The 1,153,433-nt window shown below is 46.7% G+C and overlaps 4 protein-coding genes and 3 long non-coding RNA genes across 16 annotated transcripts; 4 read left to right on the forward strand and 3 right to left on the reverse strand.

The window, feature by feature from the left end:
• Nucleotides 1–28,660: 28,660 nt before the first annotated feature.
• Nucleotides 28,661–37,893, forward strand: LOC306811155. Of its 4 annotated transcripts, none has more exons than XR_013776613.1 (4): nt 28,661–28,725; nt 29,973–30,111; nt 30,896–31,004; nt 32,654–32,795. It is a non-coding gene; the product is annotated as an uncharacterized lncRNA (long non-coding RNA). The 4 variants fall into 4 exon arrangements; XR_013776614.1 differs by lacking the exons at nt 28,661–28,725; nt 32,654–32,795 and adding exons at nt 28,769–28,902; nt 37,698–37,893; XR_013776615.1 differs by lacking the exon at nt 28,661–28,725 and adding an exon at nt 28,769–28,902.
• A 280,836-nt stretch (nt 37,894–318,729) lies between these two features.
• On the reverse strand, nt 318,730–326,342 carry TLR4 (toll like receptor 4). Its single transcript, XM_079324242.1, has 3 exons — nt 326,116–326,342; nt 325,145–325,311; nt 318,730–323,984 (listed from the first exon to the last, which is right to left on the reverse strand). The coding sequence occupies exons 1-3, from the start codon at nt 326,218–326,220 to the stop codon at nt 321,728–321,730; spliced, it is 2,529 nt and encodes an 842-aa protein (XP_079180368.1). The 5' UTR covers nt 326,221–326,342; the 3' UTR covers nt 318,730–321,727.
• A 7,652-nt stretch (nt 326,343–333,994) lies between these two features.
• Nucleotides 333,995–337,357, forward strand: LOC306811072. Its single transcript, XR_013776598.1, has 3 exons — nt 333,995–334,097; nt 336,325–336,424; nt 337,144–337,357. It is a non-coding gene; the product is annotated as an uncharacterized lncRNA (long non-coding RNA).
• A 75,650-nt stretch (nt 337,358–413,007) lies between these two features.
• Nucleotides 413,008–729,385, forward strand: ASTN2 (astrotactin 2). Its single transcript, XM_079324231.1, has 23 exons — nt 413,008–413,391; nt 465,269–465,456; nt 493,999–494,374; nt 508,252–508,401; nt 517,508–517,615; nt 530,964–531,110; nt 542,552–542,719; nt 551,749–551,833; nt 552,282–552,356; nt 552,789–552,926; nt 581,092–581,242; nt 593,125–593,291; nt 595,269–595,457; nt 611,617–611,741; nt 612,075–612,179; nt 613,590–613,769; nt 635,194–635,459; nt 646,596–646,729; nt 647,852–648,000; nt 698,517–698,658; nt 721,218–721,318; nt 722,529–722,712; nt 728,498–729,385. The coding sequence occupies exons 1-23, from the start codon at nt 413,046–413,048 to the stop codon at nt 728,733–728,735; spliced, it is 3,912 nt and encodes a 1,303-aa protein (XP_079180357.1). The 5' UTR covers nt 413,008–413,045; the 3' UTR covers nt 728,736–729,385.
• On the reverse strand, nt 619,205–626,816 carry TRIM32 (tripartite motif containing 32). 4 transcript variants are annotated; one of them, XM_079324430.1, is made up of 3 exons: nt 626,112–626,347; nt 625,914–626,023; nt 619,205–624,048 (listed from the first exon to the last, which is right to left on the reverse strand). In XM_079324430.1, exons 1-3 carry the CDS (start codon nt 626,172–626,174, stop codon nt 622,038–622,040), a joined length of 2,184 nt encoding a protein of 727 aa, XP_079180556.1. In that variant the 5' UTR covers nt 626,175–626,347; the 3' UTR covers nt 619,205–622,037. The 4 variants fall into 4 exon arrangements, with proteins under 4 accessions (XP_079180556.1, XP_079180558.1, XP_079180557.1 ...); XM_079324432.1 differs by lacking the exons at nt 625,914–626,023; nt 626,112–626,347 and adding an exon at nt 626,780–626,816; XM_079324431.1 differs by lacking the exon at nt 625,914–626,023 and having other exon boundaries at nt 626,074–626,347.
• Nucleotides 729,386–740,393: 11,008 nt separating the features above from the next.
• On the reverse strand, nt 740,394–917,154 carry PAPPA (pappalysin 1). Of its 3 annotated transcripts, XR_013776583.1 has the most exons (23): nt 916,351–917,153; nt 889,819–890,887; nt 865,179–865,324; nt 860,486–860,779; nt 856,399–856,591; nt 850,288–850,409; nt 844,340–844,847; nt 827,302–827,430; nt 825,632–825,723; nt 812,978–813,174; nt 794,980–795,093; nt 794,444–794,579; nt 790,724–790,937; nt 781,377–781,548; nt 774,733–774,916; nt 771,888–772,098; nt 771,120–771,291; nt 767,656–767,803; nt 764,918–765,027; nt 758,305–758,376; nt 753,968–754,066; nt 742,976–743,152; nt 740,394–742,626 (listed from the first exon to the last, which is right to left on the reverse strand). XR_013776583.1 is itself a non-coding variant. In XM_079324225.1 (22 exons), exons 1-22 carry the CDS (start codon nt 916,745–916,747, stop codon nt 743,045–743,047), a joined length of 4,803 nt encoding a protein of 1,600 aa, XP_079180351.1. In that variant the 5' UTR covers nt 916,748–917,154; the 3' UTR covers nt 740,394–743,044. The 3 variants fall into 3 exon arrangements, 2 of the variants coding, with proteins under 2 accessions (XP_079180351.1, XP_079180350.1); XM_079324225.1 differs by having other exon boundaries at nt 740,394–743,152; nt 889,903–890,887; nt 916,351–917,154; XM_079324224.1 differs by having other exon boundaries at nt 740,394–743,152.
• A 136,693-nt stretch (nt 917,155–1,053,847) lies between these two features.
• On the forward strand, nt 1,053,848–1,140,171 carry LOC306811028. 2 transcript variants are annotated; one of them, XR_013776584.1, is made up of 4 exons: nt 1,053,848–1,053,919; nt 1,137,224–1,137,271; nt 1,139,619–1,139,687; nt 1,140,022–1,140,171. It is a non-coding gene; the product is annotated as an uncharacterized lncRNA (long non-coding RNA). The 2 variants fall into 2 exon arrangements; XR_013776585.1 differs by lacking the exon at nt 1,140,022–1,140,171 and having other exon boundaries at nt 1,139,619–1,139,847.
• The last annotated feature ends 13,262 nt before the right edge of the window (nt 1,140,172–1,153,433 follow it).

Genomic DNA, 1,153,433 nt, shown 5'->3' on the forward strand with positions numbered 1-1,153,433 from the left:
TGAGCTACTACAACAGAGATTGTGTCCACTCTTAGCTCTTGGACAAACTGCAAAGCCATATTTCTTGGCTATAGCTTTTTTTCTCATTCTTCTCTGCCCTTTTTCCACAGGAAAAGAAAAATAAGAATAAAACCCCACACATTTTAAAAGACAAAAGCTATTTTCTAAATACTCATTAATTCTAACACCCAGAAAGGATTGATAAAAGATCAACATGCACTTATTGAACAGAAACTCAGGAGAGCAGTGGGAGGTGACTCTCCTGGAGAATGGTGCTGGTCCAAGTGCAGCTCACCTGGCCATCCATTCAGTGCCCACTGAGGGGGAAAGGAGATGAGATATTACTCCATTATAGTCTCGAATGTATAATTCATACAATGCCAATGAAATAATGATAAATGACTGAATTGCTCACAAAGGCCATTCTTCACACTTTAGCCCGTTTAAAAAAATTCTTTTATTCTTCTCTTTTAAACTTTCTGTTAATGACTCCCCTTGCCTTTGCTTCCCTTGCAGCCGCTTGGCAGAGATACTCCAAAGAGGCAGAAAGAGAGTTGTTGGAGAAGACAGAGAATTGGATATGTAGATTTTGGGAACTTTTATTCAGTGAGGGTGCTGACATCACAGGTGCCCAGAGAAGCTGTGGCTGCCCCTGGATCCCTGGAAGTGTCCAAGGCAGGTTGGACACTGGGGCTTGGAGCAGCCTGGGATAGTGGAAATTGTCCCTGCCCGTGTCAGGGGGAGGAGTGAGATGATCTCTGAAGTCCCTTCCAAAGTGTTCTGTGATTCCAAATATCTCTGTCTCCGTGGACATCCCATTCTACACCCAATTATGAAAGTGTGTATGAGCAAGCTCACTTTAGACACACCCCTCTGCCATCTGATCTGCTTCAGACAACCTCTGCCCATGATCAGGAGATGTGTCTGCCTTCCAGTTCCCTCCCCTCTTCTGTGGACAAGGCTAACAGCATATTCCAAATCAATTCTTCATTTGTTTGTTGTTTGCCCTCTGTGAGATGTGACAAACATGAGATTCTTGCACATGCACTGCAAGAGTTTTAAGTCCACCAACCAAACCACAGCACTTAGAATCCTTGAGCTGGATGGGAAAGTTTCCTTGCTCACTCACCTGGCCCTGCCTGGTGTTCTTTATCCCTGGGAAAGGTGAGCCACAGATGAGAAACTGCTGGAAATAGGAGCTGGTAAAGGAATTGCACCTTGGAGAGCCCCAGCTCTGTTGTGAGATGGATTGGGAGAAGTGGATGTATCAGTCATCCCTCGCTCAGAGCTGCTGTGCTCAGGTAATCAAAACCTGGGGAAAAACTTGTAAAGATCGTAGCACACAGATGGATGGACAGATACTGAAATAGATCATGAGAAAAAATAACAGTTTAAAATTGCATTTCTGTGTGTGACCTGGTTTTCCCCAGTCCGGAGTGCTTGGTCCAGTGGCACATGCTGTGGGAGCAGCCCTCTGGGGAATTAGTCCAGAGGCAGTCTCTGCACTTACAGGCCTATTTTTGCAAATTTTTCTTATGTATATTTGAAAAGGTGAGAAAGCACCAACCAAGGATGTTTTCTAAAGGTCGAACCTTTCTTTTTGCAGGAGCTTTCCGACTCTGCTTGCTTTTATTTCCAGGTGCTCCCTAAGGAGGGTTGAAACTCCATAGCTCCGAGCACATTCTTTGTCCTGCTTAATCATTGTTAAGAGCCTAAAAGATGAGATAATGGCGACCCATCCTGGGGACTCCAAGATCCTGATTGTTCAGAAAGGTCATAGAAAAGCCACGTTTCTAATCTTTGCAAAAGAAGAGATTAACAGGCAGCCTTGCTGAGATGTTTGGCGGGGGAAGGAAAAGAAGAAGAAAGGTGATAGAAGGCTCTTTGGGTTTGACTTGGATACAAGGAATAGGAACTGTGAAACAAAGTCTTGAAACCTCAAAGGAAGCAGGGAAAAACATACCTCTGCAAAATACGAAGGCACCATGAGGAACAACTGGGAAAAAGTGTGAAAAGGCACAAACTTTGGGGAAAGAATATTGGGTGTAAGACGAATCAGGGTGTTCTTTATTCCTCCAGCATTCCAGGTTGCTGGCCTTCACCTCTGATCCCTGAGGAGACTGGTACCAGAGCTTCCAGGAGTCCATGGAGGAATTGTCACCCACAACAGGCAATTCCACATATCATGACAGAAGTGACCAGTGAAGAGGGAAGAGATGCTTCAGCTCTAGAGGAGCTCATCTGTCTTTGGTTAAAGAAAAAGAAAATCAAACAAGACAAGTTCAGAAGGGAGACATAATCCCAGCTCTCCTGAGTCAGAAAAATCCCATCCAGGAGCCTCTGAGAAATCTTTTATGGCTGGAGCAGATTCTGGGAGCACAAAGGGTCCCTGCCCCATGCTCTCATCCCATGCTATGTGTTATGGAAGGACTGGAGAATGCAGAAGCAGAGCTAAACATGAAAGGCTGTGTCAGACAGCACATGATCACCTTGTTCAGCTCCATTTTGTCTGTATTTCATCCAAATAATTAAGGAATGTGTTAGGGATTGTGATTCCTCTCCCAGTTTTGAGGACATTCTGGCAGCAGATGAGAGAAGCATTTGGGGCCAAAGACTTAAAAAATTCAGGCCCAGATTTGAAGCTTCTGAGGTTTGAAGTTATTTTATGCTGGAAGTTTGGCTTGGACACATCTTCAGTAGTTGCTAGAATCAGACAGAATCTCCAAAGATTTGGAAGTATTCCTAGTGCAAGAAATTACCAATTTCCATATTTTTGTTGCTCTTGATGTCTTTGACACACAGGAACAAACGATCTTCATTTAAATGAGATGAGAAAAGTATCTCCTGTAAATTATGCCATTTCTTTTCCCCATTATGTTTTTCTGCATCTTCTGGCAGTGCTGTTGCAAAACCAACAGCAAACGGTCAAGTGGAACTGCAAAGACAATAACTTTAATGGAAAGAAATTGGGAACTGGAAGATGACACAGATTGCATTAGGGGAAAAAAAAAGTGAAATAATATTTAATTTCCTTAGTCATAAATAATATGTCCGCCCACATTACAAACACATCAAATATGACAGGAAAAATAGGCAGTGACATGAGAAAATATCATTATTTCTTCATTAAATGTTTTATACATTTATAAGGGGGAGGGGATATTAAAAAAGCACCCTGACAAGCAAAAATATAACAGCTGAAGGGCCATTATGGAAATGAATTAGGACTCTAGAAGTGTGCAGAAGCGGAAACCAAAAGGAAAGAGAAAAAAATATGTCATAGGCAAAACTTTGACTGTTGTTAGAACCCAGTTCCTTTCCAGAAAGGAAGTGGGGCTGTTGCTGGGGTGCTCTGGACATTGGGTAGCCTTTGATGGGACTGAGTGATCCCATTTGGGCTGGTTTTGGGGTAAAAGAAGGGGATCTGCTCTGCCAAGTTGGTTGAGCAAAGAGGATTTGTGCACAACACCTTGCAGAGTGCATCAGGCTGAACACAAAACTAGAGACACTGGAAGTTCGATGTTGATTTTGCAGGAAGCTGCAGGAGATTTGGGAAGGTCACAGAGGTTGAGGGTGTAAATTTACACGTCAGGTTAGGGCCCGTCAGGGGAATGAGAGGAGCCTTGCAGATCCAGCTGAGCTGCTCTATTCGAAAAGGGATTTACATGACATGAGCGTCACTTTATCATCTTCCTGGATTTCAGTTTCTTGTGCACACTATTGCTCACCTCTGGACTCCAAAAATAGCAACAGTGGGTCAGGGAGGGCAAAACAGGCTCCAAATGAAAGATGACCTTTAGGGAAAAGGGGATAAACACTCCTGCATGTTGTTTCTTCACTACACTCATGGCCAGTACCTCTGTAAGAGATCAACACTGAAGCTCTAATTGTTTGTGTCTCTCTAATGATCCATCCTCTCCATCCCTCTCCAGCCTGGGTGACCAGAACACATCCATCCAGAGGAACATTATCCCTGTCAGTTCTGCTCCGAGTCACTCGCCATCGCTCAGCAACGAGAAGTCAAGGTCATGACACCCCCTGAAGCAGCAGGCACAGCCTCATCTCTGCTCTCTGTGCTGCTGAGGAGCTCCCTCCTCACCCCCACACTAATGGCACAGCCCTGCTCCCCTCCAGATTGTTTAACAGATGCTCCTGATAAACACCCGAGCAGCTGAAATTCTGCGGGAAATGGAGCGCGGCTGCCGGGCTGCTGGTGAAGAATGGGAGACACTCACAAGGTCTTTGGGATGGGTCTCACACCAGCAAAGGTGTTTGGCCCTGTCCTGGTTTGGAGGGCAGGTGTCTGCTAAGAAAGGCAGGAGGCTCTCTTTGAAATGGAGAATGTAAACCCCCTCCCTCCAAATTATTATAATTTTGACATTAAGGGGCTCTCAGGCAAAGATATGGGAATTAGGAATAACAGTTCTTTACTAGGAAAATTAAAATAGAAATGCAGCATTATGAAGAACAATCCCAACCCTGCCAGAGTCAGAATCCAAGCTGACACAGTCAGTCAGGGTGTTGGCAGCAGTGCCATTCAATGGTGGCTGCATCCTCCTGCAGGGGCAGATGTGGTTCAGCTGGAGCAGTGCTCCTGGAGAAGGTGCAGTTTCCTCTGAAGGTCCAGGGATCATGTGGAAATATCTGGTTTTCCTCTGGAATCCATTGAAAAAAACAGGCTGATTTGGTATTCCAAATCTCAGTTTTTCTCTGGGTAGGAAATGTTTGGCTCCTCCCCCTGGGTGGAGCATCTCCCAATGGGATGATGTAATTTTATCAGTCATGCACTGGGACTCCATGGCCCATTAACAGAAGATATATTCCAGGAGGAAGGACACGTTGTAGAAAATATAAAGATGACTGCCCCACCTGGTTTTAAGAGCTGGCCCATTAGGAAAGAATACAGAGATAAGGATCACTGCCCCACCTGGTTTCAATAGATGGTGACAGAATACATACTTTTGGTCACATCCTGTATTGCAGCCTAAGACAGGCCCTTTCACCAGAATAGAAGTGTATGGAGTCAGGCAATGGGATGGGCCTGAGTGGCAGGAATTCTATAATATATTATCATCTCATTCTATAATGTATGATCAGGAATTCTATAATATATGTTCATCTCCCAGCTTGCAGGCACAGGTGGGCTCTGTTAGAAGAAATATTCTGGCTTGTGCCAGGTTAGAGGGCTCCAAGCTGCATCTGTGCAAGTAATGAATTCACTGGTAGCCAACAAACAGAATTTAGAGTTTGAATAAATACACACTCTGTGTGTGTGTGTATTTACATGTGTTTACATGTGTTTGTTTATATTTGAGTTCCACTGTTCTCAAATAGCTATCTAATGTATTTGAGAAGACAGAGTGTAAACAATTGATTTGGGGGACAAAGTTTGTTGCAATCCTTTTTAGCCAGAGAGGTTTTCCAGGCGTTGTCTCCAACATTAACAGTCCCAAGTAATGAATGAAGTATTAAGATTTTCCTCTCTCTTTTGACTTGCAAAAGACAACCCTGCAAAATACAATGTCCCTGTGAAATCTATATTTCATCAAGAGAAAGGTTTTGTTTACAATAACACCCTCTCACAAAGCTTCTGCTGTCCCCAGAAACAGCATTCAAGATTCAAAGGGTCGAGCACTGGAACAAAATGTAAACCTGATGTTCCCATAGCCCCATTTTGTCTCTTCCTACGGCATTTGGTTTATATCTACACCTTCAGTATTCCTTTGAAGCACAGGAGATTTTTACTGAGTATAAGGATAGGAAGGAGAAAAGAAGAATGAAGAAGTGCTCAAGACAGAGGGAAGAAGGATGGTGGGTATTTTGAGAAGGAAAAGAATGAGCTGCTGGGGTAGTAGTTGTAGTTAATAAAGTGAACTTCCATTTCTACAGAAAATTTCTCTTCTGGATGGGAAGCAGCAGCCTAAGTTCTCAAACCTTGCCACAGAAGAGAAATCATGTTAAAAGAAAAAATCACAGAGAGACATCAAATTGCCATAATGTGTGGTACTCTACGCCATTAAAAACTATTTAAAATTAATGCCTAATGTAATATATGATCCATACAAATTAGGTTGGAGGAAAATGTGAAAATCAAGTGGTTTTCTGTTCTCAAAACAAAGTTTTTTGTCATTACTAAAATGAAGTCAAAACAATTTAACTATTCTACATCAAACATTTCATTTCAGTTGAGCTGGTTCTGTGAAACCTTGTAAAAAACACCTTTATCTTCCAACAACAAATTATTCAAGTTTTAACAGTAAAAAATGGGGAACAAGTAGTTTTAAGAAACTTCTGGCTATTCAAAGATGAGTAAAAGGTGACAGGCACTACAGTTCTCTTGGTCTGGGCCATTGATAATTGTCTTTGCATCAGAGACTCTAAAAGCCACAGACTGGTGTGTTCTAACCCATGGAAGGAATATCTTTGAATAAGATCCCTGCCTGGAAATTGCTCCTGCTAATCCCTTTCAGCTCAGCCCTGTTCCTCCTGCTCCTGTGAAACCCTGCAGGGGGATTACAAACACAGGCTCAGCACAGCTCTGGGTGGCACAGAGTGATGCCAGGGCATCCAGGGCAGCTCTGGGTGGCACAAAGTGATGCCAAGGCACACAGAGCAACTCTGGGTGGCACAGAGTGATGCCAGGGCACCCAGGGCAGCTCTGGGTGGCACAGAGTGATGCCAGGGCACCCAGGACAGCAGAGCACCTCCCTGCCCCTGGGGATGTCTGTGCAGGGCCCTGCTGAGCCCTTGGCACTGGCACTGCCATGAGAGTGTGGCACGAGTTGCCCCTGCTTTGTTATATTTGCAACCTTTTCTTTGCCTTTTAAACAATCTTTATCTCAACCCATGGGTTATCTTGCTTTTGCCTCCCAATTCTCTCCCATCCTGCCAAGGGAGAGTGAGTGTTTGAGTGAGTGAGTGAGTGAGTGTGTGAGTGAGTGAGTGAGTGAGTGAGTGTGTGAGTGAGTGAGTGTTTGAGTGAGTGAGTGAGTGAGTGAGTGAGTGAGTGAGTGAGTGAGTGAGTGAGTGAGTGTGTGAGTGAGTGAGTGAGTGAGTGAGTGAGTGTTTGAGTGAGTGAGTGTTTGAGTGAGTGAGTGAGTGAGTGTTTGAGTGAGTGAGTGAGTGAGTGAGTGAGTGAGTGAGTGAGTGAGTGAGTGAGTGAGTGTTTGAGTGAGTGAGTGAGTGTTTGAGTGAGTGAGTGAGTGAGTGAGTGAGTGAGTGAGTGAGTGAGTGAGTGAGTGAGGTTGGTTTGCTGGCTGTGGCTAAACCATGGCAGTAACTCATCCTAAAATACTTCATCCTAAACCACACAGAAACACACTCAAGGCTGCAGTCATGTGTCACAATGAGACTTTTGGGTCCATGGACTGCACTCTTCTGGGAATTGGGCCATTAAGTGTGGGTTTAAGTGCTTTGCTTTAGGCACTTACATTTAATTTGGGTTTGTTGCACAATTTCCCAGCTGCCCAGGGGAAGGTGATGTCCCTCAGCCCCTGGTGGCTGCTCTCAGCAGTCACTCTGCACAAACTCCACGCTCATTTCTGCAGCCACTGGAGCTCCTCTACACCCCAAGTCCTTACTTCCCTCTCTTCCCACTTTCCTTTTCCTCTGTGGGCTCTTTCCTGTCCATCCTATGGTGGAGGGTGCAGCTACCAGTGTCCATAGCTGAGATTTCTGCTGCTTGGCCAGGGTCAAGAAGATTTTACTTTTCATTATCCTTTTAGTCCAGCAGGCTCTGCATACAAGGAGCTCCATCAGTAAATCCCAGAGCAGAGCAGGTCACAGATTACCACGACCTATCAAACAGCACAAATGAGAAATGGGCAGCTGAGCACAGGCAATGAGAAGAGTTGTGTTAATACAGTCAAGAAAACAGTGCAAATGCAACAGGGGAAATAATTAACAAAAATACATCTGCAGCTTCCTACTATTGGAGATGCAAGTGGGAGATGGGGGCTTCCCAAGCTGAGAGTGGAATCTTCCACCCAGGGACTGCTGAAATTCTGGGTTGCACCTTCTCAATTTCTGCAGCTGCTTCTTGTACTTCACAGAGCCTCCCACAGAAATCACCAAACTGATTTGCAGAAAATTGTCCCTGAGCACACCACTTTGATGTTTAAAGGCTGAACAGGACTGTGTTCACCCTGAAATCTCATGCCTATGACTGTAGTCTTGGGTGGATTTGTGTCCAGGACATAATCTCCCCTCAGCAGGACCATCTCCATGTTTTGGTTGAAAGCAATAATAGCATACTAATGTGAAGGGAGGCAAAGAAAAATGGGATAAAAGAAAAATGTGTGTCAAATAAAATAGAAAGGAAGATTTTAGTAGAAAAGAGAGAGAGAGGGAGAAGCACTGCAGGCAACAGAAGGAGAGTGAAGGAGAAAAATGGGGAAGTGGGAGGACAGAATGAAATGCTGAGATACAAAAATAAACAAATGTATGAATACAAAGTAGAAAAGCCAGATCCAGGTTTTCCATTCATATGTGCTGGTACAGCTCCATCAATCCCTAGTGAGAGTCCAGTTCCCTGACTTACAATCAAACAAACATTTAGGCTGAAAAAAACTCCTGAGACCATCAAGTCCAACCATTCCTCTAGCACTGCAGGGGCCACACTAAACCATGTCCCCAATACCACATTTTAAATCCCTGCAGGCATGGTGACTCCTCCACAGCCCTGGCCAGCCTGTTCTAGTGCTTGGCAACCCTTTAGGCAATGCATTTTTCCAAATATTTTTTCCTGAAGCTCCTTTTATAGAGATTTATGGATTTCCTAGAGCTGTATGGATTGGCAGCACCTCAGCCTGGCTCAGGCCCTGTGGGCTGCAGTCCCAGCAAGGGTACATCACACACAGCACCATTCCTTCCAGGGGCACAAGCTATTGCTCCCAATTCTCCAGACTCTTTGCTAAATATGATTGACAGGAATTTCTGTCCTTGTCAGCAGGATTCCCATTCCCATCACCTCTCCAGACCATGTGTCAAGGACCATAGCCATGATTTCAGTGTCTGTCCATGCCCACTGAATTCTTTGTCAGACCAATCTAAAGTTACCTTCTCACCTGCTTTGAACATCCCACTCCTACTAACTCTCCCTTACACCCTTTAACCATGGCTGAGTCTTTAAAAACTCACCTCACTTTGATTCTCAGGGAATTTTTTATTTTTCTGAGAAACAGGTGAATAAAACTCTGATAGAACCATTCTAGAAACAAAATTCAGCAGGTCAAATCCTCCTTGTTTTTGTCTGGACCTTAGTCCAGGCTTTCATTTGATCCATGCAATTAATAATTTCTTGGGTTTAGCACTATCAGGCAGCTGTTTTTTCCCTGAGTATTAACCTGAAGAAGTCTCATGGAAGGAGATGCAGCAGGGCATGCAATGGAGAGCCTGTTTTCTGAGGTTTCATTCCTGCACTGTATTTGTTCCTGAGGCCTCATGAATAGCATCTCTCTTCCTTGTGTGTTGTTCCCAAACTTCTGAATTCTGCATGATTCACTGCCTCGAGCAGCAATGATTTGTCTGCCACGTTGCAACTTCTGGGGTATTAACAGAATATTGAGAATCTCATTCTTGATCTCCCTTAAAACTCCTTGGTAAATGGATCCAGCTCAGAGAAAGGATGAAAATAATGTGTGCAATAAAAAGGCCCCCAAAAAAGGAGGAGGAAGAAAAAAAAGGGAGAAATGAAAGAAAAAGATGGGATTTTCAGAGAGTCCTGACTGATCTCCACTTCATTATTGAAAGATTGGACTATTAAAGGGATACAGTAGGCCTGAAGGAATTGTGGGATCATTTGTGCAAATGGTAATTTTAGTATTCAGTCTATCATATCCATAAACATAATGTGGCTGGGACTGACATGAGTGATAGCAAATCCCCTTCCCAGGAGGCTCTGTGGCACTTTGATGCAATGCCTGAGAACACAGAAAGCTGGAAAGAGAGCGAAGCTCCCTCCCTCCTTCCCTCTGTGCTTGCTCTCCATTGAGCTGATGGGTGAAGCCACTCTGATTAGAGCAGATTTGTGGAATTAAATGGAGGAGCCACAGCACTGACAAAGAAACTGTTCCAATTCTGGAAAATCTCCTCTCGCTCTTGTACTTACTCTCTCACACAGCCCAACATGCAAAATCTGCTCAGTAAATAGAGATGTGTTACTCTGGCTCCACACACCACTCTGCTCAAGTGCTAATCCCAAGGGAAATGCCTGCCAAACACTTCCCCCGCTCTACAGATGTGCTGCTTGTGCCCTCACACTCTGCTAGGTGAGGAATCCCCATCCCAGCACTGAGACATGGCTCTGCTGCTCTCTGTGAGCTCAGGCAAGCAGTGCCAGCTGGGATTTGTAACTGTGCCCAGCAAGGATGAGCACCCTAATCCCACTGACCTCAATCTCAATCCTTTTGTAAACACTGAGCATCCCTTCCTTGCTCTGTGCTCTCACAGCCCCTGAGAGAACCTGCTGCATGAAGTTAGGGTGGATAAACTGGGGTTAACCACTCTGGGCACAGGAATGGATGGGCAGAACCAATTCCCTGCTAGGGTCATGTGGAGGCTGGTAAAAAGGAAAAAAGCAGTGTGCATTTTCCCAAAGGAAAACAGAAAGGGAAGAATTAATAACAAAGCTAGCACCTGCTTTTGTGAACAAGAGGAGTGCATGAGAGACATGATGTTTTGGTAAAAGCATGCTCACAAGAGGTTGTAGAAGGTGTTGCCTTCCTTGGACCAATGGGGCTAATTCCATCCTTGGTTCTGCAAACCAGTCTTAAATATGTGTCTACTTCTGCAATAAATTGCTTCTTCTGCTTTCTGGATGAAGCTTGTGCTGCTGTATTCTTCTGCCATTTCCTAACCCTACAGTGACAGGGCCAAGCCATCAAATCTTCCCTGTGCTGTGTCCCCTGACCCTTGCTGGGTGTGTGCCTTGGAAGAAGAACCCTGGAAGGTCCTGGCCCCCACAGACCTGCAGAAATGTGGAATATTTGCCTGTGCTTCCCCATGCAGGACTAAGACATGGCAAAAACCAGATCTGCCCTGGACATTAACACCAAAGCAGTTCTTGCTCATGGGCTGCCAAGGACAAATGTGTTTGGTGGAGCTGAGTGAAATTCCTGGTGGGATTTGCATTTACAGAGTCCAACTGCTACACTGATGCACACTCAGCAGAGAAATAAGATTAACAAGTCTAAAAAAAAGGCAAAATGGAATGCTGTGACACCCAGAGAGGAGAACTGATTGCACACAGACCCCAGCAGCAGCACTGTGGATTCACTTTAATGCACTAGAACACCAGTTACTAAAATCTAGTCCAACATGGGAATAGCCTTGAATTTAGAAAACAATCTTGTTCTCTTTCTGACCCATACAAATGAGACTTTCACACAATTTCTGCATTGAGATAAATAAACACACATTTTCCCATCTTTCTAAAGGCAAAGGGCAAAAATTTGTACTTTATATTCTTTCATTCTGGAAAAAAATACCAAAACAAATTTTTAAATGTCACAAGACAATGCATTTATTCATATATAATCCAATTTTTTGGATTCTTATTTGTGCAGAATTTTTGAGTAATTTCTTTTTGAAGAAGAGGACAACACTGCATCAAATCCTGTGACAGGTTCTGTTTGGTTCATTGGATGAGTCTCATTGAATTGTACAAAAAAGTAAAGAGATCTGGGTTTTTTTGAGATTTTCTTTGAGTAGTGGACCCAAATAATGGTCTTTGCTCACTGATTCATCATAAACTCTTGATTAGATGATGTTCCAGGTTCACATTTCACCTTGGTGTCATATTAACATCATAAAAAGTACCAAAGATATCATCCATTGCTCTGCAAAGGGCTGAACTTCATGATTCTGATTTGATCAGGCAGCATTAACCTTGATTTATCTGTTACCTCAGTTTGGAAATTCACCTTGCAATGCAAAGCAAAAGTGAAAAAAAAAGAAAGGAAACAAACAAGCATTTTCTCTTTCATGAGTTAAGAAACAACAACCAGTTAAAAGGAAACATTTTCTTTGTTCAAGTGAATTTACTGCAGTACCTAAGGGACAGATCTGTGAACAGCCAAAGATGCTCCTCATGTCCCAGGCTCCCACAGCATCAGTGGAGTTGGAGACCTCGTTCCTCTGTACTTCTTTCTCCTTATCTCTTTAGAAAGTTTAGGACTTTCAATGACCTATCTGTGTGTCCTGGGCTGTGATTTAAAATACAAACCCATTAAAAAGTGACAAATGATCTTCATACCTCAGACCTTCCTGCATGTGGTATTTCTAATTCTGGGCTTCTCAGAGCAAGAAAAATAAAATACAATTCTTGCCTCAGACATTCAGAGATAGCCAAAGACACCAAGCCCATGTCTAAACTGATCTATGAATGATAACAATTTGTTGTTTGCTGTAAAAAACAGATTGTGGCTTCACCAGAGAGCAGCTGCTACAGGTGAGCTACAATGGGATTTGGATAGATGACTACTGTAGGGAAAAATCTGAGGAGAAACATTTATTTACATAAAAAGATCAACAGAAAAATCAGCAGTTCTTTTCTACTCCCCTCTTTTCTTGACTCTTCCATCCCCCTCTTCCTTCGTCAGCTTGGTCAGAAAATTACTGTACAACAAAAATCCACAGGCAGCTTCAGCTCCTTCCCCTCTCTTTTGACCTTTTCACAGTTCTAAGGGTTATTTAATGAGCTTAGAAAAATAATGCATCAGTTAATGGCAGAATCCCTGGAAGGGCAGCATTATCAAGATTCCCTTTCCTCCTCCTCCCACTCATTGGAGGCCCCATCACCCTCCAACTTCTACTTGCAGTTTTCTTCCTTGTGTGCTTTAAAATGCCTTCAAATTAACACCACTTTATACAATGGAGAAAGAGATCAGTGAGAGGCCTGGAAAGGAGCATTTTAATGTTTTCCTGTAGAAAACAGTCATATATCTGGTTAGGCTTGAGAGAAGGAAGCCTAATTTCTTTACCATCAGGGGACAGCCACACTATTATATCCCAAAAAAGATGTCACTATCTATTGTGAAATAGAGGGGTGATAGGATCACCCATGGCCAAAAGATTGGTACCACTTCACCCCTGCTAGAAACAGCTCAGCAATCCAGGCAAAATTAAGGAAATTTGTTGTAATAAATCTAGACTCCATTTCTAGAAGTCAATAATTCTGCTCTTTCTCCAACAGAGACAAAACCCATTGCCCACAGGCAGTCTGAACAGCCCATCCTTCCTGCCAAAATTAAACTTCTCATCATTTCTTGTGACACCTGAGCCCATGTTATAATTGAATGCACAATCCAGAGACTCCACACAGTTAAGATAAAGTATCTGTGGCAGGCTAACCCTCCTTTTGAACTGGCTGGGAAGGTACCTCACATGCCATCAGCATGTGTCTGATCTAAACCAGAACTGAGCCTTCAAAATTGTGCATTTGCTTTTGCAGGTAATTTATAATATTGTGCAGACACTTCACATGATGCCCTTAAAATAATTATCCTTTGTCTAAGAATTAATTGGACCTTTCCATTTGCAGAGTCACCCATCATTATTTAAGGATCTGAGGAAGCAGGAGTGGATATGAGCCACCTTAGAGCTCAGGTCAGTGTGAGGAGACACCTGTGAGCTGATTCAGCACACCCAGGATCTGAGCACACCCTGGAGGAGCTCTTCACATTAATTAAAGGGTGTCTTGTAGTGTGACCAGTCCCAAGAGTGAATATCTTAATTTAATGTCTGTAGTTTGGTGGGAAGAATCTCAGTTTTTCTCTGCCCTGGACAGGCTTTGCTCTCTCTCCTGACTTTGCATTGCCTGTTTATATTTTTCAGCTTGTATTTAATTGTGGCTTGTTGACGTTCATTTCTTCTTGTGTCAGTGTTACCCTTGAGCTTAACAAATCAGCTCCTTCTCTGGCATTTTGAATCCTTCTGTTCATCTTTTTCACATACCCCTCAACACTCTCTGTTTAGTAACAGCAGTTGTTTACTTGTTTTAAAAATTCCAGTCTTTGCCTCTCCATCCACTTGATTATCCCATCAGTCCTTCCCTGTGCCCACCCTTTTCTGGATCAGTCTCCATTGGGCAGGGATGTCTGGAGCACTACCTGGCACTACAGATGAATGTGTACCAGGCTCTGATACAAAAATATTTCCATTTCTCTTGCTTTATTAGACACACATTGCCTGAGGCATCTTAGAATTTGCCTTTTCTGCAGTTCCATCACCTCCTGATCCCTCAGCACACCCCTCTAAGCTTGTCTAACATCCCCAGAAATTCCTCAGGCTCATAGACTCTGTTTTCCCTCCACAGAGTTCTCAGGTCACTTGTCCAATTCGTTAGGACTTTAGCACAAACCAATTCCACACAGTTTATGCCAGCTTTTCCCCACACCATTCATCACTGGTAATTTCCATTGTTAATGAAAATGCAGTTGGATCAGACAAGGCTGTTGCTTGAAGAATTTCACTACTAACCACACTCACAGAAACATTTCCCTTCTTGGAGAATCTCTGTAACACTCTTCTGATTAGATTTAACTTCACTTTACCTACCTCTGCCTTAGTGAGAATTTCTCATCCTGCATGTCTTAAATGTTTCTGGCTTATTTGGACACAGATCTAAATGACACCAAATAGATAGAAATTAGTTAACTTCTCAGAGCAAGATACCACGTTGTTCTTCCCTGATCTTTTCTCAGAAAAGGTGGTGGGATCCATCTGACACTGTTTTAATGACTCTGCCATTCCAAGTTGGTTTTGCAAATTACAGAGGTCACACTAATGGACTTGCAAATGCCTTGATATTTTTTTTTTTCTAAAATACATATGCTTACAATCCTTGTATCAAATAATGTCAACCTGCTACTCCACCAACACTCTGTAAAAGAGCTCTTTCAGAAATCAGAAACAAAAGCAGTTTGTTCCTCTCATTATCATTACATCAAGAGGTTTGAATTTTACTTTTACCTCAGCTAGAGCAATTTAAATGTCCATAAACTCCTTCCCATTCACACCCTGCCTTTATGCCACTGTCATTATCAACACCCTCTCTGAATTTGAAAGAAAATTATTCATTTTGTTTTGAGGACAAATGCAGATTGCTTTCTAACTTGGTCCCATTCTTCCTGCTTGGTGTCAGTGCTTCTTGTCTTATAATAAACTCCTCATTACTATGGGTAAGGAATTTCTACTGTTTGTTTTAATTTCCTCTACAAAGGATCTCCTTCGTGAGGAAATTAAAACCTTGACATTTTACAAGTCTCACTTTATCTCCCCAGCTCATCTGAGATGTTGCTCTCATTGCTGATCAGTCCCTTTCTTTATAGATTTACTCATCACCCAAGTGGATATCTGGAAAACTTTGATTTTTCTGTTGCCACAAGACATTTCTCCTTTTGACTTTCTAAATGCACCTTGCTGTCTGATGGTTTTAATCTAGAGAATTGCACAAGAGACTCTGTTTTATCCCAGAATCTCCAGCCATTTCCCTTGTGTCAGTGTAATCAGTTACATTCAGAAATAATAATAGAATGATTTTTAGAGTTAGGAGAATAATGTTATTCCTCAGAAATTTGAGGGGAGAGAAAATAATAATAATTAAAAAAAAAAAAAAAAAAAAGAAGCTATTCACTCTAATCAGAAATTCAGATGCTGCCCAGGGTATTGAGTGCAGCTGGAGGGGTTTCTCCTGTGTACTCAAAGGGTGGACACTAAAACACAGATCAAGTTAATTAAAAAAAAAAAAAATTGAATATCAAAGTCAGATTCACTCCTATAAAGTGAGAGCAAGCAGAAATACATTCATTGATTCATGTATTACATAAGTTTACCCAAAAGAAATTTGCAACAGGTGGAGCAAAGATTTTTTTTCCCAGTGTTCTGTTCAGAGGTGAATCTCACTTTAGTAGATAAAGCCATTTCTTGCTTCTTGGTCTTAAATATACTGTTAAGAACCAGATTTCAAATGTTGTTATTAGTTGGGAAAAAAACCCTGAGATCCACACAAGATTTTAATCCAGACCTTGTAGATCTGAATTGCTGTTTAGTTTTTACACTTTAAACATGGTTTACAGCCAGCCCACTCCCCATAATCTATTTTACTTCACCCTTTAGTTCTTCTTTTGTTTTAGAACACAGATTGGACAGAGCAGCAACTCTACCCCTCATCCCCCCCCCCCTCATTTTTGTGTTTTCTGGGTTTCCCTGTTGAATTCTTGCAGTGGATACTCAGAACATGCCCTGTCACTCATTCTTCACAGTCCCCTCCTATTTTATGTACTGATGCACAACATCTGCTCACACACAGAGCTGTGCCACAAAGGGCACGTTCTGTAAGGACTGGCAGCTGAATTACCTGGGGGTTCCTGCTCCTTGAATGATTCTGCTATGAAATTCTCATCTGCAGTCTGCAAAGGGGAAAAGACAGAGAGAAAAGAAACAGCTTTTCCCTGTCCACACTTTCTGAGGAGTCTGTCGTGCTAAGTACTGGCCTGTCTCCTCTCGTTTGTGTTAACAGTGTCTAAATCACTCTTTCAATTCACTGCCTTCCACAGGAGGAGCTGAGGCAGCAGCACAAATGGATCCTTGAGTACAAGGAGCTGGAGTAAGCTATTTCCATGTGCACTAGGACATCAACACAACAACAACAAAAAAACCCAAACAAACAAATAAAGTACTTTTAGCTTCACATTTCCATATATAATTTCCATTAGTGCAAGCCTAGAAGCCCTCCCAGCCATTTCTTCTTGTGTTTACTGTATCTTAGAAGAGCTTTGAAACTGGTCTCAATCCAAATACCAAAAAAATAATAAAAAAGAAAGAAGCTTTGTTCCACCCACCAGTGACCAGTTGCTGTGTTTTAGCTGCACCTTTTGCAGGTTCCTTGCTCTGATCTCAGAATGAACTGTGTGGAACTTGAAGCAAAAAGGAGGAGACCAAAATCTGAGTTTCTCTAGGGGTCTCCTGGCCCTTCAGGTGTTTGGCTCAGGAACCAGAGCTCAGATGCAGCTGACAGGAGCTGTGGCTGACTCCACCTTCATTCCAATCAGTTAATGAGTGCGAAGAGGAAAAACTGTGTCACCTATGGCTGGAACACCAATGCCCTTCATCTACTTCCCATCAACAAGGGAAAAGGAAGCCATGAATGGCTCAGCACCAGAGATTTGGGGCTTTAATCTGGCCACTAATTCGACCCAGCTCAATAACAGGGCAAATAAAAGGCATTCCTTGGCTCTAGCAGCCTCAGGTGCTGTGTGGGATCTCTCTCCATGTGCCTGTTGCTGCTGGAAGCTCCCACTTTGCAGTGACAGTCACCAAAAAGGAGACCAGGGCTGCCTACAGGTGCTCTTGCTAAAATTGCTTTCATTTAGAACTATTTATCAGCATTTTCACACCATTTTTCAGCCACTCTCCTCAGCAGCTCTGTGCAATGTAAATCCCTGCAAGCCATCACCTGATAAAATATAATGCAAGAGGCAGGGAAATTCAATTACACCAGGCTGGCTGTGCCAGTCCCAGCTTTTTGCTGGGCTTCAAAGGGGGAGGGATAACGGGGAGACAGATTTTTGTAGGCATGTGTGTGCAGTAATTTCTGCTGCTGATCTCTCACAGGCAAAGTGATTGCTAAGTTTGCCCAAGACAGGGAGAATTTAACTCCTGGGATATGACCCATTGCAAAAGCTGAAACTTCATTTCAGTCCCACCTGAGCTCACTTTTGAGGACTTCCATTAGGCAAATTTCACCCTTAAACTCAGCTGAAAGTGTTCAGAGATTAAATTTAAAACAGTTCTTTGATTTGAGGTTGGAAGGGTTTAAAATATCTTTAGTCATAGCACCAGGGCAAGTAGGGAAATGGGCACATCTACCTTATCTGTCATTACACCCAGGTAAGTAAAAGTTGTGAAAGTCACAAGTTCTCACTGCATATGTGAAATTAATCCCAGGAAGTTGAAGATCAGACAGAAGAAATATTCAGTATTATATCAGCAATATGCATTAGCTGGATTGCATCAGCCCTCCAGCCATACACTGAACCCTAACCCTTACAAATTGGCAGGACTCTCACTCCCTTGCCATTGCATGCCAGGTACACTGTAATGAAATTCCAGGGCAGAGCTGTGGTCCTGGAGCAGTCTCCAAAACCTGCAATGCCTCTCTGGTGGTATTTTCCTAATTCATGACCTTCAGTATACAGCAAGATGAAAGCTGTCTCCTAAATGAGATCCCTTTAAAACCCAGTGCAGTCCTGTGGCACACTTCAGACTGTTTTTTCAGAATATATATATATATATATATATATGTGCATACATACAGATTTTTTCCCCCTGTCCTTTCAGTAATTATTTTTGTTCCAGCAAAATCAGAACAAGCAGAGCAGCTACAAATATCTCAGAAGCTTTTAGAGAGCAGGCAGCAGCCCACACACCAAGCTGCTTGAAGAGGAAAAGCTGACATGATGAGGCTGAGATGCCTCTTCCCCACAGAGAGCTGGGTGTGACGAGGCTCTGTGTCCCTGCCATGGATTCCAGCACCCATGGACCTGTGGACACAGCACTGGGCACAGCAGAGCCCACCCCCACCCTGCTGGAGTGGCTCCATGGGGGAAGATAGGGAAGGGCACTAGTGGGAAAACTGCATTTGGATCCCAGTGCATGGAAAGGAGGAGCTGGCAGCATTTGCTGCACAAGGTTCAGGGTAACACAGAGAGCATCCCTTGCTTCTGCTGCCGTGGGACCAGACAGGCAGGAGCCATTGCAGATCCATGTCCAGAGAGGCATCAGCATCATGCTCAAGAAGTTGTTGTATATTAGAGCAATGGACTCTTTGGCACTAATACAGGTGGGAAGAAAGATCTGTTGGAGCAGGTCCAGAGGGGATTGCAGAGATCAGTGGAAGGCTGGAGCACTTCACCTGTGAAGAAAGGCTGGGGAGTGGTGGTTGTTTACCCATGGGAAGAGAGGGCTCTGGAGAGACTTTATAGCAGCTTTCAGTATGACAGACAGCACAAGGAGAGATGGCTTCACACTCAGAGAGAGGGTGGGTGAAGTTTGGATGTTGGGAAGATATTCTTCCCTGGCAGGGTGGGCAGGGCTGGCACAGGGTGCCCAGAGCAGCTGTGGCTGCCCCTGGATCCCTGGCAGTGCCCAAGGCCAGGCTGGACACTGGGGCTGGAGCACCTGGGACAGTGGAAGTGGAATGAGATGAGCTCTAAAATCCCTTCCAACTCAAACTCTGTGCCTCTGCTTTACAGCCAAACAGCAGCCCAGAATCTCTGACTTTTCCACATCTGGAATAACCTCTGGTATCTTCTGCCAGGAGCTCCCCCAGCCGAGCTGCACATGCTGCTGGTTAATTCTAGCTGCACCTCCCTGAAGTGCAGTCTCGTTACAACTATCCATTACCTTGGATAAATTTTGGAAGAGCAGCTCACACAACACCATGCTCTGAGATGCAAACGTGATCAGCCTTGTGTCCTGAATTTTGAGGCAGGAAAATTTCTATTTGAGTCCATGGTGATACAAAAATTAACTCAGCCATTAACTTAACCTACAGAAATTCAAGGACACTGAGATGTTGCTGCATTGCCTACTTGTGACAAGGCTTAAGCACCTGCTTAATTTTAGTCTGGTTCTCAGAATTTGCACAAAAAGCCCTTTTATAAGGGGTGCTTTACTGCCTTGAATGTCAATGCATGAGCAGCTAAATAAAATCAGCATCAGGAACAGAAAAGAATCCTCTGTGGGGAGAAAAATTTTTGGAAAAGCAGATGTAAAGGATCCACTGCCTGATGCTAATATTCCACTTTGGAAAGCCAATTTACTGTATCTACAGAATTGAATATTCTGTTATGGGAAAGCAGTTGTTTGAATAAATGTGTGAGAGGGAAAACACACACACATACAAACTCTCACACATGAGAAATTGATTCAAACTGTATTTATGATTCCTCAGACCTTTAAAAATTGATTTTAGACTATTCTCCCTTTTTCTGTCTCACTCCAGCTGAAAATCAAAGCTCAGTGTAGGATCCCTTAAAGAATTTTTTTCTAATACAGGAAAAAAAACCAAACTTTTTTTTCCCTAAAGTTTGCATGGATAGGAAAAAAGGGCCCCAAATCCTGTGGATTTAGTGTTCAATATTCTGTCAACTGACTTTTCAAAGAAATAGAAAACTTAGAAATGACATTTAAAAATAAACAAGTAAACAAACACAGCTCCAATTCTTTCCTTTTCAAGTAAAGTAGCATTTATTTTCAGTAAGTTCAGACAACTACTTGATTTTGCAATTCTCTTTCTCTCTCACCAAAGTCTTCCCTGGAATTCAGTGTTCTCATTAAGACTTTTTTTTTTTTTTTTTTCCAAGAGACTTACACAAACTAAAAGTTACAAAACAGCCCCTGTGCCAGCCATCTGCACTGGCACATATCTGCCAAGCTGAACACAGCCTGGAATTCAGGCTTTGGACCTAAATAAACAATCCATCTTTATTAGGCAAAGCACTTGAGAGTTTGCTCAACTTCAAGAACAGGTTTCAATAGAAAGACAGCAACTTTGCTGAGCTCTAAGTGTTCTGACAGCACCTGCTTGTGCTTGGAAGGGGTTTGTCCTGCCTGCTGGTGTCCAGGAAAACCTGCATTAATCCCAAGGCACCACTAACTCAGCCTCTAGAGTGACCACAAGACAATATTCCTTGGACATGGAAAGATGTGTCCCATGAGATCAGATTTTCAGGGATGAACCTCTGCCTGCCTCCAGTTCCTCCCATCTTTTTCCTTTTCATCCCCCCCTGTGCTTTCTGCCCAAGCCAGTGTCTTCCCCACCGAGGGGATCCAGTTCATTTCATTCCAAGCACCAAGCACAGCTAATTATAAACCAAACACAAATTAAACCCATCTTCCCATCCTCCCCTCAAAACCCCTAATTGCCCATTACCCTGCATTGTGCTCTGACACAAAAGTAATTCTACTAAGTGGCGAGTTTTGTTGTTGTTTTTTCTTTCATAAAAACTGTTAATTTGCTATTAAATCTCTTGTTGAAAGACTAATAGCTTAATGAATGCATTAAACGTGCAAATTAGGGGGTTTTTTACTGCATTACTTCGTGGAAGATTGAAAGGATCCCATACATCATCGTTGGCTCAGTAGGATTTAATGAGGCATTAGACCATCCTCTGTCTTGGAGGCCAGACTATGAATGATCCCAGAATTGTGCAGGCAACACTTGTCCCAGGTCCCTCTCCTGCTAGGGACATATATTTTCCCTTTGCCTGTTTCTTCTCCTGTCACTGCTGATGTACGTGAAATAAAAATGTAGTTTCCAGATCAGTTTTATAATGAAAAGTAGCCCATTGCTGATGACAAATGTTGTTTACAGTCACTAGAAAAGAGGGTGGAATGGCGAGTGAATATATTAGAGGAGGAGAGGATAGCTTTTATATTCATTATACTGCCATTTTGGGCCTGCAAAGACACATAACCTTTCCCTCTCTCCCTCCATCATGCAGTCACTTTCAGATGTCTACATTAAAAGAAAAAGCTGCAGGCAGTGTGCTTTGCATTACCTGCTATCAATGAAGAAGACATTTTCCACCAGTCAAATAGAGCTCCTTGTGGGAATATTTCCCCCCTAAACACACTTACTCAGGTTTTCCAGATGTTTTCCCTCCTGTGCCAATCTCCAGGCATCTTTGGCACAAAAAAAAAAACCTGCACAGGGCAGCTAGGAAAAGCCAGAGCAAAATCCAGATCCCTCCCAGCTGGAAAAGAGGGTGGCATGGCTTGGAACAGACTCCCCAGAAAGTGGTGGAGTCACCAACACTGGAATTGTTTAGAAAACGAGTAAATGAGGCACTTGGTGATATGGTTAATTGGCAAGAGAGTTTTCAGTCCAAGGCTGGACTTGAGGATCTTTTCCACAGAACAGCAGCAACCATCAGTGCCTACATGAGGAGAGGGCAGCCTGTCCAGTGAGGGTTATTTGGGAATATTTTTAGGGGCACAAGTGGAAGTCACAAGCCTCATCTGCTCAGGAGAGAAATTTGGTACCTTGCACTCTACAAAAAAATCCATTTGAACTGTGGAAAGCCTGATGGGGCCTTGGTGGGACAAAGTTTGTGGAAGAATGAAGGTTTGCAGCATGGGACCAGGAAAACTGCTCTGGAGAGCAAGATTTTGAATGTGGATAGTGAAGATAGGAACAGCTTTGGAGGAGAATCTCTCCTCTGAGGCCTGATAGACTTTTGCTGCTCAGGGAGAAGTAAAGACTAAAGAATGATGAAGTTTGTGGAAGAAAAAACTTTATCTTGGCAACAGCAGAAAAGAAACTTTATTCTGAGAAAAGTTAGAGAAATTAAATTCCAGAAGAGGAAGACACAGTTTTAATACTTGTGGGGTTCTATTAATTAGCAGAGGAAGAGGTCTGTGGAGAGGAGGCTGCAGGACAGCCATGAGCTGAGACATGCTGGAACAAACCCAGAGTCAGACAGGCTGGCACCCATCCCACCCTCTTGTCTTTCCTTGTCACTGCTCTCTGCCACCATCAAAAGGCTGTCAGATACTAATAAAGTCTTAATGCATCATCTCTCATTCACACTGACTCATGTGAGACATCCTGGGCATCCAAGTTTAGTGGGTCAGATTCCTCCTTCTGTAGCCAGCAAAGAAGGATTAACTTGTCCAGATTTGGAAGAGATTAGTCAGGATCCTGGCATGGATTCTTTTTTTTTTTTTTTTTTCTTTCTCTGCTGGTTTTCCAAGGACCTTTATCAGACACCCAAGTCAGATGTCTGAACTTAAGACAGCAGACAGCTTCACAAGTCTCTGGGTTTATTCATACCTGCAAATCCAAATATTTGAAAAGCAGCAGGGCTCCCCTGCTGCAATTAATGGCTTGAGGCATTGTCTAAGGGCCAGGAAGAGCCACAGGACATGGAATTACCATTAAACATGTATGTTCTCACCTGAGCTGGTTCCTTCCACTGGCCTGAAAGGAATCTCATGGAAGAGGAAGGGAACATCAGAATGGAAATGAAGCTCTGTATGAAAGTCTGCGGGAGTGTGGCCACAATATCATCCCTGGTGCTCTCCAGCTGTGTTTATATTATTTATATTACAATATAATATTATTTGTATTATTGCTCTGGTTTGCATTCGAGCCAATGCAGATGAAGGGAACCTGTCAGGTAGTTTCTTTCTCAGGGATATGGCTTCTAGGGGATGGTGCAAGGACTGGAAGAACTGATGTCTGCTCAGGAAACACTCCTGTTCTGCTGAGTACTAAGGATATGCCACATTTACCCCCAGGGCCACTGACACATTCATTAATTTGTTAATTAATTGGAGGAAAGTTTCTGAGCTACATGTAGCCAACTAAAATTTAGGGGTTTAGTCTCAGCAACACCAGAAGGTGAATCCAGAGGGTGACAGGCATCTGTTGCAGACAGATTATTGGTCCCATCTCTCTGGATAGCAGAGCTGGTGTGAGAATAATCCCTGTGAGGTGTAGAGTGCTGTGCACAGCCTTTAGATAGATCCTGAACCACCAGTTCAGACAAGATCCATAACTCCCAGGTGGTTAATGAACACCATGGATCCCATCCAGTGACACTGGAGAACACTTCCATTAATGCTCTCTATTAATTCACAGAGTAGAATAATGCCATCAGAAGTTCAGCTAATCGTTTTGCACCTCAGAAGATAAGAAAATGTTTGACAGGTTCAACAGAACCTACTGCACCCATAATTAAGAAATACTGGGTTTAAAAGCCTGAGTGAATGCAGATTGTTACTCTTTGGAAATACAACTGTTTCTGAGAGGAGAGAAGGCAGTCCAGGTCCCTCACAATAGAGCTGTTGAAAGCACACATGCCATGCACAAAGAACAGTGCAAACTCACAGTTTTTAAATTTTCAGACCTGGGAAATGGGTATTTACAAACAACTCTTATATTCAGGACAGTTAGAGGCATTCATTTAAACCTTGAAACACTGTGAATATTTGTACCTTGTATACAGGTGAACACCAACACATGCTCTGTGGAAGAGGAAGGGTCCCTGCTATTGCAAATAAACATCTCTGTGTTTGCATTGCCCATTGCCATGGCTCCCATTGCTCCCTGCACACAGCACAGCAGCACAGTACAAGGTCAGCAGTAGACTGTGCTCCCATTGTTAGTGTTTGAAGAGGGAACATTTTATCCTTCACAACAAATCTACATACAGGCTATTGAATGAAATACAATAGCCTCACTAAATTACTTCATCCATTAGCTGGATGCCTGTAAGAAAAATAAAACAGCATATTTTTGTACAATCCATTATGGATTGTGTGGTAAACAACGTGTGTTCAGGAAAAAAAAAAAAAAAAAAAAAAAAAAAAGGTATCTGATCCCAAAGCCAGACAATCTTTGGTATGCAGAGGAGGTGGGAAATTTCTTTTATTACTTGGTATTTTTTTAGGGAGCCAAGATGATCTGAAATAGGAGTGCTGTATATACACAAGGAAGAGTCTTGTTCCAAGGGGTCTGTGGTCAGAGTTGGTTGATCCAACCTGCACTTCTCATCTTCTGAGAGAGAACCAGGGTGCAAACAGAGCTGGCACCTGGCAGAGAGCCTGGCACCCATCCCACCACCCCAGCCAGGGAGCAGGACAGTGGTGGGGTCAGGAAGAGCAGCCCAGCACCCCACAGAGCCCTTGGGGCAGGGGCTGGTGGCCCTGGGCTGGGCTGGGGCTCTGGGCTCATGTGCCACGTATGGAATGCAGTCCCTGCATGTAGGGATACAAATCCATACCTAAAACATTTCCCATATCTGGAGGGGAGGTGGTGAGGGGAGCAGTAGCAGGTGAGCAGCACCTCTGCAGTCAGTGCAAAAAACAACCAGTGCATTGCTGATAACTCACTGCCAGGTCCTGAGGGTTGTGTCACAGCTCCTCCACTCCTGTCACCCCAGAACAGGCAGTGATAGCTGTCCTTGATTTTCATTCTGACCCAGTGGCTCCCAGGCACTTCTCCCAACATTTGCTCTTGTGCCCCATCAGGTAAAAGGCAAGAGCCTTGCTGTTGAAGGGAAGAGGTTGGGACTGATATTGCCCTTTTTCTTTTCTTCCCTCCCTCTCAGACTCTGCTGATGAAGCTTCTCTCTTAGTATTCCCAGTCTCCCTCCAAACCCAGGACTCAGCTGCCATTCTCCAAAACATGATGTGCAGGTGACACTTCAAGGATGTAATCAGAAAATGTCATGGGGGATGGAGGAGCAGGAGATGCTGACACAGAGGAACTATTTTAAGCAAACCAAATGCATGAGTTCCAGCTCTCAAATCAGCAGGGCTGCCTACTCTGGAGCCATGAATCCTCCAAGATTTTTCCTCATCCTTTTTTCCCCATCCTTTGCAAAATATATGCTGTATGCTGGAAAGGGTGCAAGGATTTCTCCAGTGGGAGCTGGGGCAGCTGGATGGGCTGGGAGGGTTCAGCTGGAGCAGGAATTGGATCTCAGCATCACTGAGGGATGTCACACATCAGAATGGATTTGCCTGGCAAGTTGAGAACAACTAATGAATCTCTCAAAGATGTCACTGAAGTGACAGTAACTGGCTGAGAGCTCTCACTTCCTCCCAGCATTTAATAATAAATAATTATTAAATTATTTAGTAATTTGGGCACTCTTCATCACTAAGGACTGGGCTCACCTGGAGGAGTGTGTGCTCCATATTTTAGAGCAGACAGCAAATGATTAAAGCTCCATTTACAGGAAGGAAGCCAGATCTTTGCATTATAAACATACGTATAGAGGGGAAAATTTTCCACTATTTCATATGCCCAGAGATGGTATCAAAACTGGGGCCAAGACTGGCAGAGAGGCTCCCTGTGACCTCTCAGTCTTTACCTTGAACTTGAGAGCACCTGATCCTACAGAGACACAATATTTTTTTTTTTTCTCTTTTATTTGGGATTCAGAAAGAATAGCAAGGAGAAGGTGCTTGACCTTCCAAACAATGCACTGAAGAAACTCTTCAGAGTGGAGGGAAGTCAGACCTGGCCCTGGCTGAGCTTGAACTGGAGCTTGCTGGAGGGCAAATTATTTGCTTTACAGCACTCAGGCATTGTGTCAGCAGCTATTACATGTCCCTTCAGGTCCTTGAAAACCACTTTGAATTCCTAGAAAGAACAATAGGGGATGTCCTTTCAGGAAGAATGGGATAGGAAGCAACCTGGGGCACCTATCTGCATTGTCATTATTTGCATGCTCTGGGCAAGGAGACCGAGGTGAGTAAACAAAACCTGAGGGAAGGAAAAACAGAATTATCACAACAAAGCTTGTTTCAAGGCCCCCAGAATGCTTTTCTTATGGGTAGGAGATCAGCTCAAACCAAGCTGTCACCCAGCCTGAGGCAGAATGCTTTGGAACACTGTGCCCCAAATGAGACACAAATTCCTGGGATCAGGCATATCCCATCCTACTGAGACAGTTTTGCTGAGTCTCACGTAGAACACAAAACAAGTGAAATCAGGCAAACTCGTTGTTTGTTTATCAGACATAAAGAACATGCACAGTCCTTGGATTAGAGCTTGGCACTGCCAAGTTTTCTGCTGTAACTGCAGCCTGCTCCAAGAACACACTGCTGGAAAACAATGCCACAGAGCTGGTGGGCAAACACACAGCTAGGGCAGGGGGCAGGGATGCCAGGGGCTGCTCTTGGCTTTGGAGATAAAGGATGTGGTGAATGGAGAGTCAGCAGAGCATGAAATGCACCCCCTCCACCTGCAGCTGCATTCACTCCCTTCTCCTGCCCTGAGCCAAGCAAAGGCTGTTGGATGGTGTTGGACTCCAGAAACCTGGGGATTTTGAGCTTCTGTGCTTTCAGGAGAGCACTGCTTTTGACCTGAGACTTTGGAGATGGCTTCTAAATATGAATGATGAAGCTAAAAACACGAGTGTGTAGTGAAACAGAAGTGTGTGCTTTCACAGGGTGATGGGGTTTAAATTTGAGGTTTTGATAGTATAGTAATGGGTATGGCACAAGATGGAGGATTTGGGGCGTTGTCTCTTTCTTAGTTCATCTTTCTTCTTCTTCCTTCTTCATGGATTTCAGGCAGTAGTTTCTGGTTGGTCAGTCAGTGTCACACTAAGGGTCATGGGAATTAGTTGGATATTAGTTATTGGGTCAAAAGTATAAATAATATAGATAATAATTTTATGTAGGACTGTTTAGCCTTAAATAACCTTGTAGCAGTTTCATCTCAGGCCATTTTTCCTCACTTCTAGCAGGTAGCTGGAAGTGCTGTTGAACACTCTGTAATTTCTGATAAGATTTAATAAACAATCAAGCCCAAACATGAGAAAATCCGTTTCTATCGTGTTTTTGTTAATCCTGGCTCTGAGTGAAGGCAGACAAGACTGAGACAAATCACTAATTAGGTGGTGTAAAACTCCTGCACTGCTGTTACAGCATGGAATCTGGCTTGACTAAACTTGGCTGGCCATGGCCACCTTCATCCCTTCCCTGAGGATCAGGAGCCTGAGCAAAGAGGAACTTCCCTATCAGCAAAATTCTTGCCATTGCAGTCATGCTGACTGAATATTTCACCAAAAATTATACAAAAATCACCACTGGCCAGCCAGCCATTGCAGTCATCCCTCACACACCCAGTTTAGGTTTTGTTAAGAGTTGGCCTTCACTCACCATCTTCCCTCTGAAAGGTTTCCATGTGGGTGTTAGGAAATTCACTAGGAATACACCCCTACCTAAATCCTGGCCTGGATTCCAGTCTTTGTTCCATTTCCTCTCTGTATTAACAGTTTCCTGCATGAATTTACAGTCATGTTTGTGCCTACAGCTTGTTCCACCACCTTCAGCCCCTCTCCAGTTTCCATGAATCAAAGGAACTTCCACAGCATCACTTTCCCAAGAGGCAACTTTCTCCTGAAGCTTTTTCCACTGCCCCAGCATCATCTCCCTCTCTGTCTCTTTGGATCTATATTTTCTGCTGCAAATTCAATTAAAGCCTCTCTGGGAGAGTCTGAGCAAGCCAATACAGTGACCAATGGTAGGATGGGTTACAGTGAGGTTTAGGGTGAGTAGATCCATGAGGGATTGATAGGAAGGCAGGCTTTGATGCTAGGAATGTGGAGAGACACAATCCATCACTCCTCACTTGGGATGTACAATGTGGGATCCTACTTTAAAGTGTCTGTGCTCCCTTGGAGATCCAGCCAGCACCTTCCAGTTGCTGACTGCACTGGAGATCTCTACAGGGACAGCAGGAACTGCCCAGGGAAATCCAAGGGCTGTACATCACACCCCATCCACCTGGGCATGTTATCCTGTCTGTGTGAAATGAGCTCATCCTTATGGTCTGTACAGGCTTCTCTCTCAATTCCCCTGCAGCTGTATCTGTTCCAAAAATAACAGCTAGCTCCTCTGCATTTTGTGACTGTGCCATCCTAATTAAAACAAATTCCAACCTCCAAACAGCAGTCGTAGGAGCCCATCAATTTTGTAGGAAAGAATGGAAAAATACCTTTTCCAAATTATCCTTACTCCAGGTTTCAAATGGGTCCTTGATTCCACTTTGTTGCTGTGGAAACAGTCATGATGTCAGACCTGGGAGCTGTGATGTCACTGAGGAATAATCACATGCTGGAGAAGACAGCAGGAAAAGGGAAGTAAACAAATGTGTTTATCCACAAACCCTCCTACCACGAGGAACTGGAATCTCTGATGGTAATTTACCACACATTGCTAATGTGTTTGCAATAATGTATTTCTTAATTCTTTTTTCCTTTGGTTCTGGCTGGATGGGAAGGTTCATCAGGGCTGGAACAAGCAGGGGAAGCAGATTGAGATGAGCATTACAGATCTGCCGTGCTCTGGTTTATGGTTTGTTCCCAGCGATACACAGTAAGTAAAACAAGCACTGATTGAGTCAGCTGCCTCCTGGGTGCTCATTTGCTGGAGTGTGAGGAATATTAATGCTAAGAACATCCTCATACACCAGGAGAGGCAGGAGGAGGCAAGCAGATTACCCCAGCTTAGGGGTATTATACACGCGTCTGCAACTTCCAAAGACACAGAGAGGAAACGCTTCTGTGGGGTTTTGTCTCTTATCTTCTTACAGTCTTACAGATTTTAGAGATGCATTGCCCTGCAGTTTTAATACTCAGAGTTTTCAGGCGGGATTGTGGTTATTTATTTTTTTTAAAAATCCTCCTTTATACGGGGGGGGGGGAAAAAACGGAAAAAAAAAATGCGAGTGCTGAGTTTCATCAGGATAAAGAAAAAGCAGATTCCAAAAGAAGAAAGAAGAGATGAAAAAGAGAAGTTTGATTAAAATCCCCTCTTGTTCCGTGTGTTTGATGTAAATATCTTCACACCTTTCTCTTTTCCTTTGCAGCCTCAGCAGAGGGTTCAGCCCGTCACCAGGGGATTGAGTTCCCAGCTTTGGGCTTTGTAGTTGCTGCTGCTCTTGCTGCTGTTGTCTAAAGGGATTATAAGCCTTTGTAAAGCTTGTGTTAATACCCTGGAGGGGAAAAATGAGTTTCCAAATAACCTTTGTTGTGCATCTCCTGTCTAAGGTACCCCAGGAAAGGAAAAATCAGGAAGTGTTTTGGCTTTGTGAGCAGGTCATTTAAAGTTCACAAACCAGGTCTGCACCTCTGTGACCCAACTTCTCCAAGTGCAGAGATCTCCTTGCCCTTGTGCTGCTGACACCAGAACCTGCTAAGAATAGCAATGCCCTTCTCTGTTCACCAGGGAACATGTTCAACTTTAAACTGGATTTTTAATAAAATACCTGGAGAAGCTGCATTAGGTGCTTAGCTCCCAGCACATCCTCTGGTAACGTTTGGGCACTTTGTATTCCATACCATCTTCAGAAAATCCCAGCTCAGGATCCAACTCCACAGCTTCAGACTGACTCACTGTATCTTTTCAAACATTTTATTTTTTTTTTCTTCTTTTCCTTGCTGCAGGAGGATTGGTTTTGAGCCACGTCTCCACGTTTCCCTCCAGACACTGTAAAGGTGCAGAGCTGTTTGGTATTCAGGGAGTGCTGGAGGCTGAGGGTCACTCAATATTCCAGTGTGAGGAGTGGGTTGCTCAGTATTCCAGGTGAGTGCCAGCACCAGCAGCAGGGCTGTGCAGCTGTGGATGGCTCAGCATTCCTAAGGTGTGCTCCAGCTGCTGAAAGGCTGTCAGGGCTGCTTGCCAGGGTGACAGTCCCTCAGCATTCACAGCTGTCCCTGGGAAGGGCTGAGGACAGGCAGCCATTCCATTCTCTGCTTGGAGAATCAGAGGGTCAAAGGGAAAATTATAATGGAGAGAAGAGGGAGAGAGAAGTGGGGAAGATGAGAAGGGAGAGTGATGAAAGGGCAGCACTTCAGAAAATGAGACTTCTGAGCCCCTCACCGGGTACTTTGCAGGAGCCACACTTTAGGTTTAAATTAAAAGGGTGAAGGCAATTCATTCCCTCTTTCTAAAGCTGACTTAAAAACCCAGAGCAAAGCTGTCCAGATACACTCATTATCACATTTTTTTGGTGTTGGTCAGTGTTGGGTTCTGTGATCAAAGATTCATCCCCACAAACACAAGGGGTCACAGCAGGAGGGGGGAAAGCCCTAGACAGAGAAATGCAGCCCCCTAAGCTGGCTCCTCATTGGGTGGCACAGCCATCAGCCCCATCCCTTGGGGGAAAACCATGAGGAGGAAATTCTGACACATTGGGCATGAGGAATGCATAATTCCCCCATTAGTGTTTCTTTTTGTCTGAAGTTATGACAGTTTCACAACAAAATTGAAACACAAAATTATGACAATTAACAGATGATTTTTTTTTTTTTATTCACTCAAATATATTTTTCTTACAAATCAGGCAGTAACAATTTTGCCTTCTCAGAATAAAAATCAGATTATGCACAGAGAAAAATTGAATCTCAGCTTTTGGATAGGAGAAAATTTTTCCAACACAGTCCTTTTCATGAGGCCATCTGCTCCTTCTTTACCAGGTATGGGTTTGTAGGTGTTATGTGCCAGCTTCTACAGATGACAAGCCAGCTCTGTGTGCAGGTACTTCTGAGGATGCCTAGCACAAGGCTGAACAAATAGGTTGCCTATGGAAATTGGAGGAAAAGTTGTGTTTTGGAATACCAGAAATGAGACTGGACTCTAATGCTTGCTGTAAGGGATGTAACTCCCCAGAGAGTGGATGTGGCCTGGAGTTAAAATGGGCACCAGTTAAAACTCACCTTGCCATCAGACAGTGCTGATTTTTCTGTTTACATGGACATGTAGTGATAGGACAGGGAAGAATGGCTTTAAACTGAAAGAGGGTGAATTTAGGTCGGATATTAGGAAGAAATTGTTCCCTGGCAGGGTGGGCAGGGCTGGCACAGGGTGCCCAGAGCAGCTGTGGCTGCCCCTGGATCCCTGGCAGTGCCCAAGGCCAGGCTGGACAGGGCTCAGAGCAGCCTGACATGGTGGAAGGTTTCCCTGCACATGGCAGGGGATAGAACTAGATGATCTTTTAGGTCCCTTCCACCCAAAACCACTCCATGATGTCATGAAATCTGCTTTACAGTCTCCTTCCCTTCCCTTCCCTTCCCTTCCCTTCCCTTCCCTTCCCTTCCCTTCCCTTCCCTTCCCTTCCCTTCCCTTCCCTTCCCTTCCCTTCCCTTCCCTTCCCTTCCCTTCCCTTCCCTTCCCTTCCCTTCCCTTCCCTTCCCTTCCCTTCCCTTCCCTTCCCTTCCTTCCCTTCCCTTCCCTCCCCTTCCCTTCCCTTCCCTTCCCTTCCCTTCCCTTCCCTTCCCTTCCCTTCCCTTCCCTTCCCTTCCCTTCCCTTCCCCTTTTTATGTACCTTTTCTTTCTCCATCAACCCTTGACCTTAAAACATGAAATCAGAGGTCTCTGGATCTGCTACACCATGAAATTATTTAGTGAATATAGTGTTTATCCAAGATTCTTGATTCACTCAACCCACTCTCTAAAGGAATCTCTCTCAACATGCCCCCCAGTACTTAGCTATGAAAATTACATTCCCTTCTCCATGACTTAGTCAGTGCAGGGAACATCACAGCCTGCTTCAAAATGCTGCACTGTACTTAATGGTATTTTATGACACATTTTTCAAATCAAATTTAAAAGCATAACTGAGTGGAATTAAATTAATGCTGTCTGGTAATGTCAGCAGCACAGGAGCTGCACATGGTTGGCTTAGCTCCTAAACCTCTGGCAGCTTCCTGGGACTTATCCCTGACTGCAGGGTAAGAAGGAATGCAGTGATGGGAATGGTTTTTTAAGCTTTTGTCTATGGAAGGGAGTGTGTGGGAGTAAATGGCAGCTGAGGTTTGGGTAGAGTTTCCTAAGTTTAGATGGAGTTATGTTCCTGACTGAAGGAGGGAATGGAAATTGAGGACATGTATCCATGTGAGTTTTGGTGTGATGGATGCATGTACAAGAGCCATGAGATTATCCCTGTGTTATCCAGGCTGACCTTACTGGGTCTGGTTTTGGGCTGGTTCCATCTTTCCCTCACACCTGCTCACACAGGTTGATGAAATACATCCCAGCAACCATAGTACTCATTGTGATAATGATTTAAATGGCAGATTGTTGTGTCACTGAGCAGAATGCACAGTTTGTGCCTGTCTGTGTGCAGTCAGGAGAGCCTCCTGAGCAGCTTTGGAGCTGGAAAAGCAAACACAGCAGAATTCAGGCTGAAGGAAGGGTGTGTGCACGTGCTGCTGTGTGCAGGGCCAGGGAGGAGTACAGCCTGCTGCACTTTGTGTCCACAGATGTTGTAGTGCTTATTCTAATAACACAGAGCCAACAAAGATGTGTTGGAGATGGTATCTGCCTCACTTGTGTACATCATTTTCCTTTTTTCACTTTCTGATTTAAAAGAAGCAATTCCAGCTTTTTCCTTTTCTGCATTGTGAGAACATCTCACAGTCATTTTAGCCAAAATAGATCACTCTTGCTCCAGGACTACACAGCACAGGATGTACTTCATTAGTACCCAGAAACATTTTTTTTTGTTCCTCAATGACTTTACATTTCCTCACTCCATTCAAAGCCATGTACTTGAAGACATTGATTGTCTGGGCCTCTTTACCTTCCACACAGGCAACACTCGAAATGTTCCTTTCAGAGAAGAGGGAGAACATTCCTACTGACTGCATTAGAATTTCACAGACCCAGGTGGCATCCAAATCAGCTCTGCTGGAGTGTTCCAACCTCCTCCTCATGGAACACTCAAGTTGCCATTGAATTTGGGTTCACATTGTGGAGGGAGGATGGACTCTGTTTCTCCTGTTTAAATAATGTGGGTGACAACTGCCACTCAGCCCCCAGGACAAAAATGAGCTTGTCTGAAGTAACCCTTTATAAAACATAAATAAATTATTGCCCACAGGCTGCCCCTGGATCTCTGGAAGTGTTCAAGGCCAGGTTGGGCAGGGCTTGGAACAGCCTGGGATAGTGGAAGGTGTCCCAGCCCATGGCAGGGGAAAATGAGATGAGCTTTAAGGTCTCTTCAAACTCAAACCATTCTAGGATTTTCTGCTTCTATGATAAAATGACCACTGGTATCTTCTGGAAACTGAGAACACTTGGAGGGCAGATAATGCATTTGTACTGGTGTATAAAACACCAGAGATATTTAAACTGCTCTATAAATCATAAAGCTCTCTTGGATTTACTTGGAGATGCAGGAGTACAGGAAGAGGGAAGGGTAATAAGTCAAGGAAACAAAAAAAAAAAAAAAAAATCCAAAAAGCCCCCAAAACAACAACAACAACAACAACAACAACAACAACAACAACAAAATTCCAAAGGTCAATGAAAACTCATAGTAAGCCTTCCTAAGTATGACAGGTAATGATGAAGCTGGAGGAATTCTGAGATCTCTGAGATTTACAAAGGGAAGAAGAAAAAAAGACATTTTTAATCTTCATTGCTCATTTTCTGTGCCTTATGCAATTTTATTCCCAAAGATTTTTCTTTTCTTCTGGGTACTTACCTTAAGCCTGGTTTGTGCATGGAATTTCCCAAGCAACTTTTGGGCCTGGGTACACCCCAGAATTTCACCATTTTTTAAAATGTTGAAATAAAATGTCTGCACAAGAATATTTCTCCCCTTTTTTTTTGCTTCTTAGAACCTGACACAAGGTTTGAGCAGAATTTCATGAACTCTTCTTAATGCACAGGGATTTAAACTACTAGAATTCTGTATGCCAGGCAGAGGGAGACTCAATTCCTTAATTTAAGCATCTATGTGTTCAGCATTGGAGGCTGGTGTGGTCACAGCAGGGTGGCTCTGCAGCCAGCAGCCAAAGGCTCCCCTGGAAGATGCCTCATTTGCTCATCTCCCTCTCCAGAACAGGCTCTAATCTGGGTCAGAGGAATCCCCTTGGGAGGCACCCACAGCCCCTCCTGAGGAGAGATTGGGGTGATTATCCCTGCTCCACTTCTGAAGGGAAGGGAGATGAATCCCATCCTCAGCTATTACATCCCTCTGGGTTAAGGTGCTTAAAAAGGTCTCTTTGCCAGCTTGAAAGCCTCCATCTTTCTCACCAAGAGACAATTTCATGCTCTTAAACAAAGTACCAAGGCATGAAAGCACGATCCCAGTCTGCTCTTTCTGTAGGGCTGCTTAAAGAAAAGGGCCATGTGATGTGCATTGGATTGAAGTGAGGAGCTGACATTGGTATCTGGGAAATGTTCCAGTAGTCTGAGCAAGCGGGCTCTGCTCAGTGCCAGCATGAAAAGATACAATTTTCATGGAGATGCATCCATTTACACCTGGGCTGCATTTGGCATGGGGAGAAGAGAAATTGCCCCTTGATCAGGGCATCTTTGACATATTGAGTTATCTGTCTCATGAGTAATGGAGTAAAGATGAGCACACCTTTGATATGTTAGAGTGGCTTCCCATAAATATTAAAGGAAACTTCATAGACTTATGGGATGGAAGCACCTGCAATTCATCTGCACATGCTGAGGCTGAGGTGGCTGCCAGCTGCTGCCTTCCCAGAGGGGTCATTAAGAGCTCTCTCTGGGCTTTTCCTGCTTTTCCAAGGTCTTCATGGATGGAAGGAAAACTTTGCCTTGCAAAGCCTCAATTTTGGAGGTAGCTGAGCTCTCAGAGCTCTCGCTGCTGTGCCTGGGGAGAATGAAAACACCATCACTGGAGGCTTTTAAAAACACACCAGACAAGTTCATGTCTTCAAAAGCATTGATCTTCCTGACCCTACTGGAAAGCAAAAGGGTTGACTAGAGGTCACTCAGGAGCTTTCCCAGTTTTTTTTTACCACATTTGCTCCCACATGGCACAATCTCTGAAGAGCTGATTCTCAGCCTGTGGTCTGCACAACACCTGGACAGGATGCACAAACTGATGGCAAAAAGCAATTGAACTGGGAAGTGAAAATGCACTTCCATGTGCTATCAACAAGCAAAATGGGGAGGAAACAAATTAATGAGGCTCAGAGGTTTGGCCTTATTTCTGTGCAGCTGCACATTGAAATGGTGACGGAACGTTCATATTTTGGTTTTGTTAAGAAAAATAAATAGTAATTCTTCATTTGAAAAGTGAGACAGAGTCCTAAAGGCTATCAAATGGATTAATAGCACAAAGCCTGAGAGGTGCCAAATCCCACAAGAAGCTCAGTGAGTTTCCTGATATTAATCACCAAATCACTGGTGTAACACCAGAAGAGCCTGGTACCTTCCAGCCTCTCCTTTCCATGTTTCTTCTCGAGTCTTATCTGCTTCACTTTGCAGGGTGATGCATCAAATAATCCCAAAGGAGAAAAACTGATCTTGGCAGGGTTTGCTGGTATCCTCTGAAGTTATTTTCCTCCTCTCCCCAACCCATTCTCTTGCTGATTTCTTGCCAGGCTGTTCACACACTAAGGTTTCTGCTGCACCCCTGAAGAGAGGAGCAGTGGATGCTGATCCAGCTGTGAGATGTTCCAGTGAGATCTGGAATTCAGTAAATCACCATCAGATGTTTACAGGAACCCAGTGGTGCTGCCCAGCTCCTCCCTGGAACAAAATAAGGGAGTTTCACACACCAACATGCTCCATTCTTGCTGCACCTCAATAAAATTAAAAGTGTTCTTTCATTACTGCCTTAGGAATTGTCAGACACAAACACCTGCCTGCTGCAGAGACAGCCTGACCATGGCTCCTGCAGCCTTGGCAACAACCAGCTGGAAGTGCATCTCTGCTCAGGCTGGGGGTGCAGCTTGAAAAACCCAATTGTTTCAGAATCACACAGTGGTTTGAGGTGCAAAAGACTTGAAAGATTTCATTGCACCCCCTGCCATGGGCAGGGACACCTTCCACTGTCCCAGGCTGCTCCAAAGCTCATCCAGCCTGGCCTTGGACACTGCCAGGGATGGGGCAGCCACAGCTGCTCTGTGCCAATGCAGTTCCAGTTTTCTCACTATTCTTCCAGATTTTCTCCTGTAAGAGAGAAACCAACTCAGTCTCTTCCCCAGGAGTGTGATTTCAGGTTTTAGTGCAAGACCTGGATGCACTGGGCAGATTCCTGGCTCTTCTAAGGCACTGAGCCAGTTTACATCCAGTTCAGGTGCCTGTGTTTTGTTAAATCAAAATAATTCCTTAGGAAATTAACACTAGGTTTCAACATCTGTAGCAGTGTGTGCTTACATGTCACATCTGCACCTGTGCAAACACCAATTAACCCTTATAATTAGCCACAATTTTTCTCATTACCATTAAGATGAGAATTAAAAGCAAGATTTGCTTCTTCATTTTTCTTTCTTCTTTCTTGCAGCTCATGATCTTTCTGTCACTATGGTGGATCGTGGGATGTGTGTGATTGGCCATGTGAGGCCCATCTTAAGGAAAATAATACACTCAAACTAAACCCTCAGAATCAAATTTCCAAGACCTCAGCACCTGAAATGCTGATTTGATTTTTCAGAAGAGATTATTTCTTATTTAATCATCCAAAAGAAGGTGTAAATTTGTGCCATTTCTACCAGTTTTACCATGATGCAGACTGTTAAGGAGAATCAATGCATAGAAAATGGAACATTTTGGAGAAAATGTGACTCTAAGAGCCTTCAACCCTTCTGAAAATGGTGACAGAATGTGGCTATTTCATCACTGCATGAGGCTTCCCTGTCCTACTTCGTGGTTTGTAATAAATAGATATTATCTGACAAGCAACAATACTCCCCCCCCATTATTTATCATTATTCATTAATCACACCTCAGTAATCATCTACATTATTTATTATTATTCATTACCTTTTGAATAAATAATAACCATGGCAGGGATTACCATTGTGAGGAGCATGGGGAAAGACAGGATATTCATGTGTGAAGTACCAGACTCCCACAGACTTTATTTATGAAGAAATCTGCTGTGGGTAGGAAGAGCAGGAAGAATATTGTAGCCACTATGGTTTAAGTGAGGAAAGGCTTGTGAGAAGTATTCCTTCTTCTTATCCCAAATTATATAATTGAGGGGGGGAAAGAAAAGAGCCAGAAGAGATTTCAGACACTGAACTTTTTTTCAAAATCGAAATGGGAGCAGCAAAATTTTACTTTTGGATGTTATTATTTTATCATTGGACTGACAGGAATGGATTAGCATACATTGGTTGTTAATGCATGTACTTGCAACTCCTCTGAGCACAATTTATTCTTCTTTGAATCTTTTTCAGTATTGTATGGAGCTGCATTGATTCTGGTGGAGCTTCTGGCAGAGAGATTTATCTCCAGGATGGCTTTCTGATCACTTCCAAAGACAGAGATTGTGATCCCAATTGAAGTGGAAGTCACTTCCCAGCTTAAAGAAATGTAAGAGCCCTGATCTAGATGTCCAGCAGCAGGAAGCTTATTAAAGTATTCTTTAAAGCACCCAGTGAAGGATAATTCGTGGCTGTCCTTTCTAGTTGATTTACGAGGTAAAATTTCTTTCTTTAACACAATTCTCCTTCCTGTTGGGAATGAAACCTCAGCCTAACTGTCCTACACCTCAGAACCCACTGAGATTTCCTGCAGCCCATCACCAAGCTGCACTGTGGCCTCTTTCAATCTTTTCTTACTAAGGTTTAGCTACTTCAACTTTTCTCACAGGTTTTGTTTCCTGGAATTTCTCTCCTCCTTGCTGGCATCTCTTTGAATCTCTGCAGCCTGTGCACATCAGGGAATGGGTGCCCCAAGGGAATGGGTGCCCCAGGGGAATGGAATGGGTGCCCTAAGGGAATGGAATGGGAATGGAATGAGTGCCCCAAGGGAATGGAATGGGTGCTCCAAGGAAATGGAATGGGTGCCCCAGGGGAATGGAATGGGTGCCCCAAGGGAATGGAATGGGAATGGAATGGGTGCCCCAAGGGAATGGGTTCCCCAAGGGAATGGAATGGGTGCCCCAGGGGAATGGAATGGGTGCCCCAAGGGAATGGAATGGGTGCCCCAGGGGAATGGAATGGGTGCTCCAAGGAAATGGAATGGGTGCCCCAGGGGAATGGAATGGGTGCTCCAAGGAAATGGAATGGGTGCCCCAAGGGAATGGAATGGGTGCCCCAAGGGAATGCAATGGGTGCCCCAAGGGAATGGAATGGGTGCTCCAAGCCCTCCCTCTGCAGCTGAAGCCTCCCCAGTCCCAGCCAAGCAGGATGAATGACCTGCCTGGTGTTGCCTTCCAGAGGAGACTTTCCTCTCCCCACTGGAAATTCCCTTTCATCCTGGGGAGTATCATAACCCCAGAGCCTTCTCCTCACTGCTCCCATCAGGGCAGTTTATGGTTTCTCCTTCCTGAGGAGTCATTTGCACCATTGTCCTATTGAATTTCATCTTGTTGATTTCCTGCTGCTCCTCTGATGAATCAGAATCATTTTAAATTCCAATCCTGCCTCCCAAACTGCTCGCAGTCCCTTCCAGCAAAGTGTCACTTGCAAATTTTATAGATGTGCATCTCAGTACATCATCCACATGGATAATGAAAATATTGAAGTAGTGTGGGACTCCAATCCTAATGTCCTTCCAGTTTAGAGGAGAACTATTCATGTGTGACTCCTCAGCCAATTGAGGACCCATCGTGATTCAGGACTTCCTCTAGATCATATTTTCCTTGTTTGCTTCTAAGAAAATGCAGTGGGATGATATTAAAATCAAGATACATCACAGCTGCTGCATCCTCCTAAGCCACTATGGCAGCTGGCTTTTATAAAGAAGAAAATTAGATTGATATGACAGAAATTGTTCTTTGCAAGTCCATGTTGACTGCACCTTTTATTTTTATTATCCTCCAGGTGCTTATAAATTAATTAATATTATTTTTCTGGGTTAAAAGGACTGGTCTATAGTTCCCTGGGGCTGCCTCTCCCCTTTCCAAATGTAGGAACTATGTTTGTCCTTCTCTGGTCCTCATACAATTCCCAGCAACCTCTATTCCCTATCAGACATCTAGGAACCAATTTTAATTTGATATGCCATAAAAATTAGGATTTACATAATTAGTTTCTTCAAGTCTGGCAGGTGCATAACTCAACTCTTCCATGTTTTCATCCATCTGGATCTGTTGCTGTATGTGCTGTAGGTTGCCATTCCTTTATGTTAAGTTTCTTAAGAATCACATAAATCATATCAGGTTAAAAAAAACCAAAACAATAACTTTCCAAAAAACACCTCACACTCATCTGGCTGCCCATTCTAGAGTCTCTTTAATTTTTTGCAATTATACAACAGTTACTATGCACAAGAAAATAATAGTAAAAATAAAAGTGGATAATTATAAGTTGACCCTGCTGGAGTCAGGGGGGTTTGCTGGGTTTGTTGCTCTCACACTGCAGGTTTGGGAGCACAGGGAACACCCTTTGATCCTCTGCACACAAAATCCAGAGCCACTTTGAACCACCTCCCCTGGGGCTGGCAAAAAGACCTTTCCCCATCCCATGGCACATGCTGATGCACACCTTTTCTGCCTGGAAGGCAAATGACACTCAAGTAAAACATTTTGAATCTTCCTTACCCCACATTTGGCACTAATGAGCTGATGAGTGAAGTTTGCAGCCAAAGATGAGCTTGCCAAGAGAACCCAGGTTCTCCTTGCTGCCTGTGAATTGTGTCTACCCCAAACAGCCTGTGAGACAGGAAGGGCATCCTCTCCTGAAGCCATAAATCATCCCTTTAATTGGTGATCAGATGCTGTGAGAGAGGCCTGGCAGGTGTCAGTTCATGGCTGTGTGACTGAAGGCAGCTTGCTCTGCTCATCCCTGCCCTGGGTGTGTTGGGGAATCAATGCCAGCCTCAAGTGTGACTTAAACAGCAAAGAGGAGGCAAACAGGAGTTTATCTTCCTGCAGAGCAGTGTGTGGGTGACAGCTGAGGTGCTGAAAGGCACCTCAGCCATATGTTGAGGTGGTTATCACATCAGAGAGGCTCCAGCACTGCTGTCCTTGCTGTCCTGCCAGGGCTGCAAGCAAAGGGGTGATGGAGGAGTTCCACTGCATGGACTGGAAAATGAATGAAAGAAACTCCTGGGACAAGAAGTCTCTTCTCTCTCTTGAGCTAATGTCTGCTTTAGTTCATGTCTGATATCTTCTTTGTTTGTTCTCTTTTTCCTCCTGTCACAAGGGGTGTAGGTGTCCTCTCATGCATAACCCAAGACACAATTTTGGTGTAATCACTGCTGAGAACTAGAAGGAACGTGCTTTCCTTCCAGATCGATATTCGGGCCTGAGATATTTTGGGTTCCTCCTGATATCAGCCATCTAACCCCTATTTAGGTGACTAACTCCTATTTTAATCAGCAAAAGTTAAGTCCTTAAATATCTTTAAAGAGCTAGTCCCCAGTGTCTTCCATCTTCAGATCCAATCACTGCTTCATCAGCCCCTGGATCCAATCAGCAATGATTGATTTAATGATGTCAATATTCCTTTCCACTCCTCCATAATTTCCTGTCCCTGCCCTTTATGACTTACTATAGGAAGCAACCCATTACAATAATTCAGTATTCCTGCTGCAGACAACTCTGCTGAAAATGAAAAGCCAAATTCTCCACAGGCCTGAGAAGCATCAGGAGCTGCAGCAGCAGTGTTCAGGCTGCTATTTATTGAATTGTTTGTCTATAATGCAATGCCACAGTTTAAAAAATTAAATTAGTCTAATTATCCTATTTAAGGCGATAACTCTCCTGTTGCTACCACTCCCATAATTTTCTGCATTTCCATCTCCTAAATTATCCACTTCTAGGCTTTTCTTTTCCTAGCCTGTATATATCTGAAAAAATATCCTTCGAGGTATAATTAACTTTTTCATTCAGAATCCTAATTTCCTCTCTCAGACATTTTCTGCAGTGTTTAAACTATTTATTATGCAAACTTAGAGAAGTCAAAATATGAATTATGTACAAATCTACGTACTGGAGTTCTCAGCTAATCACTGCATCTTTGTGTCTTGTGGTTGAAGGGAACCAACGTGCACAGAGTAGAAACCATCAGAGTCCAGAGCTCAGCATACTGATATTTTTCCTCTTGTAAAAGGTTTTTTAACCCCCAAATTAAATAACTTAATGCCATCCTTTTAATGATTTTATTTTTTATCCTGTTGCCTCCCTAGACATCACACTTCCTTCATCTGCTCTCAGCTCTCTCACTGCAATGGGACATGTGAAGACTTGCAATGACTTCTCAGGCTGGAGAACATCACACACAGTTGGTTTCTGATTCTTCTCCTTTTCCTGATTTTCCTTTTTTTATTTTTTTTTCTTTGCCCTTGCATTTCTTGGTGTTCCAGGTGGGATTTCCCACAGTAATTGTGAGGGTGTCTTGTATTTATCAAAGGCAAAATCCTAAAGGATGCTGATGTTCTTGGTGTGGTGAGCTGCACAGGGCTGCAAGCCTAGACTGAGACCTCAAAGACATCAAAGAAAAAGAGAGATTTTTCAATCCATGACTTCCTTTCTGTTAATTAATAGCACATCAGTGGCCATCTATCTGTCCTGTCAGCAGGAAAATGTTCAAAACTCCCTGTAGCTTTTCAGTGCCATATTTTCCTGTGTGTCTGTTGGAACTAACGTGGAATTGCATTGCATGGAGAAATCTTTTGGCCCCCAATGCATGCAACTTGAAAAAAAAGGAAAGGGTAAAAAAAAAAAGCTTCTATTTATTTTTGCATATGAGATTTTCATGATGCACTAGCACAGAAAATGGACAAGCTCTGTGGGGTTACATCCAAGGAGAGTATTGTGAAATGAATGAATTGGTAGAATTGGATCTTTTGATTGTGAAAGGCTGAGATGCTCCACTGTTCTGGTTAAGAGCTGGAGCTGGATTTGCTGCAATACAAAGAGTTCTCAAAGGGATTTGTCTAAGAAAATAAGACTTCCCCTAAATTTAGCAGCCAAAAGGTCAGGCATTCTGTCTGACCTACCAACCCAAATTCAGTCATCCCTGACTAAACAGTTATTAAAATGGGTGGGATAAAATGTCCTTTTGGACATTTTTCTATGTGTTAAATATATATAAAAGGACACCAGGCTGTATATGAACAGAGACTGGACACCTCTGAGAGCCTTGATTGTCCAAGGCTTGGAAAGGGGAGGGAAATCCTCCCTTTAGAGAGTCCTGAATCACTGAGAAAAATCTCTTCTCTAAGAAAATTATGGGCAAGACTTTAACTTATCAGGCCATCAGTAGCTTTTAAGCAGAGTAAATGAATGTGTTGCTGAAGCTGTGTCCATACTCAAGCCCAAATCAGGGAAGTTTGTGCTTCTGGAATGAAATTTGACCAACAGATAAATACTGCTGAGCATGTGCAGCTGAGAGAGGAAAGCTCCAGGGTGTTTTCTGGAGGGCTCATGCTCAAAGCATGAGCTCAAACCCTGCTGAATGTACATTTTATTCCATGCCTTTGGCCACCAGCCCAGTGGACATATGGAAAAAGCTGGTAGGTGCAATTCATTAGGAAACAGGGGATGGGACTTGTGAACGTGGAAACCAAAATACTGAGGTTCTGTCTGTGAAGTCAGAGTAGATTTCTAGAGACTTTGGGATTTTATTGTGGATGGGGTCGTAGATCTTTCCCCAGATAGATTCCTGTAGAACTGGGAAAGAAATAAAACCTGTCCAGAGTGGTTTTGTGAGGAAGATGGTTCTTATAGTCTCCCAAAAGGGGAGGAAAAAGCATTGTTAAATACTTTTATATCAGCTTCTGTGTTTCCTCCTAATTGGCTTTGTCTCATTACCAAAGGCCCCTGACTGCTCTTTTCACTCAGGCATGTGGGTGTGTGCATCAGGCAGAAGAACTTCTTGGGATTTTTGTTTCCCTCTCCATAATTTTGGAAGTCAGCAGCTCCAGAGGAGAAGGATTTTTGCAGCAGTTTAGCTGTAACCTTGGTGCATCACAAATTTAACTTCTAAGTCAGGCCATGGAACTCCAACCTGCAGTTTCAGAAAACCTGGTGGGAATTACAGATTTTGTGATTTGGTCCCTTACACCATCCCATTAGTCTTGAAAGTTCAAACAAGCCTGCACCAGGGGGAGAAATAATTGCAGAAGAGCTGAGCTGGAACATCAGATGGAGATTGGAAAACAATCAAAATAAGTTAAAAATACCTTCTGCAAAGACAGTTACAGGCTGATGCTTCTGAAAAGCTGAGTTCCTTTCTCATCAGGGATTCTCACCATTATTTTTATTTATTGCTTTTGACACCTGGTCTATCATATCAAGAAATCTTCTGGCTCTGCAGCCTCCTGACAGATGCAGAGTGCAGCAAATGCCTTCCCAATGCAGCTGCCTCTGTCCTAGCAACAGGCTCAGGATGCAACCAAATCCTGCTGTAATCAGGGCTGGACAAGCTGAAGGATGGATAAGATGGATGCAGTGATGGCTGCAGAGAGGATGAGGCTGAAAACTCTGTCTAGGAGACTCAAAGACTGGCTGCAGCAAATAAAACATGCACAGCAAGTGGAACAGATAATGTCAGTTCAAATCTTATTTATCTCATCAGTAGGAGCTCTGCCAGTTTGTTGCTTTCCCTTTTTTTATTTTTTTTTTTTTTTGCTATTTTTTGTTTGGGATGTCTCTCATTAACCTGCTTTTCCCTGGATTTGTTTGTGCCTAACTTTGGCAGCCAGCCAGCAGAAAGCAAGGCTTTAATTTCACAAACTGTAGATTGTGTCCCAGTTATTAAACCATATTTGTTTCTCTCTTCCCAGAGTTTTGTTTTAGGCTTGTTTTTCCTTTTGTTTCCTCCACGTTCCCAGCTCTATTTTTTTTTTTTTTTTTGAGTTTTGTCTGGATTTTAATTTCTGTGTTGTTTTGTTTCTCTCATTCCCACCAAGGGGAAACAGCACAGAGATTTAATTCTTGGGATGCCCCAAACAAAAATGCTATTGCAGGTGGGCCAGGCTCTGGAGAGGGTCCTTGCCAGTGCCAGGGGCTGTGACACAGTGACAGGAGCTGCCTGGGGCTGGGGAGCCTCTGGAGGATTGTGCTGGTGAGCTGTGAGCTGATAGATGCTCTGTGAGAGGCACTTTGACAATGCAGTGCCTTTTGGACACTTTTCAATGAGGTTTAAAGAATCAGGAGGGACATCCACACCCCTTCCACTCTCTAACTGGAGTGGTTTACTTGGTTACTCAGCCTTTACACATGGCCAGTGGGAAAAAAAAAAAAAATAAACAAAACCATTCCAGGAGAACTTTCCAGACACAGATCTGAACCTCCCCTGGCACAAACCCCTCTTTTTCTCAAGTAACACCTCAAAGACAAGTTGTCTAAACTTCAGTGTCGTAAATCTCCTCCTCTCCTAAGCAGGAACCAGTTCTGCATCTTGGAGTTTGAAAGAGAGTTTTAGGCATCTGTGTCCTTATTTTAAATAGCTCTTGTGACTGCTGGAGCATGGACCTGCAGATAGGAGCAGCAGAGCTGAATAATCCACATTCAAATTTGGGCTCAGGCCAAGTTACCACTGTGAAAATTCTGGTTGCACAACTCAGGCAGAACATTTAAACAGTGCATGGGAGAGGGGCTTTCATTTCATGAACTTCAGCAGGACCCAGTGATTCTTCACCCACAGCTTGGAATGGGACAGCTCTGAAACCAAAGGGATGCACATTGAAGGCAAAGAGTTCTGTCTTGCTCATCACAAGATTCTCCTGGACATCTACAGTATCTAGAGATGTGTTTTAAGAGAGATTTTTTTTTTTAAACTATTTTTTTCACTATCATCCACATTTTGTAATTATGCAATATCTGAAAATTCTGGAAAACATTTCTATTCAGCTGCTGGGGTTAAAAAAAAAAGCATCAATCCATTGTATTTCACCCAGTGATGTCTTTTTTTCCCCATGGAGGTGCAAAAATGGCTCATTCAGTCAAGAGATTGCTCAGAGGTTCCCAATCCATCAACCTGGCATAGAGAAGATGGATGGCAGATTCTTTTTAAAGACATGTTAGTGTACACAAGAACTCTGAGAACTGTGTTTCAGATCAACCCATTAAAAAAAAAAAAAAAAAAAAAAAAAGAAAAAAAGGCAGGGATTGTAAGAGACAAAAGTCCCCCTCCAATTTCAATTTTTCCCTATCACGAAGTCTAGCTAACATTTCTAGCACAGCTGCTATCCTAATTAAAGCCTAGGGTGTTTTAAAGCACAGGCAGAAAAATACCATTATATGCTATTTCTGTTCTCAGCTATACAGTCTCCACTGAACCCTTGCCAATCCTATGGGAAAGAAGACACAGAGAGATTTGGGCCCAGACACTGGATGTGCTCAGGCTCTGAAGTCCCCACTGAAATGGTGCTACTGAGGATCCAGGCTGGAGCTACAAAAAACTCATTTCTGAGCCTAAAAAAAGGTTTCTGTCTAAAGCCTGCTCCCACCTCTTACAAATTCCTTCTGTGTTTCAGGACCAGGTTGTGTTTGCTGGCCTTCCCTCCCCATCCATTCTGCAGCCTCTCCTGAGCTGGCACGAGCCAAGCCATGAATTATTGGTGTCCCTTCAGCAGAGCGGATGTGGGCACCAGATGGTGCATTGCTCTGGGGCTGGCAGGGGATGCAAAGTTGAATTTCAATGTCAGTGAGCAGCTAAATGACTGAGGGCTCATGCACACACACTTTAGTCTCTGGGCTGAAGGTATTGAAGCTGGGCTCTCACAAACTGGGCAGTGGTGCTGCTCTCTGAGAGGGAGCTGCACCTCCTGCGCTCACACCTGGAGCACACCTGGGCACTCATACCTGCACCTGCTTTCTAGGCCACATTTCACATTCCCAATTGTCCTCTAAACATCAGGCCAGCCCTTCCTCAAGTATATCTTTTGTTTGATTTGGCTTTTAAAAATTCTTTTCCCTTGCTGATGCTAACATGGTTTTTTTGAAGCATAGAAAATACTACCAGAGAGTCCTCAGCTATTTACTTTTTTCCCTCTTTAAATCCTTTTACCCAAATGACTGGGTTCATAGTGACTTTCATCTTTGTGAAACCAGCTCTGGGTAGGAGTGTATCTGTGGTTTGGATGTTATTCCATTTGCTGTGGCAAGAGTTAAAGTCTATGCCACTTGCATCCAAACAGCTCTCTCACTTTTAATTCTGGGTCTGAATTCTCTTTATCTGTCAAGATGATGAGGTCTAGCACTATCCCCCTTGGATAAAGCACTTTTATCCAACAGTTTGGGAAATTCTCATCTTTGTTTTTGAGAGAAAAAAAAAAAATCTGGCATATTTTAGTTCTTTAGTGAGATCTCCTTGATAGGCCATGCAGATGAAAGTCTTTTTGTTCCTGCCTTTAACAGAGAGGTGTGTAAAGAGCCAGACAAGAAACCAAGAATCTCTCTGGTCTGTGGTGGGTGGCAGAAAGGACCCGATTTGGTTTTTATTTGTAAGAATATTAATGCAGATCACTTGCCTCTGAGATCTCAGAGACTCAGAAACACTAAATGCCTTTTTTGACACAAGAATATTGTCCTCCTACTTTTATTTGCCTGGCTTTGCTTGCTGAAGACATTGTAACCAGTGCTTTTAACATTCCACTCATGCAAATCTTCCCATCAGGCTTCAGCAGCACCAAAGTAGGTCGAATTTGTGCTCATATGTGAGGAATTTCTATTCTTCCCTTCCTACCCAGAATCTTCACATTGGTGTACAGGCAATTAAAGATTTTCTATTCCTCCAACTCTCTTGGTACCTCAATTAATCGGGTTCTCAACATCTTGATTTTGTGCTAAATTAGTGCTCCCTGTCCCTTCTCCTCCTCCTCCCCTCTGCTATGAGTGCTCTGCTCTGCTCAGCCCTTTCCTCACTGCCTCCTCCTCCCCTGCAATGGATTTTCTCCAGGCAGCACAGCTCACTCAGAATGACCAATACCCCACAGTAATCCCAGCTCTTTACCCCAGTCCCACTGCAATTTCACACCCAGAGTGTTTGACCCGAGTGTGTGTCCAGACCTGTGTGTAACAAGTGAGTTATTGATCCTAAAACTCACCAAACACTCTCCAAGTGGCTTCAGCAATGAAGTTTTGCTATTTTGGTTTTTTTTTTTTTTTTTTGTAATGATCAAGTCAGTCTTTCATGGTGGGATTGTTGGGGTGACCTGTGCAGGGTCAGGACTTTTGGATTCCTTTGGGTCCCTTCCAAATCAGAAGACTCTATGATTTCTTGGGGGACAATCTGAGAAAGGATCTCTTTTATTTTCTTTGGATTTTTTTCACCTCCCCCCACCTTTTTTTTTTTTTTTTAATAGATATACACAATTTTCTTTTAATCTATGCTCTGAGTACATCCTCAGTCCCATGCAGATCCCTATTCCATTTTACTAATTGGATCATCAGAGATAATTTCCTACATAACAGCCTAAGAGACTCGAAACAACTGAACATTTCCAGTTAAGTGAAAATTATTCTGTTTTCCTTCTGTTTGGAGCTCTCATTCTCAGGACAGCAGTTATGCATTAGGTCAGCAAATCCTTCTGGTGCTGGTGGTTTCTGAGTGTCCAACTGGGCAATTCTGGTCTCAGCTGTTCTGTGCAGCTCAGGGGATTTTGTGCAATACTGATATCATAGAATGCTGAAAGAGTTTGAGTTGGAAAGGACTTTAAAAATCATCCAGATCCAGCCCTCCTGCTGTGGGTAGGGACATCCCTGCCATCTCAGGTTGCTCCAAGCCCCATCCAACCTGGCTTTGGACAATTCCAGGGGCAGCCACAGCACCTCTGGGTAACCTGTGCCAGAGCCTCTACACCCTCACAGGGAAGAATTTCCATTAAAACTCTAATCCAAGCCTCCCCTCCATCAGTTTGAAGCCATTCCTCCTTGTCCTGTCACTCCAAGCCCTTGTAAAGAATCTCTCTGCATCTTTATTGTGACCTCTTCAAGTACTGGAAGGTCACAACAAGGTCAGCCTGGAGCCTTCTCTTCTCCAGGCTGAACATTTCCAACTCTCCCAGCTTTCCTCCCTACAGAGCTGTTCCATCCCTCTGATCAGCCTGGTGACCTCCTCTGGACCTGCTCCAAGATCTCCATGTCCCTCCTGTGCTGGGGCCCCCAGAGCTGGATGCAGCAGAACATGAGAATTCCATGAGAATTCCACCAGTGGGGATGCAGCAGAATATGAGAATTCCATGAGAATTCCACCAGTGGGGATGCAGCAGAATATGAGAGTTCCATGAGAATTCCACCAGTGGGGATGCAGCAGAATATGAGAATTCCATGAGAATTCCATCAGTGGAGATGCAGCAGAATATGAGTTCCATGAGAATTCCACTAGTGGGGATGCAGCAGAATATGAGAATTCCATGAGAACTCCATGAGTGGTGATGCAGCAGAATATGAGATTCCATGACAATTCCATCAGTGGGGATGCAGCAGAATATGAGAATTCCATGACAATTCCATCAGTGGGGCCTCCACCTTCCACTGTGTAAATGCTGCAGAGATGGGAACAGTTTTGCTGGGCTCTGAGTCATTGTGCTCTCAGGAAATTCGCCCAACCAACTCCAAACTCAGCTCACAAAATTCGCAGTGGTCCCTGGTCCCTCTGCTCTCTTCCAGCATGAGATTTTTGACTCCAGATACTCAGGGGTAAGACCAGTGTTGAATCCCAGCTAAAGGTCCAGTCCCCAGCAAGGTGCTGACTCACCCAAGGGCTGCCAGAGACAGAAGCTTTCCTTAAAAACTCAGTATTTTAAAAGCAGATGAATAATGAACTCGAAGCCACATTTCTGCAGCTCAATGGTGACATCCAGTGCCTGGCTCACTTATTCCCAGGTGTGTGTTTCATAGGGGCAGGCCAGCCCTGCTCCTTGGCTGTGGGGATGGCTCACATGTCTCCTGCAATCACATCATGTGCATGCTGGAAAATACTTTAAAATGAAATCCCTGTTCAGATTTGCATAATCACTTAATTGCAGGGCCTCACATCTCTTTTGTTGCCTCTGAGCAGCTCAGTGCAGTGGCTGTGTCTGCATGCTCTGCTCCAGCCCCAGTGCCTGGAAAAGGGGCTGACTCTGTTATTGAGGCAATTCCAGCCTTTTAGCAGGAATTTCACCAGCAGCAGCTGACTGGTAACTTCCCTGTGATCTGAAATGATCTGAAATATTTTATAAGCAAGGCTGGAAGTTGTTCTTTTGCAGTCACAGCATGGCTGGCCTGAGGATGTGATGTGGGGTTTGTTGGGGCTCTCCTGGGCTGTTTGGGGAGAGAAAAAAACAGGAGGAAAGGCAGAGGAAAGGGGTGAAGTGCTGGAAAGGAGCAGAAAAAACAGGCATGAAATGGAAATTGATGGAATCACAGGGAATAGCAAAGAAAAGAGGAGAAAAGAAAAGGAAAGAAAATATGTGGAGGGGAAGGTATCAAAGAAGCTGAGGAGGAGGAAGAGCTGTCCTGGTCTCAGGCAGAAATGGTGTCATTAAGGGAGCTGGTGCAGCAGTGTGCTGAATAACTCTGTCAGTGCAGCAGCTCCAGTGCACGCTGATAAATGTCACATGTCTTTGCTGACACTTGATAAAGGTTCTGTCTATCAGCAGTGCCAGCCAGCAGGGCCAGCTGGCTCCAGCTTAACCTTCAGCACTGCTCTTTCAAAGAGGAGTCCCAGAATTTTCCTCTGTTTCACCACTCCCTCTTCCCAGCCCATTCACCCTGCTCACCTCAGTGCTTTCTGGCACTCAGCTTAAAAAAGACCAAAAGCAGCAGAAATAAAACTGACTTAGCCAACCAAGGAGAGACAGTCTGGGGCTGGGCTTGTCCAAGGCTCTCAAGTAGGATGGAAAACATGGAAAAATCATGGAAATGTTAAGATAATAAGGTAAAAAAAAAAGAAAATAAATAATCTTGTCCTTTAAACAAGGCTTGTAGCTAGTCAGTCATTGAGCCAGGCAGTTCTTCAGTGTTAAAAAATGGATGCTGATTTACACCACAAGGATTTGGCCCTTGTCCTGATTTAACCCCACCTGGCAACAAAGAACCACAGAGCTGCTGACTCCATCCCCTCCTACCAGGGTGGGATTGGGAGAATTGGAAAAAAATAATAACTCATGGGTTAAGATAAGAACAGTTTAATAACTGAAACAAAGTAAAATATTATAAAAGTACTAATAATACTAATACTGCTACTAATAATACTAATACTGCTACTAATAATAATGAAAAGGGAGGGAGAGGATTAAAACCCAAGGAAAACAACAGCTCAGCACCCCCTGCTCCCCTCCCTGGGAAGTATCAGCCCTTTCCAGCAAATCCCCTCAGTTTCTCTACTGGACAAGAAGCTCTGTGGTGTGGAATGTCCCTCTGGAAAGTTTGGGTCAGCTGTCCTGGCCATTCTCCCTCCCAGCTTCTTGTGCACCTCCCCATTGGCAGAGCATGAAAAATCCTGGATTTAGGGAATCAGCAACCAAACCATCAGTTTGTTATCAAAATTCTTCTCCTATTGTATCCAAAATGCAGCACTGGCCCAGCTACTGAGAAGAAAATGAACTCTGTCCCAACCCATGTCTCATGTGCCCACGAGGAGAGAGGAACATGGTGACAAAGGCACTGAAAGACCAGGTCAATTAAACTGTCATTATATACTTAAATAAACTTTGGATTGGCTCTGAGAGCACTGGGAAGTAACTAGAGTCATAATACTTCTCATGGGGAGGCCCAAACCTCTTTTAAAAAGGCAAACATTCTAAGCCATAATTGGAAAGTGCAGCCTGGCCACATTATTAGCTTTGTTCTGGAGGTGAAACCAAAAAGGGAAGGTTATTTGTCTAAGGTGAAAAATCAGCAAAAAGCCCAAGTGCAAAAATAGTAAAGCAGCTGGTCAGCCTGGAATCAGGAGAGGCAGCAACATCTGAGCTGCACAACAACATGGAGCAACACAAACCACCTGAATTGCAGCTATTCAGGAAGTGAATTATTCAGAGAGGATAAGAATAAATCATACATTAGTACATCAGGTTAATATGGCAGCAAATAACAGGAGAACGGGGTTATTTAGGATATATATAAATTCTTGTCAAGTGAGGTAATTTTTTTTTCTCCCTCTGGGCTCAATGAGACAAACATTCAGTCAGGTCTGAGTATCTCAGCATCAACAATGTATTGACAGCTTGGAGGGAACTCAAAGAACATCTTCAGAGATGATTTAGGGACTGCAGGGATTGATTTACAAGAAAAGATTTTATGCTCTAAGTGGAATAGATTCATCTCTACTATAATTCCATTGATGTCAAAGGGCCAAGTTTTGCACTCAATTAAAACAGTGTAGATGTGGCAAAACTTCACTGGAGTAAAAATGTAAGGTCATGATTAGGGGGAAAAAATGGAAAAGGAATATTTTTAGACTCTGGACGTATCATTGTGGAGAAACAGTAAAAACTCCAGTGCTTGTGATATTAAAAATTAACCAAGATAATAGTATTGAACAATATTGTACAGAGACCTGCAGTGACAAGGGAAATAAAAATACATAAGTGCTATTTCCCCATATTTTTATTACAGTGATGATTACTGTTATATGAAAGCAGGAATCCACTTCTGAAATTAACTGCCTATTGGCCCTTTTAAACCTAACATGTTTTAATATAGACAAAATATACCAGGGGAAAATCCATCTTTGGCAGAGCCAAAGAAAATAAAGATGGTTTTTTAAGTATGTAATGGATAAAGCAAATCCTGACAAAAGTATCAACCTGTTCCAATATACATCAGCCAGAGATGGTAAGGCAGAGATGACAAATGGAAAAAGGGAATTCTATTCAATATCAGTTTGTTAACTGCAACATAGAGAGATGGCTCTGAGGAAAGGTTTTAGAGGATGCCTGAAGTGATGCCAAACCTCCCTGGGCAGACCCTGACACTGCCTGAACACCCTTTTAGTGAGGAAATTCCTCCCAGTGTCCAACCTGAGCCTGCTTTGAGCTTGAGACAATGTCCTCAGTGTCCTGCCACTTGCCATCAGGAAAAGAGACCAATCCTTGCCTGATTCCACCCTCCTCTCAGGGAGATGTAGAGGGTTAGGTCTCTCCTCAGCTCCTTTAGTCCAGGCTAAACAACTCCAACTTTCCTAGCTACTCCTGACAGGATTTACAAGCTGGTGGAGTCCTCTGGAATTCCAGAATTTCCCAATAAGTTGTTTGCTGTAGGAAGGGAGAACTATTATCCCTACTCTTTTATCTCTGAGACAAAAATAACATCTCAAGCAGAAGAAAAAAAAAAAAAAAACCTGATTATTTTTGGAAAAGCTAAAAGGACCTGAGCAGGTTTGAGAGTGTTTCTGTGCCTAGGTTTAGAAATAAATCAAGGCAGCTGATGTGCACAGAGCGTGAGGAGGAAGTGAGGCACAGGAATAGTTGTGTCTATCACAATTGAGATCTGCAAGATGAGGCATCAAAATTCCATCAAAAAGACAAAATTTGCTCTCAAGCAGCTCTGTGCATGAGCATCCCCTCTGACTGCAGGGTAGGACCTCTTCCAGAAGGAAGAATGCACAAGTGTTAAATTCAGTCCTGGAAGTCCAAGAGCTGCTGCTCCTCCCTACCCCACCCAGCTCTCCAGGAATGGAAATCAGGGCTAGGGATGGTCACAGCCCCATTCCCCTGGCAAGGGCCTGATAGCAAGGTTGATAAAGGGATGTTCTAAAATAAAAGTGCACTAACTGGAAAAGAAGGTCTTTCAAGGAAGTGCAGAAAGAAAAAAGGAGAAGGAAGAGAAGATCAGGCTTGCAAGGCATGGAGATCCCCACAGAGAGAGGATGAATCAGCTAAAAGATTTGGCAAACAACCAGGTGAGAAGCTGGTTTTGATGGGACACAACCTTTGAACTGAAAACTGCAAGGAAGGTGAAGAGATCAATTAAGTTCACCAGGAGATGAACAACAACTATTAGAGACCAGTCTGGGTACTTTAAATCCAAATGAAGAGACAGTTTGGAAGCTATCTAACCCATAAATACAAACAAAAGTCATAAATAACATGAGAGTTACAGGTTACAGACAGGGATTGTCTGATAACAATGTGATATTAAAATTAAAACTCACTATATGGGATTACAAGTTACTTTGGATTGCTAATTTATCCTGACATAAATGCAGTGAAAATAATGGAAGAGCTAATAGAGGAACCAATTAATAAAGAATTAAGGGATAGAAATAGAATTAATGACTGTCAACATGATTTTATGGAAAATAGGTTTTATCAAATAAGCCTGATTTAATTATTTGGGGAGATTCCAAGTTGAACTGATAATCACATTGATGGGCTTGGCTTCAGCAAAGCCTCTCTGACTCAGTATCATAAAATGTTTTGATTCTAAAAGTTAGAGCTACACTAATAGAAAATAGACTAAATAGATTAAAAACAGACTTAACTTGGTGAGTTCAGCAAGAACTAATTAATGGGGCTTTACCACAAGCATTTTCTCCTTGGGAAATTTCTATATATACACATAATTGCAGTGGGTACTATGAAATACTTCTAGAAAAGATCCCCAAATTAGTATCAGTGCACACTCCACTCTTGCCAAAATGTGTCAGTGCAGCAAAGTTTGAGGAAATGGCACAAGGGGCACTTCTGGGTGTTCCCAGACTGTGTTGGATTTGTCTGGAAGGTCCATTTAATAAGATACCCAGCCAGGGTGGGGGCTGTGCTGATGTCCACGTACAGAGCTGACCTGGGTGATGAGTGAGGAGATATGAAATGGGGCTTGGACACAAAATCCTGACACTGCAGATCCCCTTTCCTTCTTTTTCCTGGATCCCAATGCAGTGTCCCATGTGCTGCTGGAGACAAGTCTGAATTTGAATTGGCTGGTGCCTGCTCTTATTTTTCCAGTGCCATCTCCTGCTGCCTGTCCTTAGATCCCCATGCCCTCATTAAACCCCTGGCACCTGCTGACAGCCACCTCTTTGCCAATCCTACCCATGGCTGCATTTAACTTTTAACTTTGATATGGGTTATAATAACTCAAAACCTTCTCCCTGATGTTCTTAAAGATCACATCCTGAATAATTCTCCACACTCAAACAGCAGAAGCAGGCCACTCTCTTCTAGAATCCATACAGTCAGAGACTTTCTGGGGGTGTTTTTGTACCCATCCCTTTTGCCCTCCTGGTATATCTCTGTCAGTTTCTGTAATAAACTAACTATCAAGGAAAAAATGAGTACATATATTTCTCCCCCTCCTTTCCAGATCCCCACCCACAAATAAGTGGAATGCTTTTAGTGCACTTAGTGTTCTCAGATTATGTTAAAATATACCAAACATACACTGTTCTAGTCTTTCATGAAAACTTTAAATTGCTATTTCTGGGCTCAATTCAACTCTTGCCTCATTCTGTGATAAAAGGACTTAAAAGCACTGTTCTAGAATAGAATAGGCTTTGGGTGTTTTTTATAGCATCTTTCACGTTCCCAATATCCCAAAGGGCTTTACAAAGCACTGATGTAGAGACTGGAAGTACAGTAAGTGTAGGCAAATGCAGCATCCATTATGTGCTCAGGGATGGCTGGTGCACCCAGCACCCAGCCTTATGTAACAGCAGAGGGGCAGGGAAGGGAGTGGAGCATTATTTGGACACCAAAATCCCTTAAATGGGCCACAGGGATGGCTGGGAGGCTGAAGGAGTGGGTGGAGGGGAGCAGGAGAGGAAGGGAAGTGTGGCTGGGGGGTGGCAGGTGCTGTGTTTGAAGCAGGCAGTGGCACTGATGTGCTGGGGAGGCTGCACCTGGGAGAAATTGGGATATGGGGGCATTTCTGGGCTGGTGGAGGCAATCAGGGTGTGTGAAGATCCTTGCTGGATAAAGTGTTAAGGCAAAGTGTGCCCAGGATGGAGTGGGGAGGGTGGGGACAGCTTGTGTGTGGTCAGGGCTGGGAATGGGGTGTGGGAGAGCCACAACAAGATGGAAATCCTGCATTTGCTGTGTGCCTGTGGAGGGGAAATCAGCAGGAGGGGGATGCACAGTCCCTGTGCCTGAACTGTGGGCAGGATATTTGTGTATCTGGGCAAGAGATGGGGTGAGAGATAATTCCCTCTGCACGGCAGGGGAAGGATTGCTCTGCAGACACACATTGTCCCTGAGGTACATGGAGACAACTTCTCACAGATAAATTAATTCACAGCCAAACCAATGGCCTCAGCTAATGAACAGCAGTGACAGGGAGGAGTTCCAGGTGTGCTGAACATCTGGGGATGGTGTTGCTCCAGGAACAAGAACCACATCCCAAAGCTGCACCCACCCACACAGGGCTGGCCTCTCTGCCCAGGGCACCCAGAAGGTCACAGCTCTTCACCCAAAGGGCAGCTCAGGGATACCCAGGAGGAAAATAATCCTCACCAGGGCTGGGGGGTCTCCACACAACTACCCCAGTGCCCAAGGGTGGCTCCCTCTCCCAGAACTGCTGCTCTGAGGAACATCACAGAGCATAAAAAGGGGCTTGCAGCAAGGTCAGTGGCCACCAGGCCAGGCTCATGGGCACCCATGGTCACAGCCCAGGAAACAGAGGAAAATATAAACCAAGCCAAAGTGCTTCCTGCAGAGCACGTGGCACAGAATAGTGCAGGTCTGTTTGGAGCTGGCTGTGGGACTGCTGGATGTTTGCATCAGACTGACTCAGAAAGAACACAAATCATTTTATTTCCACTCAGTCCTTTGTTCCTTTCAAAGTCTGGCTTTTTAGGGACTTGGCATTAAAAATAAATGAGAATTTCCCGCCAAAGACTCTTTTTTTTTTTTTTTTTTTTTTTTTTTTTTTTTTTTTTTTAGTGCATCACAAGGCATTCATTAAAATATCGAATATTTTTAAAGATGTAAACACCTAATGGGCATAACTACTCTGATAGAAATGGATCTCTGTTTTAATGTCAGGTTTTTCACTAGAAAAGGAGTTTAAATCAAATTGGGGGAAAGAACAGTTCATGAAGCACTTTGTAACCTCTCCTTAAACACAGAAAAAGCAAAAGAATGAATTTTAAACACTCCCTCTTCTGTCTCTTTTCTGAAGAGCTATGGGCCAAGTCATGCTATGAGGTGGTGAGGACTGAGAACTCTTGAGTCAGAAATAGCAAATGATAGCACCCTGATATGGAGGTTAGTGTATAAGTCAGGAGAAACTGGTGCAGGAGGCAGAGACATCATCATGGCTTTTCACAGGGGATAAAAACCTTATTTCAGATGGAAGGCTAGGGGGATTTTATGTTTTAGCTCACTATAACTAAGAGAGGTGGTTAAACTTTCCCATGTGGATCCAGAGATCAGCAATGCACAAATGCTGTGGAAAATATCACACCACATTTCCAACACATCCTTGTGTTGCTCCCTCCCTAACCCCCTGACAGGACTTGGTTTTGAGCAGAACTCTGCAAGAGAAATTTGGGGTTGTGAGGCTTGTAAAGCATGTGCTTGCTCTTGCATGTAAAACCATCCAGATGTTCAGCTGCAGCTCCTCCACGGGGCTCCATGTGGCATTTGCTTCCCTCCAGGGTACCCCATGAATTATGGAGAAGTGTTTGCTGCAGGCCAGAGAGAGCAGGAGTCTGCAGTGCTGCTGGAGCCCTGGCTTCCCATGGGGGCCTGGAGAGGAGCAGCTCAGTCCCTGAGACAGAGAGAACTGGCAGGGAGGATGGCACAGGTCTGAGGGCAGCTTCTGCCAGCACCTTGCAAAGCCAGAGTGTCACAACACTCAGCTGAAGGAGAGCTCAGCAATCCAGGGACACTTCAGCAGAAAGATTTCAGCAAACCATCTTAAACCAAAACATCCTCTATGATCCTACAGGCATCATTGAGTGGCCTGGGTTGGAAGGGACCTTCAAGTCCATCCCATCCCAGCCCTGCCATGGCAGGGACATCTCTCACCATCCAGGGTGATCCAAACCCCAGTGTCCAGCCTGGCCTTGGACATTTCCAGGGATCCAGGAGCAGCCACAGCTGCTCTGGGCACCCTGTGCATGGCTCTCCCCTCCTTCACAAGGAAGGATTTTTCTTAATTTCTAATCCAAAGTCAGTTTGAAGCAAGCCTTGCCCATCCTGCCTTTCCCAGCACAGTTTTCCTTCCCTCCCTGGCTGCATCCCAGCCTTTGCTCAGCCATCAGCAGGTGGGCTGCTCATGGTTTACCTGTGTTTGGGGTGGGTGACAGCAAAGGCAACTTCTGAACAAGAGAAAAAGATTAAAGAGTAGGAAAACAGCAACATTCCTATCTAAAAGGACTGGTGGACAGCAAGTAGATAAGCCATAAAAGCAAGAAAATGTCTCCAGACTAAAGTAAATAGTAAGCTCTAAAAATCTACCTCTAAGAGATTATGTAGGTGGAACTTTACAAAAGAAATCTCTGGGTTTACCCCAGTGTGAGCCATTGCTTTGAATCGTTTGCCAGGCACTCCAAAGTTTAATATCAGCTTTTGATACAGTATTTTTCTAAAGTGATTCTGAAGATTATATAGAGGGAAAAGGTAAAAATAAACCTGAATGGGAGGGTTTTGTTACAAAACCAGTTTTATAGCCTGACAGAAAAGTCATGAATGCCTTGGTTAAGAATGAAGCCCTGGCAGGATTGGATATAATTTCTTACCTTGCAAAGTTTTTAGTGAACTGTCTAAAATACCAATGTGCTGCTGCCGAGATAGGCAGATGGAAAGGAGCTGATAAGTCAGAGACAAAGGAAATATCTTCAAATAACCTTTCAGAGAGACATCATTTAATGAACAAAGCAAAGAGATGGACTTGGAAAAAAAAGTACTGAACCAAAAACCTGCTGGAGAACAACACAAAGGGGCTGTTTCACAAAGAATTTGGAGATGTTGGAATTTGCTGAAATTTCCTTAAAAATTGCCCATAACAGATTGGAAAGGGCAGGAAAAAAAACATGACAAAATTAAGTTCTAACAGTGTCAGTAGCTGATGGAGATCTAATAACCTGGCTTTTCTGGATGAGTGGGCTAGAAAAGATCTTTTCTCCACTTCTAGAACCAAAAAGAACACTTGATAACTGACAGTTTTCAAAACATTCTTGAAATGTATGGACCTTTGCTAAACAGGGATCTTGCTGTGGAGATACTTTTTGCTTTCTGAGTGGTTGAAATCAGTTCCTCCTCATATTTGTGCAAACCCAGCCCTGTAGACTCTGTGTTCAGCAAGAGGGAACTAATACAGGTCCAATGATTTCAGTGCCACTGATTTATGCTGGCTAAAAATCTGGTTTTATTTCTCCACTGTCCTAAGTTTATAGATTTTTCACTCTGCACATTAGATTTTTCCTGCAGTAACAACTGAAAGATGAAACTTAAGCAGAGTTGGACTGAGACATGGGTAAAGCATAAAATTTGTGGGATTTGCAAAGGGCATAAAAGGCCATTTACCCCCAGGTTATGCCATTGAAATGGGCTGCAGTCTCTGGAAAGGGACATTTCTCTTGCAAATATTTTAGTTTGATTGCTCCAGCTAAGGAATACACTTAAATCTGAAGTAAACTCTGGTGGAATAAGCTGTACCAGAACCTGTAATACACACACAGAGGAGAATCTCCATCTCCAAAACCAGGTGCATTTCCCTCCTGTGCCCTCCCTGCCCCTTGTGTGCTTCACCAGCTGCCCCTCAGAATAAAGTAATAAAAATTCAAATGAGTTTTCAGGAAAATATACCTGCAGAGGGGAGACACCTCCTGTCACTTTAATAACACACCAGGTTAATAATACTAAATCACTGGAGGCCAAGGAAATGTCACTGGAAATATTTAAGGCTTCCCACTCAGGAGTGATGAGACTTTAAAGCAGCTGGGAAAGAAGCAGAGCTGGGTTGGAAGGACTGGTGAGGCTGATCCTGGCCAGCAGGGAAAAGCAATTTTGCAGGGCTTGGCTTCTCATTTAAGGGCTATATAATATATTAAGAAAATAAAAGCTTATATAATGCTGGAAGTGAAATGCATGTTGGTGAAAAGGGGCAGGACAGCTCTGCAGGCAGCAGTTCCAAATTTATCCACCAAACCAGCACAAGAAGACAAGAGTGGGGCCAGTTTTAACCTTTTTGCTGTGCCCAGAGATTGTTTCTCAATTAATGTCAGAAGTGAGGATTTTACTGACATGAAAATCATGCCCATACTCTGGCTTGGGTTTGCACCACACCTTGATCCACCTGGGAATTTTATTGAGGGAACCAGTCTTAAAACAAACCCAGCAACCAAAAATACACAAACCTCTCCTAAAGACAGATGGACAGCACAAGTTTAAAGCTGGCTGGGATTGCTAGAATGATACAAAGCTTCTTGGCAGAGCTGTGGGATTTGTGTCACTTAAAAAAAATACTATTTCAATTTTTTTTTATTGATCCACAGATATAACTAGATAGTGTGAAAGTGGCCAGATTCTTAGCTCAGGAAAGAAAAAAAAAAAAAAAGCCTTCCCTGGAGTTGTTCTGATTTATACCAGCTGAAGGTAAAATCCTTTTCCACTGAGGACAATCCACATTTGTTTGGTTCTTGAGTTTGCTGGACAAATGACTCAGAAAGGAGAGGGACTGAAGCAGGATTGTGATTTGAAGGGCTCTTGTATCTCCTGCTGCTCACAGCTCTGCTTCTCCTCCCATCAGAAGGAAGCCTTGAGCACGAGTATTGCTTGTTCAAGCTCCAGGTTGTCAGGAACAACCTTATCCTTAAAAAACCTCTCATGATCCCAACGTGCTCAGACTCCAAAAATGCAACTTGTACATGGTGGAGTGAGAAAGCCCCACATTGGGATTGGAAGGGTTGTACCCAAAACCTAAAAACAGTGATGAAGAGAAAGATTGTGACAAATGGGAGATTTCAAAGCCTAAAATAAAGAGATTCCAGTCCATGCTGATCCTTCCTTGGCTGGCTTCACACAGAGTTGTGCCAGCCACCTCCTGACCTCAGGGAGAGAAATCTCCACACCAGAAGGAAAACTGGAAAATAAAATCCAGCCTGGAAAATAACCAAAAGCAAAGCACTCTCTGGAGCCCAAATCACCAGGTCTGATTGCTGCACCAGGTCAAATTATTAGAAACTAACCAAACAGAATTAGTGAACACATGGGCAGCACATCATTCTTTGGGAAGAGTCAATACAGCAGTTGTAGAGTGAAGTCATCTCTCACAAATCATTCCAGGCTCTTCTAAGTGATTAAGAAATATATCAATAAGGATGATTGAGTCAATGCAGTGTTTAGAAATTAAAAAACAAAGCAAACCTCTCGTGGTGACATCTCAAAGCTCTTAAAGCAGTTCTGAGCTCATGGGATGAGAGAAGTTTTCTTGTTAAATCACCTAAAAAGCCAGGAATAAACATATTTAATGTATTCATAAATGGGCTGGAAAAGAGAGTTCATAGAAAGAAGATGAAGTTTGTGGAAGACACAAAATAACTGATCATAGTCAAATCTGTACCTGACTGTAGAGAATCACAGAACACCCCTGAGATAAGGATTCAGTAATGACAAATGAAATTCAGTGTTTGATAAGTGCTAAGTAATGTATACAGGGAAAATAAGCCAAACTCCACATTTCCAATCAGGAATGGGATCTTGGAGTCATTGCAATTACTTCTATAAAATGCTGCTTTAGTGCTCAGAAATGCTCAGAAAGGCAAATCAAATGCAGGACCTGCTGGAATATCAGAGAAAAAGACACGAGGGGCAATGGTTACACATCCCCTTCTCAACACAGGGACCAAATCCTCTGAGCTCTGCTTCCCAGGAAATATTGCATCTTGCCATGATCCCAGCAACAAAGCAATGCTTGTTTATGCAACCCAAACCTTGAAAAGAGGTTTTGTACCCACTGGTCCTTTTCCTGTGTTGTGTGTCACAGCAGCACCCTGCTGGCATGAGTGCCACCAGCACCAAATGGAAATTTTTATCATAATGGGCCAGATTCTCTGCAGGCAAAATCAATGGCATTCCCTCTGGATCAATAGTGAGGGGCCAGTTTGCAGCACATCAGGTTGCTAAATAAAAGTGATGCTGGACATTTCTTGAAATTAGGAGTTTGCCATTGTATCTGAGGGCTGAAGAACAGGATCAGGTGGGTTTCATGTTCATCAAAACAGGGCAGATAAGGTTTTATTCGATGTAATATAGACATTTCTTTCAGTAAAAGAAAAAAAAATCTACTTGCTTTTGTTTATTTGATGTTTCCCCTCCCTACTCAGCCCCAGAAGAGAAAATAAGCTGATAAAGTCTATAATAGCACTAACACATGTATCAACAATACTGACATGTTTTCAGTTGAATTTTCAGTTCGTTCTATTTTCCATCTCACAATGAAATTCAGTTCAATTGAAAGATTCAATAGTAATGGGAAATAAACTCTGGAAATTGCATAATCTACTTCTCAAAGACCTAAGAATTAACAAACAAACATACAGAACACACAGAAACCTAAAGGACCCACATTCTGTAAAGATGTAATAAGTCAATTAAATTCATGCACAATGTGATTCTTGGCTGATGGGAGAATACAAAGAGAGAGGTCAGATCCTGTTTTCAAAAAGAAGCCTCATGAAAAGGAAAGCAAATGGAAATGTCATTATTGAACATTATGATGAGAGATGAAAGGAGTCTCGTCCAAAAAAAAAAAAAAAGAAAAAAGCTCCAAGGAGGTGAAATGTAAATTGTTCAGATAGGAAGCAAATGAAAGGAGATGTGATAAGGTCAGTGATGAGCAAACATGGGAAAGAGCTGCAACTCAGGTTCAGATGATAACAGTAATAAATAGGAGAGGGCCTGAGTCCAAAGCAGGTAGAAATCAGCACAGTTTCATCTCCTTCAGTGGGGCTGCACAGATTCACACCCACTGAGTCCTGCTCACAGCAGCACTCAGTATCTGGGCAGCTCTTTCATCTATTGCTACTGTGCACAAATTATTGTCTTCACCCACAGAGGGAGAAAGGGGCTGGGCACAAGGGCCTTGGGGATTTTCATTTTTTCTTCTAAATGTAGATGTGCATTTTGGTTGTTACAGAATTTGAGGATGTTGCTGAAAGCCAGAGCCAAGCCATCTCCAGAGAAAACTGAATACCAGGAACCTCTAGAGATAAGATTATTCCCCAAACAGGTGTTGCCCAGATGCCTAAAGGAGTCAGAGGACTTGTCCAAACAGCACAACTCAGGGCCTCAGAGTAGGTTAAGATCCCTCACAGAAATGGTTTAAATATGGATAAAAAAAAGTCCAGTATTAGCCCAGTGGGAATGCCTAAGATCTTTCAAGGACAGGCACTGAAAGGATGTTTCTCCATAAGAAAACCCCATATTTAGAAATGTTGATGCCTAGAAATAGGTTAGATTAAATCAAAATGGTGACTTCTGAGTTATAATTGCCTAATTGTGTGCTGACACACACACCTAAGATACCTGCAGGAATTCCAGACATGGGCACTGCTGAGAGGGGATTCCCAAACTGCATTTCCTGCTGTGTTACAGGACTCCTGGTGGCAGCTGCATGTGAGATAAAATCCCTGCAGAGACGTCATTTTGCTAGACAAGTTAATCATTCCATAAGGGCACTGCTTCCCCTTGCCATGAACTGGAGCACAGCTCCTGAACCCGGCTCTGAACTGGTTGCCACTAATTTGTGAGGAGGAAATCCCTGGGCTTGGCACAGGCTGGTTTGTTTAATATGTGGAGCTCCAAGAGATCCACTGGGATGGAAGATTCTCAGTGGACTCTCATCACCATCAAATATAGGATGATAGTTAATTAGCTGGGATGTCTCTTGGTGCCCGGGAGAGCAGCCATTCAAGCCTGACAGAGATAACTTGTCTGAGGAGAGAGTAATCCTGATAAATGGGACTCCAGAAAAGGACAGGAGAAATTAGAGAGGCAGGAGCAGTATCTCTCCATGTGAGATTAGGAATTTTGATCCCTCTTCTCCCACTGTGTAAGTGAACACTGAGACTCCAGCTGGGCTGAAGAGATATTTGGTGCTTTCATCCTCACTGACTGCACCATCTCTGACCCTCAATATCCCCAGCTAACCCTGCTGGAACAGGGACATCAAAAGTGCTTCTACCCACTATAAAAATAATAAACACGTATTAAAAATTTAAAACATTTTGGAAAAAAAAAAAAGTTTCTTTAATAGAAGTCATCTATAAATGGTCAATACCTGTGACAGTCTGATCCTCTCTGGGGTCCCCAGCACAGGAAGGACCTGGACATGTTGGAGAGAGTCCAGAGGAGGACATGAAGTTTATCAGAGGCATGAAGCAGCTCTGCTGTGAGGAAAGGCTCAGGGAACTGGGATTGTTCATCCTGGAGAGGAGAAGGTTCTGGGATGACCTCACTGTGGTCTTCAGTACCTGAAGAGAACCAGAAGAAAGATGGAGAGAGACTGTTTACAGCTCCTGGAGAGACAGGACAAGGGGAAATGGCTTCAAACTGACTAAGAGCAGGTTTAGATGAGATAATAGGAAACTGTTCTTTGCCATGAGGGTGGTGAGGCCCTGGCACAGGCTGCCCATCCCTGGAACTGCCCAGGGCCAGGCTGGATGGAGCTCTGAGCACTCTGCTCCAGTGGAAGATGTCCCTGGCCATGGCAGGGTTTGGAACCAGAGGAGCTGTAACTCCCTTCACACCCAACCCATTCCATGATTCCCTCAGAGGTCCCTTAGTGCAAATGCCCAGCAATTAAAAATTACATCCCCTGGCTGCTCCATAGCACACACAGAAACAACAGCCCTTTAATTGTGCCAGGAACACTTCAATCAAACACCCTACAGGGATTTGTTTACCACTGATGATGAAACTCTACAAAAAAAACTCTTTAAAACCTGACACATGTATCCCAGCCCAGCCATGAATAAAGATGCTTTACAAATCTGGGCTGCAATTTGTGAAACCTGCTGAGCAGAAAGGTGTTCTGTAAGATATTATTATTAGGAATTTTATAAAACTTTGAAGGTTATTATTGCTCCAGATTAGGTCAAAATGTTTAATTATGAAGAGAGAGAAGGTTTCTGGGCTTTTCAAAGGGTAGGAGCCTTTATTGATTTTATTAGTCAAAGAAGGTGATAATTTTTACCTTAATAACCAGAGAGCAATTTCTCCCTTAAACAGTGATTATAAAATACTAATGGAAATACCACTGGAAAAGTCTGAGGAAGGTCGCTCTTTTTTCTTATTTTTTGTAATCAATTTTAGTCTATCAAAGGCTGCAAAAATAAAGCAATAATCTAAGTGGAATTGTGGACATTTCTGAACTTTGGGCAGATGTGGCAATGCCTTTGCTTCTAATTGAGGCAGGATCAAATGAAAGCCTCTGGTTGGATGAACTGTAATTGCTTGCTCAGGAGCTGCAAACATGGTCAGCTACCTGAGGAGTTTGTTAAATGGCTCCAGGACTTCTGCAAAGGGGTCTGGGGAAGGCTCTGGATGAGGAGGCAGGTGATGCTGGACAGGAATGACTTCAAACCAGCTGAGCAGCCAGGTGGGATTCACCTTTGGGGTTTTTATGGGGTTGCACAGGGGAAGGAAGATGGGATGTGTGCTGGAACTTGTCCCAAGGTTCCTGGGACATGATCCTGCTTTGGGAGCTTGTGCTGCCCCTGAGACCCCCCTGCACAGCTGGAAAGTCAGGAACAGCTGGAAGCAATGCCAAGAATCCCAGTTCCACCGTGCCACGAGGGCTCATCCATAGCTGACTCTGGGTTTGATTTTTATTGTCACCTTCAGACAGGAGCTGCCTCAGTGAAACAGGACAGAGGTTCAGCACCCCCTTCAGCACCCCAGCTTTGCTGTCCTGCCCAAGAAATCCTGTGGAAAACCATCCCAGGACATCCTGAGCACCCAGCACGTCTCTGTCCTCAATTAGCAGCTGCTTTATAAGCCCAAAGCATGACGTCCTCCATCCTTCATGCATTTTTTATTTTCTCTAATAGAATTTGCCATTATTCATATGAATCTCTAATCCTTTTGTGAATCCTCCAAGGCTCTTGGCTTCAATAATGTCTGTGGCATTGAGTGCCACGTGTTAATTATGTGCTGTGTAGGAAAAGTATTTCTTACTATCAGTTTTAAATCATTTGCTTTAAAAAAAATAATTTAATGGTTATACCAAGCATAATGGAATATAGAACTGCATAGATAGGGCATATCTTGCCTTAAAAATTAATTATGGTTTTCTGAACACTGGGAAACTGAGGCATGAAAGGATATAATATAAAATTGGTCATTTGCTGCTAAAGATAGAGCCTAAGAGTTCTGCTCCTTATATTTTTATTTTTTTTTTACAAATAAGGAAAAATTATGGTTTGCCATATAAAAAAGCTGATTTAGATATGCCAAGTTTTCTTGTTCCTTTTAAGGAACAATCCCCTTGTTTTGCACTCAAAAGGAAAAAAAAAAAAAATAGGATTCCTATCTGACAGAGAGACTATGTTAGAAGAAATGTCAGGGATCAGATTCCACCAAATCAAGTTTGCTGAGATCCACAGGGAACCCAAGGTAAACTTCTGGAAAACAAAAGACTAACATTGAAACTACTGGGAATTCTCTGTGCTGGACAGGATTAAAGTCATTCTGCCTCTTCTATTGCCAGTAATCCCTGAGAGGAGATTTGATTCTCACTCACCATAAATAACTTTATATATTTTACTTGCTAATATTACTGGGGTGGCGTGATGAACAAATTTGTGCAAAATGTACCCTATTTACCAATGTGTCAAGAAAAAGCTCAGGGATAAAATAACCACCACCCCCCTCCAAAAACATACCTCATCCACATGTAGAAAATAGCTGAGGACAGGGAATGACTCTCCTGCTGCTTCTTGCTCGTGTGTTGTATATAATGATTTCTGGAAATATTTTTATCATGCAGGGATAAAGGAGATGGAAAATAATCATCCTTACTTATCTAAGTATGGTATTTTGATGACCCTTGTTACCCCTGCATTGACTGCCTCCACACTTTTGGAGTAGTTGTTATACTCTGGAAATCCCATGATGCAAGAGAGTGTTGACAGACCCAAGTTACAGGAAAAAACAGGAGAGAAGAGGTGACTTATTCAAGATTAGAGATCTGTAGCAGTGCAGAAGCCTGAACCCAGGTCACCCAAGATTTAACTCACTGCTCTGTGTGCTTCTGTAGCCTCCCTTATTGACCCAGGCTTATAACCTGTCTCATCTATCTATAAAGCAAGGATTTATTAGGACAGGGAAATGTCTCAGCAAATGCCACACTCTACCCAAGAAACCTTTCCTGTTGGAAGTGATATAAGGTAAGATCATGAAACCAGTCAGTTGTATTCTTCTTTTTCAGCCCCAAATGGGTTGATTTTAATCACAGGAAGAATCACATGGGGTAGGACTACCATCACATCCCAGCTCAGGTGGTCCCAGTCAGATGAGATGTTTGATGGAGAGGATTATTGACAGAGGTTTCTGAAGATTCAGTGGCCACTGAGTATCATCTCCTCTTAGTAGAAAAGAAAGGCTTTGAGAAGAGCTAGAAAATAGAACTGTGGAACTGAAATGTCTCCTGATTTAAAAATGCACATGTCCCAGATGGATATAGGTGCAATATCACTGCATCAAATGTTCTGCAGGGCCTTCTCAATCCTTACTCACACAACATCCTTCCCTTGTTTACAGTTTAATTTAAATTAATGTTTTAATTTTTCAAACGAGCAGTGGCATTGTTTATGAATGCATTACCATTGAATAATCACTCCTGAATATCAATTAACTTCAGCAATTTTAAACTACAAAGCCCTTGCAGTCAAAAGCCTGTGCTTGCAGAAACAGATTTGTTTAAAACCACCAAATTCCATCAAGTTTTCAGCTGTCAACAGCAATGAGGATTTGCAAGGAGCTGTATTCCAGAGGAGGATTCTGATGGGATATAGTCTGCAGTGCAGGAAGTCAGTGCAGAAACAGGAAATGTCTCACACCACCCAAACAGGACCCAATGATAATTACATGTCTTCAGGGTCTGTGGAGAGGTGGGACAGACTGTGGGGGCAGTTACAAGGTGGGGAATGAGAAATTGGAATTAGGAATTGGAATTAATTATATTTTCCAATCAGAAATTGGAAGTAGAATTACAGGAAAATAGCAAGAAATAGGGCCTGACTCCACACTACACAGGATCTGCCTGGAAGGAACCAAAATGAATGTATCATCTTCCCACTGTGCAAGAAAAAATGATCAGGGGTGACAGCTCAAAGCTCATGAGTCCCAGGCTGGGGGTGCAGCAGTGCAGCTGAACTTTAGCTCAGCCTAAGAAAAGGGAGCTGTGAAATTCAGTGAGGCTCCTGGCTGAGGGATCTTGGTAGAGCTGACCCAGTTGAACAGCATGACCTCTGATGGAGCTCGCTGGTGGTTTGGGATTTGGGGAATTTTTTGGTGGTGGTTGTTGGCATTGTGTTTTTTTCCCCACCTAGATGGAAGTCTTGGTTTCCATGGAATTCCTACTGGATAGATCATGCTGCACGTGGAGCTGGGGTGGCTCTGGGGACACATGTGCCACACAGCTCTGAACATGAGGACTCCTTCTTGCTCTCAGCTTCACCTGCAGTTCTGGCAGCAGGAACTGGGACAGTGACCAGCCCTTGGAGAGAGTCTTTCTGTTGCGTTTTGGCTATAGGTGAGTGATGAAAAGGATAATGCAACATAGTTCCTCATGTAATGGAGAAGAAAAAGAGAAGAGAGATCTTTATTTAAAGAAATACTATACTTTTATAGGGTAGTTTGTGCCATACAGAATAGAAAAGGCTCATTGGTCCAAGAAGGCAACACCTCTTTGAAAACATGCTTTGTGCAAAGCATCACATCTCTCACTCACCCTGCAGGTGTTTAATCATTGTTATAATTCCTTGTCCTTGAGCAGCCTGAGAAACCCAAGGCTCCAAGGCTGCTTTTTCCCTGGTTCCCAGCAGCATTTGACATTTTTCCTCTGGTCTCAAGAAACTCCAAGGGGGCCTTTCCTTTGTACTTGCAGCATGCAAACACAACAGAACAATTCCAGCTGCCAGGTGACTCCCCAGAGCACCAAGAGCTCAGCCACAGAAGAGCCTAAGCCAAGGAGACCACAAGTTGCATTTTGTGGCCACCATTTCCACAACCCCAAATTAGTTCAGCTCCTCACATCCTGCTCCTGAGCAAGGCACGAGCTGTGAGTGCCTCAGCCTGCCTCACAGGGGCCCAGCTAACAAATGGAAGCTGCAATATTTCAATCAATAGGGGAAAAGAAAAAGAAGAAACCAAGCAGTCAGAGAAGACAGAGACATTATTGATGCTTCTATTACTGCCTGAAATTGGTCACTGTGGAGATAAACAAGTAGCCACAAAGTGGACTTGGCCTGACCTTTTGCTCCTCAGCAGGCAGCAGATTGGTCATTCTGGTCACTGCCAATGAAAAATGAGGCTGAAATCTTCTTTTAGTGGATGAGGGACCAGTGCTCAGTCCCCACAGCAGGAGCGAATTCACAGGTCAAGGGAGAAGCTGTAACCCTCACTGTGGGCTCCAGAGAGATTCCCACATGACACATTAGGACAGGGATTTGATTTGCTGCTTAACATGAGTGGTGTGTGCTGAAATGTGAGCAGACAGACTCCTTGGACAGGGAGGGGAGTTTGAGAGTGATGGACAAACCAGAACAGGGAAAGCTGAGTGACCTGCAGTGCAGTGAGGCAGGGAAGCATCAAGCCAGGCAAGAAAATGGTGAAGAACAGGAGGGAAGGAAGCACAGAGAGGAATTTTGACTACAAAGTACTGAGATGTGACAAAGTAAACTGAGGCAGGAACCTGTAAAAATTCAACAGGAGGGACAAACTTAGGACTGACCCACATGGCAGAGTCTGGAGCATCAATTCTGTACAAACTCTTCTACCAACTTCCATATGGCCTTGGATGAAGATTTTCTCAGTTTCTAGTAGCTATAAAAATGCTTCCCTTGTCCCCTCAGGGACACTACAGACCCAGAGTGAGCACTTTATACCTTCTGGGCACAGGACAGAAAGTGCAGAGAGATTTTCCATCAGCACCTTGTGTGTGTAAGGCCAGTTGGGATTGGGCAGGCAGCTGCAGGAGCCCCCACCTTGGTGTGGAGGAGAGCTGGGGGAATAAGAATAAACACAGAGTAGGAGAAGCTTTGCCAAGTGGGGAGCTGCTGGCCTGGAGGAAGGGACACCCTCTTCTGCCAGACCAGAGTGGTCCAAGGAGAAAGAGGATGATTTGTGCATCCCAAGGGATGTGATGCCATATGAGAAACTGGCAGAGAATAAACAAACAAACAAAGTATGAATAACAACACTTTACCCTAGAAGAGGGTAAAAACATGAAGTAGCATGTGTAATTTCTTGGTACAGAGACAGAAATCCACATTGAGAAATTTTTTTTCAGATCATGCCTGCACATTCAACAGCCTTAAAGAACACAAAGAGCCATAATTTAGGCCCACCTGGATGGCTCAGCTCCCATGATAAACTTCAAGAAACAGCACTTGCCTTCCCATTACCACTGTGAACTGACTTAGGGGGTGAACTCTGATGAAGAACAGACATCAGAGATGTGCTTTAAAAGAACAAGTCACAAAGATTCATAATAAACCTGTTTGGATGCACTTTGGGGAACATAAATCACTTAAATTATTCAAGTGTCGAGCTGTTGGGACTCTGACAGGTTGAGAGCTGGTGCACTGAAAGCCAAGGAAGCCCAAAGTGAGCAGGACAAGGAAGGAGACAAACACATTTTAAATTCAAGCTGCTCCACATGTGCTGGAGCTTGTAACCATCAGCTGCAGCTGTTTGTCTTTACTTAATGAAGGACAGATGAAAGAGTTTGGGCTGCAAGGTGAAGGAAAAGGAGGAAATAAGGATTGGGCAGTAACAGAAATGACAGAAGACCCAAACCCTGAGTGTGAAGCAGAGGGGATAGATGGAAGATGTGTATGACACAGGGGTGATGTGTAGTTACCTCCTCTAATTTAAATCTCCTGTATGTGTAGGAATGTACTTGAAGAAAGGAGAGTATCTTCTTCATTTTCCTGGAAATGTAGCAAAATGGAGGAAAAATGATAAAATACTTAAATCAATTTATTTTCTTGAGCATCAAAAAGGGATGAGGTTGGATTCAGGTCCACTCCCCTGCCCAGCTTGTGGCTCCTTACCTGCCTGTGCCTGATGGCTAGAATCTAGCTCTTCTGATATTTAAATGCATTCTTCTAATTAATACCTGAATTTATTAAAGGCCTATTTATTATACCCATTTGTTCTTGCAGCATTGTCCTTTTGATTTAATGGCTCTTTTCCTTCCCTGCTGCTACACCCTGATCTCCTTATGTACAACAATCCCTCCTCTCTTTCACCCTTCAATTTTGCTAAGCTCCTTAGTCAGCTCTTATAAGAAAAGATCTTCCTTCCCAGACCATAATTTAGTATTCTATTGTTTGAAAAACACCCGTCAAATGTTCATTATTTCCACCTCCTCTTTCCTTGGCAAAAATTCAGAGTTCTGAGCAAAACCTACTTTTTTTTTCTGTCTCCTGCTCCCAGCAGCAGCACAAAGACTGATTCAAGTAACTGTGAGGAGCAGCACAGGTAAACTGTGCAAGCAATTCAGAATTTGGGGGAGTTTAATTCTTCCAGCCCACCTGAAACCTTTTTAATTTGCTTTTCAAACACATATTTAAGCAGCAAATTCTGCCTGTGGAAAAAAAAATAAAACAGAAACAACCAAAAAAAACCCTGCAGGTAGTATTTGTAAGAAATAGTCTTTATTCATCAAAGTCAATGGAATTTTTTTGGGGTTTATACAGCTCAGGTTCTATTCCTTTACAGCTGGTGCAGTTCCGGGAATATCCAGGCACAGATAAATGCTGGACTTTGTTGATATGATATCTTGTGTGTCTCTGTACTTAAGGGCTTTAGAAATTGATTAACTGGAACCCTTATCAGGAAGGTAACTATTATAATACTCATTTTACTGACGAGGAAAATAGAGCACAAAAAAGCTTAGTGACAGCACAAGGTTACACAGTGAATTAGTGGCAGGAATACTGATTCCATCTCCCTGGCCTGACCATTAGATACACTCCCTTAATCTGAACCTTCCCCCAAGCCCTCTGCCTAATTTTATGTGCTTTATTTAAAAAATAAAATTAGAAAATAATAATAAAAATATAATAATTAAAAAAAAAATGCCCTGCCTTTCTCCAATTTCTAGTCTGATTGGGAGCTATGGGAAAAATCCTTGCCTATAACAAAAAGTTGGGCTCAGCAATATTTTAAGAATGACAAGGAAAAAAAAAAAAAAACCTCCCAGAATGAGGACATTCTCCTAAGATCTTCAGCCTGAATTTGCAGCTTCAGAGAATTGAGCTAAGCCATGGAATAGCTGGCTGCTTTATATGAAGCAAACTTCTTAAGGCTTTGCATTCATGCATTATTAGTAGTTCATTCTATATCTAAGTTACTTATATGGCTCCTAATTACCACAGGATCTTAATGCCTTGCCTTAATGTGTTTATCCTTGATGCAGCCCAGTGGTGCAAGAGCTGTTGAGCCTCCTGCTCCACGGGCTAATTTTGCAGTGCAGAAGACTCCAGAAAATTCAGTCTTTGGGGGATTTATAAGCTGAGTCTTCCTCTACTTTCCCTGCCCAAAGCAGAACTCGTGTTACACGTGGGAATTCCTGCATGGGCTCAGCCTTGTGGGACCTGCAGGCTCTGGGCATGGGGAGATCAGCCAGCCTGGAGTGGAGAGATCCTTGCAACCTGCAAATTAATGATTTCAAGGTGGCTATGGATTTTTTTTTTTTTTTTTTTCTTGAGGCTTTGATGAGTTGCCTAATCTCACTCAAGAAGTGTGTGGCAGAGGGAATTCCATTCACAATCATTAAATTTGGGGAAGACCTCCAAGATCATCGAGTCCAGACTGATCCCCACCTTGTCACCCAGCCCAGAGCACTGAGTGCCACCTCCAGAATGGGGGCTCCATCCTCCCTGGACAGCCTCTCCTAGTATTTCACATCCCCTTATGTGAAGTCCTGCAAGCACTTTCCTAGTTTAGCAACAGTGACAAATCCTGACTGAAATTAGAATGAAATATGAAAGAAAACTCCACCAACAGGATTCCTTTTCAGGGCTGAAATGCAGGAAAACTTAAAAGTTGTAAGACAACAACCTGTGGATTTCATGAGCTTGAGAGAAGTTTCTTCTTGCTCTCATCTCCTAGCTCCAGTTTAATCATTGAAATGGATTTATGAGCAGTAGGTGCTCTGGACTGATCACCTGTACAAGGAGCCCATCTCATTGCAAGTTTAGAGATTGCAGCCCTGTGCCAGGAAATGTTCTGCAGGGCTCTTGGATACCTAAAATGTTGCTGAAATCTTAATCTAGTCCTTTTGCCCAGGAGCAAATTCTACCTGTAATTATTAGGACCAGGAATGCTCACCTAGTCCAGGAGTCTGACTACTTGAACATTTGTCTCCATAAGCTTTACACTTTAATAAATAATTTACCCCCAAAATGCACTTAAATTAGATCTATAATTCTACCATGGGGCTCTGGTGGTGTGAGGAGACCTCCTGACTTTGCTCCAATCATTTATAATGCCACCATAAGTCATCAGTGGAATTGCAGCATTCTTATTTATAGCAGTGCTTATATTGTTCCTTATATCGTTTATTATCCTCATTTGGAATGGCCCCAGCTCGTCGGGAGGAAAAGATGCTGCACAGCCACCAGCTCAGGCCATTTCTTAGCACAGAAATGGGGCCTTCCTGAGGAAGCAGAGATGTTATCAGGGAGAGGATGGATATAAATTGCCAAGACATCCTGTCCTCATTTCTGCCAGTCCTTCCATTCGTTTTGGGGAGGATTAAGGGGATGGCACAGAGCCTGAAGCTTTTGGTGATTTTTTTGCTTCTATTTTCCATCTTGAGGAGGGTACGCTGAACCCCTGACACTTCTCTGACCAGTGAGAAACCTGCACAGGAAAAGGGGACAAGAAATAATCCCATAAAGCCACACCCTCCCCTCCCACTCTCCCACATTATTCATGTTTGAGCCAGAACTCTGCAAGTACAAATCACATCTTCTTTCCTGCTAGAAGCAGGTTAAAATTAATAAATCAGGGATTTAAAAAAAAATAAAAAAGTCAGATTTAAGATCACCCAGGTATCCCCAATGGCTTTTCTTTCCAGATGCATTATGATAATTTTCAATGACATCATCTCACACTATTTTTACCAGAGATTTTTTCTTTTAATGGGTAGGAGATGAGCATGATCTCCAAGGTGGAGGTGGGGGGGAACAGAACCTTGCTTCACTTTATCTCAAACTGTTCATGCAGAATTTAACTTGCAGCAGCTCTTCAGCATGACACACCAGAGTCCAGATAATTAAAAGCACTAAAAGGCAGAGTATTTCAATGGGAAAAGTTGCAAGCACAGCCCCTAAGGAGCTATTGCACCGCCACTGTCCTGCCCTGCTGAGGACAATCCTAAAATGGGGGTAGGACTGGATCATCTTTAACAGTCCCTGCCACCACAAACTCTTCTCTGGTTCTAAAGATGTAGAATAAATTACCTTAAAAGTTTAAAGAAAATTCTGCTTTTCTGGTTATTTTCCTGAATTTGTTCCTGTGCCCACTGGTTTCCTACACCTCAGTCTTGGTGCTGGCCGGTTTTCACTCCCTGATTTAGCCATTTCCAGGGTTTGGTCTGGAAAATTTATTCCCATAAAATACAGGATTGACAGTGATGAGGGCACAGAGCTGCCTCTGCAGACATGCCTGGCTCCCAGGATGTGGATTTTGGAGGATGCTGTGCTGGGACAACCTGCAGAGAGAACAAACTCACTGCCCTGGGGTTCCAAAGGGACCTGTCCCTACCCCTGGTGCTCTCTGACCCACCCACTGCTCCCCATCTTTGCAACCAAACACAAACCAGAGAGGAGCAGAGAGCAAAGCTGAGCAGGATCAGAGCAGCTGGAAGTGGGACTAAAGAAAATGAGGAGGAAGATTTTGTATTCCTGTATTTACCCTTCTGCACAGCCCAGCAAGGCAATGATAATGCAGCACAGAGCTAGTGAATATGTCATGAACATTAGTCTGGATTTTGGGATGCAGCAGAATCCCACCAGGAGAGAGGGTTTAAATCTTGCAGCAGGAACACAGAAAATAAGCCCTTTTATAACACTCTCTCTTCAGAAAACATATCCACATGTTGGAATCAGAAAGCCTTTCCAGGTTAATTTAATTATACTTTTTCTCTGGAGTTTGAGAACATCAGAGTTGAACTCAACAGAGCAACCACCCATCCCCTGAAAGCAGCAGCAGCCAGGCAGAGTTTGGGGATTTCATTCTACTTGCAGAAAAGAAAAAAACCCAGGAAGCAGGGGGATATGTCTGTGCTGCTGTGTGGAATCATTCATTTTACACTGATCCCCAGCAGCCAGCTGCAGCTTTGCTTAAATAAACAGAGATTGAGGCTCTCAGAGGCAGTTCCCACTTGTCTTCCCATGCAGGAGAACCCACTGCAGGACACAGGGAGTGTAGGACAGGCCTGGAATAGGAGAATCAGCCCTCTTGTTTCTCAGGTTCTCTCGTTAATTGGCTCTTTGGGGTTTTTTCTGTGTATTTTTGGAAAATTAGAAGTCAGACAAGGAAGTGAGGTAAGGAACCAAACCTTACAGAGGGACTTTGCATTTGTCTGTGGGGATAACAGTGTCTGAACAGCTGAAAAAATCAATCCAGAGAGAGCTACAAATGGTGAAAGCTTAGGGAGAAGGTTTTTTTTTTTTTGTCTTTTTTTTTCATATCTTGCTGAATATTGCAAATTTGGTGAACTAAGCAAGTGACCATCTGGGATTTTTGTGTGAAGATATACGTCAGTGAAGAGCTATTCAAATCAGCCCCAAAGCTGTCTGTGTCACACTTCTGATGTCTTTTCTTCTATCACTAAAAAGTAGTTATACTAAGCATGAAATATATTGAAAATGTTTAAAAAGAAAGGTAATTTAAGTAGTTAAAAAAAGATCCATTTCAGCCTCAATCAAAGGGTTTGTTTTGGCCACTTAGCTTGTCTTTCTGTCACTGTCATGAGCTGTGTCTGGGTTGGATGTGGCAGACAGAGAGGGATGTGTGAGTTCCACTCAAAGCCATTAAAGCCTGTGAAATTGGACAACTGGCTATGCAGACAGCCCTCAGAAATATTTGGAGCATTTTTGGTTCTTGGCTGATGACTGGAAAGGGGATGGAAGCAAGAAAATATCTCTTGATATATTGGAGATTTGGGAGAAAACAAATGAAAAAAAACACCAAACATTGAATGTGGAACGTGAAAACATGAAACTTCCAGACTCTGCTAAGTCTTTATCCCTCCAGAAATATTTTTTTCCAGGTATGGCTTGCACCACACCCCTCAATACTTAACCAAACTCCTGATGAAATTTCACATTATGCTGGCATCAGGTATATGATTCCTTACACAGAATTACAAAGGTATCCATCCATCCATCCATCCATCCATCCATCCATCCATCCATCCATCCATCCATCCATCCATCCATCATCCATCCATCCATCCATCCATCCATCCATCCATCCATCCATCCATCCATCCATCATCCATCCACCCTTCCTCCAAACAGAGAGAGCTGATTCCACTTTATGAATGATCCCTGTTTAGAAAGACAAGCAAGGAAAAGCAGTTATTACTTTGCTCCACAGCTGTCACTGAACCTTCCATGGATTTCAGTCTTTCCCTCAATGATCCATTGCTCCTCTCATGGTTTCAGCCCAGCCTGGGAAGGGATTGCTTGTGCCATCTGTATCCTCAATATATTAAAAGAATGGACTAAATTCATCAGCCCTTTATGCTTTTACCCCATAGCCTGCTCCCTTCAGTGCTTTTTGGATTATGCTGTAGGTGTTTAGATTATGCCCTTGCTTTGGAGGTGAACTTTGCTGTCAGGTACATAGAAATGATTGAAAAGCTCTGTTTTTTCTCTAGAATTGCAGGCTCTTTTTTTGTCTATTCATCTGCCAATAGGTGCATTTTCTCTCTTGCTAACATGGAATATCCAGACAGGATGACATTTTTTTTCTCTGAAACATTACCCAGCCAAATCCTTCAATAAATAGCTGTATCTTCAGAAGATTTTGAGATACTGATTGTAGGACTCTTGAAAAATCTCTCTGCAAGGAGCAAAGGGTTTGAAATCACGACTGTGATTAAGCAACTGACATCCTGTTCTCTAGTTTGGGGCACAAAAGTGCATGGAAAAAGTGTCATACCTTGTTATAAGAGCTGTTCAGTGATAGACCTCCACAGTCTTTTTTAAATGACCTAAATTTATATTTAAAAAATCATTAAATTTCCCTTACAAGATCAGGCAGTACAGGGATGTGTGAAGCATAGGGGGGGCTACGATGGGCATGGACTCAAATACAGCTGCAGGATGTGCCCATGAAGCCTCCAGGAGGAATTTGGGGCAGAAGACTACAGCCCAGAGCTCTTGGTTTCTGGTGGAATCATGATCAAGGGGCTTGGAAGGTTACCCTGTGAATGTTGAGCCATCTCAGAAGTCCTGACCAGCAACAGAAGCCTGACAACTTCTCTGAAGGGGAAAGGTATTTCCAGCCTCACTTTCTTGTTCTCTAAACCTTGAAAATAGCATTCACCACCTCCTCTCTGCCCAAGTTTTTGTGGTTTCCTATTACAAATCTGCCTAGATTAAAGTGGGGTCTGATTTCACTCAAACTCTTGCTTGTTCTGGAGTGAAATTTGAGGTGACAAGAGGGTACGTTTTCCTTAGAACGTCTGTTACCCTCCAGTCAGCAGGAATGAAATTGTCTGACGATGCCCTCCCCTTGGGAACCTCTCTGAAAATGAGATGTATCTCTCATGAGGACCTCTCAGCAAGCACAATTGAAATATCTTTGTGACTGCAGTAGCTCTGTAATGAATGAATTAATTGATTTCACCCTCAGCTGCTTCTTCATCGACCCCGCTGGCCCCACAGTGGGGAAGGAGCTTTGTTCCAGTTCCAGTTTCCCTCAAAGCCCTGTTCTATTTAAAGATAGATGAAAAGGCTTCAGGGCTCAGAATGGGAATCCCAAAACCTCCCTTCTGGAGAGCAGCCAGATGGGTCATCAAGCTGCACACTGAGTTTGGAGAGAGGGATGGGAACTCCACCTTCCAGCCACTCTCAGGGGCTCTGCCAGAGCTGGAAAGTGGGGCTGAGAAGTCTGATGTCCTCACAGTGCATCTGAGATTGTCCAAGGAGCTTGTGTGGACATCTCTGGGTCTCCAGGCACCCCCAGTTCTTCCCTCTCTTCTTAATCCAAATTATCTTCAGGGAAACATGTCAAGGACTCATGTATCTATCAGACTCCTTTCCATCTATAAAATCTTGGTGTGTCCAGCTCTTCCAATCTCCACGAACAGCAGAATGATCACAGGCACCACACAGATGAGGCAGAACTCAATAACCTGGGAAATGGCAGACTGGGCACAGCCATTTGAGAAATTCTGGTGAAATGATCCACCAGGGACTGAAAAGGGTGGGTCCTGTTCCCATTCCCAGGCAAACAGCTCCCCCAAACTCAGGTCAGTGCCTGAGGGTCTCACCCCCTCACTGGCACAGGCTGCTGGGGCTGGGGGGCAGCCTTGGACAGGACAGACAGACCTGTGTGACTGGGGTCACTGCAGAGCTGCCAAAATCCAGGTTATTCCCACACCCTGGAACCAGGACCCTTCTGAAGGTCCTGTACAGGGCATCACATGCAACAGCTTCTCCTTGGCATGCTCCAGTCAGCAGAGAGCAGCTCCAGAAATGATGTCCTCATGAATTCCAACTGTGCCTCCAAAGTGACTCTATTGTGTCTTTGATAAGTTGTGTGGCTTTTGCCATGCCTCAGTTTTCCTGTTGTGTTCTCCACTTCTGCTCTCTTGGTCCACTGCAAAGTAGGTGATCTCAAATATTATTCTTCTTTTGGAAAGCATTGCTCCTATTATGTTTGTTTTAAATTTAAAAGTGGAATATTTTAATTAGCTTTTCAAAGGAACATCTGAATGTTCAGAATGCTGTTCTTCCACCTTTAACAAAAATTGAAGATTTTTATGTTTTAAAATTAAATATTTTAACAAAAGAACTGAATTTCCTGATTCCAAGTGGGCATGGACATTTTACAGTTTCATCTTTGGCAGAAGTGAAAATATTTATTCTCAATTCTGGACACAGTTGAAGAAACAAGTCCAAACTCCTTTGCTGAGAAAGGAATGGATGAATCTTAGGGAGAACATTGTAAAAAAGCTTCAGATATCTTTGAGTAGTTGCTTTCTGTGTCTCAGGCCTGTCTTCACTCCTGTTTTTCCCTTGTTCCTTTCCTAAGCCACCTGGCCATTGCAAGGCTTGTCCCTAGAGCTGTGGAGAGCTCAGACTTTGTCCCAGTGCCACACAGGAGCTGTGCACACAGTAAATGGGATGTCCTGGTGAGGAGGGAGGGGAAATGCCAGAACTACCAGCAGCCTACCCACATCCATTCTGAGCCCTGGCTCCTGATCCATTTCCAGTTGTGCCATCCCCAGATTCAGCATGCAGAGCTGAGCAGCCAGGCCCAGCTCAGCCCCCAGAGCTGCCCCAAGCAGACATCAGTTCAAAATAGCAAAGAGCTGCTCCTCAGCCTCACTGAAAAACTGCCCAGTCTCTTCTCACTCCTTCTCTTCACTTCTTTTTCTGCTGTGTTTCACTTTGGAGGAAGAGAATTGTTTTGACTGTATCTTCCTTGTAGACATTAAATGCCTTTCAAAGCAAGGTCACAGTCCCTGGAGCTCTGACAGCACGTGAAGATAACAGCTCAGGCTGGGTTTGCTGCCCTTGGTGCAGGCAGGGAGCTGCTTCTCCCTGTCACAGGGAGTGTCTCACAGCTCAGCATCCTCAGCTTCCCCAGGAGGAGCAGAGTCTGGCAGCCCCTTTTCCCTCTACCTGCACACCTGTGCTGCTGGGTGGGTCAGATCTCCCAGGCAATCCATGAGCTGGGTGTCTGCATGGCTCCTTGGGTTTGAAATGCACCCACAGGTTCTTGTTTCCAAGGACCAGGAGGGCTCCTGGCAGCTGGTTCACTTTCCCACGTCACATTGGATGTTGGAAAAGAGGAAAAACACGTGAGTTTATTTCCAGCACCTCTCCCTGTTTGACAGGTGACCTTTTCAGAGCTCTGGAGCTCCCAGGAGAGGCAGCTGGGAAGTGTTCATGTGGTGCTTGACAAATGAAGGTGGTAAAGGTGGGAAGTCGGTCTCACCAGCAAGGGAAATGTTTGCTTTGGCTCATCCCTGTGCTGAGGAGTGCTGGTGGGATTGACAGTGGGGCTGGCTGGGGCAGGGTTCAGGTGGAGCACTGGGAATGGTTTATCCCAGCTGGGAAAGGAGGCCAGGCTGGCAGCTGTCCCTGTCACTGCACACCAAGCACTCAGGAGAGCACAGAGGGGTTTATATTGCTTCATGCCTCCCCCCTGCCAAGTGGGGAACACCTCTTCCCCCACCAGCACCATCCTGCACTCTCCAAATTCCAGCCTCTGATCACCCACACCCACTGCAGGAACAGGTAAGATCCAGGTGCCAGAGCTGCTGCTATCAGACCAGGAACAGTGAATATGGCAACACACACACACATGACTTCTTCCCAAAGCAGCAAGAAGTGGTTTATTGAAAGGCCACCACACTTATATAGGGTAGTTTGTGCCATACAGAATAGAGAAGGCTCATTGGTCCAAGGAGGCAACACCTCTTTGAAAACATGCTTTGTGCAAAACATCTTGAGACACACACACAGCTCTGAGATCAACACCAGGTGTTAATTTATGTTATTCATTCTTCCTTCTCTTGTTTATCTCTGAGAAAGCCTCTAGCCTGGGAAAAATCTGAGTTGGAATTTTCCCTGAGCTTTCAGCAGTGTCCACACCAGAGCTAGCTCCACACTGACATTGGTGTGGGGCTCGTACAGAGCCTGTGGTGACCACCACACCTGCTCTGGAGTCTTCTGTCCCCTTCAGCCACCACTTCAGAAAAGGCCACTAGCCCTGGAATGCTGGAACAGTTCCCCTTCCTGTTAATAAGCCTCAGTTTTGTGCCAGAGCACACAACCCGTGCACTTCAATCCATCTCCACCTCCCTCCGCACCTCCCTTGCCCAGGAGATCCCAGCTGGATCCTTCCAGATCTTCTCTGTTGGCTTCTGCCAGGCTCCAGCCCCATCAGCCAGCATTGTCCCCAGTGCCACAATGTGTGCTGAAATGGGAATCTGGACTAGGAAAGGCTTCCTGGGGCCAGAGATAACTGTGGACTAACTCCACAGGAGAACATCCAGCTCCTGTATCTGCCTCAGCTAATCCACCAGGGAGAGTTTGCAACCTGCCTGAGCGTGGTGGATGCAAGCACAGCTCTGTGCTGGGTGAGCTGGGAGGGCTGGCAGTGATCCCAGCTTGGGTTTACACCCACAGAACTCCATGATCTGCACACAATGACAAAATTGGAATGGTTTTGAGTTTGCAGCTCTCAGCTTCTTCTGCATCACTCGCTTCTGGGAATGGTCAAACAAGATGAGTTTTGGTTGAGCAGCTCATGTTTTCAAAAAGTGTTTTTAACGATGGAAAATGTGATTCATGGGTTGTGGATTTTCTGAGGAGATAAGAAGTTTGCAAACAGATCTGTTCGGCTCAAAATCTCTTCCTGAGTTGCAGTTGTTCTAAAATAAAATCAGTCTATAAAATGTTGAACTCAAATTCAAAGCACTTTTTCAGCAGAACTCCCTCTGCCTCTCCCCTCAAAGACTCTCAATGACATATCTGGGGATTTTAATTTGTTTTTTGTTTTTTTTTCTTTAAACTAAAAAAAGCCACAACCAATTTCTGTGTTGGTTTTCCATGGAAGATGGGAAACCAACGAGTTTTTCTCACTGGCTCTAAATAAGATTCCCCCCAGTTTCCAGCAGTGACCAAGGTGTGTAGCTATCATCCCTTTCCCACACGCCCCATGCTGGATCTCAGCTTGAGAACCCTCAGAACCTTTGCTCAGCACTGAAAAGATGCAGCTGATTCCTTCCTTCTTTCCCTTTCATTGTCTCTTCCTTTTGGGGTGTAGCCAGCACCAGAAGGAGAATGAAATAGAGTGAAAAAAGCTATTTTGTTCCTTGCCAGCTCAGTTGGAAGCAAGAAGCACTGGAAATCTCCCAACTAAGTCCAGCTTTGGAAGACCTCCAGCCCACTTTGTCGGGGCCTGAGGCTCCAGGGGTTCTGCAGAGTGGCTGAACTTCTGGGAAATGCCACACACAACCCAAAGACTTCAGCTGTGTGAGCAAAGCAGGGTTGATGGGAACTGGAAGAGTGTACAGATGACTGGAAAAAAAAATTAGTTCAGAAGATCTGAACTTATATATTATTGTAGGTTCATGCTCAATTTCATTTATGTGAATGCTAATAAACTTGATTAGAAATGATTTTGGGAAAGTTGTGGTTGTCTCTGTTCTGAATTTGTTGGTGAAGAGGAGGAGGAACAGAGAGCAGTTGTACTGACAGGCTGACCTCCACACCAGCCCAGTATATTGGACATTCAGGCACCCTCAGTCTGAATACCCACAGACCTTCAGACATATCTCCAATTAGCTCACAACATGAGGCCACCAAGGCTCTTCTGGACTCCAAGTGTACTCCTGCCATTCCAAAAGGCAAAGCCCTTTGTGTCCCAAAGCTCTCAGGAACCATGGATGCTGTGCTGGTGCCAGGCACAGAGCACACACAGACCCTTGGGAGGGACTGAAGGGCTGCAGGGAGTTTTTACTCCCCCAGCAGGCAGTTTTTATTGCCTGGCACTATTGCTACTTTGGGGAGTTAACAGAAGTTTGGGGTTTTGGCATCTTTAACTGCTGACAGCTCCCACTGGCTTTCTAATCATGGTTTGAATCCTTGCCCAGCCCAGCCAGGAATGCTCTGGAACTGCCTCCAGTGAGCACTGAGACAGAATTTGAGCACACAGGAGCCTGGAGGTGACAAGGAATGGACACCATGGGAATTCTCCATCCTCTTGAGCCTGGCTTTCCTGTCCCCAGGAGGTCAGGTCACTCTTCCACCTCCAGCCCTGCAGCTGAACTGCCCTTTAATGCCAGGATGAGCTGTGGCAGCACTGACTGCACCTGGAATTGCCTCCACATGCAGAGACAGGCCACGTGTGCAGGTCCCTGCAGCCCTGGGAACACCAGGGCAAGGCTGTGCAAGGCTGCCTCAATAGAAATGTGTGCATCCAAGCTCCTGCCCTCCACTCCCATGGGAGACCTGCTCCCAGTCCCTTCCTGTGGCCATGGTAACACACAAAAGTCCTGCTCACCAGGCACTCTCCATCCTATTGATTGCTTGGGAGATTTATGGCAGAGACCTGATCTCAGTGAAGGAGCTAAATCCAATTCACTAAGGAATTACAAGCCTGTCCGATCAATAATCTATTTATCTCCTTCACTTTGCCATCTTTAAACACTCCAGCCCTGTCAAAAGAAATTGAAAGCTTTTTAAAAATAAAATTATTGGACTCTGAGAAGGCTCTGGTAAGGCTTCTGGAAAGGATCCTAAATCCAGGATGGATCCAGTTCAGATCCAGCACTTAGGAGGGATCTGACACAGCTCCAGTGCAACCCAGCAAAGCAGGCAGAGATGGCAGAGGATCCTGGCACTCACCAGGGAAAGAACCCAGCCAAGGAGATCACAGGGGTACAGACACAGAGTGTGCAGGAGGCAATGATGCCCAAGAAAGGATCACACAGACTCTGCTCCACTGGCAGAGCCCAGAAGAGGCTCCTATACCCATGTGAGGAGCTCAGAGTAAAGTATGAAGCATCAGCCCCAGCTGGAAATGCCTGACAAAGACCCCTGGAGCTGCAGGCTGTGTTTGTCCATGGCTTGAACACACCATGAAGTTAAATTTAATCAGCACATGGCTTCAGAGGCAGCCTTGGAGTCTCCCAAGGGCAGAGGTGGGCTCCATCCCAGAAATAATGTTGGTTTCCAGCTCTCATGCAGCCCTTCTAATTAATGGATCATAAAGCAGTTTGCATGGAAGCAAACCCAGGCAGACAGGAGACAGGATGAGCTGGAGCCAATGTCAGAATCAGGAGCAGGACCAGAGCCTCTGAAGAAGAGGAGCTCCCATCCATTTCCAAGCTTCCCAGCTAATTTATCTGACAGGTGCAGGCCCTTACAAACACAGGGGGAAGTGCAGGATCAGCTCCTGCACATGAACTGCCTTCCCAGCATGAGCTCCTTGCCAAAGCAATATTTGTGCACATAATTAAGCCTTTCTTCAGACCAACTCTTAATCAGAATATTATTTACAGTCCCAGTGGGACTGATCCATATATTCTGCTGGCCAAAAGATGGGATTTTCTTTTTGGTAGAGTACCATTGGGGAATCACAAGCACAGTTGCTGGGGAGCAAGCCTGATGTTCACACCTGGAGTCAGAGGTGTTTGGGGAAGGCAGAAGTTCTGCTGACATTAGTGGTGTTGCACTGGTGCCTGTGGGGGATTTTGGTCCTTGTGGGATATCTGCTCCACAGATTGTCCCATTTTAACAGGTTCATGTACCTATATTTCTGAAATGGGACTCCTGTGCTGAGCTGGGAGGGGCTAAAATTCTCCAGAGTGGGAGAGGGACCAGTTCCTCTCACTTCAGAGGTTAATGAATGGAGCCATCAGGATAATTAATGTTTTACTGATGAATTAGTCTCTCTCTGAAGCAGCTCTGCCTTTCCCTGTGCAGAGGCAGGGCTCTCTGGAGCTGTGACACATCCCTTGCTTTGTCCTGACAGTGCCTGCTCCTGGAACAGGCTCCTGTGCATCTGCCTGTGCAGCAGGGGACTCGTGTTCCTGCGGGAGGGAAACCTCCAAGCCAAGAGCAGTGCTGAGCTTCAGAGACTCCAGGCTGCCAGCTGCCAGCATTGAGCTTCCTTCCAAACAGAATTAACACTTCCAGCTCTGACTTGGAGCACCTTGGCCATGCCCACCCTGAGCCAGTTTCACCACCCACCCAGCAGCTCTGCCAAAAGGCCTCACTTTTCCTCTGAAGAACCACCTGTCCTTGTCCTTGAATCCCTTCTCCTTGAGATTTTCCCACCTTCTCCATCCCCCAGTTTTACTCCAGCCCTGACCCTAAGTCTGTTTATTGATCTTAAGCCTGACTTGAATCACACTCCCTTTTTTTTTTTTTTTCTAAAGAGCATGACTGCAGCACTTCACTAAAGAGCAAATGCCCTTGTTGTTCTCTTGTTATTGGAAGTGTGAGAAAGTGTGTGGTGACCATGCCAAGAAAATCAGTAACCTTTTGGTGGCAGTTTGTACAGCACAGTGAAACATTGCAAAAAGCTGCCGTCACACAAAGACTTTCTCCCTTGGCTGCAGGCACATTTGAACTGTGATATCCAGGGGGTGGAAAGCTGAGAGTGATTTCACAACATTGTTCCTGAAATAATCCTGCTAAAGTCAAGAGGGCGCCTCAAGCAGAGTCCCTGGAGTCCTACAGGAGTCACAGCAGCAACATCTCTGAGTGCCACGCAGAGGTTGAGGTGAAGAAAAGGCTCCTCTCCCCTTTGGGGTGAATTTGGCACCTCTCAAGATCACAGACTGTCATCCTGGTTTGGCACAAGGCACGAACCTCATCACTGAGAGTTTTTGGCAGACTGTTTTAGGGAAGGGATTTTGTATCGACACCTTGGGTAGGATGAAGATATCGTGCAAAACTGCATAAGCCTTGGGTTTTCTGGTCAACTCTTGTCAGAAGGAGAAAGAAGAATCGAAAACATGACCTTTTTAGTGAAAAATGAATACTACAACATTTTGCTGTTTCACAGGGGGGAAAAACGTAGAGGTAATTTAGAAATCTTGAAGTGTGGTAAAACAGAGCTGCCATCCCTCAGCCTGTATTCCTGAAAAACCAAGGGATTGGAGATCAGCTTCTCCCCTGACTCACACTGCCAGCATTCTCCTCTGCTCCCATCCTCAAAATCCCCTTTCCCCGTCCTGCCTCGTCTCCTGATGTGTTTCCAGCTGTCCCTCAGACAGTCCCTTCCTCAGCACCCATCCATCTCTGCGTGGTCTTTCAAATGCCACCTGTGACTGATGGCCCAGCAGCTCCCCAGCACAGCCCTGTGCCCTGGCACTGGCACAATGCACACTCCCCTCAGCCACACAGGAAACAAACACTGCTAACTTACGCCTGTTTTTATTTTTTCTTTTGCTTTTTTTTTTTTTTTTTTTTTTAATCCCTGGCATAATTCTGATTTCAATGTTCCATCTACACCACATCAATATCCTTTCACCGCCAGCGAGCGAAAACAAAAAGTAAATATTTCATTTGCCATTCCCTCCCCTCCTAAAAGGTTTTGCCAGAGCTGGCTCACCCGGCATGGCCTGGGGTGAGACAAATGGGAAGCGACTGTGGGCTGCCACAGGGGTGCTTTATGGGGAGAGCAGTGCCCACGAGTGTCAGCTTTCCAGGATAGCTGCTGTCTATTGGTGCATGAACAGAACAAATGCAAACATCTCCTGTATCAGGTTAAATTACTGGCCTGAGCTAATCTCAGGCTCCAATTCATCGCTAATTTATCAGTCTGCTGATGCCATTTGCTGCATGGAGCTCTATTCAGAGAGCACATCAAAGTGCTCCTGGAAAAGAGAATAAAGAAAAAAAAATTAGACAGAGAGAGGAAGAAGGGTAACAAAATGTTATGCAGAAGGTATTAAAAGGCTAAAATAAATCTCTTGGCAGCTGGAGGGATTGGTATGCTGCTGGATCCAGGACGTCTGCCTCGAGTCTTCTCCTGACTGAGGAGCATTGAGACTCTCACAGAGCCTCACCCTGCTCCCCAGGCTGAGACACAAGTGCTGTACTCCTGGGTCCTTTTCACATCTCCCTAAAACTGTGGGTCAGAAACAGCCCACTTCACTTTCCCAGCATTTTTTGGAGAGAGGGTAGAAAGACTGTGATTTTGCTAACATTCCAGCTGAGCCCAGGTCTCCCAGAGTGCTGGAAACACAGAATAACATTCCACCAATCCAGCTGCCCCAGAGTTTTCACTTTTTATTAGTCTGGAAGGAGATTTGAGGTCACTGGACAGACCCTGGACAGAGGAGACCTCTATGCACACACAGCCTGTGAATTATAATACTCCAGCAACTCAAGAATGTCACTGCACTGGGATTATACCATGGCCAGAGACTTCCTGCACCCTGTGTGTGTTACTGAGGTGCTGCAGGGGGGTCACAAACCAGGATAACCCCTGAGCTGAACACAGCAACAGCCAGAACCTCCTCTGGAAATCAGGTTTGTGTTCTAGAGATGCTGGAGATCATTGTTTGCTTTCCTCCAAAAAGTACTGTTGCAAGACAAATACCTCTCTGAGAGCACTGAAGTAGGTCACATCAGGCAGTGCTCTGGAGAGTCTGTCTGACACTTCCCTATCAGCAGCAAACACTGCTCTTTTCTTTCATTTCTTTCCCTTTTCTCCCTCTCTCCCCCATCCCTCCTCTCCTTCCACTGCTCCAGCTCCTCAAAAAGGGGATGCTGTGGAGGGGAAACATCTCAAGGAAAATCCGTGCTCTGCTTTGGCAGCTGGAATAATCAATGCTAACACAGCCCCTGACTGCAGACAGCCACTTGCACTGGCACAGCATCATCAGCCAGGCAAAATCCTGATGGGCTTGAGCAGAGCAAGTCAGAGCTGGGGAGGGAAGGAGCCCTGTGGGCCCCCAGGGAGCAGGGCTGGGGTGTAAGGACTGTAGAATAAGGTCAAACATTATTTAAGTGACAGGCATCAGGCACTGGAGCATCCCCAGGGATTTTATTCTGTTCTCCAGAACAGACATGAAGAGTCCTCTGCTGCCATGCCCAGGGGTGTGACAGGAATATCCCAGTTCCAGCATCACCTCCAGCACTGCTGTCTGCCCCTTCTCCCTCCCAGGGCCAGCTGATGGATGCCTAAGCCAGGACTGCCAGGCTCCTTGTTTGTTCTCCAGCTGGGAGTGCTCAGCACATTCAGCCAGCTCAAGGCTGCAATGCTGCAGGGATGTTACACCCCAGACAGGCAGAGTGAGTGTGAGTTAACTACAGGTACTTGTTTCAATTTATAAATTAGCACCAGGCTCACCCCAACCCACAGGATGGGAAGATAAAGAAAGTTTGTGTGATTAAATGATAAAATCTGAACATCACAGAGTAAGCTGGTCCAGGCATGGAGTTACAATTGGCCAGAAAAAGGCAACAGGATTTTTTTTTTTTTTCTTCTTCTTTGGGCACTCTGCAGAGCTCAGGCAATAAACCCACTCTCCTTTTCCTGTAAAGGCTGTAACACATCAGAGCCCCACTGGCAATCCCTGCATCCAGCATTTCCATGGCATTCCTGATAAACAGAGGTTTAAGTGCTTAGAGCCAGTGTGATCCCAGAGCCAGCAGCTCTCAGTCTCTCCCCTGGGACAGAGAGACAAAAACCTCAGAACCTCCTGCCTGCAAGAAGGACCTAAGCCCAGCAGTGTGTCCTGCTCCCAATAATCATCCAAAATCTGTTTTGGGACTGTCTGATCTGAAACAAGGCTCTGCAGCTCCAGCTCTGGAAAATGCAGGATTATACTAACAAAATGCAAAATGAATTCACTGGCTTGGTGCTGTCTGAATTTTGAAAGAATTTCATTCTGGATGTTTAGGAAGCTTCTGTCTCTTGCAGATGAGCTGCATCGATTGCCAAATGTATGTCCTCTCAGAGGGAAAAATGAGGTTTATTTCTGTTACAAACCTACAGGACTTGTTTCAGTTTTACATATTTCCTTTCTAAATGGGAGCATTTTAGAGGAAAAGAAAATACTTCAAAAATCCTTCCCCAAAAAAGTGATTCTGAAAATGTTTTGATCTGATTGATCCATCAAGCAGTGACTGAGGGAAAGGAAAAGATGACAGCTGCTCCTTTTGTTGCATGCTGTTCTGATTAGCCTCAAACAAGATGCTCCCTCTCACCCCTGGTCCTCCACGTAGGGAATGCACAAAGCTCTGCAGATCCACTGAGGACACCCCCTGTGGGAGCAGATCTCCTTCTGCTGGAAGGAAAAGATTTCTTTTTGCCCAGAACTGCTCAGAAAGCCATAGTTGGATTTAAATTCAGAGTAAAAATAATAAAAATTAAGAGAAAGTTTAAGGGTTTTTTCAAAAGTGTTCAAAGGTAGCTCTGTGCATCTGTTTTCCTGAGGACAGGGGTATCTATTCCATACCAACCCTGGATGGATGGATGGATGATGGATGGATGGATGGATGGATGGATGGATGGATGGATGGATGCATGCATGGAAAGGACTTTGCTTCTTTTCCTTCTTTGTGCCTCCTCTCTCCCCAGCCCCTCTGGTCCCACCCAGGAGCAGAGGGTGATTTCTTTACTGACTGGAATGAAACCCACTTAAGGATAAAGTCCATGGCTAAAGCCTGTGGACATCAGGGCAGCCTTAATGAAATTTCTGTGCCTGAAATACATTAGTAGGCACGAGCTGAGACTGGAAAAAAGATCAGACTGCTGAAGAGCTGGCAGAGCTGGAGCTTTCAGTGTGAAAATCAGCAGAGAGAGCACAGGAGAAAAAGGAGCCAGACACACCAGGGGCTGCTCTGGCTGTGCTAACATCCTGCCTGCCTGAGCCACCAGCCTTCCCCCATGCTCAGCCTGTCCTTTTCCCACATCCTTTCTGATCTCCAGCCCTCCCTGTGGCTGCAGAGCCCTCACATCTCCCTGTGCTGCTGGCCTGCACCCGAGCTGGCAGGCAGGATGGGATCCTGTGATGAGAAAGGCAATAACCTGCTGGTTTGTCAGGCAGAGGAGCCAGGGAGCTCTGCAGAGATCTAGATTCCCCTGAAGGTGAGGCCTGTGTGCTTTTGCTTGATTTCCATTCTGGTTCTGTGCTGGGATTCAGCCCATTTTACACTCGGGCAGCAGAGATGCCCACGGGCTGTGTTGTGTGCAGAGAAGGGAGGTCAGAGGCAGGGAAGCCTGAGGCTGTGCTAATGTCTCCCTGCAGACAGGGAGCTGAGCAGATGGCATCTCAGAGCCCAGCTCTCTGCTCACACCAGCAGCTTGTGACCCTTCAGCTGCTGGCGTCACACAAGTCACCTCCTAGGGGACAGGGCTGGGAGACCCCTGCAGTGCAAGAACAATTTCAGTGTTTGAGAGGAGCTGGCAGCTCCTCCCAGTCACTCAGAGGCTCAGAGCCAAGGCTGTGCCCACGGGAACCAGGGAGGCAGCTGGGGTTTGGAATGGGGCACTTCCCTTCCTGAACACCTCTGCCCAAGTGGCCCCAGAAATGCTTGGGGCAGTCAGACATGGCCCTGGGGGTGAATTCTGGGAGCTGGGCAGGAGAGGACTTCTCTGTCTGGTGCCACACAAGGAGATGTGCCCCCATTGAGCCACCAAGTCCTGCTGGCACAGCTGGCTTTGCCCAAATCACCAGGGACCATGAACTGCTGGGATTTGGCACCAGCACAGTCACCATTAAACCTGAGTGTGGAGTGACAGGAGCAGAGGGAATGGCTCCACACTGACACAGAACAGGGTAAGAGTGGATATTAGGAAGATTAAGGTTGACAGGTTAAGATTGGATATTCCCTGTGAGGGTGGGCAGGGCTGGCACAGGGTGCCCAGAGCAGCTGTGGCTGCCCCTGGATCCCTGGCAGTGCCCAAGGCCAGGCTGGACACTGGGGCTGGAACACCTGGGACAGTGGGAGGGGTCCCTGACATGGCAGGGGTGGAATGGATGAGCTTTGAGGTCCTTTCCAACCCAAACCATTCTGGGATTCTGATTTGCACAATTTGTCTGTGCCTTGAAATGTGGCCATCAATCATAGCATGGAAAAACTCGTTGCCTTCTTTAAAAAGCAATGAATAATTATCACACCATTGCAGGATTGGTCCTTCAGTTGCTCTATTTTTCTTAAATTCCAGCATAATCTGGCTCTGACTGTCTCCCAGAAGACAAATGTTTGACTTTTCTGCTGTACCCTTTCAGATGCATTACAGACCTGTGATCTTGTCTGTGCTCTTAATGGCTTTGTCAAGAGATCATTTCTGCTCAAACCTTGTTAGTCTTAATAAAGATTAAATAAAGCCATAAATACATTTGTGGTTTCCTTTTTGCTGGACTGTAATTTGACTAATGAGTTAAATTAATTTGGAAGCTAATAATTATTTGGTTAGAAGTCAATGGAAAGAAGTTTAAGTTGAAAATGGACTTTTCATGGGAAGAAAAGAGATACCAGTTTTTAGAAATATAAACTGAATGTGGGAAAGGGGATGAGTGACATTTTGAAAATCCTTTCTCATTAACTGGCTTTAGCTTTCAGTATATGTCATTTTTATCCCCATTTGTAAAGCTAATATTTCTTTCTGTCACATCTGTTGGGAAGACAAATCCATGAAGCCAGAAAATGTTGGTGATGGAGTTACAAAAGCAGGGAGATCATAGGAAAGATAACAGTCCATTTCCAAGGCTTGAATCCTAGAATGAGTTACTTTCCCCTGTGATCTCCAAATTCACATCCAGGAAAACAATGTTCATGCTGTGCTGCTACAAACTATTTTGTGATCTAAATGGAGAGAGTGTTTTGGCACTCTGTTTTCATTTGTTAATTGACTCTTCTCTTACTTAAGATAGGAATTGGAGTAGTTTGTGATAAATGGATTACACAGAGCTCTTTGTTCCAGTGCAAAGCCTGTGAGATAAATGCAAATTCCTCCCCACACCACCAGCAGCACTGCAGCAGGTAAATGTGCAGAGGGATCTGGGTGTTCCAGGGACCTGAGAGCCCTTTCCTCTCCATCACTGGTTTTTAACACAATAATTACCTAAAAAAGGGAATAAATAACTCATGGAGCACAGTCCAGAATCCACCACTGCTTTCCCTGTATGATTTACAGTGATCCAGTCTCTGGGAGGGCTCACTGAAATCTCACACAGCCACATGCTTTGCACATCAGCTCTGGCTCCAGCAGGAAGGATGGAGAGTCTCCAGTTTCTGCACAGTGCCTGGGATCCTGCCTAGAAGGGAGAATTTACTGCTGGGACACATCTCCACACACAATCTGGTGAATGGGATTGAAGGTCTCCCTTTTCCCAGGGGAGCACTTCCAGCAGGGAAGAGGTCTCAAAAGCTTTTTCAATAAAAAAAGGGAGCCCTGCACAAAGCTCTGTCCCTCACTGCCAAGTGTGATTCCAAAGAGGCCTTTGGATTCCCTAAACTTGACCAGAAATTCCCATTCTTTGGTCCTGCTCTCAGGTTTCCTGTTTTAGCGCTGGTATTTTAGATCCAAGCTCCAAAACACATAGTTCAGTTGACTTCATGTGCTTAAAAACAAAACAGATCTGTGCCTCTCCCTGTCCTTTACACTGGTTGTGACCCTCAGAAACCAGAAGGTGCTGGCAAACTCCACTGCAGCTCCATATGGTTGTTTTGTGGCTCCCTCTGCTCTTTGGAAGGAAGATGTGTTCTTGCTCCCATCCAGGCTCTGATCCTCCAAATTATCACCCTACAAGGAGACCTTTAACAAGAACTGGCTTGTCCCCTCTGCTGGGTCTCCAGCCAGCATTTTTTCAGTGTCAGAGCTGGAACTCTGCATTTTTCTGCCTCCTCATATAGGATCTTTCTGCTTCTTATTCACTCTTTCCCCTCCCTCCATCACCAACACATTTTCACTGAGGACGAGCTCTCCTATGGTTTTTATTGCCAGCCCATGTTGCCCTGACATGAAAAGCTAATTAAAAAGGAGACAACTTCTTCTCCAGAGGGGATTGAAGATTGCAGCCATATTCTCAGCTTTATGTGGGATCAGAAATTGCCAGAAAAGTATGAATTATAAGAACTAGAGCTGATTTGCAACAGGCAGAAATTACAGTTCCTGGCACAACAGCAACACATTTGAATTTGGCTGGTACTAAATGAGAGCCCTTCTCACTGATCCCTCTAGGCACTGATCACACTGGGGAGTGAGAACCAGTCTTGGAGATGGACTGACAGAAGTGAGTGACAAGAAAAGGGCTGAGGTTGTGTCCCACTTCACCCTACAGCCTCTTCTCAGAGAAGCTATATTCTAAAGATTCAAACATATTCTGCTTTTTCAACTTGATGCTCATTGCTTTAACTCCACCAAAGGCTGAGTTCATGGGAAATGAAATTTCCCCCTTGCTGTGCATATTTCCAACTTCAACTTACTTTCTTCAATAAGTCTTTGTAAAAAACCAACAACAACAAATCCATCTCCAAATAAACTTTGCAGAACAAATAAACAAGGAAAGTCCTTGTTGCTTCCACCAACAACAGCACAGGACTGATGGAGAGATGAGAGTGCTGGAACTCCCTGAGGAATGGCTGATGTGACAGCAGAAGCAAGGCAGAAGGAAGCAGAAGTGGTGTTGAGGAAAAAGAGAAAGGTTTCTGCAGATAGCAGGGGCCTCATGTCAACGCTCAGACTTGCCCTTGCCAACAAAAAGGAGATGCAAGAGCCCTGGAGCTCTGAGCTCACACCAGAGCAAAACTGCTGTGCAACCCCTGAGGACAGAAGGAAGAGACACTTGCCTGCAAACAGCTTCACTGCACCCCTTGGAGCCTGGCTGAAGGTGGGAGAGCTTCAGAAGGTGCCATCTGGCACTTGGGCTGGCACTGAAATTCAGGGGAAACTTGGACAAAGTCTCAGGCACCACCTTCTCCCTGCTCCCACATTTCAGACACCCCACAGCTGAGCCTGGGGAACAAGCCCTGACCCCATTCCCTCCCTGCAGCTGGCCACAGGCACACAGGGAAGGGGTTTGGCCCCTAAATAAATGGTGCCTGTGGGACCCAAAGCTGTAATTTGGCATTCATCACAACTGCTGCTGCAGACACAAAGCCTTGTCCACAGCCTGAGCCTTCTCCCCTTTCCTTCCTCTAGTACCTCAAGTTAAAATAAAAATGGTAGGAACAAACACTGGGGAAAAATACCTCTAGTCAGATCAATGGATTTCATTTTTACAGCAGTCTTAAAAGTTTCCTTTCTCTTTAACAGCATTTGTTTTGATTTTCTTTTGGTTTTCATCATAATAAAGTTACAACCTGAAACAGGGGGATAAAAAACCAACTTTCAAGCAGGGTTTTTCTTGGTTTCTCTTCTCACTTAAAGCTGCCGCAATATTTAGAGTTGCTAAAATGAGGAAAAATTGCCCTTTTATTCTCACAGAAAGCCTGTTTCAAAGAATCAGCATTTTCCAATGAAAAATGGTTTGTTGAAATTTCCCAACATTTGCTTTTCTTGAGAGCACTGAGCTCAGTCCTGCTAATGCTTCCTTTCTGTGTGGAGGGCATGGATCCCCCTCAGCCCTCACAGGAGATATTTGTGGGTATCAGGTCAGATAATCAGGTCAGCTACTTGACATTTGGGGCAGGAATTTTGTATTGGATTTCCCATTTTCCAGAGACTTTTGAAGATGTAACCTATTATTTTTTTTTTTTTTTCCCTTTTTCTTCCTTTCCCAAGCATTGATTTTTACCTCTATCAGGGCCAGCTCCAGCAGTAGAGGCTATGTCCCAAATCCCAGCAGGGATGCTGTGCATTTCTCCTGCAGACACAAGTCATCCTCCTGGGTGTAGGATGGAACAGACACCCCCCCTCTTTCTCCCAGCTCTGACAAGAGCCTAGGCATGGTCAGGTTTTACCAAAACAAAGTGCAGAACTGTCCTTCAGGCCATGGTAGTGTGGGAGCTTCTAACCCAAGATAAAATTCTCCCTTTTGGGGTTTGGATAACCATGCAAGTTTGGAGTGGCCAGAACATAGGATGATCAATACTCCAGTCCATGTTAAAGTGCTGGAGTGTTAAAAAGGATGGGATTGAATCCTTGGAACAGCCTCACTCCCCTGCCCAGACCCTGCTTCTGCCTCCACCAGCAGCTGCTGGCAGAAGATGGAGCCAATCTGCAAAATGAGCATCTCCATGGAGATAAGCTGGGAGCAGGAGAAGGTCAGAGCCAAAGCATCAGAAGCAGCAGAGGAGTTCTTCAAACTTCATTTCCTCCCAGAGAAATCACTTGATGGAGATTTGCTGAACGTGACACCTGGCTGCCTCGCCTTGCTGGCTCGAACGAGGAGACAAAAGAGGGAGCTAATTATTTCCAATGCATTCAGGTTTAATATGGTGAGTTTTTAATTAGGGCTGGAAAGGGGAAGAGAATCAATTACCTCTCACAGGGGCAGACACCACTGGCAGGTGATGCCATGCAGAGAAAAGGAATTGTGGCAGGATGCTGAGGTTCCAGGTGGGGAGAGGCCAGGGTGCTCCCTGGGGAATCCTGAGCACCAGATGCTCTTGGTGGCTCCAGGGAAGCTTGCCACGAAGTGGCACTGTGACACCATCCACAAGGACATGAGCAGGGGGAAATGCTGCTGAGCACCCTGCCCTGGGGGTGCCCTTGTGCCTGGGGAAACTTTAAAATCCCTTATTACTCTCTACAGCTCCCTGAAAGCTGAGCTGTAGTGAGGTGGGGGTCAGACTCTTCTTCCAGGCAACTATGGGGATAATGAGAGGACACAGCCTTAAGCTGCTCTAGGGGAAGTTTGGGTTAGATGTTAGCAGGAAATTCTTCACTGGAAGAGTGATTGTGGGCTGGAACCATCAGGGAGGTGGTGAAGTCACAATCCCTGGATGTGTTTACAAAGACCCTGGACGTGGCACTCAGTGCCAGGGTTTAGTTGATGAGGAGATGTTGGGCCATAGGTTGGACTTGGTGATCTCAAAGGTCTTTTCCACCTATTCTTCCTGGGATTCTGTAATCCTATGGGATCATCTGCTCTGGAGAAAAAGGTAAAGACACTTGGCAGAGAGCTCTGTGAACATCCTTTCCCACAGCTCTGGTGGGATCTGGTCCCCTTCATGACACCCTATTCCTTAATTGAGCAGGACTGGGGTAGCCCATTAACTATTGCATGGTAGAGGCTTGGCCCTGTCCAGGGGGAGAGGGAAACAAAGGCACTTTCATGGTTGGGATGCAGATCTCTGGAGGATTCTGTGGTTGCAGACTCATGCCAGGGATCTGTAATTAAAGGGCCTCCAGTGAACAAACACAGAATCCCAAAGACTCTCAGAGAAGCAAATCCCCATGGCACCCTGTTGAGACAAACACACAGACTGAGCTCTACTGCTGAAATCTTATGCTCAGATTGTTCAGCAGAGTGAAGCTGAGGTCTCCAAGTAGCTCAATTTCATGCCTTTAGTGGGAATTATATTTCCTAAAGGAAGCAGCCAAAGTCCTTCAATTCAGTGTAATATTTTGCAACAGCAGACAGGTCTCAGGATCCTGCATTCTCAGAACCCTCAGACTCAGTCTTTGCCAGCAGAAATCACAGCTCCTCCATGTGCTTCAGCAGGACATTTTGGGAAGGGTTGAATTTATTCTCCTTAATAGTTCTGAGTGACTTCAGCTCCTATTGACATCCACACCACACAGATTTCTCTGCAAGGCTTAAGGGCACCAATTCAGCTGGCTAAAAATAAAATCAGTAGCACCATCTGAGGGACCCTACAGCGTCCTCTACCTGCATGTATCCCTACAGCTATCTGGGGTACTTGATGCTTCAAAAAATGTACTGGACATCTCTTCTTGGCCAGCTGAAAACAGCCAGTGCTTGATGCAAAGAATTTTTTCAGTTGTTATGCAGGACAAGGGCTGTACAATGCTGCAGTTTGAGGACAGAAATTATCTACTAGAATTAATCTGGGATATTTTGATTTTGAATTTAGAGCTACATTAGTATATGGCACTGTAAAGCCAGAAAGAATAAAATATAAACAGTATCTATTATAATAAAATGGTGAGTACAAAGTGGGTGTTAAAGAAATAGATCCAGTGGTAAAATTCAACTTACACATGTAACATTGACCTCAGACCTTCACTGCCAAGAAGAACTGAATTCTTTTTCACTTTGTGTCTTTGTATTTCTTCATATTTTCTCAATGAATCTCTGGAAGATGCTGTTTATGGACAAGCATGCTTCTCGAAAGATTTATTAATCACAACTGCCAAAATCATAATTACTTTCTGGGCACTGAAATTGTTTGGCCTTATCAAATAAATGAGAATAACCACTGATTATTGTTTTTGGAGAAAGGAGTAGCCGGTAATAAGAAAAAAAACAAACAAACAAAAAAACAACATGCACATATGAGAAAGAGAAAGATGATAAAAATGGTCAGAAATGTGTTCATGGAGAAGTTTGAGTGGTCAAATGACTCATCTGTCTGAAAAAAGAAACATAATTTTCATATTATGAGGCACTTGAGCAGTCAGTAGTGCTTTCACTCCAGCACGATGGATGAACTTCATTTGTTTCCCTGATCCTTTTCTGCCACTGCCTTTTTATGGTGCAGAGGTTCCTTTTAGTTCAAAACCAGGAACTTTTGTTCAGCAGAAATTACTGACATTCAATGCCAGCAAGAAACTTGTAAAGATGTTGGGTTTTTAAACGTTTTCCACTTCTGGCCCAGAACAGCCTCACCTGATGCACAGATCCCCTACAAGTTTTTTTAAGGAGTTTTAGGAGTTTTTTACACTGGCCATGAGGTTTTTGAAAGGTATAAAAACATCTCAAACCCTCGCCACACTCTGAAAATCCAGCCAGACGTTCCAGGAAATTTCCACAGATATGAGACACCCAGCCTGGAGTGCAAGAAGTTTCACAGCTTTCAAAAAAGGAAGATGTTTGTGCTCACCTGCTTTGTAAACATGGCAATGGACATCTGTCTTTACTGATGAAAGAGGGACCAGACCCAGGCGCTGTCCCAGGTGCTGCAGCCTCATCCCTGCAGAGTTCCAATGGGGACAGGGTTAAACTCTCAGGCTGCTGACTTGGGGATTCCTCTTTTTTCCATCTCCCAGCTTTTGCAGATTTCCCCCCTCCTCTCTTCCTGTGATGATTTATGGGGGGAAAATACAATTCTAAAATGAATAATTGATATTCTTTCAAAGCTATCTCCTTTACTCTACTTGTTCTCTTAATTTACTCGGTTTATAGCAACTGATGACAGAAGCCTATTGTTTTGCTGAAACATTAACTTCACAAAGTCATTCTGCTCCCATCTGCAGCACTAAAATTAATGATTCCCTCTGCAACATCTGTTTAATTAACTATCGGCACCATAGAAGAGGCATCCAAATACCCCAGCGACTAAATCAGCCTCAAATTAGGGAAATACGATGTTAAATTGTATCAGAGAGAAGCAGAGATTATCCTTTGGAGTACTGACACTCATTAGCCACCAGCCACCCCATGTATCTTCTCCATGAAGAAGTGTCAGCAGCTCTTTGCCATAAAGTTTTCGTTTAAGGGCTGTAGTCACAGGGAGGAGGAGGAGGAGGGGTGCAGGGATGGGAGGCAGCTGAAGCCAGTGCTCCATCACAGTGCTGACAGATCTGTGCTGGGGTGAAAGATAAAGGCAAAGCTGTGCTGCCACTGAGCACTGCCATCCTGCTCTTGGAGACTTGTGCCAGCTTCCCAAACGCTTGACCATTCCCTGCAAGGACAGCAGGAAAAGCTGCCCCTGAGAGCAGGGATGCTGCCGGAGCCTCCAGACTCTTGGCTGCCCAGGAAGAGAGAAGGACAAGAGGGAGGACAAGAGATTTGGATTTCCAGTCTCTGAAGTTCCTGGGGGTAAAAAGGTTCCTGGCAGACCCCACTGCTGATGTAGCCAAATTTGTAGGGGCAAGGCACAAAGTAAGGGGATGATCTAAGAGTTTTTGGGGAGTCTTTTTGACTCTTTTTCCCTACTTATGTTGCCGTGGCAACAAATGCAGTGTGAAATTGCAAGTTTGCAAAACAGACTCAGTCAGCAGCAGAGGAATAGAGGTTCCAGCAAGGTGGGAGATGGGCAGGGAGGGGACCTGGATCCCACCAGTGCCTGAGAGGGAGAGGGAGAGGGAGAGGGAGAGGGAGAGGAGAGGAGAGGGAGAGGGAGAGGGAGAGGGAGAGGGAGAGGGAGAGGGAGAGGAGAGGGAGGAGAGGGAGAGGGAGAGGAGAGAGGAGAGGAGAGGAGAGGAGAGGAGAGGAGAGGAGAGGAGAGGAGAGGAGAGGAGAGGAGGAGGAGAGGAGAGGCGAGGAGAGGAGAGGAGAGGAGCGGAGGGAGAGGAGAGGAGAGGAGAGGAGGAGGGAGAGGAGGAGGAGAGGAGAGGAGAGGAGAGGAGAGGAGAGGAGAGGAGGAGAGGAGAGGAGAGGAGAGGAGAGGAGACGGAGAGGAGAGGAGAGGGCTGGGTGGCTGTGGAGTGACCAGGGGTGGCAGGGGAGGGAGGGTGCAGTGAGAGGGAGGTGTCCTAGCTTAGATTCTGCTCTGTAGTTATTAAAATACACATCTCCACCCACACAGTTGCTGCCTACCCAGAGGTGTTACTCGTGTGAACCCTCTCCAAAAAAGGAACCCTCGGGGATTTTCATCACTTCCCTGCAAACTTGGGAAGTGTTAAGTTGTTCACTTTAAAGAATGAGCCTGAACTCCTGGAAAGCACTGTAATAACTCTGAGGTTTCTCTTATGCATGAGCTCCAGGTCAGGAAGGAAAAGTGCATCCACTGAGTCCTCTGGGGTGAGATTTTTCAAAAGCACACCAAGCCCGAGGCTCAGTGCACACAAGGGCCAGATTTTCATCAGAGCTCAGTTCCCATTTAGGCAGCTAATTAATCTTTGCAAACACCTCGAAGTATCTAAACTGCATCTGCAGCTGTGATGTTGCCCTGAAGAATGGCTGTGGCTAAACTAAAACTTCACAGTTTAAAAATCCATTCACTCCCTCTTTGGAAGAGTGTCTGATGCCTTTCTTGGCAAAATTGAAATTTCTGATGGCTGGTTTTTGGCTTAAAGGATCAATGCACATCACAAATCTGGTCTGAAATCTCACCTTTACATTGTCCTCAAATCAAACATTTATTAAATAGCAGGGAGGAGTTGAGCTCCTTTAAACCCATATGACCAATTCAAAGGCAACATGTTGGCACACTGGGCACATCTATAAATGATGAATAAATTTCAAGGGGAGTAAGGAAAAACAGGATAAATGAGGCAACAAACAGAAATACCACCCTTGAATCAAAAGGAACTGAAGTCAATTATTACTCTTATACAAGATCTGTGTCACCCTCAATTTTCACTCAGAATAAGCAGTTTTAGCCCTTTCCTTCTCATCTTTTCCCAAAGATCTTGGTTGTCTCTGTGTCTTGACATTGTCACTCAGTGCACAACTCCAACCCCACCAGTAATTCAGGGTTTTCAAAAATTCCTTTCCACAGCCCTGCATCATCTTGTTTCCCAGCAAAGATGCAGTCATTGATTTGGCTTAATTTAGGGACAGCCAGGAGTTTTGTGTCTCCATGGAAGACACTCCTGAACATTTCTTTTCATGAACACTCCAAGTGGATTTGTCAAACCTTGTGCAAGTTTAGGACAAGTCTATATAATTCATGGTGAGAATGTTTAAGACTGTTACAAGAAGTTTTGACTTGTTTGCTTTAAAAGTTAATTCAAACAGGCTCAGACATCCTTTTGTAGCCATGTCCTGTGGATGCTTCTGGCTCAGGACAGAATTCCAGATGAGTGACCCAGTTAATAAAACCCTGCCTTGCTGAAAGAGATGCCTGTGTGTCTCCAGCAGGAGGAAGAGTTTAGTCCCATGTGATAAATTTCCCATTTGTGACATCCCCACACTTCAGGGAAGCAGAGCCAGGAGCTGCTTTCCCAGTGCTGAGGTTATTGGCAGAACTCTACTGACAGAGCATGTAGAGAATGTACCAAACCACATTTAAAAGTGTGACATGAAATTCAAAAGCAGCCAGGGGAATTACAATGCTCTGGAGCCGGATAAGATGCTAAAGGAGCATGAAACACATGCTATGCCTAATGTGATTTTTTTTTTTTTTTTAATAAGACTGTTTCTTTTCCAAGCTTGTCAAGGAGTACATGGAGCTGTCAGAGTACAACCTCAGACATGAGCAACCATGGCAGGAGTGGTGAGATGGATCCAGAGGCAGAGCCAGGGCTGTTTATGACTCTCCTAGATAAGGGAGTCAGGTGAGCACAACACACAGAAACCACTCCACACACAGAGAGATGAACAACAGAAGTGTTATTCCATGTGCAGAGGGTCTCCAACCCTGGATATTACTGATAATGCAGTGAGAAGGAAGATAAGGAGGTTGAAGGCTTCAGGTGCTGAGAAATGAGGGATCAATATTTATTTGGCAACATGGAACCTGGCTCTGAAACTCAGTAGATGGGGAATAAGACATTGCTTGGATGATGCCCACAGAAATCAGCAGGGACTGGATTGCCACTGTGATTGGGTCTGCACACACACCCAGCAGAGCAAAGGAACTGCCATGGTGTATTTATAATTTTAAACAGATTGGATGAAATAATAGTGGGAGAAGATTTAAGGGGAAAAGGTGTCCCAGGACTATATAATAGATCAGTGCCAGAGCTGGGAATTGGTTCCTGAGACTCGCAGTCCTCAGCCCATTATAACAAAACCCACTGAACATGAGGAGTCTCTCTCTTTGCTATTATCCTCAAGGTTTGGATTTATGTATTTATTTATTTACCAAACACAGAGGAATGACAAACAGAATGAGAAACACAGAGTGCTCAAAAAAACTCATAAACTCCTTTTCATATCTTTAATCAATCATGACTAGTGTGTCTCCCATCCATTTTTTTCGGTTTAAAATAGAATAAAGATGTCCCCTCACATCATAATCTGTCTCCAGGCAGCTGTGCTTCTTACATCAGCACAATGACCCAAACTGCAGGGCTGTATTAACAGATACCATCTAGGCTTTAATGGAGTTCAGCCACTGGGATTAGCTCCCTGCAATGGAGTTTGGGCTGTCAGGCACTGCACGCAGCTCTGAGCACATTACAAGTTATAGGCATCAATTCTCTCTAAGTGAGAAGCCATTCCAAATTCAAAACACTTCAGACCTAATAACAGGAAATTATCTTGATGGATCCCCTTCAATGGGTAAAAAAAAAAGAGATGAGGAGAGAGGGTCAGGCATCCCATCTAAACAAAATGATATCCATGCTTTTTTTCTCTAGTTCAGAGCAAAGCAGGAGTGTGGATTTAGATGTCAGGGAGGGAACAAATTGTGGAAATGCAGGATGGAATGAGAAAGAAAGTTTGCAAACTACATTTGAAAGGAGAAAGGGAATTTTTGCTTGCCTATTTGGGTCAATGTGTACCAGACACATCAGTCTGACCCAGCAGGAACTTCTCTAAGAATCCTGAAAAGTCCCTTGCAGCTCCTTAGAATGTTATTCCAAATGGAGTCAGGAGTTAGTTATCATAGAATAATAAACTGATTTGTGTTGGAAGGGATCTTAAAGCTCATCTCATCCCACCCTGTGCCATGGTCAGGGACACCTCCCACTCTCCCAGGCTGCCCTGTCCAACCTTGCCTTGGACACTCCAGGGATGGGACAGCCACAGCTGCTCTGGGCACTCTCAGCCAGGACCTCACCACCTTTTTTTTTCCCTTTAAGCCTTCATATTTCAAGAATGCCCAATATGGGCATCATTAACCTGGCTTTTCAGACAAGAGACACTCAGTGCTTCAGAAATGCAGGTCCTTTCTAAAAGTGTCTTTGCTCAAGTACACCCTGGGAGTGCACTCTCCAAAAGTGTCCAGAGTCTGAAAGTATTGTCCATTTGCCCCTTTAATCCCTATCAGTGATCCAGGGCTAGAAAACCCCAGAGGAGAGGAGGAAAAGTCAGAGTTCCAGTGATGAACGCTGACAGGCTGAGTCACTGATGTGCTGTATCCTACAATCCATCATTTTTAAACCTCTCCTGTCCAAGAGATTTCTGTGGTGTCGAGCTGAGTAATTTCTGCCCATGAAAATAGGAGAAGGGAGGAGAACCTTATTTCATCTCCTAGCACTGTAGCCATGCACCAGTCCTGCTGCTGCCCCATTTTCTCTGCATCTGTCCCACTCCTCCCCAGCATGTGCATTGGCCAAGCCATCCTCTGACATCCTTGAGAGAATAAAACTTCCCCAAGCCAGCAAAAGAATCCCCTAAGGACAAGGGGCTGAAAACAAATTGAAAGCAAGACAGACAAACCAAAAGCAGATTTCCCTTTCAGCACAGTTCTGGAAGAAGAGGGGAAGGAAATCCCTTAAGGGCAGAAACCTGCACTGCCATTGGATTTCCAGCTCAAGTCAGATGCCCAGGGAAAAGACAGCTCTTCACCAGCAGTCAGGAGGGACTGCAAACACAACAAAGCATCCTGTAGGCAAACAGCACAGGGAGTCATCAGGGACTGCCTCATTAGTCATACAGCCTTTGCACATGCTGATGGCTGAAGGCAAAGTGTGACCTTAAGTTCCATTACCACACCAAACAAAGTGTGTCAGTGCAAGAGGAGAACAAGGCAGAGCAAGTGTGCTGCATGAGATGTGAAGGACAGGGCTTTGATGTGAAACAATGTCACAGCAGCTGCAGAGGGAGATGTCCTTGGTTCATCTCTAGCAGGGTGATGTCTCAGACCAGGGACTTGCCAGGTACTGGAGAAGGGCACTCTGGAATAAACATGGTCTTCTCTAAAGAGCTTTTCATATCTAAAATCTCCCAGGGGGTGAATATCAACAGATAAGACAGACCAAGGAGGTGATGATGATACTAGAGTTGTTGGATATCCAATTCTTTGTGGAAAAGTCTAAGCAGAAACTATGAGAGACAGTGGAGGGAGGGGAGTGTTTCACAAAGACCAAAGCATCCCGTCCACTGAGAACTGAGAGCTCTCTCACAGTCCCTGAAAATGCTCTCTCCACACCCACTGAAGGTGATATTTGTCTTCCCATAGGGAATGAGCCCTGAGTGCTGTTGTGTTCAGAAAAGGTGACTGAAGTGCTGGGAAAAGCTGGGTGCTGAAACCTTCATAAAGATCAACTTCAAGACAGCTCTGTTGTCTTTTTCTGGTTTCATATATCACCTGGATAAGTCTTTCTTCCAGCACTCAGAAAGAAATGAAAGTGCTAAACATCCTATGGTTTTCCATGAGATGACCTGAACTTGTTTTCTTTTTGCCTGAGGAAAACAAGGGCACTTTTTATATTTGAAAACAGATTTAGAGTAAGATTTCTCAAAGGGACCAAGGTTGCTAGATCAGGTGAGTTTGGGTCTGCTGACCAGATCAGCAGAGCTCTGTTTGAATCTCTGAGGGCTGCAGATGTGAAGTCCTCTAACACACATTCAGCCCCTTCATTTTCTTACTTCAGACTAAATTCATCAACATAATAAAGAGAGAAGTTATAAACAGAGGTTTCATCTCACAGACTGAATCCCAAAGTGCCAAGGATGGATTTGCAAAGGCTTCTCAAAAGTTTTCTCATCAGTAACATTTGCATGTCTCTTCTTCTGGGTCTTGACATATTTTACATCTCTTCTGAGGGCTTGAAACATAGGAAGAACAGATTTAATGGGAAGCAGTGGCCTCCTGCTTCCAGGAAGATATTGTTAGGGTTGGCTCAAATGAAGAAGGATCCTCAGCATGTCCTCAGAGCTTCTTGCTGTGGCACTGAGGAAGATTTAGCACGTTCTGATATCCATTTCCTTCCCAGCTCTAATCTTAACACCCACCTCCTGCATGCTAAATGAACATCCCAGCACTTCATAATGGAGACAGGAAATTAATTCCTCATAAAGGGCTTTTTTTTTTTTTTTTTTTCCTTCATTCTACCCCTCTTATTAAGACTCCTCAGCCCTGTCAACAGCCAACTGAGCTTCCACAAGTCATACAGGTGCATTTCTGCAGTCTCATTTCCTCAAGTCTCCTGCCTGATGGATTATGGCCATTAATAACCTGCACATTGGAAGAGCAGCTGCTGGGATTCACAGGACCTTGTTGGATGGTGCAACCCTGGCCTTCAGCAGGGGCACTCTGGTAAATGCAGACATGGAGCAGGGGGGCTGATATCTGAATCTGCTCTGCTCAGTCCCTATTGGAGGCAGCAGCTGGAGGAAAAAAGAAAACCCTCCCTGGTCTTGCTGACCAAGGATTCCCAATGGGAACCTTCACAACTGAACAACATCAGAAACCAAGTCTTTGATCCTGGAGTCTGATGTAACTTTTATAATTTCCACATCTTTAGCACCCTCTAAGGGCATGCATCCATGTTTTCAGGATACAGGATGTCCAGAACTAGGTTTTAAAAGGAAAAAGTCCATGGAATTGTCTAAAAATAATCTTTCCTTGAAATATAAATTAACCAGGAAGTGTAAAATCCCTATGTTTTTTATCACAATTTTTCTCTCCAACCCATAATCTATTGGGATTTTTTTTTTTTTGAGGATGTGACTAATCTTTAATTATAAAGAATATAATTTGTGATCATTAAATGGACCAAGCTGCATCAAAATGACAGATCTGGTTTAAAATTGTGTTGTTTCACCCAGACTTGAGCTCAGCAGTGTTGGACAAGTGGAGATGATGCTTAGTGAGATGGATGCTAAAATTGCAGGCAAAATTCTTGTGAAATGAAAAATGGATCATCTCCATGTGATATGGATTTGGAATCCAAATAAGGTGAGAATTCAGAGCTGATATCAGAAGTTGGAGGGCAGTGGAAAAGAAACACACAGATTGCAACCCCAATTTTGGTAGGAATGTTAAAAAAATGTAATTCATGGAGCTCTCAAAAATAAAAGCACAAGACCCATTCAATGATCTCAAAACTAGGGAAAATATCCCAGGAACATGATGTTTGGAACTTTCCACGGTTCCCTTCGCAAATTGAGATGTAACATTTAATTTTGATTTTTCACATACCTACACCATGTAAACTGCAGAACAGCAGCATAATGTGACTCTTCACAGAATTTTAAAGCTTTTCTAGCAGGCCTAGATGAAATGTTCTGGAGAAAAGAACAGTTATGCTGTGGTTGCCTAGCAAATGTCTCTGAGAAAGTGTTTCTGTTTAAAGAGAAAAACAAATTAAGTATAAACCGCCTGCAAGGCCATGCTCCCTGGGGACAGTAGATTTCTGTAAGACTCAGAGGGCAAAATTGTCAAAATCTCTTGTTAAAATAGAGGCAGCACATTGCAGCCCTGGACACCAGAGATATTAAAGTGAAAAACCCTGCTAGTTCTGGCTCAAAGTCAGAAATAACTGAGTGCTTCAAGATCTCCTGACCCCAGGGAGTTATTAGTAACATTTTTAAAGTCATCCTTAACATTATGTGTCTTTTGTTTTTAATATATTAAGAAATTACACCCCAAAGGGGAATGGACTCCACAGTTCTGTGCCAGTCCCTGAAATACTAAGTCAGTGCCTCTAACTCAGAGCCAAATCTGTGTGTCCATGGAGGGAAACACACCCTGTGTCTGCCTCCTAATGGTTATTAAACTCTCTTTGGCAAGGGATTAATGGACTGGTTTGGCTTCTCAAGCTCTTTCTTCTTTTGCTGACATATTTCTCTAAAATCATTCAAATTCCCTCCTCCCTTCCAAAATTTTTTCCCACCTATTAATAAAACAGAGCAGTTGGCAATGTGGAGTCTCTGATGTTGTGGCCTCTGCTTTCCATTCAGGGGGATTAGGTGAGGCCACAAAAGTCCACTGGGGCCTGAATTTGTTGAGAGAAACACAAAATGATTTGTAGAAGGATGTCCCAAACATGGGGAGGGAGCTGGAGACAAACACAGGACTCCTGTTAGTGTGGCTTCATTCTGCTCTGGCCCTTCCCCTCCAGCTTTTCTGTGCTTCCATAATGACTAGAAGTGGAGTCCCTAATTAATCAGGGTTAAACCTGGTTACCCACCCAACAGCAATGTGTTCCTTAAACAATGTCACCACGAGTCCAAAAAGAAAGATTTCATGGAGTTCTCAGGGAGAGCCTTTGATCTGTTAACTGCCCACAAAACCCTTCCAGTGCAGATTAAATCCAGGGACTCTTTATCCTTTAGCAGGGGAATCATTTATCCACCTGGGGCCTCAGCTCTGAGCTCAGATCATGAAGGTTTTGTCTGTCAAGGGCTACTGCCCACATTTCTTCGTTCCTGCAGAAGCAGGGGATAATCTGCTTGACCTGGGTTTTTGTAACACTGGGACAAGAGTGAGTATAAATATTCTCCTTCCTTATCATTCCAGGAGAGTTTAAATTTACACATTTTATGTCTGGGAGTCTTTCCAATCCGTATTAAGCTTGCTGAAAGGGAAGAATATCATTTAAGCCAAGGGATCCAGGATGAAACAGCTCTAAAAAAAAAAAAAAAAAAAGACTCTCTGTGTTCCTTCCCCTGTGAGCTGTGAACTGCATTATTAACAAACATTCTGGAGTACCACTTGGGAGAAAAATCCTGAATATGTGGAAGTGGGAGAATGGCATGGGCATCCCACAGGGATGCAGAGGATCTGACTGGTTCCCTACTTGCTGCAGAACAGGTACAAACACAGAGCAGAGGAGAGCAGGAGACTCTGCCCCTCCACTGCAGAATCTCACTGAACAAAGCAGGGCTGGGGGGTCTCTGCAGCCCCTTGACTGGCACTCACAGACCTTTCCTGAACCCAGAGGAGGCAATTCCCAAATGGATCAGCACTGCAGAATGGCCTCACTGGCTGGGTGAACATGCTGGATGCTCCTGGAATGAACAATACCTTGGCAAGCAAATTAATTATCTCATTGTAAATATCTGTTTCCAGCCTGGAAAATGGTTCATCAGTCTGAACTTCTGATCCCAATTCTTCAGCTCTCCTGGCTTGCAGTGGTGACAAGATGGGACATGCAGCACATAGGAAAAGCTGCTCCATGTTTGTGTCCTTCTCAGCTATTTACAGAAGTGTTTAGATGTAGGGGGAGTTTGATTTATGTGCCTTATCTTCCTCAAACCAGAGAGAACTCTTCCCTTCCGTTACAAACACTGCTTAATGGATCTCTAACAGCCCTGCTTTCACTACATCAAATACACCAGAAAATAAGGGGGAGCAGGAGGAACCAAACAAACAACTCTTTATTGTTTCCAGGTGTCCCTGATAATGGGTGGAGGAAGAAGTGGAGAAGAAAGAAGGGAGAGAGATAAGAAAATCATAATTGGGTCCTTGGCACAAGCTCATCATGCATAAACATGGCAGACAAAAAATCCTGAGTGTTAGAAGTTCTTTACTCTTGAAGATCCCAAGAGTTCAAGGATGTTTAGAACAGCCTGGCAGCTCTTTGCCAGGCCTGTTTGCCTTCTCAGGGCTCTGCAGACAAGCAGGTGCTGTTCCCCACAGGGGAGGCTGTGCTCCATCCCCCAGAACAGCCTGGACACAGCACCCAGCAGAGGGTGAGCCAGCTGGGGAAAGTCCCTCCCCTTCAGCCTCAGTAGGACTAAATCACCCAATTTATCTTTTTTGGGGTAACACAGTTGTTCTCCTCTGGTGAGAGAGGCTGCTCATTCCACACATTTTTATTGATCTTTGTGCATTCCTGCACAAAGTTATGCTGTAAACAGGTCCAAAGAGTGTAATTTCCTATCCCCTCTGAACCAGAGTGGGGCACAAACCAACCTCCACACATCCCCCACATACAAAATAGGTTGGCCAAAGTGAGTTGGAAGCATTCATTATATTATAACAAAATCTTCTCCTGTATTTTTTCCTCTGCCTCCTATGCAGTCCCATCCTTGGCTTCTGCCTTTTTAACTTTATAATAGCCTCCATTCTTATTTTTCTTTATGATTTTTTCTTCACTGACTTAAAAAAAAGCCACTCAATTTAACAGCATTCCATTTGGAAAATCAAGGAGTCCACAAATAAGGCTCAAGACATACTCAAATATAGTTGCTAACAGAAATGGCAACTTTTATGAGGCTGGACAGCAACTTTTCAATAACAGATTTTGACAGGCAAATGCCACTGAATGGGATGGGAGTACAGAGAAAGGTATTTTTAAAAATGAAAAGTTCAGGTGGTTTTGGTCAAAAGCATTGCATTTCTCCTGAAATGTAAGGGAGAAGTGGAGAGAGAAAATAGAACAAAATATGAAAAGGTGCAAACAGAGGATTTCATGTGATTTGATCCAGATCCTTTGGTCCATTTCTCTCACACACCAATTTAATTTTGACTTTGCCTGCTACCCTGATCCTGCATAGGAAAAGTAAATGACAAGTCTCATGTTGCAGAGGTGAGAGCAGGGAAGATGAGAAGGCTCCAAAGCAGCTGGAGCACTCCAGGGCCCAGTTCCCTTATAATATTAAATAGAATTAAATGCTTCATTCCTGATGGTGGTGCTTGAAATCCATCTGCAACCAGAGGAGGGAGGGTGGGGATGGGGCTGGGCTCACTGGAGTCTCTGGAACCCAAACTGGGGATTATTGCAGTGGTGCTTTAATGGGCACCCCTAGCTCTGAGCACTCCAGGAAAAGCTATTGCACCAAGAACTCCCTTGTAAAGAGGTTTTTTCCTCTCTTTTCTATGGCTTCTCTGGATCTGAGCTCAGACTCAGCCTCTCCTTCCGTAAATTCCCTCATTTATATAGAGATCTCTTCTTCTCACTTGTTGCTTTTCAGAAATGAATAAAGAAATCAATAGCTTTTAGGATTCCATCTTCCTGTCTTTTTTTTTTTTGTTTTGTGTTGTTTTAAATGGGGTTCTTTCAAACAATAATCAGGGGAAGCACATGGCCAAATGATGCTTTCAAGTAAGTTTCATTTTCTTTGAGAAACAAGCTTTTAAAAGTAGTATTTTTATTTTTTCTTCAAGATAGGAATTAAAATCAGTAGATTTTGCTCATCCTGCCCAAAATCTGTTTTCAGTGAGGAGCTTTGGTTACTCTGTTAGTAAAAGCCAAGGTGTGGTAGGTACGAACTCTCATGTCCACCTGCAGGATTCTCAATCCACACACACAGGAGGATCCACACTCCAATTCACTTGTCCTTGATAGTTTAATTAGTACCTGAGCCGTTCAACACTCACCTCTTCTCTTGTCCTTCTCATTCAAATGAAAATGAAATTCACCTCCCAAACCAGTCTCTCAGAGTGATTTTCAGATTAAGGAATCCTGTTTGTTTGTTTTTTGTTTTTTGTTTTTTTTTGTTTTTTGTTTTTTTTTCGGGTTTAACTACCCATTTAAAATGATGTTTGCCCATCAGAGTCTGGAAGGGGAAGGAGCACTCCTAATCTGAGATAAAAATGGTAAGAGAGAGAGAGGGAACACAGCTGAGGAAGAAAGTGCTTGAATGATGCACAGAGGGAATCCAGTGGAATGTGAGACCTTGGGATCCAGGGAGATTTTCACTAATGGTCTCTGCAAGTCTTATTATTTCATCCATATTCTCATCCCTCTGACAGAGAAATGCATAAATCACTTCCCCTTGTCCCAGGCTGACCCTGTAACCCCTGTGAGATAATGAGGCACTGTACCTGGCATCTCTTAATGCTGCCAAGATCCAGATCAAAGAACATTAATTCTCCCTGATAACATCTCTATTTATTAATGCAAATGCCTTTAATCCTTCCCCAGCCTCTGGTCTGCTCGCCACCTTTACTTTTATTACTGAAATTTCTCTGGAATTAGGTAAATTGGCTTAGTGTCCCCAGAAGGGGGATGTCACTGAGAGCTGAAGTCTCATGTGTCCCCCCTGGCAGTGACACTCACCTCCTGGACAGATTAGCTCCCAGATTCATTACACTGGGCAGGGGCTACATGTTGGGGCTTCCCAGAGGTGCCAGAGTGTTTGGATTCATTCCATAGAGGTCAAGAAATAATTCATAATGATATTTTTTTTATTAATTTCCCCCCCCTTTTTTGCCAACTAGCAGTGAGCAGACTCTGATTTCCCTCTTCCCCCTCCAACCTTCAATATCATGTGCTGCTCAAAGTTATTTTCCAGGGTGTTTTTGGGGAAAACAGGGCAGGCCAGCTCTTCCTGCCTGCTATCACATGTGCTGGGATGTTTACTTTTCTTAGATCAGGGAGCCCTGTGGATTTGTGCTAAATGATAATCTGTTCCAAGCACAGGTTTCCAAAGAAGTAGGAAAAGAACAAGCAGGCCAAACAAGCAGGCCAAAAGAGAAAGAAAGGAAACTCCAGCAGTTTATCAGTGCCCAGTGCAGCAGGGACAAGGTGGGGTCCCAGAATGGAGCTCTCTGCCACACCCCACACACACTTTGGGTGCTGGGACCTGGAACAAAGGATGAGGGGGCTCCTACAATGCCTCAGACACTGGTTTGCTGGGATGAAGCCCATCTCATTCCACCCCTTGCCATGGCAGGGACACCTACCACTATCTCAGACCCTGTCCAGCCTGGCCTTGGGCACTTCCAGGGATCCAGGGGCAGCCACAGCTGCTCTGTGAGGGACTCACAGGGAAGAATTTCTTCCAAATATCCAATCTAAACCTACTGTCTTTCAATCTGAAGCCATTCTCCCATGTCCTTCCACTCCAGGCTCTTGCAAATAATCCCTCCCCACTTTTCCTGTGGGCTCCTCTCAGGTGCCATCCCTTCCTGTTTGAGTGGAGAGCCACTCTGGGGGTAGTGCCTTGTGGTGGGAAGGTGAGAATAACCTTTTACACTGTGGAGAGCTGAGAAAGGAAACACACACCCAGCAGAGCACAGCCTGGGGGGATGCTCAGGACAGGTGAAGGGTTGGCACATGGCTGCTTCAAAGCATGACTGCACCAAGAAGTGGTGAAAGAAATGACCCTGAAACTGCTGGGTCAATTATACCCCCTCTGTCCAGTCAGTGCTGGCTGGCACAGGTAACAGGGATTTAGGCTCTGCTGCTGCCACATGAAAAGCATGGAAAAGGACTTTCCTTCCTTCCCCAGCTCCCTGCCTGTGAGGGAAGTTTATAAAACTTTCCTTCCTCTCCTTTTCCTTTGGCTGTTGTACTTGTCAGGGTCCACACATTCTGCTGTTAAGTTTCTGTACACAGAACAGCCCTGCATGGTTCAGGACTCAAATTTTGTCAGTGAATGTGACATCAATATTACTACCTAATAAGCATTAGACATCAGCCTGTAAGCAGAGAAGAACAAATGCTTCCTTCATGCAAACTGGGATTATTGTCCCATAAGGCACTTACAGACAAAAGTGGAAAATCAATGTAAGAAACTGAATATCTGGACTGAACTCCAATTTGTCCTGAGGTCCAATCTGGCACCTATTCTCCTCTTCCTATTCAAGCCTAAGTCCTGTTGACATCAATGGAAGATTTTTGCAATTATGGAAGGAGGGAAAAACCATAACACACTCTGTAAGGCTGCAGCTCCATCACCTTTTCCTTTCTTGGCCATCAAATGCTGAAAGAGTGACCTTGTTTTCATTAAGAGGAACACCTTGTGAATGAATACAGGATGTCAGGTGGGAGCAGAGGCACACAAGGCAAAGAATTCATTAGAGAAAGTTTCAGTACTGCAGAGTGAGACATTCATTATTTTACAACTGGTCCCTGTGAGTTTTAATTAAAGAGACCAGGAGTTTGTATATAAACTGCCTAATATTGTACCTTAATATCTCACTAAATATGAATTCAAAGTTTTCCTAGTTAAACTTTTTTTTTTTCGGTTGCTGCACAGTACATGGCCAATTCCACCCTGAAAGCTGGGAGACAAAACAGTTTGGAGGGTGCAGGCCCTCAAGAAAAACTGTTCTTGGGAGAATCCTGGCCCAATTTTGCAGCCTCTGGAGATTTACATAATTCAGGACAACACTGGAGATTTCAGTGTATGGATGTGTAGAACTAAATCTGCAGACACCTCAGGATCCCTGGCATTGCACGTTGAGAAAATCACTGTAAAAAGGGATCTCTCTGGAGCACTGAACAGGATTGCAGCCTGCACACTCATCACATGGCTGAATTGAAAAGCTTGGAGTGATCCTGGGGCTCCACATTGTGCAGAATCACTTTTCCCAGAGCCCTTGGCACATCACAGAATGGAATGGGTTGGAAGAACCTTAAATCTCATCTTATTCTACCCCAGCCATGGGCAGGGACCCCTCCCACTGTCCCAGGTGCTGCAGCCCCAGTGTCCAGCCTGGCCTCGGGCACTGCCAGGGATCCAGGGGCAGCCACAGCTGCTCTGGGCACCTCAGAACCCTCCCAGGAAATGATTTCTACCCAATATCCCATCCAACCCTGCCCTCCTTCAGTGTCCAGCCATTCCCCCCTGTCCTGTCACTCCAGGTCTTGTAAACAGTCTCTCTCCACCTTTCCTGTTGGCTCTCTTTGGTTACTGGGAAGCTGCAATTGTCACCCCTAACCCTTCTCCTCTCAGGTGAACAACCCCAGAGCTGCTCCATCCTCTGATCCCCTGGTGCCTCCTCTGGACTCTGCAGCAGCTCCAGCCCCTCCCTGTGCTGGTTCCAGGGCTGGGGCAGCTCTGCAGGTGCTCAGGGTCTCACCTGAGCCCAGGGCACAGGGGCAGAATCCCCCTGTCCTGCTGCCCAGGCTGGGCTCAGCCCAGGACAGGGGGGTTTGGGCTGCTAATCCATTTACATCTGCAGAGACTTTTGGGTTTGCACTGCAAGGGACAGGGATCTGCTCTGTTAAAACAGGCTCAGGCTCAGGCTCAGGCTCAGGCTCATACCCATCTAACCCCACCCAACCTCAGCTATCACAAATCCCTGCTGCCCATGCCAGGCAGTGGGACTGCTGGATAAGTCCTTTACTAAAACCAGCCTCAGGACTTCTGGATTGAACCTGCAACCTGTATTAACTGAGGAAACATTCCATTAATCTCACACACAGGTGACCTATCCACCAGTCACAGCTGCCTGTGGTTAGCCAGGATAATTTTTGTGCTGGTAACTAAAATTCAGAGCCCCTGCAGCCCAGCCCCTTTGGGCAGTGATAACTCCTCGTGGGTGGCTGCTCAGCAAGGAGCCAACACACAGGCAGGGGATTCAGGAACATTTTGTCAAAGAGATGCAAAAAGGAAGGATCATTTTAGGCTGATTCACCTCTCTGTGTGTGGGTGGGTGTCTCTAAATCTGTGTGTGCATATGTGTGTCTGTGTGTTTGCCTTGACTGAGTGAATCACCCTACCTGTTACACTGTAAAACAGCAAACATTAGTAAAACCCATAATAAGCCTAGTGGTGGTGATTCAACCAAAGCTAGCACATCTGTCACTGAGCAGCAGACTGCCAGGCTTTTCATCAGGGGAAATACAATTGAATAATAATGTAGGAAAGGTAAAGCAACTTCAACAGAGCTTTCTGCCAAGTTAAATAGAAGGTGTGCTAAAGAAAAGGGGGAAAAAAAAGCTGCACAAATGTATAACCCTGCTTGAATACAAATCCCTCAGTGCTGGGGACTCTGGTAAGGACACATCACATCTGGAGGCTGAGCAGCTTGTTCAGGGCTGGGGGTGGATGTGGGTGAGCAGTGAGGATGCTGACAAACATCCAACTCTGGGAACACAGAATCTTCCCTGTGCCAGCAGCCAAAGAAGGAATTGCAGGGGAGGAGGAGACTGGCTTTCTGACTAATATTTGGAGGCCTGGTTCTCCAGTGCCATCTGGTCACTTGGCAGTGCTCTTGGCAGTGCAGAGGAGACTTAACCCCATCCAAAGGGTCTCAGGGTTTTCTCTGTGGTGAAAAGTCCTTTCATGGCAAAGGAGTTCTGCAGTGCTTGGAGGAGATGCTAAACCAGAGAGAAAAGACAACACTGCTGGAGGACCTCTCCCCAAACCCTGGCTCTGCCCAGCCTTGATCATCAGAGAAAGCCAAAGGAAAGCAAGGAAGGGATGAAATCCTGGCCAAACACTGCCTTTGAGCCTGCTTGGTGGGTCAGACACAAACAGAGCTGTGGGTGGGGGAAACAAAGTCAGGATCTGTGGAGGCAGAGCAGGATGACCCTTCTCCCACCCACACCCGAGGGCTTGGGCACCTCAAGCTGCTTCAAATCCAGAATTCTCAAGCACTGCCAAGGCTGTTGGAGGCAGCAGCACTGACTGACAGGAGGGAGCCCCTGAAGAGACCTTCCAGACACTTTAGGGGTGTGTTATGGTGGCAGTGCCACCTCTCAAACCAGCCCTCTGTACCCCACATCCTTCTTGTACTGTTGGTGTTGTACAAAGGGCCTTTGGTGGGGTAACACTGTGAGTGACCCTGACTTGTTTCTGCCAGAGTGGAGATAAGGATAGTGGGCCATCAATCAATCAGCTACAAATAAAACATCTCTGTAAAGACAAAAGGAAGAAGAGAGGCTTGTGGTATAGACCCTTTCCTGTCTGCAGAGGCACTCTTTTGGGGCATTTCATTTTAAACATCCATTTTCTTTACATTTTCTCTTTCCCTTGTACACAGAACATTTTCTTCTATTCTGTTTTTGTTCCCACTTGCTTCTTTCTCTTTTAACCAGAGGGGCATTAAAAATCCTAACACCTTTTAAGCACTTGTGTTTACCATTCGCTCAGCTTTGAAAACCACTGCAGGGCTGGAGATAAAACCACACACACAAATATCCAGACCCCTTCTGGCTGGAGCAGGAGGCAGAATAAACCCTTTGGACTATTTCAAGACGAGACAGATTTGCAAAAGCTCTGACACAAAACCCAGGACAATCAGCACAGCCACAGGTCTCCCAGGCTGAAAGGAAGCCCTCCTGGAAATTTCATTGGAAAACGTGCCTTGCAATTGCCTCTCCCCAGCTCATAAACAGCCCTGCCAAGCAGTTCCAGCTGAGTCACTACTGCAGGCCAGCCTGTGCCTCTCCCTCTCCTGCTTCTCCCCCTTCTCCACAGCCTGGCAGCAGAAAGATCAATACACTCTGCCCAGGCTACCAAACACGCTGCAAAAATTCAGGCTAATGAGCAGCGTTAGGGGAAGTAGGAGACAATAAATCCCCCAGTGCTCACACAGAGCAGGGCTGGGCTGGTTTTCTTCATTCCCTTCAGAAGCTGGATGATGATGAGCAGCCACAGAGAGGCACTGAAAAATGACATGGCAATTTCTTTGGGATGGGCAGGATGGTGAAGGACCCCTGGAACAGACCAGTAACAGAGCAAACTCCCAGCAAGGCGAGGAAAAGGACAATAAAAAAGCACCAATATTTCTGACTGAGGAGCTCACCAGGCCTATTTACACTATTGCACCCATATGAACACGAATTGCACCTCACTGTGAAGGGGCTGTGCCACCCCTGCCAGGCCCTGCCTGCCCTCCATGCCCACCTGCAGGCACAGATTTTTGGCTCCACAGTTGTCCCAGTCTGAGGTTTCTCCTTAGACCTGAGATCACCTCAGAAGGACATGCAGTGGTTTAAATCCTGGTTTTCCCCAAAGCAGCCAATGAGAGATTGCTGGAGATGGTTTTCAGAGGCTTCAAGGATTGCTTATTGTTGTTTCTTGTCTCGGGGACTTTTTTGCTTGGCCAGCAGTGGTCTGCTCAGCTGGGCATCCAAGGTGGAATCTTATATAGTCTGAACTATGTGCTACATATTTATAACAGTTTCCCAGTACAATACAATCTTGTTAAATGGTCCAGCTCTGACCCCATCCAATCTAAAATGCCAGCATGTCACCCAGCATGGATGACAGGGAGAAGAAGGAGGAAGAGGTATCCATCCCCCCAAATTCTCCATCTTGGCCACGTGTCCCTTATCACAAACATTCCCAAAAGTCTACTTATCTACATTCTAACAATCTAATTTACACTTTACTAATTTTGGTGGCTTGTTTCCATTCCCTCTATGTTGGTAATTTCCCCCAGGGGTTAGAATTCAGCGCTGAGACACCAGGGTCTCACCCAGGGGTCTTTGAGACCCTTGCCAGGGGGGTTTTGAGACCCCCAAGGAGGTCAGGGGTACACCCTGGGCTCCCACACAGTGTCTGCTCCTAGCACAGCTCCCTGCTGTCCATCTGACAGCAGCAGTCACAAAGGAGAGGCTTTGGAGCAGCTCAGCCCCACTCCTGAGCCAGGAGCAGCCACAGGATCTCCCTGCTCAGGGTGAGCTTGTGGCCATCACTGACACTGGTGGAAAATAAACCTCCAGTGCACTTCAGGCAGTGTGCTCAAACTGGATTTGTCTCAGCTTTTACCCCTGTGAAAATTGCAGCTGGAGGAAGGCAAACCTCAGCAAAGGCACAGCCACTGCCACCTTTCTGAGTCCACACATCAAATGCATCACCCACCTGCAGGAGTCACCAAGGAGCCCAGCAGCAGAATTGGGCACTTTGACCTTTTTTTCCAAAAATTATTTAAGCAACTTTTTCTAAAAAATATTTCCTGGATTTTTGTTGTTGTTGTGGTTTTTTTTGTTTGTTTGTTTGTTTTTTGTTTTGTTTTTATCATTTGAAAAAAATACAGAAGACAAATGTCAATCCTACTGATTTTTATCCTTCCAATTCTTTAGAGTTTGATAATTTTTCAAAGCAATCATCTCAAAATCGAATGGATTATTGAAGAGAAATTAAAGAAAAAAATAAACAACAAAACAAACCTATAAATGTTTTCAGAAGCTTCTGAAATAACTATTTTGTATTTCATACTTGATAAAAAGGAGGAAGAGGGAGAGAAAGGAGACTCAGTTGTGATGTTTTTATTTTCCCTCCTATCCCAAATGACTCTGTTCTCGAGATCTTAGTTGGAAATTATTGTCTGTTTTCATGCCATGCCATCCAGTTCCTTGGCTCCTCTCACTGCAGCCAGGGCTGATGTCCTGTGCATCAGAGAGCTCAGTTCTGCCTTCAAACAGCAGCTCTTGGGGCTGCATCTACCACTGAGAGGATGCTTGGGACCCAAAACCCCAAGTTTTTGCTCTTCTCTGCCAGAAATTACTTTCCATCAAGCAAGAGAGCTGCAACCACCCAACTCACACTACCAAAACTAAAATCACTTTCCAAAATGAGCTCAGTAAAGCCTCCAAGCCTTGGGTTGGATTAGAACCAGATTTCTGAAAGAGAAGGGTAAAAAAAAAAGAAAACAGATGCAGTTCGGAGAAAAATAGAAGCATCTTGTCTCTATTCTAGAGCAAGATGATTTGCCATGAAATATTGCTGCTTTAAGACACATCATTGCATCATTCAGTGGTGCTTTCAGACTATTGGCCTCACCCATTTATTTTCACACAGAGACCAGACTGTAAACCTCTTGGGGTAATGAATAAAGGAAAAAGAGAAGTCATCTGTTTTCCTCTCAATTCTTTCTGATAGATTATACCTCCTTGTATCTCAAAAGCAAAAAAACAAAATCTGCTTGGGCTTTTACTTGTACAAACCAACTTGGGAACATCGAGGTGCAAATGGGAGCAAAAAGTTCTTCTTGTACCATGTTGGGTAATAATCTGGTATTTTTAACCAAAGAATTAAAGGATTTTCTGAGTGTCTCTTGCAAAAATAACAGCACAATTCTAACCCTCCTTGCTTCAGAGTAAGAGGAAGGGGAAAGGTTTAAAAATGCAGCTCCTACATTTACCAAGGCAAGTTGTGCCAAATAAAAGCAATCTTCCATATGCTGATTCTATTTTCTGGTTTTGGTGTTTCTTGGTTTGTTTTTTTTTTAATTCTTTGGTTTTTGGGGTTTTTTTTGTATGTTTCATGATTTGGATGTTTTACATGACAGTTTTTGTGTGCTCAGGGCTGGCAGTGTTGCAGCAGGGAGTGTCACTGTCAGCCCAGACAAGCAGCTTCGTTTTGGGCCCTATTTCATTCCATTCCTGGCTCCTGTGAGATCTAAAATTCTCCATCATTCCCACCCAGAGGTGGCATTGGGCAGGTAGAAGAAATTGGGGAATCTGAGCCCTTCTGCTGCTGTTTCTCCACAGGATTTGGAGCAGCACCAGGGTCCTGCTGCTGCATCTTACATGCCCTTAGTGCATTTTAAATATTAAGCAATAAAAATATGTATAAGTAAAGAGTACATCCATAAATAAAGCAAATGTATAACTCACTGAATTACTTCATTACTAGCAGCCACATTCTCTAGCAGAATAACTAAGAGCAGAATTTCTCCTGACTTAGCTTCTCATTATTAAAATACTACCAGCGATTACTTGCAGGACGTGCATTCCTGAGCTAATCATTTGAGGATTAATTTTATGTATGCATAAATAACTCCTATTTTGACTCAGGGCCTTGAAGCAATGTATTTGACAAAATCCACTTGTGTTGGAATGCCACTGGCTCAGCCAGCACACATATACACAGAATCTGTGCTTTTACACAGCCATGGGAGGATTAATGTAATTTTTCTTTCACCTGAAGAAGCTGTGAAGATGTTCCTGGAAATGTTCAAGGCCAGGTTGGCAAAGCTTAGAGCAACCTGGTCTAGTGGAAGGTGTCCCTGTCCATAGCAATGGGGTCAGAACAAGATGATTTTAAGATCCCTTCCTACCCAAACCACTCTATAATTCTTAGAAACCTTTATATTCCACAGTGTGCTGAAGTTATTCTTTGAAAAAGGCTTGCAACTTTGCTGCCATCCTGCCATAAAAATTCAGAATATTTAAAAGCAGCTTTTGAAATCAACTCACGAACCCTGTTCCATTTAAGTCAGCAGCCTCTAACCACCCATGCAGGAATCACCAAGATACACCATGAGAGCCTGGATGATGTGAGGACAACTTTAGACCAGCTGCAAAGCTGATGAGACATCAGGCTACCAGTGCTCCACACACTGCTGGCACCTAGAAAGTGCAAACTCATGAGCAAACTCATCCCTAGCAGCTGCAATAAATTTATTTTTCAGTGGTAATGTGTTGGCTAAGCCAAAGCTGTCGTGCCTTTAGTGCTGCTGCCTGTGAGAGCAGAGAGTCCTAAAGCCTGTCCCAAACACACCTGCACCTGCTGGGCAGCTCCAGCTTTCCTTTGCCTCATCTCCTGAGATTTTAATCTCTGCAAATTTGGAACATTAAGCACAGAAAAGGTTGAGCATGATGTCAGTCACTGTAAGTGATAATGTATATATCCACTCCCATATTCACATTTACATTTGTGGCCTTACCACTTAACTTTACAGAAGCACAAGTTCCATCAGTTTCCAATCTGTTGAATAAATTATTTCAGAATTGTCAAGTAGGTTATTTCTCACCTCTTTCTCCAAATCAAAATTACTTGGGTGGGAGAATGAATTATACAGAAAATTGTCTGTCTTTTTATATCTGACTCGGGGAAAGAAATTGAATTTTTTTATATTTCTTATTGAATTAAAATTTTAGAGATGATTTGTTGCTTAAAATATTTTACTTCAATTGTGTTGCAACATTACATTTTAATAGGAAAATGGTCCATTTTAGTTACATTGAAGTAGCATAATATATTACAGAACACTGGCCATAGACATTTATATTTATTACAGTGTGAACTGTCACAACAAATGCAGTTGACATTTTTTCATTTTATCAAAACCACAGAGTGGTATCAAAACAAAATCTAAATTATTTGTTTCAACTGTTTCTAACTGGAACTATAATTGAAACAGATTCATTCCAGCAAAATCTTTTGGTTTTGACAAAACAAAAATTTTTGGACCACGTACTATTTTCTCAAGATCCAGAGTGGAAGACATCAAATATATCTTTGATATTGGCCATGATCTGAGCACTGATTAAAAGAAAATGGAGTCAAATTAATTTTTGCAACCCCAAAGCAAGGGGGCTATTGGAAGCCTGAAGCCTGGGAGTTTTGAACTTTCTGTACTTTCTGGCACTGACCCTCAAAGGAACACTGCTTTGACTTGAGGCCTTGGAGAAAGCTTCCAGATTTGAGTGATGGAGTTAAAATCACTGTGCAGTTAGAAGAGAAGTGGGTGCTATAGATAAGAATTAATAAACAACTGAGTCTGAACAGAAAAATCCTTCTCTCGTGCTTCAGTCCTGACTCCAGGCAGAGGAGTTAACAGGGGGTAGCAGCAGTGAGTTCACATTTTGCCTGGACCCACTGGAGTCAGTGGAAGCCCCTACAGCCATTTCCAGCTGCTGCAGGGAGGGAGCCCTGCCTGGTGGGGCTCACACTGCTGCCACCACAAACAACCCTGGCCTTTTAGCTCCAGCCACCACCACAGAACTCCCCTCAGTGCCACTTCTGCACCTTCCCTCTGGAATGCTTCCCTGCCCTTCTCCTCCCTCCTGGCCACTGTTCTGCCCTGCACAAGGCAAGGGATGGGCCATGAGAAACTCTTGTTCTGCAGGACATGGAGCCCCCACATCTCCCAGTGTTCTGAGGGGGCAAAATCAGCACTGTCCTCCACACCAGAGAGGGTCCATGGGGTATTTTATGGCTCTCCTTCATCTCAGAGACGTGGCCTTTTGCCTCAGGCTGTGGCAGCTCCTGGATTTAGACAGAGAGGTCTCTGAGTACAGTCCCCAGCACTGGTGACTCACACGGCGCTGTCACGTTATAAATCCTGCTGAACTTTGCAATGCAGGGCTGTTTGTAAACTGCAGAGCAGCTCAGCCAGCCTCTCACCAGGAGCAGGGACTGGAGAAAGCCCCAGGAACTGGGGATGCACTGCCAGGATGTCTCTGCTGTAGTAATGCCAGTGATGCTTTCCATTCTCTTATTCTGGAATTCCTTCTGCTTTCTTCCTTCTACCTGCACCTTTTCCTTTGCTTCCAAATTGGCTTCCAAAGCCAATTCCTTGTCTTGCTTGCTCCTTACCTGCACCATTGCCCCAAAGGTGCTGCCTGCAACAAATAAGCAAATGGAAGGGTGACACAGGAACTAGGACAGCCAGGACACCCTGGAAGAATGTGTCACATCACAGGCTGAGGCAAAGGAGTGAAAAAAAGGAGGAGAAAGAGAGAAGACTGGAAATGAATGCCTCTCTTGTCTCAGTGCCCCCATGGTGATGTGAAAAGTCATTAAACACCTCTCCAGACTGGCACAGTGGAGTAAACAGGAGCAGCTAATAGGACAAAGGCACTGGCACTTTATCTCTTGCCTCTCTTTGGGTTCAGAGCAATGAAGGTTTCACATTCTCACGGCATCCTCCTGAGTTTTTAATATTCTCCTATCAGCAAGATAAAATGCTCCTCACTCCTTTCCTTGAAAATTTCTTATTGGAAGAAAACATTAAAAAAACCCCACAAAACAACAACAACAAATAAAAACTTGCTCTCACTGCATGGGGAATTTCAAAGTCAGAGCTATTTATTTTCTCCCTGCCCCCCACTTCAAAAAGCCTGGTTGGAAAACAGTTGCACTACATGTCCTTGGCCTGGACTCCCTGCAAAAAGCCAACAGAAGAGCAGCAAGCCTCAACAGGAGAAAAACATCTCTAAAAACCTGCAAAGTGATTCCCTCTGGGGCCTTTGTGAAGAGCAGCAGGCGGACAGGAGCAGAGGAGCTGGAAGTGGGATCAGACAGAAAAAGATTTCATCATGGGATGTCATTGCTGTAAATAATGACAATAATTATATTTTCTTTTTTAGAAGGCAGAAAGAGCAATCACATGTGACTCTCCACTCTGCTATGTCCTGTGCAGAACTTACACAGCTTCTGAATAGAAAAAAAAAAAAACTCTCTTAAAAAAAAATAAACACCCTTGGAAACCTGACAGAAGGGACTTGAGGATCTGCCTGCACCAGCAAAGACTTCAGGGTGTGCACACTCTGTGTGAGACAAAATGGATAGAAAATTTCCTCCAAAACCTTTAGAAAGAGAATCAAATGTCATTTTCCCTGCAGTACTGCACAGAAGCCATACACTCAGGCAAGTTTCCAGTCCACTGTGTCCATCCTTTTTGCTTACAAATATCTCATTTAAGGTACTATTCTTTTTTAATATGGATTTTTAGGCAGTTCTTTCTTGTATTGTCTCTTTTAACCAGTAGAAAGTCACCTCTAGGATTCTTTCTGGTGAATGAACCTCTGAATTACAAGGAGTATCTTTGCTATACTTAGAGCAAATGGTAAAAGTCTGGAACACAGATGGTTGAGAAATTGGGCATCACCTCTCTGCCTTGAAAGGAGGGCTGATGGAAAGGATAAACCCATGAATATCTTACCCCAAAGTGCAGGTGTGACACTCTTCAGCATTCATCTCCTGTCATTGGATACTGCTGGGAACCAGGGAAAAAGCAGCCTTGAAGCCTTGGGCTTCTCAGGCTGCTCAAGGACAAGGAATTATAACAATGATTAAACACCTGCAGGGTGAGTGAGAGAGGTGATGTTTTGCACAAAGCATGTTCTCAAAGAGGTGTTGCCTTCTTGGACCAATGAGCCTGTATGGCACAAACTACTCAATACGACTGTAGTGTTTCTTTAAATAAATCTCTCTTTTGCTTCTCCATTACACGAAGAACTACATTGCATTATCTTTTTGCTGCTCTCCCATAGCTCAAATGCAACAATCTCCCTCCCTGTCCTTGAGCCTGGCAGTGACTGCCCAGCAGGGATGGCTGGGTGGGTGTGGGACAGCAGCCACTGCTCCTGTACCTGTCCTGCAGCACCCCAGCTCTGCCACCCATGAAGTGGATCTTGCAGAGCCCATTCTCTCACACTGCTAGTTTTAATGCTGCCTTTAAAACCATTTTTTTTCCAGCAGGGAAATCATTTTATCTCCAAGGGTGTATATCAGCTGTGCCTTCAGCTGTCCCTCAGCTGCCCGCGGAGCCGACTCCGGGCGGGTTCTGCTTCCATTCCCTACCAAGGACAACGGAGGTTTTGAAGATGCTGATGGTCCTTGACCAGCAGTATTAAGACACTAAATTAGGCTGACATGGCCCATAAATCGCTAAATGAGGGACTCCCAGACAGGGATGTGGCGTGAGCCGAATGACTACGAGGGCTGCCTGCTTCCTGGGACTCCAGCTGAAGAGCTGGCACACGAGGGATGCTCCAAGTGCCCTGCACGCCCCCAGGACACCCTTCAGCCAGGAGGGGAGAAAATATCACCACAGGGCTTGGCCACTGCTGGGGAAGTGTCCCAGCTGGGCAGGACTTAAGAGGTTTGGCTTTATTTTCTTGTTAATGCTGGCTGTTATTTGCATATGTTGGGTAAAGGACAACTCTCTGGGTAGAGACACACAGAGACAGTCTCCACCTCTAAAAATAGATGGAAATTACTGTTTCTAAAGAGGAGGGAAAGCCTTTAATCGCCTTAAGATTGTGCCACCTGCCCACTAGCAGGCAGGAAAATATTATTTGGATATTTCTGTTTTATTTGGATTTATACATAAGTTGATAAAAGACTCAAGGCAGCATGGGAGACTTTTCCCAGAATGAAGAAAATGGGAATATGATCTAATTTCCAGGAGTGTGTCATGAGGGTCTTGAGGGTGAAGATGAGACAAAACCTACCCTTGGCTAAAATCAAAGCAATGCACTTCCAAGCCCCAACAATTACAGTGAGATAAGACACAGCTGTCCTAGCTGGAAATTACTCATAATTTCATTTTTTGGGGCTGTGTGAATAATAAACCACTACCTGTCCTATTGGCCAGATAGGGACTCTGAGCAATCTGGTGGAGTGGAAGGTGTCCTTGCCCATAGCAGGGGGTTGAAAGTGATCTTCAAGGTCTTTTCCAGCCCAAACCAGCCTGGGATTCTATGAATTGACCTTTATGAATTTCCTCCTTAATTGATATCAGCCAAGTAGGAGCTAAATGTAAAGGACAAACAGGCTGTGCCTGCCATAAAAGCACTCTGTGCTCTAACACCGATATGCTCAAGAACATTTTCTCTTCAAGGAAAGAAACTTGTTCTAAAGTTACCATTAAATAAAGGACAGGTGTCTTTCTTGCTTTAAGGAAAATACCAAGGTGTTATGTTTTGATTTAGAATGAGGCAACACAGGGGATTTCTGCTATGCCAGGGGTTCAAGGATCCACAGCTGCCCAAGTTCAGGAGTTTCAGGCATGCTATGGTACTGGGGGAACATAAATCATTATTTACATCAAAACACTCAGGAACATTTCACATGGTGCACAGCACTGCTACTTCTGTCAGCTGAGAAATCAATTTAAACTTTATTGTTTGGATCTCTTATTTGCTGTTTGTCAGAACTGGAGAAAACCCTGGAGAGAAAAGGCAAATTTTGCTATCTATGACCGAATTGTTACAACTTACAATAGCCCCATCTCCCAGGTCCTGCTCAGGATTGAGACTTTTTAAAATACTAAAAACGTACCTATAAAACAGCCCCATTGTCAGGATCTCACAATCAAAGCTAAAATACAAGGAAGGGGGTCGTGAAGACACTGAACCACAAGCAATGATGCTCATTTCCTCCCTGCCAGCCTTTCAGATGATGTTTCTCTGCTCCACCTGCATTTTAGGCTGGTAAATGTTCCTTTGACAGCAAACCTAAGTGTAAAGGGAGAATAGGCAATCTCAATGACAGTGAAGTTATTTCTTCCCACCTAAGCTATGTAAATTCAGATGATCTCTGCAGTTTACTTGGAGAGAATTGTTTTGTTTAGTAGTGTTTAAACTGAAGCAGATAACTACCCATCCCTCTCCCCCCAGCCAGGATTGTAAATGCTATGGGAAAGATGTCCAGAGAGCTGATAGAGTCTGGCATCATTTACTCTGGGTACAGAGTGTGAGGAGGGATGAAAATGCAGACTCAACACTTTCAGAAAAGTACCAGCACAGCAAGAAAGGCAGGCAGACAGATTGCTGGGATAGACTCCTTCTTAGCAACAAGATCTATGGCAGCACAGGTTTTCTGTTTGTTGTATGGTTTTAAGAAGGATGTATTTTTGCTAGGATTAAATAAAAAGGAATATTCTGCTTTCCCTAATTCTCCATTACCCTTCATCCGCAGAGGTTTGTGTTCAGCTTGAGTAGAAGGAGAAAGATTATTTTTATGCTCCAATTTCAGAAAGCTGCTTTCAGTCTGGAAACAGCTGTTAATAACTCCAGGATTGGGTGGAAAGAAGATTTTTGCTGTGGGAGGAAGGAGTTGATCTGGGTCCCAGAAGCTGCTGGTTCCATTCCACCCTGCCATGCCTTCACTGGGAAACTTTGAGCCAGTCCCAGTTTGAGCACTGAGGTTTCCCCACCTGTGAAGCCCAGAGAAGGATCAGATTTGCTGGTTTTTCACTGCCCTTTGCTCATCAGCACACAAACTGCCACTGCATTTCAGGCACTGCCATCCACTCTGGATTCACACTTTTTGGCAGCAATAACCCCCAAACTTCTGAAATGCCAAGAATCTCATCCAGAGCAAAGTGTGCTCAAGGTGGATGAGTCCTGCTGGCTCCCAGGCCAGGTTGAATCCCATGCAGGAATTTAACATTTTATTCTTCAGCTGGTGAAATGCACTGCTGAACCTCCCCTTTATTCATAGGAATATCCAGCTTTGGTCCAAGCACAAACATCCTGTATTTTGACCCAAACACCATCTTCTTCCTTTCCTACCCTTGTGTTGAAGCATTCTAGGGTTCCACATGGAAACATGGACACCAGAACCATCCCATAAATCCTCAGCTTTAAAGACTCTTTACACAGCACTACACACTTCCAGCCCCACTATTAAACCTGCAAAATCCTTATTTGTTCTCCCAAATGCAGTGTGGTCAGCAATTCAGCATTGCCTGCTGATGGGGTGGAAGGAAGGGAAAGGGAATGAATGACATGAAACCATCATCAGTTCTATGTTGGTGTGTGACTGGGTGTGAAGAGGATGGAAAGTCATTTTCCTGACTTGCCAGCAATAATGTCTGCAGTCAATGCATTCAGCTGCCCTTCAGCAGAGCAGAATATTTCATCTTTCAATACCATGGACAACATGCCTGATCTCAAATAGAAACTGTCCTTCCTTTTACACATCCCTCATAATAATCTGATTTATCCCAGACAGCTTTTTCCACAGGATGTATCTCATGCTGACTCTCACATTTGCTTTTGAAGGCAAAAAAGCATATTGCACCTGTTATGAAATATTCCTTTGATCTAAGGGAAATCATGAGCAATTTGTGTGTGACATTTACTAACTAATGTGCTGAGGGAATATTACTCCTAGAAAAACACTATTTTCTGGTAGTTTCAATATCCTGAATAATGCTGTGCCAGTGGTGATTCATCTGGAAAAGGTAACTATTTCAGCATGATGAGCAATATTAATAACAACACATAATACACAGTGCTTCTCAAGCAGACAGATCCTAAAGCCCATTGCAAACCTTTTCTATAAAGACCATTCAGTCATTCATTGAATTGCAGGCACCTGTGAGTAAAGGAGGAACCCCATGCAGCAAAAGGGAAAAGTGGAATTTGGGATGAAATGCTAATTGAAGAAGGAGAAATTAATTTAAAAAATGTTCCAAGATGAAATCTGACATTGAGTAAATGCTCTCATAACCTTAAAAAGGGTGTATTGTGTCATTAATTGTCCAAAATGGTCAGTGGAAATATGAATGTGGAATAAACTTCAATGATCACTTCCTTCTAAGTTGTATACATGGCACAGTGACATTATCACTGCCATCCAAGACTTTTCAGGATCCCTAGAAGCTATGCTCTAATGCCAAAACACCCAATAAATAATCTGCTGCAATTTTAAAACACATGGATGTATTAATGCATTGTGCAAGAGATAAAAATACAGTCCCAATCCTTGCCTACAGGAATGATCTAAAGCTTTGATTCTGCAAAGTGCTTAATCAAGCACTTAACATTCAGACAAGCACCAATGCACTTCCTTTGGGGCTGGAGAAATCCTCCCCCACAGACTTTGCAAAGCCAGCCCTCCTGTGCTCCCATGCTTGTAATCCTCCTGAATCCAGCAGAGGATTTTTAACTAATTGGCTGATCCACCCAGAGGTGGAATCAGCTCATTTTGGAATAAGGTGGTGCAGGCAGCTGAACTCAGGTGAGGATGACAGCACCTGCACAGGTATCCCTCCTTCCCTGGGCCACTGTTACCCCTGTGCTTTATAGCCTGGCCAACATCACCTGTTGCCAGGTTTTCTGAGGGGACACACCCCAAAACAGAGATTTTTTTGCTTTTTTAAGATTTCAGGAGAACACGATGTTCAGCCCCAGATATTCCACACAACATTCTGTCCAGTCAACCCAAAGCCAGGCTTTTTCTCTCAGGCACAGCCTATTTTCCAAAGACTCTTAGCCTGGTTTTGCACCTCGCCTTCAAAGTTCACTGACAAATCTTGTTTGGTTTTGGCTGTCTAAGAGAAAGCCTGAGTTCATTTTCCCATTCTTTTCCCTGCTCACTTTGCATGCTCAGTGCTGTTTCCCTTCCATGGGCTGCTGGGCCCTCTGAGGAGTTGTTAAAGCTGAAAGTGTTGTAGTTCTAGTTTTGTATGTTAATTGATGCACTTTTTAATTTTATTTTTGCATATTATTTGACTTTGTTTCATTGTAAATTAGATTCTAAGGAGCCCCTCTAAACAATTGCTGCTTGCCAGAAGATCTCAGACAAGCACAAGGCTCCTTCAGAGGAAATGCTGATGAAATTCAGTCTAGCTTCTGAATCACTGATGCAAAAATCCCACTTTTAAAAAGGAAGAAGGGAGGGGAGAACCTCCATTAATATAAATGCCTAATTTCCACTGACATTTACAGGGGTTATGATAGCTTCATGAAAGCAAAATATAACCCAAAGGATTATCCTTAAAATATCTCTACAAGCCCACCTGATGTTTTCTAGTGCTCAAACACTTATAAAAGGCAGTTCTCTTAATACTAAAAATTAACTCAGGGAAATAGGGAAATGATTCAAAAAGATTTGTTTTCAAAGTTATTTCCTCAGACTGGTTCATAAAAGAAAGGCTAAAATCCACAGGATTAATTGTCCTATTCACTCTGGTATATAAGAGTGTTCCTGCCAGCATTCATTTCTCCAACTATACATGGAAGAAATTATTTCCTGTGAGAGTGGTGAAGCCCTGGCACAGGTGCCCAGAGCAGCTGTGGCTGTCCCTGGATCCCTGGCAGCATCCAAGGCAGGTTGGACACTGGGGCTTGGAGCAAACTGGGACAGTGGGAGGGGTCCCTGCCCATGGCAGAGGCTTGGAACAAAATTATCTTTAAGCTCCTTTCCAACCCAAACCATTCCAGAATTCTGTGATTCTAAATATTTCAAAGAAATAGTGAAAAAACCCAAAAACCTCAATACAGGATTGGGTGCAAAGAAAATTTTGTTCTGTTAATTGTAACCTCAAAACAAACAAATAAAAACCCCTGTTTGGTCATTCCTATGGAACAGTCTTGGATTGGAGCACATCCTGCCAGGGCAATGGCACAGAGCAGGCTGTGTGCTGGGCTGGAATGCAAAGCCAGGCTTAGGTAGACTAAAGCTGGTGCCTAGGCACAGCTCACCTCTGCTCCAGCTCCTCAGAAATCCAATGCACACACACCTGATATGTGATGGAGTCCCAGCTGGCACTGGGCCCCTTCTGGATGACAGGTTAATTTAATGTAAATTAGGGAATAAGGGAGAAAATTGCTCAGAAAGCTACACAAAGCAGCAAGATTCCCAACTTAGCTTTCCTCTAAGATTCTCAACAATGTCAAACATGTTAAAGGATGAAACTTCCCTCAAAACATGTCCTTCAGCTCCTTAATGGATGCTGAGCACTCTGCAGGGAGCAGGGGAAGGCTCCAGCCAAGGGGGGGCTGCCTTCCAGCAGACCTAGCAAGGGCACTGATTTACTCTGACAAGCACTAACATCAAAACAGGCAAAGAACAAACTTTGTGATTCACAGTTATTCCCTTCCCTTCTCCCCTGTTCTTCCTCTTGCCTTGCTGTACTCAAGCTCTCACACAATGGAGATGGGAAAATCCTCAGAGCTAGTCCTCACCCTTAGTTTTCCACTTAATTTTAAAGTTCAGTAGAAATCAAAGTCAGTGGAGCTTGAAGGAGATGAGATTAAACTAGAAAATATTTTGAGATCCAAGAAACAAGAGCTTGTCTGGGTACCAAAGTGTTTTTTCAGCTCTCCATGAAAGCAGCTGAACTGTATCCCTTGCTTTATTCCAGCTCAAGATCTACTATAGAGGCAGAGGTTTTGGCTCCCATTAAGGCACATGTTTAGAGAGAAACTCTTAAAATACTCTCTATATGTACTGGGCACAGTAAATTAAAGAAAATAACAATTGGCTGGGCAATTATTGAACTCTACTTGTGTCTGAGAGCTGGTTTTCCAATATGTCAGAGGGACTGGCTTGTTTCTCTGCAGAGATCCAGGAAATCTGAGCCTGGGAGAAGCTCTGTGGGGCAGCTCAGGGTGGGGAGAGCCCAGGTCCTGGTGCTGCTGTTTGCCAGGGGAATTAGGCTTTGCTTGTGAGAGCCTGCTAGCAGCTCTCAGTCCTGTAAATCTGGCTCAACTCATTAGCTCCCTGCACTATTTCCAGGTCTTGTTCCCTCTCAGAGGGAAGAGCAACTTGAACCATTTCCAGCCCCTCTATCATTAAGAGATAACTGGTTTTTCCTCAGCTGTTTTCCCTTGATCTCCTTTTGCCTTTACTCCATTTGTAAAACTGTTATGGCTGGGCAGATTTGGGTTTGCAGCATCTCAAAACTGCCTGCAAAGGACAAAATAGTGACTGAAGATCTTATACACTGCAAGACCATGTTTTCCTCTGTATAAATATTGGATTATCAGAGTAAAAAGACTCTCTGGGATTCAGCAGTTGTACTGACTAGAGCTGAGGACAGAAAAAGGGATGACAAAGCAAACAAGAGTGGAAACTCTGCCAGAGCTGTGCTTACTAACCAAATTTCCTTCCCCTCGGAGGCAAAAGAGCCAATAGATGATTTTCTTTGCTCTCCACCTCCAAGATCAATAGGCAGGCTTTAACTAGGTCACAGATGAGATACCCAACAAAGAAAACTGCTTTCTAAGGAATATTTTCTCCTCAGCAAATAATTTGCAATTTTTGCCAATGAACCTATGGAGACAAGAAGCAATGCTGCAGGTGGATCAGTCATTTTGACCACAGAAGAAATGCAAGACCAGCTCAGGATCTCACCTTTTAATTACACTTTTCCCTAAATCCATTAGAGGCAAACCCTAAGTAATTATTTTCATCCAGCTGAACTTCAAATCAGACACATTTCTTCAAGAGAATTAGGGGTTTCTGCAGAAATAGAACCAGCACCTTTTGTCACAGAGAGAGGGAGCTGCAAGCGTGGAGAGACACAAGTTTCTCTCTCCCAGTTAATATTTTCAGTGCTGGTTTTTCCTTCACTTGCTCATGCCCAAATCTGCTATTTGATAAACACTTCCTCTGCCACCACAATGTCCATGGGGTTTTTTAATATCCTCAGTATATCATGAGTCCAATTTTCTCTATGGATGCTATAAATACCCAATTTAAGCCATTATTCTCCTGCCCTGTGTTAATTCTCAAATGTCTCCAGACCAAAGTACTGGAATTGCAGACCCAGGTCCCACTGCAATCTTGTCACTAAAATGAAGTGATGGATAGGATGAGGTAACTTTAAAAAAAAACCTTTTTGCTTTTGTTCTCACACATGGGACCAAGCATGGAGACCCATGTTCCAAACAGCAGAGATGAACCCTGAATCTCCAATCCCTCCTCCATCCTCCAGCCATGCTGGGGTGTAGGATCAGCATGGGGCAGCAAGGAGAAGGCCTTCCATTAATTTTGAATGATGCATTTCTATCTCCAGCTATGAATAAACCAGATCAATGACACCAGCATGTTTTATTGGGCCTCCTGTTCAATGAATTGGGAGTGAGACAGGCAGGGAGATGGAGCAGACATGCAGATGAGATTTGTAAGTGAGGACATATTGATTATTTCCATCTCGGTTCAGGCAGTAATTCCACACAACGCCTCTTCCCCTGTTTCAGCTCATTATTTATGCCATAAAAACACTATCTCAATGATAATAACAGGCTTCATTTACAAGGCAGAGCATAAAGCATCGATGCTTAAGATTTCAGGAAGTGAGTTAAAGGAAGTGAGAGAGATTTAACAAGTCCAGGAGATGCACAAAACTGCTGAGGCTGATCTTGTGGCTTTTTATGCCCTCAGAAAGGAAGATTGAAAGCAGGTGTTAGATTACCAGGTTTTTTATTAATAACTCCAGGCTTGTATGAGGGCTGATTGATGGCCCAGTCAGCACTTTCCCAGCAAATAAAACTCTCCTCACTTTGTGCCATCAGTAGACTGTCCCTTCTCCAAGAGAAAACATCAGGGCTGCTTCTGATCTCTCAGAGGAGATTCCCCAGGAGACTCTTCCCTGGAGAAGATCCTGTGTGATCTTACAGCACAGACAGGATTTATGGCTGTGATTTATCCACAGAGAGGTTTTTCCTTCATTACAACCACCACTATCATAACCAGAAATCATTCATCCAGCAACAGCCTCACCCTGCAGACCACCTGAGGAAATTCCTCCACCAGAATGGGTCCATGATAACACCTGGGCTGCAACATCCATAAGGCAATATCTCTCCAGACATCCACAAATGAAGGGGAAAAAAAAAAAATTAGGAGATACTTCTTTTAATTGTTTTCCCACACCTGTCCTTTGCAGCTGTGTTAAAATAACATCAACCTCAGCTTGCTTCCCAAATAGCCAAAGGGCAGCTGGGATTAACAACCTGCAGGAAAAGCCTCATGCTTGGAGTTCTCTCCCTTAATTGCTAGGAAGTGGCCCTTGAGCATTAAACCACAGCTGGCACTTCTGTGTTTCAGTCTGTGGAGTTATCAGAGGGCACAGAGAGCTGGCTGCCCTGCCAGGCAGCCCCAAATCCCTGCTTTAAACTGTACTTCAGCCTGTGCACATAGCCAAAGGAACAGCAAAAATTCCTCTTAAGGCAGAGAGAGGTTGCTCAAGAGCAGGATGGATGAAAGCACAGGAAGGTGTCCCAAACTCTGCTCAGGCACTGCAGAGTGTGTGAGGGATGCTGTGGTGCAGCACAGGAGCTCTGCAGAGCATGGCTCGGGTCTGCTTCCCTCCCTGCTGCCTCACTCACGAGCCTTTAAGTGCTTAATGAAGCCAGGTAAGAGGAACAGGGCTGAAATATTTATAGCTACAGCACTAAGCTGAGTGCACATGAGTGATTAGAACAGTGCTAGACAACATTATTTGCACAGTTACTGCCCAAGTCCTCCCAAGACAAAGCAGCATCAGCATTTTACAGGACAGTAGGTGCATGGATTCAAATTCTTATTGGATTTCTGCTCCTGATAGGACTTCAGGAATTCTTCTTCCAAAGTACATCAAGGGATGCCCCTTTGACCTGGCTGTAGATAATTAGGAGAGCTAAGAGGGTCCCCAGTTGCTCTAGGAGCTCCAACTTGTCCTTGCACATGACTTCAGGACTAAGATTCTCCTCAGATGTTCTTGGAACTTCACTAATTTCCAGTGAAGTTTCAACCCAGTAGTCCCAGTACATCCAGAAAAGTGCAGCAGGGGAGGAAGAATTTTCTTAAAAAATATTTAGAGCAACATGGGAGAAAAGTATCCCCTCACAGAAGCTGCTGATTTGCTCAGGGCAAACTGTGACAGCAGAGGCCAGGCATTGCTGAAGGGAAAGGGATGACTTTGTCATTTCTCAGGCATGAATGACAACCCTTGAAATGAAGTAAAGATAAAAGCTGTTCCAGAACTTGTCTAGGAACCAGAGATGAGTCCAATCTCAAGTATTCAAGAGGCAAATCTCACATTTCCCCAAAGTCAGGAGAATGGGTAAGAAATACATAATTGATGAAGCCAGGCAGGAACTGCAGCAGGTTATAAATGCAGGTGGTCTTATTTAAAACCTTCCTGAAGATAAGAGATGAGAGCAAGGAAACTGAGAAATTCTAGACTTTATTGTGCCCCTGCTGGTCACCTGGGGGCACAACCTGGCCTCTCCTGAGTCCACAAAGTTAATAGAAAACAAAAGCTCACAGCATCTTTGCCCTTCCCTGGTCTCTAAAACATCTCAGGTCAGCAAGACTCTTCAGGACATGTCACCAGCCACACTGCTGGCCAGGACACTGCAATTATTCAGCCTCTGTGAATTTTTAAATATGAAACCTGTGTGCATGTTATTACAGCACATCAGCTGGAAGCCTGCCATCCCCAAAGGCCAAGCACAGCTCTGAGCTAAATTATGAGACTAAGAGCAAGGAAAGGAACACCTCCCTGTCAGCTCCTTCCCTTACTGCAGGCTTATGCAAATGGGCCAAATACAGCCAGAACTAACCCCAGACACAGAATAAATCCATCTAATAATAGCAAGGAAGGAGGGGGAAGTGGGGGAAGGATCTGGACTAGGGGAATGTGCAGTTATAGAAAAACTTCTGTGGTACAGTGTGCCCTGAGAATCCTCTCTCTGACCACACCAAGCTTTTGTTATTCATTAAATCTCTTAACCTGAAACATGTTTAACTTTTGTGAATGTCACTGCAATCAGTGGCAAGAGGGAAAACATCTCTGGAGAGAGACAGCAGAACTGAGAAAGGTTTTACAGCTCTACCCAAAGATGTTCCCTTCTCCAGGAGAGATGAGACCCTTGAAAGGGAAATGAGAAAAAGAAGGGGGAAATGGGGCCATAACAAAATGGATCTTTATCCTCCTGAGCCATCACTCTGCTCTAGACCATCCTGCTCCTGCCCTGCTGCCCCAGCTCTCTGGTCACCCCCAAGTGAAAGAGCAAAACCTGCTCTGAAATCTTCCCTGCCTGCTGCTCCTGCAGAGAATGGCAGAGGTCACTCAAAAAGGGGCCTGAAGTGGCCTCGGGGATTTTGGTGTGGTTTGTGACATCTTTGCTACCTTTCCGTGGCTGCCAAGGTGCAGCCTCTCCAGTGATTAGCAGAGTCTGATTAGGCTATATTTAACATTTTGCCAAGGACACGGAGGGCTGGGATGGGTGGGTTTGTGTGCTGCAGTTTACAGCTCGTGATTAATACACACCTACTGAACACAGGAGTAACACAAGGACAAGCCAGGGGGCTTTTTTGGCTTCCTCTGTCCCATAATATAAGCCTTACATCACGCTCTAAGTAACAAACTTGTATTGCTCTTTTCACCTTTTTAAGCACTTGTGTAGCAGCAACTTCTTTCTCCTGCTTCTCTCTTCCCTTTTGAAAGCAAAACCGTGAGCTTGTTCTTATACAAGAGCTACAGAAATTAAACTGTTGTGTTTTCCTCTGGCCTCTGATCTCAGCTAAATCACTGAATTAGAGCTAAATACCCCTTTTGCAAAGCAGGTAACCAATCCCCAGCGCTCTTCAATTCTTACAGGGACTCCACGGAGTGACAGTTACCACAATATTTGTCATCTGCTTTGTTGTTACCCACTGGCACATCCAGCCTTAATTAGACAAGTACAAGTCAGCACATTAACTGCAACAGTGCTTCTTTTATTTCCATTCTCTCCTGCCTGTAACCACAGCCCAACACTGCAAACCTCAGATTCCTCCTGCAGCACTCCCACTGGAGCCAGGCAATTTGGGTTTAATTTGGGTTTAATTAACCTGTTTGGAGTCACTGCAACCTCCACAGCATCTGGAGCAAGGGACAGAGGTCACTCAGTAGCAGGCTTTGCTTTTCAAGCAGCAGATGATGAAACTCTTCATTCCCGTGGAATATTTGGTTTGCACAATACTTTAGCAGAGCATTTGGGCCAGCAATCCCCCTCACACAGCTGAGTGGACACACCAATAAAAATAAAGGTCTTGAGCATTCAGGCTGTTTGTCCACAGAAGAATATGAGGTTTTCAAAGACTTTAAAAAGTCCCAGTCCTACTTGCACAAGTCTCAAGGTGTCTCTGGGGTTAACAGCCCTCCAGAAAGTTCAGGCTCATATTCAGCAACACAGAATATTTTGGTAGATGACAGTAAAATTTTACTCCCTTGATGCTTGCCAGTTTCTCTTTTCCACATTAAATACTCCTATCTGTAAATGCTGCTCAGCTCTTATCACCCCAGAAAAGAAAGGCTCCTATCTGCTGCCTGCTGGGCTCTGCTCACCTCCACTCCCAGAGCCCAGCAAATTTCTCTCCAACCTCATTTCTATGCAGTGGTGTCAAAGGGGCTTCTGCTCAGAATGACAAACCCGTCCACAAATCACTTGGGAATCTTCTCCACTCAATTTGCTCCAGCTCTGCCTGGCAAACAAGAGGCAGGAGGCATATATACATTACTACTGATTAGTCTGTGTCACCAGTATCAGCAGCCAGGCACCGGGGCTGACCGGAACTTTAAATATTGATAACCAAACTCATCTATCATGGGCCTGGGAGAGTGACAGTTTCAGTGCATAACAGCAGAGGCTTTCTACAATAATCAAATACTCAATAATTCATGAAAATATATCCCTCCCAAATCAAATTGGAAGCTATTTTGTGTAATATATTATTTAAAATTCAATATCATAATGCACACAACTCCTGCTCCCACCACAGAGGACCGTTTCAAAATGTGATTATGTGCGGACTCTATTTAAAAGTGACAATTTTGCTTTTCATTTGTTTAACAGCTTAAATGGAAGAGCTCAACTGGAACTAAGTCGTCTGACAATGAAACCAAAGCCGACATAAGCAACTTTGCAAACTTCATGACAGCTAAAAAGGACGAATCTTCCTCATTGGTAACACAGATTAGCTCCCCACTCTGATGCTCATCTTTATAACTTTTTCAATGTTTAGTGAAAGGAAATATTCTGAAAAAGTGGCTGACAAATATTTTCAGTTCTGCTGGTCTGTCACCTTGGCAGAAAAAGCAGTAAAAAAAATCTTCTTACACTCTAGGTAACGGAAAACAATTTTGGTTTTGCATCTGTTCCTGTTGGAAAACCCATTTCTGTAAGGGAAGGCTGCCTGGTGCAAATTGCCAAGAGAAGGGGGGTTTTGCCCTTGTAAACTGAATGCACTGGAGCATGAAACACAATCTAGATTTGTGACAAAATCCATGGCATGCAGGCATCACTCCCTGGTGGTGGCAGGGCAGGGTGAGGTGGCACTGTGTATGGAGGGGACCAATATTGTGGTGTGGGCACAGAGGGGAGGTTGGCAGCCAGGAGCCTGGGCTGCTGCCTGCAGTGCACAGGGCAGCTCTGAAGGGTAAAACTGCTTTGGGAAGAGGAGAATCTCAGCCTGGTGATGGATAAAACTGCTTTGGGAAGAGGAGAATCTCAGCCTGGTGATGGATAAAACTACTTTGGGAAGAGGAGAATCTCAGCCTGGTGATGGAGCACTCACAAGGAGAGTCACAAGAGTTTGGAGTCCAGCACCAACTCTTCAGCCAGGTCAATGCCAGTCTGTCCCTGTATGTCTGCTGCAGGTTAAATTTACCTCTTGTTCTCTCAAACAGTGGGGGTTAATGAAAGCAAATTTGAGGGAACACTCAACTTTCTCATTTATTCCTTAAAGGCAAAAGATGAATGAATTTTCTCATCTGTTGCTCTGTAATGACCACTCGCCACTCCATTGGACACTTTGGATATTTGATGTTCTTTTGCCCGTTTTATTTCCTTTGCTCTGAACTCCCAAATCAGAGCTAAATCAAGTGTGAGCCCAAACACTGCTCCTTTCCACTGCAATGGGGGAGCTGAGCAGGGCTGAGCCTCCCTCAGGTGACAAAAGTAAACTTGGCAATGTCCCCTCACTGCTGCTTGGAAAAGGTGGGGTTATAGTTCTAGGATAAAGCTGGTGACCATTAGAAGCAACTGTTCCAGCTGGAAAGTTTTGGTTCAGGCTCTGCTCCCTCCCTCTGCTTTTCAGAATTTTTTAAGTTAACATATCTCACTGAAGGCACTGCTCTCATGCACAGCACAGTGCCAACCAAACTGTGTCCTAAGACCAGTCCTGCCAGTTGCTGCAAATACTTAAGGTGGCTTTTTGCACCAGAAATTCTTATTTCTGCTTCCCTCCCATTATCAGTTTCCTATACCTTCTGTGAGACTGATTAGAAATCAAGAATTTAAAATACTTTGGCTAAGCCTTTTGTTTTCCTGTTCACCTGTCTGGAGGTTCTCAGCCTCAAATCATGATTGCCTGGTGCTTTGCCACTGAGATTCTGCATCAGGTTAGAGCCCAGCACAAATGAAGGCACAGAGAGGTCAAAGTACTCACTTCAAGTCCCCATATCACAAGGTTGCAGACATGGCAACAACATGTCTGCAAACCTCCTGTGCCCAAACAAACTGAAATTACTAGGAAGAGGGAGTAGATTTGGGTACCAACATCCCCCTGGATGATGCAGTCAGTGTGGGTGAGTCTTGTGAAGAGCCTTGTCTCTGAAGGGCTGATCACAAAGACCTCCCCAAACTGAAACAAGCATCTTTGGGGGGAAAAAAACAACCTGGGATCTGCAGCAAAGTCAGCATGTGAGCTGCTGAAATTCTTTGGTGTGATGTGGCTCTATAGATGCAGGCATTCACACATGGCTGCATCTCACTTTTAAATGTCTCTCAAGAGTTGTATATTAAACAGAAGAAGGATTTTTCCAGGAACTAACACAGTTGGCAGCCTTTTGTCTCTATTTTTTTAGAGTAATTTATGAAAGGAGAAAAGTAGCAGAGTCAATTTAAAAAAAGCTGCAGCCTGGACTTTGATAGATGAACAGATCTACCAACAAAACCTCTCCGTTTTCACTGAGCACTCCATCTTCTTATCTGCTAATCCCGGTGAGGAGAGAATAAGGAAAGCAGGCAGCTGGAAAGAGGGAAGACCTGGGTAATGTTTAAACTGGGGATAATAACTGAGGCATCCACCTCCCTGCTTTTTCCCCAGATCCAACCAGCTGAGCATTTCCTGCTCCCCTTTCTGGAGGGGCTGAGATGATGGCAATTCACTCTCCAAGCTGGGGGAAGAGTCCAAGATAAATCCTTACAGAACAGCCTTAGTGCTCCAGGGGAATGCTCCCTCTGATAAGCTGGGACACTGTGCCAGGGAGTGCTAACAGCTCCTGCTAGAATTTCTGGGAGGTGACTGCAAATAACAGCACTTTTCCCAGCTGGTTGTGCAGACCAGCTCTCAGGCAACTCTGGGTTTGCTTCTAAGGGTGCTGCTTGAATAGTGCTACATCTGTGCTGGTTCCTGCAGAAACTGGCTCAGCCATGAGCAACCAAAGCATTGGAATTAATTAGGGGAAAAGCCATTTCCTATCCAGAAACAAAGTGAGGGAGGCTAGGCACTTCCAGGTGAAATTTAGAGGAGCATTTCAGGTGCAAGATAAGATTTCTGGGATGGGCTGGCATCTATTGGGGCACGTGGGAAAGGTACCAGTCCTGTCAGTGTTTAGGTGCCACTCTGGAACTGATGCCCACAGCCCCAGCTCCATCAGCAGTTCTCATCTTTCTGCATCCTCAGCAGAGCTCCTGCCCACCACACAACCAGATATCCTCATGCTGATCTCATGTGATATTTTTAAACATATTTCACATTTCTCTTCTAAGTTTATAATCTAAGTAACTTCCAAGGCTCAGCATTTTTTGTTCAGTCAATGTCTTGATTTGTGACAAGTGCTATAGGAGGAAGCAACACACTTGTGCTTCAAAATCTGTTCCTGTCCCTCAAGTAGAGCCTTTTCCTAAGCTGGAATTTGCAACCCCATAGCCTTTAATGCAGAAAACCCCTGTAGACATTTGAGAGGAAACATAAATCAAGTAAAAAAGAATGATCACATTCTCATGACTTCAAACAGGTTGACTTCAAGTTCTGCTGAAATTCCACCTAAACATTATCATCAACAGAATACACAATAAACAAAATAAACACAAATGCAATTGGAAAAGAATCTGCTTGATGAGAACCTCCTGTATGTCTGTAGCAACAATGAACATTTCCTTGACCAGTCAATCCATGATAGCACCACACCAAGGTGGAAGAATCATATGCAAGACTGGGTGAAAGCAGTTTTAAGAAAAAAAAAAAAAAAAAAAAAAAAGGGAGTAGTTTCTTGAGCAAAACACATAATGAAAGTGAAAACTGAAATTAAAGGAAGCAGTCAGTCAAGTATCAAAGGAGCACAGCTCTGCTCCTGCTGTCACTGTGACTGTGCTTCCTTAACTCACATCTGCAGATCCCATCACTCATCTTTTTCCTAAAGCCCCAGATCCTGGAGTCATTTGGTGACACGAGAGTAACATGTCAAATCAAATGTCACCTTCACAAGGAAAGGAAAAAGCTTGAAAAAAGTCCCAATTATTAAAAAAAAATAAAGACTAGCTTATGAAAAATGAAAATTTTTTGAGCCTCCCTAAAAACCATCACCTCCCTCCTGCTGTGCTTGGTCGAGGCAAGAGAATGCCCAGAGCTGTTGTGCTCCAGCCTTTCAGCATCCAGACCTTGCTCTTTCCCCAGATCCTACCTGGCTCTGGGATCTGCAGCACAGCTTTCCCTCTCCTGGCTCTGCACTGCATCATTCCCCAGGCTCTCTCCCTGCACAGCTCCTCTGCACTGCAGCACTGCCAGGACCCAGCACACCCAGTCCTTTGCCCTGTTTGCTCCTGCCTGGAGCCTGCCCCAGGGCTCAGCTTCTCCCCCTGCCCTCCTGGGCACAGCCCAGCCCTGGAGCATCACAGCTCCTGTTTAACACCAGGCTGCACGCTGCTGGAGCAGCCACAGCTTTTTCTGAACATCTCTGATGCTCTAACTCACACCTATAGTGCTACAAGGATTCCCCTCCTGCCCCAACACACATCCTATAGCCAAATCCTGCCCTCCAGCCCTTAAATACAGCTTTAAAATCTCTGTATTTGTGCAGATGTCCACATTCCCTGCTCAGGGACATCAAGGCACCCTTGGCAAGTACAGACTGTTTAGAGAGTTGTCCTGGATTTACTAATGGGAGGTCATGCCTAACAAACTTGATTAATTTCTTAGAGGAGGTGACAATGACAAGGGACTGGGCAAGGAAATAAAGCATAATTCAATCAGACTTCAAGAGCCCTTTGATACAGTACCACATAAAAGGCTAATTTATAAGGTTAATATGGATGGCATTGATAGCAAAACACTTATCCATGTAAACATCTTTCTTTTAATTACTCTGCAAAGAAAGTAGGAGGCAAAGCAAACAGTGGCTGATCACAAGAACAGGAAAAGGAAATTATCACAGGAACTTCAGCCATTTTTGCTCTCATACCTGTGGCTGGTAGGATTTTTCTTCCAGCACCTTCTAAGATGATTCCCTGGAGATGCCTCTCATCTTGGTGACCAAACAGGCTGCACATGGTGAAGGGGCAAAGTCACATCCTTATTGTGCCTCTCTAGGCACTGTGTCATTAATATCTGCACTAACAGTGCTTTAATACAAGGCACCAGGAGAGGGGAGCTCGTGGTGTTCCAAACACAGAAGGCTGGGCAGGTACACACAGGGTGGTGAACAAAACCAAGAATAAAGACAAAAAACAAGATTTAAAGATCAGAATACAGCCTTAGGCTTCCCAAAGCACTCCTACCTGTCAGTAGCTCCCCAGGGACAGGGTGTGCTGCCATCAGCTCCGTGCTTGTCACAGGGTGAGGGTCACCACAGCAGAGCAGTTCTCTTGCCTTCAACTGCAGCCTGTGTTCTTCTTGGTGGTTAAAAGACCATTTAGCAGAATGAAGTCACTCTTCATTCTCAGTAGCTATAGAAGAGGAAGATATTTTCCCTTTCCTGGTCCAGCAGGAGGTACCAAGGTGCTCTCCATAGAGCCCTGCACAACCCAGCTCCTCCAAAACCTGAGCCTTCGATTCAGCCTGGCCGCTGCTCCCCTCTGCCAGCACAGCCAGCCTTTCCCTCTGTTTTCCCAGAAAAAAAAAGCACATCTGTTTGCTGTAAATGCTGTAAATTAGTTAATGTTTGTAAAGTGCTCTGATCGTGTGAAGTGCTACATAATTACTACGTATTATCAATATAATTTGGCTGGATTGTGCCACAGCCGCCTCCTCTCCTCATTTGCAGCTTGGAGAGAGTTTTCTTAGACATCAGCTCTTGGTGCCACCCATCCCAGAACAGCCCTGACATCCCTTGAAGAGCCCCAGAGAGGAAACAAACCCCAGACCTGAGGAACATCCCTGGGACCCTTCACCTGCCCTCATTCAGGAAGAGGAGGAGGAGCAGCTGCTCTTTGGGAAGGGCTTTAGTTCACAATTTAATGACCCCCAGAACTTGTAACAGCTACTAAAGTTATCCTAAATATCAATATAAATATAAATACTGGCTAGTGCTGGGCTCAGAATGGACTAGAAGTCCCTGGTCTGGCAGTCTTTAATAGGAGTGACCTGTTCAGGCTCTAACAAACCCCTCTGCTCATCTTAATACAGCCCCTAAAATTAACCAAATATCAGCAACCATGGCCTGATTTTCCCAGCTCCCTGCTCCCTAGCACCCTCTTCCAGCAAATCCTGGATTTTTCAGGTCTCAGCAAAACAAAGCCTATATAAAAAGATTCCTAGTTCCAAGCTAAAACCTGATAGAAAAAATAAATTTTAATATGAGAGAAATAAACTGAATAATAGGCAGTCTAACTCTCCTTAAAAGATACAGAAAGAACTCTAAGAAAGTCTTAAAATTCATTGCTTATAGAAAATAGAGCCCTAAAGAAAGTAAATGCTAAAAGCCACTAAAACAAAAAGACCAGCTGGAAAAACCAGCTACTCCCTGCCTCTCTAGAGGTGCTGCTGCCCATCCCACCTGGATTTAAAGGGTTGATTAGCAGAAGTGATGCCAGGTAGGGAAACAATTGGGCAGAAAAAAAAAATCAACAATTTGAATGTACTTTCTAGTTTTATTCCTAACTCCTGGGACAAATAATCTAACTTGAGGGCAACATTCCCCACAGATCTGTCAAATTATTAAAGTGGAATGGTGGGAAAAATATTTAGACTGTGGCAAGATGCATTTAAAATTGCTGGAGTGAGAAAAAGAAAAAAAATGTTAGCAGGATATCTGTTCTTTATAAAAACAAAAACTATCAGACTATGAAAAAGGTGTGATTGGAAAGCCAGAAGTTTTCTGGTGTACATAAAATACATCACAAGGCACTAAATGAGCTGGTTGACCCAACCTTACATCAGTGCTTTGTTACAAGTGTTGCCTGAGAAGGAAATTTTTTCCCAAGTTCTGTATTTCTGTGTGGTAGGAAACTGTCTCAAATGTGGAGTCTTATGAACAGAGGGAGATAATCCTGCCCAGGTAATCATGGACACTGATCTAATCCATCCCATGTTGCCTGGGAAACACATGTTCAGGAGGAAATGTCTGGACTAAGCAGCTCAAAATCATGGAGAAGCAGATTTCCAATTCACAGTTTACATGTTAAGGATTTGTCTCATAAGAGTTTTTTATTTCAGAGGTTTTAATATTTAAACTCTCACTTTCTGAGAGTCTTCCCCCTGTGCTCTGATAGGATAGATGGGAAGACTGGATTTTAAAATGTCAGCATGCAGTAAATCAGACTGACAGCTGATTCTTCTGGTTAAATCTGTAGCTGATAGCAGAGCAATATTTGAAGGTACAGCAAATGTAAATATAGTATTCACATTATTTTAGATAATTTTGAGAATATTCCAGTGTTTGAAGCACGTGCCATGCTATGGTCTGGGAGGTCTGTGCTGCTCTCTGGCATTGCCAAATTCATCAGGGTACCCTGGACCTTGCCAGTTTCTCTCCCTGTTTTTAGAGTCACATGAATGGAGGGGTCTTGGTGTTCTCAAATCTTTCCAAGAGAGTCAAGAAGTCTAAAACACTTCTGGCATGGGTGTGATTATAAAGCAGTAGAGGAGAAAATGGGTCCATAAAACAGTGGTCCAGATCATCTGCAAGTGCAAATGGGTTTGGCTCTGTTGAGATCAGTGGAGCAACGTCAATTTACAGCTTCTGAGCTCCTGCTTAGTCTGCAGAGCTGGGCCAGGAACTGGGGCACAGGAGCTGCAACACCTGGACTGCAAACCCTGAAGGAATAGGTTTCAGAGGAAATTCTTGCTGGCTATGTTGGAGGCAGAAGAAAAGGTATTTTCTTGAGTTTTATATGGTTGGAGAGAGAAAGAGTAGGATTAAGTGTCTGTTTAAAAGGCAGGAGGACTGGGCAGAGACAGACCCTTGGAGGGATTCTGCACCAGACCCCTCTGCTGGTCCCTTCCTTGTTGCCCAGCGTTGCCTATAACTGCTGGTTGAGGCTTTTGCTCTCAAATACATTCCTTGATTCTCATTCTACAAAGTGAGAGAGAGTGTTTTAAGGAAAAAAAATTAAAAAAAAAAAAAGGGGAAAAAAAAAGGAAATCAAGAAGTTCAAGATTATAAATGCATCCTATTAGGGTTTCTTTTTCTTTCCTTCCAGACAAAAGCATTTCTGCTTCCAAGCTTGATAGACCTCCTGACCCTGCTGATGTGGGTGGATGGCTCTGCATGTTCTGAATCATTTGCTTCCTTTTCAAGTGTTACTTTCCCCTTATTTCAATTACCCTTCCTTTATAATTACTGGGGCTGCTCCAGCGAGCAGCAGTGCTGTGGAGCTGACAGCCCGTCTAACAGCAGGGCTGCCCGTGGGATCTGCATCCCAGGGCACAGGCAGAGCAGGCATTTCACAGCACAGCAGGAAGAGCTGGAGGATATTCAGAGCCCAGTGCTTTGCAGAGGGTTCAGTGCCCAGCCTTTCACCTGGGCTGGGTGTGATTGTGTGCCCAGCCCTGCAGGAGTTAGGGAGCAGAGGTACTCATGCCTTGGGTTTTAGCTTTTATATTTTTCAGAATCTCTGCTGTTTAGTGTGTAACCCTGAAACTTCATATTTAGGTGTTAGTAAGGTCTCTTCACAGGGTAGTTAGATAAAACAATCCCTTCCTTTTAAGAGAATCAAGGACAACTGGTACCCAAAAAAGCAGAAACAACAGTGAAGGGGAGCAAATGAGGGGCTGAGACTTCATCACCTGAGGCTGTGGTTGGATAATTGACCCCAATATGTAGATGAACCAAAACTTATAAAAGTGTAAAAACTCATGACCAGGATGCATCTTGGATTTGATTTGGGTGTAGCCCCAGCCAGGCTCTGTCATTGGATTCTGCTGGGAGCCAGGGAAAAAGTAGCCTTGAAGCCTTGGGTTTCTCAGGCTGCTCAAGGACAAGAAATGATAATAATGATTTAACACCTGCATTGTGAATGAGAGATGTGTTGTTTTGCACAAAGCATGTTTTCAAAGAGGTGTTGCCTTCTTGGACCAATGAGCCTTTTCTATTCTGTATGGCATGATCTACCCTATATAAGTGCAGTGTTTCTTCAAATAAAAGCTCTTTTGTGCTTCTCCATTACATGAAGAACTATGTTGCATTATCCTTTTCACTGCTGTCTTGTAGTATCAAATGCCACAGGGCTCTTGCATTGCCCCAAGGTGAATCCTTTCAATAAATTCCTATTTTATTCCTTTTGCTCTGTCTAGATTCTGGTTGGGCTGCTGAGGATGACAGGTAGGGGGGAGAACTGCTGTGAGGCCAGGGATCAACCTTCTTCCAAATCAGTTTTGTTCTATGTAGTTTCTAGAAAACAAACAAAATAACCTCAAACAAATATCTATTAAAAAACCCCAATCAACAACAACAACAACAAAACAAAACAACCAAAAAACAAACAAAAAAAAACCAAACCAAAACAAAGCAAAGCAAAACCAAACCAAACCAAAACCAAACCAAACAAACCAAACAAACCAAACAGAAAAAGAACAACAAAAAAGTCAAACCAAAACCCCACACAAAACAAAACAAACCCAAAAAAACCCTCAAAATGAAAACCAAATACCTAAAAAACCCACAATCATAAACCCTTACAAAGCAAATCAAAAAACACACACCCTAAAAAAACCTTCAAAACCAAAACCAAACTAACAAATCCCCCAAACCAAAGGGGGAAAAAACAGCTACAGAAACCCCATAGTACAAAAAACCCCAACACCTCGACTTTTCAAATTCTGATTTTCATCTCACTTGCTACCAAAATTAAATGGCAGGTTTCATACAGGAATTTTGCAAAGTGGAACATTTTTGTTAAATATCAAGCTTTATTTAAAAGAGAGACAGAGGTTCAGTTTCTGTGCTACAAGTCAAGTTTCCAGAAAAGCTCTGCCCTATCTATTCTAAGAAAATGCTTTATTAGGTAGTTTTCCAAAAGTTAATATTATTTCCAAGGCTTCTTCCTGACTTCTATATGTGTAAAAGCTCCTTTCATTGAATATCCCATCCATACACTCTGCTAATAATGTGATTCCTATTATTAGCAGATGGGGATATTGGAAAAGTTCCTATTCAAAATGTCCTAAAACCTATCCCTAAATAAAGAGGAGCTGCAGCAGTTCAGAAAAGGCCCAACTAACTGGTGTTGATTGCAGAGAATGGGATTTTTTTTTTTAGCCAACTAATTGTACATTTCAAATTTAATCTTATATTGAAATTCTTGGAGCAGCAGCCTGGAGAGAGGGTGTCAAAAGCTTTCCTAGCAACAATTCAGGGTTCTGAAGGGGCTCTGTGCTTGGCACAGGCCCCTGTTGGTTATTCACAAACACAGCATCATCTCTTGCATTATTTTAGCTCTCTATGAAAGACATGAAGCTGCTGGGCTTGAGTGGCTGGGCAATATCAGAGGATAAAAACACAGGGCTAATTTTTCTCTTGACTCCTTTAGGGGATTAAAGATGTAGCAAATAACTTGTGAGTCATTGGGTTGTGCCAAAAGTGATTTTCTTTTCTTCTTCTTTTCCTTCTTTTCCTTCTTTTCCTTCTTTTCCTTCTTTTCCTTCTCCTCCTCCTCCTCCTTCTTCTTCTTCTTCTTCTTCTTCTTCTTCTTCTTCTTCTTCTTCTTCTTCTTCTTCTTCTTCTTCTTCTTCTTTCTTTTCTTTTTTCTTTTTTCTACCTATATGCACAACTTTCTGCTTGGTTCTGCTCTCACTGTGCTCAGGCAGCAGATAAAGGAGAGCCACAGATGTTGGCAGGATGAAATTGTGGGAGCAAAGACAGGAGAGAAAAGGAGCAGGGCAAGTGAGAAGGAAAACAGAACAGCCAGATAAGTTCAGATCTTTTTTTTTTTCTTCTTCTTTTTCCAACACTTAAATATTTCTAAGTAAAATTAGGAGTGGAGAGGAAGATTATTCCACTCTAGAATAGGTAAGATTCATTTTTATTTTACTTTTATTGGAGCTGCCTTAAGGATAAAAAAACAGCATCATCTCAGACATCTGTACACAGCAAATCAAGGGGACAAGGGAAGCCACAGCTTCCCCACCCCAGAGGAAATGCCATAATGTGTTGGGCCTTCGGTGGCAAGGGACCAAGAATTGTTATTTAAGGACTATTTTTGTGTTTCCATATATATTTATTTTTTTTTTTTTTGGTGCAACAACAGAGGCAAGGGACTGCTTGAAGTTTCCTTTGACCTTTCAAAGTGTTCCTGGGAGCTGAAGGTGTGCAGAGGAAAGAAACATTAAATTACAACCATGGCTCTGACCCCTAAAAGGGTCTGGCAGCTGCAGGAAGCAAAGGCAAACAACACCCAGGACTCTCAGAAATGGCCCTGGATCTTCAGACCTTTCTGAAAGCTGAAAAACTTCTTTTAATTCAGTATAAACAGATCAGGTCCAAGCAAGCCCAACACCATGGGCAAATCTGGAAGGAAAAGAAAGACTGATTTGTCTTCAATTGTTGGCCTCTTTCAAACCCTGAAGGTTCATGCATTGGCAGAGTTCTATCTGTGAAGGGTAGATCAGATGAGGGAAAATACCCTCATATTTCCTTTATCAGGGAAACTTTGGATTGTGGCAGGAGTGAAATCTCCTGTAGCACAGGCTCTGTCAAGAATGGACTTCATGGATGCAATGGAAAGTAATTTCCATGATTTTCTGAGATTTTCTCATTTGACACTCACTGGGGAGGCCAGGAGAGGGCACTTGCCTGGGGAAAGGGTCAGAAGTCTGAGTCTGCAGTATTTTGGCTCGTTTCAGGATTTTGGAAAGACCCAACTTGTGAGTGACTGGGACAAAGGCTGAGCAGCTCTCTGTGTCTGCCAGGGGGGAGCTGCTGGTGTCAAAGCACAGCTCTTCTCACCTCGGGCCAGGCAGAGGGTTGGTCCTACAAACACAGAATTATGGAATGATTTAGAGTTGTCTCTGTATCTCAGTTTCTCTCAAAGACTCTGCTGCCACACAGGGTTTTTATTTTTCACAGCAATCCAACCCTGCCCTGACTCAGTCCCATCCTGAGGATTTTCCAGCTTCACCTGACCCTGGCAAACAGCAAATGGCTGCAGGCTTGATGTGGTTGCTCTTTCTGAGCCTTCCCTCATTCCTGCTGCTCTGTTCTGCCCTCCCTTGCCTTCTCTGCCTCCTGCTTTAGCTTCCTCTGGCTTTCACAGTTGTCATTCCTCAAAATCCAAGATGGGATTGAACTAAAACCTTGAGCTAACAGTGGAGTGCCAGGCTGGCATACATTTCTCTCCCAATTAGAATGGATGAAAAGCTCAGGGAGAATATTCAGTGGGTCTGTGTGGCTGGAATTGACACCAGGAAATCTCCGTGCAGGTTCTCACCCCACGAATTGCCTTGGCTTTGCCTCACCTTTGCTCAAACAGCAGAAACTCATGAAATGCAAAGTCAGAGAGCTTTGAATGCTAAGCCACATGGAATATTTGTTCTTCAACCAGGCAAAACTTTTGTATAATCAGGGTTCAGATGCAGGTGTTTGCTAGATTATCCTCTCTTTGCTGTGCACACTGCTCTCTGTTCCTAGGGCAGGCAGATCAGAAAGTTTGCTGGCTGAGCAAATCAGAGAGTGCCTAAAACACATCAGAATGAAGAGACAGTTTGCTTCACTGAGATCCTCCAAACTTCCCCTATAGTGCAATGTCACCACAAAAGCAAAATGGACATGAAGAACATGGTCATCACTACAAAATGCATTCCTTTCTGGAAGCAAGGATGACCCCTGCATGTGGACACACTTGCACCTATTTGTAGATCACCTGCTGTGTGTTTCAGGGCTTCTACTCACTTCTTCCCCAAGTTTGGGTTTTCTAGTAGAATAAGAACCAAATTTACCTTCTGCACCTGAAACATGCAGACTCAGAGATATAGAAAAATAGCCCTGAGAGCTGCCAAATTTTTTTTTTTTCTTTTTACTTTTGGAAGGCTTTGCCCTGGAAAATCAGTTCACTGTGTACCAAAGATAATTAGGGCATCTTATTTAAAACTTATGATCTAATTAGTGGCTTTAATGGTAGTTAATTACACAGAGAGCAACAAAGCAGTTATATTTCCTACCAGGCTTCTTCCAAGTCAAGGTGCAGGTACTTATCTAGGGCCATAAAGGAGAGTGGCTACCACACTTAACATCTAATTATACAAAATTGTCCACAGTAATTATGAGCAATGTGATTTTATTTATCTGGCTTAATTACTGGGGCTATGCACAGTCTCTGACCTGGCACGGTGACAGGGAGGACAGAGAGAGGGAGAAGTGCCATCCCCCATGTGAAAACTGAGCTGGAACTGCAGCCTCCTCCTGCTGAGCACAGACACAGGGCCTGGTCACAGCCCACAGTGCTCCTGGAGGTTTGGGGACCCTCTGACCCCAGGAATTCACAGGAGCCATGGTCACACACAGGATACACACAGGATACACACAGGATACACACAGCATGGAGCCTGAGATGCTCAGGATTTGTTTTCTCTCACCATAAGGAGCCCACTGTTACCAGCAGGGATAAAAGGAACAATTCATCCTCTTATTCAGCAGAAGGGACATTCTATCCCCACCATCCACATTTTAAATCTTTCCCAGATATCATTTGTTGCTAAATACTTTCTAGAAAATTTCAGGGTGCCTCCAAAAACTCAATGTCTGGTATAAAACCCCTTTTCACTCTCAGAGGGAAGCAGAGCAAGTGTTCTGGCTGACTTTAGACTATTCTTGCTCCTCTCCTTAACTTTCAACCTGTGTGTGCATAAACATAAACCCAGGTACAGCTTAACCCTTCCCAGTGAGTGCCATGCATTGGGATCAATCTCCATTATTTACAAATCCCAACAGAATGAGTAACCACAGTGCTGTGACCCTTAAATACAGGAATAGCTTATGACAAGAGTGAGTGAAATGTGATTCCTAGGATTTGTCCTTTTACCCCATTGGATCAGGGGGAAATTTGCTAGTGAGAGATGTGTTAGTGCTGTCCAAAAATCCAGCCAGGCTGTTACACTCCTTGTGACAATAAAAATGAGTGCTTAAACAGGAGGCTGAGAGATCCTTCAGTTTCTATCAGTATCTTCTGTTGCCCAGTCTCTGTCCTCTCATTAATTAATTACCCCTGATGAAAGGGGTACCTTTGAGTTGTAAAGTTTAAAATGATAGATATGATTTACATGCCAGAAAGACAGCTGGCCCTGTGCCCAAAGCCTTGAAAAACAGCATTTTCAAATACTTTCACTTCATAAAATTGCAGGCAGCTGCATGTATAGCTCTGCTTCTCAACTCATCCCCTCAGGACATTTCCATGTTATAGCAAATCACTTGTTCAGTGGCTCACTAAGATTTTGAATTAATAGTAAATACATTTTGACCTTATTTTTCTCCTGATAATTGCTCTATTTATAGACAAGTCACTGGCTGTCATGCTAATTTCTTCCATTTGAGAATTAGATTGGCTCCATCAAAAATAACGTGTGGTACATCCTGTTTTTTAAAAGGGCAAAAAAGGAAGCTGTCTCCTTTAAGAGTGGGTTTGCTCTTGTTCCATTTTTAATGAAAGCTAGAAAAAAGTATTCATTGGTGAAAAAAGCCATGATAACTTTCACTGACAAGTTAGGTCATTCTCTTTCTTTAGATATCAGTTCCCTGTATTTTATGCCTTTGTTTTCCATAAAGTATTTGAACATCAGCTTAGAGAGGAACGGCCTGTCACAGTGAGATGTTTTATAGCCCTCACACAACACATCAAAATATCTGTGGTCAGATTAAAAAAAATAGCCCAACTTTTCAGCATTCAGGGCCAGAGTTCAGAGCTGGACAAGGGCAAGAATTTTTTTCATTATTATTATTATTATTATTATTATTATTATTATTATTATTATTCAGAATGAAAATGTCTACTTTATTTCCTTTACTCCCTCCCGGAGCTCACAGCACAGGAGCATTTTGAGATGCCTGAGCGAGGAATTCCTGGAATTCAGAGGACATCCAGAGATCTCTGCTCTTCTTTTCCATCCCCTGAGCACATCCACAGTGCTCTGCTCTCCTTTTCCACCCCCTGAGCACATCCCCACGCTCAGGGCACCTCTGCCCCATGGCACTGAATCACCCACAGCTTGGTGGCCTCTGGCAGGGAGGTGACAGCCTGGTGGCCTCAGCTTCTGTTTCTATTGACACAGCAGCTGGGCCAGCCATAAATCTGGGTGGGATTTGTGCTGAGAGCCATCAAGTGGCCCCTGGGCTGAAGAGCTGGAGGGACCCTGATGTCCCCAGGGCTGCTGTGACCAGTGTCACAGGGAGGGGATGTGATTCCATGGCAGGAATTAACAGCAGGCAGTGAGTGTGCCAAACCTTTGCTAAAACAGGGGCTGTTTATCAATGTGTCAGCCTGGTGGCAGATTCAAGAAATCTAAATTTACCAGGTGACTGCTTCCCCTGCTCCCAGCTGCAGCTGGTGGATCTGCAGGACATGCTGTCCCAGCTGGGCATCTGGACCCAGCTGAGGAGGAGAGCTGGATGAATGGGACCAGCTCCAGAGTGGAGAGCAGGGGAGGCTGTTTTACACCACAGCTGCCTAATGACTTTTTCAATTGATTTCAGCAGTGCTGCTTTTCGATTACTGATTCCATCCTAGCCACTGGGCAGAAAAATGGGCTTAGGAAAATTATAGACAGGAAAGAGGGATAAAAAAAAAAAAAAAAAAAAAAAAAAAAGCTCAAAATCTCAACAGCTTCCACAATGCAGTGACATTTGTCCAGATATTTTGTGCTGAATTGGGAAAAAAGAGAAATGGCAATTCCTCTTCTCTCTCAGCCAGTGTTGGGAGGAGAGTGCACATGTACTCCTTTGCTTTCAAGCCCCAGTTCATCCATGCTCATTGACCTGCTCCTTGGTTTGGAACCAGCTGCAGAAAGCAGCTGTCATCCCCTGTTACTCTGCCAGCCCTATTCTTAAGGCAGCCATCAAATCCTGGCACTGACTGAAGGCAATTCAATTAGCTGTGACGGTCAAACAGAAACCAAGGGCCAGTTGAAATCCCTTTTTTCCCCCTCCTGACCATCTTCTCTGTATTCTCAAGTCTGGATATGCAGAAGTCCATCCCCATTTTGGAAGTTTTTGAGGGGTGAGGATGGGAGAAGGAGGGTGCTTACACAGGAGACCTTTACCACAGTGATGGGAACAGGAGAAAAGAAGGGGAATACACAGCAGGGGTGGGGTGTATGTTTCCTCAGTCGTGCTCAGCTCTTGTGCTGCCTCATTAAGATGGGAAGAGCTTGGGAAATTGTGCCTTGTTGGATGGCTTGGATGTGTTTTGGCTAAAATGGACAATAAAGATGAAATCTCCCTCAGCTTTGCTGCTGCCAACCACAGCAGCCACTTCAGGCTTTTGTCAGACCTTGGGCTCATTCCCAGCACAGCCAGAGGAAGGAGGGAAGGTGAGAGGAAGAGGAGGAAGATGAGGAGGTAGAAGCAAGAGCTGGGCCATGGCACAGCTGCATTCACAGCCCCTCTCTGGTGTGCAGACAGTGGTAAAACTAAAGGTCAAGCTGATGATCTTGATAAATATTTAATAGTTACTGGTTTCATGTCTCCCTTACTGCTACAGACAATGTCTAACACTGGTGACATCTGGCAGTGAATTCATGAAGAGCCACCTGCACACAGGTAAATCACCATGGCCAGGGCTGGTGGCTGTGGGCTCACTGTGCACCTTCACTCTCTAGAGGTGCAGGGAATATTTGGCTCAGTGGGTTTATCACGGGATTGAAGACGGATTTCTGCCCCAGTGGGTTCCTCTGGACTAATTCCAGGCTGCAGCAAGTTGTAGAGAGATTAAATGAGACTTGTGGTGATATTGTTGACCTCAGAATCCTCTCAGCCAGCCAGGTGGTTATAGCAGAGCAAATGCAAGCTGTGCTTTTAAAGGATTGCTGGCAATTAAGTGAGCTGGACATTTCCTTCTAGTAGCTGGTAAGAAATCATCCATCTTCCCCCAGCAGATGAATACTTAAGATATTGTGGGGATTTTTCAGTTTTCCATGAACTGATTTGTTGTGATCAGTACAAAACTGTGGGTGCCCTGAGAAAGAAGAACATGGTTTACACATTTTTATAGGCAATTTCAACCCAGAGACTGTGCAGCACAAGGCCTTGATATCATTCTCACTTCATGGAGAACCTGTGGGAAGAATCTTGCTGGGCTCTGAAATGGCTGGCAGGAATGGATCTCCATATGGAAGAGATAATGACCTTGAATAAGAAATGAATCCTTATGGCAAAAGGAGGAGAATCCAGCCCCACTGCTCACTTGCATGACCCAAGTGCTTGTGAACAGATGAGAAATGCCAAGGTGGTGGCCTGGCATGCATCACCCCCACTTCAGTGCTGCACTAATCTCTCTGCTCTGGGCATCTGGATCCCTGTTTGAGCAGCCTAAGGACCCTCCAGGATGCTGTTTTTGTCCTGAGTAGAAACTGATCTTAAAACAAATAACTTCCTTATATTCTTTCTGTAGAAACATGAATTGTGCTCACTTATTTTTTGTTCCTTTCAACCTGTGCCTCTACACATTCAGCTACACTCAGAGCTGTGAGTGCCTCCCTCCTCCCCCTGACCCAATCCAATCCAATCCAATCCAATCCAATCCAATCCAATCCAATCCAATCCAATCCAATCCTTGTCTCATTCACATTGCAAGGAACGTGTCATTAACTTTTGACAGTGACTCTTTTCCCTCTCCGTTGCTACATTCAATTTTTTTTTTCTTTTGTTAAAACTTTGCTACCCTGTTTTTCAGGCTACACAATGTGGAAGCTGGCAGAAAACCAGGCTCAGCTGGAATTCAGGACTGACTTTTTGTGTGAATTTAAGAAGTGCCAGCATTGGGGTGGCATGTCATGCTCCCACACAGCCTGACACAAAACAGGGTAAGCCTCAGTGGCAGCTGAGGACTCACTCAAATGTTGTTTAAAGTCCTCAACAAGAAAAATAAAAAAGGAAAGAAAAGGAAGACTGATGGTTTTAACTGCAGCAGGAAATAGTCTTCTGTCAATATTTCAACAGGTTGCTCAGAAGAAACACTGAAAACTTGCATTGCTCCAGACAGGCAGCACATTCCCTGCTCAGCAGCTAATGAACTCCCATGGTGTCAAGGCAGTAACCTCAGGGAGGTGAAGGCAGATGCTGTAGCCACAAAATAGTTCAAAGCAGCAAAACCTAGAAAATCTGGAGCTTATATATGAAATTGTGACTAGTATTGTATTTTCTGAAAGAGAAGGGAGCAGGAACTCTTTGGGGTTGGCCTACAAATGGATATCAGCAATTGAAAAAATTATTCACTGAGCACTTCAGGAGCATGAGACTGAATAGTAACTCCTAGGTCAGCACAGAAATCTCATGTTCCAGCCTGTCTGTGATCATCTCTGCATCCAGCTCTGCCACTCCCAAAAAAGCACCACTGACCATCTCAGTTCTCAGGTGGTTATCTGCTCTGAGCAGATAACCAAATATTTTACAATTAGAACTCTGTCAAATATTAAGACATAATGAAAAGGACAGAAAGAGGGAAAATACCCTTATGCCCATAAAACTTTGCAAGAGCAATCACTGAAGTGCTTGTGGTGCTTTTACTCTCTTGGCATTTACTTGAAACAAAGGCAAAAATTATCACTCAGTGAGTGTTCACAGAGTACCAGTAAAATAGGTCAGAAACACAACTGGAACAAATGTGTTTGAATAAAAGAAAGCCAAGCAAACATCTCAGGTACTGGAACTGTGCAAACACAGCAAATAACATAAAGCTTCCCCTCAGGAGAAGAACAATATGCAGAAATCTTGATGCTTTTGTTCACTTAGTGCAGGGCCCAGCAGAGAGGGGAATGGCTGTGTCCTGCTGTTAAACACTTTTAATTCCTGAGGGATTCAGGGTCTGTGTGTGCACCTGGGAGGGACAAGGGGGAGACACTGAGGACATTTGTGCTGTATGAGCTGGAGAAGCCTCCTGGGTTGGCTGTGATAAGGATTTCTCCAGGAAGCCACAGATATTGGGGATTTTGTGACAGGTGGAGCTATGGTGTCACCACCCATTAAAAACTGAGGAAATCCCATCTGTTATTTCAAGGAATGACTTGTCATGGGTACCTGGCTTGTGTCCCTGACACTGCTTCAGTCCAAAGGCCACATCCCAGGTGTGGCCCTAATGGCATCTCCCACTATGCCCAAACCAGCCTCATGTCCCCAAAAATGTGGGTGCTGATGCAAGATGAGCCCCCAGCTATGGAAGCAGCTGTTGTGTCTGAGCACTTGGGGAAATCTCCCTTCTCCTGGCATTCTGGATTGTTTCTTTTGTTCTGGAAGAGGCATCAACTGCCCTTCTCAGAATCATAGAGGGGTTGAGGCTGGAAGGGACCATAAGAACCATCTCATCCCACCTCTGCCATGGGCAGGGACACTCTCCACATCCCAGGCTTCTCCAAGGCCTGTCCAACCTGGCCAAGGACACTTCCAGATTTGGAGCAGCCACAGCTCCTCTGGCAGCACCTTACAGAGAAGCATTTCTGCCTAATATCCCCTAAATTTATCCCCTTTCAGTCTGGAGCCATTTCCCCTTGTCCTTCCTGTACCACATCCTCACTGCCTGTCCTCTTCAAGGGAAAGCTAAACCATCACACTGATCTTTGTAAGCACCTTACAGTTCTATGTCACATATTAAAAAAAATATAAAATGAATCCAAACTGGACTTTTTTCTCCTTTTGTGCTGCAGTGGCTGGCAGCAGGAGCTGCCTGGGAGGAGCAGAGTGGTCCAGGGGCTCCCACTGGATCCTTGTCCCCAGCTCCCTCCGTGCTCACTGCCTTTCACTTATTGAATTAGAATAAATTGGAACTTTCATAAAGGGTTATACAAATCATTATCTCAAGTTAGCAGATGTGGGCTCACCAGGGTAGAGCTCTGTTAATAACTCCTTCGGATTAGGGCTGATTGGTACAATTTGAAACTTGTTTCTCTCAGCTTGATCAGTCTCGTCGTAACTGTGGCAATTATCCCATTTCACTTTCAATAGCTCAGCACAGAGGAATTGCAGCCTCCAATCCATCCCTCTGTAATGAATCTGGTGTGATATGTTCAGTCCTGTGGACAAACACACCCTTAACTCCCCTCTACTCTGAAATAGACATTAAAAAAAAAATTAATCCTGTGTACAAATGACACATAGGAATGTGACTTTTAGGGAGTGAGATGCTGAGTGTCTATGTAAACATCATTGAGGTATTTGGCCACAAAAAGCTTCTCTTCAGTCTTACAGCATCATTTGCACTTTTGGCAGTCTTCCTGCCTGGGAAATTAGATTAAAAAACAGTGGTTTATCCAAGCATTGAAGCTGCTTGAATAGATTCTGATGAATGTCTTACATGCTGAATTTCTGGGGTTCTGTTAAATAACTCATCTGGTGATTTTTTTATTTTTTCTTTCTCCAGGAGTCATTAATAAATGATTTAATGAGGGAACACAGAATTCTCATAATAATATATTTGACAAGTATTTGCTTTCAGTCCTTTGTTTGACTCCAACAACATGACTGGGTCTCAGTTTAACAGACTCATGAAGAACACACTGAACTTTGACAAGAGCTCCACACTAATTTCTTTTTAGAAAGACACCTGAACAATTGTTTACATTAAGCCCACCTTTAGATCTTACCTGAGATACCTTGCTGGACCACAGGCTTTGGCAGTAAGGGGAACTTTGTGCTTAAATGGTTTTCTTGTGATGGTTTTCTTGAAGTTGCCAGTTCTGCTGTTGCTTCTTTATAATTTTTCCAGGTATATTAGGAGCAAATGATTTCCATGTTTCCTGGGATCAGGAGCTGCATGATTGTCCCTGAACCATCCCCAGCTCACAAGCTTTAAAAGTAATGCCTTTCATTCTAACAATTGTTTGGTCTTTCTGCTCGTAAATTCTTTACGCCAGGACTGTTGCTCACTTCTTGTTCACACAGCACCTCATTCCATGTTTTATGAAGCCAATAAAACACTAGAAATTTAAATACATGGGCTGATTTGTCTCCCACTTCCAGCACCAAAGCTGTGTGTCACTGATGCCCGCAGAACTGTGCCAGTGAAAGCAACAGTGTGATCCCACCCAGCCTGAATTCCTAACTGTGAGAATTAAAGTTTGAATTCAGATCTAGAGCACATCTGCTTCTTGAAATTGCTTGAGGATGCAGCTTAAATAAATGTTGCTGTCCCAAACTCTTGGAGGAGCATCCATTCCCTTCTCCCTGCTCTTGCCAGCTGCCTCCTGCTCAGCTTGCAGTGCTCAGCCTCTTGCAGGGGCTTGGGCAGCTCTGAATCACACTGCTTCCAATATGTTTCTACTAAAAATAATAGTAGTAATTAATGCTTTTCGTTCTAGTGCTGCCATCTGCCTTGGTGCCAGCCACAATGGCTTTTCCCTCTGTATTCCCCCAAGTTGGATTAGGAGGAAAGCAAGGACACAGGCAGCTGCTTGGGCTTTTCCCAGCATCTCTGTTTCAGCTGACAGGGATTCTCCTGACAGGGACAGAGACAAGGGGGCGATTGTCTGGTCACCCCTGCCTGGGGACACTGACTGCAGCAGTAAAAGTAATCCTTACTCCTGGCAGCAAGATTTGGGATAGGGGATGACAAAACTGTGGCAGACAGCAGGGCCCCTTCAGCTCTCCAGTCAGGGGACTTTTCAGAGCTGTACAAGCCTCTTCTCCCTGATCCTTGCTCAGCAGGCTGGGCCTTTTCCTCCCATCAGAGGAGAAGAGCTATCACACGTCAGCAGCCACATCTCTCCTTCACACTGAATGACACTTCAGAAGGCAACCTGTTGATCCCAGTCCTATCTGCCACAAGTGTGCTCTGAAAAGCTTATTTTGACTACAGCAAGGAGAAAACAGCTGTTGAGGGAAAGGAAAAAAAAAAACCCAACATGTAAGGAAGTGCAGCAGCCCAGGTTTTGCACATCTGGCCTAGGAGGGATATTTCTGATAATTTCAAATCTGCACAGCTGCCCCAGGCTCCCAACCCTCCCCAGCCCACAGCACCTGTAACCAAACTCAGTCTCTTCCCTTGCTTGAAGTGACATGGTTTGAAAATTGCAGGGTCTGAGCAGGTTTTGTACATAGGGCTAATATCCCTTGCTTACCTTCTTCCTTGCATCCAACCCCATGTCTTAAATGGGGACACATCTCCTGTCCCCTCCTTCCTCCCCAGATGCTGCTGAAGGGATTTAAGGTGAGAATCTCAGCCCAAAGTCTTTTATTGCATCCCTGCAGCCACCTCCAGCCAGGGTCTTGGGTTACTTATTGAGAAAAACTAATAGATCTGCAGCTCTTTCATCACTTTTCTTCAGTATTTCTTTATTTCTGCATAAAAATCTGGATTAGATAACAATTTTCTGTTTTTTAATGAAAAATAAGAAAAAAAATTGTAAGAAATGTCAATTATGATTAACACTTCAAAGTGGAGAAATGACATTATCACCAGTGTTGTATGGAATTGAACAGACATCACCTGGCATTTGCCATCAGGGCTTGGCAGCTCTCCAGACAGGTTGCTACTTAGCTTTAAAGGTAGGAAAGTTATTCCAGTTTTAAAGTTTTGCCATATTCTTTCCAATTTGAAGAAAAAAAAAAGATAAATTATTGAAGTCAAACTTTGCTGTGAAACAAAATTCCTGACCAAAAAAAAAAGAAGAAAAAAAAAAAAAGAAAAAAAGAAAAAAAGCACATCCTCCAGCTTATTTTTATAAAGAGCAGAAATAATTCTGCTCCATCTCAGCTTCAAATTAGGAATTTTAATTTGTGGATGCCATCCATTTTGGGTTTTAACAAGCTGATGTTGATCCCTCCAATGGCCCTCTGTCTCTGTGCTTAGAAACAAATAATGAATCATCAAATTGTAGAATTCTGGAATGGTTTGGGTTGGAAGGGACCTTCAAGCCCATCCCATCCCACCCCTGCCATGGCAGGGACCCTTCCCACTGTCCCAGGCTGCTCCAGCCCCAATGTCCAGCCTGGCCTTGGGAAGTTTTTCCTCCTAATATCTGATAAATATCTAACATCAATCTAAACCTACTCTCAGTCTGAAGCTGTTCCCCCCTGTTCTGCCCCCTCATACCTGTAAAAGTTCACAGGGATCTTAAACTAGCCCAAAATTCCCTCTCTCCAAACCCAGCTCCATCTCCCCCCTTCCCCTGCCTTGGCCCTGGAACAAGAGAAAGTGTAAACAATCACAACAACCTCTAAAGTATTTCAATAACAAAATAACAAAAGCAATTCTCCGAGGGGCTGGTAAATAGCAGCCAAGCTATCAGGGCCCAGAGGGGGAAAAGTTCAGCCCAAACTAGTTACAAACCCTCCAGATGCGGCGTGACAAACTCCAGCCTGCTCCTGCTCTTGCTCCTGTTGCCATTTTCCTGCAGAATGACAGTTTTCAATTACTGGGCTGTAGCTAAAAGCAAATTGTGCACTTCAGCAGCTGGAGTTCTCTCTCCTGATTTCCAGACGTGGCTGGGTAAAATGTGCAGGGGCAATGGAAATGGCTTTCTGTGCACAGCTAACTGAGCAAGGACATGCCCAGAGAGTGTCAGGAGCAGGAGAAAGTCAAAAGGAGCTTCAGGCAGGGAGGGGGGATTGATCCCAGCCCCTCACCCCCCTCTCCTCCCCCAGCAAGGAGATTCCAGCTGTACATGCTGCAGGAGCCAACCTGTGTCAACCCCGTCTGCCTAAGCTTTAAACGTGATTTAGATTATTTTTTTTTTCCCAAATGACTAATTCTCTAAATAGTCTGAGTTCTGGATCACATTATCTTCATCCTTACAGAGGTAATAAATTTCCTTTTTCCCCTATTAGGGTGTCCCATTAAAGCAGAACCTGGATTTCTAGATCTAAGGATATACTTAAGATAAAATACATCCAGGCAGGAGAAGGAGGCAAACCCAAGTTTAATGGAAGTGTTGCATGGAGGTACTGTTAAAGTGACATGTGGAATAACTTGGGGGAAGTTACCATAACAAAATATTTGATAAAAGTCAGCACTGAGAGACTCACCAGCCTTTTTCTCTCTATTCTGTGCAAGGCAGCTCCACCTGAGCAGACCCGCTGAAGTATGGGGCAGATTTTTTCTTTTGGCTTTGGGACATCTTGACTCTGCAGCCAGCTTCAAATCATAAAATCATTTAGGGAAAAGCCTTAGGATTATTGAAATCATCAAGGAACAAATGGGGCTGTGGGGGACACAGGCTGGCAGCACCCCAAATTTACCAACAGCTGCTTGAGTGCTGTCCACAAAGTGGAATCAGTGAAATCTTTCCTGCTGGGCACCTTGGGTTCATTTGAATATTTGTATTTTAAAATTTACAACAAATGACTGTTTTAACCTGGCTGCATCACTTTTTCCTGCAGAAACCTCTGCCCAGTGAAGACAGTGAATCTCACAGGCTGCTGTGTGTGCCATCACCTTCCTTCAGCTCAGCTGTGCTCAGTGTGAGCGACATGGCTGGGGAAAATCAAATGTTACAAGTGCTCTGCTGCTCCAGGAGAGGCAGTTCTTGGCTGAGCCCTGTGCCTTCCCTCATTAGCATCTTCCCTCGTGCCTCCTGCATGCCTTGGACAGCTGGGGAGCTGCAATTCTCCTGCACCCGGTGAGTCAGGACACAGCTGCTGTCCAAACAACATTAAACTGCTCTGGCAAAGCTGCAGAACCTGCAGGAACCTCCAGTCACACGTGGCATCGTGGAGCTTTGCATCCCTGCCAAAAGGGAAGGAGGAAGGCAGAGGGTAGGGCTGGATGAGCACTCTTAGTGGTGACATGCCATTTTTAGCCATAATTATGTAAATTGCATAATTCATCTCGAAATATTGAGGGTTTTTTTCCTGTATTTACTGCAATTACGTCAATTGACCTATTTATGTTATCTGACGTGCTTATCATTAAAATGGGACAATATATCCCATTAGATCCTCTTACTCCATTGAATGGAATGATGATTAATTATATCATAAAAAGGAGCTGTGCCACGCATCTCTGAGCACGGAATTTCAGGCTTAAAATAAAACAAACTACTCCTGTAATTTCCTGTCCTAAAACTGCACCTTACCCACATGGGAAATGTGCCCAGGGTTCCCAACATGGCATCATTCTGGTCAACATCAATACCAAAGAGATGTTCAGAATGCCAAACATATTTATTTCTTATAGCACCTACTGCTCTATATTATGCAGAGACAACATGTCTAAAGAAAATCCAACAAACCTGGTTCATCTGTGACTTCATTACTCTGAGAATCTCCTTCCAGAGTGGAGGAAAAGGAGTTTTCCCAATTACATTGGTCATAACTTCTTGGAAACCATCTCCTGCTGTTCTCTCAGAGTCTGGGTCTGTCAGGACCTGTTAGTGAAACTGTGGCTCTGGGAATGCAGGGTGACAGGTGAGGAATGCAGTTTTAATTCCTGCCCTAAATATCAATTTGAAAGTGCATGATAGAGCAACATGTTGTTTTTTTTTCCCCTAAATAAGGTTTTTATCTCCATCCTTACTCGAGCCAAGCTCTGCCTATTTCTCTGCATCTAAACTTTGTTCTCCTCCAACCTTTTCCACTTCAGCAATATCTCTTTTCAGCAAGGCTATGAAAGCTTAGATCTGAGCCCAGACAGAAATCCATGTGTGATGTTTTAGGTGTGTGCTGGGACTCAGGGTGACCACTCAAAGGCACCAAAGGTGGCCCCATTCTCCCAGTTTTGGGACACTTACAAAACTCCTTCACTTCTTCATTTTCTGGACAATGGTGCTGGCCCAGATTTTTTAGTTCCTAACATTAAAGTCTCTGTGCAGTGCTTTCATATTCAGAATGAATAATATCCACAGATCCTTGAGGGACTCAAGGCTGTGGGGACAAGTGAAAGATCATTAGAGGGACCCATGGAGCTCGGTGCTGGGTACTGTCTCCTCATAAATTTTTTTGGTACTGTTCCTCCTCCATCCCAAATGATGTGCTGCTCCTTGGAAGGCAGAGGGGATGGGCAGAGAGAGATGATTATTTCAATGTGCCCCCTCTCAGCTGGTCTCACCCTCCCTCAGCAGCCAGCACGTGGTCCCAGAGGGAATGGTTTTAATCCAAAGGAAGGGCTGGAGTGCACCTAAAGAGGGTTTCATCATCGTTTGTTTTACTCAATTAAAAACCTGCAGACACAGATTAGCTCCCTGCTGCTCAGTGTAGGAATTCTTTTAACACTGCAGTGATTTATGATCTACCAGCAGCGCCTAACCAATGTCACCCAGAACCCAGAGCTGCTGCACACGGGGCTGGACACTCGTGTTGATGAAAAATGGATTGGAGGTGACAGCCACTTGCTTTGCTTTGATAAGGGGTGACAGAGTGGGGCTGGAGCCCAGGGAGGCTCTGTAATTAATATTACAGTAGGATCAGGTATGTAACGGAGTGCTTGGCTCGGAATTAAAATCAATACAACAGCTGTAGGGACGTGTCACTGCTGGTCCCTGGGCCCTGAGACATCCTGCCAGACAGAGGAAGGGCTGATGGGAAGGTGATGACACACAGTGAATATCCATCTTGTGCTCACTTCAGGCAGGAAATTATGCTTAGTGGAATGTGTTGGCAGCTTGGGGATGTTATATTGGCTTTTTGTTAGGATTTTCTCCTTTCTTTTCTCTTTTCAGTCAGTGGATGAACAGGAGGGTCTATGGGCCACCTCTCTCTGCTGCTATTGCTAATTTTCTTTTCAAACACGATTTTACACCAGCCAATTGCTGTAGTGTTGTGGTGAGGGAGGTTTTTGGCTTTCCTTTATTTTCTAGTCTTCCTGCAAGTCAGAAAAAATCAAGTCTAGTGCCTATGATGGTCGTGGCTCTTATGAAAATAGAACACAGCTCCGTGTTTCTGACAAAGCACATTGTTCTCCTGCAGCAGCAGAGACATTTCAGTCTATTTTCAGCCTCTTCTACTCCCCTTCTTCCTCATCCACTCCAATGGCCAAGTTCACCTCCAGAGTTGTTCCCATTTTAACAGAAGTTTACTTTGAGGCATCAGAAGGGAGAGAAGTGAGAAGATCAAGTAGCATCTGAATTAGGGTAGCAGAGAAATCATTTGGTATTTCTAGAAAATTCTTCTGAAGAAAAGAGAAATTATAAATTGAAAATTCAACTGTTTAATCACTACCATAAACTAAAAAAACTGCATTGAGTGGGGACATAGGTTATGGATGATCGAGATAGATGATGCTTTGCATTTCTCACCAATGTTGATCTTCATCCCAGTTTGGGGGTTTTGTGCTATAAACTGGAATTTTCAAACAGAAAGTATAAATTCACTTTTGTTCAGATGCCAATGGGAGCAATATGACAATGATGGAAATTTTTCTGCACTTTCACAAATTCAGTTAAATTTAAATGTGCTTATTTAGGAAGCTGGGCTAGTTTTACAACTGGTTTTAGTTGCAACAAAACAAAATCAAGCCCATGGATCACAATAACACTCCAAACCAGCTTCAGAGAGTGTATTTTTGGATATGTACAATAGAGCTGCAATCTGTAAGCATTATGGTTGGGCACTGTAGAACCAAATACCACAGCAGCCAGAAAAGGAGCAGCAATCTCTGTCTATCAGATGGAGGGAAATCCATTATCTCTATGCATTGCCCTGAGGCTGGAGTTCAAAGCTCAAGCCAATCTCAGAACAAAAAGTGACTCAGAAATGATGCCCGAATTCCTGTCAGCCTGACTGTGACAGAAGTGCTTGTTAACATCCAGCCTGAGATCAAGGGGGTGATTGTGCCCCTGCAGCTCAGGGTGCCTGAGCCAGGGCCTCCCCCAAAGGACACCAAAGCCTGTAAAAAAAAGGTCCTGACTGATATCATTAAGTTTTGGAACTCCTCTTAATGAAAAGCCTATCTGCTACTCAATTCATTCAGTTCCTGAATCTCTCACCTTCTCTTCTTCTGCTGCCTGCCAAATAAATATCATGTCCCTCCTGACACCAGGGAACTTTTCAGCTTAGTTTGGGCCTGAATTCCCATGGTGGGGTTCATTTGGGGTGGGCTCATTTGGAGGTTTCTTGCTGTGCAAGTGCACTCAGTATGGTTATTTCTCCCAACAGGCTGAACCTTGAGCCAAAGATTTGTGACTGGGTTAATCCAAGAGCCAAGATCTCCCACTTCATTTGAATGTGCGAATGATCCCTAAGGGAGTTTAAACTTTATCCTAGGTGGTCATGTGTGCATTTTACCAATGCTACAAGCCCCAGAGACACCAGCTGTGATGTGCTGAAGGCTGGCTCAGCAGGGAATCAGCTGGGGATGCTCCTCTGTGGCACCAGATGCAAAGCAGGAGCCATGAAACCTGTGAGTGAGGGGTGAGGAGTGCAGAACATCATTCACAGGTCAGACCTGAGCCATGTGTGCATTTTTATTCACATCCATGGCTTCTCCTGTGGGTTCAGGATTATTACTGCTCTTCTAACTCTTTCTTTTTACTGAAGTGTCTTCATTTTCAGTATGTGCAGACACTGCTATGCCTAAGATGTCTGGACAACTGGCCTGATCATCAGAGTAAAGCTCCCAGCTCCTCAGCCCTGGAAAATGTGGGAATGACATCTGTTCATCCAAACAGCTGCCCTGGTGCTGCACCAGCTCCATCAGGTTGGTTTAGAACTGCAAAGAAAGAAGGAGCATGAGCACAGATCTCTGCCTGCTCACCTCCTAAAGCACACTGACATTTGAGCCATCTTTAAGCAACTCAACAGGATTTTGTTTGAATTCTTGGCTGGATTTAAGAAATGCAGTTGCTTCATTCCATTTTACATGGGCAAGTAAGTGCATGCATGTACTCACACAAAATTCAGACACTTAACCTCTGAATGAGGAGAAGAAAAGCAGTAGAGTCCTTATGAGACACTCCTGACTGTACAGCAGCATAACTTGAGTGGTTACTGAAATAACAATTTATTTTGGAGGGTTTGTATACAAACGAAAAGAATCTGTGCTTAGAATAAATGATTTCCTTTCATGGGTTAAGTCACAGAGTATCTGGAAGCAAAGAGTTGTCAGCTGCAGAAACTGGCAAATAGATCTGAATAACATATGAAATCTGGAGAACTTTGTGATCTCTTCAGACAATATGTGGATATGCATCAGTATGCCATGTTCTTTGAATAAATTATTCCTTTTAAATTATTCACTCAGTTCTAGTGATTGTTAAGATGAGGGGATTTTGACATAAAGTGCTAACTAGTGAGATTAAAAGAGAAAAAAAAAAAAAGCTGTATACTTCTTTTTTTTTTCTTTCTTTCTTTTTTTTAATTTTTCTAGCATTTTCTACCTGCATTAACATCACTTTTTCCTTTTCAGATAACTTTTTCTTTAAACTTGCCTCTCTTCCTCTTCTTTCTGTCCACACCTTTTTTCCTCTTTCTTGGCAACACTGCCTGGAGACAAAACAATTTCTCTGAAGGAGATCCTTTAAGGCTATGAGGGGATTAGGCCTTGGAGCAGAGATCTTGTTTGGATCAGCTGTGGAACTCACAGGAGTCCTGTTAAAGGCCTATTAAAATTCCATGTAATACCTCAGTAAGTAACATGTGAATCCCCAGCTCATCTTTGGGAATTAAGAGTGTGCAGAGCTTCCCTGGCTGCTGGCAGGAAGGTTAGGCAGACCCAGGACTCATTTGTTTGAGGAACAGGACATCAACCTGAGTGTTTCCTCCAGCTCCAAGAAAACCTTGGAGTGAAATATTGCAGAGAGAAATCGTTCTAGGGCTGAGGGACCTGACTGAGGGTTGTGCAAGGCTGGCAGCTGACCACTGCCCACTGCCTTTCCAGGAGCAGGAGACAAGGGCATCTCAAAGGAAGGTTTGGAAGATGAGGTTTAATCCAGATAGCTTTAATCAGAAACTCTCTGTAGTATAAATTCAGCAGAGCATCTCACAAGGAGCTGAAATTGCTCTCAGCAGGTTGATATCTGCCCTGAGATCTCCTAATTCTGCTCAGACAAGAGACATGATAAGAATAGACTTTTTCTCTGCTCTGCAGACATTTCTTTTCTGTTTGGATTTGAGATCTGGAAGTCTTTCATTTTGTTCAGTTTCTTGTTATTTTCAAAGTTAAAAAATTAGGGATAGCTTTCAAAATGTGTCTGGGTAAACACAATATTTATATATTTTTATAATGTTATATTCTGGTGATCACCCAGCACTGCATCAAGCTTTGGGGGTACCCTTATGCTGCCAAAGAAATAATTCACTCAACTGTACAGCAAACTGCCAGAGCCTAAGGGGGCAAAAGAAGGAAAGGTGGGGTGAAATGTGAAATTGGAAAGAAAGAGTCTTTGGTGTCTCAGAAATTAGAAGCAGCAGATCCAAACTCTGTCAGAAGTAGAAGCCCATGATTGGTGCAAGGCTGGCACTTCCAGCTTGGCATCCACTTCCAACTGAGCTCTTTGGATTTCCAAATTCCTCTATTTTCCATGGCGTGGCCAAAGCTGCCTTTCCCTGATGTGCTTCAACACCCAGCCCTGCCAGCACTGCCCTGTCAATGGGGCAGCTTGTACCTCCTGTCACTCACTCATTAGCCTTGGCTTATGCTGAAACCTTTTGTGGACATTTCCTTTTTTAAGAGGATATCAGAGCTTTTACAAATCTTTATTGATTAAGCATCAAAACCTTCATCTGATGTAGATAAGTTTAATGCCATTATCTAGATTTTACGAGGCAGATTTTATTGAAGACAAGGAGAAGGTAACCAGCTTGGTCAAGGTCAGACATCAACGTGTGGTTGGACACAAAACAGAGCTGGGCTTAGATGGAGACACCCTGAACTCTTCACACGTTGTATTTCTAATTGCTTTGCCTTTGGATTATTTCAGGCAATGTTATGGATTTTGCCAGCAGAATGACAAGGGTGATATGACCTCAGGGCACCAGTGCTGTGTCAGCCATGGTCTCCTGCACTTCCTCCAAGGTGGGAGGAATCAAACTGTCAAATAGGTTCTGGAAGAAAATTCAATTTCCTGGGCAGCTGCTCGACAGCCATGCGGAGCTATGGGAGAGCTGGGCTATGATGCTGTGGAAATGTTATGGATACGGGCATCCACCCAGGGGCCTTTTCCCCTCCGGGAAAGCCTCGCCTGGAGGCGCAGCCCCCTTGCCGTGCTGGCAGGAGCAGCGGAGCAGCGGAGCCGTGTCCGTGCGCGGAGCCGCAGCCGCGGATCGCACCCGCCCCCGTGAGCCCAGGGACGGCATCGCCCGGCCCGCGGCATCCCAGACCCGCGGCATCCCGCAGCATTCCGCAGCATCCCATAGCACCCTGCAGCATCCCGCAGCATCCTGCAGCATCCCATAGCATCCTGCAGCATCCCATAGCATCCTGCAGCATCCCATAGCACCCTGCAGCATCCCGCAGCATCCTGCAGCATCCCATAGCATCCTGCAGCATCCCGCAGCATCCTGCAGCATCCCATAGCATCCCATAGCATCCCATAGCATCCTGCAGCATCCCGCAGCATCCTGCAGCATCCCATAGCATCCCGCAGCATCCCATAGCATCCCATAGCACCCTGCAGCATCCCACAGCACCCTGCAGCATCCCACAGCATCCCTCCTTCCTCCCTCTTTCCTCCCACCCTCTGTGCTCTGAAACATGGCCCTGTGTGGCAGAGCTTTAAAGAATTCTCCTTTTTGTCCCACCCTGGCTGTTTTGATGGCCAGCTCTGGGTGCAGCCCTGTTAGGCAGAGGGCAGAATGTTCAGTGTTTTTCATCTCCATCACCCTGTGCATCCTTGCCCTGCTGTGGTTTCCTCACCAGGCCATGCAAAGACAGTGATTTGCCAGTTTTTGATTCTTTCTGCTTTCTCTTGACTGAGCACAGTGCCAAGCACACGACATTGTAATAATATAAATTAAGCTTGTGTTTGGAAAACGTTTTGGGATGCCTTGTAAAAGTGATGGGATAAAATGAGTAATTATTTAGGCAGAGTCTGTAAGAAACTGTGTGGCCCCTGAATGAGCTCCTGTCACCTAAGCCTCATATTGATCACAGAATCATTAAATTTTGGATTAGAAAGGACCTTAAAGCTCATCCCACCCCTGCCATGGGCAGGGGCCCCTCCCACTGTCCCAGGTGCTCCAGCCCCAGTGTCCAGCCTGGCCTTGGGCACTGCCAGGGATCCAGGGGCAGCCACAGCTGCTCTGGGCACCCTGTGCCAGGGTCTCAGAAATATCACAGGAAAAAACTTCCTTCCCAATATTTAATCTAAATCCACCCTTCCTCAGCTGAAAGCCATTCCCCCTTGTCCTTGTCCTTGTCCTGTCACTCCATGCCACTGTAAAAAGTCCCTCTCCAGCCCTTTAGATACTGGAAGGCATCTACCTTGATCTCCTCTGTTTTTCCCATTTCTGTTGAAGCCTGGCCATGTCTCATCCCTGACTCACATTTTTTTCACAAGTTTATTATCCCTCCACTAACTTCCAAGAAAACTTCTGAGCTACTTCCTCCCCTATCCCCACCTAGTCTGGATAGTTAATTTGCTAATGCCTGGATATCAGGGAGACATCCCAGTGAGTGCCAGCTCCCAGGAATTCAGCAGTTGAAGCTTTACTGGGGTTACATCTTTGAGGAAGCAGCCATTGTGCCTGGATTACTGCACACCACGTTGTACATTTTGATGAAGCAAATGATGCAGCATTCTGTCCTGGCAGATCATCTGATCCAGGGAAAAATCTGAATGGGTATGATAAAACCAGTGATTTAATAGGATGTCTGCCCTGCTGTTCTCCAGTTTGGGGGATTCATGTAAGTGAGGAGCAGATGGGATCTCCAGGGGGAAATTCTAGTCTTGCATTACTGAAACCAATGTAAATTTAGTACTGTATTTCTAAAGTGTTGTTGGAAAGCAGCCAGGAGTCTGAAATCTATCCAAGGTTTTCACCTCTCTGATTCTGATATGTATATATTTTTTTATACAGATAACTGTATATAAAGTAAGTTATATATACACACTTACTTATTCATATGCTGTTCATGGGTGGGATAGGAGGTCTCATTCTCATGTGTCTGTGGTTCATCTTGCTTTAAATGATGCCTGATCCTCCATATTACCCTTTTTGAAATTAGAGAGAACATCAAAGTCTTGACCAACTGCAACTATCAAGGAAATGCTTCCACTGCTCCCGAGAACAGGCTCTGGCAATGCTGCTGTAGCAGCCAAATTTGAATTTGTACCAGCCAAGTTTTAACCTTCCAAGTCCCCAGATCCCTCACGTAATCAGAATGGATAGTGACATTTGTCACTGTTTTGTGCTCAGCTGCCCAACGAAGTGCAGCTCCCAGCTACTGGATCATCATCCCTCTTCTGCCCCTTGAAGATGGCTGCTCATAAATAAACCCTTTTCTGCTTATCTGTCCATATTGTGCATTTTATCCAGCTCCTGAAGGAAGGCAGAAGTGCTGTAAACAGAGAATCTTCTCTAGAGCTTGTTAGGGTTGTACCCAGCCTGGGAGACTGTGCTGATTTTCATTAAAACCCTCTCAGGCCATCCTAGATGCAGCAGCTTTCCTCTGGCACACTCTGCATCCTATCCCTCATGCTCCCTTCCCAGCGGTGCACTGAATGATGTGAAAGTACCAGAGCCAAGAGAAATCTTGGCCCCATCCTATCTAATCTGATCAACAGAGCAAGAGTGACAGAAATCCACAAACCCTGCCAGGAAAAAGGTTTTCTTTGGCTGAGGCTGACGTTTGGCATGATATGTATCTGTGATTAAAAAAAAATAATCAACAGCAACGTCCCTTGGAAATCAAAATGAAGACTTGATGATATAAAAACAGGAGCTAACATGAAACAGTCTCCTTTAGCAAGGGGTGTCAGGTCAGCAGACACTCCATGTTGATTTTGGGAAAAGCCCAAGGATGGAAAGACTTTGTGTCACTCTGTGCCACCCCCATTCTTGTAAGGAACCTGCACAGCACCAAAGCACCAGAGAACCACACACCCTCCAGGCAACAGAGACCTTTCCTCCAGCCCTGGCAAACAGGGTTTATAACAGCTCTAGTGCTCTTTTGCTGGCTTTTCCTACAGGTAAGGATCACAGGATGGGCTGGGCTGGAAGGGATCAGAGTGGCTCATCTGGTCCCTGCTCCAGAGGAGCCATCCCAGAGCATGTGGCACAGGAGTGTGTCCAGAGGGTTCTGGAATATCCCCAGAGAGGGAGACCCCACAGCTTCTCTGGACAATCTGTTCCAGTGCTCAGGCACTGCACAAGGAAGAAATTCTTCCTTTTGTTCAGGTGGAACTTGCTGGGCATCAGTTCCTGCCTGTTCCTCTTGTGCCATGGCTGGGCCCCATGGAGCAGAGCCTCAGCCACACTCTTTGCACTCACTTTCAGTATTTACACTCATTAATGAGGTCCCCTCTCAGCTGTCTCTTTTCCAGGCTGAACAGCCCCAGCTCCTTCAGCCTTTCCTCATAAGAGATATTCCAGTCCCTCCATTGTCTTCCTAGCTCTCCATAAGATGAAGCCTTCTGTGTCTTTTTAGCTGAAGTCACTACAGAAGTGTTAAATGTGATGTGATCACAAATTTGACAATGTGCAAGTGAGATGCAATGATCTGGACTGGGAAATGAAAAGTCAGCATTTTTCCAACCCCCTTCAGAACCCTTGTTTAGATGCTATTCTTCAGACTCAGCTTAAAAGACACTAAGGAGTTAATTTTGGCTTCTTGCTTTGTCCCACCTTGCATCTTGTAACTTTTAATGAAAGTCCTCACATTTTTTAAAGAAATCAATGTATCCCTATTAAACATCTTGGTTTCAATAAATCAGCATTTTTCAATAGAAAATCTGTCTGCCTATTCTTATTTTATTTTTGATCAGTGTTATATTTCAGAGAAATGTATATTGCAGGGCAGCCTCAGAAGCAGGTGAATTACTGTGCTGGCTCAGATCCATACTTCGATTAGATTCATATTTTGCATCTGACAGTGCAAAGAGGTCATTCAGAATCCAGCACCAGAACAGGATGGAGTTTCCTTCTCTGGGTGAATTTCCTTCCCAGCCCGTTCTTCTCAGCTGTCGTAAACAGTGATCTCCATCACGTCCCACATTTGCTTCCTTTGGAGAGCCATTCCTACTCCTTAACTTCTCTATTTAAATTTAACTCTCCAAACAACTTCAGAGGAGACATGGATCTACCCCCACGTGTGCCGAGTGCCGTGCATGGACGTGCACCCAATTCCACGGATAACCTTTCCTTCCCTGCTTCCCTGGGACTGCCATGACCTTTCCTTTCCTACAGGGAGGAGACCAAAAGGCAGCTGCCTCCCCTTGGATGGAGCTGCTGGCTCGTTCAGCAGATGTCTGGTTGTGTGCCACTGAGAAAATGTCACTGCCTGCCGCCAGCTCCGAGCAGGTGATTAATGCCAGATTGAGGATTTTTCTCAGCTCCATTCGGGTCCTTCTGTTCACTGCTGCTTGGTGATGTGACAACCTGGCCCTGGTGCCACTGGAGACAGGAGGAAAGCCTGGCACACGGTGGCAGCAGGTCTGACACGGGCAGGGTGAAGGTCTGAGCAGGAGCCTGCTGAGTTGGAGATGAATGGATGGTTCATCCAGGGCAGTTCCTGCAACCATGGCTCCACTGAGGGCTTGTGGACACCACCCTAACTCTGCTTGCTTTGCCTCATCAGCTACAAATTGGTCATTAGAAAAATGGTGCTAATTATCTGTCCTCACCCCCCCTCCCCCCCAGAGCAGGTGTTTGAGCAGGTGCTACAGAGTTCCCAAACCATTTAGGATGGAGATGTTGCAGAATGGCAGTTGCAGAATGCCCACCATGGTGGGTGTGAGAAAGCCTTCGAGGGGAGGGGGACAAAGTGCTCTGTGAGAAGTTTGATTTTTATCCTGTTAGGAGAGAAAAATGGAGAGGGAAAGGTGAGAGATGAGGGAGTAGCAAGCATGAGATAGTGGTGCCCTATTCAACCAAAAGATATCACAGGAAGCCTTTGTGGGATCCTAGGGAAATCTCAGGCTTGTGCAGACCCCCACAATAGGGTGATTGCCTCAAATTTGTCCCTTCAGGGAGTTTCTTTTCAGCCTAAAAGGGTCAAATGTGACAGTGTGATGTCTTCTGGTCGGAGCAAAGATAATATCACATCCCTTTAAAGGCTTAAAAAAACAATGTTTGTTCTAAAATACGTTTTTAAGCAAGCAAACAGAGGAACTCAATCATCCCGAGCACACTCTCAGCTTTTTTTCAAGTGTTGGGGGTGAAATAAGGAAAAAAATCAGCACCTGACTTTTTCTCCTCCCTCTTCCCAGCTCCTCAAGATATTTAGCTTTGCTCCACATCCTCCCCATGCTCAACCTGATTGCCTTCCCTGCACATGCAAGGCTGTTCCTTCAATCTGGCAGCTCCTTTCTGCAAATTGAAAAGTTCCAAGCTTGCTGGTGCTGCTGCTTCCTATATTTTTAAATCTCGTGACTGAAATGAGAGAAAAGAAAATCAAGACTTTGGCCAAGTTCCCAGCCCTGTCACTTTCTGACCTTGAGCCAATCACATGAACTTCTAATGTCAATATTCCCATCTGTTAAGCCTCACAAATGCACTGTAAAGCAAAATTAATAAATTGTATTGGGATATCTACACTTACAGTCAGGAGTGTTTCTTCCACGAGTAATCCCATTGACTTGATTCACATTGAGCAGAGAATTACTCATCAGGAGCAAGGGGCTAAGAGTCCAACCTTTAACATTTGTGAAAATCTTGGGGATTTTTGTGGAAGAAGCTGGAGAAAGAGAAAATCTTTGTGATCCAGGCTGCAAATACGCAGGAATTCTCCCCCCATTAGTGTCAGAAAGAGTAAGAAACACTCCCCTGTTGCTGACTTTCTTGCACACTCTCCTTGCTCAAAGGAGTTTTTAAGATTTTTCCCATGCCAGATTAAAACTCTGGAGGATGTGGAGGGACAGGGAGATGGTGGAATTGGGAAACCCATGGAGAAGATCTGTGCAGCACCACATCTGAGAACTGATTTCTATCTCTGTGGGGCACTGGGGCCTCTGACAGGCTTTAAAAGACCTTAAATCTCAGGGCTGATAGTCAATTCTAAAAGTTCACATCACAAGTGCTCCTTCATGGATACAAATCCCTCAGGACAACATCTCCTGTTAAAGTGGTGTTCTGGAGCACACAGGGGGGATTTGGACCAGAGCCAGGAGGTGGAGAAGTTATTTTGCTTATAGGATTTATATGGGTTATATGGGATTTATGGGTTATATAGACTATAGAGCTTATATAGGCTGTAGAGGTTATTTGGGTTATATGGGCAATAGGGGTTATATGGGTTATTTGTGTTTCAAGGGTTATGTAGACTACAGGGGTTATTTGGGTTATATGGGCTGAAGGGTTATAGGGTTATATGGATTATTTGGGTTATATGGGTTATTTGTGTTATAAGGGTTATGTAGACTAGAGGGGTTATTTGGGTTATATGGGCTGAAGGGTTATAGGGTTATATGGATTATTTGGGTTATATGGGTTATTTGTGTTATAAGGGTTATGTAGACTACAGGGGTTATTTGGTTATGTGGGCTATATGGGCTGAAGGGGTTATAGGGGATATATGGGTTATTTGTGTTAAAAGGGTTATAGAGGCTGTAAGGGTTATTTGGGTTACATGGATTTTATGGGTCTCTGCCCCCTGCATGGACTACAGGTCAATTTTTGGCTCTATTCAGAAGTGCAGCTTAGGGTACTTCATGTCTTTGAATGACCTGGACAATTTCCTTCCCAATTTCCCTGTTGTCCCAAGTCTTCTTACCTGGATGTGTCCCCTCCAAGGAAAGCATTGTCCCATTTCCATGCTGTGGGTCCAGAAGTAACAAAATGAGAAGTGACTTTATGTGCCCACTGTTCCAAGGTTTCAGGTTGTCACTGCTGCCTGTGCTTTCTTCCTCAGAGAAATTTAGGAAACTTTTGTTGTTCTTTGCCTCCAAGCTAACAAGCAGCTGGAAATGGCACAGGTTAGTTATGTTTAAAAAGGAAAATTGTTTTCTTTTATTTACTTTGTTTTCTTCTTAATTTGTTCAAGTGACCTTTTCTCCATTTTATGTTGAAAAGGACAAACAGAGCAGCTGATTGACCTGAATATCTTTATTCCTGAGCTGTTGAACCCAGGTGATCACTCACACACAGTTCAGCTGACTTCTCTGGGATTTCAGCATATTTGCTTTCACATAAACAAAATAAAAAATTTAAAAAAAATCTCAAGCCAACAAACAACAACAACAACAACAAAACCCCAAGCAAAACCAGCAAAAGCATTTTTAAATTCTTTACCTTAACTTTCTTTTGCACTTTCACTGTCTGGATGCCCTCACAAGAGAGTGACATGCTGGTGTTGACATTTTTTCTATGGATGACTAAACCTCTCCCCTTATCTGCAGAAATCCTTTCTTTCCCTTACCTCCTTTGGCCCTTCTCTATTTCTACAACTCTTTCCTTACATTGCTGCTCCCATGTGATGATGTTTCCCAGGGCAAAAACATGCAGCTGCTGTTAGAAAACAAGGCAGGGAATGCAATATCTCTCCAAGCAGCTTTACATTTCATCCAGCCCTTTGATGATCTCTGTGCATTGAACACGTGTCTTATGCTGGGCTCCCCACAGCAGCCAACATCTTCTTTCATCTCAGAGAGGAAACAATTCATTTGGATATGAACAATTCCAATTGCTCTTTCCAGAGCCTCTTGTTGTGTGTGTAATCCTTAGCAGGAGGTGTTTTTTTGTTTGTTTGTTTTTTGGTTTTTTTTTTTTTTGCCACTGTACAACTCACTTGCATCCTTCTCTGAGGTCTCTCTTAAATTAATTTTTTGCTATTTTCCCCAGACCTGAGTGACCTAAAAATAAAATGGGGAAGAGGGGAAATTTTGTTCTTTGAACAAATGTTGCTCTTTTTCTGCTGCATCCTCAGGCTCTTAAAACATCTCTTTAACAATGCTTGTCCTGAGAGCAGCCTCTGGAGCACCTCCCACTATTAACCTCTTTCCATGCTGAGAATTGGACTTTTTATTACAGCTCTTTGATTTTTATGTCATGGTTTGTTTTCAATCCATGAAAGAACTTTTACCTCTTACCTCAAGGTAACCCACTAAGCTTTCCTTAATAGCTCCTTGTGAGGGCTCATCTCAAAAAAAATCTTTTGAATACCTAAATAATTCACCTCAGCTTGTCCAGTGATATCCATTATTTTTGCTAACATTTTGAAATGCATTGAAATTGTCACCATGGTTTACTGTGGCAGCCTCCATGCTGGTTTGTCCCAAGCATCTGGGAACATTGTAACTCTGTCTTCAATGGTTTTCCTCTTATCTTTTCTTCAATTGAAGCCAGGTTTGCCATCCTGTAATTCCTTCACCTCCTTTCCCACCTTTATTTAAGGATGGATACAACACTGGCCACTTTTCAGCCCTCTGGCATGAGTTCTGATTTTAATGAAAAAAGTGACAGGTTTTGTGCTAATAGCTCTACTTCTCTGCTCTCTCATTCCTTCTGAAGCTGTGTCTGGTCCCAGTGACCTATAGAAAATTGATGGTCTCATCCAGGAGCCTTTACATGTGCGAGCAGGTCCATTAACTTCCTCAGCCCCCTCCAGCTTCAGAGAGCCCAGCTGCAGGATGAGCCTCTGATCAGGGCTGCTCCCTCCATCTGTCACACTGAGCACAAGTGTTTCTATGCCATCTTATGCTTCATGAATTGTTGGGTGGGTTTTTTTCCAGTTTTTCTCCCTTTCCCTTGCCATCGTGGGCTGATGTTTGGCCAAGGTCTTTTTTTTTTACTATATTGTCTGTAAAAGAGCATGAACTGTGGGCTTCCAGCACACATCTTTATCCTCCATTATCATCCAAGGAGTGGTATGAAATGGAGACTTTTCATTCCTCCCTATGGAGATATGTATGGTTAAAAAAATATAAAAAATATATATTTTCCAGTTATACCGGTTATGTTTCCTCCTAGGGATTGAGGATGGAGGGAATTCAGTGAACCAGAAAGCAAATGTGATTGCATCCTCAGAGTAAAATAGGAAAGGTATAAAAACACAGGAAAGTGAAAGCTGTTTAGATTAAGCTGCATTAGTAGCACGGTAGTTCCTGGATATAAAATGTCACAGCTGGACCAAACACTAAGAGAGGTATTATGAGAATGAGTGGAGTAACTTTTGGAATAAGGGAAGGGGGACAGGAATCCAGCTCTCTGTAAGGTGGTGTTTGATGTGTTTCAGATCAGGGTTCTCTGTGTGGCTGCCTGACCAAGAGCTGGACTTGACATGACAGATTTCTTTCACCTTTTTGCCCCAATTTTTTTGTGGGAGCTCAGGAAGGATGATGCCCTCAGTGGCAGCTGATTTGGACCGTGGCTGAAGCAGTGCAGCTGGCAGGCAGTGCCATGGACTCTCTGATGTGAGAGTCACCTCTGGGCAATGAAGGGTTCAGCTGGACTGATTAACCAAGGATGATGATCCCCCCAGCTCCCAGTCCAGGGTGGATACAGACAACCCAAAACCTTTGTGTCAAGCCAAGTGCAAGGTTTGCAAGATGGTGGCAGAAAGTCCCTGGAAACAACACCAAGAAAGACAGTGAGAGGAGAGAAAATGAGCAGCTGAAGGATGGCACCAGCAGAGAAGCATGAAAAGCATTTCCCCTCTTGCTGATCCTCTTCCTTTTGTCGTGACAGACTGTCAGGAGCTGCTTTGCTCTCCTCTCCACTCCCTCACATGGCACCTCCACAGGCAGCCCTTGACAAAGACTTTTTGGTGGCCATTTATTAATTTTGCTGTGGCCTTTAGTAATGTCATCTTGGCTCCAAAGCTTTCTTGAAATACAGTGCTGCAGATTTCCCCAAATATCCCTGGCATGTTATATGGCACCGGGGTAATGCGAGCTCTCTTAAAACAGAGATGAAGCAAACAGTGCTAATTTATGCCTTGCTTTTTATTCCCAACATAATTTTGATTTTAATGTCCCATCCTCACCACATCAATATCTTTTCACTACTGGCATGTGGAAACAAAAAGTAAATATTTCATTTTCCTTCCTGTGGCTGAGATGCTCACCCAGAGCTTTTGGGAGTATGCAAATGAGATGTGACTGAGGGATGCTGCTTGGGTGCTTTATGGGACACCAGGGCATGAGGAGATTGCCCACGAGCACCAGTGTGAATGGAAAATTAGCTGCACTGGGAAGTGATGTATGATTTAATATAGCAAAAAATATTTACAGTAAAACAACAGCTCACAGGATACATTGCAGAATCGCAGGCTCTGCCTGAAGGATCAGAAAGGTTTATATATTTAAGATATAAAAATCAAGCTGCCCTTCTGCTTTGCTGTTAAGTATTCTGAGCAGGGCAGTGACCTGTTGCTTTAACTATGATATATTCCTTGTGTCCAGAAAACCCCTGCACACTCCTATCAGAATTTGGGATTTCTCATCATTCCAGCTGCGGGTGATGTCCAGAAATCCCACACAAGTGGCCACTGAACATGAGCAAGGCACATTGCCTGGGAGGAGCACTGAATCTGGCCTGGCTGTGGCTGCACAGCTCCTGTGTGCACCAATTTCTCCATCATCCTTTTGACAGGCTGCAGATCTGTTCTAGTCCCAGAAACTGTGACCAAATGTGTGGGGATTCTGAGAGCCTGTTGAGATTTTTTCCATTATACTATGCCCGTAAGGAGTCTCAAAGTAAAGCTTAGAAACAGACCCAGGACTGGGCTTAGTCACCTGGAAATGACTTCTTGAAAAAACTTGCATCTGTCAGCCAAGATTATTTAGGTCAGAAAGAAAAGCCCACTTTATCTGAAACCTTGTGCCCAAGGGAATCTGAGACACTCACTTTCCAGTGGGACAAAGGCTTATGGAGAAGCTTTGGAGACTGACTCTGAGGCTCAGTTTATCTCCCAAGGAGATGGATTTGGCTTTACTTTGGGGAATCAGTTCTTTTCCATCTATTTATTATCTCAGTATTTGGAAAAATGGGGCTGTGTCCAAGCCCCAGGTCGTGCTGCTTATGGTTTCAAACTCTTCCTGCTGTCACACGACTTGCAGAATGAGGCAGCTAAGCAAATATAACTTTGAGATTTGCATTTTTGAGAAAGAAATTACTTTCAACAGTGGGATATTTTCTATCCCATCCCCATAAACCCACTGAATGCAGTAGTTTGGGTGTGCAGCTACCAGCCAGAGTGCTGGAGAGACTTGGGGGGAGCCAGGACTGGGGCTGGTGGAGGAGATCAGGAGAACTGAAACTCCCTCTCACCCCAGCTTTCCCATCAAGGTCCCTCCTTCCTCTCCCCTCATGCTTTATTCCAGCTTTTAACTCTCACCAGTGATGTGCAGGTGAAATAAAGCCTGGAAGAGCTCAGTACTTGTTCCAGACTGTTTGTGGGGATCCAGCACTCAATTTGTCTCTGTATTTCCTGAGTACAGTGGGTAATTTCATAGCAGCACTCAAATCCTGGGGTGATAGATGCCTTGCAAATACAGCAGGTAGATTAAGTTATTAGGGTAACAGTGAAAAACATTCACAGATGGAGAAGGCACTGAAGCTTTACCCCTCGTGGAGGATGTCAGTGAGTGCTCAGCAACCCCTTAATGCCAATGTCCAGGCTTAGAGCCAACTCCAAAAACCTTTGCACCAATTGTACAACATAAGGGAAGGAGGAGAGCCCATATTTTCCTAAATTTCACCACTTCTGGACTGCCTGTGTCTTATCCCATCTAATATAATAGCATCCCATCCCCAGAGCTGCCATCACCCTCCAGTAACTCCCACAGAGCAACAGGGCCAGCAAAAAAAGAAGCAACTGGAGGGATCTCAGTGTCCCCATGTCTCAGAGGGAGGGCAGTGAGAAACATCTCTCTGTTCAACCACAGTCTTGGGAGTGAAGGAGGAGACGTAGAATAAACCTGGCCCTGGTTTGAAGCTGTGGGGAGGAACTGCCTCCATGCAGCAGCTCTGCTGAGTGAAGTGTGCAGTGCCTGGCTCCCTGCAGAGCTTTTCAGCTCTGTCTGTGCAGCACCAGTGAGACTGAGCATGGGGAGGATGCTGAACCTGCCACTCACTGCAGGGGTGACCCCGCTCAGCAAAGGGGTGGTTTCCATGATCTCACCCAGGGGAAGTGTCAGCTTCTCTCCATGGGAAAAAGGAAGGATGCCAGGGGCTGCCAACAAAGAAATCTGAGCTCTGTGTCAAAGCATCCATCTACTCCAGAGCTTGCACAGTGGGATTTGTGGAGTGTGCTGGAGCCCATTTCAGGCTCTGGGGGCTGAAGGAAGAGGCACACAAAGCATTTGTTGCAAGGGAGAGAAAGCTATGCCCATGGCACAGCATTGCAGTGTCCTTGGGAAGCAGAGAGAGCCCATGGCACAGCATTGCAGTGTCCTTGGCCAAGCTCTGCCCATGGCACAGCATTGCAGTGTCCTTGGGAAGCAGGGCTCTGCCCATGGCACAGCATTACAGTGTCCTTCCATGGCACAGCATTTTTCTGTCCTCTTTTTGGACCCCACAGCAGGAGCTCCTGGTCCCAGGAAGGATCTCATCAGCAGGAGCAGGCTGCAAAGCCTCAGTGCTGATTCTGGAATAAGGCACCACAGGGGAGGGAGGCTCACAGCTCCCCAAGAGTGAGGAGCTGCTTTTTGTCCTTGAATGAATCCCTTTGAACATTGTGGGGAGGGTTGGCTGCTGAAGAGCTTGTGTTCTCTCAAATCTCCATTTCTTATCTGCATCTTACTCACTCACATCTTTAGCACTCAGTTCCATGTGCTTTTGTATAAATGCAAATCATAAAAATTTTAAATTTACCTCTTCTCTGTTTCATTGATGATACTCTTCTGTTCACTGCTAATTCGGAGGCCCTTCTGGTTGGAGTTGAAGCCTAGGAGAACTTTGCTTCTCTTTTAAAATAATAAGTGTTTCCAGGATGTGTTTATATTGGTCTTTTCATTGCTCAAAAGAAAGGAGGAGGCTGCAGGGATGTCAGACAATAATCTCTCTATAGCAGGAAGGCTGAATGGGAAGCTACTTTTCCTGTTTGCATACAATATATGCTGCTCTTTCATGCAGCTCCTTTAATCAGGTTTTGTGATCAAATTCTGCCCTGTTTTGTGTAATTCACAGGGCTGGTTTTACATAAGCTTTGCAAAGAGAAAATGTCAAATGCTTGTACTTGCAAAGCAGCTGTTGGGGATGTGGTGACTGTGAGCAGGGCAGGGGCATCTCAGTGGCCACATCATCACAGGGATGGGGAAAGGGGAGATACTGAGTGGAACAAGAGAGAAAAAGACACCTTCAAAGCTGCCTGTGGAAGAAACTTGGGCTCAGCAGCAGCATCTTGTGGAGCTGCCTGGCAGCTCCTGGCTGCTCCTTTCCTGGTGGGATGGCTCCAGCCCTGTGTGAGCTGAGCACAGGCAGAGCTGCGTGTCTGTCCAAAGGAGAGGCTGCCTGGTGCCTTCACACTCCTGCCGGCTCTGAACGTGCTGAATGTGAGCAAACACACAGATAAACCAGCCTGGGAGGGGCTGTGAGCTGCCAGGTATCAGTGTGAGGTCACAGCCAGGCCAGAGCATGGACTTGGGCAGGGACAAAAGGAGATGTGCACAAACATCATTCAGCAGCTGGCATCAATGGGGGCTCTAAAATTCGGGGGAGCATCAGCTGAAATCACATCATGGCACTGTGATGCCTGTCTCTGGGATAAAGGGTTTTTCCTTGGTATTTTATAAGGATCTTTATGGTGTAATAATTCATCAAGGGACCACACCAAAATGCACACACATGATAGATCACGTACACAATTGTATAGACCTTGCAAATTAGCAGATTTAGCAAAGACGTCCCAATGAGAGGATTGAATGAGTAACATTCCTTCCCCCATCACAGAGTATTCCCCCTAGAGGGGTTTATTCTCAGCTTCTCATTCTCAGATGTGTTTCAGAGGGCTCTCTGGTTTCTCAAGGTAGTGTAAGGCTTCCCACCTTCCAGCTGTGAGGTCTTTAGGATGTCTACTCTGCTTAACAGAACATCAGGGCCATGTTAAGATATCAGATTTAAGGAATTATAAATATGCCTGCTAAGGGTGCTGAGAATACATAAGAGATATAAAAAAGAAAAGGCAAAAAATCATCAAGGCATCAAGTGCCTCCCATGGTGGGGAGATTTGGCAGAGAGCAAAGTGCTCAGAGTGACCCTACAAGAGCCCTCTGCAAGACTGAGCCTCCCAGAATGAAAAAACAAATAAAGAAGGCTGAAATTTGCCATAAACTGATGAGGAAAAACACATGTACTCTGCAAAATGACCATGAGAGCTTTCCAGGCAAATTCCTATAGGTGAACTAAGACTAAGTAAAGGTGAGTATTTAGGGCAGTGCTGTGCATGGCAGGATTTATGAGCAATGTGTATCTATATATTCCTCATATTATCCATATTAGAAGTAAGTGTTTGAGCAGTAATGAGCACGAAGAGGAGAAAAAGGGGGAAAAAGGGAAGAATGGAGGACTCAATTGTGCAGAGGAATGAAGGAAAAATGTATCAGGCTCATCTTCATAAATATGAAGGCAGCTCTTCACATCTCAGGCATCCTGGTCCTGATTCTGATCATTAGTGCATCATTTATACCTGGGTATCCAATTGGAAGTTGAAATAAGCTGAAATCACAATTAGGCCAATGGATGGGGCAAAAAAATCTAATGGTCTGCCTAAATCTCCAACATCCCATAAGGGAATTTCTTTATTTCCCATAGGAGGGACTGAGAGGCTGGAATGAGCTGCCTGGATGGAGTATGGGATGTGTCTTGTAGCACAATCATGAGTGGGTTTGTCAAACACCAGAAGTGACACAATAGTGACTTGTCCCAAAGGAAAGGGACAGCCCAAACCCCAGCAGCCTGTTCCTGCCCTGTGACACTGGGATGTGGAAGAAATGTAGTCAGATTTGTTTGGGTTTTGGAGTTGTTTTACTTGACCAATAATTTCCTGACATTAACTCAAAGTAAAACACCAATAATCCCTCTATAGCAGTAGGAATTTACCAAACTGAGGAATTTGCTTTCAAAAAACCATCCTAAAGAGGGACACTCATTGCAGTTTATGAGGATAGAAAAACCATCCTGGAAGCCAGTGCAGGGAAGCTGCTCCTGTGGCTGATGCCAACTGGGCTGGGAGAGTGCTGGATTTGATTTGTATTGTTCTGCCATACGTGTCTTGTTTGCTTTTGAACAAGCCTGCTTGCACTATGAGCAAAATTCAAGCAGCATTGCTTTCTGGTTTGGATATAATGCCTAAAACCTCTCAGAAGACTGCCAGAGACTCCCATGCTGTAAAATGAGGGTTCATATAAAGAGAAAGATAGAGAAATTCAGATATAAGACTCTGTAAGCATTTTTACATGGAGAAAACCTATTCCTAGCCTGATTGTCTGCCTTCAAACAGATGCTAAGTAAAATGGTTTATTTAGGATGATTGATTATAGGAACCTCACTCATACATCCCAAACATATTCTACAATCACATCTTCTTTTCATTTGCAAGGGCTGAAAAGAATTTTCATATCTCTTCTCCCCCTTGTGATTTATCATTTCTGAGGCTAAGCCTGTTATCAACATGGGTTCAGTGCAGAGCTCCCAGAAGCCACACACATTAGCATGTCTTATTAAACCCAGGCTCTGGTTGGAGCTGCAGGAATAGAAACGCTCTTTGGAAAGAAAAAGAAATAATAAAGGATCGAATTCTGCATTTATTAGCTCTTCTCCTGTCAGAGATCTCTTTGGATGTCAACAGGGCTTTCTGCTGCACTGTCAAGGGCCACGTGGAACAATTTAGGTGGTATTGATCTCATCAGATTTAATCCCTAGAAAAGTTAGAGACTTATTCTGAGACAGTTCCACTCTGTCTGTAGCAAGTGGAGAGGGCTGTGTTTCATCCCACTCTATGCCAGTGTTTAAGATGGATCAGAAGGATTGTCCCAGAAGTGCCTATCCTTGCAGCTGCCTTCACAGGAGTCCAGCTGCTCAGCCTGGCTTTGAGCTGACCAGGTTTTAGACAGCTAATGTCAAATATGATTAAATTCATCCTTAGAGCTTGACTCAGAGCTCACTGGAATAAACAGGAAATTTTCTGTTGACCCAAGTGAGCCCTGGGCCAGGTTTTGATGCCATGAAAATAGATAAATCCAGAACCTTTTCTCTCTCCAGATTAGGGTGTCAAGATGCTTTTCTTCTCTTGTACCTGTTTGTCCATTGCCTTTGAAATGATGACAAAAAGACACAATAACCTGAATGGGAGACTTGTCTGAAGAAAAGCATCAGGACTGGGACCAAAGAGCCTCATTTCTAAATTAACACAAGGTTAAATGACTTCTTGCTCTGAACCCCATCAAAAGCAACAGAAAGGTTCCCAATGGGAGTTAGCTCAGATTTTCTGTCAGGCAACAGTGGTGTTCATTTTACCTTTGCAGATGAATCATGGCTCCTGTGGGTTTGATTTTACAAAATTCCTGCAGAGATCAAAACCAACGTGTCTGAAACGTGTCCTTTGCATGACACCATGTCACTGTGCCCCAGAGGAATGCAGCTTCCTGTTCATTACAGGGGTCCTTCTTCCAATCCATCCCTAAAAAGAGCTTCAAATGCAGTGATGATTAGAGGTGCTCCTGCTGTCACTTGTACCATCAGAATTGAGTGCCAGGTTCCAATTCCCTTGGTGCCATGGGAATGAGCAGGCTCCAAAGTCCTCTGGGAGGTGACACAAACTTACAGGAGCATTGACATCTGTGCTCCCATTGGTGCCTCTTGGATTTTATTTTCATTTTTCTTCCCATGACAGCCAAGATACAAGCTAGCATGGTGTCCTAGCTGCAGGTCCAGGGAAGGAATTGGTACCAGGAGATGCTAAATGTCTGAATATTTGTGGTGACTCCATTAGAATGCTCTGTTGGCCAACAGCACCCAGTTATCTCTTGGGATCATGATGTGTTTGCTGCTGGAAGTCAACTCACTTTAGAAAAGACCAAAGATTTCTAGACAGTGGAAAAAAAGCCAGTCAGATATCTCAGAATCAACCTGATCTGGTAAGCCTTACTTCACCCTAACCAGAAATCCATGGTCTCCAAAGTGACCATGGAACAAAAAGCTGGCTTCCCATTGCTCCATCACTTTTGAAGCTTAGAATGGCTGATGCAGAAAATATTTATCACTGTAATGACAGGGAAGAAAATGAAGGCTGGGATAGAGCCCAGCTTATTCACCTGCCCTTTCCAGAATAGAAAATCCCTCCAGATAAGGGAGCCAGGTGTAAATACAACCTGAGCACTCCCTGGGCTTACCCTGCTCCACCCTGAGCTCTGAGTGTCCTGGTGCCTTGCTGAAGCCCAAGCTCTGCCTGCACAGGGGTGGTGACCCTATTCCAGAGTGACACAGGGATGGGGATGCCAGGATGCTGCTGGCTTCACCACACACACTCCAGATGCTGCAATTCCCTGATTGCCCAAATCCCTGCAGAGCACTCTGAGCAATCCCCCAGCTTCCTGCTCAGCCAGGGAGCACGAGGAGCTTCAAAAGCTGAACCAGGCAGGGCACATCCCAAGGTGAACAAGCCTGGCTGTCACTGGTTTCTCACTCTTTCACTGGCCAAGGGCAGTAAGAGGAGTATTTTTGTAGAGCAGCTCTTCCCCTGTGTAAATGGGAGAGCTCACAGCTGCCAAAGATCCTACAGCTGATCAGAGCTGGGGAGCTGCTGACGCACTTTGTTATTGTAATTTCTTGTTCATTGTTTCCCGTGGAGCACAACCACACTGCCCAATTGCCTGTGGCAGTGAACAGGTGAAATGAGGCATCAAGGTGAGAGAGAACAGAACATCTACCACCACCAAAAAAAAAAAAAAAAAAAAAAAATCCCACCAGCAGAAAACACATTAGTGCTTCTATTTTCCCTCCTTTCCCATCTTCTCTATTCATTCCCATCTTCCCCTCGCTGCTGTCTGGGCATTCTGTAAATGTGATGTGAATAGCAAACAGCCCCACAGGCAGCTCTGCTATTTTGGATATGACTTGTAAGAGGCCTCAGAATATCCTCCACAGCCAAGAGAAACCCCTTCCATGTCAGAAATTCAGGGCCTGTGTTAGAAACCAGGAAAATCTTGGCAACTGAATAATAAGGATTTAAAAGCTGGTCTTCCTATGGACTTGCATCTTGGGTATGACAGCCAGTGTGGAGTCTCTGAAGCCTGCCAAGAGTAGCAATTACTCCTCTCCCTCAGCAACCAAATCTTTTCCTATTCCTCCTCTAATCCAGCTGCTGCTTTGTCACACAACAGCTGGAAATATATGTTTGCTTACTCTGCCCTTTTATTCAAATGGGTGAAATTTGGTGCTGAGGCAAAGAAACAGAGAAATGAGAAGATTAGGACACAGATAATTAATCCTGGATTTCAAAGAATGCACCTCAGCCCTGAATCTGCTTCTGTGCCACAGCACTGTTACATGAATGAAAAATGGTTCTGGTAATATCCAGTTTGCACATGGGAATGTCTGGAGAAAGATCAAGGGAATGCCTGAACCTTGTCCATGTGTCAGGGGAAGGCCAAACTTCCTTGTGACCTTCAGTCCTCTGCTATGACCAGGTGGAATTGCAGGTCTGGGCTGTTTCTGGAGGACTGGGGGTAGTCAGTGAAGGGAATGAAGGTCATCCAAATACTGCGGAGAACAAACCTGCTCCAAGGGAAGTCCTTGAGAGATGTCATTGCCTGAAAGTTCCCTGTCTTCTGCCTCACAACCATTGTCTGAGATACTGGGAGAGGAGGAGAGGGAGGCAGAAGAAGGGGCAGGCACATCAAAAGTTTAATCCTTCACAAAAAGTTCAAATGCAAAATCTAAAGGTGTATCACAAACAAAATACATCTCCCTGAAGCATTTGTTTAATGTTTATCCAGCTCTGGATCCTTTTCTTGGCACACAGTCTGGCTTCCCTGTGAAGTGAAAGGGCTGGCACTGCCTGCCAAGTGTTTGAAGGCTTCAGAAGAGCACATGGGAGATTGTATCATCAGGAAGGATGTGAGACAGGAGCCCATTCCCTGCACCCCGAGTCACAGGTGAGGAATGTTCATGTTCAACTAATGCACAGCAACAGTATCAGGGAACACTTTCATGTGGGTGCATCTTGCATCTGCTCCTTTCTTGAAAGAAAAACAACCTGGCAACTGTCTGGAACATCACTGCTGCTTGCCCCTTGCCATCTGTCTTCACTATTTATTATTATTATTATTATTATTATTATTATTATTATTATTATTATTATTATTATTATTATTATTATTATTATTATTATTTTCTTCTGTGCAAAGTTGCCACTAAAGTGCAGTTCTGAGATTTAAACCCTTGTTTTTTGGATGACAAAGCCGTTGTGGATCTGAGCCAAGAGCTGGCAACAGGGTTTTATCTAATGGATGAAGTTCTTTTGCACTTTTCTAAGCAACAGAGGGGTATTGAGTATTTGGATTTGAGGATATAAATATGTTAAAAACAAATCATGTGCACACCTACATTCTGTAGACATATACACCACTTTAAAATATATATGAAGGGCTGATCTTATGGGTTTTCATATAAATGTAGAGAATATTCTTGGGGTGTTTTTTGGTTTTGTTTGTTTGCTTTGTTTTGTTTTTTAAGAGAGAATAAACTTTTAAAAGGGAGGAGAAAGTGAGTAAAGGAAAACAGCCCTCTCATTTTACTGATGGCTGGTTTGGGAGCAGTTATTAGTGACAATGTCTCAGGGCAGGATCCTTTGCACTTGAATGTTTGAGGGAAAATTAATTTCTGCAAGAAGATGCATCAGGAGAAGGGAACAGAGGAGAAAGGGGACAGGAAGGCCAAACCATGGGGTCAGTTGGAGCTGACTGTTATTTTATCTTTGTCCCCCAGAACAAGCAATATTTCTGGGATCACTGTTCCTCTTTTCAGCCTCATGTCTGTCACTTTTATTTTTTTCCAAGACTGAGAGTCCTGGCCCCAGGCCACCAGTGCTAAAAAGACCCAGACACTGTCACTTGTCCTTGTCCTGCTGGTCTTGGCTCTTCATCCCCCACCCTGGCACTGCCACCCATGACCAAAAGGCACCTGGGACATCACCAAGTGTTGGGGCAGGCAGTGTCATGTTCACATTTCAAGAAGCATTTCCTGCTTCCCTTGGGAGCCTCCTGCCTTCCCTTCTGGTGCAGTCACAAACCTCATCAGCTCTGACACAGGCTGGGAACACTTTGCTCAAAGCCCTCAGGGAGCTCTTCAAACAGACTGAAACCCCCTTAGCAGTGGCAAAGCCCCTCTTCCCTCTCTCCTCCCTCTTCCCCTTTCCAGAGCTCCTAATTAGGTCATTAATTCCTAAATCAGTCCCACCAAAGCTGCTGCCACAGCAGCATGTCCCTGCTCAGCAAGGAGAGGCAGGAGCTGCTCCCTGCCCAGCTGCTCTGAGTGTTGGTGAAACAGCTCTCTGCTGAGGATCCTGCCTGGGGACTGGAAATTGTGTGTTTGCCACTTGTTGAGGAAATTTTTTCTCCACGAGGCACCTGTGTTTAGATGTGGCTGTGTGTGTTTGGTCCTGTTTTCCTCTGCCTTTCCTTCCCTTGCTAACTTGTGTGTGGCAATTATTGCAAGCGAGCCTGCAGAGCTGAGCCTGGGCTCCTGATTGGAGACCTGGAGCTGATAGCCCTCTTCTTGGCACTCAACCATTGCCTTTGACTTCAAAGCAAGAAACAAAAGATGTTTCAAGGACTTCTATGGAAAATCACCATTAGATATGATGAGGCTTAGGGCCGTTTCCATAGCGATGCAGCCTTTTTACATTGTGATCATTGCTGCAAAATGAAAATGTTCTTTTGTCTCTGAAAGTCTGTTCACTTATTTATATATGTATGTGTGCGTGTATGTTTCTTTCAGCAACAAAAAAAAAAAAAAAGAAAAGGAATTATATCTCATGGCAGGTTCCCTAAACTGAGTCGCCTTCTCACACTGTGAGGTTTTTGTTAGTCCTTTAAACTCTTGCATCAAAGAAAAACTTTATCATAAAGGTTTGATTTAGGTGAATATTAGTGTTCAGGCCATCAGATTAACAGCTTTTTAGCAGAGGGTACTAACATCTCGTTCTACCAGGACTGGAGATGTAATGAACAGCAGCTGATCTGGTGACCCAAAAGAGCAAATCAAGCTTCTCCCTCTGACTATTCCTATCACCTTTTCACCCTACTGTACTCAATATTTTCATATCTGTTGCTTCATCTTGTTACTTTGCCACCATTGACCAGAGGTCACCTGAAAAGCAGTGATGCAATCAGAACACCAGGCTCTCCCAAAACTATCTCACTTGCCTGGAAACACTTCTACCTTCACTGGACACAGAGGTGGCTGTTTGGGACTCTAAATTGCAGAGGAAAATATCTGACTTTTCTTTTTCTGCTGACCAAATTATTTTTGGGCAGGGTAAGAGGAGAGCTGGGGGAAGGTGACAAGTACAGGCTGGAGAATAAAGTGTGTGAAATTCCCAATGCTCCCAATGCCTCCAATTTATTTCTGTGATCAGAAATGTCAGGGTCAAATCCCACATCTGGCGCAGCATTTGTGTGCACTGCTCTATCTCATGTGGCCCATTCCAAACCCAGGTTATTCCTGAGAGCTGTGTGATGATGATCCCTGTCATGCCAGGGATCTTTCTGTCCCTCATCCCTGTGCCTGCCTTGCTGTATGGGACCAGGGTGTGGCACAGCTCAGAATGGTGTGACCCAAATCCACCCCAGAGCCTTGGCTCCCTGCAGCATCACTCTTGGCCCTCACCACCCTCAGATGTCCCCATGCCTTCCACTCATGATGGTGACTGAGGGATCTGCCCATAAAAGCTGTGGTTTAGTTCCTGCTGCTTCCCCATTTGTTGTTTCACTCTCATTTCACTGTCAGTTAAATGGAGTTTTCTTCCCCTCTCTCCTCACGCTCCTTTTGCTTGCATAAAACATGATGCTGTATTGTGAACAATGTAGGAATACATTACATAAATTTCCCTTTGATATCCAGCGTGTTTCCTGCTGTAATGGAATTGGAACAGAGCAACCTCTCCTCCCCGACATGTCAGATAACTCTCTATCCACTCTCCATTAGGACAAATGTCTGCAAGCCTTTGAAGAGCTAAAACACCATAAAGCAAAAAGAAAATGTTAAGGGTGCTCCAGTGGGTATCACTGGAAATAATTGGCTTGAATTAAGCGAAGGGAAAATTTAGGCCAACTAACAGGAATAAAAGACCAAAGTCTGTTAGGCTGAAGTTGTCTCTGGAGCTGTTAGCCTGGGGAATAGCGTCAAAGGAAGATGGTGCAAATTTTAAAAAGCAAAATGTATGATTTAGGGAGAGAGTCTATAAAGCCAGCTGGTGAAAAATGTATGGCTCTGAGTCATTCTAAGCTAAGCTGAAATGAAGAACTTCAGATCATAACACAGCAAAGAATGCTTTGTTAGCTGTGTGGGAGATGCTGACCTGCTGAAACTCTCCCACATTGACTTCTTGTGTCTTGAGCCCTCAGGGAATTGTTCCATGTGCTCTTATCCCAGAATCATGAAGTGGTTTGGGTTAAACCTTAAAGATCCTCTTGTTCCAACCCCCTGCCATTGTTCACCTTCCAGTAGAGCAGTGTTCCATCCAGCCTGGCCATGAACACTTCCAGGAATGGGGCATCCAACAACTTCTCTGTGCCTCATCACCCTCACAATAAAGAAATTTCTCCTGATATCCAGGGCAGGGTCTCTGCACACCAGCTGCAGCCCAAGTGTTCCAAAGCAGGCCACAAATCCTGCTTGTAACAGCAGGTGAGCTGGGGGAAATGAGATCCATCACTGTCTCCCTGGAGTGGCTGCTTATTCCCTCCTGGAAAGCACACCCTTGTCAAGTTGTTTGTTTCAGGCAGAAACCTGAAGGCAAAATTCTGCTCTTTGACTTATGTTCCTTTAACGCTCTCTCCCACGCTGCTCTGGGCTGTGGCATAAAACAGCCTGTTAGATGTCACTGAGATGTGCCTGAGCAGGTTGGCATCCCACATGGTTTAATCCACGCAGATTCCATGAGAGACTGGGAGAAAAGCACTCAAATGCCACCCACACTTTCTGATGCTGACTAGCAACCAAGGCTGGAAACGCTACAGACACCTTGAGAGAATGATGGGAGCAAGATGCCTTCTTTCATTTCAAGTCTTCTGCTTTGTTTCTTCTTGCTGCTGCTTTTTGATACAGCAATAGATCATATTTTTATGGGTTTTTTTTTTCCTCATAAGAAATTAGAAAAGTAATTTTTCTCCTTGGATTATTAGACTTCCTGATGTGATCTCCACAAATCCTCATCTCCATCTGGTGAAGTTCCAGTTCACAGTTCTTAACTCCGTGTCTTTGTCCTCCATTGCCAACCTCACCTTATGTTTCCCTTAGATTTCTCATTCTGGAGACAATTCCTCAATCACAGCTGCAGATTGAGGTAGGAAAATGCAAAGCAGGCTGGGGTCGTTCAGGATCGTGCATCACTCCTGACTGGGAGCTGCTTGATGGGATGTAACTCTCAATTCTACATTTCTCTATAAATGTGTGAAGTCTGTGGTTTTAATCCCAGCTATTCATATGTGTGAATTACATCCAAGCTTTTCTTCCTGGGAATCTTGTATCTGGACATTTTGGCCAGTAACTGCATTCATTCATCTCCAGTGTCATGCATCTAAAGCTATTAGTACACATGCTCTTTCAAAACTCTCTTGCTCTGGGACTCCCAGTCCCCTTTGCCATCATCAGCACTCAAAAATTCTTCCAGTTTACTGCTTTCATCCTCCCTCCTGGGCTCGTGCTGATCAGATCTTCTCGATGACATGGTAAGTTGTTTTCCTGACAGTGATGCATTATGCTGGACTCCATCAGCCAGGCAACCTTTGGGACCAGTCCTGGGAGTCAGGCAGCCAGACAGCTCAACTTGTCTCCATCAATCAGTGAGAGAGACTTTATGGGCCAGAATGAGGGCTACAGGTGTAGGCCACTGTCACAGTTTTAAATAAACACGATCAGTTTGCCGAGTGCTAAGCAACTCTTTCTGAGAGCGTGTTGGTAAATGTGTTTATAAAGCATAAGAGTCCAATCCATCAGCCCTCAAAGAGCCTAATCAATATATTCCAATTTGATCTTAGAGAAGTTTCGCCTCTGGTAAGTTTAATTTATTTCAACTCATGGCCATGAAAAAATGAGCAGCCACAGCACTTTGATAAAATAGAAAAAGCGGATGAGGTTGTATCCAGCACCCGTTCCATTTCAATTTTCCATTTTACCTGAACAAATCACCCCTATGACTTGAATGACCATGAAAACTGATCGAGCCATGGAGAGAGACTGCAGGCAGAGGGAAGAGAGGAATAAAATATGGATGGGAAATGTAAATTGCAGGACTTCTAAGATGCTTGGCTGTGCTAGTGGGGTCTGTGCAAGGTATATCTGCAATGAAATACCTGGAACTTTACATGCAAAGTAAATGGATTGGTTTGCACCTGCACAGGGCTGCAAAACTGGTGTCTGACCAGGCTGGTGTGTGGAAGCCTCTTCCTTGCATTTATACAGAACTATTCTTCTATGCTCTTGCAACGTTGCCATTAAAAACCTACTGCCCATTTCTCACAATCCCAACTTCAGGAACCAACTCAAACCCATCCTTTAAATCATCACTACAATGGCCAAACAAAACCATTCTGGAATTCTCCTGAGCCATCCCCAAGTGTTGCCATCAGAGCCAGGAATGAGCATCTGAGGAGCACCTCACCAGAAAACACCTTCCTGAACATTGCATCTGTGAATTCTGGGTTAGCACCTTCCTGTCTGAAAGTTTCCATGTTTTTTTTTATTCCAACTGTCCTTTCAGCAGGACTGGCAGGTGAAGCCTTGCTGAGATGATTGAGGGGTAATTCAGGAAATCCAGTGGTTTTTGGCAGTGGCTCAGCCCTCTTCTGGAGGTTCAGATCACACAGATCAGGTTACATCAAAGTACAAGAGACTTCAAAGTGTATTTAACAAAAATACCATGTAAAACAAATGAAACATTTATTTCACTAACCCTCTAAGGAGTTATGCCAAGATGCTTGACATTTTACAGTGTAGTGGGGTTCTTTTCAATCTTGTTGGTTTCCAGCAGGGATTTTGCTCAGAATGGACCACGAGACTGTGTTATACTGGAATATCCTTGGTTTTCATTAAAGATAAAGGCTGGAGCAGGACAATAGGTGTCTTCCCATTATCAGAGACAATCTTTTTCTTCCTGAGAACCATCGTTGTGTAACCGATTTTTTTTTTGGCCTTGCCCTATGTTACTGGAAAGGATTTTGGGGAGGATTCTCCATTCAATGCTAATTTGTTAAGAATTAAATGTACTGTCCTCAGAAAATGCAAATCAGTTGTTTATACTGATGCCAGAAAATGTAAAATCAGAAATGAGTATGTTGATTTTCTTTCCCCCAACTGCATTTCATCCTAATGTTTCTGCTTTGATGCTTCTTCCCCAATCTTTTTTGATATAGCATCAGACCATCTTTTTTATGTCAAACATTTGCTTCAAAGCTTCTCAGAGCCTGTGCTAGTTGTCAAACGTTGGAGGCAACATGTTTTAAGCATTCAGCAAGCATTCTTCTGAGAAGAAAACCACTATTTCTAATGAGCATTTGAGAGTGTGGTGCATTGCAGAAACTGTTTTTTAAGATCTGTCACAAATGATTTACTTTTATTAGTTTTAATGGCCCTTAGCTACAGGCATGGAATATAAGTGAGAATTAAGATATTTTTTCATGAGGTAAAAATAGATTTCCATCAGAGATGGTGGGTATTTCCCTCCCCTCACTGATCCCCTCTTTAGTTCTGTTTCTGGATGGACAACCCTGCTCCAGAGGAAGCAACTCCATGCTGTTGTGGCAGGCACATATTCCTCTCCAAGCCTGAGAGCTGCTGACTTCAGAGGCTCTTTCCCAGTTATTCCCAGTGCTTCCTATCAACAGCATTTGCATCATTCCCACTAAATGACTCCATAGGCTTTGCTGGGATTTGGCCACGGGACACAACAAAGTGTTTCTGCTCAGAGCCATAGTTTGATTTTCTCCTTTTGAACTCAAGAACTTGTGTGAAACCAATTTATTAATTCCCATTCCTAATTTCACTCTCTCTTTCCCCTCCTCCCAGCTGCTCACACACTCTGTCTCAAATAAAACCACGCTCTTCCTAGTTGTGTTTTGGCCATGTTCTTTCCAGATTTTGTTATTTTTAGGAGGTTTTTTTTTTTTTTTTAGAATGTGCTTTTATTGTGATTTTTATCACCTCATTTTGTTCAGTATTTAGTAGAGAAGGAGTGGTATAGCTGCACTCACATTGTGGGGTCTCTGCCTGGAGACTCCCTGTGTGAGCAAGGCCTTGCCAGGCTTATTCCAAACAGGAGCAAAGCTCCAGAGAGACAATGCTACTGCCAGAGGATCTCTCCCCTCTGTGCCAACCCCTTTGCTTTGTTTCCAGCCACCATACTGTGTGATTCTTATTCAGCAAGAGATTTCTATATCACCTGCAACCCACGAGAGCAAAGCAGCAGACTGTGGTTCCTACTACAACTCCCCTGCATCAAAGGCTTGTGGACTTAACTACAGCTGGAGTTTGTTCTTTGGTTACAATAATAGAGAAATTCACTGCACTTCTTGTAAAAGTTCCAGATCCAAAACTTCCTATAATCCCAAGCATCCTCAGTTTCCACTTTCTTATCTGTAGCAGGTTTAGAGCTCCAGCCTGAATAATGAATCACCACTTGCAGTAAAGAGCTGTGGTAACTGAGCACAGACACCAAAGACACCTGATGCCATGAGCTCTTCTTACACAGCAGTCTTTGATGCAATTTCCAAACCAAACCCATCATTGCTTTTCCCCTTAGGTCCAGTGCAGCATTCTCCATCTGGAATGTGCTCATTGGACTGGGGCTCTCCTGCCTCTTTCATAATCCTCAGTAATTAAGCTTTTACAGCTAGAATATAATTGATAACTTTATTGCTGATTAGAAAGACAGGCTATCTCCATCTCCTTGCCCACAGCTCCATTGGCTGTGTGGTATTAAGAGAACAACCACTTCTTTTCCCTGGGGAAGTGAGCATTTGGGATGAGAACTTGTGGAAGCAGCCAGATTGGGCTCTTGATTACCCCAAAGAACAAGGAGACTAATTTCACCAAGTCAGAGTAATTACTCTGGATTTACATCAACAGGGTTGGGAACATGGTTTGGTCAAGAGAGCAGATCAGTGGAATAAAACTGAGCTAATTTTACAGGATTTCTTCTCTGAGTGCAGCCACAATTTAATGGTCACTTATAATTAGTTAATTCATTTGCCACTACAATAAATGCTCTGCAGCCCTTATAAATGTCCATTAAATGTGTCAAATTCCTTCCTCCTTTCTTCCACACACATGCAATTTCCTTGGCAAGTGAGGGAGCACCACCAAACCAAAAGGTGAAAAGAAGGATGCAATATGAAGAGGGCATGTTTTCCCCTGTCACTCACATTCTTATGCTTGAGTGAGTAACAAGTGCTCTGTAATGATGTTTTAAATGCAACATATTCCACCCTGGAAAAGAAGGAAGCAAGGTCTTATCCCTATTTTTGTGTTTTCAGTGGAACCTTGCATTTTAATCAGATGGAGGACCCAGTCCTGACTTTGACTGGAAATGTCTCTATAGGTAAAGGATGGTGAATTAGTTGAAGGTTAATTGTATCTTTTTAAAGAAAAAGGTTCTGAATTTGATCTACATCTCATATTCAGGATTTACATGATTGTTGACTCCTAGGGCCTGGAGGAACACCTGAAAACACAGGTCAGTTATTCACCTTTCTCTTGTGAACTCTTGCAGCTTCTCCAGCAGCTCTCTCTCCCATTGCACCACGTCTCTCTATTAAAACACTCAAACAGTGACTCTGCCAAACCCACTGTTCACAGATCACTCTGTATTTCTGGAAGGGCTGTGGTGAAACTCAGGTTGAAGCAGTTTTGAAAGCCCATGTTGAATTCTCTCTGCATTCCAACTCTGCTTGGCAAAATCTCAGGAAACACTGGGTCTGCCCACCAGGATCAGCCAGGCAGGGGTGAGCTGGAACAGTTCACAGGCCACTTGTAGCTCACTGAGCAGCTTGGGGGGCACCTCCCTCAGTGCAGTTGGGCACCACAGAAAGCCAAATGTATCTCTCATCTTTATATGACTCATGGAATAGAATAGAATAGAATAGAATAGAATAGAATAGAATAGAATAGAATAGAATAGAATAGAATAGAATAGAATAGAATAGAATAGAATAGAATAGAATAGAATAGAATAGAATAGAATAGAATAGAATAGAATAGAATAGAATAGAATATCCTGAGTTGGAAGGGACCCACAAGGATTAAGAGCCCACCAGGATCATGGAGCCCAACTCCTGGCTCTGCCCAGGACACCCCAACAATCCCATCCTGTCTCTGGGAGTGTTGTACAAACAACCCTTAATCTGTCACTTGTATAAATCTCCTAAATCCTGCCCTAATCCCAACACTAGGCTCAGAGCATGCAGCATCCCTTGCCTTGCTGATTTTTCTCTATTTGAGTCCATGGAATCAGTGGCCACCAGGGAGAATCTCAAGTTATGGGCTGGAGAGTATAACTTCATCTGGCCTTGAAACCCCATATTTAAACATTACAGACATTGCTGCTTATCCACTGGGATTTCCATTCAGGAAAAGGGAGGTCACTTCCTCAGTTCCCACTTTCAGCATCTATTTCCTTCTCCTCTTTTGCTTCACTCCAAGGAAGTCAACAGAGAGATGGCAGGAGAGTAATACAACAAACTACAACACATTGTGTAATTGAAATGGACCATAATCACTAATATTAAAGACAGTGAATCATTCTAATCGAGCCATGCTCAGCAAACAATGAAAAACTATGTGCCAGAAAAGCTAATGCTGGTTTTAAAATGAACAGAAATGAGGCGAAATGGAACCTCACTCTTTATTCATGAAGGTCAATTTAACGTGATTATTTTTTCCCTGGCATCATAGCTTTGTGATTACTGTTGTATACCTCAATGCTATTTTCTAACCTAATAACAGTAAAAAATAACCAGCTGGTGATGATTCTGTTTAAAGCAGAGACTAAATGCTCACAAAAACCTGCCAGTGAACAGTTGCACATGCTAATCAGACACAGCTCAGCCAGATTCCCAGCAGAGTCCATATTTTGCACATTTCAACTGGTTGACTACATTGAGAAATTAGATTACGCCTCGGACATTCCAGCTCAGAGTGATTCGTGTTCATTCATTCCTCCTGGGTCAAATCAAACCCTCCATAGATCAAGCAGACACCTTTAATTCATCCCACTCCACATCATCCCAAAATATTTACCCTGGTGCAGTGCAGCTGCTGTTCCAGGGGCAGGGGCAGCTTCTCCCCAGGTGTTTTTATTTTGGAGAAGAGAAATGGCTCCAACCTGAGAGAAATTCCTGCAGGGCCAGCAAGGGAAGGATGTGACCCCTGGCATGTGTGACATTGGGAGAGGGCTGGGCTTATGGCACTGAGAGGAAAGCTGACATTGTTAATGATTGATAATTACCAGAATTGCCAACAAACACTGTGAATTTCGAGGAGCGGGGCAGGAGGAGGGAGAAAAAAGTTAATAAGAAAAAAAAAAAGCCCAAATGTTTCCCTGCTCAGAGGAAAGTGTTGTTGTTGCTGCTGGAATGAAGCAATGCCTTTTGTTTTTTGCTTATTTCTCAGCTGTCTATAGATCTCAGCAGCAGCAATGTAACTGGCATTCATACTATACAAATATAGATCTATTTAATACATAAAGAAATGCATTTTTTTACACATACCTAATTTTTTTTATTATTCTTTTTAATTTTGCTAAAATCCCAGAGAGACAAATTAGTAAAGAGGCAGAGCTTTGCCAGGGAGCCTTCATCAGCTCAACACTAATAACTTCTTTCAGCAGCCATGGATAGCTTCTGACATCACAGCTCAAGCTTGTCCGAGAGCTAATTATTTTCCCTGTTATAAAACAAAGGTTCTGTATCAAAGGCCCATAATGTGACACGGCACACGCTCCAGATGCACTGATTTGCAAAATAAATCAACTGTGTCAGGGTGGAATTTGGAGAAGAAATTACAACAAATTGCAATTATACTTGCAGTGGTACACTATTTAAATGCATTGTCAGTTTGTTAAATGCAATGTACCATGTGTGTCTTTTACCCAGTTGTTTGTGGGGGAATAGAAGAGGAAAAATTCTCTTCTGTCAAAGGGGAAAACAATCTCCTTCTTTTCCCCTTAAACCCTGTGCAGCTTCTTCCAGCCTACAGATACTGGCAGAGCAGGCTTTATAAAACATTTAATGGTGTCAGAGGAAGGCAGATAGAAGCTGCAGGAGCAAATGTCTGGGGCCATCCCAGCCCAGACAGAACAAATGAAGAGATGTTTAATAACAGACAGCACTCAAATCTTCCTGATCTCCCTACCTTGCTCAGGCTCTTGTGAAACCACATCATCAAGTAACACAGTGGGATATTTGGTTTGCTTTGTTTTCCTCTTCCACATGGAGAGAATTTTCTTCCCTTTCTCCCTTTTTCCTTCCCTGAGTAGTGCCCAAATCATGGCACTGACTGACAGGGCAAAGCCCACGTGTCAGGATGGTGACTGAGGCACAGGCACAGGATTCACCAGCATCCCTCCACACCAGCACAGCTCAGCCTGGGTGGTTGGACAGGAAAAGGACAGTGGAAGAAAAGGGAAAATTTGTTTTGGTACCAAAATTTCCCCAGTACTCTCAAAGCACAGCCAGTCCTTGGAGCACTGACACTGCCAATCTGAATTCCCCCTCTGCCCTTGTAAAGTCAGGCTCCTCCTCTTAATCTGTGACTGTATTTTTCATTTCCTTATATTTTCCCCCTTCCTATTCACTCCCTGGTTTGTTTATTTATTTTATTCTCCTTTTGTCACAGAATCATAGAATCACTGACTGGTTTGGGTTGGAAGGGACCTTCAAGTCCCACCCCTGCCATGGCAGGGACCCCTCCCACTGTCCCAGGTGCTCCAGCCCCAGTGTCCAGCCTGGCCTTGGGCACTGCCAGGGATCCAGGGGCAGCCACAGCTGCTCTGGGCACCCTGTGCCAGCCCTGCCCACCCTGCCAGGCAACAATTCCTAAATTACCTGCTTTTGCCAGTGTATATTCAGCCTCTAATTTTTGCCACATTTCCTATTTGTACTTCTATTGTCCCACCTCCTTTTCCATCATCTGTTTACTCTTTGCAAACACTTTTCCTTTCATTCCCAGCACTTGTTTCCCTTTGATTTGTGTCTCTATGTGTGAATATACACACATACAGATACATACATACATATATATATATGCACACATAAATCCTGCAGCTTTAGCCTTTTGCTTTTCAAAACCAGCTTGTCCCCGGAGTCAGTTTGTTATTCCAGTCTCATTCTCTTTATTGAGTTATTTTCTTTGCTGCTATCAGTCTCTAAATACAATCCAGTAAAGATACAGCAATGATTTTTGACAACCTGACCTTTCTCTGCTTTCTTACACTTGTTTAATTAGGTACCACATGCAGCTGTGGCTTGATCTTTACAGTTTTCCAACCTCCCCCACCTTCTACCTGGAGGTGGGGGCAATAAAAAAAGAGAGAGATGTTGTTGAAAGAAGGTCATTTTTGACAGGTCTGCCAGCAATTTCAGGTGTTGGAAGGCTGTGAGTTCTGCAGGAATGGCAGGCTGTGCTGTCTGTATTTTGCTTAACAAGTTAGAGAAAACGTTTGGCTGGGGGAGGTGGGGAATTAGGTGATTTACTGGTTTGATGAGAGCTTGCAGTGATTTAACCTTCAGGTTTCCAGTTTAAACACGTATCTGACAAACAAGAGAGGGAGCTGGGTAAAGATCTGGCAGGCTTTGCTTTGAAAAGCTGGGCTCTCTGGAGTAGCCAGGCTGTGGGGTTGTGTACAGAGAGGAGGGATTCCCCCTCAGATGCTCAGGCACAGGAGCATCTCATGCCATCCTTAAGGGGTGATGGTAGCCAATCTCTTTAATCAGAGTGAGGGTAAAGTCTGTTAGTTCTGGTAGTGTATGAGTTCATTCATAAATCAGAGAGGTTTTTTCAGTTTCTGGTGGATCAGAGATCATGGAATAGTTTAGGTTGCAAAAGATCTTTAAGATCATTGTATCTGTAAACCCAGCATTGCCAAGCCCTGTCCAGAAGCACCACATCCACACCTTTTGAATTGCTCCAGGGCAAGGATTTTGCTCCAGGATTCAGGCTCTGAGCAGGCACACATCCCATCCCAGCCCCACTGGAGTGTCAGTCAGTGCCCTGGCAGGCTGGTCTGAGCCACGAGAACCAGAAGCCACCATGAGTTATTTGCCCAAGTCGTGTCCTACTGGCAGTTTTTGCCCAGTTTTGGCAGGAAGAGAGAACATATCATACTTTTCCCACATGAACTGTAATTACACACCCAAGCATACATGAAACCCCTGCTAATCTGGCAGAGAAATAGTAGCCAAGGGTGCTGTGGTGTCTGCAGTCTGTGGCCACATCTTCCTGTGAACTTATTGCCAGTTTTATTTATCAGATTTCTCCTGCTTCAGCAGTGCTGGCTGCTGCATTTTCCCATTGTGACATTCTAGCTCAAACAATCTCCTACAGGACCATTCAAAGCCCACCACTGGAGTCCTTCAGCTTTCCTGTGTCCTCCAGAACAGATCCTCCTGTCCTGACACAGGCAGGTCCCCCGCTGATTTCCAGGTGCACACATTACTTGTAGTTTGGTATGGATATTATTTAAGCAAAAGGACATGACAAACTGCCTGGTAATGCTGATTAATGGATGCCCCTGGGGAATAGTGAGGCATGAGATGAAGTTAAATAACTCCAGTGTGCATTACTCACCACTGCTACACCACCTGAAGTGTCTCATTGTGCCTAAAAAATGGATTCCCTTTTAAAAGGGAACATTTTTAATGTTTCACATTAATTTTCTCCAAAGTCCTTACACTGTGAAAGATATTCCCTGTGGAAAGCCCTCTCCCCACCTCCACCATCACCACTTCCCACCAAGCCTTGCCCTGCAGGTGCCAAATGTGTATTTGACAAGGTGAAACAGCTCAGGGCAAGCACTGGTAACCTCATGCCTACCTTGATTTATCCTGCATGCTCAGGTGGTGTCTCTCTGCAAACCAATCGATTCCTAATGGGATGCAAAGCTGACTTCAATGTTTTTTCACTGGGCAGAGCATCCTAAGAGTGGTCCTGAGGCCTTGGACTCCTTCCACAACCACCCCAAAACACCTCAGATACACCAACTGTGGGATCATAAATGTTGGGAAAGCCCTCTGTGATCAGGGAGCCAACTCAGTGCTCAGCACTACCCCATGTCCCCAAGAGCCACATCCACAGGTCCTTAAATCCCTCCAGGGATGGGGCTCCGTGGGCAGCCTCTTCCAACACCTGACCAACACTTTGGTGAAGAATTTCTTCCTATTACCCAGTTTAAACCTCCCCTGGTGTAACTGGGGCCATTTCCTCTTACCTGGGAGAAGAGCCTGACCCCACCTTGCCACAGCCTCCTGTAGAGAGCTGTAGAGAGCCAGAAGGTTCCCCCTGAACCCAGCATCCCCTCATTAACTATTAATTATTAACTAACACCTGCACAAGCTCTGAGCATCCAGAATTCTCTTCTGGTGCTAACACCACCACTTGTTTGCTAATCCCCTCCTTATGGGCACATAATCTGTCCTGAATTCTGTGTGATGGTGCAAAAAGAAATGGGCAGCTCCCAATGCCCTTGGGTTTCATAGGAGTTCATAGAGGAAGGAATTTGTGAGTTTTTCCAATCTCTTGCAATGTGATGACTCCAAAGTTTTGTTATACTTGTGCTTTTCCCAGATCTAGCAGAGAATCAAAGTCTTTGTGCTAAAAAAAAAAAAAAAAAAAAAAAAAAAATTAAATCTTTGGATGATTAGTTAAACAAATCATGTACTCATAGTAAGCTGTGGTTAATTTCCTTTTGTTTTTGATTTTGTTTTTTTGTTTTTTTTTTTTTTTTTTTTTTTAATTTATGGTTACTAAAGATCAGAGATTTAGCACAAGGATATAAACCAGCATTCTCTGATTGCATTCACAACAGATCCTGCTATCACACATTTCACTCTTCCAACAAAAAATCCATGCACAGAGAAGAACCACTTGGTCATTTATCACACTCTGGAATTCAACAGACCACATGGATAAGTACAGAAAACAACATTTTCCAGAAGAAAAAAAATTACTCCTTTGAAATTGATTCACCTAAAATATTAGTGTGCACTATATAATATAGAGTAATATTGTATGAACTTAAAAAAAAAAAAAAATGGTGTTGAGTTAAAGTAACACTGGCAGCATTCTCTTCCTGTAGGAGGAAGCACTTGAAACAGGAGGGTTTGATACCTAAGGCTAAATTTAGGGAAGGGTGATAATTGCTTCCTTGAGCCTCAGAAATGTGTCAAATCAGGTCTTTTAGACCACTGGAAGTCAATATTTATCCCACCAAAATTTGTGGTTTAACTTGCTACCAGAAAAGAATGGAGCCCCATTTGTTTCCAGCAACTCACTTTTAACCTCTGTCAGTTTATTAAGGAAAAAAAATGAGTATTTAAATAACAATCATTCAGCTGCAGAGTCCCCAGTGCAGGTGTGAATTCTGCACCCCCAAAATGAGCCTTAAAAGGTGAAATTGCCCTTTTCAAGAAATGCCCCTGGGCAGGCTGCAAATGGCTGAGAGCAACCACGTCCCCAGCCTCATCCTACAGCTATCTTGTGTGAGGAATTTCAAAACAGAGCAAATTTCATCAGTCCTGTGATGGGAAAGTGGAATTTGCACGTTCTGGTGCAGGTGTGAGGGTGCTGTCACCTGGCCAGGCACTGGGAACAGAGCTGGGTTTCACAGTGACTTCTCAGCAGGTTGGAGATGTGACAGCTGTGTTCCCTCAAGCCCAGAATCATGAGTAGGGCACTGCTCCCCTGGTGTCATGGAAACAATTGGATTTACAGAATCCTCACATTTCTCTATTTTATTCTGAGGCAGGAAGCTACAGAAAAAGCTGTGTTTGTGGTGTCATGTTCTACTTCACTTGTGCTGCAGAGCTGAGGGCTCACCTGCAGCAGTGAGGATGCTCCACTGGGATCTGACTGGTTTTCATCTTGGAGATGGGGCAAAATCACCCTCGAGTCTTGCTCTTATTTGCAAGTGCTGTGGATCCTCAGCTGAGCTCAGCCTTGTTAAAAACTAATGCAGGAATACAAACTAGAGGGGGCCTGTGCCCATCAAGACACACTGCAGAACTGACACACTCAAGAATTCTGGGAGCTAGGCTGCTGGGTTTTAAACATCTCCTGGAGTGTTTGAATTAATCATTTATCAGCACAGAGGCAGAAGTTTTTCATAACTGGCCTGAGGAGCAGCCCTCAAACAGGGGGAAGTGCAGGTATGAGTCCTCTGCTCATCTTTCTCCAAGCCCAGGCTCAGACAAACCCTCCACAATCTTTCTGAAGTTTTGGGACATTGGTGAGGTGTGTGCAAGTCTGTGAAGAGCTGGGTTGGTAATAGAGCAGTAAAAAGTGCTGTCTTGCCTGTCAAATGCTCTGAGAAGTTCTTCAAGGTCTGCAGACACTGAAACCACATATCTGAAAATGATTGAGTTACTCAAGTAATTATTAAATTGGGCAGCACTCAAATCTGCTCTGCTCTTTATTGTACACAGTGATTCACCATTTATAGGGCCATAAATCCATTTGGAAGAAGCACAGCATCCCAGGCTGGGCACCTGCTGGAGAGCAAATCTGGAGCCCCCAGGCTGGTTCCTCTCCCACTGGAGCCCCTGGTGTGGAACCACTCCAGCAGCATCTCAGCACCTCCCCAGCCACCCTGGCCTGCCAGAGAAGGCTGAAAGGGCATGAAAAACACGTGCACAGTGAAAGAAAGGCTTTGCCCCTCTGCCAGAGGTCTCTCTGTTCTTTTTCCTGTTGTTCTCTTTCCCACTCTCTCAGCCATCCTCCCTGACCACCCTCCACCAAGCTAATTTTCCATCTGGCAATACTTTTTCTTGTCTTAAAACAGTTCTCTACCAAGGATTCACCTGTTTACTCATTTTCCTTTCTGTGAAATGGTTTAAACTACCACACTTTGATCACCAATTTCCCCTCCCCACACATACAGACAAGAAAAATTATTAAAAAAAAAAAAACAGTGAAAACAAGGTCTATTTTGCAAACAACCTAATTTGGGGCGGGGGAATAGGTGGGGAAAAAATGCTTAATCACAAATATTTTGGACATCCTCTTGTTTTCTCCAGCTCTTGTTCCCCTGGCAGCTGGCAGAAGCAGATTTTAGAAAATTACCATCCAGAACTCAAAGGCACTGCTGGGCTTTGTTAGACTCCTGAGTTTCACCAGGCAGACACTGCCCAGGGAAAACATCTTGCTGTGGTAGTGAATTTGAACTAAAATATTTGCCTCCACAGATACCTTCTGCTGTTCTTGTACAAGGCTTAATGAAAAACTTTGCTTTTTTTTTTTTGAGGCCTGGATCTGTCAGGTGCCAGTCGAGGTAACAGAAAGGAAATTTCCACCATTTCTCTTGTAGCTTTACATCCACTCAATTGCTTAGTAAAACAATCTGGCTGTTCTCTCTGGGTTCAACTTTATCAACCTGCTCAAAGGATTCCCATATTTTTAAGACCTTGTTGGAAGGAAGATAATAAAGGATATTTTCTCTGCTGCTCTGACTAAGAAAGTAGAAGAAAAACCTCACCCAAATCCCATGAATTATGTTATCCTGCTAATTGCAAAAGTCTTTGTTTTTCCATCTGTTAGGGACAAGGACTCAGTTTTGTAAAACTGTTGAGGGAAAGAAAAGAATTGAGAGTTCTTTGCCAATGTGAATGTAGAAAGCATTAGTGAGTCTGAAGACTTGGATGAAATTCAGTTACATTTTGCACTGTGAACTCAAAAACCTCAGTTTGGCTGAGAAAATATGTTAGAAAGTGAAAAAGCAGATGCGGCTTTCCAGGTCTGTCATTCACTTTTTAAATGCATTGCTCAATAATCACTAAAACACAGCTTTCTCAGGTGTTAAAACATCTGGGAGTCGACATCTCTCTTAACCCAGATCACTGGAAATTCTGAATTGATTCACCAAGTTTCACAGAACAGAGAAAATACCTGGGCTGAATTTAATCCCATTAGCTGGATGTCCACATTTCAGCATCTCAGCTCCTAGATCTGAGCTGTCAGCAATCATCTCCTCTGCGTGCACAGTTTTTTTTTTTTTTTGCAGGAAAAACACCACACAACAGCTGGAAAATCCAAACAAACTGTGCTTCCACTCTGCACTGCAGGGGTGGAAACGTGGGCAACCAACTTGGCACTCAGAGTAGTCACAGAAGTCAGTCAGCTCTGCCTGAGAGCCAGAGCAAAGCTGGGTGAGCTCTGAGCCATGGCAATGTGTCCCCCAGGCACAGGTATGCTCTGACATTGTGTCAGGAAGATTAATCCACAAACACCAGAGGTTTATGTCCAAAAAGGAAACAGAGGAGTCCTTTTGGCTTTATTCTAATAAAGGGAGAGGCCATGGGGCATTGCCCTGGGATCTCTCAAATTTTTGGCGGATGCAGCCTCCTTTTATCCCAATTTCCCTCTCTCTTTCCCCATTGGCTGAGGTACTTGAGAGGCTCAGACTGCCCAAACACCTGATACCTGAGATTCCCCTCTAATGTACAACCCTCCTTTTAAAATTTTAATTCTTACAGAATTCATAGTTTTCCCCCATTGCTTCTTTCATCTTCCAATATCCAATTTCATTTATCAGCAAACCTACAATTTGCTTGTAAAGGCAAATATCTTTTTCCATTCATCAGTCAGTGGAATCCATCCCATTGTTTCTTTTATCTCCAAATGCTGTTTTTATCTACCAGCAGCCCCACAGTTTGTTTGCAAAGACAAATCCAACATTGTTGTCCATTGGGACTGGGGCTTTCCCAGAGCTCTGGGCTGGTTCCAGGCTGCTCCACAAACCAAAGCAGGACTCCAAGGCATTGCAGCAAGCACCAGCCCTGAATGCAGAAAGAAAGACCTTGGCCACCTCTTCCACCTCCTCCCCACCCTTCAACTTAAAATATTCCCAGTGGTGCTGCAGCTCAGAAAAAGGGAGGCAGGAATGCTGTGCAAAACGTGGCTTTTGAAAACAAGTAATTTGCTGGTTGCTGATTGTGTGTTAATTGGTATAGTTGTGTCCCTCCTCTAAGAAAAATGATCCACAGGTGGCTTCAGCCTGAGAAAAAAATGCACTTTTGTTCTAGCAATCCTGTTTGTTTCCTGCCACCACCCCTCCAGCTACCTTCTAATTGAACAAAGTGGACTTAATTTGAATTAAACTGTCAAAAGTCTTCCACTTAAATTGATTTATCAGCCTTCCTGGCTGAAATGGATTCATTTCTGCACAATATATATGAAGTGTGTGTTGATGGATTGCATTTCACAGAATGGAAACATTTTTTATGCATCTTCATTAGATTCAGCTCAGGTATGGAAAGGAAAGGGGGGGAAAAAGGGAGGAGGGTGGGAGAAGGAAGAGTAAGTGTGCAACAGCACAAGGTGGGGGGAACACAAGACAGAGAACTCCAACCTGAGAGTAAGAAAATCATCTTTTCACTGACTTTGAGTGTGCAGAGTTCATGTTCACACACAGGAGACCACAGTGGAGTTTGAGACCCCCTGGGACAAACCAAACCAGTGAGACACCTTTCAAAAAGAGGCTTCTATGGAACCAGCATTGGAGACAGGAATTCCAAAGCTTCAGCCAGCTCCACTAACAGCCTTTCAACTGTAAAAATAAAAATTGTATTGTTTTTATTTCCACTTTTTCCCCTGACCTAGAGTGTGTTTAATGCAGTAGGAACCATTCGAGAAACTCAATTAATTTCCACTTAGAACAAGGTATTTAATCTGAGGAGTTTTAGATTAAGTGGGCCAGGTGCAGTTGGACTCTCTGATTGATTGAATTAAACTTCTATTCATTTCCTGCCATGCCAGACCCAAACATTTTTCAACTGTTTGAGGCTTCTGCTCCTTCTGCCTGGCACATTTTCTTTCTGTCCTTCTGGACACAAGAATGGTGGATGGGATTCAAAAGGGGCAGCAATTCCTGAATATGGTTGAAGGAAATGTCAGAGGCAGGGAATGCTGGAGATGGCCAATGTGGAGAAAGCAAATTAATTTCAGTGTTTGTGGGCAAGGAAGGCAGGGAGGGGGAGAGGTTGTTTATTGAAAGTTACCTGGAGAGGCTGGATGGTCAGGAGAGTGAAGGATTTGCATCCAGCCAACCAGAGCTGGAAGGGATTTTTCTGAAGGATTGATCATGTGGAGTGCTGATCACCCAGCTCTGTTCCAGGTAACAAAACCCCAGAGAAGAAGATCTGAGGTTTCACTGAAAATCACTCTCCACCTGCCTCACACAAGAGTGATCAAAGCCATCAGGAATGTTCCCTGGTGTTTCAGGGGGCTTTGGAAAGGTCTGAAGTCAGCAGATGTACAATTCCTGCTTGTGAAGCCTCCTGCAGAAAATCAGAGAGCTCTGCCACCAGTGAGTGCACAGCACCATCCCAGCCCTCACCAGAACCCAGCTTCTGATGAAGGTTGTCACAAGGAGATGCCAAAAGTCTGCTCCCCTTACACCCCCTCCCTCCTGCTCTTTCCCCAGCAAGAATATGAATCAAGCCCTGAAGAGAGCTGTCAGTGAGGGATGATTTTCCTGTGATTATTGCCTGGGTGAGAGATTATGCCTTGTTTTTTTGCAAACTGCCTTATTTGCAGAGCAGAACACATTGGGCTCATGTCCAATTGATACATTCCTCTTCAAACAGCAGATCCAACTACAGAGTGAGATGCAAATTTAATTATTCCACATGTAGGAAACAGAAACGGAATCTCATTGTTAAATTTGTTCTCCTACGTCTGAAAGATAAAAAACAAAAAAAGATGCTGAAGTGGCCTGTGTGAGCTGAATACATTTCACTCCCCAGAGCTGGAGAGAAATGAACTCTCTTCCTGCTGCACAAGCCTCTCTGGATAGAATTCTCTTTTCCTTTTTTCTTTTTTTTTTTTTTTTTTTTCCCTTTTTCTTTTCTTCTCCCTATTCAGATTTATGATGTGCTGCTGAAACTTCTTCCTCATTTGCATGTGTATGTGCAATTCATGCTCCTTTTGCTGGGAGTGTTTTGGGACTACACCACTTCCCTTTGAAAGGGTCTCCCAGGATGAGAACCAAGCCAGTTGGACCTCAGACACTGGGACATCTAGAGCAGCCCTGACACAGATTTTCCTTGAGGATTTGTTCCCCTTGTCAGAGGTCAGTGCAAGCTGCTTAGGGGACCCCTGTGTCATCTGTTCCCTGCTGTGCTTTACAAGAGGGTGGCACACCTCTCCCATGGTCCCATTTCTCTGCTGTGCCTGCAGTTCTGAGAGGCAAAGGGATCTTTCTGGAATGTTTCACTCTCTCCCTCTCTCTCTGCTAATTGCTGCAGCTTTCTTCATGCCCTGTTTAGCTCTTGCACCAGTGGAGCACAGATGAGCTGTGGGCTTTACCAGTGAGAGGAGATTCAGGGGGTGAGCACCACCTTCTTTGGCACTGGTTTATTTATTATTTGAGTATTTGTGCAGGACAAGGATCAGAACTTTGAGAATGAGATGATCATCCATCAATCCATCTCAACAGCACCTGGCTCCAGGGACTGGTGCCCCAGTGAGAGGAGAACCCAGAAGGTTCCTACAATCATCTGCTGCAAGAAATGATGGGATTTGAGAGCAGCCTGAGCTCAGAGTTTGGTCTGTTTACCAAAAATGTCATCTTGTGCAAGGCTGTGCTCCAGCTCTGTCCCACTGAACCTGTAATACAGGGATGACAGATTTGTCTCAAGGACGATTTGCCAGATCTTTGGATGGCACCAGGAACCCCATCCACAGCCTCAACATGACTGATGAGATCTGTTCTAGAGCCTGGAGCTCCCCTGCCTTAGGCAATGCCACAGTGCTCAGGGTCAGCCCTGCTGGACCTGCTCAGCACAGCTCTTACCAGGAGATCAGGAACAGGTCCTGTACTCTGTCCCCCTGGGGAAAACTCCAGCTTTTATCTCCCTCATAGCCATCAGCTGTTGAGTTGCATTAACATTTTACAGGGATGGGGAAAGCAGCCATGGAAGCAGCCTGCGTAATAGATAACAAATCACCCCAGAGAGCAGAGGCATTCCTGGGGCACTCACCTCCTGCTGCTCCTTTGCAGATGCCCCCAGGATCATCTTTTGCCATGAGCTGCCTGTAACTCATGTCTGCACACAAACACACCAAGATCTGCTTTGTCTGAGCAAATTTCCCTTTCAGGAGCAGGAGGAGAGGTGAGCAGGACTCCAGGCCAGTCAGGGTGTGGTTGGTTTACATCCATGCTCTGCATTGGCAGATCCCTCTCCTGGAATGACTGAGCAGGATGTGAGGGGCAGGTGTTTGTGGGTTTTAAACACAGATCATTTCTGTGATGTGATTTGCAGCACAACCCCCTGACAGAGGCACAGGTGAGGGGGTGAAAAGCTGCAACACAAGGGCAGCCAGAGGCAAGGATTTTTTAATTAGTTTTTGCACTGGAAAAAGAGTTTGTGTGGCTACACTTGTAGCTCAGGGGAATCCTTAACTCAGCCTTGCATAGCCTGAGCCTGCTTACCACGAAAAGGAATAGGAATTAGCCAAACAGAGCAGATAAACATTGAGATGCAGCTAAAAGAACATAATTTTCTCCCAAATTCTTTCTATGTTTACCATATTAAATGATCAAAACATTTGCACTGGATCAGACTGTACAGATGGAGCATTAAAAGGTCAGCTGTTAACCTGCAGAAGCAGAGAGACTCCACATCTCCCTTTAAGATGATTCTCCATCCTGAATGGGTCCCCATGGAACTCCTATAACCACATTAATGCTCCAAGTGGCTGTGCAGCAGCTCTCATTTGCTCTGCCTGGAACCTCTTCATTAAGAACCAAACTCCCACTCCAAGGATGGCTCCTGGCTTTCTGATGGCACTTGGACAACTGGAAACTGAGACACAAGGAGATTAAATTCTTTCAATTAAAAAAAAAAAAAAAAAAAAAAATTAAAAAAAAGAGATCAGTCTCAAATTCCTAATTCTCAGCCTCTTCTTCCAGGCTTCAGGTTTCCACACTGTAGAGTTTGTTGTATAAAGTATTCAAAAAATCATGGAACTGGGAAATTATATAGATTGCAGGCCTCTTCTGACTGAATTGTTCAGCTGTATGGTCAGTAATTCTAAAAGAATTTAAATGAAAATATCTTTGATTCTTGAAGGAATAGGAAAATCAGAGGCAATGAAGAGCAAAGTGTTTCTCATGCTTATATTCTCAGAATCCAGGCTGGTCTGCCCTTAGGGCCAGCTTACAAACTAAAATCTGTGTTATTACTTAGCCCCTTTGGGATAGATAAGAACTCTGTGCCAGGCTTGATCCTTAGAGCCTGGCAGGGTCATGGATTTGTTTACATTTGGGTTCAGGAGAGGATTTAAGTCCCTGTTTATCTTACAGGCTCCTGGCAGATGCACAAACTCCCAGGTATTTTTCATTGAAGAAGGAGCCCCTCAGTGAAACAAAGGCTGGTTACATCCCCACAGCAGATGGGAGAGGTGAAAGCCTGGCCCCACCTTCCCAACTTGCTAATGGAGCAGCTCAGCTGGAATACAGATGTTGCCATGCTTGCCTCTATTTCAGAAGGAGTGGAAGGTTTGAGATTTAGAGCATATCTGTACTCACAGGACTATGCAAATCATTTATTACTCTGGCTTCAAGCCTGAGCTTGGAGGTACAATATAGGTTAATTAAAGACACAGGAGAGTGTGGGGAAGATGCACAGATTGGACCAAGCAAAAGTGATTGGCCAAGGCTGAGCAAAGAAGTCCCAGGTTGATTCCTGGAAAGAAAATCAACACCACAAACCAGCTTTGCCTTTTTTTCTTTTTTTTTTTTTTTTTTTTTTTCTTTTCTTCTCTCTGAGGGGAAAAGCACAGCTGCAGAAGTGGAATGGTCACTGTTGGTGGTGGTTATCCCCATGACTTCAACAACATGGGGAAACTGGGATAAACTCCTGTGCTGGGTCACTCCCAGCCTGGCCATGCTGTGGATCTGTGATTCCATGTGTCCCTGTTCAGCCTGTTAATGAGTCCCAGAGAGCAGAGGAAGCAGGTTTGCCACTCTTCTGACAGTGAAATCAGGAAGGCATGGGATGAGCTTCTGGAAGACAGGCTGCAGTCACACACCTTCTGCTCCTTGGCTCAGAACAGGGGCAATCACTGGAAATTTGGTGAGGGATCCTAGGAAGGAGTCAGGCTGAATGACCCATTATCTTGTCCAAATCTCAAACAGTGGTCTTTGCATGCCAGGACTGTTTTGCCTCTTACCCACATGTTCGAGGCTCAGCAAAGGAATTAGTATGAAATTGTTGTTCCCACCATTTCTACAAGCACTAAATCTTGCTTTGCTTTTCCTATTTTCTTTTCTTCATTTTTTCTTTAATAGCCATCCAGGCTCCTTTACTGAAGCTGTAAAAAACACAGATTATGGAAAGCAAAAGGGAGAGGCTGTTTGCAGGCAGAGGAACGTGTCTCTGGATGTGTTTGTGGACTGAGCAGCACAAGAGGGGACCCCATCCTCAATATGTTTGTAGGATGCATCACACCACAGAGACCTGAATGAGCCCTCCAGGCACAACCATAATGTAAATATTAATTAACATTAATGATCTGTGGCCTTGCCTGTCAGCTGGAAACCAGCAAGGCTGTGTGTGGCTGAGGATATTAATTTGGTTTTGGAGCCTGGGAAGCAGAGGGACTGTTGGTACAATGAGCAGAGTGGCTTCACTCCCACTTGCCCACCCCACTGTGCCTCTGGGTCGTCTGCAGGGAGGGAAATCACTGGGATGGGATGGTGGGGCTGCTGCAGAGAGCACTGGAGGCACAGGTGTGAGATGGGCTCCTAGCTGAGCTCTGTGCCCTGCTGTGTGCTCCTCGTGCTGCCAGCTCCAGGCACGGTGCCACAGACCCTGCGTGCTGGGAGCACTGTCTGCCAGGGGAGCTCACCCTCACAGAGCATCTCTCCCTCCCTGGGCAGCTCTGTCCTGGCTGTTCTCAGTCCCCCTGCAGCCAGGCACACTGCAATCCTCCAGCTGGAACACCTCAACTTCCACTGCTCCCCCAGCGTGGGCCCAATTCTCAGCATCCACACCTCGCCTGCTCTGCCTCCCTCCCTCCCTCCCTCTCTCTGCAAGCACCTCCAATGAATTATTAATTGCAGCTCATCCAATTAAAGGGCTCCTTCATGTTAATAATTCATGGCTGTGGTTGGCTGGCAGGCTGTGTAGCACGAGGGCTGGGGCTTGGGTGAACAGAGAGGAGTGAAGTGCAATAAAGAAGGGAAGAAATCAATAGTGGAGCACAGGCTGTACACATCCAGGAGACTCTTTATTATATCTGAGAATTGCTTTCTGTGATTGCTACCATCATTACTTCTGTATTTATTTTTTAAAGACTCGTCCATCATGAAGCCCAAATATATAACAAAAAAAATGCCAATTGCACTAAACTAGTTAAATTCTTTTAATGCCTGGCACTAGGTGAAAGCAATAATGAGCTCATTTTGTCCCTACTCACACTTAGGTGGATAGTCCCTCATCCAGGAGCCAGCTTCATTGCTCTCTCTGTAGGTAAGGACAGATCCACTGCTTTTCCCTCTGGAAATGAACCCATCAATGATGTTCATGGCAGCAACTTGCAGCTCAGCAGCTCTGCTATGAGTACATCAGGCAGTTCCCAGGACAAGGGAATGCCAGCAGAGTATTCACAAGTATTAATGTGATGCTACTGCAAAACCAACATTTATCACGGCAAGGAAGAAAGGAAACAGGACTGGAAACCTGTCCCAAGATTTGAGATGAGCTGGCATTAGGGAGAGGGTTGACAACATAGTCTGGGATGAGGGCCATGGAAGCTGTGCATGTTAGAGGGGATACAGCCTCCTACAGGGCACATCTGAAATGTGAAGGAAGGGATAGATTTTGTAGATTTTGGTATGGGAGCACAGGGATTAATGCAGACTGGCAGATGCCCAGCCTTCCTGCTGTTCAGAAACAGGCACACACAGAATGCAGGGTTGGGGCAGAAAGCCAGAGGAAATCAAAGTAGAAATAAGATTCACCTGGGGTTTTTTTGGGTTTTTTTGGGGTTTTTTTGCCAGTGATGGCAGCCCACTGGAAAGAAATGCTCAGTGAGCTTTCAACAAGGGTGTGTGGAGATGGAAATCACACTGAGACTCAGAGGCAGCTGAAAGGTGTGTCTCAAACACAGGGAGATGGTTTACAGGCAATAAACAACCCAGTAAACTGCTGAGGACTCCATTGAGCAGGAATTCAGCTCAAATCAAACCCCAATGCCCACAAAAGTTTTTTGTCTTTGTTTCACAGGGGTCATACCCTCCTTGTATAAGCTTGGGGACTATGAAGAGGAGGCCAGACAGCTCCTGGGAACTCTTTTTGTAGCTTCACCTGGTGGGGATATTTTCCTTTAAACCACACTTGAAGGAAGCCATAAGACACCCATTGTTAGTGTCAGGTACAACCAGTGGTGCCTGTGGGCTGGGAGGTGATTTTAAAACAAATCCTGACTTTGTCAGCAGCTGCTACAAGACTTCAAACCATGGCTTTCCACCACTCTGCAAATGCATAATACTGATGAAACATCACTGCTGCATGGGAGTGGGATGTGACTGAATCCCACATCCTAAAATATCTAAGAACTTGCAAAATAATAGTTTTTGTTTTGTTTTGTTTTTTTTTTAAATGCAAGTGATTTTAGTGCTGATTTGAGAACACTGAGGGGAATGTGGAGTTCAGTCTTCATGCCCCATTCAGTCTTTGGTCTCTCAGCTGCAATTTCCAATTAGTGCTAATTTAATTGTGGTTTCTGTGGTGTGCACCACGTGGTTCAAACCCAGCTGATCTGGCTCTGCAGCTTGGTGGATCTTCCCCAATGGACAGCAGAGAAGTTGAATCTGCCCCCAGCCCTGTCTAAATGTTTTTCTCAGCCCCAGTTCCTGGTCAGGCTGGCTCTGAAGGGGTTCATCTATTCACTCATCACTTCTGTTTCCCAAAGTCACATCCTAATTCCTGGCTCCATATACTAAATTTGCACTCTGTGTGTGCCAGATATCACCAACATAAGGTTACAAAACTATAAATTGGCACAAAAGGAGGGGATAAATCCCATGAAACAGCCAGGGTTATTTAGTGGGGAGCTCTGGGTGGCTGAGGAGGCACCTCTGGTCCAACTCCTTGCATGAATGGCTCAGTAATCAGATGCTCAATATATTCAAGAGAAAGAACAATTCTGAGGGTTATTTTAATATCTCAGGAAGAAGAGAGGACAAGGGGGACCTGGGCATTGCCATCCTAAGCACAGGAACCAGCTCCTCAGGTTTGGGGACAGGACCTGGCACGTGGCACACACTGTCAGCTTCCCAAGCCACAGCTGCATCCCCTCACACCTTACTCCTTTAAAAAGAAAAAGGAACTTTGAACATGATTTTTCCAGGTTTTTGCAGTATCTCAATTTGTTCTCAAAGATCAATTCCACAGAATTAAACCAAAGTGAAGTTGTAACATCACTGTGCTTGTAAACATGAACCAATTCAACAGAAAATAGCAGAGGACCAAAATTCTGCTTTGTTTTTTTGGTTGTTTGGGGCTTTTTTTACCTTTAGTGATATTTTCATCGGGGAAAATAGATCTTGCCTCAATTCTGGAGTTGAATTCTTGGAAAATCCTTGCTTTCAGCTTGCAATGAAAAGATGGAGAGCTGGGCAGAGATGATGCCCCACTTCCAAACCCCTCTCTGGAAGCTCCACTGCAAATCCAGTTCCCTTCCAGCACTGCTTTGTACAGTTTGATTTTCAACCTGATTCTCTCTCTGCTGTTTGCTTTATGTGTCTGTTAATACATAAGTCAGTTCTTTTTTATCTTGCTTGTATTTTTTTTGTATTTTTTTCCCTTTTCCCTGCTTAGCACTAAACTGCAGCACACACATTGTGCTTTCAGCTGCCTGTGATCTGTCAGCAGGCCCAGGAGCTTAGTCTGAGCAGGCTATGTAAATATTGTCTCAAAATTACAAATATTCAGAGTGGCAGTAATATATGGGGCTTTTTGTTAAAGCATCTTGTTTCATGGGCTTAAGCACAGGCTGGGAAGCAGGGAGATGTTGATGTGTTATTTGTACAAGGGACACACACTCACTTGTACACAAATGCACAACATCGTACCAATAGCAGTTCAGGCCATAAATATCTTGGCAGAATTGCTCCCAAATCAAAACAAGCCCCAAAAGAGACATGATGGAAATGAAGTCAGACTGCATTGCTTTCAGGGCACACGCCCTGCTTGGTTGGTTTTTTTTTTTTTTAACCCCTCTGAAAACGGCTGGAAAACTCCCTGTGCTGAGGAGTCTATTCTGAATCAACACATTTAGTAACAAAATGTACCTTTGTATCTAAAAATCCGAGTGTCATGAATATTTAACGTGGGAGGAAAGAATGATTTTGTCAGTGTGTAAAGCAGTCCCAGAGAGGCTCGAATTCTGCCTGGTTTCTATTAACTCTCCTTCTCTGTAAACACACTGAGTCATTTGCTGCAGGAGAGGTGTGTGAGCACTGGGAGCAAAAGGAACATGGGTGTGAAGAAAAATCCCCACTGCCATGCAGAGGGAGAGAAATGGATTGGCTGGGCAAAGTGCTGCCTCCAGCCTCAGTCCTGGCTCTGCACAGCCAAGCTGAGCTGTAGGTTTGAGCCCAACAGCAGTGCAGGTCTGCACTGATAAAAAAAAAATATATATAGAGCCTGACTGTACACATTGACAAGGGTAAATCAGAGCCCCAGAGCCACCCAAGGGGAGCTTCACATTGAAAATGTAAATGAAAATATCTTTTCTCTGCTCATCTTCAGTTGTTTCACACCAAAATTGGTCCCTGTGGAAAGACACAGATGCTATTAGGGTGTGATGGGTCTTGTGAGCCACGTAAACGTCATGAAATCTCCAAGCTACAAAGAGAAGGGGAGGCAGGACCTGTCTCTGATTTTGGGACCCTGATGTGGGGAAGCCTCTGAACTCAGGCATATCAGCACATGTTGAAGGCAGTAAACCTCTAAGTTAAACATATATCAAGAATCTGGCTGTGCATCAGGGCACCAGCAGCTTCAGCTTGTTGTTCTCCACTCTGATTTTCTCTGTATTTGCTGAGATCTCTCTGCATTTCAGATATCTTTGGACAGCAGCAGGGCTGGGGAGGTGCAAATTTAAACCTCCCTGAGCTGAGAATGGGATAACTTTTGGGCAATGTGGAAAGGAGATTAACCTGGGGAGAGGAGGGTGCTGCTGCCTTCCCTTCCCCACTCTGCACCAGCACATCCCAGGGTACAACAGCCTTAACAGGATTTGCTCCTTCCATCTCTCCATTACTCCAGGTTTCATGTGACAAGGGACACAGTGCTCATATATTCTGCTCCTTGCAAAAGGAGCTGGCTTGGCATCAGCCAGCAGCTGAGAATTTTATCCTAAGTTGCTTTTTCCCTCCTGTCTGCCATGCAGGTGCCTGGAGCAGCCTTAGAGATGGGCTGCTGGTACCAGGCTGCCATCCAGAGGGGAAAGACACAGAGCTGGGAGCACCAGGCACTCACTGGGTGAGGCACTAAAGGGACAGCTCTGTCAGGAAATCACAACCAGGTTTACAGCTGGGGCAAGGATGGCCTGTGAGAAGGCTCAGGTGTTTAAAGTCATTCTCAAGATCCTTCTGGCTTGAAGGAAACACTTGCTCCAGAATTCATTCTGATGAAAATCAAAATCATGAACAACAGCAAAATTTGCAAATGTAAGAAATAACAATAATTGTTGCACATGGCACTTGTCACTGCAAGATTTCAAGCACTCTGGATCTTTACAGCTCTGTTCTCTTTGCTTTGGGGGTAACAACTCATTCTCTAGCCACAAACCTGAGCCTCTCCCTATGCAGGATACCAGACCTAACCCTGGCCTGAGTCACTCTAGTCTTTCCAGCAGAGGTGGCCAAAACTGTGACCAGAGCAGCTGTTCCCTGCAGTTTGAGCAGGGCTGGTGGGTGTCTGCTCCCCAAACCCCCAGACCATGTCCCTCAGCTGCCATCAGTGAGTAAGATGGACACACTGCACCAGGACAGACAAACCCATACATTCCACACCTATCAGCTTTTCCACCCATGGGCTCTGTGTGTGTGTGTTCATACCTACAGCTGGACACATCTGTGCACACATTGAGGACCTGGGAAATGTGTGCATTTGAATATATGCCAGTGTCCCTTTTACATAGAAACACAGAGCCAGCCTCTTGCTCTCTCCATAAATGCAGTGTGATCAATAACATTTCTAGTGCAGGGGGTGAGCAAAGTGCCTTGTTAAACTAATAATTGCACAGGAACCAAATCCTTTCCAATAAAATCTTTTAAAACCTTTCTAAAATTTCTACTCCAAGGCTGCTTTTCCTGTGAGAGCTGTAATTATTGAGAGTGGAAAGAAAGCAGCATAACTGGCCTCTCTTAGCAGCTGCCCAGTGGATACAAAAATGGGGCTGCACTAAGAAATTGTCCCCTGTGGAGTCTCCTGATTGAGACACAAACCTGTGGCTTGTGCTGTCCATCTCCTCACAGGGTTTACAATTAAAGCTGTATTGCTGTTTATATTCCAGCAGCACCTGAAAGCCCCAATGCAAAAGGTGCTGTGCAAACAGAGGCAGCAGCCTGTCTGCAAAGGATTGACAGCCCTGAGAGAGAAAGTGTGCAGGGGGAGGGCTGTGCACAGGGGTGAGGAAGAGGAAGGACAGCGAGTCCTTCAAGGTTGTGTGTTAACAGAAGAAAAAGTCAGGGGCCAAGCAGCTGCCACTCAGCTCTCAGATTTAATCTCCAAAAAACACACGTGCAGCTTGACCCAGGCATATGCACGTTATATTTGTGTGTGTGATCACCTCATCTGCACCTGAGGTTTTTGGTACTTCTCAGATGTTATCTGACTGCAGGATCTCCCTAAGTGAAGCATATTTGGAGCAGTGAAAACATCATTTCCCTGAGCACAATTCCAAGGAGGCTTCCCTGGAGTTGGGGAAGGGCAGATCAGCTGCTCTGTGCTGCAGTTGCATGACATGCAGGTCCTGCTCCTGTTCCTGTCCCTGGTTGCACAGCAAGGAGACTCTGGGAGGTCTGTGCTGTGGCTGACAGAAGCAGAGGATGCTGACAGGGAGTGCTGGAGAGAAGGAACCCCCAAGCTGAGGGTGGTGTTGTGCATCTCCCCCAGCAAATCCCACTGCAGCAGGTGCAGTGAAAATCCACCTGTGAACGAGGCACAATCTTCTCTGGCCATTGTTTCTGTGAGGCTTTTCATTAGCTGGGGAGCCATTCATCCCCAGCTGCAGGCAAGGCAGGCAGGAATCAGGAAAGTTAGTGAGTCGTGGGCTGTGTTTGGTTAAACAGTGTCTTCAGGCTTCAAAACTAATGCATATGGAAGGGGGTGTGATGTGGGGACACTCAGCTTCCTTCCTCCGAGTTAATTAACCTCCCTCACCTCCGTGCTGTTACAGACACAGGCACTTCTGCTGCATATGTCAAGGGCATAATTAGCACAGGCTGAGCAAACCACACACGGGATGGAAACGTGCCTGCAAGATGGACACGAGTGACAGCCAGGGCTGGGCACAGCGACCCAGCATGGCAGGAGTAAATCTGCTCTGGATGGGAAGATAAGGGCTGCCCCCTCTCCCTTTCCTTCATCTGCTGACTGCTGGGAGGCTGCAGCCACCAAAGGAGAGCAGATTCAATGCTGGGGGGATGACAAGGGTTAGGAGCAGCTCAGTGATGGAGAAAAGTCTTCCTCTGTTTCTATTTATCTCAGACCCTCAGTATTCCCAGTGTCTTGGTGCCCAGAGGGCACAGCCCTCCTCCCCCATTCAGATCCTCAGGGAGCCCTTCTTGTCGCTCAGGAGAAAGTCTGCACCTTCCTTCCCTGCCCAGCCCTCAGCTCCCAGCACCCCCAGGAGCCAAGCTCCATATTCCCATCCCTTGGCACGCTGACATCTCTGGGAAGGCTGAGCAGACCTGATGGAGGGAGCAGCTCTGGGGGCAGCTCTGCAGGGATGGATCTATCCTGGGGAGGTGCCCAGCACTGCTCACACTGCTCACTTCATGGCACCACTCAGTGTCAGTGCATCCTTCCATGCCTGTTGATCAATTCCATCCATGCTGGCTCCTGTACATTTATTGTTTATCTGATTCACATCTCCCATGGATTTCAAGCATTCTGGGGTGACCCTGCTCCACAACTAAGATCCCCAGGGTCCCTGTCATGCAGATCCTGTGAGTGGAAGATGTGAGAGGAACAGAAAGCTGATGATTCCCTGCAAGGCCTCCCCTCTTCTGCAGCTCCAACTCCTGGCATTGCCTCCTCCCTTCTGCCCAGAACCACAAAACACACAAGCAAAACATCCCCAATTCTTAAACGTTGCTGTTTTAGAGAAACTCAGTGCTTGTTCCAGCTGCAGGCACTAAATCATCCCTGTGCCCTGGACGTGTGCTGAGGAAGGAGGCTGGTGATGAATGGGGCTGTCCGTGTTTACACTGGGAGCAGCACAGCTGTGTGAATCTCACTGTGCAGCCAGCACTCTCTGCAAACTCGCCATCCCCCCTGCTTCCTCCCCTCCCAGAGACAGTGACTGATTGTCCACTTTTGCAGAGCACTGCCCAGCACCAGCCATGGCTCCCAGCACCTCCAGAAAGTGAGGAGGAGGGGGAACCCAACCCTCGAGTCATCAGAGTTCCTGCATTTCCTTGGCAAACCATAATTCCTGGGGTGACTTTGCAAACAGACATAAAACAGAAGTGCTGGAGAATTGGAAGTGAGAGGGAGGAGGAGAAAGAGTAGCCTGGATTTTTCTTGCAAGGAAATGCAGCCAAGATGTTGAGCACCTGTAACACTTCTCACCCTTCAGACAAATTCTCAAGGTAAATATTGATGCCATAGTGGAGTGGGATGAGACTGCAGTTCTCTGCATAGAGCTCTTGGACTGGGGATTTAAGAGAGTCTAAATTATTGGCAAGGCTTAAGCAATGTATGGACAACCCACAGAGGCTCCCCACACCTTTTCCTACTGTTTCTGATGAGACAAGCTGTGATTGCCCCATCCCTGGCAGTGTCCAAGGCCAGCTGGATGGGGTTTGGAGATCCTGAGGTAGTGGAAGGTGTCCCTGCCCATGGCAGGGGGTGGAATGAGATAATTTTTAAGGTCCCTTCCAACCCAAACCATTGTAGGATTCTGAGATTCTGTGTTTCATGCCTGCTTTGATATACATGGCTGCTGTCTTCACTTGGTGGTCCAATCTCAGCCCTAAGGAGACAGAAATATGTAGTTTTTCCAGAAGATCTGGATGCAATCCTGCCACTGAACTTCCCTCTCTCCTAGCAGATTCCAACAATTATGGACATTCCCTTTTTCTTCATAACCTGTGTGCTTGTAAACGATCAGGAAAGTTTCCAGAGATGATCCTGGGGCTCTGTTGCAATTACCACATCTCAACAGAATGCTTTGTTTTCCCCAAATCACCATGTTCTGAGAGGAAAAATAGGATCAGAACATTTCTGATCATCTCCCCATTCTCCTCCTTAGCTGATAGAGATGTGCTATGCACCAGCAACAGAATGATGGAAAAGAGAATGAACTGTAGGGCTCACCCCACATGCCTGGAAAGGAAACAAGGGGCTAAGGAAGGAAAGAAGTTGAGATATGAGCTTCATCCAGAACTTTACATAGAAAGATTTCACTTAGAGCAGAGGATGAGTGGCTACTCTGCAAGAGGAGTCCTGGGAATGTGTCTGAAGAAAAGCACTTGGCCCTATGCTTTGGAGAGGTGACAGCATGGGAGGCTCTAAGCAGACCCAGAGGAAGAGGAGAAGGTGAATAACCCATTTGTACAGGCAGCTCCTGGAGCAGACCAGGGGAAGGGTCACCTCGAGACCCCAAACTTGGCACGGGTCCCCTCGAGGCAGGGCTAGGCCCACAGGTGCCATCCACACCTGGAGCATCCAATCCAAAGAGTGCAAGCTGGGCTAAAATCCAGGACTCTCCAGCTAGAGCCACAACCCCTCCCCACCACCATGGGCTGAGTGGCTCAGTGAAGGGGGAAAGGAAAGGGCTGCAAATGGAAAATGGCATTTTCAATATGCTGGAGTGTCTGGGGAGGGGAACGAAGGCAGACTCGGGGAAAGGCAGTGAGAAGAATGGCAGGGAGCTGGGAATGGCTCCTTGCCTTATTCCTATGCTGCTCCACTCCACACTCAGATAAAGTGGTCCCTTCTCTCCAGCCTTCTCCTTTCTAGTCACACACTCTGTTGGTTAATTCTCTCCTCGTCGAGATCAGAGATTAGATAGAGCCTGGATTTATAGCTAGTGAAAATAAAAAGAGCTGCTCCTATCAAGGATTCAAATGATTAAATATCCCACCATAGAAATACTTTTAACTTCACTTACAGTACAATTTCACTTACACGCTGATGCAGTTGACAGCCCTAACAAAAGCTGCTTGAGTAATATGGGGCCTGAAAAGAGAGAGGAAGAAGCTGGAGGGATGAGAACAGGGGATAGAGACAGAAATGGAGGGAGAAAGAAAGAAATGGGATTAGATAATGAGATGTAAAGAGAGGAAAGGAAAGGAAGGAAAAGAGAAGGAAAGAGGAGGTTGGCCCTCTCTGCCTGCAGCATTAAAAGTACAAGAGCTAAACCAATTAAACAATGAAAGGAAAGCAAAGGATTAAATGAAGGGCTATGTAAAACAGCTCCTCTAATCCAGCTCATTTACTGCTCTTTAGTCTCTATTTCCCTCTCCTGTTGATCCTCAGATTCAACAGCAGCAGAGTTGCTGTGCCTCACCCCAGGGTCCTGCTGTGCCTCCTCTTCCTCCCCTGCCCCTGCCAGGGCCACCAGCCTGGGGACAGCAGAGCTCAGTGGCCACACAATGGCCTGGGGATGCTCCATGGCAGAGGGAGCCTGTCCCAAGGACAGGGACAGGGACAACCTCAGCAAAGTCCTGAGAGCCTTTCTGGAAGCAGAACTGCCCTCCCCATCCCTGCCAACAGGGACTGCTCCACCCTGGGTGCTGCTGCTCCATTTTGGACCAAGACCCTGAGGTGCTGCTGGGATCCAAAGGACAGGGAGGAATTTTCAAGGCAGTTTCTGCTCCTGCCTTCTCTGTGGCTCCTCTTTTCCTTCAGTCCTTCCTGTTCACAGGAGCTGTGAGATTGGGAGCAGACACAGCCCCAGTCCCACGGGATTTCTGCACCTCTGCCCAGCCTGGCACAGGCTCCAGCATGGGCAGGAGCATTTCCAGTGCCTGTGTCCCAGCTCCTCTGTGCCCTGCTGTGCTGGGATCCACCACAGCTCCCCTCTGTGCTGCAGAAATCACAGCACCTCTGGGGAAGGAGACTGCTGGCCAAAATGCAGCAAACAGGACATGGATGGGGACACATCACTCACCCACCTTCTCCTTTCCCCTCTCTTTCTCCACCTGTCTGATGGCCAAGGATGATTGTTTCTTTTCTGGTTACTTCCCACAGCTCTGATCTCGGCCTCAGGGAGAGCAAAGGGAGTGCAGAGCAGTTTGGGGAGGGATGCTGGGCAAGTGTGGCTCCCTGGAGGAGGTTATCTGTGCCTGGCCACTGTCTGCAGGGATGCAGGTCTGGTTGCAAATTACTTTTTTCCCCCTTCAGCACTCCAGAGCTACAGATCATTTGAATTCACCCTCTCCTTTCCTTTCAGGAGACAGAAAGGCCCCAGCCGTACTTGAAATGAGACAGATGCTTATGGAATTGTGGTTTTAAAAGCATTTTTCAGTTCAGTTCTCTCCTTTTCTACACACAGCAGTCCAATGTGAGCTGACTAATAAATGCATTATCTTTTTTTTCCCCTTTCCTAGGAGGGTTTGATATGGCAGCTCCATAGATCAGCTTGGTCTCTGGGGATATTTCTGCCCTAAACAAAATGGAAATTGTCTGCCCCCTCACAAGCCCTCAGTGACTCATACAATAAAGAGAACCCATAAATACTTGGGTAATTACAGTCCGTTCACCTAAATTCCATAAGAGCAGAGCACTTTCTGGCTGGGCCCTTAAATGCCTGTTGTGTGCTGCTGTTCCCAGCCCTGCCTTGCCATGAGCACCTGCATGGCCAAGCTCCAAAGGTCTCTTCCCAGGCAGCCACCAAAGGTTGGCAATGTTGCACAGCAAAAGGGTGAAAACTTGGGGAATGAATAATGAGTTAGATCATGGAATCACAGCTTGGGTTGGGAGGGACCTCAAAGCCCTTCCCATCCCACCCCTGCCATGGGAACACCTCCCACTGTCCCAGGTGCTCCAGCCCCAGTGTCCAGCCTGGCCTTGGGCACTGCCAGGGATCCAGGGGCAGCCACAGCTGCTCTGGGCACCCTGTGCCAGGGAACAATTCCTGCCCAATATCCCATCCCAACCCTTTAAAATCTTTCCCCCTTGTCCTGTCACTCCATCCCTTTCACATTCACATTTCCTCGCCATGTGGGCTCCCTTGCAGGAGATGCAATATTGCTTTATTTATTTTACATGCAGTTCACAGAGAGGAGCTGCCTTTTGTCTCATGGCCCATCATGAGTGACCAGGACCCCTGTGCAGTCATCTCCTGAGCTGGAGATCAGAGCATCCCTGCCCTGGAGCCAGGCTTGGCTGGAACCTGCTGGAGCCAGGCCCTGCAGTGCAGTGACAGCCCTGGAGATAAATGCATCTTATAATGATATTATTACTGCGTTGGTGTTAATATTTTACTGCTTGTTGTCACCACTCTACGAGGCAGATCCAGCTGCGCATATATCTGATCTGGATGGTCTGCAGCCTTTTCTCCCTTGCCCAGAATGGTTATATCAGGCTCATGCTACAGCTGTTTGCTAAAAATTACCAGAGAGGCCAAAATGGGGAATAAGTGTTCCAAAAAGAAGGGTTCAGTGAAGGTTTGGGCTGTTTTATTTCCTCCCCTCCCTCCCTGCCTCCTCAGGGAGGATTACAGGATGTGCAAGAAACCTTTTTAAAAACTGTCCCTGAAATCAGGATGTCTGGAGCTGCCCTGGCTGCCCTCTGCCCCTTCCCCAGGGCTCATCTCTACTCTTTGATGACCTCTTGCAGCCCAGCCACAGTGACAGGATGGGCACAGGTTCCCCTTGCCCAACCCATGGCAGTCAGAGAGACACTGTGGGTTTTCATAAAGTGTTTTACCTCCTTGACTTTCCGTGATCCTCCAAAGAGCAGCTCCTCTGAGACACCAGCAGGGCCCTGGGACCATCTGGGAGGCAGCAGAGCCACTGCTCCAGCAGAGGGAGAGATGGGAGGGCTGCAGGGATGGTTTGGGCTGGCTGGAGGGGAGCTGAAGGGGAGCTGGAGACTGGCAATGCCAGGATGCAATGAAAAGCTGCTCAGCACTCTCCCCATCATGGGCAGCCTCCTGTCTCCAGGGGTAACCATCCCAGCTCCTCCAGAGAAGCCTGGTATCAAACCTCATCACTCACAGACTTTTTATACCAACCTATTTTATCAAATGCTTCATTTTCTCTTTTTTTCTTCCCCACTTTTCTTTTCCTCCTGCTGCTTGGGATTTTTTTTTTCTTTCCTTGCTATGGGTGATGGTGTTTCTAATCAGCACTTTCCATGTCTAATTGCCTCATTGTGAGCTTCTCCCTGAACCTGTCAGACACCAGCTCACACTTCTTGCCTTACTTGTCACAAGAAAAATTGTTCTTTTAAATGTGTCTGGGAGAGACACAAGGACATGGAATGCTCCAGGGAGAGAGGAGGATGGAGGAGTGACTAACTGCAGTTACTCTGTGCATGATTTCTGAAAGCTGCCCCTCCCCAGCTTACCTGGAGATACACAAACACAGCAAAAAGAGCAATTCTCTGTCTCAAAGACATCACAGTCCAAAGTCTGTTGACACTGAAAAGTCCCTGTGGAAGTTGTGCCTGTTGTGATTATAGCACAGGATGAGTGGATTACTCAGTGAAACAAACCATCCATGGCAGGAAGGATTATTTTGCATGTTAGAGGAAGATCTGGGGACTTTAAATACTAATACTCCATTAATGATTAATATATCTCTTGCATATCAACCAGCTTGATGACCTATTCCCTCCCTGCCTCAATCACAAGTAGAGAAAGAAGTTTGTTTATTTTTGCTGCATCAGGTTTGCATTCATCTGAGAAATTCCTGTCCTGTTCACAGGGCTCTGAGATCCACCTCCCACATTCAAGCCCTCTGTTATCCACCTAAATTAGATTATTTGTGAGGCAGGTTGATGCTCACCCCTGGTGATAGCAGAGCAGCCTTTCAGGCCGAGGTATTTGTGGTTGTCATCTCCTGATAAGAAGATAACAGTGTTCTTCCGCTGACACATGAGCTTCAGTGCTGCCAGAGCTGCCTCTCAAGAGGGAGAGACAGAGAGGGGCTTCTGTGTTTGTGCAGCTCAGCCCACAGCTCCCTTGCCAAGATAAATGCTGACCTTGGTCTCACCTCCACCTGCTCTGTCTCAGATTAAGCAGGTGACAAAGCTGATGTCACATCTCCAGGTTTTGCCTGAAGTAATCTGGATGGTTCCACTTCATGGCAGTTATATGATAATGGTGACACATTGGTCTTGTCCTTTACATTTGCTCCCACAAGATTTTCTCTGTGAGCCACTTCTGCCCATGGCCCTTCTCACCTCCTCAAGAATTAGTCAGGGGTGGAGGTTTTATTCCCAGTAAATAACATCTTTGTGTGCATCCATGCCTTGTTTATAAGTGAAAAAAATCACAGCAGTTTCCTTTTCCAGCTTTCTTTGTGTTGTGGAGGATTTTTGGGGTGGGGCTCTGAGAGCCCCCATGGCAGTGGCATTTTCAGAGCCTGCTCTTGCCACCACTGGAGCTCTCAGTGGCCATTGCTCTGTTCTTGCTGTCTCTCTCCTGGGACAGATTTGAAGAAGTTTCCCCAAGTTCTCCTCTACCTGCTCAGGATTTTGTGACTTTTTGACCCACTGCAGAGCTGGAGAGCTGGTTGCTGATAGGTGAGGCGGTTACAGAGCAGCTCTGACCTCCTGGGGAGGCACAAGAACAGAGATATTTAGCAGGGCACAATCAGAGAGCAAAGTAAAGAGGGGGAGAGATTGACTGGGGGCCATGGGAACTGACACACCTGTCAAAAACTGACTGGGACCTGCACATTTAGGTGTAAAAATATTCCTTCAATCAAGACAAGATCTGTGACTCCCAAGGACAAAGCTAAGGGAACATCTTCTCCTTGTCTCAGAAAATTAATTTGGAATAAAAAGTGTGGAGAATTCCAGAGAAGGAAGGAAGGAAGGAAGGAAGGAAGGAAGGAAGGAAGGAAGGAAGGAAGGAAGGAAGGAAGGAAGGAAGGAAGGAAGGAAGGAAGGAAGGAAGGAAGGAAGGAGGAAGGAAGGAAGGAAGGAAGGAAGGAAGGAAGGAAGGAAGGAAGGAAGGAAGGAAGGAAGGAAGGAAGGAAGGAAGGAAGGAAGGAAGGAAGGAAGGAAGGAAGGAAGGAAGGAAGGAAGGAAGGAAGGAAGGAAGGAAGGAAGGAAGGAAGGAAGGAAGGAAGGAAGGAAGGAAGGATAGGAAGGAAGGAAGGAAGGAGGAAGGAAGGAAAGGAAGGAAGGAAGGAAGGAAGGAAGGAAGGAAGGAAGGAAGGAAGGAAGGAAGGAAGGAAGGAAAGCAAGGAAGGAAGGAAGGAAGGAAGGAAGGAAGGAAGGAAGGAAGGAAGGAAGGAAGGAAGGAAGGAAGGAAGGAAGGAAGGAAGGAAGGAAGGAAGGAAGGAGGAAGGAAGGAAGGAAGGAAGGAAGGAAGGAAGAAGGAAGGAAGGAAGGAAGGAAGGATGAAGGAAGGAAAAGGAAGGAAGGAAGGAAGGAAGGAAGGAAGAAGGAAGGAAGGAAGGAAGAAGGAAGGAAGGAAGGAGGAAGGAAGGAAGGAAGGAAGGAAGGAAGGAGAGGAAGGAAGGAAGGAAGGAAGGAAGGAAGGAAGGAAGGAAGGAAGGAAGGAAGGAAGGAAGGAAGGAAAGGAAGAAGGAAGGAAGAAGGAAGGAAAAGGAAGGAAGGAGGAAGGAAGGAAGGAAGGAAGAAGGAAGGAAGGAAGGAAGGAAGGAAAGGAAGGAAGGAAGGAAAAAGGAAGGAGGAAGGAAGGAAGGAAGAAGGAGGAAGGAAGGAAGGAAGGAAAAGGAAGGAAAGGAGGAAAGGAAGGAAGGAAGGAAGGAAGGAAAGGAAGGAAGGAAGAAGGAAAGGAAGGAAGGAAGGAAGGAAGGGAAGGAAGAGGAAGGGAAGGAAGGAAGGAAGGAAGGAAGGGGAAGGAAGGAAGGAAGGAAGGAAGGAAGGAGGACGGAAGGAAGGAAGGAGGAAGGAATGAGGAAGGAAGGAAGGAAGGAAGGAAGGAAGGAAGGAAGGAAGGAAGGAAGGAAGGAAGGAAGGAAGGAAGGAAGGAAGGAAGGAAGGAAGGAAGGACAGCCTCCAGCCCCATCCTCAGCCACACAGCTCCTGGGAGGATTCAGGGTCACCCCAGGGTGACACCTCTGCCATGTCCCACCAGAGCCACGTGAAACAAAACTGAGCTGAGCTGGGCTTTTCTTCTGATTAGGCCAATAATTCTTTTGCTGCACTTTTCAAATCCCTCGCTGCCTGTGTGTGGGATACAAATGACTCCACCTATGCATCTCATGGCATTTGTGAATCATTAGGCCTCACTTAAGAGGGTTTACATCACTCCACGCTCATCTTTCTCCTCCTAGCCTAATTCTGGGCTTTGGCCAAATAGCATTCAGGCTTCACTTCCATCCCTTTACCTTCTTTATGTATTATTGAATTATTCAGGCACTTTCCATGGGGATGAATTGGAAATACACAATGGAAAATGCAGTTTCTCAGAGGAAAAATTTGCATTTGCTGGAGTTGGTTTGTTTATTTGGAAAAATCAACGTGCAATATAACTTGCAGACAGAAAAAAAAAAAAAGACTGATTAAAAATAGAACCATGGCTCAAATGTTTTAGTTTTCTAAATGCTTTGCTTGAAAGCAGTCAAACAAAATAATGAACCTATTTTAGTTAAGACACACTAAACACTACCACATAAAAAATTGGGAACTGGACACCTCCAGCTAAGATCTCTGGAGAGGAATTCCTCTTCTATTTGTGATTCACAGTGTATCAGGCTCATTGCAGCACTCCAGGGTATTTTTTAGATATTCTTTGGAATTCTGCTTTTGCAGCAAGCTGGGATTCTACATTTCCAGCAAGGAATGTATCACTGTAGAAAAAAAAGATATTTAATACTGTACTGTACTGAAACATTTAAGGGACATTCAGGAAATCAAACCGAAATATTTCATTTCCTTTAGTGCTGTTTGGTTTGTTTTTATTTTTTTTTTCCTTTAATTTTTCAAAAGTGGAAGTAGTTGCAATGGAAATATTAAAATTTCAGTGTTTTTTCACTTTGTAGATTTTTTTTAGATTTCCTCATCTATAATAAATGTCTAATTAAAATTTTTATTGCAAGCTAGGAAAAAAAAAAACTGGGCTAGAAATTCCAAATGGAGCTCTGTGCTGCCTTTTATGATGACAGAAAATGAAGAGCCAGCAAAAAGAAGAATTGGTGTGAGACTCTTTTCCCACATGTTGATCATGGTGGGCTCACAATAATGAATTTAGGAGGAATTTCGGGCAGGTACAAAGCAGGGATCATCACTGTTCAGTCTGAGAACAGAAACATCACAAGGACAGTCCTGCCTAGGGAAGAGCAATGTGAAACTTCAGCTCTGCCAGCTCCATCTTCACTGAGGTTTTGGCATTTCCATCACAAGTCCATGGTGCTGGGATAAAATCCTGGCCCACTCCAGGGATCCCTGGGGACAGCTGAATGTTTAAGAAATGCAAAATGCACCTCATGACCCCAGGGAACCCTGGACATCCCAACCATCCTCATCTCTGTATCCCACATATCCCTCTTCCCACCCTGGGGCTGCTAAGTGCAGAAGGTTCTGTGCCCTTGCACCTTTTGGGGGATTTTATCACCAGGATTCATATTGATTTTGAACTGGCCTCATTTGCCTGAACCCTGGAGCTGGCAGACTCTGGACATCATTTCAATCTGCTCAGCACTCCCGGGGGTAGGGTGCCCTCTTTTTATTTTTAAGGCATGTAATAAAGAACAAAATTAATTCCATGTCTGATTTATGCCCAAAGCCACCATTCTTTGTTCTTCCAGCTGAGATTTGATTGGATTTCATTAGTTTCTTTCCCATAGAGGCAGATAATTTTCTTCAGGTTTAAGTTGGAGTGTTTCTGGGTTGGTTTGGGGTTGTTTTGTTATTATTGTTAAATAGCTGAGAAACAAATTCTAATATTTGTTTGTATAAAGCCATTCAACCAAAAATAAAGAACACACCTTTTCAAAGTCAAAAGCACAAAAGTTTTGCATAGGTGAATCTGTCCCATAAGTCTTTTATTTTGCTATTTACTGACTTTCCTAGGTCATTAAAAGGTATTGTCATGAGATGCTTTTGGCACATTTATAACAGACCCAGCTAATGATTTACACTGTCTTGCAGAGCTGCATTTTCTAACAACTCCAGCTTAGCAGCTTTCATCTAAAAAAAAAAAAAAATTATAAAACCAGGGTACACATGCCTAGATGAGCTGGCAAATATCCTTCCTACCTGATGTTTCCAGAAAGAAATAAAATATTCCTCCCTGATCTGTTGATCCCACCTTTGAGAACAGATTGGCTTAAGGAGATGGCTGGGGTTGGCAAGGCCAGGCTCTGGCAAGAGAGATAACAGGGACTGTAACAACACACACCAGGTTATCAGAGCTGAGCCTGAACACAGCCTGCACTCCAATCTGATTCCAGAGTCAGTCCTCACTACTCCTGACTGCTTAAAAGGAGTCTGAGTGTGACCCTGGTGAGACAGAATAGAGGAAAAGGGAGAAGAGAAGAGAAGAGAAGAGAAGAGAAGAGAAGAGAAGAGAAGAGAAGAGAAGAGAAGAGAAGAGAAGAGAAGAGAAGAGAAGAGAAGAGAAGAGAAGAGAAGAGAAGAGAAGAGAAGAGAAGAGAAGAGAAGAGAAGAGAAGAGAAGAGAAGAGAAGAGAAGAGAAGAGAAGAGAAGAGAAGAGAAGAGAATCGTAAGGTGCTAACAGAACTGAGTTGAACTCAGACTTAAATACTCCTCTACATGACAAGACCACCTCATCCTTGATATTTCTATGGACTCCAGCAGCCATAGAAAAGGTTTTTATCCTGCTTTAAGGAGCCCAAGGCAGTGTGTGCCCAGCTGGTACATCTCAGCCTGCAAGCTGCCAGAGCTCAGCCCAGCTTCCACCTTGCCAGTGCAGGAAGGAATTTCATAGAAATCCACCATTTCTTAAAGTTCTGAGACCACAGCTTGTGACTAATTATAGAAATAAATAACTGGTGACTGGATCCATCTGTTCTCTATTTGGCAGTGCCTTTCTTCTTCAGGAAATCAGCACACCTGCAGCCTCTGTGTCTTCCTGAGGATGGGTCACTCTGCCCTCTAAGCCACAGACAAATTGCTGGAGCACAGGCAGCCCTCTGGAGATGGTGCTGCTCATTCTCCTTCTCCTCACCCCAGGGGAAAATAATTAATATGCTCAGTGGGTTTCATTAGTTACTCGGGCTGAGGGGGAGCAGGGATGAGGAGGTGCAGTAGTAAATAGATATTTATCACCACACTTTGAACCTGATTAGCAGTGCAGAGCTGGGAGGGATTGGCTCCCCAGGCAGGTGCATCCTCCTGGCAGAGCAGGAGTCAGAAGATGTGGGATAGACAAACATCACCCAAATACAGACAATTTCACACCAGGTTTCCCAAGTCTCCAGAGGAGGTTAAATCAGGGCATAATGTGGGAAATTCTATTTTCTCTCACTTTTTCCTCCCTGCTCTCGTTTAATCTTTGGCATTGAGGTGTTCTGTACAGCTATGATCATGGGAATGAATTTTAAAAGGATTATTAATTTTCCTTTTTTTTTTTTTTTTCTGGGTTTGACTTTTAGCTTAAGTCAAAAATATTTCAGGTCTTTAGAGACATAATTAGACATATTGTCCTTAACCAAATGCCAGATAATTTGTACGCACTTGAGGTAAATCTTTTGCTGGAAAAGTAGGCAAATATTGAAATATGTAATGAAAATGAAAGGAAGCATGAATCAAAAAAAAACACCAAAACTATTTAAAATCTTTTAAATTACTTTCTCTTCTCCCTCTCATTAGTAAATATTTTAGTTGTTCTTGCCCTGAACAAATCCTCCTTTCAGGATTTCTGTATGTCTTTTTCTCTCATTAGCATTCTTTCTTTTTCTTTTTTTTTTTTTTTTTAATAAGTCATAAAGACCTGGTTATTTTTAAAGTTCACATCTGATGCAGATGCAGGGACCAGAGAGAGAGAGAGGCAGCAGAGTTGTTAATTCATTTCAGGAAAGGATTTTTTTTCTTCCTACCTTCAGATGAGAAAGAGTTTGCTTTTGGCTGAAAACATTCAAAGTAAGTGCAGCACTTTGGGAAATAACACATAAAGGGACATTAGAGGGAGGGAGGAATGAAAAGGATGGAAAAGTCGAACAGTGACAGAGGTAGTCAGAGAATTTACAAATTATTTTCTCTGACAGTGTAGACAGCTCCAGGAGGCTGCCTTCTCTTTCAGGATAAAGTCACTTGTCATTCTGTTAGGGAAAGACAAGGGATGTGTCAGGAGCTATTTGAAATGTAAAGTATTGTTTTTAGCTTATTTCTTGCTCATTATTGTAGTAGCAAAGTGCTCTCTCTGTGCTGGTGGAGAGGCTGAGGTTGCAGCAGGGACAGAGGGCTGCAGGACCAAGGGGGCTCAGAAATTCCAAAGGTTGGGATAGACTATGGAGAAAAAAGGATTTAGGCACCCACAGGATTGAAGATAAGGGGCAAAGGAGCAGGTTTGTACCAGGAATGAGGGGAAATGGGGATTGTGGGTACTGTGTAATACTGAGGAGCTGTGGGGAAGGGGGACAGCCCAGCACTGGGACCCCTAAGGACAGGGGTGCACAGACAGGACACCAGGAGATGCTCAAATGAAGGGAGCACTGTCTATTTGTCTGTCACAGGGCTCTCTTGTGTCCAAGTCCCCTCTGCCTCCATCCCCAGGCAGGGCTCATTTAGTGCTCTGCCTGTGCCAAACAGGAATATTCTTCCCAGGAAACCCCTGGGTGAGCTTTCTCCTCTCTGCACCAGTCCTGCTTGGAAGCATCACACGAATGCAAAGTGCATCACAGACACAGAGCAGAATTGCTCTGTACTGCAGGATCTTTCTTCCCACATTCCCTAACCATTTCAGATTAATCCAGCTATCCACATGAAAAATCCCCACATTCCTTCTCTGGGCACTTCAGATACTCCACCTTTTCATTTACAACCCTGCTCCCACTGCAAAGGAAGTTTCAAACCAACTTTCTATTCAGTGCTGTAAACCCTGGCACTGAGGGACTCTGGAGCAATGGTACAAGAAACTCCATGCCCTGGAAAAGCTGGTTAGTGGAGAGCACACTCCCTGCTCATCCCTGGAGTGCTCTGATGTTCCCAGCTATCCTGGTTTTCCCTCTTTAGCCTCTCCCTGTAAGGGCTGCAGTAGCAGGAGCACACCGGTGGCAGATAAGCATCTGGTAACCCGTGGCAACCAAGTTCCTTTAGAAAATGGTCTTCAGATAATTCCCTAAATGAACAGGCCTTTTTTGTCTTGTTGGAAATGGGGAGAAAAGAGGATAAGAGCATAGAGAAGGGCATCAGGTGTGTTTGTGTGGACAGGTGCCACAGGCATCCCTGGGTGATGCAGGATCAGACTATTTGCTCACCTGTGGGCAATTTCCTCTTTCCAGCCCTCAAAAGACATGGGGGTTTGGATATCCCACCACCAATTTCTTCCAAATCTCCCCATACCAGGCTAACAGTGACAGGCAGAGAGGGACAGATGAGCTCAGGCAAAGGCACAGACAGGGCAGCAGACGGAGCCAGGCGTTTGTGCAAGTCACTGGTACAGGATGAGGCTGATTATATTCCATTCTGGATTTGATTAGATTGCATAAGTAGACAGAGCAGCAGAAATGAGCTGCCTGGGAGAGCAGGACATTTAACTAAAGGTCAGACAAAATTGCCCTGGAAACTGGTAGGTAGAGAGAAGAGTGGAGATGGAGGTGGAGCTGTGAGGGCTGGCTCCCAGAGGAGACATAGGAACAGAGCTTAATTGCTGGAGTTTCTGAGAGTTTTGTGCAAGGTGTCCTATATAAACCCACCTGCACTGCAGCCCTCACACTGCAGTGCTCCCCTTGCACTGGGGGCACCCCAAACCCCTGGGCACAGCCACCAGCATTGCCCACTCTCCCTGCATGGCCACCAGCATCCTCTGATGACCATCCCTTCTTCTACCAGCTGACTTGACCACAGAAGAAGGAAAACACAATATTCCACTGTGCCTTCCACTGCTGGGATGGCAAATCCAGTTAACAGCCTCACCAAAGGGAAATTTTACCCTGTTAACAAAACCAAAACTGCACGGGAAGTGACACTCAGACTGTGTTGACAGCATCTGTATTCTTTTTAATATATATTTTTCCCCATTCTAAATTAACTTTTCCTTTAAATATATTTTTCCAGCAGGCCAAATAATTGGATTTTTCCTTGATAAAAGAAGGGAACATAAATTACTCCTGTTGGGTGCAGATTAGGTTATGGGATTTCTTTTCTTCTGTCACTGTCAATGCCCCAATGTCAGAGAGCTTTAATATTTAATGCATTCCTAATTAGTCTCCATTGGCCCAGGGCACTTAACAAAACCTGACACCAACCATCGAGTCAAGTTCATTTAGAGAGCACAATTACCCAACCATCATTTCTGTGGTGAGGCTGGATTAGCCATGAAATCCCCTTCCCAACCCCCAGCCTTGCTCCCACCTTCCCACAGTTGCAAGTTAATTACAGGGGGGAAAAAATAAAATTAAAAAAAAAAAATTTAAAAAAGGAAAGAGGATTTGATTCCAGTGACAGAAGATACAAATTATCTCATTTGGTCAGGGCAATGACATTTCCAAGATTCCTTTAATCTCCAGGAAGCTCTGCTGCGTTGAGCGGCATTTACCGACGGATGTTGCTGCTCGTGGTGCTCCTGTTGCTTTGCATGCTCCAAAGATTTGGATTTCATTGGAGTTCATATTTTCACAATGCTGATCACCTGGGAAAGGAGGGGGGAAAAAAATTCTGGAAATCTATATAACTTTAAATAATATTTCTTTGCCCTTTGGATTGTGTTGAGAGACTCAACAGGGTGGGAGAGCTGGGGGGAGAGATGGTGATGGCAGAGGCAGCAAAAATAAACCAGGCATGGAGGGAGAGCCCAGCAAAACACAGGGTGTCCAGGCTCTCCAGCTCCTGGACCTGCCCCTGGTGTCACCCAGGTGCAGCTCCTGAGAAATCTGAGCAGGACAAGCTCTCAGGCACTCTCTGGAATTCTGGAATCTCCGACCTTTGCTGCTGCCTCAGGGGACTCAGCAATGCAAAGTTCAGCTGCATGAATTCCCATCTCCAGAAAGGCTTTGGCAAAAGAGCCCTGAGCATAACTGAGCTGGGAAAAAAAAAAAAAAAAAAAAAAAAAAAAGTCCCAGGATTTCACCACTCTGGAGCATAATAATAGCCCAAATTCCTCCGGTGCCAACTCTTGCTGTCACCAGAAATGACTCTATGTGGCAGGCTTGGGCCAATAATTAGCATTATAATTATCATTTAAGTGACAAAATGTTATTGACTGACCCTTTTCAGGATGTCAGTAACACTGAAACCAAACTGCTTTGTGGGGATGTTTTGGCTTGACCTTAATTTTCAAAGGATAACCACAGGAGCTTCTCACAGACAATAGCAACCATTTCAGAAATAGATAATATCTGTAAAATCTGTCACCCTCATGACTAATTTCTGTAACAGTGAAAAATGCAAAATGTATGTTGCATGCTGGAGAATAATTTAATTGAACACCTTAAAAATGGTCAGTTAAATTATATTAATTAATTAGTAGTCAATACCAGTTTTTTCCTCATACTTTTCATACCAATCATTGATGATAAAATTTACCAAAACTGCTTTCTTAAATAAACAGGCACAGGTTTCACGCTGCCAAACTTTTAATTTCTCAGTCAATTGCAACCAATTTGCAACCAAGCCTAAATTACCAAATCACACAATGCTGCTGCTCTTTATATGTTGGGGCTCTGAAATTGCAGTTGATGCAATTGGAAATGTTTGATCCAAACTCATCTATTTAAATGGGAATTTCTTCTCACCAATACCATGAAAATACTTCTTTTTCCTAAGAAGAATCACACAGCTCTATCTGTCTATATCTGTTCCATATTCAGGGAATAAATCCCTCCACAGATTCTAAAACTTTTTAATCTGAGCACCAAGGAAGTTCCAGGAAATGATAATATTTCTCTTCAGTGAGGGAGAAATAACCACTTGTTGATTCTGTGAACTCATCTTCATCCTCCTCGTGCAAAGAGGCAGTAACTGCAGGGTTAACCTGGAATATTAACTTGTTAGATTGTTGATCTGCCCTGGGGCCATCAGGAGCTTAAATAGCCAACAGTTAATTAAAAATAAACTGACACTTTACTTTAAGGATAGTTTTAATAACCATTTATAAATGTTACATTAAAAATTCATGCACTGTTATCAACTCCTGCTAAGGATTTACAGCACAATGGAGGTGTCATGAATGTTTTATAACTTCTGTGGAAAACCTCTTCCTGAACAGACATTTTCAGGGGTCTGTGTGTCTTTCCAGGGCTGCAGCACACACCCAACACAACAGCAGCATGGAAAATACAAGGAGATTCTCAAGATGCCAGGGCATGAGTTTAGACTTTACATGACCAACACATCAGAGCATCAGATACCTCAAGGGAGTGTTGAAAAACTCCTGATTTGTGCTCTGAAGCAGCCCATCCATCCATGGGCTTTAGGGGCAGGCACACAGAGCTTCCCAGCAGCAGTTCTGTCAGTCAGAACCCCCAGGAGGGTCCCCATGAACAATCAGGGGCTCCAAAAGTGTGGAAAATCTGATTACAATCTAGAGTAGGGAAAATAACCTAATTCTCCAAGGTAATCTCCTTCATCAGCCTCTCCAAACTCTCTGTCACACACACAAGCAAACATCCTCCCAAACAAACACCTCCTCCATGGGTGTGGAATTTCAGGCTGTAGGTGAGTGGCTAAAAGGATAACACAACATAGTTCCTAGTGGAATGGAGGAGCAGAAAGAGAGAAAGCTTTATTTAAAGAAATACTGCACTTTATATGGGGTAGGACGTGAAAAACAGAATAGAAAAGACTCATTGGTCCAAGAGGGCAACACCTCTTTGAAAACACGCTTTGTGCAAAATATCACGAGGCACTTACATGGCTCTCACACACCCTGCAGGTGCATAATCATTGTTATAAGTTCTTGTCCTTGTGAAGGCCTGAGAAACTCAAGGCTGCTTTTTCCTGGTTCCCAGCAGCACCCAACAACACCTGGGCATGGCTATAAGCTGATCTCAGGCACATTTTTTTTTTCTCCTGTTAGCAGCTGAGGAGAGGCAGCAAAACTGTTGTGCTTGGAATAAGTGATTTTTGACCTGGAGAGCACTGAGAGATCCTGTGGAGTCAAGACTCCTGGGTCTTCCCTTCCTGTGGCTGCAGTGTGTGATGTCTCCTTCCCATCTGCCAGGAGAGTGAGATCCCTCCCAGCCACGGTGGGCTTGGACAGATAAACCCATTAATGAGGGGGAGGTGGCACAACAGCACAATGATAGCTGCTCCTGAAATTAGCATGGATAAACTGATCTTGCTGTCATAATTAGCTGTCTCAAAATGAGCTTGCTTTGACAGCTGCCCCTTTTGTTTCAAAACCACACCCATTATTGAAGCTGGCTGTCCACACGCTTCTGCAGAGCAAATGGAAGCCCATGGTTACCTGTCTGCCTGTGCTGCTTCTCTCTCACCTCCCAGTGCTGTGAGATGGGGAAGGAGGAGATGTGGCACCCAGGCACAGAAGTGATTAAATCCACAAGGTGAGGCTCTGAGCACCTCCCTTGTGCTTAACAGCAGCCATGCAAACACAGGTCCTTGCTGTGCTGATGGAGAACAACCTTCAGCCTCCTCAGCCAGCCACCAATCAAACTGGCATTAACCTTGCTTGCTTTTGCCTTGCTTCTTTATTTTTTATCCTGTTTTTCTGTGTTTTGGGGGAGAGCTTCTCTGAGTGTTGGTTTCTCTGGCATGAAAAAGGTTAAAAATTAATGAAAAATACTTGGTGTCAAGGAAGTGCCAAGCTCTAATTAGGGTAATTGATAATACAATGTTCGAAGGTAGCAGAAGCCCTCAGGCTGCCATGCAAACACCCCTGAGGAGCAGATAAAGATGAAGCAGGCATTTGTCCAGGTTCATTTCATCAAATTTGCACCCTTAAAGGCAGCCAAAGCAAGGCTGGATTTTATCCTCCTGTCTACAGCTGAGGTTGGCTCCTGCCAGGGTCTTCCAGGCTTCTCCCTCTCCAGAATTAGGGAGGGTGAGAGCAGCATGCTCAGAGACCAAAGTTACACAAATGGAAAAGCTCTTGGGACTGCAGCCTGTCCCCTGTGGCAGCATCTGGGTGTGCTGGGTGTGCTGGCCCTCTGTCCAGCTGCCCTGTCCCTCTGTCCAGCTGCTCTGTCCCTCTGTCCAGCTGCTCTGTCCCTCTGTCCAGCTGCCCTGGCACTGCCAGCCCAGGTGCCCAGTGCTCCCCAGGCTCCACTGACAGAGCCAAGGAGGTGAGAACGTGCTCTGCTTTTAGTGGGTGGCAGGCACAGATATTCTTTAAAATGCTATCCTCTCCATCCAGCATTCCCACTCCCTCTTGCTTTGTGCTGGTTGTTGGATTATTTTCATTCAGGGCAACTTCTCCTCTTTTCCCCCCAGTGACGACAGTTTTGTTCTGATGGAGTCGTGAGGTTCACTAAATATAGTGAAGGGCTGTTTCTGCAAGGACTTCAAAAAGCTTGTTTCATTTGCTTGGTCCCTTTCATCCTTTGTTGTCCCTGGTTGTGTTGGGCTCCCAACTGCTCCCCAGCCTTATCTGCTCAGATTTCTGCTCAGGACTCAGAGGCAGCACAGTCAAAATCCACATGAGATGCCCAATCTGAAAACTGCTGCTCCCCAGCTCACACAAATGAACAAAGGCTCAAAGGGGCTTCATGAGACACACAGGGACACAGGGGGACACAGAGAGACACAGGGGGACACACAGAGACAGCAGAGACACACAGGGACACAGGGGGACACAGAGACACACAGAGACACACAGAGACACACAGAGACACACAGGGACACAGGGGGACACATAGAGACACACAGAGACAGCAGAGACACACAGGGACACAAGGGGACACACAGAGACAGCAGAGACACACAGGGACACAGAGAGACACAAAGGGAAACAGAGGGACATAGAGGGACACACAGAGAGACACACAGAGAGACACACAGAGACACCAGAGACACCAGAGACACCAGAGACACAGAGGGAAACAGGGACACACAGGGACACAGAAGGAAACAGGGACACACAGGGACACACACAGGGACACAAGATGCCACCACCACCCACTCCTAAAGAGTTCCACCTGCTGCCACAGGAGGATGATGTATCTGTGGATATTCAGAGGATGTACATCCAACTTCCACACTGCTTGTGGCCACACTGACTAACCCTCTGAGAAGGTTTTTGGGGGATAAAGAGCACAAAATATCTGTCTCTGCACCCCCTCCACCCTGCTACAGGCACCTGCTGGCTGCAGGTCCCAGTTCCAGCCTGCCTGCATGGGAGTTGTGGCTTTTGGCACTGCCCATCCTTGCAGAGTCCACATCACACCCATGCACTCACTGCTGTGCACATCTCCCACACACCCACCCTCCATTTCTTCAGGACACCAGAAGAAAAAAGTTTTAAAAGGAAAAAAAAAAGGTTTTGGGCTGAAACTGGACATCCCATCCCATCCCATCCCATCCCATCCCATCCCATCCCATCCCATCCCATCCCATCCCATCCCATCCCATCCCATCCCATCCCATCCCATCCCATCCCATCCCATCCCATCCCATCCCATCCCATCCCATCCATCATCTCTCCCCAGGGTTATTTCACACAGTGCCAGCAGCTCCTGGCAATTTCCACAGCAGCCCATTCTTGCTCTGACAGCTGCTGTGAGCCAGGAAAAAGGAATGTTTTCTGGATCCAATCTGTAATTTCACACCAGATCCTGAGAAACTTGATGCCTGCATTTCTGCCATCAAACCAGGACTTGGGATAAGCCTCTACCCAAGCAGGGATTCAAGAATTTCCCACCCAGGTAAACACACACAACATTCCCAGCCCCTACCTGGGCCAATTTCCTCCTTGTATTATTGCCATGTGCTCACTCACCTAAATCTCCCTGCAGCATTTTTAATCTAATCCTCTCTGTAACTGCAAGGCAAGGGTCATTTAGAGCTATTTTTCTTAAAAACAGTATCTCAGCCCAAATAATAACAATAATGCAGAAGGGAAAAAAAAACGAAATAGAACCAGAGAAGTTGTTGGAGAGGAGGAAACAGGCCTGGATTAAGCTCAGAGACTTGTCTCCCTCTACTGGCTCCCAGACAAGGCAGACAGGAGTCAAACTCCTTTTACAGGAGAAAAACAGCACTAAACACACTGTCACACCATCTTTATTTATTTATTTTTATTTTTCTATTTTTTGTCACTTTATTAATGCACACACCTCTGAAAGAAACAAGGGCAATCTGAAGAGGTTTTATGCAATGTGTCTCCAGTTCATTATTGGAAGTTAGGAATCAGCACTGGAATATTCCTACCTGTGTTCTCCTGCTCTTTTTTTTTTTTGCCAAGGTAAGATTGCATCCTGCTGATTATTTTCCTAGTAATCCTCCTGATCTCATTTTCAAAGCTCCATCTCTAGGTTTCCCTCTGATGTAATTAATCTGCCCTTGCCCCACAGCTTTCCTGCAGATCTACTCCAGCACAGCATCACTGCTGTGCTCCCCTCCAAATCCCTGACCCTGCCTCACAGGGAAAGGGATTTTCCTGCCCAGGAACTACAGGAAGGCTCTGCCCAGATTTCCTGCAGGACTTTTGGAGTGGGAGGAAGGGCAGGAGAGGCAAAGAAAAGCCACATGCATGGATTTGATATCAGGATGAAGCCTTGGAGGCATTGGCACCACCTTTCCCTGTAATGTATCATTCCCAAATGAATTCTCTGCCTTGTACCTTGAGCATGTGGAAGGGGGTGAGGGAAGAATCAAAATCTATTAAAAAAAAAAAAAAACCCTAAAAAAATTTGTGAGATAAGTTTAAAACTCTGGACTTGGCCACGGTATGCAGCAGGGTATGAGAAAACCTGTAATTATTATCCCTGTCTTTGTGACTTTTTTGGGGGGTTATTTTCCATAAAAAATTATATTTTGGTCCAAATAATAATCATGCAGAAGAAAAATAAAATTAAAAGAAAATGAAAGGGAAAGGGAAAGGGAAAGGGAAAGGGGAGAAAAAAAGAAAAAAAAAAGAAAACAAAGCCCAGAGAACTTGTTAGAGAGGAGAAAACATGCTAAGGCTGCAATATATTGCTAATATTTGTATATACAGAGCAACCACAGGTTTGGGGTTCTTTGGTACAAAACTTAGCTAAACTATCTGGATGTTCAAGATTTTCTAAGTTTCTTTCTGCTTGATAATCTTCCTCTTGAAATCTGTAAGAAAGGGTGTCTATAATGATATGAAACCTCTTAAGAATGTTCCTTGAGTCCTGTGATCATCTGTATTGCAAACAATTAGGCTCTTTCAGTGGCTTGACTCCCCAGAAATTACTCTTCCTACTTCTTTCTTTTTGGTTGAAATGTTAAAGGAAATCAATGCTGTTAAGAAAAAGACATCATAATTTGCAGGGGGAAGGGCAAGCACGGTCATTTTTAGCCATCATGAAAACAAAAATTGCTATCCCCAGCTTGAGTAATACTGTGATGAAGTTATTTTTCCAATCAAAGCCCCATTTGTGCTGGACTGTTCACAAAGATCCTGGTTTGCCTGCAGGTAAGAGCTCATTGGCATTTTTACTAATGTGCCGGGAGGGAAGCAGGACAGTATAATTCTGAAGAAAAAATAGCTGAGAGTTTTGCCATTTGTGTTGTTTTTGCTGTTCAGACGTTGTCCTGTTCATGCAGCATCCAAAAGGCACCAAAACTATTCTAGAAAGTTTTTAGCCATTACATGGAAATGTGAAAAAAAAAAGAAAAAAATGTGAGAAAAAGCATTTTTGACAGCTATATTATTGTAGAATCATAGAATTATTAAAGGTTGGAAAATCCTCCAAGATCATCAGGTCCAATTTGTGCTCAATCCCCACCTTGTTTCCAGCTCAGAGCACTTAGTGCCAGGTCCAGGCATTCCTTGGACACCTCCAGGGATGGAGATTCCAAACCTCCCTGGGCAGCCCCTGCCAAGGCCTGAGCACCCTTTCCATGAGGAAATTCCACAGCACAGAGTGGAGGAAAGAAAAAAACCAAAAAAATAAAATCATACCCATCTGCAATTGTGAAGGGCAGACTGAGGAGAAGACATTAAAGAGCCAAAATGGAAAATAAGAGTGACACCTCAGTGAGGAGGTAGAAGAGAATGAATGGACAACACACTCTAATAGAGAGTGAGTCCTGTGTTTAATACCAGGAAATTTCAGCCTGGATTGCAGATGCTGGGGCATCCACACCTTTCTCTAGGAGATCTGAGGAAGCCAGCAGAGGAAAGTGAGCCAAGTGCAGGGGCTTATTTTAGACTTCCACCTGCAGCAGGCAAAGCCTTAGGGGCTTCAAAGGCAGAGGATGGAAAGGAGTGTTGTGTCCCCGGGCAGGTGAGCCAGAGCCCACCAGCACCAGCAGGTGGGGTTAGTCCAGCACAGATCCACAGACAGGCACAGGTAGGGAGTGACAATTGCAGATCCCCTTCCTTCAGCTCCTTCTCCAGCGAGGTTTGGGGCTCACCCAGCCCAGTTTAGTTGTGATGTGATGAAATCAGTGCCGCAGGGCTGCTGGCAGTGGCTGCAGGCTATTAAAGCTCAATGCCATCCTTAACTGCTGCTGGGGGCTCTTCTTTATTCATGACGTGACAGCCAGAGGATGAGGTGTCAGGAGTAACACTAACATTTCCTGGCACCCACTGGTTTGAATTGCTCACAAAAGTTTGCCTTATTTAGGAGCCGATTTGTGTATTTATAATTAATATGGATTAGCTGTTATTATCTATGCAATATGGCAGGCAGGCGGTGGAGAGAGGCTCACAGCTGTTCAGCCATGCAAATGATGCCCACAGAAAGTACAGTTTAGTACTGGGATATTATTACCAGCACACAGAAAAAGTTCAGGAGCAGAGGTGGAGAATATAAATAACCATGACTTGGAAACTTTCCCAAGATTTCCCTGGACATAGAGCTGAGGTGCAGGGCACAGACCCAAGCATTGGTTGCTCCTGTATTCTCCAATGGTTCTCACTGTTTGCAGCAGTTATGAATGAATGAGGAGGGGGGGAAAAACACAGCTGGCTTCAAAACAACCATCTAAGCCTTCTGTGCTTGCTCCCAGCCAAAAAAATTCCCAGTGATTTGTTTGCACCTGGAGTTTTTGAAGAGAGGCTTGGATTTGACAAGCATTTAGTTGGGAAGGTTGATCTGTTCTAAAATAATCCTCAGGGAAGGATCTGGCTGCGTGGTCCATTCCCTAATATTCTTTTTAGTGGAAGAAGTGCTACATCTCTGATGTGTCTGGGGTCAGCCAGAAACCCCAAAGTGCTCAGCAGCCCCTCCCAGGCAGTGCAGGTGAATGGGACCTGGATTGATGAGCTTATCTCTGTGCATGGGCTGTAAATCCAAGATACTCTGGACAGACTGCCCTCCCTTTCTATGAATCTCACCCAGCACAGCACATATTTCCCTCTAGGAAATACTGGATGAAAATTTCTCTCTCCAGTCACAGATGCTTCTGCTTTTAGACACTGAGTTCTGCCAGGAAGATGCCCTAAGGAGAGGCTTCTCCCCAGATTTCAGGCTCAGCAATACCTTCAAAGCCATTGCTCCTATGCCATGCCTGGCTCAGAGACTCCTTGTTGGCAGCACTGTTAAAAGTTCCAAAACCTCCAGCTGGAACTTATACCTTATTAGAAATCAAAACCAGTCTGTGTCCCAGAAACCAGGACTCAGTGGTTCTATCTTCAGGATTCCTTATCCCACCAGGGATAAACACCAGGATCTTGTTCAGGAAAAACAAGATTTTTCTCCCTTCTTTTTTTTTTTTTTTTTTTTTTTTTTTTTTTTTTTTTTTTTTTTGCATGGGACTATGCAGAAAACCAGCTCCTGCCCTACCAGCCCCTATCTGACTAGAACTTCTTTGGTAAAGGACTGGGAGAAGATGATTTCCAGGCCTGCATCTGGGAAGTCTCAATAGAGGTAAAAATGAGGCAGAAAAGCACCACACTCCATTTGGGTGATGAGAGCAGTAGGGCTTGGCACCAGCACTCACACAGTGAGCCCTCTTGGGCTTGTCAAGTCTGCTTAACTGTATCAGATATACAGACAGGAGTCCTGTGAACAGCAAATGCAAATCAAGTCCTCTGCCAATATCCCAGCAAAGGGGAAAGGAGTGAGACAGAAGTGGGACACCACAGAAAGGCTTTGATGTTGCACTGCCTTGCACAAAGAGGGCTCTGTGGGATATTGAGATGGGGTGAAAGGGAAGAGGGGAGTAGGAGATATAACAAAGTGGATAGAAATTGCACCTGTCTTCAGGTAAATCTGCACAGGACACACATTTATCTTCATGAGTCAGAAGCTCAGCCTTTGCCTATTTCCTTCACTGAATCCTACTGCAAGGGGCTTTAGCTCAGCTGTGGTACCCAGTGACACCCACTCAGGTGCCAGACAAAATCCACAGGTCTGTTGTCCATCCCAGCTTGCAGTTCAGCCTGTCCTGACAATGTGCAGCACAGAGAACAGAGTGGCATTTGCCCAGTGCTGTAAATAAGGCTGTGCTTGCTGACAGCACAGACCAGGATGACTATTGCAATGGTTGATCTGCTGGGTGGGCAATTTATTAAAACAGATATCTAGGCTTTAATCACTTTGCCAGGCTGCCATCTGCTTCCCTCAAGCTCCATCCTGGCTCAGGCCAGGTCTCCATGTAGGAGAGGAGAGCTGGTGAGATCACTTTGGGGTCTGTCTCATCATTCACTGTGTGCACACAGACTGTGCTGTTTAGGGCTGTGGATCCTCCCACACATGAGGAACCCCAGTGATCCTTCCTGAGCAATTAGAGAGGGGCTGGAAGAGCACAGGGGGTCCCAAGGTTTGGTTTGGCCTCTGGGCTTAAGCTGTGAGCAGAAGTGATGGGGGAGCTGGTTCCCCTAACCTCACTGCCATGTCAGCAGGGCTCGTGGAAAACATCTGGCAATATTTACAGAGATGTTATTCACAGATATGAAGTCAATTCATCTCATCCACTTCCTTGCTGAGATTCTCAGTGGCAATAGTGTTCTCCAAAACCTGAGCTCTCTCTGTCCTGTGCACAACCTTAGAAACCACATTGCCATCCTCCAGGTGGCTTCTGCTAACAGCTGAAAAACAGGATTTCAGAGTGCTCCTGAGGGGGTCTGGACTCAGTTTGACCTTGTCTTCCTCACATCACCCATCTGGACCAGACTGACAGGACCCATATGTGGCTTGGCTGTGAGGCCTCCTGTTAGTGCAAACCCTTTTCCTCCTCAGAACATCCCCAGCCAGCAAGTCAAGAAGGAAACATCCATCATGGGCTCTCACTCACCTGGTGGAGAGCACTGTGCTACATGGAGGATAAGGTCTCTGACTCAGAAATCCCAAATGTTATTGAGGTTTGAGAGCACTCCCCAAATGAGTTATCTACACCACTGGCTGTGGATTGTGCAGTCCAGGAGACAAAATCCTTTCAGCCCCTGAGGATGGGGATTCACTGCAAGAGTTGTTTCAGAGCGTCCTGCAGTGCCGAGTGGTTTGTGCCACTGACAGCCAGGCTGAGCTGCACTAAGTGACTCAGAGTCCTCACTGCTGTCCCCTGGGGGAACTGTGGGTCCCCAACAGGCAGCAGAGTGGTCCCAGAGCATCTTCCTGCATCTTTCTTCCAGCCACTTATGATGGAACCCAGACACAGACCAACACTACAGGTGTTCAATAAATTCAGATTCCCCTCAAAAGACTGGAGAGGGCTCCCAGAACCATATGCCAGAGGAATGGAAAATATAAATATATCATAATGAGATAGGCACTGGAGTCTCAGGGAGATTAAGAGAGAAATGCAGGGAAAGGAGCACAGTCTGCAGTGGGACAGACGTGGAACAGGAAATATTTCTGCCATAAAGACTAAAGGATCCCATGGGTGACAAATTAAATGGGTTGTTATTCCTGGGCAGGATTTTTTTGATAGTGAAGGCTCCCAGTTTTCCACAGACATTTTCCAATAGCTAGTCCCCATGGGGAGCAGCTATGGCTGGGCTGAACCTCAGAAGGAGAGGATCCTCAGGTGGCTTTGTGCCCACTGGGCAGGAGATTTGGGGAGACTTAACTGAAAACTGACAGATGGTCCTGGAGTCTTATAGAGCTGAGAACAGGGATTAGCTAGAATCCCCTTCACTTCCCCAAAGATAAATTTGAGTTTATGGAGATGAACATGAATCATGGGATGAGACAGGGGGCACATCACTTAAAGCATCACTGGATGGAGATCTCTTGTCATTGTGCAAAAGGCAGTGCAATACTGGGGCAGGGCACAGGAGTCTGCCTTTGCTTAAATGAGATGATTAAAGCTAGTTAAAAACAGCCTTGGGGTTTTAGTTCCATGACAGCTGGTCCCCACCTGGTGTCAGGGACCAGGGGCACTTGGAGAGCTGCCACCTCCCTGCTCCCAGACCTCCTCCTGACAGCAAACTCATCCCCCCAACCTCCCTGAGGAAACTCCACAGACACCAGGATTAAGGAAATATTTAGCCAGGCAGGAACACTGTCCCAGTGAGAAGTCCATCTTATCCAGTCGGGGTTCAAAACTAATTTGTCCATTTGATTTCCCAGAAGTTGATGCCTTCAGTGCAGTAAATGAGTCTCGTAAATGGAGGTCACAGCAGGGCCTGATGTTTGCTTTTGCTCCTGTCAGGAGCCAGGCAGAAGGGCTTTCACATGCCACTCTGCATTTCAAACCAGCAAGGGCAGCCTGGGAGCATTTAAGTGAGCCCTAATTAGCGCTGATAGATTTCAGGGTGCTCTGAGCTGGCTGAGCAGCCTCTGCAGAGCTGGGAGCAGTCTCCTTCACTGCCTGAATGACAAACAGGTTCGCTGGGACCTGGGTTTGAAACAGCTCAATAAAAGCAGTTATGACATGGCCACAGGCCTTGAATTAACAGCTGATCCAACAAAGAAAAGAGGTGAAACAGCAAACAATTAATGCTTTTGCTTGTGCCATTTCCTGAAGACAAACTCCCAGAGAGCTGCAGGTTTGGATTTCAGCTGCTTACCCGTGTTTCCTCCAGCCCTTTGGATCTGCAAAGCTGGGGATGGCTCATATTTAAAAAGAAAAAAAAAAACAAACTGTGCCAAGTCATACATTTCTGTCACTTTTAAAACTCTGTGTGCTTGTTTGATACTTTATGAACTGTTGCAGAATTATTCTGGTTAGGTTAAGTGTCTGTAGCTTGTTTTAAGCTTTGCATGTCTCCAGTTGTGACAAGGACATGTGGGTCAAAAGGATGTGACCTGCATATCTTCTACTCACAGGGTTGTAATTCTGCATGGGGTTTTTCAGGGGGATGGAGGTATTAAGTAAGTAAAAAAAAAAAAAACAAAACAAAAAAACCCAAAAAACCCACAAATCATTCTATAAGTACTAATAAATCCATATATTTGTGTCACCATTTAAGCCCAAACATTTTCCCCTCAGAGACATAGTGCCAGAGGCATTTTTTGCCTTAATCACCCCCATTTTATAATTAGTTCTGTCATTCCTCCACCCACAGTAGCTCTTTCCTGTGAGCTGAGTGCTTTCTGTGGAAGCTGGGATGTTATTTTATTCCACCTGAGCATAAGGAGCACCTTTCCTGTGCTGGCTGCCCATGGAGGGTGTGGAGCCTCCCCCACTGGAGACACCCCAGAGCATTCCTGTGCTCTGGGATGAGCCAGCTGGAGCAGTGAGTTTGGGCCAGGTGGCTCCACTGTGCTTCCTTCCAACCTGACCCCTCCTGTGATTCTGGGACATCTTTGCTTTTCTTTGCTGTCTTTACCCAGATGTTTTTGGTCTGTCTTTCATGCATGCATTCCCAGTGAGTGGATTCATGAGTTACCATCCATCAGTGTGGCTGCAGAACTGCTCCAGCCCAGTGGCCACAGTCACTCCAAGCCCTTGGACCACTCACCTGCTGACTCAGCACAGCACCTTCTGCATCCCCAGCTGGACATCCACTGTGGCACAGGGTAGATATTCTGATGTCTGCACAAGTTCAAAGAGGGAACACTGACTTTCCAGTGTGAAATAAACTGGAATCCCGTGTTTCTGTCTGCTCACTGCAGTGATATTAAACAACAACAACAACACCAGCAAAAAAAAAAAAAAAAAAAAAAAAAAGTGTGTTGTATTTGGAAAGTTAGAGTAGAAGGGCAAAGGGCTTTATCTAGAAATGCAAGGTGTGCAGGAGGAAAAGAGGAGAACAAAAGCCTCAAACTTACACAGCTTAGGGGAAAAAAAAGGCAGTTAAGAAGGGATTTAATTGATAATGGTTTAGATAATGTCAAGTGAAGTTTCTATTCTCAGCCCAAGTGCAGATGATGAGGCAAAAGGACTAAATGTAGAAAATAAACATGCATTCAAAGCTAACTGAGAAACCTTTTGTCACATAGAGAATCATAAGTGTGTGAAAAGTCCCAGCAGGAGAGGTTCTCAAGGCAAAATAACACTGGGGGCATTCAGGAAATAATTAGCTGACTTCCTGGAGGGAGCAAGTGAGAAAAGAGTGAGAGGAGAGGAGAGGACTGGAATGAGAAAATTCCACTAGAAAGAGGGGATGAGGAATGTGGGGCCTTTAACTCATTCCTCAAAGTGGGGAGAAAAGTAAGCAAGGAAGCAAAGGAAGCAGCAGCTCAGTTGTGGATTTAATGAGCTCCTCTGGAGTGGCAGCCTCCATCAGAGGTGTGGAAGAGGCTCCTGTGAGTCAGAGCTGAGCCAGCCCCAGCTCCCAGCACCTCCTCTCCAGGTGGGCAATGAGCAAACCAGTGACCCACAGGCTGCTCCTGGTCCCTGCAGCCAGAGCAGGAGAGTTTGTGGGGTCTGCTCTTGTTTGAGCCATCCCCAGCTAGAGCCCCAAGGGTTCCTTGATCCACAACCTGCCTTGCTCCTGCTTTGATCCCCAGTTCACTCAGCTGTGTTTGCCAACAATATTGTCACTGCTGACAGTGTTGGAAATCAAGGGGCTTCTGCAGGAGCTCCTTCCAGCCTGGCGGGAGGAACCAGCCATCCCATCTGGCTCAGACACCAGGTGTTGATCCAGAGTTGTCTTCCAAACACACCTGTCTCTCTCAGCTGCCTCCAAATCACTATCACACTGCCAGGGCCTGACTTTTGGGTGCTCCAAACTGAGAGAGGCAAATGTTCAAGCTCAAGCAAAGCTTCAAGGCCTTGGGTTTCTGCCTGGAATTTCTTTTGAGTGCTTTCATGTCATTACCTTTTTGCAAATAACTTTTGATTATTCTTCTGCAGGAAATTTCTGCCACAATTGCTGTAATCTCACTGGTTTCTCATTTTTTTCCTATAAAAGTGATAAATGATGATGCTTTTAAAATTAATTTCCATTCTAGCAGATCATGACAGCCCCTTTGTCTGTGTTACTCAGGACAAAGCAAAAACATTAAGAAAGGGATTTCATGGGTTTTATCCTCAGTGCTAACACGCAAGGAAATCTAAAACAGAAAGGAAAAGCTAAGCACAGCCAAAAGGTGAAAGAACCACAAAAAGATGTTTTTCTGTATCAAATGCACCATTTGATTTTCTCCCTCACTACCATGCCCAAACCAAAGGATGATTTTTTTTAAGGGAATATGTGGAAGGTTTCTGAGCTCTAGCCCTGAAGTTCCTACATCTTCTCCAAGCAGGACAGCAAACATTTACCCTGACTGCCTGTCAAGCCTTAATTGGAACACTCAGCTTTAAGGAAGAGTGTTCACTGGCTGGGGCTATTCCACAAGTGGCTTTTCAGCAGTCCCTGCTAACCAGGACAGCAGAGAGCTCTGAATGTGTTCCTGGCTTTTGCCAGATAAGTGGAGGAACCAAAGGGATCCGGATTCAGGATCTGACCTGAACATTCAGCTCAGGCCACTGGGGGCCAGAGGCTGCTGGTCACTGTACCTGGACACTGTCACCTGACCACTGTCACCTTCACCTGGCCACTGTCACCTCTTACCATCTCTGCTGGATCTGAACCAGTGGCTGGGACAGCCAGGTGTGCTCATGTCCCCAGACTGTCTGCAAGGCACAATCTGTGCCAGTCTCAGCCCTTGCTTGTGTGCAGTGCTCTTGTTTCCATTCCTTCCTCTCACAGCCTGCCAGTGCAAAGAGCAAAAGCACAGCCTAGCACCAGTCCCAGCTAGGAAAAGGTCACTGGAGCCAAATTCACACTCTGGCCATGCCTAAGAGGAAGGGGAATAGGGCACTGTTGCTGCAGGCTACAGATGAAGTGGGAGAGAACAGTAGGAGAAAAGCCACAATCTTCCCCTGAGACCCCTGACAAGAGGCAAATTAATGGGGAGATAGAGAGACTGGAGATAAACATCTGGGCTCAGTGAAGGACAGGAGGTGGCAGGAGGTCTGGCAGGGGACAAGAGAGAGTGCACCAACCCTTTAATCTGCCAGGAAGTGGCTGTAGGGGGAAGCATGCTCCAAACCTGCTCCATGACACTGTAGATCATGTTAGCCTTTGTGCTGGTTTAATTGGAGCTTTGCAGTGGCCCTTGGTCACTGCTAATTGCCTTAATTGGGATGGCGTGAGAGTGCACAAGTGGGAATACGAGTCTCTGTGGGTTTCAGAGGAAAAGCCATCCCCAGCCTTCCCAGCCACTGTCCCATGACTTGGGCTGAATTATGTGATTGCATCAGCTGCCTGCTGTGCTTTAGAAAAGCTGGGTGGATTTATTGCAAGCTTATAAAGACCTGGCTCTAGCCTGCACTGGTGGCACTTGATTACTTAAGGGAAAAGGAGAATAGAAAGAGAATGAAGCAGTTGCTTGGTTTTGTTACATTCACCCTGCTGAAATGGGATCTGCACCTGCAGCCCCTCACTACACTCAGCCTGCCTTCTCCAGGTTTGTGTGCACCACCCTGGATTAGACCAGGAGACCTCATTCCTGGTCTGGATTTTCTCCATGCTGAAAAAGATGAAATGGGGTAGAACTGGGAGCCTTCAAAGCATCATGGTGTGTTTAGTGCAGGAGGAGACAGCAGCTTATCCATCCTTTCTATGTCTTGTGACCTCATCAGGAAACTGAACACACAGCTCACCTCTGCACCCAGACTAAGTGGGAAATCTGGAAATTGGCCTCAGCACAGTGCAGGTGCCCTGACACGTGTCCCTTGCCACACCAAGTGCCTTCACTGTAACCAACTGTCCATACTGGTGTGCATCCCAGCAGGAAGCAGAATCCAGCACTCCACCACCTCACTAAGGCTCTCATCTCTAAGCAGTCACCTGAAATCTGTGACCTGAATCAAAGGAGTTCCAGACTTTGTGACAAATCCAAGCAAAGGGCAGGATTTGAGAAACCCCCCTGTGCATGACATTCCCATGGTGGCAGCTGATTGCCTGGGGTCATCCAGGGTTGTCTGTTGTCCCTGATTTCACAGCAGATGAGGTGCAGAGCTCAGGGCCCTGGTCTCAGCTGTGGCAGTGACCCAGAGCTGGCTGCTGTGACACCAGGACTGCACCCTTCTGTCATATCTGTGTCTAAGGCTCTCCAGCACTGTGAGGGCCTGTGAGTTTGCACAGATTTTGGCAGAAGGAAGATTTGGCATCCCACAAAGATGCATCACTTTGAGTTAATTTATAAGAACTTGGACAGGGAGAGAGTTCATTTAATTGAAAGATGTAATTATCAGGTGTTGGAGGCAAAGGGGCTCATTAATTTCTGAGACATGCTGTTGACTGAGCTGTCTTCATTTTCATTTTTCACTCCATATCAAGGCTGGATCCGTGTGTCAGAGAGGCTGGGAAACACCAGATCACTGTTATCATCCACAGGGAAGAGGTTTCTCTTCTCCCAGCAGGAGCCCCAGGTGTGCAGTCCTGTCCTGCACTGCTGACACCAAGGGCTGCTCTGGGGATGTTGGCATTATCTCACCATGGCCTGGACTCCCAAACCTCTGGTAACAGCATAGTCTGGGCTCAGCTGGAACTCATGGATTACCCAGGCCACCTCCAGTGATGGAAGGATTCAGTGAACTCCCTTGTCACATCTTCTTCTGTCTTTAAGGATCCAAACCCTGGCAGTGTCCAAGGCCAGGCTGGATGGGGCTTGGGGCAATCTGCTCAGGTGGGAGGTGTCCTGTCCATGGCAGGGGGTAGGAGCCCGATGAGCTTCCAGCCCAAACCATTCTGTGATTCTGTGGTTCTGCCCTGCAATGAAGAGAGCCATGGTGTTTAGAGGCTCCCGCAGGAGGGAATTCCATTGGGGACCAGTGAGAGGTGATGGCTATAGGCTGGTCGTGTCCTTTGGCAAAAAAAAATCCCAATCACAAACCTCTCCATCAGGATTTTTACACCCATCCCACCATCACTCCCTCCTCACCCCTGCCCCTCACAGAAACCACAATTACCCTGCTGCCACCCTCCTCATATTGGTATTCCCTCGAGCTCACCAGTCTGCACTTAGATTTATGATTTATTTAGAATTGGATTACACCAAGGCTCAAGGCCAGCACTCCCTAATCCGTCACCGTCCCTGCCACGGTCAAACACAAACATTTGTTTTAGCTGCATCAGCATCCCTGGCTCCTGGAGGACGCATTGTTAATTGCTATAGCAACCATGGCTCAAGGTTTGGGCTCTTTTCCTAATTTTTTCATCCTCCTTCCCCTGCTGAAAAACACTGGCATTGTCAAGTGATAGGTATTTATAACTTCATATAACAGTGGCATGTCTAAGTTATGCTGTGGAAATGCATCACAGCCAGAGTGGTTCTGTTATTTGTTTTTGTGCTGAATAGCAGCAAGAGCTTTAAGTTATTGTTCTTGCACATCCATAAAAAGGGAAGAGAAGGGATGGATAACTGTTGCTCATATTTATAGTGATGGGATGGAGAGTGCTGGATGCAGGAAAGGCTGCTCCCAGCAATGTCACTCAAGATGATCTTGAGGAGCATGTTCCCTTCAAAGCCACTGATGGTGGATGTCTATTTGAATTGAGAAATGAAGGTTTGGGGCTTGGATGAATGAACTGATTATGCCAGGGATATTTTTGGCCCCAGCTGGCTAAAGTTTGATGAGCTAAGATACGAGCACGCTGGAAAATGTGGAACCAACACAAAAATAATGAGTAAGCCCTTTGAAATTACTGAGCAGAAGCACGAACCAGGAAACAATCCATCTTTAATGCACCATGAGGCACATGCAAAGACTTTGCACTCAGCCTTTCCTTGCACTTTTCTAGTCAAGGCCTTGTGGAGATTCATTCTTCACCAGGCTCAGTGTTCTGAACACACACCCCCAACCTGCTGGGACATTCTGGAGAGTGTAGGACAGGAAATCAGCAGGCTGTGGTCTCTCCTTATGGATTCTGCAGCTTATAGAAGTCCACAAAAAATGCCCTGCTGCAGGGACTGGAGGAAAGGCAGGAAAGCCAGAGCATGAGAAACAATCTGTGGCAAAACAAAGCTGAAGGCAACATGGATCAGGGGGTAGGGGAGGCTTAGAAGAGGAGCCTCCTAACAAGAAATGCAACACTCTGTTTCACCCCTCTGTGTCCTGGGTCAGCTATTCATGCCTCATCTTCCCAGGATCCCAAAGTCTGGATTCCATGACAGTGGGGCAGGGGAGTCCTTCCAGACCAACTTGTGTCTGTGGGGAGATGAGGAGGGTAAGGAGAGCTGGGATGATGGACACAGGCCATGGTGTGATGGCAGGGAATAACATGAGGACCTGCCTCAATAAAAATGAGAGACAATCCTCCCATTTTGGGAGGAAACCCATTTGCTCCTCTCAACACTGCACACCCTTGGAGGAAACCTGAGGTAGACATGTTCATCTCTTCCAGAGCGCATTTATCCTTGTACTCACTGAGTATTTTATTGCTCATCTTTATCCACTCAGTCTTCTCCCATTTGTTGTGGTTTTGGGTAGTTTTGGGCAGATCAGGTCACCACCCTTATGCTGAAAGGGAAATTATTCCAGCTCACGAGGCACCTGCTGCTATTTCCCTATAGCTGCAGGGTGGACTGGGGACTGTACAAGAGAGGGCAAATGGATTTGGGATGAAACAAGGCAGGGTATTTTCTCAAACAGCTTTAAAACCCATCAGTGATTTGATTTGATTTGCTTCCTGAGAATGGTTTAGCTCAACAAACAATTGCAAGCTACACAGTGGCAAGGTAAAATTGAAAGCCCATGGGCATTAATTATATATATAGATATTAAAAAAGAAGCTACTGCTTAATTATTGTTTGCAAATCTCGGTATTTAAATTGACTTATTTGCAAATGTCTGTTTAGAAATTGACTTTGTAATTATAAAGTCGGTGCAGGCATATCACAGGCCCTGGAGGGGTCTCTAACGAGGAATGATAATGTACCAGGCAAAGTGAACTATCCTGAGCTGCATTTTAATAACCAAGAGGTGCTTGGAAGGGGGAGAGGAGGGTCCATGAGAAATCCCAGTGCCAACAAAAGAAGAAGGAAGAGGCAGAGGGGAGAGATCTGGCTCCACAGAGCAGAGGGCCAGCGTGTTTGAGAAGGGGCTTTAGGGAGGCACAGCTCCTCCTGCAGCCCCTGCAAGAGGGGTGAGCTGGCAGCAGGCTGGGTTTCAGCTCTGGAATGTGAATGAGGCTGGCTGCTGGCAGGGAGCAGCTCCTTTCCTGAGGAAAACACTGCCCAGCACAGACCCAGCATCCCTTCTCCACCTGCACTCCCTGCAGCTGATGGGGAGCATTCAGGGTGATGGGCACAGGACTCACACTGCCTGTTCATTAAGATATTCACAATAAGGTGATTCCCAAAACTCACACAGCTTTTCTGGACTTGAGGCTGTGTTCACCAAACTCTGTGGCTGAGGGTTGTCTACATGAGGGTGTGGAGAGTACAAATGGCTGTACTCTGTACGTGGAGCTGGAGATCTCTAATGAGGCACAAGTTTTTTTTTGGGTCAAGAGTGGCATATTTTGCAAGACCACAAATCCTTGTCCATCCCAAAGAAATAACTCTTATGATTTAACTTCAGCACATGTCCAAGAAGTGTGGTTACACCAAGACTGTTCTACCTTCTTCTCTCCATCATCTTTGACAATAGCACTGCTTGGTCTCTAGATCCATTGGTCTGGGGCATTTCTGCTTCATGGACCACTCACTATTAACTTTAAAACCAGCCACTGGCCAGTGATTTCTTGCCACAGTCCATTAACTAAGAGGGAACAAAACTTGGCTGCTAAGTGGCACATTAGCAAGATCAACAGCTGGCAGGGTGCAAAAATAATAACAAAAAAAATTATCATAGGCAAAAGCTCCAGGTTTCTGACTCATCTGCTATGCACAGTCATGTTATCCCTTATTCGTGAGCATTCAGATGGCACCAGTATATTCATGAAAATGTGGCAGCTTAAGACAAGGTCTGAAAGTTAAATAGGATCCAGCATCCTACTGGAGCAGAATAATATTAGTCTTTTGAGTGAAATTATGAGTGAAAGTGTGGTCCTTGAGAAATCAAAGGCAAACACCCAGACACTATTTTTTTTTTTTTTTCACACCACTGTGAAGGCAAAGGAACTCTGTGAATTAAGCCAGACTGCTTCCCTAGCCAGCAGAGCTGTGACAGTGTCAAAGCACAGCTCTGATGGACTCAACACCCTCCTGATGTGTCTCTCTAAATGCTGAAGAGCTGCTCAGTGTTTGCTGTCTGTTCTGCTGTGCAGCTTGTGCCTGTTAAATACAGCACCAATTCTGCTTGGAATGGCACTATCTGCCTTGCTTGGGAAAGATAAAAAACCCCACCCATTAAAACCAGTGACATGGAAGATCCAAAGTTCTTTCTGTCTGCTTGAACTGGCCAGAAAGAAGATATCTCCCATCTGGGAGCCAGGTAGTTGCATTAGGAGAGCTGCAAACACAAAATCCCCTTGGAAGGATCTGATCTGTTCATTGGCACGAGACCCTGCACAGTTGGATCAGCCTGTGTGGGAGCAGCAGCCTGGCAAGGACAGCAGGATTTTCTGCTTGTCCTGCTCACTACTCCAATGCATTTGTAATTAAGTCAGTGAGGAAGGAAAGGAAAAGAGGAAGATGGGAAGACTGATGAAAAGAAAGAAAAGAAGAGGAAGAGGAGAGGGAGATGACAGAGTAGGAGGGGAGAAGCAGCTTGCATTGAATCAAAAAGAGAAAATAATCTCTCCAAGCAGATTGATTAGATTTGAAATCAAAGCATAAGCTGTCTGTCTCATTAGTTTAAAAAAATGTGCATTTCATCTCAATATCATCTTGTCTGTTGTCCTCAGAAGATCTTTGTGCTGGGATGAGGTATGTGCAGCCACAGCAGCTTTTCCAGGCACGAGATCCAGGCTGTGGGATCAGGGCAGCACCGTGTGAGCCTACCCAGACTCACAAGTTCCTTCTCAGGCTGGTTCTGCTCACAGATCTGTAGCATCTCATTTACTTTTATTTTCCCCATAATCCTTTAATTCAAGGGTTGTGTTAGGACAATAATTGTTCAAAGAAGAAGCGTATTACATCTCATATTCCTGCATTAATTAAAAGCATCCAAAGTCTCACAAAGTTTGTCACTGATTCAGAGCAAATGGGACCTGCAGATAATTAATGACTCTCAATAACAGTTCTTAAAAAAAAAATTGGTTTCTGGCAGCAGTCAGCACATACTAGATGGATTTCTATTTTATAAACCTGTTCAGTTCTTAAAGACAAAAGAAATAGTGAAAGCATGCTGTTCTTTTCAATATTAATGAGACCATCATTTATTTGGAAAAGAGGTTTTTTGTGTCAGATATTTTCATATCAGCTGAGAATTCCACCCTCAAGCCACTTAATAGTTCATTAAGAGACATTTGTGATGGCTAATTATTTATTACAAATTCAGAATCTGTTTACTAGATAGTTTTAGTGCTGTTAATTAATCAGATTACATTTTAGATCCCAAACTCGTGATGCACTGGCCCTTTCATGAAACACATTTGTGAAACGTGCTGCTTTGTGCATTCTCCTTTTTGGGTGTTTTAAGTCCTGCCTAAGGAATATGAGTGTTCTGTGCCTCACTGTGGACATATCACTGAGCCCCATTACAGCTAACAGCTCCTAATAACAAACACTAATGAAGGGCTTGATTTTACCTTGAGGAGCAATGGAGCTGCAGGCTGGCTGTGCCCTGGCACAGATTGACACTAGCAGCTCAAATCAGTGGTGACAATTGTGACACAGCATGGCCATAGCCTGAGTCAGCCAGGTGGTGAGATAAGGCAGACTGGAGCTCAGCTCAGGCATCTCCTGGAGTTCAAGTTCACCTGACAGAGCTGAATGAAGGCTGAGCCAGGGGCCTGATGGTTCCTTTGGTCCCTTGATTAAAGGAAGAATATTTTTTTCCTAGGAATTTATTCACAAGTGGTAGTGGAGGGGCAGGCACAGGATGGGGACAGGAGCCAGGGAATGGCTGGGGCTGGGCCAGAGCAGCTCAGGCTGGAGCTCAGGGCAAGGCTCTTCCCTCCCCCAGAGGTGCTGGCACTGCCCAGGCTCCCCAGGGAATGGGCACGGCCCCGAGGCTGCCAGAGCTCCAGGAGCGTTTGGACACCAGGGATGGACAGGCTGGGGGTCTGGCCAGGGACAGGCTGAGATTGTTGGGGGATCTGGGCAGGGACAGGCTGGGATTGTTGGGGGGTCTGGGCAGGAACAGGGGCTAAGCTCAATGATCACTTGATGCCTTCTATGATTCCATGAAATCCCAACCCTTCCCCCTCCACACAGCCATCTCCCACACATTTAAAACCTATTTTAAACTGCTACATCCAGGCTCAGTGCCTTGCCCTGCTGTCCCAGCTCCTCTGGAGCAGCTGGAGTCTCTGCCCCCAGAACCCCCAGACTCTGCAGCCTCCATCCCCTCCAGAGGCTGACCTTGTGGAGAGGCACCTTGGACTCCCTGTGTGGAGACAGCACCACGTCTAATGAAAATCCATACTGAGAGGGTATGCAAAGATCAGACTTGATTAATTCTTTCCAGAGGTACCTTCACAATGTCAACATTGATCTGCTTCCTAGACGCACAGTGTTCTCTTGGCTGACAACCATATGCCAGTCAGAGCTCTGCTGTACTGTAAATTTAAACAGATATGGAGATAGGATCATTAAAATACCCTGAGAATACACAGCAAGTCATTGTTTTGAAAAAAAAAAATCTCACAGTAGCACTGAAGAAATAAATGCTCTGGGCCACTCTTATGGCAAGGAAGTTAATCCGAGAATGAAATTGGATGAAATGCCTGAGGAAAGGAAGCAGGACGTGGGTGTCTTGTGCTGTCTATGCTAAAAAGTTGCTGCTTTAGAAAGGACAGATGCATTTTATTTCCAGCCATAGCCAGGCTGGTCTCTACAAGTGGTCCCTCCCTCCCTGAGTGCCTGCATTTCAGGCTGCCCTCGGATGTTTTTCCATTAGAGATAGTTTAGGGATAAATCATTTCATCTTGCCAGAAGGCAGCAGGCTCCACTACCATCTGTCTTCCTACATATGCAACAGGACCTTTCAGATTCACACTGTATTTCCACAAGTCTGGAGTCCTGTAGATACACTGGCTTTTGATTCATGCAACTGAGACATTCAGATTGAGTTCTGGAAGACTTCAGCAAATCAAGGGAGGGGTTTAGCCCCAGATCCCATCAGCTGTTAATGTTCTAATTGAATTCAGGTGCAGCCAATCTTTGCTAATGGGCAGGTGATCTTTCATTATGGATACAGAACACTGCACTCTGTAGTGAGGTCATGTTGGCCTCTCCAAGTAATGATGAGCTGGTTTTTATCAATTTTATTAATTTATCTTATTAACAATATGTCTAGTATTATTGATGCTATTATTAATACTAACAACTGTTATTAATAAAGAGCTATGTCATTTTTATGTCCTTTTTAAGGCCATTTTCACCATTATTTAGATGTCTTCCTGTTTCTTTTTGTTCATCTTCTGTTTGGTTTAAATTTAAGTCAAATTAAACTATGAAATGTAAAAATAAAAAATAAAAATTAGAGACTTCTTAAAAATAATATTTAGAGAAAGAAAAACATAAAATAAATACATAAAATCTTTTTTTTTTCCTGGGGCCTAAACTTCGAAATCAAGCTTGTAAATAATTACCACCTGACAAGGACAATACATGCACTGAAGATGCATTGATGGCTCTGCTGTCCTAAAGGTCACAAGAACACATGAAAGATCTCCTTGCCAGGGTGAGCAGTGCCCAAGAAAAATGCTTTGAGAATTACTCACCTTTCAAAGAAGTTGCAGACAAATGAGAACGGCCTTTCAAAGGGGCAGCATGATTGGAACCAGATGCCTTCCCTAAAACGCCTCTAAAAGGCAAATTAAACCAGCAGCTCAGCAGCATCTTTGCCACCCATCATGCTGGCATTTCCAGAGAGAGGGAGGCTGAAAACAATCCATAAGGAGCTGTCTGTGCAGAACTCAGAGCCATTCCCATGTGCTCAGCTATTCCATGCCCTCCTCGTGCCTCACCTGTGCTGTGCCTCCTGCATTAAACAACACCTGCACGTCCCTGAGCCTTCTGCTCCAGCCTGAAAACTGCACTGCCTCCCACAAACACCCGGCCAAGAAACCATCACAAAAGTACCTAACCTCATCTTGAGAGCAGGAGAGGAAGAGTTATGAGAACAAGTTTAAAGGAAAAGAAAGAGAGAGAGAGAGACAGAGAGATTTTATTGCTCAAGGGAAAAAAAAAAAAAAAAAAGAGATTATAATTGAACTGCAGAAAATTCTCCACATCACGGGTAATGATGCCTGGGTTACCTCTCTTTATCTGTGCAATAGAGATTAGCAGACGGGGTCATAAAGGGAAATTAAAGTCAAATAAATTCTGGGCCAGCACTTGGTAAGTACTGATTTCCTACCATTTAGAAAAAGGAACATCAAATGAAGTGGCACAGCATAAGGCAGCAGGCAGTGGAGAGAGGCACGCTGCCATAAACACGGGGCTGAGAGAGGCCAGCCCTCTCCCCTGCCCTGGGCAGGGCTGGGGGAGGCTCCCCCAGCAGCAGGGATGCTCCAGGGGGATGCTGCCACCCTCGAGCCCTGAACCCTTCAGAAACTGGGCTCACAAGGCAGGCACCAGGAGCAGCTCTGGAGGCTGACAGATTATCTCCCCACGGGTTTGTAATGCCCCTGCCCTGCTGGTTCCCACTTTTCCCTGGAAAATGGAGACTGTAAAACATCCATGTGCTGTGACAACTTCCACGAGGAACTGGAGATTTCAGCCCAGTCCCTCTCCCTGCCCAGACCCCACACACCCCCCTTCCCCTGGCAGCTTGCACTGAGCCCCCAGAGCAGGCACTGAGCCCCTGTCCCCCTCGCCATGGCTGCAGGGTGAGGGGAGGGGACACTCCAGGTGAGCTGGCAGGCACCTCCACCTGTGCTTGACAAACCCTTTGGGACCACAAGTGCTGCCCTGGCTCTGTGCTTCACCTTTGCAGTGGGGTGTGTTGGGTGTCTGCAGCCAGCACTGGCAGAAAGGAGAAGAGGTTTGGAGGATATTATCCTAAGATTTCCCAATCTGAAACCTCTTCAAGAGGCTGATTCTCTAAAATTGCTGGGAAAAAAAAAAACATCTCTGAGCATTAGGTTTCTGTAGGTATCTCAGAAAAAGAGTAAATAAAACACTTGGGTGAAAAAAACATCAAGATAACAATCCAAAGCAGGCATTACTACAAATCACTTTGGATCTATTGAAAGCTCTTTCCTGCTCCTTTTAGGAGTGACTGTTGCTTGTTACAACTACTTTTTCTTTGGTTTTCTTAAGTAACATTTACTGACCTTCACAAAAATATTGCAGCATTGCTGGCCAGTAAAATATTCAGAGAACATTCTGGAGGAAAGGCAATGTCTGCATTGAGGTATCTTTATTCTTTTCTTGAAGTGTCAAATTAAATCAGCGTTCACCTTCCCCTCGCCAGGTTGGGCAGCACATGAAGAAGAGGAAGAGGCTTTTGGCTGTCAGGAGCTGTCAGCTGGTGAGAGAGCTGGACAGCCCAGCCCAGCCTGTTCAGTGCCTGTTATTTGATGGTGAGCTGGACCTTACCTCTCCCCAGCAGGGCTGGGGGCAGTTGAGCACAGAGCTGGCTTGGCAGCTGATAGCCAAGGAATATTTGCAGCCTCATGCTTATTCCTCACAGCTGGGACAGTCGTGTTCCTTGGGGAGTTCAGACTTTCTCTGCAGTGAAAAGAACCTTGTTAGGTTCAAGTGGGGCAAGGAGATTGGTGTTGAAATAGAGGACTGGGACAACTGGAGGAAAAAAAAAAAAACAACAGGGAGTGGGTAGCAAAGATGGACAGAGATGAGGGAGAGAAAGAAACCCATCTGCACTCATCACCACTCACCCCTGTCCAAAGAATGCTCCCAGCCATTCATCCCTTCACTCCCTCCCTCTCCCCTTCTCCCTGTTCTCCCTGTGCTGTTTGAAATCAAGCACTTGGTTTACCCTTCTGGAGCAGAGCTGATCTCTCCCAGCAGGACTCTGCTGCAGCGGGAGGCGCCGCGGGGCGCTGGCTATGGAAACCTGGCATTAGTATCACTTCCAGATGACAGCAGATCAGAGAGCTGGACCTAGGAGCGAATTAATATAGGGCTAGGATTCACTTGGAGGGTTTGCTGCTGTCATACTCCTCTCAAGATGTGAGAGAGAATTAATGTGAGGGGCTGGGATTGCCTCGTGTGCTGCAGTGGCTGCCTGACATCCTCAGGGAGCTGTGGGACCAGAGTGAACACAGGGGATGGCTTTGCTCCAGGTACCCCAGAGAGCAGCAGGGAGGGTCACTTAGCAAGGTCACAGGTCACTGATGACCTCTCTGATCCCAAATCCACCAGTGCAGGTGCCTGAGGGTTGGTTTATAACCTTAAATAAACAAGCAGTGGGCAGGGGTCCTCTTGCTCTGGCATTTTCCTGAGGGATTCACGCTCTTTACTGGGGACAGATGCAAAAGGGGTCTGGTGGAACACCATAGCAATGTTCCAGATGTACCATTAACCTGTCAGCCATGGGACAAGGCCCCCTCAGATACACTTTAAAATGTGGGACTGAGGAGATTTCTCCAAGGAGGCAGGATTGCAACTAAACTCCCAGCTCTGCTACCAGAAATTGGCTTCATGTGCAGGAGCTGCTGATTATCTAACAGCAGAGTTTTATCCACAGAAGCCTCACCCCTGACAATCAAAAACAAAAACAAAAACAAAAAAAACAAAAAAAAAAAAAAAAGCAAAAAACAAAAACCACAAAACAATCACAGTGGAATCACACCTGGATATTTCCTGGGTTTGTTTTCTGTGGTCCACAAAACACCTCCTCTCTCTGGGGAACTTTTTTGCCCAACAGCAAGTTGGGTACATTCTCAAGGATTCATGCACTGGTGCTTTTGTAGCCAATAGAAAAGGGTGCAGAAAAGATGGAGAGAGTGATTTGTCATTGCAATAGAAAGTGACCCACAATTTGGGGAGGTTAATGGTTATTTTGAACAATACATCCCTGAACCAGTGGCTCTGCAGGGCAGGAGGCAAAGGGAGGATTTGCTCCCTCTTTTCAGTGGGAGAAAAAGGTTTGGAGCCTGGAGCATAAACACAGCTGAGAATTCTGAAAATATACAATATTCTTCAAATGCAGCCTAGGGATGGGATCAAATCCCTGCATACACCAATTTCTCTGGAAGAGAAAACCACCCAGACCAAACCAGAGAGCAAGTAGGGCCTTGTAAGCCAAATAAAACAGAACAATGGGGAAGTGATCACTGGAGGAAAGAGCTCCAGATAATTACATTGTGCAAGCACCACGCTGGGGAGCAGCATATGCTGGAGGAGCCCTTGCTGGGGACACAGGATGAACAGGCAGGAGGGTGGCCAGGCAAAATCCAGCCCCTTCAAAGCAGCACACTGAGCCAGGCCAGGCTCAGAGCAGCTCCAGCTCCACTGAGCTCAGCACAGCCGTGCCAGGGATGAAAATATCCCTGTGCTGGGAACAAAATCCCTTCCTGCAGCACCTGGCAATACCAGCAGGAGAGGGGCTAATATTGTAACAGATATTTGGGTCAGCAGTGTGGCTTGGCAAAGGTGGGTGAGCATCACTCGGTGCCCCTGCCAGGGGCAGGGAGGGGGCTCAGCTCTGCACAGGCTCTGGGAGCTGGGAAATGGCACTGAGCTGCTGAGCTGGGAGCAGAGTCTGTGCACAGGGGCTCTGCCCCTCGGGCTGGAGGTGTCCAGGCTGGCACTTCCCAAGGAAACAGGTGGGAAGTCAGGAGTCAGACACTGGAAGCAGTTTGTTGAGGCTGTGCTAGCAGTGGGCTCGGTTTGGGGAGCAGGACTGGGTCAGGCAAATGCTCTGATGGTGGCCAGGTTTGTGTTGCTGCCTGGAGCAAACACTTTTGTTCCTTTTTGTCTGACAACTCTGCACAATTTATATTTAAGTTTTTAATTTAAACAAAATTTTCAACTATATTTTTAATGGAAACATCTTGACATTGATCTCTAAAGATAATTATGCATGTTTGTTTGGGTTTTTTTTTTTGAGAAATTCCATCCTCTGTCCTGAAAATTCCACTTACATTTCAGTTTCCTTTGTGGAGGAAGTTATATACAGACAGGAACCATAGATTTGTAGCTTTGAGGTTCAAATTCTGCTAAGCTGTGGAACCAGCACTGTGAAACCTCCCTGGAAATGCCCATGAGAAGCAGGACTTGGGTGAATAAGAGCTGCCCTCACCCCAAGAAATTCCTGCTCTCCCCTGCCTGTGCAGGGGCTGGCATAGGAAAGGGATGTTCCTATAAATCTGTCACCCCATGGATTTCCACCTGGAGTTTGCCAATCTTTGGAGGCCCTGCATTATTTTGTTGATGGATCCATGAGTGGTAACTACAGAAATCAAGTCTGTTGTGCCAGAGCAGAGGGTCTGTGCCTCCCTTGGGGGAAGAATTAGGGACCCAACCAGGTGCAGGATGTACAAACCATTGCTGCAGGTGGGCTGGGTGTCTTCACCCTTTGTGCAATATAAATGTAATGAACCTAAACAGGCACAAATGCACCTGTGTTTACTAACTCAGCTCAAAACACCCAATTTATCTACAGAGATTTACCTGCCCTGGCTGCCTGTGACAGCTCTCAAGAAGCACAGAAAGCAGCAAGTCCCACTAGAGGGCTTGAAAAGTGCTCTGAGAAATACTCCATTAGCAGCAGAAGCTGTCTCCAGAAATACATTAGTGATCCATGAGGCAGAGCATTGAGTTTGGACATTTTGTCAGGTTTTCTGAGAGGGCAAATGCCTTCACCTGTTTCTCCCCAGCCTCCCCCCACCCTGACTCATCCCCAAAATGAGGAAAATGCCATTTGTGCAGGACACTTCAGTGACTCTGCTATCAATCCCTGGCAGTTTCATTTCAATATTGACCAGCTCTGTGATGATAATTGATGAGAGCTGCAAGTGATGGAAGAATGAAGAGAGCAATGCTGAGCAGATCTTCCAGCCCAGATGGCAGGAAGCCCCTTGCTGTGTCTCATCCCCATCCCATTTGCTGTTTCAGAAGGGGAAAAAAAAAAAAACAAAAAACAAAAAACAAAAACAAACAACAACAAAATTTTTATTTCCTTTGGGTTTTTTGGTTTGGTTTGGCTTGGTTTTGTTTTGTTTTTTCCCCCTAGGAAAAAGCCACTACAATTTTCCAGATTCCAGTTTGCAATCAACATATTCTGAGTATTTGATTTGAAAAGCCTTTCCCTGAGATGGAGTAAAACAAAACAAGGAAGGGCAGAAGGAACAAGGTGGGATGAGCACACCATTGACAATACAAAACCTGAACAGATGAGCTTAAAGCTTGGAGGGATTTTGTCTATTCTAAAATACAAATCTCTCCACCAGACACCCTGCTGGTGAGGGCAATCTGGAAAGCACAAAGAGACAATAGGTCAAGAGTTAAACTCCCCTGCTCAAACAGCAACAGGGTGCACGATCCAAAGGTTGCACTGAGACATCCAGGAGGATTCACTCCCCTGAAAAGCCACCTTGATTAAGAGAAATAAAACAGAGACTGCAACAACACAGCCACTGCTTCCAGCACTGACTCTCCCCACTCCATTTTAATACCCCAGCCAGAGGTCACATGCTGGTTTACATTCCTGGCACTGCTCCCCTCCAGCTGCTCAGGATGGACTTTTAATGTCCCATCCCAAGACACTCTGCACCCAGCTGCTTGTTCATGGTGTCATCCACACTGAGGGAGAAAACTTGGCAGCACCTGGTGGTGTTTCCCCCTCGGAGAAACAAGGTGACATTTGGAGAAGTGCCCTGCCAGGTGTTGTGGGCAATTCTTCTCTCAGTCCTGGGGGCTGCTGCTCTGCTGCTCAGGGCTGCTGAGGCCACTGAGAGGTGACCCTCATCAATGAGGGATCTTAAACCCAAACTCCAACGTGAGCTCCCTTGATGCTGCTTTTGGGGATACCCATAAGCAGAGGCCAGACAAAATCAAGGGAATAAAAAGCAGTTCTATTTATTATTATCCAGGTACATTTTGGGCACATGAAGTCCCTCAGGGGCTACACCCAAAATGGACAATGGGTCATGGGTTTTCACACTTTTATAAGTTTGGTCTATTTGCACACTGGGGTGAATCTTCCAATTACAGCTCCAGGTAATTAAGACATTTACCCCAAGTTTGCTCCCCCCAATTCACTTTTCTTTCCATCTCTGGGGCCCTGAGGTGTCCTTGATTCCCAGCCTGCAGAGGAATTGTTGTGTCTCCCCAAACTGGGAAAGCAGCAGCTCACACTATACATGGAATTTAGAGTTCTACACAGAAGAACTGCAGGATTACAAATATATGAAAAATATAGAAGCTAAAATCCTAAGGAATCATCCCTCAGAACTAAAAGTCACTCTAGATGTGGGTGAACAAGCAAATGGTGAGTTTTTATGTCATTACTCTCACATGTACACCTTGAGCTCCTGGAGGCTGTCTCAGAAATGGCTCTGAAATGTCTCATGAACAGGAGCAGAGTAATTGCAATGTATATTCTAATAACTGCAGCTGTAATAACACCCCCTCCTCCCCACTTTCCTCTTTAGGGGTGATCTGCCAGAATGAGGAACAAAATTACTGTGTCTGTTCAGCAAATTCTTACTGACAAAATCTTTAAGAGTTGACAAGAGTAATACACTGAAAATTAGTTTACAAGTGTTTCAAGTTTCAAAAAATCAATCAAAATCAAATTAAGTTCTGAAGACGCTGTCTGTAGAGTTTAAGGAAAGCAGAGATCAGCTGCAGTAACGTGAGATGAGGGGCACAGTAAGGAGCAGGAGACCTGGATCTGCTCTGCCCCTCTTCTGGCTTAGGGCAGAGCCACAACAGTCTCAAGGGTTTGCTGCTGCTCTGGATAATCTCATGTGTGGGTACTAGCAAGAGACCCAGCCTAAGTAATCCACAACAGAGTCTTCAGAGTGGCAGTTCCCCATCCTAAATCTGTGTCTTAACCAGTGAGCCATAAATCAAGAGTTACAGATAGATGATTTTCTCTCCTGCTTCCTGATCGTTCCTTACATTCTTGCATTTCTTACATATATTCCCAATGACAGATAGAGAAAAAAAATAAATTAAAGCTCAGAAAAAATTGTCATCAAAGAGGAAAATCAGTTTATGAAACAGATCTGTTGCAGAAGCTGGCAGAACCAAGCCTGGGCTAACCCAAAGCAGGTGCAAGGGCAGAGTTCAAGCCCATTTAGCATTGAAACCTCTTCATGTTTCCTTCTTGGCTGTGTGATCTCAACTAGCTGAAGCCTGTGATGGCCCTGGTGTCAGTGAAGAAGCCTGGGACTCAAAGTCTTCTTGAGAATATGTGAAAAAAGATGGTGTGAGCGTTTGTGGTGTTTCTGAGTGAGCAGAGCCTTTCTGGGGAAGCAGGAGTGGGGCTTGCAAGGAGGTGTTGTCTCTCTTGCCCTTCATCCATATGGTCCCCTGACCCCATCCTGGCCCAGCAGATCCAAGAGCTGGTGACCTGCAAATCCTCAGCCATCTGCTTTGCAAATTCAGCCTCCTCCCAGCTCTCCTGCCTTGCTGTTTCAGCACTCACTCAGACTGAATGGGCTTGCTTTAGTTTCCAATTATGTCTTACTTAATTATATTCCTCCTTGGGGTCCTAGAGGCCCTGGAAATTTTCCCCCACTCTGTCTTTTCCCATAACTGTGAGTCAACAGTTCAATTATAGTCTCTTTATACAGGCATAAGAATTTGTTTCTTGGGCAAAGTTCCTTGATAAGATGATATGCTACATAAATGTCTCTAGCAAAACACATTTCACAGTGAATTTATCTCTGCACAACTTCCCCGCCTTATAGCACCTTATCATTCCAAGACGTCTCAAGGCACTTTCCAAAAGGTGTGCAATAATAATACTTCACAGTTAGACACAGCCTTTCATGGGAATATCTCAGGGCTGTGTGCAGGGAAGCACTCAGCTCCATGAAAACTAAGGCCAGGGAGGTGGGAGAGAGCTGCCCAAAGGAATAATGGACATGCAGGGCTTGTGCTGGAGTGCAGGACACCAGGAAGCCTCTCCTTTGCCCCTAAAGTTCTGACAAGTTCCAGCAGTGTTGTGGAGAGGAAATGCATCCTTGTTCTGTACCCTGGGATGGGCACTCAGCTCCCTGTGTGCCTCATTTATCCTACACCCAACATGAGAGTATTATGCAAGGAATAAAATCCTCCAAAGCTGCAAGTGGCAGCAGGTTTGTGATATGCTTTGTGTCTATGCCTGAAATGAGGATAGTTGTGCCAAGGATCCTGGCCTGGAGCAGAGCTGGTACAGACCCTGTTTTCTCTGGGGGATGGGGCTCAGAGCACTGCTGGGATTTCCCAAGAGGGGAATCCAGCTCCAGTTCCCTTCCCCACCACACATCCCTCACCTTGTGCTGAGCTGTCTCCCATCATCCCAGTGTCCTTGGCTCCAGCCCTGCCTGTCACCTTCCTCCCCATTCCATCACGTTTAGCAGCCTCTCCTGTCCCTCCTCCCTCCCAGCCCAGCTTGTATCATCAAAAAATCACTTTAGCACCTTCACTGTCAGCAAGAGGCTGTTTATCTGCTATATCATTGAAAAGATCACCAAAGCCAGGCTTGGAAAACAGCCCTTTTTTTATTTGATGCAGGATCATCTGAAAGGAGGATGAGAAGCAGTGAGAATATGTTTTCCTTGTACAGATCAATATGAGTTTAACCTTCCCCCACCACAGTAGGGCCTGCCTACCTCCTTAGCTCACATATTTCTCCCTCCTTCCTTCTTTTCTTCTTCTTCCCCCTTCCCAGTGTTTCCAGCACTCCTGGAACTTGGACCTGTTGGTCCTGTGTGCATCAGGACAACATTTGGTCCTTTGGGTACAGGGAAGGGTTTCCTTATCAGCCAACTCACAAATTCAGTCACCCCACAGATTTCAAATCCTTTTGGTTTTCTCCTGGCTCCACTTCCTTACAGCTCCCACGCTGTACCCTACACAGAACTCCTCTTCCAGCTGTTGGGATTCACTACATGAATTTCCTTCTCTTCCCTTCTTCTCCCTCTCTGGGGAAGAAAACAATCGTGTCCTTCTCTCGTGCCCCCTTCACCTCTGCTAGTGGCAGATTTACTCCTGCTTGGCTTCCTGGCAGCTGCTGCAGCTGCAGCCCTGAGCAGGGGATTCAGCATCTTCCTGTCCCATTGGCACTGTGCTGCATTCCCAGGGGATCAGGAGTGGGGAGGGGAGTGGTTTGGGTCCTGTGGTGCAGCTCTGAAAGCCCAAGGGTAATTTAAGAGCTACCTTGATAACAGATCAGTGTTATTTTATACAGAAGGAAGCTGAGGGATGTTTTGGTGGGAGGACACACCACGGTGGCACCAGCAGGAGGTCACTTCCCCCTGGCTCACACATCACAGATGGCTTTGCTAACAAGGGAGAAAGTCTGGGGCAGGGTGAACACGAGGGTGCTGCTCTCACCTGGCAGGTACAGACCAGGCACCACTCACCAGGCTCAGCCAGCCACAGCAGCCACTGCCAAATTCATTTTTAAAGGGAAAAGGGAAGCCTGAGTTCTTTCTCTACTCAAAATCCAGCAGCAAACCCCATCCTGCTATTCATACCCAGAGACAGAGAAGCACTTCTCTCTTCTCAGGAGGTGGGAGGGGAGCAGACAGGTTGTTACTATAATAGCAGGAAGGACGCCCACCACTGTGCTAAATGATATATTTATATGTACCACGTAAGGAGAGACTGTTTCTGTTCCCAAAACACTGACAGCCTGAGGGAGAAGTGCCAGTGCCTTCTCCAAGGTCACAGGGATGAATCCTGGCTTCAGACAGCACAGGGAAAGATGCACTCCCTATTCCTCTCCACCTCCTTCTTCAGAAGGAATGTGCTTATCTAGGCTCTGAACCCTAGTTACCTTGTCCAGACTTGGGGGATGACATTTATTCAGACAGGGAGAGTGACAAATCCATGATCCTGGCCCTCTTCCTGCAAGAAAGGAACTGAGAAAGCATCCTTGGAAAGCTAACAAAGGAGCAAGAGGGATCTCAAGAGCCAATGGGCAGTTTAAAGTCTCACACACACAAAAAATAAATTAAAAATACAAAGATTAGAGCTGATGTGTTCTGTCCACATCCAACCAAACCCAGGTGCTGTCAGAAATTAGATGTTTTTGCAGATAAAGGCAGGTAATACTTGTTTAAAATCCCATCTTTACATCTAGAGGCTCAGAAAAGGCCCAGCCTGTCATTGCTTTGCAAACCCTGCCTCCCCAGGCCAGGAAAGGACAGGGACCCTTGGCTGCTCCCAAGGGATTACCTTATTTCACTTTCCTACCACTTCACACAGTCTGGTGTTTTTATGTTCCAAAATCTGCTGCTGTAACTGTGTTTCATACTGGAGGTTCTGTTTTTCTGCTGTATCTTGGTACCACTTTTTGAGAAGCACTGGTAAAGGGTTTGCTTTCCTATACATATGTAGATACCAACTACATAGATATAAAAACCTGGATGTTTTCAGCATCCAAGAACACTCATCCCAACCACCCACCTGCCCGAGTTCAAGGATCCCCATGTGAACTCTGAGTAAAAATGGGTGAGAGGTGAAGAAAGGAAGAGCAAATCTGCAGCATCATCCTCCCTGCAGAGCTCTGCTGAGCTCCCAGTGCTGTGGGCTAATCCAGAGCTCTGCTCACTCTGCCTTGCCTGGCCCAGGTCTGTGAGAAATGGGCTCTGAGCCCCCCTGAAAGTGATTTATCAGCTCATTGGCTGGAGTTAATTGTTCTTGGGAGGGAAAGGGGCAAGTTCAGGTTGTTTATTCTCTCTCTTTCAAGTCCCTGCCATCAGGAACTCAGCTGCACCCCACAAGCAGGGTAATAAACCCTGGGCCTTCAGCCCAAGGGAATGGCCCTAAGGGAGACAACTCCTTCATCCCTCTGACTGCTGGCTCCTCTTGACAGCTATCACTTAATTCACCTCAATTTTTGTCCTGCAACAGATTTCCTTTAAATCCCCATTGAAAGGATTCAGCAGTGAGCTTAAACTGCTGGTGATGGGATTGAAAAACTTCAGTGAGATGCAGAGATTCTGCCTTGGATTCTGTGGGAGCTGAGGGTGCCCAGCACATTGTGCTGCTTCCCCTGTATGAAGCAGGATAATTCTGTGAGCCCTGACTCTGCATTGCCCCCCAGCATTCCCCCTGCACACAGCCAGCACTGCTGGGGAGTGTGGTTTGTCCCTAATAGAGAAACATCCTCCTCCTCCAATGATTTATCTTGTGTTTGAGCAGCCTGATTATTCCCAAATCTGCTATTCCTTCTCACAAATGTGGAGTCCTCCTCACTTACCAGCCTTCTTGTTAACAACTTAATATTAGGGGCTCTGAGGAAGATATTGAAAACCTGGGAATGTCCTTAAAACCTGGATTCTCCCAGCAAGCTGTACACTGTGCTGGCAGCCTCAGTGAAGAAAATTTTCAGAGGAGGCTTAAAACACTGTCCTGGTCATTCCTGGCAAATTAATCTTCATTTGAGGTTTTTGAGAAGCTGGTCCTGATGTCTGTGCCCCAGTAGAGTTTCTAAGTTTCTTTACAGAAAGTTCTAAGTACAGAAGTTTCTAAGTTTCATTATTTGGTGGCAAGGAGAGCCCAGTAATTTTAATCTAAAGGGTGCTTTGCACAAATTGTTATTTGCCTGATACTTAATCCCCACCATGGCCTGGAAGTGATAGCCCTCAGATGAGCTTGGGCATGACATAAAATGGAAAATTATCCCTGCACCTGTCCCAGAGGACTCAGAGATTTCCAGGGGCAAGGAGAGGGGAGGGATGTGGTCACTAGCAGAATAAATGACAAAATCTATAGATCAATGAATTGAGTAGAGCTGCAGTGACAAATGTGTCCATGGGCTCCTGCCACAGCCCCAGCCCTGCAGTGGGAGTGAGAGGGCAGCAGGTTTTGGTGTGAGTGTGACCCCAGAGCACCCCCACAGTGACCCTGCCTTGTCCCTCCCTTCAGCACTCAAATCCAGGGCTCTGCAGCTGTGTTCAGACACAGCTTCTCCTCTTCCCTGCTCACCCCTTCTCCTGCCCTGGGGAAACCCACACCTCTTGGTAACCCAGGGCCTTGCTCTATAGCTGGAGTTTGACAAAAATGGAGGAGGAGAGGGAAAAGTGTTCAAGGATAATCACTAACCATCTCAAACCCACCAAGTGTCAGCATCATTCCAGCTCCACCTGAGCCCATACACAGCTGGAGCCAGGGGCCCATTTCCAAATTCCTTCCCTGTTCTCATGCTCACAGACACTTCTCTCTAGCTGGGAAAGACAGAGGCCATGGGCTCGTGCAGCATTTGACAGGAGACCCAGGTTATTGATTCACAGCTCTACCTCCCTGAACTTTTCTGGAGGAAAACAGGGCTGCTTTGCATAAGGCAGGCATATGCTGCAGCTTTGGCACGAGGAGAGAAGCTTGGCATTTCCTTGCCAGACTTTTCCCACCCTCCTCTGATGCCATCTGCCTCCTGAAACACTGAAACTCCCATCTGTCAATTTTCCTGTAAACACACAATTATCCAGGCTGCTGGGGGGGAAAGTGGCACAGCCAAATCTTGGCCTGTCACAGAGAGGGACAAGTTGGGAGAAGTGCTCCTCTCACTGTCCCAGCAGGAGCTTGCTGCAGGGAGCCATGCCTTTCATTTTTCTCCTTCCTTCTCCCAGTGGCACACAAGCTGTGGGTGCCACCAATCCTCTGCCCATGCCCTGAGCCTCTCAGACAGGGCATCAAACTCACAGCTCAGGCAGGGGCTGGTGGGCAACTCCATCTATTCCAGGTCATGTTTTAGCCTTGCTTCCCTGTCTGCCATTCATGGCAATGAGGACAAACCTGCACATGGGCACCCATGCCCAGATCCCTGCAGACATCCCAGAGACAGCATCCACCCGAGAGCAAGGTCAGCACCAGGGAACAGCCTTCCCTTGCCAGCTCATGTCAGCAGCATCTCTGAACCTGTCTCCCACCTCTGGGCTTCACTGCAGCAATGCCCAGATCCAGCAAGCTCAGATGACCAGAGCTGCAAGGGGATTTTTCTGGTGTTTTTCCTGGAAATCTCCCTCCTCTGTCTCAGGGCAGCTTCTCTGAACCACAGCAGACAGCAAAACGCTGACAGCAGCCTGTGGTGTGAGCTGAGCCCCTGTAGCCCAGCTATCAGCAGTCAAAGATCTCCTCATCTGTGCTCTGAGATGCTCTCACCCTTGCAGGGCAGTAAAGCCAGAATTTCCCAAGCTGAGTCAATCTGCAGAATGAACAAAGGCTGACATTGGGGGGAAGAGAGGAGGCTGCAGACAACCATGGGCTGGGGGATGGTTTGGGGGTGGGAGGTGATTATGCTCTGTTTTATTAAATTTGGCCCCTGTGTGGTGTCTGCAGCCCAGGCAGCAGCTCCAGCACCTGTTTCATTTATCTGGCAGAGGGAGGGGGCTGAGGGGGGCAGGGGAGCTGCAGATGGCAGCTTGTTCCCAGAGATAACACCAGGCCAGTTCAGAGGTCACTAATTGGGTTTCTGCTTGCCTTTCATATTCCACACAGATCCAAATGAGAACATGTGGTTCAACACACACAGAGCATCCTCCTCTCCCAAGCCCTCTGCCCATCCCCAGCACATCCTCTCCCACACACCTGGATCCCCAGGTGTTCTCCATCCATTCACCAGCCAGAGCCACAGAGCAGGGAGACAGCAGGGAGCTTGGAGCACAGGCAATTAATGAACTCAGCAGCACCCAGCCCCTCTGTAAACACAAGGTGCACAGAATGCCACACCACAGCTAAGGGAGGTGGCAGCAAGGCCACCTCAAAGATTAAAGTGTGTGCAGGAGGACAAATGGGTGGGTTCTGGCTTCAGGCAGAGCCAGAGGAGGCACACACAAAGTGCCCCACACCTCCCTTTGGTGGCCTCATCTTACACTGCCAGGGAAAAGGCTGTAAGGGCAAACATTTAGGGATGATGGCAGAGCTGCAGGGTGGAATCCAAGCACAGCACAGCTGGGCAAAGCTCACAGAACACAGAGTGCTGCAAGGGGTTGGGCTGGAAGGGACCTTCAAGATGATCCAGTCCAACCCTCTGCCAAGGGTAGGGACACTTTCCACTAGACCAGCTTGTTTAAATGACCCTGTCCTTTCCAGTGTCCATCCCCAATCTTCACCTCTGGCACAGGGCTTGAGGAAAACAAACTCAAAATCTTCAAAATGTGTCCTGAGACTTGCTTGAACCTTTGTCTACAGAGGAAGGCTGACACCCAAGAGCACAGCTGTTACCCCAGCAGAGGTTTGGGGAGCACATTACTTTTGGGGAGTCCTTTTTCAGCAGCCCCTCTCTCCTTGGGGTGTCTCATGCACATTTTGTGCTGAGGCATCTCCCAGGCAGAGGCAGGGAGAGATATTCAGGGATAGAAAGCAGGAAGTGTGCACAAAATCTTGGAAAGGGGAGGAGGATGGAAGTTAAGCGAGAAAAACACAACACTCTTTGAAAAGGAAAAGTAAGGAAAAAAAACAAAACCACAAAACCCCAACTCTTTTCCAAAGCATTTTGCAAATATTGCTTTTCCTCCCCTCCCTCATTTTCTGACAAGCTGCAATCAGCATTCAATATTGTCACTCAGTGCCCAATTTCAGAGGGGATAGGTATCCACGGAGCTCTTTAAATGAAATAAATAAATACATCTGGCCACGTATGGCAGGGGCTTAGCTGGGAGCTCAGCTCTTCTGAAAATCTGGTCAATCACGGTGACATTGATTCAGGACAATTACTCCTGATTTACACGGGTGTAAATGAATAGAATGGCATTAAACTGCTGACTGGGGAGTCCATACTCAGGCAGAGCTCATCAGAAAGCTGAGTTCCCATTCTGTAAAAGATTGAGATCAGCTTCCCCATCCAAATCAGGACAAAAATGGTCTATTTTTCTTAAAATGGAACAGAAAGAGGGGGAAAAAACCTCGCTTGGGTTCAATAAAAACTTTGGGTTTGAATGCCTGGCATTTGTCATTTTGACTCTTAAAAAAGTTATTCATATCTAACAAAAGTAGGGAAGGCAACTTTTCCTGGTATCATAATGCAATTCTTTGAGTTTTGGTATCATAATGCACTTCTTTGAGACAGGCTTTGAGTTTTCCTTTTGCCCAGCTGAGAATTAATTTGGACTAGGGAGGACAGAAATCAAGGGCTTTTTACCAAACAATCTAAGCTGTCCTCCACCTCTTTTCCCCTCCTGCATTTCCCACTGTCACACTGTCAGTGAGATTTCCAGGCTCATTTCCACACCAGCCAGGTGCAATCCCTGCCCTGCACCACCACCCTGGCACAGCTTTGAAAATGCACCCTGGGCTGTGTGAGGAGAGGGAGAAATGTCAGGAACATTTAAAAGTCATTTTTTCAGGGATAAGGGGTCTTCTCAATGTGGGAGCTGCAGGCAGAGGAGCAGGGAGGAGTAGTGAAGGATCCCTGTCCCAGTGGCACCATGGCATATTTTAAACCAGGATTAGTTTGTGGGAAAGGAGAGGAGGGGAGGAGGCTAAAGCTCTTAGAGATCCTCCCCTGCAAGTTTTGAAAGTACTTTGTGCCTGGATATGTGCTCCAGACATAAATCACTGTAGCTCAGGATGAATGGGAGCCCGTGAGTGCCACGAACACTAATGACAACATTCATCACAGCCTGAGCTGCTCCATATTGCACCAGTCTCTGGGATGCCTGTGGGCAGATGGACCCAGCTCGCTCCAGCAGCCCCACTCCCCCTGCTCCCTGCACTCCTGGCAGCAGGCACCAGCCTCAGCCTGCCCACAGCTCCCAGCAAAGCAGGACAGGCAGACAGGCAGCCCTGTGCTGTCTCCTCAAAAATTAAAAAATACAGGGATAGCTCCCCGTGCAGCCCCATCTCTCATCTTTGCCATCCCAGTGGTTTTGAGCCAGCAGCACTCCAAGTTCCTAAAAAAACAGGTCTTAACTACAATCAACAACAAAAAAAATAATAATAATAATAAACAACCTTCCATCAACACAGGGAATATTCCCTGGAGCAATCAAGACTCCATGGAAAGTCACTCCCTGGAATCCTGCAAAGTGCATCAGCTTCACTGACAAAGCCAGAGCTGCTCCACAGCAGCACCAGGCTGATCCCAATGGGAATTGAATCCCAAATTTATCCTCTCAGTGCTTAAGGGCCTCCCATGGGACAGGGCAATCCAACAAAATGGGTTTTATAATCTGTAGCAGCACTGGGGCACTGAGGGGACATGGGGAGCATTTTAGATCCAATCAGGACAAAAGTGGTGAGAAAAGAAAGAGCAAAAAAGGGCAAAGGTATAGGGAGAGGGAAACTCTTGAATGGGGAGAGGGAAATCTCAGCATGGGGAGTGGGAAACTCTTGCAGGTGAGAAGGAAATTCTTGCAAGTCTGAAGGAAAAGGAAAAGTGAAGTTCCTGGGCCCAACATTTCATGGCACAGCCTCAATCATCAAATAGGTCAGCCTGTAATTAATTCTATTTATTGAGAGATGTATTAAACTGAAATTTCTCTGCAGGTGTGTGTCAGGTTCAAGAATAAATGTTCTCAGAGGGGAATTGCTGCTCAAATCTCAGAAGGAGCAGAAGCCTTTTAGGATAAGGGAAGCCAGGTGATATCCAATGCATGATTCACAGCAGGAAGCCAAACTGAGTCTCATTCATACCCCTGACTGAGCTGATTTCTTGCTAGACCAAACTCTCTCCCTCTAAAAAATCTGAAGGAACAAGTTCTTATTTCAGCCCATGATTTAAAAAAAAAAAAAAAAAAAAAGTAAAAAAGAGCAGTGTAGCTTTCTCATTTCCTGGCTTTGAGCTTTAAGGACAAGGTGAGCAAGTGATTTCCTCCATTCCCTAATTTAGTTAAGTATGTTGCACAAGTTGGGTTCAATTTAAACTCCATCCACAAATGACTTGATTTCCACTAGAAAAGAGGGAGAAAAGTGCAACTGGAGTAGTGGCCTGAGGAAGGAGTTTTTGTAAGTCTGCAGCATCACTGGGGCTCTGAGGGAACATGGGGAGCCCTGTAGGTCCAATCAGAATAACCACAGAAGTGGTGAGCTGAGAAAAGAAAGGGCAAAAAGGAGTTGTCTGCAAAGGCAAAAGGGAATTTGTTTGCTTGCTCACTTGTTTTCTTAAAACCTCTCAGAAAGTTGATTTTGTGGCTAAGTTAAAGCAATTGTCTCTGGAGATGTTGGTCATAGTCCTCTCTGCTTTTCCATGGTCATGGAGGGGGGAATATCAGCACAGGCTGAGGGGGAATGTGGCATTAGTTTCAGACAGCGCTCTGAATCCCTCAGAATATTCATGAACAGCAACATTCACTCAAATAGAAATAAAAAAGTTTATTGAAATATGAAACTGCAAATAGAAATGGCTGTTTGGGGCCCTTTGCAGCAATTATGGAGGAGACATTCATTTTCTAGCTTTTATGTGCAACTCAAATGATGTTTTAATGTAATTTTATAATTTATTTACTCAGGGAAATCCCAGCTTAGTTGTAGCATCTGTTTTCCTTTTCCTCCTCCCTCCAAACCCCAGTGCAGACCATTATGATTCCATACCCAATGTTAAGCTGGAGGAAAGGCAGATGATGCTCCTGAGAATGGTGGGAGCTAAAATCACCAATGAACTTGCAAGATCTCCACTGCCAAGGTGATTTTAATGTCATCTCTTCATAGATTTTGTCTTTAGAGTGGTCAGACCTAGGAAGAGGATGGTGAGGGGGACCAGAGGCTGTTTTTGAGGAAGGCAGGGTGGAGTGGGGCACTCCACTGGGAGCCAGTGAGGTAAGGGGAAGCAAAAAAGAGGAATAAAAATGTGTCCTGGTGGGATAAAATTAGGAATGAAAAGCCACCTTTGTAGGTGTTGGGCAGAAATCACACCTGCCTAGGGGGATTCAGCTCACACAGGCAGGGAGGAGCAAGAGGAAACAGAGGCTTGAGGACATCCCAAGGCTGGTCCCGGGGGATGCACATCACTGGCAGACCCTGAAAAATGGCCCAGAAATCCCAGGGCAGCAGCAGCTGCAGCTCCCAGTGGGTGTTTCATGGTCAGGGGCTGTAGCTCCCAGTACTACCCAGGGACTAGACACCAAAATCCTGAGAGAAGTGCTGGTGGCAGCAGCTTCCTGCTGCTTTGCCAAGCCAGAGATCTGGGGTTAGGAAAAGAGATTTTCTTTTGAATACATTTCTTCTTCCATCAGAACTTCTGCACAGGGAGGAGTTAGAGAAGTCAGAGATGCAACATAAGGGTTCTCCAAGTTTGAGCCCAGCTGCACCGCACAGATAGTTTTAAAATATATATATCTATAGGTGCCTACCATCTTCTTAGACTGAGCCAAGTCAAGCTGAGCTCTCAAGACAGTTAATTTCATAATTCTCTCATTTCATGGGTGAATTTCATGCGTAGAAATGCAAAGAATTAGTGGTATGAGTCTGCTTTGCAGGTATAAGACCAAATGAAATCTGGATGGAAGACATTTTCTTCCATGAAAAATGTCAAGTTATTTTTAGAATTCTAGGGAGAAAAGAAACTTCACCCTGGAAGGTCAAAAATTTTATTAAAAAGTCAGGAAAATAAATTCTTAGAGAATGAAAGTTTCCCTGTTTCTACTTCAGGAGAAGTTTAATAACTTTTTAGCACTTTCTTCTATTGCTCCTATGAGTCACATGTCCAGGGGAGTCTGTGTTCCCAGAAGGACAATCCCTCCAAAGGGGCTGGGTTTGCTATTTGCTCAGTCCCACAGACATATCCAAGGTGACTCTGAAGTTTAAGAAAAGTAAACATTGCAGAGATTAAGGTACAGATAGTTGCAGTCTCTTTCCCTCAGTGCAGGAATCCTGCTCCTTGTCACTCCCCTCCACCTCCAGCCTTCCCAAACTGAGACACTTGTGGTGTGAAGTGGCTGCCAGGATGCAAAACACGAAATAAAACAAAAATCCAGCTACCTACACTCAGTGCAAATCCCAGACCAGCAGCCTTTCAAACCCAAGAACATTTCCAGGGCCATTAATCACACACAGCTCACTGCTACAGCAGGTGACCACAGGTTAATAAAAAGGAGCTGGAAATCAAACCCAAAGGTGAAGTGTGATGGGAAGAAAACTCTCTTCCTCATCCTTGGGTGGCAGGAGCTGAGCAGGTTCTGTTTTTTGGGGGCAGTATAGGGTTTTTATTCCTCAAGGCTGTGCCTTGCTGACCACCAAAGAGTTTCTGTCCCCTGCTGCCAAGCTGGGCAGGGCTGCCACTGCTCCCTGGGCACCCTGTGCTCCTGGTCTGATTCCAAACCTTCCAAAGGAGGTGTCTGCCCAGCACGGAGGCTTCCTCTCTTGTCCTGTAGGTGTTTCAATCTGGTTTATGTTCCCCTGCTTTACCACTCCATTCAGGAGTTCTCCCCCAGTGCTCACAACCCTCAAGCCCCACAGACTGCACCCAGCTGGGTGGGATGTCCTCTCCTCTTTCACATGGGCCTGGAGTGACAGGACAAGGGGGAATGGCTTCAGAAGGACAGAGGGCAGGGCTGGATGGGATATTGGGAAGGAATTGTTCCCTGGCAGGGTGGGCAGGGCTGGCACAGGGTGCCCAGAGCAGCTGTGGCTGCCCCTGGATCCCTGGCAGTGCCCAAGGCCAGGCTGGACACTGGGGCTGGAGCACCTGGGACAGTGGGAGGGGTCCCTGCCATGGCAGGGGGGTGAAACAGAATAATCTGGAAAGGTATTTTCCGACCAAAATCCTTCTGTGATTCTGAGAATCACTCTGCCTCTCCATCCACAAACCTGCCAGCTGCCATGTTTGCATATTTACTGCACTGCAAGCATCTCTTCATCTCATTTCCCATTCATACAGAAAGGTTCATCAGGGGAGGGTCAGAGATTCTCCTTGGGGAGCAAGAGCTGAGTGGAGCCATCCCTGTCCCCCACCAGTGCTGTGTGGGGAAGAACCAGGGGAGATGTGACAAAAAGGGACAGGGGAGGTGACACCATGTGTGTGTGTGAGATCACATTTGTTTCACTGAGAACTGAGGGAGAGAGCAATTGAGATGAAGGGAAGAATCCATCAGTGGGGAAAAAAACACACAGATAATAAAAAAAAAAAGTGCAAGTGACTGAGAGAGCACAAGGCACTTGTGAGCAGCACGGGCTCTAATCTGGTTACTGCCTTCAGCTCAGGAGGCTGATGCACCCCTGAGGACAGGTTGGCATTTTGATGCCCCTCATTAGGGAAAACACAAAGTGGGAGAAGCTGCATTAACAAGGAGATCAATCTGTGGTTGGCTGGCACCTGCATGAGCCCAGCAGCTCCTGGTGATGGATGGACAGGGGAGCTCTGGCAAAGATCCCTCTCCTCCTACCCCAGGGCGTGGTGGCAAGGGAGAGGGAAGCTCGTGGGGTTTCTGTGGGGCTGAAAAAACCCATCTAAAGGTGAGAAATGAGGGTGTTTTTCACAGTGCCCCACTGCTGACCCAGCACCCAACCAGCCCAAGCCCAGTGCCACACACCCAGCAGGGAAGTGCTGTTGTCACTGAGAGAGGACATCTCTGATTTACAGCAAAAGTTAAAAAATAAAAAGAAATTTTAAAAACCAAACTGATTTCAGCCTAGCATGGGAATAAAAATAAAAATCTCCCAGTATCTGCATGAGGATGATGCCTGGAGGAGCATCCCAGGAGATGGGAAGGATGGATTCCTGAAAAACCTTGGGAAATCACTTAGGCCCTTCTTGGCATCATTTCCCAGGCTCAGAAGGGCTGAGAGGGGTTTGGGGACTTTGGGACCTCTCAGGGGAGGGCATCATTCCAAGGGAATCAGTGGTCACGAGGGAGACCAGCAGAGATTTGTAAACCCTTGTTTTTTCTGCTGAGGTGAGCTGCTGTCTCCAGAAAAATAAAACTTCAGAAGGTCTCACATCTTTACACTGCAAATAGGAAAAATAAAATAAAAAAAAAAAAAAAAAAAAAAAAAACAGAAAGCTGTGAAACTTGGACTTTCTCCACACCCCCTCCAGCAAAGGAAACCTCTGGCTCTGAAAGCTTCCTCCAAGGCACCTTGTGCAGAACAAGGATGTCAATCACAGGGTTTTGTCTTGCTCTTTCAGGATCCAGATCAAAACTCACCGAAGACAAAATCCTTTCACAGACATCCGCGGCGGGTTTTTCATGGCGCTGTTATTTTCCATTTAGGAACCTGATTGAATTAAACCTTCCAACCCCTCCACAAGGGAGAAAGAGAGGAACAGCGAGTACTGAACAGTCTCCTGGAGGCTTCAGGGAGAGACTGGCAGCAATTTAGCACTAACCATTAGTGCAGAGGGGAGTGTGGGCTCAGATTCCCTTCCCACCTGCACTGATGTTAATAGGGTGTAACTGCAGCCCCATGGGCCAAGGGCACAGTCAGGCCACTCCATCCTTTCTACCTCCTAAATACCCTGTTTTCCAACCAAGCTAAAGTGGGAATTTATAGGAATAATAATGATGATTAATCATGATTTGCACTTTTCCAGCATTTTTCTTCTTGGGAACTCGAAGCTCTTCTGAAAGTGAAATTAATTATGCTTTATAACCCCTCTCTGGAGTAGGTCAAGGACAGTCAGGGGCCGTTTCCACCTCCCAGGGAAGCAAAGGGAATGTGTGAGCAGCTCCAGCACAGGCTGGGAGCAAGGACCTGGCACAGAGCAGAGACCACAAGGGGCTCAGGGGAGCAGCAAAGCACCAGGAGCAGAGGCTGGGATGACCCTGGCATTCCCAATTCTCCTCCAGCAAAACCAGCCTTGGCTGTAGCTGCAAGTGAATTGTTTCTCTTGTGAGGGATGAATGAAGTAATGATATTAATAATAATATTATTATTTATTTGCTTCCATGGTGGAATATAATGAGACCTTTTTAATTTTCTCATAACACTTAAGGGAGAGTTGTCTGTGCTACTGATCCATGTGCTGGTGATAAAGAGGGATAACTGAGGTGGGAAAGATTCAGATTCATTTCTCCTCTTCTTCTAATTAAGACCAAGGATTCACAGCAGGTTCTCTGGTGTACCAGGTGAACATCTCCCTCCAGAGCTTCTCAGATGTTCTGCTCCCACTCTCCTTCTTCTTTAACAGAATTTTGACCAAAAAATATAAGAAACCTTTTCCAATAAAGAGCCATCAAATCAGGCAGAGTCCCCCCAAGCTGTGGACCCCAGAGCCTGCATTTCACAACAGAAACACTGAGCCTCTCTCAGCCATTTCTCCTAATCAGGCCCCATGTTCCTTATCCTGCTGGAGCTGAAAATACACTTACAAGCCAGTAGCTTATTTCACAAGTGCTCAATTAATTCACAGGAAGCCTAAAACCAGCAGAAACCTCAAATTTCACAGGTCCTGATGGCTGTGAAGGAGTTTAGGAAATGCACAGCACTATGAAACCAAGGCATGCAAGCCAAAAAGTTATCACAGGCTGAGTCACCACAGGAGCTCAGCAAACCCCAACCTCCCTTCTCAGCCCAGATTTCATCTCCTCCCTCCCCATCCTGCCTCCTCATTTCCAGCTCACCACGAAATGAATCCTTGGCAGTTTTAGTCAGTTTGAGTTCAGTTTCCCCACGCACCAGGAGCTCAGGAAATGGGTGAGGGGCTGGATTCCAGTTTCTCAGTATCAAAGCCCCAGTGAGTTCAGCTGGGTCACAGTGATTCTGAGCAGGAGAAGTGTGGGAGAATGAGGAGCAGAGGAATGAGGAGACAGGAGGGAAGAATTTCAGTCCCTGCAAGTCCCTGTGCAGTTGTGGGGCTGCTGCAGGTGGTGGCACTGAGGTCCCCAAGGAGCAGCATCCCTGGGAATCAACAGCATTTAGTGAAATCAAGAGCATTTAGTGAAAAAGGGAGCTCTGCTGCTCACACAGATTGGGGTGTTTGTGGGGACACCCCCTGGCATCACAAACATGCTGAAGTTCCTTTACCGACAGCTCCACACACCCAGCCAGGGGCGGGGGTTTAAATCAGGCAAATCAAGAATAAACACAAGCCCAGGATGATTAAACCTGAATCACAGGGAGCAGTGTCCTCCCATTCCAAGGGACAGGGATGTGCTCAGCCAAACCCTACAAGAGCTGCACCATGGAGATAAATTCTCTTTTTCACACACAAGTGCACCCCAGCTTCCATGGATCTGGCTCCACCAGCACACCCTGGGGTGGTGTGTGTGTTTTGGGATGTTTTTTGGTTTTGGGGGTTTTTTGGTTTTGGGTTGTGATGGGAAGGATGCAGTGAGATGGGTGACAGAGCTGGGAGCAGGACAGGAGGTTTTTATTAACCTGTGGCCACCTCAGGCCACCTTCCCCTGGGCCTTCCCACCCTGCAGGGAGTGGCTGTTGCTGTGCCCAGGCTTGACAAACCTCCTCAATAAAATTAAGCTTGCATATATGAGGGGACAGGCCCTCACTTGGTTGATTTTCAAGGTTCTTCATGTATGTCACCTGCAGCATCTCAAAGCTTCTTCAAAGCCCTGCTCCTTGGGAAGGACTAAGGACCATGGAATAACTGCAGGCTACCCCCAGACATCACACCTGTTAAATTTTAACTCAGCAGCTGAGAAAAAAATCTATAAACACACACATATTTATGCACAAATATTTATGTATGAGTATACCTTTATTTAAAAGCAGTATTATAAATTACAATTCACCTGGACCTGAAAATTACTTATGCCTACTGCTCTTGCCATGGTAAATGAAAATCTAAACAGAGCTGGGTCAAAAGTTGCTCCACCAAAGGTTTTCTCAGGCAGTGGATGCTATTCCATGAATGCAAAGTGACCTGCAGGAGTAGGACAATTCCACTTATATTTTATTATTTTGATACACTTCTACTTTACCATTTATTTTGGCTTTCTTTGGACTCTTGCCACCTTATCACAAGTCAAGATGGAAGTGTCAGAATGAGCTGTCAATTACCAAAAGCCCAAACAGTTCAATGCTGATGCTAATTGCTCTAAATACAAGTTTTTTATCTTCAGTTTATTCTGTTCTTACAGAGAGAAAAAATAAAAGAAAAAAAAAAGTTTTATTCTACTTAGAAATTAGATAAACCCTGGGAATTTCACAGGACATAAAATCTGTATTCAGTTCTATTCTACTTGCTAACTCCTCTCATGCTGATGCAAACTTTCCCTCCACATTTCAAAACACCAGCCCCAAGTGCCATCCACTTCTATTCATGGGAATATTCTACTCCACACAGAGCCAGCACTGTGAGGAAAACACTGAGACTCCTGCCAAAATGCACCCAAGCCTGTATTTCATCCAAAATTTCATTTCTATATTTAGTTTTAGTGCAATTCCTGCTGCAGTGGTTCTGGCAATGTCCCCACAGCTTTTCTGAAGTTGGAAATTGAACAGTGTTTAAAAGCAGCAGAAAAATAATAATAAAATGGAAGATGTGAAAGCACAGCATGGTTTGGATGTTCCAGGCCCTCTGCCTGCAAATCCTGCAGAGTCAGGATGGAAACACAGACAGTCACAGTGGGGCTGGGTGTCTGTGTGAGATGGTGACACTCCCAGAGAATTCAGTACTATTTTAGGAGGGTTCCTTATTTTAGCAGTGGGATGCTTGCTCAAGGCAGGACTGATGATTTTCCTGAGTACTGACAGATTTCCAAGGGCATGTAGGGATAGGACTGGGGGGAATGGATTTAAATTGACAGAGGTCAGGGTTAGATTGGCTCCTAGGGAGAAATTCCTTATGGTGAGGGTGGTGAGGCCCTGGCTGCCCAGAGAGGCTGTGGCTGCCCTATCCCTGGATGTGCTCAGGACCAGGCTGCAGCAACCTGGTCTAGTGGAAAGTGTTCTTACCCATGACAAGGTGTGGAGTTTAGATCATCTTCAATGTCCCTTCCCACCCAGACTATTCTGTGATTCTCTGATTTAGCTGAAATAACCCCAAACAGATTTACCTGGGATCAACAGCCTCCACACAGAAACATCCACAAGGACCACAAAGGAGAAGAGGCCAAAAAAAACCCCAGCACTTCCACGGGGCAAACTCAGGGAAGCACAAGAAACTCTGTGCTGGCAGAGGCTGAGCCCCTTCCCCTCCTCCCCACCCATGAGTGTCTCTGCACATTCCCAAGCCTGATCCCTGCATCCCTGAGCCACATCCCAGCACCCTGAACCAAATCCCAGCACCCTGAACCACATCCCTGAGCCACATCCTGCATCCCTGAGCCACATCCCTGAGCCACATCATGCACCCCTGAGCCACATCCCCACATCCCTGAGCCACATCCCTGATCCATATCCTGCATCCCTGAGCTACATCCTGCATCCCTGAGCCACATCCCAGCACCCTGAACCAAATCCTTGAGCCACATCCTGCATCCCTGAGCCACATCCTGCATCCCTGAGCCACATCCTGCATCCCTGAGCTACATCCTGCATCCCTGAGCCACATCCCAGCACCCTGAACCAAATCCCTGAGCCACATCCTGCATCCCTGAGCCACATCCTGCATACCTGAGCCACATCCCTGATCCATATCCTGCATCCCTGATCCACATCCCGCATCCCTGAGCCACATCCCTGAGCCACATCCTGCACCCCTGAGCCACATCCCCACATCCCTGAGCCATGTCCTGTATCCCTGAGCCACATCCCTGAGCCACATCCCTGAGCCACGTCCCTGTATCCCTGAGCCACATCCTGCATCCCTGAGCCACATCCCGCATCCCTGAGCCACATCCCTGAGCCACATCCTGCACCCCTGAGCCACATCCCTGAGCCACATCCCTGAGCCACGTCCCTGTACCTGAGCCACATCCCTGTATCCCTGAGCCACATCCTGCATCCCTGAGCCACATCCTGTATCCCTGATCCACATCCTACATCCCTGAGCCGCATCCCTGAGCCACGTCCCTGTATCCCTGAGCCACATCCTGCATCCCTGATCCACATCCTGCATCCCTGAGCCACATCCCTGCATCCCCGCATCCCTGAGCCGCATCCCGCATCCCCGCGCCTCTCCCCGCAGCCGCCCTTCTCCCGTGGAGCAGCGACGCCACCTGCCGCGCACGGGGCTCGCCGGAACACTGCTCCCAAGGCCACCAAAGTCCGGCCAGGAAACGCCCAAGTCAACCTCGAGCCCGATTTCAGGCAGTGCCCGGAGGGGACTGTGGGGCTGCAGGAGTGGGATGCAGCCAGCCTGCTCCTGGGACAACCAGAAAACATGATTTTATATACATATTTTTATTTTTATATCTATATGTATCTATCTCTCAATCTATCTGTCTCTCCATCTCTGTGTGTATCTATATGTGTATATATGTACATATGTTTATATATATGTGTGTGTATATATGTAAAAACATGTGCATACTTGCATATCATCTATATCTATATCTATATCTATATCTATATCTATATCTATATCTATATCTATATCTATGTCTATATCTATATATCTATATCTATATCATCTGTATCTATAATTTTTGATGGATCTGAAGGATTTCCTTTAAATCCTCATGGAAATCCACCACAGGAAGAGCAGATGGAGATAGGAGGGAGAGCTGATCCTAATTCAATATGTCCCTAAAGGCAACGAGGTTGAGCCTTCCCTGAGGTGTGGGAAAACCCCCTTTGTGCAGTGCTGTCTCCCTTTCTGCTCACAGAGTGACACCACACAGTGACAATGCCCTCTGCCCTTTGTGGGGCCATCCCTGCATCCCCACTGGAGCTGGGGAGCCCTGCCGGGAGAACCAGAGGAATGGTGTCCATGAAGATGTTTTACTTCACATGGAAAAATAATATTTTTTTCATCAAGGTGTCTTTCCCTGTGATCCCTGTGTATTTTCTAAACCAGTTTGGCTCACACACTTCTCTAAACTTCACTGCATCCCATCACTGTCCTCTGTGCCCACACTGAAAATGAGACACCCAGAGCCTGGCAAGGGAAAACCAGGGAAGCAGGATATGTGTCTTGCCCACTTTATCCATTTTACTGTTACATAGGATATCACAGGTTCCCACCTGGGAAATGCCAGCCAGCCTGAGTCCCCTTTGCCCCATGCACAGCAGATGTGGGCAGCAGGGCTGCAGGGTGCCAAAGGGAATTGATTTTTAAGCAAAATCCCAGGGATACCCAGGCTGGAGGCAGGAGCTGCTCAGCCTGGCCAGCAGAGTCACAGCTGCAGGGGCCACAGTTAAACGGAGAGGGCAAGTTTGGAACAGGCTCCCTGAGCTTTCACAGCCACCAAGGGTCCCTCTGAAAGGCACTGATTGAAGTGGTTTGAGGTCAGCATGTTGGAGGAGTGCTGCTGTTCAGGGAGGAATTGCTTTCTGGGACTGGCAGAGAACAGCAAAACAGGGAATTTTCATCAGGCCAGGGCTTGTGCTGGGCAGGCACAGCAGAGTCCTGATCATGGATACCAAGGAATTCCATGGGGATGCTCAGGGAATGAGGGATTTTCACCACCATCAGTGGGAGACATTTTGCAGGGTCAGGTCTTCAGGTCCACACTGAAATGCTGGGCATCCTGGCAATGCTGGAGAAGGAAAAGCCTGGAATGTGTGGACTGTTTCACTTCATGGTGTCTGGAAGTTATTTAGTTCTCCTGTTTGATGCAGCATTGACAGCTCTGAGAGCCTGAGACCTCTGAACACAGAAGGCATCTGCTCTTGGGGTGCTGGTGCTGTCAAGGGAGTTAGAAGAGCTGACTTAGTTTGCATGGAAAAAGTGATTTCAATCCCAAAGTTTGCTGGCAATTTCCTTAGGGAACAATGAGGAAAAAAAAAAAAATCCCACTGCCTCCAGAACAACGTGGTGGAAATATTTCTTTTGATATGTCAAGCCATTCTATGCTTCATGATTAGTTTTGAAGGGGAAAACAACCTTAACCCAACCCACAGAGCAACCTGCCCAGCTTCCTGCACAACCTCTGCAAAACAGCATCATAAACACTTCTTTATCCAGTGGGCATGTTAGTGAGGCTTCATTAACTCCAAACCTCAATTAAAGTCTCTAAAAGGCTTTGAGCTGCTTGACCGAAAGGCTCTATGAAAATTAATTTAGTGTTTTTGTATCTGCTCAGCACCAGGACTGTAAAGAGATGCTCTGTTCCTCCAAAATGGGTACAGAGAGGTGATGGTGAGGGAGGGGATGCAGCAGGTGGCTTTTCTGAGGGCACATGGTAGCCAGAGGGCACGGGCTGGGTGCAGGGAGGAGGGGGGATCTCTGATTTTTAAACACTGGGTATCTGCCTTGCAGCTGGAGGCTGAACACAGCATGCTCATCTCTTCCCAGCTGCAGCATTTGCCCAGCCTGGGAGCCTGATGAGACAGTTTGGAGTAGGAAGGGGGGGTTAATTGCACATTTTATGGCTGCTAAGAGTCCCCCTGAGCCACAGAGCTGCCTGCTGCACGGGCAGAGAGTCACGTCCAGGCTGAGCAGCACACAGAGAATCCCCAGCTCGCAGGGGACACTCAGATAAATGCCACCCCCGTGCCTCAGTGGCAGATTTACCAGGCTGCTTGCATCTCAGTGTAAATCCAGAGATAAACTCAGTCCATGCAAGGAATTGTTTCAGCAAAGCAGGGCCTGCCAGGAGCAGGGTTATGCTGAGAGTGTGGCAGTCCCTGCTGTGCCAACCTTGGCATGCCCAGGCTGGGGTATTATTACAGAGCCCTCTGTGAGGAGCAGGGCTCATCCAGCACGTGGCACTCCCAGAGACCTGGAATTAGTGGGAAATAGGGAGAGCAGCAGCATCCTCTGGGGCTTTCCCACATAGACAGGAGGGGCAAAGAGTATCTGGAGCCTCAGAAATCCTCAGTGTGGTCATTTCCTCAGTTTCCCCATCTAGAGCTCAGCCTCAGAGTCCATGCAGAAGGTGTAGGGTCTGATACCTTAGTGTTCAAGCAGAGTTTAGCAAAGAAGCAAAGTGGAGGAAAATGAGGGAAAGCACTGAGAAAAGTGAAAAGGAAGAAGATGGGCCCTGGTGAGATGCTCTGCTCTGAATGCACACAGAGCCTCATCTCTTCTCTCCTGCTCCCTGACAGTTCTGTCTGCAGGTTTGCATTCAGCACAGGCTCCTCAGCAACAAATACCGAGAGTTTTATGCAACAGAATAATTGTTTAGTGTTGAATAATTCTCTCCATTTGTACCCTTCAAGCCTCAGACACGGAGCAGAGCTGACACTCGGCTCAGTCAAAAAGGAGAACAGCTCTCAGGTGTGGGGAGAGCTGGGGGCAGCAGCAGGACCCCTCCCTGCCCACCCTGCCCCAGGTGCCCAGGTTGTCTGGCTTTGCCACAGGGGCACTTGGGCTGCTCGGGTCATCCTGGTGTCAGCAGGACCCTCATGTCCTTCTCTGCCCGGGCTGATTCCTCCTCAGGGAAAGGTTTATTCCTCTCCTGTGTAGCTTTCTGGGATTCCTGCTGGCCTGTTCCTCCAGGTCCCACAGGCTGGTGCCACCACCATCCAGTCCATCAAACATTCCAAACAGCTTCTCATCTCCTGCATGCTCAGGGTGGTCTCTGTGCCATCCTCCTGCTCTGTGAAACAACTCTGACCCCAGGGCTGGCCTCTGTGTCCTCTCCATCACCTGTGAGCTCACAGATCCCACCCCTATCCCCTCACAGCCATGGTCCCACCTGGCCAATTTGCTGGAGGCTCTCCAGAGGTAGTTTTTTATTCTCCCCATCACAGAGATAGTAGAGACTGGGACCAAAACCTTCTGAAGAAGTGACTCATAACAAATAAGCAGGGGAGTTCCCACTGGGGTTGGAGTGGCTGTCTCAGAGAAGCAGGAGTGGACAAAGCTTGACACTAAATATCCCTCCTGGCATAAATTTCTGCACTTTCCCAGAGGCCAGCAGCATATTAGTTTCACAGGCAAGAAGTTTCTGCTGCAGCTCACAGCTTAAAAGAGCAGGCAGAGACAGCAGCTCTGGAGACTTCAGCACTGTCTTAATAGAAGACACTGCAGTAAGGGAAATGTTATATTAAATCTCTATACTTATACGTGTAACAAAGTGGTATCAGCAAAATCCTCCAGCATCAAAGCAAATCACTTACCTATTTTAGCTGTGTGATTTAGTCACACACTCTGAGGAAATAAGGTCAGGTTCTTTGCAATGTCTCCCTTTCTCCCTGTCTCCTGCTATTTTTCCCTGTCCTTATTAAAATTCTCCAGGCTGCAGCAGAGCTGTGTGAGACGGAGCCTTGGTGGAGCTGTCACCATCTGCAGGGTCACAATGTGGCCCTGGCCCAGCAGGACCTGCCCTGCTGTCACCCTGGCTGGGCAGGATTTGCATCCCAGCATCTCCAACCTGCTGCTCCCCAGGCAGGGCCCTGGCACTGAAAGGGTGTCACTGGGAAATGTCACCCTGATGCCACCAGGGAGCTGTGACACTGCTCTGCCTGCAGCTCTCAGTCCCCAACTGCTCAGTGCCTCAGTTTCCCCAGCCCAGAGAATTGCTTCAGTCTCCTCCAAAAACTGGCACTTCCCAGCTAAGTAAGAAGAGAAAATTAAGTTTGGACTCCTTTTAAATGTCATTAGAAGAGCAATTCCAAAGAATCAAATAATAGTGAAACAATTCTATTTATTTGAATACTTTATTTCACAAGACCTTTTTCCTAGAAATTCTTCTGGCAGATTTTTTTTTTGTTTGTTTGGTTGGGTTTTTTTGGTTTTTTTTTTTTTTTTCTAGTTTTAAAAAATATTTTTTTTTTGTTTGGTTGGGGTTTTTTTGTATTTAAAAGAGTATTGGCAAAACTCCCATAAAGGAAACACTGTTTTCTGCCCATTTCCTCAACTTTATTAGGAGTAACAGGCAAGTAATGGAAGTTAATTTAAGAAATTAAATTTTTTTAATTTAATAAATTTAAATTGTATTTATTTATTTATTTTCAATTACATTTTATTAATTCTGTTTTGATTTTCACTGCTACCAAGAGGTCTACTCAAGGGAGCAATAGTTCATTAATTTCATGATGCAGCTGAACTTTGAACTACTTGGTCCAGCACACAAAAACCTTTGTTTTTTTTTTCCAGTTTGAGAATTCATTTTTATTTCTAAGTGCTATACTAACTGCTGTCTAACACACTTTGATATTTTACCTGTTGAGAACTGACCAGGATTTATGGTCTTACTGTCCTGTGAGAACAGCTCCTGACCCCCAAAAATTCCATTCTGCTTTGTAAGTTGCAGTAATACACATAAAACATTAAAATTGGCTCAGACTTGTTTTCCGGATCATGTAAAATCAAATTTGTTAATACGAAGATATAGAAATAGTAATAAAATCAGTTTTTCTGTCAGTCTGAAGCCAACTGAAAATTTCTTCCCTTTAATAATCTACAATTAAGAACAATTTTAGGAAAAAAAAAACTATATTTGTTTTAAAATCTGAGGCTGTAAAATAGAGAACCCTACAAAATAAATTATTTCAGTTCCTCTAATCAAAATGATGCCACAGTTGCAAAGATAATAGAGCCAACTAAATAAATAATAACAAATAAGATATTTTCATTGGACATACTAATATTACCAACAATCTCTTAGGAAAGAAGAGGCTCATATTGTTTCTAATTTAGATGTGGGCTATAGTCCCTAGCCCTTAAAACGAGTTATTTTACAGCTCTCTATTGATATTTGCTCAAAACTTGCTGCTGTTTTTCTGTGTTCATTATTTACCACTGGGAGAATGTTATTTGGGTGGTTGTAAATGATGTTGTTTTGGGTACAGCTGCAGAGTTAAGGTTATTGTTTGAAACTTTAATCAATACCTCTGATGCTTTTTGCCTCTGTGTTTTTTGACCTGCTGCTGCTGTATTTGTTTTAAATCTTGCCATTGAATAACAACAAAAGAAATCCAACTATTTCCATGAATAACTGCAAGGTACTAATTATGTTCTGTAAATTAATGGTCTATTTACTGCCTTAACCTATCTTAACAAAGATTTTGTTTGGGGATATATTACTAATGAAAAAGCCTTGACATCTTAATACTCTCCTGGGCAAATCGTTAGAATAGATCCCAAATGCAATTAAAGAAGGACTTTTTTTAAACCACTGTATTAGGAGATAAATAGGCACAGTCTCCTCTCTGAGTGCTTGTTTGTAAATCTACAGAATTGCCATTAATCCTCTGCCTCCAAACTGGGCTGCTGCAGGTGGAGCAGGAGAAATGGCTGGGACAGGAGTCAGGGTTTGGTTTCTTTTTATTTGTGGTATTTGTAGTGAAAAATTGAAATTAGGGAAATGCCCAGAGATGGAAGCAAAAGGGGAAATGCTGGAAGTAGAAATCATGCCCTGGGGTGGGAATCTCCTTTGTTTGAGGGTTATTTTGCTCAGCCATCCACAAGACTTTCTCCAAGCATCCACAGGGGTGGAATAGCCTCCCACTCAAATTTCCAAAACATCTTTTCCAAGATCGTTGCCAGCTCTGAAGATCTTTTGATAATCTTGTGATTAGGGGAGAAAAGGGGGATTTTCCTGCAGTTTCTGACCCCTCACACCGAGCCATTTCTCTGTGGTTCTTGTGAAGCAGGAACTTTATAACCTTTGGAGTCTCCAAGAGAAGTTTTAGAAAACCTGAAATTACAACTGTTTGAGAGAAACCATGGGTTATGATTGAATTGATCTTAAAAATTTTCCAGCAGAAACACGGCTTTGGGAGCACATGACCCTTGAATTTGAAATGAAGGGAAATTATTGGTTTATTTTTTTTTCTTTTGAGGAGTCCAAACCCTTTCCTGACAATTTTCAAACCTGCAGCCCTCAAAAATTTAGCTTTTCTCTTTCTTTATTTCACTGTGTTGATGGAGACAGGAATTATTTTGAGGGAGAAGGGGGCAAAAGGGAGGGGAATGGATGAGCATAGTCCATGACCCTGCTGAGATGGACAGACATGGCAGAAAACAGAGGGCAGACAAGCTCCTGCACATCCCCACAGCCTGAAACACCAAGGAGAGGTTTCTGAGCACACAGGGGAAAGCCTTGGGACCAAAGCCATTTCTTCTCTTGGTTTTTGAGCCCTTTCCCCTTTTGTTGTCAGGAGCGAGGCCAAAAAAAGAGCATTCAAACTCTTCCAGGCTAGGGGGGGGAAGGAGGAGGTTGCTGCTGCCTCTCTGTCACACATTGCCATTCAAGCAGCTGAATTAATCCATAGTTTCATGCTTGCTGGTCCCCCTGATTGGGCTTTTATAATTAGAACAATCTTGTTCCCCAGCGTTTATGAAAGGACTCCAGTGCTGGCTCCCAGGTTTTCATTACAGCTGAATTTAAGGGCATTTATTTAGCTTATTGCTACCACTCCCCAACCTTATTTGCTAACAAGGGTTTTGTTCCCTGCTGGGGATTTCAGGGGGGCAGAGGATTAGGACTGCCCCTCCTCTCTCTGTCCCAGATCTGTCTCCCTAGCACACGGTGCTGTTCTGCATCCCTCCTTCCAGAGAGTGAATTGATTTACCCCTCTCACTTCCCCCACCTTCCTCCCCAAGAACAAACAGCATCAGATATGCCAGAGCTCCTCATGTCACTGCTCAGGGACTGGGCTTTGGGAAACAAAAGCCTGGCTGGAAAGTCAGAGTGACAAACCAGAGGGTAAAACTGTCAGGGGAGGAAAGAGGGACACACGATTTACAAGGGAAAGCTTTGTGCCTTGGGAAGAACCAGAGCAACACCCAGCACACCCCACCCTCACACCCAGGGCTGGGAAATGTGGAGCCACTTTTTCCTGCATGTTTTGAAGGTAAATGTCCAATCCCCATCCCATTTTCCAGCTGTTTTGTCTCCTCAGACTTCCAGAGTTGTAGCTGGGCTGTGTCCATGGTCCTTAAGCACAGAGCCCGGATCCTGCCTGACACAGCTGCCTCACCACAGCTTTGTGCAAATGTCTGCAGCTCCAGCCCTCTGTGGATTGGGGCAGGAGTGAAAGTTGTATTTTCTTTAAAAGGACAGTTTCAGCCTTGAAGAAAGCATTAGGAATCTCCATTTGTAGCCGCTCACTTTCTTCTCGCTTAAGTTTTGTTTTTTGTAGATTTATTCCCCCCTGGTGATTTTCCTGGAATTTAAATATGTGCCAGCAGTTTACAAGCCTTTCCCGAGGCTGCCCTAGGCAGTACTGTGTGTTTTCACCTTCCCTGCCTTCAAGATTTAGCTCAAGGGTCCAGCCCCTATGGTAAAATACCTGGCCCTTAAAATTCCAGCCTGCTGCCATCGATCGCAACAAATCGTCTTGGGTTTACTGCTCAAACTGAACAAAACCGAGTCTTTAGCACACCAAATGCCAAAGCCATAAATACAAGAGCTGGGACGGACAGGGAGGGGATGGAGAGGGAGAGGGAATTGGAGGGAAGAGCTCTGGCCACGTGCAGGGCCCCAAATTAGGGGAATGTGCCCTCACCAGGCACCCCCAGCCTGGCACACTGTGCTCACCCCACACCAGAGTTCCAGAGAGCTATTTCCAGCAGGTAGGTCATAAATCTCTTGTTTATTGCCTTTTATTATGTTGTTTCAACAGCTCTTAAAGCTGGAACAGTGACCGATTGATAGCTGCTTTAAATCTCTTTCATTTTCTACACATATTTCTTTATATTTCAGAGAGGGGGGCATCCATCTTTTTCACACCTCTCCAGCATCTCTTTCCCTTCAGGAGTCAAATGCCAGCTCTTTCTCTTTACAGCTGTGTTTTATAGATCCCCCTCCATGCTGCTGGTGGCTGGGAAAGGGCAGCACCCCTGGAAGGGAACACAGTGTTCATGTTTTGCTAGGAAATGCATTGAGTTTGGATTCAGACCAAGAGGGACAAAGTGGAGACAGAAAAGGAGAAGAGACAGCCTGGAAGAGAAGAATTGATTGTCATAGAATGAGGAGGAGAGAGCCACAATTAAAATACTGTATTTTATAGTAGACTGTTATAGCCTGGATCAGTTTTCAGATGTGCATTTGCAATTGCATTCCCTCCTCTTGAGCGAGTGTCCTACAGGTACAGGACAGCACGTGCAGCCTCAGAGATGGTGTCTGATGAGGCCAGAAGATCTTTATGGACATGCCAGAGGAGAATTATGGATGAAATCCCATTATCCCTATGGTGCTAAGGGGAAATCCCACCTGGATCATAGCTGGGATGCTCAGCACAGGAGGGACATCTACCTGTTGGAGAAAGTCCAGAGGGGGCCACAAAAATTACCAGAGGGATGGAGCAGCTCTGCTGGGAGGAAAGGCTGGGAGAACTGGAATTGCACCCTTCTCCAGGGAGACCTTCTTGCACCTCCCAGTATGTAAATGGGACTTATAAGAAAGATGGGGACAAAATCTTCAGCAGGGCCTGTTGTGATAGGACAAGGAGTGAACTGAAAGAGGGTCCATTTGGATTAGACAGAAGGAAATATTTTACAATGAGGGTGGGCAGGGCTGGCACAGGGTGCCCAGAGCAGCTGTGGCTGCCCCTGGATCCCTGGCAGTGCCCAAGGCCAGGCTGGACACTGGGGCTGGAGCACCTGGGACAGTGGGAGGGGTCCCTGTCGTGGCAGGGGTGGCACTGAATGATTTTTAAGATCCCTTCCAACCCAAACCATTCTGGATTCTGGGATTTCAAGCAGCCTCTGTGCAACCCCTCTCACAACCCCCAAACTTAAGGGTCACCAGGCACCTCTGAGTGACAGAAGTCACACCAGCAGCACCAGCAGTGCCAGAGCTTCCTCCAGTGAGCCTGGAGCAGGGGTGTGATTGATGGCAGCACTGAGGAACCTCTGGCATCACTCTCCCAAAGCCTCTATTTTTCCAAGAGCTGATCAAAATCTTATTACATTGGTCAGGGTAGCTATCTACTGGAAAAATAGAGTTTTCCCATGAAAACATTTCATAAGGATATGTCCACAGCACTGAAATTTATAGTGGGTGGGGGGGGGGGGATAAAAAGGGTGAATTATTTCATCAGTGTTTGCTCCAGTTCTCATTTTGATTACCTTCATTTTGACAGGTATTTTAATATATTCATATTTTCATGCTTTGACCTTATCAGGACGAAACGTTTCATTCCATCTAAATGAAGGGATTACAAATGGGCTGGATGAAACTCTTGGCTGTTCTGAATCTGAAAAATGTGACAACTTCTGTTCCATACAAAAGTTCCAAATTTCCACACCTCATCCGCATTCAAAGCAAATTCCTTGAAGAGTGAAAAGGTCTTGCATGAACACCAATTAAAAGTCTGGGACCACTCACCACACAGTGGCCCTTTTAGGCAGGTTTCCAGCTTTCATTGGGACTTCTAAACTCACAACTAATTTTCATGCTGGATTCAGAATGGTTTCATCTGAGAACTGGCTTTAATGGTGTTTTTTAAGCACCTGAAAATCCAGTCCCAGGTTCTCCAGGCACATATGACTCCACAGCCCTCAGCAAATCTCTCAAATTTGCTTTTCTGGCTGGAGGTGAGGGCTTTTAGCAGCCCCTTTGCAGAGATTTAATAAAAAATATAAATACCAAAAAAAAAAAAAACCCCTGTGCTTAAGGGGTTAAAACCCAAAGGAGTCTCAACAATGAGCCGGATTCACAGTCAGAGTGTCCCAGGGCTGTGGCTTGTGCTGTGCAAGAAGCCAGCCCAGCCAGCAGGATCCCTCCTGCACCATCTGGGAGGGCAGAAAATACATCCTCAGGCATCAGTGATTATCTATTTCCACCAATAATTCCCAGAGGCCAAGTGTGAAATAACTTAATCATGGGCACATGCCAAAATAACTAAACCATGTTCCATGGGGAGGGGTGAGGGGGAGCAAAATCTGCAGTCACTCCTTCCCATCCAAAATGGGAATTAACTGCCTCATTTTCACTTTAAATTGACATGAGGGCACAAACCCCAGCATTTCCCAGTGTGCAGCTCCTCGTTTTACAAGAAATACCGACAGGTCCCACATCTTGACTGGCCCCACCTCTTCTGATTTATGTGACAATTTTCTCCTGGGAACTGTGACAAAACCTCAGCATTGCTGATGGATGGGATGTCACCAGTGAGCAAATTCTCACCTGGGAGCTCTGGAAGCCAGGGCACACCTATGATCCAACATCTTCATTTCAACACTCCATTACTGCAGTTTTAAAGTGTTCTCATATAAAGGCCAAGTGGACATGTAAATGTTTGGCCAGTGTGAGCTGTATCAGTTAAAAAGGTGAATAGCTTTTTTTAATTATTTCATTTTTTTATGACTCAGATGTGCCAATAAAACTCTTGGCCAGTTTTCCACAGCTTTGCTGAACTGAGAGCAAATTAAACTGACAAAGCAATTTTATTTTTTTTCCCAGAGGTGGAAGAGCTGCTTTCGAGAATGGCAATCCAGGCAAACTCTTACACTTAACCCAGAGGTAGAGCTGGAATTTTTAAACTGCTTTTCTTGCTTTCAGAGACATCAACTGAGATTCTGTCTTTCACACCATGTGAAGTAATTCCTTCCTGAAAAGCCCCATCCCAAGGAATTCACCAGATGATGCAAACAAGTAAACACAGACATATATTCAAGAAAAGATGGGATCTAATCTAAGATAAATCTGCATCCAAACAGGAGTAAGGTGGCACAGAACAACCAGAAGGTTCAGGGCTGAAACCATCCATGTCTTAAGTGAACATGGATTAAAATTCAGAATAAAAGGTAGATTCTACCCTGCCTTCCCATCAGACCCCCTAACTATCAAATTACTGCCCCCAGCCTGAGAAATCTCGCTGGGATCTGCTTGTGCTGAGCTGAACAAGGATGTTTCTAATCATGGCTGGCTCAGCAGGGCTTTTTTAAGGCACAAGGAACAGAGTGCTGTCCTCACCCCACCTGCAGCCTCATTTACACTTGACAAGAGCTGTGCTGATGGGGCAAAGTAGGGCAACTCCAGGGCCAGCCAGCACCTGGCTGTGGACACCTGCATCCCAACCCAACCCCAAAACACAGCCACACATTCCAGCCAGGGCAATAACAAACACGTGCTTCAAAGGTTTTTGGTCTTTTTTTCAGTACCATCAGCAGCAGAAAAACACTTTGGAAATGCTTGTATAAGGGAAAAAAACCCCACAAGTCAGGTTAGAAGGTGTCTCAGTCAGGGATGGCACATTTACAGATATACCTGTCCTAGGCACTGCCTGAGCAACCTGGCATCACAGATTGAACCCCTGTGCCTCAGTTTCCTCCTTTGGGGGTGCAAGCAGCAATATTCCCCCCACAGAATCCTCTCTGCCTTTGGAAGGTGACACAGAGGCCACTGGTACCAGAAACCTTGCAAAACTCAGACTTGGGGATCCAGGGCACTGCTGCTTTGCATTACTCAACTATTTATTAATCACCACTGGCACAGCAATCAAATATTGTCCACAGCAGCTTCTGTGGTTCTCCACAAGCAAGAACAAGCCCTGACAAAACTTCTGTCTAAATCCAAGTGCCAGACTGCCTGCACTGGTGACTCAGTTCCTTACTATTTCTGCCTTTAATAGCAGCAGCTCTGATAAGATTGCTCGGAGTAGCCCATGTTCAGCAGTTTAATGGGTACCAGCCCAGACAGACTAATGGATCTGGAGACCAGGAAAGAGCAGGAAGGTGAGCTGAGTGGAGAATATTGAGGCTTTTAAGGCAGAAAAGTAGCAGCTAGACATGGGGTAGCTGACTCACAGAGCCTTGGTGGAGACAGATATCCTGGCTGGGCGTCCCCAGCCATCCATCACCCCCGACAGCCCCATGAGCACAGGGCATTTCTTGAAACAATTTGCAAAATGCAAAGCAGAGCTGGGAAGGGATCCTGGGGCGCCGGGCCAGACACACAGCCAGGTGAATTATTGTCAAGTCTGAGCTCACAGGTTTTTCCCCTCCCAGAGAAGTGCATTTCCATTCCTGTTGCCTCATATAACCACCAAGGCAATGCCAGTGCCTCAGAGGAACCAAATGTTCCATCCAGCACATTCATTTCTCTACCCCTGAGGGGTCCAGATGAGAAAATCCTGCTCCTCCTCCTCATAACTCTCAGACTCTAATAAACAAGTTCTGCCAGGGAGTGGGAGGTGTTGAATTCACCCCTGTGCAGGGACTGGCCCAAAAAGGTGTTTTACCTGCATATTGTCACTGTTGGGTGACTTTTCAGAGTCTGAGCCACAGAGAATGAACTTCAGTCTACTTCAAGATGCATTTCCAGACAGTGGGATCTGTGAAAACAAAACAAAACAAAACAAAAATAAACCAAAACCAAGCCAAAACATTTAAGGCATCTGCCATATCAGAAACTGAGTAAATAGAGAAGGACTGGACGAAAAAATTGTTCTCATGCTCCTTCAGTGAAACCTTTAGATTTTTGTTTCTCTTTTTGTCATGACTACATACAAGAGGAAGAAGACAGAAATCAGGGCCACTACATTTCCTTCTGCAAAAATATTTGTAGGATGATATTTATTGTTCCCAAACTGCCTGTGCAGAGAGGACCCTTTTCTCTCTCCTCTCAGCTGTTAATGTTCTGAGCAATGAAGAAGGGCTTGCACCAGCAGGAAGGTGAAGTGAGAACATCCAGAAATCATTTGAGTTGCCAGCAGAGAATGAAATACCTCCTGGCCTCGTCCAGGAGGGGCAAGGGACTGAGAGAGAAAAGGAGTGATCCCATAATTAAACAAAAGGCGTTTTCTAAAGCCCCCGTGATGGATGTGCTCCTGCAGGCTGGGAAACAGCTGGTGTGGCTCAGTCTTGTTGCACCAGCCATAAATAAGAGCTCTCCTGGGACGTGTGGGGAGGTAAAAATGGCATTTGGCAGAAAAATTGTGACAGGGACAAGGATGCAATGGAGACCTGAGTAAGGGATGGAAAAGAGAAGGCAGAGATGAAGTGCTGATTTATCCTGACCTAGCCTGGAGGGGTCTCTCCCCCTTCCCCAAATCCATGGAGTGAGAGAGGCAGGAATCAGCAGCAGGAAACAAAGCCTGATGGGGAAAGCAGCTTTTTCATCCCTGGGAGGGAAGAGAGTGGCATCCAGCATCACAAGGAATGCCACTAATGTCTTATGGGGCTACCTGAAAACAGGGGCCAGACAAAATCAAGGGAATAAAAAGCACTGTATTTATATTTATTGAAGGGCCTTAAGGTACATTTAGGGCAGACAAAGCCCCCAAGGGTTACACCCAAAATGGACAATGGGTCATGGGTTTTCACACTTTTATGAGTTTGGTCCATTTGCACATTGGGGTGAATCTTCCAATTACAGCTTTAGGTAATGAAGTAATTTACCCCAAGTTTGCTCCTCCCTAATTCACTTTTGTTTCCATCTCTCAGGGCCTGAGGCAGTGAGGTGTCCTTGATTCCCAGCTTGGAGAGGAATTGTTGTGTCTGATCAAAATGGGAAAGCAGCAGCTCACACTGTGTGTGGAGTTCAGAGTTATACACTAAAGAACTGCAGGACTACAAATACACACACACACATATATATATATATTCCTGAAATAAAGCAGGAATTGTTTAAATCATGAACTGGGCTTGAAATCTTTATCTCAACTCAGAGGGAAAAACTTAATGGACACACACACACACCCTACAAGACACCCAGGAGCAGATCACAGATGCTGGGGGTTCTGTGGGACCTTGCTGCCACTCTGCTGTTTGGGGAGGTGGCTTCCCAGGAAACCTGTGTTTTGGGGTTGGAATTCTGGGGTCATACCTGCAAACCTGAACTCAGCCTTGCTGATTGCACTCTCCTGCATTTCTGAGCAGGTTCTTTGGACAGAGAGGTGCTCCTTCTCCTGCAGACCTGAACCTCTCAGCTAAGGCTCTACAACCACGTTGTGCATCTTTCCACTTTAGTTACTTAAACTAAATTGCATCTCATCCCTGGCAAATTCAAAAGGCAGGCAGCAAACCCTCCACAGAAGAGCCATGATGGAATTCAATTTGCATGGACTCTGGGCTGGCAGGGGTTTACAGCCAAGCTGGATCCAGCACAATGCCCTTTATTCTTTTTATAGAGCAGCCTGAATGCAATGGTGGAGCATTGAGGGGAGCCTAAAGAACAGGAAGATATTTTATAGGCTCAATAAGATTTATGAAGAAAGACATTTCTCTGGAGCAGGAAGCAAGGGATTTTCCAAAAGCAGCAGAACACCTCTGCTCTTCTCCAGATGCCTTTAATGGTGAGAGGAGTCCATCGTGTCCTTGAGGGTTTTTATCATCAAACAGAAAGGAACACAAAGTTCTGTTCCAGTGACTCAATGGCACAGGGGGTGCCCAGGCACCCTCAGTGCCCCAGTTCTCCACACCACACACTCTGCTTTCATGGGCTACAATTGTTTGCTGACTTCAGGGATGGTGAGGGGAAAGACTTTAGGTCTAGAAGGATATGGCTGAACTGAGGAGAACATGCAATGCAAACCCTGCTCCCATTACTGTCCTGTCAGAAGAGCAGTGCCTTGGGTTGTGGGAAGTTATTAACTCTCAATGACCCACCAGAGAGCCTGCTGCTCATCTCAGCTGTGAACATGAGTTAGCAGAAGAGGAAAATGTCAGCTCAGTGTCCTCCCTAGCAGGGCATCCTGACACAGCTGAGGCTGCTTTGCATCCAGCTCCTAAATCTCTGTTTTAACTGCACTGAAATCTTCACTGGGCTGCAGACAAAGCCTGAGCAAAGTCTGGGATGTCACTCAGTTTCCTGTACAGTCAAGATGCTGATATTTACCTATGAAATCCGTAAAGCACTTGGAGAGTCTCAGCTGTAAAGAGATGTGGGGGAATGGATCTCTGCTAAGAGCTCTGAGAGCTCTCCCCTCCAACAGGCAGAGAAGCCTTTAAGACCCCAATCACCATGGGGCAGCAGAATATCCACACCACCACAGCTGCTTCAAAGTGCATCCTGGAAATCATGGAACTCCCAACAATAAAGTGTCATCTCCTAAATACTCCTGAGATCCTGAGACCCACCATGGGAGCTGGCACAGCCCCTTGGGGTGTCCCAGTGGCAGAAAACAGGACCCTGCAGTCCTTTACTTGTGGCCACCCCCCTTCCCAGCTCTGGCTCCACTGCTCCAGCCACAGTTAATTGGAACATCTCCCACTGATTCCTGATTAGCTCCTTTTGATTAGGGTTTAATGACTTCACTGGCCCCTAATTCACAGGGATGAGCTTGGAAATGCCTGAGAACATCTCAAACACAATCACATTTTCTCTCACCTTGGAGCCATTGCTTAAGCTCTGTACACATGAGCCCTGCTCCTCTGACCATGCAGGACCTGCCATCCCCAGCCCTGCTCCTCCTCCCTGTGCTGTTCAGGCAAACCACAGCCAGGGTTGCCAAACTCTGCCTTCTGATGGTGGAGGATAGAGCTGGAGTGAAAAATGGATATTTCAAAGACACCTTGGCACTCAGATCATGTCTAAAATTCAGGGCTTTGTGTGTGGTTTATTCACAGAGTTAAAGCATGCCTGGAAAAGTCAGGCTGGAGTCAGGATCATGGCCCCATGGGTGACTATCCTAATGTGTAATGGGACATTCAGGGATAGCCAAGAGAGACCTGTATTGGAGTTTGGACCTCCAAGGTGTGATTAGGTGGAGAACAGCAGTTGCTGGTCCCAGATTTAGGGCCAATGGAAGTCTCACAGTGCTGAATCCTGGGGAGGATAGCCTTGCTCCCTCTCTCTGACTCTATATCTTCTCTCTCTTTCCTCCTCTATCTCCAAACTTTCATTCAATGCCTGGGGACAGAGAGCAGGCAGAGGGAGGGGGTTTGCCCTGGCAGGAATAGAGACAAACCCATATTCTGTGTGGCTACTGGGAGCACTGGTACCAGTACTGCTCCCAGGGACCAGGATCTGCATTTCAGTTCGACCTTGGAAGGTAAACTGAAGGTCATGTCACTCTGCCTGCCTTGTCTCCAGCCAAGGAGGTTGTAAACACTGGTTTCAGAGGCTGCCTTGCCTTTTGAAGATCTGAAAGTGCATTTATCTTCCTGAGACATGCATTAATCTACTAACTACCAGTGAAGATAAGGGGATGAAAAGAGGCTTGGTTCGGGAGGAAAAAAAAAAATGAAATAAACCAAAATAAAGTAAAGTAATCAAATAAAATAAATAAAATGGAAGAAAGTAAAAGACTCATTTTCATCAGTATGAAGAGGTCCATGGACTCTCTCAGTGCCTTAGGCACTGATGTCCCATCACACAGCTGCCTTATCACAGCTCTCCTCTGCACCAGACTCACCCTGGCAGTGTGAGGTGACAGCTTACAAAGTGTCTGAGTCCCCTCACTGTGCCCCAAGCTCCACAGTTGATCTCTTTAATCACCACATCTCAGTGACAAGGCAGTGAAGCAACTCAACTCCCAGCAAGAGAAACCCAGAGCAGGTTGTTTATTTTCTCTCCAGGCAGCTCCCACTCTGTGCCAGGGCAGGGCCAGAGCCTGGAACCTTGGAGGAATAAGTCCTTGGTTCTCTGCAGCTGGACCCCAGCTCCTGCTGGGGGAGTCAAAGGTATTAAAAAAAAAAAAAATAAATCAGGGTTGGTGTAATTGGATACTGCTGGGAACCAGGGAAAAGTAGCCTTGAAGCCTTGGGTTTCTCAGGCTGCTCAAGGACAAGGAATTATAACAATGATTAAACACCTGCAGTGTGTGTGGCCTATGTGCTGTTTTGCACAAAGCATGTTTTCAAAGAGGTGTTGCCTTCTTGGACCAATGAGCCTTTTCTATTCTGTTTTGCACGATCTACCCTATATAAGTGCAGTGTTTAAATAAAGCTCTCTCTCTCTCTCTTTTGCTTCTCCATTGCATGAAGAACTATGTTGCATTATCCTTTTCTCAGCTCTTATAGCCAAAATGCAATAGGTCGTAATCCCAGCTACACAGAGCAGAGCATCTCCTTGCTCCCAGCCTCAAAATCAACACTGGACTCCCATGAGATGGAAGTTGGAGATCAAGGACCTATTGGGCATTGTTTTGAATAATTCTCTGTGTTTGACTCCTCTGAACCTCCCCTGAGTCCTTCAGCTCTTTGTGGCAGAAGCCTTGTGGGTTCAGGCACTGAGGGCTTGCTGGCAAAGAGGGAGAAAAAACCAACAGCCCTAATTAATTTTGGAGTCAGTCACTACAGATGACAGGATGGGAAGAGGCACCCAGCTGCCCCCAAAACCTGTGGGACACAGCACCTCAAACAGGGAAAGGGAGGGAAAGGTGGATGCACCATGAAGTGCAGGGGTGATTTCCTCAGCAGCAGGACCAGAGAGGTTTCAGGGCAGAGAAATTTCAGGGCAAAGAGGTTTCAAGGCAAAGAGGTTTCAGGGCAGGAGGTTTCAGGGCAAAGAGGTTTCAGGGCTGCCTTTTCCCTCAGCTACATCCTGAGGGACTCAGGGGATGTCACCACCTTTACAGCCCAGATCAGGTCTCCAGGCAAGCCTGGCCCAGAGCCCTGGGTTGTTTGTCTGCAGAGCAGATGAAGGAGGTGGAATTGGAGAAAGAGCTGGAGGTGGGGGAAGTGCTGCAGAACTAATAAAGAGCTTTGAAGGGGATGGGGAATTGAGTCAGGTTCACATTAAAGGGCAAGGAAATGAATGCTGAGATGAAGGCGCCTGCAAGTTCAAATGCAGCAAGCTGATAAATAAATAAAGTTAAAAGAATGACTTTTAATTACATTTGAAAGAGAAAAATAGGGAGAGCTGGGGGGAATGATAGAAAAAAAAACTCCTCCAAACCCAGACACTCTGGAGCTCTGGCCTTTTTTGGGGGACACTCCCAATGAGCCAAGGGCAGCCACCAGCAGGGCTGGGGGGACAGCAACATCTACTGGACTTGGGCTTAATGCCTCCATTAAGGTTCATTCCGATCAGCTTTAAAAAGCAATTTAGCCCCACTAAGCTGCACCAGGTCAGGAGCAGGGATAGATGGCAAGTTTCATTTGGAAGCCAAAAACATATTCCCATCATTAACAGTCCCATCCCATTAATGACAATAATATTGTTGGCTTTAAATTTTGCTTTCATTGAATAACTGGAGAAGAATGAAATGCTTTCCTCCAGTTTTTGGACTGGTGCCAGGAGCTGCCTGTAAAATCCAGATAGGAGTTCTCAGCACAAAGTTCTGATAAGGGAATTAGCAGGTAAACTTTAAACTTTTGGGGAAGAAGAGGTGAGGAGGGGATGGAAAGCATTTGTGTTCTCTTCAGTGGTGTCAGCTTGCCAGGCTGAATCTCACCAGACCCTGATGCCACATTCCCTGAATCCTCATCCCTATTATCTCTCTGTACTGGGAAATTACCTGTTTCCATAGCTGAGGCCAAGGCCTCATTCCCTTAAGAATCTGCTTTTTTCCTCTCCTTTCTATTTTCTCACCCTCCCCAGAGACATCCTCTATCCTATTCCTAGCACTTCTCTTCAGTTGAAGCTAATTCCCTGTCAAACCTTTTGGGGTTCTTTTTAAAAGATGGTTCTTCCCATCTTAAAAAAAAAAAAAAAAAAAAAAAAAAAAAAAAAAAAAAAACTTCACCTGGATTATCCACATACTCAACCAGAGCTGAAAATGAATGCATTGACTCTGGATAAATCTGCCTCTTGCAGATACTGAGTACAAGAACATCTCTCATGGTCAGGATGAAACACCTCAATGAAATCCCTTAGCAGAAAGAGTATTTCACCCTATTTGTCCACTTTGCCAAGGCTCAAGTTCGTGAAATCTAAATCCTGGAACATCTGGAACTTGGAAGTGATTATAATACAGAAATTACTGTGCTCCTGCTATCAGTTCAATTTCCACATCCACTTGGTTCAGGAGTGATAAAATCTTTGGTCACCATTTAGATGGACAGGTTAACTCCAGGGGTATTTTGAATTCTCTTTCCACTCCTGGAGAACCTATATCCAAAGGGGATTAAATGAGCAGCTTGTGATTGTGGAACAAATTCTGGCTAGAAGAGCAAAGATTAGGGCATCAAGCCATCTCTCTGTCTATCTCTGAATCTTGGAGTGGCTCCTAGCCAAGCTGTATTTTTATTTTTTTTTCTATGAAATGGTGATGCAATCAGCTGGGAGGTTAAAAAAAAAAAAATTCTATGACCCTCCTAACACTGAATTTATGATTTTGCTTTTCCATTTCCATTACCCTCTGCTGTTGGGAAGGTGGGTAAGGCACAGGAGAAGGATGGCTCCTTACAGAAGCACCAAAATTTAGCAAGTTGCTCCTCCCTGCTGTCCCATCCTGGCCCTTCTCTTCAGCAGCTGCTGCCTGAGCCAAACAATTGCTGTGGAGGCAAGGCCAAACCCCAGCCAGCCCAAAGAGAAACCACAGAGCTTTTCAGAAGCTAGAAGGAATTTGTTCATTTGCCCACATTTTCTGGGTTTGGGCTTTTATATCCTGAGAGGGAACACCAAAATAACACCTCAAGGGCCATTCATGATGAATTTCCTGCTTGCACCTGAACAGGCAAGCTGGGAATCCCAGGGCTTGATCAACAGCTTCAACACACCTATCCCTTGGTTTTGGGATTGATTAAGACCTCCAGGATCTCAGAGTTTGGAAAGGCTGAAATCCTTGTCACCCCTGGTTCCTTAAGTTTTCCATTCTGCATTCTGAACCCTACTTGTCCCAAAACTTCTGTTGTCTGCACTGCCTTCATCAGCATCAGTATCCCAAGAAACTCACTATTTCTGGAACAGCAAGGAATGTCTTGTTAAGGTATCTCTTGCATTTTGGAAAAGGCAGGTTCACCTCAGTTGAAATATTTGGAAGAAGGAGACCCAGTTTGATGAATTTTGTCTGCTGGGGAATAAAAAATTTAAAAAAAAAAAAGAGACTAAGACAACTTGTTTTAACTTTTTATTCAAAGTCATTTTGTTTTGAAACTTAAGCTGATTACAATGAAAATATATTTTAAAAAGGAAAAGCAGGTCATGCATGAAACACTTTGATGTCATCAAAATGAAGTATTGCAGACTATTTTTTTATTATTATTATTTTTTGTCACAGCTCACAAAAGTCTCAGTTATTTTGACTTTTTTCATGCCAGGACAAGAAATTTTAAGCTGCTATATTTCTTTCTGGGATAAGCAATCGTTTATAGTCATGTAGTTTTTCTCAGAGAAAAACAGAACCAGCCTTTCAGTTTCTAGCTCTGCTTTGAACTGAGACTGAGAGTTAACTAGAGTGATCCAAAGTTGTTAAAAACCAAGAGAAAAGCTTTCATATTTCAGACTTCTATCTTCCTCTGCTCCCAGCGGCCAAAGAAAATGCCATTAGCCCTGGAGGTACTTTTGGTAAATAAAGAAAAGGGGAAAAGAAAGAAGGAAAAAAAAAATAGACAAGAGAATAGTCTTTATCTTTTATTTTTCTGTTGTAAATATATTATAAACCATTTTCTCCAAGGCATGAATTTTTTTCACTTCAGCCCTGCAGAGCCGAGGGAGCCTGAGCTCTCCAAGGCGCCTTTGGAAAGGGCTGGGTGTGTTTCAGAGCCGCCCTCGAACGGCGTTTATTGAGAGGGGAGGGTGGGGATGGTCCCGCAGAGATGCCGGGATTCTGAGAGGATGAGGAGAAGAGCTCAGCCCAGCGCTCCGTGCACATCAATCCCCAGAAGGAGGGGACAAAGCCTCGCTTATCTCATCTCCCAGGCTTTACTCCTTGCTGCTCACCATTTATTTCTTTGGCAGTATTTACCGGGGAGATGCAGGCAGGGAGCAGGTCCCAGGGCCAGCACTGGCTGAAGGGATCAGGGATTTGAGGGGCTCACTGCTGACTTTTGCTTTTCTAAAGCCATTTCTATAGCCATTGCTATTGCTGACAGCTTTGCTGCCCACACCACGCTGCAGGACAGCTCTGTGCTGCTGGATGGAAGCTCGTTTAGAAAAATGATATTTTGGAAGTTTGGTTTATGAGGAGCCCCCATCTGGGTCTCAGTTTGTTGTGGGCAGGTGAATCAGTGCACACAGAAAAATCTGATCCATCCCTCTGCCCCTCAGGACGGGGCCAGTTAGGCTCTTCCAGAGATTTTAACCTTTTATACTTTTAAAATTAGGTTGAAATTTTTGTCAATTGTGCTATCCATCTATTTGATGTGTAGTGAAATGGAGCTCCATGAGGGATGGGAATATGTTTGAGACCTAAAGAAAAAGAAAGAAATTAATGATAAGTACAGGAAAATAAAAAAAAAAAAAAGGGGGAAGGGAAGGGAAGGGAAGGGAAGGGAAGGGAAGGGAAGGGAAGGGAAGGGAAGGGAAGGGAAGGGAAGGGAAGGGAAGGGAAGGGAAGGGAAGGGAAGGGAAGGGAAGGGAAGGGAAGGGAAGGGAAGGGGTCTTCTATCTACTGACAAATCCATCCTCTGAGTAATTATGAAGTGTGGCAAGTTTTACACTAAAATAAATTTGTTTCCCAGGTTGCAAAAAAATGGAGATACTATTTCCTCCTATTCACTGCTATTCTTTAAGAGATTCACTCTTAATAAAGAAGATCCTGTAACAAGTGTCCTGGTGTCTTGCAGTCCTGGTAGACACAGCAGTTTTTCCTAAACCACAGGCTGGCTCATACTTCCCCAAGAGCCTGTCCAGGATCCCTCTCCTGGAGGGATGGACACATTCAAAATTACTTGAGACAGCAGTGATTTGGGAACAAGTGTTCTGTTGGAAAGTGCTTGCTACAAGGATGCTGCATTCCCAGTCCAGGAGAATCCCTCCTCTGCATGTCAGGAGAAGGTCACAGACCCCCAACTTTGTGCTGTGATGCAGGACAGGGAGGGGGGGAGCCTGTGGAGCATCACCCCAGGTAAAACATAACTGAATAGTCTGAATGCTTTACAAGGAGCTGCTCCCAGAGTGATGCCAACAGCACTGCATTCAGATTTGAGCTCGGGGGCAGTTTTGTGACCCAGCTGAGTGGAGCCTGGGATTTCCCCCTTCCTGAGCAAGCCTTTGCTGCAGGCAGTCATTGCAGAGGGAACCCACAGCCTGCCCTTGCTCAGGGACACAGAACCAGCTCATGGCTTGGCTGCTGTGCTGCACACACCCTGGATTCCCCTTCAGTGAGCTGCCTGCAGGCAGCCAGCACTGACACTGCCACCAGAACACATTCTGGGTGGAAGAAGCAGCACAACTATGTTTCCTCCAGAAAAAGAATCTTGTGAAGGGCAGGATGATGCTACCTTTATTGGCCAAAAAAAGACACTGTTAAGTTTATTATTCCCATTATGATAAAAGTTCCATTAAAAACCAGGTGTGAGGGCTGTTCACATTACAGAAGACATTCTCACATTGCAAAGACTCATAGACATGCAACTCCAAACCAATCCAGTAAGGTGACCATGGACACTTGGGAGAGCAGTGGCAGAGACAGGGTGGTTCCATCCCACTCCAGCCATGCCCTGATTGCTTTGGCTTTATTGGTTTCCTCAGCTAAAAGGGGGCATGGCTTCAAACTGACAGAAAGGAGGTGTGGATTCAACATTAGAAAGAAATTGTTCCCTAGCAGGGTGGGCAGGGCTGGCACAGGGTGCCCAGAGCAGCTGTGGCTGCCCCTGGATCCCTGGCAGTGCCCAAGGCCAGGCTGGACACTGGGGCTGGAGCACCTGGGACACTGGGAGGGGTCCCTGCCATGGCAGGGGTGGAACCAGATGAGCTTTAAAGTCCCTTCCAACCCCAACCACTCTGTGACATGCAGTGCAGCCTTTGCTAATGGAGCTGCAGCATAGCTCTGCTGATCCTGGAGCCTCAGGGAGCCCCAGCCCCTCCCTGACTGCAGAGCTGAGCAGGAGCCAGGCAGAGCTGGTGGCAGTGCTGCTCCTGCAGTGCCAGGGTGGCATTTCTGCACATATTTACAGCTGCACCCACAGGGAGCCTAATATCCCATCTGGAAACATCAGAGCTCAGAGGGGGCTGGGAATGGCTGTGGCAGTTCCAAGCAGCAGGAGGTGGATGGATGGGGCTCCATAAAAGTCATTGCAAGGATGTGACACAGGCAGCCCTCACCTGCCCTTGCTCCAGGAACAGGGAGAGGAACACAGTGGCTCCTAGTCTGGAAAATGCCTGGAGGTCTTCTTTGCACCAGGCTTGTTCAGCTTTAGGAATTCCAGGGATGCAGGGCACGAGGAGCACCCCTGGGTTGTCTGCCTGCTGCTGGTGCCAGGAGCAGTGAGGAGTGGGCTCCCTGAGGGCTTTGGGAGGGATGGAAACACCACAACTACTCCTCATCTCCTCTCTGGGGTCACATTGCCCCAGCCTGAGCTGCTCAGGCTCAGGGTGACTCTTGCTGCATTGATTGAGGTTTTCACATTCCTGACAAGCAGAAAGTTCCCTGTCAGCAGCTCCCCCATGATCTCCTGGAGCACCTGCATAAACAGGCAGCTTTCCATCCTTGCTCTGCACAAGTGGACACCTGTCAGCACGCTGAAGGGACAGTCTCTGGTTAACCCCACCTGTCCACTTCCACCTCCTGATCCTTCCCACCACACCTGGAGCACATCTGGGAGCCATTTCTGCAGAGCACAAGCCCAGCTTCTTTCCACCAAGCCAGCTGCATCTCACCCTGCTTGTGCCCATCCAGGTCTGACTTCCAGCCACCCTCTGAGGGGTCAGCATGGTCAGCACATCCCATTTGCAAGGTTTTGCTGGGTGGGAAAAGGGAAAGCAAAGTCATTATAGAATGAGAGATGCCTCCAGGTGCAGGTTTTATCATCACAGTTGTGGCTGTGGTGGCTCTGTCAGTGCTCCCTGGCACCAAGGGATGCAGGAACTTTGGGATTGTCCCCCAGGGCTGGTCATGGTCACTTGCAACTCTTCAGTGGAACAGTTTTAAGTTTTCAATGGTTTAGGAGTGCCACATGAGAGGTTTGAGCTGAACATTTCTACCAGCAGCTCATGGCTTTGGTTGGTTTTGCAATCAGTTCCACCCATGTTCCAATCAATATTTATGATTAATGAAATGAAAGGAGATGAAGGAGACCTTTGCCTTTCACCAAGTGTGTGCAGACTGGTGCCAGCTGGGGAGGAAAAAGTTCTGCTTCCCCCCGAGGAATGGCAAGTGTTTGTTTGGGTAAGGCAACCAAGAAAAGCACTGCCTAACAAACTGCAAGTGGCCAGAGATCCCTTCTGCTCCCCCAGGAATTCTGCTCCTTTTGGGGTCATTGTGCTCTGATTTCACACAGAGCAGGGGTAGCTGCTGCCAGCTGGGGACCAGGGCTCTGCCTCCCATCCCTTCCATGGTGCTTCAGTTTCCTCATCCTCTTGGTGCCAGACAAGGAGTTGGTGAAAATAAGCATGCTATCAGTAGAGAAGGGTTCACAGATCCTTGGAGTGAAGAGCTGAGGACAAATACAATCTAAATAAAATACTTTTTAAAAATGTGAAGCACAGAAAGAGGAACTTTGCAAGCCAAGTAAAACAGGCTGTGCTATTCTTATCCCACCCCTTCCACTACCCCAGGCTGCTCCAAGCCCCATCCAACCCCTTGGACACTTCCAGGCATGGCTTTCTCCTTCCCAACACCAGTTTTATTCCCCAGGCTGGGCCAGAAGCAAAAAAGAGGCAACCCCACAGGAAAAGCCACAGCCCCATACTGCCATCAGTGAGCCTAGAGATCCCTTGGGACTTTTGTTGTTTCTTGATGCAAAATAAAATTAAGAAAGGAATAAAAAAAAATTGTCAGCAAATTGGAGGGGCTCCAGCAAAAGGAGATAAAGATGATTAAGGGTTTAGAAGGATTGACCTATGAAGAAAGATTAAAAGAACTAATTATGTACAGCTCAGATAAAGGATGAGTAAAGAGGTGATTTAATAATGCCCTGCAAATACTCAGGAAGGTGTCAACAGGCAGGCAGGGGGAGGAATTATTTAGAGTCCTTCACCAAGGAACAACACAAGTGATGCAATAAAAGGGGAAGGTGACATGGGACATTGGCACAACACAGACAAAACCTGAGATTTCTTTTGGGAGCAGCAAGTGAGTTAGGAGCAAAACCCTCTGGAAACACTCTGCCCTTCAATCTCTAAATGATCAAAGCAGCATTTTCAAAGGTGTTTAGGTGCTTAAAGGTGGAGGCAAGTGCTCTAATAGGATTTTCAAGTGCATCTAAGCAGGTTTCAATGGGAATTAAGCACTTAAATAACTTCAACAGTTCCACCAGTTGCTTACTCATACCCTTGCAGGAAACAACTGGAAAGTCTGGCTGCAGGACTCAGCAGAAATCCCCTGTGGGAGAAGATCAGACCTAAATCCCCTTGGATTCCCAAGGAAATTCAGGATCAGACCTGAATCCCAAGCTGCTGGAGCAGAGTGAGGGTGGGTGGCTGGTGTGCAGGAGGGCATTCTGTAGGGAACCATCCTGCCTTGTCAGGACATTGTGCATTGATCTGCATAGTCAATTTGAAAGTCAATGAGATTTAGACTCCCAGCCCCATTAAAATAATTTTTTTTTAAATGCCTTTGGCACTTCAGCACCTTGGTGAGTTGGGCAGGTCCTTGTGCAGGTTGTCAGTGAACAGAGCCAGGGTGACAGAGCTGTCCCAAAACAGCGTGGTAACCTTGTGCTCCCCTGGAATGTGTCATCAGCACTTCAGGGAAGCATGTTCCATTTTTTTCTGTGCTCCAATTAAGCCATCCATGTTTTCTAGGGGACAGGAGGGTATTTTTGCCCTGTAAAAATAATCCCTGGGTGGTTGAGGGCTGGGAAGGCACTAAAGGAGATGCAGGATGATGAAAGAAATTGAGACTCAAGAGAGTCCCAGGATGAAAATCCCACAGGTGTTTGCAGCCAAAGCCACTTTGAAAATATAGGGAGGGAATTTCAAGTGTGGACTTAGAAGAGAATTATTGATCTCAAAGCTTTCTTCAAGACCAATTCTTCTCCTCCCCAAGGATCTCAGCCAGCAATGCCTCCTTGGAGGGGCTCTCTGGTGTCAGGCATGGAGATTCCCTAAGGATTCCACTTGCCTGGCTGCTCTGCTGGACAGCAAAGTCCCAGAGAAAGTGTCTGCATTCCCACCAAAACCCCTCCAGATCCTTGGGACAACTCCATCAGTGCACTGTAAATAGTCACAATGAACTCACATCTCTGCCCCAAGCCCAGAAGAACAGAATTTGTGAAGTGTTGCTGCCTTCTATCTGCTCCCAAATACACACACAAGTACTTCAAAAAAGGAAAAAGACAAATAAACAAACAAAAAAAAAGAAGATTAAACCCTCCCCAAATTGCCAAATCCTGAGCTCAGCCAATCCACAGCTCACACAGCTGCAAGTTTAGATTCCAGAGGAGCATTTTGAACACAGTCATAACACAAGGGAAGGTGAGAGGAAAGAGGTGGTGACTCATTCTGGTTATTACCCTGAGGGCTTTTTCGGGGCAAATATTCCAATGACACTTTTCATTAAACCACAAACTTGTCAATTTAGCCTGGTGTATATATAAATATACATATATATATGTGTATTTTCAAGTAATTGCTTGAAAACAGGATGGTGTAAGAAAGACTGGTTTAACCCTTTTGCAGCACTTGAGTCCACTTGAAATTATATGATAGAGGAAAGTTAAATATGAAGATAAATGCATAAATGGCCAGAGTTGCTATGGAAATGGAAGAGGATAGAAATTGAAAGTCAATAGAGGACTAACTTACTGTTCAATTTTAAAAATAGTCTTTCTATACAGAAAGGGAACATTTTTCAAATCTCTGTTGGCCTGTATTATACAAAATGGGAAGTGGTTTTGTGGCTGGGTACATCAATTTAATGCTGCATGTTCCACCTGCAGCCTGTCTGGTCCATGGTACATCCTGAGTGGGACTTTTCCTCAGGTTTGTGCCAATCTCCATCCCAGCTCCAGAACCCTGGTGCTAAATATCAGCATGAAAAGTGCAGATATGTGGGTCAAACTCTGTGTGATGTAATGACAAATAATTTGTAGGGATTTCAGGTCAGTTCTGTTGATTTTTAACATAATTCCCTATGGAAAGAAAGTTTACCAGACTGGGCTTGTTGCTCCATGGGCACTGCACAGTAGCTTTGCAAACCTGCTGGCCTGCAATCAGATTTGATGGAAGAAGAGGCATCTCTGAGGAATGAAGTCCAAATAAGCTTTATGGAGGAGGGTAATCTCAAAGGAGCACTTTCTGCCATTGCCCTTCCATTTTCCATCCTCTCCCAGAGTGTGATGTGAGCTCAGCCAGAGAATCCACAGGGGACATGGCCATGGAAAACCAGCCTGCCTCTGTTCCACTGCTTCCAAAGCCCCTTGTTTTATTAAGATAAATGTAATACACTTCCCTGGTTCCATTCAGAGAGGCAGAGCAAATTATGTTTGAACAGCATCAAACCCCATCCATGAGCAGCATACCAAGAGGAAAGTGGGGCTTTTCTTCCACCAGCCCACACTTCACTCTCCCTCTCCATCCCCAGACACTTCTGAGGCTTCTTGGTACATTTATTCACCTCCAAAATGCAGCTGAATAAACCCTTTTGGCACTGACAGCCCAGAAATCACAGCTCATCACATCCCACACCCCAAGGACTTGATCCTTTCAGCCTCTTGGTCTTCTCTGCCTGTTGGCTTCCCCCACCTCTTATTCTGTGGTGCCCAGAAGCTGCAGGCAGCCCCTTCCCACATCCCTGGGTGAGAGCACAGCAGCCCTGGGACACATTCCTGCCCACAATTCCCATGCCAGGGACCCTGTGCCCCTCTGTCCAAAGCACTCAGGTCTCTCTCAACAAATTTCTGACAGCTGCAGGTGTCTCATTACTCAGGTACAGCAAACCTGGAAAAAAAAAAAAAAATTAAAAAAAAAATCACAAAAACTCAACAGACCCAGAAAATTCTGAAATTCAGCTTTGCAAGGCAATGAGCTGGCACAAGCTTCAGACTTGGCAAGAAGATTCTGCCTCTTCCTTTCTCTGAGTCACGTTCCCCAAGTCTAGCTCCATGCCCTTCTGCAAAGGGGTTTGAAAGAATTCCACAGTACCAGCAGGATTCTCACCATCCCCATTTCCCAGTCTGTTGGAAAAAGGCCTTTAAAAATAGTTCTGTGCTGCTGGGTGGGATTTTCTTCAGCAGGTGCTGTGCAACAGAGAGGGAGATGAGATTCTAATCATAGCTCCTTGGCAGAGGGAGGGTTCAGAGTTGAGCCGTGCAGCAGCAGCCTCATTTTCCCAGCAATATCACTTTGTTCCCTGGGTGTCAGGGGGACACATATTGCTGTCATTTCCCTGTGCCATGTTTGTGTAATGGATGCAAAGAGCAGCCACAAAACATGGAGCTACCACTGCTCCATTGCATCAGGCATGGAGAGCAGCCTGGCTGGTGCCTGATGTTTCTGAGCCCCCAGAGAGTTCATCCCACAGGGAAAAGGGTCCCTGGGCTGCTGGGTGCTGTCCCCTCCAGCTGCAGGGGAAAGGACTTCCCACCCAAGCAGGGAAATTGGAGTTCAAGGCTGCATTTCCCCACTGCATGACATGGCTCTGCACTGAGCACTGGCTCTTCCCCACCACAGCCCCAGCCTGCCCCACTAAAAATTCCTAAGTCATAAAACAAGCAGTTTTACCAGAAATAAGTCAAGCTGCCACATTTCTCTCCCAGCAAGTTGCCACCACCCTGTTTAGGGTGTGGGACCTGCTTGACTCATTTCCTTTCACTCCAGAGCCTCCTGCTGACCCTGAGCACTTTCTGCCAGGTCCCTTCACTCCCAGCTGTCAGTCCCCAGGAGCACAAGGTCCCTGCCACAGCCTCAGCACCTGGATCTCTGCAGAGGAACAGACTGGAGACACCAGGGGATTTCTGACAAAGTCCAGTGAGCGTGAAGCTCCATCTGCTGCAGTTCAGGTGGCTGCAGTGCACGTGGGGAATTGCAGCACCAGCACACCCCACAGCCAGCAGCACCTTCTCCTTTCCTTTTGCTCTTTACCTGGCACCATCTCTGCTGAGCTGTGTCCACTGCCCTCTGCCAGCTCTCACCATCAGGTGCAGCTGCCCTGTGGCAGTGCTGCCTCACCCACTGATCCTTTGCTGTTTGAATTCAGGCACTTACAACTTCCTGGAGGCATCACCAGCTTATTTGTAGCTGAAGAGTGTTTTCTAAATGGAAACCCAAGCCAAAACACCACTTCAAGGACCTTCCCTGACATGAACAAATCCTGGGACAGCTTGAGAAGGGATGGCCCAGCATTCATCTTCTCTGGATGTTTTTCTTGCTGTTCTTTCCTCTCCAAGTAGAGCTCCTTGCTAAGCCCCAGGTTTTCTAAGGCTATTTGCTACAACAATAAAGTCTGTGTTGCTTTGAGGACATGGAATCAGCCTGAGTGCACACAAACCAACAACTTGGCATGATTCAGGAGCTCTTGGGGATGCCTGCCTTGAGCTGGATAGGTGGGTGCCAAACCTAGAGCACCAATGCAGCTTGCAGCTGCCTTGGTGTCCTGTCAAACCCACCCAGGTCCTGCCTGTTCCCTGCAGGATCTACAGAAGAGTCTGATGGAGCCACGATGAGAAATACCCATCAGCTGGGCTGGAGCAGCCTGGGGGGGAACGTTATCCAGAGCAGAGGTTATTGCTGCATAATGACACCTTCATGTCACCACACCAGGAAACCATGGGTGACAATCACCCCAGTGTGACCACACTCCCATGGCATCTCCTCACTGCACATCCACATATGTTTTGTCAGTCCTGGCACACCCTGTCTCAGAGCTGTGCTGTCCTTACCAGCAGCAAAGCCATTAAGCCCCCTTTGCAGCCCCATATGCATTCTCTTCATGCCTTTAATCCTGACAGCCCAAGTAAATTCCTTCTGAAAAGAAAACCCTTGTCCCCCCTCCCCGAGCTGCTGCTTCTTGCTAAATGTCATTAAAAGCAGAACCCATGGTAACATCAGTCCTTGTTGAAGGTTGAAACCACCTTGACTGTAATCTTGGTTTGGCACTGGATGGAAAAAAAAAAAAAAAAAAAAGGGAAAAAAAAATCCAGATACTTCTTCCACTTCTCTGTCAGCTCCACTTTGCATCAAAATCTCCTTTGTATGTCACAGAGCTATTAAAGTTGTGGATTGTGGCTGGGCTCTGTGTGTGTGGACGTGTGTGTGTCTGTGGCTGTGTCTCAGAAACTGGGTCACCCAGAGAGCGCTCCATGAGAACGCTGCCCTGACAAATCCAGGCTGGCAAGACTCAAAGATACCCCTTATAATGTTTTTCTGCCTCCCATCATGCTTTGAAATGAGCAAATAATACTACTTTCTGCTGCATTTTTGTATCTTTTATTCAGGAGCTTCCTGAGGTAAATAACCTCAGGCAGGCAAATCCGAGGGGATGCTCCTATCGCTCTGGCTGCCTGCTCACACTGAAATCATGATATACTTTGCTTTCATGATGCTCTTTATAAAACATTCATATTTTTCCAGGAGAAATGGCTATCAAGGAGGGCAAGAAACTTCACACATTTGGCTCAGGTTTCATTCCCAGCATTTTGTCATGCTTGTCTCCCTGTCACTGCCCCAGAGCTAACAGGGAGGCACCTCCAGAGCCCAAAGCACCTCTCCATCACACAGGGGACCCCTGTGGCATCACCCTGGCCAGAGCAGAGCGTGGCTGCTCAGCCAGGACCCTTCTAGCAGGCAGGCATCCTGTAATTCCCATCAGGGCTCTGAATAAAACAGCTCAGGAAGTTCTGGCTGAGGCTGAATCCTGTGGGGCACTGAGAGGTGGGCAACCAGCAGAGTAGAGAGTGGGACTGGCCCAGCTCAGCACCAGGCACAATCCAAGCTGCTGGAGGGGTCAAGAGGTGGAGAACTGAAAGTTGCTGACTCCATGAAGGACAGAAATATGTGGGCCACAATCTCAGGAGGAGCTGAGAGGGGGAAACCTGTGGGTTTTCTGGTTGGCAGCTTATTTTTATACTTACAACATAAGAGAAGAGATGGCAGGAAGAAATAACTGGACAGGGAAGGCAAACAGGGTGTTGGGGGCCCAATACTGCTCTTCTTTTTGTGCTACTCTCAGTTCACTTATTTCCCTTAAAGAAAGCAAAACTTAAGTGACCACAAATAGAACCAGTGACAGGAAATGGGATGGAAGGATCTGGCTTCAGACAGACTCTACTGGCCTGGGGGAGAGCTGTAGAAGAGGATTTCAAAATCCCAGGATGGGGGAAATGGAGTTGAGGAACAGAAAGTGCATTTTCATGGGCTCTGACCTAGACTCTGTCTGTCTCTTAGTGCTCCACTCTGGTAAATCACAGTGTGCAGGTTGTGAACCCCATTTTACCAACAGGGAAAGCAAAGCAGGGCAGAGATAACAGGCAGCATTCATCATCTAGAGAGGCTTGGCAGCATCCAGAGGCAGCAGAGGTGGCACTTCCAGCAGATTGCACTGCTTGGGAATGAAACAGAGGATTGCAGCAGGGGAGGGGACACAGGCTCCCACCAGATCCATGGGAAGGAGAGTGAGTGCCAGGCATTGCCTTGTGAACTTCACAGTGCTGAACAGCCCAGAGCATCCCACATCGGGCAAATTTGGGGTTGTTTTGGGTCGCTAAGGGGTGGAAGTGCTGATCCAGGAGCCCCTGGTGGATGGGTGGGTGTGCTCAGCTGGACCAGCAGCTGCAGGGAGGGGCACAGGGATATCTCTCCCCCAAAGCCTGCTCCGTGTCCTCTGGTTAATGTATTCAGCGGTGAGTTTAGGGGATCTCGGGAGAATGAATTGTCAGAGCGTCAGAAGCAAGAGATGGCAGGGGAATTACTGCTAATCCTTTCTTGTGGGACACAACACTCCAAAGGATTTAAAGGCTGTTCAAAAATGTAGAAAAAGGAGAAGCGACAAGGGCACCCCTTCCTCTTTCTTACGTTTTAAGTTGGCCACTTGCTGCTGGTTGGGAAAGACAGAGAAGAGGAACTTCCAGGAGAGGGAAGGGAACAGAGGGAGAGAAGGAAAGATGAAGAATGAAGATTAGATCTGGAGAAAAGCCGATCTTACCCTCTCAGGGAGTGTAGGCTGCAATTAAATCTCTTTTGCCTAACAATACGCTATTGTTGTTTGCAGTAGTACTCAAGATGTGGCGATAAGGGAGGAAGGAGCTGCAGGCAGGGGAGGCTGCAGTTGCTATCCTTGGAAATCCTTGGAAATCCTCTGGCTGGAGGGCCCTGGGCTCCAGTCCTATGGAGTGACCATTTACCTCAGCTGGGGATCTCCCCATCACCAATAATAAATGTAGTTTGAACAGCTCTGGTGGAAGGATTCTGGAAGTGTGAGGTGTGAATATCCTCTCCTTGCTGTTTGATTTGCACACGTGGCCAAGGATTTGCTCACACAAAAAGTGAGACCAAAGGGCAGGCACAAAGGTGGGGCAGGCTTGGGCTTCTTTTGCCCTCCAGAGATGCTGAAGTTCTTTCATCTCACTCACCTGTCCTTGCTGGACCCCAAGGGCTGCCAGTCTCCACCCTGTCCCCTTCCAAACATGCCTGGTACCCATTCAATGTTCATTCCCATCCCTCTGATTATCATCGTGCAAAAATGGAGCACTTGGAGACTCACCACAAACTTTCTGCCATGCAGGTGCTTTGGTCAGTGCTGGAAACCCTGGGCATCATCTGGGATCCACCCAGCTAAACTGTGCCTTTCCCACCCTGACACCCTGCACTGAGACCTTCCCTATTCATTTTCTTCCTTTTTCTTGCTTTTCAGGTGAGCAGTCCTCAATTACACGATGTTTCTGTGTGTGCTCAGGGCAGCACAGCCAGGTCCAGGCTGGTGCATTATCGACTGTGCCCTCTGGGTGACCTTGAGGCTGAGCAAGGTGAGAGCTCCTGGCAGATGGGCTCCTCTCTGCAAATCGTGCCTTGCTGTCATTTGTCCCAATTCCCAGCCTGAGCTGGTGATGGCAAAGAACAACTTATTAAGGAATTGCTTCTTTCCCCTCCTGTTCAGCTGCTCTCAGGCAGTTCCTATCGATCCACTGCACCTACTCAAGATGTTTTGCAAGAGGCACTTAGTGAAATTCATTCCAGGGGTTTGTCAGTGTTTTTTGTTGCCTGAACCACACATGGGGGCAGGTGAAGGTCTCACTCTGAGAGGGTCACAGTAAGAGCTGTCATACAAGAGGAATTTCCATTTTGCCAAACATACCTTTCAGCATGTTACCCCCCCACCCCCCCCAAAAAAAAAAAAAAAAAAAAAAAAAAAAAAAAAAAAAAAAAAACCAAAAAAATCACACAAAACTAAATCCAGGGTTTTTATTTTGGGTGTGTGGGAAACATTGTTAAGTCTTGGTGTTGTTTTGTGAAGCTAGTCAGATTGTGTAAAAAAAAACAAATTATAAAATGAAAATGTACTCTGAAAAACAATAGCATAAGCCTAAGAAGACATTTTTTAAAATTACATTGTGGAGCAATTCAACTTTTATTAGAAATCCCTTTTTCAGCCCCTCCAAAGTAATTTTTTTAAATCACTGTTTCCATGAAAAATATCTGTTCCAAAATCACATGCAACAGTAAACTAGCAACTCTGCTGTGACAATTCCCATTCCATATACCCACCATGCTACCTCATTAAATTGCATAAGCCACATACAGAATAGCATTTCCCAAGGGACAAATGCTCCCCCTGAGAAGTTCCAGCCTGTTCCTGTCAAGTACCAGTCGGTGCAGGGAAAGCAGCTGCTGCTCCTCGTTCTGCTGGGTTTTTCAGTGACACTGGAAACCTGGGTTGCTGCTCAACACATCGTTCTCACAGGGCTGCACATGGCTCTGGTTTGCAGATTTACAGCTGCTGCAGGGTGGGGAGCACAGAGGCAATCACACTAATGAGGGCACGCTCTGCTCAGAGCCCTCAGCTTGGTGACAGTGACAGTGCCAGCACACCTGGATGTGCTGCCCCTGGGACAGCACCTTCCTCAAGGCAAGGAAGGGCAGAGCTGCATCTGTCCTGGCATTTTGCATGGGTCAGACAAAGCTCAGACTGAAATCAGGGCACATCCCAGTGCAAATGGAGTAGCTTGGATGCAACAGCCCTTTGGAGCTTTGTCTCCATCTGTTTTTGTGACCTGGGCAAAAGAGATGCTTTAGTGACTGGAATATTTTCAGATATTTACATGGGAGATAAATGCAGACCTGCACGGGTGTTTGCATGGCTGCTCATTTTTTTCCCCCACTGAGTAAATCCTATCAAAGGCACTTGCTGCAGAGTGGCCAGTTTCAAACAGTGCATGCCAGCAGCTTTGGAAACATGAGAACACTGAATTTTCCTTTGGACATTTGTTTCCTACAATGAAGGCAAATGAATATGTGTGTTTCTGTGAGAACCACAATATTCTCCCATTTATATTATTAGGAAAAGTTGTTTTAAGTTAAAAAAAATAAAAAAGAAAATACTGTTTCTCTGCTGGGTAAATGGTGAAAATGCAAACATTGCCACAGTCCTGTCCATCTTGGACCCAAATACTGCCTGGACAGGTCAGAGAGTTGCAGAGTGGGTCAGGCTGGAAGGGACCACAGCTGAAGTTATGATGGCTTTTGTGGCTTTTTCTTGGACAATAAGGAAGCCAGGGGCAACTCACATAGTCATGTCTGCTGTGGAGACTCTGAATAGAAAGAGAAAAACAAGTGACCATTTTCTTTTAAAATTGTACTGGTGGGAGTCTCGTCTCAGCATCACTCCAGCTCTCCTGAAGTTGCTTTGATATTCAAAAAAACACTGACTTTTTAAACAATACTGTCCTAAATCCCTTTTATAAATGCCCAGAACCACTCACAGGCTTTCTGAAACTCATTGTTATAATTACAATCAAGAATCATAGGACTCTGCTTTGTGCCAGAAATACACATCCACTGAATTGTTTGCAGAGGAGCCACAGAGAGAAAGAGTGAAGGAGAAATGTGGCTTCAGTGCTGCTCAATTCAGGAGCAGGAACTCCCACTCTATTTAATTTTTTTCTCTTTTGTTTCCCAATTTAACTTGGAGCTGCTGAAATTCAAGCTAATTTTCCTTTGTCCTCTGTGCTCTCCTTTGGCCTCAGTCCAGGGATCCTCGAGCTGTGTCCTGGTTCACTGTCCCCCACCATCTCCAGCAGCCTCTGTCCCTGGAGGAGGAGGAAGGTGAGGGTGGAAGGGTGAGGAGAAAGGTCTGCAGGACCCATTAACCCCATCAGAGGTGAGGAGAACTTCATTTTGGGAATGGCTGGAATAGTATTTAGCAGATGCAGAACAAACTCTCTGGGAAAGGGAATGCAGCATCAAGCTTAGTTTTATTAAATCTCCATCTCCTGGGTCACAAAAAAAAAAAAGTTTTTGGAGGGTTTTGGTAGTGTTGTCTGACACACACACAGGGAGGGAGATGTGATTCAACTTTTGCCAGCACAGAGCCTGGAGCTGGCTCTCCCTCTCTACCCAATGTCTGATGCTGATCCCTGATCCCGCTTCCATGGAAATGTCCCTGCCTGGTGCTCAGAAAAGCAGGTGGATAAATATCAGATCTGATTCACCACTCAGTTACTTCTGTTTTACCTCTGCAGAACATCACTGATTATAGAAGGATTTGCAAGATTAAAACCAGAGTAATTCAGTGATGAACCCCAGCCAAGACTTTGGTAAAAGCAGAGCAATACTTCTGCCCCTTCCAATATCCCACACATTGTGTGAGTGCTGTGAGATGATTCCATGGCATTTAAACTTTCCTTCCCTTGATTCAGAACAGAGCAGGGGCACACTTAGTTCAGCTAACCCAGACTTTTCCCCTCTATCTCTTCTCCCTGCAAAATGCCAGGCATGTTCTCAGTGAAACAAAAGCAGAACTCCCCACCCAGTCCTGTTCCAGGTGGCCCCTGGGGAAGGCTGAGCAGACAGGCAGATCTGAACTCCATTTCAAACCCTGGAGGCTCTTGCAGAACCTTCCAGCAGTGAACTAACACTGGTCCAGAGAGTGAAAAAGCTTAATCTAGAACTGGATGGCTGTAAACATCAAAACCCTTCATTTACACTCAATTTTGCTTGCTTAGGGCAGTCCCAAAGCATACCCACAAATACTGGATGAGGAGGAGCAGTGGAAGCAAAGAAATATTTCAGTTTGAAGGTGTTACACATTTGTCCCCACAAAAAAAAAACTCCAAAATGCCCTCTCAAATGCTATATAACCTGGATATAAGTAAGATTTTCAGGTGGTGGTTTCAATACTTGGTCTTGGTCTAAAGAATACTGAAAGAAACATGTTGGGCAAATTTCCTAACCACAGAAACCTCCCTCCCTGATGAAAAAACTGCTCATGTTCCCTGAGCAGCTGCCAGATGGGATGTAGGATACCCCATGGCTCTCTCTTTGTCCCCTGTGTCATGGTGCCCACAGAGGCAGGTACAAGACTTTTGGAATACAAACCTCATTTCTGTTCCACAAAGTTTTTACAGACAAAGATCCTGGGTCTTTACTGTGCCTCTGAGATTCTGGGGTCCACTCAAAGCAACTGACTGTGAAGTTCCTCTGGATAAATGGTCTCAGGACCCAAATCCAGTTTCAGAAGCAGCCAGATGACAATGAGAGCATTGTTCTGATCCTGCACTCACCACACCTGAGATATTGCTGGGCCAGCTGTGGGTGAGAGCCATGGGCACACACAGAGCTCAGGCAGCCCTTGTCATTCCTTAACTTGCAAATTTCCTTGAGAAAAGGTGGAATTTCTGTAGTGCTTTGGCAGTACCTCCATCCATGAGAAGAACCAGCTTCTGAGCACCACCCAGCATCCCAGCCAGGATGGCAGACAGGGGAGGAAGAACCCTTCTTTCTCTTCACATGAGTTTTACCTCCTCATGGTTCCAGTTTTTGCCCTTCAGCAGCACTCCTGTCAACTGTCTCCAGAAAATGTGCTTGTTGATTTCCTTGTCTTTCCACTCCAGGTAGGTGTTCCTCCTCAGGTACCGAGACAGCCCCAGCCTCTGCCTCAGCAGGGCCTTGTTCACATCTTCCAGCACAATCATGATGATCCCAGTCTTTCCCTCCACCAGCTGCCAGGACTGGGCAATGTCAAACTCAAAGCTGCACCACTTGCTCTCCAGGAAGTCAGCAGAGATGACTGCAATGACGTTCCTGCTGCTGAGAAAACCCTCCTGGATGATGTTGGTGACAATGGGCACCCCTGGCAGGAAGTCCCTGTAGTACAGACACAGGTGGAAGGGAGGTGCTCCTCCTTCCAAGGGCTCCACCAGCTCCTTTGTCACCCATTCCTGGTCTTTGCTGGAGTGGATGACAAAGGCGTCGTAGGTGTCACCTCTTTCTGCTGAGTGTTTGCACCCACTGAGCAGCACCACAGAGTAGTAGAGCTGGAAGTAGTACTTGTAAACCAGGAGGAGGAGCACCACTACACACAGCAACACAACCACTGAGGAGGCAACTTGGGTTGTATTGATGTGGCAGGAGGACAGGTCAAAGCTGGGCAGGCTCACGTTGGCCACGTACGAGGGAGTGTGGCACAGCATCAGCTCCTTGTTCTGCAGCAGCTCCTGCCTCTCCTTGATCCATTCCAGGAAGTCCAGGTACACACAGGAGCAATCAAACAGGTTTTGGGAGATATCCAACAGGACCAGGCTGTCAGGCAGGATTTCCCGGGCTGAACCCAACAGAACAGTCAGCTGGTTCCTGCTGAAATCCAGGACTCTGAGAGCTTGGAGTGGCTGGTAGATTCCAGGGCTGAAGGTCAGGAGCTTATTGTTGCTGATGTACAGCTCTTTTAGCTCAGAGAGGGCATCAAAAGTACTTTGATCCACGTGTTCCAATTTGCAGCTTGAAATATCCAGGATGTGGAGGTGACTTAGGTTTTTGAAGTTGTTTGCCAGTTTATTGTTCTCAAAGGAGTTTCCTGCCATCTTGAGCACTTGCAAAGAGTTCAAGCCACAAAATGTACACTGGGATTTAACTTCGGTTTTAGTATGGGAAATATCAAGGTAAATCAGTCTCTGAAGGGACAGAAAGATAGGGTAGGAGCCAGGGCCAAATAAAGTTGTGTGCTGAAGGTCCAAATATAATAAGTTCTTCACATTAGTGAAATCTCCAGTCAATCTGATTTCAGAATTGAAGCTTAAGTTCAAGTGTTTCAAATTTGGACAATTTAGGAACTGAGGGGAACAACATCTGCTGAAGGTGAGCCTGTTCTCACTCAAATCTATGACCTCCAGGTTACTGAGATCCTCAAACTTCTGCTCGAAGTTTTTGAGTACGTGGTTCTGGGTGATACGAAGCACTCTCAGCTCCTTGAAAAGCGACAACTTCTGGGCAGGCACATCCTCAAAACTGCATTTCTTGCATTCCAGCTGTTTCACTTTGGACCAGGCAGGAACCTGTGGTATCTCCTCAATTTCCAGGTCCACCAAGCGAATAGTGGAGACGTTGCCTGCACAATGAAAGAGATTGTCTGTGTCATCCTCAGCCCCACTGGAGCAGATTAGCACAAACTCCTCCATCTGTACCTGGCACAGCCCATCCAAGATCCCCCTCTCAAAGTCCTGCAGTCTCTCACTGTCATCAAACTCCCCGAGGATGAGCCTGCTGACCTGCAAACCAGCCAGGCCCTGCAGACAAGTCTGCATCATGTAGTTCTCAAAAGCAGACCTGAGAGCCAGCTCAGCAAGCTGAACCCCTGCAAAGGCCCCTGGCTCTATGGATTTTATATTGTTCAAGGAAAGCACCAGAGTCAGATTGAGCCTATTCCCTTTCCTCAGGGCATCAAGGTCTCCTCTGGAGATAGATGTGATCTTGTTAGAGAAGAAGCTCAGGTGCCTGAGGGAGGTCATGTTGGTGAAATACTCAGGAAGCTTCAATGAAGTAATGCTGTTGTGGCCTAAATTCAGCTCCTGCAGAGTATGCAAGTGGCCAATGGGCAGTTCAGACAGAGAGGTTCTGTTGGTTTCCACCAGAACCAGTTTCTTCAGAGATGTTAAGCCATAGAAAGCTGCTTTCCCCAGGTGCTGCAGGGAATTGGCAGTTAGAATCAAGGTGGAAAGTCTGTGGAGATCCATAAAGGAATTATCTTCTATTGTATGGAGGTGGCACCTGTTGGGTGTGAAAAGAAAATATTAGTGCAAGAAACACTGTCCTTTCCTTGTTCACTGAGTGCTGCTGGTCTGACTTTGCTGTGCTGGGCAGAGCAAGCACCCCTGGATGTGCAAAGGGATCTCCTACAGCAGGAGACTTCCTCTACCTCCTCCTCCCCTCACTCTCCAAACTTCAGTTCAAAGCAAGAGACCTGGAGACCTGGTGAAGGTCAAAATTTCGTGCAGGCAGCAGGAAAGAAGAATACTAGTTTTAAGTTTGGCCAAAGTGACATTGTGATGGCCATCACAGATGGAAAACCAGCTAGGGCCACCTCAGGAACATCTGGGCAGCCCCACTGCCCCCAGAGCAGTGCAGCTGGGGCAGAGCTCACAGCTCTGACAGCACTGGTACCTGGTGATGGCTCAGAGGGAGCAGACCCCAGGCTGTGCCGGCTCTGAAGGAGAAAAGGAAAACGAGGGTGACCCCCTAAGGTTTGTTTGATGTGGGAAGATCCAGAATTTGAGACCCAAATCCATTCTGCAGCGAATCCCAGCAGAATTTGTTTAATAATCCAGCCAGTGCTTCCCAGCAAACGTGCTCTGCCACTCAGCCACTTTGGAGCTGTGACAGGACTGAGTGACATTTCTCAGTGAAACAATTTACCCAGAGAAACTGCTGTCTGAAGTCAATGGAAATTATGCATCAATTTAAATTTGCTAATAGGCCTCCCCCATTTCCTCCCCCAGATATGTGAGGTAAAGGGAAAAGAGAATATGTTGATATTTTAAAACAGCCTTTTAGAAAATGAATGTACCTTCATGTTATTTTTTTTTAAACTGTGATTAGAAAAATGGCTCACCCAAGGTGTTCCACTTCAGAGTTTTTGTAACAATGAAAAGTCTGACATTTTTCTTGTTCATAGACAAGTGAAGCATCCTTCTCACATCCCAACCTACAAGATCAGACTGACAGACCCAGCTCTGAGTGGAAGGTGTGCACTCAGTGACTGGACTAAAAGCCGCATGTCACTTCACCATGGGGATGTGGAAAATGACAGACAACAGGGGAAAAGTCACAAGAATAAAACAACAAACAGCCAAGACCAGCAAAATAAACCACCATTGTAACCCAGCTGGTGAAGAAAAATTAACCAATATTCACATAATAGATCCCATTACCTTGAAAGATCCAGAAGTTGCAGCTCAGGAACTGATGCAAAATAATTTGATCCCAGTGATTTCAGATTGCTGAAACTGAGGTCCAGGATCTGGGTGGTGTTTGGGACTCCATCAGGAACTCCAGAAATGTTCAGTCCAGTGCATCTGAAAGTTGTGTTAGGGGTGACCTGGAACAGAGGCAGTTCCCATCATGGTCAACATCTGCTCCTCATGCAGTGCCAGAAAATGTCACTGTCAGGAAAGCAGGAGCACAATGACTCCCCTGGCAGTTCATTTCTAAAGGAGCTGCCCTGAGCTTTAGAAAATAATCTTACACACCCTAAGCATTTTTCTCACTTCTAATAGAACCAGTCCTACTCCCCAGGAAGAACTGTATTTCTTGTTGATTGAAGCTGGGACAAAACTACAGGACAGCATTCCTTGAGGTTACAGATGAACCAGCAGCAACCTTTGAGAGAGCCAGCAGGACAAACACTGATGGATCTGCATGTCCAGGAGCAGCCCTCAGCTCTCTCCCCTGCACATAACCAGGCAGCTTGAACCAAAGTTGTTCTGAAAACAAATAATTGTCAGCAAAACTTCGCAAAAGGCAGTGTCAGGTACATGGTGAAATCATTCTACTGCACAAACCTGGCAAAAATCTGTGTTTTGTAGAAATTAGATAAAGTTTGGATCATTTCCAAGGGAAATATAATCTATATTACAACATTACAATATAACTGCACTGCAGCACCCTCAGAGGTACAGAAAGCCAAAGAGAATAAAAGGTTCTTGCTGCTGGTTCTGGTTCTCAAATGTTTTTGAGATCAGAATTTACTTCAAATACTTCAATCACCTTGATAACAACCTTGAGGAAAAAAAATGGGCTTTCCTAAGAGAACTGCAAGGCTTGAGGCACAAATCCCCCAAGCAAAGGGAAAAGTTGCACCAGAGAAACAGAAGGATTTTGTGCTCACTTGGAGCTCACATACCTCCAAACAGGGATCAAGGAGGCAGCCTGCCAGAGGGGATGGGACAAATGCCAGCTGCAGCAGCACCAGGAGTGTCCCCACAGGAAGGGCTCCTCTCCTGGGCATCTTCAGGAGACCAGGAGAGCAGGAGAAAGGAGCATGGAGAGAGAAACCTAGAGACAGAAACCTCCTGCAGTGCCAGGAGTTGTTTCACCACTCCTGCTTCTTGCTGCACATCTCTGAGAGCTGCAGAGAATGAGAAGGGAAGTGAAACTTGGTCACTGCCTTGTTTCTACACACATTCTGTCTGAACTTGAAATTATTTTAAAAATATGTTAAAAAAAAAAAAAAAGAGGTAATGGCAGATATAATTTGGGCTAGAAATTAAAGAGGAATATGGGTTTCATCAGTGTCACTCGAATGCTTCGGATTAGCTCAGGTCAAATTGCAAAAAAGAAAAAAAAAAAAAAAAGAAAAACAAAAGCAACAGAATATTTTGTGCAGTTCTGAGCCCAGTTACATGCTCCACATCCTGTCATCCTGTAATTCAAATGTACTGGTTGGAGAAGGTGATTCTGCCTTTGCACTCCTGCCACTCACAGCTTCACCCTGGCAAGTACTGGAGAAGAGCTGAGCTTTGGCAGAGGTTTACTTAAGCCAGGTAAGCACAGGTTTATCTCTGGCCAAGCTCTTGGGAACAAACATCCAGGTTTTATCCATCTAGTTGGACCTTAATTGCAATTATTGCAGGAATATGGCCAGGCACAAGGAGATGATCAGAGTGATCAGAGTTGTGCTAACAAAAATTCTACCCCATGGGAGAAGTGCTGGGGGCAGCAAAAAGGAGAGGCACAAACACCCTGAGCTGGCTCAGAGCTGCTCCCTGCCCTGGCCATGCCTGAATCTGTGTTTGTGCTTGCCTACAGAACATCTCAAAGCTGAATTCCCAGTGCAGACTATTGTTTCAGGAAAAAAGCTTTGCAAAACCTCACAGTGGGCAATATTAATTTAAGTCAACTATGAGCCTTCTAATAAAGCTCCCTGCCTTCATTGACTCTGATAAATGGTCGTGCATTCATGTTTCTCCTCCTGTCTTCCTGGAGATAACTAAGAAATGTTCCTGGGGATCCAGCCATAGGGTTGCTGGGTATTATCAACACCACGTAGATAGAGAAGTGGCAAAAATATGAGACAAGGATGGAATATTGGTCCAGAGGAAGATGGAATAAAGTGTGACGACTCATGAAAGTCTGTGAAAATTGATATTAAATATCAGATGTGATATCAGCCCAGCGAGAAATCCACTTATAAAGAAAAGTTTAAAATATTTCAGAGGTGGGGGTTAGACTTTTTTTGACAGGTTAGTAGAGAGCCTAGGAGAGATGGGGAAATCCTAAAATAACTGATGATCTCTGCAATAAAAAACACATGGCAGCACAATGGGAGCTAAAACCGACACCCTGATGTGCAGCCAGATAGTGCCCATTAAGCCAGCAGACAAAAAGTTTGTTGAAATTGGACAAGTTCTACAAAATCCCTGCTCTGAAAAGCCTCTGGTGATTGCAGGTATTTCCTTTTATAGATGGAATCAAAAGTGAATGGAAACAATTGCTGACTGCTTCTGTGCCTGGATTAAGGAAATTGGCAGAGCATCGTGTGTCTGCAGAGAGAACAAATGAGTGCATCCCTTAGTATTCAATATGCAGAATGAGGCAATCCACATTTAATTTTTATCTAAAGCTGAGATGAGCCTGAAGTATGCTCTAGAAATTACCATTTCAATGGAGACTTGCTGAAGATGCTGAAGAGTTTGGGAGCATCACAAAATCCCTCCCACAGCCACGCTCAGAGGTCAAGTGGGAAGTGCAGCTTGAATCAAGGGCATTGAAAGAAGGTGAATGCTGCTGTCAAAAGGGGCAGCTTCACAACACACATCATAATCTGCTCAAGGACAAATCCTACAGACACTGCAAGGGACGGGGCACTAGCAGAAAACATGCAAGTTAGCAGATCAAACCCAGCCACCAGTTTAGAAAGTCAGTGCTGGTTAACTTCACATTGCTCTGCTGGCACACGGCAATGTGGATAAAGCCATAATGTTTATGTGATTGTTCACAAAACCCAAAAGAATTATGTGGAATCCCCCTAAAGCGACAAGAATAACCTCCAAAATCAAACATGATTTACTACTCTGGCAATTTACTGGTGGGATCATTAAAGATCTCTTAGCAAGGAGGTGTAACAGAAAATCTGTGTTTGCAAAAACACATCTGAGTCATCTTTGTGCTCCTGAACATTATTATAATATAAGTAACACAATGCAGACAGTGCATATGCAGCCTCTGTGATCTCAAGCAAGGTATTACAGAGCATAAGACAGCCACAATGTAGCTGGACTGACAAAACATCTTGTACTTGCTTATTTTAAAAGAAAATTATTTGTGAGCTCCAGCCAAAAAGCAAAGTTAGCTAAACTCTTGAGCAAGACAAGTGGTGAGAGCCATAAAACCAGTATTGTCTGTACCTAGGGTGGCTTCAAGGTCACAGTTAACCCAGTACCACATGGAGATGAGCAGCTCTTACCCTGGAGAGAGGCTCTGTTTGCCTCAGGAGTCATCTCAAGCAGTTTCCCCAAGTCTGTCTGCAAACAGAGGCTGAGGAACAACACAAATTATTTCAAGATTAAACAAAACCAGGTCTTATTTTATGTGCTAGAACCATCTATAGCAACTATTTGGTTATGAGCTATGGATTAGAGGGGAGAGATTGGTGGATCAGAGTGGGGAGTGTTCCTGAGGTGCTGGCACTTTCACAGCACAGGACTTGTGAGCTGACTATGAGGAGCATCACAAGAGGTTCCAAAAGTCCTTGAGAAGCTCAGGACACACCAGGTGAGCCAGCATTGCTCTCAGCTGGGCTGGCACGTGTCCCTTCCTGACTATCACAGTGCCAGCCTTGCAGTCACCTGTGGTGAATTAGGCTGAAATCAGCCACTTTGCAGGAGGGATCCAGGCTCAGGGGGTACAGGCAGTACCAATCCTTGGGGTTCACCTGACAGTCTTTTACACAGCAAGTTAGTCACCTGTCCAGGTCTGAAAAGTTCTCTGAGTGGAAAGGAAGAGTGACAGGAAATGTGGCATAAATCTAACAGCAAGTTGAATTTCCCCAGCCATTCTGCTGGGGAAAAAAAAATATATATATACATATATATATATAAATTACAAGGAAAAATGGTGGAAAGAATAATCTGAAAACATGTTTAAGATCTTTTTGCTGCACATTCCACAAATACATTGCTTCCTGAAACTGGTGAGTCACTGCCTTGCCCAGTAACCCCTGCCTGACCAGGCAGCCAGAGGCCAGAGGCTGTGCAGGGCACACAGAGCCTGCAGCAAGTTTGGGGAGGGACTGAGACACTGATTTCATCAGAACAGGTCCTAGAGAGCCTGCCTGCCTGTAACTCTCACTTGTGGTGCTTCCCCATGTGAAGTAGGTCTAATAATGGAATCACAGACTGGTTTGCATTGGAAGGGACCTTAAAGTTCATCTTGTTCCAGCCACTGCTTTGCTCAGAGCTCCAGCCAACCTGGCTTTGCATCCTTCCAGGGATGGGGAAACCACACTTGATGGAAGAACAGCCTGGAAGATCTCCTGCCTCTGCTTCTGGATCTCCTAGCCTTGAAAAAGAGAGCAACACTCAGACTGAGAAACTCCCCACTCAGTTTGGGCTGCCAGCCCCAAAGAAGACCCAGCATCACTTCTCTCTGTCTGAGCACTGAGTGACTCCAGCTGCAGGTCCAGAGCAAGGAACATCTGTAATGCAAGTTGCTTGTGTTCCTCCAGGTGTCCAGGAAGGCAGGGAGGTGGAATCACAGTCCCTTCATGCTGCACAGCCCATTGCCACTGGTGGCACCTCACAGAGCTCAGCATGGCTGAGGAGGTTCCCATTACAGAGAAGGACTGAGAAGGTGTACACAGAAGTTAGAAAAAACAACCCAAAAGCCAGAGTCCAGGTTGGTTTGATGAAAATCAGCCAAGCCTACATTAGAGTAGGTAATGTGTGCCATCAAAGGGGCTATTCCCCAAAGCCAGGATCATCTGAACACCCCAGAACTATTCCAAAGCTATTAGGGAAGAACTATGTCAAGTAACCAGGGACAAATACACTACTAGAAGAAGTGATTAATCAGTGTCAAGATAGTCACTATCTGTGGCAGCTGCTCCATATGGATTATGTCAGGTCATTAGGAGCCCTACATTTTACTGTTTAATCTAAATGGCTGGAAGGATTTCACAGATGGTGGAGGCATCCAGCCTCGCCTGCCAAGCATCCATGGGCAGGCAGTGAGTGACAGTGGAGCTCCCTGGACCCCTGGAGAGAGGCAGACTGGCTCCAGACAGCCCAGCAGCACCTTGTCCTTGTGCCTGGGATGAGCCATGGTCACCCCTGGGCTGGCCAGAGCCAGGGGCTCAGTGTCCCCATGGAGGGGAGGGTGCCCACAGTGCCTTGGCATGGAGCACTCTGTGCTCACAGGGAGTAAATTCCTCCCACAGCCTGGGAAAGGTGGATTGGCCACCTCAGACTGATGCTGGCTTTTCTCCTGAAGCAACAATAGGACTTATTTTCTTCTTTCTGCCTCCATTACATCCTTATTATGGTGTCTCATAGTCTGATTTACATATGTTTTGTATTACTGTGGCTTTGATTTATCCTACTTATTCTACCTCCTCTCCCCTACTTCTCTTAATAATGACTCTACTGCAGGGCAAGGATTTATTCAGACTATCAAACATGAAAGGTGTGTAGGGCATGGAGCACTCAGAGCTCAGACTTGTTAAACTGGACACAAGGAAGGCTGATCTGGGGACTCAGTGCCCAGCTGAGGCATGATTAAATACTGAGCCCCCACAGCACTGCTGTGACACTGGGAATGCTTGAAACAAGGGGCAGCTCTAATCATGGTCTGCAGAGATTACAGGTCCCTTTTTTGAAGGAAAACCAGAATATAAGAGCAAAAAGCCATGCAGCAGACCTGGGAATACTGAGAGCACTGACCAGTGCCAGGACTCCTGAGCCCCGTGGTTTGTGGTTTCACTGCTGTGACTTGACACCACATGACAGGAAAATGTTGCAATGGCTCCTGCAAACTGTGGCAAAGTTCTTGTGTACACATTACCCAGAAAGAAAGTGCAAACCCTCCCTGGGGTTAGTTCATGGCATGCTGTAGACATCAGCTCTCAGACATTAACACTTTTATGGCACTGCCAGGAGAAGAACATGGAATATTAATTGTCTGCACTGCTGAGAGCCCACTTCCATTACTTGCAAAGCAATAAATCCCAAAAGAGTGGTTGGAGTCAGATCCAGATGCAGGTTTGCCTTCACTTGGAGTGCTGTATATTGGAATCTACAAAACCTGGGTGGCTGTCCTGTGCTTTTTGGAGAGCAAAGGCTTATTTGTGTACAAAATAAAACCTGAAGCAGTGTTCCTGATAAAGAGGAATTTATTCAATTCTCTCACTGCTGTTAAGCATTTCTTTGGCCTTGAGTTGCCTGCACCAACAGGACAAAACCACTCATGTTCCAACAGAGGAGGAACCAGGCAGCCACAAGCAGCAGGAGTGTAAGAAGGGCATTAACCCTTTGTAGGTCACCAAACAGGGTGTTATGGAAAGCTGTCGGGCAGCAGAGCTGAGATACCAGAAGGGAAGTTACCCAGGAAAAGGAGTGACACAAAGAGCACAGGAAGAGCCCTGACAGCCTGACCACAGTGAAGGGGAGGAAATGTGAGGAGAAGCAGAAGTTTCACCTCCCATAGCAGCTATGTGGGTGCTGCACTGCTGTCCCCCAGCCAGAGGCACAGCCTGATCTAAACCAAACCAGCCCCACTTTTGGGGTTTGCCCACTTCCAGCTCTGCAGGAGGAGTCTTCCTCCCAAGGAACACCCCAGCTAAGAGGCTGCAGCAAGGTGGTTGCACATCAGCAAATCCATCACTGTAGGTCCTTTCTGCTGGTAGAGGCAGCATTTTGGAGAGGGAGCAACTGAGGAAAACCCATGAAGGTGAAAGGCCAGGAATAAATCAGTGACAATGGGAGTAAAGAAAGGGAAACATAACATGAATATAACATAGCTGGAAGAAAAGCAGAAGAGTGTGAGGTGATGTGGCTCCAGAATTGGAATGTGGACAGGAGCCAGCACATGTAAGTGGTGGTTTAAGGTGGCTTCTTAAATGTGGAAGGTCTTCACCACACAAAGACTTGGCAGGGTGGCTCCATGCTTAAAACAAGCTGAAATGCTTTGATAGGAGGTCTAGGAAAACAATAATAATAAAAAAAGAAGGGTCATGAAGCCACAGGAAGACCTCAGAGGAAATACTTTCACCTGTCCTCACCCAAAATCCCCCTCCCATATGACTGTGTCAACTCATTGAAACCTTGAAGTGCATTTGTTTTCAAATAGAACAATAGAAAAATATTTCTTGCCTCCTGCAGGCAGTCATGTTTCCTAATAATTAGCAAATCACTGAAATCTCTGAGTGTTCAACCTGGCCCTTTTCCAAAGGGATGAGTATGACTTTACCTCATTGCAATTTGTTTGGGAAACAATCTGAAATCCCATGGCAGATATGACACCCACACTCCCTCCCCTTCTCAGGGACCAGGGATGGGCTCAGCATCTCATTTTGGTGCTTTTCCCAATGAACTGACGAGGGTGGCTGCTTACAAAACAGGAAGGGGTTGCCCAAGGACTGTGCAACATCCCATTCTGCAGTCAGCAATGGAAGCCAGGGGCCAGCAAAGTGCTCTGAATCTCAGGGTTTCATCTCCCACCCCACACAGGGCAGGACAAATGTGACCTGCTCAAACCTGTAGGTTCCCCTATGGAAAACACCTTAGATGGAAGGGGAGGCATTTACTATCTCTTTTTTGCCATGAGTGACCCATATTGCAATAATGGCTTGGTGCAGTTTTGTCCTGGTTTCCAGGGTAACTAAAGATTCAGCATTGACCTCTAGGCACATATGGAGGGTTTCAGTCCAAAGCAATGATTCCCGTGGTAGCAGATCTCTGAGAAGGGGAAAGAGCAAGCATCTGCTCAGGATTTCAAACTCATGCTTTTACAATATTGACACCAGCAACACCCTTGCAGCTGGGACCAGCAGCTTCTTCCACACTCAGTACATAAAAAAAAAAAAAAAAAAAAGTTAATAAAACAGGACAGGTGCATGGACAGCACCTCCAAAACTCAAACAAGGAGCATCCCATGGAAATGTGGTCAGAAAATGAGGGCTTGTGAACACAGAGCCCCTGTGTTGATAAAACACAGAGCTCCATGGGAATAAAAAAGCTTTGGAAGAAACCACAACAATTTTTAACAAATCCTGAACAAAATCAGCACAGTTTTTAATAAATCCTGTATGAAATTAGCACGGTTTTTGACAAATCCACATCCACAACAGGGCCTGTACAAGCTCTCTGCACCTCCCTCTTTGCTGTGTGCCTGTGTGTGTGTCCCTGCTGGCAGCTCTTGTGTGACACCTCCCTTTTAATCCCCACATTAAATTCCTGTCCCTGCCCCAAGTGCTGCATAACCAGCTCCTGCTCATGCACAGCCAACACGGCCAAATGCAAACTCAAACACTGCCCTGAGAGCCGTGGGACTGAACAGTGCAGCCAGCACACTCCTGAACACGTCCCTGCTCCCCCAGCACTGCACATTCCTGGATTCACCTGCATTACCCAATTGGCACTGCTTAGCAGGGAAATGTGCTTTTTGTACAGCCTTGCTGTTACTGGATATGGGGTTACAGAGCAGCAAAAAGACACAGTAACATTTGGAGATCCCACCGAGATCAACATTTGGAGATCCCACCGAGATCAACGCTTTGCTTCACCAGCAGACTTGCCATCAAAGCTCAAGCCAGCCAAGAATGGCTGTGTGACCTTGGACAAGGTTATTTTACCACGCCAGGCCTTCGAGATTCTGCTGCATTTGTTGCAGGTTATCAACATCCTCGTAGTGCCTGGCAGGCTCAAAGTTAATTAAAGATTACACAGCACCGCCACAAAGATCGTCAGCACCAAAGACAAAGTATCATTAGATCCATTAATGAAATAATCCTCCATCATGCAGTGAGGGGGAAAGCTGTGCTCCAGAAGCAGTGGGTGTAACAGCCAGCTCCAGGCCAGAGAGCTGGGAGAACAGAGTGTTTTAAGGAATGCCAAACAAAATTCCTCTCATTTTACACTAACTAATTATCAGTAATGGTCTTCAGACAGGGAAAGCACAGGAACACGTGTGAGAGGGCTCATACAGCACAGCTGCTCATCAGCAGAGAACCAGGTTATCTGAGGTCTGGAACCACGGACAGAAATACAACTCTGAAAAGGGATTTGATTGCAGAGTGGTGGTGGGGCAGACTGGAATGAGAATTTCACTGCAGTACAGTGATGGGGGTAGGGGGAAAAGCTTTTCTTCCCTGGTAGGAGCAGTGTTTTATATCTGATCCTTCCTCTGTCTGTGCACGTTTGGGGGACACTTATTCATCCTCCCATTGTTTGTCCACAAGAGGAGAGAGCGGCTGGATTCCAGTTCCATTTCTAATTTCATTTATTCATTCATTTGATGACAGAGCTCATGACAGCCATGACAAAGCTTTGCTGATCAGCTGGACAGTGCATCTTCTGATTGCCCTTCAGGGGACATTTTCCTCACTGTCAGCATCCCACATCCTGCTGGCCTGTTGGCTCACTTGGAACGGTATCCAGATCCCAGAGGGCAAAACTTACTGAATTTAACACCATTTCTTTCCCTGTTTTTCTGCACACAAACCTCATCAGCAATCACTGAGACATGGATTCATTCAACATTCATTTCTCTCCCTGCTTTTCTGCATGCTCTGGCCCATTAGGACAATAAACAAGAACCCAACCTCCCTGCCAGGCAGGTCTCACCAATACCCTGAGCCCAAGAAGCAGGCTCAGGAGCAGAAAGGATGCTCAGGATCAGTGCAGCTCCTCCCACCTCCTACACAGGGCCCTTGGTCCTGACCATCCAGGAAGCACTGGAGGCACAGAACTGCTTGCCAGGATCTCTTTCCCCTCACCAACATGGGAAAGGAGCCTGCAATTGCTGCTTTGACTGCCAAGCACTGAAGTCCAGTGATCAGCCCTGCTAAGCCATGGAGTTTGTAGTGTTTAGGTGTCTGAGTTTGACTGACAGCTTTAATTACACAGTGACAGCATCACAGCTCAAAGAGACAATTGCTGGTTCAGGCTGGTGAAAAGCAGGAACAATATTCTGCTCTCTTAGAGGGAGGGTGCAGAAAGTGAGAGCTCAGCTTCCCCATCTGATGGTGATCATCTAATTACCCTCAATGAGCTTGATACAAATCCCAGCTTAGCAAGGGAAGCACACTGTGCTGCTCTCAATCCACCTATACCCTGGCATGGAAAAAGATCTTTGGAAATCTAATTAATCCATCCAAACAAATCCTACTGCTCACTACCACCCTCTGGGACTCAGGGCTGGCAGCTGCTGTTCCCCCTGGTCATGCTGAGGAGTTCCAGTGATCCCCCAGGGGTTGGCTTTAAAGGGGAAGCCCTGAGAGCCTGGTGTACTTTGGAAGGCAGAGTGTTTTCCTGTCTGGATGGATGAAATATCAGATATTAGGGGAAAGATATGGGGAGTGTTTCCCAGAAATACCTGAGAGAGAGCAAGCTGATCTCTGCTGGCCTCAGACCTACTGCAGGCGTGGGAGTGGAGTCGGGGGTGCCCTTCACAGGCTGCTCCTTTTGCTTAAAAATGCAAGAAAAGGCTTCTCTTGGAATTTTTCCTCCAGACACTCACACTGCACTCTCCCTTATAAACATGGCTTCCCCTTTTTCCTGCATTGCCAAAATTTGCAGTAAAAAAACAGATGTGAATCTTTCACTTGTAGCTCCACACTGGGAGAACTTCAGGTCTGAGCAGTAATTTTGTAGTTGCAGCTTCCCATTGCTCTGATCTGTCCCTGCAGTTAGGGCCAGCCTGGCACAATGAGGAGTTTCTGGCTGTTTGCTGCTGCTGGGCTTTCCCTCAGGACAAGCTGCAGCCCAGGAGGAGAGAAGGTACAAGGAGTCTCATCATCAAATACAGCAACCACAAAGAATTAATTTAAGGCACTTAAGTGAAGGAAAGAGAAAAGGCCAAAGCATTTAGAATATTCTCTTTTCTTTGTATTCTGAAGACATGATCATCTAAAACCAGTCCTGCACCAGGAATGGAACTGCTCATCCAGGGGCTGGAGGAGGAGGAGGTCAGGAATTTTGAGACCTTTTCTCAAAAAGGTATTTCTCAAAGCCTGGCTTTCACCAACACCTCCTTGCCTTGAGCAAAACAGTCCCAAATATTTATATTTGCATATATGGAAATGCAGCCTGGTTGCCAAAGGGCTTCATTTGCCTATTTCAAGCCTCTTAGGATTCTTTCCACAGAGGCTTTTTCTTTTTCTGCATGTTTTTTTTTTTTCTCCCATTTTAATTAAAGTATTTGTCTCCACAGCAGGAAATGTAAACTGTGCAGCAGGAAATCTTGATATATATTTTAAAAGAGAAAAAAAAATGTTTAGCTAAGTTATTATCTTCAGCTATGCACAGAGGCACTCTAGCCCTTTTTCTAGAAGCCAGAAAAATTAAAGACAAAAGGAAAAAGAGGGAGGCTGATCCTTTAAAAATAGGGGAAAAGTGATAGACTTTTTATTCTGAAGTTTTTATTTAGAAGTTTTTATTCTGTGTCTTGAAATGAAGGGTCAGATTTTTTTCTCTGCCAAAAGAATTTCCTCTTAGCAAAACACAGGATCTTTTCTCTAAGAAACCCCAAGAGCTGGGGAGTAGCTGAATTATTTGAAAACCTGCTGCTCATGGTCTGGCTGTTAAGCAGTGGTGAAAATCTCATTTTGTTTGAGTTTAATTGAGAGATGGCAGTGCTGAAGTGGGTGCTTTGTGTGTGTTGACAACACCCTAGATTTGAAAATCAGTCCTGTTCCTGATTCTCTTCTTGGTGGCAGGTGATCTGAAGGATAAAAGACTGATTTACTACTGATTTGCTCCTCTGTGCCTCAGTTTCCCCATTTGAAAAATGGAAATTATCACATCTCAGGCTACAAACCTGGAGTCATTGGCAAAGAGCAGCTACAAGTCCCTACAATAGACCAAGAATAACACAGAAATGTTACAAAAGATGCATCACTCTCCATTCTTCAGACAGCAATGCATGAGTTCAGCTACTCTGTCCCTTTTGTCTATCAGAGATTGCAAATTTGGAAATAAAATGCTTAGAAAATGTGAGTGCATTCTTGCTGATTATCTTTCCTTTTGCTCATACCCCTCCCAGCCTCTGTCTCTCTTACTCCAGAAAAAAATAAAAATAAAAATCAGGTTCTCTAAATATTGTTTCTCTCACATCAGCCCAGCAGGAGAGGCAGAAATCAAATTATAACCACTGAAATAACCATCAGCGCTTAGTGCCAGAAGGGTGGGTGGAGACACGGGAACATTTTGCTTCAGGCTTCCAAATAAAATAAATCTATCTTTATTAAAATAAACAAGTGCAAAAGAAGAAACAGAAAGAAAATCAATCAGCTGCATTTACAACAGGGAGATCTGGAGTAGAGAGTGCTCCATCCAGCGAGAGGGACAAGAGCTGCAGGAATCAAACCCCTTCTCTCTTGGAATAGGGTTTTTCCTGTCCTCTCCTGATTCTGAGTGTATTTTCTCCTGGATATATTTCTTCTCTCTTATGGAAAAGTCCTGGTGAGAACTTTTTTTCCTGTGGGGACAAGGAAGAGAAAAAGCAGAGCCATTCCACCTTGTGCCCACCAGATAATTCCAGACAATCTCCATGAAGGGGATCACACTGTTTTCCATCTGACAATAATTTGGGCAGAACTCGCTGTGTTTATACATCTCAAAATCCTTGTAGATAAGAACAGATAAATACCAGGATTGTCATTTCCAGATATTCTAAGAGAGTTTCTCTCCTGCAGGGATTATTTCTGGAAAAAAGCCTGTTCTGTATGGAAATGCTGTTACAACTTTTCTCTTCATCCCCACGGTGCTCCCTGGTTTTTGGCTGGAGGATCTGCACCTTCAGGAAGAAGCAAAATAACGAATTCCTCTTTCTCTGTGTTTTTTTTTCCCCAAAACCCAGCTGGCAGCCGAGCGTGTTATCATCATGCAGGACCTGCACCAGGGTTTCATTGCGAGCCTTCGCTGTGCCTGGGGGAGCTCAGGAGGGGAAAGCAGAGATTTGGCAGCCGCGGGGGCTGAGCGATCAACCCAGGGCATCCTTCCGGGGGCTGCTGCCCCAATGATCCTGTGCTAATAGCCCTGGCTGGGAGCAGCCGCTGCCTTTGGGGCCGGAGGGAAGGGCTCGGGTGCGGGAGGCAGGAGCTGTGCATCCCGGAGGATGCTGGCCCAAAGTCACGGTCGGCCCCGCTGCAGCTCGGGCTCCTCTGCTCCCCGGGAGCATCCCAGCTGCAGAAAGCTTTGTCCTGATGGGGAACAGCAGAGCTTTGGGTGCGGCACCCTCAGTCTCCGTGCCCGCTGTACCCCGGGTCAGCCACAGCAGCAGCAGGGGCTGCGCGGAGCGGGAGAAGGGAGCCGAGAGGAGCGGAGCGTTCTGCGCTCCTGCAGTGCCATCGTGTGCTGTAGGAGCACATTGCACGGGCTGCACTGCTGCCACAGCCTGCACTGCTGCACAGCCTGCACTGCTGCACGGGCTGCACTGCTGCCACAGCCTGCACTGCTGCACAGCCTGCACTGCTGCACGGGCTGCACTGCTGCCTCTGCACTGCTGCCACAGCCTGCACTGCTGCACGGACTGCACTGCTGCCACAGCCTGCACTGCTGCCTCGGACTGCACTGCTGCCTCTGACTGCACTGCTGCCACAGCCTGCACTGCTGCACAGCCTACACTGCTGCCTCGGACTGCACTGCTGCACAGTCTGCACTGCTGCACGGCCTGCACTGCTGCACAGCCTGCACTGCTGCACGGACTGCACTGCTGCCACAGCCTGCACTGCTGCCCCTGACTGCACTGCTGCCACAGCCTGCACTGCTGCCTCTGACTGCACTGCTGCACAGTCTGCACTGCTGCCACTGACTGCACTGCTGCACAGCCTGCACTGCTGCCTCTGACTGCACTGCTGCCACAGCCTGCACTGCTGCACAGGCTGCACTGCTGCCACAGCCTGCACTGCTGCCTCGGACTGCACTGCTGCACAGTCTGCACTGCTGCACGGCCTGCACTGCTGCACAGCCTGCACTGCTGCACGGACTGCACTGCTGCCACAGCCTGCACTGCTGCCTCTGACTGCACTGCTGCACAGCCTGCACTGCTGCCACTGACTGCACTGCTGCACAGCCTGCACTGCTGCCTCTGACTGCACTGCTGCCACAGCCTGCACTGCTGCACAGGCTGCACTGCTGCCACAGCCTGCACTGCTGCCTCTGACTGCACTGCTGCACAGCCTGCACTGCTGCCTCTGACTGCACTGCTGCCACAGCCTGCACTGCTGCCTCGGACTGCACTGCTGCACAGCCTGCACTGCTGCACGGACTGCACTGCTGCCACAGCCTGCACTGCTGCCTCTGACTGCACTGCTGCACAGCCTGCACTGCTGCCACTGACTGCACTGCTGCACAGCCTGCACTGCTGCCTCTGACTGCACTGTTGCCACAGCCTGCACTGCTGCACAGGCTGCACTGCTGCCACAGCCTGCACTGCTGCCTCTGACTGCACTGCTGCACAGCCTGCACTGCTGCCTCTGACTGCACTGCTGCCACAGCCTGCACTGCTGCCACTGACTGCACTGCTGCCTCGGACTGCACTGCTGCCTCTGACTGCACTGCTGCCACAGCCTGCACTGCTGCACTGCTGCCTCTGACTGCACTGCTGCCACAGCCTGCACTGCTGCACGGGCTGCACTGCTGCCACAGCCTGCACTGCTGCCACTGACTGCACTGCTGCCTCGGACTGCACTGCTGCCTCTGACTGCACTGCTGCCACAGCCTGCACTGCTGCACAGCCTGCACTGCTGCCTCGGACTGCACTGCTGCACAGTCTGCACTGCTGCACGGCCTGCACTGCTGCACAGCCTGCACTGCTGCACGGACTGCACTGCTGCCACAGCCTGCACTGCTGCCTCTGACTGCACTGCTGCCACAGCCTGCACTGCTGCCTCTGACTGCACTGCTGCACAGCCTGCACTGCTGCCACTGACTGCACTGCTGCACAGCCTGCACTGCTGCCTCTGACTGCACTGCTGCCACAGCCTGCACTGCTGCACAGGCTGCACTGCTGCCACAGCCTGCACTGCTGCCTCTGACTGCACTGCTGCACAGCCTGCACTGCTGCCTCGGACTGCACTGCTGCCACAGCCTGCACTGCTGCCTCGGACTGCACTGCTGCACAGCCTGCACTGCTGCACGGACTGCACTGCTGCCACAGCCTGCACTGCTGCCTCTGACTGCACTGCTGCACAGCCTGCACTGCTGCCACTGACTGCACTGCTGCACAGCCTGCACTGCTGCCTCTGACTGCACTGCTGCCACAGCCTGCACTGCTGCACAGGCTGCACTGCTGCCACAGCCTGCACTGCTGCCTCTGACTGCACTGCTGCACAGCCTGCACTGCTGCCTCTGACTGCACTGCTGCCACAGCCTGCACTGCTGCACGGGCTGCACTGCTGCCACAGCCTGCACTGCTGCCACTGACTGCACTGCTGCCTCGGACTGCACTGCTGCACGGACTGCACTGCTGCCACAGCCTGCACTGCTGCACTGCTGCCTCTGACTGCACTGCTGCCACAGCCTGCACTGCTGCACGGGCTGCACTGCTGCCACAGCCTGCACTGCTGCCACTGACTGCACTGCTGCCTCGGACTGCACTGCTGCCTCTGACTGCACTGCTGCCACAGCCTGCACTGCTGCACTGCTGCCTCTGACTGCACTGCTGCCACAGCCTGCACTGCTGCACGGGCTGCACTGCTGCCTCTGACTGCAGTGCTGCCACTGACTGCACTGCTGCCTCTGACTGCACTGCTGCCACAGCCTGCACTGCTGCACGGACTGCACTGCTGCCACTGACTGCACTGCTGCCTCTGACTGCACTGCTGACACAGCCTGCACTGCTGCCACAGCCTGCACTGCTGCATGGACTGCACTGCTGCCACTGACTGCACTGCTACCATAGCCTGCACTCCTGCACGGACTGCACTGCTGCACCACCTGCACTGCTGTCACATCCTGCACTGCTGCACCACCTGCACTGCTGCACGGACTGCACTGCTGTCACAGCCTGCACTGCTGCACCACCTGCACTGCTGTCACAGCCTGCACTGCTGCACCACCTGCACTGCTGCACCACCTGCACTGCTGTCACAGCCTGCACTGCTGCACAGCCTGCACTGCTGTACGGACTGCACTGCTGCCACTGACTGCACTGCTGCCACAGCCTGCACTGCTGTACAGATTGCACTGCTGCCACCTCCTGCACTGCTGCCACAGTCTGCACTGCTGCACGGACTGCACTGCTGCACCGCCTGCAGCACCTGCTGTCCCTGCTGCTGGCACTGCCACCCAGCACGTGCGGGTGGCACAGCAGCTCTGGTGACAGAATGTCTCAGCAATCGATGTCACTTGGCACAGGGCTGAGTCAGCCTGTCCCCAACAGGGCTGTTGAAGCTATGGAGATGAGAGAGGAATCAATAAGGATCCCTCAGCAAAAGGGCCATGGAGTGGGAAATGGGGGGTTTGCCCCCTATTTCACCTGGAATATTCCTTAGCCTGGGGATTTCCTAGCAGACCCTTCTTGCTGTTTGGTGAAAGTTGCTGCAGCCATGGCAGGTCCCCGCTTCTGTCATAGAATCACAGAATCTTGGAATCATAAACAAGAGAATCACAGAACATGCTGAGTTGGGAGGACCCACCAGGACCAGAGCCCAGCCCCTGGTCCTGCGCAGACCCCCCAACAATCCCAGCCTGTCCCTGGCCAGACCCCCCAACAATCCCAGCCTGTCCATCCCTGATGTCCAAACGCTCCTGGAGCTCTGGCAGCCTCGGGGCCGTGCCCATTCCCTGGGGAGCCTGGGCAGTGCCAGCACCTCTGGGGGAGGGAAGAGCCTTGCCCTGAGCTCCAGCCTGAGCCTGCCCTGGCCCAGCCCCAGCCAATCCCTGCCTCATGTCCCTGACTACAGGAGGGAAGAGATCAGTGCCTGCCCATCTGCTGCCTCTCCTGAGGATGCTGAGGACCACAGTTAGCTCTCCCCCTCCCCTCAGCCTCCACATCTCCAGGATGAACAAATCAAGTCAAATCAGTCAGTCCTCACATGGCTTCCCTCCAGACACTTCCCCATCCTTGTGTCCCTCTTTTGGATGCTCTCCAATGGATTAATGTCTTTTTTATATTGTTGTGCCATGGCTTGGCCTGTTGCCTCTTCCTGTTCCCCAAGTCCCCTCCAAGGCACAATTCCAAGTGAAAGCCTCCTTCCATCTCCTGTTTTCTCCAACTGCTTTGACACCAGCTTTCCAACCCAGAGCTCTGTCAATCCCTCCTGCCCTCCTGCAGTTCCAGCCTGCCTTCCCCTTGAACCTCAGACAGGCAGCAAGGATTCAAGCAAGCCCTGGAGCCTAGAAAATTCTGCAAGGAAAAAATGAGCCATTGCAGGGGAAACATGGGCTCATGCAAGAAAACCCCAAACATTCAGGGCACGCTGCCTGGGCTGGGGGGATGAAATCCCAGGAGCTAATAACACTGACCCACCAAAGCAAGGGGCTGAGGGGGTTGTTTTGATGAGAAGCTGCTTTTCCAGGCTTGCTGCTTCATCCCCAGCCAGGTTTTATAGGAAGGAGCAGGCAGAGGGGGAAATGGTCACTATCCCACATATCCAGGGTGAAGTGGGCTGGCATGGACAATGTTCTCCTGAAGAAACTCAGCCAAAACCCTTCCTCTATCAAAGTCTTTGTCAGAAAATCTGACCTTTTTAATCCAAATAATGGGAGCCAGACTATTTAGGCTGAAAGTGTTATAATTAGTTTTGGTGATGCCCCCACCTCAGCACCTAAAATATTCCTGTTTTTTTCTCACACCACAGCTCTGCCTTCACTGCAACACGTGGCTATGGCTCACCACCTTCTGTTATCACTTTTTAATGAAAAAATAAAATTATATTTCAGTTCTTTGCAATCAAATAATAAACTGAATGATCTGCCCCAATCACATTCTGACAAGAATTTCGACTCAGAGTAAATGTATTCCAGCATAAGTAGATGAAAAGAGTTATTAGAGAGGAATCCCAATATTTTACTCATTTTTAATCAATATTTTATTCATTTTATAGCAGTCCAAATGACAGCAAAACCACACAATTAGGGGTGCTCATACATTCACATTTCCTTCCTATTTGCATTTCCACACCTTTCCTATCCTGCTCCATCTGGAGGAAGGTTTCCAGCCAGGCATGGCTGGCAAGGAGTCAAGGGCAGAGGCACAGAGCATTGTCCAGAGCTGATTCTGGGTAGCAAGAGAGAATCTCTTTAAGCTCATGCTCTTTGTTAAAACTTTCTGGGAAAGGCCAGTGGTGAAGAGAACTCTGGCACTGCCCATCCCACAAACACCCCCCATGTGCCTTCACTGTGAGCCAAAAACTTCCCACAGGCAACTCTTCCCTCAGTCCCTTCTCTGCTCCAGCACGTGTTCAACCACGCTGACATGGGTGGGATGCAGCTGGTTCTGCTGAGATGCTGTCCTGATGTGGGTGTCTAGCTGCTGATCAGCCCTATCCCTTTGCCTTCCCCCACTTTGAGTCACACTTCCCAGGTTTTTTTGCTGGCAGTGGGATCTATTTTAATAGATGGGAAAGTGATGCCTCTCCAGACTCCCTGTGCTTCAGCTTAGAACTGCTGGATTGCTGCTGTCCAGTCTCCCCTTCCATACCTCCAAAACCTGCAGTTGGTGGGATGAGGTGGGTTTTCAGGTTTTTCTCATGCCTGGAAAGGCAGCAGGCAGCTCCAGTGCTCAGCATCCACCACTCCCACTAGGGCCAAACCTGTTGTGATGTTTTGGCCCAGAGGCAGAGAAAACCCAGCTTTGATTAGAGATAAGCAGGATGTTTTTCATTCAGAACTTCCAAAGACACATTAGGCAGGATCAGTGGAGCAAACTTCTCTTAAAACACCAGCTGCAGAAGACAGAGACTCAGAGTTAACAAGGAAAAGAGCTTCCTGACACCAAAGTCCTTTGATTTCATCTTAGTCCTGAGCCAAAGCACAATGGAAACACTCCTCTGTGTCTGAGAATTTGTACAGGGGCTGGGGGAGCAGACCCACACCAGCAGGGAGGGGTCACTTTGCTACCACTAACTTCCATTAACCCCTCTGGAAAGCAGGTCAAGCCCTTTCTGTACAACTTTTGGTTTGTGTATTTACACAGGGGGGCTAAACCAAATCACCAGAGCAGACAGAGCTGGCGGGCTCAGCCAGGGATGTCCTGGTAGATGGAGCTGAGATGCTGCATGACCCTGGTGTAGGCTGCATGCTGAACTCTGCTGCAGCCCTGGATCCCCACAGGCTGCCAGGAGAGGCAGGGGAGGAAGCAGGAAGGCTGTGCCTGAGAGCTGCCAGCCAGCCACCCACGGTGTAGGTTTGGTCACGTCACTGCTCCCCGTCATGAGACCGGCTTAAAAATAATAAATGGTGCTAAGTGACAAATGTTCCCTTCCTCTTCATTTCCCCAGGGTTCAGGAGGCTTTCACAAGCCATTAAAGGTGGTTTACAGTTTGGTTTTTTTTTTTTTCTGTGATGGATGAAAGTTTGTGTTTGCTTTAGTGAGAACTTATGGTTCTGTTGTAATTACAAGGTCCCAATAATAGTATTTAGAAGTTAATAAAACAAAATAAAATCTAGCAAATATCACAATATTTGCAGTACATGATTCAGTTTGGTCAGGAAGTTTTCTTGTTTGTATTTACAGGATTCCTTGAGGTGACTCTCACCAGAATTACCTTATGCACTTCCAAAAAATCTGTGATACAGGTGAGGACTCTGGCTCCCCTCCAAGCTCACAGCTGTAGGAAAGGGAGGCAGAAGGAATCCACAGGCACACAAAAGCTGACATCCTCTGGAATCAGATGGTCTAGTGCACATTCCCAATCCTGGTCTCCATTAACCCAGGCCTCTCTCTTCCCCTCCCTGTTTTGTGAGCCAAACATGTTCAAGGGATGGGAGGTGAAGAGAGAATGATTTTTCACTGTCTCTTTAATGCAGAAACTGGGAATATCAAGTTAAATTAGTAGGAGATATGCTGAAAACAAAGTAAGATATTCAGCTTCACATAAGAGAACTATGGGACTATTTGAGGGAAGATTTTTGTAGATGCCCAAAGTTTGCATAACTTTAAAAGATGAATAAGCAAGCTCGAGGAAGAAAATTCCAGCTGGAGCTAGAAACCACAAAGATCTCCTTGAGCTGCAGATTGCTGGAGGCTGTAAGAGAAACAGCACTTTATGACTGAACTATGCCTAGAAACATCCCAAAACATGAACTGTGGGTCACTGCTGGAGCTGGAATACCTGGCTGGATGTACCTGTACTCCGACCTAGCCTGATCATCCTTTTTTCTTACTTATCCCAGTGCACAGCACTGCAGGAGGTGAAATCTGTGCCATTGAGAAGCTGTTTGCCTGTTTTCTAAAAGAAAAAAATAAAAATAAAAATAAAAAAATTCCCCCTCTGAAGGCTGAGTTTGATCAGGAGTAAGTGTTGGGACATTAGGATGGTAAATCAAGGGTCCAGTGTCTGAGTAGGAAAATCCCCACGACAGCCAGCAGGGTTTTATGAATAAACAGCACTGTCAGGTAGCTGGGGTGGAAAAACACATTCCTGCTATCAGCTCCAAAGGCTCAGCCTGGCAAAGAGTGTGACTGCAGATTGTGAGTGTCTGTTTCCTTTTCTTTGTTTCCTTGTTGTCTTTTTTAAACAATCTGCCAATTCATCATTAAGAAATTAAATATTTTATAGCTGCTCTGATGCTGATGACAGGTGCCAGATTGATTGGTTCTGGCAAAGGGAGTTTGCTGCTCATTTCTTCCCTTTGCAGCAAGAAGTTGTGTGCACAGGGGTAGAGAGAGGGAAGAGCTGAAGTCTCCAAGCTGTCCAGATCTGACCCAATAAAGAGTTTAAAAATAGGTACAATCTGGAAACATATTGGTGCCAAGAACCACGACAACAAAAGCCCAGCTCGAGTGGCTGCATTTGCTGGTCCTGCACAGGGTGGTGGCAGGGGAGGCTCCCTGGCACAGCTTGCAGGGATGTCAAGGTTGTCCTGACTTACAGGACCCCCAGAACAGTGCTGCTTCCAGCCAGGCACAGAGCTCCAAAAGGAGCAGTCATGTCATGAGAGCCAGAGACCTGCAGCCCCACACAGCCCTGGGTAGCTCCTGGGCAAGAATATTCCTCTGTTTTTGTGGCTGTTTCAGTTTCTGATAAGGAATGAGCTCCTCTGACCATCCCTATCAGATCACTGGTGTGACCCAGATGCCTGGCCTTGTCCCCACACAGCTCACCTGTGCCCTGGGAGGGTTTGGGGATATGGGAAGCTCTGATTTCCTCCACCCCTCCTTCCCCACAGCTTTTCCACAAGCCAAGTTCCCCTGGGGCAGCCTGGCTTGTGCAGCACTCTGAGAGGAGACAGACGAGCCACGTTCCCAGGGATGACACTAACAAGATTTAGGACGTGACTGAGGCTTGCAATCGGTGGTGATAACTAGAGAATTACCCTGATAAATATTTGATATGATTTGGAGAGTAATAATAGATTTTTCTTGCCCACGATTTCCATCAGGAAGAGGCAAGGGGAAAGAGCTGCTGAAAAGGGGAATGTAATTGTGGCATCCATCTTTCTGTCTGAGGCTACCTGTCCTTTGCAATAGATCAGTGGGGAATAGGGCAGGGGGGATGTGGAGGGGCAGGAGGTGACAGGGCATCCCTCAGCCCCACTGCATTTGAGATCTGCTGGCAGGCCTGGGGCTCTGAGAGGATTGAGTGTGTGATTCCATGTGGGTGTGACAAACCAAACTGAAAAATGGAGGGGGGAAAAGAAGTAAAGCCAGAGAAAGAAAATAGGATGGAAAAATCCAAGGTAACAATGGAAAAAGGTCTGGGCTGGTTGGGAAAGCTGGGATGCAGAGCTGTGGGATTTCTCTGTGTTGTTTGATATACCACCAAATCCCAATAGGATTTCCACTTCTCAGAGCCAAGATATTTTGCTGGCATGTAGGTGAGAGCAGCAGACACCTCTGTTGAGGTCAGTGACACACAGCAAGGCCTCAAAGAGTGGGAAAGCAAACCCCTCCCTTCTCCCACTGCCATGGGGTGGTCCCAGAGACCCCTGAGCTTTTGCTGTCATTGGGTATCAGGGCAGGATGGCAGCTCTGTCCTGGGCTCACAGGCTCCAGCACACCTCAGCAAAAGCCACTAACCCACATAAAGGTTTGGTCCCACCTTGCTGGGTCCTCCACAAAACCATGTTTAGGACCATAGGTAAGTTTTCATTTCTGAGGATTCATACTGACAACAGCACAGCCCTGCCAGCACTCTCCAGCTGAGAATCTGGGACCCCCAGCACCCAGAGCTGCTTTCCTGGTAGTGCCACCCACCTGCTGTGACTCACAAAGTCACTTCATCCCTCATGCCTCCATTCTCTTCCCAGTGCTTCCTCTGCTGATGCAGCTGTCCCTGTTGGAGCAGAGGTTTGGCAGTGCAGTGGTGCCTGGATCTTCAGTTTCCACAGGATATAAACCAGGGTGTCCTGATTTCCAGAGGGTCTGTCACTGGTGGAAGCAGCACAAGCTATCTGCCTCTGAAACCGTGGGCCCCCTTTCACTTTGGTGCCAAATTTGAGGCCTCTGACAGTAAGTGTTCACCTCATTCTTTATTCCTGTCCTTATTTTGCACTCAAGTCATTACTCAGGCTGCATTCAGTGGCATCACTAAAGGAGATTTTCAGATAATGCAGGCAAAGCAAGTGAGAACAAAGATCACAGCAAGGAAAGTGGTTCATTGGCATGTTCACATAACAGCTACTCCATCAGGTAGAACATGACAGTTATTGTAGGAATCTCTTCATAAACCCTAATACACACTCAATTATATACTCTTAAAATTCCCTTTTTGTTCTGTATCACTCATGTAGAGAAGTGTCAGATGGAGAAAGGCAATAATCCACAGAGACACCAATTCATTTCATCGACATGCTCAGGGATAGTTATTAATAGCAGAGCTGCTGGCTAATTGCACATGTCCTGTTACAGGAGATCAATCACACACAGAAGAGCTTGAAAACAACTTGGTGTCATTTCACACAGAACTGTTTAGTCAGGGCTACACTCCTGTCCTTGCTGCACTTGTGCAACCTCTGTGAGGGTTTGGGTTTGCTGTGGTTGAGCTGTCCTGCTTCCCTCCCTGGGGGCACAGCTCCAGCTGCAAATCCAGGTTATCCTTTTGGGATCTAGTGATGGCACAATCTGAGGGTCCAGGGCTTGCAATACTGATAGGCACAGCCTTCATGTCCTCTTTATTAAAAGATAATAGGAAGAATAATTCCAAGGGTTTTTTTATCTGCAAGAGGCTGTGGACAACATGGTTGTGTCTTCTCCAAGCCAGCAGCAGAAGGAAAGGGAGTGCTCAGCATGTGACAAACTAAACTCACCACTCTGCTATTCATAAATCACCCTGCTCTTACATAGGACATAAAGTTCCCAGACAGGGATAGGAATCTTATTGCATGAGATGCTGAGGACACATACAAATAATACAAATGAGACTTAGGCTCTTCCAAATATATAAATATAAATATAAATATAAATATAAATATAAATATAAATAAATATATATATATATATATATATATATATAATTATTTTTAATACCTAAATAATAATCCTGCAATGAAATCATCTTGAGGAGCCCCATCAAAGACAAACTCCATTCCCACCTCTCCTCTGTGGTGCCAAATCCCAGTTCAGTTTCCATCACTTCCAGCTCCCAGCAATCTTCAGGGGCTCTTGAAATGAACAACAATTTCCATCATCACGTTGTAAAGGTTAATCTCCCCTTCAAGCAATCATCTTTGTAAGAATGACGAGTTTAATTTAAGGATAGTTTCTAGACAATAAAGCTACAACTTACACGGCTGGGCTGCAGGGACAATCAGACAAACAAGGCACTGTCTCCAATGATGGATTCTTTTAGACCTGGAGAGCTGGAGTTGAAAGAAAAATTCAATAAAACCTCCTTGGTTTTTTGGGTTTTTTTGGGTTTTTTTTTTGCTTTCCTGTCCATTAAGATGTCATGAGATGCTTTAATTAGCTTGTTATTAACAAGAATGTAACACACAAATTAAACATACTCCATGTTTCATCTCATTTGGGTAGGAAGGTTATTTTACCCAAGTGGGTTCTCTAGAGAGCTTTGTATACTCTCCTTGCTCTGGAGTAGCTCTGGGTCTGGGTCCCAATTCTCCTGTGAATCTGAGCATCTCTAAATCTGTGGGATGGAGACCAGTGTTTCACTGAGACTTCACAAAGACTGCAAAGACCTCTTGTCTCACCCAGAAACCAAGACATCCAAAAGTAACATGGAAAATACAGCTACTAGGATCCTGAGCTAGACAATTTTGGTGTTTTTTTTTTTTTTTTTAAGCCATACACCTGCAGCCTGTTTTTGCAGTACTGATACAGGGGGAAGATAATTCTTATCCTGACATAGAGTGAGATGATGATGGGCTCTGAAAAGCAAATATAATTTTGATTTTGCTTTCATGTCACAGAAATATGAAAGGCATCTTTTCGAGAAGGGCAGTACTGTGCATCACCTGCAAGCTCAAGTTCTGATCTCTTTTCATGCTCCTCAGCAGTGTCTCATGCAGGACACTTGGCAGCAGGCAGTAAACCTGTCCCCTCTGCTCTACAGCCTTGGGTCCAGGTCAGGATGGACAGTAAGACTGGATGGCTGAGATGGAGAGGTTAGAAATGGATCCATGTCTTACATCTCCTGTGTGGGGGTAGGACTGTCCATGCACCAGGGAGAGGAAAGTCAGACCTTTGGAGTGTGATTACAGAATGAGTTAAGTGGAGAGCGTGGAGGAGTCACTGTGATAAAATCATAGGATATCCTGAGCTGGAGGGACCCCCCAGGATCAGCCAGTGCAGCCCCTGTTCCTGCCCAGACCCCCCAACAATCCCAGCCTGTCCATCCCTGGTGTCCAAACGCTCCTGGAGCTCTGGCAGCCTCGGGGCCGTGCCCATTCCCTGGGGAGCCTGGGCAGTGCCAGCACCTCTGGGGGAGGGAAGAGCCTTGCCCTGAGCTCCAGCCTGAGCCTGGGCAGGGGTGGTCCTTTGGCTGCCAGGGCACTGCTGACTCATTCCAGGCAGAATCAGAGAAGGGCTGAGCACTGCTTCAAACACTACAGCCCCCCTGAAAGCAGCTGTGAGCAGCTGTCCATACATCCTGCCACAGGAGCAGACTCCTGCAAAGGCTGCCAGCTGCCCTCCTGCCCTGGCCTTTCTCTGCAGAGCCACTGCCATCTGCCTGAGCTTTGGGAAGGTCCTGGTGCCATGGCCCTCAAGTGCTGGGCATTGACCTTTTCTGGAGGGGGCAAATACTGACACTCAGAGTTTCACCACCCATCTGCCAGCACAGGGATCCCACAGGAAAAGGAGGAGGGCTTCCTGCTCTGGTAGCTCCACACAGGTAGGGAGACAAAGCCTAGCACTCTACACGAGCATCTGAAAGAGCATTTGGGCAGGAGCAGAGCTGTGTTCCCCACCCAAACCTGTTCCAGGGAGAGCTGGGGCAAGGAGAAGGTCAGGGGCAGGAGGAGGTGACACAGAAGCCACCAGGCACACCAGGACACCTCTGATGGAGTGGGGGAAGGATGCTCCTGTCACATGGGAATTGGATCATCTAATGTTGATTCAAGCACCAACTGCTAAAACTCCAGAGTACTTTTTATGTTTGCAAACACTGCTTTTGGTCCACTTTCACTGCCTGTGCCTAGGTTTCCTGCTCTGAAAAACACAGATGATGGTGTTTTTTAGGAAGTTTGGCAAGTGTGGATCCAGGACCAAGTGCAAGCCACTCTGTGGACACAGAATTGCCACCAGCAGGGACAACTGGCCCAGCATGAGAACACAGTATGGGTGTGAAGGTACCCCTTGCTGCCCTCACTGCCTGTCCCCAGCCCCTCTGAAGCTGAGACCCCAATCCCAGTCCTGCCCACCAACCCCTCCACCGTGCTGTGCATGAAAAGAATGTGGATTACAGAAACCGGGAGCTGCAGAATCTCTAAACCTCAGCTCCTGCCTCTTCCTTCCTCAGGGCCCACCAGGCTCCCTGTGCCTGGCACCTGTTAATGTAATCATCCCAGCAGGGGGAAAAACTTTGCAAGAATTTCCCTAAAACAGCTTTCTCCCCAGGACACCAGCATCTACATGTAATTACAGCATATGTGCTGCTGGCCCAAAGCTGGGAAGGAAAACCTGCAGGCTCACCAAAGCCTTTCCCTCTCTCCCTCCCAGCCCCATCCAGGGATGTATCACCTTGATTACTCAAATCTGACTGTTTCCCAATCTCCTCTCATCTCACATTGACCTCCCAGCATGGCAGGAAGCAATAATCAAAGCTGTGACACGTGTGATAGCCCTGTGCCAGACGAGGCATTAGCAGTTCCTTTAGATTTAAGCCCAGTTCATACTCACCCAGTAAATAGCCTTCCCAGCGAGCTCCTCAAATCCACAGTCAGTTCATCAGCAAGCACTTGTCCCAGTTTCACAAAAGGCCTGAAAATGAGGCAAATAGAAAGGCAAAGAAAAGAGCTTGTTCCAGTTAAAATTACTCTAATACAGAAGCAACAGGCAGGAGAGGAAAACAAGCACTGTGCAAATGTTATCAGCACGCTGGGCTCCAAATGCCAGTTTACTGCTTTAGACAGCAAAATACAGAGGGGGCTGTCCTGTGTTGATGTAAAGCAGGGAGAAAGTGGCAGGAGATGCTAACAGGGAGCAGTGAAAGGGGATAGCACAGGACAGCAGGCAGATCACCAGGAGCCTGGACAGGCAGTTTGTGTTCTCACACCCAGCTAACTCCTCTCCTGACCCGTTTTTCTTGGTTTTCTCACCTGTTCTGGCTACATTAGACTTGAGATTTTCTTATGTGTGCTGCAATCATCACTTCAGTTTCCCACGCAGATGTTCTGAGTCTCTGTCAGGAGCCCGGAGGGATTCTCAGGAGCATCAGGAATGAGAAAGCTTCAGTGTACTGGGAAAAACTCCAGGGGCAGAGCCCTGCCTGGGAAACTGGGAATGTCAAGGACATTCTGGCTAGCAAGGGCAATGACACTCCTTGTCATTGCAGGTGTGAAAGGAAAAGCTCAGACCTCAAAACCTTCTCTTCTGTCTTTGTATCTTCTACCAGCAGGCAGGGAACTTTTTCCCCTGATGTGTTCTCACTGTGTTCATGCCACAGCTGCTCCAGGAGCTGTATCCCAACTGCTTATGCAGCCATTTTACCTCTCTGGAACTTTTCCCATTGTCAGCCTGTCTTTTACCAACTTAAACATGCTGTTCCTGACTCTTCTGACCTCCTGCAAATGTTCTGTTTTCCATCTTCCAGCCCTCCTCTGCATTCAGGCAAGGTTAAGCTTATCCACCCTGACCTGAAGAAGCCAGACATGGTCAGTTACTCCATTTTTTGTCTAAATTTTCTGAAGTACCCCTCCTGATACATCCAAGGATATCATTTGCCTTTCTTTGCCTGACATCTCAGTCAGGCTGCAGTCACTCAGACCAGAGTCCTCGACCATTTGCTGCTCATCCTCTCCTATATTATATCTCAGACTATCACAAGTCCTCTCATTCCTGACATGTCATCTCAAACTTTCTGTTTGCACTCTCATTTCAATTATTCTCATTCTCAAGGTCACTTAGTTCTTTCAGACTTCTATTCCCATTCTTTGCATTGTCAAAACTTCCAGTTCTATGTCCTGGGTGATTTTAGCCTCAGGATCTTGCTTGCATTGCCAAGATCATCCACAAGAAGAAAAGATCAGTTCTCAAACTGTTCTGTGAGAAAGTCTTTTGGTAAATTCTCTCCAGAGACTTGAACCTCACCTTACAGTTTACTAATCCTCCTTTCCTTCAGCTTCACTAATAATTTCCCACATGGCACCTATCAGATACCTGACTGAAGCCTAGATAAAGGAGATCAGCAGCATTTCCTTTGTCTAGAAAATCAGGTATCTTATCAAAACAAAGCTATCATGTTCGTCTGACACAATCTACATTTCGTAAACTCATGTTGCATCTTATCTCATTTCCCCTTTATCTCTGCGTGTTTAATTGTTCTTGCCTTCAAAATTCACTTTGAAATCTCCAGTCAAGGTTAGACTAAGTGGCTTGGAGTTAACTGGGTAACTTTTTCTCTGCATGTTGCCACTTCTACTGTTCTCTGATCAAGTGGCATTTGGAGACAAGACTTATTAATGACCTTTTCTGCTGGACCTGCACTTTAATGATGATTCCTGATTTGAGCTGAGGTGCAGCCCAGTGTTTGTAACACAAAGCAATGCCAACATAATCCCAGAGGTCTGGGAGAAGCACTGAGGGACCAAGCTCTGCTGGGATCCACTGTAAAAGGGAATGGGGAGAGGCTGGCTCTGTGCAAGCAGGGGATTAACGAGGTGAGGCTGGGCTGGTTTGTTTGTGAGCAGCTTTAAAAATGTGAAACTTGCAGTGATGGTTGTCAAAGTGCTGCTTGCAAAGTTCCCCACAAGCATCACAAGCGACTGCCAGAGCTTTAATGTTAATTGGACAGATTGTCTCTGGTTTTGAAGGGAAAGCTGTGATTAATGAAACAACTGTTAACGAGGCTGGAGCAAAGCAGACCCTTCACCTTCCTTCTTTTGAGAGGAGGTAAACAGCAACTGGCTTTGGCTGCCCTTAAGAAGCAGCTGAGAGCTTTCCTTAAAAGCACTGCCAAAATCAAGCTGCAGAGATGAATTCAAGGAATGGAGAGGCATGAAAGTGCTTCATACCTCCAGGAGGAGGCAGGAAATCCACAGCCTCTTCTGTGCTTTAATTCCTGGACAAGTTTTCCTCCGTTTGGACATTGAGAACTGACTAGAAATCACAGTCCTGGAGCTTAGGGGGCTTTGGGCCCACATTTGGGCCTACATGGTCTTTTGCAGTGATCTAATATGGGGGCATTTTTCTCTCCTAATTCAGAAGTGGCTTTAATGTTTATACTGGCTGCTGAGTTCCATATTTACACTCACAGAATTCACCAAAGAATAGGTATACATCCTCCTTGGATCTAAAACCTAATGGAATAAGTGGGGTTTTTTTCTTACTCTTTCTTTATCATTGTTTTTCCCTATTCATGGGCCCTTGATCTTTGCCTTCATGCCCTCTGCTTCTGCCACCATCCCTGAATTCCAGATCTGCTTCCTAAAGGTTCCTGCAGATGTTTATCAGAACACAGAGCTTAAAGCAGACAGGACCTTCACCCTTTTCCTCCCTCTCCAGGAACACAGCATTTTAGCACACACAGGCTAAAATATTCCCTATTGTTTTCAAAGTGAAAGCACATGATTGTACTCAGGAGTACCCAGCTCTCCTTTGACTTTTTTTCTTCAATTTGTCTTCTGCTGAAGAAGATTGGAGCATTTGGTGCCTGAGCCCTATGGAGTCTTCCTCCTTTCTGAGTGAATTCACTGGGGCATCTCCATGGAGCCACCCAGCCCCATTATTAATGCCTGGATCTTAATCTGCCCCTCACTGCAGTCAGCAGCACACCAGGCTGAACTGAAGGGGACACAGAGCAGGCCTCCAGAGTCTGCCTTGAGCAGTGAACTGAGAGTTCTCCCCCCTCTCACCATGTGCTGCACTCCGAGGTCTCTGGTCATTACTCTCCTTGCTGCCTCATTACCAGAATGTGCCATTAAAGTTTTGCTCACTTGAAAATGATCTCTTATTATCTCTCCATGGAAATTGCCCTGGCAACAAGCTTCCTTCAATATCTATCCAGCCAAAGAAAGCCATTAGGGGAATTAGAGAGAGCTGCATGGATGCTCCTCCCTGGCAGGTGGATCCCCGGCTCTCCAGGGCTCTGGCTCCATCCTCAGGCCACTGCAAGAGCAGCCAAGTGTCCTTGGCAAGGTCCCTGTGAGGCTGGGGTGGAGGAGACATGGAGCCCAAACGTGGCACCCTTAGAGGATCCCCCCAAAAAGGTGAACTGTTGCTCTGTGCCAGCAGCACGAGTGGCAGCAGCTAAAGGAGAGGGGAATGGCACAAACTACCCATGCAGTGTTCCCAAATAATCCCTCCTGCTTGCCTTCTTTTGGAGTGTCTCATGAAGAGCCCTGAAAGTCTCCTCCCTTCACTCTGGATGTCCCCAGTGCTGTTTGTCTGGCTCCATTACACCAGGCTGCCTTTTCCAGGCCAGGGATGCAGGAGGCATCTCAAGGGCATGATTCATACACCTGCTTTGGACACCAGCACAGGATAGATTGCACCCCAGAGGTATCAGTTTCTCTCCTCTGCCTTCAAAAGAAGAGCAAATAACTCACTGCTGAGGGGTCTGTGTTGCCTGATGAAGCAGATTCTCAGAGTGTCATTTCTGGGGGTGCTAAAGCATTTGGATTAAGGACCTTGGGGAAAAAAAAGTAGCACCAGCTGTTTAACCATTTCCAAAATACAGCCCAAACCTATGCAGAGGAAGGACTTGGTCTCTTGATATCCAAGAGCTTGACAGGGAACTATCAGACTTCATCAGACTACCTGGGGCTGTATTTGATATTTAAGATGTTACAAAACCCTCTGGATTCACACAGGGTGGCAGCAGATGAGGTCTCAGGTCCTTCTTTATCCTGTACTGTCTCTCGTGACTCTGAGTCACACTGTTGGCACATGGTTATTATTTTTTATTTTCTTTTTATATTTTTATTTTTATTTCTCTCCCTCAGCAGAATAACAGCACTGCCCTGTCTGCCACCTTTGTCAACAGTGAAAGTCTAAAACACTCAAGGCATTTTGAAACAAACAAACTTGAAATAAACTGTGGGAGGCAGGGCCCTGCTCTGCCCTTTCCACCACCAAACTCTGCAGGTTACATTTTCACATTTGTGAAGAGGATTTGCTCCTTGCAGCCCTGAAAATGGGAAAGGGAGAAAAGAAGAGGGACTTGTCTTCATTGCCAAAGGGAGAAAAGAATAGGGGTGTGTCTTCATTTCGAGTCAGGGGTCTGCATTCAGGGGGATTTTTAGAGTGGGCTCAGCTCACCTGGAGCTGACACACAGAGGGAGGTGGCACAGGGTTATGTCCCAGCTGGTGACAGCAGTGACCTTTGTGCTGGGGGTGTACACTGATCCCCAGGGGTGCTGCATGTTGGATATCTGCTTTCCTGACCCTCTGCTCTGGGTTTTCTGTGCCATGCAGCTCCCTGCTGCAGGCACATTCTCCTGCCTCTCCTATCACACAGCCTGTGCCTCCCCTCCTTGTCCCTTTTGTCACCACCTCAGGCAATATCAGGCCACAGGGCTCTGCTCTAAGCAAGGACTGGCACGTGTTTGTCAGAGCAAGCAGCTCCAAGGAGATCTTTGCTTCCTGCCTGCTGTTTTTCTGGATTTTATCCTGGTTATTTTCATCTGTGTAGGACATTCACTCTGGTCCCCACAGCCTCCCCCTGGACTGGAATAGCTGCTCTGCTCAGTGGTGGATCCCAGGATTCAACCCAGGTCTCCAAGGGCTGTAATGATGCCATTAAAAAATAACAACCCAAATTCCATGACTGCCCATTCCATTTGTACAGCCACCTTGCCAAACAGCAGAGTGGAGCTGTGGCTCAGCCCAGGAGAGGGGGGAAAAAAGAGACTGAAGGAGAAAACCAAAATTTATAAGCAAAGTAATGCCAGTACTGAGAAGCAAATGGGAGATATGGGCAGAGAAAAGAAAACCATGGGCATGTATCATGTTCTGGTGGGATCAGCAGTTTCCTGCTAGAGCTTTTCAGAGCCTGCCTGGTGTACAGGTCTCTCCTGGTGACCTGGAGCTGGTTTGGGAGGTGTATGCAGGGGGAGTGTTGGAAAAACATTTGCATTATCCACACAGAAGTCTCACAGCCCCTGCAAATCTCTTCTTGGTTCCCTTATGAATGCCACTGAGATGAGTCCATTAAAAAAATAGAAAAAAGAAAATAAAGATAATAAAGGGAAAAAAAACCCCTAATCTCATGCAAGAAGGGACACATTTTGCTAAGCACACAGCAGAAATAGGGTCTCAGGAGGCTCAAGCAGTGTTTGTAGGACTTAGTTTGGACTTCACAGCCTGTTCACCTGCAGCTAAGGGATGTAGCCCAAGATTTTTGTTAGCTAACTTGGTCATAAAGCAGCCAATTAAGTCTGGAACTCCCAGGGGAGGATTTAATTTCTTTCAGGTTGGTTCCACGTGTGCTCTCTCTCTGCAGCTCTGCCAGAGCAGCTCTGGTGTTCCCTGTACCTGGAGAGACTTTCAAGCACTCCATGGGTTCCCACTGACACTCCACAATGGAACTGCAAGCTGGGACTCCTGGGTTCCTCCCCTGCCTCCATCTCTGCCTTGAGGTACAACTTCAAATAAATCATTTCCTTCCCTGTGCCTGCCAGCTGTGAAATGTGGCTAATGACACTCTCAGATTGCTTTGAGCATCCCTGCAATCACAGGGCAGTGTTATTGTAGGATAGGACTGTATTGCCCAGCTCAAAAATGCTTTTAGGAGACCTGATTGTGCTGCAGGAGGGGTTTGCTGACTGAGGCAGAGTGGTCAGAGGGTAAAAGATCAACAGACAGGACAGGAGAGGTCTGAGATCAGCAAAGATCAGAGCATCCAGGGAGCAGGAGGATGAGCAAAAGGCAAGATCCACCTTGGTTAATATTATCAGGAATAATCTTTCCAATGTGTTATTCACGAGCAAGAGGATGGGGTCACTTTCTGCTTTTTGAAATCTTTTGGGAATTCTGGGTTTGATACTCCAAAGTGGGGAAACATCCAGGGTAGTACTGGGCTTTTGTAAAGTTAGTCCAGAATATATTCTACTCAGAGTAAGCATTTATTGATTGAATCACATTAAATTATCAAAATTATGACAGCAAAGGGGCTTTCAAGGGAGGATCAGGGGACAGTCACAGGACAGCTCTGCTACTACAGGGAACAGAAAGAAATTTGATCTTTGGGAAATTTGAATTTCCCACGTGGGGTAAAGAGCCTGTGCCCATGGCTCCCAGGTGTTCAAGGAAATATTTGGCCAAATCTAGCCTGGATATACTCAGATTCTAAAACAGAGTGTTTTGGGTCATTTCCCACTGGGTAAGATGTCAATGTTTAATTGAGATTGAAAAGTTGAAATGAAACAAAAGTAACAGAAGACCTAAACAGGGTTTGTCTGTGGCCACCCCATGTGGAAGGAAATCTCAGAGGGTATTTTGCCTGGGGAGGAATGTTAATGGCAGGAGTATTTCAGAATTATGAGAGTCTTAGTGAAAAGGAATTTATTGCTCTTCTTGCCTTGGAATCATAATATGGAAACTGTGATCTTATTCAATTAGATTAATGGTTAGGCAAATTTAATACAGGTCAAAAAAAAAAAAAAAAAAAAAAACACCACCAGAGCTGATGTACTGTGTAGTCAGTTCATGTAATTCACTGCTGCAGGAGGTCAGAGAGTGATGTGCTGGAGCTGGAGTTAAGAAAGAGCTCTGTAATTTTACAGCCATTAAGAGCATGTTATTATACCTGTGAATGGGAGAATGGAAATCTCAAAACTGAGAATGCACAGGAAAAATAGCCTTAGGAAAGAAATTTCCCCATCTTCTCCCATCACCTCTCACAGGCCTGGGAGCTGTGTCAGGCTGGCTTATTGCCATTACCCCTGGCAGCCCTCAGAGTGTGTGCAGGTGCTCAGGGGAGCAGTGGGGCAGGCCAGGAACACAACTCCTTCAGTTTGCTGCACAACACTGCCTTTCCTTGCAGGCTCCCAGGGCCTCCTGCTTCATTGGTTTAAGGGAATCCTCACTGCCTGCACCCTGGAATTCAACAGCCACAGAATTCCCCACTCCTCCAGCTCCACTGGGACTGGCCACAGCAGACAAGGACAAGGGCAGTGCTGTTTTGGTGGCCTCCAACTAGAAATCCCCTTTGCTATAGAGGATTTTTGCAGCTGACATCTCACAGTCTGGGCCTCGTGGTTTGAATGAGAGCAGAGGGTGTTCAGCAGGGCACTGCCCCCACAGGGAGCCAGGTCCACAGAAGGCAATCCTTCCTAAAAGCAAGGAGGGAACTCTATTCCTACAGAGCCAAGAGCACCAGGAGCAGCCTGACACCTCTGTGCAAGTCACTTCACCCTCCAGATTTTCACAGATCCATGAGAGATGAGCTGGGAAATCTGGAGCTCCTGTCACAGTTTGCTTTTCCCAGGGAGAGCCATGGCATTTCATTCCCAGTGTCATGCCCCTGCTGTCTGCACAGAAACTCCTCATGTTTAGGTGAGGAAGGTGATGACAAGAGGGCATATTGAATCCAGGGAAGATGTCATGGCTGTGGCATGCACACTGAGCAACTGGGACACTTTACTGGGTATCTCCACCTCCTTTGGTTTATGGTTCATCTGCACCCCTTCTCCCCAGCAGCTAAATGGAGACATTCCTAAGAATGTCAGTTGTAAAAATTAGACACGTGTGGGAATTTAGTGTGTTTTCCACCTGCCTTTACATTCAAAAATTGAATTAATCTGCATTTAAACAGGCATTGTGTTGTGTGAGGAACTGGGGAATAGATTCATGTTTTACTCTGGTTCTAATTTGGGGGAGAATTAAGGTCTCATAAATAAGGCACAGTATTTAATCAGCATGTTGTTGAAGATATCCATCCTTATCTCCAACACAATCCCTTTTCATTTTCACAAACAACACAGTGAAATGTAAACCATTTTGTATGCCACGAGCACACAGAACTCGTGGCCCAAGTGCTCAGCTGGTGCAAACTGGCACAGATGAGTGGCTGGCAATGCAAAAGCCTCCTCTGATGCTGCACAAAGAGGTGTCAGAGCTGACCTTGCTCTGCTGTCACATCTCCCTAACATTGCTCCCAACCTGTGCAATCACACCTGCATCTCCCTACAGCTTCTCCATCCCTTGTGGAAGCCTTTTCCAGCATGTGGGATGTGGGCAAGGGGCTCCCAGAGTGAATCCAATCCTGCTCTGCATGGCTGAAAACTTGCTGTGCCACTGCCTGTGCTAATGGGGAAACAGGGATGGATGCCACAGGTGAAAAATGTGCTGGAGAACATTTCCCAGGTGGGAGATTACCCTTCAAGCCACCCAAAAGGCCTTAGGCAGGAGCAGCCAGCTCAGGACCTGTAGTAAAACATCCTTTACCCATCCCCATGGCTTGAATGTCCCTTTGTGCTTCCATGGATTTTCTGGCTGCACTGGGACTCCCAGAGGAGCACACACCTCTCAGCTCCATGTGCTCCTGCTGCTGGATGTTGGCCTCTCCCTCCAGCATCCCAGGGCCCAAATGGCCTTTCTGCAGCTCAGCTAATCTGTCACTGCTGAATCTGTCAACTGGCACATGATGGATGTGCTCCAGCTCCGGGTGGGCAGGGAGGGATGGCACAGCCCCAGGATTTGCAATGCAAGTCTCAGGGAAGGGGGTAAAAGCTGCAAATGTGATGCTTTTCCCTCCCCACTTCCAGCAGGCTTCCAGTACATGTCAAAGGGAATAGCCCACAGGAGGCTGGTGGTTTTTTAGAGGATCTGCTGATGCTGAACTAATCCCAAATTTTCACTGTTTCCATGCAAAGTTTCCCTGCCCTCTGTGCAACCCCCATGGCTGACAGCTGCCAGAAAGGAGAAGCAGGGTGTTTGGGGCAGAGCCAGCTTGCCAGGAGTGCATGTCCCCCTCTCCTGGGTGGCTTTGGATGTCACTTGCTGCCAGCTCCCAGCGCTGCTGCGGGTGGGAGGATCTGCAGGGTGCCCGTGTCAGACTGGGGGAGTGCTGTGAGCCCACAGGCTGTGCTCCTGTGCTCCAGAGTCCCCAGCCCCTCTGCACAGCAGAGAGGAGCTGCAGGCTGGACCCTGCATGGCAGGAGCCCAAGTTGGCACTGGTTCAGCTGGAGACCTTCCACCAGTGACAGCCCATGCTAGAGCTGTGTTTCACAGCTTGTGAGTCCCTGTCAGTGCCTGGGTGACTCTGGACTCTGCACAGCAACCAATACCCTGCTCACACCTCCAGCCTCTGGTTAAATAAAGCTCCTCATAATTAATCATCTCCAAAAGTCCTGCCCCTGCACACACAGGCCACTGGCCCCTCAGTACAGAGCAAGCTGTGCATTTCAAAGGCATGGGTCAGGCACCAGGCAGGACTTCCAGCAAAACATATTCCAAGTGATGCTGTGGCAAGTAATTATGGTGATCCCTGACTCAGGGATCAGCCATGGCACTCACAGTGCAGTAAAGCTCTTTGTATCTGTGGCAGGAGGAACCTGAACTCCTGCACAAACATCCAGTTACCTGAGGCACAGAACTACAGACGGGTCTGGATTGGAAGGGACCTGAAAAATCATCTTGTTCCAGCCCCTGCCACGGGCAGGGACACCTTCCACCAGACCAGGGTGCTCCATCCTAGCCCTGATCAGCTCCATATCAAGATAAATGCACTCACCCAGACTCCTGGAAGACCCAGGAGCTTTGCTGGCTGTGTCCAAGTGGCAGAGCCTCAGTGCAAACACCACATCCCCCTGTCAGGTACAACAACTGCACAGGGTTGTGACAGCTCTTGTGGCACCACCTGAGTTACTCTGTCAGCTGCTCACCTGTCACCAAGAAAATAATAAATGCTTGAAAGGAGGCTACAGCAGTGCTCTGGTGGCCTTCAAAACATGCTCAGTTACCTCACCAAAGTAGCAGGTGAAGCCAGGGAGGCAGAATCCCCCTGCATGCTCCTGGGGACAAAAAATAATTATTTACCACCCACACTGCTCTTCATGTCCTTGCTTGGGATGTGACATTACCTCCCTGAGACTGACAGAAGTAGGGAATTGCTCCATGGCAGCCTGGTTAAACCTGATTTGAGGACCTTCTTCCTTCTGTGGTGGCCCCAAAAGCTGTCACCCTTAGAGTTTGGACTGGAGGCCAGGCAGCTTTGCTGACCTACACCTGCAGATTCAGTGGAGATTTGAACATTGTAATTACATGTTTTCCTGTCCTTGGCACTGAGCTTCCCCAAGCACCTGTTCTCTCTCCAGTTCCAGCTCTTTGGAGCAGGTTGTATATTTTCTGCAGGATTGTTTCCACACTGGGTCACATTCCCAGTGGGTGTAGGGAGAACTGACCCATCACCTTCTCACCGTGCTGCTCCCTCATGGGATTCCTCCCCTCCAACTTCAGCTGGCCAGAAATCAAACACATAATCTAAACCAACCATCTGGTCTTTTCCTGAGATCACAGGAGAAAGGTTGGCATTTCCCAAATTATTGCCCTCACCCAGTGGGTGTCAGGGAAGGCAGGGTTCAGTTATCACTTCATTAGGGCTACAAAAAGCCCTAGGAACATGAAACGTGCTTGATTTTCGAGATAAACCCGATCTGCCCCTGGGGTGAGTTAGTAAAGCTCCTCTAAACCATGCCAACAGCACATTTGGATTGATCAATAGCCTGGCTCAGCTATCCTTGCTAGCAGTAGTGCTCATCTACAGCAATTACCTAAAAGCCTGGGAAGGGGAGGAGATCAAGCAATTTAGCAAGGGGACAGGGCCTTTGCATTGATTAAAAAATGTAATGGGAGCTTCGTGATGGTTTCATAATTGCCCCTGAGGTACCTGATGAGGCAGAGGCAGGAGGCACAGCAGGGCTGGGCTTTGCCTTGCTCTGCAGCCCGGCTAACCAGGGTCCCAGGGACAGCTGAGGTATCAGCTGAGGTATCATCTGAGGTGCTCCAGGGATGCTCCAGAGCCGGGTCACACACGGAGCATCCCAACCCGGACCCAGAGATGCGCTGAGATTAGAGCCGGGATGGGAGGAGGGGCAGCGCCCGCGGCTCAATCGATGGAACAATCAGGCGAGAGCTAAAGCAATTTCGAGATTAGGCCTCCTTTATGGAAAGCAGTGATCTCTTTGTGATGAAAAGCCATCCCAGCCTATTGCTGTAATCTTACCTCTGCTCAGGCAGGTTCCCTGTCTGTGCCTGACCCACTTCCTTCAGCTCCTGCGCTTGCTTCCTTCAAGTGCAGTTTTAGCTCCACGTAAACACCTTGTTTAAATTGCTTTAATCTCCAAGTGCTCTTCCTATTGATTCGAAACAGTTAAGCTGTCAATCAGCCCTTTCTCTTCGCACTGCAGACGGGGAGGAAGATTAAAATAACAAACAAACAAGAGGTGGATGAGCAGGGAAGTTAGTTTGAGTTTCGCAGGGGCTGCCAGCTTGTGGAGTCTGGAAACAGGTGGAAAGAAGGTCCTTCCAGGTGGGAACGAGGACATTTCAGGTGGAAACGAGGACATTTCAGGTGGAAGTGAAGTTCTTGCAGGTGCTGAACTCTACAGAAAAGGCCCTGTTCAGGAGGGAGGGCAGTGTGAGATGCCCTGCAGTGCCCTGTTCTTGCAGCCTGTGCAGTCACTCACACAGCTGTGGTATCTTTTCCAGCTGAGTGTTATGCAAATATTTCCAGGAGACAACCTCAGTCTTAATGAAGTTTGCAGTCAGAGCTAATAAGACAAACACACACAGAAGATAACACAGGTAAACAGATGCACAGAGACAAAAAAGTACTTTTCCCAAGGGCAGTGTGTGAATCCAGAGTCTCCTGATGAGGATCCAGCAGCTCACCAAAAAAAAAAGTAATAAATAAACACAACAAGCACATTCAATAAACCCATTCAGAGTGATTTTCTGTGGGGTGCTGAGGGATGGAATGGACCTGCACTCTCCCATGGCTTCTGGAAGCCTGTCATCTCTGTCCCTGAGGGCTGTGCACAAGTGCCACTGAGGAAGGACATTTGAGCTGGAGTGCAGAAGCTGTGGATGCTCCTGCAGGCAGTGATGCATCCCCTGGCACTTCCCTGGCTTGGAGAGCACACCAGGCCATCTGCACTCGGGACCATCCTGATGGCAGGCTGGAGGCAGGAGCTATTATTTCATCATTACAGCAAGGATAATGACAGGGCCAGAGAGGCTGATTGCTGCTGGAGAGGTCAGTGGTCAAGGAACTGAGCAGGAGAATAAAGATGAGGAATGGCACGCGTGGCTTTGAAGGGAACGTGTGGCCAGCTTAGCCTTGCTCCAGTCAGAGTATTGATTACTAAAATTAAGCTGGGGGTCTCTAGTTAGAGCTTTCAAAGTGGAAATACACTGAAGTCCAGTGCAGTGCTAGTCACACACTCTGAAAATCCATCAATTAATCACATTATGCAAAGCCAATATTAGACACAGCAATGCTCAGATTGCTCTGCTGTCATGGGCTGAAAAGCCCCTCTGCTGTTCCTGCTTGTTTCTGCCCCTTCCCACAAAAGGGTTTTTACAGCCCCATGAGTGTTATAGGGATTCATACTGCACTCTGCCCTGATGAGAAGGAAAATTTCCCAGGACTCTTCCCTTGGTATCCAGTGCAGAGGGATTTTCAAGGAAATACATTTGTGTGCTAAAATTCTCTGAGTGCTGTGGCCTGGGAGGGACAGGAGACTGAGGAAATGACAACTCCAGAGGGGCTGGAGGGACATGGGGGGTGAGAAGTGGGGCTTCAGCCGTGCTCTGAATAATCCAAGGCAGAGCTGCCAGTCCTGCAGCTGGAGCTCTCAGCGATTCCTGGCGAGGGCTCACAGAACAAAGAGGCCTGGAATCGATTGGGTCATTCATTTGAATGTTTAAAATAATAATAATAACTCTCTTTGAATGGCTTTCTTTCCCCTCAAGCAATTTAAGCAGCTGCTCAATTTCCATTTGGCCTCGAGATCCCTTTATTGATAGGCTGTGGAAATTTGCATGTGGAGGAATGGCTGCTGGGGAGTTTGGGGAGGGAGGGTGACACCTTTGGATCTGCAGGGGCTGTGGGGTTTTCACTTTCTTCTGCTGAATTCTGAAAGCAGGAGCAGGAATAAAAGTTGGAGCAAAGGGGTCACAGAGGAGCCAGCATGGATCAAAAGAGAAAATATCACTGTCTGCACAAAATGAAACAACTGCCCTACAATACAGTCTCCTCTGCTGCCAGCCCAGTCTCAAAAAATTCCAGTGTTAGACACAGGATAAGGTGAAACTCCTAGGGAGAAAATATTCAGTGATTGAAAGAATAAAAATGGAATAATGATTTTAAATACAGGATAGATTTAAGGTTAGATGGACAGCTGGACTTCCACTTCTGCCTATACAGCACCTTCCTTTTAAAACTAATATTCTATATTTTCCTAATATAATAATATTCTATATTTTACAAATATTGTAGTATTTTTTATATATTAGTAATATTATTTGGTCAACTAGAAGAAGAAGAGGAAGGAAGGCATCAGAAGGAATAATGATTTTTTTGCATGATAGGCAAGGATGGGGTGTAAGGTGAAAGTTGTTTCTGCAGGGGGGAACTTCAGAATATCCTGACGGCTCTGAGAAAACCTTCTGGAGGCTGGTGAAGGACAATTTACACAGGGAACAGTGTAATATGGATAAGAAAAAATACATGTCAGCAATCCCTTTCTGATGATAGAACAAAGTGTCATTCCAGGAAAACAAGTAAATTTGAAAAGGGAAAAGAGAGAGGCTATAAAACAAGTAGATTTTTTTTTTTCTCTTTATGCACAAAACAGAGACTGGATTGATTTCATGATTTTAGAGGGCTTCAGTCCTATGAATAAAGATGCCTTTCCCCAGTTGTTCACAGCTGGCTGGCAGCCACTGGACACAGCAGTGAGGCCAGAGCACAGAAAAAAGCAGCCAGGACTGAGTGGTGGATGAGGATTTTGGACAGGCAGGGGCCTGGGCAGAGGTGTCAGCTAAAACAGGACAGGACAGCAGCAGCAGGGTCACAGCACAAAGACTTAATCTGTGGGCTTGTTCTCCTCTGTAGGGGTGGGCTGATGTGACACCCACGCACTGAGCAACAGCTGCCAACATCTGCCACAGCTCCTCCTCTTCTTCAGCTTTCAAACACTTGCTGTCCTCATCAGTTCTTCTGATTTCTCCTCCCCTTGCACTTCCTGACTGCTGCAGTTTGCTTTTTTTTAATGAAGTCCCTCACTGGGGCTTCAAAGGGGAGGTGCACAGAAGTCAGGAAGAGGAGGGAGTGGTGCCTTTCTTTCTTCCAGGTGAAAATTGCAAACACACGCATATGCATACACAGCAGCAAAGAAAAACAAGGAGGGAAATCGATAGCCCTGGTCAAAACTCATTTTCAAATCTGAATTAAGTTTGTGATTAGTAGAGCCCTGCAGATTCCACTGTTTCAGTCTTGATCTGGTCCTCAGATGTCAGCCTTGCAGAGCCACAGGATCTGGGGGGAACAGGACTAATCCATCCCCTGAAAAACAGCCCCATTCACAGGAGATTCTCCAGCAGGGAGAAATGGTAGGTCCTTTTCATGGTGTGGTGCTGTGTTTGGACTACAGACATGCAATGGGCAGAACTTGCTTTCTTTATTGAGTTTACCCTACCCCTGACGCCCAGCATGTCCCAGGATCTCCCAGATGGGTGGGGAAGATCCAAAACTCAGATTTTCATCATCATCAGCTCTGCCAGTATGTTTTAGCATCTTCCCCATTGGGTTCAGAATGGGTGGAGGGAGTTGGGATGGATCATCAAGCATGGAGGAGAAAGAAATTCAGACTATTCTAATCTCCTCTCTAAAATTTGTGATTTTTAATTTTAATTTATATTTCATCAAATGACCACAGGAGGACAAACAGTGGGGAGGGAGGGTGGAGGACCAGGCAGGGGTAGGTGAGGATGTGAGAATGTGAGAGAGGAAATGAGGAAAATAAACTTTGGCCACCTGAGCTTGTTTCTGGAGCTGGACATAAGCGGTGATTAGCAAAATCCGACAGAATCACAATTACCTCCTGCCTGGCTGGGATGTAAATGTCAAGAGTCCTGCAGCTGGGGGAGGACCACGAATGTCTGCAGCACAGCCAGGGGGGTGAGGAACCTCCAAATGAGCCTGACATTTGCTTAACCTGAAGCAAAGGGAGGGAGGGTGCCCATGCCAGCCACTGAGGGCTGTAGATGAAGAGCAGCACCTCCCTTAAACACAGGCTCCTGTGGCTGTGGAGCTGTGACAGAGGGTGAGCTGGGGGAGTTTGCACTGGGAGGGGGTGCCAGCAGGGTGGGTGGAGGAGCAGATGTGTTCACACTCCCTCTTGGCAAAGGGAATAATAACATTTGCCTCCTCTAAAGGGAAGGCTGATGAACAGTTAGTAAGCCTGGGCTGGGCTGCTTTCCATAGGCTCTGTCTTCTCTGAGGGCTTTTCATACAGGAGGATTTGAGAAGCAGGACCTCTAAGCTAAATAAAGAAAAGCTACACAGCAGGGATGGTTCCCTTTCTTGCAAAACATGAAATTCAAAGAATTTGTGTTCTTCAAGGCAAAAATGAGATCTCAAAATTTTATGGGCTGAACTGAGGGGGGAAGCACAAAGAGCAGATTCCTTCAGATGAGTCAATGTATTTGTGATGAGCAGAGTCATCTAAGACAAGATAAATGTAGGTTCAGGTCTGCCTCCACCTGCTGCAGAGCAGGGCGGGTGTCAATCACACCTCAGTGTGATTTGGTGACACTCCTGTGTCCCACCTCAAATCAGTTCTGCATCCCTGCCCATCAGGCTTGTCCTGCTCCAGTTATGAATTCATCTAAGCTGGTTCATGCCCCCGTAGAAAGAGCTGATGTCCACCCACCAGCATTTTCCAGTCATTTTCCAATGAAATCCATTTCAAGGAAATGAAGTCACAATAAAGGATCTGTGGTGCTGTGTCAGACCAAAGGTTCTTTGGCCCCTTCCTCACAGAACAAAGCTTCAGAGAAGGCCTAAGATCAGGATAAATAAGGAATGGCCCTTTAGGTGAAGCAGTTTCCAAGATAATTTCGAACTACAGCTGGTTTGTTCCACTGGAAGGACGCTTGGGTTCAAGGCAGCCCAATCCTTAGAGTCTCCTGGAACTTTCCTTGAACCAACACACAGCCATCCCATCACTTCTGCTGCACACAAGAACGTGCATGGGTTTGAAAAAGCTGCTTATTCCAGTTCAGTGGAGGAGGATAGACCATATTTTATCACAGATCTGTTTGTAAGGTTCATTATTGATTTTAATGTACCTGTGCCAAGAGGCAACGACGGGCACAGTTTTTTAAAGAGAAGGAAGGAAGATTAAATATACTCAATCCTTGTCACCTTAGCAAACATTTATCCATCCGGTTGCGTGTGATGAGAAGTCTCTATTCCAAAGGAGGAATTAAATTTTAATAATTTTAAACATGTTTCTGGGGCTGTCATGGCCCAGGATTGGAGCAGACTCTAGCACTGAAGGGGAACACCAGAGACTGCTGACAGAAGGAGACCAGAAGGTGATAACTCATGCCTGAATGCCTGCTAGTGGGGAAGCAGGTGAGGCAGGACAGGACTGATGTGGAGTGTCCTAGCCAGTGATAGCAGAGAAATTCTGCTCAGCAAGGAGGCAGAGAACCCCCAGCATTGCTATAGCTCACAAATGTGGTGCCAAAGTCAGGAGGAAAACCAGCAAACCCCAGTAGAGACCAGAAGGCTCCTCAGTGGTGCAGTTCCCCAGCAGCAGCACTCAGCCTGCAGGCTGTGTCCACAATCCAGCTCCTTCCCTGCTCTGTAGGTGGGCCCTGCTGCAGCTGGGGAATGTGCAATCCTTCCAGGTAGTGCTAATGAGGGGGTTAATTCCTTCAGCAGGGAAAGGCTGGCACAGCAGGTGAAGCCTTGGCTGGGCTCTGCAGGGCCAGACTGCAGCATGTGGCACAATGTGCTGTGATGAACTGGGCCAGTGGAGGCTGGGAATGGTTTGGGCAACTCCTGTACCATACTGGGTACCACAGGGTGGGCACAGCAGAGCTCTCCCACCAAGGTTCCCTCCACACTCCACCCATGACCTCACTTTACCTCCTGCCCTTTAGTGGCCTTCACAGATTCTTACTTCCAGTCATTACCAGCCCCTGTCTGGATTTAATGAGGCCAGAGTTCGCCAGATGAAATAAATGCAGGTTCCTGAACCCTCTAAACCAAAGCTAATGAAAAATATATGCTCCCTCACTCCTGCTCTCATTTTCACATCCTGCAAATTATCTGTGCTAATGCACGCAAGGCGCTGCTCCTCCGCGGCTTCAGATGCTGAACTTTGAGTCTTTGTCACATCAGCCAGCACCAAGTAATTCCGTACAGAAGTCTGACATTTCCAGTTGAAAAAAATAAATTGATTAAAATTCAACAGGCATGTAGTGTTCAGTTTTTAAAGGTCGGCAAATCTAAGGAACTATCAACTGTAAAATAATTCAGCGTTTAGAGGGGAGGGGCAGCTGGGGGGGAGTCCTGGGAAGAGGGAAGGAGCGTGGAATGTTAGGATCATTTACTGCCTGCATTTCAGCCTCGAGAACATAATTACAGGCAATTTAATTATTGTATAATGGAAAGGGTCCATCTTGCTGAGCAGCACAGTCAGATCCTCCTTTGCCTCCTGGGCTGGGTGGGTGCAGAGGTGGGGAGCTCTGACTGTGCCCTGTGCTCCTGTGGAGGAGTGCCTGCTCAAGGACCTTGGAGGATGAAGAGGGAGACTGGCTGAGGCTCAGCTGAGGGGCACTTTCTATTGTCCTTGATTCTATGTAGAATGACAGAACCATTTGGATGGAAGATCACCCAGTCCAACCCCCCTGGCAAGGCAGGGTCACCTGGAGCAGGTGACACAGCAATGTGTCCAGGTGAGTTTGGAATGAATTTTTAGTGAGCTTTTAGTATCCAGAGTGAGAGACTCCACAACCTCCCTGGGCAGCTGTTCCACAGCTCTGCCACCCTCCATGGAAGGAAATCCTTCCTCAGGTTGAGGTGGAACATCTTATATTGTAGTTAATGTCCATTACTCCTTGTCCTGCCACTGAAAAAAAAGGATCAGGCAGTTTGGAGCAATAACCCCACCCCTGGGAGTGTTCAAGGCCAGGTTGGATGGGGCTTGGAGCAACTGGGATAGTGGAAGGTGTCCCTGCCCAGGGCAGAACAAGATGATATTTCAAGTCCCTTCCAACACCAAACCATTCTGTAATTACAGAATTACTAATTACTAAGAAACCCAGAGGCAGAAGTCTTCAGTCTGAGCCTTCTTTAGCAGGTTGCAACTTCTAATTAGGACACGCTCTCTTCCCTGAATTGCACTGTACATGGATAAATCATGTTATCTAATGCATGGCTTTTTTCTTTTCCCTTATCGCACACTCTTGTTAAGCTCTTTCTTCTTCAAACCCTTTTGTGCATGAACTTGAGACCAATTCCTTCCAGCCTGGAACGTGTTTGGTTTCACTGTTCTGTAAACTCAAGAAATATATCCCATGGGAAACCTATCCTAGAGCTTATAGGCACAGAGAGCAGAGAAGGGTCTGGAGAGAGGAATATTCTGTTTTTATCACCCAGGACCCCTGAATATCAGGGGACAGTCAATATGCTTGTGATTTATTATTCCTTGTAATATCAAATTCTCCCTTCACACCAGTGTCAGGCCATTGATTTTACTGGGGACAGGAACATTGTGACTGAAGGGAAGAACGTGGCCCATGAAGCTACTGTTGGATTGTGGTATGCAGGCCAAAGACCACCAGAAGGACTCAGCTCCAGGGAGAAAAAAATCCACATCAAAGGAGAGCAAGATGACTCCTGCTGCAGGGGGACTGTAGGAAGTGTCTCCAGGGGAAACTGTGACTCAGCAGCAGCCCAAACCAGCCTTTAAAAGCAGAAAGAAGGGGGAAAAAGGAGAAAGAAGGGCCAGCAGGCACATTGCTGTTGCTCTGTCTATTGCCCAAGTGCTGCTGTAGTCGGTACAAAGAAGAGGCAGAGGAAAGGGAACATAGGGTTGTCTTCATTGAAAATGCTCCCAGCATAGTCTTTGCTAACTCAGCTCCATCCTGGGCTCTGTCTTGCCTTGTCTCAACAGGAATCCACTACAATCCAGTACATCACTGCAAGCTCCTTGTCAGCTTCTGACCTCTCTTATTCCACTGGAAAATCCCCTCACCCAGGCTAGTGAGCCCCTTTGGGACTGGGACACCCACCCATGAGACCAGCTAGTGCAGAGATTCAGCTCTTCCAGCATCACACACAAGACCTGCACCTTCCCTTCTGCAGGACCACAGGCACACAGCTCCAACGTGCTGGGTACTTGCTCTGGGTTCATCAAGCATCCCTCAAGTCCCAGCACACCACCAGGCTGCAGGGGCATCTCCCCAGCTGGTGAAGACTCTCCAGATCCTTCCCCTATGGGTTGAAAACTGTTCCAGGGAAAGAGGAGGAGCCCCTGTGGAGCTTGCACAGAGAGGGTCTGGGGCAGTTAGGGCATCCCAGCTCCCCAATGGGCAGGTCCTGCTGATGGCAGCACAAGGGCTCCTTCATGAACCAGCCTCAGCCAGGCTCTGCACTGCCTCCCTTCCCCTCCCACCGGTACCCAGCAGCCAAAAAGCACCATGTTGATTATTCAAGAGTGGGCTCTTAACAGCTCTAATCAGCTGGTAATCCAATAACACACTCAGCTGAGCTGCACTCTCAGCTCCCAGGTCCCTGCCGCTGAGAGAACATTTACAGCAGCCTCGTGTTGATAAAAACTGCCCAGTTGGCAGGAAGGGAGAACAGCAAGAATCACTCTCTCTGCTTCCTCCTGCTCCTCTTCCTCCCCACCCAGCCTTCCCCAGAGCCCCTCTCTGCTCCCAAATTTTGGCACAGCTGGATGCTGGTGGGGTCCTGCCCTTTCCATGTGTGCAGCTGCCACAGTCCAGCTCCTGGGACCTTCAGGAAAGTGAGCTGCCTGTTCTCTAGAGCTATGCCCCTGGCAAAACTGCTTTAAATGTAATAAATAAAAGGGGAAGCATCAAATCCACATTTTGAAGGCATTTGAAATGCAAGATGCCAGAGACCAGCCAGCACAGCCTCAGGCCCTTTCAGTTCTCCAACACTTCAGCACAAACTGTGAGTGTTCAGCCTGGGTGGCCTGGAGCCAGGCAGGGAAAGACATTAAATGCAAAAATATCTCTTCCTCTGCATCACCCCAGCTTTCCATCCCAGCCCCATCCTGAGGCAGGCAGAAAACCATTCACACCTGCTTCTCACTCTTTTCACAGCTTGATTTCTCAGATAGAGTCTGGCTGAGCCTCCTGGCAAAGTCCTCTCTCCTTGTCTCACCTTCCATTTTGCAGAGCTCCTCTTGTCCACCCAGGTCCCTCCCCAGGGCTTTGTCCCATGATGGGCTCATGCTCAGCCCCTCCTGCCCCACACAGCAGCTACCTGACCCCATCTCATTAATCAATTCCCCTCATTAGCCATGTAATTACAGGCAGCTGCTTAATTCCTCCAGGTGTATGACAGGGCTGCACTAGAAAAAGGTGTGGAAAGCCAGTTCTGGGCCGAAGTACAGATATTCCATTAAGAAATGAACCCAATTTCCCCAAGCACTGAAATGAGTGGTTGTGTCTGTGTGTGCAGGAGTTTGTGCATTCAGAGCATATCACCCTTTATTTCCTGAAACACTTTAGCTGGCAGATTTACTACTCAGACAAAAGGGTGTGAAGAAATCTGTATCTCCTCTGTAGCCCTTTCTTGTACCAGAAGAATGACAGTAAAATAGAATAACCCAGAGCAGGGTGTTTCTTCCTCAGAGCACAGTTCTCTCCAAATGGTGATTTCTCCATGTGTGCCTCTCTGAAGCAGAGAAGTGATTGGTTTGGAGTCATATTGAGATGTTCAAGTGTGATGGAAGCTAAACTGGGGTGGTTGTAGTCTGTCTCCTCTGTGCCAAGCTGCCAGTCCTGGGTGAACTTGTCTACAGCTGCACTTGATGATCTTAATCACCTTTTAAACCTTAACGATCCTGTTGTCCCCAAAAATCAGATTTGCTACCCAGTGTGCAACAAGCCAGTATTCCATGATTCTATAATATCAGCAGTGTTCAGGGATGGGACATGCACATCCTGATGCAATCAGAATTCAGGGACCAAAAGAAAAGCCCATTAAAATCCAGAGCCCAAACCTCCTTGCTGCTCCCACAGCATGCTCAGCAGAGTTAGTTCAGTTCTTCCCCTTGTGCTGCTTATTTTGGGTAGAGAGCAGCTCTGAACAGCTTCAGTGGGGCTTCTCTGCTCTGCTGTGTGTGTAATCCCCTCTCTTAAAACAGCCCTGATTATATGCTTAGTGAAGAGGCTGCAAAAGCCCAAGGGACACCAAGATTCTCTGCAGAAGAATCTGGGAAGAGCTGGGGTTTTGGAACTGAAAACAAAGTGAAGAAGTATCGCTGCCTCGCTTCTCCCTCGCTGTGCAAAAATCCTCACAGCAGTAATGATGTGCTGGGGGAGCTGGGGCCACTGCAGACACATCTGGGAGGGGACAGGACAGTGGGAAGGAGGGGAGCAGCTGCAGCACATCTCCAGGGCAGCTCTGTCCTGGTGGGGGCTCTTGAGGGCTGCAAAATGCCCCCAGGGCTTCATCTGCAGGAGTGAGCTGGGGCCACATGTGACCATCCTGGGCTCTCCAGGTCCTGGCTGTTCACTGCTCTCCAGTCCTTCCCAATTTCACATTGACTGGGCCGGTGCACAGCAATTTAGAATGATCCCACCAGGCCATGGAAGGTCCACGTGGCTCTTGACCAGCCTCATTTCACACTCCAGGCACAGGGATATGATGAGCTGCCTCCTCTCGCACTTTCAGATCCTTCTGGCTCCATAAGGACCTGAGGGAGTGGAAAAGACCAGCTGTGCATCAAGGTGATCCCCTGCCCAGGTGCTTTTCTGTACCAGAGCCTTTGAATCCTTTTTCTGTTTTTTGGGCAGTGGGAGGGTACATGGACAGAACAAGGGATCTACACAACCCGATAGGCTCGAGGGAGCCAAGCAACAGAGCACTGAAACATGTCCAGGCCTTCCTCAGGCTCTTCTCCACATTTGGCCCTTGATCTCTGGGGTACATCACTCCCCAGCCTTGACAAGAAGGTTCCTAATTAGCAGGAACAGCTTTCCAGTGGAGAGCACTGGGCTGGGACTCCCAGCTCATTCCTGGAGTCACTGGCCCTGCCAAGCTACACCCCAGCCATCCCAAACACCACCCTCTGTGCCCTCTCTGCTGGCAAACACTGATGGTGCACAGTGGTTTCTCCAGGGGCTCTGCAGAGACCTCCACCCACACAGGATTTTCCAGTCTGATGAGGAATAAAATCCATCTCTTCTTGGTGGTCATTTCTACTGAGCACTCTTTGGGGTATAATTGGTTTGGGTCTGATGATCAGGTGTACCCCACTCCTGGGCAGGCAGCAGCTCTTCCTGAGAAGAGTTTGTGCTGAGACAGTAAAAGTTGTGCAGGGACCTCCCCAGGATCAGCGTGCTCACCAGAGCTGGGGCTGGGAAGGGCAGCACTGGCCACTTTGGGGCAGGAAGCACAGAGAGAGGGAGCACCTGCAGTCACAGGCCTGGCAGCAGTGTGGAGCTTTTGGGTAGCACCCAAATATTTGGTACCTGGCTCAGTGGGGACCTGAGCACCCTCCAGGAGGCTTCAGCCCTGTGACAGGAGTGTCCCTGCTGCCACCCCAGCACTGGCTGCAGCCAGCAGCCCTGCAGGGACCCCCTGGATGTCACTTGGATGTCCCCACGGCTGGGCTGGGGTTTGGCACAGGCTGGCCATGCTGTGCTCTGCTCTGCTCCACCACGGAGCACCCAGAGCTCCCAAACAGAGCTCCCCTCCCTGCTCTGCCCCCTCCTTCCTGTCATTCGGTGACATAATGGAATCAAATTAAAGCCCCATTTACCAGTTTTATTGCCTATTATTTATAATACTCCAGCTCCAAAGTGCTGTTTTATAGAGTGCTTAAGCTGCCATTGCTGGATAGAGTTTGCCATAAATGTCTCCGCATGCACAGAACATAATGTCCTTGTGTCGTGCAGGAAAAGGGAAGAGATTATTCTCAATTATTTCATATAGTCTGTTTTATTGTCTTATTGTAATAAACTGTCATACCCTACAACACTTTAAAATCAATAGTTTGCATTAAAAGTAATGAAAAGTAGTTATTAATCCCGCTTAGTGCTTCCGCTCACCGCGAGGCCCTGGAACGGGAGCGGGTGATAATTACTCATTGCCGATCAATAGAACATTCCCCAGCGCTCCTCTGTGGCTCTCTGCTCCTGCAGTCTGCGAGATAACAGCGCCGGAGGGCAGGGCTGCAGCCTGGGGATTGGCTGTGCCTCAGTTTCCCCCATCCCCCGTGGCTGGAGGGTTTTGTTTGGGAGACAATCCTGGTTTTAAATCAGGCCAGGGGGATTGTTTGGTTTTGTTTTGTCTCCCCCAGAGCTGGCAGGTTTATGGCACACGAGGGATACTTTCGAGCACAGATCAGATCTGTTGGCTCCTGACAGGTTTTTGCTCATCCCTGGGTTAACTCAGTTAGCACCAGGCTCTTCTCCTTGACCAGGCTGTGCATCCAGACCTTCCTCCAGCTGTGACTGAGCCATGGCCAAGCATTGCACCCAGCAGTGACATCTCACAGGGCCCAGTTTGGGGGGATGTGCCCCAAAACAGAGTCCAGTGGCATTGGGTTTGTGCTGGTGTCAATCCATTTGCTGTCTGCACTCTCAGCATGATACCAAAGGCTTTGTAGAGATTTAGGGGGATCCTGGAGCTCTCACCCCTGTGGGAATATAGAACTGCCAGCTGAAGCACACCCAACCTCTTGCCAGCACTGAGAAGCATCCAAACAGCCACCACCAGCTGTGTCCAAACCAAGGCTTTAGGTCTCTTCAGCACCTAGTAATCCTCAAAATCTTGGATTTATACAGAGCTCTGAGGGATAGAATTTATGTTCTTCAGGAACAATCCACCATCCACATCCTCCATCCATGATGTTCCCTTCTCCTATTGCTCTGCGACATGCAGCAGCCAGGCAAGGCAGAGTTAGGCAGACACACATGATTCTGCTGGTACTTGTGGACAAAATATGGTGATTTTTTAGGAAAAAATTGATCTGTTTCAGGTTTCTTTGGGATCCTGCAGTGAGCCATGCAAATCTCATACTAACTGGGCCAGATGAGGTCTGACCTTATTCACATCCCTCTCTTTGCTGTGTGGGACATGGGAATTGTCCATGGATTGTTGGTGTTGCCAAAAAGTGACATGGAAACCACACTGCAGATTGGTACTTTGGAAAAGCACAGTGGCCTTTTCCTAAGGACATGATTTTGGGGTCACAGCTCACTGCAGACGTGGTACAGCGCAGCAAAATAACAATTATTTGCATTTTCTAAAGCTTGAATTTTGTCAGACTGAGGTGATGAGGTTATGATCACCTTCCCCAGGGCAGTGTCCTGCTCCAGGCTGGGGCTGTGCTGGTACACCTGGCACAGGTGGAAACAGCTGCTGATTTCAGCTGGGGAAGGATGGAGAAGGCAAACAAAGGGTGAAGAAGCATCACCTTTATATTCACTATTTTTAATCATATTTCAAAATAATAACATTTTTAATATTTTTCTTTTTCAGTGGAAAGGCCCAGTCGGTTGTTTGGTTTGACTCTGTCTGGGATTCAATACAGTTGTAATAAAAGGAGTGCAGTAGCACATTAATTGTCATGATAAACATCAAAATCACCCCTCCACCTGCACACACAGGATTGTTATATTGATATCAGAGCAGCATTTCTTCACTGCTGCCACCTGTGATAGCTGAGAAACTGAACAAAATACTAGCAAAGCCCAGGAAGAGTTATCAGTGCCTGATCAGATCTCCAGAGATTTTCTTTTTATTTTTAATAAAGTCTCTCTTCCCTCTTGTTTGTCAGAAGCACTTGGCTTTAAATGTTGCATGAGCAGAAGCAGGAATTACGTGTCTGCATTCACTCAGGGAAGAAGTTATAAACAGCCACGTCCACTCCTTCCAGACAAAGATCTCAAAGCAGCTAAAAAACATCCTTAGCCCAGCCAAAAGGCTCCACTTTTGCAGGACTCAAAGCTGCAAACCTGGAGAGCCACAGGTAGCAGGAGCAGGAGTTGGAGCAGCTCCAGGAGCTCAGCAGAGCTGACTCTGACCCAGCGTGCACAAGGGAGAGGCTGAGGGAGGAATAACATTAAACCACCAAAGAATGACTTCCCAGAAAGGTAAAACACCCTCTGTGCACACTGCTGCTCATTAGCTGTCAAGAACAGAGAGAGGTGTCTAATTTAGGGGTCTTTTTCACCTGATGATGCCATTCTAAGTGTTCCTAATTTCTGTATGTCTCCAGCAGAGCCAGGAATAAACCTCTGAAACCAATAACCCTTTCTCACTCTGCAGGCACCTCTGGGAGGGCACTGGGGAGCAGCCAGGCACAATGGGGAGCTCGACAAATGCAGTTTTCTCTTTGTTCTTTAGTGGTTGACCCAGTCATTCCTCAGCTCCCATTGCTTTTCTCACACTCTCATGCACTGGAACCTGATTTTCTCAGTGTCCATGGCTGGCACTACATCTCTGCCTCCCAGATTCCTTTCCTTATCCTTAGGTAAAGCACCTTGACACTACAGGCATCATTTATGGGGGTCAGGGGGTTCTGCTGTCCAGGGACAGGGTCTGGAGGAGATGGAGAAGGGAGTCCAACATCCCCCACAGGAGCCTTCATGGCATGTCCTGACCCCAGAGTGTTTGAAGGGAGGGAGGGAGGATGGCAGGCCCTGTCCTGGCAGCTCAGGGAGGTAGGTGAGGGGGAAGGATGTGGCTCTTTTCCTACCTAGACGATAGGGTTTTAATCTGGCTTTGACATTATCTGAAATTAAAATCAAACCTGACACACGGACAGTGGCAGAAATGAATTACACCTCTCCTGCTGGTAGATAATCCCCTTCTAATTCCCCCACTTTATTCAGATGGGAGATGGTTTAAGGAAGGAGCAGGTAAGAAATAGTTTCCCTCTCTGCCTTTGCAGATGGCAGCTTGTCCAAAGCCTCTCCCTGGCACAGCCCTCCCAGGACACATCAGTCAGCTGCCAAAACCACACCAGCACACCAGATCACCCTGCAAACTTCTGTCCCTGTGAGCAGGATCCTCATCTCTCTAACCTGAGACACCACAGCAGAGCAACTGAGCGGGCAGTGTGGGAGAGGGCAATGCCCAGTGCAAAAGGGAACAAAGACACAAAAACCTGAATGCTGGAACAAAGAATTACAGAATGAGGATGGCAGTGTTAACACACAACAGCTCTATGTCATCTCACCTGCCTTTCCCCACCCCTCAGCTGTGGCTTTTTCCTGCACAGCAGCATCTCATAATTTTTTCATTTTCTGAATTGCTGTGGCTGTGCTGGCAGGGTGTTTCTCTCCCTCTCATCCCTCCCTTCCTCATAATTTCTGAACCTGAATTCCAGTGTCAACCAATTTAAGAGGAGCTAATGCAAAGCTATCACATTCCTACAGGTTGCATAAGAAATAGGTGCCCAACTGGAGGAAAGAGATAGGAGCCTTATCAGACATTGGGGAGGCCACAATCAACAGCACCACAGGAAACCTGGGATCTTCTCTCCTGCTGCCTGTGCAGTGAATTTTTCACACTCCCCTTCCCCCTGCACCCCTTGGCTGGGGATGCTGTCACCCTTTGGCCCATCCCTGGCTCCAGAAGGACATCAGGGTGTGTGGGTGAGCAGAGATGAGCTTGATGAGCTGTTTGCTGGGTTCAGCCCACCTCAGAGCAGCCCTGAGTGAAAGCAGAGCTTTGAGTGGCTGAGCAGCACCTCTGCCTTCCTCAGACTGTCTGTGGTGAGCAAATACCCCTTGAGCCCCTCCACCACAAGTGACCACTAGTCAGAGAAGATCTGACTGAGGGCACTGAGACATCCTCACTGCCCCCAAATACCAGTTCTTGGTGAACACATCGACTCAGCTTGGCTTGATGGGTGTAGAGTAATTTTTCATATGGTTCTTTGTGTGTCTGATGAAAGATTCTGCATGGGAAGAAATTACTCACAGAGTTCTCCTTTCCAGCTGGATCCCCTCCTCCATCCACACGTTCCTCTTCCCCAGGTCCAATGCAATCCCTGCCCGTGAGCAAGTGTGGTAAAATCAGCGAGGAATCTACAGCACAATTCAATTTCAGAGCCATTCTGGCCAATAATAGCTCTAAACAAAATGTAATATGTAATTCACATCTAATATTACCTTAATTACATTTTTTTGAACAGTCTTTTCTCTCTTGGTCTCTCCACCCTCCAGCCCCAATAAGCATATCTAAAACTAGAGAAAGAAAGCTATCCATCTCTTAAAGCATCACAAGGGATGGGAGGGAAATTGCAGGAAGAAGAGATTAGAATTGCAGGGAATTTTGCTCTTTTTGTGGAGCAGTGTTCTCATCGTCACCTTCATGTGCTGGGTAATTGATTTTCCATGGAACTCTTAGAGGTGCTTTTTTTCTTTTTTTCCTCCAATTTACTTTTTGAATTTTAAATTAATTTCACACCAGTCAGCTGGACCTGCACATTGAATTCTCCTGTGTCATCCTCAGAATAAGTATGGAAAAGAGACAGCAGGGCTGATTCTTAATCTTCCTGTCCAACAGCTCTTCCTGAATCCCAGAGGAGAAGCTGTGTAATCACTGGAGATTATTGATTCTAGGGGATCTGGTCCTGGAAATGGTAGCTGCCCTACACAGCTCTTTGATGTGTTCTTCTCATGGAAACATAGATCCTAATGCCAAAGGGATGACCTGGTTTGACCTCTGGTGTAAGAAGCCATGGGATTTTCCTGCAGTTTTCCTTGAGTATAAACACTCCGGGGGGCGGGGGGGGGGGGGGGGGGGGGGTTATGGAAATCCAGTCTTGATGGATGAGGATGGAAAAATCAAGGATGAGAGAGTGTGAAGTCTTCTGCACCATGGGAAGGAGTCACAGTTTGCAGCAGATATCTCACATGGCTGTGTCATGACAGCTCCCTCAGCAGATCCTGAGCTGCGAGCCCAGGCTCAGGGATGAATTCCAGAGGCAAAACTGCAGCTCTGCATGGAGCTCCAGTGGATTGCACCAGAGCCTCCAGCACCTGGGATAAAAGATGCAGCCCTTAGCAAAACCTGCCTCGGGTTCAGCAGCTCTGTGTGACCCTGGCAGCCCAGCAAGGGGGATGGATTACAAGTGCACCTTCTGTTGGAACAGCTGATCCACCCGTGGAGGCAGGAAAGCAGCTCCTCACACCTGTTGAGGGAGTGCTGGAAGGAGCAGGGTCTGACAGCAGCTGCTGCACACAGGCTATTTTCCTAACACGGACACAAGTCGTAATGTTGAGTGAGATTCCCAGCAAGAGGCTAACTGGGAGCCTACAGCTAGCAAAGCTCACAGCTGTGACTTGCCAAGGAGGAGCTGAGCCAAGAGCAAGAAGCCATTAGAAGGTAATAGTGTGAAAACACTAATGGCCTTCAGCCAGATTTGAATTAACAGTCCAAGTCCAGAGAAGCCTATCAACATTTCTTTGTTTTCCCCTTGGTTTCTTACAGGGCTGCAGTGCTGTCAGAAATCTGGGAGGCAAAGGTGGCTCATCCTGTCAGGGATGCTGCCCCCAGCACTGCAGTGCATTAACCCCTGCTCAGAAGATCCTCTGCTCAGCAGTCTCCCAGGCTGGGAGGGGAATGAAGAGAGGCACTGAACAGTGGATCTGGAAATGAAAGACCATTAGGGCTTGCCATATGAATTTACAGATGACTTTAAAGTGTGTCCCTTTTCCTTTCCAACCCCTACAGACATTTCAGCCCATCTTTACCATCTGTTCTTAGACACAGGGCCATCTCCCACTTTCCACAGGGCAGGCAGGATGGGAGATCCCTAAGCTGAGAACCTTAGTGCTCTGGCTGTAGAAACAAAGCACAGTCAGCACCCCCTGTCCTTTCCCAACCCCTGGCACCATCAGCCTGTCCCTGCTGTCTCCTCACATCCTGAGCCATGTGCTTCCCACAGCTGCTCTCAGCATCCCTGTTGCACACTCTCACAGATGCCAGGTGCTTTTAGCTCAGCCCCCTCTGGATGTGACCATCCAAGGTCACATCCTGTTAGACAGTAATTACAGGTATAGAAATTTGTTCAAAATCACAACCTGCCAACGTTTGTGATCTCTGTCGTGCCTTGATAATGAGCTGTGCAAACATTTCATGTTCAGTAACAATTGTCTTTGCCATTTGATGGGGTAAAAAAAATCCATTCAATGGTAATAAAGGGTTGGCCATGCTAGGATCCCATTTGAACAGCAATGTGGCTGTCATGAAGGATTTAAAAGAATTAGTAAAAATGGAAGATCAGGCACCCATCAAGAGGCTTGCCTATGGGTAATAGACCACAGATGGTCTCTCCCCCTCCCCTGGCTCCCCTCCCCACAATAAATAAGAGGTGTCTCTGTGATTCCTCGCTCTGGTGTGACCGGCAGCGCTGGGGTGAAACTGCTCAGCACAGATGGCAAATTATCCTGCCCAGCTGCTCCTCTGTGATTCAGACCTTCTCTGGCTTCATCACTCTTCAGCCCTGGGCTCCTGCTCCTCCAGCTGCCAGTGGCCTGGCTGGGCTGGATTCCAGCCCTGCTGGGTCTCAGTAACTCCCAGTGATCTCCTTGGGGGCTGCACTCAGGCTAAAAGGACAAGATCCCACCACAAGCTCACTTTGGGCAGGAAGAAAGGGAGTTTCCATCCTCTAGCCTGTGTTTTCATCTCTTAGTTTTCATCTCTTCTCAGAAGTTCAACTTTTTTCTTGGATGCACAGAGTTCAGAGGGATTGTCAGGGTGGACTACAGTCTTGTAAATACATGTGTGACACCTTGTGTCTCTTCTTTGAAAAATCCTTTTTTTCCCCCATCAAAACAAGTCAGTAAAACACAGAAAACATCTTCCAGAGGTGCCCTCAGGGCCCCCTTATTCTGCCTACTCTGAACATTTCATCTCCTGCTGACACCTTGTCTGCCTTTCTCTGTTCTCCATCTACACTCAGTCATTCTTCAGCTGTGGTCCCAGCAGAGCAGCACTTTCTGAGAAGATACAACATGGCCTCAAGTGGTTTTACTCATAGTTAAAACAGTCTTCCTCTTTCCACCCTGGCAATGATCCTCTTGTCATCGTTCTACTTGGGCAAGGTGACAAGGTCTCAAGATGAAGGACTGGTGAGAGGACAGATCCTGTGCCTCATGAAAGGCTGTGAGAGAATTGGGATTGTTCAGCCTGGAGAAAAGGAGTTTTGGACTGACCTAATTGTGGCCCTCTAGGACCCAAAGGGAGCCTGCAAAAAAAAACATGGAGAGAGACTATTTGCAAGAGTCTGGCTTCAAACTGACAGAGGGTAGGTTTAAATTGGATATTATGAAAATAATCTTCCCTGTGAGTCTGGGCAGGCCCTGGCACAGGGTGCCCAGAGCAGCTGTTGCTGCCCCCTGGATCCCTGGAATTGTCCAGGGCCAGGTTGGATGGGGCTTGGAGCAGCCTGGAACAGTAGGAGGTGTCCTTGCCCATATCAGTGACATCAGAATAAAATTATATTTAAGATCCCTTCTCACCCAAACTATTCTATGAGTCTTTGATTCCACGAAGGAATTAAACCATTTTGAAGCCCACCAGTTCAAAAACCCCAGGAAGGCAGACTGGCAGTGCAGGTGCAGAGAGATAAACTCTTGTAAACCAAAAGTGGGGTCTGTACACCCCTGCTGAGGAGCCTGCCATGGAGGAGCACCCTGAAACTGGCCTGTATCCATGAACTGATGCTCCATAGCTCTGCTTTCTGTTCACATGGCCTAGGGGCACCCCAAAGAATGTATCACCCACATTCAGCTCTGGCTTTTCTTTCTTTTCCCAGTGCTGGATGCATTCCAGAGCCCAGGTCTGTGCTGGCTCCTCGTGAACCCACACGTAACCTCTGCAGCACAGAGTGCTGATGGCTCCCTGGTGTGTGCTTGTGCCAAGCATGAGCCACACTGCCCTTTGCTCACATCTGCAGCCTCCCAGATGGAGACAACCTCTTGAATGCCCTTGAAAGTCGGCTTCAAGTAACTTTACAACGTGTGTGCCATTCCTCTAGGGAGACCCTGCCTCCCATCCTTGTATGCTGTGGGTCAAAGTTCCAGTCCACATTTGCTCAGATAAAAGCAAATCTTGGGAAAACAATCAAGAAATGCCATTCATTATTGAGTAGGAACTGGGGAATAGGTGGAAATTACTGGCAAAATGCCTTGAAAACCCTCCCGTTTTCTGAACATTTCTCTTTGGTTTCTTGCAGATTTGAAAGGTCGCTAGGAGCTAATGAACCTCAGATAGCAAAGCTGTCTCTTGTTTGTTTGTCATTTTGAGTTTTTCTGGTTGATTAAGATCCATGCTGGCAGTAATGTATAAAATAGCAAATTTCTGTGAGTACAGCGAGGTCACGTTTCTTACTCTCAAAAACTGCTGAACTTACCAGGAAAAACAGTAATTCCCAAGGACTAAAAAGCCAGCTCTCAGCAGAGAAAGCTTCTCAGTGGTTCTGTTGCCATATTTATTTTAGTTTTTCCTGGCTGCATAGGTGTTCAACAGCATCTCCCAACACAGATAATCTGCACCCTAAGTCAGGCTCATACAGAGCTACCACAGAATCCCAGGATGGTTTGGGTTGGAAGTAACCTTAAAGATCAGCTGGTTCCAACCCCTCCACCATGAGCAGGGACACTTTCTGCTAAACCAGGTTGCTCAGAGACCCATCTGGCCTTTTTCTATGAATGGAATATCTACATTATCTCTGGCCAACCTGCATTGTGTGTTTGAGAATGGTAAAAGGTATCTTCTTTCTACATGTTACAACTTGATCTGAGGTGAGTTTGTGGACTTATTTTTCAGTGTCCATTCACTTGGATTAACAACAACAGAATTCCCGATGCACAGATGACTTCCACAGCAGAGATGAGGGAGTCCTGCACATCTGGACACATCAGCCCTTTCACATCTGCCCTGCCCAGATCCCTGGTGAAGGCACTGTGCCCATTGCATCCATCTATCCACAGACCCATTGGAAATGACTGCCAAGCTGAAAAAGATGGAAAATGATCAGAAAATGCCCATGACTGTGATGCAACAAGCTGTGCCAAAGAAGTCCTGCCTGGAGAACCAGCTGTGTACAGGATATCTTCTGAGGATGAGCATGAAATGTACCCTTGCAGAAGTTCTGAATTCTATGTTCTGGTAACTCCCCAGAGCACAGGAGGCTGGATGACTGGATTTGTCAGATTCATTCTACTTTACATTCGTGCTGGCAAATGTTAGCCAAAAAAGTGTGTGAATACCCCCAGCACCACCGTGACTGATGACTCATGTTAGTCCCAGCCCACTGGAGAGCCCTTGAAGGCTGATTCTCCTGCTTTTATCAGTAGAATCATGTCTCTCCTCTTACAGCTGCAGCTCTGGACCCAAGTGATGTGGTAAAAATGGAAGAAAAAAAAATACAATTTCCATTTACCTTCTCCTGTTCCTGCTCCTGCTCCTGCTCCTGCTCCTGCTCCTGCTCCTGCTCCTGACCAACTCAGAGCTGAAGGGCAAGCACATCACTGTGCTCCTTCCTTTCCCCTGCCTGTTTGGGAGAGCTGGAGGCTCACAGCACTGAGCGACACCTGATGTTTTTGCTGAAACACTGGAGGAGCTGAAGGAGCCTCAGCGTTTGCTGAACATCAGACCCCTCCCAAGAGCTGTTGACTGAAGTGGGAACTTGCTGTTTCCACTCATACCACAAGTGAAATTACTCCAGAGAAGGAAATCTGTCTTGATAGAAGCTTTTCTACCTTCTTTTGCTCCAAATGCACCCGTTTTTGTAGGCACTTCAGGGGACCCTTCAGACAGAGCTGTGGGCGTTCGTTGCTTTGTCTGTGTCTGAGCCAGTGCCCACTGCAGAGCTAAGAGAAGCCTAAAGCAGGTGCAAAGTGACTTTACACACTCAACTCAAAATGTTTTGAGGGTTCAGAGCAGTTTCCACTGAAGAACTGAGCTGCAGAGTTTGATATGGACCACATTTCAGAACTATTTCCATCCCCCACCACAAGGCCCTGTGCTGGTTTCCCTATGTACCTGCACCTGTTCTGTGTTGGATTGATGTGGCCAGCAATGTGGATTCTGTCCCCATCTGTTGGAGCCAGGTGGGGCAGTGACCCTGATCTCCTGGCATATATGCTCTGCTAATGGGCCATCTTTAAACCAGCTGGGCAATCATCTTTATCTTCACACAGCCCATCCTCCCTCCAGGAGATATCTCCTGTTCATGGCCATTGAGTCCCAGTGCATGGCTGATAAAATTCCATCATCCCACTGGGAGATGCTCCAGCCAGGGCAGGAGCCAAGCCTTTCCTACCCAGAGAAAAATTGAGATTTAGAACACCAAGGCCCCTTCTTTCCACTGGATTCCAGAGGAAAGCCAGACCTTTCCACATCATCCCTGGAGCTTCAGAGGAAACTGCACCTTCTTCAGGAGCACTGCTCCAGCTGAACCACATCTGCCACTGCAGGAGGATGCAGCACCATTAAATGGGACTGTGCCACCACCCTGACTGACTGACGGGTGTCAGCTTGGATTCTGACTCTGGCAGGGCTGGGATTGTTCTTTGTAATACTGTATTTCTATTTTAATTTTCCTAGTAAAGAACTGTTATTCCTAATTCCCATATTTTTGCCTGAGAGCCCCTTAATTTCAAAATTATAATAATAATTTGGAGGAAGGGAGTTTACATTCTCCATTTCAAAGAGAAGCTTCTGCCTTTATTGGCAGACACCTGTCCTTCAAACCAGGACATGTTCCCATGGATTTCCATGCACTCACAGAGTTATAGAGCTCACCAGTGAAACACAGGGATGGTTTAGAGCACAGCCCAGATCTGGGCCAGCACACCACAGCCAGCTCTGCTATATCAACACAAAACTGCAAATGTGATGGGCAGGGATGGTCAGCTTGAAGAGAAAACCCATGGGAGTGTGAGTCCTCTGTTAACATCAGCATCAGCCCAACACATCCTGGGAAGCCACCACCATCATGAGGCTCTGTCATCTTCCCAGGGAGTATCCACCAGCCTGAGAGTGTTTGTTCTCCTGTCCAGGCACAGCAGAGCCTGGTAAGGAGCCAAACATTGGTCACACAAAATCTGGAGCTTCTTATGGACTCCTTGCTCAGCCCAACACAACTGTGAGCATGATGGAAAAGCAAATCCCTTCCCAACCACCCCATCCACTATGGCCTCAGCAGTGCTGCCTTTCCCTGCTGTGGGCAGAGCTCTGTTGGGTGCAGCAGCCCTGACCCACCACTGAAACCCATCCCCTCTCCCACAGGGCTGGGCCAGCAGATGTTCAATCACACAAGGCCATTGAGGGAAGGGATATTCCACACTCCAGTGAAGCTGCAGGATGGATTTGGGTGGACAGAATGCAATTAGCCAAATCATTATTTACTCTATGACATAAATCTTTTGAAACAGTAACGGCATCTAGTGCATATGAAGCATTATACATGTTCAAAGCACAAATGTTAACATTTATGCCAAAAATATTTGAACTTGAACTTAATTAATAACAACCAGAGAAACTGTGTAGTTGAGAGGTGTTTCTCCAGCTTTAATTCATAGAAGCAGTTTGTGTTTTTTGTGGTTTTTGGGGTTTTTTTTAGCCAGGAAGAATTTGCACAGACTTTTCCGTGTCTTCTGCAGATCCCAGCTTTCCTCCCAAGCTGAGTCAAGAAATAATAATAAGAAAGCCTCTCATTCTGTAAAAAAAGACTGCTGAGTCTCAGAAAAAGCAAGGAAAATGAGAAGAAGATGTGATTCTATAAGTGAACCACTTTTTAAAACTGCTATACACAAATTAGTCACATATATAGCCAGACATACATTTTTAATATGCATGTAAATATATGTATATGTGTAAAAAGCTACTCAAAACTCACACTTTGGATATGAACCTTTGGTCCAGCTGAATTCAGATAATGGTACCTAGCTTGTGGTGTTTTTTCCTGTTTCCCAAGGTGTGGGATCCAAAAAGGAACAGCATTCATCCCCCCATAACTTAAAAAAAAAAAACAAACCAAAACAACAACCAATCAAACAAAAACAAAAACAAAAAACAAAAACAAACAAACAAACAAAAACAACAGAAAAAAACACCACATGGAGAAGGTTATATAAATATATAATATTTATATAATATATAAAAGGGTTCGTAATCTTCTCCTCTGCCTCCTGATGCTACCTCTACTTCCAGAAAAGCAATGGAGTAATTTGAGAAGCCCATGTGGGATCAAGCCTTATTCCCGTGGTGAGTGGGAGAGCCTCAGCCCCCCATCAAAGGCTTAGAATGGGCACATTCCTCGAATTTTAATGTGTCCATTCACTGCTCCTCTACCAATTCACACACCCCACATGCAGAATCTGATAAACAGAACTTGCCTGCCAAAAAACCTGCTCTGCATCCAAAGGCACATGAGGAGCCTGGTGTTCTGAGCCTGACTGGGATGGGGCTCAAGTTCCCCACTGGAGCAGCTGGAGGAGGCTGGGATGGATTTTCAGGAGAACAGTAGGTATTGTGTCAGGGAAAAAAAGCAAAGAAACCATGTCTCTGGACAACTCTTGGAGCCAGAATTCGTTTCTCTTCTTCTGATCTCCTAAAGCATCAACAATGCCCAATGTTTGGAGCAGTGGTGGCTCATTGGCAAACTCACCAGAGCTCCAGGGCCTCTTTCTCATTTGTGTATTTACATAAATTTCCATATGGCATGGAAAACCAATAAATAGAGGCAGAACGTAATTTTGTAATTTTCCATGGATTTGGGTTTTTTCTCCTGCAAGTGGCCGAGTGCTCACTGCCCAATTCAGCACGAGGGCCTGAGGTTTAAATTAAGGATGAGCTGAGGTTCCTGGGGCTGCAGGGCTGAGCCTCCTGTGGCTGCTCAGGATGACAGCACGAGCACAGGCATTTTTTAACAGCTGGATACATCTTCTTAGAGATGCTACAGGGATAGGAACCTTGGAAACAGGCTGGGATGGAGAGGGAAAGTGCTGGGGGAGTAGCCAGGACCATGGTCTTGTTGAAATGCAGTTGGTGCCTGGTGCTGGATGTGCTCAGCAAGGAGCTGCAGCCTGGCCTTGGTCTGGCAGCACAGAGAGCACAGAGAGCACAGACACACAGCACTGCTCCAGGCTGGCTCCCTGGACCACCCTCAGCATGTTCTTATTAACAGGGAAGCTCAAAGGGAAGCCTGCAGTACCCCAAACCCACATTCCAGATTGGGAAACACGTTGGTCCTCATCTCCCCCAGCCATGCAGGAGAAGGAAAGGAAACATGAGGCTTTTGGATGTGGGAAGAGAGATGGAGTGGGTGTCCTGAAACTATTTTTTAAATTATAATCCAGGTAAACAAACAAAACTTCCACATTGCCAAGGCACCATCAGAACTTCAGCTTTATACTTTTTCTGGGTGCAATTAAACAGAGCAGAGTGCTTGAACCTTCCCTGCAGCAGGGTCCCAGTGGGGTTAAGGCTTTCTGAACTCTCCCTGCCCAACTTTCTCCCTCTCTCCTGCTCAGAGCTGGAGGGGAGACTGACTCATTTGGTTAAAAATAAAAACACTGCTATCTAAACTTTAATGGCTTTGTTTCTGATTGCTGCAGGCAGTGGTTCATATGCATTCCAAACAGCTCTTTGACTGCAAATGTAGCATTTTGGAAGCTATTCCACCTGAAAAACAATATCTTCCATCTCTCTGCCTTGCTCTGTTGGGGGCTGGGAGCACACCCGTCCTGGCTGCAGGTTCAGCAAGGTGCTGGTATGGAAAAGAGAGAAGCTGGCTCTGCTGCAAGGATGCTGCTGGAGAAAGTGAGGGCTGGGGTGGAGAACAGGAGTGCTGATGAGGAGGGCTTCAACCTCTGCTGGCAGAGAAAATGCTTGAAATGCTGGGGCTGGGGATGATGCCAAACCCTGCCACATCCAGGACTTACAAGGGGACACACCAGCACTCTCTGGCCCCTGCAGAACTCCCACCACAGATTTCACTGCCCAGAGGCTCCCCTATGCACCCAGAGCAAAGTTGGAATGGTGCATGCCCTGATTTGCACAGTGGAAACTCCCTCACCAGGGGATGGCAAAGAAGATGGGACAGATGGAGCTGGGGTGGCTCTGCTGCCCAGCACTCACACCATGCCAGCACCAGCTGCCCTGGTGGCCCTGTTGGAGCCTCTTCCATGACACAGAATCCTAGAATCTGGACTGGTGTGGGTTGGAAGGGGCCTCTAGAGGCTGCCTAGTCCAACCCACTTCAACATCTTCAACCAGAGCTTGGTCAGAGCCACACTCAAGCTGGCCTTAAGTCTCCACTGCTGCTTCTGTGTCCAGGAGAGCTGTGACAGGCCAAGTGTGTCAGGCCATGTGTGCCATCCCCTGTCCAAATGCACACATATTCCCCTTGGCTGCACAAATCCCACCCAGACCACAGCTATCCCTGTGTTTATGGAAGGGAATGGCCACGGTGAGGCCTGGGGTGGGTGATTTGTCCAGCCACCATCACTCCAGCTCTGTGCTCTCAGCAGCAGCATGGCTTGGCTGCTGGCCCCACTTCTAATGTTGAGTTGCTCCATTTGTTCAGGTCTTTTTGTCCAGCATTTGAGTGGCAGCTCCCTGCATCTCTCCTGCTCCCATGGAAGTCAGGAATGAGCCTCTCACCTGGCTTACATCTGGTTGAAAAGGGACAAAGGGATCTGAGCTGGGGGTCACAATGGGATGGCCAGATAACCTGTCCTCAAAGGGGTAAGGTATTCATCTCATGCCTGTCATGACTTTGTGGGGTTGCCCTGGCAACCAACGCTCGGAGATGATGCAATCAAATTTGGGATGGATGTGATTAGAAATTACAGGCAAAGGGAAACAAAGGGAAGCAAAGTTGCTGTGGCAGCTGGGATGCAGCGCTCGGTGCGCAATGCACGGGTCGGGCTGAGACATTATTCCGAGCAATTACACCAAAGATCATATTCTATTTGCCAGCTAATTACAGAATATCACTCAGTGCCTGCTGTCCAGCCTGTCCCTGCTCTCCCCACTTGGGGAGGCCTGGGAATGGCACTCTCATTAACCTGCCTGTGTTTGATCTGCTCTTACATTTTCGACTGGCACCTGCCCAGCACAAACTGCCATTTGCTTCTTCTGCTTCTTTGCATATTCCCTGTCCTACCTCACAGTCTCCTTTCATCCAGGGGGTGCTGCTCTTCCTTGGCACCTGCCCATCCCTGTCTTTGGCCACCTCCAAGGAAGAAGTGCTGGTGAGCATCACAAAGGGGAGTGCTTTGCTTTGGGCAGCACGTGCCTGGCTGCAAGTGCTCAGCCACATTTTAACCCCAGGTGGGACAGCCCCAGAAGGTCTGTGCACCATCTGAGGACTCACAATCCAGAATATAAACCCTGAATATAATTTAGAAGTGTGGTGCTTGAGCACACCCAGATGTTCTGCCAGCTTCACAGCCCCACATGATTTGGTGCAGGATTTGCTAAGCCACAAGCAGCTTCCCTGCACAGCTGAGGGGACACCTTGCCACCCTCCAAGGGACACCCTGTTTGCTGTCACCCCCTTGTCTGGAGCAGGTGGCAAGACCAGGGGTGCAAGACGTCCAAGAGCTCTGTCAGACACTTCAGGCTTGGTTTATTTACCTAGCATGAGGCTCTGCTGTGTGTTCCTGGAAATAATTGCCCTGGAAAGGAGAAAGAATCAAGTGGAAATATAGGGAATAGGGATTTGCACTGTAAATATTACTGGTGATTCATAATCCCTTTTTCTCAGAATTTCAGCTTTCTTAACTATTATCCCTCTCTCAGGAAGCCCCGACTGTTCTTTTGACAGTTTTATGTGACCCAGCAGGCACTTTTCATTCATTTTCACTGAAAAAACAAGAAGCTCAATTCCCTGTGGCAGGGTACCTGGTGGTGTCATTAGCCCAGTGCCAAGGATGAGGAGGGAGCAATGGGAAGAGAGAAGAATCACTTTTGCTCTGATGTGACACCTCTTTACAGCCATCCACGCTGTCCTCAGCCATCAGACATATCTGACAGCAGCCAAGTGTCACCTCCAGGGTGCTGGAACCAAATGTTTTCAAAGAAGCACTGAGAAGGACACAAACCTGATGCCATTTCTCTCCCAGGCCCTCCAGCCTTGTCTCTGCTGCCAGAAAAGACAGGGTGGTTTGAAATAAGCCTAACCTGACACATCCTAAGATCCCCGTGGTGACAGGGTACCATGAACCTTGATGCTGTCTCCTGGTAGCACATGTTTTCAGGAGAGAGCAGGCAGTGCCTAAATGGGAGCCAGCCACTGGGTAAATATGAGAAAGGTGTATTTCCCATCTCCCCTGCCCCCCAGTGTAGCTCCCCTTGGTTTTGGCATCCCAAAAGAATCCCTCCCTCCACTAAATAACTTCCCCCCAGGTGGGAGCTGAGGACAGAGGGAAGAGAAGGAGGTTCTGATTCACCTTATTCCATATATTTTTGATCTCTAAAGTCCCACCTCCTATCACCCTGTGAGGGCAGTGACCTTGTGCTGGCAGGGAGAACAAACAGACTCAGCATAACCTGCCACATTCCCCAAACCTCCTTTCCTTCTCTCTTAATCCTGGTGATAACATCATCAGGGAGTGAGAGGTGGGGGGCCAAGGTTTGGGCTTCAGCTCCCACCCCAGGGTCACTCTGGTCCCATCCCTACATCTTCCTTGTTATCCCCAAGGTACCCAGCCCAGCTCTCCTGGGCTGATGCTCTCTACAAATACCTGACAGGAGATTGTGGCCAAATCAGGGTCAGTCTTCTCTCCCAAGTACCAAGCAATAGATGAAATCTCCTCAAGTTGCACAAGGGAAGGTTTAGATTAGATTGAAGAAAATATTTCTTCACTGAAAATATTGTCAAGCACTGGCACAGGTTGCCTGGGGCACTGGTGGAGTCAGCATCTTTGGAGAGATTTAAAAGCTGTGTTGATGTGGCACTTGGGGACATAGATGATGGTGGCTTTGGCAGTGCTGGGTTAATGGCTGGACTCAGAGATCTTTGAGGGCTCTTCCAGTCTAAACAATTACATGATTCTGTGTCTTGGGTTCCATTCCTTGCAGCACATCAATGGGGAACCACAGCACCTCCTTTCTGCTCCTGTAAAGCAGCACTTAAACACCAACCTGTTCTCCCCAGCCCTCTCCTGGGCATCCCCATCCTGCATCCAGGAGCAAACTGTTGGAATGCCTGGGGATGGGATACCCCTGAGCCCTGGCAGTGGCTGTGAGCACCCAGGGACTCCAAAATCCAGGCAGATCCAGCCATGGGATGAGAGGGAGGGAGAGCAGCTGAGGAGGCAGCAAACCCAAACAGGGGAGCTGCTCTTGCCAGATGGGGCACAGGGAGCAGAACTTCATTTGAATTGCTCGCAGGCTTAGCAGCCAGGCAGAAAGAAATCATCACAAATCCATCTAATGCAAACTAATGCTGGTCATTAGGAGGCAGAGTGCTGCCTGATCAGGAGAAAGACATTAGGAAAAAAGTTCCTGAGCCAGAATAGATCACCTCTGAACAATTTACTCTTCATTTACTCTTGTTCTCCAACTTGGGGAAGGGAGGGTTGATATTTCTAATCGTTTTTCCTACAAAGAGAAGCACTCCAGGATGATCTCATGTCTGAGATATTGAGACAGGTTTTCAGCATTCACAGAACCAGAGAATCAGGGAATGGTTTGGGTTGGAAGGGAGCTGAAAAATCACCTAGTTCCACCCCCACTGCCATGGGCACAGGCACCTGCCATCCCAACTGGCCTGTTGGGAGGAGGACAGTCCTTGTGACTGTCAGCAGGAGGCCAAGTCACTCTACATCAGTTAAAAGCAGAGCAACCTTTCCTTCCACATGTGGATCAGGGGTAATATCTGAAGCAGTTCTGGAATGGAAAACAGAACAGTCCTGTCTGTGCCTGACCACAGCCTCCACCCCACAAGCATGGCACAAACAAGAAACAAATGCTTTTGATGACTGTTTGTAAGAAATAAATCAATAATTCCCTCCCAGCTGCAGACACCGGATGAGTTCTCCCAACTTCCCATCCAAGGCGCACTCCACTATTAAAAAATGATCTCACAGAAATAACCCATCTTTCCCCAAAACAGCCCTTTGAATTATTCAAAGTGACTTCAGTTCCAAGGCTCCTTCCTTCCAGCAAGCAGCACTGAGCCCAGCAGGCTCCAAACCCTCCCCTGCACCCCAGGGCACCCTGAGCAGGCTCTCGGCAGGGAAGGAGTTAATAGCTTGCCTTGAACAAGCCCGATTGAAGCCAGGCTGGGCTCAGCTGGAGAGAATCACTTTATCAGGAGAGGTTATGAGGAAAAGAAATTCTTAAAAGAGTCTGGAGCAGAGTGTGGAGCTGGGGGAGTTGTGCTGTTTGGAGCTGGGAGTGGGTGCCTGGTGGGAAGGGCTCTGCTGCTCTCTGGAGGGGCAGATCTGGGGCTCCCTGCTCCCCATTAGAGCTGGGGACTGGAGGTGCTGGCAGGTGGGGGCACTGTGCAGCCAGGCACAACTTTTGATGTTGTTCTGGTGGGGAACTGCTGAAAACCTCCTTCTCCTTCACAAAACTACTTCCCTAATCAAAGGCAGGTTTTACTCTTTTTTTTTTTTTTTTTTTTTTTTTTTTTTTTTTTTTTTTTTTGTTACTTGGTAAAATATAAAGCCTTTTTTTTTTTTTTCAAAGACTCAATGAAACGCTTGTGTTTTGGGTCACTCAGAAGGTTTAGTTTCAAATCAACAAAATAAAGGGAACAACTGGGATCATGTAAATAATGTTTTATTTCTTCGATTTTCTGGTGTGATATGCATGAGCAACAGCTCTGCTAAGCAGAGGATTCTCTAATTTAGAAAACATTAAATGTTTAAACATACATTAAAAAACTGCTTGGAATTGAGAGGAAAAAATCACATTGAGTCAGCCTTTATCAGGAACTGCAATGACAGGACAGAAGCAAATGTCTTCAAACTGACAGAGTGCAGATTTAGATCAGACATTGGGCAGGAATTATTCCCTGGCAGGGTGGGCAGGGCTGGCACAGGGTGCCCAGAGCAGCTGTGGCTGCCCCTGGATCCCTGGCAGTGCCCAAGGCCAGGCTGGACACTGGGGCTGGAGCACCTGGGACAGTGGGAGGGGTCCCTGCCATGGCAGGGGATGGAATGAGATTAAATTTAAGATCCCTTCCAACCCAAACCACTCTGGGATTCTGTGATAACATGGTGATCCCAGCATTTGAAGGCTGTCACCAATCCTCAGCTTCAGACCTCACCCTTTATGTGTAAGATCAGGCTCACAGGCACTAGGATTTTGGCTGGGTTTTGGTTTAATTTAATGACTGTTAGTTCCTGGCTGTTCTGCCACTGCTATTCACTCCCCCTCCTCCTTTTCCCTGACATGCCAAAAAAAAAAAAAAAAAAAAAAACCAAACCCAAAAAAAAAAAAAAAAAAAAAAAACCCGAAAAAAAAAAAATATAAAACAAATTTTGCGGTTAAACCACTTTTTTTTTTCATGTCTGCTGGTTCCCACTGGGCTGAAAAGCAATAAAAAGTCAGGAAGAAGTATGGGCTCCCCTCTCAGCTTTGTCATGTGGATGAATAGCACAGTAAAAAGCACTGAATGCTATCGGTTAAAACGAACTCACTGCTCTTCCAAGTACATTTTGCAGCGCTCTGATGCAAAGGGGTGGGGAACTGGATGGTGAAAAACCTCTCCCAGAGACGGAGCTTTTGTTATGCTAGAGGTTTTTGCATTAAAAAAGAAATTCTTTTTATAATCACTTCACCCGCAGCAACATTTTTAGTCTTCCCCTGCTCTGCCTTCACCTCCCTCACTTTTCCATGGCACAGGAATAAATCTCAGGGAACTGTGACCTGCAGCCAGGCTATCTGTGAGCATCTTGGAGGCTCTGTCAATAAGAGGCCAGGCAAGCACACAGGAGTGCAAAGATCTTCTTATTATCTCCCTTCACAGCTTTTCCTGGGCATTTCTCTCCCTTGTGTTCCTCATCAGGTTCCCTGATGATGTTGATAAGGGGGGGAAAGAAAAAAAAAAATATGGGGGGCTTTGATAGCAAAATGGGATGAGGAGACCTTGTACTGTTTATACCTGGAAAATATTCCAGTCTGCAATGTTAATGTGTAATTGCAGATAAAAGTAGATGAGCCGTTCTGGAGACTTTCCCATTAAGATATTCAGATACTTAAAAATCTCTTCTTATTTGGGTTTTGACCTCCTATTGTTGAGAAAGCTGAAAAACCTCACTTCAGGGGAAAGTAGCTCTGTTGTCTAAGATCCTTTCCCAGCAGTGACAGCCTAGTGGAATTTTCAATAAAACAGGTTTTTCATTTGTCTTTTACTTTCTCCTACTCCCCTCCCCTTTCTATTAGAGTAAAGCCGGTTCTCAATCCCCAAACCTTCTCAAAGCACTTCTCCATCCTGGTAAGATGGTTTAGCCTGGCCAGATGTGGTTAAACCAAAAAGGAGAGATGGAGCAGGAGCCTCAACCACTGCTGGAGGAGGGAAACTGGACAGAAAATGCTCCACTGCAAAACCAGAGACTGAAGGAACCTCTGAAGGGTCCAAGTCCTGCCCAAGGCAGGTCTAACTTAGACAGGCTGCTCAGGCCTGGCCCATTTGAGCTAAGAGCATTTCCAAAGCTGGAGCTTTATCCAAGCTCTATTCAACCACCTGTAGAATCCTAGAATAGTTTGGGTTGGAAGGGACCTGGAAGATCATCTAATTCCAAACCCTGCCATGGGCAGGGACACCTCCCACTGGAGCAGGCTGTCCAAAACTGCATCCATCCTGATCTTGAACACTTCCAGGGCTGGAACTTCATCCAAACTCCATTCAACCACCCTTGGAAAAGCTTTTCCTCATATCTAGTCAAAATTCTCTTATGGCTACTTGTGCCTGATGCCACCCATCCTGTGCTGCTGGCTCTGATTACACAGAAATTTGGGTGTGAGGAGGAGTCTGCCTTGTGGAACTTGATGCTACAAAAACCCCACGGAGGCCAAGGGCTCCAGAGTGATGGACAGATAATGGACATCCATAGATAAGAGGATAAAATGTTTACAAGGGATATAATCCCTTCTGTTCCTGGTGATAAGCCAGCTGCTGACTGACAGGGGCAAGGAGGAAAACCTCCCTGGGAAGATTATTCCCAACCTGGTGAATTTAAACCACAGATACTTGCAGAACTGGTTATGGCAATATCAGAGTCATGAGTGATTTCCCCTGCATGCACCAGAAGACTGAAGAGAGAAAAAAAAAGCCAAACTTTTATAAAGTATTGGGAAATGGGGAATTATAGACCCACCAATTTATCTTCAGTTCATGGAAAGATACAAATGCATTATTCACAGTTATCTGGAAGGTGCCAAGGAGGAGAATCTTGGAGACCATGGATTTGTCAAGGACACCCTTCTTTAACCAGCTCTGTGACAAACTGGAGAAATGGACTGAAAAAATAAGAGGTTAGGATTCAGCTGGGTCAGGCAGAAAGTAATATGCTCTGGGCTGATGGAGTGCACAGGTGATCTTAGGCTGCACTTGAGCAGAAAAAGAACAAAGGGGTTTTTTTTGTTCCACTAAGTGAAAAACTCAGTGATACTGCACTGGTACAAAAATGACAAACATCATCCCAGCATGTGTAAGAGGGCAGATGATGCAGGAGACAATGCCAGGGACTGGGGATGCCACAGCAGAGCTCCATGGCTGCAGGAGTTACCACGTGGGAAGGAAGAGGTGGGAGAATGGCACAGAAATCAGGAATGATGAGATTTGGAAGAAATTATTCACAGGGGAAAAAAAAGCAATCTGGAAAGGAAGGAAAGTAGAAAAGGCTTGTTTATAGAGCAAGTTTTGGAGGGAGAAGTTCACAGCAATTTCTTTTATGACTGGAGTTTGGATTGGACTAAGATTTTAGCCAAAGATGGGGTTGGGAAGGGCAGCTTGGGGAGACCTGAGAGAAGAGCCTGAAGACTTCTGTGAGGATGGGTGGGTGGGTGTAAATAAAGCTTAGGATGTAGCCAGGCTCTGCATCACTGGAAACTGCCCTGTGTGGCCCCAGCATCCACTGCTGCACTGCAAACAGGCTGGGGAAATGTTTAATTTAATGATTTCCTTGGCTTAAATGGCTCCTGCAGCTTTTGCAGGCCTGGCAGGAGGAGGAAGTGCCAGAGCCATGGTCACCTGGGAGGTGACAGAGTGACAACCTTCTGTGGTGGGGTGAGTCCTCACCCCTGCCAGCATCCCAGCTGCTGCTGGCAGCTCTGCAGCACCAGAGGGAGATTTGAGCAGAGGACAAAAAACCTTTGGTTCCTCTGCTGGTTTTAGGAATCTTGTTTTTTTTATTTTTAAGGAAAGACATCCTCCAGCACCTGGTTTTCTGGGTCAGGAGGTGCAGAGGTACAGAAGGTGTTCAGCAGCCTGGCAGCAAGCCTGGAGCAGCATCTCCAGCAGAGAGCAGCAGACAGCAGGGAAAAGTCCTGTTGGCCATCCCAAATGGACCCCAGAGCCTGAGCAGAGAACCTTGGGGTGCCAGTGTCCTGCACTGGGCTGGTGCAGCCCAGAGAGCCTCTGATGTGTGCCTGCAGGAATATCTGTGATTTCCTTTGCAGAATCACTGTTCTGTGAACAGGAGCACACAGTAAGTACTGGAGATGGGCAGAAGCCAAGAGGGCTGAGCCTCCCCTGCTCCTCAGCCCCGTGTCAGGAGCAGAGCCAGGCAGCCCAGAGCTGCTTCCAGGATGCAGGCAGAGAGCACTGCGTGCCAGGGGAGTGTCAAATGGTGTGCAGGCAGCCAGCCTCCCTCTGCCTGTGTCCTTGGGAGGCTGCCAGGCCCTGCTGCCATGGCCAGGGCACGAAGGAGCCCAGCTTGGCTAAGATCTGCTCTGCCCAGGCCACAGCAGAGCAGCAGCTCCAGGACAGCGAGTGTAGGGGACTGTAGGATGTGACAGTGGTCAGGAGAGTTGTGGCAGATGGAGAGATCTCTATAAGGCAGGTGTTGAATAGGTGGTTATTGCATAGGGCTGGGTAAAAAGGGCCCTGCTGGAGCTGCCAGCCACAGCTGGAGCAGGGCAGAGAGAGAGAGAGGGATAGTGAGAGTTCTGAGAGGGAAGAGAGGGAAGGAAGAGAGAGATTTTCCCATTTACAATACAATAAATCTTCTTCTATGTTGAATATTCTAATTTCCACTAACCAATCTAATACAAGATACAAATCCTATAGCATTTACATACAGCCTATAAGAATCATTACATTACCACAATGTGTTGTACTTTAAACCTCAAAAACGACTCTTTGGAGCCTGGCAGGCTCTTCTCTGACCTTTGGAGCTGCTCTCCAGCAGAAGGCATTGTTCTGTCCAGAGGGTTTTACTTTCCTGGCCATCCTATTGTCTTCTGGTTATTTAGTACCTAAGGTTTGGTATCTCAAAGATGGCTGTCATTTCAATCTCGCTCATGGTTTCCATATTCTCAAAATCATCTGTTAGGCAATCATATTTATAAGGTTTTCCTGATTCATCCTTCCCAACACTGTCCTCCTTCCCTCCTCCCACCCGGGGCTGGGCTGGGGGTGCCATCTCTGCTGCTCCTGGGAAACAGCTCCTGGTGGCACTTGGCCACCCCCAGTCACCAGCAGATTGCTCTGCCCTCAAATCCTGGTCCCAGCTGCTGGCACTCGGTCACCAAACCTACAGTGGGTGTGAAATCCACTCTGGGGTGGGGCATGGGGCTTTGTGGCTGTGGGGACCTGCTGCTCTGTCACCTCAAGGTGACCTTGGTCACAGCTGGGGAAACGATGGGGACTGGGGGAAATCTCAGACGTGGCCCAGAGCCCCTGTAAGGAATGAGAAGAGCATGGGGGCTCCTCCAGTAAGTGAGGGGATGATTTCTGCACTGATGAAGGAAATGCCTTGCAGCACTGTTAATGTATGCCATGCTAACATATGCTAAGTCATCAAAAACATGCCATTTTAAAAATATCCGGGATGCTCGCCGTGAATATCAACCCAGCTTTGCCAGAGAAGACTTTCAGCCTCATTTATGGAAATCCAGGAAAGATTCTGCCTTCTGTCACCCAAGGGCAACCTCAGAATCAAAAGAGATAACATTTGTGGCTAGAAAACTCTCTGAATATTTATCCAGGCCTATAGGCCATTTTTCTAACTTCAATCTTGATTTACTTTTCAATACTCTTATATTTTTTTGGTCATATTTTAAAAAATATACGAAGTTTGGTTATTGGAACATGCATCTTCGTGCAAAATATTTAATTGAAGCTCTTAATTGCAAGCTGTAAATGTAGCACTGACGACAGATTGTAAAGCCAGAAACCATTTGGTCAATGCATAACAACTAACAAGAGGGAAAAAAACCAAAAAACAACAAAAAAAGTCTTGGCATGTAGGACAGTAATTTAGAAGAGATATGAGGCGGGGGGGGGGGAATCTTAAAAAAAATTAGGAAAATGTTTTATCAGATCCATATGATAACAAAAAATCAGACTTTTTTTTTTTTTTTTTCAGTAAGGGAAAAACATATCCTTAAATTCAGTCAAAATAATAAGACATATATTATTCTTACTGAAAGTAATTTTGCCTATAAACACATTCAAGACTTCAAAGCCAGCCAAGGCAAGGACAGGAAATCAGGCTGTGGAAAGTGTTTGTTACTCCTGTTCTGCTCGTGTTCCCTCTTGTTGCTGTGAAGCTTGGGTGATTCTTTAAATGTTTGAAATGACAAGTGCTGTGAGACATCCCTGTGAGAGATTCCAGCACCTCCTCCCCCTGCACTGGGTTTGTGGCTGGGGAGATGCTCCAGGTATGACACAGCAAGGTCAGGTGCTGCTGCAGCCAGGCACTGTTATGAAAAGAAGGTTTATGTTAATTGGGGAATTAGCCCTCTGTCAAGAGGCACCTTGGAAAACGTTGTTAAGAAAAAAAAAAAAAAAAAAGACAATAACTTCTTTAATGTCTGCTCAAGTTTCAAGGCGCTCTTTAAGAACGAGCTAAATTAAAATCTGTTTGGAGAGCTGGAAGATTTCTATACATGAAAGGGAGGTTGTCTGGGGTGATTGGAAACAGAATTTCTGTCACTATTAAACTCTGGTGAAACTGGAAGAATTACTCAGAAAATTGACTGAATACATTACAAACACTTAAAGTGCTCTGAGAACTTCTCAGAGAAGCTGTGGCTGCCCCTGAATCCCTGGAAGTGTCTGAGACCAGGTTGGACAGGGCTTGGAGCAGCCAGGGACAGTGGAAGCTGTCCCTGCCCATGGCAGGGGGTTGGAATTAGAGATATTTCAGACCCCCTCCAACCATAAACATTCCACATTTCAGTTTTAAGGGGTTATCAGATGCTTTTACAACTCATAATACTGAGAGTTTATCCAGGAAACACCAAATTTGTTACAAATTTTTTTCTTGCAATTGAGAGACTGCCCAAACTTCAGTCACAGGGCAAGACTGTGATTTCACTCAGATATAAGCATTGCTATTTTCTTTCATGTGTCTTTCTTAAGTGCATCCTGTTATAGTTTCCTTTGAATAAGTGACTTAAGTATTTGCACTGGATTCACAGGCTTTACTTAAGATTATTCATGTTTCTGATTATCAACTATTTAGATTATCCTTAAAATACTAAAATAGGATTTACAAATTTCCCCCTCCTTACAAATAGACAAGCCATGTTCGTGCCTTGTTTTTCATCTACCATTAAAACAAGATTATAACTCATTTTAGGAAAGATGTACTTAGCTCCCCTCCAAGGGTAAATCCACTCTTACCATATATAATCTCTGTTACAAAGTGTCCTCAGAGAGAAGTGCAGTGGAGACTGTAACTGGAATAATGATCATTTATTGTTTATGATTTCCTCTGGTTCAGAGTTTGCTTTTGCTTTCTTTGGCAATAAAAAAGCCACAAATCATCCACTAAAACTGTTGTGTTTGCTTTTTATTGTCTTTATTTTAAAGACAGCTGTTGGGGATGAGGTGAATAGTAACATCACAACTTTGTACTGCCATGAAAGGCAAATTCAGAGACGATGCCCTCCCTGTGCATCTTGTTTTCAGCTTTTAGCAGTGTCTAAGGCAAAGCCCAGCAAGTGGAGGCATCACCTCTAGTCCCAGCTGAAAGGTCCCCTCACCCTGCTCCTGGGTGAAGGGGATGTTCAGCACCTACAGCTAAAAAACCTTCCCCTGCCTGGAGGGAATGTCAGGGAGTGATGTCACTTATCACATTATCACTTATCACATGGGACCCCCAAATGCAGAGGGCAGTGCTGCCCAGAGCCCCAGCACTCTGCAAAGCCACAGCTGACCCTTCCAAAGCCTGGCCATGCTGTGTTGGGAGAACAATCCTTGGGAATGACTGATCTTCCTCAGTAGGGATGGAATCACAGCACCATTGCATCTGCCAGTGCTGCGTGTGTTCTCTCCAGGGTGACAGGGCAGGGACAGTCAATGGCACTCACAGCCTGACCAGCCCCACCCCAGCTACCATCACAGGTGATATTTAACCCCAGACTGAGCACTGGAACCTCCCTGGGGCTGTCCCTGCACTTTCCATGGCCGTGTTGCTGCTCTGTGTCCCCCCCAGAGCCTTGTGGATGGATGGTGGATCTGCCTGTCCCTACAAACCCTCCAGGGCTGTGTGTTCCCAGCTGCTGGCCCTGCTCAGGTGTGCTGGGATGGGCTGGAAATGCCAGCAGCTCCTCACTCCTGGCCCTGAGGGAGCAACAACCTGGATTTTGGGGCCAGAAGTGACATTTGCATCAATGTTTATTGACCAAGGCAGCTCAGCAGGGTTGGGTGGGCAGGAAAAGCAGAAGCAGCAGTTCTGTGACCCATGAGTGGGGCTGAGCCAGGCAGGGGTCCCCAGGTGGGCTCCTTGTCCCAGGCTGAGCGCACACTGGACTGAGCCTCCAGGTGCCCTTCTCATGCCCGCCTTCTCCAAGGAAGGCTGTGCCCTTCAGGATGTGCCATGGTGACCTCTGGAAGCCTTGAGCTGCTTTATTCCAAGGAATGGTCACAGCCCCAAGCCTGATAGAGCTCCTGGAGGGTTTCGGCAGTGCTTGGGCACAGGGTGGGATTGTTGGGGTGTCCTGTGCAGGACCAGGAGTTGGATGTGATGATTCTTGTGGCTCCCTTCCAAATCAGGATATTCCATGATTCTGGGGCCACAAGTTCTCCCTAAACTGTTTATCCAGGCTCCTCCTGCTGTGCTCCTTCTCTGCCAGGAGGCACCAGCCTTGCTTTGGGGGTTGTGGGGCCAGGGAAGGCTCCATCACAGCAGAGCAGTTTCCCAACCTGCTGTCCTGTGTGGCAGCAGCAAGAGCCAGGAGAGAGGCAAGCTACATATTTGTTTTTTGGGGTTTTTGTTTGTTTGTGGTTTTTTGTGTGTGTGTACTTTTGTGTTGTGCTGTTGTTGTTTTGTTGTTTGTTTGTTTGTTTTTTGTTTGGTTTGGTTTGGCGTTTTTTGTTTTTGTTTTTGGGTTTTTTTTTCTTTTTCTTTGTGGTTTTGTGGGTTTGTTTGTTTGTTTGTTTTTAATACATGTGATTCAAGGGCTTGAGAGGGGAAATGATCTTCTGCAAACTCAGTTTCTGCATGCTGCAATCCCCTGCTTGTGCCTCAGTGCCTTCCTCCCCCCTGGAGCTCCCTTGGCCCCTGTGCAGCTCGGGCAGCCCCTGCCCTGGCCAGCAGGGCTGGGTGTGCAGATATTGCCTCTGAGCCCAGGCAGGGGCTGCTGCCCTTTGCTGTGTGCCCACACATCAGCCCAGCCCCGAGGGCACAGCCCAAGCACCGGGAAGATCGCAGGGATGGGAGCTGCCAGCCTGTGCAGGATCATGTTTCTGAAAGGTGCCAACAGAGGGCATTCTCTGCCAGGCACAGCCTGAAAATTCCTGCTGCATCCCTGCTCCTGGATCCAGATAAAGAGCATCTTAAGGTTGTTGTTTGTCTGGCTTTTTAACCCTCTCTCACTCAATCTCAGGTTCAGCTTTGTCAGAGGATTTTAAGGGGCTTGTTCAGTGTGTGCTTTCATTTTCCTTTGGGGAAAGGAGACAATAATCCACAGCTGCAGTCCCTTGGTCAAGGCAGAGCTTTGATAATTAGTGACTAAGGGCTCCCCACAGCCAGGTTCAAAGTGAAGGTTGGTGCTCTGTTGTCCTGTGCAGCTGTAAACAAAATCAGAAGCACTGCTGTGCTGGTGTTGGAGAAGAGCAGATTTCATAATGAATAGTCTGGTTTTGGTGGATTTAAGTAGTCAGTTTTATTTCTAGGTGCTTATTCCTGGTGTTTAATCTCCTTGTTTCATGTCTCTGTGGACAGCCAAAAAGAAATTGAACTTCTGAAGCCTGCTGCTCCCTCTGGTAAACACATATTGGTGCTTGGGGCAGCTCACCCTGGGCACATTATCACTCTTATTTTGTGAAGACCTCACACCCAAACATCTGAGGTGTCCAAAGGCCAGGGAGCCTGTCTGGTGGCAAGATCATGAATCCAGTTTTTAGTGGGATAGCAAAGGTCGTTGGGGGAGGACTGGTGTGAGGGTTGGAGGGAGCCCCACACGTATCCAGCAGAGGAATGGTGGGCACAGGAGCTGGGAATTCTGCCTCTAAGAGGGGTAGAAGCAAAGGGCAGTCTGAGCTGGGTGAGGGCTTAATCTGAAGGGATGATTCCAAGTGACAGTTTTTACCGAAAATAAAGTAAGTTTAGTTGTGTATTTCTTGTGCATCAGCCCAGATGAAGCAGGTCCTTTTTGGGATCCAGCTAGGAAGGGAAGGGATGCTGATTGCTGGGCTCCCAGTATGTTCTGTTTCAGGGTTTCCAGCTGTGTGCACACAAAATGGGGCAAAACCCTTAAGAATCAGAATGGTTTGAAGGCCTGCCTAGGATAGTCATCAGTGCTTGGAAAAGACCTGTCTGGCTCATGAAACTCAAGCTAACCCAAGCTGGGCTATCCAGTAGCTGTTCTGTGTCTGATTTAACTCTTGGGGTGGGAATATACACATTTTCATATTCATTTCCAATAGTGAAGCTTGAAATACATAAGCATGCTCCTTATAGAAAAGGTGTTTACTTGCTTTATTCATTTAACCAGAGTTTCCCAGCTGACCACAAAAAAGAAAAGCAAAAAACAACAACAAAAAACCCACCCTGCCCTGTATGTACAGGTCATTCTAGTTCCTATTATACATTGAGAAAGGGCCAGTAGCATCCAGCAGAATTTGATTTATGGACTGCCATAGAGATTTAAGAAATTTATGATTTGATTAATCCATCCCATATATCTTTTTCCTTATTACCGGTAATTCATGCCATACATCAAAATCTCCTGAGCAGGAATTTGGCACAGATCAGGCAGGCAGTGTTTCCAAAGGGTTAAATTCTATGGTGAACCAACCAGACTACTGGTGGCTAAAGATTTAATCAGCAATCCTGAGGTCTGGTTTACCCAGTGAGTATTTATAGGATAGGTAGGGTGTGCACAACAGCATTACTGGGGAATTAGGGTGGAGAAAATATTGTCAAAATTCTAATATGCCAGGGTGGTTATGGTAGTAAATGAACAGGCACCTGCACTGCTCCTAAAAATATACATTGAGCCAAAAATGGCTGGAATGACCAATGGATGGAAAAATCTTCTGAGGGCTGGCTGTTGATCTGGGCCCTGCTGACAATCCCTGTTTTCCCTCAGAGGGAGGTGGGGGCTTGGCACAGGGCATGGAAAGCAAATCAACTAATTAACTCAATGAGGGAATATGGAATAGCATGCCTTGGATTGGATGAAGATGTGACCTGAGACTGTAGATGCTTCTGCTGCTGGTAAACAAGTTTTCTGTTTTTCCTGTAACACTATTGACATTTTAAAATGATCAGAATATTTCAGAGCACATTTAACCAGACACACTACTGGATTTCAATACCGTCAACTCCGGAAAGCAAAAGGTGGGTCCTAAATTACCTTCAAAAACATAACAATTTAAAAAGTGGAATAATTTCTCATCTGCCTTGTGTTTTTTCCCAGCTGCTCCAGGTCACCCAGCTGGCCTCCTTGGAGAAGGAGGAGGCAGAGGGGTGATTGCTGCAGGGGGGAGCAGCACACACACACCTGAGAGCCCTGGAGCACATTCCCTGTGCAGCAGCTGTGCTCAGGTGTGTCAGCTCCCCCTGCCTGGCCCTGCCCTGGGGGCCCCAGGGTCCCTCTCCCCAGCCCCTGCAGCCCTTGATCTCTGCTGATGGGGAGTGGGGATGCCACTTAGCAGGAGCCCCTGTTGCATTTTGCAACCAGGACTCCTGTTTGGGATCAGGGAGAGTCGAGTGTGGTTTTACCCAGCAGCCTTTAATAATGTCTCAGCTCTGTTAAGCTGCCCACAATTTCATCCAGCCATCTCTTCCAGAAAAGCCCTGCATCTTCATTACCTTCCCCTCGAGCCATCTGGTCTCCCAACCTGACCTTTTTAAGAAAGATTGGTCAAAAAAAGCTGGAGCAGTCCCTGAACAGAAGACCTTGTGTGTCATGTTTAAGCCCAGAGCAAATTTTTACGTCCAAGCTGTGAAACCTTGAAAATAAAGATTTATAATTGAGATTCTGGCTGAAGCAGAGTGAACAGAAATGGTCTAATTAAATTCTATGGTGGGTATAATTAACAGATTTATTCATTTATTACGCTTTATGGAGCTAGTGCAGACCTAAGCATTGCCATTTGTTTACGGGGAATGTGTTACCTGCCCAGGCTGTGTCAGGTCCATGGTGATGCTCTGGAGGGGCTGATGGTTCAGTGCAAGCAGGTCTGAACTGATGGATTCCTTTTCAGAAGCCAACATAGCTCCTGAATGAGTCAGGTGGGAAGGAGCAGGGTGAAAAGCAAAGTCTCAGGGTTCTGCTTTGGACTCTTTTGCAGAGCTGCCAGGGGACTTCGATCAAATGTGATGGTTTCAGAGAAAAAGGAGGTTTGGTTTTGTTTGTTTTAAAGAGCAGAGTGGCTCTCTGGTGTCAAACACACCTGGTACTGTGGCACTGAATCCCTGCTGTGCACGAGGGAGGGCTGCAGGAATATCCACACTGGTGTGTGTGGATTTCTGCCTTTCCTCCTTCAGAGCTCAGCGTGGAAATGGCACTTCCAAAGGCATAACACAGATAACTACTCACACATCCTTTGGGAGAGCCTCATCTGACTAAAAGCCTGTCTGGCTTTTCCAGAACAGAACTGTTTCTTTTCACCCAAGACTCATTTCACTTCACTTTCTTGAAGTCATCATGAGACAAAAAAAACCAAAAAAACAAAAAAACAATGAATCAACCAGAGATTATTTTTCATGAAAGTTTAATCAGGCACTGTCCCCTTCCTATGCCTGTGTGAGCAAACCTTGATGAGCATGTAGAGCCTGAACATGGAGCAAAAACCATCTGCTTGAGAGGCAAGAAGAGCAGGGAATGCCTTTGTTGGCTGGCACCTCTCTGCCTGGGCAGGCTGTCCTGCTGCAGATGTGCTGCCTGCAGCTCAGCCCCTGGCTCCCTCAGCCCATCCATCTCTCAGGCAGTGAAAGCCAATACCACCCCCTCCTTCCCCTCCCTGTGCTGCTCCTTAATATTTCATGCATCAAAGAAGTTTCAGTTGTAATGCAAAAACTGATTAATTAAGTAGAGTGCAAGAGTTACATGCATTGAAGGTTTCTTTCATCTTGGCAAGGAGAGGAGCCACACTGGAGGCTGTTGCTGCTCATGAAGTTGTGTCAGAGGGCAGGCAGTGATGGAGTGGCTGTGGGGTTCTGAAGGAGGGGATGGGAAAGTCTCATTCCTTGGACTTTGGCTCAAGCAACAGGCTGCTTTCCATTTTTCCTTGGGTTTTCCCTTCCTCTCCAAGTGTTGCTGACAGCCAGGCTGGACCATGCCTGGCAGTGGGGCTGTTTGGGAGGGGGATTGTAGCAAGTACCTGCCTGACTCCAGCCTCAGGGTGTGCAAGGTCCCTTTCCAGTGTGGATTTGGTCCTGGATGTGCCTAAAACCCTGCTGCCACCACACACAAGAAATGTCAGGCTGAAACCCCGGTGAGCCCCAGGGGAGCTATAAAGAGACAAGCAGGTGCAGAATGTCAGAGGAGACAGCTAGAAAATGCCATGGCCATGGGCACCTGAGCACAGGTGAGCAAGGCTGTTGGTTGGAACACAGCTGTTCAGTCTGTAGCTCAGCCCAAAATGCTGAGCAGCCTTTCCTTGCTGCACAGATGATGCAGCTCCCTGTTCCCACTCCAGCCCAGGGGCTGTTTCCCAGCGCACAGCTGGTGCTTCACAGCTCTCCTGTAAAAGGTAGGAACCAGCCACTTGTACCTGAGGAGGGAGGAGACAATTCAGCCTCTCCTGGCTGCCAAAGCAGGGAGGCTAAAGCTGGCAGAGTGTCCCCTCAGGGCACTTCTCTGGAAGTGGTCAGGAAGCTCCCGTTTTGATGCAGTGTCAGAAAGGAGCATCTCCTGCAGCTTTGAGCACAGCGAGGGGCCCGCTGCCTCACTGCTAACACAGAAGCAAAAACGAATTGCACAGGGCACTTTATGCACCCCCTCCTCTCTCAGGAGGTATTTCTTGGAATTGCTGACCCAGCCTGTTTCCTGTGTTGCTTGTGAGAGCTGGCAAAAGCACAGCTTGAGCCCTGTGGTCACTGTCAGGTACCATGTGCCTGGGGACCAGCATTTGTACATGCAGCTTGGGAACAAAATTAATTTTGTGCCATTTACTTCACAATGAAAAAAAAATAAAAAAAGATCTTTCTTATTCCTTCAGCAGAGTTATTGATGCTGATGTGACCCTGGCAGGGTGAAATATAAACCACTGATTACATCAGAGCTCTACCAGTGAGTTTCTCCTCTGATTGCAAGCAGCAGGATTTGCGACATACAGACATTACAAACACAAATTGCTCTCTGTATTGTAAATACATAGTGCATTTTAATGATCCCTGCTGTATGTGCATCCCTTTAGTAATAGGGCCAATTGAAAATCACTTCAGAAAGCTGCTATTGGTATCTTTGCAATAACCTCCTCATCTATGCCAGCCAATAAAAGGTGCATTAGTTTTGGGTGTCCAGAAATACAGCTCACGGGATTGAAAGTCAAAGAATGCTTCATCTGTGACCCTTTAAATGACAATTACTTTTTTTCCCCCTTCACTATCCATTATAAATTTAGATCATAGAGATATTTTAAGCACTTTCCAGCAAAATGTCTTCACAAAGCTCTCCACAGAGGCACAAAATCCTGCATTTGCCTCAATCCCACTTGGGGTATTGTCATGAAGAAGGAAATAACCCTGGGGCTGAACTGCTCTGCTTGGGACTAAGAAATAAATTGAATGTCTCCAAGCTCCTGCTAAACTATCCACTCAGGTGAAAATCAGGCCTGAATGTGGGCAGATAGAGGCATAAGGCACAGAGAGGCACAGCCAAGGTTCCTGGGTTGCATGACACACAGCATATGCTCAGTGTTCTCCTAGAGGCTGCTCCACCCGGGAACAGCCCACTGCTGCCTCAGTCGTGGAGGAGCTCCCAGCTCCTTCTGAGAACGTTTCTGCTTTCTGTGTGGAAACCCCCACGCTTGGGACCAGTACAGAAATAATTCCCACAGCCCTCAGTATCTCTTTTTATCCGTTATGGAAGCAACTAATTATTTTCCTTGCATTCCTGTATGCGAGAGAGGATTTAAAAAACACAAAACAGCAACAGCAAAAAAAAAAAAAAAAAAAAAAAACAAAAAACAAAACAAAAAAAAAAAAACCAAAAAAAACCAAACAAAAAAAAAAAAAAAAAAAAAAACAGAGTGGGGAAAAAAGAAGGGATTTGCCCCCAAGCTGCACACTCAGCAGCTGAGCTGAGAATGGAGCTGGTGCTTCCTGACAACCCGTCAGGTCCCCCATCTCACCCCGCCCAGATGGGTCTTGTCAGTGCAATGCATTTTCACTCACACAACCATTTCCATTTCCATGCAGTGTTTTTTGCTGGGAACGGCAGTTTTTGCTGGATTCTTGGCCCCAGTGCTATCGAAATTGATGGTCAGGCAGGTGCTGGTGTCCCCAAGGAAAGGCTGGATCCATGAAGCATAAGAAAAAGATATTAAAAATAGGCCTCGTTTAGAAATAGCAATCTGGGTTATGGGCTATGCAATTGGCTTGAAAATCCACAGTTCGTTCAGATTTAAAGTATCATCAAATTAGCAAGTCAGACAAACTTCTGTGAGTGTTCCTGGAATATCTTTTCAGCAAGTGAAACTCTCAGAACCCTGTTCATGCCATTTACTTTTGTGCTGTAAAAGGGGGTGGGGGGGGAATAATAGAAACCTGTTACCTCAGTTGCAAAGCAGGATTAACATGTTCCCCTTTGCAAATATTATTGATGGTTTTCAAACAGTGAAGTCCTGCCTTTAGCTCAATTCTTTAGAAGGAAAAAGCAGGTGGAATCCTTTTCTCCCCAAAATGAGAATGGAGATTTGCATTTACACAGGGAAGGATCCAGACTAAATGGAAGCTGAATGTGCCCATTTCAGGCACATTTTCAGGTTTTCAGAACCTTCCCCTTGATCATCCTGTCTGTGCTTGTACAGGAGGACTCGAGAAAATCTGAGTGTGCTGATCAGCAGAGAGTTGTTAGCAGAACTTTGTGAATCTAGAAATTAAAGCAAAATAGGACCAAATGATGTATGCAGAGCTGCTGGACCTCTGTTTTCTCATCTCTCAGGAATTGCCTGGATCCAGACAGTCCATAGCAGAGCAGGTGTCTCATCCTGTGTCTCCCAACCTTTGCTTTCCAGCTCTAAGCTTGAAACATTCACCTTGTTGCTCGATGACATATGCTAGGTCAGGGAAAATCTGCATGCCCCTAAAACATGTCCTGCCCACCAATTCAGCAAACTGAGAGGAGAAACCACATTGCTCAGAGCTGTGGCAGCAGCAGTGGGGATCTCCAGATCCCCTTCCTAGCCCAAGGACAGCCCCTCACCAAAATCTCCTGGTCCTTGGCAGCAGAAAGTCTCTACTTATGACAAATGGATGCAGTTGAGCAGCAAGTGGCTACACGGGGATAGAAGTAACAGGGATGGGCCTTAAAGAGAAAAATGTTTTTCTTTTTCAGGATTTGCTGTCCTAAAACAGTATTTAAAATTTACTTCTTTTGTATCCATATTCACTTTTTATATTGATGCTGCATTGGCTCTTTGCACTCTTTGACTAGAAGAAATTTTAAAAATATGAAAAAGAAAGGAGCACATGTACCAATAACAACAAGGGAAGGGAAGGGAAGGGAAGGGAAGGGAAGGGAAGGGAAGGGAAGGGAAGGGAAGGGAAGGGAAGGGAAGGGAAGGGAAGGGAAGGGAAGGGAAGGGAAGGGAAGGGAAGGGAAGGGAAGGGAAGGGAAGGGAAGGGAAGGGAAGGAAGGGAAGGGAAGGGAAGGGAAGGAAGGGAAGGGAAGGGAAGGGAAGGGAAGGGAAGGGAAGGGAAGGGAAGGGAAGGGAAGGGAAGGGAAGGGAAGGGAAGGGAAGGGAAGGGAAGGGAAAACATTTTTTCTAGTATTACTCTTTTCTCATCAAACAGCTGCATTTTTGTCTGATTATTTTTTTTCCAGCATGCCTAAAAACGACACCCCACCAACTTAGAGCTGGGATCCCACATGTAATGTTTTGCAACAAGTTGCCTCTTTTGCTGGTGAGCGTTTTTTGCTTTCTCTCTGTTCCTGTAGCTGGAAACAGTCACTGCTCTCACACTCCAGCGGGGCTGCAGCTTGTTAAGGCTGGAAGCTGGAGCTGGGAATGGCTCCTGGGAATGGGGCTGGAGCTGTTTGTTTGCTGGATTTCATATTCATTGCCATTCTGCCCTTGTTGTGGTTTTAACATTTGATGACCTAGGTATCTCGGAAGGCTGTTTTGCCTCAATAGGCATGTGATGAATTGCTCTTAATTAGCTTGTGGAAATAATATAAGCCTGAGCATTAAGCGTGCTTTGTTAGGGTTTTGACATCTTCTTTTATATGTACATCTACAAATAAAATCAGGTAGATTAGCAGTCACTAGGAAATTGTTGTTGTGAGTCACTGACTCACAGCTCCTGTAGGCTGTCTCTCCTTGTCTTTGTTAGTCATGCCCGACTGTGGGCAGGAGTTCAGAGGCTCTGGAGCTGGGGTCAAATGTGTCTCTTTTGTCTGTAGGGACAGGGTTTGCCTTCAAATTCACCCCCATCATTCCAGTTGCAAGAGCCAGGTGGCTCCACCGCAGTTCAAAGCAGAATGTGAGCAAAACCACGGCGCTGGAGCTTCAAGCACCAACTCCAGCCTTCAGGTGGCACCGAGGCATCCATGTGATGGAGGGATAGAGGAATCTGAGATCAGATTCAGGGTCTTTTATCCTTCTGGCCCCATTTAAAAGCTGGCTGGTAAACACCAAATCTGCAATCTTTTGCTCTAGGTCACAAGCTTGTCTCCTCCGGGTTTGTCGTTGCAAGCCATCCCTGTGTGCCCTGGATGCTGGAGGTGCCTATTCACTTGAGAGAGGATAATAAGTAGTAAAAGCTCTCAGGAAACTCATTTCTGTGCTCTTGCACCCTGGCAGTTCCTGAAAGGAAGGAACAGACTGACCAAAGAGTGGCAATGAGTTGGATGGGGGGAGAGACAGCAGAATTTTCATAAAACCATGGAATTCTAGAATGATTTGGATTGGAAGAGACCTTAAAGATCATCATGGGCAGAGTCTTCAACTATCCCAGGCTGCTCCAAGCCCCATCCAACCTGGCCTTGGACACTTCCAGGGATGGGACATCCACAGCTCCTCTGGGCCACCTGTGCCAGTGACCCACTCTCTTCACACAGAAGGAAAGTCTCCCTAATATCCCATTTAGCCCTTCCCTCTGCCACTTCCAAGGCATCCCATGTCCTTGCCAGAGCCCCTCTCCTCCAGCCCTGCCGGCGGTGCGGCTCAGGAGCGATGCAGCAGCAGCAGCACACAACCGGGCCGGGGGAGCAGCGGGGCCGGTACCGGTACCGAGAGCATCTCCCGGAGCCGGGAGCGGCGTTGCGGGCGCGGGGCGGGCGGAGGGTCGGCGGGGAGGGGGCCGGGCCGGTGCCGGTACCGAGCGCATCTCCCGGAGCCGGGAGCGGCGTTGCGGGCGCGGGGCGGGCGGAGGGTCGGCGGGGAGGGGGCCGGGCCGGTACCGAGCGCATCTCCCGGAGCCGGGAGCGGCGTTGCGGGCGCGGGGCGGGCGGAGGGTCGGCGGGGAGGGGGCCGGGCCGGTACCGAGAGCATCTCCCGGAGCCGGGAGCGGCGTTGCGGGCTCGGGGCGGGCGGAGGGTCGGCGGGGTGCGGGGCCGGGCCGGTGCCGGTACCGAGCGCATCTCCCGGAGCCGGGAGCGGCGTTGCGGGCGCGGGGCGGGCGGAGGGTCGGCGGGGAGGGGGCCGGGCCGGTACCGAGCGCATCTCCCGGAGCCGGGAGCGGCGTTGCGGGCGCGGGGCGGGCGGAGGGTCGGCGGGGCCGGGGCGGGGCGGGGGGCGGGCCCGGGCGGTGGCGGCGGCGGCGGCGGGGCTGGGGCGGCTCAGAGCGCCCGGCTCCGCTCGCCTCCCGCTCCTGCGCCTGGCTCCGGCCGGCATGGCCGCTCCGCCGCGCCGCGGGGCCGCCGCTCCTCCTCCGCTGCCGCCGGTGCTGCCGCCGGTGCCGCTGCTGCTGCTGCTGCTGCTGCCGCCGCCCGCCGTGCTGCTCGGCGGCGGGCCCGGCGCGGCGGCGTCGCGGGAGCCCCCCGGCCCCTGCCGCGTGAAGACGGTGACGGTGTCCACGCTGCCCGTGCTCCGCGAGAACGACATCAGCTGGAGCGGCGCCCCGCCGCCCGCCGCCGCCGCCGAGTCCCGCCTGCTGCTCTTCGTCCGCAGCGAGCTGCCCGGCCGCGTCGCCGTGCAGGACGATCTGGACAACACCGAGCTGCCCTTCTTCACCCTCGGTAGGAGCCCGCGCCGCTTCCCGCCCCGTCCCGTCCCGCATCCCGCATCCCGCCCCGCCATCCCGGAGCATCCCCGAAGCATCTGTCACCCGCCGTGCCGGCTCCGTGTCCGCCCTCCCCGCTCCGCGGGCAGCTCGATGTGTTTTGGGGCTTTCTAACCCTGCCCCTTGTGATGCATCCTGGTTTTTGGGTTTTGGTTTTTTTTGGGTTTTTTTTTTTTTTTTTTTTGCCTTTCCTGCCGGGGAGGGATTTTTTAGCAGGGCCTGAGGCTGCCGCCGCTGCCAGCCCCGGGAGAAGAAGAGCATTCCCCGGGAGGAGGAGAGCATCCCCGCGCAGGCTGCAAGTGATGGGGCTGCCTCGCGTGCTCCAAGTTGAGCTCTGAGCCCCGAGGAGGTGCCGCCGAGCCCGGCAGAGCGGGAGGGGATATTTTTCTAACCAGAGCCTGGTTTTATAAATGCTTCGTGTTAATTCTCGAAGCTCTCTCTCGCTTCACGCACAACTCCAGCGCCCGGGTCTGTGGGAACGCTGCAGACTTTCCTCCGCTCTCAGCTTCGTGGGGAGGGGGATGGGAATACAAATAATTCCGTGGTCCTACTTCGGTCTTGATGCCGGATCCCGTTGTCTCGGATGGGGTGCCCGAGCTGCCTCTTGTCACTTTTACCCATTGCTGTGCCGTTATCAGCCAGTCCTCCAAGAGAACTGTTCCGAATGTCACCTGGGCAGTGCAGTGTTTACTCTGCCAGGTCACCGAAGGGTTTTTGTTGATGTCTGATTTATCTATTAGCTGTCCTGTTTTTCGTCATCCAGACCTAGGATAATTTGACTACCTGCTTAACTCAGGTCTCAGGTATCTCTTGTCGCATGGGATTGTGTATTCCAGCACATCTCTCGGTGTGCCTCAGGTGTGTCGAGGTGTGCCCATGTCCAGGTTCCCTGGGGACAGCTGACCCCATGTCCCTTCCCGTACTTCGGGGAGTGATTGCCTTTCACTGGGTGCAATGAACAGGGCTAGAGAAATGCCTGTGTGTGTCCCCCCCAGTCCTGTCATTTCACCTTGTGTGAAGCTTTGCTGTAGCAAACGCCGTAATAAATAAGTTGGTGGTACTTCCTGAGCCTCTCTGGCTCCGGCTTTGCAGTTTCCTTAGACTGCAAAAATCCGAAACAAACCAGATACTCTGTTTCCACTAACAAAAGTGACAAATCAAATGTTTGATGCAGTAGGAATGACGTTACCATACCGTGGTTAAAAGTAACAAGAAGTTTCATGGTTCACTGAGTTAATTTTCAGATTAGAGTACAGTTTCTTCAGGGAATGGGTGTGAATTGCGCACTGATCTAAATATATCAGATAGCAAAGAAACCCCTCTGTGTGAGCTTAGATAATAGCTCAAGTTCGAGGAGAGAAATTTGTCTTGATAGATCAGAGGCACGATCTTGTATAGCAAATCCTATTTCTGTGAGTGCCTGCCAGTAAAGAGACCATGTCTTCATCTAAAATTTTCCTTTACTTGCCTGGCATATTGGTTATGTGTGTACTCATGAATATGAAGCACATCTTGTGCAAATCTGTGGGGGTTTTCCTGCCTCTTCATGAACAGAAGACCCCAAAACATCCCCTCCTGTTCCCCTGGACTCACAGGCATCAGGCAGATTGGAAGATAAACGGAGGCTGTGCCCATGGTGGGATGGCTTCATCATGGTCCTGGAATTAATCAGTCTGTTACCTCCAGAGAAGGTAAAACACTTGTCCTTCCCCAAGGTCTAGCTCATGATTTGCTCTGGTTGTTCTGATATTTCTGAAATTTGTTGCATTTCTCCCGTCTCCTGGTGTGGCAACTGTCTCACTCACAGTTAACTCTTCTCTGGGTGAGGGCTGTGGAGGATTTCTGCTGGCTAGTTTTCCCAGTGCAGGAATTAAAGCTGTAGTTTTCTGTGGTGGTTTTTTTTTTCTTTTTTTTCCCTCTCCATCCTTTTCTAACTTCATTGATGGTTGGGAACCAGAGAGCAGCTGCTGCCTTGTAATGGGCTCTTGGAGGTGAAAATCACATTACATGTGGGAGAGCTTGGGAGTGACGTGGGGGCAGAGATTTCTCTTTGGCAGAATCTTTGCAGGTCCTTATCTTTAGCTGGTTTCTGATGATTGTGTCTCTTTATGTGTGTTGCTGGACATGTTTAGTGGCTGTCTGGGCATGAGCTCAGGAGGACACGTAAGAGCTGACGTCCTGCTGCAAATGTGTTGAGGACTCCTGAATGTCCTGGAGTGCAGGATCTTGCTGTGAGCAGAGATCACTTTCTGGCCACAGCGGGGTAAGGATGGGGCAGGATGACCTCCTAAAGCACACAGCTCAGGGCAGCCATCCTGACTGGCATTCTGGAGGGGTTTTTGAAAGAAATAAAAATATATTAAAAAAAAAAAAATGAAGCATAAAGCTGGCAGGGCTGAGGCATGGTGCTGATGCTACTGACTCTGAAGTGAAATAAGTTGAGAAAAAATTGAGGCCACTCTGTTCTGCAGGGCTCAAAAGTCTCTCCAGGCCATGAGGCAGGAAAAAAAAAGGTTGCTTTGCTTGGTGGCAATGAATTTAAGCAGCCAGGGCTGTAGCCTGGGTCTGCTCAGCAGCTCCCAGCTCAGTAAATCTCCCAGTGCTGCAGTGGTTCCTGTGGTTCCTGTGCTGCTCCTCACTCCTTGGCATTTAAAGGAGGGTGGGTGATCTGTAGCTAAAGGCTGGCACGTGCTAGCCTGACAGTTTCTGCAATGGTGTGAAACTAAAAGTCATGGAATCATGTGGGTTGGGAAAGATCTTTAAGATCATCAAGTCCAACACTAAACCACGTCCCAAAGTGCCACATCCTCCAGGTAGATGCTCTGAATGGGTGGCTGGTACAAAGCACATGGAGTGCTGTGTGTCCCTTTTCTTTAAAGGATTCCTTCTAGGGAGGAAACAACTTTATCTATTCCCTGACAATGTGAGATTTTATTCTCTTAAGTGCATAAAGGGAGAGCTTCCAGTGTAGCATCCCTGCCTGCAGGGCTGCCTGGTCTTAGACAGAGGAGAAATCAGCACTAGGAAACATCCACACAGCCGGGCCTGGGCCCATGGCACGCTGGCAACATCAGGAGCAGCAGCAGCTGCAGCCACTTGTGGAAGGCAGGAGCCCACTAGGGGGTGGTGGGTACCCGGGGATGCTCCACAGCTGTTCCTGCTTCCTGTGCCCAGGAGGTACCAGGAATGCTGCACAGGAGGGTACCAGGGATGCTGGACAGGAGGGTACCAGGGATGCTGGACAAGAGGGTACCAGGGATGCTGGCAGGAGGGTACCAGGGATGCTCCATACCCTCCCTGGGCACTCTGAGATGCTGGACAGCAGCTCCAGCTCTTTGTGCCTCAGTGGGCACCCAGCACCTGCAGGAAGGTGGGGAGCCCAGGGTGGAGATGGCTTCATCCTCTCCCAGCAAAGACAGAGAACTTTGATTCTCTGTGCATTCCTCCTGGACTGCACAAACACCCACTGGCAGCTCCCTGTGCTCGGTGTCCCTCCTCCAGTGGGGTGTCACAGTTTCTGTGTTTCCTACGCCTTGGTTTATTTTTTCCCTCTTGCGTTGGAGACAAGAAGGATGCTTCTCCCACTACCCCCAGTTACGTTACTATAAAATTACTCAGCAAAGCCCAGTGGTGGCAGGAAATGACAAATGCAAGTGCCACCAGTGCATTACAAATTGCTGTGCCTCCCTTTTCCTGAAAAAGCATCCTGCCCTTTGCTTAACCTTGGATACTACTGGTGCTTTGTGGCTTTTTTTTCCCCCTCTAATTCAGCTAGAGTTACTCTGGCAAACGGTGCAGCAGCCTATCATTGACTTTATCCCTGCACAGTGAGGTCTCTCCAAGGTAGGATCTTGACTCAGTCAGCAGCCATGTGTTCCCTACAGAAACTGCTCCACACAGAGTGCAATCCAGGGAATGAGGCAGTTGGCTCCCGAGCTAATTTACATGAGCTCTGTCTATGTGTGAGCAGGTTTATATAGAGGAGAGAGAAGGGAAGAGGCAGACCAATTTTCACCACTGCTCTTACCCTGTAGTGGCTTACATAACAACAGTTTACTACACACTTCTCATAAATGGCTTTAATGGATGCTGTTTGATGGTGTCTGCAGTGCTTCAAGGGGCTTTGTTTTGGTGGTTGTCACTAAACAGGCTCGTGTGTCTGCATTCCTGGTGTCCCCCTGTGGCCCTTGTGTGTGGCTGATTGATGATTGTCCCCTGCTTTTCCAGCTCCTCAGCAGTTCAGTGCCACTTCCTTCATCTTCTTTCTTAACTTCCCAAAGTCATCTTGTAACTTGGACTTCTCCCCTTTAGGGTAGGAGTGTTGAGTCTGGAATACCTGGATGTGGCACTCCAGGCTTTGGGCTGGGTGACAACGTGGTCACAGATTGGACTCAATGATGTTGGAGGCTTTTTCCAACCTTAATCATTCTGAGTTTCTATTAATACATTAAAATAAGGGAAGACACTTGGCTCCCTATGGGCTGATTGTATTTATTGCTGTTCCTAGAAATGCTTGAGCAGGATTTTGCCACCCTCACCCAATTCCTGTTTGTGCAGAGCAGGTGGGGAGGCAGAAGGGTCACCTGCAACTTACTGATGCTGCTGTTCAGAAGTGCCCTTCTCTTCTTTGATGTGGCCTGTGGGGTCTGGAGCAGCACTGTGTGGATGCAGAGAGTGTGCCCAGTGTGCACAGGGCTTGGCATCCAAAATTGGGGTCATCTCTGTGAAAAGCTGATGAGCAAAGTCTGGTTTCTGCACCCCCTTTTTGCATTAACTGTCCCTGCTAGGCTTGAGATGCCTGGAGTATCAGCCCAGAGGTTTGGTTAATCAAGTGTTTGGTTGTTTTTTTTATTATTATTATTTTTTCTGTATATATAGTTTCTGTTCCCCAGCTAATCCAATTGGTAAAGAGACATATCTTCCAGCCCAAAAGCCTCTGTGAGAGGGTGTGGTGAGGATGAGACAGCTTGGTGGGCTCCATGGGACAGGGACACATGTAGACCTGACAGTGGGGCTGCTTCCCTGCCCCTTCATTCCCATCCACAGCTCTGTGTGGTCTGGGGTCTGGGCCAGGTCCCTGATGGTGGCAGCTGCCTGGGGAGGTTGTAGGGAAGAGGAAAACCTAGCAGCAATTTCTTCCCCTCCTTGTATTATTATGTGATTGCTCCAGCTTTCCAAGATGCTGGATTTTAGAGTTGGGAAGAGGAGGGAGATCCCAGCTTGGGATGGGGTAATACTGGTGATATGGGTGCTGAGCTGCAGGTCTGCAAGCACTATAACCCCTAGAAGGGCTGCAGGCAAAAAATGCCCAGGAGAATGGGTCAGTGCTGAGACCATCCTTTTCTTCCCCAAAGGTGAATTTGAACATGGCTTGTCCAGCACAGTGGGGTGTGGGCTTGACAGAGATTTTACTTCATCTTGAGTGTTTTCTGAGCTGAATATCCCAGTTAAAGCTGGGAATGTTAAAGCACCAACTTAGCTGAGTGCAGGCAGTGCTCGGGGAGCTGCTGCTTTCCAAGAGTACCCACATTGACCAGCTAGTGGCAACAGAAGATTAACTATGGAGGAGAGAGGAGCTGGCTGCTGCAGCTGAGCTGCCACGGGAGGAGGCTGCTGGCTGGGGATCCCCCCTGCTCCCCCTGCCTCCCAGCTGATTTTCCATCATGCCTGTGTGCCAAAAGCTTTTGTTGCTCTTTTTTCAGGAAGAAATAATGAGCTTTTATTCAGAATTATGCAGAGAGCTTGCAGTCCTCTCTGGGGAATGGGGTGACCTCCGAGTGCCACCATGTAGATGGATGTTACCTCCAAAACCTATTGCCTGTTCCCTCCTAAGCCCTAAAAGTGAGAACCTCAGCTGTGTGATGGGCCAGCCTTTGTGCTGCCTCGGTGACACAGTGCTGATGTGTGGTGTTGGCTGGCTGTGAAACAGGGCTGAGCCCTTGGGCTTTGCTGGTGTGACAGGAGCTCAGGCACTCAGGGACTGCCTGGGACAGCGGGAGAACAGATTGATGCCATGTGTGGGAATGATGAGGTATTGATCTTCTGCTTCTTTGACATAGGTTTGCAGGTGCAGGTGGCTTGAGAAATGCCTGCCATCACACCAAAGTGCCATGGAGAGCGTGGGGCAGGCTGGGGTTGGAGCTGAAAGGAAAGAAGGTGCCTCGATTGATGCCTTTCATCATCTGAAATGTCCACAGTGCAGCCTGTGCCTAAGTGTCCTCCTCCTGCAGCAGCCATTTGAAATGGGGAATGAAGAACCTTGGCCTGTGTTCCCATGCTGCTCCCAAATCCTGCCCTGTCACTACCTGTGGGGTGTGTGATGGCATTGAGCAGAGATGGTTCTTGTGCATAACCAGCTTAAGAAATGGGGCCACTTAAAAGAATTGAATGTTTGTGCTGCTGCTCGGGTCTCAGCTAATGCAGTTAAAGTTTCCAGTGGCCAGACAGTATGGAGACACTTAATGATATTGAAGAAGCAGAATGGCATGCAGAGGGGACAAGCAGTGATCTGGGCTGCCTGCATCTGCACTAATTTCTGGTGTCTCCTGGGAAGGGGGAAAGTGGGGAAAAACATGGTAGAGTGAATGCTTTGGCCCATTGTTCCCTTTGGGTGCTTTCCCCATTGGCCCTACAAGAAGCAATGCTCTTGAATGCTTCCAGTGTCCTGCTGCAGGCCAGGGGGAAAAAGAGAGTCCTTGCAGGGGGAGGTTGGGCTGTGGCTGCCTGTGAGAAGATGGGGCAGACAAGATTTGGAGCCAGGGCTGTGCCAGTGAGTGCAGGTGACTGGTGGGGAGGGGGCAGAAGCATCAGTTCCCTCTATTTCACATTATCTGTCCCCCACCACTCCTGCACTCCTTTCTCTGTGCTTTCACCTCTCCTGTCTTAGTGCAAGACAAAGTCTGTAGGAAACCTCGACTGGCTTTGAAAGCAGCAGCAAAAGGGGAGAAATTTTCCATTAGCAGCATCAGCAGTAAAAGAGATTTTTTCCCAGTCACCTGGTAACTGCTGTATTTAGGAAGATTACCGAGCTGATGGTGCTGCTCCCAGGCATATGCATGGGAGTGATCCTGTTAGGAGAGGGAGGCAGGGATGGGCACACACTGGGACATGGGCTGCTAAAGGTCAGCTGGGCTGGGAGAGAGGGCCCTGCTGTGCTCCATCCTGTGCTTCCATCTGCTCCTCCTGAGCAGGGAATGGCACGGGGGGGGCACTGCCAGCTGCACTAGGGGCTGCAGAGGGGACAGAGAGCAGGGGATGGCACAGGGATGGCACTGCCAGCTGCACTAGGGGCTGCAGAGGGGACAGAGAGCAGGGGATGGCACAGGGATGGCACTGCCAGCTGCACTAGGGGCTCAGAGGGGACAGAGAGCAGGGGATGGCACAGGGATGGCACTGCCAGCTGCACTAGGGGCTGCAGAGGGGACAGAGAGCAGGGGATGGCACAGGGATGGCACTGCCAGCTGCACTAGGGGCTCAGAGGGGACAGAGAGCAGGGGATGGCATAGGGATGGCACTGCCAGCTGCACTAGGGGCTCAGAGGGGACAGAGAACAGGACTCCCCAGGGCTGGGCACTGCACATCCTCGAGTGGAAGAGGGACTGTCTGCTCCAGACTGATTTGGGGTCAGGCTGGGGGTTTTGGTGCATGGTGCTTTTCTTTCTGTGGATGGGATGTGCCTGCAGAGGGGCACTGCCCTGCCTCTGCTGTGGACTCACTGCAGAGGAGAGCCCACTGTCCCACAGCTCCAGGTCTGTATAGCTGGGGTGCAGGTCCTGGGGACCCCAGCTTTGCTCCCAGCCATGACCATGCTCACAAGAGCTCAGCTGTGCTGGTGCCTTTGATGCTTTTTCCCATTTTCCCCCTCCCTTTTCTCTCTCTAGGGCAGGGGGTGGCCTCGCCTGTGGCTGGATCCCTGCCCTGGCTGTGCTGTGTGAGCTGGGCTCAGCCCCAGGGCTCCTGGCTGCCCAGGCTCTTCCCTAACAGGAGCTGGCATTCCCGAGCCTGCCTGGGGCTGTCCCAAGGCCATTCACCGCCCTGATCCTTCCCTTGCTGCTCTCTATGGCTCTCGAGCAATCGTCATTCCAGGGAGCACAGCACATCCCGAAACTGTGGGATCAAGTGACAGAATATCCAGAATATCAGAGCTGGCAACAGCATAGGAATGTTTTTGTTGCCTCAAGCCAACTGCTCAGTAACATCAGCTCCCTGCTGCAGTGCTCTGGTCCGGGATGGGGAGCAGGGGGTGGGGAACAGGGTGGTCTGTGTGTGTGAGCAGGGAGGGGAGGCTGGAGCACAGTGTGCTCCCTGCAGCCCCGACCAGGATCTGCTGCTCCTCCACCCTGGCCAGAAAGGCCTCTCCCTCAGCTCATTCTTGCTGTGGATGTTGTCTTTGCTACCAGGGGGTGAAGTAAAGGTTGGTGCCACTGACCTGATGAATTCCTGGTGCAGGTGCCCCCAGAACAAGGGGGCAGTTCCCACTTCCAGGCAGTTTCCCACTCAGATGAACTTCCTGGGGTGATGGGGCTCCCACAGCAGCTGCCAATTGTTCCCACCTCAGTTACTCAGCCCTGCCTTGCCCAGGCTGCTCCGTGGGGTGAAGGGTGATGGAAACCCTTTACCTTGGCTTGCTGGATCTCAGCAGTCACTGTGTGGTGAATTCAGCTTGGGAGGGGGCCTTGGAGAACTTTAGGGGCTATTGGGACATCCTGATGTCTCTTTTCCTTCTATCCCCATCACACTTCTTCCATGTCCTTTGAACCTTCCATCTGTTTAAATTAGAAGGGTTAAACTCTTTTCTCCTGCCCTGCCCAGGGTATTCCTCCCAACTTCTTGTTGCAATCACACTTCTTGTTCCTCTACCTGTAATATCCTGGGAAATCTGGCCAGAGAAAAGTGTCCAGCTTGAGCAATGTATTGGCCAGGTAACCCAAAAGGATCTTTATTACTCATCCTCCCTTCCATGCCATCCAAACTGGGCAGCCCATGGTGAAGCTGTGTCCACAACAAACATCTGCCATTATCTCCATTATTCAAGGGGATACCAGTGCTGGGTACCACTTAATTAAGATTTGCTCTACTGATGGAGCTCTTGGCCCTTATTGGGGGTGGCTTGGGACAGGAGGCTGTGAAGAAGGTCCAGCACAAAAGGAGGGATGCTGTAGAGGAGCCAACAGCAGTTTTTGGGGAGCTGACAGGTGTATTAAGGAGTCAGACATGTTTCAGGCTGGAAGCACATCCAGCAGAGGTGATGCTGGCCTTATCTGTGCAGGCAGGTCCTCACCCCTGCTGCTGGCAGGGCAAGGCTGCTCCCATCAGGGGCTTTGGCATTTTTCCTCCCCCAGGATGGGAGGGAGGGCTGCAGGGCTGCATTCATCACCCGGAGAGCCCCCAGGCTTCGGCTGAACTTTGTGTTCCAGCAATAAAACCGTGCGAGGAAATGTGTGCTGTAACAAAGCCCATGGATAGAATACATCCGTATCATACTGTACCTTTCATCTTGAAGGATTCCCAAGGAGCTTTACAAACTCGGTGTGCTGCAGCCTGCCAGGGTGACTGAATGTTATCAGGAGCTGCGGCAGTCTAATCTCTGTGGTAGTATTTCCCCCCCTTGCAGGGGGAACTTTATGAAGTCTGGTCTCAGAGTAGCGCTGCGATGGTGTTTTCCTCTAAGCCTGAGTTTCTCAGGAGAAACAGGCAAACCGTGTAGCTGTTTGTTATGCAAAACCACCAAAGAAATATTTTTTCCTGGGGCAGTAGGAGTGGGTGGGAATTACTTTCACACAGCTTCAACAGCTTTTCTTCTTGACAGAAGAGGCATTCGCAGGGGAATGTGCCCTCCGTGCAGCCCCGGAGAGGGGATGATAAAGTTTAAGCGCTTGAGGAATTGCTTCTGGGCATTAGGGTGGTAGAGTTCAGCTGGCTGGGCAGTTCTTGGGAGGGAAACTCTACATGTCTGCCTGAAATTCTTGCTGTGTGAGCCTTTTGTCACCTAATGCTCCTTTCTGTGTCTGCAGTCAGTCAGTCCCCGAGCCAGCTGGTGGCTCAGCTCCACATCCTGCAGCCTTTGGTGACATCTGGGCAGTCGCTATCTGTGGGGTGGGAGCAGGGAAAGGTGCTGGTCTCCACTTCCATCTGGGTGTGTTTTCACTGCTCTTGACTTAACCTGGAGCTGTGGGAGGCATCTGAAGGTGCTGCCAATGGTGACAGAGCCTAAAAATCAAAACTGAGTGTGGGACCAGGGGCACCAAGCAAAGCTGTTGTCAGAGGCATATGCTTGAAGCACGGCGGGTAGCTGGAATCTATTTTGGTTTGGAGTGGTACATATTTAGCCTGTTTTGTTTAGCAGTTTGTTTATGGGATGCATTTTCCCATTCTGTGTAGCTCCCCAAATGTGTGCTATAAACAAATTGTAAAATCAAAAGCAGCCTCTACGTGTTCCCATCAAATGCATCACAGGAGAGGCAGGGTGCGTGGTGCCTGCCAGCCTCAGGTCCCCTCTTCAGGAGCAGAAAACACAAAACATACAGGGAGGGAGCTTATTCTATCAGGTTTGAGTACAGGAATTGCTGTGGGTGCTGCTGGAAGGGAGCAGGGATATCTCAGGATCACACCAGCCCTTTTGTCCATTTGCTCTTGTTCCAAACCTTCCCAAGCTCATCCAGGAGTGCTCTTTTCCTGCTGCTCCTTTACTTTGCTTCCCTGAGCCCCACTGAAGTGGTTCCTCAGGCCACAAGGAAAGGGATGTGCTGTTGCCAGCATCATTCACAGATCCTGGGCATTAAGAACCTTCAAAACTGATCAAACTTCAAACAGGCATTAGAGGTTGGTGGCTCTTCTTACTGCAGCCATTGCAGTCACTTGCCTTGTACTGAATCAACAACTGTGCATTTCTTGCTTTAATTTTCCTGAGCATGATCAGAAGGGCTGGGAGTGCATTTAATAAAAGAATTAATAAAAGCCTTGTCTTTTAACACAATTCAAGAAGCCAGATCTGTTTGGAGACACAAACTCCATTACATTGCTTTACATCTTTTAGCCCTTGCCATTTCCCCTGCTTGTGTTTGCCACTGTCAGACTTGTCCTCACCGTGTTCCTGGTTCTGCTGGGGGAGGAAATCCATTATGTGGGGGCATGGCAGGTGGGAGGGAGGTGGGGGATGCTGCCTGTAGGGGCTGCTCTCAGCCAGCTCGGGGTCTTGCTGGAGCAGCACTTTGCACGGCAGACACGCTGCTCCCCCTTGTACTCGATTTTATTCTGCCTTTGTAGCAGCTGCCTTTGCTGCCTGGCTGACAAGCTGTTCCTTAATGTGCTGTGGCCCAGTGCTGTGTGGGGACAGGAGCTGGGATTTGGGCAGGATGGATGCTCCATGAGCTGGAGCTGGGGGGATGCTGCCAGCCTCAGGGATTCTGCCAAGCTCAGATTCTGCTCCCCTGAAATCCTGTGTGCTGCCCAAAACTCTGTGTTGCAGGAAGTATCCTCTGCTGCCTGGGCTTGCTTTTTAAAGACTGTTGTAAAACCTTTTCCCTCCTCGGTGATGAAGGGGTTTACAGTGTGTTGCAATGAGCCACTTAAAAGCAAAACAGGAGGAAAAAATCCTGTTTGCAACACTCCTCCTGCCTGGGTTGCCGTGGTGTGGGATATAGGGTGGTTGTAGGGGATGCTGCACGAAAGCTGAGCCTTGTGAGAGCCTGTTCTTTGCTAAATAATCCATTGGTGTTTTGCCTGTGGCATCTGCTAGCTGCATTTCCTCCCCAAAATCATGTTTCCCACTGCTCAAAAGCTTCTCTGGTTTGAGGTGTGCTTTAAGTCATGTAAAGCCAAATTTTAGTAGGCTGCAGTCTCCAAAGCTTTTCTCCAGCAGAAATGGTGCAAATTTATCCATGGATACCTTGGCCACAGCTGAAACAGGTCTGTGGTCACCTCCTGGGAAGGGCATCCCAAACCACCCCTTGTCCTGCAGCCCAGCTCTCCAGGGCCCTGCTGTGGGACAGCCCTGGCAAGCAGAGGGCTTTGGGCTGGGAAGGAAGGTGACATTTTTGCTGTGGCTCCAAAGGCAAAGGCATTGCTGTGGATTTGGGGCCCTGGGTTTTAATCGCTGCTTGTTTTGCTCATTTCTCTACTAAACTGCTCTGGATGTGCCTGAGGGCAAACAAGCAGGTGTTAATGTTGATATTCAGTGTTGATATTCTGCTCCTTTTGCTGTTGCTGGGTGGGGGAAAGAATTTAGATGGTAGGAAAGCTGTTGGTTGGAAAGGTGCAGGGCAGGTGAGCCCTGGCAGAGGAGAGCAGGGCTGGACCTGGCTGGGAAGGTCTGCAGCCTTTAATTTTCTGCTGCTGGCTCTGCAGCTTCCCCACTCTTCTCCATGCTGTCTTCTTCCAATTCTGCAAATATTTGCAGCAGTTAGGAGACTGCTCAGGGACATTTTTATTCAGCATGAGCTGAATTAGAGGGAATTAGTGGGCTGGGGGAATGGTCTCACAATGGGCAGCAAGATCTGCCTTGCCCAGCAGTCTCTGCTGAGGTGGCAGAAGGTGAGGAATGGGGCACAGGTTCCTGGAACATCCCTGGAGCTGTTCCTCAACAGGCTGTGTCCCCAGGAGCTGGGATCTGGGCAGGAGGGAGGCTCCATGAGCTGGAGGTGCTGCCAGCCTCAGGGATGCTGCTGGCCTTTGGTTGCTCCTGCATTCCTGCTGCAATAATGCCTGTCCTGACTGAGCTGAAAGGGTCCCACAGCAGCTCTTGCATCTCCCCCCTGGACCTTCCTGGCATTGGCCTCTCTGGGAAATCCCTCTGATCCCTGGGATGCTGCACTGTGCCCCCACACACAGGATCAGGGAGAGAAGAGGAAGGTTTTTCTTTGAGGTCTGAGGGATGAGCTGAGTGCTGACCAGGGGCTGGCACAGAGGGAAGGATGCTTCTGTTAATTAGCGCGAGATGAAAGGAAAACTTGTCTTTATTCAAAGAGCAGCTTGTTCCAGTTTCATCGCAGTCCCTCAGTTCTGAGCTTTAAAGTTTGGTGAATGTGTGAACAATAAGTTTGGGAAGATGTTTTGAAGCCAGAATGGCAGCATTGTTATGAAAATGCTGAAGGGGAGTTGTGACACTGTTTTGAAGATGAAAGTATTTTTACAATCTTAAACTGACACATTTTTAAAAGAAAAAGAAAAGAAAAAGAAAGTTTTCATGAAAGACAGCTCTCAACAAGACTTTCCCTTGCCACAATCAAACTGTCCCTGAAGGCACTTTGAGGTGCTGCTGGCTGTGGCTGTCACATTGGTGACCCTGTGTCCAGCATGGTGGGCTGGTTTTTGCTGGTTACTGGTGTGTGTTGGGCAGGGTGGGACCTGCAGAGTCCTGATGGAGGGAACAGTGAGTATGTCCTGTCCAACAGAGCAGCAGCAGGAGGGCACAAGGATGAGGAGATGTGGATGAAGCATGGACACAAACCAGTCCCACCCTTGCTGCTCCAACCATGCCCTCTGACCCCACAGCACTCACTGCACTTTGAGCTGGTCTGTGAAAACAGATTTTCCACATATTTAGCAGGCATCTGTTAATGGCTTAGCCAAACATCACCCTGTCAGTGCAGAGTGGAGGGGAGGCTGGAGCTGCCCACGCCTGGCAGCAGCTCTGGGCTGCTTCTGCCCTCAGCTGTGCCACAGCACTTGCCAAATTCCTGCTATTCTAGCTCACCCAGTGGCACTGCAGAAGCTGGGCTGGGGTGGAGGCTGGTGTCACACACTGCTGGCACGAGGGAATGGCTTGGGGTGTCTGGGGACATGCAGCAGCCTGGACTCCATCCAGTGACTGGCTCCCCATCTCAGTGTTGCATCTTGCCAGCTGGAGCTGCAGTCCCAGCCTAACCCAGTCTCTCTCTCACTGTTGCCTGAGCTGAGCAACCTCTTGGAATCACAGAATGGCCTGAGTTGGAAGGGACCCTAAGGATCATCTCTTTCTAATGCCCCTGCCCATGGAGGTGGCACAGCAGGTGCCCAGGGTGTCTGTTCTGTGCCCACCTCCCTCCCCTTTGCCAGCTGCCTGCAGTTCCCCTTGTCAGGGCTAGCAAATGGCAATATTGGTCACACACTGACCACTTTTTCTTGGCATTTTCTCTTCCATGAGCACCTGAATGCACCAGCTTGTTGTGATGGGCTTTTTTTTTATTCCCATAAAGCTCTAGTTTCCATTCCAGTCCCTTTTCCACCCAGGGGCTCTGAGTGGGTGCCCTGTAATTAAAAGCAATCTATTGCTGTGTCTGTGGGGGCTGTGTGAGCTACGGGGCCATGAGCCGTGGTCTCCTGCAGCAGAGCTGTCAGGCAGTTCCTTCCTTAGAAAAGAGACACCAAAAATTCCTCTTCCGCCCCCAACTTTGTCTTCCTGCCAGCCCTGGATTCCAGGTTTATTTCAGGGTCTTTTCTTTTGGGCTTGGGTAAGTGCAGAGCATGTATTTTTTGCCATGTGAGTCTGACAAGCCCTTGGGGAGGATGAGTGGGTGTCTTGAAGTGTAAGGGAGAAACTTGGCAAGTGTCTCAGCTTCAGGATCTCTTTGCATTTTTGGCTGCATCTCCTTTTAATCCTGCTGCTCTTAAACTTTTCTGAACCAGCAAAGTCAGCCCCAGCAGCTCTGCCATCCAGGAATACCTTGAAGGTCAGGTCAGAGACACTGTCTGGGTTGGGGCTTCTCCCAAGGGTGCCATCCTGGACTGTCCCTGCCCAGCACTCCCAGATCTGTGGATGGGGATGGTCTTTCCTCTCCTACATCGTGGAGAGGGGTCCTCTGCTCTTGCAGGGGGGCAGGAAGGTGCTTGGACTGGCTGCCTGTACATTGGATGTGTGCTCCATACTCGGGTGATTCCCAAAATATGTTCTTCTGAGCCTCTTGGGGTGATGTCTTTCTTGTGTATTCTTCTGTGATCCCAGCATGGCTCCTGGCCTTGTGGGGGTTTGGGATCTGGTTTTCAGGAGGTGAAAGCAATCACTTAACTGTGCTGGAGACTGGGGAAAAAAGGTTCCCTCCAAGGTCTTTGCTGAGCTGCAGTTAAAGGAAGCATCCAGGAGTGTGTGGATTAATCTGGTGGAAAATCCAGCACTTCTGGGTCCTTCTGGGATTCTCCTCTTGGCTTTGCTGTTTCCTCATGAAATGACTTTGACTGAGTGAGCACAGTTCCTGTGCCTCTTTCTTACCCACTGTTTGCAGGAGCCTGGAGGGGCTCCTGTTAACTGAGATGGTGCGAAATTCCCTTGTGGAGGTGGGAGGGAGGGAGGGAGGGACAGACCCTCTTGGCTCCCTTTCTGCCACACTGCCTGCAGGCTGGTGGTGCAGAGAGGGCTGAGGAGAGGAGATCAGGGCAAGTGCAGGGCCAGAAGTGAAAAAAAATGGGCTCAACAGACCAGGATCTGCTGCTTCTCTGAGCTGTGCCCATGCACTTCTCCATCCAGCAGCTCTTCCCACAGCTCAGCAGGCAGCTGAGCAGTGGGACAGTGGCATGTGGCTGTCTCTGCCCATGGCTGTGACACATTGTCCCGTGAGGAGATGAGGTTTTCTCTCTGCTTTAATGAGCTAAAAATCATCTGTGAGTTGGAAAGCTCCCCCACGTGCACCCGCATCTCCTGATCTCTGCAAGACAGTGACAGCTCCTCTAATTAGGCACGGAGCAGGTAACCTTAGCAACTTCACACTGCTGCTGGGGACCAGCTCAGATACCCCTGGAGATGGTGTGTGTGCTGTTCAAACAGGACAGGAGAGCTGGGGGTGCCTGCATGCTGTCCCTCCTCAGGAGCTGGGGGTGCCTGCCATGGACAGCAAGAGCTGGCACAGGAGGCACTGATGTCCCTTCACTGCTTGCTCTGCTCTTGTTGTGCCCAGGCTGGGCATTCTACCTGCCACAGCTCTGGGGAGAGGTACTGGTGCAGTACTGGGAGGGAACTGGTGCACAAGAAGGTGCTGAGCCTACTGGTGCACTGTTGTAACCTGTGCTGCAGGGACTGGGGTCTTGGAGCTGCATCAGGAGCAGCTCTGGTCCTGCAGGAGAGCAGGAACCTGCCCAGTGTGGGGCATGCTCTTGGCTAGTCCCTGCCCTTTGTTTGCAGGGGGAGGGAGCTGATGGCCTGGCATCAGAGCAGTGCTGGGCTGGGAGGGTGGCTGTGAGTGTCCTGTGCCCTGGGAGCTGAGAGCAAGGTCCTGCCAGAGCCTCCCTGTCCCTCTGCAGCATCCCCATCCCTCATCCTCCTCCCCATCCCTCTTCCTCCCCATTTCTCCTGCCTGCAGCTGCAGCACCAAGCACTCCCTTAAAGCCTGAGCACACCTCCTGCCCCGTGGGCTCTGGAAGGGGCCTTGGCCACTCAAAACAGTGCTCAGAAATACCTTTTTATAGCAGCTGGGAGTGAGCCAGGGCAAAAAATGAGCTGAGGCCGCTGAAGGGAGATAAGCTGAGACGTAAACTGTGATTTTCTGCCCTGTGAGCCCTATGCATGGATTTCATCTTTTAATGGAAGTGCAGTAAATAAAAGCCATTTTCACAATAAGCCGAGCAACAGGTCATAAGCGTGTGAGCCACTGAAATTGATAGAAGCGAGCTAAGCGTAACAAATCTCCCAAAATTGCACAGACTCCACTTGTATCTAGTCCCTTCCTGCATCTCACCAATTACTGCAAACGGCAATTATTTCTGAGCCAGAGCTTTCTCTGAATAAAACCTCAGTCCAACTGCAGATGCTTTATCTTCTTTTCAAATAGATTTGTACCGGAGGAAAAAGCCCCAGTGGGGAGAAATCCCATTTGAAGGGGTTTTCCCTCGCAGTGGGGGCTGGATGTGCATGTGGGTGTGCATTGACCATCCACAGTCTGCTGCCTCTGGCTGACAGGGGGGCTTGGGGATATGCCAGTTCCCTTTGGGTTGTGTCTCTGTTAGGATGAAGTGTGGGCTGGGGGTGTGCTGCCAGCAGGGGTGCAGCTCGCTCCTGGGGTGCTCCTGTGCATGGAGCCCCTGTGGGGCAGTGATGTTTTCTCCCCCTTCCACTTAGATCCAGTGACTGTGCCTACCCAATCTCCATCCCAAGACTCTGTGCTGGTGCCCAGCAATGCCTCTGGGGTGTAAAGCAGAGTCTGAGTCCCCACTTAGAGTAAATGAAATCCATTTATAAGGACTTTTGTCCCTTATAACCTCTGTGCTGTTTTTAGAAGCATCTCTGCTGCAGAGCCTTGGGGATGCACCTGCAGCAAGGAGAGTGCAGGGGGGGGAATTTCCTTGTCTCTGCACCAGTTTGTCCCACTTGAAGGGGTTACTTAGGAAGTTATTTGTCTTTATTTGCAAGTACTTATAAAGAGATATTACACATAGAGATGTGGCAGTGCTGGCTTTGCCTGCTCAGTCTCCACTGCACAGTTAAAAGCCTGAACTTTTTGGCTCTGGGTGTTTGAGCAGGACATCCCTGGTGCTGTACAGACCCAGGGGGCACCTGGGAGTTGTGGAGGTGGCCCTTGATGTGTGTTTGGTCACTCCTTGACCAAATGGCAGTGCTGGGGCACCAGACATCTCAGGCCCCATGTTTTTCTGTAGGTAGGATGGAAATACCTTGCTAGGGATTTGCTGGAAATGAGTTCCTGCTGTCAAATGCTGCCAGAGATGCTGATGAAGAAATGCCACAGGGCAGTGGGTGTATGAAGCTCAACTGACTTTCTAATTCATGTCATTAGTACTCCCTACTGAAAACCCCCTGGGAAGCTGGACATGTTCTGTCTCTGGATTTCTACAGAAGTTGCAGCTGAGCAGCTTCTCCATAGGTGAGCAGAGGCTGCTAATGTGGCACCCTCCTGGGTGCCTGGAAAAATGGCAAGGTCTGAAATTGCCCAAGGACTGATTTGTGTCTTGTGGTGTCAGTGAAGTGCCTCAGGTGTTTTGCAGTGCCTGGGAGCCTGTGGGATGGGACAGGGAGGTGCATTTCCTGCATGGCCCTAGAGCCACCTCTCAGGATGTCTTTCACCAGCAGGGAGTGATGAGTTTTGCTCAATGGTGCATCTTCCCCTGTCATAGGGGAGCAGGATTTGATTGATTCACTCTGTGTTAGCTCCTTGTGAGCAAAACTGCTGGTTATGTTTTTATAATTTTTACCTGAGACTTGGGAATTACATTCCCCATCTCCCTTGGAGGGTTGTTAATGAAAAGCATTGAACCAGCTTGTCTTCAGTTTAATTTGTCTGAGCTGGCAGCACCCTCCAAACAGCTCCCAAAATATGTAATGGAACCCCAGAATGGTTTGGGTTGGAGAAGACCATAAAGATCATTTTGTTCCACCCCTGCCACGGGCAGAGACCCATCCCACTGTCCCAGGCTGCTCCAGCCCCAGTGTCCAGCCTGGCCTTGGGCACTGCCAGGGATCCAGGGACAGCCACAGCTGCTCTGTGCCAACACCTCACTGCCCTCACAGGGAAGAATTTCTTCCTAATATCCAATCTAACTTTGTCCTGTGTCAGTTTGAAGCCATTCCCTCTTGTCCAGGCCTCTTGATACATCCCACCACAGGGATGCAACCTCATCATCCACCTCCAGAGCCGCCTTTATTGGCAGTATGGGAGGTAAATCAGATAAAGCACAGGCTCAGCATGGTTGTTCAGTACATCCCCTTCCCCTGGTGCGTGGTTCTGCAGGCAGAACATGTTCATTTATTCTCCTAAGCAGAATTTGATCGTGCACCTCCCGTGGTGTGCAATGGATCCAGCCGGAGACGCTCGGCCCCCGTGGCCACAGCAAACCAAACTCCTCCAGGTCTGCACAAACTCTGACCTGCTCTCTGCATCTTGCAGCCTTCCCATAAGGCAGTTGTCCCCCACAAACCTCTTTGCAATTTGGGAAGTGCTGTCTTTGTTTCCTTTTGCCTTACCAGCTGTAATCCCTGCCTGCTGCTGCCCCTTCCTGGGGAGCTGTTTATTTTCCTTAATCTTTTATGAAGTACTTTTATCATAAGCTCTCTGAAAATCCGCTGAAATGAGACCCTCCAAATCACCTTCATTTATTTTAAAGGCTTGTTTTTTGCTGATAATACTGCCAGGTTGCTTAGCACACCTCTTTTCCACCTTTCCTTAAGGCAATTGTCTTGACCTTGCTCAGATTCCACTTTGCTGCCTTCTACACTGGCTGACCCCTAATTAGACTCTGAGTGAAGTTCTTGGGCTCCTGCAGTTTGGTATTTAGTTCTTTGGTCCTGGAGCCATGGCCTGCTGCTTTTTAAAAACAAAATAACAATAATAAAAAGAAATAATGCTGCAGCTGTTTCACTATTTACCCAGCTTTTAGGAAAAGCATCCAGGGTTTGGCAGATATTGCAGAAACTGTATTAGAGTTTCATACAACTCTGTACCTGAGCTAAGAAGCCTTTTCAGATGTGTAAGAGTGAAATTAGCTTGGCAGCCAGGATGCACAAGTTTGGCTAAGTACATATAATCCTACAAGGGTTTGAGATGGAAGGGACTTAAAGCTTTAAAGCTTACCTCATTTCAGCCCTGTGCCATGAACACTGTCCCAGAGTGCTCCAAACCTGGTGCAGTCTTGCCTGGAGTCCACAACACCTCTGCTGTAGCACTTTGGTAGTTCCTGCCTCATTTGACCTGGAATAATTTTTATTTTTTTTTTTTTTTCCCACGAGATGCTGACCCCTGAGGATAGGGAGAGCTGTGAATGAGCTGTTTACCTACAGATAGCCTTAGGTCAGTCCTCCTGTGCACAGGGAGGCTGCAGCATAGCCCAGCACTGCTGTAGGGAATTCCTATTTTTTTTCTGGGTGGTAAAAGTAGCCCATTCTCAAAGCCCATGGCTGTGGCCTTTTCCCTGGTGTGAAAGCTTGGGGGAAAATCACACTGAGCAGCTTTCTGCATTTGGGAAAATCAGGCTGTTCAGAGCAAAGCCCCCACTTTGCAGGCTCAGGCAGAGGACCCAGCTATTGGGAGCTGGAATTAGATAAATTCAGGCAGAAAATGAAGCTCCAATCCCCACATGAAATGAGGAGGCCACAGTGGGGCAGGAGTTTTGTGTTGTGGGATTGCTGTGATCCATCCTGGGTTTGGGAGCTGCTGGATCCTGGAAGTGCTGCTCAGGTGGCAGCTCCTTCTCAGGCTCAAAATGCTGGGAGTCTTCAACAGACTGGGATATTGCTCTTTTTTTGTGCTTTCTACAAATTAAACAAGGCTCTTCCTGGACTTCTTAGGAAGGGTGGGATGTGGGAGGGATGTCTCTGAATGGAAACATCCACCCTCCCCTGCATCCCTCCTCCTTCTCCCCCATCCTCTCACTCCTCTTTTGAGGTTAAATGCCACAGCAGAGAAGGAAATTGAGTTTCAGCGTCTGTGCTCCCAAGGGCTGCTCTCAGCTAGGGAAATGCTTCATCCTCTGGGCTCTCCTGCTAATCCCTCCTGGGATTGCTTGGTGCCTGGGAGGCAATGGCACACACCCTGGGGCTGCAGCTGCTGCTCCTGCTGCCCTCAGGTCAATGGGATACTGGGCCCATTATGCACTTGTAATGGAGAGGATATCTCTAAAAGCAAGGATTTATTCACTGTGTCTGGCCTGGCAGGGGCAATTTGGGATTGCAAGGAGTAAGTAATCAGATTTCCATTTTCTGAGGGCAATGCCAAGTGAAAATGTATGTCTATTTCCTTTTTTTTATTATTGTTTAGAAATAACAAAACCTTGTGCCCTGCACATGGGGTGGGCTCTACATTAAAAATTGAGGTTAAAGACCCAGAGCAGAGCTACAGAATCCTTGTAAGAAATAATCCAGGACATTTTGCTTGGGAATCCCAAGGTGGAAGAGCTACTGATCCCAAGATGAGCTCACAGAGAAGGGAAAATCATGCTCCCACTTCCAGTCTCCATTCCTGTGGGACTCAGGGAATTTTTCTGCTCTGATCATACAGGGTGCCATCAGCTGATGGGGGAATTTTGTCTCCTGCATCCATTTGGCAGCCTGTGGTACTTCAAAGAAAGATGCTTCATAGGTCTCAGTTTTCAGAAAGTAGAGGGAAATTGAGCCCATACTGCCCATCAGTGTGTGTGTATATGTACACATATATATGTGTGTGTATATAAAAAAAGCATATTTGGGCATGTTGGCTGATACATTAAAAATAATCGTTATTGGTTCCACAAATTACTGGCAATATTGCTGTGGCTGCGTTACAGCCTCAATTTTCACTTGATTGCCACCACATAATTTTTAAGCAAATAACCAAAGCATTCTAACTTAAATATTGTCACAGTATCCTTTTAATAGGCAAATGAGGTAATTATAATCTCCTTGGATAATAGGATAGCTTCTACCTACCAACATGCATGTAATGCATTCTGCTGATTTTAGGACAATTGGGAGAGCTGAATTTTCTTTAGTGGTAGTTCTGCAAAGCTAGAAAAACCTTTCAGCTGGGTGAACAAGGAGGACCTTAGAATCATACAATATTCTGAGTTGGAAGGGACCTACAAGGCTCAGTCCTGGTCCTACACAGACACCCCAGCAATCCCACCCTGAGCCTCAGAGCATTGTCCAAACACTCCTGCAGCTCTGGCAGCCTTTGTGCTGTGCCCATTCCCTGGGGAGCCTGGGCAGTGCCAGCACCTCTGGGGGAAGAACCTTTTCCTAACTCCACTCTGAACCCCCCTGACACAGTTCCAGCTGTGTCCCCACAGAGCTCAGGGCTCCTGTGACATCTCCTGGCTTGATCCAGCTCTCTGCCCTTTGCAGTGCCCAGTGCAGCTGGATGTGCCCTGGTGCTGAAGCTAACAGGAGTTGCTTTTGTCTGGGAATTGTTTTCCATGGCCAGGGGATAAGCTCTGAAATAATGTGCACAGTGGTGGCTGGGTTTTGGGATTAGTGGCTGAGTGGAGCTTGTGGCAAAGCAAGAGTTTCTGGCATGGTGCTGCCTTCTTAAAGGGAACTCCAATCTCTTGCAGCCCCAACACCTGAAACATTCTCAGAGTGTCTTCCCAGCTCTGCATGTTGAATTTTGGGCTTGAGCAGCAGTGTTCAGTTCCAGCTGCTGGTGCTGCTGGGGGCTGGGGTCTGCAGGGAGCTGGTGCTGGGCACAGGCAGAGGTGTCACTGTCACTGGCTTTGGTGCCTACTAGCTGGCTGCACCTGCTTTGTCACCTTCCCCTGGAATGCTGCTGTGAATATTCACTCTCCCTGTGAGGAGTGAAGGGCAGGGGTCAGGGGGAGGCTTGTTTCTCACTTGTCTGTGCAAAAGTTTTATTGGACTGATCTGAGGTTTGCAGCAAGGTGGTAGAAATTGTTTTTGGCACTTGGATCTGGACTTGGTGGAGGGAAAGCTGGCAGCTCTGAGACCATTCCTTCTGATTTCCAAGTGAAAGGATGGGTGCTGGGCTTGGAGCTGTTTCCAGTGGTCTGCAGAGGGAGGGGAGGCTGGGCTGGAATTTTGCCCATTACTGCATCCAGGGACAGGAGCTGGGATGCAGAAGGTGCCTGTGAGCAGGATGACCAGCTTCCTCCACTCTGGCAGACCAGGGGGATGTGGTGCACACAGGGGAGCTCACAGGAACCAGTGGTCACTAAAGATTCACCCCAAATTCATCCCCTTCACCATCCCCTACTCCTCCAGTCACGGTTTGGTGACTCCCTGGCCATCCAGTGCTCACCAGAGCAGCATTTCATGAACCAGCATCTCCTCTGTCCCCACTGTGTCCCTGGTGCTGCTCGATGGAGCTGATGGGAGGGAAACCACAGCTGCCAATGACCCTGGCTGCTGCACCTAAGCCATCACCTAAGCGATCCTTTCCTGCTTTCTCCACCCTGCCTCCGGTGATTGTAGCCGGGAGAATGCCTTGATTGCCGACAGCTTCTCAGGAGTTGCGGCACAATTGAATCAGTTCCTTTTCAGTGCATAGAAGCCCTTCAAATTGTAATCACAGGCCATTCTGCATTTCTGCATTGTGTTCAGCAGCCAGCTGCGAGCCAGCCTCTCCTCCTCCTCCTCCTCCTCCTCTTCCCTGAGCCCCCTGGGCTGCGCTGGCACCGATCCCCTCGCTCTCACCCCTCTCAGGGTGCGGGAGCTTGCATAGTCTCTGCAGATAAGGCTTGTGATGGAGCGGGCTGGGATGGCATGGAAAAGCCTGTGGGAGCAGGAGAGGTGACCTCTGGGGACAGCCAGTGCCATGGGGACAGAGGCTGCAGGCTGGGGATGCTGTGCCTGTGTACCTGCATCCCTCTGGAATGTGGAAAGGGGAAAGTCCCGGCAGGAGGCAAAGTGAGGATGCTGCCAGGCTCCTGCCCTGCCTGCTGTGCCCCTCAGGCTAATGGACACTCAGAGCTGAGATCCTGGCTCTGAGCTGGACCCTCTCCTAGGAGAAATCCGCTTTTTGGGGGGAAACTCCGGCCGTGAACAGGGGGCAACCACATCCCTCTGCCCAGCCTGAGGGGCTGAGTAGAAGCCAGAAGAGAAGGCAGAAACGAGCCCCGGCTGGCTTTGGAGCAAAACCGTCTGTACCTGCCCCTGCTGCTCTGTGGGGTGTCCAGGGAAAACGTGCCCAGAGCCATGCAGGGCTGAGCTGGTGGCTCCTGGGGCCAGGAGTGTCCCCGAGGCGAGGCTGTGGCAGTGCTGGTGCCTCCCTGCTGGTGCCATGCGGCTCTTTTATCACCCATTTATCAAACACTGCGCTTCCTACGTCATCGGCTACATTTCTGCTGCTCTTGCTCTTCTTTCTCTTCCCTTGACCCTTCACTTTCTTTGTGCTGCATCATTTTTTATTTCCTTGGCTTTCCTTTTGTTCCCCATCTCCCCCTCGGTGTCTTTCTGCTCCCTTCAGAAGCGTCCCAGGCGTTTCTGTCCCGCAGGGCTGTGTCCGTGTGTCCAGCAGGGCAGGAGGTGCCTGGCTGCCCCTCTGTCCCCATTCCATGTGGGCAGGTGAGGGAATGCTGCCTGCTGCCTGCCCAGAGCCAGCAAACGCAGCAGAGGGTCAATGGAAAATTGAGTGCAGAGAGAATTAGGGCAGCAAGGCAGAATAATAAAACCTATTGCCATTGAAACCGTGCCAGGAGAAGCTATAAAGGGAGGGCTCGGTGCCAGCTCTAGGGAAAAAGATATGATGCAGTGTGACCCAGAGCTCATCTGTCTGGAAATTAGGATGGGGCTGGGATGAGCTGCTGGGCATGGGGACAGCAGGGAGGTGACACTGGCTGTGGCACAGCCCAGAGACCACCTCCCTTTGAGACCCTCACTCCTCTCCCCACAGTCTCCAGTGTTCACTGGTGGGGTTTGCTGGTCTGGATTTAGTCTGGCTGCTGTCAGGTGTTGCTCTGTTCCTTCCCTGAAAGGTAAATAAAATTTAGTGGGAAAGAAGAGCCTGAGTGAGGGGGACAGATTTTGTCATTCTCATTCTTCTCACATCTCATACTTTCTGCAAGAGGAAAATCTAAAACTTGCTAAACTCAAAAGGCCTGAAGTCCCCAGATGTGGTGTGGTGGGGGGATGGCTGTCCTGCCCTGTGGTGGTGTGAATTTGCTTGTCCTGACTCAGGAGCACAGCCCAGGCACGTTCTCAGCTTTCAGCACCACCTTGCTGAGGCTTCAGGTCGATGCTCTGCTGAAACAGATCTGACAGACTCGTTTGCTTTGTTTGGATTTTTCTTTTTTTTTCTTTTTTTTTTTTTTTTTTGTGTGTGTGTGTGTGTGTGTTGGGAAGAGGAACTCTCTCAAGGTGGCAGTCAATTAAAAATAACAAAACTCCAAATCTGGCTGCTGTGATCTGTCACTCTCTCTTCACCGAGCCCCGCCGGTTCCCTCTGAACCAGAAGCGATGTTAGCAATGTTAACAGCACCGTCTGTAAGGCAGCCTGCTTTGTCTCCGAGGCTTTCAAACTTTCTTTTGTCCCAAGAAGTCAAAGGAAATTGTGTGTGTCCCTGGGGGATCCTTTCCCTGGCAGATAAGCAGGGAGCTTGTTCCTTAGTGAGGTTTCTGGCATTCCTGAGCGCTCTGATCGTGCCACTGTCACCATTATGTGCTGCTTAAGGGCACGGTGGGATGTGCTGGGAAGGGACCAGGGCAGCAGAGGCATCCCTGGTGCACCCCACAACATCCTTGCTTGACATCCCATGGCATCTCCAGGCTCCGTGGGAGCATCCAATCCCCTGGGGACCCTTTGCCACAGGACCTTTAGTTTTATCCATGGCAGGATGGCCAAACCTTGGTTTACCCTGTCCTGGAGCTGGGGAAATGACCAACTTCCTTCCCATGCCAAAGCTGGGAAACAAATGGCCCTGGCTCCAGCTTATAGATTGCGTCCTGCCATCAGCTGGGGCACAGCAGCTCGTACATTCTCGTTTCCCTAAATGAAGGATGCACTCAAGCAATCGAAAACAACTTCTGGGACAATCTGGTTCCATTATGTCTAATGGCAGCGGGTGCACGTGGTGCGTGCTGATATCTTAGAGAAACAAAGAGGGATTTTCCCATTATTCAGAGAATGGATGAGACGTGAAATGAACTCCTCAGAGGCGTTTCAGTTTGTCACAATAGAGCAAAGTGAGTCACGTTTGGAGGATTCAGGAACAAAATGTGTGCGGTTTCTTGTATTCCCGTTTGTGTGCTCCCTCCCTCTTCTGTCCCACTCCTCCCTTCTCCTGCTAAAATTCGGCAGCACAAACCCAAACTCCAGGCACACTTGCTACACTTGTTGAGTCATCAGTGAAAGTGAGATTCTAACATTCTCCTGGAATGGGGCTACAGGAGCTGATCTTACCAGCCCAGGCATCAGCAGATGCTCCTGAAATGGGAAATTTGTCATTTTGTTTGTAAGCCCAGAACATCACCTTGTGTCTTAAAAGCTGTGACCATGAGGAGCAGCTAATTAAAGTTAGAGCATCTCAGCTCTTCTGGATGTTGTACTTGGAGCACTAAAAAAAGACCAAACATCCCGTGAACTGGAATAATTAATCTCATATTGATAAGTAAGCTAATGGATTCAATGGGCTGTGGGAGGTTGTATTTGCAGCCCTGGGGCTTCTTGATGTTACACAGCCAGAGAGGATCCTCCAAAACTTTTCTCACAGCTTTCCCTTCAGAAAATAAAATGTCACTGGGAAAAGGGAGGGAACATGGGGGAACACTTAATTTGCACCCTCCAGTTGGCTGAATTAGAATGAAAACTGCCATTTGGCTTTGACATATTGTTTTTCATGGCTGAATTGCAGGAGGTTTAGGATTCTGCTGGGCAGCTATCCTTCTTCCATTTCTGCTCTATCATAAAAGAGGGATGGGGAGGCAGGTTTGCCATCAGCAGGGAAGGTGAGTAGCACTTGTTCAGGAGCAATGCTGCCTAAACCCCGTTGCTTTTGTGGCACTGGGAGGTTCCCAAGGGCAAATGGTGCCTCCCAAAGGTCTGTGCCAGCACAGGCAGGGTGGGTGCCAGGGAGCTTGTGCCAGCCCAGCAGTGCTGCCAGGACAATGAGCTGCCTTACCTAGACAAGCACTTGCTGGACATCCCTGATTTTGGGTTATTCATGCTTTTCAAGTGGAGTTTTTTTTTCCAAAGCAAGGCAGGGAGCTGGTGATGCAGAGGCGGGTGTGGGCAGCAGCTCTCCTTGGTCAGATCTCACATGTTTTGGAAGGGCAGCACAAAATGCTGCAGTTTGTTTCTCTTAAGCAGAGTGTCATTTACTTCTCTCCTGTGGAAATGCTATCCAGAAATAAATTTTAAGGGTGAAACTTAATTAGAAAGCCTTCTAATTAATCAAATCTCTTTGTGGCCCCCTATCCCACCCTGGCCACAGAGATCCCTGAAAAGGAGGAGGGGAGAGCTCCTCTTGCCACAGTTTTCCCCTGAAGTGCTTTCTGCCTCTTGTTGAGCTCCTCTTTGCTGCACCTGGGTTGCTGATTAGAGAATTGCCTTGAAAGGCATCTTGAAACTCTTAAAGGACTGTTTCCCGACTTAACAAATCAATGCATTAAAATCTATAAATATTTAATCACTGTTTGCCCTCCAGTGAGGCTGGCATGGTGCCTCTTCCCCTCCCAGCTCTCCCCTCCACCGTTAAGACCCTTCCCTGCAATGCCCAAATAATCCATTTATTAATGACCACTGCATGACCACTCCCATTATTCTCTGGCAGCACAAGGTCTGTGGAAGAAACAGCCCAGAAGTGCCTGGGAAAACCCTGGCCTGCCCTACTATCCACCCCTTTCTTTGTAAGCCATGGTCCTGAACTGCAAAACAAAAACCAATCCCCCAGCAAACTCTAAAATTATTTAGAAAAGAGACACAAATAATGTGGTTTATGAAATGGGTTCTTTATCATTCTGAACATTTTTTAATTTCGTTTTTTTTTCCTCCACTGCAATTAAATTCAAGGTCTTGTATCATCTGCTGTCATCATTCCCAGGGAAAAAGCTCTGGATGTGACAGCAGAGTGTGTTGGGAGGAGGGGATCAGGCTGCACCTTGAGATGGGGAGCAGCCTGTGCTGGGGGCTGTGCCTGGACCCCAAAGCTGCACTGGGGCTCTGGGCTGAGCTGGGATACACAGGAAAAATAAACCAAAAAAGACCCACCCAACAAAAAAAAAAAAAAACCCCAAAAAAACAACAAACAAAAAAAAAAAAACCCCAAAAAACAAACCAACCAAAAACAACCACAAACCGACCAACTAACCAAAAAAAAAAAAAAAAAACAAAAAAAACCAAACCAAAACAAAGAAACCTACAGAAATACACCATTCAGAGAAAAGCTGCTGTCAGGTTCAGCAGCAGAGGAGCAGAACCTCACCCTGAGCTGCAGCTCTGCCTCTCCAGCTCTCCAGCCCCATGGCTCTGTGCCACGCTGCTGCTGTGCCTGCAGCATTTCTGTTTTCCCTGTGACTCGTTGGGGATATTTCTGGGGCTGTTGGCCTGAGGGATGGGAGCAGGAGCAGCTGTGCTGGGGCTCTTCCCGGCCAGTCTCCGGGTTCTCAGTGCTTAGCGGGTCATTAGCCTCTGCCCAGTTCCCGAGGTTTGGCTGTCTTTCCCTCTTCTCCTGAAAATGTGCTGTTTGAGGGGCTCGAAGATGACAAAATGAATGTTTAAAAAGGGCAGGAATGAGTGGCTTGGTGCTGATCCTTCTCCAAGCTCTTCCCTGAAGGTACTTCCCAGCCTGTGGGTTAGTGCAGGGAGGGTCCTGTGGGTGCCAGGGGGGGGATGTTGCTGGCTCTGTGCTTGTCTGCTGGAATTTTGAGGGGTCCCAGAGATGTGGGTTGGCTTTTCTGCATGTTTGGGGAAGGTGTGTGTCCCAAGGTTTAGTGCTGGGTCCAGCAAGAGGCTGGAGGATGCCTTTCCCTGCAGGAACCTCTACAGGTTGCCCCTTTGTCCTGGACTGTGAGTGTTTCCATCTGCAATCTGCTTTATTTTTACTTCTGAAAGTGAAAATGAGAGAGAACCAAGTTTGTGAGGCTGAATGATTTAATTTTGGAGGAGCCCTCCAGCCTGCAAGGAGCCTGGGGAAGCTGGAAGCAGTGTCAGGAGCCATCCCATTCTGGAAACAATGATTTCTCCCTCCTCCCTCTCTTGGAACAGGAGGGAAATTCAAAAAAAATCTCATTGTGACAACTCTGACAGTTCTGTTTCCATTTGTTCAAAAATTACCTTTCAAATATAGTTCAGTTCTCTCCAGCAGACCTGTCAGAGGAGCTCTTCAGGACAGCTGAAGAAGAGAGAAAATACTGAAGCAGCATCAGTCCCTGTATCTCTAAGGGAACTAAACGTGGCACATTTCAGCTCTGGGTGCCTGTGCTCTGCTCTCTCCTTCTGCAGCACCAATCCCAAAGGGAGACAGTGTTCTGAGAATTATAATTTGATGATAATAATTCAGCATTTACAGAATCTTCTATCTCTGAATAACAAAGCATGTCAGGGAAAAAAATTGTTATCCCTGGTGACAGGTGGGAGGGTGAGAGGTGAGGTTGAGGGAGTTGAGCTGAAGATCTGGAGGGAAAACCTGGGAATTCTGGCTTGTGACCTGGGGATTTTCCATTCCTGATGCTCTTGCTGTGTTGCAGGGAAGGTCACCAGAGGATGTTGATGGATGTGTGCAGGGATTGCTGAATTTGCAGCCCATCTTCCTGGTGGGTTCTGCAGCTGTGAGAGAAGGGTGTCCCAGGGATTTGGAAACAATGAACACTTTTTTATTTTGTTTGAAAAACAAATGAATTGAAGCTTCAAGGAAGGACCCTGGTGCTGTTCCCAACACAGAAGGAATGGCAGAGCTTGAGCAGGGGTGGCTTTGCAGTGCTGCCCTTGGAGTAGTGTCAGGAATTGGTATGAAAGCCATGTCGGAACGATCATTAGCCCTAATTGTTCAAACTCCTCCTTGGCTGCATGATTTCACTTCTGAAATGACCCAATGAGAGGATGGGGGGAGAAGAGAAGGGGGGTCTGCGGCAGTGAGTCAAAACCAGGGATTAGAACAGAAATTGTCTTATAATTAAAGTTATGGAGCTGCTACCGCTGCAGAGTAATTACTAATGGGGATCAGTGAGGCTCAGATGAGGAAATGTGGAGATACCTGGCTGTGGTGAGCCTGGGAGCAGGGCTGAGCAGGCAACAGCTGGGGGTGGATTCAGGGGATGGCAGGAAGGGACAAGGGAGAGATCCTGTGCTGCTGCAGCTCCAGAGGTGTTTCAGGCTGGATGCAGGCAGGGGACACTCTCTGAGCTGCTTTGTGTGTGCCCTCAGGGACACTGAAGCACCTTGCAGCCCCTGCTGCTGCATGCGTTTTCCTCCAAGAGCAGCCAACCTGTTGTTTGTGTGGAAAGAACATTGTATTTGGTGTGTGTTGGCCTCTGCTGCTTCATTTCATGCTCAGTGCTCTGAGATCAAGGGCTGTTCCTTTCCCAGACCTTTATTAAATGCTTCTGGGTTACTGGAACTGGTTGGTTAGCCCAGGGAGGTGTATTTTTCCCAGTCCAATGCTTGCGGCTGTTTTCTTGCATTCCTCTGCCCCTTCCAAGCACATGCTGCTGAGTTTTTATTTATTAATATTGGCCAAATATTTTTCTGGGGAGGGTTCTTGCTGGTGACACAATTAGAGCTGCATGTCCATGAGCACTCAGGAATGAGCAGTTATCCATGTCTGCTCCCAGCAGAGGCCATGGCATTTCTGGCCACCAAAATGAGCTTCAGTGACCCCAGTTTGGCTCTGGTGCTCCAGGGTCAAAAGGAGTTATTTTCATTTTTGCCTCCTGCACAGCCAATTCCATCCCTTCTCATTTGGATGCTCTTCCTGCTGGTCTCTCTGCCCAATCCCAGCTGGATGTGACCTGGTATCCAGAGGTACCAAGGGGCTCCTGCCTAGGGTGGGAGTGTGGGATGTGCTGTTCCACAGACAGGCATTAAACTGGTGACTGTCTGTTATGTTGTACTTCCTAAAACCACAGGATCACAGAATGGTTTGTCTTGGAAAGGACCCTAAAAATCATCTTGTAACACACCTGCCATTGGCAGGGGACCTCCCACTGTCCCAGGTGCTCCAGCCCCAGTGTCCAGCCTGGCCTTGGGCACTGCCAGGGATCCAGGGGCAGCCACAGCTGCTCTGGGCACCCTATGCAGGGTCTCACTGCCCTCACAGAGCAGAATTTCTTCCTGGTATCTCATCTGCCAATGTGAAGCCATTCACCCTTGTCTTCATGCCCTTGCAAAAGCCCCATGCCATCTTTTTTGTCACTTCTCTTCAGGTGCTGGTGTGTCCTCTGCATGGATGGGAGTGGAGAGGGTGGCAGGGATGGGGGAGTGCCAGGCTGCAGGGACTGGTGCTAATGCACATCCCTGCAATATGCAAAATGCTTACAGGAGCACTGGGAATTTCTGCCTGACCTCAGCTGGTGTGATCAACTGATGCCCTGAAGCATGAAAATAAATAGCTCTGACTCATAAGAACAAGTGGTGCAATTACTTTAGCTAGGATAAAATATTTGTAAGTATCTAATCCTTCTCTGCACCATGTGCAGGAGTGAGTCCTTATCTCCATGCTGCTCCCTCTCCCTCCAGCAGCACAGATCCCTGTGAACCAGGAGCTCTCCAGCTCCAGGAGCCCTGCTACATCCCTGCAGCACCAAGCTGGGCAGCAGGAGGGATGCACAGCCCCAGGGCTTGCTGGTAGGAGAAGTCACATCTCTTCATTCAGGATTATTTTGTTATTTTCTGTTAAAAAAACAAGACAGCAGAGAGTGCCTGGGGAGCTGTGAGCAAAAGGGAAGCTCAGAAGGAGCAGGAGCAGTGAGGTGAACCTGGGGAGGGTTCCCTGCTCCTGGCTGGCTGTGCAGGCTGCTGAAACAGCAGCTTTCTCCTGTGGTCACTGGTGTGTGGAGAAGGGGCTGATTCTGGCTCAGAGCAGGGAGTTTGGCCCAGCCAAGGGGCTGGCAGCAGCAGGTTAATTTGGGATGTGTTTAATTTGGATTGCTGATCAGTGCATCTCAGAGGAGCCCTCTGTGTCAGCAGGAACTGTGGACCAGTGGTAAACCCAATCCTTGGATGTGTGGACATGGAAAATCCTCCCTGGGCAGGTTGCTGCCCCAAATCCCTGCTGGTATGTGGGCAGAGGAGCACTGCAGGGTGGGAGCTGTGCTCAGGGAAGGGCCAGGGCAGGGCCATTCCTTCCTTCCACTGGCCCAGCTTGGATGAGTTTCCATCCTTCTTTCCTTTCTGGTGTCCAGGGGTTGTTCCCACTGGGCTGATCCCACAGCAGAGCTGAGATATTTTTCTGACTCAAGCATTTTTATTTTTTTTTTAATAGGTTTGGCCCAAGAGTGATTTAATGATCTGTTTCTGAAATTTAGGGTTTTTTTGGCTTGGTTTCAGACATTCAGTATTTCAGAACTAATTGTCAAATGAAACATCGAGGTCACAGCAAAACATTTGATGTTTTATTTTTTCCTTAGTGCTTTCAACAGCCAAAAAAATGACTAAATCTCAAGGCTGAGCACTGTGCCTTTGGTACTGCTGTAACTGGACAAGTGTACATGGCAATACATTTCTCCTTTTTTTTTTTTTTTTTTTAACGCCAATTTCACAGTCAGCAGGAAAATAGTTCTGACTTCAGCTGTACTCTTACAGCATTAGCATCTTGCAAGGACTGACCCGAGCAGCTGGAGGTGTCAGGTCACTGCTGCAGGCTGCTGGTGCCTGCATCTCCCTGTGTTTCCAGGGTTCCCTGCGAGGCCAGGGCAAGGGGCAGCTGTGGGAGGAAAGCTCTGTAGCCACAGTGTTTAAACCTCTCCAAGGTGATATGGGTTTAGCTTGGAGCAGAACTGAAGCTGAGGTTGAGCAGCGTGGACAGCATGAGTTGAGGGAGGGGATTCTGCTCTGCTCAGGTGAGACCCCACCTGCAGAGCTGCCCCAGCCCTGGAACCAGCACAGGACAGACCTGGAGCTGCTGGAGAGTCCAGAGGAGGCACCAGAGCTGCTCTAAAGGCTGGAGCCAGGCTCTGGGAAGGCTCTTAGAGTCCCTTCCTGTACCTAAAGGGGCCCCAGGAGAGCTGGAAAGAGACTTGAGACAAGGGATGGAGGGACAGGACACAGGGAAAGGCTTCCCACTGCCAGAGGGCAGGGATGGCTGGGACATAACAGGACATGAGGGTGCTGAGGCCCTGGCACAGGGTGCCCAGAGCAGCTGTGGCTGCCCCTGGATCCTGGAAATGTCCAATGCCAGGTTGGACACTGGGGCTCTGAGCAAACCTGGGATAGTGAAAGGTGCCCCTGCCTAGGGCAGGGTGTGGAACAAGATGAGCTTTGAGGCCCCTTCCAACCCAAACCATTCTGTGATCCTGTGATCTGGTGGTGCAGCAATGCCTCACTGGTGTTCCTCATCCTCCCCTGAGTCCAGGTGCCACTGGGGGCTGTGGCTTTGCCCTGTCCCCAGTGCCCCAGGCTCTTGTGAGCATGGGGAGGTGGTGCTGGCACCTCAGACATGATGAGCTCTGCCTGGGAAGAGAAACATCATCTCACGGGACTGGGGGAGCAGGATGAATCACTCCCCCAGTAATAGGATTTGTGTTTTTTTAAAGAGACTAAAATATTTCTCATGCTGTTCCTCTCTGGAAGCTGCTTGTTCATGGGGGGAAAAAACAAAACCAACTGTAGCAATTGATTGTTGGGACAAAGCCAATTTTGGGGAGCTTGAGGCCAGCATTGTACAGGCTCAGCACCCACCATCAGCTCTAGGTCTGTGGAGGGCGAGTGCTCCTGCCTGCTTCCCTGCAAGGCAGAATGCCTCCAGAGCACACAAACTAATTACTGTCCCCAGCCCCGAGAGTGCGTGTGAGGAGAGCTGCAAGCCGCTATCTTGATTGTTCCCGGGGAAAAAAACAAAGCCAGGCTTGTACCCGAGCTCCCTGAGGAGTTGGGGAGATGTGTGGCTCAGTGATGATTGCGTTTCTCCGTCTGCCACGCGATATTAAAACCATCTCATAAACACTCCTGCGCCCGCCGAGCTTTGGGAGCTCGAGTTCACTGCAGGAGTTGTTTCTGTTTTTGCCTCCAGCATCATCTGCTCCTGGCCATGAGGTTGGGTCACCATTTCCCAAGGGAGTATTTCCTGGACTTTAGTGCTCAAGCTGATCAGGAGATGTGGCTGTCCCATGGCAAACCTCCAGGCTTCGGTGTTTCCAAACCCTTGGGACATGTATGGATATATTTTGTATTTTCTTTTCAGAATGGGGTTGTGTTGATCTGCCTGCATCACAAAGGTTGTGTTTTGCAGTTTATTTGGATTCTTTTTTCTGCTCTCTTTCTGATCAGAAGTGACAAAAGCCTCCCGGTGGCACCTTCCCACTGAAATGCAAACACACTGGGAAGGTTTTGGCTGGAGGAAAGCATGCCCTTCTGATGGAAACCCATTAGCTGCTGCTTTGTCTTTCCTCCCTTCTCTTTCCCTTTGCTAGAATAAAGTGGTTTGCATCATTTTTTCCCTTGTTTCAGCCAACAAACATGTTTGTTTCTCCTTAATTACCTGGGTGTCAATGGGGTGCTTCATCATTGTCTTTCCTCAGCTGGTTCCTTTTCCTTTCAATATGCAGAAGATAATCAAAAGCCTCAAATGCAAATCCTGCAAAACTCTTCAAATCTGAAACTATAAAATAACCCAAAAATGACCTTGAGATGACTTTCCATGTCCGTGGAAATGAAAATTAACTGGACTCATTCGACTGGCCTGAGGGGAAGAAGGTATTTTAAAAAAAATAAATAAATAAACCTGACAAATGAGCCAGGAAAGTTTCGAGTGTCTCAGGTGAACAGGAACATTAGAATATGTATTAGTTATAAATGCTCTGGCGCAGGGTGCCTGAAATTGTTAGAGGGAAATAATCTGTGTGTATGCATGAGGAATGCATGTGAGATGTGCTGAGGAATGTGACCCTGGGAGCTGGGAGAGAGCAGGAGCTGGGTGAGCTGGAGCTGCCTGGGAGCTGGGGTGAGCTGTTAGCTCTTGCTCAGCTCTGCTGTCTCAATGAAGATTCATTTTGGTGGCACTGGCAGCTCTGCCCAAGCCTGACCCTCACTTCTGCTGTGTTTTGCACAAACACAGAGCTGCAGGGGCTGAGCAAAGCACAGGGATGTGTCCTGCAGGTGTCTGTGCTCAGTGAGGCACAAAACAGCTCTGCAAGGTCCTGCAGGATGGATCTCATAGGACCATGGAGTCAGAGAATAGCTTGGCTTGGAAGGGACCTTAAGGATGATCTCATTCCACCCACCAGGTCACACTTCAGTCCCCTGAGCTGCCACAGCTGTACCTCACCTGTGAGGCACACACACCTCCCACGTGCACAAACCAGCTGATGAACATGGGATGGAAGGGGGCTGAAGATGTGCATGGGGCTGATCCTCCAGGCATTTCCCAGGCTCTGTGTCTTTTTCCCAAGGGGTCTGTGCTGAGGTCCTGGAGTTGCCTTTTGGAGGCTTGTCCCAGTCTGAAGCTGCTGGAGGAGAGATCCCCTTGTGCAGCAGCAGGAAGGGTCTGTGCTCTGTGCAGTCTGGGAAGGTCCAGCCCATTGTTTGGTCACCACTGCTTCGTGTTTGCTGATGGACTCTCTTGTCATCTGTGAGCATGGCTAGTAGAATTATCTTGACAAGAGAGAGAGAGATTTAGAGCTCTGTAATCCACGCTTGTCCATCCTAATTATTTCCCTTATCAGCCTTCAGGAGAGTAACTTCACAGTGGTAATTAGTCTCTGCAATCCCACCCTATCTTAATAATTAACACAGAGTTAGAATAGGAGGGGACAATCTGTTTTGGGCTGAAAAGGTCCTTCTGGGGCAAGAGTGGCACAGATTTCTTAAGCAGTCAAGTGCAGCCTGGAGAGGACAGCAGTGGGGATGGCACCGTATGCTGAGAACACGTGGGACAATGGCAACAAGTGTCAAGGAATGTGTGCCAGAGTTGTGTTTGTACAGTGAGAGTTTGGATGTTTTATTAAAGGAAGTGCTTGGCAGGAGCTGTGGTACTGGAGCAGTGAGCATCTGTGGTTTGCTGGGCTTCACCTGGAGCTGCGAGCATCCAGCTCTGTGGAAAATGAGCCCATTCATCATCTCCAGTGCTGGAGACACAGCACAAAAAGGGCAGTTTGACCTAATACTGCCCTATAGGAGCTGCAATTACTGGAGTATAATTCATTCCAAATAGATCCAGAGACTTCCTTCCCTTAATATCCAGAGTGAAAAAAAGAGCAAGCAGGCAGGATTTGTGAGCCAAGCAGGGATCAGATCGATCACCAACACAGGCAGGGGATGAGCTGGGGATCTTGTGGAGGTGAAGGGCAGGGTTGGAATGAGCAGAGCTCTGGTGTGCACCTCTGAAGGCACAATGCTCTTAATTCCTGGGGTTTAAATGAGGATCTTAACCCTGAGTGCAGGTAGAACTATAGTGTGTGATATGATGGTCATTGTTGGCCATAGTGGCAAATCTCTTGCAGGAAAAGTTGATCCTCAGCTTTTTTCAAGCAGAATTCAGTTGATATAACTCACATCTTTGGAGTAGCATGTTCATTTTGGTTATGGCCTCTTTCAGAAGGAGGCTCACAGAAGAAATTTATAGAAGAGGGTAAAGTGTGGCCCTGGAAACTCCTCCATTCTGATCAGTCCTGGGACATGATTGTGGAACAGGGCACACAGAAACTGTGGCGTTGCTTCAGGCATTCAGTGCTGCCTCAACTGGAAGATCTGGCTGTGTGTGGTGAATTCAGTGTTTCTTTGAAATGGTTTAAGACTCAGTTTGGTGTTTTACACATTTTTTGGAGTGCAGCCATTACCCAGCAAGGTGGATTTGGGAGCAGGACATGGTTTGCATGCTGCTCCCATGCTGGAATGAAGGCAGCTGTGGCTCCCCTGCTCCAGCCCTGACCTTGTCCCTGAGGAGCCTGAGAGTAAATGCACGCAAAGGGATGGCTGGAATTGACACATTTTTTCAGGCTGTTCCTTTAATTTCCAGACATCTATCTAACCTGGGAAAAATACATCTTGGTTTTATTGCAAGCCCCAGAGGCTCATGCTAACAGGCTGTTTTAGAGCTGCCAATAATACCTTCCAGAAAGTGTCTGTGAAATTGTCTGGAGGCCGGATTCTGTCACCACTTTCTCAGGATCTCTCTCCTCACTGGCTTTTTCCATCCCTACCCCCAGTCTATTTCTTTGTGCTGAAACTCCAAGGAACCTGATTCTGACCTGACCAGATTCTGCCAGGTCAGCCAGTCCAGGTTATCCACCAGGCATGGCCAGGAGGGTCTCAAGCCCTGGGTTTTCAACTGGGGAGTAGGATTATGAGCAGGGTGGGAAGTTTCCCTCCCTTCCCAGTGGAAGGTGTGTTTCCCATGGCTTCCTCCAAGATGGATTTGATCCCTGCTGTGCCAGGCAGGTGTCAGGCTCTGATGGATGGGCAGAGACACTTAGTGGCTGGGTAAGGATCCCCTTGGACATGGCCCTTGGCTCCCTGCCCTGCTCCCATGCCAGGGACACAGCCCCTCTGCAGCCCACATTTCCCTTCCATCATCATCATCCTAACCTGCAGAGACAGCTCCATTCAATAATTCATAACCTCACAGGCTCTTGTTAATAGCTAAAGGAGGAGGAGGATAAAAAATACCCTGTGGGTTGTCCTTCCTGCAGGCTGAAGGTTCAGTGGTGAAGGCTGCTGGGTTTTTTGGGCAATGCTGTTTGATGGATGCAGTGATGGATACAAACCCTTCCTTGCAGACCTTCAGCCCTCTGAGGATGTGAACATCATGCTGGGTGAGCAAGGCTTTGCAAAAGACCATGCAAGGGCCAGAGAGAGAGCTCCAGCTAAGAATTTACTTTTTTGTTCAGTTTTGAGCGTGTCTAAATGATTGTCTTGCTCAAGTCTGGCTTTCAAAGGGGATTTGATCATTCAAAAACCAAGATGTTTCTGAAAACCAACTAAACTGGCTCTTAAGGAATTTTGCAATGAATTTTGAATTGTTTTCTTGTCCCTCATGGAACTTATCCTCATGAAATGACTGCATAAGCCAGTTCCGCTTCCTCTGGCTCTAAGGTGAGGTGTGGGTTTATCTCCTATCCCTACCCAGCCTCATTCTCACTCTTGTACAGACTTTTCTGGAATTCAAGTAGAGGGTGTTGTGCTATTTGATTGTTTAGATGTCACTGGAGTATCTCATGTTCACTATTTTAACAATTGGAGAGAGGCTTTTATTTTCTCCAGAATCATAAACACAATCTTCAATGTGTTTTTTGGAAACAATAAAGCTAAATTCTAATAACCACACATTTTCCTTGCTTTATGTGCACACATCCTTGGGGAACAGGGCCTCAAGGACTCTGCTTTTAGCGGGGTTTTAACTTGCTCAGGTTGGAAATTGCTGGAGAGCTGAATTATGAATTTGCTTTGGTACCTAAAGGAATTTTTTTTTGCCTTTGAAAATGCTCAAGGTGAGCAAAAAAAGCACCTCTGGAAGAAAAAGCCAGTGACGTAGCATGAAGATTTTAGCACCACCATCTGAAAATCGTGCTTCATTTAAATGTTGTATTTTGCAAACTCCTCTGTATGAGGACTAATTAACTCTCTCCCATCTCTTTCCCATCCTGTGAATAATATTGTTTTCTTTTAGACGAGATCAGAGGCTCTCAGAGGCAATTTATAAAGGTGGATACTCTGCTACAGCCAGAAAACCACAGCAGGGAGATGAAGGGACACAGTTCCTAAAGTGTTTAGCCACCTAATGGCTTTTTATTTTTTGAGTGCAGAAGTAGGTTAGAGCCCGAGCTCCATCTGTGGTAGTGATTTTTTGATGGAGAACTTGCTTAACGAGGTAGTTTTCATCCAGAAGTGTTGAGAAATCCAAAATTCCATAAGATGCTCCAGTTTTGAAGATGTTTTTGGGGGAGGTGGGGGGAGAAAATCACACCTGCTCAGTGTGAGAGAGATGGACACTGTATAGCATCTCTAGGCTGCACTTACACAATCACAGAATTATAGAATGCTTTGTCTTTGAAAGGACCTTAAATCTCATCCAGTGCCACCCCTGCCATGGCAGGGACCCCTCCCACTGTCCCAGCTGCTCCAGCCCCAGTGTCCAGCCTGGCCTTGGGCACTGCCAGGGATCCAGGGGCAGCCACAACTGCTCTGGGCACCCTGTGCCAGGGCCTCACCTCCCTCACAACAAAGAATTCCTAATATTTAGTCTAAATCTAAACCTATGGATAAATTCTTGTGATCCTCACGTGCCTGGGGAAGAAACCCCAGTGTGTGGGACAAATTGCATGTGTAGATCCTGAACACTCATCACCAAAGGGCTGAAGTGCACAAATGACCTTGTGAGGTGGAGAGCTGGCAGGGAGCAAAGAAGAGAGGATGGAAAGCATTGCTGCTGCTGCTTCCAGAGAGAGGAGCGTGTAAATGCAGGCAAGTGCCTCTCTTTTTGGGAAGGAAAGCTTTGATCCAGCAAAGATGGACAAGCTGTGGGCTCTGCTCACCATCCTGGGCAGCAGGAGTTAATTACCAGGGCTCTGTCACAGCAGGGACATTTGCCACCATCATCTTTTCCAGCTAACACGGAGTTTGCACGTCCCAAGCCCTTTGATGCTTGTCTGAGAGCGTCAGGGCTCTCTGCTTTCCAAAAGGAGAAGAGTGATAAATGTGCTTAATTTTTGCAGAGCTTGTAGCCTGGTTTTATCCCAGGATCCGTCTCTGGAGGTTTTATTAGCTGATGGTGTCTGTAGGAAAAAGTCAAAGCGACTAGACAGGAACAGCCGTGGAATTGATGTAGGAAGCGAGAGCGTGTTTTGCAGATAATGTTTCTCATTCTTGCCGAGTTTGGGCACTGCATTTCCAGTCCTGCTGGAGTTTTACAGCTGCTGCCTGCCAGAAACCCCTCTGGATTCCTCCCACTGGGGCAGGCTGTGAGCAGAGATGGGTGCCCTGCTCTCGAGTGTGGGGACCGGTGGCAGGTGACAAACATCCTTCTCCCTGCTGTGCCTCTGAACCTGGCACAGAGGGAGCTCAGCTGGGTGTGCTGAGGAGGCTCCAGGTGTCAGGAGGGGCCCAGGAGCGCTGGTGTGGGGAGATGATCACCCTTCCTTTGAGCCTGGCACTGAGACAATTTGCAAACATGTGTTGATGCGTTCTCGGAGGAAGCCAGGCACTAAATCATCACCTTGCATCTTGCATGCAGATTCGTCCAGGGAACCTATTTAATTAGGGGATAAATTTAGAAATCAATTATTTGCAGAAACAGTTTCTTTCCCTCTAATGAGGCTGCAGGATTCATCCCCCTCTGCCACTTTCCCATGACCTTTGTGTATGCAGATCAAGGGGAAAAATGCTCCATGTCTCCTCTGTCTCATTGTAGGTGTCCCTTTTTGGGCAGCTCCTGTACAGCTTTCACCAAGGCTCTTGTTAAAACAGCAAATGAGAACATGCTGCTGTTGGATCTAATGGTGTGGTACTGGTGGGGGAACCAGATAATGACATGGATTAGCCTTTCCTGCTGGGGAAAGAGACGGGAAGCTGTAGGAAAAAGGCTGGAATGGGGTGGCTGTGGGTGGCTGTGTGTGGTGTCTGCTTGTCATGGTGTGACTTGGGTTTGCCAATTTTAATATATTTAATTTCTTTTAGAGACAGGACCCAGGACTAGAGACAAGGCATGCTCACAACTTAAAAAGTACAAGAAGAAATATTAATAATACAAAAAGAATTCAGAATAAGATTCCTAGATTATTCCCTCCTCCCTTCATTCCACATTTCTTACCAACAACATACAGACAACACTTCAGCCAGTTATCCACCCAAATAATCACTTCAGTTCACTTAAGAGAGCAAAGTTCCTTTTTTAGTTATGGCTTAGGGGGTGTCTTCATCTTGACAGTCTGCATCCGTCGGGGACCTACAGAACTATGAATTTTCCTCTCATTTCCACAGTCCTTCCAGAGCCGTGTTATGGGTTGCAATGCATACATGGGGTACCACTTTTAAAGATAGGCTCCTGAAAAACAAAATCCTCTTCATCTCCTTCTCTATCAAATGTCTCTGTTTATATTCCAGTCCCAAAACAGAGAGCTTGATTTCCTGAGTCAAAAAAGTCTTAATCTCAAGCACCCATCCCCCCCAAGTGTATTTCACAGTTTAAAGGAATTTTAGTGAAGCCACAATCCCTTCATAGCCCCACAAAAAAAACAAAAAAAAAAAAGGTTTGCAGCTACTTATCAGTTGCATCTTTTCAATCTCTTCCCATCAGGAAGTTTATCTTCATTCCACCGACTGCTGTGGACTCCATGCTTTATTCCTTCACATTCAGGGGATCTCAGGAGATCTAGAATCTTATCCAGGCATTAGAAGTTAAAGTTGTATCCACATTGTGAAGAAGCCATGCGGTCAGCTGGAGGCCTCTCCTGGCATGTGGAGAGCCAAGCTGAGCCGAGCTGGGCTGGGCTGAGCTGAGCCGAGCCGGGCTGGGCTGGGCTAAGGGTCCCCCCAGGAGCCAGAGCCGGGTCAGGGCCCCAGCCAGACGTCCCCTCTCCTCCGCAGGCCGGAAGCCAAAAGAGCCCCCAGCACTTGATCCACTGTGATTTGTGAAAGCGAAATGACTTTTCATTGGTTTCCCGAGCTGTCCATCACCAAATCAGCTCTCTGATTGGTGCCAGCAGCTCACAGGGGAAGCCCTGGAGATGGGACAGCCCCCTCCATTCCCCGCCACGTGGAGCTTTCCCTGAGGGGAAGGCACCCATCCACCCAAACACGTAAAACCAACACGCTGCTTCAGGCTCTGCTCTCTGTCACTTCATTGCTTCCAATCTCTGACAAATTGCTCTCTTCTCTTATGCCTTACTCACTTTTAAATGGGGAAAAATTATTTTACTCCCAGGCTCTGAGAAGCCTTAATAAATTTGGTTGCTTTTATTATTTTGGATTTTTAAAGTCTGCTCATCTTATGGTGCTGCTTTCTGAGCCCTGCAGCTACTTTGTTGTGCTCTTACATCAGCTCTTTGGAGTCCAGTCCCCTGCACTGGGAGTCAGCCCAGACAGAGGTGAGGATTTTCATAGCTAATCTCAGTAAACCTTTCTGTTCTGGCAGCCTGAGAGTTTGCAGACTCCAAGGGTCCCTTGGCACCAGTGGGGTCTGGCACCTTGCATGGCATCTTTGGGAGCAGCAGTTGCTCTCCCACAGCTTCTTTCCTGCAGAACTCGCTGGTGCTTGGCCAGTGGGAGGATATCAGTATCTGGGCTGGGACACTCTGGGGCATTCCTGGCAGAGTGTCCTGGGAGCCTCAGGTGCTGGGGTAGATAAATGTGCAAAACTGCTTCTGGGTTAAGGTGTCATAGTCTTAGAGAGAAAACAAATTTTCTGTGAGGTTGCAAGGACTCATTTGTGTAATAAAGAGCTGGATATGGGGTTTGTTGAGTAGCCCAGACAAAACCTGGGTACTTGAGTGGTACCTCAGGTACCTGACAGACTCTGGGAGCTTTTCCTGGAGCAGATGAAAGATTCTTAATCCTTTGGCAACCAGTGTGAATGTGTGCCTTGACAGCAGAGAAGGGACCCTGTGAGTAAAGGAGCTCCCATCACAATCCAGGGGGAGGAGCAGCAACTGGCCATTCCTGGTTACTGAGATTTTTTGCCTTTTTGGGCAAGGGTATATCCATAATTTTCAGGCTATTTGGCTTTTGATGCCCCCACCTGGTGCTCCAGGTGACATAGAGGCAGAAGATCCCAAGTAAACCACTAGCTGTTTTATTCTCTGCCCTGAAAATACCCCACCAGTTCCTTCTCCTTGGAAAAGAACATCCATCTCTCAGCAGGTAAAATTGTCTCAGTGTTTGTAGAAGGTGAGCAGACCTCCTCTCTCCTCCTCTCTCCTGTTTTCTTCTCCACCTCTGCCTGTTCCACCTCCCCTTTGGGAGGGCAGGTCCATGGAGGAACCACTGTAGAAAAACTCACAGTGTGAGAGAGGAGCCCTGAGCTATCAAACTGCCTTATCATTTTAAGAGGTCTGTTCCCAAAGAGAGGTTTAAAAATGCAGAGGACTTATAAAGCTGGTGGCTGGTGCTAATGGAGCTCAGAGCTGTGCTCACCCCTCGAGGCTGGTGCTTGCTCCTTGGCAGCTGTAAAGCAAATGCACCTCTCTGCTTTGTCCTGCAGCCTGCCTGCCTTTGCCACACTATTCAGGTGATCTGAAGAGGTCATGTTGCCCTTCTGCTCCTGTCACAGCTTGCAGGGAAGACAAGCACATTCCCTCTCTGTCCCTTTGTGACAGTCCTGCTCTGCCCTGATGCCCACCCTGCTGTGCCAGGCTGCCCTTGCCCTGCTCCCAGCACTCAGCTCCTGCAGAAACTCACAGACAAAGGGAAAATTGCTGTTGCTGCTGTTACCTGCACAAGGGAAAGGCCAGAGAAGTGGCTTTCCAAATATTTTCCCTCTTCACAAGCCATATCTAGTGACATCCTGATACCCAGGGCTGCTCTGCTGCCATGGTGTCTGTGTTGGAGGCTGTCCTGGGAAAAGACATCCCCAGCCCAGCCCTACAGGTGCCCAGGAGAAGGGAGCAGGAGCAATGCAGGCAGGTGGGGCTGGCTGGGCTCCTTCCATCTCCTTCTCTGGGATCTGGGTTATGATATCAGCAGAACCCATCTGGCCCTGATTCCACGTGCCAGCACTCCCTGTGCTCCTGGGAACTGTGTGCTGCCACTGCAGGTGATGCACAGTGTCCTCCCTGTGCCCTTCCCTTTGCCCTCCTGTGCCCTTCCCTGCCTTTTCCCTGTGCTCTCCCTGTGCTCTCCCTTTGCCCTCCTGTGTCCTTCCCTGTGCCCTCCCTGTCTTCTCCCTGTGCCCTCCCTGTGCCCACCCTGTGCCTTGCCCTGTGGTCCCTTGGCTGCAGTGAAAATTCAGGCTGGTCTCCCCATGTTTGTGTCATTGGACACTTCAGATCCATTCAGGCTCCAACAAAGCTCTGGTGTCACCACAGAGGCACCATGAAATGGCTGAGTTCTGCCAGTCTGCCAGGGCTTGGGGATTTAATAGGATTTTTTTCTTTTCCAGGTGCCTTGTGGAGGCTTTCAAAGGCCATTTCTCTGGATGTGTGGTGGCAATAGATGCTCTAAGGCTTGTAGTGGCCTTGCAGGAGCCAGGCTGGGTTCTCAGACAGGCTGGAGTCCCACACAGGGCTGGGACAGTGACAGAGAGGTGTCCTGTGTGGCACCTGCAGTGGGGCAGGCCAGGCCCATGCAGGGCTCAGGCTGGGCAGCACTGCCTGTGCTGATGCAGCAGATCTACTCATTCCCTGCCCATCACTGAGCTTTCTGAGCCAGGAAATCCCCACAGTCTGCACGAAAACCTGTCTCACTTAATCCACCCTGAGCACAGAGCTGGACCAGCACTGTGTGCTCGTTACCTTCAGAAAAGCTTCACAATCAAAAACCAGATTTAACAGAGATTGATCATTGAACCATCACAAAATGATGCTTGTGCCTTTCAGGTAGAGTTTTTTCTCCCCGTTTGTTGGGTCTGTCTGTTGTTGGATTTGAAGATCTGGAGTAACTGGGAACAGAGAGCTGTCCCAGCTTTCCCCAAGCACTGCCACAACAGCAGCTTCCATGGACCAAAGCTCTTTCTCTTATGAGCTCTTTCCTCTTCCTTGTGCCTTCAAGTGCTGCTTCAAAAGTAAATCCTGCGCTTTTCTTGGGTGAGCCAGGAGACTCCAGAGAAGTGGCAAAGCTTGAGCTTTTCACTAAAACCCTAAAGAAAACTCCCATGCCTTAACAGAGGGGTGGGGATTGGAAAGGAGAGAGAGGAGAGTGAAATCTATCCATCAAGGCACCTCCTTCACATCCATCTCCCTGACACTTTGCCCTTCACCTCTGCAGAATACACAATAGGGGGGCTCTGATGCTTGAAGTTATATTCCCTCACCTGCTTTTTCCTCATGGCAGCATCACAGAATCCCAGAATCATTAAGAATCATGGGATGAACTAGGTTGGAAACATCATCTTTGAGACCATCTAGTCCAACCTATGGCCCAACACCTCCTCAAGAACTAAACCCTGGCACTGAGTGCCACGTCCAGGCTTTCTGTAAACCCCTCTAGGGATGGTGACTGCACACCTCCCTGGGCAGAGGATTCCAGTGCCCAGTCACACCATGTGTTTGTGTTTGGGCATCCCTGGTGCTGCTCCAAGCCTGGGTGTCTCATCTCACCCAGGAGTTCTCTCCCCCTTGCCCTCTCATTCCAGTGGTCATGGCTCATCCATGTGCCAGCAGTTCATGCAGGATCAGATTCCAGCATTGCCTCCCTCTCGTCTTTGGCTCCCACCACTGGCCAGGGGGAGCCTCTGCTGACAGGTAAAGAATTGAATGGAAGGGAATTGAAAGTCAAAGGGCCCTGTAATAATTTCAGAGTGCCTGAGGCAGCATGGAAACCCTGGCATTATAAATAAGGGTAATGTGCTGTATCCTGAATTGCAATCAAAGAAGCTGCAGGAGCACAAAGTGTTCTGAGCTTCTCTGGGGTGTGTGGAATCAGACTGAGATCTGTGGGCAGCACAGGCAAATCAATATCTGATCCCTGGGGTGTTTAGAGACCCTAAAGCTGGGATTAGAAAGGCCAGAGGGATGTGGGGATGGTGCAGAAGGCTCCAGAGCCAAGACCAAGAGAGCTGAGTTGGAGCAGCCTAGCCCTCGATGGTCTGAAGTGCTTCCAGGGGCTGAGGTCTGGAAGGGGCTGACTCTGTCCTCCCTGCTCACCCAGGAGGTTTATTTTATTTTTTTTTTTTGGGCTCCTGTTGAGCTTGGGATCTGCCCTCACCTTCAGTCACACTGCTCTGGTTGTCCTGAACCCTGTGGTGGCAGCTCAGTTCCTCCCACACCTCTGTGTCTTTGAGGTGACAGGTCCCAGGAGCCTGAACCTGGCTGCTTGTTCTCCTTCCAGCAGAGCCTGCAAACAGCCAAACCCCCTTTACAGCAAATCCCATTTTGCCTCTCCAAGGTCAGGTGTGTGATGCTGCTGGCAATGAGGTGCAGAGAGTGCTCTGGGCTGCACTTGGTGCCAATGGGATCCCCCTTGCACCACCCCAAGACCAGGCTGCCTCTAGTCCTCCTCCATCCAACATCATGCCTTGGATTTGGCACTGCTGGTTTATAACAGCTGGACTTGATGACCTCAGAGAGATTTTCTAACTCAAACCATGCCATGATTCTGTGTCCATGCAGACCTGCCAGTGCCAGAGACACCCCTGAAATGCCCTGCAGGTGCAGCTCTGTGTTCTCACAGCCAGGGGCTTTGAAAGGAGATGATCAGAGGGAGCTTGTCATCTCTCTTTTTTTTCCCCTTTCTTAAATTTCTGAGCTTCTCTATTACTTTTTATGATCTGCAGCTGCATTTGTGTGCTGCCCCAGGGAGTACTGTGAGGGGAGAGCAGGGGAGGAGGTGTGTAAGGGAAGGAGCAGGAGTGGAGGGGAAGGGAAGAAAAAAACCTGAGCTAATGATTTGGATAAAAAACTCCACCACATTGCCACCAAAAGACCCAAACTCTTAGAACTCTTAGGGCCTGTTTGACTGCAGAATAGCCCCCCTGGGAGCATGGGGGAAGCCCCATTTCTGGAGTAATTCTGGAGCTAGTCTGCACAGAGTGTGATAATCTATTCCACAGGGAGCAATCCTGCGCTGGCAAGGGCACTGGGGAGAGCTCTCTGTTTATGACTTTCTGCATAAATTTGCTTTATTAGCATAAGTGGTAGCTAGCACCGAAGAGTCTCTAAACTAACACTTTATTGGAGGTTGGTGCCTCTGGAGAATGTTAACTCAGGAGAGCCCCTGGAACAGCAGCAGATGGAAAGGGGTGGCAGGATGAGGGGTGTGGAAGAAGGGGGCACAAGCTGGAATTGTGTCTCTATAAAAGGAATTACAGCCACTAACAAGATCTCCAGCTTTTCCCGTGCCAGATTCAGATGCTGAGTTGTGCAGGTGGGATGAGGAAGCCTGGCTGCAGGGTGCAGGTCCTGCTGGGATGGAGCAGGTGGGGAGGAAAAAGGCTGGAAGAGCCTGGATCTGTGCACTGGAAATTACTCAGTGGCTCCTCAGCCATCAGCCCAAGCCCTTGGTGGTGACAGGAAAGGTGCCCAGCAGGTCTGAGCAGTGCTGGGAGGAAGCACAGGGAGGGTTTGGTGATCTGGGGGCGGGGAACCTGGTGGGGATGAGCTGCTCTAAGCAAAAGGGCTTATTTTAATAATGGCCTTCAAGAATGGAATAAAAATACAATAATCATGGTAGATTAGCAAGAACAAGCCAATTAAATACAACACAGGCTTTGTAAAACGCCATGACAGATAAGGCAGGGCTGCAGCCTCCCCAGCAAAGTGGTGAATGCTGAGACATTGCATAAGGTTGGGGGTGGGGGCTGGGGGTTGTTTCAAGCCTGGTGGGCTGCTTGGAGAAGGCAGAGGTGAAAAGGCTGTCCCTGGCTTCAGTGAGACCAAGGGGAGAGGAGGGAGGGGTGGGTAGGGCAGCCAGGAGCCTGAAGGCACAGAGTAACAATCCTGCAACTTTAATATCAGCTGTTTCATTTTGTATTCATCATGTCAGCATAATCTGCTTTTATGGGAATCGTCTTGGTTCCCAACCAAATGCATTTAGGCCCCTTTGCTTTTAAGTTTGATTGTAATACAAGCTGAAGATTTCAATGAAATGTTTATATGGAAGGGTTGTAGCAACAGCAAAGGGGAAAAGGGGATTAGAGAGTTGGTTGGAAGGGGTTTGCTGTGGTCACTGCTGTCCCCTGCCTTATCCTGGACCTGCTGATGGGAACGAGGCCAGGTCAGAGGCTGAACCCTGGGAAGAGTTTGGTTTGGATTCCTTGTTTGATTTCCAAGGAAAATGATGAATACTGTAAGCTGTACAAGGCACAGAGCTTGAGGAAGAGCAGGAAAGACAGAATCCTCTGTGTGCCTTTTTCTTCATTTCAGACAATCATCAGGTGATACCAAAGGCTGGTGGGTGCTGTGTGGTGGGACATGATGGCAGTTGTGAAGGTTTGGGGGGCACCGGGGGGGGCTGCAAGGGGAGATACACCTGCTGGTGCTGGGGAGTTATATCTGCTGGTGTTGGGGAGATCTATCTGCTGCTGCTGGGGAGATCTGTCTGCTGGTGTTTGGGACATCTATCTGCTGGTGTTTGGGACATCTATCTGCTGGTGTTTGGGAGATCTATCTGCTGGTGTTTGGGAGATCTATCTGCTGGTGCTGGGGGGATCTATCTGCTGGTGTTGGGGAGATCTGTCTGCTGGTGTTTGGGACATCTATCTGCTGGTGTTTGGGAGATCTATCTGCTGGTGTTTGGGAGATCTATCTGCTGGTGTTTGGGAGATCTATCTGCTGGTGTTGGGGAGATCTATCTGCTGATGTTTGGGAGATCTATCTGCTGGTGTTGGGGGGATCTATCTGCTGGTGTTTGGGAGATCTATCTGCTGGTGTTTGGGAGATCTATCTGCTGGTGTTTGGGAGATCTATCTGCTGGTGTTGGGGAGATCTATCTGTTGGTGTTGAGAACATCTATCTGCTGCTGCTGGGGAGATCTATCTGCTGGTGCTGGGGAGATCCATCTGCTGGTGCTGGTGGGATCTATCTGCTGATGTTGGGGAGATCTATCTGCTGGTGTTGAGAACATCTATCTGCTGCTGCTGGGGAGATCTATCTGCTGGTGTTTGGGAGATCTATCTGCTGGTGCTGGTGGGATCTATCTGCTGATGTTTGAGAGGTCTATCTGCTGGTGCTGGGGAGAACAGGCTCCTCAGATCCTCTGCTCTGGGATGGAGGTGGTGCCTGCCTGGGGTCTTTGAGCAGGGAGAAGGGGAGAGGTCTGGCTGCCTGCTGTGGGGAAGGAGCATCCTCCTTGTTTCTCTGTTGTCTCCTCTCTGCTGAGCACAGTGAGCAGGTAGGAAGGTGGTGTGGCAGATGCTTGATGATGTGTTTGGCTGTTTTACTTGGTGTTTTACCCACAAAGGGGTGTTTGAACCCCATCTGATAGCTCCCCATCTGCTGGATACTGAGATTTTTAACAGCTATAGACCACAAGTGCTTTTCCATTGCTGTGCATTTAAAACCTTAACAGTATCTCATTCTGTTTGGGTGCAGGAATGCCCTTAATTTGTTCCAAAAGCATTTGAAAGCTCTGATAGCAGGCAATCTTGCTGCAGACTATTACATTCTGTCTGATGGACGGGCTCTCACTGCTGTAACTACAGCAGATAGTGGAGTGACAGTGTGTGTCCAGTGAAACACAGGCAGTGTAATATTAGTGTCAAGTATATGAGGCCAAGAAACTTCCCTGTGTTTGTAGATTGAGGGATTCTGCAGCTTCAGGGCGTGAAAAAAAAAGCTTTTTCAAAAATTATTTTTATTGTGAGTGGTGAATTTCATTGGAGGCTCGTGATGTCCTGGGGGTGCTGGGGTAGTAACCCTGAAATGAAAGCTTGAGCACACAAGTGTTTATAAGTGTGTGGGAATGGGTAGCCAAGCTTGGCAAGTCCCTGTTTGTCACAAATTGCCTGGCTGCTGGGTTTGCTTAAAATTGTGAAATGAATGTTAAATTGAAGTTTCTACTTTTGGAAGAGACCTTTTGAAAATGAAACAGGCTTATCTTCAGTCTAGGCTAAAATCCAAAAAATTGCCTATATTTCAGAACTCCTGAGAAATGTTCTCTGTGATCCTTTTAAACATCCCATGCAAAAATGTGTGCGTAAGGGAAAAAATTTGGAGAAAGGTTGACCCTGGAGGTTTTTTTCCCTTGCTTCCCTAATGTGATGTAGCCTTTGGAACTGTAGCAGTGGGTCCTGGTGGCATCCACATGGTCTGAGCCGTGGGCTGGGTGATATAACCTCCCTCCTGAGCTCCTTAGAAAAGGTCTGCTGCAGGATATGTGTGTGGTGAGTGTCTGATACTGCAAATCATCCCCTCCTGTGGGTCACTGTCCCTCTGGACAGAATTAAGATTATGGTTTTGCATAACAGAGTCTCTGCCTTGATGCTTCCATACCCTCCCATGGCCTGTTTGCCTCTGTGGATGATCTTGGATTTCTGCTGCAAAGCTGAGTGAGTGCTTTTGCTCCTCAAAGTAGCATTTGTTTTGATTTTAATTAGACAAGGAGATGCTTTTCAGTACAGACCTTTGAAGTATTGCTGGGAAGATGACTGCAATTAAGCAGCCTTGATATTTCTCTCATTTTGTTCTTATTTTTACTGCTATAAGAAACCTCCTGCTTAAGCCTTGTTTGGAGGGGAGAGACACAGGATTCATTCCATGAGGCTCCCAGGTCTTGAAGGAGCTGCAGGGCTGCTGTGATTTACATTTCCAGAGTACAAGCAACACCCTCTTGCTGCTGATATCTCCAGCAAAAAGCATTTTATGTCAAAGGAGAGAAGGGTCAGTAGCAGGATGCCAGGGCAGTGACAGGGATGTGACAGGGAGCTCGTGCATCCCCTCCCAAGCACAAGTGTGGGCTCTTGGTGGATCCATGTGTGCTCAGGAGCTGTTTGGTTTTTCTCTGTTGAGTGCTCAGGTGTGCACAGGGGTTGGGGATAAGGAAGGTGCAGTGCTGGGGGGGCAGAGGCAATGAGCAAACCCCTCTGGTGAGATTGAGGCATCACAATGGTGGCTCAGGGGTGTCACAGTGAGGTGCTGAATCAGGGATCTGGCAGTAATGGGGTGGCCTTGTCCCTGCTCTCAGCCCTGCAGGACCTGTGGTGGGATGGACTCTTCTCCATGAGCAGCTTGGCTGGCTCTTTTCTGATCCATGTTGGGAAGACAGGAGCATCCTTAAGGAAAGTGTATTGATTTCAGGGGTGAGAAAAACTGTTCCTGGAGGACTGAGAGGTTTTTTTTTGGTTGGGCTGGGACATGGGTTTGTAGAAATGCAAGTGCCTGGTCTTGTAGGCTGAGTGCCTGCTCACCACTCACATGTACTGTTAAAGCATTGTGTCCTGTAAGGTGTGGGTGGCTCCTCAGGACAGCCTCAGCTGGGCTTGTTCCTTCCTTCCTCTGCACTGGGAGCTGGCTCTGGATGTGCTTTGCCCAGCTGGGCTCAGGGTAATGAAATGCAAAGTGCCACCAGCATTCCCTGGCTGCTTTGCCTACAGGGGAACAAGCACTGACCCTCTGCAGCTGAGGAGGAGGAGGAGGAGAACCTTGTCTGTTCCCCCTGTGGTGCCAGAAATCCCTGAGTAGTGCTCCTGACTGTTCTGGGCAGACACACCTGCAGACAGTGGATCAGGAGCTGTCAGCCCTGGTCTCTTCCCAAATAGGAGGGAATTGAATTTGGGTCTTCCTCAAAGCAGGTGTCTGCTGAAGCTGTGGACACAGTGGCTAAGAATACCTGTCTTGCTTCACACTGCTTATATTGGAAATGAAAAAATAAACACAAAAAAAGATGTGCTGGAAGGAGAAATATTTTGGCTCGTCTTGTACTAGTATTTTTCTATTTTTTTAAATTCAGTTTTGATTCAGCTGCCAAACAGCCAAGCCCATCCTCTGCAGAGATCTGTGTGCAATGTGCTGGGCAGCTGTGGAGCTGTCAGGGCTCCTGGCCCACACAGGAGCTGCAGCTGAGGCTGGGACCTGCTGCCTCCACAGGGTCTGCAGGTCTGGGGGTGCCCTTTGGGCTCTCCAAAGCCCCAGTTCAGTGCAGTGCCGTGCCCTAGGGCAGGGGAAGCTGGCTGTGTGTGCTGGGATCTGGTGTGTGCTCTAATCCTGGCTAACAGGCTGCCTGTGCTGTAAATCAGGATTGGGTGGGATGTAAAACCAACAGAAGCTGCAGAAGGTGACTGACAGATGCAGCTCCAATGTCAATAGATATTTGTCAAGCCTGCTGCTTTTCCCTTGCTGCTGGAGCTCACAGTCTGTGCTGAGAGCATCCCTATTAAATACAGCTGTGCTGCTGCCTCACAGCTGGAAGAAAGTTTCCATTGTAAATGCCAGCAAAGCGTGTACTGGTGTCTGCACCCTGCCTTGTCTGGCACAGAGTGGCCTCCTGAGCCATGAAACTGCCTTGGGCTTGGCTGCAGCTCCCTGGGAGCTTCTTCCAGCCTGATTCCTGGGACAGCCATGGAGATTTAGGGCATGCTGTGTGATTTACTGTTCTTGCTCTCCTATTCTAGAAATCCCAAGGCACTCTTTAGCCCCTTGATTTTATTAAGGAAGACACCTATTTCTGTGTATATATATATGGAAAGTAGCAGGTAGAGGTAAAACTAAACAGAAGCAGTTCTGGGGATAAGACTCAAAAGTCCCAATTTCCTGGATCACTTGGAATAACAGCTCTGGGCATTCTGGAGCAAACTGACCCTGAGCTGTGTGTTGTGTCCTGCAGAGATGTCGGGGACGGTGTCGGACATTTCGCTGGTGCACTGGAAGCAGCAGTGGCTGGAGAATGGCACCCTGTACTTCCACGTGTCCATGAGCAGTGCTGAGCAGCTCTCCAGGGCCACCCCTCCCAGCCTGCAGGAGCCCTCAGAGATCGTGGAGGAGCAGATGCACATTCTTCACATCTCAGTCATGGTGAGTCGCAGCTCTGATGGCATGGGAGGGGATGAGAAGCAGGGTGGTGAGTCTGGCTTGCAGATGTTTGGGTCTCCAGAAAGGGTGAGATGTGTTTGAATGAGCCAGGAAAAGAAAAAAAATAAAAGAAAAATAGAGTGCTTGGTCTTCTGAGAAAATAAAACAAAATAAAGCAAAAGAGTGTGAGGAAGAAGCTGTTGGGAGGGTATGAAGGATCCTTGTAATTCCTCCTGTCCATGCTGGAAAGTGGTGAGGTGCCAGTGGAGTATTTCTGCTTTTGAGGTGCCAGTGGAGCATTTCTGCTTTATGTTTGGGCACTGTGCAAAGGCAAGATTTTGGGCTTGGCCATTTCAATCTGAAGCTGAAGTTTATCTTTGAAGTGAGTAAGAGCTGCAGCATTTCTTGCAAAGGACAAGTCCGACCTAAAGTGAAAAGATGATCCAGTGCTTTGAATGTCTCCATCTGGGGTGTTTGTGACCTTTCATTAATGCACTGTTTATGTGCTGTGCTGCCTTTTAAAGTTTCAGTTTCATATGAGGTGGTTGCCTACGTGTTTGGATCTGGTCCATGGTTCCTCTGTGTTTTAGAGCTCCATCTGTAAAATGGGATTCAGTGTATTGTCCCTTCAATCCCTCTGGGATAAGATATAGACAAAAAGAAGTTAGGTTGGTATAACCAGTGTGTATGTATGCCATTCATTTGCCAAAGCAAGTCCTTCATGTCCCCTCAGCAGCCCTCTGCAAAAGGTGAATCTGTTCATCTTAGAATGTGAGCCATCTCCACAGCTTCTGTCTTTAGTTTTGGAAGGAGGAACAGAGACATGGCTGCATTTAATTTTTTTATTTTTTATTTTTATTTTAACAAGCAGCTATTTGGCTTTCACAACTTAAATCTGGGCTTTTTTTGTGTGTCTCATCAGCAGGGCTTTAGATTTGGCACTGAATGCATGTGAGAAGGGAGAGGGGCTTTGCATTAAGGCTCTTGGGCAAGATAAGATGCAGGATGGCAGAAAAGAAAGGAGTTGGGGGCTGCATCTTACTGGATTGGGTAGGGAATGGTTTTATGTCCTGCTGAAATTGTCAGTGTGATGTGGTGCTGGAGAGAGAACTGTGTACTTGGAAAATGAGCCTGAAAATATAAGTGAGAGACAGAACAAAGAAAGAAAACATCACAACATGAGTGGGTGTGAAAAGCTCCATCCCTGGCAGGAGGTTTGAGTATGGGATTGCTTGGATGTTTTGGGCAAACCTGAGCCCTGGAGAATTGCCCTGTGTCTGTGGGGTGACACCTTCTCTGCAGCATGGTGATTCCTGCTTGAAATGCAGATTTTCTGTAGCAGGGAGAGGTTCAGCCCTGGTCCCCAGCCCTTGCTGAAGATGGTCTCTAGAACACAGCAGGTCATTGTAATGCTTGGGTGCTTTGAGAAGCTCCTGGCCAGAGCCTTCCCTTGCTGCACCTCAGATTGCAGGAGCAGCAGTGCTGGGGGGGGTGGAGCTGGCAGCATTGCTGGACAGGTCACAGGAATGTCTCAGGAATGGGTTTGGCCTCTAATCCCAGGTCAGCCAGGGAAGATGTGCTTTGCCAGTGGTGTGGGAGCACCCATGGCTTTGTTGTGAGAGTTAATTCCTGCCCTGTACCTCTCTTCCCTTCTGCAAAAACAACAGGACAGGAGAGAAGGAGTTCTTCCTGCCACACACAGTCAGCTGTAATTCCACTTCTTTATAAATCCTGGCATTCCCTGCAGCAGGAGCTGAGGTTCTGTGCATGGATCTGGGGCTGGGATGGGGTCTGGGCTGCACTTGTGTCCCTGGAGAGGCAGGAACCCTGCAGATCCCTTTCCTGGGTCAGGATTGCAGCACAGGCTTGAAACTTTGCCCAGATTTTTCAGAAGGTTCATTAACTTTTTGAGTAAACCTGAGATAAGTTTTGAGTTACCAGCAAAGATGATACTGTTTTGTTGGTTTGTTGTTACTTTTTTTTTTTTTCCCTTCCTTGATGCCTCATGAACTTCTGTAGAGGAAATAAAATGGGCACAGCCATTTGTTTCTTGGGTGGGATATTTCACCCAGGTGCCTGGGCTGATTTCCCTCTCCTTTATTTCCCTTCTTGACCCCAGCTGGAGCACATCCCAGAGGGCCCCATCACTTGAGCTCTCCTACCCCAGCAGTGGGGGCTGTGCTGTGCTTGGCACAGGGGGTCCCTGGGTGCCCCTCCTGTCCCCACACCCTCTGTGTCCATGTTCCTTTTGACTCGGGATACAACCTGTGTGCTCATTCCCAGCTTCCCAAATACTTTTCCTTCCTGCCATGAAGCCCAGTGTCTCCTGTGTGGTTTGTATAAACTAAACCTCACTGCTATGGACCAGCACCCCAGTGCTGTCTGTGTGCCCTGCCCATCATCAGCCCAGGGGACAGAGGGGACATGGCAAAGTCCTTCCTTCATCTCCTAACACTTGCTTTTACCTCTCTCCTCCTGCTCCAGGTGCTTTATAGGAACTGGGGGAGGTTTGCTTGGGGATCTGGTTAATCCCTTTCTTGGGTATTTGGCACAGTTTTTGGGCAGTGAGACATCTCCAGGCCAGGAGCTGGTTGGATTCCTGTGGGTGTTTATGGCCTGACCTGGAGCTCCTGCTCTGCTTCTAAAGCCAAGGCCCCCTCTCTGCTGCCTGGGGGCTCCAGGGAGGTGCAAATCCTGGGTTTACTCCTCCTCAAGTGGTTGTGGCTGTGTCCCCGTGACCACCATCTACCCCTGAAAACACTGACTGACTGTGACCCTGTCCACACCTCCCTTCCCAAGCTCAAGGGCATCTTTGACAGCAAGATAATACTTAATTTTTATTTTCTTTTTCCTTTCCTAACTGTTTTTTCTTAATCTCTCCCCAATGAGACATAACATTAATTACTGCAGTTAAAGGGAATTCAGTCTCCATTACTCTCTGCCACCCATTTCCTCTTGGCTTGAGCGCCTGAAATTTGTCTCCCAAATGAAAAGAAGGGATAAAGAGAAAAGAAAAACAAATATGCAAATACAAGATTTTATTTATTTACCTTTTTCTTTTTTTTTTCTTTTTTTTTTTAACCACAGTGTCAAATAGAAAGGAATCAATATTTTTGTCATTATGCCTGTTGTGTTTTTTCACCATAATCTCAGCTGTCATTTGGGTTTAATTGTGTTGTTTCCTGTTGTGTGGAAGTAAATCTTATCTGTTTTGGATTAAAATTCAATGAAGGTCACAGCAGCTCGAAAACTTACCAGGCTGCAGCAATTAATGTTCATTTGGCTTTGATAAATTGGAATGTTCCCCACAATGGGACTGGAGTGGATTTCAGAAGCAATAATTCTTCCATTAACTCAATGATTCCCTGTGTGATGGAGCGTCTTGTCACTGCTCTGTTTGTCATCTGTCACTTCAAGGATCTGGGCATATGCCTGATATGATTTATCATGATTATTGGGGCTGCTTGTGTCAAAACATTTTAAACCACTAATTATTCCAGCCTTGTAAATTGCTGAATTTAACAAAACATAAGAGAGATTTATTTTTTTGTTGTTCCCCACCGCCTCCTGTCCCAGTTTAATTATTGCTTTGCCTGGTGCTAAATGCAGCCCTGGGGCCGTGTCCTGAGGCTTTGGCCAACGAGGGAGGTTCCTTGTCAGGCTCTGAGGGGTGGAGGGTGGATCTGGGTGGGACAGGAAGGTTTTATCTTTGCACTGACCCTTTGATGAAGCACCCTGTGCGTGCTGGGATGCAGGTTTGGGAAGAGGCTGCAAAGCCCCATCCTGTCCTGCTGGTGGAGGGATGGGATTTTCTCTCCTGTGGGTCATGTCAGTAAAAGCCCTGGCTGTGGGATACCAGGACCATCCCTGCATGCTGGGAGGTTTAGAAATGTGCTCTGCAGTGCCTCTGCTCCAGCAGAAATAAGCTGGGTGTTTTGGAGAGGGGTCATGAGGAAAAGCCTTGTTGCATCTCATGCCATCACCTTCCAAGGGACTATTAAAGTGTCTGGAGTAAAAGGTGACCAGACATCATCAGGCTGCTTTTTAAAAAAAATGACTATTTTTTATTTCTAATGCCTGCTTTCTGCTGCCTGTACTGGCAGCAGACAAGTTATCTGCTGGCTTCCAGGTCTCCCAGAGGATTTTCTTTAACTTGTATTTGTGGAATTTCCTTTTTCCTTCTTGTTCCCATACATCCTGATGTTTCCCTAATGATCAGCTACTGGTCCTGTTCTTCATCAGCCTCTGAGCTGGGTGTAAATGTGGTCTTAAACTCTTTCCTCTGCTTTCACATCCTCCTCTGAAGTGGGAAGGAATCCTGTGGCCCAGCACACCCTGTGTGTGTCCTGGGGCTGCCTCAGGCTGGGGCAGTTCTCCAGTTCCTTAAGGAATCTCCAAGACCAAGTAGATTTTTAGAAGCTGTGATCACCTTTAGGGAAAAAAAAAATTAAAAAATCTTCCCTGTGAGGATTCTGAGGCCTTGGCACAGGGTGCTCAGAGCAGCTGTGGCTGCCCCTGGATCCCTGGCAGTGCCCAAGGTCAGGCTGGACACTGGGGCTGGGACAGTGGGAGGGGTCCTTGCCCATGGCAGGGGGTGGCACTGGATGGGCTTTAAGGTCCCTCCCTGTTGCATTTTGACTATAGCAGTTGTGGAAAGGATAATGCAACAAAGTCCTTCATGTAATGGAGAAGCAAAAGAGCTTTTATTTAAAGAAACACTGAACTTATATAGGATAGTTCATGCAAACACAATAGAAAAGGCTCATTGGCCCAAGAAGGCAACACCTCTTTGAAAACATGCTTTGTGCAAAACAACACATAGGCCACACACACTGCAGGTGTTTAATCATTGTTCTAATTTCTTGTCCTTGAGCAGCCTGAGAAACCCAAGGCTTCAAGGCTGCTTTTTCCCTGGTTTCCAGCAGAATCCAATGACACCTTCCAACCCAGGCCATTCCATGATTTTATAAATGCTCTCCTTCCCACAGGTGGATATAACATCATCATACCAGTGCAACTGGGCTTATCCCAGCTTGAATAGGAGGGGAGAGGAAGCTGAAACCCTTTTCAGAGCTGAGCTGATTCCCACTGTCCCCAGCAAATAGCTCTGTGAGGGATCACTCCAGATCCTGTGGGCTTTGGGCACATCCACACTCAGGATCCTTCATCCCCAGCATTCCCTCAGATTGGCCATTCTTTGTGGGGTGCCTCATTACCATGCTCAGCAGTATTTTGTCCTCCTTGGTGCAAAACTTCCCAGTGGATTCCATTCTCTCCCTCCCCTGTGCTTTCATGGTGCTGTGTCCTGTGGGATTGCAGGCAGCACCAATGGACCTGGCTTCTCCAGAGATGCAAAACATTGCTCCAGCCTTCCTCTGGCTCCTTGCAGCTTGTCTTGCTGATGGCAGCACTGGTGCTCCTGTCAGCCAGCTCAATGGGAGAAAAAAGCCCTGGTGTGACATGAGTAATGAGGTAGTGAAGAAGGCACAACATCTGTGTCATCATTTCTGCACCAGGAGGTCAACCAGATTCATCAAACATGCACTTCCAGCTTGTGATGTGTTTAGAAATTAATTAAGATAGGGAGAGAATTGCTGCTGCAGCACATTTTCTTATCTGAAAGGTATTAAAAAGCTAAATTGATCTCCAATGAGCTGTTTTTATTTAAAAAAAAAAAAAAAAAAAACAAAACCGAAAAGAAAAGCTCTAAAACCCCTGGGTTCAGCACACAGTCCCTGTATGAGAATTGTGGGGAGAGGACAAGGAGCTGCTCACCCTGATTGGAGATGGACCAAGCATCCCCAAATCCCTGGGATGGGGTTGGGAGCTGCAGGCTCCGTGCTGATGGCAAACCAAGCAATCCTCAGACCATCACCAGCCCTCCCCACGCTGCTGAAGGTGACCCTCAGCTCTTTCCTGAGCTTCTTCAGGGTGGCCAGAGGGACAGGTGGGGTCTGTGCAGGGTCAGGTGCTCAGGGCAGAGGGGCTGAGTGCCTGCAGCTCCCTGGGCCAGGGGACTGGAGCTCAGCCCAGCTGGAGGCTGAACTCACCTCTCACCACTGGAACTGCTACACAGAGGAGTCATTGCTGGTCCATGCTGGAAGAAAGTCTCACTCCTCTCCCCCTGACACTGTTGTGGCATCTGCTCTTTGCCAGGATGGGACATTTTTTGGCTTCTAGTTCCATTTCCATTTTAATGTGCCATTAACCAACTTCTTGCTGTCTGGGAGAAAAAGCATCTTTCATCCACCTTCCCCCTCCCCTTCACTCTCCTTTGCAGAGTCAGTATAAAACACTGACTAAATGTAGTTAATGATGTGCTCTGATATTTAGGGAAATCATTTTGGAGGGATTTGTCTTCAAATTGTCACTTTTGTGACAATGACACCTGTTACATTAATAATTTTTCACCGATCTCTCTCAGTTTTCCACCTCAGCTCCAGTGAATACATTAGACCCTTTATGGCTTTCTCTATATCAGACTTTTTCCACCCCACTGTGTTAAAATATGTTAACTGGAGTATTTGATTTGCATCTCTGATAAAGGAAGGCTGAATAAATGCTCTCAGTTCATCTGAACTGAGCAGCAAACTTAATTTTCCCTTCTCATCCCCAGAGCAATTGTAGTTGGTACTGGGGGGAAAAGCAGCCATGGGAAGCACTGGGAAGGGGTTTGGTTTTTGCAGATGGCATCAAAGGCGTGGGAGGGATCTGCAGCCTCAGAAAATTTCCCCAGCCTTGATGTGCCAAGAATCGAGGAGGGAAGGGAAAACGTAAAAACTCCTGTTGGAAAAGTGGCCAGTGTGGCCAGGGGGTGTGAGAGCTGGAAAGGGGGATGCTGAAGTCGTGAGGAGAGGAAGGAAAAAAATGCCAGAGGGAAGGTTTAGGGGGTGGGGTGAGGAGCATCAGAGCAGTGTGAGCTTGTGCACAGGGTGGGACATGCTCTGTGCCTGCCCTCGCCTCCGGGCTGGATCCCTCTGCCTGCCAGTGGCACTGAGAGTGTATTTTTACCCATTTGCTGATCTCAGAGGCTTGTCATGAACTTGTTCCCTTCCTTCCTCCTCCTCACTCTTCCCCTTCCCACCATCTGTCTGGGAGAAATACTCACATCCCCAGTGCTGCAGGGTGTAGCTGGTGGCCTGACCTTTTGGTGTTGGTTCTTTTTTTCCTCAGTGTGGGACAAGCAGATGGAAATCCAGGTTTCAGTGGGGTGGCTCTGCCTCAGCTCTTGGTTTCCATCCCTCTCCTGCACAGGCTGGTTCTCACTGAGCTGCTGGGCTCCAGGAGAGAGCAATTCCACGTGGGAGCCCCGTGCTAATCCTGTGTGTGAAGTGCTGCGAGTACTGCATTGGTACCTTTGAAACATTGACGTAAACACAGAAATGCTTTGCAGCTCCCAGCCTGGATCTAATTGCTTTAAACTGCCAGGCTCCAAGGTACATATGGCATTAAAATTGTCAGGAAATGTTATTCCAGAAAAGCTCCTGTGGATGCTGCCTTCTCCAGGGATGGCTGGGTGTGGGTGGCCCTGGCTCTGAGGTGCCTCACGATGGAGATGCAGACCTGGGAATGCTGGCAGGGTGGAGGGTGATGTCTCCTCACTAGTGAGGCTGTGCCTGGCACTCTTTAGTCCCAACAGGAATGTTATAAATCCCCATCTTTCTGTTGGTACAATATGGGCTCTGACCCAGGGCCAGGAGCCTCACTCACTCTCACATCCCCATGGGCTTGAAAGCTGGGCTGGTCTTCAGACAAGCAGCAAAATACCTTTTTATTTTCTTTTTATTTTCTTTCAAACCTTGTGTTATCTGCAGTTCTCGCTGCTCTCAGTTGTTACTCGTGTTTGAATGTGAGCTGGAAATGTTTGCATCTGTTCAAGTGCTGTTGGTGTCAGGTGCTGGCTCGTGTGGAGCTGAACTGTGCTCAGCCTCCTGCAGAACAGCTTCAAGGTGGTTGGGAAAGATGTGACATTACAGCACCACAAGAAGCTGAATTCTCATTAGATTGGTGAATCCTGAAGATGGGAGTAAAGTGTTAATGACAGGATGAAATGCAATATCATATTTGTCCCCAGAAATATATTTGCTCTCAGTTTAGACTTTCCCTTTTTTTCCCATTTAAAAATAAATTGGACTTGGTTTCACAAGGCACTGTGATGCCGTGAAAAGGCAGAGCGCTTTTTGTTCAGGGAAGTGTCAGAATGAAATGTTTCTACTCTTCAACACTTTCTATATCCTCCCCAAAACCACTTACACTTTAGTTTCAGCTGATGTGAAACTGTCTGAGCAGATAAACCGTTCCTGAAAAAAAAAAACAAACCTAAAACCTTTGCAGGCTCTGTGTGGAGTAGCAGTGCCTGGAGCAGGGGAGATGTGGTGCTGTGGGTCTGATCATCCCCCTCTGAGTGCCTGCAGCCTCTGCAGCAGAAACAAGCTCTGACCAGCCCTGCAGTGCCTGGCCCCAGGGCAGGGCACACTCACATCCCACCAGGCAGGAAATGGGGAAGAAGAAGCTCATGTATCCATGATTTTCTCTGGCCATCCTTACAGCAGAGCACTTTTTGTGTGTGTCTGGGTCATGCTGCTTTGGAAATTGGGCAAAATTCCCACTGGCTTAATTGGGAGCAACATCAGGCCAAGTATGGTTATTTTTACCTGTCACTGCTCCCACTGCACCTCCCTCCTCCATCCCCACAGGTGAGGGTGAGTTCTGCTTCAGCTTTCAAAGGTCTCTGCCAGCTCCGAGCAGGAGCCTCGTCATGAAGTCTCACGTTGTGCAGCAAAGGAAAAGGGGAGAGAGAAAAAGATGGAATTGTGCTTTTTGTCAAAATCCAATTATATAAAACTGTAGGTAAATAACTGCTTATGAAGGGAGCTGGTTGACTGGCTTGGCTTTGCCTCAGGTGGGTGTTTCTGGGGCTGGATTTGTGACAGTGGCTGGAGAGGGAGTGAGTGGGAACACCAGCCTCAGCCCTGCTGGGATGAACTTGGATTTCAGGACTTGGATTTTTTTTTTTTTTTCATTGTGTTTCCATTTATCCAACAGGAAAACTGGTGATTTTCCTTTCTAGCTGCCTCCTTTTTAGCTCCTCAGGGGACAGGAGACCACTTTACTTTTTATTCAGATGGAAGGTGAGGAACCCACCTGCTGGTGGATGACAGCAAAAAGCAAAACCACTGATGCTTTAGCAGTGTCAGGTCAGTGTAATTTCCCTTCTCAGAGTTGGAAGCAGCTCCTCACCAGCCATTCCTTGGGCTTCCCTGCTGCCCTTGCTGTGGTTTTACTCCAAATTTAGGCTCAAGGTGAAACCAGTCTGGTAGGAGCAGCAATTATTGGGGGAGCAGACAATAGTCCCAGTGTTGAATCTCACTGTTTATTTGGCAACTTTAGAGCATCATTTTGGGGTGGGGTGGGTAATGCAGCAGTAAAGGGACAGGCAGCCCCATGTGCTGGAGCAGGAAATTGCAGTGGGGGCCCCAAAGTGTCCCTCACCATGATTAAGCTGCAGGTTTGGCATTTCCAAGAGATCCATCATTATTCAGGCCCCCACTGAGCCTGCCAGCCTTCCTCTGCCTCAGAAATGAATGGTTGAAACTCCAGCTCTGTTGCTGGGATGCAGCTTTGCCAGGCAGGTGGAGGCTGGCTTGGGTACCAAGGATCTGATCCCACCCTGCACCCTTGGGGTGTCTGGGACCTCAGGATGGCTCAGAGCAGCTTCTTCTCCCACTGCTCTTCCTCATGATGGGCATTTGGGGTGTGTGGCTCTTGCACACTGTCCCCCACACCCTCCCAGGTGGGTTCAGACACATCTTTGTCCCCTTTGGCATTATTCCTTCATCCCCTCACAGAGCTGGGATGTGCTAAGGAATGAATATTGGGGTGCTGGTTTGGGAGGGTGGGGTGAGGATGGAGTGCTGGCTGCCAGCCATCCATGATGCAGGAGTAGGCAAGGAAGATGCTTGTTTCCAAGCTGCAAACAAAAGCAGTGATTGCTGCAAGTCATGGAAACACACAGGAATGAGACAGCAGCTCCAGGTACAGCCTGAATCAGTGCTGAGGATTGCCTGTGCCTGCAGCACCCAGAGGACAAGCTGTGAGATGTCTCTGGGCTGTGCTGAGGGTTTGGTTATCAAGTCAGGCTTGTGCCTTAGGCTGAGGGTGAGGAAAGGACGAGGATGTGGATGATGTGGATGATGTGGATGTGGATATGGATAGGGTTGTGGCCATGCTGTCCCTGGCTGGGAATGATACAAATTACCATGAAAACTTTTCTGCCCTTACATGAACTGCAAGGAATGGCTGGTGCTGTCACTGCCTGCAGCTCCCAGCAGTGCCACAGCCAGCTGTTGTTCTTTTTTTATTTTTTCTTTAAATTTTTTTTTACCTTTCATCCTGTTTTGTATCAAACACCTCGAGAATCAGTTGCCTGGTCATGTTGGGACTGGTCATGCTGGTTGGACTCACAGATTTTAGCTTCCCCTTTGAGGGCTTCTTTGACCTTGCCTTGATGCATCCTTGGGACAGGTTTGGGACCATCCTTTCCCAGATCCACCTGGGACACTGGTGGCTTGTGCTGGGATTCTCCTCCTCCTCTCTGTGTGCTTGAACTGCCTCTGCCACAGAGCCCAGCTCTTTCTCTGGCTGCCTGGGGCCAAGGGGAGGAGGAGGAGTCTGAGGTGTTGTTCTGGTGGCTGCTGCTGAGTGCTGGGAGCTGGGGAATAGCCTTGTCAAACCAGAATGTGAAATGACCTGGTTCTTCTCCCCCCTGTCCTGTGTGCTGGGAAAGGAGGGATGAGCAGGGCTGTTCAATGGCTTGTGTTTGTGCTGTCCCCCATGACAGGGACAGAGGGGTTCACATGAGCATCTCAGCAGCCTCAGCGTGCTCTGCAGGGAGGGTTTAGTGACACAGAGAGATTTTTCAGCCAAGCTGCTCCTGCCTTGGGATCCTGACTGCTTTGGATTGGGCTGCTTCTATCCATGTATACCCCACCTGGACCTAGGACCTCGTGGGGTGCAGGTGAGCTGGCTGTGCTCCCAGGGCTGTCTGGAGCATCCCAGGTGTTACAGGGACAGCTGAGCCTGCAGAGTATCTGGTGCCCAGCTTGCTGATGTGATGCAAAACGAGTGGCTCAATGACAGTCATGTGCTGTGTGTCTGCCAAAACGATCACATTTCACCTGAAATCAGCCTTTGCTGATATCTGTGCCTCTGCTGGCATCCACTCTCCCTCCTTTCCATGCTGGAGTGTGTTCCCATCTCCTGTTCTGCTGCAGTGACTGGGTGGGGGCTGCACACCCCTCCTCAGGAGAGTCCCCCCTTGCTCAGCTGCCACCCTGGCTGTGAGTGCTGCTGTTCTTGGGTTGGATAATTATGGTTGTCCCCATGCTCTTGTGATTGGTCTCCTTCCTTCTCTTCTCCTTTGAAAAAAGAAGGTTAATTAAATGTTGGACCCATCCTGTCATTCCCTGAGATGCTGCAGCTCTCCAGCAGCAGGTTTTTCACCCTTGGTGTCTTCTGGGTGCTGGTGAGCTCCTTCCTGCACAGCATCCTCAGCAAAGGAGCCACCTCTGTGGGGTCTGCATGTGCTGGGGAGGAGAGGCTCCCCACCACCCTGCCTTTTTTGGCCATGGCATTTTGTGGCAAAATCCCTGTTTCACCCCCATACAGTCAGTCCTACTAGCACACATCTGCACCCAGCAGCATTTATCTCTGTGGGATTGCTGAGTGCAAGGTGCTGCTTTTGGGGGCTCCCTTCAGTAGTGTGGGGTGCAGGGAGGATGTGCAAAAGTGCCCCTTCCTGTCTTGCTTTCCCTGTGCTGGCAGGGGGATGTGAGGAGGGTGATGTCTTTGTCCTGGCCACTGAACAAAGCAATGGCCCCAGGTTATGTCCACTCACAGCTTGGACATAGCAAAACACGTACTGTGGGTTTATTTTATTTTATTTTTTCTTTTTAAAACTTTTTTCCCCCCCAAGCCCTTCCTCCTTGGCACACAGGTCAACTTCAGCCAAGTTCTCCATCACATGTCCCTTGTTTTTTGTGTGTTATTTTTTCCCCGCTGCTGCCCTTGCCAAGAGAAGGACATTGTAGAGCCGCTGGGGCTGGCAGGGGCTGTAGCACTGCCTGCCAATAGCCTCGGTGCCTGAAAAGACTTAGGAAATGCAAGCTCTAAATTAGCTCCCAAATCATCTTCTTGCCTGTCTCCGGCTGAGAGCCCCTCAGAGGCAGCCCTGGCTCCCGTCTGTCGCGGGCTCTGCAGGGAGCAGCTGGCTCTGCTGTGGGGCTGGAGAGGCTTGGCCTGGAGAGCACAGCACCCCCATGTGTTCCCATATCCCATGGGGATAGCAGGAAGAGCCTCAAGGCAAGCTGGAGCACTCCAGGGACAAATCTCAGGTGTCCCTCCTCCCAGCATTGCCAGGCTGCCCCCCTGCCCAGCTCCCTCCTGGTATAACCATTTGGGAAGTGTGCTGGGGCTCCTGGCGGTGCTGCTGGAGGGCAGGAGGGGAAGCACAGAGTTAATGGACATCTGCTGAAAGCCTCCCAGGGGAGGCAGGAGCCCCATCCTGTGCTTGCCCCAAGGATGCTGCTGAGAGCAGCCAAGGTCAGGGCACTGCTGTCAGCACACACGGCAGGGACATCTGGGGCAGCAGAGTCTGGAGGAGGGGAGCAGGAGGCGTGCTGGCTGTGTGTCTGCTGGGGAATGGGACAACCTGGCCAGCTGTTCCCCTCATTTCTGCCCTTGCCAGGTCAGTGGGTGAAGGCAGCAGCTGCTGTGAGATGGGAGAGGAGCAGCTCTGTGTCCCTGTGCCCTGCCTGGGCACGATACCTGCAGGGCAGAGCTTCTCCCAGGCTTTGGAGAGAGCTGGATCTGGAGCAGCTGAGCCTGGGGAGCAGCTTTGCTCTCACTGCTGCTGTTTTGGCATGGCTGTGTCTCAGAACTCTGTCTTTGCTTCTGTTGTCACCTCTCAAGAGAGAAATGGGAAGGGCTCAGCTTTTCTGCGTCTCCTGGAAATTCAGGCTTCAGCTCTGCAAATGCCCTGAGGTTCTGCATCCCCCCTGGCACTCCAGCTTTCACACTGAATGTAAATTGCTCTTTAAATGTCTCTGTAGGTGGATTTCAGCGCTCAGGTGCTCTGGGCAAAGCACAGGCATCACAACTGATCAGCTCTGCTAACCCCAAACCATCCCAGAAAGGGCTCTGTGCCATGGGGCTCCTCACATCCCAGCTGGATGTGGTGGGTGAGGATGATGATGGATCCCTGGAGGGTTGGGCAAGGCCAGGATGTGTTGCTGTGTGGCTGTGTTGCTGCCAGCATCCTTCCCCAGGCCCTTGGAGGCAGCACATGTGTGGGACAGGGAGCACAGCTCTGCAGAGCTGCCTCGGGCTCTGAAGTCTGTCCCTTCATCCTAACAGCAGGCACCTTGGGAACCAGCAGAGGAAAATTCCACTTCTACAGCAGTGGAACTTGGGTTTTGTATTAGGTTTTGTATTTTTTTTTTTTTTTTAAGGCTCTGTTAGGCTCCTGCTCTCTCCCCCTCCCGGTGCTGCGCAGCCAGCTCTGAAGCAGAAGTGATATTTTCTGCCAATGCAATGATTAGCCTTTCTGCTAATGACCCACGAACAGTGTCCAAAATAAATGAGCCCAACCTGCTCATCTTATTAGCCAAATGATTGCATAGAAAGAGGAAATATCTGCAGAAACAGCTTAGGCAGCTGTAATTTGGAAGCGTGGAGGAGTCACTGCTCAAAGTATGGAGAAGAGCCATATGTCTTTAAAAAGCTGGGAGAGCTCTTGTGTTACTGGGGTGCTTCTACTCATCCCCTGCTCCCCCTTTTGTGAAATAACTGTGCAGGGCTGGAGCTGTGTCTGTCCTCAAATCCTGGGGCTGGAAAGCTGAAACAGGTAGATATTTCTCCTCTTGTCTTCCTTGTCTGGATTTTGTCTTCCCACATTCTGTAGGTGACAGGCAGAGGCTGTGGGATGTTGGTCAGGAGAGCAGCTGATGCAGTAGCCACAGGACTAAGCTGTTCTTCAGGAACTGTTCTTGTGTCCTTCAAGCTTCTCCCAAAGCACTTGGCAAGGTTGTGAAACATCCTTGTTTGGCATGGAGAGGGATGAGGAGCAGAAAACAAGGAGGTGAAGGCAAGGGGGGTTTCTGCAGAGAAAGGAGGAGAAGGAGGTCTTGTGATCCTCCTCACAGATCATGGTGATACTGAAGTAAAACAAGAGTTTGCTTTGGTAGGGATTTCAGGCTCTGTGTAAAGACAAGAGAGAAATGGGGCTGGGTGCAGGAGAAGAGCAGAGCATGAGGATGGGGGAAGATGTGGAGAAACTGGAGGGCTGAGTGTGAAACCCCTCCTGATTTTGGGAGCAGCTCGACCTTCTCTGGGAGGTGTACTCAGCTAGAAAGGTGGGCTGTCTTCCCAGTTGCTGCTTGTGAGTCTCAATTGGTCTCTTGCCTGCAAAAAGGGCTGTCCCTGAGGGAGGTGACAGCAGTGTGGCTGTCCTGGAGAGGGGATCTGGAGCTGAGACCAGCCCTAGAAGGTTGACCCTTGAAGCTTTTTCATATCAGAGGATGTGTACAAGCTCGTGTCTTGTATAATAGCAGAGAAAAACACACTTGATCCTCTTGTCCCCTGGAGGGAGGGCAGCTGGAGACCTGGCTGATGATCCACCAGCCCTAAAAATTGCTGAGGATGTGAGGTCATCTTCTCCCAGCACCCTGTGCAGGCTATGTGCTTCCCTGCCTTTCTCTGTGGCACAGCTGATGTGAGTTCCACATGCCTGTTCCTTGTTCACATCTCAGCTCGTGGGGTCCCCTCAGTCCCCTGGTCCCACCAGGACTCTTCAGCAGCTGACAGGACCAGAGCCCTGCTTGATATTCCATGTCTCTGTTGACATGTGTGCATCTATATTCATGAAATAGAAACTCCATATAGCTGTGTGTATATTTATTTTTTACCGAGCTGGGATCTGAAGGGTGTCATACACAGAAATAAGAACTTTAATTTTCAGTTTAACTACATTCATATTTAGCTACTTCACTGCTCCTTTCTATTTAATGCAGACGAATTCTGGACTTCTTTCTTCCTTTCCTAATTAATGGGGGAATTGCAAATTGTGCATTTTTTTCTCCTAAGAAGTTTTGCGTTTAAATGATTATCTGTGTTTGGAAAACATCCTGACAGTGCAAATATTGAAAACTGGAGCATTGAGTGGATGAGCTGATGACCCTGGCTCTCCTTGCACCTCTCAATGTCTTTCACTGAGTTCAGGAATGCTGCCCTCGGCCCTGGGGCTGAGGAGGAGTGTGGGTGTGGATGGAAGGTTCACCTGCACGCCCCAGGCTGCATGAGGAGTGTATTCGGTAACTTTTCATCGTTCTCCTCTTAAACAAGTTTTTCAGGTTAATGCTGAAGTGGTGTGGCTGTGGAAGATGTGGCTGCAGGGTTTTGTTTCTTTGTTTTTTGTTTTTTCCATTTTTTGATTGTTTGGTTTTGGCTTGTTTGTTTTTTATAAGTGGGGAGTTACTTCTTCAGTGTCCCCACCCTTGCACACCTGGGACACTCAAAAGAGCACTTCCTTCCCAAGGGATTTGCAGGATGAAGATTTGCTTTTCCATAGGATCTGTGAGCAGAAGGGGTTTGGAGTGGTCATTGAATCCACCTCTCTGCCCTCGGGCAGGATCAATAATCCTTTGTCACTGGTGATGGATGTTTCTCTGTCCTGTTCTGCAGGAATTCCTGGTCCCTGTGGGCAGCAGTTCCAGCCTGCCCAGTCTGACACAGATCAGGGTCCAGCAGCCCCACAGTGCTCTGCCTCCAGCCCAGCTTTGTGGCAGCCAAGGGTTTCAGATAACTCCTGCACCATTTGGACAGATCTAAAAAAGCAGGAGGTTTGAAGTGATGGATGGAAACCCTTTTCCTGTAAATGTTTTGCTCTGAGGATTTTGCTGCAATCTCTGGCTCCTGGCAGCATGCTGGCATCCCCCAGGGCTACAGGGGTCGAGGGTGACCAGTTCATGTTTTTCTTTTCAAGCTGCCCTCTGAACACTGGGTTCCACCCGTGCTCTGTGATGGCAGGTCCATTCCTCTCTGTCCAGCAGCTTGTCCCTGCAGGGATGGGCACAGGGAGATTTGGTGCCTGAGGTAGGAACCTGGATTGCTGAGGCTCTGAGTTCTGGGATTTCATTTCCTAAATTTTCATTCTCCTGTTTGGTCTGTACAAGACACATTCAGCCTCTGATTTTAAAACTCACACTCCTATCCAGCTTGTGTGAGGGCACCTGGTCTTAGACCAGTAACTGTGGTGTTCTGTGATTCCCAGCACACTCTACTGCATTTGCCCTTGGATTTATGTATTTATCCTAGTCCCACTCCCATGAAACACAGGTGGGGCTGCTCCCTGAGGGAGCTTTTCCACAGCCCTGGACCAGAAAGGCTGAACCACCAAGTTTCCAGTGCTCTGTCTGCAGCAATAAGTAGAGACTCCATTCTTTTTTGGGCTTCCTTTATTCTGTGGGAAATTACTCTGGAGTGATGAAAGCCTGAAAGAAGGTCAGATGCTGAGCACAACAGCTGAGTCCCTGGGGAGTAAGAGGCTTTTTCTGTGGAGCAAGGTTTAAAAGGTGGAGGAGCTTGTGCAGGACAGTGCTGCTATCTCCACCCCAGAGCTCCCTCCTCTCCTTGCCACCCAGGTGAGCCTCTCTGGGAACACACACGGCTGGATATTCATCTCCCAGTCATTCTTTCCCTCAGGCCAAGATGTTTCTTTTGCAGGAATCTTCTGAAGATGGGAGCATTGAATAAACTGGGCTTAATTTAGATTAGATGTGGACTCAGGCCAGCTGAAGGATAGGCACCACATGGAGGAGATGGAGCTGATGGAAGTTGTTTTCCTGCCTCCTACAAGATAAAAACAAACTGCTGGGGGATGCCTGTGTGTGGTGGGGGGAGTGAGCAAACTACAGCTCAATACTCAACAAACAAGGAGTGGAGAGAAGCTTTGTTTTTAAGCTGCATCAAGGGGAATATAGGTTGGAAATTTCAGAAAGGGTGATAAAGTATTGGAATGGTTTGCCTATGGAGGTGGTGGAGTCACCAGCCCTGGATGTGTTTAAAAAAAGACTGTATGTGACACTCAGTGCCATGGTCTAATTGGGCTGGGTTGGACTGGATGATCTTGGAGGTCTCTTTCAACCCTGTGATTCTGTGTGATTTGTGAGCCCAAAGGTGTGGGCAGAAGGACTTTATTAGCTTCATTTAAAACATTTTCTCTCTGTTCCTGTTTAGCTGTGGGATCTAACTTCATTTTGGTATTACATTTAAATTTTCAAAACAGGCCTGTCAAATTACTGAAAGGAAATTTGATTAGAAAATGGCAGCAGGATTGAGGTCTTTGTTTTTCTCTGTTCACAATTTGGCTCAGCATTTGCTCTTAACCAAAAATATATCGTTGGAAAAGTGGATTTTAGCTACTCAACACTTCCCAGTTGTGAGGAAAAAGACTGGGGAGCAGAGATGGAAAATTCCTACCACCAGCTCCTCAGGTGTTGCCCTTGTCTGGCACCTGGAGAGTCAGGTTGTGCCACCAGGGCTGAGGTGGCATTAATGGTGATGTGGGGACTGGAGGGAGTGAGGGTCCCAGAACAGTGGGATGGTTTTGTGCCTTTCCTTGCTCTCTCCTGCTGGCTGCTATCCCCATGTCTGGGTTCAGCTGCTTGAGCTCCCTGAGGACAGCAGGGGCTGAGCCTTGGAGCAGCTTCAGCAGCCTGGGTTGCTGGAGGATGCTTCACTTGGGGTGCTGGGCTGGTTTGGGGTGAGGTGCAGAGCTCTGTCCTTTAATCTCAGCACTTGCTGTTCCTGCTGTCTGTCCCAGGCTGTGCTGGGTGGGAGCACATTCCAGAGGGAGAAGGATAAGGAAGGCAGATGAAGTAGAGTTAAACACTGGCTATAACAGCCAGGGGAAGGGATAGGGCTGGAGAGCTGGAAACTGCCATCCCAGTGCTCAGGAGAGCTTCCAGGGGCATGAAGGAGCTTTTGGGGTTGGAGGAGCAGCTTCCCTTGCCCAGAGCTCTCCTGGGAGCAGTAAAGGGGTCTCAGACTGGCTCTGAGGTGGCCATCCTGCCCTGGTCCCTTCCTGCTGCCAGGGATGGAGCTGGGATCTGCTGCACAGGTATTCACAGATGCTGCAATTAGGCTGGAGATAGTGTCAAAAACCTGTGGCAGACACCTGACAGCAGCCCTGGTGTGTGCATGGGGAGGGGGTTATTAGCCTGTTATTATCCATTTACCCAGATAGCCCAGCTAATCAGCTTTCAGATGGGGAGAATTAATTGGTTTCGATTGGAGCACCAGGCACCTTTAATTGAAATTAATCCTTTCCCCTTTCCAAACAGGCACTTTCTCAGCTGCTGCTGGCTGGGGAGGGGGGTGCAGCCTTTCCACTATGACCCTTACGGTGTAGTGCAGCTGAGCTGGGTGAGGCAGCTCTGCAATACTCCCCCCATCTGTGAAGGAGCTCTTGCTTTGCCATCCATGAATCCCACTCAGATGCACTCTGGTTTGGAGGACAGGTGTCTGCCAATAAAGGCAGAAGCTTCTCTTTGAAATGGAGAATGTAAAATCCCTCCCTCCAAATTATTATAATTTTGAAATTAAGGGACTCTCACGCAAAGATATGGGAATTAGGAATAGCAGTTCTTTACAAGGAAAATTAAAATAGAAATACAGTATTAAAAAAGAACAATCCCAACCCTGCCAGAGTCAGAATCCAAGCTGACACAGTCAGTCAGTCAGGGTGGTGGCACAGTCCCATTCAATGGTGGCTGCATCCTCCTGCAGGGGCAGATGTGGTTCAGCTGGAGCAGTGCTCCTGGAGAAGGTGCAGTTTCCTCTGAAGGTCCAGGGATGATGTGGAAAGGTCTGGCTTTCCTCTGGAATCCAGTGGAAAAAAGGCTGATTTGGGGTTCAAAATCTCAGTTTTTATCTAGGTAGGAAATGTTTGGCTCCTTCCCTGGCTGGAGCATCTCCCAGTGGGATGATGTAATTTTATCAGTCACACAGTGGGACTCAATGGCCATGAACAGCAGATGATATCTCCTGGAGGGAGGATGGGCTGTGGAAAGATAAAGATGATTGCCCCAGCTGGTTTAAAGATGGCCCATTAGCAGAGGATATCTCCCACAGAGATAAGGGTCACTGCCCCACCCGGCTTCAACAGAGGGTGACAGAATATACATTGCTGGTCACATCCTGTATTGCAGCCCAAGACACACTCCAAACCCTCTGCTCCCTGCTGGGATGGAGAGTGTGAGTCTCAGATTGTCTCAGCCCATGGTAGCATAGCAGGAAGCTTGGCAGGTGGCACTGCCATGCTGCCACCTCTGCTTTCCTCCTGTTGGCTTTGATGTCCTGCACCCACACAGGAAAAAAAAAAAAAACAAAATAAAAAAAGGACTTGAATTTCAGGAGGTTGGGAATGGGGCCTGTCCTCAGGATATGCAGAGCTCTGAAGAGCTGGGGGTTCAAAAGGCCCTTTGGGAGGTGCAAATTCATCTTTTCCCTTCCCAGCCCAGTGGCAGGGTGCCCTGTCTCCCCTTCCCCCAGGAAAGAGTTTGCACCCTTCAAATAACAAAAAAAACCCAACAAAATCTGGTGCATTCCCATAGTTTTATATTCCAAACTGACACAACAAGAGGTCTGGGTGAAAACGGAGCAGTTCCATTAAGATGTGCTGCAGAACAAAAATGTTTCTGTGGATTTGTGTGTGAGCAATGAGTGTGGGAGCTGTACTGAAGGAAAACCCATCCCCACGAGTTTGTTTCTCCACTGAGCTGAGCCCCGAGGTGGTTTGGAGGCATCACATGCAGAGCTGGGTGAGGGAGCTCTCAATTCTTGTCAGGGAGATGAAAAAGCCCTGGGAGATGAAAAAGCCCTGAAACACAGGATAAATTTTATCTGTGTGCAAGGTTCCAGTGACATTAATGGGAGTTAAGTGTGTGGTTAAGTGCTGTATTTAACTGGGCTCTTAAAAGCCTGCTGGGAATAGCTGTGGTGTTTTGGGAGAGGAGGATTCTGGTGTTCCTGAGGTCTTGGATCTTTTCTTTAAATCAAAGTCTTGGATCTCCCTGCTCTGTGCTACATGGGGGCCAGCACCATTTTCAAATTTCTTCTCAAATCATAAATGAATATTGATAAAAATTAAGATTTGGTTTGTTTTTTTCCCTTTGGTGTGTGATGCCCAAGGTACCAGTGGAGGCTTTTCTCAGGATATGGAGGCTGTGGTGTGTAATTCCTGTAGTGTGACTTAGGATGCCAGAATTCCAAGGTACCCTTAGATGCCAAATTCCATGTGGGCACATGCACAGAGGATTTATCCCTGATATTCTGATATTGTGTTTGAATACCCTTCCTTTCCTTCTGGAAAGCTGTGGTTTGTGTTCATTCAGCTGTTGATACTCATTATGCTGTAATTTTTGCACTTTAAATATGGTAAGGCAGAGTTTGTTTTTTGTGGGTTGGTTTTGTTTTTCATTTTTACACAATAGGCTGGATTGTTCCCAAAAAACCAAAAACTAAAAAAAACCCATAGCCAAACTCTTTTCCTTCATGTCTGAAGTACAATAGCACCTTTCCATCATCTCCTTGCTCCAAAAATTGTTTGAGAAGTCCGTAGATAAATGCTAAACCTCTTTTTTCTCCCTTCAACACTGCAGATAGAGCAGCAGCACAACCAGTGCAGCGGAGACCTGGTCTGTCAACGGGTTGGAGGAATTTGGCTCTCTAAGAACTCCCCATACTTGTGGTGAATTTTTGTGGTGAATTTTTGCACCTCTGCCACATTTTCTGGCCAAGTGGCCAGGGTCTGGCAGCCCCAAAAGCAGGCTGGCTAATTGAGCAGAACGGGTGTTGTACTGTGTGCCTCTCTGGGGCTCGGGAGCTGGAGGCACGGTGTGAATCCTGCTCGTGTTCCCTCACCCGGAGATGTGCATCTCTTATTAGATTAATCTTTCTTCTAATATATGCAGAATATACAGTGGGAACAGCATTAATTCGCACTAATGGTTGTGAGATCCATTGAGAATTAACTGCATTTTTTGCAAATTAGTGAGGAAGCGGATAAACACAATTATTAAAAAAACAAGCAAAGGTACTTTTGTAACAGCAGTACGTGTTTGTCATTTATCTGACAAGTGTTCTTTACTTTTAATTATATTTCATTACTTGCTAGCAAATGCTGTGCTGGCGGATATTGTAACAATCCTAATTTGAGACCTTGCTTGAGCATTTAACTTTGTTGGGAAAGGGTTGGGTAGGTCAGGGATGCTGCAGTGGTTGTGACTTTGGGAAGTCCCCTGGCAAGTGCATTCCATCCCTGGAGCTGTTACTGGTGAATCTGGTTAAACCAGGCTTAAACTGAACCTTGGAGGACTTCATTGCTTTTCCCTCTCAGCTGGGAAGGTATTAGGGCTGCACACAGTCGGTTTAGGTGGATTCCCCTTTGCCCTTTCCTTGGCAGAAAGTGCCTTTACTGAGATGTGACTGTGACATGGGGCTGCTCCTCAGCTCCCCTGGACAATCAGGGTTTGGACTCTGTGCTGAGGATGGTGCAGGGACATTGTGTCAGGAGTGGCACTGAGAGATTTTCCTGTAGCCTTTTAGGTGCTTTTTGTGTTGCTACAGCCCTGGGCACTCTCAGCCTGCAGCATGTGGTTGTTCTGACTGGTGGAACCTCACCTGCACTGCTTACTGGGGATGAGGCAGCCTCTTTTATTTAAAATCCAGGTTGTTTTTCCTTAATTCAAATGAATTTCCCCTCCTGTTTGGGAAATGGGTGACACACAGTTCAGGCATGGTGTGGAAATGGAGTGGGATGAGATTTGCAGGGGTCTCTTGTTGGCTTGGCGTGGAGCAGGGATAACTCTGTAACTCAGACTCCTCAGGGGGAAGGAAAAGCTTTTGTTTTAGTCTCAGCTTTGTGCTCCCAGGCTGCCCACATTAGGAAAGCATGAGCACAAGCACAGGAGACCTTATGAATTTTAAAATCTTCCCTCTCTGAGGGCAGGCTCTGGGTTAGCAGGTCAGCCCATTTAGGTGAACCGTTTAGCACACATTAAAATCACAATTTATGCAATCTGCGCCCCAGCTTTAAAAAGAGCCAGCAATCAGGTGCTTAATAAAATCACCTCCAGCCCTCCTCTTTCAGCTCGCTGCAAATAAATGCCTTTTTTTTACATAATAAAAATGGATTAGGAGTCATTTTGAATTGTTATCCTAGCGAGATGTGCAGTTCGGGGCACGCAGGCATGTTGGCTGTGATTGAGGGTTGTGTGTTTTGGTGCTTGCACACAGCCGGTGCCTGGGAGACCTTTCAAATAAACATTTACTGGAACATCACATTGCATGTCTGAGCAGCACAGAAAGGCTGATTGGCAGGTTCACTCCTTCTTTTGTTTCCCTTCTTGGATGGAATAGCAAAACAAAACTGAGCGTGGCTTAAAAAAAAAAAAAAAAAAAAAAAAAAAAGAAAATGTGACTTGTGTTACTTGTTCTTTGTTATTTATTTTTTTTTTTTTAACATGGAAAAGTCAGAGATTTTAAAGTTATGGTTCCCACAGCAATTGTAACTCTCATTGCTTGTGTGTGTGTTGTACTTTGCAGGAGTGTATATACAATAAAATTTATGCCCTGTGTGTGGATGTACAGCGTGGTAGGAGGATCTGCACGGTCTGGATGGAGCCATCCTGTGGGAACCTTCCTCTCAAACCCCTGGGCCACATCCTGTGCTCCTTGCACTCATTCAGAGGTGCTGTCACCTCTGACAGGGTCAGCTGTGATAACAACACCCCCAAAAGACAGTGCCCCAGTCACACCTGCAGCTCAGTGAGGTGGTGAGCTTAGAAGAAGGGAAAAAAGAGATGTAATACAGTTCTCTTTGGGCTGCAGTTCAAGGAGCTGTCCCTGCTCAGCAAAGCACTGAGGCGTGTGCTGCAGGCTCATGGGCTGTAATTGGAATTAAACACATTTTTAAAGTTGAGTGTGTGGTTAGGCACCTTGGTGAAGCTGCGCTTGAATGGGGATTTGAAATGTACAGGGAGAAAATGTATTTTTAGGAGATTTGCCCTGTGTATCATCATTGTCTCCTATAGAGAGAGGTGGGCCTGGGTGGTCTGGAGATCAGGACTGGATCCAGATCTCTTTGGAACACATATATTTATATATTTTAATCCTGTTGTTTCTCTTCCTCTCTAGCCTTCATGCTGGCTTGCTGTCTGTCCTTGGTCCCACTCCCATGCTCTGCCTCAGTTTCCCTGCCTGGTGCTCACTCATGGGCTCATCACTGGCCCCCAGAGTGGGGCTTTGGGCTGTGGTTTGTGGATGGGGTGGGCTCTGCCTGACCTGTCTTTGATCCAAGGTCTGGTGCTGCTTTGTGTGTCTGGGTTGCATGGGAGGGGATGAAGTGCCCCAGATGAGAGATAAGATGCTGTGGTGCTGAATTGTGGGAAAGCCAAAACTGGGGGGAATGGAATTCAAGAAAGGACCATGGGATCATCTGCTGTGTCCTCAGAGCTGCACAGGGTGCAAGAATGCCTTGAAGCCCCTATTGCTCATTTGATATAAAGTATAACTTTTCAAAAAGCATCCAGGCTTGATTTGAAGAAAAAAAAAAAAAAAAAAAATGACAGTGATGGATAATCCACTGCACTCCTTGGTAAATTGTCCTAGTGTTTAATTACCTTTACAGCCAAAAAGGAAAGAAAGGAAAAGTACACAGTGTGAGGAGCCCTGAGGGTTGTGTGGTTATTGCTGATACCTGATTGCTCACCTCAGTTCACCTGCTGGGATGATGCAGGGGGTGTGATGCTCCAGCACTGGGGGCTGTTCAGCCCAGGAAGTGACAGGACATCCTTGAGCTGTCCTTGGAGCAGTGTCTGGGGCTGTGAGAGCCCTGCTGCCTCCAATAGCAGCTCAGTAGCCATGGGGCTGGTTGCCAGCAAAATGATGGACAATAAAGGGCCTCAAGTTAGGAAAGAAAGAGGGATATTCTTGCCTCAGGACAAAAACTTTCATTTGTGTTGGGAGGAGGGGGCCCTGGTCAGCACAGATTTGAGTTCTGTGCTGTTTAGCACTGGGATTGCTTTGACCTATACAGGGGATGCTGTGGTGTAAGAGGCCTGCCCAGCCCAAACTATCCCCTCCAGCCTGGGATATTCTTCTGAGATTTCAGCCCTTTTGGTGTGGTGGCTGGAAGACTGTCAGGGCTTGGTTTCTGAGCAGCTGGGCTCTGACAGTGTGACTGCAAGGCTGCAGGGATGGAGGATTCCTGCAAGGCATCATACCACATCCCACCACTCTGAAGAGCAGAGTTGGAAAGGTCAGAGACTGTTGCAAGAAAGTTTGTCTGAACTCTGAAGATCAGTGGGACCCCCTTGTCTCTCACTGGCTTTGCAGGGCAGGGTGGGGGTTATGTTCAAAGCTGTGATGTGTCCTCTTGCTGTTCAGAAATTGTTTAGCATCTACAGAGTGATGGTCCTGCAATCCAACAGCTTGGCAGCCTTCATAATTCATGTGAGGGTCCCATCTCTTGGGCTGCAGGTGGCCTCTCCCACTGATTTTCCTTCTGAGCTTCAAACAAGTCCGAGCCTTGAGGCTCTCCAGCTTCAGCTGAGCTTCACTCTGGTGCCACAAGCCCTGCAGTTCCTTCCATGTGTGGGTTGTTCCCACCATCCCTCTTCTCCCCCATCTCCCTTATCCCATTCCTTCTCCTCTCCTGTGGCTCTTGGCAATGCTCTGGTGCTGGTGGCTGTTGCTTGGCCAGCCCAGGGCAGCAGGAGTGTGGCAGGAAGGACATTACGTGGGAGAATATGCATGTTCACAGCTCAGAGGATTAAAGGCCCGTGTTCTTATCACTGCAGAACAGAGTATTATAAATCCAGCCTTAGAATACCAAATCCCCGTGCGGCTCGGCCATTGTTTGGGAATATTAAAAAGCTCAGAGACAGAAATAATCAGTTTCCGAATGACACGTTGTCAAATAAAACATTTCTCATATTATCCCTTCTTTCCCCTTTCTCTCTCCTGCTCCCTCAGTTGGATAATTTAACACGAAAAATAGATTAAAATGAGGCTGGCTTGAACGCCTCCTAAGTTTGACTCTATTTTTTTTCCCCTTTTCCCAGGAAGCTCTCCCGGCGTGTGTGGTGTGGTTAAACAAGCAGCTGCTGGCACGGGGTCAGGGACGAGAGGAGCACGCTGGAATTGAGCTGCCTGTGATGAGCCCATGGTGCTGGCACAGGCACCCCCAGCCTTTTCCAGGCAGAGAGGGGCTGTTGTCCCAGTGACTGGCAGAGCAGAGATCTCTGGCTCATCCCCAAGGGATGTGTGAGCTGTAGCTGGGCTGGGAGCCTTTGGCTTCCTTGAGCCAGCCCTGTCGTTCTGGAGTCAGAGGGGCAATGGTACACTAGTAACTTCTGTGCCTTTATGCATTCTTGTAGGTTCTCCCAAGCACAGAGATCTTTATTTAATATGCCAACAGGTTTATTTTCTCCAGAACATTTCCCAGGGGCAGATATAAGGTATTTCTCAGGGGCAGATATGACCCAGCCAGGAAGATTCATACTCCCAGACCTGCCATGGGTGCTTGAACCCCTTCCTTGGGTCCAGCAGGCACAGCTGTTCCTCCTGCAAGGCTTTTTCTGAGCATCTGGGATGTCTCTGGTTTTGCTTTTCCATGGAGAGTGAGTGCCTGTGTGCCCACGGGTGCAGAGTGCTGTGCCCTGCAGCCCCTTTCCAATGGCAGAGTGCACGAAGATGTGAGTGTTATCCAGCTGGGCAGCTCAGGGATTTCCTAGTGAAAGCCTTGGAGAAGATTTCTCCCAGCAATCACATTCATAGTGTTGTTCTGAAGCTCTTCTGGACCATGAGAACCCTCTCTTTACTGTAAGGATGTTGGCACATGAGCCAGATCAGGTTTTGCAGTGGGGTTTGAACTTTGTGGCCCTGCTGTGTCCTTGTCACCTGGGCTGGCCCTTCTGGTGTGCCATGGTTTCTCTTCTGCAAACTGGATTTCTGAGGCATGCCAGTGGGTGTGGGTAGCTCAGGCCAGGGAGCTCCTGTGATCTCTGAGGTCTCCATGTATCAAGCACTGTGTAAATCCAAGGAAACTCACATCTGCTCTCCCAGGCTGAGGTGTCCATGCTGGTTCTTGTTTCTGAGCTTGGAAGGCCATGATGGGTCTTTCTGCCTGTCTTAGGTTGCAATACAGGATGTAAACAGAAATGTGTATTCTATCACCATCTCTTGAAGCCAGGTAGGGTAGTGATTTCTTTATCTCCTGGCACATACTATCTGCTAATGGGCCATCTTTAAACCAGCTGGAACAATCATCTTTATCTTCCCACAGACCATCCTCCCTCCAGGAGATATCTCCTGTTCATGGCCATTGAGTCCCAGGGCATGACTGATAAAATTCCATCATCCCACTGGGAGATGCTCCAGCCAGGGCAGGAGCCAAACATTTCCTACCCAGATAAAAACTGGGATTTTGGACACCAAAGTACCTTCTTTCCACTGGATTCCAGAGGAAAGCCAGACCTTTCCACATCATCCCTGGACCTTCAGAGGATACTGCACCTTCTCCAGGAGCACTGCTCCAGCTGAACCACATCTGCCCCTACAGGAGGATGCAGCCACCATGGAATGGAACTGCTGCCAACACCCTGACTAAAGGGGTGTCAGGCTGGATTCTGATTCTGTCAGTGTTTTAAGATTGTTCTTTGTAATACTACATTTCTATTTTAATTTTCTAGTAAAGAACTGTTTTTCCTAATACCTTTATCTTTGCCTGAGAGTCCCTTAATTTCAAAATTATGATATGGAGAAAGAGAGTTTACATTCTCCATTTCAAAGAGAAGCTCCTGTCTTTATTGGCAGACACCTGTCCTCCAAACCAGGACACTGCCTGTGGGCCTTGAAGTGCCCTGGTACTGCAGGGCATAGACCAAGCCCTGCCCCTCTGCCATGCCTGAGCATCTCCTGGGCAGTGAAACACTTTTCCTGATGGTGCACATCACACAAACCGGGGTGCTCAAGCTGAGCAGTGTGCTGAACCCCTGAGTCCTGCATCTGTCAGGAACATTTTGAGGGAGAGGAGGGGATCCTGGTGTGGGAGATGCTGGGCTGTGGCAGATTGTGGTGCAGGAACCTCTCTCCTCCACCCCAGCTAACCCAGGTCTCTCCTAAGGTAATTCATCCCATGCCACCTCCTTACAGCTGCTGCTGTTTAGGAGTCAGAGCCGTGCTCGGGGTGCAGCCTGGTGCTCTCTAAGGAATGCAGAGGGAATATTTTCACGCCTCTGCTTTGCTGTAGAGCTCAGTGCAGCTCTGGGCTGAGCCATCCCAGGTGCCCAAGGAATGCCTGCCCTGCCTTGCCTGTTCCTGTCATGCTGCAAAGCCCTGGTCGCTCGTGCTGCTCCTGATTTACATGCCCTGCCTTGCTTGTCTGCCACGGGATAAAATTGCTCTGATGCTGCAGAGATTAAGAGGCTGGGAGCTGGAACAGGCACAGCTCTTGTGTGTGTAGGGATAGATTTAACTTCCAGAGCAGCCAGAAGCAGGGCTGACTCCCTTTGGTACTTCCTAGCCAGGCTCCCTTGAGAGGATGTGCTACTTCCATGTACATATAGATATGTGGAAGTTGGTTTGGGGTTTTTTTGTTTTTTTTGGTTTTTTTAAGATTTTTATTCCTAATGTTAATATTGTTGAGAGCTGCATTGAATAAAATATGGAGGAGGGGAAAACAAGAGCTTAGTGGAGAAGGTCTGGGTCTGGAATATGTTGTGCTATGCCCCAGCTCTGCAGTTGATCTTGAAACCACAGGGAAATCAGACCAGAAATGTTGGAGCTGGGGTAACCATGCCATGGGAGCATTGCCTGTGAGGGGCCATTTGTTGCACCATATTTCTTGGGGAATGTGTGTCTCTGCTAAGACTTCAGTGCTCCTGGGTGATGGTTGAGTTGTTTTAATGAGGGTTTTTTCTCTTAAGTGGTGGGGTGTGATTGTTCTCATTCCCCTTCTCCCCATGTATAGGGTGCCTGGGGATCCCAGGGAGTGAGGTGGAAAGAGCAAAGTCCCTGGGGGAATGGTCAGAGTTGAGCTGGGGGTGTCACTGTGCTATTCCCAGCTGAAGGCCATCACTGGCATCCTCATCTACCTGTCCATGACCTCACACCTGAAGTGCCTGTTCCATTAATCCACCTGTGTGTGCTTCAGGGGGTGTTGATGGAAGATGAAGATGGAAGTTGATGGGAGAAACTCTAGGGGTTTACTCAGAGGGTGGTGAAGCACTGGAACAGATTATCCAGTTGTGGAAGTTTTGGATGCAGTGTTTGAGTTTGGATGGGGTGTGAAACAACCTTGCTTGAGTGGAAGGTGTCCATGCCCATGGCAGGGGGTGGGCTGAGATGGGTTTTAGGGTCTCAAACACCCACCATTCTGTGATGCTAAGGACCCTGCCCCCTGACAGTGCCTTTGCTCTCCCGCAGGGCGGGCTGATCGCGCTGCTGCTGCTGCTGCTGGTGTTCATGGTGGCCCTGTACGCCCAGCGCCGCTGGCACAAGCGCCGCCGCATCCCGCAGAAGAGCGCCAGCACCGAGGCCACCCACGAGATCCACTACATCCCCTCGGTGCTGCTGGGGCCCCAGGCCCGCGAGAGCTTCCGCAGCTCGCGCCTGCAGGCGCACAACTCGGTCATCGGGGTGCCCATCCGCGAGACCCCCATCCTGGACGACTACGAGGACGAGGAGGAGGAGGAGACCCCGCGGCGGGCAGAGCCCAGCGCCAGGGAGGACGAGTTTGGCAGCCAGGTGACCAGGACGCTGGAGAGCCTGGGCCAGGAGAAGCCCGACTACGAGAAGAAAGGTTTGTGGCTCTTGTCTGTCTGCTCCTGCTGGGCTGGGGAGCAGCAGTCCCCAGGGTATTGCGGCTAATGCACACTTGATTGCTCGCGTTTCTAAAGTCTGTCTCCCAGAAGCTGCTACACCCACCTCTGCTTATTGAAATGTTATTATGAGCCATTTAATATTGTTCACCTGCAATGCACAGGAAAGTGCATTTGAATAAACAAAAGCAAAGCACGTTAGTGCTGTGAGTGACTCCAGCAGGAGCAAGGAAGGCGTGTGCTGGCTTGCTCTGTGCAGGGAAGGGATCTTGGGGTACTGCTGAACCATCTTGTCTTTCTTGTGTCGGCTTCCCAGACAGTGGCAAGGATGGGGATAGGGACCCTATCTGGCTCCACAGGTGATTCACAATGTCTGGAAAGCAGCTCCATGCCTGTGTGATGGTCATAAGAGGTGGCTGAGGTTGTTTTTTCCTTCCACCCTTAAAATGCTCTTCAGTCTTTCCCCTTTTAAAAAAAGGCTGTGGTGATGGTGATGGGTATTGTTGCTCAAACAGATTTGGAGGTGCCCAGGGGTCAATCTGCCACCCTTGAGTGCTGCTCTGAGCATCCCTGTTGGCATTCCTTGGTGTGTCTGGCTGGTACCAGCCCATGGGGTTAAGAGATATTTCCTCAACCCTCTGCTCAATGAGAATGAACAAATGAAAGCCTTCATACATCGTAACCGAGCCACCTTCTTTCTTCTTTCATATTCTCTTCTTTGTTTTGCTTTTCTATAAATTATTTAGAGTTGTGTGAGTGGGGAAGACAGCAGTAACTGCATTTCAGTGCTCTTCAAAACAAAATAGCAAACAAGATCTAGAGCAGAATATTAAACTATCCAAGGGCTTCAGGAGCTGGCAGTAATGAACTCACACAGACTGAGCCCCCTCCCCAAGCTGGAAGCTGCCTGTAGGATACCTGGGCTGGGAGAGATGTTCCCAAATGCTCCCACCAGCTCTGCTTGTGATGCTGTCAGGCTTTGTGTCTTGCATCGAGGCAGGTTTGTGCCTTGCCTAGTCTGATCCTTCCAGACTGTGCCAATTCACTGTGTTTCCTCCCAGATGGGCACTTTTCCCTCTTGGATGAGGCTCTGCTCAAGGAGCCAAGCTATGGCTTGTGCTACTTACTCCTCTCTGCTGAATCTACTTAGAACCTGGACTGCCTAGGATGAGGTGGCTGCCATTCAAATCTAGAGTTTCTAGACTGCAGATATAAATATATGTGCTGTGGGCTTTCCATCCTGACCTGGTGGTACACGCAGGGGAAACGAGGTGACTCAGACATGCTGCTCACAGGTGCTTGGGCTTGCAGAGGAGCAGCAATCACAGCCAGATTCCTGTGGGGATGGGGCATGTGGGCTGCAGCAGCTGGTGTGAGCAGACACCAGGTACCTGGAGATCCCCAGGGACTGCAGCCAGTTCTGCTCAGGCATGGCTTTGCAGCTGGATTGGAGGTGGGACACTCAGCTGGAGTGTGGCTGCAGTGCCACAAGGAGATCAGCCTTTCCCTGGTGCCCAGCTGGCACTGCCAGGTTCCATTGTGGTCACAGGGGATGGGCATGGAGCTGTGCCTGCATCCCACGGAATCCACCAGCTCCCCTGGGAAAAGCTCTCCTCGCTGCTCTTGCTGTGCTGTCTGTGATAAGATATCACTGGGACCTGTCAGCAGGCTCCAAAGAGTATTGTCACAGGGGCTGTCAGCAGAGGCTCTTTCAAGTGTCACTTCCCAGCTTTAATTACCAGGGATGGCAATTCCAATGGAGATGGAGCAGTTCTGCTCACCTTCCCCCTGTGCTGGGCACTGGTTGATCTGCAGGTGCTGGGTTGTGCACTCCCATCACTGGGGATTTGCTCACCCCACGCTTGGTGTCTGGTCAATTTTTCTTTCCATGAGGAAAACTGTTGTTTTTTTTTTTATTCATGACTTCTGGATGTATCTGGTCAGGGAATTGCACTGGATGGCTCTGCTCCATCTAGTCCCTGCCCAGGAGGATCAAGCAGCACAAATGTTTTGCACATCACGGCTCAGCAAGCCAAACTTTCCTCCCCAGCTCAGGCAGCCATGTGGATGGGAGGGATGCTCCCATGTGGTGCCAGAGCATCTGAAGTGAATCCCAGCACAAACAAAACACAGGAGTGATGTGCTGAATAATGACATCTAGCAACAAGCGTGTCTGAGTGATAAAGTTAATGAAATTACAGGTTCTGACCTGATACCAGGCTCTGCTGTGGGGAGATAAACAGCAGGGCAAAGATGAGATGTTTATTTCTCCCTAGCTGCAGTTGTAATCTGGATGCACTGTGCAGGGCCATTAACGTTATTACTGTTATGCAAAATCATTTTTGACTTGGGGGGAAAAAAAAGTAGCAAAGAAAGAAAAATCTCCCAACTGCCTAGAAAATGTAAAGCTGACAAAATTAGAATTGCAGCAGGAGCACAAGCTGACCTGGTGACATTGTACAGAGCCCAGATGAATTTAGACAGAAGAAAAATCCAAGGCAGTTTAGGAAGAAAAGTAGAAAAGTAGTCCTTTTTTTTTTTTTTTAATAATAAAATGGAAATGGAGAGATGCAGGAGGTGACAGCCAGGCTGTCCTAATTATCCAGAAGGATCCCTTGAGCTGGGATGGAGAGGGGGCTGCTTTGTCACCTCATGGGTTTGGATCCTCTGGTAATTAAAAGGTCTCTAGGGCTTTGTGCTCAGTGAGTGTGCATGGTGCCAAGTGGGGTTTCCTGGGGTGGGGTGCAGTTCTGGGGTCTTGCTCTTTGCTGGGGAGACCCTCCTTCTCTGAACTCAGCCCCAGTGTGTACAGGGGCTCAGTGATTATGGGAATTTGGGTAGATTTGTGCAGGTGTTGTCACTTCCTCACCACCTCTGTCCTCACTTCCCTCTGGAGTTTCCAGTCCATGCTCCTCATGAGTTCTGCTCTCCTGCTTTTCCCAAGCAGATGGCCTCAAGCTCCATCCCTTTGGGAATTCCTCACTTGCATTTCTCTTTGAGTATAAATATATTTACAGCTCTCATCCTTGCTGACACAGCTTCATCCTGGAGCAGCTGGAGCCCTTTGCTTTTGCCCACCAAGTCCTGTCTGGGGACTTTGGCCCCAGTCCATTGCAGGTGGCACTGCTGCATCCCTGTCTGGGATGCACTGGATACACTGTGATGGAGCTGGTAAATGAAGGTAAAGTCCAGCAACCTCAGTATGGGATTACCCATGAGTTCCTCAGAGAAATTTTGCCAAACTAAGTCTCCTAAGGATCAGTGAGAAATAGAACTTCTGCTAGGTGAAAACTGAGGAGAAATCAGACTTGAAAATTGACTATCTGCAATTCCTCTCCTGCAACAAAAGACCCATCTTTATTTCTCAGTTTCTTTCATGTTCAAAAAAAGAACATTTCAATCAGGCCTTTGTGTTGGCTTCACAGGCTCTGCAGTCTGGGTATGGCCTCCAAGTCTAGACAGGAGACAGGACTTATTACTGATGGTTCCAATGATTAATACCATGGGCATATCAAAGGTGTGGTTCTGCACTCATCTTGAATTCCTCTCCTGGACTTACTTCTCCCCTGCTGTGTTGGCTCAGGTAAACCTCTGAAGTTTCTCTTACTTAATCCATGGATGCTTTTCTCAGTAGTGGTAGTGAGATGCTTTTTGAGCATTCCTGAAAGATGGTCTGGCTCCTAGAGTGCACCTGGAGATGTGGATCCAGCTCCACTCTGCCACTGGCTGCTCTGGTAGCCCTGGTCATGTCATTGGAGGGTCCAGCTCTCATCTGGGGGTTGGAGAGGGAGCCAAGCCAGACAGCAAGCAGGGCAGCATAAGGAAATATTGAGAACTGCTGATGTCAGGGCTTGTGGTCCCCTCAGCCTCCCAGCCAAGCTGCTCTGGGTGCTGCAGCCCAGGAGAACTGCAGGAGGAGGGAATTAGGCAGAGCAGACAAATGGCTTTGAGGTAACAGCAAAGAGCAGGGGAAGGATCCTGGTGATGGCAAGAGTTTCCTATGCCCCCCACCAGCACTGGAGTAACTGTTCTGGTGGCTGCATCTCAATATTCATTTTCCTTCCAGGGGAGACTCCTCCAGGAAGAGCTAAGGCAGTGCTCTTTCTGGAGGGAGCCTGCTGGGGCTGTGGAAAGGGACATTTTGGGGGCTGAGCTGTGCAAGAGGAGGAGAGGTAGTTAAGCTGTTCCCTAGAGTTGCCATTCATTGCAAATACCTGAGCTCTGCAGTGCCTTGAGATGAGATTTAGAGATGGGTGTGAGCTGGGGGTGACACCCTCACAGTGGACAGGTGATAGTGCAGCTCTCCACGCTGGAGAAGGGAGAACATTCAGGCAACAGGAACTCGATGTCTGGCCTGATAATGATGTCCCTGAGGTGGCAGCCTGGTGTCCCTGAGGGGGGGACACTGGTGCCTGGCTGGGCTCATGGCTGTGCCATCCCTGGTGCCCATGCTGGGGTTGTGCCATCCCTGGCTCAGGGACTCAGATGCAGTTCTTCCCTGATTCCCAGCATTAACCAGAGGCTTTCTGAGCCTTTAATAAATAAAGTGATGGCTTAATGTTTGCTGGGGCTGGAGGCTAAAGTGGGACAGCACGTCAGGCCAGCATCTGATGTGTCTTGGGGCTTTTCTTTCCTGTGACCTGATGGGATCGTGACCCTCTTTGTACGTGATAAGCTTTTCCCAGCTCTAATCCCAGCCAACTCCTTCTGTAATTTATAGGGACCTTTGAAAACGTATATTCTCATAGCCTGCCAGTGAAAAGTGGTTTTTTACAGTGCTCTAGTCCTGCCTGAAAAAAAAAAAAAAAAGGAAAAAAAAAAAAAAAAAAAAAAAAAAAAAGAGAGAGAAAAGAAAGAAAAAGAAAATGAAACAGCTTCAACTTTCAGTTTTACAGAAATGAAAAGAAAAAGGTGGGGGCTCAAGAGGGTAGGAATTGGCTCCTAATTCAGGGCAGCACTTCCAGACATGCTTAGATAGTGTCTGTAGTTAATGGAGACATTTAAGCTGTTTTCAAGTCCAGCATGTTCAATTGTAGCTGAATTGAATGCATTAATGAAGGGAATGAGGGTCCCAGTTACAGAGGTTACACCGACATGCCTGTGTGTCTTTGGTTCTCTGGTCATGCCAACTCAGGCTTCAGTGTGGATTCAAAAATGTCCTGACCTGCCAGGGAAAAGCTGTGCTTTGCAGAGATAAGCATGGTCATAATTAATATATTAATATTAACTGCCTTTAGAGATCTCAATGGAGAAGTGCCAGGCTGGAGGTTTTTTTGTTTGTTTTGATCATCCCATTGAAATGGTTACCTCCCCCCTAAATCTAGGTTGTCCTGCTCAGTGTGGGGGAGAGAATGGTGGTGCTGTGGGACATGCTCCCCCTCCCTTACACCCCCAAGCAGCTGGATCAAAGCAGCATGGCAGATGTGTGGGAGCACACTCAGGTCATCTCCCCCACAAGAGCCATATCCACATTCTCCTGCCTCTGAGAATGGCTCACAAGGGACAGGGAAGCTCCTGGGGTTTGGGGGTTTCCTCTGGTCCTGCAGCCCCAAGCTCATGGGTTTTGTGGCCCATGCTTAAAGATTAATTAAGGTTTAAACACCTGGGGTCAGCCAGGGCTCTTCCTGGCCCATGGCAACTGTTTGCTGTGAGGTGGGCTCCTGATAAGTTTTATTGTTTTCCTCCCATCTCTTTGCTACAACTGCTCATTAATTTCATGAGACAGAGGAGGGAAGAAATAGTTGAATAAGTGGCCTTGAATGGTGCCATAGGGACTGGAAGAGAAACAGTTTATTATGTTTTTTGTGGTTTATTATGCCAGCATAATAATATGCCAGAAGAGATGCTGGATTTGTGAAGTCCTGCTGCTTTACAAAGCTTAGATTGGTCTCCCCCTGACACTCCACAACATCCCAAGTGGAAGAAGTACCCTTGGTTGCCCCCTCTTCCAGCCACAGCTGAGTAACTTCTGGCTCCTCAAGTCAGCAGCAGCTCTTGAATGAGAATTTTTGTGGAGTTTTGTGGGGCTGCAGATGCCCAGTGGGGATGTCATGGCAGTTTCATGTGCAGTAGTCCTGATTCCCTAGGTGTCCAAAGTGTTTTCCATCCAGGCAAAGATACAAGCTCACAGAAGATAAGCTGTGAAGTGTTGGCTGTCCAAGGAAAACAAGCCATCAGGAACTATATTTATAAAAATGCCAGGCACACATTGTTCATCAGTTTGTGCATCACTATGAATGTTTGATAAAGCACTACATTATTTAAAGGTGTAGCTGGGCTGTGGGACAGTTGTTGACCAGGATTAGCTTCAAGATGACTTTTTTTCCCTCTTTTTTTTTTCTTCCCCTGATGGAAAATCTAAAATAATAATATGATGGTTGTTTACTTGCCTTGGGGGATCTCAGGTGCCCTTGCCTCTCCTGAGTTTCTTAGCTGTGTTGCATCTTGTGTGCAATGCAGGGAACCTGGGAGAGCTTCAGCTCTGACCAGGGCCATCACAAAATCCTGGAATGGTTTGTGTTAAAAGGAACCTAAAACACCATCTGGTTCCAGCCCCTTGCCATGGGCAGGGAAATCTTCCACTAGGTCAGGTTGCTCCTGGGCTGGTGATACTTCCAGGGGTGGTGCTTCCATGGTATCAGCAGGGAGTGAAAACCTGCCACTGGTTTCTGAAGTCAGACTGATCAGAAGAGGATGTGGGAGGAAGGAGAACAATCCCACAATATTCCCCATTTCTACTGGAAGTATAAAGGTGCTGGTTAGGACTCAGCCCTTGGGATATGGTGCTCAGAGCTGAGGCTGCTCTGCATCCTGACCTGAGCAAGTGATGGGTTTGCCTTAGACCACAACACTCAGCCCTTTTCTCCTTGGCTTTTCGTGGCATTGTGGCTCCACCAGTCGGCATGTGGAGATTTTTCCCCATCATTCCATCCCAGACTTGTGGATTTTATGGGGAAGGGAGCAGGGAGGGCAGCTGCAACAGCAACTCTTCCCTCTGTTTGCGTGTCCTCTTCCCATCAGTTGTTTTACCTGGCTACGGCAGTGAGACGGTTCTGTCAGCTGGCTCCTAAGGAAGATGGATTGAGGCTGGGCACCTGTGCTGATACTGGGTCTGCAGGCACCTTCCAGCCCCATTTATCATTAGGCACTGACCTCCCTGAAGGACCAGTGGGAGAGGAAACTTATTAACAAGGTGCTTCAAATCAATCCTTTCTGACGGCCCTGCTGAGTTACGGCGTTTGCTGCGACTCTCCCACTGGGTCCTGTGAGTGTGGCACTGCTTAGCCTCACTTCCTTACCTGTGTGGCTTGGAATAGCTTTGGTTTTGATATCCTGGGTGTTCCCAGGTCTTCTCCAGAGCCAACAAATCAGCTCTCAGCTCATTCTCTCCTGCCTGCTGCTCTACCCATGTGCTGCCCAGTGTGGGAGGTCGCTGTTCCTTGTGGTGCTGCTTTCGGAGCTGAAGCTCCTGGCCACATTGAGAGATTTTGGTAGTTTGTCCTTCTCCTCTGTGTTGGCATCACTCCCTCATTCATCCTGGCACATGGCACAGCATTGTCAGTACTGCAAAATTGTCACCTTGTCCACTGGGCAGAGGAAATGTATTTTCTAACTCAAAAGTTCATTCTGCACCACATTGCTGAGCACAGAGGTGGGTAGTGGTGGAGACTGCAGAGGGGCCACTGTGCCACATTTCCCACCCATATTTGCCAGCTGTGGCTCTTCCTCAGCCCTGTCCTGCCCATGCCCACCCTTTGGGGTGCTGGCACTTGCTCACACTCGACAGATGCCAAAGTGCTGCTGCCTCCACTCCATCCTGCAGCAGTGGCTGCTCAGACCGATGGGGATGGGACTTTTCCCTGCCCTCAGTGCTCCATGGAGCAGTGTCTCCTCTGGCTCTGTGGAGCTGCAGGAGCTGTGTGGTAAGAGGGGGAGCTGGAGGTCAGTGCTGTGCTCTGAGCCAGTGTCTCTCCTCCACGCAACATTAGCCCAGACTGTTCGCGTGCCCATTAGCACCAAATCGGGAAGCTTCCTCCAGAGTGTTCTTATTTAACTTTTCAATTATTTGATAACTTGAGGAGCATTAGCTGATACCAAGGGTCTGCCCATCTTCCCTCATCCTCTCTGCTTGCTGCCTAAGCAAAAAAGTTATGATGTCTCATAAAATCCCCTAAGTTAAGGGTTTTATTAGAGCCAAGAAAATGGGAAATGGATTCTCTGTTGGACTGGACCTCCTCAGTGCTGGGGCAGGAGGAGATGGGACAGCATCCCCCACCAAAAGTTTTTCTTTGCAGGACAAATGAGATAAAGAAATAAATGCCCTGTACATGTTATGGAAGGGATATGCTGGAAATCCTTTGCCCTGTGGGAGAGCTGAGGGTTTCCTGGCCAGAAACAGCTCCTGGGAAGGAGCAGCTGGAGCAGCCCCAGGAGTGCAGGGACCCATCAACTTTTGGGAGGTGCTCTCAAGGCAGAGAAGTGAGGCAGAGGCGGGACTGTCAGACCACAGCTCTTCAGCGTTTGATCTTTCCTAATATGTTTATAATTACATTACATTATCTTAATTACCAACAGGAGAAGTGGGGGGAGTGGGAGGGAGGGAAAGGAGGGAGCTGGAGAGGCAGGGAAGGTGCAGGGTGATGAGTAACTCACAGCCTCCATCCACGGGGCCACGACTGCGGTCGGAGTTGGAAATTACACTATTAATACAATGCTTATTCATTTCCCATCATAAAAAAAATGGAAGCGCATTCCGAATGAAATTAACATTCCGTGACATTTTCCGGTAAACGGTGAGTTTGCACACATGAGTGGAGGCAATTAGCTGGGAAGTGACTGAGCGCCGTGACTGGAGAGAGGATGAAGGGCTGGGGCAGGTGGGTGCTGCCCTGGGCTCCTGCTCTGCCCACCCTTCCCCTGCCATGGGGGTCCTGCCATTCCTGCCCACCCAGCTGCAGCGGGCATGGGAGCTGCAGATGTTCCCTCCTGCTCTCTGCAGATGGGGGAAATGGCAAAGCTTGGTAATAAAGTGAAAAGGCAAAGAGTGGGTGCATGTCCTGAAGGGTTTTGGGGTGCCCTGGAATCCCCAGTGCAGGATGCTGTTCTCCATCCCCCTCCCACACCAGCACACCAGCCTTTCCCGGCATCCCCTTCCCCGTCACGCTCCTAAAGCTTTATTAGAACCCAATGGAGACTTTTCCCAGATTTGTTAAACTACTGAAAACTTCTGATCCTATCAGGACTTTTTTTCCCTGCCTCGTACCAGATAAGGGCTGTGCTGGCTCCAAGCCCAGAGCTGAGGGTGGTGGAGAACGGGGTAGGGAAGCAGTCATCTCATGAATATATGAAGGAGGAAAGTACATTTGTTCAGTTTCCTTCAAAGGAGACATCTTGAATAAAACTTTATCTCTTCTTCTTCTTCCCTCCCCCTCCAATTTGCAATTGAAATCAGACTTCTGCGTATAAAGATCTATTTTTATAGCGACAGATTTATTAATGTATATAATAATCTATTAATGTATTAATAGCTGTGTATTAATAGGTATGTATTAATAGCTGTGCTAAAAAAAAAATGTATACAGCCTCTATTTTAAAACTCAACAAAAAAGGGCCAGGAGAGAGAAGAAAGAAGAAGTTGACACAGAATACAAGGCTGTTTTCAAAATGCTCCTGGGCTCTTCTCTCCCTCTGTTGCTATGTGTGAGAACCCCACTTTGTAAAGAGCTTTTTGGAGATCCTCCTTCTTCCTTGCTTTTGATGTTTTTTGTATATATTCATATATATATATACAGATATGCATTTAAATTAAGTATATATCTGGAGATATATTTATATATATGCATTTAAATAAAGAAGATATATATGTCCTGAGTTGGTTGTGTAATGCAACCAGCAGCAGCTTCTTGTGTTTCTTGGACACAGTGGCTGCATGTGGCACTTGACATGGACTGGGGACTAAAGGGGACAGGCTCTCCTGCTCTAGAGAGGTTTGGTGGCTGGAGAGGTGAAGTTCTCAGTTCTTCTCCTGCTTTGCCATATTCCCTGCTCTGTGGCAGGATGTCTCTGTCCAGATGTGTTTTCCTCTGAGTACGTGTGAAGCTGTTGTACAAATCTCTCCCACTGCCATCACATCAGCATCAGTGTAATTACCTAATTTTATGCTACTAAAGCTCTGTGCTTTGTGGAGCTCGGTACCTTCAGGGTGGCACTGTTGAAAATCAGTCCACATCCCAGTCTCAGAACAAACACTGTTAGTTATTTCATGCTTCGAAAAGCAACAAACACCCATTATTTAGAGCTGGTGAGAAATCAGGGTTTTCACCATGTGGAAAACTTCCAGTATTGTGAAATTTATGCTTGTTCCAAAATAGGATCGGAAAGTCAATTTCTTGAAATACTTTGTAGAACAGAAATTTCTAAAATATTGATCCAGAGGCATCAAAATGAGCTTGCTAAATATCAAGGGGTTGATTTGGAAGAAACAATTATAACATTATTAAACTGGCACATTCCTGGTGTTCCTTTGGCAAGTTAGGGACGTGATGATGTATTAGACCTTTGGAGCCCACGTCAGTGGTTCCCAGGAGAGTCCCCTGCCCTGTGCCTACAAAAATCAGATTATTAGAAAAATACTGAAGTAGTCAGTGAAAAGGCCTTTGAGAAGATCCAGTGTCTGAAGTGAGGGGGCTGTGACCATGCAGGTCAGCAGGTAAAATCCCCACTGACCTTTGTTTCTAATTGCGCCCAAACTTTTTCCATTTATTCTTTGACTGAGTTTGTCTTGTTGCAAAATACTCAGTCAAGCAGCTCTTGAGATGCTCTGGAGTTATCCCTCTCCCTGAAACTCTGGGAGCACTGTGGCCACTGTTAATATTGCAGGATCGATAACTTGCTTTCTGACAGCCAGAAATCAAAGAGAGGAATGGGAAAACCAGATGGTTAAAAAACCGTATTTTATAAAAATATGTTTTAGTCCATACCTTGTGTGGGAAGCTCTGATAGAAGCTGCTGTTGCCTTGCCAGTTGTCCTGCAGCTGTGGGAGTGCAGGTGTTGTGTGAGGAGAGCAAGGATGGTTGTGGCCCCAGGAAAAGAACCTTTAAGCCAGACACCAAAGGCATTGAGGCTCGGGTCTGCTCACCTTTGCAGACTTTAAATCTTGCTGTTCTGTTTTAATAAGATGCAAAACCCAAGCTGTAGGACTATCCAGCTCTCCCACCACCCAATGGCACCATGAGGTTTGAGCCTGGATTGGGGAGAAGCTGCTGCATTGGGATCCTTAAGGCCATGTCTGAAGACTAAATCACCTCAGCAAATCTGAGAGCTTTTTTTCTGAGATCTGTGGGGTATTTCCATCACTGCCTGGCTTTGCTGGCTGGGAACAGGTTGCACAGTCAGAGGGGTTTTGTAGTGCCTCGAGAATGTCTTGGAATAGTGGAGACAACACCCAAGTGCAACTGGTGGGGGCTCACAAATAGTTAATCTCTCAAGTAGGGTTTGTGGTGGTTACACTGATCCAAGCCTGGGACCCTGAGATGGGGAATCCCTCCTGGGATGGTGAGATCCTACTTGTGTCATGTCCCCAGAACAGCCCCCCATGCCCACCCTGTGTGTCTGGGAGGGTGCAGCTCTCCTGGCTGTGCTGGAATGAATGCTGCTGCTTCCCATCTCCATTGCAATGTATTTTTACCCAAACATTGCTCATATTGTTCAGCTGATGACTACTTTTTTGTTGTTGTTGCTGTTGTAATTTTTAAGCCAAACAACATATTTTCCCACTCCAATTTGTGCCAGCAGAAAGGAAGGAGGAGAGAATGGCTCTGGGTAGGAATTGTTTTGTGGGAGACGTGCAAACGAATAGGGGAACCATAAGGAGAGCAAATCACTTTTCAAATAGAATATGGGGGTGGACAGGAGGGAGGTGTTCATCAGGAATGTGTGCTGTGCTTTGCAAAGGTAGGGTGACCTTCAGCTCTGTCCTTAAAGCACTGCCAGAGAGGGAAGCTGGTTTTGTGGGGGCTGGAGAGCCTGGTGACTGCCCTGCTCCAGCCTGCTCCTGTGGGGAGATGGGGATCACAGCCCTGTGCCAAAGCTCGGGGTGGATCTCACCAGCTCTGCCAGGCTGGAGGATCTCTCAGCACCGTGACGAAGATGTGAGCTCAGCAGCCTGGGTGGGTTTGTGCTGGGAACTGGGGAGGGGCAGAAGGCGTTTGGCAAGCCCTGCTGGAGGAGGACAGTGCTGTGGTGTTGGGCTGGGAGGAGCTGGTGCTGGGCACTGCTGACGTGCTGTGTCGTGCTGGGGAGCAGCGTGTGGGTGCTGGGGAGGTGCCAGAGCTGCTGGCTGAGCCTGTGTTGGCACAGGCAGCCCAGGAGGACTTCCAGGGTCGTGTAGAGTAGAGTAGCTCAGTTGGAAGTGATCTACAAGGATCATCTAATCCAACTGCCTGACCAATTCAGGGCTGGTCTGTAGTTAAAGCAAATTATTAATGCCACTGTCTACCCCACAGCAGTGCTTCTTCCCGTCCTTTTCTTCCTGTCCCTGTCAGCTGGAGCCTGCTGTGGGGAGGCCCAGGGCAGTTTGGTTTTCAGTGGGCTGTCTCTCTCGTGGGTGTGATACAGCCCCAGTGAGTGCTGGCTTGTGCTGTTATGGTGCACTGGTCTCTTCTCTCTCCTTGTGGCACTGCTGGCAGTGCATGAAGGGCTCTCCCTTCATCCTTCACCCCTCCTGCTCACACAGTTGAGGCTCTGCTGTCTTTCATTTGTCACTGAGGTTTTTTTCCTATGCTGCCCACCCATGCCAAACTCTGCCTGCTGCAATCATGTCATCAAGGGTCTTTTCTCATTTCTCATTTTTCTTCCTGCAGTATTTGTAGCATCATCCCAAAGAGCAGTGGCTGAGGGCCCCCCTTCCTCCCCACTCCCCCCCTTGGTGTTTGCTCCCCTGACAGGTGTGGGAGCAGCTGCCTGAGCATGGCTGTGCCAGCGTGGTGGCCAGATGGGTACAGCCACCATCAGCCCAGCAGGGGCCATGAGCCTGCTGTGCCCTTGCTGCTCACTGAAGGCATGGTCCCCTCCTCCCCCTATGTTTTCCCCCTGGCCTGCTTTTGGTAAATAAGCCTCAGCTGTGCAAGCCACTCCAGAGCTCCCTGCTGCACCTCCACCAATCCTGTGTCACACAGCCCCAAGGTCTGGATAACTCTCCATCTGTTCAGGGGAGGCCCTGCCACACGTTCCCCTGGCCAAGGGGGCTGCAGGGTCGGACTCCCCCCGTGATGGTGGCAGTGGGAGGCTGAGCCACCCCAGTGCTGCCCCAGTATCCCTCCCTGGCCCCTCAGGTGGGATGTGTGCTGTGGGGATGGGTCTGGATGCTCTTTGGAGACCTGTCCCTGCTCTGGATGTATTTTTTCCTGATGTGATGCTGCCTGCTGGGGCATCTGACACTGCAGGATTCAGCTTTGCCTGCTGTAAACATCGGGGGCTTTGGGGAGCTCTGTCTTTGATCTGTGGTTCCTGGGGGAGCCTGGTACTGGAAAATTCAGACGTAACACAGCTGGTCCCTTAGCTCCCTCTCCTTCTGGAGCTTTCCTGAAATGGTTCCCACTGCTGGCACTTAACTCAGGCAGAGAGTTTGATCCCTGTTTCTCTGTTGCCTGATGTGTAAACTCACAATTTTATAGTATGGGTGGCTTTGGTAAGATCTGAAAAGTGCAGGACGGGTCCCTGTGGGTGAAGTCAGAACATCTTGGCAGAGCCCCTGCCCCAGGACCCGACTCCAGCTTACACAGGGAAAGCTTTTTACGTGCAGCGGGGACACGGTGGCCCAGCTATTTTCTAACCACAGCCCCTCTGGTGGTGTTGCAGCTCCCGAGGTGACGCAGGAGACGGTGGAGTCGCTGATGCAGAAGTTCAAGGAGAGTTTCCGCACCAACACGCCCATCGAGATCGGGCAGCTGCAGCCGGCGCTGCGCAGCACCTCCGCGGGCAGACGCAAGCGCCGCAGCCGGCCCCGAGGTACGCACAGCATCCCACATTCCTGCCGCTCACAGCGCTCCTGGGAGCGAGCAGATTGATAAAAACTTGTGAATATCAGCGCTTAGCGGAAGATTTTCAAACCGTCAGTGAAATAGGAATGATAGCGGTTTTCGATTGTGGGGCTGAGAGCAGCCATGTGAAGGTTTCAAGTCTCTTTGTTTAGGTGATGCCAAATGCCACAAATACCAAAGAGCCAGCAGGCATCCTGTTCCAAGTGTGGCAGGAAATGTTTAGAGATAAGGTTTATAGATAAGAAAGGCATAAAACATGGTAATATAGTGATTCCTATAGGTTGCACGCAAATATTAGGAAATTAGTATTTTGTAGTAGATTGGTTAGTGGAAATTAGAATATTCAACATAGAAGAACATTTATTGTACTGTAAATGGGAAATCACTCTCTTATCCTCTTCACTCTCTGTGTTCTATTCTCTCTTATTCTCCCTGTTTCTCTCTCTTATTCTCTCTTGCTCTCTCTCCCTCTCATACTTCTCTCTCTGTCCTGCCCTGAGTTGTGGCTGGCAGCCCTTAGCAGGACCCTATACCCACACCCTAAGAATAACCAGAATATAGAGAGCTTCTGAGTCTGTCCTGATGACCGTCCACCCAACAAAATCTCCCACACTGTACTGCTTGGTGTATAACTCTAAACTCCATACTGAGTGTCAGCCACTGCTTTCCCATTCAGAATAATTCCTCTAAGCCTGAAATTCAAGGACACCCTACTGCTTTAGGTCCCAAAAAGTATAAATGAAAGTGAATTGGTGAGGGAGCAAACTGGAGGTAAATGACATCATTACCTGAAGCTGTAATTGGAGGATTAACCCCTGGTATGCAGATGGACCAAATTTATAATTGTGTGAAAAACTTGTGGCCATCATCCATCTTGGGTGTAGCTTTTTGGAGGCTTTAGCTGCTCAAGGTGTAGTTATTGAAAGCCTTTAATAAATACCTTTATTCTTTATTCTCTTAATCTGGTCTAGCCTCTGTTCTAGGAAGCCACTCCAAGGCATCAGCCATGGCCAGAGGAGCTTGGCTGGGGAGGAAGGTGGGAGCCTCCTCACCCTCATTGCTGAGCATGGGGACACCAGAGCTGCTCTGTGGTGGGGTGAGAGAGGGACAAACCCCACACATCATCCTCTGGGTGGGCTCATGGAGGGTGCCTCTGACTTGTGCCCCCTCCACTGCAAGCCCAGAGTCTCTGACAGCTGCCCCAGTCAAAGCACACTGAAACACAGGTTTTTGTCAAGCTTTAGTTTCATGAAGGGGTGAAATTCACTTTGGCTGTCACTCACATCATTAGGACATCTTTCTGCTTTCCCAGTGCTTAGGGGCTGTAGGATCTACACAGAGAGGGGGAGAACAGCATTCATGGATCTAAAGGCTGTACCACACAAAAGGCTGTGCCAAAGGTTGGGGTCCAGATTTCCATCTCTGGAAGAGGAGGAGATACCAGATCCCTTCAGGGATGATGGGCATGAAAGTCCCTTGGCTATGATCTGCCCAGTGCACTGAGAGTCTTTGTGTCAGCTCTGGGAGCTGGGAGGGAAATACTTTTCTTTCTGTTTACTGTTGGTTTTGTTTTTCATTTATTTATGAGCCTGAAATGTGATCTTTTATTCCTGATACATTTTCCTGTGATACAGGCCTGGAGAGGGCTTTTTTTTTTATTATAGCTCTGCCCATAAATTATTTACTTAGTGTGAAGAAAATGTTCTGACTCTTTAACTGCTTTAAATTATTTGGTTTGTTTTCTAGTAGTTATTCAAATATGTGTCTCTGGATTTTAGTGTGGGTGGGTGCTCTGGGGTCCATGGGGACTGTCAGGGAAAGTTTCCCTGATTCCTTGCTCCAGCCTCTTTTTTTATTTTTTTTTCTGGTGTTTTTTTATTTTATTTTTGAACTGCCTGAAGGTAAGAGGCTTTTTGGTCACTAATGGAACAAGTCAGTTAATCCTTGCAGCTGAGCTGAGGAGGAGGCACAATGCCCAGCTGCAGGCAGAGCCTCTGAATGTGTGGGAGCAGAGTGCCAGCCTGGCTCCTCCCCAGCCTCTGGATTCACCTCTCATCCCATTTCCCACCTCCCCAGGGTCCCTCTGCCTGTTAGTGACCACAGGAACAGTCAGTGGTTACAGGACAAGAGCACCCTTGGTCTCTCCATCTCTCCACACTGGTTTTCTCAGTATGAGAAAATGAGATTGCTTTGTGCCCAGTGTCTGTGAGGGATGAGGAGCCTGAGGCAGAATGAACCCACGGGCTTCAGAAGGGGACTCTGACTCTCCCAATGTTCCCAGCCACGGGGATCCCTCACCAGCACACCCTAAAAAAGAGATTTTAAGCTCTCAGTCATCAGAAGTCCCCAAAAAGCCAGGTAGTCCTAATATCTCCAGTGGAGATTTCTCTCTGCACAGCCCCATCCCATCCATCCTCTTTTCCTCTTAAATTAAATATCTTTTTGCTTGTAGACGTGGTGGCTGTGTGCTGTGGCTGAGCTGATCCATACCTTTCCCTGCTCATTCCCTGGCTTCTTCTGTGCTAGAGGTTTTGTTTTTACAGCCTGTGGTTACCTGTGCCTCCAGCAGATGAGTGCTGGAGTGCAAACAACCCTTCAGGGTAAAGGACAATGCCACGACTCGGGATGTTTACATTTTCCATCCAGTTGCAAACATAAACTCTTTGCCTCATTAATCCATTGCTATCCATGAGACTTTTTTTTTCCTCTCCCTAAATGAAATTGTCCATTTGGGATACATTCATTTCCTCCTAACGGCCTCGTGACAGTTCTGCTGATGGAGTTTGCATCCAACTTTGTTTCTGGGTAGTGACAAGTCAGCCTGATGGATGCATGTGTGTAATTATTTTCTTGTGGTTTGATTTAATTAATGTTTAACCTCATCAAAGCCCTACAGCTGGAGCGCTCTCCCTGCAGGAACTGCACATGGCAGAAGGATTTCCTCCTCTATGGAAAGGCTCTGAAAGGGTTTCTGAGTGCTGCTCCTTCAGAAGGATGGGACAAACCATCCAAAGCAGAGAACAACCTGAGCCCCAGCCCAAGGGAAACAAATCTGGGATAAACTTTGCCTTGTTTTGCTTCCCTGCTCTGTGTGTGTAAGCTGCTGCCCATTGCTCCTCATTAAAGATGATTTTGCCCTGAGTGTTTGCAGCAGCTCTGGGGAAGGTGCTGTTTTCCCAAGTAGATTGACTTTTAAAATAACACCAAACCACACCACCCTCTCTATTTACAGTGCCATATAACTTTATTTTGTCTAATGCCTCTTTCATACAACCCTTCTCCCTAAACACATCTATGGAGTGAAGCACATTCAGAGCTTATAAATAATTGAGGAAGAGTGAGGATGGAGAGAGCTCAGGGTGGGAGGGGTGGGCTGGAAGGAAAAAAGTCTGTGCAGGGGGCTGTCAGAGCTGGAGGGAAGGATGCTGCATTCCAGAGAGGTTATTCACTCTGAAATGCAGTCCCAGAGCATCCCAGCCTGGCTGCCCCAGAACAGGGAAGTGATGCCCTGGGGAGAGGCAGGGGCAGGATCTGGTGTGGGTTTGGCTGGTGGAGCAGGCTGTGCTCAGGGTCTGGTGTGGGTTTGGCTGATGGAGCAGGCTGTGCTCAGGGTCTGGTGTGGGTTTGGCTGGTGGAACAGGCTGTGTTTATGGTCTGGTGTGGGTTTGGCTGTGGAACAGGCTGTGCTCAGGGTCTGGTGTGGGTTTGGCTGGTGGAGCAGGCTGTGCTCAGGGTCTGGTGTGGGTTTGGCTGGTGGAACAGGCTGTGCTCAGGGTCTGGTGTGGGTTTGGCTCATGGAGCAGGCTGTGCTCAGGGTCTGGTGTGGGTTTGGCTGGTGGAACAGGCTGTGCTCAGGGTCTGGTGTGGGTTTGGCTGGTGGAGCAGGCTGTGCTCAGGGTCTGGTGTGGGTTTGGCTCATGGAGCAGGCTGTGCTCAGGGTCTGGTGTGGGTTTGGCAGATGGAGCAGGCTGTGCTCAGGGTCTGGTGTGGGTTTGGCTGGTGGAACAGGCTGTGCTCAGGGTCTGCTGTGGGTTTGGCTGGTGGAACAGGCTGTGTTTATGGTCTGGTGTGGGTTTGGCTGGTGGAACAGGCTGTGCTCAGGGTCTGGTGTGGGTTGCCTGATGGAACAGGCTGTGCTCAGGGTCTGGTGTGGGTTTGGCTGGTGGAACAGGCTGTGTTTATGGTCTGGTGTGGGTTTGGCTGGTGGAACAGGCTGTGTTTATGGTCTGGTGTGGGTTTGGCTGTGGAACAGGCTGTGCTCAGGGTCTGGTGTGGGTTTGGCTGGTGGAACGGGCTGTGCTCAGGGTCTGGTGTGGGTTTGGCTGGTGGAACAGGCTGTGCTCAGGGTCTGGTGTGGGTTTGGCTGGTGGAACAGGCTGTGCTCAGGGTCTGGTGTGGGTTTGGCTGGTGGAGCAGGCTGTGCTCAGGGTCTGGTGTGGGTTTGGCTTGTGGAGCAGGCTGTGCTCAGGGTCTGGTGTGGGTTTGGCTGGTGGAGCAGGCTGTGCTCAGGGTCTGGTGTGGGTTTGGCTGGTGGAACAGGCTGTGTTTATGGTCTGGTGTGGGTTTGGCTGTGGAACAGGCTGTGTTTATGGTCTGGTGTGGGTTTGGCTGATGGAACAGGCTGTGCTCAGGGTCTGGTGTGGGTTTGGCTGGTGGAACAGGCTGTGCTCAGGGTCTGGTGTGGGTTTGGCTGATGGAACAGGCTGTGCTCAGGGTCTGGTGTGGGTTTGGCTGGTGGAGCAGGCTGTGCTCAGGGTCTGGTGTGGGTTTGGCTGATGGAACAGGCTGTGCTCAGGGTCTGGTGTGGGTTTGGCTGATGGAACAGGCTGTGCTCAGGGTCTGGTGTGGGTTTGGCTGGTGGAACGGGCTGTGCTCAGCCCCGGGGCTGGAGGTGCCCTTGGTGGGGGCTGCTGTGTGCAGAGAGAGGGTCTGGTGCCCTCTCCTGGGGCAGGGCTTTAAAAACACTCTGGGTTTGGGAAGAATTAACCCATAATGGTCCTTCTGAGGCAGGATGTGCTGTTCCTTGGGATGTGCTGCTCACTGGGGCTGCAGATCTTGGCTGTGCCCTGAGTTACCCAAAGCTCCCTGAGCAAACAGAGCTGAGGCTCAGCTGGGCTCATCCATGGTCCTTGTTTTGCCAGGACACCTCTGCTTCCACCCTGCTCTGTCTGACTGTCCTGTGGTGCCTGTGGAGCATCACTTTTTGCTGGTGAGGATTTTCTGGAGTTCACCTGGGAGCTTTCACCTCACCTGAGTCATCATATCATGCCCAGCTCTTTGAGTTGGTCCTTGGTGAAAATAAAACCCTTCAGGCTGTGCAAGGGCTGCTGTCTGGGTTCTGCATGATCCCAGTTCTTCCCAGTGGAAGCCCATGGTGCTGTCAGCTGCACCTCCTGCACTGCTGGGGTGTTCTGGGCAGAGACAGAAGGAAGAGGGAAGGTCCATGAGGAGGAAGAATTTTCTTTAGCTGTGTGTGAAGTCAGTGTGTGTGAGCATACCCCTGCCACAGGCTGCTTTGCTTTAAAGGGCTTTTTTTCTTTATACTTTTATGGTTTTGGGGTTGACTGGATAAGTTTGAAAATAAAATGTGTTGTTTTTTTTTTTTTTCTCCTTAAATCTGCATCTAATTTACCTTTCTCTTACCACATTAGGGATTTTTTTTCTTTTTTTTTCAGTTGTCTGGTGCTCTTTTCAGGGTTAAATTAATTAAACTGAAAATTTCCACTTAGCTAATTGCATTGCACTGCCAGCTCTCAGTGCATGGACTTTGTTACTGTGCTGGGGAGGGCATTCCTCACCCAGCTTTTACTGGGAAGCCTGGGAAAATAGGGCCTTCTTCAACACCCAGAAGGCAAAGTTGCATGGGGTGGGTGAGATGGAGAGGGGTGAACCCAACATGGTCGATGAGGGAAGTTGTGGGTCTTGAATTCTGTAGTATGTACAAGGATTTTTCATTTTTCTAGAGGAAAAGGATGCAGATAATCATTTTTCCATTGATAGTGGCTGCAGGGCAGAGGGATCACAAAGATGTCCCCCAAGGTGGCACCTCTGGGGACAAAACCAAGTTCCACTTTTATTATAACATCCAGCTACTCAGGATTAAGTAGCTGAGGTCAGCTTGGCCTCGGATAGGAGTTATCCCAACAGCTGCTGTTAGTTATTTCTTTATTTTAACTCAGTTTTGATTCCTTTTACATCTGTAGCTTTTCCCTGACATGTTCTGCGACCTCCTGGCTTCAGGGAAAGGATTAAAAATGTCATGTTTGTTTTTTATTTCCTCTTTAATGACAAAACCCTCCCTTAAAAAAAATATACACACGGCTTCAGCTAACAAAAAGTCTTTGGGGATAACTCTGGTTCCTGAATTTTGTTTCCTTATCCCCACTCAGCATTAACGGGACCATCTTTAATTGCATCGTAACGAGGTGTTTACCTTGGCACCCCGCCCTGCTCCCCACTAAATTAATGCTGAACTCAGAACAAGCCCTGCCCCGGTGCCTGGCTGAGCTGAGATCTATTTGAAGGGATTAACGAGTTTGTAAATCTGCAAACAGGATTAGAAACAAGACCATCTTCCTTGAGCTCCCCTTCCCCCCCTGCCTCCTGCCCCACTGCCTGGTGAACAAGCTGGGCAGGAGATGAGGAGTTGGGTGAGAAAGGGGAGCTTTGTTTTTTTCTCCAGTCTCAAAAGCAAGAGTAAACTGGCTGTAAAGAGGGTGTATCTCCCTGTGAGAGCTGCTGGAAAGAGTTGCCAGTGCATTACTGATACCCAGCACTTCAAAATTGCCATTTCTCTGTTCTCTGTCTTTCAAGCATCTTATTCCAGTTTGTAAGCATTGCAGTGATTAGGATCTTTTTGTTTTCTGATACCTGGTGGTTTTCTCTGTATTTTGGAAGGAAAGGGAATGCTGACCAGGCAGGACTGCTTGGCTTTACCGGGATGCTGTCTCATTCATCAGTAATTGCTTGTGGGTGCTCTCTGCTGTGAGCATCCTTGGCCCCATCATGATTATCCTCAGCCCGTGCCCTGGTTAGCAGCCTGTGACCAAGGCTGGTAATGGACCTGGAAGAGGAGGCATTGCCCAGTTGTAAATGTCTCAGTGGGCTAATTGGTCAGATTTTGGGGCCAGTTAAACATGAAATCTGGTTCATGGCAGAAATACTTGAGGATTATTGTCCCTGTGTCCTCAGGATTGCCTCAGCTGTGTTCTGAGATCCTCAGAACCACCACCAAGATGTGCTCCAGCATCCTGGATGGCACGAAGGTGTAAAAGCAGATCCCTGGCAGGCTGTGTGTGCCCCAGGCTGGTGTTGCCAGGCTGACCTCTGGCACTGCATGTTGGGTCAGAGGAGACGTTTCCGCTGCGGGCTGGGGACCCGCGCCGGGTCTCCCAGCTCCTGTATTTATACATCCTGCTCAGTGCTGGCTAATCAGAAAATGCAATATCGCTGTCACCAGCTCTCCAAAGACATCCAGCCTGAGTAATTTAACATGTCAGCTCCATCCATCACGGCACGCAGCCGGCACACAAACGCGGAGTGGCCGGAGGGGGCTGGGCCGTGGCTGGCAGAGCCTGTGCCAGCTGCCTGGTCACCTCAGCGGGGTGTGACAGCACAGAGAGCAGCACAAGGCTGCCTCTGCCCAGCCCAGCCATCTGCCTGGGCTAAGGGGGCCAGCTCTGGTGCACGGGAAGGTGACAGAGGGATGTGCCATGTCCTATCTGCACAGCCAGTAGTCCCTCTCCCAGGAGTGGGGGGACTCTCCATAGCTGGTGTCTGTCCCCAGCCCTGGCCACTGCAGCAGCCCCTGCTCAGTGAGAAGGAGATGTGCAGCATGGCTGCAGCCCTGGCTGCTTGCCCAAGGGCCTGTGTTAGAAGCCCAGGTTAATTAAGATTTTCCTCACTCTTGCAAATAAGCCTTATTGGTTTTACTGCTCTGCTGTGCCTTTCAAACGCCTTGGTGTGGGTGTGCCATGGCACTGGGTGTTTTTTGTGGTGTTTGTGGCTGAAGAGGGGTTGATGAGGTCACGATTTGGGATCTTTAAACCCCCCAGCCCCTGTCCAGGCTCTGCAGCATGCAGGCACTGACCCTTCCTGCTGCTTCCAGGAGGAAAGGAGCCAGCAGAGCCTCTTCCTGCCCTGCTGCTGAGGCTGCCCTGGAGGGCACTGCTCGGCCAGGGCAGGGCATGGCCAGGGCAGGAGCCACGTGCTGAGCTCCTGGCGTCCCTCTGGCTCCTGCCAGCCACCTCTCATCGCTGTGATTAAGGATTTCAGAGGGCAGAAGGCACCGCTCATTTTCTGTCCTCCTGCCAAGAAATGGGGAAATTGTGCTGCTGCCTAGAATAAAAGATTTTTTAAAAACAGTAAAATATTTTAATGGCAGTTTAAAGGGCCACTGTCAACCCCCAGAGGCCTCTTTGCTTTAAGCTCTGCAAAGATTGAAGGATTTCTGCCAATTAGAGTCTGTGGTGCTTTTTAAGCATCCATTGCTTCTTGGTGGGTCTGGGGATGAAGCCAGCTGGGCTCCTGCTGCATCCCACACTAATATCTGGAGAGGAGGAGGTCGGGTGAGCAATGGGCCAGCCCTGCTCCTGTCGGTCCTAACTGGTGCTGTCACAGCAAACAGATGGGCCAAACTGGATGCTGAGGAGCAGCAAAGACCCTCAGGGGGGTCCTGGGTGCCCCCCAAATGTTGAATTTCCCTTGTACCATTTGTCCTTGCTGGATTTGCTAAATTCACTGCATTTCACAATGCAGGTGTCTTTGGGGAGAGCATCTGGCACACTCAGGGGTTTTCTTTGTAAGTCCCTTGAAATACATTTGTGCTTTTATTTCTGAGGGTAGAAAGTGTCTTTGTGCATTCACATCACTATAGGCACTGTGGGGTCTTGATTTTTGATGAAATCATGAATGATCAAAGCTCCTGATCACTACTGGTGACCCCAAGCAAAGAACCTTAGCAAGGGGTGGGAGTTGCTGGCCAAATCCTCAGCTCTGCTGAGGAACTCCCAGCTCCAGCTGCTCCTGAGCATCTCAGCTGCCAGGGCTGACTTTTTCCTCTCTCCTGCCTGCAGGTGGGATCGGGTTTGGACGTGCCAAAGGCAACTCTGGCTCAGAGGCAGACGATGAAACGCAGCTCACCTTCTACACGGAGCAGTATCGGAGCCGGAGGCGAAGCAAAGGTACAGAAGGACACTGGGATTGCACACTGGTGTCAGGGGAAAAGGAATGGCTGGGCAGCTTGGCTGTCCCCATGGGTGATGGGGTCTGGCACTGAGTCTAAAGGACAGCCACACCAGTCTGTGGTGGGAAGGACATCCTGAGATGTGCTGTCTGTGTGATGCAGCACCATGCAGGATCCATGAATCCCATTTCCCAGTGATGCTGGTGAGGTTCTGGGTTTCTTTGATGGTTTCTAATATCAGTTACCCTCCACATGCCCTGGCACTTCCCCAGACAGCACCAGCAGGGACTGGTTGTGTCTGTCCTCATCCTGGCACCAGTGCAGCTGTCAAGGATGGTTACCTTGGCAATTCCTTGCTCAAAACTCCTGTTTTCTGCCCTTTATTTCCCATGCAAAAGCATCCGTTGGATGAAAATTTCCTAGCCTTCCACTTGGCACAAAGGCAATTAAAAAGAGCAACTTCAAAATGAGGATTGGGGCAGGGATTTGTAGACCCAAGTCCCTTCAGGCTCTTTTGTGAGCTAGAGAAGCCAAGAAACTGAAATATCATCTGGAGTTTGAAATGAGTGTCCGCATTTCCTCTCGTCACATCACGGATCAGTTTTGTTCAGGTCTCTCAGCCCGAGCTGTTGGGTGGAGGAGAGGCTGAGTTTCGCTGCTGCGACTGGGTTTGAAAAATCACTGTCGGGAAATAACTCCGTTGGGAAGCAATTTAAAAATTGCACAGTGGGTCTGCTCCCTCCATTTGTTTTGTGCACAGAGCTGGGTCTCAGCAGAGCACAGCAGCCAGATAGATGTCGGTGCCCACCGCAGCAGCACGAGGCCCCATTTGTTTCCATGATGAGCCATTCCCATAAATGCTTCCAGTGTGTTTATTTGAATGTGAAATTACCTCAACACCTCTGATCCGCTCGATGGTTGCACACGGGAGTAAGCTCATGCATGCACGGGGGTGTGCTGCAGTTGTTCCTTCAGTTTTATAGGTTTTGGGGGGTTGGTTTTGTTTTTTTTCTTTTTCTTTTCCATGTGCTTGAAATCCAGAGGAAATCCATCACCATGTTTAAAACAAGCTCTTGATGAAAAGGATGAGAGGATTCATGAGTTACTTACCTGTTACAAACACAGCTGTGTTCAGGGGAAAATGATAGAATCAGAATCCCCGAATGGTTTGGGCTGGAAGGGACTTTAAAATCACCTTGTCCCATCCCTGCCATGGGCAGGGACACCTTCCACTATCCCAGGCTGCTCCAAGCCCCATCCAACTTGGCCTGGAACACTGCCAGGGATGCAATGGCAGCCACAGCTTCTTTAGGTACCCTGTGCCACCACATCCCCACCCTCATAGTCAAGAAATTTCTCCCACTAAGCTTAAGCTTAAACTTCCTTCTAACCCTGCCCCCTGTCAGTTTGAAGCCATTTCCCCTAGTCCTGTCATTCCATGTCCTTCTCCAGAGTCTGTCTCCAGCTCCCTTCACCTACTGGAAGGCTGCAGTTCTTCACCCCTAAGCCTTCTCCTCTCCAGGCTGAACAATCCCAAGCCTCTCAGCTTTTCCTCATGGGAAAGGTGTTCCATCCCTCTGATCATCTTCGTGCCTGTGTGACAGGAGGAAGGAATTGATTGTGTTGCAAACAGGGACAAAAGAAACTGTTCCAAAACAGTGCTGATAAAGAGATCAAATTTCCCAAGTGCTGGAGTGGCTTTTTCAATGACTTACTCAGGAATACTGGGCAGGCTGTGGCAGCCCTCGGACTTTGGAAAAGTCACTGAAATCTGGGATTATTCCAGTTTCCAATGGAGAAAGGAGTGATAGGGCACAGGGAAGGTATGGAAAACTGTGTTTTAATGAGAGGAAGAAAAATCTTTGCAAGGCTGCCTTGATGCCATTCCCCTTGAGGTCAACTGCTCTGTCAGTCTCTTGAAAAACGCTCATACTGGATGCCAGGTACAAAGATATTTTTATTGATTTCTGTGTTGGTTTTTGGTTGTTGGTTTTAGCTTCCTTGTAGGGCAAATATAAAGGAACAGATGAATGGGAAGAATTCCTTTCTTTGCCTGTGAATAAGCTGTTGTTCACCTGGGCAGCTTTGATGGCTGGGTTTGAAGGGAATTCAGGAGGCAGAGCTGCCTCGCGCCGCCGCACAGAGCTGGCTGTTAGATCTGCCTTAGTGTTTGAGCAGTGCTGGGAGAACCTGGTTTGTTCATGTTCACTGGGGGCTAACCGAGGGAATTGTCTTGCATAAAGTCCCCATTGTACTTCCCCTCCTGTCTAGATACATTTGGCCATTGCTGCATCCTTGAAAGGAATTTTCCATTATCCTTTCATTGACTATCCTCTCCCTCATGGAAGCAAAGCAATAGCGTGGTGGGAAGTCGTAGTACCAAACTCATAATTACAAGTTCAGCCAAGATCCATAATTGGACAGGATTGTAACTCTAATAGAGAAGGATGCATGGTCAGATACAGTTAATTCTTACAATGATGTTCCCCTATTGATTCTGCCAGGCTTGCGTGTCGTTGCAGGTGCCTTTGGATAGTTATCAGCTCCAAGGAGAGGGATTCCTTGGGGTTTCTCTCCTCGGATAAGATTTTGTAGGATTGAGCCTAATTACTTGTACTGTCAAGGCATTGATCCCAGATGATGCGATGGGAAGTTTCCACTTAGGAGGTGTGCAGGTTTGCTTTTATTTGAGCCTGGTTAAGTGGCCTCCTGTGTCTCCTGGAGAAGGACAGCAGGTTCTGTAGTGCAGATTAGAGAGACATTCCCACAGGAAAATATTCAGCAAGGGAGTGTTTGTCTGGTAGCTCAGGAGCATCAGACCCACTGGTACCTGGTTTTCAGGGCAGGAATACATGCAGAAGTAAGAGGCAGCACCTTCTATGGTCACAGCATGCTGCACCACTCACCTTCCCAGCTTCTAGGTCTGTGGGATGCTCTTACAGGATGCTACGGTGTCTTTGGAAAGTCTCCAGAGAAATTATAAGGGAGGAGGAGAGTGGAAGGAACAAAGTAGAGGAGATCTTCCCGCGGAGTCTTGGTCTTTGCTGTTGGGCTCAGCCCCATCTCTGGGATTTGAGCTGGGAGAGGCACTGCTGGCTTATGTCAAGAAGTGCTCTGTTCATACCCCAATTTTCAGTGAAACATCCCTTCTCTTCACCACAGTCCCCTGCCTATGCCCACACCAGCTCCCCCCTCTCCCCTTCTCTGATGGATCAGTGTGAGCTCTGCTCTAGTGGCATGCAGTCTCAAGGGAGCTGGAATTTGGATTGTTTTTCCAAGTGGAACAAGTCCTGAGAGAGGCTGTCAGGCTTTGCACAGCTCTGCTCAGAGGCTGAAGTGACTCTCAGCTGAGGCCAGGCATGGCTGGTTTGCTCCTTCCTGCTCACCCTCACCACTGACTCCTCGAGGATTTCCAGAAATCAGATTTTCTTGCAACCTATTTGCAACAGGTTTGTGCACTGCAAGGCTCTGCTTGCTGTGGAGGCTGGCTCTCTCCTTTCCCACTCCCCTGGGAGTACCAGGAAATGTGGGAACTTCTTTGCATTCTGGCTGTGGTGCACAGATGGCTCTTGTCTCCAGAGCTGTCGGTCATTGCACCTTCCAGGGCTGAAGTCTCTGCGAGACAGAACCTGACAGTGTTGTAAAGATGTGAATCCACATCCCCCGCTGGCCAGCAGGGTGATATCAAAGCTTTGATGCTTCAGGGTGGGATGTGTTCAGTCAGGTACCACTCTGAGTTAGAGAGGAAAATATTAGTAGCAAAAATCACCCTAAACCAAGGAGGCAGAGCCCTGTGTAAAAACTCCACTCCTGCTCCATCCCTCTTGCTCTGGGGTGGGGTTTGCCTTGTGCCCAGCAAAATATATTCAGCCCCAGGTCTGACTGTGCAGCCCTGAGTGATGGTGAAATCAAATAGGGAAAGATGTGAGGAAAGCAGCAGCACTGTAACTCCAGGGCTGTATCAGGCTCCCTGCCCAGCTCATTAAGGATTCTGTGGGTGTAATGAGCCCCTCCTTGCTGGAGGGGAGGCACAGACGAGGCTCCTGCTCCTCCCTCTGCTTTCTCAGCTGCTCTGTAGCACAGAAATGTGCAGCAGATGTTGTTCAGCTTCTTGGGTTGGGGGAAACTGAGGCAGGGAAAATGATGATGTCATATGGAGACCCTTCAAGGGGCTGAGCCATCCCAAGCCCATCTGGCGTCTTGGAGACTCACAGACTCTCTGCCCTCCCTTTCACTGCAGTCTGAGCCCCTGTGACCTGCTGGGAGCCCCACTTCTGAGCCCCTGGGACCTGCCAGGAGGTTCCCACAACTGCTGACCAACCCTGAGTCTGGGCTGATGTCATTCCCCATCCAGCAGAGACCAGGAACAGAGCTGCTGGAAACCTGGACACAAAGCGTGGGATGAAAAGGCAAAGGGATGCTTTAGCTCCTGTGATGGTTGAGATATGCTGGAGGGCACCCAGCACAGTGTCCACCCACCTGGGCTGTCTCAAGGAATGTCCTCAGCTGGCTGCTGCTCCTCAAGCTGCCTCTGGTATCTGCTGGAGTTCAATGCACCACCCTGAGCCTGCTCCCCCATGCTTGGGTCCGGGATTGCTTCACCCCTCCTGGGTGAAGAGAAAGGGGGAAAACATCCCACTCTGATTTCATTCACAGCTCTTGTTCCAGCTCCCCAGCACCCCAGGGAAGGGAGGGCATGGTTTTGGGATGCTTCTCAGCTGAAGTCTCTGTGAACAAGGCACCTGGCTGTTTCCATAGCGTGTGCTGATGGTTCTGACAAATTAGCAGAGTTCAATTATGTACCTTGGATTGGTGTCAGCCCCGTGTGTGTGTGTGCTGGGCTGGCTGGCGGAGCCTTCTGAGGCCTGTTAGAGAAATGAGAAGCTGAGCTTTGATCTGCCTCTGTATTTGGTGTTTAAAACAAGGCTTTTTATAAGGGAATATTAGGTATTCGGAATCTACTACATATGAGGAAGCTTTGCTTTGATCCTCTCCCATCTCCAGAGGCAGCAGGCACTTATTATTTCATGGGGAACTAAACGAAGTGCAGAATGAAATGTGGGTACTGCTCTCTTTGCTGGTGCCTCTGGCCTCGCTGGAGCTGAGAGAATGCTGCAGTCAGGACATCACCCCACTCTTCCATACTGCTCAGGGAATTGCCTCCCTGCTCTGCCTCAGGCTTAACTTGCCTTCAAACTGGGGATGCTGTTGGCAATCAAGTGGGAGGCAAAAGGTGATAAAGCAAACATGTCAATTTGGGCTGCTTCCAGTGTCATGAGGGAAGAAGGGGTCTGTCTGTGTCTGGTGATGTCTGTCTGTACCTGGGGATGCTTCTCCCATCCTGACACTGTGTTCATCCCCTCCTCATGTGATCAGCCCATGGCACTGACAGGTTAGGGTTCCTCAGGAAGGGACACAGAGCCTTTAGGGTTCCTCAGGAAGGGACACTGAGCCTTTAGGGTTCCTCAGGAAGGGACACACAGCTGCTCCCTGCAGGAACAGACAGACAGGTCAGTCTGGGTGCTGCACACCCAGCTGGTTCATAGCACATGGAGCTGTGCTGCTCTTCGTGAGGCCAGAAAGAGCACTCCAGAGTGGACACTGCAGCTCCCCAGTATGTGACCTGTGGATTCCCCAGACCTCAGGAATGAGGTGCCTTTATGATACTAATCTTGTCTTGATGCCCCAGGGCACCAAGGTTCCTCCCTCCAGGCTGCACCCCAGCACCACAGCCATGCTCACCCTGATATCCAGGGCAGAATGGGGATGCTGCTTATCCCCAACCATTCTCTGCTCTCTGTCATGAATGCTGCTTTTCCAGCTAGTGGTGCTTTTGCATGATAGCTTATTTTGCCCGCAGAGCAATGAGGCACTGCAACAGCCCATAAACCCCATTCTGAAACCTCTCCATTCCTGCTGGACTCTGGCTGTGCAGGGAAGCTGGGCTGGGGCTGCTCCAGCTGCCTCTTTCCTCCCTAAATCTGCAGTTGTGGGGATTTACTCATGCTTCTGCCCGTGCCAGGGGTGCTGAGCTGCTGGAAGCTGGAGCTGGGCAGCACAAGGATGTGCAGGTAAAGTGCAGGTGGAGCTGCAGTGGCTGCAGGCACTTTAACTTCCCTGGACTGCGCTGGAGATAAAGCCTTTTACATCTGTTCCTGGAGGCAGTGCGGGTCTTCCTACTTATTTATTTATTTTCCGATTGTATCTGATACAGCCTCAGCGAGTAATTGAGTGTTTGAGAGTGAAAAATTATCTCTCCGGCTTGGCCCTTATCTTGACAGCAAAGCAGCACTTTTAATTTAATTTTGTTCAGAGCATGTGGGTAACAAATTTCACTAATCGCTGTGCTGTCGCCCTCCGCATGGTAACGAGCCTCTTGTTTCCCAGGAAGCAGAACATAAACACGGAGCTGGCTGCGGGCGGGGCGAGGGCGAGGGCTGCTGCCGCTCGGAAAATGCAGAAATCCTTGTGGATTCCCGCGGCACGATGGGTTTGTCTCCTGGCTGCAGCAGGGAAGGGAGCAGGGGGTGGCAGATGTCATGTTTGTTCCTGTGTGATGCTTGGCTGTAGGGGAAACTGAGGCACGGAGGGGTGTGTCCCAGCCCTGGGGAGCTGTGCAGAGCACAGGTTTGAATTCTCATCATGTTCTGTCGGTTTGCATCTATTCAAAAAATAACGGATGGAGGGGAAAAAAATGGTTTGGGACTTTCTTATTTTGGGGACTGCAGCCCAATTCCCCAATCCCAGCTCTGCCTGCAGGGTGGCAGTGGGACAGTAGGGAGTGTGGGGAGGGTCCAGCCAGGGTGGACAACTTGAGTGCTTGGACATCTCTTGCCACCAGCCCCTGGGACATCTGCCAGCTCCTGAGCCCTCCCTGTCACCCTGGCCTCCATCTCCTCCTGATTTCTAAAATCAATTCATCTTCCGACCAGCCCTTCACTCACTGAGTACAATCCTCCCTGGGCTGTGACTCAACACAAACTATTTCATAGATAATGATTACTTTTTTTTTTTTTTTTTCCCTCCTTTTTCCTGTAGGAATAATGTTTTTGCTACTCTGTATTGAAAATTGCTTTCCCTACTCCTTAAAATGAAACCTTCAACTCAGATTTGCCTTTGTGCTTGTATATTGTAAAATTGGGACTCATTTGGAGTGTAAAACAAAAAAAAAGATCAGGCCTTAATTCCAGGAGAAGTGCTTTCATTGATTTTCACGAAAGAAAATTCCAGTGCAGGAAATATCTACCTTTAAATATGTAGCTGTTTCTTTAATGTGATTTTATCTCAACCAATTCAGCACTGAGAACATGAAAGCAAAACTGACTTCATTGATTTTAATTGTCCCTGCCCAGAGAAATGCAAAAAAATACAACAGTGCCAGAAGAGCAAATTGAGTTTGCACAAATTCTTCCTCTCTCTGCTGTGCCAGGAGATCTAAGATATGTGGGGAAGAGAATCTGCCTGTGGTGACCCTGGTGCTGATGGCTGGTGGATCAGCATCTCAACCTGTGCCACTTTGCTCATCTCTATTTCCCCCCTCTCCTCAGCTGCTCATTTCTTGCCCAGCCTTCAAGGCTTTGCCTTTGCCCCCTTCCTCCTCTTGGTTGGAATTTGCTGGCAGAGTCTCCCTGCCAGCTGCAGGCACAATGCCTTAGAGCAAAGGGGGAGCACCACCAACAGCTGTATAATTAGGAAGCAAATACATTTATTCAGTGCATAAGGCTTTATAACCTCAGGAGCACCTTAAGAGCCACAGCTCAGGCTGCTGGAGGAGCACAGGAGCTCGCTGGGACACACAGGAGCTTGGTCAATGAGCCCTTGACCTTGCTGTGGGGTCCAGCAGCCCAAACCCCCCTCCCCAGAGTGCCCAAGCCACCCCTTGGCATCCTCCTCCTTGCCTTTTCTGCAGCTCCCTGTGCTGTACTGGAGGACGTCTTGGCTAATTGCTAGAGGATAATTCATAAATGTTAATAGTATTAATCTGATTCAGCATGTGCTCAGCAAGATCTAATCCTCTATAAATCCTGAAGCGACTGATCTCACCCTTCTGCTGCACAACATGCCTGCCTTTCCTCCTTCCCCAATCCCTTCCTCTGTGTACCCTCTGCCTCCTTGGAGGGTCTCCTCGGGGGTGTCCCCCAACACAGGGGAAGCAAAGCTGCCACTTCAGGGCTGATCCACATCCTGCTGACTCTGGGATGAGGCTGGACACTGCCCAGTGCCCAAGCTCTGACCCACATCTGGGCTGTAGCTGTGGGCACCTTCATTGAACACCTTCATCTGGGATTTGTCCAGGACTGAAGTGGAAAAGATGCCTCAGGAATAGGCTGGGACCAGATGTGGTGCAGATGGTGTGTGATGAAACACCCACCTGTGCTCTCACTCCCTGCCTGGGGGCTGATTGCATCCCCATCCATCCCCTTCAGAAGGAAGGGCCTCTGGGGCTGGGTAGTGCAGGAAGGCTTGGTGGGGTCATGGTGCAGGAGAGCTGTGTCTGACTGGAGAGAGTATCTGCCATTCCCATCCCATCCCATCCCATCGCATCCCATCCCATCCCATCGCATCCCATCCCATCGCATCCCATCCCATCGCATCCCATCCCATCCCATCCCATCCCATCCCATCCCATCCCATCCCATCCCATCCCATCCCATCCCATCCCATCCCATCCCATCCCATCCCATCCCATCCCATCCCATCCCATCCCATCCCATCCCATCCCATCCCATCCCATCCCAATCTCACCCTGCAGTGGAAGGGAAGGCTGCAGGGCCAGGAGGGGATTCAGGCAGTGCTGCTCCCTCCTGTGCAGGGGTGCTCCACGTCCAGAGCCTCCTGCCAGCACCACTGCTCATCTTAATTGGCACTAGATTTGATTGGACATGATCTGGCCCTCGTGAAGCACCTCGGGATGTGCTGCTGTGTGAGGCTGTCCTGGAAACGCCTCTCTATCCTATTAACGAGCCTCTGCTGGAACATAACGATGGATCATTAGGAGCCGGGTTCCTCGGGCACGGCGGGCAGCAGCACCGGAGTGTGAGCATCCTGGGACTGGGAGCTGGGCTGGGGTCAGCTGCCTGATCCCCCAGTGGTGCTGGCTGTCCCCAGGGATGGTGCTATCCCCCCCAGGGGTGCTGCTGTCCCCAGTGGTGCTGGCTGTCCCCAGGGATGGTGCTATCCCCCCCAGGGGTGCTGCTGTCCCCAGGGGTGCTGCTGTCCCCAGGGATGGTGCTATCCCCAGGGATGGTGCTATCCCCCCCAGGGGTGCTGACTGTCTCCAGGGATGCTGCTGTTCCCTCGGAGGTGCTGACTGTCCCCAGGAGTGTTGGCTGTCCCCAGAGGTGCTACTGTCCCCCCAAGGGTGCTGCTGTCCCCAGGGGTGCTGCTGTCCCCCCAGAGGTGCTGCTGTCCCCAGGGATGGTGCTATCCCCCCCAGGGGTGCTGACTGTCTCCAGGGATGGTGCTATCCCCCCCAGGGGTGCTGACTGTCTCCAGGGATGGTGCTATCCCCCCCAGGGGTGCTGCTGTCCCCAGAGGTGCTGCTGTCCCCGAGCTGGATGCTCTGCATGCAGCACAGCCCGGCAGAGGCTTCCAGCCCTCTCTATTCCCCCGCTCTCCTTCCCAGCCCCGTCTTCCCGAGTGCTGGAATTGCATTTCCACATCCCAGTGGCCACGGGCCGTTCTGTGATGCTATTATCTCCCGGGGGGGCGGGGAAGATTGCAAAGCACTTGGCGTTTAACACCCACATATGGTTAACACCACGGGCTCTGTGTGCTGATAAAGAGGGGGTAATTAAAGTTTATTTTTTTTTTATAGACTAATCTCCCAAGCATGTATTTATGAGCCTGATTTAGAAACAGCATATTACCGAGAACACGGGATATTTGTGTTGCTTGTAAATTCATACGTGTTCTGAACACCTTTTTCTTTCCCCCTCCCCTCTAAATTTAGGCAGTGCTGCCAATATTAAGAAGAATTGAGCTCAGAGTTTTGTTGGATTTTCCCCCCCTCCTTGTTTTTTGGGCGGGCAAAGGAAAGTGTACAAAGCAGTGAGTAATTAAATGCACGAGGAAATGATATTTCAAAGGAGCCACGGTGCGTTTGGAGGGGCTGTTTGCTGAGTGTTTACACCAGTGGCTTTGAATTTATCTTCATCTTGCAGCAGGTGCAGAATCTTCAGGAGAATGTGGTGCTGTGCAAGCTGTTTCTGAGCTGTCTGCACAGGGACCTACACCCTCACCAGGATAACTTGCACTGGGGTTTGAGGGCAGACAAAAATATCCTGGGTGGGGAAGGTGGTGGTGGCCAGAGGCCTTCTGACCACAGTGCTGGACACTCCTCTTGTTTCCCAGTCTAATGAAGCCACCCTTGGATCACTGGCAGGGAGCATGTCAGATGTGACTATGCCCCGAAATGGAGCACTTGGCCTTTCCTTTCTGCTTCTCTCTCCTTGGATTTTGTGAGCTGTGGGGAGAAGTTATCTCTCTGGATAGAAATAATTTATTCTTATTTTTCATCCTGATGGTGTTTCCTGCCCACTCCTTGGGTGCAGACTCCCTGTGCATCCTCAAGACCCACATTTTTCCCTTCAAAAGTTCCTGGGTGAGCACTTGGGCATCCACCTACTTTGTTGCAACCTCTAAAAACACTACATAAATATTTTTGATTAAAGATATTGAGATCACCTTAACGTATGAAACATTTATTAGGAGAGAGAGATCTGGGGAGTGAGTTTGGTCTCAGCCATACCTGGTCACCATCTTCCTCCTACGTTTTTTGGACCCCACAGGACCCAAACCAAGATTTCTGTTGTGTGCTGGGGCTCTCAATCATCTATAAAGGTCTTGTATTCCCCACCCAGCTTCCTCCTCCTGGTAAAGGATATTGATACCAGCTTGTTTGGTGCACCTGGAGTTTCAAATGTGCTCTTCAAACACTTCTCTGAAATTTTGGAAGTAACAAGGAGAGGAGATAAAGCACAGGCTTAGCCAGGTCAAGCTCTCATTGGTGGCATTGGGCTTATTTGGGGCTGCCTGAGCTACTGAGCTGGGTTTGGGTCCCCTCCCTGGGATGAAGAAGGAAGGGATCAGTTTGTCTCACCTCTGGACCAGGGTGAAGCCCTGGAGAACCTTCTGAGGTGGGTTTGGTTGGTAGGGCCTTGCTGAAAATGCATTTGCTTGTGGTTTTAAAGGCTTGGAGTGAAGCTGATTATCTCCAGATAGGTGTTTAAATGCAACACAGCAGTGCCAGAGCATCAGTGGTCTGCAGAGCAGGGAAGGAGATGGAAAAACAAAAGCCCTGTGCCTCTGTTTAAATGCTCTTCCAGCAGCCTCCCTTCAAACCTGGCAGCAGACTGGTTGTGAGCAATAAAGAGCTGAGCTGGAAACCCAATTTCTGCTCAAGCAGAAGCCTCCTTGTTTTGGTTCAGTTGGTCAAAACCCAACATCAGACACTTCTGGAGGTCAGTGATTAGCAGGAATGGAAATGAATGAGTGCAGGAGGAAGGGAGTTACAGGAGACCTGGAGCAATTGTCCCTTTCCTTGAGCAGCCAAGCTCAAGCTCATGGAACAGTGAAAGGCTTTGTGCTGTTTTGAGCCCCTTTGCTGCTCTCCTGAGTCATGGGGAGAGGAGAAGCCACATGGACCGATGGGGATGTGAAATCCTTATTCATTCCTCCAGCTCCACTCTGGCTGCAGTGTGGTGAAAGCTGCCATCATACCTGGGATTTGGGCTCTTTGTGAAAAGGGGATAATACTTGTCTCACTCATAAGGGATTTATGATTTAATGTTTGCAAAGCACTTTAAGACCCTGGATTGAAAGGTGATTTATAAGGGTGAAATCCAGCGTTGTCTGGTCCATTGTATATTTGATTTCGTCCACTTATCCTCATGGGGGCTTTTTTCCTTGTCTTTTTTTTTGTTTTTTCTTTTCTTTTTTTCCCCCCTCTTTTTTCTTTTTGCATTCATGTCATAACTTCAAGCCAAGCAGGGGTTGTGGCAGGCACAGTATGCCCAGCAAGAGGAGGATTTTGCCTCCCATGGAGGTGCTAACTTATGCTGATGATATGAATAAAGATGGGAAAAGAAAAAAGAGGATTGCAAGGTGAGGGGCACAGGGGATTGGTGATAGAGCTGTGAAATAGGAGTGGGAAGGCTGTTTAGATGATCCATGCATAAGGGAAGGAGAAAATGCTTCATAAATAATCAATTTACTTGCTCCTGTTGGTTTCAGTGATGGGGGTATTTTCCAGCAGATCAGCCACTTCTCCTGTCCTATAAATCCTGACTGGAGCATCCCCTGTGCAGGCTATGACCTGGGGAAGCTGTGGTGGGGCTTGGTGCCTCTCTGAAAAGCACAGGTTGTGCTGAGCATGAGGTCCCTGCCCTGGCACCAGCACCTTCAGGAGCAGCTTTAGGCACCTCACAGGGTGTGCAAATGCTAACTTGGACCCATTTCCCATTCAGGTTTCAAACTGGTGCTTTTTAAACCTTGCATTGCTGATGAGGTGGTGAGGGCTGGGGTGCAAGTGGGGAGAGGCTGCACTGGCTTCCAAAAATCAAGAGGCTGTGCCCTCTCCTTGCCATGGACACATCTGCAAGTGGTGCATCCCAAATCCTGCAGGAGGAACCAGCTGCCTTGTGAGGTGTCTGTCATTATCTTGGAGCAAAGCAGGGGCTGGCACAAGGTGTTGGGTGAGGGGGCAGTGGGAGATGCAGGGCAGTCAGGGGGATCAGCAGTGTCTTAAGGATGCAGGCTCCAAAGTTTGGGCAGTGGAGACCTGTCAGTGGGGTTGCAGTGGCCTGGGACAGTTTTTGGTCACCTCCATCAGCAGAGGGGATCTCATGTGAACACCTGATATTCCCAGTCTGCATCCAGTAAGAGCAGCTGAATCTTCTGGGGCAGCCAGGTCTCTCTGGATGGCTCTGTGTTGCACAGCTTCACCACATTCCCAATGAAACTTGGGGATTCTGTCCCACCCAGCTGCCCTCGGTGGTGATTCAGCCATCCAAACACTGTCCTGCTCCACCAGGGTTTCACAGTGGCTTGCCAAGCCAAAAGTGCTGACAAGAAGTGATGGTGCTTTCAGCAGGGGAGCACAGCAGGTGTGATGAGTGATTCCAGGGAGAAGTTCCCAGAGGGAGGGTTTATACAGGGCTTTGAGCAGGTTTTCTCCCTCTCTAGCAAAACAAAGCCCAACAAGGTGCGATGGGAGTCCTGGGCTGTGCTGCCATCCTTATTTTCAATGCTGCCTTCCCGAGCTGGGGCTCCCTGCCTCTGCTGAGGAACCCCTGGGTGCAGCTTAACCTTGTGGCCACCCACCCACTGCTCTGTGTGCCTTCCAGGTTCCACGAAGAGCCCGGTGAACAAGACGGCGCTGACGCTGATCGCGGTCAGCTCCTGCGTGCTGGCCGTGGTGTGCGGCTCGCAGCTCTCCTGCCCGCTGACCGTCAAGGTGACGCTGCACGTCCCCGAGCACTTCATTGCTGATGGTAAGCCCCTCCTGCTGCCCCTCTGGGTGTGTCTGGGACACAGAGACCCCTCTCTTTGGGAGTGCCCCAGCTATCTTTGCAGGGATCTCCCATTCCATAAGCTCGTCTGTGAGCCTGAGGCCAAAATCTCAGTGGCGTCAATTAGTATTATCGGTGTTATCATTGCTGCTAATTGTGTCTGATGGATATTTCTGTACTCCAAACTCGTGCAGGAGCCCTGGGAGCTGCACAGACAGGCCTCCTGCTGTCCTGCAGCAGCAGAGCTGCTCATCCCAGCCCTTGCAGCAGCACAGAGGGAAATTGCTGGGGTTTGAGCAAAGGCAGAGATGCTTTGATAAATTAGACGAGTGCTGCTGTCACTATTTATTGCTTTCTCCAACTGGGCTCCTTGCATTTGTTGTGTTTCACTGACCTTTTCTTTATAATGTGCAGTGAGCGTCGAGTGCAAGTTTTCAGTAACATGAGGGCAAATTTCATTTTCTTCCAGCAGACAGGAGCCATTATTCAGTCGGTTCCAATTCCTCAGCTCCTGCACTCGTCTCACTGCTTGGGGCATGCAGAGGGGGCACTTTCTCTCTGCCAGAAACGTGCTGCATGCAGCCAGTGCATCACAGCTGCTGGGATGTCCTGGTGCAGATCTGGGACAGCCCCCTGCTTTGGAAGCTTTGGAGTGGAGGGCAGCTCTTGGGGGGTTAATATTTTGGGGACAGGGAGATGGTTAAAGAGACACAGCAGGAGCTGCAGGGTGGAGAGGGTGGAAATCATCACCCTGTGGCAGAATGGAAGTCACCAGTGTGTTTGAAGTGGATTAGCCCTGCTAAGAGTGGTCTCTGGGTAGCTGGGATATCCCAATGGTCACAGCTTGGCCCTTGTAGGAAAGAGGAGGAGAGCATCTACTTTGTGTTCACACACTGGAGGAACTGAATATCAGTGAAGTGGAGACATGAAGATAACATCAAGTGGGATGCCACATCCCTGGAAGTGTCCAAGGCCAGTTTGGATGGAGCTCTGAGCAACCTGGTCTGGTGGGAGGTGTTCCTGCCCAGGACAGGGAGTTGGAACAAGAGGATGTTTAAGGTCCCTTCCAGTGTAAACCATTCTGTGATTTAAGGATTTGAAACGAGGGACTGGTCTACACCTTGACCTGTTCCTTAAAAGTTTTAATGATTGTCTAAGCCACACATGAATACTTGAAATCTTCACAGATGGTTCCAAGTAGCTGGAGAACAGAAACTCTTGCATTTGGGGCATGAGGCTGCTCCAGTGCTAACTTGTGTTCCCTTGGGATGGGCACTGGTCAGTTCAGAACTTGGACTGGGAGCTCACACTGGTTCTGGTACTTGCTGAAAGTCAGCCAGGAAGGCAATGATGGAGACATGACCTCAGCAGCCTGCTCCCAGCTTGTGGTTCTGGCCCAAGGAATACAGTGTGTCCTGAAAGAGAAAATAAACAAAATGCAATGAGGGTCCATAGAATGGAAGTGAAAAGCTGAGCCTGTGCTTGTCACCAGGAAAGGGGTGGCAATGCAAATTATGCAAATGCAGGGAACACTCGAATGAAAATGACAATGAAATACCAATAAAACAGATTAATATCCTTGAAACTGGGAGAAATGGGATGATTTCCAGTCCCGACTTAATGACTTTTCTGAAGAGAAAGTGGCAAGAGGACTGGTAACAACGGTTTGGAGAAGAATTAAAATGAGCTTTGTAATGAAACTGTAAAATATAATTACAAACTGAGAAAACTTTTTAAATATTTTTTTATGAGAAACAGTCAAATTCTTTGCACAGAAGCAGCCAAGACATTTTGCAGTGGCTATCACTTTCCCTGAAATCTCATCATTTTATGTGATGACAGTCCCTTGCCTGGGAAGAGAAAAACCTCTTAAAGTTGTCCCTTCTTTCTGAATAACAACAAATCCCAAGGCGCCACCCAACTGACAGCAAAATATTACAAAGCATTTAAAGACGTCGCAGAACTGAGCTGGGTTGGGAAATTTCAATGATACCCAGGAAAAGTGTGGCTGGATGTGTTCAGCAAGGCTCAGCACCTGGAGTTTGATGCTGATGGAGAAGAGGGGACCTGCACCACCCTGGAGATGTCCCGTGGGGGATTAAATCTGCTTTTTACAGAGTGCTGAAGGGGGTTGGCACCAGCATCCCTGTGGCATTGAGGTGACAACAGAAGTGACGTGTTTGGCCTGGCAGAGTCTGGGAGCTTTGATCAGTCTTGAAGCAGCTTCTGGTGTGGCACCCGAGGGTGGCACCGCGTCTCGCAAGTGTCGCCGAGCGCTGAAATCGTCTGGTCCCCGAAGCTGCTCCCTTTGGTGCTGCACAGGATGATAAGGCAGGGATGGTGCATTCACAGGAGATGTTCCCATGGAGGGAGCAGTGCCCTCTCCTTCCCTTTTGGAATGTGGAATTTCAATAGGCACCAAGGAACATCTGAAAGCGGAGCTGCTACCGGCGCCTCTGCGGGAGAAGCCAAACAAAGGCAGAGGCTGAAAGAAATCGTTCTCCTAGACGATGAGAACTCAGCTTTGAAGGAAACTTTAAATAGATGCCAGCTAGTTCTGGTGTGCCAGCAGCCAGAGCCAAGAAAAGAAAGAGGGGGGAAGCCCCCCCAAATGTCTCCAGCTTTGGAGCAGAGCAGCTTTCCCTGCTGCAGCAAGAATGGCGTTAGAGAAAGCAGCTCCAGAGCCTGCTGGAGTGGCAGGGTGGGAAAGGGGAGGGGAGGAACTGGCACCAGAAGCCAACTGGCAGCCAGGCTGGGAGGATATATTCCAAGCAGCAGTTCTGTAATAACCAGCCTGTCTCTATTGCCCTTATTTCTCCCTTGGTTTGTTTTCTTCCTTTTGTTCATTTGATGGGGTGCCCCTGCCTCGCTCCCCGCTGAGCAGTTATTGCCTGGTGTGTACAGCTGCTGCCTTCACTTCACGGAGCAGCTGGATCAAGGAGAGCCTGGCAGGAGCTGCTGTGGAGGGCTGGGACCTCCTGCTTCCCAGAAATGAGTTGGTGCCTCTAAATCCTGCCTTCCAAAGCAGTGGTTGGAGCATCCTCTCCTCCCTTCTGCTGCTCCAGAGCTTTGTGTGTCGATGCAGCCCCTGCTTGTGCTGACCAGAAGGAATTGTTCTCATTTCAGAGGTGGCTCAGATTTATGGAAAGAGCCATAGTGGCTTTTATGAGGATATGGAAATGCAAGGCATTATTTAGAGGACCCTTTAGCCATGTCAAAGGGAGGAAGAAAGGGAAGAGAGTCCCTCCATCTGAGTAATAAAACCTCTTATGAATATGCGAGCCACTCAGCTCTACATTCAATAGTTGTTTTTTGGTTTTGTTTTTTTCTTGTAAGTAATAATTCAAAAAGTAGAGCTGGAGCAGTGGGAATGGCTTGCAGGGAAGGCAGGGTGGAGAAAGATACTCTGGAGGGCTCAGCCTGGAGTACGTCCTTGCTGCACAACAGTATGAAATATAGTATCAATTAAAGCTTCCCATTTTTACAGCCTGTGAGAGGTTATATATGGTGTGGGTGGATGTTTGTACTTTAGTGGGAGAGGTGGGTGAGATCCTCCAGTGGTGCAGAGGGAAGCAAGAGCTGCATTTAGTGAGGGGCTTGTAGGGCTTTGTTTTATAAGTGGAAATAAAGCAAAGGGCATAAAGCAGGTTTCTGTCAGAGACATCTCGGGCATTTACAGCCTTCTTCCCTCCTCTTCTGAGATGTGAGCCAGGCAAGTTGTGGTGATCCCTCTGCACCTCCCTGGGCTGTGGGATGGGTGTAGGGTGGTGCACAGAGCTCAGTGTGGGTAAGGAGAGTCCTGCTGTGGGATCAGAGCTCAGTGTGGGCAGGCAGGGCTCTCACTGTGGGCAGTGTCCCTACCCTGATGAGCTGTCTGTGTGTTGGCTCTGTCCCTCCTGCAAGTGTGGATGAACTCTCCCAGGATGAACTCTGCCCTGAGGCAAACCCTTGCAAAGCCAAGAGGCCAGCAGGAGTGGAACAGGAGTGGAATTTCTCCTTGAGATTGTGTTTTGGGTTGGAGCATCTGACAAGACAGCAGAGGTGCAGGGAGCTTCTTTTTTTTCTTTTTTTTTTTTTTCTTTTAATCTCCGTGCATCTGTGTCTGCCTGCCTGAACGATGCTGGGCTGTCCTTGCCACGCAGCTGATCAGTAATTGTTTCATCTGCAGATTATTTCCTACCTTCCCCCACCACTGTTTCCTCCAAGATGCTGGTGAATTGGATGGTGCTATTAGCAGACTGTGTTAATTTTCCCTGAAGATTGCTATGCATACTGCAGTTGTTGGGACTCACAACTTCTCATTTTGGTTTTAATTAAAAGTGTTGCTTTAAATTGTTTGGTTTTGACATTTGCTGCTCAATCTTCTGCAGCTCTTAGAGGTGACCAGGCATTACCTCATTCCCTCAGGGCAGTCAGGATGTGCTGCACATGTGGCCACACTGAGATGAGCCACGGGAGGTGAGGGACTGGCTGTGTCCCCATCCAGTGTGGCAGCAAGGAGAAGCTGGAGAAACTCCCTGATTTACAGGTGAAGCTCCCCAGGTTTGTACCAGAAGGATGGAGGAAGAGATTCTGATCTCAGAGCTATCTCAGGGCAGACTGGATGGAGCTCTGGGCAATCTGATCCAGTGGAGGGTGTCCCTGCAGAGGGGTGTAACAAAATGATTTTTAAGGTTCCTTCCAACCCAAAGCATCCTGTGATGCTGTGATCTTTTCAGGCTTTCAGAAAAATTCTGAAATTGAGGTCTCCCATGTTCACCAGCTGTTCCCAGATCCATAAGTCCCCTTTGAAATCAGCACAAGGAATTTCTTGAAAATAAGTTTTTTCTTGAGCTGTTTTCTTCTCCCAGGGTTTTTGCTGCATGGAGACCTGGGTCAGGGCTCTGACAGAAGCAACACTTTGTTGTTGCAGACTCAGTGTCACATCTAGCTGCTCCAGGCCCCGTGTGTTTCATGTAAGGTGGCCGTGTTTGGGGGCAGCTTTACAAATTGCATTTTATTTCACCAGCTCGTAATCAGCAGGGTCACCTCCACGCCTGTGGTACAGCTCACTCTGCTCCCCTGTCTGCTTGCCTGGCAAGAAAATGTGAGCAAATGGCTGCAGTGTAACCAGACATGAACTCTAAATATTAACATCAATTTATGAACTGTATCAGCGTGGATCAAAGGGATTCCAAGACGGTTTTACGGCGTGAACGCTCCTTGCATGAAGAATAAGATTCTGGAGGCTGAAGTACATCATGTTTTTATCGTGGCTTTGACAGGCTTGTGAACCTGCTCAGCTGCTCCCCAGCCCTGTGCCAGCCAGAGGCATTCCCAGCTCCTGGGGCAGCTCCATTTGCAAGGGAAGCCAAATGCTTCTTCCTCCTGCTTTGCAGGATGCAGGAGCAAAGCCAGCAGGACTGGTGTTGGTGTTTGGATGGTGACAGCAGGAGCTGCCTCAGAGCTGGGACAGATTGCATCCTGAGAGAGGCAGGAGGTGCTCACCCCTGTGGGGAGGCACCAGCTGAGCTTTACCAGCACCATTCACCCTCTGAATGGGGAGGGATGGCACATCTTTGACCAGCTAACCTGCTCTCCCTCCCATAGATGGAGACATGCAAACATCACCTTCTGAATTCATACAGGCTTATCACAGCTCCTCTGTGCTTTGTGATGTGATTGGATTTAGACTGGATTTCCCTGAACTCTTTTTTGATATCTGGAGAGCATCACTGTCAGAGAGCCCTGGGCTGCAGCATGGGAGTTGGGAGATATGGAGCATTAAGGAGAAGGTTTTGTTGTTTTTTTTTTTTTTTTCAGGAGTCTCATTTCTGTCTCAGCCACTGCTGGCCCAGATGCCTTCTGAGGACAGAGAGGTGTTTTTACCAACACCTCCACAACTGCATTGTCTAAAGCTGCCATGAGAGGTCTTGTTGCAGCATGAGCTTGACCACAAGGCAGGGTGGGCAGATTCCTCCTTGCTTAAGTTTAGGAAAAGTTGGCTGAGCCATCACCTGCCTTATAAATATGTGTGCTGTTTGTCAAGAGCTCAGCCCTGGAGAAATCAAAACTGACTGACAAGAAAACCCAATGAAAGAGTCTGTCAGAATGATCAAGGAAGTGCAATTTAACACTTTAATTGTAACCCTGCTCCTCCCACAGGAAAGGTGGTGCCAGTTTGAGCTGTAATTACACACAGACATGTACTGCTAATTGACTTCTGCTTTGCCAGGGTGGAAAAGCTCTGGCAGGGTTGGGTTGGTGGTGTTTCAAGGGGATGGGGGTCTCCAGGTTTGGTCATTGTTGGGTTGGGGGGCGAGAGCCCATGGGTGCAGTTCATGTGCTGAAAATGCACCCTGGAGTGAGGTATTGTGAGATATATAAACTGTGAGTGCTTCAGCTGAGGGAGGACTGAATGAAAGATGTGTCTATTGGCTTGTGCTGCTTTCTAATCTTTCTATCATAACTCTCTGTTTAAGCATTTACCTTGTTCAAAGAGGTAAATAATTAAAAAAAAAAAAATAGAGGGTTTGCTTGGATTTTAAGCTGGTGTGATGCTGTCTCTGGATTCAAACTAGACTATAGAACTTAAAGTTTTACTTACAACTATTTAAATTATTCCCAAATCACCTGTTTTTGTGCTGGCAGGAGAGGGATGGTAAAGCTGAGCACTGTGTTAGCTTGTGGGTGCAATCCTGCCCAAAGACCCATTTCCTTGCTAAAGTCAGTACATGTGTGTCCTGGGCATTCAAAATCTGTCTGGTTCTTTGGCATTTTCTGGCAGAAATTTAAGAAGCTGAAGTTTTCATGCCCTGGGCCAAGGACAGGAGAGGGAGAACTGATCAAGGGGAAGAGCTGATAGGGGAGGAGTTGTCTCTTAGGGTAATGTTCTTTCAAGTTTAACAAGGGAAAAAAAAGAGTCTCTAAAGAAATCAAATAGGGTTATTCTTTGTACCTATAGAATGAAGCAAGAGGGATCATCTTTCCTCCAGTGTTTATAAAAACTATCTGTAACAGGATTAGAACTGTGTGATAGCATAGGGCTGGATACATTAATAGCAACCTATAGTATGACCTCCCATTGCTTCCCAACACTAAATACTAATTTTAGATGAAAAGGAGTTTTGCTGGCCAAGAAACAGTGAATGGACCAAAGATGACAAAAAGAGCAGAGGGAGGAAGAAATAGATGTTCTTCAAAAAAAAAATTATGTTTTGATCTTTTCCCTTGAAAAGAAAGAGAAAGGAAAAGCCAAACCCTTTTGGCTGCCTTTTGGGTGCTTTGTTCTTTTCCCTTGTTAGATATCTCTTCTGAGCTGCTTTATCCTGTTGTGTTCTTGAAAATGATTTTTGAAATGTCAAAACTTCAAGCCTCTTTTGTCAGGGCTTAAGCAATTCCAGTGAACTTTGAAGGAGACCCCAGCATGAGAGACATGAACTTCTGACGCTGCCTTAACTCACCCGCCTTTGATCAGTGCTGGGGAAGGAATGGGGGGAGAGGAAAACACACACACACACAAACCCAAACAAATCAATCCCCTGGGAGGCTGCTGGGCCCCTGGGAGGGGGTTGTAGCTGTGTCCTGGTGCTCTCCATGCTGCTCTATGGCATTGGCTGGCTCTTAAAACCAACAGCATTCGAGGGACATGTCCTGGAATGGGGTTCCTGGGGTGTGGTGCTGGGTGCAGGGTTGTCATTTTGTCCTGTGTTCACTTGTTTGGTTGATGGTTGCTTTATCCTGAGACCTAAACACCTCCATTCAAGGGAGATTTCAGCAAGGCTCTGAGTGGAAAGTTTGAAATTTGTGTATAGGACACATGGAAGGTTGGCAGCAGGGGACAGCAAGGTGGATGGTCAGTCCTCTCAGTGCCTGTGCTGGGAGCTGCTGTGTCACTGCAGGCAGCACTCAGTGGGCTCCAGACTGTGTGTGGGGCTGATTTAGTAGGGTCTGAGATCCTTGAGGAAGGTTTAGGAGGGTGGTTTGAGTGGGGTTCTACCCCCTCAAGTCCCCCATCACTCCCCTTCCCTCCATCCAGAGGCTGCAGTTGTTGGAAACAAATCCAGCTGATGTACCCAGCAAGATGAAGGTGTTTGAAACAACTCTTGCTTAGAAAATGTTTGTTCTTGATAGTTTTGAAAAGGATTTGTTCCTCAACCTGCCTTTTCTGAGCTTTTCAAGGTGGTTTTGATATGTACACGATGGTGACTTGTGGAAACTGTTTTCTCCGTGTGGATTCTTTGAAACTGAAGAGAAAAAATTTGTGAAAAGGCTTTGAAATAATCAGAATTTAGCTTTCAAAATATTTGTAGAATGCCTTTTCCTGTTATTTATTCCCCAGGCATGCTATAAAGGGATCAAGGTTGGGGTGTTTGCTTTGTTTGTTTGTGTTTTCAGTGGGAGCGAAGATGATGAGGGTGTCTGAGAACATTTCTCAAAATCTTGCCACACACTCAGCTTCAGAAATGTGAGAAGTTTCCTTGCTGGAAATTATCCCCTCCTTCCTCTGAGAAAGGAAAGGGAAAGGGAAAGGGAAAGGGAAAGGGAAAGGGAAAGGGAAAGGGAAAGGGAAAGGGAAAGGGAAAGGGAAAGGGAAAGGGAAAGGGAAAGGGAAGAAAGGGAAAGGGAAAGGGAAAGGGAAAGGGAAAGGGAAAGGGAAAGGGAAAGGGAAAGGAAAGGAAAGGACCTTTAATTTTCAGGTTTAGGGTTTTTTTTAGACTGAGGTAGAAAAATCTCCATTTTACACTGAGCCTGAATTCAGGAGCTTTGGATTAAAATGTTTTCACTGCTGCTTTACAAACAAACAAACAAATAAACACAGAAACATAAACCCCCTGAGAAACCTGATAATGAGGATGACTTCCCAATCAGACTTACTAAAACCAAAATAAGTTATTAATATTCAAAATGCCTAGAGCTGGGGAAGGGGCTGGAGCACAAGTCTGATGAGGAGCAGCTGAGGGAGCTGGAGGAAAGGAGGCTGGGGAGAACATTCTCTAAAACTCCCTGACAGGAGGGTGGAACCAGGTGGGCTTGGCCTGTTCTCCCAATTAACAAGCAATAGGAGAGGAAGAAATGGCCTCAAGTTCCACTAGGGGACATTTAGGTTGTATATGAAGAAAAATTTCTTCAGAGAAAGGGTTGCCCAGCCCTGGCACAGCTGCCCAGGCCAGTGAAGGAGTCCCCATTCCTGGAGGATTTAAAAGGAGTGTGGATGACGCACGTGGGGACATGGCCTGGTTGCCTCGGTAGTGCTGGGGGAACAGTTGGAGTTGATGATCTGAGAGGTCTTTTCCACCTAAATGATTCCATGTTGGGGAGCTCCAGAGGTCACCCTTCCATCACTCACCTGAGCAGGGGCTCTTCCTGCCATGCAGCAGGTCCTGGGCAAAGATCCTGTCCAGCTCCAGCCACCTTCATCTCTCTGAATATAAACAACATGTCTGCTTTGTGTCAGGTTTGCTTCTGTTACTTCCAAGCTGTATTTTAACCAGAAGTGGGGTTCATTAAGTAGGGATTTAATCAAGAGCTGCTGGTTTTGCTCTTCAGTCCTTGGGTGCAGAGGGAGTTGTCTGTAGCAGAGTCTCAAAACAACTCTACGTGCTTCCCAAGCCTTGCTCTTTGTTAGGGAGCTGTGGAAATCAGGAGGAAAACACAATTGACAGGTTACTACATAGACACCTACATGTAAATAGTAAACACTCCCCAAGGGTGCACGATGCATTTCTGTTTGGGAAAAGAGAACTGCAATTGTTGTTAATGGTATGTAGGGCTGTCTTTAAAAATTCATTGAAAGGAATAATTTGAGATAAAACTGTGTGGCTCGAAGAAACTTCTTTGTGCTCAGTGTTTCTCTGCTTTGCAGTGGTGCTGGGGGCTTTACCCAGGGATTTGCTGCTGCCTTGTGTGTGATTGAGATGTATCCTGCAGCCCTGGTGGGGCAGCTCCTGCCTTGCTGCTGGATTCTGATGTCTAATTCTCATTTGCTTGAGCAGTCAGGAGCTTGGCAGCCTCCACAGGCTTTGAGTGTAGAGATGAGGCTGTGAATATGTGTATGGTATATAAACACTCTGAGTGTCAAAGACCTGAGTTTATGGGAAATTAGGGCTTGGATTTGGATGGTGCTGAGATCATGGGATGCCTGAAAATGAGGTCACTCTCTGGGATGCTTGACTTGAGGCTCTGCTGGTTTTATCCTTTGTATGGATGATGTGGCTCAGGATGAGGGTGAGAAGGACTCCCTCTTGCTAAACATCAGGGATCCTCTTCAAAAGGAGATCCCCAGTTTGTATTCAGGCAGGTTCATGTGGGGTAGCTGCTGCTGCAGGTTTATTGTCCTGCTCTTTTAATCTCTTGGCTTTCATCAAAGTAACTTGGTGCTTAAAAGAATGGTGTCCTAGTCCTTTGCTAAGGGTCATAAGCCTTAAAGTTTCATTACAACAGGCCCTGGATCTGTAGACTTGCTATCCCTGGATAATCTCTGAGAAGGATTTCAATCTTCAGACAGTGGTTGCAAATTTTACTCAGACTGCAAGTCCTCAGACTTAGTGGAAAGGTGGCTGTGGGTTCCTGGGCTACCTAGTTCTGCTTGTCCACTCCTCCTTGCATGTTTCTTCTCCCCTCTTTTTAGAGGCTTTAACCCTAGTAAGTTTTGCAAAACACCACTTAATGGCAGAGGTTTTTTGGCTCCTCTCTGATCTGTGCAGCACTGTTATGGAGGCAGTCTTATAATCAATGTAATTGAAGATCAGAGTTAATGAGGACCTCTGTGCCTGCAAAATCCCCCAAGCGATGCTGGGCCTCAGATGTTAGATAAGGAAATGATTGGGCTGAACTGAAAATCTATTTGGCTAATTAGATGATGCATATTCCCAGATGCCAGTGGGGAAAAAATACATTTCGCAAAATAAAGAAGCATAAGATTTTGTAAGAAAATATTTTTGGCAGGAATTCACTTTTAACTCACAGGAGGGAGAGGGTGGGGGAGTGTCTGGTACGAGACAACTCACAAAAGAAGTTGTGTGTTGGGCCAATCCACTTCAACAAAAGGTGAACAGCTGCTGCTGCCCATCTGTGCCCTGAGCTCCAGGTGCCTTGGGGACAGCACCTCCCCAGCTGGGCCAGTGATGCTCTGATTGCAGATCACAATAATTACACTGGTCCACCCTTCTGCAGAGAGCTGGGAATCAAACCCTGGTAGTGTAAGGGTAGGGAAGTGTCTGGGCAGAGGAGCTGGTGGATCATTTGCTGGAGAGGAATGGTCAAATGAAGTTCTTTGGGACCAAGTGTTGGTGAACTCATTATTATTTTGCACATACTGTCATCACAGCAGCTCTGAAGTGTTCTTCAACACAGTGTTCTGCTGTTGGGCCCAAATGCACCTTTGGGGTTTTTCTTTTGGATTTCCACACTCACTTAACACACTTTTTCCCCACTTCCCCCAGGCAGCAGCTTCGTTGTGAGTGAGGGGAGCTACCTGGACATCTCTGACTGGCTTAACCCAGCCAAGCTGTCCCTGTACTATCAGATCAATGCCACGTCCCCCTGGGTGAGAGACCTCTGTGGACAGAGGACCACTGATGCCTGTGAGCAGCTGTGTGACCAGGACACAGGTAAGGGAAGCCAGGGGAGAGGGAAGACCTTGGAAAGCTTGGAGATGTGAGGGAAAAGGTCTGTCACTGGGTATTTTGATGCCTTCACAGCTCACCTCTGCTCTAACTTGTGGTAGGCATGGGAGACTGAGAGGAACTAGCAGGGTCACAAAGTGGTGATCCTGTTCAGCAAAATGTGAAGGAAATGGGGATTTAAATGGTTCCTTGGTGTGGCAGCTGCAGGCACGTGGAGTTTATCTGCTTCTAATTTGGGTTTTCTGCTGTCCAGCCTGGAAAACCTGTTTGTGAGTTTATCCCATCTCCATCCCTTTTCTTTTCTGGCCATTTTCACTGCAGAGCACCATGATTCCCATTAGTGCATGCTCCTGCCTGGTGCTTACCTAGGCTGGATGTATCCTCCAACCCTTGCTGGTGGAATTGTGAACTCTGCCATCCTTCCTCATCCCTAAGTCAGTGTTGTGCTGAGTGTGCTCTGCTGGTGTGCAGTCCCTGCCTGGGGAGCAGCAGCCAGGGACTCAGGTGTGGGGCTGGGCAAAGGACAAGTGCCACCTTCCCTTCTGGCTTTATTGGATGACACATGGGAGTCCTGGAGTCTGAAGGGAGCCAAGAAAGAATAGGCAAACAACACAGGGTGACAGGAACTTGCATAGGAAGGTGACTTGGGGACTGTGCTGGGCTATGCTGTGGCTCACCAGCCTTCTTGGTGGTGTGGAGACAAGTGTTCCTGGTGCTCCTGGCTTGCTGAGTGTCTGAAGAGCACCCAAACCCCTGTCTGCTTGCAGAGAGGAGCCATCCCAGCCTAGTCCCAGCTTTCCATATGAGCTGCTTCCCCCTGAGCAATGAGTGTCATCACCTCATATGTGTATGGGATTCATGGCTGCAGGTAAGGATGCTGATGTCTGGTTCTGCCAGAGGATTTAAAGGATGCCCCCTGTGGAGAAGGCTGTCCCTAGGCCTCCCAAAGCCCCTGACTGTTATTAATACATGGATTAGAATAAGAAATCCTTCAGAGTCATGAGCACATCATGAGGTAGTGGGGGAGACCATGTTCTCATCCCTCCCTGCTCAGCTGAGATGCAAATACTGAACTTGGTCTTACAAACTCATTTTCCTGGTCAAGACAATCTTCTCTTCTCAATATTCCTGTTCCTCAAGGCTTGTCTGCATGAAGGCACTGGCAGGCTGGCTGCAGCAGAGCACTGACACTGAATTCCCTGTGCACACAGCCCTGAGCATCACCTAAAGTCCCAAGGAGGGCTGGGAGGTGCCAGCAGCCACACTGACAGATGGAGATGGTGCAGGAGGAGGCTCTTCTCATCCAGATGTCGCAGAGCAGAAGGATTTTTGTTTCAGGCATTGGCAAAATGCAGCCACCTCAGTGGGAGAGGGGAGATGCAATCAGCTCTCCCCTGGTTCAGAGGAGTAGAGAAACAGCTCTGCCTCCAGCAGAAACCTCAGGGAGACCATGTGGAGCCAGAGCACAGCTGGAAAAGCCCTGTGCTCCCCTGCCAGCCCATCTTTGGCAGTGAGTAGGGCTGGCTGCATCCTGATGGCATTGGTTGTGAGGAGTGGCAGCTCCCTATGCCCAGCTCCTGCTGTGAGCCCAGCTCCCAGGGCATCCTGCTGTGAGCCCAGCTCCCAGGGCATCCTGTCACTGCTGTGAGCCCAGCTCCCAGGGCATCCTGCTGCTGTGAGCCCAGCTCCCAGGGCATCCTGTCACTGCTGTGAGCCCAGCTCCCAGGGCATCCTGCTGCTGTGAGCCCAGCTCCCAGGGCATCCTGTCAGTGCTGTGAGCCCAGCTCCCAGGGCATCCTGTCACTGCTGTGAGCCCAGCTCCCAGGGCATCCTGCTGCTCCTGCTGTGAGCCCAGCTCCCAGGGCATCCTGTCAGTGCTGTGAGCCCAGCTTCCAGTGCAGCCTGTCACTGCTGTGAGCTCAGCTCCTGCTGTGAGCCCAGCTCCCAGGGCAGCCTGTGGCTCCTGCTGGGTGCCCCATGCTGGAGCAGGATGTGCCATGTCCCGTTGCAGGGAGGGAGTGATGCTGGCTGTCCCAGGGCAGCTCTGCCCAGCCCTGTGCTGGAGCTCAGCTGCTCTGCTCCTCCCAGCCCAGCTGCCCGTACCCCTGCCTGCCCCTGCTGAGGCAGAGCAGCCTGCATCTCAGCCTTCAGCCTCCTGAAATCTGTCCATGGGCTTCCTCCCCCTCTCTCCAGCTTGGGAATGTGCACATGAATAAATAGGATTTTTCTCCTGTTTCTGCCAGTTGGATCCACGTGGATTGAGCAGGACTGGCTGATGGGCTGCTGACCTTCATAGCCTAAGTCAAGACTCTCTCAAGAGGTCCAAGTTCCACAAGAACTGAAATTAGGCCTTTGGAAGTACCTGCTTGACCCTGTTCCTCAGGGCATAGCCCTGTGCTCCATGTGTGTTCATCACCATTCACCAGTCTTTAACTGGTGAGAAGTTTCCCCACCAGGCTAAGGCAGACTGTAACCCCATGATACATTGCATGTACTTTTAGATTTATTTTTATTAATGTCATTCTATTTTTAAGGGTGATTTATTTTTATTACCATGAGAGAGGAAGGCCTGTGGTTTTACTGCAGCACATAAATCCTGTCTGGATTTCAACCTTTTCGGGTCAAGAATTTTATCCTCTCTGAGCATCCCAAGTGATGGGTGCCAGGGATTCCGCTGTCCTCTGCCTTCTCAGGCTGGACAGAGCATCCATGAGGATGATGGACTGAAGTTTGAAGATTTTCACCCTGCAGAGAGGACAAAGTTTCCCCTGTGAAGAGCAGCAGAGCCAGCATTGAGGTCCTCCAGCATATTTATGGCTAATCTGACTTTAGCCTTAGCCTTGGAGCCACTCCATGGCAGTGTGGATCCAGCCTTGTCCCAAACTTTTTTGTTCCAAGGTGTAGGCAGACCTCTGTGAGCAGGACCTCTCCTTGGTGCCAGTGCCTTTGGACAAAGATCCCCAGGTCACATGTGCACTCTGATGGCACTCAAGCTCTTGCCTCTCCCAGCACACCCTTTAGGTTGGAATTTTGGATGGGATTTGTCTGTACAATGCATTGACTTGTGACTCTGGACACCCAGTACTCCTTCAAAATGAAGAGTAATTCCCAGTGAGAACAGAGCTCTGAAACTCTAGGAAATGTCAAAATCCACTTTGTTGCCTGACCTTAATTTGCCTTCCCTCATGTCTCTGTCGTGTGACTCACTCTTTAATTAACTGATTGCTGCCCCCCTGACAAATTTGAAACCTGTGTTGCAAAGCCCCAGCTCATCAGAGCGTTTCAGAGGGAGCGCTGACATCTGCACACGAGCAAAATGTCATGTCCCTCATCCCTCCTGCCTTGGAAACGGCCAAGCTGGTGAGTCTGACTGCAAATCCAGAGACAAATGGAGGCTGCTGAGGGCTCCTCCCTGCAGATGTGACACAGTGCCCATGCCCAGCTGCCACATCAGGTGGGACAGGCACCTCCCAGGCAGGATGTGCTCCTTGGCTGGAGATGCTCAGCCAAAATCCCCCATCCTCCTGGCAGGTGCTGCCTGTGCTGCTTGAGACGAGAGCAGGGAAGGTTTGTTGTCTTGTGGGACTGGCTGTCAGCTCCCCTCACTCTCCACATTTTGAAGAGATGTGGGAGCAGTGCCAGTGCTGCTGCTCGTGCCACGCTCTGGGATACCCCTGGGTAAAATCCAGGAGTGCTTGCTGCCTCGCTGGCCTCCCTCACCAGCCTCCAGGAGAGCATCCCTTTCCAGCAGCATATGCAAATCCTGATTTGTGAGCACAATTACCTGCTTTGTATGCACAAAACTGATCCACTTGCACATTCTGTGGGCATTGCTGAAGAGACCTGCTGGAGAATCAGTCCCTCAGGGCCCAGTGCTGGAAGAAACAGCCTCTGATTTTGTGCTGTCAGGCTTGCTGGAGCAGTGGCATAAATGAGATGGATAGCTACCTTGATTAGCAGGTGCAAATATGTTGAATTTTTTTTTTTCCCCCATCTATAAATCAGGTGTTTCTTCATCAAAATTCTCTCATTGCAGCCACAATTGGTAGCCTCCCCTCAACCCCCTCCCCCATGCAGTAAGCACGAGCTTGAAAGAACCAGATGAAATGTAGTTGAAAAAAAAAAAAAAAGGTTTCAATCATCATCCAAATGGGCCAGTTTGTCACCAGAGCCACAGATGGTACTGCTGTCTGGGCAGGACAGGGGTGTGTTGTGGGCAGGAGGCAGATGAAAGTCATTTTACACAGAGCGATTTTTTTAAAGGCAACCTGTTAAGGGGATTTGGAGGTTGCAGAGCTGGGCATGTAAATCAGGAGATCACCAACCTTGGCATGTATTTGTGTTTATGAAAACAGCCTTTCCTTCCTATGGTTCAGGTTAATACCATGCAGATTCTGTGCACATCAGATGATATTTGTTTGTTCTTGTGCACTTCTGCTATTTTTGCCGTTGGAGGATCGCGGTGCCTTTATTGACTTAGACTTTTATAGGATGAGGTTCTGTCTCTCTAAGGTATGGAGTTTAATAACTTGGTCAAAACCCATGTAATATCCCATTCCTTTTCCTGTGGTGGCACAGCATGCCTCGTGCACAGGCAGGGCAGGAGGCAGTTAACTCCCAAGCTAATTTAGCTCCAGGCTGAAGTGTTATACATAAACAGCAATCAAAACTCGTGCCTGCGAGGGGCCGAGTTAAGGTTATCTGTGCTGTCTTTGCACTCTCATTTTCTGCCATTAGAGTGTTTAATCCTGCAGCTGCTAATGTTCTTGTAATGGCATTTTCTGTGCTTGTCTAAAGAGCTCAGGGAGGAGGGGAGAGGGATGGGTTTTGCTGTATGGAGCTGCTCCTGAGCCCCTCCCCCAGACTGGGCCCTCCAGCCAGTGATGCAGGGGCTTCTCACCCTGGCAGTGCCCAGCCCAGAAGGTGACAGCTGTGACACACAGCCACCTCTCTGCTTCCTTGCATCAACTCATGTGTTCCTTGGAGGTGCGGTGTAGGAGCTGAGCGGATGATAATGAGAATTAAATCTGTGCAGAGCTTAAACTCAGGCACAATCCTTGGAGGTTAAGCTTGCACTTAAGTGCTGTGATGGATGAGGGTGAGGAGGGTGAGTTGCAGCAGGGGTAGAGGAGGGATAACTGTCAAATTCACTCCAGGTTTTCCCTCCATGCTCTGTGCCAGGTCGGTAGGGCAGGAGTCACTTTCTTTGTCCTGTTCCTTGAGTGCTAAACTGCTACTAGAAAAGTTGCTACTAGAAAAATTTCTGATCAGGATGAAGCAGAGGCTCAGGTTTGGAAAGTGCCATCCCTGAACAGCAGGCACCAGGAGTAGAGGAGGAACTTTTCAGAGAGCTTCACTGGGAGACTGGGAATGCAGTGCTGCAGCTTTGAGGCTCAGTGGCACTGAGAATGCTCTGCTGGGACTGTTCCTGCAGGGGATGAGTGTGTCCAGAGAGGAGTGGACACAAAAACTGTGGCTGAGCTCTGTATCCCTTTGGATGGGGTAGGAAGCCCTGAAATAGATGTGACTGTGTTTGTGCAGGGCTCACACAGCTGGAAAGGCGTGTGTGTTATAGCCCCACAGCCTTTGGGATCAGGCTGCCACCCCAGCTGGGCTCTGGATTTGTCCCCAGGATGTACCTGTGCAGCTGGGGCACAGCCTGGCACAGCAGGGCATTCCTCCAGGACAAGGCAGAGTGCCAGTCTTGGAGGTGCTGCCACAGAGGAGGGAATCTCTGACACCAGCAGTGCCAAGAGAAGGCTGACAAGCAACAGCTTTGCCCCACCACTGCCAAAGCTCCTCCAGCTCCCTAAATAAAAGCACCAGTGACAGCACAGAGCAGCTTCCCTGGGAGCACAGGGACTGTGGGAGCCTCCATGTCCTGCTGTGCACTGGGAGGGTGGATTAGGGGGATTCTTGCAGCATTATCACCATGGATCAGCTCTCTCCATAATGAGGCTAACAGGCTTATCCTGGTGTGCTGATGGTTCAGCCTGCAGCCCTGTTTTGCTGCTCCCAGGCACTGTGGAGACAGGCAGGGACGGTGTGGGTGCAGTGTAAGACCCCATTCCCCATTTCAGCAGAAACAGCAGCACAGCATGGAGAATGTAATGAAGGATTAATTCAGCAACTTCCAGCTTTTTCTATAAAAAAAGAGAGCTAAAGCCTCCACCTGTTTAATAACACACTGAAAATATGTTGGACCTCCAGAGCTGAGCACTGGGACCTGCCCTCATTTATACTGAGTGAGCAGTGATCCTGCCTTTGGCTGCAAGAGCTGAAAAATTGCCATGGATTATCCAGCCTGGTTTGTGGCTTCTGAATCCAAAGGCAGAGGAAGGACTGTGCATGCCTGTGCCACAGGCAGGGTGTGGGTGGTGGCAGTGGGAGCAGGATCCTTGTCCTGGGGGTTGGTAGATCCTGATTCATTTGTGCTCCCACAGCAGCTGAAGGCTGCACAGAGGCGTGTGCAGGACCTGTGGAAATTGCATCCAGCTCCAGGTGCAGTTATTTGTCAAACTTGGTTACTTTGGTTGACTTTGGCTTTAAGCTTGGCTTGAATCCTAACTTACCTGCAGCAGGGTTGAGTGGATAACTGTGTCCATCTCAGATGCAGTTGCTTTGAACAAAGACACTTTAGTGTTTGGCCTTTTGGTGGTTTGATTTCTTTTAGCAGGATGTTGAAAAATACACTCTAAAGAGGGCTTAGAGGTATGGGAACCCTGTTTCTGCCACTCCAGACACTTTATCAGGTGTTTCTTATTCCATAGGGGTTAGACAGGGTCAGCATCCTTCCTGGCTTAGCTTTGTCTCTGGGAAGGATGGGGACAGACTGAAAATAACAGAGTGGTTCAGGGGCCAAAAAAAGGAAGGTGGATGCTGTTGGGCAGAAGGCTAAAGATCCTGAGAACCTGTAAGAGCACAGCAGGTTCTGCTGGATTTTTTTGGAAGCTCCACTAATTGTCAGTTCATGGTTCTTGATAGAGAAGTAGATCCTAAACCATCTGACCCGAGGCAATGGGGTCCTCACTCTTCCAGCAGACTGCAGCACTCAGCTGATCCTGTGCTGGGAGCTTTCCTATCCAGTTTCTAAAACTCTGCCAAAAGGGTGTACATCTCCCTGGGAAACCTGTGGAAAGCTGAGCCCCACTCTCTCCTGCCCTGGATCTCCTCCCCAGCTGGTGCCACCACTTGCCCTCTCACTTACTGAAATAAACCTCCCAATAAACCTCCCAATAAAGTCTTGAGCACTGGCTGTAGCTGCTGAAACTCCAGGATTGGAGTCAATAAAATCAATATTTCTCCTGGTTGATAGAGTTCCTCCTTCTGATGCCAAACTGATGGAGCAGTAAACAAGCCAGCAGGCAGAATAAACCCTCCTGCACTGTGGGAAGGGGGTTCACCACCCAGCACCCCCAGCACTGACATGGGGGAGGCATTTGGGCCATGGGATCCTGACCTCTGTAGGTGGTTTTTTCTTTACTTGCTCTAATTTCTGTGGCAGGAGCCGAGTGTGAGCCAATGCCCCAAGACTCCCAGCTCTGCTTTGCAAGCACTTTGAGATGTCTCTCATTTGCAGAGCATATATTTGTTATGTAATAAGCGCCAGGAATTAATGATCCACAGCACGGCTGGGGAAACTTGCGTACTAAGCACCCAAGGAAAAAATAACTTTTCTTTTTTTAAAATCACTGATGGAGCCATTAGGACCTGTGTTTTCTTGCACTGAGCCCGCCCCAGCCCCCAGGCACGGCAGGGCCAAGCGCTGCCATCTCTCTCCCAACTCTTTCCCTTTGGAGCAGCAATGTTCCTGCCGCTCCTGTTATGAATCATGAGGTTAGCAGCTTTTGACAGATCATAAATCAGTGCTTCGAAGTCGCTAGGACAAATCCCAGGACATTTAATCTTTAATATTAGACGCGTTTGAGGCAGTGAATATTTCATGAAGGTGCTGTTGCATTTTAGCACATCATTAGCCGTCTCTTTTTTCCCCCCACTCTTTCCTTTTTTTGCTGCCTCTCCCTTCCCAGGCGTCTCTTCCTCAAAAATCTCAGCAGTTGAATCCCCAACTCACTCCCTCCTGACAATAAAGCTCTTTACTATAATCCTTGTGAGGCATTTTAAGGACTTACTTAGGATCCCGAGGAGCATGCAGGTAGCTGCCAGTCTGCATTGCCACTGCCAGGGGGGTACCCACCTCCCCAGCATCCTCCCCAGCTCAGCAGTGTTTACAGCTCAGCTTTGCTGCACTGTCAGCCACGGTGGGGAGAGGAGGGGAGGGTGGGGGGAAACATTGGCAGCAGCTTGTAGCAGAAACTCCGTGTGCAAATCCAATTAATCTTTTGATTTTGCTGTTTCTCGCTCCGGGTTATGTATTTCTACCAAGCACTGAATCAATTTGGGCCAAGTGTGGTTGTGTTTCTGGTGTGGGAAATGTCTTCTCCTGCTGTCAGAGGAGAGGAGCAGGGTGAGGCAAAGCCAGAGAGCAGAGGGGAGCAGGGATGGGAGCCCCTTCACTGTGGGATGGGGACACAGCACAGGAACTGTCTGTGGAGGGTGGGACTTGGGGGGTTCTGCATCTTTCACTGGGAGTTTGGGCTGCAGGAGACTGCCCTCTGGTCCTGGTGCTGGATGGCAGAGCAGAGGTGGGAAGGGGATGTGGGATGGGTTTGTGGTGTCCACCTTGGGGATTGCACAGGGTGGACACTGCTCTGCTCAAGAGAGGTCAAGATCCCTGCTGAGGAGTGAAGCCCTGGCTGCAGGACTGCACAGGAACACCTTCTGCATCATGAAAGCCCATCCCCAGCCACTGTGGGTGCTACATCATGTAATCCCCTCCCTGAGAATAACTGCAGGTTTATTACAGCTTTCCACATCTCCTTCTCCACACCCCCAGAGGCACAGGAAGGACCAGAGTGGCTGTGACAAAGGGCTGGAGGAGGGCCTGTTTCTGCAGAGTCTCTGGGCCAGAGACATCCCCTCATCCCCCCTCATCCTCCCCTGCTCTGTTCTAGGAGAGTGCAGCTGCCATGAAGGGTACGCCCCAGACCCCGTCCATCGGCACCTGTGCGTGCGCAGCGACTGGGGACACAGCGAGGGGTGAGTGGGGACACAGAGAGGGGACACAGAGAGGGGACACAGCCAGGGGACACAGCCAGGGGACACAGCCAGGGGACACAGAGAGGGGACACAGGGAGGGGACACAGCGAGGGGTGAGTGGGACACAGCGAGGGGTGAGTGGGGACACAGAGAGGGGACACAGCCAGGGGACACAGAGAGGGGACACAGGGAGGGGACACAGCGAGGGGTGAGTGGGACACAGCGAGGGGAGAGTGGGGACACAGAGAGGGGACACAGCCAGGGGAGAGTGGGGAAAGCGAGGGGAGAGTGGGGACACAGGGAAGGGGAGAGTGGGGACACAGTGCTGGGATGGATCTGCCCCAGCTGTCCTGGTGGTGAGGATTCCAGTTCTTCTCCCCCAGTGATCACTGTGCCTCATGTCCAGCCCAGGGATGTGCTCAGCTGCTTCTGCCCTCTCTCCTCCCAGGCCCTGGCCCTACACAACGCTGGAGCGGGGATATGACTTGGTCACAGGGGAGCAGGCACCAGAGAAGATCCTCAGGTGAGTCAGAGGAGGGTGCAGCTGGGGCATTGGGAAAGGAGAGCCACAAGGACATCTCAGTGGATGCAACCTTTTGGTCAATCCCTGCTCATTCTTGTGCTGGTGAGAGGACAAGTGCCATTTTGTCTGTGACAGACTTGAAAGATTTGTCCATACTTGTCAGGCAGAGAAGGGTTCCCCTCTTGTCCCTTCAGCAAACATGAGGACACCATGCACAGAAACTCCTCCTGGAATAAAAAGAAGAGTTTTCCCATTCTCATATTCTCCTGTCACATCTCAAGTCATTTCTCTCCCATTTGGCTTTCAGGACAAGACCAAATCTCTGACATATCTCATGGTGCCACCACTGCTCTGACTTCCAAGGAGGCAGTGGAGGGCCACCATTCCCTGCAGGCACTCTGTTCCTGTGTGACATGTTTGTCCTTTTCCCAGGTCCACCTACAGTTTGGGTCAAGGGCTGTGGCTGCCAGTCAGTAAGAGCTTTGTGGTGCCCCCCGTGGAGCTTTCCATCAATCCCCTTGCCAGCTGCAAGACAGATGTTCTGGTGACAGAAGATCCAGCAGATGTCAGGTAGGAAGCAGATTTCTCGTTTTCTTCATGCTTGAGTGCCTACACTGCTCTTTAAATTGTTATTGAGGATGCAGTAATTTCTGTGATGATAGGTTTGATTAATTTCCTTCCAATAAGAAATCTGATGTGATTGCTCTCCAGGCTCTTTGGGCTGATGGGTCCAGGCCAGGCCTGAGTGTGTAAGTCTGAAATGTGCCAGTACAGACAGGTGAATTGGTAGGAACCTGTGGTAAGGCAATTTGAGAGTGGCTTAAATGTAATGTTAGATTGCAGTGCTTAAATGGATGCATTTACTGGATGGAGGGGCTGTCATCTTTCTGAAACTCAGACCTATATCACACCCACCTGGCCGCTGATATCTGCTGGGATGCTCATTAAGGGTGAAAGGCCATGTTGCTCATCCAATAATTACACAATTAGAGGGTTTTTATTTCCTTGTGGGAGTCAGTGAATGCCTAGGCATTTCTCTGATCACCTTGGTGGTGGTTATCCTCTCTGGTCTGGTTTACAAGGGTTTGATGTACATTATAAGGGTGTAATTCTCAAGGTATTTAGTGTGTATTCCCCTCTCTTCCATTAAATTGAGCATGTGACTGTTGGGTGCCAGGGTGACTCCATGTTCCCTCCCTACCTCCTTCCCTCCCTTCCTTCTTGCTGCTTTCTCCTGTTGACTCCCAACACAATTCCCTGACTTGAAAATCCCTGGTTGTGCTATGAATCATCGTCCTGGGCACCCTTGTGTCCCCCATCCTCCTCTCTCTTGTCTTTTCCCCAAGTGATGAGTAATGGGTTTCCATTCTTCTGCCCCATCATCTGGCAGGGCTGCAGTTAAAACAAGTGCCTACAAAAGCTATGGCAGAGCTAGGGCTGGCATCCAAGCTGTCCTCACTTCCAAGTGTGTGTGGTTTTGTTGCTAATTAATGCTTGCTCCCTTTCCTGTGAAAAGAGACCAGGGGTACATATCTATCACACTTTGGCTCTTTTAGGACTGTTGTTTTTCTTGCCTGCAACAACTTCTGCTTTTCATTTGAGAAAGGGAAGGGCTGCCTTGGTTTATGCTAACATTTTCCAAGCCAAAGTGCCAAGAGAACATTATTTATTTCTTTCCTCCTCACATCTTCATTAAAAGTGCCTCAGTGAAGGTGGAGGCTCAGAAGCTTGTTTTCTGCTCCAGTGCAGTAATTGTCTCTGGGCACTGCTCCTTGTGGAAAAGTCTCTGTTGGGATGGATGAATGCCAGGCAGGAGGAGGGGAGCTTTTGGCACAAGGCTGTTGCCTGCTCCCCTCATAAATGGAGCCTGAACTGAGAATTCCAGGTATAAATATTGGAGTGGCTCAGGTAGCATAAGGGAGGTGTGAGTTCACGGTGCTTGTATCTTACACACAGGAGTTGCTGAATTATTTAAACTTTAATAAACGCAATAATAAATATTTGATGTTGAATTATGGAAGGTTTCACAGATACAGTGAGAAGTGCAAAGCAATCTATTATTTCTACATTAGAACTGGAACACTTCTCAAACGAGGAGCTGCAAGCTCAGGATCCCCAGCACCCTGGGTTGGGTGGAACCCTCTTCTGAGGTTCTTGGGTGCTCTCATGCAATGAGAAAGGTGCTTTCAGAGCTGCTTATCCTCCAGCCTCTTTGCTTTATCTCTGGATTGGCACAAGCAGCTTCTCAGAGGGGCAGTTTTGGTGGTTCAGATATTCAGGTGGTGATCATCAGACCAGCATCAGAGATGTGCATGTGCTGTCCATGGTGTAGGTGTTCAAATGTTCAAACACAGCCTTGCCTCCCTCTGCCTGGAGGGCTCCTGTTTCCTGGCTTTGGGACTGTGGCAGCATTGCTGTCCTTCCATTCTGGGAGCTCCTGCAGGTGAACCACAGAAGCATTTGGGTTCAAGGATTGAATCCAACCTGTGACCACTCCCCACTGTGTCACCCAGACCAGTGCACTGAGTGCCAGCTTCAGGTACTTTTTGAATATTTCCAGGAAAAGGAATTCCACCTCCCTGGGCAGCCCCTTCCAATGCTTGACAACCCTTTTCCAGTAAAGAAATTCTTCCTGAACCTGCAGTGCTTGGGCTTTAATCCAGCCCCTTCTCCATGCCACAGGGCAGAGCTGGGCTGTGTTACAGCAGTGACAGCACAGCTGTGCCTCAGTGCCCAGCGTGCCCTGTGTGCTGCCCTGTGACACTGGGATGGTGGCTGATGCTGTGTTTCCTCTGTGCCTGTAATAAGGAGCGTGCTGCATTCCTGCAGACCTTTCATTAGTCTGACACCTTTGCCTCTGGGGTTACTTGTCTTGAAGAGCTTAATGGAGGGAAATGGCAGAAAGCCTGCCTTGGAGAAAACAAGTGATGAAGTCTTTTACAACTCAGAGGGTTAAAGGTTCAAATGTGGTCTTGTGTTTTTATGAAGATGCTTGAGATGCAGAGGGACAGGTGGGGCTTGGCCTTTCAGCAGCTCTCTGGGGAAATGCTGACTCCAATGCTGCTCTCTGTGTGTTTCACTGCTGGCAGTGCAGCAAGCTGCACTTTGGAGGATGGGAATGAAGGGTCCAAACCTTCCCCTGCTGCAGCCAAGTCATTGGAGAAACTTCCAGCAAACAGGAGCCAACAGGCTTCGTGCAAACATCCCCCTCAGGATGCTCCAGGGCCTTCAGGGGACAGGACAAGGAGTGTGCAGAACTCGGTGCTGGAGGTTTTAGGGCTATGGGTCATAAATTAGGAATGAGAGTGCTTAGAGTTAATGAAACTTGCATATATAATTTATCAGTGACCATATTGAGCATCCCTTCCTCGACCCCAGAGTCTGTTCCTCTGCACAATGATCTCATCAGTCACAGCCTGGCATTGTGACATGCTCACAGTGATGTCTTTGTTCAGATGAGCTTGGCCAGACTGTGCAGGGCTCTCCCCACAGCCTGGGCTCCCAGGCTGGGCAGACTCTCCTTGCAGCACATCCCCTGCCAGGACAAAAAATACATCCCACTCCCACCTTGGCTGTTTTTAAGACTCCTCTTTGTTTCCCTTCCCATCTCTCTTACATGTTTTCTCCCATAACCTGGTGTTAAACACAGTAGTCTATAAATTTTTGTTAAATAAAATACTGTTAGGTGTTCAGTCCTTCTGCTGGCCTTCCCTGGACACCTTGCCATCTCAGTTTGAGCCTTTGGAAGGTACAGCTTGTCCTGTGGGTCAGGAATTGCTGTAATTGTGGCAGTGTATGGGAAGGACTCACAGCCACAGCCCCCAGGTCCTACTGCCCCAGCATCGAGCACCCCTGCTGGGATAATAAAAAACATCCCTGCAAGGGATAATAGAAATATCCCTGTAGGGGATAATAAAAGCATCCCTGCAGGGGATAATAAATAAAAGCATCCCTTGTGGCACACAAGCTGTGGGGGACCAAGAGCAGAGCTGGCCCTGGGGCAGAGCAGGCACTGGCAGACACCCAGTGGTCACGGTTCACTGTGCCACCCGCTCTGCAGAAAAGTTGATAATTTCTGTTGAGCAGCTATAAATCAGAGGCAGGAGCCTCAGCTGCTGCCTGACATGACATATAGCTCTATCGTTATGGCAACCATAGAAACAAATAAAAGCCTTGCCTTCACTTGACAAGCCTTTGAGATGTCCTGATGGAGAGACAAGTGTTCAGCAGCAGAATGAATCCTCTTGAACTCGCTGTCGATTCATCTTCGTTTTGCTCCCAAGTGTGCCCCTTTGCTCTCTGAATTCTTTGCCAAAGTACAATCAACTGGATTTTTTATTTCTACTTTTTCTTTATTTGTTTGTTATTTTTGTTTTCAGTTCTCTCAGAGGCAGAATGCTCTGCTCCCCCTCTCTGAGCCCCATCATGAGTCCCATCTTCTGTCAAGGATGGGAGCAAGTCTTCTCTCCCTGCCCATGGCATTCACTAGCTCAGCCATGCTGTGCTCTTGCAGTCTCACTGCTTCCCCAGTCTTACAGGGGTTTTGAGTGGTATTTTGAAGGGGTTTTGCAGTGATTTGGGCACTTGGATTTTGTAAGTCAGTAGTGATCACTGTGGTGTGAGGCACTCTTGGAGTGGAGGAGGATGAAAAATGAAGTGGATGAGAAAGGCAAAGGGAATCTGAGCCAGAGAAGTGTGGGAATGGCTTTGCTGTCCCTACTGTTGCAGCAGCAAAACTCACCTGTCTGTGCCTTAACCTCCCTCCTGATCTGCAGGAGCACAGCTGAATGGGTGCAGCTGCAGGTGAGCATCCCTCAGGGTCAGGAGGTCCATGTGAGATGGGATGTGGCATGCAGGCAGAGACACCCTGCCAGCTCTTCTTGCCATTTGTGCAGGGGATGTCATGGGAACCTGATCTTTTTTCCCTTCTTTTCTTTCTGCTGCCTCCCTGGGCAGAGCAGGCTGTGATTTCTGGGTGCTCAGTGCCATGGGGGACCCTCAGCCAGGAGGCTGGGGGAGAGGAGAAGCCCTTTTTTCAGGCTGTTCCTGTGGCTCTCCTGCAGAGCCTCCTGCTCCATTGGGGCCAATAAAAAGGTGTGAGTGGCTGCAGTCGATGGCCATGATGAATGGACAGCTTTGCATGATGGAGCAAATTGATCATTGCATCAGCAGGCACAACTTACTCATTTCTGCAGGGAGGGCAATTCATTACTGTGCACATCACAGAGACACCTCATCTCCACAGATAACGTCCCTGTGCTCTGGCCTGGGCTTCTTATCACCCCCAGATGCTGCTGTCTCTCAGAATGTGGTGGAGAAGCATCTTTTGGTGCTTGGCACTGGGATAGAAGCAGCCTTTGGCCTCATCCTCTGGAGAGCAGGGACAGAGAGGCAGCCACCAGCTGTCCACTGAGCTTTGTCCTGGCTGCTTACCAGGATTTTTCCTCCTCCCTGCCTCCCACTGTGATTTATGAGAGCAGGTTAGAAAAGTCAGGTCCATCTCACTTTGCCATGGGGTGACTAAATGGAGATGTAATCTTACTGCAGCCAGAAGGGCGTGAGCAGCAAAGTAAGAGAATTAGGGGAGCAGTGTGATGGGGAAAGAGGGGAACCTCCCCCCAAAAAACTGGAACTGAAATCACTCAGGAAGGATCTTGGGTAGGTCAGAATTGAAATGTGGATCACCCAGCAGCTGTGGGGCAGTGCAGGGATTTTACTGCCCTCAGCCTGTCTCTTGCTGGTCCATCAGCAGCCATGGCATCCTTCATGCCCACAATCCAGGGAACGTTTCAGCCTTCCTTCATCCCAGGCTTTCAGTAACTCCTGCAATAATGCTGAGCTTTACTCTCTGTGCTCTGCTCTGTGAGCTCACTGCATTTCTGAGGTCTTAATGCTCTGCTGTAAAACTGCACAGAAAATGATCAAACCTCTTAGGGACAGGGGATGTAAATTTGGGGCTGGCTCATAGGCAAATCCATCGCAGGGAGCACCAGCACCAGCTACAAGTTTGGCAGCTGAGCAATTGCACCTCCTCTTGTCCATGGTGCTGCAGAGCCCAGAAGCAAAAAAAAGAAAAACAAAAAAAAACCAGTGAGTGAACAGATTTTGTTTATATGTTTATTGAGACAATTAAAAATACCCCACACTTGCCAAATCTGCAAAGGCTGTCTCACACCCAGGATGATTCCTTTTGATGTCTCTGGGATCCCCCACCACAGAGCAGGGTTTGGCTCTGCAGCTTCCCCACATTCTCCATATGGATGTGCTGCTGGGGCTGTGTGTCCATCCAGCTCCCTGTGGGGTGTGTGCAGGGCAGGGCTGAGACAAGCAGTGGTGCTGAGGGTTTGCAGGGGGAGGTAGGGCTCAACACACTGTGAATGCTCAGCAGAAAGGGTGAGACAAGGTAGCAAAATGGGATCTTAGGTTGCTGTGTTGAAAGGTGTTTTTTCCCCTCCTGTTTGATGCTGTTATTTGTTTTTGTGTGGCTGCCTTTGCTCTCTGTTAACCAGTGGCTGGAGTGTGCTTTGTAGCTGCCTGTTCAAAGCACAGCCCCCTGGCCTCTCTGTTTGTACAGCCTCTCTGTACTATTTTTCCTGAATTACAATTTTTTACCCCTATTTGAGTTTTATTACCTTTGCTTTTGTGTGTGTTTCTTGCCTGAGAAAGAGACTAGAAGGTTTGCAGGAGGAAGGACCATGCAGCTCATACCCTGGCCCAGGCAGGGTGTTGAGATGATGCCTGGGTGGGGCAGTGACACTGGGAAGTGCCTTTTCTTCAATTATTTATTAACACAACTCAGTGGAAAAAAAAAAAAAAAAAAAAAAAAAAAAGGCATTATTAAAAAGACCGTTCTGATAAGATTTCAGCTAAACTTGCCTGATGTGGATGGGACCTACTCTTCCTTTCCTGTTTTTATTTCCTGTAACTATTGCTGGATCATTTCAGCCAAAGGACAAAACTAATAAAATTCAGTGGAGCCAAAATGTTCCTGGGAATGTGCCAGGAACCTGCGACAGGCTCCACAGCCAGGGAGGAAAAAACACCTTTTCTTGGAGACAACAGGAATGGAGATGGACAGAAACAGGGCAGCTTTGTCCTCCTGCTTTTAGGGCACTGTGAGAAGATACTGTCCCTTGCAGGCTTGAAAAGGGCTCTTGGAAAGGGAATCTCACTGTGGGCTCAGGGACAGTCCCAGATTCCCTTTTTCCTGGTAAACCCAGGATATGCTGCACCATGGAAGAGAGACCTCTAGGTAATTTTTATAGGGATTTATTAATTTCTAAAGGCAAAGAGGGGATGCAGATGCTGCTGCAGAGGAACAGGGTCTCAGTGTGGAGGGATGAGGGATGGCAGCTCAGGCCAAGGGGCAAAGCTCCTGTTTGATTTTCACCCCAGGGCAGCCAGGGCTGGGCACAGCCACTGACCCAGGACAGCTGTGCTCCATGAAGACAAGGGAAGTTAATTAAGTTTGAGTTCCTGCTCCTCAGCAGCAGAGCCAGGGTGATGTTTCCACTCCTCAGAGCAGTGCCCTGCTGCTCTGGCTGTGCCCTCCAGGGACTTTTGTCCACTCCAGGATGTCACCCTGGCTCTTGGGATGATTTATTAGGAAAAAATGTCCTTTGTGCCTTTAGTGCACCACTCTCCAGGCAGCTCAGAGTAACTTTGCTCATGCAGTGCTGCTCCTTATCATTCCACAGTTTCCAGATGCAGGACAGATGCTCTTCAGACCCTCCCTGGCCCCCTCACCTCCAGGCAAAGGAGCAAAATCAGCTCAAAATGAATTTATCAGCACCAAAAATTCAGTGGAGGGTTTAGAGGCAATGCCAGGAGCAGGAATGGTGTGTCCTGTGTGGCCTTGCCCACTGGCTAACAAAACCTTTCCATGCTTTGTCAAGGCTGGATCAGACTGAAAATCCACTGCCCTTTGCCTCCACTCCACACAGATTTTGTCTCATTCCTCTTTTGGTCTGTCTATCTGGTCTCTTTTTCTGATTTAGATATTTTGAGTTCTTGTCAGGGCTTTGACTAATCTCCCCAAAGGGGGTTGCTGACTACAGAGCCAAAAGCAAAATCTTCCTTGACTTTTTTTCTGCTACACGTTTCAGTCCATGCAATCTGGGTGGTGGTGATGCTTTCCTGGGCACTTTGCTGGGAAACTTAACTGTGTTAAACAAAATATTGTTTTCAGGGACTAAATCAAAGAGCAATGCAAAGATGGAGAGGTTTTGAAGGAGGGCTGGGGAGTGAGGGGGGGAAAATAACATCAAGAAAATTAGGTGAAGCCTTGCAAAAAAATAATCCCGTCTTGGGAATTGCCCTGCTTTCACTGCCTGAAGAATTACTGTGCCATAATCAATTCAGCTCTTGATGTTTCCTGCAGTGTTTGTGATATTATGAGATGCTATTGACTGCAACCAAGTGCCTTTTATCAAAAGTTAGCTGGGTGCAGTTGGGGACCCACTGCTGCAGGCTGTGCTACACTCAGGGCTGGACTCAGCAGTGGGATGTGAGTGCAGGCTGGGATGGCAGTGCTGGGAAGGAGGGATGGACCATGGTCTGTGTAATCTACCCAGTGCCTGTTTCACCTGCAGCAGAGGGAACAGAAGTGGTTTGTATGGAGCAGAGTGGAGAGATCTGCAGTGGGTGAGGAGCCCTGGTTGCACTGGGCACGTTCAGGAGTGTTGGCTCAGCAGCTGGATGAGTTTTGGAGGAACCTGCTGCTGTCTCCTGCAAACAGCAGATGCCACATGCCACAGCAGATCCCAGATGCCACAGGGCTGGGTAGCTCCATGCAGACTGGTGTTTCACTTTAAGTGTAGGGCAGAGCTGTCCCCTGTCTGTCCAGGCTGGGGGAGTGTCCCCTGCTGCTGCTCTCCCTCCTGGCTGGTGGCTGTCCCCTGTCACTGCCTCCCACACCCATCCCAGCCCTGCACAGGGCTCTCTCCCAGCAGCAGCTCGTGGGGAGCCGTGCAGAACCCAGCAGCACACAATTAAACCCCAGCTAATACTTCCCTGCTTCTGCTGAGGGCTTAAAGTGACACAAATGAAGCAGCTGAGCATTAAGGCAGGATGCTGTGTAAATATGCACTGAGCTTTTGCAGGGAGAAGTCTCTTCATTCTCTCCAGGACACGTCTCCTTCATTTTCTTTTTTTTTTTTTTTTTTTTTTTCAGACAGGGCAGAGCTGGAGGTATTAGTTCTGACTTTGGGTGCCTTGGGTTTTTACTGTGGGTTCTCATAGTTGAGGAGTTTTAAAAGGGTTGTGGTAAAGTTGTGATTGGATAAATGAATGGCTCATCAACTGATGGAATTATAGAAGCACAGAGTGGTTTGGGTTGGAAGGAACCTCGAGGATCATTTTGCCAAGCCCCCTGCCCACAGTGGCTCTCACTCCCCATTCCTGCTGGTGTGGCTCCAGTTACCATCCTGCACCTCCCTGGGAAGGGGGAGCTTTGAGGGCAGGGATGGCCCTGCTTACCTGAGCCAAGGATTCAGCACTGGCTGTGTTGGGAGAACCTGGCTGCTTCTCTTCTTTACAGGAACTTCTCAAGGCAGGAGCAGATCATTCCTACCTGTGTGACCATAGCAAATCCAGGCCAGCCCCTCCCACGCTCCTGCCTGGGTGCTGGGAGCTGGGTCCAAGGGGAAGGAGCACTCCTGGGTTTGTGTTGATTTTCCTCAGTGCCAGACCAGGAGGATGAAATGGCTTTTTTGGAGGGTAAAAGGCATAATTTTTATCTGATACATGATACTGATAGAGGAATAGCATTGGCAATGCTATTGGCCTGAAGGGCTTTTCATGGCATCTCACTCAGGGAGGGTTATAGGATCCCTTTTCCCTGGTAAAATTGGGATATGCTGCATCACAGGCAATTCATTATAAATGGAAACCTCCTCTTTTTACAGAATCATAGAATACCAACTTGGAAGTGGACCTCAAGGAATTATTGAAGCCTACTTTATAGAAAGGGAAAAAAAAAAGGGGCTTTTAGTATGGAGAACTTCACAGCAGTAAAAATATCACCTGGCTTGCTTAAAAAGCACAAGTGGGCAGCAGATGGATGTGGAAGCAGCAGGGGTAGCTGGGTGAGGGGACACCACCTGTAATTGGGGAGCAGCCATGCAAATCTGCTGCTTTCCAGAGTGAGAAAAAACCCACAGAAAATCCTTCCTGTGAATGGGAGGGATGGGAGGCTGTTCCTGTGGAGGCTGGACATTGTCCTCCATCTGTCCCTGTCTCTTGTATCATTCCAGCTGTGCAGCTGTGGGTGACAGGGCATGCAGAGAGTTGGGAGCATTCCCAGGATACCAAACCACCTTTCCTACACACACACACAGCAGGTCAGGCAGGGTATTCCCATAACAGCCCCAAACAATCTCATTTTTGGGGAGGGTGTGTGTTTGGCTGTGCAAAGCCCAGCTGGAGTATCTGGAGTGATGTCCCTGAGCTGTGGCCTCTCAGCATCAGCTGTGGCAGCATGACCTGTGGCAGCATGTCACCTCCTGTGAGTTTTGCAAGGCTCTTCCAGCCTGTCCTGGCTTTCCCAGTGGGAGCAGGGCTGGGAGAGGTTTGGGCAGGGAAGGTTGGAGCAGTTCAGAGGGAGCTGAGCTGGTTTGCAGGGCCAGCACAGTGTCTGCATTCAGCATCAGTCCTGCAGGTCTCTGGGTCGAGCACTCACACAGGCACTTCCTCAGAGCAAAGCCACAGAAATAAACCCAACAGCAAGTGCTGGGAGACCTATTTAGGAAATCCAGGGCTCTGCCTGGAGTTGATGCTGCACCTGATGGTGGCAAAGCCAGCCCCACATTTCTCAGGTGGATGAGCTCGGGGGTGATGTGGCCACCAAAGGCAGAGGAGGCCAGGCCAGGCTCTGCCAGGCTCTGTGCTGCTCATCCTTGCTTTGGATGCAGCAGCAGGACACATGTGGCATGTTCCAATGGCACAAATGTGCCAAGGAACTCAGGGAATTGCAGATCCCTGCCCACCCAGGGGGATGGAATTAATGGGACAGCCAGAACATCAGTCACAGACACGTACAGCTCTCACTCAGTCTGTTATCCTGGGACAAAATCTTGTTTGGTGGGATTCCCTCTGGCTTGGTCAGTAGGGAGATGGCTTTGGCACTGAGGGTGGCACTGGGGATGCCCCTCCTGTTCTTGCTCTCTGAGCTGGGCAGTGGGAGCCTGGTGGGGGAAAGCATTCCTGTCACTTTGACACAGATAGACTTTGCTGCCAAACTCCTCCATTCTCCAGTGAGAACATTAGTGTGAAAATCAAATAGGATCAGGGCCCAAAGGACTTGAGAAATGGTATAAAAAGCTCCCTGTCACATCTCCCAGCACAACTCAAAGGCTGTTTTTGTACAGTCCTCGTGGTTTCATGTTGATCCTTATCCATGGCTGCTTCACTCATAACTTCCTTGCATCTCTCTATCCAGTTATCTGCTGAAGTCCAGACAGATCAGGTATTTCCTTTTCCTTTTAAAAAAAATATGTATAAAAAAGGTACAAGTAGTCTTATCACAGAAAGATAAGGAGTGAATTTGATATTCTTCAAACTCAAGAAGTAGACAGGGAGGGAGGGGACAGGGAGCAGCGTGTCTGGCAGGAAGTGTCACCCTCTGTCACTGTCCTGCCTAGGTGGATTGGATGGGATTGATCCCTGTGGGAATGTGCCAACCCCTCACTGGGTCCATGAGCTGCACAAGCTGCCATTGGCACATCCAAGAGCTTCAAGCCCTCCTGCCTCACCCCATCCCTCAGTGTCCCCTCCCAGTGCAGATCCCCCCTGCTCTCCCTGGAGCCCCCAAGTAGGAGGAGTTCCTACCTTTTCCTGGTGACAAAATCGATACCAATGGCTCCCATTAATATTCTAGGAATGGCAGAGAAGATTGACTGCCTCATTAGCAGGCATCGTGTGAAACTCTGACAATAATTAACAACTCAACGGTCTTATTTGCTGGCCTATCACAGAAGTATTCAATCAAAAATGTAATTTGCTCGACGCTCCCATTTACCATAAAGAGAATATTCCTTCAAAGTTTTAAATAGACTAATTAAGAGGGAAGAAATACAGGGGAAAAAATTATTAACAGTATAGTTTTAATGGGAAATTACTGGAGCGTATTAATAATGCAATAACCATTTTTAACAGCTGTCTGTCAGTTTGTGGGCCGGGGTAATTAAATTAGTCACTAAAGGGTCACTCAAATGAGGTGTCAGAGAGTGGCACCAGGGCTAAGGAAGGCAGATCAGGAGAGATGCTCTGGCACAAGGAGTAGGGTGAGGTGCTGATGGACCCTGCAGAGATGGGGATCCCTGGCCACACAAGCAGCAGCATCTCCTTGGTTTAGGAGTGCCAGGAGATGGGATGAGAGGGCAGAGCTCTGTGCTCTGCCTGGTTCTGTCAGGAAAGGAATGAGGAGGAAGAGTGTTCTGTGAGCATGAGCATGGCCTGGGGTGGCCTCTGTGACGTCTGCTTCAGCCTGATGCTGCTCAGGTTTTTAATCTCTTCTCCAGAGCCAGAAGGCAGCCAGGCAGGGGATTTTTGGCAGTTTCTTTCAAGGCTTTTATATTCTGCGGGTTTCAGGCTTGTGTTCCCCCTTCCTCCACCCCTTCGCCCCTTCTGAAATGAATTGCAGTTAATTTTGGATGTTGTTGAGCCTGGAAACACATCTTTCTTGCTGCCAGCCCATTAAAAAAATATATTTACAGTTCCATAAAGCAAAGCCAGCTGCCAAGGTAACGTCCTGCTGGCTCCCTTGTGTTCCAGGCACAGAATAAGGATTTGAAGAGGTTGGAATTGGATTTGCTTCTGTGAACAAGGAAGGTTCTAAGCCTGACAGAGAGGTTTCTACCTGAGGAAATCATTCTGTCCTGGGGAGAATTCCTACCTGGGGAGGTCTTTGAGAGAAGCAGGGTGCCTAAGGGACCTGGGGTGCTTGGGTTCAGGGCCACGGGATGCTGCTGAAATCCCCTTTCCTTCTCCCCTCCATCAGTCAGGATGTGGATGTCTCTGAGTGGGAAGGGATTACACCTTCCAGTGTGTTTTGTTTGTTTTCTTTTTTCTTTCTATTTTTTTAGATTTCATCCATTTTCTCAATTTTGTATTGAAGTAGGACCTTTTCCATAATATGAATGTGTGCAAAAACAATTGACCACAAAGCAGTAATGAAATCCTAGAGGAAAACCTTCATCCATCAAGAGGTACCAAGCAAAGTGGTGGCTGGAGTGTTTGGAGGGCATAGAGGTCTCTGAAACCACGACCCACATCATGCAGAGCAAGGACATAAATTTCCATACATTGGCTGTACCTTTGGGCTTTTTTGGGCAACTTTCCCACTCTGATTTTACATTTTCTCACTCTCAGGACCTGTAGGTGACAGAGGGGATGGCAAAGCCTGTGTGCTCCCCTGAGAGGTTTCAATTTTCATGAATCAACAGAAGGGTTTTTCCATAATTCTTTCTCACATCATCCTCATTTTAAATTTAACTGCAGAGATGCCCTGATCTCTCTGAAGTGGCTGGGCCTTTCTGCTGCTCTTTTTCTGTCATTAAGTCATGTATACAGCTAGAAGTTGCTGTAAGTGGGTGACATGGGCAGAAAATGTGCTCCACATGGCACATGGGAGTTAAACACTACCCAGTGGAAGCAGCTCTGGTTCAGCTGTTGGCTTCTCAAAGCACTTCAAGAGGAGCACGAGGAACATCCCAGGTGAAGGGGAATAATAAAACCCATCAAAACCCACCAAAATATCTCAACAACAGAAAGAACCCCAAACCATTTCCTGCAGCCTGGGTGGGCACTGGGGCAGAGGCAGGCCCTCCTCTGTCTCCACATGAGGGGGAATTACAAGCCATATAGATTATTTTAATGGCTGTATTACTTCCAACTGTGCCTCCACCATCTGTTCTTCCCCAATTACAGATGCACAAACCCAGCGTGTTTCCCCATTTGGGCTGTAGAGGATGAAATACAAGCCTTGTAAAGGGTGTATATTCTCCCAATAATGCAGTTGGCACCTGGGAAGTTTTCCTGGTGCTTCTGCCATGCTCAGCCTGGTCCCTCTGCTCTGCATCCCAGGTCCATGGTGGCAGAGAGAGCTGTTAATAAAAGGAAGAAGCTGTCTGGCTACAAGATTTGTCTAAGCTGTGTGGGGCAGCTGAATTATTAACACTGACCAAGCGTCTCAAGTGCTACAAAACTCGACAAGAACCTCTTACCTCTGGCACAGTGATAAACAGGATTGAGGCACGGTGGGAGGGAGGGAATTAAGATAGGACATCAAAGACTGGATTCCATCAAGTAAATCATGCCATTGCTCCAGTAAAAGAGCCCCTAAATGTTTTATTAGGGATTTTCAACAACTACCAAAATTAAGATGGAAGGGATGAATTATTAAAAAATAGATTAACTAAACCAGCCGCTGAATTAAACATGAAAGGTGCCTGTCAGGAGGAGCACAGCCACTGTGTGCTGCTGGCATCTCAGTCCTTCAGCCAGGCATGCTGGAAGGGTCTGGAGAGGGGGAATGGCAGTGGTGAGGGATGGAGAGCCACTAGCTGCTCTGCCAGGTCAGGACTGCAGTGCCAGGGCATGGACAGACTGGCTGCAGGGTCAGGAAAGCAGAATGCCAGGTGCTGCAGAGGCATCAAAGGAGGGGGTTCTACCTCAGGGATTCAGGCTGAAGATGTGCAAAGGGCAGCCAAGGAAATAATGCTGGTCCTCTGTTAAATAATGCAGGAAACATAGGTGGAAAAAGGAGACTTGCCTGAAGTACTTGAACCAGCACCTGAACTCAAAACCACCTGTGGCTGGACAGGGACTGAGAATGGGACTGGGACAGGGGGTTGGCTCAGGGTTGTGATGGGCACTGGGCAGCTGCTCCTCCAGGTGTGATGCTTATGGCATTGGATAAGAGTAAACCAGGGTTTGCAGGGGCTAGAGACCCCCCAGGGTGAGGGGATGAGTGAGGAGGGCTCCTGTGGCCCCTCTCTCCAGTGCCCCTGGGAGGACAGCACATGATTTGGGTGGTGCCAACATCTGGGAACAGCTGCAACAAGGGGTCTGTCCATGTCCCTGCATAATTAGGCCACGTTGCTCTGCCCCTGCTTTGCTTCTTGTGCTAAACCTCTCCCACATGTTAAAAATAGAGACAGTCTCTCAAACTCTTCCTAAAGCAGCCATGTGATGCCAGTTTGGTGTGTCTGTGCCTCCACAGTACGACCTGTTCTGACATTCCCCATGCCAGGATTTGGCAGCCTGTGCAGGAGAGAGCAGGAGGTGAAGAGATGCTGTTGTCTGTGCTTTGTTGTTTTTCCAGCCCCCAGGAGGGTGGGAGCATTGTGGGAGCATCATCTCCAAGTGAGAAGCACAAAACGAGGTGGAAATTTCTGTTTGTTCCCTCTCACTTTCTTCTTCCCCAACATGTTCAAAGCTTTTGCTTGGAAGTCTACAGTCAAACCCCTGTGAGTACCAGAAGTAGTAGAACTGCTGGGAGCAATTCACAAAGTCTGCAGCAGCACTGCTCTAAGGGGCACTGATGGAATGAGCAGAGGCTTCATTCATAATAATAACAAACCGCTATTTTGTGGTTTTACGCCGCTTTTAATCTTCACAACTCAAAGGAACATTAATTAACTGTGTGGCACAGTGGGAGGCAGGTAGCTGCTGTTGTCCCTGTTTTACAGATGAGGAGGCTGGAGCACTGGCACATCCTGCAGCCTGCCCACAGTCACAGTATTTCACCCTCTGAGTCTGCAGGCGATCCCAAAAATGCCAGCTGCTGCTCGGAGCTTTGTTCCTGGGAATGCTCTCCTGTGGCAGGGCAGGCCTGCAGGAGATTTGATGTCATTTGCATTTCTTTACACCCAGTTTGGTTTTGGATGGATGGAAGTGAATATTGCTGAAGTCAAATAAGAATCTTCTAATATGAATTAGTCCAAATGCCAAAAGCAAGTCCTTGCCCTCGGGCCAGTGTTCCAGCTCTGCAGTGCTCCTTCCACTGGGAGAAAAACTTGGAGAAACATGTAAAGCTCAGGCTTTGCTATGATCCCAACTTTCACTAATATGTCTGGAGAAGACTGTTTGGATGAAACAGTAAAAATGCAACCACTGGCTGTTCTGCTCAGAAATCCCCAGGTTTGCCTCTCCAGTGAGCTCTGCTTCCAAAAAACTCTTTGTCCAAGAGTCACATTTGCAGAGGTTTGCTTCTGCTGCTGCTTATATCTGGAAAATGGATGTTTTGGCCCTTGTGTGTGTGTAATCAAGGGCAGTCTTGGCTTGCATTTTGGGTGAGACTCTGGGTAATCCTCACCTCTCCTCAGGCACAGCACTGGGCTGGCATCACTCTTCAGTCACTGTGAAGTGAGTCAGGCTGAGGGATCCTCTCCATGAGGAGTGGGGTTCATCCTGCCATGGATACTGGGGAGGGGATCAGCTCTCACTCCGAGAGCCCTCCTGATGCTCACAGCTCCCCTCTCTACCTGGAGGCTGCCCTGGACTCTGGGGAATGCTCCATTGCTCCCCAGTGGTTTGCAGGGTTTGTGGTGGGACCATGGAAGGCCATGTGTCTGTGTGCTTGTTTCTAATGTCTTTTAAAGAAAGCAAATTACATTTTGGGCATCCTCCTCAGCCCCTCGAGGCAGCCCTTGGATTAGCACAGAGGCTTTTCCATTTCCATCTTAATTAAGACAGACACTGAAATAAAGGTGGTGTGTGAAGTGTGATGCAGGAGAAGGAGGGTGATCCTGCAGTGTGCAAATGCTGCTCTTGTCTTTCTTTTTACCCTGTGGTTTTTTTTTTTGTTTTTTTTTTTTTTTTTTTTTTTTAATCTCCTGTCATCAATCTCCTGTTGCTAAATGTGCAGCTGGAGAGAGGGTTCCTAGGCAAAGCTCCTGCTGATGGATTCTGACAGATCTAATCAGGCAGGAATGGTGACGACCACGTCCCACACTGCTGTGAATTGTGGTTCAAACCCAATATCCCTCTCCATGGCACACTGTGGCAACTGAAAGGAGCCTGATGGCTGAGCTCTGGCTGGCCTGAGGGGAGGAATGTTCCCATCACATGCACACCTGCCTGTAGCTCCATCACTGCCTGTGGGGCTGGGTCCCTGATGCATTCCCTGCAACCTCTGCCAATGTGCAGCTCTATGCAGGCCTTTAATGTCTCTCCCAAGTGCTGTTTACTGTCTAGTGCAGTGGGTGATCTCAAGGCCTTACTCCTCCTCAGGAAGGTCATCTCTAGCATCTATTACAAGCAGTTCCAGGGGCTGTAGGCTGAGACTGATTTGATTGTGCTCAGGAGTAGCTTAGAGCACCTCTAGGTCTGTACCTAAGCTAATCCTCAAGGCTGCTTTCTCTAACCCTTGGAGGTCTGGTCTGTGGGGCTCAGGGCATGGATCAGCTCTTTTTCACTGCCTTAGGGCAGGGGGATCCTCCACAAATGAGCCAATTTCTCCCTGTGAGTTTGGAGGAGCCCCAAGCAAGCAGTCCTGTGTGTATCTGTGGATCCCAAGCTTGGCTCTCAGGTCTGGGGCAGGGCTGGTCTGGCCACTCCAGGACCAGCAGCAGTCAGGTCTCAGCCCTGCACAGGCTGTGCACCCACCCTGGACAGTGCCCCTGGCACCAGCAGGGGCCCCTTTGCAGAAATGCAATCCCCTGTCACCTCATCTCAGCATTTGGGTCTGGGATCATCTGTTTTAAACATCAGTCCCATGGCACAGGTGCAAGCTGGCAGAGCCAGCACAACTCCTGCCTGCAGTGCTGAGCTCCCAAGTGGAACACCCTTACATGAGATACAGCCATGCCCTGCTTCAGCCTCTCTGCCTTTAACCCTCTGTCCTCCTCAGGCAGATGATGATGTTCCCTGTTCCACGTCCAACTCCCCACTCAATTTATCTTGTTTATTGACCCAAGCAGAAAGTCAATGTTTTCTTCATCTGCCATTTGCTTCGATGGCAGCCAATTTGGTTCATCTGAAAAAAAAAACCAGGTCAACACAGTTTAGCATCAGACTTTTCTCTTTTTTCTTTTTTCTTTTTTTTCCCTTCTTTTATTCCTTTTTTTAGATGCTGATTATTCCTTTTTCCTGAACACACCTGGCCCTGGACACTTTGGCAGCCTTTGCTGTACGATATGGCTGCAGGCAAGGCTAAAAATGTGCAGCAATTACCCCAGGAGCTGCAGAGCCAGGAGGGAGCCTGGGGGTCAGCTCATTACAGGCAGGTGATGCTGCAGTGCCCTTGCCCCCCTGGTGGGAGCTGTTTGGGAAACATTGGCCTCTGGGGCTTTTATTGCATTCAGAGCTTTGTCTCTTCCTCAGAAGTCCAAAGGTGATGCTTTGCAGGCATTGCCTCATCAGAGCCTCCCAGGCTGTGGGGTCAGTGTTTGTGCTGGGGTGGGATGTGGGATGTGCCTCTGGGATATTCATGGCACTGCACATCAGGAAAGGCTCGTTGAAGAGAACTGAATGGGTGCCACAAGTGCAGGGCTGAACACAGCCCTAAGTTTGCAAGGTGGGATCAGTGTGTGGCTGCTTTGAGGTCTGTCCAGGCAGTGCCCACAGCCAGAGTGGCACAGCTTAGCAGGGGAGGTAGAAGAAGAGCCCTCCTGGAATTGTGGGTGCAATTTTAAGTAAGAACCAAAGTGATTTTATGAGATGTGCCTGCTGCACAGGGTGGTCCAGACCTTCCCCAGCCACTGATCCCCATCACCTCCCCCTGTGCCAGCAGTGGTGTGTCTCTGTGATCCTGGGCTGAGCTTGCTCAGGGATCCAAACCAGCACAAACCCCTCTTTTTCTGCAGGGTAGGAAATTCTTGACATCTCCCAGCAAGGGTGGGATTGGTGCCACCAAAGGCAGCAGCAGATCAGGTTGCTCCTCACCTCTGGAGACCAGACCCATGGAGGTGGTGTCCTCAGAAGGGCTCAGTGGCTTCCAAAACAGAGAGCTGTGACAAATCCACCTGTGCTCCATGGAGCTGCTGCTGGATGCTGGGCACCTTGGAAAACACAGTCTGCTTTGGGTGCCTAGATAAGAGCCAAGCCCTTCTGAAAAACCTGCCCAGACGGATGGAAAACCCAATGCAAATCTCACCCCAGGTATAAAATTAATTGGATTCGAACTTCAAAGAGTACTTCTGGAAATGAGCTGTAAATAATCTGGTTGTGCCTCAGTTCCTCTGTCTGTGGACATTCATCTGGCCTTTTTTTTGAGCCAGTGAGTGTTGCTGATGGAAGGTGCTATATATAGCAGCAAAGCTATGCATATATAGATGCATATGCATAAATGTATCCCTAGTAACTGGCCCAGGTGTGTGATGTTTTCTATAATACAGCTGACAGGTCTGTTTCCCAAAAAAACCTCCAATTTTGCTTTCTGTGTGCTCTCTTTGTGCAGTGCTCTGGCATGGGCTGCTTGCTTACCCCTTGCCATGACTGGAAGCACAAAAGCTGGGATGTGGTGACCCCTGGGATGGTGAAGGTCACCCAGGTGTGTGGGGCTCACCTGGATGGAGCTTTATGGCAGAGCTTGGTGCTGCTCCTGGAGCTGCACAAGGCTGTTAGCTGTGCTCAGAGCTGGCTCCTCCACATTCCACAGGGATCTGTATTCCCAAAACACCCATCCCTGCCTGTGTGGGAATGGCTGGGCTCTGGCACTCAGTTTCTGAGGAGCTCAGCCCTGCCTGTTCCCAGCAGATCGATAGGAACATCTGTGGAAAATCAGGACATGGATATCTGATCCAGCAGCCCTGGCTGTTTCCTGTTTATCTAATCTAATTCTATCAGCAGTACAGAAGAGCTTATCAGCACCACATCTTTATTGTGTATTGGAACCCCCCCCCCAGTCGCTGGGCAATGAGAGGGGCTGAGTCTGGGCTGTGACCCCTCCCTCTCCCAGCTTCCCTGCAAAATCCAACTTTTCCTCATGACCCTCGTGAATTGCTGCAGAATCAGATGCAGAAGAGCCCACTAGGACAAAAAAAAAAAAAAAAAAAACCTTATCCAAAACATCCTGGAAGGATGTCAAAGGGAAGGAAAATCCCAGTGAGTCATTCATGCCTAGGCAGAGGCAGAAGTGTGAGTCTCAGGCTGACATTTTGCAGTTTGCCATTGCAAAATGCTTGGGATGACCAAAGCCCCCATAGTGGATCTGCCCCATGGGGCAGTGTAGGACATCTGTGCTTCTGTGGGGCTGGGGGACTGTGCAGCCATGGGCCCCAGGGCCAGGGCATGGATCCTGTACATGGGCTGGGCTCTTCCACCCCCTCTCTTTTCTTTCTGGACTCATCAGCAAGAAAATTCCCAACTTCTTGGCCTGGGAAGCAGGGTGAAGACATGGAAACTGGCACAGCCAAGCTCCTGTTTGGGCCAGAATATATACCTGGTTTAAATGGGAAATCCTTTAGATCATGCCTTGGGAATGCTGAACAAGCTGGGACTTGAAATTTTGTTTTTTTGATGGCTGGGAAGGGCAAAGACACGGGGAGGGTGGCTGGATGCTCCTGTTCTCTCCAGCATGTGACCTCCCAAGCTGGGAGTGGATACAGGTGAGGAGAGGAGATGCCCAGAGCTCCTCCCAGCACTGGGTTTAATGGCAATTTTGCCATTAATGACATTTTTTTGCCATGTAATGTGGAATCCATGTGAATCTATGTGGTATTTGAACCAGCCTAGGCAAGGCTGCAATCACTGCCTGGTACTGGGGTGGCCTGACCCATCTCATGATTTAGGGTGAGAGATCTCAGGCTTCTGTATCAGCTTTTGCTTGATTGCTTGTTTTCCTAAGATTTCTGTTTCTGCCCCTCAAGCAACACAGTTGCAGAGGATTGAGGCAGGCATTTTGTGCAGATTCCCTTTTTTAGAGGAGGAGAACTGCCTTAATTTGTCCAGCTCAAAAGTGCTTTTGAAAAAAAACTGGAATTGCTGCACACAGCGTGAAGCCTTGCTTGGTTTTATCCAGGAGAGCCAGCAGCAATCCTGGAGCACAGAGACAGCAGCTGGCCAAAAACACTGAGCTTGGGCTGGTGGGGAAGGGGAGCTGGGAAATGCTGGGACAAGCAGTGAGAGGGCAGGGAGCAGTCCAGGAGGTGATTTTGTCCCAGGGACAGCTCTGCCCACCAAAGGTGGAGTGATGCTGCATCCTGCAGCTGCTGCTGGAAAATGTCTCATTTTTCCAGGCTGAACACCTTCCTCCCTGCCCAAATAAAACCCCCAACAGCTCCTCTTTAACAAATGTTATCAAGTTTGCAGAACTCCAGAGCTGGAAGTGCCAGGGTCGGTTTGCTGTGCAGCCCCTCTGTGCATATGCATTATGGAATCATCTTTAATGGCATGATCATATCCTAGTTTTTCACCTTTGCCTCGCTCAGCACAGCTGATGAACCTGCTCTGGGAATGATCTGCATTAATGTGAAGCTGTAAAAACTTCAACTGAAGTCAATGAGAGCTGTACTTTGAGCAGGGAAAGTGTCATTTAATGCTAAGCACTCTGAAAAATCACATCTAAATGTCTCAGATTTGGTGCACACAACAGAGTGGATGTTTTTTTACATCACTGTGCCTGTGCCTTGGCTCCCTGTCTGTAAAATGGGGATGATAACAGGGAGATTGGGAACTTAATCACTTTATTTGTTGTGAAATATTGCTGCTTCTAGGTGTTGAGTAAAGCATAAGCAAACCACAAGGAGCTAAATAATTGTGATGCAGAACAGTGCCTTGATAGAGTACAATAAAGTAGGAGCTATGTGTCCTCCAAGGAAGAGAAAACAAGATAGTGAGAAGCTGCAGAGGAAGTCATTTGCAGGGGGCTGAGGAGCTGTGGATGTTCCTGAGTACCCAGGATGGGTTTGGGGTGCCTAAACTGAGCTCTGGACTGTTTCAGGGGTCCCAGGACTCCTGGCTGCAGCCTGGCACCAACACCTTTGGCATTTGGGGAGAGATAGGTCTTTAGGATAACCCTCCTGATGTAGGTCTTGGAGTCAACACCCCCATCAAAGGGAAAATTACTGGAGGCTGCATTAAGGTTGGCCTGGCAACCTTAATTCTTAATTTCCTTAAGTTTTGGGTATGTGGCCTCACAGCCTTTTATAATTTCATGCATTTCACTTTTTCTGAGTGCACAGGCCACTGTGGTGCCTCTGTCCTTGCCATGCCTATGGACCTTGGTGTCTCCCTGGCAGTGCCCATCACATCTGCTGGGGTGGTTGGGGGGACATGATGCTTGGCAGTGCTGGGTTTCCTCCTGGCTGGTGTTCCCAGGTGCTTGCTGTGGGATTTCTGTCCCACTGAGAGCACCTGCTGCACTCCAAGCCTCTGTCCCATCCCATCCCATCCCATCCCATCCCATCCCACCCCACATTTTGCTGCTGAGGTTCTTGACACACAGGAGCATCCAGCACACTGGAAATGCATCCTGCTGAATTTGGGATGGATTACAGACTGCAGCAGGTACCAGCACATGTAATTCCCAGCACACTTCCTGCCCCTGCTTTGCCATCCCTCTTAAGGCTCATGTGCCTTTTCTTAACCCTCCCAGCACTGACGTTGCCTGGGAGACTGAGCCAGCACCTCCTGCATTTCCTTTGGCTTGTGCAGGGTTGAAACTGCAGCCACAACCTTTCCTGAAACAAGAAAAATACTCAGAATTAAATCTATCTAGTTTAATTCATCTGTGATAGCCTGAGCCTTCATATGGCAGAGCTGTGCTGGCTCCCAGGGGGCTGCAGTGTCCTTGTGAACCCCAACATCCCTTGGGATGTGCTTTCCTAGCTCACTTTTATCCCAGTGTGTTTGGTTTTGCTTTGCTTTGCTGTAATTAAATTCCTGGCCCTTCTGCTTGCAGAAGTGAGCTTCAAAAAACGCTCCGGCGGAGGGGTGGTTTTATTGAATCTCCAGCAAATTATTGATGCTTGGTGGGGAATTTTTCACACTTTCAACCTCAAGGTTTTTGGGAGAGCGTTTTTGCAAGTGTTTATTATAGTATTGCCACAAGAAGCGAGACTACCCAGAAAATTTATAGCAAGCAGCTCATCAGCTGTGGAATGTCAGCACAGCACCGTTGAAATGCCTTCTCCAGTGTCACTCAAGTGAGGATGATTTCTCCCAGTTGAGGACCTGGATAGTGGTTTTTCTTCAAACCTTCCAGCACTATTACAGTGGCTGAAAAGTGCTTGTCGGTGTACTGGGCAGAAAATCACTTTTTTTCCCCGCTGGAATAATAAATCTGATGCAGACACAGCACTGGGACACCTGGTTAAAGGCAGGAGCTTCAGTGTGCCAAAGTTTCAGGCTGTGAAGTCCCCAGGTGAGAAGCTCATGAGCTCCTTCAATGCTGGAGAGGGACATTAACTTTTCCAGAGCATTCCAGCTTGGTCAGTGTGTGAATGGACTTGCTTGGCTCATGGTTCAGTGCTGGAGGAGATGGTTTCTGCATTCTCTACAGACACAGGTATCAGGAATAAATCCTTCCCTGGGAGGGTGGGCAGCCCTGGCACAGGGCACAGAGCCCTGGATCCCTGGCAGTGCCCAAGACCAGGCTGGACACTGGGGCTGGAGCACCTGGGACAGTGGGAAGTGTCCCTGCCATGGGAGGGTTGGGAATGAGGTGAGCTTTAAAGTTCCTTCCAACCCAAACCATTCTGTGATCCATGACTGAATGTTGTAGGGATGCAGGAAAGGGCTGTAGAGAGAATGGTCTCTTGCTGCAGGCAGAATAAAAATCTAAAGGGTTGAAATCTCAGGGGGAAAAAAACATATTCAGTTGCATTTAAATTGGAAATCACTTTTCTCAGGTGATCATTTATTACAGGTTCATTATAATTTGGGTTTTTAACTGGATGGTTCTGAGCACAGAGCAGCCGAGCCTGTAGTGCAGCAGACCCAGCTGGAATTGTAGTGTGAATGTGGGAAGTGCTAAAAGTACTAAAAATAACTTGGAAAGCATCTTCAGTTGGCCATCCAGCAGTGGTGAGCACTTTGCATCCCCTCCTCTTGTTGCCTTGGCTGCCTGTCTGAAATGTGAAGAAAATCATCACCCCCAGTGTACAGAAGTTGAGAGCAAAAATGAATGTTTGTGACACACAGGGGGTCCTGGGAGGGGACTCCCCTGGGGAAGGGCTGGCTCTGCCCTTGCTGAGGGCAGGAATGCCATGTGCTGAGTGTGGTGCTGGGGCTGCAGGTGGTGGCACCAGGGGGTCCCAAAGGCTCTGCTTGCAGCCAAGGTCCCAGTCCCATGTGCTGATCAATTCTTTCTGGATTTGGGCTTTGCAGCTGCAGCTTGGGGTTTTATTGGTTATATGCAATTATAAAAAATGTGATTATGAATTTTGCAGTACACCCTCAGCTGGGATCCGTGTGTTGCTCACTCTCTGTGCCCATTTCTGTGATGAATTTTCCAGGGCACTGTGGGAGAGCTGCTCAGAATTGCTCAGGCAAGCAGCAGCTGGGCTGAAAAATGCAGAATCTGGGTGTAAATTGCTCTGTCCTGGTTTGCAAGTGCAGCAGCTCTGAAGTTCCCTGTTCAACAGAGCAGGAAGCAGCACAAGGTGCTGGGCATGAGCCCTTCCTGGCTGGGCTGTGCTGGGCAGCTCTGGGTGAAGCTGCAGGTGACACAGATCACACCCTGTGCTGCACTGGGCCCTGCCTCTAGGAACTCCTGAACCTCAAGTTCCCACCCTGATCCCTCTCCAAACCCAGCTCAGGGAGCAGATGGCACTGGCTTAGTCTCCAGATTTCTTTTCTTTATTTTTCTCATTGATGGTGAACTTTGTAAGGCACTGAAGTCTTTAACCATTAGCAGGCAATAAAAAGGGGCAGCAGAGTTGGATAACACCCACTAATCCCCTTCAGGATGAGCTGGAGAGAAGAGCCACTGCAAAGCTCTGGAGCTTATTCTGGGATGAGTGCTTTGAGAATTGCTTGGTGTTGGTATTTCATGAATAAATAACCCCCAGCAGTATTTGTCAGTGAATCTGCTTCATTAATGAGACCTGGAACAAAGGGGGAGGGTGGAGAAAAGTGTTTCTGAGGGAATCCAGGGAGTGCAGGTGGTGGGAGGATGGGTGCCATGGTCTGCACCATGGGAGCAGAGTCAGGAGGGGAGCCCTGCTCTGCTGCACCACACTGGACACTTGTGCCATGAGATATTGATAGAAAATTGGGTTTTACTGATGCTGGGTGTGTTCAGAGGTTCCTGGCAGGGAGGGGAGTGTGTTTCATTTATAACTATATCATTTGAGTGTCAGCAAGTGTCTTTGGGAGGGCTGGAGAGTTAAAGTGTGTGTGTTCATAGATGTTCAGTGGAGTGGATCTGGCACCAGAAATTAGGTCACTCTCTCCAAAATACCCTTTTTGGCACACCTGGCTTTGATCAGTGATGGATTGCCCCATCCTCCCAGTGCACCAGGTGCTGAGCCCTGCCTGCTCCCTGGGCTTTTGGCACCTGGGTCCAGCCAGGGCCACCAGCAGCTCCCCTGGGCTGTCTGATGTACTCAGGACACAGAGCCTGTCCTTCTCCATCCTGCCCTGTCAGAACAGATCTGGGGCTCAGTCACTGAAATCCACCACGGAGAGATGGAGAACAAGAGCTGCTCTTTTGCAGGCAGCTTCTTACTGCAGGGAAAGTGATTCATCTGTCAGGGCTGGTCTAATCTGGCACTGATGGTGGGGATGGCTGTCCCCAGTGGGCTCCCTGCAGTGGTGGCCAGATGCTGCCTTTGCTTCTCAAGTGTCCCTGTGCTCTCTGCAGGGCTGGCTCTGGAATGTGAGAGCAGGAGCCCCAGACAGTGGGCAGGGAAGGACAGGCAGGGTCATGGGCAGAGCTGTGAGGGTGGAAACCAGAGCTGTGTGTCTGCTCTGTGTCACTGCAGAAGGTGGGTAATTAATGACTGCTCTTCACTCCCCAAATTCAGTCAGCTGAGCTGGCAGTGCCAGGGGCTCCTGCAGCCCCTCCAGAGGCAGATGGAAGTGGAGTTTGCTCCCAGCTGGCTCTGAGCAGCACTCCAGCCTCTCGTGAGCTGCTGTGCCCTGTCAGGGCTCTGTGCTGAAGGGAAGCTCCTCTGCTGGAACGATGGCCAACACAGAACTGATCCTGCTGAGTGTCAGCCCTCACCCTGCTCCTCTCACAGGTGACACTTGAGCACTTCCCTGCAGCTCTGCTGCCCAGCCTCCCACCCAGGTTAATATTTTAATACACTTAATGGCTCATTCCAGCTCACCAGCCCTTCCTGGGCTTTGCCAGGGGTCATCCATTATGCCAGGCTTTGGAGAGAGAGTTTTCCATTCCCATCTTCAGCCCTCCCGAGGGCAGGAGGTGGGGGTGTGCCTCCAAGTTTTAATTAAAGCATGACAAGCTGCCCTTGCCAGCCCCAGCCTGGTGCCATGTGGGATGAGCTGATGTCTCCTGCCAGAGTTCCCTCTCCCTGGAGCAATCCCATGTAAGGAGCCTGCCCCAGAATCTCCTTTCCACCACCCAAAGCAGCTGTAGCTCCTCACCTTCTCCTTCCAGGGATGTGGGTTGTTTGGTGGCTCAGTGGAAAAGCCAGGAGGGAGGATGGGATCATGGTTCTCCTTGCTGTCCACCCACCATGAGAAACCCCCTGGAAGGACCAGATGGGGCTGAGCTTTTGGGGTGGGTGGTAGAGGAGCTGTCACGGTTTGTTGGGTTTGGCTTTTTAAAAATAATTCTCCCTGTGTTAATAAACAGTGGTTTTAGTTAGTAAATAATATCCCCTTCCTACCCCCCTCCACCTCTCCAGCAGGAATATGTGCCCTGATCTAATATATCCTGCCTTTCTCACTGCCTCATTTCAGAGGAGCTGCAGACCCTGGTGGGAACAGAGTGCTGATAGAAAACGGCCTCTAAAGATATTTGAAACATGACCAAGAAAGGACAGAGGGAGATTCATATCCAAATATGCTGGAAAATCTAGGAGGTGGGCCAAGAAAGGGAGAATATCAGAAGCTTGATTGCTACAAGTGCAAAGTTAATTGGGAAGCATTAATTGGGGTGAGAGAGGGCAGCACAGACATGAATTTGCTATGTGGGGCACCACAGTGATCACAGAGCTGCCCCAGCCCATGGGGATGTGCCATAGAAATAGATTTACTATTTCTCACTGCTTTTAATGGTGTTTTCATTGTTTAAAGTCCCAACTTTTGGAATCCTGTAATTCCCTTGAAATCCAGAATCTAAAAAATCACGATGTCAGTACTGAAAAAGGCTTTATTTGGGGTTGGTCTCAGGAGTTTCCAGCCCTTGAGTTTGCAGGGAAAAAGCTTGGTTATACACTAAAGCAAATTCAGGGGAGGAAAATATTTGGAAAAAAAAAAACAAAAAAAACCAAAAAACCAAAAAAACACACACACAAAAAACAACCAACCAAAACCCAAAACAACACAGCAATTGATTTATTTTTAAAATCTCCTCATTTTGGTGCCAGTTGCATTCTATTCTTTTTTAATGCCTGACTCATGGTTTCCTCGAGCGCTCGGTGTTGGCAGGGCTGTGTGTGACAGTGTGTGAGCTCAGGGGCCCTCTGCTGATAGAGAATGCAGGGCTGCTTCCAGGCAGCACTGCCCTGCCCTCCAGGGCTGCTGAATATTCCTGTACTGCTGTTTCATTGCCACCAGGCTGGTTTCACTTTAAACTTCCCAAAAAGGAGCACTAACGCTGGGTCATGGTGCTGGTGAGAGGCTCAAGGAGAATAAACCATGCTGTGACTCCCAGCACTGGGAGGTCAGAGGGTTCAGGGTTAAATTGCAGCCTCCTGTGTGTAAAGATCTAATAAACAACCTATGGAGGTCATGTCTGTCACTATCAGTGACTTGTTCTGTGGCCTTTCTCTCTCTGATCACTTTGTCTCTCTCCTGCCAGTAAGAGGGTGATGGGTTCTGTTGCCCAGGATGGGTTGTGGGTATTGGTTAGCGTATAAACTGTATTTTGAAGATAAAAAAAAATATCTTGGAGATGCTTAAGACTCTTGACAAGCATCTGTGTTCCTTTTGCAGGAACCCAGCAGAAGGCAAAGTGCCTGAATGCTTTGTCACGGGCAAAATCTGCTGCGTGTGCAGCTCTGAGAGGCAGGGCTGGGAGCTTCCCTTGGCTTCACATGGCCTTGGGATTACTCCTGGGTGCTTGTGCTTCTTGCTTGAGGGGTGTCACAGCACAGCAATGCCTGGGGCTTTGCCCATCATGGGCTGGAGCAGAGCAGCAGAGCTGTGCCTGCACCCATCCCTGCATTACCTGCTCCACATCCACATCCCAGCAAGCATGAAGCCAAGTTTATGTGTCCTTCCAGCTCTGGCAGTGTCCCCAGGGTGGATGTGGGTGATGGTGATGGATGGGATGTGGATGCTTGGAGAGGCTTGGCCCCACTGTGAAACATTCAGGAAGAGTTTTATGGCTTTGGATTTGCTGTGGTCTAGTGCTAGGTTAGATTCACACCCAGCTCCAGGCTACTGATAAAGCATCTCCTAGTTGCTAATTTGCATAAAACTGGTGGATAGCATCTTTGAAACCCCATGAGTGGTTGATTCTGTGAAGGATGCCAGAGTTATGCAGCAAATTCATTGTATGCCATAATCACAAACCCCTCATTTCCTTGAGAAGCTTCCTTTGGCTCAGGATCGCTAATCAGGATGTAGCAGTTTTACCAGAGCACTCTCTGTGGATTCCCATGCCCTGCCATGCTCTGCCAGCTCCCTGCCAGCCCTAACAGTGCCTTTTCTCTCCAAGGGAAGAAGCGATGCTGTCCACCTACTTCGAAACCATCAATGACTTGCTGTCGTCCTTCGGGCCGGTGCGGGACTGCTCCCGCAACAACGGCGGCTGCAGCCGCAACTTCAAGTGTGTTTCGGACCGCAGGGTGGACTCCACGGGCTGTGTGGTGAGTGCTGGGGCTCTGGGGTGGCTGCTGGGGCTCTGGGGTCAGTGCTGGGGTTCTGGGGTCAGTGCTGGAGCTGTAGGATATGTGCTGGAGCTGTGGGGTAGGTGCTGGAGCTGTAGGGTAGGTACTGGGGCTGTAGGGTATGTGCTGGGGCTGTGGGGTATGTGCTGTAACTGTGGGGTGAGTGCTGGGGCTGTGGGATGAGTGCTGGGGCTTTAGGGTATGTGCTGGAGCTGTGGGGTCTCTGGTTTGGGGACAAGCCAGAGGGAGTTGTGACCTGTTCCTGCATCCTATGGCCAAGGGCTTGTGTGTACTGAAGCTGGACTTCCCCCAGTCCTGGGGACTTCACAGCAAATCACAAATGCCTTAAGGACTCCAGGAAAGCAGCCCTAGTGCTCAGATGAGCAAAAGAAACAAAGTGCTTGAGGCTGGTGGTCATTTTCCTGCTTGTCAGGAAGCAGGGTGGAAAGCTGCCTCACCTTTTCTCCTGCTTTGTGAGAAGAAAGATGAAGCATCCCCCAGCCTATCCACCTCTGGGCATCTCTGACACCCTCAGCCTTGATTTGTTTCTGAGCGTGCTGATGCCTTGCCAAACAATCTGCTGAGTCCCAGCTTTTGCAGAGTCCAGATCTAGACCCTAGAGCATTGGTTTTGGGCAGAGGCTCTGAATCATGGAATCCTAGAAGGGTTATAGGTGCTCCTGTCCTGACCCCCTGGTGGGCAGGGTCCCCAGAGCTGTCCAGCCCGGTTCCATGGAGCTGTTCCCAGGCACTGATGCCCTGAGGGGTTTTGCTGTGCTTCCAGATGGGAGCAGCAGAGCTCAGACCTCGCCCAGCTCTAACCCATCTCACCTTGACATCAAAGTCATCCCTCCCCTGCGTGAGGAGCCTGTGTGAATCCAGAATTATGTGCAGAGACACAGGGCAGAGCCTTGGGAAGTGAGGCAAACCTGGAGCATCCCTTCTTGTCTGTTGTTGAAGCCCCTGCCTGGACCAAGGGGGTCCAGAGCTGTCATCCCCTCAGCCCCCCATTCCCTGCTCTAAACCCCTGCACCCCCTCATCCCACTGCAGGCACGGCCCCTGCCACACCCCTCCATCTCAGCAGAGACAGGAGATAAGTGTCTCTTTATTTATTGAAGATGTTTGTACACGGCAGCTGGGAAAGGTCAGGCTGGAGCCGTGCTGTCCCGAGGGGGAGGCGTTTTCATTATCCTCCTCTCAGGTTGCTTGTTAAGGCCATTTAGAATGACAGTCTGATGTGTCACAGCAACGCCTGGTGCCACCTCCCCCTCGCTGCTCCTCTCCCCTTCCTCCTCTCTATTCCCATTGCCGTTCTTTTCTGTCCCCTTTTCCAGGGAGCACTGTCTTTCTAGTCTTTTTAGGGTGTTTTCCCCCTTTTTTATTTATTTTGCTCTGAATGCCAACGTGCTTGCCAGGCACTGTCAGAAGCAATCAGGGCTCTTATCACCTCATGCCTCTGGGAAGCGATGCCTCTTTTTAAAGTCAGGATATATTAAGATAGAAATTGTCAATAAAGTACAGACCTAGTGCTGGCATGTGGAAAGGCAGAAAAGGAAAACCGTGTCACTTGGGGTAAAGCTTCTGTAAAGCCTGACTGAGGCTGTGTGTAAAGAGAATGTAAGGTGAGGGGAGAAGGGAGGAGCAGCAGGAGCATTCTCCTGGAGGGCATCCCTTCCTGAGAGCTTTGGGGACCACAGGAACCCCCACCCTACACATCACACCAGGCTCCTGGGGCCCTGCATCCCATGGTGACACTTGGGGACCACAGGAACCCCCATCCTACACATCACACCAGGCTCCTGGGGCCCTGCATCCCATGGGAACAGGAGACAGTCTCTCCCCACTCTGCTCTTCACCCCTTTTTCTCCCCACTGCAGGAGCATGAGGCTGCTCTGTCCCTCTCTACAGCTCCCAGTCTTGGGGTGAAGCTCCCCAGTCCCAGCCTGAGGACAGCAGAGCTGAGCTGCCCAGGGGGAGTGTGGGGACATCCCAGCCCAGCCCTTGTCTCCCTGCTGGCCTTTGGGCTGACACCAGCCCATGCTGCTCCCCAGCTCTCCCAGCCTGTGCAATGTTTTATTCTCCAACCTGTTGTTGGCAAAGGAGGGGTATGAGAAGTGGAAGGAACTGTCCCCGTGTTTCTGCCCCTGCTCCATGGCCTTTGTGCAGGGAAATCCTGATGGATGGGCTGGCAACAACCCCCAGCCCTGGCTGCTGCTCATGGTGCTGAGTGGGGGCAGAGGGGCTGGGGGGAATCTCACAGCTCACACAGGCTGGGCTTGAGACATTCTGGTGCTTTCTTTGCCCCTCCTCATTCCACTCCTGCTCATGGAGCCTGCTGGGTGTGAACTGGGCTTCCAGGGGAAGAAGGGATGGGGTCATGTGCTGCAGATTTTCAGGGATGTCAGTTAGTTTTGAAGCTGAACTGCTGTGAACTCAATTTGCCAATTTGGTAAGTGCTATGGGCAATATCGGGATGTAATTTAATTAAGCTATCCCCTTTTTATAGAGTTCAGGGAGCATTTGCCTACTAATTTTAGCACTAGGTTTGCTCCAGCTTTACTCTGGACACAGATTCACAAATCATGACATGTTGTTAATCTCTACCAGTCAACAGTTTATTAATTTGCTGAGGACCACAGAAGTATATAATCAGTGGTTCATCAATCAAGGCTAAATCCAACAAATGTTCCAGGCAGGTACTGAGCATAAAATATACATGTAGGCTTGTAAGCAATTAATACACCACAGAGCTGGAGCCGAGCAGCTCAACCAGGGAGCAGCACAAATCTCAGAGATTTCTTATTCCTTTTATATATAATCATCATCTGTTACCAGTTCCTCATACCCTTAATACGGCTTCCAGTAATTCTGCAAGGACTGGGATGCATTTATCTCCGGGTTTTTAGCACTGTAGGCTCTGCCATTACCTAATTGTTTGGCCTTAAAAGGTTTTGGCTAAAAAGGTGAGGGTGGAGTCCTTGCAGCTGGTGCTGGAGTGTGGCTGAGTCTCCTTGGGCTGATAATGGAGAAGAAAGGTGTTGCTTTGCTCAGTTAAAATCCTCTTTTTAGGCATCACCTGAAGACCCTAAAGCCTCTCCAGCAGGGTTCCCACCTGCCTTGTGGGGAAGGTGGGAACTTCCACTTCCCATGGGATCCCTTTCCCCCCCTCATCTTGTGGTTTTCTGTTAGTTTTATGTGCACCCAGCAGATGGCATGAGTGCATAAAGGGTTTCTGTAGTTCTTTTCTTATCGGAGGCCTTTTTTTAATTCAAGTAATTTTAAGAATTATCAGCTGCAACCTTGCCAAGACCTTGGTATTGCTAACTAGAGCCTTGTGTTTGAGCCCTGACATAACCCAAGAGCCCCCAAGCTCTAAAAAACATCCTTGCATGCTGCTTTTTCTTGTTGCACTCTAAAACTGCTGATGGACCTGGTCAAGCTGTGGGAATTTCCCAAGAAAACAAAATCCCAGGGAATTTCTCTGAATCTGGTGACTCTGCACATTGAGTCCAATGTGTGTTTTGTACCATCTTGCAGGGATCACAGCAAACCAGGAGAAAGGGTGCTAGAGGAATAATTCAGACTACATCCTATAGAGGAAATATTGCTGATTTTTTTTTTTTTTTTTATACTAGCACTGTGGTAGCTGCACAGCCTGGAGGGAGGATGCTGAAGGAGGGAAAATGCTTAACCCTCATGTGTTGGTAATTTATAATTTGAGATGAAAACCTGTGAATTGGCCCTGAGAGACTGAAGGAAACACCTGCATCATGGCTTAAATTCAGGTTTCCCCAGCTGTCTCTTAGATTAGCTTCACTCCCTGGTGCCAGTCCTCACCTGAGGAGAAGGGATTGGTTCTTCCATGTACTGCCCCATGACCAGGTGCATTTTCGAGCACAGAAAAGCAGAATTGCAACATTATTGAAAAATAAGAGGGATTTTTTTTTTTTTTCCCAGAGGAATGGGAGCCTTGGTCTTAGCACATGAGCTGGGCAAGGGGATGCTCTGTTCTCTTCCAGTGCAAGTTAAACATCCTCAGCATCACTGCAGGAGGAGGCAGCAGCAGGTGCAGGTGTCTGAGCCCCATGGTTCCTCCCAGGATGGGGTCTCCTTGCTGTGAGGAACACCTGGAGGAGCAGAGGCATGAGCTGCCTGGCTGGGGTGAGGAGGGCAGCTCCAGCTCCTGGGCCAGGGAGGATCAGAATTAGCCCCTGGTTTGTTTAAGGTGTGAGATGTCTGACTGCTGGTGTGGTTCTGCAGATCTGTGTGCCTGCAGGTGTTGGTGAGTCAGTTTTTTGGGGCACACTGGAGTGCTGCAGAGCCAAGGATGTTGCAGGTGGATGTGGAAGGAGCCATCCCCCCTTGGGAGAGGTGTTGGCAAGAGCTGGGACAGGCTGCCCAGCCTGTTCTGTACAGACCTGAAATCCTGCTCACCCTCACTGGCTCAGGTCCCTCTGGCAGAGATTTATTTCTGGTCTGAGCAAGATTAAAGTGCAGTTTGCCTACAAGGATGATCTGAGCTGTTCCTCCCTGTGGCGTGGGGTCAGCCCATCACAAAGGAGGGAATTTGTCTGGCTCAGCAGGATGCAGGAGGGGGATCATCTACCAGGCAGTCACTTAATGAAGCTGTGGCCTGTGGTGACATTGGTATGGTGCTGGTCCCAGCCTCTTTAGGCACAGAAGGAAGAGAAATTTGGCATGGTGCACACAGGCATATAAACCTTAGCACAGCTTGTTTGGGGCTAATCCTTCCCTTGCTCTCTCCTACCTCAGAATGATGGGCTGTTCCTCAGTGCTGCAGAGTGTGGCAGAGAAATGGCTTAATTTAGGAGTGTAACCATTTTGGGGAGAAATGGGATTAGAAATGGAGGAGCAGGGCAGTGGCCACTGCTTCCTTCTCCTCCTTCCAGCACAAGTCATCAGAGGTAGCTTAGAGACCATGAAGAAATGCTTTGAAATTATGAGGGTGATGCTGAGAACTTTTTTTTTTTTTTTTCCTGGGGGGAAGTGGGGTGTTTGGGAGCTTCAGCTCAAGCCAAAATGCTGAGCAGAAATGCCTTGCATACATGAAAATTCCAAAATACTTCAAAACATTTCCTTTCAAGGAGAAGGAAATGTTTCATTCCACCATTATCATCTGGAGCTTTGTTTTATATTGCATTATCCCAGTGTACAGCCTGAAATAAAAACAAAATTAGGTGATGGAAACCAAAACATTTCAACCTTGTCAAAATTAAATGCTCTCCTAATTTCCCAATGAGTTTTGAGATGTAATTGATGGAATCCCACAAAGCACTTAAGCTTCATCAAATCTGCATTTTTCTGACAGTCAATTGTTCATTGAAAAATAAAAACTTACCCATCCCTGCCTTGAGAGGCACCTAGCTAATTATGGGAGAGATGCACACACCCAGGGAGGGAGATGAGGAAACCAGTCTCTCCTAACCCCTTTAAATCTTGCTGGCTCCCTGGAGCAGGAGCTGACTCCTTTTGCACATTGAGGTTTGGAGCAGAAGCCCCCCTCCAAGGAACCTGTGAGTTTGGATTTTATCTCATTAAACCTGTGCTGAAAATGGGGTTTGAGAAGGAAAGGGTGGTAAAGGCTGTTTGGTCAGTGTTGGTGGTGGGTGGGAGTGAACACCCACCTGTCTTTGCTTTCAGAGGGGGTTTGCACCTCGTGGGCAAAGGGCAGCTGGTTTAAAAGCAACTGGAATAGCTCAGGAAGCACCAAGGTGAGCTGGAGGTCTCTGCCTGCACAGGGAAGGAGTGCTTTGGATGATAAAAGCTCTGTTTTCTCCATTAGTGGCTTTTTCAGAGCTGTTCCTTGAGGGCTTGGCTGGTGCCCCTCTGCTCCTCACCAGACTGGGATGCTTGCTGTGCTGTGGTCACAGCTGGCTCAGGGCTTTGGGATTGATTTGGGATACAGGATTTGCTGTGTGTTGTTGTGGCTGGGCTGCACCCTGACAGGTGACTCAGGTGGGGCAGGGGCTGAATTTCTGTTTTCCCAAAGGTTTTTGGAGGTGCCAGCTTGTGCTGTGACTGAAAATGCCCTGACAGGCAGGAGATACCACTCCCCAAAATGGGCTGCTGGTGACTTCAGGAAGGGAAGCAGATTTCCTTGCTCCAGCAACACTTCTTTCTGTGTGCAAGGCATCCCATGAGCTGCTTGAAACAAATCCAGCCTCTTGGAACTGAGGTGCAGATGTGCACAGAGTGTCTTGCCTGAGAGGGCTCACTGGAGTGGTGGCCAGAGGGGAGGAGATGCTGCCTCATCTCCTCCATGGATCCCCCATCCCACTTTCACAGAGGGACCAGGCTGAGAAGCACAAGCAGCATGTTCTCAGAAGCCTGCAAGACAGATGGGTTTGATTTTCTAGGGCTAAAATAATGATTGATGATCTTTAAAGGGAAAAGGAAGCAGGAGAATAGGAGGGACGGGGGGGAAGAGTGGGAAGATAATGACTGTTATTTCAGAAAACAGTTGTAATGTTCCCCTCTGGGAGGGATGTTCCCCCCTCAGCAGGGTGTCAGGAAGGGCTCTGCCACAGCTGGGGTTGGTGAGCACATCCCTGCCCTGAGGAGGCTCTGGGGAGCCCTTTAACAACCAGCATTTTGGCCCTCTTTTCCCAAAATATTGGGAGAGGAAGGATAAATCTCACATGCAGAGACTGAGCTGCATACAGCCAGACTCTGTCCTGCTGCTGCTGAGGAATTTTGCTCACCAGGGGCCGTTTGGGTCACGAAAACAAAGGCAGAATAAACTAGAATTGTCCAAATATATATATATATGGACACAGAGGGGTTTACTGCATTTGTATCATTTCTGAGCTCCAAGAAGCAAATAAATACATGCCAGTGTATGGATGGGAGCTCATTAGAATGCTGGCACTTGCTTGTACCTCAGCAGTGCCTCAGATTAATGTTTTTGTCTCATGCTGAGGAGGTTCCTTGGTGAGGAGAGAGGATGCCTGGGCACAATGGGGGGTCATTAGGGCCTTTGGAAATGCTCCTCAGTGCTCTGTGTCACTGAGCCACCAGCTGATAGTGCTGCCTCAGACCAGCAGTGCCAGGGATGCAGCCTGGGGTCCTGGCTCTCACTTCTGGAGGCATCCACGCATGGGAATGGTACCTGAGCAGCTCTGGGAGCAGGGTGTGGTGGCAGCTTCCCTCTGTGGTTTTAGGAGCTGGGGGATTCAGACTCGTCTGTAGCCACAGCATCACCTCCAGACACAGAAATCTCTGACTAGAAGGCTGCTGTTGTTGAGAAAACAGAGTGGAATAACAAAAAGGGCAGTTTACTCTCCACAGAAACACTTTATTAAGTATTCTGCTTTTTTTTTTTTTAACTTAATAACGGAGGAGAGGAGCTGAGCTGAGCAGCTCAGGCAGCTCAGATGGAGAGAGTGGATGTGCTCCCATCTGGGGGTTCCGTGTCAGGAATGATTTGCCTTCCAGTGACCCCTCACCCATCTTGCTGCTAATGAGCTTTGCAAACAAGAAAGTGAGCAAAGGCTCCTTTTTTACTTTACATGAGCAGGGACTTGTCCAGGTATTTATCTTCCTAAGGCACAGCCTCTCACAGGTTCTGTTGTGTGCTTGTGTTCTTTCCCTTGAAGGTGATCCAGGAAAACTCCTCCCATTGTGGTCACTCTGGATGTGCTGGGGATGCTGCTGGTGGTGATGGGCAGAGGAGCCCAGCCCTGGTGGCAGGGGGCCACAGGTGCCACACACAGTGCTGGGGTGAGAGCAGTGGCACAGGCATCCCACTTTGTCCCAAACCACAGCCCCTGTGGATCAGTGAGGCTGGATCTGGTGTATTCCCAGGGGTGGCTGTGGCCATGGGGCAGCAGGCTCTGCCAAATCTGCCACTCCATGTCACCTTGGGGATGTCATTTAAAAGCAAAAAATAAAGCCTGTTTCACAAAACAACAGATAAAAATAGCACTTCCTATTCAGCACATCCATTCCCTGTGTGTACTCAAAATTCAGCTGCTGACTGCAATCACAGAAATAAGGACCTGTGTGCTCTGGGATCAGAGGGGATGGGCTGGTGTCCAACTGTGCCAGCAGCCAAACCGTGTGGAGCTGCTGGTGGTTTCTTCTCCTCAGAGCCCTGGGCAGCAGCAGGGTCAGAGCTTGGAGCTGAGGGTCATGTTTAGCCTTCAGGACCTGTGTTATCAGTGCTAACACACAACAAGAAAAGAAAGTTTTCTTTTCCAGTGCCAAGGGCAATTTTCAGGCTTGTCTGTCGGCACAGAGAAATCAGTTCACTTCTGCATAGATGGAGTGGATTTGCAAGAGCATGGAATTATATTTGTATGGTAACAGCTTCTCCTTGGATTCTGAGCAGAACACGAGCTGGAGTCTCCCCCTACGTCTCCTTTTCCTCTCCAGAGCATGGATTAAGCTCCAGATCCTTTTCCATGCTCTGAGCTGTATCTCCTGGTCAGATCCATGGATAAAGGATGGGAATTGGAAGTGAGTGTATGCAATGTGAGTCTAACGTGGTGAACCACAAACAGCTTTTCATTTTGAATTGCTGGGTACCAGTGTGTGGGATCCCTTTGCTTCCATGGTAAATAAATCCATGCCTTGTGTGGATGAGGGGTGTGCAGAGGTGTTTGACCAGGACCTGCTGGGGCACCAGCTTTCCTCCCTCCAGGGTGGGACGTGCCACCCCTGCTCACCCAGACAGAGTTATTGACCGAGCTGCTTATTGATTTTGTAATCATTTTCCAACAGAGCCCCCCATCCTGTGTCACTGCCAAGGCAGATCACAAATTGAACTGCACCTGAATTGATGGGACATTGATTAAAACTCACCGTAATTATTGGTTCTCTGCTGCCCAAGCCAGGCAAATCAATGTCAGCGAGAACAAATCTGCTCCTTTATGAAAGTCCAGTGAACACAGAGTGAGAGCTGGCTTTCCAAGCCCATCCAGAAGCCCAAGGTGATCCATCAGGGGGTCAGGATTAGCACCAAATGGCTTTTTCCATGGTCATTTTTGACTCCTGTGGGCAAGAACACAGTTGCACTCAAATGGACTTCAGTTTTCCCCTCACTCTGATTTGGTGGGACATCCCAATGGGAAATCCTCTGTTGCAGGGGCAGGGAGGTGTGTTACAAAGATTTATAAGCCCAGAGAAGCTGTGGCTGCTCCAGGAACTATCCAAGGCCAGGTTGGACAGGGGAGCCTGGGGAGGCATCCCTGTCCATGTCAGGGGAGTTGAGCTGATTTTTAAGGTCTGCTCCAATCCAAATCATACTGTGATTTGTTGTGCTCAGTAATTGCTTCATCCACCTATTCATTCCTGCAGAATCCTCCATGAGGAGGCTGGTGTTGCCTGGCCAGTGCTAATTGCCAAGTTTGCTGATTCCCCTGGCTCTCCTGAGCAGGGACACATCCTGTGTTTTCATGTTGGCTCCTAAATTTTTCAGTCTGTGCTGCAGCAGAGCAGCTGACTGGAGAGCCAGCTCTGCTCTGAGCAGGGAATGGATGTGGAGAGACAGGAGTGCTTTCTATTGCAAGTGCTGTGCTGAGCTATTTGCCTGCTCTAATTAATGAGTATTAGGATGCATAATTATGAACTGAAAGGAAGCACGTTTTGTGGTGGTTAAGAGCCAAAACTGGAGGAATATCCCAAGGGTGGCCTCAAGCAGAGGAGGATGAAGGGAGGGAGGGCTTTGCTGACCCACTAACCCAGTCACTGGGAAAGAACCATCCTCTTCCTCTGAGGGCTGGAGAAGGTGCTGAGCTCAGCACATGGATCTGTGACAAGGCAAGAATTCCAAGTGACAGCACCAAAAAGCCGTGGCTGATCCTGTGGTCCTGTAGCTCCTGCTGCCTTCAGCACCCTGGAGATCCCTCAGGATCTCTAGAGGGACCATGAGCAGAGCCCTGTCCCCTGTCCCTGTGGGTGCAGCAGAGGCAGGTGCTGTGAAGGAGATGCTGTTTGCAGCCAGCCCTCCCCTGTCCTCCAGGGAGATCCTCTCTGCCAATTTGCACAGCTCTGCTCCTGCAGCAGGGCTGGCAGGCAAGGAGGACAGCACGGCAGATAAGAGCTCTATCTGCAGATTCACACTCTCATCCTGCTGCTGTTTCCCAGGCAGCTCCAGGGTGGTGAAAAGCACAGATTGTTCTCAGTGTCCTGTCCTCCTTCATTATTCTGTATATGCATCTGGAAAACCTCCTGCTCCCAAGTCTGCTGCTGCTTCCTGCTGCTAATTCCAGAGCTGTGTCTTTGGGATCCTGCCTACTCTGCAAGGATGGACAGCATCCCATTCCAGAGCCCTTTGCTGCCAAGACCCTTTGGATGGAAAAACCTTGTGCCTTCCCTTCTCTCCTTACCCAGTGTCCCCAAGCATGGTGGTGAGATTTGCAGCCTTCAGAGCTGAGGGCACAGGAGCCAGTGAGGGATCTGAGGGACAACTGGCTCAGAGATCACACATCCCAGTTGCTGCAGGCAGGGCAGAAACAGTTTTGATGCTGCTGCTGTAGGGAAGTGGCACAGGGTTTCTAGGAAGTGGAGAGAGAGGTTTAGATTACATGTTAGAATGAATTTTTTCCATTTGAGGGTGGGAAGGCCCTGGAACAGAGCAGCTCTGGCTGTCCTTGAATTCCTGGCAGTGCCCAAGGCCAGGCTGGACACTGGGGCTGGAGCACCTGGGACAGTGGAAGGTGTCCCTGCCATGGCAGGGGGTGGCACTGGCTGGGCTTTAAGGTCCCTTCCAACCCAAACATTCTAGGATTCTGTGATGGCTCAGGGTGGACCAGGACCCCCTAAAGCCCTTTTCTGCTGTCCCTGTTTGCTTTGTAAGTAACCAAGCATGAGCAAGGCTCAGCAGCCCATCTCCCAGTAGGACCCTGCCCGTGCCAGTGAGTGCCAGGTCCAGGGTCTCCTGAACTTTTATTAATATGTACAGCATTTTGCTCACATGGAAAATTGATTTTCTTTTTGAAGCACGAAGTATAGTGGTTTTATAACCTTTCTTCTGCTTGACAGAGGCCGTTTATAACCTGCCTTCATCACTACCTGCGCTGTCTCCCGTCTAACTCATCTTCAGGAAATTCCATAATGCATTTTTAATTGGGAGCTGCTCCCAGACAAGATTTATTTATTTTTTCAAGGACTGGCCTTTTTGTTGTCATTTGTGTGCGTGTCTGTTTGGTGAAAAGGGATAAATAACAAAAGTGGAAGTGTGCTTTAATCTAGGTGACAATCTATTGATGGCATTTGCTGCCTGCTGGCTTTTGTCTTTTGGGGCAAGGAAAACAGGCTGGGGAGCTGGAATTAGAAATTAGAGCCATGGTTCCTTCAGCTGTGGAAAACTGATGAGCCTGAGCTGCCATCCTGGCTGGCCCAGTCCTGCTTCTGCCATGGGCTGGTTCTGCTCACTGATCCTTTTGGAGATGATGTCAAGGCCGTGCTTGCTGACCTGACTGGCATCATGGGTTGAGATGGGTTTCTAGGTCATTCCCAAGCACTGAGATGGTTCTCTGGGCTGGTCCCAGGTACAGTTTATTTCTGGGCTGCACTGGATTTTTCTGCATTTTGGAGGAACAAGAAGCAAACACAGAAGGTTGTGACATTTTTGCCTCACGCTGGCTTGAGGCTTTATTTTTGTGTAGTTTTTCTGCCCCAAGGATTTCAGCATCTTGCAGAGGGAGGGAGAAGGAGGAGACCAAATCCTTGTACCAGGCCCTTGCCCCTTCCCCAAGGGTGTGAGGTGAAGCAGGACTCCCCCACCCATCACTCAGGACAAACTCCTCTCCTTCAGATGGACAAGGAATTCAGCAGCATGGGATGGGATGGGATGGGAGGGCACAGAGGTGACATTTCCACGTGTCCTCTCCCTGCAGTGCCCCGAGGACCTGAGGCCCATGAAGGATGGCACTGGCTGCTACGACTTCTCCAAAGGCATCGACTGCTCCGACGGCTTCAACGGCGGCTGTGAGCAGCTGTGCCTGCAGCAGAGCCTCCCCCTGCCCCACGACCCCTCCTCCAGCACCATCTTCATGTTCTGTGGGTGAGTCCCCTCTAGTCAGGCCCCCCAAAGGCTCCTCAACGAGCAACCCCTTCCTCATCTCCATCCCTGTCACCTCCAGTGCCACCCATCCCGACCCAGCCTGCAGCTGAGTGTCCAAGGAAAAGGCTGTGGATGGAGCTGAGCTCCAGCAGGGAATAGAAGCACCTGGTTTTCCTCAGGAAAGTGTGAGGAGCAGTGTGAGCAGATGCACCTTCCTTCTCTCCCCCACTGTGTGACAGTACAGTTTGATCTGTGACTCACTGTGAAGGGACCCAAAAATTGTACATTGTGTGTTGGAGGGGAAGGTGTAGGATTTGTTTAAAAAATACTGCTTTTAAAATTTACTTTTTTTTTTTCCCCTCCCCTGTGCCTCCCTTAAAAATAGAGTCTCATCCCTGATTTTGGCCAGTATCTTATAATCCTACACAATTTAGCATTTTCTCTCAGGAAAATCTCCCTGGTTGCAGTGTGCTCTAAAAGGAGCTCAGTGATTATCTGGCTTTATGCTGCACAGCTGCAGCCATCCATTGCCTGCCCCAGCCCCATGGCTGCTTCACACTCCCAGGCACACACAGGACCCTCCTCCACATCCCAGTGTGACAGATTAGGATGGAGAAGAACAATAAAAGCCCTTTTGGAAAGAAAATGCCCACAAGCAAGAAGGGGAGTGAGTTCCTAGCAGTAACTCCGAGGAGCATCCATCAAGTCCCAATCCCTGCAGGTGCAGCAAGGACCTCACACAGCTCTAGTGCTGCTGCTTCCTGGGAAGAGCAGCCCAGGGAGCTCTGATTGTGCCAGCTTCTCCTATATTTATCTCATTTTTTTTCTTGTTTGTTGTTTGGCTTTTTTTCCCCACTACCCTTTTTTATTATTGTTAAGAGCTCCAAGTGACTGAGTCACAAAAACAGAGCACGTTTTCTGCTCTGTGTAGAAATTCATATGGGCACCAGCATCCTTTGTGGGGAGGCTCTAGAAAATCTTGGGACATTCCATGGTCTCCACACACACCCACATGAATTTGCATCATTTCAGCCTTGCTTGCCTAAGGACAGAGACTCTTTCCTTTTCTTTTTTTTTTTTTCCTTTTTTTTTTTTTTTTTTTTTTTTTTTTTTTTCATAATCTCTTTTCAAGGCCAAGCTGTGCTTTGGGAACAGGCAAGGAAAAGTGTGACAGACAGGTGGGAGTTGTGCTTGCAGTAAAATGCAGTAGAGGAAGGTGAGAGGGAAGCAAGCCTGGGTTGAGGTGGGGTTGGTGTTACAACACTGGGGCAATGGGGAGGAAGGAGAAAGGAGGGAACAGAGGTTTCCCAGTAAGGTTGGAGCTGAGGAAATAACTGGTGGAAGAAGAGGAGAGGCAGGATGGCACATTTACAAAAGATCCCACTGAGGTCTCCAGTGTCTGTAGTTAAATCACATCCCTGCTGCTGCCTCAGTTTCCCTTCCTATCAGTTGAAGATGAACATGTGAATCTTACCCAGAATAGCCTGGGAAGTGGGATCAAGGAGCAGAGGAGCAGCCAGGCTGGAGCTGTTTCCTCACAGGAGGGCATTTCTAGCTGGAAGAAGGGGCAGGAGCTTGATTTTGCTTTGCTGTGGGCTGGGGAATGTTTGTACCTGAGCAGCACAGTGGGCTCAGCTCTGCTCCCCAGCACAGGGGCAGCTCCAGGCAAGACAGCATGGAATGATGGAATGGTTTAGGTTGGAAGGGACCTGAAAGCTCCTTATTCCACCCCTGCCATGGACAAGGACACCATCCCTCAGGCCAGGGTGCCTCATGCCCCACCCAACCTCACTGCTACAGGAGGGAGGGCAGCTGGGAGCCAAGCCCCACTCACTGGTCACCCAGCCAGCCAGGGCAGAGGATTTGGGCTCTGTGACCCTTCAGGTGTCCAAACAGGTGCTGGTGGTGCCCAGCAGAGGCTCGTGGGGTGGGCTGCTCTGTGCCTGGCTCATCTCACCTGGCTGTGGTGCCCCACAGGTGTGTGGAGGAGTACAAGCTGGCCCCAGATGGGAAGTCCTGCCTGATGCTGTCTGACATCTGTGAGGGCCCCAAGTGCCTGAAGTCAGAGGCCAAGTTCAATGACACCCTTTTTGGGGAGATGCTGCACGGCTATAACAACAGGAGCCAGCACGTCAACCAGGGGCAGGTGTTCCAGATGACTTTCAGGTATGGCCTGGTTCTGCTCCTGCTTTTGGGAATACCAGGGTGGTGAGATGGGAGCAAGGTCCAGTGGGACAGGGCCAGCATTTCTGATTTGCTCCTGAGGGGAAGAGAGCAAGAGGACAAAAAGCATCCATGGCTTTGCTACCTGCTCATCCTTCCTCTGGCAGCAGCTCAGGACCCTCGTGTGTCTTGTCAGATGAGACACATCCATCTGAGCTCCCTGGGCCTTTCTCAGAAATGTTGCCTTATCTCTTTCTGAACACTGATGTCTTCCATCTCCATGATACCCTGCAACAAGTAATTTGGTAGTGTGTCATAAGAAAGAGCATTTCCTTTGCTGTGTTTTCAGCCTGTGCCAGCTGGTTTTATTCAGTGCCCCCATTACAGCACTGGGAGGAGCTGTGGATATAGAATAATAAATAATGTAAATGAGCTGAAGGTAAATGCCTTCACCTTGCAGGGCTCACAGAGGAGAGCTTGCTGAATTCAGGGCTGGCAAGTGAGTTATTTTGTACTTTTTTTCAGGTATTCTGAGTGCAGCTGTGTTTTATCAGGTGTAAGCCAAGGTGGCTCTGTGAGTTTTGAAGTAGCAGCACTAATGAGAGTCAGGAGTGGATCCAGCCCACATCCCACCCAGGCACAGCTCCTCCCTGCCCAGCACCTGTTTCTTTCCTGTTCAGGCACCCAAGACCCCATTGCTGCCTTTGATTTTAGCTGGAGCTAAAATGATGAGTGGGTCCTCATCCCTGCTGCCCACAGAGTTTTCCAGGTGTTTTTGCCCAGCTGATACAAACTTCCCTGGCTCTGGATTCAAGCTGAGCTCTGGCTTTCTGTCTCTTGATGACAGAGGCAATACAAGCTCCATCAGCACAGAGGTGCTGGGAAAGCCACAGCCAGCAGAGTGCTTGGAGCCAGCAGAGCTACAGCTTTTGCTGGAAGTGAGAATTGACAGGACACAAAGGCAATTTTCCCAGTAGACTCCTCTTTGCTTTCTCTCCCTCATGTTATATTGTCAGTGGGTCCATCAGAGCAGAGCCAGGGCTGCAGAGATGAAGTTTTCCACGAGCTGCTGCAGCTAAGGGATGCTTTGTTGATTCCAGGTAGCAAATGTATCCCCTGTTCTCAGGGCTGAATTCCATCTGAAAAGCACACAGGGATTGTCTGTGGGACTGGTTTATCCTGGGGCACGTGGCTTGTTCAAGTCTTCCCCTCTGAGGGCACCCTGAGGATGGCAGGTTTGGGCAGTTCTGAGCTGGACCTGGACCAGTTCCTACCAGGGTTGCCCTTGGAATAAAACACCTGAGGTGTTGGGATGGCATCTTCCAGGGGCCAAAAATCACTCCCTGGGGCTCTGCCTGACAGGTTTTGTGGTTAAAAAAGGGCTGTTAGTCCTTCTCAAGGCTGACACCACTCCTGCCATTCTGGCTGGGTGTGCAGTGGGAGAAGCTTTTCCCAGTGAGGATCTGTGACAGCCAAGTTCTTTGTACAGCCTGCTGTCACACACAGGGGTTTCAGTCTCTTTAGTCCCAGGTGTGCCAGCAGTGAGGGCAGGAGAAACAAGGTCTGAAGCAGGAGCTGCCTGCAGAAAGCTGCCCACGTGGTTCAGGCTGCAGAGCTGGCAGCCTGGAGGGAGGCAGCACATCCTGCTCCAGAAATGCTCCCAGCAGCCTGCCAGGTCAGCACAGCTGCCCTTTTCCCATCTGAGTGTAGGCTCCAAAAGCAGCAGGCAGTGATGAGAAGGGCTCAGTTCCTGTGTCCTCCCCCGTGGCCAGGCTGCCAGGGGTGTCACGGGTTGTGGTGCACAAGCACCATTGCATCATCTCTTAACAAGGGGAGAGAAGGAGGTTAATGGAGAAGAAATTATTAACTAAAAGATGTAATTTGCCTCTGATTTTCATAGATATTCAAGAACCTCTCTGAGCATTAAGACACCAGCTGTTAGAGAAGCCCTTAATTTGGTGCATTTGAAACATAGCAGGAAACTGCCTAATACTAGGGATTAAAAGCCTGTTTCTGCGAAGCAGGAGCAAGAACCTGCTATCAGAACAAGGGGCTGAGTATTTTAGAGGGATTTATGACTGCTGGGATCCTTTAGCTATGCAGATGTGACAATCTTTTGAATGGTGTCTGCTTCCCATGTCGCCACATCTTCAGTGTCTTTAATAAATAGGATATTCTCAATCTGCCAGGCATGTCAGCATGGGGCTGGGAGGGAGCCTTTGTGCTGGGAAAAGCTGCCTCACACACCCTGGCCTGAGCAACACTTATCAGTTACTGCAGAATCTCCATCCCCCGGGGGTCAGGGGGGTCTCTTTGCCACCTATGGGGCTGCAGCACTGATTAATTTGAGTTTCTGCTCTTCTGGTGGCTGCAGAATAGGCCAGGTTAGAAGAAACCACTTTGGGTCATCTGGTCCAATTGGAGCACATGGCACAGAATTGCATCCAGACAGTTCTTGAATAATCCAGTGAGGCAGACTCCACACTGTCTCTGGGCAATCTGTTCCAGTGCTTGGTCACTGGACAGTGAGAAGTTCTTTCTCAGGTTCAGATGGAACTTCCTGGGCAGCAGTTTCTGCCCATTGCCTCTTTCTGGTCCCATTGCTGGGCATCATTGAGTAGAGCCTGGTTTATCCTCTTGGCACCCCCCTGGCCATGCTCAGCACATCAGTGGGAGGTGTCAGGTGTAGCAATGATGGCTTTATGGTATCTGACCAGCTGGAAAGGCTGGGGATGGACCATGGGTACCTCCAGGATGCAGAGCACAGATGGGTGTGGAGATGCAGCACAGCCTGGGAGATCTCAGACCAGTGGTTGCAGTCAGTGCTGCTTCAGATTTTGTGTTTGCCCTTTAATGTATGCCATTTTATCCAAGGGGCTCAGGCATTTATCCAAAGATAAAACAGCTGTGTGACTGAGATGGTAACACCCAGGGCATGGGTGGAGGAAGCAGATACTGGGTGCTGAGGCCAGTGAGCACTACAGCATCCCTGCAGCTCTGCTCCAGCCACCACGAGTAAGGAGCTCTGTGGGCAGCTTCTGTCCAGAGGTGGCTTAATAAGCACTAATGCCTTCTGTGGAGGTTGGGGGGCTGCACTGCTCTGTTGGACAGGCCAGCATCAATGCTGCTGCTCAGAGTGCACCATGGCATCACTGCTGCATTACTGCAAGGATTTAAATCAAAACACTCCTCCACTGCTTGTCCTGTGCAATCCCTCATGGGCACTTTGGGAGGGGGGTGAAGAGGGATGTTCCATCACTCACCAGAAGCCTCTCTTGGTCATTCCACTGCTGAGCCAAAAGCACATTCAGAGCTGGGTTCTTCTGGGCACCCCTCTCCTTTCCTTAAAAAAGGTTGTTCCCGTTGGCAAAATGAGGTTAACAAGTAGATGGGATTGGAGCTGATCTATTCCAGTCACACCTCCTGGTCTAGCTGGGAGGCTCAGCAATGGATGCAGCTCACTAAAGACTGGATTAGAGTGATTTTCCCCCTGTTGCCTCACGGTGGGGCAGAGCCTGAACTCTGTGCCGTTCCCAAATCACTGAGGAATTATTTTCCAAATGGGTTGTTTGTTCATTCTTTATCTGTTTTTTGTGCTGTCTCTTTGCCATGAGGGAATAGATATTTTTGTTTAAAAGCTGTTTGCAGTTTCAGACTGTTGCTTTTATGCCATTAATATGGAGAAATCCCAAAATACTGCCCGTGGAGCCAGCTTTATTTGCTGGATTATTGCTGCATGGCAAACAGGATGTCAGGGCAATGCATGGGATCAGCTGTGTGCCCTTACCAGGGTCCCTTCCCATCCCTACCTCTGCCTCTCATCCTGGCTCTTGCTCCAGGACACAGGAACACCCACACAGCCCCTATTTGATTCCTCCCAGCAGAGATGCAGTGAGTCCAGGGAGTTTCAAGGTCTTGAGGGCAGATAAGGAGCCAGAATGGTTTGGTTTGGAGGCAGGGACAGCATTTATGTTGGTGCACCCTCCCTGCCAAGCACCAGGTGGTTTCCCTTCTCCACAGCCAAGCAGGATGGCTTTGGAGGATCCAGGGCTGCCAGGCTGTGCTGAGCACCTTCCTGCAAATTGGCATCACCCTGCCCTCTGCCACTCACTCCCTGGAGGAAGCTTTGCCACTTATGAAACAGGGCTGCTGCTTCTTTCAGCCTTGGGAAGGGAAGGGAGCAGGTTGGAGGTGGTGCTGAGGTGCCTGAGGTGTCAGGGGTGCTGCAGAGAGGGATGGGCACTGCTCCAACTGCTTCCAGCAGGCTCTGCCTCCACACAGCTCCCTTCATGCTGTCAGATCACTGACTTGATGCGTGGAATTGTCATAATATTGATGGAGAGTTTGGACAGTTAATTTTAAATCTGTCTCTTCTTCCCCTCGATGCTTCTCATCCCTTAATAAGCCAGCACAGTGGTAGCAGGGTGAGCTGGCAGCTCGGTGCCATCCCTGGCAGGGCTGTTTTGGAAACATCTCCAACCCCCCATTGTTCACCTGGTGCCCTCCCAGCCGTGGTGCTGCCAGAGACTGGGATGGGGGCTCAGCTGGGTGCAGCATCACATCTGGCTTTGCTCCCTGACCTGGAGCTCACAGGCCAGCCCTGGCAGGGACATCCTGCTTCCCCCTCAGCAACATGGCTGTAGTGGTTAAATTAACACCATTCCCCCCTATTTTTCTGCCTCTCTTTGAAACCTCCAAGCACAGGAGTTATAATTGTGCTGTTTATTATTCCTGTGCTGGTGAGCCCAGCATCAGCCCCTGCACCAGTGCCTTGTTTACCTATTACCCTTCAGGCCAGGATAATGGATGGATCTCTTTTCCAGTGGCTGCCTTCCATTTCATTCATCTTTTTATTGTTTGTTGCTGCAGTTCTATTACCTGTTCACAACTTTGAAGCCTCAGACACACTAGTTGGAAGCAATGATGTCTTTCCAAGCCAGGCTAACATCTCATGCCATGGTCCTGAGCAGCTAAGGTGTTTTTAGGAACTCTGTAGAGATGGGATGTATGGGGTATTTCAGAGCCCACAGACACACACTGTATTTTGAGCACATCTTCACTGGCCAGGTTCAGCAGTGAGGTTTATTCCAATCCAGTGTATAAATGACTAATGCAGTTAGCACAGAATTCCATCAGTTAGGTCACTGTTGCATTCCATTCCATTTCCAAGTTCTCATTCCACCAAAAAGGGTGACATTATGTGGCTTTGAGCTGGTGTTGCCCAGTCTGCAGCCATGTGCTTCTGCATGAGGTTGGGACCTTTTTTCATTCTACAAAAGCAAAAGCAGGTGTAGTGTCAGACAATGCAGGGTCCAGGGTGGAAGAGATGCTTTGTAACAGAGATTGTTCAAGTACTAGAGGTTCTCAGAGTGGCTCTTCACCAGGTGCAGGTAGGATTTAGGAAATGGGCCACCACATCCTTGGTGAACATAGACATGGCCATCACAGCCACCTCCTGCTGCTGCTGCCCCATCCCAGCTCTGGATGCAACTCTGAGCTGCCCCATTTCATTCCTGTGTGTGCAGGTACAGGATAACCTCACAGAGTCAGTCTCTGCTGTTTGGTCATTGCCTGTGAGAACCCCACTGCTCCCAGCATGTGCCTCAGCCCAGGGAGGAGCAGGAAGAGGGATGGCCACAGTGGAAGCTGCCCCTGCAGCAAGAGCCCAAAACCAATTGTACATCCATGATTGTGAGCTATAGATGAGGAGGAAGTTACTCAATTGGGGGGTGAGCAGGGCTGGCACAGGGTGCCCAGAGAAGCTGTGGTTGTCCCTGGATCCCTGGAAGTGTCCAAGACCAGGCTGGACAGGGCTTGGAACAGCCTGGGATAGTGAAAGGTGTCCCTGCCATGGCAGGGGGTGAAGGCACCTATAGACACCAGCAAGGCACTGCTGTCAGAGACCAGTGGAGCTGGTGGAATGTCATCCCTGAGCTTTTCCTGGCTCAGGGACCAGAACTTTCCTTTCTCTGGCAGTGGAGCAGCTGCCCCTGCAGTGAGGGAAGCCAGGGATCTGTTCCTCCCCCCACACCCCTGCTCCCCACTCCCCCAGCCCCAGCCTGCACAGATGTTTGTGTTCTCTGCAGCTGATGAAAATATTCATTATCTTGTTAGCGGCTGCTGCGGCGGGGGAAGCGCAGATTTGCATTCCCACAGCTGATCCCTCAGCACACACAGAGCAGCACTGCTGGGGCTGTGCCAGCCAGGAGCTGTGTCCTGCCTGCTGCCAGGCCCACGAGCATGGGCAGCAGTGCCAGGGTGTGCAGCTGCAGCACAGAGGACAGGAGGGAGATGGGAGAGTGCCTTGGGGCTTGGTCTGTGTGTTTGCTGGGTTGGGAGGCAGTGAGGAGCAGTGCTGGTCCCTGGGCAGGGGGATCTGAGTTTGGGAATGCTGCTGAGCTCTGTGTGTGTATGGCTCTGGAAGCTCCATGTGGGATGGGAGGTGCAGGGTCTGGGGGAATGCTCATCTTTGGGAAGGTGGGACGTGGGTTCTTCCTGCAAGGAGCCTGCCATGCTCAGTCCACTCAGTCCCACCCAGTTGTCAGGGGATTCCCTGAGGTCTTCTGAGCCCACCTTGTGAAAAGTTGATGGTGACAGCCATAAGGATTTGGGAGAGAGGCCAGCAGTGTGCCCAGGTGACCCACAAGTGGCATCTTGGCTTGTAGCAGCAATAGTGTGGTCAGCAGGACCAGGGCAGTGATTGTCCTCTGTACTGGTGAAGGACACCTCAAATCCTGAGGTCAATTCTGAGCCCCTCACAAAAAGAAGAACATTGAGGTGCTGAAGTGTGTCCAGAGAAGGGAATGGAACTGGGGAAGGCTCTGGAGCACAGCACATGAGGAGCAGCTGAGGAAGCTGGGGGTGTTTAGCTGCAGAAAAGCAGGTTCAAGAGGACACATGGAGAGGTTGGTCTCCTCTCCAGGATGACGAGCAATAGGACAAAATGGAAAAGCCTTAGGCTGCCCCAGGTGGTGTTTATACTGGATATTTGAAAAATTTCTTCTAAAAGTGGTGTCAAACCCTGGCACAGACTGCTCAGGTCAGTGGTGAAATTATCCTTGGAGGGATTCAAAAAGTGGTGGATGTTACACCTGGGGACATGGTTTAGTGGTGGCCTTGGTAGTGCTGCATTAATGGTTTGACTCAGTTGTCTTAAAGATCTTCTCCAACCTAAATAATCCATGATTGTATGGACAGGAGAGGAGGGATGAGAGCTTGGCACTGGGTACTTGCAGAAGCAAGAGCTGGGCTCTGCTCCCCTCCTGGGTTTGGTGGTCCATGTGCCACCCCTGCTTGTCACTGCTCCCTTCATGGTGCCCAGCACTGCAAAGCCTGCCTTTACTGTCCCAGCTCCTGTGGCACCCAGGAATATTCCCCTTTCCCTGTGGTGTGAGGAGCAGTCCATGGGATGGCCTCACTGGCCTGCTGGCCTTTCCCATCTCTGACTTTTATGATATTAATTATAATGGTGTTACTGCACAGTAAATCTGCATTATTAAGAGATGTGGTGGAGATTGGTTTTATAATAACAGCTCAGATTTATGGAGTACCTTTCATCCCAGGGGGCCCTTATTGGCTTTATAGCCTTGCAGAGAGGAATTGCTGCTTCTTCATTCCTCATCTCACAAGAGCTGCAGCTGCTCCTGGGCCGTGGGAGCTCTGTACCCACTCAGGACACATGAAAATACAGGTTATGTTCAGCTGAAAGCAAGGGGAGAGTGAGACAGGAGGGTTGGAGCCAGTAAATTGTGACCACACGACTTTAGGATGTGTCAGCAGCATTTCTCCATGGCCCTATGGGTGCTGTGCTGTCCCCATTAGCTGGGTGTGGGTTTGTGCTGCTCACACCATGGGGCCCCTTCAGTGTCCCCTCCAGGGACAAGGCTGACATTCAGCAGCCCTTCCTGCTCTTCCTTGCTAGTGCAAGCACTGGTTGATGGAGATTCCCCATCCAGGGACTAAATCAGCTTGACATTGACTTAGCACTGCAAATCCTTGCTGCAGGCAATGCAGTCAGGAGCAGTCACCAGCGTGGGGACATCTGAGCACTCCACAGCTATGCCAGCTGTCAAGCCATACCTGCTTCTGAGGCAGCAGCAGGGCTTGGATGCAGTCCTCAGTGAAGAGAAAATCTTGTCCTCCTTTTTCCCATCCCAGGTGTCCTCTCCAGAGGTGAAGGATTTGCTGTTCTGCCCGTTGCAGTGTAGTTTGTGACTGCACAAACCTGAGAGCAAGTGCTGGGTTTGGGCTTGGGCCCCATCAGTTGGGCCCAGTGTCCCAAACCTGGTGGAGAAGCTCTGCTGGGACCCCTCCTGTCCCCTGTGCCATAATCCTGATCCCCTAAATCTTCCTCTGCCCCTGGTTCCTGGGCAGATTCACCTGGTTTGGATGCTGGTGGCTCTGTAGAGGAAAGCTGGAGCAGGTGCTGGACAGGCTCCATCTCTCTCCCTCCTCCCTGTGCCCCAGTGATGCTCTTTGCTGTGCTCTGCCCCTGCCTGGGCTGCAGGAGGAGTGGCCCAAACCTTGAGATGTTTGTTATTTGGTTCATTTCTCCCCCAGCACGGGCTGCAGGAGCCCAGCACAGGCAGAGCAGCCTCTATTCCTGGTCCCAGCTTTCCAGGGAATGCTGTCATTCACCATCTGTGCCCATGGGCAACAGGCAAACATCTGGAAGGGGTGGCAGCACTGCCACTTGTCATCAGGCAACCAGGGTGAGATGGCTGCAGAGCTGGGAGGAGGGAAGGGGCGTGGGGAGTGCTCCAGGCACCTGGCTGAGCCCAGGAATGGGGCTTGGCTCCTGGCACCACAGCTCCCTGGGATGGCAGGGGTGAGGTCACTGCAGGTGCTGTCACCTCACCCTGTGCATAGTTTTGTGGTTCTGTAATTAACTTCACACACAGAAGCACAGCTCTGCAGCTGCAGTGACAAATCCCAGCTAATTCTCCATATGCTCTGGCTGCCTGACAGTGCTGCTGCTCATGAGGTGTCCCTGCCTGGGCACTGCCTGTCCCTGTCCCTTGGGGAGACCAGGCTGGTGATGGTCTGTGCTGGTAGAGCCATGGGCTGGCCAAACAGCCTCCCTGCATGGGCACCTTGGGCAGGCACTGGAGTCACCCTGGGCTGGGATGGTGGCACAGGGATGCTGGCACAGCTGGAGCCCACACTGGAGCACAGGAGGTCTGGTGTGGAGGGGAAATGGGAGCAATAACTGTGCTGAAATGACATTGTCAGAGTGCCAGCATATGAAATGTGTGGTGGTATTGCAGCCCTGCCATTGCCTGTGGCTGTTTTCCTTCTGCTTCTAATGACTAATAGAGAGAAGACAAAACAATTTCTATTAGTTTCTCCCACGCCGCAGTGGGTTTCTTATTTTCCAAACCTCATTAGAGTTTGTAATACCATGGTGGTAGTCAAGAGCAGTCCGAGTCACCCTGGGGGGAGAGAAGAACTGAAGAGATATGATGTGCAGCCCAGTATTAACACTGCTCCTGGCTCATTTCCAAGGTCCCTCCTGATTCCTTTCCAAACCTTTACGCCTTATCTTCATCTTAAAGGTTAACAATGAAGCTTAGGAGAGGGGGGGAAAAAGAAGAAATGTTTAAGATCTCAAATTGTTAAAGTGAATAGATGTGTGTGCTGAGAGGAGAGCTGAGTCTGAATTTACATTGGAAAGGCAAATATTAATATTAAAAGGCTGTGCTTGTGTTTCCCAGGGCACCACAGCTGGGGTGTGGGTTTCCCTGGAAAACTGGGGCTGCACAGAGAAGCCATTGGCTGCAGGAGGCTGTGCCCAAATCCCAGAGGAGCTGGATGCAAGTCAGGCAGTCCTGGCTCCCCTGGAGTCAGTGGGAATTTGGCATTTGTCACCTCCTTCCAAACCATGCCAAGGGCAGTGCCAGGTGTGGAACTGCTGGAGCAGCACTTGGGAAAGGATGCAAACAGCACCCAAACAACCTGTGTGAGAGGATCCACAGCCTTGGCTCAGCTCAGAGCTGCAATCAGCACCCACAGCACGTGGCTCCAGCTCCCTCAGCTTGGACAAATCATTCCCAGAGGGACTCTGTGCCCAGGTCACCCAGCAGTGGCCCCAGCCTGGTGGGCAGGAGCTCTGTGAGCTGCTCCAGGTCTGGCTGTTGTCCTCTCCATCCAATTGTGAAAGAGCTGGAAGCTGCTGAACTTATGGGAGCTGACAAGGTCACAGCCTTTGGCTGTCAGTGATGACAAAGCTAATGGAGAGAGACACCTTGAAGAGCAGATAGAGGGAGCAAGACATGGATCCTCCTGGCAGACTCTGAGCAGCTCCAGCCCCTTGCAGATGGGCAGATTTCCCTCCATCCACAGGTGCTGGGCATTCCCCAAACCTTGCACTCAAGGAGGGATGGCACAGCCCAGATGTGCCATGGTGACCCTGCTACCATGTTCTAGGCTCAGAACAAGGCTGCTCAAACACTGTGATGTGCTGAGGCCCTGGCACAGGGTGCCCAGTGGCTGCCCCTGGATCCCTGGCAGTGCCCAAGGCCAGGCTGGACACTGGGGCTGGAGCACCTGGGACAGTGGGAGGTGTCCCTGCCATGGAAGGGGTAGAACAAGATGAGCTTTAAAGTCCATTCCAAACCTGTTTGAATCACAAATCTGTGATCCTATGATTATTTTGCTTTTCTCCAGCCACGAGTGTTTCTGATTGTTGCTCACAGCTTCTCCATCTCTCCTCTCAGAGTGAATTCCTTTGTGTTTCCTTTAGAAATGGCTTCAGGGGAGGATGCACTTCTCCTCCATGATGGAAATTCATGAACTGCATGTTCACTGTCAGTGCCACAGTGCTGGGCACTGCTGGCTCAGTTTCCCTCAGTGCTCAGTGGTTGCTGGGCCTGTGTGGCCACAAGGAGGGCTGTAGTATTTGGGATGTTTGGAGATGCTCTGTGGGAAGATCAGTGTTGGCACAGTGCTGATGGGAATGGGTGCAAGAGCTCCCAGCCCATGGAGGGTTTTGGGGCTCAGCCTGGGGGTGAGGTGGATGGTGAGCAGCAGCCATGCAGACACCTCACTCCAGCCCAGCAGCACCAGCCTGGTGCCCCAGCCTGGTGTGATTTACCTTCTGAAACACCTCAATTTAAATGTTAATTCTTCCCTGCAGCTTGGTCCAACCACACTTCAGTGCAAACAGTGGTTAAGGCTGAGAGCTGGGGAACTGAAGGGACTCCAGAACCTGGCAAAACCTGGCTGGTCCCTCCTCTTTTATCCTGCCTTGTTCTACAGGAGTGGGGCCTTACTGAAATTAATGCTCAGTAAATTTGGAGTAACTGCTGCTTCACAGGGTTTGCATTAAACCTTTATAATTCATCACTGCCTGAGGTCATGGAGACATGCTGGGGGAGATTTACAGTGTGCTTACCTTCTCCTAAGTGCCTGTGGCAACAGGACACCCTCTTTTCTGTTTCCCAGTGACTCCAGATAATATTTTTTTTTTTTTTTTGGTGATGACAAGCTAAAAGGAAGCTATTTCTCAATGTCCCCGTGTCAGGCTGGGCTCTGCTGATCTTGCAGCCACCCCAGCAGGCAGCTTCTCCAAGGGAAATTTGGGTGAAAAGCTGGCACTAAATAACCTCAAATCCATCGTGTTCTCCCTGAACCATTGTGGGACAGAAAGAAGTAAGATTAATAACTAATTCTTTGCCATTTTCTCAGGCTTGCATAGCAGGAAGGGCAGCCCTGGAGTAGTCACTTTGCTGAACATAAGCTTGCTGGATGATAATGTGATTAACATTTGTAGCTGTGCTGGCTCAGATAAGGGTAATTAAATCTCACGCTTCAGGGCATAAGCTAATCACTCGTGGGGTCATTTTATATATAATATATAATAATATAAATAAATATATATAATATTTATATATTTACCCCACCATGAATAGACTTGCCCAGGTGCTGTGGTGCAGGGTGTGCCTCCACTGTCAGTGTTGGGTGGAAGCTCCATGTCAGATGATGCTTGGAATGTGCAGTGGGAGTTTTGCAGCTGCAAGGAAGGGTTGGTTTGCAGAGTCCATCCTCAAGCCATGTCCTGTGGGAGCAGAGTGCCAGGGGAGGAAGTCACAGCTGACTGGGCTGAGGAGGAGAAGCTGCTCCTTCACCCAGCAGTGTTGCTAACAGGAAAATGAAATGCATGTCAGCCACCAGCTGATCTTTCCCTGCTGCAGGCCAAAATCCCACTGCCAGCTTGGCTCTGGCTTTGAGCATCTCAGCAAGGAGACATGGTGTCCCAGGGCCAGCAGAATTGTGCATGGAGCAGAATCTGCAGTCACAGCCCAATCCTGGGAGACCACAGCACTCCAGCTCCTCCCCAGGGCCTGCACTGGGATCTGCTCCCCCAAACCCCATTTTTCCCTGGGATATTGGTTCTTTCTGGATGTTTCCCGTGGGCTGTGTGAGCTGCTGCCAGCACTGCAGAGCACAGCACTGCAGCCCAGCACTGCACCACAGCTCTGCTGCATGACCTTGGCTGGGTTATTAAAGGTCACAGTCCCCAAAAGCAGGGCTGGTTTGTGTGTCTGGGTTCAGGAGGACAGGAGAACAGTGGCACAGCAGGCTCTTGCTGCCTGAGCCCTGCTCCTGGTATCTGAGCAGCTGCTAATTGCTGCCACCCCACCAGCACCCTGAGATGGGGGAGCTGCTGTCAGTTGTCTGAGTCACCCCAGGCAATGGGTGAATTGTAGGACTCAGCTGAGGATACACCAAGTGTCCATCAAAGCCAGGATTTTGAACTCAGTTTAATCCAGGCAGCTGCCTTCCTCCTCAGCCCACCCTGCCAGTATCAGAGCTTGCTAAAGCCTTTGGCCATTTGACCTTTCCCAGCATCAGGGTCATTTATAATCAGTTCCCTCCAAGGCAGGCATGTGCTCTGGTTGGATGCAGCTGGGAGAAACTGCATTTCCTCGTGTAATGACTCAGTATCTGCAAAATGCCTTGGGAGATGCTCAGATCCCAGCAGGAGAGCGCTGTGCCAGGGAGTGGATTCCATGTGCTCCAGTGAGCAGCTGTTCCACTGGGGAGATGCCAGGGGCACAGCAAGAGGCACAGGAGGATTTTGTGGGGCTGGCAGGTTTGTTTGCATCCCAGCATCCAGTTATCCCACTGGAATAACCCTGTGCACTCTGGCCCTGCACCCCTGCAGAGTGCCCCAGCTGGAGACACGTGTGACAGCACGTGCACAGGGATGCTGTCACATCCCTCCCCCATCCCTATCCCTGCCCCTTGCACAGAGCCCCATGGCTTTGATCACAGCTTCTAGAGAGCCAAAAGCTCTGGCAGGAGCTCTTTCTGTGCCTCCACAGTGAGCAGTGTGCAAGCCTTAGGGTTATTAAGAAGGGCCTGTGGAAGAGGAGCTGCAGCCCTCTGCCAGTCCATGGGATGCACAGCCCAGCAGCAGCCTGCCCTGCCTGGCGTGTCCCCATCACCATCCTGCCCTGCAGGCAGGGACCACCCTGCAGAGGGGCTGTGTGTGCCCACACCTTCTGCCTAGAGGGTGCTCCCCCTGCATGGCTTTGGCTCATCCCTGCCTTGGGATGGCAGGGAGCAGGGGCCTGGAGGTAGGGAGAGCTGGAAGAGATGCAGGAAGGGTTTGGCAGCAAGAATGCATTGTGGAAGTCCTGCCTTGCACTGCTGCTCCCTCCCATGATGGAAGCACATTGTGGGCACTGTCCTAATCCTTGGCTCCCACTTGCCCCTGGTTTTCTCTTGGCCTTTTGAGTGTGGCAAAATTGAACAAATGGATAAGAGTGGTCCTGCAGAACGTGGCTGTTCAGTAAATACCTTCTCATAGAGGCAGCAGCTCTGAGCAGAAGTTGTGGTGTGCAGGTCCCCTCATGCCTCAGCTTTCCCTCCTGAGCTGCCCAGGCATGGAGCACCAGCCCTTCTGGCTGTCCTGCTCCTGGATGAGCTGGGATGTGCCCAACAGCTGCTTTACAGGCTCATGGCATGGCTGGTGGTGCTGAGATGGGTGGGGGCAGGAGGAGATGCTGCCTCTTTCTGTCTCCTCTGCCCCATGTTAGGGTGCAGGGTGCTGGATGAACATGAGCTCCTGGCACCTGCCATGCCATCTCTTTGTGTCCCTTGGGGCATACCTGGTCTGTTCCCTCATGTGGGACAGCACTTGGGAAGGTTCCATCAGCCTCCTCCTGGGAATCTCCTCCTGCTCTTCTCAGAGGTGGGACAGGGGGCTGGGCAGGCAGGGACCCTCCTGGCCCCTGTGCTGATGCTGGTGCTGCTCAGGATGAGCTGCCCTGTCAGGAAAGGGACAGTCCCCACACTCCAGACAGGCAGGAATGCTCAGTGCAGCTCCATCCCCCTTTCCCAGAGCAGCACCACAATTCTCCATGGCTTTGGGATTTGGCAGTGCTGATGTTTTCCCTTTCCTGCTAAAGCAGAGCAGCAGAGACACCAACATGCTTCTTGCCCTGTTCCCTACCGACTTGCCTTATTTCCAGCCCTGTTTCCCACCACCCACACAGCTCCCAGCTCTGGCAGCAATTGCAGTTCCCCATTTGGAACTGCTGTGACAGCAAAGGGCTCAGAGCAGCAGAACAATCCACCACGGGGATCCTGTGCCCAGCAGGGTCAATCGGAGATTTGTGAGCATGCTGTGAGGGAGAGGCTTTTCCCCTCAGAAAAATAAAGCACTTTTTCTTTTTTTCACTGAGGCAGTGTAGAAAGTGAGACTCCTGAGATGCAGGCAGGTCCTGGTGGCTCTGAAATGGGGGTGTAGCATGAGGAAGGCTGCCTGTGCAGCCAGGGACTCATGGAATGGTTTGGGCTGGAAGGGACCTTAAAGATCATCATGTTTCAGCCTTCCTGCCATGGGCAGGGACACCTTCCACTAGACCAGATTGCTTAAAGAGCCATCCAGTCTGGCCTTGAACACTTCTTGTGCCCCACTCATGTGTCCCTACCTTCAGATGCTCCTCCCCGTGCTCCTCTCCTGCCTTGGGGCTGGGAACATCCCCAGGCTGGTTGCACAGGGCTATGGCTTCCTGCTCACCTCTGGTGCAGGTTGCAGTGGCCACATCTTGGCCCCAGAGCAATGGGAGGATCCCAAGGAAGTGTTCCCTGAAGTCAGCATCTCGCTGTGCTGGGACCCATGGAGGTCTCAGGTGTCCCCAGTTGTGAGATGACCACAGGATGATGGATCAGCTCCCCCCAGGGACAGGCTACAGAGGGTAAATCCAGGGAAGGTGAGTGAAATCAGCAGCTGTCTAAAGGAAAATACATTACAAAAATGCAGCTGGGGCAGGTGGTGCCAGTCTGAACCTCCCCCAAGCTCCTGGGGCTGACCTGATTTTGCAGGAACCTCCCTTTCTTCTGCTCTGCTGCCCTTTTGTCTCCACACCCAGAGGATATGAAGCCTCCTGGCCTATATTTTGGCTCTAAGATCAATATTTAAAATCCCCCCTCCTGTTTCCCCGGCGCAGGCGTGAGGCATTTCTCTTTCTGGGGGAGGCTGGTCTCCCAGAGCCCTGGCTGTTCACCATTTCAAATCATTTCCTGGTACCGTTGTTCTAGAAACAATTCATTAGGGGCCTATTATACAATGTTATACCTGCCAAGGTTAGAAAAGATCCTGCACATGTGGTAAAATTGCACTGTGAGCTGTACACGAGAGTGTGGTTTTTTTCTTATGTCTGCCTGTAAAAATTACTTTTTCTGCCTTTTAGAGGGCGAGTCACTGGTGGGGGTGAAAACTGTGGGGGTGATGATGCTGCCTGGGGAGCCCCAGCAGAGCTTGGTCACTGTTCCCATGAAGATGCTGCAGGTGCAAAGGGGCAGTTTGGGGGTGTAGCAGCCATTCCTTGTTCCTTGCCCCCTCTCCAGGGGCTCACTTTGAAAATCTGGGCCAAACCCAGTGGCCGGGTCCCCAGGCTGAGAGCAGTTCTGTATTTCTGGAGCACTAATGGAGCTGCAGTCCTTGGGGAGCTCATTAGGCATCACCTCAGAGGGCTGCACGGGGCTGGCTGGTGGGGAGGCTGCAAACCCCATGCCCTGGCAGGAGATCCCTGCTCCAGGAGATGTCCCCTCCTTCCTGAGCTGCCTGTCCCCGTGGCACCAGGGCAGCCCAGCCCTGCTGCCCGGCCGTGCCCTGCATCGTTGCTTTGCAGTTGTCTTTTTCTCTCTGCAGGGAGAATAACTTCATCAAGGACTTCCCCCAGCTGGCTGATGGCCTCCTGGTGATCCCTCTGCCCGTGGAGGAGCAGTGCCGTGGTGTCCTCTCAGAGCCCCTTCCTGATCTCCAGCTCCTCACTGGTACGAGCTGCCCTGGGCTCAGTGTCCCAGGAGGAACAACCTCTTCTCCCACCCTGCATCCCAGTGTGGCTCCTGAGGGGCATCATCACCCCCTTTGTGCCATCCTTCCCATGGCCCTGGGGCAGAAATTCCCTGAGGGATGAGTGACTCCATGCCAGCAGCATCTCCATCCCTGTGAGCTCCTGGCAGTCACAGTCAGCCCAACGCTGGGATCCCCATGGCATCACCACTGAGGTTTCCACCCCATTTCTCTCCCCTGCAGCACACAGCAAGGTGCATTAAGCATTCCCCAGAGCATGGACAGCAGTGTCACCCACCTGCTTTTCCTTGCAGGGGACATCAAGTACGACGAGGCCATGGGGTACCCCATGGTGCAGCACTGGCGAGTCAGGAGCAACCTCTACAGGGTGAAGCTCAGCTCCATCACACTCTCTGCAGGTGAGGGATTCCAGGGACAGGGAAACATCTCTCTGTGGGGGTGGGGGGTGGTTTTCTGCCCCAAGCATCCCACTGATATTTCCCACTTGCATGCTCTGTTCCCAGCACTGCTGCAGAGACAGGCTGGAAAATTCCCCTCCTTTTTGACAGGGGGAAACTGAGGCAGGGAGTTTGTGCAGCAAGAGATGAGGTTCAAGCCAGGAGGAAGCCAGTAAGCAGCTAGCAGGAAGATTTGTTTTGGTGTGGCTGTGTATATATGTACAGAAACCAGTCAGTGCCTTAAAATGGTGGTTTCAAAAGGATCCAAAGCACTTGGAAAAGCAGGTCATATAAAGCAGGGAGTCACAGATGAAGAAGGGGTGGGTGGGAGGATCCTGCAAATGTCAAAACATTTCACTGCCACGTTTTTATAGCTACACATTTTGTTTCAGAAATGCTGAAACATTTTGTTGCAACGTGAAATGTTTTGCCTTTTCATTTCAAAATAGCATTTTTTATTTAAAAATCAAGGAGTTTTTAAATGGAGAGGAGAAAAAAAAAAAAAAAAAAAGATTTAGTGCAAGCAGGCTGTGCAGCCCCAAAATGAAATAACCTGCTCAGAGCTGAAAAAAAAAATACGTGGGTTCAGCTCAAAATGAATTATTCTGGCTTTTTTATTAAAACAGCCTTCTCTTTCAATAAACCAACCAACCAACCAGCCAGATAACCTCATTTTGGTGACAGTTATGACGTATTTTCTTGCAGTATGTTTTCCATTCCACCACTGAACCAAAATGGTGCTTTCAGCCAGCTCCAAGTGATGCTGAAGTGCTGTGAAGTCACCAGTGTCTCCAGGATATTTCATCTCCATGGAGCAGCAAGGGTCCCTGTCCTTGTCCCATGCCAGGGGTCCCTGCTGTCTGCACAGATCTTGCTCAAGTGATGCCTTGACCTTTGCACACCCACGGAGCTGCCACCAGCCCAGCCCTGTATGTCCCTCTGGGCTGTCTCCAACTTCCCTAAAAATAGTTACCAGTTGTGCTGGGTGTTTGCAGTAGGGATGGAACATCTCTGGTTATGGACACAGCCAAGCAAAGGCCAGGCACATCCTCTGGGGAGAGGGTCACTGATGTGCCAGCAGCCTGAAGAACAGACAAGCTGGCAAGGACAGACTGTGTGTATGTGTGCACATGTGTTCCCATGCACATCCCTGTAAAATTATCTGAGAAATCTCTTAGGGAGAGGAATCATAGAAGGAAGTCAGAGCCGCATCCTGGGGTTATAACAGGTTGTGGATTCTAAAGGTTCAGGTGGAGACAAAAGAGGAGGAACTGCACCCGTGTGGGGCTGTGTATGACCTGAGCAGGGAACATCTGGGGCTCCTTCCAGCCCTGCCTGGCTGACCTGCCCAGCCCTGCCTCCCTCCCACAGGCTTTGCAAACATCCTGAAGATCCTGAACAAGGACAGCAGCCGGGAGGAGCTGCTCTCCTTCATCCAGCAGTTTGGCTCCCACTACATTGCAGAGGCGCTGTACGGCTCCGAGTTCAGCTGCACCATCCACTTCCCCAGCAAGAAGGTCCAGCAGCAGCTCTGGCTCCAGTACCAGAAAGGTGAGGAGGGTGATGGGAATGGGCAGGGGCACAAACATCAAGTGTCACGTGCTGGTTTCCATCCATCACCCCCTTTCCCATACTCCATCACCGTGCTGGCTGGCGGGCTCAGGCAGGAGGCTTGTCCCAAACTGAGTGCCCAGAGTCAGGTGGCACATGTCATTGGCACCATCCCTGAGCCACCCTGCCTGCTCCTGCCCTTCAGCTTCCACTCTCTGGCTCCATCCTTGCCCAGGGTGACCCCTTCCCCACAGTGACCATCACGTGCCTGGGGTCAGCTGATGGAGATGTGACAAAAATGAGCTGTCTCAGAATGGCTTTGTTTTATTGCTTGTGACAATGACAGTCTTTAAGGAAGTGCATTAAATCAATAGCAGACTCATTGTGCTACACCATAAATAACGAGACACATCATTAAACAGGGCAATAAACTTCAGGACTTTGAAGTAATACAATTAGGTTATGTTTATAAAAACTCCCTTATCGCTGTAGCCTTCCATTTGCCAATTCATCTCTCTCCTCCAGGGAATTGGGGATATTCCCTGGCTCTGATATTTTTCTATTCAAAAAACATCTGTAGTGTATCACTGAGCCACCTTAGGGCTGATGGTGACAGAGGTCATCAGGGCACTTGCATCCTGCTCTGGTGGCACTGCCACACTCCCTGGAACCCAGCAGAGAGAGGTGCTCTCCCACACTGCCTCCCTTGCTCTTGGCTCATTTTCTTTTTCATTTTCCCAGTGTAACTCGTCTTGTAAGCATATTTATAACACCCCGTGCTCGTTTGTTTGGGTTTTAAATAGTGATAAATGAAGTTTGCCATAGCAATGCCCCTGTTTAGCAGGAGGAGGCACGTGGAGGTGGGTTGTTTATGTACTCACCATGTTATTAGTCACTCAGGAGCACTCCCTGCAATCCAGGGGCAAATGTGTTGGTGGGGAGCAGACCCCGAGTGCCCCATGGTCCCAGCACCATCACCTGGGACCAAACCAAACCTAGACAAGGGTTTCTCAGGAGAATGAGAGGTGGGAATGAGAGGCAGCTGCTGCAGTCCAGGCCTGGCACAAGCACTGCTGCTGTTCCACAGTGCTGGGGCCAGAGGGGACATGAACAGCACTTGATCTGGTGGTGAAATATCTCCCATTCCTTCACTCCCACCTCCCCATGTCAGGGCAGTGGTGGCTCAGGGCTCAGCCACAAGGCCCTGCAGAGGCACAGGAGTTTTGCTACTGAAGCAGTGCCTCAGTGACAGAATAATTTCCTTTTTAGTCCATGGTATGCAGAGAGGTGGATCCTTCACTCCCCACCCAGGTCCTACCCCCACTCCTGGAGCTATGCCTGGCTGCCCTGGCATTTATGGGGCATCCAGAGCATCCTTTCCCAGGAATTGTGAAGCACCAAAGCACTCATGGTACTCCAGGGATCCCCTGAGGCATTGCATTCATGCCTGGACATAAACCTTTCACTGCTGATTGTGCAGCATTTGGGCACTGAGTGCTGCCCCCCTTGTGTTTTGTGCATGGCTCCTTCTGTGCCTTTGGGGGCTGGTGAGGTTGAACTTTTGGGCTGTGGGCAATGCAGAGGTGACCAGTGTTGTATTCAGCTCTTTGATGGTCAGAAAATGCTCTTGGAAGGACATTAAGGATGTTCAGTGCTCTTGGACAGATCAGCTTGTGGACAGAGAAAATGCCCTAGGAAACCCAGGGCTCTGTCCCAGGGAAATCCCAGTTAGCCAAGAGAAAGAGCTTGCTGTTCATGGTAGATGGATTTTATTCCCAACTTCTCTCCTGATTGCCCCTCATTTTGCCAGTGACATAAGGCAGATCAGAATAAATAGCTCCAGCTAGACAGTTCTGGATGCCTTCTCCTCTCAGAGCAGCTCTGGCCTGCCAGGCTCCCCACTGCTCACCAGCCCGTTCTGAACTGCTCACTGAGCACACATATGCATCAGCTCTAATAAATATAAAAGTAGGGCCAGAATAACTGTAATTTGGTAGTGGACAGAACAGGTCACAAGAGGAGGGAGAGAGAAGAGTCTCAAGCTAATTTGAACAGCACCAACTCTGAGAAAAATGCACATTATGGGGTGTTTGCAGCACCACACAAAATTATTTTAATATTGTAATCAACTTCATAAATCAATCTCCAGGTCTCAGGAGGAGGCCTCCAACAATAAAGGCACAATCTGCACGTTGAGCCCTAATTGGAAACAAGGCTTTGAAGAGGAGCTCACACTGGTGGTGCCAGGGCAGGTGCTGGGACGTGGGTCAGGATCTGCAGATCTGTCCCTTCTGCCAAGGGCAGGGACAGGGATCTGCCTCCAGCAGGGACAGCACACAGCTGCCCTGCCTGCAGCAGGGACAAGGGACACTTCTTCCTGCAGGTGGATGAGGAGCATGGGGAAAATGAGGTGGCAGAGCAGCCTGCCCTTGTTCCTAAGGATTTGCAGGAGTGAATCCTGTAAGAGAGAGCCAGCCAGGCATGGTGGCACAGCTGTGGCACACCAAGCTCCTTCATGGGAGAATCCCCCAACTTTACTTCATGCAGAGTGATTAAAAGCCCATTTTTTGGGCTGCTTGCTCTGGCTCTGTGCAGCCAAGCAATGCTTTAACACATTGAGTGGCCTCCAAGCAGAGACCTTGAGATCACCCCAGCCATTGATCTGTGCCATGGGAGCCCACATGGGTTTTTTTCCCTGGTGGAGCCAGCATTTGACACTGACAGTGCCTCATTAAGTTGGTAGCAGTTGTGTGAGGACCTTCATTTGGCAGCTGGGACAAACGTGATGTCCCCAGCCAGCTCCTGCTGTGTATGAGAATGTGCTGGGTGTGGTGGGGCGCAGGGAACCAGCTTTGTCACAGTGGAGAAACCAGTGTGGGTAACACCCCAGAGTGCTGGCTGCTGCTGAGCAGTGCTTCCACGGCATCCACACTTCCTCTTTTTCTCTGTTCTGTCCCCACAGTCACGAGGCTGGGGTGGATGAGGTGTTGGGAGATGACACAGCCAGGACAGCTGACCCACACTGGGCTATTCCTCACCACACAGTGCCATGATAATAAACCTGGAGGTGGAGGCTGGGTGTCACCCCACCTCAGAGATTCAGAAATTGTACATCAGGGAAGAGAGTGATCCCTCCATCCAGCAAATCTCCCTGCTGGGAGCCACTTCATTCACTGATAAAAGCTCATCAGAGAGTTGGTTGCCCTGTGGTTCCTCGTTCTGGCTGGTGAGGAGGAGGAGAGCTTGCTTAGGAAGGGGGAAGAGCTGCTCTGAGTGCAGAATCTGGCAGACCTGGTGAGATTTCTGCAAGAGCTGTTCCAGTTTGCTTATTCCCACTGGAGAAGCCCAGCTGGGAAGCAGGAAGGGACGCTGATGGGCTCAGGATGTGTGTGCCTGGGTGGGGGAGATCAGAGGGTTTCACTGCCCAGCTGGGAGGTTATTTTAGGTCTGCAGTGAGGGAAATGTTTGTTTTCCTTGAATTTCCTATGATCTCTAGATAGAGTTTCCTTGGCTGAGGTTCCCTGGCCACGTTGAGTGTTCAGCCAGCTCAGCTTGTGGCTGCTGCAGATGGAAAGATGTTCATGTTCCCCTCAGCAATCAATCCTACATGGGAATAGTGCATGGAGGGGCTGTGTTCTGGCAGCTCCTGTAACATCCCTAAGCCTTCCTGCTCCCTGCCCTCCCTCGTACTTCTCTCAGACCACCTCCATGAACTGCACTTACCTGTAAGAGGTGACAGCTTTCATGCTTTCTTGTGAACTCAGCAGTTTTGACAGAAGATCTTCATAAATATCTTCATAAAATTAAGGCCAGAGCCTGGAGCTCTGATAAAATAGCAATCCCTATTCCTCTGAGTGAGGCCTGTGGCTCCCTCCTGTCCTTTCAAGGCTCTGTTTGTCTCCCTTCAGGTCTGATACTGCCATTAACACAATTAAGACTGAACTAGTCTGCAGGAGCCTTTAGTTTTCCTAGATACAATCAGGTGCATTAAGAAAGCTGTAAAGCCACTTTTTCAGCTGTTAAAGGACATAATGGTTTTCCCTTATATGTGCTTGGTCAGAAGTAGAACAGAGAATTTCCTTGTTTTTGAGATCTGTCCCTATGTTCAACCACTCTATTACCTTTTTAACACTCTTTTAACACTATTAATTGCTTGGTTTATGTCATTATTTCAAACCCTCCAATTTCAACATTTTGTTCGGAGGAGGTAAAAACAATCTTGCTGGTTGCCATGAAATTTAGTTTAGACTAAAACATGTGCTGTGAGTAAGTCTGCTAAATGACCTTATGCACTGCTCATTGTAATCCAGAATTGCCAGGCAAGTCGAGTAATTAGTTGTGCAAAATGAAATAACTTCAAATCCTCACATTGAGTAATGACCCAGAAAAATCACTTAAGCTATACAATAGGAACAACTCAAAGCATCTGGCTTTATTTTTACTTCTGTAGCTCTACCCCCTTTGATGAGGAACAGACTCTCCTCCTCATCCCTTCATTCCCTGGCTCCTGCTTTTGCCAGGAACAATGTCCATGGCTCAGCTGTTCTACCCTAAGAAATCAAAACTTGTGATAAAGCTACAGGGTAGGTTTAACAGCACCACACAGCAGCTGTTCTGCAAGGGCTGAATGTTTGATAATCCAGAAATTCATACCATTTCAAGAGCTGAGATGAGCCCAAGTAATAAAATCCTTCACCCCCATCAAGTGGCTGGACAAAGGGAGAACCTGCATGAGCTGTGGATGTTCCTACTGAGGAAATGTCCCTGCTGGCCACCCAGGAGCCCCTCTGGTAGCCCCACTGCCACCACCCGAGCTGGGGACAAAGCACCTTCACAGCTGCACCCCCCACACTCAGTCACACCAGGTTTCCCACCAGCTCAGCTCCCATGGCAGTTTTGATCTAAAAACTATTTAGTCATGGTGCAACATCAGAACAACCAAAGCTGGTGCCTCCAAGGAGAGGAACTACAAGCAGAGGGAACCCAGGTGTTTTATACCCCCAAAGGGAAACTGCACCACAGTCTGAGGTGTTCTAGGTGAGCCCATGGCTCCTGATGTGTCACCTGGCTGCACCAGTCCCCACTGGCAGACCATGGATGGGCCAGGGACACAGGGGACGGAGTTTTCAGTGAGCTCCCAGAGACAGTGAACTCAAATCAGACTTGTGAAACATCAGGTGAAAAGGAAGATACTGCCCTTGAGGCAATGTGAGTTAAGGTACAAAACCACAGCACTTGTTTATAAGGTGGGCAGGGAAGTGTCAGGAAAAGTTCCATGAGCCTGCCAAGATCAGATTTATCCTTGGTAACCTGACACATAAAAAGGGTCTTGTAGTCACTGTGTTCCCAGCTAATCCCCACTGGCTGTAAAATCCAATCTGCCACAGAGGGGAAAAGATTAAGTGTTTTAATAAGAAAATGAGCCGTTTGCAATGCACTTTTAATTGGATCAATTTTTCCTTTATTACACAATCTTTAAAAACCAACACATACGTATGATCAGACAAGCTTTTCCTCCAGGTACAGAGCAGGAGCCAAACTATTTCAACATAATCCTTAATTACTCCATTTCACCTCGTTTGGCAGATGATCATGACACTGTGTGGGAGCACCACAGCAAGAAGAGCTCTGTAAAATCATCTCACAGTCGAGTTTTGTCAGGGGATGTGCAGACCCTGGGTGAGGGACAGCAGGTGTTCCTTTGTCTCCCTGAAACCCCCAGGAAGAGCTGCAGGCAAGACAGAGCCCCAGGTGCTGACTGCAGTGTCCTGGCCCACCAGTGCCTCACAGGGTGGTGTTAGTTCTAATTCTCTGAGTGAGAAACATGACAGATGCTTTGTTTGAACTCTGTAACCAGGAACAGGCTGGAGTAACCAACTGCTCAGTTTACTGGACCAGCTTTTAATTTTTTATTTTTTTTCAAGCGCTCCAGGAAATGTTATTGCTAGTAGTTGTGCTGTTTATTGAAAAAAAATAAATCCATGGGAACAGAAAATTACAGAGGTACATATTATCATAGATAATATTGCTTTAATTATTCAGGTCCACGGTAGCCTCCTGTGTGGAGCAGTTCTTGGAAGCAGGAGAGATGTTTAAAAGAAACCAGAAGGAGAGGAACTGCCATTGTCATAAAATTGGAAGAAAGCTTTCAGTTACAATGTCATGAACTGCAGCTCAGCCTAGTAATCATCATCACCTCCCCAAACCACACATTCAAGAGGAGAAAGGCTCCTCAAATTGCTGTCACATGCCTTGGGCAACTGCCCCCTCCCAGCCAAGAAGGAGAAGCAGAGAATGTGAGCAGGGATGTTAAAGCTGGTAGCCTTGGCAAGCACATGGAGCAGCTCAGGAGGGAAGGGCAGCTGAGTCCCCTGGGCTGCCTCAGCACCATCAACCCCCTCGTGCCTTAGCCCCCTTCTCCACAAGCTTTTTCCAGCACATTACAGCAGGAGAAATTGGAAGCTGCCCTGATGGAAGCTCCATCACACAGCTGTGTTTGCGTGCTCGCTCCTTCAGCACTGGCTGAGCACAACAAAGAGAGGGAAAAAAAAAAACCCAAATCCCACCAAAATCTGTTTTCAGCACTTTTTCTGCAATCCCTTTAACTGCCAAACATCCAGCTGGAGCAGCAGCAGCTCACCAACCTGTTTCTCTTTGCTGTTTCAACAGGGAAAAGTATATGGGCTTAAAAAAAAAAAAAAAAGAAAATCACCTGTTGCAAACATGTTGTAGGACAAGTAGCAAACAATTTGCTGGAGCATGGCAGCCACCATAAAATCAGCTTTTATATTGTCTGTCGTGGCCCCAAATTTGCAACTACATTGTTGATGGCAACAAATAAATGCACTGCAGTGTAACTATTATCTGTGGCAGATTAACATGCTACCACTGTGCCCTATTTAAATGCATCTTTCCTTCAATAAACTATTCTGGGCGAGCAGCACCACACTGAGGTACACATTTATCAGCCAGGAGAGCAGCACTGTGGGGGCCTTGCTTCACACAGCTGCAGTTTTGTGCTTCATTTGGCCCAAAGCCTTGATGAGCAGCAACTCTGGAGTCTGCTGGTGTTGTAGAAAAAAAAAAAAAACTACCAAAAAAAAAATCTGAGGAATGTAGTGTTTTTCTGTGCAAGGGAAAAAAAAAGGGCTGTGCACCAATAGGTGTGCTTCCAAGTAATAAAAAAGTAGAAGTGAAATAGTCCCCCCTGCCCATCCCTATCTCAGAAGTGAGTAACTTGCACAGAGGAGGTGCAGATGAGTGAAACCTATTGCTAAATGCAGTGGTCTGGAATGCAGAGTAGTGAAGTGCAGGTGAACATACAACACGTTGCATTTAATCTCATTTCCTACAATCTCCCAGTCTTATTTCCCCAGCTCTTTCCCTCTTCCCCAAGAAGTTTTAGGTATCAGATAAACCTTCCAAAAAACAGTTTCCAGGATACATTTAATAATAAAACAACAGTAAATAGCAACCCTAGGATTCCCCTTTTTTTTTTTCTCCAGCCCCCTCCCTTTTGATCCCTTTCTATCTAGCAGAACTCTGATTAGTAATAAAACCCCTGTCTTCTTACAACTCAGGAATAAAGAGGGCAATTTTGTGGCTCAGCTCGGTCTCCCACGATTGCACAGTACTCACTTCACACAGAACAGACACAATTCACAAATGGCACAACGGGGCAATCTCCTGAACACCAGAAAAATGGGAGAGACAACCCTGCCTAGTCAGGGTGGAAGCAAAGCTTCATTTCTGCGTGGTTGAAGAGGCCATTTCGTTTTATGCAGTGCTGCAAGCACAAATTGCTCTCTCTAGGAGTTGCCCAGACAACTGCTACCCAGTTCCTTGCAAGTACCACAGGATTGCCTCTGCTAGTTCTCTAAGGGAAGGTGATTTAGAGCAGTCAGTCAGTGTTTATGGCACAAAGAAAGACACAATGGTTGAAGCTGGAAGTGTAGGAGTTGTGGCATAAGGAGGTGAAGAGATTTATGCTGTCACAAGAACCAAGACTGCGAAGGATGGATCCTTTCCATCGCGCTTGTTCTTATTTGTATGGATTTTATATGAAAAAAGGACAAGAGAAAGCAGACCACCACCACCACCACCACAAAAACTATTTTGTTTCTAAACACAGAACATGATGACCTCTATGCCAGATCTCCTTCAGTTATGGCACAATCTTCTTGAAGGCTTGACACTGGTTCCCGTTGGATTGCGAGGAGGCTGCAAGAATCTCCACTGCCAAGACAGGCTTTGCTTGCAACCAAGCCCTTAAGGGGTGGAGTATCTTCTCAGGTGGTAACTGTAGATCTTAATGCAGTGATCCCAACAGTCCAGCACCAGCAGCTGCCCTTTGGGAGTAACAGCAATACCCACCGGGCAGGTGAGTCCCTCCCGGATCAAGATGTTATAGCCGCCTCCTTTAGGAAAATGCAGAATTTCCTTACGACTGCTGTCAGCAACGATCAGGTCTCCCCTGGAATCCACGCACATGCCAGCAATGCACCTGAAATCCTCATTCTCGGAGAAGAAATGGCTGATCTGGCGTCCCAGCTGCCCATCCGGGCCCACGGAGCCGATGGAGAAGCCTCCCTCCAAGTGGTGCTCGTACTGCCGGTTCTCCAGGTTGAGCCCCAGCCCCTGAGTGAAGTAAATGGTCCCTTCGGCGTCGCAGGTGACAAACTTGGGGCGCACAGCGCTGCACAGGCAGCTGTACTTCACCACCCCCACGCCACGGTCCACAGTGAAGCACCAGAGCTTCCCCCCTTCCACGTCGGTGACCACGAACTGGCCCGAGGGCAGCGCGGCGATGCCCCAGGGCTTGCTCAGCTGGCTGCGGTGACATGCCACGCAGTGCCCATCCATGGTGTACACCTTGACAGAGTTGTCGTAGCTGTCTGTCACACCGATCAGCCCGTGGCAGTTCATGGTGACAGAAAGGGGGGTCAGGTTGGGCAGGTCTGCCCCAAGGAAGCTCAGCACAAAGCTGTCGATGCCGCTGGGGCTCCGGCGGATCTCCTTCAGGAAGCCCTTGCGGGTAAAAACCTGGATTCGGAAGTTGCCCCTGTCTGCCACGAGCACCTCGCCTTGGCTGGTGACGTGCAGGCTGACGGGGAGGTTGAACATCCCTGGCAGGCTGCCCTTGGAGCCCATCTTCTTGATGAAGGAACACTGCTGGATGCTCGTGGCTGCTTCAGGCATCCTTGGCTTGGCTGGCGAGGAATGGGGGGTGCAGCTGGGCTCCTCCTGCACCAAGTCAGGCTCCCGAAACGGTACAAAGGAGGGTGCTGCATGTTCCAGGAGAGATTCCTCCACGTTAACGGTCCGGGGTTTCTTCACCACCTGCCCAATCTGCAGGGGTCCCACATGGCTCACCTTAAGGAGTTCCACCTCTTGGAGAGTCAGCTCCCTCGGGAGACTGTTTGTCAGTTCTGGTTCTTCCTCATCTGCTGCCTCCTCCAGGAGAGCTATATCCCCCTGCTTTATTTTGGCAAGGAAATAGTCACAGCGAGACATTATCTGCACTTCTGCTAAGTTCAGCAGGTAAGCTTGCTCCTCCATCACCTGGTTATTTATCTTCTCCACTTCAGACAAAGAGGTGGTGAAGAACTTGCGTGACCTGGCCAGTTCTTCCTGGATCTTGCGCTCCTCTTTGCTGTACTCCTGCAGAACCGCTTTGTATCGGGATTGCAGATCTCTTGAAACATCCTCCAGAGCAGCTTTCCTCTTCTGAAGATCACCCATGAGCTCCCGAAGCCTGGCAAGCCTCATCCCAAATTCCCTCCTACGCTCCTCAGCAGCCTCTTTGACGGCAATGACTCTGTGTCCTGGGGGCATGTGCGAAGCCTCCTTGCAGGGCTCACATAAAACCAAGCTACAGCTCTTGCAAAAGTGTCTTGGCAGCCTCTTCCCGCAGACCTTGCACATGAGAAGTCCCACCACTTCCCCCAGGCCGGCCGTGTCGATGATCTTCAGCACGGTGAGGTTGTCAGTGAGCTGAGCCAAGCTGGTGATCCGCGTGATCTTGCTGCAGAAGGGGCACCGGATGCCGTTGATGCTGTTGGCCAGGAGCTTCTCCAGGCACTGCTTGCAGATGGTGTGGCCACAGTGCAGGAGTTTGGGCCTCAGGTGCTCCTCGGTGAAGGACTCCATGCAGATGGGGCACTCCAGCACCTCTCGCAGCGCGTCCGAGTTGAGATAAGGGGCGGCAGCCATGGTGCTCCAAGGCAGCTTTACCCAGCACAGTGCCTCGTGCTCACATCTATTCCAAGGTGTTCCGATTCTGTCCAGGAAGAAAAAAGGGAAATGTGATTTATGTCACCACCAGCAGTTAGGTATACATGCAATTTATTTCTGACTTATCGCCTAACCCTGCAGAAAAAGAAACCCAGCTAGCTTTTCCATGTTGGGAGGATGGATTAGTCATAGCTAATCTCAGGGTGGGCAAATTTCAAAACTAACTTGCAGCTCCCAGTGCGATGAATTATTCACATGCAAAATTTGTAAAGTAGCACTGAATGAAGTGTAATGGCACCAATATTGAAGCCCAGTAGATACTGATGACTGAATCATCTCCTCATGGTGCCCATCTCCTGCTGCCAAGCCTCTGAGTTTACATAATTTACTGAAACCCAGGGAGATTAAACTAGACATTTAAAATGTTGTGCATCAAAGGAGGAAGCAGATGGTGTGATGCTTTAGGACATTAATAGATCACCTCTGGAGACCTGCATTCAGATGTGACATCAGATACCAACAGAATAGATGTGCTTGGTTCACTCTGCTTTGCCAGAGAGTCAAAACACATTTTCAAGGCTTCATACATTTGCCAGGAAGTGAAAGTAGCAGGAATGCTCAGTCAGCTTCCACTCATTCTGGGGGTGACTGTGCATGCTGAAAACACACAGAGAAGGTTTGATGGCAGTGCAGCTCAGTAACCTCTGCCATGCTGCACCATGCTTCATGCCAATTAAACACAGCTCAGGCAGTATTAGCAATAATGGAGTTAACAGACAACTCCAAACATCCCAGCTCCAAACATACTCCCAGTGTTCACTATTAGCTCCTGAACTCAGCTTAACTGCATTTAATTTCCCCTCGTTTCACAATCTCGCAGTGTTGACCTCGTTCTTGTCCCCTGGTTCAGTTTTACACCACTCTGGTTGCTGTTCAGCTTCAATCCAGGTTTCTCCACCCTCACATCCCTCCCAGCAGGGAGCAGATCCCAGCAGCTCTCCTGCCAAAGCAGCCATCCATTCAAAAGGAACAGAACAGGGCTCACATCATTAAGTTATTATTCACTAGACTGGGTTTCAAATCCTTTGTTATTGTACTGCTTAGCCACCAAAAAATAGGGAAGAAAACCTTTTTTTCTAGGGAAGAGGAGGAGGAGAAGGAAGTAGTTAGTCTTTGAAATGAAGAGACAGTGGCAGAGGGATGTGAATACACAACTCTCTCTGAGAAATGGCTGCATGCACACAGCATTCTCACTTCCCTACTGCTCCCTCCTCTCCAGCAAAGATGCTGTGTATTTCACTTTGCTGTGTGCTCATGTGCAGAAAAACAACAGCAAGGAAGAAAAGTTCTTTATGCTCATACAGAAAAGAAAAAAAGTCCCCTAATTTTAATTTGTCAGCTGCAGTTCAGAGTCCTTTAAAGCCTGTATTTCAGGAAGGGATTCAGTGGCGTGGCAGAATCTCCAGGCACCATGCTAGGATCAGCTCTATGGTGGCAGGTTGAGTATCACAGCCCTGGCCCTGGGGAAGCAGAAACCTGGGCACTACCATGGAGAACAGAAACCTTCCTCTGAGGGAGGAAAAAATCTGTGATTTAAAATAATTTTTAAACATGAAACACAGGATACCAGGTTCATTAGTCTTACTTTCCTTGGAAACACGTCAAAAGACTTGCTTAGGGAAAGACAAGGGAGCAAGCAGCACAGGCACCAAGTACTGAGAGTTACATTAAAAGCTACCTTTAAAACAAGTATGTTCATTAAAGAACAAGGGTGGATGGGATTTTAAGGCAGGTTGGGCTTTTAGAGAGCTGATTTGTATGACATTCTTTTCATATATAACCCCCTTTATCAGAATGTCAGCATGCCCTCAGTAATGGGACATTATTTTTTTCTTTTTATCTCTCTCTCACACTCGGCTGTGGCTCCATGCAAGTTTCCTTAACAGCGAGTTGTTCTTGCGTGTCGGTCCCTCCCGGGGCAGTTCCTCTGACGCAGAGCAGGGTATTACAGAAAGCCTCAGCTGAGGATCAAGCCATAAAACCGTGAATTATGCGAGTTTGGTTTCCTTACATTCGAAAGAAATTTCCTGCCATGGTTTCTCTTGTCACCTGGTAGTTTTTAGTGAGTGTCTGCGGTGAGAGCACCGGCTTCACTTGTAGTGCATTGCTCATGTCACTAACGAGGGAAAATAGCGGGGTAATGCTGCAGAATAAGCACCGTTGACAGGAGTTGTCACAACAACAAAACCGGCAGGACAACCCTTGTGTTTGAGGGCACTGCACTGAAAAATCCAAGGGTTTGGGTTGGAAGGACCTTAACCATGACCTAACTCCACCCCTTACCATGGGCAGGGACCTCGCTGCACCAGCCCAGGCTGCTCTGAGCCCCGTCCAGCCCGGCCTTGGGCCCCGCAGGGATGGGGCAGCCGTGGAGTGACCCGTGCGGTGTGTGCCCGCACAAAGCACGGCTCCGGCCGGCCGCAGCCTGCCCTCAATGGCAGCGGGGCGGGCGGGGCCGGTATCAGCCCCTCAGCCGCGGCCGCCGCGCTGCTGCCGGGGGGAGAGGCGAGGCGGACCCCTCGCTCCTAGCGCGGCGGGGAGCGCCCACCCCCCGGGGCGCGGCCCGGTGGCCCCTTTCCATTCCCTCCATCCCATCCCATCCCACCCCATCCCATTCCATCCCCGTCCAGCCCGGCGCGTCCATCCCGTCCCCTCACGGCTCCCGCCCCGCCCTGCAGGGGGCGCCGCCGCCGCGGCCCCGCGCGCGCGCTCCTCACCTGCCGCCGCTCCGGGCCGCGCCGCTCCCGGCGTGCGCCGCGCGCCGCGCGTCACGTGAGCGCGCCCGCGGGTCCTGCCGGGAGATGTAGTCCGGGCGCGCCGCGGCTGGCGGCGAGGGGAGGGGTCGCGGATGGGCCTGGGTCTGCCGGGCTGGCGCTGCGGCTCCTTGTGAAAGGTTAAAGCTAACAAAGGGAAAGCAGGAACGGTGTATTTTTTTGTTGTTGTTGTTGTTGTTGTTGGGTTTTCTGTTTGTTTGTTTGTTTGTTTGTTTTTAATCGGGTGGTTATGTGTCATTTCGGCCCACGCGGGTTGTTCACTGCCCTTTCCCTGACCAGACAGTGCTGCTGAGGCATCATGCCCTTTTCCTTCCCTTCTCTTTCACCTTCCCCTTCTCTTTCACCTTCTCTTTCACCTTCTCTTTCACCTTCCCTTCCCTTCCCTTCCCTTCCCTTCCCTTCCCTTCCCTTCCCTTCCCTTCCCTTCCCTTCTCCTTTCTCTACTCTTTCCCTTCCCCTTCCTTTTTCATTTCCCTTGCCTTGCATTTCCCTTTTCCATTCCACTTCAACCCCCTTTTCCCTTTTTCTCTCCCCTTCCCTTCCCCCAGCAGGTTCCTGAGTGTTTGATGGGTTTTTTGCATCACCAAATGTGTGTTTCTCATTTCATTGCATTGGAGCATCCTGTGCACTCCAGGACAAAAAGGACTATTTTTGGGTACAGCTGCAGCTGTGAGCAGATTTTGCAGGCTGGCAGGGGTAGCCAGAGGCAGGGATTTGGCCACTGGCCTATGGCTGGGCTTTACCCTGTGTTTCCTGAAGCCATCAGTGACCCCACTGCAGCCCCGTTTTTGCTTGGATGGCATGAACCTGCTTTAGAGATGGCAGAGAGACTCCTCTGCAGAGCAGCACAGGGATGCCAGGGCTGGGGGTTTCCTCTGGGAAGCCAAGGGAGCCGTGTCCTTCACACACCACAGGCAGCATCTCGTGCTCAGCCCAGGGCTGACCTGCAGCTGGAGCTCTGGAAGCTCAGGCTTGAAGGAATTCACTGCCTGGGGAAGAGGCAAGTCCTCAGTTTAACCATTTCCCAAGATGTGACCTCTCTGCCTGCAGCACTTTTCCACTGCTCACCTGCTCCAGCCACCACTGACCTTGCACTTGCATAATGCAGCAAGTCTTGCCACCTTCTGTTCTTGATGGTTTTTCCACTTTGTTTAGAAAAAAATAGTTCATTTTTAACTACAATCCACATCCCTGGAGCAGCAGGGATCAGCAGTGTGGGCAGTGGATGCACTCAGAGGCAGCAAGAAAAGATGTAAAGCCTGACCAAGGTTGCAGAAAAAAACGAGTGAGATTTACAGTCCCTGTTTCAAGCCCCAGTGGCTCCCTGGGGGAGTTTTGTGCCCAGGGAGGGGACACAGGGTTCACTCCCAGTTCCTGGCCTCACCAGGGAAATGCTCTTTCAGCCCCTGATATATGGGGAAGAAAAATTGATGTAAACATTGAACCCAGGGTGGTCTGGCAGATCTTGTGAGGCCACCCACACCTGAAAATGAACAGTGTGAGGAAAAAACAATGTAGAAATAGGAAATAATCTTTCAATGCATCCTGGGGAGAAAACAAAGGACTCTCTGGATTTAATTAGAGGTGACAATGATGAGCTGATGATGTCACCCATCATGTACATGACAAGGAAGGATGGGAAGGTCCAGCCTGGGACCCTGGTCACTCTGACCCATGGACAAGGTGGCGTGTCCCAAGGGGCTGCCCCGTGCTGGTAGCAGGACACCCAGCTGGGGTTGGGAAGGGATGTGTGTTGGAGCAGAGAGGGAGCCAGCTGCCATGGAGGAGGGATTTGGGAGATGGTGGAGCCACCCTTGTGAGGAGAAAGTGTTTTGGAGGCAGGGGAACAAGCCCAGAGATGGTGCCAGGGGTTGGATGAGCAGGGCAGGGCTCTGGGTGCTCTTGCTGGGACCCAGTGCAGGCACTGGGGGTGTGCAGGGTCTGCAGAGCCAGTTCCTTTGCCAAAGCTACAGGGGATACTTTCAAAATCCTCTTTTATAGATAGTAAGAGCTCTTTTTTTCTTAATACCTCAGGCTGGTAAGTCTGCAAATGTCTCATCTGAAGCTGAGGTGAGATCCTGCCTGTCCAAGCTGCAGGCAGCAGGGATGTTCTGCCCCCAGCTTCTCTGTGCTGGTGCATTTGGGATCATCCCCGGGGCAGGGGGCTGTGGCAGTCACAGGCACCGTTCACACCTTGGTGTTGGATGGCAGGATTGTGTTTAATTGAGTTTGGTTAATCAGCTGGGAGCAGCAGGCACAGTGTTATCAGGGGGAGGAGGGTGTGAAAAGAGGCAGTGTGGACATAAAGATACTCTTCACCAGAACTGTGGTGACAGGACAACGAGTTATGGGTACAAATTGAAACAGGGAAATTTAGATTAGATATTGAAAAGATGTCCCCGTGCCCGGATGGTGTCCCCGTGCCCGGATGGTGTCCCCGTACCGGGATGGTGTCCCCATACCGGGATGGTGTCCCCGTGCCCGGATGGTGTCCCCGTGTCGGGATGGTATCCCCGTGCCCTGGTGCTGTCCCCGTGTCGGGATGGTGTCCCCGTGCCGGGATGGTGTCCCCGTGCCCTGGTGCTGTCCCCGTGTCGGGATGGTGTCCCCGTGTCGGGATGGTGTCCCCGTGTCGGGACGGTGTCCCCGTGCCCTGGTGCTGTCCCCGTGTCGGGATGGTGTCCCCGTGTCGGGACGGTGTCCCCGTGCCCGGGTGGTGTCCGCACGCCGGGATGAGCCCAGCGCTGTCCTGCCGCGGTGCCACGAGAGGGCAGCAGGGCCCCACGGACCGGCCCGGCCACAACTGCCCCGGGACCCGAGCGGGGAGGGTCCGGCGGGCGGCTCCGCGCCACCCCAGTGCCCATCCTGAGCCCTGTGCCATCTCTGCAGTGCCCATCCTGAGCTGTGTGCCACCCCAGTGCCCATCCTGAGCTCTGTGCCTCCCCCAGTGCCCATCCTGAGCCCTGTGCCACCCCCAATGCCCATCCTGAGCTCTGTGCCTCCCCCAGTGCCCATCCTGATCCCCGTGCCACCCCAGTGCCCATCCTGAGCTCTGTGCCACCTCCAGTGCCCATCCTGAGCCCTGTGCCACCCCAGTGCCCATCCTGAGCTCTGTGCCTCCCCCAGTTCCCATCCTGAGCCCTGTGCCACCCCAGTGCCCATCCTGATCCCTGTGCCACCCCAGTGCCCATCCTGAGCTCTGTGCCTCCCCCAGTGCCCATCCTGATCCCTGTGCCACCCTAGTGTCCATCCTGAGCTCTGTGCCACCCCAGTGCCCATCCTGAGCTGTGTGCCACCCCAGTGCCCATCCTGAGCTCTGTGCCTCCCCCAGTTCCCATCCTGAGCCCTGTGCCACCCCAGTGCCCATCCTGAGCTCTGTGCCTCCCCCAGTGCCCATCCTGAGCCCTGTGCCATCTCTGCAGTGCCCATCCTGAGCTCTGTGCCACCCCAGTGCCCATCCTGATCCCTGTGCCACCCCCAGTGCCCATCCTGAGCTCTGTGGCATCCCTCATTGTCCATCCTGAGCTCCATACCAGCTCCGCAGTGTCCATCCTGAGCTCCACCCTGCAGTACCCATGCTGAGCTCTGTGCCACCCCCAGTGCCCATCCTGAGCCCTGTGCTACCCCCAGTGCCCATCCTGAGCCCTGTGCCACCCCAGTGCCCATCCTGAGCTCTGTGCCACCTTCCATTGCCCATCCTGAGCCCTGTGACACCCCCAGTGTCCATCCTGAGCTCCATCCTGCAGTGCCCATCCTGAGCTCCACTCCATTCCCCCAGTCCCCATTCTGAGCTCTGTGCCATCCCTGCAGTGCCCATCCTGAGCCCATCCTGAGCTCTACTCCACTCCCCCAGTGCCCATCCTGAGCCCCATGCTGGCATCCTGCAGCCCCCCGGGCACATTGGGCACATGCCTTTGCCCAGGGACTGACATTCCCACGTGTGATTCATGCCATGTGTCCCAGAAGTCACCTAGCAGTTCCTTGGGAGTCATCCCTTGCCCAGCCCAGGCTGAACTCTGGACTGGGCTGTTGGTGGTTGTTTGGTGGTTTGGCTCGGGTGGTGTTTTCCCTTCAGCCAGGGCTGGAATCACAGAATGGTTTGGGTTGGAAGGGACCTTAAAGATCATTTTATTCCACTCTCTGCCATGGCAGGGACCCCTCCCACTGTCCCAGGTGCTCCAGCCTCAGTGTCCAGCCTGGCCTTGGGCACTGCCAGGGATCCAGGGGCAGCCACAGCTGCTCTGGGCACCCTGTGCCAGCCCTGCCCGCCCTCCCAGGGAACAATTACTTCCTGTTATGTTCCCATCTACCCCTGCCAGCCATTCCCTCCCATCCTGCCCTGTCCTTCCTGCACACATGGATGGATTTGCCAGATTGACTCCCCTGGACACTGTCCCACACCTTCCCCCAGCCCCAGCAGTGTTTGCCCATCACTAAGAGTGGGCAGGATTAAATCTGTCCAAGCTCTTCACAGACCTGGTGACAATATCTCAGTGCAGGAGAAATTCCCAAGCAAACACATCTAATGATTTCCTTTCTACCTCCTTTTAGATAGATTTGTCAGCAAAAATTCCACCAGGTGATAAACAGGCAACCTATGTCAGTGGATGTGTCCTGGCCACAAGTCCCCACTGTCCTGCCTGTGATGGCACTAGGTCTGTCCAGTGAAAGGTGGTGTGGGGAAGGTGGGTCAGAATCCCCTTTTCCTTGCATAAAATGCAAATCCCAGGTCCTACATCAATCCCAGCTGAGCAGCCTGTTGGTGTTGGTGGGGTTAACCTGCTGAGCCTGTAGGAATCCCTGCCTGGGTCTGTTCCCACTATTCCCTCTACAACTCCAGCTGGAGAGCCTTCTCCTGTCCTTGTTCCAAACACTTCTGCTCTTCAGGAGATATCACACCCTACCCCTGATATGGCTGCATTCTTGTGGCAAGTGGAATGGTTCCCAGTTTTGGGATGACTTGGGGATCTTTTGTTAGAGGTGTTGTATGAAATGCTGGGCCACTGGGAAACCCACCTTCTCCTGGGAGCTCTCAGGACAGGACAGCACTCCAGTACACATCAGGCATGATGCTGTTTTTGTTGGAGTAGTGGTGTTACCCTGCTCCCTCATGTCCAGGCACCAGGAGGTGCTGCTGGTAATGCTGGAAGCATTTTCCCACATCAGCAGCTGCTGCATCCTGAGCAGGGACCCCTTTGTGCAGGCACACACCTCGTGCTGTGGGATTGTAAAGTCCTGGTGGAGCCCAGAAACGGAGCCAGGCACCCACCAGGCACAGGTACCTCTGCACACCCTGTGCTGCTCATTCTCCTTTTCTTACACAGGGCCTGATGCCTGGCACAAGGTTGTTATTTTATTTGTTTTGTGGTGGTGTTGTAATTTTTTGTTTGTTTGTTTAAATACATATTTCAGACAAAAAAAACTAGTAACTCCCACAATTTGCCATGATGTGTCCAACTGCATCTGAGGCTCTGTGCTCCTGAACAGATGTTGGATGTTGCCAGGGTTCAGCAGTGTTAGTGACAGCATGTTCAGATTCAGAGGCTGATAAGGGATCCCTGTATCCTTGCTGCTGCAGCTGAGTCTCCTCCTCTTCCCAGAAAGAACCTTGGGAGCATCCTGGCAGCAGCCACTTGCAAAACCCTTCCCCAGGAGTGAAGCAGAGGCTTTGCAGGAGTATCCTGAGAGGTTATGCTGTTCTATATAGGTAATAAAAGCCAGACTGAGCCTACAATAACTTGTGTTTCTCCAATTCACTGCTGAGCCCTCTCCTGGCATGCAGGGAGCTGAAGAGATAACCAAAACTCATGGCAGTGTAGGGCAGGGGGAAATTGAGGGATCCCAATCCCATCTTCCCAGGCTAGAGTTGCAATGGCAGGTGCAGGAATATGTTTTGGAGGGAAAATATTTCTCAGATCTGAAAACATCCTCTGTGAGATGTCCTGAGTGGTGGATGGGGGATGTGGGTGGGATGAGAGGGAAGTACTGTGTCCAGCAAGGAAACCTCCAGCTTTCTAGGGATGAGGAGCCTGAGCAAGCAGATGAGGAGCAGCTCCTCCTCACTGCTTCTCTCTGGCTCTGGAGGAGCTGGCTCACAAGCAGGGTGTGCTGGGTGCTCCCAGTTAGGTTCCCATAGCAGAAATGGGGAATTGTCTTGTTAGGGCTGTATGCAAGCACCCCAAACCCATCCCACAAAAGCTACCAGGAATTGCTATCCAGTGCTGATGACACCCAAGTGTTTGTCTGGATGAGAGCTGGCAATTTGACAATGAAGCCAGTTTCCCTCTGCTAAACCACATCCCACTGCATTTTCCTCCTTTGGAGTTGTACCCAGAACCCTCACACAAGGGAACACCATGGATCTTTGTCAGTCTGCAAAGGAATCCTTTTGCCCAGTGCAGCTGGGATCTGTTCTAAGCAGGATTAACTGCAGACAGCCAATTCCACCTCAGCCATGGTCTGCTCTGCTCACAGGTCTGCCATGAATCACCTGGCTTTGAGGTTAATCTGTCACTGAGCCCATGGCTGCTGGGGAAGGGGAGCTGTTCTGCTTGCAGTTTTCTACCTTACCTCATTTTCAGAGCTCTGGGCCTTCCCCTGTGCAGCTCCACCTGAGCACTGCTGCTCCTGAAATGGCTTTGCTCTGCTGAATTATGGTGATCTATAATTCTTAGCTATAAAGCAAATAATTCAGAAGGAAGGTTTGATATCCTGTTGCCAGTCATGAGATAACTGATTACACTGTCTTCCCAGCCCTGTTCATATCCTCCCTTAAGTCATGGCTCCAAAACTTCCTTCTCCATGAAGGATCTCTAATGCTGCTTCAGCTGTGATGAAGAAGCTTTGCAGCCCAGAAATGCAATTATCTCTTTTCTCTTCTACATGTACTTTAGTAGTGATGTTAGAAGATGATACTCTTATTTACAAGTGACAAGAGCCTCATAGTATTCCCCTATAAATTTCTTTTTTTCTCTGCCACCCTGTTTTTCAAGGATTCATGGCTTTCCCTCATGAGACTTGAAGTTGCCTGGAGCTGATCTTCTAGAAAATAATTTCTCCAAGAAGCATCTCCAATTCCTGTTTCCCATGTCTGTGTACAGCAGTGTCTCCCTAGATGTTGAAACATCTCCCTACAGCTTTGTTGTAATTTATCTTAGCAACTGCTCCCCTTCTATTCCACTAAAACATGGTTTGGTTGGAATTTGCTCGTTCTGCCTGTGACAGTTTTGATCCTGAGCACAGAAGCATTCCCTGACAGCCAGACAGCAGGGCAGGGCTGTCCCTACCCTCCAGGGCTCTGGGAGTCATGAATGAATTCTGTTTACTTGTATTTCCACATGGCTTGTGCCTTGCCAGATCAGCTGCATGTCACTGCAAGCCCAGTGTGTTGAGACAGCCCTTGCTCCTCTTCCACTCCTCCTCAGGACTGGGAATTTGTTGCTAGAGGCAACAGCCATAAGATGGAGAAAGCCTTTTCTTCTGTAGGTCTGTCACCAGGTTATTAAAAGTTGGGCCTTCCTGGGTCAACCCAGTTATAGACAAATAATTTAAATGGAAGTGTATAGGACAGACATTGGAGTCGAGTCTCATGCTCAGTTGTGATACTTCCCTTGGCCTTAGCAAGTGTTTGGATGAACACAGAACAAAATAAAGGTTCTCTGCATTTATTGCCTTGTGCTCAAGACCACCAGGTGGTTTCCCAGTGGGTTTCAAAGGCCTGAATGTTTCCTGAAAAGTAGTGTTGGCAGTTTGGTTTTGGTAATGCCTCTGTCTATTCTCCATGCAGTGAGTTTATTCTCATAGTTGCTTTTCCCCGCTGCCAAGGGTCTCCATCCCTCCATGTATTCCTTTTGCAGCGTCTTTGGATCCATTTCAGTGCCATGGACACATTAGTGTCACCCACAAGAGTGACCTGAGGGGGCTGGTGTTAGGGTGGGGATAAAGGGCATTCAGCTCCTTGGCCTGGTCCTTTGATCCCCAAAGGATTCTCCTTCTCTTTGGTTTCTCTTTGGCAGGGAAGATATGCTGAGGTGATTTTGTCTCATTCTGGAGCACAGAGAGTGGATATGCAAGTTAGAAACAAGAAAAACAGTTAGAAAGTAGAAGTTAGAAAAGAGAAGAACAATCAGTTCTGTCAGTTTAGACACGCTTGTCTGGAAAAGCTCACACTTCCAAGCAGTGACCTGGAAGTCCTGTTTTTCTCCTTCTCTCCTTGACCTTTCTTTTTTCCTGCTCCCACCAAGCCTACACCTTCAGCAGCTGCATTTATCCTGGCTGCAGCACAGTTTGGCTTTGGGAAGAGCCCTGTGCTGTGATTTCTTTAATACTATTTGTTTTCTTCCCTCTCCCTAACCCAGAAACGACTGAGCTTGGGAACAAGAAGGAGCTGAAATCCATGCCCTTCATCACGTACCTGTCAGGGCTGCTGACAGCTCAGATGCTGTCAGACGAGCACCTCATCTCGGGCGTGGAGATCCACTGCGAGGAGAAAGGGCGCTGCCCCTCCACCTGCCACCTGTGCCGGCGGCCCGGCAAGGAGCAGCTCAGCCCCACCCCCGTGCTGCTGGAGATCGGCAGGGTGGTGCCTCTCTACGCTCTCATCCAGGATAACGACACCAGGGAGGTGAGTGAGAGCCTGCCACGGCCGGCCCCACCCCGCACAGTGCCCTCTGCAGGGTCCCTGCAGCGAGGGAGTGGTTTTGTGTGTGTTTGCAGGGCGGTGCTGTGGGGAGGAAGAAATAGGAATGTCCTATAGGTTGCCTGGCAAAAGATGCTAAGGATATAGAAACTGTAGGTGAGATTGAAATGGAAGCAGTGGTCCACTGAGTGGCTGGAGAACAGCAAAATAAATGCCTGAAGGTCTTCTCCCTTTTTTAAGATAATGCCAGTTGTTGCAAATATACCAAAGAACCAGCAGAAACCCCCTCCTGGCATGACAGGAAGGGTCCAAGATAAGGTTTAGAGATAAGAAAGTAGTAAAACATGGTAACGTAGTGATTCCTATAGGTTGTACGTAAATGTTAGAGAATATGTATCTTGTACTAGATTGGTTAGTGAAAGAGTGGAATATCCAACACAGAAGGAGATTTAAGACTGTGAAAGGAGACCACGCTCTCTTGCTCTTACACCCTTGGACACCCTCTCACTTCATTGCTTCTGTCCCTGCACCCTTGCTTTTACCCCCTTTGTTAACTTACTCCTCTGGTCCTGCTTTGAGCTGTGTCTGGCACCTCCCAGCTCAGCCCTTCTCACCCACACCCAAAGCAATAAACTGCAAAATTCAAGACCAGAATACAGACAGCTCCTGAGTTTGTCCTGACCACTGTCCACCACCAGCTCCTACAGTCAGGTCCTGCTGCCCACCACCCACAGCCCTCTCAGACCTGCATCTCCCTGCTTTCAGTAGGTGAGGGCAGTGCCATAAGCAGCCAAGGCCACAGTCATTCCCAGCGTCCATGCTGGTGTGCAGGATGTGTCCTGTGGAGAGGTCTCAGGAGCCAAGCACCAGCTCAGTCCTTCCTTTCTGCTGCAAGATCTCAGCCATACCTGTTTGAAAGGCTTCCAGGGCTCCAGCCTGGCTTTGCAAAGGTGCAGAGGGAGGAAAGAGCCATGCCCTTGGGACAGTCCCACAGCCACAGGAGGCTCCTGTTACTCCAGGAGGGACCTACCAGGCTGGAGGTCACCAGTCCCTGGGGCTGGAGCTGCAAGAGCTTCAGTGTTAATCCTGTGCAGATTGAGTTCCCACTTTCTCGGTTCACTGCCACTCACACCCCCCTCTGCAGCCCTCTGACCACAATCTTGAGTCCAGAAATGACAGATCTGCTTAAAGTCATTTATTAGCACTGAGCCTGTACTCGATCAGGATGTCTGGAGTGAGCCAGCATGCAGCAGCTGTGGGTGGGATGCAAAGGGCTGCAGGTCAGGAAACAATCCTGGCACATGGAGGTGTGACCATCAGGAATGGTGCTTCACCCCCTTCCCACAGCCATGTGAGAACAGTCCTCATGCTTCCCCCAGTACCCAAGTTTCTGAGGACTGTCTCTGGGGACTGTCACCCCTTGCCTTCCTCTTGATCTGGTTCCTGCTTTCCTATCCATCAACCCTCTTGGTCCTTGCATGAAGCCATGCCTGACTTCCACACCTCAGTTCACCTCTCCTTCCAGATCTGTTCCTCAAACTCCCTTTCTCCCACTATGTTGTTTGTTCTATTTTTTTTCCCCCCTGCATTCTTTCCCCACCCATACCTGCTCTTACCACTGGGCAGTACTTATGTAGAGGTTAACCTGCTGTTACCAATGTGTCCAGAGCAGTGCTGGGATGAGGAATTACAGGTACAGGCAAAGCAGTGGGAGAGCTGGTTTCCTTCAGGTAAGAAAGACATGCTTCCCAGCAGCAATCTGCACAGGGACATTCTTTTAGGGATACAAGAGGTAGGTTAGCCAGTGAGAAGTAGGTAACAGAAGGATCTCCAAGGTCCCTGCTCACCCCCAGGTCCTCTGCATTGCCCAATGCCACCCTGCCTCTCTGGGCTTGGCTGCAAACTCCCCCCTTCTTCCTCCTCCTCCTCCTCACCTTGTCCCCCCAGTCCTGGCAGCACTGCTGGGCTCGCTTGGGGCTCCTCCTTGTCCTGGGGAGCTGTAGTCTGCTCCACCAGCAGCCTCCCTTCCTCCCTCCTTCCCTCCCTCCCCTGCTCCCCTGGCTCCAGCCAGGGCTGGCCCCATCAGCTGCAGCTGGAGCTCAGCCCGCATTGTGCTTTCTGCTGAGGCTGGGAAAACCAGCAAACAAACACAACCCCAACAGAGCAACCAAACCATAGACACCCCACCAGCATTCCCTGGGGCTGTGCTCCCTGCATCTCTCCTCCTCCTCCTCTTCAACCTGCTCACCCAGGAGTGGAGGGGCATCCCCTGGGAGCGTGTCCCTGTGTGAGGGTGCTGTGTGAGCCTGCTGCCCCTCACCCCAGGGAGCTGTCCGTGGGCAGGGCTGGGATAACAGGTGACAGGGTGAGGGATCTGGGCAGCAGCAGGGTGGGGATGCTGCCAGAGCAGGCACTGAGGAGCTGGCAGTGAGCAGCACATGCCAGGACAGGTCACTTTGTGCCATCCACAGTGCCAAATCCTGGGGTGGGCAGCAGGTGGGATCATGTCTTGTCTTACCACCCCCTCCTTAGCTGGGTCTGGTCTCTCATCCCCTTCCTCCCTACAACCCATCCAAGCCCATCCCCATCTTTGCCCCTGCAGCCACAGGGAGTGTTTTCTGCCTTCTCTAGCCCTACTTCTCTTTCCTAGTCATTCCCATTCTCTCAGCATGAATCCCTTGGGTTGCATCAGCTCTACCACTTTCCCCTTCTTGCTCACTTCTGATGGGCTGTCCTGCTCCCTCCATCCCTTCACCCCAGCTTGTTTCTCCCCCTTCTCTCCACCAGCCTCTCTTCTGCAGGATTTTTATTCTCTCCCTCTCCTTCTCTTGCTCTCCTTGGCACCACAAGCAGGGACAAACCCTGGTTCCTGAAGGCTGAAATCCACCACTGCTGAAGAGCTTGCTCCCACCTTGGCACAAGCCTTGGTTCTCTGCACTGGAGGATTTTTCCAGGCAGCCTGGGCTGGGCAGAGCTGTAGCTGCCTCTCTGGAGGAAGTGCAGCTCATTGGAGCCATGACCCTGTCCTGGAGAGGATGGTTTGGTGTGGAGTTGCTGCTGCCTGTGTGAAAAGGTGTCCCCATCCTCTTGTGGCATCATGAGCTTGAACATGATGGATGCTCAGGAAGGGCAGGGGCATCTTCTTTCCTTCACCTTCCCCTGTGAGCAGGGAGGGTTACCATGGAAGAGAAAGGGATTTGGGGGTGGTAAGGAGCTGCCACCACCACAGGGACATCAGCCTGTCAACCAAGACCCTGCAGAGAGCCAGAGCACTACCAAGTTTAAACTGTGACCATGTTCTGTGCACTGAGAGGCTCCCACAGGGTTATGTACCACCAGGAGCATTTCATGTATCATCTGGATGTTGAAACACCCATTTTCAGCACCCAACAGAAGGCTAGGGGTGTCTCAGGCTCTGCACAGTGGTGTTGTCCTGTGCCATAAACAGGATTTTCACTTCCCTGGGCTGAACCAAGTCCAGCATCTCCAATCCTGAGTGTTCCATTGCCTGCTTTTCTCCCTTCATGTTGATGATTCTCAATCAATACAGCAAGTGCTGACCTTAGAGGACCTGCAGGCACATCCCAGTTCTCCTGTAGTGTTAAAAAAAACAATAATTGTAAACACAGTTCTCTTTGCATGTGCCCACAAAGACAGTGCTGTACAGACAGATAACAAGGTCATTTACAAGGTGGATATTGACTTCTGTAAACTCAGCTCAAAGTTTTCCTGTATAAGCTGAGCAGCAAAGATGAAGTCAAACACAGGTAAAGACATTTTACCCTCTTCAGCATGTGTATTTTTTTAATAGGTTTGTCTTTTCATCTGCCTCAGTGCAGTGAGTTATGCACATTTTAAAATTTACAGCTACAGCCCTGCCCAAGGCCGTGCTCTCAGCTGCTGATGACCTTGCCAGACTCTTAAATGCTGGGGTTTCAGTTTCCATGCTGGGTGTCTGCTGTGGGCTGATTTGTGATATTTCTTTGTGTGCATGTTTGATTTCAGCTAAAACTGACCATTTCCAAGGAGGAGATGAGGTGAAAATATATTACTTTGCCCACGTGAAATGAGTTAGAAAACTCTTTATTTCCATGTCAGTGGGAATTGCTGTTTTCTTCTTGCTTTGAAGCAAGGACCTGAAATGTAAAGAGCTCCAGGAATTTTGCCTTTTTCTGTCTAGGGAGCATTTGTCCAGAGGAAATGTCCTCAAGGAAACTCTCAGTTCTGTGATCTGTTCTCCCAGCCCAGCTCCAGCATGACTCCTGCTCCCAGCAGTGGGGAGAAACAATCTCAGTATCAGCAAAAGTATCAGCCCCCTCTTTTCCTTCTTGTATTTCTTGGCTTTCCCCTGTGGTTTAATAGAATAGGTCAAAGAATTTGCACCATTAAGGTCACTGCAGCCTGACTGGGGACTGTGGCAGTGCTGAGCTTGCCATGGTAAAGGTGCTTTGGGGGTTCAAGCAGTTTTGGAAGGGCTTTGTTGAATGTCTGGAGTTCCCTCTGCAGCAGTCCCAGTCACCTGGTGGGATCCAGCTAATCCAGGTATTTCCTGGGATTGTTGCTGTTGCAGCTCCAGTGCTCCTCAGCCTGAGTGCTCACACTGGGAGTTCAAAGGTGTACAGAGACAGAGAAGCTGTGACCTTGGCTGTCACCTTTCAGGGACTTCTCTGGAGTTCTGTGGGTCCTGCTGCATCAGTTTTGATTGATTCCAACACTTCTCTTCTGGTTCCTTTGTGCTCTGCAGAGGTGCAGACACCACTGTGGTCCCTCCACATGAAGCTGCTGAGATTCTCCACTGCAGGGCTGTGGAGAAAACCTCCACCAGATCAGTGGCTGGCCAGGCCCAGCAGCAAAGAGCTTCTGTCTGTGCTGGGGCTTTCTGCTGGCAAAATGCTCCCAGCACCTCAAGGGCTGGTTGCTGTTCAGTGCATGTGGTGGGAGAGAAAGATGTGGTGACCCCAGGTGCTTTTCCTTTAGGGAACATCCTGGAGTCAAAGAGAAGAGCTGCTCCTCACCCCAATTTGGGTCCCCCCAGGTTATGGTGGCTTTTCTCCTCCACCTTAACCATACTTCTGGCAGCCCTCTCCCCATGGGGGGAGCACCATCTTTTAGTGCCCAGCACAGCCCTGGAGTGCACCCAGAGGCACAGACTGAGAGTGAGAGCACAGATCTGCATGATCTGCATGAGCAGCAAACATCCTTGTCCCTTACAGGAAGGCAGGGAATGTCCTGCTTCCCCCTTCCCCTCCCAGGAGCATCCTTGACAGAGATGCACGTGTGCATGTCCAGAGCCACAGGGCAGCTGTGGCCAGTGCAGGGGACAAAAGGCAATGTATGCTGGGCAGTGTGGTCCCTCCTGTTCATGGTCTGTTCATTTTCTCCCCAAAAATCCCTGAAACAAGCTTCTGTGGAGCAGCTGCAGAAATGCTTAGAGGGTGGTGTGCTGAGGGGGGTGTGGAGAAGGGAGGCAGGAGAGATCAATCTCACTCCTACTGGGAAATGGACTCAAACTCCTGCTGTGTGTATTTAAGGAGACAAATGGATGTGGAGCCTGGATTTTTAGGAGACCCCTAGGACCTTGCTTTAATTCGAAAATTGAGTAATCTCAGCATTTGCTGCAGCCATGGCCTCCTCACAGCACACATGGCCCAGCCCAGGGTGTGGGGGCTTGCTGGGGGGCACATCCTGGGCTGCTGGTCCCACTGGCCTCAGCAGGAGCCCAGAGAGTGGCTGGGACCCTGGCAGGGCTCTTGAGGACAGCTGGGCATCACCAGCTCAGGTGACAGCTGAGGCTGGAGCAAAGTTCCTCATCTTGTCTCCCCACTCCTTGCCAAGGAACCATCTCCTGCAGAGCAGAGCACGGCCACCACTGCTGTGCAGTGTCCCCAGGGTGTTTGTAGCCAGGGTAGAAGGTGTTCCCAAGGCCATGGCAGAGCTGATGGAGGACAACAGCAGACACACAGCTTCCCCAGAGCAGCCCTGAAGGCTTGGGGAGACAGAGCAGGGATTTTTTTTTTTTTTTTTTTTTTTTTTTTTTTTTTTTTTTTTTTTTTTTCCCACTGTCAAAGCTGACAGGGAGCCTGGGCCAATGGGGACAGTGTTTTTGTGGTTGAGGTGAGTTTTTTGTTTGGTTTGGGGCGTGTTTCTTTTTATTTGTTGTTGCTTTGTTTTAATACCTGCTAATTAGCCCTTGTCCTCCTCCTCTGGGCCTGGATCATTGTGGGAGCATCCCATAACTAACAGAAACCAGGGTGCTGCCCACCCTGGGTCCTCTCAGCACCCTGACCTTTCCAGCACACCACTGATGTCCCTCTGCAGGATGAAGTGCAGGTGATGCTGCTCTGGGGGGAGGCAGCCACAGGCAGGGAGGGTGTGAACACCACAGGGTGAGATCACTGCCAACAGCAAAACTGCATCCTCCTTTGCTGAGAACCTGGAGCAGCCTTTTGGACACGAGCTGCATCATCCTGGAAAGGGTCTCTGGCCTGGGAAATCCTTAGCTTTCCTCCCCTTTTTTGTTTTTCTTCCCTCATTCCAGAGATGTCTAGACTGAGGAGTGACATCTCCTGTGAGCAGCATTGAACCTTGCTGGAAGGGCATGGAAGGCTCTTCCTCCAGCTACCCTACCATCAAGGTAGTATCCTGTTCAGGCTGTGAAAACCCTTCTTGAGCCTTCATTCTCCTCCAGTGGCCCCTGCCTGTGCCTGATGGAAGGTGTGCATGCCCCATCTCCATCCTGCACACAGGAAGGGACAGGATGTGTCTGTTTGCTGCTGTGTCCCTGGACATGGGATGGAGCCTGTCTGCTGGCATGGCTCAGCCTGAGCCACACTTCCTTCTCTCCTTCTGCACTGAGAAGAACAGAAGAGCAAACAGAGACTGGGAAATCAGTACAAAATCCAAAATGAACCTAAGTTCCAGCTTCCAGATCATGTCCTTTATCTCTGTCCAGCCTACGTGTTCACCTGTGGTTGGTTTTGTATCTCCCTATAATTCCTTTTTGATTTTTCCAGAAACAGAGATGTGCATCCTAGACTCAGTGAGCCATTTTCCATATCACTGTCAGCCATGGAGAAGACCAGGCATTCACAGATAAGCACCCAAGCTCTTTCCAGTATCCCATCTGCAAACACCAGCCCTGTGCTGTGTGCTGAGTCCTGCAAATGTTGATCTGGAAGGTTCCTTCATGTCCTCTCACTTTCCTCTCCTGGGATATCAACAGAAAACCCACAATCAGGAATAACTTAATGCTTCTCCCTCCATCAGCCAGGTCTAACAGAGGACAAAGGAAGTGTTCTTCTCTATTCTGTTACAGAATGTCTCAGCTATAAAATGGGGCCAAATGGCCTCCCCCTGAGCACAAATAACAACAGGAGAAAGATCCATATGCAATCGAGTGTAGGATAAATGTGCTTAGCTGATCGTTTGTTTCCCTAATATTTTTTTTATGAATAGGCTTAGCTTATGGTAAGATGGGACTTTATGGCCCTGTAAGTCTTGCTTGTGTCAAAACAAATGAACTAGCCATCCTAGGGGGGAACTATCAATCCAATATATGTGTGTGCATGGGTGTGGGGAATCAGACCTATTATACCTTTAAGAGCAAATTAGATGCTGTTCCTATGATTCATAAAGCTATATATCTAATGGCATGACTCGTCATCTAGAAAATAAACGTTTCGAGCCAGTTTCTCATCTCATAAATTTCCCCTCTGGCACCGAAGGACATAAACTAAATGGGCTGACTCACAGGGAAACAATACAATTTGGATACTTTTAAATAAGAGATAAAATTGCCTTAGGGCACAGAGGGGTGCTGGGGTCCTGGGGAGTGCAGGGCAGTGCACTGGGGGCCACTGCCATTCCCAGCAGATCAATCCCCCCTGGGAAGCCCTTCATGATTCCAGACCCTTGTGAAAACATGACCACCATGGTGAAGCATCCAGAATGGAAGTGGTCATGTTTGACATGGACTTGTGTAGGTGCTGTCTCCTGGCAGGGAGGAGAGCACTCACTGCAGGTTCCTGAGCACGGCAGGGGAGAACAGGAGATGTGAGAGCCCAGCCCAGGGCAGGAGGGGAAAGTGGTTCTCAGCCACCAGAGATCAGGAAGGTCCCTGTGCATTCATTCCCACCTGAAGCTCTGCCAAAGGCTGCAGCTTCCCATGGGATGGATCTCAGCACCTTCCCTGCATCCTTGTCCATCACTCTTGGTCCTTCTGGTGCCACTGGGCTCCTTGTTTGGGTGGCAGCTGCCACTCCCTTCTTCTGTGTGATCTCACCTATTCCTGCTCCCCATCAACTTGCTCTTGATGGTTCCCCACCCCTCAACACACATTTCTCAGCACCAATGGGAAAATCCCAGAAGTCACTGGCTCAAAACTCCACTGGAAAGCAAGAGAAGTCATAGAATCATTTAGGTTGCAAAAGATGTCCAATACTGAGTCCAACCTTTAACAATCTGCCCCTTGTCACACCATAGCACTAGTGCCTCATTCAGTTGTTTCTTCAACACCTCCAGGGATGGAGACTCCACCACCTACCTGAGCAGCCCCTTCCAATGCCTGACCACCCTTTCCATGCAGAAATTCCTGGGGCTGTCCACCCTGCCCTCCCTTGGCCCAGCCTGAGGCCATTCCCTCTCCTCCTGTCCCTGTTCCCTGGAGCAGAGCCCGACCCCCCCAGCTGTCCCCTCCTGTCAGGGAGTTGTGCAGAGCCACAAGGGCCCCCTGAGCCTCCTTTTCTCCAGCTGAGCCCCTTTCAGCTCCTCACCCTCTCCTCACATGACTCACTCTCCAGCTCCTCAATTCCCTTCTCTGGACACACTCCAGCCCCTCAATGTCTTTCCTGTCCTGAGTGGCCCAAAACTGGACACAGCACCCAAGGTGTAGCCTCACCAGTGCCCAGCACAGAGGGACAAGCCAGGGACAAGCTCTGGCTGCCTGGCTCTCCCAGCCTGGCCTGGCATGAGTCAGGACAGAGGCAGGAGCAGCACGGGCAGATGTGCCCCTGGTAACCTGGTGAGGGGGTGGAGGTGTGCTCACCCTAATGAGCACAGCATCCATCCCATAACCTCGTTTGTGTGAAGGGTGACACAAGGCAGATGGCAGCTGGGTACCTGAAGGATCTAATTAAAACTTATGTGAGGCTGGGCAGGCAGAGCACAGGGGATTGCTCATCCTGCTAGTGCTTAACAGCAGGAAACAGGAAAAGAAGGAATTGACTACTGGATTTACTAAAGGGCATGGATGGGGCAGGTGAGGTTTCTTCCCTAAGTGGGGGATGTGCAGGGAGGAGCTGGGTTAGGGGATGGGGAGGGGGTGTGGAGTGACAGGGGTTGGGCTGGGGGACAGTGGAGCAGTGGCATCAGTGTGACAGTGCAGCCCTTCCAGAATCACCCACATCTGTCTTGCCTGCAGCACCTGTCTGTGCACACAGGTACCCTCAGCAGAGGGCATTTATCTTGCTGCCTGGGGAGAGCACATGCTTCCCCATCCATCTGCACTCATCCTTTGCTGCTCCTTCCCTGCATGGACCCACTGCTCTCTGTCTGCAGATGTGTGTCTGCATCCATTTATCTGGGTGTCAGATAAACTCCTCTCTTCATCCCTCTCTCCAATTACTTTGGATGCCCTTTCCAGCCTAGCACTTCAATTACTTTCTAAAGAACAGAGTAAAATAATGTCACATTTTCTTTCCTTCACGTGTTCATTCCTTCCTTGGGTTTTTTGTTTTTTGTTTTTTCTTTCCCATTTTTTCCATCTGGAACAGTCCCATTTTGTAAATGCCTGGAAGCAGAAAATTCTGCAGATGTAAGAGCCTTGAAGTGCCTCGTTGAAGGTGCTGGGGAGTTTGAGAAGAGCAACAAAACCCTGGACAATGGGAGCCCTGACGTCAGGCTCTATTTATACCTCCTTTCAGCAACCTCCCTGGGATGGTGCTTTTCCTAGAGTGTTCTGCTCAAAGCTGCAGCCTGAGCTGTACCTGTCCTCCTCAAAGGACACAGTTTTATTTCTAGGCATACCCTTGCAGCACAGGCCATATCACCAGGGCCAGGCTTCCACAGGCAGCTTTTCATGGCAGGAACAGTGCTGCCTCAAGTAAGGCTGCTCCATGTGGATGAGGACCTGTGGAGGTGTTTCAGCTCCCAAATGTGCCTCTTGAAAAGTCAAAAGCTGGTGTTTTGGTGTTCTGATTATTCTAGATGGGCGTTGTGGCTTTGCAGGGTTGGGTTGGATGTTGTCTCTGTGTGTGAAGGAGAGATGTTTATGAAGCTGGAAGTTTAATTGCTGGTGAAGGGTAATAGGAGAAGCCACCATGAATCCATGTGGTCCAAACCAGAGCAAGGTATGGAGTGAGGGAAGCCCCATCCTGTGGTGTGGGGACCAACATTGAGCACCCTGAGCTGAAGGATGAGCACAGCAGGAACACTGAGGGGTTAGACCTGGAGGGATTTGCCAATTCTAACCACAGCTGTTATTCCAGAGATTCTTTGGTACTATTAGGAGCAGTCAGGGTGGCTCCTGGGGACATCCTGCAAGTATTTTCCAGGTTTTATTTTTTCCTTCCTGATACTGCTGTTTTGCTTGGGAGTGTTCCTTAGACAAGTGAATAAAGCAGCAGTTTGCTTGCAGGAGGGCACTTTGTGTGAGTAACAAACCTGTGAGAAGGATGGAAGGGGCCTGTGTTGTTGGGAATGTAGGCATTACTTTATTCTCAGGAGGATAAAAGCAGCTGGGCAGAAGGGCACAGGGAGGAGTGGAAGAGTTTCATTGAGCACAGCAGCAGTGTGCAGGTACCGTGTACATTCTGTTCACTGTCACTGAGGGATTTAGGCTGGTGCTCCTTCAAGCAGCTCAGTCCTCCCCCACAGGAGATCCCCATCCCCACTTCAAAAGCACTCAGGGATGAACCAGCATCACTCAATACATGGGAGATAAACTCAGGGAGGTGAAGGGCCATGGCCAGGGCCATGCAGAGGCCATGGCAAGGCTGGGGAGGACACACTCCCCCAGCCCATCCTGGATTTCCTGATCCCAGAGCTCTTCCCCAGTGCTCAGCCTCTGGCCAGGTTTCACTGAGTCTTTAGCACACGTGTTCACGCTTTTTGTTCTCACATCAGGCCTTCAAGGGAGCCCTGATGAGCTCATACTGGTGCTCTGGGAAAGGTGATGTTATCGAAGACTGGTGCAGGTGTGACCTCAATGCCTTCGATGAGAACGGACTCCCGAACTGCAGCCCTCTCCCTCCGCCTGTGTACGTATCCCTGTGAGCCCCCTGCTCACCACCAGCCCCTTCCCGTGGGTCACAGCCCCCAGGACCACTCCATCCCCAGGGTCTCAGCCCGTGGGCACCCTTGGGCCTGGGGGCTGCAGTTCAGCCCTCCTCACCGTGTGACTGATGCCTTTAGGATATCCTGGCTCTGGTTCTGACCCTGGAAGGTTTCCTTATAGATTTTCATCACCTGATTAGCAGGGCTTGTATAATGGGATTTCAAATGTTGAAAGAAATGGAATTACAGTGCAATTCATTGTGGCTTGTCAGAGCGAGAGCAAATCAGGAGCAAACTGATGGGGAATTAGCTGAGAAAGCAGGAAGACTGGCTCCAGCGAGCCACAAGGAGCAGAACACCTTCTCAGTGAGCCAATATCCTCAGAGGGGATTCATTTCCCATCCCCAGTCCAGCAAACATGCTGTGTGTTTGGAGCCAGACTCTCCGTGGCCCTGTGCTTGGTGTTGTCATCTACCCCGGAGCAGAGGGAGTGGACGCCTCTGCATGAGCACAGCCAGGAGCACAGAGCTCCTCTGCCTTCATCCCAGCCCACGTTGTTGTGCTCTGGGCAGGAGCTCCTGCACAGCTGCCCCGCTCTGGCTCTCCCCACACCCCTCTGAGGTTTGCAGCTGGGTGAATTCACGCTGCCTCTCCCCCTCTCTCCCTCCCTCACCTTTGCTTGCTGGCGATGCAGACCTGACCCTCCCCTCCTGTGGACTCAGCCCTGCTGGCTTTCAAGAACCTGGATCCATTCCTGTTTTGCTCCTGGGGTGTTGGTCCTTGCTTACCTTGCTGAAGTTCAGCAGCTCTCCCAGACAGTGAAGAGACAATTATATCTCTCCCTTTAGATGAGATATTTGGGGTTGCATGAGCTTGTCTTCTCCAGGGGGAGGCTGCCAATACGTTGGGCTGGACTCAAGTGAACTTCAGCTGGAAGTTCTCTGATGCTCAGGAGCCTGTTCTTCTCCTGTGACCTCTGTCCTTGGGGCTTTGTGGGCACACCCACATGTGTGAATGTGGGCCTTTCTAGGGGCCCTGCTGCTTGGAGAAGTGGGTTCCTGCCCAGAAAAGGAGCTGATTCTTGCTTTCTCGCTGTCTCTGCCCAGGCTGCGGCTGTCCCCCAGCGTGGAGCCCTCCAGCACCGTGGTGTCCCTGGAGTGGCTGGATGTGCAGCCTGCCATCGGCACCAAGGTGTCAGACTACGTCCTGCAGCACAAGAAGGTGGATGAGTACACAGACACAGACCTTTACACAGGTGGGTGTGAAGGAAGGCAACCTCCTCGTGGTGCACAGGGCTCCTGGTGGTGTTTCTTGTGCCCTACCTGGCTGGGAGCAGCTGCTTTGGTGGAGAATGGTACACACAGCCAAGGTGTTGCATGAGGTATCAAACCCACTCCATTTAGGAGAGGTTTCTGGAATCTTCTGCAGACATGGCTATTTGAGGGGAAGGGGAATTACCAAAACACAGTGAGGAAGAAGGAAATTATTGGTCCTTTTTTGGACAGGAGAGCTGTGAGTTGGACTTTCTGGAGTGAGTGTTGATCTGATCAGTCTGAAATGCCAGAGGATGGTGGTTGTAGGGGGAAAGTCATCCCTCAACAGCACAAGGGCTTTAATGGCTTGTTTCAGTGAGTGACAAGTGACCCACCTTTGAAAGGACATTTTCAGTTGTCTTGCACACAAAGGGACGCAAAATCTGCAGTATTTAGGGAGATCATTCAAAGAGCACAACATTTCTCCAGGAGAACCTGAAACTTCCCTGAGTTGGAGATTAGTTCTCAGGCTTGTACTGAGTGTTCTACACCTTAAAAAGGCTTTGTCAGCAGCTCAATCCATGCTCCAGGAGCTGCTGGACAAGGCAGAGGGCTGTGAAGGATGGGACTTAATTTGGGTGAATCAATGACTGATTTCCGAAAATAGGACTTGAGACCCTGACTGATGGCAATGCTTCAGGGAAAGCCAGGCAGAACCTACTGCTTTTTGCTTGAGGATTTTGGATGTAGTTTTTTGAAGAAGCTCACAAGAGTTGTCAGGGGCAGCTGGCTGTTGACCAAAGCAGAGATTTACCTGGGACAGGGCTGGTGCTGGAGTGCAGAGCCTCACAGTCCACATGCAGACTTGCATGGGCTCCCAGCGCACCCTGGCAAGGTGCTCAGCTGTGTTTCCCTGTTGGGAGGACAGGCTCAGGAAGATCACTTAGACCTCACAGCCACAGGGAAGTTTCCACCTTCTCTGTTCACCTCAAGCCCATTTATTCTGCTTCTGCAGTATAGATCCACCATATCCAAAAACTGTGTGCTGCAAGAGCTGGCCTGTCTCTGCTGAGAGAGCAGATCCCCACTGCTGGGGGGTCCAGCTGTTTGTGGAGATCCCTGACAGAAGAAGCAGAGGTCTCCACAAACGAGATCTGCAGGAGGTCCCTGGATCATACACCTGTCCCATCCCACGGGACCTTTCTCCTACATCTTGCCAGCATCCCCTCCCAAAGCTGCCCAGTGTGGCCATGGACCCTGGGTTATGTCTCTGGGTTCACAGCATGGAAGAAGGTTTGTTCTTTATCTTGGAGGGGCACCTTGCAGTAATGGAGAAGGAAAACAAGCCACCAAAGGAGGGGCATTGTTTTGGATGGGGATTCCAGATTGCTCACACATCAGTCAGGTGAGGCCAGACCAGGGAAACATGGGGTTTCTCCTCTGAAGTGGCTGGATCTTTGCCTGGCAGCCAGAGTAGGAAATACAGATTATTATTATTATTATTATTTTCCTTTTATGACTGCCATGTGTTTGACAGGCAGTTGAATTCATTGTGGGGAGCTTCCCTCCCCTCTGCCTGCTCTGGGGGACTGTTTGGGACAGAATGACCCTATTAACAATTAAAGAGAAAACCCAATCCTAAATCTCTCTTTTTTTTTTTTCTTTATTTTTTTTTTCCCTGTGCTGTTTATAACCAAACAACATTCCTGCCTTCATTCCTTTCTTACCCTACAGACCCCTAATGCCAGATGACTTGATTCCTGCAATTACCTTGTGTAGGTTTGCAGAGGTGCTGACTGCAACAGCTTTCTACAGCCAAAATCCTGCCCTGGATATCTCCTGACCACCATAACCCACCCACCCCACTGCACCCCAGCTTCTCCCATCTGAGCAGCATCCACAAAAACAATAACTCAGCCTCAGAGGGGGAATCTTTGGAAGGGGAGTGTGGGATATGAAATTTGGATGGCTTTTGATGGATATGGGCAGATTTCTCTTCCCCATCAGTCTCCCAGCTGCTGGCAGGGAGGAACAGGTTGTTCCCATTGCTGAGAGGCACATCACAGGTATTTGAAGAGCAGGCCAGCTCTGGGCTGGGAGGATCTGGCAAGGTTGTAGGGCTCTTGAGGATGCTGCCACTCATCCCTTGCAACTCTTGAGTTTCAATGAGTTATTTGTACTTGGGCAGTGGTTTTGTTTGCTCCATTGCCAATTGTAGCCCTTTCTTATTGGGATTCCTAGGACTGACAGGGGTTAGAACTCTGCCAACCTGTTCTTCATTCCTGTGGCAAACTAGGTGGTACCTGGTTCCAGCCTCACCTGCCTTCTGCCTTCCTCCTAGCCCTCAAAACCCTCCAGTCTCTCCTTGTCCTCTGCCTTGTTCTGCAAGTGGAAGATGTAACCATTCCCTCGAGCCAGAAAACATTTGTAGAGCAGAGTCAGGAGGAGTTTTGAGGCTGGTCTAACGTGGGTCCCCTGCTCCCTGCAGGGTTCCAGTGAGACAGGGCTGCTGCAGCACAGGGCCAAGGGAGCCAGGAGCCTGCATGGCTGGGTTGCCCTGGGCTGAATGAGGTTTTTTTAAGAGGCTTGTTAGTGGTGCTTAGAAAAACACAGCCCTTGGCCCATGTGAGGCAGAGAGGAGGTGAGCTGGTGTGTGAAACGAGCCACGCTTTCAGCAGCAACACATGGGGAGCCAGCCCAGAGGACAGGGAGCAATTACATCCCAAACTGTTTATTAAAACTTGTGGAAATTAGTCATAACTCCATGTGTGCGAGGGCTTTGTAGTTGAGTGATGCTCTTTGTTTGAACATGGGCTCTGAGAGGGTGTGTGTGTGTGTGTGTGTGTGTGTGTGTGCATGGCCCAGCCCGCCAGCACATTATGTCATGGACCAAGCAGGCTGCACTTGAGAGAGGGAGAGGGAGAAATGTGTTTTACAGGGTGAGGTACAAACTGAAATGGCTGTGAACATCTGGAACTGATATTAGGCTTGGAAAATGTTTTCTGTCACTCCAACACTCCTCTGGAGGAAGGTTTGTGAAGTTAAGAAGCTCCAAAGGGGATGAGGGGGAGGGATGAGGGGGATAACATGGCTGTGGTGCAAAGTGCTTTTCATGTCTCCATTCTCTAAGCAGGGCTGTGTCCCTGCATCTGCCACACATGGCACCTGGGCTGTCACCACCTCCATTGCTGTGGCTTTGGCTTAGGAGGTCCCCTGGACCAGCTGAGCCCCCCCTGCCTGAGCCAGCCCTGCATGGGGAGTGCAGCATCTTCTAACCTGTGCTGGGAGACAGAAGGATCCTTGCCCTGGTTTTAGGATTGGGAGCTGGGGAGCTAAGCTGGGAGCCCTTGCCTGAAAGCTGAAGGGTGAAATGCTCAGGAGGGAGCAGGCAGACCTATGTTTGGTTTAACACCACCTGGACCTTCTCTGGGGCCCACCTGGGAGGTCAGACCCACCTGCATTTGGGCAGGCTGCTGTGAGTTTGTGTAAGCAAGGTTTAGAAGTAAAAAAAGCACTTTGAATGTGTTTTTAGAACATTTTAGGGGATGGCTAGGGGAGGAGGAAGGGCTGGGCTTGGCTGTGTGATGGATTGGGGTTCGTGGGTTGGACTGTGTTGCTCCTGGGGTGGTGTCTGTGTTGTGGCTGTGATGTTCTCAGTCCCTTTCTCAAAATTCTCTCCCTGGTGCAGTTTTCTTCCCCTTGTGCCCACTTCTCTGTTGCTGCTGGGTCTCTGAACACTCATTTTTTGGGGCTTGGGGGAGCTGCCGTGTGCTTGCACCAGGCACAGTGAGGAGGCTGGGGAGGGGGTGGTTTGAAGAAATCTCAAAGGACTTTGCTGTCCATCTAAGTCAGACCTTGCACACTCTGATGTAGGAGTGGACTCTCTCTTAATCTGCAAATGGAGGGGACAAAACAAGACAAAGATAGAATTCCTTCCCTGAGGTCACAAGAGCTGTGAATAATCTCAGTATGAGAGCCTGAGCATGGGGCAATACTCACCTGTGGGGGCAGAGACAGGTGCAGGTCCTGCATCCCCCAGCTTGTGCCCTGTCCTGTGGTCACTGCTCCATCAGGAACCCTCAGGCTGACCACTGAGCCAGTCTGCTCCTCCCAGCCTTTTGCCACTGGGGTGAGCAGTGCTAGACCTGAGCACAGCACCTGCAAGAGCTGTGTCCTTGAGCATGAACCCACCTCTTCCTGCCTGTGCTTCAGTAGCAAAGTGGGTAGAACTGGGGGGATGCAGAGAAACAAAGCATCACTTGCTGTCCCTGTGGTTGAGGGTGGCAGTGAGTGTGAATGAGGTGTTGTCCCAATGCACTGCTGGCTCTGTGCTGCTGATGGCAAATCACAGAAGGATTAGGAGGCTCCCCCCTCTCCCAACCCTTCATCCTCTGTCCTGCTCTGTGTTGGCTCTCACACTGTGGTTTTGCACCTTTGCTGTGGTACTTCACAGCTCTGTGTGCACTGACAGCTGAATGGGGTAGCTGGGGACAATGTGGGGTATTGGCTGAACAAAGTGTTCAACAAACAGTGAACAGCTCACCTGCTTCTGTACAGCACTCAGATTGGGATGCCATGTCCAACCAGGACAGGTGAGATCTCAGCAGAGACTGCCAGGCTTTAACTCTGATATCAAGGGATGCTGGCTGCTCTGGAATCTTTTTGACCATGTTAATAAGAAGTAGCCCTCATCCAGAACAGCTTGTAATCCTCAAAGAGAGAACAGGAGCACAGCCTGCTGAGTGAGCCTGTTGGAGAGCTCAGAGCAGGAGAATGCAGAGTCTGGCAGCTAGCTCAGAGCCTTCTGCTGCACTGGGACCCTCCATACACAGGGCTGTGGTGTGGGGCAGAACCAGCAGGTAACTTGGGAGTGAGTCTGGACAACAGGCAGGGCAGGAAGATGGGCAGCAGTGGAGAGTGGGCTCTATAAAACCTGTGCACATCACCATGCCAGCATTACAGACTGCTCTGGAGCAGAGCTGCTCTGCACGGGAGCCTGTGCACAGCATCATTTCTATAAAAGAAAGCAAAAGAGGTCAACTCAGAAGGCTGAGTGTTTTGTACACTCACAAGTTGTGCTCTGAATTGAGGCTTGGGAGTGTCTTATTTATAACTTCACAGTTGTGATATGTCTGGATGGCTGGGGATGTATGGAAATAGCTATGGCAACCAGCTCCTTCAGACACCCTGTTGTGTGCAAGCTGTGCTGCTGCTGCCCTGTGAAAAACTGGGGTGGGAGAGGAGAGGAGAGGAGAGGAGAGGAGAGGAGAGGAGAGGAGAGGAGAGGAGAGGAGAGGAGAGGAGAGGAGAGGAGAGGAGAGGAGAGGAGAGGAGAGGAGAGGAGAGGAGAGGAGAGGAGAGGAGAGGAGAGGAGAGGAGAGGAGAGGAGAGGAGAGGAGAGGAGAGGAGAGGAGAGGAGAGGAGAGGAGAGGAGAGGCGAGGAGGGAGAGGAGAGGAGAGGAGAGGAAGGAGATGGAGAGGAGAGGAGAGGAGAGGAGAGGAGAGGAGAGGAGGAGGAGAGGAGGGAGAGGAGGAGAGGAGAGGAGAGGAGAGGAGAGGAGAGGAGAGGCTAGGAGAGTGAGGAGGAGAGGAGAGGAGAGGAGAGGAGAGGAGAGGAGAGGAGAGGAGAGGAGAGGAGAGGAGAGGAGAGGAGAGGAGAGGAGAGGAGAGAGAGAAGAGAAGAGAAGGAGAAGAGAGAAGAGAAGAGAAGAGAAGAGAAGAGAAGAGAAGAGAAGAGAAGAGAAGAGAAGAGAAGAGCAGAGAAGAGAAGAGAAGAGAGAGAAGAGAAGAGAAGAGAAGAGAAGAGAAGAGAAGAGAAGAGAGAAGAGAGAAGGAGAGGCAAATACTGTTCCTGTCATAAAGGAGTCAGTGCAATCTTCATGCAACCACACTCCCATTATAAGCCTTAAAATCACCTTTCAGAGTGCTGACTGACAAACTGGCCAGCACAGAGAGCAGCAGGAGGAGTGGACACTGCCCTTAGGAAGCTGTAGGAGCTTGGGCTCCAGCCAGGAGCTGGGTAATGTGTGAACATTGGCCCTGCCTCTTCTGCAGCTAACACATGGGTTAAGATGTTTTCAACACCCAGAGTGCCCTTCTTGAGTGCTGAATCCACTTCACTTGTTAGCAGAAGGAAAGATGATTCAAAAAGAAGCCTTTGAAGTGAAGGTCAGGTTTTTGGAAGCTGCTTCCTGGGATGTGTTGTGTAATAGCACCAAGCAAGTGCTTAATTTTGGCCATTGCCCTCCCTGTGAAGCTCTGATTTCTCTCTCCCTGGGACAGCTGTAGTTATTTCCACCTACCAGTGTCATTTTTGTATCCTGGAAAGCAGAAGGGAGGTGGAGGGTTCTCAACTCTCAATTAGGGTTGAGTCAGTTGCTGAAAAATTTCATTAATTCACATTTCCATATGGTTGTTCCAGGGTTTTTTATTTTTATCTGCCCAGATACCTTTTGGCCAGAACTGGGCATTATCTTTGCTTTCTCCCAAATCACTTTATAGGTGGAGACCTGGGACTGTCTGCCCTTTTCCTGCTGTCTGCAGAGGATGGAGCAGCCTGGCTGGTGCCACCAGTGTGTCATGCATTTCAGGAGCACTGTGTTTGCCAAGGGCTTTGTGCTGTCTGCTCAGAGCTGCCTCTCCCTCAAGGACAGCTGTAGATGCTGCCTTGTAGCTAAGAAGCCCCTGAACTTCTTACATGGCAGTTAATGAGGCCAGTCGTGGAGTTTTTTTACTAGTCTGTAATTTTATCCTCTAGGATTAAGTTTCTCCTGATCTGGAAAAGTCAAGGCCACAAATCCATCTTGTCAGAAAGCATCAAAAGCCAAGGCTGCTAACACAGCCAGATGGATCACGGCATGTGAGTGCACAGCAGTGGAACTTTTTCATAGGAGCCTTTATTGACTAGACAGGCTTTTTTAATCAATAAATTGTGGCTGGAATTTGGAGGGAAGCTCAGTCTGTGTTTGCAAAGCTGGTGCTTGGCAATGCAGCCCTAAGCTGTGTGGAAAATACAGGCTCTGGGGCATCTGTGGATGCAACACAACCTGCTCTGGGAGGAAACTTGGGCATTCTCACTGAGTAAAAATCTGGGTCTTCCTTTGGATGGGCTCTGAATGATGCCCAGACTGAGATCCTCTGCCAGGGTAGGATCTTCCTGGAGATTTTGCATATTGCTGTCATTCTAGCCAAAGCCTGGGATGGTATCCTGAATGAGATGGGGAATCTGCTTTCCAGTCCTCTGGCTGCAGTTGAGGTTTCCCAAGCATTCAGGGTTGTCAGGTGGCTGAAACACACAATCCAAAATGTTAGCCAGGGTCCCTCCACACTTCTTTGGAAGGAAATAAAGATAGAAAGGAGCCCCAAAGAGGCACAAGACTGCTTTGGGACAGTCTGTCCTGTTTGAAACCTCTCAACCCCAGCACAGAAGGTGCTCTGGGGATGTTGCAGTTGTCCTGGGCTGTGACTGTGTCTGGTGCCTCCTCTGTGCCAGCATCAGCTCTGCCCTAACCCTCACCATTCCCCAGGCACATCCCTGTTCAGTGGCACATGGTGGCACCAGCCCTTCCCCTCTGCCTCTCCCAGGCTGGGCTGGGTGCACTGTGTGCCCTGAGAACCATTGCTCTCTGCTCACCAAAATGATGGGGCCTCCTTGTTGGGCAGTGTCTCAAGGTGGGGCCTGTCATCTATTCCCCATGTTGCTCCAGTGTGAGGGAAGTTCAGCAAAAATGGAGAGGGATTAAACCTGAGTCAGGGGATTTACCAATTAAAATATCTGCTCCTCCTGCAGGTTTCATATGATACAAGAGAGACCCTCCCCATCTCCCCCATGACCCCTTCCCAGTTTGTTCAGCTTGCCAGGGATTCAGGTCTGGCTCTTAGAAGTGAGGAGGCAGCTGGGTCTAGGTTACATTTCATGCTGTTTGGATAGGATAAGCCTTTCCTCCCAGTAATTGGGTGATTGGACTTGTGAGGTTTCCCAGATATTAATCTGGAGACCCTAGAGGGGGTCAGATTAGGTTATGGAGACATAATAGGAAATACTGCTCTGGCTAGTTTGGGTTATGGGGGATAGGGTGGATACTCTGCAGCATTCCCCTGCTGGGTTCTCACTGATGGGGCCTGCATGGTGAGGTCAAGGAACAGCCTTATCTCAGCATCAGGTTGACTTGGGCTTTGCTGGGAGTGACTCTGTGAACTCTTTCCACCCCTGTAATCCTGCTCTTCCAGAGGACAGGACCATGACCTCTCCTCTGGAGAAGGTAGGGGTGGATGGTGCTGACCTGCTGCTGCTGCTGGGGCTCATTCACAGGAGAGAGGGTTTTTTGATTTTTTTTAATGGCTTTCATGTCCCCAGGATCATTGGGATAGAAAAACCTTTGTATTCTGAAGTGCTGTTTGGGCAAGTAAAGATCTTCCTCCTTTCTTCCCCATGTAGTGCCAGAAGTGGGGAAGGGGCTGATGCACCCCAGAGGGATCATTTAGTGAGCACTGAAGTGCATGTGTCCCTCTGTGCCATGTGAGAGATGTATTTGAGGGAGGGTGTCATGCTGACCTAGTCAGAGCCAGTGAGATGAGCTAGTCTCTGTGGCCAAGTCAGTGTTTTAGGACTGTACTGGTGAGGAACCCTGCAATGAAGTGCATCCTGAGGTGTCCTGGAGAAGTGAGACCCACCTGGGAAGTGAGAAGTGAATATTTCTGCTGCAGAGCTGTTGGTTCTGTGGGTAAAACCCTCTCCTGTTCCTGCTCTCTTCTCCTGTTTGGGATCAGATCTGCAAAGTTGCTGGACACAAACTCTGCTCAAACAAGCCTGGCTCCAGGCACTAGTCTGCAACACTCCTTCCAGCCCTCTTTTCTTTTTATTAACAGTGAGATGACAGATAGAGGATGGTCATTAATTTAATAAAGGATGTTTCTGATCACGACTGCAGAAGCAAGATCCTGAGGTTTTCCATGGTGGTCTGATGACTCACCCTGATGAAACAGGGTGAGGCTGGGATAGGAAAAACCTCACTGGAGCTTGGAGCATGGCACTGGCTCTTCCCACAGAGCAGCCAGGCTCCTACAACCATTCTGCCATCCTTGGCTGGGCTGCCCTAGCACCTTCCCAGTATGATGGTTCCCACACTGGGAAGAGCTGGATTTCAGCTCCAGAGATACCCATGGGCCCAGGGCAGCTGGGTGAGGATCCCTTCCTGAACACCTGCCTGGGGGGAAGGTGGAGTCAGGGAATGTTGAGGTGTGGCTGGGGACACATTCCCCACCACCCCCTTTGTGGCACACTCAGGAGGGCAGTGCAGGCTGTGCTGTGAGAGGAGAGCTTGTACAGTGTCACAGATAATGCCTGGCTTTCCTTTATCCTGTTCTGTCACCTGTGCAATAAATCTCACCAACTCCATTGTTCAGATTAGGAAATTGAGGACAAAATCATGTGTGGACTCTAAATGCTGAAGAGCCAGTGAAGAGCAAGGGCTCACAATTCATGTACAATTAACAGTTACTGTGCTGGCTGCTCTCAAGCCCCAGAAATTCACACTTTTGGCTGCAGATTTTTTCAGACCTCAGTTGACAGTTCCTGTAGAAAGCCTTGGAGTTGCCATGGCAGATGGAGAGTGTCAAACACAGGGGGCTGTGTCCATCCTGCTGGGACACAGAGAGCAGGAGTGATAGCTACCCCCAGGCACCAGAGAAACCATGGTGTCTGCCCCACCCTGGTGCTGAGCTTTCATGAAAGGGACATGGCCACCCCATCTCCTGCTGTGGGTGTGCCAGGCCCTCAGGGACAGAGTGCACTGGCTGCAGGGACTGTTCCCCCTCAGCATCCTGACTTGATTGTGGGTCTTCCCACAGCCTTGTAGCTGATGGATCTCCCTCTGTTGGATACCCCAGGATGGGGATGGGGTCTGTAAGCACACCCTCATCTCAGCACCCTCCCCTCTGGGGATAAAGGCATGAGACCACTGTCTGCTTTTTGAAGTTAAGGGACTTTCTTTGATATCTCCCAGATCTTCTGCAGTTCTTACAGATGAGCCCAGAGGAGCAGCAGTAGATGCTTGAAATTGGGTGCTGCAGCCTTCAGACCTCAAGAGTAGCTTTGCTACTTCCTAGGGAATCCAGGAGGACTTTTGGTGCTGGTTCTGCCTGGCTCCAGCTCCCAGCCTCCCTGCTCCCTCCTGTTCCAGGGCTGGCAAGGCATGTCAGGGTTCCCTGGGACCTGGAGAGAGCAGTGTGTGAGCCAGAGAGGTGATCTGTGATGGGGGGACATTGGAAAGCCACTAGTTTGCTGGGATGGTGCCAGGGGTGGGTGGCTGCACAGGCACTCCAGCTGTGTGAGGGTCAGCTGCTCAGCATCTGCTCTGTCCTCCAGCTGCAAACAGCTGGAATGTCCTGAGAACACTGCACGAGGACCAGCCCCCTCTGGGTCAGCCAGCTGCCCTTGACTCCCAGCCCTGGGCTCATCCTGCACCCTGAGTGCTGCAGGGAGGGTGCTCTGCCCTGGGGCTCCCCACAGACCTGGGATCTGAAAATAATCTGCAGCCAAAAGTGGGAACTTCTGGGGCTTGAGAGCAGCCAGCACAGTAACTGTTAACTGTGCAAGAATTTAGAGCCCTTGCTCTTCACTGGCTCTTCTGGATTTAGAGTCCACATGTGATTTTTGGCCATTACTGCTGACTGCCTCAGTTTCCCAACCTGAACAGTGGAGTTGGTGAAATTTGTCAGTTTTCCTTCTCTGAATGGTCAGTGGTGGGCACACACTGCAGTGGGTGCAGAAGCTGGGCAGCAGGGCTAGGATGGGAAATACCTTCTTCCCTGTGCTCATCCTCAAGCACATGATAGGTTCCTTTTATCTGCTAATAAATATCAGTCATAAAACAATCCAGATCTATCCATAATCCTGTTAGAGCCTTTGACTCTTGCTCCTGTGACTCCCAGCAGCTCTAATTACAGATACTCACGCTGATGATTAATGACTTGGTTCATCCTCAGTGGCACCAATTTTACATGTGCAGCATGATTCCCCCCCAACGATTTGTGAGAGGGGGAAACAATCCCTGTTAAAATCCAACAGCACAGAAATGTGGTGTTGGCATTGTGCCTCCATCTGGCCCTTGTGCATCCTGTCCATCCCTTCACTCATCTCCCCACAGCCTTTCATCTCCAGGAGAACCACCCTAATTGCCACACACTCTAATTTTGCTGCACTGTATCCCATAAATCACTCGGACACACAGAGCATTTTCCAGCTCCTTAACAAAAGGAGTGGGATTTTCTCCTCTGCTGCATGTTTTACAGGTGACTAATTGCATCAAGGCACCTTTGAAGCAATGACTTCATCAATTGCTCATCCTGCAGACACATTGCTGGTTTTGTATGCCTGATCAGGATCCTGCATTTATTAGGATTAATTTATTCTCCAATCATTTTTCATCCACCACAAGGACAGGAAAGTTGAGTGATGTTACTTGCTCAGCTACGTAAGCACGATTTCTTGCCTCATTACTGAGCCTGAGATATTTTTGCTATGCACTGAAATTTCTCCAAATGAAAGTGACTAATGTTATGTCTCAGAGAGAAGTGCTCCCAGAACAGTAGAGAAATCAAGTTATCTCAGGGTGCCTACAAATTGGCTTTGGGTCTTCATCATCTTCCTTTCTAATTTTGCCCCCCACATTTATCATGGGGCATGTCTGTGTGAGCAGTAACATGTCTTGGGCTTCAGAGTGAGCCAGGGGTGGGTAAGAGGATGTTTCTCCCAACTAGATACCATCCAAAATGAGAGGTTCTTGCTGTCCTGTGGAAACAGGCTTAGACAGCTTGTTCAGCCTGGAGTAGAGAAAGTTCCAGGGATCTTCCTGTACCTAAAGGGGCTGCAAGAGAGTTGGACAGCTGGACATGGGTTGGAAATAACAGGACATGGGGGAATGGCTTCAAACTGGCATAGGTCAAGGTTAGAAGGAATATTGGGAAGAAATTCTTCCCTCTGAGGTGGGCAGGGCTGGCACAGGGTGCCCAGAGCAGCTGTGGCTGCCCCTGGATCCCTGGCAGTGCCCAAGGCCAGGCTGGGCACTGGGGCTGGAGCAGCTGGGACAGTGGGAGGGGTCCCTGCCATGGCAGAGGGTTGGAACAAGATGGTTTTTAAGGTCCTGTCCAACACACACCATTCCATGATTCTACAATTCTGTAGGTTAGCAATTCCTTAGGAGGCTGCAGGGAACTCTGTGTGTATGGCTGAGTGCAGGGTGTGGCAGTATGGAAAGGGATGCAGTGAACACAGGCTGAGCATCTCCGAGGAGGAGGATCTGTAACTGCAGGGGACACAGAGCAGTAAACACGGGCAAATTCACACTTTTCTAAAGGCTGTGGTCAAGTTTTTGTGGGAGTAGTGGCTGATAATGACTGCCAGAAGACCTTGACTCAGCAGCTAACCTCCCACCCCCACAAAAGCTCCTCATTTGGGAAGAAAATAGCTTGTTTATATCCAGGCAGGATTTTTGCCTCTGCTACTTCCATTCTGGTGCTCATGAGTTCTGGAGGGTGGATTTTGCAGCATAGGTTATGGACCAAATGGGGTTGTTTTGAAGCAAAGCTGGGTTTAGGACTGTTTTGGGGCAGGTGTGGCAGTGCTGTGGAACCTCACCTGGGTGATGAGCTGAGATGAGATGAGGAGGTGCAGGAGAGAGAAGAACCAGAGGCAGCTGACCCTTCTGTTGTACTGGGAAGAAGTGCACCATGGCACCAAGGGTCTGGGAAAGAGCTTGTGCAGTGCTGAGGAACTGGGTTTGGCAAGAGACCAGGGAAAGATAGGTGATGGCTTTGGGGAGCCTGGACCTGGGAAACACCCCAAAGCCTGGTGCTGCACAGGGACATGCTTATTTTATTTTGCCACAGCAAGCTGGCATGATATCAGCTGTTGTGATGGCCAGTCTGCTGTCCTGTGGGATGTCCTGTGATGTCCTGTGATGTGTGCTTCACTCCAGGTGTAATGGGACTGGCCACAGAGCCCTGATCCCCAGCTGGCACCGAGCTCTGCAGCCCCTCTCTCCCTCTGGCCCCGTGCTGGGGCTGGGGTTGGGGTGGATGAAGAGGGGTCTGGAGGACAAAGAGGGGGTGACAAACGTGTCAGGGAGCAGAATGAGCTAGCTGGTAGCTGTGGGGCTTTGCCTACAGAGGGGGCTCCTGCACTGCCCAAGGCCATGCGGGCTGGGAAGGCAGGAGAGGGGATGCAGAGGCTGCCAGCTGACCTTTCTCAAACAGTTCATGGGTTTCCAGAGCAGCCGAGGTGTCAGCGGTGTAGAGCAGTCACAGCTTCCCAGTCGCTGGAGGAGGAAGGCAGGGGGCACTCGAAAGGGGAGGAAAAGGCTGGGTCCTGGAAGGGTGGAAACCTCCCAGCCCATTAACTGTTTCTCCACGGAGAGCCATGGAAAACAAGCAAGGGGCTGCTTTTCTCCTGCACCAGTCACTCACTCCCATCCTTTCTGCTCTCCTCTCTTCTGCCCTTGCCTGGCTTCCCCTGCAGATAGTGAGGGTTTGGGTGGAGGATCAGCTCAAGCCCAGCAGCCTTGCCCAGAGCAGCAAATTCTGCCTTGGCACCCAGAGCCCCAGCGTTGTGTATGTGTGCAGAGCCCTCTGCTTTGACAAACTCTCTGCAATCAACCTTAATTAGTAGGCAGGGACCCACAGAAAAGCCTCTCCCAGCCCTTTCTGAGCAGCGTGTAGCGGGGTGCTCTGTGCTGTCAGATCCAGCTGAAAGCACATTTGTCTCAAGCCAGAGCTGTTCCATGACAGCCTAAAACTGAGACTCTTTCCCTCACAGATGACAAAGCTCAGGAGTAAATTAGCAGGCAGAGTCTGTGAAAGGAAATGTTTCCTTAAACGTTTCCATAAAAGCTAATTGGCCTGTAAGAGCAGCATACCTGTGGGTCGCTGCCTCCCGGGGTTCAGGGCTTGGGGAATCTATTCCTGGCTTGACTAATAATTTTCTGTGTGACTTTGAGCAGGTCATTTCAGTTCTTTGTGCCTTGGTTTCCCTCTCTCTGAAATGAGGAGAATACTCCCTTCCAGAGCACTGATAAGGTTTAAGTACTAAAATTTTATTGCTCCATTGAAGATCCTTGGCAAAGGGGTATTATGCAGATAGAAGGTTAATGATGATGATAGGGAGAGAATAAAAGAAGAAATTGCTGTTTTATTTTTATTTTGTTCTTTAAATGATGTTTAATAGCCAGTTTTCGATTGAGGAATAAAACCTAGTCCCCTGTGACCACCAAATTATCTTGCAAATGCTGTTTTTTGCATGCTCCTAAAGCTTGCAGAGAGAATGAGGAGCCATGCCCCTTCTCTCTGCTGTTAGGAGCAATCAGCAAGAGATTGCCTTTTCCCAATTAGGGAGCTTGCCTAGATTCCTGGATAATTGAGGGAGCTTCCCAAGAGTCCTCCATGCAGTGCCAGGGGTCTGTTAGGGGCTGGTGGTCCCTGCTGAGACCAAGCATGGTGTGTGATGGGGCAGCTCCTTTCCTATGGCCTGAGTGACTGGAGACATCCATCTGAGGTTATTGAGTAGGTCAAGAAGGCCAGGAAAAAAGGACTTCACCTCTCCTGGAGGGAATTAAAGGCTGGAGTGAGCCATTACCCAACAAATTCACCCCACACCTTTCCAGAAGGGTTTCTGGGCAAGCACATCCCACCACTGTGATGACCCACGGAGCCAAGGCAAAGCCTGTGAGTGTTTGCAGTGATGCTGTGGGATGGATCCCTGCAGGGTGGGTGCCCACCCATCCTTCAGGGACCCCAGAGCCCTGCCCAGCCTGGCAGCAGCACTGGCCACCCCAGTTTGTGTCATGCTCACCACAGCCACTGCTGGCTGTAGATGTCAACCACAGCTGAGCCCAGCTCTGTCTGCACTGGGCCTTTGCTTATTGATTCCTGTTTTCATTTGCTGCTTTCACAAACGTCAGCTATGTCAACAGTGGCATGTTTCACCCCAGACTGTTACAAAACATAAGGTCAAATTTATGGTATAATTGTGGCTGGGGAAAAGGACAGTATAGATGTGTTGGTCCCTGCTGGGTGAAGTGTGGGGCTGGAGGATGCTGTCTCCTATTTTCTTTTCTTCTGGACGTGGATGAGGGTTTCCTGTTCCTGTCCAGCCATGGGGTGGAAGCTGCAGCTGTGAAGATGCACTCATGGTGCCTGTGCTGACTTTTTTCCTGCTGAGTTCCATTCTGGGGAAATGCTCAGTGAGATGGGGTTTGTTAGGGAAGGTTATAGCTGTGTTTGGCCAGGTGTTCTATGGGGGGAAAAGGACCAGGTTTGGAACACAGTCCTCTGTTAGTCAGCAGCTAATTCCAAACACCATTCCCCCACCCTCCTCATGCTCCAGTGGCTCATTTGGGAGGTGTGAGACTTCTGCCCACTTTGCCTGTCTCCTCACACAGGATCAGACCACTGTGGCTGCCCACATAACCCAGTGCTGTCCCCCCATGGAGGCTCTCACTGTCAGCTCTGGTGCCTGTTCACCATCTGTCCATTCCCAGAGCACAGGAATTGAGGACAGGGGAGCTTGGGGCTTTGTACTGGCACTTTTCTGGGGGAAGAATCCCACCCCAGAGCCTGTATTAGGATGATTAGTTTGAGTTGTAGAGGACCTTCACAGGCCATGTAGCCCAATTCCCCTGAAGTGAGCAGGGACATCTTCAACTTCACCAGGCTGATCAGAGCTCCATCACTTACCCCTACAGTGTTAGTTCATCTCTTCTTTTCTTTGTTATTGACCTCTTTAATATCCCTGAGTTTCTTTTCAACACTTCCAAATTATTCACCTCCACAACAGGCTCCTCTGCAGGGATCCTCTCACTGTCCCCATCTCCTCATCATGTTCTCTCAAAGCTTTCTCCCACAGTTTCCATGTGTACACAAAGCCATCCTTTTGCCCTTCTCCCTCATTCCTCCATCTCTTTCTGGATTCTCCAGGCTGTGACTGGGAGGGATTCAGCTCAAGGTGCCATGTTCCCCTTAACCCTCCCACCTCAATAAATACCATTGTGATAAATTTGTTGAAGACATGGGTTGATTTGGGTGAGGTTTTTTTTTTGCCATCTGTGTCTGAACTGTGGTGGTGACAGTATTTCACAGAGTATTTCAGGTTGGAAGGGGCCCATAAGGATCACTGTGTCCAATTCCCTGAGGCAGGAGTTGCCTGCTCATATGTATGCATATAAAACCTCTCCCAACAAGACCCTGACCTCTCTTGGGCCCTGCAGGATGAAACAATCAATACCATTGCCCAGGAAAAGGTCACTTTGCATCAGTAAAACTCCTCTTTGTAAAGAACAGGAGCTTGCTGTGTCTCTCTGTTCAAGAGCCAGGTTGTTGCCAGAGGAGTTGTTTGGGTGCTTGGTTTGTGTCATGGATGATGGGGAAAGGCTGGAGGGAAGGTCCCACAAAGTGTGGGTTTGCCTTCTGCCCCCTGCAGCCTCCCTGCCCTGCTCTGGCTCCCATGCTTATTCATATCAGTGATAAACCCAGCCCTTTTGTGACCTTAAGTGATGTTTTAGGATTTCATTTATTTGTGGATCTTGCCTTGGCCTTCTGTCACTATTTGTCTCTCCAAAAAAAGGATTCTGCTCTTTCAATTTCTGTGTCTAATTTGGAGGGAGGGGATATTACCAATGGGGGTCAGTAAATAGCTCATCTCACTTCATAACACTTAGCATTTAGATAGTGCTTTCCACTGCCAGAGCCCTCTGCAAACTCCCAGTAATCCTCCCTGCACCCCTCCAGTTAGGTAAGTATAACTAATCTCAAACAAATAGCTTCAGTGTGGAACTAATGTAGAGAATGCATGAGAGTAATTTAAGGTTTAAGAGAAAACTAGTGGATAATCTCACAGCAAAGTTAGAAAAAAGGGCAGAGAGAAGGAAAAAAATGAGTTATTGAATGTGAAAGTTAAATCAGACTGGAATATGTTGTTAATTTGCATTTCAAGTAGCCATGAGAAGCTGTAGATATTACAACTACTTAGTGTAGACTGTTTGAAAGTATGAAATACATCAAACCTTCATAATATGTAAAATAATAAAATGTAAAATACCCTCAGGTTTAGCCTTTTTGTGCCTGTTGGATCTTTTCAGGTTTTTTCATATATGTATATATACACACACACACACACATATATATATATATATATATATTTTTTTTTTTTTTTTAATCCTGCAAGCATTACTGAATTCCATATTTTCTATGTGTTTATATCCAATAAACTGTAGACTTCAGATTCCAGGAAGTGCTCAAGGCCAGGCTGGATGGGGCTCTGAGTAACCTGGTCTGGTAGAAGGTGTTCCTGCCCATGGCAGGGGTTTGAACAAGATGATCTCTAAGGTCTCTTACATTCCATTATTCTATTTACTTACTAGAATCCAGATTTCCTTCTCTTCCTGCCCTTCATCTCTGATGACTGGGAACTCCAGAGGCTCACACACCACCATTAGTAATTTCATCAAAGGCTTGGAATTTGTGTTTCTTGCTTCACATTTTTCCAGGTTCCATTGAACAGCTGCATTTGGTGCCATCAGAACTGATCAATTCATGTTCCATTTGGGATACATTTCTGAAAGGGTTGAGAATCAGACTTCCTTTGGAAACTGAGTACCTGACCTTGGCTCTCCATAGTGACCTGCCTTCTTGTGCTTGCTGCCCTACGTGAAGGAAATCACATCTGAAGGGCTTGTGGGGAATCACAGAATGGTTTGGGCTGGAAGAGACCTTAGAGATCACATTTTCCAAGCCCCAGCCATGGGCAGGGACACCTTCCACTAGACCAGGTTGCTCAGAGTGCCAGCTGCAGTTGGAGGCTGAGATTTCCAGGCTGATGGCTCAACAGGTCACTTCCCATCTGCTTTCCAGTGTCAGCCTGGTGCTGGACCACACCCAGGGCTCCAGACCAAGTCTCCTGTGAAAATGCATTTGCTTGTATAGTATTTGCCCACCAGGAAATTTCCTGGCAGACTAAGGAATGTGGAGGCAGTAGTTTCCCTGTGTGTATTCTCTGAATGGACTTCAAAAGATCATCTCTGTGTAAAGGCACATTTTAGGATTTCTTGTACCCAGACCCTGTGCTGTGTCACACAACCCATCAGGGTTTTGCAGAACCATTTAGCTGCAGATGCTGTTGCAGGTGCAAAGACATCTGTTAGTTCAGATGCAAACCCAAGGAGCCCTCAAAGAGATCCAGAACATCATAAGGACTTTCTGCAGCATGTTTTTTGTCCCAAGCATTGCCCTTATCCAGGTCCCTGCCACAGTGGGCACTCACAACACTGGTGTGTGCCAAAGCCACATGTCCTTACTGAGGAGGGTGGCTAGATTAGATCTTTGGAAAAGTTCTTCCCTGTGAGGGTGGTAAGGACCTGGCACAAGCTACCCAGGGATGTTGTGGATGCCCATCCCTGGTAGTACCCAAGGCCAGGTTGGACAGGGCTTGGAGGAACCTGGGACAGTGGAAGTTGTCCCAAGAAGGGGGTGGGAACGAGTGGAGCTTTAAGGTCCCTTCCAACCCAAACCATTCTGTGATTCTTTGATGTGATGCTGATCTGTGACCCTGGATAAGTGCTGATGAGGTCCTGCAGGGCAGGACCAAGGTGTGCTGGGGGGGTCCTGGCATGGGAGAGGGCAGCAGAGGGGTGTGCTGGGGCTGGGATTCCCAACTGGGGCATCTCAGAAGTGCAGACTAAGGGTGAGACAAGCTGTGGTCCACACCAAGCTAAGCTCTAACACTAGAACTGCAGTGGATTCAGGGGCTTTTATTCTTTATATTCACCCAAATCCAAAATCTGCTGCCTCCTGCCCCAGGTATTTCCAAGCAATGAGATATTTAACCCAGACTTCTCTTCCCCTTCATACCCAGCCACATGTTTTGAAAGGAGACTAATGAATCATGCTTGAAGAGGATCAAGCATGACCATTTACTGCAGAGATCAGGTTCAGGAGAGGCAAGAGAGAGCCCACCCCTCCCTCGTGTCCCCCACCCTCCTCTCTGCCCACTGTACCCCTCTGCTCTGAACATCTCAAGAAGAAAGAAAAATAAAGGTTTGGCAGGTCTATTCACACAGTGTAAAATTGAATTAGTGGAGGTATGTGAGGAACATGGCTCAATTTCCATGGGGATGAGGAGATTTTTATCACCACCCCCCCCCCAGGATTATCCTGTACAGCACAAAGCTGCTTTTGGTGCTGCAGGTGGGCATCCCCCCTGTGAGCCTCCTTGGGGTAAAATCAAGGTGATGTTGGAGTCAGGCTGGCCTTTCTGGGCTGGGGCCTTAGCCAGGGTGCAGAACTGAACAGAGAGAACAGAGCTCAAGAGAAGCTGGGATGAATGTCTGCAAAGGTGAAGGCTTGAGACCAGGTGAGCAAAAGAAGCTGGGAATTCCTAGTTGCTTTCTACCCCCTCTCCTATGACCAGGTTCAGCTCTGTAGGGTTTGAAAAAGTCCTGAGCCATGGCCAAGGTAGGAGGGATTCTGCCAAGGGCAGGCAATTGAGGGGATTGAATCCTAATCCCAAAAATAACAGGACTGCTTTCCCTACCCACTGCTGATGAGCTCCACCCCCTTGTACATTCAGTGTCAGCCAAGAAAATATCCTGGACCCAACCTGTAGAGGTTCTAGCCCTGTTGCACAGGGTTTATCATCTGTACCAGAAAGGTCCCTACAACCCATCCTGGGCTTGTCCAGCCCAGCACATGCCCATCAAACCTCAGTGAAGGGCTGAGGCTTCTGCCTGAGTGTGGGTGGCAGTGCCACAGGACAGACATGACAATGTGAATGACAGGGGAGCAGTGGGAAAGCAACCCCAGCTTTCTGGGCTGATGGGCTCCACATTCACTGCCCTGGACAGTGAAGTGCAAAATGGAAAGGAGAGGGAGAGGGAAGAGCACTGTGTGCACACCCACCCCAGCACAGGCAAGCCAAGCCTGGGGCCAGCCAGAGCAGCAGCTTCTGCAGCTCCTCCCTCCCCACCCTGCAGGGACGTGGCTGGGTGGAGATCTGGCCAGAGTCCTGTCCTCCCTCTCGCCAGCACAGCTGGACTGGGGCAACTGGTGTCCAGCCCCAGCGTGCTTCCATCACTGGCAGCAGGGAGAGGAGCTGTGCATCCCTAGAGTGCACAAGGAAAACTCCTTGAGTGGGGTTTGAGAGTGTGTGGGATGGGTGCTGTGGCTTTGGGGTGTGAAGGGCAGGGTTTGAAGCAGAGTTTCACTGTGCCAGGTAGGGAGTTATCTCCTCACTCCATGAAGTGAGGGCCAAGGAGCTGCTCAGGGCACAAGGGCACTCAGAAATAGCAGTGAAACCATGCAGAATTCCCCAGGAGAACAAACCCATAGAGAGGGTGGGCAGCAGGGAGGTCCAGCATAGCTCCAGATGGAATGGGAAGGCTGGAGAAGCTGCCCAGCCCTTTGGTCCTTCCCCTCCATCAGCTGGATCTGCCACCTCAGGCTGTTTTTTTTCTTCACTTCATGCAGAAGGGCAGCAACCCAGTTCTCATGAACAGCCCTGTCAGATGTGCTCAGTGGCATCTGCCCACCCCAGGCTGGGAAAATTGGGCCCAAAATAACATGGGATGAGCAAATATTTCCCATGGGCTGCTGCCCACCCTGGGTGTCCCAGGCTCCATCAGCACAGTTCCATGTACTGCACACTGACAAGCCTCATCTTTGTAATTTGGAAAAGGCTGTTTCATTTAGATGTGACCTTTCATCATCTTAAAACTTAAATATCCTATTTCTCAGAGACTTAGGCACAATTTCTATGGCTGGGACAGTTCCTGACTCAGCATAGCCCCTTAGGGCCTCATTCACACCTCTCTCCTCCCCCAGAATGGCAACCAAGGGCTCTGAACACTGATGCTTTATTTTTCCAATGAAAAGCTGCTGATAATCCTACACTTCTTCTGTACAGAACCTGTGTGCAAGGATCTTGCAAACCCTGACATGCAAGCATTCTCCAAAATGAGTGGGAAGTCTGCAAGGGGCATTTGGGGAGCTGCTGCAGGACTTCACCCATGGAGCTGCTTCAGCAGAGTTACAGCAATTCAGTTTGTCCTTGCACACTGGGGCAAGGCAGAGCAGTTTTTCACCCTGCTCACTGTTTTTTGTCACTGTGGCTGTGTCAGCAGCAGGGTCAGGCAGGAACAAAACCCATCCCTGCCTTTGGGTACCACTGGCTGCTCCTCTTCCCATCCATGGCAGCTGTCCCTGTATCCCACAGCCTCACAGGACTCTTTCTGATGCCAACACACTGGCTCGGGTGGTGAAATGTTCAGTTCCCAGACTAGCAAAGGCTTAAAAGCCACTGTGTTTGTGGGCACAGTGCTGCTGCCCAGGGGCCCCTGGGTGCTGAACCAGCCACAGGGCTGCCCAGCTGCAGTGCCAGCTCAAGCCCTTGGCATTTGCCACCACCCACCTTCCCTTGTCTGCAGGCAGTAAAGCTCCAGACCCTTTGGCTTGCTTGATTTTATCCTGTAACCAGTCTGTTTATTGTTCTGAAAAGGTTAAATTGGTCAGGAAAAAAAAAAAAAAAAAAAAAAAAAAAAAGAAAAAAAGGGATAGATTTTTTTTTTTTTCTTCCCCTTTCTAATGAGAGTCTGGGGACCTTTTCCCTGCTGACGTCAGAGTCATATCCAATAGCCTTTGCAGTGAGGCCTGATTTGCAAAGGACACCCTGGGGAAAAGCAAAAATCTTGGTGAAACCTTTAAAAAGAAAAAGCACCCTTTGAGACAATTTTCTGCTTCTTTTATGTCCTGATTTCACCTTCTAATTACTAATTCCTTATTCCTTTCCCCCCCCAAGCTGCGGGAATGTGGAGGGCAGGGCGTTTGCAGCCCCCCGTGCACGCACACGCTCCCGTCTCTCCCCGTGCTTGGCTCTCCCCCCCAGCTGCCATGCAAGGGGAAGCCAAGCCCGAGCAGCTGGGCTGCTCCCTCCTGCCTTGGCCGGGAAGCCGAGGGGGCCCCGTCTGGGTCGCTCTGCACTCAGACAGCCCCAGCCCTGCCATTCACCGTGTGCTCCTTGCCTTGCCTTGCCTTACTGTTCCCTGTCCTGTCCTGCCTTGCCTTGCCTTGCCTTACTGTTCCCTGTCCTGCCCTGCCTTTCCCTGTCCTGCCTTGCCTTTCCCTGTCCTGCCTTGTCTTTCCCTATCCTGCTTTGTCTTTCCCTGTCCGGCCTTGCCTTTCCCTGTCTGCTTTGCCTTGCCTTTTCCTGTCCTGTCTTGTTGTGCCTTTCTCTGCCCTGCCTTGCCTTACTGTTCCCTGTCCTGCCTTGCTTGCTTTGCCTTTCCCTGTGCTGCCTTGCTTGCCTTGCCTTTCCCTGTCCTGCTTTACCTTTCACTATCCTGCCTTGCCTTTCCCTGTCCTGCTTTGCCTTTCTCAGTCCTGCCTTGCTATTCCTTGCCTTTCTTTTTCCTGTCTTGCCTTGCCTTGCCTTTCCCTGTCCTGGCATTCCCAGGGATGTGTGGCACCTTCATTCCCTCCCTCCCTCTCTCCCTCCCTCCCTCCCTCCCTCCCTCCCTCCCTAGGCAGGTGGGCAGGAGCAGGCAGGGCTGAGGTGGAGTTGCAGCTCTGCCTGTGTTCCTGCCCATCCAGGCTTTCCAAGCAAGACTAGCATCTCTGGAATCATGTCCAAGCTGTGCCCTGCAGACAAACCTCCCCACAGCTGTGCCCTGTCCCTGCAGCAGGATCAGAGAGGGAGTCAGGAGTGGTGACATCGTTTTATCTCACCAAGTGTCCCTCTGGGGAAAGATTCTGGAATGTCCCATCTGGAGGCTGATGTCCTGTGTGTACAGTGAGGCTGTGGGAGATGCCCACACTAATGGGGAGTCAAGGGAAGCTCCTGGCTGAAGGAGGCATTTCTGAGATCCTGCTGTGGTCACTATGGCTCCCTCATAGCCACAGCCCATGGGTGCCTGTGGTTGTGGTCAGGAATTTGACTCAATGCTCTTAATTGCACCCAGCACAAGTGGTGCCCAGGATCCCCAGGGGTGAGGGACTCCTTGGAACAGCTGAGTCATTCAATACCCTTTGAGCAAAGATTCCACATCTACATCTAAATGTTTTGCATTTGCCATGAAATGTTCAGCTGCCTCTTCCCCATGCCTGTGCTGCCCAGGGATAGAGGATCCCTGCTGTTGAGAGGTGGCCTTGGAGTGCTCCTCTGCCTCCTGCCTGACTCAGCAACCTGGGATGTGCAGGCATACCCTGCCTCCCAGATATTCTTCACTGGTGGCTTTCTGAGTAGCTTGTTTGCTGGTTTTGAGGATGTTCAGGGGAAGATGTGTTTCATCCTGGTTATATCTGACCTTGGTGGAGTTTGGTGGGCTCAGAGGTTCCTTGTTCACAGAATTCAAAGTACTGCTGGCCACAGGGTGAGGGCATTTGGTTACTGTTCCGTGTCCTGAGCATGAAGTGTGTTGGAGTGTTTGCAATTTGGGTGGGCTGCAGTGTGAGTATGGAGATCCCACCTGCCATCAGCAATGGGTACTTCCTCATAGGATGGGTGCCAACAAACCCCCAGCAGTATAAACTCAGTAGAAGTTTAGTTTTGGGTCCAATCTTCATGGCCATTCTCTTCCTAAGGAGCAGAATCTTTTCCTAGTTGAGTACATCTAAGCTTTGAGTGAACTCAACTCCTGGTCTGACTCTTAAGCCAAGCTTTGCAGATTCAATCTCTCCTTTCTCCTACTTTGCTCTGGACTTATTTCAACACTAAGCAGGAGATGTGTGTCCAATATCCATGCTGTTCTCATCCTCCCCAAAGCTTTTCCTGTCTGGAAGCAGTGGAACCACTTGAGTTTTTTGTGCTGAACCTGGTATAACTTCTTTACAGAACCACAGAGTGGGTCACATTAGAAGGGACCACATTGTATCATCTGGTCCCACCTCCCTGCTCACACAGGGCCTTCCCAGACCACATGGCACAGGATTGTGTGCTCTGGAATATCTCCAGTGAGGGACACTCCACAGCCTCAACCTTTACTCTACTCTGGTGTGCAGGGTCCTGGACACACCAGGGGGAGTGGACAAGTGTCTGGGTGTCCTCACAGGCACTTGCACCTCACTTAAGCAATTAGCAGGACTTGCTATTAACTTGCCTAATTAATATCTTACTGCTTCCTGAGTGCTGGCTGTGGCCATGCACCCTACTGGCTACAAACATCCTTGGTTGGCCAGACCTGCTTGTTCCTCTGCTGAGTGCCTCCAGTAAAGAAATCCTGCTGGTAAAAGGAGTCTTCTGAAAAAATAAGTCTCTCTGTGCTCTGTTACCAGGACTGCCTGTATATGGGGGCTCTGAATGTGGTGCTCAGGTGATATCCAGGACTCTTTATACAGCAGATACTTCTGCAATGAAGCAGGTTCCCATGGGGGTGGCAAGAGGCTTCACAAGAACAGAGGACAGAGCTTTGGTAAAAAGCTCAGCATCTCACATGTCTATTTTAGGGCAAAATTTATGTCATCATGTTTGTGTCAGAACATCATTCTTTGGGGTGAATGAAACAAGTGGGGAGCAGCATCTGCCTCCAAGAAAAACACCCTGGGTGCTGAGGTCAGGCAAGAGGCTGGTGTCACACAGGTGGTGAGAGCTCCTGGTGATAGCCCCTCCAACCCCACTGTCCTCTCACTGCAAGTGCTGCAAAGCTGCTGCCTAGCCATGTTTGTCCTGTACAGCCACAATACACTAGGAAGGTTGGAAGCACCCTCTGTCTGCCCCTCCTCCTTGTTTTCCCTCATCTCTCGTCTTCTTCCTCCCCCTGCACCCCACCATCCTTTCTGCCACTGCTCCTCACTGTGTTACCTTCAGCAAACCCCGCTGCCTCCTGCCTGAGCCAGCACAAAAGCAGCTCCAGCCCCGTGGCCAAGTGCAGGCTTAGAGGCAGAGCACAGACACAGCTCCATTAAGCCAGGCTGAGCCTTACGGGAATCATTCCTGGCCAGGGCTCGAAAAACAAATATAGCACGTTGGTTTGCTTTGGCTGCGCCAGGAGGGTCAGGCAGGGACGCAGGTTTTCTGTTCGGATGGGAGGCAAGGTCCAGAGAGCAGCGTCATAGGCTGGAGAGCCCTGGAAATGGGATGTCATTATTTACATGTCAGGGATGCAGCCAGCAGCCAGGGCGGAGGGTGTGCTCGCGCCCGTGCTCGTGCTCCTCACGTGCAGGGAGTCGTGGAGGCTGCAGGGCTCTCAAACACGTGTCCAGCCAGAGCAGAACTGTAGGGCAGGGTGGGTGGCAGCCAGGCCCATCCTGGGAAAGGAGGGCACTGTCCCATCTTTTGGCACTCGCTCTGTGCCTCTACACCCGCCTGGGTGTCCCAAAGCTTCGCTGCAAGGCAAAGCACCCAAAGGTTTCCTGGGTTTAGCAAAGGTTTGTCCACCATGAACGTGTCCCATGGATCCAGCAAGGGCAGATTGGAGGTGCTGGGAGAGATGATTCAGTCCTGGAGGACAAGAGTTCCAGTCCTGGAGGACAAGAGTTCCAGTGCTGGAGGACAGGAGTTCCAGTCTTCAAGGTTTTCTTTGAGCACAGAATTTGCTCTGCCCCCATCCACACAACCTGGGCACTGCGACTTTTCTCCCAGTTTTGCTACATCTAAACTGTTTAAATTGCCAGTTCTTTGGGGTAGGAATTATTCATCCATAAAGCATCCAGCATGTGTTGGTTATTATTTGGATATGTTATTATGAGTCAAATAGGCAGCAATAATTTATGCTGGAGCTGGAGCTGACCTTTGTACACCAGGGAAACCAACCTGAAGAGGGAAAACAGTGACGACATCCACTGTGTTTACTGACATTTTGGCTTTTTACTGGCATGTTTTCAAGCACCAAAAAAAGCCACTAAGTGAATTCACTATAAGTACAGTTAGATGTAGTGCATAAACATGATGTATAAGCATAGGGTTTGGTTCTATATCTTTTTTGTGTGTGTGAATACATATTTATATATACATAAAAATGCAGGCGTCAGATTTGCAATATTAATATCTAAATGATTTTCTGTTTGCGTTTTTTCTGTTTATGACCAAAACATGACTTCTTTTTCTTTCATAACCCCGCATTTAACTGAAAAACAACACAACCCCCCCCCCCCCATAAATCTAGATTATACATAAAACATACTCATATCATCTTAGAGAAGACTAAGAGGAAAAAAAAATACCTTAAAGTTAATTTACCATTTTTATTGCCATGCTTTGGGGAGAGGGGAGAAGGAATATGGAGTAGCACCAGGTTGATGTTCTTTCTTTTCTTTGCACCTCCTGTGGGTGATTCCAGAGGTGGTTGCTGGAGGTGGGCATGGACGTGCCTGTGGGCACGCACACATGCACAGCCCATCTCTCTCCTCTCTTCCACGCTCACATCCAGCCCGGCCCATGTTCAGCTGTTCAGTCATCACCTTATAAATAGCTTTTCCTCCACACACTTGGCCAAGTGCATAAAGCACTGAGTGATACCCAGAGCTCCTTGGATTCTGCTTGCAGGTTTGCTGCTGAGCCTTTTGAGGGGGTTTAAGCTGTTGCTTTGCTCCTTAGATCCTAATTCCTCCTTTGGTTTGTTCTTTTGGGATCAGTAACTGTCCAGGATGGCAATTGTGCCCAGCACAACCAGGTATTAATTAAACCTGGGGAGGGCCTGGATGTTGAGTCTGGAAAGAGGTGTTTATGGATAAATACATGTGTATATATGCACAACATGCATGTATTTAATTATGACCAAAAGGAACAGTTCCCCTTCTTGCCTTCTAAAATAACTCAAAATATTCCATTAAATAAAATCTGCCCTTTACAGCCCCTACCTCCTATCCTTGCCCACTCATAAAACCCACTTAGGGCTAATTTAGAGGTTTTGTTGGGCAAAAGTGAAAAGTTTTTTTTTTCTCTTCCTGACCTTTTAAAAACCTAGTATTTTTAACCATTGGTGATTGTCTTTAAAAAAGTCATTTTTCAAGCTAGAACAGCATTGTTCCATTCCAAAAATGTCACAATGGGGCAATTTCAATGCTACCAGAGGGATTGCCTCACTTTCTTTCCCCCAGCCCAAGATTTCTTTGACCTGTATGTCTGTTTCTAAACCTATTACTTTTAATAGAAGGACTTTTTTGCTGCACAGCTGGTTTTGACCTCAAATTCCTAACTAGTCCTTCTCATAACTGTTTCCTGGTCTCTTGGGAGAGCCTGGAGTTCTTTGGGGATGATGCTGGAGGTGGGATATCAGTTTTGGGATTGTTTGAGTTCCCCACCAAAGCTGCAGAGCAGGGGAGGCTCTTGGGCTTGGACCACATCCCTGCCAGGTGCCACCACCCATCATCCCAGGTACTCAGAAATGCCCTGAGCTGAGCTCTGCCAGCCTGACTCAAACTGGGAGCCCCCACACTGTGCCAGGATGAGCACTGGTGTGCAGGTACATGCCTGGAGCCTCAGTTTATTGTCATGTGCTGTAACCACCTCCCCTGGCTCAGCCAGGGATGTGTCCTCCTCCTGTGCCACAGCTCCCTGTTGGTTCCCCTCACATGAGGAATTTCATTTGTGCTCCTGTGGTGTCTCCAGACAAAAGGTTTCTCCAAGAGATGTTTTTGTGTTCTTTTGCTGTAATTATTTTTGTTGTTTGGCATCATCTTTGCAAGGTGAGCTGCTCCATGCCTTCAGGCTTCTCCTCCTGCCCATTCCTCATGTGGACCCCCTGCCATCCCTCCCTGGGTGACTGTGAGCCCCAGCAGCCCCTCTGGGCTGCCCCCAGCCCCATGTTGTGAACGTGCTCAGAAATAGCTCCAGCAGCACCTTTCTTAAATCATGTGCATTACATCCAGCCTGGATGTTCGCTGGGAGGCCACTGGAATGGCTGGGAGGGATTTACCAGGTCCAAATTCACTTGACAGAAAAACAAAATTCCAGCGTAATTTTAACCAGCTGTGGTGGGAGAGTGAAAAAGAGAGAGAGAGAGGGAAGGGGAAGGAGAGCTGGGAGTGGGGGGAGAGCAGGAAGGGTGCTTGGTGGTGCTCTGGAGGAGCCCTGGTGTGGGCTGGTGGCAGTGGGGACTCCCTGTCCCTTCCCCATGGTGGCCTCTTTGCTGTCACAGGGGGTGGCTTTGTGCAGCTGAGCCATCCCAGCCGTTCTCCTGCAGGGGTGATGGGCTTCCCCCTCTGGACAGAGCACATCCACACCATGCTCATGTCATCTTCACTACCACACTGGAGAGTGTGCATATGCTGTTAAAAAGGTTGTCTAAAAGTCCAGCTGGTGTTTAAAAAGTGAGATTTTTTTTTTCCTAAAAGAGAAAAGAGAGCTCCATGAGTTCAATATTTAGCTTTATTTTTATATTCTTTGGTAGTACAGCATGAGGATGGCATGTCCCCTAAATATACATGGCAAAAAAAAAAAATGCATTTAGTTTCAGTATGACTTTAATTTTAAATTTAATTTAAATTACATAAAGGTATATTTTTACAATGAAATAATGTATTTTATGCATGTAAATGTCACGTGTATTTTGTAGGTGCAATTGGAACAATGCAAATTTAAATTAAATATCAGCTACTTCTCAGTCTAGCTTTGTGAGAATACATGTTCATTATTTTAAAAGTTAGGAAACTTACAAAGAGAGATTATTTTCAATAACCTGAAATGTTTATAGACATTTTTATTACATTTTATTATGTTTCCCATCCCGTTTCCATTTTACACTGCATGTACCAAGCAAGTCAAACATCTGATGGATCTGGGGACTCCTGTTTGAACCCTATTGCTCTGTAATAATTTTTCCAGATCCATAAAACATAAGCACAGCCTCTTCAGCAAGCTGCTGCTGAAAAGCTCATTGGAACCAGGAAGATCTCAGGCATACACAAAGCTGTGCCCGTGTTGAGAATTTGCAGGATGAGGCTGATGTGTTATGATGCATAAATGTTGGTAAAAATGAGTTCTTGTAGGACATAAATTAAGGAGAATGTTCACACAATTTACAAGGGAAAGCTGCACTGTTCACGCTGGTAAAAGTACCCAACTGAATGCTGTCCTGTGGGGAGGGACATCCTGCTCAATTGAGGTGAAATCCATTGGAGATAAATGAGCTGAGCATCCTGAGATGCCTGCTGATAATTTCCATGGAAGTGTAACAAGCATTCTTGTTTTATTTTTTTTTTCCTTTTCAAAGAGGAGCAGCACAGCATCGTGTCACCACGTTTGGCTTGGTGAGGGCTCCTGTGAGCAGCAGGTTTGATGGAGGCAAGAAATGGGGTGTGGTGGGGCTGGGCTGGAGCAGGAGGGCAGAAGTGAAATCTGCTTATTCTGTGCTGCACTAGAGGCTGTTGCTGGGGCAGCTGTCCAGGGTGAACTGCAGCATGTGGAGGTGGCTGAGTCCTTGTTCTCCTGTCTCCCCACAGCTGTGTTCTCCTGTTTCCCCTGTGCTGCTTGGGAGATGTGGTTTGAGACTGGTCCATGTACCCATCCCTAAGTGTGGCAGTTGTGTCTGGAACCTTCTGAAAACCCCAGCAGACACTGTTTGTCCCATGGACTGTGCCTCATAGAGCTCTGGACTGTGTGCTTGCCCTTCTTAGTCTCTCATTTCTCTTTCCCATGCATCACATGGTTCCTGTCAGACCAAATGGCCCAAACAGGCTTCAGGCAATCATTTTTTACCCCAACATACATGACTGACTTTGTTTCTGTCTGCTTCATGTCTGGAGAAGACATGAGGGAACCTGGGGAGGTCAGCTCTGTTGTACACAGGGCTGTTTCACCTACAGCAATATCTCCTCAACACAGTTCTGTTCAGCACCCAACAGGTCAGGAGCAGGGAGACTGAGACAGGGTAGCAAATGAGTTGGGATGCAAGTTTCCCATGGATTTCTGAGGTGCCCCTTTCCTCCAGCTGTCCTGGGGATGTTGACATCACCGCTTCTGGACATGCTGCTGTCTTAAGTATGATTTAATGGGAAAAAAAACTGAGCTTAGATGTAATGTGTTTAAAAGGATCTGCCTTCCCCTGGGAGCACAGAGGTGTTGACTCTCTCTGATCACTCAGTCCTGGGCTCTCACCCACGGATAGTTCTGTTCTTCCACGTATGATGCACAAGGCCAAGTTCTGCTGGAGCAGGAGGATGTGCAGGTGGGCAGTGGTCAGCTCTTCACCTCGTGCTTTGAACAGCTGCTGCTGCAGCCACTTTCTATCTAGGGAGGGCCAGAGAAGGGAAAAGAAAACCTTGATGTAACCATCCCTCTTTTCCCCGTTCAGTAGCAGCAGTGAAATTCATGATCCATTCCTGTTGGCGCTGAGCTACCCTTGATAGCTTCTCACAGGAGCACTCAGGACTTTGGCTCAGCCCAAGGGGTGACACAAAGCAAACACTTTGTACCTCAGCTCACAGCAATCCCTGGACTTGGAGCCGGGCTGCTGTGGTGACCACCTCCCTGGAGATGCTTAAATCAGCTAGGCAGGGACACATCATCTCTGGTCTCTCGACTTTTTCCCAGTTGCCCTCCCCCATCCCATCTCACTGCATGTTCTGTGCGGATACCTACCACTCCCAGCCGGTAATGACTTCCACATGGGGCTGGACCTTGTGGACAAATCCCCCGTAACAATAGGAAATGTTCCTTGGTCTCTCATTGTGTCTGTCTTTGGGAAGGAGGAGAAGGCGTTGACGACAAGCCCAAGAGCTCTGATATTCCTCCCGGACAGCTGATTAATTCCATCCTCTGCATCCGCTCTGGACCATCCCGCCCCGCCCCGCGCCTTCTGCTTTTTATTGTTCTCTCCACCTGGCTCCCTCTGGCAAGGGAGCGATGGGAGTTTGTGCCACGTGGAGCTCCAAGTGGAAAAGCCGAGCTGCAGGAGCCTCTGCTCCCCCCGCACAGCAGGCCAGTGGCTCTTGCTGGAGGAGGAGAGCTGCACCTTCCTCACAGCCAAGTCGGAGCACTGGAACGGAGACGCAGCATTCCTCCTCAGCACGTCTGCTCCCGCCTGGGAGAGACCAGACCCTGCCTTTTCCCACTCCTTCCCCCACCATCAGGGCAGCTCCTCTCTTTGTGGATAGCTACAGACTCACTCTCGCCCTCAGACCTTCTTCCTACATGTGTGGGCACATTCCTCCTTAGAAATGTCCAGGATCCTGCCAGGGTATGCCCACCTTGCTGGCTGAAGAGCCCCTGTGCTCATTCCTTCTCCTGCTCCTGTCATTTGCTCTCTCAGAGGTGACACAGCCAGTGCTGTGGTGGCTCACAGGGGTTTGCACACTCCCTCGCCACAGCTGGGCTTCACCTCCAGTCCTTGCCATTCCCTCCCACCAGACTCCTGCTCCAGCCTCGCTGCTCAGCTGTGATCCATGGAAGAGGAGGGAAAAAAGAGAGACAAGGGCATTTTGATTATGGAGTTGATTTATTAGAATCATTTTAAAACACAAAGCCATCTGTGTGCCTCTTCCCATCCAAGATTTATAAAAGACGAAACCATCCATCTGACCCCCAGCTCTCCCTCCCTTCCTCTTCCCCCGCCTCATCCTCGCCTTCCATTCTCCTTTGTGGCTCTCTTGCCAAAACACTTGCCCATACTAAATTCTCCTCCCAGAGAGACAATGCTTTGCATTCTTGCATTGGAAGCCAAAAATAAAAGACAATTCTATTCTGTCTCTGCTCTGCTGAGTTACTTTCCCAAGAGTCTGTGTTAAAAAAAAAAAAAGGAAAAAGATAAAGGAAAAGACAAGTTGGTGCTGAAAGGTGCTGGAACATTGTTATGTGGGGGTAACTTTTCCATTCACTCCACATATCAAACAGCCACTGGCAGGCCGTCCCCAGGCGGGGCGTGTGGGACTGCAGCCTCTTCCAAAGGGCTCACCTTTAGGGCGGAAAGACACTTTTGGATTCTGTCTTCCATCCTTCCTTTGCTCCCCTTTGAGGGCCTTGGCCCAAGCCCCAGCTTTCAGGGCTTGAGGTGTGCTGACAGATGCTCCAAGTCGGAGGAGCAGTGGCTGAAGTCCAGAGCAGGAGGAGAGCTGAGGTCTGAGTTTCCTGGACTCGCCTTGTGACAAGCAGGAAGAGGCTCAGCCCTCCTCTTCCTCAGTGCTCTGCTTGATGTCAGTCCAGCTCCCTGGGGCACTGACGTCAGAGGAGCTGTGTTGAGACCCCTCTTGTCCACCATGACCAAGTCTTTTCACCTCTCCATGCCTCCATGTGTTCCAGATCTCCAGTGCTTCAGGCATTTCTGTGGTCAACCATCATTGTCTGCTGGCAATTGAGGACTTTTATGTCATCCTTCTCACAAGGTTGGAAGGTTGGGAGCAGATCTAGAGCTCTGAAGCTCCTGGAGCTAAAGGGAGTATTAGCATGCAGTTCAAGGAAGTTTGAAATTACCTAATACATGTTCAGCCTTTTCTTATTTACACATCAGGGAAGCATTTTCCTCAGTTTCAGCAAATTAATTTGTAGCCAATGTCCAGCATTCAAAGTCGCAGTGATGGTGGGAAAAGGTCACGGGTGATGGTGATCTCAATTCTGAACAGCACTGTTTTGACTTTGATTTTATTTGTGTGTGCTTGGGTACAAACAAAACCTTTCTGGGGTTTGTAACTATTCTTTTGAACTTCATTTTTCCATATAAATCTCATTTTTATGTTGTTAGTGATTCCCATATGAGATCTGACATTTGTTATTTGATACTGGCAGAGGAGAATGAAACCTATTAGTGGAGGCTCGTGGGTTCAACAGGATCCTAGGGAATAAGAGCAGGGCTTGCAAAAAGACCTGAGGATTTAGTGTCACTGTCATCTGCTCGAGCTTTTGAATCTCTTTCCTGACCCCTTTCTACCCACAGAATTGTCTGTCTTCAGTTTCCTGGTTCCAGGTGTATAATAATTGAAGCTGATGACTTACCCACTTTGTTGGACACTAAATCACCCAAGTGCTGAGCATCCTCCAGGACCTCTTCACAATTCCCTTATGCCTGTGGAGAAAAAATAGGCATAACCTCATGTATTTCTTTTGGAAAGAGGCAAAAAAGGAGTTTTACTAAGAACATAAAACTGCTGTGGTTTGTGTGGCACCTCTTTGCACCAAGGTTCCTCTCAGTCCTCTTCAGGAAAGATACTTTGTAGAGGAAAGGCATTATTCAGCTGGGCCTACAGTCTATCAGGAATGCTAGGAAAGAGCTGGAAGTCACAGTCTTTCAGGCCTGGAGCCAAATAACCCTGCTTAGACCAGCCATGACAAGGGTCCAACCAGCAGCTTTCCCAGAGCATCCACACCTACATTAAAATTCCTGGACATGAGGAGGCCTTACAGGTGATTCCCCCATTTATAGATCCCAAAACAAGTGAGGTCATGAATCTTATTCCAGGATCAGAGTGCAGAGAGCCCTGGTTATTCCATGAATGCAGACAGAAGAAAGGGAATTTCCAGGCTGTATTCCCGACTTGTCCCCTTTGATATCTCCTGAATATCTCTGTTCATCTTCTCTCCAGCATTGCTGTCTCATGGATTAAGCAGCTGCCACGTCCCACCCTCGAGGCAGCTGTGCCTCAGGAGCACAGGGCTCTGTGCCCTGATGCTGATCCCACTGTTCCAGCAGCATGCTGGCCTGCCATGGGCGCAGGTCTGGCTGGAGGGATGGGGCAGGACCGTGCCAGGCCATCCCCTGGACATCCTTCACACTTTACAGTCTGGTACAGAGACTCCTTTTCTCCTCATTTTTGTCCTTTCTTTTTTTTTTTTTTTTCTTTATTTTTCTCTCTTTTTCCCCCTTTTTTTTTTTTTTTCTTTTCTTTTGTTGTTTGGATTAAGGGGCCTTAAAGGGGCCAGACATTTTTTGTATTCTCTCATACCCTATAAATAACCGGCACCTCTCCAGTGCTCCAACTCCACCCTCCAGTTGCAGATTCCACTGTCTAGCTGCCACCGCTCCACATGGCCTTTCACACTCTTCCTTTTTATTTAATATGGAAATATTAGTAAAAAAAAATCATCTTGCTGTCACCAATCCTCCAAGAGGAGGAGGGGGGAACGGGAGAGAGAGATGGGAGCTGGGAGGAAAAGACACAACCAGCCAAAAAGAGTATCTGAAGGAATGTTCTTCTCCCTCCCAGGTTTACAGCAATGCCTTTCCATCCAGAGTCATCTGTTTTGTTTTCCTTCTCCCTCAGCCTGAGAGTGCTGCTGCATTATCATGTAATGTTGCTTAATGGGACGGAAGGAAGGCTTGGAGGACCGCAAGCATAGCCCAAATTCCAGCCAGCAATGCCTTGATGCCTGTGGTGTCTCATGAAAGCAGAGGACTTGCAGCCCTCTGTCTGCCCCATGAATGGTCGGTTGGGGTTTTGTTTTTTCCTTTTTTCTTTTTTTTCCTTTTCTTATTTTTTTTTTTTTTTTTAATTTTTATTTTCTCCCCAGGGGCATGCCGCCACCCTATCCGGGCAGGGATTTTGTAACTGCCAGCATATCTGGGAGGTATGCCTGGAATCTTCCAAGTGCTTGGTCAGTCCTCTGTGGTTTCCTTTGAGCAACTGCCCACCCTGCCAGCTCCCACCACCCCTTCCCAAGCCCCCTGACATGCAACCGGTTGCGCCACTCGTGCCAGAGTTTCACATGACAGATGTCTCCTCTGGATTTCTCTCTGCTCCTTCCTCCTGGCACGTTTCCTGATGCTGGTGAAGGAGCAGAGGGTAGGAGCCCTGAAGACTGAAGCTGTCTTGAAGACCACAGAGCAGACTCAAAGAAAGAGCAAGCTCTTACTTACCAAGTGTCCCAATTTAGGGGGTGAGGTTTATGCCCCACTCGGTTCTAGGTGGCACCGAGAATTTGAGTGAGGGAAGTGGGATACTCCAGCAGGTGAATTTCTGACTTCTTGCTCTGAGGTGCTATTCCATCAGTATTTAATCTCTTGTGATTCTTTATTTTTCTGAGCATCCATCTCTGGTACAGGGAACTCTTGTTCAAATGCCACATCCATGCTTTGAACACTGTGATTTCATAACAAAAGGTCTAAGTCGGTTTTAGTTTTAGTTTTTCACCTTTTTATTTTTTTATTTTTTTTTTAACATGAAGAAAATGATATTTTTTCCCAGCTGCCTTACTGGAACTGGCTGAACTACTTTTAATCGGAAACTTTGCCAAAAAATTCAGCCAGAGGCAGGTACCCAGTGTGGAAAAATTTCAACCCAAGCAGTTGAAGTTTGGGAGTGTTGTGGGAGCTGAGCATAAGGAAAGTCCTCAGGCAGTGGGCTGAGGCCAGGCTACCTGCTCAGCTCAGGGGGTGTCCTTGTGGGGATCCCCACCCCAGAGAGCTGAGCATGGATCTGGCCTCATGCAGAGGTGCACTAAGGGAAGGAAACACCTATATGGGGTTATGAGAGGCTGAAGTGGGAATTTCATGACTGGATCCTGCTGGATCACCCTACAGAGGTGCTGCAGTGAGATGAGCCAGGTGGGCTGGATCACACCTGGCTGCCTTTGGGGCAGGATGGGTGACTGGGATGAGGAGAGGAGCTCTCTCTGGCTGGTGACATTAACCCATCACAGCTCACATCCCACATGTCTGCTCACATCCCAGTGGTACCCAAATGTGTCTGCTGTGCTGGAAAGAAGTTTCCAGCATGGGCACCAGCCCACCCAGAAGGGAGCAGTTGTTTTATGCTCCCCCCGTGACATCAGCATCAAACAGAGCCCTGATTTTGTCCTGGTACTTGAGCAGGATGAGCACTGCTGAGTGTCAAGGGGTCCAGCTTCTCTGCCAGCTCGTCCCAAAATCCTGTCAGCCCCAAGACTCCCTTCTGAACCCAAGAGCAAAAATAGAATTAGAGGAGTCTGTGAGCCTAGGGTTGGGAGTTCTGTTGTTGCTGTGCTTTTAATGAAGCCTGCAACTTTTTTGAGAGAATGGCTAATCATGTTCAGAGCCTGTTTGGGTTTCTCAGTGGGGCAGAATGCATTTATTTTCCCCAGGTTGTGAGGCAGGAAGAGGGATCTGCTCTCCTCTCTGCCTTCTCTCTCAATGCCCCTGTCTCAAAACACCCAGCCCAGAGCAGTGTTCAGCTTTTCCCTCCCACCACATCCTGGTGCAGATGCTGTCCCCATCACCTCCCTGGGAGCCACAGCTTCCCTGTCACCCATCCCTGCAAGCTGCACAGGGACAGCCACATGCACAGGGTGATGTGCTGCCACCAGACAGCCTGAGAGATGACTTCTGCTAGTTAATCTGACTTTCCTCCCCTCCTTCTCTTCTGTTTCCATCCCCAAAGCATGGCAGAAAGCACCAGTTGCTGTCAGATGGTTTGCATAGGCAGGGTGACATCAGCTCCTTTTCTTTGGGTAGTGCTTTACAGCCACGTTTTTAGGGCCTGTTTTTATTAAAAGTAGTTTTTGAAAATGGTTAAGTAATAATTAGCTAAATCAGGCCCTGAGGTGTTCAGTTTAACAAATTGTTATTTATTTTTTATAAGGAAAACATGCAAAGGGAATGGAAAATGGCCAGGTTGGAGCAGGCTGTTAATTCCAGTTCAGTGTCACCACCATCTTTGTGGTCATGGTTTAGTCATGTCCTCCTTTGCATATTAATTAAACTGATGGGTCAGTAAGTGTTTTAAGTACAGACTTGGATACTGTTTGTTTTTTTTTGCTTCTGCAGTGTTGCTTTTGCAACATTTGTTTAGTTTTCATTCAATGCATAAAATATGGAGGGAACAAAAAGCTCATGCACATTGTATCATGTAATTAGACGAGTAACCAGATGTTAATTAATATATGAATATCGTTTTTATTTCCAATGGTCTGGCTGTGGTTTGAGCAAACCTATGTCCCCCAGCTGTTGCTACACGAGACACAGGCAGAGCAAAAACAGAGCTTGAGTTCAGCTGCTGTGTTCCCAGAGCACAGAGCATTACCCCAGCTGAAAGGGGAGATGCTTTGGGGATGTGCTGTCCCCAGACATGACACAGCACTGTGACATTCTCCTGCTATCCAGTGGAGGGCAACAGGGGACACGCTCCCAGCTGCCTCCTCCTGCCAGTTTGGGGACCCTGCACTTTCCTCCTGGGCACCACAGTCCAGCAGGATTTCAGCTCCTCAGGAGTGGTGCTTTAAACACCAGCTATGGAGATCATGGATGAGGCCCCAGAACTTTCCAAAATTCAGCCCTAAGCCCTGTCTCCACCTTTGGTCCTGCTTTGAAGAGGTTGGACTGGAGACTCTGTGATTTTCTACCAAGGCAGGTATGGGCCACCACATTCAGCCTTTTGCTGTCAAAGGATTTGATTCTTCCCAATTTCACCTGGAAGATGTTTTTAAAGAGATCAAGAACTTCCTTTCCTTTTCTCCAGTTCCCATGTGCTTTTGCTGAGAGCAGCCAGTTCATCCAGATATTCCTCCTTCTCCTCCTTTGTTTCTGTCTGGAGAAGTTCCTGCTAACAAAAGAACAATTTTATGACCATCTTTAACCTAATTTGCATTTTTAAACATTAAAATTCATTCTGTTTCATTGCTATAGCCCTCAAGTTATTTTAATTTCTTTTGACTGATCCTCTGGTGCTTTAATAATGCACCACTTCATTGGTGCTAAAACCACTGCTGTATTTCCAGTGAGAAATAAGATTGATTACAAGGCTGATCATCGAGGAGCTCTGGTAGTGATAACTCAGTTCCCATCACTCTCTTCTCAGCATTGCCTGTTTTTATCTGTCCATCCTCAGTCCCTTACCTGCTGTATAATTATGCTAATTCCTATCTTTTCAAGCTTACCTAATAATTACCTGTGTCGCATCACAGTGCCTCTGGATACCCAGATAAATTAGATTGTAGCACAGTTCTCCTGTCTAGGGAATGAACTGTCTCACTGAAGAAATGCATTAGGCTCATCTTACACAATTTACTAAACCTGGGGTTGCAGTTTATTCTCCTTGTCTTCATCTCATTAAAAGAAGGAAAAAAGAAAAAAAAAGACAAAAAGAAGAGGGCTCTATAATGACATAAATTTCTCTCTCAAAGCTACAGCTGTGCCTTGAATATCAGCAAGGAAGGCTGAGCTATCCAGCCTCTTTGCCCATCATGTGTCCATGGAAGCATTGACTTTCTCCAGGCATCTCATCTCCTGCTAAGCCATGATGAAAGCCTGTGACTCTCTCAAAATTGTCTGCAAACTCCCTGACACTTTCACTTTTCTGCTTTTCCTTCCCTCCTCCCTCCCAGTAGCTGGCACAAGGAGAGTAACAGTGGAATCACCCACATTGCTGTGGTCTGAGCAGGTTTCTCTCATATTATGTCTAAATAAATATTAATAAGAAAAATTGAATAAGAACTCATTGACAAATTTGGCAAATATTTGCCTCTGCCTTCCCTTTCCAGCCATCTGGCTCCTGCAGGAAAGTCTTGTCCTTTCTCAGACCAGTGCATTCAGGAAATAAACACCTGGTTTATTTTCTTGGGGGAAAGGAGGAGGAAAATGAAAATAGTATTATGGGTCCTGAAGTCCACCCCTCACATTTTGGGTGGGTGGAAACAACTGCTCCCTTGAGCCATGGCCAGTGATAAGTCACCACAGAAGTGGCCAGGATGGCCTTGAATGATACCCATGAGCCCACCTTGATGAGCTGGGATGCTTTTCCACACTCATGGAGGAACTGTGTGTGTGAAAAGCTCCCAGAATTAAGAGACTGAGTCTTCAAGATGATCTCACTGCACTTGAAAAATTGAAACAGCAGCAATGTGCAGCAGAATGAAGAGAAGGAAAACCAAGGATGTGACTGTGCCTGCTCAGTGGCACTCAGCTGGCAAAGTGGGGATTGGTCAAAGCTTGGATTCAATGATTTTGGAAATCTTTTCCAATCCTAATGGTTCCATGATGCCTGTCACCTGGCCAAGGCCACATCCCAGCTCCCTGCAGCTCCTCCAGCCCAGCCATGGCTTTCACCCCAGGTGATTGCTGGGCAGAGGCTGGGAAGGAATTGCTCCTGGGATACTGTGTGCTGGCAAAATCAGTCCTCCAAGGATGGAGCTCTGCATCCCACTCTTCTAACAAGACTCTCTTAACTGACTAATCATTTATTACAAAGGAGGTTGCAGGAATCTAGGGTGGAAATAATTTCCCTAACTCACCTAACTCACACCTCAGCATCCCAGGCTGTTTCCAAGGCACAGCACATGCTGGAGAGATCAGACCTGCTGCTCTTCCCACCCAGCCTGGTTTATCCATGTGTGTCAGTGGTTCTGTGTGTATATATATGTATGTGTATAAAAAGTGCATGTGTGTCTGTGTGTGTGTGTATTTTACTATGTTAAGCCATAAACTGTATGGGTTAGGTATGAATTAGAACCTTATAAAATGTGTTTACTCATTCTGTGTAACTCAAAGCAGGGATTAAACAGTAGGAAAAACTGACTGGGAGAATTTTCCAAGCAGAAAAAGTTTTACAGCTCTCATTGTGGAGTGCAGAGTGAGGACTTTTTTTTTTTTTTTGGGGGGGGGGGGTTTAGATTTTTTTCAGGATAAGTATTTTCTGTTTGAATTTTTATCGTTATTAGATAGAAGGAAGGCGAGGAGGGCAGCTGAAGAGGAAGGAGGAATGTAGGAACAGCAGGAGAGCAGGCAGAATTCACCCCAGGCACCTGAGCCCCCTATTCTCCTCTCCATCTCTTGTGATAATGTGCTTTCTATGCCAGTGGCATCCAGGAGGGCCTCCCCATGGCATGCTGTGCTCCTAAATAGGCCCTGCTTTTCTCATCTCCTTGAAGGCATCTTTTATAGGGAAAACAGAGTCACATAATGCTGCTGAATTTCAAGGGAATGGGTGTGGGAAGGGAAGCAGAAGCAACAGGGAAATGAAGCTCTCAGTGAGGGAGCATCTCAGAAAGGGGGAGAAGAGAGAGAGGAGCAGGAAATGGGGATGGATTGAAGTCTTAGGAACCTCAGGGTCTTCTTCTCATAAAGAAAGTCTGGACAAAGCACACAGAATAATCTCACCATTATCCAGTGAGTCATCCTAGGTCAATTGAGTAATGTTTGATAAAGAGCAAGATGTCTTGAAACATGGAACCATTTAATTTATTACTTCCTTCTCCTCTTTGACACAACTTTGGTTCTGCACCCTCTGTTTGGTCTCTTCTACCTTGTAGTTCTTGCTGCCTTGGTGAATCATTCCTGTCTGCAGAACTGGTGATCCTTGCATAGTTAACAGAGCCTGACTCATTCTCCTCTACATGTTATTTCCACAGAAGGTTGGGTTTGGGTTGTTGGGGTGTGAGTTAGGTTTTCTTTTTTTTTTTTTTTTTCCACTTCACTTTATGAACATTTTCCAGGGTACTGGGGAAAGGGAGGAGAGAAGAGAGACCTGAGAGGGTTCATTGTTTGGGTAATTTTCCCTACTGCTAAATGTCAACATCCTATGCTTGATGCTTTGGATATGGAGTAGCAGGGCTTCTATTTCAGGATTTGCAAGGGATGGGAGAGACTCATCTTATCTCTCTAACATGGCCCAAGTGATGTTTGGGTTCTATTTAGGGATTTGAAGAAAAGAGGGAAGTGATAACCTCACTGAATGAGCTCTGGGTTGGGTACCTGGCCCTGGCTTCCCTCGTCAGCACAGATCCTGGAACAGCCCTGGAATCCATTTACCACTTGGCTTAATCCTGCTCTGCTCACTCTGCAAATCTGTCTTTTGTCATCTGAGTGGTCAGATGTTGCACAGTTGCTGGTGATGACACGTCTCCAATGAACCATCCTGGAGGGATCAGTGGTCCTGGGGGTGGGAAGGGTGCCCAGATACCTCACTTTGCCAAGGACATTTAGGAGTCAGAGGGCTGTTCCCACCACAGTCCTTTGGTGAGATGGGTTCCCAGGGCACATCATCCATCAGATTTGACTGCTAACATCTCCCCTTCCCTGTGGAAAACATTGATTTGCTGTGGTTTCTAGGATGCTTTAAAATTGGGAGCAGCAGGCATTGCCATGCCAACATCCTGCTGTGTGCCAGTGGCAGGTGTCCTCCGTGCCTGGAGTCTGCACACTTGTGAAAAAGCAGTAATAGTCCTTTAGGGATGAAAATCTGCTGTTAGTGGTGAGAGAGCTGGACTGAGCCTCTGGTTAGAGCCTCAGATTTGCTTTTTCCTGCTGTAGTGGAGAAGCAATTTCTCTGCACTCCTGCTCCTTTACCTGTGGTCTGTCCCAATATTACAGCCACTGTGACACAGGTGTCACAACAGAGCTCATGTCATGGCTGAGGGCTGTAAATGACACTGTCAGAGGTATTAGTGGGCCACATGGAGTCTCCACATGTCAGACACCTCATTGGCATGAGTTTAGTTCACCTCAATTTCGGAAATTGTGGATTATATTCTGTCCCTGCAAGCAGAGGGTCAATGCAGTGGGACAGATCCTGCCTTGCTGTCCTAGTGGAAAAGATGGAGGGATTGCTGAGATGATGATGATGATGGGTGCTGAGGTAGACTCCTCAGGGATTCCCAGCTCTTTCCTTCTTTCTTGAGCCTTCTAATGGATGAAGAAAACTGTTAACTCCATTACTGGAAAATCAGTAAGTCAATGATTCATGATCTGTGTTAAGAAAGCTGCTGTGAAGGTACTTCACTAATTCAGGTAATTCCTTCTTTGAGAACTGTTGTCAGCTCTTACATGTGTTAGTCCTGACCAAGTGGGTCTTTCCTAGCTTCCAAGCTGGGTCAGATAATTGCTTATTTTTTCAGTTTTATCTTGGTATCATCTTTGGCTTCTCTTGAGATGCCTACTTGGATGAAAGGAGAGTTATGGGAAGAAGCACAGCCAAATGAGAGACTTTCTCCTCTGAGTCTGAGGTAACAACGTCTCCACAAAAATATTTAGAACTCGCTGTGTTTGCACAAGTTTTAACCTCAGTTCTGCAGGCATGTACATTAGTTTATCTGGCACACGAGTGTAATGGAACAACTCACATGAGTAAAGCTAAACATGTGTAAATGTTTGCAAGACACGGGTCAATAATTCTTTGGAAATCATAGCAAACCAAGCCTCTATTTTCTTACACAGTGCTCTAGTCTGCCTCAGACAAGTGATCAAGAATATCTGTAATAATCATTATGGTGTCACTGTTCCAAAGAGCTCACAGCCAGGATGCAGAAACTCAACAAGTGTAAATTGTTATTGTTCCATTGACTTCAAGGGAGCTACAGGGGATTTTATGAGCTGAGGATCTGCCCCCCATTCTCAAATGTCCAAAACTGCAGAGTAGGGCCAAACAAGAGGTCTGCTTCCATGCAGGCTCCTCCATAAGGACCAATTTTTTAAGTCTTGGTTGGAGAGCAGCCTGCAGGTTTGGCTGCAGTTGGGTTTGCTGAGTGCTTCAGAATGTGCTGGTCCAAAGTCTTATCACTAATTCATCAGCATCTCTGTACATGACCTCTATTTAGAATAAACGTGGCCAAAAATATTTAAATATTTTTTAAATTTTAATATTTTAAAAATATTTAAAGAAGATTTTCTTTAAATTAGTTGCCATTACAGGCAACTTTCCAGGACCAGGCTGTGAATTGTAAGAAGGGAACAGGGTCAGGCAACAGTGGCAATATAAAAGCCCCAAAATTCTACTTTCCCAATAAGTGCAAGGAGATATGAAGCATAGACCAGTTGATGACTTTTCACCATAGGTTTACATGAATTTGATTTGACAAATTACCCAACATAATTATGGTTTTAGCAATTAATTGCACACTGAGTTTCACTCTAGGAGTTGTTCCTTTCCCTCCTGCTGGTCTGGTATTTCAATATTTCTGGCCTTTCTTTAGGAAGCTTCTCAGGATTTGTCCTCAGACATAGCTCACATTGAAAGCTGTTCCCCTTCAAATTTAGGCATCTGAATCCCAGCAGAAGATGGGACCTCTCAACCCCCTGGACTGGTGGAGCTCAGGTCCTTGGTCATTCCCCCAGAAACTATAGGAGTGCCCTGGTGCAAATAAGGAGAGTGAGGTCATGATTCAGGTTTTGTTTCATCTCTGCAGTGTCTGACACACCAGTTTGTGCTGGAGAAGAGTGGCTCTGGGGCTGGAGCAGGGCTAGTGGGATTCCTGGTGAATGTCAGGCTCCGTGCAATCCTTGCATCTGCCACAGGCTGCCAGCTGTGGGCCTTGGGGACCACAAGTGGTCTGGACCATTGGTCCATTGCTAGAAATCTCTCATTTAAAAGAAGCTAAATATGCAAAGAAAGCAAGAATGAGGGTGGGAATGAGATCTGTGGTGATGGACAAAATCTTCTGCCAGACCAGAAGGACCAGAGGACAAAGCTTTGCTTCGTGCCTGCACAACTCCCAGTACAAACGGGTTCCCACTTTGCCTTGAAATCAAGCAACACTTTTAACATGCTGCAGAGCCTGAGACAAACCCCAGGGAGCAGAGACATTCACTTGGACTCTGCACTGTGCTAATGTGAGTACGTGGCTCTGAGATTGGAGCTGGCTCATGCCTGGATGTCTCTGAGAGCAGCAGAGTCAGCTCGTGTCTGGCTGGGGCTGACCCTTAGCAACCTAGTGAACCTTGAGAAATCCTGGAGGGCTCACAGCACAGAATGAAATGCTTTAATTCTCCCTCTCCTCCAGCAGCACACTGCCTTAAGGATGTGTTTTTTACATGAGTAGAAGCATTATTTCTGAGGTCTTAGATATTGACTGTGGAGGACCTGTGATAAGCAGTGTGTGAAGAGCTCAGATGAAGGAGCAGGGAGTCCTATTGATGACCCTGAGAGAAGAATACACTCATTATTAACTTTGTGCATCTTAGAACATTGCAGCTTATTCACATTAAGACCTTTTCCCTCTTTTTGACTGGCTCTCTTGATGAAAGCAGCTCATCTTCCAGTTCCACATGGTGACTCCATGCAAGTTCCAGCCCTGAAGAGCACCAGTGAAGGGATTTAAGTGACATCTGTGACACTGGAATGCAACTTTTGCTCTTAGCTCAACTAAAGCCTTGCTCCTTAAATTTAGTTATTTACAAATGCTGTCTTCCATCAGCAGAGGACATAGTGATGGAAACCAAGAGGAGATGAAGGCTCAGAGGAGATGGAGGTCCAGAGGAAAACTCTTCATTGTTATTAATATGTCTGGTAGCATGAACACACAGGAAGCAAATTCCCCCCCAAATTCATAACTTCAAAAAGGAGAAGCTGTTCAGGGAACTACAATTTGCTCCTTTGTGCAGGTTGGGAAGCTGTGCCCAAAGCTGCAGCATAATCACTGTGTTTTCTGCCTCAGCCTAGACAACCTGTGCCCAGCCAGAGAGATTCCTAATGGATGTGTCTTTGAGAAAAGCCATGACAAAGAAATAATTTCTGAGGCTACAGGGTTTGGGGGCTTTAGGCTCCCATCTAACATGAGAGGCTGGCGTGCATGGATGCTCCCAGAATGTGGGCAGAAAATTTTTAGTAATAACTGGGCCTTTTTATTTCTTTTATAATCTGGCAAACCATGTAGGGAAGGAGGTTTTGACATGATTCCACTAGGATCAGTAGGGATGGTTTGCTTTTAATGATCTAGGCAGCGAGACAGACCATCTGCTGATGTAAATCGGAACAGCTCCGTCGCCTGAAGTTATGTTACACTAATTTAAATCAGCCCATCATTTCCAAGACAAACCAACCACCTTTCACTGCCTTCCCCCACTGAGTGCCAGATCCAAAGCACGTTAAACCCAGGTACAACCTCATGGTGGAGGAACCACCCTGCAAACCTGTGCTCCACATCTATTCATCCAAAAACCTGGTGCAAGCCTTCTGCTCACAGCCTTCCTCTGGCCCTCACCTCCTTGGAGGGAGAGCCCCAGGAGAAGAGGAGAGTAAGGCAAGGACCCCCAAAAGGTGACAGACTTGGAGGGCCAAGCATGCCATTTGTTTCCTCATTTCAGGAACCAAAACCTGGCAAGGGGAAGTGGAGTAAGGTCTCTTTTTCCATCTGCTGCGCTGGCATTGCTCTGGAGGTCACTGCTGGGGACAGAGGTCCTCGCTGGGCCCCATCTGCCTTCTCTTGGCTCCCTCATTTATGCCCACTTGGGCCTCTGACATTCTACTCTGTTTTTCTTTCCTTGAGAATGGATGGGGAATTGGGAGCCGCTGCGCAGGAACGCGCCTGTTCCCCATTACAGCTCCACCGGGGCTGTAACACGATCGTGCCTGCTCCATACCCACACAGATATTTATTTATCCATACAGCCTTTCTCCTTGTTTTCATTAAGTTAGGCAGAAAAGGTTAATCTTTCTTCTGCTAAAGCTTCAAAACCAACCAAACTAAATAAAATACGATTTCTTTCATTTCTTTTTTAAAGGACACTCTCTCTCTTTTTTCCTTTTTTTCCCCCTTAAGTACCAGAATGAGGTCACAGTCAGAGATGCCACAAGAGTAAATTAAAAACAGGTTGAAAAAAAGCAAAGGGGAGAAAGACAGAGAGAGAAAACCACAATCAGGGGAAAGCGCCTGGTAACGTTGCAGTGTTGGTTTCATCCAACCCAGTAAAGAAGCTGTCAAGACAGAGACATTGGTGCCTTCCTACTTTCCCCTTTGTGCTCTTTCTAGGAATCTTGAAGGTGAATGGCAGCAGGGAGGTCTCCTCTCATCTTAATTTCCACTTTGGTTTGCAGCTCCTGGGTTTCCTCCATGCTGCTTTTGGCACGGGGACGTGGGCTGAAGGTGTGGGAACGCCTGCAAGGGTCCCAGGGCTTCCTTTTGCTCCTCGAGCCTCCTGGAGGCTCCTGGCCTGGCTCTCTTGTTTAGTCTGGTTGAGCTCAGCTCGCCTTGTCCTCGCTGGGATGGTTGATGGGTGATTCATCCAGCCTGCTGTCCGCAACTGCCGGGCGCTGGCACGGCCGCCGTGGAAGGACTGAGGCAGGCTCAGGCTGTTGGATGCTGTGTGCGAGCTCTCTGAGCCTGCTCCCAGCCATCTTCATTCCTCAGCCCCCCTTCCTGCCCATCTCAGCCTCCTGCCATCAGAAATGTGCTCTCTGGAGAGCACATTGCCAGCTCAGCCTTGTAGCTGAGCTGGGGATATCCTCCTCCTCCTCCTCTCCTCCTCCTCCTCCTCCTCCTCCAGAGATGGACTTGAGTTCCTGGGTGGTTATCCCAGAGTGCCACCAGTGGGATGACCCCTGGCTGTGCCTGCTGTGGCCAGGAGAAGTCTGCAAAGCTTCCCAGGATGGGAACCCCTCTGCAAGCTCCAAGTTTGCTGTTATTTTCCTCTGTTTTAAGGAGAGCCACACCACCAGTCAGTGTAAAATATGCTTAGAAAAGCAAAAAGAGGAGATTTGCCAAACTCCACAGCCATGCCTGTAGATGAGGACGAAGCAGTAGCAAGGGGTTGCACTGGGGAGAGAAGGGAAATGCCACCTGAAGGGAGCTACACTTTCCTGACATTTATTAGTAGAGAAGAGATGGATTTTCAAAAGCTGCCTGGGGAAGTTTGGGGCAGATCAGCCTTGGGAAGGCATGGAAATGAGGGAGAAGAAGTCTTGCAAGGATATTAACTCCTTGCATTTAGGAGTGTCAGCATCCCATTGCTGAGCACAACTGCCCCATAATTTGTAATCAGTGAGCAGCAAATTACATCTTTTGCTCTGTGTACAGCATTTTCCATAGTGATATTGAGCTCTGCTCTGGGTTTTTTACCACTGAGAAGTGAACACAGGTGAGGCATTCTCAGAGGAGCCAGTTATTTGTCCTTGATATCTGTAACAGCTTATTGCTTTATTTAGTGTGACATCAATTATTTATTACTATTAATGAAGGACACAGATGTCTGTCTGGTCAATAAAATATCTCCTACTCCACAGAGATGATCTACTTAGCTATCATTTACTCTGCCGAGAACCTTTGGATTCTTTCTGAAATTTAATAACACGAGCAAAGATACTCAGGCAATCTAGAAGGTTTGTGCTTCAGGGCTGCTTTGGGAGGCTGAAATCCTTCTTTATATTTGCTGGCACGGTGTGTGAGAGCACAAGTCCAGATGGAAAAAAAAAAGCCCCTTTGCTTTCCATCACGAGCTACTTATCCATGTAATCCCTTTTATAAAGTGATCAAACTCCTTCCTAAAAGATGGTTGGGTTATTTGCCCTTTGCAGGAGTAGACCAGCCATTTATCCATGTCCAATTTACTTCCTCTTGCCATTACTGCCCATTAACCTGACTATTCCTTTTCCATCTGAGTGCCTACCTTGTTGATGTGTTCACAGCTGTGTGTCTCTATTTGGCTTTTTTCCCTGTTTTTATTGGTAGATTTGGGCTTTTTGTTCTTTCCCTGTGAAATCTTCTCCTGCTTTTCCTGTGCCTTGGTCTTGAGCATGGCTGAGGAATGCTGTGCACTCAGTTCTCACATGGCCTCATGCAGCTGGGTCAGTGTCCTGCTGCTGCTACATGATCACAGGATCACTTTTTCTTGGTAGGGCAGGATTATTGGTCAATCAACTGGCCCAGGTGTCCAAAGATTGGACAGGGCTTGGAGAAACCTGGTCTAGTGGAAGGTCCCTGCCTGTGGTTGGGGTGAGGTGAAAGGAGATGACCTTCCTTGTCCCTTCCAATCCAAACTATTCTCTGGTTTATGGTCATTCTCTCACCATTCCACCAAAAGCAGCTGTTGCTCTGTTCCACTGACAAGGTCCCAGTCTAAATCTAGGGAATAACTTGTTTTTTGCTCCTAAAGAAGGCTTAGGAAATTTCATTCCAGCTGCTCTCAGAGCACTGAGGACTGAACAGTCTCTGCCTTCTCTTTTGTGAGATGAACAAATGCAGTCTCTGTGTGCTCTGCTTTGCCCAGGGGAGAGCATGGAGTGGCAGCTCCCTGTGCTGGCTGCAGACTGACAGCTCTGGGTAGCTGGCTTGTCCCCAGGGTGTCCCTTCCCTGTCTTTGCTCTATGGTCTGTGCAGTCTGGCTCCACCAGTGATCTCACTACTCTTTTAACAGGAACAGAAAAACTCCCAGCCATGGGACTGAGGTTCCAGCATCTTTGTTAGCATCTCTTTTGCTGTTTTCATAATAACCTCTTTGCTTTGTAGAGTCAACATGAGAGGAGAGTTCCCGAGATATTCAGGATTGAACAAAAAGCACCCTCTTGCTTTGTGGATTTTACTGCAAGGGTTTTGGCTCAATCCAAGTGGAGACTGGCAGACCCTGCAATCTTCATTTCCCCCCATGTATGGGGACAGCAATGCACTGCACTGCCTGGACAGGTCTGATCCATGGCAAACCACACCATTGCATGTCAGGGCAGTGCTCCCTGCCAGCTGTTCCCTCAGAACTACCCAGAAGGACCATGGAAGATGAGCTTTCAGACATTAGTGCATGTCCTAGAGAAAGTTAACTGTGCGATTTTAATTGTAGAATGGTCTGTGTTGGAAAGATCATCTCCTTCCACTGCCCTGCCATGGGCCTGTCCTGCCCTTCCACTAGACCAGGCTGCTCCAAGCATTGTCCAGCCTGGCCTTAGTGCATTCTTTGATTCAGTGGTTGCACATGACATTTTCCTCTAAGTCTGGTTCCATCCTCTCCCTGTCTCAGCCCACCCCATTTCTTGTGTTCCCTGGCAAAGATGTCCTGGTACTCCTGGAACTGGCCTCACCCAGCTCTCTGCCCAGTTGTTTTTCTTCCTAGCCCTCATCACCTCCTGAGAGGAAGGTGTGAGATCCCACAGCATTCATCCATGGGATGATCTGTCCCCCCATTCTTCGTGGTCAGAAGGGAAGTTGCTTGAGGCTGAAAGAGCCTTAAAGCCCCTTGCTCTACTTCAACAACACATTCTGGTCCTGCTTCTTTATTGGTGATTCATCAGGTTTGTAAGTCACGGCAGAGTCTGTTCTCAATGACTCCTGGTGACAGGGAGTTCTCCAATCCAGCCCAACATCATAGGAAAAGGGATGGAAATGAAAATTGGAATTGAGTAATAGGGGCTTGTTTGTTTGCTTAAACCATAAACCCAGAGCTGAGGGACTTGTTGAAGGCTGGGCAGCGCTCGTGACTTCCAGGCAGGGATTTTCCTGCTGCCAACCCAACCTGCCTGTTGAGTTGTCTTGGGATTTGGGACAGACCTGCGTCCAGGAGCGGGGTTGAAATACAGAGGCTGGTGACAGAGCTGCCTGGAAAAGTTTGGAAAGAACAAGTCGTGCTGGGAGCATTAAAATGAATAATTAAGGCTTGGATTCCTTCAGGGAGGAAAAGAATTTATTGCTGCTCTTTTCTCTAGCCAAGGGGGACATTTGTTACTGAGTTGTGTATTTTGAGACAAGACGCAAATGCAGTTTAGGGGGCTGGGGATGAGGGGATTTTTTTCTTCTACCTGGGTAATTCAGCTTCACAGTGGGATGTTCTGGGCTAGTTATACCACTGGCTTGTTCCTTAGAGTATGTACCAAGAACTGGACTGGTGCTTCCTTTCAGTACTCCTCAATCACTTTTGCCTTTAGAAAAACAAAGCGCTGAGGAGGGAAATCTCCTCCTCCCTCTGCTGTGATGTATTGACATTTCCACATGCACAAGGTACCCAGCACAGCAATCTGGGCCCAGGTTGGCTTACACCAGCATAACTATCACCTACAGCAGCCCTTGCTCCAGTTCCCATTGCTGGGAATAGGGCACAGCCTGGGCAGCTGCTCTGTCTTATTTTCCTCCATGGTACCTCAGGCTTTCAGTTACACCAGTGTGAAATGGGAATTAAATGCAATGAGCTCTAACCAATGGACAGGCTGCCCACTGCGAGGAGACAGGTTGCACAGCAGTGGACAGTCATGCCCAAAAACCTTAATAAATGGAGCGTTTTCAGTTTCAGCTGGGTCATGATCTAAGTGTTTAACAGACTTTATAAAACAGAAGACCAGAAATAAAGGTTTTTCAGTATTTTTAATTAGTGGGTTTTTTTCTTCGAATGCTTATAAAAAAAGCAAGTGTTCTTCAGCATGACTGAAGGAGCTCCAGTCAGAGCTCCAGGAGCTGGCAGAGTGCAGATGAAAGGGAATGCAAAGCTACTGGCTGTCACTGAATTAGGGGGAAAAAAAAAAATCCATCACATTGAGAGCAATTCCACCCAAGCACAAAAAATGTCTTCTTTGCTGTTAGTCAAACATAGCAGAAGCACCTTTTCCTGTGGCAGGTAACTTTTGGAAAAGGCCATGCCCTTTTTAAGAGCTGGACATGCCGCAAGGGCAGGAGATCCCTGTTTAGCCAGGCTTGCAGATCTTCTGGATCAATCCCTGGATGGTGGCTGTGCCTGCAGTGCCTGCAGTGAGGCCACACATCCCCTCTGTGCTGTGATTGCAGCTGGCCAAGCAGTGACTGAGCCCTGCTCCCCATTCCTGCAAAGGTTCCTGGTAGCCCAGGTGTGTTTCCTCCTTGCTTTGTCCATAGGTGACATTCTCCATACACACCTGGAACATGCCACAGCCAGCTGCCGTTTGTTGATTGTGTGTCCTTTGTAGAGATGTTCTACAGTGATCTTTGGGTGATCAGCAGTAATCCCACACCTGTATTGATGGTCTCTCTCCTCTCTTTGCTCTGCAGGAGAATCCTTGAGCTTTGCAGATGATTTGCTCTCTGGCCTCGCAACCTCCTGTGTGGCAGCGGGTCGGAGCCACGGGGACGTGCCTGAAACCAGCCTCTATTCAGTCATTTTCAAGTGCCTGGAACCAGATGGTCTGTACAAGTAAGGAGAGACACATGGGCAGCTGCTGGGGGCAAGGAGGGATCTCCAATGCTGCTGTTGAATTGTTATTGACCTTTCTGGTCAGCACTGTGTTACACCAGACACGGGGAAAAGGGTCAGACTCTTCCTGTTGCTTTGGGTGTTACTCACAGCTGGTGAAATGGAAAACCAGTGTCTGCCAGTACAGTGCTGGAGGCTGGGAGTCAGTGGGACACTCTACTTCCAGTATTCTGTGTTTCCAGGTCTCTGTGTGGTGGACAGCCTTGTCTCTTATGGATGAACTAAGCTGATGTGGTCAGGTTGGAGCAAGTTGCCAAGTTTCATCCTGGTGGGATGAAATAGATGTCAAAAGTGTGACAAGTGTTTATAAATTGCTGTTTCTCTTAGTAGGACATACTGCAGATGAAAGAGACACCAAATCCTTCTGCCCACCACCCACGTATTGTGGACACTTCACTCTTCTTTTTGGGGTTTGAATTTTCTGTTTTAATCTTGTGGATTATTTAGTTTCCAGAACAAAGGGATAATGTCAAGATCCGAATTTTAACTTCTCCTTTTATATCATTTGGACAGGGTCTGGTCTTTCCAACCTGGCTCATTAGCCAGGGCATCCTCTGTCTTGAGAGGGATATCAGGAGTCAGATCAGTAAGAGAGGAAAAATAGAGCAAAGAGGCAAGGAGACAGAGGAGAGACAGAGTGAGCAAGAGAGAAACACCCAGGGCTTAATGTCAGAGTGACTGCAATAATTAAAACACATTTTGTAGTGAGTAATGAAACTTTTTATGGGACCACAAAAGCATTTAAAGTGAGAGCTGGCAAACAGTCTGTCAGCGAGAACTTTTTAAGACCTTGATTAATACTTTCCCTCCACCACCCCCCAGTTAAGCATGTTGACAGCCTCCAAAGCCTTTATTGCACATCCCTGGAGCAGGGCTGCCTCCAGGAGTGGCCTCCAAGTGATACCTCTTGCCATTTAATAGTATCAGACATTTTCTTGTTCAATATCTATAATGCATAAATATAATTATTTATATCTCTGGGAACTGGGCTGCTCTGAAAAGGTGCCAGGGAGAGGCTGGAGCAACCACAGAGCTTGCTAAGAACCCAACCCCATAAAACTGGCCCGTTGTGAGCTCAGCTCCCAGCTGCCAGGGGCACTGGGAGAGGGGAGAGCCACTGGTTTTGATGGAGGCTGCTGCCTTGGTGAGCACATGGAGCTGGGAGCCAGCAGGTCTGGCTCTTGGGCAGCCTGAGCTGCCAAGCCATCTTCCCCATCTGCCAGGCAGGGGTAATTGCACTCACCCATTGCTGCAGGGGCTCTGTGATCTAATTCCTGCTGTCTGCAAAGGGCTGGGAGAGCCTTGGGTGGGAGGCACAGGGCTTTGCCCAGGGTTTTGTCATCCCTGTGGTCAAAGCCAGGCTTCTGCTTCCCAGCCCCAAGGCACATTGCCATGGAGGTGCTCAGCAGAGCTGGCAATGCCCTGTGTCCTGGGGATGGCTCCTGCTCTGTGGATGCCCCTGGGCAAGAGACAGCAGCTTTTGTGGGGAGCCAGGGCTGCAGGCAGCCAGCAGGCAGCAGTTCCCTGGCACCAGAGAGCTCTGGAGCATGTCCTGTGTGGGGACAGGTCCCAGGGTGATGCACAGCCCTGGCTCTGTCCCACAGCTAATGCTCAGCAGGGCTTGGCTCTCCACTCCCAGGGCAGTGCACACAGAGCACATGGACAGGCACATGTTGCTGTAGGCATCTCTGGGGCACAGACCCATGTTCCTGGGCATCCCAAAAATGTGCATGTGTGCACACCACTCCTGGCTGGCTGCTGCTGCCTGGCCCAGCATGTGGCATGGACTGAGAACCCCTGCTCCACACTGGCATGAGCTGCTGTGGGTCCTGTCTGCCCAGCACACACCCATCCTGGGCTTGCTCCATCCTGGGCCCTACCCAGCCTGTTTACTGGGCATTCTCAGATACACAGGCACCCCCATTAAATATTCCTCTGCTCAGATGTCCACAGGGTTGCAACACAGCGTGAAGAAAGCCAGAGCAGTGAAATGTGAGGCTAATGCTGCTCTGCGCCCGCACAGACAGAACAACAACACAAGCACGGGCACGGGGTCATTTCTTAAATTGAATTTCTTCTGCTTGTTTCATTTGTTTCTGTGGAAAAATAGCTATCTGTAATAGCTCTGGGCTGGGTATAATCCTGATTATAGCCACTTGCAGGGCCCTGTGCTGTTCTCTAGGCTGGGACGTAACACACAGTCTGCAGCATCAGAACTCTTCAAAAACAAATTATTTGCTCCTGCAGTAGTCTGAGGGTATCACATAACTCTAGCAAGGGGAGTGGAAGATCATGGAAGTCTCTTCTGCCCTATAAATGTGTCAAACATCCTGTCCCTTTTCTTCTGTAGTACCTACAGCAATTACGCTCTGCTGTGCACCATTCATTTGGAGTACTACCAGCCTGAGATCAAAGCTGGGCTGGAGTATGAAAACAAGCCCAAAAAATGTTCTACAAGCAAACAAATAAACAAAGTCTGATTGATTCCTTTGCTTTTGAGACTTCTGCAATTCCAAAACATAAATGAACAAAAGGAGAACTAATTTCTTTGTCCTTTGCAGTTTCAGTCTGACAAAAAATATGTTGCCTGTCAGCCTTTTCTTCCCCTTGCCTTTAACACATTGGGGTTTAAGATGCCAGTCCCTGCATAGAGGATTTTCCAGGGAAAGTAGATCATGTGAACAAAGACACATGCCCAAAGGCTTGTGTGCATGTGTGGACACCCCTGCCAGTGCCACTCATGGAGATCCATGGAGATGGGAATGTGCTTCCATGGACCTACACAGGCATGCTGAGGATGGTCCTTGAAGACTGTTGAGTTTTGTTGTAGTTTTTAAAAAGCAGAAATCTTGTATTTTTGTGAAATGGAGAAGAGATTGCTCTCCCCCAAGGTCAGATAGACCAGAGCTGTCTGTCAAGCTTCCTCCCAGGTGGATCTGGAAGAAGATGAGGTGAGGAGGGCAGAGGGAGAGATGTTGATGTGTCTGTGAAGTGCTCACCTTGCATGGACCAGCCAGCCTGGACAGCAGCCAGTGCCACTCAGGCGGATGGTTTGGGAGCCTTGGGAGCACCAGACTTTGACAGGCAGCTTGTGATGAACCAAAACCAAAACAACAGTGAGGAGAAAGGGCTCTGGCTTGTCTCAGAGATCAAACTCAGCTTGGAGGACTGAGCACCCCACAGACCCATCCAATCTCTTTCCCTGGGCACCCCAGAGCCTACCTGAGCCTTCAGCCCAGCTCATCCATCTCAGCTCTCACCCCATTGCTCAGGGAGTGCCTGGGGATGCCTCATGGCTGAGCTGTACCTACTTGGCTACCAGAAGGAAGCTTTGCCAGCCCAGCACGTTTGCTTCAGATGCTTGGGGAGACACCAAGCATCCCTCAGCCAAAAAGGGAAATTCTGGGAAGGGAAATGAAAACCCCCTCCAGCTCCTCAATGGAGCTGCAGTGCAAATACACCAACTTCTTCCCTGCGCCACAGATACTATAATTATAGATTAGATTAAATCCCAATGTTTCACTTTATTTACATTCCTGACCTAGCCTATTCATTTCCAGTGTTTGTGCCAAGAATCAGCACAAAATTTACTGGAAATAATATGGAAGTCATCAGGATTCCTTCCAGAGCCTTTCCTTGGAGTGTGTTCATATGCTGTGAAGCAGCCTTGACTTTACATTCCCTTTGCTGGCTCAAATGGGGCTTCCCCAGGGTGAGCATGAAGCAGCCCAAAGGCTCTGGGAGAGCACGTTTCAGGGGTGTTGGAAACCTCTTCCTAGGGGCTGAAGATTCAGGACTGCTGCAGGAGGGAAGGGGACTCAGTCAGAGCTCAGAATGACAACATGAGGCTCCCATCTGCAGCCAGGACCCATCAAGTCCTGCCCAGACAGTGCCACCCTCTGTAGGGTCTGCAAGCCATTGACGCACCTTGGGATAACATGGAACATCCCTTTTCTGGTGAACTTAAGGAAAAAGGCAGAGGTGTGGAGCAGGGAGAACCATCAGAGCATGGAGAGGCAGTGGCTGAGATCCCACAGGCTGAACGTGCTGAAGGAGCTGGCCCAGAGCAAGGCTGATGAATGCAGAGTGACCTCTGCCGTGTGCATAGCTGGGATAAAGAGTGGAACAGAAAACCCTTGGTGCTCAGGAGTGTGTTAATGCTGGCAGCAGTCCCCTGCTCCTTATATGATGCTAATTGTTGTTGTTGGTCTTTCGTCAGGAAGACACGTGAATGCAATTGGAGACAGATCCCAAACAGCCCAGTGGCATGGGTTAAAACACATCTGTTACAGCCCTTGGCTGGGTCCCCTGTGTGCACAGGAGCTGTGCTGCTTCCTTGAATCCCCCTCTCCCATTCCACGTGCTCTCCAGCTTCCCAGAGCTGAGTGTAGCTTCTCCTCAGGCATTCCTGGCTTGCGGAAGCTCAGACAAGGCAAGTCAGGAGCTAAGCAAGTGCTGGCTAAACCCTGGGCCTGCACTCCAAATGCAGCTCATTCTTTCTCAGCACTTTGGGGCTGTGCAGAACCAGGCTGCCCAAAGGCTGGCTCAGGTGTGTGGTTGTTTTTGCTGAAGTGAGTCCAGCACGGAGCCCTCTGGGCTCACCTGGGCTGTGTGTAGGTCACTGGATTTCAGGGGATTGGCCCCATGAAGGATGGTGTGTACAGGGTGGTCAGGGGTTCAGAAGGAGGATATCATGTCTCTGCATTGATTTTCATCTAGTCCCATTTATGGAGGTTCCAGCATCAGGAGGATACACATCTAAAAACCACAGAGAAAACATTCATGGTTTTTCATGGCCAGTCAAATCTGGGGGCTCTTCCCAGCTTCACCATTTACTCTGCTGAGGGATTTAAGGAGATAATTTTGTCTCGCTTCCATCATCACCTGTTTACCTGTCCCCTTTAAAAACTCAAGTTTTAATCTTGTGCTGTCTTTGTGTGCAGCCTGGCCAGGGTGCCTCAGACCAAGGCCTCCAGGTGCTGCTGCAGTGTTGCTACACTGACTATTTGCCATCACCCCTCTAAAAGTTGTGTTTGTACCTGGATCTTCCTTCTGATCTGTCTCTGCCACCAATACTCAACCACCTGGGACAGATCTGGAGTCAGGAGATGCCTTTCACCTCAGTAGAACCTTCTTCTTTAGAATCTTCCAATCTTATGGGTATCCCACATCTTTTTCTGAAAGATCTGATTTTCTTTCCCAAATTCTCTGTTTTTGCCCATACCTGCCACAGAGAGCAATAGAACACTTCTGATATCTCCTATGGCCATCTCCTCTCTGCCCCTTCCTCAGGACAGTCAGATTGAAACAACATCACTGGTTTTGTCCCCAAAATCTGCCAGCATCTAAATCCCAAACCTATCTGGGTCCAGACCCATTCATGTCTCTCTGGAGGTGGCTGGAGGAAGGCTGGCAGTGGTGTAGTGAGGAAAAGGAAGGAGGAAGATGCATGGAGGGGTTATTTTGTGGGGTATTGCAGCTGGGGGAGTGTGCCCATATGGGATTATTCCTGGGAATGGCAATGAGGTGGAGAGGAAGATTTTGGCCTCTTTGCCTATTGGTAGACAAAAGGATCTTTACAGTTCCACCTTTTTCCCATCAGCAATCCCATATCACCACCCCCTTTTAGTCACAGACTTGGAGAGGATCCTTATTCCTGACTGTAGGACGCTGCTCCACGTCCAAGTCTTATCTCATGGACTAATGGGAGAGGGAGTGCAAGAGCTGTGATATAAATATCAACACGGGCGTTGCTGGCTTTGATTTGCTCCAAGCCAGCCAAACCTGCATTGTGCTACTGCCTTGGAGCCATTTGTTTTGTTCATTTGGTCTTCATGGTGCAGAGCACCCTCATCCTGAAGGCTGGAAAGCTGAGGGACACGTTGGTTTGATTCTTACAGCACAGTTTGAGCTCCAGGACACAAGGAACACAGGACACACCCTGGTTTTGGTTTTGGTTTTTTTTTTCATTCTTTAATCATGTAGAGAAGTGGGAATGAGGAGAAGGACAAACGTCCTTGTTTTCTAGCAAGAGGAACTGGAAAGGAGAGGTGTGACATGCCTGTAGCTCCTCAGTGATCCAGAGCTGAGCAGAGGGGAGGGATGGCTGTGCTCACATTTCACTAAGCCCTATTTTAGGAGAACACTTAGGAGAATTGCTTTTTTGGTCAAGTGATTAAGAGATGCTCCCTGCAAAAGATTGTATTCTCTTCCTGATTTTCTTGTGCACTCTGGGACCCAGGTACCTGAGAGTGGGAAGTCTGGCAGCTGCCCTATACCCACAGCAGCTCAACCTGATATTTCCAGATAACTCAAGATTTGGGCTTATTCAAGCTTTAAAGAGTGGCCAAAAGCAGCACAGTTCTGTCCACAAACATGCCCAAGGAGGAGTGTGACCAGCTCCTGTGGTGCCCAGGTGTTCAGTCACTGCTGAACCCACAGGTCTTACCTGAGCCCAGAACCAACCCAGTCAGTCAGTCAGCTCAGACAGACTCTGCATGGGACCCCAGGTCCCCAAAGGTGCAGATATTTGGCAGTGATCCCTGAATAAAAGGATAAGTCACAAATTAATACCACTTGTCCATCTTTTTGTCCACTCTCAAAAGCAAAGTTTGGATGCCATGAGCTACAAGTTCTGTCCCAGGTCAGCCCAGCAGTGTGCATTTCTCTCACATGTGGCTGCAAGTCCATAAAACTAGTCTAAACTTTTTTTTTTTTGTTGTTTCATTTTTCCAAAGGACACCTGAAGTACATCCCAGCCCATCCTTTTCTTGTAACAACAGCGAAGAGAGTCCTTCACCAGCCTTATCTCCCAGAGAACACTTAATTATTTTAATTTTCCTTTTGTGTGTGTATTATTATTGTGTGCAGAGCATGACATCAGTAAGCACCCACCTCCTGATCATGCCAAACTGGAGTTTATCAGCACAAAGTGACCTCACCAGCTCTGCCACCCCTTCACCCCTCAGGGCCATGGCTCTTTTCCAGAGGAACTGGAAGTATCTGCAGGGAGTTTGTCACAGGAGAGCTGTGGGCAATGGGGTCCAGATCTCAAATGGCCTTTAATTTATTCCTTAGGCTTTGGGTTGTTTCCCCCTTGCCTGTGGTTGTAAAAGTATCCAGTACATTGAGATGTCTCCATTTTGGGAGCATCATCTTCAAGGCTTCACCATCAGAGCCACAGCTGCCCTTGGCTTCAGCTGAATTTGTGACACTGTAAAACAGTCATCAAAAAAGTTACCTCAAAGTAGCTGCTTCTTGCTGAGTTTTCCCACCTGTAAAACAGATATATCAAAACTGAACCCCACCCTTTGCTGGGCTTCCAGTACAGGGAGGGGATCCACAGTAAAATGGGGGAATAATGTGAGGAACAGCTGCTGGCTGCAGAGATGGCACCTGTGGTGAGGTGGGGCTTGCTGTGGGTGATGCTCTGTGCTGAGCTCTGGCCCTTTGGTCTCTGCTTGGCCACCCCCATGTGATGCCACTCCCAAGGATATTTCCTTGGAGTACCTTCAGAGCAATTGCTCCCACCACATGTGCCCTCATTGCTCCTGCTCACCTCACACACACATTTGCTTCCCTCATCAGGAATGAGATCAATTTGATTATACAGCAATATGGTTTCTGTTATGAGAAGGGGGAAAAAATTACCCTGGCTTTCACAAAAAACCCTCGGAGCCAAAGCTTATGTCATGGTGTAAAAGTTTCTAAGAAAAAAAAAAGAAGTAGGGTCTGTGGGATGCTGGCTGTTCAAGGGGTGATGGATGGAGGGGCCAGTGGGGTCCTGTTTGCACTGGATGGTTAGGTGTGGAGACTCCCCTGGCAGGATGGGTGTGAAGGGAGCTCAAAGCTGGGTCACAGGGACGTGCTGTCCAAACACCTGGGCAGTGAGCTGGCTGTCACACCCCTGGATCAGCGTCTGCTGCTTCTCTGCCATCTCTTCTCCTCTTGATTTCTGCCAGGCAAACTGTAAGGCAGCCCATGGCAGCAGCAACCTGAGCTAGGTCTGCAGCATGCCAGTTTTGTCCTTCCCTCAGAGCATCTCCCACTGCCCTGCAGCTACAGGAGTGGCTTTCCCTCCTAATCTCATTGCACAACCCCAAACACAAGGCCCTGGGACACTTTCATGTTTTCCTTTCCTCTGGTTTGCATCGTTGCAACATCCCAATATTCAGCCTTTCTGGGCAGGTCTGTGGGGTTGTGTCCTGCACACAGGAGGTTTTGCACACCCCAGCTTCTCACATGGGGCAGGGGATGCTGGGAGGGGCTGGTTGGTCTCCAGGAGACCCACCCCAGGCTGCTGGGGGAACTCTCAGACAAAGCAACTGAAACCAAAATACTTCTTCAGTGTTTTGACACATCACTGCTGATGTAAGGGGAAGGACTTCAAGCCATTTCAGCTGCCACAGGTTGTACTCTTGGCCCTACATTGCAGAGTGGTCTTTGCCCCTTGTGCCCCTCCCCTCTGGGTCTGGGGGCTTTGTTAGGTTGGTGGATGTTTTGTGGTGTTGCGTCCCCATGGGTGCTGCCCTCCTGAGGGCACAGAGATGGATGGATGGATGAGGACCAGGGTGCATTTCTGTCCCAGCTCTCTATAGCTTTGGCCCTGGGGCTGGAGCATCTCCCTTTGCTGAGGGTCTGTCCCATACATCAGCAGGCACCTTGGTGCTACCCAACAGCCCCATAAACACACCAGATATCCCAAAAGCTTGCTCCATAACCCACAGGTAAAGTCATGGCCAGATCCTGGGGTAAGTAGCTCCTGGGTGTGCAGGGGAATTTGAAGGTGTTTGGAGGAGCAATGTGGGATTGTGTGGCTGCTTAGACCCACACTGGCAGGTGAAGCAAGCTGATAAATTCTGGGATTTCCACACTATTTCAACCGAGAGCACGCAGAGAACAGGATGTCCCAAACACTGCTGAGCCCAGCAGAGTGCTGCACCTGGAGCCCCCCTTGGCAATGCCCTTGTACCTCCCTCCCCAGGCTTGCAGTGACCCCTGTGGCTTTTCTATCAGCTGTCCAAACCCTCCTGGTCACTGTTCCAGCACCACCCCAGTGAAAAGAGCTCCAGAAGAGCCACCCCACCCCACAGCATGAAACCCACCCATAGAATGAAGCCCACCCCATAGAATGAAACTCATGGAATGTAGCCCACCCCACAGCATGAAGCCCACCCATAGAATGAAACTCATGGAATGAAGCCCACCCCATAGAATGAAGTCCATGGAATGAAGCTCACCCCATAGAATGAAATCCACAGAATGAAGCCCACCCACAGAATGAAGCCCACCCCATAGAATGTAGCCCACCCCATAGAATAAAGCCCATGGAAGGAAGCCCACCCCATAGAATGAAACTCATGGAATGTAGCCCACCCCATAGAATGAATCCCATGGAATGAAGTCCACCCCACAGCATGAAGCCCATGGAAGGAAGCCCACCCCATAGAATGAAGCCCATGGAATGTAGCCCACCCCATAGAATGAAACTCATGGAATGTAGCCCATCCCATAGAATGAAGCCCATGGAAGGAAGCCCACCCCACAGAATGAAACCCACCCCATAGAATGAAGCCCATGGAATGAAGCCCACCTCACAGCATGCAGCCCACCTGCATCACCCCACACACACCTCCCAAGCTCTTCCAGGCCACCTCCAGCCTTTGGCTCTGTCCCTGCCTCGTACCTGCTGCCCTGCCACAAGCTAAATTGTTTTCCAAGTGGAAACACGAGTTGAAGGATTAACTCCACAAGGGCCTTCCCGTGCAATGCACGGGGATTAAATATTTATGTTGGCAAAAAGCATGTAATGGGCAGCTCCAGATCAGAGATAATGAAATTGAGGTGTGTGGAAAAAGCAGGGGGAGGCAGGGGGCTTGCAGGAGCAGACGGGAGAGGGACCCAAGTGGGTTGTAGTATGTGTGCCTGGGCAATCACTTTTGGTTTTATTAATACCCCACCTGTTTGTGGGGGGACCCCAGCCCCATTGTTGGGAACTCTGCAGTGCACAAGGGGGTGCAGGAATCAGCCTTTCCCATTCCTTGTGTGCACACCAGGAATTGTCACCCAGGTGGCTTTCACTTAGAGCCACCTGAACTGAAGGGGGGCAGGCTGGGTGGGGAGTAGGGATGAGACCCTCTCCGTGTCATCTGCAAATGATGCACAATCCTAAATCATTAATAGCACTGATATAGGATCCCTGACTCTTCCAGAGCACTGCAGTCAAGGTTATTTACTGGTGACTTATCCTATCAGGCAGCAATGTGGTTTGGATTTTAGAAAGGGCTCCTGATCAGGTCAGGAAGGCTCATGGCAGCAACCACAGCATGAGCAGGAAGCAAATGAGAGATTCCATGGTGGATGTTGGGATGGGCACAGGGGAGCACAAGGAGCGTGGCCAAGGAGAGGTGATGCAGGAAGGAAGACCTTCCTCTGCTGCAGGAGGAAAACAAGGAGTGCATGCAATGCCAAAAGCTGCTGCTCTTTCTCAACTCATTATTTTTATGAGACAACAACATCTCCCTCTTTCCACCCAACAGCAAACATCGCAGAAGGCGGCACAGGGGGGGTGGGAGTCCTGTGCAGGGCCGTGGGACCCTGGCCAGCCCCGGGGCCTCCAGGGAGGGATGAAACGAGGCATGAATGGAGTGTTAGGAGAGAATGGAAATGCACTGGCTCCCAGGCCGGCTCTCCTGCGGGGGGTCCCTTGCTCACGATGACAGCGCTGCCTCTCACAAACACGCATTTCCTCATCCCCATTTGTTCCTCTCTCTTGTGCAATCTCTTGTACCAGACGGGAATGGGAGTGAGTCCCACTGGTACGTGAATGTGTTACAAAAAACCTTCCCACCCTGCCACCAACGAAGTACTGAGAAAGAACAACAGGGTTTACAAGGGGGAAAAAAAATAGAGAAAGAAAAGAAAGAAGGGGCAGCTGGATGGATTTGCTACTGGCCATGACTTATTGTTCTGAGTGTAAACTCAAGGGCATGGCTGTGCTGGTAGTTTGCAGCATCAACCAGCACTCAGGAGCCCCACTGCACTTGGTGCTCTGCATCACTCTGGGAAATGGATGCTTCTTCACCAAATAATTTTCCTGGGTGGAAAACTTGTGACAAAAATAGAGGCAAAGTAACTTGACTGAGATCGCATAGTGCTGAAATCAACAGATATCCCAGCTTCAGCCTGCCCAGCACCCTTCCTCGTGCTGGGTTGTTTCACTTGGGGTGTGTGCTGCTGCCAGTCCCTGGGCATGGACCAGGCTGCCCTTCCCAATCCACACTGCTGGGACAAAGCACAGCTGGGCTGAGGTGGGACACTAAGGTGTGGGAACAAGCCCCACCATCAAACACATCTCCTGGACTGCTGGTGGAGGTTAGAATGTCTCCTGGACCTGGGCTGCTAGAGCAGGGATGGAGGATCAGCTGTAGCTGCAGAGCAAGAAAAGCTGCAGGGATTTGCAATCCTTTCCTGCAGAGAGAAAAACAAGGGAAGAAACCTGCAGGGAGTGATGCCTCTGGAGCAGCATTTGCAGGAGAGCAGGGCTGGCTCCACACCTCTGGAAGCTCCCCAGTACATCCACTGCAATGACAAGGGGCTCTCCCATAGTGCAGGACAGCAGTCTCCAGTCCTGGCTTCTGGGGTAGCAGGGCTTTGGCTCTGGGCTGGTTGGCTGTATAGCCACCATTTCAATAAAGAAATGATTAAAAGAGGGTGGGGAGGGGGGAAAGAAAACCCCAAAACATCTGTTTTACTTCAAATCAGGGAAGATTCCTTTGCTTGCAAGGAATGTGTAAATCACGGCGGGCTGGGAGATGTGCATAACCCTGCCTGAAAGCTCCTCTGCACTTCAAACGAATTCTAACATGCTTACTGGGATTTTGTTTTTATTATTTGTTTCTGGCCCCCCTACCCCCCCATCCTGCCCTCCACCCTCCCTGTCTGACTGCTGGAACTGTGGGAATCTCCTGCCCACTGCCACTTCCTTGCCCTGTGCCCCTGGATTTGGGGGCCCTGGGGCACAGGGACAGCGGGCGCTGCAGATCTGGCTGGCATCCTTCTGGCTGGCACAGAGCATCCCTGCCTGCCACCATCTCCTTGCCAACAGTGAGGCCGTTGCAGGGCCCTGTTGGCTGCCCTTGAGCTCCCAGAGCCCAGCTGGGGTTTGTCTTTTTGGGATGCTCAGAGGGTCCCTCTCTCCATTACTGCTGGGCTTTGTTTTGCCCTGTTGCCTGTGGAAGGTGAACCCAAGGCTGGTCAGCGGTGCTGGGGACAAACCCAACAGAGACAGATGCAGAGCTCTGCCTCAGGGGTGCACAGCTCCCTGTGCCAGCTCACTAAGGTGGCTGCCCCTAAGGCTCTGCTCCCTGCAGTCAGAGCAGCCCTTGCTTTTCTTCTGGAAGCAGGGGCCCTACTGCGGTGGCTTTTATAAGAACAGTCAGCCATCGACTGGCTTGTCATGGACCACCCACTGCTCCTCAGATGACACTGCCTTTTGAAGTCACTACCAGCTCGGGCTGGATTTCAACCAGCAGTCCAGATGAAGCCAAGCCCCCAGGAGAATGAGAACAAGCCCTTCCAAGGGGATCTCCAGGGGTAGCAAGCTGTGGAGTGTCTGGTTCTTGTTTAGAGGGACTATGAAGTTGGGAGGGGCAAAGATTTCCCAATTTGCCAGGGGTCACAACCTTCCTCTAGCCCATGTCCCCAGGGCCTGTGATGGCCAAGCTCTGCAGAGTGTTGGTAGGGTGAGCAGCAGGGATGGTTAGCTGTGAACATTCCCATTGTGGAGCTCCCTGCAGGGGTCCAGGGCTTTGCTTGTCTCTCCTTTCTCCTTGGCACATCTGGAGGAAGAGTATTCATTCTCTCTCTACTTCTGAATATTTATTCCCTCTCTCCTGCTCATCCCCTGCAGCCACAGCCACTCTGAGCACTGCTGTCTCTTCGTGGAGGAGGATGGCAGCCATCCCATGAGTGGCCCAAGGAAGGTACTAAAGGGATGTGTCACTCTTGGGATAACACACCTGGCACACAGGACTAAAGCTGTGAGATGAGGCTGAAAGCACCCACCCACACATCAGTGCAAAGACAAGTGAAACCTCACCTAAAAGCAAAACTTACCCTCCAAGTCCAACCTCAACAGAGCTGGGTCTGGGGGCTGTGGAGTGTCTGTGGCTGGGGGAACAGGTTTGGGGTGCTCCAAACTAATGGGGACAGCAGCAGGTGTTGCACAGGAGGAAGAGAGGATGTAGGTGCTGCCAGGGCATGCCCTGCTCTGAGGAGCTGGAGGGATTGATGTGAGTTGCAGTGGCCTTGCAAAGGGCAGGGCCTCGGGGACATGTGGGATGCAGAGCCTGAGGAAAACCCTCCCTGGCTGTGCCAAGGACAGCTCATCTGTCACCATGTCACTGATGCTCTGGAGCCGGAGCAGCACCAGCCCCTCAGCTGGCAGCCTTGGGCACAACCCCAGCTGTGGCACAGTAGGAATTGTTCCAGCAGCACAGGGAGTCAGAGGCAACTCATCTGACCTCTGTCCAAGGGCTGTGCTGGGCATCCCAGCAGAACAGGCACTCTGGCACTTCACAGACTGTAATGAGCTGCTGTTGCTTCACTGGAGACAAAAGCACCAGCCTGCAGTGGCTTATTATCACCTCCTTCTGGTTCTTCACTCCACCAAGGGATGTTACAATTCACATTCTGGCTAACGTGGGACCTTCTGTGACCTTTCCAGGCAGTGGGGGGGAACACCTTGCCTCAAGCCCTGAGACAGACAGGGAAGATTGTGAATAGCTGGGCCAGTTCTTCCTGCATTGCTTTTAGAAGCACATCTGCAAATCTTCATCCTCACAGCCAGCAGGACAAAAGCAAGGACATGATGACTGCCAAGAAATGTGGACCTCAAACACCCTCTATCCATCCTCTCCTATGCTGGCAATTCCATAGTGATCCTGCTTTTTCTGCCATGGTCCTGCCTTCACAGCTGGGAGCCATTGCTGTGGGACACTGAAGAGTTCTGCTGTTCTCCAAGCCAATTAAATCCCCCTTGCTCCTTGGAGAGTGCAAACATGAGCTGTGGTAGTGTTATCTCGAGTCAAGGTGGTTGTTTTGAATGTGCTGTCCTGCTGCCATGCTAAGGAGCTGCTCCCTCATCCACAGCCCATCTCCATCAGGAGCTCCAAGCTCCAGAGAATGCTTTGCTCTTCCTTATTCAGTGGGGTAAAGCTGCTCCTGAAAGGATGTACTCTGAGAGGGAGGGATCAGGGAGTCATTATCTCCTGCTGGCAGCAGCTGGCAAGGATCAGAGGGCACCAAGGAGGGAATCACACAGCAGAGAAAAAGGCAAGGAGGGACAGTGGCACTGCTGGAGCTCCCAGCCTTGGGGTGGTGATGAACACACTCTGGGGATGCAGCAGCCAGGAGGGTGGCAGTGACCTTCCTGCACCTTCTGGATGAAGCCATGGCCTGGCTGGCATCTCCCCCTCATTTCCAGTGGAACATGTTTTCCCCTAAGGCAGTCTTGGCACTGCTGCTCACAAGGTGTCCGGCTGGCAGAGGGACTGGGGGAATCTTGGCCTTCCAACACAGGCATCATTCAGGAGCAGGGCTCCTGGAACAGAAGGTGGCCTGTGTGTCAAGGCCTCCTTTCACAGCCATGCCAGTAATGGCAATCACTAGTCTGGTGGGTTATTGAGAGGGTTTTGAGGGAAATCTTGGGAAATCGAGATGCCACATTTGAGGCTGAGAAGGTGAATTCCTTGTCAGGGAAACAATAGATCCAGGCAGTAGCAAGGAGTGCTCAGGATTTTTAATTTTTCTTCCTTCCTCCTTCCTTCCTTCCTTCCTTCCTTCCTTCCTTCCTTCCTTCCTTCCTTCCTTCCTTCCTTCCTTCCTTCCTTCCTTCCTTCCTTCCTTCCTTCCTTCCTTCCTTCCTTCCTTCCTTCCTTCCTTCCTTCCTTCCTTCCTTCCTCCTTCCTTCCTTCCTTCCTTCCTTCCTTCCTTCCTTCCTTCCTTCCTTCCTTCCTTCCTTCTCCTTCCTTCCTTCCTTCCTTCCTTCCTTCCTTCCTTCCTTCCTTCCTTCCTTCCTTCCTTCCTTCCTTCCTTCCTTCCTTCCTTCCTTCCTTCCTTCCTCCTTCCTTCCTTCCTTCCTTCCTTCCTTCCTTCCTTCCTTCCTTCCTTCCTTCCTTCCTTCCTTCCTTCCTTCCTTCCTTCCTTCCTTCCTTCCTTCCTTCCTTCCTTCCTTCCTTCCTTCCTTCCTTCCTTCCTTCCTTCCTTCCTTCCTTCCTTCCTTCCTGACCTTCCTTCCTTCCTTCCTTCCTTCCTTCCTTCCTTCCTTCCTTCCTTCCTTCCTTCCTTCCTCTTCCTTCCTTTCCTTCCTTCCTTCCTTCCTCCTTCCTTCCTTCCTTCCTTCCTTCCTTCCTTCCTTCCTTCCTTCCTTCCTTCCTTCCTTCCCTTCCTTCCTTCCTTCCTTCCTCGATCCTTCCTTCTTCCTTCCTCCTCCTTCCTTCCTTCCTTCCTTCCTTCCTATCTTCCTTCCTTCCTTCCTTCCTTCCTTCCTTCCCTTCCTTCCTTCCTTCTCTTCCTTCCTTCCGTCCTTCCTCCTTCCTTCCTTCCTTCCTCCTTCCTCCTTCCTTCCTCCTTCCTTCCTCCTATCCTTCCTTCCTTCCTTTCCTTCCGTCCTTCCTTCCTTCTTCCTTCCTTCCTCTTCCTTCCGTCCTTTATCCTTTTGTCCTTCCTCTCCTTCCTTCCTTCCTTCCTTCCTTCCTTCCTTCCTTCCTTCCTTCCTTCCTTCCTTCCTTCCTGGGCACTGTTTTTTCCACTTTCAAAAGGTATCAGACACCTGAGGCATGTCCTGCCAGGTACATCTGACAGCTGTGGTCTGGTTTTGTTGGGAGGCACCTGTTGAAGGATGACCTAGGAAGAAAAAAAAAAAAAAAAAAAAAGAAGTGTGAATTGTGAGAACAGTTTACTGACAGCCCCAGGTATTGGTGTAATGGCAAGGTTTTGATACTCCAGCATGGCACCAGTTGCTGCTAACCTGTTCCTCCATCATGCTGATAGCAGCAGGTCAGTTGCCACAGATGGTTAAAAGCAGATATGAAAAAAGCAGTTATGAAAGGTGCTTTTCTTGGTTGGTAGAACAATGAGGAGAACTCTAAAAGATGGGAATTTTTTCAAGATTGCACTGTCCACTGTTTCCTTACCATGGAAAAGAGGAGCTGGAACCAAAGAAAATGAACAACAGAAGACCCTTGTGGCAGTTACAGCCCCAGGGAGATGGCACAGGGGTGACCACTGCCCTGTAAAGCTTTGCCCAAATCCCAAGCCTCCAGCAGGGCCTTTGGCAGGGATGCAGTGTGGTCAGGACACCAGCCCTCCCCTGGCACCATGGACATGGGCATGGAATGAGCAAGCCCAACAAATAGACCAAGAAATCCTCTCCATGCCAAAACCACCCCCTGCTAATTGTCTGCTCAGCATTTGCTGCAGAGACTGGGAGGGTTGGTCTCATTTACCTCTCTTAATTTTCACAAATCACAGAGTCGTCAATAAGCTCAGCTACATTCCTGTGGCTTGTGTGGACTGGCTGCTTTTTATTTGATTTAATTTCTTTTTAAATTATAATGGTTTCTGAATTGGGAATGCTTGCACTAAACACACACACCCCTTTCCATGCCTGCCCAGCCTGCTGCTGGAAGGCAAGCCTGACTCCTGTTCCTCAATGGAAGTGGCTGGGAGGCTCTGCAGGGGATGTACCAGCCCAAGACAGGGAGGCAGGAGTGGGTGGGTGTCTCCTGGAGCATGCACAGAGCCCATGGCAGGGAGGCAGGAGTGGGTGGGTGTCTCCTGGACCATGCACAGCCCGTGGCATGTGGCTGGGGGTGAAACATCCACAGCTCTGCTCCACTCTGCAGCAACCCTGGGCTCCCACTCTGCTCAAGAACAGTCTTTTAGGGAAATTGTGTGGGTTATTTATGGATGCTTTTAGCTCCAGGAGATGCTGGGATGATGGTCTAATGCTGCTCAGATACCTGTGGGTATCAGGACAAGGAAACACACTCATCCCTCCAAACCTCCCTGCCTACCCTCACCTTGGTGTCTGGGGGCTGAGGACACTCCCAGACTACAAGAACAGCAGAGAAGAGTTAGTTTGGGTGCCGTGAGCACAGGGGATTGCACAGTGCAGGGTCTGATGGTTGGAATGGCAGCTCCATTCTGCACACCCTGGCCCCCAGTCTCCGTGCTGAGATCACTGGGCAGCAGGCAGGCACAGAATGCCACGAGCTGCTCCACTGAGGGCTTTAAAAGGGAGGCCTGGGCATTGTTTTTCAGCTGGAGCAGGCAGCCAGGAGGGCTGGCAGGGCAGGGTGTGATGTGTGAGTGTCAGCAGGCTGCAGCGGCGTGGGGCCGGTGCGTGCGAGCCCCGCCAGCCTGGGCTGGGCAGGAGGCACGGACAGGCTGTGACCAGGCAGGCAGTGAGGGCAGGACGTGCATGCAGCACCTCAGCCAAGCCAGGATTTGTGTGTTCAGCCTCAGCGGGACGGGTGGTGTAGCCACGCTGCCAGGGGAGGGAGAATCCATCGTGCTGTGCGTGGGATGCCAGCCAGGATCGCCCTTGCCGAGCTGCTGGAGTTAACAGCAAGAGTCCCGTGCTGCAGGAGCACGGCACCCAGCCCAGGCAGATCAGCCAGGCTCAAGCCAAGCCCCACTGGCAAGAGCATCTCGTGGTTGCACCACTTTGGAAAGCCTGAGGCCGTGTTTTTTGCGTGGCTCTGGAGCAGCATCCCTGCCCTGTCCTTCATTCACATGGGCTCCTCTCAGAGCCTGGGCTGGCCACACAGCCACTGCTGCTGCATGCAGCCAGCTCCCAGCAGACACATGCTTAATTAGCACGGGGGTTTGGCATCTGCTCGAGTGCTAATTGAGCTCCTTATCAGAGCCTTTCTCTGCAGCCCGTTGTGGTGCAGCACCTCGTGGTACAGCACCTCACAGAGCAGCTGCAGCAGCCCAAAGGCTCAGCAAGAGCAGACAAGGCAGACCAGAAATGCCTGTGGTATCTCTGTAGGATACAAGGAAATCAGCAGCTAAGGAAGGTCAGACTTAGAAGTCCTTATCTCTCTTCCCGCAAATAAGGATCATGAGTAAAGCACTCAAACATCATGAGCATCATGAGAGGCAGTTCAAAAACATGCTGTCTATAAATAAGTAACATGTTTTGAGCTTTTGTTCTTAGTCTTTAGAGCTTTGTGCCTTTATAAATTTGTATTTTGGGTTATTTTCTCTGCATTGAGAAAGGATAGAAACATTCTTTTCTGAGTTTTAAATCTCTTAAAATGCAATGGACAATCTCAATGGTCATTGGATTCCAGGAACTGAAGCATTAACATCCCCCTCTTGCTTTCTCTTCTTACCCCAAAAAGCATCTTTAGCCTAGTGATAAAACTCAGCTTTCAGCCAACATTGACTGGAGAATCTACAAGGAAGGTATCGAGATTTCATGAGGCCAAATGTTTATTGGTTTCTATCTCTCCCTGAAAGTTCCTTCAGGTCCCAATAGGTTTGAATTTAGAAGTAAATATTAAACCAGCATTACTTTATAGGACTTTGTATGCTGTGATTTGCTGCAGAGGTGGCAGCATTTCCATGCATGGAGAGCTGATCCCTGCCAAGGGCCCAATATGTGTTTGGGCCTCTTTGAAACCTTTTCAGGTAAATAGATATTCTAGTATTTTTAGAATATATATATGTAGGATCTTACTGAAGGTTTGGGTGAAAAAGAGGATCAGCTGTGAGACAGTAACAGGGAGCCTGGAGCTCCTTTGGAAAGCACAGGGAGAAGATGAGGAAATGTTGTGAGGAAAGTTTATCACTCAAGAAAATACCTCCAGGTTATAGAGGAGCTTCTGCCAGATCCTATCTACCATATGGCATTCCAGGTTGTCTGATGTGGTTTTGTGCAATGACTGTAGGTCTGAGACCTTTTTGTTTCTGGCTTTGACTTCCCCCCAGAGATCTCTGCCTTGGGCAGAGTGCTCAGAGCTGCTCTTTGGCCTCATTTGTATACAAATCATCAGGGCTGGCCTATCCAAGTGCAGCTCTATCTTCATCAGTGGGGATGATGCCTGGTTTGGTCCTGGTCCCACAGCACTGGTCCCCACTGTAAGTGGGGCAGCAGGATCTCCATGGAGGGCTGCAAAATCCCACCTTGTCCTCAGCTTAGCTCCCTCTCAGCGTGATCGCTTCGATTTTCCGCTGGTTTGTCATGTAGGTGCAGGATCATGGAGTGGTTTGGGTTAGAAGGGATCTAAAGCTCATCTCCTTCCAACCCTCTGCCATGGGCAGGGACACCTTCCACCATCCCAGGCTGCTCCAAGCCTTGTCCAACCTAGTCTTGAACACTCCCAGGCATGTGGAGTCCACAACCACTTTTGGTAACCTCACCGCCCTTATTGTAATGAATTTCTTCCTAAAACCTTATCCAAACCTACCCTCCTTCAGCTTAAAGCCACATCCCCATCCCTCCCATGCAGTGATGGTCTCTCCTGCCACTGGCCACACTGTTGATGTACCTTTGGGTCCTAGGCTGCTCCTTGCCTGCATCTGCTGAAGGTTTCCAGCAAGATGTGAATTCTGGGTTTGCACAGAGAACAGACACAGGTCTTTGCTCTCCCTTCTCTTAATTGTCTGTTTCCGGGAATCAAAGAACTAAACTAAACCCCAGCACTCTGCACAGTGCCATTAACTGGCCATAAAAGTGTTTTGCTTCAGAGGCTGGGTGGTCAAGTGGTTTGAGAACAAGAGTGGAAACCATCATCTCCCGAGTTCCCAAACTGTTCATGTCACTGAGCCTCTCCGGGGCACGATGCTTCACCCCATATGTCTCTGTTTACTGTCGATAAAACAGAGCTATTCATACTGCTGTGCTTCAGGGTGATCTTTTGGACTGTAATTAATGTTAAAACCTTCTGAGGTCACTGGCTGGAAGGAGCTGGAGAGGTGCAGAGGCTGTTGCTGCTGAGTTGCCAGCCTCCACCACGGCTGGGGTGATTGGTGCTGAGTCCAAAACATCTCATTCACAAGGAATGGAGATGAAAGAGTTTCCTCTAAGGTTCTTGAAAGAGGACTGGCTCCAGGTGAGGTAAAGCAATTGGGTTTGTTCTCAAAAAATTAAATTTTTTACAAGATCAAAATCACTTTGATTCTGATGTCCTTTCCATTTACATTGTGGGTTTTTTGTTTTGTTTCCTTACATCATCCAAAAAAAAAAAAAAAAAGAAATGAGGGCTTGTTTTTTTTTGACATCTATTTTTTAACCCAGGCCTGACCAGGAGAGATGCTCTTGGTCTTGGTAGCTGAGTGACTTTGTTCCTGTGTGAGCTGGGCAGAGGGGAGAAGTGCAGTCAAAAGGCTCAGGCAGGTCTTCAGCATCACCCAAAGGGGTGGATGTGCTTCAACACCCAACCAATCCTCCTGACCCCACTGGCTATGGAATAGGTGAAATGGGTACTAATTGCTGAATATTACAATTATGTTTTGATAAAAGTCTTCTGTTTTCCAAGGAAAGTGCTCTGGCACTGATTGCCTCAGAGCTAATGGACCAGCCTGAGCTGCTGCAGGCAGAGCAGAGGTTACACATTAGCTCTGCTCACCCTCTTCCCAAAACAAACACAGCAGCACAGCCACTGTGGCTCGGCAGGTGACCCCAAGATGGGGATGGGGAGCAGCTCTCAGCAGTACCCTTATATTAAACCCTCTTCCTGCTTGTTCTGCTTCTGCTGATGGACAAGAAGAGCCCTGCAGAGGGTGGGCAGCAGGACCACTGGGGTCCCTGCCTTGTTCTTCTGCTGCAGCATCTCATCTCCTGGGGCTGGAGCCCCCCTGGCCAACACTGGGTGCCCCTGAGACACAAAGCTTCTGCCCCCAGCAGGAGACTCCTCACTCCCCTTGAGCCTCCTGTCTGCTGAAGGGAGAGCAAGGACTGGTGGCACCTTCAGGATGGGATGCAAAGCCCTGCAGTCGCACTCCTGCTTGGAATTCTTGTTGTCTATTGCTCTGTGTGTCCCTCAGTGAGAACAGCTTGTGTGTGGTACTTGTGAAGTGTGGATGTCCCTCCTGAGATGCTCCCACTCTGAGCAATGCTCCTGGTAAATGAGGGAAAATGATGCCATGCCAAAAGGATGAAACAGCATCTCCTTGGGTGAGCCCAGCATGTGCATCCCCTGCATGCCCCAGCTTTGTGCAAATGGGAGTTGTCCCTGCACACCAGTGAGTTCCTTGGCAGCCTGCTGGCATCCTTTCAGACAGCAAGTATTGTTAGGGAGTAATGCTAATTGCTTGGAGGGAATATGTCCTGTGCTGGGAATTGCTACCGTGCAAATGTCAGCTCTTATCAGCCACATGTGGGATGTGCAGAGCCTGCAGGGAGGAGAGAGGGGGCTGGCAGTGTTCGTGTGTGGGATGAGGAAGAGGGAGGCATTGCTTCTGTCACCCCCAAGGATGCTAAGGACTTAGGACCATTCCTTAAATAAACATACCTCAGGGTCTCAATCCCATTTAAGCTTCAGCTGCTTTTATGATACTCCTTGCACTCACTTGCAAGAGCTGGTCAGTATTACCTTAGGCTAAGGAGGGGTGGTGTGTTATTTCTCAGGCTGGGTACCCACCACCAGGCATCTCAGACTTCTGAGGGCTTCAAACCAGCCCCTGCACTTTGTCAAAGCCAGCTTGAGTTGCCATGCCCAGCTCAGAGTGAATAAATAGGAACCGATGCCCTTTGGGGGAGTGGACAGAAGATTGTCACCCCTTCTGTGAAGAAATATTCTCATCCTGGAGCTTTGATGCCCTGAGCAGGACTCTGAGCTCAGCATCCCGGGATGTTCCACACAGCCACAGCCTGTTTATTCAATGCTCCATCGGGCACAAAAACCATATTTTACTGTCAGATGCTCTCCATTAGCTTCAAGTGTGAAATTATCGTTCCCACCCTTTTGCCAGCCCCACCCTTGTGAGGAAATGAGGGAGCAAACAACTCAAGGGCCGTTCACAGGACGAGGACGAGCTGTCACTTGTCAGCACAGAGCCCACTTATGGCAAGAATTAGTGCCCTGCTCCCAGAAGGGCCAGAGAGGAGCCTGGCTCACAAACACCACCGTGTTATAATGCTCACATCAGTGCATGGCAGAGCAACCCTGAGGTGTTTGCATCCCTCTGCAGTCAGGAGGATTCAGGGTGCAGCCCCACAATGGTCCCTGGGGTGAAGGGAGAGGAAATGGAGCCCCTCAGATTTCAGAAAGGGGTGAAGTGGCCTGTCTCCCCAGCCCTGGTTCCTATCCCTGGGTTCTCCTCTTTCCAGGAAATCACCTCACATCTCCTTGAGATGCCAAAACTGACCAGTAGTGCCTGGACCACATTTTTCCTTTATCTTCTGAAAGCCAGTTCCCTTAACAACCTGGTGGTGTGGGACTGAGGGATCAAGACATTGTTTTCCTTTGCTTCCTGCCTTCCAGATTCACCCTGTATGCAGTGGATACACGGGGCAGACACTCAGAGCTGAGCACAGTCACCCTGAGGACAGCATGCCCGCTGGTAGACGACAGCAAGGCAGAAGGTCAGTGCTCAGGTGCCTCCTGTTCCACACCAGGAGATATTTCCTGCTGATTCTGATTTTCCCCTCTTCACTGTGCTCCCACAAACCTGTCCAGGCCCTTCTGTCCCAGTGAGAAGGCTCTTTTAAATTCATCCATGGGCACAGGGATGTTCATGTGGGGAGGGGTGACAAATTGCAGGAGTGTCCAGGGGCAAAGTCTCCTTAGCTGGGAGCTGGTGGCTCTGTGATGCCACACAGGCATCCTTGCCATGCATGGCTGTGGGAGCTGATGTCTGTGTGTCTGACACAAGCCTCCTGGAAAAAGAACAATCCCTTCTCTCAGCCTGAGAGAAGCAGCCCCTGGCTGGGCCATGCAGGGCAGCTTTTGCTCTGGGTGTTTGAAGGGATGCTGGGGACAGCTGGGTCAGTTTGGGAACAGAAATGGTGATAAAAGCCCAGCTACTTTTGCACATTTGCATTGTTCAGTTTTGAAACTGATCCCACTTGTCCTTACACCCAAACCAAAGTACCTGGCTGCTTTCAGATTTAAAAGGATTCCTCTGTGTGACCATCATGTTACCTTTCTCTTTCTGGCTTGCTTTCCATTGGGAATATCACACAGAAACAAATTTTGGTTAGTACTTAGCTCCATGTTCAATAAGAAAAGCATTGCCATGGAAAAGCAGCAAACAGGAGATTAAGGAGAAAGAAGGAGATGCAGTTTTGTGTATTTCTCATCTCCAAAAGGAGATTTTTCCTAGAGCAGAGAGTTAACACTCTTGTTTAACACATCTGAGCTGCTTCATCAGATGCCCACAATGATGAGGTGCTGTATTTCTGGCTGAAGGGCCATCCTGGGATCAAGTGTTGCTTTGTTCCCACTCTTCAGCACCATAGCTGTGAATGGCTCTTAGTTTTTTGAATTTGGGAAGAGCTTGCCTGTCCTTCTTGGGAGGACAAGGCTGTCTGCCTGCCCTGGCAGCTTTTTGCCTCTCCTCCTTCATGGAGTATTGCTGAACTCTTTGGGACAGCTTTGCTCGTGCAGGGCACCCACTGCAGGATCAGCCTGAGGAATTGCTGAATGCTCTGCAGCCACTGAGCCCTGCTGCAGGTCCAAGGGACTGGCAGCCACCCCAACTGCCTGGCCCTGCCCTGCCAAGGGCTCTGCTCCTGCTCTTCCCATGTTAATACCTTCAGCTGGTCATTAATCCCATGCCTTGCTTCTTTCCAGAGATAGCTGACAAAATCTACAACCTCTACAATGGCTACACGAGTGGGAAGGAGCAGCAGACAGCCTACAACACCCTCATGGAGGTCTCTGCTTCCATGCTCTTCCGAGTCCAGCACCACTACAACTCCCACTACGAGAAGTTTGGAGACTTTGTCTGGCGCAGTGAGGATGAGCTGGGGCCCAGGTACCTGTCCTTTCCCTGTGTCCTGCCCTGCCCATGCCCACAGCACCCCTCTGCTTGGCCACTGGGGGTGTGGCCCCCCTGCCTTCTCCTTTTAGCTAAGAGAAATCCCATTTTGGTATTCCCCAGGCTGTCCTGCAATTCCTTGGGCCACCATGCTCTTGGATGAATGCTGGTGGGACACCTGGCAGCTGGGTGGTCTTGGCATGAATGTTTGTATCAGCCTGGACCACATGGGTTATGCTTTGGATGAGCTGGGGGCTTGGAAACACTGAGGAGTGGGGGACAAAGGGTGTCATATAAGCCTGGGAATGTTTTTCTTTCTCCCCTTTGTTCCTATCTGCTTGTTGGATGTGGCTGAGGATCTCTCCATAGTACCAGGATGACAGCTCTCAACTGTTTACACCCTTCCTGGACATAGATCCAAGCTGGTCTGGGGCTTGTCCTCCTCCAGAGATGACCTTGCTCATAGTTTCTTTGGCAGTTCACTGGTCTCTGGAGCAGAGCAATTCTCATTCTTCTCCCTGCTTTCCCCCTGATGACACTAAAGGCTTGTTTGTCCTTTGCAATTGTTCTTTTTTTCTCTGAATCCCTGGGAGCCATCAGCTTCTTCTTACATCTTTATTTCCCTTGTTACTTGAGATCCAACCCACTGAAGGATGCTGTCTAACCCAATACCTACATCAAGCTGTGGGACAGCAGGGTGACATTCAAGCTGCCAGTTCCAGCACCCAGCTACATCTGGAGCCTGTGGTAAATTTGGCTGCTGCCTGTTGTCCTCACTGAGCCAGGGGAGCTCCTCACAGCACTCCTCTGCCCTGTTCTGTGCTTGAGAAATGCATGACTTGCAGCCAAGGGGATGGGTCTGTAAAAGCCAAGGCAGCCAGTGCCAGGCTCGTGACAAGAACGAAGCTCTGCCATCCAGCCTGGCAGCTCAGGGAGCTTGGACAGCAGCAGAGCCACTGACAGCAGCAGAGAACAAGGATTTTTTTTTTTTTTTTTTTTTTTTTTTTTTTTTTTTTTTTTTTTTTTTTTTTTGCCAAGGGAGGCCATCTCGTAACAGGATTTAAATTGACAGGCTGTTCTCCTTCCCAGGGGGACATGCATTTTTGTACCTTGAAATGTTTATCAGATGAGCCTCAGCTTCAGAGTGAATGTTGGCTCATAAAACAGAGCGACAAGAGGGGAGTTGATTGCCTCTGTGTAATAAATACATCACACTGAGCTCCTCGTGAGCCCAGTTTCCATGAAAGCCACAGGTTACTGCAAACAGCTGCTGGCAAGAAGACACACTGACAGCCAGATGTCCCAACCAGACCGTTTACATTAAGGAGACATTAAAAACTTAGCTCATAGGTGGCCCTAAACCAGGACTTTCCGTAGTCAGCAGCATCTCAACACCTGGCTTGCCTCATCCTGCTCATCTCCTCTAGCAACAGCAGCCCCTTTCCTGCTCCCCCCTTCCTCTCATGGACACTGAGTCAATCTCACACAGTTAATTTGTTCCAACAAGACAGAAGAATCTGTCTAAATCAGTGAACTTTATTGCTACTGTGCATCTAGACCTCTGGATCCCTGCAGCCAGCATGATTCCCAGCACAGCCACGGGGAGATTTCACTACTATTTTCTCTTACTCTGTTTTCAGGATGATTCTTATGACCACTGCAAGCAGGGTATGGCTTTTAGGAGGAGTTAGAACAAATAATTAAGTCAAAATCTTCTTTCCATGTCCCTATTTGTAGCTATCACCAACACTGGGGTCAGTACATGGCATCAGCCCAGGGCTCACAACCTGTCCCCTGCTCCAACAAGTCACCCAGGCAGGCAGCTGGGCTGGCCAAGGGACATGAAATGCATCTCCAGAGCAGCTGACTTCTGGTACAAGGGGAATGCAATGTTCTGATGGGAGGCTGTGATAAGAGGCCATCGAGTCCTGGACTCACTGTCCTTGCACACGAGGGTCTGAAAGACCCAGGTCAGTTCTCAGTAGAGTGGAAAATCTGAATTTATGACAAAACCACCTCATACAGGAACACAGGCAGCCAGGCAGCCACCCTCTCCTTGCAGTCTCAGGAATCTCATCCTTCCTTCCAGCCCAGGTATAATTTTTTAATGTTTCCTTCATGCTGCTTCTCCCTCTTTTAGTACCTCCCTCTGAGGTAAGGCAGGGCAGGGTTTGGCTGGCTCTGGATATATTTTCATCCCATATCAGACCTCAAGGTGAGTGTTGGCTGTCCCCTGTGCAGCTGGAGGGACCAGGAGCACCCCTGGCACTGGGCAGAGCAGGAAGCTCCTACTCTCAGGCACATCCTTGCAGAGCTGGGGCTGGCAGCAGGGACCTCAGTGTCCTGGCCCCTGTGCAATGGGAACACAGGTTCATGCAGGAGCCTTTGGAAAGTGCCCTGGCAGCAGACACCCATCCCCTCCCTTTTCCTGTCCCCCACCATGCCACGAGGCACTGCAGAGGGAAGTGGCTGCTTAGGGCTGTCACTATTTTAAATCCCCCTCTTCATTATTTGTGACTGTGCTGTGACCTCCTAAACCCACCACCTCAGTGCAGTCCAGAATCATTCCCTGGCTCATGTGGTGGGAGAGAGGGCACTGCTGGCCCACACCAACATGAGGGCATTCCCACCTAGGCTATGGGGTGAGGGGAAAGGGAGTCCCTTCATCTTTTTGGGAACTTAGAGCTTGGGGTCTGGCCACAGGGAGCCAGGAAAGTGAGCCCCTCTCACTCCCCTGCTGTCCCCTCCCAATTTCTGCCCTTTAATAAAGCAATAAATTGCCATTTCTGGCAGAGATGAGGTTGGTCAGCATTTAGGAAGATTTCATTTCCAGTATTTGAAAAGGTGGTCGTTCTGACCCGACAACCCTCCGTAGGGAGCACTTGGGTAATACCCGGGGCTTGATTTATGGTGCTAAATTGGCAACCCAAGAACTGCTCCCGTAATTTATTACCCAGTCTTCACCAGAAAGCCTCTCTCTTTCTCACCCCTCCCCTCACCCACTCTGTCTCTCTTCCTCATTTTTTTTTAAGAGGGAACAGCTGACAGCCGAAAGCTAAAATCTAACATTTACACATGACTTCATTACCCTGCTAAAATAAATGACTCAAAGCAGTGAAACCCATCAAAACTGGAGCTTTGGCACTGGACATCAAAAGTGAGGGGCCAGATTCCCTCTCCCCTGTCACCCTGTGACCACAGTTCAGTGTGTTTTCAGCATCTCACAGGGCCAGCCCATCATGTGCCACATCCCATCCTTAAACATAGGTTTTTCCTGGGATTGACTGCACAGAGTGAGCTGTGGATGCAGCAGGTGTGTGGGGACAGTTCCAGGAAAATCACAGCCTCTGGATCAGCAGGCACCAGCAGGTTGGGGTGGTTGGAACCCTGAATTTCTTCCTTGAGGTGCTTCTCACACCTTGGAGTATTTGCCTGGATAAGAGGCCCGAGTATATATCAGGAATCAAGGATAACGTGGTGAGTTCTAGCAATATCCAGGAGATATTAAAGTGTAGTGGAGCAAGTAATGAAAATGGGAAGGTAGAGAAGGCCAAGGGAAATGGAGGCAAGGGCAGGTTGTGGGGGAGAAAAGTGAGAGATAGGTAAGAGTAGGATAGGGGAAGAGTGAGAAGGGAATAGAGGAAGGACAGAGCTTGGCTAGCAGACAGACACCGACCAGCCAAGACACCCACTCCTTGTGCTGTTGTTGGTTACCCACCATGGGGGTTTGCTCAAGGGCTGGTCATGGCCACTCCTCATTGCTCCACTCTTGCTGTGGCTGGGAGAGGCCATGTGGTGAGCTGGAGCAGCAACCAGTTTGGGGGAAAATCCAATGATTGCTTGTTTGGCATTTGAATAAACAACTTCCCCATGCTGCCACAGTGTTTAGATCCATGGACACCAGCACAAGCACAAGCTACAGGGCTGGAGGGGATCAGTACCCCATTTTCAGAAAAGCAGAGATTTTTTTGAAAGTAGAGCTGCTTTGCAATAAATTAGGGTGTTCATGGAGTTGTGGCCTTAGAGAGATGAGAGTTCTCCTCTGTGAGGGTGTTCTGGCTGAGTGATCTCCTCCTGAGCATGGTCAGCTGACATAAAAGTCCATCCCATGAGGTGATGTGGGTCCTGCAGTTGTTCAGCCTTCCCTGAAAGGGAGAACCAGTGCAGATGTTAAGAAACAATCTCCCAGCATGAGGATGGGGAGCACTGGAAGGATCACCAGCTACTAACTCTAGGAACAGGTCAGAAGAAATTCATCCAGGCAGGTTGATCCCAGCAGGAAGTGGCACAGGTGATGGCTTTTGGTCCCTTCCAGCTGCAGTGTCTGTGATTTGTTGAAGTTTGGCAACTGCAGTGACAATCACTGCAGAGTTTGGTTTGCAGCTGAGCTGAGCTTGAATCAATCAGTCTTCATCAAAAGCACCTAATGCCATCATGGAATTTGTAACTCCAAGAGGCACACATCAGCAGCCCAGGCCCTGTTCCTGGCAGTGTGTCAGGTCTTGGTGTGTGGTGGGAGCCCCAGATGCTGCAGAAGGTCAGGTGGCTGTCATGGAGAGTAACGTGAGTTTAGGTGTTGTGTCAGAGCTGGGCACAGCTCAGCCCATGACATCATTATTTTAGATGTGTGTGTAGCTAACAAGGCTCAAATTGCCCAGTCTGGCTTGTGTCTTTGTGGATTAAATCCATAAATAGATACCATGGAATGTTGTCCAAGAAGGGCCAACTATCCTTTGTTCTTCCTTTGCCCTCAAAGCTGACCCAGAGCACATCACCCTGGGGAGCAGTGGTTTCCTCCAGCCTTTCATGCAGAGTTCCCATGCACAGGGAGAGGTCTGGGCTGGCTGGGGTGCCAGGATGCCCTCTCACCTCCTGCTGCTGTCCCTGCCCTCTGCTCTGCACTGGGTGACCCTGGCCAGCCCTTCCCTGGCGCCCCATCCCCGGACATCAGGCTCCCGACTCTCCCCCTGGGCTGGGAGCTCACAGCCCGAGCTGCAACACCACTCAGCTTTCATAATCAAATAATCCCCATGTTTATGCCTTGCTGACTGACAGTGCTGCCCCTGACATATCATTATCGGGAATTTACATTCCTGCAGGAGCTGCGAAATCCCCGACTCCCGAATCCAGAGCTTTCCTGTGGCACCAGAGGGAGAGGAAATAATCTGTGATCTTGAAACTTTCAGACCACTGAAGTAAACCCTCTTCCCTCCCTTTGTTTGATTTAGCACTTTGCAGACTCCCACAAGGGGATTCTTGGTTTCTTACGAGTTTATTTTGTTTTGTCTTAATGTGTTGTGCTTTTATTCCTCACTCTTCTAGTGTCAATCCTTTTGGGCTGTTTACCTCCTGCAGGAAATCAGGGAAGGGAGGGCTGTGCTCATCAGTCAGGGGCAGGAAGGTGCTGGGGGTCTCATCACGGTGCCAGGTGGGGCTAGCACATGTGCTGGAGCTGGCCTGGATCATATAGTGGTGGTGACAATCTAGCTGGGTCAGTCTGTCCCCAAGGCACACAAGCTGCTCCAGTGGGTCAGACCTGAGGTCTTGGTGCTGTGAAATGGTAGGGACACCCAGAACTTTGGGGAAAACAGAGCTTCTCTCCAATTGGAACAGGAGACACAATGTCTTAGGCTTTGTCCATTCTTGCCACAAGGCAGGGCTGGTGGCAGTCCTGACTCCTGGTCTCCCCTGTGCCTTGCCTGCACTGCTCTGTTCCCATCTCTGGGAACAAGATGAAAGCCAGGGGCTAAAAAGCCATGAGAATCTGGTTTCTTCCCCCCAGGAAGGCTCACCTGATCCTGAGGAGGCTGGAGAAGGTCAGCAGCCACTGCTCCACGCTGCTGCGCAGTGCCTACATCCAGAGCCGCAGCGAGACCATGCCCTACCTGCTGTGCCGCAGCGAGGAGGTGCGGCCGCCCGGCGTGGTCTGGTACAGCATCCTAAAGGACACCAAAGTCACCTGCGAGGAGAAGATGGTCTCCATGCTGCGCAACACCTACGGGGAGTCCAAAGGGCGGTGAGGGAAGGAGCGGGCCTGGAGCTGTGGGAGGCGGAGGGACTCCCAGGAGTCGAGGACTGGTGATATGCTGAGTGGCTGGTGGGGTTTGGGGTCGGGTGATGTTCAGAGGGGGTGGAAGGGGACAGCGAGGCCAAACAGGACTTTCTCACACAGACGGCAGAGAAACAAGAAATGAGCAAGTTGGACTTTAATTTCTTTTCCTTTTTTTTTTTTTTTAATTTTTCAAGAGTGAAAAAAAAAAGAAGAAAAAAAAAAAAGAAATTACCTAATTTGACTCAGCATAAAAGCCTCTCCTTTTTAATCTTTTCTTACTGAATTTCCTGGACTACACGCTCCAAAAACCCTGGGAGGAGGAGATACCCACCAAAGGCAGAGGGGAGTTGCCGTGCGCAGGGTGATGCCCTCCCTGCCTGCCCTGCCCTGCCAGCGGGCAGCAGCGCTGGGGCCGCGGTGGCCGAGGGCGCCGGGCCAGCAGGAGGTGGCGCGGGTGGGGACACCAGCGAGGGCCCGGGGCAGGGGCCGGGCGGTGCCCGGGACGCTGCAGGCGAGCGGGGCTTTTGCACCGCTCCGAGTGGACGGGGCGGCTCCGAGTGCAGCCTTGGTTCGCAAGGCTCCCGGCAGCTTGTTCTGTGCATTAAAGATTCATATTAAGTCCATCTTCGCTGCTTCTCTGGTGTTTCTTCCTGACGCGGTCTCACCTCTGCTGGGGTTTCGGTTCTGGGTGTGGCACGCCCGGGATGTGACTGAGATGAGGGAGATGATGGATGCAAACGTGCAACCCTTCCCAAGGGTTCTCCCCTCCTCGACACCCAGCATAGCCACTGGTCCCAGTGGGAGCTGGAAGTGTGTGGGAAAGCCCAAGAAGAAAGCCAGGGGCTAAAAAGACATGGAGAATCTGGTTTCTTTTACTGTCAGATGTGGGTTAGGCTGGCCCAAGCTCCCTGTGGGTAATGGATTTCTCAGCCTGGTAGCCAAACCAAGAAGTGCAGGAGGGTGAGAGGGAAAAAAAAAACAAAAATCAGATAGCTCAAAGCTATTGCTTTTTCCTTCTTAAAGCAGAAAAGCAAACCTGGAGAGGGAAGAGAGAAGAGTGTGGGTTGAATGAATCAGTTTAATCAGCCCAAAGCAAATAGTTTTGTTTTGTTGTTCAGGTTAGTTAACCCTTTAACATCGAATCAAACAAACAGGAGGTGAGTTTCAAAGAAAAATGTTTTGAAAATAAATAACGGTGTAGAATTTGATATGGAAATGGTCCAGCCAGAGACCTTTTCCTTCTTGAGCTAAATGCATTTGCCTAATTTGCACCCACTCAAAGGATTCTGATTGTTTCCTCTGAACTGCTCTTTTTATCCCCTCTTTGGTTATGTCTCTTCATTTGAGCCACATTCATGTGCTTTGGGAAGGAAGGACTCCAGCACCTGGTCAAAGTCCTGCTGAAGTTCACAGAAAACTTTGCTATGACACTGCAGCCTGTAAGACAAGCTCCAAAGTGTTGCAGTTTTCTGAGGTCTTTATTTTAAGATGAATCCCTTTTCCTGATGGAGAGAAAGAAAAGGATGACACTAAGAGCTCTGGGCCATTCCTGTGTGACACTGAGGATAATACCACACACTGAAAACAAAGACCAAGGGGGACCATGACACCACCATGTGTTAAAATGAGTCCCCAGCACTGCTGCTGCCTCATCACCATCCCTTTGCCCTTTGGGGGTGACTGGTGGCCTTGGAGATGGTTGTGGGGATGAAGGAGATGGCCACGATTTGTTGCAGTCAAATGAAGACTTTGCATTTGCCTGGTTGGAGCTGCAACAATACTCAGCAACAGTCTTGAAATGCCAATGTGGTGGTGCCTGGCCAGTGCCCAGACTGGTGTCAGAGCTGCCCATTTCATTGTGTGTGCACTTTGAGGGGGGTGAAAACCCCCAAATCTCTCTTTGGAGCCACTGATGCAGATTGACTGGGACTGAGTACCATGGTACAAGAATGATCCAAAGCCACTGGAGAATGTCCAAAGCAGGGGCACAAAGTTGGTGAAGTTCAGAAGCCATATGAGGAGAGGCTGAGATCACTTTGTTCAACCTAGAGAAGAGGAGACTGAAGGGAAATGATATCACATTTTGCAGCTTCCTCACTAGGGCCAATGGAGGTGCAGGCTCTGATCTTTCCTCTCAGGTGCTGCCAGAGCTCCAGGAGCGTTTGGACACCAGGGATGGACAGGCTGGGATTGTTGGGGGGTCTGGGCAGGGACAGGAGCTGGGCTCTGGTTCTTTTGGGTCCCTTAGCCTATTCCCTGGTTCTGTGACTCTATGATCATCCCCTCCTGGCACCTGCAGAGCAGGCAGTGCCTCTGCTGCCTGTAGGACAGGTCCCAGTGGCAGCCGCAGGGAGCTGGGCTGGCCCGGCCCGGCCCTGCTGCTCCAGGTGCTTTGAAGCTGTCTTGTTTTCTCAAGGCTCTGGCCCACAGCTGTGCCGTTCCCTGTACTTTATAAACACAGGGGTTTATTTTGTTTTTGTTTGCTTGGCTCGGGGATGATTCATTTCTCTTGGAAGCCCCGTGCAGCACACGGCGATGGGAGCAGCTCTGTGGTCTCGCTGCAGGCAAGAGCCAGTGTTGACCAACCTGAGGGACAAATTGCCTGTGTTTTCTGTGACTGGACTGGAGGTGTGACAGGGATAATGCTGCCCCTGGGACTCCTGTCCATTGTGAGTGTGGTGCAAGGTGTTAGGAACAGGAGATGCCAGCCAAAATACAAGGCAGCTGGCTGGCTGGCTGCCCCTCAGCATGTTTTTCTCCACTCTGACACTGCAGCTCCCCCATAGTGGTGTTTTTTGCACCTGGGGTGCCCCTCCTTCACAGAGCTCTGGGGAAAGGACAGAGCTGCAGTATGGGGATGTTTTGTTACAGATGGTGATGGAGAGGAGACCTTCAGCTCTGGTAGCCCTGACTGGGAACACAGCAGGAGCAGCACAGGGACAGGCTGGCTGTCCCCTGGATCCACACTGCAGCTGTGTCCATGGCAGAGGCTTAGTTTGCTTACTTTGGAAAGCTGCTGAGGAGCTTTGCTTTGCATCCGTGGTGAGACTGTCTGCTTGTATGGGTACATGCACAGAGTGAGTTGTGTGTGAGCCTGTGTTAATATGTACAGAGCAGGTGGAAGAGTCTAGACTCTGGGCTGCAGAGTTTGAAGGCCATTAACCTGTCGTGAAGCACACCTAGCTCCCAGATCAAAGCCAGGAGAGCCCCTGGCCAGTGATGCTACCTGGCACAGAGCACCCAAGCCAAACAAAACGGAGGAATTCGTCGAGGTTACACATCCTCCAGCACACAGCTGAAAGGAAGGGTCTGTATTTTCTCCCTGGAAACTTTGGAGAATGTAACCTTCTGGCTTTCAAGATAAACACTTGTAGTCATAGCCCAGCAATGCTGGCAGATGGACCTGTGCCCTGTAGTGTACACAAACACACACACACACACACACAGAGACCCCTGCCACTCCTTCGGGGAAAAGGCATCCCAGCTCCAAAACATATTGCTGCTGCTCCAGGAGCTGATTCCTTTTGCCAGCCAATATCCTGACTTTGCTGTGCTAGGGCTTTGGCAAACCAGGGATGATGTTGTCCTGGGTGGGAGAGCACCAAAGGGTGGATGAAACATGAAAATCTAGTGAGGAGAGTGGCAAAAAGATGTCATCCTCCATGTTTAATAGATAAATTACCCACATCCATTTGAAAAGCTGAAATTATTTCCCTAATGACATTGCTAGGAATGGTAATTTTGCTTCAGTGTCTCCTGGATGGATGCTTTAGGATAAGTTAAGTCAAAATGAGAAACTTTCTCCGTGTGTCTTTGCAATGAGTGTATGAGCAGGTAACAGCATTGATAGAGGTGCCATGGGTGCACCCTGCACAGCCTGGCCCTACTTCCCCCATCCATTCACCCCAGCACCCCACAAACTCCAGCTCAGCATGGCCAGAGGATTTCCCTGCAGAGAAGCCTTTAACAAGCATTCACTGCCTCTTCCAGCATCCTGTGAGAGTCCCACTGGGCACACCCCTTCTTGAGGACACCCCAAATCTGCCACTTGTCTGGCAGCCCAGAGCTGGTGCCAGCTGCGGGTCCCCTCCCAGGGCTGTTCCCTCCGGAGGACCCTGAACAATACCATTGTCCCCATGGCCATTGTTCCCCGCCCTGGTCCCGGCCGGGCTGCAGCTGGCTCGGCACACACAGGGGCCGATTGTTTGGGTTTTTGTGCTGCTGATGACAACCACCGCTTTGGGGACAGCGTCCTTCCCGTGGCAGAGACCTAGGGAGTCAAGTTCTGTGCTTGCTCCTTTATTTATTTGGTTGGTTGCTGCCTTTCCTTTCCTTTCCTTTCCTTTCCTTTCCTTTCCTTTCCTTTCCTTTCCTTTCCTTTCCTTTCCTTCCTTTCCTTTCCTTTCCTTTCCTTTCCTATTCCTTTCCTTTTGCCTTTCTTTCCTTTCCTTTCCTTTCTTTCCTTTCCTTTCCTTTCCTTTCCTTTCCTTCCTTTCCTTTTCCTTTCCTTTCCTTTCCTTTCCTTTCCTTTCCTTTCCTTTCCTTTCCTTTCCTTTCCTTTCCTTTCCTTTCCTTCCTTTCCTTTCCTTTCCTTTCCTTTCCTTTCCTTCCTTCCTTTCCCTTCCCTTCCCTTCCCCTTCCCCTTCCCCTTCCCCTTCCCCTTCCCCCTCCCCCTTCCCCCTTCCCCTTCCCCTTCCCCTCCCCCCCTCCCCCCTCCCCTTCCCCTCTCCCCCTCCCCATCCCCATTCCCATTTCCCCATCCCCATTCCCATTCCCATTCCCCTTCCCTTCCCCTTCCCCTTCCCCTTCCCCTTCCCCTTCCCCTTCCCCTTCCCCTTCCCTTCCCCTTCCCCTTCCCTTCCCCTTCCCCTTCCCCTTCCCCTTCCTTTTTTTTTTTTTTTTAATTTAAAAGTTTTTCCTTGGTTGGATGGGACTTTGCTGAGGCTGGGGAAGAAACCAAGGGAGTGCCAGTGGCTGTGCTGTGTGGGCAGCCCAGGTCCTCACCACAGGGGGGGTTCTGGGGTGACAAATCCTTGCAGTGGCACTAATGCTTAGCCATGGCAGTGCCCTGTGCTGCCACAGATGAGTCAGTAGCCTGCAAACCTACACCTTGTTGCCCTGGGAGGATGCAAACCACACATTGTACCTGCTGGGCCAGGGGCAGGATTAGCTGTCCAGACTCTGAGAATCATGACATGAATTGATGTATGCACTGTGAGACACAAAGGAAAAGGTTTCTGTTTTATTTTCCTAAGCACACATGGCCTGACCAACTCCCTGGGTGTTGGTGGCCATGGTGTTAAGCCAGGTCCATGGCTCACAGTGCCACCATGCCCTGGGCAGCTCTGGTCCTGCCAGTGCCCCTCACAGCACTGGGCTGAGGCTGGGAGCACAGAAATCTGCCAACAGACTCTTGGTCCTGGGCACCAGGAGCTGCCAGGGCTTCCAGCATTGGTTTGAACCACTATGATGTGCTTCAGCTTGGGCATCTATTGTGCTGTGGGGGTCAGGAGGCTTTAGGTGCTTGGGTGGAAAGTTTGAGCATTGCAGTAGCAATTAAGTGTGCAATAAAAAGAATTCCCTTTCCCTTCCCTGCATCTGCCCACCCTCCATGTGTCCAAGCCTGTTTAGCAGGTACTGTGGCATGGGGCCTTATGGAAACACAGCAGTACCAGGGTTTGGGAAAATCCATGTTATTAGGGTGATGTTTGGAAAAAAGCAGGTCTGTTACAAGGTGAGTGCCCAAAGGTAGAGGTGAGTTTTGTAATTCAGCCAGAACCATCCCTATTTATCAACTCTTCCATCAAAAATGTCAACAGACTTGAAGTATAAGTTGTTTCATCCCTGTGGGCTGGATGAGGATAAAAGGGAGCAGCAGTGATCTTAGGTATAGGGCTCTTAGGTTTCATTAGAAAAAACCTGAGGACTGAGGAAGTGATTTATAAATTAAAAAAAACCAAAAAACAAACTGGCAGATAATATCTTAAAAGCAGGGCAATGAGGGTGGCTACAAGGGATGATGTTGCTCTTTGGATAAGTTCTTCGTTCATCATAAGCAAAATGATCAAAAAGTTATGAATAACCTTTTATCTGAAAAAAAAAAAAATAAATAAACCCAAACAAACAAACATGGAAATTGTTTTTAACCATTAACCATCCTCCCCAGGCCCAAGAGAAGTCAGCCAAAAGATTGTCGAGACCTTTAAAACTATTTTGACACAGTATTGCTTCACTTGTACTTTATAAAATGAAGACCCTGGCCCTTTGGCTGCATTTTATTGGAGAACTTAGGCCAGTTGTTGACTTGAAGGATGTAGGCAGCTGTTATTCCAATTCAGGGCAGAGGGAAAAATGTGGGGCCATCACAGAGTTGTGGTATTTAATGAGCAGCAAAAAGCAGAATTCTGGCCTCAGAACCACTCGCTTTTCTTTACCTTCCAGGTATGTGTGCCTTAGAAACTGAAAAACTGGGGAGGTGAAATGAACAAGTCCAGGAAAAGGTAGTGCTGGACCAGAAAGGGTTTGCTGGAACTGTGTGTCTACATGTGCGAGCAGCTGAACCATGGGCACACATCTGCCAGCCTGAACATTCATTTGATTTTCAGATGTCCCTGTTTACATGGAAAGGAGTTTTTTTTTTTTCATACTTGTGAGTGGTTTTCTTTATAGCCCAGTTCTCCTGTGGAAGTTTTTTAAGCCTCTGTGTCTTTTTGACATGAAATTTTGCTAGCTGCTACCTAGTTTAATTTTCCCATTACAGGATGGTTTTTAAGGTCCCTTCCAACCCAAGCCATTCTGTGATTCTGTGATTGCCACAGTCACCAATGCCATGCCTGTCTGAGAAGCTTTGAGCCAGCAGAGGATTTTTGCCATATGAATTCAGAGCAATTTCCCCAGCTTTTCTTTAGTGATTGATCTCCAGATAAGACACGTAAGCTGGACATAGAAACTGTTGTTCTGACTGTGCATTCCAATTGATCCTGGGGTGGCTGAGCACGTGCAGGAGGAGTGGAGCTGAGCAGAGCCCAGCAGGGGCGAGCTGCCTGCTGCGAGCTGCCTTCGTGGCTGCTCCCACCCCCAGGTCTTTATTAATCCCTAATTGATAGTTCAACACACAGCCAATTGATTTGTGCATTGCTATAGACACAACCCCTTTAATCCCTCATTCCTGGGCCTTTTTATCTACTGCATGTGCTATTGATAGGGCTGTGTGTGATGCACTCATACTCCATTAATAATGCATTGACCAAAGACAAGGATGGTATAGAAAACACAATGCATTCTTGCTCATGAAATTTCTCTCTCCCTGCTCAATAATGTGCAGTGGTTTTTCACAGGTAAAATGCAAAACATTTTTGTACTGACTTATACATGCCAGAGTAAAAACAATAAAAAAAATATTCTCATCTCTCAATATAATGCCCCTGGAGCACACCTCACAACAAGACCTTGGTCTGGTGGGGAGACTGCAGCTCTGGCTCTCTCTAGACCACTGGAGACTGATCTATCTTTATCTGTCTGTTTTCTCATGTGTCCAAAGGCTCTGTGCATGGGGATGTTCAGCTCTCTGGCTGCACATAGTTTGTTTTCAGCCTTGTTCCCTCCTGAGCCAAGGCAGGCTCCCACTGGGACTGGTTTTCTGGACATGTTCTGCATGTGATGAAGAAGGTAACCAGAATATGGACAACTTGATTTTCAAGCTCTCTCACACCAAAACCTCCAGCAGCCTATTTGGAGAGAATCAGGACCTGAATCCCCTTGGCAGAACCAAACCCTCTGGAGGTGAAATGAGCTCACAGGGCCATGGCTAGCACAGCCTCCCTCCACCCACCGCAGCCCCCTGGCAAAACACGGCGCTTTTCAACCCCCCTGCCCCAAAAGCAGAGATGCACAAAATTCTGTGCAGCTGTGCAGCCAGATGTGGAACCCCACAGCCACTCACTGACCACGCTGGGTACCCCCATGGGTGTTGCTCAGGACTGGCTCGACCGAAAGCAGAGACGTGGCAAGAGCGAGGGGTCCAGTTCAGAACTCTTTAATACAAGCTTATATTGTTTGTGTTTCTGATTCTCTGTTCTCCCAACATCTGGGGACATTAACCCTCATATGTGTGTGAGCATGTGTATGAAGATATATACAAAATCACACAGTTAAATATTTAAGCATACAAGGTATTATATATTTATATAATATAGAACTTTAGGGTATAGGAATCAACAATGGCAAAATATTTCTGATGAATCTGACATAACTTTTTTTTTTTTTGAGTGAAACATGACCTGTTTTTGAAAGACCAGAGGAAGTTGTTGCTTATTCAAAGAAAGAGAAAAAGCTGTATAAAGAAATTCTGTGAAAATGATTTAAAAAACATCATGAACCAAAAAAGGACAACTGTTAAAAACTGTATTGAAAAAAAAAATAAATTAGATGAACAATTGTGTAAATATAAATTAAAAAAGATGACAATCTTAATAAATAAGCTTTACTATTTACATCTTTATATATTGCTTGGAGACTTAAATTAGATCCGTTAAAAACAAACGAACGCAAAATAAAACCCAAAATTGGAGCAGCAAACGTACAGGCGTGAGGTACAGAATTAAGGGTTGAACTGTATTTTGCTTGTTTCTTTTTTTTTTTTTTTTCTTTTCTCTTTTATACAGTAGACCAGTAGAATTCTTGTGAAAATAGATCCTCAGCACTTCATTGGAGTATTGGTTGACGTGGCTTCCAAAAGGTGCCAAGAAAGATTCCATAATAATAATAATAATAACAATAATAATAATAATAACCATAATAATCATAATAATTATAATAAAAAGATACAATATGATACATAAATATGGAAGAGCAGTTGGTAATATGAATACATTTTTCTCTAGACGAGATCACAGTTTTATTTGTAAATATTACACTGATATATATATAACATTACACATATAATATTATATATATATCATATATATATTTTTATATATATTTATATATATAGTATGGCTCAATCCTGCTCCCAATGAAGTCAACAACAACAAAAACCTGTGTTGACTTGGTGGGAGCAAAATTCAGCCTCTCATCTGCAGACAGGTACGTAATTACAGAGGCCGTACAATGCAAACTCCACAATGGTTCCAATTCCCTCTTGAATTGCTGGTGAAATGTTTCGTTAAAGCCCTGGTTCTTTGCACTCAGAAGATGGAAACTGGTGGTTGAATGTGGCCTCACCAAAAGAAGGAAAAACCAAAAGACTAAAAACTAAGCCAGAATGGGAACTAAAGACAAATTGGACTCGTTAGCTCCGCATCTCGACCCAATAGGACTAAAACCACCAACAAGTAGCACCAAGACTCCTCATCAAACACCTGAAGCCAACCCAAGCTCTTGAGTGTGGCCTCAGAGGAAGTGATTCTCATTCTTAATGAATCTTGGATGTGTAGATCCGGTGAAAAGGGGAAAACTCAGTTTGCCAAACGAAGACAGAAACATAACATTTAGTCCCACTTTGCTCCTGCTAAAAGGAACAAGGGGGTTTGAACCCCCCAGGTGGGCAGAAACAGCCCAACACCAAATCCCTACTGCCCAAATTGACCATAGCTCCAAGGAAATACATCTTGGGACACCTGGACCTGCTCCTGCTGATGTTCTGCTCATGCTCCCACTGAACTCAGTGGTCAAGGTCCTCCAGGGGAATGGGACTGTTCCCAGGGCTTCAGTATGCCCAGCATGGAAGGTCACCTGGAGGCAGGAGTGCTGCTGCACCCTCAGCAGGGAGATGGCCTTCCCCAGAGGATGAGATAACACAGGAAAAACATAAAACAGATCAGCTAAGCTGCACCACTGAGACCAAAATGGGACCCACAACCATAAAGCTATCTGGAGACATCCAGAGTGTATCTCTGCCAGGCATGTGGTCCTCTCCCAGTGATAGGAACATGCCCATCAACTCTCACTGGGCTTCCAGGGACTGGGCAGGGGAGGGTAAGATGCTGCTGAAAGGCTGAGAATTTCCACAGCATCCAAAATAGTTCAAAGGCCAGACTTCCAGCTCTGTAAGCCCTTTGGGCATCCCAGCCTTGGCTGACTTCACCCCATCCCCTCTTGTCTTCTAGCTCAGCCTCGAATGGGCACAATGGGCTGGAGTGTGGGAAGGGGTTGTCAGAACCCCTCTCCCCCAAAATGGAGATCACCTGTCTGCTCAGGTAGCAGCTTTCTCCTTCCCCCTTCACTCCCCATCTCCCACAGCTCTCTGGGATTCAGACTGTGCAGTGCTTCTGAGTGCAGTAATTAGAGCACAGTGAAATACTGGTTAAATGAGTATGTACAGTTGGATAACGTAAAAATAAGCAAAAATACACACTTAAAAAAATAATCTGGAAAAGAAACCGAACAAAAACAAGCTCCACCCCCTCCCTCCCCCCACAAACAACAATATACCAGGGGATAACCCCTTAGCCTTAGTTCCTGGACTTATCACAACACGAGGAAAACAAAACCAGACAATGTTATAAAACCTCACGGTACTTCTAGGGAAATCTACACTTAGTATCTAGCTCTCTACTCAGCTGGCAGAATTGGTGTTTTCCTTTCAAACACCCAAAAATAGGCTTTGCTCTTCTTGGATTTGGATTATGTGGGTTTTCTTTTCTTTTTCTTTCCTCCATTTTTATGGATTTTTGTTGTTTTCATTTTTTCTTTCCTATTCCTCTCTGTAAAGCCTCACTTGTTATTTTTTATTTCCCCACTTGAATCACTTGCAGCAAGAAACTTTAGTTTGCTATGGGGCTTTCTTTTTTCCCCCTCTTTTTCCCCCATCTTTTTTTTTTTAATTTTTTTTTTTTTTTTCTTAGACACAGGTATAACCTAGAACAAACCGACAGTTACAACCAAGTGAAACTGAAACTGGAAGGGAGGTAGCTGGAACCCGATTCCAAGAATCCTCTGGTGCCATCCTCCTTTCTCAGCCTGGGGGGGACAGAGGAAGATGCAAGAAAAGCAGGAGGACACCAGCTCAGCCTGTCTGCAAGAGGGTGGGGAGGGAGAAGGGTAGCAGCTGATTGGAGTTTCCCACCCCACCATTCACTGCTTTCTGCTCCAGCTTTCCCTCCTGCTGGCCATGGACAGCCTGGTGGCTCCACATAAGGTGCAGCCCTGGCTCACTGTCTGTGACAGAGATCTTGGCACTAATGTGAACTGGACTCTATGAGCAGCTGAATTTCACCAGCATGAGCACTCTCTTCTCTTCCCCCAAACTTCTGGTTTGATGTTGTCCTATGCCGCTGGCTCAGTGGGTGGAGGTAGTGGCTGATGTCCCTCTCACCTTCCACCCACTGGCCACCACTTCCTAGGACTCCACTGGGCTTTTGAGGCCCATACAGTGGTAGGTGATGTGAGGAACCAGTTGGCCTTGCCCAAGGTTGGGAGCACAGGAGACAAGACCTGAGCAGGTGTCCATACCCCACTGCTCCCATCTCAGCATCTCTCTGGGTGCTTGATCCAGCACCTGAAAATGCAGAGGGGATTTGTCACAATGGGAAAAAAAAAAAAAACAAAACCCCAAAACATTGGATTAAGAATGACTCCAAGAAGAACTTTTTTTCTCTCCTGATCCCATCAGCCATGGTAGTTAAAAAAAAAATAAAATTAAATAGCAGCATGGAAAGCCTGCCAGTGGGAAAGGGAGTTGGGGCACACCAGGACTGCAGGAGGGAAGCTGAGGAGTGAGGCTGTGCTGGTGAGAAGCCACTGTTTCCCTTGAGCTGAGGTCTTCTGCTCAACAAGCAGGGGCTGGCCCTGGCTGGCCAGAGGGGCTCAGCTGGCCTTGAGCTCCTGTAAGCCCACAGTAGCAAGTGGCAATAATGTCTGTACAGACCTGTCTCTCCTGGGCACTGTCCACGTTGGAAAAGCAGATGGGAAATCTCCTCCAGGCTGAGCTCTGCACTGGGAAGGACATTTTCAGGATGCACTCAGGAGCTGAACCGAGGCTCCCTGATGGGATGAAACCCAGGTGGGATGGAGAGGGGAAATCATGCCAAGATGCCTCAGGCATTGTGGACATGAAGTGTTGTCAGTCTGAAAAGTTTTTGAGGGTGTGAGCTCTTCTGACAGGCTGGGTAGCACAAGAACAAACTGACAGCAAAACCAGGGAGGGCAAAGTGACCAGAAGGAAGCAGCAACCTTTGCACAGTTATATACTTCCCATATTAGAAGGTGAGAAAGTGAGGGATGTTCATTCTAACTCCATGGCAGGAATCCTGATCCCAGTGCACCTCCCTTTCCAGGACACCCCTGCACAGAGGGGGCAGAGCTGTCTGCACAGCTCCCATGGCCACTCCTTCTCTAGGAATATCTGGAGCTTCACAACAGAGAGCTCCTCACCTTCTTAATGACAGTCACCTCTCCAGGTCTCTACTTCAGTTCTTGAGATTCTTCTCTGGTTCATTCCAATAGAAACAACCCCAACACTGGGTAACAAGAACCCATCTCCTTGCACCTATTATTCTATAATTTTTTTCCATTTCTAGTTCTCCAAATCATTTTTACATCCATCTCTATGAGCTAAATGACCTCTCCCCTTACCCTTCTGCCTTGCTCCAGTGCCTAAAGCAGGAGTTAGAAAAAATCTTTTTCTCTTTACCCAGTAGACTGTGCAAGTCATGACAGTCCCAAGGAACAAACAAACCTAACACTGGGAAGGATGAACTTTTGGATGTGTGCTCTTCCTAGCAGGAGCTTGGAGCAGCAGACACATGTCCAAGCCACCTTGGAATGATCTCTGGGATTTCCCTGGGATGGGCTGTAGCAGCAGCAGCGTTGGATGCCCTGGGTATTTCAGTAACACAATGTAATGAACCCTGTGAAGAAAGGAATCACCAAGGGTCTGGCACATGTTCCCCTCTGGGCTGAAGCAGGATGATGGCAGGGAAGTGTGAGGTCTGCTGCAGCTAATGCCCTTCTTTCTGGAAGATTGCAAACAGCTAGGCTCCTGGTCTATCCCAAGTGTCAACTGGCCTGGCTGTTTAATACTGACAAATATGGCCAAAATTCTAATACTGTCTCCTACGGGCCTTTCCTCACTGCAGGTGTCTCCTCCTCCTCTTCCCCTCTCCTGTAAAAACAGGAGCACAAAGCAATTGTCAGAATCAGTTCACCATAAGAGTGGGGTGGAGGAGGCCTGGAGAACCACTTGGCAGGGTGGAGACCAGAAAGCAGATTCCTTTGGCTGGCTGGTGTCCTGTTTTCTTGCCCCAATGCTGAGGAAGAGACCAGAGGGTTTGAAAGGCAGGTTGTAGGTAAGCTTTAAGGCAGACTGTTTGGTTGCATGGGGTTGTTTTTCACCCTGTCCTGACACAGTAAGGAAACTATTTGTATGGGACATAGCAGCAGGAGTAGCAGCAGCAGACATGCTCAAATGACAAGTGTGGGCGCGAGTTCCTCTCTGTGCTCCTCAGAAGCAATCATCCATGCTCTCAATGCCAGTCCTTAGGCTCCACACTCCCTCTCTCCACCAGGGGACCACTGCCCAGCTCCTCACAGAAACGCCCCAGAGCCCTGCAGGCTACAAGGGGGCTTTTTGTTGGCTCTTTGAGGGCAGGGGAAGAAGGAGGAGCTGTACAGAAAGGCCACTGCAGTCTGCTGAGCTGCCGGGCTGGAAGTAGCATTCCTGTGAGGAGCAGATGCATCCCACACCTCGAGCTGGCCAGGAGCCTGGCAAATCACTTGCCCAGAGCCCCAGCCCTGTGGAGATCCCTCCCCAAGCACAGTGCCCCGAGCATGAGATACCTTGGCATTCAGCATCAGAAAAGGCTCAGCTCTGAGTCCTCCAAGAGCTCAGCCTCCTGCACAAACGGTCTGAGTTGTGAGTGCTGAGGAGGTGAAAGTGTTTTTGCGTTGATCATAATCTCTCACTCTGTCTCTTTCTCTACTTATTTCTATAAATATGTGTACATAAATAGTTTGTTTCTCGCCTTGAATCTAGATATGAACTGTTCAAATTAGGTGGGCATAACATGCTGTTTTGATACATGAAAGTCATCTTGACTTGACTCTTGGTTGTTTTTTTTTTCTCATCATTACTATTTAAGATATAATTAATACATAAACCCCAACTTTGAGTTCTCCTTGGACAAAAATTAAAGGCAGACTGGTTGAATTCTAAGGGTCCCTGGTGCAGAAATGCCATCCAGTTGAGCAGCTAAATGTTAAAAACGATACCAAAAGGGATGTGGTGTCTCTCCTAGCCTGCCTTGAGCAGTGTGGTCCTCCTTTCCATGTCACTTGGCTTTACCCAAGACTGAAGCCACGGAGATCTTTCTGGTTGTGCTCTTGGGCGTTGGGGTCACGGCAAGCACACTCTCCTTGTAGGTCACAGGACATAGGAAACGGTGTCACCTGGGAAAGAAGTCAAAAACACAAAGGCATGAAGGAAGGAACACACCTACAGCAGCCTGGAGAACAAAAAAGATCTTTGGGGTGAAATCTTCAGAGATCAGCTGCAATCTTCACTGTTATTTTTTACAGTGATTTATGTTAGTGCTGAGCTGGTGCAGCACTGAGGTTCCTAAGGGCTTATGGTTTGGGTGCTGCTGCTTTAATAAAGTCCATTTGTTCACTTGACTGTGGGTGTTCTTGGGTTCAATTCCTCAGGATCTGAACCATGCAGTGTCTCACAGATCAGTGAGGTTGGAACCCACCAGAGACCTCTCTGAACACCTCTTGTGTTTGAGGTCAGGAGATGCAGCTAATGGGCACTGAGACACAGCAGAGGAATGCAGTGGGAGACTGCTGCATTCACCATCTGTCATCTCTCTGTGACCCCTCTGGAGAACAGTGGGAAGGGGCTCAAACAATAGCCTGGCCACTGAAAGCTGATTTGGGCCTATTGCATCATTGTATTTACCTGCAGAAAAGGCAGTGGGACAAGTGTCTCACTTGCCCTGAAGTGAATTCCCAAGAATTTCTCCCATCTGCACAGACTGAACAAATGACCTCATTCCCCTCCTTTACACTCCTTCCAAGGCAGTGCCACAACCTGTTCCAATGTTCCCAGCAAGGGCTGCACAGGATGTCTGCTCCCCCAGGTCTGCTGCCACACGTTCACTCTCCCTTTCACAAACACTTTTCTCCAGGCTAGGACTCTGCCTGCTCCCTGTGCATCACCCACAGCCCATCTAGGAATGCAGACCCAGCATTGTGCTGTCATCTCCATCTAGACCTTCCACACGAGTCCCTGCCTGTCCCTCTCCAGGATGCCTTTCTCCTGACGCACACAATTTGGGAAGGAGGGGTGTGGGGCTTTATTTCACAACTGGGGAGCCTAAGGCAGGGACATGCTGACAGAGACACTAAATAGCCAACTTTCATCACCAAATCAGGACTCAGAGAGCCTCCTCCCCTTGCTTTTGACTCCATTCACAGAAGAACTGACTCTCCAGGTGGAAAAGGGTGATGACTCGTCATCAAGCCATGACCTCGGTGACCTATGAACTAAATAATCAGCCAATAATCTGAATCTACATCTGTGCAAATATGGAGATTGCAAAGTGAAGAAAGAGTCCAAAACATTAGAAGTAAATGAATACAAATAACTGGAAACTGAATAAGTTTATAAACTGCAGAAAACAATAGGAGCTTATGGGTCACTTGATCCAACAGAAGCCAGCCCAAGCAAGACTGTCTCCTATCACAGTGTTATGAATATTCTTAGATAGGAAAACAGAGAAGTCTGCAAACAATGGGGTTTGGGGAGGAGGCTGAAGAGGGATTGTTTTATGACTGAGTTAAAATACTGTAAAGGAAAAAGATACATGCAAAATAAAAATTGAGTTTTTCTGTTCAGTGTAGAAGGAAACATTTTGGTTTAGATTATCTGCTACATTTCAGGTTTGACCTTTCCCTTCAAGACAAACAAATAAAAAAGACTATTTCACTGTAAAAGTTTTGTCTTGAATTAAAAACTTGTTTCACTTAGAAAATGCTCAAACAAAACATTTAAGTATGCCTGGAGTTTCCCCTTTTTTTTTTTATTTTTTTATTCTGAATCATTCAGTTCAATCTAGATTTGGCAATGATTTTGACTTAAAAAATCCTCCCTGATGTACAATGAAGCTACTGGTTGGAGGCGAGACCTGGGAACCTGATTCTTTCATTTGTCTTGATCAAGCTTTTCCCTCTCCCTGGCCTGGATTCCCCGTGTTTGCCTGTAACAACCTGACAAAGGCGATTAAGTGGCCCCTTCGTTCAGAGGAGACACAGGGAAGATGGATCCACACTTGCATTGAACACAGGTGAACCACACATCCAATTCAGGCAGCTCAGTAAAGTGTCTGAAATTAGTGGTGACAGCCTACTGCACTTTGTCTCTGCTGCTGTCCAGGCTTGAGCAAAATGTGCTGCAGGCATGAAGATCCCAAACATGCTCCCATTTCACCTGCAGGAACATCAGAGCCAGGAGAGAAAGCTCTGCATGGCTCTGTCTCCTAACCACCAGCTCACATTCCCCTCACCTACTCTCTGCTGAAACAGCAGCCTTGCACACCCAAACTGGCATGAGTTTGATGTTGCCTTAAGTGCTCTTCTTCATTCCCTCTCCTTCCATTCCTCCTTGTGAATCCCTTGTTTTCCTCTTTGCTTTCTCACAGGCTGTGTTCAGCCCTGGAGCAGCCTGGAAAGGTGCATGTATGACACTGGATTGCTGCTGCATTACAGCCAATTCCTGGGGAGATGGAGCAACTAGAGAAGAAATGTCTGGCTGTTTATTGTCTCCCAACAGTGGTCATGGATAGAAGAGCAGAAGCTTTCTCTGAGGCAGAGCTGTGGCCCCCAGAGCAGACAGCTTCGTGGCTCAGCAGCAGTTCCCAGCAGTGGGTAGCTTGATGGAGAAGGGTTTCTTCCTGATCAGATCAGTCTTATTCACTTTATGTCCCTTATGGAGGCTTTTTATGCAATTCGATTTTTACAGTGCTATTGTCCAGATAGATGAATTGTTTTGTCTTATGGCAGCGAGCTCCAGAGATCAGTTTTCTATTATGTGAAAAGGCAGAGATTTCTATGGGTAATAAACACAGCCACAGTCATATTAGGCATGACAAAATTCTCAAAAAAACTTAGCAGTAATACAGGGTTTTCCACTTTAAACAACATTTACATTTTACATTTAAACAACAAATACACATTTGAGTTCCCAAAGGATCTGATTTCCATAGGTATTTAGGGAATTTAACCCACACACAAAATCTGCTGGGACTGTGTAAAGTACCCAGCTCGGGGAAACTGTAAAACCCTTTAGAAGAAGGCCTGTCTGTTGCCTTGGGCTTACACAATGACAGCCTCTGGAGTGCATAGCCATGAAATAGAGCTGCTGGATGTGCTAGAAATAATAAATGCTGAGCCTTTCACTGAATGATAGCCCATTTAGGTGTGGAGCCTAGATATACATACTCCAAGATTAACTACCTGTTTTCTTTTTAAATAGGTCTGTGAAAGCCCAACTCATTACCAGGATACACGACCTGCATTGAAATTTCCAGATAGACCCATTGTTGAGCCAGGAGTAAGGAGTCAGCTCCTCTTCCTTTAAAACACCAAGCCCTGCATTTCACCTACATCCATCTCCTTATGTAGAAAACACAGAAAATGTCTAGGAGGGTGAGAAGAAAAAGCTAAAAATTAAGCTTAGGGCCTGTCTTGGACATTTGATAAAGTAATGCAAGATACTGCATCCTCAGACCAGCTAAAATAGATTGAAAAAGACATAAGTGAGGAACAGAGCTCTGCACACCTACACACACAGCTCTTGGAGAGGATCCAGAACAGTCATGGCACTGGATCAACAACGCTCAGGGGAATGTGAGTCATGCCAGAACCACACTGGACCACAGACTATCCATCATCAAGAGAAAAGAGACACAACCTCCATCATTCCTGTCACTTGGAGCGTGCAGGACATGACACATCCTGCTCTGAACCTAAAGCAGCAGCTGTGGGCTCAGAGGATGGGCAGGAGGCTGGCACAGACACCCAGGTGTAACTCACAGGGGATCCAAAACACCTCAACCACCTCATCACCAATGCTGCACAGTGTCTGACCTCAGACCTCCTTCTCCACCAAGGCATGGGAGCCCTAAGCATCTTCTCCCACACTGAGTGATGAGACCTTGGATAAAACTCAAGCTGCCTCTTAGAAACTGGACTAGATCTGTCCTGGATGCCATGCTCCCAACTGTGGGAACAAAGACAAAAATGTGACAGAGCAATGCAGAACTGGGATGCAGGTCATGGAATGAGGGAGAGGTCATAGCTCCTCGCTACATGCACCTATCTGAAGAGGCTGGTGACATCCCAAGGCAGATCCCTGCTGAGAAAGGCCAGTCTGTAGGGAACTGGTGGGGATGTTGACAGGAGAAATCCCAGATAGGTACAGGGAGGGATGGAAAACAGCTCTGTAAAGGCTGTAAGCTTGTCCCTCACAGAGCCTGGTATCAGGCTGACCTGGCTGTGCCTTCTGCCTGTGCCTGGGGTTGGCTCACAGCAGCACCAGGGCAGGCAGGATCGGGCCCAGGGAGGGGGAAGCAGGGGAGGAGGGCTGCAAAGTGTTGGGAAACAGGCTGTTGTTAGATTTCAGCCCTGAAGTGTTTGCGAAATCTCCCAGACAGGCCTCACTGGGGCTGTGGAGGCCCTGCTGCAGGCAGAGCCTTGGCGGGCAGTGTAGCCCTGGAGATAAGTGTGGCAGCCTGTGCTGAGTGTCACAGCCCTGTGCCTCCCCAGAGCCTCCCAGCTCAAACACCAGCGACTGTTCTGTTCCCTGACAAGGCCCTTGTGGGATAAAAAAGCATCTTGGAAGGGTCTTCCCAGTGTTTTTCAGCATTGAGGTCACCAGTTTGAGATAACAGAGCAAGAGCGAGCCCCCTTTTAGCTCTGAGCGCTGGTATGTGGGTTCACACCTAGGGCACTGCTCCAGGGGGCCTGGGAAGACAAAGCTGGCAGGAAACCTCCTCTCCATGCAGAAAATGCAGCTCTAAAAGGTTGAGATTTGCTAACTACCCCACCACAAACCGAACTTTCCGTCAGTGAAACCAGCAAGTGTGGTGTATTGAGACGCAGCTCAGCTGAACCCAACAGATGCTCTGCTCCCTCTGTCGTGTGCAAACTGGGAGCAGCCTCACCAGAAGTAGTGGGAGCAGGATGGCCCAGAGCCAGCAGGGATTCCCGGGAAAGCCCAGCCCGCATGGATCCCGCATCCCCTGCCCGCGGAGCAGAGCGAGGGAGAGCGTTTGCCAAACCACACGGAGCTCAGTCGCTCAGCAATCAGCTGCGCTTCCTACTCTCGTGCTACTGATTGTGCAAACATGAATGTAATTAGTCTAAATAATCACCAAAGATTTAATAGGAGCCAGACCACCCAGAGGCCAAATAGCTGGCGGTGGAGCAGGGAAGGTTTGTTCGCTGTTTTTTGTAACACTTGCTAATGAAGTGAGGTCGGATAGCAAAGCAAACACCCTCCACCAGCACATCCCCTGGGAATGCTGTATGTTGTGGGAAGCCCCATGTCCCTTGAAGCCAAGAACAGTTCTCTCAGGATAGGCAACATGTGCTACTACCATCACTGCTTTTAATTTATTGATGCCTGGAAAGCCTCCCTGAAGGATTATGAAACCAAGCTCTGAGCCCCAAAATAAGCTCCCATCCCAAGCAGCCCTGACTGTAAACGCTCCTCTCACATGGCAAACAGCTCCAGCGCTGAGCCTGTGACCGAGGGCTGCTGGGGAAGTGAGTTCACCCACGCGCTGGGAGAGCCGCGTGCTTGGAGCGCGCAAACGCTGCCAGCGGCGTGAAGCAACACTCAGAATTGTGTCCTGCCTTCCTCCCTGCTCACCCACCATTCATTGTGTCTCCCTGGCTAATTATAGAGCTGATGAACACACCCAGCTCTGGGGACAGGCCAGTAGTTAGGAGCAGCGTCGTGGCAGGAGCATCAGTTCTTCTGGATAAACAGGATTTCCTCAGCTGGGGTGGTCAGTTAAGTTTCTAATGGCGCCAAATGCCTCAAAACCATGTTGTGGCAATGGAGGAAGATCTGAGATTGCCTAAGACAGGTCTGTGTTGAAGTCAAAGAGCTCAGAGAAGGTGCTTATTTCTCCAAAATATACTGCAAAGTGGTTATTTCTGTTGGCTTAGGGCTAGGAGTGCAGACTCATCCCCCCTCTTCCTAGGGAGACAGGGACAGCCTTTGGAAATCCCTGATGGAGCCAGCATCAGCCCCTCAGTTCAAAGCTCCTTTCTTTAGGCCTTGAATTTTCGGCCATAAAGTCTCTGAAGAGGTTTTGATAAGTGGCCTATCTTTTAGATAAGCAAAGCTTTGGATGAATCCCACACGGCCCTCTATCTACCACAAGTCCTCATTTGTTTTCCGCCAAGGCACTTGCTGGTTTTCCTCTCCAAGGTGTTGGACAGAAATGTCAAGAGGCTGAAGGGACGGGACAGTTTTTCTCTTTTTTTACCAAGTGCTATGGGGCAAAGCAGTTGAAGGAAAACCTGAGTGATAACTAAATGAGGCAGGTTTTTCTCATGGGAGCTGTAGATTTATCCCTTCTGCGACAAAAAGGAAAGGCAGAAAGGAAAGACAGATGAAAGTTCACCCTTACACAAATGGTTGAAGTTGAATTTTGAAGGGAATTTTAAAACAGCGAATTCAGTGTATTTAAATCTACAGGGACCAGACTGCAGGACCTTCAACCAGGCAAGTCTGCGATCCTAGTCTGGAACAAAGTACGTAAGCAGAGCCTAAAGAAAGAATTTCTGATTTCTGTGAGGCCTTTCTAGACAGTCTTTTCTAGGGAAAACTTATAAAAGAGAAGGGAAGAAAAGAAGTGGAGGAGACAGTTACTGGAGAGAAGATTTCCTGAAATGAAGCAGAGGAAACAGCCAGACCCTCTCCCAGCAGTGCTGCACACCCCATGAGCTCCTCACAGGCGGCCAAGAGCCCAGAGACAGCCAGTTATGCCCAGGTTATTTATTTCCCTCACTCTGGCAGTGTCACGTATGTAATGTTTTAGAAAATAGTGTCTTCTTTTATCTGAGGCAGGATACAAAGCAAGAAGCAGCTTCCTAGAGCAGCCAGGCAGAAGGGAGCTGGCAACCTGTGCTGGGTCAGGAGGGGAGGAAGATTAAAAGGAGATGGGATTTTGCTTTGTCCTTCACGGAAGACTTTATCCCCTCCAGATACACAACAGAAGCTTTCTCTCCCTTGGAGGTTGGCGGCAATGGCCTTCCTGTCTCTCAGAGCTGCTCCTGGGTCACGCACAGGGCAAGCTGTGAGCAGCACGGCCCCGGCCCCTGCCCCAGCAGCAGATCTGCCATCAGCCCCCTGCTCCCCACACTGCCTGCCCGTGTCCCTGCTTCCTTGGGTGGCACTCGTCCCTGTGCCAGCCTTGGCTTCTCGCCCACTGCCGGGCGACGCTCATCAATTAGCGCACAACAAATAATTAAGCTGATGAATGTCTCTTTTTCCTGCTTTCTGACTGCACTTGCCTCGAATTTATGCCCAGATTATGACTGAATTTATTTGTTGCCATTTGCAGCATTCAAAAGAGGTCTTTAATGATTTCTTTTAAGCTCTCCAGCCTGATTGTGAACAGTGCAGGGCAAATACTCATTATTTCCTATCTAAGCAGCAGTGCTGATTAGTCGGTGCTTGGTCAGATAAGTCACACTGCTCCGTTCCCTGCTTGCTGACAGAATCCACAAGGTCATTCCCTGCTAATGCTCAAATGCAAAGGGAAAACATGGGATAAGCATGGAAGTCCCTTGTGCATTTTCAGGGCAACAAAACAGGAGCGTGCAAAACCTCACATTAAGTAAGAGGGCTCAGATTTAAAGTAAACTTGGGTTGAAGAATTTTTGCTTTCAGACAGCCTGTTCACAGCACTGTGTGCAGCCCAAAGTGTGTTTGGGAGGGCAGTGGGACTGCAGTGAAACTTAAGTCTTGACAGTTTGCGGACACTAAAGATCTGAAACCAGCTCTTACTCGACTGTTAACTCCTGAATCTTCACATGGTGCAATGTTAATCTTCAGCCCTTTCCCAAAATAATGTGTGGAGTTGCTATGTTCTCTTAAATGTGAACCATGTGTCACCTCAGCAATGGCTGCTGAGGGGAAAAGATGATAAATCTAAAGCTTTTAAAATGCCCTGTGACATTTTGGGAGAAAAACAGGTGTTGCATAAATGTTGGACATTTATGGGCAAACTTGCAGGGGCTTTAAAAGACTGACACATCTGCCACATAGTATGTAACCCTGAAAGAAAAGGAGCAAAGCAGTCCCTTTCATGTGTCTCACTCTCTCTACAACCGTATGAAAATACATCCTCATCTGGTATTGGAATTAACAGAGCTGGACTCGCCCCTCCCTATGTCTCCTCCAGGTTTTTGGCTTTTACACCCAATGTGTATTTTAAAACTGTGCCTTTTTAAGTAGGTGGCAAACTGTGCTGGAAGGATTTGGTATGCGGAGTATTTTTATTCAGCTCCCTTTCCTCTCACCTTTCATTGTTTTTCCCTTTGGAATATCTCCTGTAATGCTCCACTCATAAACCTCTTCAAAGGGAGGGCTGTATTTGAACAGCCTGGCCTGAAATCTGGTCTCAGTCAAAGGCCTCAGATGGGAAAATAACTGGGAGAGCCAAGCCCCACGGCCCCACGGCTGCTGCCGCAGGTGTCGGCAGCCGCTCTGCAGGAGCGAGGTTCTCCTGCTGCCTCCTTGACTCTGACCCCACAGCCCTCCTGGCTGGGTTATTATTCCCCCTTTTACCCTATAAATGTAATAAACTGGGGCTTTGCATCTTGCTCTAAGTGTGGAAGATCCATGGAGAAGGTGGTTTTCCTCACTTCTCCCAGGTGTCTCGTTCAGCTCCTGGGATGTTGTTGGTGTTTTGGGAGGGAGGAGGAGATTTTGGAAGCTGAGTGAGTGCCAGGGATGTCATGGACTCCACAGCTTAGCCCTCCAACTGTGTGATCTCAAGGATGGGGGATTCTAAATTGCCAGCTAGGAAAAATCTAATTCCCTAGTCACAATGGTCCAGCTCCCAGGGAAGTCTGTGAAAGCAGACTTATCACCAAAAAGCTACAAAACCTCCCCCTCCATGGGAAAAAAATCCATCAAAGGTGTGACCAGCTGCCAGCCTTTGACCATTTGCCCTTTGCATCATTTTAGCACAGAAAACAGTAAGCCACTGGGCTACAAAGTGCTTCCCCTCCTTGGGAGGTCACTTGGTTTCTGGGAGGCAGGGAAGCAGCAGATATTTCGAGCGTGAGTCGCCTGGCTGGTAAGTGTTCACAACTCTGTGCAGACCCCACTTGGTCTCAACTCCCTGCCCAGCAATAAATTCTGCTCCCAAACCTTAATCCTATCCCTCCCCCGCTCCTCAAATCAGCTCTCACATCCCTTGTGTTTCAATTGTGCCCTTAGCTCCTGTCCTGATGGGGCTGGTTTGGGTCGGTCCCCTCCCAGGCACCTCGCTTTCGTTCTTCTGCCACTGCTTGGGATTTTTCATCGCCTGCTCTCCAGCCTGCAGGCAGTGAGATAAAGTTTCCCAGGCAGGCTGTTTTGGGAGGAGAAGACCTACACCATGCTGAGCTACCGGGCACTTCCAGCTCTGCCCTCCCGGCTGGTGGGAGGTCAGTGAGCAAGCTGTGCTGCTGTTGGGCTGCTCCTCCCAAAACCAGCCAGAGAAAGGAATCTCCTCTTGGAGACAACTGAGGATGAGCCACTGTCTGTCATCCTGCTCATCTCTTCAGTGGCTGTTTCACCAGGAAACCCCTTCTGGGATCTCCATGCCCTACTCCACCCCTGGAGAACAGAGGAGCTCCCCTGCCTAGGCTTCCCTGCACATGGCTCCCAAGACATTTTCTAAAGGAACACCAGGATAGATGGGAATATTTCCCTAGCACAGCTAGGGAAACAACCTTTTCCCCTGCATTTTCTCCAGAGGAGAAATTAACTCCTTCCACTTGCCAGGGCATGGGTATCTCCCTTCCCTGGTGTTCCCAGATGGACCAGAGACAGCCCACAATGCTGAACCAAGGAAGTCTCCAGCCAAAGCTGGCTCCCTGCAGGGAGGAGCTCCTTCCTCAGCTGGGTGACATGGATGGTGTCATATGCTGAGCCCAAGCTCCTTCAGGTTTTATTATTTATTAATATGTATCAGATAATTAACGCAGATGGATTTTTCATTTTGTTCTGCACACAAATCTAGAAGATAAGGTACAATATTCACCTGGTAAGGGATAAAATTTGCTTTATTTTTTGGGACAAACCTAACTCCAAATCCCTCCTGGTTAGAAACCTCTGAAATGTTGTACTGCTCCAAGCCACATGCTCTATCATTCCAGTCTCTAACAGGGCTCAGAAATGTGTGTTAAAGAAGCAGGAAAAAGGTGGAAGTGTGTGGAGGGACTCTTCCCCAGGCTCAAGCAGCCAAGGGTTCAAATACTCCCCAGCCAGAAACTGCATCCACATCACAGTGTTTAACAGCCACTGATGGAGCAAAGCTCCACAAATGGACCTGCTCTTTTTTTGATTTAAAATAAATTTTTTTCTTAATAATATTCTGTGGCACTGCATCCTCTTATTCAAACACACACTGTGCCAATAAGGATGTTCTTTGGTCTGTTTGGATCCTGCTTCCAGGAAATTACCACTTCACCCCCTCACTGCTGAGTGATAAAAAGCAGTGGATTTTACTTTCCTAAGCATCCTCCCTACCTTAAATAATGATTTTATGGATCTGTGTCACTAGCTTGTCTCTTTTTGCAATGCTTTTGTCTATGTGGTCTCTGTACAGAAAATATTTGACATCTCCACCCTGCCCTGCTCCACATTCTTCTCTGTCCCACTCTGGGATGGGACAGTCAGCAGCAAGCCAGGCATGTGTGGGTCCCCATGGATCAAAGAACAGATCCACAATTATGCTTTCCTTTTACTCTCCCCTATTTTCCTAATACCTTCTAACCTCTGGTTTCCCTTTGGAGCCTTGAGGATGGATGATAAATGAACCAGCAAGAACTCAGTGCCTATTGTGAACTGCTTCCGGGGCTGAAGGTCCTTCTGAGACCTTGGACCTACCTTTCTTGAGTAAAAATATTTTTTTTTCGAGGCACACAGCAACACTCAAGAAAAATTCCCCTTAAAAGAGGAAGGGGAATCCCTACCTTTTTGGTCTTGACTGTTGAGGCACAGCAGTCCCCACCATCATAGTTGCAGAAGGCTCTGTTGTTGATGGAGTCACAGTAGTTGTCCCCCATGAAAGGCTGAAAAAGGAAAAAGCAGGAAAAGGCTGAGAGTGTGGACATGGATCAAATGAGCCCCTTCCTTATGGCCTTATGGAGATGGGATGAAAAAGTTGTGGCTGAAGAGGAGAAGGTTGTGTGGAGATCTCACAGTCCCTTCCAGTGTCTGAAGGGAGCTGGAATGGGACTGTTTATCAGGAATGGGAGTGACAGGACAAGAGGAAATGGCTTCAAATTGAAAGAAGGGAAATTTAGGTTAGATGTCCAGAAAAAATCCTTCTCTGTGAGGGTGGTGAGACCCTGGCACAGAGGAGCTGTGGCTGCCCCTGGATCCTGGGCAGTGCCCAAGGCCAGGCTGGACACTGGGACTTGGAACAACCTGGGACAGTGGGAAGTGTCCCTGCCATGGCAGGGAATGGAAATGGATGATCTTAAGGCCCCTTCAACCCAAACCATTCTATGATTCTATAATCCTGAAACCTGTAAAAATATTTTAGAATAAAAAGACAAAGATTTGAAGGAACTACACAGTTTGTAACGTACCAGCTGCCCTGAAAAGCAAGAGATAATTATTCTCCTTGCCTTTCAAAACAGACAGAAAAAAAGGACAGTAGATGGGAGGGAAATGAGCCCTTGTTGGCTCTTCACATCCCACATAAGAGGATGCTCCAGGAATATTAATTTGACTAGGCCCAGAAACAGCATCCAGGCATCTAAAATTGTGGCACCTTTGATAATTTTAAGCTAACCTTTCTAAACTGTGTGGGATAAGAAGAAGGTTGTGTATTGCACCAAAATGGGCTTGCTTTTAATAGCTGAGCTTTTCACCACAGTTCTCCTGACTAGGCAACACGTGTCAGCAATGAGGGCACGAAACAAATCACCAAGAGGAATGGAAGAGGTCTGAGCTCAGCACAGGGACTGTGCTCTCCTGTTCTCTGAGCATCTGTGACTGTGTGGGACCCTGGCCATGGCACCTGATCTTCCTCCACTCCACAGCTCAGAGCTGCCATAATGGCAATTATTCAGAGGGATGTTGTGGAGAGCTGTTAAGTAAAATTCATAAATCACCTTGCAAAAGAAAATGTGGTCATTAGGCTGGGCAATGTGATCACTAGTCCGTGTGCTGCACAGGGCCTGAATAATAACCATGATTCCAAAGGAAAGGCCTAAAGTCTTTCATTACACATTGGAGCCTTCTCGGTCTGCAGGTACAAAAGTATTCCTTGGAAGTCTAAGCTGTACCTGATGGTAAAAAAGGCCCATGCCAGGTATGAGAATCCCAGGCAGCAATGAAAGCTCAGAAAAATGGATGATCAGCAGAGAGCACAGTCATATCTGTAACTCTCCTCACAGACTCGAGAGGCTATTCCTGTTTTTTCTGCTCATTGGAAAATTCACTTATTCTGCACTGAGATAAACACACCAGGGACTCTCCTGCATGAAGACATCATTGCAGAGCAAGCAGGATGGCTTGACGAGGTTTCCTGGGAGGATTTTGCAGCAATTGCAGACCCAGAGTGTCCCAAAAGATGGATACCTGAGGAAGCAGCCATGAGAGCTTTCTGTGCTCTCCCCTGAGCTCGCCATGGCCACACTCATCAGAACTGAAATGAACTCAATGGAGTGGGGCAAATGCACGCTTTTACTGCTGATGTGCTGCAAATTTAAATATTTTTATCAGGTAGAGGAAACCCAGGCAATGATGGCAATATCAGACCACAGCAGGACTACCAGGAGGGGACAAACTCATTGAATGTCACTTCTTTAATTATGTGCAGATACTGCAAATGTCGACAAGGAAATCAGAGTTACAGTGTGAGGCTCCTGTCCCACTAAACTGTCTTAACTCCACTGATTTCCATAGATATTGATTTATTTATACAGGCAAAGACTTTGACTTGCAAGCTCCATTCCAATTTAATTAATATTCTAAGATTTAAAAGGGAATGATTTATAAATAGATAAAGAGATGTTTTGAGGCCAACCTGGCAATATTTAAAACCGTGAACTTTGCTCAACCTCACAGGAAATTCTGCAGGCTTCTCCATGTTTCTCTTGTGTTGCCTGGCTGTGCCTGCTTGATGGGAAATCTTGACTTTAAATTTCCATCCCTATGCTTGTATCTTACACCTATGAATGCTGTAAAATCCATAAAGAAACTCGTGGAAGAATTTGCTCTGGCACAGAGTAGACAAGCCAGCCCTTTGGAGAAGAAGGGGATAAAAAGCATCTATTCTGATTTGGGACCAAAATCCTTGCTTGGGAGACCCTGGAGGCCTGGCTGTGGAGGGTGAGGTCTCTGTTGCTCATCATGCATGTCTTAATGCTCTGATATTTTTTGGAGGACAATGCAGGTAATCCAGAGGGGTCCATTTGCTACTGAAACACCCAGGTTAGGTGCAGAAAAGTACGGGGCTGACTCATAAGCCTCTGTTCCTGCCACTAGGGAGCGACAAAAAATCACATTGCAGCAGCTGCTGGGGTTCCCACTGCGATCACCAAGAGCAAAATAATGCCCCACTTACAGCCTCCGGCTCGGGGAAGCCTCCCTAATGCTGAGGATGTCCATACATTAGGGGTTGTATCAGCTTAATGGCCCAGCATTATTGACCTACTGGCTTATTAGTCTCTGTTTCCACAGTCATGGGGGGGGAAACAAAAAAAAAAAAAAAAAAAAAAGGCTTGGTGAAGATGGCATTTCTTCTGAAATCTTAATGCCAAGCTCTGGCCCATCTGTGGATCCTGGAAGCATCATGCTCTGCAAATGATGCTAGAGGCCATTATCAATTGTCTGGGCAAAGCCTTCCCAGATGATGGATTACGATGCAGTGACACTGCTGAATAAATGTTGAAAAGAAGAAAGTTCCTGTTGATGCAGAGGGATCTGGCAATTAGCAGTGATGGAAGGGAAGAAAATGCTGAGAAGAAGCATGTCAGTAATAATGGCTTCTGGTAAATTATTACATCATTGCAAAGTTTGTCTCAGTAACAACTATCCTTAAACAGCAGGAGGATGGATACCCAGTGGTGCATCAGCACCTGAATGGCATTTTTTAATGGTGGCTGGATGTTATTTCAGCTCTCTTTGGAGAATGGGGGCACCCAGCCAGCCTGCATGAATGCGATGCGTGAGACAGCTTATGACATTCAGGGCACTGACAGCAGAATGCTTTTCATTTAGGGAACAGCTAGACAGAAACTATTACATTGTTGGAGAGTTATTACCCTCTTGGGCCCAACTTTTGTATGCGAAGGAAACCTGTCTTTCACTTCAAGACAAATCACATCCCACAGCAGTGTGGTCTGGAGCTTTGTGTCAAATTCAGGAATTCAGCCCCATGTTCTGACACTTTGGGCAAATAACTTCAGCGTGCTCGGGTTACTGGGTGCTGAGAGCCTGGTCAGTGTGGCAGAAAGTCAAGAAGGAGGAGGGAAGACACAGCTCTGCCACTGCCCATGGCCTGTGAGCCAGCTCATTCTAACATGGCATGGAGCTGCCCAACCTTCCAGAGGGTTGATGTCCTGATGTGGGTGAGATATCAAGGGCTGGCATGATGGAAGCCACACGAGTGCCATGACCCAGACAGAGGTGCTCCAGCCCTGTTTAACCGCCAGAAGCATCTTCAGTCTTCTCAGACACTTCAAAAATTGCTGCTGGCAGAAACAACATCCTTCAAAATAATTGCTTTTTTTTTCAAATAAATTACAAGGCTCTAAAAGAGTATCACAGCTGAAATGTAACTGCATGTTTCTGATTATTCCTTTCTGGTTTAGACAGAGGTGGCCAGTGGAGGGAGGTGTGATTTGCTCACTGTCCAGCTGTGCTGTCCACCCAGTCGTATCATCTCTGGCTTTCCTAAACTTTCTCTGCCCACACCAATGCCCAAAGCTTAGCTGGCCTTGGAAAGAATTGTCCCTTAAATAAGTCAAGATCAAGGAAAAACAAGAGAAGGCTTTTGCAACTTCCCAGAAACTCCCAGATTCTGGGAAATTCTTTTGGTGAACCAGTGTTTTTGAGCTACTTGATCATTTAACTCCTGTGAGAATCACCAAACATCATCTCTGGGAAAACCACCAATTTCTCTACTGAGTGTCAGAACCGATGCAGGCAATCAGTCTCTGTGTTAGGGTGGTCAGGGCAAAATCCTGCTTGCCCCACTTGAAAACCAGGATTTACAGCCCACCTGCCTGCAGTGATTGTTTCTGTAAAATTTAGGAGACCCACCATGGACCACCTGAGCTAAAGCCAAACTCACCTCACAGCCTTTAACACAATGAATCAGGGAGGGGTGAGGGTACCACTTGAGTCCTGCTGTGCAGACAACACTCTGGAGGGAAGAAATAAAAAAAAAAAAAAAAAAAAAAAAAAAAAAAAAAAAAAAAAAAGAAAGGAAAAAAAAAGCAACAGGTTAAAACAAAGAAATCAGTGTACAGAAAGTCAGTGTGCTGGCTCCTATGGCTCTCCAGTACTTAACCAATGAAGTTCAGTTCCTAACACCTCTTGTGTTCTCAGAACCTGGCTGTCCTCCAGGTATTTACAAGAAGTGTTGGACTTGACACTTGCAATAACAGAGCATTTGAGATTAAAATAATATTTGAGGTTCTCCTAAAATGTCATGCCCAATATTTCACTCATGGTGGGGCAACGTGGCAGGGAAAGGCAGGGGCACAGGTCCTCTTTTACTCTTGGGTAGGGGGGAGGCATTCTAGGAATTAATTTAGGGATTTCTTTGGTGCTGCCAAGCATTGCTTTCTTTCTCTGCCCATCATACCTTTAATTCTTGAAGATAGAAGCAGCTAAAGGTGGATTTTCAGATACATTTTAGCACCATCTTAAATAAAAACACCTCCCACCACACACCTTCAGACAGGACAACATCCTCTGCTACGTTTTATGAGCTTTATAATAATTTTTTTACCAACTCTGTCTATTGAAAAAATTTGCACGCTTGGTTTTGGGCAAAAATGATGACCAACATCCTAGACAACAACACAGTCAGGGCAGCCACAACCATGGACATCTAGATTTAAAGAGTGAATGAAAACTTTGGCTGGTCAGTGGAGATGGTGGTTCCACACCATGGGTGTCCCATCCATACAGCAGGACATGAGGCACAATGTTCCTTTGGGGTTATTGCCCATGGATGAAGCACTGCAGAGTCCATTTGAGCAAGATGAACACACAGGCACTCACCTGAAGTGTGGGGTTGGGGTTGGATGGAGGCCTGGGGAAGGAAGGGATTAACATTTGGGAAGACCCAATGCATAAGCCATCCCTTCCCCTGTTCATCTGAGGGCTAATTTAATCCATCTGCAGGGGAACCTCAGCTTGTTTTTACAGTTTCTGTCATTTGAGGCTTACCTGGCGTGTGCTAGAAAAAAGGACTTTTATACTATCTGGCTCAGGCTGTTTATCTTTCCGATGCTCTTGGATTTTCCACTATTAGTCAAGCCCAGCTTGCCCCACCTGCCTGGCAAGAGGGGCTGTCTGTGTGAGCAGGGCAGGGGCTGGGCAGGGGATGTTGTTGTCCCCTGGGAGGGAGGCGGGTGGGCTGCAAGGTGCGGGGCCCCCCCGTGTCACACTCTGCTCCTGACAGACAGCTGGAGATTTCCAGGCTGCTGCCTGCCACAAATGGGGAGGGTTTTGCTTTCCCCCCACACCCCCCTCTTCTGTTTATTGCACTTCAGAGGGGAAAGAGAGGAAACTTTTCTAGGTTTGAAAATAAACAAGGCCAGTCAACAGAGCGGGAGCGGGGAGAGTAAAGGAAGCAGTTCAAGAGTGTTTGAACCCAAACATTAGAACAAAGTGGAAGAACTCAGAAATTTGTCACCTGTATCCAAGGCCAGCAGACAATAAGTGGAAGAAGTGCACTTCCAAAGAGCACCTCACATTGCCCTGGTAAGAAGCATCAATGTTTACAAAACCTCACGCTCTGTGTGAGTGTGTGAGCATGCGGAGTGAACAAAAGAAATCAAATAGCCCCGAACCAGACTCTTCAGAAAGGAAATTTCCACGTGAGAGCAATCCCTCACAGAAGATGCACTGACTGTTCTCCTGACCCTCCAAGTATTAAAATGCCAGCACCTCCTTTAAAGGAGTGGATGGGAGGTGAAGTCTCTGCTGAGACAGTGCTGAGTGCTCACTCAAGGTCACTCTCAATCCCATCCTGATGGGCTGAGCATCCTCTAGGAAAGGGGGATGCAGCCCCAGGCTGCTCTCCACAGCACAGGAAAGCCAGGTGCCAGGTTAATCACTGGATCAATGGGACATTCCCATTCCTCTGGAGTGGCACCTGCCAACAGCCTCACACCAGTTACTTTGTCCTCCCCTTGGATTATCCTTTGCAACTGGAGACCACTAGAGCTGAATTCAATCCTGCTAGCATTCCTGGAGCTGGAAGCAGAGGGAAGTACCCTAGGCCATAGTCCTGACTCCTTTTTTCCTACCCCCCAGCCTGTTTGTACCCTCAGGCTGCTGCTGTGCTCTGTGTGATGCACTGGGAGAGAAATGTGAGTAGAGGGAGAGACGGCTGGAAAACCAAGAAATTGGGAATGATTTGGATTTTTAGGCACCATGTCTGCCTCCTGCAGTGCAAACAGGCATACAGGTGCCACAGGGTGCTGCATGGGCACCTGAGATAAATGTATAGAGAGCAGGCAGGGTGGGTAAAGGTGGCACATGAGCATGGTCTGATGGAGTGCACACAGACAGGTACACTCAGAATGCCAGCCAAGGATGTGGAAAGAGGGGCATGGAAGCACCACATCACCACATGCCAGGTGGTACCTGAGGGAATAAAGCTCATCTGGCCACTGTCCCTGAGAGCTCTGTCCCTTCCCTGTCCCTTCCCCATGCTCCAGGCCCCCATGGTGACACCTGCTGCCCTCCTGGAACAACTCCCCTCGTGCCTGGGCTCCTGCCACACACCTGTGAGCCAGGCAGGTGACTCCACTCCTGTCCCCACCCTGCCACATCTGCTGGCACTCCATCTGCTGGGAAGGGACAGGGAGCCAGGCTGTGCTCCCACAGCAGGTAACAAAGAGCCAAGAAGCAAATTGAGCTGTCATTTTCTCCTGGTGAAGAAGACCCGGCGCTTCCCTCCCGTGGTGGGACTAACACAATGATGTCAGCCCTTCTGATTCTGCAGAGGGGATTGGGTTTCCCCCAGAGAGGCTGGTGGAGAGCTTTCCTCCACCTTAGATGGGTCAAGTGTCCCCCCGGGCTGGAGCCCAGGGACTGGCACCTCCTGCTCTCAGCTAACTCACTCCTCAGGCACTAAAGGAATAAGACAATTAACCGGGGGCTTTATGAGTGAGGGGATCAGTGGCTGCTGCCAGGAAAGGGGACCTGGGGGCTGCCTCCTCCTGTGCCTACAGATGGAATGGGATCTCCTGCCTTCCCAGGAGGGGAGCTGCTGCACCACAGGAAGTCAAATCACTGTTCCGTGACTCAGTTTCCCTGCTGCAAAATGACCCTGAAAGTCTCAAAAAAACCCCCAAACCAAATCAAACCAAACCAAACCAAACCAAACCAAAAAACGACCAAAAAATCAAAAAAGAAAAGAAATTAAAAGAAAACAAACAAACAACAATAATAACAACAAACAAAAAAACCCAAAAAAAACCCCAAAAAACCACCAAAGGAAACAAACAAAAAAAAATCCCCACACAAACAAAATACCCAACCAAACCAAAACAAACAAAATAAAAAAGAAAAGGAAAGAAAAGAAAAAAAGAAAAAATTGGACAGGGGATGGAAGGAGGAAAAGTGCAAAACTTAAATGATACGGGGAGTATTTAAGGAGCATTCCCAGTAATGAGTTCTGGACATTTTGAATCCCAGGGCTTGCAGTCTGCATGGGGAGAGGGGCCATGCAGACCTTTGAAGGCTCTCCCAGGCATGCACATTCCTGCACACTGCTTAGCCTGTCCCTGCTCAGCACTAAGGCAAGAACCCAAGTCCAGACAACCTAAGAAATGAGGTGTCTGCTCTGTTTCTCTGCAGTCAATGGGAAAGAGCTGTCAAGCTGTCTCTCGGAGATATTTCCCTTTTTTCTCCCCACTGCCTGCACAGTCAGTCTTGGCAGCTCTATCCATCGGTGTCTTCAGCAGCTCCGTGTGCCACACACAGTGAAGGGAAAATCTGGGGACAGCACTGGCTGCTCTGAACACATCCCACAGCAGAGGAGAGGCACAGAACATTTTAGGTGATTTTTTTTTTTTCTTTCCTTGCTGAAAATACTGATTTGGAAGACACCGTGAGCTTATTCCGAATTCAGCAAATTGTTTCAGACCCAACAAAGTACCTCAACCTCAACTAATTCTGAAAAATACAGAAATATTTAGACCTTTTGTGAAAGGAAATATCTGTTCTCATTTAGTGTTTGAGAGGACATTTAATTTCTATGTTTTTGTTGTGTTTTTAGTTTTTATTTCGTTTTCACTAAACAAAAAGTTTACAAAATCTCCCTGGAAATTAAAAGCTACGTTATGTTCAAACCAACATGTTTTTTCTTCCAATTTTTTGGTTCACCAAAAATCACAATAACAGAAGAGTCACTTTGATTAGAGATTTTTTTTAATTTAAGAGAACTTTGAGTGAACCGAAAAATCAAGTGATTTGCACAGCTCTGCTCTAAACAACCCTCAGAGAAAGGATAGTTCCTTCTTTCCATTTTGCTGCCATAACAGATGTTGCTTGAGCTGCTACAGACAAATTATTTATTTTTCTTGTCAGCTCTCCCTGTGTTTTCTCTGTCCCCATCCCCTCAAAGGTAAGCATCACAGATCAGCCCTGCCTTTATCTTCTTCCCATCCTACCCTCATTTGTACTTTACTTTTGCCTGAAATCAAAGCAACAAAAAGTGTTTCCTTTGCGTCACTCAAGTACTCTGAGATGCACAAAGACTCGCCGTGTAAATGCAACCAGCTGCTCCCTGTGCTCATATGGCACAACAGCAAAGCTGTCACTGGCCATAAACAGAGACACGGGTTATTAATGATATATAACACATTGCCATGGGGACCTTCCCCCAAGGCATCCCAGTCCCATCTCTCCAGGGTGTCCCCACTCCCACCAGAAGAAATGTTTCTCATGGTGGCACCCCAAGAGGCGCTGCCCCCTGTGAGTGATGTCCCCTTATCTGCAGAGTTGGATATGATGGATGCTTTACAGCTACCAATTTGTTAATTAAGGATTTTTTTAAAAATCCCTTCTAGCATGTCTTCCCTCCCAACACAAGCTTTCCAGCCCACATCTCACCCTCTAGTTACAAAACATTTGTAGGGTGGAACTTGTATCTGCTCAGGGCCTAAAGCTCATGCAAGGTCTTCACCATCAGGAAAAAAAAAAAGGGCTTATTTACTGCTGTGCTCATGGAAACCATGATTTCTCCTCCATCCCTCACTCCCCTTGTCTCCCCCTTTACTACTCTATGTTTTCCCTGCTGCCTAATGAGCCCTCCAGAGACCTGCAGGTATAAAACTCGTTACAGCTCCCTCCACGTACCCGCATCAATAAGTGAAGGAGTGCAGAGAGAACGGGAGGGAAGCTGTCACTTTATTTCCCCATGAATTACAAACCACTTTAAAGTCTGGCACTCAGGATAGGGCCAGTGAGAAATTGCCCCTCATACAGAGATAGGGGTTTTCTTCATGTTTCGTGCCAGAAACTTGGCAAAGGCAGTTGCAGAACCTCAGTGTCTGCAGCGAATGGGAAACTGGGAAGGATATTATGAGCTGGTCATATTCTCTGGACTTAGGTTTCCCACTCCTTTTCCAGATTTATTCTCTTGCTCTGTGTGAAACAGTGAAGTTCAAAGTGGTGGAGAGTTCTGGAGTCACTTGCTACCCACGGCCAAGGCCAGATTTCAAAAATCCCAAACCCAGGGCACACATTTAGGGATGTAGAGAAGCAAATAGACTGTCAAAGCTGCTCAGGACATGCTGGGGCTGTGTTGGCTGCTTGTTCTCCTTCTTAATGGAATTCAGGTGTGTAAAACAGACTCCTGCAAAGCCAAGACCAAGTATGTAAAAGCCAGAGGTGTTTGCTCAAACACCACCAGTAACTTGCACCCTGGTGACACCTGATGTGCCACCGTCTTCCACCACATGCTCCAGCATGTCCAGCTAGACTTCCACACCTGCAGAAATACCATAAAGCCACAAACACCTGGTTTGTTTGTAGGAACGTGAAGGTTTCCAGGAAGAGTTAGGTGAGTGTGGGGCTGAGTGTGTGCGTGCATGGGGTGTGCATGTGCCCATCAGGGCACGCTGCCACGGTGTGTGCTGGAGGACGCTCAGGACGGGGAGCTGTGAGCAGTTAATGCTGGCTGTGCGTTTGCAGCAGGCAGGAGGGAGATGTGGTGACCTCTGGAAGGGGCTGTGCTGAGCAGGCAGCTCTCACATGCGGGCAGAGGGGCGGGGGGAGCACTCAGCCAGCTCCGCGGGGTCGGGAAATGAAAAACCCTCTGTATCAGCTTCTTTTGTCATCCAGAAGCGGCACAGAAAAATCCAGCTCTGCCACCCGAAGAATGCAAAATACAGAACAGGAGGAAGAAGATAAAGCCTGTCCAGTGCCCTTTCTCTGGCTGTCTGTCACATCTTCCTGTGGCATGAATCCCATTTCCAGATCAAACCCCACTGATGTGAGGCCTTTACCTTGAACTGACTTTCACTTGGAAAACACAGAGAGAAAGTCACTTGGAGAAAAAAGCCACTTGGAGAGAAATCCACCATGTTACTGGAACAGACACAAGAAAAATCAGGAATTCTTTCCTAAAGGTCCAAATTCCCCCTTTTCCACAGGTAACATTGGCCACTCATAAACATGCAACAAGGATGTGGTTTGTGCAGTCGCCAGGCACTGACCTTCACTCTCTGTGGGTTCATCCAGTGCTGGATGTCTTGCACGGTCTCGTTCACACGCAGGAGGATGGGCTCGTGACTGTGATCCAGACAGGAGGTGGTACACTCTGTGCCTGCTCAAAACACAAAGGGGATAAAGCTACAGGATAGAGCTTCTGACCCTTCCAGCATCCTTCCAGCTGAAGGACAGGATTACGGCTCGTTTTTCCTAAATTGCAATTAGCAGTCAACCATAACTATCACATATCTCCTAGCCACACGTGAAGTGCTGAGTACAGCCCTGTACTAAGCAGGAGGGTGTGGGGGTGGCAGGTATTCCAGGGCCTTTGAACAAGCTGCAAATCTAAGTATTTCTCTGGCTATTAACTCCAAGAAGAGGGTCAGGCTTTGGGCTTTGAGATCATCAAGACAATGTGAAGGTTTTTCCATTCCAACTGCTCTTTCAAGGACTGGGGCTGATTAGGGAGAGGCTATCAAACTCATCTCACCTGTGACATGGCAGAAACCTATTGTTTGATCTGTGAAATTTACAAACATCCAATAATGATCTTCCAAAGGGTGACCATGCCTAACAGTATTGGAGACCAGCTATCACCCAAGTCTCACATCGATAAGAAGTACGCAGAAAGGTAATGATGGCTTTGTTCACACATAAACCTGCTTTTTCTCTGATTAACTGTCATGCCCAGTGGGAATCCTGTCCTTTCTTTATTAAAACATGCTGCGATACTCTGCAGCAATATCCCAGAGCCCTGTGGTGACACAACCATAAGCCCTTGTGTGTTGGACCATTACCATTTCCCCCCTGGAAAATCACTCTTGAATGGCACAGCTGCTGCAAACATGTCATTAGGATTTCTGCACTCCAATCAGCGCTGGGGGAGGAATTAATCTCTGCACTGGTTTGGAGAGCTGAATTTTGGCTGAACACACGCCTCAGCCTGGAAGGGCAGATTAGGTGTCTGAGGAATTACCGAAGGTGTGTGGGATTCATAGTGACCACGACTGGTTGCTATTATTTTTCCCACCTGCTTCTGCCTTCTCACATTCTCCACTTGGAGGAGTCAGTGGGAGCAGCCAGACCTAGGCTGGAAAGATGGGGCGTGCTTGGGGTTTGTTTTGCTTTCCCAGAACACCTGGAACTGGTTCCAAGGACCTACTGCATGAAGCCTATTGCCACCACCCCCATAGTGAATGACTGGCTCCTCTCCATGAGCGTGGTGGATGCTTTTTCGAAAGGACATCATTCAGGCTTTCAAAAATGCAAAGAAGAGAGGAAAATCCCAACATCCGATCCCAAAAGTTGGTGCTGGGTGAGCCTACAAAGTGTGTGATATGTCTCCATCTGCTGAGAATGAGAGCCAGCGGCCACTGTGCCCTCTCTGAGCTCTAAATCCCTCTCCAGAGAGAGCCACACTCTTGTGGGGGGTCTGCCCCATGCACCCCTCACCTCTGTGAGGCTGTGTGGTCTCATCCTGGGGTCAGGCCCACCAGTCCCTGGGATCGACACCTGCCAATCTCACTGCAACAGGAGCGAGAGCTGGCAGGCACCCAGCACTGACATGCACCCCTCCAAACCAGGAACTGGGGTTTCTCTCCTTGCAAAAACCTGTCTGGCCCTGGAGGTAACCTCGTCTCAAGGGTAAAACGCCTCTCCACATTAAGAGTCGCCGCAGGCTCCTCGCCGCTCGCTCTCCCGCGCTCCACCACGCTCATGGAGAGGAGCGGGTCGGAATTGTTTTGATATATGATCTGTAATTGGCATCATTACAGAGCGGTGATCTCATCCAGGTCGTGTTCTCCTCCCCGGGGAGGGAACACAAGGAGGCTCGTAGTCCTCTGCATGGCTGCGATATAATGAGGGAGCCGCGCAAGGAGGAAATTTCTCCAAGTTCAAAGGGACAGGCGGAGGCAGGAGGGGGGTGGCAGGGGCTGGGAGGGGGATGCAGGAAGGGGCCTCACAAACCTGTGTGGGCTGCAGGCAGTGCAGCTCCTGTTGCAGCCCTTAGAGCAGGGAGACCCCCAAAATGAGGGCTGAAAATACAATATAGTGTGTACAGCTGAGAGTGTCTGTCCCTCCCTGTGCCTGGGTGACACAAAGCCAAGCTGAGCACAGGGGTCATCACCCCTTGCACAGGGAACAGGTACCCCAGAAAGAAGGAGGAAAACCCTTTAAAACTCTTTAAACATCTCCTTTAAACAGAACCTTTAGAACAGCTCCTAAACAACTGTCATACCAAAGGGAATGCTCAGCTGGTCTCATATTCTTTCTGTGGAGACCTGAATTATCCTGGTCCTGCATTCTCCTCTCACCTCCCTGCCTTTCAGCTTCTGGAGCACAGGTTTGTGCACATGGCTGAAGGAGTGGGGCATTATGAAATATGTAAGAGCAGGTACAACCCCTCCCTGTATTTTGCAGACTGGATGTGCCTCTGGCACAGCCTGGCATGCTGCTGCCCCTGAAAACCAGCTGGCCAAGAAGGGACACCATGAAACTGGAAGCCCTGCAAGGAGCCTGCAGTCAGAGCATGTTACATGATGCTTGGCCTCTCAGAGCTTCACATTTCCTAAAGCACTTCCCTGAAAAGCCTCCCATGGCAGGTTCTCACTCAGGCAAGCAGGTCCTGAGAAGGTGATTTGAAGGACTGCAGGCTCCTTCCTCCTACCCTGCCATTCCCATCCTCTTGCTCTCTCCTGCTGCCTGCTCCCACCTGGGGACAGGTGTCGGGGTGCTCACCCACCTATGCCGTAGCCGCCGGCGCACTGCAGCTTCAGGTGGCTGTTGAGCTGGGTGGGCAGAGCACACTGCCCCTGCATCTCCCTGCACAGGTGGAAAGAGCCACTCCAGGTGCCATCCTTCCTGCAGTGGATCACGTTGCTCCCACGGCCCTGGGAATGAGGGAAGGAGATAATGAGGATTGACACAAAAATAACAAGGAGAGGCTGAGAGGTGAGCAGAGCTGAGCTGGGAGCAAAGTTCTGTTGGAGCTGGAAAAGCACCTGGTTGGGATTACCAGCCCTGGGCAGGGCAAGAAGGAGTTTTCTTCCAAAGAATAAAGAAAAGGAAAGCTGCAGTGTTCACACACACACACACACACACACACATACACACCTCTTCTGTGCAACTCAAGTTTTTTACAAGCCCCTTGCAAGGTCTACACCTTACAACAGCCCCACTCCTGTTGCAATAAAGGAGCCTTCACCCCGTTTGCCTTCCTTCTTGCTACAGAGAGGTTGGTGTGGAATGCAGACAACCTTTTTCCTCTTTGCATTTTCTAACCAGTTACATCATCTGTCTTGAAAAAGAAAGAATCCCCAATGGCCATCTGAAGGAGGAAGGGAGAGCAGGACAAGAGCTTAGCAGGGCAGAACGTGCTCTTTAGAGCTTGGCTGCCTTGAGTGACAGCAGGCGAAGGGGCTGAGATGGACACGCACAGAGGCAGGTGGGAAGGACAAAAAGAATCCTCTGGTGTGGGAATGGGCATGGAATAGAATATGACATTTTTCTTATAGAAGAGATTCTCTGTATGATACTGAAGAATGAATACCAAAGTCCGAGGGGAAATATCATGCCCTTTAAAAACAACAAAGGAGCGCACAGGCAATCTTTTGTCAGATCTATCCTCATGGCAATGGGGATTTCTGTGCAAACAAGCTGTTCTGTGGGATCTGTGAGCCCGACTGCCATGGGGCAGTGTGGGACATTCAACAGGAGGATGTCTGCTGTGGTTGGGCTCCAAAACTCCTTTGGGGGCCTTACTGGGTGGGAGAATCATGTAGGATCTCTGCTTCTCTTCACCCGTTTTTCATGCCAGACATGATGTCTGCAATCTACCCACCCTGCTTTTGGACACTGTGCTGGATATCTTTGGGGATCCTTTAATGTGCTGTCCTTGTTGGGATCCCTGCAGGATGGCTGAACTTTTTGGAGGAGCTCTGCCCCACAGCTCACACCCATTGTTGCACAGGGACCTGCACAAGCCCCTGGTATTGGCATGGAAGAGGGCTCTGCCTTCAGTGGTAATCTCATCCTTAATATCCTAATGCTTCCCTTATTTTGTTCAGCTTTGTTGATGAACACAATGTTTAGTGAGATGCAAAGTGGTATTAGCAGCAGACTATGGTGTGGGACCTGCTTCCCCTTCTCTAGACATCTGGCCATTGCCAGAAGTAATAAGGAAATCATATGAAAGGAATAATGGAGCAGATGGACTCAGGGTGAGATCCAGCTTGGTGATTCTCACCTAAGGGCCAGTTTGGCAGACATTGATTAATTTAGATCTGACTGTTGATAAGATTTGTGTACAATATGCAGAAATGCAAGACTCTTGCTCTGGTGCCAGGGGAGGTGACTGCTTAAATGACCATTAGCTTCCTGGTGATTAAGAGATGCTGTATGTGCAGCCAAGTAATGATCTTTCAGCATGGTGACAAAGTCAGGAATAAATTACAATTTAGCACAATTTGCTGTTTTAGCAAGTGTGGTGCACTTCCCTTGCAATTTCCATGCCAGGGTTCAAACATGATTCTCAAAGATGAGCCAGGAAACCTGATTTATGTTCCTGGAGCTGGCCGTGCTTGAGGGTACTCTTGTATAGTTTCAGCAACATACTCAGAGATCCCAGGATATCCATTGCTATAGTAACATACTGTCCATCATTCCCTGACCTGCAAAATCTCTTGTGAAAATCCCTGCTGGGTTTCTTGCTTGGATGCAACGTGTATTATCACCTTATATAGCTGAGAGAGACTTAGTGGGGTTTAATCCTTAAATAATTAACACCTCTCAAGTGGTTCTGGCTTGCGACAGGAGTCCTTGCTCTTCTTCTGCAGCCTATTTTCTGGGATATCTGAAAATATTTTTCACTGTAAATCCTCTTCTCAAGATTTTATCTGCTCCTTTGCCCAAGGTGCTTTCGCAGCTGAGCAATCACTCCTCTCCTTCCCAGTGAATTGTATATCTCCCTTTCCAGTGCTCATTTCATTACTGCTGTAACCCTGACTCCACTGCTTGCTCCTCTTCGTGTTCACTTCATTTAGAAGCAAGAACAAGCCCGTTCCACCAGCTGTCATTGTCCTGGCAGTCCCAGTTTCCTGCACTGGCAGTGCTGGAACACAGCACAGGCCACGCTGCCCCTCTGAGCAAGTGGTGGATGCACAAAGCCACAGCTGCTGTGTCCCAGAGCTCCCACACCCCCTGCACCCATGCCTGCAACTTCTCATTTCACACTCCTCATAACCTCACTCCACGTCTTAAACAAGTAAAACTTTTCCAGGTGCCCTGATGTGGAACACTGGTGCTCTGCCTGTTGTGGAGAAGGCAGGCCAGAGGACAGGAACAGGGGCTTTTAACATGTGGAAGAGGTACCAGAGGTGTCTTTCACATAGCTGTCCCTAGGGCAGGGTTGGTACTTTTTAAAGGTCTTCAGATTCTGGAATGATATTGAACAACCCTAGTCAGATCACTCCCTGCTCTAAGCAGTGCCTGCAGTAGCTGCAGCTTCCACATCCCCACTTTCTCTCAAGCAGGGAGCAGCTTCTGGGAGAAGTTACTTATCTCACAAACTATAATTACCTCTAGTGAGGAAAACTAGGCATTTCAAATAAGATAATAGAGGCCAGACCTTCTCATATCAGTGAACACAGCTCCCAGGAAGCCAAAGGCAGCACCCTGATTTGTGCCAGATGAGGATCTGACCTCTGATGCCAAATGACACCTTCACAGCCAGAGAAACATGAAAGTTTAGAGAGAATTTGCCTGAATAGTTGTATGTCCTATGGTGTTAAATTATCACACGACACACAGACATACAAAGGTATGAAGTGGAGAAAAAAGCATGGTAAAACAGAATGAATAAATAGGATAAGTGTAGATCACTCATATTCTACTTACTTTAATTTGTTGCTCCTTATTTTCTAGCCAGATCATAAAGCCACTGTGGCAGATTTTTCTTCCACTTACTGTCCAGAAACAGTAAGTCAGTCACTTCTAGTGCTCTACAGGTAATAGTTAATACTACTACTACTGTCATAAAAATATTATTTCCAGGCTCTCCCTCAACTTTAATTATGTTTTTCCCTTTGCATTTCCCTGGTTTTGGAAGAGCTCAATGTCCCCCGGCTTCTCCAAGATCAGTGCCCTTAGGGAAGACATGACAAATCCAGACTTGTATGGGCTAAAGAAATTTGGGTAAGGGACACTCACCGACTGACTGTCATCATCCTCACACTTGATTCGGCACTCGCTGTTGAACTGGAACCCATTGGAGCACTGGTAGAGCCCGTGGAATTTGGAAGGTGGAGGGTCACAGGTGACGGGCACGCAGGCGCCCGGCAGCCACGTGCCATCCTGTGTGCACTGGATCTTAAAGGCTCGCCTTTTTGTGCAGAAAAAAAACGACATTTAGTGAGTGGCTGAGTCAGCTGGGAGCTTCTAAAGCCTCTGAGCTCTGCTAGCAGGTTGCAGGAGATGGGTGTGCATGAGCTTTTAACACTTGGGGAACAAGTTGAGAATCTGCGTCATGAGGTCTCTGAGCAAAAATAACGATTATTTGCAAAACCAACATTGAGCTGCCCAGCCTGAACTCCTCTTTTGGCCTTGGACACATCTCCCAAGAACTCAGCTTCCCAGGCTTGTGGGCTGTGGTTGGTTTGAAGTGGGTTTGTGCAGAGTCAGAAGTATACGACAGCACTAACCCTTTTCTGCAGGGTTTCAAAGGGGACTCCCCAGGCTGCATATCAAAGGGGTATTTCTAAGGTAAAATCTGTTTTCTGAGCACTGGTCAGGATTTTCAAAGAAGCCTAAGTGAGCTGGGTGCCTAAACTGACACTGCACAGCTATCTGCATGAAGGAATTGCTCCATGCTATTCCCTATGGCACACGGAGTCTGTAACAAACAACCCTTTCCCAAAATCATTTTAACTCATGGCTTTCTGAACCAGCCTGATGGCATCGTTTTAGTGTTTCACGTACTTTCTTGATTTTCTGGAGGATCCAGGGACGTGGTAACCTGGTTTGCATTTGTACTTGCAGAACGAGCCCACTTTGTGCTTGTCTTCTCGGCAGCGAGAGGTCTGGAGATCCGCGTTGGGGACAACGGAGGGTGCTCGACACATCAGCTCACACAGGGCCTCAGGAAAGGACCACAGCCCGTCCTCCATGCAGGTCAAGTTGCTGTTGTTTCCTGGGAAGAACGGTGAGCAAAGTTAGCAACATTCAGCAGGACTATTTTCTCTTGAAATGTCATTACACCCGTAAGATACCAAAAAACCCCTCGGCCGATTTGACAAATTCAACTGCATTGAGCATTTGTACGTCCTGTGCGTTCTCTGGCTCTAGATGATGTCATTAAATCATTAAGGACTCTGCTTTCAGGTGACAGGCAGGCAGTGCTTATTTCAGGAAAGGCTACAGCATAGGGGAAGCCACACGAGCTTTGTCATCTTTTGTATTTCTCTTCCTTATTTTGTTCCTCTCTGAAAGGAAACTTGTTTCATACACCAACCCCCTCCTCTCCAAAGCCATGGCTTTAACAGAGGGTTTGGTGCCATCACATTCTTCATTCTGCTTCTGTGTTATATCTTTTGCCTGAATCTGTCCCTTTTATTTCAATTTGGAACCTTTTGGAGCAGCATCTGTTAGTATTAGAGTCACTACTCCAACACAATGAGGAGCCATTCTCAGCTGGGGACTCTCAGTCCTTGGGGACTACTGTGATAAATATGATTCATAATACTCATTAGAGACTCATTTTCCTCAGGAAGCTTTCTTGGCCAACACCTCAAAGGTAAAAGGTACAATAGATCTATTTGCCTCTGCTATGACCTACTTGACTTCAGAAGGTTAAGCTAAAAGTAGCCCAGTCTCAGTATATTTTACATTCTTTGTTATTTTATACCATATGTTGAAAAGGAATAAGCTTTTCCTAAGAAACAAAGCACAGCTATGAGCCACTAACCCTTCAAAAATCCCTAATATTCCATTGAAATCCCCGAGCATTGCTGCAGGAACTCTTCTCAACCCACAAGGCATATTTTCAACAGTGAGCCAACTTCGGAGTTATCCGAAATAATACTGACAAACTGCTAACCCCGGAGCAATGCCATGTCTCTGCAAGGGGAGGAAGAGAGCCGGGGCATGAGGCTGGAATTCAAAGAAGAAGAAAACAAAAGGCTCTGGAGGGCTCAGGAAGGTATGTGGAGGAGCCCTCCTGCCCTGCCCTCAAAGATAAGAGAAGCTGCATTAAATCAGCCCCGGATTTTTCTCTCCCCTCCCCAACTGCAGATGATTGCAGAGGTATTTTGTGCAGAAGGGAGCTCTTTTCTGGAGCACCAGCGTGTTCCTCTGCTCTGACTCATGCAGCAGCTCCCAGCCCAGCCGTGGTGATATCATACTTGCCACTGCAAAGCGATAAGCTGTGACTTTACCAACAGTGCCTGTCATGACGTCAGTGATTGAATTAGGCATGAGTCATTGCAACGCTGTTCTCCAGAAGCTCAGTGGCAACATTTATTAGTCATCAGTGATGGCTCTACACCAAACGGTGCCTTTACCTCCCAGCTCAGTGTTTCTGGACAAAGGTCAAGTGATGCCACACACCAAAGCTGCAGCCCTGACCTGGGCTTGGTTGACATCCTCCAGCTACCCCTGCCTGACTCATCACATCTTGTTGGTCATGATGAGTATAATTATTTTCACTGCCTGCTCAAAAAAATTGAAAGCACTTAAAATGTAAAAAATATCTTTTGTTGAAGATGGCCCTGAGAGTGTATAAACAGAAAATGGGAGGTTCTTGTTAAAAAGAAGTCTTAATTTTCTCTACTTAACTATCTCTTGAGTAGTCATAACTTTGACTGTGTGTTGGCTGTTTTTGGTTATCTCCCATCAGAATTAAAAAGAATTAAGGAATTTGCTTATATATGAAAAAACCAACATAGCCTTTCCCTGAAATTAATACTTCCCATGCCTTCATTTTTGAGGTTTGCAGCAAGTCCCAGCATTAAAGAAGATACCATAGGTCCAGAAAAATCTTACACAGTGTTTGTACCTGAGTTGACAACAGCAATTAAGTTTTTTCCACTATAAGATAGACAAGTTTCTTCAAATTAACAATTTTCTTGTTTCCTAATCACTAGATCAAAAAGGGAAATGTGCCAGTGAGCAGAAGAGTTGATGGTTCTGAGAAGAGGATGGGGATGTCAGCAGAAAAGTAGCAGGAAAAGATAGAGGAGGAAAGGACAGAGGGTGGCAAGCTATGTTATTTCTAGGGGAAAAAAAAAAAAAAAAAAAAAAAAAGAAAGAAAGGAAAACATAGAGAGTGCCAAACAAGAAGAGGACAGGAAGGTCAGAGTAGAGCAAAATGAGTATGGAAAAGGAGAAGGGTGATGGTGGATTAGAAAAAACAGTGATGGGAGTCTGTGCCACTGGAACATGGGGCTTTTCAGTCTTATCTTTCTTTTCCAAATACATGGAGGAGGCATAGAAGGGAGACAGACAGTGGAAATAGACGAAGCATGGGAAAGAAGATGAGAGAGTTCAATCTGATTTATCCCCATGACTTTTCTATGTTTTGGTTGTATGGAAGCAATATTCCCTGCCATTACTGCCTGGCCAGCCACGATCAAGGAAAGGTCAAAGCAAGGTAATAGAGAGATGCAAAGGAACTTAACTTCTAATATAAATAAACCTTCCATAGAGTCCCATAATTCTTCCTACTTAAAATATCATGAATAACTCTAAACCAACAGCAAGAGTAAATGTATTCCTAGGAGCAGTCTGTGTTAGCTGTGTCTCAGGTCACTGCAGACACCCCCAGTACCTTTCAGAAGAGCAGGAGGTCGGCAAGTGAAGGAGCATTTCTTGCCAAAGGTGGTGCCCTCGCTGCAGTTGAAGGTGGCTGGGTAGACATGGTACTGGTCTGGGACACCACAGTCCACGGGCTCACACGTCACCTGCTTGTTCCACTTCCCATCCATGCAAGTCATGGTGACGCTGGACTCCGTCTGGAAAAAGACACATGGCTACAGCCACCACAGCCAGCAAGGGAGAGATTAAAACCAGTTCAAGCCTAATAGTCATCATTTTGGCTCACAAGTTAAGCACAGACATGTCTGGTCCCTACTATTATCATCTGGACAGCAGCTACCAAACCCACCAAAGCACATAAGAAACCAGAAAAAGGATTTTCTGCCACCTCTGGAACGAGACACCAAAGTGTTTCCATAGAAAGAATGGAGCTCTACAAATAATCCAAATTCTTGTCTGGCCTCCTGAGATGTGCAGGGACGCTGCTGCTCTGTCCTGCCATCAGGAAGGAGCACAAGCCTGAGCTGCTTGGAGCTGACAGCTGACCCCCGTCCCTGTCACCTTTGCGGTGACACAGCCACTCCAAGGGGATCCCCCTGTGCTTTCAAGTAGTTAAACTCATTCCTGAGTTTGAAGTAAAAGCCAAGCTGACATGAAGCCATTTGGGACTCTCATCTGAGGCCCTCCTGAGAGGTGTCAGTCACCCTTGGATGGGGATCCCAGGGGAAGTGCCTCAGGCCACGTTGACATTGTGTGCAGATCCTGACAGCTGCTGCTGTGGCTTCCCTGGCAGAGCGACCCAAGGCTCCTCACAGCCAGGGCCCTGCTGTCCTGACACCATGGACACAAATGCCTGAGGGACAGAGCTTTTCCAGGAGGAATTTGCCATGGGCAGACCCTAGAGTGTTCTTCTCAAAACTGGCACCTGGAACTTCAGAGGATGCACACAGAGTCAGTGCCTGTGCTCTGACTTTCCCAAAGTCACTCTACCATCACAGCTGCACAGAAAATACACTTCTATGGATCTGGGGAAAAATCCAAACTGCACACTGGAATCCTGGAGTGTTAGGGGCAAAGAAGAAAAATGGGGGGAAGTAAAGGAGCCACCCATGTAAAGTTCTAAGATGAATTTACTGGGTGACTGAAGGACAAACAGATGTTGGCAAAGAGAACTGAGTAAACAACATATCCACTTTCTAATTAAAAATGGAAAATTATTAGAAGCTAGACGTGAAGAATCTAACTCTTCCCTCCACATCAGAATAAAGAGAGGGACAGAGGTTAAGAAATGTGAGAAACCCAAACATGAGTAGGGGAAGACACTGGTGAGCAATCTGACCAAGCCATACAGCAGCACTCCTCTGCCTCCAGGGAATATTTTATTCAGGGCTGGTATGCTCACAGGAGATTTGCACCGCCGGCCATTGATCTGGGTTTATAAAAGGAAAGGGAATTTTTCTAGCACACATCAAAGGGACCTGGATTCCCTTTTTGCAAAAACACCCTAATGGTTTCAACAGAAGTTCAGACCTGTCTCTCTTTGATATATGGTTGCATTCAGAATGGAAAAAGCAGTCCCTGAGTTGAGAAACTGGACACTTCCCAAGTGGGCACAAAACCCCTTTTCTAGACTGTGGAGTTTATTTAAACAGGGAGCACTGCTGATGGAAAAAAATGTCTTTTCTACAAACTCAGAGTAGCACATTCTAGGATACTCAAAGCCATCAGGTGAAGGGATACTGTGTGTTTTTTCCCAGTTATTTCACTCCCCAGTGGCTGTTAATCCTGCCTTTGTTGCTTATTAGAATCTTTGTACCATTTAAAAGTGTATATAAACTGTAGGCAGCTGATGTCCTGAAGATTCCAGGGTGTTGCAGTGTGATGGCCACAGGAGAAGGGATAATACAGCATATTCCATGTCTTGTAAACCATCAGCACTCCCAGGATGAGCTGCTCCAGCATCCAGCAAAGCCTTCATTTCCCTTTAACAGATGCTATCATCAAATAACACAGCAGCACCATGGCTGCTGGAACTTAAACATAAACCCAAGCTATTGATGTCAATAAACTCAAGTAATGATGTCAGGGGCTATCCAAATGTTATGGAAAAGACATAGGTCTTGCATAGTTTCATGCTGGATACTGGATCCATGCTGAACATAGGGAAGCTGTATCAATGAGAAGAGATTTAGCTCCAGGAATAAAGTTGCTGGTGTTGCTGTGATCTAATTTAGGAATAAATTAGTGTTCCTACTAGCTACTACTGGCTGCTGAGACACAGTGTGGTGCACCAGGAAGTTTCTCTAATAACAGGGTTGCACATCGGATGTACCTCTGCAGAGCACCAAAGAAACACAGAATATAACTCTGCAAACTCAGAAACCAGAATATAACAGAAACATTTAAACAGAACCAATATCTGTGCATGACAGTCACACCTTGCAAAGGAATGTTTTGCCCAAACTGCACTTGTGAGAGTATTTCAACCTTTGTTAGCAGAAAGCAGCAGGATGCCAGAGCCTGCTGGAAATGCCAAGGGCCTGGAATCCCCTCTCTTTGGAAGGAATCCCTCTCCACAGTCATGCTCCCACTGTCCTTTGTCTGTACCCCTGTTCTAGACCTTGATATCAAAATGTTAGCAAGTGTGTCTCCACATTTTCATCTCTAGGTTTTTCCCCATGGTATTTCCCCACAAATCCCCTAACCTAATGTGTCAGAGTCCTCTCAGACCCCAATGCCTTTTCTGGTACACTGGGAAGGCTGTTCCCAAGCAGAGAAGCTGTGCCCATGGGGGTAAGACCCTGGCCACTCAGCTTTTCCCAGTAATTTGTTCCACATTTGGTATGATGGAAGATGAGATTTCCAAGGTCAGACATAATCATGACACATTTTAGAGGATGTCTATCACGTCATCACTTGAAGCACATGCAATTCTGCAGCAGGACACAGCAGAGAGCATTCCCTGCAATGGGGACAATGACCAGTGTCTCTGACTGGAAGCACAGAGGACAAAACTACCACAGAAATTATTGCTGATGGCACCCACCAGCTTTTGACTCTCCCCTCTTTCAGTGTCCCAGCTGAGGGTGGGATCACTGCAGTGCCCAGGGGCAGCATCCCTGGCATCTGAGCAGGATCCTGTCCCTCCCCAGCCTCATGCCACACCCTGGAGGTATTTGTGATAGACTCAGCCCTTGGATCTGGCTCTGGTCTCAGTGGCAGCATCTGCCTGTGCCTTTGCAGCTCTCCCACCCGGAGCTGAGCAGGCACGTGCCTGTTTCGCCTGTCTGATCTGACAAGGTCACCCAGCTCACAGCAGCCCACACGAAGCACTTGGCTTTCTCATCTGGTTTATTAGCTGTCACTTTGGGCACTTTGTGCTGCTTTGACTGGCATCACAGCAACTGCTTCCCTTCATGTCCTGCCTTCCAAAAGAGGCTTCAGCAAGGAGGGAGGGTGGGCAAGGAGGAAAGAGGGGGGAGAGAAAGGGGCCTCCAAAGATACAGCGTGCAGTACAGTGAAGAGGATGCAAACTTAAACAAATCTGGTGCCAGAAAGATTTGTTTCTCGGGACTTTTAACAGCCTGGGAGAATTCATGTCTCCTTCCTGCTGCCCAAGATCCCAGCCGGCTCCTTCTTCAAGCGATGCTTCACGTGTGAAGTTTCCTCTCCTTAAAAATGAACAGCTGTGCCCTCCCCTCTAAGTATTCTTCCACTTCTGCCCACTACTGTGCCTCTAATTGAACCCACATGAGCCGTGCTTTCTTTTCCTGGCATGATTGATGATGCCTTTGCACAACATTAGGGAGCTGCTGGGTTTTAAATAACACCTCTTGACCAGAGCAGCAGTGGTGGTAGCTTCAAGGAGAGATGACAACAAGTAACTGAATGAGCAGGGCTTTCAGTGAAGGACAAGGGGGAGGAAAAGCAGTGAAAGACAAAGGGGGGAAAGAGGAAGAAGACAAGAAAGAGTGATGGAGTTGTCAAGGGGGGGTGGGAAGAAATCAGGGTGGGAGAATGAAAACATCCTCAAGATCTTCTTTGTGAGAAAGATACATGAAGGATTTTGCTCCATCACTATGCAAACCCCTTTGTTGTTGTTGTTAAAGTCTCTAAATGAGGATGAGAGAGAGCCCAAGAGTCTGTAAACAGCTCAGCTTTCTTTTTCTTTTCAAGCAGCAAACAGTTTCTGCTGCTCAGAGTGCTGACGAGTTTTAGGGTTTGGTGATTTTACAGGGTTTTAACAGAATTTGGGAATGGGAGCTTCTCAGAGAGGGAATGAATGAATGTTTTGCCCTAAAACTGATTAAAATGGTGGCTTCAGAAGACACAGAGTCTAGAAAGTGCAGAAACTGCTAAGAAGATTTTCAAAGACCCTTTACATGTAAGAGATTGATTTGAAATGTGACTTGTGCCCCCTCCATCACTGAGGTGCTTTTGAAAATGTCACTTTTAATTCTCTCTTTGCCCTTTTTTTCTGTCTTTCAATGAAATAGGGAAGACAAATTTGGTACAGATGCTAAACAAAGGTGTTTCCACTGGTCTGTGGATCACCTTCACCAGCATGCAGTGGTTGTGGGCCACTGATGGTCAACCTGCTCTTTGAGATATTGCACTCAACCCAGCCTCCTTCCTACCAAGCACTGCAAAACACCAACATTTGCCAAGTTATTTCCTTCCTCCTCTTCCTCAGTCAGCCACACACACTGAGGGTTAAATGAGAAAAAAAAGTATGTCTAGACCTTCAAATCAGTCAGGCAAATGAAATAACCAATTAAATGACAAAAATGGAACAAGGAACAGCTTCGTGCAAGGTTCCCCAGCCATAACAGAAAGTCCTTGTGGCCATGGACAATAACCCACGTGCCCTTTCTCACCCCCAAATGCTTGAAGAGGAGCTGAAGCTGGGAAGCAAATATGGAAGAAGCACAATGCCTTTTGATATGAGAAATCCAGACCATGGATTCTGGACTTTTTCAGATAATTAATTTCTTGCCTACATGTTCCACAAGTTCTAGTTTGAAGCACCTGACACGAAGAAATAAAACAAGATTACAGTGAAAGAAACTGTCTGTTCCTATCCAGCAGATCTCTGAAGCACACTAATAAAACTTTAAAAGTACGTGCTTAATGTGCTTAGCTGGTCATGGGTATCTTTAAGATGCTCCACTCCTTCTCTGATTTGAACAGTGAATGCACAGCACTGAGCAAAACAAAGCCACTGGCCTCAGGGGGTTTTATTGGTGGAAAAAGACAACCAAGTGCAATAGCAGAGCAGGGTGAGAGGAAGTGTGTTGTAATAGGCAGTGAATCACGTTAGTGAGGGGTGCTAAAATCCTCTGCTCCTGTCATATGAGTCTGATCAAGGCTCTGAAACCAAACTTCTCCCAGCAAACCATGCCCAGCTGGCCGAGCCTCCCCAAAAGGTAATGCTTGCATTTGAATAACGCAGGGCTGGTGGAGCATGCTCAGGCTGTTTTATTTGGTTTGTGATCCCTGCCTGCTCCATGCACCCCATGTACAGATCCCTTCCAACAATTTCCTGGTTCAGCCATGCAGGCTCGTTTTGAGAACTGGTTTTCTGCTCTGTAAAAATGCTCAGCTGGAGCTGGGGTTCTGGTGCTGATGCCAATTAGGATGGAAGAGGCCCAGCTCGCGGGGTCCTGTATTTGTTTTGTAATTGAGTTGAAAGGGCTGACTCATTCCCCTCCACTCTGTCTCCCCCCTCTTCGAGCTCATGAAGAACACAGTATTTCACAAGTACAGACAGGCTGCTGAGTGTGGCTGCCCCAGCCCAGATGTGAGGGCTGCCCCAGATGTGAGTGCTGCCCCCACAAGCAGGCAGAGAAGGTGCTGAGGGGGGAAACCACCCCCATGTCTCACTCAGAGGATGTGGCATGTTAGACATGAGGGCACAAAGTGGGGTGTCAGCCCTGCATCCCCCTGTCCCCAGCATCCTTCTCCCTGCTGCATGTACACCTCATCCATCTCCCCCAGCACAAAACACCTGCTTTTTTTTTTTTTTTTAATGTTTAAACAATTTTCTAGTTTTCCTCAATACCCCCCTCACTGCATGAAGATGTGCTGCTTTTGTAGGACTGGATTATTAATGCACAGATTAGAGAGCATGGGGAGCATTTCCTGCCCTGCTTGGGAGGATTTTGGTGATTTGACTGGAAGCAAAAAGGTTTGGGTGCTTCTTCTGTGCCCTCCATGCTGTACATGTCAGGGTGTGACTGGGAGCAGCTGGACTGAAACTCTGCAAAGGAGTTAATACATTGTTAGCCTCCATCCAAGGACTCAATACCTCAATTAGGTATTTTGCCCAGAAACTGGTTGTGCAAAAACACAAGCACCCTATTCCCAAAACACCAAACCCACTTTTAACTGAGTAGAACCAGTGAGATCAAAGAGGGACTCAACACAAACTTTTTGGTTTGAAAATTTCTAAATTTGGGGAACATCTGAGCTTTGCTCATTGCCAGTAACTCTTCCTACAGAGTCAAAGGGCTCCTGTTCTTATGACAAGCATTCAGACAAGACCTTGTCCCAAGACTGGGCTGAAATTTTAGGGTCTAGCCTGAGTTGTTTCCCAATTTCTCCACAGCTGTGCTCATCCTGATCTTGTGCTAAAAAGAAAGCCCCAGCAGGCCAAACCTGGCTCTTGAGGAGATCATCATCTCTGTGGATGTGCAGGATGTGTCCAGTCCTGCAGGTGACATTGCACTGGGCGCCGTTGTCCCAGCCGGTGCCGCCGCTGCAGTTCAGCACCGCGTTCTCGATCTCCAGCCTCTGGCAGTCACTGGCCTCACAGGAGTAGTGCACACAGCTGGGAGGGAGACAAGGAGTGCTGGTGTTATTTGTTATTCGATTGTTTCAGTCCGTTCCACCAGAGCAGTGTCTGACTGACAGACTTTGGTCAGAGAGTTCTGAGCCCGGCTCAGGAAAGGGTTCCACAGCCTCTTGGTGTGTGTCCTGAAGGACAGAGGCAGTGGGCACAGTGGTGACAATGGCAGCAAATTACAGGTTTTGTAGCAAAAAGAGAGAGCCTGCCAATTCTGCAGAAGTACCTTCTGTTCTGCAATATGCAACTGCACTATGACCTCCCTACTCCTGTATTAATGTCCATTTATCCATTCATCCATCCATCCATCATCCATCCATCCATCCATCCATCCATCCATCCATCCATCCATCCATCCATCCATCCATCCATTCCTCCCTCCCTCCAGTGAAAGCATCCTCCCTCCAAGAGCAGTCCTCATCCAATTTTAAATCTGCTGAATTCAGTAGTGCTGATATTGGCAGTGATAAGTGTGCACATGGGAGGAGGTTTCTGCGATAGACACTCTTATCTTTGAGAAGCTCGATTGAAATCATCACATTCATTTTATTCCACTTTACAAGGAACACCAAACATCAGCTGTGTAGCTGTGTTGATAAGCTCTTATCAAGCTCAGCAGCATGCTGTCATTTCAGATTTCTCCAGTTGCTCTCCTGTCATCCATAAAATCTTTCCCTTATGGAAACTGTCTGTTCTCCCTCTGGAAAATCATTGTAACTTTAAGCACAACTTGCAAAAAGAGATTTTTGTTTAATTTTTGTATAAACAGAGATGTCTGATTGACACAAAATCTTTCACCATCTCTAATGACCAGGAGTCAAACATTACAGCACATATTCAAATGTCAGTATGGGGTAGTCCCTCAACAAAACAGCAATGAAAATGTTGAGGGTCATGAGGGGAGATTTAGACTAGAGAGAGAAGAAGAAATATTTTTACAATGAGGCTGGTAAAACACTGACACAGGTTGTCCAGAGCAGCTGTGGATGCTCCATCAATGAAAAAATTCATGACCAGGTTGGACAGGGCTCTGAGCAACCAGATCTAGTTAAAGATGCCCCTGTTTAGTGCAGATAACCTTTAAAGGTCCCTTTAAAACCATTCCATGATTCTATGTGCAAATAATTTCTGGATTAGATATGAAATTTCTGAGATAAGGACAACTACAATGTGATATGTCTCTGCTGAAATTGAAATTTAGTTCTGAGGAGGGAAAACATTGAATTATTTCACCATCTCCTTGGGTAGTGAAGAACTTGAAGGACAAAATTCTAAAAAGCAGGGAAAGCAATGTATGAATACACATATTTTGAAATAGATTACAGGCAGTTGTTCCTGTCTCCTAGAAAAAAGGGTTAACAGCCACCAAAGCCCTGTTCAGCTTAGTAAGCCCTGACTTAGCATGTACATGGTGTTTTGCTGTGCTCAAAGCACCATGCAGACATTATCTAATTAATTTTCGTGACACCCCTGTGAGGCACCTGGGCTGGAATTGTTATCCCCATGTTACTGATAGAGAAGCACATCTGTACATGTCTCCACTGAGCTCTAGATCAGATTAAATGACAGTATTTATGTATCTGCACAACTCATTTCTCTGTCCCAGACTAGTGCTAATATGGGAAGTGCCCACTGCTTGTAATTTAAAGTTGCTTGTTCAGTGTTGGCTCTTCCCTGGAGTGTGATGATCCATAAACAATTCCTACATTCAGAAATACTTTATTTCCTCATTGTGCACAAAGCATTGCTGCAGACAGAGCTGAGGAAGGAGAATTCCACCTCTGTGTTGGCCAACTCCATACCCTTGAATGCAACAAACCACTGGGTATCAACACAACTTTGGTGCTCATCACTTCTGCAGAATGGATGATCCTCTGCCAGAGAATGCCAGTGGATCCTCTGCCAATGGATGATCCTCTGCCTGGCCTATCCAGGGTGATCTTGCTTTCGGGAGGATCCCACTGACCAAGGATTTCACGTTTTCAGTCACTGCATCTCCCAGCCTGGCATGCAGATTTAAACTGCCATGGATTTCACTCAGTAAGGATCTATAATGCTGTGGATGGAGCAGCAGCAGAACGAGGGAGCAGCACATCCTTGTGCCCAGGTGGCCATCACCAAAGAGAAATGAGGTGAGAAGAACAGCTAAGTGTTAATGCCTTGCAAATGCCCAACGTGAATCAGCCAGGGGTGTGAGCCACAGGCTTTACATTCTCCTTTACACACCACGAGCTTCACACCCTGCAGGTCCCCAAGCACAGCAGCACCTCACCAACCTCTTCCTAACCCTACCGAGGTCATGGTACTGCTGTTTGAGTAGGTCCTCAGCTGACATCAGCAAGAATATCTGAAGCTGGGTGTTGAGTGAGAGTGTAAATGATGAATGGTGCTCTGTGGAACCCTCCCTGTTACACGTCCCATGAGGGCCAGCTCTCACTTTGCTCCCCTCTATTTCTCAGATGGTGAGGCTGCAGCATGAGTGTCTCCTGTGCCAGGGCTGCAGTGCTGAGAAAGTTGATTCACTGGGGAAAAAAAAGAGAGCCCTAATGCCAAGTCACTCTCAGAAGCACATATTGCAAACCTCGAGTACCCATTGCAAAACTGCCTCAGAATCTGAAAATCTTCTTCCATCAAAGTCGGAAAAATAAAATAATAGCAGACTTATTTAATCTAATACTTCTGTGAATTAGTGCAGCACTGAATTCAGCCTTGAATGGCTTCAGAGGGAAGGGTGAGCCCAAGAAGAGCCTTGTAATTTGCACAGAGGGAAATCTGAAGCAACGTCACCGCAGTCAGTGGCATCGCTTTTCATTTCCATCAATGTAAAGGAGAAAAAGAATCTGGTTTCTGGAGTTCAGATCAGGACACCAGATGAGCAAGCCTGGGCTTAGAAGTCCTACAGAAACACCACAGACAAAGGCATTAAGAAACACTTATTGTGATGTTCTTCTTTCTGTTTACAAGTCCCCTTGTGGTCTTCTGAAATGGCCAGGGAACATTTTTAGCCACCCCCTCCAGGCTCCAGATTATGCCTTGGTTAGCAGATCATCTGGGCAGCTCTCTCTGTCTGTAACTCTATATGAATGACTTCAGTGACAAACAATACAACCATTCACTTTTTGCAAAAAAACAACCACTGCCACCAAATGTTTCTAATTTAAATATTTCTGGTTCTCTAGCTACTGGTTCCAATTTGGTATCAGCTACTGTCAGCCATAAATCCCAATGAATTTTGAAGTCATGATCCTGAATTGAGCTCTGCAAATGCAGAATTAGGAAGGAGAAATTAATATCTCCAAGTAGGAAGTTCAGACAAAGAACCCATCACATTCATTTGTGGATTACAGAAGCTCTTGCATGGGTACTGCCATTTAGCAGTGGTCAATCATCACATGTTCCAGAAAATGTGCATTCCTCAGGAAAGAAACAATATAAGAGCATCTGAGAATGAAATCACTTTGGCTTTAACTCATGTTGACTCCTGGCATAAGACAGTTTATCCCATTTTTTTTCTGTCAAAACTGTGTGACTTCATCAAAAATGCCTATTTCAAATCAACCCTGGTCTATCCTAATTCCCAAAAATCCTCACCAAAGTACAAAGTAGTCTGGAGCAAAGGTCCCAAGGACCACTCTAACAATCCACTTGAGCAAGTGTTGGTGCCTGGGACATTCCCTGACAAGTGTTTATTTCTCCTTTAGGATTCACTTGTTCCACTTCTTGCCCTGGCAGTGTACAGTTTCCTAAAACATCTTCACACTGAGGTGAGTGGATTTCTTGCACACATTCCATTGCATGTTCAAAACAGATCAAGACAGACTGTTTCAATGATGTAAAAAGCCCTGGACTGAGTTAGCTTCTCATGTAGGCTGAAGTTCTGAGCCAGTTCTTACTTTATTCAAATCCACTCTGCCCATCCCAAATCTAAATGAGCTCAGTCATTAGACTCTAAATCTTTATTTCTCTGTGCCAATATTGGCCTCAATTCAGCAAGGCACTTAAATATGTGCTTAACTTCAAAAGCACAGTTAAGTCCCACTGATAGATTTGACTACAGGGGGATGTAAGCAAATAGCTCAGGGCTTTGCTAAATTAGGGCCTTAGTGGCACAATCCTAGAAACATTTGTATTTTAACATGTTTATAGAAAATTATAACAATTAAGTGGAGCTCTTCCTTCCTCACATAAAAACAATCCAGGATTTCCTCTTTCGAAAAGCTTACAGCAGCCAAACTTTCTTTTCCTAACCCCGAGGTCAAACTCTTTTCCAAGAACTCATCTTAACATGGTGCCTTAATTATTTGTTTCCTTTGTGATGGTTCTGACACGTATCTAAGCTCAGGTGAGCCTAAAAGCTTATGGTGGGCACAACATTATCTCTTGGACACAGCAAAAAAACTCCCCTTTCCACAGCCTGGGCTGCAGATCTGAAATGCAATTTGGTTTTGTCCTACGCCCCCATCCACACAACTCGCACACATGTAGCCCTCTGAGGGATTTTTCTAACATATTTATCCTTACAATAGGTTTGTGTTCTCCTCTCTAGAGGTTACTCTAAAGGCAAGAGGAAGTTCTCTCTAATCCAAACATATATGCAGAGGCTGCTAGACGTATTTCTGTAGAAATTTAAAAAAAACCCAAAAAAACCCAAAAAAAACCCCAATGACTTTGTCTTCTTCAGTCTTCAGCTAAAGCACATTATCTCCTTGTATTAACACAAAATCTTGACTATCTACCCAAATACACGGGGCTGGATGAGGACTGATGAACCAGTGCTGACTGGAAGAAGGACTAAGTCCTTTCTTAAAAAGGTGTTTGCCTTGAAATCTGATCCATGAGAGTCACACCATGAGTGGTGTCACCTATGGTCCCTTCAGTAATGTCACCTCACTACTGCTGGGTTTGACTCTGGCAGTGATCCCTACAAACCCCTATTTCAAATGGAAAGGGTCAAAATTAAGCTAAAACCAGAGATTTACAAAAAACCCTTGCTCCAAGGTGAGCCCCAGGAAAGGAGAGGCACGAGCCAGCATGTCCCCCTCACTGTCCCCATCACTGTCAGGGCAAGTTCTCCTAGGGGATGGGCTGTGCCTCCAGCCTGCCTGCTCCCTGTGGTGTGAGCTGCTCCTGCCAGGGGGGTCCATATTGAACTGATAAAGCTCTCAAAGCCCCATCACCCTGCCAGCTTGGAAGTGGGACCGTGTCCCTAGGCGTCAGCAGCCCCACAGGTTCTCTCCCTGCCAGAGTCTGTCCAGGCAAACAAAGAAAATGCATTGCCTTCCACTTTAATAAAAGCCAAATGATGCCGTTTGCCAATTACCAAAACGGGGTGAAGGTTAAAAACCCATTGAATTATAACACATGTCACGGACCAAAGCTTCTATGATTAACAGTTCTGTGAGAAATTCATTAATTTCACCCGAAGCAAGCTGACAGAGATTGTGCTTAATGACAGAATGCAGGGCAGGGGAAAGGCGGCCGAACCAGGAAAGAGAAAGCTGCATTAATTCACAACAAAAAGAGACCAGGAAACCCTTTTTTCCCCCCTTATAAAAAGGAAAAAAAAAAAAATAATAACCAGAGTTGTAAAGAGCAGTTGCATTTGTTCTGCTGCTGAAGATTTATCTTCATCATTTCTTGTTGAGGAAGCTGACAGCAGGCGAGACAAGACAAAGAGTTGGAGTGGGCAACAAATCCCTGGGGCTTGTTTGGGTGCAGCTCAAAGGAAACCTCTCCACAGAGGCCAGAGCAGGTGATGGTGTGGTGGCCAGGGGTGGGTGTTGGTCAACACTGTCAAACACCCAGACATGCACACTTACTAGAGAGAAAAACCCAAAATCTGCCCTGCAGAAGCAATTTTGGAGACGTAGCAGTGAGGCTGTGCCAAGGTTTAACCAAGGAAAGCAAAGGAAAATCTTTTTGCTGCACTCATTATAAAGCATAAGGTGGTGACAATGTGAGGCAGGAAGACTGGAGAGCTGTGGGCAGCCAGGGGGACTTGACTTCAGTATGAACACAGAGTTAATGGTGGATTAGGAAGAGGGAAGCTCCTGAAATGTCCAGTTTGGTCAGCTGAATTGGGTGAACTGGGCTTTCCTGCCTGCAGTTTGCAGGAGAGGAACAGTGGCACAGGAGGGGTGGTGGAGGGGACGGGTCTGGTGACCATGGCAGTGAAGTGCCACCAAGGAAAAGCAGCACTTCCAAAGAACTGCTTTGCCAGGGATGGGTGACCCACAGCTGCTGTTTCCTACACAGTGAAAAAACTGATTTTTGAGGAACAACTCTCAAAGGCAGCCACAGCACTCCAGGCCTTCTTGCTGCTTGAGTGACTGCAGGGTGGGAAATTATCCCTCTGCTTCTGCACACCCAATTTCACCGTCCACTGCATGAGGCTACACAGGAAATAGTAAAAGTATAATAATTCGAGCTATAAAGCACAAGAGAAGAACTAACCAGGCCATTATATCTGGTCTAAGGATGCAATGTGAAAATAAAGAGTGTCATTTTTACAGCCCATCTCCAGCAGTGAGGTAAACTTCTGCTGAAGAAAAAAAAAAAAAAAAAAAAAAAGCCTGTACTCACCGACAGCAGAAAAAACAACAACTGGAAGAATAAAACTGGAAAGGACAGAGTAGGAATTTTCTAACTATAAATGTCTTCAGGAGGATAGAATGGATTTTAAAAACAACTAATTATGACTGAGGACAGCTACCTATAAAGTTCAACTGAACTTTTATATTTAAGCCCATTTTTCTCTAAAATATTAACTATAGCACATATTTTAAGAAAGAAGAGTAAGTGCATGTTTTATATTTGGTTATTAAGTTGTCACTAACCCATGGGAGGGATCCGTTCACCTTCAAAATAAAAACTGTGTTAACTTTTAACGGACAATATATTTCTCTTCCCTCACAATTTTAAAATCTTCAGCCTTGCCTAGAAATATCTGTATCTGGCTATAAATCCTCTCCAAGCAAAATAATTCTCTCTGAAAGAGAGAAATAATACCTCTTGTAGAGAGAAGCAAAAAAGCAGGCAAAAATATCCATGCTGACCTAAGGAAAAGGAAAGTGGTAAAATTGATGATCACACATAGGAAGGCAAGTTCCTTTAAAAGTTCAATAAATACCTTGAAAATCATATTAGGCAAATTCAACCAGTGGGAAAAGGAGAGAAGGGAAAGATGGGCAGGGTAGAACTGGAACCCCAAGGGAATCTGATAAGCAGACTGAGCAGGGGAGACAGAAAAGCTGTGTCCATCCTCTGAGCTGGTTGAAAAGATATTTTTAAAATCTATTTTTCTCTATTCTTCCTGGGTTGAGTAAAATAACCAAGGAAAAAGACAGCAGGTGATAGCAAAGGTGTCACATATCTCCTGGCTGCACAGCTTAATTCACAACTACATCTTGGGTACCTGAACTGTTTGGAGATTTTTGTAAAGAAGAAATCAGATCTGCTCCCCTCAAATGATCCCACCACAAGGCAAACTGGGGGCTGACTCTCCAGTGAAGCACTGTCATCAGTGGAAATAATTCCACTGGTTTCTATTGCCTTTGGAACAGGACTTTACTTTTGAGAGCTTCTAGTTCCCTGACAGACACAGGAAACTTTATGACCAATCCAGAGCTGGAACCTGCAAGACCTAAAACATTACTTTGAACCAGTGAGGCTCAATGGGAGTCTGTGAGAGCAGGGGCTGAGAGGGTTCAGTGCATCCCAAAAAACAAAATGAAAATCAAGAAGAAAAGTAAGAGACAAAAGGCTGGTGATTCTTCCTCAGGGGATTTCTAAAGGTTGTGTTGCTGGGCTGCAGAGGCTCACTGAAGCTTTGCCTAAGGGAGATGCAGTTTTTATTAAGGAAATAACTTTCTAAACACAGAGCACTTCTAGTTCCATAAGTGAACAAATGGTTCAATTCCGACTGAAAACTTGAGAGGACAGTGGAATGTGGCCCTGTGTCTCAGTCCTCCTGAGCTCCCTGTTGCTTCTCATCAGCTCCTTCCACTGGGGCTTTCTTGCCCTTTTTCTGTCCTGCTTCAGCGCTGGGATTTGGCCACACTTCCACCACCAGACTTCTCATCTGAAACTTGATCCTGCTGTCTTTGGGCCTCTGAATTTATACAACCTATTGCACAGAATGATCAGACGCTTTGAATCTAGGTCAGAACACACTGACTGGATTGATTTAGCTATAGATATACTCCTTTTTTTTTTATTTTATTTTCCCCTCCCTCTCCCCCTCTCACCCTCCCGCCTTTCCTGGAATAAAAGCAGGTCCTAAAAACAAGCCAGAACACTATCAAAAAACCTGACAGCTTGCTTAGGAGGCTGAGCAGAGGTTTGCTGGGATATGCAACTTGTTTTACTATTGCTGCTGCTATGGTATGACAACAGCTCACAACTTTGAATTCACAAAGGAAGAAAAAAAATATTCTTTCAGGGGTTTTGCTAAATTCACTCCTTTTCACTGCCTCGCTGAAAGGATCCATGAAGCTGCTGCACCAGAGGCCATGAAAGGTCACGATCTCTGTGGGATGCTGTAAAGCAGAGACTGAGAGGGGTTGGTGGTGATCTATTGATGTGTCTGTAATAACAACAAGAATAAAACGGTAGCCATAAACCTTTCATCCTGGGGGGTCCCACAGAGCTTTTCAGAATGGGGGCCGGATCCAGAGAGGTGCTGAGGGTCTCACCCAGCCATAAAAGCACGGCAGATGCTGATGGTCACAGACCTGCAGCCCAGGGCTGAGCACCTGGCAGGATCCAGCCCCTCCAGGGCACAGGGACACTCTGTGTCCACGCTGTCCCTTCCGTGGGAGGTCCCTGTGGCACTCTGGCAGCACGGAGCAGCTCAGATTGAACTGGTGTGTGAGTGGCCAACGCCACACCACGCTGGGGAATGTGTGCTGAGTGAACTGGCCCCCATTCCAGGCTTGGCATAAAGGAGGGAGGAGAAAGGAAGAGGAAATAATTCACTAACAGCATCCCATGGGGGTTAAATGTCCCATCCATCCTGATCAATGAGAACACTGCCGGTTTTCTAGCCGTGACACAAAGGGGTCAGCAGGGTTCAGCTGCTTGCCCCTGGTGCCCCTCCCCAGCCCTGACTGGCTCTGGGCTGGTGCTGGGAGGCAGGGGGAAGCAGGGCTGACACGCTCACCTCTGCTCCGCAGGGCTGTAGGTCTGTCCTTGCTGGCAGCTGCTGATGGTGATGGGGTCGAAGTTGTGGAAGGAACGCAGGGCCACCCCGGAGATGGCCACAAACTGGGAGCTGAAGCTAATGAGGACAGCCTGGGTGTGATAAAAAGGGTGACTGAGGTCATGGATGACGGGGATAATCAGGGGATTGTTCCTGCAGCTCAGGACGTGGACACCTGCCAGAGGAGAGACAAGATCAGAGGAAGGGTCAGGCTTAACACAATTGCTCCCCGAAGCCGTGGGCACTTCAGAGGCATTTCACCCAGAGGAATGGCCCTATAGAGCTGAAAAGTTATGGTAAGCTGCCTGGAGGGGCTTCCCAAATCGCTGTGGAGAGCTTAGCCAGAAGCAGATCCCTCCAGACAGCTGAAGAAAGGCTGCCATTCTCCCCAGGCCCTCGGAGCCGCTCCTTTAGACCACAGCTACGTTTCTATTGTGCTCTGCTAAATCAGGAGCAACCAGCACGGGGGAAGCAGAGTCACACTATTGTAAAAACGGGTCCTGGAGGACACTTGGAGCCTTTATATGCAGGATCAAACAGCGCCGGCAGGCTGGGGGGCTTGTGCACCAGGGCTGGGGCACCAGCAGCTCTTTGGAGCTGTGCATGTCATTAGCACTCAGGGTAAAACTTTTTTTTTTTTTTTTTTTTTTTTTTTTTTTTTTTCATGAGCTTTCCACTAGATTTGTCCAGATTTGATTTTTTCTTCAACACTTTTGAGCCTTAGCGTATCTTGCTCTTTGCAAGAAAAGGCAGATTTGGTCCTGGAGACAGAAATGAGGGTGATGGAGGCACTGAGGATTTTATAGGTGATCTCACTCTGGAAGAAAAAAAATCATGTCTTGGAGAAATAAAAGTATCTCAAGGTTGTGGTGCGCAAAAGCACAGAGAGGTGGCAAAGAGACATCTGAATCCCTTTTTTCCAGTGACAGCTGGGAAGAAATTCCCACCTTCAGGTAAAAGCAACCTGAATTCAAAAGGGCCAAACCCATCTCAGGGGGAAGGCAGAGGACAGACAGCTGTCGGCTGCCCTCAAAATCCATTAATTGAGATTCATGGCCTGCTGGCTGCCTGCAAGGCTCTGCCTCCACAGCTCCATGGCATCACTCCGAGGAGCAGCTTGGCTCCAGATCCATTTGCATCACTGGAGCTCACCCAGCAATGGCTTTGGCCCAGACCCCTTGGCTACCCTGATACACTTACAAATTTGAAAATAAAATAAATTCTATTTGCATGTTTAACTGGCTCGGGGATTTCTGTTATTATTTTTTTTTCCCCCAGTTCGGATTTCTTGACTCAAAGGGGAAGGAATAAAGAGGCTTTCATTTTTCTCCTTAGAAAGTGATTTCCTGTGAATTAAGACACGCTCTTTAAACATCTATCTCCCACCCTCTACTTTTAAAAAAAATAAAAATCTTCTTGTAATAAAAAAAAAAAAAAAAGAAATAAAAAAGCAAGCCTCTTTTTGTTTTGGTCTTCACCTGACCCTGAAATAACCTCCCTGTCTACTTGCCTCCCACAGGTCTTTTGATATCAGCTCCTTGTGGAACAGTGCACGTTTCTCACTTACAAACAGGTGCAGTTAATACTCAAAATCCTGGTTCCCAAATTCCTTGGAAGTTTCTGCCTCCTCTGATGGAAAGCCAAGAAAGACCTTATGGTATGAGGCTGTTTATTCACTTCTATTTCATTCCTTGTGCTCAGGTGGTGTCCACAACAGAACAGACCTTCAGAGCTGTGCTGGTTACTTCTGACCCTGACCAGGAAAACAGTGTCTGGACAGGTCAGGGGTTTTTCACTCCCCTGCCATAACCCATGAAGATGGTGCAGGTGCCCATGGGGGCACTCAGAGCTGTCTCAGGATCACCCCTGTTTCTGTGGCTCTGCACCCATTCTTCAGCTCAGCAGCTGAACCCTGGTGTCTACGATGGCCCTGAACCAGCAGCACTGAGGTGTTTGGCATCCCAGCCTCTCCATCTCCTACCAGGACTTAGAAGAAGCTTCAAGTCATTTTCTTGGAGTCCACTTGCTCTGATCAAGGCAGGAAAGTGCATGTCTGGATAGGCTGTGCTTTGCTCATGGCAGTGTCTTTAGCACACTGAGGACTGATGGAGATTTAAATTATTGCTGCTTCCTTTTGGATGTACTTTTAGTTTGCCACGAATTTCTGCTTAAGGCTCATTGAGTGTCTCAGTCAGTCCTGCTCCTGGTTCATGCCAACATTTGCATCTCAGCTGCACTTTCCAGCTTGCCACGGTGATAATTCAAACACATGAAATACAATATCCAGGAAAAGGACTTCACGTCACTTCAGTGTCAGAACTCAGGCAGAACAGCAATGGGGAGTGAGAGCTGTTGGGTAGCCCACCTACACCTCTCCTCTGCTCCAGGCAGCCTCTTCTGAAAGGTCAAAGGGGCTTTTCCATGATGAAAGCAGCATTTCAGCTGGGAGGACATCCAGACATCAGGCTGAGCCATGCCAAACTCATGTTGCAACTTCATTGAAGATTTCAAAACCTAACCCTCAGTTTCCTCTTTGCTCCTCTTTCTTGTTCTCTTTCTCTCCCTGTCTGCCTGTCTGTCCCTATAAAATGTCACATTAAGTACTGCTGGCATGCTCGTGTCTCCATCATTTATTTCTCAGAGGGGTAGAGCTATGTGCCACTGTTTTGCAAAAGGAGGGTAAGATTAATCTGAGGGCTCTGGCAAACTGTGAGCCATCCTGACTCAACCTGCACAACTTGCTACAAATTTCAGTTTGTTCTTGGACAACAGACACCACACGTATTTCCTTTGTTTCCCTCCACACCCCACCAAATTCTGTATTATCCTGGATGCTCACCCAACACCTGCCACTCTGTGTCCCTTCTCCTTATCACTGGTGGGAAGCTCATCTAAGTTTCAGCTTGTTAAAACTGAAATGCTATGATAAAACAAAAAGCTGGGGGATGGGACTTATGCTTCCTTAAAAACTGCTCTCAAGGTGACCTGGCCAGCTTTCTCCTCAGTGAAAAAAAAAAAGGCAGAGAACATCTGGAAAGGGATTATGCAAGTCCTACCCTGACACAGAGCTGGGAGCTAGGGAGAGCTCCTGGGTTCTGGAGCTTAAATGCAGCCTGGATCAATTCACCAGACACAACTTCCCCAGTTCAGGGCCCTGTGCCAAGGGTAGAGACAAAACCTGTCTGTGCTGAACAGGTCCTACCTCTGCTTGAGGCCACACCAGGAGCCTGGATTTCACCACCTGAAATACTTCACCTGGGGAATGTTGGCCATTAAATGGCTCTGGAGATCTCTCTGCAAGCAGGACTAGAGATCACCCAGCACTCCCTGTGAAACACTCCCTTTGCTGCAGGTCCCTCCCTCCCTGCTCCCAGGTTCATCTGTAGCACCATCAGTGTCTGTCCAGGGCAGTGCTGGGTGTGAAGCATTGAGATAATCCTGATTGTAGTGATTGAAGAGGAGCTAATCACCTCTTAACAGATAGTGAACAGCTATGGAGAAATGTCTGTATAAAATAACACATCATTGTCAACAAACCATGAGTGAGACTCAGGGCTGGGAGCATTGAGCAAGCATCTTTTTTGTCTAATTCTGAAAAAAACTGAGCAGGAGTACTGTTGAATGAGAGCACGACCAGATTAAGCAAGCAGTAAGAGGGAGTTTAATACAACACAGTCTTACCAAGATCGTGGCTTTGCTCTTTGGTGTCAAACAGCTGCACACCGATGGTCTCCTGCTTCTGGTCCAGGTAGTAGGTCCCATCAGTGACCAAGTGAACAAGGACTGCTGCAGCCACCATAGGCTGGGAAAAATAAGCCTGGGAAAACACAAACCCCACAAAGCCTGAGGTGGAGAACTGTGGTGGGCTTTAAAAAATCCCTAGGAGTCTGTCCAGAACTTTTAAAAGAAGAATTTCCATCCCAGGTCACACAGAAATCTTTGCTTCCAATCTCCTACACAAACTGGATAAACTCAAGTCAAACAGCCCTGAAGCTGAACCCTCTCAGAAATTCAATAGCCTTGTCACACATGAGGGGACTTCACTATGGACTCTCCAGACAGTGCTTAAAGGCATTGTTTTGCTGTTTTGCTCTAAACATACTTCAGAAAGAAGCAGCTTGGCCCTGGGAAGGCTGGCCCATGATATTTTGCCAGCTGGAGAATCTTTGTAGAGACAGGCAAAGAGGAAACTTCTGAAAGATGTGTGCACTTCCTACCTTCAGCCAGAAAATGGTCTGTGTCATGTGGGAGTACTGGAAGTTGGCTGTGCAGGGGTACCAGGCATACTGGGAGACACCATCATTCAAATCGATCACCTTGGTTCGACACATCTGCAGCAGGAAAAAACAAACAAAAAAACTGACACAGAGGACAGTGAGGAAGGATTCTGACTGCTTGAAGTGGGGAAACAAAGTCCAGGTGCACCCCAAGATAAAGTAATGCACAATAACTGTGCTTCTAAATGCCATGAAATTATTCAAAATTAAGTTTCCAGGTGTTCCACCCCAGTAAGAAAAACTGAAAGAGGAACAGGAGTTAAAGACTCACAGCAGCTGGATGGCAGCCAACAGTCTCTGAATTTGGTAGCAGGTCTTTGACAGCATTTAGAACAACTTTGTTCCCACCCAAATGGATCAGAACTCTCCCCACTGGAGTCCAAGTGAGGATCACTTCTGAACACCCCAGCTCCCAGCACAGACAGTGTGGAGGTGCTCCAGCACTGCCCTATTTAAACCTGATATTACTGGTATCCCAGAGGAGCCACACATGGCCGTGTAAACGTGGAACCAGGTGTAGCCAGGAAAGTCCTGCCTCTAGAACCCATTTTAAGCAAATTGGTTTCCTCTTTTGCCAACCAGTTCTGCAAGTGGAATCACCTTATTCCTACACCTGCAACCTTTCCATGGCAGGCAGCAGTGAGATTGGAGGCAAACTGCTCTTTTCAGTAAAGTACATGATTCCCAAGTTCTGTCAAGGATAAAAAGCAAAAAAAAAAAAAAAAAAAAAAAAAAAAAAAAAAAAAAAAAAAAAAAAAAAAAAAAAAGACAGAATCTAAGTAGCAGAGAGCCTCGCAGTGCCATCAGCATGTCATATGTGAAAATGAAGCTGCAAGATATGGTCAGCTTTACCCTGAAAGCACACTGCTTTGTGAAGCTGCTTCAAAAAAGATGCATGAATGACCACAGCCTTCACCTCCACAGCAAACAGAAAAAAGGGAATGTCCACCATGGAAAAAGTTACTACTTCATTAGAGGGATACTTATAGCTGAGGCTCCTGGAGCATCTGAGAGGTACCTGTTGGGTTCACAACCCTGTGGTGAGCTCACTGACTGTCATTACCATAGGAATAGACAGAATTCTTTGTGCTGATGTTCTGTCAGTAAAGCTGTTCCCATCAGCAATTTGATTATTAAACCAAAAAGAGAATCCTGAAGTGAAATAAGAGAATTAACAGCCATCCAAAATTCTATGTCCACTCCATAATTCTGCATAGAAATGCCCTCCTGCATAGAAATGCAGGCAAAGTCTGGGCACTGCAAAGACAGTCTGGGATGCCTGGGAATGAGAAACGAGATTGGTTAAAAGTGAGGTAATCCCCTTTAAAATCTGAGTCTCTCAAGATCCAGCACAGAGGAATCTTACAGGCAAAACATAAATCAGCTTTAATGGGCTGGAAGAAGATTTTTAGTTTATTTATTTTTTGAAACAACTGGGACCAAGCTTCATTGAGGCTAGCCAGTGGATAGTGTTACATTTTACAGCAGAGCAAGGCTTTACATAAACTATCTTTGGCATTTGAAATCCAGGCCAGCAATTCAACATGTACCATTTCGCAACTCTCCCTTCTTGTACTTTCAGCAGCCTGTGTCTTGTTGGGAGCACGGTTTTTATTTTAATACCTCTCCAGCTAGGGAATTTATCTTACCCACATCTGCAATATATATGGTCAGGGAGCTCTTTGACATGAACAAAGGTCTCATTACTTTTATATGATTTTGTTCTTATTCTTACTTCTCCTCCTGCTCTATTAGTCCAAAAAGGTGGCTGAAAGAAACGCAAGCACTGACTTTCAGGGTTTTTTAAGTGCCACTTAATGGATGAGTGAAAACTTGTATTAAGAAATCACCCAGACCTTCACCAAAAGTTTGATTCTAACCCAAAATAAACCCCTGCTGAGGTGGGCTGGAAATCTCTGATAACTTTTAAATGCCTTGTTTGATTTGTGTGCGTGTGTGAACCCTAGCACTTTCTGCTTCTGCTGGAGAACGTTAGCAAAAATCTGAGCATTGCATAAAGAACCTGTGTTCAGGCCACGTGGGCTGTCAGCCTGGCCTGCTTTGAGCAGGTTAGATAAGCTTCCCCCTGCTGAGGCTGATCCATCACTACCCAGACAAGTGTTTCAAAGTGGTCCTGGGGTAAAAGGTTCCTTTAGAACAGTCTAATTGAGAAGTGTGGGAAAAGTCTAACAGAGATGAATGGCTACAAGAGCCTCTTCTCCACTCGCTGCTGGCCAGTAAATTTAGCCATTGGCAAAAAAAAAGTTCTTTAACTTTCTCTGTAGATAACTGGATTGGATAAACAGCTCCTGTCATCTACAGACTCTGCCATCTCACCAGGCTCCAACACACCCAGTAAATCGATCCCACTGAATGTCACATCACACCTGCCAAGCGTGAGAGCATCTGCTGGAAGAGTCTTTCACACCTCTGCTTTTAAGGCACCCCCAGAAAGTGGCAGCAGCCCGAAGGCCCCTATTAATTCAGTTAATGGTTGGACTCAATGATCTTAGAGATCTTCTCTAAGCTAAATGATTCAGTGATTACTGCAGTACTAACACGTTCAGGACTGCAAGTTCCAATGGCCTGGAAGACAGAGTATCATCTCTTATCATTGCTATTCACAGGAATTCACACTTTTGAGAAACAGATTATATCCTCAGGTCCTCCAGTTCGCTGCAGTGATGCAAACCAGCAGCTCAAGCACCTGACAGCTGCGGAGGGAAGAACGCATAGAGAGACTTCTCATTTCAGGGTGTTACCAAACACTGAAATATTTGCTTTGAAGAATGACAGCATCACACAGTGCTCCAAACTTCACTCACTGGGGCTTATCCAGATTCTCAGACCCACACAGCAACTGGGATATCCACAGGAGCTTAGTATGTGCTCCAAAGTATGCGGCGACTATTTGTGTCTAGTTACTGGAAGCCCGTGTCATCCCCCTCCCGAGGAAGCTGCTTTCAATTAGAAGAGCTGATGTCTGTTCCTCTCGGAGGTTCAAATCCAGCTCGTCTCCCACCCACACATTTTGTACACAAACATCGGCAGACAGAACGATCAAGGCCAGGGAGCACTGTGGGATCTTCCCACAAGAGGGAATGCCTGGAGGATTCCCTTTGACTGATTTATACAACCTCTTGTCAATCAAAGGCACAACATGTTCTTCAAACCGCCTCTCCTGTTTTCCTTCTCTACTCAGGGGGACCGAGGAATGTGTCAGCAGAAAGGGAAAAGTGATATATTGGGAGCACTTAGCTTTTTGCCACATCAAAAACACATTTACTATTGCAATCAACTCCATTTCCTTCAAAGTAATATGGGAAAATTTGCTGAAGAGCAAATTTTGGAAGGCGCCCTTGTGAATGATTCCCAGCCATGCCGTGACTGCAGGCAATGTGAATTTGTGTTGATGGGTTCCTGTTGCAGCTGAACTACAGGTTAAGGATCACAAATCCCTTGGACTGGGTGCTGGACTAAAACTCAGCCCAACTGTGGCAGAGCACAGTCCCAGTACATCCTCCTGGGCAGCACTTGGCTTCTCCAGGCTGAGCTCCCTGTCTGGAAGATGAAGATGATGCTCCCCCACACCACACAGGTGTGCTGAGGATAAAAGCTACGAGCCACAGAAAGATGCTCAGATGTCACTGAGGGCACACACAGGTGTGAGGATAAAGCTCCCCACAGGAGTGGGCTAAACACAGACCCTATCCCACTCTGACCTTCCCACCGAGCAAGCACAGTCAGACACCACAGGCTTTGCACACACTGGTGGTTCTCAGCATTGTAACATCAAAATAATTCTAAATGCAGACAGAAAGCTTCTCTTTAAGCTGGGCTGCTGCCCTAGTCAGCTCTGGCACCGTGGCTGGAGCGGACGTGCCTGTCTGCATGCCCGGGGCGGCTGGAAACAGAGCAAACCTCCCGTGCCCAGATCTGTCTGCTCCCAAAATCCCATCTGGAGAACCATGGCAGGCCTTCCTCCAGACCGTGTCCTCCAGCTCAGTCTGGCTGTGAGGGGCATCGTGGGCACTTGCTCAGGCAGTGGCGAGCATCCTCCCTCTGGAGAGGGGAATGGGAGTGAAGACTGTGCTCCAAAATCTTTCTCTCCCCACTCTTTTCTACAGGGGACTGTGCTGCTGACACTTCTGCACCCAGACAGACATCTCAGGCTGTTTCTGAGTTGAATGGGCTGTACCCTGTCCTGCTGGCAAAACTGCAACCATGGAGCAGGCAGGAAGAAGATCTCTTGGTAAAACCCACAGTACCAGCTATTTACTGAGCACAAAACATCCTCAGTGATGCTGCAGAAGTGCACAGAAAAACTCACAGACTGATACAAAACCCATGGAGGCACAAACAGAACATCTTCTCATCTTTGAAGGTCCAGCTAAAGAACAGATTTCAGCCGTAATACTGAAACCTAATTAATCTACAATATTTATCTGTTTGCACTGTAGAATGTTATTTGTGTTTAACTCAACACATGCCAGAGGATCCCAGCCATGACATAAGCATCATTTTAACATATCCCTTACAGTTGAAAATTTTCTCCCTCCCTTGCCAGACCAGGGTGCTGGCAAGCACCCAACCCTTTTATTCTTAAATATGTTATTGTTCTTGCTGACCTAAGGTTAATCTTACCCACGGATGAGAAACTATGGTGCAGTTGCTAAATATCAGAAAGGTTCCTGCTTGTTTATTGCCCAATATTGTAAGGCAGCTTGGCTGTCACATGGACACCACCCAGTTTGCAGACTGCAGCACAGACCTCCAATCTGTTCTCAAAGCTGTTGCTCTGCTTTTCTCATTTAGGCTGGGAATTGGGTTGGAGTTAGGGAAAAATGAAGTTGCCCACATGAGTGAGCACCGAACCATTAGAAAGGCCCCCATTTGGGCTCCAACAAACACCTCAAACCCCAGCCAATTTCTCTGACCATTTCAAACCTCAGGAGCCCACAGAGCTCAAACAGAAATTTTACACACAGCAACACAAGGAATTTTGCTCTGTGTTTTCTTCTAGATGAGAAGTGCATTTGCACAAGTGTCTTTATCAGATGTCTTTGTCAATGGACTTATCTCATCAGAAATCTGAGTCCAGAGTTGCCTACCTAATTATGAATGTCAATCTTGGGTCATTCCAGGTTGGCCACTAAAACTTAAAGAAAGCATTCAAACCTACTTTTCCCAAACTGGTACACATATTTAATTGTGTGTGCACTAAAAATGGGTTTCTGTTGGAGAAAATAAAATAAAAAAATAAAACCAAATCTGAGATTCAGCAGCAGAAAATCTAAGTATAAAATGAGGGAAGAAACCTGAGTCTCTCTTTTTTCACACCTTACTTTCCAGTCTACTGCTACTTCCACAGTAGCAACTTCCCCTCATCTCTGATGCTCATCAACTGCAGCTTCTCCCCCAAAACTCTCCTTGACCTCTGTTTCTGATAACACAGTTTTACTGTTTTATGCTCTTTGTCTGCTTTTGCCAGTTTTCATTGAGGTGCCTAAAGGTCTGATGGCAAAAGATGAAAAACGGCAGCGTGTCCTGCTCCAGGACAAAGGCATGTGGGCAGGTGATCCACAGAAAAGCTTTATCAACTGGAAGCTGATGAAACTCCTGGGGTAACACACTGATGCTATATTGCTCCCAGATTCAGTTGGCTCAGAAGTCAGGAAATCTCATCTGTCAATTTTCCCTGAGTAATGAAGAACAGGATTTGGCTGTGGGATTGGGAAGCAGCTTACATCTCCTGCAGGATGAAATAAAGCCCTGCTGCCAGTCCCTATGTCCAGTCTCAGCACAGCCACTTTGAACCTGGAGTAGCTGATGCATCTGGACCTTGCAGACTCACTATTCCATTAGCATGATATTTCAGCTTCCTTAGCACAGAGCCATGATTTTCAGCTGAAGATTTGGCTGGATTTTTTAGTAATTGGAAAATGACCTTCCTGTGAAAACACCACGGACAGGGCACCAATAGTTTGCCTGCAATGTGACATGATGATAAATTTCTCTACTTTACAACAATAGTGTTCATCTCCAAAGGGAAATTTCCTCAGAGTTTTGGATGTAACACAGGGTTGGGATTCAGAAAGGAGTGGGAGATGCAAGGGCTATTTCATTTTGTCATCTAGGTTGGTTTAGTTCTAGGCAAGCGAAAAGGAGCTACAGGGATTTCCATTAGATGATGGCCCAGATTGCATGTGTATTCAAGGTGTGTTATTAACTTTAGCTTTCTCAAAAATGCAGTTATTTCACTTCCAAAGAGCTGCTATGAACAATATATTTCCATTTTTAAATCGTGCAGACCTGCATTCTTTGAGCTTCCCTTTGAATTTCTGTTATCTCCAGATTCAAAGCAAACTTCATTTAAAACCAGTGAGTTCAAATCAAAATCACATCAAACCATAAACCTCACATGGCATATCTGAAAAAACTGTAAATCAGTTCTGACTGGCCCTATCCCAAACTCACATGGGCTTTGACAGCCAGCCAGGTGTAATCAAATATCTAGGATGCTTGCTGGACTCAGGGAAAAAAAAAAAAAAACAAAAAACCAACAATATGGAGTTTTGATTTTCCAGCAAAACCCTAACCAGATGATTTTTGCACGGTTCAAAGGATCACCACGAGGACGTTGGTTAAGCCAAGGGCAGAAACTACAGAAAAATAGATTGAGAAAAAGAAGAAATAATTGCACTAATGGAATTTAAAAATCAACTCCTCTTTTACGGCAGCTCACAAGCAAACCCCAGCATCTGGAGCTGCTGGGTGCAACTTGCACTTGCTCCTGCTTCTTTTGCCTTTCAGAGATGCAAATTGAAGGCATGCAGAATCAAGAGATAGTTCTGAGTGAACAACACAGTCTCCTGTGCAGCACATGAAAGTTCAATCCAGCAATTTGACATGTGCTCCTGTTTATTCCTGTCAGACCTCTGCTATTTCTTCAACTCCACAGTAGGGCATAAAGATGCTGCTCTCAAATATCAGCATTTTCCACACCAGCACTGCCAGGATCTCACTTCAGAGCAATAATTCCTAGAGTGAGCCCTGAACTGCATTCTGTTATCATGCTCAAATTCACAAATACACCCAGCAGTAACAACAGCACCCCATGCAATGGGCTAGACAGACAGGATCAAGCAGCAGCACCCAAACAAGGACTTATGCCTTCAGTTCTGCAAGTATCAGCCTCATTAAAGCTAAAAGACATTCTCAAGCTGCAGCACAAGCTCCTGTCTACAACTTCCACATTACTGCTCACAGAAGTGTGAAGGCATTATAGACTGATAAGTGCTTTAGCAGACTGTATATCCATCCACTGGAGAGCGAGGTTAAACAAATACAGGAGCCAGAACATTATTGTTGGCTGAGCGCTCGGGTTCCCGAGCTGCCCGTCTCTCACTTGAAGCAGCCAGGTCCACTGCAGCACAGCTTTGTGGAGCTGCAGGCCAAGGCTGGCTGTGGGGTGCTGCAGCAAAGCAAAACAATCCCATCCCATCAGCTTTCATCACCGAGGAGCAGAGCAAAAGCGAATTTTTTTGTTTTTCTTTTGACTGGAGCGTTTCATTCGGGAGCAGCTGGCACCAGAAAACCAAACTGTTAAAGGCAGAATGTGTGCCACACTTTAGGAGGATCTTAAATATATTTTTGTTATTACATTCATGGTTCTGGCTCACTAGATTCATTGTACTTTTGCAGCTCCTGTACTTGGTAACATCCCCTCCTTCCTTCCCAGAGCTGATCCCATACATCTGTTTGGAGGAAGAAAACACACAGCTAGGTGGAGAAAACACAAAAGCAACAACAACTAATCCCTTAAGAACTTGAGTTCTCCATCAAGATAACACACTGGCTGAATTGGACAGAGATGCTTAGAAGAACATGGACAATGACACTGATAAAAAGAGAGATACATAAGAAAAAGAAATTAAGCCACAGATTTTTCAGCTTTCAAGCAAGGAAAAAACCCACGTTGCTTTTGGTTCCAATACAGTAGGAGCAAACTCCAAATATTGCCATACCACACCCCAACGCACTGCACCACCCTGAGTGCTCAGGGGCACCCTGAGCCACTTCCCAGGGATGAGAGCCAAGGCAGGTGCCACCTGAGCCACTTCCCAGGGATGGGAGACAATGCAGGTGCCACCCTGAGCCACTTCATGGAGATGGGAGCCAATGCAGGTGCCACTTTGAGACACTTCCCAGGGATATGAGACAATGCAGGTGCCACCCTGAGCCACTTCACAGAGATGGGAGACAATGCAGGTGCCACCCTGGGCCACTTCCCAGAGGTGGGAGCCAAGGCAGGTGCCACCTGAGCCACTTCCCAGGGATGGGAGCCAAGGCAGGTGCCACCCTGAGCCTCTTCCCAGGGATGGGAGCCAAGGCAGGTGCCACCTGAGCCACTTCCCAGAGCGTGAACCAGGGCAGGTGCCACCTGAGCCACTTCCCAGGGATGGAAGCCAAGGCAGGTGCCACCCTGAGCCTCTTCCCAGGGATGGAAGCCAAGGCAGGTGCCACCTGAGCCACTTCCCAGAGGTGGGAGCCAGGGCAGGTGCCACCTGAGCCACTTCCCAGAGATGTGAGCCAGGGCAGGTGCCACCCTGAGCCACTTCCCAGGGATGGGAGCCAGGGCAGGTGCCACCCTGAGCCACTTCCCAGAGATGTGAGCCAGGGCAGGTGCCACCCTGAGCCACTTCCCAGGGATGGGAGCCAGGGCAGGTGCCACCCTGAGCCACTTCCCAGGGATGGGAGCCAGGGCAGGTGCCACCTGAGCCCTGCAGAGCCCTGGCCAAGTTTTGCCTGTGCCTGCAGCAAACAGCCGTGCAGTGGTTAATGTCAGCCCCGACCACATGATCACACTCGGAAAAGGTCAAAAGAGTGATTTTTCATTTAAAAACATCTGTGTGTTTAAAGAACAAAACTTTCTCATGTGCAGAAAAGCAGGGGTTTCCAGTACTTTTATTTCCAGTGAAAAGCTGTGCTTTTCAGCTTTGTTTAGGGTTATGGCCCGTGTAAACACGCTGTGTAACCACACACAACACTCAGCACACAGCATTTCCACAGGCAGGGATAACTGGGGTGCAAATCTCCCTCTCCCTGGCTCCTTTTCCCTCTGCAGGCTGCTCAGCTTTCCCTGCTGTGCTCCCAGTGAGCCAGCCAGACACCCTGCTGTTGTCCTTCCCTATATGAAGACATACACATGCCTCTAATCCTAAGGGTGTAAGCCTGCTCTGGGCTGTCAACAGGCCTTAATTGGATACATCCAGGGAGATGATACATTGGGAAGAGGCCCTGGATTTAATAGGAAAAGGAAAGACTGCAGAGAGGCACCAGGGGAATGTGCAAGGGGCTCGGAGGAGCTGCCCTGTGCTCCAGAGAGCAGTCACACCTCAGCTGGCAAAACCTTTCAGTTTCCATCCAACTACCAGCCCTACAACAATGGGTATCAATTGAGGTTAAACCCTCTAGCTTGTTTTTCAGTACCTGAAGACATGGCTTGCAGTACAAAAATCAAAAGGCTCTCCCTTGCTTCACTGGGCTTTTCCCACAAAACTGCAGAGTAACCAAATCACCATCCTGAAAATAAATTCCTCTAAATGAGCTTGACCATCCAGGCAGAGCCCACAGAGCAGCTGCTGCCTCCAGCCCATGCACATCTCCACCCACAAAAAGGTCTTGTCTGGGGAAACTGGTAAGTCCCCTCTGACCTTGGAACAACTCTGATAAACCCCAAACTCCAACAAATTAAGCCGAAGTACTTGGAGCATTTAGTCCTCTATGTCCCAGGTTTGTTGAGGATTTCACAGGAACTCTTAGCTGCTCCCAGAAGTCACTGGAGGAATTAAAGTGTTGTGTGGAAGAGGAAGCTCACAGATCCTTCAGCCTCACTGCCTTCCAGGAGCAGGCTCTAAGATGGACTGGGAGCAGAGGGGATGGAGGAATATCCAGCTGCAAGGCTCAGCCTTTCTCACCAGGAACAGCCACTGGGAAACAGGTACATTTCCACAGAGTGAGGCTTTCCCTCTCCAGCTGCTCCAGCCCACAGTGACAGAGCAGCTCTACTGGAAGGACAAAGGTTTCAAAGGAATTTGGATGGATAAAGGTGGGAAGAAGGTAATCTCTACCCTCTGCTTCACTTTCCCCTCTCTGCTGAGTGACTTGCCCCTCTGAGCGTGATGATGCAAGGGTTAATTGCCAAAAAATGGAAAAATAACATTCATGGCCAGCAGTGCTAAGTGTAGGGATTTTGGCCCAGTGACCAAAATGGCTGAGCAGAACTTGATGTTCTTCTGAACTGAGGGCTTCTCCCAGAGAGGAGGTACATGTGGGGACAGATAATAGCACTGATCCTGCAAATAACCATTTCCTGGCACGTGTGAGAGCTTGGAGCCAGACCCCAAGACAACAGTGGAAACCCAGTCCCCAGGAGACTCCTGCTGATAGCACAGGGGAGCTGGGCCACTTACCAGATGTGAATTTGAATTACCAGGGTGAATCATGTCTTCTTATCAGATTCCCCACTGAAATGACCTCAGAGGAAAGAACAGTCCTCCAGCTTTGCAGACAGCACTTCCAAAAGTGAGCACAGATGTGGGGTTCCTCCACAGCTACAGGTCCAACTAAGGCAGCACAGTTCAGGAGCAGCTCAACAGTGTATCCAAATGGTCCCCACTTTGTTGTTTGGTTGCTTTTTGTATTTTTTCTTTCTAATCTGTTTTTTTTGTATTTTTTTTTTAATTATTATTATTAAAGCTGATTCTTATTTCCAGGTGGGGACTGAGGGATTGACTCAAGATGCCTTCAGAAAAGTACTGGGCAAACTCCATCCTCCAAAACCATGCCTTTTAGAGACATCTAAGATGAACACCCTGAAATTCACTGGCATTCGAAATACGAGGTGTCTTATGACAATGTGGGCTAAAATGCCTATGGTACTCCAAACAAGTGGTGCAGACAATCCTTCATTTACAAGAAAAAAATAAATTCTTTGCTCCTGGCATGAGAAAGTTTACTTTCAGCTTAAAGAAATGACCGTGTGGTTTTGGGGATGGCATTCCGTTCTGTTGGAGAGCAGCACCCTGCCTGCCTGTACATCCGTGGTTTTGTAGCTACATTACAACCCTGGAGAGCTCTGTTTACATATTTGACATGTTTCCTTGTGCAGAACATGAAACCAAATTACAGAGTAAAAGCCATTATGGCTTTGCTCTTGCACCCTTTTCCATCTCTTCTCCCATTGCTTGGTTTAGATCTATCTGAGCATTTTTAACTGTGCCGGCTCGCCTGGCACTGCTTAAGCAGGTTTATTTACTGTTGCACAGGGAAATCATGGAAAAGCTGGTGAAGCCACATGCCAGGGAGCAGGGAGAGGATGGCCAGGCGGGGGTGGGATGAGAAATGCCGAGAACCCTCCGTGCATGAACAAAGCAGACGTGTCGATGCATTTATGCAAAACCATTCTGCTCTGAATGGAGAGGGACCCAAGACAAACAACCCGGATGGGATGCAGGGGAGCTATCCCACGCTCACTGCTGGACATGCTCTGCATCCCAAGGCTTGTGAGCAGCAGCAGCAGACGGGGAGAGTGGCAGGTTGAGGGGCAAGGGCCGAGGAGGGGGGTCTCCTTTCAGAGAAGTGCATGTTAATGAGCAGTGCCTCTGTTGGGGGGTCTGGCTGCCTGGCTTGCTGATGCCAGGGGGGTCCAAGCTGTTCTCTATTGATGCCTCTAATCTGGGTGGGTGGCTGGGTGTACAACAGATATGATCATAAAATGGTAATTTGCTTCCTAAAGAAGCACATAATCCCTATTGCTGCCCAAGACAATATTCCTTTCTTGCCTTTCTTCTTGCTTCTAGAAACAACAAATGGCATGGAATTCTGCTCTCGTTTCATTAGTGGGAAATGTCTCTTGGTTCTAGGAAGATGGGACCAATTTCCGGCACCTGAGGATTTTTGGTTTGACCTTCATCTCTGAAAAAGTCGGATTGAACCTCTCTGAGAGTACGGTTGGCTGCTTTGCTCTCTGCATCATTCTTTGTTTCTTTTATCTATTTTCTCTACAGTACACAAAGGGAACACAGTGTACCAGCCCCTGGTACTCACTGTTCTGTTTCCCTTAAGATGACTTGCATATGTGCTCTTGAAAAATTATTCTAAAAACCAAGGGGGGGAAGGGAGTGGAAAGAAAGAAAAAAAAAATCCCTTGAGTGTTTGTCAAAATTGCTTGGAATCTCCTCTGACATCTCATTGTGTTCTCTCTGTCCTCCCCTTACACAAATCAGCCAGAGGCTACGACATCAGCCATGGGGTCTGAGCTTTACTCCAGCCAGGAGCAGAGGAGCACTGGAAGCCAGGGGGATGGAGGAGATCCCTGTCTGTCCTGGCTGGGAGCAGGCAGCCAGGTGAGGGGCAGCATCCTCCAGCCAGCTCTGAACTGGCTTTGAGGGTAACACTCTTCCTCAACCAACTCTCTGCAAATGAGCCTTCTCCAAGCCAGACTACCTAGAAATCCCATTTCTCATTTCATTTAGCTCCCCAGAACACTGAGATCATTCCTGAGTCACAGCACTGATGTCAGATGACACATCCTTGTAGCATCCCTCACCTTGGACCCTTCTCATGGAGCACCTCCTCCAGTGAGGCAGAGCAGCAAAGCAAATAAGGACCAGCGGAGTTCCTTTAGTTGCAGAATCCAGATTTCCCAGCAAGTCAGGTGGGAAGCAACATTTCCAGCCATTAAAGCAAGGAGATGGTGGGGACAGTTATTGTACTGGGAATGAAACTGTGCTAGGATCAAGAGTGATTAATTCATAAACAGGACAATGTGAGGGGGCTGACAGAGCTGAAATGCAGATTTAATGACCTCAAACCCCTCCAGGGCTCTGCTCCCAGGCTGCAACTCTCAGCAAGCCCTGAACAGTTTTCTTTTTATCCGAGATAGGAACATTTCCCTTTTAAGAAATCCTCAACTTCCTAGTCCTTGGGAGGTTTAGGCTCAGTAATGCCCAGTGCTTGCAATGTCTCTGAAGAATTTTGAGGTCTAAACCTCAAACAGTAGTTTTACCTTTCCATGCTCCCATTTCCACCTCTATTAAATGGAACAGAAGCCAAGCAATGTGCCTGTGATAAGGTTGAATTAATCACTGTACATTAAAAAAAAAAAAAAAGAAAAAAAAAAAATCATCATTTAATCCAAGGAAGGAGCATTCCAGCCTGAATTTGCCTGACAGTCAGGGCCAGGCTTGTGACGCAGCTCTCCAGCCTCAGGCAAAAGACCAAATTGGCTGGTCTGTAGTTTCCAAGGGAAATGAAGACAAAATTTTGGACCCCTGGAACTAACTTTAGAGTTGGAGACTGTGTAACCTAAGCTGAAGCCCTCTGGTAGATCAGCCAGTACTGGAAATGAGCTCAGCCATGCACAGCAAACCTACATTCCTCCTGTGACAGCCTGTGCACAGTGTCCAGTTCATCTTTTTCCAGAACTGGTCTCTGATCACTCATGGTTCCTCCATTAATGGTTTTTCTTAGTGGGATTCTGCCCTCATCCTCCAGAGCTTAGTGGTTCAAAGTCTGGCTCGGCTATAAATAACAAAGACATTTGCAAAGCAAATCATCTTATTAAAATTGGGGATTTTTTTATCCCTCCAACCACAACAAAACTCTTACCGTTGAAGAGCAACAGGACTTGGCTGTGAATTGGGAAGTTCAAAAAGGGCCACTTGCAGAGCCGACAGACAGACACCCTCCCTCTTCTCAGCAAGATCACCCCAAAGGAAAGGAATGGCTTCTCCATTAAAAGTTGCAGGTTTCCTCTCTTTCCACTCCTGTTCAGGATTACTCTATTTGCTGGCTCTGCTGGATCTTTGGGGAATTATCTTCGGCATTATATTTATTAGACAGAATAAAACTGCATGGCAGAGAACTTCATCATATTTCTCTTCAATTTTCTTATGGTATTTTCTTACCACTCTTGGAGCCCTTGCTCTGCCATGTTATTTCTTTTAGTAGTCAGGATATTTTGTGCTCCTGTCTTCCCCTTTTGTGGGCTATTCCAGACATACTGCAATTCTAGACATTTTGCTGCTTGTGGAAGGTTTGCTGCAGCAAGTCTGGATGAGTGCAATTGTGGGAACAGTAATGGGGCAGGAGGGGGCCTCTGTTTGTGGGAAAGATGTAACAAGAATCCTCTTCCACAACTTCTTACTCCATAGAAGCCCCTGTGGGGTACCCAGAGGAGAACAGGGTGTGTTCTTTAGTCCGGGAATGAAAACGAATCCCAGGATCTGTCTGTGCCCAGCAGCCTTGGGAAAGAGTCCCTGTTCTGTTAACTGTGCCTGAGCTGTGTGGCTTTTTCCATGCACTGGAAAACCAAACTCAAACAATGGCATAGGGATAAAAAAAAAGTTACTTTTATGTATATATATATATATATATATATGGTTACTTGGTCTAAACAACTTCTACACAGCTAGGAGGAAATGCAACAAAAGTTCCTGGGGGACTGTCCCTCTAAATCAGCAACCCACACCAACAGCCAAGTTTTGAGCACACATTGCTGTGACAGGAGTGACAAGGTCAGGAATCAGCCACCTAAAGACCCATTAGTCCCTTCCTATAATTCTCTGTTGAAAAGGCCCCGAGGGAAGCTGCAGGTGAATCAGTTCTCCAAAAGCAGGAGTGCCACCAACAAGAGGAAGGAGAAATGGCATCTCCAGTGTCCTATGATCAGCCTGCACTCACCTGTCTGTGCTCTGCTCATCCCAGCTGGAGCATCCACCCTGGAACAGGCTTCTTCCATAGGCCTTAGCAAAATATCCAAATCCTCCCTGCTCAGTACAACTGGCTCCAGCAAAAGAGACTAACAGGGGCTAATGCACTTACCCAGTATAAACTGTGGCAAAAGAAAACTGATGTGCAAGGAGAAGCTGTTTGCAAACTCACAACAGAAGTAGTATGAAAAAAAAACAAAACAAAAAACCAACCAGCTCAAGAGTGAGCAAAGCCTTTATTGCTGAATTCTTCCTGCAGCTGACAACAGGTAACTGAGCAGAATCTGCTTCCATGTCTTTGGAGGACACAAGATTAGAAATTAAACTGCAAAACTACCCTGCACTGGTGTTTGCATTTCTGTGCTGGTGCAGTGTTGCTGACTGGTCCTCTTTGGCTCAGAATATGATGCTGTCAGTACTGAGAATATTTCTTAATCAGCACTGAAGGGTGGCTGCCAGAAAAGTAGAAGTGGCTGTCTCTCAGTCTTGCTTCTGCAGAAAGGGTGATTGTTTAAAGGGGGGGGCTGTTTGACCTTTCCATTTTTCAAATCTGTATCTCTTCGCCAAGACTGTGTCATTCTTTGTAAGCATTTTATTGTTCAAAACAAATCTTATACTGCAAACTTTCTTTTTTATCTCCCTTACTATGTTGCCATTCGGCAGCCTCACACTAACAAGTGATGCAAGAGCCATCTCAAACTAATAACTAACTGAGGAAAAGCCAGCTGCAGACATGGGCAATGCCTGCAGTGAACTGAGCAAAGAGGTCACAGAAACAGCCCTACAATAACAGGAAAGTGCTCTCCAGCTTGTGCTTATCAACAATCCCCAGCAGTAAACAAGGCACACGGGCAGATATTGCTGAGATACCACAATGACCAACCAACCTGGGATGCAAACTCCTCAGAAAATGCCTTGACAGAACTATGACAGTCATGCAGAGAACCTGGTGTTGAGATATCTAAGGATGAGAAGCATTTTAAGTCAGGACATGCTTAAAATGTTTTAAAGTGCCTTGAGAACGCCAGGGCAATGATGAGAGGCGGGGATGGCTGACAAACAGACAGCTTATGTATTCTGTATATTGCTGGGCACTGCACTCAAACATATCTTTCATGGCATTCCTGATGAGAAGCCAACACAAATACCACTCTGATTAATCAGGAAGCTACCCAGCAACAACACGAAAAGTTTGCCCAAGACCAACAAGCACACAACCTCCACTGCAAGGTATCTGGGTGAGGAAAGGTGCTCTTTTCATCAATACAGAAAACCCCTAAGGCTCAGTGCTTGTGCAGATAATGAAGCCAAACATGTTTACACACTAGTGATCATTACATGCAGTGATTAGAGGAGATCTTAGGTTAATTTTCATCTCCACAAGCTAACAGACTGATGACCTGCTGCCCCTCCTAACCTCTCTAGAGTAGCAACTCAGGTGCTTTCCCAAGCCAACTGTCTTGTTCCTGGGGGAAACAAAACCTTTCCCAACATCTATATGATTAAAAAGGTCAATGAACCCCATGCACTCAAACTGGTGCAATAGGACCAGCCGAGCTAAAGCAAAAATTCTTTTTGCTGGAAGTAAATAGCACACTGTTATCTCCCCAGGGGCCAGGCAATAACAGGAGGCATGTTCCCATTCATTCTGCCAGTGTGTGATATGCCACTGCTCTGCCTATAAATACAACAGCTTTTTTTGCCTTTTTTTTTTTTTAACAAGACTGTGACAACTTCATCTCATCTGGGTACAACAAACACGCCTGAGTTGTGGCTACACAGCAGGGATTTCTGTTGTGTGTGTGCATGGTGGTGGTTTTTCCACCACAGGACCATATGTTACCTACTGTGTGGTGTGGCTGAGCTCCTACCAGTGCCTCAGAGAAAATCAGGGCAGCACTGGAGCAGCTGCAGGAGAACAGAATGCCTGGGGACATGCCCAAAAAGCAGCACCTGAACTGGAGACATTGGTCTTTGGTCTGCACAGGGAGCTTGAATGGGAAAGAAGTTGTGAAGGCACAAGCAAGGGTCCAGAGGAAAGTTCCTTTTACAGTGTGAAATAATAAATGAGACCATGACAAAAAGTCAATACTGGGCTCAGGATTCTGTCTTGATACTCTGCCAGCTAACCACACTTTGTGCATTTAGAACTGACCTGGTCATTAATTTGTTACAGACTTGTGCAATGTGAGCAAGGCCAAGTCTCTTGCATAAAGATGTTTTCTCTTGCAAGCCAACTGGAAATGCTTAACATTTACTACTCACAGAGAGATCTGCTTGTCATATCTGTGACACGGCACTCCTCTCTGCACTGCCCACTCAAGACACCTCCTGGATAATGAAATTCTTAGAAAAACTTTCCTGCATCCAACCAGAAGTCAGCCAAAGTTGATTAGAGTGATAAGGTCTCTATCTCTAGTAAGGCACAACTGTGGGGGCTGAAGGAGGAATATACAAAGCAGCTCTTATGTATGAAGATCCTTTCCCTCTAAAAATCATCAACGAGCAATATGGGCTGTCCCAAACCAGGCTGCATCTGAACTGCTACATCTGCATCATGCACAGATTTGTTTTCCAGACATTTATCTAATGTTTTTTTGAACTCATTTGGATCTAATTCTCTCAAAGAAACAAAAGGTAAAGTTATGGTAACTGGAGCTATTTATGTTACAAAGGAGACATAGGAGAAGGGGGTTAAAGCTAATGAATGGCCTTGGGAATGGACAGGACCTTTCTCAGAATAGAACAATAGGCTGCTTTTATGGAACTGGGAGGCAGAAAACACAAAACTATTAAAAAAAGAAAGAACACTCTTTTGTATTATTCAGCATTAGCCTTCAGAACTCATTGCCACAAGCTCGTCCCCTGTGCTTGCTGTCTGTCTCTGAGGTGATGATGGTTGGGAGAGGTGACTCCTGCACAGCTCATTGAATCAACCCAGCCACAACTTCAGCCAGTTTGAGTTGGGTGACTGGGACTGAATTTCAACTCATCACTACTAATCAGGCTCAGAAAGAGTGAAACTGCTGCCAGGGCCATCCTTGGTGAAGCAACAAGTGAGCAGGCAGGGATAAGAGCTGAACACTGACCACTGAGCTCCACCTGAGAACATTGCTCCTTGCTGGACTTCCAGGAGAGGAAGAGAAATGTGCTGTCCTTACCTGGCTTGCTGCAGGCTGACCAATGACCACCCACCCTGGGCACTGCTGGTCACTGTGGTGTGAGACAGAGACGTTGGAAGCCCACTGATCCAGGAAGCCTTTGGGAGTGTAAACGCCACAGTCTTTGATGCTGGTCATTTGCTCAAATTCCTCACAGACTCCATCACCATCGTGGAAATAGCACCTGCTGGGCTCATCTGCAGGGGAAACAGAGAAAAGAAACCACACTTGTCTGCAGGATAGTTCCAAGGACCTGATAGCATCAGTGGTCACGTGCCTGCTGTGTCAGGTCACTGGGAGGTGGAAGCATTGGTCACTTCTAGGTCATATCAAGGTGATTTAAATAAAGCCAAGCAACAAGAGCCAACTTTTGTATTGGGCAATTCCCTGAAGATATTTCCTAATGTTAGGGGGTTTCTGCTTATTTTCATCTATCTCCTTTTAAAAGGAGATAGAAGAAAGCAGAGATAGAAAATACATGGAGAGGCAAATGTGGGTGTTGGCATAATTCCACCAGCTGGGATGGAAAAATGCCAGTGGAGGGTTTGGTCTAAAATGTTGGGGGTTTTTTTATTTATTTTTTTTTTTTTAAGATATCTGCAAATCAACAACAGCAACAGCAACTGTGGCTGTAGAGATGGGGAAAACTGCCAAGGTCACAGTTGTAGTGACCAAAGGACCAAAGAGATCTGTTTATCCAAGGCAGATACAGTATACACAGTGTGAGGGTGAGTTTGCCACATAAACACACGGCTTCAACCAACATGACTCAGATTTGACCTGAAAGGATCAAAAGCAGCAGGAGACTTTATTATCCTTGCCCATTTATTCTGTGGCTTCTCTAATGAGACTGCCAACAAAGATGCCAAATTTTTGAGGTTGTTTCTGTAACACTGGCCCATTAAAAACTGAACTGAGATCCATCTACTCTTTTCAAACAGACTGCATAGCAATAATGACTTTCAGTCATTAGAGTACTCTGTGAAATGGAAACCTTTGACCTGTTGGTATCCTATTTTGTATTGTATTATCATTGCCAGTCCCCAGAGGTATCCAGTTCTGACAGCCTGTTGTATTTTTGTCTGGCAAATAAGCCTGTTGAAAAACAGTAGGAAATTAGCCAGAGCTGCTAGCTGGACTGATGGAAAGGATCCCTAAGGAGAATCCTGTTGGTAGCATTGAACTATCATGAGCTAGGTGTCAAAAATCCAAGGACTGCTCAATTTTGAGCTATTTCCAATCTACTAAATCCCCTGTTTATTTTTTCTCCTGGTTTACACAGTGAAATTCCATCATGAGCCAGAAAAATCAGTTTATTGCTATTCAATTTTTTTAATGACTTTCACTCCTTTTCCTCCTGTGCAATATTCCAGGTCTTTAAGAGAAAGTGGCTTTGAAAGAATGGATAAGTCTATCAGGAAAAACATCATTATGGTTTGATTCTATCACAACCTCTGTGGACAACTTGTGTATGTGGATAAACGTAGGGAACTGTGCATTTATCAGGCCAGAGCTCTGAGCTGGTGAAAAGGAGCACAAGTCTGGAAGTGTTTCAGCTGTATGAGGGCAGTCCTAAATGAAAATTCCCAGTGTGGCCAAATTTCTTGTCCTTACATGTCACATCTGAACATCTTTCTTTGTCTGGGAGCCACCAAACATATACCCCACCCCTCAAAGAGCTGGGAGGAAGGCGTGGGGGAGTGTTTCTCAGACAAGAGATGACAGTGGCTCCTGGGGTGTCTGGATGGATGTGCTGATGGGCCCTAAGGCAACCCAGCAGTGCAAGCCCCATGGGGCTCATTCATCCCTGGGAGAGCCATGCCCTGTGTCTGGCCAGCTCAAGGAATGGGTGGAATGAGAATGTCACTGTGATGGCCATGGAGACAAACCCTTGGTTCCCTCACCTCATCCTTCTGCATCTCTCGTTCTGCTCCTCTCCCATATCAAGGCATAAGTCAGGTCTCAGTACAGTAGAATAAAAGTAATTGTTTTGCCCACTATGTCCCAGTTTGAGTGAGAGGCCCAACAGAAATCTCTGAGAAATATTCAGCCCTAGAAAGACTGAAGTCAGCAACCAAAAATCCTCAATAACAAATGCCAAACAGATGAAAAGATGCATTTTTGGCGAAAAAAAAAAAAAAAAAAAAGTGTTTCTTTGTAATTTTATGAAAAGAGTCTTATTTCTGTAAAAAGCGGTGGGGGGGGGGGGGGAAGGGGGGAAGAAAGGAAGATACCTCCCATATTAAAAAGATCTGACCTTCAGCCTATAAACATATGCACAGTCAGATCTGCACAGGTACAGTGACACATCACAGCCCTGCTGCACACCCACACTGACACAAACACTGACACACAAACGCACGGGCGCTCCCTTTACACATCCCCGACTCAGCCACCCCCCCATGCAAACACATACCCACAAACTCAGCCTAATTTTAGCCACAAGCATTTAGACAGTGTTCCCCGGCCTTCCCAAAGCTCTGACTTCTTTTCACGACAGGCACTGAGGTAAGCACAACATTTATAGAGCAACAAACTCCTGCACTGGCTCCAAATGCTCCCTCCTAATGTGATGATGAACGTAATGGGCTTCTGATAAGATCATGTGTTTGGGATAAAAGAATAGTCAAGGTCTACTTCAGCCAGATGACTTAATTCATACTCACGTGGAGGGGAAAGCAGCCTTTGAATAGCTGTGATCCAGGACAGTGTGTGATCCTAACAGAGGCTAATTTGTTCCTGATTAAGCCGAAGACCCCAATAAATCTGTCTGCTTAGAGCCTGCAAAACCCGAGGGAGGAACCGAACAGAGAGCCTGAGATGTCTGAATTAAATGGGGGCTGCCAAAATGATTAACCAAGTCCTGTCATGATCCCTGGGGATGTGCTGGCCCTGGAGAGCCAGCACATCTATGGGACAACACTCTGCACAGAAGCTGAGAGATGAGGCACCCACTTGCCTTCGTGTGCTTTGAAAAATGATGAGGGAAACTGGCTTCACAACCCTGGTTACTTTTAAGGAAGATCTGTCAGCCTCAGTATTGACTCATCACACAGTGTGTAGTGCTCTGCAGTGAGGGGAGTGCTGGGGAGAGGTGGGAGAGACCTTTCCTGCCCATGAGCTTCCCAATTCTGAGTGATGGCAAACAGGGGATGGTCATTAAATCCTTCCCAGGCACGGATGAGAGCACCAATCTTCAGCAGCCAAATGTGGTGCATCACTGTGTGGGCTGCCAAAAGTTAGCAGAGATTCTTCCTTCAGGTGTTAAACACCAGCTCTGACTCCAGATTCTTCTGGTGGTCTTGGATGAATGGCAGGTTATATGTTGAGCTTTACATTTTCATGGGCAAAGCAAAGAACAACCAGATTGTTTCTTCCTGCAACTGCCCTCACAAAACTAGAACTAGCAGGCTTTTCCCTTTCTTCAGTGGTGGGAACAGAGCTCAGTTATATCCATAAAATCCTGAGGCTCAGAGCCAGAGAGGACAGTGTCAGGAGTGGCGTATTTCTAGGAATAAATAGCTAATGGCTTCCTCTAATGATGCGAAATGTTTTTTCTCTTCTTAACTACTGTGACACTAAATGCATCTGTGGCCTTGGCAACATGAGGTAATTTTTGTCTCCACAGAGGTCCAGAGGCTCCCAAGACCTGGTGATGAGGACCTGCACCACAGACTGTGCTCATCAACACCATGGACTTCACACTCCAAAGATGAATCTGATTTGAAGGAGATATGGAGGAAGGGAACATAAGGGATATTTGATATGTCTTCAAGGAAAAAATACTTCAAAAAATTAAAAAGCAGTTGCCTGGAAATCCAGCTTAAATCTAGAACAGCAAAATGTTTGCAGGCATAGCACCTGGCAGCAGGAGAGAGCATCTCTGGGGGATTGACAACAGATGCTGGAGGATGCTGAGCTGAACTTGGGAAACACATTTTCATTCAGACAGCCCAAGCTCCTTTCCCCTTAGAAAGTTCTTACTGAAGGCAGAAAAACATTAGGGCCAAACCAAAGTTCTTGTCTTGCCCTTGTTTTAGGAAAAGGCTGCCTCCAGTTCAGCAAAATTTCTGTGACATCTGGGGAAGCCTGAAGGAGACTCTGTGGCAGCATCAACCTGGAGAAGTGTGACTTAAGGAAACAAATTGGCAAGACCTGTTTTGCTAACTCCTGAAACCAGGCTTTAAGATCCAAAATAGTCTTGGGGCTCTTGTGCATTGCACCAGAAAATTATGCAAATTCCATCTCTCCTTGCTTCCTAAGCTGCCTGAGCACAGTGCAAGAGGCAGCTGTTTGTACTGAAATACAGATTCCTCCTCTTGGGTTCAGAAATTTAAGGATTCCCAAGATAACAGAGATGCTTTAGTGAGCACTGGGAAGTACCTACCACAGCAGGTCTAAATAAGCAGGTAACTCCCCATCACCTTTAGTTTGAGGAGAAGTTGGAAAATCAACAGCACAACGAGTGAAGCCTGATAGAGGCCAGCAAGCAGACATGCAGGATATACACTTATCTGTGATAGGCAGCCTTCAACCTCATGAAATAAAGAAGAAAGAGAGGCAAAGAAATCCAAGTCATAGCACAGGGCACATTCCCAAATGAGGCTTTGAATGTCCAAGCAGGGTTGACAAAGTGCTAGGGACAGACACTGGGGGCAGCTTCCTGTTTTCAGCCAGGATGCAGTGATTGGCATCAGTATAGTCTCCTTTTGTGCAGTAACTACCATTTTTTTTAAAGGCCAGACAAAAAAAAAAGGAGCATTTTTAAGCTTAGCTATTTACTTAGGGATGTTTCCAACTATAACAAGCCTCATGCCACATAACTATTTGTCCAGAAAAAAAAAAGTTAAAATTAAAAAAAAAGGGGGACAAAAATGCAGAAGCATTGTCTCAGAGTAACGAATTCTTGGAACAGAACAAGATTTGCATTTTAACCCCTGAAAGGTCTGTCCAGAGGTGTGCAGGCCTTCAGACACAGCAAAGGTCAAACCCCAAGCTCACCAAAGTCAGCAGCTTCTGCAGAAGCAGGGTTTTACCACCACGTCACTTAATCGGCATCTCCAGCACTGGTGTTTATGTTCACACAGAGGAGAAGAAATGTATCCAGAGGTTTCTATCACAAAAGGGGAAATAATTCCACTGTAGATCACATGAACTTGGCGGCTGAGTGACCGCAGAACCTGCTCCATTTATTTCTATGGGAGTTTCACCTTTGGCTTCAGTGGGAAGAGAGTGAATAACATGGCCTGCTTCCAGGATATCTGCTAATCTCTTCTTTAATATTGAAGAAGGCAGAGACAGAGATATTTCCTGCTACAGTAAAATATTCAAGAGTTACTTTCCTTCCTGGATGTTCTGATTGAAAGGAGGAAAACCATTACACGGAGCTTGGGCAGACCTTTCTGAATAAAGTTGCATATCAATAAACGGTGACGTCTTCCTTCAATGAAATAAAACAGACACCTTGGAAATGAAGGCAGCGTGGGTGTTTCAATCTTCTGCAGAACATCCAGGGGCCTCGCAGGAGGCTTTTTTTCCGTGGAATATGACAATCATGTCTGAGCATCTCCTGAGCAGAGCAGGCAGGGATAATGCCTTTGGAGTGTGGCTCACTGGTAATTCAGCTGCCTCGTGGAAATGCATTCCTGGGTGTGACTGGATTTCTTTGTGTGTCGGGACTCAGCTCCTCGCTATGATATAGCAGTCGGAGCACCAGAATTATGCAATTGATCTGCCTGGTGCAGACAGATACAATTACAATTCCCTCACAGAGCCCGGCACTGAAATTTGATATTTCACCTCCAAGAATATGAGTCTTTGTCACTTAAGAGAAAGCATATTTCCCATGGCTGGCAGTGGTAGCAAGACCTTGTCTGAGCTATCACTGCCAAACTGGTCATCCCCAACCTGACAACCAGGCATGACCAATAGGACCTAACACAGCCATCCTTAACCTTGGCAACCAGGCATGGCCAACAGGAGCCAACACAGCTATTCCCATCCTCCTAGTAACCAGGCATGGCCAACAGGAGCCAACACAGCTATTCCCATCCTCCTAGTAACCAGGCATGGCCAACAGGAGCCAACACAGCCATCCCCAACTGTGGTAACCAGGCATGGACAACAGGAGCCAACACAGCCATCCCCAACCCTGGCAACCAGGCATGGACAACAGACCTAACATAGCCATCCCAATTGTGGTAACCAGGCATGGACAACAGACCTAACACAGCCATCTCCACCCTGGCAACCAGATATTGTTGTAAGAGCACTTACACGTATGTTCTCTTCCCACCTCACCCTGTTTCCCTCCTTGGATGGTTGGATAAAACAGTGCCAAGGAGATTTTGACATTACGCAGATTTATCAGCTTAACTTGGAAACTGTTCAACTGAAAGTCTGGAGGCTTCTGTCTACACAAGGGAGTAACCATTATGACCATGAGAAAGGTGGCCAGCATGGCCCTTTGAGACACCTGGCACACTTGTTTGGGAGGAGGAGCACAAGAGTAAAAACTCAGAGGTGCCAATCCCCAGGGAAAACAAAGTGCTTGTTTGTGCATGTGGTTGGATGTTACTGCAAAGGAAGGTCTTGTGCTCTGCCTCATCCTCTGAGCACAGTTGCTATTGAGTCACAGAGGATGCTCTGAGGATGGCAGCATGTGGATCCACAGAGAGTAATGTGTGAGGGATGCAACAAGCAGAGGAGTAATTCTGCTGGACTCTCGTTGTAGCTGTGTCCTAAAAACTAAAGCTGGATTGAGCTGGGTTGGAGTCACTGGCCTAGGGAAAAATGCAGCCAAATACCACTCCAGCCCACATTCTCCCCCACAAAAAAGCATCTGTCCTTTGTATTTTGCTGCCCGAGATGTCTGCTCTCTCTGCTCTGTGGCTCAGCTGGCCTTCCTAGGATTGCACTATTAATGATGACAGTCTGAAAATCACTTTAAGAGACTTTACGAGGATGCTGTGATTACTAACTTGCCAAATGAGTGCTTAGACATTTCAGAACATGCAGCCACACTCCCGCGAGCTGCAGGAAACAGTCAGCTTCAAAGTATTTGCCTTAAGCTGAAGGAGTCACACAAATATCATCTGAATAATCCTGGCCAGTAAATTCATGACTATTTGCCATAAAATTCTGCTATAGAACTTCAGCTGCTTTAACAACAGCAACACTCTTTCCCAAGCTCCTTGGTCAATGCTTTCACCTTATTGATGCCCTGGGAGATGCTGGGTTTCTCTTGCAAGGTGGCTCTGTTTCTCCCATGCTGTTGTTCTACTGAAAGCCCCTGGCAGGGTCAGCCAAGACCTATTTAATGCTGGTGAAAGAAGGCAAAATCACCATTAGCTGCTGCATGGGGCCACGGTTTGGGCAGGCAAAGCTGTGTTCCTGTGCAGTAGTATGAGGAAGGGAGGGGGAGAGGATGGGAGCGCTCTCAAAGCATGCCCACAATGAATATGGATGGTCATCCATCAATTTATTTTAAGCACATTACTTCTCTGTCAGAAAGGGAAAAAAGGAAAAAGAAAGAAAGGAAAGAAAAGACATATAAAATTAGGTTTGTGTCACTCATTTAACACTGCAATTTCCCCAGAGGATTATGCACCAAACAGAGATAGCAAGCTCATGAATATTAATCATTTCCCTGAATGCAATGCAGCCCGCCAAACAATAAGATTAGGGGAAAGTGCTATGCTTAATTTATGGATAATGGGAGAGGTAAAGGATAGAGCTCCCACAAAGGTAAGGCTCACAGCTGGAGAGAGAGGCCTCTGAGGAGGAGGAAGACAGATCCAGATTTGTAAGGTAGCAGAAAAACATTTGGGGCCAAGCAGGAGCAAAAGAAAAGGTGTTTAAGGATCATTGTCAAATTAAAATCATATTTCTCCCTGAACAACCACTGGTGACTAATGTTTCAAGCATGCCAGAAATTGGTGGTAAATTCAAGAGCTAGATATATTTATTTTCTCTTTGCTTTTGCTCTGTCTTTTCTTTGTATTTTATATCCCTGAGGCCCTTATCCCACACACCACTGAGATGTGTGTCTAACCTGAAACATTCCCGTTCTTCAGGGTGACCACTCCCATCTGGAAGTCAGTGGAAGCGCTGCCCTGTTTTGCTGTAAAAAGGCTTTAGTCAAGAGTCCCTTATAAGCAAAGGAGATAAAGTATTGCAATAATAACACCAATAAGATGTGACTGAAAACCCCATAAATTACCTGGCAAACTTAAGGGGAGATAGAAGTTCTGGAGCTACTTCCCAGCTGTGTTTCAATGTGTCTATCAGTCTTAACTCATCTCTTTTCATATTACTTTCTCTCCCCCTCCCTTCCTTTTTATTGATCTCTGCATCTTTTTTATTATATCCTTCTCTTTCTTCAGCACTGGTGAGCTAAATCAATGCATAATGCACATCCCACTCCACAAAAGGAATGCAAATGAAAGCCGGGCTCTTTTTCAATGTCCCACATATATCTGAGTGTGCAGTGTTGGTGTGTGGGAGAGTGCATGCCAAGGACAAGGTGCTCAGCTGGGCCTCAGACACCCATTTCTCAACACTCCACTGGGAATGGATCAAGTGCTAAGCCCCGGGTTCCCACCACTGCGAATCATAACTCTTACAAATGGGGTCTGTTTTACACAGGACACGTCGGGTTGAACTTGGCTGAGATCCGCGGTAACCGCAAAAATCAGTTATCCTGGGAGTAATCAGGAGCAAGGTGAAAGGAAAGCAGCCCAGAGGTAGGAGAGGGGTTCATCAGTCACACGGACATGGCTTTGAATCACCTGTCTCATACAAATCAAAAGGCAAAGTGAAACTTTCCCTGTGGGACGAAATTCTGCGTGGAAGAGATAAAAATACGCAAAATGCACTACATGAAGGGGCTGTGTGGGGAGGGGGGAAAGGTAGAGATGATAAATTTCACGATGGGGAAGGACGAGACTGCTGCAGAACTTAAAAAAACGGAGCACTGCCAGATGCTTCCATTAATTAATTAATTAATCTCACTGTCGCTCTTCAGCATGTTGCAGGAAGAAAACGCTATTAATCTTTTCTGTTTTCTGTTACTCGGCTTTGTGCTCGGAGAAGGCCAGGACAGCCTGACAGTGAGACCACACAGTTTTCTTCCCTGCCTCCCTCCTTCCTTCCCCCCTGCCCCTCCTCCCTGGCAGAGCAGATTGATCCACTGTTATCTGATTAGAGAGGAAAGAAGGAGGAAAAACAAAAGCAGGGCAAAAAATAAAAAGAAGTTTAATTTTATTACAGGCACTAGCGCAAAGTGTCTTGAGAGCCTTGTGCCATTTAGCCAAAGGAAAGTTGGACCAATTAAAAAAACCCCATAAATGCCATGATCCTAAAAGGCAAAGGGAGTGAGAGAGGCAAAGGGACACCTGCAAACAGGCTGCCTCCATCCCTGGAAATATCCAGAACGCAGCTGAACATGACCCTGAGCAACATGCTCCAACTTTGAAGCTGGCTCTAACTTTGAAGTTGGCCCTCCTTGGGCCAGAGACCTCCAGAGACTCCTCTGAACCTAAATTATTCTGTGATTCATGGCTCTGAATCTAAAGCCTGGTGGTGCTTGCGGGCTCTGTTGTATTTCTCTCCTACCAAGCGAGGTGACTTGCGTGGTCTCTGCTTTAGGAAGGAGGCAGGAGCCCATTTGGGCTTTGCTATCAAACCTCCTCCTCTGGAACCCGCCCACGATGCCCCTTCAGCCCCGTCTTTAGCAAACAAAATGTTTAGCGGTTCTTTCCAGCCACGTGGGACCCAATCCTGCAGACAATTTGTGACAAGCATTGCATTCACTGTTGTGGTTAGATTTGCTGAAGTCTAAAGAATGCCTTGTGGTAGTTCAGAAACATGCCTGGAAGAAAGCATTTGCAAGATCAAACCCCGAGGCCCCCGATTCAGCAAAGCCTCTGAACATGTGTTTGAGGCTCACTGAATTCTTTGGTGAAGGGGAGTGATTCCCGGGGCTCTAAAGAGCTACATAATACAACAAAAACATCACTGAAAAAATAACACTCTCTGAAATAACTGCTTGTTGTTCTACAGGATTATAACGTGTTAGCCTTGTAAACATGGAAATAAATTGCACTTATTTTTCTGTGCTACTCAAATGAGGACCCAAGAATTCTGTATTTTCCATGAAAACGCCTCACCAATATCAAAGAAGATTTTTGTTCAGCTTAAGGCAGAGGATTAGGTCTGATATTGTTAGATTGTGGAGAATGCTGAATTTCTATTCTTTTTTACTATTATTTATTATGTAATATGTACAGCCACTCACTTCCCCAACATCTTTATATTTTCTGGTGAGATTTTAATGCTTGATATACCAAGCAGAGTATAAATCAGCACTGCTCATTTGTCTGAAAGACAAACTAACAGTGTCTCCTAAGCTCTTGGGGTCATAATTCATGATGGTCCAGCTACCACAAGAGCCAACAGGATGTGTTTCACAGGTATTAGCTCCTCTGAAGTTGGCCTGGAGACCTGAAGGCAGTGTTTGCATGAAAACAGCAGTGGGGCTCCCCTCACAGACCCTGCACAAGCACTGAGCTCATCACCACCACTGCAGTCACACCGGCACAACTGTAAAGTCACACAACCAAACATTTGTAAGGTCTCTGTTCCCACACCTTCCCTTTGATTCAGCTAATTTGATTCATCTGAGTCCCTATATTCAATATTTCACAAGCAACTTGATATCATTTGTTTTGTAATCCAGGATCTGTGCAAACCACAACCTTCCAAAGCCCATGACAAACAAACAACTTTTTTGCCCCCGGAATTCCCCTCTCCTTTCCAACACAAGCAAATCTGAAAACCCACTTCCTCTGTCATGGAGTAGAAAATTCTGTATGTTTTAGTTGCTTCATTTTCTAGTCAGACTGCTGTCAGCTTTGTCCCACACTCTTAGGAAGCCCTGTTGCTGCTCCTGGAGTTGAATGGGGGATGAATGGTTGGATGATGGTGGGTGGATGATACAACTGGACTCCACGATCCTAAAGGTTTTTCCAACATAACCAATTCCATGATTTTATGTACAAAGGCATAAAGCAGACTCTTGCACACCCCTGGAAGGACACCAATGTGTAGTCCAAGGCTTGGGACACTCCACTTTTACTCCTGACCTTGGACTTATTTGGAGCATTTTGCAGCTCCCACCAAGATCACATACCTGGTTTCGTGAAAACCGATGGACACAGGGGAGGACTTGGGTCATGTGCTAATGTAATGCTGGGATGTGGTCAAAGCACAGACCTGGACCAAGGAATTCAGCCCTGCTCTTGAGCAGGGTGACACAGATACAACCATCCAGCACCAGCCCAAACCCTTGCTGGAACCGGCCTCACACCATGCCTGATGTCTGGGGAACCCAAAACATTTGCGTAAGTGTTTATCCCACTTTCAAAATATTATGACTAAAATCTTTCAGTGCTTGAGGCTCTAAGGCAGCAAGAAACACAAATGTAACTTCAAGACCACCGCTTGTCACAATTAGTCTCAACCATAAATATGCTTGATTTCAATGGAACTATTTACATATGTAAATAAGTACATTACCAAATCAGGCTTCAAGTCTCACAGTGTGGGATGCTGAAGTAAAAATGTAGTTGTTCTGATGAGCCAAGCAATCCCCAGTTTACCACCCAAGGCAAACATGGTGCCTGTGAGGTCCATTCCACATTGTTCCAGGCACAAGAGATAATGGTCAAATTGCCAAAAGGAGCAAATTTCAGACTTGCCAACATTACATTATCTGCTGAGGATTGATGCCCTAAGCTGAAGGCATGGGATCACTACATGGGACAGAGTGTTTGCTTGGGCAGTCCAGATAAGGAATCTCATAAAATGTCTTGAGAAAAATCCGATGCTTTACAAACATTAACTTTGGTTCCTGAAGCTTTGCATGTTTTGTTCTTTCCCAGACCTCACAGACCCCTGGGTGGAAGAAGCAACTCCACAACATGGAGCTACTCCACCAAAGGTGCAGTGCAAATTGGTCTCCATTTCCCTTCTCTGTCCCCAGCATTCCTAGAGAGTTTAATAAATATGTAAAGCTTGCAACTGCAGCCCCGATAGCTCGAGCATCTTCCGGCCTTTGTGCTTACAGGTTTTGCTAATCAGAGCAAACCAGGCTTGCAAATGAAATCTGATTAAGTAGTTTTCACCTCTGAAAAAGGGGATTAGCCAGACCTTTGATCCTCAGATATTGATTTGCAACTCAAAGGAGGTGTGACCTCAGCTGGACTTGCTTCTGGTCTCAGTCCCTTCCCCTTTCACTCCTCCTCCTGTTTACCAGAAAAAATCAGTTCATGTCTTCTCACGTAGTCAGATCTAAAGCCTATTGAAGCCAGTGGAAAACCACCCACTGACTTCAATGGGCTTTGGATCAGTCCCACAATGGCTGACTTAGCCCTAAGTCCTGGGCTGTTTCAAAGCCAGCAGAACCAATTTCCCATCAAAATGACCAGAAGCTGGGAAGATATGTTCACCTTTCAAACCTACAAATTCCACCTTTTTTCTCTCTCCCATGACAACTCTTCAGCTGGAAATGCTGAAAGTACTGCTGTTTTTTCCCTTGCACTCTGCACAGAGCTGCTGCCCACCGTGGGTCGAAGGGCTGTGAGCCAGACTTACCGATGCAATTAAAGGACAACTCCTGCAGGCAGAACAGGGAACAGCCATCGCCGTTTATCTTGTTCATATCATCGCATTCTTCCCCCAGTTCTCTGCAGGCAGGGCACACACATGCAAAAAACAGTCAGCTGGCAAAGTAGCATCAACTTGATGGTCTGTGCAGCCCCTCCAAACAACCCCAAACCCATGATATCTGGTACAGTGGCTTTGTGTGCCCACCCCTGAAATACCTCTCCCTTCCTCCTTAAGAGAGGACTTTCATCATTCCTGGTTCACAGGCTCGCCTGGCCAGTTCCCTCCTACACATGTGGATACCACTTGCTGTTCTCTGATGAGGATATGAGCAACTTCCTTCATGGCTGGTGTGGCTGTAGCTCAGCAGGTGGGGAAAAAGAGAACAGGAATCTCTGGAACTCTTTGTATTAAATCTGGAAGGGTCAGACTATGACTCCATCATGGGAATAAAAAGGCATAAAGCCTGGAGCTGGTCTATTCCAGGTGGCAGCACTTGGAGGAGAGCAATCAATAGGGATCAGGGGTTTTGGGGACAGGGTCCTGTCTTGTCCCAACCCACATGGATGTGGTAGCATGTGGGGAGGAGAGTGGGAACCAGATGAGAAAGGGGCTGCCACAGCTGTGAGTGGGGCCACAACCAACCAAGCTGTGACACAGTCTGGTTCCTGCTCGCTTCTGAGGCAGCTCAGCTATTGTTTGACACTTGCTGCAAAGCCACAAGTGATGTTTGAGGAATGCGCAAACATAACAGTAGCAGAAAAGTTATGTAAAGCAAAATTAATCTGTCTTTCTCCACCTCTCTTTCCAGGATTGCCCTGGATTCATGTGTTGTTTCATTGTTTTCTTTGCTTTTTTTGATTGTTGGGCCCCTTCATGCAAATATTTGCTGCCAGGTATATAATCTGACAAAGTTGTGCTGTGTGATTGCTGATCATCATTATTTCAAGCAAATAATACTGACTGGATTCAGCACTTGCTTGTTGTTACTTCCATAGTTTAAATAATTAAATTACCTAATGCCAGGAAGCTTTGAAGCAGCAGCCTTAAGGGCCAACATAGTAAAAGAATAAACTCTAACATAGTTGTAAAGGATTGTTTTACATTTTCAGTGGCCTGAGGACTGGTGAGAGAGGGGAGCTGATTGAGAACATGCAATTCCCAGCACTCTCCCTCAGAGACCAAATCTACCACCTCCAAATGCATCCCAGCTCTGCTGGTCAGTCAAACAAGGGGTTGCACCAGGAACTTGGCCCCAACACGTGGCAGGGTTTTACCCAGTGGCCACACTGTCTAAGGACAGCAGTGATGGCTGTGTGCATTTTCCCAGGTCTGTGTAGGAAATGTCATATACATGTATAAAGATATGGATACATGGGCAAACAGCACAAACAGCACGGAGAGTCCTTGCCTATCGATCCTGCTGTCTGGACTCCATTATCTGTATCTCTGTCTGCATCTCCTGGTGCCAGGAGAGAAGGGCCTACGCTACAATTAAATGTCATCATCCCGGTAATCATCAAGCACGTGAGTCATTATCTCCAGATAAGAGCCAGCCCAACCTAAGGAGACATCAGAGGTCATCAATTCCTCCTTAGTCTCAGATTCTGGCTGGGGAGACGTGCCCCCATTTATCATTTTGCTCTCTGCAGACTTACATTTGGATGATGCCGTCCCCGCAGTACCCGCTGCCGGCGATGTACACGAGCGCGGGGGAAGGCTCGCTCTGCTCCGTCCCGGACACAACCACCACCTGGTATCTGTACGGGCTCCTGTCGCTCAGCTCCCTGCCAGACAAAAGGAAACTCAGTGGTTCACACAACACAGGCAGCAGCGGCGGCAAAGGGCAGGGAAAGAGGGACTGGAGCAGGGTTTGGCTGCCAGAAAAGCAAGGTGTAGTTCAGGCAGCTCCTCCCAGCCTTTCTACCTTGTTTTGATGGGATTCATTTTTGGTTGGTTGTCTTTTTTGTTGTTTTTGTGTGAGAACAATCAGCACTACCTTTGTCTATGTTTGATTTATGCATGACTCTGAAATAGGTGCAGCTCTTGACCACCTGACAGCTAAACCATGTCCTGATGAAAATCATGCATTTTGGTGAGCTACTGCTCGCATCTCCACCTGCTGCAGAGATGGCAGTGCACAGACACTGTGGTACTGCCAACCCTCACCATGAGCAGTGGAAAACACTGAGAGCATCACCAACAGCACAGCCAGCAGTACCTCAACACCTGAGGAACCAGCCCTGTGCCTCACTGTGTTCAGCCTTGGACATTTCAGCTCCACACCAGGGACATCACCACCAGCAAATCTGTGCCACAGTTCTTTTAAGGAATTCAAAATATCCTGTTATTCATTATTATTATAAATACTCATTATTTCCTGAGCAGCCCTGAGCTTAATCCAACCGCACCTAGAGGCAGTGGGAATGTAATGATTAGTGTAAGCTGAGGATATTTCAGTGATGGACAAATAAGTAATCCACTTCACATATGGGCATTAAAACAGTAGAGTTAAAAAGATGGTTTCCTCCAGAGCAAAAAATAGGATTCACACCACAGCACAGGATCAGGGTATTAGCATCGAAATATTCACAGAAAGAATTAGTAAACTGTTACATATTTATGCATCCATAATTACCTAAAACTTGTGCATCTGTAAATGAGGAATAATATTTTTCATATGCAATATGGGAATAATATAATCCTTATAAAATATTTAGCTCTTTCACAATGTCTTTTACACTAGCAAGATTCAAAACCTTTCTCACAGAAACTCATTGCAGTTGTCCTCATTGTGCCAATTTGTAAAGCCATGGAGTGGCCAAGGCAAAATTATTTGCTCAAAGTCATCAATCAGGTTAATTGCAGAGCAGGAAAGGCAACACAGCTCTTCCCTCACTCTGCCAGTCCTCTGCTCACATTGCCCAAATTACTGACAGCAATATACATGGCTTTTTGTCACAGGAACTTGGTCAAAAAGCATCTACTAATGAAGTGTGTACTATGAGGAGATAAATCTACTACTCAGAGTAGCAAAGCCATTCAAGTGGATATCAATGAGTTACTGAAATCTTCAGGTTCGTGAAATAAGTATCTCTTTACAACATTCATTAAAATAACAAGCATGACTTAAACTCCAATATCCCACATTATATTTTACAACAAAGCTGTTTCTCATGGATACTGTGCCTGCAAAATAACTGGCATGGAATTAATTGCACACCAACAGCACTGGGATATGACTCTTTGTTACTGCACATGGCAGGGGAATGGGAGTGAAATTCAGTGGAAGGAAAACAGAACTGGCTTTCTCATTCCTTCTGTACCTGATTCCTGTCAGCAACAGCCCGTGGCTCCTATGAGCTAAATTTGAGAGTTCATGTAGCACAAACAGTATGTTAATTCACCTACAGGTTGGGGAGATGCCTACACAGATATTGGTAAGACTGTTTATTCAATCAAAGTGAAAAGTTTCAAACTTCTGCCTCTTGGGACTTGTTTAAAGCAGCTGGTTTTCTGGAGGGAAAAAAAAAAATATAGGAAGTAACTGAAGTGGCAAACACTCACTGTAGTAAAATAATGAGGGTTTTCCTCTAGATTTTACTCCCAGATAAATCCACTTACTAAGATGGGAGTTACTCATATATACTGATGAAATCAAAGCAGAGCCAAGCTTTGATTATTAAAGAGCAGTTATTTCTCAAGTTCTGTCTCAAAACCATCTCAAAACCATTTGTACAATATTTACGATTAACAAGTACACTTGCAGAAATGTGAACTTTGTCACTGGGGATCTGCTAACCACAAAAAAAAAAAAATTCAATATTTTGAAAATAGTAATGAATGAACAATTGGGGCAGCTACAAAATAAATAAAGCCACTCTGCTTTCTGATGCATTGAGATCATGGTCCTGAGTGCAAAATAGGAGTTTGCAGATTCTGATTTTTGGTGTGATTTCCACCAATACCTCCAGGTGATGGGGCAGGCTATGTGCAGTGAGTGTGCCTTGCACAAGGGTTTTACTAGAGGAAAGTATTGGTGTGCACATGTAAGCAAAGGGACAACAGGAAAAGCTTGCATTTGTTGGGAAGTTTGCAGAATTCAATGAAGGAAAACCTTGAACCAAATCAAACAGGAGAGAGAATGTAGTGGTTATGAATTACAAGGTGGTTGGAGATGAATATGTACGTGGGTGAATAAGACAGAAAATTAGAAATGAAAGTTACTTGGTGGGGAGAATTCTGGCCTATTTAATTGTATGGATTAAGAATGGAAAACTTTGTGTGGATAAAGAGTACATTGGCTGCTGGCTTTGTGGGACTGTGCTCTAACCCTGTCACCTGCTGCACATCGTGGAGGGGAGATATCCAGCTACAACCTGCTCAAAGATGGAAAGCTCTTGGATCTTTGTGTTGTGACAGGCAAATGATCCTTCAAATTTAGTGACACAAAAGAACTCCTAAGCATTTATTCTCTGAAAAGAAGGTGAAATCTCTGGTTCCTTATACATTATTTGCAGCCTGGCTCCCCTTACTCCTCTGCAGTTTGGGTAGAAAATAAGAGCTATTAATTTATTTATGCTTGTGATACCCCAATATCCTTGTCTTAGGTTAAAATAAAAAGAAAGGGAGACAAATGCCTGGAGACATGTGGTCCCTCTAGAGCAATGGCAGGGATTAGGTCTCCAGTGGGGCCAATCTTTCCCATCCTCATCCCAAATCCCCTTCTGAGCAACCTGAAGCTTCACAGTCTTCCCTACACTAGGGGCCAGCAGGGGAGCCCCAGGGTGTGACATCCAGGGCAACATCAACAAACCAGCTGTGCCCAGAGGAGCTCAGAAATGGGATGTCTGCTCCAGAGGGGCTCTTCAGCATCACACAGGTAGAGCTGGAGATGAGGCTGGACTGGAACATCAAAGAAAAAAAAACCCCAAAAATCTTAGAAACTCAAAACTGAAGCCATCATGCTTTCAGCTAACCCTGGCCTCACACAACGAGTGACAAAAAGCTGACTGAGATGCATGTGGCATTTCACGATTCAACAGCTGGAACGTGAGATACTTATATCCTCCTGAACTGTAAATGTGTCATATTGGCAAAAACTGAGAGTTTTAGCATTCCTTCACAGTGCCCACATTTTGGTGAAATATGGATGCTAAAAGGATGATATGTGCAGCAATCCAGTCCCATAGAGAGGGAAGGAGGAAGGAATGCAAGAACAGGGAAGGGAAGAGTTTATTTCCTCTTTACAGTTATAGGATATCAAGGTCAATAGTACAGACTATCTGGAGATGCCAGCAAGGCAAGTTGTGCTCCAAGTGGTGATTAAAGTGTGATTTTTGACCATTTATTTCCTCTTCCACCTCCTCTGGGAGCTGGTGGCACAGTGACAGCAACAAGGGACACTTTCCACTCCGCTGCAGGACCCAGCACACGGCAGCTCCGTAAGATGCTACTTAAGGAAGTGAGAGAGAAGAACATCTTTAACATCAAGGATGTGAACAAACACTCTTCAAATGTATATCTATGGTCTTTTAATGACCTTTTCTAGAACTGAGTAAGCCACATTGATCGCTGCAGCTTCTGCCTGTGGGGAGGCAGCCTTATTAAAAAGCAATGACTCAAACCCTCTGCTTAGAGGGGGAATTAGGACGTGCTGTGTGAAATACCACGAGGGCAACTTCCCTGTCTGTTGTGGCAAGTGACAGATCCAGGGTCGGGGAGACAGAACCCTCTAATTCTTTTCCTGTTTTTACTGGGGAGGCTGGGCAGTTGAGTTAATCTTGCTCTCTCTCTCCCCTAGGCGAGGGACCTCTGCCCTCATTTTGGGTGCTCCTGGAAAACTTAACAGGAAAAGTTATACCTGTGGGAAGTTGTTTTTTACTCAGATCAAGGTGGGTTTAAAGGATCATTGAATTTACTGAAGAAACACTCATGCCTTTGAGTTCCAGCAGACCTGCAAGGGCTGACACTGCCCCAACCACATCTGCTTTGTGCATGCTGTAGGGTTTCAGCATCTGAGGACACACTCGAGATGCAGTGAAAGCATTGAGGGAAAGCAAACATCCCATGCCTCTTCACCTACTACCATGGCATAAATGTTTTCCCTACTACAAATAACAACAGGAGGGTTTCTTATACAGCAAAGGCTTGTTTCCAACAGAATTGAAAATATCCTTAAGGGTGAGCCCAGCTTCTGCCCTATCAGAAGACAAATGGTCAGACAGCAATGAAAGGAGATAATTCTCCTTTTATTTAAGAACAAGATGACACAGGCTTAAGCATCCTCACTTAAATTATGGTTGTCACAGCCACTGCCATGTAAAAAAGGCAAATTCTACATCTGGAGTGTCCTCATGAAGCACCCATCTGTCTTTGACCTTAAACAGACACCAAAGACTTGAGACAAAAGATGACATTTCCTTGCTGTCTCTGCAGCCCAGAACGAGCCCTGCTCTGCCTGTGACACCTCTAACTGGGTTTCCCAGTTTCCCTCTAACACTGCCACCTTTGCTCTTGTTCTCTAGCAAGGAAGCCGTGCAGAGCAAAACAGGAAATCTGCTGGCAGCAAACAGCATCAACCCCACATCTTCCCTCGTTGCAATGCCTTAGATCAGCTGCCAGGGTGGAGTGAATTACAACCACAAACAGAAGAGCTGAAGGTCTGCACCGTCCCCTGTGCTGTCAGACGCAGCCTGGAGCTGTCCAGTCTGTCCCCACATGCTGCTCACAGCCTCTGAAAGTTTCAATTCCAGAGGTCCTGAATTACCTCAAATACCCACTAACACCATGGTGTTTACAAGGTTTTGCTGTCCTCAGGTGCTCCAAAAGCAACTAATGGAGAGAGTAAGCCAGAGGGATGAGGACACTTTAGGACAACACAAACAGATCTGCTCCCCAACTTCAATTCTTTTCCTTTCATTGCCACTGACTGCAAAAACACAACTGTTTTCTTCTTCTTTTTTCCTCTCACACATCCTCCCCCTTGCTCTGCCTTTTTTTAATAAAAATGGCATGAGAAGCACGGCAGAAGATAATGAAGAGAATTCCTGCCTGGCTCTGCAGTCGGGAGAGAGGAGGGGTGGGATGCTGTAAACAGAAGAAGGACGTCAAAAATCCCGAGCTCTTGCACCAGGCTGTTATTTCAGCTGTGGTCCGAGCTCTCCCTGTTTGGATAAGCCCAGCAACATGGCAGGTGCAAAGACCTCAAAACAACTCTCTCAGAAGACACAAATGCCAAGGAAACAGACTTGGAGAGGCTTCTCTCTCTCTCTCTCTCTTTCTCTCTCTCTCTTTCTCTGAGGGGAGAGGTACCAACAGGGGCCACAGCTTTGCTCTGTGCCCTCCAGCTTTTTGCAGATTTGTTTACAAGCACAGGAAGACAGGGTAGTTGGAGTACTAAATGAACACCAGGGGCTGGATGGGAGACTTGGGACTGTATGGTCCCAAATTCAACTTTAACCTGAACTGAGTGTTTCCAAGGAAGAATGATGGAGCAGCCAATGGCCTGAACAGATAATCTCAGCTGAACACTTGGTACATTCTGTACCAGCTCTGTGCTTTCTGTACCAGACTCTGTGCTTTCTGAAGCCCAGACTCAACTTTTGCTTTTGGCTGTGTCAGAAAGTTTAGCTAACACCTAAACCAGCCACCTTACCCACTCATGCAATAACCCACGGGTTTGGGACTGAAGTCAGAGTTAAAGGATCCAATGTATTAGAAAAGGAAAATATCCTTTAATGCTTGGAATATTTCTAGGAACCAAAGCCACCATCAACTCTCATAATCACCACAAATCCAAACCAGGCAATTAGTCTGCAGCTCTGCTCTTGCTTCTATTGGTGTAAATCTCAAGTAACTCAGCAAAACACTGAAGGTTTAAACTTGCAATTTAAACTGCAATTTAAATTTTATTTATACTGTAATAAAATTTAGTTTTTATTAAAACTGCAATTCAGCTGCTCATCTATCCCTCTGAGGTGCATTTGCTGCTCAGAGCAGCTCCATGTCTGCACAAGATGCCCTGGGGAAGGATTACATGTCTGCCCGTAGCACCTCTGCTCTGAAACCCAGGTCCTGTTTAGGACCTTAAACACATTTGATTTTTTTTACACATACTGCTCTCTGTCTTTCATGCAAGGACTGTTCTACAAGTAGTAAACCTATAGATACATATGCAATTATTAACTCCTGCAGACTTTGATATAATCCTCCAAGCATTTGCCCTACTACCAGTTGAAAACAGTAACATATTTAGCAAAAACCAAAGCTTGCAGCCAAGGCCTTAAAGATAATTCTTAAAAAAAAAAAACCCAAAAAACAATGTCAAGAGACGATTTTCTCCTCTCATGTTTAACAACAACAAAAATATGAATTTTAAAGGTGGCTGGTATAAATGGACAATCTCACTGAGATTAGGTTACAAATCCTGGGATAAAGAAAATCCTGGAGGCCCTGGGCCTCACATGGGTGTTTGCACTAGACAGGCAATTTCACGGCAGAACACAGGTTAAGTGTCAGAGCACCTGGTTGCTATTAGAAGCAGGGAAGGAAGGAAAAAAATCTGTTGTGTTTTCTTCTTCACTGCTGCACTCAGACCATGAGTGAGGTGGGAGCACTTCTCAGCGTGAGGCTCAGATGTGGCCACTGCAGGAGGGGAGGCTGGTGTGCTTTAGCTGAGGAAAGAAAGACTGGGGATATGAAATGCAGAAAAGCTATTTCCAGCTGGAGGAAGGCAGCAGTTCTTCATTGATTTCAAGGGAATGAAATCATTCCCTGAGGAGAGTGCTCCCAGTGCAGCAGGAGAAAACAGTAACACAGGCAGCAGGCAGGCTGGGACAGGAGGGCTCTGCCAAGGCCACCACTGTCCCTGAAGAAGCTCTGCCTGTTGCATGGTGCCTGTCTGTGAGCACTGCCTGGTTCTGACACCCTGAGCCAGGTCCCAGTTGTGACACCATGCCTCCATGCATGAATGCCAGCATCCCCCTGCTTACACCCCGGTGCAGGAGCAGTGCCTGATGCACACCCTGGCAGCCAACAGCCACCCCTCAACTTTTGGATCATCACTGGGGCTGGGAGCACTTCAGCCCTGTGCCAGTCCATTGAGTTTGGCCACAAGTCTCTTCCCAGTTTAGGGTGGTTTGCCTGGCAGAATAATCTTCATCACCTTCTCCGAATCCAGACCTGACTTCTTGGATTTTTTTCAACAGGCCTGAGCCAAGACCTGATTTTCAGAACTCAATACCCTCTTGTTTCCCTGTAATCCCACCAAAATGGTGAACAGAGCCATGGGAGCAAACACTCACAGTGTCTGATCTGAGGGCTCCTGGAGCCAGTGGAAATTATTTTGTGCATTTTCAGTAGAGCTCAGATTGGGCCCCAAGTGAACACAGATGTTTGCAGTGTTCTCTGGTTTCACATCCACCATTCCAACTCACCAAAACCTATTTTGGGGGGTCCAGGCAGGAGGAGGGAGGGATAACAGACAGGGATGTGCTGTCACACCAAGAGCAGAGCAGAGCACAGACAGGGTGAGGAGATGAGGCAACTCTTGCAGAGGAACATTCTGTCATTTCCCTCCTCAGGGGTTCTGTGTTTTGCCGTAAGCCGCTGCAGATTATGAGAATTCCTACTGGCTGGTCTCCAGTGGGATCTCTAATGGTTTAATAACTGAACATTACTGAACATACTTCCACTAGCCTCTTCCTAAAATCCCATCATGAGCTAATTTCCTCTATTGTCATTACATCTGCAACTGGCCTTACATTTTAAAAAAAATCCTGTGCCACTGTGAATAAATGATCTGGTTTACTGCACTGGGCTTTCAGGGACTGATAATTTGGGGTATCAAATTCCAGGCACTGTCTCTGAGGTACAATTTGAAAAGAAGAAGGAGCTTTCTTTCCACCTTGTTCTTCCTATCACAGAAGCACCAGGAAAATCTGTGACTGAGATATCAGCACAGAGATGCCCAAGGTCATCATTCATTTAAAGGGATCCTGACCACAAAGACTGAGGGAAGTTTGGGTGAAACAATCTCAAGATGGGTATCTTGGGTCTACAGCAGGATCAGCAGGTCGTACACCATGCAGTGCTACATCTAAAATCATGGAATTCCAGAATGATTCTGGCTAGAAGGGACATTAAAACTCATCTCATTTCGACCCTTCCACTAGACCAGATTGCTCAGGGCCCTGTCCAACATAGCCTGGACACACTTTTGTCTTTTCTGTCACAAGATATAAAGAACAACACAGGTATTTCAGTCTCACTGCAGTGTTCTTTCCAAATCCTTGCCTGCTTCAGTGTAGAGTCAAATTTAACAGAGACTTGGAATGCATTTCCTAGGAAAATATATTAAAATAAAATGCCCAGGAAATGATCAGGCCAATAGTTCAGCAAAAGTAGCTGAGAAAAGCTGTATTGGCTGACTGATAAAAAGGTAGGTAACACATTTCTGCTACTTCTGCGGTATTTGAGGTTCACTCCAAGTTTTACAAGGGAGTTATTTTTAAATTCTTGCATAACACATGTCTGTCCAATATTTCTTTCCTCAATCAAGCAAAGAAAATGCATTTGTTATTCCTGGGAGATTTCTGGTGCTTCTTATCTTATTTAGAGCCCAAAATAAAGATGCACACAAGAAGGCAAACATCAGAGAGAAGTTATTATCCATGAGATAATGCACAACTTAATTTACCACATATCTGAGACGGTTTCACCCACAATAAATTATTTTGCCCAGCAGGAAAAGTCCTGTTTGACCTTTTTTTTTTTTTTTTTTTTTTTTTTTCCCTCATGCAGCTGAAAACTCTGCTACTACTTCTAGGTCATGAGTTCAAATTCCACCCTGGCTGGGAGTGATTAAATATATCAGTTTCTAATAGTATCTATTTGGATAATAATAGGACAGCTGTTAATGTTCACTTTTTTAGAGATACTTGCACATGGCTAAGTTGTAATGTACAGGTTGATCTCTCTACAGCCTCAGTTTATTGCCAAAGTGGTACTTTGGACTTGGGAATCCAATGTAGCAGCAGTCCTTAGGGAGTCCCTGTCTGGAGCAGAGCTGATCCCAAAGGCAAGTGTCACTTCCCAGCTGGGGCAGTCCCTCTTTCCTGAAATAATTTATTTAGGACATTAAGGATTGGTGGGGCATTCAGAGAAATCCCATCCTTCAAAGATAGACCCAGGCTGAAAAATTCCTCTGGGCTGCCTTGTGTTGGGATGACAAACCCATAAAGATATCAACCCGCCCTTACTACCTTTATTCTTGCATCATGTGCAGCCGAGCCAGAACAGGAGCTACGGATTCTGTCAAGTGCCTGCTTTAGTTACAGCGTTACATAAGAAACCGCAACGGCGAGGAACCACAAATCTATCACTACAGCTGGCACCAAACGGCCTCTCTGCACAGGCTTAGAGGAAAAGCTGCCTCCTGAATGGGCAAAGAGTGTCAAATTGTTCTTTCTCCTCTCCAGGGCACGGTTAAGGCAATTTGGCAGAGGGTGGTAAGGGAAAAAATTGCTCTGTGTGTGAGGTCAGGAAGCAGGTTTTCTTCTTTCGCAAAGATAACCTGGCACCTTTAATGAAGAAAGCAGGGAAGAAGGAAAGCCATCAGAATGTGGCTTCCAGCTGTCAAATCACATCAGCCAAGTGAAGATGCATCACCCCTGAGAGCAGCAGCACCATTGGCCCCCAACACTTCACTGGGAGCTCTTTGGATGAAGGCACTCTGTGTATTTCCTCTGTGAAACACCCAGCACTCTACTGGCAGCTATAAATAATAACAACCACTACCTTGGGATTTAACAGCACGGCATGTGAAGGAGAGGGGCAGGAACAGGAGATGGAATAGAAGCAGTTTCCATCTTTTTCCTCTTGCTGGCTCACTCAGTGCAGAGCAGGGCTGTGCGCTCCTACCTGGCACAGGGAGCAGCATCAGTCACCCCTGTGCTCCCTGCCCAGGCCCGTCCAAGCCACAGGTGAGGCCCCACTGCTGGGAAAGGAAAGAATTTCCCCAGGGGGTGTTGGCAGTGGAGCTGTTACCGGGTGGAGGAGTCTCTTCCCACAGCATGTCACCTCTGCTGGGGTCAGGTGAACCTATGACCAGTTTCCCGCTGCTGGGAGGGAAGGCGTGGGACAGGCAATTGTCCCATACTGTTCTGTTCTTTCATCATGGGGGATTTCCAGGTTCATTAAGCAGGAACAGGGCAGTCTATACTCTATACTGGCTGCATGAGGAAAGAGCTGATGACACAGCCAAGCCAGGCATGGCCTCAGAGCAGCACGGGGACAATGCCAGCCCATGCCGAGCTCCAGGATTGCTACGCTGTCCTACACCAGCTGCATAGCAAACATCACAACTTCGCCAAAACTGACCACAGGCAGCTCCAACACACTCAAAACTCTTCACTGACAAAGCTTCCGTACAGTGACAGCATGGCCACTATTCCTGCTGGGAAAGTAGGATCTGCAAGGGAAAAATTATTTATTCCTTAACAAAAGGACTTGGATGAAGAACTAGGCAAGTTCTTGAACCTGAAACTGGAAATTACAGGGGTAAGAGAAACCTGGTGGGATAGAGAAGTGTTTGCTTATTGGGAAAGCTCAAAGTAGCTTTGTCCATGGAAAGAAAACATGGAAAACTAATGATAGGGAAGCTCTTAGAGATTAGCAAGTAAGTGTGAATAAGAGTTAATCTGTTCCTGCTAAAGCTTGGTAAAAGTGTTTCTACTGGAGAGAAGCTGTAAAATGCCATATGGATATAGTCAGGTATCTCTAACCTATTATTAAAGAAAAAATAATATAGAGAATTGTACAATTATGGGACAGAAATCTCCTAGTTGGAAATTAGTGAAAAATAACGACAGTTCCCTGGTAGCATGTGATGTGAGAGTGGGCATTAAATACTCAGTGGCTCAACATAGACACACCATTTTGCATTTACATCTGGTAGCAGTAATAGGTGGGAAAGAAAGAGAAATTTAAATGAAAATGGAAATTCTTTTTCATTCAGTTACCACTTTGAGCCTGACTAACAAACATTTCCTGAAGGGGAAAAAAAAAAAAAAAAAAAAAAAAAAAGGTCAGAAATCCAAAAGTTCAAGTATCCAGAGACATACAGAAGTGGTAAACAGGCTCAGTTAATGCAGAGAAAGATGGAGTTATTATGCAGAAATTAATAACTTACAGGTTTGGATGTCTTGAAATGGTCCATATGTTGGTATAAAACAATATAATACATTTTAGGATCAGGAAAGTCAGAATAAAATGGGAATTTTTTATTACAAGTAAGAGGGAAAGAGAGCAGTTAATTGAAAAGTGGGGCTGGATGAAGCTCTGAGATTGATCTAGTGAAAGGTGTTGCTGCCCATGGCAAGGGGCTGGAATGAGATGGTCTTCAAGGCCCCTTCAACACAAACCATTCCATGTTTCTATGATTTATTCAATTGCAAGGCAGCTATGAACCATCAGGGGGTTGAAAAAAGCCTAGGAGGTCCTTGCACACACCAAGGCAAGGCCTTTCTGGGTAGTTGGGTAAGTGTTGGTGCACAAGGACAGCTGGAATGCCACCTACAGCTCTAAAGCCAGCTGGGAATCTAGATGTGCAGCACACCTGTATGTCATGGACAACCTTGCAGATAAATTTGGGCATGCAAAGTGTTTTCTTAATATTTCATTCCTATCTTAGATACTCCCCAGTATTTCCTGGCATATTGAGAGAGGTTTGGCATAGTTACTGTGGAGGAGGGATGAGCAGAAGATGGGTGATAATGTGGGCTTCAGCTTTTGGTGTTGGGAGAAAAACCACCCAGTGATCTGTATCTTGTTTGGGTAGAAATATGGTGTTAATTATCTTCATGACAGATAGATTTGGCAATTCATTTCAGCTGCTTTAGATCATACATTCTTCTGGCTGGTAGACCTCCAGAAAACAGAGAAATGGATCATTGAGGTGAGGGAAGGAATGATATAATAAGGACAGATGTCACAATGAAGTTTTAGTGTTGCATTCTGCAGGGACTTGGGTTTAGATATCATCAGTGTGATATTTATAATTTCCAATCTGCTCAGCTGGGGCTGGGTAAGGTAAATGCACTCTTCTTCTTGAGTTTGGGGGCTAAAAGGTACACAAATAAGGGAGGAGTTCTTGCTTATTATGAACAGCTACTGCTGATTGTCCAGCCTCTCTGCTTGTTCATATTTGTAGGAGCCTTCAGACTAAAGAGTCACTTTCCATTTCCAACTTCTCCTCACCTGGGATTTCTGACGAGTCACTGACCATGCCCCTTCCAACTGGGGACCAGTAATAAATGGTACATGCATCAATAAGGTAAATTTGGAAACAAATTATTGTGTTGGATAAAGTAGAGGGCTAAAGCATGTGAACTGCTAAGGATCCATGAGCAATGAAACACAAGCAGTGCCACAGGAGCCCTCCAGCCAGCCACCTGCTATCCTGGGAGTGGTAATTCCTCTGTCATTCTGCAAGCACTCCAAGGAGCCAGAGTGAGATCTTAGTCCACCACCTTGAGGTGTTGAAACAGAGTTTAAATCAAGAAATGACAGAGTTTAGAGTTTACAAGTTCAGCACTGAATGAAAGTCCTGTTTCTAACAACATATTTTAAAATATTGTACTTACTTGAACAAGAACTGCTGTTTACACAGATGATGATCAGTCCCCTCCAACTATTATCAAGCAACAGAAAAGTTTCAGCCATAGAATATCAGTGCAAGATAGCCAAAATTGAGAAGAAAAACCTATTTCCTGTACAAGAAAATGCAATATCTTCTCTCTCAGTGTTTCATTTTTGAAGTCAGAATGCAGGATCTCTATGTGTCAGCTTGGTACCAAAGCTCTGGTAGGAACAGCTCAGAATAAGATATCACAGGACTGCAAACTTGCTTCTCAGTGAAGCCTCAACTCTGCAAACCCAAACCTTGTACCAGGGCTTCATGCTGAGATTCTTTCTCAGGTTATTTCAGTCAAAGCCTTTGTCTTGAAAAAACTCTACTGGTTAACACCACAAAGACAACCTGATCCAGTGCTGTCCACCACACTTTGAGGATCCTTATGAAGTCTGTGGCAGAAAACTTGGCAAAATTTCCAGCTCTTTGAAACTTTTTCAGTTAATCTGACAACTTTCCCAAACTATCCTCAGTGTCTCTTGGCTTGGTCTGCCAGAGGGGAGCGAGTAGGTCGTGTAAGTGCACTCAGCTCATCACTGCTCACAGACTGGGATCCTGGGAGTGCCATGGGGAACACGGGCTGCTCACCCCAGACTGGCACCTAACTGTGCCTCTGAGAGCTCTGGGCACTGACTGCTCACTGAGCTCTTCAAAACCAGCAACTATCACTCTCCAACACAACAACATGATCATGAAATACCTCCAGTAATGGCGAAAAGCCACCTCCTCAATTGCCATTGTCACCATGTCACAGAGTTTTTCTGGAGAACAGCCTCTGAGCATGTGCACAGCCCACACTTTGGATTAAATTGTGAGCTGAGACTTTGAGACTTGCAGATGAGGCTCCTTCCTTATCAGTTGCTGTGGTGTGAAGACTCAGCAGTTCTATGCTGCACCTGGCCTGACCTCTTTTTTCCCCCCTGACTTATTTAGCTTTCTGCTCTCCTCCTAGGCTCTGACTCTCATTTTGTATCCCAGATACCAGCAATTCAGGCTGATCACAGTGGAATTGAGTGTATCTTTCCTGGTTTCTGTAAGGTCCAAGGATATGGTCCTGGATAAGGTCCTGTCCCTCAGAAATTAATGTTTAAGCCTCAACTTGAGCCAAGAGTTGAGATTAAAATTCAGCTTGAGAACAGAAGGTCTGGCATTATTTTGCATTTCTTAATAAAATGTTTCCACTGTTGTAGTTATTTACTCTCCTCTGTGGAGCACCCAGTGCTGACTAGGCAAGAGCCATCCATTAAGGGCTGTTTCTCCTCTCAGCTTAAAAGGAAGTTTCCTCTCTTTGACAGGAAGAAGGTAGGAGAAATTAATTTTGCTGTCAGCATCGCCACACCTGGGGAAAGGATCTTGCTCACAGATAACAGTGCAAGCAAATATTTTCTTTGGGAGAAAAAGAGAAAGTGAAGATCAAGGTCAAAGGAGGCAAGAGTAAAGATATGTCACTGCCTTCAAAATAGCCTTCTACAGAACATGTGGGGGTGTTGTTTTATTTAATATGGAAAACATGCAAGGGCACCAAGGAGGGGCAACTGGCTTGGGGCTCACAGGGAGATAGAGGCTGCAAAGTCTGGCTGCACAAATATGCTGAATTTCAGTGGTGCAGAACGAGGTAAACAGGCAGATGTGAACAGGATTTACCTTTACACATGTTTAAAGTAGGAGCATGGCCCAATGCCTCTGCCCCTGAATTCCCTGGGCCTTTCCTTCCTATTTAAGGAGTGCAAAGGCTCTGGAGAGTCTCTGCACTTTGCACAGGGTTCCAATGGAAAATTCATATTGCTTTTGCCTCTACCAGAAAACCACAACCCCATGCAGAGTTTCAGGGAGTTTGTTGTGTTTCAAGGCATGGCCCAGCAGCTGCCTCTGAATCTTTCCCATTACCAGGGGATACAGAGCAGTGCTGTGCCCAGATGACACAATAAAAAATGCATCTCACTTCTCAAGAGTTCAAACACATGCAGAAGTCTTGAATCACACGATCAAAGAATGGTTTGGGTTGGAAAGGATCTTAAAGGCCTTAAAGACTCCAAACACCCCTGCCATGGGTAGGAACCCTTCCCACTGTCCCAGGTGCTCCAGCCCCAGTGTCCAGCCTGGCCTTGGCCACTGCCAGGGATCCAGGGGCAGCCACAGCTGCTCTGGGCACCCTGTGCCTGCCCACCTCATTGTAAATCAACCAAAACAATCTAAAAGCCAGCTATAAGTGCTTGAGAATCTGCATGTCTCCTCACCCAGTGACTAAAACTTCACTTCCCAAGTGTCCTGTCAGAGCTCACTGGCAGGATTTTCCCTGTGGTCCCTGGTAAGACACAGAGTAAGTGAGCCCAGCTAGCCTGGAGGGTTTGGATGGGATTTGGTTGTGAAGTTGGCCATGCCAGCTCCCATTTCTGTCCACTGGTCACAGGTAGAGCCCAGAAAAGACTACATTAAATGTTCTTTCTGATTTTTAACTACCTGAGACATACAGGGACAGTGCTGTCACCCAATGTGATTTAATCAATGTCCTTCAGGAAAACTGTCATTAATTCCTGGTTACTGACTAAATTTTAAGAGCACTCCTCCACTTGAGACAGCTGTAAGCTAGAAGTGACCCACAAAATCATGAAAAAAGGCGAAGAAATACAATTCAGAATGCAAGTTATGTTCTGGGCTTCTCTTTTTTTCTTGCACATTGTGTTATGAAGTCAAAACTGGACCTGTTTCTGTGGGAACTTGTGCTAAGGTATGCAAATATTTCAAACCAAACCAGTCCCATTTTCCAATGAGAGTGGGCTAGGTTTCAGGCAAAGATGCTTTCACAGCAAAATCTTGGGAAAATTCACCACTTTCCACTTTTCCAATATGCCAATATCATCTCATGCTAAGTGCCAGCAATTGTTTGAACAAGGCTACAACCCAAGAAAGCACTTAAGCACATGCTTAACTTTCAGCACATGAGTGATCTTAGTGATGTCCTGGGTTTTGTCCTTAGATTCACTATTGTCAGTTACCTTAATTTTTTAAATCTGTGGGGACAATTTGCATCTTCTGAGATGCATAATTGGGCCATGAAAAGGGGTGGCAGCTCGTGATTACTGAATTGTTAATTAATCATTTTTATTCTATTTAAATAGGCTTTAGAAGAGCATAATGATGTATGCTTCCTTGATATTAGCTGTACTAATTAGATCATATTTTCTAAATTAGAGTGCAGTTTTCTTAGCAGGTTTCCTTTTATCTGGTGTTCATTTTTCAAAAACCTTCATGTTGCTCCCACAGATGAGTGAATCATTTCCAGGGAATCATGTTATGTAAAAGATGTTTTTCTTCCCATTGAATGCTTACAGGTAGACCACGGATCTCCTAGAAATCAGTAAATATTTTGAAGCTGGACTTTCCTCAACAGTAATGCATCCCTTTACTAGGTGACTGTAACTCTATCTGCGATGAAACTAATTTTCTACAAGAAACTAAAGCATTTGCCATGTTTCCCATTTCAGAACAATCTCACACCAACACAACTTGGTTTAGTGACCATTAAAGCAGAAAATGGAAGTGGGTGAAACACATTTATATACCTGAGCATGCATGTGTATTTCTTTGCACACTTTCTTTTGCAGTTAATTGGTGCTCCAGCACTGAAAACCCTGCTCTGTCCTTCTCCACAAAAACATTACTTTCAAAAGATTTCCAAGGAAATAATGACCATGTTATTCCAGAGGTCCTCATTTCAGTTAGCTTAAACATTTAATTTATCATATCTTAGGTAGATTGCATTATCCTTTCTAATTAAAGAAATCCTGAATGACACATCTCTGTACAACTATCCATGAAATCTCAGGCTATCTCATTTGGGTTTAATGCTGCTGGTTTCACAGACACACACTGGGGACATCTTGCCTTGGTATATCTGTCTAGTTCAACACCTTAACAATCACTTGTAGTGCTGAACATTAGAAGGATGAGAAGAACAGGACATTGTTTTGATCTATGCAGCTCTCTGGAAAGCAGCTACTTACGTGTCAACAAATCTCCTGCTGAGGTTTGAGATGACCACAGGAGCCCCAGACTGGAAAGGGGGGTCCCGGACCACTTTGTACTGGATGGGTTTGCAGCCTGAGCACAGGCTGCTGTGGGGCACAGAGCTCAGCATGGCAGCGTCGATTTCCAGGTGCTCATCCAAGGTATAGATCTGGATCCCATAGACCTCCTCTCCCACTTGTCCCACATCCAGCTTTATGGTCAGTGGGATGTCACAGAAGACATTCTGTGGCCCCAGTGAGATGTTCTTCCCGCTGACGGTGAGCAGCTTGATGTCATTCACTGCCCCACTGGAGTCCCAGTCTGGGGAAACGAACGTCACCCAGACTGTGAGTGACTCTGGGGTCAGGGGATAGCGAAATTCCAGCTGCAGGTAGCAGCCCTGGGGCTCGGGGCAGGCTGGGGGCACCGTGTGCTGGTTGACGGCCGAATTGGGACTCCATGTCCTGACACTGGATTTACAGGGCTGCTCAACGTCAGGGTGCCCTGGAAAGGAAGAAGGAAGCAAAGAGAGGGCACAGAATAAGTTATAGAATGTGAGTTTCCACTGGCATCAGTTTAAAAGGCAGACTAGTGGCAGGAGAACATACCTGTCCAGGAAATCAATTATTTACTTCATCAGAAGTAAATGGCCAGCATGGTGAGGAGGAACAGAACACCAGTGTCTCCTGGCCAGGTGAGAGACACAAACCCAGTTTGGGCTGGACACTACACAACACACTCTGTGCCAGTGCAGCTGGGCTTGCGTTTCTTATTTCTAGTGCTTTTCCCTGTGCCAAACAATGGGATTTTCTGCCCCTTCCACTTGGTAATTTACCTGATAAACAGAGTCACTATGCCTCCAGTTAAACTCCTACTTATTCCCTTGCCTCTTACTCGAAAATACAATATTTTTGCCTTTAACAAAGACAAGAAAAGAGCCTTTGTTTGCTCCAAGAATTTGTTGTGCTGTTCAGGGGCAACTCCTGTGGCATTTACAGGTTGATCTAGCATGTTGTGCAAGGCCCCTTTTTTGGAGGCACACAGAGCACAGGTCTGAGCTGCCTCTTTGCTCTCGTTGTGATGAAACAACAGGCACTTGTGCTTTTACTTTTCTCACCGTTGGCTGTGTTCAACTACATGGGAGGTAGTACTAAAAAATAATGAAAGCCACAATGCTTGCTGGGTTCCCAAATACTATGGTAACATTACAATTTGGCGTGGAGTCATGGACTGCAAGATCCAGAGGGGTCAGATGGGTGGAACAGTTGGTAACAGAATCCAGTGAGAGCTATAAATTCCCTTTTCCTTCCCAAATAATCACACAAAAAGAGAGGCAAGCATGACAGGGAGAAGGCAAAGTACAAAAAAGAAGATTAAAAAAAGGTAATGAGAGGAGAGAAATGCAGAAGGCAGAGGGGAAAAAAAAAAGGGGCAGCACAGCTGTTTGCAACTGAGGAAAAAAGCAAGATAAACTACTGGGCATACATGGACAAACAGGACATCACTACTAATTTAAAGAGAAAAGGGCAACGTGCGAAGGTTATTCTGATTGTCTGTGATTCAATGAAGTGTTAGAAATGTGTCTCTTTTGTCAAGGATAAACAGCTCAGGGAATTCTCCTGTTCATACCAAATGAACCCAGATGCAGAATAGATTTCCTGGCAACCTTCCTGCGATTCAACACTATTGTCCTGCAGATGCCCAACTTTTCATGCTTCTCCCTCACCTCCCATATCCCAGAGCCCTTCTCTCCTCCCCACAATGCACAGAGCAGCAGGAATGCCACTAAGATCAGCATCTGGAGAGACCACAGCAGTGGTACATGTTGAAGAAAGCCAGAGGTCCATTTAACACGCTCGAGTTTCCCGCCTGGCAAGTGTGTGAGCCCTGTGGATAATCACTGTGAGCAGCAATACCCCATTCAGCTCACATTATCTCACCCTCACTGTTGGCTGGGTGTGCTTGGCTGAGCCCTGTGACGACTTTCTCAGACCCACAGCAAGCTCCTGACTGAAGCCCTAAGGTCTTTTTTAACTCCAGTATCTCAGAGGGCTTTGGAAAGACGTGTGAATTTTACCACTGCCCTCTCGAAGAAAGGAAAATGGAGCTAATGGCTCACAGCCCAGCATGTCCCCACCTGGGATCCTGCAGTTCACCTCTGTCAGTTCAAGGCCTCAGTAAGACTTAGATTCCAAACAAATCTACACATTTGGGTAGATCAGTGTGTGATCCCTGGAGATGCATGAATTGGACTTAGCCTTTAGGGAGCTTAGCACACAGAGCATTACCCCAAAACAGGTGGCTCATTCATAAACTAAAAACCTCAATGAAGCTGAGATAAAAAGATTCTTCTTAAATAATATCCTACACCTAGACTTGGGTAAGAAATATTATTTTAACTGCAGAAGAGGACGAAAACCTTATTTCGCATTACTGGATTTCTAGAGATAGATAAGTACTCTAAAATTTTCAAATATTTGTATGTATAAAGAAATGGTGTAGAAGTTATTCTTCCCCTCTGCACTCAGGTTCTGAAAATCTTCTGCTTATGAGACAGATCAGACACAGAACAGTCACATCTTGCCTAGCACAAAACAGGAATGTGAGGTTTGTGAGGACGAGTCAAACTCATGTCCTGGTTGGAGAGCAGGAATGGCAGGTTAGGAGGGTGTCTCTTTCCCTAAAATGCTGTCCACAACTACAGTCTGGTGTGTCCATCCTTGATGGTGCAGTTAAATGCAGTGCCTTGGATGAATTCCCTGGCACAGGGACAGAGCCTCAGAGGCCACCTGGCATCAGGAGTCTCTCAGGATATCACCCCTGCTACAACTGCAACTCACCTGCCACATTTCTCAGGTGGTCAGGATAAAGGAACCACCCAGTGGAACTCCAGTGTCCAGCAGGGACAATTAAGATACAGAAAGAATTGCTCTCAAGGGAAATATTAAGCCCAGGAAAAGGCTGAGCTCTAGAGCAGCAACATTATTTATGATATTCTCACACTTCTCTCAGTCAGCAGTGAACCAGGCAGGAGGAACTGACTGATATATGCATATATTGCACAGCAAGCAAAGGTACTCACTGGGCTTGAGCCAAAATCACCTTTCTTACATAAAACCCCCCTTTGACAGAGTTGTGGAGGTGCTGTAAGGTTTGTTGATCTAGCTGGTGTTGCTGGTGAGAATCCAGGTAGGTTAGAGCTTTCTGGCTCTATGGTGAAGATAAAGAGTAAATCAGAACTGCCTGATCTCATGAGCCTTCCCACAACCCCTGCCAAGGAACAAACAGCCCCTCGTGCAGGGGCCACAGCTGGCTGAGAAAGAACCACGAGATGCCTCAGCCTGGGGGTCAGATCCCACCATGCTCAGGAATAAGCAGGGAATTAGGAAGGACAGCAGGGTTTTGCAATGGGAACAGCACCCACATAGCCCAGACCATTGCTGGTACAGCTGCCTGGGGCAGGAGACCTCAGGAAAATGAGACCAGACCAAGCAGAGCTGCTTCAGAGACACGTGAGGAGTGTGGTTTTCTGCTCAGAAGCCGGATGAGCCCTACAGAACATTTTCCATGTCATCTCAGATTATAACACACAAGTTCATTTTGGCTGTGCTTGTGCCTCTTTTGTCTTCATTTTCCATGGACATTCAAGCAGTGGATATTTACACCCATGAACCCCTGCAGAAAGTGAATTTAAAACTTGACGGCTTGAGTACTCACAGATAGACAATTAAAGAACCCAGACAATGATCTAACTGCTGTTTGTAACTCAAACCAAGTGCAAATAGGCAGAGGGCCTGAATGTCAGGGAGTGTGGCAGTGGAGACAGAAAATCATGGAGCAACAAACACCATACACTTGGTATATTTTCTGCCCTAAAGTGGCAACAACTCGTTAATCATGAGAGCATGATTACCAAACTTCTGTTCCATAGCAGTGGCACAAGAGCAGCTCACTGAGACAGATAAGGATCAGACTGCACTCTTCATAGTTAAGAACATGCAGGCACACACAGCAAGAAGAGGAAATTAAATGCAAAATGCTGCTGAGTAATAAATCTTAGAGTAGCTTAGTTTCTCTAGGAATGATGCCTCTGGCAAGATGTGTGAGATCTAGAAGTTTTCAAATCAAGTGAAGAAATTTTGATGGAACTGCATATTTCAATGGAATATGCAGTCCTTTCAAAATGAAAACACTTTACAAAATTGGGTGTATTTGGCCACATTTTATCCTGGAAGAGAAAATGGCAAGAAATTTCTAACACTATTGGAACATTGTGTTTTGACATTTTTGTGAGAAACCTTTTCACTTTTGCACCTTGAAACGCTTTCCATTTTGATATTCAAAGTTGCTTTTGCCCTAGATTCTATACTAAAAGGGTATATTTTCAAATACACAATTTAACCAAAGTTCATGAGGAATTACATGAGCTGAACAAAACATTTTGGCCAGCCTCAAACACTTTTTGTTTTTAATTTTCCTTCATGGAGAATTTCAGAAGTTTCAAGTTTTGTTCCAAATGAAAACAGGTTTCAAAGGCTTGTAATCCTTGGCTAAGTGGAAATTCCACCTTCTACTCTGAACTAGTACTGCAAGTGATCCAACCTCTGCTAATGCTGTTTACTGGGTGATCCAGTCACCCTCATACCCAGAGTTCTGCTTCCCAGGATGGAGCTTCCACCCAAGGGCCAGGTGTGTTCTGAGCTCTGCCCAGCAGCTTTGGATGTCATAAAATCATGGAATTGTTTGCACTGGAAGGGACCTTTAAACTTCACCCCTGCAATGGACAGGACACCTTCCACTATCCCAGGTTGCTCCAAGTCCCATCCAACCTGGCCTTGGACACTGCCAGGGGTGGGGAACCACAGCTGCTCTGGGCACCCTTTTCTAAATTTAGGGGTGAATCAGAGTGAAACACAAGCTCTGCTGGGCCCCCACCCTGGGACAGGGGTGTGTGGACACTGACCACTGTCCCATCAAGCAGCAGGAGCACAGCTCCTTGCACGTGCTGACCTTAGGACAAGGGAGAGCTCCTGGGTGCCAGCCCAAATAATATTCCTTGCAGAATAACTCCCATGTGCTTTAGCTGCAGAACAAATAAACCCTTAGCATGAGGAGGTATTTGTATAATGAATTTTCAAAACCCAGGATTGTCCTTGGGGCTTGGTGAGCTCAGCCATGGGCTCAGGATGAAGTGTGTGCCTGCAGTGTGAGCTCCGGAAGGAAGCTCGTGAGGGACAGGCTGAAATAATGCTCTGCTCTTTCCAACCCGTGATTTGGGATGCCTGACCTTTGCCTGGGACAATGTTAAATATGCTCCACCACATCCACCCAGGGACGTAACGGAAGGAGAGTGGAGGAGAGTTAATGATGGAGATCTAATGGCACTGCACAACCAGCCCTGCAGACCATTCTCCCTCCAACAGGCTCCAAGAGAACTTGCAAAACATCCTGAACAAGAGGGCTTGACGTGGTCACCTGCATTCCTGCTGCAGGGCAACCTCCTTCCAGCCTGGCTGCTGCTGCTGCAGCCCACTGCTATTCACCACAAGTGAAGGCAGCACAAATCAGGCCCAAATAAATAACAACTCCTCACTTTTGGAGTTGGAGTAGAGGGAGTAAACAGCTCCCCTGAGGAATTCATCTGGCAGATGTGAACGGTCAGCATTTCTTGGCACTCTGCTGCTTTGTGAAATTCATGTTCAGCTCCTGGAATTCACTTAATTCATGGGCAGGGGCAGGACTCAGGGGCCAAAACACAGGTATTTAGCCAGTGGCATTCCTTCAGGGCACAGTGCTCCTCTGCCCGCTATTTCTGTCCATGTTACATGCAGCTATAATCAACCACTCCCAGATTTCCCTACCAGATTTTTGTGTCTCTCCCTTTGCCTTGTCCCACCTTCTCCCCCACCATGTGTTTGTGTTTGTCCCCATCCCTGTGACTCACCTTCTGCCTCCCGTGGGCTCCAGTGCCCCGAGGGGTCGCAGGGCATGGGAGAAGAGGCGCTGAAGGCGTATTGCACCAGGACTCTTCCTTCTGCACACAGATCACATGCTGATCCCACTTCTCTAGGAGGCCAGGAAAACAGGAAAACACACCAACTTAGTAACAGCTGAATGAGCTGCTTATTCAACTATATTAAAAGCGATAAGACTTAGAATTCAGGTCCACTTAACCCTCTTTTCTCAAGGCACTGACAAAAGTGTTTTCTGATGTTGACCTTCTGTAGATTTAAGTCAAGAGCCTTTGTAGAAAGCATTTTTGAGCCCTTGATCCAAAAGAAAATGATAGCAACCTGGGAAGTCACATTCACCTATGCTTTTTTCCTCCCTTGAACTGGACCAAACCAGACAAAAGAAAGCACATATTGCTTAGGGGTTAGAGCAGAGAAATTTGCATCAGGAGTTTTCAGATCTATTTCTGCTCCCACCATGGAGTTATTTACTGCTTGAACTTGTAGTATCTTCAGGATTGTCCTGTCAGCAAGATTGGCTGACCAGGGGAAACCTAGTCAAACACCAATTCACAAATAACAAATTGGTTTGGGTTGGAAAATACTTAAAAGCTCATCTCATTCCACCTCCTGCCGTGGCAGGGACATCTTCTACTGCCCCAGGCTGTTCCAAGCCCCAGTGCCCAACCTGGCCTTGGACACTGCCAGGGATCCAGGGACAGCCACAGTTGCTCTGGGCACCCTGTGCCAGGGTCTCACCACTCTCACAGGGAGTAATTTTTTCCTAATATCTAATCCAAAACTACTCTCAATCAGTTTAAATAGTTTTGTTAATCCATTCACAAGATCAGGGTTCAAGCTGATGTAGACTGGAGTAACTCTAACATCCTCCATAAGGTTAAGCTGATTTATATCAGCTGAGGATACAATCCACATAGTTCAGCCCTATGTTCCTTGGGGGTCAAAAATTTGGAACCTTGTATGACCCCAAGTACATGGGTGTTTACACCAGTATGCTGCTCACTATTCAGAATTAATTATTCTGCTTTAAGGAACATTTTCTGCTGAAATGGAAAGTTAAAAATTAATTATCCTAATGATCAAATGCACCTAGGAAACAACAAAAGTTTTAGGCAAACAATTTGTGTGTAACACAGTGTACTCTCTACACTACTCTAGTAAGAATGGATTGAGTCAATTATTAAATAATTTATATCAACGATTATAATAAGCTATGCAAATTTTAACCATCATAACCACCACTGGATGATTTATTTCAGCACTGGTTTGAAAAGAGGACTGGAATCCTCAGTGGCTGAGCCACTCTGACAGAGACAGTAACTGGCAGAACTTGTGCAGTGCAGGAAGGGATGCACCTGCTGAAAACACCTGAAAAATACAACATGACAATGGGATAGAATAAAGAAGAGGAGACAAAGGTGGCCTCCTCTTCCTTACACAGTCTGTAACACTGGTAATGAAAAAATGTGGGCATGTTGTGAGTAACTTCTCCCCATGTCTCACTTCACCCACCTGCACCACTGGCACAATACTGCCTCCCTATTTCATTTCTCAGCTGCCTGTTTAACAGAGGTTTAGGTGTTTGACTCAGATTGCCTGAATAATACATGCAAAACCAAAATTAAAAAAAAAAAATCAAGAAACCTGAATAAATGGTCCTGAGAAATCAAAATGTAGAATTATTGTTGGACAGTTGTGCTTCAGACACTTCCATGAACAGTCAGGATAGAAGTCCCTGCAATAATAATCTTTCAGTTTCTCTACAAAGAGGCTCCTGCATTAGCACTTGGTCCTGGATGAGGAGAGGGCTCTGGAAGCCAAGTTTCCACAATTAGGACTGCTTTTTACTCAAATTAGCAGCTATACAATTTCATCACAGGCTGCCATGGTGGAAAAAAACTGTAGGCTTATGGACAAACATTTCCTTTTACCAGTGAGGACTTGGAGGTAAGAAAGAAATCACAAGGAGCATCATGTGGGAAAGGCTATGAGCAAACTTTCTCTTTTTACTTTTCCAGTTTGGGAGCCAAACTCAACCCTGATGTAACTCCACTGGCTGAAAGGACTTACACAGGGGATGACTCCTGGGTTAGAGTTTTTGGTCTGCAGACTCTTGCACACAAATCCTATAAAGAGCCATGAATGCCAAACCTAATTATGGAATCACATTTACATGCTTATGAAAACCTAAGGTCCTAATACCTTATGAAGCCATGGACAACAAGAAAAAAAAAATTTAAAAAAAAAGACATAAATTGGTTCAAAAACATTATTAATTAAGAATTATATCCATATCTGTCACCTTATAGAGTGGCACATGACTGCCCAAAGTGCAGGGTAATGGAAAATCTAGACTTCTCTGTTTTCTAATAAGCCAAGTACTGGGGAAATTCCAGCTTATGAAGTTCAGAGCACAGGAGGAATTCATTCCTACAGCATGATATTTCAGTGAAGTGGGTTCAAAAAATCTAAAGATTACTAGTGAAAAACAGACCATTTCCTTCAGGGCCAGCACCAGTTCAGTAGGCAACTCAAAACCACTAAAAATCTGTCATTCCTTTGGGTAAAGAGTGCCTGTTTACAGACTAAATTTGAGCTGCTGTGTTTGAAATTCAGGATTGGTCCTCTCCCCTCTAAGGCACTGAAACTTTCCAGCAAGGTTTAACAGAGTGATTATCAAGCTCAGCCATCTCTGGGACACCACACTGACCAAAATATTTGCTTGCTAAGAATGAGATAGAATCAGATTCATGGAAATTAATGCTGTCACCTCAATGAAAACTTGGAGAAGCAGATGTATTCAAAGATTTCTGCCCAAATTTGTTTCAGAGCCCCATGACAATAAATGTTCACATCTGCCCACGCATCTCAGACAGGAGGTGCATGAATGGATGCTCAGAGAGAGCAGATGAACACCTCCAATGGATGCAGTCAGGAAATGAAGAGACTTCTCTTTTTCTTGCTTGTTTTCACTTGTTTCGTTTGCTTTATTGTTATTTTATTATTACATGTTATTGTGTGTGCACTTTTTCATGCTTTTTTGAAAGGGAGGATGGAGAATGGGAAGGATTCCAATCCTTTGGGCAGGGGCTACAAGAAGAAATGCTGGGTCTTGATATATTTGATTATTAGGGATGTCTGGGAGCTCAACCAGCTGCTGGAACTTTGGGTCAAGGGATCTTGACAAATTTACATGCAGGTAAGTGACTTTCTAGAGTGAGAGAGCAAATATCAATTGAACACTCTGAAGAAGCCAGGAGAATGAGAAAGATTTTACTGCTGTGCACAACTCTTGTGTCTACTTTTGCCAAATTGTGAGAACACAGGAGAGCCACCCCAAAATTTACAGGAGCTAGGAGTTAACATTGCTTTCTGCCTCTAAATCCACATAAATAATCACATAATTTGAAGACCCCCTGAGAAAGCATCTAATGCATCTATGGCAGAGTTGCATCTAAGCAGGGTTAGGGTAAAGACACACAGCCTTTACTTCCATGCTTCATCTCCCTTCAACCTGCCAGGACCTCCCACAGATACAACCAGCCCAGTGCTACGTTTTTAAACAGAAGGCTAAATTTTCCCTCCCTGACTTTCATTAAGCAGAGGTCACTGCCTGTGCACAGCTCTGGAGAATAAAAGAGACATGAAAGGAACTTGAGTTACGCCGAGCACGCCCACAGCAGCATTGTAATTGGGATCAGGAGTGAAATTTCTCCTCTTCCAGCGCTGGAACAGTCCTGGAGCAGGGATGTTGGACCCAGTTTTGCCAGGAAGCAGAGTGGAGGTGTGCTGCAGGACCACACCTGATGTGGTGCTGGTACCCCCAAGCCCCCCCAGTGTTGACGTCAGGTCTTCATTAACAACTGTTTTGCGCTGGAGATCTGCTTCTATTGGGCCACAACACTTGCTAATGTAGCCAGAGCCATTCATCCTTTGAAGGCCCTTTTACACTGTCAAAACAGCAAGGAAGGGGCCTCTGTGCATTAGAAACCAGGCCCAAGGCACTCAGCAGCTGAGTATCAGTCTTCTGTTTTTTACATGAATAGTCCCATTGAAGTGAATGAGTTTATTCATTCAAGTGAGGCAAGTAAAATTTGGGCCAATGGTGTGCACTTTGTGTAAAAATATCTGCAAAGATTTACAGTATTCCCACACACAGATAAGATTATACTTGGCCAATTTTACCTCCTACTTGTCTTGCACAGTGACCCAATTTCACAAATTGATACAGGCATGAGTCTCTGACCGAGCAGCGCCGGACACGGCGGTTCTGGAAGTTCAGCACGTGGGCTTTTCCAGGATTACTCACTAGAATAATACTATCATCCTTGTTTTGATTAGCAGATCAAAAATTTGGGCATGTTTTAGACAGGATCATTTATATGTTTCAGTGACATTTTTAAATGGTCACGGCAACATTTCTGTATCTGTTAGCAGTGGGAATCTCATTTTAACAAGGAATTGGACTCAAAGTATTTGAGGCTGTCTCTTTAAATCTCTTCAGTAATACTGAGCACACAGATTTGAAAACCCAAAGGACTTTTTTTTCCTGGAAAATCACTCTTTATTTAACATATGATAACTCTGTTATGAAATTTTAGATTTAGCAGGCTATCCACTGTGTGTTATTTAAGAAGCAAGTAACTAGAGATTATTAAGAACATATTGATTGAGTTATAAGAAATATGTAATAAAGTCATATTTGGTTACATGACAATTAACTCTGCATCAATGCGTTTTTTAGAGGCAGATGGCATTTATTTAACACACAATAAGCATCTTCTGAAATCTAAATTAAATTGGAGAAACTTAATTTACCTAAAAATGATTATGGGCTGAAAAATTCTGAATTAATTTTCAAAACTACGAGTCCTTTTCACAGGTAGGGAATAAAAGGATTTGGTTACAAAATTGTAATTAAAGCAAACACTGTTCAGAGCACAAGACCTCTCTTTATCAATTCCTAACAGGATTTGATTTCTCTCCCCATATTAATCTGCAATAAGGGTGGAAAATCTCATCTGAACAGAAAATAACAGCTCTCTGCCTGGTGGGATGAAGTGCAAGCTGGCCACTGAAATGGCCACGGTGTCCTGGCAGTGCTGGAAGGAGTTTCATCCCTGATGGAAGCAATGGTTTCAAGGTGCTCTCCCAGCACAAAGCAGCAGTGCTGAGGCAGCTTTTTGGGTGCTAATACACTTGTAAATTTGGCCTCCTGTGCTCTGAACTGCTGTGCTCCTGAAGGACACTCCAAGTTTGCTCTCAATAAAACAACAAAGCAAGAGGTGGAGAAGAAATGCAAGCGGGGATGTGAGTTAATGGTAATGCGAGAAGGTCAGCGATTTGGGAAGTTCTCTGCCAGGGCTCCCATAGCTCCTGCAGCTCATCCAAGAGCTGCATAAGAGCATTTAGATGAACTAGCCAGTTATTCAGGTCATACTGGGGCAGAATGGCTCTGAATGTGGGCTGCAATGAGGTGCAGCTCCTGCCCAGAGCCCTACATTTTCCATTATTGATATTACATGGCTGCTTGCCTGCCAGACAGGAATACACACCCCTAGGCTGCCCTACAGGACAACATCCACATCATAGCCAGGGGTCTGGGACCTTGGCTCTGCCTTGCTCATCTCACATCTACAGCTCAGGGGAGGACAGGGCATTTGTTCCTGTCCCCAGTGCAGCCACCTCCTTGCCCAGGGGGTCTGTGCTGCAGAAACAAGATCCACTTTGTCCTTGCAAAGGGAATGTGCAGGGGGAGGAGGGGGGAACGTGCAGGCACAGTCGAAGCCCACAGGTATTCGTGAGCAGCAATAACAGCAGGAATCACAGGGCCAGAATCTTTGATTGAAAATTCCTCCCCTAACATATGGAGAAAGATTTGCCCTTTACATGGCAAATCAATGGCCTTCAACTGAGTGCTAGAGGCTGAGAAAGGAAGAGCAGACAACAGATCAATAACCTCCTCAGTATGAACCAATTTAGGAAAGAGCCTTAACCCAGGCTGAGCACAGCACATGACCAAGCTGCACTCTCTGGTTCTCCCCATTTTTCCAGCACGAGAGTACAGAGCAGAGCATGATCACCTTTCAAAGAAGTGGCCGTCGATGGGTGGAAACCACTCCAGGGTGACAGAGGAGGAGCTGCGAGCCACAATCTGGGGGGCAATTGCCACAGGAGCCGGTTTCTTGGTGGGCTGCCAGCTCTGGTAGACCAGGTCCAGGTAACAGTGCATCCTGGCCACCTGGTTGGGCGTGAAGGAGTCGGTGCAGTCGTCATCTGCAATTCAAACAGAAGCCACATCAGCCACCTGGGAGAGGAGGTGGGAGCAGGGGAGGAATTATGAGCTGGTGAATGGCAGCTCCTTGGAAGGGCCAGGCTGGGGTCCCACAGCACTCCAGAGTTAATGGTGTGTGAAGGAATTAGCATAGCCATCACTTGTGGAGGCAGGTGAAAGGAAACAATGGTTAAAAAGGAAGGAAATAAATCAATAAATGTTCCCTCCCCCTGACCTGGGATACACCTGAAGCACCCAGGGATCATCCCTAAATGAGGCAGAGACACAGAGGGGAAGAAACAGAAAGTTTCAGTGCAGCACCTTGTGATCAGGATTTGGGCTGCCAGTGGAGCTGTGGGTTTAAAAGAATTCCACATTTAAAAGAACATCTCTGAGAAAGGATGAAGGGTAAGGAAAACTCACTGACTGGGATTCATGCAAACTATGGGCAACAGACTGTCAGATCTCTAAGATTAAAACACCACAGAATTTTAAAATACATAACTTTTAAAGTTCTTATATTTTCTAATGAACAAACAAAAATGTTCTAAAAGATCAATTCAGAATATCATTCCAAATACTGATAAAAACGTAAAATTTTTGTGCAAAAAATAACTTTAGTTCTATAAAAAATCTCCCCCATTACCACTATGATTCTAACTCCTTTCTGAACTTCTCACAAACATTTCTTTATATTTCATATTTCTTTTTCATTCAAAATGGAGAAATAACTACACTGGATGATTTCCCATAAATATCCATTTCTCATTTCATCTTGTTTTCCTCAAACATGATTTGGCAACAAGAACATATCCAGTGCCCTCTGAACACCATACAACTTTACAACTACAATGCCCCAGAGAAGCAGAAAATTACTGTTTTTCTATTGTGCAGATCCCAGAGGGAATAAATCTGTTGTGCAAAGTCACCCAGCAAAGCTATGCTGAGGAACTCGATGCTAAGCACTTCAACCATTTTTCTGGTGTTCTTCCCATCAGATGAAAAGCTCTTGAAAACACAGTGTTTCTTCACATGTGCCTGCAGATTCCCAGCCCAGCAGAGCTCGGTCCCAGCTGGGATGCAAACAACAATGACAGTTGTGCACAGGTCAAGTGCTGCACTTCTCTGGGAAGATGCAGGTCACCAGAGGCTGCTCGGGGCGTCCTGTGCAAGTTCAATATTGTCACAACGTTAGGAGGTGCTCTGATATTTGCAAGTCTGTGCCCTGTGGTACTCTAGAGGAGTGAGAAAATATGAATTCCTTCAAAAGACAAATAAGTATTTGCTGGTTAATTTAAAACCTGGCCACATCTTCCCAGAGATGCAGGCAAAAGGAGACGGCTCCGGTCAGGATCCAGCCCTCCCACAGCAGGGACACACCAGCTCACGTGTTTTCCTGTGTCTCTCCCTATTCCACTGAGCAGTGACCCTCCTCTGATCAAACATGCACAGCAGATAGACAGACATCACCCACTTGATAATATCTGCAAATCCCTGTGGGTATGCAAAAAGCTGCTTTAATGTGACATCTCTGGATTTCCTCAATAATTATCGATGGCCTACCCCTGAGCACGCTGTAAAAGCCATAAATATTCTTCACAGAAGCACAGAAGGAGACAAAGGCCCTTAATAGCCATCATAAAAGAACAATAAAATAAATATAGGACAAAGCAGTGGGACAATGGCACAGGAGAAAGATGACCTGCATTCCAAATCTGTTTAAACATCAGCACAGGCTGTGTCTGGAGGAGGGAAAGGGAGGACAGGTGAGGGGGAAAGATGCTGCACTCAATATCAAGACAGGTTCCAGATCCTCAGATAAAGTAATAATTAGAGAAATTCTATACTTTGCTGGAATGATTACTCCAAAGGAATTCAGAGAAAGAATTCATAATGATTTCTTGAAAAGTCAACTAAAAGAGTAACTTAACTTTTATTTGGGGACACCACAGCTATTTGGACTTGTAAGAATAATTTACAAGTCCTATTTCTCACACTACCTAATATTTTGGCCATTGCAACTAGTTATTCCAGGAAAAAGAAATATTATCAGTCAAAGTCAGTGCTTTGCTCAGGGCTGGAGGTAATTGGACAGGTGGATGGGACAGGAACAGACAGACAAATACAATATGATCAAGCTGTACATGAGCAGCAAAACAGAAATGAAAGAAGGCAATTCCTAGAACTGCATGACCTCAACCTACACGTTTCAAAGATATTTTGACAGCAATTTGATATCCTGATATATTTTACTCCACTGGCAAAAACAGAAAAGCAAACAGATTCATGCTTGAGCTCTAGAGATATCTATCATGCCGCTTCACCTAATTTTTCAAGCAAAAAAAAGAGAGGTTTCAGCTCAGAACACCAGCACACATGTAGCTCCCAGGAGCAGATGGGAATCTCTGTGCTCTGCCTCAGCTCCCGAGTCAGCTGGCAAGGCAAGTTCTCTTTGGAAGAAAAGAGCTCAGAGTTTTGAAACAAGCACACTCCACCCCTCGCCACATCCACACAAGCAGATTTGATGGGGGGGATTTTGTCATCTGGAGTGGCCCTGTGTTATCTGAGGGATGTTGCCATGAGGCTGGAGGGATTTTGTCATCTGGAGTGGCCCTGTGTTATCTGAGGGATGTTGCCATGAGTGGACTGGGTGCTCAGGCTCCCTGCCTGGCCACAGGCACCACAGCAGAGCACATGGAGGAGCTGACTCGGTGTGTTTGTCCCTGAAAACACCCTCTAAACAAACAGAAAAAATAGAGAGAAAACTCAGCACTGCTTTTAGCTAGTGCCACAAAGGGCATAAAAGCATTTTGGTTATAAATCATTTCAATCCATGCCCCAGATGACATTAAACACTTTGCTTCTCTACAGTTTTATTACAGAATAAGCACTCCTATGACCTTTTGAATGGGAAATCTGTGTTTTTGCCTGGAGTATAAAGGTGCCCTTCAGTGCCTGTAAGTATACTGGTTGCCTTTAAAATGTTGTTGATGCTGTCAGCTCACTGTCATAGATTGTCACTGCAGAGAGACCCTGCAGTCCAAAATAAGGGCAAATACAAGTCAAGGTATCTCCTGAGAAATAACAGAGGAGCTTTCAGCTCCCTTTGAGCTTCCAGAGGTGCATCAAAGACCCCACTCCAGCCTCATGTAATGGGACAGGGCCCATTGCAAATGGCCTCTGGGATAAGCTCTGTTGGGAGGAATGCTAGGACCTGGCAGAGCTGTGGTTGTAACCACATAAGCTTTTGCTTTGAAGGGTGGTTTTACCACACTGATATAGAGCCTCTATTGTTGCACTCCCAGTACAAACCAGCACAGCACATTGGTAGCCCTTGACCAGGCAGAATCCCACTATTCACATTTTAAAGATGGAACTGGGATGTGAGTGATTCCAAATCAAACCTAAAGGTTTGATTTGTTTCAACAGACACCCGGAGGCACGAGCAGTGCCTCATTAGTTGTCCACTTGTCACAGGGTTATCCGACAGCCTTGATGGTATCAATATTCATCTGACATTCTATATCTCCTCAGGAGAGTATAAACAATCTCTGAATTTGAGTTTTTCAAAGACCTCATGGATCAGGCATCCAGATCTCGGAGAAACAGGGTGTCAGGTTTGCTGTAGAGCCTTTAGAAGCTGTTTTCTTGATGCTTATCTCATTTCTTCCATCCCCCCAACCTTCTGCCTGGTCTTTGCACGAAACTGAATTTGGGGAAAACTGGGGATAGAAGGAAAGGAGAACTAGAAGGGATTCCTGAGGCTATCAAGTCTGATCCCTCATCAAGCTCAGTCCTAGACCTTTATCAGCATAAAACCCCACAAGATATGGACTGAGCAATCAGGAGTAATACTGCAATTCTTTGTTCCTGCCTCCCCGAGCAAAGCCCAGTACCTGCGTAGCTCATGAAGTTACTGAAGGGCGTGTTCAGGAAACTGTGGAACCCACAGGTGTCATTGCCAGGCCCAGGGTCCCCACACAGCTTGTGCTTGGGGGCAGGGTTGGTGTCCCTGCACAGGTCCCCAGTCTCAAAGGAGGGCTCTGTTTCCATGCACGGGTCACTGCAGGACAGGATCTCAGAGATGCCCCGGAAGACGTGGTAGAGCCCCAGGCTGTGCCCAATTTCATGGATCATGGTGTGTGTGTGGCCAGGGATTCCATAGAAGGAGGGATTCAGCACGATGCCACCTGCAAGGGGAAAGAGAACAGATTCTATGTTTGCCTTGTGTTCCTCAGGACAGCAGGAGAAAGGGGAAAGAGCATCTTCCTAAGGGCAGGTCCTCTGCAGTTCCTCTGTAGCACCAGACACATTTCCTGCCCAGTGAAGTTTCATCTCTCTCTTAGAGCTCTTAATCTTGGAGTCTAGGAAGGAGGAACTGTGGAACAAAGCTCAGCATCCCACACCAAAATCACTGCAACTGTCTTTCAAGTGAATAAACTCAATTAAGGTTTTTTGTTAACTTAGAGGAAAATCCTGCATGAAATTGCTTCCTACTATGCAATTTTAGATAATTCCATGTGCTTAAAGAGTGTGACTCTGCCCAGATAGGTGTAAGCAACATATTTGACACTAAGAGTCAAACAAAACACACCTGGAGCACTCTATGTATAATATTCCACAGGGTAAAGGATGTGAGAAAAGCCTATTAACTTCTGAAACACCCTGAGAATTGCAGAAGACTCCACCAATACTTGCAAATTAAGATCTGGGCAGAACAAAGTGAGCACACCCAAGGCTGGAGCAGTTTTTTTCAGGGTCGTGGAGGCAGCTTTGGAATGACTGTCAGAAAGACACTGTTCATGTACTCAGACCAGCCTGGCTTGATGTGAACTGCACAGTCCACTAATGAATATGCATTAAGTTTAAAGTGTCAAAAAATATGAAATCCTGACATGTGATAACCCTAAAAGAACTATGTGGTTATTAAATGTTTGCAAAGAAAACTAACAGTGTTTTCTGTTGTATGAACTAAGGGATGTGCAAATAAGCAAGTTGCAACTTAATGAGGATTTGCAGTACATTGAAATAATAACATGAATTACATTTTTAGCTCAGTCAGATTACTTTTATATTTAAGATATGTTTGATATTTTCATTATTTAGCTTATTGATCTCAACTTTTACAAACCTTTCATTTAAAACTCTTTTTGTGACCTGCCTATCATGAGAAGAGGAGACTGCTTTGTAAAAGTTATAGTGGGAATATAAATCTTGGACATGGTACTCAAATAATTTAGTGACAATGAGGAGAGAAAAGGTTTTGGCAGGAGGAACTTTATCAGTGACTCTAGCACAGGGAAGATGAGATCACCGGGTTCTGATGCATCATAGACCCTTCATCCTCATCTGCCTGGAGACTTGGTTGTAAAAACCATGAAATTAGAGGAAAATGAGACCATGAAGTTCTTAAGAAGTCCTCTAAATTCCACTGTCAAACAAAACAGAACCAATGAGGTCTATACCATCCCTCACACACTCTGGCCTGCTGCCTCTTCACAACCCCTGATGACATGACTGCCCCAGCAATCAATGTCAGCACTCAGCATCCCTACAGCTGCAAGGATTTAACTCACATCTAATCTGAATTGATTTTTTGGCAATTTAAGTTCATGACTTCGAGTCCTTCCTTGCACGGATATGAAGAACAGAAGATTCTCCTCCCCTTTCATCAGCTTTTATGAGATTGTCATCATCCCCACTTCAGGCTCTTTCCTTTCACTCTGAATCACTGTAATCCCTTCAGCCTTCCCTTGGAGCTCAACCCTTTTCCTAGACCTCCCTGACTGTGGTTCTGCTTTGATTTTCCCCATTACCTCACGTTTTCCTCTAAGAACAATGTCCAAAACACAACATGCAGCACTTCAGTTGAAACTGTGTCAGTGCTGAAGGGAGAGGAAGGAGCACTTTGGATGTCCTGAAGGGACACATGAACAAAATAGAGAAAGAAAAAAGATCTTCTTCCTCTGAGCAGGGGCACATGTGACAATGTGCACAGGGTGGAGAGGAGTTCCATGGGCATGTACAAATACATTAAAACTATCTAAAAAATAAGAGAACAGAAAATTTAAATTTTTACACAAAAAAGTGAATAAAATCTACTGTGCTGCAGCATCTTGTGCACTCTGCCACACATGCCAAATGCAGCTCTTTTGCACAGCACTGACCTGCTCCTCACACCAGTTCTCCACATTCCCAGTTAATTATACACAGCCCTACCAGCACAAAGCTCCACAATAAATCCATGATTCCTCTCTCTTCCCCTCTATACAACACAAACTCTGATTCCTCTGTCTCCACCCAGGTGAAACCATTTATTCCCAGAGAGTGCCCTGACATACTTTTTGGGGTTTTCTATCCCAAAAAGAATTGCAGAGTTTGTTTCCCAGTGGCAGGAATATGGGTGAAATTCCTCAGCAGGATATGCCTCCAGTAAAGGCTGGTTAAATTGTTCTGGCATTGGAGAACTCTGAGGCAGCTGGAGAGGGAGATTTTATTTTTGCCTTTGTTGAAAATTTATATTTTTTATAGCTGTCAAGAATCTAAATCAATTGCAGTTTTACAGAAAAGATAAACTCCCTCACCCAGACAATCTCTATCCCAGCTTTTAGATCTGCACCACAGGACATATTTCATATTTTTTATTAAGTACATATTGGATTTATAGAAGAGAGTAAAAAAAGATTAAAGATGAATTCTTACCAACCAAGCACAGGTCTGGGAGGGCTATTATGACAGGAAATTATGAGCATTATTTATTTATTTTTTACTTTTTTATTTTTTTTCCCCCCTCTCTGGCAAGTCAAATTTAATCTGTTGTCCAATGTCTATTTTTTTTCTTTCGAGACCTTTTTTTGGTCAATGAACTCTGTCAATGCTCTGTAGGAGCTGAATTTAAATTGTTTTGCTCAGGCATGATGCTGACAATTAGCTTAACGAAGTGACACAAGAGCTCATCAGGCCTTTGGGCGAGCCCCAGCCCTCTGCAGAAGGTTCTTCTTGGCACTCTGGAGCTCTCCCCTTGTTCTCTGCTCCCTCCCATGGCAACACCAAGGGAAGCTGTGAAAATCCTCGTTTAGGGAAGGAGCAGCTGCATGGCAGCTCCTTGGGCAGTGCCACTAATTTCACAGAATCACTGAACCTGCTGGGGTGGGAAGGAACACACAAAAAAACATCGAGTCCAGCTCCTCAGCAAATGACCCACACAGGGATCAAACCCACAACCAGCATCCCACGTTGGTTATCATCCCAAAAATCCATCACTGTGGGTGCTGGTCAAGGCTAGGGCTAAGATCTTTGTTTTTGCCAGATGCTGTCCTGGGGAATGGTCACTGGTGAGAATTTCCAGCCTGCAGAGATGAGGCTGCAGGCAAACCAGAGTGGAATGGTTTCAGTTCCAGCTGAGCTCAGCAGGAGTGTCAGTGCTGGTCCTTGGGAAGGGGAGTTTGCTCACACTTCTTCCAGAGCAGCTGCAGAGCTGGATGTTGTAATAAAACATTTACTAAACTGAAGGAGGGCAGCCAGTTCCAACTGCTTGGTCTGACCATGGAGCCCCTCTCTGCTGTGAAGACAGGTGACCATAAAGACATGGTAACATCTCATTTTTTGACCTTAGAAAACCCCCTGACTGATGTCTGTTCCATATAGATCAACAATTTTATGATTTAGGACAATAAATGCTGCTTGTTCTCCTCATTTAGGTTTATAGTCGCCATATCTTTTTTATTTAGCCCCAACATGGGGTTGGGCATGACCAATCCATTACAAAGATTTAATTTTGCTGTAACTGGACTTGACTTCCAGCCTAGTAAGATCTGGATGAGCTGGAGAAATATCTGGAAAACCTATGAGAACTCCTGCTCAGAGGAGGTGACCAGACCAGGTTGGCAGCTCAAGGGAGGTTTGTGAAGTTAGGAGAAGCTCACACTGACTCAGGCAATGCCTTCTGAAGCTTTGGAGTTCCTCTGACATTTTGTAGGGAGCACAGGTCCAGTGGCACTGCAGGTGGCAGTGAGTCATTTGGGAGGCTGCAGAGCTTTGGATCCCCAGGTTCCAGCAGCAACCTGGTTATGAAACACGCCAGGCAATCTGCAGGGTAGTGAACTCCTTCCAGTTCCACTCAAATGAACATTAGAAACACAATCCCTCAGCTGTTTGCTCTTTTGCACATTCTTAGAGGAAAACAGCAGCAGATTTTAGCTACAGTCTGTGAGCTAATTGAATACTTGCTAATGAACTAAGGATCAGAATGTAACAGGCTAAGGTTAAAGATTCACCTCTGTCTCATCCCCACACCTATGGGGAGCAAACTGCTCCCATGGAGTGAATGCCCTGTAAAGTAGCTTCACTGAAAAGGTGAAATACTTTCAGCTTGACATCATCTACAAATACCATAATATGCTTTGGGTTTATAACCTAATATTTTCCTGGTCGTGAGCCAGTATCTGGGAATCGTGAAATACTTTTTTTCCCCTGACTATATATTAGAGGAATGATAAGAAATCAGAACAGAGCTTAGTGCATATTTGTCTTTCCTTCTTAGTGCCTCAAAAGAATGCTTTGCAAAGAAGAAACATCTTTATCACTCACCTAGATGCATCAAGGCTTCTTTGTCCCAGGGCCAAGTTGCCACTCCAGCCAGCTCTTCCTCAGAGGAATTGGCAAAAAAGATGTTGAGGTGTGTGGATCCATCCAGTTTGAGTATGTTCTTAAGTTCATTGACATCCAAGTATGCCCTGTAGAAAAAGAAGAGTTTTTTTTTCCTAAAGGTGACACAAAAGCAATCCAAGCAAAGGTCTTATAATACCCTGCAGATCAATCACCTGAAATGTTTAATAACCCACTCCCAAACTTTGATTACTTTGCATTCATGTAGTGAATCTCATCTAAAACCCCAGGCCATTGATTAACTAAGGCCACAAAATCCAAGGTAAATACATAAAGCTGTCCACATTCTCAGGATAAGTATAGGAATCTATTTATTATGAATGTAATTAACCGAGCATTATGGTCAGTAAATCTTTTCACACCAGCAGTTACCTTGCACATTTCCTCTAAGCTGTTTGTTGTTGTTACCTCTAATTTTCTTTCACAATAACAAGTTTCACATCCTCAGGCTGGCACCATGACTAACACCAGCTCACAGAGTCACTCCTTTAGCACCAGTGGCAGTCACTTGTCCTGAAACCCACGTGGCCTGACCCTGACATCCCACAGCTGGTTGAGAATTGCTGTTTCCAACAGGCAAAACTGTGTCAAGAGGTTTCCTTGCAAGAGGAGTGGTACCAGACCATAGCATAAATTCCTTAGGTGAGCAGAATTTCTCCTTAGCTTTTGGGATGCCTGGAAATGACAGAGCAATCTGTTTGCAGGCAAGCTAAGCCAAACTCTAAAGCTTTATGGCTGTTGAAGGTATTGAAGGTACTTTTTGCTCCTTTAAAGGAGTAGATTTTCTAATACTGGAATACAGGAGCTGCTTGCCAGAGCACAAACCGTGATGCCACATTGCTTGCACTGCTGCAACTCACAGTAAAGCTGGAGAAAACAAAATGTAAGATTAAACCCATTTGTTCTCTGTTTCCAGCTCACACTGGCTTTTGGTATGAAGTGTTGTGATAAGAGAAAGGTCAGAAGGGGGATATGTTGTAGTGTCTTCATTTGGCAGGTGGAGACCCCAGAGAGAGGGATCACACTGAGCCAAGCAGGGCTCAAAGGCTGTAAGGAAGGAACAGACAGCACCATGGTCCTGAGCAGGTTGGTTCCTGCTTCCTGGAGTCCCCCTCTGCGAGTGTGCATGGATGTGTGTAATTCAAATAACTCTCCCAAACCACACACCCCCAAAGCTCTGAGAAGGGTTCCCTGTATACTTTGCAAGGCTTTTGCTCCCAGAAGGGTGAAGAAAAAATGGGGGAGCTGGCTCAGCATCAAGATCTTTTTGTCCTTCCCCGGAGGACTCCCAAATGGAAAACACATTCATATTTCCACAATAGCTTCCCCTGCCACTTGCTGAAGTCATTGCCTCCAAAATAGATCATGGCTGGGTGTCCCCAGGCCCTGGCTGACTCATGGAGGAAGATGTGCTCTTTGGGGACACCAGTGGAAGGGGATGTTTCCGTTCCATACAGTGTTTATCTCCCAGTCAAATGGGGATGACATCCTGAAGGACAGGTCAGCACTGTGACCCTTTACACATTTCTCATCTCTCCAGTGTTCTCAACATGGAAAATACACAGACCTTCCTCTTAGCTCCTCAAGCTTGTCCTGCCTGGATCTGCACCACGCTCTGAAGCTCTGCTCAATCTACTCCCAGGACCTTCTTTGTGCCTTAGAAAACATATTTTCCAAGCATGGGCTCCAACTTAGACCACATCCATGAGCAATAGTCTGAAATAACATGTGAGAACTGATGTGCATTTCCAAATGTCCCCAGTGTGAGAGGATTGGGGTAATGTGTGACAGGGGGTGTGACCACGGGGAGGGGACAGTGTGCCTGCACCTATGGCAGCATCACTGGCAGTGAGCAGAAGTGTAAGAGAGAATGTGGGAGTGATGTGATGCTTTGTGCAAGAGAGAGGGGCAGAAACAGAAGCACCCAGGCTGATTTGATCCATGTTTGTGTGTTTGTGTCACAGCAGGAGGGAAGGTCCTGCTGCCTGGGCTGACTGTGGCTCTTGACTCAGGGTGCAGATGCTTTATGCACATGCAAATCCCTGTAGGAGTAACCATAATCCAACTCCCCTCCTGAGATTACCATTTTTATCCTTCCTCTTCTCTCATGGTTTCAAATAATCTAAACTAATATTTCTTTATTCTCAGCTGTCTCTGGTTATCGTTTACACAATCCAATCCTCATTTATCTCCTCAGTGCACAGCCACAGTCTCTCTTTCTCTTCAATGCAGCCCATGTGCTCCAACATCCAGGGCTACATGGATTATTACAGCAAAAAACATCCAAAGCAGACAGCATTTAACTAATTGGCCAGTGATGGCAATGCTCCACTAAGATTGGACTCGTGCCTCATGTAAATCCATCCTGCTAAATCCTTTGGACATGGATTTCTGATATTTCTCTGACCACTTTTCTCTGCTAGCCAGGGGAAGGCTGTGAGTGAGCAGAATGTATTCAGTGGTGGAAGAACAGAATGCCAAGAGGATTTTAAGCAAAGGATCTAGGGTGTAGGTGTAAGTAGATCATGCTTGGAAGGCAGCAAATGCAAACTCCTTCATGGAAGCAGCCAGCAACCCCCAGCATGTAAACATGCCCAAGCCCTGAGCTCAGGCAGAGCCCTGGGAAGAGTGTGAGTATGTGCCTGTGTGAGCGTGCAGGAGCAGAGGTGTGAGTGTGCAGGGAGGGCTTGGACACTGCACACACGTGAGGCAGCCAGGAGGATGCGAGGAGCCAGTGTGTGCGTGTGTAAGAGATAAAAACACGAGCTGGAATTCCTTCCTCTCCTTCCTCCCCATGTTTCTAATAACCTCCCATCCCTATCCATCATCGCCACATTCCTACACTCAAGGAGGCATAAATTAACTACTTTTGCAGTTCATGTCCAACTCCGTAGCCGCAGGCAGCAGACCCAACATTTACCAGGTCAAAACAGCTTTCAGTTATTGCTTTGGACTAGGCTGACTCCCCCCTGCTTCGTTATCAGCCCAGACTATCTGACCCAGCCCAATCTGTGAGCACTGCTTACACTTTTCAAGGTTATGTGGGTCCCCTGACAGAGGACATTATGTCTGTCACATGGGCTGGTGCCAGAGAGAGCCAAAGAGCCCAGCCTTTCCAGCACTGCCAAACTCGCATTTCAAAGACATGAGTGCAGTCTTGGAAAAGGATCAAAGCCTTTCCAACTGTCATTAGAATATTTCCTTTATGCATCTCTCTGTGAGTGCCAGCAACATATTTCATAAAATTCATTGGCTCGAGATGGTACCTCCAATATAAACCTGAATGGGGGAACTGTCAGGGCAAGCCTATGTGGAAAACAAAACAAAACCCAAAGCACAACAAAACACATGTAATTCCTGTAATGGAAAAAACATACGATGCTGTGAGCGTGCCTTGCTGGAGAAAGCCTAATGAGCCTATTAGTGCATCATAAAAGGTCTCCTTTGCTGGAATCTGTTTTAGACATAGAAATTCTATGGGCTGTTTAAGGCCATTTGGGACACCAAATCGTATTAGGCAATGCTCACATTCCCACCCAGATCTTTTCATCGACTTATTTGTTCAATGCACAGTTTTTGTTTTCTTTTTCCCTCTGCTGCAGTGCTAAGAGACCTCTGAGAGTGTTGTGTGCAGCAGCTCACCCCTATCCAGGGAGCCCCAGCCCTCAGTCAGGGATATGGATCCCATGCAGTGCTCCAGTTTCAGTCTAATGGAGTTCTTAGCTCACCCAGCAGTACCCATCACACAGCCCACCCCATCAGTCACCCAGCCATTATCCCCGTGCCTGTCCCATCTGTCAAACCCATTTCCTGTCCATTTGGGCTGTGATTTGTCCCCAGGCAATGAGGTGAAGCCCTTGGCCACCAGCCCCACCTGCCTGTGGGAGCCACTGTGAGGAGCTCCCTTTGCTGGAGCTCAGCTCCACATCCAAACCCAGCCACAAATCCCTGTGCTGAGCCACAACACATTTGGCAATGGCTCTTAAACTCAGCTGATATCAGGTTTAATCATATTAAATATAGTTTTGGTGACTAGAGTTGAGCAGTTTTGTTGGGGGCTGACAATCCATCCTTTTTTGTCTTCCAGGTGAAAGAATTGTTTCCCCAAGTTTCCTTGATGTGGCTGGGCTGCAGCCTCTTCCACTCCTGGCTGTTTTTACAAGGAACACAGAGTCCCAGACCTTATTGTTAGGAAATTTCCTACTGTTTGCTCCCAGTTGTTCTCTACTTGCCTTTGTTTTGTTTTGGTTTGTTGTTTTTTTTTTGGTTTTTTTGTTTGTTTGTTTGTTTTTCTTCAAAGACAAATGTCACTTTACAGCAAGAAAGCAAACAGGGTACTTTAAGAGATTATTTGCAAGATCCCACCCAAACAGAGAGTAGGAACTTTGCTGTCTGCTCACTGTGGAGCATGGTCTGCAACTGCCTGGTGAGTTTGTTAGGAACAGAGGCAATGCATTTCATCCTAAAAGAAATCCAACCAACAACAACCAAAACCAACAGCACCTCCTGAATTGGGAAGACAGACTTAAATATCTCAATTTTCAATTGACATACAGTGTGCTATCCTTCACCTGCTGGGTTCAGCACATGGCAGGACAGGTAAATCTGCTGGAATCACAGGGACCCAGTGAATCACTCTTCTCCCCAAGATTCCTCCTTTCCACTCCCAGAAGTGTCAGCCCAGCCTAAACCACAGTGCATGGTTTAGACAAAGAGAAAGTGTGGTTTTTTTTTTGTTGTTGTTTTTTTTTTTTTTGTCTTGGACAGCCCTGGAACACTCCCCACCAGCCTGTGACAGATCCAGGTGTGATTCCAACATGGTGTTGTCCCTGCAGGTCCCATCCTGGCCCCAGGACTGAGTGAGCAGCAATGACCCAGCAGTCAGTGTGTGGACAGGCACCCACCACGTCTGTCCTGGCTGTCCAACCCACACAGAGTGCCCAAGGCTTCAGGGTGCAGTGTACACTCAATATCTGCAGTGAAAAGCAAGAAGAGTTTGGAGATAAAGGATGTTCTTCTTGAAGATAATGGCAAAAGCCACGACTGAAAGCTGACCTTGAAATGGGGCCATTTGGCAGATGTGCACAGCTGTAATTTATCTTTTCCTCCTGTGATTTCTCAGTCCTGGGTGGTTAGACAGCCAACTGTCCTTTTGGACAGGCAGTGTTGATGCCAGTGTCAGAGCTGCCTTTTGCCCTCTGTCATAGAGTCACAGAAAATTGAGTCTGGAAAGGGTGTCCAGAGACCAGGGCAGCCAGCCCTTCACCTCAAAGCTGGGGCATATTCATGTGTCACCAAGCAAGTTTTATTTAGCTCACTTAAAACCACACATGACAGGGACTATGTCACTGTCCCAGTAACCCACAGCCCTTGTAGCAATTTCTTTATGGTCAGAAAGTGTTTTTTTTTTTTTTTTTCCCAAAAGTCTACCTAAATCTTTTTTTGCTCTATTAGAGGAATATTTGTGCCATTCAACCACTGACAGGGAGATTGAATTCCCTTCTACTTTACCAAACCTATTACTTATTTGAAAGCCTATTATATCTCCTGTGCACCATTTCATTTTTAGGCTGAAACCATCTTATTTCCTCACCCTTTTTCACTGCTTTTAAGAAACTCTGCTTGTTTCTGATGCTCTTATCTTCACTCTCCACATCTTTCCCAAAGGCAGGTCATCAAAAGGGGACACAGCCCTCAAGCTGAGAGTTTATCAGTTCCATGTAACTGCTACGTTTGTCCCGTCTGTCACCTCCAACCTGACACAAAGACACACTAGAGATTTCAGACCTCCAAATATATATATATATATATATTTTTTTTTTTTAAAGCCTAAAGTGTTACAGGTCTATAAAAAAACCTGTATAAAATAAGACAATCTACAAACTCTTTTTAGCAGTGGATGTGCAATCAAATTTGTGTCTGACCTGATGTTAAAGATTTGTCTTTGCTGGCAAATCCAATTTTGCTCCTCATTTCGGACGGATAGCCATAAATCACGTGCAGCAGGAAGCGTGCCTCATCTACTCTGAGTTTAGTGTTAATTTAAGACACTGGTGTAAGTGTAGTAAAAGTCATGATAATTTATTGATAAAGGTATAAATCTTTCAGTGATTGGGACAGAGCCTGAAACAGAGCAGAACCAGAGTAGTACAAGTGAGAGGCTTCAGGTTTAGATCCAGATCACTGCTTGTGCTCACACTGAAATCCAAGTGTGTAACCCTAATTCCAGCCACATCCAACTCAGGCAATTGCTAGGTCATGTCCACAAGCATAAATTGCAAGCACTGTCAGCACATGCAGGCTTGGCAGCTCTGAAAGAATTTTGGTTTATCTGCTGTAGCAAAATGTCCTCTCCAGGCCCTGAATCTGATCTCTTGTTACAGGAGAGGAGAAATGTTTTGGCAAAATAATATAATGACTATAAGGATCCAAGAAAAGCCACTTAGGGTAATTGTTCAAATGTAAATCCAGCTCCTTGGGTAGGTTTGTAGCCCCTTCTGAACTCTGTGACACTGTTTATGCATCCAGGTGAGCCTGTTAAACCTGGACCAGGGGTTTTACATCACTGACTGGTTTTACAGTTAAAACTGACCCCTAAGCAAAAAATAATGCAAAATAAAAAGCCAAGGTGGCTATAAAACTCTGGGTGTTCATTGATCCCAGGTTTCCATTTTCCAAATTGAATTAATTTACCACTAGAATAGTGACTCAGGCTTTACTCACCCAATTAAACAAATAAGTAAAAAATACATAGAGAAGGAAAATAAGAGCATTACTGTATAAAATAGGGGAATCCTTTGGCTCTGGGGTTTCTTTATCCTGCAACAGAGAGCACCTCCTTGCTTGAAAGCAGAGAATTTTTACAATTGTCAGCTTATCAATTTCATTCTATTTGCTTTGAAACCCAGGTTTTCCAGCAGGACAGTCCTAGAAATACACAAATTTCTACTGTAACAATTAATCTACAGGACTGAGAGGAAAAAAAAAAAAACAAAAAACAAAAAACAAAAAAAAAAAAACCCAACACCCAGTACATAAAGGGAATTATTCTAAAATCAGTATTTTCATCTTAGACTCCTAAGGGTGCATCTCTGCTCAGCCCTCTCTGACCTCAGAAAATACTTTCAATAAATGATAGAGCTTTATTTCATGCATTTACTCCTGGAGATTGTTAATGCAGGATCTACTGAACAGGCTGAGCCACAGCAACAGGTTGGAATAATTTTGATGCCTGGACTACTCCAGACTTTGTGCTGGGTCCTCTCTTGGTTTGCTCATGTGAGCCTGCACTTGGAGCCAGCCTCTGCTCTCCCTGGGCTGCACACAAATATCAGCACTGACTGTGATGTACTTGCTCCAGTGTAAATCTACACTTAGAGCAAAATTTGATTCTCAAAGTGCAGTTTCAGGTTGAAATCCAAAAATCTCAAAGGAAACATCGGTTGAAGCAACCAATTTTTGCCCAATTTCTGGCCAAGGCAACTTGCATTTTAAAGGAGGGAGGCGGGTTTCCTCAGATCTCCACACGGATTCTCTCAAAGGTTTGTAAATCCTTGCCAAATCCTTCACAAACCTGGGCTCACATTCAGAAATACAGTGAAAACAGATTTTTTTTTTTCTTTTTTTTTCCCCCCGGCACTTTTGCTGCTGGTTCTGGCCAGGCTAAGAAAGAGCAGAGGCTCAGTGAAAAAAGATGATGCAAAAATTTTCAAATGTCTGACATGTTCTGTCTGAGCTCTGGGCAAAAATTTGGGATGGCTGTTCATGCATACAACATTATTTGTTCCTTTTTTCTCTTTATCCTTCCAGGCTTTGCTACCCAGTTCTTACAACCTACCTCTAGATAACCTTTATGTGGATTATACAGACCATAAATATCTGATCACTGAACCTTCTGCTTCTGCAGGGTCTACATCCAAGAATGGAGCAACTTTTGAGTTCCCTCAAGCAGCAAGAACTGAAAAGCTCCTTTTCCTTGCATGACCATAACAAATTATTGAGCTATACAGAACTCCATAATGTACTACAGAAAATAACCAACTGCACAGAACTAGGAAAAGATACACTGGCTGGCCAACTCGCAGAGAGGAAAAAAAAGAGAAAACAAAGGGAAAGCCTTGGCAGAGAGAATTGTGATTTTGCTGTACAATTAACTTCTGAGACAGTGAGTAGGATTAAAGGATGGAACATTTCATTTAAAACAGCAAAGCATTATGAAGCATATATGCACATTTCACAGGCCTTTGAAATCAGCAACACTGGCAGGTTTATTTGTTTTGATTGTCTCTTTTTCTTTCTTTTACTACTTTGTTTTTTTTTTTCTTCTCCTTTCAAGACTAGAGCCAAATGACCCATGAGAAATGTTCTGTAATTTGCCTCTTATCTATCCCTCATCTCCATCTGATATTCCCTCTGCCCTGGTTACCCTGATGTTTTTCCAGACTCTCCAGCCTGAACCATTGTAACAAGGAGAAAAGTCAAACCATAAAGAGAGAAGTGGTGTAAGGATATTTTCAGGAACCTGTTCTGTTAAAACAGATTTCCTTTGCACTTCATGAAAACCTCTTTTGGCTGCAGCCAACCTCATTCACGTACACGGGAGAATTTACACCCACAGAGGAAGATGTATAAATTTCAGGCTATTTTAACTCTCAGTTGTGCTGCTTGGCACTTGCACACTGCTTCCCCTCTGGGCCTCAGAGAGCTTCCTAAACATGGAGAGAGGAATTCCATTCTGGTCAAAGCCCTGACACCAGCCCTGCACTGCTCCAAACCCCATCCACCCCCTGAAGTGATGCTGAAGCAGGACAAAACCCCTTGTGCTGGGCCTCCCCTCTAGAAATTTTACTGTGAGTGAAGAAGTCATGAAATAGGCGAACAGAATATTTTTCCTTGTCTTCTGAATGGGAAAACTGACAGCAAGGATTAGCTCCTCTATCCCTTGAGCCTGCATTCTCTGATAATATGGATCATCTTTCTTTTAAATAAGTGGTGTCCTGTGTTGCAGATACTTGAAGTTTTCTGCTGGTGGCCACTAATCATATTTTACGAGCCTTCACTCATATTTTACAATCCTTGGCTTGTATTTTACAATCTCCTAAAAAGTCCTGAAGGTCTGGTGCTCCACAGATGGAACATCAGTGCTCCCTACAATGAGCTTGTCTATCCTGGATCCCTCAATTTCACCATTCCTGAAGACAAGGCAGCACATTAACATATTCATAAACAGATTCTGCTTAGGTTTCTGTTAGGGAGCAGCCACTGATCTAATATTTGGCATCTACCCACTCTCAACCCAAAGCTTTCACAAAGAACCAACAGATATGGGCACAACAAGCTCAAGTAAGGGACATTTTGGTTTTAATCAACCTGATTTATTTATGAAAGCACCAGAGATTGGGAATGCAGCTTGTCATAACTCCCTTGAACAGGGGCAAGAGTTAGGTAGAGTCTCTGTATATTAGAGATCTGAAGGAAACTTGTGACTTTCAGACAGAATTTTCTCTAAGTATGATTAAATTATCTAACTACTATGATCTATGATCTATGATCTATGATCTAGATTTATGATCTAACTTACTCAGAGCAACTTCTATATTAAAATTTTGTAAAAATTTCTAATACTAACACTCAATTCCAGCCTGTCTTCCTCATCTCCATCCTGGCTCAGGCTTGAGATCACATTTGCAGCCTCCCTAATCTCCCTTGCTGTTGAGACCCATTGAAACCACAGTTTATGTGGCCATGGACTTTGGTTTGGCACTTCTGGAACAATGGGAAAAGCTTTGTGTGCCTTCTGTAGAGTCCAGGAAAACATGGAATTACCTCATGGTCACAGCCCTGTCCTGTGCCCTCTGCCCTTGCAACAGCAACATTTTGTGGGAGGGGGGTGGGTCAGGATGCTGGGTGGGCTCCGTGGGTCACATGTGGGAATATTTGGGATTTTTTAGGAAGCAGCACACAGGTCTGGGTTGGGAGCACTGTGGCTATGGGGTGGTCACAGTGCAATTACTGCTCCTGCAGGAAGGGGACACATGACACTGTCCCTGCCAGGGCTGCTGGCACTTTAATGGGCTGCTCCTTCAGCATCTTCCCTAATTACCACACAGCAAAAAATGTGGGGTGAAAAAAAAGAACAAGATCAAATTCTTTGCTCCTTTCATCCCATTTTTTGACACTAATCCTCCCTGCATATAAACCCCGTGCCACAAAGGGAGATATACATTGAGATTGGAATGAAGAGCGACTTGGAATCAGGCCGACATCAACAAAAAAAAAAAAAAAAAATAAAATCACATAAAATCACAAAGGACCTAGCATGTTTATTGCAGATCCTTCTGGAGTTGATGGGCCAAAATAACCACTCCAAATATGCAGCTTGCAAAACATCCCTTTTGCTTTGGAGATACTGATTCTTTTCTGTTTTCCTTTTTACAACTCATGGACTTCCAAATCTGCTTTCTTAACCTCCTGGCAGGGTTGTGCATGAAGTGGGTCCTGCTGCAGGGGGAAGATCATCAATGGTTAGGATAATCTCAATCTTCCTCTTTTCTGAGAAAGAAATGAGAGAAATTTCCTCTTACTTCAATTTATGAAGAAAAGTGTAGGAAACACCCAAGTGAGATCACAAAGAACATGGTCTGGGGATGGAGACTTCAGTTCAAGGAAACCAAGTGTCCTGGCAACTGAAGCCTCACATTTTCAGGTTCAGAAGATTTTTTTTCCTCTCTGTCAAAACAAAAGAATGATATTTCTCTGTATTTGGTTTCTAGGGAGTTTTTTTTTCAGGGAATATTGATGGATCATAACAATAAATCTTTATCTTCAGCTGTGAAGCCTTGAAAACACTTTTTAAGGAAAAGAAAAATTGAATAGTCAGATGGAAAGGACTACTAAATATTATGAGATTTACAAAAGCTTGTTACTCTTGTTTTTTCCCAGCCATGATGAGATTACAAGGAAATATAAAATGTCAGTCATTGAAACAGAACTTTTACATGAGAACATTTAGCTTTGAAGTTCCCAGAATCCAGAGTCAATTGCCAGGTGATCTGGCAGAAACAACAACACACCTGCAGTGAAAATAGTTCAGAGTTGCAAAAAGAAAATATTGTGGACAGTGTACTTCCTAAAGCCAACTTTTTTTTTTTTTTTTAAATAAATTTCTACTCTTGCTCTCTAGGAAAACAGAAATAAATGAATGAAAAGCAGGAGAGAGAGATGTAGTAGATCACACCTTTGTCAAGGAGACTGCTGGGAAGCAAAGCATGCCAACAGAGTCTGTAACAAACATAATGAACTCCTTGACATGGAATTCCTGCTCCTCATTTCTCTCTGCTGAGTGCAAGACAAGACACAGGAGGAAAGATGTAAATGTGCCTTTTCCAAACACTCAAGAACTTTCAGAATTTCTGTTTTTTTAACACTGTGCAGGACCCACAGCTCCTGCACAGATCCTTATTGCACATTTGTGCTTCCCAGAGTGGACAGTTCCTGAACTGGAGGATGCAGCCAGCAGAGAATGAGCAGTGGGCAGCAGCCTCAGCCAGTGCCCAGGTTGGAGCTGGGTGGAAGGACGTTTGGATTTCCTCACATATGGATCTGCTAACAACACGTGTACCAGAAAACAGGCACTATCAGCCCAAAACATAAGGCTGATTGTAAGCATTCCCTGGGGGACACATTTCCCAAGACCCTGCTAAATTGGACTGGCAGCTTATGAAACGCACAGCTCTGATCCAGCATGTAACTGTAAACTATAGGAAATCATACCCATATATTTGGCCTTCAGACACAAGTGCAGAAATTGCCTGTTTTGGCACCACAAGCCTGTGGATCCATGTGAATCAAACCCAGACCTCTCACAGAGGGCTGTGAGAATGAAAAGATCTGTTCTCCACTGTCAAATTTTAGCACAAGAGGGGGAAAACTCTAATTTTCCTTTATGGCAAATTTCTTAACCAACATTTACCCTGAGCATGACTGCTATGGACAGGCCAAGCACTTTAATTTCCCCATAAATTTGCATTCTCTGTCGCTGTATTTGTTCATCTCAGCCACACATCAGTTTTGCTCTGGCTTGTTACTGTAATTTATTGGTGATGTGTCACTGACCACTTCTACAGCACTTAAGATCTCGATGGCTACAAAACCAACTCTGCAAAGGGTCCAGCAAAAACTGCAGGTTGTCATTTTTGTCCCTGCTTATAGACCCTGAATTACACAAACCCATACTTATAAAACCTTTGTTAGTGTGAGATGTCCAAAATCTCCCTGTCATAGGCAGAGGGGGCTGTTATGAATTCCCTCACTTCAATAACTCTGTGCCAGCTCAAGCACATTGCAAAATCTGACATCCTGCTTTATTCAGCTATGGGGGAAGAGAGAGCATCCTGCAAGAACTATTGGATCAAAACCTAAAAATTATTCAGGTATTGTTCCCAGGAGGATATAAAAAGAAATTTGTGTCTGATCAAGATGAGAATAGTTAAAGGTTTCAGCCTGAATTAAGAAATAATCACAGAGTCAATTAAGTTGAAAAAGATCTCTGAGATCTTTAAGTCCAACCTATGACCAAACACCACCTTGTCAACTACACCATGGCCCTAAATTCCACCTCCAGACTTTCCTTAGACACCTTCAGGCACAGTGACTTCACCACCTCCCTGGGCAGCTCATTCCAGTGTCTAATCACCCTTTATAAATAGACATTTTATAGCACAAACACGAGAATAAATTTATCCCCAAAAGTAAATCTGTCAGAAGGATTCTGAGTGTATGAGGAGGGAGCCAGGAACTTGCAGCCCTTTTCTGAATCAAATTGGATGCAGGGAGGGAAATCAAACAGCACAGATTTCTCCAGGCAAACTGGGAGAAACACTCTGATGTGTCTGACGGAAGCATTTCACTCTGTGTTTGGAGGTTTATCATGACCGATCAATTCTGGAGGAATTAGTGAGTGTGTTCTGGGTTTTGGCACTGACACAGTCGTGGTAAAAATGCTGGAGGCAAGAGGGAAGTGATTTTTATAATGCTGTGAACTGTTGCCATCAATCTTTACCCAGAACATTTCTCCTGCTCACTCCAGTGCAGTTCTGCTCTGTAGGAGCTTTCCTCTGAGCTATTGCTCTTCATCTCAGGAAGGCTCCCGGCCTCTCTTGTGCTCTGGATGGGGAGATTGAAGCCAAAGACCAAGGTCTTTGGGAGTTCAATCTTTCTGTGGACTTCAAAGAGCTTGGGATATGCAGCTTAGTCCAGGCAGAAAGCAGAACACCCATTTGGAACAACATTATGTACTTAAAAATAGGAAATGTTGAATGATTGATAAGGAACACAGCATGATAGGGGAGCCTGATGCGAACTGTCAATGAATTTAGATTCCTGTTTCCAGACTCTAAAGTTGGTGCTCTAAATCCTAGTGGAAGGATCTACCTTTTCCCAGCAACTATAAAGACTTTAAGGTTTAATTCTCTCAATCATGTCTATACCTGCAGTGAACAGATGGCAGGAACTGTTCCCTAAGGAACTGAGAAACAACTACAAATAGCCAATGCTCATCCTCAGCTCCCAGTGCAGTAACAGTGACACCTCACATTTCGGGAGGAATCAGCACCAAGGCAAAATAAAACCCCTTAATCAGAAATGCCAAGCCCAAACATATTCAGGTGTTTTGAATAATAAAAGTTTATGCAATTATGACTATTCCTCAGGCATGCCTGTGTTTGCCTCCAGATCCATTTTCAGGGATTGAGGACAGGAACAGAGCATCATCAAGCTCATGGAAAACAGGAGATCACAGAAAAATGTTGTTTTGTAATTGTTCTCAGCCAGTTGTGCAAACCTAAGCACTTCAGATAGTTTGGAAATATTTCCATTCTCTCTCACACTCACGTGAACCAAACTAAGCTCTGGCTTTTCTGATGTCTACCCACATTCTCTAAATGAGTGCAGCACTCTTTATTTACTTCAAGTTTGTCACCAGTTAACGTCTCCCTGTCTCTTTTTCAATTAAAAAAACTGAACTAAGTAATTAAGGAAACACAAAGCAACTTAAAGTTTTTCAAAGTGTAAAGGGGATTTTGATACCCACATTCTCCCAGTAGTGGATCTTTTCTTGGCCTGGGAATATTGCTCCCCACTGTGCCTTTGAAAGGTGCACAAAAAATGTGCAGATGATTACAGTGATGGGTCTATTAATTGATATCATCTGGATTTTACGATATTTAATCAATGTCTGAGCTCTGACTTCAAAAGCAGTTTTAATTGTCTCACTCCTTTCTGCTCAATGCTCCCAAACCTGCCATCCTCAATACACGAATATAATTTGTGGTCTGGCAGGGCCACCAGTCTCATTACATTGTGTCATGGAAATTAGAAATGAATCAATAAACAGAGAGGCAAACTCCTGATCAGCTCCTTCCATCCACACAATGTGGAATTCTTCACATTTTACCCCTAATCCCACATCTGATCAAAATGAAATGTCTCTAGGGTCAGGAATGCCTCCGCTTGCTTTTGGTATTTAATCACATCTCTGAAAAGCTGGAATTTCATGTCTATGTGTCTTATCTTCATCCTCTGCACACTTTGTGCTGTTTAATGCTGAAGAAATAATTCAGCAACAGTTTCATGTGATGGGGCAGATCCTAAATGGAGGAGAAATGCTGGCATAGCCCAAAGTTACAGATTAAATCCCCTTCTTGGCATATTCATTTTTACTGCATCTCCCAGCGTAATTTCAACATGGAATTTTCCTGACATAAATCCCACAGGTTTCCCTCTTTCCCTCCACACCACACTGCGTAGCTCCGTGTTTTGGTAAATCTCATCTATTAATAGTTGCCCTCTGTGGCTATAAAAAAATACCTCAGTAGTCAAAAGGCAGCCCTTGCTAGGGAGCAGCTGTGGATGCCTGAACACACGCAGGACCCAGCATCACAGAGCAAAGCCCTTTCTTGGCTCCGTGTCAGAGCAAACCGATTAAATATGGCCATGGAAAGCTAATGGAAAAGGAGCCCCTTCCCTGCAAGAGGGAGAGAGAGGCTGGCTCCAGCACTGGGCTGGAGAGCATCAGGGTATTTCCATTTTCTCACTGACATTTTATTTTTCCTTTTTTAACTCAGCAAACCCCCTCCCGTGTCTTCCTCACTTCACCCTTCTGCCAAGTCCCAATAAAATCCTGCACTTAAAGAAATAGGACAAAGACGTCATCGCAGAAAGTAGCAAAGGTTGCAGGGTAAATTTTAAGGTCTAGACTACCTTTCTTTTTGTTTGATTGATTTAACTGATTAAAGCATTTCTGCTCTTCCTGTGCTTTCAGCAGCATCCTGGGTAACTCAGGGGAAATTCAAACCAACCAGCTGTGATCTGTATTACAAAGTCGAGGTTGGAAATACAACACAAGGATGTTGATGGGGCCATACTGGAGAGGGTGAAAGAAGAGGAATATCATCTCCTGCTGAAGTGACAAAGTGCTTTTAGGTGTTGGAATGAGAAATACTCAGCTTAGCAAAGGATGCAGGGAAATGCTCCTCCTCTCTGGTGCTGATACTGGTCCCAGCATGGAGCTGCTGGTGGGTGATAAAGGACCTGACTCCCTGTAGCAGGACTCGTCCCCAGATTTTAACTTGAATTTTCATTTGCATGAAGGAAAGTTCTTGAGCATCCTCATTTCTGAATTTCAGTGTTATCCAGGCAAAATTTACATTGTCAGGGAAGGGAAGGGAAGGGAAGGGAAGGGAAGGGAAGGGAAGGGAAGGGAAGGGAAGGGAAGGGAAGGAAGGGAAGGGAAGGGAAGGGAAGGGAAGGGAAGGGAAGGGAAGGGAAGGGAAGGGAAGGGAAGGGAAGGGAAGGGAAGGGAAGGGAAGGGAAGGGAAGGGAAGGGAAGGGAAGGGAAGGGAAGGGAAGGGAAGGGAAGGGAAGGGAAGGGAAGGGAAGGGAAGGGAAGGGAAGGGAAGGGGAAGGGAAGGGAAGGGAAGGGAAGGGAAGGGAAGGGAAGGGAAGGGAAGGGAAGGGAAGGGAAGGGAAGGGAAGGGAAGGGAAGCCAGGCTGGGGCTCTCCACACTCCCAGTATACCCATTCTGAGGCCAAAGGAACTCATAAGCCTAATGCCACATAACTTCAATCTTTTGCCAATTTCCCTGTAGACATTTTGCTACAATAAATTCTCCTTGCAAAGCTGATGGGAGTGATTTGAAAAACAAAGAGAGTCTTGAGCTGGGAAGACTGACTGCTACAGCTTCTCAGTGAAGCCCGCAATTTATTGCCACAACAAGGTTATAGCATGAGAAGCAAAATTATTCTGTATTATCTACTGGTAATGTAGCTCCAAAGATGCATTTTGAGGCAGCAGAAAGAATTTTATTCTCCAAAGCCTTGTAACTCAAGCCTGCTGAAGCTGCCCTCACACAAATCAGTGATGACACATCTTTTCAACATCTAGGGCCAAAATTATTTTTAAAAGCATTGCAGGTAATTGCCACTGCTCTCATTCCAAACCACTGCTGTTTCCACTCTTTTACCATCACTGATGTAACCCAACAAGTGTCAACAGCAAACATGGGTTGCTTCTGCAGACTGAATTAATGGAAATAGTACATTTCACAACAAGCAGCTCACCCCTATCAATGGCCATGGCCAAATCTTTAACTGCAATTTATAGGAGATGTTCCATATTTCCAAGGTTTGTTATACTACTCAAACATCTGGGTACCTTCTAAAATAATTGGTCTGCAGGGTGTGGATTTTATTGATCTTTTTCAGTGGGGTGGACAAGACAAGACAAGACAAGAGTCTTTAAAACAAAGGTAAAAAAAAAAAAAAAAAAAAAATTGAAGCTGGTTCTCCTGAAGGGTTTCAGAAAGATCCAATTAGGCCAAACCCTCTAATTTTGGTTTCAGTGGGGTCCCTTTTTAGTAGGGGTACTTCTAGCAGGGTCCCTCCTTTAAAGAGAAAGGAAATTAAAAATGAAAAACAGCACTGGGGAGAAGTTAAGCACGTACTTCAAACTCACACATGCCAGGAAATTTAGAGTTAAAGGTGAAACTCCACCCTAAAGAGTTCCATACTGAAGATATTTCAGTGAACAAACATAACATGTTCTGAAATACAAAAACCCAGTAGGGTGCACTAGGTATGGAGTTTCAGCCTTCACTCCAAATTTCCTGGTTTTTCGGAGGTTTATTAGAGTTTCATATCCCAAGCATTTAAGTACTCCAAGAAGTTTACTCAGTGCAGCTCACCCTGATCCTTTTGGAAGCTGAGAGCAAGCACTCTGATGGTGTAGCCACCCATCCATTATTAATGAACCTGAAAACAACTTCTTGCAAATTTATGGTAATTTAGAGTGCTGAAATTACATGCAAACTAGGTAGTCTCAGTTGAGTTACCCTGAGAAACTTCAAAATTGCAAATCTGCTCTGAACCAAACAGAAGGACAGGATTTCATTGACCCCAGCAGAGCACATGCTCCTAATCTTCCTCCACAGTATGTGGGTCCTGGAGCTCACAATTGCTTCTGACAGCAGTGGTTTGTATTCCTGGTCTAAACACTGCCCTGTTATGGAGTGGGGATATATCCATCCTGCTTCTCAATGAATCTGGCTCAAAGGAGGAAACATCACTGTGGCTATCAGCATCACACTTTCTTACAGCACAGCTTTCATGAGCATGGTGCAAATATTGAAGTTCTTCCAGCATATCTCATTCAATATCAAATATTGAAGTGCTTCCTGCATATCCCAGTAGTCCTGACAGGTCTGTTTGAGGTTCTGTACCACTGCATCTCCTCAGAGCTCTACAGAAATTATCATCAGCATCTCTCTGAAGCTCCTCTGTCTTTCTCAAATCACCCACAAACAAAGTTTTGGGAGAAAATGATGATTCCAGTAGGTGTCTTGACCTACATCTAATGGAGAAGATATCACATATTGTGTGAAATTGGCCTCACCAGTGGCTCAGCACAAGCATGTCTTTGTGGTGGACAGGTACAAAAGTGATGGGACAGCTCCACACTGTCCTGATCCCAGGGTATTTGATGGATAATTAATTAACTTCATTAAGAGAAGGTAAACCAAGACATCCACTCAGTTTCCCCAGCCCCTTGCAATTAAAAAAAAAAAAAAAAAAAACCCCACTTAAGCACTCTTTGCCCAAGTCCAGCAATGCATGAGAGAGACAAAGGCAAATGTGCCCTGTTTGTGGATGCTGTAAATGGAACACAGTGGGGGTGGCTGCTCTGCATTTCCACAAGTGGTAGCTATTGCTTGCAAGAATTGGGCTTAAATCAGTAAAGACACCTGAGGGATAGAATGGGAATTGCAAATGTAAGTGTTGCACCTGGTTGAGCTTGCCACAGAACTGTACTATGCATCTTTTTCAGTGTGAAGGGTGCATCCTCCTGAATTTACACAGGAGGTTCAGCTGCCGTTAATTAAAAACACAAAGGTCACCCCATAGCCAGAGCTGAAGAGAGGTTGTACACAAATGGCTATGGGAGAAAACCAGGGTGATTAATGCAAGGCCCTACAGCATTGAAAGAGCCCTGTTGGACATGATCAAACTGTGGGTCTTTGTGAGAGATGTTACAATTTGAATTGATCAGCAACGGGAATAAGCCAGCTCATACAAATGGCCACATTGCAGACTGGGGAAATGGATGAGCTCCACCTCATTTGCTTGACCAGAGGCTGGTTAGGTGTTGCTGGAAAGCATCCATGGGGCAGCTGATCCTAGAGGATGTGGTATTTCAGCAAGGGGCAAATTCAATCCCTGTCAAATCTGCAGACTCTGCACTTGCAAATCTTCCACATGAGGTTTCAGAGACAAATGGGTCTGCATCAGCACTGGGGGTATAATAATACCTTAATCTGTTTTCTCCCACAAGGATTCTTAATGATCTCTGATAGTTTACTCCATAGATTTTATAGGCCCCCCTTCATCCCAAGCAGTTTGACCAGACAGTGATTTTTTTCCTTAATGGATAACATCCATGAAAGAAACCATGAGTTCTATGAGTCTTGGGGAAAAAATGTTCCTTGAAAAAAGCTGTTGGAAAAGTTGACTGTGGGTCAAGCTAAATTCAGCAAACTCCTACTGTTTCTAGGATGTGCAATTGTATAGAAAAAGTTTCTTTAGCACTGCAGTCCTGTCTGTATCAGAATTCAATAGTAGACTTATAAATGTCAGTTGCTAGCATGGGAACAGATGCAACTCCTCCCAGCTGATTAACATCCCTGACATCTGGAACAGAGGACAGAATAAACAGAGAGAACAGAGGATTTCCTGTTGGGACTTGGCTTTTGGGTGACAACTACCAAGATACAGCAGCTCTGTCCTTGACAGCGTTACTCTTCGCCTTCTAAACAGCCCTGGAGCTGCTAATTAAAGAACTGGACATTTAACACTGAATCCCTAGACAAAAACTCAGGTATTTGCTATATGTCTGTCTGATACCTATGTGAATGCAGGAATCCTTGATGTCAAGAGCTGCACAATGGTCTCCTCGAGGCAGGGGATTAAGTTCTCAAGCTCCCGGAACTGAAGAGCTTTGAAGAATTTCTTCTGTTCTTTTTAGTGTTTAGGATTAAGTGGAAATTAGTGCTTTATTGGGAATCAAGGAGTGTTTCTTACAACTCTAGCTCCTGGAAAAGGGCATTCAGTGTGCCTCCCTCCTCCAGAGTAAGCTGGCCATAATTTTCAAGTATGTCTCATGAAGAGATTTCCAGCAGAAGAGGAGGAAAAGAGGTTGATTGATACTCCATGGAAGAGGTCTGAAGTGCAGCTCAGTCACCTGGGCTATGGAATAGCCACCACCTCCTCCTCCTGATGCTACTGCTTTGGCCCACATGCCCTAGCCCAGTGTGCTCATACACAGCTCTGTCACACCCACTGCTGCTCAAAACCACTAAGGAAATTCCTACAAATGGTTCAGGCATGTATTTTAAGTCTAATTTACATATGCCTGGAATGTGCCAGTGCCCATAACCCTGAGTGAGCTGGTGTGACACAATATGAACAGACAGAGCTGCTGTCCCATACTGTTGGAACCCTGGAAACTGGGAATTTTGGGCTTTCTGTGCTGTCAGCCACTGACCCCCAGGAAAACACTGCTTTTGACCTGAGGCCATGGAAAACGCCTCCAAAATTGGATGATAGAACTAAGATCATGGGTGTGTAGTTTGAATAGAAGTGTGTAATATCACATGATAGAAAACTTAGAATGTAAGGTTTTAGAATATAGTAACAGGTATAAGGCAAGATGGAGGTTTTAGGGCAGAGGTTTATTTCTTCTTCATCTTATTCATGGCTCTAGGGGGTACTTTTGTAATTGGATAGAAAATTCTGCATTGTGGGCCACGGGTGATTAGTTATTGGGTTAAAAGTAAAAAAAAAAAAAAAAAATTAGATGGCTGTTCTTAATTGCTAGAAAAGGATGGAGGAGGGTGGGATCAGCAGGGCACTGGGCTCCAGCTCTCAGGGAGGGTTGGAACTTGATGATCATTAAGGTTCCTTCCAACCCAAAATCATTCTGTGATTCTATGATTCCTTGTTTTGGTGCCAACTTGAGTTTGCTGCAAACTGACCAGAGCTTGTACAACTCATCCTGCCCCTTGTTCAGGCAAAAATGAAGGGCTGTGAGCCTTTGGGGCCCACATGTGGATGTTGACAGTCTGTCCCAAGGACAGTTATTCTGGGGGGATTTCCAGCAAGTATTTGGTAGGCCATATGGATTGAAGGAGTTTGAAGAGATTCCAGTACTTTTACTGCTTCAGGAATTTCATCAGCATTTTCCTAAGAAGGCACCAAGGGGAATGCTTCCTTATCTGTCCATGAAATCCTGTGGTGAAGCCTGATGTGCAAGCCCAATATTACATAAAAGGAACGTCTCAGTTAACCATAGGATGGTGCAAGAACTCACCACATCAAATGGCATTTACCAAGCATGGTTTCCTATGATCCCTTGCTGCTTCTTTCAAGTCCTTTGAAAAGCAGCCATGGTAGGTGTCATGAGCTCAAAGTCTTCCCTGTTTTGTAACCAGCAATATACCAAATAACACAAAGAATGAGTCTTTTTGGCAAGAGTGTTTATTCTTTCTCCTTCTCTTTGTATTGGGCCAGACTGTATGATCTTAGCATGTTCTAATTTCCCGGAATTGCAGAAAAGCAGAACAATATTTGTAAACCTTCTGCTGGGACAAAATACATTTTGTCCCACTCTCATGAAATTAATAAAAAGAAGTGAGGCAGATATTCTTGGATAAAGCCTGCTGTGTGGCTAATGATAACCAGTCCTTTGTTTTTTCCCTGCAGGCTATTAAAAAAGAGCAGAGATGATCTAGTTGGTACCACAATGTTTACAGCTTTTCTGCTGAGCAGCTCTGAGAGCAGAGTCCCCACTCTTACTGTTGTCCCTCTGACAAACTTAAATGTCCTTAAATCTCTGCCACCTCACTATGGCACAGAACATCACTTTTTGCAGTTAAATATTTCTGGAGAGGTGCCACAAAGGCAGGAGACAGAAAAGAAACCAACCAGCTGTGCTGCTCTGAACCACAGTTGCACCAGCACAGTGACTGAATGACACCATCAAAGTACCTGAGCCCTTTGTCCAAAGTGCCCAAAAGGATCACAAGAAAATGGTAACACAGATCAGAGGTGTCTTGGAATTGTTCCAGAGGTATCACTTAGTCACAAAGCACCCACAGTGTTTTTTGTATCAAGGCTCAGTGCAACTCTGTCCCAGGATGAAGCTTCACGGACTGGGACTCAATCAGAAGAAGGAAAGTGGCTGGAAACAGATATATTATTTTTGGGGGATAAAGAGGCACTGAGGAGGGTTCCTGTTTATTACAGCATTAATCAAGCATTAGCACTTTTTGGTGGGTTCCAGAGGACAGAAGTATTTAATGAATAAGCTCTGCTTAGTGAACAGCTGGCTGCAACTGCTGACACTGAGGGTGTGGAAGGAGCAAAGCAGTACCAAGGAAGACTCTGAAAAGTCTTTATAAATAAAGTTCAGGAAAATTTTATTGGTACCATTTCATCTTTCTTTCTTCCCTCCCTTTCCTCACCAGGCTGAATGATCCTTCCCCTTTCTTCTGCTATTGTTGGGCTGAACTTTGGCAGAAGAAATACCTGAAATGAGATGTGAGCTCGCCATGGCTGCAATGTCTTCACTGCTGTGGTGCAAGGTCTGCACTAGTGGGGACTGAGGACTCTTGGCCAAAGGAAGTGATGACAAGAGGGGCTGGGAATGCAAAATGGGTCCAGATGGTGCCAACTAGATTTTGCCACTAATTGACAAAAATTGACATGGAAATCTCTCTCAAGGGACGATGCTGACAGCAATACCAAAGCCAAACTCAGGGTTTGAATCTTCACCCCTGTATTCAGTTGCTGCCAAAATCACTGTCCTAAACCTGTATTTGTTAACCTAAATACCCAAAGCAGTGTAAGTCAGGCTTACAAACTCCAGTGATATGTTCACAGACCTAACTACTCTATTTTGCCTTCCTGAGTACAAGCATCCATCATAGCAGGGAGTTTGAGATCAGCCAAAGCACATCAGCCACCAAATAAAGGCTCCAGAAACATGGAATTTCTCCTACTGCCCTCTGTTCTTTTATTGCCCATGATCAATGCTGCATTACAATGTCTGTGCAAAGAGAAATAAATTAATCTTTCTGCTAAAAAAAAAAAAATAATAAAAAAAAAAATTAAAACAAAGTCTTTGGATCATCTCTGGATGTTCTGAGGCTCTCAGCTGTGGAAGAATTTTCAGGTCTTCCTCACTATTTCAGGTCAAGAGGAGGTTTTCAAAATGAACCTGAAGATCTGCGAGCTCAAGGTCATGAGATCTAAGTCCTCCAGACTAGCTCAGCCAGGTGGTTGTCTCCAAAATGAACACAAAATTGTGCATGAAAAGCAACTACATGGTGCTAAGGTAACTTCAAATTTTGCAACTCAATGTCTTGCTTGGACTCCTGCAAGCACATTCTGTGCAGCAAATTTAATTTGAAATAGAAACATTTCTGTGCCTCAGAATAACATCATGACATGGCCTTAAATCTGTGAACTATCATTTACAATGTTTTTTCTTGTTTCATTTTATATGGGCATTATGCTGGTCACAGAACAAGTGATAAAAGGGTACTATCAGACCAAAAATAATGTATTTTTTTCCTAAAAATGGTACTAGTTGCTATAACTAACGCAAGTTTTCAGAACTACAGTGTTAAAGCAATCTAATTTGCATTGTGCCTTTGATGATATTTGCTTAGTTGAGCTCATCTCCATTTGAACAGTATTAAAAATTGGTATTTTTCCTTTCAGTGTTTTCAAGCATAAATATTTAAAGTATTTCTTCATTTGAGCTTTGTTCACTGGTAAGTGACTGAAGTCAAACTGAGCTAGGAGGATTTTTTAAACAACAACCTTGCTGGAGTACAAAAAAAAGCTTTTCTTTCCAACTTAATTATGTGTATTTAAAGCTCCAGTAGAGCTGATAATGTTGTTTAAAAACTTCTCTCTCTTAAGGAAGCTATAAATATAGCCTGAATTGCTGCAATGGAAGGGACTCCTGAAGAACTCATATTTTTCTTCTTAACCTGAACTTTAGTGCTGGGTGTCCTGACCATTTAGAAGTTTCCCCCTATGGCTCCATGAATTACCCTAAAAAGGCTGTAATGTGGAGTGCAGATGACAGAATTTCAGCTTCAATCTTCATCTTTTCTGTGCTTGTTCTTCTGACTCATTCACAAGAAACATCTTATTACTTAAACATACAAAATTGTCTGAATTTGGAGTAATTTTGGGTACATGGTACCCACCTGGTGCAGTTGTTTAATGATGCCACTCCTCAAACTGCAGCCTAAAGATGGCTTAGCTGAGGAGATGAGGATTTTATGAGCTCACTTGCATCCCCAGAAAGCTGCCCTGCAATGAAGTGCCATTAACCCTGTTTTCATTTATATGCAGAAGGGGCACAGAACGGTTTCATCACCCACCCAGAGTGTGCAACAGAAACCTGGTACCCACTTCCCTCCTCACAACCCCCAGGCTCAGCTGCCCCTCCACAGCAGTGCCCACAGAGAGCTGTACACAGCAGTAAGAGTATGGAATTACCTACCTACCTTCAAAGAAGTGCCACAGAATTAAGTCTACCTAGGAGTATTCATGTTCTGTTTCATGCCTGAGGGCCTTTTCCCTCTCCAAATACACACGAGCTTTCTGTGACATCCAATCCCCTCTCCTCAGAGTCTGGAGTTAAAATAAACTGTGCACTGCTACAATATGCTGCTCATAGCCAACAACTCAAAATTAGCTGCTTCAGTCTTTAGCATGGATTTTCCTTAGCCGGGTTGGAGAATACCAACTAAGACACTGCTGAAACCATTACTGAGACTGCATTTGGAGAATTGCAATGTGAGCCAAATACTGAGAAAAAAAAATTCATTAAATGCCAAAGCCCATAATAACAACGATGAAAGGGTTCAACGGCCAGCAGGATGATCGATACCTAGACAGCTATTCATCAATATGATCATAAAAAGAAATTGCCTACCTGTAAGGAGAATATGGGTCAAAGCAGGTCTTGGTGACTTCTGTTATCTCCGGGTTGCAGCACTCCCCCCCATCGAAGTTGTACCTCTCGTAATTACAATCCATGTCACACACCCCATTCTGCTTCTTCTTGTTGGAGAAGGTGTGGCGGACGTGGCGGCAGTCCCCGCCGTCGTACCCCGTCAGGGTGTGGTTGCACTCGGGGTCACAGTTCTCGTCCCCAATCTTGCTGATGTCGCAGTTGGCCAGGATGAGCCGGTGGCGAAGGGAAGAGTTCTTCACCTCCAGCACCTCCAGCTCCCAGGTGATGTTGTAGCGGCTGAAAGCCTCGTTCAGGTGCTGGTGCTGGAACTCGATCTGCTGCTGGCTGACGGTGGGGTTCTGGTGTTTGTCGTCGTACAGGTTCACCACTCGGTAGCGCACGGTTTTGTTGCGGCGGAACCTGGGCAGTTTGTTGTAGCTGGCGATGACGTCCGTGTTGTCACACACTGTCTGTCCGCACAGAGGAGGGTCCAGGCTGGTGTCCAGCAAATAGCCGTGGTGGTAGCTGAACTTGGTCTGAGGGCTGCTGCCATCCTTCATGGGAGACCAGCTGCTTTTCACATTCAGTAAACTGTCTTGAAGAACGAGCTGAGGTAGGGGCGTGTCGTGCCTGTGAATCGCCTGCTCCATGTCCAACAAGATCTCCTTTTGAGACCGAGCTGTCCTCCAGAGGCTGAAGTGCTCCACGTAACCCCGATAATTCTGGTTCAGGGCGTTTCCTCCCAGCATGAGCACCTTGCACTTCAAGGTCAGCAGGCTGAAGACGCTGCCCACTTGCTCTCCACTCGTGGCCACCTGGGCGCCGTTCACGTAGAGTCTCATCAGGCGCCCGTCGTAGGTGGCAGCCAGGTGCACCCACTGGTTGGGGAGGTAGCTGCGGTGTGCTGCGATGGTGGTGACTTTGCGAGCACGGTCCGTCTTCAGCGAGAAGAAATAGCGGGGGTCTCTGTTCCCCTGGTCACTGACGGTGTTAATCCCCAGGACCCAGCCTCGGTCACGGGAGGTGTAAGAACATTTGTCATACAGTCCTATGTGCCCCCAAAAGAGAAATACGAATAAATAAGGATGACAGAATGAAGGCGTTAGCCTTTAAATTGTGTAAATATATCTCTCTAAATGTATATACACACACTCACCTACATCTGTTAGATAGTTAGTGCACAAGGAAGACTTTAAATCATCTAGTGCACCATTGTGGGAGGTCATGTTAAGACATCCTATTAAAGGTAAAGATTTGCCAGTGGTGTGTACAAATGGGATTCCCTTTTCCTGACAAAAGCCCAAATTCTTTCTGCAAATTCCTATCAGCAAAACGTTGGACTATGCATTTGGTTCTTCCCTTCCCTCAAGCCATTCATCAGTGGTTGAAAACAAAAACCTTGAGAACCAATCCATGTTGATGTCACTCATCCCTCATACCCTGAACCCTGTGTCTAATAAGGTTCAGAAGGGAAATAAATACAAAATCTAAATTTTGCACACTATGAGAAACACTGAGCAGCTGCAGTCTTCTTGATAAGTTCAAGCAAGCAAATCCCACAGAGAGTGAATGGGATGTGTTCGGGCTGCCTTCAAAGTCATACCCAACAAAAACCAGTAAGCACATGGCATTCACTGGGAACACCACATTGGGAAAGGTCAAGAAATATGCACAGATGGACATCCACATAAAAATGGACATTCAGACAGATTTCTACCTCCTCACTGGCACACTTCATAACAACCATGGAAAGATTGTTGTCCCAAAATGTAGCTCCATTCTTAGCGCTCTCTCCCCCAGCTCTCAGACAGCTCCAAGCAGTGGACAGAGCCCACTCCTCCCCAGTTTGGGACACAGGGCTCGGAGAGTTAAAGACAGACATTTCCATCCTTCAGTTCTCAAAGGCCAAGGTCTGCAGGGACACCTCTCACCAAAAACAAAATCATTGGACCTTTCAGCACCAAATGGCCTTTCTACTATCAGCACATAGAAAACAATCCTTCCCCAGAGCCTCCACTTCCAAAAGCCTAAAGGAAAATCATAAATCTCTGACAGTTTCAGTCCTCGTGAAAAGACTAAATATCCCCTTACCTCACCCCTGCACCCTCACCCTCCCCTCACTACAACCAAATAACATCTTATGCTTCTGACTAAGTTGCTCAAGAGCCATCTGTTAACAATCACTCATTAACAGTGCAGTCTTGTCTAGTATCAACAGAGCAAAGGTTACAGGAGCATTCACTGTATTTTTCCTCCCCTCTCCCAGCACCCACCTTCCCCCCTTCTCCTCACACCCTGCCCCTCTCCACCTCCTCCCCCTGTAAAAAAAACTCTTCTGATGGGAAAGTTAAAAACATTTAAACGGGCCTTTTTTTCTGCACGCTGGTATTTTGCTAGGGATTCTGAGCTCCCCCTTTTCCTGTTTCCTTTGGAAGAGAGATCCCAGGGTTCGGAAGGTAATGTGTTTATTCATCTGTAGGGTGCACTCAGTTCAAAACCTTTTCAAGACCAGCTTCTGGTTTATACTGCTACTTCTGATCACGAGAAAGGAGAGGAGCAGAACCAGGCAAGGAAAAAAAACAAATGTGCTAAAAAAAAAAAAAAAGACATTTGCTGGGATGGATATTTATCCGAGGAACTTGTGATACGAGAGCCAAAGCAACCAATAACCTTCTGGAGTCTGTTTTTGAAGCGTTTTTAAGTTTTTCTTTATGAAATAAATCCTTTTACAAAGCATTCATTTTCAGATGGATGAGAGCCCATAAAAGTCTGTATTTTTATGCATCTCAAATGAAGGTATTGTCCAACGATAGTGGGTGGATAATACTGCAATGAATAAGAAGACAGCTGGCAAGACAAGTCCCTCTCCCAAATAAGTCATAAAAATCTCAGCTTATTGTAATAAGACCATTAGAGCTGATCAGGCATTTTGTAAGAGAGTTTTTGCCTGCCAGGAAACGCCAGCATGGTGAGAGAAGAAAAAGTGATGCAGAAATGGGATTGTCCCAACAAATCCTTCTGAGAATCTGCATGTCTTCAACATGGCCAGGGGAACCCCAGGGACTCCCGGGGCTGTTTTGACTGAGGCACAGAAGGACAGCTCACCCCTGCCACAATCCCCACCATCTCCAGTCTCCTCTGCCATGCAGTGACCAAATCCTCCAGGTCTGTGGATCACAAAACTGCACACACATAAGCTGCTCTACCTGTGTCTTCAAGATGCTCACAGTTGGATGGACAGCTGGAAGTCCTGTAACAGGTCTCCAGTTCCAGGGAAGCCCACCATACACTCTTTAAGGGTCAAGAATTTTTGCTGTTTACACTGACCAGGGCTAGAAATATTCACCCAAAGAACTGATAAGTTATTGTGGGATGCAAATCCAGTTTCCCAGGCAGCATTTAAAGAACATATTCGTCTCTCTGAAGTGCTGCATGATGCTGGTGATTGACCTCTGCTGAGCACAAGGAGCTGCTGGAGGAATACTACAGAATAGTAGCAATCCTCCTTTGCCTTTGAGCCTTTAAACCCTGATGTGATGCAATGTGCCTTGAGCTGGGCTCAAAGAGCTGCCATCAATTCAAGATTTACAGGGAGCCAAAGGAGGACAGGAAAAGAAAAAATCCAGTGACAATAGGGATACCACTGAACACACCAGTATGAAAGCTGATGAACTAAAACACTCTACTATTCCAGTTCCTTGCATTTTCTAGTTTAGGGCAAAGGTCATTACTGCCACGTACAGTATTCTTTTCTCAAACTTTTACTATTGCAGACATCCAACTCTTGATGAAAAGATGGATTGAGCACAAGCCTTTCAGCAGCAAGAGTTGTTTTATTCTTAAGAGAAAGGAAAAATTGTAAAAAAAGGGAGAAGAAATCCACACTCTCTTGTGCTGGGATAAGAAACCCAACTCCCTTGCAAGTTGTATCAGTTCCCTATGACCCTCTTTTGCTTGAATGCTTCACCTATTTTCCTTCACTTTGCTTTTGGCTTTGGAGTGAGGATCCTCCGGCTAAGGGAGTGTCACTTTTCCGTTTTGTCCCCAGCACAATGAAACTAATTTCAGCTGGGACACTGGATGTCATAATAAAAGAATTTATTACTTCTTCTATGACAACTAATAAGGGCAAAGCCATTGGAAGAGGGACATGTGAAATAATTGCCAGAACTTCTGAAAACTGAATAATTTGATGTTTTCACAATTTATTTCAATTTAGTAAAAGGTTCCATAGCCGTGAGTTATTTCTCAGACATAATTAAGAACATTTTAAACAAGAAGAGGCCTCTTTTACCCCAACAAGGCTGGTTTTGAGCAAAATCACCCCACATAATGGTTGACACTCCAAATTTCAAGTCAGCTGTGACCACAACCAACATTTACATGAAAAATGTACAGAGTTTAAATTCTCATTTACACTGAGAATTCTTTACAATAATGTGGTAAAGGACATTTTTAGCTACTTAATATCTCTTTACCAACCAAAGAGGCCTCATGGTAAATGAGACACAGCCAATGACTGAAAAACCACAATTTGGCGAATGTGCCTGAAGTTTCTGAGCCAAGAAATGGTGTGAAATAAAACTGATGTTTGTTTTCCCCACAGCAATTAGATTAAAAAAATATGTACAAGTTTCATACAGCAGCAAACAGTTTTCTTCACTTCTGCTTGCCCTGAGTTGCTAGAAAGGGATAGAGCTCCAGCTGAGGGGAACACTGACAGCCCTTCTTGCTCCTTAGTCTGAATGATTTTTTCCTTCTAAAGCTCTTGTTCCTGATGCCCAAGGGATTGAAATGGAATTTTATATTTAATTAAATAAAAAAAAAAAAAAAAGAGGTGCTAGTTCAGCTTTCCAGCAAGAGGCACTGGAAGCCTCTCTTCCCCACAAAGGAGTGAGTCACTTCTCAGAGGACTCTGGAGAAGTGCATGAACAGGGGAAGATGCCACATTCCTTATGCTTGGCCAGAGACAGACTTCAATGGCCCACAAAGCTTCTTCCAGTCCTATGATGTTTGTCCCTTATAGGAAAAGTAAATTCCTAGGCATCAAAAAGTGGGGAAAGCTGGATAATTCAACTCCAGCAGCTCAAAGCCAAAAGCCAAACATGGAAAATCAGAAAGACAGTCTTCCTCTATTCTTTTACAAGCAAAATCTCAGTTCTTTGTCTACTGACCCACGATAGCTGCACCATCACTGTCCATCTGACCTCCTCCTGGACCCCCAAACCAATGCCAGTATTTATGATCCACTTTGTTTTCAGGACTTTTCTGGGCACTTAAATAGAGGCACATCCTTGCGTGGGCTCTCTGCACTGGGCAGGCTTTGGCAGCATGAGCACAGCACAGAACATCAGCTGCTGAGCTTGGGGGAGACAGCCCTGGGTGAGGACAGGAGGCATTGCTATGTCTGGGATGGGAGCAGAGGAACAGCAACTCACAGCTGGAGGCTGCTGGAGCCAGAAGCAGCCCTCTGTGGGCAGAGCTTGACAGAACAGAGGCTGGAGTAGCCCATACAAGCTGCTGCAATGTTATAAATAACATCCTCCAGGGTCTCCTTCCCTCACTTCAGTGCCATTTCTTACGTCTGGGTACCTGCAATCTTTGCAGCAATCAATCCAGCCATAGAATGAACTAAGAATTTCATTCTTCATGCAGGAAAAGTTTCCTCACTTTGCTGAGAAATGGGAAGTAGGGGGAGAGGGAGACGGGGGAAGGCAAAAGTAAAAGTTAAAAAAAAAAAAACAACCTTGTTATGGTTTCATTTCCAGAAGGGGAGGTGGGGGAAGGGGAAGAGGGAAGTTTGGCTTTGAACACATCAGGTGCTGCAGAGCCGTCAGAGACACGCAGGGCAGAATGGAAAACAGTGCCCTGGACTTCTGAAAGTTGGCCGTGCCTGTTTTGCTGGGAGACTCCAACCAGAGGTGACAGGACTCAGTTATGAAAGGGGAATTTAGGTCAACAATCAAAGCTGCAGTCAGGGGGCCCAAGAACAGGGAGCTAAAGGTTGGGGCTGTTTTTTTCTTTAGCATGCTTTAATCGTTTAGTATCAAAGCGCAGAAGAACGCTTGAAAGAGCAAATATTCTACAGGAACCTATAGAAAGCTTTTATCTGTCCACAGGAAAATAATTAAAACCGACAGATTTGGGTTAAGTATCCCCATGTTCCATGCAATTGGATAAGTCAGTGAAGATCCACTGGAGCAGTTCTTGAGTTCTGCACTGGATATTTCATGGTATGATGTTCAACCCAATATAGTTGTACAAAGGGGAGAAATAATCTCTCCTTTCCTTTGCTGTGCTTCCCCCAGCCCCACTTCCTTCCACAATAGTTAAATAATTCAAAGTCTAGAGTACTTAAGGCAACATCTCTGTCTATACCATTTCCAACACAGCTAAAAGGCCTCCTGAGGTCACCCCCTGAGACAAGGAGTGGTTCAAGAAATCACCTAAGGCTTGCTCAGGTGGCAATGTACTACTTAAAGAGCAAAAAGGGGATGTTTGCTGCTGCTATCAATCTAGCTGAATTCACACCAGATTTTATCCTTTACAAGCTATGCCAGAGGATTCAGACCTGAGAGAGAAGGATGGAGATCTTTTTGTTCTGCCGTGAAAGACAAGAACTTCATAGTGTAGAAATACAGAGTCTAATAAAGCCATGCCTAATTAACATTGAGAATTTAGCCCAAGGCTCTTTAAAATCAAAATCTTTATATCAGTGTAATTTAGCATCAAATTAAGCATACATTGTGTACTGTTTCTCAAATTCCCAGTCAGTCATTTGCTCAATGAGATACCTTAAAGTCTGAACAACAGCAAGACATGAATTTATAGTGGCTGGTTAGTTATGAACATTACATAAATCCTTCCCTGTTGATAACAAAATCATGTGGGCTGCAAGAGAGCAGCCACTGGCATGGACAATCATATTAGTGACACTCCAGTGAGCCCATTGTGGGAATACACCCGCTCACAGTATAGAAAAGCTTACTGCAAATACATCTGGTAGGCTGGGCTTAGTGAGAAATTACAGATTGTGAGGGTTTTGAGGTGTAAGTGAACACACAGCACTGTAACCACAGGGCAGAGAAGGAGCTGAGTCTTTGCAATGTTATAACAGAGCCAGCTCAGGGCTGGGTATGGCTTTTCCAAGGGCTCCTGCATCAACAGCCTCAGTGTAAACAAAAGGTAGTGGGAAGGTTTAGTCCTTATCTAGATCTCCTCAAGCATTTCACAATAAAGCTGCAGGACCAGTGGAGACTGGTGCTTGGTGAATAAACTGTTTCTGATCTAATAACCAGCTTTAGGCAGCCTTTTGGATGGACAGAAAAATGCACATCCTTCACAAGGGTCAAACTTCAGTCCCTGCTAGGAAGTCTTGGATCACAGGAACATTCCAGACAAGGATAAGGATATTGTAATACTGCAAAACTATTTATTTCTCCTGCCTTGTTCTGAGAAACAACTGAATATTTTTGGATGAAGCTTGGAAAACCAGTATATGTCCATGTTATTAGAGATTATTTTAACACACACAGGTATAGGAATAGTGAAGATAGTAGAGACAGGCTTCTCTTGGATCCTGCTTAAAGGCAAACTCTGATGTTCCATCAGGGAAGCATTGCTGTATGTTACAAATATGAGAGACTTTGCATCCAGCTTGATTCAGAACAAGAACTCAGGTTTTTGGCTGCCAATTTTAGACACTCTAGTGTAGCCTTATTAAAAAGTTTAGTTTGGTGTTTATGAAAACCCAGATAACCTTCAAATATCAGGAATGGATAGCGGTCAGTAAGTTTGTTGGTTTGGCTGAAAGGGATCATCACACACCTCTGAACTCCCAAGCTTATCTCTGCTCATTGCCCAGCAGAACCAGATTACAAATTAACCTTCCCATTGTACCTGAGGCAGCTGATTCACCTCCAGAGAAATCCAGCATTAACACCATTCCCACTTGAAAAGCAGGTGTTGCAAAACACCCGGATACACATCAGGAGGAAGGCATGGAAACCATCCATCTTTCACAGACACATGCACAGCACACACAAACCTGACAAAAAGGACATTAAGATAAAGGCACAGCAGCACAAGAGTCACTGGGCTCACACAGATGAAGGTACCCAGCAATGTTTGGTGGAACACAAGTCACCTCTGCTTCCACATCTCCTCTTCCTCCCTGTGCTGTTTGCCAAACACTGATTAGCTGTCAAAGCTCTACAAAGAAATTTACTCTTGCCCACACTGACATAAAGTGGCTTTCCTCCCCTTTGTAAGAGTTAATGCTTGAGAGCAACCACAGAGTATCTTCTGTGGAAAGAACAGACACGTAATACCATAACTTCCAGGCAATCTAAATGATAAAGAGATATTTCTGGGCTCCTTTTAGATAACAGCAGAGAGAATTGATCATAAACTGGGTCAAGATAGGTCAGCATACCTCGGAGCAGATCAGATGGCCAGAGCATCCCAGGAGGAAATATTCTCCTGGAAGGATTATTAGGGGCACATCTGTGCCATCAGATGACCGTGCACAATACCCATCAGCTCACGGGGAGTTCAATATGGCATTTCCTTTCAAAATGTGCTTTGTGTCTGACAGGCAGTGCAAGTCCATCAGCTGCGGCAGCGCCCGAGCGCGGAGCGGGGCTGGAGGAGCGCCCGGCCCTGCCGGCCGCAGACACGGGGCAGCTCTGCACACCAGTGCCTTGTGGTGCTGATCAAAACACACAGCCAGCATTAAAGGGGGGACAACAACACAGCTTGTTTTGCTTTTTAGAATTCCCTCGTCTCTGACCTTTACAGCAGCTTTAGGGCAGCGCTGGAACCAGCTGAGCAGTTACTACTCCCAGCTGCAGCCAGGAGAGCTTTTACACCATTGCACAATGTGTGTGGGTTTGCAGGGGGGAGGTTAGGGCTGGAGAACAAAGGAGGAAATCTAGTGGCACCTAAATCAAACATTATGATCAATGAGGGAGTGGGAAGAGAACCTGGGGAGCAGGGACAACCTTACAACCTTTCCAGGATCAGACAGATGGCCAACATCCACATTATTACAGAAACAAAACAAAAACAAAAAATTCCATGAATGCAAACTAGGGCACCCTGCGAGGAGACTGTAAAAATCACATCATGATAGCTTAGACTTGTCTTTGTAATTGAGGGGCATTTCCACATGAAACAGTTCTAGTTATTTAATTGGATTTTGAGAACATTCTTGGGCAGACACTTTGTGAGTGCAAAACTGAGTGGTTCCAGTGCATTTACGCAGATTTATACCCTGCGAGGGCTTTGCCTTGTGAAAATTAAATATCTTATTGTAAAAATATCTTCGATCTTATCCAGACTCAAATATCTTATTGCATCTGGCTTCCCCATATGACTGCATCTTTCCTGTACTAATAGAAACAACTGAGGCATTTATCAACCTTCAAAGAACTGACTCCAAAACAATCCACAGAGAGGAGGCTGCAATAGCAGTGGGGAGAAGGGAGCTGATCATGCCTGTTTTCTGCTGCTCTTATGAAAGGGATCCGGGCCTTCACTAATCCTGACTATTTCATGCCTCAAATTCCCTGCTCCATACTTGCACACAAGTTCCAAACCCATACACAAACCACAGAGATATTTCTGCTTTCTAGGAAACGTCCTGCTGAAAAAAAAAACCTGCCTCTCTAACATGATATAACTATTATAGTATGCATTCCAGATAGGCTGGAGTCACCACATACTAACCTAAGTATATAATTTTAGAGCTTTATTATTCTGCTCGGTTTGAATCCAATTTCATTTGTTTTGGTATGATTTTCCTCCTGGAAATACCTGAGCCTGTATTTCTGCTCTACAAATACCAGTGATCACTTGATCTGTGAGCACAAATAAATAGACATCTAAAAGCAAATTCTCACACAGATACTCATGATGCCTTAGAAGTGCAGAGGAACAAATTCACACCTATTAAACCAAAGACTGTAGCTGTGAAAATTCAGCCTTTAGTTCTTAAAGGACAAGATGGGACAGTGATGGGCAAACCTCCAAAAGGTCATAATTCTGCTTCGCTTTCCATAAGTGTTGCCAAAGCCAAATCCTTCTCGAAAGTAATTGACCTTCTCAAGTCTGCAGAACTGGGAGAAAAATGTAAAAGAAACAAGCTACCTTGGAAGATTTTTGGCAATTCTTGTATTTAGCTGAGCAGCAGGAAATATCATATGTCCAACCTTTCTTATGTTATTTCAGCCCTTCTACTTCTGGTTAAATTTGGAAGCAGAGCAATGAAGACTAACAAAATACCATGTACAGGCACGAATTTCTCTGTGCAGGGGCCTATGTACACATGTGCACATGGCTTGGAGGGAGCAGACTGGGGCATTTGAGGCTTAAATTTGAGTTTTGAGGAACACTCTCCAGGTGGGGATGTCTCAAATGAAATGAAATCCTGTCTCAGAACACTAATTGCCTTCGACAGGGTTTTGGTCAATGTTTGCAACTCAAGACACAGGGATAGGTCATTCCAGTATCCTACATCCCCTGGACTGGTGTTCTGCCCTGAGACTGAGGCAGACCACCCAGCAAGAGGGTGGCAAGCTGAAGTCACCCCTGGCTTATTCTCTGCTTTCTCATCCACTTTGTTTTTAAGGGTCTGCTATGTTTGCTTCACATTCCTGGCATTGTCAAAGGTCCTGCTTCCAGAAGGAAACCTTAATTTTTGCTCCCCCAAGTCTTTTCTGGAGGTAAACTCTCAGCATCATTGAGGTCGACTATAAAGCTCTTACTACCTTCAATGAGAAAATATTTCAGTCTTGTTTTTCAGGTGGTTTTTCAGACTGTGCACTGGACTGTTTCAAAGGGGAGAGGTCAAGTCACACATCATTCTGAAAAAGTTGACAATATCTAAACAGGATTAAAAATATCATATGAGAAAGAGCCTTACAATTCAACTGCAGTGATAGTGAGGAAACCCTACAACGAGCTGGAAATATTGTGGTGATCAGAAATCCTATCAATGTCAAGGGGAGCCCATGGAAGTTAAAAAGAGAGAAATTAAAAGATCTATAATTAGCATCTTAGTGCTGCTTGTGCTTTACTGCTAGCTTCAACTATTTTTCCAGTAATAGCAAAAAAACCCAGAATACTCTGACATTAGAAGTTCTTAGACACAATATGGGTGACCACTGAATTAATTCCTCTTTAAAGACCTTGCAGTTTGGAAAAACGATTAGTTCTATATTGAAAGCTATGGTGACAGATATTCCACCACTCTACTCAGAAAGGTTTTTCAATTACTGACTACTCTCAAGGCTAAAATGCTGCTAAAATACTCTGTTCTAAAGTTGCTTAATCTCCACTGCATCCATTGGATTTACTCATATCCTCTAGCATTCATTTCTAACCCACAATTATCAGTTTAATATTCCCAAAACATTCCTTTCTAGATCATGGTGATCAAGTCACCTCCTAATCTTCTTGAGTACAACACTTCAAGATTTGTCACAAATCATATAATTATTGCCACCTCTGATTGTTTTCTCTCTAAATCCTCTTCCAACATCCTTTTTAAACTGAAGACACCAAAATGGGACAAAGTGCTTTGGCAGCAGCTACTCCAGTGTCATTACAGGGGTAACACAACCTCCCCAGTCCTGCTCAATATCTCCTTGTTTACCCAGCCAACAATGACTCCAAACCTTTGGCCACAGTCTCACATTGGCAGCTCACATTTACATGCTTTATCTATTCCAACAGGCAGTAACTGCTCCACATTCAGCTTCCAGGTGAAAGATCCTTTCCCCCATCCATCCTTTGTGTGTGACCTGCCTCCCCTCTCTATATATGAATGACTTCACGTTTGGCTTTGCTCTAATGCATAGTTTGCATGTTCTCAGCTTTTGAAAACACCCAACTGAGAGTGCTGTTTTGGTCATTGTTTACCACTCCCTGCACTCTGCAACATCTGCAAATTTTATCAGCACTGATTCTGTTTTCTTGCAGGTTGTTGACAGAAAATATTAACTAGTAAAGAGCCAAGATTGCATTGTGCTGAATAGGAGGGAATGTGGCCAGAGTCACACTGTTCAGGCAATGGCTCTGTTTTTCAGTGGGGGAAAATAAATACCTGTGATACTCATGAATACGAGCTTACACAAGTCAAGAGAGAAAAGATGGGACAAATAGATTAGGAGATTGGCAAGATGTGCCCCCTGTCTTTCTGTCTCTTTGGCATTCTACAATCTCAGTCTTCCCTTTACAGCAGCACAGGAACCCAGCACAACCCTAGCCAACAGGGCTTCTTGGCTGAGCATTCCAACTTGTTGGTGCAAAGGAGTGGCATTTGTCATTCACAACTTCACTCATGAAGCACTGCACTAATGACATTTCCTCATCCTCACAAACAGCATCTCTCTGCAGGCTGCTGAGAGTCATTATCCCACCTTTGGAGATGGAAAAGACAGAGCTGGAGGCAGCTCACAGCAATTGCAGAGCAACAACTAAAACCCCAAAGCAACCTGTGCACTTCCACTCTGCCACAGAAGCAGAAGCTGGAATTAGCAGGAGAGGGAGTCTGCTTCTCTCACACAGGAGTTGCATCACTGCTGAAACAAACACCCTTTCTTTCTCCCCAAGCATCTAATTTATCGCTGAAGGAAATCTCTGTTCTCTTTCCGAAAGCACCAGCCAAAAAGAAACCTCTACCCTTTGCAACAGCCTCTGTTTTCTCCTCTGCCAACTGGTCTCTGTCTCTCCCTTCCTCATAGAACATCTTGTTGCAAAGCCCTTCTAGAATAATGTTCACATAAACCCGTGTGCCTGTTCCAGCTTGAGCTGCCACCAGTGTGTGACAAGTGTCAGAGTAACCCATAAAAGCCAGGCTGCTGGCTCGACAGGGCAAAGGACACCATGTGTTGAACACATTGACAGTTCTCAATAAATAACAGCCCTGCTGAACAGCTGGTTAGGTTGCTGGGGTTTGGAAGAATGTTGGCCACATTGCCTACTTGCGTGCGTCCTCCTCAGCGAGGCACAGACAATCCTGTGCATGGGGAGAGGAAATACTTCACTTCCAGAATAGACCAAAGAGGAATTTAAAAAAGAAAGTATCTGAACACTAGTTAAAATCTTGAACTCAAGTTTTATGGCCAACTTTGGACATAAAGAAGTGCAATAAATTGTTATGTTGATGTAGGTGCAAAAGATGTTCCTCCTGAGGGACTGGAGAGATGGGCGGTGGTGGGAAGAACTGTCCTAATCTCATTTCCTTCTTCCCTCTCTCTCATGGAATACATAAGTCCCATTTCATTCAGTCTGAGAGCATAGAAACTGTTCATGGAACAGTTTGCCTTCACAGTGTGAGGCAAAACACAAGGTTTTGGCAAAAAGACTTTTGCTTCTCTGCCTCTACCATCAGCGTTTGAGGCTCAGAGAAGAGTTTGGACCAACATTCGGCCTCCTCCTGCTGCAAGGTCTCTTCCTCCAGGAGTGCAAGTGCTCCCAGCCCACCTTTGCTGCCAAATCCCAGCCCTGCAGAAACCTCTGGAGAAGAAACACGGCCCCCTTGCTGTCTCATTTTGCCTCTGTGAGACACAGCTGCTGTTGCTTCCCTCTCTGGCCTGCTCCATAGAGCCTGCAGGTGTTTGCAGATGGCCATTTCCCAGTAAAACTGGTGGTATGTCGATGTTTAAAACACAAAATAAACCCCCAGTGCTACAGTGTCCAGTTGAAGACCACTGCTGTTTGAGCATTGCCTCTGCTGAGGCACAGAATGTAAACAGGCTGTTTGATTAAACCATCCCTAGCAAGAGGACTGCGGGGAATTCCAGCCTTTCCCAGCAGAAGATCCTCTGCTCTTCAATAATTCAGAACTCTTCAAAGGGTAAGAATGAGCTCAACTTCCCTGAGAGGAGAAGCTGTTGATAGTTATGCTGGAATTCTTGGAGGAAGCTCACCAATATAAACCAGGTCCATTTCCACCGCCTCCACCCTGCTCCTTTATTTAACCTGCTTGCAGGCAAAGGGATTGTGCAACAACTGATAAACTCTGTCCATGCTGCAATGCAAAATGCTCACTTCTGATTATCTTCCCCCCATTGGGATGGGAGGTGTAGAGACCACACTGGAGCAGCCTTACAGATAAGACTTGACAGAAGATATTTGTTCACTAAGAGAAACTGCTCTTTCAACAAAAAGCAATAGATAAGACTATTTTAAATCATCCCATTTTAAGGTATGGAGATTCTGCCAGCACTGGACACCTTTTGTAGTACATTTCTAAAACTTCTATGCTCTTAGAACTACAAGTGGAACCACAAGAGTTCCAAATCTATTTTATCTGTAAAAGCTCTCTTAGCCCCAGTTCCAAACACACTCCTTGTGGAAGAGAGAGAGAGCCTGGAACAGTGGCATGAGCAGTGCATTGACACCCCACCTCTGCCCAAGTGAGGAACCACAGCCCTGGCCAGGCTGCCTCCCTTATTGCCAGAGCTTTTCTATATCCGATGATCCTTCTGTGCATTTTGAGTGGCCAGAAAGATTTATGAAAGGATCCAATTGTCTCATGGAAGGAAACACACCTAATCCACTCACCTTATACCTGAGACTAAGGTGCAGTGCTAAAGAAAAGAACCAGGACCAGCCACAAGAAAATGGACTGTTTATTCTGTGCTGTCAGAGATTTGTGGGACCTCTGGAAGAAGTCAGAAAACATTCAGTGTTTTCCTGCTGCCAGCACCATTACCATGCTTTGCTCATGCCCACGGTGACCACAGTCCTGTGTTACCCACTCCCCTGGGTCCTGCTCACTCCTGCCTCCTGAAGGGGTGGTTCTGTGAGAATGGTGTGCAACACCAGATGTACCATCAGCCCTGTGCTCAGACTATAGTGGACAATTATCCTCTGGGCTATTTTAGTTCTTTTACAGCCTTTGCGCAACTCAAGAGCAACAGTTTTGCCAGGAGCCAGAATCTAGATTTTGATGTTAAAAGAACAACAACAACAACGAAACAGACAAAATCAGTGGATTTACCAAGAAGAAAATCTACAGGATTACTGAAGTCAGCCTCCCTGCTCGGGGTTCCTGAATGCTGTCCGTGCTGATTTCAAAGCAAATTAAGACCACAACTCTTCCCCATTTCTTTTATATTTTCCACGATGATGGGAAAAGATGAGGAAGACACAGAGTTAGAGAGACAGGCAAACATCTCATCAAAGAAACTCCTACAAGCAGATGGAGTGTAGGAAACATCCAGCAACCCTGCTGGCTCCAACCCACAGCCCGGGCCTGGGTGCGTGGTTGATTTTCACTAACTAACTTTTCTTCCCGTGAACTTCCTCTGAGAGTGTTTGTTTATAAACAGAGGAGGGAATATTATTGCTGGAGATGGGACAGTACGGGCGGGGGTGAAGGAGTTTAGGCCACAAGCCTGGAGAGCAGAGTTCAGGAGTGTTTGTTGCCGGAAACACAAAGGGCTCACTGTAACACTGGTACATGGCCCAGTTCCACAGTCTGGAGGGATTACGATATAGGTACATGCAGAAAATACTTCAAAAGGCAAAAACAACCCCAAGCTGTGCAAATGTTTCCCACTGCATCACCATAACCATTACACACCCAAATAAAACCACTGACGGTGGTTGGAGGTTCTCCTCCACAGCATCCACCTCTCAGCTTGGTCACTTTCCCCATTGCATGCCCTCTGTCTCTGCCCCAAATTCTACACATCCACAGGTCTGGAGCAGCCCCCTCCCTGGTTTCCTCTCCAAAGGAGTTACTCTAGGTTTACATTGGTGTGTTCAACAGAATCTGGCTTGTATTGCTTGCCCTTCCCTCTGCCAAGTATGTTTCAAAACTGTGTGTGTAATGCATTTAGTTAACATTTGCTTTTTCTCCCAGTACTCCTTTTCTCCCTGAACATCTCCATTCACGAGCTACAGCACAGGAGGCTTCCAATTCTTGTCTAGTTTACACTGAAAATGATTCTCATTAAATTATCATTGGTGAAAGGTGCTGTTTTGACCTCCAAGAGGCTGCTCAGTTTATCCACAAGACAGATGACATGGAAGACAGTAGTAATGCAAGCTCCAGATTTCAACTTTAGCACCTCAGACTTCACAAGCACAGATGCTGCTGCATTCAGAACAAGCTCCTGTGGATTGGATGTACAGCCTCCCCGCTGATGCTCCCAACAGAAACAGTGGTTACTGAGCCATGAGGGTGTGCACTGGGTTGTGATCCCTTCCCAAAAATCCTCTGGGGGCTCTTCTGCAACCTCTCACCTGGTCTGGATTTAACTACGGGGTAAGCAAGTTGTTTTTGTCTTTAATTTAATAATCTGAGATATACAGAGGCAGATTTTCAGCATTTCCTGAGAAGATAAGCAGTTACAACTTCCACGTTTTACAAGCTATTTCAGCAAGTCAATACAATAATCAATGTGCAGACAGATAAAAAAATATCAAAGTATTCCAATTTAAATAGGAGTACTCTGAACTAAGGGGCTTTGCTGACATTTGTTTTTCTCTCCCATTGTGGGCTGCACAGACTGCTCCATATGAGAAACACAATAATTTGTGTGAATTCAACCATCACCAGCATGTCTGGCTCAGAGATACGAATTCCAAACCATCTGATTTTCTGCCATCTCCAAAGAGCTCATGTCACAAATGCCAAGTGCCTTCTTCCCTCAGCTCCTGTCTTGTCACCAGCAGGATGTCACCTGGCAGGTGACAGACTCCACCACTGGCTCAATACTGCCATTATCCACTGAGGAACAGCTACAAGGAAACATCCTACAGGGATTAGGGCATGAAGAAACAATTTCAACTGAGGAATAACCATCATCATCCCTAAAAGACAATAATAAAAAGTAACAAATGGCTTGATTGCTGACTTTGTCACCAGCACACTGCCACATCCAGGACAAACCACAGCATCCCTCCACTCCTCAATTTCCCTAATTTTAAGGGATGTATTCTCTCACACCTGAGATTTATCACCTCCAGCAGCAGAAAGTTTTGTGACAAGTTCAAGGCTATAAAACCATAGTCTTGCTCCAATGATAAAGAAAAATAATAGCACTAGAATACATTAGTACAGGAGGGAAAAAAACTCCATTCAAAACTAAGTAACAGTGGTAACAGCAAATGCCTTTCCTTTCCATTTATTTCCCTGTCTTAAATAAAACAAACAAAATAATGGTGATAAAATCTAGTTCCTCAATCCAGTGGATGATCTTTGTGAATATGTTTCCAACACTAACAGCAGAGAACAGGCAAGGAAGAAAACGAAGGAGCAAAAGAGCCTGCAGCTGATGCTTGGTGTCGGGAGCAGCGCTGCTCTTCTCCCAATTCCATGACGACAGAAGACTCCTGGGAATCAGATGAGGGAGGGGAAGATGGGTCAGAAGAGAGAAATCCATATGGGAAAGTGATTTAAAGCAAACAGAGAGACAATAAATTAGATAAGGAAAAGGAGGAAAAACACGACAGAGGGGAGGAAGGAGAAGAGATAAAAAAGCCCTAAATATCACCCAAAAGGAAGACTCGAGAGCCCACCAGGCCCCAGGAGGTGCCCAGAACAGAACAGAGTGGTTTGTTTCTCTAACACAGCAATTCTTTTTCTTTCATGAGCTGGTATCATATCTCTCAGCTGCTGCTTCACCAGGCCAACTCCAGATGCTTCTCAGTTTCACTTCCCCCTCGCTCCCTCTCTGCGCGAGCGAGCGCTCGCTCCTTGTTTGTGCACGGCGAGGATGGATATTAAACAGAACAATATCAATAATTCCCGGAAAATAGGCGAGCCCACGAGGCTGGCTGAGCACAGCAGCACTCTGCCTGCTTACCCTGTGTTCCCACAGTGATTCCAACGCCAGCTGGCCGCAGCCACCAACCTGTGGCCACCCTGGGAGGGGACACCACCCTCCCGAGGCACAGGCGACGGGAGAGGAGCAGGGAAGCAGCGACTGTGCAGAGCAGGAAGGAGGGAAAGCAGGGGAATCAAGGACACCAGATAGTAAGGGAAAATCTGAGGCTAGGATGGTGATAAGTGAGGGTGGAGGGATTGGATGGGAAAGTCACTTACATCACCCTGCAGAACAGAGAATGGGAGAGTGGGTTTGGAATAAGGGAGATATTAACATTAAAAAAAAAAAAAAAAAAAAAAAGGGAAAAAAAGAGTGGGAAAAAAAAAAGGAAGAAAGGTTGAAAGAGACAGAGGCCAATTTGGAGATTTAGAGTATAAAAAACACAAATAAACATGTTCCCTTCATCTGATTTAGGGTTTCACAGTTTTTCTTCTCTCATGTCCAAAGCAAAAACATTCTGTGAAATAAAGGATAGTGAAGCAAGGGCCAAAGACAGGTCCAAGCTGTAGAGAAGAGGTGCAGAAAACCCTCTGAAACCACAGCCTTTGCCAGATTCAGCCCAGCTCAATGGGCTGATCATTTTTCATGATCTTGACTAGGTTTAGGATCAAGTCCATGCTTCCTGTGTAGCCATGAATCAAGGTCAATTCTGACTCGTGTTCATATTTGTTCACTTCTAACTATGATACACAATGTACCCTCACTTAATGCTGCAAACTTACAGATGCTCAACAGCCCTCAACTTGTTCTGATCACTGTCAGCAAGGATAGCAGAAAGCAAATTTCTGTGGCAAGATACTCACTCCTGTTCTCTTTTTATTTTGCCTTTTTGAGTTCTGCTCTGCTCCTGCTCTGAGTAAGAATACTTTAACTTCATGGATGGCTTTGGGGAGAGCAAACTTTATAATAGGCACTAACATCAAATCAAAGCAGTTTACAAGATGTGCCACTTGTGTCAGAATATGTGGGGAAATAAACAAGCTGCTCCTCCTTGATCATTGGAGTTTAAATGCTCTATTGATCTGGGAAGAAAATCAAAGGTGCTTTGGAAATGGTGTGTGTGTGCATGCATGCTCACAGCAGAGAAAATGAAGAGAAATGTGGAGAGACAGAGAAAACAGCACAACAATCAAGTATTCCTTCTCCTCTGAAAGGTGAAATAAAACCAAGAATCATATCCAGATGTCAGCAATCCCCAGGTGGGGAAATGGGCACAGAGCAATTGAAGGGTGAAGTCAGGGAAAAGGTACATCTTCAGAAACCTCTTTTTGGGAAAACAAAGAAACAAAACACACAGCACAACACCTGTGCCCAGAACAATGCATGAAACCAATGCCCAGAACCCAGGAAGTAGAAGAGTCCAATATATTTTGCATATATGAAATAGGATGATTAATGTTTACTGCCCATGTAAACAGTAGTGGCTGAAAGATTGGTAGCATTGAGAGAGGAGGGTAAATGAAGAGAAAGATTATATTAGACTTGCTGATACACATGGCAGAAAAAGCATAGAGGATTTAGATCAAACAAGTATTTTCTGATGCATTTTCTAAACCATCTGGAATATAAGATGTGAAGAAGCAAAAATGCAATCAAACATTCATTTCTGCTTAAAAGGGATGTAGGAACTGCCACACAGGCTAAGACCAGAGAAGGGTGGGAAATGTTTGATAAAATATTTTTCTCAGGAAAAGGGGAAATTAATCAAAACAGACTATCTGTGGGAAAGGATCAGTTTTGGCAAATAGTCCAACTTAAAATTTCAATAGAAGTTTCATAACTGTCAAAACACCTGATTCATTTTAACTCTCTGAAAATATGAAAGCTGATACCTTTTACCAGCCAATGTTTTCTTTTCTCATACTTAACAGTTTTCTAAACCAATGTTTTGGATTTTAGGTACTTAAGATGTTGTCGATCTGTCCTTCTCTTTTCCTGTCTTACATTAAAACGGTGACTCTCAGACTTAGCCAAAGAGCTTTGGTTTACAGTAGAGCACTGGGAAATCTTCTGTGGCCTGGGCTATATCAGAACCTACAAAGTGGATTTTCTGTGAATGTTTGGACTAATTATCTGCTGTTATATCCCTGACACTGCAGGGGACTGAATTTGGCAGCCCAGGTGGTCCCTTCTCTGCTTCTGCTCCTGTAATTTCTATCAGAGAAAATAAGAGCTGAAAAAGCAACAGATAAAATTAGAAGCAAAACTATTATATGGGAGCATTTCAGCTGACCCCAGTCATGGAAGGGTTTATTTTTGTTTTTTTAGCTTTCTTTTCAATATGTCTTTTTGAAAAAAAAACACTATAGTTTGGCTCTTTTTTTTTTTTTTTTCCTGGCTCAAGCCAACATGAAAGTCCAATGGGAACACACTTGGTTAATCCTGTGGCCTTGAGAGCACCTAAACCCTGTTGGTCCTGCAATATTTTTCATAGAATAGTTTAGGCTGGAAGGGATCTTTAAAAATCATTTCATCCCACCCCTGCCATGGCAGGGACCCCTCCCACTGTCCCAGGTGCTCCAGCCCCAGTGTCCAGCCTGGCCTTGGGCACTGCCAGGGATCCAGGGGCAGCCACAGCTGCTCTGGGCACCCTGTGCCAGCCCTGCCCACCCTGCCAGGGAACAATTCCTGCCCAATATCTGATCCAAACCTATTTTCTTTCAGTGTGAAGCCATTCCCTCTTGTCCTGGCACTCCAGGCCATTGTCAGAAGTCCCTGTCCAGCTCTTCTGTAGAACCTTTTCAGGCCTTGCAAGGCCACACTAAGGTCACCTTTAACCCTTCTTTTCTCCAGCGGAACAATCTCAGAGCTGCTCCATCCTCTGATCCCCTGGTGCCTCCTCTGGACTCTGCAGCAGCTCCAGCCCCTCCCTGTGCTGGTTCCAGGGCTGGGGCAGCTCTGCAGGTGCTCAGGGTCTCACCTGAGCCCAGGGCACAGGGGCAGAATCCCCCTGCCCTGCTGCCCAGACTCCTCCTGACACACCCCAGGACACAGTTGGCTTTCTGGGCTGCCAGGGCACAAAACACTTCTGAGTGAAAGGTGCTCCTGCATGCACTGTGGCTTCACCTCTCTTATGACAGACCCATGTCCTGACAGAGCCAGACCCAGGCCCCAAAGAAGGCATTTCTCCACCAAACTCCCTGCTCCCCTCAGCCTGTAAGCTGAGTCAGGCCCCAGTGACCAGCGAGGTGTCCACTGGCATTTGGATCTCTGCTGTTCAATGTGCTCAGCCAAGGATCTCTCCCACCCTTGGCACCTGGGTCAGCTGTGCAAGCACAGATCTGTCCTGTTGAGCACTGGAAAGAGGCACCTGCCCAGGTTGGGGCTCCCAGGGAGCCAGCATCAGTGAGACCCTCTGGGATTTGGGATTCCAGCTCATCCCTTTCCCATGCCACATGTGGTGGGGCTGACAGGGACATCTGTGCTCAATGCAGCCACAGCCTCAGCACCCCTTGGCCACCTACAGCCCCTCCTGGCACAGCTGGGGTGGGAGTGGGGAAGGGAGAGCAGCTCCAGCCGGATCTCCGGGATGCTCCAACCCCGCCCAGGGCTGTTTTTGGCCATGGCTTTGCGTGAGAAGGCTCTCCAAGGGCTTCCCCTCGCCCTCAGCAGCCAGCCCGCCCCACACAGCCCTGCTCTGCCTCCTCCAGACATCTCCACGAGTCCCTGAGGACAGCCCTGCTCCTGCTCTCTCTCCAAACACCATCCTCGCCGCCTGCTCTCTGCCTCACGCGAGTTGTTCTAACTGAAACAGGCTGGATTGAAATAAATCAGGCTGAAATGAAGCTTGCAGAGGCAAACTCGGCCTGGGACACAACTCTGTGCCTACAGGAGACAGCTATACTTCATTTAGGAATCTGAATTTGCCATCCTTCACACACATAGAGTCAAATTGCCCTCACTGTTTTATTATAATTTAATTAATTAAATTAATTAATTAAAACACATAAGTGTTTTAAGGGGGGAAAAAAAAACCAAACCCAACTTTCTTCTAATGGTGCTGTTCTGACTCTAGAGTGTAGCTGGTCAAAAGAATGAGACCAGATTAAATTGGAAATGTTATGGAAAGAAAAATCAGCTTCTGATTCTTGTCCCAGCTTCCACAGGCTGAAGGAAATGTGCTGTTCAAATGCAAATATTTAGTAAATGACAAGCTGTGAGGGTATTTTGTTCACTGACCTATGAGTCAAGCCATGTCCAGATCCATAGTCATGAAGTGGATAATCATTTGAACCCATCCACAGGGAAGCCAAACCCACACAGCTTCCCCCACCCTTCAGCAACGGTGCTTTAGAGACTTGTCACCTTGCAGGAACATCTGGGCAGCTGTTCCAGCTCCTGTCACTCCACTCTGCCCACCATGGCCAGCACCCTGGGACCTTGCACATGCCAGCACTAATTAAACAACAGAACTACAAGTTTTATATTTGACTTACTCCTTCATTGTAGTTCTTCATTACAGAACACAACTAGAAAATTCATGCAATTGAAAGACAACAGGCTGTTGAAAATGCCACGTTATCTACCTGCCTATTGTTTTAATGCTGGTGAAATTCTGAGAAAACTCTCTATTGAAAACATCCTCAAGTTCCCAGCACACCCAGCACAAGGATCAGCTCTGGAGATAGGACCCAGCTCACCAATTCTATCTGAAGTGCATTAAACCAATATCAGACTCCAAAATTTCAGAAGGAAACAACTCCCCAAAGTAAACATACATTCTCTAACTCCATAGAGGAACTAGACCTTTGCAGTGTCAATTACATATCTTTATAGGTACCCAGTTATTGGACCCTGACATGGATGTTTCTCTCCTACATGCAAAAGCTGTGGCTTTAAGTGAGCTCCCTTGTGCTGATTTTGGCTTTTCTCTCCCTTTGGATTCTGCTGCTGTTTTATGTTCATCAAGAACTGAAGTTGGGAAAACATAGGCACTCCCTTACATATGAAGCTTTATTAAGCTGGGATCATGCTCCCTGTTGGCAGGCTGAGGAATAGAGAGACAGAGGGGAATGAAACCAAGAAGTGGGAAAAAAAATAAAAAACAAAACAAAACAAAACAAATAACTTTCACTCTTCAGAGCAGGCACGCCTTCTTACTCCAGCTGCCGATCATTCATCCCGCTCCTCTCAGCCCCCAGCCAGCAAAGAGTCAACATCCCTCTCCTGTGAAAACAGAGCCACCCCACACCCCAGAAAACACCCAGGCAGGGACTCGGCAGGATCCTGCTTCTTAGGATGGGGTTGCGTTTTCACAGTGGAACCGAAATACCTTTGATTACACCAGCAGCAAGGTCAGCAGCGCTTTGAAGCCCTCTTTTCCCTGGTGTGAGTGCATTACCTAACCCAGCGCAGCCCCACCTTAACCCTTTCCTGCACCGGCATGCCCAGGAGGTGCCGGGTTGATTCCATGAGCACATGTGCGTGTTTACAATGGGATGTGCTGCGCTGCGGGCGAGGTGCGCGCGTCCCAGCAGGGCTTGTCCGAGAACTCTGCGGCCCGGGGAGGGAGGGAGGGAGGGATGGAAGGAGGGATGGATGAAGGAGGGAGGGATGGAAGGAGGGATGGAAGAGGGAGGGCGAGTGCGCAGGAACCGGGAGCTGCTCCGGGAGCCGCACGGCAGGAGCCGCTCCGAGGAGCGCAGCCCAGCCCCGACAGGGCTCCTGAGCTTTTGCGTAACGCAGATCAATGGGTCAGACTTCCAGTTTCCCAACAGCTTTCCCTCTGACAAATGCCAGAGCAGATATCGCTGGAGTCAAACAGGGCGGCAATAACATCGCTGCCAAGCAGCGTGAAAATTGGCAGAGCCTGGCACCAGGACTGCCTCTCATCAGAGACAGGGCATGGCCCGGCACAATGACGAACCCACTTAACAGCGCTGTAAAATTAGCCATTTATGAAAACAAATTGAATACTGCAGCAGAGGGTGACGTAAGGAGAGTTGGCTCCAGACAGAAACTCCTGTAGCCTGGATTAGCAGAAGAACTCCGTTATGTCAGGGCTCAGGCGCAGAAGCTGATAACAACTTGGGTCCTACACCAGATTTTTAACAGACACAACAGGTTTCCCCTACAGGCACACATGGGGCTGCTCTGTACGACTTGCAGTAATTTTTTATGTGCCAGCAGGGAGGGGTGCAAGGGGAGCAGTCGTCACGGGCAGAAAGTGGGGAGCAGAAAGTAGGTGAAGACACAAGAGCAACTCTGAAAAGGAGGTGTATTCCAGTCCCACCCCTTCCCTCAGATCTGTACAGCTTCACACTTTGCAACTGGGATGAAAGTTGGGGAGAAACTAATTTCTGGCACTGCCAGCAAATGTGCCCCCAATCCCTTCCCTCCCGAACACCCAGGTGGGCTCTTGATTTCAGTGGGGTCCTACAGATGCAAATTCAACAGCAGAACTGAGCTCCTCAGTCTGTCACATCCCAGAAGAGTGGAAATGTGAAAGCCAAGAGTTTTGGCAGACAGAACCCTTGATTTCCTCATTGAGGGAAGCGTAATCTCTCCCTAAGCTTGCTGCAGGTCTGGGAGGCTGTGGTGTGCAGAGGATACTCCAAGTGAGTTCCTCTTGGACCTCTTCCAGGTGTTTACACACAGAGCCAAACCTGGCTCCTCTTCAAGAGTGCATGTGAGGGGGGCAGGGGGAGCTTAAAAATAAAATAAAAATTACAAAGTCCTCCCGAGCTGAGCTGAAGCTCTATGGTGCAAAACTGGGGCATTTCTCTTCATTTTTCACAGTGGAATGTTATTTCCATGTATAAAATGGGTCAAGTGTTTTATACAGGCAACAACCCAACCTCCCCCATCCAATTAAAGTATTTTACTACAAATGATCTTTGTGTGTGTTTGTCTAGGTTCCCTGTTGTGAGAATTAGAGATACTTTGCACCAAAGACAGACATGGGGTCCTAGGTGTTGGATTAAACACATTAAAAAATACACTGACCCTGTTTTGGTACTGCTGAGATCTGTGTAAACCCCAAGTCTGCCTTTCCTAACTTGAAAGGGAAGCACTTTGAGCCCTGGGGTTTAAGTCAGGGCTGGGAACCAGAAAAGCAGAGTGTGAGAAAGCCGGGGGGAATAAAGCAAGGAATAATGCGGTTCACCTATGAAATCACTGCTCTGAAGGCACACGGGACCAGCCCATGCCCGGCACCTCCTGCGCACCCCGGCAGCCCCGCACAAAGCGCGGCTCCCTCCCCACAGGCGAGCGGAGCAGCCGGGATCAGCGAAAGTTGAGCAGAAGCACGGCTGAGCTCATCTCAGTTTTTGTTTTCTTTAGGACAAAGCAACTTTCTTGCGAGACAGCAGCCCGGCGGTCGGGGAGGGGGCAGAGGGAGGTGGCAGGAGGGAGGGAGGGTGGCAGGGACAGGGAGGGAGGGTGGCAGGGACAGCGAGCGGGGCAGCGCCACCGGCACAGGCAGCGCTGCCTCCTGCCAGGAGCGACTGCACTCAAAGGGAACGGGGAAATCCTCCCTGTCTCTTTAAGGCATCCTAGGACATGGAAACCTTGTGCTTTCAGGGAATCTCCTTGCCAAAAGAACTGTAAAACATGTCTTTCCCCCCGCCCCCTAATACCCGCTTCTCTTTCTGACTTATTTCCCTTTTTTTTTTTTTTTTTTTTTTTTTAAGGGCATTTCCATTTTCTGTGACTTCCTTCAGAGCAAAGATGGATGTGGCGACATTTGTAAGGGTTTGTAACCCTCCGAAAAGTATCCGATTTCACGACAACTTCGCTGCACTTTATCACTAAAGCGGGGAAAGGGCGGGAGGTGGAGGGAGGGAGGGAAGGGAGGGAGGGGGAGAGGGAGCGAACGCGAGGAGAGGGACCCAAATTCAGGATGGGCTCATAAAATTTAAATAAGAAAAGTGCAATGCTCCTTGTTATTGTCCAGCTCAGACAGCTTAGACTGGTAGCTGCTTTGAGTACTAAATGATTTTATAGGGCTGTTTGACCTTAGAATCATTGATGTTACACTTGCCATTTCTAAGGGGAGACAAAAATACTCCACACATCCTCTAGCTGCAGTGCGAGTCCCAGCCGTAGCTGAGTGTCGAGGGGTTGGGAACTTTATAAACTCATTTGATTCATTTGAGGTTTCACAATAGCCAAAAAGTTCCTTTATAGCTTTTTGGAAACCACATGCTAACACTGCATCTAAAGAGCGAACAGTGGAGTACACTAAAAAGCCAATAAAACCAAGGAAATCGTAGGGGGACCTTAGATAGGCGTTTCTTTGCAGCCACACACCAGTCACATACATTTCTTTCCATACATACAAACAAGCCACTTTCAAACGCTCTACTTACAGTTTTCCAACCCGAAAATTAGACAAAACCCCACCGTAAGTGCTGCCTCTTCTACCTGCACCTCAACCCGCACACCCAGAAAAGACAAGAAACCACCCAGGGGCACTGCCATTCCCCCTCTGCAAAAAGTTTACATAACTTTTCCCGCGAGCCCGCACTTCCAGGCGGTGCGCAGAGCCCCGGGATGTGTCGGGGCGAGGGCGAGCCCGGCGTGTTGGCAGAGGCGCTGCGGTGCCCCGGGCGCTGCGGGCGCTCCCGCGGGGCTGGGTGCGCGCACCCCGCGCCCGGACACACGCACGCCCCCGGCGCCCGGCTGCCGAGCGGGGATGCTGCAGCCACCGCACGGCCGGACCTACCTGCAATGACAGCCGGAGATCTCTGCCCGCCTTCGGCTTTCAGCCACACTTGCAAAGTGAAGGCGTCTCGGGGCAGCTCAACGTCTGCCTTCAGCCGCAGCTGATCACCTTGGCCACTGAAATAGAGCGCCCTGCTCGGGGTAAGGGACTCCTCTTCGTCCTTTACCTCCCGCTGTTGCCTCCTGCGGGGGACATGCCCAGGCTCCAGCCCAGCAGTGGAGCGCCTTCCTCGGGCTAACCTGGTGGCACAGGTGCCCGGGGCAGTGTGGAGGAGCTGGCGGCTGTGCCTGGTGTCCCTTCGTGCCCTGCGGGAGCGCTCGTCCATCCCACATTCGGGTCCACTGGCTAGGGCTGTACAGAGAAGCGCAAGAGGCAGCAGCAAACTCCAGAGCTGCATTTCCAATCTTCCCCCCCCTTCTCCCCTGCAAATCCTCCCGATCTGCCAGCTTTGGGCTCCTCCTTGCCTTGACTTTCTTCTCTTGTTCACCCTTCTTGGTATTTGCTCTTTTTATAACCCTTCTCAGTTGCTTTTTCTTTTCTTTTTTTCTTTTTCTTTCTTTCTTTTTCCTGCTTATAGATTTTTTTTTTTCCTCCTTAAAACAAATAAAAATCAAATAAATCAAAACTCCTTCTTGGTTGAAATGTATTTCTCTGTTCTTCCTTCTCTATCTGTCTTCTTCTCCTCTATTCCTCCACAGCTGGAACTCCTCTCTCTCTTCTTTTCTCTGCTGAATTTTCTTCCCTTTATTTTTTTCTTCTTAAAAAAAACACACACACACACTCTCACACACACACAAAACAAAACAAAAAAACCAAAACAACCCCCCAGCTTTCTCCAAGACTCAGACCCACTGATTTCCCTCCCCCCAAAAGATGCTCTAATCTATTTATTTTTTTGGCCTCCTTTATAACATAAGCCACAACCCCCTCCTTTCCCCCAACCTCCCCCCCTCCCTTCTTCTCCACAAAATGAAAGAAAAGAGAAAAAGCCCCTCAGAAGATGAGTAAACAAGAATATGCTAATCTACTCTAGGGTGCTCCACCTTCCCAATTGAATGATTCCCATTAAAACTGCAGGGATCATGACTAATCAATCAGCTTGAAGGAGCAGATAGCTCCAGAGGTTCAAACACTTTTGCTGTTTTCCTTTTCCCCCTTCTTTTCCTCTCTTCCTCTTTCCCTCTATCACTTCCCCCCCTTATTTATTTTTTAAAGCAATCAGGATGAATGGATCAATGTGACAAAAATGCTGCACCCCCCTTTTTGCAATCTCCCCAGCTTTCTTTCTCAGTCCAGTCCAAAACACACATTCCTATTTTTTTTTTTCTTGGCAAAAGAGAAAGCTATTTCTCCTCTCAGACTCCCCGTTGCACTTTGCTGGTAAACCTTATGCTCCTCTGCAGCACATAAAGAGTCTTGAAACTTGAGTCTCAGATATTTTTTTTTAATTGCTCTCTTTCTTTCTCTCTTTTCCACTCTCTCTCTCTCTCTCTTTCTAATTCCTTCTTTTCCTCTTATTATTTTCTCAAAGTTATGCAATCAGCCAGGCTCCCCCTTTTGTGGTCCCCCTCAGTGCAGTTGTGTGCAGCTAATCCAAATGTTGCATCAAAGGTCCCCATCGAATCATCAGGAGCTAAAAGGAGAGAAGCTTTTTGAAGAGCATTTGCCTTCCAGAAGCTGTAGCAACAGAGTAGGATCTGGCTTTTGAGTGCTCCAAAGACTCCTGGGTTATTTTTTGGAAATAATAATTTATAAAAAAAAAAAAAAAACAATTATTAATTTTATTGGCAGATTGAGTCAAAAATTCCTCTCTCCATATTGTTAATTTTTCAGCTTAAGGAATTCAGCTCCCCTGGTTTCCTTGGCTTGGTTGTAGCCACAGGTAAGCTCCTGGCTGCTTGCTGGTTTGTAGATCTCTGTTTCTGAGCTGGGACGTTTCTTTTTTTTTTCTCCTTTCTTTTTTTTTTTCTTCTTTTTTTTTTTCTTTTCTTTTTCTTTTTTTTTTTCTTCACTCTTGAAAGATCTCAAAAGCTCCCCCTGATGGCAACAAAAAGGATTTTTCTAAGTCCTTAATCAGTGGAAATGACTTGGCAGTGGCGCTCACGGAGCGTCCGGGCCACTGCTCCCCTCTGGAGAAATCCAGGAAAACCAAGTTAAATCACACCAAACTCAGTCACAAAGCACTCACACCATCCTCTTCTTCCATCTCTCTATTGATGACTGTCACATCTTACTTTCCCATAAATTTTCAATAGGAATCATGCACAAGAGTTTTCCTGGGACTGGCATCTTTCTGCTTCTGCAGACTCCCCTGTTAGCATTGATTAGTTCTGACAACTCCCTCTTAAAATACACATTATAACAGTAGTGAAAATAGTTTTTTTCCAATGAGGAAGCACTGTTGCACGCTCACAAGTCTACTAAATTATGCAATTTTTAAATTTCTTACTAATTTCAACATTCCACAATACACAATTGGCATTTTCAGTGGTGCTGAGTTTATCCACAAAGTCCCACCAGAAGTCAACCAGAACCACAGCCTTAGAGTCCCTCTCTATTCTCCAGCCCATCCTTCCACCACAGCTCTTATTATAAGAAAGACAAAATACTGGTAGCACCTACAAAGTTTTTAATGCAAGATCTCCAAGCCATGAAGCCTCTCAACAACTGAGAGGAAATATTTAACTGGGAAATAAATGGTACAAACTCCCATAAATGTCCCAATGAGCTCGCAGGGATGTGAAAAAGACACTTCTGTGTCTGTGCCTGCTTGGCAGAAATAATTTAAGATCAGAGCTAAATGCTGCACTGTTGTAACTTAGCTCGCAGAGGATACTGCAAATCAACCAAAAAAAATCCAAAAAAGTTTATAGTGAACCTGTTCAACTTCATCAAGAGCTAAACCAGGAGGAGTCCTGCTGCCAGGGCACTCCTGTCTCCACATGACAACTTCTCTGAGGTCCCTGGGAACTTTGCATATGTCAAGGCTGGAAGAGCAGGCTCTTAAAATAATGCTGCTTCCAGTTTTTACAGGAGAAAAAGCTAATGCTGTGAAATTGTGGTTTGTCTTAGGGACATCATGATTTGGCTGAAATCATCAAGGAAAATTACTGAAACACTTCCATTTGATATCACTGCATCATTTAATTTTGGACATACTTGACCTTCTATATCTTACAAAAGGGTTTCACTGTGACCAAATCACACTTCAATGCACCAGCCTGCAGCTCCAGTAACAAATTCTGGGATGTTCTTGCTGCAGAGGAAAAGCCCAGAGCTCTGCTTTGTGTACTTATGGAAGACAGAAGTATGGAAAGATGGGATTTAGTCCTAGCCCACAAATTGCATCTTCAATCAGTTTTATTCTGAAGACATAGTGAAAGCATAGAGAAAATGTAATGTATAAACTCTAGATGTGATAGAAAATGAAGTGGAAGAGAATTGATTTTAGGAATAGTGAGTAAACCTTGGATTCCTTAAGTCTGTGGGTCACATCTAACTTCCCTGACCAGATGAATTCTCCCCTGCACAGATGGACATTTATACTTTGCTTAAGCCAGTACTTAAATGATGTACAGACCTGGCAGAGAGGAGAATAATCCTACTTGTGCACTTGAGAGGAATATTCTCCTCAGGAAAGGGAGCAGGAGAATCTTGCATCTAGAGGTATTTTTCACAAGAAAAAAGGAAAAAAAAAATCTAACCCTAGTTACACATATAGAAAAAAGAATTAAAATAGATATTTATGACACTATGCCAAAAAATAGCATTGAGCTAAATGCTGTATGCAGTCATTATAAGGAGAAATACTCAGCAGGAATCTTAGCTGAAGCTGCCAATAACTCCCAGGTTCAAGACTGGAGCTGAGTGAATAAATCATAACAAATAATGGTTTTGTCAAATTTCGACTTTTTCCCCTCCTATTTGCAAGCAGACTGCGAAACCTCTCAAATATGTTTGAAATTACATGCCCATTTCTTCCTTGTCGTTAGTATTTCTCCAAGGCCAATTAGCACACAATTTGCTGTAATGTACACATTTTCACATTTGTTCTGTGTTAATTGGGCAAGGAAGTCACACAGCATTATTTTTGGCTCCCTGGTGGTCAGGTTTAATCACTCATGATACAGTAAAATTGCTAATTTTACATAGGATGGGAGTTTCCATGCTTGAAACTCTCCTTGCGAAAAGCGGCGCTGGCTCTTCAAATTACTCACACGAAGGTCAATTAAAAACAATATTTCTTGAAAGTTGAGCTGAAAAGTCTGCCAGATACAGCTGAATTGAGGCCCTACTATTCTGGGTAAGTATTTGTGCATATTTGTCCTCTCTGTGCACAACTCCATCAATCACAGCAGAGGTTTCATGGTCTTTACCCCTCACCGATATCCCAATCAAGTCTCTCCCAACTTGGCTTGGGTTGAGGATGGCTGGAACACAATCCAACAGCTACTCTGCTCAGAATCAGACAGGACCCAGACACCAGATTTTAACACAACGTGTTGGATTCAGGGCATATTTTATGCAATCAGCAATGGTATGATTGGAATCACGCTGCCTCCACAGAGCAGCACGGAATGAAACCCAAAGAGCTGAGAATAGCTTCAAAGAAAAGGGGATTTGGGTTGTGAATCCCATGAAGTCCAGCATCTTTTAGGAGAAACAGAGCCCCTTGCTTGGTGACACAATGGTGGTACAGGGGTTGCATTGGGTGGAATGTGGCCACAGCTCCTCGCGAGCCTGAGGAAACACTAATGAATGAAATGCTAAGAACTGAAAAAAAAACAACAGTGCAAACATGTGAAGCATGTTCTGTCTTGGAAAAGACTTAACAGAAGACCTAACATGGACTCAGTGTAAATCCACCAGATTTTTCAATGTTTTCTCTATCTGTCATTCCTCCTCTTGTTTTAAACAGAGTGATTAAAAGTCCATGTTCTGCCTCCACTGTCACACTCTGGGCTGATAACAATGCTGATTTTAAGGATTTATAACTATTGCCTGCACACTCATCATCCCACATGACTCCACTCACTCGAAATCACAACACCAGCTCTGTGCTGCCTTTATTAGTGGATCAGAGACTCTTCTGCTGCTGGTCCCTCAGCTGCCCCTTATGTAAAATACTCTGTTAATTTACATCCATAAAACAGCCTCGTGTCAATTTGAAACACACTCTTTAATCCAGAAAAGTTTACTGAACAATTAAGAAGTGCAATAAATGACAATCAAGACTAAATGTATAACTGATGACTTTATGAAGGTTTCAGTAATTTTATAAGGTAATTTGCAGTCAGTGGCTATAAATTCCTATTTAACCTGGCATACCACTCTTTTTTGCCCTGCAGAGAGCTGTATTTCCTAACAATACTGATGCCTGTTAGCCTGGAATTTGGTTACTTTATCCTTCAAATTTCCCTCATGAAATACTGTGTTTCCAGAAAAAGTTACATATTCTTTGTTTTTTTTTGGCACCACATTCTTGAAATACATTCTGGGGGGTGGGGCAAAAACCTCTGTTCTACATTGTGGTGAGAGTGATAAGCCACTGCAGATGATGTAAGCAAAGGGGCACAATCTTCAATTACACCATAAATTGCTGATTAAATTAGTGGGCACATTTTGATTTGGACTTAGTAGTCTCATTCTGGGTACTCAGGATGGGTTGTCCAAGTGAAATCCTGGCATTTAAATCCTGTCCTGGTTAAAATCCTTGCTCAGGCATGAAGAGAGAACAACTGTGACCTCACCTGCATGGTGTCATTCCAAGGCCACATCCCTGTGACCCCAAACACGCACATGGGGATGCACCAGGTTTATGGGACCAACCCCAGAGGGTCTCACAGGGTGAGTTTTGGACCAGACCCTTCACACCCCACTTCTCCAGGGTCACATTTTGATGTGGGAGAGCACCAGGCAGGTTCAAAACCAGCAGACTGTTGGGGGCAGCAAAATCACAGCCTAAAGCAAAAGGTGCTGAGAGGAGGAAGGACCTCGTGGGTCTCACAAGTGCCCACAGCTCCCTGCCCAGCCAGCCCCCCACCCCCCAGCCCTGGGCATCCCTGTGTGCCCTTGGCAGGGACAAGCTCTCAGCACCTCCCCAGGCCTCCCTGGCAGTGCCCCTCCATCAAAAGCCCTGCTTGGAGCCACCTGCCCCTCTCACACAAGTTTAAAACCCCAACAAGAACACGAAAACCTCTTTGCCTCGCTTTCCCCTCTCAGTTAAGAAACCTAAAATTACACCTAATCTAAAAGTCTGCTCACCCAGAGATTTAAGATTCCTGGATGAAATCATGACGGTAACAGCCAGAATGGCAGAATACTGTGTTTATCTCTTCTGCACTGTTTGCCCCATGAGAAATTCTGAGGAAGCCATGAAAAAACAGGGAAAACCCTGTGGAGTGCATGAGGAGATCCCCTGGTTTTCCATAATGCAAGACATGCTATGTGGTTCCCAAACCATCTCTCCTAAAAGCCATACATCATCCAGCATTTCTGGGATTGGATCAAAAGATTGAGGAGAATAGGATCTGGTTGGGAAGGAACAGGGAACAAAACAAGCAGTCAACTCCTTAGGAAGGAAAAAAACCTGGTGATTTCCATCTCCTGATGATTGCAAACACTGGTAGCTAGTTTATGGCTGGCAGGAGAGGGACAGAGCCATTGCTTTATTGGTCCCTGAGCACTGTCACTGTGTTTGGGCTCCCCTGAGAGAGCTGTCCATGACAGGAGCCACAAACCCACCCTGACATCTGCAGGGCCACCTCAAATCCACCTCTGGAATGCACAGGAGTATCCAGCTCCCACAGCAGCCAAGACCAAATCGTGAGGGTTTGTCAGAGAAAAGACTATTTCACTGAGCCAAAGATGCGTCTGACAGCACCAGACACCCAAGTAACTCTGCAACTGAAAAAACGTGGTTTTGCTTTTCACCCAGGGGTCCATGGCTTTGTGAACACTGAGTGCATCAGCAGATGTTCCACCCGTGTACCCACACACAACCCACACCACCGCAGGCACTGCAATTAGTCACCTCCCCACAGCAAGTCTCAGCCCAGAGGTCAAGGACTGGCTGAGCTCTGGAGCCTAAACTCTTCTCCTGGACTCCTAATGCCTTCCCCACAAGATAAACTGCTTGCAGGGGTGCAGAGAGAGGAGGGGGCTGCCTTGGGAAGGCACAGGGGGCCTCTGCTGCCTGGGTACCTGTTCAGAAGATACATGGGAGGTCATCACTCTTCCAGGGCTTTGCTTTGACATCCTCAAGCCATACATCACTATAAAAAGATTAGTGAGAGCAAGGTCAGCAGCAGCTCTGCTGGAGGAGGAAGGCAGGAGAAGCAATGCCCCCATTGCTCTCCAGCCCCCCACATCAGGGTGGGCTCCTTTGGGCATCACTGGGGGAGAGGTGGGTCTGGGAGATGGGGATGGAGAAAAGGGTTCTGCTTGTGCTCTTCTCTCTGTCTATCTGATCTGAAAAACAGAAGGAAAGTTTGGTGCTGGCATGAACATACACACAGGGAGAGACAAGGAGCAGAACCCAAACAGATGAAAATGCTAGGCTCAGGAATAATCTAGAAAATTCAAATACATCAGGCCATGCATGATTTGGTATTCACAGGCAGCATCTTCAAGAAAGTTTAACATAGCCAAATGTTTTTTCCTAAACCAGATTTCTACTCCAAAGCCAGTACTAACAGGATTAACAAAAGAGACCTGCCATGTCTTGCTATTGGAGATGATAATCAAGCAAACTATAAACAAATTGATCAAGAGGAAGACACCATGTGTCAGTCTGCAGCAAGGAAGCCAAAAGACAGAATTCAGAGGAAAAGCTGCTCGGCATTTGAGAGCTATTCCCAGTAAAATGGGATTTCCCCTCTCTGCTTTCATTTGAATGGCATTTGAAAAACACAGCTGCAGAGTCCCATGCACACCAGGGATGGAGCCAAGAGGGGAACCCTCCCAGCCCTCAGCAGCAGATCTGCAGGGAGCAGTTTGTCCTGAATTCACAGCACCCAGAGCACAAGCCAAGGCCTTCCCTGAAACCTTCCCAGACCTTCCCAGGCACCTGATCCAGCAACACCTTGAGACCCCCATCAGACAGCACAGGGCAGCCCAGTTGCTGCCCCAGGCTGGCACAGGAGGCTCCTCAGACCAAAGATCCCTCCTGGCATCGGAACCAACCTCTGCCAGCTGTGGATCATCCCTCAGGCCAGAGCTCAGAGCAAGGCAGGATCTGGCACTGCTCAGTGAGGTGCTTGCCTGCCTGCCTGGAAGGTAGAGCCAGTCTCTGCAGTCATGTGCTCAGCTCCAGAATTCAAAAAATCTCATAACTTTCTGTGTCATCCCCTTGCACCTGAAGCAGCCTCTCCCCAGTCCTCCCTTCCTGATCCCAGCCAAGCTTCCCCAGACTCATTCCAGCCTTGCACCCCAGCTGCTTCATCTTCCTGTGCCCCCCAATGCTCTGCCCCCAGAACCCACAGATATTAATTGATTCGTCAAAAGAGAGTTTGGGCAAGGATGTATTAAATCTGAGCATTCCACTCATACCTCCTGGGCTTCCCAGTGCAACTGAGATTCCTCAAACACGGTAAAAAAAAACAAAACAAGACAAAACAAAACGGAGGAGGGAACAACAGAAAGAGTGGAAATAGAAACCAGACAGATGAAAAGCAGAAGGAAAAAGAAAACCAACAGCAAAACACAAATAGATTGGAGGACAGCCCTCACTAGAAGCTGCAGGTTGGTTTTTTTTTGGCTACAGGCTTGGCATCCGTGGCCTCCTGTGATATGTCAGGGGATGAAATAAATACAATATAGCAAGTTTTATAGGAAAGAATTGCCATATGTGAGGGAGGTGGCAGCCTGTGCTTTCCCCAGCACCCCCTATTGCTTTCGTCTGCACTAAACTGAGTTTAAACAAGTGAAGTCCATCTCTATCTGTCTTGATGTATAAATACATTTCCAGCCAAGACCCACCACTGGCTGCAGTTGTATGGCAACTCTCAGTCAACATGTCTAAGTAGGGTTTTGACTTTATCCCCAGCTCATTGCTGATGCATTTAACACATTTTCAAAACCTCCCTCTGCTCAGAGGTGATACCCGGGTCTCCAGTGAGATGTCGCAGATCCCTCTGATGCAGCACAGCTCAGCAGTGTCAGCCCCTGTTTGCCCATGAGCATAGAAAACCAGAAAACATCACATGGACAGCTACAAAAGCTGCAGAGAACTGGATCTGAGAGAGCTACAACCTTGTTTGTGCTGGAGGAGATCTCCTGTATCCTCCTTTCAATGCTGATGGTTATTGCACGAGCACATCTGTGTGCAGAACTGGACACGCTGCACAGGCTGTGCTGCTGAAAAGGCAGCTCAGCTCTGCTGCTCAGGCAGGTAATTAAACCCATCAGTGAGTGAATGACCTGGTTAAGAATCTCAAGAAAATAGAAAATTCCTCAGGAGGCAAAAACTGGAATTGAAATATCAAAATTTATCCTGGAGCAAAAAATAGCCTCCTTTCATTCCTTTGCCACCAATGCTTTAAAAAAGGCTGAGGAAAATGAAAAGTGCACCAAATAATACATGAAAACATTCTCCCCAACTAAATAGGCATAGAAGCACAAAGCCCTGTATATATTCAGTACTATTTTTAGAAAACATTTAAACCTACAGACTTCAAAATTAATTCTCCAAAGTACATTTCTATAGTGCAATACAAATCTCATTAAATTCCATAGTTCATAATATTTATACAAGAAGGTACCCTTTATTATTAAATGCTATAGGACCTGCCCAGAAAGGTTAGTGACTCTTTCTAGGATATCAAAACCTTTTCAGATCAGTTCATCTCTAAAAAAAGCTGGGGCTGATTTTAATTTGATCAGCCTTGAGTTGTTGTCAGAATAGTTTACTGAGCAGTTCCTATGAAAAACAGTGAGGCTTTTTATTGACAAATGAAATCAATTTTGTTAGGAGTATTCACAATATTTCAGCCTTTAAAATGTCATGTGCTCCAATTCAGTGCAAGCTTTGTGGCAAGGAGTGCATTGCCAGCTTTTAATAGGAAAAGCTGCCTGTGGAGTTCACAGCAATGACTTCATGGGGAATGTGGGGAACTTTCTTGCTAAAGGTGATTGGGGTGATGAGTCCTGCTGCACAGGTTGGGACAAATCAACCAAAATCAAAGTATGCTGGTGCCTATTTTTCCAGGTATGTTGGTGGAAGAGAAGAATTGAAATGGGAGGTGGCAATTATATATTCCATGCTAATTTTCTACCAGGTCACAGTGAGAGCTGGCCTTTGCTAACCATGGCTACACTTGACAAGGGGATGGAGCTGAGATCTAGAATCCATCTGAACAGTGGAAGGAGCTGGAGCTGCTGCAGAGTCCAGAGGAGGCACCAGGGGATCAGAGGATGGAGCAGCTCTGCTGGAGGAAAGGCTGGGACAGCTGGGATTGTTCACTGGAGAGGAGAAGCTTTGGGGTGAGCTCAGTGTGGCCTTTTGACAAAGGCCTGGAGTGACAGGATAAGGGGGAATGGCTTCACTTAGACAGAGAATAGGGTTAGATCAGATATTAGGAAGAAACAGTTTATTTAGAGAGTAGTGAAGCCCTGGCACAGGTTGTCCAGAGAAGCTGTGGCTGCCCCTGGATCCCTGGAAGTGCCCAAGAATAGGTTGGATGGAGCTTGGAGCAACTTGGGATAGTGGGAGGTGTCCCTGCCCATGGCAGAGGAGTTGGGATAATCTTTAAGGTATCTTCCAAACCATTTTGTGATTCAGAGGGACCAGGGCAGAGATGCAGCAGACAAAATCCTGTGCTGACACTGATGACACAATCTCAAGCCTCCATCCTATATGTAGCATCTTCTGCCAACACAAAATTTACCAGTGCTGCCATCAGAGAAATGCAATTGAAAACTGAGAAAGATTAGCAGGCTCAAGAACCAGTTCTTCAAACCGCATCCTATATTGGGGTTTTGTTTCCTCATTCCACCAGCTTACTTTTGCTAAGGCTGATTGTAAGAACAGCATGAAATTAGGAGAGGGAGAGGGGAAAAAAGGGGGGAAAAAGGAAGAAAAAGCACTCTGTCTGTTTAGATTGGGTCACATTGTGAATTTAGGTTTCATTTTTCTCTTAATTTTTTGCAAAGATTGGTCTTAAGAAGAAACACATTTCTGGAATTGGGAACCTACAGCATGGTACAGCTTTCAAGACACCATGCCAAAGTGTCTCTTTAATTATTTTTTAGATGAATTTTCCTTGTTCTGAGCTAATGGGTAACAGACCATGTCACAAAAATATTCCACATCCCTATTTATTCAGCAGAGGAGAGTTTTTTCTAAGAGTTTTCAAGGGGACTAAAAAATAAAGGCAGAGACTCCTTGGAATAAATGACTATAGGCTGTAGGCATCTATTCAGGTTCACTGGAGCCCCATTCAGCCCAGGACTTCTCATTTCAGCTACAATTTAAGATTAAGCTCAGGATGCTCATGAGGCAACACCCCTGTTTGTTTTCCTGTTCCCAGAGTAAAACCCTAAGAGAGCTCCCAGAAACCACAGGTACAGCTTCAACAACCCTTTAAAGTGTACAAAATAAACCTGCTTGAGCTATTAAGATGTTTTTGATGTTCAAGATCACTGAGTGCATGAAAGTTAACAGATAGCCCTGAGTTGTGCTCAGCCAGAACAGCCACAAGAAACCCTGGAGCAAGGCATTTTTGGATTTCAGAGGCGCCAGGGTCCATGGCAGGAGGGACTGTGGGAAGCTGGCTGAGAAAACTGGCTCTGAGAAGCTCCTGCAGGATCAGCCCTGACCTTCAGGAAGCACTGTCAGAGCACCCTGCTGGTTTGGGACACCCCACACAAGAGGGATGCCCCAAACTGGCGTTGGATGGTGGTGCTGGGCAGAGGGAGCCCCAGCCAGCCCCGCTCTGAGGGACAGGGAGGGATCCTTTTCCACAGGAAATACAACTTTTCTCTAAAAGAAGCCTTTCCCAAAAGGGCTGCAGAAGCCAGCCTTGCTTTTTGTTCTCAGTAATCACTTTACCAATATTTCAAAGGCATTATGTAACTGAAACAGTGTAAAGTTATTGCTACCGACACTGTCAATAAATCATTAACATTTCTTAACAGGAACAGCACGACTGTTCATGTCATGGCTGTCTCATTCACTTTCAAATCAAAGCTTTCAAATTAAATATTCATTTAATATTAAAATATTAATGCAGTCCCACTGTTTCTGTAATATTAATTTCTTATGGCATTTCCAGGCAAATGCATATATTATGAACTCCATCTCCCACAGGAGGTCCCTCAGCTTTCCCTTTCCTTCTTTCAGCATTATCCTGATCCTGGGCCAGGAAGGGACTTGGAGAGAAGGAGGGGCTGCCTGATGAAGGGGAAGCAAGGTGGATAATTTAACTTAAAGTATCCCACTCCTCCCCTCCCACACAAGCTCCCCACCCTTAGATCAGGATATCGAAGGCTGCCATTATATCTCCCGCCTCCAGAATGACTCATTCATACATTCAGCAATTCCTGTTGGAAAAACAGTGAATGCCTCTGTCACCAGAGCCCATTACAGAAATTAAACTTTGCAAATCATCAGGGAGGGGCAAGATTTGAGGCATTTCAAGGCACACTCCTGGCCTCCCCAGGCTCGGCAGGAGCAGAATTGATTTGACAATAACATTATACAGCCTTAATGCCTATGGTAGCAGGAGGCACACACCCAGGTGGGAAGCAGGTCAGAGGAAAACACTGCTGCTCTCCTGGATAGTTTTTGTTTTTTGTTTTTTGGGTTTTTTTTGGTTGTTTGTTGTTTGGTATTTTTTGTTTTGTTTTTTTTTGGTTTTTTTTTTTTTTTGTTTGTTTGGTTTTTTTGGTTATTTTTGGCGTGTGTTTTTTTGTTTCTGTTTTTTGGAGGTTTTGTTTTTGGTTTTGTTTTTAGGGTTTTTTTTTTAAAGTGTTTTGTTTTGTTTCTTTGTGCTTTTTGGTTGTTTTTGCAGGTTTTTTATTTGTTTTTTGTGTTGGTGGCAGGTTGGTTGTTTTTTTGTTTTGATTTGGGTTTTTTTTTGTTTTGTTTGTTGTTTGGTTGGTTGCTTGCTTGCTTGTTTTTTGTTTTGTTTTTTGGTGGTCTTGTTTGGTTGGTTGGTTGGTTGGTTTTTGCTTTGGTTTGTTTTTTGGTGTTGGTTGGTTGTTTTTTGTTTTGGTTGTTTTTTTGGTGTTGTTGTTGTTGGTTTGTTGATTGTTTTTTGGTTTTGGTTCATTTTTTATTCTTTAATTTTCATTCCCAGTGGTTCATCTCAACAAAACGACACTGAATGGAAATGCAGAGAGGCACCTCCATGGCTGTGCCACAGCTCACCCCTGTCCATCTGGCTGCTGCTGGGTGTGCCTGGGTGAGCATCCCCAGAGGCAGCAGCTGGCAGAGAATCTGTGGCACCCCAAGGAAAGCTTGGGGCTGTCAAGAGTTTCACTCTGTAGTAAATAATTCTGCTTGGGAGGGTCCAAAGGAAAAGATAAGGATATTCACTGACAATTTGTCAAAACAAAACCCCTCTCAGAACAGCTGATTTTCTCCACAGTTATGCTGGTTTGGGCTGGAGGAGGAGTTAATTTTCATCATAGTTTCTGGTATGGGGCTGTGCTTTGGATTTATGCTGCAAACAGTGTCAATAACTCAGGGAAAACATTTTTATTTGTTATCCCTAGCAGCAACTACCCATCAAGGCCTTTTTACACTTTCACTCTTCCCCACAGAGGCCCTTTCTGCCTCTCACTCATCAGTGCAAAGGCTGGGGGTGCCCAGGGAGTTGGGGACACACCAAGGGACATCCCCAGCACAGGGCAGCAGGCTCAGCACACAAAGCTGGGGCAGAAAGAAGAGGGGAGCACTCAGAGCCATGGAGTTTGTCTCTACTTTATACACACCACACTGTTGTCCTGGGAACACCTGAACCCCTGCTGGGATGGGAACAAATTCTTCTGTTTGCTGTGCTTGTCTGCATGGCTTTTGCTTCAGCTGTTAACTGTAAAATCTCAACACACGAGTTCCTCTCCAGGCCAGGACACCTCACTGCCTCAGGCCCCAAGAGATGGAAACAAAAGTGAGTTTTGGGGAGCAAACTTGGGGTAAATGACTTCATTACCTGAAGCTGTAATTGGAAGATTCACCCCCAATGTGCAAATGGACCAAACTTATAAAAGGGTGAAAACCTGTGACCCACTGTACATTTTGGGTGCAGCCCCTGGGGTGTTTCATCTGCCCAAAATGTACCTGAAGAATCTTCAATAAATAGAACTGCTCTTTATTCCCTTGATTTTGTCTAGGCTCTGTTGTTAGGTAGCCCCAAAAGGCATCACTCTCACTTTTCCTCTTCCCATTCTCCCCCCATCCCCACAGGGGGCTGGGAAGGAGGGGCTGTGTGGGGCTGAGTTGCTGGCTGGGGTTAAACCACAACAGTTTACTATAATTACTTCTGCTGCCTGGAGCTCCCTTATCCCTCCTCCTGAGACCATTAAACCTATGCTGCTCTTCTTCAGAGCAGGGAAGAAAAGCTCTTCAGCCTTTAGTCTCTTTCTCACTCTTTACTTCCTCACTCATGAGACATCCTGGGGTTTGTTTGGGGTTTTGGGTTGGTTGGTTGAGGGCCTTGTGTTGCTCTTTTAAACTTAAAATCTGCATGAATTTCATTCACTTGCATTCTACAGGGGAAGGGAAATTATTTCTTGTCTCAGTTGTCCAACGGCTCCAGACCTCCCTATCTCTACACCATTTCAGGGGTCTCCAAGACAGGGGCAGCATTATCAGGGCTCCACAGCAGCTCCTAACAGGACTGGACACAGGTTGCAACTGAAATACTCTGGTGCTGGATTGTAGATTAGTTGCTGATGGCTGACTTTAAAATGATGGGAAATTCACAGAATTCTAAAATGGTTTGGGTTGGAAAGGACCTTAAAGACCATGTAATTCCTACCCCCTTGCCATGGGAAGGAACCTTCCACTGTCCCAGCTGCTCCAGCCCCAGTGTCCAGCCTGGCCTTGGGCACTGCCAGGGATCCAGGGGCAGCCACAGCTGCTCTGGGCACCCCCCCAGGGAAGAAAAAAAAATTTATCCAATAAAAAGAGCAGGAGGTCCCAAGATGGAAGTACCACATCTCTGTGTCTTTCTAATCCTGCTACATGCCAAGACACTGTGTTTGGATATTCCTGGCCTGAGCGCTCAGTGGGATTACAAGAGCCACTTTCTCATTTATTCTGGATACAAGAAAATTTGTTTGCTCAAAAGTGTTCTTGCCTTTCTTTGAGGTTTGTCATCACAAGGCCTGTTGCAGAAGATATTTCATCACTTAGGATTAAACCCACAAAGGACTATTTTTGAGAGTGATAAATTTTGGTATTCTAATCTCTGAGAGAAGTCTGGAAGCTTGGTCTACCTGAGGGTTCTTCTGCTAATCCATCTCTCTTTCCATGGAAATCCCATATAGAGATCATCTCTGGAAACTGCATTCTTGGTACAGAAACTAGTGGCATAACCAATAAACTTAATATTGGAATGTGTATTCTTAAATTCCCATGAATCACATACCAGGGTACAGCCATCACCTCAGCAGAAGCTGAGAAACTCACCATTTCTGTCAGGAAAATCCTTCTCCCAACCTTCTCTCACTTACCCCATCCTTCTACACTCCTGCCAAAAATTCTTCTTTCACATCCAACCCCAAATCTAACATTCACCTCTCCTCTTCTTTCCCATTCTCTAATTGCATCCTTTAACTCTTGTATTGTCCAACTCCTCCACATTAATTTTCCTTCTTCCATTACTCTCACTTTCCATTCTGCCTCCCTCATCCTTCCCACTTGTAAATGCTATCTGTCCTTCTTCAGATACCACTTTGCCCTTTCTCCCTCCAAATCAACATCCAGCCTCTGGAAGCACTCCCTGCCTATTTTACCTTCTCCCTTTAAAAATTTTTCCTACTTTTTTTCCTTCTTTTTTATTTTTTAATATTTTTTAAGGATGCTCCATAAAAATAAACTATCTTCTTTTTCTAAAAATCCCTGTGACCATTAAACTACCACACTCAGCAGTGAGTTTTTACAGCTCCTCATAAAGCCTCCTGCAGTCCCATTATAGTTGACTGAGGGAATAAAACACGGTTCAAAAATAATCCCAACTGTCTCCCATTACTGATTTCCTCCTGTGCTTCTTAACCGGGTTAAAAAAAATTTTTAAAAAAATCAACATATAAGAAGCATTCTGTCCCAAAATTTCAGAGCAAAGGGGAGAGGGGAAGGAAGAGCAGAGCTTTCAGGGAAACTCCTGAACCCATCATGATGGTTACCAGTCCTTGCCCAAAACAGGGAGCAGACAAAACACTCCCAACTGCTCCCCTTGTCCTGCACCACAGAGGTGTCTGGTCAAACCTCTGCCTCCCACCAGGACACCCTGGAGTGGCACTGACTGAGTGGCTTTGGCCAGAGGACATGGAGGGGAAGGGACTCAAAACACTGAAAAAGAAATAAAGGAAGCAGAGGAGCAGCTTCAGGCACAGAGGCCAGTGCTGGAACAGACCCCAGGCTTCAGGAGCAGGTGGCCAAAGGCAGAACCCCATGGATGTGTTTTGGGATGGGTGAGCAGCGGGAAGTGACACAAACACCAAGGGTGAGTCACAGCCACACCTCACAGGGGGCTGTCCCCACTGCTGTGCACAAAGCTCTGGCCTCAGCAGGAGTTTTCTGGGCTGTGGCCAGCCAAGGGATTGCTGTGAAGGGTATTAGGTGTAACAGGATGTTTTCCCAGAAAGGGATAAAGGCACAAGTTAGGTCATTGCTTTGACTTCCTTTCTTCCACACCTTCAAGAATCCCAAGGTGGGAAAAAACTTTGAATATGTAGTCAGCAACTGACTCTCCCTTTTTCTGAACAAGTTATTAAGAAGTACTAATAATTGCATTAGGGATGAGCACATTCTCCAGCTCTCTCTCCCTCCCTAATGCTGATGTTCCAAATAGACTGGAAATATATCTGGTAATATAATCAAATAATCTGGTAATATACCAGATTAAAAGGATGTCACAGGCAGCTTTGATTGTAAATACAGGTGATTGTATTAACTGAAGAAACCCTCTTTAAAATAATAATGTTTATAACATTATTCTCTGCAGCTGTGGCAGAGAGCAGGAGGGTGATAGACCCATAGCAGAAGGTGGGTGACGTCAGCCCAAAGTTTCTCTTAGAATCATTAAGGTTGGAAAAGACTTCCAAGATCAAGTCCAACCTTTGGCCAAACACTGCCTTGCCCATATCCCAAAGTGACACATCCACTCATTTTTTGAACACCTCTGAAGATGGTGACCCCACCACTTCCCTGGACAGCTTTTTCCAATGTTTAACCATTCTCAGTGAAGAAAATTTTCCTAATACCTAACCTGAATCTCCCTGGTGCAACTTGAGGCCACTTCCCTTTGTCCTGTCACTAGTTACCTGGGAAAAGATTGATTAATGGTAAGAAAAAGTATAATCTTCAATCAATTTGTCACTTCTCAGCAATTGCTCTGCAAAGATAAAATGTAGCCCCTTCTGCAGAGTGTATTTTAATGGCAATTATGATGGGCAGACATCATTTGGTGCAGGAACATTCTTCCAAGTCACCTGGGAGTGAGGGGCTGCTCCCTACCTTTGTTCTCTAGATTTCTCTAGTTTGCTTATTCTTATATGAGAAGAAGGACATTTTCCTTAGATTATTTACAACCCCCAAGGAGTTCAGAATTTTGTTTGAAGGACCATCCCAAACATTCAGATATTTTGATGCCTCTGATACAGGGTCTCCACAATTCTTCAAAATTAAAAGGAGGGCAGGAAACTTTTCCTAGGATTTATGTCTTGCCCCTGGTTAACTCTGACATCATCCAAACAGCTCCTGATGTTTTGACATTCCTGATGCTGAGAAAGCCAGGAATTGCATTGGTTTATGGAAGCTGAAGCTTTCTGCAAAGGTAACAGGAATCTCCTCTAAAACACAAGGTAAATTAAAGCAAAGATTTGGGAGGAAAGTTGAATTTCCTTTCTCCAAACTTGCACCACTTATCCTTAGCTGGCAGCCTGCAAGAAAGACAAGTTTTGCTTCCTCCTGTGCTCTGTCAGCTCAGTGTAGGTTAAGGATGATGATGATCCACACGAAACTGCCATGGCAGAGCTGTAAGAGTTATTGCAGCAATGAGTGGCTACTACCTAAGAGAAAACAGTGAACTCTGAGCTATCAACAAATATCAGCAGAGATTTTTACAATAGTGCTTAAGAATATTGTGTCTTATAGCCAGGTAATGCCAAATGTATATTTACATCAGAGCCTGACACTTCCCACAGTGCATAATGTTACAGTCCCCAAGATTCTCCATTTTTCTTTCCTCTTTCAGTTTTTTGCCTCATCATGGTTTAAAAGCCCAGCCATCTGTTGCAATTACAGCACTGAATTACACCACCACAGATGGGAGAAAATTCATAAGGCTGCAGAGTCAAGATTTCAGTGATTAGGAAATCTGTGAATTATGCTCCACCAAAATTTGTTCCCCACTCTGCAACGACATCACCAACTCTACAACCACGTGCTCTGTTATCACATTGTCCTTAGGACTGCCCCACTCCCTGCTCAGATCCCTCATCCAGCAGTGGACTGCACAGCAAACAAAGCTGGTTTTGGCACATGAACATGGACAGGAGGCTCTTCCTCTGCCATGCACTGATAACTCAGGGGCAGGGGCTCCAAAACCAGGCACCAAGGCACAGTTGGAGGATTAGCTGCAGATTTAGGATGAGAGAAATGCACGTCACAAGAGTGAGGCCCCACATCCTATCAACAAATGTCAAGCATTTTTTGTGTGCATGTTTGAGTTTCACATTCAAACAGCTGTGAGTTTGTTTGGGCTTTTATTTTTTTTATTTTTTTTTTTTAATGGGTAATAAAAAATAATTTCCTCTCAATTTGTTCCTGGAAAGAGAAGATGACTTTGGCTCAAATGTTTAAAGAGATGAACCAGAAGGAAAAATTTCAGCCTGCATGAGTAACTGAAAAAAAAGTCATAGTTTTATATTGACAGCACTGGAAAATCATAACTTTGGCCATTGTCCTGCACCTGGCCTGTGCTCAGAAGCAGCTACACCTGAGGGTATTTGTTTTAATAGGTTTGGGGTTTTGCTTTGGTTTTGTTGGGAGTTTTAAGCTGCAAGTGGAATTCTGGACCGTTCACAATTCCTCTTGAAGCTATATAATATTAAATGAATAGTTCTGGCCAAAAGAGATGAGAATTAAGAAAAAACAAAAGCTTTTGAAAGAGACCAAATATTTCAGTTCCAACTTTTCACAGTGAAGGGAATCAGTTTTTCACTCCATGTGAAGTTTGGAGACAAATTTACCTCCATTTATGTTTATAGCACTGAACAGCTATATTCAATGTTTTATTTGTAGTTATGCAAAAATTGTCATCTAGCTGGATGCCCTCCATATCTTGAGGGAGAGGCACTTCACAGGGTGGCAAGGACAAGATCTTGGCCATTGCATCAAATATCAGCTGAACTCTTCTGCAGGCTGCAATCTTTTCAAGATCTGCAGGAGCCTCTTTCCAGGAGTTTTTGCATACATCTTAGGGAGAGAGAAATATTTCCAAGACTCTGGTTATCTGAGGCTCTGCTTTCCCTCTTTGGGTGTGGTTTGGAAGATGCTTTCCAGAGGCATTCTCCCCAATCCTGCAGGCACTGCTGTCTGCATTAACACCTCCATATTTGGCTGAATTGCTGGTCCAAGGTACTTTCTGGAAGTTAATTTTCCACTCCTGACTTCCACAGTGGAAGGAGTCTCTGCCCACGGCAGGGGCTGGAATGAGATGATTTTTCAGGTCCTTTCCAACCCAAACCATTCCATGACTTGCAGCACTGACTGTTCTCTGCAAGGGCATTTTGGCTCATCTCTGGGAAGTTTCCAGGAGACTGGGGAAAAGATGTTCATTAAAAACAAAAATGTGGTGTTTGGCCTGTCCTTGGAGCAGCCCAGAAATCTTTTATTTCAGGGGTAGTTTCTTGTCTTCCAAAAGCTACATCAGAAGTTATTTTGGTTTTTTTCTCTCTGGGAGGGTAGAAATTTCCCAAATTCATTGAATATCTCTATCATCCTGATTCTAATTTGAGCAACCCATTAACAAAGGCATCTGTCACCTTGCAGGAGAGAGCTCAGCCCCAGACTGAGGGAGGATGCTCCTTCCCTTTGCCATGCAGGAAGCACTGGTCAGATTGTGCTCCACTATCAATGCACTCAGTCTCTTCTTCAGGACAAACTATAAACTTTTCCAGCAAGTGCACTTATTACAAGTTTGTTTGCCAAGTGTAGTGGTGTTGCCTCCCTACTGGATTATGGTGATATAAGTGTTTTTGTTTCAAATGAGAAAAAACAAATGAAATAGATTCTCTGGCCTTCCAACCCTTGCAGACACCTTTGGTAGGAGGTTTATCACTCAGCAAGGGTGAGGGGGAGGAAATAACTTTTTTGGATGTCCCTTGTTATGCTATAGACAGCTGATCATGCTACAAGGTAATCCACAATGAATTATTTCTGACAATGTTTTACAGAAGTGACACAATGGTATGCAAGTCAGAAAAGAGCTCTAGGCCAAACCCTAGAAAACATAAATTGATTTATATTGGAGAAAATGCCCCTTTGTCTGTAGCTCACAGAGTTATTCACGTCAAATCGTTTCATGGAGAAGTTTGGGCTTTTTTTCACGTTGCTGGACATGTTGCTTTGGGATAGTTTTGCTGGTTCCTCATGATCAGAGCCAGTCTGCACCCCATATCCAGCTGTGCCCAGCACAGGGACCAGAAGGTTCATCCACATGACAGAGCGACAGGTGAGAGCTAAGGTAAACCAAAAACGAGACAATACCTGCAACACAGTGTGGCTTTTGGGGTGGCAGCCCCCAGGGAACTTTCCTCCACCAACTTTCCTTCACCAGTCATGCATCCATTCCTGTTTGTCACCTTCTGCTAGATGCATGCCCAAAATGTCTGTGTGTGCACCCATGGAATGCCATGGGTCCTCACTTCTGGGAGCTTAGATGAACAACCATATTTCACTGGCACAGTTAAAAGAAACCATTCCCTCCTTCTCTCATCTGAGACTGTCAGGAACATTCAGAGTGGGATTTCTTATCTCCCAAACATTCCGAGGCCTGGCCTGAAGGACACGGGCCCCGTCTCCTTGAAATAGCACACAGCGTATTACATCAGGCTCGCGCCTGTCCCAGGCTGAACTGCAGAGTAACTGGAGAATGGAAAAACTCTGCCAGCACCCAAGTTGCCTGTTGCCACCTCCCACTGTAAGCTCCTTATCTGGGAAATGCCTCGTGAATTGCATGGCAGAGTTACAACTGATGAGCCCCTGCCCCTTCTCGTGCCCACCCTGCCCAAAACTGCCCCCCAGGGCAGCAGAGCTGACCCCAGGCAGGACAGCGCTGACCCCACAACCCCACAAGAGGAGGGTCAGGTGAAAGGACAGCTCTGTGGAGGAGGATTGCCCTTTCTGGGCTTTCGTAGCTTTACGTGTAGCGCACCAGCATTCTGATAAGGAGGGAGGGGGAATGGCTATTTTGCCATCAGATGGAATAAAATTAGCTTAGGTGAGTAAGGGTGTCTGGCTGGCAGGCAGCCTATTTCAAATACAGCCCAGTGAGCTCAGCTCCACGGCCAAGAAAACAGAGGGATTTGTATTTTAAAGTGCTTCGTTAGATCAAGTGCTCGTAGCCAAAGCCGAGAGAAGTCGGAGGGGGAGGAATGGGGTGGTGGCAGCTGGGAGTCTGGCAGCTGTGTGATCTCTGGGGGCTACAAATGAACATGTAAATTTCTATATTAAGCAGCAAAAGCATCTATTAGAGTAAAATTGCTCCAGCTTAATTGTTAGATAGGCATGTTTGTTAAAATACAATTTAGGCAAGATCGTATCATTCTTCCTCACTCAGGAGCATATTCTCGATAACGCCGTTTGTCAGCAACTGCCTATTATGTTAAATAGCTGAGGAATTGCTGGATAACTTTCTGCTTAGATAATAACATTAAAGTTTCTCGAAGCATTTTAGAAGTCTGACTAATCTCGCTGTCTCTCTATTTTATTTTTCTAAAGTGAATTTAGTGCTGGTGAAAGGTTCCAGATTGACAGCCCTGGAGACAGGAGCTGATTGCTTATCCACATAATAGGTACGGTCCAGACAGCTGCAGTGCATGCATGGCTCCCTCCCAGCCACAGGCTCTGGTTCCTGCACCTTGCCGAGTCATCTTGAACACTGCAGAGTGGCTTCAAGGCACTGCTGGAGGGGTGAAGGTGATGGGTGCTCACACAGGGCATCCATGGTTTTGTCAGGTTAATCTCCTTGGGTTTCCTTTACAGACAGATATTTATATATATATATGTGTGTCTGTGTATATATTTATTTATATAATTATTTACTCTTCAGAAAAGACAAGGAGCCTAACTTTGTCTTATCCATCTCCTTTTGACCACTGAGTTTTGGGACTTCAGGCTCACAAAGCTGAAGCCATCTATGTGGCTCACTCAGATGCACAGGGATTCTCTGTGGCTCTCTGACCATCTGGGGACTGACAACTTTTGTGCCTTTCACCACTTGCAAGCAAACAGCCACGACCTCAAACAAGTCTTGGAGCCCAGGCCTGCAGAAACACCTGCAGCTGAGAATGGGCAAAGGCATGGAAAACAGTCTTTGGTCAAAACTGTCTAAAAGTCGGAAAGGAGTCTTTGGTTAAAGCTGTCTAAAAGTGCAACAACCGCAGCCAGACAAATGACAGGGGATTTGTTTGCTTCTGACACATCAGAGCTGAAACCACCTGGGTGCCTGGACAATCATCTGCTGGACACAACATTCAGACACCAACAACCCAAGATGCCTTTGAATGACAAACTGGTTACAGGAAAATTAATGGCATTTGCTCCTAAAGCTGTCCAACACAACTGTGGACTGTGTCCAAGTTGACTCACAACCTCGCTCCCCATTCAGCTCTCATTCCTGGGCATTCCCACATACTGAAAGATGGATGCATTCATGAGAACAATATCACCCTGCAGGAAACACAACAGCTTGTAGGAATGCACTTGGTTAAGGGTGAAAGGTAGAAAAGGCATTTCTGGAAAATGCATTCAGCTGGAAAAGTTCTCTTTACAAATTGTACTGACACATTTTCTCCTGCTGGCAGGACTGGAAGGTGTGCTTTGGCAAATCCTATTCTATCACACAATCAGTTAGGTTGAATCCATGCAGAGCAGGCAGCAAACAAGCTAAAAAAGCATCTAAGCAATTTGGGTAGATCTGGATGTTATTCCAACTAAATGAGGGAGATATTTCATTTTGCTGTCATTCTTGTTCTCATTTGTAGAAATGTTTTCTGTCTTTGGATAGTGACATGGCAAGCAAAGAGGTGATGAACCAGACTATGGCTTCTTCACATAGGACATGGCCTTTCCTCTCTCCAACCAGCTGCCTCCAAGCATCCACATCCAAGCTCAGTGTTAGCAAGTCATTTCTGCAATGAATTAGAGCAGTTTCCGGCATCAAATCCTGTGACAGCCAGGGTGAAAAGCAATCCTAGGGAAAGCCGTGCTAGATAAATGACCTTTACTCAACAATTCTTAGGTTGCTCTTGAGAAACTGTAATTGTTGGAGGAGGGAGGAGGATAAACCACAAGCCTCAACAAGGAGAAAGGGTTTACGCAACAGTTCCTTGTTTTCCAAAATTCCCCCAAACAAACATCACAGTGGCAAAGTCTATACTTTCATTTCACACTCTTTTGGCTCTCAGAGGGGGAATATCTACATCCCCAGTCTTGTAAAGGTGTATGTACATTCTTAATACGTACCTTATGATTGCTGCTTCTTGCAGCTACTCCCAGGGTGCAGAGCTTTGTTTACACACAAAAGCCTTTACAGAATTGGGGGTTTGTGTTCTTCTGTGCTTATTCAAATGCAATCAGACATTATCAGTTTCATTTCCTACCACTGGAACATTACAATTGCAAATAATTTCTCTTTCATCCCAAATATTGACAATTTCAAGGCACAGAGTGAAATTGCAAACACTGGAGTTATAACTCTAAAGAGCACACACAGCATAAGAGCAATGAGCTGAGCTCAATCCAGTCCCAAAATTGATTTGGCCTCCACACTTTTGCAAATTAAGTTACGTATTTCCATGCTCAAGTGAAAAAACCAACATGTAACTTTAATGCATAATATTTAAACAAAGTGCTCAATGTTTACACACTAAGCTCTTTTTTTTCCTAAATTTAAGCATTTGCCTAAGTTAGACAGAAAATAGTAAGAGGTGAACCTCAAACCATTGGAAGGTTGGGTCCAATTCAGAAGCTTATCCAAACGCCTTCTGTGTTTGAAAAACATTGGCTTGAAAACTTGCAAGAACATGAGTCATCTGGATGTCACTCTGACTTATTATAGACCATCAAACTTTGAGAGATGGTCCTCAAGTTCTTTCTGATCACCAGTTTGGCCATTGCTTTCAAGTTTAATGATGCTGAGTCACACCAATGATAAAATCTTCTAGAAAACCACTTTTGTCTGTCGGCAGAGCCACAGCCAAATGAGGTCTGTCTAAGCCATGCCCCGGGTTGCTCCCATCTCAGCCTATTCCAGTCCACCCTGGAACATTCCCCAAGGCTGTGCCTGATGCAGAGGTGATACAAAATTAATAGATCTGCATTGGACTCCCCAGTCCTGCTGTCACCAGGGGTATTCCAAAAAGGCCCTAAGATTTCACCTGCAGCACCTCTCTGTCAGTTCAGCTTATGTTAAGAGCCACAGAAAAAAAATATCAAACCAAACCTTGTGGCTGATGCAAGATGTAGAGGTGAGAGAGTTACGTAAAATGGTGAACAACTACATTCACCCCAACTACATCCCAGGGCTGGGCAGTGCACCATGAGAAGAACAGTTTTTCTCCAAATGAAATGTGCATCCACTCTGAGGAGGAACCTTCATGGTCTTATCTCTAGAGACTGTCCAAAAACATCACATGGATCTCTTGTTCTGTTAAAACTCACCAGTAACCCACCAAGTTGAAGCTCCCATCTCCCTTTATCTGTTTATTGTAGGATGATGTGATCCACCATGAAAATCACAGCAGCCCTCATAGACCAATAAACAATTGAAATATTCTTAGCTCAACAGTCCAGGAATAATAATCATTCTTATCACTGAGAGATAAAGGGAGACAAGAAAAGATAATAAGAGGATAACCAGTGTTTCTGGAGCCTAAGCAAAGCTTGATATCATTCAGAGTTGCAGTTAAGTCATGTTCTTTTCTGCTTTAGTCTAAGCGAAAATAAACCTGAGTGCCACTGACTTAATAAAAACCAAAACCATCGGCACAGAGGATGTTTTGCAGAGAACAGTAAAGCCTGATTCTTAAAGAAAAAACAACCAAAACAACAAAAAAATCCTGTTTATGCTCCTTAAAAACTGCATTCAAGTCCATCGATGTTAACAGAACCTTCACTGATTTTATCATCCTTTCCTTGAAAATTGCTTTTCCTTCATGGAATACCCAATTGGCACCCAGGCCAGCCTCATCTCCTGCTGTTGTTCATTTTAGGGCAGAAAATTCTTTCCACTGGCAGACCATTGGGTTGCTTTGACATGGGGAATGAGCTGGGGATGAAGACCACCAGGGTGGGAATTTACCTTTAAGCATTTCTGCTTGCAGTTATATCATTCCAAACAGAGACAGAAAAGACCCACAGAGACAGACAGAATGAAAAATAATAAATAAATAAATGCCTTTAAGTAATGGCAGTAACTTAAACCAAAATTATCCATCACCTGTGATGCTCCTCCAGGAATTTCTGGACTCATTCCTCTAACAACTTCGGAGAAGAAACCCAGACTATGAAAGGACCAAAGCTGTGTCCTCTGATGGCGACATCACAGAGATCAAACCCAATTAAGGGAACCCAAAAAACCTCCTATTTTTTTTTCCTGAAACCTCTGGTAAATTTTATTTCTGTGTCTTGAGGTGATTATTTTTCCATTTTGATACCATTTTCAGTGCATGCCCTTCATCTCCCCTGTGGAGCCAGCCCAAATGTCACTGAGACTATTAATGGTGTGTACTTAACACACATACTTACAGTATGTTCATTCTCTGGGAGACTAAACATTATTGAAAGGTTACAGCATTTATTTTGATGTGTGTCTGTTTAACCAATTCTAGCAAATGTTACACAAACACAAAACGGGTTTTCCTTCTCTGTTCCTCACTAGCCACCCTGAACCAGAGGTTTTCAAACAGAAGCCCTCCTTCAAATCAATTAGGAATTAGAAAAACTCTAGTGCCATGCTATGGCACATGGAGATATTTTGAATATGCAGCAGAGATATGTAAAGGAGAAAGAAATATTTCATCCTTGTTCCCTGGAGATTTACTAAAGCCCCTTTCCAGCTTCAAATCCACCAGTTTCTTATCAACATCTGGCTGATTTCAGGGACCACCTCTCCAGCAGCAATGTGATATTAGGAAGAATCAGTAGGTTTGTTCCTCATTATCTTGATTCTCATTTAATGGAGGAGATTTGGGTGGATTTCTTGTGATTCCTCAAGATTTTCTGTTTTCATTGGAACTGGACACAACAGTTTGTAAGTACAGCCCTTTGTACAAAACCATGGAGAGAACACCAAAAACACTGCAATGCACTGGTGAGAATTTGAGTTTTTGATTATCTCAGCTGCAGCTTAGAGAGGATCCAGCAATGCACCCATCCTTATCAATTGCCACTGCTCTGCAAAAGTGGGATTAATAATCCCCACTGCAGCTGCTAACAGCTCTATTGACTCTTATGTGTTATTTCAAGAGAGACCTTTAGAAAGAAAAACCAAAAAACCACAAGCAAACCCAACCAAGCAGTTTCCCCCTTCTTACCTCAAACTCTGTATAAGACACAAAGATTTAGTGCAAAGGAAACCCCACCTCACACCTCATCTGACTGCAGAGAGGCGAGGGCATGTGAGGCCAGGGCAGAGTCAGGTGTTTGTGTTTACCATGTGCTTGTTCCACCTTGTTTCACTGCACCTCAGGGGCTGCTCCTGGGGAATACATCCAATGCCATCAAAGCAGAGAGCTCACATAAACACTGCTCACACGAAACCAGAATCAGAGAGCAGCAGCACCTAATAGTCAGAATATTAGGAGAGCTAATGAATAGGTTCCCTCAGTGTACAGCCCCAGCCCAAAAATGCAACTTTCCACTGCCAGTCATCAATTAAATTCAGCGTCTTTTCTTTATGCTGGAACAAATTGGACTGACTGGATTCTTCAACCAAAAGGTCAAATGTGAAAATAAACTAAGGGAAACCAGGCTGTCCTTTCCTCAAGCATCCCACTGCTCTGACACCTTCTTCCTGGACTCTAAACTGTTCTTTTTCTCAGCAACTCTTCTCCCCACAACCCTGTGCTCACCCCCTGGTTCTTACCTTCCTTCCAGCTGCCAGCCAGCACAGACAGCTGCCCAGGACTCCCAGACCTGGAGAAGCTGGAGCAGCAAGGAGATTTGCTGCTGCAGGCAATTGGGAAGGGTGTCAGAGACCTCAGGGCTGCCTCTAACTTCTCCCTTCTGTGCCTTCTCCAAAGGGATCACAGCTGTGTCCTGGGTGATGTTACAGGGTAAAGGAGGAGCCTGGAGTAGAAGTAGTATGAAAGAGCAGCTGGTTCTCCATCCCAGCCACTCTCTCAGCTCCTCTGAGTGTCCTTTAGTTCATGCCATCATGTGCCAGCTCGATCAGTAAGCCAAACTGGGAAGCTCTCAGTGCACTGCCTGCAGCCAAGCAGCCTTGGAGGAGAAACAGAAGAGACTGTCCTCACCTAACACAGCAATCCTTGGTCCTCGGGAGATGGCCTTGATAGAAATGTCCTTCCCAGGGCAGACAGCCCAGAGATGCTCTGGAAGGGAGCTCAGCAGCTCCTGCACAAGCAGCCACTGGCATTTTCCTATCACCAGGGCTGCAGCCTGACAAATAAGTGAATAAAATAGAAACCTGAACTGGCCATATCTCCATTTCTTGGCCAGTCCTCAGAGTAACAGAGAAGGTTCCATACTGTAGGAGAGGGTCACTGGGGCAGCAGTTTCCAGATGTTTTGCCATTGGCTTCACTTCCACCTGGAATCATCATTTCATGTGAACTTGTCTCAGATTTTTGAGTACCCATTGTGCCAGATCTACTGAGAACACACCAACCTCCCCTGGGACCATTGCACAGGGAGTTCACAGTGATCCTTTCTTATCATGGCATTCCATTCCCTGTTCATGAAGGACATGGGGGTCTGGACTTGTGGGGACACCCCAAGCATAAAGAAATGCCCTTCTCTCACCTCGAAAGAGAAATGAACCAGAAAAGCACAAAAAACCTCAGCCCAGTTGGGATAAACCAGGAACTATTCCCAAACACAACACCAAAGCTCCCACTGAAAGTTTAAAAGCAAATATTTTCAGAATTCATTTTTCAATTTCATGCCACCTCTCCACTAATTCCTTGTGGCCAGGATCCTGCCTGCCAAGACGTTATAAAACTCTACCAACCAATGCTAAGAGAGAAATCTTTGGGGGAATTCTCACACAGCAGCCCCACAGCCCCAAGGAACAGTGGAGACAAAGACACTGAAAAAGCCACCCAGACCACTCTGTGGACACCTCTCCAAAGCAGGTCCCCAGCCCCTGGAGTGCCCTCCCTGTCCTGTCCCCCTGTTTGCAGCAGGATGGGCCCTGGCAGAGGCTGTGCTGCACGGTCTGTAGGGCCCTTGGGGTGTCAGAGCTGCTCAGGCAGAGGAATCAAACAGCTGCAGAGTTTCTGACCATCTCAGCATAACAACCCCAAGTCAATGTGCAGGGAGGAATGCAGAGACCTCGACGGTGCCTCTCGACACCCATCTGTTTTTTAGAGTCAACTGGCCTGAACTCCTCTGCAAGCTATTAGCTCTGAATGTCCAGTCGAGGGCTGTGTTCTCTGGGTGTGCTTTAATTCCAAAGTAAACTCTTTTGCCTCGAGAAACATGCAACACAATAAACTAATTTGTGTTGAGCTTAGTGTAATCTTTCTGGGCTTTTTGTTGTTTTGATCTGATCCCAGAAGTGGAAGTCTGGTTTAGGTATCGTGGTTTTGTTTTGTTTTGGGGTTGAGGGGTTTGGGTTTTTTTCACTCTTTCTGGGATCTGCTCTCCACAAGCCAGATTCCTGGATTTGACAAGTTCTGTTTTATTCTACTTACACTGCCACCTGCACAGCAGAGAGATTTAAAAGACTGACTTCTCTGTTGGTAAAAGCAACAACAAGCAAACAGAGGGCTGTGTTCACAGCAGACTGAAAGGAATTCTAGCTTCCTTTTTCCATATTTATTTACAATTTGTCCTTGCCCATTTTCTTACACCATATCCTTGTACCTGGTTACTTTTCCTCCATACAGTGCACTTCAGTTGTTCTCTTCACACATGAAATTTGTTCAATAATCCTTGGTTTTTTGCACTTAGTAGTCTTGCCACTGCCTGCAGATGATATTACAAGGAGCACACAGGTACACAGGCTGCCTCAGGGCCACTGCTGTGCTGAGCAGTGTCACCTCCATCCTCCCACCAGGCCAGGAAGACCCAGAGACTGCAGCAATCCCATCGAGAGCCCAGTGATGTCATCCCATGTAATTTGCCCGATATTCAGAGAAAATGAGGCCAAACTTTGCCGATGGTGAAGTGACTCACGTTGTACAGAGAGTCCTGCACAGGGTCAAAGGGAGGTTCAGGAGCCCTGATTCAGGATCTCTTGTGTGGCTGACCAGACCACAGCTCAAACAGGAAGGGTGGGGAGCAGAAGCGACAGAGCAGAGAAGAAGCAGTTTCACTGCAGCCCAGACCCAGCAGCACCAGCCTGGGTTTTTAGGTGATAAGCCCAAGGTACACACTTCTGCTGCAAATTTTAATTTTGGAAACCCAAAGGTCAAGGGATTGGAAGTTTTACTCGGCTCTGCTGAGGTCTGCCAAGCTGCTGTAACAACGCTGCTTTCTGAGTATGTTGCAGGCACGGTAACGCAAAAGGGAAACCAATATTAATAAAACAGAAACAAGGAATCCCTTCATATAAAAATAACAGCAAATAATGCACTGTAGAAGCTATTTGGCGAGGTGAGAGCTGATGTTATAACTCAGTGGGATCTTCCAGCCCAGTGTAAAACTCACAAAACTTCTTAGGAAAAACAGGGTTTTCCTGGATTTTTCATCATTTCATAATTGTATCACTATTTAAAATAAGTCCATGAAGTAAGAACCTAAAAAAGTAAAGTCCAACTATTTCTAAACATAAGCAGGTCTTTCCCTTCAATCTGTGTACCCTTCCCATTCCCTCCAGGTTCCCTCCCTCCCTGTTCAGATAAACCAAAGTGAATAAGCACACCAGGATGCAAAAGCAGAACAAAATGACTAAGACTGATGTGTAATAATATGTCTGTACTGTAACTAGACATAAACCTTTTAAAAATTCAAAATAGGTGACTCAAAGTTATGGATAATTTTCCAAACACCAGACGGAACAAAGAACCCCACATTAAGATATTTTCAGTTAAGGCAATTACATTTAAATAAAGCTGCTTATTACTGTAATTGCAGAAAAGCTCTACAATGCAGCTTGGCTTTGATAGAGGCTCTGCCTGAGAAGCATCCAGGGCACACTGCCTTGATTTGTCATCTGTCTTGCTCCCAGTCACTCATCTTCCCTCACTGGAGAACAGAATCATAAAATGGTTTGGGTTGGAAGGGATCTTAAAGATCACACAGTGCCACCCCTGCCATGGCAGGGACCCCTCCCAGTGTCCCAGCTGCTCCAGCCCCAGTGTCCAGCCTGGCCTTGGGCACTGCCAGGGATCCAGGGGCAGCCACAGCTGCTCTGGGCACCCTGTGCCAGCCCTGCCCACCCTGCCAGGGAACAATTCCTTCCCAATATCTAACATCAATTTCCCCTCTTCCAGTTTGAATGCATTACTCTTTGTCCTGTCACTGCAATTCCTGGTGCAGAATCCCTCTCCAGCTTCCCTGTAGCCCTTTTGGAATAAGAACAAGACTGCTATTTCAAGCAACTGCAAATTAGATGCTGTTGCAAAAGAGTTTTGATTCTGGACATAAATCACACCTCCTTGTGAATATTTTAATGCCCTTTGGTCTGCAGAGAAGAAGACAGTGCCAGCAGGTAGGAGGGGATAAGGGTATTGTTGTGCTGCTGACACTGACTAAACTAGGGACTAAAAGCTTGACTAGGTAGTCTAAGCTCAGTGCAGGACTGAGGCTCAGAATTTAAGTGCCAGACATGAGCAGAATGCTTGTACTATATACACACCAAATCCCTCAGCAAGGCAGCTTCAGAAACCAAATTCTTCTACCATTATCAGCTTTCAGCTAAAGAACTCATAGGATGACCCAAATCTACAAACTGCAGGGCGGAGAATAACTGTATTCAGTATCAGTTGATCAGATAGGCCCTAAAATACCTTTTAAAAAAAGGAGTAGTGTAATTGAATATTCAATCTACAGTTGACAAAAGATAACTCCACATCAAGGTACTCCTGGAACACAAGAATGCCAAATATTTTGCTCCAGGCCTAATCCTGATTAGGTGCCTTGGGCTAAAAGGAAATACTTTTTATTTCTGTTACAAAACATGTATAAACAGAAGGGCTGGGTAATGCAATGTGAAAACCCCTGAGCAGGGATTCCAAGATTTACCCCATTAATCATAAATTACTAAGAAAAACAAAATATAGAATAGCTCGCTTTGTTCCCTTTGGTTTCTGAAAGAATCAGCAGCCACAAACACGTAGGTAGATGATAAACCCGCGGTGATGGTGTAGAAATCCCATCCAGAGTGCGCAGGGCTGATTGTTCCCGGGGGTGGCTCATTTCCGAAGGGGAGGGCCAGGTTGTGCAATGTCTCCTTTGCCAGGGGAGAATTCCCAGCAAAGCTGTGTCCCCTTGGCAGGGCAGGGAGACGCCCAACAGGAGCGTGGGGAGCTCTGGGTCTGCCCCAGCGGGGCCTCAGCTCCCCTCCTGCAGCTGGACATGCATCCAGCTCCTTCCCTGCCAGAGCAGGTTTGTCTTCAAGGACGTTTTCTAGGATTTTGTCCAGCTGCTCTGAAGAAGTCCTAAACAATGGGATTCCACCCCTGGCTTCATAGCCCAACACCCTTTGTTTGTAAACATTTCCCAATAACCAAAATTGTGTTTCTCCCCTACTTTGCTCCTTTATTGACTGTCCCTCTCTGGCAAGGGCATGGCACAGAATGCAAGTCCTTCAGGAGGCACCTGGTTGGGATGGCAGCATTTTATCCTGTGGTGACAAAGTTTCATTTTTTAAGGAATATATAAAATATGTACAGGATTTTGGTCCAGGAAAGCAGATGTCCGCTGAACCTTTATGATCTTAGGAGAGCTTGGTCATCAGCTCAACAGGTCTGGAAAAAGTTGCTGCAATTGCGATTTTTAGTTCTACTTGACACCTTGCCTCCTTGATTTTTAGAACAGTTGGGAGTTTTTCCTTCTCTTCTCTATATATCCATATCCCACAGGGACATCACACTCTCACCTTACACTTCTCACTGTCTTTACTTTGCAAAGCCTCCTTTGACCATATCATTCCCAAACTATTTTTTTTTTTTTTTTTTTTATATTTTGCTCTGGATTTTGAATTCACAGCCAAAAGGCCAGTGCATACAGTTTACCTTCTTTGGGCACTTGATCAAGCAGTTCTCACCACAAGGCTGTATGAATCCTCAAACTCTGACTGATAAATAATGCATTCCAGCAAAATATAAATCCATTTCCTCCTATTAGCTACAATTACAGCCTAAAATAGTAATGGAGGGATCAGGTTACTTAAGCAGCCACGCTTTCATTAAGAGCATTCACCATTCACATCTCACTTGGAGCCCAAATAGGATAATTTCACATTCACCTTTCCTTTGGTCATCGTCTCCCTCCACTTATTGGCACTGAGAGGTTTTACCCGGTTTTCTCCTGCACTGTTTCCAGATCCTTGTGGGGGCTAATGACTGAATCAAGCCTTCCTTTGCCTGGGTTATTTAATCCCACCTGGGCATAATAAATGGGAAATCCCCAGCTCTCTTTACAATATTTGTAGCACTGGGACGCTTTTACGACATTATTACAACTGGAGCATTGTTGTACCTTGAGTTTTTTAGAGAGGTCTCACTACAAGGAATTTTCTCTTGATATTTGGCCTGAGTTTTACTTATTTTCCTTCCGCTGCCTACAGATTTGCTTCTGTTGGCTCAAATGAGACATTTCTGTTTCTCTCTAGTATTTATGTGTTTGAAGATAGTTATCATATATCTACTTAGTCATTTTAAACCAAATTTAACAATATTTAACTCTTTTTAATCTTCTACTCATAAATCATCCCTCCCTGGTCTCCTTTGCCAATGTCAGGAATGTTTTCCTACAGTTCCAGGAGAGAAATATGCCCCTGTTACAAAACAGCTTATATCTGATTGCAGCAAGAAGAAAAAAAATCAATTCAGAAATTACAAGAAAAGGAAAGCCGAATATCCTCTGGCAGGTAAAATTCCCAGGAGCCCAGAGCCTCATGCCTTATGTTCCCTACTTCAAAATCCTTAAAGAACCTCAGAACTAAGCACCGGCGTCTCAAAATACCCAATAAGGCACCTAATCATTCATGTCACTTCTGACCCTTGCCACTTGAGATCAGGGCACTTCCTTCCTTGCACTTTGTTAAATGTGTTTTTAATCTGCTTAAATTGCATGAAAACATGGCACAGTGTGAATGGGCGCCCAGCCCAGGGGATTTTTTAAGGCCCTTGTTACAAAGGTGGCTCTTTCCCTCTGGGTCAGTGAGATGGATTGGGCCACATCTTGCCTCAACCTTGTTTAGGTTCTGAGCGAGGGAAGGAAAGCAAAGTCCTCAAATCCTTTGTTCACGTTGCTGACCATGTGCTGCCTCCACCTAGACTGGGATTTGCTGTAGGATCTGGCTCTGCCCTGCCCTGGAGCACAGCCAGTGCTGCCCCAGCTGCTGGGGCTGCTGCTGTCCCTTTCACAGTGTCCACACCACGTCTGGGAGGCAGAAATGATTTTGTGTCCCTCTGCCCAGCCCCAGCCCACTTGTCCCACTACTGCTTGGGTCCCTTCCTACCTTTCATCCTCACTTCTTTCCTGGGATAGCAGGTAGGGAGCTAAGTTCACAGAGTAATTATTCAGTAAAACAAACCATTCTGTCTTTCCTTTTCACCCTACCCCCTTTCTTTTAAAGAGTTAATTCACTGGATTTCCGTCTGCCATCAGCCAAACATTGCAGTACAACTCTAAAGACAAAACAAGGGGTTTTTTCTTAGTACATTTCTCCCACTGTTCACTTGTTTATGGGATTCAGTCATTCTCATACAGCCAAACCTGGCACGACTAACTCTGATCCCACGTTCAACAAAATCTCTGCTGTGTTTATATATCCAGGGGGACTTTTCAGAGGGGGAGAAAAGCACCTCTAGTATGTTAATTCCCAAGGACTCAACGATTAATGAACTAATCTTATTACACGTGCCGGGGGCGGAATCCTGGTAGATGAAACCTGAGCTAATGAATTAAAGCCCAAAAACTCCTTTGGCTGCATAAACGTGCTTTTAATTTCAGCTAACCTTTCAATAATAATCCTTCAGGATTTTTTTCCATGATGCTTATACTTTCTGAAGATATGTGACTCCTCTTGGATACAAGCTCCTTTGTTATTTTATTTCTTGGAAATATTTAGCAACATCCCAATAACTTTCTTGTTAAAAGTGTATTTGCCTTTCCTGTCCTGAAGGTTGTAGCTGAGTTTTCCTCTCTCTGTGGAAGGCCCTTGGCTTTTTACTGAATTTTTACTGCTGGGAGTAAACACAGAATAGGAGAAATGTTTGCCATATGTTGATATAATGGTCACATTGTGGGAGGGGAGCAGAGAGGAAGGCTGGGCCCCTGACATCATGGTAGAAGTGCCCTTTTTTCACAGTTAAAAGTAGGTAAATAAATTATGGTAAATAAAAACCAACCTGAACTTTCACTGAGGACTTCAAAGGAAACCTAAATACCATGTGATTACAGAGGTTGAAAAAAGCTCAGTTAACATTCCACAAGTTTAGAGACATTGGTCAGAAAGACACTCACATTTGGAGCAACTTATGTTCACACAAGGACACCTAAAAAAAGTCACTTTTTCCTACGAATACCTTAGATGTCATATTGGACAGCAGCAGAGGAAACACAGAGGGAGAGATCTTCAAATATCATTCCCATCTGTCTGTTTCTGTTCAGTGTAGATCCTTAGTGATCTCCTTTGATTCACTGCCTGATTGTTGTCCCTCAGAAAGCACACAGTAGTCTCTTAACCCTTCTGTATATTCCCATCATAAATCACGGTTGATCTAAGGACCTGTACCAGAATATATTGGTTAACCTTCTGCCTTGGTCTCTATTTGGCACAGTTTGAAACTTTGCTCAGGGAGCATCTAAGAAATTTTAGTTTCTTACTGCACATCACAAGAGGTCAATGAATAATAAACAAGAACAACCCTCTGCCTCAACTTCATCCATCAGACTGCTGGAGGATTGGCAATTTTACCATGATTTTACCTTCCTGTGCTATTTTACACCAAGACATCAGTTCCCATTGATGAGCCAGAAGCCAAAGCTCTGCTGCCTGTCTGGGGTAGGGCAGTGGTGGGGAGGTTCTGCACCCCTGAACCCAGCAAACCCCACAACAGAGCAGCACAACCATGCCAGGCCCAGCAGCTCCAGCATCACTGAGGAAACCCCCTCATATGACATTATCTATGCTGCCACACACACATTTCTTTTTCCAGACACACCACTACAAAACATCACTTCTAAAGATATACCTCTGCTACAGAAGGTTACAAATCATTCTTTCAGTGGGAAAGTGGCCACCCCAAGCTCTTCTCAAAAGCACTGTGTGAGCAAACAATGGTTTCTGTTGGTAGCCCCAAGGTCTGAACCCCTCATGTTGGGAGGAGGATGGAGGGGGAAGTCAAAAGCCAGTGCAGGCTTTGGCAGGCTTGTGGCAACTGACCTTCCTCCCAAGACCTACACACATATGGGTTTATTCCACATGCTGCCATTGGCTATTTTGGCTATTTTCCCCCTCTGGACTGCCTCTCTGTCACCTCCATAAAGTAATACATGAGTATGCGATACCTCAGAATTTGGATGGGAAGATTGCAAGGCAGAAAGAAACCCATATTTTGAATTCTGTGGAAAAACAGCTTATAGATTCAATGTTTAAATAAAGGTTAGAACAATAAAACGTCCGGGTTTTTCCACAGTAACTCTCACCTCAGACAGCAAATGCTGAGTAACCACTCAGCCCTCCTGGTTTGCTCCCTCCCGCGCCCCGACCGTGGGGCTCCGGCTTCCCCCGTGTTTACTGAACGTCTGCAGCGATGGCAGGGCAAAGCCACAAGGCCGTTCTCTCTTGGAGCCCGTTCCACTTTGTCACCATGTCAGAAAAAACACAAAAAGGGGGAGGGAGGCAGGAGCAGCCAGCCAGAGCTGGCCCATCCACACGCCTCCAGCCGCGATGGGGCACGGCGGCACTGCCAGCCAGGAGCGCGGCAAAAAGATCCCTGTGGACACAAGGGGGGCACTGCCTATTTTTAGGCAGCTGGAGTTTCCACGAGGATTCCTAAATCTCTAGTTTCATTAGGGTGTGTGGGGCTTTTTTAAGAACAGGTCGTTTAAAGTTGTGGTTGCGCCGTTCTACTTCTTTCCCTTCCACGGCGCAAGGCTCGGAATAGAAATAACAAACGGATGAAATCAACGTGTGAGCCCAGTGTAGAATAGGGATAAGGCCTGGCCTAAAGGCTGAAACCAGGCTGAAGAATGAGAGTGACAGTGGAGTATGGCCTGGCACAGAGACAGGGTGGCAGTGGCTGATGATGAGTGGCATGTGCAGTCCCTGGCCATTGAATTGGTTCAGTGATGGACTTTCCCTTTTCCTGCTCTGGCCTGTTTTTCCCAGGCCACAACAAATTCAGATTTGCCCACTCAAGCCACTCACTATGCAAACCTAACTGTTTCCCATATGCACACAATTTCTGTACACTTTGAGATAAACAATGTGCATCAGGCCCAAGCTCTCACGCCAAGAACTGCAACATTCTCACTGGGATCTCCCAGTTTTAAGGCTCACACAGCACTTACAACTGTGCAGTGATTTGGCTTGTCAACTCACTGGCATAGCCACTTGTGCACATTACCCTCCCGACCCCAAAATAACAATTCCCCCCCTTTTATTCCTCATTCCCCCCTTCCTTGATGAGGCTGAACTGTCTACTTACCGTTCCCCACACAGCAGCAGCAGCTGGGAGCATCTGGCATGGGACATATGGAATTTAATTTCCCGATATTTACATAGATTGAAACAATTCCGACTCCAGACTTCAGAAGGCCCATTGCAGCAGACCTCAAGGCAAAAGCTTTCAGTTCATTTCATTTTCCTCTTCTTCTTTTGGCAAATGAGCTGGGAATACCAGTTTAAAGTCTGCACGGGCCTTAGGATGTTGAAAGATACTCAAGTCCTTGATCTATAAGGCTTACAGGGTAAATGCTGTTTTTTTACTTCTGTGGAATCCAAAAGGACTTTTAAGAGCCCTAGCCACTTTAAAAATATCTTTTTTCAGTGACCTTGAGTAGATTTGAAACAGTCCATTTGAGAGTTTTGCACATGTGGCTACAGATAAAAGTTTCTTTGGGAAAAATAAAGTAACTGAAGGGAAATACTCGGTCATACAAAGGAGAATGAAAAGGGACACATCTAGTACTGAGTGCAGGGCCAGCGCTGCTGCTCTGCTACTGTTGAGCAGAGAGTTAAATGAGGACTTGCTCCTGAACAAGACAGATGTTGTATGAGAATGGCAAAGCAAAAATGTGGCTGAAGCACCACACTTCTCCAAAACAGTTGGTTGTCTTTATTTTGTCTGTCAGTTGCCATCCATGACATTTCCAATAATTGCAGAAACAGAGACTTTAGAGGTGGCGGAGTCCATTATCAACAAAGAATTGCCAGAGATGGCAGCACACCAGTCCAGCTTTGCAAAATCCCTCTAAAATCCCTCTTGTAACAACATTTGAAGAGAATGGTTTAAAACTCCCGCCTTATTTTAAGGACGTCCACAACAGATTCAATGGCTAGAAAAGCTGAGAAGATGGCTCATCTTCTTGATGGCTACAAGCAACCAAATTCTTCAGATGCAGTGGTGCAAATACAAATACCAGCAGTATCAGTTATGGAGCTCCTCCAACATGCAGCATCTGAGGACCTCACACATTGAGTCATAATTTGTCAGTAAAATCCCAGTGGCTGAGCTAGGAAGATACTATGGTTTCCTGGGAGAGTTCATCCAACAGAAAATATGTCTTGCTGTATACACATTTTTTAAGACCATGGTAATTTTTTTAGTGCATCAGGACAAGGCCAAAATAGGACTTGGATCTTCAGATTTAGATTCTGAATTTGGAGTCCTATGCACAAAACATTTCTGCCAATCCTAAAGGCACCTTACTTGGTTCCTTTGAACTCCCCAAGCTCTTTTTTGGTTTTGCTTCTTTACTTACTCAGCTGTGCCATGGAAAATGCTTTAACAACCTTGGAGTTACAGCTGGAACTCAGGTCTCCTGTCATTGGCAAAGACACTCTTACAAAGCCTCAGGTTTTGATTTTTCCCCCTCTTTTTTTATACGACTCCTGCATTCTGATTCAGAGACCAGTAAAACCCACTGCCATACTGGAAAACACACCCAGTGCAGAGAAAACAGGTCTCTGGTCAAAGATCTTTCTAGAAGGGAGACTTAGGTCTGAATCCTCTCAGGCAGAAGAGAAAGCTGAATAGGGGTCTCCAACATCCTGGGTAAGCACTCAGACACAAGGGTGGCATGGAAAGAAGGATCAATTTGGGGAATCTGACCCACCATGAGAGTCAGGCCTTTTATTTTTTTCTAAAAATACCAATCTCTGGTTACTGTTCAGGTACAGCCATCATCAGTGAGAGCTTGCAAAACACAAGGCAGATTTCCACTTGTGCTGAATTAGAGCAACTGAGACTGGAAAGGAGTTTTAAATCCCCACTCCTAATTGCTTATTTAACTTGCTTGTTAAATTTGATTTTGTACTTGTGTGCCAAAGGATCTCCTTGTTATGGACTTCTAAAAAAAAAATCTAATAATATATAGGGTTTTAATACTGTGTTTGTTCAACTTTTGTTGCTCTATTTAGAAGACCTTATTATACTTTTATTGCCATTAAAGAACTGTATACTCCTTATGATTATTTTACAGGGCTCAAGACAGTTGATCTGGATGCTGTCTTATTAACTGTACCAGGTGGTAGAAATACCATTTAATCCTCTTTAATATCAGTAATTCAGACTACATGGCAAGGCTGACCTCAGCATCTCTCATGCCCCAGGAGGAACTACATTATATCACTGCATAAGGGGTCAGAGATGAGAGTGCTTTTGGCAAGGGACTTTCACTTTGTAGATGAAACATCCTGATTAAAAATGATGCTTCCTGCATAACACTGCTGTTCTCAGCTCACAGTTTCCAAACCCACAAAGGCTGCTTTCTAAAGATGGGTAAAACGATCCCTCTATGGTTTATGTAATATATTTGCTGTGTAGTTTTAGGGTTTCCAGGATGAAAGTTACTGGAGTGCAGTCAGCCTTTTTGGACAGGTCATTTAGCACCCAAAACTAGTTGGCACTGAGGAGGAATAAAAAGCTGGAGATACCCCATGGCTGCTCCAAAGTGGATGCATGGGATTTACACTCTCTATTAGCTTAGTTCCCAAACACCATTTATAGCATTAATGCATTTTTAGTTCCCAAACACCATTTATAGCATTAATGCATTTGTCCTCACAAATCCACTGGAGGCAAGAATTTTAGAAGGCAAACAACCAACCCAAGAAGTCAGAACAAACCAACTGAGGAGGCAACTCTCCTCTCCTCATTTGGGAGATATATTAAAGATCAGGCGTAGGTCTCAAAACCAAATCCTTTCAGAGCATCTTGTTTTTAGGACTCAAAAGCTGCATCTCTTCCTTTTGGCCCTCAAACAAAATTTGAGCAGCCTGAAACAGCCAGCCAAAGACCCTGCAGGTCGTTGTGGCAGAGAGGGGAAGGAAATCCCTGCCACAGCATCCCGTGGGATGCCAAGCCAGCCCCGCCACTCGCCCCGCGTGGCGTCACGCCGGTGGAAACCCCACGGCAGAACCAACCCCGAGGTATCCCCAAACATTCCTGTTTGTCCAAGAACAAGAAATTTGAGGCCAGTTTTCTGCGAGCCTTGAGCCCCAGAGTAGACGTGAAATGTAGACTCTATTTTCACAAGTGTTCGGCACGCAATCTGTGGAGCTCTTCTGAAAATCTGGACTTTATTTAGACGAGTAAATGAGAGCCAAGCTCTTTTTTAAAAAGAGGGTTTAATAGAAATGTCTGCCGCCTCCTATTCTTAGGCCCCTAAGTAAGTGGTGCTGGCTGTGGTGGGAGCTGCTGGTGCATGACTGGTGACTGGCTTTGTCATCCCAGGAGTTCTCCTGGGTTGCTAAAACGTTCATGAAAAAAAAAATCAACAAAAATGTGCACGAATGGAGCAGACAGGGGGAAAAAAATCAGCTTCACGCTACAGCAAATGCTCAGGGAAAATGTTTGCACAGGTCTAATGAGAACTGGTTAAAAGTCAAACCCAAGTACTGCTCTCCTGGCAGCTGAACATGGATTACAAAATCCCATTGCCTCAGTTCACTTCAGAATTGTCTCAGCTACTCATTCCTGTATCAGTGGGAAATTTGGAAGTGACTTTGGATTTGCAGTTTCCTTTTGATAAATGTATTAAAAATACCAATATAACAGCTTTTTATATCATAATAAAAATACATGGAGTATTAAATCCTGCCTAACTCTTGCTGACTTGGAAGCAAGTTTGCATGCTTTCCTCACATCCAGATTCGATTACACTAACTCTTAATGCACAGCTTTGCCAGAAATGTTTTTATTAGAAGAAATTGCACTTGGTCCAGAATGTGGCAGCAGGAATGATCTCTGGCATGCATGGTAACAGGCTTTTTTCACCAATCTGAAATCTCTACATGGGTTTCTAATTTCACTCAGAATTGAGCTGAAAAATTGACTTTTGGATCAGCAAGAGATTGGACATGATTATAGGTAATGCTGGACTTTGGAAGTCTTGGACAAAAAAACTTTTGGCCAATAGGCTTTTTGCATTATATTCCTCAGCTCTCTGCCAGAGTGTACTCACATTCACTCTGGACTTGCCTCCTCTAGTTACTAGTGTGTATTTTATTCCTTAAAACATCTTTTTTTAAACCCTTTCTTTCCTGAAATAATTTAGTTGGATCTGGAATTGTGCTATCTATCCCTAACAGTTCTTAGAAATATTGATAACTTTGCAAAGGGCTTTGAAGTAGCAGCTGTGAAAGATATTGCAGAGATGAAAAGTGATTGTATGATGGACTGTCTTGGCTTTTTTTTTTTTTTTTCATTGGCCCACTTTGTCCTTAATTACTCAATCAACCAGACATCTTTCCATCAGGTTTTTTGTCCATACACCTCTGGCATGCTACACAGACAATATAAAGTGACCCAATGATGGATTTGAATATGGAGTGATGATTATTGCATTCATCTTTCCATCAGATGTATTAAATAAAAAAGTACTAGAATCATTCCCATTGCATTGCTGGAAGTGACAGCCAAGGGAATGCATCTCCATGCATTTGGCACAGTGATTCTTCAAATCTCCCTTGGACAGCAGTCTACTACTACTAAAATGAGGCAGTTGCAATGCAAGACTGGAGTAGCACAGAGCAGACTGAACTCCATCTAAATCTAACTAAATTCTGCGTGGTTGTAGACTCTGAGGAGGCTGCAAGACCAGCAAGAATCACTTTGGGAGTTAAGATTAAAATGAAGGACAGATTGAGGTTTCTGTAGCCAGACAAGGAAGCCTAGGTCTCAATCTTGCTGGATTCCTGAGGTGGGCAGAAGACACTTTAATTACATGATCAATACAGTTTCAAAGTAAGCACAGAAGCCACAATGACTCTGAGGGCACAAACATTATTTGAAGGGTAAAGTGAAATCCCATTGAAGGAAAATGAGAGATCTCTGCCTCACAGAAACCAATCAATGCCTTCTCAGTCTCCTATGTGTTAAGTTTAGAAACATTTGAAGACATCTGAAATGGAAGTGCTAAGCCAATTCTGCCAAAGCTCAGCAGTTTCCCAGATCCCTGAGAGCAGTGGAACAGTCGATCAACAGCAATGAATTCATCTTCTTGAGGAAAAGCAGGTGCCTGAAACAGCATTGCATGTTGAAAAATCATGGGACTCCTCTCATGCAGAGCAAGGCTTGAGAGTGGCTTGTCCCCTTCTGCACAGGCTATTGGAAAAATTAATAAAGATTTTCTTTTTCACTGAGAAAACTCTGGAGCCAATATCCCAAGAGAGAAATTAGACTGAGATGCTGCAAAAGTGAATTCATAACCTATCCTGTCTGTACCAATTAAGCTGATATTACATAATTCCATCATCTACAGCAGAGAAGATAAAGGAAGAATATCAATGATTCCTGTTGATATTTATTTATTTATTAGAGAAAATCTTGATTTCTTGAAATAAACATTATAGTGATAAATTTCAGCTACACTATTGTTTTAAAAGAAGATCAAGATGGAATTCATAAATCTGTTCCAGAATGCCCTCTAACATGATTAAGGTACCCACCTAGATTTGACTCAAGGCCCAGACAAAGAAGACTCTGAATTTGAGTCATCTCAATCCAAGCCACTGGACAGTGATGGTTTTGGATGGATGTAATTGGATCCTTCCATCTCCCCCAACCTGTAAAATGTTGAAAGATTTAAATCTGAGAAAAAATGAAAACAAACATTAGAAAGTCAAAAAATGTTTTCTGTTGAACTGAGTTCTCATTTTCGGGCCAACTGTAACAAAAACATTGTAGAAGTACATGAGCAAAGCCCAGACTTTCCAGGCTGGAACACAGCACTGGTCCATCAAATCCAGGCCATCAGGGTCCAGTCCTCCTGTGACATTTGCATCATTTGCTCACCTGCAGAAATCTATCCTTCTCCAAACAACAGCCACTGGGAGTTTCAGCAGTTAAGGGATGCCATCACAGTGAAATGCAGAGCAGAAGTGTCAGAAGGAATGACTGCAAAGTTAATACAAGCTCAAGAATTAGAGAAATTTAGTTGATAAGGTTAAAAAACCAAAAAACAAAAGGCAAGCTGATAAATAGCTTTTTTTTAAAAATGCAAAACCATCTGACTTTACATTTCCTCTTTTGGGTTCTGCCTACTTGGGAAATAAAGTCTTTGTGGCAGGGGCAGTATCAGACCAAATATCTGGAGCAAACAGCTCCATCCAACTTAACACTCCGTGTCAGTCCCAAAAAGTCTTTATATGCCCAAAAAGATATGCACACATCCTTGGTCATGCCTCATGAGGTTTTGCTGACAGAGACAGTGGAACTTCCCCTAAAATTCAATAGGATCCAAGTCCCAACTTCTTTAGGCTTCTCAAAATACCCCCTGTAAATATAAAAAAGTCAATGTACTTTTTTTTTTCACAGTTAATTTCTCTTACCCAAAACGAGTCCAGAGTTAAATTTTATGGACTACAGGTTGAAGGGCAAAAACATCAACAGAATGATAAAACATGTCCCTCCCAAGGTGTCCCTAATTCCCTGCGATTACAGAATGAGGACACTGCAGGTTTTTATTGCTGATGCACTCCAAGAGCAAGAAATTTTCTCTGTACTTATTGAGAATGATAAAGATGCAAGAGTGATTATTAACGTGCATCTCATGCATTTGCAATTATGCAAATACACATGCAAATGAAACGCAACCTTTGGGCTCCTGTCATGTTGCCAATGCTTCCCTCTGTGGCGCAAATTTTGGATACACTCCTTGCTTTAATATCAGGTTTTACACACAGGGCTCAGATGCCATAGCATTCTGAGCATCATTAATGGCACAGGGCTCCCTGTGACTTCACCAGGTGCTCAAAGCTTTTCATACCACGCCCAAGTCTCAAAATTTCTCTTGGGTGGGTTAGGAAGATGCAGAAGTCCCCACTTGCAGAGGGATCTGTGAGGTAAATCACTGCTCTGTGAAGAAAAGCAGAGAGCAGTGCCCCAGTTTGCTGACTCTGACATCATTCAGATTAGTTAATGCTATGGCTCCCAGTGAAGCTGGAGCGTATGCCCACCTTTCTGTTTAATTAAGGCACAAAATGTAATTGGCAATTTATTTGGGGGTTCTCCTGGGATGCTGAAGAGCAGAGCTACTAAGGAAGCCAAGCTTTGCAGTGCTGAGGTGAAGCTCATCAGAATGCACCTCACAGCCAACTGCCCTGGGTGTGCAGGAGCAGCTCTCCTGCTTTCCCCCAGCCCAGGAACTGCTGAGGCAAGATTAACCCACCTCCTAGAGGAATAAATGGGTTGGGTTTATTCCTCTCCAGCCACACACACATAGGAAATCTTGATAAAAGAGCATGTTGTTGCAAACTTCCTGCAAGAACTGCTGCCTGTACATCGAAGTTAGTGTGCTTACATCACCCTGGGTGGGGAGAACCTTTTTTGGGACAGACCATGATCCTCTACATTCAAAAGCCAGGAGAGGCTGGAAGCATGTCCCAAACAGGTCTCTCTGAAGGTGAAGGGCTGATTAAGGGACTTGGGTTGACCCTGAAGAGACACAATGTCCTCTCTTCCATTCTTCAACCAAAGCACTAGTGGACTTGACACACAAATCCCAAGCCAATATTTATTCCAGATTTTGTGCAAAGCACAAGAAAGCAGAAGCAAAAGGCTTCTTGTTTCACCAAAGCAAGAACTCCTCTGACTTTTAGTCACTGCTCTGGTTCAGTGATGCTACTCCTGAACAGGGGCAGATGGAGGTTGGTACTTTGACTCAAGGAGCAGTAAAAGCAAAGTGAGGAACAAGGAGTGAGTAGGCACATGATGTGCTGGGATTTTTCCCTGCAATGCAGTCAGTGCTGTGCCTTCCCTCTCTTCAGGAGGTGTTGAAATCCAACCTGATTTGATTTCCATCAAGAAGTGCTAAATAGAACTCCCAGATCACAAATGTGCACAGAGAAAAGCACGGCCTGTGAGTACTTGCAAGGTGACAATTGCTGAGGCAGTCTCTGTACAAGTCTCCTACACATCCAATGCCTAAGGATTATCCTCCAGAAGGGAAAATTTTCTTAAGAGACAAAGCAAATCAATAATCCAAACAGGGGTTAAATACCAAAAGGCCTAAATAAATTAACTGAGAAAACATTTGGCAGAATATTTTAAAACTTTCTTTGGTGACTCTGGGACTGCAAGTGTGGGTGGAGGTGGAGAACAAGCCCTAAAGAAATCCTTTCCCAGCCAGTTATCTGCGAGGCAATGTCAGTGCACAAAGTTTTCTACTGTGCTCAAGACAGCAAGGGACTTCAAGTCCTAAGCCAGGGCCAGGAAGGATTGTGCAAGAGTCCTCTGGACCGTGCTCACTTTGTCCCTCTCATCACAGCACTGGTGGACCAGCCCCTTATTCTTTGGGTGAGAAATATGCTGTAAGTTTCTTTTTAAAGTGACCTGGATCTGGGAAGAGCTCTGCTCTCATAATATCCCCCACAATTATGCCTGGTTCCCAATTCCTGCATGTCTGGAAATCTTCCCTTGCTTCCTTAAAGCCCATAACACCATTGTTTTCCCTCACAGTTCAGGGGTGACCAAGAAGGCTTCCACACTCACCTCATCCCATCAGCTCAGGTAAAAATAGACCAATAAAATCAGTGACAAACTGAATAAAGTAATCCACATCCTTTTCAGAACTTTCCCAATCATTCACCTTTTAATACTATTAACAGTGAGGGCTGTTTGACCACAACTCCTTTCTCTTGCTTTCCCCTGGGACTGCCACAGTGCTTCTTGCTCCTCCAATAGTGTCATCACAAGTGACTGCCCGGGCCATCGTCCATCAGCAATGCACAAACACATGGGGGAAGGAGGAAAAAAATACAGAAAAACAAGCCAGGAGCCAAGAAAGCCTTCTCACACAAAGACCAGACACACTGCTGCCAACTGCACTAATTCAGGATGGTGTCTTCCTCAGCTATGCAAAACAGCTGAAAGGAGAACACCATGCACCAGCCAAAATTCTTCATGTAACAGGATGTCATCAGTAAGGCCAGAGCCATCAGAAATGTGCCAGATGACACCAGAATCTGAGCTCTGAAGTGCTGGCACACACCCCTCAAGACAGTCCCTTGGATCAACGTAGCTCAGAGTGTGGTGATAAAATTGTCATAGGTTGAAATTCAGAAGAAACTGGCTCTGTCTGCTGATATCCTTTGTTGAGTCTACACTTCACAAAATATGCAGTGGCACCATTCAAAGCACGAGCAGAAGAATTCATCATTAGTGTATGCTTGAGTAAAAGAGATGGTTTTGCCCTCACAAACCCAGGTGCAGCAGTGGCACATGCTTGCTTAAAACTGTCAGAAATGTACTGCCTGCTATAAATCAGGGCTTGAAATTCTACATAGAAAAACATCTTACTTTTACACTGAGCATCTAAGAACCTCTGTCTATAAAACTTCTGTTTTGTCTGTGTCCCTTAAAAATATACCAAGATCAGAGGAGAAAAAAGCAAGGCAGAAACCATGATTTTCAAAGCTCTTCCAGGTCTAATTTCAAGGAGTTATAACTCATTATTTGCATTTTTCAAAGGATCTCAGAAACAGAAGCAACCAGACACATTTTTTTTGCTCCCATGCAACCAAATCCATTAGTCAATCATTCCTCTTGTCCCAGCAAATGGTGTAGAGTGCTGAAACCATGAAAATGCATGGATGGTTTCAGAACATAGGGTTGGGATACGCCAAACTTATTTTCATCAAAGCAGTTGAACTTTTATAATTTTCCCTTTAAAAAAAAAAAAAAGAATTAATCAGAACTTTAAACTGAACCCCCCCCAATCTTCCTTCCCTTTCAGAAGAGTTTGATCTGCTCCAAATCATCCGGCTCAGCTCCTACCACCTCCTGTTGAGACAAGACCTCACGTTCATAAAGAGCCTCAAACATGCAATGCCACACGGACTTTGCTGGAAAAAAAGTAAAACTTCAGGAACCAGAACAATGCCAACTTCAGCCTTGCAGCTCTTTCAGGTTCACTTTCAAAAAGGAAAAGTAACAAGCCTGGGAAGCTGCATTACCGCAGGCACGGGTCCCTCAATATGCATGTGAACTCAAGTAACCTCCTATTCATCCAGGCCCTAAAATAGGAAGGCACAGTTCTGGACAAGCATATTGATCTGGATTCCTGTAACTATCCCTTTGAAACACAAATAAACTATTGTTAAAAAACCCCAACAGATCTCAGTGTGTGCTCTGGTTCCTTTGCAATGTGTACTATCTGACTACAATCCATCTTGGCAGTGGAGCAGCTACGCAGACGTTCTTCTGAGCCAGCTCTAATGTAAAGGGATGCCAAGTATGTCTTCCTTTTGTATTTACAGTAATAGTCTCAGCTTTCCCCACCGCTGGGAGTGCTGTTGGGGATCAGCTGGCAAAAGTACACTGATCTGAAAGGACCACTGTAATTCCACTTGAAGCTGAGCTGTTTTGCAGGGGTTGTCGGCAAAGACCTTCTCCCACATTAATCTACAACAAGTAACATCATGGTGCTGTCACTGGCATGGAGCTGACAGCAAATCCTATTCCTGCCTCCTCCCAAGCTGGACTATCTGTTGACAGACCCCTGGCCTCAGTCTGGCTCTCTTACACTGGTCTATATTTGGAGTGAGGCTCTCTGGCATGTCTGAACTGTGCTGTCTGCTCTGGAAATGGAAAAACAAGGGTGATCTATCACAGAAACGGGTGCTTCAGAGAGGCAGGTACACAAATGTTGGAATCAAAGAGTGCTAGAAAGCAGCTGGGGTTTTCTGGAACCATCAAGGAGCGGGGAGTGATGCAGGATATGCACCCCATCACTGAAAAGTCTGCAAATAGTGCTGGTTTGTGGTAGGAAAATTCACCATCTTTAGGGCTACTTCACACTGCAAAGCCTCAAGCAGACCTCCAGCTGTCCTGACAATACAACTGGAAGGTCACCTTGAGCAGTCAGGGCTGGCAGTGCCAGCAGCACTGACAGACAGACAGACAGGCCACTGATTCATACAGGGGTTTAGAGTATCTGAGCATAGGAGAAAGGTTTGCTGCTGATCACAGAACCCCAGGATGGGTCAGTGTGCAAGGGACTGTAATGGGTCATCTGGCCCAAATACCCCACTCAGACAGGAGGTTATACCCAGGAAGGACACAGGGCACAGGGGTAAATCCAGACTGTTCTGGAGTATTTCCAGTGAGGGAGACTCCACACCCTGTCTGGGCAGCCTGTTCATGGCTTGGGCACTGCTCAGGGAAGAAGTTCTGCCTCTTGTTCAGGTGGAATTTCCTGGGCATCACTTCTTGCCTATTGCCTCTTGTCCTACTGAGCAGAGCCTGGTCCAGCCTCTGACACCCTCAAAGAACCAGAAACTGAACCCAGAAACCTCAAATGGTGGAAGGAGCTATGAGGAGTAGGGCAGGTAGCTTTTAATAATTATAACAATTGCCATAATTACATGAGATGGTGGCATATGCTTTAAACTTCCTGGATATCCAACTTGGATGCAGTCCAGTGCCCTGGTGCTCCGGGATGACCCTGCCTGAGTGGGGTGTTTGTTCAAGTTCCCCCTGAACAAGAGGAAGAACTCTTCCCTGGGCAGTGCCTGAACCCTGAACAGGCTGCCCAGACAGGGTGTGGAGTCTCCCTCACTGGAGATATCCCAGAACAGTTTGCCTGCAATCCTGAGCCCTGTGCACTTCCTGGGTGTAATTTCCTGCTGGTTCCTCTTGTCCTACTGCTGGTCCCACAGAGCAGAGCCTGGTCCCTGCTCTGAGCCCTCCCTGCAGACACTGACAGACACTGATGAGGTCCCCTCTCAGTCATCTCTTCTGATCATCTCCTTTAAGACTTTAGCACTAAAAACAAGAGCTGGAGACCATTTTTCCTTGAACTATGGATGAGCCCACAGGTGTCAGCACTGCCCCAAGCAAAGCATGTGACAGACTGTGGGTTTGCCTGCAGGAAAATGAGCTGCTGGTGAGGGCTCAGATTTGGCAGATTGTGGGACAGGATTAGGATTGTCATTTTTCATAAAACATAGATGAGCAAATCTGCTCTAGATCTTTGGGGACATGCTGCAGCTCTCCTGCACATCTCTGTCACATCTGCCCAGATGAGAATTGCATTCTCTCCTCATAAAACAAATGGAAGATTACTCTGCATAGAAGCCTGAAGGAGGGAGAATTTATTTTATGCTTCCAGGATATATTCCTGGGTGTCAAAGCTCTGCCCAAGGCACTGTTGAACACTGTGGAAAAGGATTGCAAGAAGTAATTTCCCACTGCTAACGGCAAACTCAGAGAAGTTTGGAGTACAGGAATTCTGAAATCACCTTGGAATCACAAAATGGTTTGGGCTGGAGGGGACCTTAGAGGTCATCTCAGCCCACCCCTGCCATGGGCAGGGACACCTTCCACTATCCCAGGCTGCTCCAAGCCCTGTCCAGCCTGGCCTTGGACATTTCAGGGATCCAGGGACAGCCAAAGCTTCTCTGAAAACCCTGTGCCAGGGCCTGCCCAGCCTCACAGGGAAGGATTTCCTCCTAATATCCAATGTACACCTGCCCTCTGTCAATTTGAAGCCATTCCTCCTTGTTCCATCACTCCATGTCCTTGTTAAACATCCTTGTCAGGCTCTTCTGCAGCCCTTTGAAGTACTGAAAAGTGCTCCAAGGTATAAGAAACCAACCCCTAACCTCTTCCTTAAAACAGGGCACAACCTCTATGAGACTGCCCTGTCTTCTCAGTACTGTAGAATAATGAACAGTTTTTGCCACAAAGCTAAAACTCCCACCAGGATTTCAGAAGGACTTTGTTTTTTTAAGGTGATAATTCATGTAAATAAACCACCCCTCATGACCATTTAACATTTAACTTATTATACCATTATCCTAATTTATATTTTGTTAAGCCTTAGGGGATTTAGCTGAGAGCACAGATCCATTGCAGCAAGTGCTATAAAGACACAGTAGAAAGCAGTCCTTGCTTCAATGAATTTACAGTCTGAATAGACAAAAGGCAGGAGAAAAGCAAAATTATTCTCCAGGCCCCACCAAAACAGCCAATAAACTTACCCTCACTTCCTGCTGACTTGTGCTCCAGAATGTCAGCTTTCATTAAAAAAAGCAACAACAACAAAAGCCATTTCTGGCTCCTGTGGTTGTAAAAAGACTCATGAAGACACATTAAATCAGTGCAATCTCATTCACCCAACTATGCAAATGACTTCAGAGAGAGACACAGCCATTCATCTCTGACAGGGAGCAAATAATTACACATTTCTGCAGCCCCAGAATTCTCCACTGCAATCCAGCAACTCTTAATCCAACTCTCCCTGTCTTACTTCATCCAACCTGAAGTGGTGACTTACTCCCCAGTCTTCCCACCCCTAATCCACAGGAATATGCATATTTTCATCACTATTGCATGCAGTCAGGGACTAAAAGCTCTGTTTGTCACAGCTGGTGTCCTTCTTACCTTCTGTAGTAGAAGCACAGCACAGTTAGAAGAGGAGTCAGAAGTGAACTGGAGCCAAGGCCCAGGGGAATAGGCCAGTGGGAATGTGCAGAGAGGGAAAAAAAACCAGGGAAAACCTCCACCTTCTACAGCAATATCCCCTCCTGAGAGCATGAGTCCATGAAACTTCCAGTTTTGGGGACAAAGGGAATTACATGGGAAGGAAACAAAGCAGCCATTGCCATGTTCATAGAATCACAGAATGGTTTGGGTTGAAAGGAACCTTAAAGATCATCTGGTTCCAACTCCTGTCATGAGCAGGGACAGCTTCCACTATCCCAGGCTGCTCTGGGCAAACATGCCAGGGCCTCATCAATCCTATTTCCTCCTGATATCCCATCTAACCCTGCCCTCCTCCAGCTGAAGGCCATTCTCCCTTGTGCTGTCACTCCATGTCCTGGTGAATGGGACACTGGTCATGTTTGTACCACACAACATGGAAAGCACCTTCGAGCTTCCCCACAAGCAGAGAGAGGTCGTCTGAATTCAAAGTCAGCTCTTGTGCCAAAAGTTGATCTTCCTGAGTGAAACCAGTGGTGTCCCACTACCTCACCCCCTTTCCCACTAGCACATGTTGTGCATTAACAAACTTCCCTACCCATGCAAGTACTGAGAGCACAGACAGGTCTTCAAACAAAACCAAACCCCAGCCCTGTCTTCTCATCTTGAAAGGATGTGGCCAATCAAGGTGGTGTTGAGAACACTGAACATTTGGGAGCAGACCAGTGCTTCCCCCACCTGCTGGCATGCTCCAGGCAGATCCAGCTCTGAAAACTTCACCTCCCCTGCCAGCAGGAAATAAATCTTGTGGTTTTAGAGTTGGAGAGTGAATCCATATTCAGTTAGGAATTTATGGTGACTTTATGGATCCCACAAATGCTTCACTACCACCATTTTCTGGAAACTGTACAATTCCTGCAGTTCATTCACTCTGTTCAATTGCCTTTTTTTTTAAAAGGAAGCATTTCTAATTGCTTTTTTACAGATATGGGTTTCTGTAAAGAATAGAACATGCTCATAGTGCATAAAATGTTACCATTGCCTTTTCAACTATATATAGATTTAATAGCCAGTTTTAATTTCCTCAGAATATTCAGACTGAAGGGTCAAATCTGTCCCTCCTGTGACTCAACAGATGAACACCAAAGTGTATTTGACACAATAATCCTGTTGCTAAAATTCAAACAAAAAATTTCCCATACAATTCCTACCATCTCACAAGGGTCCTTTCCCTTCAGCTGCAGTGAAATGTAGCACTAAGCACAAATACCTGTGCAGCCTGCTCTGATTTATAGCCATGCAAACAACTGTTACCAGCCCCTGCATCCCCATGGCTGTTTGTTTGTTGTTGGGTGGGTTTTTTTTGGCTTTAATATTGCATCAGATTGTTTCACTCTTTCCCTGGGAAGCATTTGTAGACGTTTCTGCACCACAAACACTGCAAAGCCAGTATCAATTTTCTCCCTTTCTATTAGCCCCTCTGGTACCTTTACATTAACCCAGAATGAATCACTGGCCTCCCAGTCATTTCTTGTTACATCCAGCATTTGACAAATGGTGTAACTCACATTTTGGAGCAGGCCTGGTTCCTGCAGATGGGTGTGATGGCTCACACTTCCTCTGAGGACTCAGCCCCTTCACACAGCCCCTGGCAGCTCCTTCCCTTTTTCTCCCAGCTCTGCACCCAGTGTGCTGCCAAAAAATCTCCACTGCAACCAGTGCCACGCACACAGGGGATGGAGAGGTGACTCCAGTCCTCCCAGCAGCATTATTTGTTTCCACCAAACAGGGGTAGTTTGGAGTGTCAGCTTCCAGAGCCAGCTTGGTGTCCTCTATCCAAATTGCTCATCCTTTTCATCAGTCCACTCTGTCACCCTGTACAAAGAGAGACACGTGTACCCTGTGATGGGGACAAATCCAGACAAAAGGCTTAGCACACACAAGCTGAGCCAATGTTTAACGAGCTGTCCATCCATGGAAAACTCTGGGCAAGCTAATAACAAAAAAGAGCCCTTAAATATCTGTATTAGAGCAGCAATGTGTGAGTTTTGTTTAGATTGTAACACACTCAATGCCTCCTTCCCAGTGGTGGAAGGAATGTGGGAATACACAGGATGTATCAGTGACCTGAGCATTCAGATTCTGCTTGGTCCTGTCCTTCCTGGCCACCAGAAAAGAAAAACCCAGCAGTGTCTGCTCTTCTCACCAGGGACCCAGAGCAGACAAAAATCCTTGAGAGTACAGACTGAATATTTATTGTCTTCCTCTGCATCACCACCAGGTATCTGCAGAAAGATGCATACTGTTAAATTCAGCATCTCCTCTTGGCCCTAGAAATGTCACCCTCAACCCCAACAAACATTGTCCCAGGTGACTTTTTCCTTCATTATGGGAATAGTAGCATCAACACAGAGAACCACTAAACAACCCACACAAAGCTGGAGGTTGTCAAATAGGTGTGTGCCCTTGCATACCAGAACACAACTGAAAGGAAATTCAGTCACTATTTCAGGAGCAATGAAAACAGCAAAAGGGAACAAATTCATTTAAACAAAATAACAGGGCCTAGGAGAGAAAATACAATTTTTTCCATCTTCCTGGGCAGAAGTCTTCTTATTTCATCGTTCTTACTCACTCCACTCTCAGAAATGTTGCTATCCCCACTTAACTCGTGAGAAACTGGGGCGTAATGCAAGTGAGTTGTTTTTGAAAGGCCATGCAAGGTTTGTATGGCAGAGCAAGAATAAAATATTTACGGTGTTAAACACCCAAGTCTTTTTTCCTTCAGGCACTGGTGGGCTGAGGTATTGACTTCTACAGCAAATCAGCCCTGACAACTCCAGTAAATCTGTCTCATGACAAGGGTATTAGGATCAGCCCACTACAAAACATGGCATAAATCTGTCCCATACAGTCTGAGAAGGTGTGGATCTGGGTATTAAAACCATTGAAATCTCCCATTAGAGACCCCCAAGCCTCATGAAACACATCTGTTCCTCTCAGGGCCTGACTTTCAGATCGCTGAGGTCCACACAAAACTTAATTTGAGTTAATAAATTTGGAAAATACAAGACTGAGATTCAAGAAATGGAGCTTTGGTCCACAGTTTTGGCATGAATGTTGTGTTGCTTTTGGCCAAGCCAGCCCCCTCTCCTTCCAGGCAGGAATAGCTGCTGTCTTGTCTCCTTAGCTCCTAAGTTCTTCATGGAGAGGCTCATCCCTACAGGAACACACAGGCACCAAAGCTCAAGCCCTGAACAGGATGATCTGGGAGTCAGGTCACTTAAAATACAGCTTGAAATGACCTCAGATACATTCTGATATCCCACAGAATTCCAGTGTTAGCTAAGGTTTGGATCAGGGGTTTTTTTTGGTGAAAATTCTGGCTGGAGTCTTATGGAAAATGCCTGAGGGCTCCCCACGATGAGGAGTCAGAGTGAAGTGAAAAAGACATCATCACTGAGCCCACACTGATGCTTCAGCCCCTCCAAAGGCACTGAGCTGGTGTCTCCCTGAGCCCTCTCACCTGCACAACACACCTGGAAAGGGCTTTTGTCAGCATCTTTCCAGGGCTCCAAGGAAACTACCCAGCACTTTTCAGGTGAATGTGCTGCCAGGAATGTAAACTGCATTACAGAGCCTGTGTGAGCACTCCAGTGCCAACACACTGCTCACATTTGTCACACAACACAAATCCATTCGAGTGGATTCCTTGTGGCTTTTTATTTATGAGGGGAAAGTCTCTCCCATTCTCTGGGCTGATAAGAGCTTCTGCTTTCCCTTCTAATCTTGACTGCCTATTATTAGCAACCCCATTTATGGAATACCCCTTTGCCTTATATATCCCAAATACCCCAGTTTTCCATGGGCACGTGGCAGAGGAAGACACAGAGCACTCAATTAGTGGCATTTCAATGTGCCTTTTGCAGCACACTCCTACACTTGGGATAATCTAATTACACAGGGCAGAAACCTCACACAACCATATATTTTCCTTAGACCCTGTTGCCATCAGCTACTTTTACTTCTCATTGAAACAGAGTCCCCCTCTTTTTTTTTTTTTTTTTTTTTTTTATTTCTTCCTCCTTTTTTTTTTTCCTGCATCATTAAAAATTTATTATTTAGACTGTTGATGACATCATCTGGAAAGGGACCCAGGCTGTGGTCATCAGGGCCCTTTTCTGCATTACAGAGAAGCAGTTTCTCCTCTCTCCCTTGCAGATCATTAATTTTTAAAGTAGAGATTTGCTTTAAATATACACAGCTCATTTTGCTTTCAGCTGATGAGTCACAGGAGCTGTCTTTCAACTTTCAACCAGGTCAGGTGCCCCCTGTGCCACGGTTCCTGCCCAAACCAGCACACACAGACCCCACTGAAGCTCTGGCTTCAGGGCCCTGCAAGGAACAGGAGGGAGTTTCTGTGTAAATAAACAAATAATTGTATTTACAGGCTGCCCAGCTTTGCTCTGCCATTCATGCTGAGGTGCCTTGGAGAGCACAAGCCTGGCCCTGCAGATGCTCCTCAGGGATGGGATCTCATCAGCTCTGCCTGCAGATATTTTGTTTAAGGGAGGACTGAAATATGGCTCTTCCACGAGGAGTGTGAGCAGGTTTCAGCCCAGTGTGGGTGTGTTTCACCACACCACGTTGAGTTTTTTGGGGACTCTCCCATGAATCCATGAATGAAACACTGCTGTTTTCAGCACTGTGGTTTCCCTTCCCCTGCAGGCACCAAGTGAGGTCTCTGCATTATCTGGAGGATTACACCAGGAGCTGACAAAGTGAATGTTAATTGTGGGATGCACTGCTGGCATCCTAAACCACATCCCTTCCAAGCAGATGGAGCAGGCAGACGTGCACAGGAGCACCTCTGCTCTGCAGGCTGGCTGAGGCAGCAGACAGAACCCTCCAGGAGAGGATGACATAATCTGAGATGGGCACCACACAGAGGGATCTAGCATGGGGCAGATGGAGCCTGGAAATGGAGAAGCTGCAGAGAGACATTGGATTTATCTTGAAATTTTTTTTCAAGCAAAATGATTCTGTGAGCTGTGTGTCTGTAGTGTCCTTGTTTGCAGGGAAACACCTCTGTCCCTGCAGAGCCCATCATGCAATTCCTGGCTTGATGGAAGCAGGAGCTCTGGGAAGACAACTGCATTCATCCACCTAAACTTTAATTCAGTCCTAAATCTGCAAGTACTGGTTGTTCCTTGTATTACCTGGGGGGAATCCACAATTTTTCTCAACTGCAACTATTTCTTCACTTTTTATACACACAAATCCTTGCAAGCATTTCTCTATTTAAGGCAGTATTTTCCTGCTCCTTCAGATAAAATAGGTTTTATCACCCCCATGCACATGCAGGTATTCACAGAAGCACACAGAATCAGGATGGATGTGCAGCCACCTTGGAAACACTTTAACAAGACACAGCAATTGAGGAGGAAGGGACAAGATGTATCTTAACTGAATGAGGATGCAGGACACACTTAGAGAATTAAGTGTAAACACCACTTACATTTAGTACCTACCTTAGCCTCTATTGTGAGACTCTTGTACACTTAGTGATCAGAAAAAGAAAACAAACTTCCAGGAGGGAAGTAAGAAAAGAATCTTAATTTAGATGCACTCTCCCTTCATTGACTCAATGGAGAAAGAATGTGATGGAGAGAGCCTCCTAAATAAGGTGTTATAAATAGCTGCCATCAACACATAGGAGAGACTCACTTGAGTTTGTGTCTGACCAGGGCAAGGTTTGCTCATCCAGCACAGTGAAAGCAGCCACGAGTCCTCTAATGAGTGCAAGTGGCTTCAGCTTTGGTTTTAGGTTTACTCCAAGCACAACACCAGTCCTCAAACTGTGCTGGTGCATGGGCTCAGGACAGGTCCATGAAGAACAGTGCTCCCCATTCAATCGCGTCCAGCTATTACCTTCTTTAACGCCTTGTTTTTCACTGAATTTTCCACGTCTAGAACAGGCCCATCCCTTAACTTGTGGGCACTCAGAAGCATCTGAAACTCTAGCACAGAATGCATGGGTTCAGGTTTAAGAAAAAGAATTTGATAGTGCTTTATTACGTTATTGTGTTATTTTCCATAACTCTCCAGTAGACAAGGAAGGCTGTCAGAGCACATACATAGAAACCAGTGTCACACTTCTCTTCTGAGAAGCAAATGAAAAGGTCAGAAGTATGAACTGGCTGTTACACTGACATGTGTTGTAATATTTTCTTGGCCTCAGTGATCCAGTAACACAGTTCAACAAACTCTGTCAGAACAATCCACAATGCATTCTTGGTTATTGCTCGCTCTCCAAATCCTGCTTTCCCCTCCAGCATCTCCACCTGACTGCTTGCAGGTCCTCAGCTCCCTCCCCACCCTCTGAGCTTCCCAGGGATGAGCTACAGAGCGTGCAATAACCCTTCCTTTTGGGCTGAAACAAAACAACACAGATGGGAGGTGGAGATGAAACAAAGAACAAAAGGAGACAGCGCAGTCAAATGCGTTTACTGCACTTAAAAACTACATGAAGTATTCTCCCAACACAATTTCTCCAGGGAAGAGCAAGGGCAGCAAAGGAAGGGTAAAATGCCATATGGGAAGGAGCTAGCTCTATCAGGGGAGAGGTAGGCTCTATACTTATGGACATTTTTAAGGAACAAAAAAAAATATCTAAGTCAGATGATAGCAGTGCACACCTTTCAAAGCCTAGCATTTTACCTACACCTCCTGGCTCTGATTTTTCTATTGACTCCTCAAGCTTTGAGTCCCTCTTTCTTAGATGTCCTGCTGTCCTGCTCAGACCTCTGCCACCTCTACCACCACCCTTCTGCCCTGGCCCAGGGCCTTCTTTTCCAACCCTCTCAGCCTCACTGTGCAGGAACCTTCCCATTATCTGCCATGAGCCTGTGAATTGGGTCCTAATTGTGCTGCTGGAGGAGAAAGGAAGGTTTTATACGCAGAAAAAAGAAGTTAAAATGAATTAGATTATGGTTGTATTAATTCAGGGCACCCACCCAATCCTTTCATTAGCTTGATTCTCCTGCTGCTGTAGCAATCTATAAATGTTACAAGCTTTAAATGCTCTATGTACTTTAAGCTTTATAGGAGACTACTACTATTAACAGTTCCACAAGTTGGGAGGAAAAGGAGATGCTGCTCTGGGTTATATACGAGCCTGTCAAAGCCATGAATGTACTATCTTATGCTAAATGTTCCCAGAACTTGGGATGAGGCTTCCAGATACTTTATCTCAAACACCTCCCAAGGTGACATCTAAGGCAACATTTCCAAGAGTTTCAGGTTCCATCAGCAGTGTGTGACACTTTTTACTTTTTGGCCACTCCTTGCCTGGAATGAAGATGTCACATGAGTGTGAGCAGGTCCCAAGCACCGAGCGATTCAGCTGAACTGTTCCCCCTGCAGCCCAGACAACCACAAGAGTGTGGTTTTCAGGAGAGGCTCTTGAACTTCTGAACTCTACTTTTTTTTCTTTTAGGGGGGGAATTAAGTGGACTTAGTCACACAGAGCTTCAGTCAGGGGTCTTTGAAGAGAGGAGCTGGCAGTGATAAAACTCCATGTGGATGTGTGGGGAGGCATTTTTTCCTCTTAGTCCTTAATACCACATTCAGCTTCTCAATGAGAAGTAAAACAGGGATGAGGGCAGCAGCCTTCCCATGGAGATGAAATCACTTCTTCCTAATCACCGTTGGAGCCTCAGCAGCAGGAGACCATCGGGTCACCACCTAATACCTTTTCCAGTCATAAATTTCTAGATATCTCTATTAATAGGATATCTCAGTTTACTGGAGCTGGGCTTTTGTGTGTTAGTTTTTCTCAGAACAGTCTTATGGAAAAACAACTTGATCACAGTCAGCACCAAGAATTTAGTGGAGCTTTATCTCAGCCACTGACCAACCATAAATTCTGTATTTACACCTATGGCTAGATGGGTAAACAAGTAAGTACAGTCATTTGAAAAGTCAAATCTACATTAAGTTTTCTGTAATTGAAGATGAGATGGAAGCACATCAGCATCAAGTCCCAGCATGCTTTCCAGGAACATAACTTTGCTGGCTTTTGTTACCTTCCATACACAAATCAGGACAAAAATTAATCAGCAATAATTTCTTTCCCATTGTATAAATGAAGAGTATTTCTCCAAGCCAGTATTTTCTGTCATTACTGCATTATAATCAGATGCCCATTCCAAAACTTCCACCTCAACAGGAGAAAGTCTCAAAACACCCATTTCAGGGTAGGGTACGTTTCATAACCAAAACACACAACTGCAGTAGGGGAAAAAAAACAGAAGCACTTGCTCACAGTAATAACTATTTTCCTTTCCTCTTAAAGCAACACAATGAAGCAATTACTGTACTCTGGGCTTCCAAGGGCTCCTGCAGCCAAAGTAATTGGCTGGGAGGCTCGGAGGGGGCTGGAGCTGTGGCACAAGGAAAAGAAACAACTCCTACCAGATATGATTCACTGACAACAAAAACATCCCCATGGTACCTCTTGCTTTTCATGGGATGAGGGCAGGTTTTCCACCAGCGGGGTTTTTCAGATTAGAGGAATTTTTCTGTAATGGGAGTGATGACATAGGTGTCGGTATGAAAATAGGAAGGACCTCAAAGGTTACAGCTAAGCTGGGAGTCTCCTTGTACCTGAACCATCACAGATCCTCAGAAAACTCCTTGTGGTCCCAGGAGGACGCCCTGCATGGGAAACCCTTTAATTTACTTGAGAAAGGAGAATACGTTCATGGGTAATTATCTCTGTGGAATTACGGAGAACGTAACAGAGAATATATGAATAAACACAGACTGGTGCTGCTTGGAGTCTATTGCTGGACACTCAGCACAGGGAACCAACCCATTAGACCAAGGAACATCATATAAATTAGAAATAGATTAAAGAACACCGTGTAAATGTATTCTGTCTCCAGGCAACAAATTATGTGACTCATCAGACCCACTTTATATGTATATATTCTAAAACATGTCTTCAGTTCCGATGGCCTTTGGCACACAGCTTTGCTATGAGTGTGCCTCTAAATCTGTATTTGTTTTAAAAGTATTAAAAAGGCAGAATTGGCAGCAACTTCTCCATTTAGCTTGCTTGGCACTTTCTTTTATAAAAGGTTCATTAAGTCTTTTTTTGGGAAACTTCGAAAAATTATGAGACAACCGCTATAAAATTAAATTGAAGGACAGGCAGGTGGGAGAGAAATACTATTACCATTTTTCTCCATGTCAGCAGGCACTAATAGTTCAGTGTTTTATATTATAACACATGAGCTTTTGTAATTGTCTCCCAGAGATGAAAGTCTGATGAGACAGAGCCGAGTCTGGGGGTGTTTGAGGTTTCTGCCTGTCATCCTGTGGAAGTTTTCTTAATCCAGGTTGTTGTATCTCAGTGGGGAGTCTGATACTGCAACACTGGATGCAGCTAAAGGTTGTGTTGGTCTGACAAATGATTCAATTATTGTATAATACATTTGAAGCAGGATTTCAACATGAGGTTACGTGTTTTTGTGACTTTGACTCACACATGGTGCTCCCAGCTCACGATGAGTTCAACCAGAGATGTGAGTGGCTGGTGTGTCTTGGAGCTAGACTTTTTTAAACCATCACTCAGTGGGTGAGTGAACAACAGCAGATCATTTCTTCTACCCCCCCAGTCATGCCAACACAATAAGTGGAATGGTCATTTTATACCCAAAATGTGCTTTGGAGGAGTAAACAAAGAGAAGCCTGAAACTAAGATACAAAATGTTAATATTGCCTGACTTTTATTATTTTTTTTTAATAGACAACGGAACAATGTCAAAAAGCATAAACATTAATTTAGCTGTCCTTTCAAATTAATGAATTAATAAAAAAGAGTAGGTTTAGATTAGGTAATGGAAAAGAATATTCCCTATGAGGGTGGGCAGGCCCTGGTACAGGGTCTGGATCCCTGGCAGTGCCCAAGGCCAGGCTGGACACTGGGGCTGGAGCAACTGGGACAGTGGGAGGGGTCCTTGCCCATGGCAGAGATGGAGACAAGATGATATTTATTGTCCCTTCCAACCCAAACCACTCTAGGAGTCTGTGTTTCTATGAACCTGCCATGGAAGAAAGATCTATTAACCCCAAATTTCTAGTACTGGATAAAACCAGACCTAGACAGAACAATTCATTAAAGACAAACCCATGGCATTGGCAGAAATAGTACAGTCTGTTGGAAAAGGGCAGGAAAATGCATAAAACTGCTGCAATAACATAGATTATAAAGACTGTTATCTTGTAAAAATATGAGGGAATATAAGAAATTACAACAGCTTACAAAAGTTGAAGCTAAAAAATGTCATTGCACGCCAACATTTTCCATCCCATCTGACACTGCTCACAAATTTTGTACACTGAGAAGTGGGAAAGCAGAGAAAATGGGAACATGTTTTCTTACCTTTTTCTTTTCTGAAGATCCCATAATTTTGATAGTATTTAGAAGAATGAGAAATTTCTGTCACCTCAGCTCATCAGCTAAACAAGAGTCAGTGTAGCCTAAACTTGACATTTTTCATATGTGAATGTTTCCCCCTCCTAAAACAAATGTGAAGGACCTAAAACATTCTTATGCAAATGGATATGTCTTTCTTTTATAAATTTATTTTTGAAAATGGTACCTTAATTCAACAGCAAGAATCCCATCTGCCTGTCACCAACATGTCACCTGCTAATGCCAGATTGAAGTGGAGCAACACACAGAACTGCCCTAAAAGATCTGCTGATTCGTTAATGCTTGTGCTTTCCCTTCAAAAGCAAATATATTCTTTTGTCTCAAATAAACACATGGAAATAAAGCCACCCTTAATGTTAATAAATTACATTTTGTGTACTTCATTCTCATGCCAATGGGAAAGATGTTGTGAGAAGAGTAGTTTGAGAATGGTCAAAGAGAATTGCAATTAATCTGCCAGAAAGAGTTATGGTAAATATTATTATTATGGTTATTAATGATTTGTAAAGCACTGTAAATCTCCATGACAGTAATTATGATGTTCTGTATATATAAATTTGGCATTCTGCATATACAAGCACTTGGGCTTGAACTCTTCCTAGATCATTAGGAAATTAGAGGTCATATCATCGGTCACTTGAAAAGCAATTTCCTGCACATTTTCAGGCCATTCTCAGATTTATCCTTGCTGTAAAAAGGTACCAATGATTTCTTCCCAGGTGAAGGAGCTCACACAGAGGCTGTAGGAAAAACCCTTTTCAGTGCAGCCACCCAGCCCAGCACAGGACCCAGGGCTCTGCATCCCCTCTGTGCCAGCCACAAGGAAAAACAGGGTGGGAAGGGCCTGCCAGGGATGAAGAGGTGGCAGGCTGAGGGCCCATATTCATGTTGGTAGAGTTTCCCAAAATAAACTGACTTGTGGAGAGCATTAATTTCCAGGGGCCTGCTCTAGGCTGGTGTCACTTGATGCATTGAGAGGAGCAGTGGGATTGCAATAATCTGCTGTTCTCATGCCAATCCTCCATGTGAGAAAATTCTCCAAAAGAGAGTTCTGCTGCTTCCCAGATCCAATTCTCAAGGTTTGGACTCAGATCTCTGGAAATCTGTGATTCCAGATCAGGAATTCCCATGAAGCATGCCTTGCTGTTCAAAGGGGTGCCCAGAGCAGCTGTGGCTGCCCCTGGGTTTCTGACAGTGTCCAAGGCCAGGTTGGACACGGGGCTTGGGGCAGCCTGGGGTAGTGAAAGGTGTCCCTGATCATGGCAGGGTGGGATGAGATGAGCTTTAAGATCCTTTCCAACTCAAACCATTCTGGGATTCTATGAAAGAGGCAGCTTACTCTCTCCTGCAGGGAATCAATAACCTTTCTGCTGGCAGTGGTTCAGCTGAGTTTGGTGCTCTGCCCTCTTTTTCAGTAGATTCTTCCTCTGGTGATAAGTAAAAAGGACATTACAAGTCAATTCCATTGCAGATTAAACCCAATCACCCTCAGCTCAGCTAAATCAGCAGTTTCTGCAGTCTAAATGCCAGCCAGAAACAATTCCTCTATTCCATCTTATCCACTAGAACATCCTACTTTTCATCCCAGCCAGAAGCTCTGCTCCCTGCACTCCAGGGACAGCCATGGGATGTGCAGGGGGAAAGAGAGGTTGCAAACACTCAACAAAATACAGCTTCTATCAAGGAACATTCACTTGGAGGTTCAACCCCAGGCAGTGACTTAGAAGCCAAGCAATAATTCTGATGTTGTATCTCACTATTCAATGGCAGGGAGTGCCCGAGCAAGCTGCGATCTGACATGACATTATTTGTCTATCAAAAAATAAAAATATAATAAAATCAAAACCACTGGGAGCACTTTACCCACTCTATTATGACCGAGTTCAATAGCTGTGTGATTCCAAGCTCTGGAGTGATGGCTTTATGAGGACATCAAAAGCTCTGAGCCTGACCAAGCCTCCTGGATACACACACGCTTCTCCTAGAAGGAGCTGCAGGCAGTGTCCACTGGGAGCTTCCCAAAAGAGAGCCCTTCCTGAGTTATGAGGGCCCACACACACACACACACACTCTCAACTTCACAGCCCATTGCTTTCCCAGGAGCAGAGTCTGTGCTGTCTGCACCAAGGCAATATATCTCTTTATGGCCTGCCAGTGACTTTACAGAGAGATAAACAAAGCTTTTAAATCAAAAGGAGACGGAGCAGAAGAAAAAGTTTGGCACCTCAGGACATAACACTGCTGTTTGTGCTTTAACCCTTCAGGAAAAACAGGGAAAAGTGTTTCTTAAGCAGGATGTGCCAAGGGAATAATCACAGGAGAAAGGAGAAACTCAAGGCTGGAAATTCAAGGGATTCTCCTAAATGTTTACAATTATGTTAATATTTGTGTTCAGTGAAGGAAAGGACCTGCATTCATTTCAAATACTCTGAGAAGTGGATATGACAACTAAGTGAGGTGTAGGATGTGGCAATGGTTTGAGCTGTAGGATAAATGGCCTTACAGCAGAACAGACAGAATTTTCTATTAACCAAGGACATGTAATAAAATTACCTTACCTGTATTACTGTAAGTTTGGTGGGGGCAAGTAGGAACATCAACTTCATGTGCACAGCGTCAAGAATGAGACTGCCATCAAGATAAAATCTGTGGGGGTTCTGTGAAGTAAATAACACCAAAATAATGCCAAATCACCACTCTCCTGATCTGCCTTTCAACTCTGGAGCCTTTTGGATGGCCAATGCCACATAGTTCCTCCAGTAGCTCCATCAATGACTGAATTTAATCATTTCAGAATTGAATGGAAAGTTGATCTTTTTTAAGGAATAGAAATCCAGAGGTACTACAAGGAAAGAATCAGGAAGACCCAAAATATTCTAGTGGCTCATTTCTTTAAAACCTTCTTAATTTCCAGGCCACACAACCCATTTCATGGATCTGGGCCATAATGTGTACATTTGGTGCTTGGAGAAGGTTTAAATACATTAAAAACATCTCTCCCTCTTCATCCATAGTATCTGAAAATTTCTTCACCATTTCACTGAAAAGTGAATGTGCTTGAGATTTCCTTTCATTCCCACCTAGAAAATGCCAGTCTGTAAGGACAAAAAATTCTCCTTTGTATCCCAAGAGGAGCTAGTCCAAATATTGCTCAGCAGCTTCTGCTGTTGAAAAGAAAGTTTGTGTGGACAGATTTCACAGGACCAGTTCGTTCAATTTCAGGAAAAAAAAAAAAAAAAAAAAAAAAGAAAGAAAATAAAAAAAAAAAAAAGGGTGGGAGTTTGTCACTCGTATAAGCCAGGGTCTACTTTTTGGTTCTGACTAGATCATGTCAGATACTTTGAGAGGTGTACACAAAGTGTGTGAAAAGCCACCAACCTGGGCATTAAAAATGTTATTTATGCTGTTATTTCTTCACCTTCAGGCCCTGTTAGCAGGCAAAAAGCCTTGCATGTACAAGAGAGTATTTTCTAAGAAGGCAGGTGCTTTCACTAAAATTCTAACCTTTGTGAACCTATCCTACATTCACCATCCCAAATCCCAGCCCAGGCCATGCTGCTGCACTAAAAATCTTGTTTCAGACCATGTTACTGCATAATATGATTTGCAAAATTCAGAACTAGAATAGGAATGAAGCTGCAAATCCTTCCCCACCTGCTGGGATGCTCAGAGATTTCCCTCACTCCAACTGCAGAGCAGCTGAACCCCACCAGCTTCAGTGGGGACAGATCCTGATTCTACCTAGGTAAAATTCCAAGACCAGAAACCTAAAATCAGACCAAGGTACAACAGACTTTCCCTTCTGGCTCTGACCACAAATCTCTCCAGATCAATCTCAGCACCTCAGCACAAAAAGATGATTTTCAGTATTTCTACCTGTTTTCACAAGTGTTTCCATCCCAAACTTGAAACATAAAAGCAATTCCATATTCTTCTGTCTTTTGAGGGTTTTTTTTGTTGTTGTTGTTTTTTAAATTGTTATTTGTAGAATTTTGGGGTGGTTTCTTTCTCTGTGATCACAGCTGAACTTCCTACTGGCCCAGGGGGACTAGAGAGCAATAACTTTAAATGGCCTCATAGATGCAGCCATGGCCTCAAGCCAGCACTAATTTCCACTCTTGTTATGCTAAAGAAAGAGGGTGAAGGTAAAAGAAAATAAATAAATTTTTAAAAAAACAAAAAAGAAAGGAGAAAAGGCAAAGAGTAAGAATCCAAACCAGAAAAACCAGAAATACCCCATAATGTTAGTGAGAATTGGAAAGTCCACTCAGTGGTTTCAGTGACAGGTTTAAGTTTCTACTGAAAAAAAAAAAAAAAAAAAAGCAGAAGAATTTGGACTGTTTAAAATGAAAGTGAATATTTTTCCTCAGACACAGAACATCCTTGTGACATTCAGGTCTTTGCGTACTGCAGGCAGGATGGAATTTTACTGACCAAATACAGCATCGTCACTACATGAGTACAACAAACATTTGTGAAAACACATTAAACATGTCATAAATTAACTGAATTCAGGAGCTGTAAACACTCACTTGAACTTACAGCTCTTTGATTTCACCAGCATATCCAGATATGTGGATACCTAAATTCACTCCTTAACTTAGAAAAGAGGTGAATTTAGCTTTTTAACTCCTTTTGCATTTTCTGAACTCCACTGGGACCATTTAGTCTGCTCCCCAACCCCTTCCCTGCCAATGGATGAAAATTAAACACATTGGGAATTAAGAAATATTCTGCAAGACCTTCCCAAAACCTCCCACTGTCCAAACTCAGGCTTTTACAACAGTGGGGAAAAAAACAGATTTTCAGCAAGTGCTATTTAAGACTAAGTAAAACTTTCTATCACACGAGGAGCAGACACAAATCAAAACAAAACTCCAAGAGGAATTTAGCAAGGAAGTGTGGAGTTACCCACATGGTTATTTGGCCAAGAAAATGGAGATATTGTTGCAAAGAGCAGTGTGATCACAGTGCTGGGCCAGCAGCACCATGGGCTGAGCTCTTCTGTGCCAGAGGAGATGGGAGTCTGGAGCTCAAGATGTGGGTTATGGACAGGAGGAGCAACATTTCCCTCCCAACAGGTCTCTGCCACACCCAGGAGGTGGGAGAATGGCTGACTCATAGCACAGGACTAGAAGATGTTGGATCTTCCCATTTGTTTTTCCCCATTGTTGCCTCCCCTCCACCTGCAGTGCACATCCAACCTCCCCATCCAGCACCACAGCCCAGGAGGAGCCAGCACTGCTCAGCTTCTGGATTTCTGTGCATGGATGGAGTCATGGAATCCCAGAACCACTGAGGTTGGAAAAGACCTCCAGGACCATTGAGTCCAACCTGTGACTGATCCCCACCTTGTACCCAGCCCAGAGCACTCAGTGTCACCTTGGCCTTCCTTGGACACTCCAAACATGTCTGGGCAGAGTTTCAATGCTTAACAGTGAAAAAAATAGACAGGGCTGAAGCAAAACAAAAGTTAGAGTTCAGCTTAATGCTACAAACACAACACAGAGTTAAATCTAAACTGAGGAGGTCTGGCAGGTAATTCAGATTTGGCCCAAAGGGAACTAAACAAAGAAGCATAATATGCCCAAAGGTGTGGGGAAATGCAGAGTATAAAAATTAACAACTCTTTCTGTAGTATCAAATAAGGGGCAAGGAAAAGAGAACCCCTGTTCTTGAACTTTGCTTTCTTTCTGTCCTGCCTTCAAGCTTTCCAAATTCCTAGAGAGGGACTCTGACAATAAATGATGTTTTGGTTTGAGGTTGCATGTCTTGCATCCCCTGGAAGAGACAGCAAGCCACATTTTCTCCTTTTAATCTCAACAATTAGTCTTCCAGGCCTTTTATTGCCTTAGGTGACTCAAGGCTGAGTCTAGATTCCTAAATCAGGGACATCAGATCCAAAGTTTAACTGCAGATGAAACAACCCATGTTAGATCCCCCAAAGGCTGCCACTAAAGTCAAGGAAATTACTGCTACTGTTTTTAGTTCAAAGTCTTCCTGTCTGCCTTGGACAACCCTGGTGAGGACTAGAAGGAGACCCAGAACAGCACAGCAGTAAAATGTGGTCAGAAACAGCCACACCAAGAGCTCCCTGGAACAGAGCTGTGGGGCTGATGGGACAGTTAATGCTGGGTGACAAAATGATTCTGCATTGTCAATGGCACAGGAGCCACTTCCAGCCCTCAATATGAGAGCAATTTCCAGCCATTTCACCCTTATTGATTTCTCACTGATTTGAATTGGAATGAGAGCTGTCAAAGAGTCCCTTAAGCTTCAAGTGCACAAGGAACATTTAAAACATGGGGACAGAAAAATCTCAGGTGCCCAGTTCCCTGCCCAAACTGCATTTTGCTCCATGCTTTCTTTCTTCTTGACTTTTTTGACATAGAATAACAACTAAAATCTGTGTCAGGGTGCCTCAACCTCCCCAAAGACCCCACTTTGCACACAGAGACCCAACCCCACATGCAGGAGGACAGTGCAAGGCAGCATTTCTCTTCCATGGCAGGAACGTGGCCCTAGGACCAGATGTTGCCTCCTAATGTGCACATGCATCTTTTCCCTCCAAATGCCGATTGCTCCTGTTGGTCTGATGCCAAAACCCCCCTCAGGAGACACACACACACCCCTCCTCTGCTTTTCACCTCCCTGCACTGGGCTAAGCTGGGAGTAATTTTTTAAACATCATAATTGCCTGGGTACAACTGCAAGTAAATCCAGCTTGGTATGCCAAAATGAACTGCAGGTTTAGGAAAATGTATATAAATAAATAAAATCAAAACACCCAAACAACAAAAATAGTCATAATTTCTCAGCATTTTATATCAGCTGTGGGCCCATGCAGCAACTAAGGCAATTTGGTCAAAAAACCAGATGTTAACTGAGGAGACGCATCCTGCACTGCAGGTCCTTGGCAGTAATGAACAAGCTGTGCTAAGAGTCTTGTGCATCTAAATTGCCTTTAGAGGAAAATTATCCCTGAGAGTGAAGACTGGAAGATATTTGGGGCAGGGACTGACTCAATTGCTCTTTGTATGAGGATGCTGATGTCCAGGCTTTAATTCCTAATTGCAAACAAACAAACAAACAAGCAAACAAACTGGTGTCAGAAAAAAATCCCATTGTAGAGACATTCTGTTAGGGAGGGTTGGGGTTTTGGAGGTGCCATTCCCAGTCCTGCCAGGCACCCTTTAAAAAAATCACTTGGACACTGAACAGGATGCTTGTGTGCAGTCTCATCAGATGGCCTCACTTCACTGGAAATCCTGGGAGATTTTTGCTCCCAATGTGCTTTGAGATCCCCAAATAAGGGTGCTCAGTGTGCACAAACAAACCAGAGGATAAATTACTGCTCACCAGCTTTAACTTTCTGCTTGTAAACCATCCCTGAGGAGCACAGGAGATGCTGCCATGTGAGTGAGAGTGAGCAGAGGCACATCCACCACAAAGCCCTGCTCACCCAGGAGCTCACCTGAGAGCAGTGATGTTGCTGGGGGAGACACCTCCACCTCTCTGATTTTTTGGAAAGTGCCTTCCCAAATCCTTACTTTGCCAGGCTGATCTGAGGCCAGTGAGGAACATGGTAATTGTTCCTTTTATTTTTCATCTCTCCCATACATCTCCTCCCTAACAACCTTGGCTGCAGCCACATTCTATTTTTTCCCCTTACAATTGTTTCAATAGATTCTTTATGGTTTATGGGCTGGTTTTTGGTGTTGCTTCCCCCCCTCCCTTTAAACTGAAGCTTGAAATATGCTCTGAATTAAGAAAAAGCTCCATGTCACTGGGGATTGGACTGCTGCTGAACTGTTCCGTGTGTGAGTGTGTGTGTGCACAACCTCCCGGCCAAAAATGCCTCAGGGGCTCTCCCTAACTGTTGGGGTCCTAAAAAGGGTCCATTTCTCCCGATTGGCCACCCCCTGAACCGGCTGGAGGGGGGCAGAGCTCCCTCCACCCCCACTAGCACCACGCTCCCTCTCTAGCACATCTGTCCAAGCTTGCTCACTGCTGGCCCTTCCCTTCCCCATGTGCTACAGGCGTTTTTGGCCTGGCTGAATCCTCAGTGCATTAAGCAGGAGGCCCCTGGTTCAAGAAATCTCCCCCACTTACAATGTAGAGTGCAGCAGAAGTGATGTGTGCAGCAGCAGGGTGAGGAGGGATCAGCAGGGAGGAAAGAAAAAAAAAAAAAAAAAAAGGTGTATGTGGGGAGGGAGAACATCTCGCCTGTTATCTTTACCCAAAAAGCAGTAAATCACTGCAGGAAAGTAACACACAGCTTTGGCTTTTAACCTCTTGTGTTCCCCAGGCAAAGCTTGAAGGCAGGATTCTTATAGAGAGTCTTGGAGCTTGGGAGCACCAACCCAGGGATCCAGAGATCCTCTGTCCACAGTCTCCAGTTAGGACAGTTTATTCTGGGATGGTGCAGCTGTGCAGCAAAACACACATGAACACTCACTGCTAGCCCCCCAAACCAGGAGCCTTCTGGATATTGCTGGTCCCAGGTTTGAAGCTGGAATTTGGGAACTGGTCAGCACAGCTGGAAAAGGTCCCTCCTGGACAGTGCTGGTCCAGCCCTAGTGAGGGTCATGCTGGGGCAGCCAGAAATGCTGCACCACCTCACCCCAAGCCACCATCAGGTACCTAAGGCTGCAGCCCAGCTCCCCATATACAAAAATCAGCAATCCCAAGGCTAAACACACACATCAGGGCTGAGCACTCAGCTCTTGTTCCTCAGACAAAGGCTTCCTGTTGCTCAACACAGGGTGCTGGGAAGGTAGAGGAGCTGCAAACCTCTGCTGCCTCTCCCTAATTGTCATTAGGGTGATCTCTTTAACAAAAAAACCTTAACTCCAACATCCACATATCCAGCACCCTCCCAGTGCTGTGCCAACACAATCACAGGCATTTTGTGGGGATGGAAGCCTTGCTGTGTCTCAGCTTCCCATAATTGCACAGGTTCTGCTCCACAGAGCCATGAGATCCCTGGGGAAAGGCAATTTGGAGTGGGATTACAGAGCCAGCCTGCCAGCCCTCCTCAGCTCCACCTCACCTGGAGAGCACAGACCTGAGGAAACATCACAGAAACATCTCATGTTGAAAGGGCACAAATGTGTTTTCTTTCTTGTTTTGTCAACAGCATCATGGAATTTCAAATGCTGATGGTTTTAGGCATCTGACCTTTCTAGAGGCTGCTCCCATGGTTTGACTCAAAACCATGCACAACAACTGCTCACATTACCTTTGTGCCAGTTTTAGACTTCTGGGGCATGAAAAACAAATCCCACCCCATAACATACATATTCTAGTCACAGTTCTACAGTTCCAAAACACAACTACATCCTAAATTATCCTCCTTTCAGCAATGAGCTGTTCATCCATCTCAGGAAGTTGTAGCTCTCTGTTTATGGATCTCTGCACCCCTTCCACACTCCACAGTTATCTCACAGTCAGCTTTAAATAACAAATTAAGCTATTTAAAAACATAAGCGTGTTAATTACCAATCACAGCAACATGAAGAAGTAAAACAAAGGTAGAGAAGCACATGGAAACTACAACTGCCAAGGAAGACTATGAATGTAAGGAGCAACTATTCCCAATTATCTACTGTCCAAATAACCAGAGATGAAGAGCAGAGCTCTTCTCCCAAACCTGAGGATATTTAGACCAAAAGGCACATGGCTGGGTTACACAAAGCAGTGAGATGATATAATACAGATTAACCTTGATGAAACCACTTACTCTACCTTGTTCCTCACCTGCTGTGAGAAGAGGAGAATTCCCCTTGCACAGGTGTTGCTTGAATAAAACCTTTCATGATTGTATGAACTCAGCTACAACAACAGCATCATATCCCTGGAAAGCAGAGTGGACAAACAATCAACCCTCCAGCAACCTGTCAGCTGCTATTATTATATTCAGTCTGATCTTTAAATGCATTTACAAACTAAAATATACAAACCAGCAGATAGCCAAAGCTGCAGCCTGTTCCCTTACACAGAGGGCAACACAAAATCCTCCCAGGCCATCCCTGACAGAGGAGTAACTTGTTTTTAAAGACCTCCAAGGAAGCAGCTCCAGTAACCTTCTCACACAGCTTATTTTAGTGCTGAAATGGCCTTGAAGCTGGGAAGCTTTTTTCTAAAATCTAAACTAAATCCTTTCTGCTGAAAATTATGTGAATTCTCTCCTCATTGCTGCTCTGAAGAACAATTCATCACCATTCTCTTTCTAGCAATGTTTTACATATTGGAGGAATGTTCTCACATCCTGTCAGTCTTCCCTTCTCTAGACTAAACAAATCCAATTCCTTCAATCTTTCCTCATAGGTTGCGTTTTCCAAACCTCTTATCATTCCTGGGCTCTCCTTTAGTCCCTCTCCAATTTGTCAAGATTTTTCTTGAACTGCACAACCAAAGGAGAGCAGAGCCAAGGCTGTACGAAGGTTGCCTGAAAAGTAAAATTTACCCCTTTTCTTTTACCTGCAAGCCCCACTCAAACTGTCTGCTGCATTAATTGTCATTTCTGAAGCAGTTTTATGATGTTATATACAGTTTAGCATTTCCCATCACTCTGGACTGTCTTCATTGTTAAATACTGCTTCTCTTGCGAAGTATTTGCTGGTTTGCATTCTATTCTGCACTTGCATTTGTTTCACTAACTGCTACAATTTGGTTTGATCCCATTTCAGGTTGCAAATTTCATACAACCAGGTATAAAAATTATTCACAGCTCTGCTTCTCTTTTCCAAAATGCTGAAATGCCACCCAGCATGACCTGAGGTGGTTTTATTAATGTGCACTTTGTAATGTCACACAAGACAGACTAAAATCCTGAGCTCTTCCCAGCCCAGGGCAGAGTCCCTTTGTTGTGCCCTCCCACCTTGACAAGAAACCAGCTACAGCTACTTTTTGAGCCTTAATTTATACCTGGCTGTGCTCTCAGTCTAAAACAGAGTATGTACCTCTGCTTAGACTATGAGGATGCCATGAGTTCAAACTCTTACTAAAATGCCAACAAACATCATATCCACCTCTTGGTTTTTATTTACCAGTTCATCTCCCCTGCACAGAAATTGTACTGGTTTGACGTGATTTGCTCTTGACAAATCTGTATTTGCTGTTTCTTATTAACTTCTAATTCTCTGAGTGCTTGTAACAGCTAATTCTAGAAACTTTTTGGGTATTGAAGTCAGTTTTACTGTTCCATAATCCCCCTGGTTCTCATTTTCCCCCTATTTAAAAATAGACCTTGTGATTACCCTTCTCTGGGCCTCTGGCTCTACCTTGGTCATCTTGAACTCTGAAAGATAATCTCTAATCACTCTGGGATTGTTGCAGCTAGAGCCTGAAGTACTCCAGGGTCGATTTCATCAGGTCCTGCTGAATTGCAGAACATCTAAATTACCCAAATTTTAGCCAGCATAGTTTTTAGCTATTTCAGATGACCCCCTTGTTAAAACTTAATGCATTAGTACACAGCCACAATCAACTTTTTTTTTTTTTTTAAATATTTTTGGGAGAAATAACCAAAAATGGCACTGAATACTTCATCCTCTGCATTTGTTCACTGAGTACTTAATCCTCTGCATTTGTTATTTCCTCTCTTTCCTTTTTAAGTCACGGGCTAACTTTCTTAACTCTCCTTGTTTTTATATTTGCATTTATGTTTTTAAGGGGTTTTGACTTAGAGATGGATTTATGGGGGGTAATGTAATGTGAGACCAGGATGTATTATCTTGAAACTCAGATGCTGTGGGCAGATGAGTTTATGCTCATCTCATTTTTTTGGCTTCAAAATTAACACAGAGCCATTAAAAAAAAAAAAAAAAAAAAAAAAAAAAAAGACATTTTCTTAGAAATTAACAGAAGTCTAATATAAATACAAAACCAAAAGTTTTTGCTGTTCTTTAAGAAAGTTTATCATGCTGTTTTAACCAGTGTACACAAGCCCATGTGTGTGTTTGAATCTCTGTATGAGCTGATGACCCAAAGCATTTGGAAACCCTAATTCACACGCTAATGTACTCAATATATAATTTCTCATCTAACTGACCAAATCATCTCCAAACACATTTTGTCCACAGATGTCACAGAAAGCAAAGGAAGATGAGGACAAAAGTACACAGTGCACTTGGAAAGCAAAATAACTCAAAGTACTTTTCTTCCAAGTGTGGCTATTAGCAAGAGATCCTTGGAAACCTTGAGGGTTTTATGAGGTTTGATGAGCTCTTAATTAGAAATGGCTGAAATTTGAACTGAGGACTTCTGAACACTGCATCTGGCTGGAAACAGAAGGTTTGTTTCTGCCTGATTTCCTACTTTAAACAGGCTTGTGTGCAAATGTGAATAAGCCTGGCTAAGAAGGATGATGGTGAAGTGCTCTGGTAGCACAGGGCCACGTGTTTCTGATACAGACTGACTAAAAATAATTTCTTCCCAAACTCAGACTGAAATATTGTTTGATCAGGAAAACAGGTAAATGGTTCAAGAAGCAGGTTAGAGGCACCAAGAAAGGAAAGAAAGATAAAGCTGGGTCAGAGGAGGCCAGGGGGGGGAAACGTGGAATTTGAGCAATGGAAAGAGTCAGGCAATCACAAAAGCTCTGAGAAGCATCTGGGAAAAAAACCCAGATTCTCAAAGCAGGCGAGGTGCCTCCTCTGGAGGTCCTCAGCCTGCCTCCTCCAAAGCGGTGCCGACGAATGGTGCTGGAAGGAAGGCAGGAGAGACCCTGCTGATTCCCAAGGCAGCACTGCTGATTCCTTCAGACAGCCTAGGCACCAAAGAAACCTGGCAACTGAGCTTTGCTGGCCTGCAGCAGGATGATGGAGCATCTTCTGTCTCCTCTCTATTAACTCACAGACCCTAAATTCAGGAACCAAACCGAGGAGCCCCTGGAATTGCTGCAGCTCTCACAGGAGTTGCTGGATGTGCTACTGAGAAAATTCCTTCATGGATCTGATGGGTTTTCCCTGTTTCCAAGCTGTACCTGAAATCAATACATTTATCTCCTTCATGAACTTCTTAACTGTTCTCCTTTTCTTTGAATGTCAGGTTGTATTTGATTAACTCTGCAAAATATTTTGGGATGTAGTGGGTCTGGAACAGCGCACACAGAATAGATTATGATTATACAGGGTGAACAGAAAATGGGCCAGATTAGCAGCTACATCAGACAGCCAATCTATTTAAGTCTTCTGCATTTCATTGTTATTTAATTTAATTAAAATGGTGGGGGGTTTTCCAGACTATTACTTAAAAATAAGATTTCTTGTTTGTCTGGAAGATTTACATTATTTAAGAGTCCTGAACAAAAGCATTCAATATTTTTGGTTAAAACTATACATTTTCAAGTAATTTCATCTTCTAAATATTATACCTCTGATGAGAAGAATTATTGTTCTCCCTTCTAAACTGAAACACAAAAGAACCTTAGATATTCAAGGTTAAAGTGATAATTAGTGAACGACTTGTTAAAAAATCACAGGCCTAGAAAGGAGATATTGTTATTTCTATCAGAAATATTAATGAAAACTATTTGCTAATTTCACACAGTGCTTTGGTGCTGAAGAGCTGCATTTGGTGCTTTCAGGGCCATGTATATCTTACAAACTTCTCCATTCTCACTCATTCTCTGAGCAGAACCTGTGATCTCAAGGGAAGGAATCTCAGGGTGGTGTTTCAATGATGTTGTTTCAACTTTCCTAAGGACAGAGCTGTCCTGTTTGCATATAGATGCCTTTCCAAACCTTTCCTCCCCTCTCAGGGCACATGAATCCATTCCAAGCTGCTGGAGGTGGTTTGGAGCAAGATGGGGCATTGCACAACAAGCAGAATTGCTCTCCTGTAATTCTCGATTTCAACTTTTTACTTCAGCAAACTGAAGATAAGCACCAGCAGCTGGGCCCTGAGTAAATCCCAGCCACAGAGCTGTGTAAATACTGAGGTTTCTGCTGGGTGAACTCATGCCAAGGGGTTTTGTGCTGGGAAAGGGGGCAGGAACAATCTTTGTTGAGAGAGAAACTCCCTCTGCTCGAATGGTCAGCGGATGTGTCCGGACAAGCCCGAGCTGGCCGGGCCAAAAGCCAAACAAATCTGTGCCCTTTCAGCCTGGCCCCTGTGTTTAAATCAGAGCCATGAGCTCAGAGGGAGCAGGGATGGGGAGAGCAGGGAGCTCAGCTCAGCAGCTCTCACACTCCAAATACCTTGGCTTTCACTCCTGGCAAGAACTCCAGCGCTCCAACCAGGGCCGGAACTGCAGCGTGATTTGATTAATGAGCACAGACACCTATGTGAGGGGAGGGCTGGGAAGGAAGGATGAGAACGTGTGCTCTGGAGCTTGGGATTAGTTAAGGACTGCTCCCCAATGCAATACCCAGCTACAGAGCTCTGTGCCAATGGCAGGGCCTCCCAAAACAGTGTCAGCATCTCCTGGCTCTGCTGCTGCAGTGCTGCACACCAAGGCAGCCAAAGCTGCCTGCCAGCACCTCTGTCCCGTGGCCATGGGGTCACACAGCAGGGGACACTGCAGGGATTTTAGGGAAGAGGGGAGTTATTGTCCCTGGAAACCCAGGGCCAACAATCAAAGGAAAATGGGAGTCAGACTCCCAGTAAAAATCAATGAGAATTGGAGCATGGGCTTTGTTCTCCTTAAATGTGTCCTCTGCAGCCCTATGGAAGGCTTGTCCACTCCAAGGTAAACCCAGTTATACAACTTACAGGTTTGTTAGGTTTTTCTTAACTCTGGAAAAATCTTTAAGTCTCCTTGTAACTTGGTATATTTGGGTACATATTTGCACCTGGCTGGAACTCTGAAACCCAGAGGAATCCATACAAGAACTGGGTCTCCCAAACAGATCCTGTGTCAGGTCTTCCTTGGCATAATGTCAAAAAGGATTATTCAGTTGTTGGAGTTTCTTAAAATTTCATTTTACTAGAGTTTCCAGCATCCCCTATGATCATGGTAGGATTAAGCTTTACCTGTCTTGTAATATTTATTCTGCTATTTTGCAACATGCTGGGCATTAATTACAATGTGAGGAAAACTAAGCCAGCTCCTTTTTTTCTACTTTTTAAAAGTTTTTTTTTTTGTTTCTTATAAAAAGACAGCAGAAAAAATCTTATTTAAAGGGCTGCAAGACAAGTCTTACCCTTTCATGCAGAATACAGCCCCTGAGAAAGTTTCTCTGGCCCAAAAAGGTCACTTTTTGTGTAACATTATTCTAACTCAAGAGCTTTATCCTAATTGTTTTGATCAGCAATAACTTCTTCTGCTTTGCCATTTTATGGATATTATGTAAAATAAAAGGACAATGAATTAAAATGGATTTTGTCAAAGCCACCAAACCATTACAAAAGATTCATTGCATAATAGATGCCCTTTCCCCCATAGGGAAAGAAAAATACCCTGGCTTCAGCTTAATTTTTTTGTTTTGTCTGTTTGATATCTGATGCCTACCAGAAGGATTTGTAAAGAAACCTAAGGCATTTAGCCTCCAATTTAATGGGATTTAAGCATTTACTTCTGCTGGAAATGTTTGAAAACAATATGCTAAGGACTAAATGAACTATTGAGTTTTAATCACCTTCAAACTCTGATACCTTCAACAATAACACATTGAAAAGAGTAGAAAATTATGGGGCTGGAGGTAGCAGAATGCAGCTCGTGCCCTGACTTTCTAAAACATTTCAGGCTATTTAGGCTCAATAATTTCAACTGGGGCTGCAATTACTAAAGACTTCTGAAAGTCAGCTGTCAGGTTTTAAAGTGTTTTGTGGTGTTTTTTTTCCCCAGTAATAGCAGATGGTTTGGAGACACAGTGGCTTTAAATGCTCACTTGAGGGGAACCTGAAAATTCCAGAAGTAGGAGATTTTTAAAGCTGACAATCAATTGATAAGATTTGAGACTATTGTGTGAAGCTGAGAAAAGGTGAAAAGATCAGGAGGAGACAGGGAAAGAGAAAATATGAACAGGCTCTCTCAAAATAACCAGAGCTCTGTGGCAGTAACAGGAGAATAACAAAACCTGCTCGGTGCCTGACTCGGCTCCTTCTGCCCTCAGTCCTGTTGAGTAGTAGCATTAGTTTCACTGAAATCAATCAGGCTGCCCCTGGAGCTGGCTGTTATTTAATTTCACCGAAGAGAAAAGGGCAGAATCAAGCCAGTAAATACTATCACGTTCATAGATATGTTTTGTTATGTTACATGAGAAATAGTAGCATGGGACTGCTGGGAGTTTTCAGACTGATAAAGCTGTTATCGGATTTCTATTTTTCACTGGGGAGCTGCAGCACCAAGAGATCAAGGTCATGTTTAGTAGAAAGAGCTTAACGGGTATTTTACATATGAAGAACTTAAAGGGTTTGGTTAAGTGTTTGTCTGAGCCAGAGTCTCTGCAAAGGGCCTCAGACAATAGAGACCAGGCAGCACAGAGCCCCAGGTAGCTGTTCAGGGCTGTAATTGCAAACCCATAAACCCTTTGCAGGGCCAGCCCTATTAATGTCACCATCTTCTTGCTCCTGAAGAACATTTCTGCCCCTTACAGCCCACTCAGCAAAGGAAAATAAGGAGACACGAGCTCCCAGTTGCTCTCCATTCCTTATCTAAACACAGCCTCTTAGTTCATCAAGAGCATCAAACTGTCCTAAGCTTCCCATTTAACAAGACATGAGCTTTACCTGAAGTGCTTCAGCGACTCTCTTAGACAAGTCTGAAGCTCTTGAGACTAGTATTAAATGCACTAGGTGTTTCTTGTGCATTACTGAGATCCTTCAAGGAGTCAGAGGGAGAAATGAATATGTATTCTATATGTCAGCTGGTTATATCACAGCCTATCTGTGCCTAATTATGGAAAACAATCTGCCTATGTGAAGTTAACGGGGAAAGCTCTAAACAGATGTTGATTAAAGAGTGCCTCTGTAGAGTACTTTTTGAGAGGTCATTTTGCTGAGTTTAGATTGAGATGGATGAAGGTGAGGCATTTGGCAGGGAATTGCATCTTTGAAGTGAGTGACGAGATCAGGTTTGGGGGTGGCAGCACAGAGGTTGCAGTGACATTCAAGTGGAATATTATGGGAATGAACAAACTAATTCAGGTGAGTGAAAATCCTCTCTGCAGTTAGTTGTTGCCTTTCCTTTAAAGGTAAATATGGATACAAAGGTTAGTCCGAGCTCTGGGAGAGAAAATTAAGGAACTTTTTGCTGGATATTTAGTTTCCAATGAAAATCTCTTAAACAATGAGCCTTTAATTCAGAATTAATTCTTCCTTACCTTGTCCAACATGAGAGGAAATACGTTTCATTAACACTTCTTCACAGCCCTGAAGGTACTCTCAGAGGTCAGTCAGCTTGCCTAAGAAAAGCTATAGTATTTTAATACCCTACACAATTGAAAATAAAGCATGGTGTGACCCTAAACAGTTTGTAGATGAAGGACCAGCCCTTTGGTGCTGGAAAATGGTAAATCTGCTGGCCAGAGGATTTGGTCTGTGTATTCAAGTCTTTGTGGAGATGATACCCCAGATGGAACAAAATAAATGTCCACAAGTTCCTCTCTCTCAAGTGATGTTGGCACTCCTTGTGACTATCCCAGCAAATTTATTACTTCTCTGAAAACATCCTCCTGTGCTTTATACCTCCTGGTGGAATTGCCACCATTTACTGGTAGCCAGAAGCCATTAGGTGGAAATGTTCCTTTCTCCTTCCCTTTGGTTTCCACGAACAGAAATCCAATGTACAACAAAGAGCTGTGGATAGGAACTCCACTGAATGTTTGACTGTAAATGAAACCCTCAGTAGCTCATTGCTTGGAAGTAAGAGCAGAGGTTGAAAAGTAAATGCACTTTGTTCAGGGCAGAGCATTGCTAAAATAATTTCTGACAGCCTGTGCCAAAGAACTGAAGTCAACAGACTTGGCTAATCCACGCTGATAAATGCAACAGTTACAAAAATAAATATCTTCAAAAAGCAGCTGGGAGCTGGCCAACATGAACAATCAGACAGCCACACTCGACACCCCTAAAGGCTGAAATGGGAGACAGGGGAAATTACCTTTGCAGTGACACTCCTGTCAGGCAGGGACAGTCCCTGCCCACCACCAGCCACGGACACCTCACCTGTGACTCTCCTATTTCTCTTCCACAGCACTTTCCATGGGTACCAGCTGTTCAGTCAGGGTTTATTTCCATGAGTTCCTGCATCCAAACAATCACCAGCTCTAAAATAGACCCAGTGTTTAAACTGCTCCATGGATCCTCTGCCTGCTCTGCCACTTTTTCAGTGCTGTCGTCACCTCATAACTTACAGAGATGGGCAAAACAATTTAAGGTGATTTTTGAAGCCACTGCAACAACACTGGAAATAACGTGATGCTCACATGTGCTAATTCTGCTGTATTATTTCACACAGAATGGAGAATGAAAATATAACTTAACTATTTTCTGGCAGTTAATCCTACTTTTTTGGCAATCCAACTTACTTCAAAGCATATTTGACTAAGTCCAGTTGCCATGGGGAGAAGTATATATAGGAGAAGAGTGAAAGAGATAATGTATTTATGAACAATCTTTCCCTTTGGCCTACATCCCATGGAGTCTCTCCACCTAATTTATGTGGCACTACAAATCTCCAGAAAGTCAATGGACCTCTTTGCAGCTTCCAGAAGAAGCCAGGAAAGAAAGATGCAAGTACTTGTAAGGAAATCCTTGAATTTCCAATGGCTTTCTGTGCAGTGGCTTCATGTCTAGACTCTCTTGGAATGAAGGCTGTGATGATTTTCCCTTTTCTCCCCCCTAAGTACTGCCCTGCATGATGAGCCAGCCTCTCTCAAACTGTATTCAATGTTTTCAGTAAACTTCTGTCTCACTTTCAAACTTTATGAAGTGAAGTTCTATAACAAAGAGATATGGAAAGCCAGAATAATATTTTAATCACCACAGATTTTAGACTTATGACTAATTCTACATTATACAAACTGAGAATATCACCATTCAGCAACTACCCTCTCATAAAGTTGCCTTTGTTTCATGAATGATTTTATATCTTTTCATGTAGGATTAAGCTGTAACTCTCCACATGATGCAGCTAATCTCAAATTCATTGTTTTAGAGCTTGCCCATGACAACCACTTCAGTTCCACATACAACACCCTGTTGGTGTTGGTGTCAGTCCCCCTGAGTCCTGCTGACACAAGGCTTTAGATCTGCTGCTGCACTGGTTTGGCAGCTGCACCTCTACACCTTAGAGAGGATGAGAATGTACCACAGCTTTGCTCAGACTTCACTTTTTTCCTCAAGTGCTAACAATTCCTGCTTTAATATTTCACAGACAAGCTCTCAACCCACTTCAGTTCAGGTCAAACCTGGACAAAATGCACTCTGGTTGTCACCAACAGTTTTTTGATCACCAGCAGTCCCCACCCTGACCCTTAACTCCTGCCTCCAAGTATGAAACCTGAATATATGGGCATGGTAATAGCAGGAAGCATCATTTCTCAATAAGATTCATTTGCAGAAAAAGCCAAAAAAATCATATCCAAACTCTGATCTCCAAAACCTCAGCAATCTACCCCAACACATCCCTGCTGCACTCACAGAACTGGGTCCCACCAGAATAACTGAGCCCTGCAAAGCAGTTTTATAGACATTGGCAATCGTGGCATCACTGTGCATCCCCAGTAGGAGCTTGTGATGATTTAACAACCAGACGTTCCAAACTATTATTTATTTTTCATGGTTTTCAAATTTGAAGTGTAGAACAAAGTCATGGTGGCAAAGGGAGAACATGATTTGTCAGGCAGCCCTAAATCTGGGATGCATTAATGGTGGTTGGAGACAGACTATTTATGAATTCATACTGTAAATTCAGAGTTGTTGTCTGCTAATCTGTCAATTCAGGGAGATGTTGCTCTGAACTTGAAGGAGTGTGGGATCATCTGGAGAGTGATTCCTGTGACTAAGGCAGTGATGAAAATGAGAGGCTTAAATCTAGACAAAACCTGTGTCAGCTGTGCTGGAGGTGCCCATACTTTGGCTTTATTCTCTCTTTATGGCTCCAGCAGCAAAACTTTGCAGAGTTTTCTCAGCCATTGCCTCCCTTTAGCCATAATCCTTATCTGGGGTATTAAACCTGAAATAGGATAATCAAGTCATGAAAGGCCAGCCCAAGGTATCTCTGCCCATGATGCACTCCTTGGGATGAGCCAGAGTGCCAGGACAGAGCCCCAGGACACATAATCAGGCATTATGGATCATTTCTTGCCTCCCAGGCACTGCATTCTGACATCACTCCTTCGAGGGAGGCCTGACAGAGGCACTAATATATGCATGTCTTAGCACAGGGTGTAATGCAGTGAAGGCCTGACCTTGTGCAAAGTTATTAAGTGCTATTAATATATATAATGGAAATAAATATTAGCCTTGCTTTGCAGAGGGAGCAACCCGAGACACAAGGCCCCTGAGTGGTTTGTCAGGACAGACAGAGGAGCCAGGTATCCTGACAATTCCTTTTACTCTGAGCACCTGGCAAAGTTCATTCCCATCCATCCCAGGGCTCCTGCAGACGGGGAGAAAATCACCTCTAAAAATGTTCCTGTTATATCAGCAAAACGAGGGTGATAACAAAAACAGCTCAGGCCAGACAAAAGCTGCTTGAAGCACATGGGCTCGTGCAGATACGTAGAAGCCTGGCCTTAAAATAGCCCAGCCAGCCCAGGATGAATCTTCCTCGAGCTCTGACAAGGAAGCAGCAGTCAGCAGTGAGGCTGGAAATGAACCACAAGAAAGGATATAGGCAGGTCAGGCACCTGCTTCAGACTCACTGAAATGAAAGCAGGGCCCCCTTTCAGGGCTCTGAAAGGAGTGGTGAGAAAGGTCAGGGGATGCTGCTGATCCCCTCTCTGGGAGCCAGCAAGAGGGTATGGGAGAAGGGAGTGGATGAACATCTGGATGTTCAGAGCAGGATCAACAGGCTGGATCCTTGGAACAGGCTCCTCTCATCACTAACCCTGTCCAAGAATCAAGGATCATCTGAGATGATCCTCTTGCCTGAAGGAAGCCAACAAGAAAGATGGACAAAGACTATTGACAAGAGCATGTAGAGACAGGACAAGGGAAATGGCTTCAAACTGACAGAGGGGAGGTTTAGATTAGAGATTAGGAAGAAATTCTCCCTCTGAGGGTGATGAGACCCTGGTACAGAGAGAAGCTGTGGCTGCCCCATAGCTGGAAATGTTCCAGGCCAGGTTGGACAGGGCTTGGAGCAGCTTGGGATAGGGGAAGGTGTCCCTGACCATGGAAGGGCTGGAACCAGATGGTCTTTGAGCTTCTTCCAACCCAAACCATTCCGTGTTTCACCTAGGCAGTCCTGGGAGGAGCAGAGAGTAGGACTCAATGATCCTTATGGGTCCTTCCAACTCTACATATTCTATGATTACTCCATGAAACAGCTGCTAAAACTTTCTGCTGGATAGTCTGAGTCCTACCATGCTCCTGCCTCAAATCTATGTATGAATCACTGTATGGAGGTGCTACTGGTGCCCCACTGGAGTGACCTTGCCTAGAACCTTCAATATAAATATAAAACACCATAGGTGACCAGAGAAAAAATGTGACACATTGCTTGGAGAAAGAACAGACTGTTTCAGTGCTTGGAGCAGGAATGCTGCATGGCAGTAAGCAATAGGCAGCATCCATTAAGCAGGATCTCTTCAGACACAGATCTGGGGGATAAGTTTTCAGTGTGACATTGAATTCTTCAGCCACTGTAGTAGGCTTAGCTTCTCTAAAGGAAATTTGCTCAGAGGAATATAAGCCATTTCCAAGCATGAACAGAGTACATTAAAGCACTGACTCAGGCTTTGATTCAGAAAAGCACTTAAGCACCCTTCTTGTAAAGGGATACTGTTTGGTGCTTGGACCTTGGAAAGGAAGGTGGATTGTGGTCTCTTTGGCTCAGCTCCATATTTCAGAGCATAAAATAAACCTCAAACTAATGCAATTAAGGAAGAATCTTTCACAGTGGACATATTTAATCCATTACTGCCCACTGCAGCAGTTCCTGCACCTAGAACTGGTCACGGCCAGGAGCACACGCTGAGTTGACAGAATAATGACCCATTTTGATAAAAGCATTGTCTGAAATATTTAAGGAAAAAACCCACCCTATTTCTTTGCAGTGTGAATTTGAAAGGAATGACTTGGCTCCTCAGCTGTGACAGTTTTGCATAACACAAATAGTTTTTCATGATGTGACACACACAGAATTGGAGCTTCCATGGACAAAGGAGCTTCCTGCCAAGAGAATTGATGGGTAACAGAGTCCCAGGGGTCTGTACAATTTTGTCCATCAGAGATGGGGTGTGGGAGGAAGGGGCAGAGGTAGAAAAAGGTTGACTTCATTAAAAAAAAAAAAAAATATTAGATCTAGAAGAAGGAAAAGAAGCAAGCCAGGGTGAAAAAGGACAAAGCCACTCTTATTTCACAGCTAGCTGAACTTTTGGGAAAAACATTAATAAAAAAGTCACCAAAACTTACTTTCTAAAAATTGTGCCAAAACTTCCAAAGAAGAAGGAAAATCTGACAACTGCAGTCCTCTTTACTATGAAAGCATCAGTGCTATTGATGTCAAAGCTTCTAAATCACAGACTCATTCATCCTAAGAGCAAAATTCATTTGTAATTCCCCAGCATTTTATTTTGTGATGCACTCGTAAGTGTTCAATAGTGCATTTTGCAATAATAATAAACTAAAAGCAACATGAAATGTGTGCTCTAACTTGGCTGTTAAATCTTTCCTTGAAAGTGAGATGAGCTTGCCAGAATACTCAGTAAGAGATGTCAGGGTTGCAAATTCACTCAAAGAATGGACCAGGTTCTCTTATAACTACAGATTTTCTTGTAGGCGTTTCTGTTGTGATTATCTCCCAAACCCTTGTAGATGTTTTTTTATTACAAATATCATTATTGACATTAATATTGTTAGTGCAGGACACTTCTAGTTTCAGCACAAATTCCATTTGAAAGTGATCTTCATCAGTGGTGCCATAGACATGACTTCCTTACAGCTCAGTCCCTTCAAAAATATAATTGACACAGCAACATTATGCAATAAAATAAAATGAACAAGGTAGGAAAAGAATTCCTTTTAGATGAGAAAACTGATCTTCAGTGTCATAACCTGGGTTACATGAGGAGTTAAGAGCAGAATTAGTTATTCCTGTTCCAGTGTCTTAATGATGCAATCATCCTTCCCTGGCAGTTAGCTCTCCTCGTAATTACCATGTGCAGTGACGCATGTTCTGAGAGGACAGGCAAGCACTGAGCTCAGATCAGGGTAAGTGGGCTCTCAAGGAACTGCATCAGCTCTCTCCAAGTCTGTACAGCCAGGGAAGTTCTTAGAAGAGTGTGACCAGGGCAGCTGTGGATAAAGGAAAGTCTTTGCAGCCTAACTCAGCTCCTTTCTGTAGCTCCCAAGGGAACAGAGGGGGTGTCTCCAAAGTGTGAGCAGGGCAGTGCAGCTCTTCCCCTTGGAGTACAGGTGCAAAGTCAGCTGATGCTTTTCCATGGAAAAGAACTCCCATTTAACCATGTCCTGGGAAGTGCACAGACTGAGCTCACCCATCTGTCACCAGGTGCTCATCCCTCTCCAGCTTGTTTCCCATTTCTACTTTTGGCCCTGACTGATGCACAAGAAGGGAAGTTTGGCTGTGAGCTGGCCTGAGGATCCGTCCCCTATTTTTAAGTTCACGTGACAAGACAGAGCAGTGCAGCTGAAGGTAATGTCCTGTTCCATGAGCAGGAGGATCCTCTTCCACCAGCAAACACTCCTGGGCACAGTCTGCCTGCTGGTGGGAAGTGCCAACTTAACAGCTTCTCCAGAGTCATGAACCCAGATGAGCCTTGCTGCCTGCATTGACATTCAGCCTCTTGAAATACTGTGCAAAATTATTGGCATTTCTCTTTTTGATCCTGCTTTAGAGCAAGGCTTGGCTGGACAGTATCTTCTCTTCCCTTCCATGCCAGCCTGACAGGACAATCTTCAGCTTCTGGACACAGATCTCCTTGCAATTTAAATTTACAGCGCTTCCTGCCCTGTTCTTCTCCAAAGATAACACTTTTTTTTTTATTATTTTTTTTTTAATGCACAAATCTTTTATGCATTTGAAGGCTTGTCATATTCTTTCTTCCTTTCCCCCCCTCCCTTTTTTTTTCTTAGATAAAACAAGTCTAATTTTTCAGGATTTCCTCAGAAATCACACATTCTGTCTGACCACCCTGCTGAACTAAACCAGATTAACTGGGGAAATGGGATAGGAAACCATTCATAGCTTTGCCATGTTATTAAGAATTTCTAATGTCTTTGCTGCCACTCAAGCTTTTGCTAAAGGTCTCTGCAGAACAATTTCTTTCTAATTGAACTTTTAATAAACTCTTCATGCTTCTGACTTGGTCCCCTGATCATTAATAGCCATTTGTCTACTTCTGTAAGCCCAATGAACAAACATTAATAGAAACTACTTGATTTGCACAAAATGAGATTTTACTGCTATAATAAATGGATACCATAATAAAGGCTGAACCAAGTTATATTAAGTGCTGTAGAAATACATGGAAAGGAGAGCTCCTTCTAAAAGATTTAAACTAAATCAGAAAACACAGGAGATTTAAATATCATCATCACTCCAATTCAGCAGGTGAAGAACAATGGAACATTTAAAAGGCTTGTAGGCAGTCAGGATAACAGGTAATTTCCTAATTGGACCCCAGCCTTAACAAGTTGCTTTGGAGATCTACTCAGTCTCAAATCAACACTTCAGCCACACGTTATCCAATCCTCTAGTTTCAAGGGAAAAGGTTTGTTTGATTCCTCATGAAAACAGCTCCATTTTCAAAGCCCAAAGAGGCTGTGAAGGCCATAAACTCAATGAAGACCACACTGAGGAAAGCAACACTCTACTGCAGCAATGAAAGGTATGAAGATCATCTTGTGAAAGGCTGAACTAAGATCGTGCCCCGTATGTCAAAGAAAACTCTCTCAATTTATCTGTCAATTTTTATATCCCATTTCTTCAGGCTTTCCGAAGCTCTGCAAACCAAGTCCAGAGTTTCATTATTTATTTGGGATGCTGTGTGTCACAGTGACACATTGAGAAACTGGCATCTGCAATTTTCACATGTCAGAAAGACTGTAACTTGAACTGACAAAATAAATTGCTGTTCACACACTCCCACTGACTTTGTTATGTCCCTGAAGCCCCAGGCCTATTTTTTCAATTAAGATCCCCCCTTCTTTCATCCCCCCTCTTCCTACTGCAAAAGCACAATGAGTGGCTGGCAGGAGGGAACGTGCCTTCCACAGCTGGCAGTAGTTGACTGGGAAAGGCAATGGCATTGCTGATAGAGAGAGCAAATAATTCTCCTTAGCTTTTCAGGAAAAGGCACACGTCCTTCCTCCATCAGTTAATGCCACCAGCCCCCTCCAAGAAGACAACAGGGCTCTGTCAGGTTTGCTGAAGCTTTTTGGCTCACAAAATTAGTGGAGCAGTTCTACCAGTACAAAGCAATTCCCAATTAAAACCAGTGGAAAATTTCCTCATGAGGAGATTAAACTGATTTCTTGATCAGAGGAATGTCAGATATGTGAGTTCAGTGAGAAACTACACTCATCTCCCTGGGAGAGGTGGAAATAAAACCTCACATATGGGGACATCTCATTGATTGTATGGTCCAGCATGATAAAATAATCTTAAATATCTTAAAGACCTGAGAGCCCCCTAAGCCTGGCTTACTGAAAACTCAACGTGAACATGAATCCTCTGCCTGATTTCCATTAGTGAGCCTGAGCCATGACCTCACTTCCAAATCCTACCTCCATTGCTCCTGTCCTGTCACAGCAGACATGGAAAACATTCCCTTCTCTGCAGCAGCATAGGCCAAAGAAAGCAGGGAGAAATGAATTTCAAGCACTACAACTAGTAAGGCTCATGAAGCAACTTAGTTAGGCCTGTGTAGGTTAAACCTCACCTGAGCCCCTGACTTAGACTCCAAACTGTCTTGTCCCTGTGGTAAAATGCACCACGCACTCCTGGATGCTACTGAAGGAAAACATATTTTGTTTAACACTCCAGGTTGACCCAAGTTGTTCCCTCATTTTGTAATCCTTTCCATTTATTTGAGCTGAATTTGGAGCAGCAAAACCACATGTGGCTTGCGTGACATTTAATTGCAAGTACTTCACACACTCCTAAATTCCTTCCTTTTGTGTGCAAGCACTACATATTTAGTCAAGGACACATTGGGGAAGGTCAGTGGGAGGGGAGAGAGAGGAGAGGAGATCTTCTGGTGCACTGGCCATTCCAAAAAGAGCCTTGCTCACCACAAGAGCAGTCATCCCTATGAACAATCCCATATTCCTATGAGCTGAGAGGGTGCACTCAGTTACCCAACAGCAACCTCTGGCTGGGCAGTCACCAGCTCAGGGATGTGTCTGGGTGTCTTGTGGCCAAGGAAGTTCTGAGAACATCCCTGGATTGCAAATGGGGTCACTCAGAGGCCTCAAGGTTTGTGGTCATGACAAGATCCCAAAAAATCCTCCTTCGGGGCTCTGGGACTACAAACAACAACACAGCTCTGCCTGTGCCAGGAGAGCCAGAACACTGAACAGAGCAAGGAAAGCAAAGGGGAAGAGAGCCCAAGGTCCCCACTCTAAAGCTGTGGAGTACAAAATACAGGAGAAACGAGTGATATTGAACTAATGGCAATTATTCAGTGAAGTGTGCCTTGTGTTTCCTAATTGTAATTCTAAAATTACATGGTCAAAACCAAGGTGAAAATCAAAGAAAAGATTTCATACTCCTGCACAGTTGAGCCCATGCCTCAGCTCAGATTTCTAAGCTCAGGAGTAAATGACTTAGTCTCCAGTTCAGCTGTCACCCTACAATTTCCATGCTGTCAGCTCCTGCTTAGCTTCTTAAAGACCAGTCAGGAGTTTTCCAGCTTGTTTCCATTTCACTCCAATATTTCAATGCATGGGGAGGAGGAAGTAAAATGGGAGCAATTGTTTTCCATGAAAAATTTCAAATTTCTATAGTTTTGGTCCAAAGTAGATGCAGATTTTTCTCCCCTTAAGGCTTTCCTACCAAAGAATTATAAACCTAAGAGTAACTCTTGTCCATCTGAGACTCCTGAGCTGAACCTGCCACTACCCAAAATGTGCTGCTTCCCTGTGCTGCTCCCAGCCCAGCCCCATGTGTTGGCCCAGACAGATCTCCTCTGGCCTGGTTCTGCCCTGATTTCCACCAACAAATGGGAATAAAAAGTTTTTTAGTCAACTGAAGCTTGCACAGGAAGGAGGAGAGATGGGTTATGAACAATGTGTTCTGCTCACCAAGGTGCCTGAGCAGGAGATCAGTAACACAGCTGAACAGGTGTCTGAGAGAGAGAGGAGAGATCATGGGCAGAGACATCTCAAACACCAACAGGAGCTTCATTTCACACCATGGAAATGAAACTTTCTTCTCAAGTGGGCAACAGCAGGACCTTGGAGACTTCTGATTTCCTGCTAAGGAAGCAAAGTTTTCTGTGCCTCCAAACTTGAAGTGAATCTACTAAGAACAGAATTGCCAATTTAAGAGTGGATAAGAGTCTATTCCTCTGCACCTACACAGCAGGCAGAACAAAAACAGCAATAATATGAAGTTCTAACCATCAAATCTCCTCTCCTCATCACTCACCTTCAAATACCTGTGGGTTTTTACTGTGCAGGGAAGGCTTGTCTGTGTTCCCAAACCCCCACAGGGATGGTGGATCAGTGGGGGCTGCACACAAGAACAAGAGGAACAAGCACAGAGTGGAGCAAGCCCACAAAGCCCCCTCCTGCAGGCAGGCCAAGGCTCTAGAAAATTCCCTGAGAGCTTCTGAGGTCAATGTGTCGCTGTTCCCTTACTCACCCCTCTCTGATGCACATGAAAAAATTGTTCCCATATGAAAGCATGAACAGCAGATGCACAATAGAAATTTAAACAAACTTCCTCTGCAGGAGGACTGCCCAAGGAAGAATGGTCTGATTCATGCAACTTAATGATGACTAAAGCCACTGTTTGTGCTTTGAAAATGTGCTGAGGTATTGGCAGCCATCTCAGGCTTTGTAGCATGTCAGCAGGTTATGGATTTGAAGACCAACATAAATCTTTCAAACTTCCATTCCAGAGGAAGGCCTTAACATTTGACCCCTGCAACATTCACTAGAAATATTTGAAAGAAAATACCAATTTGTCAAAACCAAAGCTATTTTCCTGAGGTTCTGCAGAAGCAGAGAGATGTTCCTTCCTGCCCCCATATTCACATTAAGCACCAGTAGCTGAGCAATTACAATACTCAAATTTGGGCAGGTTGAAGATCTGTCAGGTTTGCAGAAAACACCTGAATCCAAGTGCTCACCATGTCAATGTCCTGACAGCCACCACAGAGCCTATTGGGCTGGGCAGTGGGGGAAAAGAGCAAAGATCCTCTTTGGAAATAAAAGGATGGAAAAGCAAAGAGAAATCTAGTTTGTGATCTCATTGTTCAGCAGAACACGTCTGAACCTCTGACACCCAGCTAGACCATGTGTTGTTCAACAGTCCCCTGGAGCAGAGGCACAACTTTCCTATTAAGAGGGCAGTCCCTGGGAATTCAGCAAGGCTGAGACTGCCCCGAGGTGCTCCCAGGCAGCAGCAGGCTGCACAAGAGATCCCAGCACTACTGGGCAACTTCTACCCAACATGTTCATGTAATATTTTCCAGGATGCAGCAAATTTTGTTTTCCTATTGCAATGTAAGTTACACATAGATGGTAGTTAAAACAGCATCTCTTCTCCACAGAAAACACTCATCCTGTCCCAAATTTTCCTTGACCACCTCTTCTGGAATACAAACACTGCAATAAAGGTCTGTGTTCCAGGAGAGCTGGGCTTGCATCTGTTCATCTCCAGAGATCCTGCTAAATCTTATTACTGCTTCCCCTCTCTCCTTCCAGAACAGAGCTGATTGAAGAACAAAAGAGAACTTCAAGGTGAATAAAAGCCCTGTGTTAAGCATGAGGTTATACACAGGGGTTGCAGTATCACAGCAGCCTTGGAAATGTCCATGAATCCCCAAAGCTTTGATTTCAGCATTAAGTAATGCTGGACTGAACATTCATCCGGAAATGTGCACTGCACAGAATTTTTTATGCATAAACTTTTCTTTTTCAAAAGGTTCACTTCTCCCTTCAGGTCGGGAGACTGAAAAAAAAGCCAAGAACATCAGATTCACTATTGGGGTCAGTCCAGCAATACATCTCCTTCGGCTGCCTGCCTGACAGATGAGGTGAGCCAGCACCAGCTGCTCCAGTGGTAAATGTGAAACTCTGCAGTAGGCAGTTATGAAATAACCTTGGTGAGAGGAGGTTTCTTGCTAGCCTCATCCTAACCCCTATCATTTAGGAGTTGGCTTCCACCCAGAAGTCTTCAGCATCCAGAAGGAGCATATACACCTTTCAAAATTATCTTCACAGAATTGGATGTTCTCTCAGTAGCCTTATGCATTTCTATTGTGGTCAGTCCTCCTAGAAATCAAAATGCCAACTACTTATTTACATTTCAGGGCAGAATATTCACAATATTTAATAAACATCAAGTGTTTATATTCCACCAGGCCTCCCAGTCCAAGTCTGGCCATGCTTTCCACAGAGTGGGAGACAGTGTCTGCTCAGGCAGGAATAAACTGTGCTGCCTGAACAGCCAGAAAGGAGGCACGGGAACATTCTGGGCAGAATTTGCTGCTCACAGAGCAAGAAACTGGTCAAGAACAGCATTTCCCACACCATCTAAACCAACAACATTTTTTGCACACTTTTTGTGGTCACCTCACCACAGTTTTTGGGAGCAGTTTCCCAGCCTGGGGACAGCTGGTGTGTGCAAGAGCCTTCCCACCCCGTGCAGTAACCTCGAGGCAGACAGGCAGGGAAATCTGGGATAAAATTATGGACAATTTGGCAAAGCAAACATGATTTAAGACACCAGGAATATTTTTCAGAGATGGTTCTGAAAAAACCTGGTCACAAATGGAATCAGACTTGTCAAATATATCCAGAAACCCCTATGCACACACATGTGTGCATGTGTATATCTGAATCTATACGTATTTATGTGCCCTGGCTTTCTCAACCAGGTGAAAACTGTCCAAGCAAAACTTCATGGTGTTTTTCTCTGCTGTCATGTGCATGCTAATGTTGATGAAAAATTTTTGCTGCTTTCCTCCTTCTCAGAAAAGAGTTAGAACTGGGTATTTCTCTTGCCTGGTGAAACCCTGACAATTACCCTCCATTTATCTGCAAAAATCCTAACAAACACTTTTAGTGTTTTTTGAGCAAGCTTTTTTTATTTCCTCTGCCTTTCACTCCTTCTCCAAAAGCAGAGGTAAAAATAAAATTATTTTCACTGTCTTTCCAAAACAGGTAAGATTTTCCTTTGCTGGCTAGGTGCTCCCCCACTCCATTTAGCACTTTTTTCCAGTACTGGGAAGATCCATCTTTCAGCAGAGCTCCTTTTCCTGCTTTACATGGAAAGTATATACAGACAAAGGCAACAAGCACTGATAAGAAGAGTTGGGATGAGAAAGGATCTATCAGAAATTCAGCATTTATATTACAGCAACATAGAAAAATTCCTGGGACAGGAATTTGTAATGAAAAGAGACAAGAAAGTAAAACAGTGAAGCCCATTCTCATTGTAAGCAGTCAGTATTTCCATAGTGAGAAACTTGGTATCATTTTTTGGGGGCAGAACAGGCTTCCTAAGTATTCACTCAGATCTCCTAAATGCTTTATTATTTCATCCTGACTCAGAGGAGCAAAAATCTTTGAATATCCTGCTCTGAGTCTTCTTGCCCTGAACATAAAAGGCTGAGCCCTGGATCACAAAAAACCTGGAAAGTACAGAGAAGGTCCAGCTACAGCAAGCTTCATTCACCTTCCTCTCCATAAGAAAACCAATAAATAGCCCTTAAAGATTTGCTGAGATCCAAAATTTGCTAGAGAGTTTAACTTAACTCACTATGGCAGGTGAGTCCTTCCACAGAACCCCAGTTTTAGCCAGAATTGTGCATGCATGAAAACCAAGGGAAGTGTGACTGGAGGAGAGGAGCAGGAGTAGGATGGGGAAGAAAATAAAAGAGTTTTCCTCAGGAGATGAATGCACAAACGGAAACAAAAGAGGCTGTGAGGTGCCACCATCACCTTTCTCACATCTCTGAAGCTGCATCACTCCCAGGGCAGGGGAGAACCAGCTCTGAACAGCTCCAGTGTATTTGCAGATGCAGAATCAGTTCAAACACCTCATGACCATAACACAGCAAACATCCCATCGCTGCCATCAAAACTGCAGGCCTGGGAGCTGAGAGCAGAACTCCCCCTTGCATCTCTCCAGGACCTAGAAGGAATTTCAACCTGGCTGTGTGATTTTATCCCCGTCTCCCACCTCCCTGAACAACAGCAGCTGTTTTCCCTTTAATCTGCAATGCCACCTTGTGGCTATAAACAACGAGAACACGGAGAAGACACCAAGGTTTAAAACAAAATTCTAGGTCATTTTGACCACAGATTCAAATACCACATCTGCAGAGAGAGACAATGATGCAGGGGGGCAGAAGTCATCTCAGAATGGCTGTGTTTAACCACAGCTGGTGTTTGCTCTGTGTGGGTTTCAGTGATCCAAATTCACAGCAGCACGTGGAAAAACAGCTTCTAACACCAATCCTGGGATGGTTTCATTGTATGGATCCCAGAATGGACTGGTTTGGAAGGGGCATTAAAGATCATCTATTTCCAACCCCAGTGCCATGGCAGGGGCACCTCCCACTGTCCCCAGTGTCCAGCCTGGCCTTAGGCACTGCCAGGGATCCAGGGGCAGCCACAGCTGCTCTGGGCACCCTGTGCCAGCCCTGCCCACCCTGCCAGGGAACAATCCCTGCCCAATATCCCATCCAGCCCTGCCCTCTGGCACTGGGAGCCATTCCCTGTGTCCTGGCACTCCAGCCCCCTGTAAATTGTCTCTCTCCATGTTTCCTGCAGCCCCTCAGGCCCTGCAGGGCCACACTGAGCTCACCCAAAGCTTCTCCTCTCCAGTGAACAATCCCAGCTGTCCCAGCCTTTCCTCCAGCAGAGCTGCTCCATCCTCTGATCCCCTGGTGCCTCCTCTGGACTCTGCAGCAGCTCCAGCCCCTCCCTGTGCTGGTTCCAGGGCTGGGGCAGCTCTGCAGGTGCTCAGGGTCTCACCTGAGCCCAGGGCACAGGGGCAGAATCCCCCTGCCCTCTTGCCCAAGGATGTTCCACCTGTAAAAACAACAATTACAGACACAGTTTTATCTGTGTGCTGCAGAAAGCTCCAGCTCAAGTCCTTCCCACCCCTTGGATGCAGGCTGTCCCATCAGCCTGGCCGGACCCTTCCTGCCTCCATTGTCTCTGAGAACAGGCTTATTTTGTAGGAATCTCTGAAAACAGCCTAATTTTGAAGGAGCCTAATGTGCTGCCTTCATTAATGGTTCCTTCAACCCCAGACTGAGTGAAACACCCCCAGTCCTTGCTGTGTTATGCTGGGAGAGGCCCTGGGTCCCTCTGGACTGAAAGGCCTGGCTTAATCCCAGCTGGACACTGCTAACCTGTCGCAGGGTCCAGTATCTAAAAATCTGAGTACAATTCAGCACTTTTCTTCTGAAGGCCTCAGAGGCATATTTTGAAATAATTCAGCATGTCTCTGAGTTGCCTCTTGAGCAGACAAGTATTCTTCCCCTCTCATGGCTGGCAGGCCAAGGCACACAAATACTAAACCCTTCTGGGTAGGGAGTAGCTGCCCTGCTATGCACAAAAATTATTGTATTTTTAAGCTTTAAAATATGATTCTCTCAGGAAAATTAGGAGCAGCTGTCCCTCCCTGGGACAAGCTGGCTTCTCACAAATATTTGGCATTTGAAATACTCTTGTCCTTTGACCACTGGGCCTGGTTTTCAATTAGGCTTGATTTTAAGACTGAATAACCAGGCTATTGCTCGGGGTTGCTGGGGCACAAGAGGCAGCACAAGGCTAAATTCAGCAAGAGTGCAAATCAGGGCATTTATACAATTTAGAGCTCACACCTCACTGTCACTCCAGATCCCCAATCCAACAGTGGCTTTGTTCCCTACTCCTTGCATCCTGGGGAGAAGCTGGTACAGATTATTTGCATTCACACCTCAATATCTACTTGATCAAGGTGCCTTCACCCCCTGTCAGGGACCAAGCACAGAACACTCAGAGAAGAGTTTTCCTCTCTCCTGGGGAGCATCCAGCACATTATAAATGGATGGAGGATGAGGAAATCTCCACTCATGGTTCTGCTGGAAACTCCATGGACTTCTTTTAAGTGACAGCACTAAATACTGGCCTAGATTTATCCCTTCTCACTTTACACACTTCCTGAAGCCTTTAAGGTCTGTGAGGCAAAGCCTGGGGTAAGCCTCCTAGATCCCCACTCTAATCAATAAAGAGACAATAGCCCTCCTGAAAGTAATTAAGATCTTAGGCAGACTAAGACAATGTTTCTGTAACTTATGATGTCACTGAGACGCTGCCAAACCCTCACTGAAATCTCAATACACAAATCTGCTGCTGCTCCTCTGTCCACAAAGCTGAGTGCTGCCCCACACAAGGAAGTTGGATGGCTTTGATGAGATTTTTTGGCATTTTAAAAGGTTGCTGGAGTACTTGTTCATGTACTTTTTCAGAAACTGATGTTAAGTTGGTGGCTTTCTAGCTCTCCAACTCCTCCTCTTTCTTCTTTTTTAGGAACACTCACTGTGCTGGTCTTTTCACAGGCTTCTGATTCTCTCCTTTGCAAGTTAACCCCACTTGCAGAACTGATTTTTTTTTTTTAAGTATTCTAAAATTAAATTCACAATTCCAACCCATTTGAAAACACCTAAATCATTCAGGTTGGCCTTAACCCATTTTCCCACACCTAGGTTGGGACCTTACTGCTTTATAACTAGTCCTAATTACAGAAATAATCTAATTAGTGTTGAACCTCGAACGAAGAAAAGACATTAAACAATTATCTGCAGTGCTGATGTGTTGATAGCTCCCTTTCCTGGCTGCAGAGCAGAGCAGCCTCCTGTAACAGTGATACTGAGCTGGATCTCCTTACTGCCAATGGCTCTTAAATGCTGTATCTTTATTTAGTTCTTTGGCCTTTCTGATTCTGCCTATGCCCCTGCTCCACTTCTGTTCTCGTTCTGGGAGCCTGACCTAGTTTCTCCTTATTGCATATTTCTTTCTTTCATTTGAGGTCAGCGATGAGCTCATGATTAAACCTCTCTGGTCACCTGCAACAGTTTCTGAATGGGATAACTTGAACTTGGAGCCTTCAGGCTCCCTAAGGCTCTGCCAGTTTTTCTTATCTAACTTTTCCCTTAGCTCAGTCTCTCAGGAGATATTTTTTCCCAATCCCTACAGTGTGTTCCAGTTACCCTTCGCTGCTGAAAGCTATATTTTTTTTAAGTTTTACTGTGATTTTTCACCATATAAATACACCTGTTTTGCCTTTACTGTCTCTATAAATGGCATACAATCAATAAACCTTTATTGACATGTAATACACGTTTAACAAACTGCAGCAAGGAGGAGTGAAAGAACAGTGGTAAAGAGCAGTAAGAGGTGATTCTCTGAAGAGCCAAGCACTTCAGCTCACCAATAAATGATATTGTAAAAGTGCAGTGTTTGCCAGAGCCATTTGTTAGGCACACACAGAGAACAGCTTCAAACTGGCAGCATGCAGTGCTCTGGCCAGAGGAGAAAGCTCCCCAGAGAAGGAATCAGTCATACCCCTAATTCAGGCAGTGTCATTCTGAACACTGATATTGGAAGCAAACTGTGCAAGAACAGAGCAGAGAAAAGTACCCCACTGAAGTAATTGATGTAATTAATCAATTTACCAATGTTATTCTTGCTGATCTGAACAACTGGAGGGGAAGTGAATTTTAACAATGCACACAGAGAATATTTAAATCATGGGATAGTGGAACTGTTTAGGTTGGAAGGGAACTTAAATCCCATCCTGTCCCTCCCCTGACATGGACAGGGACACTTTTCAGTATCCCAGGTTGCTCCAAGCCCAGTCCAACCTGGCCTTCCAGGGATCCAGGGGCAGCCACAGCTTCCCTCACAGAGAAGGATTTCATCCCAGTATCTAACCTCAATTTCTGCTCTTTCAGTTTGAGTCCATCACTCCTTGTCCTGTTACTTCAGCTTCAGATGTGGAGCCACTCTTTGGCTTCCTTGCAGCCCCTTCAGATACTAAAAAGAAATTTGCCCACACAGGTCCACAGAGAAGAGTAGCAATGGAAGGAATCTGTGTATTGTCACACCAAGAATTAAAAAGAGCACATGGTGTTTCTCAAATTATTCTGCATCAATCCAAAACTGAAACATGAGGAGCCACACTAGTGTTTGAAGGCTTATTCCACTTGCACTCCTGAGATGCAAATAATCTTACTGGCTGTAGTGGAACCAGCAATCCCCTGTGTTACCTGGAATGGATCCTGCCATGAGGCTGTGAAGAGAAAAAAGGAAAGCTAGGTAAATTCTGGCTTTTTTTAAAGGAGACTCACGTGATCCTAAGGTGGTCCCTCTACCCCACTGATTTTGTGTTTTGCCACCCCTGCATTCACCTCACTGGTGCTGCAGCAATTTTCCTCTCCAAAAGAGCAACATCTCATCTCTAATTAAAAATCAGTAAGATACTCAGCTCAGCTCACTCATTTACTGTGATTTTATGCCCTAGACACAAGTAAAGCTCCTGTTTTCCAGGTCTCTGGATGAGAAGATGGCAACAACCCTTTCATCCTCCACCACCTACTCTTTGCTCTGACCCTTATGGCTTTAACAAGTGGGTTGATTGCCATAGAATTTAAACTTCACAGATTAAAAAACACCTTCAACTGCTGTTTTCATTATTTCCCTGCTTTCTAAAAAAGCACCCTCACACTTTATTCCTTATCTTCACCTCCTGTCAGGTTACTCAAGTCCCCCTTTTCCTCAGGGGCAGGGGCAGGCAGTGCTCAGCCCCAGGCTGGGTGGAACCCTGAATGAGGATCCAGCTTCACAATTCAGGTGGCCTGTGCACCACCAAACTGAAAGATTTACCAGCTTTCTATAACCTCCTTCAATAGCTTCATCCTTCACAGGGATCACAGAAGCAGCAAGAGCAACTGCTTTTTCTCACTTATTCTGTGATTAGGCATAGATGCCAAATCCTAGACAAACAAATGAGTTATTTGGATACAGAAAAATCGAGAGCCACTCAAATTGGCTGAATTACAGCTGTTGTCAATGAAGCATCGAAAAAGTGCATCTGGGGCTGTACACAAAAATCTCTGCACTTTACAGTCACTGAACGTCCTTTAGCCTCCCCAAAGAGGTCAAGATGAGATCGACAAATAAACGCTAGGCCAGCAAATGAGCCTATTTACTTTTTCCCAATGTGTTTTTTTTTAAGTGCTGGATCAGCCTTGTAAACTCTCTCATGCCGAGTGCACTTATTTATGCAAAGTTTGATTGGTCTCAGCCTCCCAGAGACACCTGAAAGGGATGCTGAGATGAGCCAGCCCTGCTGGCATTCTGCTGCATCCCTTATAGCAAAAACACGGAGCAAAATGAAGCATTAATTCTGAAACCTTCAGGAGAATGAAGCAGGATACATTCACTTGTCACTAATGTCCATACTGATTAATATAAATGCACATGGCAGCCAATATCAGAGTGTGCTGTGTGGATTTATTTACATAATTATTTGAGAATTCGCCCTCCCCTCCTTGACTTTGATGCTTGGTACATATTTATTTACACAACACTGCACTGCCAAACAAGCCAAATGTTTCCCAGAAAGACATCAGAAGAATGACAATTGTTTGAGCAGTGGTTATTTCAGGATGATAAAAAACAAACTCAACTCAAATCCATTTAGCAACTGAAGTGCTTTCCCCAGATGACAAACAATGCTGCTGCTGTCCTTGCGTGGTCACTGACCTTGAGTGGCTCTGAAGGCACCAAGGCAGCTGAGGAAGGAGCTGTTGTAGGTGCAGCTCAGGCAGAAAACAACTGTGGTGGTCAGCAAGGTGGGGACAAAGCCCCAGTGCCCACAGGTGGTTTGGACAGGGAAGAAATTCTGATATGTTCCATCATATTACAGGGAATAGAAATGAGAACTGAGTGGTTTGTATGAACCTGTGTCTTAACCACAGGTGAGATGCAGATCTCTTGCACCCAGCCAGGTGATTTAGAGCCTCATTTCCATCAGTTTCCAGATAGACAGTGGCAGAAATAGATAGAGACAGAGATAATACCTCACCAGCTACCAGTGGACTCCCATTACACCAACAGACATCACTGCTTATCTCTGGTTCTTGACACCTTATAAAATCAGACCACAGGTATCACCTGCTGATAAGGGGACATGCTGTGTAATGTCCTTTCTACACTCTCATCACTGACAGGATGGAAAAAACCCACTCTGATGGTCACAGCCCCACTTTCACAGCACACATCAAGCCTAAAGCCACCTCTGCCCAGCAAAAATCCAACCAGTGCAGCTTGCAGAGCATTGGTACATTCCTGTCCTGACCCAGACAGCATTCACTTGATACTCTATTATTTCTATAATATGTCTCATTTGTTTGCAGAAATTAGAGAGAAAAAAAAACCCCACAAGCAAAAAACCACCAACAACAAAAAAATCAAATCTCAGAAGTCAAATCAAATATAAGGAAAAAAGTTAACTAAGCTTTACATAACTTCCCAAGGTATCAGTTGGAGTTTTTGGCAGGGGAGACTCTGGTTTTACATTCATCTGGACACAACATGTGTTTTTTTCCAGATCCTAACAGATCACTAGAGTTACTCAGCACACAAACAATGCCTGTTGTTTTGGAGCTGATTTCTCAACCTATTATGTGTATTCCTGTTTACAAACAGTGGCTGCAGCATGCAGAGAATCTGCAGGCAACTTCACTGCACCCACTTAACTCTTCTGCCTGCATGTGGGCAAGCCTCAAGTAATTTTCCATGGCCACACTGAGCAGCAGAAGCCCAGGATGGGGCAGGTTGGAGGGGACCACAATGGGTCAAGTTCCTCATTAAGGCAGGGGGATCCCAGAGCACAAGGCACAGGGTTGAGTCCAGACTGTTCTGGAATATTCCCAGTGAGGGAGACTCCACACCCTGTCTGGGCAGCCTGTTCAGGGCTTGGGCACTGCCCAGGGAAGAAGTTCTGCCTCTTGTTCAGGTGGAATTTCCTGGGCATCACTTCTTGCCTATTGCCTCTTGTCCTACTGAGCAGAGCCTGGTCCAGCCTCTGACACCCTCAAAGAACCAGAAACTGAACCCAGAAACCTCAAATGGTGGAAGGAGCTATGAGAAGTAGGGCAGGTAACATTGCAAAACTTTTAATAATTATAGCAATTGCCATAATTACATGAGATGGTGGCTTATGCTTTAAACATGTCAGACAATTTATATTGTGGAGCATATGTGAGCTCCTGGGGGGAAAAAGGCAACCAAAATTTCAAGACATCCAACCTACAGCTGGAGCCATGAGGAAACAGGGAACAAAGCTGGAAGTTTTGTGTTGTTCAGGATTGTGGGCCCAGAGTTTCATCCTCAGCTCAAATGAGAACAGAAGTGCTCAAAAGCCGAGTGTGAAAAATCAGCCAGAATCATGAAGTTTTGCCTGGCTCAGGAGAGGGATCAGATTCATGTAAAATTATAGTTCAAATTGGTTTCCACCCAAGATCATAAATCCACTTAGGTTTGCCAATAGGATTCTGACTGTCAGCAAATCCTTTTTTTTTTGGCAATGCTGGATAATTTCAAGAGCTTCAGAGGAAAACTCCGAGGGTTTGCCTGAGCCATTGGTCTATGGGGGAGAAAAGGGGGTGAGGGCCACAGAGAGCCCTGAGCACAAACACCCCAATAACCTCCTCACACTGGGAGTTCAGGGGCAGGGACATGGTCTCTGGAGCATGGCAGACAGGACATCTGGGGACCAAAGCCCTCTGGCATTTATCCTGAGCTTCTCCTACCTCTGCTTCACCACTGGCATCTCCCCCTAGAAGGATGTTCAGGGATATCAGCACCTGACTCCCAGGGGAATGGGAAAGCCACATTTTTAACCTCTCTGAGGTCCTGTGAATATAAATAGCAGGATTATTTAGGTTGGAAAAGATCTCCAAGATCACAGAGTCCAATGGAACCCAGAACTGTTCTAATCATCACTAATTCATGTTCCCAGGGGCCACATCCACACAGTTATGGACCCTTCCTGGGACAGCCACTCCTCTGTGGCCATGAGCAGCCTGTTCCAGTGCCATTCAGGGAAGTGGTGGAGTAAAATCCCATCCCTTGAATCCCACCAAGAGACTTTCACCCTCAGAAAAATATATCCAGTACCATCATTCCAACACAGACCTGGTACATTTGGCCAGTGACACAGGCCAGTCCTCAGTAAGGGAAATACAGATTGGGCCAATGGGGAAAAACTGTAGGTTTGAAATGAAGGGATGATTAAACAAAATTGAAAAAAAAAAATTCACTTCTCAGAGCCACAGGGATTTACTCTTTTGCCTTTAGCTTTGGAGGCTGGGGGAAGAAGCATTCACAGTAGTATTCTCTCCTGATAAGTGCAAAGGGCCCTCTCATATTTCTCCTTCTTTCTACAGTTTAATTCACGGGGGCTGAGGCTGTGACCATGACCTCAGCTGTCTTACAATGCTCCCCCTCCCCGGGGAAGCCCCACACTTATCCTTTAACCAAGAATTAAGTCTGCACGCAGCTCTGTGCACTGAGGAAAATCCCAGCACACATTTCTCCTCTTCCACCCAATGCAAAACGAGGATTGATTTTGCTCCAAGCAAGGAGGAGCATTTGGAATATAATGAAGCTGGAAAGGGTGGAGTGGGAGTACAAAGAGATGAGTCCAAGCTCAGCATGACAAATGGTACACAGGACCACTTGGTTTTATTATACACTATCAAATATCCCTAACTTAAACAGCAGAGCTAATAAGCATGCCAATGTATATATTTACATTGCCTGAAATGTGCACAACCCTGGACAAAAATTAGAGTGCAACTGTTATGATCAAGCCATTAGAGAAAACAAAATCAATCCACAGCATAGACCAGTCTTGCTAACGAGCTCCCTGCTTTGCTGCCTCCCCTTTCCTCAGGAACTTTGCAGCAGAGTGAAACTTTTCTGATCTCAGAATGAAGGAACTTGTACAGGAAAGCTGAAGAACTAATTGTAATAGTACTTCATCAAGCTAAAATGCAAATAAAACAGCACTGCTAGAAATGCAGTCCATGAAGCAGCATCAGGGGCAAGAGGGAAGTAATTATCTTTTCAATTCTGTAGACAAGACTTTGTGGGGTATTTTGGGCAGTGGGCATATCCTTCCTGCCTCCTCTCTGTAAACCAGAATGATTTCTCTCTTGCTCTTAGCTCTGGACAGAAAAGGGTTTCAGCATTTTGAAGATTGCCCCATCTCCATGCCCAAAAAAGTTGGAATTGCAGAAAGTTTCTATGGAACAAAAAGCTGATGAGGAAATGGAGAAAATGTAGTTTGGCTAAAGTAGAATGCTCTCCTTTTAAAGTTTAAAGATACCCTGTTTTGCTTTAGATCACTTTTACTTCATGTCTCTTTCTCTATATTTAGCTTAATTTCAGCTATTATATAATTTAGAATTCTTTGTTGTTGGATAAAAGAATATCTATTTAAAAAACCAGAACCCTTCTCATGAGAAATTTGGAAAAATCCACATTATTCCTGTCCATGAAGATATTAATATTTTTACTGAAATTTTTCCAAACCAGTCCTGCCTCTCTAGGCAGAGGGAGAGCTCATCACAAGCTCAGTTTTGCCCACATGGCCTTTCAGTTCTTCAGGTTTTATTTGCAGTAAGTAACTTAAACAGTGCAAACCTGTCCATAAAACCCTCTCCAAAGGGACTGAGGGGCCTGAATGTTTTGCAAGTTCACCTGCAGCTCTGGAGAACTTGGGGAACTTCAGACAAGCAGGACTTGCCTGGACAATGCTCTGGAGAGTGAGCACTATGAGGAGAGGCTGAGGGAGCTGAGAAGGGGCTCAGCTGGAGAAAAGGGGAATCAGAAGGAATTTCTGGCTCTGCAGAATTCCCTAACAGGAGGGGACACTGGGGGGGTCAGGCTCTGGGAACAGGGACAGGGACAGGAGGAGAGAGAATGGCCTCAGGGTGGACAGCAGCAGGAATTTCCTCATGGAAAGGATGGTCAGGCATTGGGAGGGGCTGGATTACCTATCCCAGGATGTGTCCAAGGAATAATTGGATATGGCACTGAGTGCCATCCCAGAATATCCTGCTCTGGAAGGCACCCACAAGGATCATCAAAGCCCTACAGGACACCCTCAGCAATCCCACCCCGTGCCTGAGGACATGGTGCAAACACTTGTCCAGCTCTGCAGACTCGGTGCTGTGGTACCATGGTCTGGGAGCAGAGGTGGGGATTGGCCAAAGGTTGGATTTCATCTTGGAGGTCTTTTCCAGCCTGGATGAGTCTCTGATTCTGATTTCTTCCATGGGAGGCTGACAAGCAGCCTTCTCTAGGATATTGCCAGGCTCTCTCCTGACATGAAGATGCTGCAGCCTCCACACAATAGACTCCACTCTGGCTCACAACAGCCCAGGGGACAGCAACAACATGCAAGAACAGTGAGCAGTTTTAATGGTAACTGTCTCTTAGGCCAGCCAAGAAAACCTCCTCTGGCCTCAAAAGGTGGTTTAAATGAAGGAGAAGTGCTGCACAAGGAAGCCAAAGAGAGGTGCCAGCCTGCTTACACCTTGAGCTCTACCACTGAAGATATTCTAGAGGGATTCTTGGCAGAGAGAAATGGGAATTCACTAATTTCTATCTCCTGAGGTTCTGCTTCTTTGCTATTGTGTCAGCTGGGATCTATATCTATATCTATCTATCTATCTATCTATCTATCTATCTATCTATCTATCTATCTATCTGTATATCTATCTAATGTCAAGAATACATTTCCATGGTACTTGTCTGCAAGGAGCCCCATGGAACACATTTAGCATTTTTCCCATTAAAATGTAGTTGCCACAAAGGTCAAATGCAGCAGCTTCTCAGGTACAACACCATAGATCAAGTTCATCATCTCCACTGGAAACTGCACCAAGGAAACATGGCACAAACACAGTTTGTAGCCCCTGGAACTCAGCAGGTATCCTGGGACTAAATCTTTGACATTGGAAAGATCTCTCCGCAATCTAGAGGACAAATTTTGATTTTACAGAAGTCCAAGGTAATTCCTACCACCAGATCTGCTGATGGAGCATCAAACCATGAAGGAAAATAGTTTTGCTGCTCAGTAACTCGTGCTCCCCTCATCCCATCCATAGCTCATGCTGCAAACATCTCCTGTCCCAGTCCTGCACTGGCTGTGGTTCAGGCTCATGTGCAAGCTAGGCAAAACAAAACACATTTACTCCTGGCTCCAGACATATGCCAGCAGATGTTTGAGCTGAGATTTTCAAGATGCATGCGGACTTTTGGGTATGTAATCCCTTAAGCTCCAAATCCCTCGCTTCCTAAAGCAAGCCTTTGAGCCCTGGAATCACACAGTGTCCAGGAAGAGGCATCCAGTGCGTTTTAAGGACAAGGTGTTTTTATCTGAAGCACTAAATCATCTTTTCATAGCAGTAAATTACTGAAACGTTATTGAGCAGTTCCTGAAATGAAACAGAGTTCTGACCTCTACAGTGTCTCCAGCAAACATGAATTCAGGCCAGTGAGTTTGACCAAGAATCACTTGCACCCTTTGCATTCTCCCAGCTCATCAGGAAACACTGCTAAAAGAACCCTACAACAAGCTACTGACTCATACAGGAATTCAGGGGAAAAAAGAATATCAGGCAATTTCATCTGACCATTATCCTCAAGGAGTGCAGCTCCCAGAACAGGGTCTTGGCTGCCTGAAGTCAGAGGTGCATTGAGAAGGGCTGCAGGGCTGTCAGATCCCTCAGCAGAATTTTCTATCAGTCACTAAAAGAAGTTTGCACAGGTTAATTTTCTTTAACTTCCTGGGTCATTTCCATCTATTACCCAAATTGATCTAACTTGTTATCATCCCTATTTTTGATATATCAACATAACACCATAATATCAAAATTAAGTAAAAGTGTTTGCTGCAAAAATGAACAGCAGAAATAAAAAGAGATGATGATCTATACTTGACTATAAGTATTCCTATAGAAAAGTTTAAGTCCTGAGTTTCTACAGATTGAAAAACATTTATTGTCAACAAAGCCACTCAGAATTCTGTTTTCAGGAGATTCATAAACCAAAACACTGGGCAGTGTTTGACTCACATTTTTGGCATTTCGTTTGAATTTTTCATGGCATTAAAGGTGAGAAGTAAATTAGCCATTAAACCATCCATTCTGAGCAGATGTCATTTATCTCTTCCACCAGATCTTGGCCACAAAGGATTTCTTGAGAGATGGGTTAAGGCAGACAGAAAATGTCCTGATATAACCTTAGTGCAAAAATAATTTAGATAACTGCAGCAGGAGTAGCTTGAAAATTCAACTTTTTCACAAATATCTGAAAGTCTGGCATTGCAATGACCTTCCTGAGAGATATAGAGTTGAGATATTTCAAATATGGTTTCCTAAATGATATTTTCACACCAATCTGAGTCCTCCAGGTGATACATCTAACTCAAATAAATGGCACTAATGGCCTGGACTTTGATCCAGCTTAGCCCTTATTATGTCCTTTTATCTATAAAGTATTTATAGAGTTAAGTTCTAATAAATGTTTAATTACTGTTTAAAATTAAGCTAAACCAGGTATTTAACAGCTCTCAGCTGCTATTAATATTCATACCAGAGCTCTGTGATTAATGCATACAGGGTTTTTATGACCTTTAATTCAAATTTTGAATCACTGTTTGATTTGGCCATTGTTAACATACTTTTTGTTGGCTACTCACAGCTTGTTTTACAGTTTTGAAAGCATTTGAGAAACACTGTTTCTCTGTGCAGAACAACTCTATTTAATTAGCCCTCTTTTAAGAATGCAGTCTGCTTAAAATTGGAAGAGTCTGAAAGGCAACAAGGGACAATGATTGTTATTGCACAACATTTCTTTCACCCCAGTCCTAGAAATCAATTTGATCAGGATTTTCACAATGCTAAGAGCTGTATAAGTGCATAATAAATGGAAGCCCACCTTGCAAAGAACACATCTTCTGAAAAGAACACAAATACAGAATGTCTGCTGAGACAGATCTGCCTTGGGCTGGGCTTGGCAGAGGCAAAGGATTGGTATTAAATGTGACTCCAAGCAGAAATGGTGTGTTAGAACACATGCTGGCTTATAAATATGCTAATACCTTAAATTGTGTTGCTATCAGAGCAGGGACTGGACAGTTTACAGAGGATAAATGGAACAAACTTCCTTTTTTTATGAAAGAAGAATGGCTGAGCCATCACAGCCCAGCCCCTGATTGCATTTAGGAGTGAGGAGTAACAGCAGAGAATGCATTGGGCTAAGCCAGCACAGCATTGCATGGTCAATATACTGAGTGCTACATATTTCCCATACAAACGTATGTATAAATCTTTAATTGTGCATAAATTCTGGTTTCTTATAGATACCTTTTTGGCCACAAGGGCTCTTCAAGGATCCACCAGTTTGTCAATGAAAGCAGGATTCCTGCTGCCCTAGGTCTGTTGCTGAGGAGGAAGGATCCCATCAGTGGAGCTCCGACAGTCTGTGCCACGGGACACCCACGGGATGGACTTCACACCAAACACTGGGAAAAACAGCCTGGAAAAAAAGGGGGGTTTGGGGTGACCTAACTGGGGCCTTTCAGAACATGAAGGGAGCCTAATGAAAAATGGAGAGGGGCTGATTACAAGGGATGGAGTTCCAGGACACAGGAATGATTTCCCACTGGCAAAGAGCAGGGCTGGATGGGATATTGGGCAGGAATTGTTCCCTGGGAGGGTGGGCAGGAGGCTGTGGCTGCCCCTGGATCCCTGGCAGTGCCCAAGGCCAAGCTGGAGCAGCCTGTGAGGTGTCCCTGCCCATGGCAGAACCTTGGAATGAGATGAGCTTTAAGGTCCCTTCTCACCCAAACCATGCTGTGAGATTCTGTGACTTTTGGAGGTTTGATCCTTGCCTCTCTATACTGCATCCCAACCTGCAAGTTATATAAGGAAATAAGTAACTAATACTTTCCAGATATTTTTGGGGGGTTTTTTGTTTGTTTTGGTTTTTTTTTTTTTTTCAAGAGAGAATGCAGATGTCAATATCTATACAAAAATAAGTTACTGAAACACAAAGCAGTGCACTTGTAGGAACAGCGTAGGAGGAACTGTGAGAAACTATGTCACCACATTGCTCTCTGGTTTTGGGCAGTTCCAAGTTCCCCTCCCAATTTTTGTTTCAATTCTAAGCATTTTAAGACTCTCAACATTAGATGAAAACAATACTCAGCATACCAAAGGCCAGATTCCCATCTGGGACTCAATGATATTGTAATAATCATCTCAATACTGAGTGATATTATAACACAGAAACCCAGCACGATGGATCTTTTCCCCTCCCTGGAGGTGTCCAGGCTTACAGATAAGAGAAACGTGGGAATTCAACTCTTCAAACTTCATGTGTCTCATTAAAGAAGTAATTTATAGTCTCTCATTAGAGAAAGTGATTTTGTTTTAAATTGTTGTGCATGAGAAAAAGCCAACTATGAGCAAGGGAATTACTGAAGGTTATGCTTGCTCCTTTATCCACCAACTCTGAGTGGGATTAAATTGCCTTGATACAGATTCAAATTTAATTTTGGAAGAATGCAGCATATTTCTCTGTGCAATACCAATCTGAAAAAAAATAAATTATAATAAGCAAAAAGGATATAAAAATATGATATCAGATATGACTTGTCTCCACTTCAGCTGAATGACTTTATTGTTGGTCAAAAAAAGAAGCTGAGTTATTTCTCTGTGCACTGAACTTCTGACTCTGATACATTTCAAACTCTGATGCAAAGGGATGGAGCCCTGGGTGAGTCCATCTGCCTCCCTTCCTGGAAAATGTTGAGGTTTTGATGAGGACTAAAATGACAGCAAGTTTGCTGGTGCTATTTATTCAATCATCAAGTCAAATATTCCCTCCATAGCCATAAATCTGAGCAGATTCTCTGAAAAGGCTTGACTAGTTTAGCAAATGATTGGCACTTTTCACCACCACAAGAAATAATTTAAGGAAAAAAATGTATTGCCGCAGTAATTATACTATTTGTGTGCTACCATTGGAGAGAATAATAATACTTCTTAATGCTTAGAAATATGCATATTATTCCTTCACAGCATTTGTTCAGACTTGGATTTAATTCATGATACAGTTCAACAGCCTCAAAGAACTGCAACTAAAACAATTTACATTTGGAATTGCCATGTTTGAAGTATCTGCAGTGCGCCCTTGGTCCTGCTTCCTCAAGTTAAAGATGACACTGGAAATTGATTTTAGTGCTTTTTAGTTCACTTGAGGACAGGATTTATTCCTGAATCCTGATTATTCCTACCTCAAACACCTTTGCTCCAGGAGCTACCTGAGTGAAACTTGCCTAGCCCACAGAAAATGCAATTCCATTCCTGTTCCCTGCTAAAGGGTATTAGTTTAAGCCAAGTAATTCATGGTTTTAGTTTCTCCTTCACAGTTATGGCCTCAAGCTTTTGGACAGAGTTTCAATTTCTACTAACAGCTCAAATTGTGTCCATCACAAGTGTGGCTGTTGCAGAAAGAGAATTGCTGTGGAATTCAGTAAATTAGGATTAATTTATTTTGCCTAAGAGAAGCAATAATTCCAATGTCTGTGAAATACTTTTCCCACCCCCACAAACCATGTGCCATGGAAAATCTCAGTCAGGCATAACAGCTAAAGTCACCTCCTAAACTAGGATGCAATGACACAAATTTTGATCCCAGATCCCACTATTCACAAGCAACATTTGCACATCACTGATGGCTTTTCCATTTGATTCTCACATCACCAGTGGCTTTGCTCATACAGGATAAACAGCAAGGCTCAGATAAAAACTAAAAATACACCAATGTTTCAGGATTCAAACCCCTCCCTGCTGCAGGGTTGTACAAAGGTTCTGTCCTGGCTGTCTGCACTCTATAATACATTGCTGTTTGTTTTTCAACAGACATGCAGTAGTCTCAGAGAAGAGATAATAAGAATTTTTAGTTTCCAATACACTCAGGTTATTGCAGAGTGAGGTTTTTATCATACCAGAGATGGCTGAAATTATTTCTCAGATCAAACAGTTTTCTTATGGCTGGTGGTGCTGGGTTGGACTTGATCTTAAAGTTTTTTTCCAAGATTAATGATTCTGTGATTCTAAATGCTTTTCTGAACAGAAATATTTTATTTTGTGAAAAATTGTTTACACTGTTAAATGTTTTCATTGGGAGGAAAAATTGCAGCTTCAACTTCTTGAAACCAAAGTGCAAAGCTTTATAAAGGTTTCACTCTGCTCCTTTTGGACTATTTTGCTTTTAACTGCTTGGACTTCTCCTTGGGTTTTGTGGCAAGTGTGATAGAAGATCCACACACAAACTGTGACCACTACTGGGAGATGCTGAAGTACCTGCAGAACTGAGAAAAACTAATCTGCAAGGACAAGTGTGAACATGCACATATGTGTAGAAGGGACAGTGCTCTATATCCAGCTCTCACCCACCTCTGGAGTGGCCTGGTGGGTCAAGACACTGACAGTTGTCTTTGCACAAGACAGAACCACAGAATGGTGTGGGCTGGAAGGGTCTTTAAAGATTAACCAGTCCCAACCTCACCTCCCACTGTCCCAGGTGCTCCAGCCCCAGTGTCCAGCCTGGCCTTGGGCACTGCCAGGGATCCAGGGGCAGCCACAGCTGCTCTGGGCACCCTGTGCCAGCCCTGCCCACCCTCACAGGGAAGGATTTCTTCCTGATATCCAACGTAAATATCCCCTCTGGCAGCATGAAGCCATTCCTTACTGTTCTTTCACTTCAGGACCTTACAAATAGTTTCTTCTCTCTGCCTTTCCTGCAGACCCAGGCACTGGAAGGCCACAATTAGATCTCTCCAAAGCCCTCTCTTCTCCAGGCTGAACAATCCCAATTCTCCCAGCCTGTCCTCATAGCAGAGGGTGCCCCCTGAAGTCACTGGGTGGTGGGCAGGAGCCCTGTGGATGACCAAAGCATACATTAAAAAGCAATAATGTTCCACTGTCTCTGCCAGAATGGGCAGGAGCCTCAGAGCAGGATCCCCCAGAACAGAGTTTGGGAGCACAAACAAACTGTGCAGCTCTCAGCACACAACTCAGCACTAGAAATCTAAGTTTTGGTGCATTTTACTAAAGCCTGTGAAGAAAAAGCTGCTGTCAGAATTGCTGCTCGGGTCACAAAGCCCCGGGGCACAGGAGGAACAGGGTGGCAGGAGCCAAGAGCTCTTGCACATCTCTGGATAACCAGCACACCCAGCCTCACGGCTCCCTGCCCTTCCACAGGGCGACTGCTGGGGAAATCAGGGCAAGCTCATGAGGAAAACTGGAATATTTGAACTCACAGCACCCTGCAGTGCTGAAACCAGCCTGGGTTTAACCAGCCTGGGCAAGGCCACCCTGACCTTGGGAATGCTTCAGTCCCTGGGCCACCACTGACATGTGAGCAAGATGCAGTTCAGGCACCAGGGAGGGAAAAACCCCAAGGAGCAAAGGGAAACAGCCTGACAGGATACAGAAAATCTATCTGTCTCTTTCCAACAAAACAGGAAACTGCCCCCCAAATCTTTGCCTCATGCAGACTCCCAGAAACTGCAGGGATTGGGATTGGCAGCCCCCAGAATGTGGCTGGCAGCTCACAGCCAGGGCTGCAACTTCCCTCAGCTCCACACTCTTGGCTCAGGGAGAATTCTTTGTGCACAGACCATCCAAAAGAATAAACCATCCCGGTGCTCAGAACGGGACTTTTCCCTCTCTTGCTGCTTTGTGCTCTCTTCCTTCCTTTCATACTTTCAGCAACAGAGAATATGTATTTTTAATAATACAGATTTCTAAAGAACTGAGTATGCAACATTTCCTTTTCCCCCAGGAGCGCAGCAGCCGCTGCACTAACACCGGCACGGAGGAGAACGCTTTGGAAATCCGTCTGCCAGGAGAGGCAAACCAGAATTACATTGACCATAAACGTGGTGATTATGCCTTGGGGCTGAGCATTAGTGCTCACCTGAACAATCTGTGCACGGCAGGGATGGCGTGACTGCAGAAAATCCTCCACCTCTGCAGCGAGCTGGGCCACAGAGCCATGAATGTTTCATCTCCCTGCGGCCCCAGAGAGGAGCCACGGGAGCTCCAGGCTGGAGCAGCTGTTAATGAGCATCGCTTCAAACCCTTCAGCTGCTCCAAAGGGGCCTGCAGGAAACCAGAGAGAGCCCCAAAACAGGGGGGGATGTGCTGGGGATGAGCCCCTAAGCTTAGGAGATGGCTGCACGGTGTGGAGAGCGATGCCAAAGAGTTAAGCTCCGTCTTACAAGTCTAAGGCTTGACCTGAAGGTTATTAAGGTCAGTGGAAAACCTTCCACTGATGTCTCTGAGTTTTGGGCCAGGTATGCAATGCACTAAATCTCAGCTACCATCACTATAATTTATTTTTGCTGTTGCAATTTCACGCATTTAATTCAAGTTGTAGTTGTTGGATTCTCGTGACCTTCCTAAGCTAAAATCCCAAGTTGTTTAGGCAGAAAAAATGGCTTCCAGATTTTCAAAGACAATCTGGTTGTAAGGAAAACCAGAGAGCTGAAACTTTTACCCAGGATAAAAACAAGAAAACTAAGGGAAAAAACCAGACATTAATCCTAAAAATCTCCCCTCTGTGACAAAGAAAACAGAGAAAAAAAACCCAAACCAACAAACCCAAAGAAAATAAACCAAGTCTTTTCTCTGGTATTTGGCTAAGGAATTGGTTTCAAAGGTTCTCCTAAAGCATTTTTGTGCTTTTGCACTTCATACTATAGATAGTATTGGCTCAGTGCTTCCATACCAGAAAAATAGACTAAAACACCTTTTAGCACATCATCAATCCTGATCAGAAAAGGACAAATTAGACAAGTTGCTGGGGAAGACTCCAGTAAACAAACTGGAAAACTTCACTCAGCTGAGATTTCAACCCAGCCACCTGGGTACCAATGCAGAACACGCAGCACTTGTGTGGCTTGAAAATAAATACAACTTTTTTTCTTTGGGAAAGAAAAATCAGACAAATAGATACAGTCTGTGCAAAATTAAACCTTAAATTCGAAAAGCCAGGAAGAGGGAAATGGGTGGGAAGAGATAGATAATTCTATACAAACAAAAATATATGTCAAATAGCCAGAAAAAAGTTCTGAGCTCAGAGAGGAGAGTGGGGCCAGATCCTCAGCAGAGATAAATCAGCTCAATTCCATCAAAATCAAGGGAGACACAGCTCATTGCACCAGCTGCCAATCTCATCCACCAACCAGACTCTCCACCAACTTGCATTTTGGGTCCTGCAAAAAAATTTCCTCTTGGAGTATAAAGCCTGTATTTATCCATTGGCCTTAGAAAGTATGCACAGCTGTGACATAAGTAACCCCTGCTCTGTTTTTAAATGTATGCAAACATAAAACGAAGAAGAAAAACGACATTAAAATAATGTTAAGGATTTGGCTGGGGGCCATCAAAGCTAGGACATTCCAAGTTAAAGCTGAAACGACATCCTTAACCTTAAGTCACCCCATTGTGCCTGGGTATTGCAGCTGCTGAAAGGGGAAAATCAGAGCGGTTACGGTCTGGCGTGTGAATGAGAGCTGAGGGACTCTTAAATCCAGGATTATTTGGCTGCCGCACACCATGCACTGCAGCCACGTGCTAGCAATCCTTATGCAATCTGTGCTGGGAGAGGGGGGGAAATACATCCCTCAGGCTGTGTGTGCACACTGAGGGGACTGGGGCAGAAAGCAGAAAGGGAGCTTTTTAAATTAAGGTAAGAGCTTAGAGGGTGTGAGGAGCAGCAACTGAGCTATCAACTCAGTTACCTGAGCATGGCAGGGAACCTCCTGCACCAGTGATTCTGGGGAAGCAGCAGGTGAATCCCTCACCATTCATTCAGGAACTTTTCAGAAGACGATCTTTCTGACCAAAAAAATTCCACTTCCCAGATTTTTTTTTTTTTTTAATTATTATTATTCAGGGTTTCAAAACACCAACGTCAAATTTCCTGAAAATCAGAACTGCTTTTTGTTTCCAAAAGGAACACATTGAGACATTGGAAACACTGAGAATTTGTTGAATTGGATTTTTTGCTTCTAGGCATTCACTAGTTTAGGCATAAATTCCTTCTCTTTTCTCCCTTTTTCTTTTATACCAGTGAATCTCTTCCTTCTTTCGCCATCCCTAAAATGGCAGAAATGAAGACAAGGAACAGAAAAAGTAAATCTATAAGTAAGTATCACAGAAATCCTTCCAGTCCAAACTCAGTCTCAAGAGTGCTGGAAGCTGTAGGTAAAAGCAATTGTAAAAACCACTTGTACACGCACATCTGCACGCAAATAAAGAGCAATACATAAATATTTGTAGTTTAGACTAATATTTGCTTGACTTGAGCAATAAACAACTGGGACAAAGCTGGTTAATATAGACTTTATATTTTTTTTTTAAGTAGTTAAAATAGTGGGTGAATTGTCAAGCTCAAAGGTTCCCAGAGCTCTCTCCAGCCCTGGTTTTCTGCAGTTCTCTGACCATGAGTTTAGCACATCCGAAAACCACTCAGGTTATTGGGGACAGTCATTAAGAGCTGTGGCTGAAGTGCAAACTACTGTGACAGTCTCCAGGAGTTTGTTTCTGCACCCAGTTTGGTTTTGTTTCAAGCAGCTTGCCAGCACCCACCAAGGGCAGGATCCTCAGCCCTGCACTTTTTTTTTTTTGCCTTGAGATGTAAAGGAGATGCTTCCCAACAATTGTATTTGCCAACTCAGTGTTTCTTCTTGCAGGAGAAAGCACAATAAAAGGTAAAAATGTTGTTTCCATAGAACATGTCACTATGTCTGAGCCCTTCTGCTCCAAAGAGATGGGAAAATAACCAAATGGGTACAATAAACTCTCTCTATATTTCTCTGCTTGCACACGTTTCTAGCTATGAAAAGTCAGCCCTGATCTCAGGAGGGAGAAGAGACAAGGAGGAATGGAAAGACCTGAGGGTTCTGATATTTTGTTTTGCCACAGCCTCCAGCAGGATTGTGCCCCTCTGAATGCTGTGGAATTGAGATTGCTCTCTGCTGCTGCTGAGAACACTTCAATATGAAGGTAGGGGAATGGCACAAGGATGGATTGCAGTAATAATTTAATCATAAAAAATAAGCTCCACTGGAAAATACTGATGAGTGGTCATATTTAAAAGTCTGGCGATTATGTTTGATTAAAGTAGAGTGCAAAAATATTAATTAATTGGCTAGTTACATAGACAGCTTTATGTCCTGCAGCAATTCATGTAATAACAAATTGATTTTTAGCTAAGCAAGCTGAAGGAAAGGAGGAACTGGAAACAGTGCCTGAATGCATTAAAGTAGCCTGAGTGTGAAGTTATAATGTATGTCTGGCATAAAATGCTGGGGAGAAACACAGAGAACAGTTCCTTCAGTGAGAGAATGAAAGCTAATTAATTTAGTGCCCTTTGCCTGTTTAAATTCCTCCATTTCACACTCATGTCATTTTACTCTTGCTAATACTCCAAACTGGGCAGACTGGGATATTAAAACCTCAAAATAAATTTGCAATACAGCGACAAGTCAAAGAAGTTTTCTGTGAAAATGCCTCCAATTGGAGTAAGGGACAGCTGTATTTCAGCTCTGCACAACCCAAGTCACTTCCAAAAATAACAGCACCTTCCACCACTCTCGACAAGCAGAGCCAGAAATAAAGGTTATATAGATAGAAAATTGGTCCAGGTCCCTAAATCGAGTTTTATGGGTTTGTACCCTGATTTCAGTGGGATCCTGAATGAGTCATGGTGGGGCTGCAGTGCAGAGACTCCACAAGAGGCTGATGCCTGCACAGAGGAATCCCATGCCAGAGCACAACCACAAATCTGGATTTTGCCACATTTATGCCCTGATCCAAGTCCCTGATCTGCTCTTGAGCTTGGCTTCAGCCTCTGAAGCCTCCAACCCTTGAGAGCACCTGAGGGAAAACCCCATTGTTATCCAGAAGGTGGGAGATGGATGGGGAACAATGAGAAAAGCTGCAGGATTCTGCAGCTCTGGTGGTACAGGGAGAAGGAAGATGAGAACAGATAAGCATGGCCAGGGCAGCAGCAGCTCCCTCCTTCCCCAGCCCTGCCTCTGCTTCCCACCAGGATATAGGTTTTCTTTTTTTTTTTTAAGAGAAAACAAAGAACACTGAGAGGCCAAAGAGAAAAGTGAGGGGTTTCAGAAGAAAGAGAGCACTCATGTGAAAAGTGTCACAGCTACTTAGGAAATTGAAAATATTTTCCATCCCTGCCTGAATGATCATTTCCAGATTTTAATTATTTCCCGATTGTCTCCAAGAAGGATACATGGTCACTGACCTCATTTGGGCCTGAGGAAATAAGACTGTCAACATTTTAGGATAGATCTGATCAGATTAAGAGATATTTCGGATATTGAACATAAGAATTTGACAAGCAAGCTAGAACAGTGGATGTGTTTGGATACGTGCAAAACCCCAGAGTATTTCTGCAAGCTCATGCCTACTTCCCTGGGCTGCTTGCACTCAGTTATGAGAACAAACAGTTTGAACACATTTTCCTCTATATTTGATTCTTTTCTCTGTCTCTACTCCCAGCAACAGCCGGTTTCAAACAATCTGAGCAGAGCTGAGCATTAGCAAAATAAAATAACAAGAGAAAGCTTTAATTTATACTCAGCTAGAAATGGGTCTCAGGCATAACCATGGAAAGAGGGAAAGCCAAGGTCAGTAAGTTGAGGTTGAGCTGGACCAAGGTCAGAGATGTTCTAGGATGGTAACAGATCACACATGAGAACAGAAGAAGTACAAAGAGCAGTGGGTTTGCCCTGCCTGGGGCTTAAAGCACATCTTTTCAATCTGCAAGCACTGAACAGGAGAGAAATAAGGAGAAACTGAGTCAAACTCTTGCTAGAGATGCACCAAGAGCAAGAGGAAACACACAGGTTGCAGCAAGAGAAAGTTCAGCTGGAAAAGGGGCGGGGGAGGAAACAGCTGTAAGAGCAAGTACTGGAACAAATTTGCCCAGAGAGACAGCATCCTTTGTCCTTAAAGATAACCCAATGCCAGCTGTGCAAAGCCCTGAGCAAGCCCACCGAGCTCCAAGGGGTCCTGCAAAAACACCAAACTCCCCCTCATACCCAACCTAGTTACACTTTTATTTCATCTTCTATTGAGACAGTACTTTTCCTAAAAGAAGAGAGAGTAGGTCTTTTAGCAACAGAAATGAATTTTGAAAATGCCTTGACTTGAATACAAGAGAATGGAGTCCAGCCCCCCCAGCCCCTTTGATGTGGCTCAGTGAACAGCAGTGCCCCTGACTGCGAGTACACTGAACAGAACCTCCTGTGAAATAAAGATTCTCTTTCTAGTGCAATTTGATGCCTTTGGTTTGGTGATACAGACAGGGCGAACAAAAGCAATTTGAGGAGAGATTGGCAGAGAAGCTCAGCTCTCACATGTGCCTCACAATGGCACAGTGGTTAGTTCAGATCCTCTCTGAACAGCAAGAGCACAAAGTCCAAAACTGCATGGGCAGGCACTGGCTCCACTTCAACAGCAGCCAGCACAAAGGGAGGACATTTAGGGAGTAAATGAACATTTCTGGGGGCTCAGCATCTGATGAGTTTGATCAGAAAGCAAACAGTAAAGCTTCCAGCCTCAAGGCTGGCCCTCAGCAAGCCTTCCCAGAGAGCTCTGATGTTATATATAAATAAGTTCTGTGCAGAAAGGAATGTGGTGCTCGGGGTGCATTGCACAACCCCTGCTCCTGCACCCTCCTCCTCACGCAAGGCCTTCATTCCCCAAAGGAATTTTCCAGTCTAAGGAGCAAAACAAGCCAAGAATGTGTTAAAACAGGTGTTCCAATCATCTCTGAGTGCAGTCTTAGCACAACCGAGGTTAAAAATATTTGGGGATGATGTAATATAAAGATAATCAGTTGTTACAGTATATTCCCCTCCACCCACCTTGGAAGAAGGTCTGGGTGGAGGTTGTCAGGTGTTCCTCCTTTCCTAAAGCCTGAGCTCAGGTTCAAGGGCCAGCACCAGCTCTGAATTTTGCCATATTAGGCCAGACCAGCCAATGCTGCTGAGGAACCAGCAGCAGCAAGCCCAGGCTTGGGAAGAAGGAGGAACTTTGTGATAAAACAGCATTGTCTGGGTGCCCTCCTGTGCTGGCTGCTCACGCCAGGAGCAGCAGCAATAGCCAAGGAAGCATTTGGAGCTGGAGAGCTGTTTCATCAGCAAGAAATAAGGAGGCACCCAGACACACCATGCCAGGCATTTCCAGCCTCTGTGTGCTCCAGTTTCAGCAGCCAGCCATGCCCCTTAAATCAGACGTGATGCTCCTTCTCCAGTGCCACTTATTATGCTGCAGGAGAGAGTGTGCTGCTGACTGGCCTGGTTAACATGCAAGTGTGCTGCTGCTCACATCACTGTGGCTGCTACAGAAATGCTGGCAGTGCCTGAGGGATGATCTCTGTGCATGCAACTCAGGAAGAATAAGGGCTCTTCATATTCCTCCTCTCTGTCACAGGAGATGAAATGCTTGTGGGCTTGCAGTTTTCCTGGGGTGTGGAATGTGCAAGTCACAGTGTACCCCTAAACCAGTACTGAGGTGCTGTGTGCATTATTACTGCTCCATTTTTTGCCTCCATAGCTGAACTATTGTGTGTTTTGTCGTGGCAAAGTGCTTAGGGGAGGCTCTCAGCACAAAAGACACAATAGCAAAAGCCAGTTCAGCTGAAATGAAGGTTGTTAATAGACAGATAATTTCCACCCTGTATCCTGGTTTCAAGAAAGATCAGACTGCTTCACTTGGAAAATATCACATCACTTTGCATTCCACTCTCCCCAGCTATAAATCATTGTTTAAGACCTACCTGATTTAAATTTGGAAAGCATCCATCTGTCAAGCTCCACATCCCCAGCACCTTCGTGCCAAACACCCCCAGGTGCTCTTATCAAATACTCACATTAACAGCTCAATTAATTATGAGTTAGCCAGATCAAACAGGCCAGTCTCAGGCTTGACAGGTATCTGATGTTCAGATATCCTACCTAAGCAAACTTTACAAAGTCGAGCAAATTCAAATTCCACAGGGCTCAGATCAATACCACATTAAGATGCTGAACTTATCTCCTCCCTTGAAAAGCTCGTGAGAGTGTGTGGAGAATCTGTTTGTCAATTCATCTGTGGAATTAAAATGGAGAAACAATCCACTAGATCTTAACAGTTTGATGTGGTAGTAAAGGACACAAACCAGGAGGTAGAGAACTACAAAACTCCATGAAGCCAACAGAAAGCATGAAGTGGTGCCTGCAGAGTGAACACAAGGATGAAAAGTTGTTCTCAGAGATATGGAGCAGCTGGAAAGAAAGCAGGCACAGGATCTGCAATGAACTCTGCCCACCCAGCTCTCTTCCCCTCTGCAAATTTCAGCCTAGAGAGAGGGAAAAGCTCCATAGTCAGTTATTTTTCTGAGCACCTTAATCTGCCTTTTCCACCTAAGAAACCCACCTGGGGGCATTTCTCTCACTGCTCACCCAAGCTTCATGAATCAAATAAAATCATCTCCTTCTGAGCCCATCCCATTCCCCCTCTAGGCTGGTGATGCTGGGAAGGGGATCAACACAACACTGCTCCAAATTTATGTTTTGTACATGATAAAAAAACCATACAGGCTTCTGCAGCTATCTACTGCTTATGGTTCTGGGACCCTTAGAAACCCTCAATGCTCACAGGGTTTGGGATATCCCTTTGTTTAGATAAGAGACCAGAAAACAGCCAAACTATTAATCTTGGCTGCAAAGAAATGGTAGGAAAAACATACAGTGAGATAGAGAGCATTGCAGAGCTCCAGGTCTCAGACCTATTCAGAAATTTGAGGATCTTTTTCCAGCTCATGCTTTTAATTACTTAAGCTTTGTCAATTCAAATTTGTCAGCTACAGATCCGTAGCTGAGTAAGCCTTTACGCATTTATTTTGTTGTTGTTAATGACATGGGCTTTTATGTATTTAAAACTAAGGAACTGAGTCACAGATGCCACAGTAAGAGCTGTACTTGGCATTTATGGCAAATAACATTTCCCAGCATTTTACAGGCAAATACTGATCAATCTTCCCAGCATACACAGGAGATAAGGAAGTATTATCTTGGTAATGTATTATTGGTCAGATCTCACACGCTTAAGGGTACTGAGCAATGTTCCTTCATTTCAGTCACTCTATGGAATTGCACTGAGGAAAACCTCAGGGGAAATCACAAGTGTTTACACATTTCCATAATCTCTTACGCTGTTTGGGTTGTACCTCCCAGCTGGCACAAACTAAAGGTAGGATTTGTGCAGGAGCTTAAGAAGGGGGGAAAGGCTGGTGGGCAGACACAGCAGCAGAGGGGCTGTGCCCTGTGGGACTGTGATTCCCTCAGGAGCCCACACTCCACACCTGGCACAGCCCTCAGCAGGTGGCTGGATCCAGCCAAACCTGCTCCAGTGCTTCCCAAAGAGAAACACTCTGTTTCCCTGGCTTGACCTCAGGTGAGTTTGCTGGGTGAGATCTCTACCTGCAGCTCAACGTGCCACACCCCCGTGCTCCTGCTGGTGGGGGAGTTCCAGCGGCACAGCCCCAGCTTCCACTGCCAGCCTGGACTTTATGGGAGAGACCAATTTCCATACACTTCTGATCTGTCCAGAAAACTGAAGAGTTGAGGAAGCACAGAATGTTTTGTGTTGATATGGACCTTAAAGAGCATTTGTTTCCATCTCCTGCCATGGGCAGGGACCCCTCCCACTGTCCCAGGTGCTCCAGCCCCAGTGTCCAGCCTGGCCTTAGGCACTGCCAGGGATCCAGGGACAGCCACAGCTGCTCTGGGCACCCTGTGCCAGCCCTGCCCACCCTGCCAGGGAACAATTCCTGCCCAATATCCCATCCAGCCCTGCCCTCTGTCTGTTTGAAGCCATTCCCTGTGTCCTGGCTCTCCAGCCCCCTGTAAATTGTCTCTCTCCATGTTTCCTGCAGCCCCTCAGGCCCTGCAGGGCCACACTGAGCTCACCCCAAAGCTTCTCCTCTCCAGTGAACAATCCCAGCTGTCCCAGCCTTTCCTCCAGCAGAGCTGCTCCATCCTCTGATCCCCTGGTGCCTCCTCTGGACTCTGCAGCAGCTCCAGCCCCTCCCTGTGCTGGTTCCAGGGCTGGGGCAGCTCTGCAGGTGCTCAGGGTCTCACCTGAGCCCAGGGCACAGGGGCAGAATCCCCCTGCCCTGCTGCCCAGGCTGGGCTCAGCCCAGGACAGGGGGGTTCTGCCTGGCAGCAGACACTCCAAAAATTCTGTGTTTTATTGCAGTTACAAATATCAAATTTAACACAGCTCACTCAATCCTTGGGTTTGAATCCCTCACAAGCAAAGATACAGAGAGAGAAGTGACCAACAGCTGAGCACAGCAAGGTTGGGACTTCTGCAAGGTCAGTCAGGGATTGTGTGGCAGACCCACCATCCATTCCAGGGCACTGGTGTCCATTGCTTTGATCAACATCATCCCTTTTCCTAATTCCTAGGATTTGATGCCACTGCTATTCACTATTTAAATGCAATCAAATGCCAGAGCACTTTGCTGGATCTGGGTCTCCTGACTGACCCTTGCCATTGGCAGCTGCGTGCTGAGATAACAGAGAATGAAACACACAAAGGCTGGGAACATCAAATGGGGCTAAGGTATTTTTATGGCCAATTTTTGCCAAAAAAATGTGGAATCCCCACTGGGCCTCTTGAAAATTTCAGCTCAAAGATTGCACAGCAGGGCACAACAGAGGCATCAAACCAGCCTGGACCAGGGAAAGTTTCTGCTTTACAGTCAATAGAGAAAGAGAAAAGATTGTCCACGGGGTGATTCAGAGCTCTGGTGGGCCCTTAAATCTCTTTTAAAAAGTACTTTTACGACAGCAAAAGATAGTCACAAACATGCTAATTCCACCAGAGACATCAATTTCGACTGCCACGGGAAAATAAGTCAAGTGAAATGAAAATAAAAGGAAATAATTTTCTGTAAAGTTTAGCTTTTCCTCATTCTTGTTTGTTTGTTTTATGATACATTGTCTGTTATGATCTTCCACTAAGAACCTCTACTTCATCCACCAGGGCTTTCCTCGAGGCTGAAAGCATCATGGTAACTGTTTTCCTCTTCCATTATCATTTATCTTTTATAAAGAGGTGTTAACTATGACACTTGCCTATGAAGGGCAGTTTTTCTTGCTGAAAGCTTAGCTCAGAATAATGGGAAAGATTAGCATACCTTTAAGTTGTCTCATTTCTTTACAAACCCATGACAGATAAATGATACTTCACAGAGCCGATTCTCTATTTTTAAGTGCTGCATTTAATTAAATGAAGGAGCACAACCGTATTTCTTAAAGGAAGCTTTTGAGTTTCCCAGCTACAGGTTACTCTCAAGAGCCTCCATCTTCAGTTTGCTGGTCTCTAAGCCACAGTTCTGGAAAAGAGAGTTTTTACAAAAGTCAGGAGTGAAAAAAAGAAATTATCTATGCCTCTGTGAAAAACACAAAAGGCCAAACACCTTTTTGAAATGGAACAAGTGGAATATCTGTTTCTTGCCTACAGAAAATTGTGATGACCAGACGTGAATCTTTCAACACACACTCCTTTAAGTCTGTCTTTTAATCAAAACCATCTCAGATGAAATCTTCCCAAAATTACTTTTTTCTTTTCGATTTAGGGTTGTTTGTTTCTGTCTCAGGAGGAGAAAATTGAGGTTGTACCACTTGAGGAGCAGCAGCTTAGTGAAAACTGTAACTAGATACATCAGGCTTGTAGGAAATAAAGAGATGGGAATGTGATTTATCCATGTACCTTCTCCAAGGCAACTAAGCAGGACATTTCCTTGAGCAAATTTGAAATTCTCATATCTGCTCGACCCAAAACACCATGCAGAACTATTTGTCACAACGATTCCTAAACATATAGAAAACAATGTGAATGATAACAAGGAAAAAAGCAATAAATTGGAAATTTTAAGTTGCATATTCTTATGGAAACACATAGAATCAAATTCAACACACTCAGAACAAGCAGGAGTCACAATACCAATACAGGCTGGAAAAGATGCATCATGAATTGAAGCTCACTGCAAAGAATTTTCTTTGATGGACATCACAAGGGTGGGGAGCCAAGAGCTTGGATATAAAACTGATTCCAGATACAGAACAGGAGCAAACTAAAAAGGCAAAACGCCTTTTCCCACCCCTTCAAAACCTAATTCATGGCAGCACCTCTGAAGGTCATTTGTGCCAAAGTGTTTGTGATTTCCAAGGGGCTCCGTGTCTCAGTGCATCTTTGTCTCTGCTCCATGAACATTGTGTTACAGTTCTAAGGCACCAGGCATTGTGACTTTTAACAATGGGATAAAAATCACTGGGATCATAAAAGCTCTGGAGCAGGGGGCATCTCTTTGGCATTTCTACAGTGCCAAGTACAATGTGGGGGTCTTGTCCGTAGCCAAAGCCCCTCAGAGTGACAGCACAAACAAAAGTTAAACTCCCAGAAAAGTCCAGGTTCCAGCAACACCAAGCACCTGCAGCTTCAATTAGCACAATGGGGCAGTGTGGTACTAATTATTGTCATGCTTGGAACTCTTTGGTTGCCCAATGGGGGAGCAAAAAGGATCCCACGTCACTGAGGGGAATAGGAAACACATTGGGACCCCTCGGAGCTGCCTCCAGCAACTGCACAACAACAAATGCTCTGCAAGCAAAGCAGCCCTGATTTGTGACCTCTTAACGACAAGAAAAGTTGTTAATCCTGGTTTTAATGAGGGGTTTGGCCCATTCTAGGCTTGAGCATTCAAGGCTCTTGCAAACAGCTCCATGATCCCTGCCAAGCTGCAGCTCTGCTAATTTCTTCCTTACATCCATACCTCCCAATTCCATTATTTGTAGTAAGTCAAATGCTGAGCTGGAATAAGCCAGACCAGATCCATTCGTTTATGGCAATACACTAATTTTTACCAGCTGAAGTCTCTGCTCTCTGTGATAAATGGTAACTACATGAAAAATGACTTAAATTAAGAGAACCAGTGCTGGCTTTTTTAAAATGTAAAATATTCATCACTTCTTCTATTCTGCACTTCCAGAAAATTTGAAGCATTTTCAGTGAGCTAAAGCTCATGTCCCACTTATTTTTTTTTTCTCTTTTTTTTTTTTTGTTTTTTCCCCTGGATCTCCTTATTCACAGCCCAGTGGAGCTGGCACATGTGCTGTGCTCACCACAGAGGTGACTTGGAACCACAGATGCTGAAAGAAACTCGCTGTGTGATGGAGCTCTCACTTCTACACAGGAGATCTGTTTTCATCCTGCTTCAGCTAAAGCCTGGAAAACAGCAGACCCCAGAGTTTCTGTGGCTCTGAGTTGTTAGGCAAGCCACAGGGCCAGGTAAATAATGCCATTAAAAGGAATTAGAAAGATCAGGCAAGAATGAAAGGAATAGGAAGAAAGGCCTGGATGAGCAGGAAAGGAAGTGGGAATCATATATTTGACTGCAGAGAATTCATGTAGTTTTCATTGATTTTTTTTTCTTTTGTTAAGCACTCAAAATTATCTATTTCAGTATGGGGCTCTTTTGGCAAGCTTCTTTGTTTTAGGTCTTTCTGGAAATTTCCTTACAGTTTCTGTAGAATGTAGAATTAGTAAAAAAATAATAATTATTATTTGCTAAGATGCTTCTCATAGCAGAGAATTATGTACTAGGACAGGAGTCACCTTTTATGGCTTTCAGTTTTGTGTTATTCCAGAACTTTATGTCTAAATTTCAGTATAGAGAGGGGCTCAATATCCATCCAAAATCTGTAACACCACACTTTAAACACAGTTAAGGGAAAGGGAAAAATCTGCTCCAGAGCTCTGAATATGCAACTGAACACAAAAGAATCAGGAATTTGCTGTTAGTGCTGAGATGTAGGGAGAAATTCACCTTTTCTCTGGCAGCCAGCAGCCCCAGGAGCAGCACAGGCAGGGCTGCTGTGCCCAGGGGTGCCTGGAGCTGCTTCACAGCCAGCTCTGAAACACCAGTGACTCCAACATCTGCTCTGCCACTGAGTGCTGCTGGCCAAGCACTTCTGCCTCCCCAGCTCCAACAAACTGCTGGTGTGAAGAAATGAAGGTGAGTGTGAGGATTCTGCTAAGCTGTGAATAATATGAGTTGTCTAAAAGACTCCTGGAACGTTCCAGACCAAGTTAAAGCAGCAATAAATAAGAAAAATACAGCCAAAGCTGTAAGGTACAGGCAGTAATACAAAACAAACAATCCCAAGTTACCCCTTGGCAACACTGTTGTCCTATCACACTCAGTGTATTTCCTGCTTTAAGGAGACCATCTCCACAACTTAACATACCTATTTTATTATTATTATTAATGCCATTATTGCTTTAGATGATTCAAAGCATTTCAGGGAACAAATAAAGTCTTTGCTAAGGTGGATGTTCCATGACACAGCACTGATCATCAGGCTCACAGAATTAAAACCCTTGAATATTCACCCAACCCTTATGCCATCCCTGTCTGCCAAGATTTTGACAAACAACCTTTAAAAACTGCCTTTCAGTGCCTGTCTCCCATTCCCAGGAAACTGAAAAGCAACAGAGAAAAATAAAACAGAGAAATATTGAACCACAGTTTTGTGAACATCAAACAGTCTGAATAGAAAAAGAGGAAATGATCCCCATTCTGGAGCAGCCCAACTCTGTATTTGTTATGTTCATGATGATTCTTTCACTCTGCACAAAGTCTGTCAGATTCTGGGAGCTCCTGACATGGTGAAGTTGAGGAAGGTGCCCAGCACAATTTAACCTCTGGATGAGGGAACAGGATAATTCCTCAGCTCCAGAGGAAAAATGTGAACCCTCACCCATGCAGAGGAGTTCCCCTTAATGTACAGTCTGTAGGGAGAGTCCCCCACACGTTTCTGGGTCCTGGCAAGAGGCTGAGGGTCATGTTCATGCCCTGCCATGGCCTTTGCATGGCCAACATGGGAAATGAGTAATGGAAACCATTTTTGGCTTCTCTCAAAACCAGCTAAAAATAACAAATAGCTTTGTCAACTGACTAGAGGGAGAACCCCCCTCCCAGAGGATATGAAAACATGAAAACTATGGGGACAAATCAAGTGGATTCCCCAAATGACATCCCTGCTCCTCCCTGGAAACTCTTCCATTTTCAGAAACAAGAGTCACTGGGTAAACACGACACTTGCTTCAGTGGCACCTCTCCTCATTGAAAACTGACATTCCTGGGAGTCCCTGAAGGAAATGGGGAAAAAATAAAAATAAACACGAGTGAGACGTCAGCACCCAGGGGCAAAGGCAACATTACCAGTGTGGGATGTTTATAAAGAAATATATATAGGGAAAAGGACTTTCCCTCTGACCTACAGCATCCCACCGAGAGAGAAGCCTCAGTCTTCCTATAATGGAGGTACAACTATAAAGTACAAATAAAATAAAAGGTTTTAGGAAAAAAAGTCTTTGATAAAAGATGCTAAAGTAACCCCCAGGTGCCTGGAGAAAGTCCCAGACTTTGACCCATTCTCTGCAGAGGGGTTCACAACTGTCTAGATACAGAAAACTCAGTTTATCATTGCATCCAGCTGCCATCCTGGTAATTCTGCCCAGATCCTGAAGGCTTGAAAGTGCTGCTCCAAACCACATCCATACCTGTGGGCAAGGAGGGGGACAGAACTCATCTCTGCCCTCCCCAACCAGGGAGAACCTCACACAACACAGCTTCAAGCCAGCGTGGCCAAGCACAATTTCATTCCTTGAGCAGCCATGTATAATCCACATTTCCCTACTCCAGATTGCTGGAATTACTGCTCTGCACCACTGTGAGACCAGACCAAGGATGCAAAACATCAGGCTGCCAGTGCCCACCCTGCACCTCCCCTCTTGTGGTGCAGGTGCTGGTTACTCACACTTTTCACACAGTAACACAGATTTCAGCAATGATTTGCTTGTGGCAGTGTTGGTACAAGTTCTCTGGAGTCCCAAGAAGCTCATTCTGGGCAGGACAGATCACACAGGTGTCACACAGTGGGACAGGCTCCTGTCACCCCACCCAGTTCCTCCCTCTGCCCATCCCACCCATGGCTCTGGGGGCATCACCAAGAACACATTGGCCAGGGCCCAGCAAACCAGAGCCTGCTATGTGCAGATGGGTATTTTAGGAAAGGAAATAAAAGTAGAGTGTATGAAAGACACAGGATAATCCCCTGCAGCAGCTCCAGTGTAGGAAATTAAAAAGCTGGAGTGGAAGCTGTTCCCAAGCCAACAGTGGTGCCCACAGAGCATCACTAACTCTGCAGTGAAGGCAACGTGGGTCAGCTTCCCCTGCTTGTGCTGGGGATTCTCCTACCTTGGGAATATTTTAATTTTTTTCCAGCTTGCTCAATAGAATAGAATATTAGAATATCAATTCCAAATACCTGCAATCATTTTTAACAATTACTTTCCCTTTTCTTCTGTTAGGGGAGGGATATTTTTATATTTATTGTTCAAATTTGGGCTTTTTTCATCACAGGAAACTTTTTTTGTGTGTGTACATTTCCTACTACACAAACCACCAAGCTTATCTGCTTTACAAAGATGAGTAGCTGAGTCAACTCTGCAGGGATTCAACCCTCTAGGCTCAAACATCATGACTGCTTCCTCTCCCTCATTATCTAAAACAATTAGTAGAGAGAAGAGAAAGCTGCATTAGAGCTGGTATTTCCTGTGCTCATCCTTTCCTAAGACATCTCTCAGCAATGCCTATATTTATGTGAGCTGATCTTAAGCCTCAGATATTGGATCCAGACTCAGATTCAGATTGCCATCAATCCCCTGAGCTTGAGGCTGGGCAGAAGTGATGCAGCTCAGGCAGTGAAGGAGGCCTGAAATGCAGGGATTTGCTCCAAACCTGGCTGGCATTTTTGGGAGAAGGGCTTTCTCACCTCCTCCTGTTTAGCTCCTCTTGTGGACACTGCTGAAGGCTTGTGAAAAAATCCAACTCAGATTTTTCCCAGGATAGAGGCTTTCTTAGGTCCAGCTCAGATCTTTCCTGGGCTGGAGACTTTCTCAGAGACAAACAAGAGAAGGAAGAATGAATAACATAGATTAACACGTGGTGTTGATCCCAGAGCCATGTGTGTGTGTGTCAAGATGTTTTGCACAAAGCACGTTTTCAAAGAGGTTTTGCCTCCTTGGACCAATGAGCCTTTTCTATTCTGTATGGCACAAACTACCCTATATAAGTGTGGTGGCCTTTCCATAAACTGCTGCTTCTTGCTGCCTTGAAGAAGTCGTGTGTATTGCTGTATTATTTACCATTCCTAATCAGACAGCGACATCTAAGGAATCCCCCATCAACACACACTGTCAGACCACTAAAAATTCAGTACTTTCAAACCCCAAAAGCACCAGCCAGCATTCCAGGGAGAGAAAGCACAGCTACAATTCAGGGGCAGCTCTGGGCCCAGGAAAACAACTGCTACAGCTCATGTGTTTTCAAGGCTTTTGCCCTTTGGGTTTAGCACACACCAGGTTCACTTAAACTCCATTCTGAATTTAGGAATAGAACAACTTGGGTTACAGGATAATATTCTTGATGGGGTATATGTTGAGGATGTTTAGAGACGTCAATGCTCTGATAAAAAGGGAATTTTAGTCTCATTTAGAGCAATAAAAACACATAAGCAGTATCTTTCTTGGAAGGCTGAATCATTGCTCAAGCTAAGCTTGATAAGTGTATTGCTTAAAATTGCCTCTTTCTGCATTTACAGTTGGTAAGCAGAAAATAGAGCCTTCATTTCTCACTGAAGGCTTTATGTCCACTCCTAATTTACTGCCTTGGAAACTATTGTCAGGAGAGCATCAAAGGCAGGCAATGAGGGCTGTCAGAGACTGTCAATCTTGACAACATCCCATTAACTGCCCTGCCTGGACAGGAAGGATAGAATTTATTCTGAGGCTTTAAGGAAGGGGATCTCCAGACACATCTTTAGCTGAAAGGTAGCAGGTTTTAAGGTCTCTGTGCTGGACTTGGGAAGACTGGACAGAGTTACTTTTCCTTCAGAAAAGGGCTGATGAGGCAGGGAGCAGGATAAGGAGTTGGCCTGTGGTTTATTAATTATCTGCAGATTCCCCAACCTCTTTTATTACCAGGGCTTAAAACCTGCAAACCCAGAGCCAAAGGAGGTTTGAAGTTCACTCAGCAGACCAGCTGACTTTGATGGGAATTACTTAAAGTTCACATAAGGGCTGCAGGACTGGGCAGCAAGAGGGGAAGGCGTGGAGGAGGATATTACACTCCTGGATGTGAGGGGCTGGCTAAGGAGCATGTGAGAGGTGAACAGGCACTAAAGAGCACACTCAGGCTGCTGAGAGTTCTCCTGAGTCCCTTTGCCTCTTGGCTGCCTTCACATGCAGGTCTTCAGATCTTCTTTTGGGTCTCCTGAGGATTTCAGTAGTGCCTGGATTTTGATAGAGCCTAGGCAGAGAGATGGAGGTGAAATTTAAACTCTGAATAAGCCTGTATGTATCATTATTTTAACCTCCCCATGAAGGTTTTTTTTACTCTTGAGGGAATGCTAAAGAGCAGAGCCTTTGCACATTTAGCAGCTTCATGTGCTTAGCAAAAAGGTGAACTTTTTGCTGGTCTATGCAGCCTCTACTGTTTTGGGAGAAGCTTTGTTATGGCCATTCCTACAATATTTTTCACACCTCTGCTGCACATTAATGTATTCCATAGAGAAACAGCAAAATATAGCTCATATTACCCTTAAGAAAGGTAGAAATAAAGCAGAATACAGTCAGATTATGAACAAAATAAATAAAATAATACACTAACCAGAGGAGTTTTTGCACAGCCTCTGTGCAAGCCTTGCCTGCAGCCTCAGAATTTGCACACAGGCACTGACCCTTAGCCTATGGGGCCAGAAGCAGCAGCACTGAAGCACAAGATGTGGTGCAACAGCATCCCTGGCCAGCCCCAGCACTCCCAGGGCTTTGCAGAGAACAGGAGGTTTGAGAATAATCAATTCATGGCCACTGTGCTGGAGTTTGGGGAGAAAATGTGAGTTAGGAAGTTTTATATTGCCTGGTTTTGATTCCCACCCTGAAAGAGGAGCAGTCTCACTCAGGTGGGGTTTATCTCTGTTTGTACACACTTGCATCCATGATTTGCCAGATGTTTTCCAGGAATTCAAGGAGATTAAACCCGGCTCTAAGAAATTCACAGTTGAACAGCACAAAGGGATATGTCAGACACAAGAGAAAGAAAAGGTGGCAGTATTTGCTTCACAGTAATCTCCACTGTGAGTCTCCATGAAAGTGTATCTGTTACAAGGAGGGGGAAGGTGTTTGAGCAGAGATACACACAATATCCTTAATCTGGTTTGCTGGAATACTGGGAGCAGTGAAGCAGGAGCTGCCAAAATTAATCCTGCACATGCACAAAGCCTCTCAGACTCACTCTGTGCACCTTGCACTGAAGCCTGGACCACTAAGTCACAGATTTATCAGCCCTTGAGCTGCCTGGACTAAAGACACTCTGTGTGTTTGATTCCAGAGTTCAGTCCCTTTCACCACAGGTGGGAATGGACTTGGAGTATCTGCACTGAATATATTTTGCAAACTCAGTTCAGTTAACCTGCAATTCACTTATTTTTATGCCTGTATTTCTCCATCCTAAGCTCAGAGTGCTTTTTACAATCATCCTAACACACAGGGAACCTCCAACAGCAAATATCTACCCAGCAGCTGTGTTGGACACCTAAAACAGGGATTTCCTCTGGTGCTGGATGTGATTGAGGCCTCTGCCCCATGGCAGGTGCAGAAGCAGCTCTTCTTGGATCCTGAAATTATCCCTGTCACTAAGAGAAAGGCTGCTGAGAAGAGCTGTGCTGGCCCTTTTTGACAATTAATGCCACAATAAAACTTCTGGCCTGGTTCCTGGGGAAGGCTCTGCACTGATGCAGGTACCATGGAATTCTCTAGGTGCTCATGCTCTTTGGATCCTTCCTGGAATCTTTTATGAGAGCTCCACAGACAGGCACACATCTTCCCCAGAGATTTAACACAGTGCCATTAATAATATTATTATTTCAACCTCTGCCACAGCAGATGGCTTTAAAGGAGCCACGTGTGATGAAGGTGACCCTCTGCAGATATTCCCTCCCTCTGCTGACTCTTCTCAAACAATCCCAACTTCACAGGATCTCCAGTGTGGACTCTGTCACCATTCCCAGTGGGAGAGCATTCACTCGTGTCTCTATCCAGGCAAATCAGTTGTAACAGCCCCAAAAACTAAGATTCTAGAGCTGTATGTGCTGTTTATGTTTGTTCTACTGCAGAGCAATCTCCTGGTTACCCTTTTGCCTCACAAAACATTTTCCTGTGTGCTGGGGCTGGCTCAGAAGAGCTGCTCTGCAATATCCATGTATTCCATGCAGGTGTGTGCAAGGGAATGTACCTCTATCACTCAAAAAAGGAATCACTGCCATGCCAGGGTCATGCCAGGCAGTGAAGAGATTAAATCCACCCTGCTCACCCCATCCCCACACAGCTCCCTCAAGCAATTTGCCAATTGAACAGACAGAAAATTATTTTTTTCTGTCCTTGTTGTCCTGAGGAAGAGGAAGGCAGAGTCATGACATTTTTTTTCCCCTCCAAACATCCAAATCATAATCATCCTCTCTAGGAGACAGAACATTTCCCTGCAAAAACAACTGACAAGTCTACAACCTTGATAACCCCAAAGATGCCATCAAAGGTGCCATCAGAACAGGAGGTGGCCACCCTTCAGCAAAGGGAGGCAAAGACCACTGCCAGGGGTCTCTAAGAATTCAATCTGTGCCACAGCTTGGTAGAAGTAAGATATGAAAGACTTTATTACCTGTCACAAATTTAGGGAAAATCTGAGCAAGGAGCTGACTAAAATTTTGGTCTAAGCAAGTTTTGGTGCCTCAGTTTTAGAAGAATGGATCTTTGCAATCTGCTTATGGATTTTATAAGTCAAGCTGGGGCATGAATCATTTCAACTGTGTTTTGTAATGCAATAACACTTAGAACTGAAAGAAAGAATCTGCATTTCAAATACTGCACTTCAATGAAAACCCCCCATATTTTCTCTTTTAAGTCTTCTTACTTTCTGTTTTCAAAATCCAATAAATGAATAGACACTAAATGGGGCTGATAGTGGGGAGCTATTGATTCTAAGCAAGATCTGCCTGTGAAAGAGACCTAAAGTGGGCTAGAAAATAAGAGAAAATTGATGTCTGAGGCTTCAGACAGGCATATTTCCAGATAAATGTAAGCCAGGCAGGTAATGCTGGCCAGCAAGAGAAGAACGTGTATTTTTCTGTCTACCTGACTTGCCCTTAATGCAAGGTGAACTAGCTCTGCCTCACACTCCAGCTGCAGTATCAGCTTTTTCAGCCCAGCCTTGCTCACATCAATTCCAGCCCTGCTCTCATGTGCAGGGACCAGCAGGGTGAAGCCCTGGGATAATCACAGTCAGGGCACTTACAAAGCCTGGTTTTTACTGTGAGCCAGCCTGGCAGGTGGTGAAAATTAGCAAACCTTCCCCAAAATTGGGGCTGGAGTTTTGGTCCAACACAGATAACAGAATCCATTCTGGCCACAGGCCCTTTGAGCACAGTTTTAAAGCACTTTTAAGGGTTTGGTTTGGGTCTCACTGGCTCAAAGGGAGGCAGAACTGCCTTAAAGCTGATGACACAAATTCTCAGCTCGTGTTCAAAGCCACCTCCTCTTAACTGCACGAGCTGCGTCCATGGAGCAGCACAAGCATGTCAAGACAAGCATTTGAGTTCCTGCCTCAAAAAAAAAAAAAAAAAAAAAAAAAAAAAATCAGTGTATCCCTCTGTCATTGTGTTTGTGAATTTGAGGGCCAGGGAAGAACATCTGCACTGCCTCTTCAAAAACTTCTCCAACAAAACCATCAGGTAGCCAAGAAAACTTCCAAGCTCCCTAAATTGCTTTCAGCCCTGGGTTTGATGCTCGTTCTTACAGAGGTCTCAGTGCAGAGAGCTGTTCCCACTTTGTTTCTCAGTGCACAGAGTTGTTCCAGTTGTTTTTAATCAAACTGCTTAATTACAAAACACTGGGGAACTCACTGCTTGCTTTTCAAGTTTGCTCATTAATCTGTGTTAGATTCTACCCAAATGACTGTGGCACCAAGCCAGCCTCTGCCTCACAAACCCAACATTTAAGGAAGTAAATAACCGAAAATGGCTAAAAGGCATAATTATTTTTGTAATGCAACATCTAATTAATCCGTGAAGCTCACTGAAACAAGTGCTAATTGACGAGAATACCTTAACAAGCTTTTCAAAAAGAATGATTAGGCATGGTTGGGAATAGCTGAAATCAAGCTGCAAAGTCACTTTCCCATTTCTATATTTAAGCTGAGTGCAGGCAGGGCTGGGAAAGGCTCCTGTCTCCTTGCATGAGCAGCCTGATGCAGCACTTGGCTCTCTGCATCTGTCTGAGGCACGACACGTTCACCATTATCAGAGACAAGGTCCATCTAATCTGCTATCATTCATCTGCCTCTGCTTGTGGCAGCTCCAATATTGCTGTGTAACGTCAGAGGAATGTGATAATGAAGAACTGACTCATGATGAAGCCATCATCTCCCAAAACCTCCTATGCAGCTAAATGAATCAGGGCTTGCTCTGAGCAGTATCTTGATGTGACTAAGCTCCCAGGATAACTCAACCATTCAGCCTTTAGGAAGCAAACTGGAACAGCCCAGAATGAGATTTCTGGCAGAGCACCTTCAAGGTAATTTCCCCATGGCAGGCGTGACAAGCATGCCCTCAAGAGATGTGATCTTGCACGAGAAGCATCACAGAGAGGACAGGAGTTATTGAAAATACAGCTGAGGTGCCTGATCCACCAAAACCCCAGGAGTTCTGCCATTTCACAGAGATCTAAAATCCTCTTCCATCATCTGCAGCTTGGCAAGATCCACTAGAGGGATTTTAGGAAGCTTATGTGCAGAAAAATATCACCTCCCCAGCATGAGCACCAAGCTTGGGCAGGGTTTCTTTGCCCTGTGCTGGGGTGTCACAGCACTGAGTGCCACTGCCAGGGATGTCACCAGGCTGTGCCACCTGTGCTCCCATGGCCAGCTCACACCTTCCAGGGAGAAGAGTGAAATCTTTGAAAAACCCTGACCATTTGAAAGCAAAATAACTGCTACCAGCTGCAAGTATTCCTTTACATTTTTTCCTCAGGAGATTTTCCTCTTATCTTCAAATTCAACCAAGCAGTCCTTTCCTTTTTTTTCTGTTTTTTTTTTTTTTTAGTAACAACTGACATTCAAGATCAAACCAGCCTCTGGTATATGGTTCTGATTTCAGCCACAGCCCACTGATTATTCCACTTTGCTGCTACAAGCCAACTATTATGACACAGGAAAAAATATTGAAGCGAGTTCAAAAAATCTTAGAATACACACCCAAAGTATTAGCTGTTTTCCAAATGAGTAAACATAATAAAACAAATTTTGTTTATACAGTACTGGAAATAAGGAGCCCATGGAATCTATGCTTAATTGTCCCAAAGTGAAGAAAAGCTGTGACAGATCCACTGGTGTTTGACATGCACACAAATGGATGGGTATCACTTGAGAAGCTGCAGAATTGTTTGCTTTAGAGAAGCCTAAAGTACAATACAGCATCTGAGTATCTCATTGTTTTATTAGATTTTTTTTAGGTGTTATTATATCCACATTTCTAAGAAATGCTTTCCTCAGGACTGCCCTCCCTCAACTGATTCTGTCTGATGGTGAGGATTAAAATAAATGATTTTGCAGATACAGTTGCTCCCTTCCAACCCCTCTTATCACAGAATTATTGGCTGTGAGGGCCCTATCCTTGTCCTGCCCAAGCCAAGGCTGCCTCAGGTTTAGCCAAGCTCCACATCCTCCAAGGATGGTGCTTGCACAGCCTGTCTAGACAGCCCATCCCAGGCCTGGACTTCTTTCTAGGGAAAATTCTCTTCCTAATGTTCAAGTTTGAGTTTCCAAGCAGCTCTTTTACAGCCCCTGTGCTCTTGTTTTACTATTTGGCACTGCAGCATCTCCCCCAGCCCCTCCAAGGAGCTGTGGGGTGCTTGTGGGGATCTGCTCCATCCCCTCCCAGCCCAGCCTGATGCCTTAAGACTTAACTTTTATATTTTTCAGATCCTGTACTGCTTTAATGTTTAACTCTAAAACTCCATAGCCTGCCAGCTGCTCTTCTCCCATTTAATTCAGAAAAAACAATTTCTCTCTAGGCTTCAAACTCAAGGACACCTCACTGTCTCAGATCCTGAAAAATATAAACAACAGTGAATTGGGGGGATAGGTTGGAGAAAATTACTTCATTACCTGAAGCTGTAATTGGAGGATTAACCCCTGATATGCAAATGGACCAAATTTATAATTGTGTGAAAATCTTGTGACCATTGTCCATCTGAGGTGTAGCTTGTGGGAGGCTTTGACTGCCCAGGTGCATCTATTGAAGGTTTTTAATAAATCTCCACTTTATTCTCTTAATCTGGTCCAGCCTCTGTTCTAGGGAGCCATCCTAAGGGATCAAGCCCAGTCCTTTTGTCTCCAACAACCTCAAAGGCTTTGTCCTGGATCCTCTCCCCTACACCTGGAGAAGAGCAGCTCCCTGTTTTCAAGGACAGGAAAAACTTGAAAAGGAAAGAAACAGCACTTTCACCTCAACAGGCCCCCACTCCCTGAAACTGGGTCTCACTGACAAATTTCCCACTTTTTAATTTGGGTAAAAGCAGGATGCCAGCAGCCAGTCCTGCAGCTGGCTGTACCTGACAGTTTGCTAATTGTGCATTATCATTTTACAATTGGAATTATGATGCCATTGGATCACCAAGTACCCAGTCCATTCAGGAATGAAACAATGCAATAGAGCTGAAGTGGAATAAATGAGTCTTTATCCCAGTTTTCTCATGTGGGCCTTTTACAGCTGTTACAGTAACATCCATCTGTCTGTCGTGTTTCTGATGCCATCCTCTGCTCTGATTTTAACATCCACACTTCTCCTTTTATCCAAATGAAGGATTTGTGTGGGAACAGCTGGACTGCTGCTCACAGCTCCCAGTCCATCACTCCCTTATTGCTGTGGAGCAAGGAGAAGGCAGCACAACTGTGTGTGCTGCTCACAGGACTTCAAAGAGAAACCTGGCCTCCATCCAAAACCAGTTTATTGTGGTTTTACCAAACCAAAAAAGCTAAAAAACCTCACAAATAAAGCCAGCCCCAAACCATGTGATTGATTTATTTCGATGGTTCATTCAGCAACTTTAAAATAGGAAAAAGATGCTGGAATTCTTCAAGGATCTGGATGTAAATACTTCACAAATGATACTGAAATCACCCTCTGCCAGCATTTAGGGAGGTTTTTTTCATCTCACTTTATGGATTAAGGGCTGAGTGAGAAATGTCAACAAGGTCTGACAATGCTGGGGAACCTTTGCTCCCCTTGATCTGTGTGCATCAATTCAGATCCACACTTGGAACTGTCTCAGCAAAGAGTCTCTGTCCAAAATAATGACATAAACCCACAAAACCTGAGTTCCACTGCCTGATTGAGTGTGGTGATCTTAGGTAGAATTCCCCTTTGGATTCCTTGCCATCCATCCTACTCACCCTGGTATAAACCTCCTGCAAGATCGGTTAAAGAATTTTTTTTTTTTAATGGAATAGCATTTTTAAATAATATTTTTATATGTTTTTGTAGACTAACTACTTTTTAAGGAATATTATTAAAGAACTAGAGCAGAACAGGTATAGCTCAGCTTCATGCTTAGGGGAAACCACTAAAGACCAGTTCAGTACTGGTGTTACTGGTCCCACACATAGCAATTAATGCTGCTTTCACCAGCTAACACACAGGATGTTTCCCTGGAAAGTTCTCAGCACTTGAAAATTGGCTTGCAGTTATCAGCTCAGTCTTGTGGCCCAAGGAAGGAACAGAGAGGAATCAAGCCTTTTCTATTATTATTTTTAAAAGGAATCCTCAATTTTGGGGCTGTCTCCAACACTTCCTTTGGGTTCCTTATTTCCCTTTGAGTGGAGCTAAAATTATGTACTGCTTTTGGGCCAGGATTCATGAGGTCTTAGGGAAACAAATTCCTGCACAAAGCCAGGCCAGAGGTCTGATATGGGATCCTGAAAGACTGAAGCAAGTCAACAACCATTCCAAGGGAAAAAAAGACCAAAAAAACAACAAAACCAAACACAAGATGCCCAAGCTTTTACCCACCAAAAAAGCAGGAGCTGGGAAGATAAACATCCCTTTACTTGCACAATTTATAATGCAGTCCAAAGATCCAGGCACACTTCTGCCCCTTCCAGCCCCAGCAGAGCCCACAGCAGCAGGAGCAGTGCTAACACACAGCTTTTCCAAGAGCACTGGGCACAACTAATGCTGCATTAATTACTGTGTGAAAGCCCCTGTTAAATCAATAAAGATTAGAGCACAAATCTGAACACTGCAGTAACCAAAAACCTGCTCAATGTGCACTAAGTGATCCATTTACCCAGTGTGGCTCAGTCTCTCTTAGCCTCCCCTGACCTCTCCTACACTCACTCCATACATATCATTCTGTAAAACACAAATTAAAATTCAGTTAACATTCCTGGAGACTTCAATCACAGGGCTCCAAACCCCTACATCTCTCAGCAAATGCACTCATCTCCCAGTTCTGAGATGAGTACAATTTTTATTTTTATTATTTTAAATGTTCTTGCCAGTTTCCATTGCAAATCGTGCGATGTCTGGTGAGCAAAATGAAAGGGTAGAATGTTCTCATGCTTTGGGAGAGATACTCAGTGTGGGAGAAAAAGTTTCTTAGAAGAAGTTGCACTCTTTCTAAAAAGAAAAATACAGTACATGCTTGGAATGGAATGAATGGAACAGAAAAGATGACATTAAGACAGGGGTGTAGGGAGTATTTTGATGGTGGCAATAAGAGCTGAAGATGTTTCTGTGCTACGCTGGTAACGGAGAAACATCTGGATAGGGGAGGAATCAGAGAAAGGAGCCTTTATTACAAACCCTGGCATGAAATGAGAGTGTTTACTTGCTGAAGAGAATACAGCATACAGAAAATCATGATTGCCATCCTCACATTATGGCTGCCCCAGGCAGATACACTCAGGCTCCAATCTAAACTGAGCTGACAGAAATAAACTTCACTTTCCATGTGTGGCTTTGCACAGGGTTTCAGCTGCTGCCTCAGCTCTGTTTGTGCTTCAGGATCTGGGAACAGCAGTCAGCAGGAGGGATGGGGAGGCTAGGGGTTAAAAAACTCCCATTTTCATGGAATTATGGAATGGTTTGGGTGAGAAGGACCTTAAAGCCCATCCAGTGCCACCCCTGCCATGGCAGGGATCCCTCCCACTGTCCCAGGTGCTCCAGCCCCAGTGTCCAGCCTGGCCTTGGGCACTGCCAGGGATCCAGGGGCAGCCACAGCTGCTCTGGGCACCCTGTGCCAGCCCTGCCCACCCTGCCAGGGAACAATTCCTGCCCAAAATCCATCCAGCCCTGCACTCTGTCAGCTTAAAACCATTCCTGTGTCCTGTCCCTCCAGCTCCCTGTAAATTGTCTCTCTCCATCTTTCCTGCAGCCCTGTCAGACCCTGCAAGGCCACACTGAGCTCACCCCAAAGCTTCTCCTCTCCAGTGAACAATCCCAGCTGTCCCAGCCTTTCCTCCAGCAGAGCTGCTCCATCCCTCTGCTCATCTTGGTCTTTTGACTGCTAGGTGTGCATACCCTAAATTAGGCACCATTTCTGGATTTTACTAATAAGCATTTACCCCTTTACTAGATATTCCCTTGCTCTGCTGAGTCTGGGATTGCAAGAGTTTGTATCAGGATCTGCTCTGTGGGGCTGTTTCTCCCTAATGTTTATAGGGACTGTAAGTGACACATCTTCACCCTGGGAGCTGCAGCACAGTCATTTATATTAAAGTGTGTTTAATTATCCACAGTCAAATTTAGAAACACTTCTGCTTTGATGGATGCAACTACTACATGTGGTGCAGCAGAAAATCATGGCTAGAGCATGGTGAGGCATTCAGAGAACAGAACAGCAGGGTACAGGTTTAATGATAATTGTACAGTGATCCCCAGGACTTTCTTTTCAGCCCCTCCTTATTTGTAACCAATGTATATAATCTATATTATAAGCCTCAAGGGTATTAAAAAGTGGAATATTCTGTAGAAGGTTCAGATTAGCATCTCCCAGCAGTAAGAGAGTGAATAAAACAAGTCATGTTTTAGAGCAGAAGCAAGGATTGGGGATGTGAGGTTTTTCCTGTTCAAAGCACTGTGATCAGCTTTGGGAGCTAAGCACAAGCTTAGAGTAATTTCACATAAATACAGGAAGAACTGATGACAACACTTGGGAATAATCACAATGAGTCAAAGCTGCAGAAGTCTTCCCAATGCTGCAGGATCACTTGGAAAAACAATCTCTCATTTTCCAAAGACAGTAAGTGATGATAAATGAGGACTCATTTATTAAGAGGGAACTTTGCATCCAGTTTTCTCCTCTGGAATCACAGAAGAAGATGGGGGTCTCTGGATGCTGAGCACCTTCCTAATACAATAATCCCAACTTGTTCCTGGGACCAAGACTAGAGTAAATCTTATTGATAGCTTTGTTTAACACCTTGAAGGGCTCTGAAACTCCAGAAAAGATAGCAAGAGGAATAATATTTATTTTAAACACAACTTTTCTTCTCATTTGAGCTCACTTTCCCGAGGTTCAAATAGAAGAATAAGCACATCTCAAGGGATACCCTTAAATTCAAAAAATGTGTAATTAAAACTGGAACATATGTGAGCACTGAAGGCTGTCCATTGCCTCTGCCAGGACAGCCATGAGCTTTAGTCAATCAAAGGATTTATTTTTTTTCCCCGTGCAGTTGAAGTACAAACCAACCCAGAACCAAGTAGGCAGCTGAGATGGCATCTCTCTCCTGCCATGGGCTGCCACAAATTAATGCACACCTTCATCTCCCTCCCTCCTATTTCCCCTCACTTACAGGACATAATCACACTCGGTTCTCCATACAGGACTGGTGTGAATTGAAATTCCTTCAGGCTAGTGCAGAGATGATGGGGAATGCAAAGCATCCCCAAAGCTGCAGCCAGCCCTGTGCACGGGAGGGGAATTTCAGTCGGGTGGTGGCACAGGGGAAATTATGAAAGCAATTCAGAAGCATTGTAATAAAGTACAATGCACTGTCGTGCTGCTCAAATTCAAACCAGGAATGAATTCTTTCATATGGTAAGTGCTCCCTGAAGTACAGAGCTGCCTGCAGTGCGAGGCCCTGGCTGGGGCCACGGTGGGACATGCTGGGGCTGGGTGCCTGACACAGGCTGCAGCTCAAATTCAAGCTGACATGCCCACAGCTCCTTAGCTGTCTGAGCCACAAAAGCCAAATTAAACATTGCTTCAGCTGCAACTTGCCCTTTGTACCTTCCAAGCCATTATATTAAAGAACAGTGTCATTTATGAGCTGGCCGTGGGGAAGGGCAGGTGTCTAACACTGAGAAATCACTGCAGTTAGGGGTGATAAATCCAGTCTATAAACTGCAAGCAACAGAAATTATTTGATCCCACCCCTCCCCTTTTTTTTTTTTTTGCCTTTGCCTGCATAGATGCTGAGCTCCAAACCTGAACAGGCTCTTTTGGTGGCAGTGGCACAGCTGTAACCTGAGGTCACATCAGCATGATCCTGGCAGCTGGCTCCAATACCTGCTGAATTCAATGGGAACCTTTCAATGGGCTTCAGCAAGCTTTGGTTTATTCCCTAGGTGACACTGCATGTCTTTTTTTTTTTTTTTTCCTTCTTTTAAGCTTCACAGTATCAGGCAGTTAAAAGTGGTTTTTAATCTCTAGCCAGCTTGAGTTGTCTTCTCAGCAGGAAGCTCCATCTCACCAACAGACCTTGGAGCTTTCCCCTGTGAAGCAGCAGAGGAACATGTGTCACTTGGGGCTGCTTTAGTCATCCCTTCCTTGGGGGTGCTTCAAACAGACCCTGATCTCCAAACAACGACTTGAGCAGGGCACAGGAGGCACCTCCTCATCTCCCACCCTCAGGGCAGGTGGGTCATGAAAGCACTCCTGGCTCTTGTCTCAGCACAGGGGCTTGTCCACACTCCTCCCCAGGCATTTAGTGGGTGGGAGGGCAAACCTTGGAGACCCCACAGAGCACTTTGCCTCCAAAAAATACAGCAATGATTCTGCTGATAACAACAGCAGGAGGTGTCAGCCCCTGGAGCAGCTCACCCAGTCAAGGTGCTCTGCTCACATCCATCCTCAGGCATTCCCAAATCAAACCTCTCTTCCCAAAGCCCAGCCACATGTGGCACATGTGTTCCTCATGAATAGGCAAGTGCACTTCTTCTGCAGGAGGGTTATGAACATACAGAGCTTGCAGAAGCAGGGTACAAATTCTCTTTGCTAAGAGCCTAAAAACTACATGGAAACTGGGGTGAAGAAGTAAATCTAACCTATGGTTGGTTTTGGTTTGTTTTCTGTTTTTTTTTTTTTTCCTATCTAGCAAGCCAGAGGAGTGATCTGCTTCCAGTTCTGGAAGCAGGTCAGCAGCAATACCAGCCATGCTCAGAGGAGTGATTTTCAGCCATTTCCTGAGGGGACACCTCCCCAGCAGCTTGGTGCTCCTCTTTCCATGGTGCTAAACTGAGGGGGATGAACTTGGATGCCTGGTGCACCCTGACTGCCCCTGTCCTGCCACCTGCAGCACCTGTGACACTGCTGTCCCAGCACCTGCTCAGCTCCTGAAAACACCCCACCACTGTTTCCTGAACACTGGGCAGGACTCCATTACCCAAAAATTTCTAGGTTCTTCTTTCCTAGGGAGGGAGCTCTCTTCTGGAGTGATCAGTATGGAAAAAAAAGTTATCCAGGTCACTCACAGTAAACTATATTTACATCTAGAAATAGATCAAAATTTGCCTGCTGCTCCAAGGATATTCAGATTGCTGTTGGCCACTCAGATCTTCCCAGGATCATGAAGCCAACAGAACCACAAAACTGGGAGTGGATTTGGTGCTTGCCACCTCTCAGGCTGTCATAAGAGAGCACAGAATCCTCCCCCACCTATCTCACACGCCCTGCATGACAGCTCCTGCTCAGAAAGGTGTCTGGGCTCAGCCTTTCTGCAGCAGTGCTTGCTAAATAGTCACAGTGCCTGAGCATGGTCTGTAAAACACAAACTGTGTGTCAAACCACAGGGTTACAGGGGACTGTGCCCACTGCTCTGAGTCTGTAATTACTGAGTAGCATTTTTAGGTGTCACATTATGCCCATCTGCATGAGTGGTCTCATTTCCTTACATTTACAACATTTACAACCTGCAAAAACCATGAATAAACTTGGACTTTATGATTTTTCTTGTTCTCTTTTTTTTTTTTTTTTTTTTTGCTTTCCAGTAAATTTCAGGTTTGTAACTTGGCAGAGAGAGCCATTGTATTTAACCACCTGTGCAGACATTAACTAAACACTTGAGCTTTACGACCAAGAAAACACCAAGTGCTAACACTGCTCACAGGGATGTTTGGGCACCTTCCAGCTCTCAGCAGGACGAGGTTGGGAATGTGCAGCACCTCTGTGCAGCCCCTGCTCTCCCTCTCTGGGCAAGGGGTGGGAGTGCTGCCTGGTGCAGGAGGATTTACAGGGTTAGAGCCATTCCAGGTTAAATCTGCTGCAAGGAAAGGTGCATGCAGAGCTTTGGGGGTCACAGCCTCTCTGAGTGCTCTGCTTGCTTCACAAAGGTTGCTCATGAGCTGGAAGCCACAGAGGTTTCCCAGCTCACTCCAGCAGGAGTTTCCACTTGTGTTGCTGGTAATATTTCATAGGAAAGCATCCCCAGACCTGGACAAAGCCACAGCCTGGCTCTGTGAGGGGCTTCACGTGCACTCAGGCCCCATCCCTGTGCAAAGAAAAGCTCACTGACCACATTTCCTAGGGGGAAAGCTGAAACCCACAGGGAATAAATGACTTTACTGATGGCAACCCAGTCACAGGCAGCACCAGGGCCTGAATCCTTGCACACCAATTCCAAGATTCATCCCTTGACTCCAGCACTCTGCTCAGCTATTGCTGCAGCACAAAGGCCACAAGAGCTGGCTGCAGAAAACCCCTCACATTCTTCCAAGCTGGAGACATAAGAGAAGCCTGAGGACTGCAGGAAAGGCAAATCTGTACCATGGCCTGGCCCTTCTTGGGCTCTCCAAGCCCTTGAACACTCCAGCAATTCTGATTTCAGAGCTGTCAGGTTTCAATTAATTCTCTGTATTTTGCTGGGTTCTGATCTGTCCCATTTCTCCAGCAGAACCCAGAGCAGGGTGTGCTGTGCCCACCTCTGTGAGCAGCACAACCTTTTTGTCCCTTTTGACAGGGACAGCTCTAAGGCTCATCCAGAGCCCTTTCCCTGGGCTGAGCTGGGCTTTGGCTGGACCTCCCCAGCCCAAATCTTGCTGTCCATAAAAAAATCCATAAAATCCGTGTCATTCCAAGGCTCTTCCCTCGCACAGCAGAGCCCAGAAGCCCCTGTGAAATGGTCAGTTCACAGTCAGTACAAATAAACTGACATTGCTCCAAAGTGAGATCATTGGCAATTTATTCCTGCCCGAGCCCTACCAGAAAGAAAACAGTGTTTCATGTTGGGGCTTTTTTCCTCCTCGCTCCCGCTCTCATTTCTCATCTCTCTGCTATTTCCATGTGCTTCCCACCACACTGTGATTAATCTTTTCTAAGGCCTAAGGGACTGGAGGAAAGAGGTAAGTCAGACTCTATCAAAGACCCTACACAGAGGCAGCCAGATCTGCCCCAGCCTTTGTGGGGCTTGCAGCATTCCAAGGAACGTTTTCCAGCCTCAGAAGTTATAAAGAGTCAGAACTTTTACAGCTCATTAGTAAATCATTAATGAGATATTCCCTTTACCTCTCAACAAGCTCCTTGCTGCCCTCCCCCAAACCAATCCAAAAAATCCTCCTGTGAAAAGGTTTTCAAGGCCATGTAAATGCCCAGCTCCTCCTTTTCTTCCTTCCACTCTCCAGCACAACATTTTCCAAGAGCTGAACTCAAACCCACCAAAGCTCCTCCAGGGAGGTGCAGAGCTGGAGCCAACCTGCCTGGCACAAGCAAAGGATTGCCACACATGCACATACCATGCCCAAATTCTGGCTTTCTAGGAAAAAAAGAAAAAAAAAAACCCAACCAAAACAAGTAATTCAGAGCTGGGATGGTGGTGGAAGTCTGGGAAATGCCTGACTCCAGCATGGATCTTAAATCCACAAAGGGAATTTGCCAGCCTGGCCATCAGTGTCAGCTCCAGTGAGGTGTTTGTCAGTAAAAGCTCCTCCAAGGCAGCCCAAGGAAAATCTATTTATCAGCACTTCTCATACACTGGGTGGTTATCAAGTAGCATCAGCAAATGCAGTTTCCATCAGTATAAATTATGCCTATTCCATGAAGATCGTGGAAGCACAGGTGTTTTAGAGGAGCAGGTGTAAAACAGGTCTGGAGCTCCTGCACTGAGAAACAATTCCAATGTTTTCAAAGGAGCAATTGCAAAAGGGTTCTGTGCAACACAAGTGCTTCAGGAGATGGAGATTTGGCTGAAATACTTGAAAAGAAATGGGCTTCCAACAGATACTCAGCTCCATGAAAGTCTTCCACCCTATTTACAAAGATTTGGAGTCTCTATTAGACTCCAAACCTCACAATACTACACTTGGCTTTTTAAAAATAATAAAAAAAGAAGTTTAGAGAAATAGCTTGTCTTCTTGTCTTGTGGCTTCTAGTTTTCTTTACTTTTTATTAAATAAAAGCATCTCCTGTATGTACCTCATGGCATGTTAAGACTTATTCCTGTGCTTGCCATGGAGTATCTGCAACCATTTACAGTGTTTTGGTGTGGTCATTCTTACAAAATTATCAATAATCTCACACTACTTGACTGTATCCCTGAAGTCTGAGCTGCTGACACCTTCTGATTGAAACCAGAATTCCCTGATAAAGAAAAAAGGCTGTCCCTGGTTTGAGAGAGGGAAGTCAGAAAGTATTAGGTTGCTGAAAGATTAGAAGGGAAAGCAAAGAACTCCAAGTATGTTCTGTATTTCAATATCACAGGGAATATGGTACTTGGCTGTAAAGTTTTAACATATCACTGATAATAATGGGACATGTAAGAGCTAAGCCCAAGTCAGAAAGCATCAGGGTCTAGAAGATGATTAGAAATTCAGAGCTCAACCTTGTGTTTTAAATGGAAATCCAAACCAACTCTATTCCACGTAGATTTGCCTGAACAATTTGAATGGAGATATTGTCAGCACTGGAATATTTCACTCAGGACGTGACTCCCATGACATGACCCCCCTCCAGCTCTTGCAGAGGTTCCCCTGTGCCTGTGAGTTGGGGAAACGTGCTCAGATCTCACCTGGGACAGAGTTAATTCTTGTGTGGGGCAGCAACTGCAGCTTTGGTAGACAAACCAACATTGTCACAGCAGTGCCGTGACCAAACAGCACGTGAAAGAGGGGCTTGTGTTCATTAAATCACTTTCTAAATCTGAGGGAGGAGAGAAATCAGAGTGGAGATGAAGTGTTGCCCTACAGAGTCTCAGGAAGGAGGGTCTGGTGCTGAACTGGGACCACATCTCAGTGCCACCTTCCTTCCTCTGCTCCTTCTGCAGTCCAACTGGGCCCCAGGGCAGAATTTTTGCCCTTTTCTCTAACATCAGATTATCATCTTTACAAAGAGCTGGAGTTCAACCCCAGCAAGGCAAGGTCTTGTGCATCCTGGTCAAGTGTCCAGCAGCCATTCTACAGACTTCTCAACATTTCATTAGAGACTAAATCCTGCAGACTCCCACCTTAATAAATGAACAGCAGCTGCAAGTCAGCAGAGGCAGAAAAAACGTTTGTGATGCTTCACTTTGAGAACATTAAGACAGCAGCTGGCAGCCTTTTCTAAGATACTACTGAGATGCCCCCGTTATTCAATGGAAAATACACAGAAAAGCAAAATATTTCTTTACTTGCCAAAGTGCAAATGAAGGGAAAAGAGGGAAACCAGACAAGATTGAAATCAGCGATTTTACCCTGACAGTGTTATCAAATCTTTCCTAATGGAGCCACATGCAAGATAAAAGTGATCTACTGTCAGGACAAGTGTTCTGGTTGGTTTCAAATCAAGCTAATTCCCAAGCCAAAGCCTGACTGGTGGAGCCCTTGTTTATGTGTGGCAAGAATTAAATCCAGAGCAACTCTCTGTTGGAAACTTCGTACTTTTGCCATCAACGCTTTTTGGGCCTTTCCTTGCTTTAATTTTTCAGGGTTTTAATAGGAACTGGGTTCTCTGGTAAAGGTGGACTTAAACACTGCTGTGCCAGAAGACCTGACACCAGAGTGGACTCAGCCCCCACAGTCCTGGTGGAGACAAAAATGAGCTTTTTTTGGGCAAGTTGCAAGGTCCAAGCCCATCATCCCTGGTCCTGGTGCCCATGTGCCCAAGGATCCAACACACAACCCCACTGCCTGTCCCTTTTCCCCAGGCCCCTGTGTCCCTCCACCACTCCTTTGGGGCATGGAGTTATCACCTCATCCTCTGTGTCCCATGTCCTTACAGGGACAGCACCTCTGTGCAGGGACAGGGTTTGGTGCAGGATTGGCACTGCCAGGTTTAGGGCTGGGTTATGATCTTAGAGACCTTTTCCAACCTAAATGATTCTGTGACAGAGGGAGGGGATGGCAAGGGGGGACAACAAGGGAGGATGGAGCTCTGAGCAGCCTGGTCCTGTGGAAAATGTCCCTGTCCATGGGATGAGAAGGTTTTTAAGGTCTCCTCCATCCCAAACCATTCAGTGATAGCATAAACAAAGAGGTACATGAAGAATAAATAGTTTTGAATTAGGCCATGTTTATGCAAACCAAATGAAGCAAGAACAGCTACAACTATTTAACAGCCAAGCAAAACCTGCCCATTAAGAGATATTTGCATTTTAAAAGGGCCCAGAGAGACCTATTTTTCTATTTTATTTCTTCAAACATCTTTTTTGAGGGAAAGGGTAATTTAGCTCGAATTTTCCTTAGGTTTTTCTTTGCTGAACACAGTCTGGTTTTTATTGGGAAGAGAATCATCTTTTCAGGAAAGTTATTAAAAAGAGCAAGCAATGTATGCTCTATTAAAATTTTAAATAATATATGAATTCATTTGCAAAATGTGAAGCACTAATAACCTCGGCATATTTTAGTCAGATGCACTTTAAGAACAATTCTTTTTCTCCACAAAAAGCATTTTCTATGAACTTAAATCAGCTCTATTAGCAGTTTTAGAAACAGGAATGTGGCTAGGAAGACAATTCCAGGCAGAAAAGAGCAGACATTTGTTGGGGGAAAATTAAGGGAATGTAAATCATTTTCCAATAAATATCCCATACAGAATATTCTGTTCTGTGATATACAATACTGTCTTTTTGCAGAGATATTGCATTCCCTCCCTGTGGATGCTGAAAGGGATTGCAGTATTAAATTTCAATTGATTGTTAACAAAACCCTGAGCCTGTTCCTACTTTTGATTCAATCCACTTAGAATGGCAGGCTGAGCTCTTCTAATCTCATTTTAATTTTCCATGGGGGACTAAGTGTCCAAAATCCTTGTGAGGGGGCTGGAAATTTCAGCTGTAGGATGCAACAACCTGATTCAAAGTCAAGGGAGAAAGGCACTCATTTGGATCAGGTCCCTGATGGCCTTGGAATGCTTTGGAAAATGCCCTGAATTACCATTTTCTCCTGAAGCAGGATATCACTCTGCCCATATCAGGCCTCCAAGCACAGCTAATGCTCAGCCTTTGGAAGGAAAAGGATGCCAGTGGAACAGTCCCATGTTACAGTTTCCTGGACTGGTTTTCCTCAGTTTGCCATTCCTGATGCCAGTTTGGATTCCCTGGTGCCACATCACCTTTCCAGCCTTTGAATATCTAATAATGCCTGAACCCTACCACATGCTTCCTGTGCATGCAAGGACTGCAGGGAAAACACAACAATCATTCCCCAAAATTTTATTCTTGGCCTGCCCTGCTCTACCTGTATAATCCCATTCCTCTTCCTTTTTTTTTTTTTTTTTTTTTTTTTTAATCCCCTGCCCACCCCATCACCTGGCAAGGTTACAGGGAGTTTCCTGTCTGGGCAGATCCTTTCTCCTTTCACTGGATTTTGCCTTCAAGAAAAACAAACAAAACAAAAACAGCCACAAAAGCAAAACAAATAAGAAAACATCCCAAGCACTTTGGCTTCTCAAGTCCATCCACCCAACCTATCCCTGTAAATCTCACCCTGGCTATTTCACACAATCTGATGCCAGCAATTTCAGAAAGTGCCAGGCTGGTGTTGAGGGATGGGTTTCACACTTGGCAGACATTTGGGGACTGCCTCTAAAGCCATGTTTCAATATTATATATCCTCCATTAAATATCAAGCCCTTAACCTGCAATTTCACTGTCCTGCCTCACCTTATCTCCCTTCCTCCCTGCATTTTCAACATTGGTGCCATAAATCCAGGAAATTCCTGCTGTGTGTTCAGATGAAGAGATTTCACAGTAATGGTTCAGACTATCATATTATACTAAGAATAAATATATTTTACAGGTCAGTGCTTGATCCTGTACAAGACACACAACAACCCCAAAGTCAGTCAACAAGTCAAGAACCAATTCCAGAAACCCAGTCCCTAAACCCACCCCCAAACCCTGCTCAGCCCCTCTCCCAGCAGCTTTATTCTTCAGACTTAATGAGACAGATGCAAACAGCAGGCACTTATTCTCTAATTAACCAATTTGCCTGCCACTTTATGATCATTAACCCAATGTTGCTGGGTCAAGATTGCACACAAAGTATTCCTTCCTTCTCTGCCTTTCATTCCTCATCTGTGCCAGGCTTGGAAATCATCCTCTTCCCTCCATTCCCCAATCTGAGTACAAACCATCTTTGCTCACTCACTGCAGCACCTTACAAGATGCATTCCCGAGATCTAAAAATAAGCTTGTTAGATTATTTGACAGTCAAAAATTAAATAAAATTGGAAGTAGTAATTATTTTCTTGATTATTTAATGTGGGCCAGACTTTTATCAAAATATTTTGACATGAGAAGATTTGTGAAAATAAATAGGCAATCAGCAAGTCATTGCTTAACGGAAAAGGGCTTTTTTTTTCCAGGCAAAGAAGTATATATTAGCTGTCAGTGCCATGGGAGAGTCTCATGCTTTAAGAGATGATGTGATAACAACACTTTATCTCAAAGACAGCCTAACAGACAGCTCAGCATCACCAGGTGACAGATCCATGCAGTGCCATACTGAACATGGCAGAAACACAGCACTGCTCAATTATCAGGGAATTGTAAGAGTTTAGGAGGGGGGCAGAGCCTGGAATATGGATTTGAGCTCAGCCTGTTGAGAATCATCAGTGTAAGAACACTGGGGAAAAAAAAATTAAATCACCATCATCCCTCCTACTCCCTTCTTATCCTAAAATCACTCCACAGAGGAGCCAGAGAAGTGTTTGTGTCAAATGTGAAGGAGGGAGCTTTGCCAGCCATGTGCCACCCACCAGGCCAGTCCTGTGCCTAAACTTGGGGGGTTTCATCTCCTGTCCCTCTACATGATGGGACATCTCCAGATTTCTGTCCTAGCTGGTTTGCTCATCTCCACTTGCCATTTGTGCTCTGAGTGAGTGAGTGCCAATGCTAGTGAAGCATTTCTTGCTTCCTCTCCAGGCAAACCTGACTGTGGAGATGATCTGGAGAGTCCTGGGATCTGCAGCAGCTCTGCTGCTCAGTGTTAACCAGGAATACACAGCGCCAGGATTTTATAGCACAAACAGCTGCTAGAATTATTCATTTCTTTCTTAAAAAGAAGAGTAATAACATATGAAATGGATTTTATCTGCTTCAGGGATAGAATTAATATCATTTTCCTATGCTTGTCGCGTTTTTGGAACTGCTCTACATAACATTTCCTAGAAACACTCTCCATCTGCACACCCAGCTCTCCACACCAAGACATTTCAGCTGGGATGCAGGGGAGGAGGGAGCCATCCCCACACATTTAACACCAGCACACACCAGGATGGGCTGTGGCTGGGCCAGGTGAGTGGCTCCAAAACAGCAGGACAGCTCCCATCAGACTCCCACAAAGCGAGTCTGCAGAGATGGAGCTCAGCACACAAAACACACACACCTCACTTTGGAAAGGCCTCCTTCAGCATCTGGTGTGGTGTGTCAGATTCCATTTGAGATACTGGGCTCCAGAGAGCAGTGGGAGAAAACAACACACTCCAGAGTCCGTGTGTAACATGAGGAGTTAATCCCACACAGGCATTCATCTTTTCAAAGCACATATTCCTGACAGTTTTGGAAAGCACGCTTACAATTTCCATAATGTTTGAAAACATACAGACACTTTCTCTCAGTGTCACAACGTCTTGAACTTCTGAGACCCTTTTCGTGACACCATAAACTTCTCCTTGGAAGCACAGTATGATGTCAGAGGATGTAACAGTACAAGAGGTGAAGAGGAAAGCTGTGGGAGCATTCAAATAACTTTTTCTGGCCTAAAAAAGAAATAAAATAAAAACTGGATTTTGATCCAAGAACATTTTGTTCATTTGCTATACAGGGGTGCCTTTTGTATGAGCACAGACTGTTTTGTGGACTCTGGTCCTCTGTAGTCACCATGAAACGGAAAATATACAATGAAGCTAGTGATGTGTTATCATCTGAGATTTCTATGAATGCTATTTCTGTCTTATGTTCACAGAGAACTGCTGGTCAAACGTTCATCCACTACAACTTGATAAAAACAGGGGTTTAAAGAATTATCACAGATATTTATAGCTTATTTTCTTTTCTCTCTTTTATCTCATCTGCACTGTTGGCACGATAATGCTCATTAGTGTTCAGGTTTAAGTGAATCATCCAAAATAGCTTGTTTTTGTTTTTTTTTTTTTTTTTAAAGCTGCTTGTTTCTCACACATTCATCAGGGTTAAAAATATCCATATTTTTAATAAATGCATACACTTTGATACCATCCAGGTGAGCCAAACAAGTTCTACACAAGCACAAGAGAGCTGCTGTATCTGTCACCTTCAGGTTTGACTCGTGCCAGGTTCCAACAGAGATTTAATGAACAAGTCGAATTTGAGGCAAACTTTCAAAAGTTTCACAGCTCTAATCAGAAAAATAGAAGTGTGCTAGATAATTACTGGAGTGTTAAGCTGATATTTCTTTCTGTAATCCCCCAGATGAAAGGACCAGATTTCACAAGGACAGTCTTTATTTTTAATAGCACATGCAAAAATAGACATTATAGCTACTGATGTTAATGAACACTGGACTGCTCACACCTCCAGCCCTGCTCACCCCTGTGAAATGCTTCTCTCACATGACCACAGTGGCTGTCACCAGGATCAGCCTCAGGGCTAACAATATTCACATCTTCCTCTCCCCCTCCTTCAGAACTCCACTTTCCTCCTTCCATTTACCTATTCCACACTTGTCAGCCTCCATCCTCTGTTTCATCACAGCCTTTTCTGCTGGAAATCGTCAGTTTAAGTGAAAACTCACCAATTCCTGCACTTCTGGAAAAGGTCTGCTCTCCACTCAGAGAGGGCATTGAGATAGAAAATCATACCCATCACTGGGAGTAGCCTCCATTAAATTAAATTGGAAGAAGAAATTGTGCAGGGCTGGGATTGGTTTTAGACCTGCTCTGGTGAGTGTGCTGGCTGAAGCTGTGGCTGTTTGTACATCTGCAGGATGGAGCCTGTGACCAGCTGTCAGGGCCTTCCACTTGTTTCAATTACTGCAACCCCCAAAGTTATAAATATAATTTTAAATAGGAGCAAAACCACTTCTCTCTGTCCATGTGACAAATAGAATAGCTGCCTCAAGATTGCTGAAAAATATCCTCCAAATGACTGCCACTTCAGTACATTTATTGGCCTCCACACACAAGGTACCATTGGTAACAGTACTGAACAACCTTAAAAGAATCTGATGCTATTTTTTTTACTCAGTTTAACCTTGAAGTTTTTCACAGACTCACCAAAAACAAAGCCCCAAAGGCAGTGAAAACATTTTGGACACTTCAGCCTGGGGTCTCCAAAACAGACTGAGCACAGCTGTTGAGCACGTCAGACCCACCAGCCACCTTCCATTGTATCACTACATTGATATTCACACCTACACAACCACACAAACACTGGTGATTAAAAATTAAGTATAACTGAAACAAAAACAAACATCTCAGGGGGAGTATGTGGACTTCAGCATTAGGAAAAAATGCCTCCATATGCCCAAGGAAGAAAAAGAGAGAACAGATGGTTTTCTTGCTTTGTCTTCATGCTGCTTTCATACTTATACAACTTCATGCTTTGGGTTAATATTTTAATCCAAACTTGGTGATTAACAATAGAGACAGACGGAGGATTGTGTTTCACTCTATAATTAGGCAGACACAATGAGGTGACTTCTCAGCAAGGTACAGAGGGATATAAAGTGCCTGTAGCTCCATTAGTGATATCCCCAATGCACAAGGGAATAACTTTTATTCCACTACAGGCAATAGAGATGAGGTTTTAAAAACCCTCAGACAGACAGAACCCACGGCTTGCAGTGTTATTAGTGAAAGAAAATACCACAAGGCCTCCTTTCTAGACAAGACTTAACTCTTCCCTCACTTCAAGTATGAGCTTGGGCATGTGGAACAGAGCCCACCACTCATGTCAGGAGATCCAGTGACTGACTTGTAGGAAATCCTACATGAAAAACCAGTGAAACAGCTCTGGGAAGGGCACAAGGACCTGTAAATAGGGCACAAGCCAGGGGCTGATCTGCTGAGATTCCCAGCTGTGCACAGCTGGTCTGGCTACCAGCACTATGACAGCATTTGCCTCTATGGATTTATTCATGACTGAGGTGCTAATACACGAGTGGGTCCAGAAAAAACAATTTGTGGCATAAACAGGAGGGGGTTAAAAAGTTACATTTGCCACAGTAGTGAAGATATTTGTGGTTTCAGACCTGAAGATAAAGCCCACACACTTGTATGCCTTGGTTCAAGAGACGTGGAACACACAAAGGCTGCACAAGAGTGACCACCCTGGTCACCTGAACTCAGTTTAAAAACTGATGTGTAGCCAGAAAAATAACCTGTGAAAGGTTCTGCAAGACTCTGGTCCCATCAGAGTGCCCACACTAATGCTGGGGCAGTGTCTTGGGAAACTGGGCATGCATCTCCTCTGCTTCCCATGACAGCTTTGCTCTTTAACAACTCGTGTTTATGAATGACAGGGAAATGATGGGAAGTTTATTACTGCTAAGACAAGAAAAACACAAAGGAGGTGCCAAAAATAACATGAGCTGTGTTGTGTGCAATGGAAGTAGCAGAACTCACAGCCTGGACAGGGCTGATTCGAGGAGCAGGACCAGATCTGATGATTCACCTCTTCCAACAAACTCTCTCTGCTCTATTTCCAGCAGGAGCACAGCAGAAGGACAGCGACCTCTCACGTCCTGTCCTCTCCCCTCAGGGAGCTCAGGGATTGCCACAGTGACTGGCTGGTGGCCCAACATGTTTAATAACCTGCTGCCAGCAGGAGCTGGTGCTCAGTGCCACACAGGCCAAGCACAGCAGCTCCAGTCCAGGGGGAAAGGTTCCCCCTAATTCCCCCTTGCCATTTGGGATTGGCTTATGGCTGCAGGAGCAGCAGGCTCAGAGCCTGCCCAGGGAAGGGTTTGAAGACAATCACAGCATTAAACATGGGTTTTACAGGCATGTGTTCAAATCTGAGAGACTTCAGTGAACAGAGCATTTCCCTGCACAGAGCCACGGTCCTGAACCACAGCTCAGGGGTTCAAAGCATGAGGGCTTGGTCTTTCCCTGCCAGAAACACAACTCCTGAGTGAAGAACACCAGTATCTGGGTGAAGAACACCAGTTCCTGGCCTGTAATGACAGCACAGATGCAAAGACAACTCTTGGTCTTGACTCAGTCTCACAAATCTGTGACTGCTCTGCTCTGCAGAGATGCACAGACTGCCTGGGAGCTCCCCAGTGCAGGAACTGGACATCCCTGCACATACACTCTTTGCAGGAGGAGGTAACCCACAAAAAGATATTTAAACTGGAGTGGTCTGGGGGTAGAATTTGGTGTGGTTATTACTGGCTTTAGCCAGATTTCAAGGGCTCAGTCTTTGCCCACAGCTGAGACACATTTTCCAAAGGCTCCAATACCCATAACCACCAGAAATGTGTTCTGGAAATCTGAAATTGTGTGTCCACACCAGCACCAAAGTGACAAACAGCACTGGCCCAGGCAGACACAAGAGATACCCGAGTCTTACAAAACTATTCTGGACCAAGACTCCTTTTCCAGTGGTGATGGAGAGCTCTCTAAGTCAAATAAAGCAGCATATGGAAAACCCCCAGCACTGCATGTTCTCATAATTTTTGGAACACTGTAAATATTTGAGTCAGTAGATCTTAATCCATAAACACAGCTGGACTCAAGAAACAATGATGGTAACTTATTATAATTTAAACAATTGTGTAACAAAACAAACCAATGATAATCACTTTGGTTTCCTAAGGACAATAGGCACAACCTTTGCAAAAAGTTAACATGATGGTACATGTAATTACATAAAAAATAAACTTACATATGCTAAGATAAATTATTCTCAGCTTCTAAAGAGCCCAGTGGAGGAATGACAGTGGAAGAGCAAAGCTGTGTGGTGCAAAGCCAGCATTTCATAGAATGTACAGAGCTGGGATGGTAACTGCCAAAGGACATCCCCCTTCCCTTCCATCCTCTTCCAGGACACATTAGTTTAATTGCTTTATGAGCAGGAACATCATTCCCCCAAGTTCACCCCCATGTAAGCCCTGGTGCACAGAGTTTACACACAAAGCACTGGTGGCTGATCTCTGCTGTGATTAAGGAGAGGAACATTTGTCCAAACTGCATCAGAACAGACCTGGGCACTCCTCTCACGTTTTATATAAGTTAAATGGGGCTTAAGTTCCTGAAAGTTCAAGTGAGTTCACTTCCTTCTTATTTCTGCTTTGCATTTTCACAAGTGTTTGCATTCAGCAATAAAACCTAGAGACAGAAGTAAACACAATATGGTTCAAATCCATTTCAGAATTGTTCTAGGCAGGGTGCTGTTCTCAAGTTTTTACTAGACATGTAAAGTGGATTTGTCTACCACCAAAACACGTAGTCAAGACAAAAAGTACTCAAAAACAAAATAGGATTTAAAAGCACACACGTTTTATAAGCAAGATCGTGATTATGGCCATAAACTCTTTATTACTTGGCTACATCAACACACTCACAAAAAAAATCCAGCTTTCATATTTTTACACCCAATAATGAAGAGATAAGACTCCTGCCCAAACCTTAAAAGTCCATAGTTCAAGTGAAAACTTCAAATAAAACTAAAGTTCTTTAGTCAAGCATGATAAAAATTTGATATTCTACAACAGCAGCAGCCACACCAGAATTTGGCCCTCTCAGAACCTGGCTAAGCCTCTACACCAGCAATATAGAAATACTCTGAGCCACAACTTCCAGCTCTTGAAGTCACCAGTGCCACGTAAAATGAGAAAGCTGACATCTGAATTAATTCCTTATACCAGGAAAATCCCTACTTCTAAAATTGCCAGTTCAAAAACAGCCACATGAACAACACAGGGTATTTTCCAGCTCCCTCCCTTGCAAGGAGACAGATGAGCCATATTAACTACAGCTTACCAAAAAAAAAAAAAAAAAAAAAAAAAGAATCAAGTATGGAAAACGTCAGCTCCACAGAACAAGTCTGGCAAAGTTATAATCAACTAAAATCAGGTTTTTATAATAAGAACTGACAGGGAAATTCTAGCTACTTGTGCTCCTTAGAAAGCTTAACATTGTCTGGCAAAGGGATGAAGCTGTAAAGCTGAGATCAAGTTCTGGGCTAGAACTTCCCCAGCTTTTCAGGGAATTTTGATAAAGGAGATCAGTTTGGTCAAGGTGAAAGCATATATAAGCCTCAGAGAAAGAAATAATTAAAATATCTGAAACTAGAAATACTGTGCTCCACTTGATTAGAGAAGAACATTCCTTTAAGAAAGGGAATAGAAAATCTAGAACAATGCATACAGAGCCTGTTTGGCAGGGGCTGCCAAACAACCACTAACAGGCATTTGTGCAAGTTCCTAAATGGAAAACCATTCATTTTGATGCCACCCTTCAAATGATGGACCATTTTTTTTGCCTTTTGTGGCTTTGCTATCCTGTTCCCTCAGGGGTGCCAGGCAGGTAAATTCCACTTCAACAGTCTGCAGCTTAAAAAGTAAACCCAAATTAAGCAAAAGCTTGTCCATTAAGGCCAGACATTTAGAGATGAGTGTTTAACATTAGCCACCTAAATGGCAAATTAGGAAGTGTAATATGGAGCCTTTATAGTTTTTTAAAAGTCTTTAAATAACTATTTTATATTCCACAGTGTTTTCCTGTTCAATGGTGTTCTTCAGTAAGGCAATTGAGGGGAGGGTAGAGAAGGGGGACATGGGGTTGTGACTATTTATTGTCCCTGAGGATTCAGCCACTTGCATGGCAGCAGGACTAGAGAACAGCAATTCTGCTGGTCTAAACCCTGCAAGGTTTTCAAATTTATCTTCACATGCAGAACCAGGGGAACTGTTCTGCAAGAGATTCAATCTGCTTCAATCAGACAAGGAATTGCCTCTCACCCACCCTCCCAGGCCAACAACTGCCACAGAGCTGCCCCAAAACTGAGGAAACCCCTCCTGCTGAGGATTTCAGGAAAACCTACTACTCCAGCTGGCTGAACGCTTTCCAAAACCAGGAAACTGCAAGCACTAAATGATATCTTAATTAAAGCATTTTTGGCCATCTCTAATTAAGGGACACAAGCAGATTTCCCAGTTGGAAGTTCACAGATGCAAGGTGGGACCTGGCAGGAAGCAGCACTGCCACCACCACCAAGAATTTGGATGTAGAAATATTTTCTCATCATTTTCTTGACAGCAGATCTGTGGTGAGGGCTCCAGGGAAAATAAAGGAAGTTGTTTGAATGCTGAGAGTGGGAATGTCACAAGTACTCACCCTACACCCACTGGGGCCAGAGGCAGGAGAGTGGCCAAAACTTGCAAAAAATGCTCTCCTTATTTGTATCAATTTCTGCAGTCAAGAGGCTGCGGGTGACCAAAGGATGTCCAAGATTTCCAAAGGATTTTCAGGAAAAATCCTGGAAAAATTCAACATTAAAACCTAGAAAAATTCACGCGAAGAAAGACAAAAATCCCCCAGAAATTGCACCAAAAAATGGCCAGAAAAACTCCTAATATCTACACAAAAATGGCCACAAAAACTCCTAATATCTACTCCTAATATCTAAGCAAAAAAACAAAAAAACAAACAAACAAAAAAAAATAGCCCCAAAATCCAGTGAGATTCCAGGAATTTCTGAGGAAAACACTGAGAAAGTGAGTGGGTAAAATATCCAGAGGAAATGCAACTTAAAATGGCCCCTAAAGCCTGGAAGTCACATGAAAAATGGTCACAAAACTCCTGAAATCCATACTAAAACACCTAAACTTGGCCAAAATTCCAAGGATTGCTGGGAAAAGCATCAGGAAAAATTCAGGAAAAATTGAGCCTAACAAACCAGAAAAGTCTCTGAAAATTCACTCTAAGAAACAAAAAATCCCCTAAGAATCAAACTGAAAATGAGCCCAAAATTCCTAAAAGTTGCACTGGAACACCCCAAAGCTGGCAAAATTCCAGGTGTTATTGGGAAAAACATCTGGAAAAACCCAGGAAAATTTCTGCCTTAAAAACAGGAAAAATCCTTTAAAATTCGCACTGAGAGACACAAAAATCCACAAGAAATTGCACAAAAAATGGCCAGAAAAACTCCTAATATCTGCCCCAAAACCCAGTGAGTTTCCAGGGATTTCTAAGGACAAAACTGGAAAAATGGGTGGGCAACATTTCTGGAGGAAATGTGACTTAAAATGGCCCAAAATGCCCTAAAATGGTGCAAAAAATGGCCCAAAACCTCCTGTGATCTGTACAAAACCAAAATCCCATCCCTGCTGCCCATCCGGGGCAGTGATGGCTCCAGATCTCCTTCAGCTTTGACCACCTTACACCCTTCACTGGTCACTGTTGGGGCAAAGCCTCATCCCAAATATCTCCCCCAGGTCAGGGTGTGCACACCTACCCCACACCTCTTCTCTCTGCCAGGACCCCAACACCACCACTCCCAGCAGCAGTGAAATGCCAAAAACTAAAATCATGCAGATATGGAAGTAATTCCTCCCTCTGCCATGCAAAAAATAAATATTTTTCTGAATCTATACCATCAGCACTGCCCCAGTTTGAAGTGTCCAGGCATAAAGCAATGGGGATGCTGCTACTGTCTTCAGCAGAATCAGATTTAGGCCAAGACTAGAATTCAAACAAGAGTTAATTGGGTTACATTAGGTTCAAAGTACTCTCAAGCCAGTTGTTCATCACTTTGTGGTTTAAATGTTTAGTTGCCTAAACCCATAGACATTGCAAACTGCAAACACTTCCAGCTGACCCTAACTTTTGGCTTCTTCCTTTCCATGTCTTGTATTTCTCCCTATTTAGTCTTCCCTCATTATTATTTCTGTAAATTATTCACATCAGGAGGAGTGAGCCACAAAATAAGTACTTAAATATCTGCTTATGTTATCCAGAATCCCACAGTATTTTCCAATCTGGTAAATGACTGATTGTTGGGTCTCTTCTTTGTTATTTCCAGAGTGCACTCACACAGCAGCCCAGGCAAACCAAGCTGGGGAAGTGGGAGGGCATTGGTTTTTACTGAAAATAATCCAAAGCAAAACTTAGCAAAAAGAAACATTCAAACTTGAAAAATCTGTAATTGTGCATTGTCTCAAGTCAGCCAGATAATCAGATGCCATCAAGAAATAAAGTGAGAAGGAAACAATGCAGGGAAATGTAAAAATCCCAGGCTGGGTAGCTGAGGAGCAGCACATTTCCAGCTCACACTCAACAGTGCAGCAATTTCTCTGTATTTTTGTGTTTAAATGGATCAGTAAAAAAGAGTGAGGAGTGTGGTATCTGCAACTTTGGAACCCCAAAATCCTGCTTGGGATTTCACCTCTGCTTAGCTGAGCTTTGATCTCATGAGCAGCTTTTGTTGAAGTTGACCATGGATTTAGGAATTCACTTGTATTTTATGCTCTGAATTCCTACACGGTGCTTTGACTCTGATTGTCACAAGGGCAGATTTGGGAAGGTTGCTGCTCCCAACAGGATGGTCCAACATGAGCTGGGATCCCAAATGGGAACTTTATTTCCTGCTGGGCACCACAGCAGCCACACATCCTTCCCACTGAATTCTGAGGGGAATTCACTGGGTAGGACTCCTGGGCTAAAACCAAAGGGATGCCCAGTTCCCTAGAGGCAATGATGGGATGTGATGGGATAACAGTGCAGTGGAAGCCTCCAATACCCAGCAGGATTGTGCTCTGACTTTGAAGGGCTCCCTCCCTTAATGCTTATTCCAAAATGATTTGCAGATTTTGATGGAAGTGCAGTGGGGAGGAAAAACTAAGCATTACCAAAGGGGTGGGGGGGGAAGTGAAAATACATTTTCAGTTAAATTTTGAAAAGTCAATGAGACAACAAAATATGGGAAAGTTGTTCCAGATGGCAAGAACATACTTGAGGAATTTCATTTAATCACATTCGTGCAAGATGTTTTGATTTGGATGACATATATCAATTGCATACTTAAATTAACAGCCCTTCCTACTGCAGCAAATGGAAATCTCCCAGGAGCAGGAAGGGTCTCAGTGCTTTCAGTTCAAGTGCAAGCACAGCCTGGATTGGGCTGAGAGTCTTTTTGTTGTTTTCTTGAGGAAATATCAATGGTTCCTCTCCACACAGCAAGGAAGTGTCCACTCAGAGCAGCCTCAGAACCACCTGGATCTTCAGTTCTTGGTCCACTGAGCTGCACCAAAGGAATTCCCATGATCAGAGAGGAGGGATGGACATTCAGTGCCTTGGGAAGCATCTGATGGGCTGAGAGCAAGAAGGAATCCTAGGCCAGTCTGGAAGTTTCATCTCCTATAATCTGATTCACCTTTAGCAAGCCCTCAGTGCTCCATCCCAAAGGAATTCTCCAGAGGTGTCACAGGGCAGCCCCAGCCAGCAGCTCTCCTCAAACAGCCAGCCAGGGTGTACAGGGCCCCTCCAAACCTCCTGGACAGCTCAAACAAAACACTGAGTTCCACTTGGAAGGGAGATTTCATTCTCCACACAGGTTTTCCTCATCCTGCTTTTATTCAACTCATTGTACAGAAAAATCTGATGGTCCCAAGATGACTATTTTAATACATAAACACACATATATGAAAATATATATATATACACACACATGGTGAGGTTCCAAAGATCCTACTCACCTCAATAATTTAATTCATATAATGCAAGGAAGGAACAGAGGTAAGAGAACCCAACATATGAACAGAATCAAAATTCTAGCACAAGTTTTCTACAGTTATTAAAAAAAATAAAATTAAAAAAATCTATATTTGAGGCCATAGCACCCCTCAAACAGAGCATTGCACACAGAATAATTATTTACCAGGGATTTTTCATTAGGACTTGAAATTCAGTTTACACCTAAAGCGCACATCAAAGTTTTTTTTGGGATGTGGTGAATTTCAGCCCCATCCCAAGCACTGCAGATACAGAACTGTCTTTTTTTGCACAGCTTCCTCCTGCAGCTGTGCTCTGGAGGGAGCCATACATACACATACAGGTATGTATATTAGTTATTGCTAAAATAACTGCACTAAGGCCCTTTGTTTGGCGACTGTCTACTTCTGAGGAGTGAAACATGAGGAGCTGGAGCTTGCCAGCTGCACATTTCACTTTCTCATCTCCCCAAACAGAGATTGAAAATAGCCTGTTTATCAGATGTGGATCTAACTCCTATTCCACCGTGAGGTCTAAAAAGGAATTTCCAGCCTTACAAATGTGCCCCTGGTGGGGCGTTACCATCTGCTCTGATCACTGCAAAGGGTCCCTCTCCCTCTCCAGCCCCAAACCCACTGAGGCATCTCTTTAATCACTATAAAACAAAAGGCAAGAGGCTTGCTTGCCTTAATTTATGCACAAATACGATACCAATTAAAAGGTAACTGTGAAGAAGAAAGCTGAGAATTGAAAGCCTTCTGCAACTGAACTGTAGCACTGCTACCATGACATTACAATAATTAGTTAATCTACCCCCTAATTTGTCTCAATTTGCATTGGCAGGCTGGAAGCTGCTGTCCACATGATTTCTCATTGAAAACTGTGGTAGAAAAGAAAAAAAGGGGGGGTTTCTTCCCACGACCCACCCACTCTGTGCATAAACTTTTCCCTCTTCTCTCCAGCACCACTGTAAATCTGGAATCCATCTCAATTAAGACAAGTGGAATTATACTCCAGAACCACTAGGAGAGGAAAATTTGGTTTAATACCCCCTGAAATACACCAAACTGATGGATTGAAAATGCCCTTTCATTGCCCCACCTGCTGCCCAAGGTCCTGTTGCACTGCCAGGTCTGGGACAGGGAATTTGCAGGAATTGGCAGGAAACTCCTTCACTTCTACATCTCCATCCCTGCTTGCAAAGGCTTTGATTCCCTGTTTTTTTCCTCTGCCACTCAAAGCAGCAGAGGCAGATCCCCACTTCTCCCCTCAGCTGCTCAGATGGATGGAACATCTGGGAACATCTGTGCACCCCAAACATGGGGGGCAAGGAGGGGTTCAAGGCAGGATTGCACATTTGGGGAATGCCCTCCTATGACTTCATGTACATCTCCTCCCACCAGGAGTCAACTGCTCTGCTCCCACACCTGTGCAGCCAGATGTGGGACAACAGCAATTCAAGCTATTAGAAAGACATTTTTAAAATCTATTTGCTTTAAAATAAAGCAGGAAGACAAAAATTGGTAAAGATAATCCTTTCCAACTAGCTTGAGACTTTGACAAAATACATCTTGCCTTTCCAGGAATTATATTTACTTATCTGCACAAGACTTGCAATACCCCCTATTTTTCAAATCAAGCTCCATTTTGCTCCCTTCCACAAGATGAAACCCACCATTATCTAAAAATACAAGGACAAATTGTACAACTCACAGCAAGCGTTTGCCAAAATGTTAGCCCTCAGCACTTCTTTTTAAACAAACATGAGGAAATAAGATGACCTTTAAATCACTTCTTGACATGTACTAAATCTACAGAAATTAGGAGGATTCTCTGGAAAGAGCTGTATAATTTTAGTACTCAGTGTATTTTTAGCTAAGAATATTTTGTATACAAAAGAATGCTGTGTGCAGTAACACTTCAGGGATTTTAGGGAGCTTTGAAAGGCTGGAGTTTAAGTTAAAGAGCAGTAGGAATATTAGGTGGATGGCCTGAAGAAAGCAGAAAACAACCACCACAAACTGATCAAAACTTGCATCACTAGGTCAATACATTTTTATTGCCCCCATCATCCTATCCTTTAAAAGCAGAGCTTGGGGGTTGTAAATAAATTCCTCCTTTCCCCCATCCCCTCTGCTCTCAAGACACAGAATGTGCAGGGCAGGTGAGCAGAGCCTGAGCTGCAGCTGCACAGGTGGATTGGAGAGGGCAGCTGGATCGAGATCAGTCATCTTTTTTTTGAGTGAGGTGGATCCCACAACCAAAAGTAGGTGGGTGGCAGGAGAACAAGTGTCCCAGGAGCTGGAGATGCTGAAAGGAAGGAAAACAGGCAATGGGTCTGCTGCCTGGTGAGATACCTGAGAGACTCTGGCAGGGACAGGCTGAGGTACCCACACACCCAGCAGGGTTTGCTGAGACCTTTGTCTCAGATTTATTTCATTGGGGAGGGAAGGATTGCAGCTGTCTGAGCACTCAGAGCACTCTTTTCCCATCTGTATCCTTGGTGGAGTGTGATGTTCACTCCCAGCTGAGCTCCACAGAGCTGCACCCTGCCTGATCTGGGTCACAGCACCTCTGAGCTGTCTGACACAGGTGTAAAGGGGTATCTTGTACCACAGCCCAGGGCACGATGGTGGGAAAACATCCTGGAATTCCCCACAAAACACAGATGGCACCCAGATCCAGCACACACTTGCAGCCACCCATATTCACTTCCCATCCCAAAAGTGCCAGCTCAGACTGAACTAGAGAGCCTTAAGATCACCCCTCAATCAGAGACAGAGCACTGCAAGCCTGAAGGAAGAGAGGCAAGGACAAAGTAGAACACAAGGAGAATTTGAAAGTGGCCACATCTCCCAGACCATGACAACAATTCTGGAGAACTGAGGAGCACAACAAGCAACTTTCCAGCTCATATCACTCCAGCCCAGCACCATGAAGACTGAGGCAAAGGCAGAAAAAGCTTTAGACAGCATCCATTGAATATATAATTCTTAATGGTGAGAAATTCAGAGCTGCCAACTTATTTTTCCCTATTTCTCTCTCGCACTGCAAAACTCACACAGACAAAGCTCACAGAGTTGGGAGAGATGGGCTGGGCTGCCATTTGCTCTTTACTAATGCCAGGAATTGCTCTGCTCAGTTTTCCAGGAGCAGAAGTGCTGACACACAGGTTTAGCAATGCCCAGTTCTGCCAGTGGCAGCTACAAGTTCAGTGTCTATTTTCCTCCCTCTCCTCAGTGCAGCTCCTATTAAGAAACACCAGCAGCTCCCAGCTACTCCCTTCTCTGGTTTCTGTGGATCCTCCTAAGGAATTCCTCTCCTCTGTGCATACACTCAGGAATTTCACTTCACAGCAGATGTTTGAGTAGGTTACTGCAGTGGGCAAACTGCACAGGCAAAAAAAAACAGGGAAAAAATAAACAGGAAAACAAGAACTTAAACGCACCTGACGTGAGCAAAGTTTCAGTGGAAGTAAACACTTCAAGCACAATGACAGAAGTGTCACATGTCTGGTTTTGCCCTGCAGGATGACAAATCCCATCTCAAGGACTCAGCTCAAGGCCCCCATTTCAGAGCAGAGCCACCTCTCAGAGCCTCTTCAAGAGGCATTGATGGTGAACACAGGGGTGAAGTTAAGGCAGGGGATGTTTTGCTTGTTAGTTCAGGATGTTCTGAGCCCCTGGTGCTCCAGCTGGTCACTCCTGCTCTTGTTTGCCCGAGCAGCAGAAGAAGCCCAGCTCCAGTGGTTGTGAGTAAGAGAGGATGGAGCAGCTTCCCAGAAATGATCCCCAGTACACACAAGCTCTTTGGAACTTCCCAAACATGTATACACTTCCATAAACCTCATTTCAGGCTTTTATCTGAAACAAGACTTGTTTTCCTGATTCTTATGATAGCCTCCTGTAGACAGGAGATGTACAGAAGCTGCTGCTGAACAAGGTGAGCTTATTGTACATATTTAAGGGTTGCAAATAAGTGTTCCATAGCCAAATATTTCCATCCATGAGGTGATGTGTTTACACACCCTGTGGTTCAGGACCAGCAGTTGCTTGGGAAAGACTGTGCCTCTCATGTTTGGAACCTCACAAGCCACATGCTGGGAATCAGGTAGCCTCAAACTGTTTGACTTCACTCACAAACACAGCTCCAGATGTGAAGCAGCATCATCCTCCCTTTTTAGAGATGACTTCTCCCATGACTCCTTTTCTCCCCTACTTAGAAATCTGAAAACTCAAGTTAGCAGAGGAACAGTCAGGAAATAGAAGAAATTATATAGCCTGCACAATATGGAATAAATTTGAATAAATCAGAAAAAAAAAAACCCTACCAAAATAACTACAAAATTTTCAGTTCTCTGAGAAGAAAGGGGCTTATTTTCCAGTGAACCAACACATTCCTATGCCCAGGGATGCCCAGAGAAGGAGGTGTATAAATTTAAATTGATTTTGCCATCACAACCCCTCTATTTCTATGTCTTTGGTGAGACAAAGCAAGAGGCATTCAGCTGGTACATGTTATGGTACATTCAGAAGGAATTTTGGGAAGAGCTCTCTTGTGCTATGGAGTCAGTGTTTCTAGAACAAGGTGCTCTTCCTCTGCATGCTCTGCACCAAAATGCTTCCTTAGGGAAGGGGTGCAGGAAACTGCAGATACTCAGATCTGGGTAAAGCACTCACCCAGAGTATTTAACCTCACTGCACATCTGAGATAAAACTGACACTGCCCCCAAATGACTTGTCTGAGTTCACAGAGTTCATCTCCATCGTGCTTCCCCCATTCTCTTTTCCTCCCCAAGGAAACTTCTGGGCAGGCCACACTTCTGCCATGCTGGTGTGTGAACATCAGTGTTAAGGAAAATTCCCTCTCCAGCCATCCAGGAGCTGCCCAATCTTTTAAAGTCAGACAAACACCTGCCAGCTTCTGAAACCCCAGAGTTCAACCACCACTGGGTCCTTGCCACCTCACCCAGGTACCCAAAAATACAACATTTCTGACTATTCAATACAGATCTTGGAAGCCAGTGCTTCTTAAATAACCCTGCTTCAGAGACTTTCAGGAATATCCTATGGTTTAAAAATCAGTGTTTACCTAAAATCTGCAGTATGGTGTCCACCACACACCTTGACTGCATAGAAAGGTGAGTGTCACCAGCCAAAAGAACTGGTCATAGGCATGAGAAAGGATTCCAAGGAGCTTGACTCAGGGAAGGCAGGAGCTTGGAGCAGCCCTGGTACTTGTGGCTGAACTGTGAGGGCTCCCCCAGGGTGGGCTCAGCCCAGGGATGCACAGCTCCACACCACGAGTCCCTGCTGCTCCTGACAAGGACACGAGTGGCAGCAGCACACCCAGCTCAGCTCCTGAGCTGCTGCCAAACCCAGGAACATGCAGGCATCCCAACCCAGCTCCTGCAAAACCTCCTGAGCAGGAGAGGGCCCAGGTAAGGGGACCCAGCCCAGTTGCCCCCAGATGAGGGAGTCTCCTCTGTGCACAGTCCCTGAGCTAATCCAGCAGCATCTGGCAGTGATGCTCTTGTTAAGGCTGCTATTTATAAAGCCTGATTGTTCCTTCAGGGACAGCTCTTGGCACAGGAGGTCTCAGGAGAGCTGCAGTGATCTGGTTAACAAAACACCCAGCAAGCTGGGAAATCAAGTCTGCTTTTGATTTATAACACAGCAGACTAAAATTACGATTTGCCAGGCTCGTTTTGGCACTCTCATAATTCAACTACAGTTCTGATTATTTTTAAAAAATAATAATTAAAAACCCACGGAGTTTAATTACCTTAATTATGGGAATACTCAGAGTGAATAGGACATGAAAATAATGAGGCAAACTTGCACAGCTCCAACTCCACAAATTAACAGGATGTTAAGTTTGTGAGACAAGTCTTAGCAGGGAAAAAACTTCTCCACTGGCACCGTTGCAGCAGAAGGGACAAACCCACCTCGTGTCAAGGTTTTATCACAAACCTCTTGCACCCTCTTGTGCCACAGCATCAGAATTACTTTGGCTTGGCTGGAAACAAATTTCTCTGCAGCACTTGACCTTCAAATCCACTCTCCTGCAGCAGAACTTGGGGAAAACATGCAGTGGTGCAGCAGCAGCACGTTAAAGGCTGTTAGTGACGAGCTGGTTTTCTGTGCAAGAATGGATATTGCCAACTCCCAGGCTTTTGGGGATTCCCTGGATGTCTGTTTTGTACATGTCACCTCAGGATTTTGTTAGACAATGGCAAGTTGGAGCTGAGTCAGCTATGCTCTGGAGCCAGGAGGAACATCAGGGACAGCATCCCTGTCCTGGGGCATCAGGGACAACATCACTGGTCAGGCCAGGGTGGGATTGTCCAGCTCTGCTCTGGGCTGGGACAGACTCAGGTGCTGGAGGAGTTCTGAGCACAAAAGATCTGACAAAAAGATCTAAAGGTGTGAGAGAGTGTCCAAAGGAGGGGCACAGGGGTGTGGAAGGGTCTGGAGGGGCCCCTGAGGAGCAGCTGAGGGCACTGGGATGGCTCAGCTGGAGCAGACTGGGGGCACTGGGATGGCTCAGCTGGGGCAGACTGGGGGCACTGGGATGGCTCAGCTGGATCAGACTGGGGGCACTGGGATGGCTCAGCTGGGGCAGACTGGGGGCACTGGGATGGCTCAGCTGGGGCAGACTGGGGGCAGAGCTCCCCGGGGCTGCAGCTCCTCCCCAGGGGCAGCTCTGGGCTCTGCTCTGGGACAGGGACAGGAGCCAGGGAATGGCTGGGGCTGGGCCAGGGCATGCTCAGGCTGGAGCTCAGGGCAAGGCTCTTCCCTCCCCCAGAGGTGCTGGCACTGCCCAGGCTCCCCAGGGAATGGGCACGGCCCCGAGGCTGCCAGAGCTCCAGGAGCGTTTGGACACCAGGGATGGACAGGCTGGGATTGTTGGGGGTCTGGCCAGGGACAGGGGCTGCACTCATGATCCCATCAGTCCCTTCCATTTCAGGTGTTCATGATACCAGAAACTTTGTAGAATCACTTGGTAGATCCAGCATCCCACAAATCTGCCTGACCAGACCTGAACTGCCCCTTTTTTGGGTTCTCTAGGAGAGAAAAGAGCTAAAATCCTACATAGAGGATCCCTATAAAACATTAATATCTCATTCCCTGCTCAGGAAGGCCAAGGCAGAGGAATATTTCTTTGCCTCAGGTGCCATGTTCAGTGTTTGTGCTGCATTTTAAGCAAAGCAAGGAACAGGAGCAAGTTTGAATAAGAATAAGATGTACAGAAAACATTGACAGAGTCAAGGCAGAGCCATCAGGGACTGCCCTGCCTAGGAAAGATAAACGAGTTCCCCTCAGCCCTCAACAAGGCAAAAGGGAACAAAACCCATTTTTTCACTCTGGTCCTGGTTGATAGGACAAAGAATAACAAGGCTAATTTGATCCATAGGAGATTAAGGTGAAATATTAGGAGGACAAAAAAAAAATCTCCTCAATCAGTCTCTTCAAGTAGTCCCTCACTGCAAATTAAAAGCAGCCTAGGCAGGTATGTCAGGGATAATGTGGGTAAAACACATCCTCCAAGCAGCAGAGTGAATCACACCACTTCTCAAGGTCCTTTCCAGGCTTGGTGCTGTTGTGCTCAGCTCTGGAATTGTTTAACACCGAGGTTTGTTTTTCAGGGGATCAGGCATGAGCTTGTCCAACAGCTAAATAACAAAGTGGTTCTCCCCAGTCCCAGTATTGCCTCTCTCCTGCTGGGAGCACCAGGATGATGCTGGTTTGCTGATCTCTGTGAAAACACAACATTTCTAAACATTTCGCTGCCCTAACTGCAAATTTTAGCCCAAGCTAAAGCTGCTTCTGCTACAGCAAGGAAAAAAAAAATATTTCAGGTACAGGAAAGTATCTAAATCCATAGATTAAATAGCAAGCAGGATCCTCAGCTGCTGCTGTCAGCACAGTGCCAGAGCTTCCCTCAAAGCTGCTCTGGCCCCTTCCTTGCTGAGGATGAAATTTATAGAAAATATACTAAATAAAAAAGCTAAAAAGAAAAAAAAAAAAAAAAAGGAAAATGGGAATAAAAAGCAACCACAACAGGGATAACCTCCCCCATTTCTTTTCCTCATGCAGCAGGAGTGGGGGATCTGCTTGGATTTGCCAAGTGCTGATAGGGAAGTTCCCAACGCCTGGCTCAGGGGCTGTAGGACAGGCCTGGAACAATTGGAACTGAATTACACTGTGATCCATGAATCAAAGCACTAGCAATTACCATCCCAAGGCAGGTGAAACAATAACAAATAATGAACAAAGAGATGTTTCAAGCCCTTGCTGATGCACTCCCCGTGCTTGCTGCTCACTGGACACATTTTACCCCAGCCAAGGTGAGCCTGTGATAGCCCCAGTTAATCACAGCTCAGAAAATGAGGGTGTAATCTCCTGGACTGGAAAGCAGCATTTCAAACCTCACCCAATAAGGCTTTTATAGCCTCTGCTTAGATTTAAAATGGGAGAACAGCAAACAGGTATGAATTGGGCCAAATTGCACGTTGGCTGAGAGGCAGCACAGCCTCTGAAACCCCTTGGCAGGAGTTAAAAACACTCCTAGGCAGCAGCAAAACACACATCTCAATTTATGTGGGTTTTTACTATGGAAGATGAAGCTCTCTGCATTGAAGACATGACATTTTGGACAAGATTTACACAAAAATTCATATTACAGACTTAAACCACTGAATTGGTTTTTTTGTATTATTATTATTATCATTATTATTTCAGTTCCTCAAGCACAGCTTTCTCCCCCACAAGGCAGATCTCTGCATGCTGGTGACAGGTTCCTCTAAACATTTCTTAGCAACTCCTGAGAAGTGGCCACAAACCACAAGTTGAAAACCAGAGGTTTCATTTATTTCCTAACCTGCTTTCCTTTGTCTCTCAATCCATCCAAGCTCTGGCCACAGCCCATCTCTCACAAATCAGCCACCTTTAACGCTCCAACTTTCTCTTAGCAGCTCAAAAGAGCCAGTTGGGAAGAAAAAAAAAGTGTTACCTACAGGCAGCACCATGGGATCATTGAGGCTGGAAAAGATCTCCAATATCAGAGTCCAGTCTTGGAACAGAAACCTCCATGCCCACAGAATCATATCCTAAAGTGCCACATCCACTCATTTTTTTTTACCATTTCCAGGGCTGGTGTGACTCCACCACTGCCCTGGGCAGCTCCTTTTAAAGTTTAATCACTCTTTCAATTAGTATTTTCCTAATATCCAACCCAAATCTCCCTGGCACAATCTGAGGCCATTTCCCCTCATCTTATCACTAGTTCCTTGAAAAAAGGAGCCTTTCAGTACCAGCCAACCTTCAAACTAGGATCTAAACTCAACAGCAAAGGGACAGCAGTGCCCAACTCCCTGGCAGATTGAATTTCTACCCTCAGACACAGAAAGAACACAGAAGGATGGAGGAAAAAATAAGCCTTACACCAAACTGGGGAGAAGGTTCCAAGATGTGAGTGGATATACTGAGGGCTTCCAGCTGCCAAAATTTGCCCCTGTTTTTACTTCCATGTGCATTGCAGGGGTGGCTGCTTCCACTGATACTGCCTGACCCACACAGCAACTCCTGATGAGCAGTGCAGAGTATTTTGAAGGAATGGAGATTCCAAATTCTGTTTTTTTGTTGTTGGGCTGTACAGAAACAGCCCCAAGAGTGGGCTTTTGGCAGGGCAGGTACAGAAACCCAGGAAGTGTTACCCAACCCAGCTCAGCCTCCCAAATTCCCATCGACAGCACTGCAAGCCATGCAGGTAAACTGGGAACAAAGCTGGGGCTCTTGCAGAGGAGCTGATGGAACAGGAGAAGGGAAAGGGGAACCAGGCAAACCTCAGGCTCCAGGGAACCCAGGCTGGGCCATCCTGTCCTGCTCCTGGTCTCCTGGACCATTAAATTCACATGCACAGAGCTCAGGCTGCTCTGGAGCTGGGGACAATGACTCCCCTCTGGCAGGGAGGGATTGGGGGTCAGGACCCAGTGATGTCCCCCTGCAGCCCCCACCCAGCTCTTGGTTGCATTTCCAGCACCATTGCAGCCCCAGTTCTGAACTGCCAATGTGAGTCCTGCTCCAAAGGCCATATTCTCCTCCATTCCCTGAGCCAGGGGGAGGAAAATGGGGGAAAAGGAGGAGCAGAGAGAAAGGAAGGCTGCTTCTCACCACAGCTGCAAGCTCCAGCTCTAAACTGCTAACCCCTCTGCTCCTTGGAAAGCTGACTTCCAAATCCCTAGGTGTTTCATTATCTCTTCCACTCCCTCTCAGAGTTTCTCTCAGGTAATTGTTCCCACCATAGCATCTGCTTCAATTTGAGCCTGTTTCCTCCCTCACTCCAAGGTTTTTCAGCACAAGTGAGATGATGGCTTTGCCTTGGCTCCCTTGTTCCCTGCATAAGCAGAAAAAGGTCTGAGAGGCAAATAAATGAATTTGTACAGGGACAAAACTCCTGCTCAGGTAAGAGAAGGAATCACCAGCCCTTGGGGAAGCAATAACAGGCAACAGGCTAAGCACAGAATCAGAAATAACTTTATACCAGCCAGATAACCTCAGCAGACACTCATGGACTTAATCTTTATACCCATCCTGCTCTCACTCCAGCTCCAGGAAGAACAAAGGAATTTCCATTCCCACATCACTGCTGATAAAGTGTTGGTTTCCAGACAAGTCACCATCCCTGCTATGAGCAGCAGTCAAAAGATGCTGCACAAGTTTGCATCTTCAGTCCTGGTTAGGTCATCATTACCCTCACAAGAGAAGTGAGGAGTCATGAGCTCATCCTTTGGCAGGAAGGGATTGACTGTAGTTTGCAATATCCAGAGTAATTTGTGTAATTTAATGCAGAGGGTGAAGTTCTCAGCCAGGGTAAATCAGAGCAATGTCAATTTTACACTATTGAAGCAGCTGGGTCAGCCTTTTAACAAAAATCTTCACTCTTTAAAAATTTCTTCTGTTCACCTTGAAGAAGCCTCCTTTAAAGCCATACCCTGTTTTGAGGTTGCAGTAACTGTCAGCTAATTGCCACCTGGTCAGTGCTGCAACAGCCAAAGTGTTTCCATCACAGCTTTGATTGAAGCTGGGTAGATGGAAAAAAGCAGAGAAAGCCCAGTGCAAAAGTACTTTAATCAATTAGGAGGTGCCTGGACAATCATGACTCCCATCAGGAAACTAATTACAGAGCTGATTCAATACCTGGATTTTTAAAGTGTAACAAAGTTCATTGGGACAAATTCAATATGCTGCAGATTCCTGGAAGCACCTCAGCAGCAGAGGAGAGGTGGCCTGACATCTCCAGCTTTTCCCACAAAGAGATTTAGGAGCAGGCAGGAAAAGCTTATCTTGGTTTCTGCACTGAGCAAGAACTATTGCTGCAGAGCACTGCCATGGAGAACCCAGAACACACCAGGATATCCACACTGTGTTCAAAAATCTGAGGTGAAGGAGAACCTGCTGCTTTGGGCTGGGACACTGCTGATTGTCCTCCCATCAACTGGACATGGCTGTGACTGGATTTGTGCTGGGAGCAGTGCTAGTAACTCTGGGATTTTTGGTTTTGCTCAGAAGTGCTCACACAGAGTTGAGGAGCCAGCAGGGCAGAGGCTGAAGAACAAGGAGCTGGGGGGAGGCAGCTGGGACACCTGATCCAAGGGATATCCCACAGCACAGGGCTTCATGCAGAGTGTACAGAGCCAGGGAAGGAGGAAGAGGAGGATGTGCAGGGGGATGGGATTTGTCTTCCCGAGCCACCACTGCTCATGATGGAGCCCAGCTGTGCTGGGATGGCTGAGCTCCTGCCCATGGAGAGTCAGGAAATTCCTTGGCTTGCTTTGCTTGCCTGAGTGGGTTTTGTTCCACCTATCAAAGTCTCCAGCTCAGCCCAGGAGTTCTCCTTTTCACTCTGATGCTCTCCTGTCCTGCTGGGGGAGAGTGAGTGATGCAGGGCTGAGCTGCCAGCTGGGGCTCAGCCATGGCAGAGCCTGAGCAATGCAGCATGTGCTGGGCCACAAACAAATCCTCCCTTCTGGCCATTCAGGCAGCATTTCTCCTGCCACAAGGCAGCAAATCAAGCTCTGCTCCTGGGTGTGTACAAGTCCATGATGTTCCCTGAGTCTGGGCGCACATCACTGAATTTGGACTTTGGTCCCAGTTGTGTCCTTCCCCACCTCCCTGCTCAGACAGGCTCCTGTGGAAGCCAGAAGTGTTGTTTCCTGACATGCAGACATGAGGAAAGCTCTGTTTCCTCCTGGACTAGCTTATGGGAAGACCATACTCTGGGCCAGCTCTCTTGGAGCAGCTTGGGATCACCTCCCACTGACACGATTCCTCCCATCCCTGCCATCAATCCAACACCAGCAGCACTCCAACCATGGCAAAACCACCTCCATTCCACACAAAAGGCTCAGCTCTAAAGGTTTTAGACCAAGCCCAAGCCCTACAGCCATGACCTACAGCCACCACCGTGCCTGGGAGCAATTTGCTTTGGTAGGAGCAGGATCTGCTTTCAAACCCAAGTCCAGCAGCCAAGTAGGTGGCCACTTAATATCTCCGGGCACTTTCAGGGAAGATTAGGTGAAAGTCCAAATCCAGGTTGACATTCCCCCTCTCGGAGAAACAGGCCTGCAATAAATAAGGCTGCGTGCAAGTTGTTGTTCCTGCTAAACTGCTCCACTCAGCCACTTACAGCCAATATGTTCCTCATTAGCACTCGGGGAAGCTGCAGTGCACTGGGCTCTGTGTGCAGCCCCGTTCCCATTCTCCTCCCAAACACATGGAAACACTTTAAAAGTAAGAGCCCTGGGACCTGTGCAAGGGCGACAAGTGACGAGATGAGGAGAGGAGACCAGAGCCAGCCCCTGACAAATTTGAACCATCCAGCCTTTAATCCACAACAACCCCCCCAAAAAAATTGATGCTAAACAAGCCTTGCCTTTTCCAGAGAGGAGATTACATGTGTAATGGAAAAATTATGGGTATGGGGAGTCTGGCCTACAAAAATTGGTTAATATTAAGAGCCTTCAGTTTTGCTTTCCATGATTAATGGAACTTCCCCTACAAGTAACTCAGTCAACATTTCCATCCCCCTCAGAGCCTATTGAGAGCCCCCTATTTTTTTTTTTTTTTCATTTAAGGAAAATGGAATTTTAAGACTTTGTAGCATTTCCATGAGTTGCTGGGAGCAGGTGATTGGCCATTTCCCCTTTCAAATACCATCTCCATCACAAGGCAGAGCAAGGGAACAGAGGGACATTGCCACATCTCCTACCTGAGACAGCTTTTAGGCCTTTTCAACATCAGAGATTCCATGGTTCCCTTCACTGTGGTGAGGGGCAGGAGCCCACAAAGTCAAGCAGAGCTGAACTGGCTCTTAGAGAAGGGGCCATCCCAGTGCTGCTGGATCATGGGGATGCCCAGCTCCTCTCCAGAAGTTAAGAGGCATCACACAAATATCTAATGGAACATTTGAACCCCACCATTGGACAAAGCAGAAATTTTGGCCATTAATGCCAAACCCACAGGACTTTAAAAGTTAAAGCTGCTGGAAGAAATGTTTGTGCATGTTGCTTTCATGCCAGTGGAAACATAAGAAAAAGCTCAAACTCTCTGCACTGGCATAGCAGGTTCAGCTTTGATCTCTCAGGAGGTTCATTTACTTCATTAGGCTTTTCTTAAAATCCACTTTTATGAACCCTTTTAATTTCCCCCCTGCATCTCACCCCCATAAAAGCCTTTTTAGATTCATTTGACAAAAGGGCAGGGTGGGGGAGGAGAATCTCTAATTGCCACTAAACATTACCTGGAGATGCTGGTTCTGTATGGGGATGCTGGAGCTGTTCATTGTGAGAGTCACAGGCACTGGAGGAGGGAAAAAACCCACTAAGGCAATAATAAATCATTAAAAGAAACACAGGGAGGAGAGAGGGGAGCAGATCCTCAAAGCCCCAACACAAGGGGAGGTGCAAGACTGTGTCATTCTATCCAGTAGGAGCAGCTTCATTTCAACAACAGCTTGTGCTTTTTACCCCCACAGTTCCTGTGAAGGGTTAACTTTGGAGTAGCCCAATTACTTGGAGTAAATTAAGCAGGGAAACAACCAGAGCAAAGTGCAACCAGCTCATCTGAGGAGATGAACTTGCTCAAGTCCTCGGGAGCAGACACTCCTCTTAATGAGAAAACTGTGTCCAGATCCCTGCTCAGACTGCTCTGAACCCTCAGGGGTTGTGTCCTCTGACAGGAGTGAACAATCCCCACTTTGCACTCTCAGCCTGCTCCTGCTAGAGAGAGTTGTCATTTCCAGACAATTTCCAAGGGACAGATTCTGACCTCGCACAAAACACGAATCCACGCAAGGAAGGCTGTTCAGTTATTCTGATTTTAAGCCTGGCATAACACAGAAGAGGTTCTGCCCTGCCTTTTCCTTTCTGATGTTCACTTCATTCACTGTAACATGAACACAACTGGATTTAACAGGACTCAACAACTGCAATAGCTCTCACTATTTCTTTAGTCCTGGAAGCACAGGCCACTGCTTTTCTGCTACATCAACCCCAGGCCTCCCCCAGCCCAAACTCAATTTCAATTACATTTAACAAAGCTAGATGGATGGACAGCATGAAGTCAGATGAAGTTCAGTGCAGACAAATGCCAGGTAATGCACTTAGGAAGGGATAATTTGAACTACACAGGGAAAAAAAATAACAGAATGCTTTTGCAAGATAATCATCTGCTGTGCACAGAGAGGCAGGGAACTGAAAAGACTTTAATGGGAAGGGATGGCAAGTCCTTCCTTGGGAAGCTGCTCGTCCCAGATCACAGCAATCTGAGCTCAACCCCAACTCCTGCAGCACTGAGCAACAGCAGAGCTCTGAGAGATCACAGAGACTCTTCCACAAGTAAAGCTTGAGTGGAGCTGGAGTCTGGTAAGGGCAGATCCATGAACGAGCAGCTCTTTGTGCACCTCTGAGTCAGAATGTGCAGAGGTTCTGGGGACCCAGCTGCAAACAGCAGGGCAGAGAAACTTCTCCCCCAAAACCTCCTTGAGCTTTAATGCAGCCATTCTGAAGCTCTGTACAGACACATTCCCTGTTGGAGAACGGGGCCATGAAGTGCCAGCAGTCATTTCACAGGATGAGAGCCTGTGCCAAACAGATCCCCAAAGGCACCCTCTGCACCTGCCCTGCCTCTGCACCTCAGCTCCCATGGAACCCCAGACTGGTCTGAGTGGGAAGGGACCTTAAGGCTCCTCTCATTCCACCCATTCCATGGGCAGGGACACTTCCCCCAGACCAGGCTGCTCCAAGCCCTGTCCAACCTAACCTTGAACTTCCAGGGATGGGGCAACCACAATCCTAAACCTGTCCCCCTCCTCACACAGCAGCCCAGCTCTGAGACTCAAACTTCTGTGTGCTGGGGAGACCAGGGCACCCAGAACAACTGCAGCCTGTACTCTGCAAAACAAAGCCCAACCTCAACCTCAAACTCTGTAATCCCCTTTATCTGCAATCTTCTGTAATACAGGATCAGATTTGCTGGAGAGAAGCAGCCACAGGTGCAGCCTCTCCCAGGGAGCTCTGCTGCTCCCCACTGCCTGTGTCCCTGCTCCAGGAGAAAAACCCCATCACTTGGCCCAGTTCTGCAGATCAGGGCAAGGCTCTTCCCTCCCCCAGAGGTGCTGGCACTGCCCAGGCTCAGGCTGGAGCTCAGGGCAAGGCTCTTCCCTCCCCCAGAGGTGCTGGCACTGCCCAGGCTCCCCAGGGAATGGGCACGGCCCCGAGGCTGCCAGAGCTCCAGGAGCGTTTGGACACCAGGGATGGACAGGCTGGGATTGTTGGGGGGTCTGGCCAGGGACAGGCTGGGACTTTTGGGGGTGTTTGGGCACAGACAGGGTGGGATTGTTGGGGGGTCTGTGTGAGGCTGTGAGTTGGGATTTATGGTCCTTGTGGGTCACTCCCAGTTAAGGAGTTTCTGATTCTGTGAAGGAGATCAAGCCCAGCTCCTCACTCCCCCCACATTTGGTGCCTCAAACACCAAGCTCTTCCCTTCCACACACCTCTGGAGCAGAAGAGGAGCCGGCACAGATGTGGGAGACGCAGCACCCCCCACTCTGGGCCGTGCCAGCCTTTCCCCAGCGTGTGCAGGTGCCAGAGCTGCGAGCAGGGATTGCAGAGCCCAGGCAGCGTGGCAGGCTGAGCCGGGCCGGGAGCACATTCCGTGAAGTCTGGGGCCATCTGATGGCAGCAGCCGGGCTCAGCATCCCCAGGGCTGCTCTGCTCTATTCATCTTCAGTAATTGAATGCGTGCCCTGGGGGGGAGCGCCGCGCAGGGCGAGAGGGAGGGGGGAACAGTATTTATATTTGTCTTCCCAGATTTAGTTTGTCTTTATCTCGAGCTATTTTGAATGTCATGGGGAGTTAATGAAGACATGTTGTGCGTCTGCAACGCATGGAGCAACTTCTCTCCTGTCTCAGCATATTAAATTCTTCCTTACTTACATTAGGAATTACAGGGAAAGAACAGACACAAACAAAAAGGAAAGAAAAGATAAAAGGAAAGTAGAAAGAGATAAGAGAGGAAGAAAAGGAGAAGGAAGGTCTTTGGTGTTTTGTTTCTTTTTAGCTCTCAAAGGTGCCTCACTAGACATTTTTCCAAATCCTTCACCATGTCTGTCCTGATCAGAGATGTCAGCCCTGGAACAAATGTCCTGGTTCACTTGGAATGACACAGGAACAGCCTCTTAAATCCCCCTCCAATATCACTCTGCCCCACAGTGCCCATGACAATTGCAGGGTGAGGGGACACAGCAGAGATGTCCATCCTGAGCTGGAGCACTGTCCCAGGGGTGGGTGGCATGTCCCCAGGCCCTGCTGTGCCCTGCCTGCAGCCACCAGATCCCCTCCAGCACCCAGCAAGACCCCAGGGCCCCACCACAGACACAGACATTGCTCTGCTGCTGGGTATTTTTAGTTGCTTTTCCTTTACTACAGACAGGAAACTGAGGCAGACAGAAAATACAGGCTCAGATCTACAAAGGCTTTTGGCCTCCAACCTCTGTCTTAAGACAATCCCTGGCTTAGATCTCACCAGTCCTTTCCAAGAGAAGAGACAAGGCAGTGGCAGAAAAAGCCCTTTCCCCAGGATATTCCTTCCTCAGCTCTCCTCTCTCCCTTCTGGGAGATGCAAAAATACAAAATTCCCTCAGTCATGGGGTTGTTCTCTTAGAAATTAAGATCTTCCCTTTCCTGGCACTTCCCATCCTCTCTCCCTGAGGCAAGATCTGGCACACCTTAGACATTCTGGTTTGGCCTGGAGTTTTATTTAGACTGTTCCTTGCTTAGGGGATTCTCTGTTTATATCATTGGAGGGTGTTAATAAGGGCAGAATGGTTTCCAGACCCACACCAGCTGACTGGATTTCCTGAACCCACGCCATCTGTAAAAACAGAAATGTTCTCTTCTCCTTGTACACACAGATAAATGCATTAATGCTAAACCTCCTGGGGCAGGAGTGCAGGAGAGGCTGGGACTTCTGGCCAACAGAAAACCCTGCAAGCTGTGGAATGAGGCACAGAACCACCATTTTTATTATGGGGCTCAGCTGAAGATATGAATGCTCTCCTCCCCCTGTGGAACAGACAGAAGAGCTTGACATTTTCAAAGAGCACACCAAGGAGCTTCTGGCACCTCTGTCAGACACATCTGGCCCTGGTCACCCTCAGAGACACCAGAATGTGCAATCTGAGGCCTGACTGGTATTACAGCACTCACATGTGCCTACCAGTCAGCTCTTCCATCTCAATCAAGCTTCTCTGGAGCTCTCAGAGCACTGATCCAGATCCTTCCTGAGGCTGAGGCAGCACAGCAAGAGCTGCTTGGAAGAGGGGACACTTGGACACCAGTGCCTGGGGTCTGTCAGTCAAAAGGGTTTGTGCCTTGTGAGTCTGACACTCTTGATGCCAAATTCCCAGTGTGGACCGAGCTGTGCACACCAAACTGAACTGGAAATTCCATGTCTCAGCCAAGCCTCTCTCACCAGGCTGACACAGGAGCTGTGCACTATCTAAGCACTGGTGTGCAGAGCTGAGCACAGAGCTGACTCAGCTTCACCTTCATGTTCCCATTCCCCGTTCTCTCCACCCAGCACAGCTAAGGAAATGCTGCAGTCCTCAGAAAGAAGTGGCAGCTGCCATCAGAGCCAAAAAATCCATCATTCTACAGCACAAAAATCATTCTCACATGAAAACAGGCACCTCTCAGGCACCCAGGGGTTGGTCTGGCTGAAGCAGCAGCAAGCAGCTGTGAAATACCATCCAAGAGAAAAACCAAGGGGCCAAGGAAGGAAATCCCTTCTCCAGGGACACCTAGTGTCTATACCAAGAGGGATAATTTGGTTTGTTCAACAAACAAAAAACCCCAAAAGGTTAACATTCACATCCCAATGCACCTGATGAGCTTTCAAGGAAGGGGAGGACTTGAGAACCAGGAGCAAGAACAAAGCTACTGAGCTGCTGTCTGCCTGCAGCAGTGTGTCCTTCAGGCTCAGCCACTGCATGCCCCTGCCTGCACCCCAAGGCAGGTGATAAACCTCTCCCTGTCTCCAGAAATGATGAAGATACAACAGCTGAACTGGGATGGGAGGGAGCAGCCAAGGGAGAGCTGCAGGCCAGGGGACTCCTCACTGACAGGAGCACAGACCCAGCCCACACCTGCCCACAGCACCAGGACACCTCTCCTTCCTCTCCCTGAGCAGTGCTCGTGTCTGAAATATAGTTTGGGGCTGGAATTGGCCTTCACTGCCCAGTTCAGAGTCACCTCAGCTCAGGAAGCACCACACACCTGGAAGAGTTCCATCCCCTGGTGCCATCTGCTCCATGAAATAGCAGCAGCCCTGACCCCACCATATCTGCCTAAACCTGTGAGCTCCCTGACAGGTTTGACAGCTCACACCATTTAATGTCAAGCCTCTTATTTAATTGCAGTGGAAATGAGGCTGTTCCCATTGTGAGTTTCCTCCCTGCCCCAGCCCCTGGAACCCAAACAGCTGGTTATTGTTTTCTCTCTGACTAAAAATGCTTCCTACAACATCCATCTCACACAGCCACGAGACTGCAAAGGGCACAAAACATTAACAGCCCAATTCAGGCAGGTGTGCATTGTTTCAACATTGAACTCAGGGCATGAGAGCTGGCTCCCAGGTGACAAGAATCTGTTCACAGCAAACCCAGTCACTAGGGTGGTGCTTCTGAGGAATTCTGCTTTGTGCTATCAGAAATGCTGCAATTCTGAGGTTTCCCAAGGTTTTTAATCCTTAGTGTGTTCAGAACTGCAATTTGAACCCCAAAATAGAACAATACAGCTCACATTATGCCAAGGTGACAACTATTTGCTTCAATTAAAAGGAGCAATTTTCTACACGTTCTTATTAAAGTCACCAAGCTCCAGGAGAGCAGCCCTGCAAATACTGGCCAGAATCCAAAAGCACTCTGCTATAAACATTCTTATAAAAGACCCACACTAATGCATATACATGAGGATTCAAAACTTAAATCCATATTCTTTTTCCTCCATCCCATCAAATTAGGCAGAATTGACAAATGTAATTATTTCAGATTCCAATGCAATGAATGATCTTCATTTCAACTGTATGCTTTACCTTCAGTAACAGAACCTCTGACCTCCCAGTTTCATCTCAAGAACTCCGAGATTCATGACATTCCAAAAGCCATTCATTTTTTGATATCTCAGTTTGCTGCTCTCCATTGTGTGCTCGTCATAAAGGGCCTTGGAAGATTGTACTTATCGAAGTGCATTCAATAGTAATGGACCATCTAATCCTAAAATCCTCTCCCGAACAAAAGCCAAGAACAAGCATTCCCATTTTCAACTGCTTTCATACTTCAGTCAGCCTCCCAAAAGTCACTTTATATGGTTCACGGTTTAATAGGAGTTTAAGCAGCATTCCCTTCTGGGGGTTTTGTTTAAAAAATTACCAAGTTTATTGCCTGTGTCAGAAGCTTCCTTACGCTGTTTTTATTATCTACAGCAATGCGATGATTTAATCTCTGCCTCAGTTTCCCCGATGCACAAAGCACTCAGGTGATCTCTGGGTAATTGCTGTGGTGGCAGAACCAGCAATCCCCATTCTGGCCATTAAAGCACCTCATTGTTTCACACCACGCATTTGTTCTCCGGAGTAATTAAGAGCATGAAAGACAGGAATGAGCCTCATTAGCTCCCACAAGCACAGGCATCCTCCAGCTCCTCCGTGAACCTTTCCAAGGTGCAGCATCTCTCTGCGGGTACCCACGGGTGTCAGGCTGACAGGGATGCAGCTTTTCTCAGGCACTCTGATGGATGCTTTACACGCAACACCAAGCGCAACAGCCCCGACCACTGAACTCAGCTCACTTGATGCCATCCTAACAAAATGCCCGTGTTCCAGCCTGCACAGATAGCAAAGATTGGGAGGGAAATGCGGTGAGAGCCACACGGAACCATCAGCTCCAGCTTCTGTGCCTTTCCCCTAAAGGCCACTGACAGTCGCTCAGAACAAAGCAAGCCGTTCGCTGGATCCCCCTTATCTTATTGTACATCAATTTGCTGAAACATTCATGGGATCACTACTCATTTCATTTACCCTTAAGGCCAACCCCTCTGCTTATTAAATTAAGAAGATGAATGAGAGATTTTTCTCTCTTGCTAGCAGCCCAGGGGATTCATTAGTCAAGTAAATGATTGCACTTGCCTCAAGTTATGCTACTGCAATGTTTGCAATGTGTCTTCTGATCTCGGCTCCCCATGCAGTATTTGGAAACAAGGCTGGCTTTCAGACAGGTCACATTTAATTCCAGTCATTTGGCTTCAGCAAATGGAATAAAAAAGGCCTCAAATTCACTCTCCTACATTCCCTCCCTTCACTCAGCCCTCCAAACATTTCACAGAATAGACACACGAGGGGAATCAGCAGCTCCATGCAAGCCACCAATATTTGTCCCATTTATGTCGGTGTCAGGCACAGTCACCACTTGAACACTGGCAGAAAGCACAGATTTGGGGACAGCAACAGAGCTGCTCTGGGCAGGAGGGAGCAGCTCCCCCACCACGGTGGATCATTAATTAAGCACAAAGGTAGCTGTTAACAAGCTCCCTTTTGCCTTCCAGAAAGGAGCTGGCTCTGTTACCGCAGCCAGAGGACAGCGGCACTTCTGACTGCGATTGCAGGAAGGAAACGGCATTTCAGAAAAAGGTTAAAAATCCACATCCCAATTAAACTGCACCACGGTGTGGATGGAAAGGAGGTTGAGCACAAACGAACTCTGGGGAACAGCTGTCCCCAATTCCACAGGGCTGCTCCATGAAAAGCAGAAGCTGGATGAACAAGCACCAGCAGCAGGGCTGGGTGAGCACTTCAGAAGGGCTGTGAGCAGCACTGAGGAGATTCCCTCTGGTGAGCTGCAGATTGCACACCTTGGAAGTGACTTCCAGATTGTGTTGTCGTGTTTGTGGACTCAAGACACAACCTGCCACCTCCAACACCAGGAAAACCTTACAGCAAAAGTAATTTCCATGTAATGGAGCTGCAGTGTAGCACATTCCCTCCTTTAGGAATGGCAACAGCAAGAACCATGGTTCCTGTCACCCACTAGAGGTCCTAGATGTGCCCAGGTGACTTCACCCAAAGATACATCCATGAGTCTAAAACATCAGGCATGAGCAATCTGCCCAGTTCCTGAAGGTTTCCCAGCAAGCATGGAACCAGTCAGAAATGAAGGATGCTGCTCCCTTCCCAGCACTGCACCTGGGCAGAGCAGCAAAGCAGGGAGGCTCTCAGAACTGCTCCCTCCCCTGAAATGGATCACAGCTGCAAAGGAGAACACCTGAGCTATGAACCAGCCTGCAGAAGGAAGAGCCAACTCCAACAGCAACAGCTGTGCGAAGGGAATTAAGATATCTGAGCCAACACAGCTGTCCTCCCTCTCCTTGCCCATGAAACAAGCGCTGCTTTTCCTCCCAGCTTTGCCACAACTTTCTCACCTGACCTTCATCCAGTCATTTATACCCTGTCTATAAATAGCATAACATGATGACAATTGTGCTGCCTCTGCAGAGGGGAGGGTTCAGCCGACACTGAAATCACACCGTGAGTGGCCGGGGTTCACACAGTACCTGCTGGAGCTGCTTTGTCCCAGAGCAGTATCAGGACACACTCCACAAAGAGCCACTCCAGGGGAGGGAGGGAGGCAAGGCTAACAAATTTGCATGTTATTAGTGCTCCCATTTATGAGCAGCATGATTAGGACAAAGTTAACCTTGGAGTAGCTTGTTATGACTTCAAGTTGGCCACAGATGGCTGCAAAGTTCCTTCACTTACCACTGGATGATTGCTTCAAATGAACTCATGAATTGCAGAATGGTTGGGTTAGAAGGGACCTTAAATCTCACCATGTTCCACTCCCTGCCATGGCAGGGACCCCTACCACTGTCCCAGGCTGCTCCAGCCCCAGTGTCCAGCCTGGCCTTGGGCACTGCCAGGGATCCAGGGGCAGCCACAGCTGCTCTGGGCATCCTGGTCCAGGGCCTCAGAGCCCTCCCAGGGAACAATTCCTTCCAATCTACCCCGCTTTCTATCAGTGTGAAGCCATTCCCCCTTGTTCCATCATTCCATGCCCTTGTCAAAAACCCCTCTTCGGCCCACCTGAAACCCTTTCAGTATTTTAAGCCTGTGCCCTTAATTCTCCTGGTCAAATTAGCAGCCAACATCCTTGCAACCCCTCCCAGGAAAGGGTTCTTAGTTCTAAAAATGGAGAATCTTTGTGTCAGAAGGCCAGGGACAGGAACCCCCAGCCTGTGTAGGTTTGGGATGGAATCACATTCCTTGCCTTAAACCGGTGGGATTAGCTGCCACGAATCTGGAATTAGCCCTCAAATCCACTTCCCACATGGGCTGTCTATCACTGATAGCCCAAGGATTAATTTTGGCCACGGCAGAAATCATGGAACCAATGGGGCTGCTGGAACATTTTAGCAGCGAGCTGAGATCCCAGGGCTGGTCCAGCTCTGCACACCGCTGCCCTTCCCGGGTGGAAACCACTCATACACACAATATTTGTACACTTCTGATCCTCTTTCAGGGGCTTTAAACCCAACTCCTGCTCAGCAGCACTTGGGGAGCACACACAGCCCAGACCTCCCAGTAAAGCCCAGTCTGGAGGAGAGGGGGATGTTCAGAGCTCCCCGAGGCAGCTCTGCAGCACTTACTTGAGAAATTACATATTGCAGGTCTGCAGCTCACGAAGGACCCATCCAGGAGCTGTTTTTAACCCGAGGGATCCCCGGGCAGGGGCTGCCCTAAGGAGCAGCCTCGGGATACAGGGAGCCCCGGGAGCCGCAGCTTCCACGTGGGAGCCTCATCCTCCGCTTTTTCCACACCAAACACACGTGGGAGCCTCATCCTCCGCTTTTCCATGCCAAAAGCACAAATTTGAGGAGCTGCCGCCATCTAGTGGGTCTGAGAGACCCCATCCCAACGCGGTCCTGGCGCTGCTCTGTTCCAGCCGGATCCCAAACATCCCTTCCCAGGGGACAGCACCGGCTAAACCGGGATTCACCCTGGCCAGCCCCACGCCCACCCCAATTAAATTAAACCCGAATGGGCTCAGCTGGGTATCCCCCACACCTGCTTTTTAAAGATGCAAATCGCCTGATCCCCGTGGTATGGGGTGTGGGTCGGGGTGGATAAGGTCGGGGTTTGATGGCAATAGTGAGAAAATGATGGAGAAGGTGTTTCCTGTAATGCCCCAGGAGGATGGTAGGTGCCCCTTTTCCATGTTTCAGGGTTAAGTCCTAGGTGTAATCCCAGGCTGATTGCCTGAGGAGAAGGTGCAAGAGGAAAAACTGCATCTTTAAAGAAAAAAAAAAAAAAAAAAAAAAAAAGGCCCCGGGAGATAATTGTGTTGCTTCTAAAATGTGGGATAATACAGGGATGATACCTGAGGGAGCTAGCAGGAAAGGTAGAGAGAGGCTGTTTACAATGGGCTGGAGTGCCAGGGCACAGGGAATGGGTTCTCACTGCCAGAGGGCAGGGCTGGATGGGATATTGGGCAGGAATTGTTCCCTGGCAGGGTGGGCAGGGCTGGCACAGGGTGCCCAGAGCAGCTGTGGCTGCCCCTGGATCCCTGGCAGTGCCCAAGGCCAGGCTGGACACTGGGGCTGGAGCACCTGGGACAGTGGGAGGGGTCCCTGCCATGGCAGGGAGTGGAAGAGGATGAGTTTTGAGGTTCCTTCCAACCACAGCTCTTCTATGAATCCTTTGATCCCAAAACTTGATGTCACTAAAGGAACCCAAACTCCAGAGCTCTGTGGCTGACTCCAGGTATGTGTCTGGCTGTCTTGGCTAAGCTAGACAGGGTGCAAAATGAGCCAAGTCTACCTGTGGAATTTTAAAAGAAAGGCAGACACTGTGAGAAAAATAGATGTAATTAAGAGACTGTGCTGGTAGTAGGATTTTGAAGAGAGCTGTATGGAGAGGATGTCAAAGATAAAAGTGTAAGAATTACACACTGCAAATATGTTATTTCTGCTGCAAAAGCAGGCTTTATTTCAGGCAAGAACCTGGCTCTGCAGTTTTGTACCAAGTACATCTGTAAGGGCTCTTGTGTGAGCCTGAGCCCTGCACAGCACAGGGTTATTCAAGGGGCTTTGGAGATTACTTTCTTATCCTGGGAACAAGGAAGAGATTCATTACAGGTGAGGAGCTTTAGCTGCAAGCCACAAAATTCAGTAGCTGGTATTGGTGGGACAAAGCATTTCTGACAGGGTTAATCTTGGTAATTTTCAAGTGTCTTCTGAAGACAGACATGAAAGGAACTACCAGGATTTAGACTAAAGTCTCCTCTGCAGCAAATGGAAAATTCCAACAAATCTTCAGTTGTGTTGAGCTCAGTGAAAGCCTTGAGCAGGTCAGGGATCACCTGGGTCAGAGTGACCAGTCAGACAGTCCCAGCTGTGCTGGGGCACAGGTGCTGCCCATTCAGGCAATGAACTAATTAGGGGACACCTACAATTGCTGGAGTTGCTGTGCTATGGTCTAATGTGGATTCCCAGGGCTCTCCTGGGTTTTTCTGCAGATATCAGAGCAATATTGCAGTGGTTTTTATGCTCTGTGATGGAGCTCCAGCAGGAGTGCCAGCAGGTCTAGAGTGGCCCTGATTCTGAGAGGTGTGAAGTTGGCTGCAGGTTTGTGTTGAGGTGGCCTGACAAGCCAAAGGAACACCTGGATGTGACTGCAGACACTGAAAATGTGAGTCAAAGGGCTGTTGCTGTTCCAGGTGGTTACACTGCAGCATTTGCATGGGTTGTATCCTGAGACTGAAGCTTATTTGTGGGAGAAAACCCAAAAGCTGCCAGTCCTTTGGCTAGGATTGATTGCATCTTCTTCACATGCCCTGCTAAAAGGTGAGTGATAACAGGAACAGCCTGTGCTGAGAGCAAACAACAATTTGGTGATCACTGAGAACAGCACTGGCAGACAGATATTCAATTCCTGGCTGCTTCAAAAGGGAAAAACAACCTAGACCTGATGTAAGAGTGTCCAGTGACAGCAGCTGCATTCTCCTCCCTGGTTCAGGGTGCCTGTGAGCCTTGGATGGGTTCTGACCATCACACCAACCTTTACTCCAGCTGCTCTCAGAGCTGTGCAGGCTGGAAAGGACCCCCAAAGATCCAGTTCCAGTCCCTGTGCCGTGGGCAGGGGTGATGCTGGGGGGTTAATGGGAAATCCCCAGCCGGAGGGGATGCTCAGATCACCACCTGGCCTGGGGACTCCACTTTTGGAGTCACCTCACAGGTTCAGGTTGAGGGTTCCCTGTCCCTGCAGCTCTCTGGGTTCTGCCCCTGTGCCCTCCAGCTTTCCCTGGTTTTGGAAGGCAAAGAGGTTGATGGCACTGCTGTAATTAGGGGCATGCCAGCCTAAATGATTAATGACTCCCCTCATTTGCATGTGTGGTGCAATCACCATCTTGCCTCCAAAGCTGATGGAAAAGCTCTGCTGCTGCTGAGCTGTGCTGCCTCTAGTGCCCATGGTTCAGTCCCTCATTGAAGCCCCATAGTTACAGCATTTTATTATTTTTTATTAATGGGATTTCGTTTTCCTATACCTATTTATTAAAATCTACGAACAAAACACTATTATAAACATATAACAAAATTTAAAGAATGCATAATACCCTCAGTCTGGAATGACTGAGGCAGGTGCATTTTCCTCTGGGTGTGGAACCTGTTGCTGGGAATTGTGTAGTGGGAGGGGACACAGAGGATGGATGGATGGATGGATGGATGGATGGATGGATGGATCCTGGCATTATTGGCACATGCTGTACCACGATTTTCACAAGCTCAGTACCACACACAAACATAAAGGGAAAAACTGAGCAGCCCCGCCTCAGTGAGGCTGGGTCAGAATGCTGCACTCTGTAACTCCCATCCCTTCTCCATCCCGGAATTGGTCCCCGGGCGCTCCCACGCCTGGGTTTCGCATTCCCGGCGGCAGGCACGGCGCTCGCAGTGCCGGGAGGTGGCGAGCTTTGGATGCTCATCGCTCTCCGCTTCACTGCGCTCCCCAGAGCCCGGGACTTGCGGCAAGCAAAGCACTCGGAGCCCGGATTGTTCCTGGGGGGGAATCCTGTGCCCAGGCGGGTGAGAGTGAGACTGAGGGGCAGAATCCCCCCGCCCTGCTGCCCAGCAGGGGGTTCAGGGCTGGGGCATCCCCAGCTCCCTATCCCAGGGCTGCTCCCTCTGCTCAGCCCAGCCTGGGCTGATCCCTTGAGCTTGGTCTTGATAACCTCAAGAAACTGATAAGGAGCTCATGGGGTGTGGCTCATGTTGCCTCAAACACACATCCAAGAAAAACGCCATGCCAAAAATCATATTTACACGTTCCTGCTCCCTATATCATCCAAAATGAAGAATAAAAACGCCATTTCCCTTCTTTTCCTGCCTCTAACCCCCACTGCAAGCTGCTGGTCACATCACCAAACACAGGAGTGGAGCTGGAGACACTTGAAAATATTAATAAAAATATTAATAGCCTTTGTGTCCACTTGGGGGTGCATAATTGCATACATTATATATATGTTGCATATATTACATGGCCAGTAAAGCCTACAGCACAGGCTGTCCTCCTTCCCTTCCTGCAGTCACAGAATTTATTTTACTTCAGTCTTCATCCTTTCCGTCACTCTATGAAATTTTTCCTAGGTGGAAGATGCATTTAAGTACACAATTTGAAGAGCTTAGCAGGGCAGACCAAAATAAATAGCTGCTAACAGGCAGGAAATCACCCTTTGGATTGAAAAGAAACCAATGTGGGGCAACTTTCAGTGTTGCCACTCCAACAATCCCAGACTGAGAGCTGGGATTATTCATGGCAAGGTGAACCCTCCTTAGGTGACTCTGGCAGGAGGGACACAAAGTCAGACTCTGTTCATGTTCACTCACCCCTGAGGGACTGGAAAAAAGAAAATAAAAAGGGATGGCTCCAGCCACACCAGTGCTCCTGGCATGTGTGTTTGCTAGGCTGCAAATTCCAAGTTTTAGCTTGAAATTTAGGGAGTGAAGATTTTTAAAAAGTTTATTTAGTCTTGAGTGTTTCAAACTCAGATTTCAGGTTAATTCAGATGCTCCCCATGCTGGGGAGTGCCTGCCTGGCCTAGGCTTGAACCTCTGTTGAAAATCTGCTTTTCCATGGTATTCAGCAGAGAATTGGACACATCAGCTGTCCTTTTGCATCTGCATTCCAAGGTAAAGCTCAGCAGCAGGGCTGGAGCTCATCTGACAGCTGGCACAGAAGGCAGGGTGCTGAATGTGCCTTTCCCCTGCAAATAACTGAATTTGGGGTGGATCTGAGGGGTGGGGCTGGTGGACTCTGCCCTGGTGTCTCTTGAGAGTGTCTGCACTTCTGTCTGTCCTCAGGTCTGGCTCTGTGCCCGGGGGAAATGAACTTGGAGCTTTTTCCTGACAGACATGGAACAGATCCAAGTACCAGCATCAGCTACTGACAGACTCACCAGGGATATCAGCAAATGTGGTTGCCCCCATAATGAATTGTCCTCAGTGAGAAACCAGACTGTCCACAGGAACCCAGTGCTGCCTATTTATAGCAAATGAAAAAATTGGACAGAGCCAGACAGGGATGCTGCCCTGGGTCTGGGGAAGCCCAATGCAAACCCTTCCTCTGCCCCAGCCTCTGCCCAGGCACAGGGGCACTGGCTGCTCCAGGATTTCTCTAAAACTCACAGCTCAGGCTGGGCAGTCTGAGATCAGCCTGGGAGTACCTGGAAATTCTTGAGAAGGGCCCCAGGAGCCCCTGGGATGGACCCCAGTGTCTGTGCCAGGGGAGATCCCTGCTCCCTGTGCTCAGGGCAGTCTGTCTGGAGATCCCAGCTGGAATTATTGGTGTCCTCACTGCCTCATTCCTTTGGCAGTGGAGATCCAGGGCACAGACCTCTGCTCCCCACCTTCAGCATCTGGGAACTTCTCTGATCAGTGAACAAGAGGATTTAGTTAAAATGCCAGGGACACCTTGCCACAGGCAGGGATTGCTGTCAGCATCCCCCTGCACATTGCTGGGCCCAGAGTCACAGGGATACAGGGAAGGAGGAGCCAGATCCCAACATCTGTCACTGCCTGGAAGGAAAGACACACCCCAAGCCTCTGTAGGGCATTTCTGACAGCTGTGACACAAAAGGATGGAGTTCTCTCCAACCAGATCACTTATATTTGCCAGTCTAAAAGTGGTGTTCAGGAGCTAAAACCAACTGCTGAAGTGCTCTGAATTTTATAGACTAAACCAAATGACTTCATGGTAAAGCAGCATTTGATTCCTGCATGAAATATTACAGGATGCCATTTTCGTAATTTCCTCCTTGCTTGATCATGATAACACAGTCCCTGAGGCACTGGGGAGGCAGAGAAAATGTGCCAAGTGGAGGAGATGGAAATGGGAGAGTTGCCAGTAAAACAAAACATCATTAAGGAAACAGAGTTTGGGAGAGATTGCTGTGTGATAGGGAAGGGTTTGTCTTATTCTTCATCGATCACTTGGAGTGGAAAGTAATAATGTTTTTTTTAAAGCTTGGAAGCAGTTTTGGGGTCTGCTTTGAAGCAGCTTCTAAGCTCACTCTGGAAACCCCTTCCTCTCTAAAGTTTAAATGAAACAACAACAATAAAAAATTTATAGAGAGAGACCTTTACCTATCCTTGACCATTCAAAATCCAGTAAGAGCAGAAAGCACAAAGAATGGCAATGTGGTTTAAATATGGGTTTGCCAAGGTGAAGCAGGAGAAGGGATCTTGCCCCTTCTCTGACCTGAGCTGCTCCAGGAGTGGTGCTGGGTTGATCCATCCCTTTGCAATGGGGCTGCTCTGAGCAGGGGAGGGAGCAGAGCCAAGCTCAAAGCCCAGGACACAGCAGTGCAAGGACTGCAGGGCTGGACTCCAGCTGCTTCAGTGAAAATGGGCTCTGCTAATTACAGATAAGAAGGTGGATAAGAAGATGTGAATTTCCTTTCCATGAGGAAGTTTGTGCATGGTTTAACACCTTTCCCAGAAGAGAAGAGCACTCAGAGTGTACATTTAATGCACCTGAGGCTGCTGCAGTGCTGTTTCTGCAGAACCATTTCTATCAACCAGAGCAGGAGCTGGGGAAACAGAGACCTGCTGCCATTTCCTGGGGCTGGGAAACAATCTGGATAGTGGAAGGTGTCCCTGCCCCTGGAAAGGGGGCTGGAACAGGATCATCTTTAAGGTCCCTCCCAACCCAGGCCATTCTGTCATTCCACAATCTCAGAAAATCTCCAGGTGACCATGAGATGTGTCCACACCTCAATTTGAGAAAAAAAAAATAGCCTTGCAAGTGAAACTTAAACTTGATCCAATATGCTCAGCCACAGTTTAAGTTTCAAGAGTCAGCCACCCTGTGGAGTGCAGTCTCCCACAGGTAAAGCACAGAGGATGCTCTCTTTTTGCAGCAGATTCCCACTTCCCAGATGCCCAAAGGTCTGGGGTTGACAGGAGCTAAAGGATGGAGCAGCTCCAGCTTGATCCTCAGGAAAGCTCCAAGGTTTAGTCTCAGTGCTGGCAAACCCTGTGTGAGGATTTAGGAACAGTGGGAGCTGATGTGCTTTACATTTCCTTCCCCTCAGGCTGGTGCATTTCTCTGCATTATTTCCCACCCTGGGAGCAGACAAGAGCCTCTGTGAAATGTCACATGTTGGAGTTGGCCTGGCTGAATGGCTGGTGTGGAAAACCTGCCAGGGATGAGCACATAGCCAAGGGTCAGCCTATTGAGATTATTAATAAACACTTTCCAATTAATCTGCCTTTGCACATGCAGTGGTTCAGGCCTGGCTGAGACCCTGGGGAGCTCAGAGGGTGAATCACAAGATTATGCCTTGTTTTCTGTATTGCTGCTCTTCCAGGGAGCCCTGCTGAGGAGGTGCAGCCTTTTTTCATCCCTGACAGGGGGATGGCAGAGGAATTCCTGCAGCCAATTTTACCAGGTTGGGAAAACTTAACTATATGTGTTTTGAAATACCCTTCAGCTCTGGGACATTATCACCTCTGGTGGGATCCCAGAGGGTTCTGGGCTGGAGACCAAGCTTATATCAAATAAAGAAGTCATGGCTGCCTGAACCAGACCTTGGTTCTTGCCCAGCCTCCGTCTGCCTTGGTGATAATCTCTGGGAATGCAGCAAGTGCCTGTGGCCTCCCAGAGCATGCAGCAGCTGCCCTGAGCAGCTCAGAGCCAGGCACCAGCCATGGCAGTGGGAGCAGGGGAGGATGTTGTGTTTTACAGCTAGGGGAAGCCAAGGCTGTTCCAGATACACATAAAATGCCTCCTGTGTGGAGAAAGCATCAACTTCCAGCCTTTGGCAAATACACTGAATAACAGAGGTGTTTGCACAGAATCATGGATTGGTTGGGCTTGGAAAGGGACCTGAGATTCAGCTCATCCCACCCCTGCCATGGCAGGGACCCCTCCCACTGTCCCAGGTGCTGCAGCCCCAGTGTCCAGCCTGGCCTTGGGCACTGCCAGGGATCCAGGGGCAGCCACAGCTGCTCTGGGCACCCTGTGCCAGCCCTGCCCACCCTGCCAGGGAACAATTCCTGCCCAATATCCCATCTAATCCTGGAAAAGCCATTCCCTGTGTCCTGTCCCTCCAGGCCCCTGTAAACAGCCTCTCTCCATGGCTCTTGTCAGCCCTGCAGGTTCAATGCAGCTGGGGTCTCACCTGGTCAGTACATCATATTGGAGACCTAAAGAAACAAAATAACAATAGCATCCTTTTTCTGTTTTAAATGCCTGATAAACCACACAAGGAGGAGGATAAGGAAGAGCTTAGCATCCAACAGCAGCTCAGGGATGACACAGGGCAGAGAACAGAGAACTTCAGACTCTTTCTTGCCTGGATCAGCCCCGTCCTTCAGGGTGTTATTCAAAAAGGGATTTATGGTGAGCTTTAGTGGAGTGTGTTAGAAATCTGGCATTGCTTCTTTGGGCTGTGGCTGTTCTGACTTTGCTCCTAATGCAGCAATTTTTATAGGAAATCAGGAACTCATTTAGCAGCTTTAGGTGGGTGTTTCAGAAAGAGAAGTGGAACTGCTGGGTTAAGTTGCTGCTTTATGGGCAGGAGTTATGGGATCTGGGATACTGGTGTTGAGGGACTTGGCCCCAGTCCTCCACCACGAGCAGGGTGGTTTATGGGGACCCCGTGCAAACTTTACAGGAAGAGACTGGCTGGGATGGAGGAGGGCAGTTCCTACAGCACAGCTTCCCACAGTAATCTGGGATTGACTTGGAGGTGGTCCATGAGAAAGCAAAATGTGGTGAGATCACAGCCCCAGCTGAGCTGATAGAGAAGAGGGAATCCTTCCCCAGCTGGAGGCTGATCTATACATGTAAATATGTGAAGTCACAGCTTCCATTAAAGTCTATCCTTCACCAGCATCTTGGCATGGGATAACTGCTCTCAGCCCCAGTGATTCATAGGATTGACCTGGATTTGAGCAGACAGGGAGAATTTGCAGGATTCTACCCTGGCAACTGGCAGCACCAAGAGTTCAGCAGAGGGATGGAAATTATGGACCAAGAAGACAAAAATGTGGGGGAAGGATGTGTGCACAAAACATCTTGGGAGTTTAGGAAAATATCCAGCCTCCCACCAAGTTGCTATGGGATAATTAATGAAACGCCTCATTCTCTCCATTTTTGCTTCCAATCTTCTCCTCCCCAGGGCCATGAGCTATCATCAAAGAACGTGGTGGGTTAATAGTGATGGATGGCTGCAGAGGAGCAGCTTTGGAACCCATCTCACCTCCCCCTGTAGGAAATGAGTCACAGCCCAGGTGGCCAAATGCAGGTACAGAGGGGCCCAAGGCTCCCTGGGGCTGTTGGTGTCACCTGGCCCAGGAGGGCACAGCACAGGGACAGTCACAGTGGGACAGGAGCCAGGGCATGCAGGCAGCAGCCCCTGCTTGATATCTCCTAATTGTTTTGTGGGGGAGGATGGATAACCTGCCAGGCTGCTCACACCACTCCAGCTGGCAGAACTCCTGGGCTGGGAGCACCACACTTCAAAAAAAGACAGGAAAATCAGCTGGGAAAGCTCCAGAGCAGAGCAGAGGAGTGATCTGAGCTCTGGAGAATGACCCGTGATGAAAGATGGAAGAGACTTGGTCCATTCAAGCCTGGAGGAGGCAAAGGGGAAGATGTGATAACAGTGCTCAAATATGTGGAAGGGAATTGCAAAAAAGAAAGGAATAAAGTGTTTCCTGAATAATTTAGGGAAACTGTGGATTTGTAGCAAAGGTTGCAATTTCCAAGCAGGTTGGGCTGTTATCAGATAACAGTTTAGATATAACAAATTCAGCCCTGGGCATGGGCTGGTTAAACCATTCCTTATGGCACCTTAAGTTACCTTTCAGATTTTTCTATGAACTGTAATTAAAAAAATAAATTTTCTGTTGCTCCGACTGAAGAATACAGAAGAAACAAACCCAGCAGCAACAGTTAACATGGACAAAACAACCAGATATTTAGAGCTGAAGGATAGCAATACTCAAAATATCATAAAATCTATCTTTTTTTTAATGGAACCTGCAACTTTTACATCAGATCAAATCATAATAAAGGGCTATTTGTGGGGTGACTTGAGGCTGGGCCTAAGGGGAAATTAATGTTCCACTCATTCATTTTAGAAATATCCTCATTAGTAATTGCCCCATTTATAGTCAGAAGAAAACAGTGCACTCAAATTCCTGGCAGCAAAACACTTCCCTTGCTCTAGATAAATATTGATATTGGCCTTAAGTCAGTTTACAAAAAGAAATGGAAAGAAAACAACAGCTCTGGTGATGCCTGTCAGGCTTTGAGGCATCTTTTGAGAAGCTGTTTGATGAATATCGTTGTGCAGGACACGAAGTGAAAACTATTCACCATTAATAATCTGATGTGAGGAATTCAGGAGAAGGACCCTGTGCAGCTGGGATGTGGCTGGCAGTTCTCAGCCCAGCACAGGCAGCAAAACTCCCACAAAATGTTCAATCTGCAGCCCAGTTCATCAGGGCTGTTCTCTGTGGGTGCTTTCCATCTCCAGAATTGAAGCCTGGCCTTTGGTTGGGAAATTGTGGAGGTTGAGAGTGGAAATAAGGGGCAAAGCACAGGAATTGTTCCCTGTGAGGGTGGGCAGGGCTGGCACAGGGTGCCAGAGCAGCTGTGGCTGCCCCTGGATCCCTGGCAGTGCCCAGGGTCAATTTGGATGGATCTTGGAGCAGCCTGGGACAGTGGGAGGGGTCCTGCCCGTGGCATGGGATGGGTTTAAAGGTCCCTTCCAACCCCAAACATTCTGTGATTCTGTTCCATAATTCTATGGGCTGTGACTTCACAGACACTGGTCCTTTGGAAAGTTGAAATACATAAAATTCCAAACATCAATTAACTTTAAAACAAGAAAAAGAAAGTACCTTTCTGCCAAACAGAAAAGAAGGATTAATGCTGAGGTGATTATTTACCACATATTATTTGGCACTGGAACTTCATTTGTCAGGCTTGTCTGGCAGCTTTCATTTGTGAGATATGGGAAATAGCTGCAAAGAAAATAGAAATGTCTTAAGTCATCCACAAACTCACTGCAAACTAATCCCAGGTCCTCAATCATGGTGGCTTGTAAAAGTCTGACTCTTGTGTTCTCAGCTCCATTCCTTCTTTTACAGAATGAACTAATCACAGAATGAACCAGGTTGGAAAAGACTTTCGAGATCACCAAGTCCAAACTTTCTGCTGAGGAAGTGACAGATTTCCTGTCAGGATCAGAAGTTAGAAGATGTTACAGACAGGCCCAAGTGAAGGAAGCAGCTGTGTGCAGATCTGGGGAGGACCTGCTCTACCAGCTCAGAGAAGTCAAACATCCTCCTGTGCCTCAGTTTCCCCCCAGCAGTGTGTCAGTAGAGACTCACAGGTGCTCTGTGTGCAGCAAGTGTTGCTCTGACACATTTTCTGTCACAGCCAGGGGCAGCCCAAGCTCTCTGGGGTCACTGGGGGCTGCCAGGGGTGCAGAGATGCAGAATCCCAGCTGAACTTTCTGTTGCATTTTAGCCTATAGGAGCAGTGAAAAAGATAATGCAACATAGCTCCTGGTGTAATGGAGAAGCAAAAGAAAGAGCTTGATTTACAGAAACACTGCACTTATATAGGGTAGATCGTGCAAAACAGAATAGAAAAGGCTCATTGGTCTAAGAAGGCAACACCTCTTTGAAAACATGCTTTGTGCAAAACATCACCTCTCTCACAAACCCTGCAGGTGTTTAATCATTGTTATAATTCCTTGTCCTTGTCCAGCCTGAGAAACTTAAGGATTCAAAGTTTCTTTTTCTCTGGTTCCCAGCAGTATCCAACAACAAGTTTCCAGCCACCACCATGTCATGTGATGATCAGCCCAATACTCAGGATTTTCCACTGGTTATGAGGACAGGATGGCAGCTCCATAGCTCAGAAAATCATCAGGGGAGCAGGGAGCTTCCTCAGCCCTTCTGGCTGATCACCTTCCCTGCCTCTCCTTTCCCAGTGTCCCAGCAGGATGTGTGGAGAAGGTGCAGTTTGGAAAGCAGGGCAGCACACAGGGGAACCAGGCAGGAGGAGAGAGAGGTTTTGGGTTCCTCATGCACTGTGTGACCCCAGGAATGCCACTCTGTCCCACTGCCACTGTCTGTTCTGTGTGCTGTCAGGGCAGCCACAAAGCCCTGGGGACCAGGGGGATCCCTGGATCACCCTCTCCCACTGCACAGGGGCCAGGCACTTCCTTTCACCTCATTATTCCCAATAAAACAATTTATGCTCACCTAAAAGATCTCTTTCAGAAAGGCTTTCCATATAAATATCCAGCAGCACAGAATTTCTCACACAAACAGATTCAGCTTCAGATCTATCAGCTCTGTCTTGCTTGATAACTGAGGAGTTCCACATAGCCCAGTATTTTATTTTTTTTTCCCAGTAATGTACTTACATATTAATTTTACCTCTCAATATTTTCTTTTAATAATTATATATGTAAAACATATGTAAATACAATATATATGTATTTAACCAATATATATTGTTGTTCTGGAGCATTTTCTCAGCCCTCATGTAACTTCTGTAACTTTCTTTACAAGTTTTTGCATTCCCTACAGAGCCAGTCTGATGTCACAGCAGCAGCACAGCTTTGGAGATATGATGACACAAGACATCACAGAGATAGATTTGGTGGGGAGGGATTATTAATTAGATCAACTCAAGTTAAGGAAAAGGATTCATAAACATGATTTTTTTAGGTTTTTGAGTTCCTCACCATGCTATACAGAGGAACTGAATCACCCTGTCAGTCCTGCTGTGGCTCCACTTGTGCACAGGCAGCAGGATGAAGTCATTCCCACTGGAGACACTGACAGATCCTCTGCTGCCTTATCTGCTCTGCCTCTGGACACCACAGAAGCCAAGGGCACAGTGCCCTGGGTGAGGGAGAAATCAATCACAAGAACTGAATGATGGGAGAAAGGCTCCTTCAAAACTCCCTCTGCTTTTCAAAGGGAGAAGCTTGTCCTGGCAGAAAAATGAGATCTGTGTGGAAGATTTTAAAATGTGTGCTGAAGAGTTTTGACAGCTGCTTTTTGCCAGGAAGGTTATTTGAAATTCTGCTATCCAGAGCTGTCATGCTGTCTGTGCTTCTTAAACTCTTGTGGAGCTCCCTCTGATCTCTGGCATGTCCAGCATTCCCTGGAATTATTCTCTGAGCATTTCTTTTCTCCTTCTGATTCAGCTCTTGGACTTGTCTTCCAGCTGAAGTTAAAAATTGTTATACAATAGATGAGCTGCTGTGTGAGGCTGAGTCCCAAGGGCTGGGCTGAATATCCAAACAAACAGAGGAACAAACAGTGAGCAAACAGGGAGCAACACAGGAGCTGAGAGCACCCTCCAGCCCTGGGCAAAGCCCTCTGTGTTCATCCCCATGGCCTGGTCCTGCAGGACAGACACTTCACAGAATCTTGGAATAGTTTGTGTTGGAGGGACTGTCAGGATCACCTTGTTCCATCCCTGCCATGGGCAGGGACACCTTCCATTCACTCACAGGGTGTTTGTTTAAAGAGAGGTTTCCCCTGCTAAGAGCTGCAGAATGAAGTTAAGGAATTCTCCACTTGATTAACATTTTGAATCCCATTATTTCTTTGTTTTGTTTTTTTTTTTTTTCCAAATTCAACCAGGAGTGAATGCATTCCCATTCTGTCAGGAGTGGGTATAAACTGTTATAAAAGGGGATTAAACTGTTATTAAAGTGGCTATAAATGTTATAAATCTGAGATAAACTGATAAAACAGTGCCATTGAGGTGTGGATGGGCAGCACAGCACTGTGTTCAAGCTATCAAACTGTGAGCCCTGAGGAGACTCAGATAAAGGACTGGCAGCTGAAAAACTACAGAATCTCCAAAGGATCCCCCCAGAAACATTCAGCACTTTGACAATATCCAATTATACAGGGGTTGGGAAAATGGTTTTTATTTACAGTGAGTGTCAAAAGCTGTAAGGACAGAAAAAAAAAAAAAAAAAAAAAAAAAAGTGATTTGGGGATTTTGTCACTTTTGTTTTGTTGTGCTCTAAATCTGAGGATAATTTTTTGATCTGTCTGCCTAAACTGATTTATTCCTAATCTGAAGATTAAACAAAATATGTTCTCTCTTTCCTGGGCTTTGTCTGGCTCTTCCCTGACACTTGCCATGCTCTGTGTGACTGCCACATCAACACATGCCCACAAATCCAACTGCTCCCAACTTTGCCCCAAACTTTGTCCCAAAGCTGGAAAACTACAGGAGTGTGGCTTAATAGGATCCATCTGGAGACACCCGTGATTCACTCGTTAATTTTCTCCTCCCTAGCTGCAGGAGGGGCACTGGGAGGGGGAAGAGGAGGATGCAGCAGGGAGGGAAGGAGTGCATTTCGTGCAGCAGGCACTAGCCGGCGTGGTCCCCACAGCCATCACAGCCTGTCCTGGTCCCCAGCTCTGCCTGGAGACACCGGGAAAACGGGAGGGAAACGGGAGCGTTTCTAAGGGGAATGACAAAAGGGAGAATCCTGATGGCTGGGGGAATTGTGAGTGAGGGGGGAACCCAGAGGTGCTGTCAAAGGGTGGATGGGCTGCTGTGAAAAGGCTCTGAATTGTACAGTCACAGAATGGTTTGTGAATTTAAAGGCTCTGGATTGTAGAGTCACAGAATGGTTTGTGTACAGTCACAGAATGGTTTGTGAATTTAAAGGCTCTGAGTTGTACAGTCACAGAATGGCTTGTGAATTTAAAGGCTCTGAATTGTACAGTCACAGAATGGTTTGTGTTGGAAGGGAGCCCAAAGACCCTTCAGTTCCACCCCAGCCATGGGCAGGGACACCTTCCCCTGTCCAGCCTGGCCTTGGGCACTGCCAGGGATCCAGGGGCAGCTCCTGGCTGCCTCTGGCAAGGGCAATCACAAAACTTTAGGACAATTTCTTCAGTGATTCATCAAAGCAGGGCCTGTTCAGACACATTTGAACCCTACCTATGATGCAAGGAGGCACAAATTGTCTCTAAATCTGAAATTATCTATTCCCCACCTGATCTACCACTGTGCCTCTGCCTTGCCTTTGCCCACTACACCTGAGGCACCTCTGTGCTGCCCCAAAAATGACTAACAAACTTCTCCCACAGCCTGGTTCACCCCACAGTCATTTCTCTCCTTTCCCCTGAGCTCTGCATTGGGTTGCTCATTGGATTTACCTTCCCTGGCTGCACCAGTAAGGAGCCCCCAGCTCTTTCTGGAAGGTGTGGGGTCCCTCACAGCCACTGCCTTCCCAAGGGCTCTTTGAAAGCAGGAATTTGGGGAAAGCTGAACTACCCAAAACTGAGCCTTTCCTGGAGTTGTGGCTGATTCCTGAGGGCATCATTCACTTTTCTAAAACCTTTTCCAGTGCAGCACAGAACAAGGTGTGAGAGGGAAACAGCAAACATAAATCTCTTTATCCTGTAAGGGAATTACTCCTCTCTCTCCAAAAGGTGCTAGGCAGATCTGATAATCTTTAGAAAATTACCAGTTATGAACAAGGAAAGCTTTTCTCTCCAGATGAACACGTGGGCTCACATTCTAGCACCAAGTCACACAAAATAAATCACACACACCCCCTTTGGTGTTGCATTACTGGCACTTGTTATCTACCCCTTTGTTTCTTTAATGTAGGTCAAACTTGTGAACTTCACCTTAATTCTGAGGAAATAATAGAAAATCTTCATTTTGCCAGTAGGAAACAGAGAAATTACCAGACTAAGGGCTCAGACTCATCAAGAAATTGCTGTGTTGGCTGATCCGTAGCCCTCAGTGGAAGGTGACCCACAAGGGTTTCCTCAGCCACTCTGGTGTCATATCACACAAGGCCAGGCACCATCCTGCAGTTTGTTCCCTTGCAAGGCATTGAAACCCCTCATTCCCATGGAAATCCAGCTCAGCTCAGCTCTGAAATATTGTGTGAGCATCACTGAAGCCACCTAAATCTCCAGTGCAAGCTGGAGCTGAACAGGCTCTTTCCAAGCACCACGAACAGTGGAACAGCCCCCTTCACCTGCCAGCTCTAGAAAAGAGGAAACAACCAGAGGGTGTTTGTGGGATTTTAGGTTACTGATCAAAATACCTGAAAAATTAAGTAGAGATCATGAGCCACAGTGTTTATGTGAAACAGCTATTAAAAGAGACTACTAAAAAGAGGGAAATATAAATTTTTATGTATTTTTTTCTGGGCTTGTTTTGCTTACATTTAAAATATTGGTTGGATTTTTTCAGTATTCCATTGGAATTTTAAAAATCCCATCAGCACCAAAAAACAGGTAGTACCACACAGAGTTAATCTCTGCAAGCTTCATCCAAACTGTCCTGCAGCCCAGATACCTGAGGAATGCCTCTCATGTCACTACACTGGATTTTTAAGTCCCTCACCATGACTCAGGTGTGAATTCAGAAGGTGTTTGATCAACAAACAGGTTCATGGGGCCATGGTTAATAAGCCAGGCAGTGCTGCAGGATCCAGGAATGCTCCTGGCTCTGAGTGTGAACCCTGGCAAAGCTCCCACTCTGTCAGGAGCCCTCTGCTCAGCCCCTCCAGCTTCACTTTCCATGTGAGAAACCCAAGCCTGAGCTGGGAATGCTCTGGGCTGTGCCTTACAGGTCCCCAAGGGGACAAGAAATGCAGTTTATTGCCGGGCACCAAACAGATGCAGGCAGGCTGTGACATAATCGGGGTGTGAGTGACATTAACACCATTTCCTCGGGGCTGCCTTTCAACACTTCCATCTGGAGCTGGGAACAAAGGCAGGGGGGTTAGCCAAGGAAATCTGGGAGAGGGGAGGGAGGGCAGGGTGTCTAGACAGGCACAGGCTCAGGGCTGCTGGGTGGCAGCGAGCTGTGTTCATTCCTACAGGTGCAGAAATCAGGGCAGCCCCCTCAGCTGCTCATCTCAGCCCTGGAATTTCTCACCCAAACCATCCAGGAGCTCTGTGCAGGCCCTGCTTTGGTGCAGGACAGCAGTGTGAGTGCCACCATTTGTTGGTGATGAGATGCCAGCAAGGAGCTCTTGCCTGGTACCCTCCACCTGCAGAATTCCCTGATTGCTGGGTGAGCAAAAGCCAAACCTTTCCCTTCCTATTTCACAGAAATCTCCTGCTCAGGGGTCTCCTACATTTTCTATAATAGGTACTGAAAGCATTTTGGCTCTACCTCCTTTAGCAGCCAATGTGTTTTCAATCCTGCATGAGAGGGAAGGGATTTATTTTTGACAAGTCTGGTTAATAATGGCTCATCCTTAGCACAGACAATCTCCTGGAGTTTAACCTATAGGGGGTTTTACACCCCATTTTCTTCTTCCCATGTGCAAAGTAATTTGGCTCTGTAGAGGCCCTGCCATGGTTATTTATGTATTCTGGATCTTTCTTCCCCATCTCTCTCCCATCACAGCTTGGTTTGCCATGGGAGCATCTCCAGACAGAAAATAAAACACTCCAAAAAGACACTGTGATGTTGTTCCTCCTCCTGTAGGAGCTCCCTAGGTGGACTCTGTGAATCCTGCACAGCTCTTGGCCAAGACTCAGAGCAGTAGGAAAATAAAAACCCCACGGATTCCACATCTGCCCCATCTGTGTGATCTGCTCTTCAGGGTTACATTTTCTCTTCATATTTCAATCCTTCTGTTAGTACCTGGAGAATTCAGCCTCAGAAGAGGATCTGGAATTTGTGTTGCCTGTATCTGATGCAGGACTCTCAGCAGTTTCTGGGCTCTGTGCACATCCAAACCCACATCCCATGGCCAGGCACAGAGCATGCAGCTCACAGGAGCATTCCCAGCACAGAGATCACTGCCCTGGTAATGCTCACCTGGGGTGAAGGTGATGCCTCAGGATTTTAGTTTTTATATATTTCATATGTTTGTAACCCTGCAGCTCTTTAGTGTATAACTCTAAACTCCACACACAGTGTGAGCTGCTGCTCTCCCAGTTTGGGCAGACACAACAATTCCTCTCCAGGCTGGGAATCAAGGACACCTCAGGGCCCAGAGATGAAAACAAAAGTGAGTTTTGGGGAGTAAACTTGGCGTAAATGACTTCATTACCTGAAGCTGTAATTGGAAGATTCACCCCCAATGTGCAAATGGACCAAACTTATAAAAGTACAAAACCTGTGACCCATTGTCCATTTTGGGTGTAGCCCCTGGGGGGCTTTGTCTGCCCTAAATGTACCTTCAATAAATATAAATAAACTGCTTTTTATTTTCTTAATTTTTTTCTGGTCTCTGTTTTTATGTAGCCCCAAAAAAAGGCATCAAAGGGAGAATAATTGTCATCCCAGTCCAAGCACTCCTCAGGTCTTAAGGTGTCAACACAAATTGTGTCAGACATTCTGGGTGGGTACAGTGCCTGAAACAACAGAACTGCAATTTCTGAGGGGATTTTTAGATGTTACCACACCATAAATAATAAATAGCAACAACAGAGACATTTAGAGAAATATATAACCATACTTCACTTCCTCTTCCATTATTTGCTCATTATGATTGGACAGTGAACTCAGCAATGAAAAGCACAATTACACATGCCCTGTATTTTGCCAAAAACATCAAAGTGCAGTGAATTTCTTTGTGTATTTCACTGCTGTTCCACTGCTGTTCCTACTGAAATTACTCAACTGGTATGTTTTCATCATGTCTTACAGGCAAGGCAAGTGCTTTCAGTCTCTGAGTAGCACTTGGATTTTAAGAGCTGGAAGACTCAAATCATGTTGCTGTCATTAGGTATTAACTGTCCATCTGTGGTTGGGAGCCTGTGAGTTGAAGCAACAGAATTCCTTCTGAAAGTTTTGAGTGAAATGTCTGTGACTGTCACAGACTGAGTGATCTCAAAATGTTTATTTTCTACAGGAGAGAGAGAATAACACCATACCCACACCTGCCACAGGTAACACAGCACTGAAGGACAAACAATGCTCACTCTGAGCATACACAGGTTTTCCTGCTTTTTTTTGCATGTGACAGGGTGAATGTGATCCACATGGAACTGGGAGAGAATTATATTTCACTCACACTCAGAAAAGACAGAATGACAGGCTCTGCTCTGCAGCCCAGTGCTGCAAGTCTGTAGTGAAAACAAACTCAAGTCAGTGAGTCAGTTTCTTGAATTTCTTTGTTCAACTACTCAAGAGCATGCCCCAGTGTAGCTGCTTCTCCTCTCACACTTTGCCTGTTTAAAATGCAGAACTTGCCTTCCACAGTGGTGATGGGCAGATGTGAATCCCAGGAGGGTTTGGGTTGGAAGGATCCATAAAGATCCTCCCTTCCAGCCCCAGCCAGGGGGAAGGAGGCCACTCACCAGAAGAGGCTGCTCAGGGCCCCATCCAACCTGACCTTGGAATATTTTGGGGCTGGGTAGCCTGTCTGGGTAAGATGAAGATGTGATAGTTCTGTATTTCAGTGTTCTCCAACAACAGGACACACCTTGCAGCTTCAGGTGTCTCTCATGCTTTGGAGCCCTGAGCCAGGAGGATATCAGTGCTGCACATCCCCATTTTGGAGATGAGATTCTCCTCTAAAACCTGGTGATAATCCTCCAGGAGAGGATGCAGAGCCTATCCTGTGGATGTTCATGCTCAAACTCCTCCCTGGCTGCTTTTCTGCTGTCCTTTGAAGATCCTGGAGGTGCTGAGAGCTCCCTGTCTGTAGCCAGTGTCCACCAAGGGCAGCAGCAGCAGGGCAGTGCTGACATGAGGGCTGCGGGGTCTGCAGGGCTCCCAGGCTCTGCTCAGCCCATCACCACAGCCTCCCTCCTCCCTCACAGGCTCTTGCAGCTAGCGGGAGGAAATCCCGGGATTAATGAGAAAGCAAGTACCAGCTTAGAGATGGAGGTGCTAATTGTGGCCCATCAGCAGCCAGAAGAAACAATTCCTTTAGCATCACGCCCATTAATCTCCCGTGTCAGAGGGAGAGGCATTCCCTTGGTGGTGCTGACAGCTGCTAATAAGACAGAGAAACACTCTAAGCCTGACCATTGATGCTGCCAGCAGAGGAACTGGGCATTCACAGCTCTGGCACAGCTGGTGACATTTGTTTGCTGGAGAAGCAGGAGGGGAGATGCTGGAGTGCCTTGCAGGCAGGAAAGGAGATAAAATGACTTTCCATGCATGAATTGCTGGTGAGAGGAAAGCTTGGAGGAGCAGCACAGCTCTGAATGGGTCATTTCTAGCCCAGAGCTACCTGGAGGTTTATTGGCAGTGCTGTTGAAGATCAAAAATAAAGCATAGCCCTGACTGTTGATATGATGAGATTGTTGGAGCAGGGATAGCCCTGTTGGGTACCTCAGTGGTGATACTCACTTTTCAGGGAAAGAGCTCTGCCTGCTGATGTTTACACCCTGGCCTGGCCAGCTGGCACTGCCCAGCACAGGAGTGGTGGCTGGAAAGGATTTGGGAAGATCCTGACCCAAGCTCCCGTGCAGCTGTTGGGTTATTGCCAAGGCTGAGCCCTGGGGACAGCGATGGCACAACCTCTGACCTGCTCAGTGCTGCAGCATCTTCTCAGGGAGGAATTTCTCCCCCGTGCCCAGCACAAACACCCCACACCAGATCCTTCACACTCAGAAGCAACCAGAGAAAGCAGATTTAGTCCCCTGACTGTGCCCATTTATTTGAACTTGAGACTCAAATCCAGTTCCCAGGTTCCTCCCTGCACCTCTGGTGCTCCCCACTCACAGCAGTGACAGCAGGAGAGGTGAACTGGGGACTTGACCCTGCAGCATGCCAGAAATGTGTGCCTTGCAGAACAGCCGTTCCCAATTCCATCCAAATGTCGTGAACCTTTCTAGGGACAAATACCTCCCCTCCTCCACAGCCCCGGGCCTGTTATTGTTCCTTAAACTCCTGACAATGTCTGGGGCTGTGTCAGTGCTTTTCCAAGCTTTACCAGCAAACCCCAAACCGTGGCTAATCTCTTCCTTTGCAAAACTTCCACTGGGGGCTATTCTGTCACAAGGAGCTGGTATTAAGTGAGGAAAAAGCCCAGACTGCTATGTCAGGTGCTGGGGCACATTATGGATGCACAGATTGCACAAACACAACTCCTGCAATCAGAACACATTCCTACCCTGAGCTGGCAGCTTCCCTCCATCTCCTCCTGCAAGACCCTGACTGACCCCAACCCCATCCCATCTCCCTCCTTGGCTTTAGCCAAGAAGTATTTTGAGACACAAATAAGCTGTCTTGTGAGCTGGAGGTTCCAAAAAGAAGAGAGAAACTTGCTGCATCAGTCAAATTCCTGCACTCCTCTTTTTCTAAGTCGTAGCTGGGCAAGCATCCATAGAGTCCAGGAGCAAGACAGCAAAAATGAACAGGGAAGGAAGGAAGAGGCCAGGGGAGGACACATAAAGTTATGAACAAAAATTATGGAGATGAAAGGGTAAAGTCTGGTGAAAGAGGAAAGGGAACAGGAAAAAAGAAGGAAGACAAGGAGAAACTCTGAGAAAAGTGGCACATGGTGTCTGCCTGGAGAGTTAGCAGAGATTTAGATTTTACTGTTAGAGCAGGGAATCAATGGCTGGCCCCACGCCTCATGCTGGCAGCCTCTGCTGTTCTGATCTCAGGACCAGCATCTGTCAGCAATTTTCAAGAGGAACCATTAGAAATCACAATGTTTAACAGTTTGTCTTGGCCCCCTGGAATTTTACCACCCCCATCAGCTACTGAAAAAAAAAAAAAAATAAAAAAAGCAGGGGTCGGAAGGAGGAGAGAGGTGGAGGGTGGAAGAGAAGGAGGAAGGGAAAACAAAATGGTACTTGTGAGATTTAATGTGTGCCTCCCCCTTTTCCCCCCTGATTGCTTTCCACATCCGCAGAGGTGATCTATGGATGGTGGGGCTGGCCTCGTTCCTGCTGCTCTGGGCTGGCTGGAAACTCCCTGGGAGCAGCCTCTGTGCTGGGGAGCCTTCCTGGAAGCACAGCAGCCCCTAGATTTACAGCAGCCCCCGAGATTTACAGCTCTTTGCAGAGCAATTTGACTCCTGGGCACCTCTCACACAGACCCAGGCGCTTCCCAGAAGGGGCTCAGTCACTTGGCTACCAGCAGACGATTTATCCCATCTGCTCTTCCCTGCAGATCTCTAAATAGGGAGCCACAAAAGGCAGTGTGGGGAGTGAGGGAAGGGAAGAGCAGTTTCTCAGAGGGTTTTGGCAGGGTGGTGCTCCGTGGGCAGCTCTGGAGGAGACACGCTCACAATCAAAAGGTTTCCAAAGGAAGTCTTCAGAGTCTGATCCTGCTTGGCACTGATAAAACTGGTAAAAACAAGACTGAATGAAAGAAAACAAATCATTGTGGTGAGGTCTGAATGTGTTTCCTGCAGTGCCAGTGGTGTGAATGGAAGGCACTGTGCTGAATGATGGGCAGGCACAGCACGGGGGACACTTACAGGGACCAGAATCAGACACCTGGGCCATTCTTCTGCCTAAATCCAGCCCAGAGCACCTGGTGCTGCAGGGATCCCAAAGTACATCAAAGGCTGGGTGGGATTTCAGGTCCAGACCTGAACTTTGATGCTGCCTCAACTTTAGGATGAGCTCAGTGTAATTGTATAATTCCAGGGAGGTGAGATCTGTTTGTGACCAGCTGGATTGTGCAGAATGAACCTCACATTTCAGTTCTTCCATAGTCATAACTATGGCCTGGTTATGACTGTTGGTCTTTAAGTATGTGATTTATATGGTTCTGGGAGATAATTTGTGGTTTGTAGACTCAAAGACTCCAGTTTATACAGTCTCCATCAGGCCTTGCCAGGAAAGAAAAGAATTTGAAGAGTTAAGATGAGCCTCACCAGCTGGACATGTTGATTTTAAAGGTCCTTTCCAACCTAAATTATTCTGTGATACAACATTACCTGTAAACAGAGAAGGAGAATTTGTGTTTTGACTCACTCTCCTCAGAGAGAAGGAAACTGTACCTTGAGCTCCTTCCTGTTCCACTCCACACCAAAATGTATTTCCTCACAGAACCACTGACTGCTCAGTGATAATTTACTAGAAAAAATGTTCAGGTTAAATACAGAGATTTGGGATGCTACTGCTGAGCAGAAGGCCACTTTATCAGTGTAATTTGATTTCTTTTCAGATCACTTAGGGTCCCTCTACAGGTCTGAGAGCAACCCCAGGACCCTGCCCAGCACCTGTCTGCAGGTCAGGGCTGAACACCTTCAGCATCCAGGTGGGCAGGCTGAGCAGGCAGTGACAGAAACACCCAGGGCACACGTCCCTCAGCCTCTGCTGAGACCACAGTGACTTCAAACCCTTCCAAACACAAAAGCCAAAGGAGTTTTGAATCCTCCAAAGCAGAAGAGAGTTAAATGAGTTTTTCAGATCCCCTGGATGCTCAAAGTGTGCAAACACAATGTGGCTTGCAGCATTTCAGAGCCTGAATTCCAGCAACACCATACAAAATGCAGGTTATTAAATGTCATTCACACCAGGCACAGGGTGACAGACTAGTGACATGGGCAGAGAGGTTTAATCAGACTAAAACTAAGCAGTTGGCATTGTCTTGGCTGTCAGATCTTGATTTGCCTGCACATGACATTTGCAGTCTAGCCAAGTTTTAGAAAATATCTATAATGAGCTAAACCAAGCTTGGCTACCTTTGACATTGGACTAGATTAGCAGAGAGAAGCTGTAGGGTTTAGATTACTGAAAAGATAAATCCCTATTTGATACATTTGGTTCATAATTGGAAGATTGCACCAGGTTTTATTACTCAGTTCTATCCCTATTTTCAGAGTCAATCAGCTAAAAAAGTTGTCTTTTATTTTTTTTTTCTTTCTTTTGGAAGAAAAAAAAGTTTCCTGGTTAAAATGACATGATTCAGGATTTTAGAAAGGAGCAGAGGAATCTTAGCATCTGTTTTCACGTTGCCTTGACAGGGACAGGCCTCAATTAAGGATCTTATTAAAAGTGTCTCCTCCTGCATTATATCAAATCCTGGTGCTTTTGCTGAAAGTTGAAAATGTGCACACATGGCAACCACAGACTCAGAGTCCAAAGGTGATGGAGCTGTCAGAAAAGCAAGGAATACATTCTGGATTAGCTGCAAAGGAGATGGATCATGGAAACTAAAAGAGACTGTGGCAGCTTGGCCAGTGCCTAGGAACACTTTGGGTCCAAGTCTATTGGAGTGTTTACTGGGGAAGTACAAAATATTCTCCAAATCCCAGCCGGCGACTTTTAAATTAATCTGTTGCTTTTTCCATGTTTAATTTGCTTTAACTGCCTTGCTTGATTGATCATGGGTTTTTTTTAGTTCACTCGTGGGTATCTCTGACATTCCAGGTGCTTCCCACTGCTGCAGTTGGAATAGTTTAGGGCACTTTTGAGAATCAATCAGCTTATTTGGGCACATGGAAAATCTAAGAATTAAAAAAGTAAGTAATTTTTTAAAAATAAAATCTGGGTTTTCCGGCTTTGTTTGTCACCTCTAAAAGGTTTGAAAATATTTGCAGATCTGTATGAACAGGGAGCTGGAATATCCATCCCAGATCCCTGTACCTGCTCTGTTCACCCTTTGCCCCTGCACCAGCCCCTTGAACCATCAGGGAGGAATTCCAGCACAACAACCCTGCTTTCCACCAGGCAGAGCCTTGGCCCATCAGGTCTTTCCTGCACAAAAGGATTGTTTAAATCATTAATGGCCCATAAACACCTGCCCTGGTTCCAGGGGTGTGCAGTGCCTGCACTGTTTGCAGCTCTCACCCCGCACAGACCTCTCTGTCCCTCGGGAGCTGTAAATGTTTGATTCCTTCCAGCAGCTCATCCCTGGGAGCAGCTCAGAGGAGAACATTTCTGGATGATGTTGTCATCTTTCCTGAAGCAAAACAAGTCGTTGAGAGCAGTGGATGAATTAATTCTCCTTGGAAGTTTTATGTAAGCCCTGGTTTGGAGGCAGCAGCGCTCACCAGGGTGAGCCTGGGGATGAGGTGGCTGCATCCAGCACTCCCTGATGGCAATAACCAAACCATTTATCTGGGATTTCCCCTCCTCACAACCACTCACTCAACATCTTATTGTGCAGCAGGTCATTCTCTGGTGCTGTGTGTTTGGGAAAGAGGCCTTAAAAAGCAGAGACAAACCTGCAGCAGAAGTCAGCAGATGGAAGATGAATTTTCCCATCTGTACCAAGGCCCTGGGAGAAGTCCAGAAAAAGCAGGTGTATCTCATTTCAGAGCATTCAAGTAAATAACAAACCCACTCTGGAGCAAAAAGAGGGCTCCACAGAGCTGCAGCTGATGCCTGCAGAGTGTCAGCTGCTGATTTTTTCACCTTCCCGGATCACTAAGACTAAACATTTATTTCAGTGTGCAGGAATTAAGTTCCAGAATATCACTGGAAGTCGGGGATGCTGGTTAAGCTTTCTATAATTTTGAAACTTCTATGAATTGCTGGCTGTTTGTTGGGTCATTGCTTCAATCTATGTGTACTTCTAAAGGTTTCAAGCAGGACATTGTGCCTTCCACCATAGGGATGAAGTGACTTGCAGTGGGAAAATCCTGTCTCTTCACATCTCAGGCTGAGGAGGATGAAAAGAGCTGGACAAAGACCAGCACCACATGACCTCTAAGTATATTCCAGAATGATTTTTTGAATCATACAAAATTGAAATATTTTCAATATTTTGACAATATTTTCATCTGTACAGACACATCCTCGTTATGTGGTTAATGTAGGTGAGCAGCACCCTGGTTAATTAAGTTTTGGTAAAAAGAGACCCTGACAAGCAGCCTATACATTCCCTTGGGTGTGTTTCTGGGGTAACTGAAGGCATTTCCTGGAGACCTCCACCCCACAGCCAGTGGGTGCTGCCATGTAGATCCAGCTAAATGCCACAGTCAGCCCCAAATCTCACCAAGCAACAGCCAATCACTGGATTACAGCAGGAAAAAATTCTTCACCCAAAGGAGTGTCCAGCTCTGGAAGAGGCTGCCCAGGGAAGTTCCTGAGTCACCATCCCTGGAGGTGCTTAAAGCCATGGAGATGCTGCTGCTGGGGACATGGGTTAGGGGTGACTTGGCAGTGCTGGGGAAAGGTTGGATTTGATCATCTCGAAGGTCTTTTCCAACCTAAACAATTCTATGGCTCTACAACATCTGAAAAATATGTCTTTGAGATCACAACACTCTGCCATGCCATGCTCTCACTTCTCTTTTATGGATTCAACTGAGTGTTGGTTGAATCACCAAGTGACATCCTAAAACTATTTTACAGCATGCCCAGACATTCTGTGAAAGGAAATAAAGCATCATGGCAGTGTGAACCACAGTTTAAGTTGTTCCTTTTCCCTGGAAATTATGGGTCAGGTTCTGTCTCCCAGACAGAAATTGTGTCCTTGCTGTCCTGCTCTTCCCAAAGCCACAGCATGGTCCCCATGCAGAGACTTGGATGGATATGGGAGCAGGGAAAAAAGAACATCAGTTCTTCACTGATTATTGACTCACAAACCACGATCAAAAATGAACAAATCTCTCATTTTATTGGGAGAATAACCAAAAAATGGCTGGACAGGATGTGCTTAAACTCCTCCCTGGCTGTGACTTTCATGCCCTCCATTTCCCCACAATCCCCCTTGCCCCCCACCCACACAAACCTTTGCTACATTGTGGTGTCTAAAAATATAGAGATAAATTCTCAGATTCTTATTATTTAAGTGGAGATTATGATTTCCTTGTTGTGGTCACAACTATAAGCAAGTCTAAGAAAACATTTAAAGCTCTGGCTGAGGTTTGGGTCTGAAATGAAGGAACTGGAAGTGAAGTCCTGGCCAAAGTCAACCAAGACAAGAGGGAGTGAAGGAATGTAAAAGAGTCTGGAAAAGTTGAGTTGCATGGAGCGTAGAGCCCAGAAAGTGCTGGGGATGCAGACTGGGATCCTTAATTTGTTAGAGAGTTGAGTTAGAGCCTCAGCTCTATCAGTTAAACTTTTTAAATTTTTTTTTCCCATTTCATGACACACATCAGCACTAAAGAAGTCTAAATGAAAGCTTTAGGGGCTGCCCTAAGGAATGTGACCCCCACCAGTGCCCAGACTTGGAGCAGTTTGATTTCTGAGAACTGCCCACCATAATTTGGGCCACAGTGGCACAGGGGAAGGAGAGACACTGCCTTGTCAGCCCTGAGACATTGCCAGACTTGCACACAGCATTTCTTGGAAGGGGAAAACACCACAGCACAACTGCCTGTACCCAAAACTGTCATTAAAGAAATCCACCCTGCTGGCAGCCAAGAAGACAAACCCAAAATCACAGGCTGGACTTTGAGTCAGGGTGTTTTGACAAAACATGAAAACCAAGTGATTTCTGCAGAGGGGGAAGCTAAAGATAGATCTGACCAAATTGACAACATCAGCAGCACTCAGGGCTGGACAGCCTGGCTGGAAATCTCCTTCCAAGGAGAGATGGGATGTGCAGGAACTCAGCTCCTTCAGATTTACCTCTCCCACAGCCCCAAATACCTCTAAGAAAAGCTGTCTGTGAAATGCTTTGCACTTTGGTGCTGAAGGAGCACTGCTCCCAGACAGACTGGCTTCAGAGTCCTGAAAAGGAGTTCCAGCAGCAAATCCTTCCCAGGGAAGATGTGGAAGAGGGCAGTGGAAAAAGTTGCCTATAGAAGGAGCAAAATTAGACTGGCACAGAAACAGTCTCACTGTAAAAGAGAATGGAAAGGAAAATCTGCAAGTCAATGACAGAATTCACAGGGATAAATAGAAAAAGGCAGATGTCAATGAGTCACAGAAATCAGCCTTTTGCCTTTTCTTTGAGTCAGTGGCACATCCTGCAGCAGCAGAGGCAGCACTGACCTCTTGACACGAACCATTTTTAACAATTCATTACTCATGTGGTCCTCCAGCCCTTTGAAAGCTCTGTGAAGGATTGAAACCCAGGACATCACCCCTCACCCGTGCTGTTCCCCACCTGGAACCCTGGCTGGGGGTGAGGGAGCCTGTCAGAGGGCAGGTTTGGGGCTCACAAGGGTTCCCATACCTGCAGTCCTGGGTGGGTGCCTTGAGACTGACCCTGCAACATTCAGGAGTCACCAGCACAAAAATTGCCTGGGATAAAAACTCCAAAAAATGCATTAAATTGTTGTCAGCTCCACCATAAAATACCAACTGCTTGCTTTCAGTCCACTGCAGTTCTTAATAAAGCTGTGAAAAACGTGTTTCTCAGTGGGACACAGGCATCCAGAGGTGCTCTGGGGTCCAAATGTGAAGCTATAGGGTCATAGCAAGGGAGGAGAAAGGCACACAGCATGAAACATCACAGAATGCTTTCCAGCTTCCAGGCAAGGTGGTCTGGCCCAGCAGCTTGGTGCTAAGCCCTTAATCTACAGGCTGCAGTTTGACATCTGTGAGTGTTTTTGGGGGATCCTGCAGGATGGTTTCAGGCTGCAGGATAAGTTACATATAGCATGTGAAGCTCTGTGTGCAGCAGAGAATCAAGAGGCATGTGAAGAATGCAGCCAGGAGAACGAACTTATTGGAATCACATGGGGTTTTTAGATTGCATGTTTCCAGGCCAGCTTCCATCAGCTCCACTCCCTTATTTTTCAGCCTGGTTATCACAAACCATCTCAGGGTTCCTCTGTCTGCCAGATTTGTGCGTGACTGTTCCCCTCCACATCTTGCTACAAGGGACAGCCAGTCCCAGGGCATCTTTGGACTACAAATTGATTTAACCTCAAACCAATGTAATTTCTCTTTTGCAGGGCTTTTTTCCTACCCTGCAATCATGCTTAGCTTCTTTCCCAGGACCATGACACAGTGATGTCAGAGAAAGGAGCAATTTCTGATTCAGCAGGGCAGACAGTGGTACCCACCACTCCAGAGTGCAGAAAAGAGGCACTAAAAACAGTCAGGGTGAAATCCTGAATGCAGATCCTCAATTTAGAACTGCTTCTATTCCAGAAGTCATTCCAAAGCATATGAGAAATGAGCTGGAGAGTCATAGGGAATTAAGAGAGATGATTGTTCTATTATTGATTTGATATTGATTTCCAGAAGGAAGAGCTGTAAGAGAAAAACAAAAGACATTTTGCTGCTCATGCATGAACTGGACCTGTGTTTTGCAAAGGAGAGGGCTCCAGGCTCAAGGATTGCTGGGATGAGGCATTTCTGGCATGGATTTATCAATATTGCTTTGCACAGTGAAGCAGTAAGAGCTCCTTCCTGTTACAGAGCGAGCTCTGCTTATGGAGCAGAAATATTGACACAGAAAAGGTGATTTTAAAAAGCGACATGAGAAACTGAATAGAATAAAAGTTGTTTGCTACACACTCTCAACCTGTCTAACCATCCAAATCCAGCCATGGCTGTCAAACACATCACCCAAATGGCTTCTGAAATGAAGGTGATAGCAAACTCCTTTAAAACCCAGTTCTAAATTCAGGAATGCTGCTGTGGGTCATTTGTGAGACATCCTGGGCAAAGACATTACTTGGACACTTCTCAGAGAATGCAGTGTTAGGGTTGCTATTTCAGAAAAGGGTGTCTAAGGATTGGTAAAAGCATACAGGGGAGAGCTGGATCCTCTGAAAGACTCTGGGAGAAGAAAATGTGAGGCAGAAGTTGGGCAAAAGAGCTTCTTTACATCTCAGAACTGCACCCAAACTCCTTCTGCTGCTCACACTGAGTGATTTAAACCAGAGAAAAGGATTTGCTCCCAACTGAGCCTTCCAGGCAGAGCAAGGGAATTGTTGTTAGGGCTAGCACTTAGTTACTCCCTCCTACAAACTGACAAACATCAGCCCAGACTTGCAATTGCTTTCAGCCAGCTGCCATGAGGAAGGGGTTGGAAGACCATAAATACTGGCTGACAAAACACTGGAACTGATCCAAGCTCCCACGCAGAGGAACTTGTTGGGTAACAGCTCCCTGTGACTTGGTTCTGACTAGAAATTAATTTTATCCTGATTTTTAAAGCTCTTCACATCCTTGGGTAGTGAAGAAAGTAGAATAGGTTGGAAGTCTTGCAAATAGTCGAACATGTCCCAAGGTTCCTGGGGAATCAGCCACGTTTGCCCACTCAGGATTTATGGGCTCAGCCTTTGCAGACTCTGCAGATGAATGGGCAGCAGCTTCACTCAGGTCTTCCCACTAAGTCTCCATTCTCAAGGAGTACAATTTTGCATGGAAAGATGGAAATGAAACTAAAACAAAGCCTTGTCTAAGTCATGGATATTACCAACCTCACTGAGCTGAAACCAGAAATTATTCTACCAGACCACACCATCACCTACTTTGAATCAGCACTTAGAAGGTGAAGCTTTCACCACAGGCTAAACCACTTGTGAAGATGGATATTTTGAAGATCAAAATACAAACATAAGCAAACTAGGAAGGTTTTGCATGCAAACGTGGTTGGAATACCTGGTTAGAAAAGCAGCTGTGCAAACACCTTGGCTGTGATTCAGAAATCAGTCTGAGCTTGTTAAAGAGCTCTCTGGAGACAAGGATCTCCACTGTCCCCAACAAATCCATATTGTTTGTGGAAGGAATGGATTGCAGGAGGGACAGGTAGTAAGACACAACTTCCACTTCTAAGTAACTGCACAGACTGTGTATTAGAAAATAATTGATTTGCTAAACAATGAGCCAAAGATCTCCTTGTGCTGTTTGGGGGGAAATGCTCAAAGGCCTCAGTAACAGTCTCAGAATATATTATTTTGTTAATCAATGCAGAGGTTACCTCTAGGCCAGCATGAATGAGCCTCTTGGGGTGAGCAGTATTTTATTAATAGCCAGTGATTTACCCCTTCTGCAAACAGGCAGAGCTTTGGGTCTCCAGGACTAGCCCAACACCTTTGATCTCACCTGAGTGCAAAGCCAACAAAAACCCTTCCTGCATTTGGAGTTGCTGCCTTTGAACCTGGGAGTGTCTGAGGTACTAAACACTGAAGCACAGCTGAATGCACTCCTTGTCATCTCTCTTCTGCCCACAATTTAATTGCTGTTTTACTTAAAGCAGATTAGTAGCAAACTTGATTTTAATTTAAGGTTATCAGGGAAAGAATCAACCACAATCAGTGGTAATTTATGAAACAGATTAATTGCTTCATTGCTAGAGCACAGCACAACATATTCAGCCCAGGCTTGTGGCTCGTATTTACCAGTGTTTTTAAACCAAACCAAACACAGGTTCTCTGAAGAGCTCTTCAGGCTCTGCACTCCCACCTCTCCAGTGTTTTCATTTCACTTTGTTTCCATGGCCACTGCTATCTCTTAAAATAATTTTGATTCTTCAGTTCTTTCCCACACAGGAGTCCAAACTCCAGGAGAGAAACACTAAAGAGGTGGGTTAGTCATGGGTTTAAAGGCTTAGGAATTAAAAAACCCAAAGAGCAGACAGGAAAGGGTTATCACAGAGGTGAGCAGTGGGACTGGCATGGGGATATGGAACAGACATTGCAAGGCACAGAAGCACAGACAGGATTTTCACCTTTCTGCCCTATTTAGTTTTGATGTCCAGACTGAACAGTGGGATGACTCACAGTGCCTCTTGCAAGTTAAAAAAAAAAAAAGGACAGAAAATCCAAAGCAGCTATTTTGTGTGCCAGGTGAAGGCAGACACTTTAACTAGTATTCATTCAAACTTCTGAGAGTATTCTTGAGGTGAGTGACCAACACAACCCCTTCAGTACCTCCAGTCCTTCCTCAGCAAGCAGCAGACTCACCTTGTTCTACTGCCCTCTCTGCAGAATGAATATTTGGGATATTTTAGTAGTACCTGAACAAAACATGCACAGCTGATTTCTTACAACAGCTCTAACTGCACCTGGGGATTCAGAGGAGTCTTTTTGAACCATCTTAAACAAAAAGGAACCTTCTCAGCTCATCTCCATATCAGTGCCATGTCCTACATTTAGTTCAAAAGATTAAACTGTGAGAAAACAAGCACAGGGAAGGCAGGGAGGAGGAATTTTATAGGGACCTTTCTTATCCACAATCCTTTACATAGAAAGGGAGTTGCCTCTTCTCCTTATCCTCATTTTCTGGCTCTCTGTCCACATCTCTCTATCCTTTCTAGAGAAAAACCTTTTTAAAGTCACTATGGTGGGAATGAGCAAAATAGCTCCTGTGAGAAACTTCCTGGATTTAACAACTGAGAGTCACTGTGAATTGTCTCAGTGAAAGTGTCACTGTCCTCAGTGGAATATTTCCACATCTTTCATGTCAGCATTTGGTGGTGGGAACCACATAGCCAGGGAAATAAGAAATTACAGGAGCTGGTGTGTGCTGACCTTGGCTTTTTTCTGTCTTGGAAGATAATTACGGTTCTAGGGAGTGTTCCAGAGCCCTCCATCCCTGAGCATCCCAAAAAAACAACCCTTAGGAAAAAATAAATCAGGAAAAAGGAAGACATTTCTAACAAAGATTTGCTAGGAGAAACCCAGCATTAACAAGGCAGGGATCATAGAATATTCTGAGTTGGAAGGGACCTACAAGAGATGAGTTAAAGACATTTTTCCTTCCTTACTCTTAGCAAATCCTACCAGAAAGATGCATCAATCCAGTTCCTGTCCTTAACCAGGTTTCCTTCTTCAAAGCTGCTGAGCTCCCTCTCACTCTGCCATGACCATTCCTCCATCCCTCTCTACTCCAGAATATTTCATTTGGGTTAGAAAACCCCCAGGCATGCCCTGCACTGAATTACTGCACAACAATAGAAACTTTCAGGCTCCTACTTCATTTCTAGGAAGACCCACATGCTCCATGAGGAAGAATTTCCTGGAAAAGAAGAGATGATCTCATAGCTCAGGCAATTGGATACAGACTTAGGCTGGAATCAGCTTCTGTCAGGCAGGCTGAGCTCAGTTATTTCAGCCAGGTGGCCACTTTTTGTGTGCTCCTGCTGTGACCTGGCCCCAGGAGCCTGATGTGCCCCAGCTGAGCTTAGTGGGAGCTCAGAACTAATAAATGCTCCAGACTGCTGGGGGAAAACAGCCCTTGGGGATCTCTCAATAGGCAGGCAAAAGTTAGGGGTTATTCTATCCTGTATCCCTGTTTCCCCATCCATCCCATGGCATCCAACAATAGGGAAAGGAATATAAGAGAGGTTTGTATTTGCTAAAATGTGATGGGCACAGTAGGGAAATAACAAATGAAAACTCAGAATGGATTTGATTATTATAAATAAAGCATGTGACTTATTCAAGGTTAAAGAAAGATGAATTACAGGAAAGATAAAAAGACCAAATTCAGGTTACTTAGGAGCTATTTCCCACTTCTGCCAACTTCCAAAAGTTTGGCCTTGCAACTTTTAATGCATTTACATAAAAATAGCTCCAAAAAGACGTGCTGGCAGAGTATTTTGATGGTAAGAGTAGCTGTAGTGTAGCTAAATCTCTTACATAAATCCTAAAGCTTCAAGCTTCAACACTTTAGGAAAACAAGGAAAGGCATCTTAACTGTCTTTTGTAGGTTTTACAATAAAGATTTTATTAAAAAAATATTTCTTTATGCACAATGGACAGAAGAAAAAGATACTGACTAGGGAGTGGGGCAGCTAAGTGCAGTTTAGGCCAGGAGGGAGGTTTGATTCACTATTCCATCACTGATTCCACATGCAGCCTTCTGAAAGGCAGAGTATGAAAGGCATCAAGGGGATCCAAATGCCAAAGTTGGAGGTGAGGAGCTCTGTAACCCCAGAGCCCCCTGCTCTCCCTCTGCACAGCTCAGGCCATGCAGCAGTGCTGTCACCAGCTCCTCTCCTGAGCTTCCCTTGGAAATCCATCCCCAGCCTGGACAATCCAAGGCAGGGCAGCCTGTGAGGGACGTTTTGGAAGCACAGACAGTGGGATGATTCCTGGGCAATGGTCAGAGGACTCGAGGCTGACAGAGACTTGGTGTGGAGACCCCTCCCATGTTCTGCAGAGCCTCAGGGCACAATAAACATTCCCATTTTAAAAGGTTTCTGACACCTTGCCACACAGTCTATAAAGACCCGAATCAAATTTGAGGAGTTTCAAAGCTTTTCAGTGTCTGAAATATGAATCTGTAGCAAAACTGAGAACCAATCCAATCCCCACACCCACACAGTGCTTGTGCTCCTGGCCTGCCTTCATTACACATTTATAAACCATTTTCTGTTTAGTAAACTCTGCTTGACAAATCACTTGACTTAAATTCCAGTATCTGAAATATCCAGCAGTAAGAGATAAGGCAATGGCCTGAAGACAAGGATATTAATCCTAATTATTTCTGATAAAACCCTCCTTCGAAATGGATGTTAATACTTAGCCAGCTGTAGTTAGTTTCCCAAAATCAGAATTTCAAAACACTTCCTTACCCAAATCAGCCCCTCTGACCTCAGATCTCTGCATCATCAGACAACTTCCAGAATGTCAGTCCAAGCAAGTCTTCCTAAGTGCACCTCAGGGAGCAATTCCTAGATTGGTACTTTCCAATGGAAGTACTCTGGGCTCTCTGTAATGATCTTTGCTTTCCCTCTTTCAGAGTTAAGAAAGCTCATTCAAATATTCAACAAAGCCCAAGAAGTCTGTTGGTCCCATTACTTGCCAGTTTGTTAGGGGGGGTTGTTTTTTGTTTTTTTTTTTTTAATTATTTTTAATTTGTTGCTTTGTGTGCAGCAATCTAACAAAGTTTAAAACCCCAACTGCAAACATTTTCTATGCTGGCAGAACTGTTTTCTCATGCTTGTGACAGCTGGGTGACCTACTTTTGTTAGCTGGTGTGGCAGCCCCTGTGGAAGGAGGCCCAAGGGGTTGTCAGCAGTGTTTACAGAGGGGTTGGGCTCAGTGGCTGAACCTGGGTCACCTGTGAGCAGCTGGGATTCAGAAGCCAAGAGCCCAAGGTAAGTGACAAGTGACAAAGCCTGGGCTCAGATCTGGGAAGGCAGCAATGCCACTTGGACCAGGTGTGGATCATCCTCCTTGATTGTCTGTGATGGTTAATTTAAAACACTCATCTTAAAGAATGAGTGTTGTGATTAGCTCCAATGAAAGTGCAGATGACCATGGCTTAAGGCCGTGGGAAAACCCTTGTGGTAAAAAACAACCCCCAGAATCCTCCAGTCCCAGTAAGTTGATAATTGCCAGAAAGTTTTCTGCTTCCCTTGTTATCATTGGTTCCTTTTTGCTGCAATAATTTTAATATTCCTAATTGCCCTCCTTTATTGGACCCCCTCCCTAAACTCCCCACTAATCCCTCCCCTTGTCCACGTCTATAAATACCCCTGCCATGCCCTAACATCTGCTTTTTGCAATTTGCCTTTGTGGATGGAACTGGTTTCCCTGTACCATCTTTTCCAGTTCAGTACAAACTGTTCAGCTCGCTGTTTGCTATTTTCTAGTATTAAAGTTTTTTAGTTCCTGAACAATCGGGTCAGATTTTCTTTCTGCATAAAATCACCAAGTTCAGTGAAGCCTCTGGCCGTAATAGCTGGATTAGGAGGGTCAGAGGTTACAAAAAGTTGTTCATCACCACAGCAGGAACCAGACTTTCCCAGGTCACCAATGCAGTTGCAGTTCTAGTCACTGCTTCCAGAGGCTGCCCCTTTTTAGCCTGAGACAATGAAAAGCAAAGCTTTCAGCCACAGCCAGCACTGCTCTGGAAGCACCTTCAGAAAGTCCAGCTTGACCTCCACATTTCTCCCCTCCCACATCTTTGTAGAATCCCTGCAGGCCTTGTGCATGCCTTAAATTAGCCCAAATCCTGAACTTCCAACAGAACACTTGGAAGAATTGCCACATCTCTGAGAAAACCATCTTCCTGTCCTTCAGAGAAATATATTGCACAACATAAATATTAACTAAGAAAGAGCCAATGAAAATACAGAAAGGCAATGTGATTAATAACATGGTAGAAAGTGGTAGCAAAGAAACAGAGAGTAAAAAATCGGGCAAAACTCTCCATAGTGGTCACATCCCAATATCTCATGCACTATCCTTGTAGGCAGTTTTCTCTCAGTGATTAACAAAGACACCATTTTCTTTCTTAACAACATAATTTCACTGAAATCCATGGATTTATGAAGGCATGACTTGGGATCACTTTGTGGCAAACACACTGCTTCCTCTGGGTAAATATTATTAGAATGCTTGGGAGCAAGGAATGCCCTCTGAAAGGAAATGTACTGCATCCAGGAAGGGGATTTTAAACTTGGCAAAATAACCTACAGGAAGCTGTTAGTTGTGCCAGACTTTATGCTATTGATTCTGTAAGGCAAACAAATGTTAGTTGGGTTTGTATTCCTCACATCCTGAGTTTCATCTCAGGAACACCAGTATGTCCAACAAGAAAGTGCAACAAGCTATGCCCCACTTGCCTTGTTCTGGGAAAAATTCCAGGGCTAGGAAATGTTCAGAGGCCACAGCTGAAGGTTCCTCTAGAAAAGAGACTCTCTCCATTCCCACTGATGTCACAGGGAATGCTGCTGTCATCAGAAATCTGTATTTGGCTGTTGGTAATAATCACCAATCTCTCAGCCTTACTGCAGGCTGGGCTGTCCCTGGTTTATGCCAATTGTCCAGACTAGAAAACATCATCCTTACAAGGCTGGAATCAAGGGGTGCACGCTCAGGATCCATAACAGAGTGAAATGTTTCCAAGAGAGTCCTTTGTAATCCTATTTTCTGCTGTTCTTCGAGGAATTCTTCCCCATGCCTGCCTCTCCTCTGCTGTGTGTGTGAATTTATAATGAATCTTCCTGCACCCAGGCTCTGGGAATGAACACAGCTCAGCTTCAGCTGGGCCCTGAGCAATCAGCTTTGGATGAAATCAAAGCCCTTCCCCATATCAGCCCCTAGGTAACTCATCTGCAAAATGCCAAAATCCAAGGTGCTCTGAGTCCTCTTGAAGTAAATAATCAAACCACTACACTTGGTGGGGGTTCTTCATTGCCTGTTGAGTTTGAGTTTACAGCTTTGTGACATCACAGCTCTTCCAAAGTATTAAAGAGAACAAAGAACCCTAAAGGCTCCATGGCACAGCCTGTGGGAGCTCAACCCCCCAGAGAGGAACAGCACAAAGGTTCCTCAAATGTCATCAGTCCCACAGATCTGCAATGCCCATGGAGCACTGAGGGAGGGGGATCAGACCCTTGGTTTGCTCAGTTACTGCAATTGCTACAGGAAAATCCCACAGGCTCAGATTTCCAGATCACTGCAAAATTGCACTGATATCATTTCAGTGACCTTCATCACCCTCAAAGGCAGACACAGAAGCTTATTCAGTAGTTTGTGATAAAAAAGAATAGGTACAGCTCAGATAGAGGTACTGAAGCTCTGGAATCCTTTTACACATATTTTAGGATAAGGGGTGAAAGCTGCAGGTGAAAAATGAATTGGCTGCCAGAATTTATCTTGCAACATAATCCACTGCTGAACAAAGAGGAGATGTTTTTCTTCATATCTGTAAATCCTTTCCCCATTTTTCATGAGACCAGGGAATTCTGCAGGAGCAAGACTTTAAAGACAAACTTTAATCTCCTTCAGAAAGTTTTGATTGACATTTCTTAACATGTGACCAAAAAGTCTTTTTATTAAGTTTTTATAATTTTTTCTGGTTACTCCTGTGATGAAGGACTTTAAAGTTCTTCCCACTTGACCCTTCAGGCAATCAGCACAGCATTACAGAGCTCTTCAAGGATTTAGATAGGGCCACACATCTGCACTGTGGAGACAAGAGTTAACTTGGATGTTTCTCTGCTTCTGTTGATCACTCACTAAGTTTTACCTTCTGCTTGATGAGTTTCAGTTCCTGGTGCAGTGAGAAGATGAAGTTTCACTGTGCAGGGTGGTTTACAATTTTTCAGTAGAGAACTAAGATAATTTATTGAATAATTTCATCTGCTTTCATCTTGAGGACTATTCATTTAAAAATGAGAGCTAGTAAGAATGTCTGGCTATATATATGAATATTTTGGCAGGTTGCAGCCAAAAAACAACAACAACAACAAAAACAACAACAACAAACAAACAAACAAAAAAAACCCTCTTTAGATCACAGAAGCATGGAATGGTTTGGGTGAGAAGGCACCTTAAAGATTTTCCAGTCCCACCCCTTGCCATGGCAGGGACACCTCCCACTGTCCCAGGCTGCTCCAAGCCCCAGTGTCCAATCTGGCCCTCTGGCACTGGGAGCCATTCCCTGTGTCCTGGCTCTCCAGCCCCCTGTAAATTGTCTCTCCCCATCTTTCCTGCAGCCCCTCAGGCCCTGCAGGGCCACACTGAGCTCACCCAAAGCTTCTCCTCTCCAGTGAACAATCCCAGCTGTCCCAGCCTTTCCTCCAGCAGAGCTGCTCCATCCTCTGATCCCCTGGTGCCTCCTCTGGACTCTTCAGCAGGTGAATATTTCCATCCTTGCTGATGTGTCTTCCTCAAAGGAAAAACCTTTCCTCTCAAAGAGTCAGTTTTACCTGAAAATCCATCCCTTTCCTGCTTGTTGATTTGGCCTCATCCCTTCCTATAAAGGATGACTTTGGTAAAACAATGTGCTTGTTACGTTGTTTAAAAATGCTGGAGCCACATCCTGTCTTTGAGAGTGTCTTTCCCAGCCCTTGGCGGACAAGGAACATCCCTCAGCTGTCACACACACCATCCTAGACTTCACCAGAGTCGTTGGATACTGCTGGGAGCCAGGGAAAAGCAGCCTTGAAGCCTTGGGTTTCTCAGGCTGCTCAAGGACAAGAATTTATAACAATAATTAAACACCTGCTGGGTTTGTGAGAAACATGATATTTTGCACAAAGCATGTTTTCAAAGAGGTGTTGCCTTCTTGGACCAATGAGCCTTTTCTATTTGTTTTGCACATACTACCCTATATAAGTGCAGTGTTTAAATAAAGCTCTCTCTCTCTTTTGCTTCTCCATTACACAAGGAACTGTGTTGCATTATCCTTTTCGCCACTCCTATAGCCTCAAATGCAACACACCAGCACTGAAATTTTCAGCTGTGTGTTATTCCTCCCACACATCTTTTCCCCTTCCCCATTTTTGTTTCCATTTTGTAACCCAGCTCTGACAAGGACATCCTTGTTTGCAGGAAAACCACCAGCCACTGAACTGCCTGTAGGCAAAGAAATTCCTCGCGCTATAAACTCGCTTCCTCGTGCTTTAATAATTTTTCCATATCATGATAATGATTTGCTGACCTGAGTGACAAAGGGGCCTCTCTTGTGCACAAACAGACACTCCCAGGCTCCTCCAGCACAGAATTCCCAGGGGAAGAGCTGTGTTTACACACACGGGCTGACTTTATTTCTCTTCTGTCTGGAGTCAAGCGAGGCACGTTCCAGTTGAAGTCAAAATAATCCCAAGAAAATCCCTGAAACTTTAGACTTTCTGGAAGAGTTTTGGAACACCCCCAAAGGCAAATGGAGGGATTTTATGAAACATTCCAATACTCATATGAAAATGATTGTGGGGAAATACACACAATGCAGATCGCTCCGGGGATTAGGAGTCTTCCAGCAAAGAATTCCTTGGGCTTTGCATTTCTTGGATAAAAGTATTTAAAAAAACAGCAGAGCGTTATAATCTCATTTTCGGGTGATTTGTTCTGACTGCTGGAGGTTTGGTGCAGTGGCAGGTGAGGTGACTGCACTGAGGTCTGATCACAAGTATTTAAGGGACTGCTGGCTCTCTAAGCCTATTTTCCTGCTTTTTCCTCCCCCTCCACATGTCTCTGCTTAACCAAACATCACCCATCTTGATTCTTCCCTCAGAAACAGCAGGATAAGTCAGGAATAATCCTTGTGAAATGACTAACTTAAGTCAGCCTAAGTAGAGAATCAAATCTCAAAACCCAGCAGTGAGTTGTGAACTTGCCTTTTCTGTCACAAGTACAAAGGGCAAGTGAGATACTCCTGGATCAGAGGGAAAGTCTCTTTTCATTTTAAGTGATTAACAAGCAGAAGAAACAGACCCTGATTTTTTTACGGGGGAAAAAAAAGGAGAAATATCTCAATTTGGCCTTTTGTGATTTTTTTTGTTCAACTACAGAGCTCTGTAAACACATTAAAGAAGAAGAATTAACAAAATAAGGCACATTCCCAGTGAATTTATTACAGGCAAACAACACATGAACATTGAAACGAGCCAACAGTGCTTTGGTGGCCTATTTGAACTGCTGGTTTCACTCTATTTCCTCAGTAGATAAAATGTGCACATTAATTATGTGCAAAATACTCACACAGAAATGGGTGTAGGCCTGTAATTGCAGAATTTTTCTTTGTGTTTTGGTTATGGTTCTGAAGCCCAGACCAGTTTGGCAAAAACAATCCATTCTGTACAAAAACCTGCTTAGCAAAAATGGATTTCTTGCACAGCAAATCCTGTGAGTCTCCCACAGGCCAGCAGTATGAAGTGACCTTCAGCACTGGTCTTTATTCCTAATTGACCAGGAGCTTCATATTTTAAAATAGTATTTGGGAGATAACTGTGGCTAAATAATGACATGCTTCCTAGATTAGGTCATGCATGGCCTTTCTGCCAAGCACCTTATCTAAAGTAATTATTCTTTTTAGGGGAAGACACCACCATGCTTTTTCATTTCTAATCTACTGTTTGTCTCTTTCCTTCCTGCACTCTAAATATTGAAGATTTGAAATAATCTGTAGTGAAAGGAGAACACTTGGTGACTTGAATCTCACTTTTATTCCCAAATTTCATTTATCTTTATTTTTCATTTCAGTTGAGCAGTCTGAACACCAGAGCTCCTTTGGGCAGTGCCTGAACCACAAGACTGCTCCACAGTGGAGAGGCAAAGAATTTTCTCTTTCCTTGTGTTTGAAGGTGTTTCCACTTTGCAGATTCCATTTCCAGTGCTTTGATCTCCCAAATGAAGGGGTGAGGCTGAGCTGTTGCCTTGTGGCTGGAGAAGGAAATCAGATCTCTTTTACAATGTCCAATCTGATGGCACTTTTGAGAATAATAAAAATAAACATTTAAAAAAAATTAAAAATTATTAACAGCTCATTTTCCCTGGAAAAGGCCTTTCAAGATATTGAAGGGAATGAGATGTGACTGTCCCCAGTGTTTCCTGGCTTGTTGGAGGGGATAACTCCCTGCTCAGAGCCTTTTCCACCCTTTCTCAGCTGTGAAACATCAAAGTGTTTCCATGCAGTGGAATACAGAGCAGCAGCCCTTAATTCTGCATTTCCAGTGCCTGCTGGAACTTGGAGCACACAACCTATGGACAGAAATGGATTTGGAGGACAGAGCTGGCAGGAGAGGGAGCAGGAGGCAGAGGTGAGCTGCTTTCAAGTGAAATTTGAGTAGTTATGATGTCACTAAGTCTGCTCTGGCTCCCAAAACCATGAAACACTTCATCCCCGGTGCTGAGACATGACACACGTTATCCAAAGCCTCGTTTAATCAGCTTAGCAACCTGAACAAGGCTAACAGCAAAACCAGCTCCTGCCAATCCCCTCTCCAGAGCTTTTGCTTTCTAAGCAAGCCAGAGTTATTCCCAAAAACCCCATAATCTCACCAGGAAGAATTTATCAAACACACACTTTTAAAGGGGTACTTCTCAATACAGTCAGTGCCCTCATTTCACTGAGCATTTCTTTAGAATATTCCAGGTGATTCAGAACTTGCCTTCAGTACATCTCCATTCTCTGCACGTGCAGTTTGCCAGCATTCAGCCAGGAAGGATCAAGGCTGGTTCCCTGCTACTGCAAGTAAACCTTTCCATGTGTCCACACAGGCACCCAGTGCTCTGCAGCCCTCTCTGGAATGCCAGCTGCTCCCAAAGGGATGGGCAGCAGGAGAGCCTGAGGCTGGAACAAGCAAGGGGAGCAGGACAGGCCAGGGGTGGTGGCCAGGAGTCCCAGCAGCACAAATCCATCGTGGTGGAGCAGGTTAAGGAGCAGGTCCAAGCCAGCAGGGCAGCTTTAGGGTCAGTGGTGGGGGGAACAGGGTCACCCCCAGCCCATGGGGACAATGCAGACTCGATGGTGACTTTAATGACTTTCCAGGATAAGGAAAATGAAGATATCACCATCAAAGTCACTGTGTTATGACAAGTTTCTGTGAAACCATTTACTCAGTGTTGCATAAGGATGAGAAGTTTGCAGTGTTGTCAGACAATCTGGACTTTTTCTGGACAATTTAGGAAGATCTTGTTTCCACCCACCCTGCTCCCTGCTGCTGCCTCCATCCTATTCCCACTCCCATGCCCATTCCCATTCCCATTCTCATCCTCATCCCCATTCCCACTCCCATTCCCATTCCCACTCCCATTCCCATTCCCATTCCCACTCCCATTCCCATTCCCACTCCCATTCCCACTCCCATTCCCATTCTCATTCCCTGTTTGTGCAATGCCTTCTGAAACCACATTGACCTGATTAAAAGCTGAAGTTTATTTTAAAATCATTTTTTAGGCAAGATCACTTCAGCATCCTCCTTAAAAACCCTGTGCACACTTTTCTCACTATTACTAAAAGCAGGAAAATTGCACTGTGAATTTGAATTCACCTCAGTGAACTTTGCTGTGGAGAAGACTTGTCTGATTATTTTTCCTTTTCCAGGAATGAATGAAAAATTGTGTCTTTCTGCCCTGATCTCTCCTTTCTGCTCATTCAAAACATTAAATTAATTTTGTGCTCTTCCTATTGAAAATTAGAAAGAAAAGTACAAATCCTAATTAATTTTTGGAACTTGAAAAGCCTCACTGTGTTAGGTCAATCAGTTTTGTTCAGATGTCAGGCGCTGTGCTGGATTCATTTAATGTGTTTCAAAAGCAAGAAAAGAGGATTATAAAACCTATGGGGAAGTGGTATACTTAAACTTTAAAAATTTGGAGGGAGGGGTATTTTTTTTGCATTTTCAAAGCTGATTTTTGCTGTTCACAAACTCCTCCAAAATGTATTCTGCAGCACCTGATAACACACAACAGTTTGTCAGCAGTTCTACACAGGCCAGTTGTGTTATTATGACTCAAGTCCCAGCCAGACTTCAAGTACCTTCAAAATAAAATTTAATTTACCAGCTAAGCCGTTTTGGGGGGACATAAAGGCACATTCAGCACTTTTCAACATTTGGCTCTGTGCAAATTTGACCTTGTGCACGTACAGACTCCACATCAGACAATGGATGATCTACAGGCCTGGTCAAACCTTCTGCATCACTCACAGACCATTATTTCTGAAGTGCTGTGAGTGAGGAAAGTCAAACAATCCTTTTCCCAGGCTGTCCTTTCCCCCATGGCCTTGGCAAGCTCTGAGAGCAGAGCAATCCCAGAGCCTCTCCAGCTAAAGGGACACGTTCCAAGTGGATATCAATTGTTTATGTCAGGGCATTCCCTTCTCTTGGGTCTTATCTGGATCTTCTGGTAGAATATGTGGCACTCAGCTGGTTTCTAAATTGAAAAAGACTTTCTCTGCTCTGTCTGCCTTTATTTCTCCCCACTTTTTGTACTCCTGAGGGACTGAGGCAGTGCAGGTGACAGTGGAGAGGAGATGGCATCTCTTGGATGGAGAGCTGGAGCCAAGGCACCCAGTTTGCTCCTCCTGGGAGACTGCTCTGTGCAGTCAGACACCACCAGGGTGCCAGACCATGGAGTCAGCAGCTGTAGGATGCCTTGGGGCTGGGGCCATGCTCAACACACCATCTCTAACACGAGGTTTTTGGAAGGTTCCTCAGAAGCAGACTGGATGGTTGTTGCTGTGCTGTCTACAGGCAAACACTGCTCTGTGTCTTTGGCCAAACTGGCACAGTGGCAGTCACTTAGGGGACTGCTGCCATTGTTACAGCAAAATTACTCCTTTCCTCAATGAATTTCACTGCTTTTTGTGGTTATCTTGAATAAATAACCATTATTTTACCTTATTTTACCTTATTATATCTATGCTATTAATTACGAGAGAAAAAGATGGTCCACCTACCCCTAAACTACCACATTTCCTGTCCCAAAGAACTTTTGTCAGAGAGAAATATGAATGTTGAAGAGAATTGTAGAGCCACAGAACATCCTGAGCTGGAGGGACCCCCCAGGATCAGCCAGTGCAGCCCCTGTCCCTGGCCAGACCCCCCAACAATCCCAGCCTGTCCATCCCTGGTGTCCAAACGCTCCTGGAGCTCTGGCAGCCTCGGGGCCGTGCCCATTCCCTGGGGAGCCTGGGCAGTGCCAGCACCTCTGGGGGAGGGAAGAGCCTTGCCCTGAGCTCCAGCCTGAGCCTGGGCAGTGCCAGCACCTCTGGGGGAGGGAAGAGCCTTGCCCTGAGCTCCAGTCTGAGCCTGCCCTGGCCCAGCCCCAGCCATTCCCTGGCTCCTGTCCCTGTCCCAGAGCAGAGCCCAGAGCTGCCCCTGGGGAGGAGCTGCAGCCCCGGGGAGCTCTGCCCCCAGTCTGCCCCAGCTGAGCCATCCCAGTGCCTCCAGTCTGCTCCATCTGAGCCATCCCAGTGCCCCCAGTCTGCTCCAGCTGAGCCATCCCAGAGCCCCCAGTCTTCTCTTCTCCTGGCTGAACAAATGAAATGACCATAATAATAATAGTAATAATAATAACAATAATAATAATAATAGTCACAAAGGCTATTTCTGCTGAGGAGCTGAGAAGAATTCCTGCTCAGCCAGGGTTGCACAAGAAGTGACTGTCTGAACCACGAATCCAGCCGTGCTCCTGGGTGGCAGTGCAGCTCCCATCCACTTCAGCTGCTCTTTGTTCTGACGACAGGGACTATTTCCTACTCAATTCTAAGAAGTTCAGTCTTAGGGATTAAAAGAAATGGAGTTTGACCTTTTCATTATCCCCTCTAAGGCAGCCTTACTGAGCACTGGAACTTCTGAGAGCTGTGCTGGCGAAGTTGCTTTTTCTAATGATGTGAAGTAAACTTGTCAGAAGGATGTGGCTTCCTTAGCTGCACAAGACCCAGGGACATTTTTAAAGGCAGGACTATTTGCAGCCCCACCCTGAGGATAAACAATCAGAAGCAGAGACATCACAGCTTGGATTCAGAGAATGGATTCAGGCAGGAAGAAATCTGCCTCCTCTAACTTTTATTTCTGAAGGGTTAAATTTGATTGAGGGTCATGGGAACCACTCTTTCACAAGCTGGATTTTAAAGGAAACTCTGATACTTAACAGATCAGAGTTCCAGTTCAGTTCAGTTCCCATTACATCAGTAGATTTCCACTTTATTACCATGTAAGAAAGACTCTTCCCAAACACTTATTTGGCACTTCACTGTAAGAAACAGCCACTGCTTTTTTACAGAGCTGCTCCTTTCCCTAATGCTGATGCAAGCTAAAATGTGAGTAAAAAGTCACACAATTTTGCTAAATGAACCCTGATTTACTTTCGTGATTTTCTCTAAGACAGGGAATTACATCTTAATCTTTCAGGCTGCTGCTGCTTTGTGTAGGAGCCTGGGAGGGAGTGTGACCTGGACATGCTCCTGACATCTCACACAGCTTTGGTTCCTTCTGCTGAAAACCAGGGATGCTCCATTCCTGGCTGCTTCCATCTGGTCAGAGTAGAGCAGATGTAGAGTTTAGTACAACATCTTTACTAGTTGTTCTAATTTAGGTGTAGTCTCAATCCCTTGGCCAGGATTATCAGGTTTAGGACTGAAACACGATTTGCTATGAAGGTACAAACCTGGAATGTCCTTTAGAGGATAATAAAGCACTGAGAACATTCTTCCATTTCTCTGGCCAATTCAATTTGAATCATTAAATGTTATTGGCAAACACAAAGAGATAGTCAAAGTAAATAGCATAGTTTATACAGGGGTTAATTAGCTGCCTGAAGTACCACCCATGAAGCAGATAAATCAGACTATTCTTTCAAGACCCGACTCAAAGGAGGTTAAAGGAATTATTTCACCATTACCATAATTTGGTCATAATGTGACCAAATGTACAGATGCTGCATTCAAGAGAGCAGAAACAAAATAACTTCACTGCTGTGGAAGCTGACTGGATAAATGCCAGCATGTTCACTGCCCTGAAAGTAGAAGACAAGAAAATACACATATCGAGTTAAACTAATGATTTATGTTTCCCAAAGGCCAGTACCAGGAGAATGAACCCCTAGAAGGCACAAAAAATGAACACATTGCCTCTAAGAGAAGTGTTTATTTCTCCTTCTAGTAGGAGGCTATTTCCTAACAGACAACATGAGGATTTGATATTCCTCCCAGCATTTTGAGAGGATCACTGATGCTCCCCAGGCGACTGTCTGTCTGCGAGGAGCTGCTCGGTGAGGCAGCAGGTACTCCCAAAGGCAGCTGCATTTGTCAGTGGGTGGGCTGGGAGCAGACATCAGGGCTGGTCAACTCCAGAAAATGGTGCCTGGAAGCATCTGCTGGAAAGCAAAACAGTCCAGGGAAAAGTATGGCTGGAGAGAGATGGGAATAAGGTGACTCAGGAGAGAGAGGTCTCAGCAAAGTGCACAAGAGAAGTTTTCAGAAACTACAGAAGAGAGAAAGAATTTAGCAGAGCCCTGACCAGGAAGTGTTATTCTACTGTGAAATACAGAGCATCTCTCCCGAGGAAAATACATGGGAAGGAAGGGGAAGGGGAAGGGGAAGGGGAAGGGGAAGGGGAAGGGGAAGGGGAAGGGGAAGGGGAAGGGGAAGGGGAAGGGAAGGGGAAGGGGAAGGGGAAGGGGAAGGGGAAGGGGAAGGGGAAGGGGAAGGGGAAGGGGAAGGGGAAGGGGAAGGGGAAGGGGAAGGGGAAGGGGAAGGGGAAGGGGAAGGGGAAGGTTTTCAGGACCTCAAATGCATAGGCAGGAGTCTGTCCAGCTGTCTGGTGCTTTGTCACAATCCCATGGTCCTTCCTAGAGCTGGCTCTAACAGTGTTCTAATTCTGGAAACTAATAGAGCCTCAGGCAATTTTCATCTGTGATTGTGTGGGTTTAAAGAGAGTAGGATCATGGACTATTCTCACTCCATCCCTAATTTCTTCCTCCATTTAAACAGCTGCCCAGAAGGAAAATCCCTGCCCACCAGCAAGCTCCTTGCCTGGAAAGGTTTTGCAAGGAATGATTTCTGATACCTCTGTGTCACCTCAGCTGGGAATCCAACCTCCTATTTGCACTGATGGATTGTTCATGCCTAAAGCTGCACTCAGGATATCCCCCAGCCTGTAGCTGTCAGAGCTCCTAACAGAGACACACACCAGCCCTGAGCAGGCACATCCCAGACTCACATGATGGCCCTGAAATCCCATTAGGAGCAGCTCCATGTGCTGACATAACCACAGGGAAAGAGATGTCCTTTACACATGTAAGAGATCCCAGAAACCAGCAAGGATGTGGGATGAAAGGAGAGGGGAATAAAAGAGCTCTTTGAATAGACATGAGCCTACTATTTATAGTAGAATGAGTTCACAGGAAAGGATAGTTATGATATCAGAAACCACCAGGACATCTGTTTGCTTTAATAGTGAAGAAGTTCTTCCCTAGGGGACATCTGAGTGTGCTCCAAGGACTCCCAGGGCAGCAGGATCCCATTCCTCCCTCCTGATTCCTGCAGACAGTGAATCAGATCCTGCAGAATCCCACTCATGGATGTCTCCCACACTCCAGCCCTGCAGGTAGGAAACCCTCAGGGTCTCCCCAGACAGGGAATGTCAGGGCTGTGATCCAGACATGGAGCCAGGCACGTGAATTAACACCAGAATGTTTGTTGAGATTTTTTAATGAGGGCAAAAGGAAGATAACTTTGGATTATTCTGCTGCTGGCTGGTCTATGGGAGTGAATTATTACTGCTACCCACACAGATCCAGCTGGGACATAGCCTGGAATACTGAGGGACATTTAGGGTGACCAGAGGGGTGTAAAGTCCCACGTGACATCAACATCCACATTTATCCAACAAGTCAAAACCGGGACAGCTTATTCATTTACCAAAACAATTCATGGACTTCAGGAAAGAAACTTCTTACTTCCAGAATGGCAGAAACACATCCCAGCAGTGCAAAGAAGTAATTCCACTCACCTCCAAAAAACCAATCCCAGTGGGACATGTTTTACTTTAAACTGAGATACTTAAGGCAGAATTGAAAGAGTTCTGCCCAAGGCTGGGAGTGCTCAGTGTGTTTCTCTTTAATGAAAGATGCAGTAACATATTTGTTTGCTGAAATAAGATGGGAGATCAGTGAATCCACAGACCTATGATGGATGAGCTGCCAGGACAATGTTGAACTCTCTGATACTGAAAGACTCACAAACAACACATCATTAAAATTCAGAGGAAGCAGTGGTGGAGCACATCAACCCATGGAATAACAGCATCCTGAGAAAGAGCTGTTTGTAGTTTTAGATTCTAGAATCACCTGGGGTAAAGGTAGGTGTTCCAAAAAGCAGTCAGGCATTGCATTGTGCCACAGCACTCTTTTGAAGCCACATCAATGTGTTGATGTTTTCATTGTCCTTGTTTCCATTGACTAAAAATGTCAAGTGTTTTATGAAGGCTAAAAAGCCTCGAGTTGCAAGGCCAAAAGTCATGGTAACTGGAATGAAGGCTTGGGAATGAAAGCTGCTTTGAACTTACTGGGAAAAGAGTCAAAAGAGAAAAATAGTCCATAAAGGTTGGATAAGAAATGGCATGAGAAGGAGGCAGCTGAGGGGGGGAAACCTTGTAAGGAAGTATCTCACATCAACTTTACAGAGGGTTTTAACCAGCAGAGAATGTGACTTGGGTGCTCTCAAGCCTAAATGAGACCAGCTCCTCAGACTTCAGGGAGCTCCTGACATACTACTGTGTTTAAAAATTTAAAATGAGGTGAAAACGCTTGAAATCCTTGCTCTGCCCATGTCAATAGAATATTTAACATTGACTTTTCCTTGGAAATTCACTTGCAAGTTAAATGTATTTGCAATCACCAATAGAAAGTGGAAACTGGCAGCAGAATGAATGATGTGTCCTCTAGCCTGATGGAAACATCCAATCCTTCTACCACATCAGGGCAGAGTTAAATTAAAGAGGACAAGACTTTGGTCATTGTTTAGGAAGCTAAAAAATCCTTTGGGGCTTGAAGGTGTTGCCACCTAGAGCACCATGAACATCATTTTCAGAGTGTTCTGAAGAGAAGCACAGGTTATCCCAGACAGTGTGTCTGCAGAGTGTGGAAAGAGCTCAAACTGTAAATAAAACTCACAGTGAAAGAGATTTCAGTTCTGAAAATACACCTGGGGGTGTAGATAGGAGGTTGTGGCTGTTGCTGTCACAGGTTCTTAAAATCATAGAATAATTTGGGTTGAAAGAGACTTTAAATATTATCAAGTCCCACCCCTGCCATGGCAGGTACCCCTCCCACTGTCCCAGGTGCTCCAACCCCAGTGTCCAGCCTGGCCTTGGGCACTGCCAGGGATCCAGGGGCAGCCACAGCTGCTCTGGGCACCCTGTGCCAGCCCTGCCCACCCTGCCAGGGAACAATTCCTGCCCAATATCCCATCTAAACTTTCTCTTGCTGAGTTTGAAGCCATTCCCCCTTGTCCTGGCTCTCCAGCCCCGTGTAAATTGTCTCTCTCCATGTTTCCTGCAGCCCCTCAGGCCCTGCAGAGCCACACTGAGCTCACCCAAAGCTTCTCCTCTCCAGTGAACAATCCCAGCTGTGCCAGCCTTTCCTCCAGCAGAGCTGCTCCATCCTCTGATCCCCTGGTGCCTCCTCTGGACTCTGCAGCAGCTCCAGCCCCTCCCTGTGCTGGTTCCAGGGCTGGGGCAGCTCTGCAGGTGCTCAGGGTCTCACCTGAGCCCAGGGCACAGGGTCAGAATCCCCCCTGCCCTGCTGCCCACTTTGCTTTTGCTGCAGATTTCTCTTTCCATTGGAAATGGGCTCGTTACAGCAGGAGCTGAAGGAGGAAAAGAGGAACAGGATCAGAGTAACTGAATAGGAGCACAGAGTGTTTGTCACAGCAATCTGAACAACCCAGAGTGGGCAGGAGCTGGGATCCCCCTGGAGCTGTGGGACACAAAGCTTCAGGAGCACAGAAAGCAGAAAATCAGGGTGGTTTCCTACAAGCACTGCCTTTCATGTGGCTGCCAGCTTGAGCAACTTCCCAGAGGCTCCTCTTTGCCTGGCTTGATCAAATGTTTCCCAGCATAAACCAGTGTCTCCCTAGACAGATGGATCATCCAAGACCTTATGCACAAAATGAGGATAATATTTCCCAGAACTACCACAAGACTGAAAGCATTAATGAGTGTTTGCAATACTGAAGTGAAAGGGAATGTGAAGGACAAGATCCATGGGCAGCTCTCCCAATTCCCAGTCCTGGTGAGTTTTCTGACACGTCCCCTGTGTCTCAGTCACCTCAGAGTGCTTTGATTTGCAGGTTCTCCCCAAAACCATCCCTGCAGAGGCTGCTCAGGATGCTGCCCTGGGCAGAGAGCAGCTCCTCTGGGTGGTGGATCCTGCCTGGCTCAGCAGGGCTGCTGATGTGGCCACTAAATCAGGTTTAATTAAAAACTCCAGGCCAGCACACAAAGCAGTGATGTGGAGCTCTCCCAACTGCACACACCAAGCTCAGCAAGTCAGGCTTTGTTACCAAACCTTTTCATCTTTCCAGACTGGTAAACAGCTTCATTTCCAACCTGTTTCAGGAATCACTGCAAAGAATTCAAAGGAGGGGATGGAGAGATGGGGTAAGAAAAGAGCTTTCTGTTAAATAAAAGTGTGTTTTGAATTGATATCTTGAGTGCCAAAACAAATGGCCTTCAGATGTGGCTTTACAAATTACAATATCAGTAGGGGAAAAAAGTCTCTTAAATGTTAAGTTTTCCCTCAAGATTCAAGTGAGTATTCATGCTGGCTTCATTCCTTCCCCTAACTTCCAAGCTGAAATGTCAGCTCAAACTCTATTTACAGCCCCTACTTTAGACTTTCCTATGGCACTGTCAAAGCAACATTTGAATTTCCATTTCATCAACTGAAAGAAAAACAACCCCAAACTTTGGATGGAGTGGATGCAGGGATTAGAGCTGTGTACTGCTTGCATGTCTCCTGTTGTTTTGTCTAAACCAAGGGGTTTGTGCAGGATTCTGACATGTGTGCAATATCTGAGCCATGAACTAATGCTAATGGCACTGGGGCATGCTGAGAAAGTTAATTAAGGGTGTTTTTCTGTAGGATATTTAGCTGCAGTCGTGGCCTTACATGCTCCACTCCTTTCTGATTATGGTGTAAATCATATTAAGGCTAAAGCACCAAGAGAAACATTTTGTACCTTCTTTGCAGACGTGTTCAAAGTCATGTGTTCTCTAAAGCAAATAAATGAAATTATTGGGGTTTAACAGCATTTTAGTAGCTTTTATTTCAAGTCTCATCACTTCCCTGATCCACTCCAGAGAGCTTCTCCCACATCTAAGAGGTGGCAAGATTTGAGCTTGTTTTGTGTTGGTTCACCTTTGTGTGTCTGAGATCATTATAAAACAAGCACAGAGGGTCCTGAGTAACTCTGTTTCCTTCAGAGAGCAAATCACTGCAAATAAATCCCAAATCACTCCTGGGATTCCTCTGTCTGGATGCAGAGCAATCCAGCTCTACCCCCTATTCCAGAAGCTGTGTTTGTCCTGCTGGATAGGGAGCTCCAGGAACCAACACCCAGCTCCAAAATCAGATTTTCTCTCTGGCTTGTGCTCACCCCATCAACAGCCAGGCCTCTGAAGGGTACAATTATCTCAGAGCTTAATGAACTGCTCCAAAAGAGATCCCAAAAGAGATTTAACAAGGAGTCCTTGCTTGCTTGGCCTCCTCCTTTCATGCGCCTCCTTGAGTTGAGCTGTACATTTGTACCAACAGAGCATTCTGTGCACTCAGACCTTTTCAGATCTGTTACTGAGGGGTCAGCAGCAGCTCTGCTGGAAGATTTCATTTGGATTGATTTGAGTGGGATCATGTCAAATCACATCTCCAGCACTAACCCTCTAAGCCTTAGCCTTAGTTACTGCTGAGTCTAAAACCTGCTCTCTGCAAGTATTTCAGAATGGGGAAAATTCAAGAATTGCTTGAAAAATCATCTGGATTTAAAGCCTTTTCCTATTTTCTTTCCCTGCTGAGATTGATCATTTTGCAACCCTTGCTTCCCTCAGAGACTGAATGTTCAGACATCAGACCTCCATCCTTGTAGCTATTTTCCCCTCTATTTAACTGTCCTTTTCTAGAGGTGAAGGCAGAGAGAAAGGAAATAGGGGAGATTAGAAAGATGATTTCCTTGCATCACTTTCTTCTCTCCATCCCTTTTCTCCATTAGCACAAGGCTAAATTCTCCACAGGGAAGATTTGGGACCTGGGTCCCTGTGGGGGTGTTTAAGGAGCTCTGCAGAGGTTCCATCACAACCACACTGTGTCACAGCAAGAAAAACCTTCAGCAGAGAAAGCTGCTGCTCTTGTACCTGGCCTGTTCTGTGCCTGGTGGAGTTTCCTCTGCCCTGCCAGGACACAGAACTCCAGAGCCTGTGGGAGTCAGGACAAACCCCTCGATGCTATTTCAGGTCATCAAAGAGCAGCTTCCTGTTGCAGACACACAGGACTGGTGCTTGACCATAAAAAAAAAGATGTTTTTTCCACCCCCTGCTGTTTCATTTCACTGTCTTTGCATCTGTGGCCTTATCTGGCACATGCACTTGCACCATGCTGTGATAAAATGTTAATAAAAGGAGAAACTGGCAAACACCTCCCTGGCAGCTCCTCCGAGTGACTCACTCCTGCTATAGGAGCCATTTCCTTTAAAGTGGAAAAAAAAAAGAGAATATAGCACAGAAATAAGGAACCAGTCAGTGAATTTTCCATAAATAATGTTTCCTGCTCATGTTCTTTCATCAATTGACTTCATTTTTGCTCTTTTCCTTTGTTGCCCTAGTTCCCAGCTCCTGGTTCTGGTAATTTGTCAATGAACTGCAAAAGGGGCAGAGTGATTCATCCCAAACCCAGACAACCAGCAGCCTATGGGGAGCCTTCCCCCACTCCAGAGGGGAAGATTTGATTCCCTGGCTTTAAAAAACTCAGCGCAATTAGAAGGGAAAAGGGGAAAAAAGCTGTTCCAAGCATGATGTCACTGTTTCCACTGCTTCATAAGGAAAGCATGTCCCCTTCTTATTTTAAAGATGACATATTAGTGCTTATTTTCCTGTCAGTCCTCTGTGTGTGAGGAAAGGGGAGGCAGAAGGAATAAGGATTTTCTGGCTTCTTTTACCTAACTCTGAAATTATCAAGAGCCTGCATCAGCTAAGAAGTGGGAAGCAGCTGAAATATATCTGGAGAGAAGAGAGCAGCCAAGCAGGCTCCATGATGGAAAGCTCCCTGCACTGAGGAAATCCTGAGATGGATTGAACTCCACAGTTCTCAGGGAGCCCTTCAAAATGCCCAAAGTGTGACAAGAAATGGGGCTCCGTTCAGAGGTTATCAAGGGTGAGATGAAAATAGCACAGGTGTGGAATAACTATCAGTGCAGACCATTGCACATTAAAATTATGGCTCTTTTCCATGCCCAAGCCTACTAAAAATTACTGTCAAGGGTGTACTTAGGGTAGGTGATAAACCTGCACCAGCCCAATCTGAACACCCCATTTGTTATAATTTAAGGTGCAATGGTAAATAGACTTCTCTCACATTTGTTCCCCAGTATGATATAATGGGATATTTGGCACAACTCTCTTCATGAAGATGCACAACAATACTGCCATACACCCAAATTTGTACAGCAAGATGCTGTAAATAACCCAGTCCCAGGCACCCCAAATCACCCCAGCATCTTCATCCATCGTGCCTGATAACACAATGGGGGAGTCTAGAAATCAAGGCTGATGGAAAAGATAATCTAACAGGTCCATAAACACCCAAAAAACCTAATTTTTGTCTTCTCCTGAGAGTGAGGTGGTGGATTATTTACCCTTTTATTCCCAGGGCCATCACTCTGTCTGTCAAGAGCAATTGGTTGGACAAATCTGAAGTGATTTCAGAGTTCCAGTTTTGTAATTGATCAAATCACAGAATCGTGGCATGGTTTCAGCTGGAAGGGACTTTAGATCATCCCATTCCACCCCTGCCATTGGCAGGAACACCTTCCACTATCCCAGGTTGCTCCAAGCCCTGTCCAGGCTGGTCTTGGCCACTTCCAGGGCTGGGGCAGCCACAGCTGCTCTGGACAGCAAACACCTCTCCTGTCACCACTGCCTTCAGCCACAGGCTGCCCTTCCCACCCTGGCTCTCATCCTCCAGGGCATTTGGCTGTGCCCAAAGGGAAACAGATCCATTAGATCCATTAGATTATCCCCTCTGTGGTGCCTCAAACCAAGTGAAAAGTGCCACTTCTCATCAGCTGCAGTGCCCAGGCAGAGGCAGAAGTGCCTACAAGCAGCATCACCTTTGTCAACATTTTCCTTCCCTTTTTCTCTAAAGACAGTGTAATTCTGAAATTCCCCTCCCCACCTTCTCTCTCTTATTGTGCAGAGTTCAGCATGAAATGTGGTTTTGTTTATAGATGTAAGGAATTAAATCCATGTCTCGTCTTGACCCTGTCTGCCCCATTCCATTAAATACCATTCCTCCGACTTT

The sequence above is a fragment of the Erithacus rubecula genome (genome assembly GCF_903797595.1).
Source record: "Erithacus rubecula genome assembly, chromosome: 21".
Classification (NCBI taxonomy): domain Eukaryota; kingdom Metazoa; phylum Chordata; class Aves; order Passeriformes; family Muscicapidae; genus Erithacus; species Erithacus rubecula.

Bases quoted from the DNA above. Each gene is read 5' to 3' on its own strand.
- TLR4 (XM_079324242.1), bottom strand. From the start codon at position 326,220: ATGCCCAGGAGAGGAGCCCTTCCTGTGGGGACACTCCTGGTGCTGCTG. The intron at 325,312-326,115 runs GTATGTGAGCTC...CCTCTGTTCCAG, and splicing joins TCCTTGATCCCTGTTTGGAG to GTCACCCCTAACACAACTTT. The intron at 323,985-325,144 runs GTAATGGGATCT...CACACCCAACAG, and splicing joins CAACTTCTGGATCTTTCAAG to GTGCCACCTCCATACAATAG.
- ASTN2 (XM_079324231.1), top strand. From the start codon at position 413,046: ATGGCCGCTCCGCCGCGCCGCGGGGCCGCCGCTCCTCCTCCGCTGCCG. The intron at 508,402-517,507 runs GTACGCACAGCA...TCCTGCCTGCAG, and splicing joins GCGCCGCAGCCGGCCCCGAG to GTGGGATCGGGTTTGGACGT. The intron at 552,357-552,788 runs GTGAGTCAGAGG...TCCTTTTCCCAG, and splicing joins GCACCAGAGAAGATCCTCAG to GTCCACCTACAGTTTGGGTC.
- TRIM32 (XM_079324430.1), bottom strand. From the start codon at position 626,174: ATGAGCAATGCACTACAAGTGAAGCCGGTGCTCTCACCGCAGACACTC. The intron at 626,024-626,111 runs GTGACAAGAGAA...CTTGATCCTCAG, and splicing joins CACTCACTAAAAACTACCAG to CTGAGGCTTTCTGTAATACC. The intron at 624,049-625,913 runs GTGAGAGAGAGA...CTTCCTGGACAG, and splicing joins GCATGGAGCCACAGCCGAGT to AATCGGAACACCTTGGAATA.
- PAPPA (XM_079324224.1), bottom strand. From the start codon at position 916,747: ATGCAGCTCTGGAGTTTGCTGCTGCCTCTTGCGCTTCTCTGTACAGCC. The intron at 890,888-916,350 runs GTAGGTCCGGCC...GGGGGCACATAG, and splicing joins ATCTCCGGCTGTCATTGCAG to GACTGTATGACAAATGTTCT. The intron at 795,094-812,977 runs GTAAGGACAGCA...TTCCTGCTGCAG, and splicing joins GTCAGCCTGCAGCAAGCCAG to ATGTGTCGAACCAAGGTGAT.